This window comes from Nomascus leucogenys, chromosome 9, assembly GCF_006542625.1.
Source record: "Nomascus leucogenys isolate Asia chromosome 9, Asia_NLE_v1, whole genome shotgun sequence".
NCBI lineage: Eukaryota > Metazoa > Chordata > Mammalia > Primates > Hylobatidae > Nomascus > Nomascus leucogenys.
In genome coordinates this window covers 63,127,504-64,264,071 of record NC_044389.1, presented here as the reverse complement: position 1 = coordinate 64,264,071, position 1,136,568 = coordinate 63,127,504, and the positions used below count along the sequence as shown (strand labels likewise).

General features: G+C 37.0%; 3 protein-coding genes, 1 non-coding gene and 1 pseudogene across 6 annotated transcripts; 2 read left to right on the top strand and 3 right to left on the bottom strand.

The window, feature by feature from the left end:
• Positions 1 to 103,031: 103,031 nt before the first annotated feature.
• On the bottom strand, positions 103,032 to 103,147 carry LOC115836860. The gene has a single exon (XR_004031852.1). It is a non-coding gene; the product is annotated as a U5 spliceosomal RNA (small nuclear RNA).
• A 132,645-nt stretch (positions 103,148 to 235,792) lies between these two features.
• On the top strand, positions 235,793 to 353,366 carry PRKG2 (protein kinase cGMP-dependent 2). Of its 2 annotated transcripts, XM_030819060.1 has the most exons (19): positions 235,793 to 235,916; positions 245,806 to 246,279; positions 273,658 to 273,824; positions 276,749 to 276,862; positions 278,793 to 278,898; positions 281,331 to 281,394; positions 288,475 to 288,552; positions 290,134 to 290,228; positions 293,226 to 293,294; positions 297,854 to 297,952; positions 299,245 to 299,398; positions 301,838 to 301,974; positions 305,403 to 305,492; positions 307,559 to 307,700; positions 332,619 to 332,782; positions 337,305 to 337,427; positions 338,799 to 338,861; positions 348,398 to 348,464; positions 351,051 to 353,366. In XM_030819060.1, the coding sequence occupies exons 2-19, from the start codon at positions 245,819 to 245,821 to the stop codon at positions 351,144 to 351,146; spliced, it is 2,289 nt and encodes a 762-aa protein (XP_030674920.1). In that variant the 5' UTR covers positions 235,793 to 235,916; positions 245,806 to 245,818; the 3' UTR covers positions 351,147 to 353,366. The 2 variants fall into 2 exon arrangements, with proteins under 2 accessions (XP_030674920.1, XP_012354816.1); XM_012499362.2 differs by lacking the exons at positions 235,793 to 235,916; positions 245,806 to 246,279; positions 273,658 to 273,824; ... (1 more) ...; positions 278,793 to 278,898; positions 281,331 to 281,394 and having other exon boundaries at positions 288,472 to 288,552; positions 299,245 to 299,375.
• A 29,501-nt stretch (positions 353,367 to 382,867) lies between these two features.
• Positions 382,868 to 410,134, bottom strand: BMP3 (bone morphogenetic protein 3). Its single transcript, XM_003265807.2, has 4 exons — positions 410,078 to 410,134; positions 409,210 to 410,045; positions 393,852 to 394,762; positions 382,868 to 387,151 (listed from the first exon to the last, which is right to left on the bottom strand). The coding sequence occupies exons 2-4, from the start codon at positions 409,523 to 409,525 to the stop codon at positions 386,960 to 386,962; spliced, it is 1,419 nt and encodes a 472-aa protein (XP_003265855.1). The 5' UTR covers positions 409,526 to 410,045; positions 410,078 to 410,134; the 3' UTR covers positions 382,868 to 386,959.
• A 65,035-nt stretch (positions 410,135 to 475,169) lies between these two features.
• CFAP299 (cilia and flagella associated protein 299) lies at positions 475,170 to 1,134,795 on the bottom strand. 2 transcript variants are annotated; one of them, XM_003265806.4, is made up of 7 exons: positions 1,134,459 to 1,134,795; positions 1,107,743 to 1,107,873; positions 873,610 to 873,700; positions 848,798 to 848,848; positions 573,895 to 574,037; positions 493,718 to 493,847; positions 475,170 to 475,406 (listed from the first exon to the last, which is right to left on the bottom strand). In XM_003265806.4, exons 1-7 carry the CDS (start codon positions 1,134,567 to 1,134,569, stop codon positions 475,311 to 475,313), a joined length of 753 nt encoding a protein of 250 aa, XP_003265854.1. In that variant the 5' UTR covers positions 1,134,570 to 1,134,795; the 3' UTR covers positions 475,170 to 475,310. The 2 variants fall into 2 exon arrangements, with proteins under 2 accessions (XP_003265854.1, XP_003265853.1); XM_003265805.3 differs by lacking the exon at positions 848,798 to 848,848.
• Positions 1,082,375 to 1,084,879, top strand: LOC100583613 (annotated as a pseudogene).
• Positions 1,134,796 to 1,136,568: the final 1,773 nt, after the last annotated feature.

The following is a 1,136,568-nucleotide window of genomic DNA, read 5'->3' as shown; positions in this document are numbered from 1 at the left end:
ACAAATACTTGAAATGGGCCTTCTAATTCCAGACCCCAAGCTTTAAACCACGCCACCACAGCATCTCAAACTTCAATATCCTTGCAAATAACCCAGGAATCATTTTTACATGCAGATGCAGATTCTGTCGGTCTGGGATGAGGCTCAGGGGATGCTGATGCTGCTGGTCCTGGGATCCCGCTAAGAGTAGGAAGGCATTTCCACCTCATGATACCTGTTGAGATTTTAATTTATGGGGGTAGCTGAGTGATGACACACAGAGGCCAGTGCCACTGAAAGCTTTATATTACTCAATTTCCCCAGAAAGGGCACATGCGATGCCATGCTGGGCCACAGGGGAAGCACTGGTGTCGGTCGGGGGCAGAAGTAGGAGCAAGAAGAAAACATAGGCTTTCACTGAGGTTTCTGCAGGGAGGCAAGGCAGAGCAAGGCCAATAGTTTCCGATTGGCAAGTCTGAATAATTCCAGCAGGCTCTGGGCTGGAGGGGCGGTCTCCATTTGCCTGGTACCTACCCCCTGGGGTGAGTTAGGGCAATTTGTATATTGGCTTGGTGTGTGAAAGTTAGATAAAGGGGAAGGTTGCAGCTATGTTCTTGACAATAGTTAGATATGCTCAGGGCCCAGTCCTTTGCTGTCTCTAAGAATTAGCTAGTCCTGGGAGTCTCTTCCCTGCCAGTAAAATTTATAAGATACCAGAACATCATAAGATACAGAAAAAAAACCATGATGAATGCAACTTCACAATATTGCCTCCTTTCTCCTTGCACTGCCTTTCCCTGATCCCTCTACCGCTTTGGTTATTGTAACAGCAACAAGGTTTATCTTTCAACCGTCTACACCAGGGGTCAGCAAACTATGGGCTGATGGCCAGATCTAGCCAGCTGCTTGTTTTGTATGGCCCACAAGGTAACAATGCTAGAAAAATAAAAAGATTTCATGATGTGAAAATTATCTGAAATTCAAATTTCAGTCTCCTTAAGTAAAGTTCTATTGGAACATGGCCACACATTTATTTATATATCTTCTTGTGGCTGTTTTCTGCTACAGCTGCAGCGTCTTAAACTTGTAACAGACCGTATGGCCCATAAAGCCTCAAATATTTACTTTATGGGACTTGATGGAAACTTTACTGACCCCTGATCTAAGTGTTTCTTTTAAGCATTGCAAAGATAGTTTGCAAAAATGCTATGAGAGCTCTATTATGGCATTAGATACCTAAATGTAGCGGCTGAAAAAAATTTCCTAAAGTGGTATTAGGCCTAAAAAAAAGTGATTCTAGGGCTACTTAAACAAGAAACCTTTACAGAAAGAGTTACATCGTCTACTCATTTTAATGTCTAGGTAAGCCAGAGCTTTAAATCCTGTATTAATTTACCTGTGAAAATATTTCATATTCTCCCTTTTGTGCCATGGGTGCATTGGATTCCCCAGTGGGTGTATAGATGAATTTATAATTTATGTGGCTGGATGGAAGCCTGGGTAAATATAAGCATAAACACCATCAGGCAATGCCAGTCGGTAGACTGCAATTCAGGATCTGTTCTGTCCAGGCCTGCCGTTCACTCCAGAGGCCTGCATTTCAAAGCTGCAGGCTTGGAGCTGGGACTGCCGGGAAGGTGGGGGGCAGGGTTCAGAACTGGTTGGGCTTAGGAAGGTACCAGGAGAGTGCACCTTCTAGTACTTGAACTGTCTGTTCATTTTGAGGACACAGGAGTGGCCTACCTTTCATCTAACAAAGACAACAGAATTGAAAGCTGATTTTGTCTTTGAAGGGTTTTTGCTTTACCTCTTCGCTTCACCTGGCTCCGGCACCTCTGTCATTTCTTCATTTACTTTTTTTTCTAGCATACTTTTAACTTCTTTTTGTACTTTGTCTTTCCAACTGCTGTCCACATGCCACCTGTGTATAGAATCCCAAGAAAACATAACCCGCCATTAGAATTTTTGTTGCTAAACTATATAAGAATTTTGAGCTGTAGATTTTTAACATCCTCTACCTTCCTTTGGTGCCATTTTTTTACCCCTTAGTCCGAACAAAAAGCAATACCTGCCCCTGTTCCAAAGGTGTCTTACTATTCCGATAAAGAATGCATGCCTGGGAATAAAAAAGAAGCTTAGGCTAATGTTCCAATGGAGCTAAGTGTTCAAAGAAATTCCTGAATTCATTTCCTGGGGGGAAAAACGTGGTTAGTGACCTGGAAACTACTAACAACTTACAAAACTCAATACTCCGATAGCGACTCTGTTAGCTTTACCCCTAAGACATTTTAAAAGGAAAGACTTTTGTCAGAGTTGGGCTTCTAAAGTTTTAATAGGAAATTGAGGCACTTTCTGTATAATTCAAGCCAAAGTTTTTTTTTTTTTCTGGGTTTGAATGATTGGATAATTGCCTCAATTCTCTGTTCCATGTAATTGAGATCACTTGACTCTTCTTAGTGCTAATAAAGAGATGTTGGGATTCACGGTTTATTAACCGAAACTTTCAGTTTGTGGACCTGTCATTCAAAACTGCAAACAAGGCTGATCCCATGCAAAATAGACTACTGCCATTATGTTGTACTAAGAATCAATTCCTCTTAAAGGATGCATTTTTAAACTTTATGCAATGAGTAAATTTCCAGGTAGCCAATTTTCTTTATAGTGCTAGCAGCCTTCAGCAAGCTTAAACTCTGCCCTGCAAGCCTGAAACCCTGCTTCTCTAAGATTCTACATAACAGGAGATTAAACATCCAAATGTGTATAATCACATTCTGGACAGTATGAAAAAGCTGTCTTGGAACATTGTTAACTATTAGAATACTTAGAGTGTGCACATCATCCATTTTAGGATTTCTTGGTAATAGCAGCCTATACTTTAGAAAATTAAAGAGGAAGAAGGGGCCGGGCACAGGGGCTCACGCCTATAATCCTAGCACTTTGGGAGGCCGAGGTGGGCAGATCACTTGAGGTCAGGAGTTTGAAACCAGCGTGGCCAACATGGAGAAACGCCGTCTCTACTAAAAATACAAAAAATAATCAGCCGGGTGTGGTGGCCCGTCCCTGTAATCCCAGCTACTTGGGAGGCTGAGGCAGGGAATTGCTTGAACCTGTGAAGAGGAGGTTGCAGTGAGCCAAGATTGCACCACTGCACTCCAGCTAGGGTGACAGAGTGTGACCCTGTCTCCAAAAAAAAAAAAAGGAAACTGATGTTTCTGAGAATAAAAAGGAAAATTACTCCTTGGTGGGTGTCAAACCAGTGGGTTTTCTACAATGAAACAAAGTTTGCTTTCTTTCTCTCCACCCACACTGCTTGGAGCAAAATGAAAGTTAGCAAAAATCACCTTTCTCCAGATGAATCATTGTGGGAAAGTAAGCTTAGCAGAATGTGCTGTCAACTTGGTTGCGATAAGGCAGTTGGAGGACTGGCATTATTAAATTTTCTGCGGTGCAATTAGGAGTCCTAAGTGCAGGTGAGCTGTGGTGAGGAGTTAATGTATGCTCAGTAAATATGTGCTGAATGCATAAGCAAGGCAGTTATTAATCTGATTATCATTGGGGATTCACAAATTTCACTTTGTATCTTGTAACAAATCTCAAATGTGCCCCCTGAAACATCTGGATTTTGAAAATGAGTATAAATTTAAGTGATTCCAATCCGTTGTCATGGGTGGCACTATTCCCAGAAATCAACAAAGGAAATCCAAGCCACTGAGGGTTTTTAAAAAATTATGAGTATTAACTAGACTGTTATACTCTTCTTGTTTATATTTAGTACCAATAATCAAGACAATAAATCCATCTTTAACAATAATATAAAAAGCCATCATTAAAAACAAACTAGGACCAATATGGTTTAGGATCATGGGATAAATCTGAAATCCCTCCCTGTGAGAATTCTTGTCTAAGAATGTGAAAAGGAAGTGCTAAACCTCACTCTCCCCAAATTTCTAGGATTTTGTGGAAGCCTTCCTACCTTTCTGAACTTCTGTCCTCATCTGTGAGTAATGGGTCTGGACTAATTGAGATGGAATGGGCCTTCAGGGGTCTGTGGTTTAGGAAAGCACTTTCTCAGTTTGCTGGATTAAAAGGTAAATTAGCAAGTAAATGCAGCATCCTACATATGTGCCTCCAACCTCTTCCTGTCTGACTCTTTTGTTCTTTAATTGTACTTGAAGAGGGAAGGGATAAGAGGCTAATTGCTACTCGCTAGGACACAATGCAGTGATAAAGGCTTCACTCACCCCTACCCCTCCAGCTGCAGGCAGTCACACAACTATATACAGTTCTTCATGGTAAAGAGTGGTTGTTACCCGGACCAGAAATTAGAAAATACCCTTTGTGAAAGGTCAGTTGTATGATTTCAAAGGTGCTAGATTAAGAAAGCATAGTCTAAAGACTGGAAAAATAGCTGTGTTGTGTAGACTACATCTTTGTCATAGCAGCTGTTGTAATTGTGCTTGTTGACATAGATAAAATAACACATAACTTGCCTGGTCACACCTAGTCATTTGCAAATGAGTCACTACTTGGCTCGAAGGACCAAGACTTAGAGAAGTGATAGTCAGAGCCAACTTCTGCATTTTGTCAACGTTCACTTCTTAGGCCAGAGTGGGGACCTCCTTGAAAGGCTGTCCAGCCAGGGTAAGCTGAAGAATTTGACATACATGTTAGGAGAAGTCCTCCAGTGAAAGAAACCAGGGCATATATCAGTCCCAAGTGGGTGAATACCTTCTTTCCTTGGGCTATAAATACTCTCTGAATCCTACTCCAAGTAGGCTTCTTCTGCAAAAGAGGAATGATCAAAGGAAAAAGACAAAAACTAGTAAGAGGAAGAAAAATGTTGAGGAGATGTAAATAACAAATTAAATAGCTTTTGACAAGGGAGAGTTTAAGAAGAGATATGACAGTAGTATCTTTCATGTGCATCCGTGTGAAGAGACCACCAAACAGGCTTTGTGTGAGCAATAAAGCTTTTAATCACCTGGGTGCAGGCGGGCTGAGTCCGAAAAGAGAGTCAGCAAAGGGAGACGGGGTGGGGCCATTTAATAAGATTTGGGTAGGTAAAGGAAAATTACAGTCAAAGGGGGGTTGTTCTCTGGCGGGCAGGAGTGGGGGTCGAAAGGTGCTCAGTGGGGGAGCTTTTTGAGCCAGGATGAGCCAGGAAGAGCCAGGAAAAGGACTTTCACAAGATAATGTCATCACTTAAGGCAAGGACTGGCCATTTTCACTTCTTTTGTGGTGGAATGTCATCAGTTAAGGCAGGGCAGGGCATTTTCACTTCTTTTGATTCTTCCTTTACTTCAGGCCATCTTCGTGTATACGTGCAAGTCACAGGGGATGCGATGGCTTGGCTTGGGCTCAGAGGCCTGACAGTATCCAAGCATCTGAAACATTTGAACTCATTTAAAATCTAATAAGAAAACAATGAAGCTAGGAAATATGTTCTCTTGGGAGATCACAAATTATTTGCTAATAAAATATATATTAGGTAAATGAACTGAACTAGATAACTAGGGGGATTATTTTCAATTACAGTAACTCACTGAACTGACTCAATAAAATCAATTTCATAAAATTCTGGAAACTAGGTATCACCAACCCCTTTCTACCTGTTCAAAAATTAGCGAGGCCTTTGTGAAGGGCAAAGAGGAACTAGATGGAGTGCTTGCTCTCTCAACCAGTTTAGACTTAGAACAAAGAATAACCTAAGAGGTTCTTAGCATCTCCCGCAAAAGGCTCTGGAATTGTAAAATGCTGTTTCCTTTAGTATATTTTTACAACATCTGTCTTAAAGATTAATCCAACCTACAATGGCCCAGGTTTATAGTGGAATAAATGTGATCCCTTAGCTCTACTCTTACATTTAATAAGAACAGATGAGAGTGCAGGTCTATTACTAAATTGTATAAGAAGGTGAGAATGCAGGTCTATTACCAAAACAGTCTTACTAGTAGAACTTCTTGTGTTCAGAGAGTTCACAGCACGGTGAAGGCAGTTCTTTGGTTTTTCTCCTCAAGGTTGACGCTGTCAATCTTGAATGAGCCTGAAGAGGTCTTTACTCTGCTTTCCTGCAGGCACAGGTGTAGGCTGTGGACCTTCAATTTCTAAGCTCTTTTTCTACTCAATGCACCTAGCAGTACTATGGTTCTACAACAGGTGAAAGGAATGAAGGAGGAGAGTTCTGCTGATTGGCTACCCGTTACAGCGTGACTCCCAAGTGATATATCTAGAGAGCCTCTCTTTTCTTTGCCTTAACGAAGGGTACTAGCTATTATCCTTGCTTCCTGGGTCTGGGCCCCAGGAGGTCAGTGGGCATGTACCCATCCTCATCTGCAGAGGATTGCGGGATGAAGACAGAAAACTCAGCCCTGCTAATAACTGACGACACCATTTCCAATGAGGCTGGTAAGTTCCCAGCTCTCATCCTACTTCCTAACATGCTCTATGTTTTGAAACTTCACGTCAGTCTTCTCTCCAAATTGAGATATCTGTTTCTTCATGGTCTACCCATCTTAGCAAGGAATTTGAAAAAATTGGTGGTTTAAAATTGTTAATCTAATTCATACTGTAATGTGATTGAGAATCCTTTCATGTCAGCTTTCTAGCTGCTAGAGTTTTAGGGCGTATAATAGAGTGAAATTTAAAAATTCAGGCAGCAAGGGGAGAAATGTGTATGGAAGGACCTTGTAAAGCCTTGTAGAACTCTGAGAGATTTAAAGGTATTACCAAGTGATTGATTCACTTAGCCGTCGAGCTGGTTGGTAACTGACCTGGGACTAGAACCACAATCTAGGACTACTCTGCTGCATGAAGCAGATTCCCTACAAAGTAGGTGAGCCTGCCTGGGATTCTGTCCAGTTTGACTCTCCTAAGCAATTCTTAGAGTTTTCAGCTATTCTAGCACTTTTGAATTCACAGATTCTCTAATTGTCAAGGAAAAATGGAATTCATTTGAGATTGACTGAGTACCTACGTATACTACATACAATGTATAGCGTCAGAGCTATTGAGATGTGAACACCCAGCTCCTGTGTTGAAGGAGCTCACCTTCTCCTGAGGAAATTGCCCTTGCAGTGCAGCAGGTGTTCAGAATCAATCTCTCCTTCATGCTGCCTTTGAATCCTCTAATCTTAGCTTCCTCAGCTTAAAAGGTCAGGGATTTCTCATGGTGGATGCAAACCTGAGACTTCACAAATGCTTTCCTGGGGAACTCCTTCTGCATGTGAGTACAGGGCCAGGCAGCCACATGTTGGCATGTTGTTTTATCCTGCACGAGGTGGAGGAGGCTGACTAGGGACTGAAATCCAACCAGTCCCCCAGTCCTCCAGCTGTGTACTGAGCCTGCACCAAGGCAGCTTCCACCAGAGGGAAGGGTACTTGATTGTAATTCATCCTCCCTGAGGAGGCTCCTTTTCCTAATTGTCACAAAGGCTTTTGATATGCTAGCGCAGCCCTGCAAAAGGACACTACCAAAATGCTCTATTTAAAGAACTACCTCGTGTTTGTGATGGCTGAAAACAGGGTAAAGTTGAGGCTTAAGAGGTGGTTAGGAGCCAGATTTGGACTCTATGCTGAGGAACTGCACTTTATTTTAAAGATAAAATGTAAAACCACGCAAGGATTTTTAACAGTGAAGTAGCAAAGTCAGAGGTCCATTTTAGCAAGATAGCACTGGCTGACCAGTAGAGAGTGAGTGGTAGTTGGGGAAGGAGGGTCATGGAATAAGTTAGAGGGACTGGATAGGAGAGTCTTGTCTTAGACCAGACAATAAACTAGGAGGCTCTGAGCAAAGCAGGGAGGATGAAAAGGAGGAAATGGATTTGCAAAATGTTAGACAGTAGAGATAAAAGCTCTGGGTGAAGGACCGTGTGGGCACCTTTGTGGATGAAGAGGAATTGAGGCTGGGCAGCAGCCATTGTAGGTAGGTTTGTGTTGTAGGGCAGAAAGCAGGTGATCTCTTCCCTCCCCACCACAAGGGCCACAACTGACACCCCCATAACAAAGACAGGTTAACAAGGGAAAAGCATAGCAAATTTACCTGATTATAGTTTCACATGACACAGGAATCTTCAGAATGAAGACCCAAAGGTACAGGGGAAGCTTGTGATTTTACGCTTCAGTTTGATGAAGCAGGGAGAGTGGTGTAGAAATGTGGTTGGACGAAAGGGAAAGATCTAATAGACTGGCCGGGAAGCCAGCAAAGCCTGTCTGTTTAGGTTCTTCTCGCCTCTCTGTGCAACGTTTCTTCCTCTCAGGTATGGGGTAGGACCTCTCTGAAATGAGGGTCTGAATGTCTTTATGGTCAGCTGTTGCACAGAGAGGCAAGGGGAAGGTTAGAGTAGTATTTTTAGGTTTTATGGCTAGCTTTGGGGAAAAGGTTCTAGTTCCTATGGCTTGCCTTGGTGGGAGGCTGGGAGTTGAGAGTTAAGAGACCAGGAGGTCAGAGGGAAACTTTGCTTCTGAGGCCTTCAGCCTGGAATGCCATTTTCTCAGCCCTGCAGTGCTGTGGGTTGAATTGTGTCCTCACAAAAAAGGTATGTGGGAGTCCTAACCCCCGCACCTCTGAATGTGACCTCACTTGGAGGTGGGGTCTTTACAGAGGTAATGAAATTAAAATGAGGATTTTTAGTGTGGATATTAACACCATATAACTGGTGTCCTTAATAAAGGGGAATATTTAGACATAAACACACACACAAGGAGAATCCATGTGAAGATTGGACCTATGCTGCCACAAGCCAAGGAACTACCAAAAGTTAGAAGAGGGGCTGGAACAGATAATTCCCCAGGCCCTTCAGAGGGAGCACCATCCTGCAGACAGCTTCTGAGACAGCTGGCCTCCAGAACTGAGAGACGGGCCATTTCTGTTGTTTAAGCCACTTCTTTTGTGGTACTTTGTTACAGCAGCCCTAAAAAACTAATACAGTTTGTTTCTTTATGATTAAATTATTTATTACCTAAAATCTTTGATTAATTAAATCCCTTTAATAAAGGAGAGGTCTATAAGGGGATTAAACAATACTTCCCACACTTGACTTTGAGATCCTCAACTACAGTCATTCCATTTTATTGCCAAACATCCTTTGAAGGTTTCATATTTCATTTATTTATTACCTTCAATTGTATCACATCTTAATCAATGTAAAGCAAGTAGGGAATTTGAAATGTATACTTAAATCAATGAATGCAATTAAACACATATCCTGGAAACTGACGTGATCTAGTCCTGAGGCCCAGCCCACCTCAAGATGGAATGCCTAGGCCAAATGGCAGAGTCAGAAAGGACTCTAGAGAAAATAATATATTTATTCATTTTATTGATGCATACAAAAAGGTCTTGAGAATTTATGTGACCTTGAGCAAGTGATTTAACAAATCGGTGACAGGGCTAGAAGTTAATATTTAATCTCTTGACCTGGAGACAGTTTTTTTCTCCTTATACTGCTGATTTAATGCTGAATTTCATTCTAAACTGAGTTAGTTTGATGCTACTCCCAGTTTTTAAATACAGATGTTGAAAGTCAAATGATCAGAGACCCTCCATCCTGTAGTAGATTAAAAGGTGTAATAAAAATAAATAGCAGCCTATAGGAGAGCAAGCATGAGGTAAATGTAAAGAGAAAGTAAAATTATTTTACCAAGTATATGTCATTGGTCATTTCTCAATCTCCATTTCTGATTAAACCTAAATCTTGAAACATAGGATTCTCCCAGGATTCAGGGACTCTTTTATTTATATACACTTTATAGATGACTTCATTCATTCCTATGGCTTTAAAATCCTCCACTACCTGGTGACGTCAATTTACAGAACTAGACCTTCTCACCAAGAGGTGAATTCACCTTTAAATGTGTGGAGCTTAAACTTTAGGACCTCTTATTTGCACAACCTCTTCTTTTTCATTATTTCAGTAGGTTTTGGGGGGAACAGGTGGTGTTTTATTATATGGGTAAGTTCTTTAGTGGTGATTTCTGATACTTTGGTGCACACATTACCTAAGCAGTGTACACTATATCCAATGTGTAGTCTTTTATCTTTCACCCCCACAGCCACCCTTCCCCCTCCCTGAGTCTCCAAAGTCCATTGTATCATTCTTATGGCTTTGTGTTCTCATAGCTTAGCTCCCACTTGTAAGTGAGAACCTATGATGTTGGTTTTCCACTCCTGAGTTACTTCTCTTAGAATAATGGTCTCCAATTCCATCCAGGTTGCTGTGAATGCCATTATTTAATTCATTTTTATGGCTGAGTAGGATTCTATGATATATTTATATCATATTTTCTTTATGCACTCATTGATTGATGGGCATTTGGGCTTGTTCCATATTTTTGCAATTGCGAATTGTGCTGCTACAAATGTGTGTGCAAGTGTCTTTTTCATATAATGACTTCTTTTTTTTTTTTTTTCTTTTTTTTTTTGAGACAGAGTCTTGCCTTGTTGCCCAGGCTGGAGTGCAGTGGCGCAATCTCGGCTCACTGCAAGCTCCGCCTCCCGGGTTCACGTCATTCTCCTGCCTCAGCCTCCCTAGTAGCTGGGACCACAGGCAGCCGCCACCACACCCGGCTAATTTTTGTATTTTTAGTACAGACAGGGTTTCAAAGTGTTAGCCAGGATGGTCTCGATCTCCTGACCTCATGATCCACCCCCCTTGGCCTCCCAGAGTGCTGGGATTACAGGCATGAGCCACCGCACCCGGCCAATGACTTCTTTTCCTCTGGGTAGATACCCAAGAATGGATTACTGGATCAGATGGTAGATCTACTTTTAATTCCTTGAGAGATCTCCACACTATTTTCCACAGTGGTTGTACTAGTTTACATTCCCACCAGCAGTGTAAAACTGTTCTCTTTTCACCACATCCACACCAACATCTATTATTTTTGATTTTTTAATTATGCTATTCTTGCAGGAGTAAGGTGGTATCGCACTGTGGTTTTGATTTGTGTTTCCCTGATCATTAGTGATGTTGAGCATTTTTTCATACGTTTGTTGGCCATTTGTATATCTTCTTTTGAGAATTGTCTATCGTGCCCTTTGCCCACTTTATGATGGGATTATTTGTTTTTTTTTTTTGTTGATTTGGTTGAGTTCCTTGTAGATTCTGGATATTAGTCCTTTGTTGGATACATAGTTTGCAAAGATTGTCTCCCACTCTGTGAGTTGTCTGTTTGCTGATTATTTCTTTTGCTGTGTGAAGCTTTTTAGTTTAATTAAGTCCCATCTATTTATCTTTGTTTTTGTTGCATTTGCTTTTGGGTTCTTGGTCATGAAGTCTTTGCCTAAGCCAATGTCTAGAAGGGTTTTTCCAAAGTTATCTTGTAGAATTTTTATGGTTTCAGGTCTTAGATTTAAGTCTTTGATCCATCTTGAGTTGATTTTTTTTTATAAGGTGAGAGATGAGGATCCAGTTTTATTCTTCTACATGGGGCTTGCCAATTATCCCAGCACTATTTGTTGAATAGGGTGTCCTTTCCCCCCTTTATGTTTTTGTTTGTTTTGTCAAAGACCAGTTGGCTGTAAGTATTTGGCTTTACTTCTGGGTTCCCTATTGGGTTCCATTGGTCTATGTGCCTGTTTTTATGCCAGTACTATGCTGTATTTGTGACTATGGCCTTATAGTATAATTTGAAGTTTGGTAATGTGATGCCTTCAGATTTCTTCTTTTTGTTTAGTCTTGCTTTGGCTATGAGGACTCTTTTTGGGTTCCAAATGAATTTTAGGAATTTTTTTCTAGTTCTGTGGAGAGTGATGATGGTATTTTGATGGGAATTGCATTGATTTGTACATTGCTTTTGGCAATATGGTCGTTTTCACAATATTGATTCTAGCCATCCATGAGCATGGGATGTTTTCCATTCATTTGTGTCATCTATGATTTCCTTCAGCAGTGTTTTGTAGTTTTCTTTGTATAGGTCTTTTACCTCCTTGGCTAGGTATGTTTCTAAGTATTTTATTTTATTTTTCATTTGCATATGCTCTCCTAAGACTCTATTTAATTTTGTACAGGGTTTGGCATTCCTTATCTTAAAGGAGCTTCCCCCCAGAATATATACACTCCAGGTTCCACAAGCCTGGATGCACTCCTTGTCCTTCCCTGAACTTCAGACTAGTACACTACACCCCCATGGGAATGGCCATGTCCAAAACACAGAAAAAAAACTCTTGGTTTTCTCATTGGTGGCAGTCACTGCTGCTATTCACCAAATATTTCCAACTTTCTTAAGTCCAGGTATGCAGTAGGTTGTGCTTCCTTCCATCCTCTTTGAAGTTAGGCAGTGCTCTGTGATTGCTTTATTTGATGAAATGTGAGTGGAAGCAACTTCACTTCCCATCAGGCGCTTTGGGAACCAGAGTACAATTCTCTATACTCCTTCTCGCTGCTGTGGTGGTGAAGGCAACCAGTGTCAAAGTGAAGCCTCTGACCCCTTAGGTTCCTAAGTGAATCCTCTGAATGGAGGCCCCTGCCAACTGGCAATGGAAATGTCCTGAGCGAGAAGGAGATTTTTGGGGGTTAAGCCATTGAGACTTAGGAGCTGTTTGTTACCACAGCATAACCTAACTTATCCTGATTGATACACCTCCCAAATCTGTGCCTCTTCCTGGCTTTCTATCTCAGTAAACACAAATTCAATCTTCTGGGTTGCTTAGGACAAATTACTTGGTCTCATCATTGATTTCTCTCTCTTTCACTGAACATCAATAGTCCTGGAGACCTTCAAATGTATCTAGAAACTGACTAATTCTCACCACTTCCATGTCAAGACACTGTCCTCTGCTGGATTATTGCAACAGTCTTCTAAAGCCTTGCCTTCCTTATGGTCTAGTTGTCACATGTCAGCTAGGACAGCTGTTCAGAACACAAGTCCACTTGTGTCACTCATCCCATTACTCATATTTCTATAATGGTTTCTCATCTCCCTCCAAGTGAAACTCAAGGCTCTGTAAGATCCAACCCTGCTGCCTCTCCAGCCTCATCCCCTGTGATCCTGCTTTGTGATCATTCAGGTGTAGCCACACTCCCCTTGCTAAATCATGCACATGCTCGACCTTGCCCTTGCCATTCCCTTGGCCTGTAACATCTGTCCAAGGCAGCTTTGAGGCTCATTCCCTCTTCTTCATCTCTCTGCTCATATGTTTCGTTCTTCACGAGGCCTCTGGTCTCCTCTAAATCAGCTACTCTCTTTCCAACATTCCCATTAGTTTGGAATAATAAGAGAAAATGTTACTATTACATGTTAGGTTCTCTGTTGAACTCTTGATATATAATAAATAACCTCATTTACTTACAACTATCCTGTGAAATGGAAACTATTATTCTTATTTAAAGAGTACAGTAACTGTGGCTTAGGGATATTAAAATGAGCTTAAGTTCACAAAGCTGGTTAGCGGCAGAACTCAGATTAATCCATCTGCCAGACTCTTAAGCTATCCCCTTAATTGCTATGTAAGTCCGCTCCATAGATTAGGTAGAGTCCAAAGACATAATGAAACTTGATTTTGGCAATTTTAAAAATAATTATTTATATCATCCTATTGGCAAACAAATTCAGACTGTATGAGAGCACAGTTAGGAGAATTCAGAGCTTGCTGAGCAACGGCTCCCATAGAGTGTGGATTAATAAGACAGTGCCCACTTCAATACAGGTCTGTAATGGTGTGGCAGTGTTCTGGCTCTGCCCTGGTCTTGCTGTCACTCCTATTATTGACCAGGATGAAGACTAGAGAGGCCAAAAAACTGATGTGGCGGCCGGGCGCGGTGGCTCACACCTGTAATCCCAGCACTTTGGGAGGCCGAGGTTGGTGGATCACTTGAGGTCAGGAGTTCAAGACCAGGCTGGCCAACATGGTGAAACCCCATCTGTGCTAAAAATCCAAAATATTAGCTGGGCGTGGTGGCAAGCGTCTGTAATCCCAGCTACTTGGGAGGCTGAGGCAGGAGAATTGCTTGAACCCGGGAGGCGGAGGTTGCAGTGAGCCAAGATCATAACACTGCACTCCAGCCTGGGTGACAGAGCAAGACTCTGTCTTAAAAAAAATAAAAAATAAATAAATAAATAAATAAATAAATAAATAAAACAATAAAAAAAAACTGATGTGGCATCAATATTCAAAAAATATTTTGATGCAATAATGAAGTAAACCAGATAAAGCTTGGCAGACTGAAGTTAAACTTTGCATTTAGGTTCAAAACTAAATATTGTAAATTCAGTGGGAGAGAAAACATTTTTTTTTCTTTTTTTCTTTTTTTTTTCTTTTTTTTTTTGAGACAGTCTCACTCTGTCACCGAGGCTGCAGTGCAGTGGCATGATCTCAACTCACTTTAGCCTCTGCCTCCCAGGTTCAAGTGATCCTCCCAACTCAACCTCTGGAGTAGCTGGGACTACAGGTGTGCACCACCACACCTGACTAATTTTTGTATTTTTTTGTAGAGATGGGGTTTCACTATGTTGTCCAGGCTGGTCTCAAACTCCTGATGTCAGGTGATTGGCCAGTCTCAGCCTCCCAAAGTGCTGGGCTTACAGGCATGAGCCACTGCGCCTGGCCAGGAAAAAACATTTCTTACAAAAGTTCATGTAAAGAAACCTCGTGATTTGAACTGACCCTTCTCTTCACATGGACCCAGAGTATGACACCACACAGGTGTTTTTAGGAACCATCTTAGTCTCAAAAACTCCTTATCCAGATTGAGGAAGAATAGAGGTGAACTGGGCTGCTAAACCATAGCTCTTTTATTTAATCCTATTGTTTTGTCATCCTATTGTTTTCAGTTATGAATAACAAGCTTTAAAGGGAACATTGGCAAACTCAAGGCACAAAGAAGACAGTAATAAGGGTGGTGAATTGGAGGAATTAAAGCCATATGAGAGACTCTTCCTGGATCCAGAGTTGTTAAGTCTGAAGGATGGATGTTGGAAAATTAATCACTGTCTTATTTAGGCTTACTCTACTGTATAAAATGGAAGAATTCAGGCTAATATGTGAAAATTACAAGGAAGCAGATTTCAAGTCAATGTAAATATTTTCTAATCAACAATATGTCCTGCATCCCTAATGATTACAGAAGATATTCCAGTGGATAGTTGCATAACCGTGCCCCTACCTTCAAAGTGCTCTCTGAGCAGTAAGAGAGACAGCTCAATTATAAATGTTGACCTGCTTAAATGCAATCATTGAAGTTCCTGTAAGAGTCTGTAGTTGCACAGAGGAAGGAACGATTAATTCTCTCTCCCTAGGTGGTCAGGGATATTTCACAAAAGTGATAATTAAGCATAACTTAGAAGCATAGTTAAGAGTTTTTCAGGGGGATAAGTGGTAGAGAAATGCTCCCTGGAGAAACTAGTAAAATAGTTAAGGATATCATATAAGGATGTGAAGAAGCCAAGAAAGGGTGTGTTAGTCTGTTCTCACACTGCTATAAAGAAATACCTGGAATTGGGTAATCTATAAAGAAAAAAGATTTAATTGGCTCACAGTTCTGCAGGCTATACAGGAAGCATGGCTTAGGGAGGCCTCAGGAAACTTTCAATCATGGCAGAATGCAAAGGGGGAGCAGGCATATCTTACATGGCTAGAGCAGGAGGAAGACAGAGAGGGGAGTTGCTACACACTTTTAAACAACCAGATCTCGTGATAACTCACTCACTATCACAAGAACATCACCCAAGGGAAATCCACTCCCATGAGCCAGTCACTTCCCATCAGGCCCCACCTCCAACACTGGGGATTACAATTTGACATGAGATTTCCGTGGGGACACAGACCCAAACTATATCAGAGTACAATTTCAGATGAAGTCCCAGACTCAGCCTGATCCCATGGGGAAACTTGTAGCATAATTTACACCTCAGAATTTGTTCCCCTTGAAGCAAAGGAGCTGAGCTTTTGTACCCCCATACCAGTCTGTTCATGGTTATGGGCTACCCTGATGGACGGAGGCTGGAATACAAAACGCCCAGGCATATGAGGAGCAGGACATCTCCAGAGCAATGCTCCAAAGGTCTTAGATTTTAGGATGTGAGGCATTAGCAGCAAGGCATGAAGAAGTTGGAGGATGAGTACATGATATGCTTAAAGGGATCTGGTGAAAGCACCATCGGTGTCCTTTACTGGGGACATGAAAAAGAGGGTCTTGGCTGGGTGCGGTGGCGCATGCCTCTAATCTCAGCACTTTGAGAGGCTAAGGTGGGAGGATTGCTTGAGCCAGGAGCTGAAGACTAGCCTGGGCAACATGGCAAGACTCTGCTTCTTAAAAAAAAATACAAAAATTAGGCAGGTGTAGTGGCATGCAGCTGTGGTCCCTGCTACTCAGGAAGCTAAGGTGGGGGTATCTCCTGAGCCCAGGAGGCAGTGAGCTATGATTACACCACTGCACTCCAGCCTGGGTGGCAAAGCAAAACCCTGTCTTGAAAGAAAAGAAAAGAGAAAAGAAAGAAGAAAAGAAAAGGAAGGAAGGAAAGAAAAAGGAAGGAAGGAAGGAGAGAAAGAAGAAAGAAGAGAAAGAAAGAAAGAGGAGAAAGAAAGGGAAGTCTTCTAGCAAAAGAATCAGCCAAGCAAGGGTGTGGAATGTGATGTGTGCTTAGAGGGTTAGGTGCAATTTTACTGGAATAATAGGGTGAATAGGAAGAAAATGGCTAAAGAGCTAAAGTGGTCAATTTTTGAGGTACCCAGGAAAAACTCCTTCAGTAGGCTGTCTCAAGAGAGACGGGAATCCCATAGAAATCCTTAGGGAAAAATCTACAGTACATCAACACTTCATGGAGGCTTTTCTGAGTGGTGATTCAGGGTCTAGGTGCTGTAGGTATCTCAGTAGAGAACCAATGGGTTATTTTAGGTCTCTGGAAGATTTTTTTCCCACCTTTTCTGATTCAAAATCTGAGGTTGACCTAGCAAACCATCACTGACATAGTATGAACAGAATATTTTGTATCAGCACATTTCTTAATTTGCTGAAAAACTGTGGGCCTGCTTGGCCATCAGCGGTCACTGGGAATACAGATTAATATGTTGTTGGGTATAACAGGGAGATTAAAGAGAGAAAGGAAGTAGTGGCCATAGTCCATGTGCCATGATTGACCAGGATAAGCTTTTCTGGAGCCAGGTCAAGAAAATCCTTGTATCAGTCATCCATGGCTGTGGAACCAACTTCACAGGGCCATGCAAGTGGTGAGTGAGTAGGGTGAGGCCAGTGAGGTGAGTGTAGCAACAGGGGCATACAGTTTAAAGAGACACTTACTTTTATGTCATGGAAGTGCAAATGAGGCCTCATTGAATTTTGCACCCTAGGTGCTTCCCCTCCCTCAACTTAGTCCCAGCCTCAAAACTTAATAGTTTAGCTCATGTACCTGTGAGTTAGTACTTTGGGATGAACTCAGCTGGTCAACTCTTCTCACTCCCAGTGAAATCTAAGGCCCTGTAAGCTCTAACTCTACTCGCTTTCCAGCCTCATCTCCTGGTCTATACCAGGCTTGTTCATGTGTCTGTGCTCAGCTGGGTTTAACTGGTGGATGATGGCATTGGCTGTAATATTTGGTTGTGAAAATTGTCACTCCAGCAGTTAGAGGAAGAAGGACTGGCAAGGTGAGACTGGAGGTAATAATAAATCAGGAGCAGACAAAAAATAATGAAACCTGTAACAAGAGAGTAGTAGGATGGAGAAGAGAGGAGGACCGAGAATATTTAACAGAATGAATACGTATCAATAATATAGTTGGCATGCTGGAAAAAAAAAAACCCACTGGAATTTCAGATTAAATCCAGTCTAAAGGGAGGGCTTCCGGTTTCAGTTAGGTCCTAAATTCTTCCCTCTGCCCATGGCTGTTCCAGCGTTCACTTTCTTCAACTCTTCCCAACCTCATTGCTACTCACTCTCAGCCAACAATCTCGCTTCCTTATTCATGAAGAAAATTGATGTCAACAATCGTAAATCAACTCATCTTCCATCTGCCTCCATCTACTCCCTGCCCTTCTTTCCACCTTATCTCTGTCCGCCCCCACTGTGACTATTTCCCAGGGCCCTCAGAGGGCAGTCTCTTCCTGTCCAAGCTTAAGGCCTCTTCCTGTGATCGCCATCCCATTTCCTCCCCTCTCCTTGGATTTTGCTGCAAGTCCTTTTCCAAAAAGTTATGGTCCCTGTTCAGTGTTACGGGGGAGAAAGGCATTAAATGTACTATAATATATTGTAGAGGCATACTTTCAAAATTTCTGTTATGGGTGTAACTAGCAAACAGTCAAGTACTAAAAAAACAGTTTGGACATCTTATACAAATATGAGAGCCAGTTATGAAGTTTCTTTGTTTCTGATTTTGACTTTGGAACTATACAAAAAGTGTTAACTCTTCCGTGAATCCACACAGCACTTTTTTTTTTTCTTCTGGGTAACTCTGGTATTTTACCTGAAACAATAAGTTGTCAGATGCTCAGGGGCCTGAAGGAGATAGAAATACTGGAAGAAGATCAGAGAGTAAGGACAGACATTACTGAGGGAGTGGGAGGGATTCATTTATGTGGAAACATGAAAGCAGAATTAACTTGGCAATGACTAATGATATGATAACTGTCTACAAACACCAAGCGTGTATGACGTGAATGCCAAGAAGTCAAATTGCTTCACTCGGCACAAAGATACAATCTGTAGAGTAACACAGTAGACAAAATAAATAGAGCATCCTGAGTTACCATCACAGAAAATCCCCCCAAATAAGTAGATATCGAAATGATTTAATGAAGACTACTTCATTTCTTAGGACAACTCGCATCCATCCATCCGTCCATCCATCCATCCTCCATCCCTTTCTTCAGTAAACTTTAAGTACTCAAGAGCTAAAAAGGAACCAGCTCTTCAGCTTTCCCCATTCACACCTCAGGGGCCCCATCCTCTATCCTTTCCTTTCCTTCATTGCCTGAGTGGCCTTCCTGAATCATCTTTATTGTTACTTTCCAACAATAGCCAAAAAATTATTGCTAAAAAGGCCAAAGCAATAGATAGCATCTTGATGTATAAGGAAAAAAAAATCCACAGCAGCCTTGACATTGCATTCAAGGCTACTGTTGATCCTGAAGGAGGCATACCAGCCTAGAGAGTAAGCATGGGTCAGTGCAGTCCATCACCACTACTCTAAAAGCACACCAAGAGTTGTGTCATTGACTCCCCATCACTTACAAATTCTCCCTTTCTCCTATGTGATACTGACTCACCCCTCCTATCTTCATCTTCCCAGATCTCCGGGGCAGTGGTAAGCCCATTTCTAAACAGTGGTACTGAAAGTGTCCCTTTTCTCAGGAAATTTACCATCGACATCACTGACACTAAGGATTAAATAATAATTTCCCAATCATGCATTTATTCAATAAACTCATATCGAGTGATGGCGTTGTGCTAGGTTCTTAGCTGCAGTCTAAAAGCTGGTGTCACACAGAATGCCAAGACAGAGTCTCATCTTCAAGGAATCATTTCGGTGCTGCTTGCTGCACTAGAGACAATCAGTTTGGAATTGTATTTTTATTTATTTATTTATTTATTTATTTATTTATTTTTGAGACAAAGTCTTGCTCTGTCGCCCAGGCTGGAGAGAAATGGCGTGATCTCAGCTCACTGCAACCTCCACCTCCTGGGTTCAAGCGATTCTCCTGCCTCAGCCTCTCAGGTAGTTGGGATTACAGGTGTCCACCACCATGCCCGGTTAATTTTTGTATTTTTAGTAGATACCGGGTTTCGCCATGTAGGTCAGGTCTTGAACTCCTGACCTTAGGTGATCTGCCCGCCTCGGCCTCCTGAAGTGCTGGGATTACAGGCATGAACCACTGCGCCCAGCTGGAGCTGTATTTTACAAAGTGTCAGTGTCTCAAGCCCTGCGGTGGACTACAGATACAGGTCATAGGAGTTACCTGTGGGGATGGGATAGGGTCAAACAGCAATGAGTTGGTAGTTCGGAGCTATTTTAAGAAAAATTCCAAGAAGGTTTAGTTTATTGTGGACGGGTAGGGATTGGCGGTAGAAAAGTACTAAATTTATTAGAACTATCAAGGAGAAAGTATCATTCTGTGAATTCCTGCAAAGACGATGGGCCCAGGGAATGGTTGGGGCATTCTACTTCCAGAAAAACACACAGCATCTTGAACAGGATGAAACTAGAAAGCATGGATAAAGGACTATGCTGAATTTTTCAAACAGACCTTCCAACTTTCCAAAAAGAAAATGAACATTCAATATTTAAGGGGTCTTTATTGCCATCAAGTGGTGGAAACAAGGATAGCTCTAAAAGAATTTAATATGAATATTTTTCTAAGCGGCAGGGAGGCTGGAAGATACTAGCCTTCAAAGTAATTACTGGGCTTAAAAGCATTTATTTAATTAGGGTACCATCACAGTTTTGTAACCTTTTCTGTATTTATAAGTTCTATATTAATTATTCTCCTGATTTCTACTCCTGGCTCTATTGTCCAATCCCTGTAGCCTTAGTTGATGATGACTAGATCATTGGAGAAATGCTGCCACCTTGTGGGAGATGTGAAAAGAAGTCCCGAGAACAAATGAGAAATCATGTTTTAACTTTGTGAAGAGAAACTTGGACTCTTTTAAGTAGGAATTTATCCCTGAGCATAATTGTCAAGCCAGAAGCATTAATCTTTAATATTTCTATCCTCTCTTTTTTTGTAGGCAAAGGGCATGCATTACTTTTCAATTGTTCTTTGTTCACTTCTGTGTGACTTTGGGTAATTTGTTAGTCTCAGTTTCCTTATATGGAAAATGTGCAAATGGGCATAATAACACGTATAGAACAAAAGAAGTATTATTTTCCTTTATTATTTGCCTCTTTTTTTTACACTAAAGTGTCTGTGACTGCTGTGCTCTGTGCTGTTTTTCCTTTTTATTTTCTTTCCTTCTTTCTTTCTTTTCCTTTTTCTTTTTCTTTCTCTTTCTCTTTTCTTTCTTTTTTTTTTTTTTTTAAGAAGGGGTCTCACTCTGTCACCCAGGCTGGAGTGCAGTGGTGTGATCCCAGCTCACTGCAGCCTCAATCTCCCCGGGCACAAGCGATCCTCCCACCTCAGCCTCCAGAGCAGCTGGGACTACAGGTGCATGCCACCATGTACAGCTAATGTTTTTGTATTTTTAGTAAAGACAGGTTTTTGCCATGTTATCCAGGTTAGTCTCAAACTCCTGGGCTCAGACAAACCGCCCACCTTGGCCTCCCAAGTGCTAGGATTATAGGTGTGACCCACCGTGCCTGGACTTGTGCTGTTTCTTAGTCATGGCAGTCCATAAAAATGCAGAGCAGCAAAAATGCATTTTTATTTTTGTAAAGGAACATACTTTTCTAGACCTTGAATCCTCCTCATCCTTCTCTCTGACAATTTCTAGTTTTTTGAGCCCAATTAAGAAGTTTGGTCAAATTGAAGATTCGTCTAACTCAGCTTCTGTTTAAAGCCTCCATTTCGGCCGGTGCGCGGTGGCTCACGCTTGTAATCCCAGCACTTTGGGAGGCCGAGGCGGGCGGATCACGAGGTCAGGAGATCGAGATCGCGGTGAAACCTCGTGTCTACTAAAAAATACAAAAAAATTAGCCGGGCGTGGTGGCGGGCGCCTGTAGTCCCAGCTACTCGGAGAGGCTGAGGCAGGAGAATGGCGTGAACCCGGGAAGCGGAGCTTGCAGTGAGCCGAGATTGCGCCACTGCACTCCAGCCTGGGCGACAGAGCGAGACTCCATCTCAAGGAAAAAAAAAAAAAAAAAAAAGCCTCCATTTCTACTTCCTCCCTGCAGGCTGCGTTTTGTAGGTCGCCACTTCCTTTGGTGCTCCTCATACACACAAAGCAGATCCTAAATGCAAGTGAGGCCATGAGATCCACAAAACACAGATTTCCCATAAAGAGGCCAGGGACACAGTCCAAATCTTATCTACTTAAGAAGAATATGGAACCCCTGCTTACATATGACTTTTCCTCTTGTTTCTTTACAGTGGTAAAGGGAGCGATAGATTGTCAAACTGGAAAAATATCTCACATGAAATTTTAGTTTTTGACAATGAATAAGAAACAGGGCCATTGATTTCAATTTTCTAAAGTTAACACCTCTAAAAAGGATAACCCCTGAACTGAAAACCTAGAAATCCCTCCAGGACTGAAATTTCCCAAAAGATTGCCCTCATTTGCCACAGGTCTCAAGTGCTGCCTTCTTTCATCCTTGGGTAGTTAGGGAGAAACACAGTTCCCCACATCAGCCCTGTCTGGCGGGTACTGAAGGGCTCTGGAGGTTCTGGGAGATGTCCCCTCTCCACTTCACCCAAACATCCAGCAGAGGAGGCCAGTGCTTCCATCAGCCTGGGATCTCCCTAGATCCACCCCCACTTGCATTTTCACAGTATCTTTCCTCCTTGTGATTTTTGGCCTTGCTTCTCTTCAACTGACAACATCTAAGAACTATACAATCGTAGACTTTTCTTATATATATATGGACCGTGTAGAAAGTAGAAAGCCTTAGTCTTGAGTTATAGGTAAATACAGAAGAAAAAGCAATTACATGTTACAGCCATTTCTGTATCAAGTATAGCAATTTCTGTGAGGGAAGGAATGTGCTTAGGTGGGATATCCGAAGTCTCAGAAAATTACTTCACAAAGGTTAAAGCATTCTCTGGGCAAGGCGAGTGGATGTCGTGGTCCTGCTTTGTCGCCTGTTACCTGGTAGTGTTTTGTTAGTACATAGAGGGCATGGCCTTCAGGGAGAGGTGGTCTCCTCCTCAGGGAAACCTGGTCTCCATTACTGCCTCAGTTTCCTGGTTTCTCCCTGAACGATATTCCAAATATCACAGCGTGCCCACCCTTGGGCCCAGTAACCCCTCTTGTCTCCGTCACTCACAAGTCACGTAGGGAAGCATTCCTCAGATCGCTGTCACTTAGTGACAAATGCAATTTGCCTCCCACTCAATTCCATCTCTGCAGCCTATGGTCTTCTGGCTTCCTGGAAACGTGTCAATCAGATGTGGATCATTTAAGCAGGAGGTATGCACAATTTCCTTCCTAGGATGCTGGGGCCAGGACAAGTCAGCCTGCATGAGCAAGGCACATATAACACATATGCTCACACACGCCCCGGATTTTAATCCCATAATGTGGGGTCAGGATCTGTTGTCATGAACACGAGAGACCAATTGCCGTGTGCTTACTCTTTTCCAGTGTGCTGGAGCAGAATTACAGTAAACCAGCGATCCTGACCTGGAGTTCATGGCTGGGTTTCAGAGGACCTGCGACCTTCTGAAATGGTATGTAAACTCTATGTCTATGTGTACGTGCCTGTGTATGTGTTTTGCTATGTCTATATTTCTGAGGAGAAAGTCCACGTATTTCATAGAGTTTTTAAAAAGATTTGTAATCCCTCAAAATGTTTGAGATCTACTAAATGGCTTTCCAGAGTGTAAGAATTTGGTCCTCTTGGGACCAAACTATCCCATCTACCAAAGGAAAAAATGAAACATAGCCCAACATCTACAAAGCATCGAGTGTGTGCCAGCCATGCCCATATAGCATATCTCATCTAATCATCTCACCAACCATGCAAGGAAAGCATCATTCCCCTGCTCTCACACCAGAGAGTGGAAGCCCACAGAGGTCAAGTAGCATGCCCAGCAAAAGCTGGAGTTCAAACTAGCGTTGCCAGGCTCCAACGCCCATGTCCCAGCCACCACCGCAGCACTCTGATTATCTTTCGTCCTGCTTGGCTTCTCTTCCTTTCTTCCTTTCTTCTTCCTTTCTTCCTTTTTTATTTTTCAACTCTCTCTATTCTTGTTCTTTAGCCATCCTTCTGCTTTGTGGAAGTCAGATCAGTCCATTCCCATCTGACAGGTGTCTGCCCCTTCCTTCACCCTTTCTTGGCTTACCACAGAGTTACACACTGGTGGTCCTTGGGTCAACTCTGCCCTGCAGTTTTTTTTTTTTTTTTAATTTTATGATGAACAATGTTTTACTAATATTTAGAAGCTGGAAAAATTCACATAAAAGTTTGGATTTCAAACTGATTTTGAGAAAAATAAGAAGATCTAGCAACCCCAAGCCCACAGTCTCTCTTGATAAAGGGACGTTGGGCTGAGTTGGTGGGGCATGTGTTCTCCAGTTCCCTGCAGTCCTCACCACTCCCTCTCTGACCCCCGCATCGCTATCCTGTGTCATCTGCTGGGGGCCTTTGGCATCTGAATTTTAACTCCTGGCATCTCCCTTCTCTTTGTTTCCTCTCTCCTCTCCTTCTGCCTTGCATACTCCTCAACTGTGGGCTCTCCCTCCCTAGAATAAACACCTTTTATTTCTCCTTCATTTATTTACCTTCTCCCTCAGGCCAATTTCTGTTGTCTTCCTCCTCTTTCCTGGTATAGAACTAAAGACAAAGATAGACAGTTGGAGACCATGCTGTCTATTATGTGTCTGAATGCCGTGGGGCTAAGGTACTAAGCAGGGAAAACCTGGCCGGGGCTTCCCTTGTCTGTTAGTATTTCCTTTCTTGTGCTTCCCTTAAAAAGAAAAAGAACAACCTGACACACATAAGTGTGTTGCCAGTTTTATCCCAACTGTATTGCATGTAAAAAAATACATAAGTAAATAAATAAAAAGCAAAACAGTCAAGTTGGAGGAAGTGAAAACGTAGCCCTGGGGCCCTGGTTTATCTGTGCTTGCCCCATCTTCTCGACACCATACAACACATGGACATTGTGGTGCTTCTGCTGTAGCAGGCTTTTTCTGTGACACGGGGCATCTGATTCTTTGATTTCCAATGTCTCGCTCTCTGAGTTAAGTTTTTTGAGCCTAAGATGATTGGATGTTCCATTTGTTTTACAAATAATTTATTTAACATAAATTATGGTAAACTTCCAACATGTCGTCTTTTCTCTTTTACCGATCTGGAGAAGCAGGCAATGAGAGGACAAGATGTCCTTAGAGAGATACAGTGATATTAAGGGTTCCTGTACTTGACTCCAAAAGTGCATTTACCAAGTTCTCCAGGATTCATGTGCCCACTCATTACAGTGGTGTTAAAAGGAGAAGGTCAAGCTTAGCAAGGGAGAAGGTGGCATATATCCGAAAAGAAACCTGCAAAACCCTGGAAGTGGCCACCAATCCTGCGTGTTCAACTTTACACACATGTGGTCTTCAGAGTCCCACTCTTCGTTTAACAGATGTGTCCTAAATCATATGTCATACCAGTGAATTTGGTGAATGAAAACATATTTTCTCATTGGAAACAAATGTCTCACTTCAGAGATGTTTAATCAGAATATCTGGTTGATCTTTAGTTGATAGTGACTCTCATCTGTATGTTTATTTATCCAGACAAATTTCTTCATTACATTTTCCATAATGGATATATTTTAATACATGTAAAGAAATCAGCTAATCCAATAATTTGAAACTTTAGGACCAGAGGCCACCGAGGGCAGTGAATGAATGTAATGCACAAGGCCAGAATGCTAGCAGTGTCTGAATCAGTGTGTCCACGGACTCAGCTGCCTGTACACTGGCTACTGAAAGTATTATATTTTAGATTTCAAAGGGGCTGAGAACCACTGGGATAGACGCTTCTTCACATATGGGAGCTCCCAGATGGGTTAATCTTGTGGGACAGGAAGACAGCAAGGGAGCAGTGGGGCTTGTTGCTCCTGGGCTGGAGCTCCTCCTGTTATAATCTGTTGCCTGAACCAGCAGTCCCTGTTGGGGAATCCTTTGGCTGTAGCCCCCTCAGTAGTTCTGTAGTAATATCATTTGTGGTATTAGTGTGAAAGCATTTGTTGTTCTCCTCTTGATTTTCCAGTGTGATATGGAAATGGAAGACCAATGAATGGAGGACTGGGTACGGATGGGAAATTATCTGTACTATAATTTCTTCTTGCTCATCTTAACCCACTTCCCTTTGCCTGGAGGTGGGAGTATGTGGCAAAGGGAGTATGTGGATATTGTCCCCTTACCTAATAAAATGTTCCTTTTAGGCATTCCTGGGCCTGTCTCTGTTCTCCTAATCTCTTTGACTGAGGCTACAAAGCTGATGTGTGGAGCATCCAGGAAATGTGTTCTGATAGGATTCCCAGAAGACCTGCCACCTGCCAGTTCTGTTCTGTTTTCCTGATGGACCACTGCTCACTGTGGAATTAAACATTTGCAGAAGGCCTCAGATGACCTTGAAGAGCTCACTAAGATTCAGGAGCCTTGATTTTATCCTGGAATCTGACACCAGTGTGCTCTACAGTTCACTGAGTTCCTCTCGTTCTCTCTCCCCCTCACTCATTCATGTATAGGGTTATTAAGTAAGACATTTTCCCCTTCTTTGAAAATGTTAGTACTTATTTTCAGGCATTCAATTCCAATATTCCAAATGTCTCCCACATGCATGTGAAGCACTATAGTAGACACTTTGGGGCAGAAAGTAGAGAAAAAACTAAGAACATGATGATGATGATGTTATTCCTATTTTATACATAAGTAAACTGAGGCTTAGTGAAGCTAATTAAATTGCACAAGGTCGCCAACCTAGGAAGAGCTGGCATTCAAACCCAAGTCAGTTTGATTTGAAAGGCCATGTCCTTCTCGTTGTTCCATGTTTGCTACAAAGATGATTGGAATATGGCTTATTTCTCCAAGGGGCCCTAAGCCCAGAACAGATGAGAGTACATATACAGTGACTATAATTCAAAGAGTATTCTGCATAATAGACAAAAATACAGGCTATGGGAGAATGATAAATGTGAAAATTATTTAAAGTTATGTGTGGTTCTTTGTTGTTGGGTATGTTGTTGCCATGGCTACAGCTTGAGCCTCTCTCATAGTTCTGAATTAAAAGCTGCACAGATGTATATGTAGATACGCTGACATCAATGGACAAAATCATGCCACAGATGACAGCAAATGCTAGTGTTAGAGATATTCAGGGAACTTTAAACTTTCCAATAGCTGTGAGCAACAGGCATTGGTGCAATTCCCTGACTCTACACCATCCTCTCCATCTATAGTTTGCAACTGAGCCCTCTCCATGGTTCATTGACGTAGTTAGCTCCTCAAGGAATCAGTGCTGATCTGAGCTTGTCCTGCTGCTGCTACCTAAGGGCAAGTTAACACCATTCCCCAAATGTGGGAGTGAAGGATTTTAGAAGTCCCACTGCAACATTCTCTAAGGAACCAAACACTCATGCTCTGCAAAGGTTAAACCCCAGGCCAGATTCCAGATTCTTATCCTCCAAAGCTCTGTGAGAGAGCTGTTACTGCCTTCAGAGACTATGGATCTGGCTCAATAAAAACAAACCAATTTATAACTGTGTTACAGACACATTCCACTTGTAACTCTATTAAGAGGCATTACATGCTAGATGTGCAGCCCCATGACCATTGCAGCTGCCAGATCTATTTGATTTTCAGATATGACCTTCTTGGGATCAGACCCACCAAGCTCTGGATGCCCAGAAGGCTGTTCAGGTTGGAACACCTGTAGCCCCCACGCTGGGGATTAAGAAGCACTTGTTCCAGCTGTAAGCCTTGCCAAATGTCTCCGCACCACAGAAATGAGATCTGGCCTGCATGGAGTGCAGGGGGCCCCCAGCATGCATCACATTCTTCCAGGCTTAATTGACTCAACAACCAAAGTGGAAACAGCCTTCTAGCCCCTCTTAGCCAACTGAGTATACAATATAATCTAACGTTGCTATATGGCAGCCTTAACAGTAATGAACTCTACACCATGTTCCCCTAGAGAGCTATGTAGTGCTTCCCTGAGGGCATGATTTTTGGAACAGTTTTTCAATAGGAAGAAGAATAATCTAACGTACACTTAGAAAAAGGTGAAGCTTTAAATGGCAATGACTGTTTAGTTTATATGTATCTTTAAGTTGTTTCCTTTATTTAGATGAACAGATAACAAGTTCTGTATGTGGTGCAATAATACAGAACAAGTGGTTCTGGGGCTTCTATTTAGGAGACTATACCTTGTCTAAGTGTGGCCCAAATGCATAGGCAGACACATAGCCTTTTTAATGTATCTCTCCATAACATTATTCCTGGGAGCAGGAACCGAGAAAGGCAACTTGGAGCTGACTTCACAAAGCATGGCAGAGTGAGTGCCCCGAATTGGTTCCAGGAGAGCTGGAACCCTGATTGTGGTCTGAGATACTTATACATTCTTGACTGTCTCAGCCAACCCCCTGGAGGAGGACTTTTCATCTAGTGTTTGTTGAGTAGTTTCCTGACACTAAATCCATAATATTTCTAACAAGGGCCCTCTTGCCACTTAACTTGCCTCACTTTAATTTCTTATGTCCTGTTTCTTTCTTCAGAGATAATATAATAGGGTATTCTGGAAAAGACTTGGAGCTGAGAGGTTTTTTTTAAAAAAAAAAATCTGGGCCGGGCGCGGTGGCTCAAGCCTGTAATCCCAGCACTTTGGGAGGCCAAGGCGGGTGGATCACGAGGTCAGGAGATCGAGACCATCCTGGCTAACACAGTGAAACCCCGTCTCTACTAAAAATACAAAAAATTAGCCGGGTGTGTTGGCGGGCGCCTGTAGTCCCAGCTACTCGGGAGGCTGAGGCAGGAGAATGGTGTGAACCCGGGAGGCGGAGCTTGCAGTGAGCCGAGATCACGCCACTGCACTCCAGCCTGGGGCACAGAGCAAGACTCCGTCTCAAAAAAAAAAAAAAAAAAAAAAAAAAATCTGAAGAGAAACCAAGAAGAATGTCATTTAAAAAATTTAACTATTTCCTGCCTCAATATAAATAAAGGGTTGAGTTTACTTTTAGGGTATATTATCTTACTGATTTTTAAAATTATTTTGTGAGGTAGGCTCTCACTATGTTGTCCAGGCTGGTCTCAAACACTTGGCTCAAGCAATCTTCCCACCTCGCCCTCTCAAGTAGCTGGGATTACAGGTCCATGCCACCATGCCTGGCTATTCTTTTTATTCTGGTTTTATTCTATTCGAGTTTTATTCAAAACTGAAACAAAACAGAAATATTTTAAAGGTAGACCCATTTAATTAAACAAAAATATCTACCATTGGTTCTTGGAAGAAAAATTAAACACTGTTCAACAACCCCAAACTGAGAAGTTCAATGTTCTGCTGGTAATGTAGCCACCGAGCTAAACTCGAGGTCAGTACCATTGTCCTCTCCTTCTTATGTTTATTCTGTATCCATAACACAGAGCTGACAGCACAGAGCAGGCACTCAGCGCTTATCTGTTGACTGCCTGACTTCTCTCTACCACTTTAGTAGTTGTACAGGTGTCTGTTTTCCAGATCGGGTTCATCTCTTATCTTACACTGCAATAGCATGGGCCTTATCTTAGCAAATGGTGTGTGTTTCTCAAATTGTGTGTAACTTAAATTCTTATAAAATAATCATTTAAAATACATCAAGGGAAAAGCATTTTGAGAACCCTACTGTGAAATTTTTTGCTGATTATCTTAGGAAGATGAAAGTGGAATATGTTTTATATGTATGATTCTGTTTTATAAAAGTAGACCACTTTTACAATTAGGGCTACTACCATTGATGTAATTGATAGTCTTCGCTCCCCCCATCCCAGAAAGGTCTGTGTTGTTTTTGTTACATATGTGCTTATTAGAAATGATTTCTCACTATACTAATTTCCCTGAATATTTCTGCTGAGATTTTACAGGAAAGTCTGTTTCTGGTTTCATGTAGCTTTGTTTACTGGTAGGATGGGATCTTCTTCTCATTAGAACATTAAGAGGGGAGAATCTGGAAGGAGTGAATTTTGTTTTGTTCTGTTCCTCCACCAGCCACTATATGAATGTAGTAAGAAGCAGAGGGCAAATGGGTAGGAAACAAGTGTAAGTTGGAAAATTCATGCAGAACCCCAAGGAAGAGAGGAAAAATGAAGATAAAGCCCCAACACAACTGAAGTTACCATATACATTCAAAAAAGAATCCTATTCATGCCTATAAGATATATTACTGAGGGAACAAACTGCCATCAAACATATGGCATGCCAATAAAGAAAGGAGAAGAAATCCCAGGAGCCAAAATCAATAAAAATTGTTTGATTACATAGTATTATGGTTGGCTAAATGCATTTTAAAATATTATTTTCTCAGATACTGAAGAATCTTCTCATAACAGCTATTGATTATTTGGGTTCAATACCCTGTAAGTCTAATAATGTTTCCAGAATCGCTGCAACTATAGATTATAATAGCCTAATGAATCACAATTGTTAAGCTCCTAAGGTAAGTTGAATCCAGTCCCTTTGTCCTGTATTATAAAGGGCTTCTGCTGTGCATGTCATTTAAAAGTATTCAGCTCACAAAAAGCTATAGCTAACAAAAGGTCCAACAAGGTAGAAGAAAAATAGATCGATTTAATTCCTCTGAGCTCAACATCAACATGTTTTGGGCTGACAGGTAAATATTGACTGAAACAGACCTGAGGGCCTCAAGACATGCAGAAAAAAATCCTTGCCCTATTCCTGGACAAAGGCCACAGTTTTCGTTTTTCTTAATGATAACAAAAGGTTATTGGAAGTCAGGCATTGCACGGCAGAGCCACATAGAGCTCCTTTTTACCTCTTTAGGAAATGTAGAAAATCCTGTCACCTGCCTGAGGAAATGACAAAAACTCCTGAAGATGGAGAGGGAGAGAAATCCGGAGTGTGGTGCAGTGATTAAATGATGTGTTACAACATGGAATTAGTGCTGAATAATTGGCCAGAGGTGACTAGAGATACGGGTTAGAGTAACTTTTTTAAGCCAAGAACGTGGGAAGTTAGTTCCAAAATGAACTACCCTGTACTCACTCTGAACAAATTTGGTTTTATAAATTCTACTGCAATATAGCAAATTGTCTCTCTAATCTGTACCTGAATATAAATTAATTTTGTGGTCCACAGTAGGTACAATATTAAGTAGGGCAGTAAGTGGGGTGGTAATATTTTATAGCAAATTACTTTATGCTTCTTATGGAGATTAAGACATAATTCCCCGCTTGAATAATGAATACCAATAATAGAGAGCATTATTCAGCCACAAAGGCAAACTTCAGTACACATGATGAATGAAAATAATACCTAACATGTATTATATCCCTTTTACGTAACAGGCACTATTCTAGTTGTGTTGCATGTATTAGCTCAGTTAATCCACATTCAATTCTATGGGGTAGTAGAGTGGCCAAGGTTAATTGGTCCTCCATGATATTTCTTATTGTCTTCCATGCCCTGGGCCCTATGCTAGTTCAGCCCTCACCATTTCTCTTCTGGAGCTCTGTGGGTGCCATCCAATGAGGCCTCTTGCTTCACTGTATATGTTGCACCCATGTTGATTTTCCTGAGGTCAACCCAGTTCTTAGCTAAATTAGAAGTAGATGCTTACTTAGAATAGGTGAAGAATCTGAGCTTTCCTGGAAAAGCTATTGCAGACACTTTCAGGCAAATGAGCAGGACTGAGAGAAAAATATTCATTAAGGGGCATAGATAGCTGGCCAGAGTCAGAGCTGCGTTACGAAGAGTGAAGAAGGCAGTTTCTATTTTTTTTTTTTTTTTTTTTGAGACGGAGTCTCGCGCTCTCACCCGGGCTGGAGTGCAGTGGCGCGATCTCGGCTCACTGCAAGCTCCGCCTCCCGGGTTCACGCCATTCTCCTGCCTCAGCCTCTCCGAGTAGCTGGGACTACAGGCGCCCGCCACCACGCCCGGCTAATTTTTTGTGTTTTTAGTAGAGACGGGGTTTCACCGTGGTCTCCATCTCCTGACCTCGTGATCCGCCCGCCTCGGCCTCCCAAAGTGCTGGGATTACAAGCGTGAGCCACCGCGCCCGGCTGAAGAAGGCAGTTTCAAAGGCAAGTCAGGACTGTGGCTGTAGGCTAGATCAAAACGTGCTTTTCTCAGTCAGGAGATAAAGGGGACACATGCCAGGAAGTTGGCAGACAGAACATGCAGGAGCCAAGCTTGGCAGAGCCCACAGCCCCAGATGCCTTGAGGGCTAATGTAAGGAAGAGTGAGCCTGTTGGTTAGAGAGAAAAGGTAGGTAAAATGGTCCCATCCTTTGAGTCCCTTTACTCACAGGTCTTACTATTCCTTCTCTAATGCCTTTTCACCATTGACTTAAGAATATAACATGTCAATACATTTCCTCAAAAAGATTTGTGGAGAAGGGCCTCACTATGGACAATGTGCTACCCCATATCCCCAAACTCAGCCTCAATTCTGATGCCTGGAGCCAACCCAGAAAAGGAAGCTTTGCAAATAGTCTGAGAACCTGCCTAGACCCTGTTTGACACTGGTGCCAAATGCAAACCACTGTGGCTGAGCAGTGTGACCCATCCATCCCTGGTTCTGACGAGGCTGATAAGAAGGAACTAGAATCTGGTGAGCTAACTACTTTGGGCTTCATTAGTGTAGAACCCATGCTCTATGAACTCATCCATGTCCCTGCTTTTGTGTTTTTCTTTCTTTTCTTTGGTTGTTCTTCCACTGTTGTAGTTGCCTATATCTAAACTCAGCCTTCAGGACCCTGAATCTGAATTTCAGATTCCTTAACCAGTTTACTAGACACGAGTATCCTGAGGAGTGGAGAGAGGATGACAAAGAGGTTAGGAGCACACACTTAAGAGTCAGACCTAGGTAAGAATCCTGATCTTTAATATCTACGTGCCCCTGAAAAAGTCCCTTTCCCTTGCCTTGTTTTTTTCCTTGATAAATGAAGATAATAAGTCGCTAGAGAAACATTATAACAATTATATAATATAGGTAAAATGCTTAGTATAAACCCTAGTCCATAGTATAATAAAAGCTCATAAATGAAAATATTTTAAATTTATCTTGTACCTAATAGTGTTTGGCATATTGGAGATATATAATAATTGTTCATTGGATTTAACTGAATTTTTTTTTTTTTTAGTGGACATATTCAGTAAGCGTAGTGATGTGGTAGGAATTTGATACAAAGTTTAAGACATTTTCAGGACCAGTCTAGAGTCATGAGGAGCTGTCACTTGATCTGTTAAACAAGCTCACTAATGACCCATGAGTCTTCAGTTTTTTTTTTTTCTTTGAAATAGAGTCTCGCCGTGTTGCCCAGGCTGGAGTCCAGTGGTGCAATCTCAGCTCACTGCAACCTCTGCCTCCTGGGTTCAAACGATTCTCCTATCTCAGCCTCCCGAGTAGCTGGGATTACAGGTGTGTGCCACCACGTCTGGCTAATTTTTTGTATCTTTAGTAGAGACACTGTTTCACCATGTTGGCCAGGCTGATCTTGAACTCCTGACCTCGTGATCTGCCTACCTCAGCCTCCCAAAGTGCTGGGATTACAGGTGTGAGCCACCGTGTCCGGCTGTCTTTAGGTTTTAATATGTTTGTTTTTACACAGATACATGAATCTTTGAACTGAAAGCAAAAGTAGCCCCAGGGCACTGTGGCCAGAATCAGTTTCTGCTTGTGCTCCTTATAGTTCACTAAAAAGTGAACCGCAACTCCAGGCATAGTTACCAAAGGCTAAAGACCATAGCCAGGCTAGGTCCACACGTGGCTCAGTTCCCCAACCCTGTAATTCTCTGTTCTTTTAAAAATATTTCTTCCTTTGACTTTAAAATAGTAGAATAAGCTGTTTAGTGAAATTATTTCTTCTGAGGAAAGCTCTACAATTTGAAATGACACAATAAGCTGTCAATAAAAAGAAGAATTAATACAAGAAATCACTTGAAAAGGGTTTTCCTAGGAGACAGAGACAGATCAGTCACCCAATCAATGATAGTTATTGTCTTCTGTGTGCTAAAAATGATGAATATGCAAACCATAGGACCCAAGGTTAAGAGAAAAATGACTGAAGTAGACAACGTGTTCTGTGAATTTAGAGGAAGGAAAGATTGGTAGCACATGATGTGAACTTAGAGAATTACCTAAGTATTCCTGCTTCCCTGCCTCCTTCTGCACCCCAATCAATTCACAAACTTTGGCCCAGAGAGCCAGGATGGTTAGGGGATACCTCCAAGCCACAGCCAGTGAGTAAAAGAACCGCTGACCTCTAGTCCAGAGCTTGTAGTCCTGGATGTCTCCTCTGTCCCTCTGGGGTGAGATGGAGAAAGTTTGCACAGGCTCTTTGGATAAAGAGGACCTGACACAGGTTTTGATGGATGCGTGGATTTTGGAAAAGTAGGAAGGTGGGGAAAGTTATTCTAGCTAGGGGAAATGACGAAAGTATGCAAAATTGGAAAAGTGGGACAATAAAAGATACCTTCCCAGAACACTGCATGAATGAGTTTTATTGTTATGGGAATTAACAATAAATATAGGGCAGGTCCTTGAAATATGGGCATCTGCTTCTCTCATTCTTGCTTTAAAACCTTTGAAGACTACTCATTGCCTAGAGAATAAAGTCCAAATTCCTTAATAGAGAATTAAGAGTCTTTCACGTTTTTGGCTTAATCTACTTGCCTTGTCTGTTTCTCCTCTGCCACTTGAGATTAACATTCCCCAGACAGGTCTTGGGTACTATTATGAGCCCTCCATGTACTTACTAGGTTGGTGCAAACGTAATTGCTGTTTTTGCCATTACTTTCAAAGGCAAAAACCACAATTACGTTTGCACCAACCTAATATAATGTTCTTTGATAGGAAATGCCTTTTTTCTTTTCTGGCTAGCATCTGTGAAGCCTTCCTCCAGCGTCACTTACTGTGCTTTGGAAGTAGAATCAGTCATTTTCTCTTTTGCTGCCCCAGTATCAGTGTTCCTCTCCCATGATGGCACTGTGTGATCAAGACTTTTTTCTGTGAGTGACTTGAGTAGTGAGACCTTCTACAATGCCTGAAATTTTATAAACATATGTCATTTATAAATGTCTACTGAACTAGTATGAAGCCTGGGTGAAGATGGACCTGTTAATTCACAATTTAATAAGATTCTTAAGGCAACTCCTCCAGAATGGTCAGTTTTGCACTACAGCCTGTAAGAGGCTGGAACCAAAGGTATATGAGTGTATTTTGGAGTGAGGAGAGTGGCTGCTTGGATTGGGAGAGTTTTAACAATGAGATAGTTTTATACAAAGTCAAATGTGGATGACAACATATAGCAAATATTTCAAGGAGGAGCAGACTTCTTGCTGAGGAATGTGAGAGCTATCTAACCTTCTAAATACTACCCTGTGTAAGGGGAACTATGAGGAAGAGAAACTAGATCTCAATGCTCCCTAAAGTTTCCATAAATTGTTTCATGGATGGGGAGTGGCTTGGAATTCCTAGTCACTGAATACTTGGCCATAGTATAGATTTGGAATACTCAAGACTAATGCACTCTCTTTACTAAAATCTGGCAATTTGGTATAGAAAAGTGGGTTGACTTGTTTGAGACTCATAAGGACATGTTTTTCCTGTCTGTCTTTAGGTATAAGCCAAGGTAGTTATAAGGTGGGGACTCCCTGATCTCTTTTACTTATGTTTGCTATGTCCACCAGATGCTGCTATTCTTACCATGAAAGGGGCATGTGAGAGGATTTGCACTATCTTCCTCATGCCTGCTTTCTTCTGGGATCTATGTTAGTCTCCTTCTTGCCTTCTGCGTTTGAGGAACCCCTGATCATAAGATGTCCTTAGGTTTCATCTTGCCAGGCCAATCATATGGGAGTTAAGACACGAAGAAAGCTCGCCGGATAGAAGAAAAGTAGGAGGGCTAAGGGAAGAACAGCACATTCATGCTAATATATTTCTATTGAGAACCTTTTTTTGCCGCACTAACATATCCATCCTCTCATTGACACCTTTCTGTTTCCATGAGTCTCTGACTTTGGTTTTGTGTTGAGTAGATCTGGGAAAAGCCTAATGTGTCCAGGTCAAACACACAGGATTCCATGAACTTAGAAATAAACTACTACTCAAATTATTTTACTATAGCCTACTTGGCCATCATGAAGCCATTGATGGGATTATTTCTACTTGGGTGATCTTCTGTTTAGTTATGAATATCTACATGGATACAAAGTAGAAACAACTCCTTAAAATAAAAACAGGTAACATTGTAAGGCCAGTTTCCAAGAAATCATCCGATCAAAACCTCACTCTAATTTCTCCAATCAACTGTGGTTATTTGCATTTTAACTGTGCTGTATTTTAACTGTGTGTCAAAATAACTTTAGCTCTCTCTTAAGAAAAGAGTTGTCTCAAGGAAAGGAACTGCAGGGATAGATTTTCTCAGATGTGGAAAATAATACTATGCCGTACACGCTTCATTGTCTTACTTTTTTTTTTTTTTGGTGAAGCGTTTCAAAAAAATTAAACCTCATATCATTTCACTCATCATACTTAGGGATGTGCCCTAAAAAATTTAGATATTTTCTTACATCATTCCAATGAATAATACCTAACAGTTAATAATTCCTTGGTATCAATCTAATACCAAGAGCATTTTCAAATTTTTCTCATTACCTAAAAAAAATTTTTTTATAGTTAGTTGACTTAGGGTTCAAAGTCCACACATTGTATTTGAATGTATTTGAATCACTTCAGCTGGATGCAGTAGCTCACACCTGTAATCCTAGCTGCTCTGAAGGGAGACTGAAGCCAGTGGATTGCTTGAGGCCAGGAGCTCAAGACCAGCCTGGGCAACATAGGGATACCCCATACCTATTAAAGAAAACAAAGAAAAATTAGCTGGGTGTGGTGGTGAGTCTATACTCCCAGCTACTAGGGATGGTGCGATAGGAGAATCACCTGAGCCCAGAATCAAGGCTGCAGTGAGCTATGATCATGCCACTGCACTCCAGCATGAGTGACAAAGTGAGAATCTCTTGAAAAAACAAAAACTCAGTTTAAATCTAGAGCAGTTCCTAGACCACCTTGAACGTCCCACATTCTGGATTTGTGTATTTTCTCATTGCGTCATGTGATGTATGTGTTTTCTGTCTCCTATAAACTGGATCTTAGTTTTAATTACATTAAGTTCAACCTTCTTGGAGGGTGGGTGGGTGCACAAATACTTTATAGGTGGTGCTGTGTAGTTCCTATTGCATCACATCAGGAGCTATGCGATATCAGGTTGTTCTATCTACATGGTGGTTTAAGACAGGTCACACAAACTACAGCTCACGCACCAAGTCCGGCCTGCTGCCTGTTTTTGTAAATAAGGTGTTAGGGGAACACAGCCACACTCATGTCGTCTATGATAATGGCAGCGATGAGTAGTTGCTACAGAGATGGTATAGTCTGCCAAGCCTAAAGTATTTATCTGGTCCTTTACAAAAAATATTTGTTAATTCCTGGTTTAGTGTATACATGTTATGACAAACTTATCCTCCAAATGAGGAACCAAGGGCTCTAACTGCTAAATCGACTTTCCTAAGATCACACAGTCAGTAAGTGGAGGAAGCAGGGCCCACCAAGCCTTCTTTCTGGAGATCCTGTCTCTGCCCCTTACCCAATCTTGTTGCCCTCCCATTAAGCCATTCTGCTTCCTAAATATCAAGTAGGCAGGTATCAGCAAAAGTTTTATTCTATCCTTACCCTGTCCCACATTCCAACAAAGCTAGAACTCAGATACTTGAATGATGCACAGAGAAGGAGGTGTAATCTGATACTTTTAGCTGTAAGTGACAGCAAATCAGACTCAAACTAGCTTGAACAGGAATTTATTAACTCTCTTAACCTGAAGCCAACGGTGCTGCTCTCAAGGTCCCATGTTCATTCTGTCTCTTTGTTCTGTCTGCTTAGTATTGATTTCACTTTTTTATGTTAGTTCCCCTCCTGATCTCAGATGGTGGCCAAAGGGCTACATGCATTCTTGCCACACCCAGCAGGAGAGAGGGAAGAGAAACCATACTTTCAAAGATGGCATATTATCCAGGTGCAGTGGCTCACACTTGAAATTCCAGCACTTTGGGAGACCGAGGCAGATGGATTGCTTGAGCCCAGGAGCTTAAGAACAGCTGGGGCAACATGGCAAAACCCCATCTCTACAAGACACACAAACAAACAAACAAAACCAAAATTGGCCGGGCATGGTGACATGCTCCTGTAGTCTCCCAGCTACTCAGAGGCTGAGGTAGGAAGATTGCTTGAGCCCAGGAGATTGAGGCTGCAGTGAGCCGTGATTGCACCACCGCACTCCAGCCTGGGCGACAGAGCAACACCTTGTCTCAAAAACAACAACAAACAAACAAACAAAACCCAGCTGGCATATGAGTGTTTTCTCCTTTAGTCTAATTAGGCCCCCACCTCCATCTCTAGAATACTAATTGTAGCCAGGAGAAGCACATACATTAATTGGCTGGGAATAATCAGATTCGTCTCCTTCTGGGGCTAGAAGTGGAGTGGATACTTGAACAGCAATTAGGATTTTGTTAGAAAGGAGAGGGGGAAATGAAGGGGAAAATCAAGTTTTGGGGAAACTGGTTCACGGTCTTTATGGGGGCTAATTTAGACACCGTATTCTTTTTTTTTTATTTTTATTATACTTTAAGCTCTAGGGTACATGCGTAAAACGTGCAGGTTTGTTACATAGGTATACATGTGCCATGTTGGTTTGCTGTACCCATTAACTCGTCATTTACATTAGGTATTTCTCCTAATGCTATCCCTTCCCCTGCCCCCTACCCCACAACAGGCCACTGTGTGTGATGTTCCCTGCCCTGTGTCCAAGTGTTCTCATTGTTCAATTCCCACCTATGAGTGAGAGCATGCGGTGTTTGGTTTTCTGTCCTTGTGATAGTTTGCTCACAGTGATGGTTTCCAGCTTCATCCATGTCCCTTCAAAGGACATGAACTCATCCTTTTTTATGGCTGCATAGTATTCCATGGTGTATATGTGCCACATTTTCTTAATCCAGTCCATCATTGATGGACATTTGGGTTGGTTCCAACTCTTTGCTATTGTGAATAGTGCTGCAATAAACATACGTGTGCATGTGTCTTTATAGTAGCATGATTTATAATCCTTTGGGTATATACCCAGTAATGAGATGGCTGGGTCAGATGGTATTTCTAGTTCTAGGTCCTTGAGAAATCACCACACTGTCTCCCACAATGGTTGAACTAGTCTGCACTCCCCAAAACAGTGTAAAAGCATTCCTATTTCTCCACATCGTCTCCAGCATCTGTTGTTTCCTGACTTTTTAATGATCACCATTCTAACTGGTGTGAGATGGTATCTCATTGTGGTTTTGATTTGCATTTCTCTGATGGTCAGTGATGATGAGCATTTTTTCATGTGTCTGTTGGCTACATAAATGTCTTTTTTTTGAGAAGTGTCTGTTCATACACTTTGTCCACTTTTTGATGGGGTTATTTGATTTTTTCTTGTAAATTTGTTTGAGTTCTTTGTAGATTCTGGATATTAGCCCTTTGTCAGATGGGTAGATTTCAAAAATTTTCTCCCATTCTGTAGGTTGCCTGTTTACTCTGATGGTAGTTTCTTTTGCTGTGCAGAAGCTCTTTAGTTTAATTAGATCCCGTTTGTCTATTTTGACTTTCGTTGCCATTGCTTTTGGTGTTTTAGTCATGAAGTCCTTGCACATGCCTATGTCCTGAATGATATTACCTAGGTTTTCTTCTAGGGTTCTTATGGTTTTAGGTCTAACATTTAAGTCTTTAATCCATCTTGAATTAATTTTTGTATAAGGTGTAAGGAAGGGATTCAGTTTCAGCTTTCTACATATGGCTAGCCAGTTTTCCCAGCACCATTTATTAAACAGGGAATCCTTTCCCCATTTCTTGTTTTTGTCAGGTTTGTCAAAGATCAGATGGTTGTAGGTGTGTGGTGTTATTTCTAAGGCCTCTGTTCTGTTCAATTGGTCTATCTCTCTGTTGTGGTACCAGTACCATGCTGTTTTGGTTACTGTAGCCTTGTAGTATAGTTTGAAGTCAGGTGGCATGATGCCTTCACCTTTGTTCTTTTTGCTTAGAATTGTCTTGGCAATGTGGGCTCTTTTTTGGTTCCATATGAACTTTAAAGAAATTTTTTCCAATTCTGTGAAGAAAGTCATTGGTAGCTTGATGGGGATGGCATTGAATCTATACATTACCTTGGGCAGTATGGCCATTTTAATTATATTGATTCTTCCTATCCATGAGCATACAATGTTCTTCCATTTGTCTGTGTCCTCTTTTATTTCCTTGAGCAGTGGTTTGTAGTTCCCCTTGAAGAGGGTCCTTCACATCCCTTGTAAGTTGTATTCCTAGGTATTTTATTTTCTTTGTAGCAGTTGTGAATGGGAGTTCACTTATTATTTGGCTCTGTGTTTGTCTGTTATTGGTGTATAGGAATGCTTGTGATTTTTGCACATTTATTTTTTATCCTGAGACTTTGCTGAAGTTGCATATCAGCTTAAGGAGATTTGGGGCTAAGACGATGGGGTTTTCTAGATATACAGTCATGTCATCTGCAAACAGGGACAATTTGACTTCCTCTTTTCCTAATTGAATACCCTTTATTTCTTTCTCTTGCCTGATTGTGCTGGCCAGAGCTTCCAACACTATGTTGAATAGGAGTGGTGAGAGAGGGCATCCCTGTCTTGTGCCAGTTTTCAAACGGAATGCTTCCAGTTTTTGCCCATTTGGTATGATATTGGCTGTGAGTTTGTCATAAATAGCTCTTATTGTTTTGAGATAACGTTCCATCAATACCTAGTTAATTGAGAGTTTTTAGCATGAAGGGCTGTTGAATTTTGTCGAAGGCCTTTTCTGCATCTATTGAGATAATCAAGTGGTTTTTGTCATTGGTTCTGTTTATGTGATGGATTACATATATTGATTGGTGTATCTTGAACCAGCCTTGCATCCCAGGGATGAAGCTGACTTGATCATGATGGATAAGCTTTTTGATGTGCTGCTGTATTCGGTTTGCCAGTATTTTATTGAGAATTTTCACATCGATGTTCATCAGGGGTGTTGGTCTAAAATTCTCTTTTTTGGTTGTGTCTCTGCCAGGCTTTGGTATCAGGATGATGCTGGCTTCATAAAATGAGTTAGGGAGGATTCCCTCTTTTTCTATTGACTGGAATAGTTTCAGAAGGAATGGTACCAACTCCTCTTTGTACCTCTGGTAGAATTCGGCTGTGAATCTGTCTGGTCCTGGAATTTTTTTGGTTGGTAGGCTATTAATTATTGCCTCAATTTCAGAGCATGTGATTGGTCTATTCAGGGATTCAACTTCTTCCTGGTTTAGCCTTGGGAGGGTGTATGTGTCCAGGAATTTATCCATTTCTTCTAGATTTTCTAGTTTGTTTGTATAGAGGTGTTTATATTATTCTCTGATGTTAGTTTGTATTTCTGTGGGATTGGTGGTGATATCCCTTTTATCATTTTTTATTGCATCTATTTGATTTTTCTCTCTTTTCTTCTTTATTAGTCTTGCTAGCAGTCTATCAATTTCATTAATCTTTTCAAAAAACTAGCTCCTGGATTCATTGATTTTTTTGAAGAGTTTTTTTTTGTGTCTCTATCTCCTTCAGTTCTGCTCTGATCTTAGTTATTTCTTGCCTTCTGTTAGCTTTTGAATTTGTTTGCTCTTGCTTCTCTAGTTCTTTTAATTGTTATGTTAGGGTGTTAATTTTAGATCTTTCCTGCTTTCTCTTGTGGGCATTTAGTGCTATACATTTCCCTCTACACACTTCTTTAAATGTGTCCCAGAGATTCTGGTACATTGTATCTTTGTTCTCATTGGTTTCAAAGAACATCTTTATTTCTGCCTTCATTTCATTATGTACCCAGTAGTCATTCAGGAGCAGGTTGTTCAATTTCCATGTAGTTGTGCAGTTTTGAGTGAGTTTCTTAACCCTGAGTTCTAATTTGATTGCACTGTGGTCTGAGAGACAGTTTGTTGTGATTTCTGTTCATTTACATTTGCTGAGGAGTGCTTTACTTCCAACTATGTGGTCAATTTTGGAATAAGTGTGATGTGGTGCTGAGAAGAATGTATATTCTGTTGATTTGGGGTGGAGAGTTCTGTAGATGTCTATTAGGTCCACTTGGTGCAGAGCTGAGTTGAAGTCCTGGATATCCTTGTTAACCTTCTGTCTTGTTGATCTGTCTAATATTGTCACTGGGGTGTTAAAGTTTCCCATTATTATTGTGTGGGAGTCTATGTCTCTTTTTAGGTCTCTCAGGACTTGCTTTATGAATCTGGTGCTCCTGTATTGGGTGCATATATATTTAGGATAGTTAGCTCTTCTTGTTGAATTGATCCCGTTACCATTATGTAATGGCCTTCTTTGTCTCTTTTGATCTTTGTTGGTTTAAAGTCTGTTTTATCAGAGACTAGGATTACAACCCCTGCTTTTTTTTGCTTTCCTTTTTTTTGGTAGATCTTTGTCCATCCCTTTATTTTGAGCCTATGTGTGTCTCTACACATGAGATGGGTCTCCTGAATACAGCACACTGATGGGTCTTGACTCTTTATCCAATTTGCCTGTCTGTTAGACACCGTAGTCTTTATGGGGCTAATAAGACCTGTGTCCCTGCTGGGGAAAAAGAAATTCTGACTAAAGCTGCTGTCTCTATTTAACTGTGTCTATTGTTTGTACACTAGGATGAGATTTGGTCTCAGGGTGGAATGTTTGTATGATATTTATATTCCATTAACTTTTAAATCCAAGGTTATCTTCATAGAAAAATTACAAATTTCCATCAATATGTAACATTTACATATTTTTCAAAGATTTAAAATAAACTTGAAGTGACTAGCCCTTAAATGATAATGACTTATTAATTTGTTTCAGAAACTTGCAGAAGTAGATCTGCAATAATGAAGGGAAAAACAATCAGTAAGAATCAAAATTATATGAACTATAGCATGGGATTTTTAACCTAAGGAAAAAACTGTTAAAAAAGCAACTGTAATTTATTTCTGTGCTAACAAGTTCTTGACAGGTTAACTTTAGATAATTTAGATAATGGCAAGAACATTACCTTTTTTGTATACTGTGTTATAAAGTTTGCAAGGAGAAAATGTAAAGATGGATTTTTGGAAGATGTTGTTCAGTACTTCTAAAATATAACTGTCTATTATAATCACCTGGAAAGTTTTCGTTAAATTCAGAAATTCTATTTTAATTGGAGTGGGGGTGATTTTTAAAAAACTCCACAAGTGAATCTAGTGTACAGTCAGCTTTAGTTGAATCTAAAGACAGGCCAAAAACCCTACTGAGGGGTCATCCACTCTAGGCCTGGACCCCAGCGCTCAAGTTGAAACCAGAGAGACTAATTATCATGTTTCATTGATTCTAAGGTGTGTGCCATAGCTTCTGCCCACCTCTGCCAAATGCGTCTCTGATACTGGGACATGGTCAGCCAAGGCAGGCACTCAGACAGTCTAAGCAGGTGCATCATCTCCTGCAGCCAGAGTGACAGCCGGTTGGAGGAAATTGCTTGGGCTAGTGTTTTTCTCCTTTAAGAAATGCAGCGTCACTCTCACTTACCATACATAGGTATGCACAAGAGTAATATATGGGAAAATAGTGAATTAGTTTATCACAATATTTTAAGTGTGTGGTTATATGAGGATAGTATTTGATATAGAAGGGAAAAGAAGAAAGAGTAGAGAGATATGTCCAAGGCAGTGGTATGTTGGTATGTGAATAAAAATGGGCTAGACTCCAGGAAGGAAAAAGCCCCGATGTGTAGCACTTGCCAATTTCCATGGTGTAAATATCTCCACCATTACTGATTTCAAGCTACCAACCTGCTGTTACTGAATGTGAAGTTGAGAAGTTGAGAGCACAAACAAAGGAAAACTTGGGTAAATTCTTCGAGCAAATAAAGATAGTAGAGGGCAGATGAGAGGAGAAAAGACTCTGTGGCTTCCTCAGGTCTGTGGAGGGTACTAATGTTAAAAGGATGTGCCTGCTGATTCAGGATGGATCCTTAATCTACTCCTATTTCCCAGTTTTTCAAGTATAATGGAACAGAATTGTAGTTCCACTCTTCTTTATTATTTTTAATTAAAAAGTTATGGGGTGATTTTATGACTTTATAGTTCAATCAAGAGCGGTTTATTTCTCCAACTGACATCTGTAGAATCAAGCTGTAAATCTGTGTATCTTGGGTGTTCAGCTACCTCTACACACATGGAAGACATACACATCTTTTTGGCTTTTGATTTAATAAATTAGAAGATTCTCATATTTGTGGTCTTCTTGAATATGTGTAGACACACACACCACACACACACACACACGCACACACACACATATATATTCCCCATTATTTGTGGAAAAAAGGAAGATGCCCAATTAAAATTACATGCAAAGAAAACATTTTGTCATTTTAATTTTATTATTGGTTATTTTTTAAAACAGAAAATCTATCATGATATGCTCTCTGAAAAAGAATCATTGGGAGCCTTATGTGGTTCTAAACATTTCACACTTTTGAGAAAAATAATGAAATAGTACTTGAAATAGGCATTTTAGACTTTAAAGAAAGGACAAACTTTTCCTAGAAAGAGACATAGGTTAAAGGCTTCCTTTGGGATTTTTTTCCCTTCTAATTAGTTATGTATTGATGTTATGTGTCTCATGTTAATTACCTAATTTCTCCCCGGAGATCAAGACCTCAGTCATCAAAAATCAGGATGCTTTGCTCAGGAAGAAACTGAAACAATTTTGTTTATAATGATAAGATGGATATAAAAGATGTAATGAAATGGAAATCTTAAGTAGGAGATGTAGAGAAATATAATATAATCTCATTACCATTTTTAAGCAAAAAAGGAATTTTTCAATCTGCAAATTTATAATTCTACAGGAAACTCACATATGGGCTCAGATTCAGAAGAGCAATTGTCAGGTTTTTCTCACTTAATACTTTTCCCCATCTTACTTACTCTCCTCCCCTTTCCCAGTCCATAAGTACCTCTGTCTCAGGAGAGGCTCATGGATGGACAGTAAATGAATGCTCTTCTGAACTTTTGCTTTAACTATATGGATCTGTTTATGGAACTCTCATTTGGAGATGGTAGCCTATAAAATGTTTGTTGAACTTGGAACAGTGTCAAGATTTTTTGATGAGTCTCAAAAATAATTGTAATAGTTTCCCTACCCCCTTGTTTTTTGTTTTTTAAACAAAAATCTCATGCCCCTACAGCTATTTAAAGGAAAAAAACACAAAAGGACACAAAACCCAGATTTGGTAGCTGAAATATAAATTCTGGAAGAATTTCTAATTTGCAGGTTATATATCTTGGTTGAGCAAATCTTTGCTTAGCTAATCAAGTGCAGAAAATTGGACTAGGAATTTTCTGAAGATAGCTTATAAATAAATAACACTGATAATATCAGAGCCAGATGGATATCTTTCTCTAAATATATCCTCTAAGGATAAATTAAATATATATGTACACATGTATATTTCCAGTCATATGAGTATTTTTCTATGGAATATTCTCATTGATTAGTTCTTAGCAAGCATTCCATAGCCTCGATTTACAAACAGGATGACTTCCTTGTCCTCCATTTGGTATTTTTTTTGCCATTTTTTTCTAAATTTAAATAAGTTATTTGTAACTATATGAATATGCATGCTTTATGACAATGAAGCGAAACCTTCCACATGCTGGCTGACTTCTAAATTCCCGAGGTTTCATGGCACTACGGTGGGTGAGAAATACACAAACTTCACAGAAAGGGCAAAGTTGAACATTCCGGTTTACTTTTTTGAGCTGGGGTTGGTGTTTTATATTTTTCTTTCTTCCCAGGCCACCTCTTACTGTTTTCTGTAGTTAATAGCCAGCTCAGCCACAAGGTCCATATGCCTCCGAAGTGTTTATGGGGCACCTGCACCTGAGAATTTGATAAGGAATTCCTGCTGTGATAAAAAGTGCTCTTAGGTCAAATGTGTAGTGGTAAAATTAATTGTTTTGAGACTGTGTGTCTCAAGCCATCTATAAAAGTTGTATTATTTACTGCCTAGGATACCACCTGTGTAATGCAGCTGTCTCAACCATTTTATGCACACATACACACCCACACACACATACACAGAAAGAAAGAGAAAGGGAGGAAGAGAGAAATTATATTCAAGGGGTGATTTTATCTGGGTTAAAGCCATACTCTCAAGAGGTTTTGTTTTTCACCTAATTGAAAACATCTACAACACTCCTGCCAAAGAACCCCGAACACAGGCCAACCTGGAGATGGCGGCCTTCCCGTCTCCAAACTATGAATCATTGATGATCTTGCCTCAAATCTAGGCCCAAGTATAAGGTTCTGCTTATCAAACAAAAATAGTAGCAAACAGCAGAATCACTGAAGTGACAGCTACTTGATTCTCAGCCAAAGAATTGTCATTAGGCCTTTAGTCCTCAAATGTTTCATGGAAGTAGCTGAAGTGAGGCTAATTTTAAATATCTCAGGGAGCTCAGTGAAAGGTCTTTCCTACTTGTACTCCCTGGTGCCTGCTTTATATGGCCATTTGACATTTTCTTGCCCTCTAGACCCCACCTCCATTTGTTAAAATAGATTCAACAGTGACAAAGCCCTGTTTGGTTAATGTATCACTGTTAATTTATCAGTCTCAGTTAATTTACCTCTGAGGTCAAGTTTTCTTTCACAGGACACAAATAAGGAGAGCAAAGATCATTCTGAGGCTAAAAGAAAGGAGACTGAGGGGCCTGGCGCAATGGCTCATGCCTGTAATGCTAGCACTTTGGGAAGCTGAGGTGGGCAGATCACTTGAGGTCAGGAGTTCGAGACCAGCCTGGCCAACATGGTGAAACCCCGTCTCTACTAAAAATACACACATAAAAAAATTAGCTGAGTGTGGTGGTGGGCACCTGTAATCCCAACTACTTGGGAGGAGGCTGAGGCAGGAGAATCACTCGAACCCGGGAGGCTGAGGTTGCAGTGAGCCGAGATTACTGCACTCCAGCCTGGGCAACAGAGTGAGTAACTCAAAAAAAAAAAAAAAAAAAAAAAAAAAAAAAAAAAAAAAGAAAAAGAAAAAAAGGAAGAGGCTGCTGATTTTTTAGCTTAGATCAGGGAGGGCTTGGTGAACTACAGCCCACAGGACAAATCCTATCCTTTGCCTATTTTTCTAAATAAAGTTTTACTGGAAGACAGCCATGCTCATTTAGTAACATAGTGCCTATAGCTGGTTTCACACTATAACACTGTAAGAGCAGAGTTGAGAAATCATGGCAGAGCTAATGCAGTTCATGAAACCAAAGATACTTACTTTCTGTGTCACTATACAAAGTGCCAACCCCTGACTACTAGAGGTTAGTGTTTAAGGACTTTCCTGGGTTTTACTATCAAGCAAGTAAGTGGCCAAGACCCCTGAGCCTGTGGAATGAAGCATGAAACAAAGCTCCTGGAAATGATGGCAACAGGGCAAACTTGGCTTTTGCACCCATCAGTGGTGAGCTGTCTGTCAGAACTCACAAACCTGGATGTACAGCTGACCCTTAAATGACACAGGTTTGAACTACACAGGTCCACCTGTATGTGAATTTTTTTCAAGAAACATATTGAGAAAAGTTTTGGAGATTTGTGAGAATGTGAAAAAACTTGCAAACCATGTAATGTAGAAATATTGAAAACATAAAGAAAAAGGTATGTTATAAATGCATGAAATATGTATATAGATACTAGTCTCTTTTATGATTTACTACCATAAAATATACATGAATCTATTATAAAAAGTTAAAATTTATCAAAACGTATGCACATAAACATGCACCATACATGGCACCATTTTCTGTTGAGAGAAATGCAAACAAAAGTTAAAATGCACTAGGAAATCATAACTGCATAAAAGTTACTGTAGTACACACTGAACCACTGTAATAATTTCCTAGCCACCTCCTGTTGCTATTGCAGTGAGCTCAAGTGTTACAAGTATCTGCTTACAACATCATGTGATGCTAATTATCTCTGAGTGAGCAGTTCATCTCTTCAGTAAATTGCATATCACAGTAAAAAAATGATTTCTCAAGGTTCTTGCATATTTTTCACTGTGTTTAGTGCAATACCATAAACATTGAATAACACTATGAGACCCATATGAAGTGCCACTAGTGATGCTGGAAGTGCTCCCAAGAAGCAGAGAAAAGTCATAGCATTACAATAAAAAGTTGAATTGATTGATATGTACTGTAGATTGAGGACTGCAGCTGCAGTTGCCTGCCATTTCAGACATGATTAAACTTTCAGACCCGACTTAAACTTTCTATATCAGTAGACACAGTACAGTATAGTAAAGGTATTTTCTCTTCTTTATGACTTTTTAAATAACACTTTTTCCCTAGCCTACTTTAAGAATACAATGCATAATATGGTGTTATAAAGTATAACATGCAAAATATATGTAAATTTGTTGTGTATGTTATGGTAAGGCTTTTTGTCAGCAGTAGGCTAATAGTAGTTAAGTTTTTGGAGAGCCAAGAGATATACACAGTTTTTTTTTCTTTTTGAGACAGAGTCTCGGTCTGTCACCCAGGCTGGAGTGCAGTGGCACGATCTCGGCTCACTGCAGCCTCCTTCTCCCGGGTTCAAGCGATATACACAGATTTTTTATTATGCGTGTGGTCAGTGTCCCTAATCCCAGAAATTTTCAAGGTTCAACTGTATCTAAATGTGGAGAGGATAATTTTGGTGAAATTTTCTAAATGTCATTGCAAAGAACATTAGTGCCATACAAAAGATTGATAATTTCATGAAAAAGTGATTACCTAGGGGAAATAAATTTATTATGTGCTTGGGCTAAGCAAAGTTGGAGAGTTTTCTTCACTCTAAGTCTTATCATTCACTAATGTATAATTATAATTATTCACTGATATATAATTATAATTTAGTAATGTGGAACATAAGAGGAGTGTAATGTGCATGTTACAGTATTTCTTAATCTTACTTAGCAATAGAAACATATTCTTTTGGATCATCTAGAAATATCTTATGGGCTACATCTTGTCATGGAATACTATCTAGAAATCCTCTCCAGGGTCTCGGCACACATGAAATCTGTTTCCGTTTTTGAATATTAATTGCTCCAGTTCTGTTTCCAGCTGGCAATGCCGATATTTGCTGGGTACACAACAGTACAGCCTGTCCAGTTGTTAAATATCTTGAAATACTTCTTTACCAGCTGGCAAACAATAACTTCTCTGAACCAGTAAATGCACCCTATATTTCTGGCTAGCCTGGTTTCTCTGCTGAGATCTTCCACACCTCTGTACATTCTAATGAATAAAGGTTATCACTTGGCAGGGGTGTAGAGATGGGAGGAAGAGGTTCAGCATTATGCTCCAGCACTACCAGAGCCTGTGTCCTGTCTGGTCACTGCTCATACCCTACAGGTTTTTAAATACTTTGGATAAAACTCTCCAAATTCTAGGATGAGTGCATGTATTTTCTAGCCCACTATAAGTGTCTTGCCTCTAATGATATAGATGCCACAGCATCACTGAAGCCAAACGGATTATGTGGCACAACAAGTTTAGAAACATCAGAGCCAGGCGTGGTGGCTCAAGCCTGTAATCCCAGCACTTTGGGAGGCCGAGGTGGGTGGATCACGAGGTCAGGAGATCGAGACTATCCTGGCTAACACAGTGAAACCCCGTCTCTACTAAAAATACAAAAAAAATTAGCCAGGCCTGGTGGCAGGCACCTGTAGTCCCACCTACTCGGGAGGCTGAGGCAGGAGAATGTCGTGAACCTGGGAGGCGGAGCTTGCAGTGAGCCGAGATCGCGCCACTGCACTCCAGCCTGGGCGACAGAGCGAGACTCCGTCTCAAAAAAAATAAATAAGTAAAAATAAAAAAATAAAAAAAGAAACATCAGGACTATTGTGCAAGTGCAAATGGGGAATAAGAAGTTTAGAGCAATGGCCTAAATTCTCACATAAGCACCTTATCTCTCCCAGCTGAGTAAATATAGCTTAATGCAAGTGACTAGTGATGACATCAGGTATACCTTGAGTATTCTCTAAAAGGCAGTAAAAAAGAGAAAAGGTTGGTATTTCAATGACTATTAGTAACAAATTTGCGATGCATTTGAGAAGTGTTTGATCCATATTAATATGTTAAGAAGTGTTGGTCTAATGGGGGACGCAGATAAATAGTCATGGGAATATGATAGATAAATGCTGTGATGGGGAGAAGCACAGGGCTGAGCACCTCAACTGGACTTGGGCAGGGCAAATTAACCATGAAATATTTTTTGGAGGAGGAGATATGTGAGCTAAGTTGGAAAGTATGAGCTTGTTAGGATGGGAAGGGGAATGGAAGAGAGCATTTCCAATAGAAGGAACAGGGTATTCTGACTTCAGCTTTGCTTCTCATGTTTTTTCCTCTTAAATTCCTGTCTCAGAACTCAGTTCAAATTATTATATTTGTATACTTGTCTTATCTCTTCTATTAGAAACACTATGACTTTTTGAGGGCAGAGTCTTGATCATCTTTTTATACACTCACTTTGTCCATTATATAAGCTTAAAATAAATTTGTAAAATTAAGTTGGGAAAAGTGTACATTTGTATTACTTAGGCTTGTCCAGAGAAACAGAATAGGAAGGTGCCTGAATAGAAGCCATCATTGAGTGTCCCTCGCAACAGGAACACTAATTGAATAACTACCAGCACGAAAAAACACACCTTCATAAGAACCAAAAAAACAGGTGAGCAATCACAGTACCCAATTTTAACTTCATATCACTGAAAGAGGCAGTGAAGAGGGTGGGAAAAGCAGTCTTTAATCACCAGTGCCATTCCTCTCACATACCCTGGCAGTGGCTGCATGTCATGGTGAATCTGTGTGCTTGAGGCAGCGAGGGCACAGTGATTGTGGGACCCTGCATTGAACCCAGTGCTGCCCTGTCACAGTGGAAAACAAAACTGCGCTAAACTCAACCCACACCCACCCACAGAGGGAGCACTTAGACCAGCCCTAGCCGGAGGGAAGTTGCCCATCCCAGTGGTCAGAACTTGAGTTCCAGCAAGCTTTGCCAGAGTGGGCTAACATGCTGTGGGGTCCTATAAACTTGAAAGGTGGTATGGCTACAAGGACTGCAATTCCTAGGCAAGTCCTAGTACTGTGCTTGGCTCAAAGACAGTGGATGTGGACAACTGGGGTGGCCAAGGAAGTGCTTATGTCACCCTCCCTCAACCTCCTTCTGTTTGAGGAGAGGAGAGAGAAGAGGAAAGAGGACTTTGTCTTGCTTCTTGGATACAAGATCAGCCACAGGAGGATAGGGCACTGGGAAGAATTTTGAGGCCCCCACCCCAAGTCCTAGCTCTGAGGTAACAAGTCTAGAACACCCTGGGCCAGAACAGAACCTGCTGCCTTGAAAGGAGGGCTCCAGTCCTGGCAGTGTTCATCACCTGCCGATTAAAGAGCCCTTGGGCCCTGAAAAACCATCACCAATCCCAAGGTAATATGCAATGGGCCTTGGTTGCCACTCTGAGAGGTGCTGGCTCCAGGTACCAGCTCAGCCACAATGGGGTAGGGCACCAAATGGGCTTTTGGGGTCCCTGATTCCAGGCCTTGGCTATTGGACAGCACTTCTGGACCTTCCCTGGGCCCAAAGAATGCCCACTACCCTGAAGGATGAGTCCCAGGCCTGGCAGCATTCACCACAAGCTGACTAAAGAGCCCTTGGGCCTTAAGGGAACATCAGCAGTAGCCTGGCAGTACCCGCTGTGGGTCTGTGGTGGTGGTGATGGCCATGGTGAGGGGCTCCTCTGCCTATGAAAAAGGGAGGGAAGAGTGGGAAGGACCTTGTCTCATGGCTTGAGTGCCAGCTTCACTGCAATAAAATAAAGTACCAGGTAGATTCCTGGGGTTTTTGACTCCAGTCTCTGGCTCCTGGATGGCATCTTTGGACCTGCCCAGGGCTTGGGGAATCTTGCCATTCTGAAGGGAAGAACACAGCCTGCCTGGCTTAGCCACCTACCGATTATAGTGCCCAAGGGCTTTAAGCGAACATAGGTGGTAGCCAGGTAGTGGTTACACTGGGCCTAGGGTGAGACCCGGTGCTGTGCTGCCTTCAGGTCTGACTCAATGCAGTCCCAGTGGTGGTGGACACAGAAGTGCTTGTGTCCCCCTAGTCCCAGCTCCAGGTGGCTCAGCACAGAGAGACTCTGCTTGTTTGCAAGAAATTAAGGGAAGAGTACAAGAGTCTCTGCCTGATAAACCAAACAATTCTCTTGTGTCTCATCCAAGACCACCAAGATGGTACCTATATAAGTCTGCAGGAACCACAGCATTACTAGGCTTGGAGTTCCTCTAATGCAGATACAGGTTAGATCACAACACCCAAGACTCTTTGAATACCTGGAAAGCCTTCCCAAGAAAGATTGGTACAAACAAGCTCAGACTGTGAAGACTGTAATAAATTCCTAACTTTTCTATGTCCAGACACTGGGGAACATCTACAAGCATTAATAACATCCAGGAAAACATGACCTCACCAAATGAACTAAATAAGGCCCAAGGGAACAATACTGGAGAATGTGAGCTTTCGGACAGAGAATTCAAAACACCTGCTTTGAGGAAACTCAAAGAAATTCAAGATAACATAGACAAGGAATTCAGAATTCTATCAGGTAAATTTAACAAGGAGTTTGAAATAATTAAAAAGAATCAAGTAGAAATTCTGGATTTGAAAAATGGAGTGAACATACTAAAGAATGCATCAGAGTCTCCTAATAGTAGAACTGAAAAGCAGAAGAAAGTATTAGTGAGATTGAAGATAAACTATTTGAAAATACACAGTCAGAGGAGATAAAAAAATTAAAAAAGAATAGAAAAGAATGAAGCATGCCTACAAGATCTAGAAAACAGCCTCAAAAGGGCAAATCTAAGAGTTATTAACCTTAAAGAGGAGGTAGAGAAAGATATAGGGGTAGAAAATTTATTCAATTGATAATAACAGAGAACTTCCCAAACCTAGAGAAATATATCAATATTGAAGTACAAGAAGGTTATAGAACACCAGCAGATTTAACCCAAAGAAGACTATTTCAAGTCATTTAATAATCAAACTCCCAAAGGTCAAAGGTAAAGAAAGGAACCCAAAAGTAGTAAGAGACAATAAATAAATAACATGCAATGGAGCTCCAATACATCAGGCAGGAGACTTTTCACTGGAAACCTTACAGGCCAGAAGAGAGTGGCATGACGTATTTAAAGTGCTGAAGAAGAAAAACTTACCCTAGAACAGTATATCTAGTGAAAAATATCCTTCAAACCTGAAGGAGATATAAAGACTTTCCAGACAAACAAAAGTTGAGGGATTTCATCAACACCAGGCCTATCTTGCAATAAATTCTAAAGTGAGTACTTCAATCAAAAAGAAAAGGATGTTAATGAACAACAAGAAAGCATCTGAAAGTGCAAAACTCACTTGTAATAGTATGTACCTACAGAAACACAGAATATTGTAACACTGTAGCTGTGGTGTGTAAACTACCCTTATCTTAAATAGAAAGACTAAACAATGAACCAATCAGAAATAATAAGTACAACTTTTCATGACATAGTCGGTACATTAAGAAATAAGTAGAAACAACAAAAAGTTAAAAAATGGGGGGATGAGGTTAACATATACAGTTTTTATTAGTTTTCTCTTTGCTTGTTTATTCGGTGTTTTCTTCAGTTTCAAATAATGAGCTATAAGACAGTATTTGCAAGCCTCATAGTAACCTCAAATCAGAAAACATACAACAAATACACAAAAAGTAAAAAGCAAGAAATTAAATCATACCACCAGAAAAAATCACCTTCGCTAAAAGAAAGATAGAAGGGAAGGAAAAGAATACCACAGAATAACCAGAAAACAAATAACAAAATGGCAAGGGTAAGTCCATCCTTATCAATAATAACATTGAATGTAAATGGACTAAATTCTCCAATAAAAATACAGTAAAGTGATTGAATGGATAAATAAACAAGACCCAGTGATCTGGGTCTAAGATCACAAGCACAGGCGACCAAAGCAAAAATAGACAAGTGGTATCACATCAAGTTAAAAAGCTTCTGCACAGCAAAGAAGACAATCAACAAAAGGAAGAGATGATCCACTGCATGGGAGAAAATATTTGCAAACTACCCATCTTACAAGGGATTAATAACTAGAATATATAAGGAGGTCAAACAACTATATAGACATGTATCTAATAATCTAATTTTAAAACAGGTGAAAGATATGAATAGATATTTTCCAAAAGAAGACATATAAATGGCCAACGGTTATATGAAAAGGAGCTCAACATTACTGATCATCAGAGAAATGCAAATCTAAAACTACCACAAGATGTTATCTCACTCCAGTTAGTAGGGCTTTTATCTAAAGGACAGGCAATAAAAAATGCTGGTGAGGATATGGAGAAAAGGGAACCCTTGTACACTGTTGGTGGGAATGTAAATTAGTAAAACCACTGTGGAGATCAGTTTGGAGATTCCTCAAAAAATGAAAAATAGAGCTATCATAATATTCAGCAATCCCACTTCCAGGTAGATACCACAAAAAAGGGAAATCAGTATATTAAAGAGGTATCTGCACCCCGTTGTTTATTGTAGCACTATTCACAATATCCAAGATTTGGAACCAACTCAAGTGTTCACCAACAGACAAACATAATGTGGTACATACACACAATGGAATACTATTCAGCCATAAAAACAATGAAATCGTGTCGTGTGCAACAACATGGATGGAACTGGAGATCACTATGTTCAGTGAAACAAGCCAGGCATGGAAAGACAAACTTTGCATGTTTTCACTTTTTTGTGGGTGCTAAAAATTTAAACAATTGAACGCATGGAGATAGAGTGTAGAAGGATGGTTACCAGAGGTGAGGAAGGGTAATTGGGAGGTTGGGAGGAAGTGGGGATGGTTAATGGGTACAAAAAATAATTAGAAAGAATAAATAAAAACTAATATTTGGTGGCACAACAGGGTGACTCTAGTCAATAATAATTTAATTGTAAATTTAAACATTATGGAAAGAGTATAATTGGATTGTTTGTAACACAAAGGATAAGTGCTTGAGGTGATGCATACTCCATTTACCCTCATGTGATTATTGTGCATTGCATGCTTTTATCAAAACATCTCATGTACTCCATAAATATGTATATCTATTATGTATCCATGAAAATTAAAGAATAAGATTTATTTATTTAGAGACAGCATCTTGCTCTGTCATCTAGGCTGGAGTGCAGTGGTATCATCATGGCTCACTGCAGCCTCAACCTCCAGGCTCATTCAATCCACCCACCTCAGCCTCCTGATTAGCTGAGACTACAGGCTTGCACCACCATGCCCCATTAATTTTTGTGTATGTGGGTTTTTTTTTTTTTTTTTTTTTTGTAGAAATGGGGTTTCGCCATGTTGCCCAGACTGGTCTTGAACTTCTAGGCTCAAGTGATCTGCCTACCTTGGCCTCCCAAATTTCTGGGATTACATGCATGAGCCACCATGCCTGGCCTGATTTTATTGTATTTATTTATCACTTGAAAAAATATCTCTATCAATTGCTTTGGGAGACCCACCTTATACCAGTAAAAATGAGGCATTTAAAAATACCCATTTTAAAATTAGATTGTTAGATATAGTAAAATGGAGGTTTTAGTTCTTTTTTTAGGGCTTCCTAAGAATCTCCTTAAAGATGTCCAAGGACTTCGTACTTGAAGCATATAAAGTGGCTACCAAAAGAGTATATTACTGTGTTAGTTGCTGGCCTACGGGCATTAAGATACGATTTTAGTTAAATCTCTTATGATTGCGAAGTGAAAAAATCCATTTCCAACCATTTCATGCATCAAAGAAATTCAGTGTAAGTCCACTGAATTAACTCATGGATACAAACCCAAAAAGTTAGGTAAATATCATGAACAGGGCCTAGGTACTGGCCAGCTGTCAGGAACCCTGGTAAGGAGTTATCTCCTTCTTTCTTTGATATTGTTTGGCTGTGTCTCCACCCAATTCTCATCTTGAATTGTAATGCCCACGTGTCAAGGTGCGGGGGGACCTGTAGCCCCCACGAGTCGAGGGAGGGAGGCGATTGGATCATGGGGGCAGTTTCCCCCATGCTGTTCTCGTGATAGTGAGTGAGTTCTCATGAGATCTGATGGTTTTATAAGTGTTTGACAGTTCCTCCTTCACATACTCGCTCTCTCTCGCTCTCTCTCACTCTCGTCACTCTCTCGCGTGCTCTCTCTCTCTCTCTCACCGTCTTGCTCCCTCTCGCTCCCACCTGCTGCCCTGTAAGATGTGCCTGCTTCCCCTTCCGCCATGATTGTAAACCTCCCCAGCCATGCGGCACTATGAGTCAATTAAACCTCTTTCCTTTGTAAATTATCCAGTCTTGGGCAGTTCTTTATAGCAGTGCAAAAATGGACTAACACATTCTTCTTCAGTCTTTCCCTCTTTCTCTTCCTCTTCAGGCAGCATTTCTTGCTTTGGCAATCACATGGCTAAATACCACCACCCACATTTCTATCTCATCGAGTCGCCCACCTGGATTGCCGGGTGTTTCTTAGTTCTAGGCCAAGATTGTGGAAAGATTTGTTTGGCTCACTTGCTTTCTATTCAGTAATGGATGTGGGAGAATGTCACACAGTATAGACATTGCTACTTTTTCTTTGCTCCTCTGTGTCGATGGAATTGTCAGAGAAGCACAAAACTTAACTATTATGTTTGTGCCGTTTAGTGTTAACAGCAATCTTTGCAGGCAGGAATTAGTATTTCCATTTTTTTTCACCAGGCAACTGAGGTTCAGAGGGAAATAATTTCTGTAGATCATAAAGTTAAGACCCCAAATTGAGACTGTCTGACTCCAAAGCCTGTGATCTGTTCTTCTTACCTATTTCTTCTCAGTTTCCGGCTAGAAAACGATTTGCTGCAGAGGGGAGATGACAACATATGTGGACAAAGTAGATCAACTACTTGCCTGAGATTGTAGGAGTTGTGATGGTAGTATTGCCATTCCCTACCCAAAGTGAACCAGAGGAAAACATTTTCGGGAGACTTGTCTTAAAGGGAGGTGGCAGAGCCCTTGGTTCAAAGTTGCATGGACTTGGATAATACTTCTGAGTATCCACAGCACCTTCTCATTTAAGAATCTGCTTGCACCTCTGAGAGACTGGCTTAATCGTGTGTGTGTGTGTGTGTGTGTGTGTGTGTGTGTGTGTAAATTTAAAAAGGCATTAGCTAGAAGTCAAGGTTAAGAAATCATCCTGATTTTTTTCTTTTCCACTTTTAACAGAAATATCTTCATATATAGAGAAAGTAGAACTGCTTTATATTATTGACCAGTGCAAATGAGCTCCTAAGATTGTCTGCATGGTATATTCACTATTCAGTCCCTGAAAAGCCTGAAAAACAGGGAAGCATACGGTCTCAATTATGGATTTCACTCATTCCAAGGTTTTGCTCTTTTTCACATAAGCGGGATTTTTTAGCGGGTTTATGACACTCAATTAGACAAAGAACTACACTGCCTTGCCTGACTGCACCTTGCCCTCAGTTCTCTCACCTTTCCTGCGTTTCCCCCTGAGGAACTTCTAGTTATTTTTTAACAGGCAGTTTTCTCCTCAGTCTGTTTCTCATCTTTTCAATGTTTTGTTCTTCATCCTTTCTTAATTCAAGGGGTACTAATGTATTAGCTTCCCTGTAAATGTTACACATATTTATTTACCCTCATTTAATCTGAGTTTGTATGAAACGATTTGGGGATGTGCTTTGGCGGCACTGTTGTCAGGCACGTTTCTGCTGTTCCTCCCACTAAGCTCCTAGCCTTTCTCCTGAGGTGTTTTTTTAACATATGTCCCCAAGTTGACATTGGTAAATCCTCCAAAGAACCCCCGCCATTTCTGTGACACTTTCAGGCACCTCATCTGCCTTTTGCAAAGCAAGTAGGCAGCAAATAAAAACTACTCAACTATTGCAAAATGCAGATTTTTAATCTGTGGGATCTGGGAATTATCAAACAATACTTATCTGGGAATTATTGATTAAGCACTTATCTACACTGTCCTCAGCACTGTGTGGACAGTCCCAAATGTCCCCCGCCCCCATAAAACCAGAAAACACAATTCTTGTTCTGGCAAAATTATAATCTAATAACGGCACAATGTCATGAGAAGACAATGAACACTAAAAGAAGACAGAGCAAGTGCCAAAAGCAAGTGTGGGTCATGGGTGCTTTTTGAGCCCAGAGGAGGAGGAGAGCTTGTCTGCTCTGGATGGGCTGTGCCAGCCAGCCGGGGAAGGACTCAGTAAGGGTAAAGATAAGAAAATCTTGGGCATTGTTTAGTACAACATGCTAAATGCTTTATCTAAGATGGAGGGATTTGGGAGAGGCACTAGTGGGAGGTAAGGCTACAACAGTATTCAGGGCAATTTGGAAATAGGACTTAGATTAAAAAGAATAAAATCAAGATTTATCCTAAAGGCAACCCTAAGTTTAAATTCATTCAAATTTGTTGTATGACCTCTCATTCTCCCTCTCTGTGCACTTATTTTATATATCTAGAGAATGAGATCTGGAAAATATTAGAATTTCTTTATAGTATTTACCTTGATATTTAATATTTAAATATTTTTCTAATATACTTCTAATCAAATATTAGAGATGTATCTAATCAAATATTATATATAGATATATCAAATATAGACATATCAAAATAGATATATCAAAATAGACATATATCTAATCAAATATTTTTAGGTGGTAAGATTTGGGATCATGTGTGGTTTTCTTTATTGCTTAACTTTTTTTTTTTTTTTTGAGACGGAGTTTCATTTTTGTTGCCCAAGCTGGAGTGCAATGGTGTGGTCTTGGCTCACTGCAACCTCCACCTCCCGGGTTCAAGTAATTCTCCTGCCTCAGCCTCCCAAGTAGGTGGGATTTCAGGCATGTGCCACTATGCCCGGCTAATTTTTTTCTTCTTGTATTTTTAGTGGAGATGGGATTTTACCATGTTGGCCAGGCTAGTCTCGAACTCCTGACCTCAGGTGATTCCCCTGCCTTGGCCTCCCAGAATGCTGGGATTACAGACGTGAACCACCACACCCGGCCAGTTGCTTAACTTTTTAAAATATTGAATGTGTACCATTTTTATGAAAACAATGAAGTCATCACTGTAAAAAAATTATAAATGTGAGGTCACTTGGAAGCAAGTTGCAAAATGATGTTCTAAGTCATATTGCTACATAGAGGGCAGGTCACAGATAGGCGATGCACCCTTTCATTACCCACAGTGACGTGATGAGAGTAGAAAAAAGTCTTCCCGTTGCATTCTTTGTAAGGACCGAAATGGCTGAAAAGTGAAAACTGAAGTCTAATTTTTTAACATCATAGAAGTCAAGCAGGTGTCAATTGTTATATGAATTTTCTAACTTTTTAAAAAGAGGTCCTGGGTTTACACACCCAACAATTTTCCACTTAGCTGGCCTTTTTCTATCAAAGAAGAAAAATAAGAAATAGCCAAACATTAAACAAGCACATTTAAAACACTTTTTAGCCACATCACTTTATTTGGGATTTCTCCATTTACTCACCCACATTCCAGAGGTCCTGGAAGCCTTGCCAGTGTGGTCCAAGCAGACGTTGAGTGCTTGCCTAACTTTAGGGGTAGTGGACAACTGTAATATAATTCATCCCAAAACTAATGGTTACTGAAGTCCTTATACTGTTCACTGACAGTTTGTTTCAGGTCAAAGAAAGAGAGAGTTAACATAGACTCATATATTTTAAGTCAGAAGAAGTCTTAGGATTTTGTTGTAATTATAAGGCATTTGATTGATTTTTTTAGAAAATATTTGAAGATTTTTGAGAAAATATTTATTGGTTTATAACAATTCATTAATTGCAGTTTCAGCTACATTGTCAGTCAAACATGTCACCAAAACATACCTTCATAGATTACTGCCTAAGTAAAGCCTGATACGCATATCACTGTCAGCCTGTAAGGCTAGTTTTTATCCTGCACCCCACTGCCAGCATTTTGTGGTGAGACAGAAATTTTAATAGTGGAGATTTGTTCTGCTTTTTGACAATATTTAAATTTGTATTAGTAAAACAGCACTTATATGATTACATGATCGAGAAAGGATAAAAACGGACACACTTCTGGAAAACACACAAGATTGTAAAATTTAAATCCCAAAGGATCAATATATAGTATGTTGAGTGAGTGAAAACAGTGAGTATTACATAAGCCTCATAAGGACATTGTTCACTCACTGAAGAATTAATACAAAGAAAAAAGCTACTAAATTTTAAAATAATTATCTGGATAGTAGTTTCAATTCTTTGGTTTGCTTTGTTAGTGAAAAGTGTCCTATTTATAGAATAATTGCATTCTGGAGCTAGAAATACGTTAGCAATTATTTCATCCAACTTTGCAAGGACTAGAGCAAAAGATAAATCATCTATGAAGCTTTTTCTTTTTTTTAAATTTTATTTATTTATTTATTTTTAAAAAATTTTTTTTATTATTATACTTTAGGTTTTAGGGTACATGTGCACAATGTGCAGGTTTGTTACATAGTATCCATGTGCCGTGTTGTTTTGCTGCACCCATTAACTCGTCATTTAGCATTAGGTATATCTCCTAATGCTGTCCCTCCCCCCTTCCCCCACCCCACAACAGTCCCCAGAGTGTGATGTTCCCCTTCCTGTGTCCATGAGTTCTTATTGTTCAATTCCCACCTATGAGTGAGAACATGCGGTGTTTGGTTTTTTGTCCTTGTGATAGTTTACTGAGAATGATGTTTTCCAGTTTCATCCATGTCCCTACAAAGGACATGAACTCATCATTTTTTATGGCTGCATAGTATTCCATGGTGTATATGTGCCACATTTTCTTAATCCAGTCTATCGTTGTTGGACATTTGGGTTGGTTCCAACTCTTTGCTATTGTGAATAGTGCCGCAGTAAACATACGTGTGCATGTGTCTTTATAGCAGCATGATTTATAGTCCTTTGGGTATATACCCAGTAATGGGATGGCTGGGTCAAATGGTATTTCTAGTTCTAGATCCCTGAGGAATCGCCACACTGATTTCCACAATGGTTGAACTAGTTTACAGTCCCATGAACAGTGTAAAAGTGTTCCTGTTTCTCCACATCTTCTCCAGCACCTGTTGTTTCCTGACTTTTTTTTTTTTTTTTTTTTTTTTTTTTTTTTTTTTTTTTTTTTTATTATTATACTTTAGGGTTTTAGGGTACATGTGCACAATGTGCAGGTTTGTTACATATGTATCCATGTGCCATGTTGATTTCCTGCACCCATTAACTCGTCATTTAGCATTAGGTGTATCTCCTAATGCTGTCCCTCCCCCTCCCCCACCCCACAACAGTCCCGAGTGTGATGTTCCCTTCCTGTGTCCATGAGTTCTCATTGTTCAATTCCACCTATGAGTGAGAACATGCGGTGTTTGTTTTTTGTCCTTGCGATAGTTTACTGAGAATGATGTTTTCCAGTTTCATCCATGTCCCTACAAAGGACACGAACTCATCATTTTTTATGGCTGCATAGTATTCCATGGTGTATATGTGCCACATTTTCTTAATCCAGTCTATCGTTGTTGGACATTTGGGTTGGTTCCAACTCTTTGCTATTGTGAATAGTGCCGCAATAAACATACGTGTGCATGTGTCTTTATAGCAGCATGATTTATAGTCCTTTGGGTATATACCCAGTAATGGGATGGCTGGGTCAAATGGTATTTCTAGTTCGAGATCCCTGAGGATCGCCACACTGACTTCCACAATGGTTGAACTAGTTTACAGTCCCACCAACAGTGTAAAAGTGTTCCTATTTCTCCACACCTCTCCAGCACCTGTTGTTTCCTGATTTTTTAATGATGGCCATTCTAACTGGTGTGAGATGGTATCTCACTGTGGTTTTGATTTGCATTTCTCTGATGGCCAGTGATGATGAGCATTTTTCATGTGTTTTCTGGCTGCATAAATGTCTTCTTTTGAGAAGTGTCTGTTCATGTCCTCTGCCCACTTTTTGATGGGGTTGTTTGTTTTTTTCTTGTAAATTTGTTTGAGTTCGTTTAGATTCTGGATATTAGCCCTTTGTCAGATGAGTAGGTTGCAAAAATTTTCTCCCATTCTGTAGGTTGCCTGTTCATTCTGATGATAGTTTCTTTTGCTGTGCAGAAGCTCTTTAGTTTAATGAGATCCCATTTGTCGATTTTGGCTTTTGTTGCCATTGCTTTTGGTGTTTTAGACATGAAGTCCTTGCCCACGCCTATGTCCTGAATGGTATTGCCTAGGTTTTCTTGTAGGATTTTAATGGTTTTAGGTCTAACAATAAGTCTTTAATCCATCTTGAATTAATTTTTGTATAAGGTGTAAGGAAGGGATCCAGTTGCAGCTTTCTACATATGGCTAGCCAGTTTTCCCAGCACCATTTATTAAATAGGGAATCCTTTCCCCATTTCTTGTTTTTGTCAGGTTTGTCAAAGATCAGATAGTTGTAGCTATGCGGCATCATCTCTGAGGGCTCTGTTCTGTTCCATTGATCTATGTCTCTGTTGTGGTACCAGTACCATGCTGTTTTGGTTACTGTAGCCTTGTAGTATAGTTTAAAGTCAGGTAGCGTGATGCCTCCAGCTTTGTTCTTTTGGCTTAGGATTGACTTGGCGATGCGGGCTCTTTTTGGTTCCATATGAACTTTAAAGTAGTTTTTTCCAATTCTGTGAAGAAAGTCATTGGTAGCTTGATGGGGATGGCATTGAATCTATAAATTACCTTGGGCAGTATGGCCATTTTCACGATATTGATTCTTCCAACCCATGAGCATGGAATGTTCTTCCATTTGTTTGTATCCTCTTTTATTTCATTGAGCAGTGGTTTGTAGTTCTCCTTGAAGAGGTCCTTCACATCCCTTGTAAGTTGGATTCCTAGGTATTTTATTCTCTTTGAAGCAATTGTGAATGGGAGTTCACTCATGATTTGGCTCTCTGTTTGTCTGTTATTGGTGTACAAGAATGCTTGTGATTTTTGTACATTAATTTTGTATCCTGAGACTTCGCTGAAGTTGCTAATCAGCTTAAGGAGATTTTGGGCTGAGACAATGGGGTTTTCTAGATATACAATCATGTCATCTGCAAACAGGGACAATTTGACTTCCTCTTTTCCTAATTGAATACCTTTATTTCCTTCTCCTGCCTGATTGCTCTGGCCAGAACTTCCAGCACTATGTTGAACAGGAGCGGTGAGAGAGGGCATCCCTGTCTTGTGCCAGTTTTCAGAGGGAATGCTTCCAGTTTTTGCCCATTCAGTATGATATTGGCTGTGGGTTTGTCGTAGATAGCTCTTATTATTTTGAGATACGTCCCATCAATACCTAATTTATTGAGAGTTTTTAGCATGAAGGGTTGTTGAATTTTGTCAAAGGCCTTTTCTGCATCTATTGAGATAATCATGTGGTTTTTGTCTTTGGTACTGTTTATATGTGGATTACATTTATTGATTTGCGTATGTTGAACCAGCCTTGCATCCCAGGGATGAAGCCCACTTGATCATGGTGGATAAGCTTTTTGATGTGCTGCTGGATTCGGTTTGCCAGTATTTTATTGAGGATTTTTGCATCAATGTTCATCAAGGATATTGGTCTGAAATTCTCTTTTTTGGTTATGTCTCTGCCAGGTTTTGGTATCAGGACGATGCTGGCTTCATAAAATGTGTTAGGGAGGATTCCCTCTTTTTCTATCGATTGGAATAGTTTCAGAAGGAATGGTACCAGTTCCTCCTTGTACCTCTGGTAGAATTCGGCTGTGAATCCATCAGTCCTGGACACTTTTTGGTTGGTAAGCTATTGATTATTGCCACAATTTCAGAGCCTGTTATTGGTCTATTCAGAGATTCAACTTCTTCCTGGTTTAGTCTTGGGAGGGTGTATTTGTTGAGGAATTTATCCATTTCTTCTAGATTTTCTCGTTTATTTGCATAGAGGTGTTTGTAGTATTCTCTGATGGTAGATTGTATTTCTGTGGGATCGGTGGTGATATCCCCTTTTTCGTTTTTTATTGCATCTATTTGATTCTTCTCTCTTTTCTTCTTTATTAGTCTTGCTAGCGGTCCATCAATTTTGTTGATCTTTTCAAAAAACCAGCTCCTGGATTCATTAATTTTTTGAAGGGTTTTTTGTGTCTCTATTTCCTTCAGTTCTGCTCTGATTTTAGTTATTTCTAGCCTTCTGCTAGCTTTTGAATGTGTTTGCTCTTGCTTTTCTAGTTCTTTTAATTGTGATGTTAGGGAGTCAATTTTGGATCTTTCCTGCTTTCTCTTGTGGGCATTTAGTGCTATAAATTTCCCTCTACACACTGCTTTGAATGTGTCCCAGAGATTCTGGTATGTTGTGTCTTTGTTCTCGTTGGTTTCAAAGAACATCTTTATTTCTGCCTTCATTTCATTATGTACCCAATAGTCATTCAGGAGCAGGTTGTTCAGTTTCCATGTAGTAGAGCGGTTTTGAGTGAGTTTCTTAATCCTGAGTTCTAGTTTGATTGCACTGTGGTCTGAGAGACAGTTTGTTATAATTTCTGTTCTTTTACATTTGCTGAGGAGAGCTTTACTTCCAACTATGTGGTCAATTTTGGAATAGGTGTGGTGTGGTGCTGAAAAAAATGTATATTCTGTTGACTTGGGGTGGAGAGTTCTGTAGATGTCTATTAGGTCCACTTTATGTAGAGCTGAGTTCAATTCCTGGATATCCTTGTTAACTTTCTGTCTCGTTGATCTGTCTAATGCTGACAGTGGGGTGTTAAAATCTCCCATTATTATTGTGTGGGAGTTTAAGTCCCTTTGTAGGTCACTCAGGACTTGCTTTATGAATCTGGGTGCTCCTGTGTTGGGTGCATATATATTTAGGATAGTTAGCTCTTCTTGATGAATTGATCCCTTTACCATTATGTAATGGCCTTCTTTGTCTCTTTTGATCTTTGTTGGTTTAAAGTCTATTTTATCAGAGACTAGGATTGCAACCCCTGCCTTTTTTTGTTTTCCAGTTGCTTGATAGATCTTCCTCCATCCCTTTATTTTGAGTCTATGTGTGTCTCTGCACGTGAGATGGGTTTCCTGAATACAGCACACTGATGGGTCCTGACTCCTTATCCAGTTTGCCAGTCTGTGTCTTTTGATTGGAGCATTTAGCCCATTTACATTTAACGTTAATATTGTTATGTGTGAATCTGATCCTGTCATTATGATGTTAGTTGGTTATTTTGCTCGTTAGTTGCTATAGTTTCTTCCTAGTCTCGATGGTCTTTACAATTTGGCATGTTTTTGCAGTGGCTGGTACCGGTTGTTCCTTTCCATGTTTAGTGCTTCCTTCAGGAGCTCTTTTAGGGCAGGCCTGGTGGTGACAAAATCACTCAGCGTTTGCTTGTCTGTAAAGTGTTTTATTTCTCCTTCACTTATGAAGCTTAGTTTGGCGGGATAGGAGATTCTGGGTTGAAAATTCTTTTCTTTAAGAATGTTGAATATCGGCCCCCACTCTCTTCTGGCTTGTAGAGTTTCTGCTGAGAGATCAGCTGTTAGTCTGATGGGCTTCCCTTTGTGGGTAACCCGACCTTTCTCTCTGGCTGCCCTTAACATTTTTTCTTTCATTTCAACTTTGGTGAATCTGACAATAATGTGTCTTGGAGTTGCCCTTCTCGAGGAGTATCTTTGTGGCGTTCTCTGTATTTCCTGAATCTGAATGCTGGCCTGCCTTGCTAGATTGGGGAAGTTCTCCTGGATAATATCTTGCAGAGTGTTTTCCAACTTGGTTCCATTCTCCCCATCATTTTCAGGTACACCAATCAGACGTAGGTTTGGTCTTTTCACATAGTCCCAAATTTCTTGGAGGCTTTGTTCATTTCTTTTTATCCTTTTTTCTCTAAACTTCCCTTCTCTTTTCATTTCATTCATTTCATCTTCCATCAGCGATACCCTTTCTTCCAGTTGATCGCATCTGCTACTGAGGCTTCTGCAATCTTCGCGTAGTTCTCGAAACTTGGCTTTCAGCTCCATCGGCTCCTTGAAGCCCTTCTCTCCATTGGTTATTCTAGTTATCCATTCTTCTAATTTTTTTTCAAAGTTTTTAACTTCTTTGCTGTTGTTTTGAATTTCCTCTCGTAGCTCAGAGTAGTTTGATCGTCTGAAGCCTTCTTCTCTCAACTCATCAAAGTCATCCTCCATCCAGCTTTGTTCCGTTGCTGGTGAGGAACTGCGTTCCTTTGGAGGAGGAGAGGTGCTCTGTTTTTTAGAGTTTCCAGTTTTTTTGGTCTGTTTTTTCCCCATCTTTGTGGTTTTATCTACTTTTTGTCTTTGATGATGGTGATGTACAGATGGGTTTTTGGTGTGGATGTCCTTTCTGTTTGTTAGTTTTCCTTCTACCAGACAGGACCCTCAGCTGCAGGTCTGTTGGAGTTTACTAGAGGTGCACTCCAGACCCTGTTTGGCTGGGTGTCAGCAGCGGTGGCTGCAGAACAGCGGATTTTCGTGAGACCACAAATTCAGCTGTCTGATAGTTCCTCTGAAAGTTTTGTCTCAGAGAAGTACCGGGTTGAATGAGGTGTCAGTCTGTCCCTACTGGGGGGGTGCCTCCCAGTTAGGCTGCTCAGGGGTGAGGGACCTGCTTTAGGAGGCAGTCTGACCGTTCTCAGATCTCCAGCTGCGTGCTGGGAGAACCACTACTCTCTTCAAAGCTGTCAGTCAGACAGGGACATTTAAGTCTGTGGAAGTTCTTGCAGAGTTTTTGTTTGTCTGTGCCCTGCCCCCAGAGGTGGAGCCTACAGAGACAGGCAGGCCTCCTTGAGCTGTGGTGGGCTCCACCCAGTTCGAGCTTCCTGGCTGCTTTGTTTACCTAAGCAAGCCTGGGCAATGGCGGGCGCCCCTCCCCCAGCCTCGCTGCCGCCTCGCAGCTTGATCTCAGACTGCTGTGCTAGCAATTAGTGAGACTCCGTGGGCATAGGACCCTCCGAGCCAGGTGCAGGACACAATCTCCTAGTGTGCCGTTTTCCAGGCCCGTTGGAAAAGCGCAGTTAGGGTGGGACTGACCCGATATTCCAGGTGCCGTCTGCTTCCCCTTTCTTTGACTAGGAAAGGGAACTCCCTGACCTCTTGCGCTTCCCGAGTGAGTCAATGCCTCGCCCTGCTTCGGCTCGCGCACAGTGCGCTTCACCGCCTGTCCTGCACCCACTGTTAGGCACTCCCTAGTGAGATGAAACCAGTACCTCAAGCAGAAATGCAGAAATCACCCGTCTTCTGTGTCGCTGGGGCTGGGAGCTGGAGACCGGAGCTGTTCCTATTCGGCCATCTTGGCTCCACCCTCTGTTTCCTGACTTTTTAATGATGGCCATTCTAACTGGTGTGAGATGGTATCTCACTGTGGTTTTGATTTGCATTTCTCTGATGGCCAGTGATGATGAACATTTTTTCATGTGTTTTTTGGCTGCATAAATGTCTTCTTTTGAGAAGTGTCTGTTCATGTCCTTCACCCACTTTTTGATGGGGTTGTTTGTTTTTTTCTTGTAAATTTGTTTGAGTTCATTGTAGATTCTGGATATTAGCCCTTTGTCAGATGAGTAGGTTGCAAAAATTTTCTCCCATTTTGTAGGTTGCCTGTTCACTCTGATGGTAGTTTCTTTTTCTGTGCAGAAGCTCTTTAGTTTAATTAGATCCCATTTGTCAATTTTGGCTTTTGTTGCCAATGCTTTTGGTGTTTTAGACATGAAGTCCTTGCCCATGCCTATGTCCTGAATGGTATTGCCTAGGTTTTCTTGTAGGATTTTAATGGTTTTAGGTCTAATATTTAAGTCTTTAATCCATCTTGAATTAATTTTTGTATAAGGTGTAAGGAAGGGATCCAGTTTCAGCTTTCTACATATGGCTAGCCAGTTTTCCCAGCACCATTTATTAAATACAGAATCCATTCCCCATTTCTTGTTTTTGTCAGGTTTTTCAAAGATCAGATAGTTGTAGGTATGTGGCATCATTTCTGAGGGCTCTGTTCTGTTCCATTGATCTATGTCTCTGTTGTGGTACCAATACCATGCTGTTTTGGTTACTGTGGCCTTGTAGTATAGTTTGAAGTCAGGTAGCGTGATGCCTCCAGCTTTGTTCTTTTGGCTTAGGATTGACTTGGCGATGCGGGCTCTTTTTGGTTCCATATGAGCTTTAAAGTAGTTTTTTCCAATTCTGTGAAGAAAGTCATTGGTAGCTTGATGGGGATGGCATTGAATCTATAAATTACCTTGGGCAGTATGGCCATTTTCACAATATTGATTCTTCCAACCCATGAGCATGGAATGTTCTTCCATTTGTTTGTATCCTCTTTTATTTCATTGAGCAGTGGTTTGTAGTTCTCCTTGAAGAGGTCCTTCACATCCCTTGTAAGTTGGATTCCTAGGTATTTTATTCTCTTTGAAGCAATTGTGAATGGGAGTTCACTCATGATTTGGCTCTCTGTTTGTCTGTGATTGGTGTATAAGAATGCTTGTGATTTTTGCACATTGATTTTGTATCCTGAGACTTTGCTGAAGTTGCTAATCAGCTTAAGGAGATTTTGGGCTGAGACAATGGGGTTTTCTAGATATACAATCATGTCATCTGCAAACAGGGACAATTTGACTTCCTCTTTTCCTGTTTGAATACTCTTTATTTCCTTCTCCTGCCTGATTGCCCTGGCCAGAACTTCTAGCACTATGTTGAATAGGAGTGGTCAGAGAGGGCATCCCTGTCTTGTGCCAGTTTTCAAAGGGAATGCTTCCAGTTTTTGCCCATTCAGTATGATATTGGCTGTGGGTTTGTCATAGATAGCTCTTATTATTTTGAGATACATCCCATCAATACCTAATTTATTGAGAGTTTTTAGCATGAAGGGTTGTTGAATTTTGTCAAAGGCCTTTTCTGCATCTATTGAGATAATCATGTGGTTTTTGTCTTTGGTTCTGTTTATATGCTGGATTACATTTATTGATTTGCATATGTTGAACCAGCCTTGCATCCCAGGGATGAAGCTCACTTGATCATGGTTTATAAGCTTTTTGATGTGCTGCTGGATTCGGCTTGCCAGTATTTTATTGAGGATTTTTGCATCAATGTTCATCAAGGATATTGGTCTGAAATTCTCTTCTTTGGTTATGTCTCTGCCAGGTTTTGGTATCAGGACGATGCTGGCCTCATAAAATGTGTTAGGGAGGATTCCCTCTTTTTCTCTCAATTGGAATAGTTTCAGAAGGAATGGGACCAGTTCCTCCTTGTACCTCTGGTAGAATTCGGCTGTGAATCCATCAGATCCTGGACTCTTTTTGGTTGGTAAGCTATTGATTATTGCCACAATTTCAGAGCCTGTTATTGGTCTATTCAGAGATTCAACTTCTTCCTGGTTTAGTCTTGGGAGGGTGTATTTGTCGAGGAATTTATCCATTTCTTCTAGATTTTCCAGTTTATTTGCATAGAGGTGTTTGTAGTATTCTCTGATGGTAGATTGTATTTCTGTGGGATCGGTGGTGATATCCCCTTTTTCATTTTTTGTTGCATCTATTTGATTCTTCTCTCTTTTCTTCTTTATTAGTCTTGCTAGCGGTCTATCAATTTTGTTAATCTTTTCAAAAAACCAGCTCCTGGATTCATTAATTTTTTGAAGGGTTTTTTGTGTCTATTTCCTTCAGTTCTGCTCTGGTTTTAGTTATTTCTAGCCTTCTGCTAGCTTTTGAATGTGTTTGCTCTTGCTTTTCTAGTTCTTTTAATTGTGATGTTAGGGTGTCAATTATGGATCTTTCCTGCTTTCTCTTGTGGGCATTTAGTGCTATAAATTTCCCTCTACACACTGCTTTGAATGTGTCCCAGAGATTCTGGTATGTTGTGTCTTTGTTCTCGTTGGTTTCAAAGAACATCTTTATTTCTGCCTTCATTTCATTATGTACCCAATAGTCATTCAGGAGCAGGTTTTTCAGTTTCCATGTAGTTGAGCAGTTTTGAGTGAGTTTCTTAATCCTGAGTTCTAGTTTGATTGCACTGTGGTCTGAGAGACAGTTTGTTATAATGTCTGTTCTTTTACATTTGCTGAGGAGAGCTTTACTTCCAACTATGTGGTCAATTTTGGCATAGGTGTGGTGTGGTGCTGAAAAAAATGTATATTCTGTTGATTTGGGGTGGAGAGTTCTGTAGATGTCTATTAGGTCTGCTTTGTGCAGAGCTGAGTTCAATTCCTGGATATCCTTGTTAACTTTCTGTCTCGTTGATCTGTCTAATGTTGACATTGGGTGTTAAAATCTCCCATTATTATTGTTTGGGAGTTTAAGTCCCTTTGTAGGTCACTCAGGCCTTGCTTTATGAATCTGGGTGCTCCTGTGTTGGGTGCATATATATTTAGGATAGTTAGCTCTTCTTGTTGAATTGATCCCTTTACCATTATGTAATGGCCTTCTTTGTCTCTTTTGATCTTTGTTGGTTTAAAGTCTGTTTTATCAGAGACTAGGATTGCAACCCCTGCCTTTTTTTCTTTTCCATTTGCTTGATAGATCTTCCTTCATCCCTTTATTTTGAGTCTGTGTGTGTCTCTGCACGTGAGATGGGTTTCCTGAATACAGCACACTGATGGGTCTTGACTCCTTATCCAGTTTGCCAGTCTGTGTCTTTTAATTGGAGCATTTAGCCCATTTACATTTAAATTTAATATTGTTATGTGTGAATTTGATCCCGTCATTATGATGTTAATTGGTTATTTTGCTCGTTAGTTGACGCAGTTTCTTCCTAGCCTTGATGGTCTTTACAATGTGGCATGTTTTTGCAGTGGCTGGTACCGGTTGTTCCTTTCCATGTTTAGTGCTTCCTTCAGAAGCTCTTTTAGGGCAGGCCTGGTGGTGACAAAATCACTCAGCATTTGCTTGTCTGTAAAGTATTTTATTTCTCCTTCACTTATGAAGCTTAGTTTGGCTGGATATGAAATTCTGGGTTGAAAATTCTTTTCTTTAAGAATGTTGAATATCGGCCCCCACTCTCTTCTGGCTTGTAGAGTTTCTGCCGAGAAATCAGCTCTTAGTCTGATGGGCTTCCCTTTGTGGGTAACCCGACCTTTCTCTCTGGCTGCCCTTAACATTTTTTCCTTCATTTCAACTTTGTTGAATCTGACAATTATGTGTCTTGGAGTTGCTCTTCTCGAGGAGTATCTTTGTGGCGTTCTCTGTATTTCCTGAATCTGAATGTTGGCCTGCCTTGCTAGATTGGGGAAGTTCTCCTGGATAATATCCTGCAGAGTGTTTTCCAACTTGGTTCCAGTCTCTCTGTCATTTTCAGGTACACCAATCAGACGTAGGTTTGGTCTTTTCACATAGTCCCAAATTTCTTGGAGGCTTTGTTCATTTCTTTTTATTCTTTTTTCTCTAAACTTTCCTTCTCGCTTCATTTCATTCATTTCATCTTCCATCACTGATACCCTTTCTTCCAGTTGATTGCATCTGCTACCGAGGCTTCTGCAATCTTCGTGTAGTTCTCGATACTTGGCTTTCAGCTCCATCAGCTCCTTTAAGCCCTTCTCTCCATTGGTTATTCTAGTTATCCATTCGTCTAATTTTTTTTCAAAGTTTTTAACTTCTTTGCTATTGTTTTGAATTTCCTCCCGTTGCTTGGAGTAGTTTGATCATCTGAAGCCTTCTCTCAACTCGTCAAAGTCATTCTCCATCCAGCTTTGTTCCGTTGCTGGTGAGGAACTGCATTCCTTTGGAGGAGGATAGGTGCTCTGCTTTTTAGAGTTTCCAGTTTTTCTGCTCTGTTTTTCCCCCATCTTTGTGGTTTTATCTACTTTTGGTCTTTGATGATGGTGATGTACAGATGGGTTTTTGGTGTGGATGTCCTTTCTGTTTGTTAGTTTTCCTTCTACCAGACAGGACCCTCAGCTGCAGGTCTGTTGGAGTTTGCTAGAGGTCCACTCCAGACCCTGTTTGGCTGGGTGTCAGCAGCGGTGGCTGCAGAACAGCGGATTTTCTTGAGACCACAAATTCAGCTGTCTGATAGTTCCTCTGGAAGTTTTGTCTCAGAGGAGTACCTGTCCAAGTGAGGTGTCAGTCTGTCCCTACTGGGGGGTGCCTCCCAGTTAGGCTGCTCGGGATTAGGGACCCACTTTAGGAGGCAGTCTGTCCATTCTCAGATCTCCAGCTGCGTGCTGGGAGAACCACTACTCTCTTCAAAGCTGTCAGTCAGACAGGGACATTTAAGTCTGCAGAGGTTCCTGCTGAATTTTTGTTTGTCTGTGCCCTGCCCCCAGAGGTGGAGCCTACATTGGCAGGCAGGCCTCCTTGAGCTGTGGTGGGCTCCACCCAGTTCGAGCTTCCTGGCTGCTTTGTTTACCTAAGCAAGCCTGGGCAATGGCAGGCGCCCCTCCCCCAGCCTCACTGCCGCCTTGCAGTTTGATCTCAGACTGCTGTGCTAGCAATCAGCAAGACTCTGTGGGCATAGGACCCTCCGAGCCAGGTGCGGGACACAATGTCCTAGTGTGCTGTTTTCTAGGCCTGTTGGAAAAGCGCAGTATTAGGGTGGGACTGACCCGATTTTCCAGGTGCCGTCTGTTACCCCTTTCTTTGACTAGGAAAGGGAACTCCCTGACCCCTTGCACTTCCCGAGTGAGGCAATGCCTCGCCCTGCTTTGGCTCGCACACAGTGCGCTTCACCAACTGTCCTGTACCCACTGTTTGGCACTCCCTAGTAAGATGAACCCAGTACCTCAAACGGAAATGCAGAAATCACCCATCTTCTGTGTTGCTCAGGCTGGGAGCTGTAGACTGGAGCTGTTCCTATTCAGCCATCTTGGCTGCACCCCTATGAAGCTTTTTCAAATTCTCCAGTTAGAATTAATTTTTTAAAAAACTCATTTATGATGATAAAACTTATTAGATATTCACTAAAATCTTTGATGAATATAGACAAAAATCTCATTTCAATCTGTTCTATTTTTTCCAGAATTTCCCCACATAGCTATTACATAAAGTTTTATCACAAAAAAACAAAAATTTTTAATGGCAGTATAGCATTTCATCATGTGGATGAACCATAATGAATGTAATAGTTTCATTATACTTTTGGAAATTTAGATTTTTTTTCTGAATTTTTATTATGACAAATAAAGCTGTGATGCCCTCTCTGTATACATTTCTGATCATATTTTAGGATTAATATTTAAAGATGAATTGTTGTTGAATGATAGGGATTGTTAATCTGCTTTCCAGAAAATATCCCCTATAGCAGTGTATGAAAATGGCAGCTTGTCTTTCTTGACTGTAGCAATTTATACTTTCATGAACATACTAATCATGTTGTTTCTGGTGCTATAATTGGCTGGGGACATGTCTACATCATTAGAGAGATAAGGAAACCAAAATTCAGACCATGTAGTTGAATTGCCTACATTCACATAATTAGTGGCAGAGCTACAGTTAGAACCAGGCTATCTTGACTTCCAATCTGGTGCTCTTTTGTTATAATTTCTTATGTACTCCTTAACTATGTGTATTATCATTATGGCTCTATATTTTAAAATCCATTTTGTTTTAAGACATTTCTAGATGGCTACTTAGAAGCCAGAGTGCTTAGGGTCTTATGCTGTATCTTCTCATTGATTTAGGACATTTCTTTGTTTTTTACTTCCCAATTCAAGTACCAGGAATTCTAATATCTTGCAACATCAGCATCATCTTTTGTGTTTGTTAGAAATGCAGAATCTCAGCTCTATTCGGACCTATTGAGTCAGAATCTGCATTTTAATAAGATCCCTAGGTAATTTATAGACACATTAAAACTTGAAAAGTGTAGTTCTAATACATTTTGGTGGGTAGTCTTTCCTGCAACATGGTAGCCAATTAAAAAAGTAATGGTAATAGAAAAAAATAAAGACATACATTAATACCTTGAATTGATGAATGATAATACCTTTCCCCAAAATATGACTAAATAGTTTCTATATAGTCCTTACAAGTTAGGCCATAATAAGTAAGACTCTTATTTCTTATGGCACAATAATAAAAGGTTTTATGTCTGGAAACCCCTTTTTATCACAAAAATTTTGATCATAAATTGAAAGATCATGCTATAAAATGGAAATAAAATTTAAACTTTTAGGAAAAACAATTATTTGGTAAAACCAAGCATTTTTTTTTTCTCTTTAGAGGATATTTCTGTAGGGACTAAATTGAAGGATCCTTCATAAAACACACATCCAGTGGAGTCAGGAATAAATACAGATTTTTTTCTTCTGGCAAAGCTTTGTGTTGCAAATGAAGGTATTTGTTGTTTCTCCCAACTTCTACATTTTATTCCAAACTCTGATACTCTCTCCTTAAAATGTTGTTACTAATTTGATGCATGTGAACATTGTGTAAAATCTTCACAGGGTGCATGCAAAGATTTAGGGAAGCCGTGGTATTCTTGGCTTACTTGTGTAGCCTCTTTCATTCTACTCCTTGATGATTACAGCCGAGTTTTGCTTTTCCTTTAAAAGGCTTACGTGTGATAGGAAAAGTTGTAAATGGTTCATAGGGTTTTTATAGATCCAGATCTATATTTTGACCCACCTCTCAGGGAGGTACAATGCCCATTGACTTCAAAGGAAGTTCTAGAACTGAGCAGACTGATCTGCTGTCTGTGATGGAGGGAGTGGGAGCAGCTGTAGTACACATCCATGGACAAGATCTTTTCAGGACTTTCAAGGAAAATATGCCACAAACAAAGCTTCAGCCTTTCAAAGAGTTAGGGTAAAAAGACCCTTGAAATTTCGGGAAGAAAAAAGGAAACACTAGTAATTTAAAAATTATAGCAACTCCTAACATTTTTAAAAAGTTATTTTTTTTAAAGTTACTTTACAGAATTTAATGAAAACTTGCTGTATGAGACAAAAAATGTTTTTAGTTTCCAAAGATAAGATTCGTTAATTTGGACTCTATGAAATCAAATAACTCATTTGACTATGACCAGATTCCACCCCCCCCTCCAATAAAAATGTATCCCTGGACATTGATTCAACCTCAGTTGCCCTTCTAGAGGAAAGCAAGTTTCACTGCTTACTCACAAAACCTGTATCTTTTCCATTGCAGCCCAAACTTCTTTAACTTATGGAATAATATTGCCACTTTTCAAAATGCTCTCAGAAAGGAAAAGAATAATTCTAACATAAAAAATTCCAGCCAAAGGGGATTTTCTTCTTCAAACACACTCTTTGTAAAAATTGATTTCTTCTTTATAATGTTGATAATCAATAAAAGCCTTTACTCAAACTCCCCAAAGTGCCCGTGGTAACCCAGCCCTTTGATAAATCTAGGGTCTCTCCCAGGGGTTTCCAGCCCAAACCACGCCACAACTTTTATGATGATATATGAGGGTCATATACAGGGACTTACCCAACATCCTCTAAATTAAAAGTCATTGGAGCAGGTAGTTTAAGGAACAGATTTATAACAGGTTTCAAATGAAACAAAGGTATTCCTTACAGCTGTGAGCCATCTGCAACCAATTTTCTCATACTCAGGGTATATTGAAGATAAATATTCTCCCCGTACCCACCCACCCGCTCAGTACACTTAGAGACTCGTATAATATGCCACCCAGAGGAACCTCAACATTTCCAAAGCATACAGCTGCTCAACCTTCCTTTGGCCTTTCTCTTGTAGTTCATATCGGTTTCAAATCATTGCTACACTCACTGCCTAGATCCTTACATTGTTGTTTAATCTGAAAACGCTGGTTAGAAGAGTCAGGATCATTTTAATTGCCATAATGTATACAGCTATGACTGATTATTCACTGTGGTTGTGAGTAATATTAGAATCATAGTGTGAATAATTTCCCATAAGAGTGCATGGAAAGATATGAATATAGAGCAGTATATCCTAGTGGTCCATAGACAGCTTGGATCTGACAGACATGAGTTTAAGGCTTTCTACTAGCTATGTGACCTTGGTGTCCATTTTTTTCAACTGCAACCTAGGAATATAAATAGTATCTACCGCATAGGATTCTTGGGAAGATTAAATATGATAATGCATGTAAAATGCTTAGGAAGGTCTCCAGAAGGAACGTAGCACCAATAAAGATTTTTTTTAAATAAGTAATAATACATTCAAAGTTACTTTTATTAACCATGATGATAAATATTAATCATAATAACAAGATATTAAGATTAGAATACAACAGGTAATCTCTTTGATCTATCACCTCATAATATTGCATCCTATACTAAACAACACAAACTATTGTTTGTGTTTATCCCTGCATTTATTTACCAAACTGTCCTTCATAGAACATTGGCATTCCAAAAGATGTAATAGGACACACACACACACACACACACACACACACACCACAGTGGATAAAGAAGATAGAAGAATCCTGGGTTGAATATAGTTAGTCTTTCCTGCAGAACTTCCCAGAGTGTCTAGTACACTGATTGTCATTGCCATTTTCAACATGATGGTGGTAGTAGTGGCAGGGACTATAGATTTACATTGTTTCCTAATCTTTTTATTTATTTATTTAGAGACGGCAGAGTCTTGCTCTGTTGCCCAGGCTGGAGTGCAGTGGCACTATCTCTGCTCACTGCAAGCTCCGCCACCCAGGTTCATGCCATTCTCCTGCCTCAGCCTCCTGAGTAGCTGGGACTACAGGCGCCCGCCACCACACCTGGCTAATTTTTTGTATTTTTTAGTAGTGACGGGGTTTCACTGTGTTAGCCAGGATAGCCTCGATCTCCTGACCTCGTGATCCGCCTGCCTTGGCCTCCCAAACTGCTGGGATTACAGGCGTGAGCCACCGCGCCCGCCCTCCTAATCTTATTTTATGAGAGAAGACCCCACTCCACCACCCAGAATACCTGTATATGTGGTTTATTTAATGGTCTGGACTTGGTGTAGTATAAACATGAAATACTTATTTTTTTTTCCATTATTGCCTTCAACTGCACACTGGCGTCGTAATGATATGACTGGATCTCACAGCTTTCTGGTCATTGTAGTGAAATAGTCCAGTTAACAGCTTCACTCTCCATTCCTATGTAGTACTGTAGGCCGTTCTCTTCCCCAGCACAGGCATTCACAGTAGGGAGGGAACTTGGTCTGATCCTTCGCCTTTTCTCTCCTCCTTCTTCTGGGTTCTCTTTTATTTGTGTTGGGATAGGAAAGAAGAATTAATGGTTAGAAAGATTTACTCCAAATGCCAATTCTCTCAGAGGGCCTTTGCTTACATTCTGTGGGAGGTGGATCTTCACTACATAATGCCCTGATGATCTCCTGGATTGACCTCTTCCAACCTCTCTCAGTTCCCACCTGCATGGTCCTCTTGCTTCTGGGGACCCCTCACTAGCTGGCTCTCCTCTTAGGTGCAGTACTGGTACCATGGCTCAAATCCAGCCATCTTCCATGGGAGCCTATGTTGTTCCACTGCCAAGCCTTGCCACCTTGCCTTATCTTTCTGATTCTCTTCAGCTCAACTCAGACAGCCACAGATGGTAGACTAGCAAGTCCACTGATGAGTAAGCATTTAACTCGGGAATTAGATATCCATTGCCCTTTCTTAAAGGTGCTGCAAATTTCTAAGGAATCTCTACTAGCACTTTCTTTACTTGATATTTGGAGTGAGGAAGCAACTTCTCTCTTCACAGGTGGGAGAAGATAGAGCCATGGTCCTATCCACTTCAGGCCCCAAACTCTTGAACTTATGTTTGTTTTTTTTTTGGTCTTCCCCCATCTCCCTCCTTATTCTTTATGCATAAAAGATGGGGTTAGGCTTGTGTGATGATGGCAGTTATTGGAGGTAGTTTGGCTGCCACTTACTAAGCCTGAGAGATAGTGAGCATCTGGTCTCCAGTTGCAACAATTCTGTTTACTCTTCAGAATACAGATTGTTCCTGGTTTGGGTCTAGTTAGCAGAAAATTCTGCTCAACATTTTGTAACAACTGTTAAGGTCTTACAGGGCACTGATTTCAGTGCAAGCTAGTTCAGCAAATGCTGGATTGGAAGTTCCATGAAAACAGGAACTGTAATTGTCTTGTTAATTTTTGTTTCCTTCAGTTAACAGGAGCTCAGTGAATATTTGTTGAATGAACAAATAAATTAATGAATGATCTAACCTATTCATTCTTTAAACTGTAGCATGGATAAGAATCTCTCGGAGAACTTGTTTTTAAATACAGATGCCCAGACTTCAATGGCAAATATTCTCACTTAGTAGATCTGGGGAGGGGTGAAATATGCTTTGAGAAATATTGCCTAATCCATGGATAGATTAACCTTGTATAATTGAGTAACTGCTGGTTAATGATTACTTAAATACACATTTCAAATGCATTTTTTCAGCAATTCTCTTTCGCCTGCACATAAATAAATATCAACAGATGTATTCAGGCACAAACACACACATACCATTTAGGTAAGCGTGAAGAGGAAATAAGGCATAGGATTGATAGTTGAATCAATGCTTTGGGACTCATCAATATATAGCTTCATGGAAAATGTCTTTGGGAAACCCTATAACCATTTCTGACTTTTACATGTAGGTGAAAGTTCCTTTCTTTATTATGATTAAATCATATGCTTATATGCTATAAATCAAGATTCCTTAGTTCCCTAGGTCCTTGTCTGTGGCAAAACCCAGGAAGGAGCCATGAATGGGAACTGTGGTGCTTCCATTTAGCAGGTGCTACCTGTTATGATAATAAATTATAGATTTGATTCTCTAGAGTTTTCAGTACAATGTATTTTACAAGCACAGAATACAAATTGTAACCCCAATACTTCCCCATAATGGTCATCCTCATTGCAGGTGAAGAAAATACTTTGAAACTATACACCAGGGGTATGTGAACTCATAGAACTTGATTTAATTAGGAAAGAGTTGAATAGACAAGGATAATATTTTTAACAGAAATGAACTCAAATAGCCATAATTTACTCTATTTCATATATTTCTTTAAAATCTTTTTATTGAAATAAACGTATACATAGAAAAATGCATTTCACATATTTGTGTTTACTCTCAGTTGCATAACTGAGGTTCTTTTAGAAACATAGAATACTTTAAAATACGTTTCTTATTTGTAATGAAGTTTCAATGTGACCATGTAATAAAAAGTTATAGAGGTTGATCTTACCAGATCAGGTTGTATTTTGTAGATCATGCCATTTTCTTTTTTCTTTTTTTTAAATTTTAGATTTAGGGGGTACATGTGCAGGTTTGTTACATGGATGTATTGCATGATGCTGAGGTTTGAGTTTCAATTGAACTCATCATCCAAATAGTGAACACAGTACACAATAGGTATTATAGTTTTCCAACCCGGGCCTCCCTCCCTGCTTCTCCTGTTGTGGGGTCCACAGTGTCTATTGTTCCCATCTTTATGTCTGTGTGTACCCAGTGTTTAGCTCCCACTTACAATAAAGAACATGTAGTATTTGGTTTTCCGTTTCTGCATTAATTTGCTTAGAATAATGGCCTTCTGTTGCATCCATGTTGCTGCAAAAAACAGGGGACAGGATTTCATTCTATTTTTACAGCTGCATAGTATTCCGTCGTGTATATGTACCACATTTTCTTTACCCAATCCACCATGGATGGGCACCTGGGTTGATTCCACGTCTTTGATACTGTGATAGTGCTGCAATAAAATTTGAGAGCAGGTATCTTTTTGGTAGAATGATTTATTTTCCTTTGGGCATATATGCAGTAATGGGATTGCTGAGTCAAATAGTAATTCTATTTTTAGTTCTTTGAGAAATATTCGGACTGTTTTTCCCAGAGGCTGATCTAATTTGCAACCCCCCTAGCAGGATATAAGCATTCCCTTTTCTCCACAACCTCATTAATGTCTGTTATTTTTGACCTTTTAATGACCATTATGACTGGTATGACATGGTATCTCATTGTGGTTTTGATTAGCATTTCTCTGATGATTAGTGATGCTGAGCATTTTTTCATATGTTTATTGGCCACTAGTCATGCCATTTACTGTTATTTTCTAGAAAGGTAGAGCACATTATTTGGCATTTTGCTATCTGATAAAGCTCAGAGAACAATCAGGCAAAATGTAAGCGAAGGAGGTCACAATTTCGAGGGTTCGAAGTGATAAACTTCTCAGATCAAAGTCAGGAAGAGCCCACAGCTTTCAAATTTATAAGTGATGAATAGGGCTGCAACAGCTCTTTACCTCAAAGCTAAGCCTTAGAATGAGATCTATGACTATAAGACAGAAATCCAGGGCGATCCCTGCCAAAGTGTTCTTAAATAAAAGTAGAGACTCAAAGACTTATGGCATATGTAAACTGTGGGATTAATAAACATGTCTTCTCAACAAGAAATAAGCCAGCAAAATTGAAACCTTCCATCATGAAATGCAGCAAGTCACTTGGAGTTGAATAGTTGGCTGTGCACCCCTCCTTTCCTTTCCTCCCATTCCCTTCCTGCCTTTCTTTCCGTCTTTCTTTCCTTCCTTGTTTTTCTCTCTCCTCTTCTGTCCTGTCTCCTCCACCCCTTCCTTCCCTTATTTTCAGCTCAGATTATTAATTTCTATGTGAACAACCTTAAACCACTTATACGGGAGAGACTATAGTCTAGATAAGCAAAGTAAACCACTGTTTAATCCTGAAATCCGATCAGAGAGGTCTTTTTAGAGCCTACGTTATTTCTGGCCCCTCAGGGATATGTGTGAGAGTGAGAGGGGTTACGGGAGAGAGGGAACTTGGGAAAAAGGATGAGGCCAGGCATTTTTAATCATCTTATGATGTCTACTCAGAGCTGGCTTATTTACCTGTCCTAAGGGTTCCCAAAGTTTTTATTCCTTTTGGCACTGAGCTCTACATACATCCAGAGTAATCATAGAAGACCTGATTTGATCTAGATTCCAAGGATAGCCTTCAGACATCAGCAGGAAATCTACACAGTCTCTATAAGGCTTCAGAGTTGGTGCTGGGGCAAAAAAGACAGGTGTAGGAATCTACATAGGAGAGGACATGAATTCTCAGGTCACTTAACTCTGACTATAAACCCCAGTGGCTCACTGGTATTATCCAAAGCATTGCATTGTTTATTGACTGTAAGGGGGTGGGACTTGGGACACTTATATATGGCATATTTCGATTTAACCACTTCCCAAACATATTATAAAAAAAATGGTTTTTTTTTTTTCAAAAACAAAAAAAAGAGAAAAGATTTCTATGTGTTGTTCATCTCAAAACAGCCATCTCTGTGCCTGGACATAACTTCTGACACTGAAGCTAGACCTATTCCCCATTCACCAACCAATCATTACCTTACACTGTGTTCTAATCCCCACCAGGACCCCAGCTGGCGCAGCAGAAAGGGATTAGCTTACTGACTAAGGGAAAAAAAATAACCTTCTGTGGGACATAAAGCCGTAGGTTTCAAACCTAGAGGATTCTTATATAATGCTGAGTGATTTGTGGATATGAAGGGGAAATTTTAAAATGTATTCCATCTTTAGTGCTCCTCATAACTGTTACGAATGAAAAAAATTCAGGCGCCCAGTGAAATGTTTTAAAATGTTCTCACTGGTTTCTTTGCTTTGATTACTTAATGGAAGTACTTATGCAACAGAATAAAAACACATAATAATGCAAGGCATAATTATGACTTATAATTGCAATTATGAATCACTATTATGCATACATTTATGTGTCCCATATGCTAATGGCTCTCTTTCAATGATATCCAGATACTTTTCTGCTGAATTAACACAAAGACATCTTGTATTTTTGTTGCCGAATTTGTTTTTAAAGTGTACAACCAATGCATTCTTTTAAAAATGTATATTAATTCACAGTTGTAGGTGAGTTCCTAAAGGTCAGCTGCAGACTGATGATTTTATGACTATTCACAACCTGTGCTATTCCTCCTCATGATTCCTCAGATGAGTCTATGTCTTTAGGAACAAGTGGAGTTAGAAATAGTCTGGACACTAAAATGAATGTAGTACATTTAAGTGTCTATGTCATGTGTGTCCTTTTAAAACTGATAACATCTCTAAAGTTGCTAAATATATTTTTTGATTATTCACAATCTGAATCCAAGTATACAAAGTTAAATTTTATAAATCCAATAATTAAATGAAGCTTTTTATCAAACTGTTTCCTATCTCTTTAAGTGGGCCTAGCCCAGGAAGAGAAATTTTACAAAATTTTCAAATGTGTCAAATGCTAACCTTTGATTCTTGGCCCCAAGAATAGCTTTACCAATGTGTTTGCTCTGTATATTAGGATGGATTAGATAGCTTTGCATATGTTAAGTAAAAATACAGGGAAGTTAGGGGAATATTGGTAAACTTATAAAACTTATATGTTGATTTGTAGATGTATCTGCATCATCAGCTGAAGTTTGTATTCCCCCAAATCCCTATGTTGCTCCCACTGTGATGTTATTAGGAGATGGTGTTTTTTGGAGGGAATTAGGTTTAGATGAGGTCATTAGGGTGGGATCTTCATGATGGGATTAGTGACCTAAGAAGAAGAGGAAAGGGGGAGAGCTCTTTCTCCACAAACTCACACCGAGGAAAGGCCATATGAGCACACAGTCAGTAAGCAGCTGTCTTCAAGCCAGGAAGAGAGCCCTCACCAGGAACAGAATATGCTGGTACCTAGATCTTGGTCTTCTAGCCTGCAGAAATGTGAGAAATACGTTTCTGTTGTTTAAGCCACCCAATCTGGTATTTTGTTATAGCAGCCTGAGCTCAGACAATCTGTTAGGAATATATTCAGTTATAAATAACAGAAAACTCTATGACAGTAGATTCAACATTAGGATTTACTTGTTGTATTAGTTCGTTCTCACACTGTTATAAAGAACTGCCTGAGACTGGGTAATTTATGAAGAAAAGAGGTTTAATTGACCATACAGTTCTGCAAGCTGTACAGGAAGCATGGCTAGGAGGCCTCAGGAAACTTACAATCACAGCGGAAGGCAAAGGGGAAGCAAGTACATCTTGCCATGGCAGAGCAAGAGAGAGCGAGCCAAGGGGGGAAGTACCACACACTTTGAAACAGCCAGATCTCATGAGAATTCACTATCACAAGAACATCAAGGGGGAAGTCCGTCCCCATGATTCAATCACCTCCCACCAGGCCCCTACCATGTCACAGGGGGTTACAATTCAAGATGAGATTTGGGTGGGGACACAGAACCAAACTATATTGCTTGTCTCACAAAAATATTCAGGGATGAGTAGGCAGCGCAAAACGTGTGTGGTGGCACAGCAGTGCCATTGTGACCCACTCGGCCATCTTTAACAGGCCATGATTTCCATGCCTCTTGCTTTACAGTCACAGAATGGTGGCAGCACTTCCACACCTCCCCTCTGTGTTCCAAGTGTGTGCAAGAAAGTTGAAGTCTGTCCAGTTTTACCAATGAGACCTTGTCTTTTTACTTGGGAAAGGTTGCCTTCACTAGGGATTTCTGTCTCTCATTGGCTAGAACTATGTCATATGATCACTTTGAGCTACAAAAAAAACAAACAAAAAAGCAAAAACTGCATCCATCTATAGGTTCAGGGACCTTTTAGTAGAGAAAAGATATCAGAAACCTTGTACCCCTTGGACCATCCAGGATCCATTCACATCTTCCTTTGCATAGATATTCTTTATGTGGAATGCATTTATACCCTCTTCAAGAGAAACAACCCCAAATTCCCAGCTACTGCTTTCTACTTGAAGTCCAGGATTTCTGGCTGATACGTAGATCTCCCCATGAGATCTGAGTGTGGCTCCATTCTTCTGGAAGATTCATCACCCACGTGGGCTGATTTGGATGTGACTTGGGGGTGAATATGTGAGGCATCAGCAAACAACATCTAGCGTTTGTATCCTTCATGTCCTCTATAACTTGTGCACTGTTGTTTGCTGCTTTGGTAATAAAACTAAGTGAAAGCAACCTGGAGCTGGGTCTAAGTCAGAATTCTTGCAAGCTTAGATTCTACAAACTTTGTGGTCTGGCCTAATTCATTGGGCTAGTTGTGCCATGTCTACAAATCATCAAAACAACTGGTGGACTCAATGAAGAACAATGGAATCATGAGTTAATTCAGTCAGTATGGTCAATCTTGTAGCTTTATGTAGACACAGCTTCCAAGTTTTTGTTTTCTGATACACAAGCTCTAAAAACAGTCACAACAAACAAACAAACAAACAAACAAATCTTAGATAGACTTACAAACTTTCACCTGTACCTCCTTATAACATTTGGCAATTTAGAGAGTTATTACCAGCTTCTCCTGTCTTCCTGCAAAATCCCTACTTCTTCCTTAAATTTAGAAGAAAATGTCAGAATTCCTAAGAAGGAGACTGCATTCCACATTCCATTTCATTGTAAAAACCGCAGTGCCATCTGAGTTATGCTCCCTCTGTGACGTGTAAAAGGAAGGCACTGCTCATAGAGCACACATTAATTACCACCGCTGCCTTCTCTATGCACATTAGAGCTTTCTCTTAGTTTCTGATCAAAGGAAAAAGAAACAATAAGAAATGTTTTGGAACCTGAAGCCCAGGAAATGAAGCATGTTTTGTTTGGAAATGTCTTGCACAGTCGTTTTGAATCTATATCCCAGTCCTGGATTACTGGGGACTGATAGACCGTGGTTGTTCCTGTGCCATTCAATAAATGCAAGCAAAATATTTTAAAGAATCCACTGTGAATGAATATTGATTTGGCCTTAAATGTGGATATCGGGGAGCCTTTTAAGAACATGTAACTTCTGGGCCCTTAAGAAGATGTAAACGAGGCTTGAGCTGAAGCCGCATTTACTTTAGCCACTAGAGGGCAGCACGGCCCAGAAAGTGTGAGCAGGTAGATGCCACTTCTCTGCTTTAAAGAATAGCATTAGGAGATATACCTAATGCTAAATGACGAGTTAATGGGTGCAGCACACCAACATGGCACATGTATACATATGTAACAAACCTGCACGTCGTGCACATGTACCCTAAAACTTAAAGTATAATAATAATAAAATTTTTTAAAAAAAGGGTGTGTGAACTGTTTCTGGGGCTAGAGCAGGTGGGAGGGAGCCCTGAAAAAGCAGACAACTAAACAATAACCCTTACAATGACCCCCATGGGAAAAGTTAAACAGATGTGCAAAGATCGCTACATTTCTTTAGAAATCATGGTGACTAAGCAGAGAAAATTAGATGAATATACAGTACTTAGATATTTATCCCCCACACCAATAATGGAAGAAAAGGAAATCAACTACTCAGCTAACCTGAGGGCAAGGTACCAAAGACAAGAAGAAAGGTCAAAGTAGAGTTTTACTCTTTTGAAGGTAATGACGCTTAAAAGCATTTAGAAGCAGACTGGCCTGGGTTTATATGCCAGTTCTAGCATTTACTCGGCTTTTTGATGTTGAGCAGGTTATTTAATTCTCTCAGCTTCAGTTTGCTCATCTGAGAAATGTGGATAACCACAGTCGCTACCTCCTGGAGGGGTGGTGAGGCTTAAGTGGAGTAAGGCATATGAAGAACTCAGCTTCTTATCCCTTAGTAAATACAGGCCAGGACTATAGGTAAGGTGACCTCACAGTTCATTGTTGAGAATTCATGTTGCCCTTCCATAGCCTTTTAAGCCTGAGTCTCAGGCTCCTGAGTGGGAGACAAAGGCCAGGAATTCTTGGCCCTGGCAGAAGGAGGAAGAGGTGCCAGTGCAAACATTGTGGCCAACATGCTGGTCCTCCCAGGGTCTTATGCAACCTGACATGTTCCAGGCAGGACACTGTGGCTGGCCAGGTGGCTGCATCCTCCAGGCTTCTCACAGAGAATAAGCAGGCTGGGAACCAAGCATAAAGGCGGGCTGAAGTGAGCAATAGCGGCTGATGCCTGTCCCTCATCCTTTTACCTTTAAAATGCTCTGCCGCATTGGCAGGAGAGGTAACAGAGTGGGTGGTTGAGCAGGACTGTCTGGTGGAGAAGGACAGCCCCTGGCTCCTGTTTTTGTTCTTTCTACTATTTCGGACTCTTCTTCTTAGCTCCTTCCTTTCTTACTTCTTTTAGTTTTGCTTCTAAAATAATCAAACTCTTTGTTCTTTTCTGCTTACAAGCATTTTTTCTTTATTCATCCTTTCCAACAGGTATTTATTGAGAACTTACTGGATGCCACATACTGGGAACACACTGGTAAACTGAGACCAGGGTTCTGCTGTAAGGAAACATTTTCTAGTGCAGAAAACAGACAGTAAACAAGTGAACGAATCTCTCTCTTTTAGTGAGATTTCTTTCCAAAAATTAAATTAAATCCAATATTCTTTATTAGTTGAGCAGTACTAATAGCATAAGGGTTGCATGAGAGAGACTGGGGGAGAAATCTGGGCTTCCTGGCATCTGGAGCCGTACCAATCACTTGCTCAAATCTCAAGTGGTTGCATTTTTTAAATAAGGTACAGAAGGTCACTTTCCCCTCATTAATAATGTAATATGTGATGTGGAAAGGGGGACAGTTCTGGGAGTCTCAATAAACTCAGCCCGCTGCCACTTTGGTCACTCCGTCCTGTAACCCCTCAGCATGCTGCTGGTAACTTTGGTCCAGAGCCAAGGCAGTGGTTGAAGAGTAAGCAAAATTACTGGCAATTAGGACATAAAATTCTACCATGCTGGAAGAAATATAATTTTTATAACCAAGTATCTTTTCTTGCTAAAGACTCAATTTATCCTTCCCTTCATTCATTTAACTCTTATTCATTAAGCACTTACTATATGATTGGTACTGGATGAACAAGGATAGACAAACATATATTCTGTCCTGTAACTTTCAGTATATATAGAACCAGAATTTCCAGTCATTCAGAGGCTAGGCCACTCATGCAAACACATGAATGTAGTTGAGTACTATTGCAAGCACAGTGGTTACTAACATCAGGCCTTAGTGTTGGGTAGACAGCAGAGAATAATGAGGTCAACGGCAATCTAGAGAGTACTCTCCCAATCTAAAGGAGCTGATGTTAATAACTCTAGCATATCATTGCTATGTAGGAATGAGGGCCCAGTGTTGCCTAATCTTTAGCTTTTTGAAAGAAGTAGGAAATCTACAGTGTTATATAAAATACACTATTTAAAAAATGTACTCATTTAAATTTTTGTAAGGAACAAAGTGCAATTATTTTAATTAAATGCCCATATTAGCAATTAATATATTACATAATATAGATTTCTTATATATATTTATATAGATAACTCAGATTTTTGTTAGAATCACACCAAACATATCTCTATATGTGCACTCTGATTATGGTGTACACATATACATATAGACAGATATAAAGATTTATAAAAATTTTGATTTTATGTATCTTTAAATCTGTCTATATCTAGATATCTACATCTGTACAGTAGATTTGGCCAGTAAGCGTCTAGCTAGCATTCTCTATTTAGAGTAATAAAATTTAATATCATTATCTACTTTCATGAAAACATAGTCTATCTTTGACTTATTGACAGCTTGTATGAACTTAAAGGGCTTAAATTCAAAGGGCAAGGCAAATTGTGGCAGAGAAGGGAAGAACGATAAACAGACACATTGATAAGAAGGCTGTGTGAAGTGTCTCTAGTATAAAAATGCCATAAGGAGAAATAAAATTCCACCTCATTAGGTGTCATTGTATCCGTGGGATCTCCACAAATATGAATCTTAATACCATGAATTTACTTTCCATAAACAGAAATGGTCTAGAAAGAAAACAGCGTTCTTGTTGGGGAAGAAAATGATACATACTTAGTAAGCTGGATAAATTTATGAACCAAAGAAATGTAACTGAAATCATTGGGACCTCCTCCCATGCCACCTCCTGAGTGAATACTGATTAGATAATTGTTTTTCACTCTAGGCAGAAGTCTTGTCATTAAAACTCATTAGTTGTCATGCAATTTGCTTGCCTTCTGAAGAGAATTGCTGTGAAAATAGTACCTGAAGGGTCAGCTGGGCAGCACAGGGGCTGGCTTAGATACGTGGTGGAACAACGGGAAAGAACATTAGGAAACACAAAGCCAGCACATGTGTTATCACTGGCAATTTAGAACATAGCCTTCCAAACAATAATCCCAAACACTACCTCAAAGAGCAAAACCAGCTGAGAGAAAGAGCCCAGATGTTTTCCTCTGCTTGTAAAAGAAAATACCACACAATAAATTGGGAGAGATGACATCAAAGTAGTCCAGGGTCTTAATGGAGTGAAAGATATCCATACAGCTTTTGTGCATTTTCTGCTGTACCATGGCATGAGCTCCTCTGGATCTGGCCAGCTCATATTGGAAAGTACACATCTGGAAGCAGTGTCACAAATGCTCCAAAAGCTAATTCTTTCATGATAAGTAATTGCTTCTTTAGGAAAAATGAAATAGCACAAGTTTCTCAGTTAGGCACATTATTTACCTCCAAGAAAAGTAAGGAGTTCTATGTATAATCTAAAATAACAGAACAGACAGTAATCAAAGCAGACCTTTACTCTTTTGAGGGTAATGACACTTAAAAGCATATAGAAGCAGACTGGCCTAGGTTTATATGCCAGTTCTAGCATTTACTCAGCTTTGTGATGTTGAGCAGTTTAAAGAACCAGTTAGAACATCGGATACATCAGAGTCCTTGGTCTGACTTGTTTCAGTGAAGCCAGAGCACTGATGTGAGATCTTCTGACATTTTGTGGGTGTGTTCTGCTTATATCCTCTTAGATCTCTAACCATTTCCATGCACGCCAGCCGGGTTTACAATGGCCAATACCTGCTCTTGGGCTGCTGGAATCCACTTTGCCAATTGAAATACCTAGAAATTACTTACCCCTAGGAGCATCATTACAGATTACTTAAGAGGGTAGGAATATGAATACCCCAGCTCTGCTTCCCCTTAGCAGGATAACTTGGATGTGTGTGTTTTATTCCATTTCCCAGAGCTTCCCAGTTGGATTAAACTCCAGCTGCCCACTGAAGGTAGCTGGCTTAATAATGTGCCTGTATTGACTGCCTTATTTTCTCCATCTCGTCTATCCCTGGATCTCCCAAATAAACTACGTGTATTCAGTTCTTATTTCAGGGTCTGCTTCTCAAGGGAACCCCACTAACATACACCCCTACTGAAATAATTCCCACTCTTTAACATTTATATGGAAAGGAAACATCTCAAAAGTGAGGGGTACTGCAGATAAACATCAGCTGAAGCTTTGTTTTTTTTGTTTGTTTTTATTTAAATCGGAATGCAGCTTCTTACTGGATGCATATCCGTGATGACTTCAGAATTATTAATCCTTCACTTGCTGAGTGCCTTCCACATTTTCCTGTGCTCTGCTCTGTATGTAGTGTGGGAGGAATTGAAGTTCAGAATGAACTACTTGGCACCATCCCCTCCCCTCAAACAGAACATGGTGATTGTGGTATATCACAAGACACTCTTGCCTAAAGCAATATAGGGAAGATGAAACTTTTCTGTTAAATAGGAGGTTCTAAGATGATATGTAAATCAAATTTTGGTCTAAGAAAAATTTGAGATTATTTATTAAAACTACATTTCCAGCCTCAAGCCTCAGAAAAACAGATTAATAGGTCTAAGGTGTAAAACCCAAGTATTTGCATTTTAAATAAGTGTATCAGTTTTAAAACCTGGTCCCCAAATTCACTGATGCTCCTTGTATGGAGAGCTGGATTCTGTCTCCTCTCCTTGACTCTGGGTAAAGTCACTGTTTAACCAAGAGAATATAGTGGAAGGGATGCTGTGCAGGTTTCTGGGCCTAGAATTTCAACAGTAGCTTCCACCTTTTGTCTCTTGGGATACTTATTATTGGAACCAAGCCACAGTGCTATAAGGAAGCCAAGCAGCCATATGGTGAGGCCCTATGTAGGTTCCAGCCAACCACCCAGCTAACACCCAGCAACAAGCCCAAGACACATGAGTGAGAGAGTGGGCCTGCTGAGGATTCCAGCCCCTGGATGTTAATCACCTTCAAGCAGCACCTGCTGACTCTGTGGAGCAGAGATAAGCCAAGCTTACCAATCCCTGCCCAAATTGATGAATGAATGACTCTTGTTTTAAGCCACTGAGTTTTGGTCTGGTTTGTTAAACAGTAATAATAACCAGAATAACAACTTATTCAGGTAACTCGTAAGTTTATGGCCCATGTACTTTGAAAAATACCCTTTCTGATAATCAAATGTCAGGAGATTATGCAAAAGGTATGGGGTAAAAACTATTAAAGAAAATAATGTGTTTTTTTCAAGATGGCTGACTTAGTGACATCAGATGACAGTTCTACTCAGAAAGGAGATCAAAGTTACTGGTGAATGGACAAGTTTCAAATGGAAAACTGAGGGAAGAGAACCAGAACCTGTCAGAGAGAGCAAAGGAAGAAGCTGGGCTGCAGAAAAGGAAAGCAGTAAGAATATGGCAGAGATCAGCCCCTGAGGAATGTGGATCCCTGTAGAAAGAGTATGTGGGAGTGCTTCTCTGCTTCCCTCACCCCTCTGACCATCTGCTGACCACCAACTGTTGGGGAGCCCCTCTTCCCTGGTGACCCTGAGCAATGCTGTTAGTGGCAATTTGGGAACTTTCCAGGGACAGAGACCTGGGTGGCCAGCTCGTGTAGGTGTGCCCACACTCTCTCATACCTGAACTGAGACAGCAGGTGCCATACTGGTTGTGCACCCATAGTGGGCCACTGCCCTGGCCAGGGATTCTCTGCCATTGAGTCACCACACCACCATACCTAACAACCTGCTTGGTCTTTGGCGAGCACAGGGAACAGTGGGTCCCCAGGAAACTGCAGAATCCCTGGAAATCTAATGGTCTGCATGGCCCCCCCTAAGGGAGTGGGGGAGTACAGCCCACCAGGGCCTCCCTTGGGACAAAGGAAACAGAGGTGTGATGGTAATCAATGAAGGAGACAGCACTGATGCCTGGAAATGGAAGTGGAGAGGGGGACTTGTCCTGCCCACCACCCCACTCCCGTCCTCTGTTGCAGACACAGCAGTAGCTCTTCTCACTGGGGGTGAGTGTGTAGACATGTGGAGAAAGCATTTTTTGTGCTTTTCATGCCAGCTCCACCCCCTACTGAAATTGACCCTATGCTACTTGGATGCCAAAGGACTGGACCCAGCTACTCCTCCCTTTGCAGAATGGCAATGTCTTGGCAACAGAGGACAGAAAAATTATGGAGCTGCCTGCTCTGGACTGGGGGAAGGGGCAAAGCCTCTTCAATTCATTTTGGCGGTAGCCATCAGAGGGGCATATCCGTGTCCTGCAGCCACACTGTGGTCAGGAATCAAAGGTCACAGTCTTTATGAATTGAAGTTCATAAGTCCTGTGACAGGAGCGTGATAGGGAAGTGGGTTGCATTCTTGCCTGCTCTGGATGAGGAGCTGGTGAATCCCTCCTGCTCCTTCCTCCAAGACCTCGGCACACCTCAACACAATCTCTTCCTACCCCACTACCCTGCATCAGAGAAGGTGTTTTCTTTTTTATTTATTTATTTTTATTTATTTATTTTTTATTTTTTTATTATACTTTAAGTTCTAGGGTACACATGCACAACATGCAGTTTTGTTACATACATATACATGTGCCATGTTGGTGTGCTGCACTCATTAACTCATCATTTAAATTAGGTATTTCTCCTAATATTATCCCTCCCCCCTACCCCCACCCCATGACAGGCCCCAGTGTGTGATGTTCCCCACCCTGTGTCCAAGTGTTCTCATTGTTCAGTTCCCACCTACGAGTGAGAACATGGGGTGTTTGGTTTTCTGTCCTTGTGATAGTTTGCTCAGAATGATGGTTTCCAGCTTCATCCGTGTCCCTACAAAGGACATGAACTCTTCTTTATGGCTGCATAGTATTCCATATTGTATTTGTGCCACATTTTCTTAATCCAGTCTATCATTGATGGACATTGGGGTTGGTTCCAAGTCTTTGCTATTGTGAATAGTGCTGCAATAGACATACATGTGCATGTGTTTTTATAGCAGCATGATTTATAATCCTTTGGGTATGCACCCAGTAATGGGATGGCTGGGTCAAATGGTATTTCTAGTTCTAGATCCTTGAGAAATTTCCACACTGTCTTCTACAATGGTTGAACTAGTTTATGGTCCCACCAACAGTGTAAAGGTGTTCCTATTTCTCCACATCCTCTCCAGCACCTGTTGTTTCCTGACTTTTTAATGATGGCCATTCTAACTGGTATGAGATGGTATCTTGTTGTGATTTTGATTTGCATTTCTGTGATGGCCAGTGATGATGAGCATTTTTTCATATGTCTGCTGGCTGCATAAATGTCTTCTTTTGAGAAGTGTCTGTTCATATCCTTTTCCCACTTTTTGATGGGGTTGTTTGATTTTTTCTTGTAAGTTTGTTTAAGTTCTTTGTAGATTCTGGATATTAGCCCTTTGTCAGATGGGTAGATTGTAAAAATTTTCTCCCATTCTGTAGGTTGCCTGTTCACTCTGATGGTAGTTTCTTTTGCTGTGCAGAAGCTCTTTAGTTTAATTAGATCCCATTTGTCAATTTTGGCTTTTGTTGCCATTGCTTTTGGTGTTTTAGACATGAAGTCCTTGCCCATGCCTATGTCCTGAATGGTATTGCCTAAGTTTTCTTCTAGGGTTTTTATGGTTTTAGGTCTAACATTTAAGCATCATGCTACCTGACTTCAAACTATACTACAAGGTTACATTAACCAAAACCTCATGGTACTGGTACCAAAACAGAGATGTAGACAATGGAACACAATAGAGCCCTCAGAAATCATAGCACACAACCACAACCATCTGATCTTTGACAAACCTGACAAAAACAAGAAATGGGGAAAAGATTCCCTATTTAATGAATGGTGCTGGGAAAACTGGCTAGCCATAAGTAGAAAGCTGAAACTGGATCCCTTCCTTATACCTTATATAAAAATTAATTCAAGATGGATCAGAGAAGGTGTTTTCAATCTTCATCAGCCCACCTGAGGATGAGCTGGCTTTTACTCTTAAGCACCTCCAGTGTTGCTGCGGGCCATGGATATTGCTTCAGTTCAATAAGCCTGAACTGCACTACCAAATAAAAATCTTGCTGTCAGAAGGGCTTAGTGCTAGTCTGGAGATAAGCTTCTTGAATATTCCACACCCTCAGCCCTGCAGGAGATAGTGTGTAAGCTCATACAATACATAACTACAACAAACAGCATCTGAGAAAGCACACAGAAGCTATCCACAACCAAGGAACCCAAACAGAGCCTTAGGCCTCTGAAAGCACCCACAAACAAAGCCAAATAATCATACACAACATACTACATGGTCATACCCTCAAGGAAAAAAAGAATAAAAAAATTTAGAAGTCTCATCCAAATGATTGCAAATTCAAAAATAAGAAGGAGCATGCTGCTCCCTCAGATGAGAAAGAATCAGTGCAAGAACTCTGACAATACAAAAAGCCAGAGTGTCTTTTTTTTTTTCTTTTGAGATGGAGTCTCGCTCTGTCACCCAGGCTGGAGTGCAGTGGCGCAATCTCGGCTCACTGCAAGCTCCACCTCCCGGGTTCACGCCATTCTCCTGCCTCAGCCTCCCGAGTAGCTGGGACTACAGGCACCCGCCACCACACCTGGCTAATTTTTTGTATTTTTTAGTAGAGACTGGGTTTCAGCATGTTAGCCAGGATGGCCTCGATCTCCTGACCTCATGATCTGCCCGCCTCGGCCTCCCAAAGTGCTGGGATTACAAGTGTGAGCCACCGCGCCCGGCAGCCAGAGTGTCTTGACACTATTTCTCTAGCAATGGATCTTAATTAAATTGAAAAGTCTAGAATGACAAAGAATTCAAAATATGGATTTCAAAGTAACTGAATGAGATCGAAGAGAAAGTTGAAATTCAACACACACAAAAAAACAGAAAAATGACTCAGGACATGAAAGATGAGATAGTTATATTAAGAAAAAATGAAATAGGCCATCTGGAATTGAAAAATTTACTACAGGAACTCCAAAATACAATTGGAAGCTTTAAACAATAGACTAGATGAAGACTAGAAGGAAGAATTTAAGAGCTTGAAGACCAGTCTTTTGTATTAACCCCATCAGACAAAAACAAAAACAAAAAGACTGAGAAAATGAACAAAGCCCTCAAGAAATAGGGGATTATGTAAAGTGACCAAACCTACACTTTATTGGCATTTTTGAGAGAGAAGATGAAAAAGTAAGAAATATGGATTATGTAATCAAAGGAATACTTCAGGAAAATGTCCCTAATCTTGCTAGATTGATCAACATTCAGATACAAGAAATTCAGAAAATACCTGCAAGATGCTTTAAAAGACAACCATTCCCAAGCATATAGTCATCTGACTGTCCAAGGTCAATGCAAAAGAAAAAATCTTAAAGGCCACTGAAGAAAAGGATCAGATTACCTGTAAAGGAAATTCCATCAGACTGACAATAGAATTTTCAGCAGAAACCTTAGAAACCAGAAGAGATTGGGGGCCTAATTTTAGCCTTTTTAAAGAAAAAAAAATGCCAGCCAAGAATTTCATATCCTGCTAAACTAAGCTTTATAAATGAAGGAGAAATAAAGTCTTTCTCAGGCAAACAAATGCTAAGGGAATTAATCATCACCAGACTAGGCCTACAAGAGATGCTCAAAGAAGTTTGAAACGTGGAAACAAAAGAACTGTACTTGGTATCATAAAAGCACACATAAGTAGAAAGCTCACAGATCCTATAAAGCAATTACACAATTCAGACTACAAAGAAACTAGGTAACAAAAATATGACAGGAACAAAACCTCACATATCAATATTAACCTTGAACATAAGTGGCCTAAATGCTTAAAAGTGGCAAGTGGGATAAAACAACAACAGCAACAACAAGGTCCAACTTTCTGCTGCCTTCAAGAGATACATCTCCATGTATAATAACACCCATGGGCTCAAAGTAAAGGGATGGAGAAATATCTATCATGCAAACAAAAACAAAAAAGAGCAGGGGTTGCTATTCTTGTATCAGCTAAAATACACTCTGAAGCAACAATAGTAAAAAGAAGGCCATTATATAATGATAAAGGGTTCAATTCAACAGGATTTTACTATCCTCAATATATATGTACCCAACATTGGAGCGTCCAGATTCATAAAACAAATACTGCTAGACCTCAGAAAAGAGACAGACAGCCATACAATAATAGTGGGAGACATCAACCTACCACTGATAGCACTAGATAGATCATCAAGGCAGAAAACTAACAAAGAAACTCTGTACTTAAATTGAACTCTTAACTGAATAGTCCTAATAGACATATACAGAATACACCACCCAACAACCACAGCATACACATTTTTTTCTCATCTGTGCATGGGACATTCTCTAAAATTAACTACATGCTCAGTCACAAAACAAGTCTCAATAAATTTAAAAAATCAAAATCATGTCAAGCATTTTCTCGGACCACAGTAGAATACAATTAGAAATCAATAGGAAGAGGAACTCTCAAAACCACACAAGTACGTGTAAACTAAGCAAATTGCTCCTGAATGACTTTTGGGTAAATAACAAAATTAAGGCAGAAGTCCACAAAAATGAAACTAATGAAAATAGAGACACAACATACCAAAACCTCTGGGATACAGCAAAAGCCGTGCTAAAAAGGAAGTTTATAATGCTAAATGCCTACCTAAAAAGATACAAAAATCTCAAATTAACAACCTAATGTCACACCTAAAGGAACTAGAAAAATAAGAACAAACCAAACCCAAAGCCAGCAGAAGAAAAGAAATAAAAAAGGCCAGAGCAGAACCAAATGAAATTGAGATAAAAAAAAACCCACACAAAATGAAAAGTTGATTTTTGAAAGATCAAACAAAATGGGTAGATCACCAGCTAGATTAACAGAAAAAAGAAAGTCGATTCAAATAAGCATAATCAGAAATGACAAAGTATAACAAGGTGACATTAGGACTGATACCACAGAAATACAAAAAATCCTCAGAGACTGTTATGAACATCTCTATGCATACAAACTAGAAAACCTAGAGGAAATGGATAAGTTCCTGGAAATACACAACCTCCCAAGATTGAAGTAGAAAGAAATTGAAATCTAGAGCAGATCAATAACAAGTTATGGAATTGAATCAGTAATGAAAAAATCTTCCCACCAAAAAAACTACAAAAAGCCCTGGACCAGATGGATTTGCAGCCACACTCCACCAGATGTACAAAAAAGGGCTGGTACCAATCTTACTGAAACCATTCCAAAAAAATCAAAGAGGAGGGCTTCCTCCCTAACTCGTTCTACAAAACCAGTATCATACTGATACCAAAATCTGGCAAGGACACAACAACAAAAGAAAACTACAGGCCAATATTCCTGATGAATATAGATGCAAAAATCCTCAACAAAATACTAGCAAAACAAATTCAGCAGCACATCAAAGGGATAATTCATCATGATCAAGTGGGTTTTATTCCTGAGATGCAAGGATGGTTGAACAAATGCAAATCAATAAATGTGATTCACCATGTAAACAGAATTAAAAACAAAAACCGTATGATCATCTCAATAGAGGCAGAAAAAGCACTTGTTAAAATCCAACATCCCTTCATGATAAAAATTTTCAACAAAATGAAATCATATCCTCTGCAGCAACATGAATGCAGCTGGAGGCCATTATCCTAAGCAAATTAATGCAGAAACAGAAAACCAAATACCACTTGTTCTCACTTATAAGTAAGACCTAAATTTTGGGTACTCATGGAGATAAAGATGGCAACCATAGACACTGGGGACTACTGGAAGGGGGAGAGTGGGGAGGGTGCAAGAGTTGAAAAACTGTTGTGTACCATGCTCAGTACCTGGGTGACAGGATCATTTGTACCCCAAACCTCAGCATCATGCAACACACCCAGGTAACAAACCTGCACATGTACTCCCTGAATTTACAATAAAAGTTGAAAAAAAATCTTCAACAAACTAGGCCTTGAAGGAACATACCTCAAAATAATAAGAGCTATATGTGACAGACTCATAGACAACATCATTCTGAATGAGCAAAAGTTGAAAGCATCCACCTAAGAACTGGAAAAAGACAGGGATGTCCACTGTTACCACTTCTATTCAACATAGTACTGGAAGTGCCAGCCAGAGCCATCAGGCATGAGAAAGAAATAAAAGGCATCCAAATAGGAAAAGAGGAAATCAAATTATCTGTCTTCACTGATGACATAATCCTATACCTAGAAAGCTGTAAAGATTCCTCCAAAAGACTCCCAGACCTGATAAATGACTTCAGTAAAGTTTCAGGATACAATGTCAACATACAAAAATCAGTAACATTTCTATATACCAATAATGGTCAAGCTGAGAAACAAATCAGGAACTAATCCTATTTACAGTAGCCACACACACACACAAAAACTACCAAGCAATACATTTAACCAAGAAGATGAAAGATCTCTACAAGGAGATCTACAAAACACTGATGAAAGAAATAATAGATGAACAAACTAATGGAGAAACATTCTGTGGTCATGGATCAAAAGAATCAGTATCATTAAAATGACCATACTCTGCAAAGCCATCTACAGATTCAATGCTATTCCTATCAAATTACCAACATAGTGTTTTACAGAATAAGAAAAAAAAATAAAATTCATATGAACCAAAAAAGAGCCCAACTAGTCAAAGTAATCTTAAGCAAAAAGAACAAAGCCAAAGGCTTTACATTATCCAACTTCAAACTATACTACAAGTCTATAGTAACCAAAACAATATGGTGCTGGTATTAAAAACAGACACATAGATCAATGAAGCAGAATGGAGAACTCAGAAATAAAGCCACACATCTAAAAACAACTGATCTTTGACAAAGTCAACAAAAATAAACTATGGGTAAAAGACATCCTATTCAGTAAATGGCACTGGGAATACTGGCTAGCCATATGCAGAAGAATGAAACTGGACCCTATCTCTTAGCATGTACAAGAATTAGCTCAAGATAGATTAAGACTTAAATGGAAGACTGAAACTATAAAAGTCCTAGAAAAAGCATAGGAAAAATTCTTCTGGACATTGGCCTCCACAAAGAATTTATGACTGAAGACTTCAAATGCAACAAAAACAAGAACAGACAAAATGTGACTTCATTAAATTATAAAGCTTCCACACAGCCAAAGAACTATCAATAAACAACCTATAGAACTGGAGAAAATTTTTGCAATCTACCCATCTGACAAAGGTCTACTATCCAGCATTTATACAGAACTTAAATTTATAAGAAAAACACAACCTAATTAGAAAGTGGGCAAAGGACATGAACAGATACTTTTCAAAAGAAGACATACAGATGGCCACAAGCATATGAAAAAATGCTCAACATCACTGATCACTAGAGAAATGCAAATCAAAATCACAATGAGGTACCATCTCACACCAGTCAGAATGATTACTATGTAAAAGTAAACAACAACAACAACAACAAACACAGGCTGGCGAGGTTGCAGAGAAAAAGGAACGCTTGCTTATACATTGTTGTTAGGGGTGTAAATCAGTTCAACCATTGTGGAAGACAGTGGCAATTCCTCAAAGACCTAAAAACAGAACTGCCATTTGACCCAGCAATCCCATCACTGGGAATATACCCAAAGGAATATAAATTGTTCTGTGATAAAGACGCATGCATGCATATGTTCACCGCAGCGCTATACACAATAGCAAAGACATGGTATCAATCTTAATGCCCATCAATGGTTGACTGGAAAAAGAAAATGTGGTACATATACAAAATGGAATAATATGGTGCCATAAAAAAGAACAAGATCAAGATCATGTCCTTTGTAGGAACAGGGATGGAACTGGAGGCCATTATCCTTAGCAAACTAATGCAGGAACAGAAAACCAAATATCGCATTGTATTAGTCCATTCTCATGCTGCTATAAAGAAATACCCGAGACTGGGTAATTTATAAAGAAAAGAGGTTTAATTGACTCATAGTTCTGCATGGCTTGGGAGGGCTCAGGAAACTGACAATCATGGCAGAAGGCACCTCTTCAAAGGGCGGCAGGAGAGAGAATGAGTGCAAGTGGGGGGAATGCCAGATGCTTATAAAACCATCAGATCTCATGAGACTCATTCATTATCATGAGAACAGCCTGAGGGGAGAAACTGCCCCCATGATCCAATTATGTGCCCTTGGCATGTGGGGATTATTACAATTCAAGGTGAGATTCGGGTGGGGACACAGAGCCAAACCATGTCACGCATGTTCTCACTTATAAGTGGGAGCTAAATGATGAGAACATGTGGACACATAAAGGGGAACAACACACACTGGGGCCTATAGGAGGGTGAAGGGTTGCAGTAGTAAGAGTATCAGAAAAACTAACTAATTGGACTAGGCTTAATACTTGGTGACAAAATAATCTGTACAACAAACCCCCATGACACAAGTTTACCTATACAACAAATCTGCACATATACCCTGGAACTTAAAGGTTAAATTAAAAACAAAGAGGACATACATGCTGCCAACAAACATATGAAAAAATATTCAACGTCACTAATCATCAGAGAAATGCAAATTAAAACCACAATGAGATACTATCTCACACCAATCAGAATGGCTATTATTAAAAAGTAAAAAAAAACTGATGATGATGGCAAGGTTGCAGAGAAAAGGGAATGCTTATACACTGTTGGTAGGAATGCAAATTAGTTCCAACTATGTGGTAAACAGTCTGGAGATTTCTCAAAGAACTAAAAGCAGAACTACCATTCAACCCAGCAATCCCTCTATTGGATATCTACCCAAAGGAAAAGAAACCATTTAATCAAAAAGACAGCTTGCATTTTTTTTTTCTTTTGAGACGGAGTCTCGCTCTGTCACCCAGGCTGGAGTGCAGTGGCACGATCTCGGCTCACTGCAAGCTCCTCCTTCTGGGTTCACGCCATTCTCCTGCCTCAGCCTCTCCGAGTAGACAGCTTGCATTTTTATGTTTATTGCAGCTATTCGCAATAGCAAAGTCATGGAATCAACCTAAGTGTCAATCAAGAGTAGACTGGATAAAGAAAATGAGGTGTTTAATTTTTTTTAAAATGTGATGTTTAATGTTTAAAAGAAAATGTGGTATTAATATATACCATGGACTGGCCAGGCGCGGTGGCTCACGCTTGTAATCCCAGCACTTTGGGAGGCCGAGGCAGGCGGATCACGAGGTCAGGAGATCGAGACCACGATGAAACCCCGTCTCTACTAAAAATACAAAAAAAATTAGCCGGGCGTGGTGGCGGGCACCTGTAGTCCCAGCTACTCGGAGAGGCTGAGGCAGGAGAATGGCGTGAACCTGGGAGGCAGAGCTTGCAGTGAGCCGAGATTGCGCCACTGCACTCCAGCCTGGGCGACAGAGCGAGACTCCGTCTCAAAAAAAAAAAAAAAAAAAAAAAATATATATATATATACACACCATGGACTACCATACAACCATAAAAAAGAATGAAATCATGTCTTTTGCAGTAACATGGATGTAGGTGGAGGCCATTATCTTAAGCGAAATAACTCAGAAACAGAAAATAAAATATCATGCGTTCTGCCTTAGAAGTGGGAGCTGAACAATGGGTACTCTTGGACATTAAGATTGCAACAGTAGACACTGAGGACTCCAAAAGTGGGAGGTTAAGAGGGGGGCGAGGTTAAAAGTCTACCTACTGGGTGCTATGTTCACTACTTGGGTGACAGGTTCACTAGAAGTCCAAACCCCATCATTATGCAATATACTCATGTAACAAACATGTGCATGTATCCGCTGAACCTATAATTTAAAAAAATAAGAAGAAAAAGAGAAAATAATGTGATCAGTGGTTATATGCAGGGAAAAAATAGTTTAATATGAGGTCTCAATAATAATATGGAGAGCATGAATCTCAGTCTACACATTCAGATATATAGAAGAAATAACTTTTTAAATTTTGATAAGGTAACATAATTTTTTTTTCTTCATTCCATTTTTCTGCAGTGCTGAGGCACTGGGAGTTTCTGATCTTGGCTACTGTTTATTCAATCCGTGGCAACTACTGACATTTCCTTGGTCCTATGTCCACTGATGGATCATTGCTTAGGGTTTCTAGTCCCTGACTCCAAGAACAAGGCTCTTTGAAGTCCAGCTTTCTGAGCTGATTCTGTCCCTGGTCAGCACAACAGGACAACATGTGGTGCAGGGCAGTCCATGGGCTGCCCAAGGCCCAGTGGTCACACTTTGCAGTTGTTTCTACTCTGCATCATGCTGCCTTCTTGGGGCCCCAAGTGGAAGAGTGAAGTGGATAAATGAGTGAAGTGTACCAGTTGTAAGATAAAAGGTGCTGTCGCTATTTAGCTCTATCTAATTGTTACCATAAAGGAATTTGGGTTCAGCGTGCCAGATAGTCTGATATTTCAAGAAAATCCTGAAGTGATCATTGTTATGTGGTATCTCCTGATATTAAGTGCATAAAACAAAGACAAAATTTTAAAATATATTTAGGTGAAATGAAACATATCTGTCGGCCAGCTTTACAGCCTGCCAGTTTGTAAGCTCTGACTTAGTTAATTTTATGTGTGTGTGGGTTGAGGGGGAGGGGATATAAAGAGCAAAGCAGAACAAAGAATAAAAAGAAATATTGGAAACAAAGCTCGATCCAAGAGTTTTTCAAAAATATTATCCTAGAGAAAAAGAGGGAATGAAGGATAATATAAAACTTAAAAAGACATTTTTCAATCTAGTTTCAAATGAGGGCAGTTTCCATGTGTCAAATAATCAGCCAGTTAATAAATAGTGCCTTGCCTAGAGTTCAGAGCCCAGAGCCCGGGACAACCTAGGGTATTACAACTGAAAAGGAGATGGGAATGGAAAGAGAGCTCAATAGGAGAGGTCCGTGAGGCTCTGAGAAGTCAGTTTACAGAGATGCAAGCAAGCAGGCTTTCTTCTCTGTCTGATGGCAATTTTGAATGTTAGGTTTATCTTCTGACTGAAAAGGAAAAGCAATTGAAATTCACAAGCACTTCTTTACTTACTTTGAATATGATACCATTCAGAGAGTAATCACGAACGCTCCCACTCAGACGTAATCACTGCTCTCTGAGTTTAGCTCCTAAAATGTTAATTAAAACAATATGTTAAACTTAGGGTCTAAAAAATGAGCAAGGGACAGAGGAATGCAAGGCTTGCTAGATGAATATAGGTCACTGGGGAGCCAATGAAGAAGGCGATTTCTACACAGCTGTCCCTTGTGCTGTCAGTCAGCCTTCTAGTGCAATGCTGTAGCTTTACTGGGAAAGGGCCAGATTCAAGATCATATACACTTTAGGAGATAGGCCAGGGAGTTGGTCTGAAGTTCTCCATACTATGAGATCTACCTTTCCTTTTGGATGGCGTGCAAGAGGGCATTTGGGGAATGCACAAGAGTGAAGAAGTATTTATAGTTAAGGCTCTTGTTGAAGGCAAGAAAAACAAAACAAAGCAAAAAACCAACTCTAACAGATCTAAAGCAAGAGAAGAAATATTTGCTCACATAACAGTCAAGGATAGGATTGTTGTAGCTCTCTCCAGGGTCTCAAATGATCTTATCAGGACTTAGTTACTCTTCTCTCTTGACCCTAACTAGACACCAGCCCAGAAGTTCCAGGTTAACACTGAAGTTTCAGGTTCAAGTTCAATGGAAAAGAGAGCATCACATCCCAGTGGTTCAAAACTAAGCTCCAAAATTAGCTCTGATTGCACCAAAACAAATTACATGCCAACTCTTGATTCAATCCTGTGACTAAGGGAATATTGGCACTTTGACTGGCTGGGACTAAGTCAGGCCACACAATTCAACATTGGAACTTTTCTACATTTTTTTTTTAAATCCTACCAGTTCTTTTTCTCTTTATACTTTAAATTGAGTCCTTTGCATTGATCTGTCTTTCAGTTAATGGAAATTGTGTCCCATCTGCTGTTAAACCAATCTGTCACATTCTTACTTTCATATATTACATTTTAAAATTTTAGAATGTCCATTTGATTCTTTTGTTATAGATTCACCCCTGACATGTACAAGCATTTTCAAAGAAGCATTATTCAGAATAGATAAAACTGGAACCTAAATACTTTTTAAAAATTATTATGTTAATAATCTTAATTATTCTTATATATATAAAATAATATATAGAGACCCTTGCCAAAATAAGTCCTCAAAAATTGATTTAAGACTCAGAGTTGTTCCTCTTCATGAAAATCATTAGTAAAAGGAGAAAAATTTATATGATCTGAAAAGAAACTGGAGAATCAAAATAATTTCTATAAAAAGTAGAATAGATAAATTATGTTATATTCAAAGAATGAGATACCATATAGTAATGAAAATGAATGAACTATAACTATATCCAACATCATGGATGAAAGTTAAAAACCTAAGACACAGCAGTCAAGTTATTCACCCTGTGGCAACTACTGACATTTCCTTGGTCCTATGTCCACTAATGGATCACTGCTTAGGGTTTCTACTCCCTGACTGCAGGAAGAAGGCTCGTTGAAGTCCAGCATTCTGAGCTGCTTCTGTCCCTGGTGAGAACAACAGGACAACATGCTGGTGCAGGGCAGTCCATGGGCTGCCCAAGGCCCAGTGGTCATACTTTGCAGCTGTTACTACTCCGCATCATGCTGCCTTCTTGGGGCCCCAAGTGGAAGAGTGAAGTGGAATCATAAAATAATGTGTGATTACATTTATGTAAAGTTCAAAAATAGACTAAAATAGCTAGGGACCAATATTAAGGTAGAAAAATATAAATAAAATCAAGGAAACAATTATGAACAAAGCCAGCATATATACTTTTGGATATATATAGTATATTTTGCAATAAAGAAAGTATAAAATAAAGGAAAGAGGTAATCATGGGTTTTGGCAAACCCATGAGAACATAAGTGGTTTACTTCTGCCTTTTACCTCTATAGTGTCTTCTGCTGCCTCCTTTCAACACTATCACAAACTTTCCACAGTGATGTTCTCTCTTTGTGGCCTGAACTCTCCACTCCTGTCCTAGAAAAGTGGTAAGTAATGGTATCTCCTGCAGCCCTCTGTCACTGGACAGAAAAGTCAGTGTGTACTCTAGAAAGAGTTACTCACATGTCTCTATAATCAGTATGATAGATAGGTTCCAGGAGCAAATATGAGATAAACCATAGCTGCAGGGAAGTTGGAAATAAGACGAATGAGATTATGCCCTGGGAGTCACACTATAAAATCAGATAATGAATTTTAAACAGATTTGTAAATGCCTGCTAAATAATAGGTAAGTTTTTTTAGTATTTACGAAGGCTAATTTGTGAAAAATATTACATACATAATCCTTACAACAATTTTGCAAATTAAATGAGGTTATTTTCTTAATATTGCAGTGGAGGAAACTGATGTTTAGGACATTTTCAATGAAGTCCTCAAGGTCACATGGCCAGAAAGGGGCAGAACTGAGATCGTCTAGCTCTCAAGCCCTTGTCCTGAACTCTCACATTGTAATATCCTTATGAAGGAGGTGCAGTGGCTCCCAGGCCTGAGCAAGACTGGAGAATTTCATCATCCGTGATATAATTTAGCAACAGAAGTGTAGCACATCAGAGTGACTTGGGAGGCCCAATCTGGGCATACTTCAGGAAGAGAAGGTCCTGCCAATCGACTGTTTCTCATGATCCTTTAGGTTTAAGGATATTCCTACAGTGAGGGCGGATAGATCAGGCTTTCTTAGCCTCATGATACTAGACATTTTAATTAGGCAGATAATCTCTTGTCCTCTGAATTCTTGTTTAGCAAGCAGCTTTCTGATTATAAGCTGACTTTCCAAGAAGAGCACATTAGAATTTGGAGTCTGTGTCAATGTGAATATTCTCGTGTGTGTGAGAGCTTTTATTTATCATTGTCGACAAATGTATTGGCATTCTTACTTGCACAAAAGTTTTGTGAGCTATGTAAATGTGAATTTTCTCATTAGAGGTTCGATTCTGAAAGCTGAATCTACAAAAATCTGATTTCTGAGTCTGGAAGACTGAAGACCAATCTCTGAATATTGGCAAATTCATCAAAGTAAAGTTATTATGTAAAACCTTTTGAAGAATAAGCCAGTGACCCTTTTGTATTCAGACTTTAAACCTGGTGTGGGGTTTAACTTTTCTACTTAACTTCTATAAGTGTATCAGTTCACTTTATCTGGTGACTGTCACACTATAAAGCAGAATAAACCATGAAGCCATTAAATTTCAGTAAAGTGATATGGTAGGGAGAGGTTTAGAGGAGTGCTATAGACTGAAGTGTTTTCTACCCCAAATTCCCATGGTAAAGCTCTAACCTCCAACATGATGATATTTAGAGGTGGAACATTTTGGGAGGTAATAGGTTATGAGGAAGTCATGAGTCTTGATGAGATTAGTGCCCTTATAAGAAGAGACATCAGAGAGAGCTTGCTTCCACTCTCTATGTGTGCACGAAGAGGTCACAAGACCACACAGGGAGATGGTGGATGTAGAGAAGCAAGGACATCTATAATGCCCTCACTAGAACTTGACCATGCTGACACCCAATCATGGGTTTCTAGCCTCAACAACTGTGAGAAAATAAATTTCTGTGGTTTAAGCCACCCAGGCTATAATATTTTGTTACGGCAGCCCTAGCAGACTAATATAAGGGGTCAATGTTAAAAAAGGAGGCAATATTCCTTTGAGCGACTGAGATGCTATGGCAGGGGTAGGACAGGCTCAAGAAACCTGAAAGGCCAGCCCAGGAACATAAAGTACCCAGAGAACATCATCTTAAAAAGAAGAAATTTGAAAAACTCCCTTTGCTTCATTTAGGACTGTCTTATATTTGGTATTCTGCACCAGGCCTCTCCTCTTAGATTTTTCTGTTTTCTGCATCTGTTTTATTCAGTGGAAGAGTTGCACTAGTGTCATCAACACTCAGAGCACTTTTAGAAAGTAAAAAATTTGACTCACTAAAAATGCTTCATTACATAGTATTCCTTTCACAGATCATTCTTTCCTTTCTGGAAAAGAATCAGGTTATAAAACCCAGGGAATGCAGTTACCAGGACTTTTAAATGGTGTTTGATTTTTTAAAAGCCTAAGCATCCGACCATGGTTTTTCCAAGTCAAACAGCAGTTTTAAAATTGAGAGGCTTTGAAGTCAGAGGCCTGTAATGCTGTGAGCTACTCTCTCTCCTGCTCTCTCTCCTGAAATAGTAGGTGAGATCAGATGAGAAAATTCATAGATACTGTTTGTGTTTCTCCACATAGAAGGTCATTTCTTAAGCATCTGCCCTATAAACCTTACTTAGGTTCTATAATGCACTGAGACACTTTTTTGAAATATGTAAGAAAAAAATTCAGTGGGCTGAGGAAAACTTATGTAACCACACTGTTATTACTTTTAAACATGAAAAATGTCATTTTCCCTTTACTTTTCAAATAATGAACAGAAAGACCCAGGCTTTCTGAAGGTTACCTAGCAAGCCAAGACCAATACTGATTTTAAGCTCACAAAGATAGAGGCCTCTTTAAAGAATGCAAAGGCCCCAATAATAATAGCTATCTTTTATGTTGTACCTACAACATACCAATTACTTTGCTTGCTGTCTTGCTTTATTTTTCATGGTTGCAGGACACCCTCAATGAGATATTTGTAATGGATAAAGAAAGTGAAGTTCAGAGTGGTTAAGTAACTGGACCAAGATACATTACTCATAAGAGGCTGGGTCAGAATATCAAACCAACTCTCTGATTCTGAAATCCACCTTCTCTCCACTATGCCATGTGAGATCGATAATAATATCTTTATTTCTGGACACACTCAGTAAATCTGTTAATAACTACATTTTAATTTTAGCATAGTAGAGAACTTTCAGTGAGAGTAACAATTGTCCAATGACTTGAATGTTTTTTATAACCATAGACCTTTTTTTTTTTTTTTTCCAAGCAAAGCTGATTTTTTAAAACGGTAGTATGTGTTTGCCAGGAAGGCAGAAACGCTAGAGACATTGAGGACTGTGTTTTACCAGAAGGTTCTAATCATGCCATGGTAACCAAGCATTAAGGTATTGACCTGCATAACTAACAGTGATCATAATAATTTACACTTGTAGAGCACTTTTCAGGTTGGAGATAAGTTGTTTGGGAGAAGACAAGACAATTGGATCAGAAAAGAAGCCACATCATATAGTGAGATTAGCTTTCTCTGGGAAATGCTTAGATCAAAGTTTCTATAGAGACTGTGAGGAATTCTATGTCACAAATTGTCACCAGGAAAGCAGTCCACTGAAAAATGCAATAAATATAAAAGGAGTTGGAAATTGGGAATTGGCTTGTTATAACAATGTGTCAAATGAAGAGTGCTGAAGTGGAGGTAGTTATACATAATCAGAGTGGGAGGAATATTACCTGGAAAAATAGAGGTGTAAGGGTGAATTTATGAGCAGTCTACTGCATTAAAGAAAGAAGGGTGTTTGGTCTGTTTGACAGATCTATCCCCACAGGGGAGGAAAGTGATCCATTAGTTTGCTTTATCTTCATAATGCTCCCAGGATAATCCAGCTCCTTGGCCCTGATTTTACACTGTCTAAGCAACCTTCTGATGGTAATTGGGTTTCCCAGATAGATTTCTTTCCTTGGAAGGAACTGAGTAGACAGACTGACATGATTTGATCTGCTTAGCAGTGTGATTTCTCACTGTAGATTAAGATTTTGGCTCGGGCGATGGGTGCACCCAAATCTCACAAATCACCACTAAAGAACTTACTCATGCAAGCAAATATCACCTGTATCCCAATAACTTATGGGAAAAAATATTTTGGCTCCTGAATTTGGTATAATTGAGTGATTCAAGTCAGGTCTCTTTGGGCCTGACTTCTCAAGGCCCTGAGTCTATAGATCTGACAATAGCAACCACTTACATTTGTATAGTAATTTATAGTTGATAAGCCTTCTGACCGATGTCATATCATTTAGTCACAATGTGTCTGTGAGTTAGTTATTATGATCTCTGTCTAATAAGACTTGGACAAGTTAAGTAAGTTTCTCAAGGCCATCTAGTAAGAGGAATACAAGACACAAAACCTAGTGCTTCTGAAGCTAAATTCAGAGCTTCTGCACTAACCAGGGACAGGTGAGTACACAAATGTGTAAGAACTCATGAGATTGAGTTTGCAACAACTTGCAGGCTTACCAATATCTTGCTACAAGAGATATTGTAGCAATATCATTTATCTGTTTCTAGATAAAGGAGGTATTTTTTAAAGCTTATTTAGCTGTCACCCCCAATCTCCCCACTCCCTATCCAGCCATAGGAAACCCACTAACCAGAAACCTACTTTCTGACTCTATAGATTTACCTATTTTTGACATTCCACATAAATGGAATCATACAATGTGCGGTCCTTTGTGTCTGGCTTCTTTCACTTAGTATAATGTTTTCAAGGTTCATCCAAGTTGCAGCATGTATCAGTGTTTTAATTCTTTTTTTATTGTCAATTAATATTCCATTGTATGGATCTACCACAGTTGGTTATGCAGTCATCAGTTGGTAGACATTTTGGTTGTTTCCACTTTTTGACTATTGTGAATAGTGCTGCTATAAACATTCATGTACAAGTTGTCTTGTGAACACGTGTTTTCATTTCTTTTGGGTATATAACTAGGAGTGGAATTGCTGGATTGTATAACTATAAGTTTAACCATTTGAGAACTGCCATATTGTTTTCCAAAGTGGCTATTCATATTATATTCCTACCAACAGTATATGAGAGCTCCAATTTTCCGTAGGCTTACCAACACATGTTGTTATCTGACTTTCTTTTTTTTATTGAATAATTTGTCTTTTACTTAAATGTATTTCAAAAAGCATGAATATATGATTATTCATAAATTGTACACTTTAACAGTAAGTTTTCCGAGGAAATAGACTTTTAAATCCTTTTCAGTCATGGTGTCATATTTTGTAGTACTTGCATCTTTTTTTAAAATTTTATTATTACTATACTTTAAGTTTTAGGGTACATGTGCACAACGTGCAGGTTTGTTACATATGTATACATGTGCCATGTTGGTGTGCTGCACCCATTAACTCGTCATTTAGCATTAGGTATATCTCCTAATGCTGTCCCTTCCCACTCCCCCCACCCCACAACAGTCCCCAGTGTGTGATGTTCCCCTTCCTGTTTCCATGTGTTCTCATTGTTCAGTTCCCACCTATGAGTGAGAACATGCGGTGTTTGGTTTTTTGTCCTTGCGATAGTTTGCTGAGAATGATGGTTTCCAGTTTCATCCATGTCCCTACAAAGGACATGAACTCATCATTTTTTATGGCTGCATAGTATTCCATGGTGTATATGTGCCACATTTTCTTAATCCAGTCTATTGTTGTTGGACATTTAGGTTGGTTCCAAGTCTTTGCTATTGTGAATAGTGCCGCTATAAGCATATGTGTGCATGTGTCATTTTAGCAGCATGATTTATAGTTCTTTGGGTATATACCCAGTAATGGGATGGCTGGGTCAAATGGTATTTCTAGTTCTAGATCCCTGAGGAATCGCCACACTGACTTCCACAATGGTTGAACTAGTTTACAGTCCCACCAACAGTGTAAAAGTGTTCCTATTTCTCCACATCCTCTCCAGCACCTGTTGTTTCCTGACTTTTTAATGATGGCCATTCTAACTGGTGTGAGATGGTATCTCACTGTGGTTTTGATTTGCATTTCTCTGATGGCCAGTGATGATGAACATTTTTTCATATGTCTGCTGGCTGCATAAATGTCTTCTTTTGAGAAGTGTCTGTTCATATCCTTCCCCCACTTTTTGATGGGGTTGTTTTTTTCTTGTAAATTTGTTTGAGTTCATTGTAGATTCTGGATATTAGCCCTTTGTCAGATGAGTAGGTTGCAAAAATTTTCTCCCATTCTGTAGGTTGCCTGTTCACTCTGATGGTAGTTTCTTTTCTATGCAGAAGCTCTTTAGTTTAATTAGATTCCATTTGTCAGTTCTGGCTTTTGTTGCCATTGCTTTTGGTGTTTTAGACATGAAGTCCTTGCCCATGCCTATGTCCTGAATGGTATTGGCTAGGTTTTCTGCTAGGGTTTTTATGGTTTTAGGTCTAACATGTAAGTCTTTAATCCATCTTGAATCAATTTTTGTATAAGGTGTAAGGAAGGGATCCAGTTTCAGCTTTCTACATATGGCTAGCCAGTTTTCCCAGCACCATTTATTAAATAGGGAATACTTTCCCCATTTCTTTTTTTGTCAGGTTTGTCAAAGATCAGATAGTTGTAGATATGTGGCATTATTTCTGAGGGCTCTGTTCTGTTCCATTGGTCTATATCTCTGTTTTGGTACCAGTACCATGCTGTGTTGGTTACTGTAGCCTTGTAGTATAGTTTGAAGTCAGGTAGTGTGATGCCTCCAGCTTTGTTCTTTTGGCTTAGGATTGACTTGGCAATGTGGGCTCTTTTTTGGTTCCATATGAACTTTAAAGTAGTTTTTTCCAATTCTGTGAAGAAAGTCATTGGTAGGCTGATGGGGATGGCATTGAATCTATAAATTACCTTGGGCAGTATGGCCATTTTCACGATATTGATTCTTCCAACCCATGAGCATGGAATGTTCTTCCATTTGTTTTTATCCTCTTTTATTTCATGATTATAGCTATCCTAGTGGGTATGAAGTGGTGTCTCATTATGATTTTGATTCATATTTCCCTGATGGCTAATGATGCTGAACATCTTTTTATATGCTTACTGGTCCTTTGTGTATCTTCTTTGGGGAAATGTGTATCCAAATCCTTGGTCCATTTTTAAATGGGGTTATTTGTCTTTTTATTATTGAGTTGTACTAGTTATTTGTATATTCTAGATACAAGTCCCTTATCAAATACATAATTTGAAAAAACCTTTGTCTCATTTTATAGGTTGTCTTTCCTCTCTTGACTTTGTCCTTTGTATTACAATAGTTTTTAATTTTCATGATAACCACTTTATCTATATTTTTCTTTTATTGTGCTTTTGGTGTAAGGAGGGATATTTTTGAATAAAGAAAAAGGTTGATTACATGTCTAAATGGCATTAATTATTACTTCAAGGTAAAGTATAAAAGAAAGCACAGTTTCTGACGATAAGTGTCTGTTTTTATAGAGTTTGCATTGTGATGAAACAAAAAGTAAAGAAAGAAAAAAGAACACAATAAGGAAAGGATAGAAAAAATGTTAAGAGTAAATATTAAAACAAATTTCAACCATATCTTATTACTAGCAATGTTTATTATTGTCCCATTTCTTTGTAGAACAAACATCATATCAGCAAAGTATATCTATCAAATATTGACATTTGGATTTTTTCACATTTTTCTAGATATGGAAACAACCATTATTATATTGTACATTTTTCTTTAAAACTAGTATAGGTCAGATGAGTTGTCCAAATATGTTTGTATATGATTTAATGGTTGATTTTAAATTACTTTATGTATATATCATTACTAAAATAGCACCTTGCTTTATATAGAGGTCTTAAAACTTCTTCTGAACATTATATAGTCTCTTTTTAGAAAACAAGATATATGTATCTTCTACCCTTTACACAATTAGATTTCTTTCCTCATTTGTTGACAGGTATCTTATGAGTCACATCTGCAATATCCAGTAATCTGCTGCAAGAAATAGTGCTCATTTCATTAGAAAATAATTTGTCTTTCAAAACCCTTCTTCAATACTCTAAACAATCTCTAATAATATAACTTAATAATATATAATCAAGGAAAATGCTAGGTACAGCAAAGGAAAAATAATCAAATTCAGCTCAGTGTTAAATGAAGACACTTTCCCTGAGATTCTTCTCAGCTCAAGTGAAGGAATGGATAAACAATTTTAATCTATGAATTTTTGTATATAAATACATGTGTGTGTAATTATGATGTTTATGGTTGCTCTGTACCTAGCTTTATATCTAGGTTTAGTTTTATTTATTCATCAAAATTAAATTCTGAAGTGTTGATTAGGTACATATTCTAGGAGTACTAGGATGGTTACAGAATTCAAACAATAAGGCTTAAGCTCTTAAAGTTGTAGCTAAACTGTTATTTTTTGGGGGAAATATCTATCAAATCATTTAAACCTAAACATGCAAACACTATATTTAAGATGGTAATTTAGACATAAATCAAACTCAAGTTATGATTTCTGACCTCCCTGTTTCTTTTCTTTTTTGAGACGGAGTCTCTCTCTGTCACCCAGGCTGGAATGCAATGGCGTGATCTTGGCTCACTGCAAGCTCTGCCTCCCGGGTTCAAGTGATTCTCCTGCCTCAGCTTCCTGAGTAGCTGGGATTACAGGCACCCACCACCATGTCCAGACAATTTTTGTATTTTTAGTAGAGATGGGGTTTCGCCATGTTGGTCAGGCTGGGCTCGAACCCCTGACCTCAGGTGATTCACCTGCCTCAGCGTCCCAAAGTACTGGGATTACAGGCGTGAGCCACCATGCCTGGCCCTCCCTGTTTATTTTCAATTTTTCTATTTCAACTAATTCCAACCTTTTTTTCTATGCACACTTTTTTACTAGAAAGTTCTTCTGTGGCTGATGCTGCTTGTTTAACATGAAATCCAAATCTTCCTAGGTTTTGGGCCAGTTTCCCAGAATGTGGGATATTTTTGTAACAAAGTGACTAGAAGTTTTTTTCCCTCTTACATCTAATTGATTTGTTTTTCCAAAATTTAACTCTTTCAGTTGCCAGAAACACAAACACACACACACGCACACACACACACACACACACACACGATTTGAGCTCTTATTTCTTCTGTTTAGTTTAGTTTCTTCCATTTCTTGTTTTTCAGCCATGTCATTTTGCTTCTGAAAAGCAAGAGCAAATGCTCATAATGCACAGGTGCCCATGCTCTCAAAAGAATCCTGTAGGCAAAGCAGGTGGCCTGATGCAAGCAAGTCAGAGCTCTTTTTTTTTGTTTGTTTTATTTTTATTATTGTACTCTTATTTTTATTTTTATTTTATTATTATTATTATTATACTTTAAGTTTTAGGGTACATGTGCACAATGTGCAGGCTTGTTACATATGTATCCATGTGCCATGTTGGTGTGCTGCACCCATTAACTCGTCATTTAGCATTAGGTATATCTCCTAATACTATCCCTCCCCGCTCCCCCTACCTCACAACAGTCCCCAGGGTGTGATGTTCCCCTTCCTGTGTCCATGTGTTCTCATTGTTCAATTTCCACCTATGAGTGAGAACATGCGGTGTTTGGTTTTTTGTCCTTGCGATAGTTTACTCCGCTTTGCTTACTTGCTCCAGTTTTTCAAAAAAAATAACCCACACAAATGTCCCTTGGATGTTGGACCATTACTGCCCTTGTGCCACTTTCTAGTCACTCCCTCACTTCTGCCACCATTGAGGCATATACTCCCCAATAGTCTACTGTTTGGAAACTTAGCCTGTTCATGCCAGTTGAACTCATTATTAGAACTATGTAATTTAATAGAATACTGGGGAAACCAAAGAAGAAATGATTACACAAAGAAAAGGGTATTGTTTTTATGAAAATAAAATTAAATGTTTTGGAAAGAGTTTAAATTTTGCTTAAAATTAGTATGGAAAATGAACCGATAAGCTTGGGGAAAAGGCAGCAAAAGTTGTTATTTAACTAAGTCTGAATTTAAAAATAGCCTAGTTGCATTTACTCATAAATGTGTATTATCTTATCCTACAAACATTTACTGAGCATTTACTATCTCTACTAAATAGCTGAGTAGGTAGGAATATAAAAACAAGTAAATCACAGATGTTAAGGTAATAAAGTCTAGTGGGGAAAGAAGTTTTGTGAACATGCATATGCAAGAAAATGTCATGGCTATATTAAAGGAGTGTTTTTTAAAGCCTGGAAATGTTTAAATAAACATGTTATTGGCTCCCAAGGGGCATTTAAAAATAATAATTTGTCTCCTCTGATAATATGCAATGTTCTATAAATATAAAACATTCGAAAAACAGAAAAATGTAAAGAAGAAAATAAAAACCATCTCCAATTTGACTACCCAGATAATTACTATAATTTTTTTGGTGGATTTTCTCTCAATCTTCTTTTTCTCTTTCTTTAAACATTATATGTGTGTGTGTGTGTGTGTGCGTGTAACATGCTATATAAATTATATCATTTTTATTGTATTATATCATTTAACACTAAAAATATATAATAATATAATTATAAGTACTCATAAAGCATTTTCTTTTTACAATATTGGGATAATTTTGTCTCCTTTTTTTTTTGAGACGGAGTCTCACTGTTGCCCAGGCTGGAGTGCAGTGGCGCAATCTTGGCTCACTGCAGGCTCCGCCCCCTGGGGTTCACGCCATTCTCCTGCCTCAGCCTCCCACGTAGCTGGGATTACAAGCGCCCACCACCTCGCCCGGCTAATTTTTTGTATTTTTAGTAGAGATGGGGTTTCACCGTGTTAGCCAGGATGGTCTCGATCTCCTGACCTCGTGATCCGCCCGCCTCGGCCTCCCAAAGTGCTGGGATTACAGGCATGAGCCACTGGGCCCGGCCAATTTTGTCTCCTTTTAACAGGTTTTAAAACATGTTAATGACAACATAGTATTTAAACACAATTTTTAAAATTATTAAATATCTATATTGAGAACAATTACACAAATAAACAATATTAGACTTAAAGATGTCAGCCCAGGAGAAATTTCTTTTTAATTTTAATTTTTATTTTAAGTTCTGGGTACATGTACAGGATGTGCAGCTTTGTTACATACGTAAACATGTGCCACAGTGGTTTGCTGCACCTATCAACCCATTGCCTAAGCCCAGCATGCATTAGCTATCTTTCCTAATGCTCTTCCTCCCCCTACCCCACCCCCTGACAGGCCCCAGTGTGTATTGTTCCCCTCCCTGTGTCCATATGTTCTCATTGTTCAGCTTCCACTTGTAAGTGAGAATATGTGGGGTTTGGTTTTCTGTTCCTGTGTTGGTTTGCCGAGGATAATGGCTTCCAGCATCCATCCATGTCCCTGCAAAACACATGATCTTGTTCCTTTTTATGGCTGCATAGTATTCCATGGTGTATATGTATCACATTTTCTTCATTCAGTCTATCACTGATGGGCATTTGGGTTGATTCCATGTCTTTGCTATTGTGAATAGTGCTGCAGTGAACACACGTGTGCATATATCTTTGTAATAGAATGATTTATATTCCTTTGGGTATATACTCAGTAATAGAATCGCTGAGTCAAATGGTATTTCTGGTTCTAGATCTTTCAGGAGTCACTACACTGTCTTCCACAATGGTTGAACTAGTTTACATTCCCACCAACAGTGTAAAAGCATTCCTATTTCTCTGCAACTTTGCCAGCATCTGTCATTTCTTGGCTTTTTAATAAATGCCATTCTGAATGACGTGAGATGGTATGTCACTGTAGTTTAGATTTGCATTTCTCTAATGATCAGTGATGTTGAGCTTTTTTTCAAATGTTTCTTGGCCACATGAATGTCTTCTTTTGAGAAGTGTCTGTTCATGTCCTTTGCCCACTTTTTAATGGGGCCATTTGTTTTCTTCTTGTAAATTTGTTTAAGTTCCATGTAGATTCTGGATATTAGACCTTTGTCAGAAGGATAGATTGCAAAAATTTTCTCCCTCTCTGTAGGTTATCTGTTGGCTCTGATGATAGTTTCTTTTACTGTGCAGAAGCTCTTTAGTTTATTTAGATCCTATTTGTCAATTTTTGCTTTTGTTGCAATTGCTTTTGGTGATTTCGTCATGAAATCTTTGCCAGTGCCTATGTCCTGAATGGTATTGTCTAGATTTTCTTCTAGGGTTTTTGTTTTTATCATTTTGGGTTTTAAATTTAAGTCTTAATCGATTTTGAGCTAATTTTTGTGTAAGGTGTAAGGAAGGGGTACAGTTTTAATTTTCTGCATATGGCTAGCCAGTTTTCCCAGCACCATTTATTAAATAGGGAATCCTTTCCCCATTGCTTGTTTTTGTCAGGTTTGTCAAAGATCAGATGGTTGTAGATGTGTGGTCTTATTTATGAGTTCTCTATTCTGTTCCATTGGTCTATGTGTCTGTATTTGTACCAGCACCATGCTGTTTTGGTTACTGTAGCCTTGTAGCATAGTTTGAAGTCCAGTAGCATGATGCCTCCAGCTTTGTTCTTTATGCTTATGTTCTTTATGCTTAGGATGGTCTTGGCAATACAAGTTCTTTATTGGTTCCATATGAATTTTAAATAGTTTCTTCTAATTTTGTGAAGAATGTCAATGGTAGTTTAATGGGAATATCATTGGATCTATAAATTACTTTGGGCAGTATGGCCATTTCCATGATATTGATTCTTCCTATCCATGAGCATGGAATGTATTTCCATTTGTTTGTGTCCTCTCTGATTTATTTGAGCAGTGGTTTTTAGTTCTTCTTAAAGAGGTACTTCACTTCCCTTGTTAGCTGTATCCTAGGTATTTTATTCTATTTGTAGCAACTGTGAACGGGAGTTTATTCATGATTTGGCTCTCTGCTTGCCTGTTGTTGGTGTATAGGAATGCTTGTGACTCTTACACATTGATTTTGTATCCTGAGACTTTGCTGAAGTTGCTTATCAGCTTAAGAAGCTTTTGGGCTGAGACGATGGGGTTTTCTAGATATAGGATCATGTAATCTGCAAGCAAAGATAATTTGACTTCCTCTTTTCCTATTCAAATATGCTTTATTTCTTTCTCTTGCCTGATTGCCCTGGCCAGAACTTCCAATATTATGTTGAATAGGAGTGGTGAGAGAGGGCATCCTTGTCATTTACCGGTTTTCAATGGGAATGCTTTCAGCTTTTGCCCATTCAGTATAATATTGGCTGTGGGTTTGTCATAAATGGCTCTTATTATTTTGAGGTATGTTCCTTCAACGCCTAGTTTATTGAGAGTTTTTAACATGAAGGGTGGTTGAATTTTATTGAAGACCTTTTTTTTTGCATCTATTGAGATAATCATGTGGTTTTTGTCTGTAGATTTGTTTATGTGGTGGATTATGTTTATTGATTTGCGTATGTTGAACCAGCCTTGCATCCCAGGGATGAAGCCAACTTGATTGTGGCAGATAAGCTTTTTGATGTGCCGCTGTATTCAGTTTGCCAGTATTTTGTGGAGAATTTTCGCATTGATGTTGATCAGGGATATTGGGTTGAAGTTTTCTTTTTTTGTCGTAGCTCTGCCAGGTTTTGGTATCAGGATGATGCTGGCCTCATATAACGAGTTAGGAAAGAGTCCCTTCTTTTCAATTGTTTAGAATAGTCTCAGAAGAAAGGATATCAGCTCCTCTTTGTACTTCTGGTAGAATTCAGCTATAAATTCATCTGGTCCTGGGCTTTTATTGGTTGGTAGGCTATTTATTATTGCCTCGATTTTAGAACTTGCTATTGGTCTCTTCAGGGATTCAACTTCTTCAAGGTTCTGTCTTAGGAGGGTGTATGTGTCCAGGAATTGATCAATTTCTTCTAGACTTTCTACTTTATTTGCATAGAGCTGTTTATAATATTCTCTGCTGGTTGTCTGTATTTCTGTGGGGTCAGTGGTGATATCCTTTTTATCATTTTTATTATGTCTATTTGATTCCTTTTTCTTTTCCTCTTTATTAGTTTAGCTCATAGTCTATTTTAATTTTTTCAAAAACTCCGCTCCTGGATTCACTGATTTTTTGGAAGGGTTTTTCATGTCTCTGTCTCCTTCAGTTCTGCTCTGAGCTTGGTTATTTCTTGTCTTCTGCTACATTTGGGGTTTGTTTGCTCTTGGTTCTCTAGTTCTTTTAGTTGAGATGTTAGGTTGTTAGCTTGAGATTTTTCTAGCTTTTTGATGTGGGCATTTAGTGCTATAAATTTCCCTCTTAACACTGCTATAGCTGTGTCCCAGAGATTCTGGTACATGGTCTCTTTCTTCTCATTGGTTTCAAAGAACTTGATTTCTGCTAACATTTTTTTATTTACCCATGAGTCATTCAGGAGCAGATTGTTCAATTTCCATGTAGTTGTGTGGTTTAGAGTGAGTTTCTTAACCTTGAGTTCTAATTTGATTGTGCTGTGGTCTGAGAGATTGTTTGTTATGACTTCAGTTCTTTTGCATTTGGTGAGGAGTGATTTACTTCCAATTATGTGATCAATTATAGAGCAAGTACCATGTGGCCCTGAAATTAATGTATATTCTGTTGTTTTTGGGTGGAGAGTTCAGTGATGGTGGCCACCCCTCCCCCCGAACTCCATCTTCTTAGGCAGTCTCCAGCCTGCTGTGCTGGCCAGAGGGGATTCCAAGCTAGTGGGTTTAGCTTGTGGGGTTCTTTGGGAGTGGGGCCCGCTCAGCGAGGCAACTTGGCTCCCTGGCTTCAGCCCCCTTCCCACAGGAGTGGACGGATGTCCTGCATCACTCGAGTTCCCAGAGCCTAAGTATGCAAAAACTCCTGTCTCAGTGCCAACTGAGCTGCTGCCCACTGAGCTGCTGCCCATCCGAGCAGCTGCTGTGAGTCTGCATAGCTCTCTGCTTGGGACCCAAGGCCCTGGTGGTGTGGACTCACGAGGGGACATCCTAATCTGTGGGTTGCAAGGATCCATGGGAAAGCATGGTTTTCAGGGAGGGGTAGCACAATCCCTCACCTCCTCCCTTGGCTGGGGGAGGGAGCTCCCTTTGCCCCATGCAGCTAATGGGTGGGCCCTTGTTCCACCCTGCTTTTCCTCACTCTCTGTGAATCTTGCCATCTGCCCAATCAGTCCCAATGAGAGAACCTTGGTACCTCAATTGAAGATGCAGAATTCACTCACCCTTTTCATCTTTCTTGGTGGGAGCCACAGAGTGGAGCTGTTTCTGTTTGGCCATCTTGGCTGCTCCCTAGGAGAAATTAAAAAAAAAAAAAAAAAAAAAAAGAAAAAAGGAGTTATAGGCCAGGTGCAGTGGCTCATGTCTATAATCCCAGCACTTTGGGAGGCTGAGGTGGGTGAATCACTTGAGGTCAGGAGTTCGAGACCAGCCTGGCCAATATGGTGAAACCCTGTCTCTACAAAAAATACAAAAATTAGCTGGGTGTGGTGGTGCACACCTGTAATCCCAGCTACTCAGGTGGCTAAGGTGAGAGAATTGCTTGAAAACCCAGAAGGTGGAGGTTGCAGTGAGCTGAAATCGCATCACTGCACTCCAGCCTGGGTGACAGAGTGAGACTCTATCTTAAAAAAAAAAAAAATTGTTATAAATAACAAGTATTTGGATTATATTGTAGAGAAGCCACTGATTTTTTTTCACATCAATTGACCATTTTGAAGTATCTTAGCCACAGTGACATGGCAGGACATTGCAGATCAAAACAACTCACATACAGCATTTTAGTATTTAGGAAGGCATTTTCACTTCTATGAAATAGCTAACATCTACTTTTGAGAGAAGGATCTCACTAATCTTGCAGATTAATGTCCGTCCCCTTCCTTGCACTTTCTCTTCCTGGCTAAGAAATAGCATCAAGGAGAGGAAAACCAAGCTGTGGTGAAGCTGACGGTCAGTGGTGAGACAACTGCCAGGTGCCCACAGGGCAGAGTGGGGCCCAGAGCTGATTCAAGGCTCAAGGAGATTGTGGCGGCCAATGGCCAGTCCTCTCACATTTTGTCTCTCAGAAAGAGGGCTCTGATGTGCTCATCTACTAGGTGTGTTTTCACTGAAACTCAGCCTTGTGATTCTATGGGCACAGATATTATGTCCATGAAACAATGGATGCAAACTTCCTTTGAAAGTCTGAAGTTCAATGCATTATGATCTGTTGACTATTCTGAAGGAGTTGGTACATCTGGGACCTTTCTTTCTGTACTGCTTCATCAGTCTTTCACCACTGAACATTGTCTTCTCCCATAAGAAAATTTGCTGGGGCTTTGATGAAGGACCCTGATCGGAGGCCCTGTGCTCACAGAGAAATAGAGGCAGGGCTCCTGGGCCAGGTCTAGAGGAAGGCTGCCCCTCACTCTCTGCACTAGTAGCTCGCAGAGCTTTGTGCAGGTGCCTCACCCAGGCACTCTGCACACTGGTGTAGATAACATCACAAGTTAGTGGCTTGTGAACTAGCCAGCACCATCACGTCTCTTTCTGGGAATCCTTCAGCCTCTTCTTGAATCACCTACTTTTATTGTTCCAGCTCTGGACTTTGTTCTTAGTCTCTACTCCTGCCGGAAACAGAACCCTAATTCTTCACTTGATTTCCTGTCACATGTTCTCCTGGATTTGTTTAATGATTAGAGATGATTCTCTCTAACTATGGGTACAGTTCAGAGGCACGTGACCTGTCCGGCGCTTGGCTTAATGCTCTGTCACTGCCTTAAAATTCCTAATAATTTTTGAACAGGGATCCTGCATGTTCATTTTGCAAATGACTCCACAAATTATGTAGCCTGTCCTGTCTGTGACACCTAGCCACAACAAGTCACTTAGCCCATTGCCATGGCTACCCCCAAATACCAGCCTGGCTAAGGCCCTGGGCAGAGGGGAGTCAGACTGATGAGGCTGAGGTCCCTACTCTTTCTCTCCTTGCCAAAATGGATACAAAAGTACCCATAGCTAGAGGGAATCAGTGATGCCCACTGAGGCTGCCATGGGGAAGTCAGGAGTTGAGAGCTAATTTAATAACATTTGAATTGAGATGTTGGGAGCTAACACTGGTTCAATCATTCCTTCTTGCAGTCAGGCTTTAATGAAGAACAAAGAAAGGAAATGAAGCAGCAGCCAGCGGCCATTCTCCACCTCCACAGCTTGGAAACCTGAAGCAGACCTGAGCTGGTGTGAGGGAGATTTAAACGGAATAAGTTTAGACTTATGTGATTTTGGGATAACATTAGGTTTTTACTTATTTATTAGTGCCTTATTACTTAATAGTAATCATGTGAACTGTGAGTTCCGTCCAATATTTACTCAGAGGTAGAGAAAGAACAAGTTGAGAGTGTAGGTTTGGAGAGATAGTGGCAAGAGGAAAAAAGTTGTTTTTTTGCTTGCACCCTATTGAATCCAGCTTATTTAATAAACTAGATTCAAGAGCCTTACTTCCTGAAGGCCAGTGGGAGGATGAGCAAGCGGATCATGAGGGCGTAACTCAAATTAGACCGCAAAGCCTACTCTTGTTATTCATGAGGCTAGCCCCAAAATAATGCAAGAATTTATCTAGTTCCTACTAAAATAACAACTACTATTTTAAGGTGTTTACTATGTTTTATGAGTTATATAATTGCCACCTCACAATGAGATATTTTAATAAATTGTGTGTGAGAAAGACTAAAGTCACTAAGTCATAGAGTAGATAAGTATAGAAGCCAGCACTGAAAGCCAGGCTTGTCAAACTCTGGAGCTTATGCTCTCAACTATTACCTTATTCTGTCCTTACAGGAGCTAAAAAATTGAGTTCTTCAGATTTTTCAGCATGACTTTTTAGGCAGTCTTTTTTGCAATACTCATATATAATAACCAGTAAAATAGCATCATTTTCAACCAAACAAAAGCAATGAAATATCTTTCTCACTTCCCTTCCCCTATTCTCTTTCTCTTTCATATTTATACATGAAAACCATAAAACAAACAACAAAAAACTCACTCAAACTGATTACACTAAAGTTAAAATTTGAGCATATGTATAGTTTTTGAAAATCCCATTGAGCTGGAAAAACAAAAGAAAGAAAAAAATGTTTTAACCTAGTTTGTTGTCTGTATCAAGTATCAGATGGTGAAGGAAACCATGAAAAGATTACTGTTCTATGGAAAATTTGATGAGCAAAGAAGAAGTTCTTGGTAAAGTAGAACAGGACCGTATCATCCCTTGTCAGATGTAACCCCAGAGTTCCGGGAAATAGCATAAAGCTAAGAGAATAGAATTAGGATCTCAGAACTGCAAACGACCATAAGAATAAGAGGACTGTATCTAAGAAACAGATGTAGCTACCCAGAGCTCTCTCCATCAGTCTTGGTTTACGTAAGAACAGGCACATTACGTGAAAGAATAAATACTTGAACCACGAATTACATGGACCTGGACGAATGGTATGAAATAGGCTGATATTCAAGCACTTTACACACTCAACATTTTCAAAAATGAGGACGCTCTTCTCAACCCTGGATGAAGCTTGGAGAAAGGCTATTGATTTTTGGGAATGGAAGAGGCCAGGCTCACTTTCCCAGTCTCATGGATGATAGGGACAGCAGAAAGACCAGCTGACTCAATAACTGTCCCCTACTCAGGGAACCTTGATTTGGTTCTTTGGTGAATCTCCTACATATTTCAAGTTGTCTGAACCAGAGAAAGAAAGCACATTCAGAACACAGAATAGGATTTTAATAATAATTTTTAATAGAGAAGAAGCCCATTTCCCTCCACCCCACTCCTATCCTTTATGATATGTGGTGGAAAAGAGTTGTAGTGATCAGAATTATTTTCTAGCAGAGGAATGTGATTTTGAGGGGAAATCTTTAGCCCATTTGGAGAAGGTGAGACCCTAAGTAAGGAAGTTGCACAGTGAGAACCTCAGACATACCTACCTCAGAAGGCCATTGTGGGCATGAAATTCTAAGATCTGTAAAGCACAGGGAACAATGCCTGGCATGCAGTAGAATATCACAATTTTCTATTGTTGTCTTCTATAGGATCTTGCTCAGAATGAATCTCAAGATAAGTCTTTTGTCTGCTATAACTACATTCTCTCCTTTTTGAAAATGAAAACAACATTTGCCCATCTGTAGACTTTTCATATCTGTCCTCTTTGTCTATCTCTAAAAACCAAAAAACAAAAACCCAGCTCTCCTGTGGGTACTCCATGCTCTTTGCAAGCAGGAGAATATAATACATGAGGACCAGGAGAGTTGCATAAAATTTACAATTCCGCTCTCTATTTTTGAACTTCAGTTGTTTTCCTCTCAAATTTGGACTTTGCACCATTAATACCACTTTCATTGATAGATAAACTTGAGTGGAATGGACATTTGGTAGTTTATTCTTTATATTATCCATTCCCCAAAACTAAGTATATGCTTTTCTTGCTCTTGTTCCTTCTTCAGAGTTTAAATGACATTTTAATAGCTCTTTTTTTATTATTATTATTATACTTTAGGTTTTAGGGTACATGTACACAACGTGCAGGTTTGTTACATATGTATCCATGTGCCATGTTGATTTCCTGCACCCATTAACTGGTCATTTAGCATTAGGTATATCTCCTAATGCTGTCCCTCCCCCCTCCCCCAACCCTACAACAGTCCCTGGAGTGTGATGTTCCCCTTCCTGTGTCCATGAGTTCTCATTGTTCAATTCCCACCTATGAGTGAGAACATGCGGTGTTTGGTTTTTTGTCCTTGCGATAGTTTACTGAGAATGATGTTTTCCAGTTTCATCCATGTCCCTACAAAGGACATGAACTCATCATTTTTTATGGCTGCATAGTATTCCATGGTGTATATGTGCCACATTTTCTTAATCCAGTCTATCGTTGTTGGACATTTGGGTTGGTTCCAACTCTTTGCTATTGTGAATAGAGCCGCAATAAACATATGTGTGCATGTGTCTATATAGCAGCATGATTTATAGTCCTTTGGGTATATACCCAGTAATGGGATGGCTGGGTCAAATGGTATTTCTAGTTCTAGATCCCTGAGGAATCGCCACACTGACTTCCACAATGGTTGAACTAGTTTACAGTCCCACCAACAGTGTAAAAGTGTTCCTATTTCTCCACATCCTCTCCAGCACCTGTTGTTTCCTGACTTTTTAATGATGGCCATTCTAACTGGTGTGAGATGGTATCTCACTGTGGTTTTGATTTGCATTTCTCTGATGGCCAGTGATGATGAGCATTTCTTCATGTGTTTTTTGGCTGCATAAATGTCTTCTTTTGAGAAGTGTCTGTTCATGTCCTTTGCCCACTTTTTGATGGGGTTGTTTTTTTCTTGTAAATTTGTTTGAGTTCATTGTAGATTCTGGATATTAGCCCTTTCTCAGATGAGTAGGTTGCAAAAATTTTCTCCCATTCTGTAGGTTGCCTGTTCACTCTGATGGTAGTTTCTTTCGCTGTGCAGAAGCTCTTTAGTTTAATGAGATCCCATTTGTCAATTTTGGCTTTTGTTGCCATTGCTTTTGGTGTTTTAGACATGAAGTCCTTGCCCACGCCTATGTCCTGAATGGTATTGCCTAGGTTTTCTTGTAGGATTTTAATGGTTTTAGGTCTAATATTTAAGTCTTTAATCCATCTTGAATTAATTTTTGTATAAGGTGTAAGGAAGGGATCCAGTTTCAGCTTTCTACATATGGCTAGCCAGTTTTCCCAGCACCATTTATTAAATAGGGAATCCTTTCCCCATTTCTTGTTTTTGTCAGGTTTGTCAAAGATCAGATAGTTGTAGATATGCGGCATCATTTCTGAGGGCTCTGTTCTGTTCCATTGATCTATATCTGTGTTGTGGTATCAGTACCATGCTGTTTTGGTTGCTGTAGCCTTGTAGTATAGTTTGAAGTCAGGTAGCGTGATGCCTCCAGCTTTGTTCTTTTGGCTTAGGATTGACTTGGCGATGCAGGCTCTTTTTTGGTTCCATATGAACTTTAAAGTAGTTTTTTCCAATTCTGTAAAGAAAGTCATTGGTAGCTTGATGGGGATGGCATTGAATCTTGGGCAGTATGGCCATTTTCACGATATTGATTCTTCCAACCCATGAGCATGGAATGTTCTTCCATTTGTTTGTATTCTCTTTTATTTCATTGAGCAGTGGTTTGTAGTTCTCCTTGAAGAGGTCCTTCCCATCCCTTTAAGTTGGATTCCTAGGTATTTTATTCTCTTTGAAGCAGTTGTGAATGGGAGTTCACTCATGATTTGGCTCTCTGTCTGTGATTGGTGTACAAGAATGCTTGTGATTTTTGTACATTGATTTTGTATCCTGAGACTTTGCTGAAGCTGCTAATCAGCTTATGGAGATTTTGGGCTGAGACGATGGGGTTTTCTAGATATACAATCATGTCATCTGCAAACAGGGACAATTTGACTCCCTCTTTTCCTAATTGAATACCCTTTATTTCCTTCTACTGCCTGATTGCTCTGGCCAGAACTTCCAGCACTATGTTGAATAGGAGCGGTGAGAGAGGGCATCCCTGTCTTGTGCCAGTTTTCAGAGGGAATGCTTCCAGTTTTTGCCCATTCAGTATGATATTGGCTGTGGGTTTGTCGTAGATAGCTCTTATTATTTTGAGATACATCCCATCAATACCTAATTTATTGAGAGTTTTTAGCATGAAGGGTTGTTGAATTTTGTCAAAGGCCTTTTCTGCATCTATTGAGATAATCATGTGGTTTTTGTCTTTGGTTCTGTTTATATGCTGGATTACATTTATTGATTTGCTTATGTTGAACCAGCCTTGCATCCCAGGGATGAAGGCCACTTGATCATGGTGGATAAGCTTTTTGATGTGCTGCTGGATTCGGTTTGCCAGTATTTTATTGAGGATTTTTGCATCAATGTTCATCAAGGATATTGGTCTGAAATTCCCTTTTTTGGTTGTGTCTCTGCCAGGCTTTGGTATCAGGACGATGCTAGCTTCATAAAATGTGTTAGGGAGGATTCCCTCTCTTTCTATCGATTGGAATAGTTTCAGAAGTAATTGTACCAGTTCCTCCTTGTACCTCTGGTAGAATTCGGCTGTGAATCCATCAGGTCCTGGACTCTTTTTGGTTGGTAAGCTATTGATTATTGCCACAATTTCAGAACCTGTTATTGGTCTATTCAGAGATTCAACTTCTTCCTGATTTAGTCTAGGGAGGGTGTATTTGTCGAGGAATTTATCCATTTCTTCTAGATTTTCTAGTTTATTTGCATAGAGGTGTTTGTAGTAGTCTCTGATGATAGATTGTATTTCTGTGGGATCGGTGGTGATATCCCCTTTTTCATTTTTTATTGCATCTATTTGATTCTTCTCTCTTTTCTTCTTTATTAGTCTTGCTAGCGGTCTATCAATTTTGTTGATCTTTTCAAAAAACCAGCTCCTGGATTCATTAATTTTTTGAAGGGTTTCTTGTGTCTGTATTTCCTTCAGTTCTGCTCTGGTTTTAGTTATTTCTAGCCTTCTGCTAGCTTTTGAATGTGTTTGCTCTTGCTTTTCTAGTTCTTTTAATTGTGATGTTAGGGTGTCAATTTTGGATCTTTCCTGCTTTCTCTTGTGGGCATTTAGTGCTATAAATTTCCGTCCACACACTGCTTTGAACGTGTCCCAGAGATTCTGGTATGTTGTGTCTTTGTTCTCATTGGTTTCAAAGAACATCTTTATTTCTGCCTTCATTTCATTATGTACCCAATAGTCATTCAGGAGCAGGTTGTTGAGTTTCCATGTAGTTGAGCGGTTTTGAGTGAGTTTCTTAATCCTGAGTTCTAGTTTGATTGCCCTGTGGTCTGACAGACAGTTTGTTATAATTTCTATTCTTTTACATTTGCTGAGGAGAGCTTTACTTCCAACTATGTGGTCAATTTTGGAATAGGTGTGGTGTGGTGCTGAAAAAAATGTATATTCTGTTGATTTGGGGTGGAGAGTTCTGTAGATGTCTATTAGGTCCACTTTGTGCAGAGCTGAGTTCAATTCCTGGATATCCTTGTTAATTTTCTGTCTCGTTGATCTGTCTAATGTTGACAGTGGGGTGTTAAAATTTCCCATTATTATTGTGTGGGAGTTTAAGTCCCTTTGTAGGTCACTGAGGACTTGCTTTATGAATCTGGGTGCTCCTGTGTTGGGTGCATATATATTTAGGATAGTTAGCTCTTCTTGTTGAATTGATCCCTTTACCATTATGTAATGGCCTTCTTTGTCTCTTTTGATCTTTGTTGGTTTAAAGTCTATTTTATCAGAGACTAGGATTGCAACCCCCGCCTTTTTTTGTTTTCCATTTGCTTGATAGATCTTCCTCCATCCCTTTATTTTGAGTCTATGTGTGTCTCTGCATGTGAGATGGGTTTCCTGAATACAGCACACTGATGGGTCCTGACTCCTTATCCAGTTTGCCAGTCTGTGTCTTTTAATTGGAGCATTTAGCCCATTTACATTTAAAGTTAATATTATTATGTGTTAATCTGATCCTGTCATTATGATGTTGGTTGGTTATTTTGCTCGTTAGTTGATGCAGTTTCTTCCTAGCCTCGATGGTCTTTACAATTTGGCATGTTTTTGCAGTGGCTGGTACTGGTTGTTCCTTTCCATGTTTAGTGTTTCCTTCAGGAGCTCTTTTAGGGCAGGCCTGGTGGTGACAAAATCACTCAGCATTTGCTTGTCTGTAAAGTATTTTATTTCTCCTTCACTTATGAAGCTTAGTTTGGCTGGATATGAAATTCTGGGTTGAAAATTCTTTTCTTTAAGAATGTTGAATATCGGCCCCCACTCTCTTCTGGCTTGTAGAGTTTCTGCTGAGAGATCAGCTGTTAGTCTGATGGGCTTCCCTTTGTGGGTAACCTGACCTTTCTCTCTGGCTGCCCTTAACATTTTTTCCTTCATTTCAACTTTGTTGAATCTGACAATTATATGTCTTGGAGTTGCTCTTCTTGAGGAGTATCTTTGTGGCGTTCTCTGTATTTCCTGAATCTGAATGTTGGCCTGCCTTGCTAGATTGGGGAAGTCCTCCTGGATAATATCTTGCAGAGTGTTTTCCAACTTGGTTCCATTCTCCCCGTCATTTTCAGGTACACCAATCAGACGTAGGTTTGGTCTTTTCACATAGTCCCAAATTTCTTGGAGGCTTTGTTCATTTCTTTTTATTCTTTTTTCTCTAAACTTCCCTTCTCACTTCATTTCATTAATTTCATCTTCCATCAGCGATCTCCTTTCTTCCAGTTGATTGCATCTGCTACTGAGGCTTCTGCAATCTTCGCATAGTTCTCGAAACTTGGCTTTCAGCTCCATCAGCTCCTTTAAGCCCTTCTCTCCATTGGTTATTCTAGTTATCCATTCTTCTAATTTTTTTTCAAAGTTTTTAACTTCTTTGCTATTGTTTTGAATTCCCTCCCGCAGCTCAGAGTAGTTTGATCATCTGAAGCCTTCTTCTCTCAACTCATCAAAGTCATCCTCCATCCAGCTTTGTTCCGTTGCTGGTGAGGAACTGGGTTCCTTTGGAGGAGGAGAGGTGCTCTGCTTTTTAGAGTTTCCAGTTTTTCTGCTCTGTTTTTTCCCCATCTTTGTGGTTTTATCTACTTTTGGTCTTTGATGATGGTGATGTACAGATGGGTTTTTGGTGTGGATGTCCTTTCTGTTTGTTAGTTTTCCTTCTCCCAGAGAGGACCCTCAGCTGCAGGTCTGTTGGAGTTTACTAGAGGTCCACTCCAGACCCTGTTTGGCTGGGTGTCAGCAGCAGTAGCTGCAGAACAGCGGATTTTCGTGAGACCACAAATTCAGCTGTCTGATAGTTCCTCTGGAAGTTTTGTCTCAGAGGAGTACCCGGCCGAGTGAGGTGTCAGTCTGTCCCTACTAGGGGGGTGCCTCCCAGTTAGGCTGCTCAGGGGTGAGGGACCCACTTTAGGAGGCAGTCTGTCCGTTCTCAGATCTCCAGCTGCGTGCTGGGAGAACCACTACTCTCTTCAAAGTTGTCAGTCAGACAGGGACATTTAAGTCTGTGGAGGTTCCTGCTGACTTTTTGTTTGTCTGTGCCCTGCCCCCAGAGGTGGAGCCTACAGAGGCAGGCAGGCCTCCTTGAGCTGTGGTGGGCTCCACCCAGTTCGAGCTTCCTGGCTGCTTTGTTTACCTAAGCAAGCCTGGGCAATGGTGGGCGCCCCTCCCCCAGCCTCGCTGCCAACTTGGAGCTTGATCTCAGACTGCTGTCCTAGCAATCCACGAGACTCCGTGGGCATAGAACCCTCCGAGCCAGGTGCGGGACACAATCTCTTAGTGTGCCGTTTTCCAGGCCCGTTGGAAAAGCGCAGTATTAGGGTGGGACTGACTGGATATTCCAGGTGCCGTCTGTTACCCCTTTCTTTGACTAGGAAAGGGAACTCCCTGACCCCTTGCGCTTCCCGAGTGAGGCAATGCCTCGCCCTGCTTCAGCTCGCACACAGTGCGCTTCACGGACTGTCCTGTATCCACTGTTTGGCACTCCCTAGTGAGATGAAATCGGTACCTCAAACAGAAATGCAGAAATCACCCGTCTTCTGTGTCGCTCAGGCTGGGAGCTGGAGGCCGGAGCTGTTCCTATTCGGCCATCTTGGCTCCACCCGCGCTATTTTAATAGCTCTTAATGTCTTATATAAAGGTGCTATGGATACACTGCTCTGCCTGCCATGCCATTCCAACCTCTCACCTCTAGGGGGAGTGAGGACTTCGGAGAGGTGGCGTGGAGGGTGAGTTTGGGCAATAATAGCCCTTCATACTCATCCTGAAAGGCAGCCCCATTTGCTAAAACAAAGAGGTGGAAAGAGAACGTAGGAAGGGTTGAAGGAAGATCTTCCTCAGCTCAGATCCTAATGCCAGCCAGTTCCTTCCTCACACACCCCTCTGCCTCTTTAGAACCTGAGTCTTCTACTCTAGTAGAAGGTTAGAGACATCGTATGATGGCTTAAATCAGCCCAATCATGGATGAAACACTGAAATCCACCAAGGAAAGGAAATTTGTGAAAATCGTATAGAATCTGTAAAAGTACAAGTTGTATGACTATTGAACACATAAAGTCAAAGCTTACTTGAATATGTGTGGAGAAAATTCCCTGAGAACATACCCTGTGATAGCACAAATCCAACTAACACAGAGTTGGCAACTGGTACTTGTTCTGGGCTAACATTTCTCACGTGCTGTCACAACTTGTTGCTGGCAGAATTAAGCCCATCCTGTGTGGCTCCTCTGGAAGAAGACTCTTGAAATCCTGCTCCTCGTTTCCTTCAGACTTTGCCACTTGAATCTTTTTCCTGGGTTGATTATGCTTAGTATCTTTTACCTGTAATAAGTCATGACTACGAGGATCACTATAGGTTGAGTCCTGTGAGTCCTCGTAGGGAATCATCAAACCTGAGGGTGGTCTTGGGAACCCCCAACTCAGTATCCTTGAAATGTTTCCTATTCCCTATGTCATTTCAGGGGCTAGTTCACTACAGAAATATTTCTAGTAGGGACAGAGAACTGTTTCCACACTATATATCAATTTCTGGCCCTGCATAGACTAAATGAGAGGGGTGGCCATGTTAATTCACCCAAGGTGTAAAATTAATGATTTTTTATCCAAGTCTTCTCCTGAACATAAATATTACAGAAGAATGACTTTTGAACTTAATTATTCAGCTATGGGATCCTTTATGTGTAGAAAAACCTTATGGGAAGGCCAATACATGAAATATTTCAAAGTAAGTCTGCTCTGGTTGGGGAAGCCCTCAGAACCTTACCTGTTCATGTTCCTTCCCCCTTTCTGACATCAAGCTGGAAAATTCGACTTGGAGCTTACTTTAAAAAAAACTGTACACCAAAAATGAGAGCATTATGCAAGTTTATGTCCTCACAGAGGGAAGTAGATGGTAAAGCAATTGCATTATTTACTAGTTAACTTATAAACGGAATACCAAAATTAGGTTATGACAACATCGTGTTCATTTCTTTAATCAGAAAGGAAACTCTGAACAAGAGAAAGTCATAGATGGCATAGCTAAGGGCATAACTGAAGTCCCACTTCTATATCTGACTGTTTTCCCTTAGCATATAAAGAAGAAAGTAGAGAACTAATTGTTTTTAAAGTATCTATTATGAGCACACTATGTATTATTTCTTATAATGTTTAGATAGCCATGGGAGCTACTTTCTCTCCATTTCAATGACCTGGAGGCAAATCCTCACATTGTTGCAGAGTTGGGATTCGAATCTAGCTCTGACTCATTGCCACAACATACTGAACCTCTCAGTGTCAGTCTGTCAGATCATTCACTGTTTGACCCAGCTATCTGGCTTGCTAACCTCATGTGCTGTGTTTCTTTCTCTTCTAACTGCTGAAGTCTTTTTATCTGCATAAAGAATGGCTGGAAGGCCCTACTTCTGTATGCCCTGCAAAACAGATAGATTAGGGGAAAGACATCTGATCATCCCTCTTCAAATAGAAGGCATTGAAATCTGGATGAGCATGTAACCAAAAATATCCTCAATGGTTCGGCAGTCCTTGCTAAACTGAGCACACAGGAAATGTGCTTTAATTACCACTGGCCACGTCTATCTGAAAGATATTTTGCTGTTTGTGACTGTTTCTTAGTTAGCCTGATGCTTTTGTTTAAAAAGTTGGTTCCTGATAGCTGCTTGTCAGCCTGAGTTTCCTAATTGGCTCTGGTTTTTCTATGTTTCTTGAAGTTGTGCTTCAGTGAATCCTGAAAGCATTTCCTCTTTCCTCCCAGCTCATGATTATCTCACTTCAGCTAGTCACACAACAGCTGTCTGGGATCCAGCTGTCACCCTCCAATGCACGTGAGCAGTCCAGCAGAACGACATGACTGTGTACCCTGGCTTCACTCCAAGACTGGGGAGTGACATTACTCCCCTCGGATGATAGAGGATTGATGAATGAAGGAAGTTAGGACAAAGTTCATAGCTGTAAACACCCCATCCATCAGCAAGGTGTAGTTCCAACAGGTGACAGATATTTGAACAGCAGAGATAACATGTACTTTTATTTTTATTTATTCACTCCCTCAAGGCTTAAAGACAACACTGAGATAGTATATACTGCTCAACACTGGCTATGAAACATGCTGGGAATAAGGAGATTCAACTCTAGACAGAAAAAAGGTGGGGCACCAGGAAACCAGCCAGCGTGGCATAAAGGTCAGAGTAGTCAACAGAAAGAAGTGCACCACTCATTAGCAAAGACCAAGACCAAGAAGAGAAGCAAAATAGATTCAATTTGGGTCCACACTGGACTCAAGAGGTTTTTTTTTTTTTTTTTTTTTTTTTTTTTTGAGATGGAGTTTCACTCTCATTGCCCAGGCTGGAGTGCAATGGCATGATCTCCACTCACCGTAACCTCCACCTCCAGGTTCAAGCAATTCTCCTGCCTCAGCCTCCCGAGTAGCTAGGATTACAGGCATGCACCACCACTCCTGGATAATTTTTGTATTTTTAGTAGAGATGATGTTTCTCCGTGTTGGCCAGGCTGGTCTTGAACTCCTGACCTCAGGTGATCTGCCTGCCTCAGCCTCTGAAAGTGCTGGGATTACAGGCGTGAGCCACCGCACCTGGCCAAGAGGTTATTTTAAAGGATTATTAAAAGGATTATTAATTTAGCTAGTATCGTACATTTTGATCCTTGCAACCTAAGAAGTATGTATCATTAATTCTGTTTTATAGGTGAGAAAATCATGGCTCTGAGAATTTAAGAACTTTGCCCATGATAATGTCATTAGTAAGTGGTAGAGCCAGGATATGAACCTGGTTCAGCTTAACTGAAAGCAGGTGCCAATCAACTATGCCACACTGTGATCAAAACCAAGGCAGCAGTATCAAGGTGCAATTCTAAAACGGAACTCTTTATGGTCTGCCAGAAATGAGTCTTCCTTTGTTCTTTCTTTATGTTAGTTACCGGCATCAGGATTCATGCATGCCAAGTCTGAAAGCTGGGGCTCATCTTGATGCCTGCTTCTCTCTCACTCTTCAAGATTCATCTCATACATTGTCTCCTTTACAAGTCTTCCTTTACCTCCAGGTTAAATACTTCCTCCATTATAAGCCCATACAATCTACAGCATCCTGTTAACATATTATGTGCATATTTTCCTCTTCCACTTTAACTGGGCATCTCTAGAGGTTAGAGATGCATTCCACACATCTTTGTATCTCCATCACATAGCAAATGACTGTCACATAGTTCGTACTTTAAACGAATAATTGAAATAATAGAAAGGACAGATGAATGAATGAATGAGTGGATACCAGAATATAAAGAAAAGTGTGTTTCCTTTCCATTTTTTTTCTTTTTAGCAGTAACTGGAAGAGAATTTTTCACCCAAGAATGTTGAATATTATAGTGGACCCTGTCTTTGTGGAAGTTTTACAAGATGTGTGGGAGGGAAATAACAAGTACATAATATGTTTACAGTTTTAATAATCACTAATTAAGCACTTTGGATGGGCATAGGCCACCAGATATTTTTAAGGAAAACAATGGCTTCTCCAGGATAATTAATAAACATTCAATTATGAAAAGCTACTTTGGGCATTAAGGACACCAAAATTCATATTGAAGATTCTTCAAGGGCTGCATTTTTTTTTTCCTGGCATAGACACTGGACACATATGCTTTCTGGATCCTCTCCCTTCAGCTGTACAAAGCTTAGCAGAAGTCACTTGGCAAGTTTAGGACTAACTGTGGCTGATCACCTGCACCTATTTGTCTCAATGTGATGCCTGAGCCCTGTGGAATTGTTTCTACTTGCTTTATACACCTGGGGAATAACTATGGTTGCACTTCTTGCATTTTTCCAAATAATGGTTCGAGAGGACCACTTTTCTTATTAACAGAAAGTCCAGAATCACTCTCTTAATTCCTTTTCCACAACACTAATTTTCCACAACCTTGAGGGTTTGATTAATTTGGGAAGGGGGGCTGGGGTTAGCACTGCTTCCAAATGCCAAGTACAAAGCAAACCAGAATAGTGGTTGAGTCCACCGCTGCCTTGCTTCTTGCTGCTTCAGTCAGTTGTCAGATGGTTGGTGAATGGCCCACTGTCTTTCCAGGGCTCACTGGTGCCCTCTTAGAATCCTAGGCTGAAACTCTTCATTTCACACCCATGTGTGAAATGAGGACACTCTTCTCAACTCTGGATGAAGCTTGGAGAAAGGCTATTGATTTTTGGGAATGGAAGAGGCCGGGCTCACTTTCCCAGTCTCATGGATGATAGGGACAGCAGAAAGACCAGCTGACTCAATAACTGTCCCCTACTCAGGGAACCTTGATTTGGTTCTTTGGTGAACCTCCTACATATTTCAGGTTGTCTGAACCAGAGAAAGGAAGTACATTCAGAACACAAAATAGGATTTTAATAATAATTTTTAATAGAGAAGAAGCCCATTTCCCTCCACCCCACTCCTATCCTTTATGATATATGGTGGAAAAGGGTTGTAATGATCAGAATTACATTTAGAAAATGTAATTTCTACATTTCCTTAAAAATGTAATGATCAGAATTACATTTTTAGAAAAGCCAGAGGCTATAGAATGAAGGTCATCAAAACTGACTCCCCTTGAACAATGTGGAGTTTTTGATGATCTTTCCTGCCAGTGAGGTCTTGTCAAAGCCACTTGGCCCACTGGATTCTCTATCTTACAGTCTCAGAGAAGTAGGGGTTAAGTCTGCCTTCTTGCCTCCAAATCCTTGGGTTCCTATACAAATAAGTCCTCTTTTCCTCAGAAATCACTGCTTTTCAGAATATTTTGAAGAAGAACTTACCTCTCTCCTTTCATCTGGAGCAGGGAGTATTATACAATGAGAAAGTCCGCTCCAGTGCTCTATATTCCTCTCTGTCTTTGTCTCCATATCGCTGTGTTTATCTGTATCTCTATCTCACTCTATCTATCTTTTTCTATAGAGATAACAATTGTTCATTACCCACAGGGAGAATCATCAGATTTTCATTAACACTTCTTTTTGTCACAGATTTTATCACCAGTATCATTGGCCACAAAATGAATGGTGATAGAGCCTAAGGGTAGGCTAATCCATGCTATTGTAATTATTAGAGAAGCCTATGAACTGATTGAACTGCAGATTGTCTTATGATGAGCTGAACGTCCATGAGAAGACTATCTCTCAAATATTTATATTTACTAAAAACTGTACTTTTTCTTAACTGGGTATTGTTTATCTTAAAAACACTGTGAATGTAACATTTGATTGATTTCTTCTTGGCTAAAAAATTCAGAATTAAATGAACAGAACCACACAGTAAGCATGTATTTATTCTAATATTTACCCTGATTTATCAAAAACTGTTTTTTTTTATTTTATCGAATGGATACATTTTCTTAATATGTCTTTAAGATGTTAAATTTTAAATATTTTTGGATAAAAATTATGTCACAAAAACCAGGAGGGGGTTTCTAGTATCTTCTTTGTATAAAAGCAATAATTTTTTTTCTTTCCAACTTTTATTTTAGGTTCAAGGGGTACATGTGCAGGTTTGTTGCATGGGTAAATTGCATGTCATGGGGGTTTGCTGTACAAATAATTTTATCACCCCCATAATCAGCATAATATCCAATATGTAGTTTTTCAATCTTCCCTCCTTCACCCTCAAAAAAGCTCCATTGTCTATCATTCCCTTCTTTGTGTCCATGTGTACTCAATGCATAGCTTAAAGGTGAAAACATGTCGTATTATGTTTTCTGTTCCTGAATTATTTTGCTTAGGCTAATGGCCTCCAGCTCCATCCACGTTTCTGCAAAGGAGATGATTTTATTCTTTTTTTATAGCTGCATAGTATTCCATGGTGTATATGTACCACACATTCTTTATTCAGTCCAACATTGATGAGCATCTAGGTTGATTCCATGTTTTGTTGTTGTTAATAAATAGTGCTGCAGTGAACACATGTGTGCATGTGTCTTTATGGCAGAAGGATTTACATCCCTTTGAATATATACCCAGTAATGGGATTGCTAGGTTGAATGGTAGTTCTATTTTAGGTTTTCTGAGAAATCTCCAGACTGCTTTCTGCAATGGCTGAACTAACATACATTGCCACCAGTAGTGTAAAAGCATTCCCTTTTCTCTGCAGTCTAACTAGCACCTGTTATTTTTTGACTTTTTAATAATAGCCATTCTGACTGGTGTGAGATGGTATCTCACTGTAGTTTTCATTTTTATTTCTCTAATAATTAGTCATATTGAACATTTTTTTCATATGCTTGTTGGCTGCGTGTATGACTTCTTTTGAGAAGTGTCTGTTCATGTCCTTTGTCCATTTTTTAATAGAGTCGTTTGTTTTTTGCTTGTTGATTTGTATAAATTCCTTATAGAGTCTGGATATTAGACCTTTGTCAGATGCATAGTTTGCAAATATTTTCTCTCATTCTGTAGATTGTCTGTTTACTCTGTTGGTAGTTTCTTTTGCTGTACAAGAGCTATTTAGTTTAATTAGGTCTCACTTTTAATTTTTATTTTCATTATAATTGCTTTTGGAATCTTCAGCATGAAGTCTTTGCCAGGACTGATATCCAGAATGGTATTTCCTAGGTTTTCTTCCAGACTTTTTATAGTTATGGATTTTATATTAAAGTCTTTAATTCATCTTGAGTTGATTTTTGTATATGGCATAAAGAAGGGGTCCAGTTTCAATCTTCTGCATATGGCTAGCCAGCTATTCCAGCACCATGTATTTAATAGGGAATCCTCTCACTGTTGCTTGTTATTGTCAACTTTGTCAAAGAACAGATGGTTTTAGGTGTGCGACTTTTTTTCCGAGTTCTCTAACTTATTCTATTGGTCTATGTGTCTGTTTTTGTGCTAGTTCAATGCTGTTTTAATTACTGTGGCCTTGTAGTATAGTTTCAAGTCAGGTAGTGTGATGCCTCCAGTTTTGTTCTTTTTGCTTAGGATTGCTTTGACTATTCAGGATTTTTATTTTTATTTTTTTGGTCCAAATGGAGTTTAGAATAGTTATTCCTAGTTCTGTGAAAAATGTCATTGATATTTTGATAGGAATAACATTTAATCTGTAAATTGCTTTGGGCAATATGGAAGGAACAATTGTTAGCATTATCTAGAGTAGGTGCATTTCAGAAAAAAAATCAGTGTGATTTACAGCCTATGCTGCTTCTAATTATATATGGTATGATAATATACCTTTATGGGAAAAATTTCATTAATAAGACAATAAACTTTATTTACATGTTTGAGGGAGGCAGATAATGTCAATGGATTTTAATATAAAAACTCTTCTGCACTCACTAAATAATGTATTTTTAGGATATTTAAAATGTATTAATGTGTTCATCAGAAATGATACCTAGTATGTAATGAAGTTATTTGCTGAAGCATTTTCTTGAGGTGGTCATGAAGTCATCTTTATGGACTTGAAGTGGTCATGAAGTCATCTTTATGGTCAAAATTAAGAACAATTTTTCTTCCAGATGACATCTCTTACATGCCGTATTTGGATCCTGTCTTATACCACTAAAGGAGTGTTCACTAACTAGTGAAAGGGATGAAAGGGCCCTTGATATTCTCTCTGCTACTATTAAGTTAAGCAATGTTAAATAAAGAATCACGAAATTGCCCCAATAATTCAATACAAATTTTCCTCCCAATCCAAATATTAAATTCTGGTTAGCTGATTTGGTTAGAATACATTTCATTTAATATTAAAAATCAGGTTCATTCATTTCAATGGTCAGATAACCATCTGGAAAGAAATGTTTAGTGCCACAGCCACAGACTACATCCTCAAAGCCAACAAGCAATCTCACAAATAACTTCCCAGGATATGAAACAGATAACATGTGAGAAAGATAGGCTCCAAGCTCTTTGGCACAGGCCTGTGTTAACCAGATCATATTTGAAGGACAGAATGTTCCCTATGTTCATTGTTTAAGTGCACACCCAAGAATCAGAGTCTGCTTATATCATGTCCAAACTTCACCTTGCTTTTGGGAGGAGCTCATCTTATCATCCCAAGTGGTCTTCTGTTCTTCTTTTGGGTGTGTTATTTTTCACTCCCAACTTTGTGCCATCCAAAAATGTGATAAGCAAATGTCTTACATCTTTTCTTATGTCAGATGGCTAAACAGCCTAGGGCCAAGTAGAAAGACATATGCCTGGCACTAGGGACCTCCATCTGGATTGACTGAGACCCTTTTTATCACAGATTCCTGGCACCTTTTCCCCTTAGTAATAAATCCTCCTTAATGTGCTCTCCTTATGTTCACATCTCTTCATCTGCTTCACAGACACATCTTGCCTGGAAAGAACCTATGAGTCCTTCTCACATTCCACATTGCCCCTATCCCAGCCTAAACTGCTAACATACATTGCATTTGTGCTTTACTGTAGTATTTGCCACTTTACTTTCATTTCATTTCATTTTTATGATATGATTTTGTGGTGAACAACATGATATTTTGATACACATATTCATAGTAAAATGATTACTATAATCAAGCAAATAAACATGTTCATCTCCTCACATAGTTGCCTTCACTTTGTAGTAAGAACACCTGAAATCCACTCTCTAAGCAAATTTTCAGAATGCAATACAATATTATTAACTGTAGTCGTGTTGTACATTAGCTCTCTAGACTCGCTTTTCTTTTTCTTCCTCTTCTTCTTCTTCTTCTTTTTTTTTTTTTTTTTTTTTTTTTTTTTTTTTTTTTTTTGAGACAGGGTCTCACTCTCGACCAAGCTGCAGTGCAGTGGCATAATCTCAGCTCACTGCAGCCTCGAACTCCCGGGCTTAAGCAACCCTCCCACCTCAGCCTCCTGAGTTGCTGGGACTATAAATGCGCACCATCACACCTGGCTAATATTTTTGTATTTTTTGTAGAGACAGAGTTTCACCATGTTATCCAAGCAGGCTGGTCTCAAATTCGTGGGCTCAAGCGATCCTGCTGTCTCGGCCTTCCAAAGTGCTGGGATTATAGGTGTGAGCCGCCACTGTGCCTGGCCAGAACTCTAGACGTGTTCATCCTATATATCTGCTACTTTATACCCTTTAACCAACATCTCCCCATTTCTCCCTATCTGCACCCTTGTCAACCCTCATTTCACTCTCTGTTTCCATGTAGTTGGCTTTTTAAGATTTCACATATTAGGGACATCATGCATTATTTTTATTTCTGTGTCTGGCTTATATATGTAGCATAATATCCCTGAGGTTCATCCATGTGTTTGCACATGGCTGGATCCCCTTCTTTTTAAAGGATTAATAATATTCCATCATGTGTAATATACATATACCACATCTTCTTTATCTTTTCAGCTGTCGATGGACACTGAGATTGTTTCCATGTCTTAGCTATTGTGAATAGTGCTACAATAAACATGGGCATGCAGATATCTCTTTGATATAATGATTTCATTTCCATTGTGTGTATTCCCAGCCGTGGGATTGCTGAATTGTATGGTAGTTCTATTTTTAATGTTTTGAGAAACCTACATATTGTTTTCCATAATGGTTTGTACCAATTTATATTTTCTCCAGCATTGTACAAGTGTTCCCTTTCCTCCACTTCCTTGCCAACACATGTTTTCATTCATCTTCTTAATCATGGCTATCCTAACAAGTGTGAGATCACATGTCATTGTGGTTTTGATTTGCATTTCCCTTATGGTTGGTGATGTTGAGCACTTTTTCATGTACCCGTTGGCTATTTTTATGTCTTCTTTGGAAGAATATCTATTCGAGTCCTTTGCCCATTTAAAAATCAGGTTATCACATGTTCTCGCTCATAAGTGGGAACTGAACAATGAGAACACATGGTCACAGGGAGGGGAATATTACACACCAGGGTCTGTCGGGGGTTGGGGGCTAGGGGAGGGAGAACATCAGGACAAATACCTAATGTAGATGACCGGTTGATGGGTGCAGCAAACCACCATGGCATGTGTATATCTATGTAACAAACGTGCATGTTCTGCACATGTATCCCAGAACTTAAAATATAATAAAAAAAACAAAAATAAAAATCAGGTTATTTGTCTTATTGAGATTCAGTTGTATGAGTTCCTTACATATTTTGACTATTAATCCCTTATCAAATATATAGTTTGCAAATATTTTCTCCCAATTCATAGGCTGACTTTTTAAAAATTATCTTCTTTGCTATGCAGAAGCTTTTTAGTTTGATGTAGTCCCACTTGTTTATTTCTGCTTTGTTGCCTGAGTTTTTGGTGTGATAACCAAAAACATCATTTCCAAGACCAATGTCAAGCAGCTTTTCCCCTGTTTTCTTCTAGGAGTTTTAGTTTCAGGTCTTACTTAGTTTAAGCCTTTAATTCACTCTGAGTTGATTTTTTTGGGTATTCTGTAAACTAAGGGTCCAATTTTATTCTTTTGCTTGTGGATATCCAGTTTTCTCAGAACCATTTAGACTTTATTTTCAACTATGTTTCTTGACAAGAAAATTCTGTGGAACAGTGTGTGTGTAGGAGCAGGCATCTTTATGGGGATCAGAGTCCCAGTGCAAGACCAGGATCCAGTCTAAATATAGTTAGGGACGTTAAAAAAAAAAAGGGCATCAGAAAATCAGGGTATATATTGTTCCACATTAATTGCATCTTCAGACTTTCTTTTTCTCACAGGGAATCTTCTGGGAGGGCAGCTATTCACCTGAGGAAAGAGGGCTGATCAGGAGGACTGTTATTTTCCAACCTCAGCCCAACAAAGGCCAACGACCAGGTCCCAAAGATATGTCTGCTTATTAAAACTGTAATCATAATGACTATCTTTATTGAGTATCATCCTATGTGCCAAGCACTATACTAGGAGCTTTAGGTCCATTATCTTATTTAGTCACGAATCTCAGTGCAGAACTAGGAAGGAGACTTGAGGTCAGGATGGTACAATGTAAACTATAGGAATCTTTGTAACTTCCTCATGTGCTTGTTTAATTCTTTTTACCTCTGTAATAGCTTCAATTTCCTTAAAATGATAGGATCGTCGTTTTAAGAGTCACAAGAAAATGTAGGAAGCCCTCCTTTTACTCCAAATCCTGCTTTTAGGGAAAACAGAGACACAGGCTGGAAAAGATTAGTGCCAGCAACAAGAGTGAAATGCAGGAGAGTCCCTGAGTGGTGTACAGGTAAATGCTTAAAAAATGGTCTTGGGGTGGGGGAAAGCTCTGATTTGTGGTGTTGCTGGTTTCCTTAGTGTAAATATTCACACCACTGCCAGTTTCAGTATACCAACATAATGTCACTGAACACGGAATTGGGAAGAGATGACGCAGGTGGCTTTTGTGAGCTGGTTGGAGGCCAGCTCCAGGACACCCCTTCGAAGAAAATTGACAGGATTTCCCTTGGGCCTAGAGACTGAAGCCAGCTGGGGTTTATTTAATGTCCCTGACTCAGCTTTGAGCTGTGTAAAGCTAGAATTGTTACTATCCATCTTTACATCCACAACTTCTAGCACAGGTTGCGATACAGAGCATGCTTACAAATGGTTTGAGAGAAAAGAGCCCAGATTGTAAGTTTGCTCTTCATTACCATGTGACAGTTTCACCTTGCAGATGTCACTTAACCTCTCTGAGCCTCATGTTTCTCATTAGAATTATTGGAGTTTGAAGTAGTTCTTTTCCTATGTCATTTGTCTCTGAGATGCTATAAAAACTGTATTATTTGGCCGGGCATGGTGGCTCACATCTGCAAACCCAGCACTTTGGGAGGCAGAGTCGGGTGGATCACAAGATCAGGAGTTCAAGACCAGCCTGGCCAAGATGGTGAAACCCCGTTTCTACTAAAAATACAAAAATTAGCCAGGCGTGGTGGCAGGTGCCTGTAATCCTAGCTACTTGGGAGGCTGAGGCAGCAGAATCGCTTGAACCTGGGAGGTGGACATTGCAATGAGCTGAGATTGTGCCACTGCACTCCAGCCTGGGTGATACGGTGAGACTCCATCTCAAAAACAAACAAAAAAAATCATTATTTTTCTTCAGTCAAGATACAGGTTTATAGTTTTTCTTTGATTTCTCAAATCTAAAAAAAAGCATGAGAGGTTAGTTAATGAGTACAACATAACATACAGTTGGATAGAATAAGTAAGTTCTAATCTTAGAAGTGTAAGATGGCTGTAGTTAACAATGATTGTACTTTTAAAATAGCTAGAAGAGAGGACTTGAAATGTACCCAACACATAGAAATGATAAATACTCAGGTGATAGATACCCCAAATACCCTTACTCGATCATTATTCTATGCATGTAACAAAATTTCACATGTACCCCATAAATATGTACAAATATAAGTACCCAAAAAAGCAGTGGTTAGTTTAGTGAGCCTTATTGTTTGTAAGCCCATGTGGGCTGTTAGTGATAAATGCCTCCTTTACTTAGTGCTTAAAAGACAGTGTTATATTGATCAGGTATGAATTTTATAGGCTACAAGCTTAGTTGTGAAAAAATAGAGCTTTTTTAAAACTAAGCTTCACTTTATTCTTGAACCTTCATTCTGCTCCCTAGTGGACAGTGTAATCTTCCAAAATCAAAGAAAACCATTGCATTCTGCTGTTTCTCAGGCAATTCAGGCCATTTGTATTCATGTTGGAACACCAAAATTTGTGCCTTGTAATTTTCACCTCTGCATATGGCAGATCATTGCAAATTCATAGGAGCAGCATAAATCTGCTGTGAGGGCTGTTTATAACAAACTGAACTGGAGCAGGTTGTCTTGAAGCAATTGAGTTTGCAACTGATGTGGCCTCTTGGGAAAGAGAGCCTGGACCTTTGGTTTGTATCAGGCTGAAGGTGATTTCCAAGACACCAGTGGCAGCCAACTCACCCCATGTAGACCCACGAGGCTGCTATTGGAGGGGGCTGTGTCCATTGTACCCTAGAGGACCTTCTGTGGATGTGGAGCAGGAGGTTCACACAGGATATAGGCAGAAAGAGCAAACTCAAAATGAAATCAGCTCCCTCTGTACCAGGTGGAGAGGCAATGTGGTCATTTCTTATAATATATGCCCCTCCTTTGGAGCTTAGAATCAACCTCATGGAGGAAAGGGAGAGGAAAAAACCCTCAGAGAGGGTTTTAACCCCTTTCTGAATTATAAACTTGAATAATTGAGACAATGATGGAGTTTAAGAGAATTTAGATTATTTTTTGTCAGATAAAATTGGGGCTGGGAGCCAGAAATCAGATTTGACTATAATGAGTTGTTGATTGTGGAATTCCTAACTGAGAAAATCATAATATATTTTAACATTTTGTTAGAAATTGACTCCAAGATTTTTGGTCTTGTGTTTTTCAAATACATTTCTCTCCTCTTCTTTGGAATGGGCAACTATTCCATTTTGATATTCTCAACATCTTCTCTGTTTTCTGTAATTATGCAAAAGTTATGAAAGTGAGCAATGTTCACATTTGCAGATTCTTTCAGTACTTTCAGAGGGAAATCATCTCTGTCTGGAGATTTTAGTTTATTTAAAGTAACGAAGAGCTTTTTTTCTCCCCAACTGCTTTCCACTTAATCCTGGGTTTCCGTTCCCTTGCCATCATGTTCATTCAAACCTTTCCAGATTGAAGATTGCTCCTCTTTGTTTATTATGATGTACTTTTTATACTGAATAGAAAGATAAGGCTTATTTACCGGTAACATCAGTGATGGTTGATAAATAAGGGTTTGTGCTATAATTAAATGCAGCTTTTAAATTACATAATCCAAGTGAAGTGGAGAACTAATATAAACATGCAAATGAAGTTAGTCAAGAACATTTTTAATTGATCTAAATGAAGTGGTTTTGCATCTTAAATTATTTGGAAACTCTAGGTGCCTCATTTTGCCCCTTTACAGCCCAGCAGTTTTCTTGGCATTTCTCTGGCAAAGAAAAGACACTGTGGGAAAACCCTTAGACAATTAGAATTTGACTCTCTCTTGGCTAATTAAAGAAAGTCAAAGTCAAAAAACCAATGGAAGCTTTTGAGCTCCTAATAAATTTTAGATCTTTCTGCAAGACTCTATCACTCTTTTTCAGGAAGACAGAGATGGTTCACTGTGACACCAGTGAAGCTTAAACTTCAAGGTCCCTCCCTGGGACAGGCTCCTTCCAGTGCCCTGAAGCATGGGTCAAGCAATGTTTTCCTATGGACATGGGTTTTTGTAAAATTTGCGACACTACAGTATCTAACTGCAACCTCTTCAGGCCTTAGTTTCGTTACTCTTTGATTTCCTCTCAGTCATATTTACTCTCTAGTCAGGTGGCCTTTGAGGGGATGTGAGCATTTTTGGGAATCTTTTTCCCAAATAATGTATGTGTTTATGGTTTACAGTCAGTTAAATTGTTGCCAATATTTTCTTTGTGAGAGTGGTTTTCAGGTGACAGTGTGCCACAGAAGGTACAGGGCCAGTGGTGGCTGGTGTTACACCAGTGCCCAGCACTGGAAGCATATGGGTAGTGGAGGAGAAACAAGGCTTGAAGTGCAGAGACTCAAAAGCCAATTGGTGAAAAACTATTCCAGTCGTCGGATGCATACAATTGTAAGCACAGTAGAGGACTTGGTTCTTGTTGATTCCTAGTCAAAACGGACATTCTCTCAAGTCGGGAATACAATCAACAATGCAACATATACAATTATCAACCCCCCATACACTGGACAGGAACTGGCAAAATAGAACACATCCGAGTTCCTGTGTTTGTAGGACATAAACTTGCAGCAATTGATGAACAGCGAGCTCTATGTGTGAGGTCATGGGCTTAAGTCTTTTCAACTGCCAATAATAAAAGATAAACTTTAATCATATTAGAAGAAAGAATGAATTAGCTTTTGTTCTCTTTTCATAATATATTAAAAATCATCGTCATAGGAAGAGGTCATATGGGAGTATGCAACCAAAAATGTAGGGAAAAGCTATTGCCAAACCATGTTAGCAGTTATTTCATAAAACTCCTTTTGCTATTTTCAAGACTTATGCAGTGTTAGAGATATTTTCAGCTTTTAAAAATTTGTAATTTATGATGACTCATTTTCTCATTCTGAACACGTTTTGTAATTGTAAATTTGTATTCTTTTCCATAAACAGTCCACCGAAAAACCAAAATGTGTTTTTTCATGAGGTACCATATTTTCAAGTGATACATTCTTTGTCTTTCTCACAGATGAACACATTTCAAGTCTTATTTATTGAGAAGCTGTGATATACAAACGTGTTTCATACCTATGGTTTTCCTTAGAGAAATTTGCTTAGCCTCCCAGAGCTGATAAGTCTTTATCTATAAAATAGAAAGAAGAGGCTGGCTCACAGTGATACTTTTGGGATTCAAAGAGGATAAAGGATGCATGTGGAAGTATGTTTTGAATTATCAGGTGCTATTTAGACAGTCACCTTGGCACATAGGCATTGAAAATAGGCTACCTCTGTTTTATTCCTGTTCCACCTTATGAGTAATACATCTCTGGGCCTATTCATCTCCTCACCTTTAAAAAGAGGGGAAAGATACCCAACTCATAAGATTGCTGAAAGCATTAAATGGGTGATGTCTCTTATTACTGAATTATGGCTGTTAGTCATTACTAAGACCAGTGTCAAATAATACCTTTGAAGAACTACAGGGAATTACGGGGACTTTTTAAAAAATTAACTTATTGGCTGGGCACAGTGGCTCATGACTATAATCCTAGCACTTTGGGAGGCTGAGGTGGGTGGATAACCTGAGGCCAGGAGTTCAAGAGCAGCCTGGCCAACATGGTGAATCCCTGTCTCTACTAAAATACAAAAATTAGCTGGGCATGATGGCAGGTGCCTGTAATCCCAGCTACTCAGGAGATGGGAGAATCGCTTGAACCCAGGAGACAGTGGTTGCAGTGAGCCAAGATTACGCCACTGCATCCCAGCCTGGGTGGCTGAGTGAGACTCCGTTTCAAAAAAAAATTATTGCTTTTTATTAAAATGTATTATTATTTTTGTACATTCATTTGTGTGAGATTCACTTATTTCACAGCCATGAAAATTATACTGTCTGTTAGTTTTGTAATTGATGGTATTTTGACATTTTAGCTTGAGGATTATGAAAAAGAAATACCTCATATAGCTAAGTCTTAATGATTTTGTCACGTTTATAGTGTGAAGGCACATCAGGTCAAAGAAGCAATAGCAGGCACTAATAAATGTCCAGTACCTTGTAGACATCATAAGATTTTGAGCATGATTTGGTGAGATGAATTAATAAAGTATCTTTCTTTTCTACCAGGTTTTAAAAAAAGTCTATGGTATTTCTTATTATTTAATACCTTATTATTCATCCCCAAAGAATAGGGACAGATAATAACCTTTAGAAAAAGTCTTTCCCAAACTCATGCTCTTTTACTTTCTTACCTCAACAGGAGACATTTCTCCTTTTCTCATATTTGAAAAATTTCTTCCCTTGCATAGCTGCATTTCACATAGAGTTAATCAGGGAAATTGCCTTGAAGCCTATATTTTGGTGGTACTTGGCATAGCTTCAGAGATCAGGCAACAGGATAGAGGCTGGGAATTAGTAAGAAAATGACAACATTCACTGGTACTAAAAAAAAAATAGGAGACACTCTCTCTCTCTCTCTCTCTCTCTATATATATATATATATATATATATATATACAGTGAACACTTGAGTCTAGTTTCCTGGCAACAATGTCCTTTCCTGTACATCTCAGTGTTTCCTGTTTTCTGTGAATTTCTATCTCAATGGCTTTCCTTGTGGTTCATGTTAAATGTTCCCATTACCAGTGGTGCATAACAAACTATTTCTAATTTAGTGGTAAAGAACAACCACCATTTTATTATGATCACAGATTCTGGGGGTCAGAAATTTTGACAGAGCACGTTAGGGACTCCTTTTCTCTGCTTCATGTCTGGGGACTTAGCCAGCAATAATGGAACAGCTAGAGGATGGTGACTTGAATGGCTGAAGGCTGGAGTCATCTGGAGGTTTCTCCACTCGCATATCTGACTTCTGGACTGGAATGACTTAAATTTGGCTTCCCTTAGAACTATAGACCAGACGGTCTACTTGTGGTCATACGGTTTGGGCTTCCTCTTAATATGGCATGCCCATAGCAGTTGAGTACTTCAAGAGCAAGTGCTGTAGTGAACAAGGTGGAAGATGCACAGCCTTTTATGACACAGCCTCAGAAGTAACAGTGACGCTTCTGTCATACTCTACTGATTGAAGCAATTACAAGCTTATACAGATTCCAGAAAGGGAACATAGATCTCACTTCTCAATTTAAGGGATGCCTGTATTAGTTCATTCTCACCATGCTTTGAAGGAATACCTGAGACTGGGTAGTTTATAAAGGAAAGAGGTTTAATTGAGTCACAGTACCACATTGCTGGGGAAGCTTCAGGAAACTTACAATCATGGTGGAAGGCAAAGGAGAAGCAAGGCACCTTCTTCACAGGGCAGCAGGCATGGAGTGAGTGAGTGCAAAAAGGGGAAATGCCAGATGCCCATAAAACCACTAGATCTGGTGAGAACTCAATTATTATCATGAGAACAACATGGGGGATACCACCCCTATGATCCAATTACCTCCATCTGGTCTTGCCCTTGACATGTGGGATTATGGGGATTAAAATTCGAGGTGAGATTTGGGTGGGGACACAGAGCCAAACCATATTATTCTGCCCCTGGCTCCTGCCAAATCTCATGTCTTTTCACATTTCAAAACCAATTATGCCTTCCCAACAGTCCCCCAAAGTCTTAACTCATTTCAGCATTAACTCAAAAGTCCACAGTCCAAAGTCTCATCTGAGATAAGGCAAGTTCCTTCTTCCTAAGAGCCTATAAAATCAAAAGCAAGCTAATTACTTCTTGGTTAAAATAGGGGTGCAGGCATTGGATAAATGCTCCCATTTCATATGGGAAAAACTGGCCAGAACAGAGGGGCTACAGGCCCCATGCAAGTCTGAAATTCAACAGGTCAGTCATTAAATCTTAAAGTTCCAGAATAATCTCCTTTGACTCCATGTCCCACATCCATATCATGCTGATGCAAAAGGTGGACTACCAAGCCCTTGGGCATCTCTGCTCCTGTAGCTTTGCAGGGTATAGCACCCCCCTGCTCCCAGCTGCTTTCATGGGTTGGTGTTGAGTGCTTTTGGTTTTTCCAGGTGCACAGTGAAAGCTTTTGGTGGATCTACCATTCTGGAGTCTGAAGGATGGTGGTTCTCTTCTCACAGCTCCACTAGGCAGTGCCCCAGTGGGGACCCTGTGTGGGGGCTCCAGCCCCAAATTTCCCTTCCACATTGCCCTAGCAGAGGTTCTCTATGAGAGCTCCACCCCTGCACCCCTGGACATCCAGGCATTTCCATACATCCTCTGAAATCTAGGCAGAGGTTCTCAAACCTCAATTCTTGATATCTGTTCACCCACAGGCCCAACACTATGTATAAACTACCAAAGCTTGGTGCTTGCACCCTCTGAAGCAACAGTTTGAGCTGTATATTAGGCACTTTTAGCCATGGCTGGGATGCAGGGCACCAAGTCCTGAGACTGCACAAAGCAGCAAGGCCCTGGGGCCAACACAGGAAACCATTTTTTCCTCCTAGACCTCCTGGGCCTGTGATGGGAGGGGCTGCCATGAAGACCTCTGATGTGCCCTGGAGACATTTTCCCCATTGTCTTGGTAATCAACATTTGGCTCCTTGTTACTTATGCAAATTTCTGCAGCTGGCTTGAATTTCTCCTCAGAAAATGGGTTTTTCTTTTCTATTGCATTGTCAGGCTGCAAATTCTCCAAACTTTATGCTCTGCTTCCCTTTTAAACATAAGTTCCAATTCCAAGTATATGGAATATATTTGCGAATGCATAAAATTGAATGCTTTTAAGAGCACCCAAGTCACATCTTTAATGCTTTGCTGCTTAGAAATTTCTTCTGCCTGATACCCTAAATCATTTCTCTCAAGTTCAAAGTTCCACAAATCTCTAGAGTAGGGGCAAAATGCTGACAGTCTCTTTGCTAAAGCATAGCAAGAGTCGCCTTCATTCTGGTTCCTAACAACTTCCTTATCTCCATCTGAGACTACCTCAGCCTGGACTTCATTGTCTATATCACTAGTAGCATTTTGGTTAAAACCATTCGACAAGTCTCTAGGAAGTTCCAAACTTTCCCATGTCTTCCTGTCTTCTTCTGAGCCCTCTAAATGGTTTCAACCTCTACCTGTTACCGAGTTCCAAAGTCACTTCCACATTCTCAGATATCTTATAGCAAGCCCCCACTACCTCGGTATCAATTTACTCTATTAGTCTGTTCTTATGTTGCTATAAGGAAATACCTGAGATGGGTAATTTATAAAAGAAAGAGGCTTAATTGATTCACATTTCAGCATTGCTGGGGAGGTCTCAGGAAACTTTCAATTATGGTGTAAGGTGAAGGGGAAGCAAGGCATCTTCTTCACATGTCAGCAGGACAGAGTGAGTGAGTGCAAGTAGGGGAAATGCCAGATGCTCATAAAAACATCAGATCTGGTGAGAACTCACTCACTATCATGATGACAGCATGGGGGATACCATGCCCATGACCCAATTACCTCCACCTTGTCCAACCCTTGACACATGGGATTATGGGAATTAAAATTTGGGGTGAGATTTGGGTGGGGACACAGAGCCAAACCATATCAATGTCAAAGGATTTTCAGCTATGTTTTAAACTTGCCTCAGTACACAACTTTACGTTAACAACTGAGGATCAGGAATGAACACATATAATTGATTTCCCTGGATGGCACATCTCAAGGGACAAATCTTGGTAAGAAAAGTGAGATGAGATATGCAATCTTTAAGAGTCAGTATTCTGTCCTAGAAAGGACTTTACGTAGTGGGAATCGATGGGTCAATATCCTGTATTCTCTGCTTGAGACTTTTCACTTTGAGAATCAGTTTTCCTGTAAGGACTAATAAAACCCGTCAATCTTCATGGTTGGCATGAAATCCAATGAGATAACATGAAGACCAATATACCAGCTTCTATTAACATGCGATATCATCAAGGCAAACTAAGGCAATAAAAAATCAAAAGTCAATAGTCACTTGATACTCAGTCTTGATTTAGCTTAATGAATCACAGGTTCCCTTTCTAGAAGAGAAACTACGACAATCTGATGGCATTATGAAGTTCAATTTTGTGAGAAGCCCTGTGATGTGCAATTGCAAGCATGTTACTGTTTTAAAGAGGTATGTCACTCTTCAGGCAAATCATATATTATGACCACATTTCAGGTTTATCTATAACATAAAGGATAGCAATATAATAGCAAACATTTATTAAGAGCTTACTATGTGCCAGGTATTACACTAAGCACTTTATATGGATTTAATCCTTAACAACCATATTATTATCTACTTGTTAGGATGGGGAAACTGAGGTTTACAGAGATTATGTACTTGATGAAGATCTGGAAGCTTATAAGAAATAGAGCTGGAATTTGAATCCACCTTGAATACACTATACTGCCTTAATGATACAAAACTTTGTTTGATAGCCTTTTTAGGATTATGCTAATATGGCATCAAATTAAATTCTGATACATTCTAATTAATTTAACTCCATAAATATGTATTGGACAGCTCTTCAATCTAACCAAACTAATATTTAGTGAGTGGTTAATATAAACTAGGCACTGGTATATAAATTTAACAAGATGAAAATTTCACCTTCAAAGAAAACACACAGTTAATCAAAGAGAAAAACACATAAATAACTGTAATATTGGGTGGTAAATTCCAACATAATTTTAAACATTGTATTAGTGCAAGTTAGAAAAACAAACCAGACATAAAATCTGTCTGCAAATACTTGTAATTTACTTGAAGAACTTAATTCTTATACAGTTTCATCAGGTAATTTAGAGAAATAGCTACTCTATGCCCAGATTTATGGTGACTGACAATTATTGATAATTTCTTTAGATTTGAAGATGGTACTACTTGATGAAACATTCAAATTTTCTTTTATGTGAATGTGGCCAAAACTGTCATAAAATAACCGATGGTGCTTTTTATAAAAGAATTACTAACACTTGACTAAAGCCACTACACAGAGCGACTGTCATTGTGGGTACATGGTTTTTAATTTTGAAGTATTAATCACAGAAGAGGAAATTCAGCCCTGAGAATGGTCTGTTGGATGGTTAATCATTTCTGTTAGTTACGTTTTGACCCATCATCCATCCATCCATCCATCCATCTATCCATCCATCCATCCATCCACCCATCCATCCATCCACCCATCCACCCATCCATCCTGTCCATCTAATATCCATCCCACTCCATAGGAGTATAATGGGCATGTTAAAGTTAGCTGTCAGCTATGTGCTGAAGCTGGCTCATACAGGCTTGTGAGTGATGATTTTTTTCTTATTTATTTATTTATTTATTATTATTATTATTATTATACTTTAAGTTATAGGGTACATGTGGACAATGTGCAGGTTTGTTACATATGTATCCATTGCCATGTTGGTGCGCTGCACCCATTAACTCGTCATTCAGCATTAGGTATATCTCCTAATGCTGTCCCTCCCCCCTCCCCCCACCCCACAACAGTCCCTGGAATGTGATGTTCCCCTTCCTGTGTCCATGTGTTCTCATTGTTCAATTCCCACCTATGAGTGAGAACATGAGTTGTTTGGTTTTTTGTCCTTGTGATAGTTTACTGAGAATGATGGTTTCCAGTTTCATCCATGTCCCTACAAAGGACATGAACTCATCATTTTTTATGGCTGCATAGTATTCCATGGTTTATATGTGCCACATTTTCTTAATCCAGTCTATCATTGTTGGACATTTGGGTTGGTTCCAAGTCTTTGCTATTGTGAATAGTACCACAATAAACATACATGTGCATGTGTCTTTATAGCAGCATGATTTATAGTCCTTTGGGTATATACCCAGTAATGGGATGTCTGGGTCAAATGGTATTTCTAGTTCTAGATCCCTGAGGAATCGCCACACTGACTTCCACAATGGTTGAACTAGTTTACAGTCCCACGAACAGTGTAAAAGTGTTCCTATTTCTCCACATCCTCTCCAGCACCTGTTGTTTCCTGACTTTTTAATGATGGCCATTCTAACTGGTGTGAGATGGTATCTCACTGTGGTTTTGATTTGCATTTCTCTGATGGCCAGTGATGATGAGCATTTTTTCATGTGGTTTTTGGCTGCATAAATGTCTTCTTTTGAGAAGTGTCTGCTCATGTCCTTCGCCCACTTTTTGATGGGGTTGTTTGTTTTTTTCTTGTAAATTTGTTTGAGTTCATTGTAGATTCTGGATATTAGCCCTTTGTCAGATGAGTAGGTTGTGAAAATTTTCTCCCATTCTGTAGGTTGCCTGTTCACTCTGATGGTAGTTTCTTTTGCTGTGCAGAAGCTCTTTAGTTTAATTAGATCCCATTTGTCAATTTTGGCTTTTGTTGCCATTGCTTTTGGTGTTTTAGACATGAAGTTCTTGCCCATGCCTATGTCCTGAATGGTATTGCCTAGGTTTTCTTCTAGGGTTTTTATGGTTTTAGGTCTAACATGTAAGTCTTTAATCCATCTTGAATTAATTTTTGTGTAAGGTGTAAGGAAGGGATCCAGTTTCAGCTTTCTACATATGGCTAGCCAGTTTTCCCAGCACCATTTATTAAATAGGGAATCCTTTTCCCGTTGCTTGTTTTTGTCCGGTTTGTCAAAGATCAGATAGTTGTAGATATGCGGCATTATTTCTGAGGGCTCCGTTCTGTTCCATTGATCTATGTCTTTGTTGTGGTACCAGTACCATGCTGTTTTGGTTACTGTAGCCTTGTAGTATAGTTTGAAGTCAGGTAGCGTGATGCCTCCAGCTTTGTTCTTTTGACTTAGGATTGACTTGGCAATGCGGGCTCTTTTTTGGTTCCATATGAACTTTAAAGTAGTTTTTTCCAATTCTGTGAAGAAAGTCCTTGGTAGCTTGATGGGGAAGGCATTGAATTTATAAATTACCTTGGGCAGTATGGCCATTTTCACGATATTGATTCTTCCAACCCATGAGCATGGAATGTTCTTCCGTTTTTTTGTATCCTCTTTTATTTCATTGAGCAGTGGTTTGTAGTTCTCCTTGAAGAGGTCTTTCACGTCCCTTGTAAGTTGGATTCCTAGGTATTTTATTCTCTTTGAAGCAATTGTGAATGGGAGTTCACTGATGATTTGGCTCTCTGTCTGTGATTGGTGTACAAGAATGCTTGTGATTTTTGTACATTGATTTTGTATCCTTAGACTTTGCTGAAGTTGCTTATCAGCTTAAGGAGATTTTGGGTTGAGACAATGGGGTTTTCTAGATATACAATCATGTCATCTGCAAACAGGGACAATTTGACTTCCTCTTTTCCTAATTGAATACCCTTTATTTCCTTCTCCTGCCTGATTGCCCTGGCCAGAACTTCTGGCACTATGTTGAATCGGAGTTGTGAGAGAGGGCATCCCTGTCTTGTGCCAATTTTCAAAGGGAATGCTGGTACCATTCCTTCTGAAACTATTCCAATCAATAGAAAAAGAGGGAATCCTCCCTAACACATTTTATGAGGCCAGCATCGTCCTGATACCAAAGCCTGGCAGAGACACAACCAAAAAAGAGAATTTCAGACCAATATCCTTGATGAACATTGATGCAAAAATCCTCAATAAAATACTGGCAAATCAAATCCAGCAGCACATCAAAAAGCTTATCCACCATGATCAAGTGGGCTTCATCCCTGGGATGCAAGGCTGGTTCAACATATGCAAATCAATAAATGTAATCCAGCATATAAACAGAACCAAAGACAAAAACCACATGATTATCTCAATAGATGCAGAAAAGGCCTTTGACAAAATTCAACAACCCTTCATGCTAAAAACTCTCAATAAATTAGGTATCGATGGGACATATCTCAAAATAATAAGAGCTATCTATGACAAACCCACAGCCAATATCATAGTGATGATTGTTAAATTTCTAAACATTTTACATGCTTTCCATACAATCATTAAAAAATCAACTTTTATAAACTTAAAATTAAATAAATTATATTAAAAACAAAGTTAATAGATACTCAAAACTCATCAGTTCCTAATTATTTTACTACATTTTAGTGTTGTCTGTGCTCTTAAAGTTATTTACATTTACTGTATCTGTATGATGCAAATATTACATAATACTTCGTTACTTTGCATCTTTTCTCAACTCCGCATTCAGTGATGTTATGTTAACAGCTTGAAATCAACTGCAGTGGGAATATTTACACCTTGGGAATTAGCACTAACACACTTTGGCGTATGTCATGGAGTAAAAATGGCTGGAATGAGTGCTTTAAGGAATGGAGATCTTTGAAAGTACCACTTTGTTCTTTATTTTGTAATGCATATCTTTTACTTTACTAAACATTTTAAATAAACCAAGTACATTTGATAATTTTAAAAAGTAAATTATCTCTGGAGGCTTTATAATTTTAAAAAATCTAGTCTGATACACAGTCATACTCTGACTCTTAACTTCTTCTGGTAGTTGTTTTAGTGTTTAGAAAGAATATTCCTACATTGCTTTTATCTGAATTACCAGTTATGGACATTATATATTAACTTTCTATTATGATAGATGAAAACATTGCTTTTTCAAATTCCATTATTTTCTCCATACAATCTTCCTAAGTCAGTGACATCAGCATTTTTAGTTAAATCTATCATTGCTTGTCTTAATATTACTATATGTATCTTGGGAACTATAGATAACAATAGTATGCCGATTTTTTCCCTTCTTATAAAGCATTTTTCCCTAAATTTAATAATTGAGTACTTGTTTAATGTTTTTAGTTGCATAATTCTCTTCACCCCCATAAAATGTAGTTCACTGTATATTAGCCATTATCACTGTTGTTGATTCTCTTATTGTTCTCCATATATACTTACTTATATTAAAATGTTTTATCACATCATCTATGTTAACAATTCTTGAAGTCCTCTCTCCTGAAGTCTTCCACCCTTCTCCAATTTGTACTGGTTTCTCTCTAGGCTTGCTGCATAGGTGTCATCCTAGGACATAGTTAGGCTTTGTGGTTGGAGCTATTGTTGGGAAAACATGTCTTCCTCTTTCTTAGTTTAAGCCATTTTTTATTGTATTACACCTACCAGTAGCTTTCTAAGAAAGGGTATATAGTAGATAGATTTTATGACACATCAAAATACTTCATTGTACCACATTTGATTCTAGAAATTGAAATTGGAATTATTTTCTCTTGGAATTTTGAAGGCATTTCTTTGTATTCTAGTAGCCCATGTTGCTATTGGGATATCAGTTGTCCAGTACTTTTGTATTTGACCTTCTTTTAGTCTCTGGAAACTTTGTGGATTTTCTGCTTTTCCCTGATATTATAATATTTTAAAATAATATTCCTGTGTGTTTGTGTGTGTGTGTGTTATAATTCAATGAGCTGGGCGTTTATTGAGCATTTTCATTTTCCTCTAGTTTTACCATGGAAGAGCTCCTTGACTTTATCTTCCAACTATGTTATTAATTCTTATTATTTTTTTAATTTCAGTCACCATATTTTTAAATGGTCTAAAAGGTCTTTACAGATCACTTTGTTGTAAATGTCTCATATGCTACATTTATTTATATTTTACTCTATTTCCACTCTTAGAGTCTTTGTGTTATAATAGGTGATTTCTATACCATTTATTTATTAATATAACATATATGGATAATTAAATTTACTTTTTTTATTTTATATTATGCCCTTTACTTTTCATTCACTTTGCTAAGCACTTCATGGGATTCTTCAATCTGCACATGATGCCTCTAAAAATACAGCATGATATTCAAGTTTGTTAATTTCATAATCTAAGGACTCAATCATCTTTTATTTTCCCATACTTCTTCCACCAACCCTACAGTCTTAGAATAATACTAAATTTATATTGTATGTTTAGTAAATATTGTTTATTAGACATTATACTGTGCGCTTGCTATATAGAGACTGTCAGGAACTTAATTTATTTAATTTCCTCCAGAACATGGTGTTGTTAGATATTATAAAAATATTTACTGAATGAATCAATGGCAGGATTAGCTCATCCAGAGAATAGCTTTAAAAATAACTTATTGCTCCAAATTAATTTTTACTTGTGCAGTAGATGGTGGAAACACATTAGAAAACCCGTCCTCTTAGGCTGTAACATTATGATCTAGGAGAAAGGTAGTTGTAAACACTTCTTTAGTTATATTTTTTTGAAAGGAGATGCTATTCTCACTTACGACTGCACTATTATTTTTCTCTGGGAATATTTCTCCAATTTACAATAGATGTCAGTGGGGGAAAATAGTATTTCCTTCATAGAAATTTATTTTATGATCAAAATCAATAGAGGCCATCTGTTCAATAAAAACAAGTTGCCTACAAAAAGACGATAACAAAAATATCTATTACACAATTTTCATTCTTCTTATTACAATTCTTTTAAACAAGAGATGGTTAAATAACACAGCTTAATTTAGTCCTATTTTGCTTTTTTTTTTTTTCAGGCTCCCTTTAATTAGCCTGATGAAGTGAGTTTGAGATCATAAGTCTCATAGGAGTCTGAGCCAAGTTCCCAGCTCATCAATGTCTCAGTCTTTCCAAATTTCTCATAATGTTCTTTAAATGTAATACAGGTCTACATATCAAACTTTTTAGAAAGAAGAGATTTAAGACAGTTCAGATTTAGAATTTAGTGGATCCAAAATATTGTGCTATGTAGAGTTTATTAAGGCTTTTTATATGAAAGTGATTAGCACTTGTAACTAGGCAGATACTTGGCAAAGTTCTACACAATTATCTCCAGGGTTGATCTAGAGAATTATTTCTCTTGTCTATCTCTTATTTTCTTCTTTCACATCTCCTTTCTTCATGTTTAAATGAGAAGTGACAAATTAACCCCTAACTCAGTCATTGACAAAGTTTCCATCACTTTTCCTGGTTTTCCTGAGACTGGGTGTAGTTTGATTGAGTAATATGGCAAGATAGGGAAGTTGGCAAGGAGGTTAGAATAAGGTGAATGGGTTGCATGTATGCTGGTCCTCAAAAGAATCATTGATAGCCTGTGCCACGCCTGGCCTACTGTTTATTATGGATTTAAATGGACATTATCATCTTGAGATTGCCATCTGGTTCTAACACTAGACTATAAGGGTTTTGAGAAGATCACATTGCCAATCACCCTGGCTGCTTTCCTTTCTTCCCTGCAAACATCACTGTGTACCAGACACCATTCTCGTGAACAAAACAGATAGGAGGATACTGGCAGAGACAACATATACATTAGATAATTTATATGTCTAATATCTTAGAAAGTGATAGGTACTGTGAAGGAAAGTAAAGCTGAGAAGGGCATAGAGAATCCTGGAAACAGGGTGTGAGACCACAGGTTTTATCCAAACCTACTGAATCAGAACATCCAAAGATGTGAGGAGCAGGTATCTAAATTACAAATGAGCTCCCCAGGGGATTATGGTACCTTCCAAAGTTTGAGAATTACTGATCTAAATAAAATTCCTTGTGCTGCACTGCATCTCAGAAGTAGAGAAAGAGCATTCTTCTCCAAAAGTTTCATATTTTTTTTTGTTCATTGAGGCTGTTTTTCTCTATTTGAGTTTCCTTTGAACATATATTGAAGGCTTCTTAGAATCCACATGCTCATCTCCATGGCTCCCATGCTGATAGCTGAAGGGTGCTTTTCAGAGGAGATGGGGAAGTCAAGAATACCAGAAATCTCAGTCTGTAGGAAAGACACACTGGTTGGTTTCAGTAAAATAAATCAGAGAAGATACTTAAACGATGAGTTATAACAAAATAATTAACTGTCATATTACTTTATTGAATTACACAGGAGTGCTTTCGTTTGACATGAGGATGCAATTCAATTTCCTTTTGCTAAAAGACATGCAGAGTTATAAATTTTTATTATCTTTATCTATGGAAACAGACTACTCTGCATGGCTCTAACATCATACAACCAGTTGACTAAACTTTTGGACATGGCAATAAATCTTGGTGAACTTTGTCCAGTGGTCTTACTAGTGAAAGATTAAAAACTAAGATATAAAGCAAATGACTTAATAAGTAACCCCTGCTCTTCAGAGGCAGAATGATTGGGGCTTTAGGAAATAGCAACGGAGGCACAAATTTTTCCTTTTAGCTTCTCTTAGTAACCTTGGGTTTCTGTCTTAGTGGATTCTGTAGTCTTCCCATGAGCTAGATGTTTGTGCAGGGACATAAGAAAATGCTTTTTCTGCTGACCTCTATGCGAGCCATGGGAAACAGGATTGAAATGAAGGCAGGAAATAAATAAGACATTTCCCTCTGGTTTTATATAAGAGTAGGTTATTAATTTACTCTTTCAAAAAATTACTATAGGCCAACACTGTTTTTATATGTTAAGCATTTAAGTTGAACACACTCCAATTTAACTTTGGCTCCAAGCAAAAGGGCATCCTGGGTTTTAAAATGATGAAGCAAATACATTCTCTTTTTGCTCTAGAGAGCCTGGTCCTTTTTGAATGATCTCTTAACTTTGAAATTGCTGGTATTTTGTTATAGATGTTGAGGAGCTAAATAAATAAGTGAGAAGCATGTTGACATTGTGAAAAAAAGTTCCTAAGTTGGGTTCCTGAGTTTGAATTATTAATTACTTGTATAGGGTTTTGGGGTCTCCATTTTTCATTGGCAAAAACTGGAGTAATACGTAAGTCCAAGGACTGTTGGAAGAATGAAATAAAACAACATGCAAAATCCTCTGGCACAGTATCTAGCACATGTAGCATACTCAAGGGATGCTAGTTCATATAATATGGCATGACATGGTGTTATGCTTCATCCGAGGATCAGTGTACATTATTCCAGTTGGTGAAGAGTTCTATGCTTGTAGCAGGAGTTTCATATGAGAGAATTTATTATCAATGATTTTGGTAGAAATTTTACACTTACTGGGAACTCTGGATACTGTACTTGCTGCATATAATTATACCAACAAAATCCCAAGACCCCTGGAGCAATATACCTCAGGAGAATATCAACACATTTTAATAATTTTCTTCATAAAGTGAAGATCTGCTTCAAAAGATAACATCAAGACTGTATTTTTCCATTCTGTTAGTTCCTAAGATAAAAGAAAATACTGATCAGTGTGTATGGGTAGGTAGCAGAAGAGGCTAATGTGTGTGTGGGAAGGGATGGAACATTTCTCAGGATTCTGGTTTTAAAGGTTTATTGACGATGTGAAGAACCAAAGTATAACAAATTTATACTTTGTAAGTATAAACTTACAAAGATCACAAGGCTGACTGTGAGAATACAATTGTTCTATGTGAACTTACTTTTTTAAGCCTGAGAGGCTGTTAGCAACTTGGGGATCTGTCCTGGACAGCAGCAGGTTTACTGTTACGAGACCCTGTTGGTCTGTGGCTACCAGAGTCTGTGTGATAGCAGACTGAAATTATCTCCATCCTTGCAGACAAAGATGAGCCTTATTGGCTTGAGCCAGGACCTCTCAAGAACATGGGACAGGCTGGGCAAAGTGGCTCATGTCTGTAATCCTAGCACTTTGGGAGGCCAAGGCGGGCAGATTGCCTGAGCTCAGGAGTTCGAGACCAGCCTGGGCAACAACGATGAAACCCTGTCTCTACTAAAATACAAAAAATTAGCCGGGCATGGTGGCGTGTGCCTGTAGTCCCAGCTACTCAGGAGGCTGAGGCAGGAGAATTGCTTGAACCCAGGAGGCAGAGGTTGCAGTGAGCTGAGATCGCGCCACTGCACTCCAGCCTGGACAACAGAGTGAGACTCTGTCTCAAAAAAAAAAAATAATAATAAAAGAACATGGGATGGGAAGGACATACTCTCTTGCTCCTTCTCATAATTGAGGAAATATACTTGCCCCTGGGGCAGAACATTGGCTTAATTGTGGGACCAGAATATGAAACATTCGCCTTCCAAACCAGCAGAACCTTCGTGTGATTGTGACTATCCAGCTACAACACTTGCCTTTCCATGCTACAAATCACTAAGCTTGGGACCCACATGTCAGACTAAGAAGACAAAGAGTTTATAATGTGAGGATAATTTACAAATTGTTTCTTTGACAAAAAAGAGTCTCAGAGGGTATTTCATAAAATATTGTATTATTCCCTTTTCTTAGATGCTCTTTTTACATAGAATTGAGCCAGCAAAGCTCTTTTAAAATTAATCTTTATTTATTAAACATTTCATTAACCCTTTTTCACACTAAATGATTAGAAGTGGGAAATGAATTAGCACAATTCTAAAACGATACATTATTCCTGAATCTGCTAATTTCACAAGTGTCACTACTGTGCTTTCCACAGTCCATTAATAAGACAGTATTGTCCATTCAGATTTGGTTTTTAATCACTTCTTGGGAGAAATGTTTATTACAGTTGGGATCTTTTTTTTGAAAAACTTGCCTATGGGGCTAAAATATAAACTTACAGGGTCACAGAACCAATTTGTCTTAAGGCATTTTTTTCCTATAAAGGATGATAGTCCTATTCAGTAAAGCAATTTACTCAAAATGTCTACAAGGTAGAGCACTGTGGGAGGGGTGAAGGGAAGGAGACGGAAAACCAGCAACATAAGCTGAGGTCTGACTTCACACTTAACAGGCCCTCAGACTCCCTGAGGAGGGTCATATGTGAATAGAACATAATTACATGATAAAGCAAGGCAGCGTTAGAGGATTTCCTTCCAGACAAATCCTGGAGGCAGAAAGAGTTCTAGGAATGGATGCCAGCCAGCCAGATCAGTCTCTTGGTGTAAGTGGAGTTAAAAATACCTCTTCCTGAGGCCTTTGGGCATGGCTGAAAACTAAAGGTGAATGGACTCAAACAGGTGGAAAATGATGTGAGTTTTATGGACTTGAACTTGGCATAGCAACACTTCTAAGGACTTGTAGATCCTAAGTGCCACAGTGGAGGTTTTCCTCAAGCTGTGCTTAACAATGTTGAGTCTCTTAGGAGACTGACACAGTCCCTTCATATACCTAAGTGGGAATCTTTTTCTCTGTAACTAAAGCCAAGTTTGTATCAATGATGAACTGAATAGTACAGTGACTTTGTTTCTCTGCTGAATACTACTAACAGGGTACAGTGAATAACTCTGAGTCTAACTCATGAAAGCAAGCATTCTGGGAGATATCAGAGTGAGATAATAAGACGGATTCTCATTTTCTTTCATCCTATGCCTAACAGCAAATGTGCAAATCCCTACATGGCAATAAAATGTGTGCTTTTTAAAAATAACCTGAATTACTCTGAAAGTCAATTTGAAACCTCACTGACTTCACCTCTTATTAAAAGAAGTTCCTTGACCAAATCTGGAAGAAATGCTTCATTTTCCTTGACTCTGGAGTCAGTAAAAGAAGACCTTTTCAGAGATTGTTAGAAGTTAAAAAAATCTATAGAGCACAATAATATCTCAACAAATTCAAGATTCGGTGGTTCTAGAATATTGCTACTGAGCATACCCTTTAACAAGGCAAGACACAAAAACTTATTTTTTAAGTTATGGAAAGTTCATTCCTCTCGGCATGCCTGTCTATATCTCAGAGCTCAGTGATAAAAACCAATGAACCAAAACATATTTTCAGCTGGAGTCATATGTAGGGCTCCCTGACACCATGTGAAGCTATGTGTCTATTAGCAACTAAAACTATGTGTCCTTCTTGTGTGACTTAGCCATGTCCTGTAGAGGTTGATATCATTTCAAGACACTATGGAAGCATGGCACACAGCCCAGCCTGAATGATGTAGAGAGGTACCATCAATGCCTTCTTGGCTCTTCCTTGTCACTAGCTCTCAGTGCAGAACCTGGTGTTCCATTAGAGAGCTAGGCCGCCTTGCCTGATGTTTTTGATTACAGTGTTTATTTATTATTTATATCCCATCACTTGAAAAAATTTTGAGATGGTTTGAGACTCTTTAGGTCCTTATAAAGATGGTTTTTGCTTAAAGGAGGAGGCGGTAACCCTTTTCCTTTCAAACCTTGACCCTGACTCTGAAAAAAGGCCAGTGATTTTTGTTAATATAAGGGAACATGCGACAACATCATTCTGAAATAACAAAATAAGGTGATAATGCTCATAGTCATTAGCAACTAAAACTAATAGAGAGTCCTTTCAATAAGGTACCCCTTACATTAACATAAAACTTAACAGAGAATTTATTAATATATGCTTTGTTATTGTTTGGAATTTGGAAGTTTCTTTGAAGCTTTTTTTCTTAGACATGATTTCTACTATTAATAGCCCTCTCCAATTTGCATTCATGTAGTACTTTCTATAGCATATAGTAAAAAATGTAGAACTTACCTGTATTTAAATAAAAATTTCTTCATTTCTGTAAATGAAGAAAACTAAAGGGAATTCACTGTTTTTTATTGAAATGAAAATACATATTGAAGTTTAGAAAAAGTTTATCCTCAAGTAAGTTTCATTGAAAAGTTCTAGACATTTTATTTTGCTCACAAAATTTTGTGTCACCGTAAGAGGTTTAAAAAACATAAAAGCAAAGCAAAGAGGAAAGAGAGAAAATATACGTCAGTAAATTACTGAAAGAAAAATCCACATTTCACATCTGGTTATGTGAAGAAACACCTATTCTCCCCTGTGGACCATTGAAACAAAGTGTTGAGAACAGAACCTCGTCTTGGTAAGAGGAAAATATATATTCCACACTTTAGGTATAAGTTGAAAATGATAAAGAATGTAACTGGGGAAGAAATGGGAGAAATTTTGTTGCTTCCATATGAAGGGACTTCATGTCCATGCCATACAGATTGGGGGCCTTGGGGGAGACACAGAAGGAAAGAAATTCATCTAGTATCAGAGGCATGACAGCACCCAGGATCAGAGCCAAGGTCTTCCTCTAAAGACACATATGATGATGAATATGTTGACTTTATCAACTCTGCTTTTTGGGAAGCATGACAAATGCAGTATTTCTCTGTGTATTCATCCCTCAGTTTCTGGAAATTTTACTTCCAGAGATTAATGATCCATCACATAATTTATCAGGCCAATGGATTTATTTTTGAAAGACTTGCTAGATGATCCTGATTTAAGTCATCCACTTAAAAGTCCAATTCACAGCCTCAGTTTGATCATTAAGCTATAACCACTGCATCCCCAAATGGGTTTGCTGGTCATCTCCATAGTGAAGGCCAGTGAGATTCTTTCCCTTTTATTGCTTTCATGTCTAGCGATACCTATGCCTGTCCCAACCATGCCCATGAGAAGCCTACCTCTGGCAATGATGCTCAGTCAACAAACTCAAAGGGATCTGTGTCTTCAATGGAACCCTGTGACACTTCAAATACTTACCTGTCTATATTAGATTAGTACTATAAGATTAGAATTGTAAGTAATTTTTAGTATATTAGGATTATTAGTAGCATATTATTTTCATAGTATATTAGATTATTCATTCAGCAATATTTGAATACTTACTATTTGCCAGACACTCTTTTAGTCCTATGAACAATACCATTAACAAAACAGACACAAATCTTTGTGATTGTAGAAGGTTATATTCTACTGGGGGAAAACAAAATAAACCATAACCATAATAAATAAGTAAGTTAACTAGGTGCTAAGTGCTATGAGCAGAAAAAGGAGAACGGGACAAGTAAATCAGTAGTGCTGGAGGGGGTGGTTATAGGAGGTAGTTGACAGTTTAAAATAAGGTAATTGACCAGGCGCAGTGGCTCACGCCTGTAATCCCAGCACTTTTGGGAGGCTGAGGGGGGTGGATCACAAAGTCAGGAGATCAAGACCATCCTGGCTAACATGGTGAAACCCCGTTTCTACTAAAAAATACAAAGAATGAGCCAGGTGTGGTGGCACGCACCTGTAGTCCCAGCTACTCGGGAGGCCTAGGCAGGAGAATCGCTTGAACCCAGGAGGCTGAGGTTGCAGTTAGCTGAGATCACGCCACTGCACTCCAGCCTGAGTGACACAGCGAGACTCTATCTCAAAATAAATAAATAAAATAAGGTAATCATCATTGAGAAGTTGAGTTTTGAGCAAAAGCTTGAAGAAGTTAAGGGAGTTACCTGGGGGGCGAAAGATCCAAGTAGAGGGAACAGCCCGTACAAAGATCTTAAGGCAAAGAGCTATTTGGCACGTTCAACAAACAGCAAGGATGCTCTGCGGCTGGAGCAGAGGGAGCTGGGGGAGACTGATGAAAGATGAGGTTAGCCACTAGAAGAGGCACAAGATGCAGGGAGCTGGTCATGAGTGCCTGGTAGGACATAGTAAGGATAGGGGCTCTTACTTTAAGTGAAATTGGGAGCTATGGTCGGGTTTTAATCAGGAGAATGGCATGATTTGTGCTGTCATCTGAATGTGTGCCTCCAAAATTCATGTTGTAATTGAATCCCCATTTTGGTAGTATTAAGATGTGGAGTCTTTTAAGACGGGCTCCAGCCTTATGAGTAGAATTAGTATCCTTATAAAAGAAATTGAGGGGGGCTGCCTTCTCCTTCTGCTGTGTGAGGACACAGGGAAGGTGCCATTGATGAGGAACAAGCCCTCACCAGACACCCAATCTGTTGGATCCTTAATCTTAGACTTCCCAGCCTTCAAAATTTCTATTGTTTTGATTATTTATAAATGTACCCAGTTTAAGATTTTTTTTTTATAGCAGGCTGAACAGACTAAGGCAATCTCACAATTTAAAAAGAACCACTCTACCTATGTAAGAACAGAGCACAAAGTGGGAAGGGGAGAGGCTGAAAATGGTCAACAGACGACTTCAGTAACCCAGCTACCAGATGATGTATCCCGGACCTGGCAATAACAGTGGTGGTAGCAAGAGCTATTCCAAAGTTTCTGCCCAAAGGATTTCCCAATGGATTTGATTACATAGACCCTGCAGGGCTCCAAGCCACACCCTTTGGGCAGTAATGCTCTAATACTTTTTGCCTTTGGTTATGTCTGTTTGTAGTTCAGATTAGATAAGCCTATAGTCCCATTCCTTCACTTTTTTGGTTCATTTATTTCTAATTACATATTTGTTGTACATTTTATTTCTTGTTAATGATCTTCTTATTTTAACACTTAAAGAAAAAAGAATGAAAAATAGTATTTGGTACAATTATACAAACCAGTTCCTGTGCTGGGTATTTAAATGCATATAATGGTTTAACGGATATTTATTAAATACTACATGTCAGGTTCTGTGTTAAATGCTTTTATACAAATCATCTTCTTTAATCTTCTCAACAATCATGTGAAGCTACTATTACCTCTTCTTAACAGATGAAGGTACTGAAGCTTAATAAAAGGTAGATCAGCTGTCGAAGATTATCTCATAAGCAGAAAAGCAGGGAATCAAACTCAAGTTTATCTGGAGCCCTTAAGTATTTTGCTTTTCATTTGACCTTCATTCCTGATGACCCAAAATGCTGTGAGGTTAGGAATTATTGTCTTCATGTAAGTTAAACAACTTTCTAGTAAATTATTGTTATTTTCTCTTGCAAATCATCTATTTGTATGTGTGTGCAGACTCTCTCCAATTGCATTATTAGTTCCCCGAATCTAGAAAAATTGAATATACACCATAGCACCAAATATGATGCTTTGAGCATCGTTAGGGTTGAGTAAATATGAGTTGATTGATTTTGTGCTGTGTTTTTTCATGGGATCACCTTACACCATATGCAGGGGTCAGATTCTACCTCTCTGAGTTCCCCAGACTACACATTGCATAGTTTGTGTTCCAGAAATGTTATTCACAGCATATGTTTGTTACTTAATCTATCTCTGTTATTCTACAATGACTCTTTCAGCTCTCACCCAGCTATTTTGTCTGCTATGTCTCTTATGAAAAGAAACAAACACTATTTTTTAATAGAACACTTTTATTGTACTCCCACTTGGGAAGATAAAAATGAATCTGACATCAGACCTCAAACAACAGCAGTGTTCACATGGACTTACTTTTGCTATCTTTGCCAATCTCATGAGATCTGTAAATTTATAGTATTCTTAACCCCTTCAGCAGGTTCCTTCAGGGGAGTCAGTGAGAACTAGATAGTAATTCTAGCCGGGTCAAGAAAACATGGACAGGTGTCATGGCTGATAGAAGAGGCATAAGCCTGTCTGCTAACTGGGGAGTTGGAGGCTCAGGTTTGGTTCCTGAAGAGCATAGAAAGAGCTTGTAAAGAATTATACGGCATGTACACACTAGCTTCTTGCCCCCTTTTTTGAATATTTTCTTTATTCATGGACCATAGTGGAAATCTCCACTTCTGCAAAACAAAGAAACAAGCAAATAATAACTGCAAGAAGACACTAAAAAGTACACTCATCTTTTACTTAATGGATTATTCTTCTTCCCTTCTCCTATCTTAATATTGATTTCCTTTGTATTGATTTCCATTTGTATTAGCCCACATGGCTGCCAAAACAAAATACCACAGGCTGTATGCTTTAAAGAACAAAATGTATTTCTTACAGTTCTGGAGGCTGAAGTCCAAGATCAAGGGGCCGGCCAATTCAGTTGCAGGTGAGGGCTCTCTTCCTGGCTTGTAGATAGCTGTCTTCTTGCTGTGTTCTCATGTGGTCATTCCTTGTTCTGTTGGAGTGGAGAGAGGAGAAAGCTCTGATCTCACTTTCTCTTCTTACAAGGACACAAAGCCTGTCTGATCAGGGCTTCACCCTATGACCTCATTTACCTCTAATTACTTCAGTAATGGTCCTCGGTCCGAAGGAAGTCACACTGGAAGTCAGGGCTTCAATCTATGATTTTTGTGGTGGTGAGGGGTCAGGGAGAACAGGCAGAATTTAGTCTATGGCAGGGTCTATTTTTGTGGTTTATCTTGAAACTGGGATATGTCTATTTATCGAATTATCGAATATAAATTTTCTTTATCTGTAATATAGTGCTCTGACTAGTAATTATTTAGGAGTGATAGACCTATTTCTGGAATAGCTGAGTGCTGTATTACTCCCATTTTAAGATGAAATAAACAATAACTTTAATGATGAAAGCAGATGTTTAAAATTAGCCTTGGGGGACTGACTGCTTCTGTTCAGGGTGTCATCAGCAAATCTTATTAATAATTTAGGAGGTGCTTAAAATAATAAGTTAAATCTATTCTACTATTAGCTCTAGAATAGAGACAATTGTTTTCAAGTGTACTAATTTCCTTTATTGAACACACATTATATAATACTAATATTCCAAACCAGCTTATAATAACAGTTTAATCAAATTATCATATTCCTTGCTTTATAATGTAGTCAAAATAAACTCATGTTACTAAGCCAGCAATGTTAGGAGGAAAAAGAGTATTGCTGATCCCTATTTAGACATTAACTTACTAAAGCCATCTTCATCTCATCTAATCTGTGTCTATATGACTTTCTAAACAACAGATTGGTGTTAGTCGATTTAAGGAAGTAGCTGGCTAGTACAATAAGAGGGAAAATAAGAGTAAATAGTTTTTTGATTAAATACATGTGGTAATGACTGTGCTATTTATTATTCTACTTGAGTCAGACACATAAATTGTAATTTTCAAAGCTCATTTGGAATTTGAGCTGCCAAAATCAGAGGCTTTTGATAGAATCCTGGAAAAGGAAGGAACTATAGAATCTTCAGGCTCAACCCTTTTTTGGTGATTATGGCCATTACTCCAGAGGGCCAGTAGGAATGTAGGAGCTCATGCCTTGCAGAATCTGGACTAGAATCTGAGTCTAGGTCCTTTCAAGTTATATCAAGCTTCTCACCTATATCACCCCATTGTAGATATGGATTATATCCAAAATATACTGCAATGTTCTCTACCTAATGAAACATTTTGTTAAACAAGGGTTACCTGAGATATTTCTTGACTAAAAGGGTCTAAATATGCATGGAAATATTCTTCAAAGAATATGAGAACTAGCCTTGCTTTGTTGTCCTAAGAATTGTGTAGGCACAAGGCCTAAAAATTGCTATATATTTTTTTTAGAAAATTATAATTACACAAAGTTATGATTTTTAAGTTTAAAGAATTTTTTGGAAAAAGTATCTTGTGTTTTATTTACTAGGTCAATTCCTACATCTTAACTATTTTGCTTTACATTTCTTTCTTGAATTTGTGAAATTTCCCTTCCTTCTCTCACTAGCCATAGTTTACTCTTGCTAACCAGGTACCATGATTAGTGCAGGTAAGAAAGCCATGTGTGCCTTTGCACATGTCTTCAGCAAGTAATTGGTGAATTGTCACCATTTTCTTTTGAAGTCTATGGAAATACTACAAGAATATACCTGTGTATTGATTTTTAAAATCATACTGTGACCATTTCCTACTTGTAAGTAGCATGTGATGTAAAACAGCTGAAGTGTTTCAAAAATGGGACAGATATATTAGAAAACACATGTACATGAAATGCTTAAATTTTGTACTGAGTTTGATAAATAGCATGAGACCTTGGGAAAGTCAGAATGTTTACTAATCTGTGGTATGTCAAGAGTGCTGTCATATTTATGTGGTTGCATTGTCAAATTTGAGCATGAGAAATGGCTTGGTTTTCTCACAAGGAGTGGTAGAGTCAAAACATTGTGTTATTGAAGAATTAGAATTAAGACATGTTATATACTAAATGTATGTATATATACACACGTATACATATATACATGCACACAACTGTACATATACATATAAAGAAATCCACATACACATATAAATATATATAACCTATCATGAATAAACAAGAATACTAAATTCTGTGAGAGGTACAAAAAAGAATAAGGCAGTGTCCTGGGGAACATGGGATGTAAATATTTAAATAACATTGGTTAGAAAATGTTCAGGCCTTGGTCAGGTTTGTCGAAGATCAGATGGATGTAGATGTGTAGTGTTACTTCTGAGGCCAAAACAAGCAATGGGGAAAGGATTCCCTACTTAATAAATGGTGTTGGGAAAACTGGCTAGGCATATGCAGAAAACTGAAACTGAACCCCTTCCTTACACTTTATACAAAAATTAACTCAAGATGGATTAAAGACTTAAATATAAAACGTAAAATCATAAAAATCCTAGAAGAAAACCTAGCCAATAACATTCAAGACGTAGGCGTGGGCAAAGACTTCATGACTAAAACACCAAAAGCAATTGCAACAAAAGCCAAAATTGACAAATGGAATCTAATTAAACTAAAGAACTTCTGCACAGCAAAAGAAACTATCATCAGAGTGAACAGGCAACCTACAGAATGGAAGAAAATGTTTGCAATCTATCCATCTAACAAAGGCTTAATGTCCAGAATCTACAAGGAGCTTAAACAAATTTACAAGAAAAAAAAACCCATCAAAAAGTGGGCAAAGGATATGAATAGATACTTCTCAAAAGAAGACATTTATGCGGCCAAATAAACATTTGAAAAAAAAGCTCATCATCACTGGTCATTATAGAAATGCAAATCAAAACCACAATGAAATACCATCTCACACCAGTTAGAATGGTGATCATTAAAAAGTCAGGAAACAACAGATGCTGGAAAGGATGTGGAAAAATAGGAATGCTTTTACACTGTTGGTGGGAGTGTAAATTAGTTCAACTATTATGGAAGACAGTGTGGTGGTTCCTCAAGGATTTATAACCAGAAATACCATTTGACCCAGCAATCTTGTTACTGGGTATATACCCAAAGGACTGTAAATCATTCTACTATAAAGACACGTGTACATGTATGTTTATTGCAGCACTATTCACAATAGGAAAGACTTGGAACCAACCCAAATGCCCATCAATGATAGACTGGAAAAAGAAAATATGGCACATATACACCGTGGAATACTATGCAGCCATAAAAAAGAATGAGTTCATGTCCTTTGCAGGGACATAGATGAAGCTGGAAACCATCATTCTCGACAAACCAATACGGGAACAGAAAACCAAACACTGCATGTTCTCACTCATAAGTGGGAGGTGAACAATGAGAACACATGGACACAGGGAGGGGAACATCACACACTGGGGCCTGTCAGGGGGTGGGGGGTCAAAGAGAGGGAGAGCATTAGGACAAACATCTAATGCATGTGGGGCTTAAAACCTAGATGTTGAGTTGGTGGGTGCAGCAAACCACCATGACACATGTATACCTATGTAACAAACCTACATGTTCTGCACATGTATCCCAGAACTTCAAGTAAAATTAAAAAAAAAAAAAAAAGAAAATGTTTAGGCCTGTGATAAGAGGCCAGGAGACCTTAGATGATGGTAAGGAAGTTCTGGAAAGGGTAAAGAGACATAAAGATCAATGTTGTCAAACAACAAACAAATCCTTCAAACAAAACAAAGCAAACCCAAGTCCTCTGCGCCTCCTGGACAATTCCTAGGAGTCCTGATCACAAACTATAGAACAGGCTGCCTGAAATCAAATTCCTGCTCTACTCTCGCTACCTATGAGACCAGAAAAAAGTCCTTCACTTCACTCTGCTGGTTTCTTTATTTATACAACGAAGTTGATGGCAGTGCATACGTAAACAGGATTGTCATGTGGACTAAGTGGATAAATATAGTAAAGTACTCCAAAGCATGGAAGTGACACAACTCATCAGGTCAGCAGCCTGTAATACAGGGAAGGGGATAATTTGGTGTAAGCAGAGGGAAAGGAAGTGCTTTCTCTTGCTATCCCTAAGGACAGTATGTTTTCCAGCTTTAAAGTCTGTAAAAAAAAGTGAGAAATACTAAATTGGTTAAACATCAAGCTTACAACTTCAAAATTTAAAAGTCCTAGGAAATTTGAGCTCAATAAATCTCATAATAGTTGTTTCACAGAGGCTCCCTGTGTGCTTTATTGGAGTTAATAATAACAATTTAATCATTTTTCCAAATCAAATTATGAGGAACGGATGAGTTAACATTGTTTTGTAGACTTTTTCACTTCCCAATATTTGGGTCAGAAAAAAGAAAACAGCCTGCCTTTATGTTGTGTTACTCTCTCCCCAAATGATCCCAGCCCCTATCTGAGGACAGCAATGTTCCTTCTTAAGTTAGTTGTGATCTCTGAGTGTACAAACTGTTTCCTGGGCTGGTGGGTACTTTCAGAAGCAGCATTTAGGTTATTATAGCAAAACACAATGAGCTGTTTTTTTTTTTAACTGATGTACTTTGTAAATGTCATAAGAATTATATAAAAATTCTATTCTTTTACGTTGTAAATTAGACATCTGAGAGTGCTTTCCTTTCAAGATTTATCTACAGAATACTTTGAAAAAATATAACAAAAACAACAACAAAATCCTTTCAATGATTTCCAGGTAAATACTACCAGTAATGTTTGTGTTTAGGTCTTTGAGGCTGCGTCACTCAACTGGAAATTCTTTTCTCCTTCAAAGATGCTAGAGTCGTTTGTTGTTTGTTAGTGATTTTTGTTTTTAATCCCTCTCTCTCCTTAACTTGTCAGACTGAAACAATAGATAGTTATGCCTTTATGATATTAAAAAAAAACATAAATCATTTCTTTCCCTGGTGGACATATCTTGTTTTCATTGATTGATATTTCCCTGGGAAGTCCAGTGGGGGTAGGAAAGGACTGTAGAGGGACTGGCCAGGCCTAAGGAATAGTGCAGGTAAGTTTACCTGAAAGATCAAGTTGACTAGTGAGCCTCACATAGGAATTAGGAGACGGGCCTTTGCATTTTTGAAAGAGTGAGTCACCTGAAAAGACAGAAATCAACTTTTGTAGTAAAGAAGTTACTCTCTTTCTTTTCTTTTATGAAACGGAGTCTCACTTCGTTGCCCAGGCTGGAATGCAATGGTGTGATCTCGGCTCACTGCAACCTCTGCCTCCCGGGTTCAAGCAATTCTCCTGCCTCAGCCTGCAGAGTAGCTGGGATTACAGGTGCCCAACACCATTCATGGCTAATTTTTGTATTTTTAGTAGAGACAGGGTTTTACCATGCTGGCCAGGCTGGTCTTGAACTCCTGACCTCAGGTTATCCACACACCTCAGACTCCCAAGGTGCTGGGATTACAGGTGTGAGCCACTGCGCCCAGCCAACAAGTTACCATTTCTATGCACCCAGGTCGACTGCAAACTGGTAGCACCTTTGATTTTTTTTTTTTTTTTTTTGTCTGAAGTCTTTTTGACTGCTAGGGAAGCTGGAAGTAAAGGGAAATTACTGATCTCCAGGAAAGGGAAATTATTTTCCTCAAACAGTCACTGATGTGCGTTGGTGAAAACATGCCCACCTACCTCAACTCTTGAGTAGTAACTCTGAGGTGAATGGTCTACACCAATTCCTGGAGCTCCAATTGCCTAAGGTGGAAACTGGCATGATCATGCCCTCTTAATTGGCTTCCTTCTCTTCCTTGCCTCTCTTCTCTACATCCCTACTAGGGTTTTCCTGTATCACCTCCCAAGTAAAATACTTGCACGTGAATCTTGTCTCAGGGCTGGTTTCTGGAGGAACCCAGGTGAAGGCAACTCGATCCACCAACATACTTGGAGAAAAAGAAAGCATTTTATGTCAGAAGATAGAAAATGACAATGTTCCCAGGCTTCCTTCTTTCTCTCCAAAAAGACCACCAATGGGTACGGATGGGAGAAAATTAATAGCATAAAATTCTTGTATTTTTTTCCAGTGTTATTGAAGAATAATTGAAAAATTAAAATTGTATACATTTATGGTATACAATGTGATGATTTAATATACATGTGCATTGTGAAATCATCACAATCAAGCTAATTCACATATCCATTAACTCACACAGTTGCCCCCCCTTTTCGTGTTGATAACACTTAAGATCTACTTTCTTAGCAAATTTCAATTATACATTACTATTAACTATAGTCACCATGCTGTACATTAGATCTCTAGAACTTATTCATCTTACAACTAAAAGTTTGTACCCTTAGACCAACATCTCTCCATTTCCCACACTCCTAGTCTCTGATAACCATCATTCTAACCACATGTAAGTGAGATCATGAAGTATATGTATTTCTACATCTGGCTGTTTCACTTAGCATTCATCCATGTTGTCTCAGCTGGCAAGATCTCCTTATTTTTAAGGTGGAATAATATTCCATTATATATATATATTTATATGTGTGTATATATATGTGTGTGTGTGTGTGTGTGTATATATATATCTATATACACCACCCATTCATCTGTCAACAGACATTTAGGTTGATTCCATATCTTGATTATTGTGTATAATGCTGCAATGAACATGGGAGTACAGACATTTCTTCAACACACTGATTTCATTTCCTTTGGGCATATACCCAATAGTGGAATGGCTGGATCCTATGATATTTCTATTTTTAGTTTTCTGAGAAACCTCCATACTGTTTTCTGCAATGGCTACTCCAATTTACATTGCCACTGACAGTGTGGAAGGGCTCCTTTTTCTCCATATCCTTCCCAACACTTGTCTTTTGACTTTTTGATAATAGCCAACTTAAAAGGTGTGAGGTAATATCTCACTGTGGTTTTGACTTGCATTTCTCTGATGATTAGTGATGTTAATCATTGTTTCATACACCTTTTTGTCTTCTTTGGGAATATGTCTATTCAGGTCCTTTGCCCATTTTTGAACTGGGTTGTTTCTTTGGTATAGAGTTGCGTGAATTCCTAATACATTTTAGATGTTAATTACTTATCAGATATATGATGTGCAAATATTTCTCTCATTCTCTATGTCTTTTCATTTTGTTGATTGTTTTCTTTGCTGTGCAGAAACTTTTTAGGTGGATACAGTCCTACTTATTTTTGCTTTTGTTGCCTGTGATTTTGGTGTCAGATCCAAAAAAGTCATTGCTGAGACCAATGTCAAGGAGTTTTCCTCATGTTTTCTTCAAGGAGTTTTATGGTTTGAGATCTTACACTTTAATCCATTTTGAATTGGTTTTTGTGTATGGTGTAGCACAAAGATCTAACTTCTTTTCTTTGCATATGGATATCCAGTTGTCCCACCATTTATGGAAAAGACTATCCTTGCCCTATTGGATTTTCTTGGTACCTTTGTCAAAAATTTGCTACTATAGGTGGGATTATTTCTGGGCTCTCTGTTTTGTTGTATTGGTCTATATGTCTATGCTTATGCTAGTGCCACACTGTTTTGATTACTATAGCTTTGTAATATAATTTGAAAGCAGGAAGTGTGATGCCTCCAGTTTTGTTCTTGATTTTCAATATTGTTTTAGCTATACAGGGTCTTTTGTGGTTTCATATGAATTTTAGAAATTTTTTAAAAATTTCAGTGAAAAGGGGGGTGGAGCCAATATGGCTGAATAGGAACAGCTCTGGTCTACAGCTCCCAGCATGAGCGATGCAGAAGACGGGTGATTTCTGCATTTCCATCTGAGGTACCGGGTTCATCTCACTAGGGAGTGCCAGACAGTGGGTGCAGGACAGTGGGTGAAGCGCACCATGCGTGAGCTGAAGCAGGGTGAGGCATTGCCTCACTCGGGAAGTGCAAGGGGTCAGGGAGTTCCCTTTCCTAGTCAAAGAAAGGAGTGACAGATGGCACCTGGAAAATCAGGTCACTCCCACCCTAATACTGCGCTTTTCCAACGGGCTTAAAAAGTGGCACACCAGGAGATTATATCCTGCACCTGGCTTGGAGGGTCCTACACCCACGGAGTCTCATTGATTGCTAGCACAGCAGTCTGAGATCAAACTGCAAGGCAGCAGTGAGGCTGGGGGAGGGGCGCCTGCCGCTGCCCAGGATTGATTAGGTAAACAAAGCAGCCTGGAACCTCGAACTGGGTTGAGCTCACCACAGCTCAAGGAGGCCTGCCTGCCTCTGTAGGCTCCACCTCTGGGGGCAGGGCACAGACAAACAAAAAGACAGCAGTAACCTCTGCAGACTTAAATGTCTGACAGCTTTGAAGAGAGTAGTGGTTCTCCCAGCATGCAGCTGGAGATCTGAGAACAGGCAGACTGCCTCCTCAAGTGAGTCCCTGACCCCCGAGCAGCCTAACGGGGAGGCACCCTCCAGTAGGGGCAGACTGACACCTCACACGGCCGGGTACTCCTCTGAGATAAAACTTCCAGAGGAACGATCAGGCAGCAGCATTTGTGGGTCACCAATATCCGCTGTTCTGCAGCCACCGCTGTTCTACCGCCACCGCTGCTGATACCCAGGTAAACAAGGTCTGGAGTGGACGTCTAGCAAACTCCAACAGACCTGCAGCTGAGGGTCCTGTCTGGTAGAAGGAAAACTAACAAACAGAAAGGACATCCACACCAAAAACCCATCTGTAAGTCACCGTCATCAAAGACCAAAAGTAGATAAAACCACAAAAATTGGGAAAAAACAGAGCAGAAAACCTGGAAACTCTAAAAAGCAAAGCGCCTCTCCTCCTCCAAAGGAACACAGCTCCACACCAGCAATGGAACAAAGCTGGACAGAGAATGACTTTAATGAGTTGAGAGAAGAAGGCTTCAGACAATGAAACTACTCTGAGCTACAGGAAGAAATTCAAACCAATGGCAAAGAAGTTAAAAACTTTGAAAAAAAAAATAGATGAATGGATAACTAGAATAACCAATGCAGAGAAGTCCTTAAAGGAGCTGATGGAGCTGAAAGCCAAGGCTCAAGAACTACATGAAGAATGCAGAAGCCTCAGGAGCCAATGCAATCAGCTGAAAGAAAGGGTATCAGTGATGGAAGGCAAAATGTATGAAATGAAGCGAGAAGGGAAGTTTAGAGAAAAAAGAATAAAAAGAAACAAAGCCTCCAAGAAATATGGGACTATGTGAAAAGACCAAATTTACATCTGATTGGTGTACCTGAAAGTGATGGGGAGAATGGAACCAAGTTGGAAAACACTCTGCAAGATATTATCCAGGAGAACTTCCCCAATCTAGCAAGGCAGGCCAACATTCAGATTCAGGAAATACAGAAAACGCCACAGAGATACTCCTCGAGAAGAGCAACTCCAAGACACATAATTGTCAGATTCAACAAAGTTGAAATGAAGGAAAAAATGTTAAGGGCAGCCAGAGAGAAAGGTCGGGTTACCCACAAAGGGAAGCCCATCAGACTAACAGCTGACCTCTCGGCAGAAACTCTACAAGCCAGAAGAGAGTGGGGGCCAATATTCAACATTCTTAAAGAAAAGAATTTTCAACCCAGAATTTCATATCCAGCCAAACTAAGCTTCATAAGTGAAGGAGAAATAAAATACTTTACAGACAAGCAAATGCGGAGAGATTTTGTCACCACCAGGACTGCCCTAAAAGAGCTCCTGAAGGAAGCACTAAACATGGAAAGGAACAACCAGTACCAGCCACTGCAAAAACATGCCAAAATGTAAAGACCATCAAGGCTAGGAAGAAACTGCATCAACTAACGAGCAAAATAACCAGCTAATATCATAATGACAGGACCAAATTCACACCTAACAATATTAACTTTAAAGGTAAATGGGCTAAATGCTCCAATTTTAAGACACAGACTGGCAAATTGGATAAAGAGTCAAGAACCATCAGTGTGCTGTATTCAGGAAACCCATCTCACATGCAGAGACACACATAGGCTCAAAATAAAGGGATGGAGGAAGATCTACCAAGCAAATGGAAAACAAAAAAAGGTGGGGGTTCCAATCCTAGTCTCTGATAAAACAGACTTTAAACCAACAAAGATCAAAAGAGACAAAGAAGGCCATTACATAATGGTAAAGGGATCAATTCAACAAGAAGAGCTAACTATCCTAAATATATATGCACCCAATACAGGAGCACCTAGATTCATAAAGCAAGTCGTTAGTGACCTACAAAGAGACTTAGACTCCCATACAATAATAATGGGAGATTTTAACACCCCACTGTCAACATTAGACAGATCAACGAGACAGAAAGTTAACAAGGATACCCAGGAATTGAACTCAGCTCTGCACCAAGCAGACCTAATAGACACCTACAGAGCTCTCCACCCCAAATCAACAGAATATACATTCTTCTCAGCACCACACCACACCTATTCCGAAATTGACCACATAGTTGGAAGTAAAGCTCTCCTCAGCAAATGTAAAAGAACAGAAATTACAACAAACTGTCTCTCAGAGCACAGTGCAATCAAACTAGAACTCAGGATTAAAAAACTCACTCAAAACTGCTCAACTAGATGGAAACTGAACAACCTGCTCCTGAGTGACTACTGGGTACATAATGAAATGAAGGCAGAAATAAAGATGTTCTTTGAAACCAAAGAGAACAAAGACACAACGTATCAGAATCTCTGGGACACATTCAAAACAGTGTGTAGAGGGTAATTTATATCACTAAATGCCCACAAGAGAAAGCAGGAAAGATCCAAAATTGACCCCCTAACATCACAATTAAAAGAACTAGAAAAGCAAGAGCAAACACATTCAAAACCTCTCAGAAGGCAAGAAATAACTAAAATCAGAGCAGAACTGAAGGAAATAGAGACACAAAAAACCCTTCAAAAAATTAATGAATCCAGGAGCTGGTTTTTTGAAAGAATCAACAAAATTGATAGACCGCTAGCAAGACTAATAAAGAAGAAAAGAGAGATGAATCAAATAGATGCAATAAAAAATGATAAAGGGGATATCACCAGTGATCCCACAGAAATACAAACTACCATCAGAGAATACAACAAACACCTCTATGCAAATAAACTAGAAAATCTAGGAGAAATGGATAAATTCCTTGACACATACATCCTCCCAAGACTGAACTAGGAAGAAGTTGATTCTCTGAATAGGCCAATAACAGGCTCTGAAGTTGAGGAAGTAATTAATAGCTTACCAACCAAAAAAAGTTCAGGACCAGACGGATTCACAGCCGAATTCTACCAGAGGTACAAGGAAGAGCTGGTACCATTCCTTCTGAAACTACTCCAATCAATAGAAAAAGAGGGAATCCTCCCTAATTCATTTTATGAGGCCAGCATCATCCTGATACCAAAGCCTGGCAGAGACACAACCAAAAAAGAGAATTTTAGACCAATATCCTTGATGAACATTGATGCAAAAATCCTCAATAAAATACTGGCAAGCCGAATCCAGCAGCACATCAAAAAGCTTATACACCATGATCAAGTGAGCTTCATCCCTGGGATGCAAGGCTGGTTCAACATATGCAAATCAATAAATGTAATCCAGCATATAAACGGAACCAATGACAAAAACCACATGATTATCTCGATAGATGCAGAAAAGGCCTTTGACAAAATTCAACAACCCTTCATGCTAAAAACTCTCAATAAATTAGGTATTGTTGGGACGTATCTCAAAATAATAAGAACTATCTATGACAAACCCACAGCCAATATCATACTGAATGGGCAAAAACTGGAAGCATTCCCTTTGAAAACTGGCACAAGACAGGGATACCCTCTCTCACCACTCCTATTCAACATAGTGTTGGAAGTTCTGGCCAGGGCAATTAGGCAGGAGAAGGAAATAAAGGGCATTCAATTAGGAAAAGAGGAAGTCAAATTGTCCCTGTTTGCAGATGACATGATTGTATATCTAGAAAACCCCATTGTCTCAGCCCAAAATCTCCTTAAGCTGATAAGCAACTTCAGCAAAGTCTCAGGATACAAAATCAATGTGCAAAAACCACAAGCATTCTTATACACCAATAACAGACAAACAGCCAAATCATGAGTGAACTCCCATTCACAATTGCTTCAAAGAGAATAAAATACCTAGGAATCCAATTTACAAGGGATGTGAAGGACCTCTTCAAGGAGAACTACAAACCACTGCTCAGTGAAATAAAAGAGGATACAAACAAATGGAAGAACATTCCATGCTCATGGGTAGGAAGAATTAATATCGTGAAAATGGCCATACTGCCCAAGGTAATTTATAGATTCAATGTCATCGCCATCAAGCTACCAATGACTTTCTTCACAGAATTGGAAAAAACTACTTTAAAATTCATATGGAACCAAAAAAGAGCCCGCATCACCAAGTCAGTGCTAAGCCAAAAGAACAAAGCTGGAGGCATCACGCTACCTGACTTCAAACAATACTACAAGTCTACAGTAACCAAAACAGCATGGTGTTGGTACCAAAACAGAGATATAGATCAGTGGAACAGAGCAGAGCCCTCAGAAATGATGCCGCATATCTACAACTATCTGATCTTTGACAAACCTGACAAAAACAAGCAATGGGGAAAGGATTCCCTATTTAATAAATGGTGCTGGGAAAACTGGCTAGCCATATGTAGAAAGCTGAAACTGGATCCCTTCCTTACACCTTATACAAAAATTAATTCAAGATGGATTAAAGAATTATATGTTAGACCTAAAACCATTAAAATCCTACAAGAAAACCTAGGCAATACCATTCAGGACATAGGCATGGGCAAGGACTGCATATTTAGAACAACAAAGCAATGGCAACAAAAGCCAAAATTGACAAATGGGATCCAATTAAACTAAAGAGCTTCTGCACAGCAAAAGAAACTACCATCAGAGTGAACAGGCAACCTACAGAATGGGAGAAAATTTTTGCAACCCACTCATCTGACAAAGGGCTAATATCCAGAATCTACAAACAAATTTACAAGAAAAAAACAAACAACCCCATCAAAAAGTGGGTGAAGGATATGAACAGACACTTCTCAAAAGAAGACACTTATGCAGCCAAAAACCACATGAAAAAATGCTCATCATCACTGGCCATCAGAGAAATGCAAATCAAAACCACAATGAGATACCATCTCATGCCAGTTAGAATGGCCATCATTAAAAAGTCAGGAAACAACAGGTACTGGAGAGGATGTGGAGAAATAGGAACACTTTTACACTGCTCGTGGGACTGTAAACTAGTTCAACCATTGTGGAAGTCAGTGTGGCGATTCCTCAGGGATCTAGAACTAGAAATACCATTTGACCCAGCCATCCCATTACTGGGTATAGACCCAAAGGATTATAAATCATGCTGCTATAAAGACACATGCAGACATATGTTTATTGTGGCACTATTCACAATAGCAAAGACTTGGAAGCAACCCAAATGTCCAACAATGATAGACTGGATTAAGAAAATGTGGCACATATACACCATGGAATACTATGCAGCCATAAAAAATGATGAGTTCATGTCCTTTGTAGGGACATTGATGAAACTGGAAACCATCATTCTCAGCAAACTATCGCAAGGACAAAAAATCAAACACCGCATGTTCTCACTCATAAGTGGGAATTGAACAATGAGAACACATGGACACAGGAAGGTGAACATCACACTCCAGGGACTGTTGTGGGGTGGGGGAAGGGGGGAGGGATATCATTAGGAGATATACCTAATGCTAAATGACGAGTTAATGGGTACAGCACACCAACATGGCACATGTATACATATGTAACAAACCTGCACATTTTGCACATGTACCCTAAAACTTAAAGTATAATAATAATTAAATTAAAAAAAATTTCAGTGAAAAATGCAATTAGAACTCTGATAGGGATTAGACTGACTCTGTAGATCACTTTGGGTAGTAGGAACATTTTCATAATGTTAATTCTTCCAATCCATGAACAGAGTGTATCTTTCTTTTTTTTGTATCTCAAAATTTTTTTTACTGTTTAAAGTAAACCATTTATTGGTTTTGTTTTTGTTTGCTTGCTTGTATTCAGGGGGTACAGGTGCAGGTTTGTTACATAAATATATTGCATAATGTTGAGGTTTGGGCTTAGTATCCTGTCACACAAATAGTGAATATAGTACCCAATAGGTAGTTTTTCAACCCTTGATTCCCCTCCCTTAAGCCTTTTGGAGTCCCAGTTGTCTATTGTTTTCATGTTTAACTCCCACTTACAAGCGAGAACATGTGGTATTTGGTTTTCTGTTTCTGCATTAATTCATGTAGGATAATGCCCTCCAACTTCAGCCACATTGCTGTAAAGGTCATGATTTTGTCATGAACACAGTATATCTTTCCACTTGTCTTCTTCAATTTTTAAAAATTAATATTTTATAGTTTTCAGTGTATAGTCCTTTTAGTTACTTGGTTAAATATATTCACAATTGTAAATGGGATTTATTTTGAGCTGTAACCTTTCTAATTCCCTCCCTTTGGAAGAAAAGTCCTGATAGATTCATTCAGCTTTTTCCTTCTGGGTCTAGTTGGTTGACGTATGCTTCAGGCTGCCTGCCCTGCCATCATGTAGGAAACTCATTTTGTGGTCTCTGTCCCTGCTACTGTGTCTATTGCCTTGAATGACAGCTCGTTATTAGCAGTACCCTCAAGGGTTTGTGTCGCCAGGAGAACAGGTTGCTGCATACATCCACTTTAGGCAGATTATTGTGTGCTGTCATGTGTGCATGAGGTTATGTGGCTCCCATTCTCTGTAGCCAGGCTCACCACTGCTCAGGAAATTGTTGCTGATGCTGTGGAAACCAGAGATGTCTTCCTCTACTCCCAGGTCAAATAGTCAAGGGTCTCACAGTCCTCTCCTTCTCTCACAGCTCTGAGAAACCTGGTATATGTCAGGCAGAGTATCACCTGGGTGTTTTTAGGTTGAGGTTGGCTGTAGTATCATCACAGGCCTGTATAAATTTCACTCCTTCTCTCTGTCCCTGAGGTTCCTGCTCTTTGGCCTTAAGCATAGCATAAAAACATTGTTTGAAAGGCACTGATGGCTTCATGTGATGGTGGTTGGTCATATGGTTTCACTAGTTATTGATACCGTTACAGCACAGAGAGAATTGTGACATTTCACTATTATATACTTGATGTCATTTAATTTGACAATTTTGTCTTCTTTTAAGTAGATAGAGAAAAAAATATTCAAAGTGCTGAAAGAAATTAATATGCAGCCAAGAATACAATACCCAGCAAAGCTATCCTTCACAAATGAGGGAGAAATAATTTTTTTTTCCAGATAAACAAAAACTGAGGGAATTTATCACCACTTAGACTGGCCTTACAAGACATGTTCAAGTAAGTCCTACACCTGGAAGTGAAAAGACAGCAATCACTATTATGGAAACATGCCAAAATATGAAACTCAGTGGTAGAGAAGACACACAAAGGAGAAAGGGAAAATATCAAGCCTTATACTGCAGAAAACCACCAAGTTTCAATGATAAACAGTAATAGAGGAAGAAAAGAACAAAGTATACACAAAAACTTAGAAAACAATTAACAAAATGGTAGAAATCCTCACCTTTCAATAATAATCTTGAATGTGAACAGATTAAATTACTGACTTAAAAGATAAAGACTGACTGAATGGATTTAAAAAATGACATATCCTGCCTACAAAAACTCACTTTATCTGTACAGACACATATAGACTGAAACTGAAGGTATGGAAAAAGATATTCCATGCAAATGACTATCAAAAGTATACAGGAGTAGCTATACTTATATCAGATAAAATTGACTTTATAAATATATGAATATGTTAAAAGATATTTAATGTGACATATTAAAAAGATCATTTACCATAAACAAGTTGGGTTTATCCCAGGAATGCAAGGATGTTTCCACATATGAAAACCAATAAACATTACATATCACATCAACAGAATGAATGATTAAAAACATATTATCACCTTAATATACACATGTAAAAAATTGATATTTTAAACAATTCTTCATGAGAAAAACTCTCAACAACTTAGGTGTAGAAGGAACATACCTCAACATGATAAAGACTGTATATGACAAACTCAAAGTTAACATCATACTAAACAGGGAAAAGTTGAAAGCTTTTCTCCTAAGATCTTGAACAAGACAAAATGTCTACTTTCACCACTTTTATTTCACGTAGTACTGAAAGTCCTAGCTAGAGCAATTGACAAGAGAAAGAAGTAAAGAGCATCCAATCCAAATTGGAAAGAAGGAAGTCAAATTGGCTCTGCTTGCACACAACATAATCTTATTTATAGAAAACCCTAAAAGCCCTGCCAAAACCTCTTAGAACTGACAAACAAATTCAGTAAAGTTTCATGATACAAAATTAGCATACAAAAAAGTAATCAAGAAAGCATTTTCATCTACAATATCTATTAAAAAAAACCTAGGAATAAATTTAACAAAGGAGGTGAAAGGTTTTTCAAGGACAACTTTAAAACATTAATAAAAAAAAATTGAAGAGGACACACAAAAAATGAAAAGACATCCCATGTCCATGGATTGGAAGAAGTAACATTGTGATCTACAGATCTACAGATTCAATACAATTCTTATCAAAATACCAATGACATTCTTCATAGAAATAGAAAGAAAATCCTAAAATTTGTGTGGAACCACAAGTGACCCAGAATAGTTAAAGAAATTCTCAGCAAAAAGAATAAAGCTGAAGGCATCAAACTACCTTACCTCAAAATATATTACAAAGTGATATTAACCAAAGCAGCATGGCACTGGGATAAGAAGAGACACATATGACCAATGGAACAGAATAGAGAATCTATAAATAAATCCATGAATTTACAGTCCACTGATTTTCAGCAAAGATTCCAAGAACATTAATTGGGGAAGGGACAGTCTCTTCAATAAATAGTATTGGGAAAATGGAATATTCATACACAGAAAAATGAAACTAGATCTCTGTCTCTCACCATACAAAAGCCAACTCAAAGTGGATTAAAGACTGAAGTGTAAGACCCGAAACTATGAAACTACTAGAAGAAAACATATAGGAAACCCTTAAGGACATTGGTCTGGGCAAAGATTTTATGAAGAAAATCTGAAAAGTGTAGGCAAAATATAGAGTGCAATTAACATCTTCACAATGTAAAAATAGACAAGTAGGATTATACCAAACTAAAAAGCTTCTGCACAGCAGGAGAAATAATCAACGGAATAAAGAGACAACCTGAAGAATGGGGGAAAATCTTTGCAAACTGCTCATTTGACAAGGGATTAATGTCCAGGATATACAAAGTACTCAAACAAGTCAACAACCAAAAAACAAGTAATGGGATCAAAAGACGGGCCAATGAGCTAAATACACGTTTTTAAAATAAGACATACAAATGGCCAGCTGGTATAAAAAAATTCTCAACATCACTAATCATCAGGGAAAAGCAAATTAAAACTATAATGAGAGATAATCTCATGCCATTTAAAATGGCTGTTATCAAGAAGACAAAAAAGAAATGATGGTGAGGATGTGGAAAACAAGGAAACTTTACATGCTGTTTGTGGGACTGTAAATTAGTACAACCATTATGGAAAACAATATGAAGTTTCCTCAAAAAACTAAAAATACAACTACCATATGATCCAGCAATCCCACTACTGGGTATACAGTCAAAGGAAAGGAAATCAGTATATCAAAGAGATACCCGCATTCCCATGTTTATTGCAGCACTATTCATAATGGCCCAGACGTGGTATCAACCTAAGTGTCCATCAACAGATGAATGGATAAACAAAATGTGGTATACATACACAATGGAATAGTATTTAGCCATAAAAGAACTAAATTCTGTCATTTGCAGCAACATGGGTAATCTTGAAGGACATTGTGAAATAAGTCAAGCACAGAAAGATAAATACTGCAAGTTCCTACTCATATGTAGAAGCTAAACAATTTATTCATAGAAATAGAGAGTAGAATAGTGGTTACTAGAGGCAAGAAAAGGTAAGGGGAGGGGGACTAGCCAAAGGCTGGTTAACACCTAGAAAAGTAGAATTAGATAGGAGGGGGAAGTTCTAGTGTTTTATAGCACTATAGCGTGAATATAATTAACAGTAAATTTTCTGTGTATTTTCAAAAGCTAGAAGAATGAGTTTCTAATGTTCTCAACACAAAGAAATGATACATGTTTGAGCTGATTTGATCATTACACATATGTACATTTATCAGAATTTCACACTGTACCCCATAAATATACATAGTTATTATATATGACACATAATAACTATGTGTCAACTAAAAATAAAAATAAAGAGTGCAATTAGGCCAGGCACGGTGGCTGACGCCTATAATCCCACCACTTTGGCAGGCCGAGGCGGGAGGATCACAAGGTCAGGAGATCAAGACGATCCTCGCTAACACAGTGAAACCCCGTCTCTACTAAAAATACAAAAAAATTAGCTGGGAGTGGTGGCTGGCGCCTGTAGTCCCAGCTACTTGGGAGGCTGAGGCAGGAGAATGGCATGAACCTGGGAGGTGGAGCTTGCAGTGAGCCGAGATCGTGCCACTGCACTCCAGCCTGGGCGACAGAACGAGACTCTGTCTCAAAAAAAAAAAAAAAAGAGTGCAATTAAAGATCTTCATAATGCAATAGTTTTAGACATATTATTTCCTTAACACATGTTTTTAGAGGTAAAATTGCTTTATACTGCCATCATGAATGAAATGCTATCTCCTCTGAGAAGCCTTCCCTAACATGTCCAAAATAGACTCCTCTTTTGTCACTGTTTATCCAATTACCTTATTTTACTTTTTGTAGGATTATCACTGTCTGAACTTAGTTTAATAATTTATTTATAACTATAGAAGGTAAGGTCCACAAAGACAAAGATTTTGCTTGATTTGATCTTTACTATATTTCTAGCATCTGGAATAGTGCCTGGCATATGGTATATGCTCAATAAATATTAAATAAATAAATGTATATGAATCTCTGTTTTCCTACCATCTCCTTAGCACTAGCTATTATCATTTAAAAAGTCTTCAAATAGGTAAAAATTGGTATTTTGTTAATGGTGTAATTTTATGTCTGTTCAATATTTAGATTGAACTTCGTTTTCATATATTTACTGACTACTCTAGATTTACTTAAAGAAACCTATAACAGTTCTTTATATATTGACTCATTGCCTGCTACGTATATTACTGACAAATTATTCCAAATGAATTTCTCTATCTAGATCACATCACTTGCACGTAGACTTTTCAATCCCAAGAAGGCAGTGACACAGACGGATAGTTTGAATAAGCATGGCAGAGAGACTTCATTCTGTTCTTGGAAGTGCGGTTGCAGCTGCTATTTGCAGAATTGGAGCCTTTTGCTTGCTCTGAGTTTCCTGAGTCAGCCTAAGGTCTTTAAAAGCATAGCCTCATCATGCCAATGTGACAAAGCTGGGCCTCATCATTTGAAGTGGTGCTTCAGGGAATCCTTAAAATAGTCCTTCTGTACCATCCTGCTTGTGGCTGCCCTACTTAGCTCACAATTATGAAAGTTCCTTGAGTGTTTGGTGGTCAACTGTTTTCCAAATGGGGCCAGTTCTTTAAAGCCATGCCAAGATGAATGTCACTTTACTGCTGGAGTCCCTGGCTGGCCATTTCCATAGGTTCATTGAGAATGCTGTTGGAAATGCTCAAGCAAGAAGTGACTTCTGAGGTAGGTATCACTCTCACCATGTTCAGACGGGCTTTAAGCTCTGAAATCATATTCTGCCTGCTGTCATCTCGAAGATGTTAGCCTTCTTAGGTGTCCTTCTTTGTCCATCTGTGCAATATTGGATTGGCAATTTTCTGACACATTGCAGGGATTGCTTCTCCCTCTGCATGACTGAAGAAACTCTTTACATATGGGAAGATTCCCCTGAAGCAGTATAGCACACTTTCATCTCTTTCTCTCTTTGTCTCTCTCTCCTTCTTTCTGTTTTCTCTCTCTCTTTCTGTCATGACAAAAAAGAGAATGGATTATGACAAGTGAAAAATATGAGTACATATGGTACTGTAACTTTGGCCTATCCATTTCGTGATGAGGATCTATATTATATTACATATACCTAGAATTGGTTTAAAATAAAACCATTATACCAACCTCCTCCTCTATTTAATATATTAGAGAAATAGGAAGGCCTCTAAATTTCAGCTTTATATTAAGATTTTAGTTATTATAAAATGAGATGATTGGAGCTGGACAGGAATGGACCTCGGAGTGAAAGAAGGTCTTCCTGCTGCCATTTAATTGGGTTGATTTCATGCTGCTCACTGAGCTTTATAAAGGCATAATTGGAGTGTGTAAATGTAGCACATCAAAATCAAAGTGAACCTGCTGTAATAGTTCTGTGTGATAATTCAGAAACTCTTTGCTATGCTTTTTTATTTTTTTTATGAACCTGGCCTTAGTTCAACATGTAATTGAATTGGCCCAGTGATAGAATCTTCTACTCACAGATGATTGCAAAATTGCTCTTCTTGAATTGTTAACGCGGATGTGAAATTGAGGCCATGCTGTTAAGTATTTTTTGTTTTTGTTTGAACACAGTATAACTTTTTGGTGTTTTCCTCTAAGAAAGGGCAGTGCTAGTAGTCATAATCTTTTTATTTCATTTTCTGAGGGTGCACCTTAATGATCATTTTTATCTCCACTTGGCTACAGCTGAGGATCTGAATGTATGCAGAATAACTTCAGAGGCCCGGGTAGAAACGTTATTTCAGAAACTACCAGCTGTAAACAATCTCTGGGCTTCTTTGGCATGCCACTGGTATACCCTTCCCATCAGGTTAGGACAACACCTTCTTCTTTAGAAAAAAAAACCTCTACCAACTTTTTTACTCTGGTCTTCTCTCCTCTGCAAAGGTGTAAATAATTGTGCTTCCTTGTGTGGCTGATAAGCTTACTTCCCATACAAAGGAAGAGCAAGTTCCATGAATACCCCATACTCTCTAGGTACTTTATAAGCCACAGTCAGCAAACCCACTCAAAAGCCCTATGATTTAAGATATGCTACAGTAGGGGTCAATATGGCATGAATCTAAAACTGGGGGACAATTGTTTTGTCTTATTAAAAACATGATTTTTATCTACCATGTTGTGAACAATTAGCTACTTCATCTATGAAGACCTCTCTGAAAAATGACATTTTTCATTTTCTCTATTTTCTTTTCCTTCTTCTTGTTTATATTTGGTTTCCATATTTGTTCTTTTCGTGCCATTTGGAATTGTTTGAGGAAGGGCATATAGCACAAAATAAAATGTAATAGTTCAACAATGGTTTTAAGTGAAGTGATGGTGAAGATGGAGTGGATCTTACGATCACACTTCAGGTCACTGGTGTGCTAGAGATGGTTTGCCCTGACTCTTGAGGGCGGATTGTGCTCACCTCTTCCTAACTTCACATTTAGTGGGGTTACAGTGGTAGCTTGAAGTTAGCTGTGGTGGGAGTAATTTTACCACAGAAACTGGCAATCTTTACACATCTGGTATGTTTTTCTCCCAAAAGACCCCGTTATTAAACATTTCTCAACATGTCACTGCCTGTGGTCAACGAACGGAGAGTAGGAGGGCAAAAGTTGATCAAGAGAATTCACTTTTAGAAGCATTCCTGGTTGGCAAGTATAGTAGAGCTACTTCAGTTATGTAACAATACATGTAAACTGAGACTATAAAGTACGGAGAGAAATTATTTTTAACAGATGCAAGAAAATAGGTACATCTAAATAGATTTTCTTTCAAAATTACCACAATGAAAAATGATGCACCCATTCCACTTAGTTGTCTTTACTCAAATCCATTTTGAAGACTCTTCTTGAAAATAGTTTCAGAGAAATATTCATGAAGCACATACATGTTTTACGACTTTAGTCTGATATGTAATGATACATAAAAGCTAAAATATGTTCATTCTTACCACATTCTAATATGTAGCCGATGACATTACCTAGTATTTCTCTAAGAAGTTATCTTTGCTGCCATATTGCTGTGGTTCCCGGCAAGACTGCTTGTCCTGTGCACCCTCTGCAGCTCCCACCTCTGGGATCTATCCCCTATGACGTCTCAGGGCCAAGGCTCTGGTGCATGAGGACAGATACTAGGACTGGCTCCCTCCATTAGGCCTCCCCACCACACCACCTTCCCCAGTGTCTCATGTCTGGACTTGAGTAGCGTTGGGCAGACAAATTAGCCCAGTTCTCCGCAGAACTGTAACCAGGGAATGAAACATCAGTCTCCACTTCCTGCCGTCACCCTAAATCCTACCAGAAATCTTGTGGGGCTACCCACAAGATTGAGGGAGGAAAAAATCCCCTTTTTCCAGTAGGGGGAGCTGCAGGGAGGAAATAGTTTCTTTTTATTAAAAAACCCACTGTACTCCCCTAAAAGCGAACTCTATCTGGCTCCCATTTCTCCTCTCATAGTGTTGCCCGATGGGAGGAGAGAAGTAGAAATGCCTTGTACTAACACCTCAAGCTCTGGAAAGGTGTCTGGACTCCACTTCTCATGGTTCTTTCAGGAAATTAGCACTCTTTTCCCCCTTGGCTATCGCCATAGTGGTTTTACAAGACAGAGCCTGATCCAGCACCCAATATCAGAAATTCTACTGCAAAAATAGATTTTTTCTTTTACAGCTTTTATCCTTAAGAATTCAGTGTGTGAAAAATGGAGGCAATGCAACACATTAGACTTTTAAATGCTGTGTGAGAAGAGTAAATGGTAAATTTGTGGGTGGGTTTGTGCGTGAAGAAGCCTGTACATAGGGAAATCACGACTCTTCTCTTTTTTCAGCAGCGCGCAGAGGTCTCTTCGGCGCTGCTTCATCACTATTCATTTTTATCTTTACTCTCTAATCTTTTGAGGAATACTTTATCATATTTTGAAACATTATCTTTTAGTACTCCTCTTGCTACTTGGAAAGAAAATATAGAAGGTCAAGAAGAGAAGAAAAGCTTTGAAAAATTGTGTGATAGTAACATCTACTCATTTTTATCCTGTTGGAAGAAGAATCACGTTCACTTAATACCTGACACTGATTCAAAACAGGTGGACATAGTTTCAGAAAAGTGGTAGGAATGTTTGAAATTTGATTCCTATCATAATTTCTTCCTCTCTGTGAGGTCAGGACTGGTATCTGAGGGGATAGATGCATTTTACTTAGAGCTGGCTTAACACTGGGCTGGGGTCCAAGCTTTACTGTAGAAAGATTGGAAAGCAAAGAATAGGAAAGCAGGGAGGTAGGACTGAAGTGGTTTCTGAGGATGGCTGTGGTAAAAGGAAGGGCAGAGGAGATGGCATTTGAGAGTCACCTGGATTAAAAGGCAGGTTGAGTGGGAGAGAGGACATTGCTGAAAGGAAGGTACTTAATTAAGCTGAATTCTGCTGTAGCAAATCCCTGGGAAGTGCTGACATAGACTGAAGGATGATTGGCTCTGGGACACAAACCACTGTATAAATTATATGAAATGAATAACACATGGGAAAGGTCTTAGACACATATGTAACATATAATGGAAATTCAATTAGTGTTGGTTTTCCTTCCCTTCCTGCTCTTGATGGTGCTACCAGGTGGCACATAAAACAGATTGAGTGAGTTTGGGTCAAAGTGTCACTGTGACAATATTGTCTCAGTAGCACTTTCAATGCAGGTAAAAGTTCAATTCAATGTGTGAAATGGCTGAGTGAGAAAAATAGCAAAGTCACAGATCAGGATAGAAATAAAGCTATACCGTTACCTGGCATTCAGAATGAAATAATAGGGGTCTAGCTTCTCTTGGAAAAGTAGGAGTAAATGGAAGCCCAAACCTAGCATCTCCAGGAGCTAATCCACGAGCTAGTGACCAGGACTATAAGAGGAAAACTAAGCCCAGGGAAGAATGTTGGGCAGTCATAAAAAAAGTCATATGATGTGGAAGTCCATGGATAATGAACCTTGACATTTGGAACATGTTCAGGTGTTAAATCCAGTTTCTATCTAAGGAGGTCAGAATGCATAGGGCAATTAAAAGGGTAGCGATAGGCATCTGCCTGCTTCTGTGTGTCCTCTGGGTACAGGCTCTTGGAATCTCTGGCTAGCTAACCTGAATCTACAGTGTCTTGATTGTTTACAATGCCTTTTTATGGTTCCTTCCTACTATGAAATGTACAACTACTAGTGAGAGAAATGCTCAAAAGGAAACTTTCCTCTTTACTAATTAATCCACTCTTCAATCTTTATTTAGATACTCAACACACATGTGCATGAGCGTGTGTGCACACACACGTACAGACACAGAGTGCCAATTAAGACATTAATTTTCCACTACCTAGAAAGACCTTCATATTTGTTTGATCCTTAAGACTGAGATCAGATGTCTCTTTCTGAAGCATTCCCCGACTCCTTCCCTTAGGGTAGTTAAACTTTCATAATGTATTGTAATATTTCAGGACTTCAGAAAACTTTGCTTTCTGTAATGGGCCTACAAGACACCCTGACAATGATGTTGATTAATTATCTTTGTATTTATTTACAGGATGGTTGGTTGTTATTTTCTGCCACTCACAATCAATTTTCCCTTTTTTTTTTTTGATAAGAGCATCTTATTTTCTTCTGGGAAATTATCCCTCTTCCATTGTGTGTACTTGGTGGGGTTGCCAATCTTGGTGGGGCTGCCAATCAGCCCCACCAAGGGGTAGGCATATGAGCCATGATGGCCAATTGGACTAAAATGGAACTATTTACCTGTTTAAGCAGAAGGAGATTTATTACAGAGAATGGAGTATCCAGTAATTATTCGCAGAAAAAAATAATTGTTATATAACAAGTAACAGTCTGCAAAGAGAACTGTTAACATCAGGAAGCCGAGGAAATGGGAACCACGATGCCAACTTCTGATTCTTGTTGTAATCGTTGGTACCAGAAATATGCGTGTTAGCTGTGACTGACAGATAAGAAACCGTGACCACAATTGTTGGCTCCAGAGCCATGACATGCCTGCTGGGACTGCACCAACAAAATGGATGACCCATGCCATCCTCTCAACATCTAATAAGTGGCTAGCTACTGGGATTTCAGCTAAAGCTGTTGCAGAAAAATCAACCACCTTGCCATCTATGTTCTGCACCAGAAATTGCAGAAGCAGCACAAATGTGGCCTCCACCTCACTTCTGCCTTTCTGATCTCACATGAACACATGTGACTAGCTGAATATTATTAAGTACCTTCTGGAACACTGTCTGCAAACTAGACTATGGAATATAGTGCTTAGCTTTCTGGCCTTAACGATGACTGAAGGGACTCTAGAATGAGGGCGGAATGGATATTGAATATCAATCCACCATATAAACAATGGACTCTCCCCCCAGGCTCTTGAGCCCAGTGGTTAAAGAGCAGAAGAAAAATGGCTGGAGCCAGTGGATCCTCTTGCAATATCCTGAAGACTAGCTACCTAGATCCTCCAAATGCCCTGATTACTGTCCTTTTAGGTTTCTGCTTTTGTAGATTTCCCTTTGGGTCTGGGAGCCCCCATCAGGACCTTATAATTATTTCCCTTTTACCTGTAGTTAGTCAGATTTGAGTTTTGACATTTGTAATCAAACCACCTCATTGGATACATTTAGGAACTTAATTGTCAGTGTTGGCATCCTCAATTCTTGCAGAATGAATTTGGTTGGCCTTGACTCTGCATCTAGAGAGCTGGCTGCTACCGATGTGAATAGCACCCTTGGAATTCTAGTTTCTAGAATCAAAAGTCAAAGAAGTCCTTGGATGTCATCCAATCCAAACTCTACTTTTTTTTTTTTTTTTTGGTTATCAGACACATTCCTTTATTATTAACATAGAAATTCTTAAGACAGTTCATGTAGATAAAAAGTACAATTATTTTAACAGCATAGAATACCTTTGAAAGAAGAAAAGGTACATAAACAACTCTTGAAAAAAAATTTTAAAATAACATAGGTTCTAAATCGTTGCCATTATTACCTAAGAGTTTTATTGTAGAATTCATAGCCAGACTTGTCAAAATCTGTAAATATCTTATAGAAAGTTCTGTGATGAGGAAATTCATACTCAGTGGAAATGCTTTGGGGATTTTTAATGCAGCGATTGATCTCTTCTTAATTTTTCAAATTACAGCAGGCTTATCTATCAAAGCTTAATGAAATACAAACTTTGCCAATGATCCAGCCACAATCTTACATGCTATGCAGATTTCCAAATGCATTCTATGTCCTTCCACAAAAACACTTCCTGATGAATAATGTTTAACTTGGTCTTTTATAGTAGTTGTCCAAAGACTTTGAAAAACATTCTTAAGAAGCTACTACAGGAACTTCCAATTTAATGAATTTTAACAGCTGTTTCTGCCACTAGGCCTATAAGTGGAACTTGATTTCCCTTGAGTCAATTCCATTAATTTGTTTTTATTATTTTAGGATTGCGAATATGCTTCAGCTGGCTGCCTTCAGAAACTAGGATTGGTGTGAGTGGCACAGCAACTCTGGTTTCAATCAGTCTTCCTCTGAGGGTTCCCCTGAAGACCACCCAAATGGATGGAAGGTGCAAGAGCAAGCAGGGCCACAGTGTGAGTGGGGGGCACATGGCTCCATTCTGCACTCAGGGGTGGGGCATTCCTGCTAAACACTTGGGAGAATTTCTCAGGAGATAAGGGCACTCAGCAGTTTTCCGAGGTGGTAGAGCAATATTATTTCCTCTCAGCTTGCAAAGTGCACAGGCCATCCCTCGGGTGGTTTAAGCCCACACTGCTGGAATGCACTTGGAATACAAAGTCAAAAAAGGACAGTGCTCAAAATGCAGCTAGGCTTCAAGGGGATGGAACGTGGCTTCAGATTCTATCTTAGTAAATTATGGATAATAATATCTGCCCTACCAGTTTCTCAGGGCTATTATATGTATAACATATGGATATAAAGACAAATATATTTTAAAAATAAATATTGCTAAGCATTTCAAATAATTTTAGACAGAGGCTAATATTAAGCTTACCTAAAAATGTGCCTTATAGACCATCCCTCTCTCCCTATGGTGAGGTTGAGGTGAGGTTTATTTTTTCTGATTATTTTATTGCCAAAGGTGAATTTCTAAAGGAGAAAAGTGAGGATATTTCCTTGAGAAATCTGAGCAATTGGGTCAGCACAGATTCTCTGAATTATTTATTTCTGATTATTAGTGCCCTTTGTCATCAGGTCATGGGCTTTATGAGAGTGCTGAGGAAAGAATCAAGTTGTATAATCATCTTGGCTCCACATGGTTTGTATTTGGTTACATCTTTATCATAACAGCTTACTTAGTGCTTGGGTTTGCCTGACTCATAAGCTCAAGCTTTCAGAAGCTGATTACTCTGTAATGGATTGAATTGTAAATGGCATCTCAATGAGTAAAATAACTGTTATTTTCATTTTTATTTCTCCGTATCCAAACCTAATTTTTTTGTTTGATTACTGTTGCTGCTTTTTGGTGTAGGCAGAGCTGGAAGATGTGGATGTGGCTAGAGGATTAAAAATATTGTTTTTTCCTCGTTTCAAATATTGTATATATTTACTGTAGAAAACATGGAAAAAGCTAACAAATTATGATGAAGTTAATAGAAACATCCAAAAATCTCACCACTCAGAGTCATTCATTTGTAAGATTCTTGTTTAATTTTTCTTTTATTTGCTATATAACTATATACTTCTTTTTTTTTTTAAAGTACTATTCTGTGACCCGTTTTATTGCTTGTCTTTAAGCATATTTGTTCATCTGATAAATATTTATTGAGTGCTTTTGACTATACATTTCTAAGTCACTACAAGATATTCAACATGGTCCATGTTTTGCTAACTTGTGATCAACAAAGGATGGGAAGGCTATAGCTTTTTTGTTTCTTTTGTATGTGTGTCACTGATTTGGCTCAATAATACATATGAGTTATCCCTAATTGGGTTTCTAAAGACCCTTAAATTTGAAGAACTCATAAAAATCAGCAGGTATGATCATTGTTTTTGTCAGTGAGTATGTGAGTCACTTTTATGTTAATTTTTTTCAACTTAAAGAATGGCTAGCCATCACTACTGAGTATGTAAATAATCTGTGGTATAATAGATAAATACCTCATGGCAACAAACTCTCTTTTCTACAACTTTAATACTTTTAAATCATACAGTATTTTTATAAAAAATCATCAGAAAAACCATTATGTCCACTTTTTCCTTTATAGTCAATACATTCAACAAATATTTTAAAGAACCTTTAACATACAAGACACTGAGTAGGAGAATACATGATTCTTTTTTTTTTTAACCACTGTGACTTTTATTTCCATTTACTTTTTACATACACATACATATATGTAATTTTTATTTCTTAAGTTTTTTCACTTAACAGAATGATATTGTCAGCATTTCTTCCATGCCATTAAACATTACCCAAAACATGCTTTTTAAAGCTTGCATAATTTTCCATCATATTAATATCATTAAATATTTTTAACCAATAATCTTTTTTGGAAATTTAGTTTATTTACAATTTTTTTTTCTTAATCATTGAGAGTTTACATTCTAGTTGGGGACTGTATTAGTCTGCCCAGGCTGCCATAACAGAACACCACAGACTGAGTGGCTTAAAGAACAGAAATTCATTTCTCACAATTCTAGAGGCTAGAAGTCCCAGATCAAGGTGTTGGCGGATTCAGTTTCTGGTGAGACCTCTCTTTCTGCATTGATGGCCTCACCAGAATGATTGATGGCCTCACTCATCATCTGGATTGATGGCCTCCTTCTTGCTGTGTCCTTATATGACCTTTTATCTGGGTACACAGGGACAGGAAGGGAGAGGGAGGCAGGAAAGAGAGAGAGAGAGACAGAGATCTCTGGTGTCTCTTCTTCTTTTAAGAACACTAGTCATATCAGATTAAGGCCCCATGCTTATGACCTCACTTAATCTTAAGTACTTCCCTAAAAGTCTTATATCCAAATACAATCATTGGGGGTTAGGACAATATATGAATTTTAGGGGGACACAGTTCACAGGGAACCAGTCATGAATATAATTATCTAAATGGTGCCATATGAAGATATAAATGAAGTGCTATATTTAATTTTGATTGGGGACTGAGGTTCCCAATCAAAGCTTCACAGAGGAATTAGCATTTTAGTTTGTCTTAGACACAGACCCTGATATGAAGATTCATGTGCAAACAAAGAAGTGCTCCCAGAAGAAACTAGTAAGGAAAAGGGTGAAGCAGAACAGGGGACGGAAAGAAGCCAAGCATAAGGGTGAGATTTCAGGCAAAGTCCTGGAAAGTAGTTTTAGCCTGATATTGTAGGAGGACCCTAGAGTTTGAGTTTTACCTTAGGGTTGGCCTGAGTCAAAGGGAAGTGAGCTTGATTTTCATACTCCTGTACCAGTCAGTCAGGGGCTAAGGGCTGCCCTGGGGTGAGGTTGGGGAGAGGGGGGCAGGACATAAACTCCCAGGACCTCTGAGCTCTGCTTCTGTGAGCACAATGGCTCCAGCAGTTTCAGGACAGTCCTGTGAAGTGAGTTATATGTACAAGCTATTAGAAGCACAAGCTGAGAGGCCAGGAGAAATACAAACAGCAGTGGTAAAAGAGATCTGAGAGGCTATGGGTGAAACATTGACTGCATTCTCTAAAGTGATGGGCATTGAAAGGAAAGAGTAGAATTTCAACAGATTTGAAAATAGGAAAGAAGATTCTAGACCTGTGCTGTCCAATATATTAGTCTCTAGTCATATATGACTAGTGGTTTCTGTACTGGACCATGTAGATATAGAATATGTCCATCAACAGAAAATGTTCTATTAGACAACACTCTATCTAGACTAAGGATAGTATGAATAAAATTACAGAAAGGTGAAGGAGGAAGTAGTTTACTAGGAATATACGAACAAGATAGGTGACCAAAATATAGACTGTGTTCAAATTACAAAAAGCTTTAGAAGCATTGATCCATTAATTGTAGCATTTAAAAAATAGACATTGATCAATGGGAGCTTACTATTTTAAGGACTCACCCTAAAAGTGTATGTAAAAGTTGGAGTACCTTGTTTGCAATCCTGTATGGCCTCCATACCTGGCCCTATACTAGGTTTCTTTGTACCTTTAGTTGAAGACATTGTCTCTTATTTCGTCTTCTGACCACTCTTTTCCTTTACCTGGCCCCTTCTTCAGCCATTACTCCATCACTCGTTCCATTGCCTCATCTGTTAGATCTAGGCTTGAATCTTTAATCCTGATTCCACAGAGTTTAGATTTCCTACCTAGCGTTTTGAATTTCCTACTCCTTCTTATCAACTTTCTCCCACTTAGTCCCAATTGCATATAAATCCCCAGTTGTATGTGTAAAGGACTAGAAAATGTTAGGAGGTAGAATGAGGCAAAATCAGGTTAATGGATTCTGGAGTCCCGAGCATGTAGATAGACTATGGGCAAAGAGTCAGAGGAGATAGAGAAATGAACGAAACAAAATAGAGGGGAGATAATAAATGGCATAAGAAAATGTTAGAGAACGTGCTTTTCTGTATTCTTGAAAATAATCTCTGCCTTGATTTCTAGGGGAAAGATTGTATTCCCCATCTACACTGTCTGCATTAAAAGGGAAACCAAGTCTACTGGATTATTAGATCCTTGTTGTTCCCATGCTTCTTGTAGAGTAAAATCTCAATAAACTTCATCCCTTTATCAATATACATTTTTTTCTGTACAGGAATTTATGAGAAGGAAGTGACAGACTTGCAAGCTTAAATCATGAGCTTTTTAAATTAAAAAATAATATTACTTGAACAATCCTAAAATTTATATGGAACCAAAAATGAACCCAAGTAGCCAAAGCAATCCTAAGCAGAAAGAACAAAGCTGGAGGCATCACATTACCTGACTTCAAATTATACTACAAGGCTATAGTAACCAAAACAGCATGGTATAAAAATACACACATAGTTCAATGGAAGAGAATCGAGAACTGAGAAATAAAGCCACATATCTATAGCCAATTGATCTTTGATAAAGTCAACAAGAGTATACACTGGGGAAAGGACACCCTTTTCAATAAATGGTGCTGGGAAAAGTGGGTTGCTATATGCAGCAGGATGAAACATGACCCCTATCTCTCACTACATATAAACATCAAGGAGCTCAAACAACTAAATTGGAAAAAAATCTGATATTCCAATTTAAAAATGGGCAAAAGACTTGAATAGATATTTCTCAAAAGAAGATATACAAATGGCAAACAGAGTTATGTGAAAAGGTGTTCAATACCATTGATCACCAAAGACATGCAAATCAAAAATATAATGAGATATCATCTCATCCCAGTTTAAATCACTTTCATTCAAAAGACAGGCAATAATGAATGCTGGTGAGGATGTGGTAAAAAGGGAAAGCTTGTACATTGTTTATGGGAGTGTAAATTAGTACAGTCACTATGGAGAACGTATGGAGGTTCCTCCAAAAACTAAAAATAGAACTACCATATGATCCAGCAATTCCACTGCTAGGTATATATCCAAAAGAAATGAAATCAGTATATCAAAGAGATATCCACACTCCGATATATACGGCAGCACTATTCCCAACAGCCAAGATTTGGAAGTAACTTTAGTGTCCATCGATGGCCAAACGGATAAAGAAGATGTGACACATATACACAATGTAGTACTATTCAGTCTTAAAAAAAATGAGATCCTGTCATTTGCAACAATGTGGATGGAACTGAAGGACATTGTGTTAAGTGAAATAAGCCAGGCCCAGAAACACAAACTTTGCGTGTTATAACTCATTTGTAGGAGCTAAAAATGAAAAAAAAAATTGAAGTTTTGGAGATAGAGAGTAGAATGGTGGTCACTAGAGGCTGGAAAGGATAGGGGGTTTGGGGGGAGAAGTGGAGGTCATTAATGACTATAAAAATATAGTTAGAAATAATAAATAAAATAATAAAATCTAGTATGTGATAGCACAAGGTGACTACAGTCACAATAATTTATTGTACATTTTAAAATAACTAAAAGAATATAATTGGGATGTTTGTAACACAAAGAAATAATAAATGCTTGAGGTGATGGATACCCCATTTACCCTAATGGGATTATTACACATTGTATGCCTATATCAAAATACCTCAGCTATCCCATAAATATATACACCCATGTATCTATAAAAGTAAAAACATCTTTAAAAATCAACTCAGGATGAATTAAAGTCTTAAAATTAAGAGTTGAAACTATAAAAATACTAGAAGAAAACCTAGAGAAAACTCTTATAGACATTGGTGTAGGCAATGAATTCATGACTAAGACCTCAAAAGCACAAGCAATAAAAATGAAAATAGACAAATGGGACTTAATTAAACTAAAAATCTTCAGCACAGTCAAAGAAATCATCAGCAGAGTGAATAGACTGCCTGCAGAATGGGAGAAACTGTTTACAAACTATGCAAGGACTAATATCCAGGACGTACAAGGAACTCAGCCCAACTACAACAACGACAAAAACACAAATAACCCCATTAAAAAGTGGGCAGGGTACATGAACAGATATTTTTGAAAAGAAGACATACAATTGCTTCAAAGAGAATAAAATACCTAGGAATCCAACTTACAAGGGATGGGAAGGACCTCTTCAAGGAGAACTACAAACCACTGCTCAATGAAATAAAACAGGATACAAACAAATGGAAGAACATTCCATGCTCATGGGTTGGAAGAATCAATATCGTGAAAATGGCCATACTGCCCAAGGTAATTTATCAATTCAATGCCATCCCCATCAAGCTACCAATGACTTTCTTCACAGAATTGGAAAAAACTACTTTAAAGTTCATATGGAACCAAAAAAGAGCCCGCATCGCCAAGTCAATCCTAAGCCAAAAGAACAAAGCTGGAGGCATCACGCTACCTGACTTCAAACTATACTACAAGGCTACAGTAACCAAAACAGCATGGTACTGGTACCACAACAGAGACATAGATCAACGGAACAGAACAGAGCCCTCAGAAATAATGCCGCATATCTACAACTATCTGATCTTTGACAAACCGGACAAAAACAAGCAATGGGGAAAGGATTCCCTATTTAATAAATGTTGCTGGAAAAACTGGCTAGCCATATGTAGAAAGCTGAAACTGGATCCCTTCCTTACACCTTATATAAAAATTAAATCAAGATGGATTAAAGACTTACATGTTAGACCTAAAACCATAAAATCCCTAGAAGAAAGCCCAGGCAATTCCATTCAGGACATAGGCATGGGCAAGGACTTCATGTCTAAAACACCAAAAGCAATGGCAACAAAAGCCAAAATTGACAAATGGGATCTCATTAAACTAAAGAGCTTCTGCACAGCAAAAGAAACTACCATCAGAGTGAACAGGCAACCTACAGGATGGGAGAAAATTTTTGCAACCTACTCATCTGACAAAGGGCTAATATCCAGAATCTACAATGAACTCAAACAAATTTACAAGAAAAAAACAAACAACCCCATCAAAAAGTGGGTGAAGAACATGAACAGACACTTCTCAAAAGAAGACATTTATGCAGCCAAAAACCACATGAAAAAATGCTCATCATCACTGGCCATCAGAGAAATGCAAATCAAAACCACAGTGAGATACCATCTCACACCAGTTAGAATGGTGATCATTAAAAAGTCAGGAAACAACAAGTGCTGGAGAGGATGTGGAGAAATAGGAACACTTTTACACTGTTGGTGGGACTGTAAACTAGTTCAACCATTGTGGAAGTCAGTGTGGCGATTCCTCAGGGATCTAGAACTAGAAATACCATTTGACCCAGCCATCCCATTACTGGGTATATACCCAAAGGACTATAAATCATGCTGCTATAAAGACACATGCACAGGTATGTTTGTTGCGGCACTATTCACAATAGCAAAGACTTGGAACCAACCCAAATGTCCAACAACGATAGACTGGATTAAGAAAATGTGGCATATATACACCATGGAATACTATGCAGTCATAAAAAAGGATGAGTTCATGTCCTTTGTAGGGACATGGATGAAACTGGAAACCATCATTCTCAGTAAACTATCACAAGGACAAAAAACCAAACACTGCATGTTCTCACTCATAGGTGGGAATTGAACAATGAGAACTCATGGACACAGGAAGAGGAACATCACACTCCGGGGACTGTTGTGGGCTGGGGGGAGGGGGGAGGGACAGCATTAGGAGATATACCTATGCTAAATGACGAATTAATGGGTGCAGCAAACCAACAGGGCACATGGATACATATGTAACAAACCTGCACATTGTGCACATGTACCCTAAAACCTAAAGTATAATAATAAAAAAAAGAAGACATACAAATGGCCATTTAGTACATGCAAAAATGTTCAACCTCACTAATCATCAGATAAATGCAAATTAAACCACAATGAGATATCATCTTACACCAATCAGAATGGCTATTATAAAAAGATAAAAAATAACAGATGTTGGCAAGGATGTGGAGAAAAGGGAACTCTTACACACTGTTAGTGTGAATGTAAATTAGTACAGCCACTATGGAAAACAGTATGGAGAGTTCTTGAAGAACTAAAAATAGATCTACCATTTGATCCAGCAGTCTTACTACTGTATATCTATGCAAAGGAAAAGAAATTATCATATTAAAAAGATACCTGCACTTGCATGTTTATTGCAGTGCTGTTCACAATTGCAAAGATATGGAATCAATCTAAGTGTCTATCAACAGATGATTGGATAAAGAAAATGTAGCATATATACATAATGGAATACTATTCAGCCATTAAAAGAAAGAAATCATGTCTTTTGCAGCAAGATGGATGGAAATGGAAGCCATCATTGTAAGTGAAACAACTCAGAAACAGAAAGTCAAATAACGCATGTTCTCCCATAAGTAGGAGCGAAATTTTGTATACACATGGAAATAGAGTAGGGAATAATAGGCATTGAAGACTTGGGAAAGTCGGGCGGGGGGGTGAAACAGGGGAGATAATGAGAAATTTCTTAATGGGTATAAATTATTCAGCTGATGAATACACTAAAAGCCCAGACTTTGCCACTGCTCAATATATCTATGTAACAAAATTACACTTGTACTCTTTAAATTTATACAAATTAAAAAAATTAATCATAGTAAAATATATATAACATCAAAACATCTTGACCATTTTTAGGTGTACATAAACTTTAGTGTTAAGAATGTTTACACTGTTGCACAACCAATCTCTGGAACCTTTTCATCTTGAAAAACTGAAACTCTATACCCATCGAACAATTTCGTATGCCCCCCAGCCCCTGGCAACCATTGTTCTGTTTTCCCTTTCTATGAATTCAATTACTCTAAGTACCTCATATTTAGAATGATACAGTATTTCTTTTTCTGTGACTGGCTTATTTCACTTAAATAACCTCCTCATGATTCATCCATGTTGTAGTATAGGTCATAATTTCCTTCATTTTAAAGGCCGAATAATATTTCCTCATGTATATATACACATTTCGCTTATCCATTCGTTAATCAATGGACACCTGGGTTGGTTCCATCTTTTAGCTATTGTGAATAATGCTGCTATGTATACAAATCATGTAATTTTTACAAATAATCTTTGAGAATAGATCTTTAGTTGGTAAATCAACATCTTTTTTAACATCACTTAGGTTTAATAATCATAATGGTAACCTGAAAGCACACCAAGATATTTTAAGCCATTGAAAATATTTGTTTGAAAGCAGAATTTCTTGTGCAGATATTTCATTATTTGTGTTCTTTGTCCTGGGCCATAGAGTCATAGTGATCACAGTTCAGAAGACTATTTTTTTTAATGTCGCAAACCTGCACATTGTGCACATGTACCCTAGAACTTAAAGTATAATAAAAAGAAAACCAGAAGACTATTTTAAGATATTTATTATCTTTCTGTGCTGTCAGGTTACCATTATTTAAGAAGTATTAAATTACATTCTGTGCACTATACTTTCTAAAGCAGAAAACTAGTCTAACATATAATAGCATGACTTTCAATAAACATTGAAAGAAAAATTGATTATGAATAACATTTAATCTAACCAGAAAATTCTCTTCATCAGAACATAATAAGCCTTCCAATGCTTATTGACCATATTAAAACTATAAAGTATTGTGCTTCAAAGGATGCAAACCCTTGATTTAATCACATGTTGAAAGGCTAAAAATGGCATTTGCGGGTAGTTAATTTGGGGTAGTTTGTCCTCAACCAGATGCAAGAACAACATGATTTCAAATAGGTCCTTTCAGAGCTGAACTTAACCCCAATACACGAAGCAAATCTTTTTAGAAAGATGATTTTCTCAGCCAATTCAGCCAACTTTCACCAACCATAATTTTTACTGTTATGAATGCCTTCTCTTAAGATTTTTGTTCCTTTTTTTGGAATCTGCTAAATTGCATGGTGAGGTCTTTTTTCACCACACACTCACTTGTGGTCCCAAGCCCACTGAAGGCCTTGCAGCGTGTCTGTGCAGCTGATAAACAAGCTCACAAAACAGTTACAGTGAACAACAAAAATCCCTGATTTTCTAAGTTCAGTGGTCTCTTCAGGGTGGGAGAAGGAATGTGTGATACTGGGCGAAATAGCAAATATTCAGGCTTTTAAATGTATCATTCTGGGAAAAAATGTTTTAAGAAAATACAGTCAAACATGTTCATTTTATTAACTCAAAGTGGATCTCAGTATAGCCTGATTCACAATTTTATTTCTTCAGTCCTTTTAGCCTTGTCAAGGTATTTATATTTGACCTGTAACTACTCCCCTTCAAGGAGTGATTATTATAATATCCTGACCTTCTGCCTGTTTAAACTTCTCAATGTGAAAATCAGCAGGGCTAGCTTCCTGGATAAAAGTACTTGCTTTTATATTTTCTATATCTCAGCAGCCTTGAAAAGGGACTGTGACAGATACAAGAGACCAAGATGCAAATATCTGAGCCTGCAGGCAGAGCTTGTGTCATGGCCATGGTTTCCTACATTAAATCCCATCCACGAGTGGGTAATATCTGTTCTCTCTCATTCCAGTTCCTTTCAGAGGGATATAATTTTGTCACATGGGCACTGTCCACTAAACCAGCCAGAACAGACAGTGAGTTGTGTGATTGTGTACATGGGCAAGGGACTTGGGAGGAATTTGAGGCTGTGGTACACGGTGACCCCAAATAGGGAGAGATTTCCTGGAAACTGAACTTCAGCCGAAACCCAGAAGTTTAAAAAAGGTAAGAAAGTAAATGTCAGTTTATACCACTGGAATAAGTTATTGACAGTGGATTAGGGCAAAAAAAATTATAGTAATTATCTCCATATCCCTATCAACTATGTTTTTTTAATAACAATAATATCACTATTAGGTTTTAGAATAGTTTATCAATGTTTATATTTGAGTGTGCATGGAAATAGAATATTTTTAAAAGTGAAAACATAAAATATAAACCATTTGGTTGTCTGCGTAGTTAGTTTATTTTCCTGCCTACCTTTTTTGGGTTCACTAATCTCAAGGGGAACTCTGTAAACTTGTAACATGATTCTTACTGACTTGAGAACTGCAAATGAAAAATATTTGCAGAAGATGAGGCATATCATCTTGTTTCTTTTCTCCTTTTATCTACTTTAAAACTGGGTACTTGCTTTTTTTTTTCTTCACTTTGGCCACTGTAACATATGATAGGTGCATGTATGATTCCTTTCCTGTGTATCCTCAAATATTTCTTTCTCCTGGGAACATTCAGAAGGTAGGAAAACATGAAAAACGATTATAGAACTCTTAATTCTAGAAGATCTGGATTCAAGTTCTAACTCTATTACTTATCAACTTTGTGATTTTGGATAAATTTCTCCACCTTTCTCTGCAACCTAAGAGTAATGATACCTGTCTCAAAAGTTATTTTATGGATTAAATGATATGATGGATGTGAAACACTGGGGAAGTTGTAACAAACCACACAAATCTAAGACATTATCAAGGTTGGGTGTGGTAACTCAAATCTACAATCTCAGCACTTTGGGAGGCTGAAGCTAGAAGTTGGAAACCAGCCTGGGTGACAAAATGAGACCCCATGTCAAAGAAAGAAATAAAAAAAGATGATATTATCAGTATAAGATTTAGAGTTGGTAAACTCAAAAGACCCTAAACAAATAATTTCCTATTCTGGGATTAAAATAATTAAAATTAAATAATTGATTTCCTATTCTGGGATTAAAATAATATTATAGGATTAACATAATAATGATATGATGAATATATTAATAAATAATTGATCAAGAGTCTCTAGATACTCTTCAAGGCATTATTTTATTAATCTTAACTATAATTCCGTGACTTAGTTACTAGTCTTCTATTTTACAGATACTGAAAACACTAAGCTGGGCAACCCCGTTTATATTTCTAGTAGGAACAAATGGCTTGATGGTCTGCAGTTTTAACCACCATTCTATACTTGTTCTCTGCTACTAACAGATTATTATATAAATAACACAGATTATGCTCCCAAGAACTCTGTGATGTATCTTGGGAACTTCAAAGACAGTATAATGATACTACCATTGTTTCTGATGGCTAATGTTTGTGCAGAGATTTATAATATTTTTGAGATTTAGTGCATAAGATAGTAAGAGGAAGCATGTTTTAAGTGCTTACTGTAAGCCCAACAGACACTACTCTAAATAACATTTACATATTGCACATTTAATCCTTTTAGCCCAGCAAGGTAAGCTATTCTTTAAAGCCACACTCATTTTACAGATGAGGAAACTATTGCACAAAGAGGCTATGTAACTTGCTCAGAGTTATAGAGTCGATAAGAGGAAGAACAGGGACTTGACATGTCCAGCCTGGCTCTAGAGGCCCATGTTCTTTTTGTTACCTTTTATTTTTACTTGTCACATAATAATTGTACATATTTATGAGACAGAGTGATATTTCAATACATGTATACAACGTGTGATGATCAAATCAGGGTAATTAGTGTATCTATCATCTCAAACATTAATCCTTCTTTGTGTTGGGAACATTCAAAATCCTCTCTTCTAGCTTTTTGAAAATATACAAGAAATTGTTGTCGTCTATATTCCCTGAACAGTGGTATAGAACTCTAGAATTTATTGCTGCTCTCTAGCTGTAATTTTGTATCCATTAATCAAGCTCTGCCTATCCTGCCCTCCTCCTCTCCACCTCCAAAAGCCCATGTTTTAAACCACTACACTAAGTCCCTGATCATCTGTGAATATGAAGGCATATCCACAGAGTACCTGATTCATTTTATTTGATCCTAAATAACAGACTTCAATGTTGATGTCAGTCTTTTCAGTCATCAGTTACGTATGCAGAAAACATACATATTCATTATCTCCACATTCATGAGATGCTGTCTCACACAACATTTACATTATTTCCCTAAGCTTCTTGTATATGGGGAAAATAAATCATTTAGAAAATGTGACTAAGATGAATAAATCCTATCACCTTGCCTTTTCTCTTTAATTCTGCTTCTTAGGAAGCCATATGATTAGAGGGCAATAAGCTTAGTCTTTATAATCCTGGCTCTAGCCTACTAGCCAGAGAGGAGTGTGACCTCACACAGGATACTTAATGTCTCCAAGTCTTAGTTTTTTTTGTTCATAAAATAGAGGTAGAGTACTTAAAGGATTCTTGTGAAGAATAGAGAGGCCATTATGTCAAGTGTCTCCTTACAGTATAAACCTAATTAATATTGATTCCTACCTTTTTTTGCTTCTACCGGAATTCACTTGTTGTTTAAGCACTTTAACATTCTGCTTTTAAAACTCCTAAAACCACCAATTCATCTGAATTTCTCGGAATATCTGATATCTAGAAAAGTTTTTAAGGACATTCAAAACATTAGTGATTTTCACATACCTAGCAATACAGACAGTCACAGGGGGTATCTGATGCCCTAAAGGGTGGCCTCATGATAAAATCTATCTGAAGAATATTCTAGCCATCTCAATGGCTGATTACTTTAGCTGATATGAGTTACATTTATCATGAAAACCATCAAAATAATTTGTTTGGAATAATGTTCTATGTCCTGGCCCTTATAGTCATAGTGATCACAAGTTCAGAGGCTATTTTTCAAATAGAGAAGCAGGGAATGTTAAGGAACAATTCTGGCTGCTGTAACTGGCTGTATATTTAATTTGGTTTTGTTTGTTAGGAACTGATACTCCTGAACAGAGAAAGATTATCAAAAATTTATTGAATAAGGAAGAGTACTTCCCAAACAGGAGAGGCTCCTGGAAACCTTAAGAAAGGGGATTCTAAAGGTTATTTCTGCAAGAATATAGACATCAATGTGTCTTCAATTTTAAAAGGTTTTGGGGGAAAATTTTCTAATATGGTCTGACACACAGACTTTCTGCTCAAGAGAGACTATAACAAAAAGTACTTCCTTGTTGGATCTGGCAAAATCAAAGAAATTAGATAATGGAAGGGACCACTGAGGGAGCTAGAGCATCTCCAGAGAGAAGAGAAAAACAAAGAAAAATTGGAGAATGCTTTTCAACATTCAAAGATTAAAAAATAATTTAAAAAGAAAGAAAACTACAGCAATCTTATTGCATTACCAGAGAGGAAAGAACGAAAAAGACCCCCAGCTAAAGAAGTGATGATTATATGATAAACCAGCTTTGTCCAGGTACAGACTACTAAAATAAAAGGTCAAAGCACCAAAGGCTTTCTGGACAACCTCATACGGAGGTTAAGGCTGTTATCTGAAGGGGACAATTTGCAAACATAGAAGAAATTATTATGAATCAATCTATTTCTATAAACAAGATAAATTTTACATATTAACAAACTGACTTAGAGTCAAGCCAAAGCATCAGGCTTCCTGAAAACATAGGAAATGGCAGAAACCCAGTTAAAGCCAATGCAAAAAGGAAAGCAGTGTGAAAATCAAGCAGTGGAAAGCCCTGTCCAATCCCCAGACAACCACAAGGGAAAAATGTTGACACTTGGAAGCAAGACAGTAATAGGCCCTTAGTACAGCGAGAAACTGTGGTGGTGGTGGTGGTAGTGGATGGTATGGGTACAGTAACATTTTTGAGAGTAGAATTGTCCATGATTTTTGGTCGATTATTCCCAATAAACTAAATTTTTACAAAAATGTCTTTAAAAGAAAAATATAACTACATAAACCATTGACTTACGTCTAAATATTGCTCTAGGGTATGAGTAGTCATCCTTTAAAAGCAGAAAACATCTTAATTCACAGCATTTTAAATAGTTACTAAATTCTTCATGAAGTTGGGTGATGCCACAGTTTGAAAATTTGTCCCATCCAAATATCATGTTACAATGTGATCCCCAGTGTTGAAGGTGGGCTTAGTGGGAGGTGTTTGGGTCATGGGGGTGGATCCCTCTTAAATGGGTTGGTGCTATCCTTGTGGTTATGAGTTCTTGCTCTATTAGTTCACACAATAGCTGGTTGCTTAAAAGAGTGTTACGTTCCTCCCCTCTCTCTTGCTCCCTCTCTTGCCATGTGACATGCCTGCTCCCTCTTTGCCTTCCATCATGATTGAAAGCTTCCTGAGGTCTCACCAGAAGCAAATGCTGGTGCCATGCTTTCTGTATTATCTGAAGAACAATGAACCAAATACACCTCTTTTCTTTATAAATTACCCAGTCTCAGGTTTTCCTTTAGAGCAATACATAATGGACTAACATAGGTAATAAGATGTGTAATATGCAGGATAGGATTTTGAATGAGACTAATCCATTGTGAATGGATTGGAATTGTGAATTATCAGTTTCCCAATAAGGGAACCATAAGTCCACTTAAGGTAGGACTTCGCAATGCATCTGTTGGTCACAAGTCTAACTGTGTTTAAGTTAATAGGAAAAATTGAAAAGGGAAAATATAGGGCTTGAATTAAAGGTGAATTAACTAGGAAAACTTCCTGCCAGGTGAAGAAATTGCCCATCAAAGCGATGGTTGGCTGGGAGATTCATAAGAGCTTTGACACCGCCAAGAATATTTGGATACTCTTTGGAATACTAAGTTAAATTTGATGACCAAACACATTGAACACTTTCTGTCAAAAAGTAGAATTGCTCCTCTCAATACTTACTCAGTTGAGGAAATACTTCTGACATGCATGAAATTTAACTTCACAGGACCAAGTTTATTTTGGTGAAAATATTGGTATTTAGAGATGCAGCATTATACATAAAAATAAATCATGGTTTTTCTCTGAGTGAGGGTGCTGTGAGGTGCACTTGATTTGATTTTTTTTTAGAAAATAGGTCATGTTAAACTTGGACAAGAACATACTTTGACGAACATATTTTTGGCGAGGTATTGAGTGAAATATATTAACTTTAAGTTTAAGGTGATCGTGTGATCAGTGCTACTGAACTTCCCAAGGGACAACCTGAAAGAAAAAATGAAATATTTATGTTAAATTATAGCCAGCTCATCCTTGGAGTGCTAGAGAGACTATATTGTCAGGGAATGTTGATCTCAGCATTTCCCATGTAACCAGCACAGCTCTGGCAACTCATTTAGTAATATCCAGAAAGTCTTACAGTTTTAAAACCAAATAATAAATATACCAAAATTCAATAAATATGGCTGTAATCAGTTAACCTTTGCTGTGTAACAAACTACCTTAAAACTGAGCAACTTAAAATAACAGTCTTTTATCGGGCTTTCTTCATGGGCCGCCATTTTGGGCTAGGCTCAGCTGGGCAGTTCTCTTCTTGCTGGTCTTTGCTAGTGTTATGGGCTGAATGACATCTCTTCTTTTTCAAAAATATATATATGCTGGAGTCCTAATCCCCAGTACCTCAGATTGATACAGTATTTGAGATAGGGTCTCCACAGAAGAAATTAAGTGAAAATAAAGTCATTAGGGTGAACACTAATCCAATATGACTGATGTTCTTCTAAAAAGAAGAAATTTGAGCACAGACTTGTACAGAGGAAGATAATGTGAATAAATGGGGAAAATGCCATTTGAACCTGAAGACGTGTCTACAAGCCCAGGAGAGAGAACTGGAACAGATTCTTCTTTCATAGCCCTCAAAAACAAACAAAAAAACCAAAAAGACACACAAAACACAATACTGCCCAATCTTGATTTCAGACTTCTAACTTCCAGAACTGTGAGAAGGTAAGTTTACGTTGGTTGAGCTCCCCTGTGTGTGGTGTTACAGGCTTTGTTACAGCAGCCCTCTCAAACAAATACAGCGGGGCTCTCTCATGCATCTGCAGGCGCTGGTGGGTTGGCCAGCCTGGCTGATGGTGATGGCATCAGCTGGGATATCTGAAAGAATTGGGGCCTCTCTCCATGTGGTCTGTAATCCTTCAGCAGGCTAGCCAAGCTCATTCATATAGCATTTTCAAATTTCTTTTTTTTTATTTATTATACTTTAAGTTCTGGGTTACATGTGGAGAAAGTGCAGGTTTGTTACATAGGTATACATGTGCCATGGTGGTTTGCTGCACCCATCAACCCATCACCTGCATTAGGTATTTCTCCTAATGTTATACCTTCCCTAGTCCCCCACCCCCCATGGGCCCCAGTGTATGATGTTCCCCTCCCTGTGTCCATGTGTTCTCATTGTTCAGCTCCCACTTATGAGTGGGAACATGTGGTGTTTGGTTTTCTGTTCTTGTGATAGTTTGCTGAGAATGATGGTTTCCAGCTTCATCCATGTCCCTGCAAAGGACATGAACTCATCCTTTTTTATGTCTGCATAGTATTCCATGGTGTATACGTGCCACATTTTCTTAATCCAGTCTATCATTGATGGACATTTGTGTTGGTTCCAAGTTTTTGCTATTGCGAATAGTGCTGCAATAAACATACGTGCGCATGTGTCTTTATAGTAGAATGATTTATAATCCTTTGGGTATATGCCCAGGAATGGGATTACTGGGTCAAATGGTATTTCTGATTCCAGATCCTTGAGGAATTGCCATACTGTCTTCCACAATGGTTGAACCAATTTATACTCCCACCAACAGTGTAAAAGCGTGCGTATTTTTCCACAACCTCTCCAGCGTCTGTTGTTTCTGACTTTTTAATGATCGCCATTCTAACTGGCATGAGATGGTATCTCATTGTGGTTTTGATTTGCATTTCTGTAATGTCCAGTGATGATGAGCATTTTTTTATATGTCTGTTATATGTCTGTATAAATGTCTTCTTTTGAGAAGTGTCTGAGTGTCTGTTCATATTCTTTGCCCACTTTTGGATGGGGTTGTTTGCTTTTCTCTTGTAAATTTGTTTAAGTTCTTTGTAGATTCTGGATATTAGCCCTTTGTCAGATAGATGGATTGCAAAAATTTTCTCCCATTCTGTAGGTTGCCTGTTCACTCTGATGATAGTTTCTTTTGCTATGAAGAAGCTCTTTAGTTTGATTAGATAATATTTGTCAATTTTGGCTTTTGTTGTCATTGCTTTTGGTGTTTTAGACATGAAGTCTTTGCCCATGCCTATGTCCTGAATGGTATTGCTCAGGTTTTCTTCTAGGATTTTTATGGTCCTGTGTCTTCCATTTAAGTCTTTGATCCATCTTGAGTTGATTTTTGTATAAGGTGTAAGGATGGGGTCCAGTTTCTGTTTTCTGCATATGGCTAGCCAGTTTTCCCAACACCATTTATTAAATAGGGAATCTTTTCCCCATTGTTCGTGTGTGTCAAGTTTGTCAAAAATAAGATGGTGGTAAATGTGTGGTGTTATTTCTGAGGCCTCTGTTCTGTTCCATTGGTCTATATATCTGTTTTGTACCAGTACCATGCTGTTTTGGTTACTGTAGCCTTGTAGTAAAGTTTGAAGTCAGGTAGCGTGATGCTTCCAGCTTTGTTCTTCTTGTCCAAGATTGTATTGGCTATGTGGGCTCTTTTTTGGTTCCAGATGAAGTTTAAAGTACTTTTTTCCAATTCTGTAAAGAAAGTCAGTGGTAGCTTGATGGGGATAGCATTGAATCTATAAATCACTTTGGGCAGTAAGGCCATTTTCATGATATTGATCCTTTCTATCCATGAGCATGGAATGTTTTTCCATTTGTTTGTGTCCTCTCTTATTTCCTTGAACAGTGGTTTGTAGTTCTCCTTGAAGAGATCCTTCGTATCCCTTGTAAGTTGTACTCCTAGGTATTTTATTCTCTTAGTAGCAATTGTGAATGGGAGTTCACTCATGATTTAGCTCTCTGTTTGTCTGTTATTCGTGTATAGGAATGCTTGTGATTTTTGCACATTGATTTTGTATCCTGAGACTTTGCTGAAGTTGCTTATCAGCTTAAGGAGAATTTGGACTGAGATGATGGGGTTTTCTAAATATACGGTCATGTCATCTGCAAACAGAGAAAATTCGACTTCCTCTCTTCCTATCTGAGTACGCTTTATTGCTTTCTCTTGCCTGATTGCCCTGGCCAGAACTTTCAGTACTAAGTTGAATGGGAGTGGTGAGAGAGGGCATCCTTGTCTTGTGCCTGTTTTCAGAGGAAATGCTTTCAGATTTTGCTCATTCAGTATGATATTCGCTGTGGGTTTGTCATAAATAACTCTTATTTTGAGATACGCTCCATGGATACCTAGTTTATTGAGAGTTTTTAGCATGAAATGCTGTTGAATTTTGTTGAAGCCCTTTTCTGCATCTATTGAGATAATCATGCGTTTTTTGTCGTTGGTTCTGTTTATGTGATGGATTATGTTTATTGATTTGCATATGTTGAACCAGCCTTGCATCCCAGGGATGAAGCTGACTTGATTGTGGTGGATAAGCTTTTTTATGTGCTGCTGGATTCAGTTTGGCATTTCCAAATATCTAAGAAAGCAAGAGCAAAAGGTGTAAGGCCTCTTAAGTCTTACAGCCGGCACAACATCACTCTTACCATAATTCATTGATCAAAGCAAGTCCCAGGGCACGTACAGCAATGGCTGGGAAAATAGACTCCACCTCTTGTTGGAAGACACAGGGTGTTGTGGAGATTTTTGCCAGTTACCACAATGCCCATTTAACATTATAGCACTGAACCTTTTCCAGAGATCAGAAATATGGGACTACATTATGCTCCAATATCAATTCTGGAAATCTCTTACAGAGAACTTTCTGTCAAAATTATACTGAGGCTAAGCTGGGCATGGGGATGCATTCCTGTAGTTCCAGCTACTCTGGAGGCTGAGGAGGGAGGAGGATCCCTCAAGCTCAAGAGTTCCAGGCCAGCTCAGACCACATAGTGAGAACCCCCTTCTATCAAAAAAAAAAAAAATCATACCGAGGCCAATATCTAAGTAACACAGACTAGGTTGTTGAACATCATAGGTGATTTTAAGTGTATTCCATTTCCATAAACAACTAGTATTTCAAGCAAAAACGAACATAAAAGGACTGAATCACTATATTAAGAAAAGGCAAAATCTCTACTTGACAGGCTTATTAGATACAAGTTTTATGGACAGAATTAAGGGCATAGTAAATTATAATAATTATTTACTTAGTGGTAAGTAATTATTTACTATAATTATTTACTTAGTGGTAAGTAATTATTTACTATAATTATTATAATTTACTATGCCTTTAATTGTTTAATTCTGTCCATAAATTATTTATATTATTTATTCTGTCCATTAATTTATAAATTAAACAATTAAAAGCATAGTAAATTTATTATTGTAAAAATAGTAAATTATTACTTGTCGAAACTGCCTTTCCCAAGTGCAGATCATTAAAAGCAGAGTTCAGCTACTTTGCTTGAACACAAAGACTGTCTAGAATCACCAACATTACCTTTTAAAGTATCTCCCTTTGATGGATAATTATTTAATTCACTTCTTGAATAAATATTATGGTGAGGGACTTATTACTTGCAAGGTCCTAGTAACATAGCAGTGAATAAAATGGACCTGATCCCTACTCTCATAGAACTTTAGCAAAGAAAATATTAAGTCAATAAAGGCACACATAAAAATATAATTAAAATTGTAAAAAGTTCTGACTAGTACATAAAGTATGCAATAAAATCTCATTCATTCAATAAGCATATATTGAAGAACTTATTATGAGGTAGTTAATGTGCTAGGCACTGGGAATGCCAAGGTGAATGAGTCAGACCCATCCCTTTATTTTAGAATGAGAGACAGATGAAAAACCAATTAGTTAACTAATTAAAAATAAACAAACACTTGTCATTGTTATAACTTGTGGTAAGTGTTATGAGAAAACAAACAAGAAAAGGACAAAGTGGGGCTGTCTTTAGAGGCTGTGATCTGATGAGAACTTGCAGAGAAGGTGATATCTAAGCTGAAACCTACAGATGAAGGGTAGGCAGTTCCCAGGCAGAAGAAACAGGAAATGCAAAGCCCAGAGAGGTGAATGATTTTGATATGATGCAGCAGGAATCTTAACTGAAGACCAGTGATCACCATGGTTGGAGGGTAGTGAGCCAGGTGGGGCAGGAGCCAGATCACGTTTGGATTTTATTCAAACGAAGTGAGAAGGAACTGAAGGAATTTTTTTTTTTTTTTTTTTTTTTTGTGACGGAGTCTTGGTCTGTTGCCAGGCTGGAGTGCAGTGGCAATCTGGGCTCACTGCAACCTCCGCCTCCCAGGTTCAAGCAATTCTCCTGCCTCAGACTCCCAAGTAGCTGGGATTACAGGCACACGCCACCACGCCCAGCTTATTTTTGTATTTTTAGCAGAGACGGGCTTTCACCATGTTGGCCAGGATGGTCTCCATCTCCTGACCTCGTGATCTGTCCGCCTCGGCCTCCCAAAGTGCTGAGATTACAGGCGTGAGCCACTGCGCACGGCCAACTGAAGGATTTTAAGCAGAAAGTGACATGACCCATTGTAAGAACAATCTGCTGCTGTGTGGTTACTAGACTGAGAGAATTAGGAATAGGAGTAGTGAGACCACTTTTAAAGTTGCTGCAGTAGTTGAAGTAAAGAAGGACGGTGGCCTAGCCTAGGGCCATGGGATGGAGGAATAGACAGACAAGTGCGGGCTTATAATGAGAAGGCATGATGTGGAGTAGAAAGGTAAGGGAAGGCCTCTCTAAATAAATTTTATTTAAGGCGAGAACAGTTAGTGGAGGGATAAGAGAGAAGCCTTCATTCACAGTGTAACAGCAGGACTGAATTAAGACGGAAGGAAAGAAGCCTTAAGTTCTGAAAAGATACTGCTCTTCCTTTTCCCCAGAAACATACACATCCTTAGGTAATTCAAAATTAAAACTGTGCTAAACCACAAAGTAGGTGTAAGCAGGTTCCACAAGATTCAGATTTTTCCCACCACAACCATGTTCATGCTTTCACTTTTAAAATGTCACGTATCAAATTATCTCAAGATAGTTTTGTTATGAAATCCTCAGCATCTGCTGAGTCTGTTTGACGTTTTACAAAGTCCATGAAAAGGGAACGTGTTTGAAGTGTGTGAAGCCGAAAGCAATATGGGAGTGCTGGGAAGGGAAGAGCGTCGTCCCTTTAAATGATACGGGAGTGTGGACAGGGAAGTGCTGGCTAGAGAAAGGCGCGTGGTCCCAGGCTAGGGCTCTACCCACACAGACCTAGGTGAGGACAGGCACTTTTGCCTTCGCTCACAAATGTTGCATTTTCCAAGACAACCCTGGCCCGCCACGCCCCCAATTCTGGGCCTATAAAAACCCGAGACCCTAGCAAGGCAGAGACAGAAGCTGCTGGACAGCGAGAGGAATACACCGGCGGAAGAAGACAAGTGGCTGGACATCTAGCGGGTGTCGAGCGGCGCACGTCCGTGGAACAGGAGCACACCAACAGATGCCAGCACGCTGGCAGGCCATTGACCTGCAGAACGAGGCGGAGTTTAGCCAGGGCAGTCTGAGGAGAGCCGGGCCATTGAGCCGTCTGACTCCAGGGGAAAGTCATCTCCCTTCTGGCTCCCCCATCTGCTGAGAGCTACTTCTACCAATAAAACGTTGCACTCAATCTCCATGCCCATGTGTGATCCAGTTCTTCTGGTACACTAAGGCAAGAAAGCCCGGGATACAGAAAGCCCTCTGTCCTTGTGATAAGGAAGGGGATCTAATTGAGCGAACTCAAGCCTTCCACAGACGGCTAAACCAAAAGATCATACTGTAACACACGCCCACGGGTTCTTCAGGAGCTGTAAAGATTCATCCCTAGACACTGCCGTGGGGTCTGAGCCCCTCAGCCTGCCTGTCTGTGTGCTCCCCTAGAAGTTTGAGCAGCGGGGAACTGAAGAAACAAGACACCCCCGCATCGCATGCCCTGTGAGGGGGACAAGGGAACTTTTCCCATTTCAAAATTAGGCTGCATCCCAGACATAGGCATGGGCAGAATACGCAGGGATCTGCAAATTAAATAGGGGACTGGACCTCAAGAACAAAGAAGGAGATATGATAAGATGTTCAAGAGCAAGACAGATTAGGGAAGTTCAGGGAGGACGTAACTGCAGTAACTCAGGCGGGAAAAGGGTGCGGTTTCTAATACAGGTGTTGGTGGCCGTGGAGGAAAGTTTCCCTCAGAAGCCAGGTCAGATGTTTCCAGAGGTCAGTTCTCAGCAGAAAATGAAGAGCTTACCTACTCTAGTTTTTAGAAAATATATTTATTTTTATGCCATGTCTCCATTTTGAATGGAGAAAAGCAGAGTCCAGAGTTACTTTAATTGGTACAAGGAAAACGTCAAAGGCAACGTATTGGTCTACTGATTTCTTCCTTGAAAAAACTAAAAACTGTCATTTTATATTTGGAAATGAACTCTCACTTTGTTCTGTTTTGATCGTATGGTTTGCTTTAAAGAATATACTGTAGCTACTCCGGTTTGTATGTCTTACAGTGGCTTTTAATATTCTGACTTTACCTGTTATTCAGTTTTGACTATACCAATGTATTTTTTTCTTTTAATATTTTCATTTTCCTTGACTTTCCTATTAGGCTAAATTCATTTCTGATATTTGAATTATCTAATTTTTTGGTCAACAGGTTATATAAACTTGAGACAAGTAACACCTTCATTTTCATATCTTGAGCAAAAACATAGTGCATGAAACCAAATAGCTGCTCAGTTTGCTGCGGAATGGAATTTAGACAATCCCTGCCCTCAAGGAGCTTGCAGATGACTTAGGGAGTCAGCTGTATTAAAAACGACACACAGTGTTATAAGTGTAACGGGGAAGTATGTCAATACAGAATTAAAAGAGAAAATTAGAGGGTTAATTGTGCACAGCAGCCTCAGGGAGAGCATTAAAGCAGAGTTCATTCCAGAGGAGCGGGTAGGAAAGGACAACTCAGGTGGAGGAAACACCATGCAAAGAAGAAGCAAGGACCACAATCCTTAAGTGTACTGGAGTGTACTGGGAAAGTAGTGCTATAGAAGCAGACTAAGCTTAGAAACAAGCAGATGCAAAAACATATAGGGTTTGCAGGCCAGGTTATGCAGTTTGAACTTTTTTTGACAGGCAGTCAGGCAGGGGACAGTGAAAGGTCTTGGCGTGGAAGCAATATGATCAGACTTGCCTTCTGCAAAGAGCACTTTGGCTGCAATGTTGAAATGAGGGCAAGTGCAGTGGCAGATTGACTTCTTAAGGTGCTATGGCAATAGAGCAGGGTAGAGAAGACTATGACCTTAAGTAAAGCAGGGGAAATGGAAATGGAGAGATGGGGTAGATTTAAGAGATTCATAAGATGAAATGGACAAGACTTGATGGCTAGATATAAGGGTTCAATAATAGGGAAGCATTGAAGAAGTTTCCAGTTTTATAGCTTTAGAGATAAGTAAATGGTGGTGCTACCCACCACTGTAGAAAATACAGGACTGGTTGTAGGGGAGTGGAGAAAGTTGACAGCAAAAAGGGAAAATGAGCCCTTTGGAACATTTTGAGTGTGGAGTGACTGCAGGCCTTTTTATTAGAGAACACTGCAGTGCAGTGTCCTTGTATGACTTCCCCAGGCAAAGGTAGTTTTTCATAAATGTTTTTCATAAAACTCATGCCTTTGTGATCCCTGTTTAACATCTTGTATATTATTATTCCCTCTATCCCATAGAAAATGTGCATTTTCTCCTGTGCTTTCTGTCCCAGTTAATGGTGACACGTCCCATCCACTTACCCAAACCCATCAATTCAGAGTCAATATCAATTCCTCTGCCTTTCTTAAAAGTCACATCTGATAGGTCACTCAGAATGTTCTCTAACCTTTCCCCTCCCCTTCTCTTTATGGTCACCGTTTGAACCAACATACCTGCCCACTGCTATATACACACATATCTCAGCCCTCTCCCACTAATTTATCTCTCCAAGACCTTGTAGAGATTTCCTAATTGCTATTTCTGCCGCTACTCTTTTCCCTGAACTATGTGTTATTTACACTATTGCTGGAACAATTTTTCTATAACATGCTTGATCACATCGTTTTGGTACTTAGAAACATCAATAGCTCCTCAATGCCTAAATGGTCATGAACAAAAACCTTGGTTTTTCATCACGTGTACAAAACCTATTTTTTTGGCACAGCAAATTACTCCTCACTGCATTAATGATAACTCAATTGACTTTAAATATTCAAAGGCACTCTGATAAGTTAGTTTTGTGACTCTGTATCAATTCAGCTGGGTTTTGGACAGGTGAAAAGAGCCATCTGTCTCACTCCCACCACCACCACCACTACCACCGCCACCACCACCACACACTGTTAGATTCAGTTCCACAGCTAATTAAGGATTGCTAAGGATTGATTTGTTTTCCCCTAAAAGGTGCGTTGGAGTCCTGATTGTCAGTGCTTGTGAATGTGACCTTATTTGGAAATGGATCTTTGCAGAAGTAATCAAGTTGAGTCCGTTAGGATGGGCCCTAATCTAACATGGCTGGTGACCTTATGAAAAGCAGAAATCTGGGCATTGTCACATATAGAATGCCATGTAATGACAATGGCAGAGATTGAGGTGCTATAGCTACAAGCAAAGGAATGCCAAGTATTGACAGCCACCACCAGAAGCTAGGAATAGGCAAAAGGATTCTTCCCTAGAGGTTTTACAGGGAGCAGGGGACGGCTGACATCTTGATTTCAGAATTCTAGCTTCCAGAACTGTGAGACAGTATATTTCTGTTTTTTAAAGCAAAAGTACTTTGTTACAGCAGCCCTAGGAAACTAATACAGGAAAAGATACCATATTCCATGGGATGCAAAATAACCACATAGCCTATCTTCTCTCAGCCTCCAACCTTTCTAGTGGGGGGCAGCTGCTTGCAGCACTGTCTCTACATGGCAATGATCCTTCAAATTTAGAAAAAGTGCCATCATTGTACTTCTACATGGAGCTTACATCACCATTCCCGAAGAATGTATAATCTGTGGGATTCTGTTCAACAGAATGTATACAAATGTACTTTTCTGATTCTTGATTCAAATTCATTGTTGGCAAAACCAAGCATGGAGAGAAACTACAGTGAGTGTTCAGGTGTCTCCAAATCATATCTGCGCCTCTAGCTCACTGGAAAGCCCATTTCCATGCAGACTCACTTTTGGATAAAAGCAGTACAGTGTTACCTAGAGTAATGGGTCTGTATTCACAATGCTATAAAGATACTACCTGAGACTGGGTAATTTATAAAGGAAAGAGGTTTAATTGACTCACAGTTCACATGGCTGGGGGTACAGGGCACTCAGGAACTTACAATCATGGGGGAGATTAAGAAGCCAGCACCTTCTTTGCAAGGCGGCAGGAGAGAGAATGAACACAGGGGAAACTGCCAGAATTCCCTCACTATCAGGAGAACACCCCCATGATCCAGTCACTTCCCACCAGGTCCCTCCCTCAACACGTGGGGATTACAATTCCAGATGAGATTTGGGTGGGCACACAGAGCCAAACCATATCATTCTGCTCCAGGCCCCTCCTAAATCTCATGTCCTTTATACATATCAAAACCAATCATGCCTTCCCAACCATCCCCCAAAGTCTTAACTCATTTCAGCATTAACCCATGAGTCCAAGTCCAAAGTCTCATCTGAAGCAAGTAAGTCCCTTCCACCTATGAGCCTGTTAAATCAAAAGCAACTTGCTTCCTTCCAAGATACAATGGGTTACAGGCATTGGGTAAATGTTCCTCTTCCAAATGGGAGAAATTGGCAAAAACAAAGTGACCCTATCCAAGTCTTAAACCCAACTGGGCAGTCATTAAACCTTAATGCTCCAAAATCTCCTTTGACTCCGTGTCTCACATCTAGGGTATGCTGATGCAAGGGGTGGGCTCCCATGACCTTGGGCAGCTCCACCCTTGTGGCTCTGTGGGGTACAGCTCCTGTGACTGCTTTTACAAGCTGGCATTGGATGCCTGCAGCTTCTTCGGGTGCATGGCACAAGCTGTCAGTGGATCTACCCTTCTGAGTTCTGGAGGACGGTGGCCCTCTTCTTACAGCTCCACTAGGCAGTGCCCCAATGGGGACTTTATGTGGGGTTCCAACCCCACATTTCCCTTCCACACCACCCCAGCAGAGGTTCTCTATGAGGGCTCTGCCCCTGCAGCAGACTTCTGCCTGGACATCCAGGCATTTCCATACATGCTCTGAAATCTAGGCGGAGGTTTCTAAATCTCATGTCTTCTCTTCTTTGCACGCTTAGGGCCAACATCATGTGGATGTTGCCAAGGCTTGGGGCTTGCATTCTCCGAAGCAATGGCCCAACCTGTACCTCAGCCCCTTTTAGCCATTGCTGGAGCTGGTGTGGTGGGGACACAAAGCACCAAGTCCTGAAGCTGCACAGAGCAGTGCAGCCCTGGACCCAGCTCATGAAGCCATTTTTCTCTCCTAGGCCTCTGGGCCTGTGATGGGAGGGGCTACCATGAAGGTCTCTGACATGCACTGGAGACGTTTTCCCAATTGTCTTGGCTATTAACATTCAGCTCCTCATTACTCCTGCAAATTTCTGCAGCCAGCTTGAATTCCTCCTCAGAAAATGGGTTTTTCTTTTCTACCATATGGTCAGGCTGCAAAATTTCCAAACCATCATGCTCTGCTTCCCTTTTAAACACAGCTTCCAATTTCAAACCATCCCTTTGTGAACGCATATAACTGAACACTTTCAGAATAAGCCACGTCACATCTTGAACGCTTTGCTGCTTAGAAATTTCTTCCACCCAATACCCTAAATCATCTCTCTCAAGTTCAAAGTTCCACAGATCTCTAGGGCAGGGACAAAATGCCACTAATCTCTTTGCTAAAGCATAGCATGAGTGACCTTTACTCTAGTTCCCAATAAGTTCCTCATCTCCATCTGAGACCACCTCAGCCTGGACTTCATTGTCCATATCACTATCAGAATTTTGGTTACAACGATTCAACAAGTCTCTAGGAGGTTCCAAACTTTCCCACATCTTCCTCTCTTCTTCTGAGCTCTCCAAACTGTTCCAACCTCTGCCGGTTACCCAGTTCTAAAGTCATATCCACATTTTCAGGTTATCATAATAGCAGTGCCCCACCCCCAGTACCAGTTCTCTTTATTAGTCCATTTTCACACTGCTATAAAGATACTACCTGAGACTGGGTAATTTATAAAGGAAAGAGGTTTAATTGATTCACAGTCCCTCATTGCTGGGTAGGACCCAGGAGACTTACAATCATGGCCAGGGGTGAAGGAGAAGCCAGCACCTTCTTCACAAGGCAGCAGGAGAGAGAGAGAGTACAGGGGAAACTGCCACTTTTAAAACCATCAGATCTCATGAGAACTCCCTCATTATCAGGAGAACAGCATGGGGAAATGGCCCCCATAATCCAGTCACCTCCTACCAGGTCCCTCCCTCAATGCATGGGGATTACAATTCGAAATGAGATTTGGGTGGGGACACAGACCCAAACCATATCACCTAGTTTTAAATGCAGAAACTCAGTCCTGTTTGTCTTTTTCCCCCAGCATTGTGATATACCCTATTAAAGGCTATCTTGGTTACTTTTTTCTCTGTAGGTGTTTCAGAGTGTGACATTTAAACAAAAGAAATGAAATTCTGATTTTACCTCAATAAGGATTTTGTGGTATTTTACTATATACACTTCATCAAGTTTACTTTATTTCATTTGTTTCCTGGATATGCTATGCCCTTTCAAGTCTCTACTAGGTTAAGTTACACATGAAATGTTTCTTTTTTTGCATTTGCTTTAGTAATGGCACATAGTAGGTGCCTAATAAATACGTGTTGAAAGGATTAGTGTATGCTGAATAAATGCATGCATGGATTATAGAATGAAAATAGCATTTTGTATTACATTGTGAACTTCTGGGAGACCTTGCCTTTTTCAATTTCTACTCCACAGTGTTGAATAAAAGTCTGCTGGTTGAATGAATAATTTGGTTAGTGAATGAATACTTAAATGAAGGATTACAGCAGACTAGAAGCCCTGCATGTGGCAGTTTTCTTTTTGTCTTTTAAAGGGGTTGGGAGCAAGTGATAAAAACTCATACAAGGGCCCAAAAGTTTGTCTCATCTCTGTTAACTGAAGATTGAATGGAGTTAATCTAATTATAAGATCATGGAAATGAAAATATTAAAATCTAGGAACAATTTTATTGTATCATTTATTTATTCATTCATTCACTTGCTCACTTACACTTATGGATTGAGAAAGCATCTGACAGCTGAGTAATGACTCCACTTTTTTTATTTTTTTAATTATTGGAAGTCTGATCTCGGGAAAGCTAATTGGGCCATTGGCTGAATCTCAGAGACAGCCAGCATAGTAATTGTCTTTGGGACCATCCATGATATAGGAAGTACTTATGTGACTCATAAATTAGAGACGTGGTTCACAAAATGTGGTCCAGGGACACATAGGAGTCCCCAAAACCTTTTCAGAGAGTCTCAGTTCAGAATAATTATTATGACAGTACCAAGACCTCATTTGCCTTTTTGGTTTTCATTAAGTAGAGTTTCCCAGACACTATGGATGTAACAACAGATTGAATGCAGACATCAGTATGCAAATCCAGCTATCATCTATTAACCCAAATATTAAAGAAATTTGGAAAAAATATAAAACAATGCTTCTCTTCACTACGTTTTTTGGGAAACAGTTATTTTTATAAAATTATGTCATTTGTGCTCATATGTAATGGTTTTATAATAGTTATTTTAGAATGAATAAATGTTTATAAACATTTCTCAGTTTTAATTTAGAAAATGATAAATATTGATAGATATAACCCACATAAACAAAAGTATGTTGAGGTCCTCAATAATTTTATGACTATAAAACTCTTCTGAGACCAAAAATGTGAGAACCACTAAATTAGATAAATATGGACTCATGAGAAGTTACAAAACACACTGTCCTTTCAGAAAGTATCGCCTAGAGAATGTTTCGTTCTTGCTGGTGTGTAGGTTGGGCATAAAGGCAGAAGATGAATCATTTACATAGTTTAGGATGACCACCTTTTTCTCTGCTTTATTGCTCTTAATCTACCCCCTCTATAAGAGTAACTGTAGTGTTTTCCCAGGAATCTGCAACTAGAATTGAATGTATACTTACTATTTATTTTCGAGACAGGGGAGACCTGTCACTCTGTCACCCCGTGGCACAATCACGGCTCACTGCAGTCTCGACCTTCTGGGCTCAAGTGATCCTCCCACCTCAGCCTCCTGAGTAGCCAGGACTACAGATGGGTGCCACCATGCCTGGCTAATTTTAGATGTTATTTGTAGAGACAGGTTCTCGCTATGTTGCTTAGGCTGGTCTCAAACTCCTGGACTCAAGCAATCCTCCCATCTAAGCTTTCCAAAGTGCTGGGATTATAGGTGTGAGCCACCACGCCCAGCCTAGAATTGAATATTTAATCTGTGGGCTGAGGCCAAACTCTAGGGTCCATTCTTCCTAATGCAAATCCCTCAAAGTGTTTTTCTCCCAGCACCATGAGGCCTCAGCTCCTTCATAAAATCGTTCAAGGGCAAGTCATTATAATCAGCTATTGGAAGGTGTGCTAATTATGTAGTTTCTGAAATGTTCTCTCAGTAAAGTAGCCATTCAGTAATGGGGAAAAATAAAATAACTCTTAATCACAGCAACAGAATTTTTAATAAGAATCCGTAATTTAAAAAATTGATCTACAAACATTTTCACTTTTATTAAATTGCCAAAAAATTAAGATGTTTACCTCTGGTCTTATAGCTAAGTAGCCTAGGACATGCCTACATCCATTTAGGAAATGTTTATTGACCATCCATGATGTGTTAGGTACACTGAGAATATACGTAAATACCCAGCCTAGGAGCTGGTGTGTAGCCTGTGACTGGCCTCTGATAAATAGTCATTGAACCTTGCCTTTTATAAAATGAAATAACTAAAGACCCGGAAAAACTATGCATAAAATTTTTATTGTACTTCGTTAACATGGGAGCCTGTTTTAAATAACCACACTGGACAACTAAATTGGTAGTTTATTCCCAATTAGGGCCTCTTAAAGGAAGTGAGATGTGTAAATTGAGAAGTCAGTAACAAATAAAATCGAGGAGAGCCTCATGTAGCTCAGGCTAATCTGTAGTTATTCCCATTGGCAAGATCATAAAATGGAAATAAATAGTGGCATGTGACAACGTGCTAAGATAGAAGACTATGTAGTTGTGTCAGAGGCTTCCTCATGCAACATGCTGGCTAAATACAGGTCCGGAGATGATTTATTATTTGCTGTCTTTGAGCAGTTGGTTCTGCTTGGTGTTATGGTGTCAAATGAACTCACTTAGTGGTACACTGTTTACGCAAACCAAACAAAATCCGAAAAACAATTTGACCCAATGAAGAACTGAAACTAAACAGTATTCTCAATTACCTTTATTTCAGGGAAATATTATTGCTAACTGATTAAATGAAACCTTTGGTGTCTGGAGGACTTTCTGGGAGGATGGATCAGTTATAGACAATTTGGGTTTGGGAAATGCAACTGTATCTCCAATGAGGTCCTAATAGATTTAGCTCCTCTTGAATGGTTATGTGAAAAGATAAATATAACAAAGTTCAAGCCAGGTTTCTGCTATTTAAATGCCAGGATGGGCAGATAATAGCCCATATCTTCATGGTATAATACTTGAATCTAAAAAAAGCCTAGTGAAAAAAAATAACACCTAAGTTATTTTCATTTATCTTCCATTACTTTGAAGGTAAAGGTGTCACTGTTGCTAATATAAATTGGTATATAATAACAACGTGAACAACAAATAACACAAACCAAGGAGCGAAAATTAGCCACTGGTGAAAAAGCAGCTTATGCTACCCTAGTTGTTGCTAGCTAGGTATGGATTTTTTAAAAACAATTATAGATAGGGCTGCCATTTATAGACCTGTTGCTATGTGCTATTTCTATTTGTTGGGACACACGGCATCTGCATGCCAAAATGGCTAACCCATCCTGGTTACTCGATGTGAGGTTGTGCTGTCAGATGGAATTATTTCCCAGCATTCCAGAGCTATATTGCATTCTGGCTGGAAGTTATACTTGAGTAGGCTTTTAACATCATTCTTTTATTCATTGATCTTCACTAAGTGATTACCATGAAGAAGACATTGTCTTGGCTGCACTGGAGATTACAGTTTAATTCTAAAAAGGCACATGAACATATAATTATAAAACTGCTTGATAAAAGTGGTGATACCACCAAAGTCACCACCAGGTTCTAGCATTGGAGAAATAGTGTGTATACACACACACACACACACACATATATAATCACACACACACCAGAATTGCTAGTAGGCATAATATTGTTTTGTAGATAATTAAACATTTTATAATTTCAATTTTGTAATGTTCTTTTCTGTAGCATGGAAGCCCCCTGCAATCCTACAGGTTCTCGATAACTTATCGCTCTAAGCACCGTGGCTATATGTCTGCTAGATTAAGAGACTTGCAGCAGGGGAGTAACAAAGGCAGCTTTGAGTTCTAAAAAGATCACTTTGACAGCAGTGTTGGAGTGGGCATAGGAGTGGCTACAGGAAGATGGTGAAGAGACTCTTTCGGCATCCCAGCAAGAAATGCTGCTGATGTTGATATTGAAGAGATGCCTAGAAATATTACAGATATATTTAGGGCAGAATTGCCAGGACTTTGTGATGGATTCTTTATGGAGGGTGAGGAAGAGAAGGAGACAAAGATATCTTTTCTAAATTTAAAAATAAAAAATCTAATTGGAGGATGGCTTATTTGTATAAGACACCAGAGGAAGAATTAGTTCTTAGGGAAAAGATGTTCCTTTACTTTTGGACTTGTTGATATGTTGAGGAGGTAAGCATTTTACTTCTAGAGTGGAAATATTGAAAAGGCAGCCAAATAATCTGTTCTTGATCACAGAAGTCAGAAATGGAAATACAGATTTGGGAATCATGAATATATGGAAGATAATTAAAACAAGGATATTTCTAGGCTTCTCTTTCTTTACAGCAACTGAAAAAGGATGGCCACCTACAGAGAGGAAAGACAACCTTGCTCAACACTGCATGGATTTTTAATGTTTATGGCTCGAGGCAAAGTCATTTGCAAGGGAGCCTGAGAAGGAGCAGCCACTGAAGAAATAGAAACTGGAGATTATGCAGTCACTGCAACTACTCCTATGAGAAGAAGTGAGGTAACTGCACTCAATGCTGCTGAGTGGCCAAGTAAGACAGATATTTCTCATGAAACTAGAAAGATGGAGGACATTAGTCATCTTAGGAAAAGTGTTTTTGGTAGGATGGTGGGAAGCCAAATCATTGAGTCTAGTAGACAAAATAATAGCTCCTCTAAAATGGCCAGGTCCTAATCCTCAGAACCTATGAAGATATGACCTTACATGGCAGAGAACTCTGCAGATGTGATTAAGGATCTTGAAATGGGGAGATCATACTGGATTATCTGGGTGTGTCAAATGTAATCACACATACTGGATTATCTGGGTGTGTCAAGTGTGATCAAAGCAGTCCTTAGGTGTGAAAGAGGGAGGCAAGAGAGACAAAGTCAAAGAGCTTCGAAGATGCTAAGCTGTTGGCTTTGAAGATGGAGGAAGGGGAGGGGCCACAACCTAAGGAATGTGGATGGCATCTAGAAGTTGGAAAAAGCAAGGCAATGGATTCTTCTCTAGAGTCCCCAGAAGGAATGCAGCCCTGACACAATTTTTTTTTTTTTTTGAGATAGTCTCACTCTGTCACCCAGGCTGGAGTGCAGTGGTGCGATTTGGGCTCATCGTAACCTCCACCTCCTGGGTTCAAGCGATTCTCTCATCTCAGCCTCCAAATAGCTGGGATTACAGGTGTGCACCACCATGCCTGGCTCATTTTTGTATTTTTAGTAGAGACAGGGTTTCAACATATTGACCAGGCTGGTCTCAAACTCCTGACCTCAAGTGATCCACCCGCCTCAGCCACCCAAACTGCTAGGATTACAGGTGTGAGCCACCGTGCCTGGTCTGTAATACCATGTTGACTTTAGCTCAGTGAGACCCATTTCAGAGTTCTGGCTTTATGAAATGTAAGAAAATAAATTTGTGTTGCTTTAGGACACCAAATTTGTGATAATTTGTTACAGCAGCATTAGGAAACTGATATACCATAGGTCAAAGGAATGACAGAGGAAATGAAGACAGTGAGTGTGGATGTTCGGAAATTTGCGAAGGAGCAGTTATTACAAATATAATGGAAGAAGCTCCTGCTTAATGTGGGAGAAACTTAAGGAACCAAAGTTCTTTAAGGACAGGCAAGTGATCAAGAGCACAGGTAGAAGCACTGAAGTTAGACAGAATAATGGACGCATCATCCTAAGGGGAAATGAGGGAGAAAATGAAGCAGACAGGCTTCTAGATTTTATGTAGGGACACTGAGGTAGTTCTTATTGATGAGTTGTACTTAATCTCGCTGTGCCTCAGTTTCCTTATTTAATAAATGGCTATAATAATAGTATCTCACAGGGTCTTCCTGAGGATTGACTGCATTAATGCATGTCAAGTGCAGTGCTCACATGCATTGTAAGGGCTCAACACATATTATTGTTATTGTATGAGTTTGCTAGGGCTGCTGTAACAAAGTTTCATAGACCAAGTGTTTTAATGACAAATTTTATTGTCTCATAGTTCTAGAGGCTAGATGTCCACAATCAAAGTGTTGACAGCATTGGTTCCTTCTAAGGACTGTGAGGAAAGAATTTGTTCCAAACCTTTCTCCTCAACTTGTAGGTGGTTGTCTTCACATTATCCTTCCCATATGACTGTCTGTCTCTGTGTCCACATTTCTCCTTTTTAATAAAGACACCAATCATATCAGATTAATGTCCTCCCTAATGTCCTCACCTTAATTAATTAAATCTGTAATAATCCTATATCCAAATAAGGTCACATTCTGAGGTTCAGGGAGTTGTGATTTTGACATATGAATTTTAGGAGGGACACAATTCAATCCATAGCAATTATTTGCTGTGAAGAGTCAGTAAGACCAATGACCATGAGTAAGAATGGTTAGATGAAGGTTTGAAGAAAGAGGAAAAGGTTAACACATTCATTGTGGTAGAGAGAAATGTAGCTGACCAGGTAAATTCAGCAAGATTACCAGGGAGCATTCAGTGCCCAGAGGAGATTGATATCAAGAATTCAGAGTGGTGTAAAACCCAAACTCCTTACCATTGCCTACAGGGCCCTGTGTAATCTGGCCTCACTGTACCCTCTCTGAACTACATGGTATCACACTCCTCCATGTTGTTAGGTTCCAGCCCTGAAACTCACCAAGTTCTTTTGGCCTTGATATAGTTTGGCTGTGTCCCCACCCAAATCTCATTGTGAATTATAATCCCGGTTATCCCCACATGTCTAGGGAGAGACCTGGTTGGAGGTGATTGGATCATGAGGGTGTTTCCTCCGTTCTATTCTCATGATAGTGAGTGAGTTCTCACAAGATCCGATGATTTTATAAGTGGCTCTTCCCGCTTTGCTCCTCCCAATCTTTCTCCTGCCACCATGTGGAAAGGTCCAAGTTTGCTTCCCCTTCACCTTCTGAAATGATTATAAGTTTCCTGAGGCCTCCCTAGCCATATGGAACTGTGAGTCAATTAAAACTCTTATTTATAAATTACCCAGTCTCAAGGAAGTTCTTTATAGCAGTGTGAGAACCGACTAATATAGGCCTGTTGGCCATTGCACATGCTTTTCCTTCTGCCTGCATATTCCTTCCTAGATCATCTTGTGGTAGGCTTTGTTTCATCATTTGGGCTTCACTCAAATGCTCCCTCTTAAGAGAGTTCTTCCGAAGACCACTTCTCAGAAGTAGCTCTCCATTTCCTTTTCTAGTTTTTCCTTTTCTCTTCTGTTATTTCTTTTATTAAAATACTCTACTCCCTAACATTCTAATGTGTTTTTTTGTGTCTTTTTATTTTATGTGTTTATGCAAAATGAATAATGTATTTTGTACATATTATCTTTAATTTATGCAAAGAATATTGTGTTTTATATCCATATATATCTCATTGTATTTCTATTTTCTACTACTCTTATTTTTAAGGTATATCATTTTGCTTTGTGAACATCTAACTTGTTTCTAAGTATTGTTTAATATTCTATGGCATATAGCCATAGGAACTTACCTATTTACCCTCCCAGAGATGCATACCCAGGTACCCTCTAGCCTCTAATCATAACAATAAAAAGGAAGTTGCAATAAACATCCTAGTACATGTTCCCTTATGGACTCATATGGGAATTCCTCTAGGATATATGGTATACTCAGAAGTGGAATCGCCAATGGGCTGTTCGTATTCTTAATTTGAGTAAATCATGCCAGATGGTTCTCTAGAATGGCTTTACCAGTCGAATCTCCTACTATTGGCCCAGAATTTAAGTTTATGAGAACAAGACCTATATCTACTTTGTTTCACTAGTTTTTATTGTTTAAGTACAAGAAGAAGAAGTGGAATTCCTTCCTAATGGGGGCTTCTCCTGGCTATTGTAAGACATAAGGCTGGGGCAAGGTACCAGTAGCATGAGATAATGCATTCCATACCCAACTGTGTAAGGAGCATAGTAAAGACAGTGAGGAAGTAAATAGAGGATCAAGGAACTAGAGGTCACTATAGGGCCAGAAACACATGAAGAGAATGTAATTGAGCAATTAAGCTTGAAGGATGGAAAGTTGTTGTCATAGAGTATAATGCCTTATTTTAGTTTGGTTTCTCTAGAAAATAGAACCTAAGGTAAAGCTCACATGTGATACTCTATTTAGAATATTATCCTAGGGAAGCAAGAATGAGCAGAAAAACAGAAATAAAAGAGAGAAGGAGAAAAAGTAGATTCAAAGTTGTGCATTACCAATTTGTCTACAGCTTCTCTAGAAAACAAAGCTGGTTGCTGAGTCATGCCAGAGTAGCCAGAAATACAGAACCATTGCATCTTTGAACAGCTCCTGGGTGGGCAGGAAGGGTGAACAATTTATTTGTTGTCTTCATCCTGGCTCCTGTCTCTCAGTGGTCAAAGTCGGCTCCACAGGGCATTAATTCCACTATATTTCTGGGTTGTGTTTTGGGCCCCTCCAGGCAGCAGTGAGGGAAGCTAGAGCTTCTGTGGGTTCAGTCAGGTCAGCCCAGGGGCCTGGAGCTGCTGATGCTCCCTCTACAGTGGGTGTTATGAAGGTCATGCTGGTCTGGCCCTGGATCCAAGGGAGGCCGAGGTCAGTGACAGCATTAGCCTGGGCTTTACAACCATGGGGACAACACCAGCCATTGCTTGGGCCATTCTGGCTGAGAAGCAAGGCAAAGGGCTGAAGCCCTAGAGGCAGGCAGGACTGTGCAGATCTGGGGTGCATATACACTCACAGAATTGGTGATTTTAGAGGGATTTCCAGGTGTGACTATGGGAGTGATGGCTGAAGCTGAGATGGAGCTATTAGATATGGGAAGACTAAGGAGTTGAGAGGTTAAGTGTTGGATGGGTAGTCCAGGTTGACTCTGAAATAGCACAGGATGGTGAGATGCTAAATACTGTGAACCTAGTGCATAGTTAGTGTACACTGGCTATATTATTTGATGACTACCTATACCTAGAAAAAAATCACTATTTAGGAATGTCAATGTACCCTGGGCTGAAACTTATTATGTATAATTAAAACCAGAAAACCAAATTTATTTATATTTTGTACTTTTAAAGTAAAATTTACTATTACCTGATTGTCAATTGGACAGACTATTAATTTCTAATTCATATCATTATTCTAAACAATTGTCTATTCCAGGAGGAAAATAAAGAACATGTTCCAAATTCTTTCTACAGAACTTCAGAAACATAAGCAAAATTCTTCTGGATAACAAATCATGGCTTTATATCAACTCTAGGATTGGACCTGCTGTGTGTGGTACTGGGAGAGATACAGCAAAGATAATGAAATGTGAACTATGCCCTCCAAGTGTTTACAGTTCTGTAGGAGAGATAAATGTAGTTAGACACCAATAATACAAAGTAGAAAGTGATAAATACCACAAGAAGGGCTGAGACAAAGTACAGTGCTGGCAAGTTCTGGAAAAGGGGTGGACACCTAGAAATAATCAGTGAAGCTATGAGATGAGAGAGAGAGAGAGGGAGAGAGAGAGAAAGAGAGAGAGAAGAAAGGGCTAAAGCCAGAATCCTGGGAAAATTTGGACTGGGTGGGAGTGGGAACTGATGAGGGGGGACATTCAGAGAGAGCATGGGCAAGAGACTGTTCAATTCTAGGCTGGGATCACATGAAGGCTTGGCTGCTGCTTGGAGGAGCTTGGAAACAGCCCAGATGTACCAGGAGTTAATGCCCATAACACTCTCATCCCCAACCAGGATCACTGGGAAGGCATTGGTAAATGACAGGCTACTGTCCCTTTGGAAAGAGGAGTAGAAAGAAGACTGATGCTTCCAATGCTAGGCCTGGAAGACTGTATGACATTATCGATGAGCTTCCACAGAGGAAGTAGAGGCATCACATATGGGGTTCACTTCCAAGTCTCTAGTATCTTAATAGACAGTTTTTTTTAAAGAAGATAGTAGATTAAAGCATGAAATTTTTAAATTATTTTTTAAATAATGAAGAGACTTGAGCTGGGTATGTTCGGGAGATATAAGCATTGATACAACAAAATCCCTGCTCTGAAGTCTAATAAGGGAGATTGGCAAGTTAACAAGGATTTCTAACTTGGAGCACCATGTTGCTGTGGGATCATGGGAGAGAAGCACTATCCTTCATGGTCAGCAAGACATCATGGAAGAGATAAATGGTATTGAGGTAAATAAAGGGATTGTGGGCTGCAGGGAACTTAGATAACATGAAAATTTGGGTGGATTCAATTGGCCCAGTTTTATAACCATATTGAGTGATGCTGGAACCTGGACAGCAAAAGCATCAAAGGCAAATGGGATTTTCTCTTGGTTAGGGTTTGGCAAAACCAACCAGAAAGAAGGGCACTATGACCTGAGGTTCTAGCCTTAGCAACTGAAATGGCTGCTCATGGAGTTAGTGTGGTAGGATAAGGAAGCCTGAAGATAAATGAAAGAATAAAAGAGGGAAGGAAACAAAAACCAAAGACATGGTGAAAAAATGGAGTGTGAATCACCAGCATGGCAGTTTTGTCCCTCTTATGTCCCCAGGAGATTTTCTGCTGATACATAGAAGGGACCTCAGTTGGGCCTTGGAGGGCTCCAAGCTGGAATTAAAGATTATGAGCACAAGGCTGATCTGATGGGGTGCCCTGACAGGAGTCTGTGTGCAAAGGTAACTATAGAGCCTCCTGTGCAGAAATTTATCCCAAGAAAATAAGATTGGCATGGGATGATCCTGAACTCTAATTGAGTCATCCAGGGGCTTGGGAGTCTGAATTAAGTATGGAAACATTACTGGATCTCTTCCTAGCTCAGCCTCTTGGATGCAGGTCCCTGCAAGAAACAGAAAGTGGGCAAAACCGGGAGATTTCTGTGAAACATTTGGGCTGCTTGGGGACTTTTCTGTGTATAAAACAAGGGAAGACAGGCCTTTTATCATCCCCATCTCCATAGGCTACCTCTGAACTTTGACATCGTGAAAACTCTAGTGCTCTGGTGACAGTGCTTAGCAGAGACCAGGAGACCTAGTGGAGCAGAGGCTTACCTAGTGGGAGAAGGATTAGTCATGAGCATGTCCCACATTGCCCATATGCTTAGATTAACATTGCAGACGGGCCTCTGAGAGGGCTGTGTTCCTCAGTCAATGGCAGAGAAAGGCCAGTGGATTTTGATTTCTCGTTGTCTTTGTAGAGGTAGAAGAAGTCAAGATTTTAGGGTCTGGAATTATATAGATTGGCTCTGCAACTTATTAGCTCTGTGAATTTGATCGAAGTTACTTAACTCTCTGAGTTTCCTTCCTCAGGTGCGCTTACCTCCTCAGGTCAAAGGAGTAAATGAGAAATTACATGGAAGGCTTTAACTCATGACACAGAGTCCAACATCACAGGCCAGATTCCTTCAGCCTGAAGGTGCTTCCTCCTCACTCCCTGTCCCACTCTTACTCACCTTAAGTTTAAATGCCCTCCACTTTTTTTTTTTTTTCCAAGAGACATTATCCCTGAGCCCCTGTAGCAGACTCTAGATTGCCTACCCAGCATCCATTGCCATCCTCTCCTTTTTGTTCGGGTATGTACTTCTCAAAGAATGCAATAGGGAAGAGTTAGGAACCAGTCCCACAGAGCCTAAGAACCTAGGAATGGTGAGTCCCCCCTCCACCTCCAGCATTTAGGTGTGAGCACATGCTCAGTTTGGATTAATGGCAGGTGAGAGAGTCTCCTGGAAGCTTCCAAGAATGATTTCCCGACTCTGGAAAAGAGACTGTCTGCGACCTTTGGGCACTGTTGGGATTGCCCATAATAAATAGAGTTGTTCCAGTCATCCTGGGGCCATGGGTGGAGCAGCCCCAGGGACAAAGCTGCCATACTGGGAATGGCAGGGGGAATAACGGGAACAGGCCAGGGCCTTCCCAGACACAACTGTGTTCCTGAATTCACCAACTAGAGCCTCCTGACCTTGGAACTTCTTGCCTTGTGAAACAGTAAGTTTCCTTATAAATTAAGCCATTCTAAATTGGGTTAATTATTAATTGCAGCCTCCCACATCTAAATTATAACCCCATATATTTTTCTCTCATTTTTCTTCACAGTATTTCTCCCAAATATGCTTACTTTTGTGTTTACTTATTTAATGTCTGTTTCTCTCACTGGATTTTACACTCTAAGTCGGCAGAGATCACAAGTTAATTTTGTTCACCATTGAATTCTAAGTATTTAGCACTGGGCCTGAGATGCAGGAGCTGCTGAAAGCACATTTGTTGAAATAATAAGCTCAAAAAATGGTCACTTTCCTTCTCTTCCTCTGTTTCCTTGTTCAGCATGGTAGAGCTGTAGATTTGACAGAGCACAGGATTGCTGGGAGGGAACTTAGGTTCCCCCTCAAACTCTTCCTAGCTGGGTGACCCTGAGCAACAGCCTGCACTGCATCCACAGCTTTCAAGCTTTTACCTCAATGAACGGTAAGAAAGTACATATGACCCAGTTGACCCAGTGTGCGTGCATACTCTGCTATTTTTTATTCTATTTGGTATCATTTTAAAAATGCTGGCTTTGACCCAATACATCAATTTTATAATCCATTAATTAGCAACCCATTGTTTAAAAAAGCCCAGGACTCAATGAAATGTAAGGACTTTGCAGCACTATTCACAATAGCAAAGTCATGGAGTCAACCTACGTGTCCATTAAGGGGTGATTGGATTTATAAATGTGGTTTTATATTACATATATACATATATATATAAAATACACACACACACACACACACACACACAATGGAATACTACCCAGCCACAAAAACAATGAAATCATATCTTTTGCAGCAACATGGATGGAACTAGAGGCCATTATCCTAAGTGAAATGACTCAGAAACAAAGTCAAAAACTGCATAATCTCCTATAAGTGGGAGCTAAACAATGGGTAGGCATGAACATCCAGAATGGAATAACAGACACTGGGGACTCCGATAGGTGGGAGGGTGGGAGGTGGGTGAGGTAGGAAATACAACTTATTGGGTACAGTGCACATTATTAGGGTAACAGGTGCGCTAAAAGCCCAGACCTCACCACTATGTGTCATGTCCGTGTAATGCGACTGCACTTGTACCCCTGAATCTAAAATTTTTTTTTTAAGTGAAGACTTTGAAAATCTGTTTTTCTCCTTTTTGTCATTAAATCGCTTATAAAAATTCAGCCCATCAACTTAAAAGTCCATTATTACAGTGACATACAATTACTTATTTTCTCTTTTCCTGTGGAATTCTTCCTCACTCCTTTCTCCTCTAATTTTTTTTTGAGGTCTTTATAAAATGTACAGATTCTGGGATAACTTCATGAAAAAGTACTTTGTGTACTTTCGCTATTTTCCTCCAGTTAGCACAAAAACAAACAGGACTATATTCCTCCTCCTCTGAAACGTAATGGTTTCATTCAACATATTTTATATGGGCCTCATTTTTTATATGTTTATGTATGTAACAGTGTATACAAGTGTTACATGAGCCCCACCGCCACCATGTGGTTTAAAAACCCCAGAGAGTTGGTTGTAATATTCTCTAGATGCACAGTGAGGAATAGACCCTCACTGTACTTTCCATCTCTCAACACAGAAACTGCCCTTGTCCTCCGTGAATTTGCTGGTGAAATTCCTCTGGGGGCAGAAGGAAAGGGAAAAAGCCACACGGAGATCTCACAACCCCAGAGCACAGCAAATAATGCGGTGGGGTGTACATATATATTTAGAAAACCATATTGCACCCTTCAGGAAAAAAAAAAATGTACTCGAAAGGCGACCAGAGAGCATTATCCGCTTGGGTGATCAAGAAAGCTCCCTGCCCAAAGACCTGCAGATTCGGAAGGTATAATCTCTGTCCCTCGAAACTCGATTCAACCCCTGCCCCCAGCATCACGTGAACTGGCAAACTAGATGTAAGTTATGGCCCCAGAGTCCGGGAGGGGCGCGTCGACGAGCTGCTTCGGGGTCACATGTCTTCGTAGAAAGGCATTGGTGTGACAGAGAAGGGCATGTCCAGGGTACGTGGGCCTGTTTGAGCTCTGGGAGGGAAGGCGAAGTGGAGAGAGCCTGCAGTGAAAACAGACTGGAAGGATGGAGGAAAGGGAGGGGAAGCAAAAAATGAACACCTCCCTGAACTTTCCTCTCCCCTCGTCCCACACACTTGAAATAGAAATAACAACATGAACAAAAATGCTTACAACCACGATGTTATCGCCCTACTTAAGTTGCCTCACTCTGGAGGGTATGGGGTATAAAGTGCAGACTGCGGCTGTGTCGGGAGTAAAGGTTCGGGCTAGTGTGGGTGCGCGCGCGGGTGACCCCACCTTTAGGGAAGCCGGCGCCCTACTCTCCAGGCAGTAGCCCCAGCTGACCCCCTCCCTCCTCCTTCCCTCCTCTCTTCCCTCCCTCCCTGCGTGTCTCCTCTGCACCGGCCCCCGCCGCGGAGCCAGGCGGCAGCACCGACGCCGCCGCAGCTCCTGCCCGCATCGCGCTAACCCGCGCCCCCGGCTCACACGTAGCCGGAGCTACTGAGCCGGCAACCCCGGGCCCACGCTGCGCACAGTGTGCACGGCGGGGCTGGGTGAGCTGACCTGCGCTGGGCTCCGGCGCCGCAGGCGGCTGGGGAGGGCGGCGTGGGAGAGGACGCTGAGACGCAGGGGCGGCCGCGCCGAGGTGACAAGCTGCGCACCTGGAAAGTTACCGGCTGTCTGGTGAGGTTCGTGGGCCGGGGGTCTTGGGCGCCGGGGTGTGAGGGCGCGCGGGGAGGGACGGGGTCGGGGTGCGCGCGTGTGCATGCTGTGAATGCGTTGCGCGATGCGCGCCTCTATTCCACACCCAGCCGGTCTCTTGCTTGTGCTGTTCGAGTGTGGACGTGTGCACGCGTTGCATTCGCTCGGTGTGGCAGCGTTTCGTGAGCTCCTGGAGGCAGGGAAAGGCTACTTGTGTTTAGAGGTTCTGTTGAGGGCGGGAGGGGCTCAGCCCCAGTGGGGATTCCTCAGAGTTCTCTAGGTTTAGCGAGGAGCAGCGGTGGAGGCTGTTGCTCCGAGCTAGGGTCTTGGCGGTGCTGTCAGGGCTTGCGCTCCCGGCTTTGCTTCGTGGAGCTCTGGGTAGTTGCTAGGGGACAGTCCTCAGGCAAGGACTTTTAGGAGTCCTGGTAAACTTGTGTGGGTGTCCTTTTGTCACTCTCGGCACCGTGAGGCGCTTTCATATTTCTGTATTTCTCGGTGATGAAGAAACAAGAGCAAACGAAGCCCAGAAACCAGCCACTTTGGGGATGAAAGAAAAAGAAATAGGTTCAGTTTTGAGAAGAACTACGGTGCAACTACAAAGCAGCTGAGGCCAGAGCTGACAATAAAAACAATGCATACAGAATTAGTAGGTAGAAAGGGTGACGCTGGAACAAATGCCTTGATTTCCTGATCTTCATCTTGTTCCCCAAGTTCCCAGGGGGTTTTTCTTTCTTCTTCTTCTTTTTTTTTTTTTTTTTTTTTTTTTTGCTAAGGAAGAGAGCAACATACACCTGCCCCCACCCCACCACACCCCCATACTTAGAGTTTCTTAGAAATTGTCTCTTTTCTTTGCAAGTTTCTATTTAACTCATGAAGAAGGCGATCATCCCACATAACATACACTAGCTGTTTTCAGTACTCCTGTTTGGTTTTGCACAGGAGGGTATGAGCTAATATGGTAGAGAATTCTCTATGGAGAATTAGAGCTCATCCTCTCCATTGGAACACTGTGTGACTAAGAGTAAACGACCTGAAAAGATGATGCCCAGGGATCTTTCTTTTTTACATGAAATCCTTAACTCCAGTTCTATGAAGTCATTACAAGTGAGGCTAATGAGAATTCACCTCACAGTGAAGGCATACGTTGTCTGGCTGTTGCCCAAGTCCTGTGATCCCTTATTGTCTTGCATCCTCTAGGCTATTTTTCCTATCAATTATCTCTTCTTTTCCCATGTTTTCGTTTTTCCTATCTCTTGTGCTTCATTATCCTGGAGCTACAGACATTTTCAAGTTTTCATTATTTTAAAAATCCCTCATATGAACCATGATACCGTCTTGCAGGCTCTACTCTTAGTGTCAGCTCTTTCCATGGTCCTTTGTAGTTGAGTGTCTATCCCCACTCCTCTTTGACAAATCAGATTCGGCACTTTTCCCTCTGATCTCATTTGCTGTGACAGGCCTGTGGGATGTGAGGTACAGCCTGCTCACCTCTTAAGGATCTTATCTGCATGGCCTTTCTGATGCTTCTCCTAAATCTCTTATTGGTACATGTGTTCCTTCTCCTTTGTTGTTTGCTTCTCCTCCTCCTCCTCCTCTCCCACAAATAATATCCACAGATATTACCTATATGTTCATAGGTAACAAGAGAGACATTCGTTTCTTACCTCCCTTAGTGATCTCATCTACAAATGGTACTTTAAGTCTTCTATGGAGCAATCTCTTCCCTTGACTTTTTTGCTTCTACCTGCTAGATATTTGCATCATGATGACCCACAAGCATCTCAAACTCAATATATGTAAATCCAGACTCATTACTGTCTTTTCAAAGCATGCTCATTGTCCTGACTTCTGTCAGTGTCACAGTGCCTAGCCCATACACGGTGCCCTATGTGTTCTTTTTGAATGACTGAGTGAATGAAGAGTAGATAGTACTACTTTCCTTCAAGCCTCCTAAGATCAAAACATTGAAATCATTTTGATTGCCCTCCCATGCACATCCATTTAATTACTACATTAGAGATGCTATCCTGCAGTGTTCCTCCTACTCATCCTCTTCTTTTAATATTAATCTCTTCACATCCTCTCTCACTTTAACCAAAGCAGTACCTTCTTACCATATCTTTACAGTTTTCTTTCCAACCTCATATAGACCTAGACACTCTTCTTCTCCTCGTTGCTAATATCCTGGGCACTTGCATCCAGTTCATCAACTTCAGCCTCTATTTATGTGTCAATAACTGCTTAATATTTTCAGCTTTCCTCTTTCTTTAGCTTTTCTTGTCCCTCATTTCTTACTGCTCACTAAACTTCTCTACCTTAAAGTTTCCACTGGTGCTTCAAACTGAGTATATCCAAAATTAAACTCACTGTCCTATCCCTCAAATCTGCTCCTCATTTTGGTCAATGACATTACCTTTTACCCAGTTGCCATAATGTAAACTTTCAAATCCTCATCGTCTTTCTTCTTGCCACCACTCAAAAATTCTGTCAGCTACAATCTTCAGACCTAGACTTACAGACCTACATTTCTGTGTGTTTGCTTGTTTATCTGTTAATGTAGCCCCCAAAATAGCTGAATTTGGCAGTCAAATATAGGATATGTGGCATTCATAAAATTCACTGTGAACATTCTGCTGGGGGGGGGTGGGAGGGAGGCACTTTAAAGAGATAACCAACCTCCAGAGTAACTGCAACTTTGGTACAATAAGGTCATATGATTTCCTGTCAAGAGAAATTTTTTCTCCATCCAGGATGCTGTGGACAGAGAAAACAAGCAGTAGATTCCAAACTGAGCCCCGGGTCAACAGTCACAAGGTCGAATGGACAGATGCTTTTAATTGTGGCATTGATGTGAAAGTGAGCTGTTTCTCACAAGGACAACTCTGTGTGGTTTGCTTCAGGGAGAAGAATCAGGGATTTATATATTCAATTATTTTCTAAAGGAACTTTAGAGAGACAAGCTAATGGTAACATCAAATGTATCAGTTTCCTATCCACCTAGAATATTATCTGTAGAAGTCTGTATAATTCACTCCTCTGAATTCCAGCTGAACTGCCTATTATCATTAAAAAATCAATTCCGGTTTCCATGATTTATTGAAGGAAAGGACATTGCAGTGTTACATATAGCTGTAACTTTTATTGAATCTCATATGGCAATGTTTTTCTCTCTGGCTACCACGGAGATGGTCAATTTTTTTCTTGAGTTCAAGAAGTTTAAGTCGTTAAATAGTGTTGGGACTCTGAGCTTTAATCCTTAAACTATCACCTCCTATTTGGATTGGTGTAATAGTATCTTCCCTTGTCTTACTTCCTCTGAGCTCTTTTTACTCCATTCCTTATTTATGAGAGTATTATTTTCCTAAAGGACAAATCTGACCACATAACTAGAAAACTTAGTGTATCTTAAGATTCAGATACCATAATGTGGCATAGGAAATTTTTCAGTATCTTACTTTTTCAGTTTCATTATTCATTACTCTCCTTCCATCCATCACACATTTCAGCCTGTCCCTTGACTGTGCTATCAGCTTTCTTGCATTCATTTCTTAATACATAATTCTTTTCTTAAACTAATAGACTTTCTATTTTATAGAAATTTTAGGTTTATAGAAAAATTGAGTAAAAAGCACAGATTTCCTATATACCCACCTCTCAGCACTTTCCCCTGCTCTTAACATCTTTCATCAGTATGTACATGTGTTACAAGTGATGGAACAAATATTCATGCATTATTATTAAAGTCCATAGTTTACATTGGGGTTCATTCCTTTTGTATATTCCATGGGTTTTGACATATATAATGAAATGTGTATATCATTACAGTATCATATTGAATAGTTTTACTGCCCTATAAATGTTCTTTCCCACCTATTCCTTTCTGTCTTTCCCCAAGCTCCTGGCAACCACTGATCTTTTTATGGTCTCCAAGTTTTTTCTTTTCCAGAATGCTATACAGTTGAAATCATACAATGACAATGTATAGGCTTTTCAGATTGGCTTCTTTCACCCAGCAATATGCATTTAAAGTTCCTTCATGTCTTCTCATTGGCTGATGACATTGCTTTTATTATTGAATAATATTCTATCATATGGATGTGCCACAGTTTGTTTATCTGTTTACCTACTGAAGGACTTCTTGGTTGCTTCCAGGTTTTGGGAATTATAAACAAAGCTGCTGTAAACATTCATGTGCTGGTTTTAGTGAAAACATATGTCTCATATCAGTTGGGTAGATACCATGAAGCATGGTTGCTGACTTGTACAGTAAGAGTATATTTAGCTTTGTAAGAAGCTGCCAAATTGTCCCCTAATGTAACTATATCATTTTGTATTCCCACTAGCAATGAATGAGCATTCCTGTTGCTCCATATTCACACCAGCATTTGGTGTTGTCAGTGTCTTGGATTGTAGTCATTCTAATAGGTGTGTAGTGGTATCTCATTATTGTTTAAACTTGAGATTCCCTAATGAACTATCATGTTGAGTATCTTTTTATATGCTTATTTACCAACTGTGTGCCTTGTTTGGTGAGGTGTCTGCTCAGATCTTTTGCCCATTTTTCAGTTGAGTTGTTTGTTTTCCTATTATTGAGTGTTCAGAATTAGACATATGTTTTAGAAGTACGTTCTCTCAGTCTACGGCTTGTTTTTTCATTCTCTTCTTTTTTTCAGAGCAGAAGTTTTAAATTTTAATCAAGTCAAAATTATCAATTTTTTCTGTCTATGAATCAGGCTTTTTGGTCTTTTATCTAAAAAGTCATCACAAAACCCAAGATCACCTAGAATTTCTCCTATGTTGTCTTTTGGGGGTTTTGTAGTTTTGTTTCTTACATCTAGGTCTGTGATCCATTTTAAGCTTATTTTTTGTGAAAGTTAATAAGATCAGTATCTATAGTCTATTTTTTAAAAAATCAATGCCTAGTTGTTCCAGTACAATTTGTTAAAAAGACTATCCTTTCTCCGCTGATTTGTCTTTGCTCTCTTTTGTATTCTTTGATCTTTGGATCAGTTCACTGTACTGTTTAGGTCTACCTCTGCGATCTCTGTTCTGTTCCATTGATCTACTTGTCTATTTTTTCACCAATGCAACACTATATTGATTACCATTACTTTATTAATAAGCCTTAAAGTTGGATAGTATCAGTTCTCCTTCAGTATTGTGTTGGTTTAGTACATGTTTTCTGATCAATAAGTTTTTCTTCTAAAATAAATTGTCATGTTGGATAATGTTAACTGTAATAATAATAGTAATATTTAATATTTCTTAAATACTATATGCTAATACCTGTGCTAAATTTTCATCATTATTTATCTCATTTAATCCTCTAAAAACTCTAAATGACAGGCAGCATTATTTTGTCTATCTATGTTTCTATCTGTTTCTTCCATTATTGACACTCAAGTATCTTGCCTGAGGGCATATAGACCACTAAATGAAAGTGCTTCGACTGGGACTCTGGATCCATAACCTTAGCCAGCACCATACCATCTCCCATATTGACAGATATACATGTAGCTATACACACACATCTATATATGTGTGTATGTATTTGTCTGTGTATATTTATAACAGACTCCAGATGGGTAGAGAGAGAAATAGATATTATCTAGACCAGAGCCAAGATTCTGGTTTCAAACTGCTATAGGGCTGGAGGAAAAACAGAAAACAAAGCTTAATTCCTCCTACATTGACTGCCAGGTGTTAATCCGCCTGCAAGCGCCTTCACAGTCACTTTTGCTTTTCTTATGTCTCTTCTAATTACCTCTTGGTGGACAGCAATTTCTAAATGATGATTATATTAATATAATAATTTGTAGTCTTATATAGTTTTCCTCTCTTCTAGTGAAAAGCCACTACTCATTCGATTGCTGTCTCCTATACCTAACTGCAGAAGAGTATTGCTCCCAGAGTGAACTATGGTTTTTGGTTGCCTTCAAAGATAATTAGGTGGGCCTCCGTGTTTTAAGCATTTCATTGCAATGTGTGAAAATAAATAGGGGCTACAGGAGGGAATTACAGAGCTTCAGTTATTAAGTCCTTGCAGTTATGAGCTGGCTCCGTGTCATTCATAATTCTTTTTTTGTCTCCATCTTTTGGTGGGGAACTTGTTTTCCAGGCTGTTTGTTTCCAAACGACTTCTTTTCTCAATGGAAGATAGAATCCAGGCAAAGTAAGAGTCCCTTACTCTCAGCCACCCCCTCCCAAAGGAATAATGTGCATCTTTAAAGAGTTTTGTCACTTGAGAGGCTGAGGCAGAAGGATGGCTTGAGCCCAGGATTTCGAGACCAGTTTGAGCAACATAGTGCAAGACTCCATCTCAACAAGAAAATAAAAAAAATCAGTCAAGCATAGTGGTGTGCCTCTGTAGTCCTAGCTACTCTGAAGGCTGAGGCAAGGGGTCACTTGAGCCCAGAAGTTTCAGGTTATAGTGATTGCACCACTGGCCACTGCATCTCATGGCTGCAGAATGAGACCCTGTCACAAACAAACAAACAAAAACCCACAAAAGACTCTTGTTGGAAGATGCCCAGTTTACTAGACTTCTGTCCTACCCAGAAATGATCCTCTCTGGGTTTTCTTCACACCAAGACATTAATTGCCTGTTTCTAGTTACATACTATAATAAGAGCTGCTTACCTACTTCATGTCTGATACCTGCCAGGCATTGTATGGGGTACTTTACAAACGTAATAATCATAGTAACCCTATGAGATGGATATAAATATGTTCCCTTTTGTAGATGAGAAAGTAAGACTCAAATATTTTTAGGAATATATAGAAGGTTGAGAAAGAGCAGATTGTTTTATAACCCTAATTGGCCTGACTCTATTGCTCATGTTAAATTCTGATCTTTATCTCCAGACTCATTTCTTATTACATCATGTGCTGCCCTCTGACTGTAAGAATGATTTTAATAACCTGAAGTTGCCAGATTGATGGAGAAACATCCTATGGTTCATTTCTCCTTGTGGCTAGCAATACATATTTGAGAAATAGCTTATCTCAGTGACTGATACAGGAAACAGAGTGAATCTAATTAGGTTTTATGAAGCCAGAGACTTGAAACCTTGGCTTCAGGGACAGCAATATTTAAATGGATGAACTAAGTAAGAAATCAGACTAGTATTGAGCCATTTAGTAACTTACTTATGTATCTTAAATTAGTGACTTGAAAGATGAGTTAGTTACTCTCATTTTACCCCTCTTTGAAATTCTAAATAGCTTGAAAGATTTACACAGCTTCCAACTAAACCAGAGGATAATTGGTGTTTTGGGAGAAATTAACATCCTCTACCTAACTGTGCTTCAAGATTGTAAAATTATTGGATTGGTACAGAATTTTTTGAATACCATCCATAGAGCAAAAATGATTCTAAGCCTTTTCATATTTGTAATGCTAAAACTGTTTTCTGTGTCAAATTTGACTGCAAATCCATGATGGGATATGCCCCTGATATGGTATATGATACTTTGGTCTTAGTAAACAATTTTTCCATGAACCAAAATGAGTTAGTTGTTAGTTTAATATTAGATTTGAAAGTTTTTGTGCATGCTTTTTTATTTATAAGGCAAATCCTTTTCCTCCTACCATCACGTCTCCCTTCTTTCTCTACTGACCTAAGAATACTTCTCCCTGAACCAAGAAGGCTGTCTAGAAAATGGCTCACTGATGCATGTTAAAAACGTGTGTACACATTAATTTCAGATTTTTTGGAGCACCTTTCTTATGCTTGTAATTCATAATCTCATTCAGGTTTATTCTCAGATTTCAATATAACATATTCTGAATTGCTTATTCAGGATACAAGTATGTCCAGGGCTACTTCTTTGAATTCTAGTCTCTTCATCCTTCTTATACATTCATATTATATAAGATCAGTAAATGCTGCCAAGTCAACAGAAACTTAAAGTTTAAACCTGCCACATCTCTGCAACATATTAAGGCAATTCTCCAAAAGCTAATGTTTATTAATGACCACTTTGAACCTGAATTCTATGAGAAATATCTAGGTGTTTCAAGATTGCTTTTAGAAATGCATTTGTTTTTTGCACCATCCATTGTAGGCAATCTGCATTGACTATTTGGTCACATCTGTTTGAAATCTAAATGCTGTGTTACATCTTTGCATCTGGGCCTTTGTTGTTGTAGAGTTCACAATTATTCTGGTAGAACTAGTGAAAAAACTCGAAGTATTTCACTTCTATTTAAGTTTGAAGTTTGGAGGGAGAGAGGGGCAGATGTGTGGGTTATAAAACTGTGAAGTTTCATTTCTTCTGACTTGAGATAATCAGAAGTAATTCAAGCTTAGTTTACAAGTGTTATAATGCTTTTTGGGTTATGGCTGTTGTATTAGTCTGTTCGCATGTTGCTATTATAATAAAGACATACCCGAGACTGGGTAATTTATAAAGGAAAGGGGTTTAATGGACTCACAGTTCCACGTGGCTGGGGAAGCCTCATAATCATGGCAGAAGGCAAAGGAAGAGCAAAGGCAAATTCCCCTTTATAAAACCATCAGATCTTATGAGACCTATTCACTATCACGAGAACAGCATGGGAAAGACCTGCCCCCATGATTTAATTAGCTCCCATTGGGTCCCTCCCACGACATGGGGATTTATGGGAGCTACAATTCAAGATGAGATTTGGGTGGGGACACAGCCAAACGATATCAGCTGTCAAAAACTGCGTGTGCAAAAATATGAAGTTTAAATAGGTAGTCTAAAAAGCCTTTAAACATTATAATAATTAATCAGAGCAGTATTTCCCAAAGTTCACACATTCAAGTTCTACTTTTGTGGTTCTGCTCATATGTGCTTATTATCTGCAGATGATTTATTTTTATTTTCATCGAATTGACTCAGTAAACCTAAATACCTAGTTTAGTCTTCAATGAAGCAATAATAACAATGAGATCACAACTTCATGGTGATAATTATTTATATTTCAAATACATGTTAAAATAAATACATAGCTATTAGACTAAAACAAGTTCTGAATAAACTAAATCATCCCTCATAACCTCTGATCTGCATACCACATCCGGAGACTCACTAGATTCATGATTACTTTGGGGCCTGAACTGAAGATATTCATTTTTTTAATTTTTGAAATTTTCATAACTTCCCACACTACACCAGTGTAGGAGGATATTCTTAATAGGAAAAGAATAGAGCCTTGCAGCATGGGTCATACATTTTGGAGATCCTCTACTTTGGACATAAAGTAGAGGATGTAGAACAATTTTAAAACTCTTCTTCTTGTTGGTGACCACAGTTCAGAAGTGTTTTAGCAGTGAGTGTTATCAGAAATGCAAAACTTAATAGATACATACAGCAGGAGGAAAGTGCTAATCAACCATCACCAACTCTGCTTCCGTCTTCTGAGAAATGCAGATGTGTAATTTTCTAAATCTGGGGAAGGTTTCTTACTGTTGCCGCATGGGGAGCTGTGAAAGTTGTGACATTTCCATGCCTCTGTTGTTGTAGCTGCTCATTTGCATTTTATCTTTGCCATGCTGACGTCCACATCACAGTTTTGTTGTGATGCTTTTGGCAGCTGTTCAGAGAGACTGTCCAGAGGAAACAGCAGGTAACTCAGACCATTTGTGCAAAATGTTAGGTGTGATACTTGTGCTCTCAAAGGGACAGGTAAGAATGAACCCAAATGCCAACTCGTCTTCATGGAGGGAAAAAAGAAATCAATAGATAGCTTTTTTTTTTTTTTCTGGAAACATGGGGAAATTTATTGCTTTTCAGACAATGATGATTGCTGTGTTCCTATTTATGAAACAAGATAGGAATGAGAGGAGTGGTGGGGACTGTTGGGAAGTGAAACTCCACTTGATACTTCCCAATTCTGTGCCCTCTCAGGTCCCTGAGCAAAATGGGAAATGGTTCAGTAAAACCTAAACATTCCAAGCACCCAGATGGACACTCTGGGAACCTCACCACTGATGCTCTGCGGAACAAGGTGACAGAGCTGGAGAGAGAGCTGAGGAGGAAGGATGCTGAGATCCAGGAGCGGGAGTACCATTTGAAGGAGCTGCGGGAGCAGCTGTCGAAGCAGACTGTGGCCATTGCTGAACTCACAGAGGAGCTCCAGAACAAGTGCATCCAGCTGAACAAGCTGCAGGATGTGGTGCATATGCAGGGAGGAAGCCCGCTTCAGGCTTCTCCAGATAAAGTGCCTCTTGAGGTCCACCGGAAGACCTCTGGATTGGTCTCTCTCCATAGCAGGAGGGGAGCAAAGGCTGGCGTGTCTGCTGAGCCAACAACCCGGACCTATGACCTGAACAAACCCCCTGAATTTTCCTTTGAGAAAGCAAGAGTCAGAAAAGACTCCAGGTAAGAAGTTTCCGCACCCTTTAAACTCAGATGGCTTTAATATTGTGAAATATGAGAGTGATATTTATTAAGCCTCCTTAATGATAAAGAACATATTAACCCTTTCAGATTTTGGGGTAGAGGGGTTTTTGAAATGATTTTATTTTGCAAAAAAATCTCCCATTGGGCAGAAGTTTAAAGCAGAAATTGTACTATATATATATATCTCTCTGAGGAGCTCAGTTTACTGAGTTATTTCTATTACCTTGAAAACCCTAGGGGTGTGAAATAATATTAGAAAGTGTACACTTCTCTTTCTAGAGGAGTAAACTTAAAAATGTACACACATCACAGTGAATTGTGACTATGTTAGCAAAAAAAAAACAAAAGAAAGTCACATTTTAGTAGTCTTCAAGTGTCATGAAAAAGGAACACACTGGAGCCTCAAAGAAAGATGAATTCATTCATTCATTCCAGTTTATGTTGGTCTCTACTCTCTGCCAGCCACTGTGTTAGATGCTAGGTATGCCTCAGTGAATAGAAACAGAGCCTTTCTAGCAGGGGTGGTAAACAGTATACACAGAAACAAGTCAGCAATGTGTAATTATTAATTGGAATCAATAATATGATAAAAGTCAATACTATAGCAGGTGGTATCTGGAGTGAGGGGAAAGGAGGTCAGGGAGACAACAGAAGCAGGCTTGTCATGAAGGCCTGGCTGAGGAAGTGACCTTTAACAGACTGCAAGGAGCATGAACCAGGCAGGAAGAGGATTTCAGGCAGAGGGAACAATTAAAAGCTAGAATTACTTAAAAAAATTTGAGTTTTTAAAAGAACATATAAATATTTGCCACTGCATTCGTGTATAGGGGTGTGTGTGTGTGTGTGCGCGCGCACGTGTGCGTGTATACATTATGGGCGAAAGTTCGATTTTCTGGGTCAGGAAAGACTCATTAGAAACATCATGAGTTAGGGTTCCCTTCCTTTACTATTTTTAACTGAGTATTTATTAATTGAAATTAAATCTTTTGCCTTGATAATGCCTTGGTCAAGCCTGAATCTCTATTGCAAAATGCAAGATTTGTGAAATTAAAACAAATTTTAACTTATTCACGAATGTAAGTATTATAAATTAAGATAAAACATCTGACCCAGACAAACAAATGATCAATTTTAACAACAGAATTATAAAGGGAGGTTTAATTAATCAATTTGTTGACAGTACTGGAAGCATAGTGAATGATCAATAAATATCTGTGAAGGAAGTTAGTGATGCCAGATTATTAATTATAATATCCTGTGACTGAAAGAAATTTGATTAATATTGGATTTCAGCAGTTTTATTAAGTCAAAATTTTTATTAGTCTAGAAATTTCTCATCTATTTCCTTTCAAAAGTAATAATTATTTTTAATGGTATGAATTCTGAAATTATAGATGGCACAAACTTATATTTGTTTTAAAAAACTGAACATCATCCAGTGTTCTCTTCTGTTATGTCAGAGATATATGAACTCTACATAGTATATGTATATATATACATATATAATAATATTATAGAATGTGCATTGCATTACTATATATGTACACGTAAGTATAATCTATTATTTACTCACAAAAATGTTACAAATAGCAATGTACTTTTTTATGCAGAATGACATGTAAGAGAATTTAGTAGCAATTCATCTTCTTTGACCTTCTCCCTATATATGACACCAGATGTATTCTCCTGAACCAAGATTATGTTCAATTACTTTGTTCAAAGACTTATGCTCATCTTGAGGCAAAACCCATTCTCCTGGTGCTGAAAAATCTGAGATAAGCATATTTCCTTGCTTTTATTTAAGGATAAATTATTAGCTCTGCTGTAACCAGGCAAAAAGAATCAGTAGTTATATACAATTTCTGTACCAAACCAGACTTCTTTCTGTCTGTCTCTAGTGAATGGGATGCAGGAAGGATATTGTTTCTCTTGAATAAGGATTATTGATTATTCTCCCCACCATAAAGGCAAGCCAAGTGGATACAAGTCTGTGTTGTGGTCAGGATAAAGAAATGGGCTAATTGATTTCTTAATGATTAAGTCTTAAAGAGACAAAAACTGTATCATCCTTGCCCTAACAATCCTCATCTGCTTTCACAGAGCCTTGTGCTTCTGGAATAAATAAAAAATGGAAACATTCTTTTTTAGTTGACTGGTTTGTACCTCAGTTTCCCTTGCAAAAAGTACAGATACCTCAAGTCTGAAATAGCTAGCTAAACACAAATAGTTAACTTTATCAATTCAGAAATTTAAAATTTTTCAATTTTTCAAAAGTGCTCAATATTACAATTCATTTTCCATTTCCAAATCATTTCAGTATTGGATAAAAGCCAAAAGTAAACTTTAGATATTTTTATATCTCTTTTATATTATACAGCCTATCAAAAATTTGTAAGAAACAATTTTCCAGAAGTTAGAGCATTAAAAGGATAGACATGTCCTTCACTGATGAAAGGATGATGTATGGTATACATTAGTTTGTCTACTTTTCCAAGCAGTTCTTGCTAGATATCAGAGATTTTAAGATCATCAGTCATAATGGCTCCTCTGTTTATTTTTTGGTTCTCCTGATTTATTTGTTGGACTTTTATAAAGTATCTTGGCTGAATTTATGGCTAAATCTGTTTCTGTTAATATACACGTCAACTACATTTTGGATAAAGTTCACCCTTCCATACTGGATCAGAAAGTCATTGAATGGCTTTTCAGTCTTTTTTTCTAAGAGAGTATCTCTGATGAACACTTAACAGTGAGCAGGAAACTGAGGGGAGAGTCCTAGCTCTCCTTCAATCAACAATATTAGGGACATATGAAGCACCCATAGAAGCCAGAGAATAACATTCAATGGAATGATAGATTCTGAATTTGTATATTCAGTTTCCATAATTCATGACACAGTATTCTATGATTTTGCTAAGGTACCTGTGCTCAGATATATCATAAGTGGTGAGTGAGCCTCTTCAATTGCTAGGCAACTCCAGCTCGTGCCAGCTTTATTGTCCTATACCCATCAAATATACTTTTATGGTCTGAAGGTGTAACTTAAATTGTCTAATTGTACCTCCCTACTTTATATGGAGGAACTCATAATGACACTCTACTGACATTAGGAAATTCTGGAAATTTGTTTCTTTCTAATTTCAAGGATCTGCATTTTAATATCAGGTTCTAGATTCAGTGCTGTGCAGCAGAACTTTCTTCAGCGATGGAAGTATTCTATAATCCATGCTTTACGATATGGTAGCCAATAGCCAAATATGGCTATTGAGCACTTGAAATGCAGCCAGTGCCACTAAGAAACTGGATTTTTAATTTATTTTCTTACAAAGAAGCTTGAATCTGGTGGATTTTTAATTTTAATTAATTTAAAAATTGAATAGGCACGTCTGTTGCCTACTCTACTGAATACTACCGTTCTAATGGTTTTGACTGTAACTGCTATTGCCTAAGATGGGAATTGTGACTTAGTTTGGGAACCCTTTATAGACAAAGTGAAACCTAGGTTCAGTTTTAGGACGATGCCACAGAAAATGAGTCTATGCCTGTGAGATTGAGGTGGGCACCATGTGGAATCACTGGTCAGCTGCACCCAACCTGCAGTATATCATAGGTCTTTGTAGGGACCTGGATTTGTGCCTACTGACCATTTTAGATCCTCAAAAGCATGCAGCATGCAGTGGGCATGTAGCCTGTTTCTATAACAGGCACTCAGCTTTATGGAAGTATTATAAATTTCATGATGAATCAGGGTACTACAGTGTGTCAGATACTCTGATCTCTGATTTAAATTTAATATGTTGAACATCAGAAGAAGACCTTAGAGCCACAGGAACCTTACAGATTGTCTGATGCTACCCCCCTTACTAGAGAAGTAAGGACACAGGTACTGGGGAGTTATAGAATATACCATGGTTGGTGGCAGAGCTAAGATTAGAATCCAAGACCCTTGAAATCAGGATCAGTTCTTTTCCTCTTCAGTCCTACTCTGGTGTTCTAAGAACTACCCACATATGTGAAAGGCCTTGATTAGACCAGCCTGGGCACCAGTCTGCCTTATTATAATATGCCCCATTGATTGATATTAAGAGTGGTGGTGCTTCCTGGAGCTCCCTAGCTTCATCCATGTGGAGTTGAGCAGAGGCGTCCCATTGCATCGATGCCTACTAAGTTCTGGATCCTTAGAGCTGAGGTCTGTGAGAAAAGGACATTGAGAATGGTTTTGATCCACCTGATGGCAGCAACTGCCATATGGGTCACATATGGGTTCCTGAATAAGTACATTGCTTCTCAAGGCTGAGAACTGAATATTGCCGGCAGAGAGGGCAGAGAAGAGCTCACATAGCGTTTCTGCCCATGTCTGGTCTGCCTTGAGCACCAAGACAACCATGCATTCAGATGTCAGACCTTTTACTGAGATTAAGTTTTTCTTTTCTGTTTATGTAGATATTGTTTAGAAAACTTCATCAGAGCAAAATTAGGAGCTCATGCTGAATGTCTGGTGGAACACAGGCAAATTAATCAGAGACATCTGGCAAGTTGCTGGTATGACTGCATTTTGCTAGGGATGCTTAAACTATTATTTGAAACTATTGTTCTTTCATGAAAAGGAAAGATAAAACAAAGACTTGCCATCTGACTTCAGATTTGACTCCAGTTTTAGGAAGGACAATTCGTTTTATCTGTCACTCTCACCACAGGAGCAGAATAGGTAAAAGAAGAAAATGCTAGTGAGTCATACGTTTAAATAAGATGTGGAAAAGGACTGTGGAAGAATATGTTTGTTTTTATTTGCTTCCTTTCCAAAGCAGTACTGAGCATTTGAGGATGTGCACTACAGAACATGTTTTCTTTATTGAATAGGAATGTTTCCATGGAAAAAAATATTTATATACCACTAATTATGTGCCAGTCACCACTCTGAATGCCTCGCAAATACTGAATCATTTAATCCTCCCAATAAACCTGTAAGATAGATATTATTCATCACTCCCATTTTATATATGAGAAAACTGAGGCATACAGAATTATATAACCTGCCAAAGGTTACGTAGAGTGTAGTATAGGAAACAGAATTCAAAATCAGAAAACCCGCTGTCTAGATTCTGCTCTAATCATTCCTATAGATGATTTTTTCAAGATAACAATCAGAGGTGGACTCTTGACCTTTTTATTGGAAAGCCTTCTTTAAAAATTAAATATATAATCAGGAATATTTTTTTTTTAAAAAATGCACTGATTAGAAAAATCTCCCTGCTATTGTTATTTTTCCCTGAAAATGATTCTTCCAGAAAGTGCCGCTCTATTAGCAGTTTGCAGTAGTGGGAACTTTTGCTGGGGAGGAAACACCCCTTTTCTCCCTCCCATGAAATAGTGACTGACATGTTGCCATATGAGAGGCTCTATATCTAGATCTTACATAGATAATTAAAGATTTTTAAGAGTGTCTATACAGGCTTTTACCAGTTGGACAGTTACAAAATTGATATATATTCTCGTAAATACTATTGCCTTAACCCGGGTCTTCAGAAAAGCAAAAATTGAAGCTGTCTATATAGGATAAGGCATGGAAGAAGAAAAATAATCCAGTTTTGTGGTGATCTGATACCAAGAATCTATGGGTGAAGGTAACTGGGTGATGTATCTGGTGAAAGTTGTCAGTATGCTTGAAAACAAAAGGTTATATTTCATAGTGATAGATAATGTGCATGTAGACACTCAGATCAAAACTAGCTACTCAGCGATGGGATGAAAAAACTAAGTTATTGTTTGGCTATTACATGTCTGTCATTCTCCGTAATTAACTCATGGAGGCCTTAGACTTGCCTAATGAGGCATCAGTTTTTTGTTTTACTGAAGGTGAAATTAAAGCTCAGGGTCATTCAACTTGCTCCAGGTTGTAATGTTTATATAGTTTTGGAAACAGTTTTCCAATTTGAGTCTGCCTGATGTCAAATGTGTATTCTCTACCACAATGTGCACAACATTTATAGCCTGTGCAGCCCGCAGTGTGAGTGGCTTCCCTTGGGGTTGTATAACCAGGCTGGGGGCTTTTTTTTGTGGGGGTGAGGTAGGGTGGGTGGTACCGTTAAGCTCCAAAAAAAGGAAGAGGTAAAAAGCATGGAGGAATTTAGGAGCCTGACTGGAATTAAGTGGCAGCTGCCTTGACATCTAGATGAAGTTAAATAAGCTTTGGCAGCCGGTTTGAGTCCTGGCACCCAGCCAGTCTCCCTTTGTGCCTTTGTCTTTTCTTTTCTCTAGGAGCCAATGAGCTCTGGGCTCCACTCACTCTGCTTCCCCACCTCAGCCCTCTCAGCCTCTCAAATGGTCTTCTGCTTAGTTGATATCTGCCCTTTAGTCCTTCTCACTTTATCCTTAAAACTTCTAGTCTTAGTTGCTAGGCATTAGGAAAAATATTTAATGAAGCCTTGGAAAACACTGAGGATTTGAAGGCTAATTGTTTTGAGTAGTCAAAGGTCTAAGAGCTCACTGTTAGCACTGTGCTGACTCTGAGGAGCCTACCCTTGCCTTGTGGGCTACATTCCTAAGGGGATGCACAATGCTATTTTTACACTACACAAAAACCGTGGCACTTTTGGACCTAGTACCTAGCCGTGGCTTAGCAGCTTTAATGTTGAAGGTTCCCTTTACTCCTTCAGATTAATACATCCAATGCAACAAATATTTATTGAATATTGAATCAATGAATCCAATTCTTTAATATTTTCTTCCACATCACTTCCCTTTTCCTTATTTCTTGTTGTCTTCCCTCCTTCATTTTTTTTCACTAATTCTTTAATTTGGTTTCTTCCTAATCTTCTCATTCTCAATATCTGACTAGTCAGTGGCCAATACTACCAATTTTGAGTATGTATTATTTGGTACACTCTGCTATGACCTATCTATAGTTATCTCACTTATTTTCACAGTTAACCTGTCAGGTAAGTATTATTATATGAGGCTTATTAAGAGTAAGTAACTAACCCATGGTTATCACTAGTAGTGGCTAAGGCTTCTATAAACTCACCTAGATGTTAAAACATCTGCCTCTTAATCACAACTCTGAAATCTATTCTCATTTTATTTCGCTTGCTATCGTTTTAATTTATGTAGGATATTTATAGCAGTTTCTGGATCTGCTTGGTTCTAAATAGGTTATTCCAGGTGAGTTTGAGCAGTGCTGGCTTCTAACAAGGGTCCTGGTTGCCTGGGCAGGAGCCTCCACCTCTTCTCCCTTGCATTTTCTAAATGTCCTCTGAAATGGGTAGCTCCTTTTGACCCTTTTTCTTTTTTTCTTTTCTCAAAAACATTCTGGACACTGCCCATTCCTTGCTAGATACCCAGGAAGGACTGTAGTAGAAATAGCATCATTGAGAAGACAGTGGGCTTTCTTTTCCTTGCTTTCTGGATAAGAGAGAAACGTCACCACTGGCCTTTGCCTCCTAATGAGCAGCATTCAGTTTCCACAGAACCTCCCTTTTCTTTCCACAAGCCTGGGCAGCTCAGCTCCTGTCGCCTCTTTCTAGAGTTTAAATTGCAATACAATTCTCAAAAAGGGGGACAGATCTGAAGATAAGGATGAAATGTTTCGATTTTCAGACTCTTTGGAAGTCCCTTCTTTGTGAAAGATACATTTCTTATATCTATCCTTTAACTAAAACTGTTTCTTTTCATTAAAGTTTCACTTTAAAATGATTTGTCTTCTCTTTCTGCTGACTCCTTAGAGGTATTTGTTAGTTGTAGATTTTTCAGTGCAGTTATATGTGACAGGTTTCTTTTTCTTTTTTTTGAGATCTATAGCCAGGAACAGCCAGAGAATATTTTGTATTTTATATATATTTTATAATAAGGTACGAGTCATCAGGGTCCCCCAACATCTGTTTAATCCTTCTTGGGTTATTTGTGATGCCAAATCAATTTTGACTGCTAAATTTCAAGCAGGTGTTTAAATGGTCTTTTTGGGGCTTACAGATTAAGCTCTGGGAAATATGAGAGAAAGAAAGACCTAGAGCTTCCAGTTCCCTCTTTCCAGGTGAGATGAGGAAAGAGGAAGTACAAGTGAGAAGAACAAGATACAACTTGAAATTTCTTGGCAACAGAAACTCAGGAAATGCAAGCATATTGGTTTTCTATTGCTGTGTAATAAATTACCACAAACTTAGTAGCTTAAACAACACATATTCGCTATCTCAGTTTGCAGTGGGCCAAGAGTCCAGGCGTGACTTATTTAAGTCATCTTCTCTGACGTCAGCCGCAAGCCTACAGTCAAAGGGTCAACTGGCCGTGTTCATTTCTAGAGCTTTCTACAGGAAGAGGTCCTCTTCCAAGCTTATGTGATTGTTGGCCAAATTCAATTCCTTGTGGTTGTAGGGCTGAGGTCCCCATTTTCTTGCTGGCTGTCAGCTGGGGCTGCTCTCAGCTCCTAGAGGCTGCCTAGAGTTCCTGCCTTGAGTCCCTCTCACAGGCCCTCTCACAGCATGGCAGCTTACTTCTTCAGACTCAGCTGGATAAGCCCTTTACAGTTGACTAAGATGAAGTCTTATATAACCTACCCAGGAATGGCCTTCCATCATCATTGCTGTATTTTATTGATAAGGAGCAAGTCACAGGTCCTCCCTCCTCGCTCACCAAGCCCTTTTGCTTCTCTGGTGTGAGATTCCTGTTTAGGAATATTGGCTATGCCAGGTAGGTAAAGCCATGCATAAAAAATCTTGTACATCCATGCTTATAGCAGTGTTATTCATAGTAGCCAAAAAGTAGAAACAACCTTGTGTCCGTCAACAGATGAATGGAGAAAAAAAATGTTGTATATACATGCAATGGGATATTATTCAGCCTTACAGAGGAACTCTGACACATACTACAGCAGGAATGAAGCTTGCAGACATTAGCCAGACTTAAAAAGACAAATGCTGCAGGATTCCATTTATACGAGGTACCTCGAATAGTCAAATTCATCAAGACAGAAAGTAGAATGGAGATTGCCAGGAGCAGGAGGGGTGAGGAGACCCAGGGAATATATAATAGGTACAGAATTCCAGTTTGGGAAGATTCTGGAGATAGATGGTGGTGATGGTTGTAAAACAATGGGAATATACTTGTTGTTACTAAACTGTACACTTATAAATGGTTAAAATGATACATTTTATGTTATGTATATTTTACTAAAATTAAAAAAAAAGTTCACACACTGAGGCTAATTCGACAGCATGTTTCTAGGTGCCAGGCCACGTTTCAGGTTCCAGACAGAATGCTAGGAGGAGGGAGAGGAGAGTAGAGATCTTCTCACTTGTGTATTATATTGCAGAAAAGAACAAGCTATGTCAAAGTCTTGTAACAAACATTAATTGATCATTGTTAATCAATACTTGTTAATTACCTAATTGATTGATTACTTGATGAGCCTTCAGTAGAGCATGTTCCCAGTGCTGTGGAAATACAGAGGGAAGGGACAACTTCAACTCCCATGTTCTTGTTTACAGCTGTAATCCTTAATCTTAAGTTTACATTGTAATCACCTGTAATAAGAAGTACTGATGCCTGGGTTTAACCCCCAGGTATTCTAACTAAATTGATTTGAGGCGAGAGCCCTGGGCATATGGATTGTAGGCATATATATATATTAAAAGCTCACCTGCTGATTCTCATATGAAGCCACCACTGAGGAGCACTGTGTTATAGGAGCAGGTTTCCCTGCCGCTGACTCCTCAAATACTTGGTTTGAAGATTTAAGAGCAGTACTAATTAGAGACATTTAAAGGAACTGTTTGCCTTTTATACCTAATTACCATGCCACACAATGATGATTATGCCTGTCATTGAGTGTGTCAGATAAACTTCATTGTAAGTTTTGATTGTTTTCAACATTTCATTTTTAAACCCTGTTCTTTGATGCTTGTGGGAATAGAATCATCTACACAAACTTAAGGAAGAGAGAGAGAGAAATGTTTTGTTGTGAGCATGAAATAACAGCAAACAGAATTAAATTACAACTGTATTTAATTATATGGGCAATAAGTAAAAGAATTGAGAGAAGAAAGTCATGCTTATTTTATGACATCCATGGGATGACCTCATTTTTGTCGCGCTAGTTTCTCAAATTATAAACTTGTGCATTTATTAGGTTTTTTTTTTTGGTTCATCACTCAAAAACAATTATCTGGGGATGGGGCAGAAAATAGAGATATGTATCCTGTTTATTAAATGTGCCTTGTTTATTAGGGTGACTGATGTTTTCTGACTCCACTCTTGTCCCTGTACCCATAATTTTTAAATTGGGAGAAAGAATTTGAATGTCCTTTGGGTTTCTTAATTTTGTCAAGTTTCTAATATGTGCAAAATACAGTTCTAGGTATTAAGTAATAAGAAAAGCATAGTCATGCCCTTGAAGATCAATGTCTCTTTGGGGAAATTATAATTTATGGGATTAATATTCTAAGAGATAGGCATACAGAGGAAGGCGGGCACATTCTTTACTTGGTAGGGTAGAAGAGAAAATCTCTAGCTGGGTTTTTAAGGAGGAACAGATTACAGGAGACAAAGAGGCCTGGCACTGTGTGGTTTGGTGGGTCTGGGGTACCCTAAGTATGGGGAACCTAGACAGGACAGGAGCATTACCATTTTGAAGTGGCCTGCTTCAATAAGTAAAGGTAGGTCTTAAATATAGAGTTTTTGTTTGTTTGTTAATTTATTTTTGAGACGGAGTTTTGCTCTGTCTGTTGCCCAGGCTGGAGTGCAGTAGCGTGATCTCAGCTCACTGTAACCTCTGCCTTCTGGGCTCAAGCGATTCTCCTGCCTCTTCCTCCTGAATAACTGGGATTACGGGCGCCCACTGCCACACCCTGCTAATTTTTGTATTTTTAGTAGAGACGGGGTTTCACCATGTTGGCCAGGCTGGTCTAGAACTCCTGACCTCAGGTGATCTGCCCACCTTGGCCTCCCAAAGTGCTGGGATTACAGGCGTGAGCCACTGCGCCCGGCCAACATAGAGTTTTTAGATCTGTTCTAACTCAGCGTTTAAGGTGTTGGTAACTTGCCTACTTATTATGGTGATAGCTAACTCTTATGCAGTATATTTTATGTACCAGGCACAGTTCTTAGCGCTTTATTTTGTTAACTAATTTAATTCTCATAGAAATCCTGTGACCTGTAGACTGTGTTTATTATTGTTTTACAGCTGAGGAAACTTAGAGGTTCAGTGACTTGCCTAAGGTTCCGCAGTTAGTAAGTGGCAGAAGTTGGAATCAAATCCTGGCATTCCAGCTCTACTAGATTTTGTGACCTTCAGAAATATGCCTTACCATATGTTTTCTAATTGCATGTAGATATAATTAAGCTATGAAATGAAATACAAATAAAGGTGCTGCCTCTTATGCTCACAAAAAATCCTTGATAGATAAGGATGAAGGAAGGTCAAGGCCACTGGCCTCAGCTTTGCACTGAGCCTTATTCAAAGAAGGTTGCAAGATACATGCTTTGACCTGGAAAAACAAAACAAAACAAAACAAAAACAACAGTGAGAACACGGACCTCTAATATATGAGCCCAGAGAAGAAAGATTGAGAGCCTAATGCAACTGTAGGTGAACTTTGCCAAGTTAAACTTCCTGAAGCAACTTAGAGGATGAAAATTTATTGCTTCAAGAAATGTTGACTGTGTAAGTTGGGGGTATAAAATGATTACAAAAGGATTGCTGCTGCCACCTCAAATGGGCATGAATTCAACATCCAGCCCCACTGGAGGAACTTTGAACTGAGCAGAGGGTCTTCTCAGTGCCTCCTTGTTCTATGGTTTTCATAACTTTTCTCATTCTGCTCTTTCCCCCAGAAAGACTTCTACCATTTCCAGCTACTATGACTACCATTTATTAAGTTACTGGCACATTATTTAAGTTAATGTGCATAATATTCCTATGAAGTAGGCATAATTACTATGCCTATTCATAGATGAGAGACCTGAGATTCAGAAAGGCTAAGTTACTTGTCCAAGATAATGAAGCGAGGAAGGTGCTGGCAGCACGTATGCTAAAATTGAAGCTAGGTAGTGCCAGAGCTGATATTTCAACCTAAGATTTTCTGATTCCAAAGTCATACACATTTTTAAAATGAATTTTTAGTTGAAGTACACAAAAAGTAAAGTGACCATACCCATGTGACCACCAAAATGATCAGAAAATAAACATTACTAGCACCTTGGAAGCCCCTCATGCCCTCTTTCAATTTCTACCCATTATCTTCCCTTTTAAAGGGAGCTACTATTTGCACTACTCTTATCAGAGATGGTACATTTTACCTGTTGTTGAAATTTATTTAATGGAAGTATGGAGTGTGTACTCTAAAGACTCTGGCTTCTTTTTTTCCTAGAGTTAGATTCATTTATGTTATTGTATGTAACAGAGGTTCACTAATTGTCATTGCTATGTAGTATTTACTGTGTGACCATATACAATTTAATCATTCTATGATTTGTAGGCATTTGGTTAATTCTGGTATTTAGCAGTTATGAATAATGCTGCCATGAACATTTTTGTACATGTCTTGTATATGAATTATGGTGGGTATAAACCTAGGAGTGAAGTTACCGGGCAGTACATTATATCTAAGTTTAATATAGATGGCCAAATAACTTACCAAAGTGATTAAACAAATATATACTCCCACCAACACATATGTGTATTAAATGACTTCATATGTTCAACAGCATTCAGTCAGTCTTTTTCATTTTGGCCATTCTACTGGATATTTTGTGGTATCTCAGTAGTGTCCTTTTAGTTTTCTTTTCCTTGATATTTAACAATGGTGAGCACTTTTTGATATGTATATTTTCTATTGAGGTCTGTTTATCTCCCATAGCTCTGTAGTACAACTGTCATTATAAATCAGTTGTAAATAAATAATCAGTTCATAAATAAATGAATGTGTAGGTCAATTTTTGAATTTTCTTTTCTGTCCCAGAAGTCTTTTTTTATTTTTATTATTAATATTATCCTTTAAGTTCTGGGAGACACGTGCAGAAGGTGCAGGTTTGAAACATAGGTATACACGTGCCATGCTGGTTTTGCTGCACCCAACAACCCGTCATCTACATTAGGTATTTCTCCTAATGCTATCCCTTCCCCAGCCCCCAACCCCCTGACAGGCCCTAGTATATGATGTTCCCCTCCCTGTGTCCATGTGCTCTCATTGTTCATCTCCTACTTATGAGTGAGAACATGTGGTGTTTTGTTTTCTGTTCTTGTGTTAGTTTGCTGAGAACGATGGTTTCCAGCTTCATCCATGTCCCTCCAAGGGACGTGAACTCATCCTTTTTTAATGGCTGCACAGTATTCCATGGTGTATATGTGCCACATTTTCTTTATCCAGTTTATCACTGATGGGCATTTGGATTGGTTCCAAGTCTTTGCTATTGCTAACAGTGCTGCAATAAACATACGTGTGCATGTGTCTTTATAGTAGAATGATTTCTAATCCTTTGGGTATATACCAAGTAATGGGTGTGCTGGGTCAAATGATATTTCTGGTTCTAGATCCTTGAGGAATCGCCACACTGTCTTCCACAATGGTTGAATTAATTTGCACTCCCACCAACGGTGTAAAAATGTTCCTATTTCTCCACATCCTCTCCAGCATCTGTTGTTTCCTGACTTTTTAATGATTGCCATTCTACCTGGCATGAGATGGCATCTCATTGTGGTTTTGATTTGCATTTTTCTAATGACCAGTGATGATGAGCTTTTTTTCATGTCTGTTGGCTGCATAAATGTCTTCTTTTCAGAAGTGTCTATTTATATCCTTCACCCGGTTTTTGATGGAGTTATTTTTTTTTTCTTGTAGATTTGTTTCAGTTATTTGGGGATTCTGGATATTAGCCCTTTGTCAAATAGAAAGATTGCAAAGTTTTTCTCCCATTCTGTAGGTTGCCTGTTAATTCTGATGACATTTTCTTTTGCTGTGCAGAAGCTCTTTAGTTTAATTAGATCCCATTTGTCAATTTTGGCTTTTGTTACCATTGCTTTTGGTGTTTTAGTCATGAAGTCTTTGCCCAGGCCTATGTCCTGAATGGGGTATTGCCTAGGTTTTCTTCAAAGATTTTTATGGTTTTAGGTCTTACATTTAAGTCTTTAATCCATCTTGAGTTAATTTTTGTATAAGTTTTAAGGAAGGGGTCCAGTTTCAGTTTTCTGCATATAGCTAGCCAGTTTTCCCAACACCATTTATTAAATAGGGAATCCTTTCTTGATTGCTTGTTTGTGTCAGGTTTGTCAAAGATCAGATGGTTGTAGATGTGTGGCATTATTTCTGAGGCCTCTGTTCTGTTCCATTGGTCTACATATCTGTTTTGGTACCAGTACCATGCTGTTTGGGTTACTATAGCTGTGTATAATAGTTTGAAGTCAGGTAGCATGATGCCTCCAGTTTTGTTCTTTTTGCTTAGGATTGTCTTGGCTACACCAGCTCTTTTTTGGTTTCATATGAAATTTAAAGCAGGTTTTTCTAATTCTTTGATGGAAGTCAATGGTAGCTTGATGGGGATAGCATTGAACCTATAAATTACTTTGGGCAGTATGGCCATTTTCACAATACTGATTCTTCCTATCCATGGACATGGAATGTTTTTCCATTTGTTTGTGTTCTCTCTTATTTCCTTGCAGAGTGGTTTGTAGTTCTCCTTGAAGAGGTCCTTCACATCCCTTGTAAGTTGTATTCCTTGGTATTTTATTCTCTTTGTAGCAATTGCGAATGGGAGTTCACTCATGATTTGGCTGTTTGTCTGTTATTGGTGTATAGGAATGCTTGTGATTTTTGCACATGGATTTAGTATCCTGAGGTTTGATGAAGTTGCTTATCAGCTTAAGGTGATTTTGGGCTGAGACGATGGGGTTTGCCAAATATAATATCATGTCATCTGCAAACAGAGACAATTTGACTTCCTCTTTTCCCATTTGAATACCCTTTATTTTTTTTCTCCTGCCTGATTGCCCTGGCCAGAACTTCCAATACTGTGTTAAATAGGAGTGGTGAGAGGGCAGCCTTGACTTGTACCAGATTTTAAAGGGAATGCTTCCAGATTTTGCCCATTCAGTATGATATTGGCTGTGGGTTTGTCATAAATAGCTCTTATTATTTTGAGATACGTTCGTAGTTTATTGAGAGTTTTTAGCACGTAGGGGTGTTGAATTTTGTTGAAGTCCTTTTCTGCATCTAAGGATAATCATGTGTTTTTTGTCATTGGTTCTGTTTATGTGATGGATTACGTTTTTTGATTTTCATATGTTGAACCAGCCTTGCATCCCAAGGATGAAGCCGACTTGATCCTAGTGGATAAGCTTTTTGATGTGCTGCTGGATTCAGTTTCCCAGTATTTCATTGAGGATTTTTGCATCAATGTTCATTAGGGATATTGGCCTGAAATTTTCTTTTTTTGTTGTGTCTCTGCCAGGTTTTGGTATCAGGATGATGCTGGCCTCATAAAATGAGTTAGGGAGGAGTCCCTCCTTTTCTATTGTTTGGAATAGTTTCAGAAGGAATGGTATCAGCTCCTCTTTGTATGTCTGGTAGAATTTGGCTGTGAATCTGTCTGGTTTTGGGCTTCTTTTGGTTGGTAGGCTATTAATTACTGCCTCAATTTCTGAACTTGTTATTGGTCTGTTCAGGCATTTGACTTGTTCCTGGTCTAATCTTGGGAGGGTTTATGTGTCCAGGTATTTATCCATTTCTTCTAGATTTTCTAGTTTATTTGAGTAGAGGTGTTTATAGTATCCTCTGATGATAGTTTGTATTTGTGTGGGATCAGTGTTGATATCCCCTTTATCATTTGTTATTGTGTCTATTGGATTCTTCTCTCTTTTCTTCTTTATTAGTCTGGCCAGGGGTATATCTATTTTTTTAATCTTTTCCAAAAACAAGCTTCTGGATTCATTGATTTTTTTGAAGGGTTTTTCATGTCTCTTTCTCCTTCAGTTCTGTTCTGATCTTAGTTATTTCTTGTCTTCTGCTAGCTTTTGAGTTTGTTTGCTCTTGCTTCTCTAGATCTTTTAATTGTGATGTTAGGGTGTCAATTTTAGATCTTTCCCACTTTCTCCTGTGGGCATTTAGTGCTATAAATTTCCCTCTGAACACTGCTTTAGCTGTGTCCCAGAAATTCTGGTACATTTTGTCTTTGTTCTCATTGGTTTCAAATAACTTATTTCTTTCTGCCTTAATTTTATTTACCCAGTAGTCATTCAGGAGCAGGTTGTTCAGTTTCCATATAGTTGTGCAGTTTTGAGTGAGTTTCTTAATCTTGAGTTCTAATGTCATTGCTCTGTGGTCTGAGAGTTTGTTTTTTATGATTTCCATTCTTTTGCATTTGCTGATGAGTGTTTTATTTCCAATTATGTGGTCGATTTTAGAATAAGTGTGGTGTGGTGCTGAGAAGAATGTATATTCCATTGATTTGGGGTGGAGAGTTCTGTAGAGGTCTATTAGGTCTGCTTGGTCCAGAGCTGAATCAAGTCCTGAATATCCTTGTTATTTTTCTGTCTCGTTGATCTGTCTAATATTGACAGTGGGGTGTTGAAGTCTCCTGCTATTATTGTGTGGGAGGCTAAGTCTCTTTGTATGTTTCTAATAACTTGCTTTATGGATCTGCATGCTCCTGTATTGGGTGCATATGTATTTAGGATAATTAGCTCTTCTTGTTGCATTGATTCCTTTACCATTATGTAATGCCCTTCTTTGTCTTTTTTGATCTTTGTAGGTTTAAAGTCTGTTTTATCAGAGACTATGATTGCAACTTTTGCTTTTTGTTGCTTTCCATTTGCTTGGTAAATATTCCACCATCCCTTTTTTCCAGCCTGTGTTTGTATTTGCATGTGAGATGGGTCTCCTGAACACAGCATCCCGATGGGTCTTGACTCTTTATCCAGTTCACCAGTCTGTGTCTTTTAAGTGGGGCATTTAGCCCATTTACATTTAAGGTTAATATTATTATGTGTAAATTTGATCCTGCCATGATGCTAGCTGGTTGTTTTGCCCATTAGTTGATGTGGTTTCTTCATAGTGTTGATAGTCTTTACAATTTGGTATGTTTTTGCAGTGGCTGGTACTGGTTTCTCCTTTCCATATTTAGTGCTTCCTTCAGGAGCTCTTGTAAAGCAGGCCTGGTGGTGACAAAATCTCTCAGCATTTGCTTGTTTGTAAAGGATTTTATTTCTCCTTTGCTTATAAAGCTTAGTTTGTCTGGGTATGAAAGTCTGGGTTGAAAATTATTTTCTTTAAGAATGTTGAATATTGGCCCCCACTCTCTTCTGGCTTGTATGGTTTCTACACAGAGATCCACTGTTAGTCTGATGGGCTTCTCTTTGTGGATAACCCGACCTTTCTCTCTGGCTGCCCTTAACATTTTTTCTTCATTTCAACCTTGGTGAATCTGATGGTTATGTTTCTTGGGGTTGCTCTTCTTGAGGAGTATCTTTGTGGTGTTCTCTGTATTTCCTGAATTTGATTGTTGCCCTGTCTTGCTAGGTTGGGGAAGTTCTCCTGGATAATATCCTGCAGAGTGTTTTCCAACGTGGTTCCATTCTCCCCATCACTTTCAGGTATACCACTCAAGCGTAGGTTTGGTCTTTTCACATATTAGGCTTTGTTCATTCCTTTTCATTCTTTTTTCTCTTACCTTGTATTCACTCTTTATTTCATTAAGTTGATGTTCAATCTCTGATATCCTTTCTTCCACTTGATTGATTCAACTATCGATACTTGTGTATGCTTCTCAAAGTTCTCTTGCTATATTTTTAAGCTCCATCAGGTCATTTATCTTCTTCTCTAAACTGTTTATTCTAGTTAGCAATTCCTCCAACCCTTTTTCAACATTCTTAGTTTCCTTGCATTGGGTTAGAACATGCTCCTTTATCTCAGAGGATTTTGTTATTACCCTCTTTCTGAAGCCTACTTCTGTCAATTCATCAAACTCATTCTCTGTCCAGTTTTGTTCCCTTGCTGGTGAGGAGTTGTGATCCTTTGGAGAGGAGGCATTCTGGTTTTTGGAATTTTCAGCCTTTTTATACTGGTTTTTCCTCATCTTCATGGATTTATCTACTTTGATCTTTGATGTTGGTGACCTTCAGATGGGGTTTCTGTGTGGGCATCCATTTTGTTGATATTGATGCTATTTCTTTCTGGTTGTTAGTTTTCCTTCTAATAGGCCCCTCTGCTGCAGGTCTGCTGAAGTTTGCTGGAGGTCCACTCCAGACCCTGTTTGCATGGGTATCACCAGCAGAGGCTACAGAACAGCAAAGATTGCTGCCTGTTCTTCTTCTGGAAGCTTCATCCCAGATGGGGCACCTGCCAGATGCCAGCTGGAGCTCTCCTGTATGAGGTGCCTGTCGACCCGTGCTGGGAGGTGTCTCCCAGTCAGTACGCATGGGAGTTCAGGGACCCACTTGAGGAGGCAGTCTGTCCCTTAGCAGAGCTCGAGCTCTGTGCTGGGAGATATGCTCCTCTCTTCAGAGCCAGCAGGCAGGATCATTTAAGTCTGCTGAAGCTGCACTTACTGCTGCCCTTTCCCCCAGGTGCTCTGTTCCAGGGAGATGGGAGTTTTATCTATTAACCCCTTCCTGGGACTGCTGCCTTTCTCTCAGAGATGCCCTGCCGAGAGTGGGGGAATCTAGAGAGGCAGCCGGGCCACAGCATTTTTGCAGAGCTGTGGTGGGCTCCACCCAGTTTGAACTTCCCTGCGGCTTTGCTTTCACTATGAGGGGAAAACCGCCTACTGAAGCCTCAATAATGGCAGACGCCCCTTCCTCCACTAAGCTCGAGTGTTCCAGGTTGACTTCAGACTGCTGTGCTGGCAGTGAGAATTTCAAGCTAGTGGATCTTAGCTTGCTGGGCTCTGTGGGGGTGGGATCCGCTGAGCTAGACTGCTTGCTCCCTGATGTCAGCCCCCTTTTCAGGGGAGTGAATGATTCTGTCTCTCTGGCATTCCAGGCACCACGGGGGTATGAAAAAAAAAAAAAAAAAAACTCCTGCAGCTATCTCACTGTCTGTCCAAATGGCCACCCAGTTTTGTGCTTGAAACCCAGGGCCCTGGTGTCATAGGCACCCAAGGGAATCTCCTGGTCTGCAGGTTGTGAAGACCATGGGAAATGTGTAGTATCTGGGCCCGAGTACACCATTCCTCGTGGTGCAGTCCCTCATGGCTTCCCTTGGCTAGGGGAGGGAGTTCCTCGACCCCTTGTCCTTCCTGACAAGGAAGGCACGGCATTGCCTCACCCTGCTCAGCTTGCCCTCCATGGGCGGTACCCACTCTCTAACCAGTCCCAGTGAGATGAACTGGGTACCTCAGTTGGAAATGCAGAAATCACTCACGTTCCTCGTTGATCTTGCTGGAAGTTGCAGACTGGAGCTGTTCCTATTTGGCCATCTTGCCAGCCACTCCCCAAAAGTCTTTTTATCCATTGTTGTGCCAGTAGTATATATTCTCTTAATTATTTTCATTCCTAATAATTTTTGATATCCATTAAGTGTTGTAATTTTGTTATTCTTCAGTGTTGTGAAGCTAGCCTTGGGCCTTTTTATGACTATAAGAATTTAATATCAGCTTCTCAATTTTCATAAATTTTTAAATTAGAGCATTGATTGGGATTTCATTAAACCTGATCAACCTGAATATAATTAACATAATTAAAAATATAGTCTTCTAATCTATGACCATGGTATATTCCTCCATTTAGCTAGGTTTTCTCTCCCTCTTTTAATAATATTTTGTATTCTTCTGTGTAGACATCTTACTTATTTTTGTTAGATATAATCCTTCATAGTTGATACTATTTTAAATTATTAAAAATTTTTTTATGTTAATTGTTTAATACTGGATATAGAAATACAATTAAATTTGTATATTGACTTTGTATCAAGTGAGATTGTTGAAATCACCTGTTGATATTGGTGGTTTACCTGTACTTTCTTATGAATTTTTCACATACACAATCATATCTTTTGGAAAGAATACAGCTTAATTTTTTCTTTTCCTACGTTTACATATTTTATTTTCTTATTTTATTTTTCTTCTTTTTGTTTCTTTTCCTTCTCCCTTTACTAAATTTGCTCAGACTTCTGATTCAGGATTGAAGTGTCCCATTTCTGATGTCTGTAGGAAAGCTTTCAGTGTTTCACTATATAATTTGATGTGTTTTTGTTTTTGTTTGTTTTATAGATGTATTTTATCAGATTAAGGAGATTTTCCTCTATACTTAATTTGCCAAAAGTATTTCTTAATTCAAAAATTATTACAGGTGTTTAATTTTACCAAATACTCTTTCTGCATCCCATTATATTTGCTACATTTTTCTCCTTTATTCTTTACATGTTGATAATTATGTTAACTAATGTTCAATCTAATCTAGAATATTTATTTTTTATACTTTGCTTGTTTGTTTTGTTTTTTACTCTTGTCCCTCTATTCATTAGGGATATTAGATTTTATTTTTCTTTTTTGTAGTATAAATCATTATCAGGCTATTCTGGCACTATAAAATGAATCGGGAAAAATTCATCTTTCCGTTTTCTGGAAAATATTATATAAATTTAATATTAATTTTTCTTTAAATATCTGCAAGTCTTAATAATAAGGTCATCTGGGTTTAGACTTTTTGGGTGGGATAGTTTTTATATTTGATTTAGTTTCTTTATTGCTAATCAGATTTTCTATTTCTTCTTGTCTCAGGTTTGGTAGTTTATTTTTCTAGAAATTTTTTTCATTTCATCACAATTTTCCATACTTGATGTTTTTGAAACTATTTTAAATGATGTCATTTTAAAAATTTTATTTTTAATTGTTTGATGCTGGACTACATAGTATGAACAACTATTTTGGCAAGAATGCAGTTTAATTTTTAACTATAAAGTTGTTCATACTACTCATTTCTTTTTTTATATCTGTAATATCCATAGTGATGTCTTCTTCTTATTTCTAGTAATAGTAATTATACCTCCACCCTTTCTTACTCCCCAAGTCCTGTCTTGTTGTGAATTATCATTTTATTATTTTTTTCAAAGAAATTATTTTGGGCTGTGTTGATTCTCTTCATTATACTTCTTTTTTCCTGTTTTATTATTTTCTGCTGTCATTGTGTTATTTTCTTCCTTCCTTTTTTGAGTTCAACTTACTTTTCTTTTTCTAGTCTTTTGAGATGGATGCTTAGGATGCTCATTTATAATATTTATTCTATTATATAATTTGACATCATAAATTTTCTTCTATGCATCATTTTAACTGCATCTTACAAGTTTTATGTCGTATTTTATTACTTATTTCAAAATATGATATGGTTTTTCTTATAACTTAATTTTTGACCAATGGGTTGTTTAGAAATGCATTGCTCAATTCTAAAACATTTGAGGATTTTATGATTTTTCTGTTATTAATATCTAGCTTTATTCTATTAATACTATATTTAAAGAATATACTCTGTATTACTTCAGTCTTATGAAATGTGTTGAAATGATTTGTGGTTTGCCATGTGGTCAGTTTTTACGATTGTTTAATGTGCATTAGAAATGAATGTGTATTCTGAATTTATTGAATAGAGACATTTAAAATATCAGTGAGGTCAAGAGACTAAGTAAAGTTCAATAATCAAATATTCAGATCTATTTACTAACTAATTTTTGTTGGCTTATTCTATTAATTAGAGAGATGTGTTAAAATCTCCCAGAATCAATGTGGGAGACTTGTCTCTTTTTTCTTTTAATTTTACCAATTTTGCTCCATATATTTTGACACTATCATACTAAGTGGATACATATTTAGAATATTTAGATATTCTTGATGATATAAATATGAAATATTCCTCTGTATTTCTAGAAATATGTTTTTTATTAAGGCCTACTTTCCTGTATCAGAGAAAAATTTATTTTTAATTGATGTTTACATAGTATATCTTTTTCCACTTTTTTATTTTCAGCCTTTCCGTACATTATCTTTAAGGCATGTATCTTATTAGCAATATACACTTAGTATTTCCTTTGAAATTTTATTTTATTTGTCTGACAAGCTTGTCTTTTAATTGGGGTATTCAGTATATTTACCTCCAACGTAAATAAAAAATATTTGGGTTTAAATCTAGTATCTAATATTATTCAATTTCTCTTTTTGTTTGCCATGTTTTGAGGATTAGTTAAATATATATTTTAATTCTATTTTATCCTTGTTAGCTTTTATTTATTTATTTATTTAATTTTACTTTTTTGAGACGGAGTTTCACTCTTGTTGCCCAGGCTGGAGTGCAATGGCGCGATCTCAGCTCACTGCAACCTCCGACTCCCGAGTTCAAGCAATTCTCCTGCCTCAGCCACCGGAGTAGCTGGGATTACAGGTGGCTACTACCATGCCTGGCTAATTTTTGTGTTTTTGGTAGAGACGGGGTTGGCCAAGCTGGTCTCAAACTCCTGACCTCAGGTGATCCATCGGCCTTTGGCCTCCTAAAGTGCTGGGATTACAAGCATGAGCCACTGCGCCTGGCCTATCCTTGTTAGCTTTCTAGTTAAACATTCTTTGACTAATCTTGTAGGCCTCGCTATAAATTATGGCATGCATCCTTAACTTACTAAACTTTTAACATAGATTAGTACTTTTATCAATTGCTGGACCTTAAATTGTGTTAACTCCATTTATTGTTCCCTCCCCTGCAGTTTTGGCTGTTTTCTACATTTATTTATTATATATTTTACACTGCACAAGGTATTATAATTGCTCTTTAATAAATACAAGCTTTCTTTAATCACCCATAGATTTATATTTTCCGTTGCTCTTTCTTCCTTCTAACATCTGCCAGTTTCCATCTGAGATCATATTTCTTCTCTCTGGAGCTCTTCACTGTGACAAGTCTGTTGCCAATGGAAAAACATTTTGAAAATATCTACTTTTTCCCTTCATTTTTGAAGGTGATTTTCACTGGGTAAAGATATTGGAATAGGCTCTTTGAAGTGCTTTGAAGATAATGCTACTGTGTTCTGGCTTCTGTTATTTCTGTTGAAGAGTAAGTTAGTCATTTGAAAGTAATGCCTTTTTTTTCTAGCTGCTTTTTAGTTTTCTCATTGTATTTGGTTTTTCAGCAATTTGACTATGGTAGGCCAAGATATGGTTTTCTTTGTATTTATTTTATGCAGAGTTGATAATGCATCTTGCCTGTGCTTCACATCTTTTAATTGATTTAAGCTAACTCTTTTTTCTTTTCTTTTTTGAGACAGAGTCTCACTCTGTTGCCAGGCTGGAGTGCAGTGGCACAATCTCGGCTCACTGCAACCTCTGCCTCCCGGATTCAAGTGATTCTCCTGCCTCAGCCTCCAGAGTAGCTGGGACTACAGGCACCTGCCACCACGCCTAGCTAATTTTTGTATTTTTAGTAGAGACGGGGTTTCACCATATTGGCCAGGATGGTCTCGATCTCTTGACCTCGTAATCTGCCCACCTCAGCCTCTCAGAGTGCTAAGATTACAGGCGTGAGCCACTGCACCCTGCCTGATTTAAGCTAACTCTTAAATATGATTCCTTCGTATATTGTTCAGCTCAATTATTTATCTTTCTTCAGGGTCCCAGATTATGCGTACGTTCAACTTCTCTATTATGCCTCATATATCTCTTATGTTTTGATTTTTAGTTTTTTGTTTTGCTTTGTTTTGCATCCTAGATTCTCTCCAATCTTCTGTAAATATATTCTAGCTGCTTATAATTAGTTTCTAATTATTTTCAGCTGCATTTTATCAGATTGCAAACTGATCTTTTGAGTTTCAAGCTTCAGATATTGTGTTTTTCAGTTTTAGAATTTCCATTTGATTTCTTTAAAGATTCACGTTTTCTACTGACATTTCCATTTGTCCTGAAAGCATATTGTTTATAGTTAAAGTTGCACCTGATAGCTGCAATATATTGATCTACTATGGTTCTGTTTCTATTGTCTTTTTTTCTCTCTGTCCTTAGTCATTTGGGCTTTTCTCTTAGTATGCCTGGTAACTTCTGATGTCATGACAAATATTTCCTATTTAAAAAACTGTGGAGAAAATTTGAGTGTCTAGATTTTGTGAACTTCCTATGGAGAATATTTACTTGTACTTCTGGCAGGCAGTTAAGCTAGTGGCTGATAGTTGTAACCAAAATAGGGTTTTGTTTGTTTGGTAGCTGGTTTTCAGTGTTTTTGAGAGCTAGCCTATTTTGCTTTGTTCTTACTCCTAGGCTGCAGCCCTTCAGATGTCCCATCTGAAATCCTGGGTGTTTACCAGAACCCCAGGTAGACACACAGGATTTCAGATGGGACATCTGAAGGGCTGCAGCCCAGGAGTAAGAACTAAGCATCCTATCATCCCACTTCATGGTGTGCTTTGAACACGAACTTTTGTCTTTGAGATAGCCAAGACTGTGTTCAGTAGCTGCCTGAAAAGCAGCAAATGCCTTGAAGGAAATGCAGAGGACAGTGTCAGCCTCATGTTCTCTTGTGGATCATGACTCTAAGTTGTTGCTATGTTGATAGATCTTCAGTACTTCCAATAGATTATCTATCTGTCTAATCAGCTTTTATAGTTGTTTTGTGGGAGCAGGAAGAGTTATGCTGATAATAGCTGGTCTGTTGTAGTTGTAGAAGGAGTTGCAAAGTTTATATACTTTTTTTTTTTTTTTTTTTGAGATGGAGTCTTTGCTCTGTAGCTCAGGCTGGAGTGCAGTGGCACGATCTTGGCTCACTGCAACCTCTGCCTCCCGGGTTCATGCTGTTCTCCTGCCTCAGCCTCCACAGTAGCTGGGACAACAGGCGCCTGCCACTACGCCTGGCTAATTTTTTTTTGTATTTTTAGTAGAGACAGGGTTTCACTGTGTTAGCCAGGATGGTCTCCATCTCCTGACCTCGTGATTTGCCAGCCTCAGCCTCCCAAAGTACTGGGATTACAGGCGTGAGGCACCACGCCTAGCCAAAACTTATCGTATTTTTAAAATAAGTTGTTTTAAATTTATAATCTACTTTTGAGAAAAATTCATAGAGATAATTTTACTAATTAGAGACTATTACAAAATGTTTATACACTAACTTATAAAAGTTTGGAAACTTTTTGAGGCCATGGGTCATGTTTAATTAATTTTTATGTCCTAAGTAAGTGCTTAATGACATTTTAAAAGTAGAATAGATGTGAATATAAGTACTCTAGGAATTCAGAGGAGAAAGAAAGGATTTCGTAAACTACAGCATCCATTTAAAATCATCCAATTTAAAATCATGAGGGGTTTCTTGGTGGATGTATAAGTTTTGGAAAGGTTGAGGGGTAAAAAGTAAGTTAAGTCACAAAAGAAAACATGTTCCATCTCTTAAGGCAAAGTTCAAAGATATAGGGGATGATAAGGATACCAGCTTATCTATAATAAAAAATTTGTTTTAGGGAGTACTAGATGGATAGATTGGAGCTATGTTGTAGAAAATGGTAAATACTGGGTTGTAGGATATTGATTTTTTCCTATGGGCCAAAGAGTCTTTTTGAGTACCTGCATGGAACGTTGGATGTTCAATGAATGAAGTTAAACCAAAAAAGAAATAAATAAAGAGGACATTGAAGCTTGAGAAATACTGGTTTAAAGAGATTTGTTTACAGCAAGACTTTTTTGAATCTTTAAAGTGTGCATTGTAAATTTCCAAAGTTGCTTAAACTTAGCACACTTTTGCTTATAAAGAAACAGTGTTCTTGGAACATACTTTGGAAAATTGGTATATGTGGGCATTGAGGGAACACTGGAATATTATACTAACATATAAAGTCTGTGAAAACTGGAGCTTCTTGATATTGTTCACAGTTCTACCAGTTGTACTAAGAGAATTACCTAGCAAAGATAAGTTCTCAATATATATTAAGTGAGTTGGCTTTAGTGGATAAAAATGAATGGGATGAGCATGAAATCCATTTTTAAATTTTTTTTAGCAAGAATAATCTGATGATATAGTACGGATGGATTTTAGGGAAAATAGGCTGGAAGCTTAAGTCCAAGAAAATAAACTTTTAAAGTTGTCCAGACCTAAGATTTGTTCTTGGACTGTGGTGCCATCCTTGAAAATGGGAAATAAAATGGATAACAGTGATACTTTTTAAAACAAATTGATAAGATTTGGTAATAGATTAGATGGAACTTCTCAAGGCACTCAAAGAATTTGAATAGCTTTGAGTCACTGTAGGGAAGAAGAAATTTATTTGTGTAAGACTTCATTCTGTTTTCTTCATGTAGCCTAAAGATCTGATGGATAGAGTCATGAAAGAATTATTTAATTTCATGAAGTCTTACCTTTTGTTTGAGAACTTTTTGTGTAGAAAAAGATCACCAGTTTCCAAATGGTAATTGGAGAGGGTTTGAATGAAAGATACGGAAAAAAGTATTTAAAAAATCATGCTGAGTTTTATGATCGAGAGTAAATATATTGTGCAGATCTGACTTAGCTCACAGAGCATCTTTCAGCACAATAATTTTATGACATCTACATATGAAGAATTTTCATTAAAACATTTTAAATTTATGTTAATGCAAATTGGGTAACTATCTTGAGCTACATCTTTTCCAGAATAAAGCAGAGCATTATAGGATTATCAGCAAATAGAACTTGGATTTGAGGAATGAATGGACTGTGAGATTGGAAATGTTAGTTCTGTCTAGTCCACATATACCTAGAGTAAAACCTAGTCAAACCTAGACTATCACTGTCACCACCTATGTCTGATCAAACTTACCAAGCCCCAAGGGCTTTCTCTCTTAGAAGCTTTCTCCCTCGGAAGAGACAATGGGATGGAATGGAAGCAGCCCAGACTTCAGATTCACCTACTTAGTTTTAAATCCCATGAAGAATTAGTTGCTTCTTACGTCTTAGTCTAGTTCTTCCTAAAATAGGAATAGTAATTATCTCATAATATGGTAACAAGGATTAAATAAAATATAAAATAACTACAACTGTAGGCACTATGCATACACGAATACATCACTGAATGAAGACTGTGTTGTAATCCCTTAAATACAACTCCTTTATATCCATGAGATTTGCTTTCCATCTAAAACATGAGTCCATTAGTAATGCATCTATGGATCTTGAGAAATGCTACATTTGTGGTGATGGCAATTAGGAATGATAATATTGGTGTCATAATGACTATCAGAATAATATTCAAAAATATTTTCATAGGTTTTTCATGTAAGCTATGGTAGTTATAAGGGTGAAATGTTTGGTGGGGTTGGAAAAAGATTGTTCTTGCTAGAAAGTTATAAGTTTGTAGGTAATATTATCAAGAATCAGAATAAAGTATATCTAAATAGTAAAACATGATTTTCATTAATTGTAAGTACATCTCTTTTCCATTATACCAGTGAGAAGAAGCTCATTACAGATGCCCTTAATAAAAATCAGTTTCTGAAAAGACTGGATCCTCAGCAGATCAAAGACATGGTGGAATGCATGTATGGGAGAAACTATCAGCAAGGGAGTTACATAATTAAGCAAGGAGAACCAGGAAACCATATCTTTGTGCTGGCAGGTGGGTTTCACAGATTTTTCCAGTTATTATAAATATTTTGCCTGTTATGATTTTCTGCAAACATTTATAAAAACGTAAAACTAGTTGCTCTATTTGTAGAAAACATAACATATTGAATTCATGAAATAGGAAAATTATTGATCTAATCATGATGATGATAATATTTAATATGTGCTGAATGATTTCTATATATCAGGCATCCTATTGAGCAGTTGATAGAGAGATCTCATCTTATCTTCTCGCCAACCTGTAAGGCAAGTTCTATTTTCTCCATGTTACTAACATGGACATGTCTCAGAGAGGGTAACGCCACACAGATCATAAGCAGTGGAAGTAAAATGCACACTTAGGCAATTTGACTTAAGAATCCACACTTCTAATCACACTACCACTCGCTCAAAAAGTGTTTTTATTCAAAATACTGCTGCTGAAGTTAACATTTTAAGAAATGCACTAGGAAAAAAGAAAACAATTAATATTGTGGTTCTGGAAAATGTTTTGGTTTTACACCAATGATTTAAAAAGATAATTTAGGTACCTTTGACCAACACACAAATCAAATGACATGTCTTACAATTAAAACCAGTGTTTTTAGAATCATTTAAATGGTTTCCTTCATCTGTGGTAATTTGAACATGCTTACATGTTGGGAAGATTATAATGGTTAGATAGGCAAATGATTTATTTTTGTGATGTATAGATCTTATAATGACTTCTCAATTTTTTTTTGTCTTTTGTATATAGAAGCAAAAATTTATCTAAACAGGGATTAAAGTTATGGAACATTTTGTCACATTCTGGCACAACTTTTTGAGTTTTAGGGGAAAAAGTTAAAACTGGCTTACCCAGAAGGAGTGATGAATGGAGGAATGCTTTCTATTTGGCATTGTAGTTCCTGATAATCTAAGTAATGCTTTTATTCTTATTCCTTTGGGGCCTTAAGTGTGAGGCAGAAGTTGTCTATCTAAACAAATTAATAAACATGTATTATTCTATTTATAGTATATAAAAGATTGTTTTATATACTTTGATTATTTGAACATGCCAATTTTATGATTATTATTTGCTGTATATATCTTTGTAGGCACCTTTAAAATTATACAGTCATTCCCAAGGAATCATTCTACTTAATTAATGAGTTATAGTCTTAATTTAGCCAGCCTTCAATTTTTTAGGGACAACTTTTCCCTCTTGCAACTTTTCTCTTACCCATTTTAACTTCTGCTTTAGCAACACTAGAGTATTGCAGCAAGAGAAGATAGGTCATTAAGTCAACAAATATTTATGAAACCTCCTAGGAGAGGATGAGAAATTGATGTTAGCCTATCTCGTTCCTTCCCAAGTAGTTCTGATGGAAGGCTCAGGGAGAGAAGAGGTTGAACAGAAGTCAGTATCCAAACAGCTATTGAGATCAGAGTTATGGCACACATGGAAATGAAAATTGGACGGTTTCTTATTTGAATTAATTACAGTGTCACCCAAGGACTGAATTGCCTGGTTTAATTATCTGGTTGAGCAAATTAATTTGATAATTTAAAATATTCCCTTCATGAAACACAGCATGAATAGCAAAGAGTAAAAGCATATTTAGCTTAAACTTTTGTTATTCCATATAATTCTTCAGCATTGCTCAGGTAGAATGAGCCATAACCAATTTCAAGATAAAAACTTGAAATGCATTAAGATTCATGATATCAACTGGACACTACCACTAAGTGGCTTTGATAGAATAGAATTTAGCTAATGAGAAATTTTAAATTGCATGTCTAACCTGTAGGATTTGGAGGCAAAACTGAGTGTTTTTTTTTTCTTGCTAATATAAATTCTATCAGACTAAGTATAGTTTCTCTTTTGTCCCCTCTATGGCTCTGGCACTTGGAACAGTTCCCAGCACAACATAGGTACTAGATCAGTGTTGCTGAATGAAGGGATGGACAGAGATGATACAGAGCTACTTAGCAGTGAATTAGGAAAAGGAAAGACTAATTCTTTAAGGAAAGGAGACATTGCCCAATCATTTTTTTTTTCCTCTAAGAACTTAGATCTTTTTTGCTTATGCTTTTAGTTGGTTAAGGTTTTGTTTGTATTTGTTCAAAGCAAAAGAAGAGTAAAGCTGCCAAGGCAAAAAAAAAAATAGTGAAGGGGATGCAAAGTTCTGCCTCTTCCTTCCTCCAATCTTTGCCCAGGGAATAAGTGCCAAACACTCTTCTTAGTGATTTTTATTTGTAACTAATATGTATTACATTTAAATAAATTAGAGTTTAGATAACAATTGAGGCACCATGAAGTAACTTGCCCAAGGTCACATAGGCAAAAATGAGTTGAATTAGGACACAGCCAGGCAGTCTGATTCCAGGGCTGATCTACTTACTGGTTATGACGGGTTGTCATTCCATCATTTTGAACAATTTCTCTGTGTTTTTAAGACACACAGTGATTGTTGAGCCCCTCATGAAAGAGAAATAGTTTCATGTATTACATTTCTCATAGGTTATAATGAATTTTAAACAAAACACTTGCCATCCACTGCTTCAGGAAAATAACATTGTAAAAATAATAATATTAATAATAGCTAACACATAGCATTTATTATGCACTAGCCATTGTTCTAAATTCGTTACCTAGATTAACTTATTTCATTCTCGCCACTGTAAAATAATAATAATAATAATTATCCTCATTGTTGATGAGGAACTTCAGACAGATAGAGTAAGTTTCTCAAGGCAACCCAGCTAATAGTAGGTGGCAGAGGTGATTTCAGTCTGCACTTTTACACTTTTAACCGGTATATTATAATAAGAATCATAAAATATCTTACCTGTATACTTTGTGTGCTTTATGATTGTTTTATTTTTCTAATTTATAGCATCTACACGGATTTTGATTTTATTTGTGTGTGTGTTTTTTAAAATTCTACTTGATAGAGGGTCGACTAGAGGTGTTCCAAGGGGAGAAATTGCTGTCCTCCATCCCTATGTGGACCACATTTGGGGAGCTTGCCATTTTATACAACTGTACAAGGACTGCCTCTGTGAAAGGTAATAAAAGAGGAAATGCTCCATCTTTGAATTGTTGTGGCATGTTAGAGATAATCTAGTCCAGTCACATTTGCACCCTGATCCAGAGTCTTTTTGTTTCCCATTTTACCTTATATGTTCTTATAATAGAAATGCTGTGCCTATTCAGGGGTTTATACAGAAGCACTTACCTATATAATTTAAGCTAGAAAGAACTTTCTGGATACCTGTGTATAAAATGTAAAATGGCTTTTAACTATTCACAATGGTAAAGACATGGAATCAATCCAAATGACCATCAGTGATAGACTGGGTAAAGAAAATGTGGTATGTATACATTATGGAATGCTACACAGCCATAAAAAGGAACAAGATTATGTCCTTTGCAGGGACATAGATGGAGCTAGAAGCTATTATCCTCAGCAAACTAACACAGGAACAGAAAACCAAACACTGCATGTTCTCACTTATAAGTGGGCGTTGGACAATGAGAACACATGGACACAGGGAGGGGAACAACACACACTGGAGCCTGATGGGGAGGGGTGGGGGAGGGAGAGCATCAGGATAAATAGCTAATGTATGCGGGGCTAAATACCTAGGTGTTAGGTTGATGGTTGCAGCAAAGCACCACGGCACACGTTTATCTATGAAACAAACCTGCATGTCCTGCACATGTATCCTGGAAATTAAAATTAAATTAAATTAAAAATAAAAGTAAAAAGGTTTGTTCTGCCAAAAGCAATGGCTTTAAGCTGACTGATTCCAATATTTGCTTTAATTGCCACTTTACTTTTTACTACATAGACACATGCCTTTGGCTCATCCAGAATGTTTGCTTTCTAGCTAGTCTCAACGAGATTCTGACCATATTATAAGCCAGAGAAATTAATTAAACCAGCGAAAATGTATCTATATCAAAAGGAATATGAATTAGAGTAATTAGAGTTTTCATGAATGACTTTTGGGATTACTTTATTTGCTTTTCTTTAGATTTATGTTTTATTGACTTTAAGGCAATCTTGGGTTTCCTTCTGAATTACATAGATATGATGTTTTTCAGTGTTTGGGACTGGGTTATATGTGTTAGCCCTGCTGAGGTATTTGATAAAAATGCAGATTCTGGGTCTCTACTGCAAACCTGAATCAGAGTCTCTGGCAGTGGATCCCAGGGATCTTGTATTTCTAACAAGAATATCAAGATGATTCCAATGTAAAGTTTGGTAATCCAGAGCTTTGGGTTTTGATCAATTTTAGAGGCTTTGTTACTCTTTTTTAAAAGATTGTACAACCACAATTTCATCTAGATTTTTTAGAGCCACCACTTCTGGCCCACTTTCTTTTTAAAGTTTATACTTGCCCTTAAGTCTTTACTGTAAAAAAATTATCTCAAAAACTTTCTTTCATAGTCTCTTTCAAATAATTTGTAGGCATTTTACACAAAAGTAACTGTAGAGATTCTTAAATAATATGTAGCTTCTTTAGCAGCAGTGTCAGAACAACATAAAAAGACACATAAACACACACACACACACACACACACACACAGATATCTTTAACTTTCAATTATCTCTTTGTGACTTCACTCTCCAGATTAGCTACAAATTGACCGCCTTTCTCTTGTATCACAGCAGAAATCTAGAGCACATCCTGATGATCTAGTGCATAATTGGGAATTGCAAACTAATTTGAATATCATCCTAACTATAACATAATTAGAAAGGAAATTTTTTGCTAGTCATTTCCAAATAATAGTGTATTTCAAAGCCAAAATGATTTATAAAATTGCTCACTATTTACTTTGCTGTCTCCTTCATTTGTATGTTTGAATAATGCATTTTCCAAGAAGTACCATTTTATAAGAACATATAACAAATCCATCGATTTGTATTTTGGAATGTTTTCACAATGTTGTACTAAATGTTTTATTGTTTTCTTGATTTTTCTAAAGCTATTACCAATGTTAAAACATGGGCATTAGATCGAGAGGTATTCCAGAATATAATGAGGAGAACAGCCCAAGCTAGAGATGAACAATACAGAAACTTCCTCAGAAGGTAAGGACAATACATTGGGAGACAGTGAAGACAGTGGAGTCACCATATTGTGAATATATTGATTTTATCAGAATAATTATTCTACTATAGCTACTCCCATTTAAGCATTTTCCACATGACTAAACCAAAGGAACATTGCTTGCAGTTAATGCCAGTGCATACCAAAAACTATATTTAATTTCTATTATCCTTGTATACTATTTACTTCTCCTGCTAGTTTTTGCCCTTGTATTGATGGAGCGATAGTGTACAGCATAGAAAAATGTGCAAAAAACCTAAACTATTAATTGGGTTGCTCAGTTGGCTTTGAAAGGCATTTGAAATATGAAAGTGGTTAGCCAAAAGACAAGCTTTCTAAAAGTACTTTGCTTAGAATGGTACTAAAATTAAGTTTACTATCCTTATTTGCTTTACCTGAGACTTTCTTATTTGCATAGTCATACCATCTTCCAAATTACTATTATTTGTAGCAAATTGACTTGCTAAAAATGTTACTATACTTGTCATGATGACAGGGACTTGGAACACACTCATTTTGTGAACTATTCTGTACCTCAACACCTTGGATGAATCAATTTATAAGGAAATAAATGTCTATGTAAGTGAAAAAAACTAGTCCCACATTAAAACTTTATTTGGAAGTGTAAGTTATTTATTTAAACAATTTCTGTATCTTTAGTGGGAGTTTTGCAAGTTTCTGAAGCTGCAATACATTCTATAATGAAATGTTATCTATGATACGTAATAAAAATAATAATAATAATGTATCACATGATTTCCAAAAATAAATTATAAGTTCTTCTTATGGTAATTTTTTTCTAGCATGAGAATCCTTCAAAGCTAATGATTTTAGGGCCGTATAGTGCTTAGCTTATAGTGTAGGCTCAATAAACATTGAATAAGACTTCTCATCTAGAATCTTACTGATTTGTTCTCCCAGAGACAATAATGTCTCCTGGCAGAGAGCTGCAATAATGACAAGCAGGTTCTCTACCTATTTTCCAGCCAATGCATTAGCTATCATATTGTGGGGCCCACTTGAATCTAGGTGATCTCAAAATCCACCAACTGAGCAACACAGGTTAGCATTTAAGCTGATAAGCCACACTTACATAAGGGCCAAAAAGAGGTACTTAAAAAAACCAGTGTGCCTGGGTTGTGTTTGAATGTCTGAGATTAAACGTGAACTAGGCATAGCAGTTAATTACCTTGGAGTCTAGAATGTTCTTAATGGAAAAAGCTCAGATAATCTACTAGTGAATATTCATTCTTTCCTTCCCTCCTTTTGTTATTTCCTTCATTCAACTAATACTTATTAGCAGGCACTAAATATTGTTGATTTAGTGGTTAACAAGATAAACCCGATTCTTGCCTTCATAGAGGGGAGACAGAGAAAATATTTTTTCTTGTATCTCTTTTGCCACCAACCTCCAAAGGTGCTAGGTTTATAACAGTTAATTTTCACTAATGTTATAGATCTCTGTTTGGACCAGAAGTAAAACCTTCATGATAGTCTGTGTTAATAACAAGTTCTGATGACTCTTACCATTTCATCTATAGTGAGATATATTAGGGGAATACATTTCTCTTTGTTTCATAATATACAGTATGTTTTTTATTTACATTAATTATTATGAAGTATGTGATATTCTATGTGATATATAGTGCATATGTGAGTTATAGGACATCATAACAAAATGAACACCCGTGAAGTTACTGCCCAACCTAAGGAAGAGAAAGCAGTTGTTGAAGTTCTTATGTACTTCTCCATGTTATTTCCAGCCTCTTCCTTCTCTTCTCCTTGAGGGTATCTGCGTTCTGAAGTTTAGTGATCATTCCCTTGGTGTTGTTTATAATTTTGCCTGTAGCTTGATTTAGTTATTTTTGAAGTTCATCCGTGCCTCTGGCTATCATTAATTTTAAAAGACAGTACAGTATGACTAATAATCAGAGATCATTTCAATGTCAATTCTCATGTTCCCTCCCCACCCCGGATTCAGTCCTTACTTAATTATAAGGATTTAGACAAAAATCTGATTCTCCACTGGAAGCAGAGCTCCTCGCACAAACTAATAAAACAGATATTGAGAAGTGGAGAGGAACAAACTTCCAAATGCGATTCACTGTGAAAACCAACAACAAATGTAAATTTATTTTTACCAAATAGACAAAATGTGATTTTTCCCCCTGTCTGGTATCTTACTATTTTCATTTTTTTGCCTGTGGCACATGTCTGTGATTATATATCTATAATTTCCAGTGTATATGAAATTCAGTTATTGATGTGTTTGCAGTTATTTGGACATTTACTTTGGAAGAATCAAAGTGCATTATATTTTTTAAAATGTATGTAAAGTTTTTAGAATCTGCATATGTGTATATTTATAGTTTAATTCAGGAAGGTAATTAAAGGTTTCTTTTTAATTTTGAAGTGTATCCTTGCTGAAGAATTTACCTGAAGATAAATTAACCAAGATCATTGACTGCTTGGAAGTGGTAAGAAATTTTGAAGTAAAAATAAATTTCATTAGAAGATATTACAATGTACTTATATTATTAACACCATAAATAAATAAGAAAAAGATGTCAGAGCACCAGTCTACAGAGACTGAGAGTCTTTTTCTATGGTGAAAAATCTTAAGCCAACTCATGCTGTGTTAAGGGATGGAGAAAGGTTTAAATTCTTTAGATGTATAAAAGGAAATTGGATTTGCATGTGTAAAGTGAAATTTGATTTACATATTTTAATCTTTTTAGTATATCTCATAAAACAAACCTGCCTTACTCAAGAAGCATTTGATTTTCTACAATTAACATCACAATCCCTTACAGAGTTTTCATAGTATAAAGGAGTCACTGATGCATAATTAAGAAATGGAGCAGAGAAAGGGTATGTTGGTCCTTTTGGTGGCAAGCCTCTGAGTCAGGCTGTGAAACACTTTCTACTTGAACACTCTAGGCCACAAAAACACATTTTAAAAACTGTACTTAAGAAGCGCTTTATCTATTTTAACATCTAGGGGGAAACGGCATATTGGAATGTGTTCAAAAACTCATTTTAGGCATCACCCAGATGGTTGGTTCTAGTCCAAGACGAGTCAAGTCTTTTCATGAATAATGCTTTTACGACATGTACCTTGGATTCTAACGACATGCATTTTGTGAAAATGCCTTCAGATTTCAGAGATTAAAATTCAAAGCAAATACGTTCTTTAACTTTTTGGGGGGTCAATTTCATTGAAACCCAGATGGCTTTTATGGAATTTAAAGGAGGTAAGGAATAGTAAAGGAGTCACATATAGAATTTAAGCTTTTATAAAGCTGTTCTCGGTGGGAGGAAAAAAAACCCCAAAAACCCTACAAGGCTGATTGTTGACAGATTCATGCCTCTGTCAATCACAATATACATTGTAACTAATATCTGTCAAGCAGGGAGTAGGGACCATTTTATCCTTAAGTGTAAGTGACACCAGCAGTGTTTCCATTTACAATTCATGGAACCCATCCAGCAGTTTATCAAGGACAGACCATGATGACACAGTGCCTGGCCTTGTGGCCCCAGGGGGTTCAGATATGAAGTCATTTTCAAGAAGATTGCTTACCCTGCATCTCTGGAGAGTCTCCCATTGTAACATAACCCAGTCACAGATGTTACAAATTAATAATTCATCCTAATTTCTAAGGGTGTTTTTTTTTTATTTAAAGCTGGAGAGGCCCTAGTTTTTTTTGTTAACCAAGGAAATCTGTTTTTAATATAATACTAATAGAGTAGATTCACCAGAGGGGATTTCTATGTTGACAGCAAATATGAAAATTTAGTATCATTAAAAATAAATGGTAAATTAGACATATTTATAGCAGCCACAGGCAATTGCTACAGAATATATAGATGGGGGCTCAAATCCAGTAATAATTAACACACAATTCAAATTTGAAAAACTCATCTTTTCAAACACCTTGGAAAGGATTTGCTGTGTCTCAGCATTTGCAGACGGCAGCAGTTTACAAAGGGCTCTTTATTCATACCTGGCAAACAAATGTGTCTCTGTGATGTGTGAAAGTTCTCAAATGTGAAAGTGATTAACAAGGGACTAATGGGATCTATTTAGCGCTAAGAAATGCATGTGATTTACCAGTGTAGCTTGGACGAATGACCCATCAACTTGGTCCTGACAACAGCCAATCACTACTGCATCAGTTTCGACGATGTCCAGAGTTCTAGGACCAGTTGTCCCACAAACTGTCCCCATAATCTTTGAAAAAGACAATCTAAATCTGTCATGCAGTTTGGGAGTTGATTTGGGAGTTTTGCATGTAGCAGGGGGTAGGGAAGGGAGAATCAGAATTTCCCATCACTAAGTAGTTGATCTGATGATGTATTTGTTGAAACTTAGACGGTTGAACTCCTAGAACAAATGGCCCTGATTGTGCAATGTTCCAATGGCATTTCTTGCTTTAGCTTAAATCACTCAGAACATTTATACAGGCAGCCATTGCCTTTAAGCCTCTTCTTGTGTTCTGATAAGAAAACGAGGGTAGGCATAACACCAACATACTAGAGTTCATTAAGAGTTAACTAATGAGAACTGTAAAGCATGATACAGATTCAGAACAGAGTGTACAGATTAACGACAATGAAAATAATAATGTGACTTATGCACCTGGCAGTTATGCAGTATGAAAGATAAGAGTGGAAGTAGTTTCTGCCCCCACACATGGTGATGAATCCACTAAGCATGAGATTTGACTGTGACATCCTCCTGAACTACAAACATTGTGATTCATCATAAAGTCACCTGTTAGTCACAGTGCTTTGGTATTTGACCCAGTGGCCTTTTGCACTGTGACTCTAAACTGCTATCTTTCACAAGGCTGAGGTGTCTGAGGCTGGGATGAGGGTGTAGTGTGGAGCACCTTTGCCCTTAGTCAGATTGCCTGTGGTGCCGATGAGAAGGCATATTCCCAGGCACCACCCCACACTTACTGAATCAGAAACTCAAGTTGGGGCCCCCAAATCCACACCTAACACTCTAATGGTGGGATTTTTATGCTTATTAAAGTCTAAGAGGCACTGGTTTAGTTATGAATGTTTAGAGTTTGCAACCATCTGCCTCTTTCTTTGGGAATTTTCCATTTTAATCACTTTTTTAAAGTCTAGTCTTTCTTGTAGTCCTTACCAACACTTGCATAAACCAGGATTTTGTTTTCCTGTCATCTTAATGGTTAAATCCACAGCCATAAGAAAGTTGAAATAATTGTAGATTTTGCTACAGTTTATGAACCATTGAGCTAAAGGTGGGGCAGCCAGGTGTTCTAGAAAGTTCACTAGTCCAAAGTCTGGAGATTAGGGCTTGTGGTTCTGCCTCTGTCACTCTACCAGCTATCAATGAATTGTGGTGGGCTTAAGCATATCATCTCTTCATCTACAAAATAATGGAGTGGTGGGCCATATCTCTATGAGCTCTTTCAACATTTAAATCATAGAATTCTATATGATTGGCTCACCCAAATAGGAATAACTTCTGTTGTTTTTCATTTTGTAGTATCTGGTTCTTTGAAAATAATCAATCAGGTGCTACATGTCCGAATGGCTGACTGGGCCCACCTGATCAAGGTGTGCTTGCCTTAAAATTTCTGAGGTGTTCTAAACTCTTGTACTTGGAAAACAAAGATTAACGAGTAACAACATAAATAACTAACTGTAAACAATTTTTTAACCCACACACTTGAGTACATAGTCACATAATGGTGTGTGTATGTGTGTGTGTACTATACATCTGGTTGTATATCATCAGTACTCCTAATACTTCTTTTTAATGAAGATTTCATTTGCTTTTTGCAAGATACTTGTAAAGAAGATTTTCTAGCTGCAAATTAAAGACTCTAAGGAAGTCATTGCCTTCCTTCTTTGTCTTTGTCCTCTGTCACTTTGGAATTTCCTTCTGGTTTTATATATTGCATTTACAGGTACTCAGGCTCTAGCATTTTGCTAGATTATCACAGAATGAACATTTTGTTTACAGTAAAAATGGGTTACAACTCATTACCAGGTTATGAAACCAATTTAGAGGAGCATTTAAAAAATCAGAATAGTAAGTATAAGTATTATTTTGAAAAATGTTTCAATTTTGTATAAATACGTGTACCTGCTCTTGTGTGTGTATTGGGAGTACATGCAGAATGTATTTCTTACTGTTGGTCAGAGTTAAAACATGCTTGAAAACCATTGTTCCGCAGGATAGGGTCTATGGCTTCTTGGTCCTCTAAGGGACACCTTTGCAATGTAACCACAAGGACAATAACCACACTATTTGCATTTCTCTTTTTGGTCTCAGTGACTATCCTGGCTTGACTGGTTGCACACCCCAGTTGACAAACACTGGGCAGTCTAGCATCACAGTCAGTACTTACCACTATATATTTTTGGTCTGACCTATTTCCACAGCCTTTTCTGATCTATGAAGTTACTGTCAACACAGTGGGAGGTATTATTTATCTTCTTCCCATGGTTTTGGGTGACAAAGAATCATCCATGGAGGAAAATACCACTAGGAAGGTTGTCCCTTAAAAAATAACAAAGGTCTTCCTCAGTGTCCCCTTTCAAGCTTTCCCCCTTTGAAGTTATTTGGTTGTCAGGAATTAAAGCCACACCTCTGCACACATCAAAGGCTTTATAATAACTGAAGAACAGCCTAACAGCACTTCAGAAATTCTCCGTGTTTCTTCTGCTCCATGTGGGTAATGAGGACTAAAATTGTGATGGGAACAGGAGAGCTTGAAGAGCAGACTGTCTGAAATAGGAACTTCGAACACAATCCCAGCAGCTGTAGCAAAGAACATTGAATGTTAGCTACATGGTGAAGACAGCTGGACTGTGTGGGGGATCAGGATCATCCTGTAAGGGTCATAGTCATCTCCACTGCAAAATCACGCTGCGTATAGTCAAGGTTTGTGATAAAGCTAAAATTGGGAAGGGATGAAGGGTTTGAGTAAGCAAATTATGAGGCAAAGAAACACCAAATATCATTGCTTAAATAAAACAGAAGGTTGTCACTTGTTAACATAACTGTCCAGGGAAGATAGTCCCAATTGGCTCCACACAGTCATTCGGGAATCCAAGCTGATGTCTACTCTGCCATTTTCAACATGTGGTTTTCCAGGTTTGTGTGGGCCATGCCATTATAATTGGGGAAAAAGTATAAAGACACATGCATGAAAGTATGCATGGGCTTGGTGTGGAATTGTCACAGATCACTTCCACTCAGATTCTTTTAGATAAAAGTTCATCACATGACCATAGCTAACAGCAGGAAGGCTGGCAAGTGTAACTTACCTGGACAGTCATATATTCCTCTGGAAGACTTTTGTGACCAGCTCACAGCCTCTTTCACAAGATTAACAGTCACCGGGTACCTGGTGTGCACTAAACATTCCATCAGGTACTTCAGATACACCATCTTAACTAGTCCTCAAACAACATTAGGTGTAGTGGTAAATATAACCTTAATTTTACAGAAAAGGAAACAGAGGTCCAGAAGATGTAGGAAACAGCTGAGCAAATCATTATCATCCTCCTTCTTAGCATGGCAACAATTAATTGTGCATTTACTATATTTTAGATGCGCCTACTATTTCAGGCAACATTGCCTTTCATTGGCTTATTGTGGTATGTAGAATGGTCCCCTGCCCCACACCCCCTTTCAGATATCCAGATCTAATCCCTGGAATGTATGAATATGTTATATTACGTGGCAAAAGGGACTTTAATGGTATGCTTAAAGTTTGGGACTTTAAAATAGATTATCATGAATTGGCTAGGTGAATGAACTATTGAATATAATTGCATGAGCATAGAATTATTTCTGGTTGGGGTCAGAGAGATGCAGCAGAAGTGGAATCCAGAGACACTGTGAGGGTAAGAAATGAACATGCCATCACTGGTTGTGAGATGGAGGGGGCTCTCTTCAGGGATGGGAGAGACCTTATGGGCAGTTCCCACTGTCAGTTAGTAAGGAAATGGGATCTTATCGTGCAGGTGAATCCTTCCAGCAATCTGAATGACCTTGAAAATGAATTTTCCCCTGAGCTTCCAGAATGACATAAGCCCTATTGATACCTTGAGCTCCGTCCTGAGAGACCCTAACTGAGAAACCTAATTGAGCAACACTGTGCCTAGACTTTCTGACTCACAGAAACTGTAAATAATAAAAGAGTGTGGCTCTAAGCCACCAAGTTTGTGGTTGTTACAGCAGCAATAGAAAACTAATGTGCTTTCCTAAATCTTTGAAGATAAGGGTTGTTACTTTAATTTTATGGGTTGAGGAAAGTAAACTTATTGTAAACTGGGATTTAAATATAGACCTGTTTGGCTTCAAAGTACTTTTTACTCCAAAAATATTATACATCCTTCCATGAGATGTTGACATATCTTATAAAATGTACATAATGTTATGAAAATAAAAGGCATGTTTACTAGTATTAGGAGTAACATTTATTCCAGAAATGTAAATAGGTTTTAAGAATAAATGATCAAGAAAGTATTGAAAAACAACAGATACAAAAGGAGTTTAGTTTGGAATTTATTTTCAAGTCTTAAAGAAAAACAAGAGAGAGCAATTATGTGGTTAGTTATGCCTTTTTAAAAATTAAAGAAGCCACTTTTGTTTGTATAAATAATTAAGAGATCCATCTTAGCTCTGTGACTTTAAGACAAGATCAAATTAAAGCAAAGTAGAGGTGGACAGTTTAATCTGTCCTTTGTTTTCTGAGATATTTAGTCGCTCTTTTGGTCTGACAGGTGGATAGATTACTTTTCCCTCCTCAAGAATTTTCTAATCACATAAACATTTACAAGAGAAACAGATGTTAATAAATAAAAAGAAATATGCAATAATTTGAGATTTCATGAGGATAAATCGAAATTAAATAATAGAATTATTTATTATAATTATTAATTATAATAAATAATTAATAAATAAATTTATTAATTAATAAATTAAATAATAGAATTAAGTAAACATTTCCAGTGTCAATGTTTTATGATGACAAATCTTTGGATATAGCATTATGACAGCACTACCTACTGTGAATGTAGAATCTTCCAAGAGGTTGCTTTTCAAGGAATTAGAAATTAAGGGTAATTTTCCTAATATCCATTGGGGATATTATATAATCACTTGTTCTTTTTCTAGAGCCCAGACTCAATTTTTAGAATGTTGCTGATCACCAAACAGTTTATATTTAGATTATGCAGGTGAAAGCTGGTGATAGTTGCCTGGCTCTCATTTCTCTTTATATCTTTGGACCCCGTGCCTGAAATTCAGTATTCCAGGTGAATTTACTCTGTGAAAGAAGAAAACATAAGTGCAGATAATAAAGCAAAAGTCTCCTTACTTTTCTACAGTTTATGACTGCAATGTAAGAAAAGCTTACAGTTTCAATAGGCAAAAAACAACCAAACAAACCCTAAAACAGGTGTGGAATACTCATTTCAAAGACAAAAGTTCTGCTTCCTTTATGTCTTCAATTATGTGTCTCTACATGATCTTACATTTTCTTTCTCTCTCATCCCAACAGGAATACTATGACAAAGGAGATTACATCATTAGAGAGGGCGAGGAAGGAAGTACCTTTTTCATTTTGGCAAAAGGAAAGGTAACTATTAATGAAAGCTTACTGAATAAAGATTATTTTAAATCAGTTTGCCATAAACTCAACTATGCTTTGCATTGCAACATAGGTCCTCCACTTTGGACAGATAAAGGAGCTTCTATGAGTAAAGTCCCATGCAATTCTGTTTGAACACTGGGTTTGGAGTGGAGGCCACAGGACCCCCTAAGAAATAATAACTTCTTAGTGATGTTATGTAGGTCACTTGATTTTTTGGGGGGAGACCTAGCTTAATTGTATATGAGATGGCTGGATTATTTATAAGGTCCCTTCTGGCTATGAATATGTGATTCTCAATCATCCCCAGATTCCAAGATCAGTACTAGAATATTTTCTCATCGAACAGATATGACAAGTAGCAGGCGGAGAATGAATTCAGCAATTGAAGACAGTAATGATTAGGTATCAAGCTTATAGAACCCATATGGCTCAGAATTTCAATTGATACAAAACAGCTCAAGTGAATTTAGATGCTGATGCAAAATTCATACTAACATGTACAATAAGTCTTTTTCTTTACCTAGATATTGAATGGATAACATGTTGCCAGTTGTTCCAATGTTGACTCAACAGTGTTACTCAGAGATGAAAAGCATTTGTGAAATATTGAAGGGAAGGGTCAATTCTTGAGCACCTGTGTGTATAAACTGTCAGATTTTTACATATGTTATATGGAAGAGTTTACCATCAGGGAGTCAGGCACTGCCATTTGTAAACTGGATTGTGGTTGAAATTTGAATTTGGCCCCAAGTGAAGGAAAAACATGAACAAAATAGTTTCAAACCTCTGAAACTCTTCAACACTCAGAACTACTCTTGTCATTTTTTCCCAACCTAGACCCCATACTTTGAAATAATTCTTGCTAATAAAAAATTGCATTTTTTATTTTTAAAATTTTAATTCATTGTGACATACATAAATGCCAAACAGAATTTCTATTCAGCCTGAAGCAGCACTTGTTACCATGTTGAACTGGAATAACTCTAGCCACAAACAGGGCTTTTGCTGTTTGGCCCTGCTGGGTGGGGGGTTCTTAAGCCTTTGTGGGCAACAGATTGCTTTGAGATGCCCATGAAAGTTGTAGACCCTTCTTCAATCAACATTTTGCATTCAGTTTTAGAAGGTGCACAGGATTCGGCCAATCTATTGATACCAGACTCAGAACTACTGATACTCAACCTTATTTTTGATTAATTTGTCAACTCTATTAGGCTTTTTAAAATAGAAAAAGTTCCCACAAGACCATTATTGTTTGCTTTGTGGATCTCTCAGAAGGAATCACTGGATTCACATTTAAAATTTAACTTCAGGAGGTGGAGTTTAGATGGTGAATTTTCCTCTTACAGTGGGTAGTTATTTGATAATATTAGACCATAGGATTTCCCACATCCATCAAAATGGGCTGAATGTAGGTAATTGTCCTAATTACTGTAAAATTAAAACAAAGTATTGTCTTTTTCCTTGTCCAAGTTTATATAGGTCTGGAGGGTTTGGTTGAATGAATGTGTGTTCAGATTCTCCTTTTTCTTCAGTCTCTTTCTCTTTGTATTGTTTAACATTGTTTAGGTAAAAGTAACACAGAGTACAGAAGGCCATGATCAACCACAGCTGATAAAAACACTGCAGAAAGGAGAATACTTTGGAGAAAAAGCTCTTATCAGGTGAATTCATGAATTATATGCCATACTTTGGATAAAATGCTTTGACTATTTTTTATATAAAATCATTTAGAGTTGTTAAATTGAGCCACCAAGTTAATGGCAACAAATATCCTAATATTAAATATTTTGAAGTGATTTCTTAAAAATTTTTTATGCGGGAAATGAGTATGCTAATTTGCAGAGGAAATAAGTGGAAAATCCTAAGTTTGCTAGTGAAAATGAAATTGGTGTTCTATTAAACTTTTTAGTTTCAAAAAAGGGTCTGAGAAAAGATTAAAAATGGAAAAATTACCCTTGTATGCAGATTTTTATATTTCCAAGGTTTGAAATATTGCCTGCTTTAGAGTTTTCACGTTTTTAAAAATTACAAAATAATTTTATATATTTCGTGTGCTTTTAAATCATCAGGTCAAAAGTAGTATTTTTCTTAAGAATTTTTATCAGCTCGTTTTGCAAGTTTTAAAAACAACTCAAAATAGTATATTTGCAATTTTTACCACAACCTTCAGTCTTGAGGTATGAGTTTATTTACTGTTGATCTAGTTTATGGAAGAAATATTTTTGAAAGTTAATTAAATGGCTTGAGGGACACTTTGCATTTCCTGGAACTCATAAAACCTCAAGTTTGATCAAGTGCATTTTCCTAAATATAAATAACTTTATAAAATATTAAGTTAAAGTCAGAGCAACACACTTTATTGGAATTATCTATGTTTTCAAATTAATACTTGGAATCACTTAAGAAATCAGTTAAAATTTACATATGACTAAATGCATTTGTTTCAACTGTATGCTTTTGGAAAAGGAATAGTATTCCTGTTCATTTATCTTCTTACCCTTGGCCTATGAAACCCCCATTCTGCTGATTTGTAGATCAGGTTTACATAAGTACAGAGCAAAGAAAAAGTGTTCAGATATTACCTGAAGACAAATTTGAGTCTTTAAAAATCACAAATCTCTTAGTTTTTAAAGAAAACCAAGTACTGAAAATAAAGTTTTAGCTATTATGTAAGCAATTTAAAAGTGGGATTTAAAGATAAGCTGAATTCTTCTTTACCACTTTATAGCTGGTAATGAACTTGTTTCAACATTAGGAAAATTATTCTTCTTTTTATTTGTAACAGAATATAAATACATTCATGCAATATAATAATGTAATATCATTATCCAGGGCTTCAGTGTCTTTGTTCTTAACACTTACAGGTTTTCTCTTACTTTCAAGCAAAACAACTGAAGCTTGAAAGTGCACAGAACATTATAAATGCAGTATAGAGTCAAAATAGCTCTTGAAAGAAAATATGTTATTCAGTTTTGCTGGGCCTGAAATAATTTATGCTATATGTTGTGGCTAGCCAATTACAGTGTTTTCCCATAAAAAAAGCATGGGAATTTATGTTTAAGATAGACACTCAACTCCTAAAGGTGTCTGAAAGCATCAATGAGAAGGAAAGTTGGGGGCAAATATTTTTATATTTTTGTGCCTTTTAATGCTATCACATTTTAGGGTCACTGACCGTGATTCAGTAATCCTTATATTCTGTGTATTTCCATGACTTGACATTAAATAGTCCCTGGAGTTCTTTCAGAATTTTATGTGCAAAAATAAATCTATGGCACTTACACAGTTACTATGAAAGAAACATAAGTGTATTTACATACATCTAATACTTGTAAAATGTTTGCAGAGAATATTCTCAGTCAAAATCATGATACTGACATGCAAAAGGAATACCATATGCCTTTCCTTTCTCTAAGCTCACAGATCAAGTGGTTGGCCCACAGTCAAGATCATGTCTGTGTCTGTGTCTATGTCTATGTTTATGTCTATTTCTGGATCTGTCTGGCTCTACATCCACCATCTCTATCTCTACCTTTACATGTACAAGTACAAATTTTCCTGCTGCTGTCTCAAACGTCCATGAAACTGAAGTGTTTTCACTGATATCGTCTAACAAGGACCCTGTAAACTTGGGAGGGACAGTGAGTTATGTCAGAAGGTCTCAGAATGTGAGCTAGGTAGATAGGGGTCTTTGAAATAGTAGAGATGGGCTGCCAGTGTTTTTCCTGTCCCATTACTAAGAGAAGGCAAAGGAAAGATTCTTTCTGCGATAACATTTTTGATGAAGTTTCCTAGAAGAGACCCAAAGCATACTCCAGGGCATGCTTGGTACTCCCAAGTCACCTTAAATGAATCTCAGAGCACTGGGTGCCTTGTGGATATACCTTTTTTGTGTGTGTCTTTTAGTTTATAACTAATAGAGGGAGGAAGCTAATGTAAGTAAAGGTCTCTAAAGAAGTACTTTACCTGATACCCACTGGCATTCATTAGGTAATTAAATTTGCTGCCATTAGATCATATACACTTGCAAGATGTCAATTATAAGATGCACTGCTATATTATATACACCTAAGAAAAAGAAAATGCTGCTAATTACACTACAATTTATCAATTTTAAGACATGCTCTAATTTCAGAGATTTTAATGGAAAAATATACACTTTACACTTTGAAATGAAAGTATTTTAGTATTTAATTAATTGGATGATATGGCACTGAAACTACTTTTTAATTTTATTAATGATTGGTTTATCTTATGCTAATTACTTGACCGTTTTTCCAATACATTTCTCTGATAAGTTAATTTCAGTTTTGCCTTCTTGTTAGTGAATAGTTCTCCTTTGATCAGAGGAGAGCTATTTTATTTTGACTTCCACAAAGCTCAGAATGAGATCCCATAAACATTTGTAGTCACTTATTCTTCTCTGTTCCCAGTGCAATTATCTTCTTCTCCTCTGAATTCCTGTGTACATAACCTCTACTGGGGCACATTTCAAATCTTTTTTGGGGGGGATATAAATTATGATGTTTAAAAGAAGCAGTTTTTGGGAGGTTTAAATGATGGTTGTGTTTTCATACAAAGTTAGTATATTCCCTAATAAAAGTGGATGTTTAATTTCTAGTTGTAGTGAAAATTGACTTTCCTATTTTTGTTTACAGTGATGATGTCAGGTCAGCTAACATTATTGCTGAAGAAAATGATGTTGCATGCCTGGTTATAGATCGAGAGTGAGTATACTGATGTTGGAGGAGGCAGGCCACTGCCACCTTTGAAGACTTGGCCTTCTGTTACTTCAAGGCCGATCTGTTTTCTCATTCATCACCACTTGGAAATACTGGCCGATTTCAGCTGCAAGTACATTCTATTAAAATTCATGGGAAGGAACAGGGCCTTCTGATCTGAATCGGTCTGTGGCAGGGGCAGATGCTGGCAGGCTAAATATTTTGTGTTCAGAGTTTGTACATAAATATCAGCAATAGACTGATTTAAATTCTGCATCTTCTAGGGAAGTAAGTTGATTAGTTCGCTTATGGATTTCTTCCATACAATATAGTGAACAATTACCTAATTTATTTCTAAAATGCCTTTAGTAGTCAAAAAATTTTTGAACAAAACCTCTCTCAAAGCGTAAAATATATATTAGCTACATATTTTTCCAGAGTGGCTTTAATTGAACATTTGTTGTAATTTATAAGTGATGTGTGTGAATATTAATCTCTAAATGTCTTAAGTTATTCTTCAAAATAAGTCTCATTTTATATCCATCACTCATTTTAAATCATGTTTGAATCTGCCCCCCTGGGTTTCTCATTAATCAATTCAATATTTATTGGTTATCTACTTGACAAAATGAAGGAAATTCAGTGATACCAAAGGCAGGCCATTGTCAGAAAAGTCATAGTGTAGTCAAAGAAATAGAGCATAGTCATATGAAATATTAACAAAAATTATAAAATGACAACAGATATCACAAGGTAGTATATAGTTGACTGTTAAATAAATACAACATTTATTGAAAATAGAGTCTAGACATATAGAGCTGGAAAAACACTTTAGAGCATTTAAAAATGTATTTTTCTTATGGAAAATTTTAAACATATCAAAAAATAGACAGAATGGTATCATGAACCCATAATGCAAGTTCAACAATGATCAATTTATGCGTTATCTATACCCCTTTACCATTTCCTGCTATCCCCACACTATTTTTAAGCAAATTCCCAACATAAAATTATTTTATCTATACATTTTAGTTGCATTTCTAAAAGCTAAGTATTACATGTAATGCATGACCACAATAAGGCTAACATGCCTGAAATGTTAACAATAATTCTTAATATCACTTAGAGTTATTTTAATTCTCTGCTCTACAGATACAAAATGAGTCCCAGGTAGGTTGCATAATTTCCCCAGCAGTGCTCCCTGTGCTGGAGCCATCCCTGTCCAGGCTTTCTAACTCATTTCCCCATGCTTCCCACCATGCCAGTTGGCTCCCAAGCATGTGTTCAAAAAGAGGAGCAATCACTATGCAGTAAAGTGGTCAAGGTTTTATTCTAATTTTTAGGTGCGAAAAGGGATTTAAAGTATTAACAGGACTTTTCTAGGCAAAGAGGAAATGTCGAAGTCACCCTAGGTGAAATAAAACCCTCAAGCAAAAGCATAGGACTAGAAAAGTGCGAAGTGTGTTCAGATAAAGGTAATCTTTGGATGCCAACTCTCAAATGGAAAATATATGGCTACATTATTGTATCAATAATGCATTGTTTTGTATATATGTTCCTTAAAATATGTGCAAGCACTGAGTGGCATTAGCTGTGTGGTAAAATATTATAAATGGATGCAAAATGCTAGGACTAAAAATAGGACAGAAAGGAGGAACTCATTTCCTTTTTCTTCATTGTAATCACATACACCACATATTTACACAATATCTCATCTATTCATAATCCATAAAGAGGATGCAATAATTTTATATGGCTTACAAGTTACTTGCCAGTTTATAATTTTAAAATGTTTAGTTCACATATGTATAATTTAGAGTCTGCAATATACAAAGTATTGCATTAGGCACAATAAGACATAAAAATTACGTGAATATTTTCTGTGGATAAGACAAACTGATTATCAGATATAACTAGGTTTACTTACATCTTGGATTTACTGAGACAGTTCAGATTACACCAGCATGTTTAATATTGACACATCATTTCACTCAGAAATATATTCCAGCTTGGATGGTAAATTACATGATCATCCTAGCTATGACTTACAGACTAGAATAAGATCCCACAATAATGCTCTCATAGCAGCCTTTATACCCTTGTCATATCATTATAACACCTTGATTGCTTTGTTTAACATCTGTCTCTCCACGCTTCTGTAAGCTTCATAAATACAGAAACATGTAACTTGTTCACTGCGGTTGCAGTGCCAGCATTTGGCATGGTCCTTGGCATATGGGAAGTGCTCACCAGATGGTGGCTGAATACAGGGCACCATCCTTGCAATGAAATATAGTGACTGAAAGCCAATGACTTTTTATTTATTCTTTCTTAATTCATGATTTTAACAAAGGCTTAGATTGCTTACAGTGCAAGAAGGAGAGTTAAAGTTTGAGTTATATTTCCTATTTTTAAATGTGATAAAATATGAAATAACCCTTTTGTACGGCAAGAGCTCTAAACAAATGGGAAATGCTATTTGTCACATCTCTATCATTGACTGTTGGGACAAATTTCAAAAAAAAAGTTCATTAGTTATTGCTCAGGCTATAGCATCTGAATTAATGTAGGCTATTTGAATATCACAGCAACAATTTTGTAGCTATTTAAACTTGACTTTAGGATTAGTTAGTGGAGAATTTCTAGAGACCTATAGCACCCGTCTCACCTCTATTTAGAAAATAAGATTTGTTTACAGTAATACTGCAGTTAGTTTAATAGCCAGCAAAAGAATGGTGAAGTATAGAATAAATAAAAGTAAAACAAAGTAAGAGTGTTTCCTTTTTAACAGAAAATTTCAACTATTGGAGATTAGAAAATTCATAGCCATCCTGTTTTATGTCTCACTACTCTTCAGTCGACAAAGGTCAGTCCATAGAACAGGCTAGAAAAGAGTAGAGAATAGATCTGGAGGGGAAAGGAAAAATACCCTGCACAGTATGTAATATGTGCTTAATAAAGTAAATATAGATTGGTTGTCAAATAAATGGGTAGAGGCAGTAAGTTGAGACAGCACAATATTGAGGTGGCTCTGGCTTATTAATTTTAGGTATTTTGAGGTAAACTCACTCTTTTCATTCTACTGTGTACTAGGTACTTAAAATGTTACAAAGATGATTAAAGCATGGTCTTTACTTTTAAGAAGGATACTATTTTGTAGTAGGGAAAAGAATTACCCTAATAATTACAAGTCAAGATAGATTGTTGGAGTTAGAAGCAGGGAAGCATTGGAGGTAATCAAGAAAGTTGGCCTTTCACTGGTGAGGAAAAGGATTATTTTTTCTCAAGGGCATAGGACTATGTTAGAGTTCCCAATGATCATGGACGGGAGACAGAGTGATTAGATCAGGCCTATGAGAGAACTGTGATCCAGGAAGAATGAGAAAGGTAATGAGATGTTGGCTGATCCTCAGAGAACTACTGAAGTAAGGTAAAATGTTTTGGATTTAATTATGAAGGAATATGAAATGGAGAGAGTTATCTTGAGACGAGATAAATTTTATTCTTGATTTAAAATATATATAGCTTAACTTAATTAAGCAAAGTTAAAAGAATCTGTAACCCCTGTAACCTGTTGATTCAGTAAACATATCATGTAAGGCTGTTCCCTTCCCACTATCTTCTTAAAAAAATTGTTGTTAAACCTTGTGGAGAAATAGGAACACTTTTACGCTGTTGGTGGGACTGTAAACTAGTTCAGCTATTGTGGAAGACAGTGTGGCAATTCCTCAGGGATCTAGAACTAGAAATACCATTTTACCCAACCATCCCATTACTAGGTATACACCCAAAGGAATATAAATCATGCTGCTGTAAAGACTCATGCACATGTATGTTTATTGTGGCACTACCCACAATAGCAAAGACTTGGAGCCAACCCAAATGTCCATCAGTGATAGACTGGATTAAGAAAATGTGGCACATATACACCATGGAATACTATGCAGCCACAAAAAATGATGAGTTCATGTCGTTTGTAGGGACATGGATGAAGCTGGAAATCATCATTCTCAGCAGACTATCACAAGGACAAAAAACCAAACACTGCATGTTCTCACTCATAGGTGGGAATTGAACAGTGAGAACGCTTGGACACAGGCAGGGGAACATCACACACTGGGGCCTGTCATGGGGTGGGGGGAGTGGGGAGGGATAGCATTAGGAGATGTACTTAATGTAAATGACGAGTTAATGGGTGCAGCACACCAACATGGCACATGTATACATATGTGACTAACCTGCACATTGTGCACATGTACCCTAGAACTTAAAGTATGATAAAAAAAATATATATATATAAAACCTTAAATACAAGGCAGAAAAGTATAAAAAAGTTTTCTGTTCTCATTAATAGCCCCTTTGCTTTTATAAATTCAAAGGATCAATTATATATAGCTTTTAATAACCATTCTACATATTACATCAACTTTAATATTTCATAAATTATTTAAAAAATGATTTATAAAGTCATGAATAACCAGCTAGTGTTTTATGAGCTTAGAAGAATGTCAAGTTGCCTTGGTAACTATCAGCACAGAGGATTTTATTTTATTCTATCTATTTAGAACATTCAACCAAACTGTCGGTACATTTGAAGAGCTGCAAAAATACCTTGAAGGATATGTGGCAAACCTGAACCGTGATGATGAAAAAAGACATGCGAAGTAAGTGGAGGAATGTTTTCCTGAGCCGGAGCTGACTTCTGGCAGCCAATAAATAAAGAAGGGGACAGAGGGTGTGACTTGCTGTGTGCTAACTTTTAACGTGCCTGCACTAGAAAATTCTGGAGAGTTCTTTTGAATTGTTCTTCCACAAAGACAACACCACTTCCACTAGAATGGATATTGTCTAAGTCTATTATAAATAGTCTGCTCCTTTATTTTGGGTGATGAGTAGGAATGTTAGGGAGAAATGTTCTAATCCAGGGCCTTACAAAAGGGATATTTTATGTTGCCTGGTGACCTAGCTCAAAAAGACATTAATATTTGATTAGCGGTAAAGAGCAGGGTTATAGTTAGAATTTTTTCAAAATGTAAGGAATCTATTGCCCAGGGATACGTGGAGGAGGGGGTTGGGTAAGTCTCTAAATGTAGTAATAGTGATTAATTTTTTGTGTGTACTAGAAAACTCTACTTTTGTTAAATGAAAATTATTTGAAAATTGTTTGCTGAAACATTTTTTAGTGTGAATGCTTAAGCATATGTTCACTAGATAGTGCTATCAAAGCCATAAAGTCAAAATTCTTAGAAAACTTAAATTAGAATTAAATTAGAATATTCAATCAGTACTTCATATGTTTTTGCAATTTTTACGCTGAAGGCCTTTTGTGGTAATAATTTATGAATATGTAACCCAGAGCAGTAAACCTTAATTAAAAGAGAAAAAAATGGGTATTACTTAGACATAAAGTAAGAAATGCACCTTTCATATTTCACAAAGCAGTTATTTTGGTTCAGCCATGCAAAGCTTCAAGATCTGATAAAACTAGCAAAACGTGGGAAAGATTGTCAGTGTGGCGTTCTCCTGTACATGCAGCAAAGGAAGTGGCTGCCTTGTTTCATTCCCTTTCATTGACTGCTTTTCATGGTTGTTTTTTAACAGCTTTTTTGAGGTATATATATTTTTAGTTTAAAAAAAAATTCCACACTGAGAAGAAGCCTAAGAGGTACATTTTAAATACCACAAACTATACCCATTTTACCTCTCATTGATTCAATTTGGCCTTCATCTGTTTCTTAGTGTATGTGTATGTGTATGAGTTTTATGTTCGTATATTCTATTGTTTTCTCCCTGTGTGGGACTGAGTCTGATCCGTAAAAGTTGAGATAGCCTTTGTGGCAACTATAAATCATAGTTACAGCAGAAATTAGACTGTCGTAGGAGTGAAATTTGTGTATGGCATGACACCTTCTTGATTATGGGTGTGTGTGTGTAAAGTTTCACTTCTCTTGTACAGGCGGTCCATGTCTAACTGGAAGCTGTCCAAAGCACTCTCTCTGGAAATGATTCAGCTGAAGGAGAAGGTGGCCAGATTTTCCTCATCATCCCCATTCCAGAACCTTGAGATTATTGCAACACTGGGCGTTGGTGGGTTCGGAAGAGTTGAGCTTGTAAGGGGTTTACGTTTCAAGCATCTGAGAGAAGACTTTTGACTTTTTTTTGTCTTATATTCCAGCATATCTTGGAGGAATGTATGAATTGTTACTGGTATCTTAAATGTTGCTTTGAACTGAAATTGAGAAAGTAAATTTTCACTCTGTATATTGTATAGTAGCAGGTCTGTGCTAGTAAGTAACTTGTAATAATCAGCTGCTAGTTCAAGCTTATATCACATCTTTTGTGAATTTTCTTCTCGATAATTATCAATATACCAAGTAAGCACTTCCAAAAGGAAACATAAAATAATGTATTTTCTAACAGCAAATGTGTGTCTATATACATTCATGACACATTTAGTCTCCATACACTAAGGAAGAATGTATCAAGTGAAAATGCCATAGAAATGAAATATTCAATGTTATAGTTGTGTTCTTTAAACAACTCCAGTACCATGTCTGTATTTCACCTTCATTATTTTCTTTTTGGGTTGCTCAAAATTTCATATTGTGAGAAAAGAAGATGAATGAAAGGGAATAATTGGGCCAGGCACGGTGGCTCACGCCTGTAATCTCAGCACTTTGGGAGGCCGAGGCGGGCGGATCACGAGGTCAGGAGATCGAGACCATCCTGGCTAACACGGTGAAACCCCATCTCTACTAAAAGTACAAAAAATTAGCCGGGCACGGTGGCGGGCGCCTGTAGTCCCAGCTACGTGGGAGGCTGAGGCAGGAGAATGGCATGAACCGGGGCGCAGAGGCTGCAGTGAGCTGAGATCGCGCCACTGCACTCTAGCCTGGGTGAAAGAGTGAGACTCCTCAAAAAAAAAAAAAAAAGAGAATATTTGAAGAGAAGCCTTCTGTAGTGCTGATCAGGATATCTGGGAACTTACAGCCTGATTTCAGTTGTGCCTTCCACATCACCCTCTCTTTGAGCTATCAGCTTCCAAGGAGTAGCACAAGTGGTACTGTCAGAACAAGTTTTCCAAGGAAAATGTGGAATAGAGATCTGTGGCCTTACTGGGTACAGATGGCTCTGAGGCCTTGGCAATTACGAAGTCCTTCTTTGCCCATCAGATTTTTAAGGATTCACCATACCTTATCTTCTGGGAACTCTGCTGACCTGTTGGTCTGCTGGCTGGCTTTGGGCACGAGCAGATTTGAAATGCTGTCAGGAGAGTCTGGACAGTACGCCTCAGACCCAGTCCTTACTTCATCTCTGATCGGGGTGGGGACAAATGGTTCCTTAGGATAAATAATGTGTGTAATGTCTCTTATACCTTATGGAGAGATAAAGATAATACCTGTCTGCAGTGGTATTTTTCGTGAAAGTTTGTGGAAAAAGGATTCAATTAACAAAGCTGAGATCTGTTTTCTAATAATAATTGAAGCAGTAAATCCACCATTGATTTAAAAGTCATGGGCAGCACTAATGGCAAACATGAGCAAAATATGGAGTGCAGCCATTTCTGCACAATCTAGTTACTTATCTAGCATAGTCTGCTTATGGAGTTTTAAATCTATCAAAAAATTATTTTAAAATGTTTACTTCCTTTTAAGGAAATACTTGATCATGCGTCTAGGCTAGTACTGTTTAATAGAACTGTGCTGAGGGAAATGTCCCATATCTGTGCTATTCAGTAGGGTAGCCACTAACTAGATGTGACTATTGAGCTTTTGAAATGTGGCTAGTATAACTCAGGAACTGAATTTTAAATTTTATTTAATTTAAATTTACATAACCTCATGTGATTTGCAGTTATCATATTGGATGGTACAGATACAGAGCTTGATTTCATATATGTTGCTTTAGGCTGGGTGCAGTGGCTCATGCTTATAATCCCAGCACTTTGGGAAGCCAAGGTGGAAGGATTGCTTGGGCTCAGGAGTTTGAGAATAGCCTGAGCAACATAGTGAGGACCCACCTTTATAAAAAATACAAAAATTAGCTGGGTGTGGTGGTTTACACCTGTAGTCCCAGCTACTCAGGAGGCTGAGATGGGAGGATAGCTTGAGCCCAGGAGGTCAAGGCTGCAATGAGCCCTGATTGCACCACTGCATTGTGGGCGACAGAGTGAGACCCTGTCTTAAAATATTATAATAATAATAATATATCTTGCTTTGAAAGCAAAGTGAATAATAAGAAAAAAATGGCAATTCTAGTCAAAGTTTTTTATGTCACCCAATTAAAAATAGAATAGCTATCTAAATATTAAGTCTAACAGAATTTTTTTGCTTTAATTCAAAAATTTTAGAGCCACATCCCAGATAGATGAACTATTCTAGAAATAGTGATGAAAGGGAAGTGTGTACACTTGAATTAAAGTTCTCAAAGGGATAAGTGGCTAAGGGCTTCCATACTAATTAAACATGAAACAGTTTTAACTCTCATCGATTAGCATGTTTTATAGAGATACAAGTTAATTTTGAGGTATCTTTCCATTTCTTACATAGGTTAAAGTAAAAAATGAGAATGTCGCTTTTGCTATGAAGTGTATAAGGAAGAAGCACATAGTTGACACCAAGCAGCAGGAGCATGTCTACTCAGAGAAGAGAATCCTAGAGGAGCTGTGCTCTCCATTCATTGTGAAGTAAGTGAGCAGTTGGCTTCCAAGGACTTAGGATTTTCAGGCTCTTTATTTATGTATTTACTTAAATTATTTTTATTTTTATTTTTAATTTTTGTGGGTACATAGTAGGCATATATATTTATGGGGTACATGAAATGTTTTGATACAGGCATGCAATGCATAATTACAGCATGGAAAATGGGGTATCCATCCCCTTGAGCATTTATCCTTTGTGTTACAAACAATCCACTTATACTATTTTAGTTATTTTACAATGTCCAATTAAATTGTTACTATGATCCCCCTGTTGTGCTATCAATTGCTAGATCTTATTCTTTCTTTCTATTTTATTTTGTACCCATTAACCATCTCCCCTTCCTGCATGTTTCCCCACTACCTTTCCCAGGCTCTGGTAACCACTCCTCTATTCTCTATCTCCATGAATTCAATTGCTTTGATTTCTAGACCCCACAAATAAGTGAGAACATGTGATGTTTGTCTTTCTATGTCTGGCTTATTTCACTTAACATAACGACCTCCAGTTGCATCCATGTTGTTACAAATGACAGAATCTCATTTTTTTTGTATGGTTGAGTAGTACTCGGCTCTTGTTTTAAACTTTCCATGCAAGAGGACAGAACGAAGAGGTGGAGGAGGCCCCACTCTGGATTCTCCAACCCAGTCACAGCAACAGTACTAAGTTTGAGATCTGGGTTCAGATGTTTTCCAGTTGTTTTGATTCTTTGCTTTTTTTTCTTTTGAGACGGAATCTAGCTGTGTCGCCCAGGCTTCAGTGCAGTGGTGCGATCTCTGCTCACTGCAAGCTCCGCCTCCAGGGTTCATGCCATTTTCATGTCTCAGCCTCCAGAGTAGGTGGGACTACAGGCGCCCGCCACCACGCCTGGCTAATTTTTTTTTTTTTTGTATTTTTAGTAGAGACAGGGTTTCACCATGTTAGCCAGGACGGTCTTGATCTCCTGACCTCGTGATCCACCCACCTCGGCTGGATTACAGGCGTGAGCCACTGCACCCAGCCTGTTTTTATTCTTGAGTAGACATCACAAAAATGTGTGTGTGTATATATATGTGTTTGAGTATGTGTGTGTGTATATATATATATATATATATGAATATAAAATTATTGAGGAATAGTTTGAACTGGTTATTTTATTCAGAGTTAATGCAGAATTGGGGACTAGGGAAGCAAGGATTTGTGTGAAACTCCTCAGAGAGCATCCTGATCTTGAATTTCTGCAGAAGGCAGCATTTGGGCACATGTGGGAAGCCAAGGGGGAATGTACCCTGGTCCTAGTAGTAGCTAGGTACCAAAACATCCATCTTCTAGTAGTTATTCTTTCTGTAGCTGTCACAAGAGTTTGCAAAGAAATATTAATTATTATAGACCACAGCTCTCTATCCTTGTGAATTCATGGGTAGTGGCCTAAGCCAGTTTATGCTTTCATATATGTCGTAATGCCCCAGAGTGTAGTTTTACTGATTTCTGGGTAATGTAAAGTATCCCTGCAACGGCTAGAATTTATGCTTTTTGATCAAATGCTTTAAAAGACTCTTTCTCCCTATCCATGTTTCCAGACCCACTTTTTTCCCCAAGATCAACAAAGAAGTTTGAACCCAGGCAGTGCTGGCAATAGAGAGTCATCCAATTATCTTTATATTATGTTCCCAGAATGGATGCCTTTTTAAAATTAATATTTTGTTAACAAGCTATGATGAGCAGCTTCAGGGCATGGATTAGATTGCATTCATTGTCTTATCTTCAACTCTTTCCAAAGTGCCTGGCATGTAGTCAGGCAATAATATGAAGAATAAATATTAATGACAACATATATTGAGAAATTAACATACATCAGGTGCTGTTCTATGCTATATCTATATGTATAGATAATCAACACATTTATCTCACTGGTCAATTAGAATAAAATGGATACATATATTTTTCAATGAATATATATCAATAATATACATAATAATATGTAATCCGTATAGAGTAAAATGAATATATATGTTCATTGAGAAACAATGAGAAAACAGAGGTTGCATAGCTAATAAATGTCTGATCTGGATTCAAGCCTTGGCAGCTTAGTTCAGAGCCCACACTTTGAACCACTTTCCTGATTGCTTCTTCTATCTGTATGTAATATGGCTGTTCTACTGTCTGCTTTGGTCTGGGTGTGGTGCTAGGGAGAAAAGGGGGTCTCTTGATGATTAAGGCCCCAAAACTGCTTTTACACAAGGTTGAAATATGATGCCCTGCCTAGGTCCCGCTTCAGAACTGAGGCTCCCATTCCCCCAGCTTCAAGGAGTGTGGTTGTCAGCTGAGGACTCTAGCTCAGTTCCTCTCTGGGCATTTGTTTTTGTTTTTATTTGGGGAAGAGAACCACCTTGCTCAAGTGAGCAACATAGTGAGGACCCACCTTTATAAAAAATACAAAAATTAGCTGGGTGTGGTGGTTTGCACCTGTAGTCCCAGCTACTCAGGAGGCTGAGATGGGAGGATAGCTTGAGCCCAGGAGGTCAAGGCTGCAATGAGCCCTGATTGCACCACTGTGTTGTGGGCGACAGAGTGAGATCCTGTCTTAAAATAATAATAATAATAATAATAATAATAATAATAATATATCTTGCTTTGAAACCAAAGTGAATAATAAGAAAAAAATGGCAATTCTAGTCAAAGTTTTTTATGTCACCCAATTAAAAATAGAATAGCTATCTAAATATTAAGTCTAATAGAATTTTTTTGCTTTAATACAAAAATTTTAGAGCCACATCCCAGATAGATGGCATGTAGTCAGGCAATGCATGCCTTCGGGGACATGCATCCAACAACTGCAGAGCCTCTTGAAGCTGAGGCTTTTGTCGAAACTAAAACATAGCCCAATTCTATGTCCTCCCTCCCCCACAGGTGTTGTTTCCAATTGCACTCCCCACTAATCTTACTGCTTGCAAATCTCAGTCTCAGAGTCTATTTTCAGGGGAATCCAACATCAATTAACCAACTAGGGGATATAAGACATTGACATGAATAACTAGTATGCAAGGCAAATCTTAAAGGTGACATATTCAGAGGTCTCTGAGGTTTTGGAAAAAGGAGAGGACATATTTGATAGGTGGGATAATGAGATGTTTTGTTAAAAAGATGGCCTTGGAGGTTGGCCCTGAAGAATGGATAACATTTTTACGGTAAAACTGAGATTAAGAAGTTCAGTCTGTGGTTAGAGAAAGGCCAATCTAAGTGAGATCCACGGGAGCAGAAGCAAGGCAGTAGGGAAATCAAAGAGGATTTGGCGCGAAGCCCAGTGTAGTTGTGGGGTATTTATATGGAGATGAGGATCATTGTTCATAATGTTAATGATGATAGTTCTAAGCAACTTTAAAAAGGTTTTTAACTAGATTTCTAATAATAACCATGTTTTTATCTGTCTTCACAGATTATATCGTACTTTCAAGGACAATAAGTATGTATACATGCTTCTGGAGGCCTGCTTAGGTGGGGAGCTATGGAGTATATTAAGGGACAGGTAATGAAAAAGTTTGTGTGCTCACGTCTGGTCTAAGGGATGCTATATTTATAATCATTAAAAAAGGCATAGAGGAAATCATTAGGAAATTATTATAACAAAATATCCCTTGATAAAATAAAGTAGTAATAGTGATATTTTCTTAGCTAACGCTACAATAGTGCCCTAACACCACGTAAGGTAGTTGTTGTCATCTGTTTTAGAAAGTAAAGAATCCCAGACTAGAGAGGAGGGGAACTATCCGAGGTTACATTACTAGTATAAAGCAGAATCAGGGTAAAAACCCAGATGTTTCTGATTCCAAATCTCCTAGCAGAAGCAGTGTGATAAACAAAGGTGGGGGTGGGGAGTGGGTAAGCCCTCACTGAAAAGCAGAGCAAGATGCCTGCAAAGATTCAGTTTTACACAAGGGGGTGATTTTCACACAATTAAAATCATAGATACATACTAAGCACCACCTATGTAAAAGGCTCCATAGTGCACGGTGGGGGTCAGGAGGGGACGCTCTAGACAGTGTGGACTTTTCTAACCAAAAAGTAAAAAGTAGAAACTTTAACGAGTTTAGAGTTTCCTTGGGAGGCAAAACATTTCATTGTTTAGTGAGAAAACTAAGTGATGACAAAGAAGTGGGAAATTTGTAGTTTAATGCCAAATAGTGTTGTAGATGGTGAGCTCCGAGGAGGGGAGAGAGAGAGAATGTGATGATAGAGGAAGGATTTGAATTAAACTCTAAACATGACCCAAATTTGGAAAGGCAGAGAGGCAGGGAAACTGTTTTAAGACAAAGCAGGGAAGTTGGGGTAGTATTATGTCTCTTTGTGGATGGTGAACGGAAGAATTTGGGTAGAAGTAAAGGGCAACAGAAGACATGAGAAGGTAGGTTGGCATTAGATTGTAGGGATTGATGCAAGGCCACATATTCACAGTCAGACCCGTGCCAGTGGTTTTCAAAGTTGGCCGCACATTGCATTCACGTGGAAAGCTTTTACAAAGTAAAAATGCTAGGCCCTCATGCCAGAGGTTATGATTCATTTAATCTGGGATGGGGTCCAGTAAATGATTTTTTAAATGCTTCTCAGGCAATTTTAATGTGCATTTATGGTTGAGAATCACGGACTTAGGCAAGGAAAGAACATTGAGCATCTGAGTAGAAGATGAATGTGTTGTATCAGGAACATTTCATTGGACGGATTTGAATGGGGAGAACTTGGAAGGGTGAGGAGATTTTCATGATACCTGCAAATGCATTAGCCTCTTCTGTCTTTGCTTCAGTAGGCAAATTTGTTGAGAAAATCTAAATCATTTTAGAAAGGGGAGTTACTGCTACCTGTTAGGCACTGTGCTTAATCCTGAAAATGCTTCTAAGTAAGTATCACACCTTTTTTATGGATTCTGAGCCTCAGAACAGTTAAACAACTTTCTCAAGGATATAGTGAGCGAAAGCAACAGGAGTCAAACCCAGTTTCTGTCACTCCAAAGCCATGTTTCTCTGTGAGATCATGTGGTAAATCACCACTGCATTAAAAAAAAATTCAGTCTGTAAAACTACACACAGTGCTGACAGAGGGGACTCTAATAAAAGATCAAGGGGCCCCAAACAGAAAAGACTTATGATTCCATTTCTACCGGGGTTACTCTGACATGCTATGCAAACAGGAAATGGAAATAATCACTTGAGTCATTTTTAAGTCAAGCAATCAATTGCAAAAGTCTGGTTCAAGCTCTCCACTATAATTGCATTTTCTCCAGAGTTTGTGATGGGTGTCTAAAGAAAGTCTTTGTTTTTGGATTTTTCTCTTTTACATGTTCATGTGTGATTACCAAAAACAGTTGTTGATATTTTAATTTTAGTGAAGTAGTTCTTGTTTGTATCACATATCTCCCTGAATTGCCTTATGATCTGCAAACAGCTTAATTCATGGGTACTATAAAATACATTTTATTGTTGATACCCTGCAAAATATTTATATTGCATAAACTTGCCAATCCAATAATTGATTTGACACCTAGAACAGCACCAAAGACGTGTATCCAGAGCATTAAGAGGGAAAATGATTTCGTTGCAGAGGCAGCTTTGATGAACCCACCTCCAAATTCTGCGTTGCTTGTGTGACAGAAGCATTTGATTACCTGCATCGACTAGGTATTATCTACAGAGACTTGAAACCAGAAAACTTAATTCTAGATGCTGAGGGTTACCTCAAATTGGTAAGACAACTTTTCTCACTTATAGTCTCATATGAGATGTTTCCCCTGGCAAAAGTAGTGTTATAGTTGCAATTTTCTTTTTAATTTTGGTGCAGCTGTTATTCTCTCTTTGGGGGTATGGCCTTTGATACTTCCAGACAATATAGGGAGCGATGTTATGAGTACATTATTTTTGACCTAAAGATTTAATGTCTAACCATATTTGTGACTCCTACTGAAGGTTCACATAATAGAATGCCTTTAAAATTGGATTTTATCAGTATTTTTGTTTAATTTTTAATAATTTTAACTATTTTTAAATTGATTCTTGCTATCCATAGGGAGTGGCTATAAGGAATAATAAAAGAAGATAATATGATTTCTACCCCAAGATATCCACTGTGTATATATAAAGAGAAGATAAACATAGAGACGTTAGTAGTTTTCTTGAAATCTTTTGAGGTGATTATAACGGGGCCCCAGGGTTTAACATCACAAGGCTGGAGTACAGGCTGCTTGAGGACACAGACTTTCCTGGCTGTCCGTCTTTGTAATCTGCTGGTCCCTAATATGACTCCTTTGCATGGTATACTAAAGAAAAAATTACTACTAGTCACAAACTGCTTTCAGCGAGAAGCTATAATAGACTGGACAGTCATAACTGAGGAGAAAGCAAGGCACGTTGGGCCTCGGGAAGGAACCCCATTAGAATGGGGAACCCAAGCTTTTACCTGAGTCCATTTTTACTTCAAGGATGTTAAACCATTTCTGAACTTAACATTTACAAAGATATTAAAATTTCTCACTTCAGACTTTTATAAAGTTCTGGAAATAAAAATAGCTCACATTTAATGGGCAGTTACTATATTTAAAGCTACTATGCTAAACCTTTTACAATTAACCTATTTAACAATCTATAAGATAGGTTAGATAGGTTTCATCACCCACATGTTATAGTTGTATAATTCAGCCACATGAATTAAATTTATTATGTGTAAATGCTAAGATATTTTTCTCCGTGGTAAAAGAGTAAAATAAAAGCCCTTTCATGTGAAATCTGGCTAACTTCCAAAAAACACTTTTAATCATTCAAGCTTTATTTTATCCATGAAAGATAGCTTTGAGAACTGGTGACGTACTAACACAAGACCCCAATCACTTCTGTTCTTCACAATTCCTTCATTGGTTATGCCTCCTACATCTCTTTATAGAAACTCCTTGGAGTATTGTAAAACCAACATGAGGGATGCAGGCAATTCAGAAGCTCCATCTCTTTTTTCTCATAACTAATTTTTTTTAAAAAGCTGTTTTTTTAAAAAAACGTATTTCATATGTATAGGCATAGAGGTGCTGTTTTTTTAAAAAAACATATTTCACGTGTATAGGCATAGAGGTCAATAAATAACTGCTGTTATCCATTCTGCTAATTCATTTACCAATCAGCTAAACAAAGAGTAAGAACTATAACCTTCAGTGATTAAAAAGTGAATATTAAATATTTCAATTTCTAGCTATGAATTAAACTATATACCTTGAAATACTCTTACTACAAAATGTCTACTGGATGAAACATGAAAAGCAGTATTAAATATATGGCTGAGTTTATAAGACAACATGAGAATTCTTCTGGGGTTTGAAATCAAACTTGAGCAGCAGTGTCTGGTGGAAATCACACATTGAAGCTGCCATCTTACATGCACCTAGCAATCCTAGGTGGTCTAGAGGTTTGATTTTAGTAGCTGTGCCCTCTGGGAACAGGAGACCAAGCGTTGGACCTATGTAGTGTGGGTAGGTGAATCAGAGAACATTGCATGAAACCAGGAATCACATAGATTAAACTCTCGGAGAAATAGGAAACAAGAAAAAAATATCAAATTTGTAATGACAGATTACATGCAAAGAAACATGCTTTTCTTATTATTGGCTCTTGGTAGAGGAATAGAAACCTATCCCTAAGAATTCTTGGCCACAGGTTGGTCTTAGTGGAGGTTGGGTGCCCAGTCTTCAAGGATGGAAAAATCTAAGCAAGCATTTAAATGAAATGAATCTATGTTGGTGGCATGCCCAAGTTCCCAAGAATCAATGTATATTCTTTCTGGAAGAATATACTCTCAACTCAGGACACAAAGAACTACTGGATCGAAAGTTCTAGGGAACGTAAGCCAACATTAAAAAACATGAATGTATGAGGAAAAAAGCTACTATAGGCATTCGTTTCCAGAAACAAAAAGAGCAGAAGCAGACACATAAGTGCCTCATTTATTGGAGTAATCAGATACAGACTATAAAATAAATACATCTAATATGTTTTAAAACTAAGAGACGGATAAAAAATGAGCAAGGATCAGAAACTCAAAAAAGATCTAACAGATATGGAAGGAAACTGACAAAGCATCTAATAAGAAATTAAGAGTATAATGATTGAAATTATATGCAATGAAAGCTTTCATTAATGGCGGAGGAGCTTGCCTTGTACTACCCTCTTGATAAGATTAATCATAATTGAAGGCATTAAAAAGAAACAAAAAGTAGATATTCAAGCTTTGTAAAAAGGAAACCATGCTGGGTGAGATCCGCATTAAAACAGCTGTTATACAGCTGTTCACTTCAGGACATTCTTCAGTGTATAAGGAATGGGGAATAAACCTCTAGTTAAAATTGTACCTCATGGTAAGGTAGTTTGTGAACAGGACAAAAATATCTCCTCTTATCACTTGTATTTAACATTGTAATAGGGGTCTTAGCAAATTAAACTAAGAAAGATAAATGAAACCCCCAAATATTATAAAGGAAGAAGTTACCTATTTTTATTTGCAATGTGAATTTTTATTTAGAAAAGTCTGAAGACTCTACCAAAGAGGTACTTGAAACAAGAGGTAAGTTAAGTATGATTATAGGTACAAAGTAATATACAAATATAAATTCTGCATTTATATACTAGCAATAAAAATTTATAAGTGAAATAAAATAATCTTCATAGCACTAAAAATTATAAAATAATTTTGAGTAAATTTAACATGTAAAAAGTATGAGACCTCTACATTAAAACCCACAAAATATCACTGAAAAAAAACCTAAATGGCAAGATATACTACATTCATGGATTCGATAATTCAATATTTGATAAGCTATTCTCCTCAAATTGATCTTAGATTCAATATTACTGCATTAAAAATTTGAGCAGCCATTTTTTTAGAAATGGAGATGTTTATTCTAAAATTTACATAGAAATGCAAAATGATTAGAAGGGTCAATAAATACTTTGAAAAAGAACAAAATTGAAGAATGTATACTATCAATATCAAGACTATAAAGCTACAGTAATCAAGGCAGTATGATATGGGTATAGGAAAAGACAAATAACTCAGTCTAGTAGAATAAAGTCCAGAAATAAACATCCACAGTCAGCAAAAGAATCTTTTCAAAAAACATTGCTGAAACAACTGGATATCCATATGTAGAAAAAAATTAACCTAAATCCCACCACAAACCATATACAAAAATTAATTCTAGATGAATCCTAGACCTGTAAATCACCTAGACATAAACATAGGGTAATATTTTCACAATTTGAGGTAGGCCAATATTTCTTAGAATACAAATATTTGCAATATATATTTACATTACAAAAGGCTTGTATCTAGAATATATAAAGAACTCTTACAAATCACTAATAAAAAGACAAATCAATTTTTTAAAATGGTCAGCATCTTAAAAAATCACTTCATGGTGGCTGGCAAGATGGTCAAATAGGAACAGCTCTGGCCTGCAGCTCACAGCAAGATCAATGCAGAAGGCAGGTAATTTCTGCATTTCTAACTGAGATACCCAGCTCATCTCATTAGGACTGGTTAGACAGTGGGTGAGCTGAAGCAGGGTGGAACGTCACCTCACCTGGGAACCACAAGGGGTTGGGGAATGCCCTCCCCTAGCCAAGGGAAGCCATGAGGGACTGTGTTGTGAGGAATGGTGAATTCCGGCCCCAGATACTAAGCTTTTCCCATGGTCTTTGCAACCCGCAGACCAGGAGATTCCCTCAGGTGCCTATATCATCAGGGCCCTGGGTTTCAAACACAAAACTGGGTGGCCGTTTGGGCAGACACTGAGCTAGCTGCAGGAGTTTTTTTCTCATACCCTAGTGGCACTTAGAATGCAAGTGAGACAGAACCATTCATTCCCCTGGAAAGGGGGCTGAACCCAGGGAGCCAAGTGGTCTAGCTCAGCGGATCCCACCCCCATGGGGACAAGCAAGCTAAGATTCACTGGTTTGAAATTCTCCCTGTCAGCACAGCAGTCTGAAGTTGACCTGGGATACTCGAGCTTGATGGGGGGAGGGGTATCCACCATTACTGAGACTTGAGTAGGCAGTTTTACCCTTACAGTGTAAACAAAGCCGTGGGAAAGTTGGTGGAGCCCGCTGCAGCTCAGCAGAAACCGCTGTAGCCAGACTGTCTCTCTAGATTCCTCCACGTTGGGCAGGGCATCTGTGAAAGAAAGGCAGCAGTCCCAGTCAGGGGCTCATAGATAAAACTACTCTTTCCCTGGGAGAGAGCACCCGAGGGAAGGCGTGGCTGTGGGTGCAGCTTCAGCGGGCTTAAACATTCCTGCCTGCTGGCTCTGAAGAGAGGAGGGGATCTCCCAGAACAGAGCTCGAGCTCTGCTAAGGGGCAGACTGCCTCCTCAAGTGGGTGCCTGACCCTTGTTCCTCCTGACGGGGAGACACCTCCCAGCAGGTGTCAACAGATACCTCATACAGGAGAGCTCCAGCTGGCATCTGCCCGGTGCCCCTCTGGGATGAAGCTTCCAGAGGAAGGAAAAGGCAGCAATATTTGCTGTTCTGCAGCCTCACCTGGTAATACAAAGGCAAACAGGGTCTGGAGTGAACCTCCAGCAGACCTGCAACAGAGGGGCATGACTGTTAGAAGGAAAACTAACAAACAGAAAGGAATAGCGTCAACATCAACAAAAAGGACTTCCACCCAAAAACCCCATCTGAAGGTCGCCAATATCTAATACCAAAGGTAGATAAATCCATGTAAGTGAGGAAAAAACAGCACAAAAAGGCTGAAAATTCCAAAAACCAGGAAAAATAAAATCCTTTACAGAGAAGGAAATGCCAAAAGATTTTGTCACTACGAGGCCTGCCTTACAAGAGCTTCTGAAGGAAGCACTAAATATGGGAAGGAGAAACCGGTACCAGCCACTATAAAAACATTCCAAATTGTAAAGAACATCGACACTATGAAGAAACCACATCAACTAATGAGCAAAATAAGCAGCTATCATCATAATGACAGGATCGAATTCACACATAACAATATTAACCTTAAATGTAAACAGGCTAAATGCCCCAATTAAAAGACACAGACTGGCAAATTGGATAGTCAAGATGCATCGGTGTGCTGTTTTCAGGAGAACCGTCTCACGTGCAAAGACACACATAGGCTCAAAATAAAGGGATGGAGGAATATTTACCAAGCAAATGGAAAGCAAAAGAATGCAGGGGTTGCAATCCTAGTCTCTGAAAAAACAGACTTTAAACCAACAATGATCAAAAAAAACAAAGAAGGGCATTACATAGTGGTAAAGGGGTCAGTGCAACCAGAAGAGCTAACTATCCTAAATATATATGCACCCAATACAGGAGAACCCAGATTCATAAAGCAAGTTCTTACAGACCTACAAAGAGACTTAGACTCCTACACAGTAATAGTGGGAGACTTTAACACTCCACTGTCAACATTAGACAGATCAACGGGCAGAAAATTAACAGGAATTTTAAATATTCCTGGAATATTTAATATTCAGGAATTGATGTCAGCTCTGGACCATGCAGACCTAGTAGATGTCTGCAGAACTCTCCACTGCAAATCAACAGAATATATATTCTTCTCAGCACCACATCACACTTATTCTAAAATCGACCACATAATTGGAAATAAAACACTCAGCAAATGCAAAAGAATGGAAATCCTAAGTCTCTCAGACAACAGTGCAACCAAATTAGAACTCAGGATTAAGAAACTCACTCAAAACTGCACAACTACATGGAAACTGAACAACCTGCTCCTGAATGACTACTGGGTAAATAACAAAATTAAGGCAGAAATAAATAAGCTATTTGAAACCAATGAGAACAAAGACACAACATACCAGAATTTCTGGGACACAGCTAAAGCAGTGTTTAGAGGGAAATTTATAGTAGTAAATGCCCACAGGAGAAAGTGGGAAAGATCTAAAATCAACACCCTAACATCACAATTAAAAGAACTAGAGAAGCAAGAGCAAACAAATTCAAAAGCTAGCAGAAAACAAGAAATAACTAAGATCAGAGCAGAACTGAAGAAGATAGAGACATGAAAACCCTTCAAAAAAAGCAATGAATCTAGGAGCTGGTTTCTTGAAAAGATTTACAAAATAGACCACTAGCCAGACGAATAAAGAAGAAAAGAGAGAAGAATCCAATAGACACAATAAAAAATGATAAAGGGAATATCACCACTGATCCCACATAAATACAAACTACCATCAGAGAATACTATAAACACTTCTATGCAAATAAACTAGAAAATCTAGCAGTGGATAAATTCTTGGACACATACACCCTCCCAAGGCTAAACCGGGAAGAAGTTGAATCCCTGAATAGATGAATAACAAGTTCGGAAATTGAGGCAGTAATTAATAGCCTACCAACAAAAAAAAGCCCAAGACCAGATGAATTCACAGCCGAATTCTAACAGAGGTACAAAGAGGAGCTGGTACTACTCCTGAAACTATTCCAAACAATAGAAAAAGAGGAACTCCTCCCTAACTCATTTTATGAGGCCAGCGTCATCCTGATACCAAAATCTGGCAGAGACACAACAAAAAAAGAAAATTTCAGGCTAATATCCCTGATGAACATCGATGTGAAAATCTTCAATAAGGTACTGGCAAACTGAATCCAGCAGGACATAAAAAACTTTATCCACCACGATCAAGTCAGCTTCATCCCTGGGATGCAAGGCTGGCTCAACATATGCAAATAAATAAATGTAATTCATTAGATAAAGAGAATGAATGACAAAAACCACATGATTATCTCAATAGATACAGAAAAGCCCTTTTATAAAATTCAACACCCCTTTATGCTAAAAACTCTCAATAAACTAGGCATTGATGGAACGTATCTCAAAATAATAACAGCTATTTATGACAAACCCACAGCCTGTATCATACTGATTGGACAAAAGCTGGAAGCATTCCCTTTGAAAACCAGCAGAAGACAAGGATGCCCTCTCTCACCACTCCTATTCAACATAGTATTGGAAGTTCCGGCCAGGGCAATCAGGCAAGAGAAAGAAATAAAGCGTATTCAAATAGGAAGAGAGGAAGTCAAATTATCTCTGTTTGCAGATGACGTGATTGTATATTTAGAAAACCCCATCATCTCAGCCCAAAATCTCCTAAAGCTGATAAGCAACTTCAGCAAAGTCTCAGGATACAAAATCTATGCGTCAAAATTAGAAGCATTCTTATACACCAATAATACACAGAGAGCCGAATCATGAGTGAACTCCTTTTCACAATTGCTGCAAAGAGTATAAAAAACCTAGGAATACAACTTACAAGGGATGTGAAGGACCTCTTCAAGGAGAACTACAAACCACTGCTCAAGGAAATAAGAGAGGACACAAATGAATAGAAAAACATTCCATGCTCATGGATAGGAAGAATCATTTATAGATTCAATGCTATCCCCATCAAGCTACCACTGACTTCCTTCACAGAATTAGAAAAAACTACTTTAAATTTCATATGGAACCAAAAAAGAGCCTGTATAGCCAAGACAATTCTAATCAAAAAGAACAAAGCTGGAGGCATCATGCTACCTGACTTCAAACTACACTACAAGACTACAGTAACCAAAACAGCATGGTACTGGTCCCAAAACAGATATGTAGACCAATGGAAATGAACAGAGGCCTCAGAAATAATGCCACACGTCTACAACCATCTGATCTTTGACAAACCTGACAAAAACAAGCAATGGGGAAAGGATTCCCTAATCAATAAATGGCATCGGGAAAAACTGGCTAGTCATACGCAGAAAACTGAAACTGGATCCCTTCCTTACACCTTATACAAAAATTAACTCAAGATAGATTAAAGATTTAAATGTAAGGCCTAAAACCATAAAAACCCTAGAAGGAAACCTAGGCGGTACCATTCAGGGCATAGGCATGGGCAAAGACTTTGTGACTAAAACACCAAAAGCAATGGCAACCAAAGCCAAAATTGACAAATGGGATCTAATTTAACTAAGGAGCTTCTGCACAGCAAAGCAAACTGTCATCAGAGTGAACAGGCAACCTACAGAATGGGAGAAAATTTTTGCAATCTACCCATCTGATAAAGGGCTAATATCCAGAATCTACAAGAAACTTAAAAAAATTTACAAGAAAAAAAAACCATCAAGAAGTGGGCAAAGGAGATGAACAGACGCTTCTCAAAAGAAGACATTTATGTGTGCAAAAAACATATGAAAGAAAACTCATCATCACTGGTCATTAGAGAAATGCAAATCAAAACCATGATGAGATACCAGCTCACGCCAGTTAGAAGGGCAATCATTAAGAAGTCTGGAAATAACAGATGATGGAGAAAATGTGGAGAAATAGGGATGCTTTTACACTGTTGATGGGAGTGTAAATTAGTTCAACCATTGTGGAAGACAGTATGGCGATTTCTCAAGGGTCTAGAACCAGAAATACCATTTGACCCAGCAATCCCATTACTGGGTATATACCCAAAGGATTATAAATCATTCTACTATAAAGACACATGCACATGTATGCTTATTGCAGCACTATTCACAATAACAAGGACTGGAACCAATTCAAATGCCCATCAATGATAGACTAGATAAAGAAAATGTGACACATATACACCATGGAATACTATGCAGCCATAAAAATGGATGAGTTCATGTCTTTTGCAGGTACATGGATGAAGCTGGAAACCATCATTCTCAGCAAATTAACATAGGAACAGAAAACCAAACACTGTATGTTCTCCCTCTAAGTGGGAGTAGAACAATGAGAACACCTGGACCCAGGGAAGGGAACATCACACCCTGGGGCCTGTCGGGGCTGGGGGGTCTAGGGGAGGGATACCATTAGGAGAAATACCTAATGTAGATGACGTGTTGATGGGTGCAGCAAACTACCATGGCACGTGTATACCTATGTAACAAACTTGCACGTTCTGCACATGTATCCCAGAACTTAAAGTATATCTATTAAAAAAAACACTTCACAAAAGAAAATATAGAAATGGTTAGTAAGTCATGTCAGTAGTCATCAAGGAAATGCAGATTAAAGCCACAGATTTGCCATTTCATACCTACTTAGAAAGATTTATAATACGAAGTGTTGGTGAGGCTGTTCCCCTATATTTCTAGTAGAAAAAGAAATTTGTAAACCATTTCAAAGAATAGCTAGTCAGTTTTTCATAGAGTCAAACGTATACCTATTCCGTGACAAGAAATTCCACTTTTTTGGTATTTATCCAGGTAAACTGAAATCATGTCTTCAAATATCTTGGCCACAAACTTTATAACAACTTTATTCCTAATAGCCCTCAAATTGGAAACAGCCAAAATACCCATCATCAACTGAATGTATAAACATATAGTAGTGTACTCAGCAATGGAATGCTGCTCACCAATAAAAAGGAACAACATGAATGCATTTTTTAAACTGATGACCAAAGGAAGCCACACACAGAAGAATACCTTCTGCATGATTCCATGTATCAAAGTTCTAGAACAGGTGGCAGACATAAATACAATGGTTGTTTCTGAGAGAAACATTTGACTGGAAAGGAGCTTGAGGGAATTTTTTGAAATAACGGGAATGCCTCTAAACACTATAGTGGTTGCAGCTACATCAGTATAATATGCATTAAAATTCAACGAACTGTACACTAAATATCTATGGATTTTATTGCTTATAAATCAATTTAAAAAACTGTAGCATAAAGGTTAAATAGCATATGATTGACCCAACAAAGAAAAAAATCTGTGAACTGAAAGATAAATTTAAGTAATTTACATAGAATAGAGACATAAAAACATGGAACATAAGAAAGAGAAATGAAAAGAGTTGGAGAATAGAGTGGAGTCCTAGACAAAAATCATATAGAGAATGAGGGAAAAGCAATATTTAAGAAATAGAAACTAAAAAATTTCCAGAAATTAAAAATGACACCAATCATCAAGTAAAGGGACCCCCACAATTCTAAACTGGGATAAACAAAGTTCCCATTTTACGTAACAAACCACTCCAAAATATAAGGGCTTAAAACAACAATAATCATTTATGGTCTCAGGTTTCTGTGGGTCAGGAATTTGGAAGTAATTTTGCTTGAGGTCTCTCAGGAAGTTACAATCAGATGGTGTTGGGGGCTGCAGTCAGCTGGAGGCTCCAGTCGCCTGGAGGCTCAGAGACCCATTAGACTAGACGAACCGAATCCAGGGTGACTCCCTCATGTGCTGCAAGCTGATGCTGGCTGTTAGTTGGGTGCCTTAATTCTTCTCCAGGTGGGCCTCTTCCTGGGACTGATTGAATAACTCATGGCAGCTGGCTTCCCTCAGGGTGGGTTCCAAGAGACGATGAAAAAGCTACAAAGCTTTTGGAAGACCTGCTTTTGAAAGTCACACACTAGCACTTCCAGTGTATTCTGTTGGCTACACAGGGCCTGCTCTTATTCATTGTGGAATGAGATGCTTCAGAATAGCAAAAGGATATCACAGATGTTTGCTTGTAGTAGTGAAAGTACAAAACAAAAACAAACATAAAGTCTTAAGAGTTACCCCAAGGAGAAAAGATAGTTTATATATAAAGGAATAAAAATTAAGCTTTCAGTTGACATCTCGACAGCAACAATAGAAGCTAGAATGCAGTAGAATTTAAAGTTCTGAAAAAAAAGTAAATTAAAAACTCCATGTCCAGGGAAACTGTCTTTCAGAAAGGGTGAAAGAAAGACATTTTCAGACAAAGATAAAGGGTGTTTACTTCTACGTACAAAGGATACGCTTTTTTTTTTTTTTTTTTTGAGACAGAGTCTTGCTCTGTCGCCCAGGCTGGAGTGCAGTGGGGCAATCTCGGCTCACTGCAAGCTCCGCCTCCCAGGTTCACGCCATTCTCCTGCCTCAGCCTCTCCGAGTAGCTGGGACTACAGGCGCCCGCCACCACGCCCAGCTAATTTTTTATATTTTTAGTAGAGACGGGGTTTCACCATGGTCTCGATCTCCTGACCTCATGATCCGCCCGCCTCGGCCTCCCAAAGTGCTGGGATTACAAGCGTGAGCCACCGCGCGCGGCCTACAAGGGATATGCTTAAGAGAGAAGAAAAATGATCCCTGATGAAGGATCTGATATGCCACAAGGAGTGGTGACCATAAAGAAATGGTAAACATGTTACCTTGTTAAAAAATTATGGCATAAAGTAATAATTATTCCAATAGATGGTATTAAAATTTAGAAAATGTGAAATAATTGAACAACAGTAGCATGCAAACTGAGAATGAGTATAATGGGAATTAAAATAGAAGGATCAAATTCTTTTTTTCAGAAAATGTTATTTTAAAAGAAGGCCGCAAAAAGGAAACAGAAAATCCAAAAATAATCAAAGAGAAAGCATAAATTAAGGAAATAGAAAGGAGATCCAGTATATGTAAATGGACTTAACTCTCCAGGCAAAAAACTATTGTCAAATACATTTAAAAAATAAAAATTGGCCAGGTGCGATGGCTCACGCCTGTAATCCCAGCACTTTGGGAGGCCAAGGCGGGCGGATCACGAGGTCAGGATATCGAGACCATCCTGTCTAACATGGTGAAACCCTATCTCTACTAAAAATACAAAAAATTAGCCAGGCATGGTGGCAGGCGCCTGTAGTCCCAGCTCCTCGGGAGGCTGAGGCAGGAGAATGGCATGAACCCAGGAGGCAGAGCTTACAATGAGCAGAGATCGTGCCACTGCACTCCAGCCTGGGCGACAAAGCAAGACTGTCTCAAAAAAAAAAAAAAAAAAATCATCTATGTGATGTTTACAAGAGATATGCTTAAAAACGAGGATGCACAAAGGTTGGAATTAAAAGGGTGGAATTCCTAGAGATAAATGGGGTTACCACATGATCATAAAAGGCCAATTTCACCAAAGTGATATAAAAATCCTAATATTCTATTTACCTAATAAAATTCTTCAAAAATAAAAATAAAAGGAATTTGGCAGATAAGGACATACGAGCAATTGCAGAAATTTTAATATATGTTCCTCAGAAATTGGTAGAACATTTAGATCCAAAATCACTAAAGCTTTAGAAGATGTATAAAACACAAATAATACACTTCATCTAATGGGCTTGTAGAATATTGTTCCCAGTAGGTGGAGAATACACATTAACAAAATTTGATCATATACTGGGACATTAAGCAAGTTTCATCAAGTAGCAAAAATGGGAATTGATTGGACTGGCAGCCCAGCCAGAGCTGTTTTAGCTGAGGCTCCTGAGTGGACTGCAGTGGGATGGAGTCTGGAAAGGGTGGCCAAGGGTGGGGTGTGCCCTGGGGCAGTACAACAGGACTTCCATCTGGGTGATGGACACTGTGGGCAGTCCAGTTTTGGATACAGTGTCTTATAAGAGTGACTTTGGTCTCATTCTGCAAATTCTGATAAGTGGCATTTTCATCCTTCATCAATTCTTGGCAATATCTATGAGGGGTCAGATACCTAAGGAAGGCAAGTAAGGGAAAGTTTGCTGGTCTGTTTGTTTTTTCAGCAGAGGAAAACCAGGGAAAGCCCAGAAAAAAAAGGCCTAAATAAGAGGAGAAAAGTCTGAGTTTGGAAGTGTGTCTTTGGAGTCTGTAGTGGTGTGTCCCTTCTTAATAATTATAGATGATGAGTTTGTGGTAAGGGATTAAGACTTCACTCTACTCTTATTCCTTAGTCGTGATTGAGATTGTCAGCCTGATTTTTTCCAAAATGAATCTCACCTGGGTTCAAGCTGTTTTTATCAGAAATCACACTAAGTGGAGATTAAAGAACTAAAGGATCATGAAAACTCTCACATCGTTATATCTTACCTGCCCATCCCAGAGTTTCCTATATCTTACTCCACTTTTCAGGCCAAGAAGAGCTGATGAAGGTTAAGAACGTTTCTTCTGGTTGTAGTGAATGAGTCGATAACAATATTAAGATTAGGACAATACTTAAAGAATTTAAAAGAAAGCCCACTTTGTTCTCAACCTATGCAGCATTTATATAATAGCTAGCCTTTTTTGCGATTCTTCAGGAGAAAACTTGGTTTTACTCTAACAAATAATAATCCAATAAATCTCAGCTGCTGCTCATCAATAAATGTCCTATATGAATGTATCGTTAACTCATGTGAGTAATGCACCTCAGCTAAAATTCAGAGCCTGAATCTTACTTATATTGAGTATAAGAAAATATAATACAAGACATATTAAATGTTGATATTATTGCCTGACTATCATTTATCTGCCTCTCTATACTGATAGCCCTGTAATGGCAAACTATGCTAGGGTGTTTACTGCTGAAATTAGCATGTTGCTTAGCATATAAGAATGAATGAAACCAAAAGTTATTTGTAAAGATCAATAAAGTCAATAAGTCTCTATCCAGATTAAGAAAAAAAGAGTGAAAGAATAAAGATATAAATTACTAATATCAGAAATGAAAGAGGGCACATGAATTCCATATATTTCATGGATATGGATTCTACATATTCCATGGATATTAAATTGATAATAATACTGTGAAGAGCTCTGTGTCTACAAATTTGATAACCTAGATGAAATGGACTAATTCCTTGAAAGACACAATCTGTCAAAAGTCACACAAAAGGAATAGGCAATCCGAATAGGCCTATATCTGTTAAAGTTGAATCAATAATTAATAACCTTCTAGAGCACAAAGAACCAGGCTTAGATGGGTTTACTGGTGAATTCCAGTCAACATTTACGTAAGAAATTATACTGATTCTCTACCATGTCTTTCAGAAGATAAAGCAGAAGGAATACTCGATAACTGATTTTATGAGGCCATTATTACTCTAATACCAAAAGCAGACATAGAGATTCCAGGAAAAAAAACTACATACCAATATCTCCCATGAATATAGATGCAGAAGCTCCCAGCAAAATACTGGCAAATAGAATCCAACAATGTATACAAAGGATTATATATCACAACCAAGTAAAATTTATTCCAGGTATTCAAGACTGGCTCAATATTTTAAAATCAATGAATATAATCCATTACACCAGCAGGCTGAAAAAAAAGCATTATATTATCATATCAATAAATGCAGAAAAGCCATTTGACAAAGTCAAATACTCATCCATGATAAAAACTCTCAGTAAACTAGGAACAGAGGAGAACTTTCTCAACATGATAAAGAATATCTACAAAAAGCCTACAGCTCACATCATACTTAATGGAGAGAAACCAGAAACTTTTCCACTAAGATCAGGAATAAATCTCTTACCACTCCTTTTCAGTATCACACTGGAAGTCCTAGTTAATGCAGCAAGACAAGGAAATACAGGGTATTTGGATTTGGAAGAAAGAAATAAAAGTCTTTGCTCACAGATGATATGATTATCTATGTAGAAAATCTTAAAGAATCAACAACAACAACAAATCTCATGGAACTAAAAAGCACTTACAGCAAGGTTGCAGGATACAAGGCTAACATGCAAAAATCAATCACTTTCCTGTATACTAGCAATGAACAAGAGAATTTGAAGTTAAAAACACTATACCATTTACATTAGTACGCACAAAAATGAAATAGGTTTAAATATAACAAAATATATATAAGATCTATGAGGAAAACTACAAAATTTTGATGAAATAAATGAAAAAAAACTAAAATGGAGAGTTCATGGATTGAAAGACAGTATTGTTAAAAGAAAAACTTCAGCCGAATTAAATGTAAAGGAATTTAATTGATCAATGAGTGATTCATGAACTGGGCAGCCCCAGAACCACAGCAGATTCAGGGAGACTCCAGGGGTGCCTCATGGTAAGAACAAATGTACAGACAAAAAAAGGGAAGTGACGTAGAGAAATCAGAAGGTACAGAAACAGCTGTATTGGTTACAGGTTGGTGTTTTCCTTATTTGAACATGGTGCAAACATTCAGCAGTGTATGAGTAGTCGAAGTATGGCTTCTGGGATTGGCTAAGACTCAGCTATTGTTACAGGTGCATACTCCTAAGTTAGGTTTTCAATCTCGTCTACCTACTAGGTTAGGTTGCAGTTCATCCACAAGGACTCAAATATAGAAATATGGAGTCCTTCTCAGGCCATATTTAGTTCTCTTTGACAGTATCCTTAAGATGTCAGCTCTTCCCAGCTTGATCTATAAATTCAATTCAATTTCTTTGGGAGGCCAAGGTGGGCAGATCACGAGGTCAGGAGATCGAGACCATCCTGGCTAACACGGTGAAACCCCGTCTCTACTAAAAATACAAAAAATTAGCCGGGCGTGGTAGCGGGCGCCTGTAGTCCCAGCTACTTGGGAGGCTGAGGCAGGAGAATGGCATGAACCCGGGAGGTGGAGCTTGCAGTGAGCTGAGATCTCACCACTGCACTCCAGCCTGGGCGACAGAGTGAGACTCTGTCAAAAAAAAAAAAAAAAAAAATTCAATTCAATTTCAATCGAAATCTCAGCAGGTTATTTTGTGTACAGAGAGAAACTCATTCTAAAGTTCATATGTGGAGGCCAAGAGACCGAGAATAGCCAATGTAACATTGAAGGAAAACAAAATTGGAGGACTGACACTTCCCAATGTTAAGACATACTATAAAGCTACCATACTGAAGACAGTGTGGAATTGACAAAAAGAAAGACAAATAGATCAATGGAACAAAATATAGAGCCCAGAAAGAGATCCATGTAAACATAGTCGATTGATGTTTGAAAAATAAGCAAAGCAATGCATGGAGCAAAGCTAGTCTTTTCAACAAATACTTCTGGAACAATGAGACATCCAGATGCTAAAAAGTAAATCTAGATACAGACCATGTACCCTTCATGAAAATTTAAAAAAAAAAAAAGCAAATTAACTCAAAATGGATCAAAGACTAAATGTATAATGCAAAACAATAAAACTATTAGAAGATAACATAGGAGGAAATCTAGAGGACTTTGAATATGGCAATGACTTTTTAGATACAACACCAAAGGCATAATCCATGAGAGAAGTAATTGATAAACTGGACCTGATTAAAATTAAAAGCTTCTTGGCTGGGCCCAGTGGCACATACGTGTAATCCTAGCACTTTGAGAAGCCTAGGTGGGTGGATCACTTGAGCTCAGGAGTTCGAGAGCAGCCTGAGCAACATGGTGAAACCCCATCTCTACAAAAAACACAAAAAATTAGCTGGGCATGGTGGCTCACACCTGTAGCCCCAGCTACTTGGGAGGCTGAGGTAGGAGGATTGCATGAGACCAGGAGGTTGCGGCTGAGTCAAGCAGAGATCATGCCACTGCACTCCAGCCTGGGTGACAGAGTGAGACCCTGTCTCAAAATAAACAAAACAAACAAAAACTTCTGCTGTGTGAAAGGCTGTTAAGAGAATTAGAAGACAAGCCACTGACGGGGAGAAAATATTTGTAGAAAACATACTTCATTAAAGGATTGTTATAAAAATATATAAAGTGCTTTAAACCATAAGAAAACAAACAACTTGATTAAATAATGGGCAAAAGACTTGAAGACACCTCACCACAGAAGATATATAGATCTCAAATAAGCATATGAAAGATGTTCAAAATAATAAGTCTTTAGGGGATTGCAAATTAAAGCAATGAGATATCACTACACACCGATTAGAGTGGCACCTATTAAATTCTAGAACACTGACAACACCAGACGCTGATGGGAATGCAAATGGTACAGCCACTTTGATAGGCAGTTTGGAGGTTTCTTGCATAACTACTCATACCTTTACCATATGATCCAACAATCACGTTTCTTGATATTCATGGAAAGCAGTTGAAAACTTCTGTTTACACAAAAAACTATACACAGAAGTTTATAGCAGCTTTGATCATAACTGCCAAAACTTGGAAGCAGCCACAGTATCCTTCAGTAGGTGAATGGGTAAACAGTGCTAAATACCACAATGGAGTATTTTTCACTGCTATAAAGGAATGAGTTATCAAGCTATGAAAAGACATGAAAAAACAAAATGCATATCATTAAGTGAAAGAAGCCAATCCACAAAGGTTACATACTTCATTATTCCAACTAAATGACATTTTGTAAAAGGCAAAACTATTGGAGACAGCAAAAAGATTAGTGGTTGGTGGGGTTTGGGGCAGGAGAGAAGAAATGAATAGGCAGGACACAGAGGATTTTTAGGGCAGTGAAAATACTCTGTATGATACTGTAACGGTGGATACCTGTCATTATACATGTGTCCAAATCCATAAAATATGCAACACCAAGAGTGAATCTTTATGTAACAGGTGGACTTTGGGTGTTCATGATGTATCAATATAGGTTCATCAATTGTAACAAGTGTTTCACTCTGGTGAGGGATGTTGATAATGGGGAAAGCTATTTATATATGGGAGCAGGAATTATGCAGGAAATCTTTGTGTCATTCCTTTCAGATTCACTGATTGCTCTAAAAAAGTGAAGTCTTAAAAATTTTACTATATCACCACTTTACCAGATTAAATGAGAAAAACATTATATAACTACCTTAATAGATGCTGAGAAAATTTTAACATATTATTACATTCAGTTATGATAAAATATCTTAGCAAATTAAGATATTTTATCTTAGCTTATTAATAAGAATAATAATTTTATTAACCTAATGAATGATACCTTACAAAATTTAGGGCAAACACTACATAATTATGAAAAATTGGAAGTATACCACTGACTCTCAAAAGTCAGTGATATAAGCACTTCTTCTATTTGGTATTTTACAGGAGGTCCCGATGCAGCAAACTATGAATAAAATTAAAAGATGGATTGAAAAGTAAACAATAAAACTTTCCAGGTGATATGATTAAATCTATGGAAATCCAAAATGTAACAAGAGGCCAGGCACAGTGCCTGTAATCCCAGTACTTTGGGGCACCCGAGGAGGGAGGATTGCTTGAGTTCAGGAGTTCGAGACCAGCCTGGGCAACATGGTGAAACCCCGTCTCTACAAAAAATATAAAAATTAGCTGGATGTAGTTGTGCATGCCTGTAGTTTTGCTTACTTGGGAGGCTGAGATGGGAGGATTGCTTGAGCCCAGGAGGTTGAGGCTGCAGTGAGTCAAGATCATGCCACTGCACTCCAGCCTGGGTGACGGAGTGAGACCCTGTCTCAAAAAAAAAAAAAAAAAAGTAACAACAGGGTAAATAGATAACCTATGGATGGGAGAAAATTTTTGCAAACTAGGCATCTGACACAAGTCTAACATCCAGGATCTATAAGAAACTTAAACAAATTGACAAGAAAAAAAAATCCCATTTAAAAATTGGTAAGGGACATGAACAGAAACATCTTAAAAGAAGACACACATGTGGCAAACAAGCATATGAAAAGAATTCTCAGCATCACTAATCATGGGAGAAGTGCAAATAAAAAACACAGTGAGATACTATCTCACACAAGTCATAGTGGCTAACATTACAAAATCAAAAAATAACAGACACTGGCAAGGTTGCAGAGAAAAGAGAACACTTATACTGCTGAGGGGATTGTAAATTAGTTCAGCTATTGTCGAAAGCAGTGTGGCAATTTCTCAAAGAACTTAAAATTACCATGCAACCCAACAGTCTCATTATTGGATATATACCCAAAGGTATATAAATCATTCTACCATAAAGACACATGCACACATACGTTCATTACAACACTATTCACCATAGCAAAAACATGGAATCAACCTAAATCCCCATCAACAGTAAAGAAAATGTTGCACATATATAACATGGAATACTACACAGCCATAAAAAATAATGAAATCATGTGCTTTGCAGCAACATGGTTGGAGCTGGAGGACATTATTCTAAAAGAACTAACACAGGAACAGAAAACCAAACACTGCATGTTCTCACTTATAAGTGGGAGCTAAACATTGAGTACATATGGACACAAAGAAGGGAATAATAGACACCAGGACCTACTTGAGGGTGGAGGATAACAGGAGGGAGAGGATCAAAAAACTACCTATCAGGTACTACGCTTATTACCTGGATGATGAGATAATCTGTACACCAAACCCCCGGGACACAAAATTTACTTATATAACAAACCTGCACATGTACCCATGGACCTTTTTTTTACTTTTAATAAAAGTTAAAAAAAAAAGAATCAACTACAGAGTTTAGTATAGTTGTGGGTGTAAGATTAATAACACAATAACTTGGCATATTTTTAAATACCAGAAACATAGTTGATACATAGGCATAAAAATGCCTTTTACAAAAAGCATGGAAATATGTATCTAGAGCTAACCGTAACAAAAGTGTATAAGAGCTTTATTGAGAAACATAAAAATTTATGGAAAGATGTTTAAAAGACCTAAATTTATAGGTAATATGGCTTTTTCTCTCTTCTGGGTACAGAGCTAGACAGTATATCTCAGGCTTCTTTCTCGTTAGTTGTGACCTTGTGGCATAGTTCTAGATAGTGAAATGTGAGCAAAAGTGAAGTTTACCACTGTCAGACTTGAACTGTAAAAATTGTTTGCCACTGATCTTTATGCACTCTTTCTGGCTTGTTAATGAACATAGCCAGTTGGAAGTTGACAGAACCCTAAAATGGAAGAAACCTGCATTTCTGAATCACTCCTCAGCTACAGATTAAATACACTTCCAATGGAAATTCCAGAAGAACTTTTTGTGAAGCTTGGCAAACTGATTCTAAAACTTATGTAGAGTAACCAAGGGCCAAAAATAGCCAAGACATTTCTGAAGATAAATGAGGAGAACAGTGTGGAAATAAACTGCTCCCTCAGATATGAGAACTAATTATAATGCTATAGCTCAAACTAATTATTAGTGGAGGAAAGGCAAGTTAAGACCACAGTGATTTTATACTCACAGGTGGCAAAAAAACAAAAATGCTGGTGAAGCATGTAGAGCAGTCAGAACTCTTATACAAAGGGGTGGCAATATCATACAATCCCTTTGGAAAATAATTTGGCAATATCTAGTAAAGTTGAAGAAACCATGTCTTTGACCCAGCATTTTTACTCTTGTATACATTTCTACTGCGTAACCTAGAAAATGATGTTAACAGAAGCATTTTTGCAATAATACACGATTGGAAATAACACACATGTCCGTCAACAGCAAAATGGACAAAAAATCATACTATGTTAATCCAATGGTGTTATAATACAGCAGTGAAAATAATGGACGATATAGGGTATAGATTAAATTGACAAATATAATTTTTCAGTAAAAAAGACCATTTGCTCAAGATCAAATATGTTAAGATTTATCTAAAATAAAAAAACTATAAAGTATTTAAGGATATTAGATTTGTGGATAAATTAGAAATCAATGCAAGCAAATGATGAACACAAAAGTCAGGGTAGTGGGACTTTTGGGCAATGAGCAAGAGGACACTGTGAGAGGAAGACAGAAGGCTTCTGTGTTGGTTCTATTTAGTTACTAAACTGTTGGTAGGTGCAGGGGTGTTTTTATTCTCATGCTTTGTAACTTGTTTATATGTCACATTATTTTATATGTATTAATTATTTTTTAAATTGAAAATTAAAAATAATCACCAACTCGAACCATATTTTTATTGCCAGACCATTATTAGCCAGACCATTATTAGCTGTACTTGACAGTTAAGTTTCTCTCACTAATGTGCTTAACACATGCTGTTGCTTCTCACTTAAATACCTTCTACTTCCTCATCAATTTATATAAGAAGAAAGTTCCCTTTGAACCTGGTTCAAATTTTACTATAGACAAGTATCTATGACCTTCCTAAATTTCATTATGTCTTACTAAAACTGACATTAATGATTACCTCTTCATTCAATTCTTTTTTTTTTTTTCACCAAACACAGGTTGAACATCTGTGTTGCAAATGCTATAGGGATACAAACTGTATAGGATGTATTGCCTTTTCAAAGGAGCTAGATTTATTCACAACTAGACACCACTGGCACCAGGGATGTAATTCTGGAATATAAAAAGTGTTACAGAAACTCATAGGAGAAAGGAATTGGTTCTGTAAATTCAAGTAAGACTTCAAATAAGTGGTGTCATATGAGATGAGCCTCAAAAAATACTTCCTGTTTGTCCTGGGGTATGCAAGTCTTCCCTTCAACTCGCCCACCTTCTACTAAATACTATTAGGTATTTCAGCTGAATCTGTACATCAAACATAAAGAGTGGATCATTACTTGGAAAGACTCATTCATCCCATATGTATCTTAGCCTCTTTCACTTTCACTTCCACTCAATTGAAACCATCCATTGTTGCCTCTTTTAGTGGATGGACGTTAGTAGCAGAAAGACATTAAATCAACTTTGGTTGTTGGTGGACAGGATAAACAGATTCCATTTACCCTTGTCTAGACTTGGGTAAAGGAAGTACACTAAAAATGCCACATAAATATTTTTTTGGAATGGCATGTCACCATGAATCATCTGGTTTAATTAGACTGGTCATTTTGTGTCCATTTTTATATGACCAAGAGAACCAATATCTGACAAATTTACTGACCCAGAGAGAAACTTCTGGGAAAGAGTTCATACTTACTGGATACCAGCTCCAGCAAGCCACAATGCAAATTTTTCTATTTCTGAATGATGCAATCAGCAGTGCAGATTTAGAATCATTTTAAAACCTTCTAGTTTATTAAAATCTTTGGAGATGATGTTTTCAGCATGATGTACGCCATCGTTAATAATGAGAATTTAATAGAGACAAGGGCAAACCTGTGTACAACTTCCTCAGGTACTCTTCTTGAAACCTCAGTTTTGTTAGTAGAATTTGAAAAAAAAAAGGGGGGGGTGTCTATTTTCTTGTCTCCTAGATTGTTTTAACCCCCTTTAAAACATGTCAGGCCATGCCATACCCCTTCTGTTAATCTTACTGTGATTTCTTAGAAAAGAAAAATATCTGAAGGTATTTCTGTGGTTTACAAACGCACAATGCTCTCACTTCTTGCCTTTCTTCCCCTCATCCATTTTTGCCCAGGCACGCTGGCCTTCTTGCCAGTTCTTGATCCTGCCATGCATAATCCATCTCAGGCCTTTTCACTGGCTCTTCCTTTTGGTGGCATGACTGCCGCTCGGATACTTTTTTTTTTTTTTTTTTTTGAGGCGGAGTCTCGCTCTGTCGCCCAGGCTGGAGTGCAGTGGCGCAATCTCGGCTCACTGCAAGCTCCGCCTCCCGGGTTCACGCCATTCTCCTGCCTCAGCCTCTCTGAGTAGCTGGGACTACAGGTGCCCGCCACCACGCCCGGCTAATTTTTTTGTATTTTTTTAGTAGAGACGGGGTTTCACCGTGGTCTCGATCTCCTGACCTCGTGATCCGCCCGCCTCGGCCTCCCAAAGTGCTGGGATTACAGGCGTGAGCCACCGCACCCGGCCTCGGATACTTATAGAGCTCTCTTACTTATCTCACTGAGATTTCTACTCAAATCTGCTCAAATGCTACCTCCTTAGTGAGTCTTTTTGGTATATAGTGGTACTCAATAAATATTCATTGAGTTATTTATTAACTTTCTGTTGTCTGGAAGAGCTGGGGTGAAAAAAGACTGAGACTTTACGGTAGTATCCATGGTGGTACAAGACAGACGTAGTGTGATTATTATAGAAAATATACAAAACTTGATGTTGAAGATTTGGGGCCTTCTATATTAGGCACTTGTTTTAAATAGGTCTGAGTGTCCAGTTTCTGCTGACAAAATGGATTAGACCAAAGTTGATATGATCAAAGGAGATAAAGAAAGTGATACATTTACATCAATCTTGAAATTTTAATATAAGTATTGCCATCTCTTTAGGGCAATATGCAAATATTACAAAAGCTAAACCAGCAATTCAAATGGAAATATACCACTTTCAGAGCTAGAGAAATTCTCCTAAATAGCTAGTAAGCTTCCAGTGATCCTTATGAGGAAAACTTAAATGCAATTAAAAAAGAAATGAGTCAAAAGTCTGTTATAAACCAAGAAAACAGAATATTTTCATATATGTGTGCATACAAATGCAGTTATAAACATTACTTTCTTGCCTTTTAAATTTTGGTCTGTATAAAATTAGCTATGATTTTCATATTGGTTCTTTCTCTGAGGAATACATTGATGTGCTAGTCTCAGCTGGTTACAAATTTTAATTTTGTAATATTCCCAACCACGCAGTAGATAGAATCACTGTGAGTCATTCTGTGTGGATGAAAAAATCAGCAAAAGCCCACTTCAAATTAGATTGTTTAAATTCCTTTTTTCCAATAGGAAAATCCTTGCTGTTGTGTGATAAATACTAAAAGCAATCAGTAAAATGGTAAATTTCTAAGGGGTTTATTTAAGGTAAATTAAGATTTTAAATACCAATATTTGAATAAATAAATAGGGGCTGGATTTTATAGTTCAATGACTCATACTTTTTTTAGATGAGGGCTTACTTTGATATGTGAACCTTGTTTATTTATTTTTTAGCAAAGATTGTTGCTGTATTATTGAGAAAGGCTATGTGAAATGTGAAATGCTGAAGCCCAGAAACAATTTGTGACTGTTTGTTTGAGGAAGGTGGAGGATAGTTTTATTAGAATAATATCTGTATATATTGGAGATGAAAAGCATTTGCTAAATACCCCTGTGAAAGAAAACCAACTGTGTGTTTTGCAGGGAAGCATTTCAATCATATACACTGCTTCGATTCAATGAGGGGCCCTTCTGTAGCTCCAGCTTTTTTTTTCTGTCTATTCTGTGCACGGAGTTCTTTGAATAGGGCCTCAGAGAAGAGGAAAGGTCTATTTTGCGAAAATGGAGGATGGTAACACTGATTCATTACCCTGGGAGAGTTCCTAATCCTCAGTCAGGGCCAAGCTCAGATGTCACCTGCTAATAACATCTTCCCCAACCATCATCTCCCTAATGTTCTCGACATGTATGATTTTTGCCCTGTGAGTTTATACTTTGTTCAATTATATCGTGTATAACATGATATACATGTTATAAGTTAATGTAGATGCTACATATAAGTTAATGTAGATGCTACCCACCACTCGCCTTCCTGAGACAGACAAAAAGTGTATAGAGCCCAGACAAATTTGGCATGATATTACCCTGACTTTGCTTCTGACTGCCAAAATGTGTAGGGTGCAGACATTGTGTATAATGGTTTTTAAAGACTGTCCAGAGTTTTAAGCCCCACTTCTAGCATTAGTCCATTTCCCAAACTCTCAATTTTGTTATTATTTTTACATTCATGATGGAGCTTTACTTGCACAGGTGTCCATCATTTCTTCCTTGTCTCTTCTTCCCAAGTAATACCACCTTTGAATTAAACATGTGTTTAGTCCTGCTTGCCCTGAGCTTCAAAGTTGTTGTTATGGCTCCCCTTTGCTAAGCCATTCCTCCATATCCTCTAGGGGTTGTGGGCAGAGAGGTATGTGCATGGAACTTTCCGCAGTGCAACTAGATACATACCTGACCCTGCAAAGGAATACATGAGGTGGTCTCTGTCTCTCTGTCTGTCTGTCTCTCTCTCTCTCTCTCTCTCTCTCTCTGTGTGTGTGTGTGTGTGTGTGTGTGTGTGCATGGTATAAAAAGAAGGGTAGGGTGTAGAAAGCAGATTTCAGAGGTAAGAGGGAGGCTTAAAGAGCAGCATGAGTTTTATGGTTTCTGCACAATTTCTTTGCTGTTCTTTACCAGGTTGACTTTGGATTTGCGAAGAAAATAGGATCTGGACAGAAAACATGGACATTCTGTGGGACTCCAGAATATGTAGCTCCTGAAGTCATTCTCAACAAGGGACATGACTTCAGTGTGGATTTCTGGTCACTGGGAATTCTAGTGTATGAGCTCCTAACGGGCAAGTATGTACCTTCAAGTTTTATGCAGCCACCTCTTCAGAGAAATGCAAAAATAACCTAACTAGTGATAAAGTGTATATACTTTAAGAGCATAACATTTTGAAAATGTTTTTGATTAAGTATGATACCTTTTTCTCGTGACATTGCTTCACATACAGTGAACTTGCTGGTTTATAACATAAAGAAAAGATTCAGGAAGGCAAAGGAAAGGAATATAGAATTGCTGTGGTTTACCTAACGTGGCAAGACCTATTACTGTAGATAACAAATTAAGTATGAAGGCTTTAATAATTCAGCATAATAATAAGAGAAGGAATGAAAGTTGTGGGCTGTGTTATTATTTCCTCTTTTTTGTGTAATGGAGAAAACAGCAATCTGAGTTCAGTTAAATCCGTTGATCAATTAAACTGAAATTATCCATCTTCCCAACATATCATTAACCAGAAATGCTAGAACAAAGCCCCATTTCTGGATTTAAATTTTAATCCTCTTGTCAGCTGCTTTCTAGAGGTGCTAATGAATAGAGACAAGACACTGCAGGGGTTTTAGCAGTGAAAATTGAATTGTCATTCCCAAAGAGATTAAAGGACTGTATTAATGAATCCAGGATCTCAAATATTTAAATGCACATACACACATTACACACCTATGCAAACACATATACACAGGCTATATGGGATATTACCTCACATTTGTAAGGTACTTTACATTTTACAAAGCACTTACATATGTATTATATAGTTTAGTTTTCACAAATTTGTGTGGAAGATAAGTCAGGAATTTTTATTATGATTATTTTATGATCTACATTTTTATTATGATTATTTTATGATTTACATTTTATAGATTAGAAAACCAGGTGAGAGAGCTACCTGTCCAAGATCAGTAACATAATACTAGATCTTCTGACTGAATGTGACGCACCTTCCTTCTATATGTGTTTATGATACAATGCATGGGCATACACACACAGAATTCAAATCAATTTTCTGGTTTTCTAGCTCCATTTCTGGTTAACTGATTTGATCATCCTTATAACCCTTTATAACCAAATATTCTCAGTCTTAATTTCAGAGAGGATTTGCATCTGGAATGGTTTAAGAAATACTAGAACGAGTCTATTGGTGAAGATACAAGTCTTAACACATACTTTACGAAAAGAGTTTCATAGAATCTTCTTGAACTTTTTACACTACAAATTTCAGTGTTAGACTATCTGTGGCTACGTTTTACACCTCTGTCCACATGCATTGAGCAAACAAATATAAAAGACCATTTTATATTGTCTGTAATTATTTTCAAATATTCATTGCTTAAGATTCTGAAGGAAGGAAGAGAAAATATTCAGTCATTCAGAGAAAAGTTATTTAAGGGCTTGGGCACAACAAATTCTATTTCAAAAATTTGTTTCTCTGGGAAATTTGTCAGCTGCATTTGTAAGAGATACATGCTGGCTTCTGTAGGTAATCAGATATGTATCTCAGTTTTCACCAGCTGGAATAACATATTAGAAGGAGTAGGTCATAAAGAAGTTGAGAAATTGTTTTGTTTTGTTTGTTGAGACACGGTGTCACTCTGTCACCCAGACTGCAATGAAGTGGTGTGATTACTGGTCACTGCAGCCTCCACCTTCTGGGCTCAAGCAATCCTCTTGCTTCAGCCTCCAGAGTAGATGGGACTACAGACACATGCCACCATGCCCAGCTAATTTTTAGAATTTTTTTGAAGAAATGGGATCTTACTGTGTTACCCAGGCTGGGCTCAAGCTCCTGGGCTCAAGCAGTCCACTCATCTCAGCTTCCAAAAGTGCTGAGATTACAAGTGTGAGCCATCACACTAGGCCAAGAAATTGTTTTTGTAACAATTGTTTTGTTTGACCTGTAAATGATTTGCTGGGTAGGGCATGAGAAAGGTTAACTTTAAATGCCCTGAACTCCAGAGCATAGGAGGGAAATGAAAATTAAAAAAAAAATCAATAATATAAATATATAAATAAGTTGAATATATCATAACAATGTTTTTGGTTTCCTGCCTCATTTTCTTTACAAGTGAAATATAGTTTAGTAAAAAGTTGGTACACTGACTGTCTTGTTTATTACCCAGAGTGGGAAAGCTTGGTAACACAAGGTCTCTAGTATGACTAATATATAGCAAAGTAGTTCATGAAAGTCATCTTTAATTTTCAAAAATTAAATGGCATAATAGAATACATATGAAAGTGTTTTTATTATTTATTTATTTTTGAGATGGAGTCTCGCTCTGTTGCCCAGGCTGGAGTGCAGTGAGGCAATCTCAGCTCACTGCAACCTCTGCCTCCCAAGTTCAAGCGATTCTCTTGCCTCAGCTTCCTGAGTAGCTGGGGTTATAGGTGCCCGCCAGTATGCCCAGCTAATTTTTGTATTTTTAGTAGAGACAGGGTTTTGTCATGTTGGCCAGTCTGGTCTCGAACTTCTAACCTCAGGTAATCTTCCCTCCTTGTCCTCTCGAAGTGCTAGGATTACAGGTGTGAGCCACCATGCCCAGCCTTGAAAGTGTTTTTGAAAGCAAAGTATATGAGTTAAAATGTTATCCAAATTCAGTGGCCAATTCTCAGTCTTTGTTTACTGATCTTAGCAGTACTTTTTAAAAAATACTCTTGGGTGGGTGTTGTGACTCATGCCTGTAATCCCAGCACTTTGGGAGGCTGAGAAGGGTGGATCACAAGGTCAAGAAATTGAGACCATCCTGGCCAACATGGTGAAACTCCGTCTCCACTCAAAATACAAAAATTACCTGGGCATGGTGGCATGCACCTGTAGTCCCAGCTACTTGGGAGGCTGAGGCAGGAGAATCGCTTGAACCCAGGAGGTGGAGGTTGCAGTGAGCCGAGATTGCACCACTGCACTCCAGCCTGAAGACAGAGTGAGAGTCCCTCTAAAATAAATAAATAAATAAATATATAAATAAATAAATAAATAAAAATACTCTCTTCACTTGGCTTCTATAATTTTCTTCTCTATTCTTTTCCCACATTGGTGGCTCCTTCTCAGTCTCCATTGCTAGATTCTTTTCATCTTTCTAACTCTCAACATTGGACCAATTCAGTTCTTGACCTCTATTCTCTCTTTTCTACCCACTCACTCTCTTGATGATACCATCAATTCTCATGGCCATAAATACTGTCTGATGACTCCCCAAGTCACACTTTCAGCCTTAACCCGTTTCCTAAATGCCTATGTCATAAATCCACCTTCCTGCTTAGCATTTCCATTTGGATGTTTAAAACATAACTCTTGATTCCCTTCCCCATAACCTGCTCTGCACACCACCCCAACTCTGTCTTTCTCCTGTTAGGAAATAACTGCAACAAGGCCAAAACACTTCAGCGTCATTCTTGAATTCTTTATTTCTCGTACACGCCTTATTCACCCCATTAGCAAACCTTGATGGCTTTACTATGTGTCTTAGTCAGCTTGGGTTGCTATAGCAAAATACTATAAACTGGGTGGCTTAAGCAGCAAACATTTATTTTTCACAGCTTCAGGTTGGAAGTCCCAGATCAGGTTACCAGGATGGTTGGGTTATGGTGAGCATCCTAATCCGAGTTACTGCTGACTTCTCCTTGTATCCTCACATGGCCGAAAGCCAGGCAACTAGCTCGCTAGCTTTTCCTTAGAATGGCACCAGTCCCATTCATGAGGGCTTCACCCTTCTGATTTAATTACCTCCCACAGGCCTCACCTGCAAATACCATCACACTGGGATTAGGGTTTCAACAAATGAATTTGGAGGAACACAGACATTCAGCCTATTGCACAGTCTAAGTAGATCTAGAATCCAGCCATATCTCACTACTTTCAACATTACCATCCTAGGCAAGGTTACTGGGGCTCCTTGCCCCTGACTTTCTCACTATCACCATCATAGTTTATCCTCCACACATTAGGAAAACCTTACTCTGGCTGCTGTAATTTAGATCATCCTGCTCAAGAATGTATCCCCAGGTCCTTCCGATAGCCCACTTCATCTATGCGATGTTGTCCTCATCTATGTACTCCCCTCTTGCTTCCTCACTCCACCAGCCACACTGCCCACTTCACTATGCAGGACCACCGAGGCCCACTCCTGACTCATGGCCTTTGTGCTTCCTGTCTTAGAACCGTCTGCCACAGGTAGTGGTGCGGTGCATTCACTTCCTTCCCTTTCTTTATTCATACGTCTGCTCAATTGTCAGCTTATGAGAGGCTTTTCTTATTTACTGTATCTCAAAAAATCATACCTTCTCTGTCCCTTTCTTTATTTTATTTTTAGTGATTATCGACACATGACCTGTGTGTGTGTGTGTGTGTGTGTGTATTGTGTGCTAAGCGATATTAAATTAGTGAGATGATTTTCTAGGATATATCTAAATTTGTTATAAAACAACTGAGACAGAGAGAGGAAGAAATGAAAGAAGGGAGAGAAGGAAAGAAGGAAGAAAGAAAATTCATTCCAAATGTGATCTCAGACCCTGTTATTAATGTGTCCTGTTCTGGATTTCCTCTAGCCCACCCTTTTCTGGGGTTGACCAAATGATGACCTACAATTTGATTCTCAAAGGAATTGAAAAAATGGATTTTCCCAGGAAGATAACACGACGACCTGAGGATTTGATTCGGAGGCTTTGCAGGTGAGAATGACAGTCAGTAACCCCTTGTCTTGAAGAAAGTCTAAAGGCTTCGGTTTCTGTTTCTACACATTTTAAAATTAGGTGCATATTTACTTTTTGTGCTGTTTTTATATAGGCAAATTATATTTAAAGACAGTCATTTTCTGTTTTGCAGTGTAGGGAGTTTTAGTTGACTTCACATTACAGAATCACAGTACCTACTTGTAAAGTAGTTTAAAAAAAGATCTAAATTTTTCAGACAACCTTTGGGTATCATCTTTATCTGTTGTAGAGCAAAATAAACCACAAACCTTAGGCTAAAAAAGGAGTAATTTACTATTTCAGCAATTAAAAAGAATGAAGTCATATCATTTTCAGCAACGTGGAAGGAACTGAAGGTCATTATCTTAAGTGAAATAAGCCAGACACAAAAAGACAAATATTCAATGTTCTTGTTTCTATATAAGAGCTAAAAAATTTGAACACATGGAGATAGAAAACGGAAATGTAGATATCAGGGACTCGGAAGGGAGAGGGGAGGCTGAAGGGAAGTGGGTTAAATATGTAATTATACAGTAAGATAAAAGGAATAAATTCAGTGTTCAAAGAGGACAATTGAATACTTAAAAATGTATTGTACTCAGGCAACGGACATCCTTAATACCCTGAGTTGATCACTAGGCATTATATATGCATTACAAATTTTCTTATGCGCCACATAAATTTTCACAATATAAAAAAGGAGTAATGTATTTATAATAATCTTGTTATTTTGAAAGAAAATTAGTCGTGATAATGAAGTGTTATTATATGACCTCTTTCCATCTTCATTTTTTAAAAAGTGCTCCTCTGTTCTTATTTTAAATTACCCCAATTTCTACTTACCATTAAAAATAATTTATCAGAGAATAGGAGACTTCCGGATATTTTTTGTTTAAAATTCATTTTGCTGTTTTTTTCCTATTTGAACTTTTTAAAAAGCATTAAAATTTAGTAAATTTAGAACTAAAAACCTAGCTATGGGTTGCCAGTATGAATTCCTGCATGCTTCTAAGATTTCAGCTTAGATGTAAATGATTCTCTAAAGCTTGTCCCGGTTTTCTCAGCACAGTTGGCAAGATAGTGCCTGCTTGTTCTTTAAAGTATTTATTCATACCTTATATACACATATATATATACACTCCAAAGTCTAATTTAACTGTGGCTCCTCCAGCGAGAAGGTCGTGTCTTTTCACCTCCCTAAACTCAGATTTCGAGTCTACAGTAGCAACTTTATGCATGTTTTTTAATGAATGAATGAATTAATTAATTAACAAATAGATGTTAAGTTTTAATTTAAAATTTTCTGAATTATAATTATTATAAATTGCCTTTTACAAATTATCATTTTAGGCAAAATCCAACAGAAAGGCTGGGAAATCTGAAGAATGGAATAAATGACATTAAGAAACACAGGTACATAATTATTTCTTTGCCCAGAAAAATATAGAAATTTAGAGAACAATGTGGTACTTGCAAAAGCTTCTCTCAGGAGGCCACGAAGGTCCCTTTCCAGACTTTCAATTTTTTCTTTATGGTGCTTTGCTTTTTATCTGTGTTTCAGTAGATGTAGTTATAATAATCTCAAAGTGATTTGTCTCATGCTGGAAATTCATATCAAGAATGATTGAAGTTACAAAAGAAGTTACAAAATCATGTCTTCAAGTCATAGCAAATTAACTTTTTATCCACTTCTGTCTTTATTATTCTGTGGTTTTTTGTTTTTGTTTTTTTTTTGACAGAGTCTCACCCTGTTGCCCAGGCTGGAGTGCAATGCCACGATCTTGGCTTATTGCAACCTCCACCTCCTGGGTTCAAATGACTCTCCTGCCTCAGCCTCCCGAGGAGCTGGGATTACAGGTGCCTGCCTCCACACCCAGATGATTTTTGTATTTTTAGTAGAGACAGGGTTTCACCATGTTGGCCAGGCTGGTATCAAACTCCTAACCTCCTGATCCACCTGCCTCAGCCTCCCAAAGTGCTGGGATTATAGGCATGAGCAACGATGCCTGATCCTAGTATGTATTTTTATTGATCTATACTAGCTGTACGTATTTATTATACTTTGAAATATCAACTTGGAATCTGTGAAGGAATTACATTCTAATTTGGGCATTGAACTTGTAAGTAAAAGAGGATACCATTGTTGTTGCCAGTATTCAAGAGGATGGATCACCTAAATCAACTGTGAAAAAGTATTCTATTTCAGGTTTAATTAATAATATATATTTATTTTAAATATAATTTTCCTTTGAATATCCTCAAATTCTGAACCCTCATGTTATATTTTACTTTTTGGGTAATGGATATTGATTTCACTGGTTTCCACAGAACCTCAAACCATGCTTTATCCTTTTGCAGTAATCTGATGTGTACTTTTTCAGTTCTGTGAATTTTTAAAGCTGGCCTTCAGAACCGTTGATAACCTTCATAAGACGGCCTGTTGTGGGGTGGGGGGAGCGGGGAGGGATAGCATTAGGAGATATACCTAATGTAAATGACGAGTTAATGGGTGCAACACACCAACATGGCACATGTATACATATGTAACAAACCTGCACGTTGTGCACATGTACCCTAGAACTTAAAGTAAAATAAAAAAAGACATCCTCTCTGATTTATTAAATATTCAAATGTGGCAGTTCAAACCTTCAGGTTTTGGCTTGTTAAATCAGTGCTTGGATAACTGCTGCCATCTTTAAGGTGTTTTCATTTTGCTCATGATTCACAGATATAAAAAATTACTTCTAAGAATATGTAGATAGTGCAAAATATATTTGAGACTTTTATTATTGAAATCCTTTGACTACACTGATATGTTGTTCACTTTTAGAAATGAAAACGCCTCATTCCTTTATAGATCTTTCACTGAAGAATTAGGGGTACATCAACATGATATGAAAATAAAGGGAGAAGGGCTGTTGCTGAATAGAAATGCTATTTATGTTTCTTAATAGTAGCAGTACAGCTTCAAAACAAAAACAAAAAATCAACCTGCCAATTCTACTGTATGTGTTAATGAACTTACTCGAAATAAAGCCATGTATTCAATATTGTAAATTCATATTGAGCTCTGCCTTAAGGGTGTTTTTAGGAAGAAAGGGAGGGAGGAAACATAGGAAGGAAAGAAAGATAAAGACACATGTAGATTTTATAGAATCAAAATGCTTGTAGTATTCTAATGTTCTGTGCTATCCTTTGGATTGCCTTCAGCTGTAAAGCTCATTATTCGTCTTAGATTCTAATTTATTTTCTTCCAGCACTCCATGCTGTTATCATAATTTCTTTTCTCATCATAAAATGACACAGAAACACACTATTCATATTGAGGAAACAAGTGCTCTGTCAATTAAAGCCATTCTTCCAATATACATTCTTCCTTTCTCTCATTATAGAAGGGTCTTCATGTTTTGCTCTGGTGTAGCTGGGGAATAGAAGTGATATATCTGTTAACAGGCTCCAGCTTAGCTTTTGCTTCTTTACCTGAGGCTCACTTAAATGTAGCTGTCAAATTGTCATTAGATGCACATGCAAATTGCTGCTAAAGGATTTTCTCACCTCAGCATAGTAATAAAGAATTTTGAATTTCCTTCCCTGTAGGGATTAATTTGTTTATTCCTTCTTAATAGGCAACATTGTCTTTGCTATATGTAATATAGAGTCTGAGTGCAGAGTATAGAGGTGATTAATAAGATATACCAAATTTACAGTGTCTTCGGTTGTGTAAATGCTCAGAAGCATTTTTTCATTCTATTTTCATAGTGCTTTTTAAGCTATAAAGCTGAAGATGGGGAACATAGAAAACTTGATCTTTCTCTCCAAATGGGAGTGTTTAAAAACCTTCCACAAGTCTTTAAGCTGCATAGCTTCTCTACTCAGTATATTCTTAGAATTAAAAACAAACAAAAAAGCTTCTTTCTAAAGTTTGGCATCAGATTTTCTCAGTCCCTTCTAAAGTAAAACTTTTTTTTTTCTTAGAGAACCAGTCACTTTAATTTTGTATTTTAAAACAATACAGTTGTATGTATCTGTCCATTCTGTATTAAATAATCTTTCCCAAAAATAGTTACAGAGCTCTGCTATCTTGTATCTAAGAGCTAATTTAAAACTAGGCACCAGTCATGTCTCCCAACACCAATCTTAAAAGAAGGCTGATACACTTGTAGGGTACAACTAAATCTTTCCTGACAGGAAGAGGAAACGTTTGTTTCAGGTTCAGGCATACCTTGTTTTATCGCACTTTGCTTTACTTACTCCACCTTGCAGATATTTTATTTTTTACAAATTGAAGGTTTGTGATAACCCTTAATCAAGCAAGTCTATCACGGTCATTTTTCCAACAACGTTTGCTCACTTTGTGTGTCTGTGTTACATTTTGGTAATTCTTACAATATTTTACACTTTTCATTATTTTTATATCTATTATAGTGATCTGTGATCAGTGATCTTTGATGTTAGTATTGTAATTTTGAGGGCACCACAAACCGCAGCCATATAAGATGCCAAACTTCATCGATATATGTTGTGTGTTCTGATGACTTTATTGATGGCCTGTTTTCCCATCTGTCCCTCTACTTAGACCTCCCTATTTCCCGAGACATAACAGTATTGAAATCAGGCCAATTAATAACCCTACAATGGCCTCCAAGTATTCAAGTAAAAGAAACAATCTCATTTCTCTCACTTTAAATAAAAAGCTAGAAATTATTAAGCTTAGTGAAGAAGCCATATCAAAAGCTGAGATAGACTGAAAGCTAGGCCTCCTGTGCCAATTAGTCAAATTTTGAATCCAAAGGAAAATTTCTTGAAGGAAATTAAAGATGTTACTCCAGTGAACACACATGTATTAGTCAGGGTTCTGTAGAGGTATAGAACTAATGGAATAGATATACGAAGGGGAGTTTATTAAGTATTAACTCACGCAATCACAAGCTCCCACAATAGGCTGTCTGCAGGCTGAGGAGCAAGGAGAGCAGTCTGAGTTCCAAAACTGAAGAACTTGGAGTCTAATATTCGAGGACAAGAGGCATCCAGTGCAGGAGAAAGATGTAGGCTGGGAGGCTAGGCCAGTCTCTCTTTTCACATTTTTCTGCCTGCTTATATTCTAGCCACACTGGCAGCTGATTAGATTGTGCTCACCCAGATTATGGGTGGGTCTGCCTTTCCCAGCCCACTGACTCAAATGTTAATCTCTTTTGGCAACACCTTCACAGACACACCCAGGACCAATACTTCAATCCAATCAACTTGACACTCATTATTAACTGTCACAATGTGCATGGTAAGAAAGCAAAACTGGCTTATTGCTGATAGGGAACAAATTTTAGTAGTCTGTATAGAGATCAAACCAGACACAACATTTCTTTAACCCAAAGTCTAATCCAGAGCAAAATTCTACTCTCGTCAACTCTATGAAGGCTGAGAGAGGTGAGGTAGCTGAAGAAGAAAAGTCAGAAGCTGTCAGAAATTGGTTCATGAAGTTTAAGAAAAAAAGCCATCTCCATAAAAGAGTAAGGTGAAGCAGCAAGTGCTGATATAGAAGCTGCAGCAAGTTATCCAGAAGATTCAGCTAAGATCATTGATGAAAGTGTCTACATAAAAACAGATTTTCAATGAAGAATAAATTGCCTTACATTGAAAGAAGATACATCTAGGATTTTCCTAGCTAGAGAAGAGAAGCTAATATCTAGCTTCAAAACTTCAAAGAACAGATTAACTCTCTTATTAGGAATGCAGCTGGTGACTGGAAGTCAATGCTCATTCTAAAAATCCTAAGGCCCTTAAGAATGATGCTAAATCTACTCTGCCTGTGCTTTATAAATGGAACAAAGCCTGAATGACACCATATGTGTTTACAGAATGGTTTACTGAATATTTTAAGCCTACTCTTGAGACCTACTGCTCAGAATAAAATATTTCTTTCAAATATTACTGTTCATTGACAATGCACCTAGTCACCAAAGAGCTCTGATGGGAATGTACAAGGAGATTAATATATTTTCATGGCTGTTAACATCCATTCTGCAGCCCATGAAACAAGGAGTATTTATTTTTAATTTTAATGTTTTTGAGGGTCTCTTTCTGTTACCCAGGCTGGAGTGCAGTGGCACAAACGTGGCTCACTGCAGCCTAAACCTCAAGGAATAATTTTGATGAATTTAAAGTCTTGTTATTAAGAAATACATTTTGTAAGGCTATAGCTGCCATAGTGATTCCTTTGATGACTCTGGGCAAAGTGAGTTGAAAACCTTCTGGAAAGAATTCACCATTCTAAATGCCATTATAAACATTTGTGATTTATCAGGGGAGGCTAAAATAGCAGCATCAATAGGAGTCTGGAAAAAGTTGATCCTAACCCTCATAAATGGCTTTGAGAAGTTGAAGACTTAATTGGAGAAAGTAAGTGCAGATGTGCTAGAAATAGCAACAGAACTAGAATTTGAATTGAAGCCTGAACATACGACTGAATGTTGCAATCTAATGATGAAACTTGAACAGATGAGGAGTTGCTTCTCATGGATGAGCAAAGAAAGTGGTTTCTTGAAATCCAATCTACTTCTGGCAAAAATGCTGTGAACATTGTTGAAATGACAACAAAGGATTTAAATATTACATAAACTTACTTAGTTGATAATGTAGTAGCAGGGTTTGAAAGAATTTACCTCAATTTATTTATTTATTTGATTATTTATTTATTTTAGAGTCTCACTGTCACCCAGGCTGGAGTGCAGTGGTGTGATCAGGGCTCACTGCAGCCTTGAATTCCTGGGCTCAAGTGATCTTCCTGCCTTAGCCTCCTGAGTAGCTGGAACTATGAGTGCATGCCACCATGTCTGGATAATTTTTTAACATTATTTTTGTAGAGATGGGTGTCTTGCCATGTTACCCAGACTCCTGGCCTCAAGAGATCCTCCCACATTAGCCTCCCAAAGTGCTAGGATTGTAGCCATGAGCCACCATGCCCAGCCTGACCTCAGTTTTAAAAGAAGTTCTACTCTGCATAAAATGCTATCAAACAGTATCACATACTGTAGAGAACTTTTATGAAATGAAAAGTTAATCAGTGCAGCAAACTTTATCATTGTCTTATTTTAAGAAATTACCACAGCCATTCCAATCTTCAGCGACCCCTACCCTTGTCAGTCAGCAGCCATCCACACCAAGGGATGACCTTCCACCAGCAAAAAGACTATGATTCATTGAAGGCTCAGATGATTAGCAATAAGGTATTTTTAAATTATGTACATTTTTAGACATAATGCTGTTGTACACTTAATACACTGAAGTTCAGTTTAAACATAACTTTTATATGCACTGGGAACTCCAAAATTTGTGTGACTTGCCTTATTACAGTGGTTTGGATCTGAACCTTCAATATCTCCAAGGTATGCCTGTATTTTAACATTGTTTTTGATATTTCTAGTCTTCGAAATTACTTTCCAGAATAGGCTCTATGAGTCTTCTGAAATGAAGAAGCAGTTTATATGCTGTTGCTGCTAATATTTCTCTGGTGAATATTTTTTACACACCAATGCATGCTGGCGCTTGCATTACTTAAAATGTGGTTAGTGTCAGAAGGCCATGTGTTAAGTGAATAGCCACGCATGTTAAGTAAATACTGTGATAAGTCAGATTGTAACAAGTACTCTGTAAGCAACACATGGGCTATTTGATTCAGTAGGGTGATAGTAATGATTTTTATTAGTATTTATGAAGCACCTCTGGGTAGAGAGCATTGTAAAATATGTTAAAAGGAATTGTTGGCATATTTGGTGACAAAAGAAAAGAATCCATAGAACTGTGTACCTAGAAATCCCTAAAAGTGGACTTTCAGTCTATGCAAAAAAGCAGTGGGTAGAACAAAGAGAGGACTTCTGTGGTTTTACAGTAAGGGCAGAGGAGGGATATAAAACAGCTGGGTTGCTGTCTGACTCTCATTCTGACTGGAGTTTCAGCAGCTTATGGCAAAGTGATATTTTGGTTTAGAATAGCATCTGAAATGGAATGCACTAGAGTCTGCTCTCTCTGTTTTTTGTTCCTTTTCTATTGCTAAGCTTAGACTTGTAATAGGAAATCCAGTCAAGCACTGAACCAAACCCAAGTCTGGGGGTGAGAAGAGATTGAGAAAGGTGGAAGAGCCTAACTTCTGGTATGGCCAACAGACAGAGCAATGTGACAGCCTCCTGAAAGTCTCCCTGCCTTTAATCACAGGGACGCATCACCATCCCATTCTGGCCCCTGTAGTCTTTATCTCTAAAGCAGCCAGAAGTATCTTTCGAAAAGTAGCTTGTGTCATTTACTTAGAGCTTTCTGATTCTTTCACTACATGTAGAAATCTTGATCCCTTACTGTGCCTGCAAAGCTCTACGTGATCTAGCCTCTGGCTCTTTCTCAGACATCATTTTTTTTTTTCTAGTTTCCTCTGCATTCACTACACTTCAGCTCATTCCTTCCATCTGGAAGGGCTTTGCCACAGATCTTCCCATGGTTCCCCCTTCTCTTCATTCTGGCGCTTTCAAATATCACTTTTTCAAATACCACCCTAGCTATAAGCAGCCCCTCCCAATCTGTTCCTATTCCCGACATCATCTACCACTTTATTCTCTTTTATCTTCCTTGTACTTACTACTATCTGAAATTAATTTAATAATTTATATTGTTTACTTGAGTTTTTTCTATCACCTCCCAGCAAAACAAAAACATCTTAAAACCTTCCGCAAGTCTTTAAGCTGTGTAGCTTCTCTACTCAGTATATTCTTAGAATTAAAAAACAAACAAATAAACAAATTTCTTTCTAAAGTTTGGCATCAGATTTTTTCAGTCCCTTCTAAAGTAAAACTTTTTTTTCTTAGAGAACTAGTCACTTTAGTTTTGTATTTAAAAACAATACAGTTGTATGTATCTGTCCATTTTATATTAAATAATCTTTCCACAGAATAGTTACAGAGCTCTGCTATCTTGTATCTAAGAGCTAATTTAAAACTAGACACCAGTCATGTCTCCCAACACCTACGTTAAAAGAAGGCTGATATACTTGTAGGGTACAACTAAATCTTTCCTGACAGGAAGAGGAAACATTTGTTTCAGGTACAGGCATACCTTGTTTTATCACACTTTGCTTTACTTACTGCACCTTGCAGATATTTTATCTTTTACAAATTGAAGGTTTGTGATAACCCTGCATCAAGCAAGTCTATCAGGGCCATTTTTTGATGGCTGAGACCAAGTTGGCTTTCCATAAATATTGGCTGGCTGGCTGAGCTGACCTCAGTGTGCCAGTAGAAAAGATCAGTGGCTATAGAACAGCATGATTTCATGTTCTTATTATAAGATCCTGAGAGAAAGAGTAGATTGTTTCTATTCAAGAGAAATGAGGCCTCCTGACTCCTGGTGTTATATTTCTAGACCATCAAGCTTGAAATATATGCTTGAAATATATGAAGATCAGATCAGCCCTTTTAGATTAATGACGCGTAAGCAATGATGAAAGAACTTCCACTTAATCCCATATTTTCACAGATTACTGTAAAATACATTTTCTGTATAAGTGTGTTCCTTTGCAGAGTCATTCAGTGACTCAACAAAAATTTATTGAGCCCCTGTTCCATATCAAGCACTACTCCAAGTGTTGAGGCACAGAGAAAAGGAAATAGATAAAAATCTCTGCCCTCATGGGGCTTGCTTTCTAGTGGGGAGATAGAAAGTAAACACAATAACTAAGTCAAGTAGTATATAAGATAGCCATAATGCTAATTAAGGGGGGTAAAATAAAGTAGGGAAGGAGGATAAGAAGCTTGTGTGTGTGTGTGTGTGTGTGTGTGTGTGTATGTGTGTGTGTGTGTTGGTGGGGAAGAGTTTCAATTTTAGACTGGATGGCCAAAGAAGATCTCACTGAGATGAACTTTGAGAAAAGACATGAAGGTGTTGAGAGAGTAAGACATGGAAATCTAGAGAAAGAACAATCCAGCCTTGAGTTCAAAGGCCTTAAAGTGGGAACAACCCTAGTTGGTTAGGAGAATAGTGAGAAGATAAATGAGTTAAGGGAGAAAGAGAAAAGTAAAATAGTAGTAAGGTAATGGAAGGATGGCGGTAGAAACAATGATTTTATAAAGCCTTGTTGGTTACAGCAAAGACGTGGAACAGACTTTGCCTTTTACACTGAGTAAGGTGGAAAAGGTGGGGAAGTATTGAACCGAGGCATGTTGTGACCTGACTTATGCTATAAACGACCAATCTTGCTGCTAAGTTATCTCCAGCACAAAAGTAGGGCTGGTTCCTTGCTAGTAGAGTGAAGGTATTGAAGACTGGCCAGATACTGAATATAGATGGAATTTGAAGCTAGCACTGACAGGATTTGCTCATGGACTCAGGTAGGATATAAGACAAAGAATAACTACAAGAGCTTAGGTTTGAGCAACTGGAAGAATTGAGATGAGGTTGGTGGAGAAAATTTGAAGCTTCTGTTCGGACCTAATACGTGCCAGATGCCTATTAGACATCTAATTGTCAGAAGATGATAACAATTGTAGACCCTAGCCTGTAAGCTGATGGAGGGGTCTTGGTTGGAAATAGAAATTTGGGAATAATTAGTATATAAGTGCTATTTAAAGCCATGGCAGATAACTTGACATGCTAATAGTTTATCATCCAAGTAATATTTCTTTTTGTCCTTTCTTTCTTTCTTCTTTCTTTCTCTTTCTTTCTTTCTTTCTTTCTTTCTTTCTTTCTTTCTTTCTTTCTTTCTTTCTTGCTTCCTTCCTTCCTTCCTTCCTTCCTTCCTTCTTCTTTTCTTTTCTTTTCTTTTCTTTTCTTTTCTTTTCTTTTCTTTCTTTCTTTCTTTCTTTCTTTCTTTCTCTTTCTTCTTTCTCTTTCTTCTTTCTCTTTCTTTCTTTCTTTCTTTCTTTCTTTCTTTCTTTCTGTCTTCTTTCTTTCTTCTTGTTTCTATTTCTCAGGTGGTTAAATGGTTTTAATTGGGAGGGACTGAAAGCACGGAGCCTTCCATCACCTTTACAAAGAGAGGTATTGTATTTATTATATTACTTTTTAATTTTTTTCCCAGGGATTTGTTTTTGTACACAGATTTTAGATGTATGTGTATGTATATGCCCATAACAGATTTTAGGTGGGTTTTTTTTAAAAAAACAGTTTTTATTTTAAATTAAGTGAATTTGTCTTACTAATTGTGATTATAGGGACTAAATAGTACTGCCTAGTTGATGGACATTAACTTACCATCAAGAACCAAATACAGTGTCATTGCCACTTAAGTCCCAAAGTAGTCAGTGTTGTTCAGGCTGACAAATGACTAGAAATTTGATGTGAACAATGTATGTAACTTAAAATTTTCTAATAGCCATTTTAAAAAGGTGAAAAAAACAGGTGAAAATAATTTTAATTATCATAATGCCTCCAAAATATTATTTCGATATGTAATCAATATAAAATATTAGTGAGATAGGGGTTATGTTTATTTTTGCATACTAAATTTTCTAAATCCCCAGTGAATTTTACTGTTATAGCGCATCTCAGTTCAGATGAGCAACATTTCAAGTGCTCAGTCACTAAGTGTTGCTAATGGTTATGTTACTGGATAGCGCAGCTCCAGAGGAAGCAGAACTTCAGCTAACATGGGAGGAAGAATGACTCAGGAATGATCTAGGTCAACATACTACTAAGTTTATGTTAGTGTTTTTTCCAAAAGATTGCAAAGATCTATATTTCCTCTTATACATTGGTAGATTGCTATCTGAATTTTTTTTCATCAAAGTGTAGTTGTGGAGAATATAATTTCCAGTATGTTGTAAATACTGACATTTTAAAATAAAACACTAGGCCAGGCACGGTGGCTCAGGCCTGTAATCCTAGCATTTTGGGAGGCCGAGGCAGGTGGATCACGAGGTCAGGAGATGGAGACCATTCTGGCTAACGTGGTGAAACCCTGTCTCTACTAAAAATACAAAAAAATTAGCCAGGCATGGTGGCGGACACTTGTCCCAGCTACTCGGGAGGCTGAGGCCGGAGAATGGCGTGAACTCAGGAGGTGGAGCTTGCAGTGAGCCGAGATCACACCACTGCACTCCAGCCTGGACGACAGAGCGAGACTCCATCTCAAAAAAATAATAATAATAAAAATAAAATAAAACACTACTGTTACTTCGTTCCTTTAAATATGTCTACTATAATCTAAATACCATTGAGATTTAATACCTATCTGCCACTTATAAAGTTTGGGCTGAAATATTGTGTCACTCCTTTTCATCATATCATCATATTTTCATTCTATGTTCCCTATAAGATTTCATCCTAATGTAAAATGCTTCTATGCTTGACAATCTTTCTTGATCATTCTTTAAATGCCTTTAAATTTTAGATTTAAAATTTGTGATAACACCAATATTTCTTCTGAATTCTGTTATAGTTACATTTTTATGGCATGCAGTGTCAAATGGCATAAATATATTATGAATATCTAAAGGTAATTATTAAATAAACATTTTTTGAGAAGAAATTATTTCATGTACCCATGGATAAATATTATTTATTAGAAGAATGGGATCAGATTCAGCATCAATTCTACTCCTTTTTAAAATTACTCTTTTGTAGATACAAGTTCTAAGAGTTGTGTTCTCACATATATAAGTGGGAATGGAGGGTTTTATTACAGTGATGTCACTTTGAGCTCCTTCTTAACGATCTCTAGCTCTGTTCCTCCACCACATTATGATCTATCATAAATAATATTTTTAATGATTTTTCAGCTGATCATTCGATTAGGCATTACTTACATTTGTTTGAAAGCAGAGTTAGAAGTCATTTTATTTGTGAAATAATTTAATACCAGCATAATTTCACTCTCTCAACAGGTTCACTAATATTTTGAATTGTTCCTTTTTTGGCATTCTGAATACTTTATATGGATCAATTAACCATAAAAAATTTCAGGATTGGTGAGAAACTTATACAATGGAAGAAGAACGCTAGCAGATTTCGATTTTAAAAGAGTTTTCAATTAAAAACATAAATAGACATCATTTCTATCACTTTTTTTTTTGAGACAAAGTCTCACTCTGTTACCTAGGCTGTAGTGCAGTGGTGTGATCTCAGCTCACTGCAACCTTCACCTCTCAGGTTCAAGTGATTCTCCTGCCTCAGCCTCCAAAGTAGATGGGATCACAGGTGTGTGCCACCATGCCAAACTAATTTTCATATTTTTAGTAGAGATGGAGTTTCACCACATTGGCCAGGCTGGTTTCAAACTCCTGACTTCAGGTGATCTGCCTGTCTCGGCCTCCCAAAGTGCTGGGATTGCAGGTGTGAGCCACAGCGCCTGGCCTATTTCTGAACTTTTTCTTTAGGAAAACTCCTCATGCCAGGTAGTTACTGTTGAATGTTATCTGGTGACCAAATCTATTTGGTTGTAAAGAGAAGATCTCATGAGGCTGAGACTAGGACTCAAGAATGATAATTGGTCATTTTTTTCTTGTATGTGACTTCCAAGTTGTTGCAGTATGAAATCAGTGTTCTGAAATAAAAAACATTACCCATATGTGATAGCATGCTTGGTCAACATTATTCTTCCTTTTGTTTTAATTATTTCTATATTAGCTCAATGGACCCATAGATCACAGCTACTTTGACAAATATCCTCCTGAAAAGGGAATGCCTCCAGATGAGCTATCAGGCTGGGATAAAGACTTCTGACAGAAGAAAAGTTGATTACTGCCTGTACACTACAGAAGAGGACCTCAAGGATCAATAATCCAACACATTATTTTCTTTTCAGAGTATTATAATATCTTTGGAAGACCATTAGGGAAAAGAAATTCCTTCACAAGGGGAAGAGGAGAATGGTATGGACGTGGTTCTGACTTATAGTGTCTCATTTAGATGCTGTGAATTATTGATGTATTACATTCTTTGCTTTTCTCAACTGCTAGAGGCTACCCCATTTTCCTTTCCACAATCAGGGCCATTTTTGTTAAAGTGGCAGTTTTTTCTGCAATCTATTGTTCCATTCCAATCATATCCTTCTCGTTTGAGTACTACTAACATTTAAAAAGGGTCTTGCCCTTGAATAACTAAGTCATACAAATAGAAGGAAAAACAATGGTGAATTTTGGAGAGTCCCCCAGCTCTCAGCAACTTCATATAAGCATGATGGTATCTTAAAATGGTGGTTTGCAGAAAGCATGGTAGCCAACAGAACCTCCTGACTTTCACCTGCTTTTAGCCTGAAAATATATTACTATGCCTCTGACATGAGTCCAGGGAGAGGCAAGATTGAGCAATAGTCAGTGGCACCTTTTCCTAAAGTAACTGAATCAATCAGTCCAGTCAGGTAATTATTTTCTGTTGGGGAACTTAGAAAAAAAAGTAAAGCAAGAAATATTTTATCTCCTTTATGATCAGTGATACCTTAGAGATTTTTCAAAAGTCCTTGTTAAAGATAGTTACAATGTGTGGTTAAATGATGCTAAAATATTTTCATAACCAGAGTAGAAAATGTGCTGGAACAAAATTGTGAAGGCTTTTGCCTCCCAGTAAATAGAAAGGAAAATATATTCTAATAGGTAAGACTGCTAATTCTTTGAAAATCTGAGGTATTTTGAAAAATTCTGTGATTGTTGCTATTAATAAACCAAAATTGTATAGAATCATCCTTAATTTTTAATATAAATCCCATTGACAAATGTTGATGCACTGTAATCACTGCTGAGTTAATAGCTCTTTTTAAAGACATCTGAGTCATGGATGTGTTTATAAATTTAGATTGTTAAGACAGGCAAACCACCGGAAAAGTGATAGGATTTCAGGAGTAAAAGGGACAACAGCGTTCCTCCTATCCCTTCCTTGCAATCTCCCAAATAATAAATAGGATAGTTTCAATAGCATGGGACCTAGTACCTAAGAACTTTACTGGTGAATGGTTGTATGTATTGACTATGATCATTCCCTTACCCTCCTTCCAAAATGAATGAGAAGCAGAGACTTTTCCATATTTTTTAAATCTGGCAGAGTAAAAATACTGTATAAGTTCCGGGATTATTCAAGCTTCTGGTTATATTTTCATATGATAATGTTCTATGTCAAAAGAAACCTCTACCCAGTCCCCACTCATAATTTCATCATCCAGAAAAAAGCCAGCTATATGCTTCCTTAATGAATTAAGCTAGATAAGTGAAGCCCAATCCAGAAAGGTGCATCCTTAACAAATTAGATTTCCACATTTATAATCCTTTTGCTGAACCAAAGAGTTTTTGTTTCCTGGAGCTGTATTTTTAAAGATTGTGTATTGTACATAGAATAATCATTTTTAATAGGATTGACATAACCTGCTTAAAGAATTTCTAAGAGTTTTTAAAGATTTTTATTTGAATTTGGTTTGTTTGTACTGTATGTTTTTCCATGTATATATTTTTAAATTACCAACCTATAAAGATAGAAAATTTATGTATTGGGTGGATATTAGGACTGTACAGTTATAATAGGAATGATGTTCTCAAAGCAGATCAATAGTTGTAATTTTTAAAACCCTACATATATAGAAATAACCAAGTTAGAGTACTACAGGTTTATTTTTCCTGTGATTGACCATGTCAGCGTGTTATCCTCCCACGTGATTCTTTGTTGTTTCCTTAGAGTACTTTAAAAGATGAAGAAATGAGAGACTGAACCATTGAATAATCCCAACTCCACTATTTCCTAACTGAGTGACTTTGGGAAAGTGATTTAGCTTTTTTGAGTACTAGCTTTCTCATTCATAGAAAAAGGCAGAGTAAAGTGATATTTACTTTAGAGGCTTGTTTCAGGGATTAAGTTATGTAGAGAGTCTTTTGCCCAGTATCTGTGAAATAACCATTGCTGCATAGATGGGAGCTACTGTTACTGTCTCTATTAAAATTAAAGGGGCCTTAATAACCATTTAATCCTGAATCTTATGTATCATTGGTATCTGTATGCAGAATTGTACTTATCAAATCCAGTATCTGTCTTTTTTTTTTTCTTTTAAATCATGAAGTAAAAATGATTGATCAAAAACTTCGGTGTATGAGATGAAGGGTTATCCCTCACTAAAGTGAAGTGCTTCATTAAGTTAATCTAAATTTTAATTTTTATGAAATAAAGATACACACATCCAAGGAAATATGGAAAATTACCCTCATATATGCAAACCCATCATTTTCCTAATCATTAAATCATTCCCAATCTCTCTTGTTAGGATGTAAACTTAATTTTTCATCCTTGAGCTTCTTCCAAGTGGGACCAACTTTTCATAATTATAGGTTCTTAATGCTTTGTTTAAATATAAACACATCTGAAGAAAAGACAGTGTAGTAGTGAAAAGTAAGAGATTTAGAGAAGAAAAAAAAAAAAAAACCTGGGCTTGAATTCCAGCTCTGCCCAGATTTGTGTAACCTTGAACATTAAACCTCAGCTTTACTCTTCTGGAACGTGGAGATATACATTTAAAGCTTTGAAATCTTGCTCCAGAATATTATTAATAGTAGGTCATTCATAATAAACATTTGAAAATAAGTATATATGTATATTTCTTTGGGCACAATAACAAATCCTTGTTCTTTATTGCTAGGCATTGTACTAGGAGTATTTGCATCTATTAAGTCATTCACACAAGATACTAAAATAATTATAAATACACAGATAGTTGACTTTATTCAAATTTTTTTATTTATTGGCCTTAAATATGCATTTTTTTTTACAAACAGATGCTCATTTTATTTTATTTTTAAATTACCTGAGGGATCCAGCATCATGATGATGATGATTATTATTATTATTATTTTATATCTTTCTCTTGTTTAAAAATTCTACATTCAGGGCGCACATGCATGTTTGTTACTTGGGTATATTGCATAATGGTGGTGATTTGGTTTTCAATGTACCCATCACCCAAATTTAAATATACATTTTATTCACAATTTAGCTCTGATGGTTTTCATGGCTGAGTCCCAGTTGTTATAACTGTGTAACAAATTACCCCAAAACTTAGTTGCTTAGAACAACCATTTTGTTACTCTCCTAGATTTCGTGGGTCAGGAATTCAGACAACACATGACAAGGGTGGCTTGTCTCTGCACCATAATATCTGGGGAACCAGCTGGAAAGACTCAAAGACTAATGGTGACTCAGTGGCTAGGAGCTAGAATTACCTGAAGCCTTGTTCACTCACATATCTGCTACCTGGCTGGGACTTCTCAAAGACAGGACTTAGGACCAGGTTGCCTACACATACCTTTTCCATAGCTTGGATTCCTCACATAATGGCATCCTTAAACTAGTCAGATTTCTCTTGTGGCAGCACAGGGCTCCTACAGTGATTATTCTAGCTAACAAAGCAGAAGCTATACTATCCTTTATGAATTAGCTTTGGAAGTTGAGTAACATCACTTCTCCCACACTCTGCTGGTGGAAATAAAAACCCACCCAGATTTGAGGGGAGAGAACATAGACTTAACTTCCTAATGAAGAGAATTTTAAAGAATTTGTGAACAAGTTTTAAAACTGCCGCGATTCACTTTCTGGCCACACGTTACTTATATTACTCCCATATGAAAAACAAATTTATTCCCTCCCAAGAGCCTCCCTAAAAATATTATCAGGCTCTGGCTCATGGTCCTGGGTCATGTCATCTAAATCCAATTTAAGTGTAGATGACACTCTTCAGGTGTAATTCCTTCCATACATTTTAAGTCTAAAATCCTGTGAAATAAGTAAATAAGTAATCTGCCTGGACACTCACACATTGAGCGGTAAAAAGCAAAGGACGACCACACCAGATACTTGGATTAGGAGGAGAGAATGGAAGGCACAAAGCAATAACTAGTCTATGGTAATCCTGAAATTTGGCCAGACACATGAGCTGTTCTCGCCTTAGGACTCACTCCTACTCCCTGTGAGTCATTCTTTATAGCTCATGGAGCCACCATTTAGAATCTTGGTTCTGCCTTCTGAGCCATCATTCCTCTTCCATAAAATATAGCTGATTTTTCAACTGAGTAGACATCTTAGCCACTTCGATGCCTGTGAAAATTTGATGGTAGAAATGCCTCTTTTCAGCTCGTTTCTGCCTCTTTATTTCAAGCTGATATATTTCTTTTAAAAATGTCATGACTTTTTCATATACGAATTCATAACCCAGTCCACTAGACAATAGCCAGTCACAAATCTTTCCTCTAAAGATGCTCTGAGAAAATGCACTTAAGATTCTTAGAAGTTTTACTTTTTATGAGAGAAGTTCTGTACAGCACATACAAGATGCCTCAAAGGATTGTTTGAAGGGGTGTGGTGGGCACCTTCAAAGATAGCTTCCAGCAATCCCTGCTTATGGTAGTCACAGCCTTTTATAATCCCCTCCTCTCCAGTACTGGCTGAACCTAGTGACTTCCTTCTAACAAACAGAATATAAACAAAGTGAAGGGATGTCATTTCTGAGATTGGGTTAGAAGAGGACTCCGCGTATATTCTCCTGAGCCTCTCTCCCTCTCATTTGCTTGCTCTGATGGAAGCCAGCTGCTGCAATTTGAGTAAACGTGGCAAATAACTGAGGGAGGCTCTGGCTAACAGTCAGTGAGAAAATGAGGCCCTCAGTCCAGCAACCTATGATGAGCCAACTCCTGTCAACAATCACATGCCTGAACTTAGAGCAGATCCTCCACTGAGTTGAGCCTTTAGATGGAACTGCTGCCCCAGCCAATACTTTGCAGCCTAGTGAGAGCCCATGCACCAGAGGACTCAGACAAATGATTCTGGAGTTCCTGGTCCACAGAACGTGTGAGATAATAATTGTTCATTGTTTTAAACTACTAATTTAGAAGGGAAGATTGACATAAAATGGAGGAAGAAGGATAAAATGGACAGGAGAAAAAAAAGTTGAATCCTTGAGGAAAAAACAAATTTGTAGTGACAAACTGGAACACATGAGGACAAACTGGAACTTGCATCTATCTTTCCTGGTTGCCAGCCTTGGTCATTTAGGTGACCTACAGGATAAGCTGACACCTTTAAAATATTCCTGCTTTAGGATTTGAAGATGCTGAAGGAACAATCTAGCTGGAGCTGGAAAGGCCATAGGCCTGGCTGTGCTCTATACCAACAAGATGAGTCAACAGATGAGACAATGTGTATGAGCTACAGCAGTACTTGGACTTACACTGTCCCCTGGAGTGCAAATATAGCTGCTTCTCATGTCTGCCTTTCAGATCTTATGTAAATTTCTCTTGTGAAAAGGCCTAACTCAGAACCATACTGAAAAGGGAATTCTGGGAAACATATTTCTGGCTTAGCTAAATTGACACAGTACAAAGTCACTCAGTTTTAAAACTAGTAAAACATATTATGTATTATTATTATTATGTAATTTATTCAGTTTGATTTAGTAAAGAGATTTGCTTTACCTCTTTCTACCAAATAATCTTTGAAATATATTTAGGGCATGGGACACATGACTCAATCAAAATCAGTAATAACAATTTGTCTCAAGTGATTTACAAGCAAGCTATAAACTGAATTAGAGCTGGAGCATTTTCAATTCTGAAAGACATAAAACCAGGATATTTTTGTTTATTTAATTGTTGGTTGCTAAATTAAAAGTGGTACAATGAAAAGTAACATGAAATTTGTTTTGATAAGTATAAACTTCCTCAGTAAGGGAAACACAAATAGACATGCATTTTGGGGGAAGAAGCAGAAGATGATGTGATAATAGAACAAATGGGGCTTACTCTTCAGGCAGATGAAAGCAAGCTAGGAGTCACACTGGAACACAAGCTGATGTGAGCCAACCACCCAATCCTGCTGCTTAAAATTCAGGAGGATCCTCAGATTGCTAAGTGGATCATAACATGCAAAAGCCCTGTGAGCTTCTGAATCCTGTTTGTTCAGCCTCTTTTCCTTTGATACAGGGTCTTGCTCTGTGTTCCAGGCTGGAGTACAGTGGCACAATCACAGCTCACTGCAGCCTTGACCTCCTTGGCTCAAGCAATCCTCCCACCTCAGCCTCCCTAGTAGCTGGGACTACAAGTGCACACCACGACCAAAAAAAAAAAATGGTATTTCTAGTTCTAGATCCCTCAGGGATCTAGAACTAGAAATACCATTTGACCCAGCCATCCCATTACTGGGTATATACCCAAAGGACTATAAATCATGCTGCTATAAAGACACATGTACACGTATGTTTATTGTGGCACTATTCACAATAGCAAAGACTTGGAACCAACCCAAATGTCCAACAACGATAAACTGGATTAAGAAAACGTGGCACATACACACCATGGAATACTATGCAGCCATAAAAAGTGATGAGTTCATGTCCTTTGTAGGGACATGGATGAAACTGGAAAACATCATTCTCAGTAAACTATCACAAGGACAAAAAACCAAACACCACATCTTCTTATTCATAGGTGGGAATTGAACAATGAGAACTCATGGACACAGGAAGGGGAACATCACACTCTGGGGACTGTTGTGGGGTGGGGGGAGGGGGAAGGGACAGCATTAGGAGATATACCTAATGCTAAATGATGAGTTAATGGGTGCAGCAAACCAACATGGCACATGGATACATATGTAACAAACCTGCACATTGTGCACATGTACCCTAAAACCTAAAGTATAATAATAAAATAAAATAAAAAAAGAAAAGAAAAGAAAACAAAACAAAACAACAACAAAAACCCAAAACACAATTTTATTTTGTATTTTTTGTAGAGATTGAGTTTCACCATGTTGTTCAGGCTGGTCTTGAACTCCTAGGCTCAAGCAATGCACCCACCTTGGCCTCCCAAAGTGTTGGGACCACAGGCGTGAGCCACTGCACCTGGCCTTAGTCAGCCTCTCTTAAGGTCTTGTGCTGAGTTTTGCTTTTGGGAAAGATGGTCAAAATATTAAAGTGTGCCTTTTCTCTTTGAGGGCTCATAAGGACTAATCAGAGTAAGGGAGACCTCTTATTCAAATGGGTGGTGAATGCAAAGAAAATTATTACATACATGTCTTAACTGATTCACTCAACAATTATGAATTTGAGCACTTAGGTTCCAGGCATTGTTCTAGGTGTTGAGGACACAGCAGGATAAAATCATAGTTCTAGTAAATGCTTATATTTACTATATAACTATGTTAACAGTAATGATCTCCAGGTGGTATAATCATGCATACTTTTTCTTTTATCTATATTTTCTTTGTTCTATACATAGAAATTATATATTATAATAAGAAAAAATTTAGAAAAAGAAATTTGAGTCAGAAATGTAGGCTAGATATCAGAAAGATTATTTTTAAAAAAGGGGGGACTGTTGAACATGTATAAATTTTACTACATCACATCAGTTTTATTGGCAGCAGACTGGCATAGCCTTTCTCAGGCCTCAACAGCATTCAGCACCTTTATTCACTTGAATCTTTGAGTTAAACTTTTACAGACTTCCTGGTGATGCTCTGTATTAGTCCGTTTTCATGCTGCTGACAAAGACATACCCAAGACTGGGTAATTTATACAGGAAAAAGCATTTAATGAACCTATAATTCCATGTGGCTGGGGAGGCCTCACAATCATGGCAGAAGGCAAGGAGGAGCAAGTCATGTCTTACATGGATGTCAGCAGGCAAAGAGAGAGCTTGTGTAGGGAAACTCCACCTTATAAAGCCATCAGATCTCATGAGACTTATTCACTATCATGAGAACATCACAGAAAAGACCTGCCCCCATGATTCAACTGCCTCCCACCAGGACCCTACCACATGTGGGAGTCAAGATAAGATTTGAGTGGGGACAGAGCCAAACCATATGATTCCACCCCTGGCCCCTCCCAAGTCTCATGTCCTCACATTTCAAAACCAATCATGCCTTCCCAACAGTCCCCCAAAATCTTAACTCATTTCAGCATTAACTCAATAATCCACACTCCAATGTCTTATCTAAGACAAGGCAAGTCCCTTCTGCCTGTGAGCTTGTAAAATCAAAAGCAAATTAGTTACTTCCCAGATACAATGGGGGTACAAGCATTGGGTAAATACAGCCATTTCAAATGGGAGAAATTAACCAAAACAAAGGGGCTATAGGCCCCATGCAAGTCTGAAATCCAGCAGGGCAGTCAAATCTTAAAGCTCAAAAATGATCTCCTTTGATTCCATGTTTCACATCCAAGTCATGCCGATGCAAGAGGTGGGTTCCCATGGTCTTTGGTAGCTCTACCCCTGTGGCTTTGCAGGGTACAGCCTCCCTCCCAGCTGTCTTCATGGGCTGGTGTTGAGTGTCTGCAGCTTTTCCAGGCACATGGTGCAAGCTGTCAGTGGATCTACCATTCTGGGGTCTAGAGGATGGTGGCCCTCTTCTCATAGCTCCACTAGGCAGTGCCCCAGTAGGGACTCTGTGTGGAGGCTCCAACGCCATGTTTCCCTTCTGCACTGCCCTAGCAGAGGTTCTCCACAAGAGCCCCGCCCCTGCAGCAAACTTCTGCCTGGACACCCAGGCGTTCTTATATATCCTCAGAAATCTAGGTGGAGGTTCCCAAACCTCAATTCTTGACTTCTGTGCACTTGCAGGCTCAACACCATGTGGAAGCTGCCAAGGCTTGGGTCTTGCACCCTCTTAAGACATGGCCTGAGCTGTACCTTGGCCCCTGTTAGTCACTGCTGGAGTGGCTGGGACGCAAGGCACCAAGTCCCTACACTGCACACAGCATGGGAACCCTGCACCAAGCCCATGAAACCATCTTTTCTTCCTAGGCCTCCAGGCCTGTGATAGGAGGGCCTGCCGTGAAGACCTCTGACATGCCCTGGAGACATTTTCCCCATTGTCTTGGGGATTAACGATCAGTTCCTCATTACTTACGTAAATTTCTACAGTCACTTGAATTTTTTCTCAGAAAATAGAATTTTCTTTTCTATCACTTTGTCAGGCTGCAAATTTTCCAAACTTTTATGTTCTGTTTCCCTTTTAAAACTGAATGCCTTTAACAGCACCCACGTCTCCTCTTTTTTTTTTTTTTTTTTTTTTGAGACAGAGTCTCGCTGTTGCCCAGGCTGGAGTGCAGTGGCGCGATCTCGGCTCACTGCAGGCTCCGCTCCCCCGGGGTTCACGCCATTCTCTTGCCTCAGCCTCCCGAGTAGCTGGGACTACAGGCACCCGCCACCTAGCCTGGCTAATTTTTTGTATTTTTAGTAGAGATGGGGTTTCACTGTGTTAGCCAGGATGGTCTCAATCTCCTGACCTTGTGATCCGCCCACCTTGGCCTCCCAAAGTGCTAGGATTACAGGCATGAACCACTGCGCCTGGCCCCATGTCTCCTCTTGAATGCTTTGCTGCTTTGAAATTTTTTTTCACAAGATACCCTAAATTATCTCTCTCTAGTTCAAAGTTCCACAAATCTCTAGAGCTGGGTCAAAATGCTGCCAGTCTCTTTGCTAAAACATAACAAGAGTCACCTTTGCTCCAGTTGCCAACAAGTTCCTCATTTCCACCTGAAACCACCTCAGCCAGGACTTTATTGTCCATATTGCTATTAGCATTTTGGGCAAAGCCATTCGACATGTCTCTAGGAAGTTCCAAACTTTCTCACATTTTCCTGTCTTCTGAGCCCTTCAAACTGTTCCAACCTCTGCCTGTTACCCAGTTCCAAAGTCACTTTTGGGTATCTTTTCAGCAGTGCCACACTCTACTGTTACCAATTTAATGTATTTAGTCTGTTTTCATGCTGCTGATAAAGACATACCCAAGACTGGGTAATGTATACAGGAAAAAGCATTTAATGGACTTACAGTTCCACGTGGCTGGGGAGGTCTCACAATCATGGCAGAAGACAAGGAGGAGCAAGTCACATCTTATATGGATGCAGCAAGAAAAGAGAAAGCTTGTGCAGGGAAACTCCACCTTATAAAGACATCAGATCTGCTGAGCCTTATTCACTATCATGAGAACAGCATAGGAAAGACCTGCCCCCATGATTCAATTGCCTCCCACCGAGTCCCTCCGACAACATGTGGGAATTCTCCAGTATTTGTTTTTCTGTTTCCACCTTAATTTACTCAGGATAATGGCCTCTGTTTCCATCCATGTTACTGCAAACACGAATGGACATATCCTGCTCTTTCTTATGGCTACATAGTATTCCATTATGTATAGGTACCACATTTCCTTTATCCAGTCCACCATTGCTGAGAATTTAGGTTGATTCCATGTCTTTGCTGTTGTAAATAATGCAGTGATTAACATATGCCTGCATGTGTCTTTATGGTAGAATGATTTGTACTCCTTTAGGTATATACCACATAATGAGATTGCTGGATCAAATAGTAACTCTGTTTTAAGTTCTTTGAGAAATCTCTAAACTGCTTTCCATAGTGGCTGAATTAATTATGTTCCCACCAACAGTGTATAAGTGTTCCCTTTTCTCCTCAACCTCACCTGTATCTGTTACTTTTTGCCTTTTTAATAATAGCTATTCTGGCTGATGTAAGATGGTATCTCACTGTGGTTTGATTTGTAGTTCTCTAATGATTAGTGATGTTGAGCATTTTTTCATATGCTTTTTGGCTGTTTGTATGTCTTCTTTTGCGAAGTGCATGTTCATGTTCTTCGCCCATTTAAAAAAAATCTCTTTTCTTCTGGACATAGGGTCTCACTCTGTCACTCAGGCTGGAGGGCAGTGATGCAATCTCAGCTCACTGCAACCTCGGCCTGCCAGGTTCAAATGATTCTCCTACCTTAGCCTCCTGAATAGCTGGGACTACAGGCACCTACCACCACACCTGGCTAATTTTTGTATTTTTAGTAGAGATGGGGGTTTCACCATGTTGGCCAGGCAGGTCTCAAACTCCTGACCTCAAGTGATCCACCCTTCTTGGCCTCCCAAAGTGTTGGGATTACAGGTGTGAACCACCGTGCCCGGCCTACCCATTTTTTAATGGGTTTGTTTGTTTTTCACTTCTTAATTTGTTTAAGTTCCTTATAGATTCTGGATATTTATAGACCTTTGTCAGTTGCATAGTTTCCAGATGTCTTCTCCTATTGTGTAGACTGTTCACTTTTTTGATAGTTCATTTTGCTGTGCAGAAGCTCTTTAGTAAAATTTTTGGCTGTTTCAAAAAAATATTGAGTTCTACCTCTACCAGGCTTCTTATGCCTTGTTCCCTCACCTTTTCCCTCACCACCAGGCAGAGTATCTCCTGACAATAAATTCTCTGTGCCAAATGGATACATACTAATTAATTAATTACTTGACTTATAGATTCCCTCAACTAACATTTGTGCAACTACTCTGTGCCAGGCACAATTCCAGCACTGGTGTTCAGCGATAAACAATATACACTTTCATCATAAAACACATATTCTAATTGCATGACAATGACAGTAAATAAAGACAGAAGGTGTGGCAAAATTTAACTCAACATACAACTTGTGCATAAAAAATTTAAAAGTAGTGTCTGTAGCTTATCTCATCTCTTTTGAGCTTTCACCTACTAGTTAGCGGGTAGGGAGGAGAAATCAAAAGTCTCCTTTTGTTTAAAGTTGATCTGATCAAATACTTTAAGCAGTCCCTCTAGGGCAGTGGTTCTTAGATTTTGGTGTGGAAGTTGATACATGCATTAAGACTCAGGCCACACCCTTTAAGGAGCCTGGTTCTCTCTGAGCTTTCTTAGCAACCCAGGTGGATCTGACAAACAACAAAGTATGAGAATCTTTGCTTTATGAAAATTTCAGTCCCTCTTAAATAAAATTGCTCAGATTATCATTTAGCATCTCTTCTAAATATGTTCCTTACCAAGATGGGGCCAATGTCAGTGCTCTAAGGCAGGATATCTACTTGGTTGCTGTTTGGCTGATACTCATGGTCAAAGTCTATGGCTAGGGAAGCCCATCATTTGTCTCTCTGGGCTGGGACAGGGCCCAAAGCCTCCTTCATTGACTCAGATTCTGATTGGTTATGCTAGCACTAGAGACCTTCAGGGTTTGACTATGTTCTCTTGCAATTCTAGGCAAGATTTGCTCTGGAGAATTCACTACAAACCTACCTGCTCACTACTAAGGGAATCCCCTCTGATCAGCTCCCTAGCTGGACATTCAGAGATATAGATTCTGTTTTCACAATGTAGAAGCCAAAAGGATTCATAACAATTATAGCTCAGGGCCTCCTGATGCCCAGCTATGCTGCACCCTCAATATTACTATGCTGCAGTCCACCCCAGGGAAGCCTGTGAGGAGCCACAAACACGGGAAAGGGGGGATTTTTTTTTCCTTTCTCTTTCCACAGTTTGCAGAGGGTAGAAAAATGCAGGCTTTCTCTTTCTGTTATGTCTGGACTTCCCTTACATACATAAAACTCTTGTCTCTTCTACAAAGCCTGATCCTATATAAGCTGAAGGAGGAGATACAGGAACTTAGATAATCCTTTCTGAGGGCCAAAGCTTGTCCTTCGAATTTTAAAAGCTAAATGTTTCCCAGGACTTTTTCAGCGCAATCCTACTGGAAGTAATCCTGTCGGCAGGTCATCCACCTGATTCCAGAAAAGAGCCAAGATTTATTTTTGGTAAGCAAAGGCAAGATCACATCCATAATTTAAAAAGAGAATTATTTCCCCTTTGCAAAAATAAATAAAGCAGAAACTTTCATCACTGCGATAAATGCTATTAATACAATTAAACAGGATCCTGGGATAGAATGCTGCTGAGAAAAGGTGAGAACGGCTTTGAATAAGTGGTAAGGAAATGCCTTCCTGAGTCGGTGACATTTGAGCTGAAACCTGAATGATGAAAAAGAAACAGGCTTGAGACAGTCTAGGATAAAGTGTTCCAGGCAGAGAAATCAAATGCAAAAGCTGTGGGGTATTAATGAATTTGGCATGTTTCAGAAACAGAAAGCAGTCCTGTAAGTTTCCAGAATTGTGAGAGCTCAGAGAGGTAGACAGGCCCAGATTGTGAGTCTCATAGGCCACAGTAAAGAGTTTGGTTTTATCCCAAATGAAATATGAAGCCATTTGATCTTTTTTTTTTCTTTTGGAGCAGAGGAGGGATCTGATTTATGGTTTTGAATGATCACTCTGGTGGCTATGCTAGGATGAAACATAGATTGAAGAATAAAGGAAACAGGGAGTTGAACTACTTAATTCAGGGGAAAACTGATAGGGGCTGGCTCAGACTAGAGTGTCAAGTGGGTCATGGACAAAGAATACTGGGTAGACTGGAACTGTGTTTGGAGAGAGAGGTGATGAGATTGGATGTGAGAGTGAGGGAGAGAGAGGAAATAAGCAAGGATGATCCTTGGGGTTTTCAAAGTTCTAAGTTGGTAACTGAATGTACACAAGTATGTATGTATGTATAGATGTACGTGTATGTGTGTCTGTGTATGTGTGTGTAAAATATCCTTTCTTCTGGTAATGTTTGCGGACTGTGGTCTCAGTTATTTTTCAAGTAGAGTTGCAGATATTGGTGATTACAACTGTATGAGGTAAAATAAAAAGAAAGGAGAATCACATTTTAAGTACTTCTGTGACAGCAGTGTGCTAAGTACTTTATATATGTTATCTCACTTGAAATTTTTGCCTCCATTTTATGTAGTTATTATTATTACCATATATTAGGTTGGTGCAAAACTAATTGTGGTTTTTTGTCATTACTTTCAATGGGAAAAACCGCAATTACTTTTGCACCAACTTAATAATAGCTGTGGAAGCTTGACCCACGTTGGAAAGTACATTAGCACACTTCAAAGACTTATTCAACTAATATTTTTTAAGGACCTACTGTGTGCATGATATTTATTGTTGTTACTCAGAATGGGTAACATCATTTCCATCACTACGACCATTTATGGAGAATAAAAGAGTTTTAAATTCTCATTTTTGTGTGGCGTATTTTCGGAGTCAAAACTGCTTAAGACAAAAGACCTTGCATTCCATGCACTAACTATAATATGTAATAGCTATGGTCAAAAATGTTCTCAAATATGCATCATACTGGGGTGTCAGTCAAAATACCTATATTATGTATAAGCAGTGCTGTTAAGATTTTAGGTGACAGAATGTGATCAGAGTGGGAGAGTTTTGAACTTAGCTTTATATCTCTCTTCCTTCAGAGTTCAACTTCTGCTACCTTTCAAGTTTAACAGAGTTGGGAATACTAGCTCTTTCTTTTTGTCCTCTAGCCTATTTTTATTTAATTTTTTCTTACATTGAAATTCAGCATTCACTCAATAAACATGTTTGAGCACCTATAGTACATACAATAATCCATAGAGCAACTGAAATCAAATACCACAAAGAATTTCTTGGTTATGGTTGTGATTTCATATTACATATCAATAACTTTGCCTTGGTTCAGTACACTTTTTATATTACAAGGGAATATTGGATATCATATAAAAAGAATCATTGTTTAATACTAAGGGGAATACAAAAAAATTTAAACTTCATGGTTGCTACAAATGTTAAATATATTTGCATATAAAAAGAGAGGAAAGACTAAAAGAAAATAACAAAAAAATGTTGACCTCTGAGTTGCAGAATAATAGATTATTTTCCATGCTTCCTACCTTCTCAATATTTCTCTAAATTATTGAAAACATACGCAATAAAAATTTTGGTCATGAACAAGATTTCTTTTTTTTTGTGGTAAGAACACTTAATCTGAGATCTACCCTCTCAAGTTGTTAAGTGCATAATATGTTAACAATAGGTACCTTGTTGTACAGCAGATCTCTAGAAGGTATTCATCTTGCAAAACTGAGACTTTATACTTGTTGAATAACAACTACTCATTTCCCCCTTGCGCCAGCCCATGTTAACCACCATTCTACTGTTTCTTTGAGTTCAACTCTTTTAGATACCTCCTGTGAGTGGAACCATGCCGTTTTTGTCCATCTGTGACTGTCTTATTTAACTTACCATAGTGTCTTCCAGATTCATCAGTGTTGTCACATGTAGCAAACTTTTCTTCTTTTATAAGGCTGAATGATTTTCCATTATATGTACATACCACATTTTCTTTATCCATCCATTCATCAATAGAAATTTAGGTTGTTTCCCTGTCTTGGCTATTGTGAATAATGCCGCAAGGAACATGGAAATGGAGATATCTCTTTCAGATCCTGATTTTAATTCTTTTGGATACATATCTGGAAGGGGGATTGCTGGATCATATCGTAGTTCTACTCTTATTTTTTTTTTTAGAAATCTCTATACTGTTTTTCATAGCAACGGCACCATTTTACATTCCCAACAACAGTATACAAGGGTTCAAATTTCTCCACATCCTCAGCAACAATGGTTATTATTATTTTTTGATAATAGCCATCCTAACAGGTATGAGGTGATTTTTCATTGTGGTTTTGACTTGCGTTTCTCTGATGATTAATGATGCTAAGCATCTTTTCATATACCTGTTAGCCATTTGTACATCTTCCTTAGAGAAATATCTATTCCAGTCTTGCCCACTTTTCATTGGTTTATTTGTTTTTTTTCTATTGAGTTGCAGGATTCAAATAAATAAAATCAGAAATAAAAAAGTGGACATTACAATTCGTGACACAGAAATAAAAAGGACCACAAAACTACTATAAACAATTATGCACCAAAAAACTGGTAATCTAGAAGAAACAGATAAATTCCTAGACTCATACAGCTTACTGGGACTGAAACATGAAGAAACAGAAAATACAAACAGACTAATAAGCAAGGAGATTGAAACAGCGATTAAAACTTCCAAGCAAAGAAAAACACAGAACCACATGTCTTCACTGGTGATTCTACCACACATTTAAAGAAGAGCAAACACCAATCTTTTCCAACTACTCCAAATGATTGAAGAAAAGGGAACATTTACAAACGTATTTTGAGTCCATCATTACTCTGATACCAAAGCCAGACAAAAATCTCACAGGAAAAGATAATTACAGGCACAAATGTCCTTGATTAACAAAAATCCTCAACAGACTACTAGCAAATCAAATTCGACAGTACTTTAAAAGGACCATACAGCATGACTAGGACCATACATCATGTACCACACATCATGGGATTCATCTTTGGGGTGCAAGGATGGTATGACATGCAAATCCATTAATGTGAAACACTACATTAACAGAATGGAGAATAAAAAATCACATGATCATTTTAATGATGCAGAAAGAGTGACAAAACGTAATAGTCTTTCACTGTAAAAACTCTAAAAACTAGATGTAGAAGGAATTTACCTCTACATAATAAAGGTCATATATGATAAATTCACAGCTCACGTTATAGTAGATGATAAAAAACTGAAAGTTTTCCTCTAAGATTAGGAAAAAGATGAAGATTCTCACCCTCACCACTTCTATTCAATATAGTATTGGAAGTATTAGCCAGATCATTCAGGCAAGAAAAATAAATGAAAGGCACCTAAATTGAAATGGAATAAATAAAATTGTCTCATACATGACTTGATCTCATATAGAAAAGCTTAAAGACTCTACAAAACAAACAAAACAAAACAAAAAACCAAAAACCTGTTAGAAGTAATTTAAAAAGTAAGTATAATCGTAATACACAAAATCAAGATATAAAAATCAGTTGTGTGTTTATACACTAGTAACAAACTCTCTGAAAAGGCAATTAAGAAAACAATCTTATTTAGAAAAGCATCAAAAAGACAAAAATATTTAGGAATACATTTCACCAAGGAGATGAAAGATTTGTACACTGAAAAAATATAAAACATTGATGAAAGAAATGGAAGAAGATATAAATGAATAGAAAGACATTCCAAGTAAATGGATTAAAAGATTTAACAGTGTTAAAATGTCCATACTAGCCAAAACAATCTACAGATTCGATGCAGTCCCTATCAAAATCCAATGGCATTACTTGCAGAAATAGAAAAAAAAAATTCTAAAATTTCATAGAACTACAAAAGATCTTGAATAGCCAAAGTAATCTTGAGAAAGAAGAATAAACCTAGAGGCATCACACTTTCTGATTTCAAGATCTATTACAACGCTACAATGATTAAAACAGTACAATATTAACATAAAACAGACATATTGACCAATGGAACAGAACAAAGAGCCCAGAAATAAAACCATATTTAAAAGGTTAACTGATTTCTGACGTGCTTGGATGAATGAATGAATTTTAGGTGAGGTAACTGAACTTAGAAGAGTTAAACAACTTCACCCAGTGTTAGCAAACTTCATTATAGCCTCCATCTTCTGATTCTATTGTCCAATATATGTGTTCAGCATACTGTTTTACTCTTATAATATCTACATACTAAATTAAATTTGAAAATTTTTGGTTGTCTGCTACTTATAAATGCTTATAAATGAATAGATTTGTTTTCTTATACAAAGACCACAGAATTTAGAGTAGGGCTTTGACTTGTTCATTTCTCAAATAATCTCTTTGTAGGATTTGACTGTTTTCTTTTTTTTAAATAAATCAATGCTAGAACCTAACATAGGCCCTAAAATTTTCACATTAGCACGTTAAGCAGAAGAGCACATTAGACCAAGTTGTGCACAGATACACAAAACTTCACTTTCATGTATTTAATGTAAATGTACAATTTACAGAAAATTTAGGGAATGTATGATAAAATTTTTCAATGAGACCATTAACATTATCTAACATTTTGACTTTCACTTCAAGCTGCAAGGTCCAACCTGTCCTTATACAATTTTGCCTGATAATTTTAGTGTTTATCAGGGAATTAGGGAGACAGAAAATAAAGTGTTAGACTATTTTCCTACCTGAACTGTGTATGTCAAGATGAAACCTATAGGGGTAGGCAACATTATATAATTTTACGCGTATCAAAAATATACAAGGTGATTTAACCTGTGAGCTTACTGTTTTGTAGGTCACACTTATGGGACCCTACTACTAATTGGTTAAATGATGGTTTATTTCCCCAAACCTGTGTTTTAAATATCTCAATAATTCTCAAGTGAACTGATGAACCAATGTGAATATTGATTCAGGGGAGCCGTGTAACATTTGTCACAAACTTGAGCTGTTTAAAGGAGACAATATTTAGACATATTAGTATATATCTACAAGATATTTTCTCTGTTTCTAAATGAGAATTAGGATTACTTGACTGACAGTGAGCATCCCGGTGAAGCTTGGCAATTCATTTTTTTGTGCAAGTGATAAGGAATGAATTTAATTTAAAAAAGTGAGTGCTCAGCAATTTTAAAATTATAAAATGCTATTCCTTGTTCTCTCTTACTTTCAGCCACGTCTCACTCACGTTTATGCTTGCTGAATTTGCATGGGCTTGTCTTTCTCTTTGCTGTGAATGAATTATCTGTTTGTGAGGCTCTTCTGTGGAATTTTGAAGCTGCACTTAGATATTGATGGAATCTCTCTCTCTCTCTCTGTCTGTCTCTTTCTCCTTTATCTGTATTGCTTTTAAACGGAAAGAGTGTTCTAAACATTCCTGTCCTCAGTCAAATATTTCTAGGTTCAAAGAGTTTGATGGGTTTGTTACAAGCTGTGTAAATTCAAGAAGTATTCAAAACATAGAAAAAGATGACAGATGCTAAATTTCCTATGTCCTCTGTGACTGAACAACAAATAATGTGACAAAAGGTACCCCTGAATCTATTTCCTGAAAAAGTTTTAATTGAACGTAAGATCAAAAGGAACTCCACTCTAGATCCATTTGGCATTTAATACTTTAGACTAAAGAGTAAAGGTATTTCTTGATGTTTCCTACTTCAGTGTAGCAACAGCTGTCACCAGACGAATGCAATTGTTCAGAATTCTTTTTGGGCAGGAGTAAATGACGCTGAGAACAGGGATGTGCAGATTATTTTCTCTTAGAAAACAATAAAGAAAGATGAGGGAGAGAGAGAGAGAGCGATTACATGAACATCTAAATGTAACTTCAAAATTCCACTGAAGAGCCTCACTGATGGATAATTAGTTCACAGTAAAGAGAAAGACAAAACGCTGTGATCTTCAACTTTGTCTGGAATCATTGGAAGAGAGGGCTGCCTAAAAACTATTTCTGCACAGTAGCAAGGTCACCTTCTGGTTAACCTGGGAAGGGTCACTGGGTCCAGGAAGTAGCTAGGATGCAATAAGCAAGCAGTCTTGTCTCTTCAGGCTAATAGCTGCGCTCCCTCTAGTGGTCACAGTAATGAACTGAAATCTAGCGGCTTGAAGACTTTAAACCAAAGTAAATAGACTGACACTGTTCTCTAGAGGTGGCTGCGGCTTCAGGCAGAGCATCTGGGAGTGGCTAAACACAGAGCCTCTGAGCCTCTCTGTATCAGATGCTTTGATACCTTCCGTTTTGCCAAGCAGGAGTCTGTTGTGGCTGAGGCCTTTGTAGGCCAGGAGTGCTTTGGCTCATTTTAAGCCAGCCTCACACTGATGTCTGCTGTATGGTGCATTTTATTATTAATACTATTTGAAACAAGAGAAGATAGTGGAAAGTGTACTGGGTGGAGTGTCAGGAAGATTGCCTCTGCTCTGTGAGCTCGTGCAGGTCCATGAGACTCAACCTCTGTGTGACAGTTTTTTTCATGTCTAAGACCCCAGGGTGAAATGCAAAGCTTTTCTCCATTCGTTTATTTAATACTAACCAGGTGCTAGGCTGGGCGCTTTTTGGGGCTCAAAGGATGTCAAGCTCAAGAGAAAAGATAAAATTTTAATGTAAATTTCTAAAATACATCATAGGAAGTACTAAATTTCATACCAGAAGGCCACAAGAGAGTTACACATAGAATACTGAGGGTTAGATAAGTACCTGGAGGTGGTAGGCCTGAAGAGGTGTCATGAATATTGATCTGTATCAATGCGAGTATTGCCTCTCTGTCTATTCTGTTTGTGTATACGTGTTTAAACACAATATATAAATATGTTAACGTATGCATATATACTGTATGCATGTATAGTCAATAAAATGAAACCCATAATCAATAAAAAGATAGATGACCACTTGGGGGAAGAGGTTTGCAACATGAACAGCAGATAAAGCTTCTATATTGTGGGAGGCAGAGCTTGCAGTGAGCCGAGATTGCGCCACTACACTCTCCAGCCTGGGCGACAGAGCCAGACTCCGTCTCAAAAAAAAAAAAAAAAACTTCTATATTGTTAATGTATAAGGAACTCTTACAAATGAATAAAAAAATCAAACGTTTTAGTGACAAAATGGGAAACGGATATAAACATGCCTTTCTCAAAAAAAGAACATACAGATTTCCAAAAATATGTGACAAATACATCTAAGCATACTAGCAAATAGACTATTTAAATTAAATTTTAATTAGTTACATTATTTTTAAATATTATTTAATTATTCAATTGAATAAATTTAATTGTAACTAACAATACAATTAAAAATTCTGATTAAAGCAGTCATATTTGAAAAGTTTGAGGATCACTAGTATTGGTGAGGCCATGGAGTAAACAGGTTTTTAGACACTGATGAAGGGAGTATATGTTGCTACTCCATCTGGAGAAAAGGCTGGTGATGAGTCAAAATGTAAAAGATTTGATTTTTAGGGGTATACCTTAAAAAAAAAAACCTGAATGAACAACTACACAGAACTGTCTGAGTAATAATCTTCATTTTAGCATTTTGTGTAGTAGCAACAGAAACAAAAAACAACCAACCAACCCTAAATAACTTGCTCTTTGGGAGTGGTTAAATAATTGAGGAAGAGCCACATGATAGAGCATTTCACCAGAAAAGGAAACTTCTTAGATCTGCATTTATAATGTAAAAATACTTATAATATGTTATGGAGAAAATAGCTTATAAAAGAATATGTATAATATGCCACAATTTTATTAAAATAGTAAACTACGTGTACATGTGAATTAGCATGGAAAAACATCCAGAAAATATAAATTAAAACATTATTATGGTGATCACTCAGTGCTGAGATTACAGGCAATTTTTATTTTCTTTTTATACCTTTCTCTCTTGTCTGTATTATCTACAATTATGAAAAATTACTTTTATTACTAGGCAAACCAATTAAGCAAGTTTTATTGAGGATGAGAAAGGCTGAGCAACTGGGGCAAATTCCCATGAAAATCCCTAACTACATCTTCCACGATGTTTCCCAATCTGAAAGTACAATTTCCTGCTTCAGTTTATAGTACTGCAGAGGTAAATAAAGGCACTAACAACAGAGATGCATCTTTTCACAGACCATAAAAGTTCCATTTCACTGGTGAAGAATTCTCTTTTCATGTCCCTTAGGCACTATATTAAGCCTCCATATGGATGAAGGTAAAAAGGACACTTGCAAAGACATAAAGACCCTCTCTGAAGGAAGTATAATGACAGAGAGCTTACATGGTCAGGACACATCGCCCTCTGCAAGTAGTCAGCCCCCTATGAGCCTGGTGTGTGTGTTGTCGTCAGCATCAAGGTGTGAGAGCTGAAGAAATGGCCAGTGAGGGTTAAGCCTAGGGGAAGTGGGTATGACTGATGACTGTGTAGGCCTTTCATGAGCTCAATGACGGTCATGACCGCTTATCTTAGAGCTCACGTCCTGATGTCTCCCCACTGGGCAGGTAGCACGTTATCCACAGCCCCTTTAAGGAGCTCATGTCCTCATGTCTCTCCACTGGGCAGGTAGCACGTTATCCACAGCCTCTTTAAGGATGCCCTTCTCTACTCTTGAATGTTGTTGTCAAACTTACTCTATATGTTGCCACAGTGGAGGAGCCAGACAGCCTTGTGCTTGAATCCTAGCATTACCATTTACTGTTTATGTGATCCTTGGGCAAGAGACTGAACTCTCTAAAACCTCAGTTTCCTCATTTATAGAGCAGAGATAATCCCATTGCATTTACTTTTTGTGAAGATGAGGGGACACAAGTATGGTGCCTAGCACACAGTGTTCCAGAAATGAAAATTAAGCCATTTCCTGTATATTAAAGCAAAGTGGTTATTAACTTCCATTAGTCATAAGTTGGGTGACCAAATAATTTATTAAACAAATGAGATCACTTGTGACAGTGAAAAGGCGTGCTTTGGTTATGCCGAGGCAAAGTGTAATCTGAAACTGGCGTGGGCAACTTGAGATGGATGGTCATTCTAGTTACAAGGTTCTTCATTTGATTTTCTGAAATTGTACAATGTTTACAGCAGTTGGTGCTTTATTATCAGCACTGAATCTACGTGACTTCTCTAGGGGACATAGGTTGTGAGAATGTGAGAATTCCCTGAGCACATATCCACAGTGGACTTTGTTGCTTTACTATTATTTGCAAGCACAGCAGTCTTTTCTTGCTATGTTATTTGACTTTATGTCTCTGGTGCCTAGCATACTGTACACACTAAACGAATGTTTAGTGAATTCATGACCAGATGCCATGGAAATATTAGGCTCAGATGCCAGGAAATGGCCCCAGCTCTTTCTGGGTGGTTCGTAGCAGTGAACCCAGCTTTCTGGCGGCTGGATGATTGTACTCTTATGATCAGCCTAAGGCAGCAACAACCATCGCTGCTGTCTCTTGCATGAAGAATAGTGGTTGCTGATTGCTGCTCTTCATAAGATGTTCTGGGGATTTCTGAAGGGAGTGGGACACCACCTGGCTTTCTTGACATCATGTGGTGTCACTCCACTTTGCTTGTTGAATCACATTGTGTGTACTGGCCTGTCAGTTCTTTGAGAGCAGGAACCAAAATTGTTTTGTTTATGCTTGTGTTCACAGCCCAGATAGCATACCGAACACAGTGCTTAATAAATGTTTGTGGAAAGAAAATAAATAAAAATGGTAATAATGAAATAATTATGAAATAAAAAATCAAAAAATAAACGAGAGGAGCATTGTAATTTTTCCTATAAATTCACTTATCTTTAGGCCTCATTTTCTTATCTATAAAATGGGAATAATAAGCTCGCAGAATAACATAATGCATGCCCATCATCATGAGTCATTAGCACTATTAATAGTGGCTATGCTATTAGCTTTGGATTCAAAAGATTGGAATTTGAATATAACTTTTATTAACTGCTAGATCTTGAAAGTTACTTAGCTTTTCTAAGTCTCAGTTTCTGCTGCTGTAAAGATTAAACTAGATGTTGTGAAAAAATTAGTATTACCTATTGCTCAATAAGTGGAAGATATCAATATTGTTATTCATGTCTAAAGTTGTTTTAAGGTCTCATAATTTCATATTTTTGTTTCTATTATTTACATAACATCTGTAAAATAAAAGAGTATCATTAACATTCTTATTCACAATTAGAAAGCCAGGAAGATTTATTAAGTTTGGATCATTGGGAATTTAGAGTGAATTGATAGATATGATGTGTAGAAACGAACAGTAACTAAAAGTTGTATAGTATTTTATGGTGCACAAAATATTTTCACAACCACAAGATTCACAGCACAGGAATAAACTATGCAGTGTTGGTATGTTTGTATGCATGACCGTGGATTGCATTTGTTCCTCATCACATTATTAGGGAGCGCCCATGAACACTAAAAGCCATGTGTAACTCATTTACCTGGCTGACTTAAGAGGAATTTGATAGCTTCCAAAAGTTTCCACTCTCTTCCCTAGCCAGGAAATCAGAATGCAGGTGCATCAGAGAGACTGAAGAAAGTTTAATGTAGATTTGTCAGGTGTAGGGGGGAATATTTGGAGAGAAAATTTCTGTAACTGTGTGTGTGTGTGTGTGTGTGCATGCATACACACAGGCACACACATGAGGAAGAGGTAATAGAATGAGAAATGCTCTTTCTGCATTCAATAAGAGAGAGAGTGGAGAAAAAAAATTGTAATGACTCATTCTGAGCCATGGAAGAATTTCAAAACAAGTGCTAGAACTCTTTACTCTCCCGTCTTTAGAAGTCTCTCATTTACTTATTTACTGGTTTCTCAAATAGAATTTCTGAACACTTGTCAACTCTAACACTTTGTGTATCATCTTCTTGATTACTTATTGCTCACAGTTTCCATTTCAAACATCTTATTTCAGTTATTAAGTTTCTACTTAAAACTAGGTTGGAAGCAAGAATGAATAATTCAGTACTCATTTTCTTTATCCATTTCTTTCTGTAGATAAGATATTGAGAAGAAAATTCTAAAGCATCCTACACATTTTGAAAAACATAACTAAGATATATTTCATGCATATGATCTGTGAGTTCCATTCTAAGTGCCAGAGACATTAACACTTGTGGTCAGTTGGCAGAAACTTCTGTACCTTGAAAAGCTAAAAAAAAAAATTTTTTTTAATGTTTTAGAGGAACACAAGTTCTTCAGAATACAGAAAGCAAGTATATTCTGTGAGCTATAGAGACTAAATATTTCCCCTTTAAAACTGAAGCTTTTCCAGACAAACATTCATCAAACAGAGAAGTAGCTGGAGAGGCTGAAACTGAATGCTTTGTCCAGTTTATACTCACAACTTCCTATGTTGGCCTTGAAAATGATGACCTTTCTGACATAATCATCTTTAAATGTTTATTACTTACTTTAATAACAATCTACTTATCTCAAATAACATTTACTTTGTGCTATGAACGTTTATTATCTCAAAGGAAGGTAGACTGATAAGAAATTTGGGGGAACATTTTACATTTTAGAATATGTAATATATGATACAATTTAAGTCAAACCTCTATAAAGTAATTGTGATGTTTCTCTACAACATTGCACATGGCTGTAAATGATTTTGATTTGTGAAGTGATTTGCCTGTATAGAAGAATTATTAAACTGAGTTATTGTCAAACAGAAATTGAAATAGTTGATGGAAAGTTTAAAATAGTTTAATACCATTTCATCTTATCTATCTATCCATCCATCATCTGTTTATCTATCTATCATCTATCTATCTATCTATCTACCTACCAACCTACCTATCTACCCAGATTCTAAATGTTCGGAAAGAGCAAAAGATCAGTTTCTTGCAAAAGTGGACCTGAATGACTGAATTAGAAATAACTGTGGGCAGATTTAATGCCATCAAAATAAGTTGTTTAGAATGAAAGGAAAGATGTGTTAGGAAAGCTTTCTTCATAGTGTAATGCTGGCATAAGTAGCACAGCTGTGTTTGAATGGTAATTAACATCTGTAATGTAAATCTTAGTTGAGTAAATACTGGACCCAATACCAGAAGAAATGACCTGAGGGAACTTATATGTCAGGGAGTGATTAGTATATAGTCTCAAAGAAATATGGGTTATAAATTTGTAATTATTTTTCAATTTTTAGTCAGCCATGAGGACACTGAGTCCTTTACTGCTTTTCTGACCAAGTATCTCCCTATTTGACAGTGTCTCTTATTCAGCTGTGGGAAACACAACAGGCAACATTTTTTTCTGAAGGGTCAAAATCTGTTTCCTATTTATCCCTTAGATCCACGCCATCCAAGAGAACTGTCTGTGGTAATGGAAGTGTTTGACATCTAGCTGATCCAGTAAAGGTAACCATTAGTCACACGTGGCTATTGAGCACTTTAAATGTGATTAGTTGGACTGAGAAACTGAATTTTAAAATTTTATTCAATTTTAATTAATTTAAAGTTAAATAGCCACCTATGGCTAGTGGCTGTGGTTTAGCACAGCCTAAGATTCACAGTCTCCCAACTCTTTCATCTACTAAGGGAATTTTTCTGAGTGGTTTAACATTATTTTTGCTAGACCTTTAAACCTTAGGCCAAAATGAAATTCCAGTCTGCCTGTCATTCAAACTACTGAACAATTGCTTTTATTTAGAGTCTTTCCACTGTCAGCCACTGCTATTTATGTCAATTAATAGATAAATTACTATTCAGGACCTCTTGTCTCTGATGATGGGCATGGTAATGCTCTTCAAATTCTCAGTGGTTCAAAACAAACATTATTTTTTGAGTAAGAGGTTTTACAGTCCAAATAATTACTTTTCATCAATTATGAAAGTCTAGGATTTGGCTTTGACATTTTTCCATAAATTCAGTAAACAAAAAAAATTCAAAAAATACTTGATCAATAAGTAGCTTTAATCATTCCATTTATAAAACTTACTTTAGTTTTATTTTGCATACCAATTCAGATTTGTAGGCCATCATCTATACGTGCCTGACAACCATTCTAGAGGCTACTGAGCCTTCTCTCAAATTCGAATTTTATTCCAGAAAGCTGGAAAAGAAATAATACTAACAAAGTCCAAGATTCTTTAAGATTTTTTATGTAAGTAAAATATGACATTTTAATCTAAATCAATATACTCATGTTTAGATGATTTCTTCCTTGTTCTCAAAGCTTGAGGTTATTTTCTCATAGGCAGTTCCAAAAAATGTTGTAGAGGAGTCTGCTTGCTACAAGACAGAAATCTCATTCATCTAATGATAAATTATAGATCTCAGTTCTGTAACTAGTTAGAGTGGGATAGAATTTAAAGTCAACCCCATTACACTGTGAAAGAAGAAATGGGAACTGCTGATGACATTAGAAGCAAAGGAACTTTGAAACGCTCTCAGCCTATCCTGTCACACCCGAAGCCTCTCTTTATAATATGCTGCTGTTCCTTGGATGTGTTAGAAGGTGGCTTTCAAATCAAATGAAGCAGAAAGCAGAGCTCCAAGGGGCCGGTTTTGATACACACACTCACTAGCTAGGCAGGTCATCTACCTCTGCATTACAAAATCATCTGAAGATTACTAACAGTTCCAAGCTTCCATGTATTATCACCAGCCTATGGGCACTGGCTTCCATTCAGTATTTGTCTATGTGACTGTTTCAGCTGCCAAATTTTTGATATTGTACCATTAATTTTTTCATTTCTAATAAATGAGATAATTTAGTGAAATCACATATGCTAGGCCCATTTTTAAAAACCCACTTATGTTCATGTGTGTATATGTCAGTGTTTATAGTGATGGAAAATCTCCAGAAAACAGGGCTGAAGTCCTGTAAACACCAAATGTTTTCCTTAAGTGGGTTCGTTTTGCGGAATGCTCTTTCACATGATTCTTGCAAATAATTGCCTCACCTCTGGACTGCTGCATTCACATCTGGCCTGAGCCCCCATGAAGTGGGGGTAGGTTTTCATTGCAACTTGATGGTAGTTTGCCTATATGATGAATCTGAAAAGGTAGTTGGCTAATATTTTGAGCAAAGTATTGGATCATGACCATATTTCTCTCCCTGCTTCTGTGATGTTCTAGTAGAGCTAGGCATTTATCTCTCTGTTTCTTTCCCTTTCTTCCTCCCTCCTCCCCCCATCCCCAGTTCCCAGTTGTGAGCAGGTTGGAATGAAGGGAATATGAGGAAGAAACACCTGCTACCTGCTGATTTAACTTTTTCTAGGACATGTGTGTGTATGTGTGTGTGTGCTGTGTGTGTCTGAGTATAGGGCTGGGATCAAGGGAATACGGGGAAGAAAACACCTGCTACTCTTTGATTTAACATTTTCTGGGACTGGATTTTTTATTGCCCTCAAGGCAGTATTTTGATGAAACAAAAAGAAATGAAGAATAAACTGAAATCAAGTTGCCACCAACTAAAATTGACAACAGTGAGCAGGGAGGGTAAAAATAATGCTTCTCAGGTATTCTGACCTTGTTAATTATCAACACAGTAGCCTCCAACTGTCTTGCAAAATAGAGCTCTCTTTCTCTATGGGAGGTATCTCAAATACTCAGACAACTATGGCCTTGGACTTGAAGCAAACCAAAGATGGATTTTCTTTCCACATCCTCTGATGGACCTAGAGAAAATAGGCATAGTACACAAGGCAGGGAAATTCATACCAAAAAATGAAAAAATAAATCCCAACTACCTAAAATGATTACTGTATACAGTGTTTGCTTAAATTTCATAATTTATGTCTATTTTAATTTACAAAAGATATATTAGGCAAGTCACTTTTACCCCATTTCTCATTTTCCTCTAAAGGGTGCTCAACTTCCACCCAGCTGGCTGAGAGAAAACAGTGCTGGGAGATACTTCTTGTTTTTTTCTTCCTCCTCTCATAGCTCCTCCCCATAGGAGAAGGAGCAATGATCCTACCAATGACAGGGTAAAAGCTGGTGATTTGACCATTGGTTCATATTTTTAGTGGGGCCATGTTAAGATTTAAAGTTTTAGTCACCTGTGCTGTTGTTCTTTTGGGATGTAGGGAAGGCCAGAATTTCCTATTTAGTGGCATTGTGGAGATGAAGGGGAGGCTCTTACCAATATACCACCTCTATTCTCCTTAGACAGGAACAGGAATCCCTTTGTACTCTCTGGGTAGAAACGGCGTTGAAGTAATATTTTCTGCTCTTGTCCCTATCTTTTTAAAGGGAGAAACATATCTGATTGATGATGATAAGAAATGGGAACTGAGAGTACACAGTTCAGCCCCACTTTGACTTTCCCTTTTTCAAAATTTTTTTACTCAACATGCACATTTTTCCATTTTCCAAAAATTTAGCTCACTGAGACCATCTCTGTACACCCGGGTTGACCTGAAATTGGGCGGGGAAGTTCAACTCAGGGGAAAGTTCTCAGATCCAAACACTAATCAAACATTACCATTATTAAAACTTTTTTTTTTTTGCTTTCTTCATGATGCCATAGTCTATTTTCCTCAAATTTCTCGGGACTCCAAGGAAAGATGGGTAAAATCACTCTGGCAGCTTTCTTTAAGTAGAGGCAACTGAGGTGAAGTGCAAAAGAATAAGACAATTAGGGTGAGATTATCGCTGCTGGAATCCCAGCCCTGATGCTGCTAGCATGGTTCTGACCTAAGGTGTGTCAGTTATTCTCCTGGGTCAGTAAAATGAGGATAATAAGCACCACTACTTCTCAGGGTCAAATGAGGACTCATTCATGGAAGTGTATAAAATGCATTAAAAAAATCAAAAAGTGAATTTTGAAGAATATTTACTTTGTGCTATGAACATTTATAAGTGTTTCATGTATAAGGGCTCAAGTGATTTTCACAGCCCTCTAAGGCAGGCTCTGTGTTTTGTTCTCATTTTACACGTGAGGACATGGAAACAGAAAGAGGCTTAATAACTTGTCTAAGGTCCCACAGTAAGTGACAGAGTTGAGATTCTAACGTAAATTGTCTGACTGTAAGCCCGTATCTATAAAATACAATATGCATAAAAATAAACTTTCATATACTAGAAATACACATATATAACATTTTAGTCTATTTTCTACAATTCCTTTGGCTTTGTTTTTTGTTAAGGTATTAGATGCCTTAATTATTTGTTAAAATATAGTAAGACAAATAACATCACCTACTTTTTATTATTAAAGTAAGAGGAAGAATGCTGTAAGTAAAATGTAGGTATGAAAAGTAGAAGAGTCTCACAAACCCCATCACACGATAGAAGTGAGATAGAATCAACAATCTCCTAAGTTGAGGGACGGATGATCTATTCCCCTGGTCCTTTGTTGTGTTCTTCTCTCTTTCCCTTCCATCATGACTTTTGTTGTTGTTTTTTTTCCCAAGACATGATCAGGAGAAAAATATTTATAAGTTATGATTTAATATGGATGTTTGACTCATGGATTCTGGTATACTAGAGCAAAAAGGAATTTTAACCACCACCTGGAGAAAATTAGGACGTCTAAGAGGTGAAGGAACTTAGGAAAGTGCTCGAGCTCAGAGCTTAGCATTGCCATAGATTCTGATAGTTGCTTCAAATGCAATTGAAAAAAACAAATATAACCCAAATTAAAATTTAAATATCATATTGTGAGAACAACCACTTTTTGTGAACAAAAGAGTATGAAGGGAAGGCTCACGGATTCTCACATTTTGTGTGTTGTGGATGTAAATATATAACTCTGTGACATTGTGCTTTTCCTATGTGAATATATTTTCATTTTACTGGTTGATATTCACTTGTTAACAGTTACATGTAGCTAACTTCCAGTTCTGAGACTGCAGACAATGTAGGCATTAATGCTTTATATCATCAAGCACATCTCTACCCATTAAAATAGAGTTTTGTACAACGTGAACAATCCTTGGTAATACTAAGTGGATATGTGCTCAACGTTCTTATTCTTAACCTTAACCCCCACCATACCTTCTAATGGCTACAAAGATCAATTCTAAGTGGTATTTCAAGACAATCCTCTGGCATGAGAACTGAGGCAACTCTTTTGGAAGTATTCATTAGTCATAAAACTGGCTACCCTGGAAGTATGATGATCCCATCAATATTCCTCAAAGGCATACATCACTCTGCTAGTAACTGATAGAACCAGAATTCAAACTCAAGGTGGTATTACCTTAAGGAAGATGATCTCTCCATAATGTTACAAAGGATTCGAATACCAGTTTTTCCAGTAGCTAGTCTTATGCAATTGGGCATACTTAGTCTAGTATATCACAGTCAATACTGTTTGGGGCAAGTTACAGATATTGGCTTAAACCAGCATAAGTACAGGTGGGTAATTTGTTGAGTTTTCAGGGATAGCCTATGCAATCCAAAGACAGAAAGTTCAATTTATGAGAAAAAGGTACAGGAGCTAAAATATCATCAGGAAACAGAGCAACCACTGTTTTTACTATGCAAGGCCCAATGCTCTCTCTATCCCTGGCCAATTTATTCTTCTCTCTCCACAACTAGCTTTTACAACGTTTCTACACGCTGCTAAAAATCAGTGGCAGCCTCCATTGCCAGCCATGCTGCTAACTAACCTCTCAGCTTCACCAGCATTGGTCCAATTTTGTCATGTGTCAAGGAACACATTCCTGTTGGTGGGGGCCAGTTCCAAAGGCATGATGGGTAGACATCCAAACTTACACTAGAGCATGTCTACATTTCCTCACTGGAAAATGGGAAGACTAGATTAGATGATAGTAAAAATAATAACAATTCATATTTACTAAGTCTTTATTCTGTTTTAGACACTTGGCTAAGTCATTTACATGTATTATCTCATTAAACCTCGTAACAACCCTATGAAGCAGAAAGTTTATTGTCCCATTTTATAAGTGAGATAAATGAGGCACTGAGAAGTTAAGGAACTTGTTCAAGATGATCTTTAAAATTTCCTTGTAGTTCCAAAATGCAAACATCACACACAGTGTTACAAAGATGGATTAAAATAATAAAAATAATATAAAAGCATATTTTATTTCTTAATATTGGGACATTTTTTTTCCTTAAAGAAAAAACTATGGCCTAAACAAAAAATGGCTAGAATATATCTCAATGATAAGATTAATTAAATTTAGATAGTTATCATTCTAAAAGAACAGGACCTGGTAAGAATGATAGATGAAATAAAGTTATTGTCAAAATAGTGAGTCAGACATCCAGAAAGAAAAAAAATCTCCAACTATAAAATGTGTTTTTGGTTAAAAAAGAAAAGAAAATATGCAACAATTTAAGTTGAGTTTCTCAAGCTTGAAAGATATATTTTTCCTGATGGGTATATTTCAATATTGTTTTACAATGATAATCATGTTATGTTAAGAGTAAGTTACGATGCTCCATTTAGAATACCATTTGAAAATGTTCAACTCTATGTTTAAGCTTTATTACCTCTTTTCAAATGCAGCACACTTGAAAATGTCTGGAAATATGGTCTTTCCCAATAAGTAAAAATGAATGGTCAATGAAGCAATTTTTATTTCCATACTGTATAATGAATAGCTTTTCATTACTGAAAGAAAATGATACAAATTCAACAAAGCTTATACATTGGTAGTGAAGTATCCTTCACGGTTTCACTGCAATATACCCTCTAAGTGGATTTGACTAAAGAACCAAACTGCATTTTGCATCTAAAAACTGTAGTAAAAAGGAATTTTTCTTGCTAAAATTATTATCATAATTAAGGATGAAAATTATTATAGGAAGGCAATAGTCATTAAATAAATTAAAAGCATCTTTGAACTTTTTCCATATACACATATAATATATATATATATTTAAAATGGCCATTGACTGTACAGGTATTAAACATTTACAGAAACTGTGGAAAGCTGAAGAGAAGGACGGGGTTTCAGAAAACAAGGATCACTTTATCACTTATAAACTACATTAAATACAACTCAGGGGAAAAAAGAGCTAGACAGAAAAGTCCAACTTACCCAAGATTTCTTATTTAATCTCTTCTTTAATCTTACACATCAGGTGTGCATAGCTATTCCTAACCCAACTTTGATTCAATAAGAAGTCAATGCCCAGACATTAGTTACTTGTTAGCACAGAGAAAAGTGAAAGCAGAAAGACTAAACCAAAAGACTAAACTGAATGAACTATACAAACATTTTTAATAAATCAGACTCTTAGCAGTATTACTCACATTTGATTGCCTATGAAAATATTAAATGGGCAATAAGAATTTTATTCAGAAATATTAAGGTAAAAAATCTTAACATATAAATGATCATCAGTTAATATATAGCAAAGGGAATGTAAAAATGTATCTGGAATGTTGTAGTCCTGAGATCTGAGGAATCCAGTCTTCCAGTTTAAGTTCTACAATCCCAAATCCTGTAAATTATATATTATTTACACAGGTTACAACAAAGTATTTTTAAAATATTCTATTGACATTGGCGGTCCCTTAATTTGAATTCAAGAGAACAGTTATTGAGAAAAAGAATTATTTTTATCAAATAAAAAAATTAGCCGGGCATGGTGGCGGACACCTGTAATCCCAGCTACTCTGGAGGCTGAGGCAGGAGAACTGCTTGAACCCAGGAGGTGGAGGTTGCAGTGGGCCGAGATCGCGCCACTGCACTCCAACCTGGGTGACCAGAGTGAAACTCCATTTAAAAAAAAAAGAAAAAGAATTATTTTTTTCAGTAACTGACTCTGTGTGTGTGTGTGTGTGTGTGTGCGTGCATGCTACATTGGGGAGAGAGATTACTTGTGGGGGAAGAGAGAGAGAGTATTATGCATGATTTAGCAAATGGAATTTATAATTGTAGCTTCTCTTTTCATGAATGCCAATTTAATAATTCTATATCAGGAGATTTCTAAAACTTCTATGTAGGAATTATACAGAAAGTAGTACCTAACAATTTGTAAAACAGGCACTTACTCAATTTTCTAACTACTCTTAGAAAATCTGTATTAATTAAAATATTAATACATTTACTTCAATCTCTACTACTGAAAGATAATCTTGCTTTATTCTTTGGGAATAAAACTCTTCCAATTTATACCATAATATATCCTCAATTCAGTAGTAAAATGATAGTTACAAAGCACCCAGAAAAACTGTTGGTTAAAACCTATTTCCATTGCTAAGAGATTACCCAAGTTCTGTTATTGTGTTGTAATTTTATATCAATTGCTACTTAAAATATAATTTTAACTAGTTGGTACCTGTAAATTTTATTATGTAGTGGGTTTTTGGCCATTGTGGGGTGCAATCTGTAATAAGTAGGCATTGACTCAAATTAAGAAAGGTAACAAACAGGCATTTGGATATAAGAAGGCTAAGAAGTGATACTGGGAATTGCCAGAAGTTTTGGTTGATACATCTCTAGAAAAAAACCTAAATTTAGAATTTCACCAAATCTACCAATGAAAAAGTTTTCTTTATTGAAAAACAGTATGATCAGGATGGTGGCCACACTCTGGACCCCTTCTATCATACACTTTTATTTTCAAATGTTTGAGAACATGTATTAAAAAGTAATTTTATCCTCCATCTTACTTTGAATCGTTATGCTACTGTAAGAAAAAATGAACCAGAAGAAAGCATGATAACTCAAGCACCAGAACTTCACTCATTTTTTTTTTTTAGAACTGGTGTGTCTCACTCACAGAATTAACACACACCCACACCAACATTTGTGTACCCCAAGGTGTCAAAGAGCTTCTTTTCATGGGTTCTTCTTTTAATGGGTTTTCAGTAAAATACCACTTAAACCAAAGCGAATGCCATACTAATTTACAAACAGCGAAGTATAGGATGTTCTTGCATTTAGTTTATTAAAAGAGGGACTTACAGTGTTTTTGTATCTATCACTATAATTCCTTCAAGGAAGACGGGTATGAAATAGCTGGAATTATAAACTTAACCCTTCCAGCTAATGGTCAGCCTCTTCATTTTACCAGTGAGGACACTAAAGACACACAGGTGACACAGTGCCTTTCACAAAATAGATGCTCAAAACATATTTATTAAATGACTGAACCACCATAATTAGCTACAGGCAGAGACAGAACAAACTCCATGTCTTCTGATACTCCACAGCCTCCAAAATGGCTGAGATATTTCTAAGTATCAGATAAGACTGAACTAAAATGAGGATTAACCACAGATTAACACCAACAATGATCTATGGCCTGAAAGCATTTCCATCACACAAATAAATATAGTGAGAAGGATTTTGAAATAATTTTGAAGAGTAAAGGTATAAGAGGACACATGTATGTATGTGACACATAGAAATGGAAAACAAAGACAAACAAGTGTCTATATTTGATTCCCATACCTGGTGAATAATGTTTTGTAAGCTTTGCTAACTTGTAGATTTCATGACTGAGCCAAAAGCCCTGATCTATGTGAAAAAGTGCCTGACTTAGATGTGACTGAAGAATGATATTCAATAATTGGTTATGGTTAAATTGGTCATTTAAGAAGATCTTCAATATTCCATCAGATTTTGGGCCTCAACATCTACCAATAACTTCATATGAAGTAAAGGCATATCAGGAGAATTAAAAAGTTAATGGCTTTAGGAATGATTTTTAAATTCAATTTAGAATAAATAAAAGCATTTGTGAAAAAGAAGTACAAAAGAGGAATTATACTTGTGTTTTCAAAAACTGGGTTGCTGATTCCTTTTTCTGGTAGGAAATGAAATGAAAACAACTGTATTTGCAATCAAATACCTGGGTCAAGTGGTAACTCTCTGTATATGCTCTTGAATTATTCTATCATATTTGACAAAGTTCTCGTAACTGAATGGTGTTTGCCAAAATATAAAATTGAAAAAATAAAGAATCCTGTGTAAACTGAATTATAAAACCATATTAAGCAAACCACCCTACAGAGGGCACAGGCACCTGGAGCATGTATGCACATACATTCACACTAACGCTCAGCACAAACTTTCCATTACACTTACACAATGACTTGTGGAGGAAAAACAAGGGTAAACAAGAGTCTCAAGAACTTAAGAAAACATCAGAGTTGATTATTTAGCACTTTCTCAGGAATCTAAGGCAATAAGCCTAATTCAAAACATGAAATTGTTCTCTATTTCCCATTAGTCATTAAATGAGATAAATGACAAGCTATTGCTGCTTCTCCATTCTGTTTTCAAAGAACATTACAAAAATAAACCAGTGTGTTCTCTAACAGTTCTAAAAACAGTTTGATAAGTTGTTGTGTTTGATTACAAAAAGAGAAATAGATGTCCATATTTACTAAAATCTCACTTTAAGTTACATTTAGAAACAAATACAGTCCTTTTCCTTGGTGGAAACCTTCAATCTATTAGCTCATTCCCCTCTGACTATAGAAATAATCTTTTGAAACAAAATGCATTGACAGTGCAAAAAAAAAAAAAAAAAAAAGGAAGAAGTCCATAAAAATAATGATTGAATTAAGCATTCAAATGAGTTCTTTGCCAGGTTATCTGCAAGCACAAGACTCTACTGTCATGTTAGGATACACTTTAAGCACTACATTCTTATTTTCATCAAAGAATAAAATACTGAGCGAGGACATCTTTTCTGGTACACAGCAAGGCTCAGGAATCCCAGGAACGACCCCCACAGCTCTCACTATACTCTGGATGGTAGCATGATTTGATGGCTTCAAAGACTAGAAAAAGAAATGAAAGAAGAACACATATGTTAGGTGGAACTGTGTTTCCACTCCTCAGTCCTCATTACACAAAATGCTTATCTAATGAATTTGTTTTAACAATTAGTAAAACCTCTGGCATCATTATACATTAAGCCCAATCTCCTATCCCACCACTACCAAAATGGTTATTATTTATTAAGTGCCTGCTGCATTCCAGGCATGTTATATGTAGTATCTCTAATTCTTACAACAAAGCTAACATTTCTTACATTTTACAAAGGCTCAGAAAGCTTAAACGACATATCTAAGGTCAAATAGCTTGTAAATGGTAGAGGATTTAAACCCAGTTATCTCAGCAAGAATCATTTAATTACAAACAACTTAGTCCCCAAACATGGAATTAATACATTCTACGGTGTTTTCAATAACAGGATTGCAACAAAAAATGATTTGTTATTGGCCCTATGTTAATCAAAACCCTAACAAGCACTCTATTTAACAGAGATACATTATTGCCACTGCTATAGTGATATTTAGGCATTGTTGTTAAAATAAAACCAAGCAAGTCAGAGGGGTATTGATTTATTTAATTTCATAGTTGCCAAGATGGATTGGATGGTGACTATTCCACTATGTAATTATTCAACTCTCCTTAGAAGTACAAACTGGGGGGTAAGAAGACCACACCATTGGCCACTGGGGGTCACTGTTGCTCCACTGGTTTAGAATTAAGCATGGTGGGGTTGTATTCTAAGAGTGGGCCACGTCCTCTGGGAATTCCCTCTGGGAATTATGAGGACCTAAAGTTATCCTATGGATACCAGAACTTTCACCACAGAAGCCTGAGTAAGAATCTTTTGCCTGAGAAAATGCCAAATGGGACCACTAACATCCATGTGAAGCATGTGGTTTTATTTAGAGAACCCCATACAGCTCTGCTCTAGCTAAAAGTACTAAAGAAACAGTCATTTTTGCAAGTCCAGAATGTTAGGTATTGCCAGAGTGGTAAGAAGAACTTCCTAAGAGATACCCCACTGTGCAACACCTGTTTTTCCCGATGCCTCTTTCAGGCAGGTGAAAGTAGTTTTGTTTTAAACACATTGAGCAACAGAAGTTTGGTAACTTGCCAGAGACCAATTCAGGAGTAGGATTTTGACCAAAACTTTCGCTTTTTAATTTCAGGACTTTGAGCCATGTTTCTCATGGCTCAGAGGAACCCCGCCCCAGTGAATTGGTATTTTAATTTCAAACTCCTAAAACTCCCAGCATGGGAAACTGGAACAAGTTAAAACTTTAAGGGTGTATACAAACCAAGGGAGAAGCAAATAATATAGAAAGCAGGCATACTCTTAAAAAAAAAGAAAAAGAAAAGAAAAAAAGGATTATTTTTGGCAGAGGAAGGTTAAATCTCATCCCATCTTTTAATATCAATGAAATAAAATCCATATGTCAGACTTCAACTTTATTGTGATTAGGCATAAGTAACTAAATAATTAGACTTAATGATGGGCAACTGTTCTTACTTTTTTTCCCAGAGATTTTCAGTATATGTTAAAAAGACTGGTTAACTTTGAATTAATTAGCTTTAACTCATTACAAAGCGAGTTATTCCTCCCTTGAGGAAAGGAAGTTCATGCTGTTTTATTTCGCACATTGTATGCCCCGCATCACCAATAATATCTGTGTAACTTACACAAACTACAATCAGTATTGTACAACAATTGTCAGTAGCCATTGCTTGTTAATGCTATTGGTAATTTCTAAAGAAAGCTTTTGCAGCCATCCACTTTTCTCTACTGATTTAAAGTTATTTTATGACTCAATCATCTTAACAGCTTGTCATAAAGCGAAAACAATTTGTAAACCAGATTTTCCAAAAGTATTCTGTTATTTTAATGTTTAATAACTCCTATAATATTTGAATTTTATACAAAGCGGATCAACTTAATTACGTGAGACCTTGGGTGCTAAATTCTGCTGTGCATTGCTGTTGCTGAGCACCTAGTATAATCTAGGCATGGAATAAATGCTTGTTAAATGGATGAAATACTTAAAAGAAACAGCATACCCTCCATTTTATCCATTTCTGTGGAAATAATTCCTATCAACAAAAATGCAAGTTTCTGTGCAAATGACCTGGTGTAGATATGGAAAATATTCATGGGTGTTTCCTAGGAAAATTCCTGTCCTTTTTTTAAAAGTTTTAACTGACAAATGATAGATTCAGAAACTACGAGTATATGAGTAGTCTCTAGTGGGCTCACTGGAATTTGGACAGAAGCCCCTGATTCTGCATTGATGTATCTTATCAGGAACCTCTCAGATTACTAGGGAGTTTCCCCTGCTTTTTTTTTTCTCACTATGAAATCCTCTGATCAACCTGCCATTACCAGAAATAATTATGTCGTGCACAAAAGATCCATGCGGTAATTTGCTGGTGTAAAGCATATTGCCAGTCCAGAATTTCTGTTTGTTTCTGAGTTCAGGTCATGTGTCTCATGACTCTTTATTAAATAAGTTAAAAAATTAAGAAATATATCAATTACTAATGCATATCTGTGGTATTTGCCTTACCAGCTCTTTCTAATGAGGGTGAAGCACGACTTCAATAGCAGTTAGGTAATTTTTTGCTTAAGTAACTCAGCACATCAAGAGTTAATGTTTTTGGAGTTCATTTTTATGACCAGAGATTAAAATTGGAAGATTCAGGAAATTAATTGAGGTTGTATCATTTTGAACTCATTAAATGTGAATTTCTTCTTTGTATGGAATACTTGGTTCAAAGTGTTTAGATTCTTCGCTGCCTAATTCTATGTGTTTGCTATTTCTAGCTTTTGCAAAATTCCTTGAAAAAAAAAAAAGCAAAACCAACTTCTCTTGGATCTTTGTCAGTGACAACAGCTCAATCACTTTCATTTAAAATTTCTGTTTTCCATCTCTTCTAAGGTGATGAGGAGAGGCAAAGGTATAGAACTTGGCGTTAACTGTATGGGTATTTTTCATCTCATGGCAGAATTCCAAGAATCTCTCTCTGGGAGAACAGATTGGCTGTAAGGGCTAGAAATCAGAAAAATCCAAATTGCCGTGTCTGTGAATGAAATCTACAATGGTCAGGCCTGCACCTGCCAAGCTGTGTATGATGTCCTCGAGTTGAATTTGATTACAAATGCATTAGCAGGGGAGAGCATGTCATCAGCTAAGAGCCTTCATTCCTGACCTGGCCCATGGAGTTTTACTCCACAATTCTTCCAGTCCAGCCCACATGGGTGTGATAGTCCAGAAAGTATCTAATTGGAATCAGTGAAAGGGCAAAGCCTGGAATTTGGGAAAGGCAGAAAGAACACAGCTGTTCTGAATTAGAGAACAGGTTGTCAACTTTTGCAGACAAAAGGCCCTGCCATATAGAACAGTCTTTGGCTCAGGAGGCCAAAAGAAAGGAGGGCCAACAAAGCAGTCTAGCCTGGGGGAACTTTCTCTGGGGCAAAAACTATATCTAAAGTCTGAAAGGTCTTTGGCACCTCAGTTATTCCACATGTTTTGTACTGATCTGACCAGTGGCCTTGATTCTCCTCTGTTGCTTAGACTATATTTTTATTTACAAAGTTCACTCTGGTTGCAGTATTGGACACTGTGCTGATAACAGGGATGTTTATTAATTTCCCCTAATGTAGCAGCTTCATTTGGCTGCATGTTTCCCATCTTTTTGGTCACTGTACCACTTGAAAGACACAAGGCCTGGAAGGCTTAAAGGGAACCACTAGAAAGCTTTAAAAGTTAAACAGATCCACACAATGTGATGAGAGATTGAGAACTCTATGTAACAGCCAAACTTCCACTCTCAACTTGGCAAAAGGAAATCTGAAGCTCAGAGAGAAAGCTCCACACTTATCCCTGTTATGTCTCCCTGGAGTTCTGATGCCATTCCAAGTTTTGACAAATATTATGATGAGTTCAGTTGCTGCAACTGATGCTCTCCTGATTCTCTTACTCTCCAAATAAACCACCCTGGAAGAGCTCACGGGCGGTTGAACCCAAAGGGAGAAACCTATTTTCAGCTTTGTGATGTTTGAAAAGGGACTAGAAACATTTAGAAAACATTTTCCTGCCTTACAACTTTTATTCTCTTGATCTCGTTTCCTATGTAGTCTTTCTTCAGAGTCCTACGTTTGCTTTTCTTTCTCCTCAGTCTCAGAAATGGCCATGAATAATAATGTCAACAACAGGTATTTATTGATAATCTACTATGTGCAAGGTGCTCTACCGTCACATTTTCCCACTGTTTTTGTTATATACAAACTATTATTTTTACTATTTACTATTAGACCCATTTCAGACTGTAAAAATAACTTGTAGAGAGTCTGAATAACTTCTCCAAAGAGTCATAGCAATAAGTGGTAGAATCAAGATTCAAGTTTAAAGGATTTGACTCTCATTTTTGCTACTGAAAGTGCAATTTGTGGATCGGCAGCATCTGCATCACCTAGGAACTTGTTAGATATGCAGGATCTTAGGCTCTACTATATCCACTGGATCAGAACCTGCATATTAACTAAATCCAGGGCAATTTGCCAGGACATTAAGGTTTAAGACGCCCTGCTATGACCAAGCATGTACATTTAATTATTCTCCTACACTAACAAACTTCTCTCTTTAAATGTATTTCTGCTATTTTTAACTTATTCCTCATCAGTTCTTAAATTATTATTCTTTAGATCACTGAGAAAGATGATGGAGCTCTTCTGAAGTAACAGCAGGTTTTGGAACGGTAAAAGCAGGTAGAACCAATAAATGAGAGGGACAAATTGGAAGTAATTGTGGTGGGGTGGATACCAAATCAATTCTCCAGAGCTAGAGGTTCAAAAGCAAACTAACAGACTATCTCTGCATTGTCATGGCTTCCTGAGTCCTGAAGATTGTAGTCAGGAGAAAAAAAAGGGAAAAACTCCTTCCCTGGGCTACCCAGAATATATTACCCTTTATAAGTGAGAGGGATTATTTGGAAAACTTTGAGACCCAACGCAAGTCAGTCATCCTGGGTTTAAAGACAGATTTTGAAACCATTCTTGCCTCTCAATGCCACAAGGCAAGCCACACTGTAAAATAAAGACTCATCACTGTTTGTTACATTTGTCATCTTTGTTGTGTGTGTGTTTTTTAATGTTATCTCAGTTGAACAATTTTGTTTGATCAGTAAAATATCCTTTATGAATATTTAGACAAGATAAGACTCTTTACATAATTGCAAGGGTGTAGAATTCGTACTTTGTGTTTGGGTTTATGAAACATAAAATGATCAAAAATCTTTGGGAAAGAAGGGGTCTTAGAGAAGTATTATAACAAGAAAATAAAATTTCAATCAAGTCTGTGTCCCTGAAAAGGCTAACCCAGCCTTGTGCTGTCAGCCCTTTGCTTCTTTTTTTTTCTCCTCAGAGTCAGGGTCCTGCTGTCTCACTCTGTCACCCAGGCTGGAGTGCAGTAGTGCAATTAGAGCTTACTGCAACTCTTGGACTCAAGTGATCCTCCTGCCTCAGCCTCCAGAGTAGCTGGAACTACAGGGGCATGCCACTGTGCCAGACTAAAGCCCTTTGCACTTATGTTTGTTATGCTTGTCATCTCAATGATTATAGCCAAGTGTTACACTTGGCTAGAACATGAAAATGCTATTTTAGAGATGCATAAGTAGAAGTTGGTCATTTGTTGAGACAAAGGATTTTTTCTTCATTATCATAAAATAGCAAAAATGGACTCATTTCAAATTTTGAAAAAGAAAACTGTATTCCTCTGAATTCTGTTTCTTCAGCTACTTTTTTTTTGGTATAACAGAGATATAAACTGCTACAAGCTGAGAATGGAAGTGCACCAATAAACTTAATTGAAGGCTGAAGAGTGCCACTATATTTTATTATAGAGGGTACTACTTAAACTTTAAATTCAAAGAGAACAGTCACTTGAATGTGCCGTGCAAGTTGGAGGTAGGGGTTGGAGAGACTTCTGCAAATATATTTGTCAGGAGACTGAGAACTGATATGATAAAGTTCAGACCTTATGGATTTTCGAAGAGACACAGGTAAGCTCTGAAAGGTTGAAATTAGTCTTGGCAAAAGTTTACAGAGTCATCATATTCTATTTTGCTTTCCTTTTCTGATATTTAGCAGTGAAGCAAATGAAATAAGCATGTAGTGGATTTCATGAGGCCAGTTTACCTCAGTCAATCCTGATCCTGACCTCTGTGGGGACAACTTAGCTCACAAAAGGGTATTTATTAAAACATGTTCTGCATTAGGGCATTAATCCCATCAGCTCTTCTCTGTGCTACCATGACATTCACTTATTCCTTGAATACTCTTCCAAGATCAGCCTTCTACCATTTGGGGCTTGCTTACATGGACAGGTGCAGGTTCACACATAACCATGTGGCTGAATATGCACCATGTTGAGAAGCAACACAACAAGTATGTTTCACACATGTTTTTTTCTCATATCCTTCTTTATACCAATACTGACTTCATATTACTTTAACAACCATTAAAGAAAAACCAAGAACAACCATATTACCTATTATGGTTTAGAATGCAGTAAATAAGGGTCCCAATGGATTTTGCAAATGGAAACACAAATGCTTACACAAACCCCCTATATGCACACTCAACTTAGTCAATGTGGCTTTCTACCAATGGAAATAGGAAGAAAGTACAGGACAGAGAACAATGGCTACCTTTGGCATGGGGAACTGGCATGCTCCAGAGCAATAATAGGCATCAAAGGACTTGGGGGAGATAATCCATTCACTCCAGCCAATATCTGCAAAGTCTACTTTGAGGTATCTCCTGGCGCAATTCCGAGGTTCAATCCATTGCTTTCTCCTTGCCTTTTTCAGGGTCTGCTCATCAAATTGGAGTGTCTGGCTCTTCTGATGAGGTCCCTTTCTCTGTTTCTTTTTATTCTTACCCTTTTCAGGGGGCTGAGTCTGAAGGGTCTTGTAAGGCTTTCTCTCCTCCCACACCTCATCCTTTTTATACTGGTATTCTGCACCAGGAAGCTCGTTGTTCTGCAGAGGCAGCAAGACCCCAGTAGAGCGCTTCTTCCTCCGTTCAATGGAAAGGGCAGCTCTGATGTGGCTATCCCATTTGGGAACAGTTCCAGTGGGAATATTCTGATGTCCCTGTAAGTTTGATACCACACTTTCTGGCTCAGAAATGGCAGCATCATTGGCATATACCAAGATATAAGGCTCTGGAAAAGGTAACCTCCTCTTTGGCAGCTGGTGTCCCTTGGAGGTAATGTTAAATCCTATGAGGAACTCTTTATTTTCTTTGGCCTTCCTCAAGAATTGAGTGATATCTTTAGACAGCCAGGACATAATATCTTGATGAGATTTGGCCATATCCACTGACAGATGGCCAAGGAGTTGACTTTGGTTTCTGCTGAATTTGAGGGTCCATGCAGAAAGATCAATCTGAATGTGTTTACTCTGAGCATGTTGGGAGCATCCTCCAGACACTGGACAACTAAGGCTGATGTTTCCTAGCTCTCCAATATAAAAATATAGTGTGGCAGACAAAATGTTTTCAGACTTGGTTAGCGATGTCAGATTGAAGATATACAGTCCTTTTCTTTCAAGAGTTTCTAGGAAAGAAAGAGAAAGAGAGTAAACAGGAGTAAACAAGACCATTACTTCACTATATGACAATTAACTCAAAATGAATCAGAAACCTAAATATAAGAAATAAATCCATGAAATTTTTGGAAGGAAACCTAGGGGTAATTCTTCATGACTTTGAATTTGGCAATGGCTTCTTAGATATGACACCAAAAGTGTAAGCAATAAAAGAAAAAGTAGATACATCAATAAATTAGGTAAATTTATAAAATAAACTGGACTTCATTAAAATTAAAAACTTTTGTGTATCAAAAGACATTATCAATAAAGTGAAAAGACAACCTCCATAATAAGATAAAATAATTGCAAATCATACATTTGATAAATCTAGTATCCAGAACATATAAATAACAGTTACAACTCAGCAATAAACAGACCAAGAAACCAAACAAAAATGGGAAAATGCCTTGAATAGACATTTCTTCAAAGAAGATATACAAATGGCCAAGAAGCACATGAAAAGATGCTCAACATCATTAGTCATTAGGGAAACACAATCAAAATCACAGTGAAGTACTACTTGATACACACTAGGATGACTATAACAAATAAACAAAAAAACCCAGAAGGTTACTGAGAAGGTGGAGAAATTGGAACACTCTCAAATTGCTGGTGGGAATGCCAAATGGTTCACCTGCTGTGGAATACTCTTTGGCAGTTCCTCAAAAAGTTAAACATAGAATTATTATGATTCCGCAATTGCTCTTCTATGTATACACCCCAAAGAATTGAAACAGGCACTCAAATAATTACATGGCTATAGCAGCACTAGTCACAATAGCCAAAAGTTAGAACAGCTCAAATGACTACCAATGGATGAATGGATAAAGAAATTGTGGTATATCCATACAATCAAATATTATTCTGCCATGAAAAAGAATGAAGTACTGACACATGCTACAATGTGGATGAACCTTGAAAACATTATGCTAAATGAAAGCAAGACATGGAAGATCACATATTGTTTGATTCCATTTATATGGAATATCCAGAATAGTAAAATCAAGACAGACAGAATCAGATTGGTGTTTGCCAGATGCTAAAGGAAGGGGCTAATGAAAAGAAACTCCTTAATGGTTACAGGGTTTTACTTTAAAATTGTGGAAATATTTTGGAACTATATAGACTTGGTGATAGCACAACATTGTGAGGGTGTTAACTATCATTATATTGTTTACTGAAAATTAGTTAAATTTATACTATGTGAATTTCACCTCAATTAAAACAAAGCAAAACAATTATGCCATCTCTTGTTTTGGAGGGTTCCTGGAAGTGGAATAAAAAGAGAGTAATAAACAGGAATAATTTTAAAAGACAGAAAAAGGTTAGCAAGAATCAGCCATTTTAATTAATTTGCTCTTTCCTTTACTGAAGCACCATAAATGTGTGAAAACTTTAACACAGAAATAAACTTAAAGGGGTGAAAGCTCAGAGTTATGGAAGACTGCCAAGACTTATTCCTACAAATGTGGCAACGTATTGTAATAGCTTTTTATCTGAGGCCTGTATAGCCTACGGGCTACAAACACAGGGTTTGGAATTACACTCACCTTGATTCAAGTACTCGCTCAGCCACTTATCAACTTCGCAACATCACACAAGCTAGTATTCTCATTCACAAAATGAGACAATATCTACCTCCTATGTCATCAGAATTAAATGAGACATGTATAAAGCAGTCCATAAAGTGTCTGTGAAGTGTTTCTTAAATATCAATTATTATTGTTATTAGTTCTGGTATTAACAGTCTTACAAGGATTACGTCTTCTTCTACCTACTTCAAAAAATGTAGGATGAGGCCAGGTGCAGTGGCTCATGACTGTTATGCCAGCACTTTGGGAGGCCAAGGCAGGTGGATCATTTGAGGTCAGGAGTTCAAGACCAGCCTGGCCAACACGGTGAAATCCTGTCTCTACTAAAAATACAAAAATTAGCAAGGTGGTAGTGGCACACACCTGTAATCCCAGCTACTCGGAAGGCTGAGGCAGGAGAATCGCTTGAGTCTGGGAGGTGGAGGTTGCAGTGAGCCGAGATCGCACCACTGCACACCAGCCTGGGCAACAGAGTGAGACACTGTCTCAAAAAAAAAATTGTAGTATGCCTGATAAGCATTGGGTAAGCAGGATCCAATGCACCTCAATATTCAAATAATACATCTGAAAAATAAGGCATACTGTAAAAATGTCAAAAAAGAAAAAAAAGAATGCTCTTGTGGATCTTGTTTGAAGTTTATGACATTCCATAAATTAAAAAAAAAAGAGTTAACTTTCTATATAGTGCAACAAAAATGATTAAAATTGTTCACCCATACTTCCAATTTTTCAAATCCAGAAATGAGAGAGAAGGAGAGAATGAGAGATTTATTAATAAGTGCAGAATTTGATTCCTCCCCTTTAGCTCATAAAACGAGATCCACAAGACTGAGGTTAGAACTCTGGAATCTCCCATCCTGGGATCAGTCACCAGAGCCTAAGCCCTTCTCCATGCACTTGTTCCATATACATATTTGTTTCCGAAACACACACGCAATCGTGAAATTATGTTCTTGATCAAAAACATGTTTCAGTAAAAACAAAACATTTTTATAAAGATGTGGAAACTTAAAATGAGTTCATTGAGTCCCCAAGCACAAGGGAAGTGCAATGGGAAACATATTCTATTCATTTTTAACACTGTGTGAAGGAAAAGGAGGAAACTGCCATTGGTGCACATTTGTATAATCCGTGACACCAGGATAATATTTTACAGACCTTTATAATGAAGCCATGGCATCAGGACTGTTCAGAGACTTGAGCCTTAATTCATACCAGTCACCGGAGCATATACTTTTACCCAAATTTTGTGTAGCAGATAGAAGTTTAAAGTGGAAGGAAGAGAAGCCACTCTGTTCTGGGTATGTGGCAATTCAACGGTTGCCAAACAAACGTGCTGGCAGGGAATAAATGATCTCCAAGGGATATGGGTGGCAGTACCTTAATGGGTAAACTAATCCTGCCCTTTGCCCCACATTTTGCTTCAAAATATTTTCTTCTTTCAAACATGTTTCCTTCTAGTCACCTTATGACCTGCTGTTAATTAGCCTCTACCTCTGTGTCTAATCTACAACATCGTCTTGTAAAAGTCTCTGAATCTGTCATACTGCCTCTTCCAATGGCTCTCATTTTAAACCAGTGCCTTATTATGAAGTCAAAGCCCATTGGCCCAGTTGCAATTTCACTACAACCCATAGCAGCCCTCAGACAAATAACCTAAGCTCTTTAAGTTTTGGTGTGCTCATCTATAAAGTGGGTCTAGCAGTAGCAACTACAGAGTTGTTGCGAGGATTAATTGAGAGAAGGTACATAAAACACATAGAAAATATTGAATAAATGTTAGCTAACTAGAACTGTGGTTTCCGGTATGGTAGTATGTAGCCACTTACGTTCAAATTGAGATGTGCTGTAAGTGTAAAATACACACTGAATTTTGAAGACTTGGTAAGAAAATGAATATAAGATATCATAGCAATACATTTTATTTTAAGCCAGTGTGTGTTAAAGTGACTTTATTTAACTATATTGCATTAAATATACTATTAAAATTAATCTCACTTGTTGCTTTTCACACTTTGAAATGTGGCTACTAAAATTTTTAAATTATATATGTGACTACTATTTGTGGCTCCCATTGAATCTCTATTGGATGGTCGTGGTCTAGAATAATCACTAATTTTGTAGTCAAAATGGAAAGGACAAAAAAAAGACTATGCCATGATGATAATACAAGTAGCTATGCCACGATGATAATAGAAATAGCTGTGCCATGATGATAATACAAGCTGCCAAAGGTGTTAGCTATGCTTGGAGCAGAATTGGGAGCCATTAACTTTACCCAGGTAGAGGCAAAGAAACACACAGGGAAGAAGTAATCTTTGGACCAGATTTTTAAAGATAAAGGAAGAAGGAAATCTTGGCGAGGGGATGGAAGGAACAAATTCTAGCAGTATGCAATGCTGTATATCTGGAAGCTTTTGCAAAAGAAATGTTGCCAATGTTTTACATAGAAAATATAAAAATACTTACAATCAACCTAGTTATTGAAGTTCTAGTAGTTCTATAGAATTGAAGTTCTAGTGAATGTCTAAGCCATCCAAGTTGAGCAAGGAATGGCCAATCTGAAGCCTAACCAAAGGTATTATGTTATTCCCAACACTTGATGTGTTTGCTTTTGTTATTTCCACCTAGGCTAGGGATCTCTGCCTGTTCCAGATCCTCTCCCTCCTGGGTTTAAAAAAAAAACCAAGAAGCAAAACAATAAGCTAGAATTATCAGCCATTTCACAAAGCATTCACTGACTTTGACTTTTCTAACCCATACTTTATTTTTGCCGTCTCTTATTCTAAAACATTTTATTTTTGTGTAAGTTAATGATCTTCTCTCCAAAACATTTACAATGGACGAAAAAAAAAATAGTAATAAGCTAGCATCATGGGGTCAAGTGAATGTATATAGAGAAGTAAATAAGAATGAGGTACACCTTCCTGCAAGTAGCAGTGCATGATAATATCTACTCAATTACTTTCATGCTCTTTTACTTTTTAGATTTTATATTAACTTGGCCGGGTGCGGTGGCTCACGCTTGTAATCCCAGCACTTTGGGAGGCCGAGGCGGGTGGATCATGAGGTCAGGAGATTGAGACCACGGTGAAACCCCGTCTCTACTAAAAATACAAAAATTAGCCGGGCATAGTGGCGGGCGCCTGTAGTCCCAGCTACTCGGAGGCTGAGGCAGGAGAATGGCGTGAACCCGGGAGGCGGAGCTTGCAGTGAGCCGAGATTGCGGCACTGCACTCCAGCCTGGGCGAGACTCCGTCTCAAAAAAAAAAAAAAAAAAAAAAAAAAAAAAAAAAAAAAAAAAAAATTTATATTAACTTGTAAAGTGAGTAACTTTCCATACTCATGAACAGAAGATTTGCATTGTCTCTCTCTTCCCCATGAGTTGTAGCACAGCTTTATCTATGCACACAAATATCTACGTTTGAATATCAGTAAATAAAAAATACCTTAATATTCACCTTTTCTATTCTTCTGAAATATTCAGATACTTATCTATTGGGAATGATTGAATCAAATTCCTGATTAATAAGAGCAAACTGATATAATAATGATAAAAAAATGAAGGTGGATTTTTTTCAGGTTACAAAAAATACTCGTTTTTAGTCTGTGGATAGTATTAGGTACTAGAAAATATTAATTGTATGCTACACTGATCATCTAAATATATCTGGAATTGCATGCCTAATTTTGGGTGCTCTCATTCTAACCAGTTTATTAATGCAGAAGAGAGCAACTTGAAAAAGTAACCCAGATGTTGAGGGGTCTGGAAACTATCTCATAGATTTGAGTTGAATAAATAAGAGAACATTGCCTGGAGGGAGAAAAAAAAGTTTAGCAATGACATGAGAATTATTTTCCAATATTTAAGGGACTGTGGAGAGATCAGGGTTTTTCTGTCCAGTGTCAAAATGAGAATGCAATCTAACGGTGATAGTTAAATGGAGGCCAAATCCAAGCCAATATAAGTCATGACTTTCAAACTGTTTTACTTAGTGAGACCCATCTGTGGGACTGGGGCAACTGGAGATAAGTCAAGACTATTACAGGAGGATGTTTTTATGGTAGAGTAGTGTGTGAAAGTGAACGAGAGAACCTCTCATCCCTTGCAAGTAACTATAACCGGCTTTGTTTTCTAGCTTTCCCCAAAGAAATATTTTGATGCCAAAATGTGACTACCAATAGGTGGTGCTATTTTCTTACTGTTTGCTGGCACTGGCACATGGGAATATATTTACTGCAGCCTAGTTAGGGTTTACCATTAGCATTATAATCTTATCTTTTGAATTTTCTAGAGTTTTAACACCTGAGAATTGAAAAGGAGGTTGGAAGTCAGGTGAGTTTCTGAACAAGCCATGCTCTCTTTTACACACTTGTTGGGACTTTGCACCTGTTGCTGCTTCTCTCTGCAATGTCTCTACCCACCCTTTTTCTCCTTGATAATCCAGATTTGTTTTTTAAGGCAAGGCAGAGATACCATTCCTGGATGCAAGCTTGTCATGACAACCCATTTCCTTGGCTAGGATCCTGCCTCTATTACCATTTTCATTACACCTTTGCTCCTTCTTAAGGCCGTAAGTTCCTTAAAGACAAGGCTCTAAATTATATCAGACTCTTCAGCCTCCAACACAGGGCTTGACCTTAAAGCTTTTTTTATATGAATGAGCAAATTTAGTTCAACCTACTCATTAGAGAAATGCAAACATGAAGCACCCTAGGAGTTAGCAAGCTAGCTAGCAATTGACTTCGGAGAGAAAGTCAGATAGGCGTTTTAAAAGGAGTTTGATTATTAAATAAAGGTAGAAGATTTATTTCAGTTTTTACCTAAAAACAAAGCACTTGCACCTGATGAAACCAAGGACTCATTTCAGGAAGTCGGGCTCTGACTTCGGGACTTAAGGCCAGCCATGCTATTGCAACACTTCAGTGCCTCTCCAGGAGTAGCTGAGGCTGTGTCCAGGGAGTGGTAAGGGGAAGTTCACCTTTGTGCTGGCCCACACAGAACGTTTGCAAAGGGAATTAGAACATACAATCAAAAGCTTTCTATGTAAAGTCTGATTTTAAAACAAATAGACTAAATGAAATCTTGATGATTAGCTAAATCCCCAGGAAGCAGGGAAAACATTTTAGTCATACAGAAAATATGTAACTAAGAACAACCACCTCCCCAACCTCCCCTTGCCCCAACTTCTTTCTTCAAACAAAGTACAGCTGCTAGAAATGCCAGGGGTGCCTAGGACAGGGACACATCCACCCTCAGTCGCTGGGTGAATATTTGCTGCAGATTACTTAGTCAAGATTGCAGCATCCCTGTGCTGCCTTTAACTTTCAGGCACAGGCAAAAGGAAGAATTTCTACAGAGAACACAAAGTCTTAGAATTGTGTTTCTCCTGCACAGTCCCAGTCAAACGACTGTGCTTTACGGGATCTCAAAACAACCATTCTCTATGTCCAAAGTAAAAACAGCCAAAGATGATATGATGTATGTTTTTCTAGAATAGTAAAATGTTCATTAATCAGTTTATCTACTCTTAGCCTCTGCCCAAAGGCATTCCTAGACTGTGAGCACTCAGAGGGCAGACCTGTGTTCTATAGATCTTTGAATTCCTAGTACTTCACACAGCCTGGAGCACTTAAGTCCCAAAAGGTATTTGTTAGGTGTGTTGAATGAACAACTCTGTAAACTTAACAGATTTAAAAGTGTTTCCTACTTAACACCAAAGCATAAAAACTTTCAAGTAATTTCAAGTTCCCAAAGTCAGCAAGAGCCCTTCTTGGGTATAAATAGCATATAATATTTCCTTTCAATTCATTAGAAAAGAAGAATTATTATAATCATTGTATATGAAGTAGAATAGTATTGTCATTTAATATATAAATGGTAAAATGCCCCATAAGAAATTCCTTCAAGGCAAGTTTATTTGTAAAGGATATTTGCCTGGCTGATAGCTTTTGAACTATCTCATCTTTTCTCCTGAATATGTAACTCAACTCAACTGAAGTATTTAGTGAGTGTCAACTACACGGCAAACTGTGCTAGGTCCTCAGAACACACAGATGAATTGAGATAGACTCCATGTCCTCCAGGGACTTGCTTTGTAGGCCTCTGCTCATATCATATTTTTCTTCTAGCAAATTTATTATGTCATAAACTCTCTGCAGCTATGAGTGAAGGGTAAGCAGTCTTGATTAACTTATTTCAAAGACTTCTTTATGGCAAAACCATCATAAAGGCAGTAATATACCTTCTAAGATATATATTTTAAAAAGCTTACCATTATATAAGTCAATAAACCATTTGTCTATGGGTAGGCCCACTAAAAAGGCCAGATGAGATCAGGAATAACATGATAATCAATTCTAGATTTAAGAGGCTGGTTTTGATATAAAATACTCAAAACTCTAGGGACAGAAGCTTAGAGCAGTGTTTCTCAAATATGGATCAGAATCTTGTGGATGGCTTTTTAAAACACATATTTCTGAGCTCCATCACCAGAGTTTGATTCGGCGGGTCTAGTATGGGCTGGAGAATTTCTAACAAGGTTCTTGGTAATACTGATGCAGCTAGTCCACGAACTATACTTTGAGAACAATTAACTTCAAGAAATCTCTCTAAAAAAGCATAACCCTACACCCCTCAGCCACCATGGTCAGGACAGAAAATAGTACATTTGTTGACTAAAGGTTTGGGATATCATAGATTGCACAGATAATTACCAACTATTTTTACATCATCATCTGTGCTACAGACAAGTACATATTATCAACATTTGAGATATGTTTAACGCTTTGTTGAACGCCAGGGGGAAATAATCTCAAAATATTAAGAATATTAGAATACCTAATTTATATAGGACTTCTAAACTTTTAAAGCATCTTTGCATTTACTTTGTCAATTGAGTTTCACCATCTTTCTGTGAGACAGGCACAGGAGGTATAATTTAACCCATCTGATAGATGAAGAAACTGAGAATAGCAATATTAGATGACTTTACTTATTAGCAGTTCAGCCAACAATGAAAGTTAGATCTCCTAACTCTTAGCTTTAGGTAATAGAAAAAACAAAACACTAATAATCTTTACTTGAAAACCATTTCATTTAACACCAAGTACAGCAATTACCCTTAATTCAGTCTTTAGATTAATTTCATGCAATTAAAGAGAAAGGTTTTTGAAGGAAAAGCAAATAATAGTATGTTGGACAGTTGGTTTAACTGTAAAATGAGGGGGCTGAACAAAGAACCTTATATTTTTAAATTTATTGAATGTAATTATTTTATAAAAGAGATATTTAACAGTACCTTAGTAAAGTAAAAATAACTAACTGAAGCTAGTAATAAAGTGAGATCATTTTGCACACACACTTATATTCGTGGTATACCCAAATACAATCAAGGTACTGCATTTACCATGGTTCTATTGCCATGAAAAGATGGCTTTTAAAGAAATACAGATCATTGAAAGAGTCAATAAAACCACCGTGGTCATTTGATTCTATGATCTACATGCTGATGTTTCAGATAAACAAAGAGAAATTCATGCCTTTAAAGTATTATCCCTTAAAATGTGTGTTATCCAGGAGTACTGCTGTATATGCCATTATGCTAAGACACAACGACTGCTAACATGTAGATAGACTAGTAATTTTATTGGCTGTTACATATATTCCATATATGAAAGCTTTTTGGGTTACATTTCATCTTTTACTACTGTCAAAAGTAGATATGATCCAGGTATACTTGTATTACTTGATTAATATAAAGTCAATATTTCTATTACAAATTCTATTTTCATGGATTCATAACATAATTGTAAAAATTTACTCAACTGAAACATGGCATAGAAAAATCTGTCTTAAGATTATTTGTGATGCCAAATGTCTTTCCACTACTACCCCCAAAATAAAGACATTAAGATACTAACTGATTATTAGTATATACAAATTTAGCATATGGAAGAATCATCAAAATTTGGGGAGAGATGTTCTGTTATTGAAGCACAAAAATCCTGACTAACCAAAAGAAAATATATAACAGTTGCTCAACCATTTTCATAAGGTTTTTTGATAGGTGCAATATTTTTATTATGCCTATTAAATATAACAAACACTGGGGATTTATAATATAAGGAATTTGATTGACATCTTAAGTAAATGTGTCTTTCATCAAGGTAGTAATGGTGATAAAACATTAATAAAGTGATATACATGATCATTAGTGAATTTTTCCACAAATAAACTAGCTTTTCTTTTTAAAGCATAATACCTGTGTGAAACAACGAATATTAATCTTATAGATGAAAACAATGAAGGAGAACTCATAAAGATATAGGAAAAAATAAAATTTAATGACAGAAGATGTCTAAAATTACATTCAGAGACATTTATAACATAAAAGCAGGAAGATGGTACAATGCCAATTGAACCCAAGTCCAAAAAGTATTAAATAAGTAGACATACTGAGATAGGTACTGCGTGGGAAATGAAAAATGAGACAGTGTTCAGTTGAACCACTGTTTTCCCAACTAGACATCTTAGAAGGACATTTCTGTAAAATGCTTTCTCCAGGAGGAAGTATTCCCCTTTTATGGGGACTCATTAGCATTTAAAGGTCTTGAAAGGTCCCACAGCAAGGAAAACTGATCACATTTTCCACGTCTGACCATGGGGCCCAATTTTATATAATATCTGTTAACATCTTGCAAAGACCTGTTTTTGTGACATTTTCTCCTAGAAAATTAGATTTGGCTATTAAAAATAATAGGTTTTGAGGTGAGCTCAGTATATTTGAAAAATTATGTGGCAAATACATCATGGTACTTGTTTCTGCTTCCATTAAAGGAAGGACTTGTTTTCTTGAATGCTTCTTCCAAATACAAAATTATATGATGCAAAAATGCTTAAAAGCAGATTTGATATTCATGTCCCTATTTAATTTTTAGAAAAATCTGAACTCATTCAATCAAATGCTTACGAGCTTCCACTACTTAGGTAAAATGTATGTAACCTTCTAATTCATTCTGAATTATGTATCTATTTCTAGTGTACAAATATTCCTTGAGTGAATTATTTGCTTAGGAGATTTTTTTTTTCATTGACCCCCATGGTCTCTTGGTCTCTTCAAGTGTTTCTAGCTAAACCACAAAGTTAAATTTAAATTTTTTAATATGTAATTCATTCCCTTTCTCCTTTCTATTAGCATGAATAATCAAGAATTCATGGCACTGTGATTTTTTAAATGTCAGAGATTATAAAGCTGTCTTGCTTGTTACAGTAAAAACTTCATTAAAGGCTATCATGTATTCAGAGTAGTGTATAATTCAAAGCAGCTGCACACCCATCTCCTCTTCCTCAGATGTACTATTGTCCTTTAAATTAAAACATCAGATTATCCAAGTACTTTAAAATTTCAAGCCTAGTTTCTAGGTGCCAGGCACTTCAAGGTAACTACGTTTTAATAGTTTTTATAGTCCCTTAGCATCAAACCCATCAAAAATGATGTTTTCCCACTGGTTCCATATATTTTGAAGGAATGGCTCCTATTGGAATGATCATTCAACACTTAGTTATATACTATCTTTGCTGAAGCCTTATATTTTAGCCTTATACTTCAGAAACATTTCAATATTATAATTACTTATCTTAAAAGTACTTTGGTCACAGGAGGAAAGAATCTCCTCTTCCTCATTGCAGGAAAATATTCACTTGTGGGGGTGGATTGCCTCAGTTATTTTTTTTAAATCTACGAAGTATGTGAGACTTTTTTAAAGGTGACAAGTACTCACTAAAAGGTGCTATTTTTGTAGGTGCATGTCATAAATAGTGATAGTTTCCTAATAACATGTGTGCTTTAATTGTTTTTCCTAAAGAGATTACATTTGTCATTAAGAAAAGGAAGATTAAGTGACTATGGGAGTCATGAGAAAGTGATGATCCTGAAGTATCTTAAAAGATCAAGACAGAAGAAAACTTCGTGTAAAATATTCTTCTTTATCATATAGTAGCCAGAGATAACTTAAACCAGAATCAAAATAAATGCTAATTTCATATCCTTCTGTCTTCCTTCACATGGTGTGTTTTTATGAAGCTGACCTTCTCTGTCACTAATAGATTTTGTAAATTACCTTTTGCAAAGGGAAAGATAAAACCTGTCTTTATGTAAACCCTTCCACATCACAAAAAAACTTACAAGCACTCCAAACTTACGGTTTTGGCACACCAACTACATAGCATTCAGGGAGGAGAAAAGGGGTTAGCAGAAAGTGTATTTAGGAGGAATGCCACCCACCATCAAGTAATGGTTTAAGTAGAAAGTAATCAGAGGGAGACCACAGCAGCTAAATTTCAGCCAAAGATATTCTAGGTTTAGAACAATAAATAATTTTAATCAGGTATGTTCCAAGGAACAAATAGGACTCTAAAGCTATAACTCAGCCTGAATAAGCACTCAGAGGCTATCAGATCAGCAGCTGCCCCATATACAGCACACCACCTGATCTTCCATTAGAATTTCTAACGTCTTCAGTACAGAGAAACCCATATGTTCTAAAACTTCAAAACTCTGGACTGGAAAACATATACTATATTAATTTAGACAGCATCTTTCACCTACAAGGGAACATATGTCACAAGGTGAAAGGGTGTTATGGAAATGCTGATATGGATGAAGAGAGAGGGACACACATGAAAACCTTAGCACCTTCCTGGAGTCCTGCCTTATTAGAGCCAGAACTGCCTTATAATAGTCTTTTTAGTGTGTTAGTAACTAAACACTCTTGGAAGGGGCCCAACACGAACCACCTCGCCAGGAGTCTCAATGAAGTAACATGACACTTAAGCTTCCACAAAAACCAGTGTCTACATTTGATGAATAAGTCATTAAGACAGTCTCTAGGATGCTAAAGGGATTACTTTTCTTATCAGGGCACACAGCCTTGTATATATGCATCAAGCTGCAACTCATCATTTCAAGGGAATGTCTGGCCTCCTTATCAGAGTTTATTATTTGATGCTATGAGACTACAGTGAGGCTGATAAGGGACACTCTGGAATTATATTGCAAGGAATGAGTTGAAGCCAAAAAGAATATGGTGCCTGAGTTATTAAAATCTTTATCCATGGTTAACTTAGCCTAAAACAAAAGCTGTACAATACGTGAATGAAACAAACTCAAATTCTACCTCCAAACCATGTGGTTCATTCTATAAATGAAACTTGTTAATCCAAAAAATATTGTTTTTTTATCTTACGGGCCTCAGTTACTCCCTAGCAATATAACCAAGAAAACAAATATCAAGATAAGAGTGATTTGAGTACCTTCATTTTTGCCACCTGCCTAGCTCACCCAACTTCCATTCAATCCTTGCAGCTCCCATGTGAGTTCTTCACTGAGTTATGCCCCTAGAGTTGCACTAAAGTAAACAGAGTATTCACTGGTGCAGTCACCTGTCAGGACAGCCTCCTCCAATGGCTAGGATACTGTGGATAACACAGAGCAGGTTTCTTTTTCCTTACTGGTGGCGCTCTCCTCACAGATCATGCTCATGGTTTTAAGAAGAACGTAAAATCTGGTTCAGTTCAGTCTCTAGCTAAAGACTTCTGCATTAGGAAGCATAATTCACATCTATTGTAAATGTCATCATGCCTATAAGCTCTAGAATATATTTACACAGACAATGCAGGGCTTTCCTTGATGAATGCCTTAGTTTTCCCTTTTTCCAGGAGTCTTACATATCAAAACTTTGGGAGATTTCTTTCTAGTGATTCTGACAGTATTGATTGAGGCATGGCCTCATTTTCTTGAAGAGTCTTGGCTGTTGTTCAACTGTTCACTGAAGATAGGCTTTGCAGTTACATTTCCCCTTATCATGAATGTAGTGAACATCCTCAAAGCATAAAAACAGAGTTAGTGTCCAGGAAGCTTTCCCTCAAGCTGTTAACACAAGGGAGGGAGGCTGTTAGCATAAGTTATTCCCTTCACCACAGGGGCTAGGAGAAACCTTGTTAAGCCATGAATTTCAGTCCGAAGTGATCTGTGCTGAAAAACGGGATGAGCAGATTTTCTTGGGCAGATTCCAAGAGGTGTTTACATCCAGGGTTGCTCCCTCCCCTTGTCTCCCAGCTCCTCCCAGGATGGATGGTACAACCCCTATTTACCCAGACGGGTTTTAAATAATCGAAACACCCAAGCACCTGTTTTTTGTTGTTGTTGTTGTTGTTGTTTTTGCCACTAAGGAACTATCAAGTAAAGTGTCAAATATAGTACAGTAACACAAAGGGCGCGAATTAGGAGCGGGTGCAATACCCGGAGAAGCGAATGTAGAAGGAGAAAAGGAGAGGGGAAGCCGTCTTACTCAAGTATGATTTCTCTCGGGCCCCGGTATTGGCATAAAATGGCATCTGCCTCTTAGTAAACATGGCTAAAGACCAGTCCAAAGGAATTTCCGCTGGCCGATTTAGGAATCAACAGAATAAGGTACCCTAGAGGTGCTCCAGTCACTCAGGGCAGGAGGCCTCACAGGCATGGGGTGTCGCCCCTTCCCTTTTTCCACGAAATTCCTCCAGCCTACCCCTCCACTGCTCCGCGCCCTTCATTCTCTCTATTTCCCCCTCTCACTTTGGATTTGAAAACTGGGCTTACAGGAGATGCAGCTGGCGACATACAGGGTGTGACTGGACGGAGGAATCCGAGGGCAGCTGAGGAGGGCGGAGAAAGGTCCCTGGTCAGCGCCACCAAGCAAGGGGCAGACAAGGAAGCTGTGGGGGGTCCTGGGAGAAAGCTGGGGCGGGACCACGGGAAGGGAGTCTCACCTCCCGCACTCACCTGCTGCTGCCGCCCGAAAGCTGCGAACCGTGTTGCCTTCGCGCGGGGGCTGAGGGCGCCAGGGCTGCGAGCCTCCCTCCAGGGAGCCCGGTGTCCGCGCCGCCTGGACCGTGCTGTACCGGTCATAGAGCCGCAGCATGTGTTCAGAGACCTTGTCTTGCGGCTGCAGCTCGGAGTCTGGGCCACCACCTCCCGTGCGGTCACCTGGCACAGCTTTGCGGAGCTCCGGGAAAGGTGGCTTCGGTCTCTCTCCCCGCGCCAGGCTCACGCAGAAGCAGCCCAGCCACAGAAAGAGCAGCCTGCTCGCCCCAGCCATGGCTAAGTACCCGCGCGGCGCGTCGGCTCCCGGCGTCGCTGCGGGACACTCCGAAGGCGCAAGGAGCGGGCGGCTGAGCCGAGGGTTGAACTCCAAACCAGCTGGGGCGAGGGCGCACGGAGCCCGGGACACGGCCGGGTGCAGCGAGATAGCGGCCAGCCCCACTTGCTGCGCTGACCCAGCGCAGCCTGACAGGTGGGCTCTTCCCCAGGAGCTGCGCGGACCTCGCCCGCGCAGGGCGCTGCGGGCGCCTTCTCCACTCCAACGCTGAGAAAGAGCTGTAGGTCGCGGCGTGTGTGGCCCGGGTGTTTTCAAGATCTGTCTGTACCTTCCTTCCTCGCTTTATTTTTGGGAACACCCGGCCAAACTGGCCGCGCGAGGGACTAGGACTAGCTCTGTTTTGGGCGCCAGGTCGGAGCCGGGGCTGTGCGCAGCGGTCCGGAGGGCGCTCGATTGCCTTTTCCAGGGATTGGAGCAGCTGCGGCGCGGCTGGTCCGAGTTTTTTAGTGTACGTGTGTGTGTGTGTGTGTGTGTGTGTGTGTGTGTGTGTATGTGTGTGTGCGCTCGCGCGCGCGTGTGTGCGTATGTGTGTGTGTATGAGAGAGAGAGACTTAGTTCCTTCGCTCTCTAGCTGATCTGTAGAGTCCTCAGCCAATCTCTCCCACTCCCTCGTCCTCGTCCTCTTAGCTTGCACCAGGCTGGGATAGAAGCAAGAGGGGGGAGTAACCAGAGAACTGGCAGCGGGAGGGAGAGAAGAGGAAGTGGGGGTGGGATGGCTGGGGAGAGGAAGGGAAAAGGAGATTTAGGACTAAAGAAATGGTAGGAGGGACTTTTTTTTTTTTTTTTTTTTTTTTTTTTTTTTTTTTTTTTTTTAATTCTCCAAGAACAGCGGCTGTGTGGTGGCTACCAAGAGGGCAGAGGAAAACAGAATTTCTTCCTGGCTTTTCGCTCTTCTGATTCCAAACAAAGTCACAACGTGAACACCATTCTCACTTACTTTCCTGAGCCTCTTCTGAGGGACACTGCGGGCCCCTGCACCTGTAGCCCGTCATCATAGCTTCCTGTCTTTCTGAGAGCATACCCATCATAACGCCCCTCTCTCCCGCATCATCTTCTCTCGAGGTGAGAAATATGTGCGAGTCAATGTCATGTTAAAAACAAATAAGAAAACAAGCAAACACACCACAACCCCACCTACAGCTTCCCCCAAAGGTTTCCTTCCTACAGGTCCCCAAAAGCTTTCCCAGGAGGATGGTGCAGTGGTGGCTAAAAACAAGGGTGTGTGGAAGATCCCGGAGTCCGGAACAGAATATGAGAGTCGCTAGCTTTGTCTTCCTAATTCTCTCTTGTCATGGCTGTACAATGGAGATTAAACTACGAGCAGCCTGGCGCAGTGGCTCAGGCCTGTAATCCCAGCACTTTGGAAGGCCGAGGCGGGTGGATCACGAAGTCAGGAGTTCGAGACCAGCCTGGCCAAAATGGTGAAACCTCATCTCTACTGAAAATACAAAAATTAGCTGGGCGTGGTGGTGCGCACATATAATCTCAGCTACTGGGGAGGCTGTGGCAAGAGAATGGTTCGAAACCAGGAGATGGAGGTTGCAGTGAGCCGAGATTGTGCCACTGCACTCCAGACTGGGTGACAGAGCAAACTCCGTCTCAAAACAAAAAACAAACAAAAAACAACTGTGAGCTAACATTTTTCTCCACACTTATGCTCTAGACATGCCTTGTTATTTATATTTCAAGTATATTACCAAATAATTCTCACAACAAAGCCCATTTTACAGATGAGGAAACTGAGGCAAAAGGATACATAGTAAGTGACAGAACTGAGATCCAAACTCAGGGAGTCTGATTTCTGGCCTCAGGCCAGATCCCCACACTATTAATAATGAAATTAGCATTTAAACTGAAGTTTCAGCGTGTAATCCACGTAAATGTTCTTAGTGCAGTTCTTGACCAGATGCAGTAAAATCCAATGTCTAGTGCATTTATCGCTCTTCCCCTCTGTGGGGCAATGGAATTGATTGAAAAGAAGATAGGCTCCTGGAGTCACACCGTGTCTCCAAATCTGAGTTTCTTCTTTGATGATGAATAACAACACATTCCTTTTAGAGTTTTGTTTGGATGACATTAGAAAGCAGTGCTAAAGTGACTGGCGCACTCACTAGCCTTTAATAGGGGCTCAATCCCTTTCTATCCTAAATTTATCCCAAATCCAGACTACATTCTCCCCACTCAGTCACTTCTTAACCCACTGTGGTTTGGATTTTGCCCTTAGCCACCCCGGGAACCGTTCTGCAGATAATAACACATACTTCAAGAGTAGTTGTGAGGATTAAATGAGATCATGTGTTTGATCTTTGCTTGGCATAAGGAACATAATAGCTTTTGTGATTAATAATGAAGATCTAATTGCAAAATTCAATAGGCCCTGGAAACTCTCTCTTTGATTTTTCCCTGTGAACTATTGGTTGTTTTTCCATTCCTTTCTGCTCTTTCTCAGTTCTGTGAGCTGCCTCCTCTTTCTAGGCCTGCCTCAAGCGATCCTGACATCTTTACTCTGCCCTGGGAAAATGCCAAATCCAGAAGAAAATTCTTTTTCAGTTCTTCTGCTTTGGTGGTCACCTCTGGCCTTTAAATATATAGTTCTGGGTCCCCATCAGCTCCAGTCCACATTGCCAAAAGTTCATCCTCTTCCCCTTTGAAACCATCTTTGAGACTTCCCTCCCTTTAGCTACAGTGCATATTTCTGTCACAACATTTGCCACTCTGTACTCCACATGATTCTTCATTCATAGATACTGAAGACTGACAGCATCTCTACTATGGCTCCCTTCCCTTTGCTGTACCTCCGGTTTGTTATTTAAGCCATAAGCATAAAATAATAGTGCCATATCACAGGGTTGTAGTAAAGAATAATTGGATAGTCCATTTCAAGAGATTAGCATAGTGCCTAGCACATAGCAAATGCTTAAAAAGAGTTGGCTGAGACTTAAGAGAATCACTTGTTTGTTTTTGTCTAAGGCAGAGATCACGGCTTACCCATCTTTATATTTTAATGACCAGTCATTTCATTCAGAATAATCAAAGTAACAGGGGCTGATGAGCAAGTAGAATAATCCCTAACAGAGATTCCCAGCTGTAATTCCAGACTAGAACAGAATATGGATATGGGAGCCAGCAAAGCAGAGAACACTAGTAGCAACCAAATTTTGGACTTATAATAACTCATTTGCAACTAACATACATCCAGGAAGAGGGAGCAATGGATGAAATGGATGAAGCCAGCAGCAGTATGTCCAGCAATGACCAATAAATGGCACCCTTGCCAGACTCTTGGAATGACTTCTTGGGAAACTGAATTGAAAGCAAATTAAAGGGGAAAGAAACAATTCCCTCATCAGCACACCTGGAGATGCCATCTTGTGATATTCAAGACAGTAGCACAGTGTTTCTTTTATCAAAGGCTACAGAATCTGAGCTCTGGATGGATAAAATTGTTTCAGAATGCTGGCATCTTGAGATGCCTCCACTCAAATGGTTTAAATCATAGGATTCATATTTCTGGCTGAGCATCTGGTTTCCTTGATGTATGGAGGGTTTGCAGCTTTTCAGGAGGAACTGAGTTGAACATATTGGCAGTAAACGTGCCTTGTATTTGATTTCTCTGTTGTGTTGCATTAATTAAGAGTTGTTTTAATTTTTAAATAATAGGTCTTTTCCTATTTTATGTTAGAGGTTGTGACTGTTATAGCCAACTACTGAATCAGAGGATACTTATCAATCTTTTTTCCTAAACACAAGGAGAGTTAAAGGAAGGCATTTCTAAAATAGAAAACAACAGCAGATTAGTAGAGTAGTGGATTCTGTTGCATTAAACTCTACTTTTGACTATAAAAACTCTATGTGTGTATGTATGAATGCGTGTGTATTATGCTTGTCTTTATTGATATTCTTGAGTAATATACATTTATTTTCTAAAAACTTCCCATCAACCATTATTATTGAATACTTATGTAAGACTATATTAGCAGTTGTGAAGTTTTGGTTCCTTCTTCTTGTTTATTCCTCCCATCCTTGATTCATTCACTCAATACATATTTAGTATCTATTGTGTTCTTGACAATTTCATGTTGAGAATACAAAGATAAAATGAAATGGTTCCTGTCCCCTGAAAACTTAGTCTACTTGGGAGATAGGAATAACCACTTGAAAAACCTTAAGGTTTCTTTTTGTTTGTTTGTTTGTTTTTTTCCTGGCTGAGTAAGGCAGAGAGTGCTGCATGGAAAAGATGGTAGTTGAACCGAGATTTAAAAGCAAAGTAGGTGGTTTTCCAGGGGTATTTTAGATAGGCTATTTCAGACAGAGGAAGAATATCATCTACACTTAGGTGGGAGAAGTCTTTCTTCTGGGGTCCTCTTCCAAATTCATACCAATCTTTCTCTCCATTATTTCTTTAGTTAACTCACTTGAGTTTTATGCTTGTATTTAGTTACCAATAACTCCACAAGTGTTTCTAACCTTAAGTCTCTACAGTATTTCAGCTCCCTCCCCACACAGTTTTTATAAACTGTGTTTATCCTGTTGATATCATAAATTCGGTGCATCTAAAATGAAATTGGTCATCTATCTTAATTATATTCTTGGTTTCCAAACCTTTATGTTGGCACTCTTATCCTTTTAGCCATCCACATTCCAAGTCTTAGACTTCTATTCACCTTCTTCTTCTCTCTGAGCATCATAAATTAATTGCTAAATCACACAGAGGCTATCTCTGCTATTTCTTTCATTTATTCTCTTTATTTCTATTGCAACTCCTTTCATTTAGTTATTAATTTATTTTAATCTAGGCTATGTTTTTAGTCTCCTAAATAGCTTCCAGTTCTTCCCCACTCCAGATGAATCTGATTTCTATTGCTGCATAACAAATAACTACAAACTTAGAGGCTTAAAACAACATGCAATTATTATCTCACCATTCTGTAGGTTAGAAGTTCAGTGGGGCTCAGCTGCGTTCTCTGCTCAGGATGTCACATTCAATGTGTTGGCCAGGTGGTATTCTTATCGGAAGGCTCTGGGTAGAAATCCTCCACCAAGCTCATTCAGGTTTTTGCAGAATCAAATTCCTTATATGTAATTGTTTGACCGTGGTTCCATATTCTTACTGGCTTTTAGCCAGGGCTTGTTATCAGCTACTAGAAGCCACTTGCCGTTTTTTCTATGTGTTCCCCCTCCATATTAAAACGAGTAACAAATAATTTTTTGCATGTTGAATACAGTACTTCTAATTTATTTCTCCAGAAAGAAACCCCATCTTTGTAAAGAGCATGTCTGAAGTGAGGTCTGCCAAGGATAACATCCCAGTCTTAAAGCCAACTTTGCCATTTAACATAAGTGAATCATATAATATACCATCATATTCATAGTTTCCTCCAACATTCAAAATGGAGGGGATCATACAAGATCATGGGTCACTGGGAGTCATTTTAGAATCCTGCCTACAATAGTAACCATGTAAATACTGCCACTAGATTTATGTTCCTAAAACTTAGTCCACGAATGTTATAAACTTTCTCAAAAAACAATAAGTAACTGCTCATTACCAACTAAATTAAAAAAAAAAAGAAAGACCACCAAACACCTCAGTTTGGTACTCGTAGCCTTGCCCAATTTGTCCTCAACCTAGTTTTCTGTATCTCTCTCCTTTCTCACGTATCTCCTATGCACCAACCAAACTATGTGCTTCTTCTCCACTTTCCTTCACTTGGCATATTCCATTGCCTGGTTTGTCCTCATTAAGATGCATCTGAAAATGCTACCTTTCTCATGATGTGATTCCTAATTAGTCTGATGTGTTGTGAGCTCTTAATCCTTTATCTTTTCATAGCATTTAGTACTTATCACATTAAGAGATTCTGTTATATGCTTCTTTTGTTTACTTTTATAAAGAAATGACTGTTTCTCTAATAAAATAAAACCCAGCTCCTCCAGGCTTGGCAGTACTGGGAGAATATCCACCTGGAGAGGGAGTGGCTGGACCTCTTGTCTGACTCCTTCTCCAGAAATTTTCCATCTACCGATCCTTCTCTGGCTGATTCCTATTTCTACTGCACTGCAGCGTGGGATTCTGCTACTCTCTTCTCACTTATTCTGCCCCAAGCTTGAATACACAGATCATCCTTAATTTTTGTCTCAGATTTGAGACAAGCCTGGGACTTGCTGACAATAATTGACTACAGGCTCATGGGAATAAACACGCAGAGATCAACGCACACCACCATATTAGGTTGGTGCAAAAGCAATTGCAGTTTTTGCCATTGCTTTTAATGCCAAAAACCATAATTACTTTTGCACCAAACTAATATGTCTTGCAAAAATTTTTCCCCTTGATTTTCTGCTATTTGGATCTTTTTCTTCCTGGCTCCTGTCCTACTATCATTTTTGCTAACAATTTTTTACTGAATATCCACTATGAACCAGACGTTCTTCTAGGTACTGGAGATGCAACTGGAAACGAAGTGAAAGTTTGTCTTTTTAAAGTCTCGAGTCAAGACAGTAAGATAAAGAGAGGCAGAAACAAATGTTCCCTCTCTCATTTGTTCGTACATATTCATCAAATGTACATTATGAACCACACACTATTCTAGAAGCTGAGGATACAGCCACACGAAAGACTTGTGAAATCCCTACCCTCATGGAGTTTATATTCCAAAAGAAATAGACAATAATCTCAAACCAAAAAAAAAAAGTATTTTCTAGAAGTACCATGAAAACAGTAAAACAAAGTAGTAGATCAAGAATGGTGTGTATGTGGGTGTGGTAAGTGGGCTGATTCTCTGGCTGAGAATGGGCGGAGTGGAGGTATTCTAGGGTGGTGAGGTGGTCAGGAAGGGCTTCTCTGAGGACACGGCATTTGAACTGAGACCTATATGATATGAAAAACAACCATAATAAAGTCTGCAGGAAACATGTCATGGACAACAGGAACAGCACTTGGAAAGGAGGGCTGCCTGCTGGGGACTGTCCAGTGACTAACGATCTCCCATTTTCTTAATGATTTACATTGAGAATAATCGGTCATTCAGGGGGCTATACCCAAAGGTTTGGTCCTGTTCTCTGTCCTAAATAGGAACATCAGACAAGAATCCAAGGGATACAATTGGGGTTGGGAGGAAGTGGAAGTAGAATTACATTAATTTACTTCTTTTTAGATACAGGGACCTCCAAGGTAGGATTGTTACTCATCTTTTACTCCTCCTGCTTTCCCCTGATTTCCTTATATACCATTACCTGCTTAGTAGATATTTGCTGAGCTGAATCAAATTGAATAGTGACAAGCTAAAGAGGTGTCATATCAAATATCTCCTGCCAAACACATTTGTTTTCCTATATAATATACAGAATAAAAAATATATAATCATATTCCTAAAGCCCAAAATAATTTGATTTTAGCCTTTACTTCTTTCTTCCTTTTTGAACTTCATTTCAACTGCCCTAAACTAAGACGTTCCTTACAATTTTAATGATATGAAAAGTAAATATGACTAAAGAAATATAATAAAGAATAAGAATTAGTCAGCTCCTTAAGGGCAGAAAATGTGTTTTGTGTATTTTTGCATCACCCATAGTCACAGGACCCAAGCAAAGCCAAAATTAGCATTTTGAGATATATCTTCCCAGTGGCCGGTTTTCTATGCCGAAGGCATAGAATATTTCTGTGCAATTTTATCTTTATAATCATATAAAGCATTTTGATTTTTTCTATTTAATTAAAAATAAAGAAATTGTATTATGAGAGCAGGAATCTCTTTTTATGCTGCTTTATATCCTCGTTCATATTAATATATCAGAACAACAGGCACACTAAGATTTTTTTATTTTTTTATTTTTTTTGAGATAGAGTTTTCCTCTTGTTGCCCAGGCAGGAGCGCAATGGCATGATCTCAGCTCACTGCAACCTCTGCCTCCCGGGTTCAAGCAATTCTCCTGCCTCAGCTTCCTGAGTAGCTGGAATTAAAGGCATGCACCACCACACCCAGCTAATATTTTTGTGTTTTTAGTAGAGACAGCGTTTCACCACATTGGTCAGGCTGGTCGCAAACTCCTGACCTCATGTGATCCACCTGTCTCAGCCTCCCAAAGTGCTGGGATTACAGGCATGAGCCACCATGTCCGGCCCCCACTACACTTTTACAAGTAATTAACATAGTCATATTTTCCTTTGTATTATTCAGTTCCACTTTTACTTAAAATTTCTACTGATAATGATGCTATGAGAATTTATCACTATGCCTCCCTACACCAAAAAAAAACAAAAAACAAAGAGGTAGACTATTTTGAGTCACAGCGTGACAAATTTTGCAAGCCCACCTTGAAGGTTTTCCTTGTACAGGCTGTTGATTTATTTCTTGTGATTTGATATTTGGAGATTCTGCTCAGGCGCCCTTTGTACTATTCCCACGTGCAACCTACAGGCTCTGCTCTGTGGAAAGCTACCCACTGTCCTAATCTGTTTCTTTCTGCAGGCAGTTCAGCTGGCATCCTTCCTCTGTAATTTGTATTTAAATTCTTATGGCTTCAGAAAGGCTTTCTTTTTACCAGCAGTTTTCTTTCTCTTGGTCTTATCAGCCATTTCTGTATACAGTGGTTTACCAGTCTGATTTTTGTCTTTTGGGAAAAGTTGTTACTTTAAAAATTGTTTTCTTCTTAAAACTTATCTCTCTTTTTTTCACTTAATTCCTTTGGTGATTATTTTGTGAATTGACTTTCTAAGAATGTAACAAATTTATTGCTTGCCCTGGCACTTGTGCCCTACACAATGAATTGAATATTTCCATTCATTTTTCTGTAGTCATTTTCCCCAAGGTGGTCACGTCTTCAAGCCCCGATAGGTAAGGATTAGCTGCGAGTGCTGAAATATATGCAGCAACCTCTTTCCTTCTCCCCTGTCCGGCTCTAGGGTTCACTCTCCTCTCTTTACCATCTTGCACTTTCTTAATTCTTCCTCCTCTTGTCCCTCTTCTTTCCCACCAATCCGACCCTTAAATGCAGTCTAGGAGATCTTGGCAATGCGACTGTGGATTGAAGAGGTTACTGACCCTCCAGTATCTGGAGCTGAAAGGCACTTAAAGAAGGTGATCTCATTTGTCACCTCAGCAACTCAGAGATTCATTCATTAGCATGGTTGCTGGCATCTGCCTTTTCACCCTACAAATTTCCAGGTGTAGCTGCTCAGATGACCCATGTAAAACCTTAACAGGATCAATTAAAGTTGCTTAGGTATGGTGATGAATGCTTTAAAAATATGGACAGATGGGGGTGTAGAAATGATAAATATCACCACTGGGGCCTAATTTTACTCTTTACATGTGCTTCGGGGTTTCCAGGTGTTTTTCTGGCGTTTCTTCCTTGAAGGAAGTAGTTTAAAACTGCCCCTGGATATCTGCCCACGAAAAAGCAAACAGCTTTCTTTGACCACAAATGATCACCTACCAACAACTCCTCCACCCTGTTTTTCAATTTTTGAACTCTGGAGTAAATTCTTGCCTTATAAAATTAAGATCGAGATGACTCTGGCTATGAGCCAAGCTCTGCAAACCAGTTCTTTTACTGGGCAATGAAAAGTGATTGCATAAATGCTATATAAATATTTCAAGTATCTATGTTGTCAATCCTGGTAACTATTGCTGAGCTGTAAACAGAGCAGGAGTGTCTGGGTAGTGCTGGGTGAACTGAGAAGGATTTGACTGGACAGGAATGAAAATAGAATGGAAGCTGACAGATCCTAAGCAAGACCAAGGACTGCTACTTTTCTATTTTTGTAATACCACATCTATACTAAGTATGCAATACATTTTATTGAATTACATATTTTCAAGGAAATGCAAATAATCAAATAGAGATTTGTGATTATCTTTGTAGCTAGTTCATGATGTATTTTTGGATTCCTAGGCACTGACAAGGAATACCCCCAAGGAATCTCTTGCTGTCTCGTGACAGTTGTTCTTGCTTTAAAACATTCTAGAGCAAATTTCCTGGTAATATGACACACAACCAAAACCAAAATGTTAAACCTTTCCAGATCAGTGACTTTCAGATTTCATTCCTTATTATGATTTGATACATAAACATATGAGAAGTTAAATAACAATATTAAATGGGCATTTGAGTACATTTGTATCTCTATTTAGAATGTAGCTTTTTAAAATTTTTATTTTTAGAGATGGGCTGTCTGTCACCCAGGCTGGAGTGCTGTTGCTCCATCATAGCCTCCTGCAGCCTCTAACTCCTGGGGTTCCTCCCACTTCAGCCTCCCAAGTAGCTGAGACCACCAGTGCTCACCACCATACCCAGCTAGAATGCAGTATTCTAGGGACAAGAATCATGCATAGCACTTGGAGAGCTTTTTGCCTATACTAGGTATTCAGTAAATACCCTTTAGGAAAGTAGTTGAAAGAAGAATATCGAAGAACAATTAGTGATAACCTAATTCTGTCATCTATCTAAGATGGCAGAAAAATGAAAAGAAAAGAGGCTTCCTCTTTTTTTTTTTTTTTAATTTTTAAGCTGGCCATACTCTAGACCTCAATAGCCTCAACAGGAGCTATACAGAGGAACTACATGTTGATAGCAGAAATTTGCTTTCTTTTCAGAAGAAAGGCAGCACTATTTTTCTTTCAGTGATGATTGGTTAAAAAAGAAAAAAGAACAACATCTACAATTTTTTTCTCTCTACATTCAGCACTTGCTCATAATGTGTGACCACTTTCTCCAAATCATTTAAGTGATGGATGCCATAATAGATATGCAGGTAATCCTACAGCAAACCTCCGTCCCTGAGTTCCTAGTTCCCACTTTTCTCTTGAATCATAAGTAGTAGACTAGACTAGCTACTTAAAATTAATTCAGGAAGTCAGATACAAGTCCCAAGAAAGGGCAGTGGGCAACCAGGCCTTTTCCAGGTGGTTTCAGATTGTTCCATTTCCCTCCAGTCCTCAGGTAGGAAGAGATTTCAAATGTTGATGTCCTTGGAAATGCCATGGTAAATGTCTCTCCTGTTAGGTGAAAGAAATCCCACCTGCTTGGCAGTGTTTGTAGTCCCAGGAAATGCCAGGAAACAATTCACTTACTAACAATATTTAGGTACAAAGAATGGAGCTACAAAATGTTTTCAGGGATTCTGCCTCCTCCTAATATAGAAATGGCTCAGACAGAACCAGACCCATCTTGATGTCAGGTAGTTCTGGGCATAAAGGTAATTCCTTTTGTTTCCACTTTAGTCCTTGAAACAAAGCAAAACCTCAGGGTACTGACTGATGTAGTAGGAGAGGAAGTTTCTTTCTGGGGATGGTCTCTATGGTGGCAGGGTGCAGGAATTAAATGGTCCCCAGAGCAGGACCCTTTGTGAGTTATGAGAAGGGAGCAGTCTTTCCATCAGTGATTCAACAGGTCCTTTCTTTGGTTCTTGACATTGAGCCAGACTTCAAGAGTCCCCTAATAAAATGTAGATATCCCTGGGAAGGCTAACACCTTCAGCATTATCAACTGGTATCAGCTAACACCTTAAGAGAAACAGGACAATTGCCAAAAGTTGGTAGAGAACAAAAAAAGGGAAGCAGAAACAGCATGCAATATAAAGTATTGCCTTCCTCACCACTTTTCTGAGGAGCAGCCCTGCTAGAGCCTCCAGAACAAGTGGACTCTGTCTTACCTCAGTGGCCTTGGGCAAGTTCTTCCTCTGTGCTAGTTTCTAGTTTACCTGTTAATTGGAGAGAGTAATTCTTTTTCTTACGAAGGGTGTTGGGAGAATTTATGGTCTATAAAACATTTGAGATTTTCAGTGTGAGGCAGTTCATAAGTACAAAGTGTTATTATTGGTTTTATTGCAGGATTGTAAATGGAATCTAAGTAGCATCATACTGGCGTTATTTTGTGGAAGTAGTTATCTCCAGTTGTGCAGAGAGGTGGACCTATCTGTATCTACTTACCTGGCCATGATAGAAGTCCTATGAGATATTGATAAATATAGATTAAGTCTTGATACAAAGGAAACGTTGTTGCCTTTTATTACCTAACACAGGTGTTTTATAGTATGTTTTATCTGAGAGTAATATCCGAATGCATAGCTAAGCCTGGCTCAAAGTCAATCTGGGTAGGAATTTTTAAAAAATTCTGTGAAAAGGTGGGAAGGCCTTCTTTTCCATTTCCACAGATATCACTGTTATCCTACTCTTTGTTGGCAGGACATACTCATATTCATTCTGGTTAAGGGATGGTACTTGTTTGTATCCCTTGTCTCTTTCCACATATAGAGATAGGACTAGAAGAGCCTTTCACTTCATACTTGTTCATGAATCTATGTTGACTCTCCAGGGCCTAATGCATTTAACATTTGAACTTCCCAGTCTAGAATTCAAGGGTTTCTGTGAATCCCCTCCATCAAATTTACTTCCATTTTCATTTTTTTTTCCCATAAATTCAATACATCTATTTTATTTGCTGCTAGTAACCTACCTACTCTGTAGGGTAAACCCCATGACTCTGAGGACAGTTTTTGCCTCAGTACTATGAAAAGCATCTGGTACATGGCAGCTGTTCAAGAAATAGTTGTTGAATGCATGAATAAATGACTTAAATCCTGAAACCCTTTCCCTCATTCTCTCTCCTAATGTGTTCCTTGATTCTATAAAGTTTTGCCCAAAACTCAATTCCTTCAGGCAAGCTTTTAATTCAATGTGCCACATCACTGGAAATACACTGCATGCTTGACATGACATTATGATCTCCTTGACTGAGCCCACTTGATTGTACTCATCCTTCTATTAGACTTCATACTTAAATTTGAATTTCACTCCTCTGATTTGCTGCTTAATAAAATGAATGTTAATGGTTTTGTACATGTCATACACATAACAGAATGGGCTTAGGTATCAGATCAGAGCCCTAGCTTTGCCCGTATCTAAATTATGATTTTGAGTAATTTACCAATTTTCCCTAAGACTTAGTTTCTCTATGTATCTCTCTCTCTCTCTCTCTCTCCTTCTCTGCCCCCCCCCCCACCCACAAACACACACCACAAGTGTTGTAGGTGATCAAAGACTATATGGGCCACTGGCATGAGTGGTAATGTGGTTTGGCTGTGTCCCCACCCAAATCTCATCAAGAATTGTAACTCCCACAGTTCCTACGTGTTGTGGGAGGGACCCAGTGAGGGATATTTGAATCATGCGGGTGGGTCTCTTGCGTGCTGTTTTCACAATAGTGAATAAGTCTCATGAGATCTGTTGATCTGAAAAAGAAGAGTTCCCCTGCAAAAACTCTCTCTGCCTGCCGTCATCCATGTAAGACATGACTTTCTCCTCTTTGCCTTCTGCCGTGACTGTGAGGCCTCCCCAGCCATGTGGAACTGTAAGTCCATTAAACATCTTTTTCTTCCCAGTCTCAGTGTGTCCTTATTAGCAGCATGAAAACAGACTAATACAGTAAATTGGTACCAGTAGAGTGGGGTGCTGCTGAAAAGATACCCAAAAATGTGGAAGCTACTTTGGAACTCGGTAACAGGAAGAGGTTGAAACAGTTTGGAGGGCTCAGAAGAATACAGGAAAATGTGGGAAAGTTTGGAATTTCCTAGAGACTTGTTGAATGGCTTTGACCAAAATGCTGAAAGCAATATGGACAACAAAGTCCAGGCTGAGGTGGTCTCATATAGAGATGAAGAACTTGTTGGGAACTGGAATAGAGGTAACTCTTGTTATGTTTTAGCAAAGAGAGTGGTGGCATTTTGCCCCTGTCCTAGAGATTTGTGAAACTTTGAACTTGAGAGAGATGATTTAGGGTATCTGGTGGAAACATTCTAAGCAGCAAAGCATTCAAGAGGTGACTTGGGGGCTATTAAAGGCATTCAGTTTTATAAGGGAAGCAGAGCATAAAAGTTTGAAAAATTTGCAGCCTGACAATGTGATAGAAAAGAAAATTCCATTTTCTAAGGAGAAATTCAAGCTGGCTGCAGAAATTTGCATAAGTAACAAGGAGCTGAAAGTTAATCCCCAAGACAATGGGGAAAATGTCTCCAGGACATGTGAAAGGTCTTCGTGGCAGCTCCTCCCATTACAGGCTGAGAGGTCAAGAAGAAAAAAGTGGTTTTGTGGGCTGGGCCCAGGGTCCCCGTGCTGAGTGCAGTCTAGGGACTTGGTGGTCTATGTCTCAGCTGCTCCCCTTGTGACTAAAATGGGCCAAGGTACAGCTCAGGCTGTGGCTTCAGAGGGTGCAAGCCCCGCACCTTGGCAGCTTCCATGTGGTGTTGAGCCTGTGGGGGCACAGAAGTCAAGAATTGAGGTTTGGGACCCTCTGCCTAGATTTCAGATGAATGGAAATGCTTGGATGTCCAGGCAGAAGTTTGCTGCAGGGGCAGGGCTTTCATGGAGAACCTCTGCTAGGGCATTGCAGAAGAGAAATGTGGGGTCAGAGGCCCCACACGAAGTTCCTACTGGGCACTGCCTAGTGGAGCTGTGAGAAGAGGGCCACCATCTTCTAGACCCCAGAATGGTAGATCTACAGCTTGCACCATGCACCTGGAACAGCCACAGACACTCAATGCCAGACTGTGAAAGCAGCCAGGAAGGAGGCTGTACCCTGCAAAGCCACAGGGGCAGAGCTGCCCAAGACCATGGGAACCTACCTCTTGCATCAGTATAAACTGAATATGAGACATGGAATAAAAAGAGATCATTTTGGAGCTTTAAGATTTGACTGCTCCACTGGATTTTGAACTAGAGTGGGGCCTGTAGCCCCTTTGTTTTGGCCAATTTCTCCCATTTCGAATGGGTGTATTTACCCAGTGCCTGTACCACCATTGTATCTAGGAAGTAACTAACTTACTTTTGATTTTACAGGCCCATAGGCAAAAGAGACGCCTTGTCTCAGATGAGACGTTGGACTTGGACTTTTGAGTTAATGCTGAAATAAGTTAAGACTTTGGGTGACTTTTGGGAAGGCATGATTGGGTTTGAAATGTGAGTACGTGAGACTTGGGAGAGGCCAGGGGTGGAATGATATGGTTTGGCTGTGTCCTCACCCAAATCTCATCTTGAATTCCCATGGGTTGTGGGATGGACCTGGTGGGAGTTAATTGAATCATGGTGGCAGGTCTTTCCCCTGCTGTTCTCATGATAGTGAATAAGTCTCACAAGATCTGATGGTTTTATATGAGGGAGTTTCCCTGCGCAAGCTCTCTCTTTGCCTGCTTCCATCTATGTAAGATGTGACTTACTACTCCTTGCCTTCCACCTTAATTGTGAGGCCTCACCAGCCACATGGAACTGTGTCCATTAAACCTCTCTTTCTTTTGCAAATTGCCGAGACTTAGTTGTAGGTAAAGACAGGCAGATTTATTAGAGAAAGTGTGAAAATATGTTGCAAGGGTGCAATGGGCACATCAGCAAGAAAGGAGCTGACTGCCAGGAAACAAAGCCTTTCTGGGGATTTTATAGAATGGTGCTTGTGCTGTGTGCTGAAGAGGGCTTTGTGCAGCACTAATAATGCCAAGGTTGCAGTAAGCTAACTTGCATTTTTCTGTCAGCCTGTGGTCTGTTGATATCTGGGTGCAGGAAGATTGTGTATTATTTGCCTAGCTAGACTATGTGTCCTGAACCATAAAGGAAGGCAGAATTGTAGCTTATCTGCTTTCTCTTTTGCTTTGCCTTGGTCCCACCAACCTGACTTCTTTGTCCAAATTAAGACTCCACAATAAGTGTGCGTGCTTGTATATAATATTATTTGGATATTTGGAAGATAAAATTAATAAAGCCATTCTCCTAAATTTCTAAGCTTCCTTTGGAAGTGAAATAAGGTTCTTAAGTGGTTTCTAAAAAGATTAGTACATGGAGAGTAATGCTAATATAGGGAAACTACATAGTTAGGAAAGAAATTTGGCAAAATGTGGTCCAGAAGGAACATTTTTTTAAAGTTTTTTTTTTAATTTTTTTTCTGTGTACTCATTTGTAAAACTTTGTACATTTATTATGTTTTCAAGGTTCATTCATGTTGTAGCCTGTATCAGCACTTATTCCTTTCATTGTCAAATATGATTCCTTGTATGGATATACCACGTTTTGTTTATTTCTTCATCAATACTCAAATGTTGATGGACATTTGGCATGTTTCCATGTTTTGGCTATTACAAATAAAGCTGCTATGAACATTTGTGTACAGTTTTTCCTTGATCACAAAGACCACATTGAAAAAATTTAACTTATATGAAATATTCAGAATAGGCAAATCCTGGAGTTGGAGAGAGTAATTGTTTAATAGAAACAGTTTTTCCATTTTGCGGTGTTATGAAGCTTCTGGAACTATCTTGCTTTCACATCATTGGTACACATACACACACAAAACCTAGTGTAGTGCTAAGTTAATATCATTTGACTTGTGATTTGTTGGATCACTTTTTCCAGAAATAATTGGAATGATCCTGAAAGCCTATGTACATAATGTTCCTTTACACCAGGCAATTTGCTGCAGAAAATAACCACTTTAGTGTGAGCAACTTGTCCTGGTTTGATCATGACTATCCTAGTCTTATCACTGAAATGTTCCAGTCCCACACAACCCTTCTTTCCTGGGCAAACCAGGATGGTTGGTCACTGTATTTGCCAAGATTTTCCAGAGAAACAGAACCAATAGGCCACATACACAAACACACAGATAGAGATATCTATTTCTCTTTTGATTGATCTATCTCTCTATCTATCTATCTTCTATCATCTATCATCTATCTATCAGCTGTCAGTCATCTATCTAATCTACCCACCTATCTAAAGAGATTTATTTTAATAACGTGGCTCATGCGGCTATGGGAACTGGCACATCTGAGATCTGTAGAGCAGGTTTGCAGGATGGAAACAGTAAACATTTATATGTTGCAGTCTTCAGACAGAATTTCTTCTTCCTCAGGAAGCTTCAGCCTTTGCTTTTAAAACCTTTAGCTGATTAGACAATGTCTATTCACATTATAGAGGATTCCTGGTGGAGTACAATTTTGTTGTGTATATACACTACATTTTATTTATCCATTAGTTCATTGATGAACATTTAGGTAGATTCCATATTTTAGCTATTGTGTGTGAATAGTGCTGCTATAAATGTGGGAGTATACGTGTCTCTTCAATATATTGACTTTTTTCCCCTTTGGATATGCATCCAGGAGTAGGATTGCTGGATTGTATGGTAGTTCTACTTTTTAGATTTTTGAGAAACCTCCATGCTTTTCCATGGCTATACTAATTAATTTAAATTCTCACCAACAATGTATGAGTTCTCTTTTCTCTGTGTCCTCACCTGAATTTATTTTTTTGTCTTTCTGATAGCAGCCTGTATTAGTTAATTTTCATGCTGCTGATAAAGAGATACTCAGGATTGGGCAATTTACAAAAGAAAGAGGTTTAATTGGACTTACACTTCCACATGGCTGAGGAAGCCACACAATCATGGCAGAAGGCAAGGAGGAGCAAGTCTCATTTTACATGGATGGCAGCAGGCAAAAAGAGAATGAGGAAGACACAAAGCAGAAACCCCTGATAAAATCATCAGATATCATTATACTTATTCACTACCACAAACACAGTTTGGGGGAACTACCCCCATGACTCAATTATCTCCCACCAGGTCCCTCTCACAAACTTGGTAATTATGAGAGTATAATTCAAGATAAGATTTGGGTGGGGACACATGGCCAAACCATATGATTCAGCCCTTGGCCCCTGCCAAATCTCATGTCCTCACATTTCAAAACTAACCATGTCTTCCCAAAAGTCATCTAAAGTCTTAGCTCATTTCAGCATTAACTCAAAAGCCCACTGTCCAAAGTCTCATCTGAGACAAGGCAAGTCCCTTATGCCTATGAGCATGTAAAATCAAAAGCAAGCTAGTTATGTCATAGATACAACGGGGGTACAGGCATTGGGTAAATACAACCATTCCAAATGGGAGAAATTGGCCAAAACAAAGGGGCTACAGGGGCCATGCAAGTCTGAAATCCAGCTCGGCAGTCAAATCTTAAAGCTCCAAAATGATCTCCTTTTATTCCATGTCTCACATCCAGTTCATGCTGATGCAAGAGGTAGGTTCCCATGGTCTTGGGCAGCTCTGCCTCTGTGGCTTTACAGGGTACAGCCTCCTTCCTGGCTGCTTTCACAGTCTGGCATTGAGTGTCTGTGGCTGTTCCAGGTGCGTGGTGCAAGCTGTAGGTGGATCTACCATTCTGGGGTCTGGAGGACAGTGGCCCTCTTCTCACAGCTCCACTAGGCAGTGCCCCAGTAGGGACTCTGTGTGGAGCTCCAACCCCACATTTCCCTTTTGCCTTGCCCTAGCAGAGGTTCTCCATGAGAGTCCTGCCCTTGCAGCAAACTTCTGCCTGGGCACCTAGGCATTTCCATACATCTTTGGAAATCTAGGCAGAGGATCCCAAACCTCAATTCTCGACTTCTGTGCCCCCACAGGCTCAACACCACATGGAAGCTGCCAAGGTGCGTGGCTTGCGCCCTCTGAAGCCATGACCTGATGTCTGTATTGGCCCCTTTCAGCCACAGCTGGAGCGACTAGGATGCAGGGCACCAAGTGTCTAGGTTACACATAGCTTGGGTCCCTGGGACTGGTCCACAAAACCACTTTTTCCTCCTCAGTCTCCAGGCCTGTGATGGGAGGGGCTGCCATGAAGACCACTGACATTCACTGGAGACATTTTCTCCATTGTTTTACGGATTAACATTTGGCTCCTGGTTACTTTTGCAAATTTTTACAGCCAGCTTGAATTTCTCCTTAGAAAATGAGATTTTATTTTCGATCACATCATCAGCCTGCAAATTTTTCAAGCTTTTATGCTCAGTTTCCCTTATAAAACTGAATGCTTTTAACAGCCCCCAAGTCACCTTTTGAATGCTTTGCTGCTTAGAAATTTCTTCCACCAGATACCCTAAATCATCTCTCTCAAGTTCAAAGTTCCACAAATCTCTAGGGTAGGGCAAAATGCTTCCAGTCTCTTTGCTAAAACATAACAAGAGTCATCTTTGTTCCAGGTCCTAATAAGTTCCTCATGTCCATCTGAGAACAGCTCAACCTGGGCCTTACTGTTCATATCGCTATCAATACTTTGGGCAAAGCCATTCAACAAGTCTCTAGGAAGTTCCAAACTTTCCCACATTTTCCTGTCTTCTACTGAGCCTTCCAAACTGTTTCAACCTCTGCCTGTTACGGAGTTCCAAAGTAGCTTCCACATTTTTGGGTGTCTCTTCAGCAACGCTCCACTCTACTGGTACCAATTTACTGTATTATTCTGTTTTCATGCTGCTGATAAAGACATACCCAAGACTGGGCAATTTATAAAAGAAAGAGGTTTCACTGGACTTACAGTTTCACATGGCTGGGGAGGCTTCACAATCATGGTGGGAGGCAAGGAGAAGCAAGTCATGTCTTACATGGATGGCATCAGGTAAGGAGAGAATGAGGAAGATGCAAAAGCAGAAACCCCTGATAAAACTATCACATCTCGTGAGACTCACTCACTATCATAAGAACAATATGGGGGAAACCACCTCCAGGATTGAATTATCTCCCACCAGGTCCCTCTCACAACGTGTGGGAATTATGGGAGTACAATTCAAGATGAGATTTGAGTGGGGAAACATAGCCAAACCATATCACAGTCATTCTAACTGGAATGGGATTATCTCTTGTTGTGGTTTTGATTTATATTACCCTGCTGATTAGCAATGTTGGGCTTTTTTCATATACTTCTTGGCCATTTATATGTCTTCTTTAGATAAATGTCTATTCAGAGTCTTGGCCCACTTTTTAATCTGACTTTTGTTTTTCTTTTTTTTGCTGTTAAGTTCCTTGTTTATTTTGGACATAAATCCCTGGTTGGATGAATAGTTTGCAAACATTTCCTCCCATTCTACAGATTGTCTCTTCACTCTGTGGATTGTTTCCTTTGCTGTGCAGATGCTTGTAAGTTTAGTATAGTTCAATTTGTCTATTTTTGTTTGGTTGCCTGCAGTTTTGAAGTCTTAGACATAAAATCTTTGCTTAGACCAATGTCCTAAAGCCTTCTTAACAATATTTAAGTAAACAATACCATATTGTTAATTGTATGCACTGTGCTATACAGTAGATTGCTTGGATTTATTCATCTTGCATAAGTGAAACTATGTAATCTTTGATTAACAACTCCATGATTCCCCTTCTTCTCTATAAAATGTTTTTACCCTTGTCATAGGTTTTTGGGAAAGAGTATGTAAAATATCACTTTCCTGGTTCAGTGTTTGATTCAGTTGGTATTCAACATATAGTGGCTACAGACAGAATAATAGACAGTTTAGGTAGTTAACATTCACTGGGCACTTTTGTATGCTAAGCACTGTGCTAGTCACTTTACAGGCATCATTTATTTAATCCTCATAATCTTCCAATTATATAGTGATTGTTACAATCTCCATTTAACCTGTGAACATAAATAGGCTTGGAGGGTACATTAGTTCATTCTCACACTGCTAAAAAGAACTGCCTGAGACTGGGTAACTTATAAAGGAAATAGGTTTAATTGACTCACAGTTCCACAGGACTGGGGAGGCCTCAGGAAACTTACAATCATGGCAGAAAAGGAAGCAAACATGTTCTTTTTCACATGGCAGCAGAAGAGAGAAATGAGTGCCCAGTGAAGAGGGAAACCCCTTATAAGACCATCAGATCTTGTGAGAACTAACTCACTATCATAAGAACAGGACAAGAGAAATTGCCTCATGATTGAGTTATCTCCATTTAGTCCCTCCCCTAACACATGTGGATTATGGGAATTACAATTTAAGATGAGATTTTGGTGGGGAAACAGCCAAATCATATCATTCCACCCCTGAACCCTCCCTAAATCTCATGTCCTCAGAATTCAAAACACAATCATGCCCTTCCAACAGTTCCCCAACTCATTCCAGCATTAACCCAAAACTCCAAGTCCAAAGTCTCATGTGAGACAAGGCAAGTTTCTTCTGCCTATTAGCCTGTAAAATCAAAAGCAAGTTAGTTACTTCCTAGATACAATGGAGGTACAGGTATTAGGTAAATACACCCTTTCCAAATGGGAGAAATTGGCCAAAACAAAGGGGCTACAGGCCCCATGCAAGGCTGAAATCCAAAAGCACAGTCATTAACCCATAAAGTTCCCAAATTATCTCTTTTGATTCCATGTCTCACGTCCAGGTCACACTGATACAAGAGGTGGGATCCCATGACCTTGGGCAGTTCTGCCCTGTAGCTTTGCAGGGTACAGCCCCACTCCTGGCTGCTTTCATGGTTGGCATTGAGTGTCTGTGGCTTTTCCAGATGCACAGTGCAAGTTGTAGTTGTATCTACCATTCTAGTGTCTGGAGGATGGTGGTCCTCATCTCACAGCTACACTAGGCAGTGCCCCAGTGGGAACTCTGTGTGGGGGCTCCCTCCCCATATTTCCCTCTGCACTGCCCTAGCAAAGGTTCTCCTTGAGGGCTCTGCCCCTGCAGCAGAATTCTGCCTGGACATCCAGGCATTTCCATACATCCTCTGAAACCTAAGCAGAAATTCCCAAACCTCAGTTCTTGCCTTCTGTACACCTGCTGATCCAACACCGTGTGGAAGCTGCCAAGGCTTGGGGCTTGCACTCTCTGAAACAACAACCTGAGCTGTACCTTGGCCACTTTTAGCCATGGATGGAGCAGCTGGGATGCAGGGTACCAAGTCCCCAAGGTCCACAAGGCAGGGGGACCTTGGTCCTGGCTCAGGATACCATTTTTTCTCTCTTAGGCCTCTGGGCCTGTGATGAGAGGGGCTGCCATTAAGGTCTCTGACATGCTCTGGAGACATTTTCCCATTGTCTTGCCTTTGTTACTTATGAAAATTTCTGCAGGGGGCTTGAATTTCTCCCCAGAAAAATGTTTTTTTTTTTTTTTTTTTATCACATCACCAAGCTGCAAATTTTCCAAACATGTTTGCTCTGCTTCCTTTTGAATGCTTTGCTGCTTAGAAATTTCTTCCACCAGATACTCTAAATTATCTCTCTCAAGTTCAAAGTTCCACAGATCTCTAAAGCAGGGGCGAAATGCCACCAGTCTCTTTGCATAGCAAGAATGAGCTTCACTCCAGTTCCCAATAAGTTTCTCATCTCCATCTGAGATCACCTCAACCCAGACTTTATTGTTCATATCAGTATCAGCAATTTGGTCAAAGCCTTTCAACAAGTTTCTAGGAAGTTCCAAATTTTCCCGTATCTTCCTGTCTTCTGAGCCCTCCAAGTTGAGGAAGTTTCAACTTTCCCACATTTTCTTGTCTTCTTCTGGGCCCTCCAAATGATTCCAATCTCTTCCTGTTACCCAGTTCCAAAGTCACGTCCACATTTTTGTGTATCTTTACAGCAGTGCCCCAATACCTGGTACCAATTTACTTTATTAGTCTGGTCTCTCTCTACTATAAAGAACTGCCTGAGACTGGATAATTTATAAAGAAAAGAAGTTTAATTGACTCACAGTTCCACATGGCTGGGGAGGCCTCAGGAAACTTACAATCATGGAAGAAAGGGAAGCAAACACGTCCTTCTTCACATGGCAGCAGGAGAGAGAAATGAGTGCCCAGCTATGGGAGAAGTCCTTTATAAAACCATCAGATCTCATGAAAACTAACTCACTATCAGGAGAACAGGATGGGAGAAACCACCCCTATGATTCAATTATCTCCATCTGGTCCTTCCTATGACATGTGGGGATTGTGGGAACTACAATTCAAGATGAAATTTGGGTGGGGACACAGCCAAATCGTATCAGAGGAGTTAACTTATATTTTGAGGTCAAACAGCTAATAAATGGTACCATTAACACTGGAACCCAGACACTCAGGTTCCAGAACCTGTGTTCCTAATCCTTCTATCACACTATTTGGAAAAATGAGTTAAGGCTAATGTCCTTACATGAGGCTAGGTTTGAATAAATATTTGACTAGTTATTTCCTAGCTGGATATCTTTGGGTGAATTATGTATGCTTCCTGAGTCTCTGTTTCCTTATTAAATATTAGTAATAATAATTGTAGTCAAAATTTCCATTCTTTGAAGACTCCATGTTTGCAAATTCAACCTACTTGATAAAATTTATTTGTATCCTCCAAATCAATACTGGGGCACTTTTGCAGTCATTCTTGAACATGCATGGAGTGAAAAAATGTGAGTCACCTAATCTGCACATTCCCAGCTGAGGATAAACAAGGCAACACTGCCTTCTTATTTCAGCTCTCATACTAAAAGAACTGTCCTTTCCACAGTCTACTGAGTGACATGTTTTTCACATTTTGTGTCCTTTTTTGGTAATTTCACTGTTTACGATGGTCCCCAAGCATGATGCTGAAGTACTGTCTAGTGTTCTTAAGCACAAGAAGGCTGTGATGTGCCATACGGAGAAAGTACATATGTCATATAAGCTTCATTCAGCCATTACAGTAATGTGGGCCATTAGTTCAATGTAAATGAATCAACAATATAGATTAGGTAAGGTGTCTTTAAACAAAAACACACATAAAGCAAGGTTTTACATTGATTGGTTGATAAAATTATTGTGGCCAGAGGCTCCCAGGAACCTATTCCTATATTTCCCTCAGGAGCAATGATTTAGTATTTGTTAATTCAGTGTTCATGGTGATTTTATAGATGTAACTATTTTGAATAATAATAATTGCCTCTATTTCATAAAAGCATTAAATGAATTAAAGAAGATCAGAAAATTGCAGTTTGATTGTTTTTTTCTCTTTCAAGACTGCTGTATCATTCTAATTTAGAGATCATTTAGTGCAAATCTAACTATGTTGTTTCAATACATCATTTCTAAAAGGTATCCTTAAAAATACATGGTATAACTTACATCTCAAAGAAATTATAGTATTTTAAGAATTTTATAGTTGAAGGAAATGTAATAAAAACTATTTCTTAATACATTTAGTGTGAATTGTGCTATAGAATTAAGTAATTACCATTTCGAAAGACAAACTCTTACTGCTCCACTTCTAATAATTTGATTGAAACAGTGATACATCAGTAAGTTTCTAAACGTCCATACAATTAAGCAGAATTCTTGAATTGTGCACTTAAAAAATTAAGATTATTAAGGGCTTTTCAGTAAAACAAACAAGAATTAAACATTGAAGAAATCTGTAAAAACTCATGTACATTTTAAAAATATTGAATTTATAGGCCGCTATCTAAACACGTCCTTTATTTGTCCACATTACTCAGATATCAGTGTGGAAAACGTCATTCTTGCTCAACTGTTTTATGCTTTCATAAAATGTCTTATTAATTTATCCCAAAGACAGTAATTTCTACCATCTCCAACTCTCCTAATCTCTTCTCCAAATGATATATTTTATTCTTTGGAAAGAAGTATTTTTGCATTTAAGATTTACAAGATTCGTTTCAAAAGACAACATTTAAATGCCAACCCAATGGGATTTAGTGAGCTGATGGCAGCTCAGTTCTTTCTACTGGGAAAGTCATCCTTGGTGGATACATATGGCAAACTCCTGCTCAACCCTTGAGAAGGGGTTCAGATTTTACTCCCTTCATGAAATTTCCATAGCCAAGAGTAGCTTTCCTGTGTTCCCCAGTAGCACTCTTAATATACTGTGTTGTGTCATTTTTCACTATTATCACCTGATGTTATTTTCTCTGTCTTCCCTACAGGGTCATGAATGGGTCCTAGCAGGAAGAGGATGTTCAAGGAAGGCTTGTTGAATGAATGAATGAATGTTACCTGACTTCTCAGTTTTAGTGTGTATTTAACCATAGCGTGTTGCCTTTTTTATCCAAATAACTAGTGTGTGGCATTTTGGCATTAGAGGAAAAAAAATGAAGATTTTCTCTTCTGTGAAAGGAGGTGAGTTCATGTCCTTATTGATTAAAAAAGAGGTCATTCTCAAATGTGTTTTTTTCCTTCAACGCTTACCTTTTTTTAGGAGTGATGAAGGGCATCTCCATCAATTGTAAAACAAACTGTTAGCTTTAATGCAGTGTGTGTTAACATTATGGATCTTACTGATGAATTTAAGATGAGTAACATTGAAGTCTAAGCCCCGCTCTTGACCCCAGTGCCTGGAGAGCTGTGAGCATTCTGACATGTCTTATCAGTTACCACCAATTTAAGGAAAACTTAATGAACTTACCGATTTCTTGGTGTTACGTGATTCTTAGAATAATTTATGTCACTTTTATTAGGAAATTGATCTCTATCATGTGGCCTTTCTTAATTAAATTTTTTGTGCTTCCTTCTTCCTCTCTTATTCTCTGCAATTGTTCCCAACTTTTGCCAGTTCTGACAAAGATCTGATCGCTTGTTTTATACTCTCATTGACACCACTCTAATTCATTTTTCTTTGTCCTCATGTTAATGCAGCAACCTCAAGAAATAGGTTTCCAACCTTTCAAATTCTCAATTCTCCCTCCCATCTATTTTGCACATAGCTAATGTATTTGTCTTTCTGCAGTATAAATTGCTTCTGCCTTTCCTCTGAGAAAAATACGTTTAATGATTCCTCATTGTCCATCTTATTAAGAATAAAAGACTTGGGCAACTCAGGGAATGATCTTCCAGGGATACTCCCAAATACTCTTGCATTTCTATGATCTGGCCAAAAAGTTTATGCTCTCTGTCCATCTTTGCTCACTGCTTTATCCTCAGGACCCAAAATTGCATGTGGCACATTAGTAAGCACTTACACATAAGTTTTGTTTGAACAAATCAATTAAGAAAACTGATTTTAAATTCCCTTTGACTTGGATTTTATCTCTAAATGAAATACATAGTTCAATGATACTTCATACAAACATACATGTAGTCACATACAAACACTATGTATCTGTGGGGGACATGAAGTTATTAGTTTAGTTCTAGCTCTGCTTTCCATCCAATCTATACACATTTAAGTTTCCTTAGCACTTTGCCTTTATACATTAAGCTGCCCAGAAATAGCAATGGTTTGTTGATAATTGATTTTTGTCTTCGTCTATAAGCATATCTAGATGTTGTTTTTATTCATATTTCAGGATGTCTTAAAGTGGGGAAGTGATGAAACAATGGGACATGTGATTATTTGGCTTTTCCTCATTTCCTCCAGGCCCATTGCTAGCAAATCTTCAGTTTTCTTCTCTGCCATTATTCAGTGAGTAGGAAAGGTTAATGGGAAATCTCTTCAGTAAATATTACCTCAATTCAGTGATTTCTCTTTTCTATTGCATTTCCAGTGATACCACTTTTCTGCTCCATACTTGAGTTTTCTAAGCCTGCTTTATTTCTAACCCAACTTTTCACTACAAGGAGAGGGAATATCTGGTTCTTATCTCACCAGGTGCAGTGTTATTTTATATTGCTAAAGCAGCATAAACCAATTTTTACTATTTTTGCTCCTCTTGAGAAAACTTAAGGAAGCATAGATCAATTATTACCATTTGCTGCCATTTACCATTATGCTGCCAATTGTTAAGGAGGCATAGATCAATTTTTACCATTTTTACTTCAGTTGAGAAGAGTCTTTCAATTCTCACTAGTTGACCACTCTACCCATTAAATACTGAGAATTCTTTCTTGGTTTGTGACAAAGGCTTGGCTCAGCTGTGACTTTTTAATCAGCTCTCCTGGGATGTCCATGGTGGCCTTTTCTACTTCTTTCTTGTCCTTTTTTTTTTTTTTCCCTTGTTCCTACTCCCTTCTTCCTGTCCTCCCTGCATGTTTGTGTTCTTACCCAACATCTGCCCTTGGCCCAGGGGGCAATTTCCAGCTCTGGGTATTGTCTATTTTTTTTTTCCTTTTACAACATCTCCCTCATGGCAATAAACACACATTTGCATTTCAATAGCAACTCCTGGGTATGTTTAAAAAAATACCACCCACATATAATTAATATTTAACATAGGAAATTCTGGTTCCCCTTTCTGTCCTCTCTCCTCCCTCCCTCCTCCATCATCCATTGCTTTCAGAAGGGGGCTGCATTTCTCACACATTGCCAGCTGTGAGTGCAAGTGAAGCTTAAAATAGCCAGGCTTGACCGCTTGTGCTTTTCACACTTTGAACCTGTGATGACTGTTGTTCAACTTATGATTATGGCTGCTATCTCTCGCCTTTTTCCTCAGGGACTCACCACACCTTGTTTCATATAAACTATCCAGCACTTGACTTACAGAAAGAAATAATGATGACTCCTTTCTCTCACTTCACACCTCCAGGCAATCCCTCTGAACCATCACAGAAAAAGATGAAGACTGTAATTTGTATACCAATGCTCATGTCTCCTTTTTCCACTCTATCCTCAACCTCATCCCCACACCTCTAGGTTTGTACAAGTAGATTGAGAGTAAGAAAATCAGTGAAGACATGCCAAAGACTTTTCACTGTTTTTAAGGAAGTAAAATAAAAACAATTTAATTTTGTATATAATTTGTAAATTTCAAAGTATTCCAATTTGCAAGCCACAATAATACTTTGGAAGTAGAAAGGACTATTATATTACAATATTATTAATCCAATTTCCTAAGGAAGAAATCAAGGTTCAAGGAGGTTAACTGATTGTTTTTCCACCAACAAACTGAAAAACACACACCACACATCATAAATTATTTTGCATTTTCTATCCTCTTGTAGTCCGGGATTAAGCTCATTCATTTGTTCATTCATCCTCTAATTCTTGAACTCCTACCATGAGTGAGGCTTAGTGTTAACTGCATGTTTGGGTTGTGCTTATGTTAGAGGTATGGTTTAAAGTCATTCTACAGATGTCTTAACTAACCTTTCTTTTCCCAATCCCCTTAATGCATTAACTCTACTTTAGCACTGCACAGCTGATTCTCACATGTGAGCTCATCTATCCTTCCTATAGTTGACCCATGAGAACAGATTTTCTGCAAGAATCAGCCAGGGCCTTCATAACTACTTATAGTGACATTTACTTTTTCAAGAATTAATGGATTCTTATTTATTGGTCTCATATTTTCCTGCTTCTATACTTTTTCATGTTATTTTTTCTATTTAGGTTGTACAATGATTAAAAAATAAGTCATATATAAGTTTTTTCCATCTCAAGTTGAGAAAAGCCACATAAATATTCATTCTTCAACATTTTATTAGACATCAAAAATAACATATCTTATTTTTGATATAATGTATCAATGTTTAATAATAGACAAATCAGAAAAGAGCACAGCAACAAATATGTCTTTGATGTGATATTTGAAATAATTTGGTCCTGGTGTAATAGGCAGTTCCACTCATTTGAATATGCATGAGACAGATAACAAGGAAGATATGATGTTGCCATCCTCAAGGTTTTTCTTGAGTGAATTATAAGGCAATAAAATATTGGCTAACTAAGACACAGACAAAAATATTTTCTCACATTGTAAAGGTACTTATTATACAAAACAATATTTACATCATAAATTAAAAGCAAAGTTAAAAGGAAAACATTTTCCCAGGAATGGGTTAAATTATATCAACAAGTCCATAATTTTGGTAAAAGGTAAATATTCTTTTTATTGTACAGAGCCATTTTTTTGTGGTAAAGTGGCAATATCTCTGTATAGGCCTCATCTAGTCATTGATTAAATTGATGAATAGTTTAAATAATGAGCTAACTTTTATTGAAAACTTAGTATGTGTTAAGGACTATTCCAAGAACTTTAGATTTATTATCATATTAATATATCTTTACAACCCAGTGTAGTAGGCACTATTATTATTCACTGTGCAGATGGGGAAACTAAGGCTCAGTGGGGTCAAATAATATTTCCTAAATCACACAGCTAATAAAATGGAAACAACCTGGTTTCAGAAACATGAACTCTTGAAATTAACTCCTTTAAGCCCATGTTCTATCAGATACATTTTGAAAGGCCATTCTCAGAAAGTTCATTGGTGGTGGAAGAATTAAAAGTCTATTCTGACCATATTTTTTAAAGGAAAACTTAAGACACATAGTTTGACCAACAGCAACGTGCTCTGTATGGCACACAGCAGCCACTCAATAATTTCACTGGGTCATCAGGGAAGGATGCTTGAAATCGGAGTTTTCCTGGAAAATCTTGGAAGGTCTGGTATTGTATACATGCCCTTCAAGGTGATAACCATAGAACTTATGCATAAGATGCATATTTGATAATCCTCCTTGTTATGGCCTGAATATTTGTGGCCCTCCAAAATTCATATGTTGAAACTTAATCCTCAAGGTGATAGTATTAAGAGGTGAGGCTTTTTGGGAAGGGACTAAGTCACACGACCTCCACCCTCATAAGTGGGATTAGTATTGTTATGAAAGAGGTTGAAGGGAGCTCCTTGGCCTCTTCTGCCATGTAAGGACATGGCAATAGGGCATCATCTGTGGAGCAGAAAGAGAGAGTCTTCACCAGATGCAAAATCTACTGGTGCACTGATCTTGGACTTCCCAGCCTCCAGAACCATGAGAAATAAATTTCTATTATTTATAAATTACCCAATATAAAATATTTTGCTATATGACCTGAACAAACTAAGACACTCCTCTAGAATGAAAGAAGTTTTTATATTCTTTTTCAAAGGGTATTGGCATTTAGCTAGTCATTCATCTACAACTTAATGATTTAATCTTTTTTTGACTTGGTTGTAATATTTGATCTTCTGGTAATTTATGAACTGATTGAATGCTTAACTTTGTGGTAGAGGAGGAAGCATAAAACAGTCTTTGTATTATTTATAATTATCTTTAATCTAGGCTTGATGGAACAGTGTGGTATATTTTGACTGTTCAGTTGGGATAAGTTGCTGGAGACTTTCTTTAAGTGAAATACTGTAGACTGGGTTGCTATTTAGCAACCAAACATATAATCAAAGAAATGGGAAGGTTGGCGGTAGAGAAATTCTTGCACTTTTAATTTGTTTATAAAAATAAGGCAAACATTTCAAGAAGAAACATTGTCCAGTTCCAAACTCCAACAGAGGTTACATCTTCCTAAATCACTTCTTTGGAAAATTCAAATAGTCCTGTCTCTATCTGAGAGAGGCCCAGCATCAATATTGGTGAGTTTGCAGTGTGGAAATTTTAGGCTTTTGTAGAAGTCAGGGCTTCACACAAAAGAGGAGAAAGACAGTAGAAACAAAACTTGTGTCTAGCCTGTTATTCCTGCAGACCCTCACCTCCTGATGTCATGAATATTAAGGGAGTATTTTAAAAACAAATTATAAAGTATAAATTAGCTTAGCATCATGTTGTACATCATAAATATATAAAGTTTTTATTTGTCAATTTCAAAATGAATAAAGACAGTGAAACAATACAAAATGTATAACATAGTTTAACTTACTTGGAAGTTATCTTCAGCAGCAGCAGGAATACAGTAAGAGTAGTATTGTAAAATAGGAAGTCTCAAATAATTTATGTTGTGGTGAGTCTGAAATAATTTATGAGTAAAAATATCCATACAAACATTAGGATGGGTGAGGTAACCCAGAGGTGAGGAGTGATATATGTATATCCCACTATTTTACCCAATTGATTCAATATTCCTAGTGACATTTATGTTTAGAATTTGCATTATGTAATTTTAAAATAAGTTCTGAAGGAAGGTGAGTACTAGGATTATGGAGACATGACAAGCGGGCATTGTAAAGATAATTTACTTTTTTCAGGTCACTCTCCTATGTGTGTGACAAATGTAATGCTGAGTCAGTTGTATATTTAATTGTTAGATTTACAATCTTTCTTTAAAATGCCACCTGAATGTGGAGATAAGTTTGTCACCATCAAAGACAAACTAGCAAAAATAAGCATATAAGGTGTTCTTAGAAGCAAAGTAGTCAGGGAGATTAGAGCATGGACTGGGGTTCTGCTGCATGTGTTCAGATTCAGGCTCTGCTGCTTACAGCTGTTTGGACCTCAGAAATTTACTTAACCGTTTTGTGCCTCAGTTTCTGTTTGTAAAATGAAGACAATGTACAATATTTTCTTCATAGGTCTGTGGTGAAGATTAATTAAGACAACACAAGTCAAGTTCTTAGAACACTATCTAGAACATGGTATATGTAAGTGCCAGCTATTTATATTTTCTAAGAAACTGTTCCCTGTTGAGCAAATAGTTTGCAGGTATACAATTAATGGGGGCAATTAGGAAAGGGTCCCACTCTAATTGAGGTATCTAAGCTGCTTCTTCAGAAGCTGAAAAAAGAACCATCATCTAGTTGATGTTATTGGACCCTGACTGATTAAAAATGTGTCAATGCGAGACTGAGGTAGGCCAGGGGAGACAAAGAGTGAGACTTTATCAGGGCCGACTTAGAGGTGGCCTACATCGAGGGTGCTGGGCAAACTGGTTCCCTTGTCAGATTCAAGCCTATTGTGGAGTAGAGACAAACAGGATGACATGACTCTTGAACTAGTCCAAACCTTTTTGCACCTCCTCCACACTTGTTCTCCAGGCCCTATTCTGAGGGGAGTTTAGTTTCTCATGTGCTAGGGAGAGAACAGACTGGCCATCCAACCTGAGTATTACAATGTTCTTGGTTTCTGTATTTCTTGTTGTAATTCTTTCTATCTGTATTTTGGGTTTATATCAGGTCCTTAAAGGTTTTATTTAGAAAGACAATATAATATATTGTGCAGAAGTTCTCAAATTTGAATACGTAAAACAATCACGTGAGAAAAATCTTTTTTTTTCTTTGAGTCGGAGTCTAGCCCTGTCACCCAGGCTGGAGTGCAGTGGCATGATCTTGGCTCACTGCAACCTCGGCCTCCCAGGTTCAAGCAATTCTTCTGCCTCAGCCTCCCGAGTAGCTGGGACTACAGGTGTGCATCACCACATCCAGCTAAGTTTTGTATTTTTAGTAGAGATGGGGTTTCACCATATTGGCCAGGCTGGTCTCGAACTCCTGACCTTGTGATCCACCTGCCTTGGCCTCCCAAAGTGCTGGGATTACAGGCGTGAGTCACTGCACCTGGCAGAATTTTTTTTTTTAATCTAAATTCCTACTCCCAGTTCTCCCTACCACACATGCACACACAGGTGCTGATTTAGAAGGTCTGACCTAGGGTCCAGAAGCCAACATTATCCACAGGCACCTTAAGTAAGTCTGATGTAGGTGGTCTTAGGATCACACTTTGCACCGAAATATTGAGGACAATTAGCTTTATAATTAGAGAGAACAGGATTTGAAACAGGTTTGGATCATAATCTTGGTAGACAATCCTGGGGTCCATAACCCCGAATGTTGAAATCCCAAAATATCAAAATTCCTAAAGTCTAAGTCTTTAAAATATAAAAACTCTAACATCTAAAATCCTGAACATCACAATCACAGGATAGTTACATCATGTTAGGCAGAACAATTATTTCCTTATTGTCTTCATCTGGAAATTAAGTATGGTTTAAGGAGATACGTATGGATGCAAACTTAAAAAGGGGTGGACCGTGAGCTTAATTGTAGGTGTCAACATGACTGGATAAAGGAGTAACTAGAGACCCAATAAAGCATTATTTTTGATGTGTCTGTGAGGGTGTGTGTATTAGTCTGTTCTCATGCTGCTAATAAAGACATACTCAGGACTGGGTAATTTATTTAAAAAAAAGAGGTTTAATTGACTCACAGTTTTGCATGGCTGGGGAGGCCTCAGGAAACTTACAATCATGGCAGAAGGTGAAGGGGAAGCAAACTTGGACCCTTTCACATGGTGGCAGGAGAGATAGTGTGAGGAGCAAAGGGGGAAGAGCCCCTTATCAAACCATTGGATCTTAGGAGATCACTCAGTATCATGAGAACAGCATGGGGGAAACTGCCCCCATGCATCAATCACCTCCAACCATTTCTCTCCCTAGACATGTGGAGATTATGGGGATTAAAATTCAAGATGAGATTTGGGTAGGGACACAGAGCCAGATTATATCAAGTGTGTCCAGAAGAGGTTAGTACATAAGTCTGAGTGGACTGGGTGGGAAAGATCTGCCCTCAATATTGGCACCATCCAATCAGTCAGGGGCCCAGAGAGAATGAATACAGAAGGCAAATTGGTCTTTCTCTGAGAGCTGGACCATATTTTCTTCTGCTGTCTTGAACACCAGAACCCCAGGCTCACTGGCCTTTGGACTTCATGAACCCCCGACCCTGGGGGGTCTTCGGACTTTCAGCTTTGGACTAAGTTAAACCATCAGCTTCTCTGGTTCTCAGTGTTAAAATGTTAAAATGTTGCAACTTTCTCAATAAATGAAGAAATGTCCTTTTTGTACATTTGCATTTATGAAAGATAAAATTTCTTGAGCTCTCAGCTCTTTGGGGAACTGCATATGCAGTGGTGATCCATTGTAGTTTTTGACCAATCTTGTCAAAAGACAAGTTGTCTATGGAGGTATTTCAGGTGACTGCAGTTAGGAAGCTGGGGTCACACGATTATCAACCATAGTGGTATGTGTTTGTACATTTAGCTTTGTGACTTATTATTTCGTTATGAGTATGGCTCATCTGCTCATCATTGTTCTGCCCATGTGAGTGTCATTAGTGTACTTGAGTGTTTATGCTTGCAAAATATGTATTGCATATTTTATTGTGTAAATTGGCCTATGAAATGTCCTGTTGTGTTTTTACATGTTTCTCAAATATATCCTCATTAAAAATGTAAATGAATGCCTTTAAAATAATTTTTAAATTATTTTTTCTAGAATTATGTTTTCAGGATTTTAGACTTTAGACCAAAATTTTCATATGTGGGATTTCAGCATTCAGGTTTATAGCATTTGGGATTGTATATTTTGGGATTATAATCAGTTACCTTTGAAACCAAACTCTGCCTCTTTCTAAAGTCTGGATGATTTTGGGTGAATGACTCAACGTTTCTGAACTTCACTTTTCTCACCTTTTAAGCTGGGAATATGATGCTCTGGTGAGTATCAAAAAACGTATTGTAAGAAAAGTGCTGAACACAGTTTTTGTGTGGCAGTTATTGTTATTATTTAATCAAAGTGTGGTAGGCTCTCTGAGCCTACTCATTTAAAAGAGAAATGAAATACTTATTAAAATGCTCACAACTATGCATACTCAGGACTGGACCATAGAAGATAATGACTCCTCCAGGAGACTGCAGGCTTCAGAAGACTTTCTGGGAATTTCTTCAAAGCATTTAACCCACAGTGGGTGCTAAATAGACAGCAAGTCCCTTTTCTGCCACATAAACTGGTAGCATATTTTTTTGAGATCTTTTTCATATATTATTTGTTTCAGAAAATTTCTAAGATGCCCAAGCAAAGTTCCAAAGCAACACTGGTACATCACACTTCTTTTCTGGCTGAGGCACATTACTGAAAAGTTAAAATACTTCTCCTTATTGAATCCCTGAATCTTACGCAGCTTTTAAAAATGAAAACCACAGCCTTGTGATGCTTATTTATGTTACAGAGGTTTTGAGCTGAAAATGATCCTAAAAATCATCTGAACCAGATCTTGTCTAATGTAAAGATGAAGAAACTGAGTCCTGGAGGTGCTCATGAACTGGTCTGCATTTCTGTTTCTTCTCTCTTCTGTTACTCTTTTTATGCATTTTTAACATGGTGCTCTAGATAGAGGGGTCACAGCTGCTCAGAGTGCTCTATTGTAAGCATGGTTCAGGAGTGGCAGGTTTCATGTAAGTTGGATTCTGTTCATTGCTAGGACATCAACGTGTGAGTGGCTTCAGACAGCTTTGCTTTGCTTTCCAGATGAAAACCTGACAGAGTCCAGGCACCTTGGATACTGCTGTGTGCTGACAAATGACTTGAAAAATGGAGAATGAGAAAGAGTGCTGGTGGGTGGGAGAAGGGACAATCTGCTCTTGGGAATAATTTAGACAAAAAAACTAAGGGCTACAAAGTGACTCGAGTATGTAATTTTTTAGAAGTCTCATTTATTTTAACTGGAGCAGCTCTTTTTGTCATGAGTTGTTTTATGTTTTACTTGATATGCAATGTCAACTACCATAAAATTGGTCTTGATCCTTATTATAAAGGCTAAGTTAGAAATTAATCTCATTTTTAACGATGTATTGGGCAAGCTTATTATGGGAATAAAAGGAAGTGTACTTTGTCCACTCTTTATAGTACTTATTCTTCTTCCTCTGTATGATATTGGAATCTGAGTTATGTGCAGAAACATTTACACTTTAACCTGGTTTGTACACAGTGAGAAAACCAAAATTCAGCTTTTTATCCCAGAAGTTAATTTTGCATTGCAAACTTTTAATAGGAGTGTTTTATATTCCTCTGGGTAAATCTATTTGACCCTCACAATACATATTTATGTACTTAATTAACAGACCCTGATTCTGTGAACACTTTTTTTTTTTTGTCAAGACAGTGTCTTGTTACGTTGCCCAGTCTGGTCTCAAATACTCGGCCTCAAGCAATCTTCCTGTGTTGGTGTTGGGCTCCTAAAACACTGGGATTATAGGCATGAGCCACCATGCCTGACCTGTGACCACTTTTTAATATTCTTTTGGAGCTAACTACCTTTCTGACAATTCCGGATGAGTTATGTTGGGTGTGTAACATTGGGAAATAGTATATGTATTTCTGACCCTTGATAATTAAAGAACAACAATAAAATTGTATCAGCAGAAAGAAACAAGAAAAAAGGAAAGGGAAGAAGGAAAAAACAAACGTAGAAAAAAGGAAGGAAAGGAAACAGGGAGAGAGGGAGGAAAAATACTGACTATAAGGAGAAATTCATTGTGTGGCTAGGTTAAGAGCCAACAGAAAGTAATGGGTTTCTATAAAAGTAAGAGGCTTAGGTAAATAGAGGAAGCTCATGGCAAAAGCTCAATTTATGCTCATCTTTCGTTTTATGTTCCTGAGAATCAACACTCTATGCTACTAGAGATTTCTTCCCCATTGAAGTCTTTTATTGAGGCCCTGTCCACTATGTGATTATTTCTTGTTGTTCTGTTTCTCTACTCCTGGTAGGAACAAGAGGGTATTGAGGGATGTCTATGTTCAATTTGCTGAATTCAGTAACTTGCTGATAGAGATCAGGCGTGTGCTCTAGCCAAAAAAGAGTGGAATTTGTAATCTTACATAGCAGACTAAAATCACCTCTTTTCTGTATATTGACTGTGTGATTTTATGCAAGTTATAAAACGTCTCTGATTCTCACTTCCTTAATCTGCTTAATAGGGAAAATAATTGGCTTTTATAGAAGCGTGCTTGAGGGACATTGTACCAGAGTGTGAGAGGCAGGTGTGAACATCTCTTCTAACTCCATGATCAGAGATGCCACATTCATAGCTTTAAATAGAAGTACTAGTAGTGAAAATATTTACACTACAGAAATTGGCAAAGACCTCAAATCAGGGTTTTTTTCTTTTCAGAGATTATTATTAAACATTTATTATTACTTCTTTGCTTATGTATGAAATGAGATAATAAGTAGGATTTTGCCAATTGTAGGGATGCAATATATATTTTCCTTACTTCAGCCATCCCTACAGAATATTTGCATCTGAAAACCTTTGATTTTTATGCTTTTAAATAAAATAAAACAAATGACAATAAAATTTTACTTAGAAACTCAATTTCATATTACAATCTCTGTACTTTATGATATTTTATCTGGCTCAGTTCTTTTTTTCTATCTTTTGACACTACTCTGAAGAAATCAGAAGTTCTGTCACTTTTCTTGAATTTTTCTTACATGATGTCTAGTACAGTGTCCCATGAAGATAATTATTATATTGCATTTTGATGATGATTTCCAGTGTAAGCCTAGATTGTTCAATATTATCTTTAATAAACAGTGTTAAGAGTTAAAAGTTTCATGCGAAAATTATAATGGTTTTCACACATATTAAAGGTGGAAGAAAGGCTTCATGAGGAAGATGATCTATGTGCTGATCTGTGGAATATGCTAAGATATCCCTGTGAGAAGGGCAAGACTAAAGGGTAAGACAGATGGGTCAGAGAGGACCGAACTGCTAGAGAAAGGGCAGAAACCTGGGATATAGCTGAAAAGCTTTGTGTCAGTGAGAAGTTTGAGGCACAGTTGGAAGATCAGACAAAGACCTTAAAAGGCCAACAGAGGAGTTTGTACTTCCTTTACCAGACAAGAAAAGGATGCTAGATTTTGGAATAATCAGAGGTACATTTTAGGAAGAATAATTAGGCGGTGTAAACTACGAATTGGGAGAGGAAGGATTGGAGAGTCATATAGAAAGAGTCTCAGCCTCCCTTAGCCTCAGTTTCCATACCTGGCAATTGTGAATAATAATGTTCTCTTCTAGGTTTATGATGACAATTAGATGAAGCCATGTCTATGGATGGACATGCCTCTGGCATACAGTAGATATCAACAGGGCTTTTCTGTCTTTCCAAATCTCTCTTACATGAAGGGATTTTTAACTGAAGATTGCCTTGCCTAAAGAAAGGGAAATTTTAAATGATTTGACAAAAAATAAAGTATACAAGATCCTTTTATAAAATATAAAATACGGGAGCTGAGAACATATAACTGGATAGAAAAGATGCCAACAATCTATAGAGAAATTGATGTAAGCTGTTGCATATTTAAAAGATTTAAGAACAAGAGGAGAAAGATGTGTAGGAGGTGGACAAGCTATAGAAATACCATTGTAGGATGTAGGCTCTGATTCTCAGCATTCCAGTAATTAGCACATCTTGACAGGGTGAAAGCGGCCACCCAGTCTCTCTCTTTGAAGGGGCAGAGGTCATTGACAGCTGGTGCTTGGGCCTTTGGGGGAATATTCTGCTTGAGGCCAGCTGGGGGAAATGGATCCCCAGGAAGAGTGGTCACTCAATGATGAGAGCTCTGTTCCTTTTTCTTGTAAACAGTGAACACCCTTGAAGACCCATCTGCACTGTTGCAATACATTCTGCACCTGGGTTTTTGTTTTCTTTGCTGAAGAATAGTCGCCTGGTATGCATCAGGAGTTCCCATCTGTCTCACAGATAGTCATGGAGTTCTTGACTGCATGCATTTTGTCTGAGAATGAGTGGTTCAGTTCATTCCTACTCTAAAACAAAATCTCACCCTGGTCCCAAATCTCAGTATTATAAATATTTCAGTGGCAGAATCTTGTTGTAGCAGAAAATGAAAAAATCATATACCTACACAAGACTTTAGAAATCTTTAGAAATGGTATCTTTCTTGCTTTGTCATTTAATGAAACTCTCCCACTTCTTCAGACTTCGATTTCAGAATTTTTGGTAAACTGTAGTCAGTGTCTAGGAAAACAATATTCCTCTGAAAATTGTAAAACACTTTACATTTGTCACTTGGTGATAAATGCTGAAATTTGCATTTTAAAATAAAAAAAATAGAGTGTCAAGAAGTAAAATAATTTCCAATATCCCTTTTAAAAGCCAGAGTAACAAAAGGCAGATAATTCATGACTCCATAAGCTTTCAAGTTCTAATTCTGTCTACTTCTATTTACATTGTCTCTCTAAAGTTTGTACCTGCATGGTTTTGTTGCATACAGAGCATTATACCTTGCCCCAAAGGCAGCAACATTTGATTGAGGAATGCACTTTTGCCCTTTCCTCAAGAGAGAGCCAAAGACGTTTCTTGCCATCCCTAGAAACTCTGTCTAGTAACTTATCATGAAAATCTGCCCTGCCCTAATCATTGGAAGTAGCTGAGCAAAGCTGGGTCCCCTGTTTAGAGCTAAGAAAAATACAATCCAAGCAGAGTTAAGTTGTCTTAACAAACAATAGACTCCAGAAAGTTTTGCTAAACCTGACCACTAGGTGGCAAACTGTCTGGACATAAAAAAGCTGATTACTGTTCTTTCTTCCTGGTTCTAACAGCATTGGCAGTTGTACAATGTAGAAATCTGATTGAGCATCCTCAGCCATGACACAGTGACCCAAAGTACCTATCCACAGTGAAGTGGGTGTCATTGAAACACTATTCTAATCAGGTTTGACATATATTGCCCAGTGTGCTTAGATGAACAAAGTAATTCCGCAAAGACATAAATGATAGACCTATATATGCTTTACATAGAATTTTACTTAGTTTGCCTTCTCTCCAAGTATTTTTACTCTAAAAATGGGGAATAATATGCACTGCACAGTATTGCCATGAGGGTAAAATAAAATAACCCTTGAAGGGTTACCTGGTACATATCAGTTCCTTAATAAATATTTGTTAAATATTTGTTCAAAGAGTGACTGAATCAGTCAACAAACAAAATAGAAGCAGATATAGGCTTCCCTAAAATGCCTTTACTTGAAGACTACCTTGCCTAAAGAAAGGGAAATTTTAAATGTGCTGTCAAGAAAATAAAGTATACAAGATCCTTTTATAAAATACAAAAATATTTATAGTTTAAAATACACTTTTAAAAAGTTTCTGCTAAAAGGCAACTCACTGTCTGGAAATACTACTAGAAAAGGGTAAGTTATCCCTCCAAGTCTTGGACAAAGGTCTATTGTAAATGTAAGGGGCTGTGGTAATTTGCTCTTACATTTTTTTTTTGTCTTTGAGCTATTAGTGTTTTTTTTTTTTTTTCAGAACACTGTGGTTGCAGATTGTGAAAAATGAAGTGTAGAATGCTCAGTAGTGTTTAGCTGTTACATAAAAATAAAACTATGGATAATTGGAAGTAGTGTAAATCCATGTCTGAGTATTTTGAACTATTAAATCATATTTTCCATGCTTAAGATAGCTTCCCCATGCCACATGTAAATGCCAGCCAACCAGCTTCCAGGATTCACATGGTAAGAGGATTTCATTCTATCATAAGAAAAGCTATATAAATGGAAATAGTAGGACACATGCTGAACATGCATTCTTTAGAAACACATTTTCCAAACTCAGTCATGTTCACATACTTACATTTCACTAAGAAAAGTCATTAAAAGCAAAACAAACTTGAGTACAACATTGCCCCATATATCTTCACTCTGCAATTTCATTCATTACGGAGATGGTGCCATTGCAGTATCGCTTTTCGTGTATTTCAAAGCAATCTCTTAAAATACCTCTCAAGTGAGTCCAAGTAGACATATTTTGGTTTGTTTCTTTGATGACATTTTCCTTTGTTTACCCTAACTGCATTTATATACCACCTTATCTACATTTCTCTATACACCATCCTTGTAAAGTTGGTTCATCATGAAGATGAAGATGTTGAGACTCTGAGAGGCCATTTTGTCTTCAGCCACATAGCTATTATTACTCAGCAATATCAGGATTTTGATCTGAGTCTGCTGATGACAAGTTTAGTACTCACGCCACAAGATCTGTGTGGGTCTAGGAAACTGAATAGGGATATGAATTAAATGAGTTTTAGCTATAAAGAGAACTGTTGCTCAAGTCCTATGCTGAATCTAACTGCAGATAATAAGAAAACGAAACAAACAAACAAACCAAAAAAATAACATCAAATACTAGGCAGGTTGGGACAAGAAAAAAAAAGATAGATATTTGGAATAAGATACGAAACAGGGAAAATAGAAGAAAAAATGGAAGTATGTAGGGAGGAGAAAGAGCCACATATGGATTTTCAGATCACTACTCTGGTATCCACCTCTCCCTCTTTCACATCCATAGATCACATAATACATTTATTGTTTCTGCCCTGTGTTTCCAGAGAATATTGTACCTCTCCAATTACTGCACTTATCATGTTATAATGACTATTTAGTCATTTTCCCTGTTATAACACAAGCCTCATGGAGGTTGTGTTATCTTTTCATACCTTTGAGCCTGTTACATGATATGTGCTCACTAGATATGTTTTGAACACATTAATTAATAAATAGGGAACAGTATGATACCTCAGACTGCTTGGTTACTAATAAGTTTTGCCCACACCTATTTTATGGGCAAGAAATCTTGAAGCTGGACAATTCACAACTGCAGAGACATGGAATCAACCTAAGTGCCTCTCAATCAATGAGTGGATAAAGAAAATGTGATGTAAGTATACCGTGGAGTACTACTCGACCATGAACAAGAATGAAATAATGTCTTTTGCAGCAACTTGGATGTAACTGGAAGCCATTATTCCTGAAGTAACTCAGGAATGGAAAACTAAATACTTCATGTTCTCACTTATAAGTGGGAGCTAAGTTATGAGGAAGCAGGGACGTACAGAGTGGTAAGACATTGGAGACTCAGAGAGGAGAGAGTGGAAGAGGGGTAGGGGATGAAATATAATACTATCTACTGGGTACAATATACACTATTTGGGTGACAGGTACACTAAAACCTTGGGCTTCACCGCTATGCAATTCATCTATGTCACCAAAAGCCACTTGTATTGCTAAAGCTAGTGGGATAAAAATAAATAAGTAATATGGACAACACAACAAAAATGAAATCTTGAAGCTGGAAGGGTGGCTTGAAAGTGAATTTAAAATGTTTGGATCCTTAAAGAGCTGCATTGGGACTGATTAAATATTTGCATCATTAAAATGTGATGTATATTCAACTCCTTTAATGAACGGACAGGATAAGTTCCTCATTATTGAATTTTGGAATTTTCTGAATAATCACTGATTGTACTCTGTTTCTTTATGGTAGAGTTTTAATTTTACATAATTGAACATGACTCATGATGTACTCATATTAGAAAGTGAGTCTATTTCATAATACTGAATCTGTTTGTCAGTGGAAAGCTTATTTCTTCTTTATTAATTTGATTAGGAAGCCCCTGACTATTCTTCTATAATAATAATGGCTCTAATGTTTTTAATCTGTGTCTGAGGTCATTTATACTGCAAGAGCTTTTATGCATATTTTCTAATTTTTCACTTCCTGAGTTTTAGGACCATATCTATTAAAATATTATGTAATTAAATAAAAAAAAGAGAAGGAAAAAAGTGTCTCCCTGGGGAGAAAAATAATTTCCTTAATTGAGTTTTTGAAAATAAATACTTGAACTTTATAGAACCCTAGAACAATTCTTTAAGGGCTTCTTCCTCTTCCTACTAGTTCAATCTTACTTAAGCTGGAAAACAGGTGCGTGTTTTTAGACCAAAGAAAAATCATAAAATGCAACTATTCAACTAATTCTATGTGCTAATATTTTTGATTAAACATATAATATGGATAATGTTATGAACATCAAACTCAAACATGTAGCTGTTTTGTTTTGCTAAAGCTTAGGCCATCTTTAACATTCCTGAGTTTCTGAGACACTAATCCTACTTTATCTGCTCAATAGTCCCGAAGTGTTTCTAGCTAATGAATAAGTTTTTAAATTAGAAGAAGTTTGAATTGATAAAAGCTGGATGTATTTGTCCATGTGTGTTTATGTGTCTTATTCTTTGACAATACATTTTGAATGACTAGAATGCTCTTCAAGGGTCATCTTCGGATTGCGTATGTTAACATGGCTCTCTCTACATGGAGGCAGGGGGATTGCTAGGCTAGGATAGAGTCTGGGACTTCTAAAGAGAAAGCAACATTTTATAAATAAGATTATTTGGTTTAGTGTATTTTCTTTTATATGATGTATCAAATGTGGTCTTGTGTTATTTCTTTTCTTTTCTCTTCTCCTCCTCCACTTCCCAGCCTTCTTTCTTCTTTTTGCTATCTCCAAGTATTTAGTAAAGTATTTTAATACTGCAATTTTACTGCTGTCTACATGTATTTAGTCAAGTCTGTTTAATGAGTTGGCTTATTCCCAACCAGGCTAAGAGCAACCAAGGGAAGTCATGAATGCACACTGAGTTGACATGGATAAGGAGAGAGCAGTGTCCCTTGAGGCTGCTGAACTCAAGCAGCCATAATTGACAACCATTTTCCCGTATGAAGGGTTAATCTCAGGAGAATAAAAATAAAGGCTACAATTCCTAGTCACTGCTTTCCCTGGGATGAGTCTTTTTGCATCTTCAGCCTTGAAAAATTTTAGTTTATATTTAGGAAATAGAGACAGTAGTCCCATAGCCAGGTACTGAGCTAATAGTTGGAGCATACATAAAGAAGAACAAAGTATGGTACCAAATTTAAGGAATTTGAAATAAGAAAAAATATGAATATTTGTATTATGTTATAATTTACAAGGCACTTTACCACATAATTTTATATGGATTACATGATTACTATCTGAATTTTACAAATGAAGACATCTTTTGTCCTGGTGACAGCCTGGGTGATAGAGGTAGAAGAAATTTGTTGTTTTGTTCTGACTTCACAGAAAATGTTCTTTAAACTATTGTATCATGTAGTGTTTTCTTTCTGTCTTTTCTTTAAAATTTCCAATTTATGAAATATTTAAATAGACACGAAATTCAGAAAATTTTATATATACATATACATATATATACATGCTACTACAAAGAAAAAATGTTAATTTTTCCCCTATATTTGTTTAAGCCTTTTTTTCAAAAACCCTTGTTTTTGAAAAAATATGTTTACATTATTCAAAAACCTAAATAACATAAACAAATATACACTCGAAAGCGTTGTTCTAATTTCCGTCTACATCATACTCACACGCTATAGGTAAGCACTTCTATTGGCTCCTGTTTTCTTGGTTTCTTGTTCCAGTAAAGAATATCTACTAACATCTTAATGGCAGGGCTACACTGATTACAAATACAAACAGATCTTGGACATTACAGTGTGAGACAGATAACAAAGAGACATACAAATAATGAAATTATTACAAATTGTAATAATTTCCTTGAACAGAATAATGGATTCTGAGAGGTCAGTAGCTCCCAAATCTGAATCAGCACTAGTGCCATCACTTAAAAAAAAATATGATCATACACTCACACTACAATTATAAACTACATACTATGGAAAATTGTGAAGTAAAAAGAACATATATCCCCCAAATGCTTTTCTCCTGAGGTTGTGTGAATATGTGTTGCTCAAGATATTTTATAAATAATTTCAAATATATATATATATTAAAATGTTAAATATGACTTTTTCTTGTTAGCTGAGAATTTCTGCCAAGGGGCCAAAAGCCTAGAACAATACAATAGGTGCAAACTATGCCCCACATCATAAAACAAGGTATTCGATTTTCTATGCAGTGTGTACCAAAGCCATAAAGCTTTTTGGCTCCATTGGCCCTTTACCCATCATGGGCTACAAAAAAGAAATTTGGGGAGAATAACATTTTTGGAGGGGTGTTTTTCTGCTTTATGGATTTCTTTCCCCATTGAGGGGAACTTGGGGGATTGTTCTTCTTTGTATTAGCCCAAGTGAGAAAGGATGTTTCAAGAGAATTACTTTTCAAGAGAATTACTTTTCAAGAGAATTACAATTATGTTGTCTGGAGTTTGGAAGACACAAGGATCAGTAGCTGACTCCTGTTTGCAAAATCAAGAGCAAGAGAATCTTGAGGGACAGAGCACATAGAGGGCTGCAAGTGCCTATTTTCTGAGAACAAAGACTAGCGGGGAGGGCAAAGGCGGGTGAGAGAGGAGGCAGCCTATCAGGGATCATTTTAAAAGGAATCTCACCTAAGAGGCAGTCAGGAGGTGCTTATAACCCCAACTGAAGCTTGGAGCCTGTGAGTCCCATGACTGGGGGAATGACCTAAGCAGTCAGCCAGAGGAGTATGAGAAAGAGCACAGCGAGGGTGCGTCCATCACAGTGGGGGAACCAACGCTAGGTTACAACTTCATCGGCCACCCGAGGCTATGTCCTTTCTCCCTAATCTCCTCTCCCTGCAGCCAAACCCTAGAAAGATAAGAAACAGCAACTATCAAGCAGGAGAGGAGTACTATAACAGCAAGAAAGAATATACAAGAAACTATATTCTCCCTTATTCGAGGCTTCCAAACTTGAAGCTAGCCATGGTCTTGGGGCTTGCGGAAGTGGGAGTTATTAAAAGTTTTTCACCAACATCTTATTTATGTTATAGTCATACTTATAGCTTGGTGTACAAATATTAGGGAGGGGTAGTTTTAAATTAATTTTTTTTATTATTACCCTTGACTAGTGTTGGTAAACTGAAATCTTTCCCTCCGAACTCAGGTTTTTAGTGTTTGCCAATTTTCATGGTGTAAATATCCCCACCAGAGTCCATATCAAGCTACCAAAGTTTTAACAACTACCTTGAAGAATCCCTGAATAGTAAACAAGTTTAAAATTTAACTGAGATGGTGTAAGCTAATTGAGTTTGTTTTTGACTAAGCAAAGAACAGAAAAGCTATTGGATGATTTTCTCCTCCTGAAGTCTTAGGTAGGAGTTGGTGCTGGGGAGAGAACAGGCCCACTGAATCAGTTTAGCAGTGAGTGGTGAGAAAGGTTTATGTATTTGTATTATTGCACTCAGCTCACTGAGTTTGAATATTTATGGAACGTGATGTTAAAAGGGATTTTTTTTCCTAAATGTTGGTGAAAGCTGAAAGCTAAAAACAGTAAGAGATAAGTATTACTGTATTCTAAAGAGAATTACCCAATTTATCTCCTCATTCTACATGGTGACCAAACTTGGTCAATGATGTGGTAATGGAAATGCGGTAATGAAAATCAGTGATTTCTTCCCACCTGGAGAATTCTGCAAGAGGGAAGTTAGCAGATTTAAGAAAGAAGGTTGCAGTTGGGTAAAGTGTCCTTCCCTTCATTGGCAGGAAAATAAAATATGTCATTTCCTGAAGAGTAAACGGTATTTAGAACAGGATGTTGGTCTGAGACATCTTGAAAGGAACCCACCACAGAGTGCTGCCTGCCAGGCTATGACACCTCAAATGAAAAGGGCTATTTCATTATTTCTTTCCTTTTTTTCTGGTTTGGTACTGTATTTATTTTATTTCAATAGGTTTTTGGAGAACAGGTGGTGTTTTGTTACATGAATAAGTTCTTTAGTGGTGATTTCTGAGATTTTGGTACATCCATCACTCGAGCAGTGTACACTGTACCCAATGTGTGGTCTTTTATCCCTCACCCCACTCCCACCCTTTCCTGAGCCCCAAAGTGCATTGTATCATTCTTGTGCCTTTGCACCCTCATAGCTTACTTCCCACTTATGAGTGAGAACATGCAATGTTCGGTTTTCCATTCCTGAGTTATTTCACTTAGAAGAATGGTCTCCAATTCCATCCAGGTTGCTATGACTGCCATTATTTCATTCTTTTTTATGGCTAAGTAGTATTCCATGGTATATATATATATATATATATATATATATATATATATATACCACAATTTCTTTATCCACTCATTCATTGATGGACATTTGGGCTGGTTCCATACTTTGCCATTGCAAATTGTGAAATTGTGCCACTATAAACATGGTTGTGCAAATATCTTTTCCGTATATTACTTCTTTTCCTCTGGGTAGCTACTCAGTAGTGGGATTGCTGGATCAAATGACAGTTCTACTTTTAGTTCTTTAAGGAATCTCCACATTGTTTTCCATGGTGGTTGTACTAGTTTACATTCGCACCAGCAGTGCAGAAGTGTTCCCTTTTCACTGTAACCATGCTAACATGTATTTTTTTTTATCTTTTGATTATGGCCATTCTTGCAGGAGTAAGGTGGTATTGCATTGTGGTTTTTATTTGGATTTCCCTGATCTTAGTGATGTTGAGAATTTTTTTCCATGTTTGTTGGCCATTTGCATATCTTCTTTTGAGAATTGTGTATTCATGTCCTTAGCCCACTTTTTGATGGGATTGTTTATTTGTTTTTTTCTTGCTGATTTGTTTGAGTTTCTTGTAGACTCTGGGTATTAGTCCTCTGTTGGCTGTCTCATCATTTCTAACAGACATGTATGAATGTGCCACTGTCTAGAGATTCGCATTAGAGCTAGATGAAGTTGAGTATGTGTATTTTTAAATGAATTTCCCAATTATGTGTAATATTACACCAAAAGTTTAGGATGCACTTGAATCTTAGATGACAATCTAAACATTTTTCCTCAATCACCTACCTAAGTATTCCCATCGCTGCCTCTCTACAAATATAACAATTTGGAAATAGTAAACTATATAAGCTTTCTGGAAACTGAATATAGAAAATGCAAATAGGAATATACTTGCAATTGTAGAAAAGATTTATTTTCCTTGCTGCTCAAAATGTGCATATTTTATTTCTTCCTTATTTCCACACATCATCTTCCCTTTCTGTCTTAATAGCAAATTCTAGCCAGCTGACTCTGTTAAGCTCATCTATTTCCTCTCAAATGCTTAGCCTGGTGTTAGGTTACCCCAAACAGATCTCTGCAATAAAGATTCCACAAGTTTCCCAATTTGGGGGACAGTAAAACATATTCACACCAAGACCAAATTCAGTTCAGAATATGTTAATCAGATATAGCTGTTGCAGAAGAATTGCTATTCACACTTTCTAATGGAACAGAAATGATTTGAACATGTTCAGATTTCAATTTCACTATAAGAAAACTTAACCTAGCCCTTGATCTTCTGAGGTTAATTTACTGTGTATTGCCTCTATCATTAAAGATAATATGATTGACCTGTTGCAAGTGTTTGGCTAGGTTGACTGACAGGTTCAGCCAAGTTGCCTTTTCTATTTTCTATTGGCACAAACACCAAAAAGGCTTAGAAAGCCAGATACCAAATGGAATTTCAGAAATGAAGCTTTGTTTTGCAAACCCTATGTAAGATTCCCCCTGACACAGGGAAGTAGACAATAGCCCATTTAGAATATTGCCATCAAGTGTCCAAATGATATATTTCAGGTCCACCTATCACACACCAAAAGACCAAATGGATTACCACTTTACCAAAGATGTACAAATCTGAGTGCCCTCAAAACACAAAGTATTATTCTGTATATGGTCTACCTTTGTGCTGAAAAACAAAGAACATCTGCTAGTCTGTGGCCTTGACCACTCAGAAGCAGTAATTTACAAAATTAAGATTTAGGTTATGGATGTAGTCAGAATTGACTCAACCTCTAAGTTACTTGAACTTTCGCGGGCATCATTTTTTTTTCTAATTTTATGAGTATTAGAGGATGGAATATGCAAACATACTCAAAAGAGTACCTTAATATAGTAGGTATTTAGCAAATATTACTGTGTTTTCCTTTTGTTCACTAAAAATATATAGAAGCTACTCCCAAAGAGGATACAAAAGCCGCTTTCATGAACCTTGTTGTTTATTAATTTCATGTTTGGACAAACGGAGAATACATTTTTAGTGCACAATCATACTAAGTTATAAGTTTTTAGCTCTTGGATAAATTCAATGGATTCCATGAAGCTGCTAGATGCTGGGCTAATAGGTACAAGCCAACATAACAAAAACCAAGCTTTCCCCCTACTTCCTCCACAATTAACTGTTGTTCCACTGTTAATAGGTTCAATATTGTTTAATGCCATCATCACTTTCCTAGTTTCCCAGGCTAAAGATCACTAGGTCATTTGCTGTTTCTTCTTTCCCCATAATGAATAGGTCTCTAAATCACATTAATTGTACTTCCAAGATATTCCTCACATTTGTTTCCTTCTTTGAGACCTCTCTCACTGCCTTGCAATTTTTTGCATGAATTATTGCATTGCCTCCTAAGTGACCCTCCAAGCCTCTCATCTCTTCAGTCCAATTTATCCATTACACTGAGCAATCTAATCATATCACTGAGCTGCTCAAAAACTCGCCAAGCCTCTCTTGTTCTCTATGCCCTCATTTAATCTAATCTAAAACTAAAATGCTCTTTCTTCAATTTTGTCTGATCTAAATCCTATTGATACTTCAACAATTTTTGTTTTTCTAGGTTTGTCAAAACAAAATACAAATGCATGGGGAGAGTGCACAAGGCCTTTCATGATCTAGTCTTTGTGCACCTCTCCTTCTTGATGTCTCACCATTCACATCTTACCAAAGACATCTTGCTCCAGCAGGTCTAATCTACTTAGAGTTCCTTAGCCATGTCCTGTTCTCTCCATGATTCTTCTTTTATTATACCTGTCCCATCTTTGCCTAGCTATTTCATTTTCCTTCGTCAGGACCCACCTCAGGGATTACCACATCCAAAAAGTTTTCTGAATGCTTCTTCTTCAGGTTATCAAATAATATTGTGAAAACTCTGTCTTATTATTTTCCCTACTTAATTAAAATAACAACTATCAATTCCTACCACCATCTTCTCACTTCTCAGAAATTCATAGATGTTCTCAGGGACAGCTGAATTTACCAAAAGTTAAATAACTGAAAACGAATCATTGAAATCCAGTTAAATCCTTTGTGAATTAACCAACTATGAATTGTCTTGGTGCTTAAGTTTCTTATTTTATTTTGACATCCCCAATTTTTAGTCTAGTGCCCAACCGAGCAGACAGTCAATACATGATCTCCTAAATAAAACTTAATTACTGCTCCTTTTATGTTCCCAGATTTTGTTAGTCCCAGAAACAGTGATTTTCTTTTTCAAAAAATGCTATTTTTCAACAGTGCCATTTCAGAAGTGGTGTCACTATTCTGTAGGAATAATGAAGATATTTTGCAAGTCATAAAGGAGATTCTCTTTCTAAAAATATTGAGCCAGTTTCCTTACCTCTTTTCTTTGTAAACGACTCCCACTTTAGCCCATTTAGTTCACATTTTATTTGGCTAAAATGTCCCCAAACCCAAGAGGACATTCTGAGAACTTTCATGTGGTTATCATTTCTGGAAAAATCATTCTCTTGTCATCCATATGTTTGACACATTTGTTTCACTCTGTCCTCTGCCTAGAGTTCTGAGATGACACTGTTGAGAGAAAACAGAATTGTCATTTTCAAAATATGAAAAAATAACCAAATCAGAGAATAAAGAAAGAAATACTGGCATACCATTAAACCACCGTATCAACACAGGGAAGTATTCAGACTACAAGAATGTTCACGGTCTAGTTGACTACCTGTAGTGTTTATTGCATTGCATTGTATGCTATAGAGTGGCCCAGATGATATTGTTGTACCAGATGAGTTTATTATGACTACCTTCTAAGACCATAATATAATATTCAGTACCATTAAGGTAATTCAATAAAACTAATAACTAAAAATCAAAAGTGTTTTATTTAAACAAGATCAGAGATACCAGGTCTTCTTTAAACTGGTCAACAGGAAATATCATAAATGAAATTAAAAAATTTCTTGAGTATCTACTCAGTACCATGACCTGAAGTCAGTGTTTTAGGAATTCAAAGATGAAAGTCAAGATTCTTGTTCTTGTAAATCTTATGAATTTAATAAGGATAAAGCAATATTTCTGCAAAGAAGGTAGAATGAGATAAAACCAAATTAAGAGATATAAACAGTGGAAAGCACCTAAGAGAAAAGTGACAGATATCCAGCTAGAGAAATTAGAGAGGACCATGTGGAGGAGGTGACAATGAATTTTGAACTTGAAGGACAACTAGAATTTCAGCAAATGAAGATGAAGAGAAGCACATTTCAGACAAAAGGCATGAAAAGACACAGTGGTGAAAAAGTTAAGGACCAATTTAGGGAACGACTTACAGACATTTCTTAGGTGTGTAGAGGTGAAGGAAAGTAGTGAAAGATGTCTGCAATAAAATTATAAAATCTTTTGTATGTAAACTTGAGTCATTTGAACTATATTTGGTAGGCAAAGCATTGCTGTGAAGAATTTTGAGTTGGAGTAGGGTTGATCAGATATGTTCTTAAATTGATTAACCTAGCAGCACATGAGTGTTAATTTTCTATTGTTACTGTAACAAAAATTACCACAAACTTAAAACAACACAAGTTAATTAGTTTATAGTCCTGTAGGTCAGAAGTCTGCTGCAGGTCTCACTGGACTAAAATCAAGGTGTCAGCAGGGCTGTATTCCTTTCTGCAGGCTGTAGAAGAAATCTGTTTTCTTGTCTTTTCCTTGCCAGAGTTGAGAGGCTGCCTCTATTCCTAATATTGATCTCTTTTCGGTTATGAGCCATTTTAAATTAAACAAAATTTTCTTCCTTAAAAATTGACTCTTGTGTTCTTTAAAAACAAATGATATTAAAATAAGAATCAACAGTGATAAAAACTAGGAGAGCCAAAGAAAAATGTAAAAGCTGGTAGTATGCATTGATCTATTTTCCAAAGTGTAAGAATAGAGCAGGCTGGGGGTGGTGGCTCACGCCTGTAATCCCAGCGCTGTGGGAGGCCGAGGTGGATGGATCACAAGGTCAGGAGTTCGAGACCAGCCTGGCCAATAGGGTGGAACCCTGTCTCTACTAAAAATACAAAAATTAGTTGGGTGTGGTGGTGTGTGCCAGTAGTCCCAGCTACTTGGGAGGCTGAGACAGAAGAATCGCTTAAACCGGGGAGGCAGAGGTTGCAGTGAGCCGAGATTGTGCCACTGCACTCCAGCCTGGATGACAGAGTGAGACTCCATCTCAAAAAAAAAGGGAATAGACCAAATGAAATGCTAAAGAAATCACCTCCTTGGCTAAATAGGATTGCGATTGCCTTCTTGATTTGCTTCCCCACTTGATCACTATTGGTGTATAGAAATGCTACTGATTTTTGTATGTTGACTTTGTATCCTGAAACTTCACTATCAAATTTAAGCGGTTTTTGGAGGAATCTTGAGAGTTTTGTAAGTAGAAGATCATATTGTCAGTGAACAGAAATTTGACCATGTAGGAATAAGTGAAAGTAAAGCAAAGGCTAATTCAAGAGTAACATCAGTTACTAGGTGTCCATTTATGCAAGTTTTGATAGGCTGCTGGAGGCTGAAATCCACCAATGAGAAATTGCTCAATAATTTTATGTTCATTTCAATGCTTGGACACAGGAAGGGGAACAGCACACACCTGGGCCTGTTGTGGGGTGGGAGGAGTGGGGAGGGATAGCATTAGGAGATATACCTAATGTAAATGACGACTTAATGGGTGCAGCACACCAACATGGCACATGTATACATATGTAACAAACCTGCACATTGTGCACATGTACCCTAGAACTTAAAGTATAATAAAAAAAGAGAAAAAATAATTTTATGTTCATTTGCTGGTTATCATTAATAACTAAATCCCTTATTACTATTTATGTAACTTATAACTTAAAATCTTTAAGGAGGCTGTTAATAAATGCTATCACACTAGGGTGCCTTGATACAGCTTTTCTTAACCCTACAAACATTAAGAACTAGATAAGACTTGGGAGGAAACATCTACTAATTAAGGACTAATTAAGTGGATTGAGAATCGTAATTTGTTTTGTTATCAAGAGCAAGCTTGCCGAACTGAAGAAAGAAATGAGGTGCTTCATGCATCCACTAATATACCATTTTGGCAATGGGTATGATAGTGGATACCCCAAAATAGTTTGCAGACATTTTTGGCTGTCACACTGTCACAGTTGTGATGTGGTTGCTACTAGCTAGAGGCCAGGGATGTTGCTGAACATCCTGCAATGTACAAGACATCCTCCCTCCCCCAGCTTACAACAAAGAATTACCAGCCCAAAATGTCAATAGTGCTCATTTGGGAAATGCTGATTTATACTAACAAGAGAGCTGGACAGGAATTTCTCTACTTCCTTGTCCTCTCTTCCCCTCACTTTTATTTTTAGAATAATGTTATCGTTTGTCCAAATGAAGCATTTCTTGAAACATAAAGGAGAGCTGTTCCAGCTGAAATCATTCAGGAGCCTTGAAGCCCATAGCTCTGCATCCCATCACCCTTTGAGAAGGCCCTTAAGGCTCTTAAACATGACCTCAGAGCTCTGAAGAATACAATTTAAAATGTACTTCTCTCTAACATGGGTACCACTATTCTACCATTCCTCTTAAATTAACTGGACAGGAAGAGGAATGGGTCCTTGAAGTGCTATGCACGTGCTGGAGGGTACTGAATCCTTGGTCAGAGTGATCTTGATAAAAGTGCATGATAGAAATAAAAAATTTCATTATATCCATTGGCATTTGGTATGATGAACATAGAAGAGAGTTCCTACCTCAGTCCAAGAGAGCTGCACTATATAAATGATTTTAAGGATAGTTGCATGTATTTTGCTGTAGTTGTGAAATAGATAGGAGTAGAGAATTTAAGCAGCATCTGAGAGCAGATGAGTTGGGACAATAGAAATTTCACCATCTTCTCTGGCAGCGGGTGCAATACATGATGTCTAGACACATTTTACTTCATTTGAAAGCTGCTTTATTTCAGAAGCTAAAATTTATTGAATATTTACTATGTGGAAGATATTATTCTAAATGCTTACCTTGGTTGTCTATTTTATCCTTATATACTCTTTTGGAATTTGAAAAATAATATTAAGGATAATACAAAAACTATTGTGTGAACTATGAAAAAATCAATGAACATGAACCTGCTCTAAAAGATATTAAAATCTATTGAAAGAAAAAAGAAATTAAAACATTTGGTGATGACCCAGCAAGACACAATCTAGGGACACTAGAAATAAACTGAAAAAAAGAGGGAAAGGATTTACTAAGACAAATATGGGATTTCGAATAATGGAGTAAAAATGGATTCTTTTGAAAAATGATATTGGAATGAATTAATAGTTATTTGAGAAAAAATGTTAAATTTCTGCATTTTTCCTTTCATCAAAAATAAATCACAAGTGAATAAAAATGTACATCTAAATATGACAACAAAATTATTAGAAAAATATTTTAAAAGTTATCATTTTTGAGTGGGGAAGTCTTTCTGCCATGAAATACAAAAGCTATAAATAAAACTATAATTGAACTTAACTACTTACAAATAAATTCTTTTGCACAATAGAAGTTACTGTAGAACATTAAAAACCAATAAATCAACCAAGAAAACTATTTGGATTTTATGTTTCAGAAAAAAATATTTTCATGTATCTCAAACTTTTACAAATCAATTAAAAAATGAAGAACACAAAATGAGAAATAGACAAAAATGCAAAAAAGTATAAAGATGTTCAATAAACGTGAAAATATGCTCAAACTCACAATTAAAGAAATACAACCGAAAACTACAATGGAAGACAAATACTTATCTACTAGAGAAGCAAACAATGAAAAGATCACGGGGACCCATTATCAATGAGGGGAAAGATATACCTAAATGCACTGTCTCTACTAAAATACAAAAATTAGCCAGGCATGGTGGCAGGTGCCTGTAATCCCAGCTACTAGGTAGGCTGAGGCAGAAGAATTACTTGAACCTGGGGAGGCAGAGGTTGCAGTGAGCCGAGATCGCACCACTGCACTCCAGCCTGGGTGACAGAGCAAGACTCCCTCGAAAAAAGAAAAGAAAAGAAAATATGTGTGTGTATATATATACACTGTAAATTATGAATTGATGAAAGTTTTGGGATGGCAATTTGATATTTGCCAACATTTAAACACACGTGCCTTTTGACCCAGTAGTTTCCTCTTTACTAATTTCTCTCACACATATACTCAGTTCATTGCCGAAAACTGCTTGCAAAAAGAATGTTAACGAAAGTATAGCTCGTAACAACAAATGCTTAAACATCATCAATACCCGACTGCTTAAAAATGTTATGGTAGTTTCTGGCTGGGCACGGTGGCTCATGCCTATAATCCCAGCACTTTGGGAGGCCGAGGCAGGTGGATCACGACGTCAGGAAATCGAGACCATCCTGGCTAACACGGTGAAACCCCGTCTCTACTAAAAATACAAAAAAATTAGCCGGGCGTGGTGGCGGGCGCCTGCAGTCCCAGCTACTCGGGAGGCTGAGGCAGGAGAATGGCGTGAACCCGGGAGGTGGAGCTTGCAGTGAGCCGAGATCGTGCCACTGCACTCCAGCCTGGGCGACAGCGGGAGACTCCATCTCAAAAAAATAAAACAAAACACAACAAAAACGTTATGATAGTTTCATACATTGAAATGGCATGCAGTTCTTAGGAAGAGTGAAATATGTTCGTGTTCACTGAGTCAAGACTCAATACATATTTGCTAAGGTGAGCGCATCATCCTCATTCTAAGTGTGCAGCAATGAGAAACAGCAGTTAGCAATGATCTCAGGTATTTAAAACAGTAACATAAAATTACTACTCACACACATACACGTGCACTCACAGTTTTTTGGAAAGAGAGACAAGAAACTGTTAGGAGTGGTGTTTTACCTGGAGTGGAACGTGCATGAGGAATCAGGGCCAGATCTAGGGTGAGGTGAGTAGGGCACCAAAGTACAAATTTGAGGAAGCGCTCTGAGATTGTCTCCTTAAATTTTGTGCCCTAAGCACCTCACGTGCCTCACTCTACTCCTGGACTGTGAGGGAGAAGACTTTACTTTCATTTTTATATTTTGCAATTCTATTTGAATTATTTGCCAAGTAAATGTAAATGTTAATTAGCCGGGCGTGGTGGCGGGCGCCTGTAGTCCCAGCTACTCAAGAGGCTGAGGCAGGAAAATGGCGTGAACCAGGGAGGTGGAGCTTGCAGTGAGCCGAGATCACGCCACTGCACTCCAGCCTGGGTGACAGAGCCAGACTCCGTCTCAAAAAAAAAAAAAAGTAAGTGTTATTTTGGAATTAAAAAGAGAAGAAATTACTTCATAAAATTAGAATTCAAGAATAGGGAATCAAGCAAAACTACCATAAATATCACTACAAAACTGATTTTAAATTCAATAAGTATTATTGAAAGAAGAAATGTATTAAAAATAAAAACAACCCCTCCAGATTATATGAATAAGATGGGCCTCATTTATCAGATGAATAAACACAGAAATAAAGCAGTTGTGGTATTAAAAGGTTCAGAAAAAACAGGATTCAAGTGAAAAATGGAAAATTTAAGTTTTTTTTTTTTAAAGTAATGGTACAACTCATGCTGACAATGCCCATGAAGAATAGCAAAAGAAAGGGCTTCAAAATCAATTAAGCAAAGATTGTTGGATTTGAAAAGAGTAATAAATACTTTTTTTGATAGAAAACTTGGCCATGTCTCTAGTAGATTTTGATGAGCCAAAATAAATACATACATATGTACATATATACACATATATACATAAGAGACATAGTTATTTAGATGATATGTTAATGAAGTTTAGGTACATAATAAACCAGAAAATATGCACATTTTTTCAACCCTCTGTGGAAGATTAATTTGAAAACCAAAACTAATCTTAAATTAAGGTAGAAAGTAAATATCAATAAAATCTTAAAAGTACAAAGTGTAAAGGCTAGATTCTTTCACCACAATACAATAAAACTAGAAATCATGTTCACAAGCTTAGATAAAAGCAATGGGAATTGCTTTGAAATTAAAAGAAATCCAACAAAAATCTTGGATAAAAATCTACAGGTATGGAGTATTTATAAAATGAGAAAAATGAGAACATTAATTATCAAAATTTGTGGATTTTGGCCAAGGCTGTACTCAGAAAGAAATATTTTGTGTTAAATGGTCTTATTATTTTTCAAAAGAGAGATAAAAATAAATCACTAATAACAAGAAGTTGGGAAAAACAACAAAAATATATCTAAAAAAAGGCATTAAAGGAAGTAATGAAAAGACTAGATAAACAGAATCAGAATCAATTAAAATAAAGTGGTAAGTTCTTTAAAATCAAATCTTATATAAACAAATTACAACAAAGGATACAATACAAATTTTATTTTATTTATTTATTAAGATTTTATTTTAGGTTCAGTATACATGTGCAGGTTTGTTATATAGGTAAATTGCGTGTCACAGGGGTTTGGTGTACAGATTATTTTGTCACTTAGGTTATAAGCGTAGCACTCAATAAGTAGTTTTTTTATTCTCTCCCTCTTTCTACCTTCCATCCTCAAGTACACATGGACACATGTGTCCATGTGTACTCAGTGTTTAGCTCCTACTTATAAGTGAGAACATAAAGTATTTGGTTTTCTGTTCCTGCATTAATTTGCTTAGAGTAATGGCCTCCAGTTCCATCCATGTTCCTGCAAGGGACATGATCTCATTTTTTTAATAGCTGCATAGTATTCCATGATGTATATGTGCCACAGTTTCTTTTTTTTTTTTTTGAGACGGAGTCTCGCTCTGTCGCCCAGGCTGGAGTGCAGTGGCGCAATCTCTGCTCACTGCAAGCTCCGCCTCCCAGGTTCACGCCATTCTCCTGCCTCAGCCTCTCTGAGTAGCTGGGACTACAGGTGCCCGCTACCACGCCCGGCTAATTTTTTTTTTGTATTTTTAGTAGAGACGGGGTTTCACTGTGGTCTCGATCTCCTGACCTCGTGATCAGCCCGCCTCCGCCTCCCAAAGTGCTGGGATTACAAGCGTGAGCCACCGCACCCGGCCCACATTTTCTTTATCTTATCTATGGTTGAAGGGGAATTAAGGTTGATTCCATGTCTTTGCTATTGTGAATAGTGCTGAAATATACATATGCATGAGTCTTCAAAGTAGAAAGATTTGTATTCATTCAGGTATATACCCAATAAGGAGACTGCTTGGTTGAATGGTACTTCTGTTTTAAGTTCTTTGAGAAATTACTACACTGATTTTGACAATGGCTGAACAAATTCACATTCCCACCAGCAGTGTATAAGTGTCCTCTTTTCTCTGCAACCTCACCAGCATCTGTTGTTTTTTGATTTTGTAGTTATAGCCATTCTGACTGGTGTGAGATGGTATCTCATTATGGTTTTGATTTGCATTTCTCTAACGGTTAGAGATATTGAGTATTTTTTTTTCATATGATTGTTGGCTGCATGTATGTTTTCTTTTTAAAAGTTTCTGTTCATGTTCTTTGCCTACTTTTTAAGGGGGTTGTTTTTTACTTATTAATTTAAATTCATTGTAGAGTCTGGATATTAGACCTTTGTTGGATGCACAGGTTGCAAATATTTTCTTCCATTCTGTAGGTTATCTGTTTACTCTGTTGATAATCTTATTTGCAATTTTTGTTTTTATTGCAATTGTTTTTGGCACCTTCATCATGAAATCTTTCCCAAGGCCTATGTCCAGAATGGTATTTCTTAGAGATAAAATACATATTTTTAAAATAGGGATTAGAAATTTGATACCACAAAAAGTACCGAGGGAATATATTATAAAATATATTTTATACAATTCTATAAAAATATATTAGAAAATTTCAAATAAGTAGGTTATTTTTGAGAAAAATTAATATTCAAAATTGGCTCAAGAAATAGAAAATATAAATTTATATCAAATAAAAATATTATTTTTCTGAAAAGCTTTGAATCCATATGGCTTTACTTTTGAAGGTTATGTCAAACTTAAAAAAACAGATAATGCAAATTCTGCATAAATACTTTTCTATAATATGGAAAAAGCCAATTTAATATTGATCTTTAAATAAATCCATTAACTATGGCATTAAAAAACTATATATGAAGAGACAAGCTACAAACTGGAAAAAAACATTTGTAAAACACATTTGATGAGGGGCTCATATCCAAAATATGCAAAGAAACTCTTAAAACTTAACAATAACAAACAACCCAATTAAAAAGTGGGCAAAGACATAAAGAGATACCTCACTAAGGAAGACGCAGAGATGGCAAATAAGTATATGAAAACATGCTCAACACCATATGTCTTCAGGAAATTGCAAATGAAAACAACAATAAGATGCTACTACCCAACTATGAGAATGGCTAAAATTCAAAAACACTGACAATACTAAGTGCCGGTCAGAAAGTGGGGCAACAAGAACTCTCATTCATTAATGGTGGGAGTGCAAAATAGTACAGTTACTTTGTGAGACAATTTGTCAGTTTCTTACAAAGCTAACTCATATGATCCAGCAATCATGCTCCTAGATATTTACCCAAGTGAATTGAAAACTTATGTCCATAAAAACTCTGGACACAAATGTTTATAGCGGTTTTATTGATAATTGTCAAAACCTGGAAACAACCAAGATTTCCTTCCATTGGTGAATGAATAAACAGACTGTCATACATCCATACAAGGGAATATGATTCAGTGATTAAAAAAAGCAATGAGCTATCAAGCTATGAAAATTTGCAGAGGAAACTTAAATGCATATTGCTAAGTGAAAGATGCCATATATGATTCCATCTGTATGGCATTCTAGAAAAGGCAAAACTAAAAAGGCAGTAAAAACATTAGAGGTTCCCAGAGGTTTAAGAGGGTAAGGAGGGAAGAATGAGTAGGTGGAGCAAAAGTGATTTTTAGGGCAGTGAAAATGTTTTGTATGATGCTGTAATGGTGGATACAAAACAGCATGTATTTGTTAAAATCGACAGAACTGGGCCAGGTGTGCTGGCACATGCCTGTAGTCCTAGCTACTTGGGAGAATAAGGCAGGAGGATCGCTTGAGCCCAGGAGTTCAAGGTTACAGTGAGCTATGATTGTGCCACTGCACTGCAGCCTGGGCAACAGAGTAAACCCTGTCTCTGAAAAAAATATAAAAAAGAAAAAAATGATAAAACCTATAGAACTGAACAACCCAAAGAGTGATCCCTAATGTAAACTATGGAGTTTAGTTAACATTTTTCAATACTGGTTCATCAGTTGGAACAAATACACCACACTTGTGCAAGTTGCTAACACTAAAGGAATCTGTGTGAATACGCAATGGAGAAAAGGCATATGGAAACTATCTGTATTTTGTGCTCAATTATTTTGTAAACCTAAAACTGATATAAAAAATAAAGTCTGTAAATTTTAAAAATTACATGAAATTCAATATTCAGTGTCCATAAATCAAGTGTTACTGGCCAGGAGGGAAAGAAAAAACTATACACATAGAATGTGTTCCCATAAGTAGAGTTGCAAAACTTCCAAATAATATACAAGCACACCAATTTGAGAAATTTATTGAATAAATCATTCAAGATGCATTTTAACTGAAATACATCTTAAAATTTATATATGAAGCATATCATATAACTTAATTTTATTTATAAAAATAGTTTTAATTGATTAACAAAACTGCTTTTGGAAGAAAACATTGACACTCCTTCCTGGTGAAATATCTAAAATAACCCAAAACAACTTAGGAAAGAATTATCCTTCCCAGTAAAAATTTTACCATTAAATTGAGTCAACATCACACTTACTAAATTTTAGCAAAGTTTGTTTCAAAGTACAAGTTTCAAGCGATTTTATAGTAGATATTTCTCTCTATGTCTTTTCAACTCATGAAAATTTCCCTCTCTCTGGAAATAGCCCTTGACACACAGGGACGAACCTCTAGTTATTATGTTCTAACCATCTGACCCTGACCATTGCTGATTTATCCAAGAAGGAAAACCGGATACTAGTGTGGCCAATCAGGTTTCCTCTCCTGAAAATTCGAAATGTGGGATTTACATACATGGACTGGGGAGTAGTTGGAGCTCAGCTTTATTACTGGCAGTGCTTGAGAGAGGCCTCCTCAATTCCTCTGTATTCTTTCTTTCTCAAGTCTCAGTTTTCAATTCTGGATTCCTGTACCTTATCTCTGTTTCAATGTGTGACATTTTCTTTTTTTTTTTTTTTTGTGGCTTGCAAGCAAACAAACAAAATCTCAAATAATGCAAAGCTGAGTTGAATGTTCCTTCTACGGGATTCTGGACTTGGGAAAAAGTGGTTGGGGTTGTGGGAAGGAGAGAAGAGGGAGGGATAGTGGCAGGGAGATAGGGAGAGGGAGAGGGAAAGAGTATGAGACTCTAGAATTGTTCAGAATATATTTTCCATGACAACAGAAGGTCGAGAGAAACACGAGGCTGTTTTCCAGAAAGAGTAAATTTGCATAGAGAAGAACTCAGGACTAATGATATAGACAAGGAGTTCTGAGTGTTCAAGTCTTTGATTGTGATTATTCCTGAAATACAAACATATTCCTTTCACACCTAACTTACTAGGCTAGTCTCTTCAGCTGGGGGAGTGTATAGATATATTAAAAAAAACAGCAAGGAGGAATCATAGATGTTTTGAATATGAAGTGACCTTTAGGAGCCAAAGTATGGAGAGATAAGGTAATGTGGCCAATTACCAACTCAGCTTAACAAATAGTCTGGTTCTTAATGTACTTATTCTTTATTGCATTGTTCCATTCTGTTGGCTAGCTCATTCTTAGGTCCTGTCTCTTTGGCCCACTGTTCTTTTTGCAGATTATCACGTATATTTCACATGTCCCCTTTCCTTGGTTCTGCATTAAACCATTAGCTTCAGGTTAAAATTACTTTCTTAGTGTACCTGAACTCATTCATAACGGTTCCCTAATTGCTCTCTCTTCTTTACTTGGTGGAAATCTCCTCAATAAGTTTCCATAAAAGGACTTTCCAAGTTCCAATAGTTGCATTAGTGTGACATTAGAACTGTGACAACAGGGCAAGGTAAGACTTGAGAGATATGCTCCATACAATCAGATGCCATTGAAGTCTTTTATAGGAGCGTTGGCCTGGCCAATAGAAAGAATATGAAAACAATTTAGAAATGGAATGACACCATGCATAGACTCACTGACTATCAGTCAACCTCAGTAGGTGATAAAAACTCAAATCAGACAAGAGTATTAGATAATACAATATTTGAATCCAGGGCACTTAGACAAGACAACCTTAATTTGAAAGGCATGATGTTGGAATCCTCAGAGGTTTAGACTTGGCTTTGCATCGGCCATGAAAGTCTAATCATGGGGAAGTGTTCTGGGTGTTTGTAGTCCACATGCCATGCTATGGTCTGAATTGTCTGTCCAAAGCTCATATGTTGAAAACTATATGTTCATCTGTTAGAGACATGGCTTCTAAAGAGGTAATCAAGTTAACATGAAGCTATCATGGTGGACCCTAATCCAATCTGGCTGGTGTCCTTAAAAGAAGCGCAAATTTGGGTACACAGAAAGATACTGGGGATGTGCTCAGAGAGGAAAGAGCATGTGAGGACATCTGGATGCTACGTTCCCCTGTTGCATCAGCCAGAGAAGGCTGCCATCAGTGAGCCAAGAAGACAGGCTTTAGAAGAAACCAGACCTACTGACAGTTGATTTGAGACTTCCAAACTCCAGAACTGTGAGAAAAGACATTTCTGTGTTTAAGTCACCCAGTCTGTGGGAGTTTGTTAGAGCAGAACTTGCAAACTAATACATCTCATAATCCAACTTAAATCTCCAGTTAGTATTTACTATCAGTAAATTCAATTCAGAGGCTAATATAAAAATTACTTGTAATAATATAATTGATTTTTTAGTGCTTTAAAACTTAGCATTAAATATAGGAATAAATTGTAAATATGTTTGATATTTGAAAAATTTTAAATATCTCTATTTAAAAATAAGTAGTTACGTTTTAGAGAAGCTGGCATATTAGAATGTAGAATATCTAACAGATAAGCCTTGCTATTCCCATTTAAAGTATGATAACTGAATAATTTATGAAGATATGATTTTAAGGTTAAATTTTATGCATTTAGAAGCCACATCAGAATATTTTAGGCAAACATAAGGGTCATTATATTTATTTTATTAGATTTATAATAGGCATTTAAATGCATGGGAAGGCTTATTTTTAGGTAAAAATTTAAAATTCTTAGAAAATTAAATACAATAAAGTTTATAATTAAAATTTAAAATGTTCAAAGGAATTTAGTTAAACTATAGAAGGACCCATAAAAGTGATTGTTAAAATTTGGTCAAATCTATAGATAGAACAATAAAATTTATACATTATAAAGTGTATGAAACTAGGGTTTTTAATTTATAAATTTAATAAGTCAAACATTTATTTGATCACAAAACATCTCGGACTAACAGAAAAGTTGTAGGTATACCACCAAGACCTTTTCCCATGAATTATTTATAAATAATCTACTGACATGATCCCCTTTGGACCCTCAAATGCTTCAGTGTAATTTCCTATATTTAAGAACATTCTACTACATAACCACAATATAATAATCGAAATCAGGAAATAAATCTAACCACAATACAATCATCAAAATTGAGAAATAAATATTCTTATATTACTACCATTTAATCTTCAGAACCTTAAATTTTCACCAATTGGAAAAGTTAAATTTTCACCAGTTGCCCCCAAATTCCCTTTATAGAATAAGGATCTACTTCAGAATCATGTCTTGTATTTGGTTGTCATGTCTTCCTCTCTATCCTTCTTCAGACCGGGACAGTTCTTCCTTTTTACCTTCACTGTCATGATCTTGACACTTTTAAAGATTACAGGCCAGTTATTTTGAACAACATCTCTGGATTTGGGTTTGCCTGAGTTTTCTTTTGATTAGATTCAGGTTATGCAACTTTGGAAGTACTATTACAAAAGGGATGCTACCTTCCCCTGTTGCATCAGATGAGTCTTGCTCTTCCAATTTAAAATGTCTATTTGACAAATTGATTCAGAGATGAATCTTATTTGCTAGGGCACAAATTCATTTTGCTTCGTTACTGATGATATTTTCTTTGATCATTTGCTGAAAGTGGTGTCTGCCAGCTATTTCCATTGTTTTCTCTGTAATTAATAAATATTTTGTGGATACTATGTAAATATCCTCTTTCTTATCTAACATTCAATTTGTTCATGTCTGTGGATCAGTATGGACTCATTGTTTCCTACTTTAGCTCTGTATTTATCATCATTTTGTTGCCCTAATGGTCCCATATTTGGCCAGTGGGTACTCTTCACACTGAGTTCTGTGATCCTTTTGATAAATCCCATTTGTTTTTTGAGAACTTTTTTACTTTCTGGCACAACAAAGTATTCCAGACTCTTGTATTTTCCCTGCTTCAGCCCCCAAATTAGTTGTTTTCTCAACGATCCCCATCCCTGATTTTTTTTGGTGGAAAATGGTGTTAGGAATCTGAGATCTGGGCATTAGGTATGCTCACTGATATTGGTGGGTGGCTGCTCCCGGGCTCTTTCAGTGAACAGAGTGAGAGACTATACATGCACAGATATATATTCTATATCTGTTCTATATATTGTATATACTGAAAATTAAGAGATCACCCTGATATACCCAATTCCAATGTAACACCACTCCACTCAACCTGCTTGGAATCTGGCATATCCCCCCGCAAGAATACACCCTTGCATTTGAACTGCGACTTCCTGCTTTGGGCTCTACCAACCCCACACCTGAACAGATTTCCACCGTCTTGTCCCCACCTAATTGCCTCAGTACAAGATTGTTTAAACGTATCTCAAAACAATAAGAGCTATTTATGACAAACCCACCGCCAATATCATACTGAATGGGCAAAAACTGGAAGCATTCCCTTTGAAAACCAGCACAAGACAAGGATGCCCTCTCTCACCACTCCTATTCAACATAGTGTTGGAAGTTCTGTCCAGCGCAATCAGGCAAGAGAAAGAAATAAAGGGTATTCAAACAGAAAGAGAGGAAGTCAAATTGCTTCTGTTTGTAGATGACATGATTGTATATTTAGAAAATCCCATTGTCTCAGCCCAAAATCTCCTTAAGCTGATAAACAATTTCAGCAAAGTCTCAGGATACAAAATCAATGTGCAAAAATCACAAGCATTGCTATACACCAATAACAGACAAACAAAGAGCCAAATCATGAGTGAACTCCCATTCACAATTGCTACAAAGAGAATAAAATACCTAGGAATCCAACTTACAAGGGATGTGAAGGACGTCTTCAAAGACAACTACAAACCACTGTTCAAGGAAATAAGAGAGGACACAAATAAATGGAAAAACATTCCATGTTCATGGATAGGAAGAATCAATATCATGAAAATGGCCATATTGCCTAAAGCAATTTATACATTCAATGCTATCCCCATCAAGCTCTTATTGACTTTCTTCACAGAATTGAAAAAACTACTTTAAATTTCATATGGAACCAAAAAAGAGTCCACATAGCCAAGACAATCCTAAGCAAAAAGAACAAAGCTGGAAGCATCACGATACCTGACTTCAAACTATACCGCATGTTCTCACTCGTTAAGTGGGAGTTGAACAATGAGAACACATCGACACGGGGAGGGGAACATCACACACCGGGGCCTGTTGGGAGGTGGGGGGCTAGGGGAGGGATAGCATTAGGAGAAATACCTAATATAGATGATGGGTTGACGGGTGCAGCAAACTACCATGGCCCCTATACCTATGAAACAAAACTGCACGTTTTGCACATGTACCCTAGAACTTAAAGTATAATAATAATTTTTTAAAAATACATAAAAAATAATTAAAATATAAAATAAAGAATAAAAAATATTTTGAAACACTAAAAATAAAGGAATTAAATTGAATGGGAAAAAGAAGAGGAAGCACCAAATTTTAATTTTTAATAAAAAGTGGCCTTCAAACAATATCTTTTCTGCACAAAAGCCACCTGCAGGGCACATTAGGAAAAAGTGCTTATTTCTATCATCAAGTTTTGATTTTTCTAATATCTTCTAGTTTCCTTTAGATTTCATTTCCTCAGCTTCGCTGTTATAGGATTCATGTTATCCAAGCATATATCCATATTAAACACTTTCGTTCATTTTATACATCATTTCATGGGATATTGCAGATTTTACTTAATTGTTTAGTACTACTGAAAACCTTGCATGCCAATTTGAGACCCCTTAACAGTCAATATTCAATGATTTTAGCAGCCAGCACTGCCATATGGCAAAAGCTTGGTCCATTCGATTTAGCAATAGTGGGATCTGAAACTTTTTTTTTTTTTTTTAATTCTGAGCTACATAATAGTCACCAATTTCTGTATCTTTTTGAAGTAGCACCAAAATTCTCTCCCATGAAATGTTGCAATCAGCTTAGAGGCTATCTGTATAATAAAAAGACAGTCAATATTGCAGTATTCTTTCTAACTTCTTTATTACCTTTATTGTTCTAATTTGCCTTCCAGCTACAGGGCTCATTTATTATTCTAATTTGCTCTGTCTATGGAATTTATTTAAATTTAGCAAATTATTAGGAAATTAACATGTTGGTACTTAAGTCTTCCTTCTGGAAATGTGGTCAAAAATGACAGCTTGTATGTAGAGTTCTGTCGGGATAGGGATTCTAGTAGAGTTGTCACCTGGCTGCACCTAAAATACATAAATTACACCGTTAGTCAAGTCTATACAAATACTTGGCATTATTATTATTATTTTTTGCTTTATATTGTAGAAAACAAAACTAGCAAGTTTGTTTCCACGGAGATATATACATTTTTCCCCCCTAGTCTTTTTCTCAGGAGTGATCATAATTCCAATTAGGAGCTTTGAGGCCCTGGGTTGTGATATTGAAAATGCCCAGGATCAAAGCAGTGTCACAGGCTCATGCTTGTCTAGACTTTACTGAACCCCATGAGTCACTAACTTCAGAATTCCTAGCAAAAGACTTTACAAACACATGTGACTTCAGGGTAATAATTCAAAAAGAATCCTACCTTGATTTCAAGTTTGTTAAATAAAATGTCTCAAGTTTGGGATTGATTTAGACCAGTGAAGTGCCGGTCCATGGTGGGTTTTATATAAAGCATCTTTCTTATCACTTTAAAAACTATTTGATCTGCTTTTTTTTCTTCCTTCAAATTATAACCTTTTAAAAGGATTTCATCTTTTTTTAAAAAATTAGCACAGTTTATCATACTGATAGGTTTCTAGAAAGCCTCTATGGAAATAAGTATTTGCTAATGTGGTATTGATAAGGGAGAAGAAAGAAGTTTGGGTAAAGCTGATGCTCAGAGGAGAAAAAAAAATGATTCTAAAAGAGTTGCACAGTATGTACAATTAGAAAATTTTAGTTACTAGGCCTTTTGTATATTTGATGTAGAAAAGAGTGATATTATTTGCTCTCTCTTCTAAGAAGAGATAATTAGAAATTTAGAATTGAGGATAAAGAGAAGTTTTGGTATTGCCTTTTCCATATGGTACTTAATTTCTTGCACTAAACAAAAAGTGGGTGTCCTGACTGTGCCCCCATCTAAGTTAGTTTTGCTTTTTATTATTTTTGTGCTATTTTACAACTCTTCAAGTTGTATAAAACTGATAATAATGGAAAATATCTTGCCCACAAAGATGCAAAATAATTGTGCCCAGTGGAATTCAATTCATCATTGCCCTGTATAGAGACCTATTTTGCAGCTATTTTTATTTCAATTTTCCTTATTCCCTATACACATATCTTTCTGCTCTTTGAATTCTCCTTTGAACTGGTTATAATATCTTACTGGTTCCTTCTATAATTAATGAATTAAATGAAATCTTTTGAACATTTATCTTATAGCTGCATGAGAGTTATTTACACCCCTTTAAAAATTATCTTGTAAATATTTTGGAGGTTCTTCTGCCAATAGTCAGTGGATTCCTCTTATAGATGAATAACCTACATGCTGGAGAAGGTTGTACCCCTGGAGGCTTAAACCCAGACTCCCAAAGGTAAATCCCCAGTAGCAATAGAAATTTAACTTTGCAGATCTTCTGTTTCTTCCTATATTTTCCTTTTTGGCTATTTTTGTGTTTTGTTTTTGTCTTTGGAGCTCTTACAATTGATATATTATTTCCTCCTGGTGACAGCAGTGATTCAGAACATCGTGGGCTGGCCATTGTTATTTCTGTAAATGGATTAATGGATTACAGAGATTTATTCCCCTTGTGTGACAGACAATAATCTTTTTTAAAGTATTTTATTTTTATTGGTTGTTATTTGTCTATTTTGAGCTCAAATTAAGACTCTTGCGCCATCAGGAAAAAGTACAATGCTTTGATATATGAACTGGTGATTTTTCTGTGTTTACTTTTGATATGTGGCTAATACTTAGATCTGAAGTTATAAGCAGTCTTGTGTCTGTGTGTCTAGATGCTTATAATTTAGAAAGACCTTTATCTTTTTTTGGATGAGTGCATAATATTTTCCTCTCTCTGAAGGGTAATGAATTACGTTAAAATGTCTCCTAAAGTAAAGAATCTCTGTTCTGATTGGCTTATAGAGTTCTTATATAAATACATTCTTATATAAATCAAATATTCATAAAATTCCAAAAATTAGGAAATTAAAAGTTATAGTATTTTAAATTGTGCTATACTTAATAACTTATTTTTACAGAAACTCAGAAATGTTTTTAAAATTTAAGTTCACATAATGACAGTAAATCTTTGGTAAACAAGACTAATGTAATAATTTTGGTTCAAAATAAGCAGCTATGTTCTATGATTTATCAGCGTTAGGTTTAATATAAACAACATTTTATTCTACTTGGGTTTGTTTTTCTTAAACTTACTTAGGTCTACTAACTAACAATATGCCTACACAATATTTTAGATAATGAAAACTATGAATTTATATTCAACTAAATTGAATCATTATTCAGACAACTTTATTTCAACAGTAATTGCGGTTTTTATTTTCTTTTAACAAGTCAGCTTGAATATAGGTCCCAAGATCCTTAGGCAACACATAACCTTAGACTGATATTAAGTTGAATTATACAATGAATACTCGCTTGATATATAGATGATTTCTAACTAAGATAGGAGACCGCAAATTTGATGCCTAATTATTAGGCATAATTTTAAGCTTATATACTTTTGCTTATATCCTATAGACTGTGTTTGTTTTGGGTCCTGTTAATGAATGTATTAATTTTGTCTCTTTAAAAAGGTATGTGTGTGGCTATTGAAAGTTGCAATATAAACTTTGCTCATCTTTTAAAATGTTTGTGGAAGATAGACAATTCTTAATTATCAGCCCCTAGTTTTCTTCTTGAAATAGAAGTTGCTTTGGTAAAAGTCCTTTTAATATGAATAGTTAAGACTACACTGTGAGAATAGGGACAGACTAATACCACTTTCTATGTCCTTTTGTGTTTCAAAGAGAAAATAGTTTGTCCTATTGTAGTGGTTTTGTAGTAGTATATAATAGTGGGGATATATAGAGTAGTGGTTTTCAGTCTTCCCTCCCTTGATTCTCCCCGTCTCAGAACCTCTGTACAATCTTGGGACTTACCAAGGACCCTAAAATCTTTCACTTATGTAGTTGATAACTGTTAATATTTTCCATATTGAAAGTTGAAATTGAGAACTTTAAAAATAGTTACTGCTTCATTTGATCATAGCAATGACAAACATATTGAAGCTTTAACAGAAATAACATTTGAGGATTAATATAAAAATGGTTTTGTGCTCATGGATTCCCTGAAAATTGCAGTGATATGAAAAAGCAAAATGAAGAGCAAATTTTGGAAATATATTTTATTTGCCTTAATTCATAATACCTGAGTCTGAAAAGAAGCTATGAGATGTGCTACAATTTTAGTAAAATTTGCCCAATCTTGATGGGCTTGTTTTCTTAGCTTACTATTTGCCTACTACATGAAAGCCTTTTTTTTTTAACTTCCTATGTAATCTGCCCAGATAGCAAAAATTATGTCTTATAAAAATAATTTTCTGTGCTTTATATTGAATTTGTTACATCCCTGATTATTTAAGGAAAAGAATGCAAAGAACAGTTTCCTTACATATAAAGATCTAAGGTTCTTTACAACCATGTTAATGTATATGTTTATTTTTTAATATTTTATTGTTTTAAGTATGTACTTAAACTGTTAACTCACTATTATTTCTCTGGTACCCTGATCTTATTTTAATCAAATGTCCAAATGTCCTCTATTATTTTTTCTGATTTTTGCCATTCATAATTGGATCTTAAGTATAGAAAAAATTAATAAAACAGTAAGGATGTCTTTTACACTTAAAACTATCTTTGAGATTTCCCAGATGGCCCTTCAAAAATATCACAAAGAGTTATTCCTTTACCTTTGCAAAGAGGTGCTAAAAATAATTAGTTTTATTTGTGGAATTCCTTGGGAAGAATTTTCAAATCAGAAGAGATGCTCAGCCTTACTTATGTAAATTGAATAGGCATAATGTTATTAACAAAAGTATTTCAGAAATTTTATATGCTTTATGAGAAGTTCCTAAATTTTTTTCATTGCCCTTTCTGCTTTACTTGTTTTTAACCTAAAGGAAAATAATGATTGTAACTCTTGGAAATATTTCCATCAGGTTTTTCTATATTTATCAGAGTTGTAGCAGTGTTTTGCCTAATGACATTAGACAACAATAGTATAATGTTATCAGTCATAATTTCAGCTACTGTTTAAAAAATACAAATGTTTAGGCCTTATGTACACTTACTAAATTTCTTTATTTGGTTTCTTGTATTAGCAATTATGTTTTAGTGTTATCTATGTCTTATATCTATCTTGAGACTTCTTCCTCTGTAAAATTATTTTCATCCATTTTTTGAATCAGATATATCATTCACAGACTTCTTTGAAAATAGATTTAATCACTATCCTTAGAGATGTGTGTCTAATTGTCTTTTGCAGTGGCTTTATTATCATTGTTTTGCATACCACAAAAAGAACTAAATTTCCTTGTCTGTTGCATTATTCTTACTATAAACTCTCACCAGACTGCTCACATTTGAAAATTATTAGTAATAAGTCCACAACAGTCATTTTAGGTCCCTGTAGTTTATTGATAGTACTGTTTTACTCTCTGCTTCTCTGAAGTCTCTCTTCCAAGTTATAATCCAGAATTTATGTCTTCAACAAAGAACAGTCTTAGGACCTCATGGAAGATAACAACCAGGTACTTTAAGTATTGACACCTCAAAGCTGAGCTGACATTGGTTAGACAGCTTTCAGATTGCACCATGAGTGGACTGAGTCAGGATTTCCAGCACCAAGGAAGAGGGCTGCATATGATGCGCAAGATTTAGGCCAAGGCAGAGGGCTACATATGATGCACAAGATTCAGTGGAATATGAATTAAAATGGTAATAAGACTGAATGCAGTAATGAGATAATTTTCTTATAGTTATTCATTTGGGATATTGTTGATGTTGTCTTAATGTTTCCTTTTTCAGATAAATAAGAAGACCCTTTCTCCTTCTTCTTAAGAAATCTGTAACCCATAGAAATTTAGTAGGATATACTTTATAAAATGAAATTAAACATTTGAAAATGACATGTGATTTTCATTTATTTCTCTAGGACTCAGAAATTCTTACTGAGTCTTTTTACTTTCCATGGCCATTTAATAATCTGCATCAGTTCAGTAAGAAGTTGTCATCCTTTTTACCAGGATGTAATTGTACAAATTATAAAACCAAAGCCTTCCCTGTAATGTCATGTTTGAAAAAAAATGTTCATCGAATCACACAGAAACAGCTACTTTTAAGGAATTAAGTTCGACTTGACTTACGGAGGTAGTATTTACAAAGACCTTCCAGACAAACTGGTCTACTCCTTGGCTTTAATGGTCAAGAATATTGTATACTATGTATAAGTTATCTTAAGATATTTTGGGACTTTTAGAAGAGAATAATTTACCTAAAGTTATAGGTTTTATAGGTGAAATCTTGTGGACAGAGTTTCTTGGATTTAGTTTTCTAGCAGCAGGATGACAAATAATAGAGGGCCTTAAAGTCCAATTTGAGATTCCTTATGAATACTTCCAGACAGAACTTAATTTAGTATTTGTTCAAAATTGTATAGCCTTAGAATTTACAACACAAACTTAAGGTGACCTATATGGTAAAATAACACTTTTGAGACACCTATATAAACAGTAAGGTAAACCTAATAAGACTAGCTGCATTTTATGATCAAGAATAATCTTTCCAAAATTATTATGATAAAAAGAGGAAAAGAGATAGACTGACAGAGAAACTTGTGAGAAACTTTGAAATGGGCAAAAAATCAAACAGTGGGTATCTTGATTACTCACTCATTTAGGTTTTCTCATTTACGATCTATATTACAATTCCACAAACTTTAGAAATTCGATAATAATTCAAATAATTCTTGTCTGTAGTAATGCAAAGTAGTTGTGTTCAGTGGAATACAATGGATTTTTGCATTGACGCTTTTTATTTATTTGCAAATTTATTTTAAAATCTGTTTATTCCCTTTTATGTCTCTGCTCTTTGAATTCTCCGGAATCAGTTGTAATACCTTACTGGTCCCTCATTAATTAATGAGTTAAAAATCTTTGCCATATATTCACTCTATATCTGTATGAGAATGATGATTCTTTTCTTTTAAAAATCGTTTCTTAATAATGTATAAAAAGAGTGCTAAAAACCGTCACACATACACATCAGCAACAGCAAATGATGTAACTGGCTGAGAAAATTCAGCACTTAGAAAGCTCTTCCTTCAAATTCATGGCACTGTAAGGAGCTGTGAAAAGATTACTGCCTGAAACCATTACTGGGTCCCAGGAGAGATGGGACTCCAAGCCAAGTATAAAATATGGGTAAAACAAGATATTGGAATAAGTCCAACAGTAAAAAGTTACCGAAAAATAATAATTGATGAAACAAAATAAGAAGATTCTAACCTTATTCTACCAAATCCCAGAAGAATTACAGATTTAAATGTATCAAAAGAACCATAAACAAATTTAGAAGAAAATATATGTAACTATTTTCCTGATTCTAGTATAGGAATCTTTTTAAATATAGAAGCAATGAAAGCTATCAGAAAGAGAAATCAGTAGTTAGGATCATAGAAAAATTTAAAAATTTTGCATGACAAAACAATTGTAAACTTTAAAAGAATATAAATTTTGGTATGTCACTAAAAATATGATAGCCAAAAGTTTTCTACCCTCTGCACATATAATACTTTAAAAATTTATTTTAAAATTCCCATTAAAACCCTACAGGAAAGTAGGTAGACAGCAATAACAATTGTAGAGAAAAGGAGATTGGGCATGGTGGCTCAAGCCTATAATCCCATTAATTTGGGTGGCCAAGGCAGGAGGATCGCTTGAGGCCAGGAGGTGGAGACCAGCCCAGGCAACATACTGTCGCTATAAAAGAAAAAAAAAGAAATTCTTAGGCATGGTGATTAGTGCTTGTGGTCCCAGCTATGCCAGAGGCTAGGGAGGGGGAATGTGCCAGGGTGGAAGTGGGTTCATATGAGCCCAGGATTTCTAGGCTACAGTGAATTATGACTGTGCCACTGGACTCCAGACAGAGCAAGACACTGTCTCTAAAATAAATATATAAATAAGAATATTATATAGTAGCATGCATATAAAAGAAATGTTCATTTCCAATAGTAATAAAAAATGCAAATAAAATTACTCCAAACAAATCTGGACTGTGAAATTAACAAAGTTAAAAAGTATGCAAAATAAATAGGGCATGGGAAATGGGAAATTTTAAACAGCTCAGATATAATTGTAAATTGACATGGTCTAACTGCAAAGCAATTTGACAATATCTATCTAAAGCTTTACAAAATACATATACTTTGACTAAGCAGTTTCCATTTCAGAAATTTGTCCTAAGTGGGGGTAAAATCAGAAGCTTGGTTGTAGAGAGTTGTTAATTAAACTGGAGGGAAAGCAGAAACCAAACTAAATTTCCACAAGTGGGAAATTCTTATATCAATTATGAGTAATTCAAAGGATAGAATATTATCTACATTCTTTTTTTGAGATGAAGTCTCATTCTTTTCCCCAGGCTGGAGTGTAGTGGCACGATCTATCTCAGCTCACTGCAATCTCTGCCTCCCAGGTTCAAGTGGTTTTTCTGCCTCAGCCTCCCAAGTATCTGGGATTACAGGTGCACGCCACCATGCCCAGCTAATTTTTGTATTTTTTTTTTTAGTAGAGATGGGGTTTCATGGCCAGGCTGGTCTCTAACTCTTGACGTCAGGTGATCCGCCTGCCTCAGCCTCCCAAAGTGCTGAGATTACAGGCATGAGCCACCACGCTTGGCCTATCTACATTATTTTCAATCTGCTTTTTTCACTTAATAGTGTACCTTGAACATCTGCACTAATCCATCAACATCAGTAAATACAGCTTTAACTTTTTAAACTGCTACATACTATTTCTTTGTATGCATGTATCATAATTTATTTAACCATTGCCTGGTCATGAACATGCAGATTATTTCCAGTTTTTAACTCTTGCAATGCAAAATGATTATTCTTTTAGAGTTTTCATGGTTTCTAAGGCAATACACTACTAAGAAGCAATTTTCATTCACTGAGCACCTACTCTGTGGCAGGCATTTTAAACATATTCTCTCATTTCATCTTCACAACAACTCTTTGTAAATGGCTATAAATTTTTAGATTTTTACAGATGAGAAGACAGAGGTGAAGTGCTCAAAGGGGTGAAGTAATTTTCCCTAATCACAAAGCTGATAAGATCTCTTTACCTTCAACTCAGTTCTAAGTATTGCTCCTCTTAAGAATTTGCCCTGCCTGAGCCCTGATGACCATTTCTCATTCCCTTCCAACTTGTTCTGCAGTTCTAGCTGCTTTCAACTGCTCCAAAGTATTTTAGAGAATCCTCAGGTCTTGGAGAATTCTCAAGTGGGATTTATTAAGGTACTCAAGCAGGTCTTTGAATAACCTAAAATATGATTATACTACTCTGTATATGGCCATGTGTGCTTTTTTTTTTTTTTTTTGACGGAATCTTGCTCTGTCACCCAGGCAGGAGTGCAGTGGCGCAATCTCGGCTCACTGCAAGCTCTGCCTCCCAGGTTCATGCCATTCTCCTGCCTCAGCCTCCCAAGTAGCTGGGACTGCAGGTGCCTGCCACCACGCCCGGCTAATTTTTTGTATTTTTTAGTAGAGACAGGGTTTCACCGTGTTAGCCCGGATGGTCTCGATCACGTGACCTCGTGGTCCACCCACCTTGGCCTCCTAAACTGCTGGGATTACAGGCATGAGCCACCGTGCCCAGCCAAAACTTAACAGATTTTTAAAATAAGTTGTTTTTCCCCCCAAATTAAAAACCTATCCCCTTGGAGCAACCTCATATACTTATGAGGTAGTTTTCTGACCTACCAAGTTGGGGCTCACATTTTTGTTCATTTAACTGTGTTTTCTTTTTCACTCTTGCTTCAGCTATTTGAGAAAATGTATATATGTTCAGGCCACCAATGTACATGCCAAAGATAGCCAGCAATAACCACTTATAAGTTATGAACATGAGATTTTTCTTTCTTACTAATGGTCTTGGTCACTATTCATGCTATTGTATTCCATATTCTAATAAAATTCAACTCTCACTCTGCTTTGGGATTTCAATTTTTGAGAAATTATGAGTATTTGCTGGGAGTGGTGAATGGCTGAGAAAGAGTCATGGGAATTAACTACTTGTTCAATTGTTGAGACCCAGGAAAAAAACATGCTCTTTCTTTGAACTAGAAATAATCCCTCAACTGTGGTCTTGCACCTGCAATGACACCATGCCTGACTCATGTGTTTTCTGACGCCTGCTTCTGTGTTATTAGTTATCAGGTTTTTAAGATCATAGAGGAAACAATTATTTTGTTCTTATTCAATCATTTCATCTTGCCAGGAAATTAACTTCTACTCTCTTCTGTACTTCTTGATTTGAGGTAATACATTTTGTGAGAAACTGAGCGTGAACTGTGTCTAAAGCTCTCTGCCTCAAATCTCTCCATCCTTATATCCCTAGGCCATATGGGTCCCTTTTACTTTTGGCATCATGTTTGATTAGGTTGCTCTTGGAATTAAAAGCTTAAAACAATAATTTTGCTTTGTTATGTATGCTTTATTGGGATATGTACCTTTCTTTTCATTGCATATATTCAGCTCAGATGATGGAGGCTTATCATTTATACTCTCTATTACTAAACATTGACATATATATTTATGTATATACATAATTCAAAATTCAAAAAATATATATGTATTTTTTTCTTTCTTGTAGCTTACATTTCTTGTGTTACAGTTCATATATGAGTTCATGCACTGGACCCTTATGAACAATGTGCTTATCTCTGGGGGTTTTTCCTTAAATACTGCATATAAAATTAAAGTCAGTTTTTCAGGTCAAGTGGAGGACATGACATTTAGGTTTTAGGAGTTTTAATTCATAAAAGCCAAGCTCTGTTATATAATTTTAATGTATTCCTCAAGGTCATTGATTTTAGCAGTAGTTAGTTGAGTAAATACTTAATTTATATGTGGTGGGCTTTCAGTTCAGATATACCAGGTGATTACCCAGAGGAGAAAATGTTTAAAAGCTACTTAGTATGTGGGTGTTTTAGGGCTATAATCAACCAAATATTCAGTAATTTGGGTAGCAAAACCAGAAAGTTGGCAAGGCCTCAGCTTTACTTAATAACTGTGACTGTGCCACAGTTAAAAAGCAACATTTATAAGAGGCCTCCAAGGAAAATACAGGGGCCAAAAAAGTGGTGTTGGTGATTCAGTAGATATCCCCTGCCCCACTGGCCCAATATTAATTTAGTCTTGTAGTGCAGTTTGCAGAAACATTTCTGAGACATTGGGGAAGTCATAACCTTGTTTAAAGCTTATTCTATTCAGCTTTTTGTTTGTTTGTCTGTTTTTCAAGAGGGATTATATATAGCTCTTCCTGTTAAAAGGCAGATTTTAAAACTGAGGACCTTCACTGAAGGGCGAGGTTCCAAGAGATTAAATTGGAACCATCTGCAGATAGGATGTAGAAATGTTCTAGGCCTCCGTTTTGAGAAGATCAATTTCAAGGCTATGGCAGGTTAGGATTTTAGGATCTGGGAGGCAAGGGAAATGAAGAGCAGCCAACGACCTCAGAAGCAGAGGTGGCATTAAGCAGGTAATGAACACCTTTTCTACTAATAGTAGCAAGTGCTTGGTTGGGGTTGCCTGAAAGGGCAGAACAGAGGAGAGAGGAGCTCTGAGAAGATGTTGCTGGAATCTTCCTCTAAATTAAAAAAAAATTCAAAAACAAAAACAGGTGATTTTATTAGTTGAATTTATTTTTAATTTTAAACCTTATGTGTCTAGTCTTTTGCTCAGAGAAAAAGAATTTGACGTACTTGTTTTTAGCACCTGTACAATAATAGACAACAGTGACTACACATTTATTTTTAAAAATAATAAAGTAATTGCTACTCTCATTTATGCATGCACCTAACACACTGCCATTACCCTGGACAAATCACCATTTACCCTCGAAAGTTCCTCAAAGAACCCTGAGTGATAATTTATTTATCCACCTACCTAGGCAGAAAAGCACCAGAGTCAATTACTCTGGTAGTTTTTAGCTAAAAATAGCTTTAGCTCTACATATGTTTTCAGTGCCTAAGACTCTAAAATATTTTAAGTTAACCTCAATTTTTTTTTAAGAATTATTTTTGGCTCTACCATTCATTTCTTTAGCAAATATTTAATATTTCAATTTATTCATCCCACAGATGTTTACTGAACACCTACCATGTGCAGGCATGGTGCTAGCCCTGGTAATACAATGGCAAAATGTCCAGAAAGTGTTCCTGCCCTACATTTAACAGTTTATGCTTTACAAGTTTCTGTCACGTGTATTGTTTCATTTGAGCCTCTAGGCAAACTCACTTCACAAAATGAAGTTCCATGAGGCAGTAATAGCGAAGAATGCGTAAAACCTCCCAACCCCTCGCCCACTCTCTGGCCCCCATAATGATCCAGATAACAAGAAAAAATAGCAGTGATGGTGATTTATTAGCAGAGGCATTTAGTGCAGTTGTATCTCATTACACAGCACTCTTTGGTATATGGTCTGTGCTTTCTAGTCTGTGCAGTCCTGGGAATGTGTAATTTCAATGACTTAAAGTTAACACTGTTGCATTACAACATATTTTAAATGAATGAAGTTTGATTGCTTTATGCACATACATTAAGGTGAAGCTAAGACAATAGTACTGTGTAAAGCAGTGGATATAAAATCCAGCTAATATTTAGGGTTACCTAAAGAGGCTTTAAAAATAGAATTTGCTGGGCCTCACCATAGATGGATTCAGTTTGATATCTAAGGGAAGAGCCTGGAGTTCTCTGATTGGTGAATTTGAGAAAGAGAGAGGAAGAGGAAATGCTTTCCTGAATTAATAGGAATTGCTCCTAATCAAGCCAGGGCAGGCTGAGTACTGATAAAGAGCTCTCGTGATAATAGACTACATGCCAAATTAGCTCATTGTTATGTTTGAACAATTGTGAACAATTTTCAAATAGAGGAGTCTAGGCTTAATAGTCAGGAGTATTGATACAAAAAGAACAAAGAAATAAATCCTACTAAGTCCATGCACAGTCTACATTGCACATGCCTTCCAAACCTTGTGACACTCAGCATGGATCCAGAAAGTTTTCATCTATAATACTGTTTTTTGTTTCACTAATGTCTACATCCAATAGAAACTATGGGTCTCTGAGATCTTTTCACATGTCTTTTAGTTTGCTTGTTATCAGTGATTTACCAAGCAACTATATTCAAGATGTACTCTACTAGACAGTAAATAAGATAACAAAAAGAGATGTTGCCCTATAAATTTTCATATTTTTAATATAATTGATTTTCTTTTGAATTCTAAAAGCACACCAATGAAGTTTAGCCAACAGAAAAGTCACATCACCTCCTTCCAAAATGGATTATGCATTTTCATACTTAGAAATTTTGATTCTAAGTCATTGTGACACAAATAGTACTGAATCTCCTTGAGGTCTATAGCATGGCAAAAACTAATTAGACTTGGCTTCCACTTGTGCTGTTTAGTTATTCTCTCAAGACTTTTCTGCCATGACTCTCCTTCCTACACCTTTGTCTCAACCCTTGTGAACCACTAGAATTACCCAGGGTGTTTTTGAAAAGTACCAATGCCTAAGCCTTCCACTCAGATCAGTTATCCAGCCTTCTTGGGATGAGGCCAGACATCATATATTCTAAAGCTTCCTGGGTGATTCTGATATCTGATCTGTGCTGACAGCCTCTCTGTAGCCCCAAGGAGGTCCTCTGCCTTCCTTCACAGCCTCATGTTTTGTGCTCCCATGCCTTTGTGCATGATTTTCCTTCCTATCAGAATACCCTTCCTCTCCAGTCCTCATGTCCTCACCATACCAACCCTTCCAGACCCAGTTCAAATGCCATCTCTTTCATTAACTTGTTTTTGAACATCCTTGGTCCAAAGTACATTCTGTCTCCCCTGAATTCTTACAGAACTTTTGCTGTCTTCTTAGGTTACTTTCTAGCTTGCCATTTCTATGTGTATATCTTCCCACCCACTTACCAGTTAACCTGTAAGCTTTTTAGGACAAGAAATCTACCTTCCAGGTTCACCTTTATACTTCATAGTTCTCAACAGTTGCCAAGGAAACATCAAATGAGGAAGAGGGGGGTGGAGGGAAGAACAAAGAGTGGTAGACATCCATCCAGCTCACTTGTGTGCCCTATACTCATCCAGCAATACTGTCTCTCTCCTCTCTCACACACACATGTTCTTTCTCCCTCTTTCTTTTCTGAGTACTGGGGGAAAGTGAGGTCTCTCAAAAACTTTTCTAGGTAGATATACATAATCTAAGTTCTATCTGTGCTTGAATGATCTGGTAGTTGCAATATTGAAAGCATCAACTCAAAATTTGCCAACTATAGCAGGACCTCTACTTCCAGTCCTTTTTACTTTTCACCTGGGTTACTGTCATTCTGCTTGTCTTCTCCAGTTTTTCCTCCCTCATCTGTACTACTCTACACCTTCTAACATTAAAGCCTAACTTTCGTCCTGTTATTTCTCTGCACAAGACGCTTGGCATATTTCCCCATTTCCTATTGTGTCCAGTCCAAGATCTGCCTCAGTCCTGCAGTCAAAGCTTCTGAAGACCTCTACAGGCTTAATTCCCACTTCACCCCTTCAAGCCAATGCAGAAGCCAAATTGAACTATCTGGGTTTTCCCTTGTCTGTTTTACACTTGTGAATCTTTTCTTGGGTAATAGGTTTAATTCCTGATACTGACTGCCTTTCCCTCCTTATGTGTTCAATTCTCCCCCTCTCTAGTTCAATTTCTAATCATCCTTTAAGTCCCCACTAAAAGTTTACTTCCTCCATTATCACTTAACATTATCTCCAATGCTCTCCCTTCACCATTCCTTTCCACTAGCTCCTGTCCCCAGATCAAAAATCCTCTCTTCTTTCATTGAATTCCAAAAGTATTTCTCTCCTGTGCAATGCACCATTTTCTGCCTTATACTGCAGTTACGTTTCGACTTATTTCCCTAAAAACACTAAGAGCACTTAAAGGGCAAAGATTGAAGTCTTGCTCATCTTCACCTCCCCATGTGTCTCATAATATTTAAGCTTCATTGATGGTTTCTACTAATAATTAACTGTTGACTGTCAGTGAGTTATTTAATCTGTTGAAGTCTGTTCATAAATCAAAATCATGTTCCAATTCAATAATCTTAATTTGAGATAGTTTAAATTATATATTTCTGGGACTGCATAAGAAGGTATGAAAGCATCGACCAAAATAAAGATTTCTGCATAGTTCCTACAAAATCTGATTTCAGCGATAAATTCTTGCATTTTTTGTGACTTATTTGGGTTAATATAGAGGAAAGTGACTATACCCATTTCTGCTATCACTGCTATATCAAATGACTAACATAATTTACTCATTAACTTTCAATTAGCATAGCACTATTACTATTATTATTATTGTTATTATTGCTTTTGGAGGGAATGATCCATTCAATCATCAATTTAATGAACATTTATCAAATATTCATTAGCAAGGCATTTTTCCAGGTGATGGCCTCTCAGAAATAGGAAGTGAGAAAAGCTGGTGTAACTAAGAAATATGTATATATATATTTTGTTGTGACTATTGTACACAATCTCTCTCTCTCTCTTTCTTGCCTTATTAGTGGTTCATGCCAGTTTTAGACCACTTATGCTATGGTAAGACTCAAAGCAAACTATCCCATGGTTAGTGTTTTTTAAAAGCAAAACAAAATGTGTATTTTAAAAATTTGTCCAGATAATATATTGGACAGAGTGCAAAGTGCTTCCATTTAATTCTTCTAAAGATAATACACTGGAAACATTTTGGTGGGTGTGAATCACTCAAACAAGCATTCTTCACTCAAAAATAGAAACTTGGCTTATTTGTTCCAGATGTTATACAGCTGCAGGGAAGTTAAAGCCAGTGGTCCTGTTTTCAATGCAACCAAACTCTTATTGCATTTGGAATTTCCTAACCAATGAACTCATATTACTTGTTGTAAGACCTGCACAAGTTTCTTTTTCCACTGTTACCATTCCCAAACAACTGCCTTTGGTGGGAAACATACTTCAGAATTAATGAGTCCACATCTGTGTTGGACAAAGTAAACACATCCTGTTTATCACTGTTTCCACCTTTCATTTATCTTGACCTCTTTAATTTTAAGCATAAAGTATTTCAAAGAGGGTACATGAAGGAGAAGAAAAGGAGAGCTGAGTTGCTCTTACAATATTTTACAGCCCTTTTAACTACTGGAGTTATGAGATATTCACCTTAGGAAGGATTTCAATAAAAGTTGCTGAAAAAAATATTGACTATAAAAATGTAATTTCTATCAATATATATTAGTAGTTATTAAAGTAACTACAGATATTATTTTGCTTATTTCTTGGTTCTTCCTTAGGGCTGTAAGAAATTTTATGTTGGATGCATGAAATACAAAAGATCTTGGATCTTTGAAGAGAGAACAAGTTAAGAAATTTTGTAGCAATGTACAATATATCTTGTCCACAATAATTAAAATATATAAGTGTTTTTCTACTTATTTTTTAAGAACAGAATGCCAGATGTTTTTAGACTATTGACTTTTTATGGAGATTTTTCTCAAATTGCAGTTCATGAACAACCTGTAGCAGAATCACACTGGCTGCTTATTAAAATATGTACTTCTGGTCCCAGTTGAGGCAGAATCTCTAAAAATTGGGCCTGGTATTTTAAAGGAACTCTAGAGATCAGAAAGAAACAAAACAAACAACAACAACAACTACTACAAAAACCCTCTCTCTTCTAGTTGTGACCACTAAAACCCAGGGAAGTTGAGTGAATTTATCAAGGTCATGCAGCCAATTAATAGTAAAGCCTAGGACTCTGTTTACTAATGCTGAGACGAACATTTCTTTTCATAAGTCTACTATTAATTTTTACTTTCCACAAGATAAAATTAAAATTTAAAGAAATATACATATCCAAATGTTGTTTTATGTCTCGCCTGATAATTCTTACTCTTACCACTCATTAACCAAATGCTCTTTATTCAAGAGTTGGAAAAAAATTTCTTCAAATTTATCATAAAATCTCATCAAAATCTTTCAGAAAAAAAAGAGACAAATGTTATATGTCATGTTGCAATCTCATGGTTGACTATTTTGGAAGTTTGAGTTTGAGTTAAAATTATTTGAGCCATGTTTAAGCAACAGTTCACATTCAATAATGATTCCCCAAAGACTGTAAAAACTACAATTCATGACATACATTCTTGAAATATGCCATTAGTTAAAATACAGCCCCAAAATAGTTTAAATATGATGTAATTCAAAATTGATTCAAATATTTGTTTCACACATCTTAACAAGAGTGTTCATAATTTAAAATCTTTTCTTATTTATATAGTTTAGACTTCTAAGGAAATGACTCTGGAAATGCTATTTATTAAGTTTTCTGTACTTTGTCCCGACTGATCTCATTTTGACACCCATAAGTAAAGAAGAACCACTAGAGAGAAGGTATGTTGATAAACTACTCTGGTATTCATAGATTCATAATAAATACAGCCCTAAAAACTCTCTGATCCAGTACTTCATTTCACTAATGAGAAACCTCAGACCAAAAAAGAGTATTGTTATTTTGAAGGAGATGGCATTGTGTTAGAACCTGCCAGTTGTCTACTTAAACCTCTCTTCTCCCTGTCTCAGAATACCTGTTTTTAGCTGGGTGCATGTTCATTTGAATTAAGATTATATTTCCCAGCTTTGCATGTAGCTAATCATCTCCATAAGACTAACTTCTTGCAATGGAACGTAAGTGACAGTTTGTGCGGTAGCTTTTTGGAAACTCCCTTTAAAGGCATCAGGGGAATGTTCTTTGTACCCTCTCAACCCCATCCAGGCATTATGTTTTGAATGTGGTTGTTTTAGCTGGAGACCTATTTTGGCCCAAGAAAATGAGGATCACCCTGGCCCAGATGACTGTGGAGCTGTCGTTTAAACCTTGGACTGTCACTATCTACACTTACATGTGGAAGAGAAAGCAGATTCTATCCTGTTTAAATTACTATCTTGGCATTTCTGATATTTGTAGCTGAATCTCATTTCAGGTAATCATCTATTTCTTGTTACAGAATTTTGGTCATTAATTCTTTAAACACATGGTTATTTAGCATTTTTTTTTTGAGATGGAATTCCGCCTCCCAGGTTCAAGCCATTCTCCTGCCTCAGCCTCCTGAATAGCTGGGATTACAGGCATGCACCACCACGCCTGGATAATTTTATATTTTTAGTACAGATGGGGTTTCTCCATGTTTGCCAGGCTGATCTTGATCTCCCGACCTCAGGTGATCTGCCCGCCTCTGCCTCCCAAAGTGCTGGGATTACAGGTGTGAGCCACCACGCCTGGCTTATTCCGCATTTTTTATGTGCAAGGAACTGTACTAAGTGGATATGAAATACAGATTGGATTTTTGACTTTGGTTTTCTAAAAACTTTTGGAAAAGTTTTTATAACCTGACCCCCCTTTCCTTTGGCCCATCCTTGTCCATATTCCATGTGTATCACACAATTTTTATTTATTTTACTATGAAAGAATCTTTTTCTTGCTTTTGGATTTTAGACTGATACTTTCATGTGAATAATAGTTTTCAAAATTTAAAAACAACAACAAAATGAAACCCACCGATACAAGTCAAACACATAATGACTTCAAGCAAAGTTTCAACTTTCATCCCTAGACATACGACAAATCATAACAAAAAGTCATGATTCAAATTCGGTCTTTGAAAATATGCAAGATGTAAATATTTATCTTTGAACAAATTCAAAATATCATGAAACATGTCTTTAAAATATTTAAATAAAAGTGTTTTCCAAATTAACACTTAGAAATACATTAAGAACCAAACCATTTTTAGTGTTAGTCACATACACCGAGGGGTATTAGAATTCTGGGTACAAATGTAAGGTGAGAGTCTCCTTTCTCTAAATGACCCTCCTCCCCACTAACAGCAGCAAGTGGCTGGACATCTCCATGATTGGGGGAAGCACATGCGTGGCCTACTGGCTCCCTGGTGCAATTCTGTGCTAGGCATGGAGAAGTGTTTCCACTTGTGAGTTCTATTTAAATTCCCCCTAAACTCTTTCTTATTAATTTCTAATAATTTATGAAGCTACGGAGTGTTTTTTAAAAGGTAGCACATGCTCTAAGTTTCAAAATGGTATTTCCTTTCTAAATTTAACGACTTAAGAGTGTCAAATACCTAACAGATTTTTTGAATAATGGCAGAAATACAGTAACATGTGAAGAGATAACTAAGTGTAAAAGAAGAATTACCTTTGGGTCCACATTAAGAATTTTTCTGTCTCTTTTGTATCTGAAAAGTAAGCCTTCTGGATTATCGGCAATCACTTGATAGTTGGGACTTGAATTACAAATGGCAATATCAGCGTCCCAGTTGTAAAAGCTATAAAAATAAACATTTATTAGGAATTAAGATGTATAATGCATTAAATTGACAACTATAGTTTAAGAACTATTTGGGGAAGTTCAGTCATAAGATAAGTGGATACAAACATGCCATACAACCATGTAGAGCACATTTGAGATTAAAATTCTTGCACAAGAGATTAGATTGGGTTATTCTCAAATCATTTAGACACATATTTATGATGCTTTTGCATGATTTTCTAGACACTTCTAAGACCTAGGGCCTATTACAGTATTATTACATTCCCAGGAAGTCAAGATGAAAATTGATGCAATTTAAGGCTATTTGTTCTAGTTCTGGTCCTTCAGGGTATTAAGAGACTGTTTACTGGAAGGGAGGGCTCACTAAATCACCTCTTTTCATTCGAAACAATTCCAAATAAATTCACTTCTTTCAGGCTCCATTTTTTTTTCCTCAATAATATGTTTCTCAGGGAGTGATGAAACTATTTATGTTTGAGTGGTTACTGTGAGCCAAACATGATGTGATCTATGCTATCACAACCCCCATATGAAGTTGCTCTCATTTTATGGACAAAGCAAAACGACTAGGGGAGGTCAACTAGCATCATTAAAGTCCTGAAACTAATATGCCACAGGGCTAATATTTCAACCCAAATTTGTATGTTTCAAAGCACACATATGCACTTTCTATTTTTCAATATTGCCTTCAAGTATTATTTATTTATTTATTTATTTATTTATTTATTTATTTATTGAGATGGAATCTTGCTCTGTCTCCAGGCTGGAGTGCAGTGGCATGATCTCAGCTCACTGCAACCTCCGCTTCCTGGGTTCAAGCGATTCTCCTGCCTCAGCCTCCCAAATAGCTGGGACTACAGGTGTACACCACCATGCTCAGCTAATTTTTGTGTTTTTAGCAGAGACAGGTTTCACCATGTTGGCCAGGATGGTCTCGATCTTTTGACCTCGTGATCTGCCCATCTTGGCCTCCCAAAGTGTTGGGATTACAGGCGTGAGCCACTGTGCCCGGCCCATTTTATTTTTATATTTTGTATGGAAACTTCCTATTTTTTCTACATTCTGTTTTGTACTTACTTGTCAGAAATGAATATAATACTGCCATATGAGTTGAAAGAATCCTCAATATATTTATACTTATTTTTACATATCTTATGAAATATAAAATAAAAATCGACTTATTTTTATGTATTTTATTCCTACTAATGCATTTCTAATACTATATTTGCTTTTAAAATGATTGTCACAGAAATAACATAAACCAGGGTGCCTCTCAAATGTTTGTAATATTTATTTTTAATGATATTCTTCTGATCCTGTTTCTAGGTTGTTTTGCCCTCTATTACTCCCTTTCTTTTCTGAAAAGAGTAAATTTCATTGTTTAAACTCACTGAATTATATTGTTTTCTGAGGCATCATTATTACCACTTTCATATTATTACCTAAAAGTGCAATGTTCACTCTCAAATTTTCAATATTTAGAAACGATTGATTGTATAGATCATATATTTATGTCACTGGGAGGCGGGCATATCAGTGAGAACAATTTTCTTTCCCTACTACCTTTTCTATGGCCAGGACATAGAATGTCTGCCCTACTGAGGCACAGAGTAAGAAACAGTAATTCTCCAAACACCTTTGTCTGTTTAGTCAATTTTCCCTAAGAAAACAGGAATGACTATGTGATTAGTGAATTGAGAAACAGTGTTGTGCATTCACGGCCTTTTAGGCCCTCAACTTAATAAACCTTCACAATTGAAGTTTAAGATGGCAGGCTCAGCCCCCAGTGGAGTGATGGCAGCGGATGATTCTGTGGCATTGGCAGTCAGTTCAATGGTGAAGGCATTAGAAGCCAATTTGACTATCCGTGCAAGCTGGATTTTCCAATTCAGTTTAATTCATAATAAAAAATATACTCTGATATCCATACTACTGACTATTCAGTTAGGATATCGCCAAATCGGAGTGGGGAACATGGGTGTGATTTTCAGCTTTACATGTATTTCTCCCTCAATAATTATTTATGAGATATATAGATATAGATAATTCTACCAAAATACTTGAGTCAGAGATGTGCTTAGAGTGACATGGTTTATATTACACATTCCTACCTTATTGCTCAGACCCCAAATTAAAAGTCTTATTGAAGTCCAGAAAGAGTTTATATAAATGTTTTCTACATAAAAAAGTACATTTGTATAGCACATGACTCTTTTGATGAAGACATTTTGGTTGTTTTATCACTATTTTTGTTCTCTTAAGCAGAGATGGAAAACAGGCTTTATTTCACATGTCAATTATAGTAGCTGATATTTATTGGTATTTAATAAAAATAAATAATTATCTAATAATGGTCTTGTGCTAGGTACTGTTATAAGTCTAATGAATCTATTATCTCATTTAATCTTATCACCAAATCCATGGAGTAGGTATAAAATATCCATTTTATTCATGTAGAACTGACAGGAAAATGACCACTTGGATTCCAACATTAAAGACTGACTCCGGAGCCTGCACTTTCTAATACATGTACTCGTTGTCCCACATACTATTGGTTGTGACTACACTACCTGAAGCTGTGTAGCATATATGACTGCTGATCAAAATACAAATTTTCAGATTTTTCTTGGTAGACCTCCAGACTACAACCATGGTCTCTCTTGCAGTGTATCCATGTAATAGCAATTTAGTCAATGGAAAAAGGGCAAAAGTGCTATTTTCCACTACTAGCATGGGCCCATCATAAACCTTCCATGTTCTTTTTCCCATCCAGCTAGCTTGAATGAAGATGATAAATTTGAAAGCCATTGATATGGTTCGGATCTGTGTCCTTCCCCAAATCTCATGTTGAATTGTAATCCCCAGTGTTGGAGGTGGGGCCTGGCAGGAGGTGATTAGATCATAGGGGCGCATTTCCTTCTTGGTACTGTCCTCACGATAGTCACTGAGTTCTTGTGAGATCTGGTTGTTTAAAAGTGTGTACACCTCCCTTGTCTCTTTCTTCTTCCTGCTGCAGCCATGTAAAGTGCCTGTTCTCACTTTGCCTTCCGCCATGATTGAAAGCTCCCTGAGACCTTCCCAAAAGCATGTGCTGCCATGCTTCCTGTACAGTTTGCAGAACCATGTGCCAATTAAGCCTGTTTTTTTTTTAATAAACGACCCAGTTTCAGATGTTTCTTTATAGCAGTGAGAGAACAGACAAATACAGCCGTATGTGAAAGATATTTGGACTTTGGAGAAACGTAAGGACAAATAGTTGAGCTAGTTGAGAAAAATCTCTATTTAATGGTTTCCTATGACATCTATGTTGCTTTAAATCCATGAAATTTTCAATTAAACAAGCATTTAACTAGTACCCAGTATATTCCAGTTAGGTCCTGTAATTACGGTTTCTACAAAATAAAACATGTGCTTGGGAAACAGTGGTCTGGCACAATGTTTCTTAAACTGAGATCCATGGCAAATTTCTGGCAGTGTGAATTCTCTCTGAGCAGTTTAATATATGTAAACTATAAATATAGTCAGCCCTTTGTATTCCACAGCTATGAAATAAAAACTGTGGATTAAAAATATTTGGGAAAAAATGTGTCTTTATTGAACATGTACAGACTTTTTTTGTCATTATTTCCTAAACAATACAGTATAACAACTATTTATACAACATTTACATTGTATTAGGGTTATAAGTGATCCAGAGATGACTAAAAATATAGAGGAGGATGTTCATAGGTTATATGTAAATATTACACAATTTTATATCAGGGACTTGGGTATTCACGGATTTTGCTACCTATGGGAGGCCCTGGAACGAATCCCCCACAGAAACAAAGGGAAAACTGTATATTCTGAATTATCTAGATGATCATTTTATTACTCTTTACAGAACTGTATCATCTCAGTACCTATCTGTGTGCTTATATTTACCATTGTCTGCATGTTAAATTAAAATAATTGAATTAGGCCTTCAACTGATTAGGGCACAGTAGTATGTAGCTGAGTAATTTGTATATATATTTACAAGGTATAATTTTTTAGGACAGAGAGATATTAGTACTTAAAGAGAATTTGTACAAATGAAAATAAACTAAAAAAACTCACAAAGGTAACTTTTTGTGAAATGAAAATATTTTATTGAAAAGTAAAACGGCCAGAGGGACATCAGCAAGATAATGGAATAAGAGACTCCAGCCCTCACATCCCCACAGCAACAGCGATTTTAACAATGATCTAGGAATTGTATGCATCTGTGGGAAACTGGAAGTACAGTGGAGAGATTCCAGAACCCTGTTCATGGAAAAAAAGTTTGAGGATAAACACATTGAAGTGGGTAAGAACAGTTAATACTTTACCCACATCACTCTCTTCTAAGGCAGCATAGCCTAGGGCCAAGGGAGATCCCGCAGGCCCATGATTTCTCCCATAAGGGAAAGTGATAGCTGAGTGAGGGCCTAGCTTCCCCGGACTTATGGAATGGCACCCAAGAGGCTTACACTGGTCTTCCCACTCCCAGAGTACTGAGGTGATTGGCATGACTAAATAGTCTTGGGGGGAACTAGGAGCAGGTAAGAAGGGATGAGGCTTCAAAGCAACCACCATGAAGATCTCAAAATATGGCCATATATCCTACTAAGTGGCTTATGGACTCCACCAAGAGGCCCACCTGTGAGCTCTATGGGAAATCTCATTTGCAGTGTCCCCTACTGCCTAATATGCACCCTCTTCATTCTATGTGCACTGCTGAGATGGTGCGAGCAAATACTCACAGAGAGTGCATGTAGATCAGCAGCCAGCTCAACTCTGCAGGACTGGGAAAATGTACACAAGATTAAATACTTCAGGGCATTGCCATGTGAAAAATAAAGAGGAGGCTCTCAACACCTGGCCTGACTTAACAGGATCAAGAGAAGACACACAATCCCAGGACTTCCTCATAGGAGGTAAAAAGAGCAGTGGGGTGGGCAAACCCATAAAAAAGGCCTGAGAAACCCTCAAAATCTCTAGTTAAGCTGACTTGTGAAGGTCTTCTTTGAAGACAGATAGTAAAGACTTGAAAATGTGACTGCTTCTTTCAACACAAAACTTTAAAAATATGAAGAATCAAGGAAACATGAGACTACCAAAGGAACAAAATAAAGTTCATGTGGCTGACCTAAAAGAAATGAAGATTTACAAGTTGTGTGACAAATTATTTAAAATGGTCATATGAGCTCAATGAGCTACAAAAGAACACAGATTTACAACTAAATTAAATCAGAAAAGCAGTACATAAACAAAGTGAGAAATTCAACAAAGAAATAGAAATCATAAAGGTGAAGACTATAATGACTGAAAAAAAAATCAACAGAGAGCTACAACTTGATCACTTGATCAAACAGAAGAATCAGCAAACTCAAAGATCATTTGAAATTATCCAGTCAGAGTACTAAAAAGACAAAGAATGAAAAAGAGTGAAGAAAGCCTGCATTGCTTATAGGACGCCATCAAATGAGACAGTATATGTAGTATAAGAGTTCCAGAAGGAACAGAGAAAAAGAAAATAGTTTACTTAAAGAAATAATGAGATAAAACTTTGTAAATCTTGGGAAAAAAATGAACATCCAAATCCATGATGCACAAAGATTCCCAAATAGACTAAACATCAATTAATCTTCACTGAGACACATTCTAATCAAATTGTCAAAAGTCAAAGACAGAGGGAATTTTGTAAGCAGCAAGAGAAATGACTCATTATCTACAAAGGGAACATTCTTCTCTCCCCAAATAATAAAACCATTAGCAGAAATCTGAGTAGAATTTTTATAGGCCAGGAGAGAGTAAAACAATATATTTAAAGTGCTGAAAGAAAAAACAACAACAACAAAAACCTGACAACAAAGAATAATTTACTTGGCAAAGCTATCCATAAAAAATGTAGGAGCGATAAAGACTTTCTCTGATGAACAAAAATCAAGCAAGTTTATTACCACTATACCTGGCTTACAAGAAATGCTATGGGATATTCTTCAAGATAAAATGAAAGGACACTCAGTAAAAACATGAAAACATAAAAGTATAAAACTTCCTGGTGAAGATATGTACATACTCTAATTCAGAATTGCCAAGACCAGCTCCATCAGGGAGGCCTTAACCCAGCAACACTAGAGGAATTAAAGACACACACACAGAAATATAGAGGTGTGGAGTGGGAAATCAGGGGTCTCACAGCCTCCAGAGCTGAGAGCCCCGAACAGAGATTTACCCACGTATTTATTGACAGCAAGCCAGTGATAAGCGTTGTTTCCATAGATTATAGATTAACTAAAAGTATTCCTTATGGGAAATGAAGGGATGGCCGAAATAAAGGGATGGGTTTGGCTAGTTATCTGCAGCAAGAGCATGTCCTTAAGGCACAGATGGCTCATGCTATATTGTTTGTGGTTTAAGAACGCCTTTAAGCGGTTTTCCGCCCTGGGTGGGCCAGGTGTTCCTTGCCCTCACTCCGGTAAACCCACAACCTTCCAGCGTGGGCATCATGGCCATCATGAAATGTTAACATTGCTGCCCAGATTTTGTTTATGGCCAGTTTTGGGGCCAGTATATGGCCAGATTTTGGGGGGCCTGTTCCCAACACAGAATCCTCTAATACTATAATGATTATGTAAAGGTCATTTTTAATGCTAATGTATAATCTAAAGAAAAAAAGTATTAAAAATAACTATAGCTAGAATAACTTGTTATTCAATATATATTATAAACAGGTGTAAATAGGGACATGATAACAATTACATAAAATGGAGGGAGAAGTAAAAGTGTAGAATTTGTTTGTGATCAAAGTTTTTGTAAGTTTAAAATAGCCTGTCATAACTATAAGATATTTTATGTAAGCTTCGTTGTAGTCATACAAAAAACAAAACACCAGTAGCAGATTAAACAAAGATTAAAAAATGCACAATCAAAATATAATAGCACAAAAAATTAACAAGTCTCAAAGGAAAATAGCAAAAGATAAAAAAGAGAACGAGAACTACAAAACATTTTGAAAACAATGAAATGGCAATAAAAAGTCCTCACCTATCAATAAATACTGCAAATTTAAATGAATTAAATTTTCCAGTCAAAATAGAGAGTGACTAAATCAATTTTTTAATAAAAAATATCCAACCGTATGCTGCCTGCAAGAGATTCACTTTAGGTTTGAGGACACATATAAGGTAAAATTAAGGAATAGAAAATATTCCTGAGACCAAGGTGGGCAGATCATTTGAGCCCAGGTATTTGAGAGACCACCCTGGGCAACATGGTGACACCATGTCTCTACAAAAAATACAAAAATATTAGCCAGGCATGGTGGTGCACAACTGTAGCCCCAGAAACTCAGCAGGTTAAGGTGGGAGGATCGATTGAGCCTGGGATATTGATGCTAGAGTGTCACACAACTGCACTCCAGCTTGGAAACCGAGTGAGACCCTGTCTCAAGAAAAAAAAAAAAAAGAAAAAGGAAAAATGATATTCTATGCAATGATAACCAAAAAAGAAAAAAAAAGTTATTCTTAGACAAAATAGACTTTAAAAAACTGTCAAATGAAATAGAAGGTCATTGTATAATTATAACAAGATTAATTCATCAAGATGAATTAACAAAGATGTATCACTCAATGCTGGAGCACCTAAATGTATAAAGCAAATATTAATAGAACTGAAGGAAGAAACAGATGGCAATATAATAACAGTAGAAAACATCTACACCCCACTTATAGCATTGGATAGATCACCCAAACAGAAAATCAATAAAATACAGAGGATTTGAAGAACACTATAGTACAAAGGGACCTAACAGATATAGGACATTATAGATGTAGAACATTTCATCCAACAGCAGCAGAATATACATTCATCTCAAGGACACACAGAACATTCTCCAGAATAGATCATATCTTATGTCATATAACAAGTTTTATTTTTTTCATCTTATCATTTTTTTTATTTTATTTATTTTTATTTTATTTTAGGTACAGGAGTACATGTGCAGATTTGTTATATAGGTAAACTCACATTATGGGTGTTTGTTGTACAAATGATTTAGTCAGGCATGTACTAAGCCCAGCACTCAATAGTTATTTTTTCTGATCCTTTCCCTCTTCCCACCCTCCACCCACAGGTAGGCCTCAGTGTCTGTTGTTCCCCTCTTTTTGTCCATGAGTTCTCATCATTTAGCTCCAAATTATAAGTGAAAACGTATGTTACTTGGTTTTCTGTTCCTGCATTAGTTTGCTAGGGTAATGGCCTCCAGCTCCATATGTTCCCACAAAAGACATAATCTTGTTCTCTTTTATGGATGCATAGTGTTCCATGGTGTGTTGTATATGTACTATGTTTTCTTTATCTTGTTTACCATTGATGAACATTTAGGTAATTGCTGTCTTTGCTATTGTGAATAGTGCTGCAATGAACATACACATGCATTTATATCATAAAATGATTTATATTCCTTTAAGTATATACCCAGTCATGTGATTCCTGGGTCAAATGGTATTTCTGTTTTTAGGTCATTGAGGAATCACCACACTGTTTTCCACAATGGTTGAACTAATTTACACTCCCACCAACAGTGTATATGCATTCCCATTTCTCCACAAGCTCATCATCATCTTTTATAGGTTGGTGTAAAAGTAATTATGTTTTTGCCATTAAAAGTAATGGTAAAAGCTACAATTTTGCACCAACCTAATTTTGTTTTGACTTTTTAATAATAGACATTCTGACTGGTTTCAGATGGCATCTCATTGTGGTTTTGATTTGCATTTCTCTAATGATCAGTGATGTTGAGCTTTTCTTCATATGCTTGTTGGCTGCATGTATGCCTACTTTTGTAAAGTGTCTCTGTTCATGTACTTTACCCACTTTTTAAGGGGGTTGTTTGTTTTTTTCTCATAAATTTAAGTTCCTTTTAGATAATGGATAGACCCTTTGTCAGATGCATACTTTGCAAATATTTTCTGTCATTCTGTAGGTTGCCTGTTTACTCTGTTGATAATTTATTATGCCATGCAGAAGCTCTTAAGTTTAATTAGATCCCATTTGTCAATTTTTTTCTTTTGTTACAATTGCTTTTGGCATCTTTGTCATGAAATCTGTGCCTGTTTCTGTATCCAGAATGGTATTGCCTAGCTTGTCTTCCAGGATTTTTAAAAGTTTTAAGCATTACATTTTAGTTGTTAATCAATTAGAGTCGATTTTAGTATATAAGGAAGGGGTTCAATTTCAACCTTCTGCTTATTGCTAACCAGTTATCCCAGCATCATTTATCGAATAGGGAATACTTTCCCCATTGCTTGCTTTTTTTAAAAAAAAAAATTGTATTTGTCAAAGATAAGATAGTAATAGGTGTGTGGCCCTTCTTCTGAACTCTCTGTTCTGTTCCATTGGTCTATGTGTCTGTTTTTGTATCAGTAGCACATAGTTTTGGTTACTGTAGCTTTGTAGTGTAGTTTGAAGTTAGGTAACGTGATGCCTCCAGCTTTGTTCTTTTTGCTTAGGAATTTAAGCAGATGCAATTATACCAAGTACAGTTTCTGACACAATGATAGAAGACTAGAAATAAATAATGTGAGGAAAGTTGGAAAATTCAAAACTTTGTGGAAATCAAACACCACATTCCTAACCAACCAATAGGTCAAGGAAGAAACCAAAAGCTAAATAAAAAAATACATTGAGATACATTAATATGGAAACATGATATACCAAAACTTATGAGATTCAGTAAAAATGCGAGATAAATACCTATATTCAGAAAAAAATCTCAAATAAATAATCTAAATTTATATTCAAGGAGCTAGAAAAACAATAAGCTAAGCTCAGAGCTAGCAGAATGAAGGAAACACTAATGATCAAAGAAGAAATAAATGAAATAGATACTAGACAAACATTAGAAAAGATAAATGAAATTAAAGCTGGCTGTTAGAAAAGATAAATAAAGTTGACATACCTTAAGTAAACTAATTTAAAAAAGAGAGAATGCCCAAATAAAGTTAGAAATGAAAGAGAAGACATTTTGTTTGATACCACAGAAATACAAAGGATCTTAAAAGACTATTATGAAAACTTACCAACAAATTGGATAACCCAGAAGAAATGGATACATTCCTGGAACCATCCAACCTAACAAGACTGAATCTTGAAAAAATAGAAAATCTGAACAGACAAATAATGAGTAACAAAGTTGACTCAGCAATGAAAAAAAATTAAGAAAATATGGCACATATACACCATGGAATACTATGCAGCCATAAAAAATGATGAGTTCATGTCCTTTATAGGGACATGGATGAAACTGGAAAACATCATTCTCAGTAAACTATCACAAGGTCAAAAAACCAAACACCGCATGTTCTCACTCATAGGTGGGAATTGAACAATGAGAACTCATGGACATAGGAAGGGGAACATCACACTCCGGGGACTGTTGTGGAGTGGGGGGAGGGGGGAGGGACAGCATTAGGAGATATACCTAATGCTAAATGACGAGTTAATGGGGGCAGCAAAACAACATGACACATGGATACATATGTAACAAACCTGCACATTGTGCACATGTACCCTAAAACCTAAAGTATAATAATAAAAAATAAATAAATAAATAAATAAAAGAAAATACAGTATTAAAAAAAAGCTTAGAGAAAGATATCCTCACTTGTGAATGCTTCCAAACATTTAAAGAAAAATTAATACCAATCCTCTTAAACTCTTAGAAAAGATTGAATAGGAGGGAATATTTCAAAATTCATCTTATGGGGCCTACTTTATCCTGATACAAAAGCCAAAGAATCCACCTGCAGAGACAATTATAGACCAATAACCCTGATAAACATAGATGAAAATTCTTCCACAAAATAATAGCAAACTAAATTGAATGGCATATCTAAAGATTATACACTATTTGCAAGTAGGATTTATTCCTCGGATACAAGGATGGGTCAACATATACAAATAAATAAATTTGATATATCACCATATGATGAAAATCACATAATCTCCATAGATGCAAAAAAAAAAAAAGCATTTGACAAAAGTTGACATACTTTCATGGTAAAAACTCTCAATAAATTAATACAGAAGGAATGCACTTCAACACAATAAAGGCCATATATAGCAAATCTACAGCTAGCATCATATTAAATGATGAAAAGCCGAAAGCTTTTTCTCCAAGATTAGGAACAAGACAAGGATGCCTACTCTCACCATTTATATTCAATGTAGTGCTGTAAGACCTAGCCAGAGCAAATACGAAACAAAAAGAAATAGAAGACCTTCAAATTTGAAAGAAAAAAGTAAAATTGCCTCTGTTTGCAAATGATATGATCTTATATACAGAAACCCTTATTGACTTGACCAAAATATTGTTATAATTAATAAAGGAATTCAGTAAGGTTACAGGATAAAATCAATAATAAAAGTTCAGTTCAACCAAGGAGGTAAAAGATATATACACTAAAAACTAGAAAACAGTGATGAAATAAATTGATGTCATAAAAAATAGAAATATATCTTATGTTTATGTATTTGAATAATTAATATTTAAAAATGTCTATATTACATCAAGCCATCTACAGATTCAATGCAAATATAACTTTGCCTTAAAAGAGAAGGAAATCCTGCCATTTGTGACATCGTGGACGGACCTGTTGGGCACTATGCTAAGTGAAAAAAGCCAGACAGAAAGGCAAATACTGTTTGATCTCACATATATGTGGAACCTAAAATAGCCAAATTCATAGATGCAGAGAGTAGACTGATGGTTGCTAGGGGGTGCCGGGAGGGTGAAATGAGGAGATGTTGGTCAAAGGGATGAGTACGTGATTGGTGATCTAATGTGTAATATGATGGCTTATGAGTAATAGTACAGTACTATAGGTCCTAAGTTTTATCAAAAGAAAAGAAAAGAATGAAAGGAAAGGAAAGAAAGAAAGAAAAGGAAAGAAGGAAGAAAATGGTAACAGTGTGAGGCGATGGATATGTTAGCTAGCTTGATTGTGGTGATTATTCACAATGTATACATATATTTCACAGTTGTATACCTTAAATATATGTAACTTTTTAATAAAATGGAATATAGAAGATTTTATATTAATCATGGGGACATTTAAGTATTAAACACTATCGTCTTTTTTTTAATCTTTGTGTAGCCAGCCTGTAAAAAAGATGACTCTATAATTTTATTTTCCAAACTGGGACACTATTGTGAAAGACAGGGCCTGTTACTAATAATTGTGCAAAGACAACAGTAAGCTTGGACTATCCTGGGCAATCAGATGTGTGGCCTCCACACCTAAACATCATTTAAACACTGCTGAATTAGAGTTGATATATTCAATGCTTCTGTAAAATGCTTCCAAAGTTTTGCCATAGATTTGCCAAAAATATGATAGAGATGTTTAAACAATGCTAAAACATATTTTTTTATGGTTGATACTTTTTATTTTATTTTATTTTATTTTATCACTGTGGAAAAATTATATTATATGGAATTGCATTTATGGTACAGAGACATGAAATTTAAAATAGAATAATAAATATTCATGTTCTTTTTTCTATGTTCAAATAATATCAAGTAATAATATGTTCTGTAATAGACTAATTTTTTGAAATGTTATATTCCATGTAAAAATATATGCTTGATCAGTTATTTGGATTGATAGGAACAAGAAATCTAAAGTTCAGTGTTGTTATAAGTCAGTTAACTTGGCTTCTATTTATGACTATATATTGTATCTCTAATTTCAATCTGAAATTTAATAAATGGATATGCCATTTAGGAAAATACAGATAATGGTTGAAAAACCTACTATAATCTTTGTAAAAATAATTAAGAAAATTAAGAGTTATGGCAACAGACAGTCAGAAGGTTCATTTAGTTCATTAGGTCATTTAGTTATGTATTATTATTTTAGAGGAGAGAAAATTGAAGCTACAGAATGTTCTAGGTATTATATAGCAGAATGGGCATTCAGTCTATATTTTAAGATGATTTTTCTCACGGCTGGACTTTGCTAATTACTACCATATGTCAGACTTCTCAGGCTAGGCCAAAAGTCCTGCTAGCCTATGGAATCAGTAAAGATTCCCCGCTAAGAGCAAACCACAGGGAGAGGGAAGGCAAGGAATAAACTTCTAAGTTGGACTTTTGAAGCCAATTGTCTCCTTACAGTTGAAAAAGCAGCCACAAAGAAACAGTTGTTTCCTCTCAGGGAAGGTACAGGGTGACTCCTGTAGAAAACTTGGCTTACTTCACTATGTGTGTTAGAGTAGGATTGAAAACCTTTGAGCTTGGCTTGAGTTCACTAGGCCAGGGGTGTGTGTGTGTGTGTGTGTGTGTGTGTGTGCATGTTAAAATGAGCTAAACCAGCTAGCTAAACCAGGACGGTGATTGAAATAAAGCCTCCCTGTGCAGTCTTTTCGTGTTCCTGAGCCTCCTCTTGCCTTGCACTGATCATTGGCATGCTATGGCTATAGAATGAGTAGATTCTTGTAGGTTGCTTGTGCAAGTACCAGGGTTAACACCTGAGTGAGACATGGCCTGCTTCAAGTTTGACAGAACTGGTGATCTGGTCCAGAACATTTCTAAATACTTGACATTGTTCATGTCAATTTTGCCAATTGTCTTGTTTGAATGGGGTACACCCCATCTCAGAAACCATCGTCTGTCATGCCTCCCACTCAACTGGTCCATCTTAGAAATTCTAAGGGGAACATTTAGGTAAATAAGGATCTTTGGAGATTTTCTGGCTTCAGAGTAGTTCTGTCCAATTTTTCCTGCAGGCCTACAGGAAAATTGTTGCTTAGAGGTCATGCAGCTTAGGGTGAGGCAAGGAGCCAAGCAAAGTGCCCATGAAGCCATGCTAATTCACTCACTCACACACTCACTCACTCTCACTCACTCACTTACTCACTCATTATTATGTCTTTTCTCATGTGAAATCAATGAAGAGGATATTCTATGGGATGGGCACACTTTTAGGTATTTGGGACAGAATGAGAAAAAATGATACAATCCCTGCCTTATGATTCCACTGCTTAATAGGGAAAACCCAGATAATTCTAACAATACAAGTATGCCTGGAATGCTATGAAAAGACAGAGGAGAGAAACCTTGTCCAGACTGAGGGGAAAAAAAGGACAGAATAATAGCTTTCTAGAGGGAGTAATACTACAGTTGAACCCTAAATCAGCAACAGGACTTAGTTGCAGCATACATGGGGAATGTATGCTGTTGAGAAACTGAATGAAGAATGCTGGAAAAGGAGTGGCCAGCAAGTCAATATCAGTGGAACAGAAAGTGTAAGCAGGTGTGTCTGAGTGAGAAAACACAATTTTTTTCCCTCCACTCTCACCCACAACAATCAACATAGAAGATTTCTGTGACCAAATGTGTGCGACTTTTTCCCCAAACACCAGCAAGCAAGCAATTTTGCAGCTGGGTGTCTTATTTCAGTTTAATTCTGACACTATCTACCTGGATGTAGTGTGAGATCCCACGGGTTGAAGGTTCAGTCCTCAAGACTGCTCCGCCCACAACATCCACTTCAGATGTCAATCACAAGCTTTAAGTTCTTTTATCTGTGCTTCCAACTGATTAGCTATTAATTAGAAATCCCATGACTCCCTCCTTGGCTTCTATTAACTTGCTACAGCAGCTCATAGAACTCAGAGAAACACTTACATTCACTGGTTTATTATAAGGATATTACAAAGGATACAGATGAAGAGATGCATAGGGAGAGGTATGGGAAGGGCTTCCAAGCCCTTACTGGGGACTTCTACATGTTTAGCTATCCAGAAGCCCTTTGAACCCTGTCCCTTTGGGTTTTTATAGAGGCCTAATTAAATTGGCATAATTTATACAGCCAATGGCTATTGGTGATGAACTTAACCTTCAGCCCCTCTCCCTTTTCTAGAGGTTGTTGTAAGGGGTGGGGATGGGACTGAAAATCCCAACAAATCAAGCTTTGTTCTTTCTGGTGATGCACACACCCTGCAGTTACCTAGGGCACCGAAACACCAGTCATCTCATTATCATACAGAAAGACATCCTTTGAAGAGTCCAAGAATTTTAGGAGTTATATGCCAGGAGATGGGAAAGAAGACCAAATATGTATTTCATAATATTACAGTGTATAAGAAATGAGACTGGAGACATACCTACAGAACAGATCTCAGAAGGCCTTGTTTACCACATCAAACAATATCAACTTTATTCTGCAGGTAATAAGGGCATCTGAGGGTGTAAGCAGAAAAGAGACATGCCCAGATATGCAGTTCCTGGCCCATCCTGGCAATGGGTGATGAATTGATTGAAGGGGCATGAGGCAGAGAGAGTTGGAAGTCAGGGTACCAGTTTAGAATCTGTCTCATCAACCCAGGCTAGAACAGAAAAATGATTGTACATTATGGAGTTGGAGAAAATGAGATAATTTTAGGAAATATATAGAAGATAGCAATTATAGAAGTCGTTACTGAGCAGTATTACAGATGACCCTTAGGTTCCTAGCTTCAGAGACTGGATGGGTAGTGGTACCATAGAGACTGGATAGGTAGTGGTGTTATAGAGACTGGATGGATAGTGGTGCTATAGAGACAGGATGGATAGTGGTGCCACAGAGACTGGAGGGATAGTGATGTCATAGAGACTGGATGGGTAGTGGTGCCATAGAGACTGGATGGGTAGTGGTGCCATAGAGATTGGATAGATAGTGGTGCTGTAGAGACTGGATGGATAGTGGTGCCATAGATACTGGATGGGTAGTGTTGCCATAGAGACTGGATGGGTACTGATACTACCACTTAGGAATGTTATAAAGAAACACCTTTTCAATGCCTGCAGTTTCTATGAACAGAAATTTTTCTCAAGCATGTATGACTTTTTGCTCTACTGATTTGATGGGAATTAGAAAAATAGTGCACTGTGAAGAGACTTTATGGAACATCAACATTTAAGAAATGTGTAAGGTCCTGAGAAGAAGACAGAGATTTGCACACAAACATACAAGGAGGGTTATGATAGAATAATACTACGAGGACAGACGGAATATGAGGTATGAAAAAATAATGGGAAGATACCCATTGTCAAATGCAGGAAAGGAATGGTAAAATGAACACCAAAATTTGGTAGCTATTATTGGTAACTGTCCTCTTAGGGACTAGTGTATATTTATCTTAAAGAGATTTTATGGATAAGTAATCTTTGCTGTTAATACAGGAATTAAAAGATTAAAATTCTGTTCTTTAAAAAAAACAAACATTCTTTGGCTTAATATAGTCTCTCCTTCCTGCAAGGTCTTGGCAACTCAAATTTTATGACTATGAAAATATTTTCAGCCATTGCAACCTCATCCCTCACTTTTACATTATGAATATTGAGATGCTCTTTAGCTTTATGGATCTTTCCGTGAGTAGTCAGAAATTCTGCGTTATAATCACCATACTTTTCCTTCATATCTGTGGATAAATTTCTAGGCTTTGCTAGAATAGTAATTTTCCAGTCATGACTGGACATGACAAAATAAGAATTTTCATTAAAAGAAATCAGTATAATGGGAGAGAAAACCATAGTTGGGCTTGGGTCCTAGGTATCAGCTAGAAAACTCAGGAGTATAGGTTTGTTGTGAGAGATACTGGCCACTCTTTCAGGCTCAGACACTGTGGCTGTGCCTGTGGTGAAATGGCTCTGAATGTGTGAAAACTAAAAAGAGATGTGCAGTTAAAGAGCATAATATTATAAATGAGTACTGTGAACCTAGGTTTAAGCAGCTTGGAACTATGACGAAGAAACAGAACAGAACGCTGTGGGAGACAGACTTCCTTCTCTGTTGCTGTATCTGGAGACAGATGATCATCAAGTCAGCAGTGGAGCACCAGGTCATTAAAGTAACTTTCTTAAGTGGACAGGAATTTACTTAGGTGGATACATTATCAAGTTTAAGTGGTAGTGCTGATAGATGTGGTAGGTAGAATTGAAAATATCACCTGTGATCTATCCCTTCTGGCATTGCATTCACAAATATGTTATGTGCTTTGGTAAAAAGGACTTTGCTGACTTTGTCAGTTTACTAGTGATTTGACCTTAAAATGAGAGGATTATTCTGGATTATTCAGGTAGGCACAATGTAATGACCTGAACTCTTAAAAGCAGCAGAGGAAGGCAGAAGAAGTAGGAGAAATTCAAAGCATTTTCATTAAAAGAAGGATTTAACACACTGTTGCTGGCTTTCAGATACAGGGGCCATGGGACTCAGTCCAGTAGCCAGAAGGAACTAGATTTTGCCAAGAATCTAAATGAATTTAGGAGCAGATTCCTCCCCAGAGCATCTGGAAAGAAATGCAGCTCTGCCAACACCTTGATTTCAGCCTTGTGAGACCCTGAACTGAAAATCCAGCCACACTGTTCTGGACTTCTGACACACAGAACTGTGATGTGATAAATGGGTGTCATTTTAAGCCACTAAATTTGTGGTAATTTGTGACTTAGCAGTAGAAAACCAATATATTAGACCTTGGAGGAGTCTTGGTGTTACCTTAAGGGAGCATGCTGAAGAGGAAATAAACATTTTAGGATACTTGGGATGTTGGGATGGACCAGAGGCTCAGAATTTATTTTGAATATTGAAAGGAATTTGACCTCATTTTGTTCTTAAGGTTGGGGAACCAGGAATATAAGTTATAATTATAATGTAATCAGGGAGAAATAACAAAAATAACACTGAAACAACACAAACTAAATTAGTGCTGAATCCACATAGAAAAACAGCCTTAGGCAAAAAGAGAAACTAAAAGCTTCATAGCCTTTGACTTTTCACTAAGCAATTTTGTATTTCTGTACATGATATGGAAAATATGTATATCTGAACTGTAAAGAGCTAAACCAAGGAAATATGTGCTGGTTTATCCTGGGCCAGAACTGAAATGAGAGCAGTTATTTGTTGCAGCCCATTATGGTGATGGTAGTAAGAATCAAGAAGAGGAACCATTCAGGTGAAATAATTACAGCTGTTCGCCCAGCTAGTCTTTGCCATCTGACATATCTCCCTTTGAAGGTCTTCTTAATTCAAATAAATAAAATAAAATAAAATAAAATATAAAATAAAATAAAATAAAATGTTCAATGTTTTATATTTGCAAGTGAGACCATTGCCTTATAATTGTTCCATAAATTCCTATATCAGAACTCTTTCCATTGTACTCTCAAACTTTTCTTTTGCAACTGATTATTTTCCTCCCTCTATTGACATTTTTTATAGTGAAACAGAAAGAAGCAATGTCTTATCATGTTTGTGAGTCATAATTTGATGAATATGAGTCATCAGTAAGTAACACTGCCATTTGCCCCAAGCACCCAGGCTAGAAATGTGGATTATCCTAGGTTGTTCCCTCTCCTTCACCATGCATCTTGTCTTTCATCAAGTCTTACAGATTCTCTCTCTTTAATCTCTCTCATATCTATCTACTTCTCCCCAAATATTTCATTGTACACCAATTCTTGCCTGAATTAATACGATAGCTTCACAATCAGTCTCTCCCACCCCTGTCACCTTTGGTCTGCATCCCTTCTCATCCATCATCCCCTTGCAATCACAATTATCTCAAAACGTATCACATAAGATATTATATCCCTGCTTACAACACTTTCCTAACATCGATGGCTTTCCTGACACACTCTGTAGCTTAGCACACAAACTCCTCCAAACCTGGAAGCCATCTCTCTAGTCACATCATGCACTCCAAACTTCATATTTTTCTTGAGCTTTTTCTACTATGTGCATTTCTCTAAACATGCCATTTCAGGCTCTGCTAGTGCCTCCTACCTGGGAGCATACTGTTTTCTTTGCCTGGACTACTGTCTCCACATTGCATTGTTTTTCATCTAGCTAAGTTCTGCACATCCTTCAAATATCATATCACGCAATACTTCCCATGGGAACCTACAACCAGACTAATTTATATTCCAGGTTCTGGAACAAATGGATAATCTACTGTAGAAACTAAAGTTCTGTTCTGTAATAACTGATACACATTCTGTCGTTTCAACTAGGCTGTGAGCCCCATAAGGGTAGGAACAACGCCTTATTGGACTATTTCTAGAACTTACTGCAGCATCTTGGCACTTGGCCAGTTCCAATAAATGTTCACCACAATTACTCTAATTATAATAAACTATTCCTTCACTACCATGAGACTGGCACGAGTCTTGTGACTTGACATTCATCTTCAGCATCAGCTTCTCTTTTGCTCTTTTGTCTGCTTTTACCTTCTTTCGTCTGTAGTCTCTTTTTTCACTAAGAGATTGAGGTCAGGACATTTTTAGACACTTATACACTTGTACCAAATAATCCGCCTCCTCTTTCATTTGTCAATATCATATATCTCTATAATTGCAGGTGTATGGGTTGTCACTTTTAAGAGGAAATATTAATATTTTGAGGGAGAAGTGAAGAAGCTTCCTGACAGTCTTTCAACCACATCATATACTCAGCAATCTTTTTTTGCTCCTACAAAGCATAACTCTCTTGGTCAGTGTGACAGAAGCATCAGACACCCCGCTGGAGATTGAATAGCAGAGATCATTGTAGTAGGGTAAATCATGTCGCATTTAAAAATCCATTGTTTCACTCTTAAGAAGCAGGTAAGATATGGTTTTGACACACATTGGAAATTAATAATGATGATGAACCCTAGAAAGATACAGCAAGAATATTTTGTTCAGGAAAGACAGAAGAAGAAGATTAAGAGTGAAAGCATTATGAAAATTAGAAAGCCTCAACAAGCAATGAAAGGGAGAATAGGTAGGTTACTGGCACATACTGAGGGACATAGTAAGCTTAAGAGCAATGAGAGAAACCCTAAAGGAAGCAAGATCAGTTTACCTTCATAACAATTAAAAAATAAAACTTTATGTCAAGAGAAGTCATAAATAAAAATAAAGTCAAACAACAAATAGGGAAAATGTGTGCCATAAATGTCCTTGAAATATAAAGGTCTTCTATAAAGTAATTTAAAACATTTCAATGACCCCAACTTGAAACACTGAGGGAAGAGAAGATTAGATAGGTCACAGAAAATAAAATAATAGCCAAAAAGGAATTGTAATAAGCATAAGCATTGCTAATAATAAAAGAAATGTGAGTAAAGTAAAATAATTTTGTCTGTTAAAATTGATAATAATAAGAAAGAGTATAATACTTATAACACTCTAGCTGATAGAGCTAGAGTGCAGTGAGATAAGCATTCTCATCTGTGGCTTGTGAAAATACAAGTTATACACCTTGGAAAGCTATTTGGCAATGTGCATAACAAGCTTTATAAGTACTCATAGATATTATAAATTATTATACTTGTAACTTATAAGTGATTGAGCAATTCCACTTCTAGAAATTACAGACACAGATACACACACACACACACACACACACAATGAATTGTCACACAATTATGTATTATAGCAATGGTTTGGAATTAGCCTGAAGTGGTCCAAATTCCCATTGTAAATAATCAGGAGGCCAAATTCTGACTTCAACTTGGTCTGCCACAAGTAACAGCAATGAAAAGTTAGTAGCAAAATAGGGTGAACAAGAGGTAGAACCTGGAGAGAACAGTAATTTTAGAACAGCAGATACTGTGGTCTTTTTTTGAACTGTAAGATCAATTTAGTGGGCCATAGCCAAAAGTAAAATATGAAATAGAAAAGAACAGAAAACAGTAAAGGGGACTTCTCTGGATAAATGTGAACAGAAGTTTCACAAAATGTTTGCCTAGTATATTTATTTAGAGATTCAAGTCACCCACCCTTTCTTCTCCTTTAAAAAATGTTTCATGGAACATTTCAAACATTCAAAAGTAGAGAGCAAAATGATACCCCATGTCACCATCTTCTAGAATCAGCTGTTATTCACAAGTGCCCATTAGTTTCATCTCTCTCTTCCTGCAAACTCACTCTCATCAATGAGATCATTTCAAAGCTTACAAATCTCAGATATCAAATAGTTTCATCTGAAAAAGACTTCATAATGGATCTCTAAACGATGGCTCTTTAAAAAAATATATAACTATAGTTTTAATATAATACCTTAAAATTACAATAATTCCTCAATAGCCTCAAATACCCAGTTAGTGTTCGAATTTCCCCAATTGTCTCATAATTTTTTAAATGGATGGTTTTCACAACTCAGAATTCAAATGAGGTCCATGATTTCTAGGAGTCCTGATACTTCAACCAAGGAAAGACGAGGAGCCCTAGAGGGCAACAAAATGATTTTGAAATGATATTCAATTAATGAAAATTTGTTAATTAAATACAAGCACCATAGTGGCATCTATTGTAACTGAAGTTCATGAAGACTTTTAAGAGAGAAGACAATGTGCTCATAATATAATAGGATGTAGAGTTATGGATATACAGTAGGACAGCAAGTAAACATATTCATGCACACACACATACAGTTGGCTACTAGTCATTTTCATGTTTGAGAATACTTTTCCTTGTAGTAACATCACAGTGAAAATGGACAAATAAGTTCTTCATCTTGGCCTACCGGCATATATATGCTCAAAATGCCTTTTTATATATACACTGAGAGATGACAATGAAAGGCAAAAGTGAAAGGATGCAGTGGAAGAAATAATGGAAAGTGTAGTGAGAGGTTCACAGGGTGTGTATGTGAATTGCACAAAATTTTTGGAACTCAGATGGATTCAACTCTAACTCCACAAACTGGGGTGGGGTCTCAGAGTGTTAGTAACCTCCTCCTCTTCCTGGCTGTGGGTGAACTACTGTGTTAGCAGAAGCCCTTTGAAGGCAAAGCCCATAACAACCATGAAGGAATCCCTCCTTGAGCTAGCAAATGTTCCCCCTTGGAGCAGATTATCTAAATGTAAACATTTTGCAGTTCTTGCCTTTGTTTAGCAAATAGCCAGCATGTAGAGCTGATTACATAGCACACATTGACCTACGGTGAACACAATTTTGCCCAATAGCTGATCGCTTATCATTCCCTCTTTCAAATATATGTAAAATATATATATTATAGGTACAGTATTAGTAGATATTATATAGGTATGTATAGCTTATATTTATAATATTTTAAAATATTTATACTAATATTTTATATGTATATTTTATATTTATAATATTTTAACATTTATAACACTTTAAGATTTTTAGTTGGGAGCATTCAAAGTAATTTCAGTTTTCTCGTTTATACTTTATATTCTTCATAGTCAACATATTTTCCACAATGAGTATACATTACTTTTAAATCCACAAAGAGAAAGAGTGCTTCTTTTTAATTAGGGGAAATAGAAAACTCTTTATTATAACATGTATATCATGTAGATAAAATAAATATTTAGTTTTATTTTGGGTCTAAGTATCTGTCTGAACATGATATACTTTGTAAGGTTACATGAAAATGTTGGAGTATAAACTAGAAATTATTTTGAAAAACAGACGTCTTTGAGGTTTTTATCTGGGACAGCAAGAATTGACATAGAATGTGTCTGCAAACTGTAAGCTATTGTTCTACTTTGAAGAACAATATTTAAAATTATCCTTCAAGTTTTTAGTCATAAAACCATGAAAAGACTTTACCTGTTTTCTTACCTTTGTATGTTTTAGTTTGCAAGTAAAAGCTTATCTCCCAACCATATATCTAAACAAGTGTGCAATCCACATACATATAAAATAATAATATTAATAGCAATTTCTCAAAAACAGTGAACAGAGTCACCACTCCTATAAAAAGAGCAATATATTAGGGCTAATGGTAGAAAGAACAACCTCCTTGGATAACTGCAACTTCTGTCATTGTTTTAGTTATTATTTATATTCAAATAATTTCCATGTCCTTTTTCCCTGTCCAGACATCTCATAGATTCAGATGTATACATCTATCTACTGTAGCCTAGATGTTCCACAGGCACTTTAAACTCAACGTATACAGAACTGAGTCCTTGATCTTCCCCCTGAACCCTGAATTTTCTCTTACATTTTTTGGTACCTCTGTGTTTTGAGACATCCATGTTTTCGACTCGGAATTGTGCTTGACTCTTTCCTCTCATCATATCCCATTTCCATTCATTCACCACCAGATTCCCTCCACAAATATTTCTCATATATTGGCCCCTTATCGTCTTGCTTCCACCACTGCTCTAGTTCAGGCCCTCAGCAGCAGCTTGTTTATTTGTCTTCTTGTCTCCATCTCATATCTATCAGTCTGACTTCTGCACAGCCTCCAGGAGTGTTTTGCACACACAGATTTAACCATGTTATCTCCCGGGGCAAATGTCTTTGAAAGAGTCATGATCACCTATAGCATAAATTCTAAACTTCTTGTCTTATTGCTTTTACATGGCCCTTCATGTCTTACTGCTCCTACTCAGATCTATGCTAAAGCAACCCTGAACTACTGATAGTTTCCCTTTCATATACCTGCTGTTTTTCAGTTTTATGCCCTTGTTCATGCTCTCCTCTCTGCCTAAATGCCATTCCCCTGTCTTTCAAGGCTGGCAATGTCTATACATTCTTTAAAAATTAGCTCTCTCAGCACTTCCTCTAGGAACTCTTACCTCTCTCCCCACACTAATTCCTTCTATGTTCTCCTCTGTACTTGAAAAACACACTGAACATATCTATCTCACTGCATTTCCAAATCATTTTGTAATTGTCTAAGTCTGGCTTTCTCCAAAACAATGAGTTCCTTGAGGGAAGGAATTGTGTCTTATTTTTCTTTATCAAATCACTTAATAGTATGCCCAAGACATAGTAGGATCATGATATCAATTTTGAAAATAAAGTAATAAATGATGTGTCAGAAAGTATACCCAACTGTTTTCCTCAAACCTATTGGGGATTAAGAATATGAGAATTGGGCTCGGTGCTTGGCTTTAGTAATCAATGTGTGGGAAACACTACAAAAACTTAGACTAGAAGGCAACAGACATGCATTTAGCAAATAAGAAAATGATTCTTCGTTTACAAAGACTAGAATAAAAGGCAGGTTAAAAGAAGGAATGTGTACTTTTCACAAGTACTGTGTTGAGTAACCCTGAATAAGAGAATAATATTTTTAGTGGCAAATTTGGCTTACTTTTAGTTGCTTTTAGAAAATAAGACATAGTCCAGAATAAAAATCCTCACCCTTTATCCACATCTGAACTCTCCCTTTCCAAATACTCCACATGCACCCCAGAAAGTAGAAACAGAGACCAGAGCTTACCCCTTCCTGTTGCAGGAAGTAGTCACTGAGATTCAGAGACATTCTGGACATTACATGTAAGCAACTAAAATAAATTGGAGGTTGAGACATTAATATAGTAAAAGGCAGCATGTCTTAGAATAGGCTGGCTCAGGGATAGCACATGTAAAAGAGCTAAAAGCAATATACATGAAGAGAAGGAAAGTAGGAGAACGAGGTAGAATTAGAAGATGAAAGAGCATCCATGTGCCTTATCCTCTGAAGACCTAAGGAGAATCAGAGGTGGACATCTCATAAAGACTTTAGTCATGAGCTTCTGCCCCTTGTACAGTGAAGTATAATGAAGCAGGTCAGGTATGCTGACACTACAATCTGGCCCTACCTGAACCCATCCCCATTGCTTTGCTTAACTTTGGTTCACTGTTCCATTTGGTTCAGTGAGGAAATGTTTCCATCTTGAATAGGATATAGCATGTATTCAATGAAGGGGAGATAGCTGAGTCACATTCAAAGTGAGGAGCTGGTGGTCTAGTTCCATATTAGTCTAATGGATATTGACTAATCCTCAGTATGACTGTTTGTCAGGAAAGTGTTCTCATCAGGATTATTTGTCTTTCCCTGTACCTTTGAAAAGGGGCATACAAGGGTAGACAAAACTTCAATGGGAGATCCTTTAGTGGAGGTGGGAGGAATGTACCATACAGGAGTAGTACTTTGCATAGAGGAGGTTGCAACTCTAGATTTTCACTAAGAATTTTTAAAACAGGTCAGATAGTTCTTAGAGAATTATAAGAACTAATGTTTGTAGCCTACATTATGGAGCTGGGTAGGGTATCGAAGCAAACCCATATATACTGGGGGCAAAGCCTTGCTTGTGCAAATGATGTGAGGTATGTATCTGACTTTTGACACATGAGGGACTTGGATCTATGTAAAAAAAATTAGTGTTCTCTTTGATTCTATCTGGATGGTGATCTATACATAGTAGTATCAAACATGGCCTGGAATAATTTACACTTAATGTATTTATTTTGAATAAATTTGATGTCCTGATTCTGTGTGTACCAGATAAATCTAAATTAAAATGATAGAAAATAATGTTCACTTCATAATAAAATGATCCAAACATATTGAATTTGTGAGTCATGGACTCAAAAGAAAAACATTTGCTTATGCAGTTTGGAAAATAAAATAACTGTATAAGTAATGGATAATTCAACTTTACCTGAGGATCTCATACTAAGAGTTCAAAATGAAAAACAATGTAATAGCCTGAAACTATAATAGAAAATTCTATACACTTCAATTATAATGTGCAGATGACTGCATTTCTGCCTTAGACATGATTATGACCAGAGGCTAAATCCTTGAACTTCTTGTACCACATTTTTTCAATGAGTTGAATTAGAGGGCTGTGTGGTGATTCAACACGGTTATTAAAGCATATGGAGGCTGAAATTATGATATAATACATTGTATTATAACCTGAATTGTGGGATCTGGAAATCTTTCTAATTAGGAATATTCTGTTTGGTAATTTGCTCAACTTGCAGCATGCTTTAGAACTAATATTTAGAACTAAATGGGCGTTTATTAAAATAGTAAGAAGAAAAGAAATTCAGGTCCTTAGGGTTGTGGGTTCAGTGCCAAATTGTGGAAACTACAGACACTTCCTGGATTTTGTCCATATAACTTACAAGCCCAGCAAGTTATACTTGCTATTCTGGGGGGCTTTCCTTTCACCCTTCTCACTGATAAAGGGGCTCTTGCTTCTGCTGGACATCTCAGCCACCATCACAGTCTACAGATCTTTCAATGCCAGTTAACATCCTCAGAGATGAACCTTATAAATAGAACCTATGCCCTCAACACCCACTTCCCTGAACCCGGAACTTCTGATGCAGCAGCTGCCATTGAAGCAGCCCAAACACTGCTGTCACATTTCATCAGCCTCTCTTCCCTACCTCCCATGTCTTCCTCTACTGGAGCCACTACTGTGTAACCTGTGCCTGGACAGGGGCAGCAAAGTCTCACTCTCACCATTAGAGTTGGGGAAGAGATACGATCAGCAACAAATATTAGAATTTATAATTTTTTTACATAAAACCAGTACTATAAATAAATTTTAGTTATCAGTTTGCCCTTAAAATTAACACACACACAAATATGTGTATGTTCTCTCCTCCCTCCTTTCTCTTTCTCTCTCTCTCCGTAGAAATCATAGTGTTATAAAATCTACCTAACTGCCACATGAACATTGTTGAGAAAACACAATAAACATTTCTGTACCCAGCTTGCAAAATTTTGGAATAAATGTCATTTGTAGGTTGGGATCAACAAGGATAAGCTAAATATGATTAGTCACAAATCAGATTGTTAACTTTTCCCACCAATTTACAGTGGAGGAAAATTCACTTTGTTATTATTCATAGTCATGTGAACTAGAAGTTTATCTCATAATCAGATTCAAGGCATGTAGTAACAAAAGAGATATAAGCAAAATGCTTATTTCAGATGTGTTGTGAAATCCACTGAATCATTGTAGGCTGGTTGGAGATGAGTGTAATAGGAAACCAGGACAACATAAGATACTGACATTTAAGGTGAAGAAATCAAAGAAATCATGCTTGATTGGCATCTTCCTATCTTGAAAGGATTTTAGAAATGTTTTCAAAAGAGCAGAGCTAATGGTACAGCAAGCAGCACTGAGTTGAACAAGGAATTTAATTTTTGTTCTAAATATGCCACTAATCTGGACAGGCAACTATATCATTTCATACAAATGATTTCTATATCTACATATAAAACATTTGGAGTAGGTGATTTCTAACATCCCCTAGAATGCTATAATTTATGTCTTCGCTTAATAATTAGAGTAGCAACATTGAATTGTTTGCTGCCCTAGGAAATTGTTTATAGAGAATAGACAGTTGTGAGATGTATCCTGGTAATCGTCTTTTTCATGAAATGAACAAAAAAAAATTTGTTGTGTTTTTAGAGCCTATTTCTGCTGTATGAAATCTTTCCTCAAAACACAAAAGGCTCAGATTCTTTGGGAAATGTGCCATGGAAAGGAAATGAATGCATTAACCTGGCAACTGCTGGTGGTGACTATTGAACTATTTGGAGGCTTGTGTATCTAAAGGTTAGCCAAAATTCTGGTAAAGAATATGGCCTGGAGTTCCCTCAAATACAACATTTTATGTGAGGCTTCCAATACTTGTGTAAGTAATTATGCAGAAGACCAGCTTCCTGTACCATTATTACAACATTAGTAATTCCTTTTCAAATCTAGAAACCAAAAGGCATTCAAAATCTAAAATAAATGTAATTACTAGTTTTCCTTTTAGTAATGTAAGAGTAACATGATAATAGAATTTTGAACAGTAATACATCTGTAAAACAACTGAACTCATCCATATTGACAGTATCTTTTCTTTCAGACTTATGTTCCTTGCCCAGATCAGTTATCTGCGAAATAGTACATTATATCTCAATGGCCTCCAAGATATTGTTGTTTGGATGTGCTGCCTTCATCATAAAAAAAAGTCCCAAACTTACTCATCTCTCCCATTTGAAGCTGTTTTTCTTTGCTCCTTGCTTTTAGTATCACCCTGTTAGAAATTTTGGAGCAATCTCTGACTCCTACCTTCCTTTTCCTAACATCATTCTATCCAGTTTGCTACCACACTTTTTCTTCCAAATAATTTCTTCCTTCCAAATATTGCTGATATTGACCCTTTTTTTGCTCTTCCTACTGCTCTGTGCTTACCTCTATTGAGTAACTCCTAGATTACTTAATCAAATACCTTGTCGGACTCCCTATTTCTAGATTTTCTTTTTTTGAAATCATGGAACATGTTACTTCACCTCGGAATTTATTCCCTGTATATATTACCATTTCAAAATGAATAATTCTATTTTTACTCTTAAATCAAATTGTAATTGGCAGTTTGGCTTGACTTTCAATGTCTTTTATAATTCATATTCTCTTACTTACATAATCCCTGCAATGATTGTCCTCTTTTCATTTACAATGTTATGGAACTTGCTGTGGCTAAATGGGAGAAATAGGAGATTTATTTGAAGCACCAAAGGAAGAATTACCAGAACTCACACAAGACTGGAAATAGTTCAAGTTTCCTATCAGCCAGAGTACAGAAACCTTATAATATATAGGTTACTGGGCAAAGTTGTAGGGGCAACTTAGACCTATGCTTGAGGCTGCTTTAGGCATCCCCAAACATAGCTTTAAAACAAGCGTCAGAAATTTATAACCGATTCCCAATAACTTGTCTACATTTCAAGACAAAGGGCACAATTCTTCAAAGGAATACAGAAGTACCTAGCACCAAATAATGTAAAATCCACAATGCCTAGCATGCAATTAATATACTGTATATACAAAGAGGGAGGAACAGATGATCTGTAACTGAAATATATATAAGTATATACAAAGATGGAGGAACAGATGATCTGTAACTGAAATAAATATATATGTATATATTTGAATTTGAAATGGTATATATATCTATATCTATATCTATATATATTTCACTCTAGTTGCCCAGACCGGAGTGCAATGGTACAATCTTGGCTCACTGCAACCTCTGCCTCCTGGGTTTCAGTGATTCTCCTGCCTCAGCCTCTTGAGTAGCTGTGATTACAGGCGTCCACCAACATACCCAGCTAATTTTTGTATTTTTATTAGAGATGGGATTTCACCATGTTGGCCAGGCTTGTCTTGAACTCCTGACCACATGTGATCCACCTGCCTCAGCCTCCCAAAGTGCTGGGATTACAGGTGTGAGCCACTGCACCTGGCCCTGAAATAAAATATTAATTAACGGAAATATACTCAGAAATGACAAAGTAGAAATGACTGGTCACCAAACATAAAACACCTAATATATATTTGATAAATATGGTAAAAATTTATATGGTAAGAAGAGAATATGGAAGACATGAAAATAACCCAAATTAAGTTTTAGAGAGAAAATATATAATACCTGAAATAAATAATACATTTGATGGAATTAATAGCAGATTAGAGACACTGCTGAAGGAAAAAAAAAACAGTAAACTTTCAAAGCTGTAACGATAGAAACAATAAAAAAACAGTGGCTCAGTAGCATAACATGTATAATTGGAGTTCTAGAAGGAGAGGAGATGGGTAACAGGAGGATCTGGGAGAGTGGTAGAGAGTGAGCTTAGAAAAAAAATGCTTGAAGAAATAAAGTCTTAAAATTTTTCAAATTTAATAAAAACTATAAACTCACAGCTGTTAGAAGCTCAATAAAAACCAAGCAGAACAAACGTTTAAAAAATAAAATTACACCAAGGAACCAGTACATCAAAAATTGTGAAAAATATATCAAAGTGTGAAAAATCCAGGACAAAAAGAAAAATCTTAAAAAACAAAGAAAAAGACATTCATATGCAGAGAAAAAAGGGTAAGAATTACAAAAGGTATCCATCAGAAACTATAAGCTAGAGAAAATTCAGTGACATCTTTAAAATGCTTTAAAAGAAACCCTGTCAAACTGGAATTTTATACCCACTGAAAGTATCTTTCAAAACCAAGCTGAAATAAAAATTTTACAAATAAAAATAATTTGAGAAAAAAATTTTAAAACTTTTATATAACCCATGGGTCAAAGCAAAAATCATGAGCATTTAGAAAATATTTGAAATAAATTAAAATAAAAACAAATATATAACAAATTTTAGAATGAACCAAATCAGTGCTTAGGGGAAAACTGTAGCAAAAATATGCTCATATTAGAAAAAATGGCCACAATTCAATAATCTGAGATAAGAAAAAAAGAAAATAATAAACAGAAAAGAAGAAATAAAATTAAGGACAGAAAAACAATGAACATCGGTGAAACCAAAAGCTTGTTCTTTGAACACATCAATTAAACTGATAAACCTCCAGCTAGGTTGCAAGAAAAAGAAAGAAATAAATTATTCATATCAGGCATCAAAAGGGGACACATGGCTACATAACCTACAGGTAGTAAAGGCATAATAAGGGAATATTATGAACAACTTTATGTTAATAAATTTGACAGCTCAGATAAAACGGATGATTTTCTTGAAAGATACAAACTATCAAAGCTCCACTGAGGAAATAAATAACCTGCAGGGTCCTATATATAAGCTCATGCAAAGATGTTCACTGTCATTCATCATTAGAGAAATGTAAATTAAATCCACAGTGATGTAGCACTACATTAGTGGTTCTCAATATGGGGAGGTGTTTTCCTCCAGGAGCCTTTTTTCAATGTCTGAATACAGTTTGGGATGTTATAACTGGAGGGATGCTAACTGACATCTAGAGGGCAGAGGACAGGGATATTGCTAAATATCCCACAATGCACAAGACAAAAATTATCTGGCTCCAAATGTCTATAGTGCTGAGGGTAAGAAATCTGATACTACACACACACCAGAATAGCTAAAATTAAAGCGACGTATAATACCAATGTTGACTAGGGTGTGGAATAAAAGGAACTCATATATCACTAGTAAGAATGAAAAGTGTTAACAAAATCTTTGGCAGTTTCTAATAACATTAAACATGTGCTTATCATACCCAATAATCCTACTAATAGATATTTAACCAAGAAAAATAAAAACCTTTGTCTACACAGACTTGTGTGTTCATACCCACTTTATTAATATTAGATACAGACTATGAAGAATTCAAATGTCCATAAACTGGTGAATAAATGAACAAATCGTGGCATATCTTTATTGTGGAATAGTACTCAGCAAGCAAAAGGAATAAACTACTGATAAATAGAACAGCATGGATGACTCTCAAAAGCATTAGTCTATGGGAAAGAAGCCATAGCCAAAAGACTGTACCGACTGTTCAGTTCCAGTTAAGTGAAATTCAAGAAAAAGTCACTCTACAGTACTAAAAAAGTAGATCAAGGGGCCAGTGTGGGGGTTGAGGATGAAATACAAAGGGCCAAAAGGCATACTTCAGGGGGTGATGAAAACATTCTATATCTTAATTGTGGCGGTATGTAGATTACTGTACATATTTGCCAAAGCTCGTGAACTGTACACTTTAAAATACAGAAATTTCACTGTATGTAGATTATACTTCAAAATGTACATACTAAAGAAAAAAGAAACTGCATGCCAAATTAGGGAAATCCCTTCTGTAACTGTAGTTTCAAAACCACTCAGTCTCTGTCAAAACCGGGAAGCCTCTTGCCTAACTAGGAAGCTGCCTCTACAATGCCATAGTTCACACCACCAAACTGGATGCTTAGCACCTGCCTCTCTCTCCTTAAACACTCTTGCAAACTAAAGCAGGGAAACCTATGTCTCAGCCAGAATCCTAGCTGCAATGAAGCGTGAGCAATGTGTTTCTTAGCTATTCGGGTTTCATAGTATTGTATGTTAAGGTATATTAAACAGAAGTTGGAACCAAAAATGCATAAGCCATTCCAGAATATTCACAATTCCTCAGCCCACCTTCATGTAGTGACTTGAAGTGCTAGTATTTTTCCTCCTTCTCCCATATAATATATTTATTTTCTTCTTTGTCAGTTGGGATGGCTCCCTTGCTGCCTCCCAACTTTTCTCTCTCACTCACTGTCAAATACTATTTTCTTTTTATCTGGAACCTTACTATCTTTTAAATTCTTGCTTCAGTTCCTTCTTTCTGACAGTAATGTCCTTAGATCCAGGGAGGAAAAATTTACATTTCAGGGGGCCCCATGTTTTGGGGGTGCCTTATAAAAAGTTTCTCATTATTCTTACAGTGGTATATAGTGGTGGAGGGGACTACGGTAGGCAGTGCTGTTTGGGTGGGGAATCAGAGTGGACCAAGACCTCTGTATGGCTGGTCCCTCTTTCTTCTCTTTAGAGTGTTGGCTTCCCCTCTATTCTGGACTCCTGTTTGTGGGGTCCACAACAAGACTCTGGGAGCTCCAGACTCAGGCCTTCGGGTTCTTCCTGGTCCTTGGGAGTGTGCCCACATTTCAGGAGGGTAGCCTGGCCAGTGGATCACTCCTATTGACTAGTACAGTATTTCTTTTATGGGATCATGTGAGTTAGTGCTGCCAGAATGGGGCTGAAAGTTGATTTGGGGTGATTCTGACATATCAGACACGGAAGTCTGGGTTCAGGGCTCTGGGTTAACCACTGACCCTTGAGCTTGAGCCATACCTGTGGGCCAGTGTGTCACCTCTCCCTTGTCTGTGGTCCAACTGCAGCTCTGCTCTGTCTGTTAACAACCTACCCCTTTTGCAGTCCTCACACAATGAGGGAGACAGTAGCCCAGAGGTGGCCAAGCCTATGTCCTCCAAGGGCACAGTTGCCCAGCTGCACCAAGTGGATCTTTCAACAGATGACTCACTGATATGGTGAGGTGTTCTCCAAGGTCTCTCTTAGGCCATGCAGAATAGGGACGAACCTTTCTCGCTCATTCTACCCCCGGACTCCTTGTCTATTCTCCTGCAGTAATGTGTGGAAGGCAGGGGTGTAATAATAAGTTGATGGCTAACTATTCTGTAACTGCAGCCAAAATGTTAATTTTCCCAGTGGAGGTAATTTAAGATCTTGAAGAGGCACTATATCTTACATTTCTTTTTCATTTTTCATTGCACCTAACTTTCTATTAGGCACTAGCATGTAGTTATCATTTTGTTCATTTTCCTCTGATAGATTGCTTGAAAGGCCCACAAAATAGTTAACTTTCTCAATAAGTAGAACATTTTATTTAGAGGATCAAATGCTTAATATTTTGTCTCTAAAAGAAAGAAGGTATTAAATAATAGTGGTTTAGTGCCCAGAGGTCAGCTTTCCTCAAACAAAGAAAAGTAGAATACAGTACATATATATATTTTTTTATTTTGAGGCAATTTCAGACAAATTTTGCTTTTGAAACTCAGTTCTAAGTCTGTTATAGTGTCAAAGACTAAACCATATTTTTGCATGGTATGAAAAAATATTAAGTAAATGAACACAGATTTCTTGAATGTAAAACAAGTGCCTTTTCCTTTTTTTATAAATTATTTTCCCTTCAAGAAGTGCTTCTTATGGCATTGTGCTGATCCTGCCAGAAGTGATTCTGATTTCCTTTCTCTGATGTGTTGTATGGCTTTTGAGGTTGATGTGATGTACTTTAGTGTGACATGAAAATCATAATGAGATTTATGGAATTGACTAGAATCTTATTCCAGTCAGATTTTTTCTTAACACTCTAAGCCTGACATCAATTTGAATGATGAATGCACTCAGTTTGAATTTTCTTTTGGCATACAGACAAATAATGGCATAAAAAGATCTCATTTGGAGTGGATATCTGGTTCCAAGTCTATCAAAATTCTATGTTAATAATAAAATTGAAGCAGAAAAGATTTTGATGCTTGTTCTTTTTAAAATAAACGCATTTACTTCTATATTTGATGTGAAAATTCTTGTAATCAGAATGATTTATATTTATGTCAGAATAATATCTTCAAATGTGAGTTTGGTTGAATAGAATGGGAGGAGGGCATGAGTGGAAAAAGGGAAAAATGGGTAGAAAAATAATGATTACAATATAGAAAAGAAGATAAAACGGTCCAAGAAAAAAAAAAAAAAAACTAAGCAAAAAAAAGTAAAACTTTGAAATAAAGGAACAGCCCAGGGACACAGGAACATAGAAAGGAACAAACAACTTATGTTTTATTTTATTTAAATACTTTGAAGCGCACAATTGCAAAGGCTCTGCATACATTAAAATATAAGTACTTATTTTAAGAATAAAATGGTAAGTTTGCGATGAGTTGAGAGACTGAGAGCCAAAGATTAGAAAAAAATTAGTAAGATAACATGTTATTGAATGTTTATTAAATTATCCAAGTTGCTTTTTTTACTTGGAAGCATTTCCAACAGTGTATACTGAGAACTGGAAAGGAAAAATCTTGTAGAGAACCCTGAGTTCATACTTCCAAGACTATTCTGTTTTTAGTCAATGATGACAATAACTTTTTTTTTAACTTTTATTTTAAGTTCAGGGTACATGTGCAGGTTTGGTATACAGGTAAATGTCATGGGAGTTTGTTGTACAGATTGTCACTCAGGTACTAAGCTTAGTACTAGTCATTTTTTCTGCCCCCACCCTCTACCCTCAGGTAGCCCCTAGTGCCTATTGTTGTCCTCTTTGTGTCCATGTGTTCTCATCATTTAGCTCCCATTTATAAGTTAGAACAAACAGTATTTGCTTTTCTGTTCCTGCATTAGTTTGCTAGGAATGACGGTTTCCAGCTCTATCCACGTTCCTGCAAAGGACAAGATCTTTTGCTTTTTTATGGCTACATAGTATTCCATGGTGTATATGTACCACAATTTCTTTATTCAGTCTATGGTTGATAGGCATTTAGGTCAATTCCATGTCTTTGCTATTGTGAACAATGAACACATGCATGCATGTGTCTTTATGACAGAACGATTTATATTCCTTTACATATATACCCAGTAATGAAGCTGCTGGGTCAAATGGTAATTCTGTTTTTAGCATTTTGAGGGATCACCACACTCCTTTCCACAATGGTTGAACTAATTTAAACTCCCGCCAACAGTGCATAAATGTTCCCTTTTCTCTGCAACCTCACCAGCTCTGTTGACAATAACTAGTTTTCATAAAGTTAATCATTTATATCAAATAAACTGTCAATTCTGGGGTAAAGTTTAGATGTGAACTTTGGTGCGCTAACTTGCTGGGCTAAGAGGACTTTTTGGAATCAGACATATATTCAGCTGTTCTAAACCTTTTCCTTGCATATTGAATTTAGATATAAATTTCAATGTGTGGATTTTTAAAGCATGAGTTAATTCAAGCAATAGTTATTAAAAACATCGTCAGTTAATTATAAGTTGTTTGAATTCCATTTGTAGTTTTCAAAAAATTTAGTTATTTGGCTAAATTTAACCATTAAAAATGTTTTTGTTGCAAGCTTGTTTCAGAAAAATACTGAAATTTGATAGTCTAAGGCATGCTGCTTTCTATATTTTACATTAACTATTTGTTCTCTTTAAAATCACATATTTTATTTATAATTTTGAAATATTGAAATACCTCCATTTGTAAAGGAGAAGAATTTAAAAATTTCCATAAATTCTTATGTATAGAGAGGACACACATTTAAAGTTTATAAAAGGAAGTCATCATGAAGAAAACTTCCTTGGAATGAAAAAATGTAGAAGAAAACTTTCTTAAAGAAAAGTTTAGAAAATATTAGAAAGATTCATAGTAAGAACCATGTCAGGAAATTTCTTTTGAGCACTTAACTATAGGCATTCATTGCATATCATATTTATAGTTTAAAAATTGTTGGGATGCAAATTATATGTTATTAATATGTATTTTTATAATCATAATAGATTTATTTCTCATATCTGCTTAGAATAACTATGAGTTTATTATTTACATTGTCATTATAATTAAATTACAAAATTTAATTTAGTGCCAAAGCTAGAAACTAAGTCTTATAAAAGATCTCTGAATAAACTCTTCTGGAAAAGACTAAACTCCCTTTTACTACAATAATACACCACCCCAGACAGTCATTGAAGTTCGGCGACCATTGAACCAAACTTAGTTAATTATTAGTAGTTAAGTAGTAGAAAAAAAAAAGGCAACTGGTAATACAGATCTGAATTCAAATTCACAACCACAACTATAGATGTTTAAGTAAGTGATTACAGGTTTTGCTTTTGTAAACTTGGGGAGAATTGTGAGAATTTACAAAACTGTGTATGTATAGCATGAAGCTTTACCTATGCTAGATACTTTCCAGAGGTTTGGAGGCAAAATCTTAGCATTTAAAGTAAACATGTGTCTCTCATTATCTGAGAGTTCAAAACAGGTAGAACTAAGGCAGAATGTGTGTGTGTGTGTGCTTGCATGTATGTGTGTGTGTTTAACATGTATTTTCAAACATTTGGATTAAATCCAGAGTTGTGTTTTAGGTATAGATCAAGCACAACAGTAAGGTGGTGATGAGAGAAATGAGCATTTGCACTCACTATAACATTAACAATCTTGTAATCTGCTTTAGCAAATATTTATATCTATTAACAATTGAATGAACTTAGCAGTATTACCTGAGGTGTGGTTCACCAATACCAATAAGGCAATTTTGTTTGCACACTTATGTCTAAAGAACATTTTGATCTGGAGATATAATGAGAAACAGAGTGAAGGAAATGTTTTCTGGTGACACTAATGTGTACAGGCAGGTACATCACCAAATCAGAGCATGTAAGAGTAAAATTCTGGCATGTGAGCAACTCTGTGTTGGAACACTTCTCCACTAATTTTTTCAAAACTTTGTTACTTAAGGAGGTAGGCATGTCATGCTAAATCAATATTCTCAAACTGTTAAACAAAGAATGGGGGAGAACAAAACAAAGTAAGAAAAAAATATATTTAAAGTTTAAACTCTATGGGACATCCAATCAGCAAAATAAATTAAGTGTTACAGGCTTTGTATTCTGTGGCTATTTTTACAGCTCTGATAAATGTAACCCACAGGATTTATGCACTACCTGAAGTCAAGTTGTTATCGTATACAGATGCAGTATCAACTCCAACACCACAGTGCATTACACACGCTCTAACTTACTAAATGTTTTGGACCATTACGATATCAGTAGAAGAATTTATGAGAGTTGAAAAATTCAGACGCCTATGAACAAGACACTTTAGGTTCCCTGAGCAAAGTCTGAAATCACTTTGCACTTGCTTGTTAATCTCAGGTTGAAAAGAATGATGAAAAATGTTATGGACGAGTCCTTTGCCACAGTGAAACTCTACATGCAAAGCCAATGTGAAACTAACAGAACTGTTCTTCCATCCAAAGAAGGGAATGTGATGGAGGCCCTTAAGCTTTCTGGCAGGTTGCTCTTGATGAACTCAATGTTTTTTTCCATACCATTCTGGGTAAGGGAGATTCATAATAAAAACACTGTCAGAAAATTTCTTTCGAGAACTGATACAGTTTGGCTGTATCCCAACCCAAATCTCACCTTGAATTGTAGTTCCCATAATCCCCACGTGTTGTGAGAGCGACCCGATGGGAGGTAATTGCATCATGGGGCAGTTACCCCCATGCTGTTCTTGTGATAGTAAGTGAGTTCTCACAAGACTTAACGGTTTTATAAAGGGCTTTTCCTCCTTTGCTCTGCAATTCTCCTTCCTGCTGCCATGTGAAGAAGGATGTGTGTGCTTCCCCTTCTGCCATGATTGTAAGTTTCCTGAGGCCTCCTCAGCCCTGCAGAACTGTCAATCAACTAAACCCCTTTCCTTTATAAATCACCCAGTCTCAGGAAGTTCTTCATAGCAGTGTGAGAATGGACCAATACAGTAAATTGGTATGGGGAGTGGGATGCTGCTATAAAGATATCCAAAAATGTGGAAATGACTTTGGAACTATGTGACATGTAGAGGTTGGAACAGTTCGGAGGGCTCAGAAGAAGACAGGAGAATGTGGAAAGTTTGGAACTTCCTAGAAACTTGTTGAATGGTTTTGACCAAAATGCTGATAGTGATATGGACAATGAAGTCTAGGCTGAGTTGGTCTCAGACGCAGATGAAGATGAGGAACTTGTTGGGAACTGAAGCAAAGGTGACTCTTGTTATGCTTTAGCAAAGAGACTGGTGGCATTTTGACCCTGCCCTAGAGGTCTGTGGGACTTTGCACTTGAGAGAAATGATTTAGGGTATCTGGCGGCAGAAATTTCTAAGCAGCAAAGTGTTCAAGGGGAAGCAGAACATGACAGTTTGAAAAATTTGTAGCCTGAGAATGTGAGAGTAAAGAAAAACCCATTTTTTTGGAGAGAAATTCAAGCCAGCTGCAGAAATTTGCATGAGTAATGAAGAGCCAAATGTTGACTACCAAGACAATGGGGAAAATGTCTCCAGGGCATGTCAGAGACCTTCACTGCAGCCCCTCCCATCACAGTTCTGGAGGACTAGGAGGGAAAAACGGCTTTGTGGATAAGGCCCAGGGTCCCCTGCTCTATGGAGCCTTGAGACATGGTGCTCTGTGTCCCAGCTGATTCTGTTCCAGCCATGGCTAAAAGGGGTCAAGGTACAGCCTGGGCCATTGCCACAGAAGGTGCAAGCCCCAATCCTTGGTGGCTTCCAAACGGTGATGGTCCTGCAGGTGTGCAGAAGACAAGAATTGAGGTTTGGGAATGTCACCTAGATTTTAGAGGACATATTGAAATACCTGCATGTCTAGGCAGAAGACTGCTGCAGGGCACAGCCCTCAAGGGGAACAACTGCTAGGACAATGTGGAAGACACATGTGGAGTTGGAGTTCCCACACATAGGGGCACTGCCTAGTGGAGCTGTGAGAAGAGGGCCACCATCCTCCAGGCCCCAGAATGGGAGATTCACTGGCAGTTTGCACCATGCCCCTGGAAAAACTGCAGACACTCAATGCTAACCCATAAAAGCAGCCAGGAGCGGGGCTGTACCCTGCAAAGCCACAGGGGTGGATCTGCCTAAGGCTGTGGGAGCCTATCTCTTCCATCAGCATGACATGGGTGTGAAACATGGAGTCAAAGGAGATCATTTTGGAACTTTAAGTTTTAATGACTGCCCTATGGGATTTTGGGCTTGCATGGGGCCTATAGCCCCTTCATTTTGGCTAATTTCTTCCATATGGAACAGATATATTTAACAAATGCCTGTACCCCCATTGTATCTAGGAAGTAACTAACTTGCTTTTGATTTTACAAGCTCATAGGTGGAAGGGATTTGCCTTATCTCAGATGAGACTTTGGACTTGGACATTTGGTTTAATGCTAGAATGTGCTAAGACTTTCAGGGACTATTGGAAAGGCATGATTGTGTTTTGAAATGTGAGGACATGAGATTTGGAAGGGGCCAAGGGTGGAATGATGTGATTTGGCTGTGCCCCCACCCAAATATCATCTTGAATTGTACTTCCCATAATCCCCACATGTCATGGGAGGAGCCCAGTGGGAGGTAATTAAATCATGGGGGCAGTTATCCCCATGCTGTTCTTGTGATAATGAGTTCTCATGAGATCCGATGATTTTATAAGTGGCTTTTTCCCCTTTGCTCTGCACTTCTTCTTACTGCTACCATGTGAAGAAGGACATGTTTGCTTCCCCTTCCACCAAGTTTGTAAGTTTCCTGAGGCCTCCCCAACCCTGTGGAACTGTGAGTCAATTAAACATCCTTCCTTTATAAATTACCCTGTCTTGGGCAGTTCTTTATATCAGTGTGAAAACTAATACAAGCACTAAGAATACTACTGCTGTGCATATGCAAGTCTTGAGAATTCTAGTCTTTTTTTAAAAAAATATCAATTTCCTGATTACAATATATTTTAATGATTAGAAGGCACAATGGAAATCAGCCCTGTAGTCTCAGTTGAAGAAAAGGAATTAGAAGACAGTCCATGTTTATGGTCAAACTCACTAGTAAGTGTAGTCTAATAGCTGGATATGTTTCTGGTCTTCTATCACTAAGTGGACCAGATTCAAACATATTGACCACTAACTTGATGGACTGGAGTGGTCAAATGGTTGAAATGATAATATTTGACTGTAAAGTAAAGCATAGATTTTTAATTGCAGCAGAAGAGTATTCATTTTATTAATTGAACTAAGCTTTTCCAGTTTTTTCCAAATTCAATAAATGAGGCCCTTCAACCTAAAAAGGATAGGGAGTAGAAGTGTTACATCTTAAAAATTGTTCTATTTTAACTTATAAGAATTTGAATTACGTTTTTATTACAAAATTTTCTCACATAAAATTTCATCCATATTTCACACATATTTTTAAGTATCATAAGGCTGGATATTTGCACGTAAGCTTACCATGGTATAAAACCACTTTTTATTCATATTCTAAATTATAATTTTTTTCTCTCATATTAAGCATGTGCATTTTCCTGCCTGTGACAAAGACTTAGGACACATGTTTGCTGCTTATGACATACATCTCAGGGTTTCCTGCAGAAGAAATACCAGTTTGACCAAACATTGGAAGGTTCCACTCTTCTCACTAATACGTAAATATACATCATTTTAAATTGTTAGGCTTTTGTTCCAAATCCCATTGCATTCTCTTCAAAGCTAGGCTGAACCATGAGGAAACACCAAGGATTGTCTTCCTTGAAGCTGGTTGACCTACAGCCTATAAGAAACATGCTGAACATCTTCCTTGTCTCTTTTTTTAGGCCCTAACTCTAATATCAGTCCCAGTCCCTCCAGATCTTACCCCACTAATCATGAAAAAAGTCAAGTCCCAAGGAAGTGTCCTTCAAAAAAAAAATAAAGAGGAAAAGAACATTCCTTTTGCTAGGATTTGAAAAAAAGTTGAAATTATCTAATTTAGGCCTCAAGTAAAAGGTTCCCAACTGCCAATCTGACTAGGACCTGGGGTGGAGAGAGGTAGGTATTTCTACTGCAGGAAGCCTCACTCAATGACTTGCTCATATGCACTCCCAGTTTCTAAGAAGAGTTGAAACTATTCCCAATCTGATTTGACTCTGGAACCATTTTTAGGAAGCATCGCTTTAATCCCGTGTTCTCCAGACCAAAAATGTTAATCCTTCTAACAGGGTTAATGTGAGGATTAATCCCATTAACACTGAACATCACACCTGGCAGAGGGCTATGCATGTAACATTTCCAAAAATAATACACTCACAACTGGAAAACCGTCTATTTAAATCCTTAGATAATCAGCTAATTGCACCTCATATTTATTGCTCTATATAGTGTCTAACACACACAGGAACATTATAAGAATTATTTCAAAATGACTTTATGTCATTAAAGTGTGTCCTCAAATAAAAAATTATATATTTTCTATTAAGTACATATGTCTTGAGGAAGTTTAGAAAACCTTTCTCTATGCCCCTGACCAAGTATGACTTTAACTTTATTTTTCTATGAATCCCTACGTAAATGAGGGAAATAATAAAAGTCTCTTGAGAGACTACATGTTACATTACTGCATATGTTACAGCTAATCAATATTAATTAATGTGTTGCATTGAATAGACTGAGAGCTAGCTACCTCTCAGATGTATCTTTGGGGACTTGCTTATAGCAGTTGAAAGAATAATTCAAGTTTTGAAAAAAATATCATCTATGTATTTATCTATATCTGTATTTGTACTTACATTGATATGAATTTTGATATTGCCAATATATATCTCCCTAAATAAAGGAATACTTGTAGAACAAAAATCCAAATAATAATAGTAATATCTTAGGGTGGTAAAATTATGAGTGACTTTAATGTTTTTATAGTTTTGTTCCCTTTCTGGATTGTCTTCAATAAAGGTTGTCTTTATAATTAAAACAAAATAATATTATAGCAAAAATAATATTAAATTTTTCTTCAGATTTCAGTTTTCCTTTATGTAACTGAGAAAGAACCAGAAATTTGTTTTTCTTGATAATAAATAGATGTAAACCTTTCCCTTTTTCCTTCCCCAATTTATCTGGAATTTTAGGCTCTTTTTGAGCCAACAGGAAAAATCTCTCCTGAGACTAACTAATGATATGGGTAAGAACAACAGCTCATTTCCAGGCAGACATGTGATTCAACTTCTGAGGTCAGAGTGGCCCAGTGCAGCAACAGTCATCAAAATGAAAGATGCTTTGTAACACTCCATAGTCTCCCTATCCAAAAAGGTAGGAAAGTTTTCAATATTATCTCAACAAGTATCTAGGTCTTTGCCAGTAAATCCATTTACAAGGCTTACTTTGATTGAAGATTTCTAAAAATCTAGCAAATTATAATTTCTTGGTTATATAGTAACGTTTTATAAGAAATTAGACTAAAATATGTCAATAGTCTCAATTTCTTTGCAGCACAATAGTAATGGAAATATACTTATGATTTGTTTGTATATATATATATGTACAAGACTCAATAAAACACTAACATAATGTCCTATATATTTTATCCTGTAAAGATAATTTATTATTCCCTGATTGGAACAGTTATAAAACCAATTGCAGGTAAAAAATAGCTTATCAAAGTCTTTAAAAGTTGCCTGAAGAAGTCTGCATTTATAAAAAAAAGATGTTATCTTGAAACAATTTCTTATGTGGTTAGCAAACCAACTATCCCTTCTTTACCAAAGACTGATGATATACTACAGCCCCAACTAGGGAGTCACCGAAGTGTGTGTGTATGTATATATTCCATATATATGGATAAATAATAATCCAGATATGGATAAATTATATATTTGTATCCATACATATGGATATATATATCCATATATTTACTTACATATTATATATTTTATATATTTATATAAAATATATTTCATATATTTATATAATATATATATTTTTATCCATATATATCTATATATATGGATAAAATAATGATATAAAGAAACAGGAGCCATTCTGTGCCACAAATTTGCTGCTAACATATAGATGTTCAGGACAGACCTTATTTTCGTCCTGGACCCAGAGAAGGAAAGGGCTCTTAATTATACATTCTGCCACTTCTACTTTAGGAAAAATGTTCAAACTTTTCTCACAGAAGAAATGTAACTTCAGAATATCCTTCAGTGAGAAAGAGGAAGGCACCTGACCCAGCTGGAAAATATCACAGTTTTGTTATTTGAAAGTGCCACTCTTGAAGGCTGAACTGTTTTTCACAATGCCATATAAATATATACATAGAAAAGTATATAATTTTAGAAATGGCAAGACCAGAGGACGGAGAGAGAAACAAACTTTAGCCTAAGCCAAGACTTAGTTGGCTGACTTAGGAGGATGGGGAAAAACCCAGTTGGTAATCCTTCAGAAGGAAAAATGAAAACTATTCTAAAACTTTAAGAGATTTAATTTAGAGTTCTGTTAGGAAATTTTAGGCTTAATAAGTCTCTAGTCACATTCAAAACTAAAGTAGATGTCCATATATGAAAGAAATGAAGGGATTGAACCAATTGCTGGCAGTGATTGTGGCCAAAGGATAAAGCATCAATAATGATTAAATATGTAGTCTGGAAACGTGTTATTCTAGACAGTGGAATAAGCAGAAACATTGGCATGGAGACCCAATTGTGGTTGGTTTTAAAATTACAAGCAAATAAAACAGGCTCTTATATACCTGTGGCAATTCCTACGGGTCATGAAGCATCTTAAAAGTGGCAAAGTAACAGCAAATATATTTTTAAAATAATGTTTGCTACTTTGGATGACATGAGAGAAAATAACTTATGCTCAGTTTTACCCACAGAAGGAGCCAGAATGTTTCAAAAGACACCCATTGCATAACTACACTGCTTCTTGGATGATCTGCCCAAAGAAGATGTTTCTAGCAGATCCTGGGAGCTGCTAGAAAAACAAACCTGTTGATATAGTAATGGATTTCGAAAATTAAAATAGCTTAATATGTAATAGGTGTATGTGCACATGCATGTTCTAGTCATATGCTACAGGAATAGATTCTGTAACTAAAATTACATTTTAGATTGTGATAGATATATTTCGTTTGCCCTCCATAATCCTTGTGAACCTGCTTCATGCACCCAGGGAGAGTCCAGCCTCAACAGGCAACCTTGCTCTCATTGCTCTCTGTATACCGATGTTTACTATGGTGACGAGTTGTGCTGTAAAAATTCCTTTTTTACTCATCTTCCTAATTTTTTATCTCACACCCTTTTTATTTGACTTCATGACTAAATGATAGTCACTTAGTAAAATGATTAGCAGTGCTTTAAAATACTAAGCATCTACTGTGGGTTAGTTTTTATGCAATACCATATTGATCCTCACAATAACAAACTAAGGCATATATTATTATTTATTTTTATAAAACGCAGAAACAAAAGGACATAGAGGTCAACAAACTTGTCTAATTAGAAAAAAATTTTGATTGATTTCAAATCCCAGCCTTGTTTATTATTATTATTATTTAAAAGAACTATTTATTGAGTCCTACTAAATTGTATTTTCTTCCAGAGAATACTGCCATATAAAGTTGAATTATCAAACTTTGCTTCTTATTACTTTTAGCCTTTTCTTCTAGAGCTTTCCCACTCTTTTATTTGAAAGAAGCAACCCCTTTCTTAATTTTCTTATTGAACATATTTTACCTACAACAGATTAGAATACAGTCATCCTAGCAACAGATTTATTTAGATGATATATATTAATCCAGTTACTGAGAAACTAAACTGATAAATCAGATCTTAGTCTTGACAAATCATTTGCTTTAACACATGCTGGCATGTCTGATATTTTTCCCAGGTTCTTTAAACATAAGATATACAATCAGACAAGAATACTGCTATGCTAATATTATTTCTGTTATATTCATTGTATAGTTACAAAACATATAAAATAATAACAGAGAAACATAAAAGAGTTGATTTAGAATGCTATTGGATAGAATTATGTAAATGCCTTTCACTTTCCTTGTGCTCCTATACATCCTATCCTATAAACCTCTTTCTTAGTTCTCATATCACACTTCCGTTATAGACTACTATTCCCTTCCACTCTCTCAGACACACACACACACACAAACACACACACACACTTTCTTCCACTTTGTCATTTATTTTCTTGTCAAACTTTTAGTTATCTACTCATGCTATTTTTCCTCCACCTCCAAGTCACCTTTCAACTCACTACAATAGGGTTTTTCTCTGACTCATTACCACCACCACTTGACTGAAACTGTTCTTATAAAGTCACCCATGTTTTACCTATTTTCAGACACAATGGGCATTTCTTAATGTTCATCTCTTCTTAAACATTTCCAATGAATTTGCATTAATGAACTCATTCTGTTCTCACAACAACGCTTTGAGGCAGGTATTATTAACTCCATTTTACTGGTGGCACAAATGAGGCAGAGAGAGTAAGCCAGGTAACTTGTAGCTGAAGCAGAGCCAGGATTTGAACCCAGACTGACTGATGCCAGAGTTTGCATTTTTTACCACCATGTATTTCTGTACAGTCTGTGGCTGCTCTTGTCAAACTTCCACTTTCTCTTTTATTCCCTAGCAGGACTGGAATCTCTCACATTCCTAGTCTAAAAGCACCTCTCTCAAGCTCACTTGGCCTGTCCTTGCCTTTCATGTTCATTTTAGTCAACAGGTGGCCACTTTGTTATTGAAAGACTTTTATCTCTCGAGTCCCATGATATGACTGTGTTCTGCTTTTCCTTTTATGCTGCTGTACCTTCCTTCTCAGGTTAGTTTTCTGGGTTCTTTTCCTCTTCCCAACATATAAAATTGGCTGTTTTCACATTACATCTCATCTCTTCTCCACTCTAGTTGGTTGCATTCTTTCGCAGGGATTTAAACGCTAACTTAATGTTGAATAATTTCAGGTTTGTATCTACAGACCTCTCATATCTAGCTATATCTCATAGACAACTCAAATTTAACAGTCAGAAATGTTCATGATAATAGAAGAATTTTTAATTGCATATGCGGTGTGCCAGTGACTGTTCTAAGTGTTCTACATATATTATCTCATAAAATCTTCACAGTTGCCTCCCATGTAGGTGTTATTATTAAGCTCATGTTATAACACAAGTGTGAGAGAGTTTGAGTGATTTGCCCAAGATCATCAAGCAAGGGGAAGAGACTGTTAAATCCAGTTTGGCTCCAGAGATCTTACTCTTTAGCTGTATGATAGAGATCTTTACCTAAAATAATCTTTTCCTTATTCTTTGCATGGGAAGTTAGTAAGCCCTTATATTTTGGGAATCAGCCTAAATTTTACCTCTTTAGAGAAGCTGTTCTTGATTATCTTGTCTAAAGTAGCTCCTGCTTGCTTACTGTCAGTATTGACTTCCTTTTATTTCCTGGAAATTACCTAAAAAATTGTTTAAGTCATTTAATTTACTCATCACTATTGTCATAGTCCATGGATTGTTTTGCTCCATACCCACTCAAATTCCTTTATGGTATGCCTTCCAGATTACAGAGGTAGAAGGATAAAATCTAATTTTCTCAGATTATTTTACAGCTACTTTTTCTCATATAATTTTGACAGCAACAGGAAACAGGAAAATTCTGGGAAGAGGGTAGGTCCCCAGCTACGGCCCCACCCTCCAGCCAAAAAGCCTGAAACCATGGCCCAAAATGAGAACTTGCATCCCTGTTTTCCTACTTAAATGTTGCCTTTTCCAAAACCACCCATAACCCATCCCATCCCTCACATCCTGTGCCCATAAAAACCCCAGGTTCAGCTGGCAGAGGAAGGAGAAGCAGCTGGACATTAGAGACTATGGTTGGATGTTATAGAGAAACAGCTTGAGTTCTGAGAAACAGCTTGAAGGTATAGCTTTGGAGAGGAGTCTGGCTGGGGATAGCCAGACTTTGGGGGAGGATTGCCTTCCTGCCCTAACCCCTTTTCAACTCCCCATCCTGCTGAGACCCACTTTCATTGGTAATAAAATCCCCCACATTTACCACCTTTAATTTGTTCATGTGACCTCATTTTTATTGGTCACTGGTCAAGAGCTCGAGCAATGAGTGTGGATATAAGAGGGCCCACTGAGCTGTTAACACTTAAACCATCCACAGACGGTAGAGCTAAAAGAGCCCTTACTGTTTGTAACACTCCTTCTGGGGCTTCAGGGGTTCTGTGCACCCCACTGGACACTGTCATGGAGCCCCACATGGAGTCTACTCCTGCCGGCGCCCAAAAGCACTTGCCCTGGCTCCTGCACCGACTCACCTGCATGCGCCCTCCTGCAAGGGGTTGAGTGCTGTGGGCTGAGTAAGTGAGGCACCCCTGTTGTGAGGCCCATGAAGAGGTCAGGAAAATACCCTGTTTCAATTTAGCTTTCTCTCATCAGAAGCTCTCACAGGGGAAATCAATGTGAAACTAAGTTATGTGGGGAAAGACACAGGACATAAGGAAACAACTGTGCTCAAATGGATTATGGTAGAAAAGGCATAGCTCTAGAGATGTCAGGTGTGGCAGAAAATTCTTGATATTGTGGTTCCTGACTTGCAGAAACATGTTTCTGGAGCTGTCCACAGTGGTAGGAGCTTCCTGATTACGCAGTTTTCTGATTGTGGTAGAGGCTGCAGCTTTTTTGCCACCTCAGTTCTTCAGCATGGCTTTAAGAGTTATTATGAAAGCTAAACCTAGAGTCTGTTTCTTCGGTCCTCCCAGTGCTGTTGTGAACTACTTATATGCTTATTAAATTCGTCCATGCTTAAACTATCTTCAATAGACTCTGTTGTCTGCAATTAAAGGATCCTGACCAGTACATCTAATAATTTGTGTGTTTATTTTATCTATCAGAATATAGGCATTCCAAGAGAAGTTAACCACTCCTGTCAATTGCTGAATTCCCAATGCCAGGCACAACTTAGCTCAGAGTAGATGCCTAATATATAATTACTGAATTTCATAACATAAAGTTTTAGAAATGTTTAATCTCTTGTACAACGATGAAAACTGCTCTGGAATACCCTATAATGAACTTCCAGTAGTACACCTTGCTGTTTTTCTATGTGTCTTATATTCCATTTCAGCTTGGTTCTAGAATATATCCAGAAGGTTAAGATTACTGAATAGGTACCAGCTTCTCACTGTTCCTAAAATTTGCCATGCCATTTTCATTTTTCTGCTGATATTTGTAATGCCGTGCCCTTCACTTCTCTCTTGCATGAATTCCTACTCATTTTTCAAAGACAAACTGAACTATTTTCTTACAGCAGTCTTTCCTGTACTTCCCTCAAATGATTGATTAATCACACCTTAATCAGATACATTAATATAGCACTTATAATACATTATTATAGCAGCAAGGTATGACTGATTAATCACACCTTAATGCAGATACATTATTATAGCACTTCTAGAATAACAGATAATATTTTGAGTCATTGTGTTATAATCACTAGGTGAAATAAAATCTGTCAGTGAAGGAATATATTAAATTGACATAATGCTTGCTTGTGTAAATGTGTTATAAACTACAAAATGTAAGTCATTACCTTTATTATTACATATGGAAGCAGAGAAAAATTATCACTCAATTTCACCTATTTCTCCTTCCAGGTAATTAGATTTCCAATTTACTCCATTTATCTTCTTTTTGTGGATTTAATTGTGTTACATATGATTTGACTTTTTCAAGCCTTGAAAAGAAGGGCCAGTAAGCCCACATAAGCCACATGTTAATTTGTGTGTCTGATCTGAAGAGTAGAAAGCTCTTTCAGAGTCGTTCCTCAGAAAATACAGGACTAATTCACTTTGAAACTAGTTCATTCCCGCCTAAAAAACATTACAATACTGCCCTCAAACAAATAAATGTAAACAAATCTGTTTACTCATTTTTTTCCTTTTACTTTCCTTTTTAATAAATTGTATCCACTTTGAAAATTATGTGTATTCCATGTGTATTACAAAATAACGATTCTGGTTATTTTGGGATATTTAAAATATTATTTCATATATTAGGTGATTCAAATTCAAGCAGTATAAATATCTAATATTTCTAATGTTTGCAGTTTTCATTAGAGACTGTGCTAAGCACATGTAAGAGAGCATGTACTATTTTGTATTCTGAATATTTTACTTGAAATATTTAATATTTGTAACATTAAATACAATGTATCTCCACTGATTTTTATTTTACTTTTGTTCATAAACTAAAATTCACATCAAAAATAAAATTAAAAATGAAAGAAGCTATATTTACAATATTAAACATAAGCCAGATGTGGAAGTATGCTTTTCCAGATTAAACATTTACTGAGTTGGTGGGAAAAAAACCTTCTTCCTCATTCATCCGGGTGAGTTTTGTTTGAATGAATTCTAATTTCTTATTCCTTTACCCTTTTCACCATCTTTCTGTTGCTTTGTTTACCTAATAGTGGTTTTTCCTTACCACTGCCTTCCACAGTTCTGCACAGCTGCTTCCCAGATGAGCTAAATAGCTCATTTTAATCTTTAGATGAATGGGCTGATCCTATATAGCTTTGACAGAAGGAGGGATTGAAATCTCTTTGGGACAGTTATCATTGGTACACATTTTTATTGAGGGAGTAGTCAAGGGAATTTGAATCTAGAAAAACATCAAACATTATCTAGCTCTGCATCCTTCAAATTATATATATATATTTTTTGCAAACTAATGAAGACAAAACATATATTTGTGAAAAATGTAAAGGCATATATTCAGAAAACAAATAACCTGACTTTTCAAGCCTATTGACAACATTTCTTTTTTTTTTATTAATTTTTTTTGCACATCTTGTGCTTATTTGCTAAAGCTTGATTAACCAAATTCTACAGAGTATTTCACCCAAATGCTTTAAAGTGGTTCAAATTAATATGAGTTGAAGAAACAAAGCAATAACTCATTTTAGTTTTTGAGACATAAATGACAAATAAAAATTGCGTATATTTAAGATTTACAGAGTGATGTTTTGATATATCTACTACTACTACATCTATCTACTCTGGGCTAAGCTATGCCTCACATTGGGACTTCAGCAATTGACAGTAATGGTTAACTTCTCTTGGAATGCTTATATCCTGGTACAGAAAACAAACACACAAATTCAACCAACGTGAAATGATTGCCACAATCAGGCTAATTAACATAGCCATCATTTCACATAGTTACTAGTGTGTGTGTGTGTGTGTATGTGTGTGTCTGTGGTGAGAACATTTACGAGCTATTGTCTTGGCAAATTTCAAGTATATAATAGGGTATTGTTAACTATTCACTTTGCTGTTTATTTAATCTCCAGAATTTATTCATCCTGCATAACTGAAACTTTGTACAATTTGACCAGTATTTCCCCATTTCCATTGCCCCTGAACTCCTTGAATGTCAACCGCTCTTCTACTTCCTGGTTCTGTGAGTGAGATTTTTTTAGATTCCATATATAAAGTGGGACCACACAGTATTTTTCTTCCTGTGTCTAGCTTATTTCACTTAGCATTATGTCCTCCACATCATCAACAAAAATAATAGTATTTTCTTCTTTTTCAAGGCTGAATAATATTCCATTATATATCTCTCTGTCACACACACACACTCACACAAATATCTGTACCTTAGAAACCGTGTATAATTCTGCAATGAACATAGGAGTTCAAATATTTGAGATAGTGATTACTTTTTTAAAAATATATACCCAGAAGTCGAATTGTTGGATCACATAGTAGTTAGATTTTTAAAATTTTTTAAGGAACCTCCACAATATTTTTCATAATGGCTGTACCAACTCACATTCCCACCAATATTGCACAAAAGAGTAAACCCATTTACAACTTTATGTTATGGTATTCAATAACTATATATTAGCATCTATCTACTCTGGGCTAAGCTATGCCTCGCATTGAGACTTCAGCAATTGACAGTAATGGTTAACTTCTCTTGGAATGCTTATATCCTGGTACATAAAATAAACACACAAATTATTAGATGTACTGGTTAGGATCCTTAACTGTAGACAACATGGTCCACTGAAGTTGGGTTAAGCACAGAGGTATTTAATAAGCATATAAATAGTTCACAACATCTCCGAGAGGAACAAAGAAACTGACTCTAGGTTTAGCTTTCAAAATGTACAAAGATTCTGTTTTTTTTTTTACATCCCTGTAAAGAAAAATATTTTGTCTTTTTAATAATAGCCATTCTAACAAGTGTGAGGTGATATTTTACTGTGATTTTGATTTGCATATTTTTGATGATTAGTGAGGTTGGGCACCTTTTCATATATCTGTAGGCCATATGTACGTCTTCTTTTAAGAAGCATTCGGTTAGGTCTTTCAACCATTTTTTAATTGGGTTATTTGTTTTCTTGCTGCTGAGTTGCTTGTGTTTCTCAAATATTTTGGATATTAATCCCTTATCAGATGTGCGGTTTGCAAATATTTTCTCCCGTTTCGTAGATTGTGTCTTTATTCTGTTGACTGTTTCCTTTGCTATGCAGAAGCTTTTGTTAGATGCAATTCCATTTGTCATTTTTGCTTTTGTTGCCTGTGCTTGTTGGCTCATATCTAAAAAATCATTGCCCAGACCAATGTACAGAAGCTTTTTCCCTATGTCATCTCCTAGTGGTTCTACATTTTCAGGTTTTATGTCTACATCTTTAATCTATTTTGTTTATTTTTATATACATTGCAAGATACGGGTCCAATTTTTTTTTGCATGTATTCATTTAGTTTTTCTAGTATTATTTATTGAAGAGACCATCCTTTCCACATTGTGTTCTTGATACATTTGTTGAAGATCAATTTATCAAGAATATGTATATATTTCTGTGTTCTCTATTCTGTTCCATTGGTCTATATTTCTGTTTTTATGCCAGCATCATGCTGTTCTGATTACTACAGCTTTATATTTTGAAATCACTCAGTGTAATGCCTACAATTTTGCTCCTCTTGCCCAAGGTTGCTTTGGGTATTTGAGGTTTTTCATAGTTCTGTGTGAATTTTAGGATTTTGTTTACTATCTGTGAAAAATATTATTGGAATTAGGATATTGCAGTGATTCTGTAGCTTATTTAGGAAGTATAAACATTTTAATAATATTTTTTTTCAATCCATAAACAAGGGATGCCTTCATCTGCTTGTGCCTTCAATTTCTTTCATCATTGTTTCATAATTTTCAGTGTATAGATTTTTCACGTCTTTGGTTAAATTCATTCCTAAGCATTTTATTTTATTTTTGATGCTACTATAAATAGGACTTTTTCTTGAATTTCTTCTTTAGATAGTTTGTTGTTAGTGGATATAATGCATCTGTTTTTTATATGTTGATTTTTGATCCTACAATTTTACTGAATTGATTTCATTTATTTGCTCTAACATTAATTTTCTCGATGGAATCTTTAGAATTTTCTACATATAAGATTATGTCATCTGCAAATAGAGATAGTCATACTTCTTCCTTTCTGATTTGGAAGCTTTAATTTCTTCATCTTGTCCAAAAGCCCTGGCATGGATTTTCAGTACTATATTGAATAGAAGCGCTGTGAGTGAGCATCCTTGTCTTAACACTTATCTTGGAGAAAATGCTTTTGGTTTTTCACCATTGAATATATTAGCTATGGGCTTGTCACATCATGCCTTTATTATGTTGAGATATATTCCTTCTATACCTAATCTGTTCAGAGTTTTTATATCATTGAAATATATTGATTTTTATTAAAAGCCTTTTTTATTTACTGAGATAATCATACAATTTTATTCTTCATTGTGTGAAAATGGTGCATCACATTTACTAATTTGAATATGTTGACTCATACTTCACTTTGTTGGTTGTTTACTTTGCTGTGCAGAAACTTTATAACTTAATGTGATCCCACTTGTCCATTTTTGTTTTGGTTGCCTGTGCTTGTGGGGTATTACTCAAGAAATTTTTGCCCAGACCAATGTCCTGGAGAGATTCCCCAAAGTTTTCTTAGAGTAGTTTCATAGTTTGAGGTCTTAGATTTAAGTTTTTAATGAGTTTTGATTTGGTTTTTGCATATGGTGAGAGATAAGAATCTAGTTTCTTTTTTGGATATGGATATCTACTTTTCCCAGCACCATTTGTTGAACAGACTGCCTTTTCCCTGGTGTATGTTTTTGGCACCATGGTGGAAAATGAGTTCCCTGTAGGTGAGGGGATTTGTCTCCGGGTTCTCTGTTCTGTCTCACTGCTCTATATGTTTGTTTTTATGCCAGTACCATGTTCTTTCAGTTATTACAGCTCTGTGGCATAATTTGAAGTCAGGTAATGTGATTTCTTTAGTTTTGTTCTTTTGACTCAGGATAGCTTTGGCTATTCTGGGTCTTTTGTCATTCTATATAAACTTTAGGATTATTTTTCTATTCCTGTGAAGAATGGCATTGGTATTTTGAAAAGGATTGCATTGATTCTGTAGATTGCTTTGGGTAGTATGGATATTTTAATAATATTTATCTTCCAATCATGAACATAAAATATTTGTCCATTTTTTGTGATCTCTCCAATTTCTTTCATCAGTCTTTTATAGGTTTTCATTGTATAGACGTTTCATTTATTTGGTTAAATTAATTCCTAGGTATTTACTTTTATTTGTGGCTATTGTAAATGGGATTACTTTTTTATTTCTTTTTTAGATTGTTCACTGTTGGTATATAAAAATGCTCCTGATTTTTATATGTTGATTTTGTATCACACAACTTTATTGAATTTGTTTATTGGTTCTAATAGCTTTTTGTGGAGTCTTTAGGTTTTTCCAAGTATGAGATCATATCAACTGCCAACAAAGATAATTTGACTTCTTCCATTCCAATTTGGATGCCCTTCATTTCTTCCTCCTGTCTATTATGGCTAGGACTTCCAGTACCATTTTGAATAGCAGTGGGGAAAACAACATCATTATCATGTTCCTGATATAAGAGGGAAGGGAAGGATTTCAGTTTTACCCCATTCAGTAAGATATTAGCTGTGGATCTGACATATACAGTTTTTATTACGTTGAGGTATGTTCATTCTATTCCTAGTTCTTTGAGGGCTCTTATCATTAAGAGGTGTTGACGTTTATCAAATGCTTTCTTAGCATCAATTGAAATGATTATATGTTTTTTGTCCTTCCTTCTGTTGATATGAGGTATTACATTGACTGATTTGCATATGTTGAACCATCATTGCATCCCTGGGATGAGTCCTACTTGGTCATGATGAATGATCTTTTTAATGTATTTTTGAATTTGGTTTGCAAGTATTCTGTTGAGAATTTTTGCATTCATATTCATCAGAGATATTGGCCTGCAGTTTTCCATTTTAGATATGTTTTTATCTGGTTTTGGTATCAGGTTAATACTGGCTTTGTAGAATAAGTTTGGAAGTATTCTCTCTTCCTCTATTTTTCACAATAGTTTGAACAGGATTGGTAGTAGTTCTCTATTAAATTTCTGGTAAAATTCATCAGTAAAGCCATTGGGTCCCAGGCATTTCTTTGGGAAATTTTTATTTCACCTTCAATCTTGTTACTTAGGATTGGTCTATTGAGGTTTTGGATTTCTTCCTGATTCAATCTTGGTAGGTCATATATGTCTAGAAATGTATACGTTTCTTGTAGGTTTTTCAATGTATTGGCATATATTTGCTCATAGTAGCCACTAATGTTCCTTTGAATTTCTGCAGTATCAGTTGAAATGTCTTCTTTTTCATCTACAATTTTATTTATTTGAGTCTTCTCTCTTTTTTTCTTAGTCTGGCTAAAGGTTTGTCAATTTTGTTAATCTTTAAAAAAACAACTTTTATTTTGTTGATCCCTTGTATTGTTTTTTTTTTTTTTTTTTTTTTTTGAGACGGAGTCTCGCTCTGTCGCCCAGGCTGGAGTGCAGTGGTGCAATCTCGGCTCACTGCAAGCTCTGCCTCCCGGGTTCACGCCATTCTCCTGCCTCAGCCTCTCCGAGTAGCTGGGACTACAGGCGCCTGCCACCACGCCCGGCTAATTTTTTGTATTTTTAGTAGAGACGGGGTTTCACCGTGGTCTCGATCTCCTGACCTCGTGATCCGCCAGCCTCGGCCTCCCAAAGTGCTGGGATTACAAGCGTGAGCCACCGCGCCCGGCCACTTGTATTGTTTTGTTCATTTCAAATTCATTTATTTTTGCACTGATTTAGGGTTTTGTTTGCTCTTCATTTTCTAGTTCTTTAAGATGCATTGTTAGGTTGTTTATTTGAAGTTTTCCCTCTTTTTTTTTTTTTTTTTTTTGCTTAGGCACTTATAGGTATAAACTTCCCACTGAATACTGCTTTTGCTGTATCCCACAAGTTTTGACATGTTGTGTTTCCATTATTATTTGTTTCAAGAAAATTTTCAACTTCCTTCTTAATTTTTTCACTGATCCATTGGTCATTCAGAAATATATTGTTAATGTTCAATGTGTTTGTATAGTTTCCAAAAATTCCTCTTGTTATTGATTTCTAGTTTTATTCAATTGTGGTTTGAGAACATGCTTGATATTGTTTCAATTTTTTTGAAAATTTAAATACTTGTTTTGTGACCTAACATATGGTCTATTCTTGAGAATGATCCATGAGAGGAGAAGAAGAACGTGTATTCTGCAGCCATTGAATGAAATATTTTGTAAATATCTATTAGGAACACTTGTTTTATAGTAGAGGTTAAGTCTGATGTTTCCTTGTTGATTTTCTGTCTGGGAGATCTGTCCAATGCTGAAAGTGGGATGTTGAAGTCTCCAGCTATTATTATATTGGGATCTATCTCATTGCCTCTAATAATATTTGCTTTATATATCTGGTGATGGGTGCACATATATTTCCAATCATTAAATTATCTTGCCAAATTGATCCCTTTATCATTAAAAAATGATCTTCTTTGTCTCACAGTTTTTTCTTGAAATCTATTTTGTTTAACATAAGTATAACTACTCCTGATCATTTTTTGATTTCCGTTAGCATGGAATATCATTTTTCATCCCCTTATTTTCAGTCTATCTGTATCTTTGTATGTGAAGTGTGTTTCTTGTGGGCAGCGGATCGTTGACCCTTGTTTTTTCACCCATGCAGCCACTCTATGCCTTTTGATGGCAGAATTTAGTCCATTTACATTCAATGATATTATTGATAAATAAGGACTTACTCTTGCCATTTTGTTATTTGTTTTCTGGTGGCTTTATGGTCTTCTCTTTCTTCTTTCCTTGCTTCCTTCTTGTCTACCTTTTGGTGAAGGTGATTTTTCTCTGGTGATATGCTTTACTTTCTTATTTTTTTTATTTTTTATATGCCCATTGTATGATTTTGGTTGAGGTTACCATGAGGCTAGCATATACTCTCTCATAACCCATTATTTTAAACTGATGACAACTTAATACTGATTATATACAGAAACAAACAGGCAAAAAGAAAACTAATGAGAACTCTACACCTTAACTTCATCCTTCCACTTTTTAACTTTTTCTATTTCTCTTTATGTCTTATTGTACTATGTCTTGAAAAGTTGTTGTAGTTTTTATGGTTAATTAGTTCATAATTTAGTCTTTCTACTTGAGTAATTTATACCACAATTACAGTGTTACACTATTCTGTATTTTTCTATGCGCTATTACCAGTGAGTTATTAACCTTCAGGTGATTTCTTCTTGCTCATTCACATCCTTTTCTTTCAGATTGAAGAACTCGCTTTAGCATTTCTTCTAGGACAGGTCTTGTGTTGATGTAATCCCTCAGCTTTTGTTTTTCTGGGAAGGTATTTATTTCTCCTTCATGCTTGAAGGATATTTTCACCAGGTATACTATTCAAGGGTATTTTTTTTTTCTTTCAGCACTTTAAATATGTCATACCACTCTATCCTGGCCCCTGAGAAGTCTGCTTCCAGAGGTATTACAGATCCATTGTATGTTGTTTGTTTCTTTTCTCTTGCTGCTTTTAGGATTCTTTCTTCATTCTTGACCTTTGGGAGTTTGATTATTAAATGTCTTTAGGTAGTCTTCTTTGGGTTAAATCTGCATAATGTTCTATAACCTTCTTGTACTTGAATGTTGATATTTCTCTAGGTTTGGGATGTTCTCTGATACTACCCATTTGAATAAATTTTCTACTTCTATTTCTTTGTCTACCTCCTCTTTAAGGCCAATAATTCTTAGATTTACCCTTTTGGGGCTATTTTCTAGATTCCATGGGTATGCTTCATTGTTTAATTTTTTTTCTTTTGTCTCCTCTGACTGTGTATTTTCGAATAGGCTATTTTCAAGCTCACTAATACTTTCTTCTGCTTGATCAATTCTGGTATTAAGAGACTCTGATGCATTCTTCGGTATGTCAGTTGCATTTTTAAACTCTAGAATTTCTGCTTGATTCTTTGCAATTATTTCAATCTCTTTGTTAAATTTATCTGATATGATTCTAAACTTCTCTGGGTTATCTTGAATTTCTTCAAGTTTTCTCCAAACAGCCATTTTGAACTATCTGTCTGAAAGGTCATATATCTCTATTTCTCCAGGATTGGTCCCTGATGCCTTATTTATACTGTGAAGTTATGTGTTCCTGGATGGTTTGATGCTTGTAGATGCTCATCAGTGCCTGGGCATTGATAAGTTAATTATTTATTGTTGTCTTCATAGTCTGGGCTTGTTTGTGCTTGTCCTCTTTGGGAAGGCGTTCCAGATATTTAAAGGGACTTGGGCCCCAAGCCCAATCATGCTGTGATTTTTACAGGCTCATACAAGTACTGTGTTGGTGGTCTTGGATAAAATCTGCAAACATTCTCTGGATTACCAGGCAGAGACTCTTGTGTTTTTCCCTAACTTTCTTTCAAACAAATGAAGTCTCTCTCTGTGTTGCACTATGTGGAACTGTGGGTGTGGTGATGCAAGCACCTCTGTGGCCACCATCATTGGAACTGCGCTGGGTTAGATCTGAAGCAAGAACAGCACTGGGCTTTGCCGGAAGCCTTTCACTTGAAAGTTAAGAGTTCCCCCAGGCCCTGGGCACATTCAGAGTTGCTGTCTGGGAGCCAGGAATTGGATCAAAAACCTTAGCAATTTACCTGCTATTCTATTCTACTGTGGCTAAGCTAGCACTCAAACCACAATAAAAAGTGCTTCCTGCTCTTCCTTCCCATTTCCACAGGCAGAGGAGCCACTCCCTGTGCCCATTGCCACCACTAGTCTATGGGGTGTTCTGCCAGGCCACCACTGATGTTCACTTAAAACCCAAGGGCGCTTTTGTCAGCTTGTGGCATTCGCTACCAGGCCTGGGACTCACCCTTCAAGGCAGTGGGCTACCCTCTGCTCCAGGGCAGGTCCAGAAATGCTGTCCAAGAGGCTAGGCCTGGACTCACGGACACCAAGGGCCTGCTTGTTGCTCTGCCTCACTGTGGCTGAGCTGGTACCTAAAGTGCATGGCAAAATCCCCTTTACTTTTCCCTCTGAAGGAGTCTTTCACAGTAGCCACCACAGCTGGGAATGTGTTGGGTCACCCCTGAAATCAGAACTTCTCAGTGCTCAAGCCCCATAGCATACTCCCTGAGTATCACTGTTGGTTATTCACAACCCAAGGTCTGTTTAGTCAGCAGGTGACAAATCCTTCAAGGACTGGGTCCTTCCCTTCAAGGTACCCAGTTCCCTTTTGGCCCAGGGTGTGTCTTGAAATGTCATCTAGGAGGTAGAACCTGGAATAGAGGCCTCAGGACTCTGCCTGTTTCCCTATCCCACTGTGACTGAGGTGGTATCCAAGTTGCAAAACAAAGTCCTCTTTTCTCTCTCCTGTCCTTGGGCAGGAGGAAGGAGTCACTTTTGTTGCTGTGAGCTGCACTGCCCCGGATTAGGATAGGGATGGTGCAAGCACTCCCATAGCTGCACCATCTTGTGTCTCCCTAGGTCACATTCCACCCTAGTTCACTGGCTCTAAGCCTAATCTAGCACTAGGAATTGCCTAGGAATTGCAGTCCTTGTGTCCTAGACTGCCTTTCAAGTTTATCTAAAATCCCAGAGCATTTCAGCTTATAGTAGTGGAGCCTGATAAGAAAGTCAGGTTCCAATTGCTGGGATGGGCAATTGCCATCTGGCTAGGGCTGGTCCAAATACTCCCTCCCTGTGTGGGCACTGGCTGAGCCCAGCAAGTCCTTATTATCTGCTGCGTGTGATAGGGCAGCACTGAGTTCAATGTAAAGTCACACAGTCACTAAACTCTCCCTCCCCGAAGCTCACAGATTCTCTGAGTGGTATTACTGTTGCTGGGGTATGGGGGAGGGATGCTGGTGGCGATTAAGACTGTCTCTCTGAGCCTCTTCCATGCTTCTTTTAGTGATAAGAAGTTAAAACCACATACTGTGATTGCTTATCGGAGTTTTGGTTCTTGTGACAATTGTTAACAGTTGTGATTGTCCTTTTACGTGTGAAGATACTTGTTAAAATTTGGGATTCCAGTAAATGGGGGGGGGTGAATGATGCAGGGTTCTATTCTGCCATCCTGCTCCACCCTCTCTTTTTTTCTTAGTCTAGCTAAAGGAATGTCAATTTTGTTTATTTTATTTTTTATTTTTTTATAAAAAATTAGCTCTTAGTTTCGTTGCTCTTTTCTATTTTTTTGGTATTTGCTATATAATTTATTATTTTTATTATTTTATAATTTTCTTTATTATTTTCTTCCTCTGCTAGGTGTAAAGTTAGGTTGTTTCTTTGAAATATTTTCTTTTTTCTGAATGTAGGTGTTTATTGCTACGCACTTCTCTTGGAACTGCTTTTGCTGCATCCCATAAATTTGGGTATGGTGTATTACCATTTAAATGTGTCTGAAGACATTTTTAAATTTCCCTTTTGGTTTATTCTTTTACTTGCTGGTTTTCAGGATTGTGTTGTTAATATTCCACATATTTGTGGGTTTTGCAAAGTTCTTCCTATTTATATCTAGTTTCATAATATTGTGCATGAAAAAGAAACTTGATCCAATTTTTAAAAATTTATTGAGACACTTTTGTGGCCTGACATGATCTATACTGAAGAATATTTCTTATGCACTTGAGAAGAATGTGTATTCTGCTGCTGTTGGAAAGTTGACCTATAGTGTTGTTCAAGTCTGCTGTTTTCTTGCTGACTTTCTGTTTTAGCTCTACATTGTTGAAAGTGGAGAATTGCCTCATGTTCTTACTTATATGTGGGAGCTAAATGATGAGACCACATGGACACATAGAAGGGAACACCACACACCAGTGCATACTGGAGGGTGAAGGGTGGGAAAAGGAAGAGGATCAGAAAAAATAACTATTGAGTACCAGGCCTAATACCTGGGTGATGAAATAATTGGTACAACAAACCTCCATGACACATGTTTACCTATGTAACAACCCTGCACATCCTGCACATGTACCCCTGAACTTAAAATAAAAGTAAAAACAAACAAACAAAAAAGTGGACTATTGAAGTCTTCAATTATTATTGTATTGCTATCTCTCCCTTCAAATCTGTTGATATTTGGTTCATATATTTAAGAGCTCTGAGTGCATATTTTAAAAAATTATATCCTCTTAATTGGCCTCTGTATCTTTCTATTATGAACTTCTTTATCCCTTGTGAAAATTTTCTATATAAAGTCTATTTTGTCTAATATAAGATTAGGCACTCCTGCTCTCTTTTAATTATTATTTTCATGTAACATTTTTTTCATGAAAATGTATTCATTTTCAGCCTGTTTGTGTCCTTAAAGGTAAACTGAGTCTTTTGTAGGCAGCATACGGTTGGATAATGTTTTCTTACCCTTTCATCCACTTTTTTGACTGGGAAATTTAACTATTTACATATATAGTAATTATTGATAGGGAGGACTTTTAATTGTTATTTTGTTGTTTTCTGAACATTTTGTAGTTTCTTTGTTCCTTTCTTCTTCTCTTGCTATTTTTCTTTACGATTTCATGATTTTTAGAGTGGTATGCTTTGATTCCTTCTCTTTATATTTTCTGTATCTTGCACAGGTTTTAATTTGTGTTTACCATGAGGCTAATATACGCCATCTTCAGTTATAACAGTCCAGTTTCACATGATGAGAACTTAAGTTCAATCACATACAAAAACTCTCACCTTTCCTTCCTCATTCCTCTCATACACTTAATGTTACTAGAGTCAAAATGTATAACTTTTAATATTGTATATTTATTAGCAAATTATTGTAGTTAGATATTCTTACGCATTTGTCTTTTAACGTTTATATGAATTGAACACGATTTATGAGTCACCATTATTATATTAGTTCTGTATCTGACGTCTCCTTATTTTAAGCAATGAGATTTATAATTTTATGTATTTTCATGCTTCTAATTAGCATCTATTTGTATCCTCTTCATCTTGAAGAATTCCCTTTAGCATTTCTAATACGGCAGGTCTTGTAATGAGCTCTCTCAATTTTTGTTTGGGAGGTTTTCTCTCTCCTTCATTTCTGAAGGACAGCTTTGCTGGTATATTATTTTTGGTTGGTAAGTTTTTCTCTTAATATTTTGAATATATTATCTCATTTTCTTCTGTGTTACAAAGTTTCTGCTGAGAGGTATACTTATAGTCTTATGGTGATTATCTTCTATGTAATGAGACACTTTTTACTTACCACTATTTTTTTTTTGAGACAGAGTCTTGCCCTTTCACCCAGGCTGGAATGCAGTGGTGCTATCTCGGCTCACTGCAAGCTCCGCCTCCTGGGTTCACGCCATTCTCCTGCCTCAGCCTCCTGAGTAGCTGGGACTACAGGCGCCTGCCACTGCGCCTGGCTAATTTTTTGTATTTTTAGTAGAGACAGGGTTTCACCGTGTTAGCCAGGATGGTCTCAATCTCCTGACCTTGTGATCCGCCTGCCTCGGCCTCCCAAAGTGCTGGGATTACAGGCGTGAACCACTGCGCCCGGCCTTACTTACCACTTTGATCTTCCTTTTCCTTTGACTTTTATAATTTGATTACAATGTATATTCATGTAGACTTCTTTAAATTCAACCTATTTGGGTTCCTTTGGGCTTCATGAGTCTAGCTTTCCATTTCCTTTTTGAGACTGAGAATGTTTTCCATCATTATTGCTTTAAATCACTTTCTACCAATTTTTATCTCTATTCTCCTTCTGTAACTTCCATAACACATATATTGATTCTCTTGGCAGAGTTGCATAAGTTTCTTAGGCTTTCTTCGTCTTTTTCATTCTTTTTTCTTGCTCCTCTGATGGAACAATTTAAAATAACCTGTCTTTAAACCTACTGATTTTTTATTCTGCCTGATAAAATCTGCTGTTGAGGCCTCTAGTAAATTTTTCATTTTGGTTATGGTGTTCCTCTGCCTCAAAATTTCTGGTTAATTCTTTTTCATCATTTCTATCTCCTTATTGAATTTGTCATACATTTCATCTATTGTTTTCCAGATTATGTTTACTGTCTATCCACGAATTACAAGAGAATTAGCATCTATTCTCTTGTAACTCACTGAGCACATTTAAGATGATTATTTTGAATTCTTTTGCAATTCACAGATCTCCATTTATTTTGGGTTAGTTACTAAAGTATTGTTTTCTTACTTAAATTTTGTTATGTTTTCTTAATTCTTCATATTCCTTGTAGGTTTACTTTGTTGTCTGTACATTTAAAGAAGCAGATACCTCTTCCAAACTTTATGTACTAGTCCAGACTCAGAGACGCATACACTGGTCAGTAGTGCTTAATATGAGGCAAGATAGAGGCCAACTCAACAAGGAGCACACTGTGAGGCTGGAAACCTACTGGAAACTTTCTTCCCCCTGGAGGAAAAGCCTCAGTTCTGTGCTTTTTCCAATTTTATAGAGCAGTGTCAGCTATAAGACGATGTTTGTCTCCTTTCTTTGTTGCGTACCTTTCCAGGAGATTGAGCTCTGCTGGTTATTCAGTGCTTGTTATGATGCAAGATATAAACTGGCTCCATGGAGGGCACTCTGAGTTGCAGAAGACAAGGCCCCTTCACTTCCTTTTGTCTTTTCTGGAGGAAGAACCTCTGTTATGCACCTTATTTCCAATCTCACAGAGCTGTTAGGGGCTTCCCTCCCCTTTCCTTGGAACTAGGCTCTGCCAGTCCTTCAGCACTCAGTATGAGATGAGAAAGAACCTCACTCCATAGAGGGTTCTGAAATGCCTGCAATAGAATTCCCTTCACTTTCTTCCTTTCCTTCTAGAGATACAACCTCAGTTCTGTGCCTTTTCCTTATCTTGAATAGCAATGCTGGCTGTGAGGGAATTCTCTTCTCTTTCCTTTATTTCTAGTTGTTTAGAGGACTGGGATCTACAGGTGGTTCAGTGCTCAGTATGAGGCCAAAAAGAATCCAGCTCCAAGAAGGGCACCCTGCAAAGGCAGGAGGCTAGGCAGCCAGGCACACACTGAAATCTCACTTTCCCCACTATAGGAGAAATCATGTATGAAGGCAAGCTTCTCAGTGCTAAACTAAGGTTGTTTTGGGGAAGAACCCACATGGATAAAGTAAAATTTCTTTTTTTAATTTTTATTTTATTTTATTATTTTATTTTATTTTATTTTTTGAGATGGAGTCTCGCTCTGTCACCCAGCCTGGAGTGCGGTGGTGCAATCTTGGCCCACTGCAACTTCCACCTCCTGGGTTCAAGTGATTCTCCTGCCTCAGCCTCCTGAGTAGCTGAGACTACAGGCACCCACCGCCATGTCTGGTTAATTTTTTTTTAGTCAAGATGGAATTTCACCATATTGGCCAGGCTGGTCTCAAATTCCTGACCTTGTGATCTGCTTGCCTCGGCCTCCCAAAGTGCTGGGATTACAGGTATGAGCCACTACACCTGGACGATTCTATTTCTTAACTGCATTCTGAATTTCTCCTCAAAATATTTTGGTACGAATACTGTTGTTATATTGACATTATTTTTTCTGGAGAAATAAAAGCTATGGCTTTCTACTTTGCTGTCTTGCTGATATTCCCCCACCTTCTCCCAAAGCAATAATTCTTATTTAAATGAACTCATTTCATGTATTTATACAAAAGGCATTCAAGAAGACTTCCTAATTTGGAGGTGTTTTCATGAACTTCAAGCCATTTCCATCCTCTCTTCCCTCTTTCCTTTCTTGTTTGAATAGATTCTCTCTCCCCTTTCTCCCCGCTTCCCTCCTTCTGTTTCTCCTTTCTTTCCTCATTTCTTTTTCCCGCTCTTCATTTTTTATGTTGATTTTCTGAACTTTCTTGACAAATCCCAAAGGTCTGATTTTGTAGACCTCCAAATGCATGGATGATAGTAAAGAGAGATTATAGGAAATAATGAGAGAGTATGTAGGCATTCTGAATGACTTGACTTTTCATGCTTGGACTCATTTATCACTTTATTTATTTGAATATAAGAAATGGAGGAAAAGGTTGAATTCTGTGTTATGACTAGAGAAGCTGAACAACTTTAATAAGTGCCATTAACCCATTTCATTAAATTTTGGCACAGTGGTGCATACACATTACTGGATCGCAAAGTATGTCCATTAATTAAAATTACACATCTTGAGGGCTTATCTGCTTCACTCACACTCTTTAAAAATAATATGTAAAAAATAAATAAAAATTAAAAATAAATTTCGATTGAAAGTAAAAATGCTGAGTGTTAAAAACAAATGAAAATACAGAGATGAGATTTTTAGATCCAAGTAACTAACAAGTTAACATTATACTGCCACTTCTACAGCTAAATTAACATGTAATTCTTCTAATGTGTAATGGTCAGGCAATCAAAGAATAGACAAATATACAGCATGCTGGAATGTTAAAAAAAAATTGGACTAGTGATTAGGAGACCTAAGATCTAGTCCCATTTTTGTTACATCTACCCTTTTGTCCATAAGCAAGCTAATTATTTCTCTCTTCATTTGTGCGGTTTATACTTAAGCATCTCTAGATTTTAGATTTCCAATTATCACTAGACTTCTAGGGTTACCGAAGTTGCTAATGTTGGACCACTGCACAAATTCTTCCTGAAATATACTGATTTACATGTACTCCAAGAATAGGAACTGATATTTCCTGATACCCCAGAGAGCGAAATGTGTCCCCTGAAGCAACATTTACTTTAGTGATTTTATTATGTGGTGCCCATGGAAATGCTATCTAAAGAATAATGATCATGGTGCATCCTTATTTCTTTTATTAACCCAAATGATACAGTCATCATAAGAGCTGAGACAGGGAAGCTATAGGACAGTAGAGATATTTATTTAATGTCCTCAAGTTTCTTTTTGCCACATAAAATAAAATTAAGTTTTCCATGGAAATAACGGGTTTGAAAATTTGTGACAGGACCTGACAAACCATCTCTGATAAGACAACATCTCAAGGAAAATGATTCTGAGTTCTAAACAATAAACAATTTAATTTTGGTGCATAGCTTATTTCTACATTGAAAGTTGTGTACAATTCCTGCAAGCTCCACTTACAGCTTTAACTCTACTTAAATTCTGTTTTCCCAAGTACTATCCTTTCTTCTAATTTAAAAAATTAAGTGAAAATACCTCTGGAAAGCAAGGTTAATTTGCTACTAATATACTTTCTTTTAATATGGAGCCAAGATGGCCGAATAGGAACAGCTCCAGTCTACAGCTCCCAAGAGTGAGCGACGCAGAAGACGGGTGATTTCTGCAGTTCCATCTGAGGTACCAGGTTCATCTCACTAGGGAGTGCCAGACAGTGGGTGCAGGACACTGGGTGCAGTGCACCATGCGCAAGCCGAAGCAGGGCGAAGATTGCCTCACTTGGGAAGTGCAAGGGGTCAGGGAGTTCCCTTTCCTAGTTAAAGAAAGGGGTGACAGACGGCACCTGGAAAATTGGGTCACTCCCACCTAATACTGCACTTTTACAATGGGCTTAAAAAACGGCACACCAGTAGATTATATCCTGCACCTGGCTCAGAGGGTCCTACTCCCACGGAGTCTCACTGATTGCTAGCACAGCAGTCTGAGATCAAACTGCAAGGCAGCAGCAAGGCTGGGAGAGGGGCGCCTGCCATTGCCCAGGCTTGATTAGGTAAACAAAGCAGCCAGGAAGTTAGAACTGGGTGGAGCCCACCACAGCTCAAGGAGGCCTGCCTGCCTCCATAGGCTCCACCTCTGGGGGCAGGGCACAGACAAACAAAAATTCAGCAGTAACCTCTGCAGACTTAAATGCCCCTGTCTGACAGTTTTGAAGACAGTAGTGGTCCTCCCAGCACGCAGCTGGAGATCTGAGAATGGGCAGACTGCCTCCTCAAGTGGGTCCCTGACCCCCGAGCAGCCTAACTGGGAGGCACCCCCCAGTAGGGGCAGACTGACACCTCACACGGCCAGGTACTCCTCTGAGACAAAACTTCCAGAGGAACGATCAGGCAGCAGCATTTGCGAGTCACCAATATCCGCTGTTCTACAGCCACCACTGTTCTACAGCCACCACTGTTCTGCAGCCACCACTGCTGATACCCAGGCAAACAGGGTCTGGAGTGGACCTCTAGAAAATTCCAACAGACCTGCAGCTGAGGGTCCTGTCTGGTAGAAGGAAAACTAACAAACGGAAAAGACATCCACACCAAAAACCCTTCTGTACGTCACCATCATCAAAGACCAAAAGTAGATAAAACCACAAAGATGGGGAAAAAACAGAGCAGAAAAACTGGGAACTCTAAAAAGCAGAGCACCTCTTCTCCTCCAAAGGAACACAGCTCCTCACCAGCAATGGAACAAAGCTGGACGGAGAATGACTTTGATGAGTTGAGAGAAGAAGGCTTCGGATGATCAAACTACTCCGAGCTACAGGAGGAAATTCAAACCAATGCCAAACAAGTTAAAAACTCTGAAAAAAAATTAGATGAATGGATAACTAAAATAACCAACGCAGAGAAGTCCATAAAGGAGCTGATGGAGCTGAAAGCCAAGGCTCGAGAACTACGTGAAGAATGCAGAAGCCTCAGGAGTTGATGCGATCAACTGCAAGAAAGGGTATCAGTGATGGAAGATGAAATGAATGAAATGAAACGAGAAGGGAAGTTTAGAGAAAAAAAATAAAAAGAAACGAACAAAGCCTCCAAGAAATATGGCACTACGTGAAAAGACCAAATCTACTTTGTATTGGTGTACCTGCAAGTGACAGGGAGAATGGAACCAAGTTGGACAACACTCTGCAAGATATTATCGTGGAGAACTTCCCCAATCTAGCAAGGCAGGCCAACATTCAGATTCAGGAAATACAGAGAACACCACAAAGATACTCCTCGAAAAGAGCAACTCCAAGACACATAATTGTCAGATTCACCAAAGTTCAAATGAAGGAAAAAATGTTAAGGGCAGCCAGAGAGAAAGGTCGGGTTACCTACAAAGGGAAGCCCATCAGACTAACAGCTAATCTCTCGGCAGAAACTCTACAAGCCAGATGAGAGTGGGGGCCGATATTCAACATTCTTAAAGAAAAGAATTTTCAGCCCAGAATTTCATATCCAGCCAAACTAAGCTTCATAAGTGAAGGAGAAATAAAATACTTTACAGACAAGCAAATGCTGAGTGATTTTGTCACCACCAAGCCTGCCCTAAAAGAGCTCCTGAAGGAAGCACTGAACATGGAAAGGAACAACCGGTACCAGCCACTGCAAAAACATGCCAAAATGTAAAGACCATCAAGGCTAGGAAGAAACTGCATCAACTAACGAGCAAAATAACCAGCTAACATCAGAATGACAGGACCAAATTCACACCTAACAATATTAACTTTAAATGTAAATGGGCTAAATGCTCCAATTAAAAGACACAGACTGGCAAATTGGAAAAAGAGTCAAGACCCATCAGTGTGCTGTATTCAGGAAACCCATCTCATGTGCAGAGACACACATAGGCTCAAAATAAAGGGATGGAGGAAGATCTACCAAGCAAATGGAAAACAAAAAAAGGCAGGGGTTGCAATCCTAGTCTCTGATAAAACAGACTTTAAACTAACAAAGATCAAACGAGACAAAGAAAGCCATTACATAATGGTAAAGGGGTCAATTCAACAAGAAGAGCTAACTATCCTAAATATATATGCACCCAATACAGGAGCACCCAGATTCATAAAGCAAGTCATTAGTGACCTACAAAGAGACTTAGACTCCCACACAATAATAATGGGAGACTTTAACACCCCACTGTCAACATTAGACAGATCAACGAGACAGAAAGTTAACAAGGATACCCAGGAATTGGACTCAGCTCTGCACCAAGCAGACCTAATAGACATCTACAGAACTCTGCACCCCAAATCAACAGAACATACATTTTTTTCAGCACCACACCACACCTATTCCAAAATTGACCACATAGTTGGAAGTAAAGCACTCCTCAGCAAATGTAAAAGAACAGAAATTATAACAAACTGTCTGTCAGACCACAGTGCAATCAAACTAGAACTCAGGATTAAGAAAGTCACTCAAAATCGCTCAACTACATGGAAACTGAACAACCTGCTCCTGAATGACTACTGGGTACATAATGAAATGAAGGCAGAAATAAAGATGTTCTTTGAAACCAAGGAGAATAAAGACACAACATACCAGAATCTCTGGAACACATTCAAAGCAGTGTGTAGAGGGAAATTTATAGCACTAAATGCCCACAAGAGAAAGCAGGAAAGATCCAAAACTGACAACCTAACATCACGATTAAAAGAACTAGAAAAGCAAGAGCAAACACATTCAAAAGCTAGCAGAAGGCAAAAAATAATTAAAATCAGAGCAGAACTGAAGGAAATAGAGACACAAAAAACCCTTCAAAAAATTAATGAATCCAGGAGCTGGTTTTTTGAAAAGATCAACAAAATCGATAGACCACTAGCAAGACTAATAAAGAAGAAAAGAGAGAAGAATCAAATAGATGCAATAAAAAATGATAAAGGGGATATCACCACTGATCCCACAGAAATACAAACTACCATCAGAGAATACTACAAACACCTCTATGCAAATAAACTAGAAAATCTAGAAGAAATGGATAAATTCCTCGACACATACACCTTCCCAAGACTAAACCAGGAAGAAGTTGAATCTCTGAATAGACCGATAACAGGCTCTGAAGTTGTGGCAATAATCAATAGCTTACCAACCAAAAAAAGTCCAGGACCAGATGGATTCACAGCCGAATTCTACCAGAGGTACAAGGAGGAGCTGGTACCATTCCTTCTGAAACTATTCCAATCAATAGAAAAAGAGGGAATCCTCTCTAACTCATTTTATGAGGCCAGCATCACCCTGATATCAAAGCCTGGCAGAGACACAACCAAAACAGAGAATTTCAGACCAATATCCTTGATGAACATGGATGCAAAAATCCTCAATAAAATACTGGCAAACAGAATCTAGCCGCACATCAAAAAGCTTATACGCCATGATCAAGTGGGCTTCAACCCTGGGATGCAAAGCTGGTTCAACATACGCAAATCGATAAATGTAATCCAACATATAAACAGAACCAAAGACAAAAACCACATGATTATCTCAATAGATGCAGAAAAGGCCTTTGACAAAAAACAACAACCCTTCATGCTAAAAACTCTCAATAAATTATATATTCATGGGGCATATCTCAAAATAATAAGAGCTATCTATGACAAACCCACAGCCAGTATCATACTGAATGGCCAAAAACTGGAATTATTCCCTTTGAAAACTGGCACAAGACAGGGATGCCCTCTCTTACCACTCCTATTCAACATAGTGTTGGAAGTTCTGGCCAGGGCAATCAGACAGGAGAAGGAAATAAAGGGTATTCAATTAGGAAAAGAAGAAGTCAAATTGTCCCTGTTTGCAGATGACATGATTGTATATCTAGAAAACCCCATCGTCTCAGCCCAAAATTTCCTTAAGCTGATAAGCAACTTCAGCAAAATCTCAGGATACAAAATCAATGTACAAAAATCACAAACATTCTTATACACCAATAACAGAGAAACAGAGAGCCAAGTCATGAGTGAACTCCCATTCACAATTGCTTCAAAGAGAATAAAATACCTAGGAATACAACTTACAAGGGATGTGAAGGACCTCTTCAAGGAGAACTACAAACCATTGCTCAATGAAATAAAAGAGAGGATACAAACAAATGGAAGAACATTCCATGCTCATGGGTAGGAAAAATCAATATCATGAAAATGGCCATACTGCCCAAGGTAATTTATAGATTCAATGCCATCCCCATCAAGTTACCAATGACTTTCTTCACAGAATTGGAAAAAACTACTTTAAAGTTCATATGGAACCAAAAAAGAGCCCGCATCACCAAGTCAATCCTAAGCCAAAAGAACAAAGCCAGAGGTATCATGCTACCTGACTTCAAACTATACTACAAGGCTACAGTAACCAAAACAGTATGGTACTGGTACCAAAACAGAGATATAGACCAATGGAACAGAACAGAGCCCTCAGAAATAATGCCACATATCTACAACCATCTGATCTTTGACAAACCTGACAAAAACAAGCAATGGGGAAAGGATTCCCTATTCAATAAATGGTGCTGGGAAAACTGGCTAGCCATATGTAGAAAGCTGAAACTGGATCCTTTCCTTACACCTTATACAAAAATTAATTCAAGATGGATTAAAGACTTAAATGTTAGACCTAAAACCATAAAAACCCTAGAAGAAAACCTAGGCAGTAGCATTCAGGACATAGGCATGGGCAAGGACTTCATGTCTAAAACACCAAAAGCAATGGCAACAAAGGCCAAAATTGACAAATGGGATCTAATTAAACTAAAGAGCTCCTGCACAGCAAAAGAAACTACCATCAGAGTGAACAGGCAACCTACAGAATGGGAGAAAATTTTTGCAACCTGCTCATCTGACAAAGGGCTAATATCCAGAATCTACAATGAACTCAAACAAATGTACAAGAAAAAAACAAACAACCCCATCAAAAAGTGGGCGAAGGATATGAACAGACACTTCTCAAAAGAAGACATTGATGCAGCCAAAAACACATGAAAAAATGATTATCATCACTGGCCATCAGAGTAATGCAAATCAAAACCACAATGAGATACCATCTCACACCAGTTAGAATGGCCATCATTCAAAAGTCAGGAAACAACAGGTGCTGGAGAGGATGTGGAGAAATAGGAACACTTTTACACTGTTGGTGGGATTGTAAAGTAGTTCAACCATTGTAGAAGTCAGTGTGGCGATTCCTCAGGGATCTAGAACTAGAAATACCATTTGATCCAGCCATCCCATTACTGGGTATATACCCAAAGGACTATAAATCATGCTGCTATAAAGACACATGCACACGTATGTTTATTGTGGCACTATTCCCAATAGCAAAGACTTGGAACCAACCCAAATGTCCAACAATGATAGACTGGATTAAGAAAATGTGGCACATATACACCATGGAATACTATGCAGCCATAAAAAACGATGAGTTCATGTCCTTTGTAGGGACATGGATGACACTGGAAAGCATCATTCTCAGCAAACTATCGCAAGGACAAAAAGCCAAACACCGCATGTTCTCACTCATAGGTGGGAATTGAACAATGAGAACACAGGGACACAGGAAGGGGAACATCACACACCAGGGACTGTTGTGGGGTGGGGGTAGGGGGGAGGGACAGCATTAGGAGATATACCTAATGCTAAATGACAAGTTAATGGGAGCAGCACACCAACATGGCACATGTATACATATGTAACAAACCTGCACGTTGTGCACATGTACCCTAAAACTTAAAGTATAATAATGATAAAATTAAAAAAAAATGCAGTATCCATAAAAAAAAATAACGATTTATACAATACGTGCTTTTCTATGGGAAAGCACCTTTTCCATAGAAGACACTGTTTTTTTTTTCTTTTTCTTTCCTTTTTTTATAATAGGAATATGTTTATGATTGTAAATAGTTTTGTCAATGTACTCAGTTTTTAAAGCTACATTATTGGTCATTTCCAAACTCAAGGTCAGCAAATACTGATTTTCCATATACTTGGGTTAATGCAAATATGTGAACTTTGTGTAAGTCCCATTGATAATTTCACCTTTGATTTGATTTCACTCTGTCTTCAATTTCTTCACTCTATGATGGCTACTAAGTGTTTATAATAAAACGTTCCTTAAGATTTGAAAAGTTGTTTCTGTCATCCTGGTAAAATAACCATTTTGAAAATAAATATTCTCACAATGTTAAAGAAAAACAAACAAACAAACGAAAATAAAATGTAAATTTTAAAGAAAAAAATAGAAAAACAAGTAGGCTTATATAAATACACAAAAGTTAGTTCATACTAATTTAGGTACTATACAATTTTGTTAAAAAAGGAAAATATGTATTTTTAGAGGAATGATATAGCAAGTCTTCTTTAACCAACAGGTCAAACTGAGCATCACTGATAATGGGACAACTTGACATTAGGTGCTTCCTGATATGATGCAATATGTAATGGAGAAGTTCTTGTCTAAAAGAAATATTTATACTGAACAAAATGAAGCCTTTAGAGTTATCTCCCAGTATAAAGAAAATACAGAGATAAGAGAAATGAGTCAGATATTACCACAAGGAAGCAATCAGACAAGTTCAGAATGTGGAACAATCTAAAAGACAAGTGTCCTGTGTTTTTAAAAAGTCAATGTCATCACAAAGAAAAGAGTATTTGGCTGGGAAGTATGGAGAGAGGTGTTCTTTTAAAGAAAAGGACAGTAAAGAGACACAAGCAATGTAATTTTTGTACATTGAATGATGATTCACATAAGTAGCTATAATACATTTTGGACATAATTAAGAAAGTTTAAATATGAGCTAAACATTAGATGATAGTAGAAAATAATTATGAATTTTTTCATCTAGAATAATGGTGATGTTATGTAGGAGGATGTCCTTATACTCAGGAGACGCAAGATGAAATATTTTAAGGTGAAATCTGTAAGCTACTTTCAAATAGTACAAACATAGACACAAATAAACACACACCAAAACACCAAAAGAGAATTGAAGCAAATTTGGAAAAATGTTAACAATTGTTTTGTCTAGGTTGTGAGTATATTGGCCTTCATTGTACTATTCTTTGAACTTTTCCAAAACTTAAAAAAAATTAATAATAAAAAGTTGGAAAAGTTGCACAAAAATTTGAATGTGTTTAATGTCACTGAACTGTACACTTAAAATGGTTAAACTGTTAAATTTTATGTTGTGGATTTTTGACCAACAATTTTAAAAAGTTGGAAAAAATCTTATGTAAAGAGTAATCCTGTCTTAACCACAGTCAGTGTCAATAAACTAGAGGTTTTGTGAGATCTCTAATTATTCACTTAAGGTTTATCCAGAGACACAATCTTCAAGGAAACACATTCTAGACAACTAAAGAAACTACCAAGTGATTGCTCTGGGATTCTGACTTTTTCTTTTAAAGCAATGGACCAAACTGCACATGAATGATTTCTATCATTGGATGACACAGACAGATACTTTAGTAAGGATTCAGTAGGAACTGTTAGTCCTAGTTTATGGGTTATATGCACAGTATATGGCTTTTGGGATCTCTGCTCCATTTCTGAATTTTCCATAAGAGACAGTACTTAATATTTAGCTTGGAATAAAGAGAAGCTAAAATGAGTTAAGTATTGGAAAATTAAATTTATCTGTAAAAGAATTCCAAGTAGATATTACAAAAATTTTTTGAACCACAGTTCAGAGGATATGAATAGATTCTAAAAGTATCCTGGGACATAACTGAGGTTCAACAAGTCAGGGCCAATGTTTCCCTAAAGACTTTTAGGCTGAAACCACAATTACAGGTCACTTTTAATTCTGTTCAGAGCTCTTCCACACACAAAGCTGTGGGGACACTATAATTCTTACTCACAGTGACTGAAAATGAAAGCCTGGTTAAGTACAAAAGGGTGTTTTCTGCCAAGCTCAATGAAAGAAGGAAGTGGCAAGGGTGGGTACAGGATGGCCAAAATTTCCTAGTCTTAACTGTGGACAGCAGGATTGCTTAAAGTTCTGAAAAACATTCCTAAATTAGGTCTTGTCACATGAGACACACTTCTGCCAAAAAAATATGACCTGGGAAGGATTGGGATATGGATACGAGGTCAAAAGTGACATCTTTACATGTCAAAGTCTTAAATGGAATAATGTACTGAATAAAAAAAATAATGGCAGTGATCTCTGTTTGGTCCTGGATTTCTGGTTGTACATATGTATGTGTCTGTATATAACTTTGGTTAAGCCAGCTAACACTTTTATGATACAGGTTTTTTAAGTGTTAAAATGTGAAAAAGGTCTTGTATTAGTCCATTGTTAGATTGCCATAAGGAAACACCCAAGGCTGGGAAGTTTATAAAGAAAACAGGTTTAATTGACTTACAGTTACGCATGGCTGGGGAGGCCTCAGGAAACTTACAATCATGGCAGAAGGCACTTCTTCCCAGGGAAGCAGGAGAGAGAATGAGTGCCAGCAGGGGAAATGCCAGATGCTTATAAAATCATCAGATCTTGTGAGAACGCACTCACTACCCTGAGAACAGTATGGAGAAAACTGCCCCCATGATTCAATTACCTTCCATCAGGTCCCTCCCATGACATGTGGGGATTATATGGATTACAATTCAAGATGAGATTTGGGTGGTGACACAGCCAAACCATATCAGGTCCCTAACTTATAAGGTTGTTGTAAAGAGAAAATGAAATATTACATATAATATAATATTTGTAAATGTAATATATAATATTTATATATAATATGTAATATATAAATTATTTAGTACAGTGCTTTAGTTATTAATTAGTACTATGCACAGTAAGTGCTCAGTTAACATCATCATTGTTTTTAAATCATCATCATAATCATCTCAGACTCTGACGCCGTTCAACCTTGTAACCACAGTGGTATGGAACAACCTGAGGGAGACCAAGGGCTGAAATTAACTCACTCATAGTGGGTGAGCAAAGAATATCATGACTAGGCTAACAGAAAATATGACCTCTAGAATCTAAGATAGCAGTTTAAACCAGAAGTCACAAACTCAAATGCCTAAAAGAAGCTAGCAGGTACTATGCATGAATAACTCAAGGGTGACGGTGATATCAATATATGTGATTAGCGAAGTCTGTGTTTATCTAGTAAAAATATGCCCCATCTGAGGAAGCAGCTGCAGTTTAATTCTAGATGATGGTCTAGATGAAAGTTTAAAGAAAATTTCAAATCTAAGATATTTTGTGGGAAATTTTTTGTTTCTGAAACATTGACACAATTTTACATACAACTGTGCAGGGCAAATAAAAAATCCTGCAGGCAGATCTGGTCCAATGACTAATTGGTGATCTCTGGCTTCTGGCTTTTTACATCATACCTATCTAAGATTAGTACTGGTTCTAAAGATTGGGGTGAGATTTGAGCCTCTGGGTTGGGGACGAGTAGACCAGAATAGCGTTGGTTAATGGAGATATAACATGATATGAGCCAGCAATGTGAACCACAGATGCATTTTTGAATTTTCTAGTAGTCACATTAAAAACAAATAAAAAGAAATAGGTAAAATTATTTTAATAATGTATTTTATTTAACTCAACATATCTATCACACTATTATTTTAACATGAAATAATAGTTACTAATAAGACATTTTGTATTTTTATGAGAAGTCTTCAGAATCAAGTGTGCATTTACACTCACAGTACATGTTAATTCAAGGTTAACCATACATCAAGTACTCGGTGGCCATATGTGGGTAGTAGCTACCCTACTAGAGAGCACCAGTCTAGGGCATGCTTCTCAAATTTAATATTGCTATGGTTTGAATGTGTCCCCTCCAAAATTTATGTTAAAACTGGTGTATTAAGTGGTAGGGCTTTTGGAAAGTGATTAAGTCACGATAGTTCTGCCTCAGAAATGGATTAGTGCCTTGTAAAGAAACTGGAGGGAACTAGTTTAAGCCCTTTTCTGGCACCATCTTGGAAGCAGAAAGGAGGCCTCACCAAATGGCAATTCTGCCAGCACCTTGGTCTTGGACTTTCCAGCCTCCAAAACCATGATAAATAAATTTCTATTGTTTATAAATTACACAGTCTGTGGTATTTTGTTATAGCAGCACAAACTAAGACAAATAAGCATATGGAAATACTGAGGATCATGTTAATACACTGATTCTAACTCAGTGGTTGGAAGAGAGCCTGAGATGCTTCACTATGGGTTCATGGACTATAATTTGCATATCAAGGAGCTAGGTAGTTGCGGCAAGTCTCCTTTAGTTAGTAGGTTTTTGCTCAAAGTATTTCCCCCTCTTTCAAATTCAGTGAATATCTGCTGAAAAGACTAAACTAATATTCTAATGAACAATCACCATATTTGAATTTGGAAAAGCATTAATAACTTTAAAAATAGGCAATATTTTAATACCATTTGTAGAAGCCCTGGGTTCATTTACTGCTTTATTTTTTCCTTTTTAAACTTGAGAATCAGCCAATATGTTGCCAGAATGCTTTCATAAGAATGCACTTAAGCACAGGATAAGTGCGTATAATTCTAACTTCAGGGGCTTGGAACGTTAAACATTTTAATAAAACAGACAATGGGACTTCAAGGGAAATTTGACAATAATACCTTTCAAAGCTTTAGTATTTAAGGTCATTTTCTGGTCAAGGGTATGAATATTTCATGGAAGCTCTAAAAAGAAACACAAAGAAAAATTTTTCATTTCCTCTTGATTATCCTATCTGAGGGATGGGTAGAGCTCTATAGGCAAGCCTTAGATCTTTGTTCAACAAATGCATAAACATGGAAATGTATGCAAATATATGTGGAGCTGAATATAAGTGATTCCACATGGTACAGTTGTCCTTGGGATATAAAAGCTTAAACCAGGAATAGTGTTCTAGAGGTGAACAGTGAATTAGAATGCTGAAGAACTTGTCCTCTCCCATCACTGTTTCACTTACGAACTTTGGTAAGTGGTTGCCTCTTTATCTTATCCTCTCTCTGATGGTAAGAATAATGCTTGTCATGCCCATATCAATAGGGAAGTGTGAAGGAACTTGAAACTGTAACCTGCTATCCACTTGTAATTACTCACGAGTGTGTCAAAAAGAAAGTACTGAATCTTAAAGACATAGTCAAGACGGAAGCTGACTTGGTCAGGGCCCTTTCTACTGCTGCATTTCATAATAGCAGCAGCTGTCTATTGACATTTGTATTTTCCACAGTAAAAATGCAAGACTAGATTCTAATCATAGACACAAAATGTTTGTCTCTGCATAGAATAAAATACCATGCCAAAAGGTAAGGATATAGAGACTTTATGAAATATTTAATTTTAAATTTTTGCTTTAGTTCTGAATCAAACTAAATATGGAACTTCATATACCAAAGGGACTTTTTCCCCTAATAACAACTGCCTAACTACCATATTCTATACTAATCCTGGGCAGTTAAAGATATAAAATCAAAAGCAAAACTATAATATCCTATAAGACAGTATATTTACGACTTCCAAAAAGATGGGATTTATTAAACAAAATACGAAAGCGCAAACTGCAGATGTGAAGTTTAAAATGCATTAAGATGACTATCGGAACTTCTAATTTCTGACCTTCAAAATCAATGAAAAAAAAAAGAACTACACACAGAGAGATGATATTTTGAAATACACATAAGAGGCAAAGGATTAACCAATATCCAAAAATAAATAAAATGAATCTTATAATTTGCAAGAAAAAGAATACCTCACTTGAAATAACAGGGAAAAATCTTAATAGGTACTTCACAGAAAGAAAAGCTGAACAGCCAATAAAAAATGCCCAATCTAATAAATAATCAAGTAAATAAAAATTAAAACCACATTGAGAGATCATTTATAACTCACTACAGTGGGAAAGAACAGTTTGTTAATATCTTGTGTTGGTGAGGATGAGGGTTAACCAGATCACTTATACAGTATTTCTCATGGATACAAAATGAAACAACTACTCTGAAAAATAATTTGGCATAATCTCTACACTGTTTTGTGTTTCTGGCTTCAAATTTTCTATAAATTAAAAAAATATTTATTTTGTATTTCTGAAGGAATTTCTTTCAAGGTAACCAAATAAGTGATAAGGAAAAGTTTTTCTCTATAGAAGAATTCAAGCTAAAAAATTCAGGATAAATAATAGAATTATAGATTCACCATTATTCAACCCTTAGTAAAAAATATTTAGGTAGCTTTCAATAATAGATGCTAAAACCATTGGGTGAAATTTTATGGAAAATCTTGTAATGAAATAATTAGACTGACACCACCTGAACCTACTGATCGAGCTCAGGAGATCTAAAATTGGGGTAATAGTTACTGTAGAACATCACATATTAAAATTTCTTACTTAGAAAAAAATTATACTGCATTTAATCAAATCATTTAATAGGGAAGAGAGGAATATAGATAGTAGAATAAACAGTATGATTTTACTGGATCAGTAAAATCCAGAATATGAGACACTTGAGGACAATGTTTTTCAGTACCTGGTTTCTCCAACAAATCAATAGCATAGAAGATAAAAAGAATGAGGGGGACTGTCGTAAAAAAAAAAAAAGGATGCAAGAGGTCAAGATATAGTAAGACAAAACACAATATCACTTGAATTTTGATTGGTCAAACAAACTATAAAAAATAAATTAGTCAATTAAATGTTATTGAGGGTGAAAATGAAATGTGAAGTAGATATTAGATGACATTAAGGAAAGTATTTTGTTAGGTATGATAATGCCAAGATGTTTTCCTTAAAAATGTTATCAGATAAAGATCCATGCTGAAGTGTTTGCAGGTGAAATGAGATGTCTTACATTTGCTTTAACAAAACAAAGCTGCTAAGATAATAGAATTCAGTGTTTTTAATAAATTGTTAGTTATAAGCGTGGTGATGAAAAACAAGAGGTCTAGGTTAACATCTGGATTTTTCCTTTGGTTTCAAGGGTGGTGCCATTTGCCAAGACAGGTGACAAAGAAGCAACAGCAGGCCTCAGGAATTAAAATGACTTTAATTTTGAACATAAGTTTTAAGAGTCATAAAGGACTCAATTGAGTTTGGAAACCATAAGTTATTAGTAGCAGCAATCCACAGTTTTGTGAAATTCCTTAAAATTTCCTTCAGCAGTACCCAGGGGGGTAGCTACAAGTGCAGTGAAAAAAATGTCTGGATCGATCGACTTCGGAATGTTAGTGTGTCAGATACAACCAAAAATCAAAAAGACATGGACAATGGGCATTACTGAAAGAGAGAAGTTAAATGAAATGTTATCCTAGGTAGGATAGGAAAAGCTAAGTCCATTACAGTGGTGATGGGAGTCAGGCTCAGTGGCTGATGCCTGTAATCCCAGCACTTTGGGAGGCTGAGGCTGGTGGATCACCTGAGGTTAGGAGTTTGAGACCAGCATGACCAATATGGTGGAACCTTGTCTCTACTAAAAATACAAAAAGTATCCAGACGTGGTGGTGTGTGCCTGTAGTCCCAGCTACATGGGAAGCTGAGACAAGAGAATTGCTTGAACCTGGGAGGTGGAAGTTGCAGTGATCCAAGATTGCACCATTGCACTCCAGCCTGGACGACAGAGCGAGACTCCATCTCAAAAACAAACAAACCAAAAAAAGGTGATGGATAAGGAAGTCTTCAGACAATATCAATAAGGGTGGATAGAGGATAACAGGCATCTCGGAGGAGGTAGGTATTTTTATAATCATCAAATAATGATCTGAATACAGTTAAAGCATAATGCTGCTACTTAATTTGGGGGTTCTATAGTTAAGTAAGAGGGAATAAAAAGTTTTAGCTTGCATGCTATTTAGAAGAGAGTAAAAGAACCCATCTGTGAATAGATTGGCAGTGTAGAGTAGACGCTAGGTGATAGATAAGGGTTCTAGAATAAAAGGCAAGGGTCGGTAGTAAAAAGAATGATGGGTGTGAAGGAATGGGTGTCCCAGAATAGGACAGAGATGAGAGAAATGAGGGTGAGCTGATCAGGGGCCAGCACTTTGGCTGGTGACCAAAGAGACATGGAGGAAAACATGTTAGATGAGCAGCTCTTGAGGCTTCTGGACAGACCAAGTCCCAAGTGCGGCAAAAGCCTCATGAGGTTAACAAATTTTAGGCGCTACTTATCATTGTAAAGGAATGTCACTGGGAATTTACTTATCTTGTCTCTGAAGAATCCTTTTTCTCAGGCTGTTAAAGGAAAAACAATGCATCTATGCTTATTGCTTATTTTAAGATTTAGTTATTTTCATATTAATAATCAGTTGTATCACATTCCTATTATATATACATTAGCATTTTAGGCACAATGTAGACCATAAAATAAAAAGTCTTTGTCTCTGCCTCTAAGGGTGCAAGAATTGTATATAATTTACCTTATATCTGTAGGCCTTGGAAGAAGTCTTTTTTTTCTGGTAAAGTAGACTTCAAAATCTTCCATCTTTAGCCTGTGGGCATAGTCGATGTATCCTGATATCTCTTGCCCATGAGAATTTCTGTCACGAATAAAGATCACGGACTGGTAGCACAGAATAGAGAATAAGACAAAAATATAAAAGAGCTGATTTATTATGGAATGCCATAGGATAGAATGATGTAAAACACTAATATGAGTTACTATAGGAAGCAGGGCTTCTGAAAGAGTGGTTATAACATTGAACAGATTCTTTTTCCCCACTGCACCTAAAAACACACGTTACTCGCCTGACGCGGTGGCTCACGCCTGTAATCCCAGCACTTTGGGAGGCCAAGGCGGGCAGATCACAAGGTGAGGAGATTGAGACCATCCTGGCCAACATGGTGAAACCCCATCTCTACTAAAATACAAAAAATTAGCCGGGCGTGGTGGCGGGCGCCTATAATTCCAGCTACTCGGGAAGCTGAGGCAGGGGAATTGCTCGAACCCAGGAGGTGGAGGTTGCAGTGAGCCAAGAACACGCCACTGCACTCCAGCCTCGGTGACAGAGCAAGACTCCGTCTCAAAAGAAAAAAAAAAGTACTATCAATATTACAATATTCCAGTTGAAAAACGAAAAGAACAACAGAAAGACAATTAAAAATTAGTTGTTATGCTGATAGCTTTATCTTGATTGCCTTCTCTGATAGTTTAACATTGAATGCTGAGAATACCGTGCTGAAAAGGATTCTCAAGCAAGTTCTTGGTTAAGGGGAGAAAGTGTTGTGATGGATTAGTTATATATCCTACAGATATGGCAGGAGGAACTAGCATTCTTTGTTATTCCTGGGTGCATTCTTATAGAGACTTCAATCCTCAGCCCTTTTCATTTTGCCCACATAACTCCATATAAATTAGTATCAATTTCTCCATGCTTTTAAGCCACTTATTTCTTAATTTATGCAGCACAAATTATAAACAAACAGTAACTAAGAGACTTCTTGAGACTCACACTACAGACCAATGTCTAGCAAGGCTGCACCTCCTTAAACAAGGACATGAGCTATAATTCTCAATATTTCATAATTTCATTTTCATTCCTAAAGGTGCTTGACATCTTTTCACCATCAAGGTTGCTCCCGATGTCAGTTATGTCATATTGGGACACACACACACACACACACACACACACACACACACACACAGAGAGAGAGAGAGAGAAGCCCCCACCCATGGAATTATATTAACAGAAAAAGAAAAATATCCCAAATATCCTCCCCACTGTCTTTAAATGAGAGATGAACCAAACTTATTTCTCCAGCAGAATGGCAGACTAGATATTGTGACTGACCTTCCTACTAAAAACAAATAAAAATTCTGAATAAAATCTAAAACAATAACTTTTAAAATGCATTGATGCCCTGGCAAGGAAAAGAAATACTCAGAGTCCAAAAACTAAGTGAAAGCAGGAACCCAGAGAGGAGAGTAAGGCCTTAAAATAATCTTTGTTCTGAAAGCATTTGCCCAACATCGGGGAATTTGAGGAAGGTTTCCATGACCTTATGGGGTGAGGATGCAGGAAACAAATTCTACCCTTTCAGAGACAGAAGTTCATAGAACTTATTGCCTCAACAGAAAGCTGAGAAATAAAAAATGCATGAAGTACTATCTTCAGTGAATCCAGAAAATATAAGAATTATCCAAGAACAGTACGCCGGGGAAAACTCTTTCCAGTGAGCAAAATATAAACATCTTCAGACCAAAAAAATAATGAGGGATTTGACTAACATCAGATCATTGCTCAAAGAAATTCCGCAGGATGTATTTCAGGCAAAAGGAAGTGATTCTAGCTGCCAAGTCAAAGATAAAGAAAAAATAATAATCAAAGACAGTTGCAAATATAGAGGTACATAGAAACAAATATTGACTGTATAAAACAACAATAATTGCTTCTTAAACAGAAAGAATAATATGTTTAAAATGTTTGAAATAAACTTGTATATTTGGAGGGAGTGATTAAAGTGTTGTGCTATTCTGGGATTTTTCAGAATGAGGGCAGATATATTGATCAATTTTAGAATTTGATAAATAGGATGATTATTAAGAAATAAGAAATAGTATATATGACCTTTAAATTATAACGGGATATATAAAGTTAGCCAACCAATTAAATAGAAGGCAATAATGAAAAGGAAAATTATAGAAGAGTCAGGAAAAATAAAATACACAAAATGTAAAGATAGTGCCATGGGTTCATTTGTGTCCTCCCCAAATTCATATGCTGACACCCTGAACTCCAGTACCACAGAGATGACTGTATTTGAAGACAGAGCCTTTTGAAATGTGAATACATTCCGATGAGTTTTTAGGGTGGGCTCTAATCCAAGCTGATTGTGTAAATGTGGACACACAGAGAGATGCCAGGGTGCACGTGCACAGAGTCAAGACTGTGTGAGGACACAGCAAGAAGATGGCCATCTGCAAGGAAAGGGAAAAGAGCCCTCATAAGAAACCAAATCTGCCAACACCTTCAATTATCTTGGACTTCCAACTTCCATAACTGTGAGAAAATAAAATTGTGTTGCTTAAGGCATTGTCTGGGGTATTTTGTAGTGGCAGCCTTAGCAAACTCATACAGATTATGAGAAGTTAAAATAATTAAGTAATTGCAATAAGTATAAATGACTAAATGTTTAAGTTAAAAACAAGCTTATTAGCATATATATATGTAACATGAAACATAATAACACTTAGAGGTTGAAAGGTGATCAAAAAACATAGATACAGGAAAGTTTTCATCCAAAAAGAGCAGTTATCAGTATACTAACGTTAGACAAAATGGATTTTCACATAAAAACCATTACTAGGGATGGAGCTTCACTACATTATGACATAAGGTTAATGTCATAAAAAAAATACAATTCAAAACTTGAGTGAACCTTTAAAAACAAAGTTTCAAGATATTTAAAACGCAAATTGATAGAACTAGAAGAACATACAGACAATGCATGATCATTTTGATGAATTCACTGCCATTATTTCTAGATTAAGCAGAAAATGAATACGTAAAAATTATAAAATTGATATCGATTTAAAGAACTTGAAAACAAACATGAAGCCTTGGTGTTTATCCTAAGCTAATACCAAAATTTCTTTACACTTCATTGTTCCTGTAAGTAAAATGACTGATAATCTAAAATTATATACATTTGGCCAGAATTTCACTATTTTATGTTACTATATATAGCCTTCTTGGGTCACTTAAATCCCCTTTTCCCTGAAACCTGATTAAATTTATTTCAAATCTCACTTCTCCAGTTCTGTGAGGGTTAAATGTCTGCTCCGTGATTTTTGTGAATTATTGGTTGTCTGATGATGGAGGACTTTAAGTGAGGTCAAACAGAATATAAGTGTGGGTCCCTCTAGAATCATCGTATATAACCCTGGGCAAGTCACTCAAACTACTCTCAATGTCTCACTTAGATTCATAAGTTCTGTGCTCTTAAGCACCTTCCTGAAAAATCTAGCAAGTTTCTACCAAAAACAAAACAAAACAAAAACAAACAAAACAACAGAATCCTGCTAAGACCTGAGCATTTAGCTAGTTTGGCCATTGAGCAGCCTCTTTCTTCATGATTCTCCTTTAAGCCTGTAGAGCAAGAGAATACTCACTGCCTGCCTGGAACTGCTTAGCTTACATTCATGTGCTGTCAGGGTCATCTGCCCTGAGCACCCAATTCATAAACATCATGCAAATACTGTTGTTTATTTTCTCAGTTAGAATTCTGGTTATTAATCATTGTGTCTATGATTTTTTTTAATTTTCAACCAAAAAATGCCCAATTAAAATTTTAAACCTAAACTTCTAAATGCAAAAAAGATAATCACTTGCGGCTGTTTTCACACAAATCTGCATATAACAAATGTAAATTCCCTCATTATGTCTTTCCAAGGATGGTTACATATGTTTAAAAGTATAAGAAGACTTGGGAAGATTTTTAAGAAGACTTTTTAGTAAAATTTTTTAAAAGTTTGCTAAAATAAAATATTTTTCTAATGAACACAATGCTTTATTAAATTATTTTTGAAATTTGATTGGAATTATTAGTATGTGGTAATTGCTGACGAATTGTCAGGAAATTACAACTCAACATTTAATTTTAGAAATACATCTTTTAAATGGCACGGTTTGGGGTTATAGAGGCAGAAGAGGTGATAACACTGATAATCAGACAAATGTGGTGGCAGATATTAATAGTTGTCAGGAACTTGAGGGTTGGTTGAAATTTCACTGCCTTATTTATATTTTGTGTATTGCCTAAGAATTTGAATGAAGTTAAACTAACAGTCTCAGTTAATTGTGTATTCATCTCAAAATGTATATTTTTCTCCAGAGTTAATAGTAATTATTTCTTCTATGAATACTTGTTATCGTTTATTAAGAAGCCACCATATTCTGAGTGAAGTTTTAAGAGCTTCATATTCATTATCTCATTTAATTGTGTCAAATATTTTATAATGGCTAGATAGCATTATTACCCTCATTTTATACATGTGGGAGATGAAAGCATTGGGAGTCTTGGTAACTCCCAAGGACATGTAGCTAGAGAGGGGAGCACCCAAACTCACACCCAGGTTGGCTTCCCATAATAGGTTCTTATCTACTGCATGATGGATAGACTTGGATTCAAATGCTGGCTCTGTCACCTACTTACAGTGTAAAACTGGTAAGTTAGTAATACGTTTTAAGATTTAGTTTCCTCTATAAGAAAATGGGCATAATAATACCTAAATTGGTGTGTGAATTAAATAACACTATTTTGCTAAGCCCTTGGTAATGCCTGGTACATGGTAAGCACTCAACAAATAATATCTATTGCTTTTGAAAACTTTTGTCATTAATGTTGCTATTGTATTTGTAGCATGTTAAGAGTTTTATGAATTCCTTAGGGGATATGGAAATGGAATAATCATATCAGAATTCCATTGCCTGGAATGGAACATACAGTTATGTTAGGGCTGCCGTACATGGTTCAGTTTCTTTCTTAAGTTTAGTTATTCACAGTTAAAACTTTTGATATACTTTGAAGCTAAAATTGAAACAAGCTTTTTAGTTATTATATATATGTGTATATATGTGTATATATATATGTGTATATATGTGTATATATGTGTATATATATGTGTATATATGTGTATATATGTGTATATATATGTGTATATACGTGTATATGTATGTGTATATATGTGTATATATATGTGTGTATGTGTATGTGTGTGTGTGTGTATGTGTATATATATATATATATATATATATATATATATATACAAGACACACCCAATTGACAATAAAACCACTATTCTGGCATCCAGAATGGGGCGAATAGGTCAGATGAGCCCCTTGAAGAATTAGGTTTATTTCAGCCTGAGTGTGACGTATTTCAGTAACTGAAAGCTTTGTTATTCAGAGCCCTCTACAGACTTAAGAATAATTTAAAAATGTTATAAATAATTGCTTGGGTTTACCTAATAATATTTTTAAATAGAAGTATAGTTTACATAACATAAAAATTCACCCTGAAGTTTAAGTGTACAATTCAATGATTTTTAGTAAATTTATGGAGTTGCACAACACAACTCAGATTTAGAATATTCTCATCACTCCCAAGAGATCCCTTATGACATCTGTAGCCATCCCTGTCCCCACCCCCAGCCCCAGGCAATCACTAATCTACTTTCTATCTCTATAGAGTCTCTTTTCTGGATTTTTCATAAAACTGGAATCATACAATATATGATCTTTTTCATTCTAATAACATTTTTAATCACAGTTGATTTCCCAAAAGACACATGAAAACGATACTTTATATATTAAAAGGCTTTTAAAAATGATGATGTTATGTTTATAAAGGAAAAACTTCCAAAATTCATATTTTCCTTAGATAAAACCCTTTAATCCTATCTAGAACAAGTCAAGGTACAACCAACAAAAGCATTAGAAAAATCAAATGCCATTCATTTGAAGCCACGAATACTGATCTGTTTATTAGCAACCTAAGCAGAAAATACTAGCTTTTGTTTCACCATGTAAAAAAACCCCACAAGAACAAGCAATGAAGAAATTTCAAGACACATTGCTTCTGATATTGAAGTAGGGAATAAGACACCAAGGGGTATGTAGAATCTGAGATTTTACTGAGGGAGCCTATGGCCTCAAAGGGAACCAATGTTAGTTGAAAAGACTTATGCAATACTTAGTTAGGTCCTCATTACCTCTCATATATTGGAAAAAGATGAATTAAAGTAAAATTTAGACCATTAATATATCATTTGGATCTTTGGCTGCTTGTCTTTTCCCAGAAGTGGATTAAAATACAAATTCATAAACTTGTTATAAGCTGACTACATGTGTTGCCTGATTTTTCTTGGCAAATACTAATAAGGGGACATAAACTTGATACATCGAAACGGGACTTTATTGACAGTGAAGCCAAAGTCATTTAAAAAAAAAAAAGCATGCTAAGCAGTATGTTGCTTTACTAAAACTGAAACATCCTTTTCCAGGGAATGAGAGCCGTCAAACGAAGCTAAGTTCTTGTGTTACCCAGAGAGCAGACTGTCAGGGTGCTCTCTGATAGAGACAAATGAAGGAATCGTTATGTGCTAGAATTTTAAATCTCTGGAATGCTCTAATGAATCATTAATTTTACAGACTCTTCTTTTTGTTTCAGAACATAAGTGATTTTGCAAATGGAGCCTGAGTTCTCTAGGAATCAACTATTGTTTTCTAACATTTAAAACTGCCCATCATTATAAATCTCTCTGCGACAAGTTATTTTCTGAATGTTTTGTGCTGATAACTATTTTTAAATTCTATATTATCTCAGCCAATTGCAGTTTTACATATATATATAAAATATATAATTTTCACTATTCATACAATTCACAGGGTTATGTTTAGCACAGTTCTTTGTCTTTCCTGTTGGAGGCTTGGGCTCAGAACAAGCACACATTTATTTCCACATCCTGTTGGCCAAAGCAGGTTGCAGGCCAGTCCAGATTCAAGAGGCAGGGCAGAGTGACTTCTTCTCTTGATGGGAGGAGCTACCAAGTGTCATTGCAAAGGGTCATGGATAAAGGTCAAAGTGGATAATTGCAGCCCCTTTGCAATCTGTAGTTATTTACCATAAGAAACTAAGAATTTTGCATATAGCTGGCTTGTTCATTTTGCAATGGTTGGGGATTGATTTCTCAGGGGGAATCATTGTTTTTTTTTCTCTCCTAGTTTATAAGACATAACTATATTTTAAATGGCTTTATTTATTTATTTATTTATTTATTATATTTTTCGAGATGGTGTCTGGCTCTGCTGCCCAGACTGGAGTGCAGTGGCACGATTTCGGCTCACTGCAACCTCTGCTTCCCAGTTTCAAGTGATTCTCCTGCCTCAGCCTACCGAGTAGCTTGGACCACAGGCACACACCACTGCTCCAAGCTAATTTTTGTATTTTTAGTAGAGATGGGGTTTCACCATGTTGACTAGGCTGGTCTCTAACTCCTGACCTCAAATGATCCACCCACCATGGCCTTCCAAAGTGCTGGGATTACAGGCATGAACCACTGCACCTGATTAAATGGCTTTATTTTGAATTACCAGTGAAATTAGGAATAATTTAAGAATACCTTGTCTCACCATTTGTATTCAAAATGTTCTAGAATGTCCAGGAATTGGAAATTTTTAAAAATTGAGCTTTAAGTACTTGGAAGAAGAAAGTAAAATTATTATATTTATATATGAACTGGTAATTTACTTAGAAAATCCAAAAGAGTGAATTGAAAAACTTCTAAGACAGTTCAATAAGTTGATCCAATACAAAATATTTATACAAAAAAGATGGGTTTTATGCTAGTAATAACCCATTAGCTATTGCGCAGGCAATCTTTACTTGCATTATTTTTTATTAGAATTATAACATTTTGCAAAACATTTTTTGTAAAATAAATTTCTAGAATAACATAAAAACGAAATGAAAAGACTACATTGTTGAACAAAAGTTATGAAATAGCTGCTGAAATTCTAAGCAAAACAGAAGTGTGTATCTTTCATTACTTAAAATTTTAGCTTGAAGAACAAATGGTTAAGAATAAGATGATTTATAAAGGAGAAATAAACAGTAGAACTTGCCCTATTAGACAAAATAGCTACAAAAATTACATCATATATCATTGGTACAGTGATGAATATAGATCAATGAAAAATACTAACTTCAGAAACACACCCATGTACACAAATGTGTATGCATATAATATATATGTTTTCCATAAGTTGATTTTGTTTATATTTTATAAATTTCTAAAACGAATATCTACTCTTTCTTTGACTGCACAATTCCAAAATCTTGTCTTTATCCACTGTTTCCTAACCTCCATCACTTGTCTTTCTAGCTAACATATTCAATCCAATAATCCTTTCAGCTCTTTGGAGCCACTAATCCACTAAACCATCACATTTTAGTATGCTTGTCTTCTTTATTTGCTCATTTTTTCTCTTTATTAAATTTAGATTCCATGGCGCAGCATCAAAATTGTTCAGTTGTGTAGCACTTCATATTTCTTGCACACATCCTTCTATTGTACTAGTTTAGAAAACTCTGATACCATTTCAACCCAATTTTCCTTTTCTGTTTTTTTTTTTTTTTTTTTTTTTTTTTTTTTTTTTTTCATAGCAACAGCTGAGTTTGGCTAGAAAAGGAAACTGTGATGACTGGTCTCAGTAAAAATTAATGACCATAAATTCCCACACTCCCGATATTTTTTACATATCTTCTCTCTCATCAAACTTTCACGAACACCCTTTCTCATATTCAATTATTTTCTCTCTGGAAATACAAACAATCAGAACAGAGCCACTGTGTCTTCCTCCCATCAGATGTGCAGATCCATCTGCATCTAGATCTGTGTGCTTCCTTTCATCCTGTTATAAGGGCTTGGATATCCATGCTTCTATCTGAGGCCAGTCTCTCTTTTTGTGCATTTGAACTCATTTCATCTCATGTTACTTTCAGATAATTGATTTCTTATTTACTTTGTGTAAGTTCATTACTATTAATATTTAAACATTCTGTCATATCTACTATTTGAAAAAGAAAGAGGCTAATTACAGTCCCACATGTCTGCTTCTCCTTATAGCAGAATCCTCAATATTTCTTTAACTGTTACAGTCATTTTCCTGCAGCACTCTGCTGAAATAGCTTTGTTTCTTACACCAACTATTTTATCTTTACAAATCCAAAGGTCAGTTTTCATTTTTAAAACATTTTACTTGAACTCCAAGTGGCATATGACATAATTGTTCACCACCTTTTTTTGTGAAATGTTTTCTTCGTCTGCACCAGTGACACTGTGTATTCTCAAAGTTTTCTTCTGCTTCACCAGTCTCTTCTTAATTGGCTCCTTTTCTTCTTCCTGACCTCTAAATTTTGGAATTCTCCCAGGCTTCGTCCTCATCTTTTTTCTGTCTGTATTCACACACCAATTGATCTTATCCAGTTCCATGAATTTATTTAATTATCACTTTTTACTCTTTCATGAATTTCAGACTAGTGTATATATTCTTTTCTCTCTTCTCTAAGGTCTCATAGACAACTAAAACTGAACATGCCTATCACACAACTTCTTTTAATATCCTGTCTCACCACCTAAACCAAATCCTCTTTCCATGTAATACGCAACACTATTTAGCTAATTGCTCAGTCCAAAAACCTCGGGGTTCTTCTTGATGCCTGCTTTTCATGACACTTCACATTCATTTCAATCCATTCACAAGTCTTGTTGCCTCTACCTTCAACATATATAGTCTGTTTCTTGCATATTTTTCCAACCTAATTCCCACTATTTTCCCTATAACTTATTCTACTCCAGCCATATTTGTCTTCTGATAAAAATGTTTCTGCCTAGGCCCTTTTGTATGATATGTTTTCTGCCAAAAATGATCTTTCCTCAGCTATCTAAAAATCTTGGTCTCTCACTTCATATAGATCTCTGCTAAAATTTCACTCCTCTGGAAATTTACCTTGGCCTCTCTAACAAAAGTAGCATATACATTCCAGGTGCTATGGCTTTGCCTTGTTTTATTTTTGTTCATAGCAGCTATATCTATCTTGGTATTTATTTATGTTTTACTTTATTTTAAAATTGTCTTTTGGCTGGGCATGGTGGCTCATGCCTGTAATCCCAGTACTTTGGGAGGTTGAGGCAGGTGAATCACCTGAGGTCAGGAGTTCGAGACCAGCCTGACCAATATGGGAAAACCCCGTCTCTACTAAAAATACAAAAATTAGCTGGGTGTGGTGGCGGGTACCTATAATCCCAGCTACTTGGGAGGCTGAGACAGGAGAATTAATTGAATCCAGGAGGCAGAGGTTGCAGTGAGCCAAGATCATGCCGCTGCACTCCAGCCTGGGCAATAGAGTGAGACTCTGTCTCAAAAAAATAAATAAATGAAAAGAAAAGAAATTGCCTTTCTTTCTCCTTAGTTTGCAGGGGCCATAAAGGTGGAGACTTCATTTTGTTCTACATGTTATCAACAATGTCCTGCACAGTGCCTGGTACATACTGGCTGCTCAATAACTATTTGCTGAGTGAATGAATTTATGATATTCCTAATGTGCATCTATCAAAAGGAATAGAATAGAATAACTATTGGGTTTCATGTTGCTGAATATTAGAAAGAGAATTTTACACTGGTGAATGTCATCAAGAGCATTTTCAATAGATGATGAGGCCAACTATGATGAATTAAAGAGTGAATAGAGAAATAAGAAATAAACATGCCTTACTTAGATAACCCTTCAGAAATCTTTCTGCTAAGAGCAACAGAAAAAGGAAGTTGGTTCTTTCTTGAATAGAATGCAGTGTCAAAGGAATCACATAAACTGATAATGCTTCCTTCTTTGCTTTTATCTGTTTGGAAAGCATAGAATCAAACTTTTTGTTTGCCATAAAAACAAGTCTATGTTCAAACTTCTCTTTTTGATTTATCTTATTATTTTATTATTCTCTCCCTCTGTCTCTTTCTGTGTGTATGTATGTGTGTGTGTCTCCAATTTCTTCATTTTATTGGGTGTTTCTCTAAGTTTATCACACATAAGAATCACCTGAAAGGCTTGCAAAGCACAGATTGCTGAAGCCCATCCCCAGAATTTCAGATTCAGTGGGTCTGAGATGATGTCCAAGAATTTGCATTTTTAACAAGCTCTCAGATGATGCTGATTCTGCTGATCAAGGGAATTGCACTTTGAGAACCACGGTTTTATTTTAATGTGTTTGTGTTTTAGCGCTGACTTGGAACAGGGCAAGAAAGAATAAAGAGAAGAAACAGAAAATGAAAGAGAAGGCGGGAAGGAATTATAAAGGTACAATACAAAAATATTTAATAATTAAATAGTTATATAGGTAGGTCTGAATATAAAAATATCCAGCTCCCTTCTTATATTCTCCTCTTATATTCCTTTAATTGCCAAAAGAAGCCCAGATCTATCCTTGTAGAAGCTGACATACATTTAGTAGTACAATCGCAGGTCTATAATAAACACCAGCTGAGCCTTCCTGACAAATCTTATCGCCAGGGTTTTAATGATAGAAATTCAACTGTAGTTCCACACTGAGGCTACTGTAACCAACATAACAATGTGCCAGAGAGCCAAGATCTGTGATTTCATTCCAATACCAAATAATAGATCAGCTTAATAGAAGATGAAGGCTGAATTGAATATCCCTGAAAATGGTCCCATCCCATCCCATATTTTCATACTCAAATTATTATTTCTACATGACCCTATAGCTTACTTGATTTTTCCAATAGTTTTGATGCTTTGATTGGGTCTTTCTCAAGTCATTTTTCTTCTACTTTATGGATCAGTTCATGGGTCAGGGTTGCCCAAATACCCAGACCTTCTTCTATACCTTTCAGTTCCTACATAGGCAACCTTCTTTTTCTTCTCCTTTCATTCCAGCTATGTATTTTCTCTACATTTTTATAAGTGTAAAATGACATAATTGTGAAATAATGAAATGCATAGTGTCTTTCTTATTTTCATCTATTTCCACAAAATGTTAAGAGGTTTAAAAGAAAGAATTTACTTAGAACCACAGGAAAACTTTGATGAAACGTTTACAAAGAACTTGTCAGTGCCTAACTCATAGTAGATGCTTAAAAATATTTCTTGAAAGAATGATTAAGTTAATAAGGAATTAATACATTTCTTAGGCTTCATTACTGGATCCCCTTTAAATACAGATGCTCCTTAGTTTGGCCAGACACCATTTTCTTGGACAGTGATTTCAACTACCACTTATACACCAGAAGATTTTAAATCATTTATCTCCAGTTTTGAGGTTTTTGCTTGATTTTTAAAATTGCGTGTGTTACTGTCTACTACATCATTCTAACTGAATGTAATCCAGGCATCTAGATTTTTAAAACCATGTCATTGCATAAATTTGCTCTTATGTTTGTTATAAGAACAAATATCTATACCATCAACCAAAAAGTAGAAGCTTCTGTATTAACTTTGATTTCTTTTACTTCCCACATCTAATTAATCACCAAATTCTGCTGATTTTAGCTTCAAGAAATGTCTCAAACCATGTCTTTGCTTTGTGTGATGATTGCCAATATCTTATTTCAAACCTCATTGTTTCCCTGTTGAACTATCATAACTACTTTCCTGGATACCGTTCATTCCTCACTCTGTCCATTTTCAAAATTAGCTAAGAAATTCTTCTCTAAAATGGAAATCTGCATATGATTCTCCTGTTTTTATTAGCTACTTGGAGTTCTGAAGTGCAACCTTTTTACTATTGCAGATTGCTCATAATGTCCTACCAAACTATTATTCTAGGACCATTCTCACCTCTCCCTTACATATAATTCCTTTTGTGTAAGGTATTTAATTTCATATTTGTATTTATTTTATTCAATAATGCATTCATATACTTTCTAAAACTAACTTCAAAGTTTTCCAAGAAATATAGTATTACCTTTTTCTCCTCCCTCATCTTGGTATCTGTTCCTCAAATGAACCTTCTTTAACTCTTAGTTGTTTCTAAATAACATATTAATACTGATATTTCTTAATGTTTTTCTTTTTGCTTCTACTTCTAATTATATGGAAGATGATGATTTCTAATATGTTTCTTTTTCACTCTCAAACCATTCCTAAACTTTTTCTCCTTTTACTCCACCATAAAGTTATGCCATAATTTTAGGTTAAAAAATTAGTCAGTGTTTTCAATTTTTGTACCTTATAAACATTAGCCACAGCTGAGCTATAGAATCAGAAAGGTTGAAGTATCTATTCCCTAGCTATGATTAAATTTTCTTTCTTCAAACTTTTTATTTTCTATTGGGTTGTTTTGACTTTTTTACCTCCTCAGTTTATTTAAGCTTTAAAATGTTTAATTGACACATAATAATTATACATATTTATGGGGTACAGTGTGATATTTCAATATATGTATACATTGTGTAATGATCAAATCAGGGTAATTAGCATATCCATCACCTCAAACATTTCTCATTTCTTTGTGGTGAGATTATTCAGAATCTTCTGCTATTTTAAAATATACAATACATTATTTTAACAATAGTCCCCCTACTGTGCAATAGAACTTCAGAATTCATTCCCCCCATCTAATTGCAACTTTAGACCTACTGACCAATCTTTCACCATTTCTCCCTCCCTCTACCTTCCCTAGCCTCTGGTAACCACAATCCTCCTCTCTACTTTTATGAGATCAACTTTTTTAGATTCCACATATAGGTGAGATCATGCTTACTCCCTTGATTTTCTATGTACCTATCACTAATCCCCTCAAAATTTCCAGCAAAACTATAACTATCTTCTCAATGTATTCACAGTCTGTTTTTATTTTCCTGGGAATGTGCCCTCAGAAACTCACTGCTTTCTTTGACCTGTACTTGATTTTTTTCTAGGTTTCAAACAGAATTAACCATCATTTTGGGGAATTCTTTTTACCATCGTCTTAGGAATTTCCTCTGCTTCCCATCTGAGCTCTCCTAACAGTTTTAAAAATACATCCATGTACCCCATAACAACATTTTGGTTCACAGCGAATCTCACGCACCATGGGGGTCCCATACAACTATAATGGAGCTGAAAATTTCCTATTGCCTAGTGACATCTTGATGATCCTGACCCAGTGTAGGCTAGTTCTGTGTTAGTTTTTAGCAACAAAGTTTAAAAAGTAAAGAAAAAGTAACAAAAATTTTAAAATATAAAAAGCTTGTAGAATGATATAAAGACAAATATTTTATGTAGCTGTACAATGTGTTTGTGTTTTATATTGTGTTATTACAAGAGAGTCAAAAAATTTTAAAAATTTGAAATTTGATAAAGTAAAAATGTTGTAGTAAGTTAAGGTGAATTTATTATAGAAGAAAGAAAAATGTTTTATAAATTTAGTGTCACTTAAGTGTACAGTGTTTATAAAGTCTACCGTAGTGTACAGTAATGTCCTAGTCCTTCACATTCACTCACTACTCACTGACTCACCCAGAACAACTTCCAGTGGTACAAGCTCCATTCATGGTAAGTACCTTACACAGATGTACCATTTTTTATCTTTTATACTGTTTTTGTTTTGTTTTTGTTTTCTTGAGACAGGGTATTGCTCTGTCACCTAGACTGGAGTGAATTAGTGTGATCATGGCTCACAGCAGCCTTGACCTCCTGGGCTCAAGTGATCCTCCATCTCAGCCTCTCATGTAGCTAGGATTATAGACAAGTGCCACCACACTCCGCTAATTTATTTTTAGTTTTAGTATTTGGAGAGTGAGGGTCTCACTATATTACCCAAGCTAGTATCAAACTCCTGGGCTCAAGCAATCCCTCCCACCACAGTTGCCCAATATACTATATTTTAATAGTGCCTTTTCTATGTTTAGATACACAAATACTTACCACTGTGTTACAATTGCCTACAATATTCAGGCAGTAACATTGCACAAGTTTGTAGCCTAGAAGCAATAGGCATCTAGGTTTGTGTGAGTAAACTCTATGTTTACAAAAAGATGAAATTGCCTAACATCACATTTCTCAGAACACATCCCTGAGGCATAACTATGTTTCTATTTTAGTATTCAGCACTTTATATTGTGGTTTTTCAGGTCCTTGTAGTCTGGAGAGTATATATTTATCAAACTTTGTACCACATTTTTTTTTTTTTTGAGACAGGGTCTCACTCTATTGCCCAGACTGGGGTGCAGTGGCATGATCTCAGCTCACTGCAGCCTTGACCTCCCAGGTGCAAGCCATCCTTCTACCTCAGCCTCCCGAGTAGCTGGCACTATGGGCGCACACCACCACACCCAGCTAATTTTTGTATTTTTTGTAGAGACAGCGTTCCGCCATGTTGCCCAGGCTGGTCTTGAACTCCTGAGTTCAAGTGATCCACTCACCTCAGCCTCCCAAAGTGCTGGGATTGCAGGCAGGAGCCACCACGCCCAGTCTTAACTTTGTATCCTTAATATGTTTCCTGTCCTGATTCACAGTAGGTGTATAACTGACAGGGATTTGGGATTGAGATAATTAAGCAAAGGCCAACAAAATAATCTTCAGGGAACTATTTATCTAATTATGCTTCACAGAAAGTGTCACCATGCAACAAATAGTAGCCCTAAAAGCTATTGTTAATTGAGTATTTACTATATGCCAGAAATTTTCTCATTTAATCTTAACCCAAGACCCATAATGTAGGTACCATTGTTCATTCTGTTTCACAGATGAGAAAACTGAAGCACAAGAAGGTTAAGTACCTGGCCTAGGGTCACATAATTAGTGCATCAGTCAAATTTCTAACGGGAAACAATGGCAACATTTGTTTGTTTACACAGGGACTAATGGATGGCATGTATGGTCACCACAAGGGATACTACATGAAACTGGAGCTATTAGTAAGAAAACTGACACCATCTCTGCCCCTAGACTTCCCCCAACACTACTCCCAAGAGGGATAGTTTATCAGAAACCAAAAAGGAAAGGGAGGAAGAGTTGTATGTGAGTATCCTGCAGAATTGCAGAGAGATTATGTCAAGGGACATAGACAGCTGTATGTCTACGAAGGGTCAAGGGAATAAGTACCTTCATGCTAGAGTTTCATACTGGCCATATCCCACTGGGGCCAGAGCCTGATATCATGCATGTACTTTAATGGAAGCAACCTTCCTGGGTAGAGTAGGGTGGAGAAGGAAGAAATGAATCTAAAGTAGCTGGAATTGTCAGTCATGATGCTGGAATCTGTACCCAAGCATCTGGACATGAAGACTATGATCTTACTACTATACTATGCTTGTGGGGTGGCAGGCAGGAAACTAGGTTCTGTTTTCAGTTCAGACTCCAAGAACAAAATGATTCTTCTGACCAAAGGGATTTTTGTTACCTTTTCACTATCATCACTAAAGGGCATTGTTCTTGCAGAAGAATGCAATTGCTAAGGAGGATAGGGGACAATCTTGGAACCTTACAGAAAATGACAGCAACATTACAGAGGCATTCTCAGTAGCAGGCAGATAGGCACTCAGCACTTTGCAGTGTGCTGGTTGGTATTAAAGGACTTCAGGAGAAAGCAAAGACTAAAAAATCAGAGATAAAGGAGTGGAAAAGAATGTGGTCATACCAATGGGATAAGAGCACCCTAAGACAAACAACAGAAGATATGAACAAGCCTGAGCAGAATCTCATCAATTAACAATACTAATTATGGGTTAAAACCACTTCCTCAGTAAGGAGAAACTATGAATCAATATCTGAAACCACTAGATAGGCTTTATAATTCACTGAATATGAATGTGTAGTAAATTATTTACAGTTCTCATTATAATTGTCAACCTCAAAAATCTCATTTTTTCTGTCAAATTCTGAGTTTAAAAACCCATCTGTATCTTGTATAGGCACCAGAGTAAATCATACTATGCCTTAGAGGGACTCATTCAAGGATACCTAATGAGAGACTACTGTGTACCAAGTGCTGTCCTAGGTGCTGGAGATACAATATTGAACAAAGTAAGACCCTGACCTCATGCAGTTCACAGTCTAGCGAAAAACACACAGAATTTATCACCTGAAAATATGGAATGAGCTTCCTCTCCTTTACCATCTGACCATCTTCTCTTATCCCTTTGAAACTCATCTCATTGGAGGATTTTGTGGACCAATTCCTCCATCCCTATGCAGTATCCCCACAGAACTCATTTCTTACCTCATTCCTATCACACTGCCTCAGGAGATGAATGAGATGCAGTGTGCCTCTAATAAAGTCTCCCTATTAGAGCTCGAGCTGCTTGTGATTAGGGATGCTATCATTTATCTTGGTATCTCCACAATCAAGCATCACACCCAGCATAGAGAAAACATGCAATAATGTTTATTGACAAAATGCATAAGTGAACAATAGAAAAGAGAAGATAAAAATGTATTTCTTCTACCACTTTTCATATTTAACCTCAAAATGCACATGAGTCATCTGCATGCTTGATAGAAAGAAAAAATAATTTCTCAATAATAAATAAGCCACAATTTATTAGTAATCCTTTATTTGATAGGAGCTTTATTTGAATTTCTGATGTATTAGATATTTCTATTTCTATTTTATAATCACATGAAAATTAAATATTTTGCCCAAAACCAACATTACAGGCAGAGATACTGTGCTGTGAAAACAATAAAGTTGAGATTAATTAGAAGAAATCTAGCAGATAGGGTAGTTGAATAGGGTCTTCCTGAGAAGAAATTGTTTTACTTGAAACTTGAATAATAAAAAAAATCCAGCAGAAGATGTGAGTGAAGAACATTCCAGACAAAGGTAATAGCAAGTACTCTGGCCCTAAGGCAGGAAATAGCCTTGCCTGTTCAAGAAATAGAAAGTCAATGTGGCTGAGCAGTAGTGAGAGCAGAGAAGAGGGTGGAGAAGGCATGATGTGAAATAAAATTTGAGATTAGGTAGGAACCAATTTCTGTAGGCCATGTGGGTTCTAATAATGGCTTTCAATTTAACTTAAATGCAATAAAAGTCATTGAACAGTTTTATGCAACAGAATGTAAATGATCAGATTTTCAAAAACATCACTGAAAAAACTGAAAGGTCTTTTGAAAAAAAAACAAAAAACAAAAAACAAACCAGTGTGGGACTTGAGCAGATGGTGCTATGAATAAGGATGAATGATTAAACAGAAGAGATTGTTGAGACATAGGAAATAGTGAAAAGATTTTGCCCCAATTCTTCATGATTAGAATTGTTGCAACCAAAATGAGCAAGATAAACATAAATTCTATTTGTTCTTGTTTCAGGCAGTACATTGGCATTTAACCTATTTTATGGTTAAAGGGATGGTAGTAAGATTGGATTTAGCAAGAATACCCCTTCAAACTGTATCCATTGCCTTCCACTATGCACTGCTGCAAAGAGTCTGAAGGAAATGAACATTTCAGGCTAGTAAATATTCCCTACTCTGATGCTTTGTTGGCAATATCTGGTGTCATAGCCTAACCACGTGAAGGGGCAGCTGTCACTTAGGTGCCAAAGGTAATCCTGAGTCTAAGATTTCAGCTGGCTGAAAAGTGTCTTTCCATATCCCACTTAAGCTCACAAGCCTCAGCTATTGTTATTAGAACATAATATTTACTAGTGATCAAAATGGGTCATGCACTGTGCTAAACACTTTCTGCGCATTATGACACTTAACATTCACAATAAAACTTACTAAGCAAGCACACTTATCCCCATTTTATTGATCACAGAAAACTGATTTAAGAGGTGTTAAGTAATTTTCTCATGTTATATATGACAGAGCTGGAATTAGAAGCCAACTGTGCCAAATTCCTAAGCCTGTTTTCTTCACTATTGTTCTCTAGTGCCATTCTCCTACTCTGATAGTAAGGAAAAGCTGGAGGGATCAGCCAGACACATGAAAAAAGAAAGAGGTATCAACCATGACCCAATGTCTCTGCTAAAACTATTAGATGACTTGGCTGAGTTCACCTGTGTAGAAGATGGTAAAAAGTCAGAGTTAGAACTCGGGAACCCATGAGTATTGCTCAGCAACATACAGTAGCCTCTTCTCATCTGCATGTAATTTGCTTTTTATATCTAGGGGAAGACCCAGCCAAAGTCCCCCATCTCTCCGATCCTCACCAGCCACCCCATTCATTCTACACTCAAGGAGGAGAAGTGGTGAGTAAGGTTTCACGATATCTACTGAGCAGACATGCAAGGGACATTCAGTCTCTTTTCCTTGCTCACACACTGATAAATACTGGGGTGAGTGGAGTAGGCTGTTTCCTCTTGGCCTTACAAAGATATCCCGGGTTGTTTTCTTGCCAAAACCTTTTTGTTAGACTAGTAAACAAAAATTTAGAAAAGGGCTTGGGTTAAAAAGAGGTAAGAAGGCCTCTCAATCTATTTTGAGTGTCTTTGGTCACATAAGACAATATTTAACACAGACAAAATCTTTCATGTGGTTTAGCTTAGCTCTGCCATGGGCCTACTTGGGTTTTGGGACAAAAGCTTCACTTGAAAAGAGGGTACCCACTTGCCTGGGTTACTGTCTTAGGAACCTGTTGGGGAAGGTTGTTATCACACAGGTTTTAGTTATCTGGGGATCCTAGTTTTGGATCATAATCTTAATACCACCTTTTATATAACTCACATTACTAATAGTAATTTTGTAATTTTTAAATTATTTATTTGGTTTCTAAAAATATTATTAAAAGATCCCATTGTGATAGAAATTGCTGAACCTGTGTAGACTTAACTGCTCATCTGGGCAGTATAACAATACAGTCAGGGATTATGTTGGAACATGACAGTGAAGAGTTATAGAATGGTATTTGTACAGGAACTTTTGTATGGTCACTTTGAAATTAGGATTTTCAAGACTAGTGCTCTACAGGTGGTTATTCTCTCTTAGATAGGTGGAGTTTAGTGGCCTTATTACCAGTGAGACCATATAGTCTAGGCTAAATGAATAGCTGGGTCTTCAGTTAAGATGCTTACCTCATTGAAAGATGATGCACTGATTCCTTATGCCATGTGATACAGTGAAATGAGTGCTGGTTAACATTTCAGTTATTCAGCACATATTTATAAAGTGCTTATTGTTACTGTGTGTTGAGCACATGGATGAATAAGATTATTTCTACCTTTAATGTTCTTACATTCTAGTATGTAATTATACATCTTTCTTTATTGGAAATATTTAGTTGTCCTGAGTGGCAGTTTGGTATAGTGGAGGGACTCTCAACTGGATGAGAGTGAAAACATCTACTTCCAGTTTTGTCATGAGCCAGCTCTCTGATTAGAGATAACTAACTTAAGCTCTTTGTGACTACATTTCTTCATATGTAAAAGAAAGGAGGTGGGACCAAAGAGACATTTGAATGGTTCTTCTAAAAATCTAAGAGGCAAACCAATTATTTGGAGGCTATTTTAGTTTGGCATTTTCTAAAAATCCTGGAATAACTTATGTGCTTAATAAATATGAAATAAAAATAAGATCATCTTAACCCTCTCCTTCCTTTACTCATAAGTCCAGAAGGATCTTTAAACAATTCAAAACTCTTGTATATCATGCTAGGGAAAAAAATCAAAACAAACCATGAGAATAAGCAGATAAAAAGAACTGCCCTTAATCTTAAAGTCTCTGAAATCCAAAACATGCAGGATGTGGTTTAAGGGCAATGTGCACATACAAAATTGTGATCTGAAGATAAAAAAAATAATAAACGTGTTTATCTTTCTTATCTGCCCATGTTAAATAATTTTGTTCTTAATCATGATAACTAAGCCAAAATAACCCGGTAACATTTACCTTTAAGACAAAACTCCAACTTGTCTACTTTCATTGATGTCAGTTTAAATGTCATGTCATCTAAGCTCTTTCTGCCTTTTGTTTACCATTTGAGTCACACCTATCATCATGGTAAACACTTTTGATAGATGTACCCTTAGAAGTAGCTGATGCTGTACTTAATTATTGAAGATTAGAACACAACATATACCATCTAGTTCAAGTTACATATTCTGAATATTGGTAACTTAATTTGAATGTGGATCACTCAAATCTGAAGTGTAAAATTCATACATTTTTCATAAAAAGATTACTTCTTATTAACAACAACAAAGCAAATTTCTGAGATGAACTGTTTCAGATTTTTCTAAGTTAAGCTGCTAAACACAATATCTTTGCATATGGGTTTTCACAAGAATTATCTCATTTACAACCCACAACAAAATCCTATAAAGCAGTTTCATTATCTGTAGAGTGGAGACAAAAATAAATTAAGACATATTAGGCTTCAGAGTGGGCCTCTTTTTCCTTGCTGGTCAAAATGACCCTGGTCATTTCTTGGATGTTTCCTAGGGACTTCAAGGTCTCAGACACAAGAAAGGCATATGGGCTATGTAAAGCCATTCAGGGGCTTTTATTACCTTAAAAGGCATTTAGAGGGACTTTTAAAGTGGGAATTCCACAAAGAGTATCTTTTTTTTTTTTTTCAAAGAAGTTTGTCCCCTTGCAAATTCTCATCAGTGAATGTGGCTTTGAGATAACCATGAATAATAATTTGATTTTTATGAGGAATTTACCTTTTTAAAGTGAATTATCTTCTATCTGCTTATTCTAGCAATAGTGTATGCAGGAAAGAAAGTGCTGTAGTGGTCATTTTACAGATGAGAAAACAGTTATGGCCAGAGATGACATGGCCTGCCTCGAGTTAGGCTGCCAGTAAAGTCTTGAGGGAGAGGGAAGCAAACCTGCCAAATCTTTCGGTCTCTTGAAATTTCCATTTGTTCACACAGCCTTTTTGTGCTTCAAATTGGTCCGTGAATTCACCAGAACAAGAGACAGTATTTCCTTCCCCATGTAGGACAGGAGAAAATACATAGTAAGCGTTTTTAAGGACATTCTAGACAATGTTCTAGACAACTTGTCATTTTCTCAAGACATGCTTTGCGATGATGCTGAAAATAATGATGAGGATGTGATACTGCTCATCAGTTAACAAATACACCATAAATACCTACAATGGGAAGAACAGTATAATAAGTAAGAAAAGAATATGAAAAAGCATAATGTATATCATTTGCCACCAAGCAGTTCACGATTCTTTTGGAAGGAAATCTTTAATTCACATAAAAGGCAATAAACAATTCAAGGCAGCTGAGGAACAATAGTGCAGCTCGTATGCACTAAAAGAACAATAAACTGAATAAGCATTGTGTCTTTGGGAGAAGAAATGTATCACTGTTGTCTAGGATGATCAGTCCAGGCTCATTGTAAAAGTATAATGTAAATGGATTTTGATGAATTCAAGGGTTTGAAACAGATAGAAGTATCCACATATCAACAAAATCAGCAGATAAGAGTTCCTGCTTTTTTCTAATGTTTAGGCAACATATCCACTCAATAGGTTAAAAAATACATTGACTTTCTTCACATAATTAGAAAAAACTACTTAAAATTTCATATGGAGCCAAAAAGGGCCCATATAGCCAAAACATTCCTAAGCAAAAAGAACAAGGCTGGAGGCATCACGTTACCTGACTTCAAGCTATACTATAAGGCTACATTAACCAAAACAACATGGTACTGGTACCAAAACAGATATATAGACAAAAGGAACAGAACAGAGGCCTCCAAAATAAGACCATACATCTACAACCATCTAATCTTTGACAAACCTGACAAAAAGCAAGCAATGGGGGAAAGGAGTCCCTATTTCATAAATGGTGTTGGAAAATGGGCAAGCCATATGCAGAAAACTTAAAGTGGACCCCTATCTTATACATTATAGAAAAATTAACTCAAGATGGATTAAAGACTTAAACATAAGATCTAAAACCATAAAACCCTAGAAGAAAACCTAGGCAATACCATTAAGGACATAGGCATAGGCAAAGACTACATGACTAAAACACCAAAAGCAATGGCAACAAAAGCCAAAATTGACAAATGGGATCTAATTAAACTAAAGAGCTTCTGCACAGCAAAAGAAACTGTCATCAGAGTGAACAGGCAACCTACAGAATGGGAGAAAAATTTTGTAATCTATCCATCTGACAAAGGGCTAATATCCAGAATCTACAAGGAACTTAAACACATTTACAAGAAAAAACAAACAACCCCATCAAAAAGTGGTCAAAGGACGCTTCTCAAGAGAAGACATTTATGTGGCCAGCAAAAATATAAAAAAGCTTATCATCACTGGTCATTAGATAAATGAAAATTAAAACCACAATGAGATACCATTTCATGCCAGTTAGAATGGCGATCATTAAAAAGTCAGGAAACAACAGGTGCTGGAGAGGATGTGGAGAAATAGGAAAGCCTTTACATTGTTGGTGGGAGTGTAAATTAGTTTAACCATTGTGGAAGACAGGATGGTGATTCCTCAAGGTTTTAGAACCAGAAATACCATTTTACCCAGCAATCCCATTACTGGGTATTTACCCATTCTACTATAAAGACGCATGCACACATATGCTTATTGCAGCACTATTCACAATAGTAAAAGACTTGAAACCAACCCAAATGTGCATCAATGATAGACTGGATAAAGAAAATGTGGCACATATACACCATGGAACACTATGCAGCCATAAAAAAGAATGAATTCATGTCCTTTGCAGGGACATAGGTGAAGCTGGAAAACATTATTCTCAGCAAACTAACAACGGAACAGAAAACCAAACACCGCATTTTCTCACTGCTAAGTGGGAGTTGAACAATGGGAACACGTGGACACAGGGAGGGGAACATCATACACTAGGGCCTGTTGGGGGTTGGGGGGCTAGGGGAAGGATAGCATTAGGAGAAATAACTAATGTAGATGACAGGCTGATGGGTGCAGCAAACCACCATGGCACATGTATACCTATGTAACAAACCTGCATGTTCTGTACATGTATCCCAGAACTTAAAGTATAATTTAAAAAGACAGAAATTAAAAACAAATACAATGCATCAATAAGTTGGTGACAGTGGAATTTAATGAACTATAAGAAGAATTATAGGTAAAATATCTGTGACCTCTAATTTTAGCTTTTCTTTTCTCTTAATATGCACTGATAAAAACCAATCTTTTCATCTCAGTTTTCTAACTTATAAAAATAAGGGCAATTTTATCATTTGCTTCAAAAGACATCATCTCAGAAGCTACTAAGCAATATATTTGTTAATAATATTATTAAAAATTATTATGTATCCCTAGTTTAGGGAAAACAACAATTTCATTATAAAAACTACTAGTCGAAAGCCTAGAATTATATTTAGTAGCATTTCAGAGAAATAAAATGCTTGGAGGAGTACTGCTTTCAGTGAAAACTTTTTTTTTAATTGAGTGACTACAAAATAAAGGTAGTTAATATAAAAATAATCAAAAAGTCTTTTGTTTTCTAAGAATAATATGAAACCTTAAAATCTCCTAGATCATCAAAATTAGGTTATATAACTAGAAACTATGTGGCAGGCAGAATCATGCCCCCTCAAAGACGTATGCATCCTAATCTCCAGAACCTCTAAGTATGTCACTTTCCTTGACATAAGGGATTTTGAAAATGTGCTTAAAGTTAAGGATCTTGAGATGGAGAGATTATACTGAATTATCTGGGTCAGCCCAATATAATCACAAGGGTCCTTATAAGAGGAACAACCTTTCCTTATTGCCCTTTCACAACCTTATTGCGATTAGAGAGGGCAATGTGATGACTGAAGAAGGTCAGATAAAATTCAACATGTTGGCTTTGAATGTAGAGGAAAGGGGCCATGAGCCAAGGAATGTGGGCAACCTCTAGAAGCTAGATAAGGCAAAAAAATTATTCCTTCCGGAAGCCTGTAGAAAGGAACTCAGCTATGCTGAAAGTTTGGTTTCAGCTTGCCAAGACCCGTGCCAGATATCTGACCTACAAAACTGTAAGATAATAAACTGTGTTTTTTTAAACTGCTAACTTTGTGGTAATTTTTTTAAGCAGCCTAGAAAGCAATACAGTATGAAATTTCAATAATTTACTTTACATGTATATTAGAAAGTGTTATTCAAATATTAATTACAGCGAGGGATTATTTAGAAGAATCAAATTCTATAATTAATGATACATAGGTGTAGTGCAAAAGTGCTGAACCAACTTAGTAACTGCAATAGTCAATGAATTAAGCAAGTAGGCCCAGTAATTGAGATACAGAAATAGAGAAATTTCTCAATGCTCGATATGTAAGGGTATCTTCAACGGAAAAATAAGAGGAGAAAATGAGCAAGAAATATCATTTAGTAATATAAAGATATCATAGAAAGGACTTTGCACTCATCTGTTTCAGACTTCCTAAAAAGTGTTATCAGAAAAGAATGTAAGTCTTAATCACGTGAAAGGATGAGGGTTAGTTTATTTTGAAAGGAATTAAGGCTAGTGCACTTGTTCCCTAACGCTGTTATAAAAATTTGCCAGATTTGGTGACTTAAAGCAATAGAAAGTCCTTCTCTCACAGTTCTGGAGGATGGAAGCCCCCTATCAAGGTGTTGGCAGGTCCACTCATGTGTTTAATTTCCCTCTGCTGCTATTATAAGGACACTTGTGATGGTATTTTGGGCCCATCTGGATAATCCAGGACAATTTCTTCATTTCCAGATTCTTTGTATAATTATATGTACAAAAACTTTGCAATATAAGAGGACACTCATAGGTTTCCAGGGATTAGAAGCTGATATCGTTGGGAATCACCATTCAGCCAATTACAGCTGACTTCTGGAGTGCTCTTAATAATCTTTTTTTTTTTTTAAATATGGGTGCTATACTCAATTGTCTTTACTTTACAAAATGTGTCTGACTCCAGATCCACTGAACCAAAATCTGCATTTTAACAAGATCCCCAGGTGATGTATGTGCAGATTAAAATTCAAGAAGTAGGCCGAGGCGGGTGGATGACGAGGTCAGGAGATTGAGACCATCCTGGCTAACATGGTGAAACCCCATCTCTACTAAAATAGAAAAAATTAGCCAGGCGTGGTGGCAGGCACCTGTAGTCCCAGCTACTTGGGAGGCTGAGGCGGGAGAATTGCATGAACCTGGGAGGTGGAGCTTGCAGTGAGCCAAAATCACGCCACTGCACTCCAGCCTGGGCGACAGAGCAAGACTCTGTCTCAAAAAGAAAAGAAAAAAAAAATTCAAGAAGCACTATTCAAGAAATATTTGAAAGTGACATTCTCAGAACTTGGTGAGTGACTGGATGGGGTGACTGGCAGTGAAGGAAAGTAAAGGGTAAGTGGGAAGGCAGAATATCAGACTTTAATACAACATTCTACTTTAAGGAATAAAGATTTTAAGTGAAAGGAACAAATATTCTCAGTTCTAATTTAAAAAACATAAAGAACATGAGAACAACAGAGATATTTGGAGTTAGTATGCCGTTGATTCTCTGTAGGTGGCTGGCCATTGTCCAGAGGTGCAAGTCTCTTCTTCATCCAAGTATTGATGACAAGCGCCCAGCTCAACCAAAGTGTTCCATGAGGTTTGGATCCTGCAAATGTGAAATGTGGTGAGAACTGCCCTGTCTGCCGACTACCAGGATTAGTGATAATTTATTAGTCCAATATAACGGGCATGAAATTACACTTACATTCTAAATCTGTGTACCCCTTTTCCATCATAGCAATTCTAAGTAGAAACTAGTCTAAGGGAGCCACTGAATTGGTTGGTGGGAAAGTGTCAGAAACAGATTGGACATTTTTAGTGAAAATTCCTGTAGTCACAAAATTGAGAGCTTTTAGACCTAAAATTCAGAGCTTTCATAACACTATGACCACACATTAAGTAATAGATGTTGTAACACTGATAGTAGCCTAATTATACCAGGAATTATCAAGGGTTTATTATGTTCCAGCCACTTTCTCAAGAGCTTTATGGATTCAAGCCGTCCTCACAAGGACCCAAGAAGTAGGGAGTCACTTAACAGATGAGGAGACTACCGCCTTGCGGACCACGTCACTGCTTCCTAAAGACTCTTCTGTCTCACTTGGAATTATTCTGTCTCACTTGGAATCTTTCAGACAGTCCCTTTAATCACAAATGAGTCTTAGAAATACTGACCGGTTCATCTACTCAGTACGTATTTATTGAGTATTACCCAATGTGAATGAACTGAGAATACACATCCACTTTGAAAAAAAGCAAACACAAAACAAAAACACATCCCCTCCTCCATTGAACACTCTGCTCCTTCATATGTGCATACAGTTAGCAAACTGCAAGTATTTTCTGTCTGAAATTATTTAAGGAACTTCACCTTTTTACTCCTCTCTCCTTGTAAACCTAACCAGTGAGCGCTTCCATCTACTGTCACATGCCAGTGATTTGGAATGGTCTCTTTAGCTTTCATTTCTTACTTTACTCTGGGCCAAAAATTCCCTCCTGGATTTAACTGAGAAGGTTGAGATGAAGTTGTCTTGTGTATCACAGTAGGAGTAATGTCCGTGCTAAAGAGATCCACCGCTATTTCACATCTACAGAGGAAGATTTTTCCTTTGATAGGATAGGCATACTTTGGTAGACAGCTTTCTACCAAAAGAGTTAGATTCCACTGTTCACATGCAGTTGAAATTCTGTTTTATTTAAAATATGTCCAATAATCTAGCACACCTATTGTGGGTAGAATTACAAGGAATACATGAAATGGAGAGAAAATCCCCAGTTATAATTTTAATCAGTAATGTCATGTTTTTCCTTATTAAGCTTTTTAGAGCTACTAAACAGTAGAAAATTTTCTCATTTATGTTTTGCCTCCTCTTCTTCCTCCTCATTTCCCTTAAAAGTACTTGTCTCACCTATTGTGTGCACATAGTGGGCCCAGTACATGTTATTTTTCCCCACCCCTCATAGAATTATTGATAGCTCTATAAAGTATCAATGAGACAGGGAAATGGAAAGGGAAAGATGAACGTAAGTGGGCCTCACAAGCTCTCGGTTCCCAAATAAACTGTTCATTTGAACTATCTGTATTTAATATATTCCTGGACTCAGAAACATTAATTGTCTTCATTCTGAAATTAAAATTATAGTATTACATAAAACAAGTTTATGGGTTTGTAAATTGTGTCTTTAAGTATTTGAAATATTTGATCCACTTTTAGTTACTATGTTCAGCAAATACTGCAAAATCTGTTTTGTATAATCACATGCTGAGTAATGTAAAATATTGTTAAAATATATATTTAAGAAAATGTAATTACTATAAAATCATAAAATGTAATACTTTCAGTTATTAATATTTCACATTTAGACTCTTTAGACTCTTTAAATATGTGGACTTAGAAAAGCAAAACAAGTCAAAAATAAAATAGAAGCAGGTGACTTAAAAAATAACTAGGAATTTTAAAATTTAGATATCTCTAAATGATAACAATTATTGCAAATTTCTTGAAACATTTTAGAAATACTACCTTCTTGCTTCCAATGTAAACGTAAAGTGGAAATTTATATTGAAATCTCTATTTGATAAAAACTTGTACTTAACCAATGATTCCATGATCACAACTTACATGCATGTAATAGAAAACCCATTTCCTAAGTGGGACCTCAGCTTTTGTGATAATAAACTCTATAACTCTGAAAATGAATTAAAAATCATCTACTTAACATCCACTTCAGCAGTCAAAACTAAAATAACCAACCTTAAATATTTACATTTTAAATTAAAGCCAAATTAAGGAAAAACCAGAACCTTTATGTTTATATGAAAACTTAGTATTTAAAAAATTATATAAGCTTTTTTTTGAAACCAGCTGCTCCAGTCTTTATCACATTTTTTGTGAACTAAATTAATGGTATTATCTATGGCTAACACATGTCTTGCTTTTCTTTTATTTATAAATGTACTTTTAGGTCATTTTAGTCAACAAATTTACATGTAGCATTTCAAGTAGTAGACATATTTTCCAATTTGATGAAAAAGAAATAGTTAAAGACAAGCTTAATTTAGAGTTTAAAAACTCCCTTGGGTTATAATTAATACCTCTGATCGATGGCACGGTGATGCACATCACAGATCACAGTATGGATGTTACCCCCTGGAGTTATGTAGTACATAGCCTGTATTGCTGAAAATGACAGATAGACCTAACTAATAGACACTTGAGAGGTTAGCCCCAGGGGAGACAAAGTTCCTGGGCATTACACAAGAAATAGTTTGGAGCATCAAAGGAGTAAAAATGCATTCATATTGTGCTCATTGTTCTGACACAGGAAAACAAATCTGACACGTATTTTCTATGGAAGCCTTATTTGGAAAGAGCTACTGTAAACATGCTATGGCCTAGATTTATTATGAATGGCATAGTATAGTTCTTACATGCAACATTTTTTGGAACATCATTAACAAGTACTAGTTTCTGATGATTCAAGGATTCATGTTCTCTCTGTCCCACAACAGTGACTAACTCAGGAATGATGAGCAATGAAGTATTACACTTTTAAACATTTAACAAGAAGAAACAGGAAATTATTAGATGCTAAAATGGTATGTCCCCAACGGGTAGTATCAAGTTGTATACATTTGGAATGCTAATGGTACAGATTTCACTAAAATATCCTTTAATATGAATGCAGATAAATACCATATACTAATAGTTGTCAAAATTCATTGTATGTAACTCACTTGAGAGTTAAAATGCAGTTTCTGGGCATCACTCTCAGAGATTCTGATTTAGAAGAATGGGAACAGGTCTGGAAGATGTATTTTAATAAGCCCTCCCACATTCCTCATGCCAGCAGTTAGTTCTACCCTCCCATTGTGAGAAACAGTGCCATAAACTGAATATAATGATTGCTCATAGGATTGGCCTCATTGGGAAGTTTAAGAAAATATAGATATAGATACTTCTCCACATATCCACTACATGGGGGTGAAGTATGGACATGCACAGGTTTTAAAAATGCTACAGGTGATTCTGATTTGCAGCTAGGCTGGGAAACACTGATAATAGAATTAACTTCCATTTGCCGCATATTATTACATGCTTTAATTCACTGATCTATTTAACTTGAGAGACAGTAAAATTTTTAATATTTAGGTCATAAAACTGATAACATATATAATATCCATTTCCAGTAAAATGTTTGAAAACTATTTTAATTACAGTCAGCTTGTTTCCCAACACATCCTCTCCTATTTTCTTCAGTCAGTGGTGTTACCATCTACCCAATTTGAGAAGAGACTGTCTAGGTAGTATAACCACTGAGTATGGGCTTGGGGGTGAACAGTCTTTTATTGCCTTACTTCTGCCATTTTCCGTTTGTGCAACACTGAACGTGTTAGCCAACATTTCTAAAATAGTAAATATCTTGTAGAGTATTGGGAAAATTAAATGAGATGATGTATGTAAAGTGCTTAATGAAATCTCTAGACCTTGATCAGCCTTTTTACAAGTCAGCTATTATTATCATTCTTAATTCCTTGCTCTTCTCACAGGTAGTCATCACTTTTTGACCCTGCCACTTGTTAATTATCTTGAGTTTTGTCCATTTGTATCCATTCTTGTTGCCACTGACCTAGCCAATATCAACTCTTGCCTACCTGGATTAACACAATTAGTCAAGTTACTCATTTGCTGGCTCACTTGTTCTACCTGCTGCCAGAGTAATCTAACATTCCAAGGTGAGTCCTGCTCAACTTCTTTAATGTCCAACTCCTGCCCTTGAGATAGTTTGACCTTCCTAACATGGCTTACAAGATCATCCTCAGCCGGGTGCGGTGGCTCACGCTTGTAATCCCAGCACTTTGGGAGGCCGAGGCGGGCGGATCACGAGGTCAGGAGATCGAAACCACGGTGAAACCCCGTCTCTACTAAAAATACAAAAAATTAGCCGGGCGTGGTGGTGGGCGCCTGTAGTCCCAGCTACTCGGAGAGACTGAGACAGGAGAATGGCGTGAACCCGGGAGGCAGAGCTTGCAGTGAGCCGAGATTGCGCCACTGCACTCCAGCCTGGGCGACAAAGCGAGACTCCGTCTCAAAAAAAAAAAAAAAAAAAAAAAAAAAGATCATCCTCATTTTGGTCCCTGCCAAAGCCTAGAATCTTGTCTCTTTCTGCACTTCTGCTCCATACTTCAAGCTCCAGCCATTCATTCTGAGAATGTGCCAGACTCTATCTTGGACCAGGTTTATGTATATGATTTCCTTCTGCCTAAACCTACCTCTCCTCAGTGAGTATAACTAAAATATACTCATCCTGTACTTCCTCTGGAAGATTATTCTTCCCCTTGAATAGCCTTAAATATTTTTCTATGGACTTGTAAAGGGACCTGTTTCCTATCATAATAAATATCATATTTTATTGTAACTTATTTATCCATTTTAGTGCATTTCATGCTGGGGTATGGGGATCTGGATGATTTTCACATTCATTATTTGACAACTGGGCATTCTATAACTTTTTTTAGTTTTGTGACATTCTATGAAAAGAAAAACATACTCTGGAATAGCTAGATGACTTTGCATTTTAGTGCCTGCATTTTGTTTTCACTGTAAAATACACGTAACCTAAAATTTACCATCTTAACCATTGTTTGTTTTTTTTTTGAGACGGAGTCTCGCTCTGTTGCCCAGGCTGGAGTGCAGTGGCACCATCTCAGCTCACTGCAGGCTCTGCCCCCGGGGTTCACACCATTCTCCTGCCTCAACCTCCCAAGTAGCTGGGACTACAGGCACCCGCCATCTCACCCGGCTAATTTTTTGTATTTTTAGTAGAGATGGGGTTTCACCGTGTTAGCCAGGATGGTCTCGATCTCCTGACCTCGTGATCCGCCTGCCTCGGCCTCCCAAAGTGCTGGGATTACAGGCATGAGTCACTGCGCCCGGCCCTTAACCATTTTTAAGTGCATGGGTATTGGACACATTCATGTTGTACAATCATTACCACCATCTATCTCTACAGATGCAAATTCTATACCCTTTACAAAACTGCAATTTTCATCTTACAAAACTGCAATTCTATACCCTTGAAGCAATAAGCTCCCATTCCCTGCCTTCCCCTAGCCTCTGGTAGCCACCACTCTACTTTCTGAGTTTTACAACTGAAGCTACCTCACATAAGTGGAATCATACAGTATATTTGTCTTTTTGTCACTAGCTTATTTCACTTAGCATAATGTCCGTAAAGATCATCTATGTTGTAGCATTTGTCAGGATTTGCTTATTGTTAATGTTAAATAATATTCCATTGTATGTATATACCGTATTTTGTTTATCCATTTATTTGCCAATGAATGAACACTTGGATTGTTTTCATGTTGTAGCTATTACGATTAATGCTGCTATGAACATGGGCATATAATATCCCTTCAATATGTTGACTTAATTATATTACATACTTAGAAATCAAATTGCTGGATCATATGGTAATTCTATTTTCAATATTTTAGAGGAAATGCCATACTGGTTTCCACAACCTCTATACTAGTTTACATTTGCACTAACAATGCACAAGAGTTCCAATTTCTCCACATCCTCACCAATATTTATTTTCTGTTCTGCTTGATAGTATCCATCCTAATGGGTGAAAATTATTATCGCATTGTGGTTTTTATTTGCATTTCTCTAACGATTAGTGATATTGAGAGTCTTTTCATGTGTTCATTATCCATTCCTGTATCTTCTTTGGAGAAATTTCTAATCAAGTCCTTTCATACTTTTGAATTTGTTTATTTGTTTTTGTTGTTGAGTTTTAGAAATTCACTATATAGTTTGGATATTAATTCCTTATCATGTATATGATTTGCAATTATTTTCTCCTATTCTGTAGGTTGCCTCTTTACTCTTGATAGTGTCCTTTAATGTACAAAAGTTTTTAATGTTCATGGCCCAATTTGTCCATTTTTTCTTTTTTTACCTGTGCCTTTGGTGTCGTATTTTCTCCATTGCAAATCCGATGTTATGAAGATTTGGCCTCATGTTTTCTTCCAGGAATTTTATAATTTTAGCTCTTACATTTAGGTCTTTGATCAATTTTGTTAATTTTTTTATGTGATGTTAGTTAAGAATCCAACTTCATTTTTTTGCATGCAGATACTGAGTTTTCCCAGCACCATTCTCTAAAAACATTGTTTATTCCCCCATCAAATGGTTGTGTTAGGTCATTCTTGCAGTGCTATAAAGAAATATCTGAGATTGGGTAATTTATAAAGAAAAGATGTTTAATTAGCTCATGGTTTTTCAGGTTTTGAAGGAACAGGTGCTGCCATCTGCTCAGTTTCTAGGGAGGCCTCAGGAAGCTTACAATCATGGTTGAAGGTGAAGGGGGAGCAGGCAGGAGCAAATGAGAGAGAATCAGGGTAGGGGGAGGGGCTACACACTTTTAAATGACCAGATGTCATGAGAACTCACTATCATGAAGACAGCAATAAGCCATGAGGGAACCAGTTTCATGATCCAAACACCTCCTACCAAGCCCTGCCTCCAGCATTGGGGATTACAATTCAACGTAAGATTTAGGTGGGGACGAATATCCAAACTCTATCTATGGTTTTGGTACTCTTGTGAAAAATCATTTGACCACATAGGCGAAGGTTTATTTTTCGACTTTTCTATTCCATTGATCTATATGTCTGTTTCTGTGCCAGTATCACACTGTTTTGATTTCCATAGCTTTTTAGTAAGTTTTGAAATCACAAAGTCCTCTAAATTTGTTCTTATTTTTTCAAAATTGTTTTGGCTCTTCCAGGTCCCTTGAGATTCCATATGAATTTCAGAAAGGACTCTTCTATTTTTGCAAAAAAAAATGTCATTGCAATTATGATAAGGATTGCATTGAATCTGTACATTGTCTTACATAATACAAACATTTTATCAATATTGTCTTTTGCTCCATGAACATGGGATGCCTTATTTGTTTATATATTCTTTAATTTCTTTCAGAAATGCTTTGTAGTTTTCACTGTATAGATTGTTAACTGCTGTGGTAATTCCTAGGTATTTTATTCTATTTCATATTATTATAAACAAAACTATTGTCTTAATTTCCTTTGCAGATTGCTCAGTGTTCATGTACAGAAATGCAATGGATATTTGTCTATTGACTTTGTATCTTGCTACTTTGCTGAATTTATTTGTTAGTTTTAAGACACATTAGTGGAACCTGTAGGGTTTTCTACATATAACATCGTATCACCTATAAGCAGAGATAATTTACTTCCTCCTTTCCAAGTTGGATGCTTTTTATTTATTTGTTTTGTTTAATTGCTTTGACCAGGACTTCTAGTAGTATGTTAAATAGAAGTGGTGAATGTCGGCATCTATAATTTATTCCTGATCTTAGAGAAAAAACTTTCAGTCTTTCATGATATTTGCTGTGGGTTTTTATATATAGTTTTTAGTTGTTGGTGGTTTACTTTTATTCCTAGTTTGCTGAGTGTTTTTATCATGAAAGAGAGTCAAGTTTTGTTGAATGCTTTTTCTTCATCAATTGAGATGGCCATATGATTTTTTTCTTCATTCTGTTAATGTGATGTATTACATTGATCAATTTTTGTGTTGATCATGCTTAAGCCATCCTTTTATTCAAAGAATAAATCCCACTTGGTCATGATGTATAATCATTGCAATGTGCTGTTAAAATCAGTTTGCTAGCATTTTGTTAAGGATATTTGTATCGATGTTTATAAGGGATAGTGGTCTACAGTTTTCTGGCAGTGTCTTTGACTTTGGTATCAGATTAATAATAGTATACTAAAATGAGGACATTTAAAGAAGTTCCTTCCTATTAAATATATATTTTTAAGTTTCAGATAGATTTTAATGAACTCTTCTTTAGTTTGTTTTCTTTTTCTAATTCAACAACTTATAATGTTGAGTTGTTTATTTGAGATCTTTATTTTAATGTAAGCATTTGTCACTGTATCACATAAATTTTGGTATGCTGTTTTCATTTTCATTTGTCTCCAAGTATTTTCTGGTTTCCCTTGTTATTTATTTTTTGATCCATTGGTGGTTTAAGAACGTGCTGTTTCATTTCCACAGATTTGCAGGATATTTTCCAGTCTTCCTTCAATTATTCATGTCTAACTTCATCCAATGATTGTTGGAGAAAATATTTTGTATGATATCTATCTTTTAAAATCTATTGGGATTTAATTTGTGGCCCAATATATAAACTATCATGGACAATGTCCCACATGCACTTAGGAAAATTGTGTATTATGTTGGTAGTGGCTATAATGTTCTTGCATATGTCTATTAGATTTAGCTATTTTATTGTGTCAAGTGCTGTATTATCTTACTTATCTTCTTTGTGGATGTCCTATTCATTAGTGAGTGTGGGGCATTGAACTATTACTGTGGAACTGTCTATATCTGCCTTCAATCCTGTCAATTTTTGCTTCATACATTTTTGATGTTCTATTATTAGGTATGTAAATATTTATAACTATTATATATTCTTGCTATATTAAATCTTTTATTAATAAATAATGTTATTCCTGTTCCTCATAACCTTTTTTGATTGTTTTGATCTCTATTTTCATTGTTTTAATCTCTTGATTGGAATGTTTAGTCTATTTACATTTAAAATAATTACTGATAAGAAGAAACTTCTGTCCATTTGATAATTGTTGTCTATAAGCCTTTTAAGATTTTTTGTCCCTCATTTTGTGCATTACTGTCTTGTTTTCTGTTTTTTTTTGTAGTGAAATATTTTAACTATCATTTCATGTTCTCTTGTGTATATTCCATAACTACTTGGTTTGTGCTTATGATGGGGATTGATTACATTTGATATATTAAAGTTATTACGCTCTAATTTGAATTTATATCAGCTGAACTTCAATGACACGCAAAACCTCTGTTTTTATACAGTTTCATCCTCACTCCTTTCATTATCGATATCACAACATTACACCTTTATACATGTCTGCTCAAAAATATAAACTAATAATTGTTTTTGTATAATGCATTTTTCTCTTAAATTAAGTAGAAAAAAAAATGTAAAATTACAACCAAAGTTACAATAATACTAGTTTTTGGACTAATAATTATTTTTAAAACAATTTATTAGTGTCTTTAATGTAGACAAAAAGTGGAGTTACAAACCATTTTTATAACAATACTAGCCTTTATAAATGTTCATATGTTTACCTGTCCTGAGATATTTATTTCTTCATATGGCTTCAAGTTACTATCCATTGTCCTTTCATTTTACTCTCCAGGACTCCCTTAATAATTTCTTGCACAACAGGTCTAGTAGTAATAAGCTCCTTCTGCTTTTGCTTATCTGGGAATGTCCTAATTTCTTCCGTACTTTTGAAGACTGTTTTGCTGGATATAGGATTCTTGGTTGACTTTTTTTTTTTTTTTTTAATTTGAGCACCTTTAAAATTAGTTCACTGCCTTCTGACCTCAAAAGTTTCTGATGAAAAATATGTTGATACTTTTGCTGAAAATCTCTTGTATGTGAATTGTTGCTTCTTTCTTGTTGTTTTAAGAATTTTATAATTGTCTTTGGCTGGCAACAGTTTGATTACAATGTCTCAAGAAGAGTCTATATATTTCTTAAGTTACTCATATGTTTATATGCATGTCTTTTATCAAACTTGATATGCTTTTGGCTATTGTATAAATAGCCAAAGTATAATCTGTTTCTAGTGTCCTTCTGATGCTTTCATAATGCATTTGTTGGTTTGCTTGAAGATATCCCACCAGTCTCTTAGGCACTGTTTACTTTTTTTCAATCATTTTTTTCTTTTCTTCAGACGTAATAATTTCCAGTGTCTTATCTTCAAGTTCAGTGATTCAATCTTCTGCTTGTTGAACTTTGCCTTTTAGGCTCTCTAGTAAATTTTTTAATTCAGTTATTGTATGTTTTAGCTGCAGAATATCTTGTTGGTTTCTTTTTAGGTTTATATCTCTTTGTTGATATATACATTTTTATATACATTCTTTTCTTGACATTATCCATGTCTTTATTTAGTTATTTGAGTATCTTTAAGATACCAAAGACTTTTAGGAAAGCCTTTGTCTAGTAGGTCTGACATCTGGTCATTCTTTCTGGAGAATTTTTTTGTTCCTTTGAATGGGCTATACTTTGTTTCTTTGTATGCCCTGTGAATCTTTTGTTAAAAACTGGATATTTGAAACTAATGATGTGTTAAAACTAGAGATAAAACTTTCTCTCTTTCCCAGGAGTTTTGTTTTTGTTTGTTTTTTTGTCTTTATTATGTTTCATTTTTTATTGGCTTTAACATGTCTCCATCTTCATGTCATGCCTAACATGTAAACTTAAGGTCCTTTCACATCTTTTCTGATTCTACACATTTCCCTGACCATGTCCTGGTACATACATATCCTGGTCTTTTAAATACCCTGGTCTCTAATGTCTGGCTCTAAAAAGGGGAAAAATAAAAATGAAGGGAGAGCACAAGGCACTGGCCCTTTAGATCCCTTAGTTATTTTAGTCAGAGGGGGAGGAGCTTACAATCATCAAGAAGGAGGGTGTGTGCAACAATAGCTGCCTACCTATGTGTCTGTACTTCTGTGATCAGAGCACAAATTCCCAATACCTGAAGAACAAGGTTCTTTTTGCCCACTCTAGCTCCTGAAACCATGTATAAACTGCTCCATAAACATGACAGCTACCTGCAATTTGGTTGGAGGTGGAGGATGGGTAGCCACTGCTGAGCTAAAAACTAAAATTTACTAAAATTAACTGCAATTTATTGGCAAGACGTCTCCTGAAAGTTTAAAGCCTTCAATAGACTTAAAAGTTCCGAAGTATCCATAAAAAACCAATCTGCCAATGTGATTGTTGTCTAGGTGGGAAGACAGATTCCTGGTGCTTCCTACTCCATCAACCTATTAGAATCTTCTTAGTACCTATATTTTGCATTGATGCTTATAATGTCATTCCAAATAAATATCAAATGAGGCACAACACGTTGTATCACTAAAAGTTTTATGGGAATGAAAATAAAAGTGGTTTGCCTTCTGACATTTTATTATAAAAATTTATAAATTTGAAACATTAAAAAAATTATAGCAAACCCTTACACAGCAGGTTCATAGAATCTATCATTAACATTTTTACAAAAGGCTCTACTCAAATACTGATTCTATAAATTAGTGCTAGGTAAACTTGTGCTAGTAACTTAACCTCCCTGAACCTTAGTACCCTTATCTAGAAAAGGGGGATAAGGATAGTACTTCATGCATTGCTATAAGAGTTACATGATATCTATGCAGAGTACTTAACCTAGTACCAGGCATAAGGTAGATATTCAGTCAGCATAAGCTATAGTAATTAGCATTTGTTGAATTAATGTATGAAAACATAATAAGGTTCCTAAAGATGCTCCTTAAAGAATTTTAATAACTTTAATATCATTTCAGCTACTGGATGAAAGACAGTAGCGTCTTTATTTAAGGGCAAGTATACAGACGAATATGAAAATGAAAATTTTTCCTTAATTAGCTGAGCCAATGTACCTACATAAGAATTGCAGCCCAGTTGTTTACTGTCCTGTTTACATGCAATAAAAGAAGGTCTCTGGGTCTCCTTGGATTTTTTCATAAAAACAATTTAAAAAATGGGGGAAATGCTGTACTTTCTGTTTTATCAATATATAGTGTAATTACTGGCCCTGAGTTTTAGTTGTCTGTTGGCGCAAGGAGGGAGGCAGGTGAAGGCCTAAACTAGGGTGAGACAGGAAATAGAAAAGTCCTGGAACAATCTTGCCAACACAAACTGAGTCCTAAGCCTCTTTCTCTCCCCAGGTTCCATTCCTGTCCCTGGGGAGACCAAGGGCATGTGTTTAGGTTAGGGCAAGATAGGAGGTGCTAAGTAGGTCCAGGTGGAATTCTCTAAGACAAACTGGCTTTTTTCCAGCTTCAGTTCATGCTCACATACTTTATACAGCTGCATTGCTGCTTAAACTGCAGCTGGTGTGTTCTCCCTTGTCCAAGAATGGTTTGGACTATTCCTAAAATGTTATGTAAGTGGTTTTAAAAACCATCAGAAAGATGCACTTTGGTAACAAGAAGAAAAAGAGACAAAAACAAAGTATTTCAATACGCTAGAATCACTCAACCATAATTTTAGAGAGAGTGTGCAGTGTGGGCCAATTCCTCATTTTTCTTACAGAAGATTACTGTATCATTGATAAAACAGGCTGCACAATTTCCTAGAATGAGCACATTGTATTAGAATATTGGAATCCAGTTTTTATGGTAACTGTTCCTCTTATGGGGTCCTTGGTTACATCATGTCACAACTTTGGGTTTAATAATTTTTCTGTACTTATGCTCTCATAGATCTTATCCAGTTCAAAAATATGATGATAAGTGAACTGAATCTTAGGACTTTGAAGCTGCACAGTTATAAAATCAGCTTTTCTTTATTTCTCCTATGATGAATAAACATTAGTGAAAAAAAATTGAACGTACTGAATATTTTAAATACTGAGCAGTCTCCTTAAAGATGTTAATTATTATATTTAAATAGATTTGAAACAAACTACTCTCATCATATGGTGAATATTATTGTATATATTCCCCTTGATCTATCACTAACTTAAATCGTATTTTCTGAATTATTTATAAAAATATTTCAAATGTGAATTCATGGAATTTTAAAAAAGGCTTTTCTTGTCAATTCCAAGAAATCCAGTTCTGAAAAGTTTTCAAATGTTAGTGAAGGCTTTTCAGGCTACTTGAATGCACCTGCTTGATCAGACCTTCAACAAAGTATTTTCATTGGCAAATACATAATTTATGAATAAATAAGAAGTTGGATCCCGAGAAACTGGAATAATAAGCTCAGTGCATTAAAGTCTTTGTGCAAAGGCTTGCATGAAGTTTCTACCAAACTTCTGAAAAATTAATTTCACCAAGTCCAAGTGCTTGGGATACAAGGGGATGACTACCTACAGAGGCCTTTTCACACATTGCTACCATCGTCAGCGGTTCTTTTTTATTAGCTCTCTTGGCAGCTCAGCAGGACCTCAAGAGAGTCCATGGTAGACTTCTTTCAGGCGTGTGTGTGAGTGTGTGTGTGTGTGTGTGTGTGTGTTGTGTACTGAGCCAGGGGATGGCTATGCATCCACCCCCCCATCAAAATGTTTCCCCTTGGATGAACAATCCTGCACTGTGAGTACTCTGCAGGTGTCTCTGGGTGTCAGCTGGCCTCTGTTTATTATTCGTGTGCTGTGTACAGGGAGGCCCAGCCAGCCATCAGTAACAAGTCTCTGCAAATGGGTCAAGGAAATGAAAATAAAGCCTGTACAGCAGGAACTTTTAGGGTCTGGGGTTTTGCTGGCAAATCCTGCCCAAGTTCCTCTTTAGGTGCTACTTTAAAATTGCTACTTGTTTGACTTGGATAAGACTTCACATGGAGAGGCCCTGTGAGATTTGCAAAGGGGGGCCCAGCTGGAAGCAGGTGTGCCGCTTTTCATTTTCTTTTGCCAGGAGAACACATCTTCTGCTCAGTTCTGAAGCATTTCTTTTCTTTAGAAGCTTGTTTGTATAATTTGTTTTCCAAAAATGAGGGAGGTGGGGGTTACTATTAAAGGAGTTAAAAATCCTTGTTTTACAGACCTATAGTTGAATAAGAAGAAATAAACACCTTTTAAAATTTAAAATATTTTTCTCTTCAATTTAAAGTTTTCAGTGACCCAAGAACAAGAATAAAGCTTTCTTAGCAAGATTGTTCTGTGATGAATTTCTAAATTATAATGCACAGGAAGGATGGTTTATTTAGTAGGATTACTCATGGTAAAGTGTGTATCAAGTTTAATATCTTAATTACAGTAGTCAAGAACAATTTCTACTGAAGGGATCACTACTTTATTCAAGTCACTTAGTGCAATTGTTTTATGATCAATCAGGTCTGTGATCATCTTTGACACTTTTTCTGATAACTACTCTAATAATATTCTGGACCCAGTACACTACACTTAAAAGGATCTGGTAAAGTTAACAGTGGTTCAGGATTATTAGTCTGGGAATCCTTTAACTGGTGCTCAGTACTTACACAATTTCTCAGTAATGATCTGTGTTATCCAAAATAACAGCTTATATTATTTAAGATGTTTCTATGTATTCTATTCTTAAAGCCTATCGTCAGCCATATAACGCTATTCATTCATTTATTCACTCACTCAATGAGCATTAATTGCAACACTAATGTGTGCTGGGCAATATGGCAGGCAAGGAAATGCGGACACAAAGAGAATGATTCTGTCCTTTTAGCCCGTCTGCCCACCCACCACACTGACCCACAGCAACCATAGGGATCCTTTTAAAACGTAAGTCAGACCACATGGCTCTTCTGCTTAAAACTACTACAATCCCCTTTGAGGCCTTAATGACCCATCTGGCTCCTCCGTCCCTCCCCACCTTTGGGTCCTACCCCTTCCCTGCCCCACTATGCTCCAGCAACACTGGCCTTCTTGCTGTTCCTTAAACACACTGAGCATTCTCCCCACTCGCCAGCTCTACAAATTTTAGTTGCATATTTCTCTATTACATCCATCTCTCCTTTACTCCTGATCTGATTCTGTTTTCAGTAATCTCTAGCTTTTGTCTCATCTCTTAAATTTCCTAAGGAAAGTGTTTTTGTTATTTAATTTTCTCTCTTGTATCCTTGTGCCTAGAACAGGCTTCATATAGTAGAAATTCAATAAATATTTATTAAATGAATGAATGAATGCATAAAGACCTGGCCTTTGATCTAATTAGAAGGAGATATGTGACTAATCATAATATCATCATGAAAAATTATAGTGTTACAGGATGTTGAAATACTTACATACCTGTCTATATTTCTTAAATGTATATCAACATACAAATCTACATGGTATTAAAGGTGTGTTCAGAAGTGAAGGAAAGCAATATTTGTTTCAAGCTTTCTTACTATTTATTTTGGCTGCTGATATAATTCTCATCACTTTTCAGACTCTCTGGAGATTAAAAACAAAAACAACAACAACAACATAAGAAGGGGAAAAAGGTCTTAGTTTTCCAAGAATATGTAGCTGGTTCTCAAGAACTTTGGCTGGGCATTTAGAATTAATCTTATGAAAATTGCTCCTGAGGCTTTGACTACTTGCAAGAATAGAGCCCTTTTTAGAGTCTAAACTTAATATAAGGCTCCAAGCTTAATATAAGACTGTTTTTTCAGTCTTCTATTAAGGATCTCATAGTGCTTACTGAAGCAAAAAGCTTTTTTGGATTTTATGAATTGGGCTGTTCCCCCATTGATCTTTTCAGTTTAGGAAACTAGAAAAAAATTATTAAAATCAGTTTACATAGAGATCATTATTTTAGCCTAAGTGAATAAATCTATTGCTTCCCTACTTACTCTTTTCACGAGTTATGCAATTTATTCCTCCACATCAGTTAGCATTTCCCCTCCTTTTACTTGTCTAGAAATCAAGTTAATTTTGACCACTTACCTGGCTTATTTGACTTGAAAACTTACTTATGTCTTGTGGATATGGCTAGCTCGTTAGTATCACTTTTTTTTTAATTTTTTTTTAATATTATACTTTAGGTTTTAGGGTACATGTGCACAATGTGCAGGTTTGTTACATATGTATCCATGTGCCATGTTGATTTCCTGCACCCATTAACTCGTCATTTAGCATTAGGTATATCTCCTAATGCTGTCCCTCCCCCCTCCCCCCACCCCACAACAGTCCCTGGAATGTGATGTTCCCCTTCCTGTGTCCATGAGTTCTCATTGTTCAATTCCCACCTATGAGTGAGAACATGCGGTGTTTGGTTTTTTGTCCTTGCGATAGTTTACTGAGAATGATGTTTTCCAGTTTCATCCATGTCCCGACAAAGGACACGAACTCATCATTTTTTATGGCTGCATAGTATTCCATGGTGTATATGTGCCACATTTTCTTAATCCAGTCTATCGTTGTTGGACATTTGGGTTGGTTCCAACTCTTTGCTATTGTGAATAGTGCCGCAATAAACATACATGTGCATGTGTCTTTATAGCAGCATGATTTATAGTCCTTTGGGTATATACCCAGTAATGGGATGGCTGGGTCAAATGGTATTTCTAGTTCTAGATCCCTGAGGAATCGCCACACTGACTTCCACAATGGTTGAACTAGTTTACAGTCCCACCAACAGTGTAAAAGTGTTCCTAGTTCTCCACATCCTTTCCAGCACCTGTTGTTTCCTGTTTTTTTAATGATGGCCATTCTAACTGGTGTGAGATGGTATCTCATTGTGGTTTTGATTTGCATTTCTCTGATGGCCAGTGATGATGAGCATTTCTTCATGTGTTTTTTGGCTGCAGAAATGTCTTCTTTTGAGAAGTGTCTGTTCATGTCCTTTGCCCACCTTTTGATGGGGTTGTTTGTTTTTTTCTTGTAAATTTGTTTGAGTTCATTGTAGATTCTGGATATTAGCCCTTTGTCAGATGAGTAGGTTGCAAAAATTTTCTCCCATTCTGTAGGTTGCCTGTTCACTCTGATGGTAGTTTCTTTTGCTGTGCAGAAGCTCTTTAGTTTAATTAGATCCCATTTGTCAATTTTGGCTTTTGTTGCCATTGCTTTTGGTGTTTTAGACATGAAGTCCTTGCCCACGCCTATGTCCTGAATGGTATTGCCTAGGTTTTCTTGTAGGATTTTAATGGTTTTAGGTCTAACATTTAAGTCTTTTATCTGATTCCATTCTCTCAACAGTTTCCAAAACCTACCAGTTGATTTAATTCCTCTTTCAGTCAACATTCTTAAGACTCCTAACCAGAAGCCCTAGGTCATCTGCATTCACCAAACTAGGCTTGGCCTTTAGCTCCAAACACTTTTATACAAATATTCTAAAACTCTCCTGTCACTCTCGTGAAGCCCCCAGATATCACTCTTTTTACTCTCTAAATTTGTTGTTGCTCTGACAGAGTATATTGTCTCTGCTTGAAGCTTTCATAAATCCTACATAGCTTCTTCTGAGGATTCATCACTTAAATGTTATCACTTCTGGCGTTCTCTTGCTTCACATTAAATCAATTTCATATACAATGACTTCCTAATTTACTTAAATCAAAGAAAATCACATCTCTCCAGTTCTTGTTACATTGCATATGTCCATCAATCCTTTTAAGTGATCATCCGTCTCATTCTGAGTTACATGCACACACTATTCAAACCCTGCTTATGACACTGAGAAGTTATTTTCTTGTCCAAGATACTCTCAGCTTATCTCCCTTCAATGTGCTTCAGTAAATTAGGTGTTTCTGATTCTATTCATGCTTAAGTATTCTGTTTAGAAGACTCTAAAATTATTTTGAGATAAATAGTACATTTGCATGGCCCTAGATGACATTTTCATATGACAACTCACTATTTTTAGTGTCTTATGCAAACTGTTATAAATTCCAAATCTGTTTTGGTAGCTCTCTTTGATCTACTTTTTTTCAATTTCAGAAAATTATTATACATTCAAATTTCTTTTGGTTAGAGAGGTGAAGGGAGTTTGATGACTTTTTGTATGTCCTTGAAAGAATGTAAGACTATCTAATGATGCATTAAAAAGAAGAATGAATGGCTAATATAAAGAAGATTGTAAAACTTCAATAACTTCACTATTCAAGTAATAGCAAAGGCATTGTCAGATAGAGCAGCAGAGCCAAACACAATATGAGACCCAAGTACATATAAAATAATTTAGTATACAAAGAGGTAGTATTTCAAAGTAAGGGCAAAAGGACAGTTTATTTAATAAAAGCTCTTGGAAAAAAGATGGCAAACTGTTTGGAACCAAACAAAACAAAGTTTAAACAAAATAATTACTTTCTAAAATTGAAATAAAGATGGCTAAAATATGAATCAACATAAACGTCCATCAGCTATAGACTGGATAAAAACCTGTGGAATCTATACACCACGAAATACTATGCAGTCATAAAATGGAATGAGATCATGTCCTTTGCAGGGACATGGATGGAGTTGGAAGCCTGTATCCTCAGCAAACTAAGGCAGGAACAGAAAACCAAATACCGCATGGTCTCACGTATAAGTGGGAGCTGAATGATAAGAACACATGGACACATGGGGAGGAACGACCACACTCACACTGGGGCTTGTTGGAGGCAGGGGGTTGGGGAAGAGGGAGTGGCAGAAAAAATAGCTAGTGGATACTGGGCTTAATACCTAGGCATTGGGATGATCTGTGCAGCAAACCACCATGGCACACGTTTACCTATGTAACAAATTTGTACATCCTGCACATGTACCTCTGAACTTAAAAGTTGAAGAAAAAAAAAAGAAAACTGTAAGAGCATTAGAAGAAAATAATGCCACAAGGAGAAAGTTAAAAAGAAACATAGATACAATTAAGAGGTAAAGAGAAATTTGGAAAAAAAAAGTTGTTTGTACTTACATACAAAAATGCTTTTGAACAAGAAATAATTATAATTGCATGCTATGTGCCAAATTTGTCCTAAATGTGAATCATTGATGATGGTACCTTCTCTCATGAAGTTTCCAGTCTAATGGAATTAAACAAATTTTTATTTTATTAAATATGTATCCACATAAATGAATACCTAGTTAGCATCTGTGAAGAAAGATTGCATGATGACATAAGGGACCAAGGGAATCTAATGTGTATTTTGGGGTCTAGAAGACCACATTAGGGTACTTACATTTGTAATGTAACTTTAATGTATTCATATTGATCTTGTAAAATCTATTAATTTTAATTTATTCATATGTCAATATTAATAAAACATAAAATACAAAATTTTAATAGCAAATATACTATTATTTATTTATCGGTTTTCATATTAATAATATACTATGTAACGTATTCTTAATATATAGAGGCAGAGGGAGAAGCTGATCTATAATGCAGTTGCAATAAGTGGCTCAACTAATCCTCTTGGGGCCTGTGGAGGTGGGATAGCCTTCAGAGATGTCTTAATTGAGGCAAAGGGGATAGGCCTTTTTAATGCTTTCTCCCAACCTCACCATCACTGCATGTAGGTTGCCTCCAGGGACAAAGCAGCTTATTTTGGCAGAAAGTAATTCTTGGAAGGTATTCAACTTCTTGTAGCAGAGAGTGGCTCTGACCTAAAGGGCAATCCTGGAAACTACAATAGCATGCACTATACCAAGATTGTCCAACCTGTGGCCTATGGGCTGCATGTGGCCCCCGACAGCTTTGAATGCAGCCCAACACAAATTCATAAACTTTCTTGAAACCTCATAAGGTTTTTTTGCATTTTTTAAAGCTTATCTGCTATTGTTGGTGGTAGCGTATTTTATGTGTGGCCCAAGACAATTATTCTTCCAGCGTGGCTCAGGGAAGCCAAAAGATTGGACACCCCTGCACTATACTGACGGTTTCCAGTTGAGAACTACATGGTTTATGTGAATGGGTCATCAAGGGTCCTGAGTCTGAATCTCTTCTTGAATTTATCAACTTTTCCCTTAATGCTGAGAAAATGGGATGCACGCACAATAACACAATTTATAAAATAGTGATATGCGAACCAAACTCCAGTATATTTATTTTCACTGAGAAATACAGCTGGCATGAGGACTAAAATGTGTTTTGACTGACCACTACATTCGCTGCTAAATTGGAAACAAAATTGACATCCAGAAGGTTTCTTGGTTTGTTTGACATCAGGAGAAAAAGTCATTTTCAGATTGAGAGTACCACTGTATCATTTCCTATATTAAAGGGATTTATTTTCCTTTACTGCTGAAGAAGTACTAATAAATCCTTTTTTCTCAAAGTTTTCCAGACTTAATATAGATTTTACATTTTATTTTATCTTTGGTACAGTTCACATATTGGTTCTAGATTTGGAAGAATCTTATCCATAACCATTTACAAATTATCTGCCAGAGTAAGTTGCTCTTGTGAAATATTTGCACATATTTTATATGAATTTTTACTCCAAAGAGGGTATCTGTTTTTTACATCTTATTCTCATATTTGGATGTACTCTATGAATTTATTGACTTTTCAAGTTTCTTTGTAGAAATCGTTTCTTAAATAGTAGTTTTATAGAATACATATGTAATAGTTTTCTTTTTCTAGGTTCAAAATATTTTTATCAATGGAATTATAAATCTTTGGAAAGTAGCAAAACCTGTCTTGTTTTTAATATTACAAGAATTGTAAAAATATTTTATTTCAAAAAATTATGTATTTTAGTTTTCTATACCAACTCTAGTTCAATTCCTATTCTAGAGAGAAACATCATTAAAAATGTGTGGTATACATTTCTAGCCCTTTACTTATGCATTCAATTTTATACATATGTACATATACATACCATTTAAACATAATTGTGATCATAATTTATATATCATTCTGCTGCTTGCCTTAATTCATTTTTATGTTTGATTTGGAGATCATTTCAGGGCTCCACAATATGCTTACAACAAATTGATGAATATGGTATGTATTTTATGGATACATTTAATTAATCATATTTATTGTGATTGGTAATATGTTTACTACCTTATATTTCCTGTCATTTTATTAATTTTTAAACTAATACCTCATTATTCTGTGCCGCTTTATTATAAGCACAAGTACTTCCTATTTTCAACACTGTTTAATGTGTTCAATGTCATATTCTGTCTTAAATTTATTTCATATTGACGGTATGCAATATTTTTATTACAGTAAATGTAAGTAATTATAATAGAAAGGGCCTTAGTAACTTTCTGAGACTTTACTCTGAAAATTGTCTTTTTTGTTTCACACTTGATTGCACACACACACACACACACACATAAGCTGAAAATATATATATATATATATATATATATATATCAGCTTTTAATTTGGAAATTTATTTTCTTCTATTTTTTTGCTTACTTCTTTCACTGAATTTTTCTCAGTCCTGTCATCTAGAACTCCTATTGGACAAACAGTAGTACTTGTAAATTCATCTTTTATATTTTGGCTTTTCTTTCATATTTTCCATCTCCATGTCTTTTTTGTGCTACATTTTAGGGATTAATTTGTTCTTCCAGCTCTGTTTTTTGAGTTTGGGACTTTTCTTTGGCTATCGGTTTTCACCAAGTATTTGACAGGTTTGGTTTATTTGTTCTTATTTATACTTGATAAATGCCTTTGGTGAATGTAGGAGCTGATTGCATTGGTCAATTTCTTGTGATGGCTGTGTGTGTATGTGTTTTGGGTTTTATATCCCTTTAGGCACTTCCCTGATATCTGGGTCAGAATTTTCAATGCAGACTTTACCTGGGGAGCAAATTTTGTTTCTTAATTCTTTTTTTCCCTTGTTTGTCCTTACGGAGATAAGAGGTTACCTCAAGCTTTACTGTGCTTTTTTTTTTCTAGTGCCAATATTCACTCGGGAGTTTTTCTCAGCCAAACTTTTTTTTTTTTAAGACATAAAGATTTTTATACCTTTATTTTATTTTGAAAGCAAGCAAAAATAACTAATTTTGCTAAATACTCCAGTGAAGTATTTTGAATCACGTACTCAGAGTACAAATTAGTCAGAGACATTAAAATTATTCCCAAATTACAGAGTCTTAGAAAAAAAGAATCATACGAACACAAAACCCACTAGGGAGTTGATTCCTTGCATATTTTTCTATGGAATGTGTGCTCTGGCTCAAGTATCCTCCTTTCACTGAAACGATCTAATGGCCTTCAAAACCCACTATAAACATGGAAAAATGCCTTTAAATGGCTTTACTAATGACATGATGATACTCATGTCCATCTGTGTTTGATACCAAATGCCAGCATCAAGTACATTTTCAGAGCGTGAAAACAGGCACGTGCTTTTAACAAGTTTGTGGGGTTGCTGAGTAACATGTGTGAACGTCTCAATAAACATTTTGAAGGAAAGAACATAATTAGCTCATTTGTTTTAGGGAAGTGATGAAATGTAATAGAGTTCAACCTGTTCAAACACACTTGCCAAAATTCTAAGTGGAGCTTTGGGAAAGAGCAATGATGGAGGACATAAAAAGAAAAATCATTGCACTAAATAAAACTTTCCAGTACTTTTGAGAATTAGCTAACATATAGGCAATCATAGCAGGTTGGAAGATGTAGAATAATATACATTAAATTTTTAAAACATAATTTATTAGCTAGAAAAGAAAAAACTCAGACGTTCTTTATTTACCAATAATAATAAATACAGAAAATAGATTAAACAAATTTCACCATAATATAAGGAGTTTTCAATTATTCCTTCAAAATACTGTCTTTTGTTTTTTTCCTTTTCTGGATAATAAATTATATCAAAGTTTTTACTGCATCAGGATTTGCCCTTAAATCTATACTTATACATTTGGCAATGATTTGATGGTGTTATTTTTGTTTGTTTTATAATTCTTGTTACAGCTCGTCACATATATAATTTCCTCACCCAAAGTTTATGTTTAAATGAACTTTGGTTTCTTAAACTTCTGAATTCTGTGTGAATTGAATCAGTCTTCATGTTCTGTCTCATTTGGTACAAATATAGTCAAGGAGCCATTGTTTTTATTCACAAGCCCCGAAGGCTTACTATTTGGACAAGATACCTGCTTTCAATAATTATATTAGGATCAACAGAAAAGGATGTCCTTTCTGTAAATACATATGAAGAATTACTTTGCCCCATAGTTTAATATACAACTCTCCTGATTTTTACAAAAAATATTTTGAATAATCTAATATAGTTTTAGGAATTCACTTCTAAACTCCAGAAAAAAATCCTTTTTTCTTTGTGAAAATTTTCCTTTCAAAAATGTAGTTGTTGAGTGCTAGAATATTGCTTCTAAATTTGCTGTGCCAAAGGCTCGAGATAATTTTTCTTATACATTTAATGACATTCTAAACTTTGATAATATAAAGTATTTTCTCTGTGCAAATATGTGTATTTTTATTACGTATATAGATGTTTATGTGCATATCAACATTTGTGCATATAGGCAGAAAAAGCATTTTCTATGTCTTCTGGTCATTATATCTTAATATGTGAAAATAGTTTCAAATTGTTCTATTACAATGTGTTCAGCTAAAATATTTTCAAGTTTTAAAGCAATGCGCTTTTTCTCTTCTGATTTAACATTTTTTGAAGGTTGATTAATAGAATGCTGTAATGAAAAAATAACACTTCACGTGAGATTTCAATAATCTCTTACAGAAATGTCCATAGACGTCAATGAATGTGCCTATAAATCCTATGAGTGATGTCATTAGATCCAAATGTAAAATATAACATTTGTATTATTCTATATTGTAAGAAGTAATATAGAAATCTCAACCATATTTTAGCCAAGCTTTGAGATAAAGTAATATGAAAACTATTTATGTAAATTGATCAACTAAAGTATTTCCTCTGTAGACTTTCCATTTTTAATATGAATGCTCTGTGTTTCCTAAGTGACAGTTTTTATCAGTTTGAAACCAGTGTAACTCTATTGATGCTAATTTGACCACCTTGGTTGTCTGCACTAGACTGCAAGTTCTACATTAGTTCATAAAGCTTAAAAGGTTTTCAAGCCCTATGTAGTACCTTGGAAATAGTAAGTGGTTCAATTATTACTTAGTAAGTAAATAAATGAAATAAATGAAAGCAGCTTTCCATAACACAGTTTAGTGCTTCTAGCACTTTTTAGAGCCTCCTTCTTCATCTTAAGTGTCATCTCATCTGATAAATTTTCTTTATTCAATCCTAGGATAAGGGAGGGGACTCTCTTATGTGTAATGTTAGCCCTTGGCATACAAATCTCTATCAAAACACTTGTCACCCTGTAGTTTCACAGTGTCAGTGTGTGCAGCCACACCTGTAGTCTCATGGGAGAGAGGGACTGTGTCTGCCAGAGAAGCTATGGCACGTAAGAGTTGACCAAAATTCAAGAAGATTGGAAGGCAGTTAATTCTAGATGTGATTCATTGGTCAACCTATCTTCCTGGGTACAGATCATAAACACATACTATTCACCATTTTTACAAACTTACTTTTTGGAATTTTAGAATATATGAATACATCACTGTTTGTATTCATATATTGTAAGATGTTCTTCATTTCCCACTGTTGAAACTACATGTCCGCTATTGTAGTCCTGTTTCACGTGACCATTTTGGCTTTTAGCTTCTTTTTCTTTAAAATCCTTCCTCAAGCTTGTATCTCTTTATATATTGCATTTTATGTATTTATTACCTCTTCTCATATTCTCGTTTTATTCCAGACTTGTTTAGTTCCTTGTCTCTCCAAATTTTTCCCTCTGTGCGTTTCATTGTGCTTTTCTATCGGTTCTCTTTTTTGTCCATTTATGTCTCTGGGCCTTCAGTTTTACACCAAGATTAACCTCCCCAAGTCTCAAGTGTCAGATGCCTTATCTTCAACCTCTGAAGTCCTTTACAACTGACTCTGCAGCTATGCAGCTTCTCAACTCACTGCCCTTTGAACACAAAGCAGACACAACTGACCAGGTAGTGGTAGGATACTTCCCTGAGCGGTCGCAAATTTGTGAGTCAGCCAGCTGTGGTAAAAGGGACAGTCTGTAGTTGCAAAACAGAGTGAAACTAACCAGGCCATAAAAGAGATCAAACCCATGGCCTTGGCCATGGTTGTTAAAGCACTAATTATTAACAACTCAGTGAGACAGTCACCAATATGCCCACCATATTAACTAGATGGCAAATTCAGGATACATTTTTTAGTTATATAAACACTTTAATGAATTAATATGAGAAGCAAATTATTACCATAGCTAATCACAATTTATAGAACTAAACTATGTTTAAAAGAATACCTACACTATGATGACCACAGAGTACATAGATTAGGTATATTTCTTTTAGAAATATATTTTTGCAATGAATATTGGGTACATATGCTTCTTGGTATCAATGTTACATATCACTGAAAAGTTATTATTTTAAATATACAAATTGAATATTAGACACATCTTGGTAAAAGGTTGTTGCAATTTAAATTAATTATTCATAATGTTTAAGGGTGGTTTGGATAAAGCAATTGGCATTTATAATAACCTACACTACTGAAGTTATTGTAAAGGATATAAACTGTGTAGTTTCAAGTCTTCATTCTCACAAAGTTTATATTCTTGCTGTGGAGACAGACATATGCAGGTACAAAGACAACAAGGCAAGAAGGTAAGAACCACATGAGTGGGGCAGCTGGCATGTTTCGGTGAAGATTCAGAACAGGGGATGTTGTATCAGGCTGAAGTGATTTCATCAGGGAAGTTTTCACCATATATGTTAGATCTGAACTGAGTTTTATAAGATGCATAGGATGATGCTCACATATTCGTTTCCTGAGGCTGCCATAACAAATTACCACAAACTGTGTGATTTAGAACAACAGAAATTTATCATCTCACAATTCCTGAGGCCAGTAGTCTGAAAAAATATGTGGGCATGATTGGTTCCTTCTGGAGGATCTAAGTAAAAAACTGTTTCCTGCTTTTATCCTAGCTTGGTTGCTGGCAATCCTTGGTGTTTCTTGGTTTATAGATGCATCCCTCTAGTCTCTGCCTTCATCTTCACGTTGCCTTTTTCTCTGTCTCTCTGCATCTTCTCCTCTTCTTAGAAGTGAATTGATGTAGGGCTACTGTAAATCCAGGATAATTTTGTCTCAAGATTCTTAACTAATTATATATGCAAAGACCCTATTTTCAAATAAGGTCACATTCTGAGGTTCAGCATAGACATGAGGGGTATGTGTGTGTGTGTGTGTGTGTGTCCAGTGGTCAGGGGGCACATTATTCAACCCATTGCAGATGGGTATGTTAATGCACACCTAAGCAGAGAACCTGATTAATTCCTCAAGGGCTGGGTAGGGAACGTTAACAAATATGAATAGTGTGTTGTTAGCAAGATCATTCTAAAAAATACAGAAATTCAAAAAATAATTAAAACATAGCTTGTCAGACAATATACCTTTGTAAGAAAAACTCATCTGGAAGATTCTCAGTGTATATCTTCCAATAAACAAGAACACTAAAAATAGCTATTAAATTTTTAGTGTTTACTCATGTTCCAGGCACTGTTATAAGTGTTTTACATACATCATTAATATGTTAAAATTTCACCAAAACCCCAAAACGAGGACGTTATCACATTCACTTTATGGGTAAAGACATTGAGCCTCAGAGTTGTGAAACCACTTATTTCCACTGATGTATCTGGTAAGTGATGTGGCTGGACTTCAAACTCCAAAAAATTGTTTTGAGGAGGTCACAGGCAATTTCAAACTATATTGATGTCACACTTTTAGGAAAGGATACAGCTAGAAGAGAAAGTGGGGAAACCCTTGGAGGTTCGGGACAGCCAGGTAAGGAAACCCGGTCTCTGCCCTGTAAGTGATGGGAGTCACTGAAGTTTTTGAGAAGATGTGTAACATTGTGAAAAGAGAATTTGGAAATTTGCACCAATGACTAGGGTTCAGAATACATTGAAGAATGTGGATTTGAGGCCTCTGCAGTAAAATGCCTTTGCAACAAACAGTCAAGGGGTGATAAGGGCCTGCACTAGGGTGGTGGCAATTATGACTCATTTTTAACATGTGCTAGAGGGATTAATTCTGGCTGTGTAGACACCTTCCTCTCCCTCTCTCTCTGCCTTTCATAGAATGCAAAGGGTCTCTTTAAGCAATTAAGAAAAAGTATAAAACATCATCACCAAACACTTGCATGGTTTATTCTGTGGAAAATTTTACTTCCTTAAAAGTTTCACCTTTTGTCCCGTAGATTGAAACAATGCAATTCTCCTGTTCCCACCCAAAGGATTTAGCTATAATACGCTATCAACAAAATCATGAGTGATCCCTTCCCATATAATTATAGGGTGTGCCATAGTGCAGATGTCTCCATGTAAAGTAGGAGTAGCCTGCAATTAGCCAGAAGAATTCTGCAGCAAATGTGGTTAGAGGCAAAAGGTTTACTCTAAATTTGACAGCCCCAGCTATAAATAGTTTGTTGGCTTTTTTTATTTTTTGCCTTTATCAAGGACATCTTTGCTTCATCTGAGCACTTTCTGCAAAATAACCTTGCAGCTATGGATGCCATATGCAAAAGCTGTTTTTGCTTTGGATTGGTTTCTCCCTACTTAAGATGGTCTGAATAATCCATTATGAAAATCTCTCTGCATTTTCTCTGCATCTGGAAGATATGCATATAAATTCATAATGCTTATGTGAGGCATAAGTCAGTGGTTAATCCATCTGATCGTAAATCATGGGACTATGTACCATGACCACATTAAAACTGAACCACAAATAAAAAGGGAGAATGGGCTCTAACCCATAATTGTGGCTCTCAGAATCGAGACCCTCAAAAGAATGTAGTCCTGAATGTGTCACATATAAGAGATGCTTGAAAAATCACATTAGTTAATGCCTAACATGTGCAGCACATGGAATAGCAGGTTAGTAGTTTTTGAAATGCTTATTTTATGGAAAGATAAAAAAGATCACTATATACTCAATACAAAGGCACTATTGAGAGGTGACAGCGTGCTTGAGCAGCCCTTCAGCCCACCGCTGCACTGTGGGAGCCCCTTTCTGGGCTGGCCAAGGTGGGAGCCGGCTCTCTCAGCTTGCAGGGAGGTGTGGAGGGAGAGGCGCGAGCGGGGACTGGGGCTGCGCGCGGGGCTTGCGGGCCAGCTGGAGTTCCGGGTGGGCATGGGCTTGGCGGGCCCTGCATTGGTAGCAGCCGGCCAGCCCTGCCGGCCCCGGGCAATGAGGGACTTAGCACCCGGGCCAGCGGCTGCGGAGGGTGTACTGGGTCCCCCAGCAGTGCCAGCCCACCGGCGCTGCGCTCGATTTCTCACCGGACCTTAGCTGCCTTCCCGCGGGGAAGGGCTGGGGACCTGCAGCCCGCCGTGCCTGAGCCTCCCACCCCCTCCATGGGCTCCTGTGCGGCCAAACCTCCCGGACCAGCACCACCCCCTGCTCCACAGCGCCCAGTCCCATCGACCACCCAAGAGCTGAGGAGTGCGAGCGCACGGCACGGGACTGGCAGGCAGCTCCACCTGCAGCACCTGTGCAGGATCCACTGGGTGAAGCCAGCTGGGCTCCTGAGTCTGGTAGGGACATGGAGAACCTTTATGTCTAGCTCAGGGATTGTAAATACACCAATCAGCACCCTGTGTCTAGCTCAGGCTTTGTGAGTGCACCAATGGACACTCTGTATCTAGCTGCTCTGGTGGGGCCTTAGAGAACCTTTGGGTCGATACACTGTATCTAAATGATCTGATGGGGACGTGGAGAACCTTTATGTCTAGCTCAAGGATTGTAAACGCACCAATTAGCGCCCTGTCAAAACAGACCACTCGGCTCTACCAATCAGCAGGATGTAGGTGGGGCCAGATAAGAAAATAAAAGCAGGCTGCCCGAGCCAGCAGTGGCAACCTGCTGGGGTCCCCTTCCACACTGTGGAAGCTTTGTTCTTTCACTCTTTGCAAAAAATCTTGCTACTGCTCACTCTTTGGGTCCACACTGCTTTTATGAGCTGTAACACTCACTGCAAAGGTCTGCAGCTTCACTCCTGAAGCCAGCAAGACCACGAGCCCACTGGGAGGAACGAACAACTCCAGACGCGCCGCCCTAAGAGCTGTAACACTCACCCCGAAGGTCTGCAGCTTCACTCCTGAGCCAGCGAGACCACGAACCCACCAGAAGGAAGAAACTCTGAACACATCCGAACATCAGAAGGAACAAACTCCAGACGCGCAACCTTAAGAGCTGTAACACTCACCACGAAGGTCTGCAGCTTCACTCCTGAGCCAGCGAGACCACGAACCCACCAGAAGGAAGAAACTCTGAACACATCCGAACATCAGAAGGAACAAACTCCAGACGCGCCACCTTAAGAGCTGTAACACTCACCGCGAGGGTCCGCGGCTTCATTCTTGAAGTCAGTGAGACCAAGAACCCACCAATTCCAGACACACTATGACTCACCATGTAATATATACTGAAATCAAAGACCTCCACTTCACAAAATTCAATAAATTCCCCTTAGGTCAGAATTAAGAATGTATTTTAGGGCATTTTGGAAGCTATATTTGAATTAAAATTAAGTTGAACATTTCTTTGTGAAATTATGGTGCTAATTGGTAGAGAAATAATATACAGATCAACATCACAGCGCTATGTTTAGTATTTCAGGCTAAACTAATATTTCTACCATTTTGCATGTAAATCTTCTGAAAAAGTTTGTTTAGGGTAGCAGCATGTTATGAAGGCAGATTCTTCAAATGGAACTCTGATTAGTAACCAAAATAACTCTGAATAAACATGGTTTTGTCAAAATGGTCAACATATTCATTTTAGAAATTAGCAGTCAAATTAACTGGTTTAACTTGATATTTCACTATTTCAGTATCAAAATGAAAAATTGAAATGTAACTATATGAACTTTTGAATATTTACAAATATAGTTTTTAACTATGTTTAACTTTTTAAGGTTCTGTATCATAAAATAAAATGCTTAATTTCCCCTTTGTTTTTTTTTTTAACTCTTCACTAATAGTGTTTTAATTGCTCACATGATATGGACAGTTTATTTTCTTGGTTTTCTCTGTTCGTAGCAACTGCATGTAGAGTTACTTTAAGAATTTTAGAAATAAAACAGTGCACCAATGATGTCCCCTTACCTCCCCCCTGCCCTTTAATTATGACCCACCTTGAAATGGGTTATGATGTTTTTACTTTACATCACACATTATTAATAAACAAATACTTTAGCATGTAAATTTTGAAATGTCTGAAAAATGTCATCAGTTGAAGGAATATAGTAAACCACTGTCAGATTTTTTGTATAAACGCATTTTATTGTATTTATTCAATGTGAAAGCACTTTTTAAACCAGTTAGAGCAAAACAGCCACATCTTTTCAGTATAGTGTGCCATGACCTAGGGTTGAAAGGTACCAGAGACCTTTATTAAAGATCAGCTTTTAAGAATGTATTTTTCTACCAGAGTGCATTTATTAAAAGTTGATACATTTTACATATTTGCATTTGAGTCCTTGAGTTTTCTAAAGCATTAAATAATTGTCTCTGAATAGTTTCTGACCTTTCTCTGGTACCTCTTTGTGATAATCTAAAACGTGTTTGGTATGGCATAGTGAAATATCTGTTAATTCCTTCACTGCTGGCAGATGAGTAGATTAATTTTTATCACAATGTATTCCAACATTGTGATTCATGAAATGGTTGTACATTTACAACATATATCATATGTTTCATTTTAAAAATATTTTTATTTAAAATATTTAGCTTTATCTGTAGGCAAAATTATGTGCCAAAGTGTACTGTATTTATCACCCTTATTATACATTTCCTAAATAAGTTTTTATATTTGAACTTCTTTCCTTAATAAGTTTATATATTCAAAGAAAAAATCATTTCTTTAACCTGCAGATTTCTGTTGATTCAGATAGATAATTTGATTTCAAGAAAAGCAGTGCTTAGTGCAATTTTATCTCTGTAAACCACCATGCTTCAGCTGACATTCTTGACACTTCATGAATAAGTCCAAAGGTAATTCTTTCTCATTTTCAGAGCATACTTAATATAATCAGGTCTATACTTTTTCAATTATTAACACAAAAACTAACATCTTTAAATGGTTAAAAATTAACAAGATACATACTAGAGATGTCCTGAGATTTTCTACTATCTAACGGGATGTAGATTTTCTTAATTTCTTGCCATCTAAGAAAAAGGGTTGTTGTGAGTAAACAGATACTGTGGCACCTCCGTCTACTTCAACGCCTTTGAGAAGGCTGCTACTTTTGCCAGCAATGTCTAGCAACTCCTTGCTGACCCAGCAAATTCCAGTTCATTTTTCAAGTCCCACCCTAATTGTTCCACTGTCTGTTATTTGTGTAGACATTTTGCAATAATAGGAATGAATTGTCTTTTCATTGAAGTTGCAATACACTGCAAATTGAATTCGATAGGACATGGATGTTTGCTGGTTTGTTTGTAATGTACCTCTAGTGATTTATCTCTGGAACAATAACTGGCTCATGGTAGAAGGCCAATAAATATTTGCTGAATGAATCTCTCATTGCAGATTTCTTAATTATAGAGTGTTTCACATTATATTTTCGTTCTGTATTTGACTGTCAAGCTCTCCAAGTACACCTTCACAACTCCAGATCCTAGCTCAGAGCCTGTCACACAGCAGGTTTTCATTAATTATCTAATGGCTCGATGTTTGGTAACATGAATTTAAAAAGCAAGCAAAGTATCTTTGTCTGAAATTGTAAACAGAGGTAAAATATGGAGAATTATGGACTAATCCCTTTGATAGGACTTCATGTCAAATGATAACATATATAGTCTGCTCATCCATAAGTAGCACATAATTCTCCATTTTTAATCATGAAATTAACTGGCATGAATATTTATTTACCTTATTTTTAAGAATACACAGAAAGAAGTGAGTTCACAATCTCTCTTAGTTGCTATTGAGTACATTATTGTTCTGTCATTTAAGATATCTTTCTTATAGCTAAGTCATTATTATTTTACATGTTATTAATTACTATAACCCTGCCATAGTATATTATGAAATCCTTGAGTGCAGAGATATTATTTCTTTCTTCATTGTTTTAAGACAGTGTCTTTTTTATTTTATTTTAATTTTTTAAATACCTTTTTGAGATAAGGTCTCTCGCTCTCTCAGCCAGGCTGGAGTGCAGTGGCACAATGTTGGCTCACCGCAGCCTCAACTTCTCACGCTTAAGCGAGCCTCCTGCCTCACCCTCCTGAGCTGCTGGAGCTACAGGTATGTACCACCAAGCCCAGTTATTTATTTGTATTTTTATTATTATTATTTTTTTTTTAGTTTTTGTAGAGATGAGGGTCTCCCTATGTTGCCCACACTAGTCTTGAACTCCTGGGCTCAAGCGATCCCCCGGCCTTGGCTTCCCAAAGTGCTGGGATTACAAGCATGAGCCACTGCACCCGGCCCAAGATTATTATATTTATTTGTACTCCAAGAGTTTTAGTGTACTACTATGTTCTGAGTAGGTGTTCAAATTAATTGCTACTTCATTTGTTAAATATATTTGCTTCAATTTAAAATTATTTATTTTATGAATGAAAGTGATATAGTTCCTGCTTTGATAAAGCATTTAATTCAGTGGAAAAAATACCTATTTATTTCACTTTCCTCTGAAGCTTTGTGGTTCCTTTCTTTTAAAATATGTGTGATTAAAAAAATTTTACTCTGATAAGAGAGTTACAAAGAATATAGTGATAATTTGTAGAAGGGACTTTTATCTCTCTCAATATTATTTATAATAGATTTCATTTTCAAATTTTCTTTTAAATATAAAACCTAAATATTTCTTCCTGATTTATGCTTGTGTTCAAAATAAAAATTTCAATACAGATAATGAACAGTGTAGCTTCTTTTGCATCAATTTTATATTTATAAAATGGAAAAGATAACGCATTTAATGCCCATGATAACCACAAAGAAAATAGCTATAGAATGTACACAAAAGGAAATCCCAAAAGAAACTAAATGATTCACTCCAAAAAATCGACTACATATAAAAGACAGTAATGCAAAAAATGAGGAACATAAAAGCTATAAGGCATACAAAACACATAACAAAATGACACCAGTCTCTCCTTATCAGTAATTACTTTAAATGTAAATTGATTAAACTCTCCAGTCAGAGAGACAGAAATTAGCTGAACAGATAAAAAACTCATGATGTAATTAATCCTTTCTGTAAAACTCATTTTAGATCCAAAGACACAAATACATTAAAAGTGATAAGATGGAAAGAGACATTTAATTCAAATTATAACCAAAAGAGAGGAGGGTAGCTATACAAATATCACACAAAATAGATTTTAAATAAAAAAGTTTATGAGATAAAGTTATTACATATTGAAAACAGGATCTCAAAGAAATATTTGTATACCCATATTTATAGCAGCATTATTCACAATAGATACAATGTAGAAGAAACTCAAGTGTCTATTGAAGGATGGATGGATAAGCAAAATGTGGTATAAACATGCAATGGAACATTATTCGACCTTAAAAACAAAGGAAATTCTGACATATGTTACAACATTAATGCACCTTGAGGATATCACACTATGTGAAACAAGCCAGTCACAAAATGACAAATATACCAGATGATTCCACTTATATAAGGTACTTAGAATAGTGAAATAATAGATACAGAAATGATAACATATATAGTCTGCTCATCCATAAGTAGCACATAATTCAATGTTTGTGGAATAAGAAAAAACGTAAATGGAATTTGGAGTCAAACAAATTTGGTTTGAATTATCTTCCCATCACTGATGAGATACGTGAATTGGAAAAATTTATTTAAACTCTAATATACAGTTGATGAAAAATGTTGAGCTGAATCCCTATTTATTCTATTGCATGATGTTTAACCCTACTTTCGAAAGTACATCATTTGAAAACTGGCTAGCCATATGTAGAAAGCTGAAACTGGATGCCTTCCTTACACCTTATACAAAAATTAATTCAAGATGGATTAAAGACTTACATGTTAGACCTAAAACCATAAAAACCCTAGAAGAAAACCTAGGCAATACCATTCAGGACATAGGCACGGGCAAGGACTTCATGTCTAAAACACCAAAAGCAATGGCAACAAAAGCCAAAATTGACAAATGGGATCTAATTAAACTAAAGAGCTTCTGCACAGCAAAAGAAACTACCATCAGAGTGAACAGGCAACCTATAGAATGGGAGAAAATTTTTGCAACCTACTCATCTGACAAAGGGCTAATATCCAGAATCTGCAATGAACTCAAACAAATTTACAAGAAAAAAACAACCCCATCAAAAAGTGGGCAAAGGATATGAACAGACACTTCTCAAAAGAAGACATTTATGCAGCCCTGCTGGCAGCAGACACGTGAAAAAATGCTCATCACTGGCCATCACAGAAATGCAAATCAAAACCACAATGAGATACCATCTCACACCAGTTAGAATGGCCATCATTCAAAAGTCAGGAAACAACAGGTGCTGGAGAGGATGTGGAGAAATAGGAACAATTTTACACTGTTGGTGGGACTGTAAACTAGTTCAACCATTGTGGAAGTCAGTGTGGCGATTCCTCAGGGATCTAGAACTAGAAATACCATTTGACCCAGCCATCCCATTACTGGGTATATACCCAAAGGACTATAAATCATGCTGCTATAAAGACACATGCACATGTATGTTTATTGCGGCACTATTTACAATAGCAAAGACTTGGAACCAACCCAAATGTCCAACAACGATAGACTGGATTAAGAAAATGTGGCACATATACACCATGGAATACTATGAAGCCATAAAAAATGATGAGTTCATGTCCTTTGTAGGGACATGGATGAAATTGGAAAACATCATTCTCAGTAAACTATCGCAAGGACAAAAAACCAAACACCGCATGTTCTCACTCATAGGTGGGAATTGAACAATGAGAACCCATGGACACAGGAAGGGGAACATCACACTCCAGGGACTGCTGTGGGTTGGGGGGAGAGGGGAGGGACAGCATTAGGAGATATACCTAATGCTAAATGACGAGTTAATGGGTGCAGCAAACCAACACGGCACATGGATACATATGTAACAAACCTGCACATTGTGCACATGTACCCTAAAACCTAAAGTATAATAATAATAAAAAAAGAAAGTATATCATTTATATCAGCTTCCTTGACTTTTAACTTTTTGTCAATAAAGTACAGCTGTTTCCAGGTTCTAATTTAATGTTAATAAGAGATTTCACTATAAAGGAGTTACTAAAATTTATACAAGTTAGTAATGCAAGTGTCACAATATGGAATGCAATTTCTTACATATTGTATTATTGATGGTGCAATTTTTAAAATGTATGAAATTTACCAAAATTAAATGGGCACTACTTGTTTATACTTCAGAAAAATCAAGAGAAACACAAATACTCTTTTTCAAATTATACTTAGTGAAGGAGATAGAAAGCAATGAAAAAGAGGCATGATGAGACCTATTTCAAATATTGATAAGTTTTCCAGAATTTCTTCTATATACTATAGGTTTCAAATATCAAAAGACTTTTTGATGGCAGAAAGAATGGAGTGTATTTGGGAGCTTCTAAGTTGGTGGAGGGAATGTCTGAAGTGCTCGTAGATGACACCTTATGAACTGACATCATAGCAGCTAATAATGAAAGCATGTTAAAGGCATATACTAGAGAACCCATAATTCTATGGTTCTTTTAACATGAAATGTGATAGAATGAGAATATGAAGTGAAAAGCAATAAGATAAATACCACAACTCAAAGCACCCACACACTGCTGAAACAATGTATTTTGAGTAAAGCCAGGCCTCAAAATGGGTAAGACTTAAATATTCTACAACCTCTGTCCCATTGCATTCAAAATATATTTTAAAATGGTTGTTTACTCTCTCTATCCATCCTTGCAATCCCTGCAAATAGTATTTCTTTTGTAAAATACACCAGGTGTTTGAGATAAGAACGTTTTCAAATATTTTAATTAAAATGATAGACAAAACCATTATATTTAGACAATTTTAAACTAATTCATTTTGAAGCTTTAAATCATGTTTTGAAAAGTTGAGCGTTTTGTTCTTTATGCTAATTAGTGACTTCCTGCTTCAACAGAAAATGGCTTTTTAGAGGCAAAACAACATGTTTCTCTGACATCAAAAAGTGCTTGCAAAACATTGTTGTGCTGAATTAGTTGAAAATAAATAAAAAACATAAGGATTGCATTTCTACTGAACTTTACAGGAGCTTGAATGTGAGAAAGCAGAGTGCGTTGGGCAAAATGGGTTTTAAATTTTACTTAACCCTTCCTTGTGAAAGCTAAAGGTGCCTCTTTTTGCATGGAGATTTGCCTTTTTCAAAGTGATCAACAGCTCATTTTGTTTTTCTTTATCTTTCTTTCCAATTGATGCCCTTAACTGTACAGAATTTGAGGAGAATCTGCAAACACCGTAGATAATAAGTGGAATATGATTGACTCACCTGTCGTGATTTCTTCTACTAACCAACAGTCAGAAGAAGCAGAATATTCTGATTTAATAATTCATAAAACTGATTTGATCAAATACTTTAAGATACAGCCTTTATTCTCTCTTATATATGTGAATTTAAGAAATAGCTTATCAACAATCAACAATTTTCCTAGTAATGATTGGCAATGCATTTTTCCCTTTATTTGAAGTTGTTCTTCCTAGGGTATTTCACTAAAATTTTTAGAGTAAGATGATAGCAAAAGATACCCATTTTATTGATAAAAAATTAATACATTATTGTATTTGTGTCACTCATAGATTCCATTCCATAATGCTTTCTTGGGATGTGGATAACCCCTTGCAGGTAGAAAGTTATCAAAACCATGAATATTTGAGAAACTGTGTGTTCTTAAATCGTTAAATATAAAAATCTATATGTTCAAAAGGTAAAAAACAAAACAACAACAACAAAAAAACCATAGGGTGATGGTTAGTACTGAATGTCAACTTGATTTGACTGATGGATGCAAAGTATTGATTCTGGGTGTGTCTGTGAGGGTGTTGCCAAAGGAGATTAACATTTGAGTCAGTGGGCTGGGAAAGGCAGACTCACCCTTAATCCGGGTGGGCACAATCTAATCAGCTGTCAGGGCAGCCAGTATATAAAGCAGGCAGAAAAACATGAAAAGGCTAGACTGACCTACATCTTTCTCCCGTGACAGATGCTTCCTGCCCTCGAACATCAGACTCCAAGTTCTTCAGTTTTGGGACTCAGACTGGCTCTCCTTGCTCCTCAGCTCTCAGCTTGCAGATGGCCTACTGTGGGACCTTGTGATCATGTGAGTTAATACTTACTAAACTCATATATATATATATATATATATATATACACACATATATATATACACACACACACATACTCATTATATATATAAAAACATATGGATTCATATACATAAAAACATACATATAAATATATAATATATAATATATTTATATTATAAATAAATATATTATATAAAAACTCACATACACTATTAGTTCTGTTCCTTTACAGAACCCTGACTAATACAGATTTTGGTACCAGGAGTGGTTCTAGAGAAATAGAATATTAAGGATGAATTCTTTTATTGTTTTGGGGGTTTGTGGAGTTGGCTGCTTAATATGATTAGACCCAAAAATGCTAAGAACTCTACTTCCAATAGTATGGAGAACACTGATAAACCTTGCTGTTAACTGTTTAGAGAGTTAAGCAAAATAAATGCATTTGACATTTCTGATTCACTGCTCATGAGAGGCAAGTAGTTTAGTGACTCTATACATAAAACCTTTGATTATGTGTGAAGAATCAAGGAACATAATAAAGCTGATTGGTTGCTCCTAAGTTCAGTGGACAAAGTGATGAAAGAAAATGATGAATTCAGGGATTCTAACTCCTGGCTTCAGAAGCAGATACTGAGCCTCAAATCTGCTAAGACTGTCCTGGGTGAGAATCTTATCTCATGTAGAGAAAGAGCTGAAATTGTGGAGAAAAAGACAGAAGCTCTAATCATGCAAGTGGCTGACCTGCAATGAAAGGTGCATGCACAGCTTCACCAGGTGTCTACCGTTAAAAGTGCGGGCATTGATTAGAAAAGAATGATCCTGCAATATGGAATGGGGATGTGTGGGAGGACACTGATGAATCTGGGGGCACTGAGTTTGTAAACTCTGGTGAACTTTTTTTGCCAGAAGAAACAGCTTCCCTATCCCTAGTATTGGCAACATCCCCTTCCTGACTCATGCTGCCATCAGCCTTTCCACTTTTGTCTGAGGAGATAAACCCTGTGCTGCCTGAGGCCAAAACAGTGATGGCCTCCCCTGAGGCAGTTGCCAGGCAAGATAATGTTGATTCTCATCAGGAGCCACCCCCAACACCCCTGTTTGCTTCTAGACCTATAACTAGACTAAAGTCTAGGTGGGCCCCAGCAGCCCCATGAGGTGTATTACATTTGATAAGAACTGCTTGAGTTTTCTAATTTATATGAGCAGAAATCTGGAGAACAGGCATGGGAATGGATATTAAGGGTGTGGGATAATGGTAGAAGGAATGTAGAGTTGAATCAGGCTGAATTTACTGATTTGGGCCCACTAAGCAGGGACTCTGCATTTAATGTTGCAGCTCAAGCTGTTAAAAAAGGTTCTAATAGTTTACTTGCTTGGTTAGCTGAAATATGGATTAAAAGATTGCCCCCACTGTGAGTGAGCTAGAAATGCCTGATCTGCCTTGGCTTAATTTAGAGGAAGGGATCCAGATGCTTGGGGAGATTGGGATGGTGGAGTGGATTAGTCACCTTAGACCTACTCATCACAGCTGGGAGGGTCCAGAAGATACACCCTTGACCAATGCCTTCTGAAATAGATTTGTGAGGGCAGAACCTGCATCTTTGAAGAGCCCTGTAATTGCTCTTCTCTATATGTCAGACCTAACCATGGGAACCACAGTCACTCAACTACAAAATTTAAATACAATGGGAATAATTGGATCTCGAGGTGGCAGGGCCAAGTGGTGGCACTCAACCATCAAAGGCAAGGTGAGCATAGCTACCTTAATGGACAGCAGAGGTAAAGCAGCAATCAGAATAGTCTGACTTGTGTAGAGCTCTGGCATTGGCTAATTGATCACAGTATTCCTAGAAGTGAAATTGATAGGAAGCCTATTCCATTCCTACTTAATTTGTGTAGGCAGAAAACGTCTAGGTCAAATGAACAAAAGACTAATTTGAATTATAAAAACAGAATCATGGCCCCTCAGTCAATTTCCAGACTTAAGCCAGTTTACAGACCCAGAACCCCTTGAATGAAGTGGAAGCCAGGTCCCCTTGAGGAAGGACCAAACTACACTAGCAACAATTTATCCTGTTAAATCTTTCTCCCATCCTTCCCCAAGGGGACCTTCAGACTTTTGCCAGGGTAACTGTGCATTGGTGAAAGGGAAATGATCAGACATTTGAGGACTGCTGGACACTGACTCTGAGCTGACATTGATCTCAGGGGACCCAAAATGTCATTGTGGTTCTCTAGTTAAAATAGGGGCTTATGGAGGTCAGGTAATTAATGGAGTTTTAGCTCAGGTCCAACTTACAGTGGGTCCAGTGGGTCCCTGGACTCATCCTGTGGTCATTTCCCCAGTGCCAGAATGCATAATTGGCATAGACATACTTAGCAGATGACAGAGTGCCCACATTGGTTCCCTAACTGGTAGGGTGAGAGCTATTGTGGTGGGAAAGGGCAAATGGAAGTGATTAGAGTTAACTTTACCTAGAAAAATCATAAATCAAAAACAATATCATATCCCTGGAGGGATTACAGAGATTGGTGCCACCATCAAGGACTTGAAAGATGCAGGGGTGTTTATTTCCACCACATCCCCATTCACTCTCCCATTTGGCCTGTACAGAAGACAGATGGATCTTGGGGAATGACAGTGGATTACCATAAGCTTAACCAAGTTGTGACTCCAATTGCAGCTGCTGGACCAGTTATGGTTTCATTGCCTTTTCTCCATTCCTGTCCATAAGGCCGACCAGAAGCAATTCGCCTTCAGTTGGCAAGGCCAGCAATATACATTTACTGTCCTACCTCAGTGGTATATCAACGTTCCAGCTTCCTGTCATAATCTTATTCAGAGAGAGCTTCATCAATTTTCACTTCCGCAAGATATCACACTGGTCCATTACACTGATGAAATTATGCTGACTGGATCCAGTGAGCAAGAAGTAGCAAACACATTTGACTTATTGGTGAGATGTTTGCATGCCAGAGGATGGGAAATAAATCCAACGAAACTTCAGAGATCTCTACCTCAGTAAAATTTCTAGGGGTCCAGTGGTGTGGGGCCTGTTGAGATATTCCTTCTAAGGTGAAGAATAAATTGCTGCATTTGGCCCCTCCTACAAGCAAGAAAGAAGCACAATGCCTAGCAGACCTATTTAGAATGTGTTGGAGGCAACACATTCCTCATTTGGGTGTGTTACTCTGGCTCATTTATCAAGTGACCTGAAAGGCTGCCAGTTTTGAGTCCAGAACAGGAGAAGGCTCTGCAATAGGTCCAGGCTACTGTGCAAGCTGCTCTGTCACTTGGTCTATATGACCCAGCAAATCCAATGGTGCTTGAGGTGTCAGTGGCAGATAGGAATGCTATTTGGAGCCACTGGCAGGTCCCCATATATGAATCACAAGAGAAGCCTCTAGAATTTTGGAGCAATGCCCTGCCATCTTATGCAGATAATTACCCTTATTTGAGAGACAGATCTTGGTCTGTTACTGGGCTTTGGTGGAAACTGAACGTTTGACTATGGGTCATCAAGTCACCATGCAACCTGAACTGTTTATCATGAACTAGGTGCTTTCTGACTCAACTAGCCATAAAGTGGGTCTTGCACAGCAGCATTCCATCATCAAATAGAAGTGGTATATATGTGATCGGGCTCGAGCAGGTCCTAAATGCACAAGTAACTTACATGAGTAAGTGGCTCAAATGCCCACGGTCTCCACTCCTGCCACTCTGCCTTCTCTCCCCCAGCCTGCACCAGTGGTCTCATGGGGAGTTCCCTATGATTAGTTGACAGAGGAAGAGAAGACTAGGGCCTGGTTCACAGATGGTTCTGCACAATATGCAGGCACCACCTGAAAGCGGACAGCTGTAGCACTACAGCCCCTTTCTAGGACATCCCTGAATGACAGCAGTGAAAAGAAATATTCCCAGTGGGCAGAACTTCAAGCAGTGCACCTGGTTGTGCACTTTGCATGAAAAGAGAAATGGCCAGTTGTGCAATTATATACTGATTCATGGGCTGTGGCCAATGGTTTGGCTGGATGGTCAGGGACTTGGAAGAAACATGATTGGAAAATTGATGACAAAGAAATTTGGGGAATAGGTATGTGGATGGAGTTCTCCGAGTGTCAAAAACTGTGAAGATATTTGTATCCATGTGCGTGCTCACCAATCGGTGACCTCAGCAGAGGAGGATTTTAATAATCAAGTGAACAGCATGCCCCGTTTTGTGGACACCACTCAGCTTCTTTCCCCAGCCATCCCTGTCATCTCCCAATGGGCCCATGAACAAAGTGGCCATGGTGGCAGGGATGGATGTTATGTATGGGCTCAGCAACATGGGCTTCCAGTCACCAAGGTTGACCTGCTATGGCCACTGCTGAGTGCCCCATTTGCCAGCAGCAGATACCAACACTGAGCCCTCAATATGGCACCATTCCTTGGGGTGATCAGCCAACTACCTGGTGGCAGTTGATTATACTGGACCTCTACCATTATGGAAAAGGTATTGTCCTCGCTGGAATATACACTTACTCTGGATATAAGTTTGCCTATCTTGCACACAATGCTTCTGCCAAGACTACCATACGTGGACTTATGAAATGCCTTATCCACCATCATGGTATTTCACACAGCATTGCCTCTGACCAATGCACTCACTTTACAGCTAAAGAAGTGTGGCAGTGAGCTCATTCTCATGGAATTCACTGGTCTTACTATGTTCCCCCTCATCCTGAAGCAGCTGGATTGATAGAACAGTGGAATGGTCTTTTGAAGTCACAATTACAATGCCAACTAGGTGACAGTGCTTTGCAGGGCTGGGGTAAAGTTCTCCAGAAGACCCGTGAATCAGAGTCCAATATATGATACTGTTCCTCCCATAGCCAGGATTCACAGGTCCAGGAATCAAGGGGTGGAAGTGGAAGTGGCAACACTTGCCATCACCCCTAATGATCCACCAGCAAAATTTTTGCTTCCTTTTCCCACAACATTACATTCAGCTGGTCTAGAGGTCTTAGTTCAGCTGCCACCAGGAGACACAACAATGATTCCAGTAAACTGGAACTTAAGATTGCCATCTTGACATTTTGGGCTCCTCCTACCTTTAAGTCAACAGGCTAAGAAGCAAGTTACAGTGTTGGCTGGGGTGATTGACCCAGACTATCAAGATGAAATCAGTTTACTTCTCCAGAATGGAGGTAAGGAAGAGTATGCATGGATCCATTAGGGCAACTCTTAGTATTACTATGCCTTGTGATTAATGTCAATGGGAAACTACAACAGCCCAATCCAGACAAGACAACAAATGGCCCAGACCCTTCAGGAATGAAGGTTTGGGTCATTCCACCAGGAAAAATAACACAACTTTCTGAGGTGCTTGCTGAGGGCAAAGGGAAAACAGAATGGGTAGTAGACAAAGTAGTCATTAATACCAGCTACAGCCCTGTGACCAGTTGCAGAAATGAGTCATGCGTATTTCCTCTATCTTTTGTTAAAAACATGTTTGTGCATGTATACACTTGTACTAAGAAAATATCTTCATTTTATTTCCCTTTTCCCTTATCCTGTGACATAAGATTTATTGACTTCGTATCAGCATTTAAGTGATGTTAACTTTATGTAATAGCATTTGGGTTGGGAATTGGTATATTTCTTGTTGTACAAAGGATAGTTGTACTATGTTAGATGAAATTATGACCTTATTATTGTCTTTATTTGAAGATTATGTATGATCTCAGGCAATGTGTATGGGGCAAATTGACAATGGGTGGACTTGTGATGGTTAATACTGAGTGTCAACTTGATTGGATTGAAGGATACAAATTATTGATCCTGGGTGTGTCTGTGAGGGTGTTGCCAAAGGAGATTAACATTTTAATCAGTGGGCTGGAAAAGGCAGATACACCCTTAATCTGGGTGGGCATCATCTAATCAGCTGCCAGCATAGCCAGGATATAAAGCAGGCGGAAAAACGTGAAAAGGCTAGACTGGCCTAGCCTCCCAGCCTACATCTTTCTCTCATCCTGGATGCTTCCTGCCCTTGAACATCAGACTCCAAGTTCTTCAGTTTTGGAACTCAGACTGGCTCTCCTTGCTCCTCAGCTTGCAGACAGCCTATTGTGGGACCTTGTGATCAAGTGAATTAATACTTAATAAACTACCATATATATATACACACACACACACATAACAGGATATAAATATCCTATTAGTTCTGTCCACTAGAGAACCCTAATACATATAATTTCATTTATTTAGCATATGAAAATGAGTTTTTGAAGCTCAAAATTCATTGTTTCCATTGTTGCACAAGAAATAGATGTCGCTCAATTACATAGTCAGAATATAAACAAACTGGATATTATTAGATTTCTACATTTACATAAACATTATGGAAAGACCAAGCTAAAAGTCTTCCTTTGTCCTACAGCTAAAAATATACACAAAACTTTAGATAATCAAGTTTTTATTTAGATTTAAGAGCTTTATGTGAATATGTGTTGATTTTGCAAAGTTTAAATTTGCCTACACAAACTTGGCTGTGAAAGGGATAAATGCAGAAAACCTATCTGAACAAATATTTCTCAGCACAGACTTCGTTGATGCAAGAATATAAAGAAAATAAATTCCAGGTATAATTTACTTAACAACTTTGACTATTTGCCTTATTAATATGATCTCAAACCCACAACCACTATAAAAAATAACATCTAAATGAAGCAAGCTTAAAATATACAATTACTGTAATGACAGCTTCAAATATCAACACTATGATTTCACTCAGTGTTTTGAGTTCTAATGTATTTCTTCCTTCTCCAAACGTTCATTTAATGTTTTTCACTATCTCTGGGAGGGATATTTTTGTACTCATTTGTCTAGTCTATTACTTACAGTTTAGGAGTTTAATCCAAAAGTGTAATAAATCCTAACACAACTCAGAAAGTTCAAAATACTTACAAGACCAAATCGACCAGACATAATTTACTTCAAAAGTCTGCCTGATCCCTGCAAATACTTCACTAATAATGTGAAATAGAGATTATTGTCTTTATCAAATATTATTAAAGGAACACCTCAGTGCTACCAAGGAGCTAAATTTTTAATTACATTTTATTTTACTTAAATTTTATTTTAATATTTACACACAGTGGCTATTATATATAGAAATTTATCTGATAATTTCTTTTTTTTTAATTATACTTTAGGTTTTAGGGTACATGTGCACAATGTGCAGGTTTGTTACATATGTATCCATGTGCCATGTTGATTTCCTGCACCCATTAACTCGTCATTTAGCATTAGGTATATCTCCTTATGCTGTCCCTCCCCCCTCCCCCAACCCCACAACAGTCCACTGGATTATCTGATAATTTCAAGCTACAGACACAAAGTCATATATAGGGTGTGATAACATTATATAAATGTTCAGATAAATTTTATAATAACATTGAATTATTCATTTCAGTTGTATTTTATTTAGTAGCCATTTGCTGAAGTTGTTTATATTTTTGATAACCCTCTTCCCTGCTCCTCAGTGTCATTCTCCATGCTTCTGAGAACACGTGCAAATAGCTAAGATTTTATTCATTTCAAACATACATATATATATTATATATATATATATATCTGTCAATATGTCATTCTGTGAGGGAATATGGTCTCAACTTCCCTTTTCAATGAGATTCTACATTTTATATTGATCATTTCTTCAGGTAAAAATACAGGTTAACTCTCTGAAATCTTCACTCATTGGTCTTTGTTCCTAGACCTGTGTTCTTTTCTAACTCAGCTTGCACATATTTAGGGGCTTGCAAAGGCATGTTAAAGCAGTATGAATTTTACTCCCTCTGCATCAATGAGATGCTCATTCTCAGATTTCAGTGTTAAGTCTTCAATACACATGGAAAGTTTACTTCTATCTTATTGAAATAATTAATTTCTTGAAATGTGCTGTATCTCAACAATTGCTATAATTGCTAATATATCTTATTAAGGGCCTCCTATGTATAAGAATGGTATTAAATATGTTATACATATTATCTCATTTAATCTTCACTACAACTCTTATGAATAGGCACTGTTATCTCCAATGATACCTCTTGATTGAGAGTCAAGGAGGTTAAATATTTGCCCAAGTTTACCCAGCTAAGAAATAAAAGAGCTGGAATTCATATCCACTCTATACGACTTTAAAGACCACAGATTTATATATTTTTCCTGAACTTCCTATCCATAATAGGGAATTTTTTTTAATTTCATGGAACAAAAGGAGACTTGTTAAGTAACATTTTATTTCTCTAGAATAATAATAAAATCTGCAATCAGAGCATTCACCCTAATACTGTGTTCATGTTTCTTTGAAGATGGTTAAGAGCTAGTCATTGAAGACTTATAAGGTTATTTTGCTTTGTTTTGTTTTTGGTGGGGATGTTAGGGGAAGAAAATGTATGATTGGCATTATATAATTGGAAATTTTCAAAGCCTCAGTTATGTAGTCTAGAGTTTAACGTATATTCAAAAATAAATTGATAAATGTCCCCATTGGAATTCTAATATGGTAATCATTTTTGCTATTTAGGATTTGGGGTAAAATATTGTATTCTAATTATTAAATGAATGTTCCTTGTTCACATGTAATAGTCATGGTAAATTTAGCAAATAATTCTCCCCAGTACCTTTTGAATATCCTGCTGATTGTGGTTTGTATTAGTTTGGGCTGCTATAACAGCACCATAGATTGGATAGCTTATAAACAACACATTTATTTTTTGTGTTCTAGGGGCTGGAATTCCAAGATCAGGATGCCAGCACAGTAGAAACCCGGTGATGGCCCTTTTCTGGGTTACAAACTGCAGACTTACTGTATCCTTACCTGATGAAAAGAGAGAGTTAGCTAGCTCTCTGGGCTCTTCTTATAAAGGCACTAATCTCATTCATGGGGGTTCCACTGTCATGATGTAGTTGTCCTTCAAAAGCCCTCACCTGCTAATACTATCACTTAGGGAGTGAAGATTTCAACATATGAATTTAGGTGGGAAGGTCACAGACTTTCGGTCCATAGCATGATTCAAGATGGGTTCTAGTAGCTGTAAAAAAGAAAATTGCTCTGACCACTAAGACAGGGACTTTCAGACCTTTGAGGGTTTGTGAAATTTGTATGTGTTATCTTTTGACTATGAAACTTCAAAGTGCTGCTGTGAGCTAGGATACATGGAGAAACTGCACATAATTTTGCCACAGGTCAATTCATATTTCAAAGAAATTATGCATTTAAAGTAGATCTGGTGGTTTTTAAACCCTTAAATAGCAAAATTTGGGGATGCTTCAATAATGATAATAGTGCTAAATCTTAGTTTACACACAAAATAACTGTAATAGAAATTATCATGGAAAGGCAAAAATTGTTTTGATTTTGGGGGTGAAAATATGGTAAAATAAACTCTGACTTATTTGTTAGATATTCTTGAGCAAGTCCCCTACTGATTCTTACTAAGGTAAGAAAATACTAGTAGATATATTAACACTTACATTTGTCTGCCTACTAGTGGTTGAATATAAAGACATATTTCATTTATTTAAGGTGAGTGGTCTTTAACAGCAAAATAATTAGATTGCTAACCTAAGGAAAGAGCACAGCTTTAAAACATCTGAGCAGATTAATAAATTTTTATGCTTGATGAGAAGGCATTAAATGTTGTCAATGGAATTGCAGTCAAAGGTTAGTCCTCAAAACAGCTTCCTAAGACTTATTTTCTGGGCAAATCTGTTATTCTGTACTTCTGTTTGCTCATCTCTAAAGTAGTAATAAAAATAAGCCATGTGAAGAATAAATATGTGTCAAAATACTTATATTTAGTCCATGCTAATAAAGTTTGCCTATTCACTCATAGATGTGAAAGTAATTGAATACTTATCTATACAAATCTTTAGAACAGAATAATTTATCAACATATTAACAAAATCATTTAGTAATTTGATATCCGGTAACTTTGTATCAGTATTAACTTTTGCCCAAATTCATGAGGCTATCTAATGTAGGTAGAATGGGTTCTAATTGAAATTAACAGTCCTTTCTAAATTTCATGCTGCTCTCCTCCTAAACCTTGACTGAAATATACTAATAAGTCAGTTTCTTCTTGGTGCTTAAGTCACTACAACATAAGAGTAAGTTGTTTACAAAGGCATGCCCAGTTTTCAGGACTGCAATGGTCAGGATAGCTTCAATAACATCTTACACACCAGGCAGGCTGAATTAACACTGGTCAGAACAGAGCCGCTTGGATATTTTTATAGAGATAACAGCTATTCACCTCTATTTCCTAGAATTGAAGACTTTTCATAACCAAAATCCCTTAGTATTTTAGTTTGCACATATGTATAATCTGTGTATGGAAAAATAACTTCAGCCTTTTATGTTAACGTTATTCAAAAACTGTTTCAGCAACCCTCAAGTGACTTGGCAATGTGCCAAAGAGAGCAGATACAGGAGATGAAGAAAGTATTAGATGTTTATGTTAAGTCAACCACACTTAATTTAAAGGCTTACTCATTCCAATGACAACCAAAGCTTTGAAAACCCAAGAACATATTGTCTAACCCTAAACCACTTTTAATAAACAAGGACTTTCTAGTTACCACAGAAAACTATGTTTCAGAGGCTGATTATGTGTCCTCTTGCCCTTTATGGATAATGGCTTTTGTTTTCCTCTTGCTTCCCTTCCCCTCACCCCCAGAGAAGCTGGCCAGTATAAACTGTGCACCTAGAATGGTTAGCAAACAGAAGAAAAGATCTTTTCAAACAAATTTATTCATAGCTCTAGTAAGATACCATTTACAAAATACCTAGGATGTTCTAGCTAATGAGCTTATCACTATGCACACACACCCCATAGAGAGGATCATCACACACACACTATATATATATATACACACATATATGTCTATACACATATATACATACATATGTCAATATATTTAATTTAATTTCAAAATAACAAGATGTGATGGGTACATTACATTTTAATCCTCAAATGGACATGACAAAACTGAAAGCATGACAGGTAAAATTAGTCACCCAAGTTATCCAACAGTTAGCTCAGTTAGATATCAGTAAAATAAGGCTATAGGTCTACTTCTGCTTAACTCCCAAGCTTATGAACTTTTATTTTTCAGCATTGATGGCTTACTCAGAGTCAGACACTGTGCTCAGGAACTAAAGGTACAAATAAAGACAGGTAAGTCCAGGCTCTTTGCCTTCAATGAGTTCACATTTGAGTTGGGGAAAGTCTACATAGTCCTATTTTCTACATTTAATTAAAATGTAAAAAAAATGATTCTCAAAGTGTAATCCCCAGATTAGCAGCACTGACATCCCCTAGGGACTTGCTAGAAATGCAAAATCTCAAGCCCCATTGCAGACCTACTGAATCAGAAACTCAGGGAGTGAGTCACAGGAATCTGTATTTTAGTAATTTTGGTACACACTGAAGTTTGAGAACGGGTAGCTTAGAAAGACACTGATTAGAGGGGAACGCACAACTTATCTCACAGACATGGAAGAGGGATTTCTGGAGAAACTGACACTTCAGCTGTGTCAGGGAGGACTTATAATTTTTTTTTCAGGCAGAATGGATAGCATGACCAAAAATAGACACGGAAAAACTCCATATGTTTGATATTCCTAGAAAGTGAAAGTCAGGGAGTGGCAATAGATAAACTAGAATTAGGTGGGCTGTAGTCTACCCATATGCCTTAAATATTTTAAGCCTTGTTTCAGTGTAGTGCTGGCATAGGGGCTCTAGTAACTGAAAGAACCTACTATAAAAAGGGCTTGGAATTGATGTTTCTGCAAAACTTGGGTTTCCTGTTGGTCACATAACTGTTACTAACCGTGGTTACCTTGAGCTTCCTCAGGATGCTCTTAGGTAGTGTGAGGAAGATACTTTGCTGTCCAAGAAGGAAGTACTACAAGGAAATCAAGAAGGAATTGACTCAGTTGCTTCTTAGAAACTCTGAAGCTCTCTGGGCTGTGACACATTTAAAGAAAGGTGACTGAATTAGACTAAAAACAGGGAAGAAAAGGGGTAGAAGGATAGGAAAAGGTGATTTTTACTAAGATTCAGATTAACTTAATTCTAAGTAAAACGCACACAACATTAACAACAACAACAACAAAAGGGAAATTGAGATTAACCACAGGGATATATGTGGATATTGCATATTTACTATATATATATATATTATGTTATATATATAAAATATTATATATATATTCCATGCACAGCCCAGGAGATAAGACATTATCGCATTATCTAAGCTACTGTTGAGAGTACCAAGGTCAAGGATCAGCACTGCACACTTTCATTTATTCCCTCCTGTATCTTGAGAGCATTCTGTTATTAACAAGTTTGTTGAGAGTATTATTTTCTAATCATTCAACCCATTTTATTGGGACAAATCTCTGAATATCATCTTTCTCCATCTTATTGATCAAGTGTATCAGCAGGATATATTTGTTTGCACAAATGGTATATGTATTTTGAACAGGGAATGATTACATTTAAAGTAATTACTTTGCATTAATTACTGGAGAATCTGAGTTCCATAAATTGTCACCCAGATTTACGCATTGGTAGCAATATAGCAACCCTTCAAGCATTGGTAGGTAGCACTGCAACAACTAAGAGACATTTTCCAACTCTGGGGCCTCCAGTGGCTGAAGCAGTTACAAATTTAGCATTCTCTCATTTTAAGCATTCCAAAATATTTAGTGATTGTCTTGATAGGATTCCAGTAAAAAACAGCTGTCAAAATGTATCATATATTTGCAAACCTGCTACACAGCACAGTTACTATAATTGGTTGAGGTTTGTTTTGTTTTCATTTGACTTTAAAAAGGTTATGGAAAGCATAATTTATGTTTGGCTAAACTTTTACTAATGTTCATAGAAAGACTATAGTCCATAATTAGACTTCAGTTTTTAAAGTATTTCATATTTGAAAAGTGGAGAAGCACTCAGGTAGCAATTTATCTTTACAGCTTCATTAATCTGAATGTTAAACCCTCTTGGACTGTAAGGTGTATAGTGTTGTAAATCATCACTTTTTAATTTGTTGTATCTGCTACATCAAATAGCCAAAGTAATTTGGTCAGCTGTGTTTTCATTGGTTTTAATGTCTCCCTTCTACCTCCTCTCCACCCCAAACTATGACTTAATTACACTAAGGTTATCTTCTTAAACCAAGGCAAGAAAATACCCTGGAATACTAGTTCTTTCTGCAAACACTATAGCCCTCAAAACAGAGGGTATACTTCACAAGCCACATGTCTATCACAAGTATCTTCGAATTCAGGGTAACTAGTTTACTGGTTAAATCAGAGCCAAAGATAATAGCGATTTCAAATTGCAAGATTTCTAGAAAATATGTGGAGGTCCTTTTGAACATTAAAAGAAAAATAATCTTACAAGGATTTTTTAAAAATTATTCTGCTCTGCTTTGCCCTGAACATTAAATTTTATTACTAGATTTAAGAAGTGTACCTCAAAAAATATTAATCATTTTACTGCACTGAGTTACATTAACGGTGTTTTAAGCAAGGCACTTTCCTAAATTGATGAAACCACTTATAGACTCTTTCAATTAAAAAAGTTACATTCTGTGGAAAATATTAAGCTCAGTAACCATTGGGAAAAAAATATCCATTCATATGGCTTCAATAAACAGCTTTATAATTATGCCTCATAGATGAGAACATCTATACTAACCTCTTGCTCTCCATGTAGCCTAATGATTTTTACTAAAACACATTGCAATTTCACTGTTGAACCTGATCTTAGCCAAAAGGCCAAGAAGTGATTATTTAATCGTTAACAAAAATTGTCTATGCAAGATCCCATAATTCCAAATTTTCACAATTTCTACTAAATAAATGTTTGGAACATTTAATGCAAGCATCCAGCAGAAAATTGCCAAAGGTTATTAGAGTGTCTATTGAAATTCTGGCCATGAAAATAGAAAGGAAATGGTAAACCCTACAGATACTCTGGAAGAAGAATTATAGACTTGATGGTTAAGAGAACATTTTAGATCAAGGACAGTGGTGAATGAAATACCATTGGTAAGGGCGGGAAAATAGGATACCACATATAGTTATCCATGTAAGTATAATCATAGTCTCTTCAATATATGATGCTGGGAAAACTGGATTTCCACATGCAAAATAATGAAATTGAACTGTCTTATACCATATACAAAAATAAACTCAGATGGATAAAATGCCTAAATGTAAAACCTAAACTATAAAACTCCTAAAAAACAAACAAAGAGGAAGAGCTCCTTGACATTGACCTTGGCAATGATTTTTTTGAATATCACACAATAAAAGCTCAGGTTATAAAAGAAAACAAAAATAAATGAGACTACATTCTGCACAGCAAAGAAAACAATCAACAAAATGAAAAGGCAACCTATGGACTGCGAAAAATATTTGCAAACCATATATCTGATAATGGATTAATATCCAAAATTTGTAAAGAAATCACACAAGTCATTAGGAAAAAAACAAATAACCTGATAAAGTAATGGGCAAAGGACATGAGTAGATATTTCTCTAAATAAGAAATAAAAATGGCCAACAAGACCAGGAGTGGTGGCTCATGCCTGTAATCCCAACACTTTGGGAGGCTGAGGTGCATGGGAGTTGGAGACCAGACTGACCAACATGGAGAAACCCCATCTCCACTAGAAATACAAAATTAGCTGCGCGTGGTGGCACATGCCTGTAATCCTAGCTACTCAGGAGGCTGAGGCAGCAGAATCACTTGATCCTGGGAGGCCAAGGTTGCGGTGAGCCGAGATGGCACCACTGCACTCCAGCCTGGGCAACAAGAGCGAAACTCCGTCTCAAAAAAATAAAGAAAGAAAGAAATTAAAAGGCCAACAAGTACATGAAAAGGCATTCAATATCACTAGTCATCTGGGAAATGCAAATTAAAACCACTGTGAGATATCACCTCACATATGTTAGGATGGGCATCCTCAAAAGACAGATCACAAGTGTTGGCAAGGGTGTGAAGAAAAAGGAACCTTCGTACACTGTTAGTGGGAATGTAGATTGAATTCAAAGGAAATTAAAAATGGAACTACTGTATGACCCAGCAATCCTTCCTCTGGGTATATACACAAAGGACTGTATTTTTACACTAAAGGAGTATATCTACACCACTTTGTAAGAATACTTGCATTTTCATGTTCATTGCAGCAGTATTCACAGTAATGAAGATACAGAAACAACTATATATAATACACACAAATGGAATATTATTTAGCCTCTAAAAAAGAGATCCTGCCATTTGCCCCAACACGGATGAACCTGAAGGACTTTATGCAAAATGAAATAAGCCAGACACAGCCAAAAATATTGCTTCATCTCATTTATATGTAGAATCATAAAAAAAGTTGAATATACAGAGATAGAGTAAAACGGTTGTTACCAGGGGTGGGGGTGGAGAGGAGAAGAAAGTTTATGTACTGGGTTAAGACTTCTAACTACACTGTTTATCAAAATAAATTAATATGAAAGGATTAAAATGGAAACTTAAAGCAAAATGTAAGAAGGAGCAAGGTTGCAATATTACAATTTAGGATATTTTGTTGAACTAAAACAAATTTTGAAAGATTCCTAAAAACAAAAAATGGGTTCTATTTTAGAACCCAGTGATGTTGTTCAAAATGCCATAATATATGTATAAGCACTTTGAAAAAGTCTTTTGCAATGATATATTGCTTTTAGCCTAATTAATATTTGTTATAGTTTTAAAACAAAGACCTATTTCAGAATTCAAGTGATAGAAACATTAAAGAAGTTTTACGTTCTATAATTTTACATCCATTTATGAAGGAAAATGAGTTGCTGAATACATTATAATTATGTAATAATGGCACCACTTAATAGCTATGCTACCTTGGGCGAATTGCTGAAATATTCTAAGCCTTAATTTTCTCATCTATAAAATGGAGGTACCTCGTATGGCAGCCAGCCTCCAAAATGGCCCCCAATGGTCCCTGCCTGCTGGTATTCAGGTTGTGATCTAGTTCCCTCCTACACTGAATAGACTGACTTGAGTAACCAACAGAATATTGTGTAAGTGACATAGTATTTCTGAGCATAAAAGAGATTGAAGCTTCTGTCTTACTTTATTTTTCAACCAGTCTTTCATCTTAGAAGTGGATGCTAGAGTCTCAGTCAAGCCTTCAGAGATTTGCTGCCTTAAATAACATTTTGGCTGAAATGAAGCATGAGAGATCATGAGCCAGAATTACTCAAATAAGCTGCTTTCCCTAATTTCTCACTTACAGAATTATGAAATAATAAATACAAGTTTTGGTGTAATTTTTTATGCAGCAATAGACAACTAATATACTCTGCCTGATAAGGTCATAAGAATTACATACTTGTCTGAAGCCATTTGAAAAGTATCTAGAATGTAATGAATACATAAGAAGTGTGCATTATATTCCTGAGCACCAGTAGATTTGAGGAACTGGGATATGGATATGTTGATATATGTAGATATCTACATGGAATATATATGTAATTACACACTCATGTGCACCCACACATATATATGTATATAATATATTAATATATTATATATTAATTTATATTGTGTATATATACATATAATTTAAAGCCCATATAGTCAGCACTCTATTTCAGGTGTCAGAAGACCATACTCAAGCTGTCTTAAGCTGAAGAAAAAGAAAAATTTGTTGTTTAAAAATAACTAAAAGTATGATAGGGCTTGTTTCACAAACTGCTAAGTTCAGGAGCTAAAACAATATCCTATCTCTTTCTATCCATGGGCTTTGCTCTCCTCCCTTTTTGTTCTCATATTGTTTCCAGCAAGAGGGATGTGGAAGCTTCACTGCTACATCTTTTAGGTTCCAATCTGGTGGAAAAGAAGATGTCTCACTTTTGCTTTGACTTAAGAATGTCAATGTCCCTGAAACAATCACACAGCCAAAAAATATGAAATTCCATAATTGTCCAGATAAAATCACATACTTCTTATGAACACATAGGCTAAAAGGGAAAGCAAGGATGCCTACAATAGGTGAATGATTTTGGGCAAAAATAGTAGATGTCTCATAACAATTATATGAAGTAGACATATTATTATCACATTTCACAAAGGACAATAAAGCACAAGGCTTCAGTAGTGTGCCTGGAATTGCACAGCTGTAAGTAGAAGAGCCAGTCAGATTCCAGAGCCCATGTGCTGGACCACATTATTATATTTCTTCTCTAAGGGATCTTATTTTTTTTTTAATTGTATTGTGGCTTAGCAATTTGAGTTATTCAGATGCTACATTTGTTCCACTTCCTTTATCCTAAATTATACCCCTGTCCTATGTAATCTGGTCATTTTCTCCAATTATCCAATCTACTTAAACTAGGAAACTTACTAAACCTTGAGTCATATCAAATACCTCAAGTAGGCCTGACCATAGAAAATCAGTGCACAACCTTGTTAGTGAAACCTTCCCTTATATTTATTGCATGAACAATGACATTTAATCATTTACCACCCAAACCTTCCAAACAGTCTTGGTCTAATTCCTAGACTAGAAAAAGGCTGTGACAGGCAAGTTTTGTTGGCTATCCCTTCTGCTTTTTATGAAATGCATTCCTTTAAGATAAAATCACAAAAATAATTTACTCTTCTAGAATGTTATACAAAATATAGGTGTTTATCTATCCTCCTCATCTAATATATCAATATCACACACACCTCTCTTATTTGAAATCCACTCTTACCTCAGGCTTTTTTGAAGTGTCACTTTAAAATTGTGACTGATTATTATAACTACACCTTTAACAATAACTTTAAGGTCTTAAAGATCAACAATATTAATAAAACACTTCTGATGATAAAGACAAAATTTTCCACGAAATTACTTTTTCTGAAGAAAAATGGTGTGAATTTGTACCTCAAAACAGGATTTTAAAAATTATTCATCAACAATAAAAGATATTTGAATAGAAGGCAACTGAATTTTTCTTTCTTTACCTAATATACTAGGGTCTCTTGACCCTGATTACATATAAAAAATGAGGTGTAATAATGTTATCTAAATATAGAAAGCATATAATTATGTATATAATAATTATGTAATACACATTTTTCTATAGATTTCTTATGGAAGAAGGTTGTCACAAAGGATCAGCATAAGCATAAACATTCATGAGTTTTGGGTCTAATTTATAGGCATAAAATACTTAGAAAAAAATCAACTTATCCATCCTTCTATGGATTTTTGTTTACCACCTATTCTAGTTCTACTATAAATATAGACTCTGTCTACCCAGTCAATATATAGTGTCTCACAGGATTACATATTTTGTAAATATTTTTTCCAAATTTAGTTGTATAGGCTCATCTATTTAATTTCGATTTGCATGTCATTAGCAATAGTCCTATGTATATAGTCAAAGACAAAATTTTTTATTAACTAAAGTTCCCATCTAAAGCAGTAGATATAAATAGGTTTACTGATGCTAAAAGAACTATGAGACTGATAAGAATAATTTGCTTGCTTCTAAGGCAACCCAAAAGTTGTTCTTCTTAAATACTGAGGATATCATATAATTTCTATACCTTATGCTGTGATGTTGTACACATTTTAGTAATTCATTCAGCAAAACATCTGGGTAGACTTTTAGTATGCTGTGCTAATTTCTATGGGAATACAAAGAAGTACTTTGTCTAACATTTCTTAGCGGTGAAGAGAGGACTCTAAGAAAGTGGCAATGCCTTTCAAAAGCTTACAATGGCACAGAGAGACCATCAGCAGCAATAAACTCCAATAAAGTAACACACTATTATTAAATCCCAAATGAGTGGTGAGGCAATAGCAGCTAAAGACATGCTGGTAGGGAGAATAAGGGGTGTTGATGGAGTGAAGAATGGAGGCAGTTTCTTAGGAAACCTCACAGAGTTTGTTTAAAGAATAAGTAGGATTTGCAGATGTGGAGAGAGGGAAGGAGACCATTCCAGACAAGGAATAAAAGAATGAATCAAAGTATAAAATGAACAATTGTGGCAATAAGAGTAGGAATATGAAAAAAAGATGAGAGTGTCTAAAGCAGTGGAACAAGCTACAGAAAATCATGCTGGAAAAGTACAGTAAATACAAGCAGAGGTGTTTCCAAGCTCTGCTCCACAGTATGGAGGCTTTGAGTCAATGAGATTCCGGAGAACATATGTTTTTTCCAGTCTCTCTTACATACTGAATTTTGCCTATGCTTTTTTCAAATAAAGGTCCTATCATTTTATGTCCAAATAAGTGAGTAAATAAATAAAAGCAGATAGTCAAAGACACTACAGTGCCAGTTAGGGGGGTGGTAAAGTGCAGATTTAGGAAATAGTATGCCAGTGCATGAGGAGAATACCTGCCAATGGGGACTGACAGGGGAGACAGGGTTGGAAGAGGCTGGAGGAAGGTTAAGAAGACCACAGCCTGTTGCAGTATATATATATATGAACAGTGTCTGAATGTCTGAATTTAATATCTAGTAGGAGTTCAGGCATATGGTGACATGGGCAGAACCTACCTGTGGAAATGAAGAAAAAATAATAGATGCAAGGGGAAAAGAAGGCAAATAACTCATTATCTCTCTAGCACTGTGCTAGACAGGTGACTTGCCTGGTAGCATTTAATTTTCATGCCACACTAGCAATGCCACACATTGCTAGGCAGGGGCCGGACAGGTTATGACCTGAAGTCAGAAACAGCAAAAAATAGCTTTTCTATGGTAGAATTAGATAATATACTGGGTAGAGGTGTTGACTCAAAAAATGCTCACTTAGTTCCCATTTTGAAGCATGGAAGAACTGAAAATGAACCTATTTGTCAGAGAGTACAGCGTAGAGATTAAGAGTGCAGACAGTGGATCAAACTGCTTAATGCAGGCTTTAGCTTTGCCCCTAGTTTGCTACGTGATACAGGGGTGAGCTACTTAACTCTGTACATCAGGTGTTTTTATCTATAAAATGGAGATAACGGTGTCTGTCTTTTAAGCTTGTTCTGAGTATTGAGTTAATTAATATATATGAAATGCTTAGAAAACTGTTGGGTATATAATAAATAGTAAATACATGTTAGCTATTATTTTACAATAGTTTAAGACACAGTATCCACGAAATCATACAGATGAAAATTTGTGGGTTAGTTTACATGTGACAAAATTGCATAGAACTAAATACACATACACAAATGAGTACAAGTAAAACTGGGGCAATCTCAGATTGGTGGATTGTGTCAATGACAATATACTGGTTGTAATATTGTGCTATAGTTTTGTAAGATGTTGGCATTGGGAAAGATGTGAAAATGAAATTATTTCAAAATAAAAAGTTTAGTTTTTAATGGATGTAGATTGTTCTCTATCCCTTTATAAATCTGTGGAAGAAATGGCTATGTTGCAGTACACTGGTTTATGTGAAGAGGAAGACTGCATGTGATATGGATAGAAGAGTCATCCAGTAAGAGCTTAAAAGTAATTTGTACCAGCAGTATCTGTGAAGAAGGAGTGGGTAGTAAACCAGTAATCTTCTACAAAACAAAACAAAACAAACTCGGTTTAACTGCCAGTAGAATTTGGAAAATAGAGGAAAGATTCTACAATTCCAAGGCTATCACAAAAACCTAATTTGTTCACTGCACAATAACATCTAGTTGAGGGATCAACAAAGGGTGCAACCCAAACAAATTGCCTCCATCAGAGGCAGGACCACTTTTTTCCAGTTTGTACGAGGGGGCTCTAAGGGTTGATACAGGTATAAAATAAGAATTGCTCTTCTCCAAGTTGGTATAACAAGCATATTCTGCATAGGCAGTATCTAAATATCTGTTGTACTTCAGCTAGAAAGTCTTGAACCAGTCTATAGCACAAATTGAAAGAAAGAAGATACTTTAAAAAAAATCCTGAGACCCAATAAGGAAATTGAAACTTTAGAAGCTGGAATTGTTTTTCTGACTTTTCATGTCTCTGAGGAAATACCAGGGATTTAGGAATAATAAAGTAATTCTGGTGACTTTTTTATTGAAGTGTAAGCTAATTTTGTTCAACTCAAAGAGCTAAAAGTAAATTTTTTACCTTTTTAAAAATTGGGCTTTTCTATCATAGAAATGTCTTAAAAATACAAATGTGGATAAAATAGTAAATGAATTTCCTGTACCTATTGACCAGCTTCAAAACGTATCAACATGGTAAATCTTGTCTCATCTATTCATGTAGCCATTGTTCCACTGAATTATATTAAAGGAAATCATAAATGTTGTATTATCATCTGCATGTAGTTTAGTATTCATCTCTAAGAGTTAAGGGCCCTTTAAAAATATCCAAAATAGGATTGTCACACCTAAAATTTCCCAATTGTTTTATAAATGTCTTCTTTGAGTTAGTTTATTGAAATCAGGACACAAGCACGTTTGCAAAATTGCATTCGATTAATACGCATTTCAAGATAATTCCTCCTCCTCCTTTAAGATCTTGACTAAACTGTCCAAGAGCATGGAAGTAAGAAGTGATAGAACTAAGATTTGAACATTAGTGTTTTACATCCATATGACTTATATTTCTCTGTATGCCAGGCTGAGAAATTTGGGAGAGTTAGTAATATCAGCACTGAAGTAATTAAACAGGGAACCTAGCCTAGCCTGAATGAAAAGTCAAAAGCAAGCATAGGACTACTTCAACAGAGGGTGAGTGTCAAACAATCCAATGTCTCAGCCATAGAAATGAGTAGATTCAGGAGGTGTTGGATGCAGGGGTAGGAATGGGGGTTGCAAAATTTTAGTATACTTTATGGAATGTAGCAAATATTGTATCTGAACACACGCAAAAATCATTTGACTTTCAAAGAGGATAAACATTTGTTATGGCTCCCTCCAAAACACAAATGCTTCTCTATAAGAGTAACGTGCAGAATAAGGGAAATTTAGTCCTTTTTGGTGTGCATGGTTTAGATCACACCTGAAAACTGCAATCTGGGGAGCCAGCCTTCAGGAAGCAATAAATAATCAAATTTGAGTGTGTATAAAAAGAGTAGACATGATAGTAGAGCAACCAGTCATCAAAAAAGGAAACAATTAAGAAAATGGGGGTGTTTAGAGTGGAAGAGATTTCAAGAGTATATAACCTATTTTATTTATAATCAGGGTTATAATCAGGTTGAATAATAAGACTGTGTTGTCCCAGAGGGTTTTTTTTTGTAGGATAGAGAGGTAGAAATTGTTATTGTAATAACATTTTATCTGATTGTTCAATTATTTGAGCTGTTTGAAAATGTAATAGGCTATCTCTGTAATGATTCCTTTTTGTTTTAATTATTTTTTATTTTACTTTAAGTTCCGGGATACATGTGCAGAACATGCAGGTTTGTTACATAGGTATACATGTGCCATGGTGGTTTGCTGCCCGTATCAACCCGTCATCTAGGTTTTAAGCCCTGCATGGATTAGGTATTTGTCCTAATGCTCTTCCTTCCCTTGCCCTCATGCCCCGACAGGCCCCGGTATGTGATGTTCCCCTTCCTATGTCCACGTGTTCTCATTGTTCAATTCCCACTTAGGAGTGAGAACATCTTAATTCTTTTGAAGTCACAGACACTTCTGAGAATCTGATTAAGACATGGACCGTAATCTTCATATAAATATATTTGCATATAGTTTCACAGTGTTAATTCCTGACACGCATTTATGTACTACTATGGAGTTCGTGACCCCAAGTTAAGAACCACCACGAGTTTGAAAGTTCTCTGGTGCTAGAAACGCCCAAGAAGAAGTGGAGCAACCACTATGGCCTGACACTGTAGTGAAATGGAAGTGCAGGTTGATGAGCTTCTGGCAAAGTTCTAAAATAATTGTGAAAATTGCCAAATTAGCATGATATACTTGTATGTTCCTGCTCTTAATCACCTGTACAAGCATTTCCTTGTGTCCTAAACAGTTTTGAAAGCCTTTATTACCTTGCAGCATTTCATTAATTCCACATTTTAATTATTGCCATGGTGTTAGAGTTGGCAAGAGTGCTTTGAACCTAACAGCAACAATCTACATCCAGGGGGAGAAAAAGAAGAGAAAGAGATGCAACCTGAGCCAGAACTATCATCTGCTCTACAAGACAATTTCTTTTATAAAATGCCAATATCCTCAAATGGCATCAAATTGTCATATTTATTTTGTTGATTCAGTTGGTTCCTAAATTGCAATTCAAATCACTTACTGGAATATTTCGATGTGTTAAAAATAATACCAAAGAAAACAAAGACTCATGTCTTTCTCACTTCTTACAACCATTTTGTTTATGAATTTGCATCCCAGACAAACATGTTTTATTTGGATGATCAGTTTTTCAAAAATATTCTCCAAAATTCTCACAAGTCCAAGATTTTAAGCCTTTTTACAAACATATTTGGGCTGATTTTTTTTTTCGTACTTTTAGTGTTCTGGTGCTTTTTTTAGTAAACTTCCAAATTATTTCTTATTTTGCAGTGTAGTCTAGTGCAAAGACTACTTTGTTGAAACCTGAAGAGTGTGTTCTCATTTTACTCCCCAAACTGATTAACTATATAATTTAAAAATACATCAACCAAACAGCAAGAAAATAAATATGGTGTATTACAGATAAAAGAGACCTAGTCATAAGTTAGTAAATGCAATGTATACATAAACAAATTAAATATCCATTATGTGAAAGTAATTCATGCTCATTGAAGATGAGATATATCTCTTAGATATAAGAGAAGCATAAGAAAAAATAATCTTTGCCAGTAATTCCACCATGCTGAGATATTGTCATTATAATACTTTCTTGTCTTCTTTTATACCTTACAAATACATCCCTATGTTAGATATTAGAAGCATATTTATTTAGGTTTATATATGGGTTACATATATAGAGATTTATATATAGGTTTATGTCTTAGTTTTGCAATAAGCATATCCCTATGCCATTACTCTTTGAAAATAGTTTTTAATAGCAATATTCACCAAATGTAAGCACTATTTTTTAATGAGTACTTTCTTTGACATTGAATTCATCCTAATTTTTTAATTTCATAAGTGTGACTGTGATGAATGTCTGTGCCCATATATATTTAGAAGCAGAATCACTAGATCAAAGATTGTGGATATTATAAGCTATTAAAGACATATTGCCAAACTATCTGCATGAGAGTTTTCTGCAATGGCATCATCCATGTATGTGAATGCTGATTTCACACTACTAATTTTGCCAACAGTGTATATTAAATGATTGCCAAATCGACATATGAAAATTATGTAGTTATCACAAAATATATTTATATTATTTTGTGGTTATCTCAATGTACATATTAATTAAAGGTGAATTTGAGCATTTTTACATATTTATTGACCACTTCTAATTCTTCTGTGAATTGTTTAAGGTCTTTGTCCAAAGAAATGTGGTTTAAAGGAAAAGAGAAAATAAATTTTAACTATATATACGTAAATATGCATTTTTTATATTAGCTGAAAAATATATAAATTGATACACACCACTGGAAGAGGGAGTTTGAAAGTGCAGATTATTTAGTTTTTATATGGGACTTTGTTTTAAGTTAATATTATTATTATTTTTTAAAATAAAGTATCAGCATGTTTCCCCTAAAAAGGTATTTGTTTATGCAAAGTTTTAGTGACTTCAGGGTAACTTATGTGCCTGGAAAAAATTACTTATAGCTATTTGAAGTCTTCAAATTAATACTGATTTAACAACTTCACAAATTTACAGGCCTATTTTACTTAAGGTTTTAAGTGCAAATTTTAAGTTATCTGACATTTTCTTCATTATTTCTTTTCATACATTGGGAAAATCTTAAAAATCTCTCACAAGGAAGCTTTTGATTAATATGTGATCAACCGAACATAAACCAAAATTCTGTAGCAAGTTCTACCATTTTAAACTTAATTAAATTATTTCAAACATTTTCAACTATATCTGATGTATAAACCCAGTAACTTTCTTTTGAAGTATTTCAATTACTCAAGTTAGCAATCTGCTAGAGTACTTAAGTAACTTTAGTAACTCTAATATTAAACTCCAAAATATAATGCAACTTAACTCTTTAATATTATAAAAAAATTTATAACTTTTGACCTGAGAAATTACAATTTCTAAAAGATTACTCAAATGTACATTTAATTGCAATCAAGCACTACCTGGCCAAATACTCTAAAACCAAACATCAAGTGAAATGGATCGACCAAATTATTACAAAAAAATTTTCATTTCTAGATTTAACAAAAACATAATGAGGCTCTGATAATATATGATACTCTATCATTTATATTTACAATTCTAATACTGCCAGGACTTAAAGGAAAATTACCCACTATGGAAAAAAGAAAAGTGGGGTTATCATCTCTGCAGAATGAATAATTAAAAATGGACTGCAGACATCAGATGGGTTTTTCCCTTGTCACTAAGTAAAAAAAGCTGGTCCACTTGTTTTAGTTACTATGTCAACCATGTATTCAAATCCATACCCCCCAAATAGGATAGGCTAACAGGACTAGTCTGCTCAAGAAACTTTAGTAGAGATCATTTTTTGGCATATTCAGTCAATAGCCTCACACCCTATATACTTTATCACCTACTAGGACTCAACTAATCTGGTCCCTGTTTTATACTATTCTGAATTGTTTCATATTCTTACAGTGTGGTCAGGCCAGTATTCTTATGGATATTTAAATGATATCTGATTACATTCCTTATATCTACGAGAATTTTACCAATTCTGTGGTTACATCACTGAAGTCATACTAATAACATCAATAGATAAAATAGTGCCTATTTCTGTTCCTGTGTTAGTTTGCTGAGAATGATGGCTTCCAGCTTTATCCATGTCCCTGCAAAGGACGTGATCTCATTCTTTCTTATGGCTGCATAGTATTCCGTGGTGTTTATGTACCACATTTTCTTTATCCAGTTTATCTTTGATGGGAGTTTGGGTTGGTTCCATGTCTTTGCTATTGTAAATAGTGCTACAATAAACATATGTGTGCATGTGTCTTTATAGCAGAATGATTTATAATCCTTTAGGTATATACCCAATAATGGGATTGCTTGGTCAAATGGTATTTTTGGTTCCCAAACACTACATGTTCTCACTCATAAGTGAGAGTTGCACGATGAGAACACATGGACACAGGGAGGGGAATAACACACTCCGGGGCCTTTCAGGAGGCGGGGGGCAAGAAGAGGGAGAGCATTAAGACAAATACCTAGTGCATGTTGGGCTTAAGACCTAGATGATGGGTTGATAGGTGCAGCAAACCACCATGGCACATGTTTACCTATGTAACAAATCTGCACATGATGCACATGTACCCCAGAACTTAAAGTAAAATTTTAAAAAAGTGCCTATTGTGAAAATATGCTTTCTCAAGTGATTATAGATATATAATCTAATCACATATGAGATTCCATTCAACTTAGCAGGTTAGAATGAGTTCCCAGAAATGATACTACCACCTGAATCAGACCTAAATGAAATTAATACTACTCAGTACCCATGCAGTTTTGTTCCTGTGTCCTCTATGGTCAGTCACATCTCCTTTTCTTCATAGCCCATAAAGTGATAAGAGACCTGCACCACACTTTTGTCTGGCAACTCTTGACATATTTTTGTCAATTTTCTCCAGGCTACATTGGTGTTTATAACGTTTTGTAAAGCAAAGGATATTCACTAATCTCTTATTGACCACTAATCTTTACCATCTGTTTACTTGGCTGATACCTTAAAGGTGTTGTCCTGCCACAAGCCAATAAGAATTTAGATTTTTGAATCCTGTATTATTATTCCCCTGCCTCTACTCAGCCAGAAATAATAGTTCAGAGCTGTTCATAATAACCTGAAGTACTGGCCAACAAAGCTTGGGACTGCAATTAGAAAACACGTGGCAGTCATGGCTAGTAGTCCTTTGATGTCCATTTTTCCTTTTCTCTATAACAATAAAAATTCTAAGCTGGGTCTGTCGTCGTTCAACAAAGAATAACATTCACAGACTGCTTTGCAGCTAGGAATAGACATTTGACCAGGCTCTATAAAAATGGCATGTAAGAGGAAATCAATGCTTGCAACTTCTAGTCATTCATCTTCATTTAAATGACCATGCCTTCTCTGTCCTTCCACTTGTCCATATTACCTGGAATTATGAAGGAGGCTGGAGGGGCCACCTTAAAGTACATGATGGAAGACATGTATTTAAGATGCCTGGGCAATAACATAGAGGAAGCATGGGTCCCCACTACCTAGAGGCCATCATAGCAGCCCTAGATGCTTATAGTCAGCCTGTTACTTAAAAGGGACAGAAAAGCCTATCTTCTTTAAATCAGTGGAACTTTACCATTTATTATGAGTTGAATAGACCTCCAAATAACAATAAATCTGAGAGGATACTCAGTAATATGCCTAACTAGTTTTCATTATTTGAGAACATGTTATGATTTTATTCAACAGAATTGATTATGAGAAAAAAATTAGCTACATTAATTTTACCATCAAGCATTGTAATTAATATCTACATATGTAAATTTGTCTGTACCAAATATCTATATTTCTGAGCAAATATGGATTTATCTCTGCATTGGTGGGAGGTAAGTAAATTTGGTCTGTGCCTGACATTTTGAAAAAGCATAAACATCTATGCTGGTTTTAGCATATTAAATTAAGAAATATGCTTCACAATAACCCTAGGAAGTGGGGGTATAGAGTAATATTAGTGGAAGAGGCTTTGGAGTAAAGGAGATCTGGATTGGATTGTGGCTGTGTTACTGTGGTAGGCAGAATTCTCAAATGGCCCGCATGACTCCCACTCCCTGCTATGCATGCCTAGGATAACCCTCCCCTTGAGTGTGGACAGATCCTGAGAATACGATGGGATATGATTCCCATAATTGGTTATTAATCAGTTAACTTTGAGTTCAGTAAGAAAAAGAAAATATCTAGGTGGGTCTCACCTAATTAGCTGAACCCATAAGAAATCATGGGAATGCTTGCAGCCAGAAAGATTGAAAATGCTGGAGAATCTATGGAGGGAGCCATCTGGCAAGGACTTGAAAGCAGCCCCCCAAAGCTGAGAGTGGCCCCATCTGACAAATAACAAGACAACAGGGACTTACTCCCAAAACCAAAAGAACTAAGTTTGGCAAACTACCTGAGGGAGGTTGGGAACAAATATTTCCTTAGTTATGATTCCAAATGAGGAGGCAGCTGGCTGACACCTTGGTTTCAAAGAAACAGGTTTTCAAAGGAAAGACAAAGTAAAATTGAAATATGTATACGCATTTTTTATAAATTTATATTAGCAGATTTTAAAAACTGTGAAAGGACACACATCTCTGGAGGGGATGTTTGGAAGAGCAGAAATATTAGTTGGTTTTTAATATGTACCTTGTTTGTACTTAAAAATAGGAAGGATGACCTCTGTTATGTTATGGCAGAATGCTTAGCAAAATTGTTTCCTGCAGTTATGTAGAAAACATAGCTTTCAATCCATAAACTTGTATATACAGTTGAGGAGATTGTCAAACAAAGTGCTAAAGGTGCCAGCAGCCTGTAGTAAACTGCCAGAGTATTTAGGCTATTTCAAGAGATTGGGAGTTGCTCCGTATATCCTCTCATTCAAGCCAGAGGGCCTCTAGGAAGAGGAACAAAAAATAAAGAAGAGGTTATGATAAAAAGATTTATGGATATGACTTTTGTCTAATCGAGCAAAAATCTATAGATGGAAATCTATAGGTAAGGCCCACAAAGTCCTTGAGAACATTATATTAGCTGAAATGCTGCACGCTTGACTTGAAAGGGACCAAGAAAGCACAAAGAAAGAAGTTTGTTGGACCCCCAAAATTCTTCTGACAGGAAACAAGCTAATAAACTACTCAGCTACGAAAGTTTGCTACTTTTCATAAAAAGAAAGATTGACTCAGAGGGTGGAACTAAGAAACTAGAAGGTAGAACAGAGAGCCACAGAGATTAACTCCCAGGCCTAACAAACTAATCAATAACTGATAATGAGTAAGAAGACAGGGGCCTTAGTGACAGCTACAAGAAAATGAATTATGCCAATAGTAAATAAGCTTGAAAGAGGACCCCAATCCTCAGATAAGAATTGCAGTCTTGGTCAACACCTTGATTTCGGCTTGTTGAGGCCCTGAGGAGGGGACTGAGCTAGCCCATTCATGGACTTCTGACATATAGAACTCTGAGATAATACATGGGAATTGACTGGACATGGTGGCTCATGCCTATAATCCCAGCACTTTGGGAGGCCAAGATGGGGGGATTACTTGTGTGCAGAGGTTCCATATCAGCCTAGGCAACATAGTGAGACCTCATTTCTAGAAAAAATTTAAAAATTAGCTGCACATGGTGGCTTATGCCTTGTAGTCCCAGCTACTCAGGAGGCTGAGGTAGGAGGATCACCTGAGCCAGGAGGTGGAGGCTGCAGTGAGTCGAGATCCACACCACCACACTCTAGCCTGGGCAATAGAGTGAGACCCTGTTTCAAAAAATAAATAAATAGGAATTATATAAGCCATTAAGTTTATAGTATTTTATTGTGTAGTAACATAAAATGAGCATACCCAATGAGCCATGTCACCTTTAGTAAAAGTTTTATAATAGATTTGCTAAGCCTCAACTTCTGCATCAGTAAAATAGTGTAATACTCATGTCATACCATAGTGTATTGAATAAAATAATTCTTACTAAGCTCAAAGCAAAATGTCAGGCACCTACTAAGCACTAAACAAAATGTGTTTATCATTATTTCCAAGAAAATTATAAAGCCCTTATTTTTTTTTCTTTCAAATGACAGTATTGGCATTTCTCAAAGATTTAACCTAAGTACATTGAACCTAACGTAATCTAATCTGCTCTGCTCCCCTGCCTTGTCTCCACTTTTGGAAAGCATTGCTGCACCTCACATGGTTTCTTTCTACATAAAGCTTTACTTGAATCATCTCAGACAGCATCAGTCAGTCCATCCTCTGAGCCATCGTAGCATATGCTATTCATTATCATTAAGGTACACTTCATTCTACCTTGTACCTGGTTGCTTGTGTGTGTATATTGTCTTGAAATTGAAGACTGTCTTAACTCAGTTGTACTCATTTTTGTATCTATGCCTTGGACCCTTGCCACTCAAATTTGCCAATAGCCTATTACAGAGTAGGAACTTAACCAATATATATTGAATTGAAATAGATCATCAAAAGGGAATTCTATATAGTGTATTCAGTTCATGCAACACTTTCAATTTTCCATGGCAAAAAAATAATTTTCTGTATTTTTGAGATGGTTATATACTAGACCTTCTTTGGCAAATCAACGAGAATAGGCATGGTTAATAATACATTTATTTTCATGCTTTAAATATGAATCTATTTTTAACATTGCTGCCAGTTTGACTCTACTGTGTATAAACTTAACAGTAGGGAGCAACCAGATAGTTTATAAAGTTTAGTTAAAAATAAAATGTTTTGTAAATTATCTAAAAATATGTTATGTGTTTGATGGATTAGATTTTTCATATTCCCACTGATTTTTTTTCCTGGTGTTGTGGAACAATCTCTCTCTCTTTGACTTTAGGGTAACCAATTTAAACTCAAATTAACAAACAGATACATTCTACTACTAGTTGTCACCATCCTAATTCTGAGGTATAACATGCGACTTCTTGGGAACATCTGTGAAATCCTATGTGCTTTGCAAAAGCTGTTTTTAGAATCTTAGGTGTTATTACTGATGTTTGGTTACTGATGATTCATCCTCCCTGAAGGGAAGCAAATGGATGCCAATAATGTTGACAGTACTCTGGACTGCACTTGTTAAAATGTTCTCACTTGCAAAATTAAAGCACAAATATATTTTTATATCCAAGGCAAACAAATTGTGTACAACCAGGCATATTGTGTTTTACTAGGAATTCCAGCTTTGGTTTTTAAAATATCAACACTAATATTAATTTTCTTAAAAAAGATGTATATTGGGCAATTAAAAGGATATAACTAGTGAAAGAAAAAATAGAGTCTATTTTGATAAAGGAGAGTTGTGTTTGATAAATAAGTGAACAAGTCAACCTAAGTTACTCAAAAAATGAAAGTCATCCAATAATAGATAAATAAGTAAGGTGATGAAAGTTAGAAGAAAGGTAGAGTTGAATACTGAAAACACTGCTAAATCAGCTACAATAGTCTCCCACTATCTGTGATCTCCTTTCAGCAATTTCTGTTACCCATAGTCAACTGAGGTCTGAAAATCAGTGAGTATAGTACAAGGTATTTTGAGGAGAAAGAGAGATTGTATTCATGTAACTTTTATTACAGCATATTGTTATACTTGTTCTATTTATTAATAGTCACCATTATTAACCTCTTTGTCTAATTTACAAATTAAACTTTATTATATATATAGGAATACAGATGTGTATATTGTATATAGAGGAAAATACACACAATGTATGTATTTTGTGTGTATTTGTATATATACGTATAGGAAAAACATAGCACATACAGGGTTCAGTACTATTCTCTGCTTCAGGCATTCACTGAGGGTCTTGGAATATATCCTTCGGATAAGGGGGACTGCTGTATTCACCGTATATTACCCTGGGCTTACAGAAATGAAACATAATTCATATCTCCTTAGAACTGAAATTTACTCTTTCAATACATACACATACACAAAAACACACAACTATTTTAACAAATTGACTCTCTATACTTAAGATTCTTAAATCTAGGAGTTAAATAAGAATGGGAAAATGGCTTCATAGCAATTTGCAAGGCCAAATTTGATGAGATCCAGCAAAATTTTAGTCAAATAGTGTTTTCTGGCACTCAAAATTCTAACATTCATGCTAATTTGTTTTGTTTTGTTTGTTTATTTGTTTTGGTTGGTTGGTTATTTTGAACTAGTATGGCACAGTAAAGGGAACAAAGGAAGTGGAGTCAAAAGGCCTGAAGAAGCCATGAAGTTTTTCAGAACCTCAATGTCATTCTCTGTAAAAGAGGAATAATATTCCTCTCCAGTCTGTGTGTCTGAATGCTATATAAAAATGTTGTTAAAGTGTTGTATTATTTGCAGTTATCTCATAAATGAAACAAAAGTAGTCTTTGGCCATCATCAATGATTTCTTATTGTATCTGTGTAAAGGAGATAAAATTTAATTACCTTAAACACAGGATAATTGTTTAAAAACAGCAAATTATTTTCATCTGTGTAAGTACAGTCTTAGTCCTGAACAACAGTTTAGCTTACTCCAGTATTCTATTGTAAAATGTATTGTCTCTATGAAATTTAGAGCTATTTTCTCACAGTATTTGATCTCTATTGTTGTTTACATTTTATACTGCTGCAGACATTTTAACTTTATAGGTGATTGGAGTTTTTTCCTCCAGTTGTTTTGAAGATTTTCATTTTGTCTTTGGTGTTATACATTTTCACTAAGATGTGTCTAGGTGATGGCTTATTTTCATTTATACTGCAGTTAACTTACTGTGCTTCTCAAGTCTTAAGATTCATGAGTTTCATCTACTCAGAAAATGTTTAGCTATCATTTTTTTCAAGTATTGACTCACTGCCATTCTCTATATGCTATTCTGTAAAATTATAGTAGATGTGTGTTGTACATTTTGGTTTTATTGTCTGTAGGTCAAAACCTCTTTCCTGATTTCCAAGTCTTATCTGTGTATTGCATTCTAGGCAATTTATTGAATTCTATAGTCTCAATTCGTAATTTATCTTTTTAGTTTGTTTAATGTTATTTACCTTGTCCACTGAGATAGGATAAATAACATAAATAATATTAAATCCTCTTTATTACACAATTTTTAAATTTCGTTTTAGAAATTCATTTAGTTTCTGTTTACATTTATTTTTATAGCGTCTTATTATTTCTAAGGGTCCAATTCTTTTTATTTTTATACCTATTCATTTAAAAATATTATTTTTAGATTCTCAATCAAATTTTGTTAAATTTTTGAAACTGTGATACTTTAGTATTTCTTGGTGTGTTTTGTAAATTTTTATTGTGAGCTCATCCTTAGTAGCATTGTTTCTGTTTTTTTCTATGGGAATCACATTCAGCCTGGATGTGGAATTAATTTTTGAAAGAGGCTTAGTATAACCTTTATGCCAGCAAAGTCAGATATAATCTCTGAATAAAGACCAACTTCATGAGAATGTTTCAGCATGAGGCTTCCTGGACCACATGACTACAGCACATTTTAGATCCCAACATGGGCAAGGCCCATGACCAGAGTTTTGATTTTTCAGATAGTCTTTTTATTTCCCCTCATATGCAGGACCTTGGAAAAGACAGATGAACAGTTTTTCTTAATTTGATCCTGTGCCATGAGGCAGATGATTTCTTTTCTTTGTTATTATTATTATTATTATCCTTTAAGTTCTGGGATACGTGTGCAGAATGTGCAGGTTTGTTACATAAGTATACATGTGCCATAGTGGTTTGCTGTACCCATCAACCCATCATCTAGGTTTTAAGCCCCAAATGCATTAGGTATTTGTCCTTATTCTATCCCTCCCTTTGCCCCCCTCAACCCTCCACAGGCCCTGGTGTGTGTTGTTCCCCTTCCTGTGTCCATGTGTTCTCATTGTTCAACTCCCACTTATGAGTGAGAACATGCAGTGTTTGGCTTTCTGTTCCCGTGTTAGTCTGCTGAGAATGATGGTTTTCAACTTCATCCATGTCCCTGCAAAGGGCATGAACTCATCCTTTTATATGGCTGCATAGTATTCCATGGTGTATATGTGCCACATTTTCTTTATCCAGTTTATCATTGATGGACATTTGGGTTGGTTCCAAGTCTTTGCTATTGTGAATAGTGCACAATAAACATACACGTGCATGTGTCTTTATAGTAGCATGATTTATAATACTCTGGGTATATACCCAGTAATGGGATCACTGGGTCAAATGGTATTTCTGGTTCTAGATCCTTGAGGAATCACCATACTATCTTCCACAATGGTTAAACTAATTTACATTCCCACCAACTGTGTAAAAGCGTTCCTATTTCTCTGCATCCTGGCCAGCTTCTGTTGTTTCCAGACTTTTTAATGATCAACATTCTAACTGGCATGAGATGGTATCTCGTTGTGGTTTTGATTTGCATTTCTCTAATGACCAGTGATGATGAGCTTTTTTCATGTTTGTTGGCCGCATCAATGTCTTCTTTTGAGAAGTGTCTGTTCATATCCTTTGCCCACTTTTTGATGGGGTTGTTTTTTTCTTGTAAATTTGTTTAAGTTCCTTGTAGACTCTGGATATTAGCCCTTTGTCAGATGGGTAGATTGTAAAATTTTTCTACCATTCTGTAGGTTGCCTGTTCACTTTGATGATAGTTTCTTTTGCTGTGTAGAAGCTCTTTAATTAGATCCCATTTGTCAATTTTGCTTTGTTGCAACTACTTTTGGTGTTTTAGTCATGAAGTCTTTATCCATGCCTATGTCCTGAATGGCATTGCCTAGGTTTTCTTCTAGGGTTTTTATGGTTTTAGGTATTACATTTAAGCCTTTAATCCATCTTGAATTAATTTTTGTATGAGGTATAAGGAAGGGGTCCAGTTTCAGTTTTCTGCATATGACTAGCTAGTTTTCCCAGCACCATTTATTAAATAGGGAATCCTTTCCCCATTGCTTGTTTTTGTCAGGTTTGTTGAAGATTCGATGGTTGCAGATGTGTGTTGTTATTTCTGAGACCTCTGTTCTGTTTCATTGTTCTGTGTATCTGTTTTGGTACCAGTACCATGCTGTTTTGGTTACTACAGCCTTATAGTATAGTTTGAAGTCAGGTAGTGTGATACCTCCAGATTTGTTCTTTTTGCTTAGGATTGTCTTGGCAATATGAGCTCTTTTTTGGTTCCATATGAAATTTAAAGTAGTTTTTTCTAGTTCTGTGAAGAAAGTCAATGGTATTCTTGATGGGAATAGCATTGAATCTATAAATTACTTTGGGCAGTATGCTCATTTTCACCATATCGATTCTTCCTATGCGTGAGTATGGAATGTTTTCCCATTTGTTTATGTCCTCTCTTATTTCCTTGGGCAGTGGTTTGTAGTTCTCCTTGAAGAGGTCCTTCACGTCCCTTTTAAGTTGTGTTTCTAGGTATTTTATTTTCTTTGTAGCTATTGTGAATGGGAGTTCACTCATGATTTGGCTCTCTGATGGTCTATTATTGGTGTATAGGAATGCTTGTGATTTTTGCACATTAATTTTGTATCCTCAGAATTTGCTGAAGTTGCTTATCAGCTTAAGGAGATTTTGGGCTGGGACAATCGGGTTTTCTAAATATACAATCCTGTCATCTGCAAACAGAGACAATTTGACTTTCTCTCTTCCTATTTGAATACACTTTACTTCTTTCTCTTGCCTGATTGCTCGAGGCAGATTATTTCTAGCTCACTCTTTTACAGAGGGTACCTATCATAGACTGAGTTTGCTGGAAAACAGATAGAGAAAAAGCTTAGTGTTCAAGCCATTTGTTAGGGAATGTTCTTGGGATTAATACCTGTGGAAGGAAAAGAAAGAAAATAAGATTTGAAAGAGAAAGAAGTTGAGCTGTGATCCAGTTACATCAGCTGCCTCAGCTGACCATAAGTACAGCTTTGGAGTTGGTATGGCTCTATAGCTGTTTCCCATTGCGGAAAAGTCAGGACTTTTTTACCCCTGTGTCAGTCCATCATTGGATGCTGGCTGCCCTGGGAAAATAGCGTGGCTTTGGTGACACAACACTCTTTGACTGAGACAGTTCCCACAGGGAGCTGACAGCAAAAGATTGTCCACCAGTCATACCCTCAATAACTGAAGTGAGTCTTTTATTCCTGGAAGGGGATAGAGCAGTATAGCAATCCTACAGAATGGACCCAGTACAAGGATCTCAATTCCTCTGCTTAGATTGGCTCTAGAACTCATCTGCTCCCAGATGAGAATTAAAGTTATGTTCTAACTTACTGAAATTAAAATTACTAACTTTATTTCCATCACACTTCACCCCCTATACCAGGACCAGCTGCACTGATAGTTCATGAGCCTCTAGTTCCACTTTACAATTATTGGACTCATCCAAACCAGGACGCTTTTGGAAGTATGACACTCAGATAACGGGACTGTCTGAGGCAAAATGTGAAATACACTATTTATTTCTGGTATCTTTCTTTCTTGTAATTTTATCCACAAGGTCAAATTTTTGGTTGTTATATTTCCTTCTGTCAGAATTTCTATGGAAATATGAAAGTTTTTCATGTTATTTTAGTCCATCAACGTGCAGAAAAGGAAAAGTATGTTTTCAGTTTTTTAAACATAACCTGAGGTTATCAGTATTGTATAAAATGTAATATATATATATATTTCTCATTTATTTTATACCAAAATAAAATTTAGCACCATGAGTAAATACTTCAGCAATAAAAGAATCCGTTACCTGTTGATTTAAAGTTATGCTTTTATTATATTTGAATCCCAAACACATATAAACATGTACACAAATACTTAAACACTGAAATCTGTTTTTGTATTTTTTATTCTCCATTAACTGCTTGTCTATTTCTGTATAAAATTATATTGATTTGGTGTTTGTAGATTCATAATTTATTTTACTATAAAAGGTGCTTATATGCTCTCCTAATATTTTCTTAGGATAACAAGTTATTACTTAAAACAAATATTAAAATCCCATTTTAATTGTACAGAGCTCCCATGAGAAATTTGATTGGAGTTTATTACATTATTCAAAGCCTGCATATTCTTGTTGACTTTGGTTATTATTCACTTGTCTAATTATTTATTCTTATTAATGCAATAATGAAAATTTTTTAATAAAGTTAATTATAGTTGTAGATGAAAGCTTTTGCTTTTTTCCTATGTATATTTTGCAGCCATACACTTTATTGAATATACATTCCAGTTTTTATAGCTTGTGTATTTTAATCTAAAGTGAAGTATTTCCTCCTTCCATACAAATCTATTAATATTTTAGCTTCAAAAATACAGTATATTATTGTAGCTAAAGATCAACCATGCTATTAATAACTATAGGAAGTAATGCATAATTGTGGTTTCTTTGGCATTGTAATTTGAAGCAAAATTCCATTGTCTCTTAGTTTATGAGTCTTCCTATATATCTTTTTGTATGAAAACAAATACCACAATGGTGACCACCCAGAAGTAAAGAACTTGTTACTAGGAAGAAAGAAAGTTTTGGTAAACACATGTTCTTGTTTATGTTATACTTTTAGAAAAATTTAAATAGAGATTTACAATAAAATGAAGTTTTCATCAGATTTAATTATTTCTAAAACATCTGTTTTGAGGCAATAATACCAATTAAAGCACACTTTAGGGTCAGGGAAATTTTAAAATGGCATGCCTTTTTGAATGACTGAATTGCTATCAAAATGAGTATTGGAGCAGGAAAAATTTAAATACATTTATAGCCCAATTTACAAAATAAAGAGTAATTTGTTCATCAATGATTACCTATTACTCCTGGGACTCAGCATTCCAGGTATACTGAAACTTTTCACTTGTCCCAACACATGCTGTCTCTCACTCTGTGCCATTTCACATGTGACTTTCCTTCCCTGGTTTCCCTCCCCATTCATCACCTGCACCCATCCATCAGGTATCAGTTTAAATGTCCCACTGCTCAGGAAGACTTCCCTAGTGATTCTATTGCAAGGGCTTCATCTACTCTCTTAATTTTACCTTTAATTCTCTGTAAATTTTACTTTACGTGTTTCTTATATTTGTGTTCTTGAAAAAATTGGAACTTTGAGGAAAAGAGATGGTGTTGTTTAGAATTGTATCTTCAACAACTAGCAAAAAGCCTGCAAGTAGTAACTTCTTCTTTAATAATTGCAGGATAAATGAATCAATATACATGTGATCTTTAAAAATAGCAGCGTGGTGGTTTTGTACTATGTCATCTTAGCCAAGCTGAAACTATGTTTCTCAGGATCTCATTCCCTGTATAGCTCTTGGTTAAAGTTAGGTGTGAGAAAAATTTGCACAAGGACATTACACTTTCAACGTCATTGTGGTTACATATGGTGGGAAAGATGCAGAGGTGGTGGTGGCTCCAGTTTGTCTTTATTCTCTCTTGCTCTGTGCCCAGCTCTTTTTCCTTCCAGGCACCAATACCTCAGCTTCTTCTACAGTTAAGTCTAATTCCTATAATGAATCCATTAATCCATTATTTTCATACTAGTTCTGCTTTTCTGATCAAATCCCGTCTGACACAAATAATCACTAATGTATTTCTTTCTCTTTCATATTATTTCATACATTAATTTTTAAATGAAGTTAAAAATGCAAATATTCAAAATTAAGGTTAGTGATTTCCTATTTGATTTTACTGCAAGAAAAAATTGAATGAATTTAGAAATTTAAAAAGATAGATAAAGAGTTAATGAAAAGCATAAAATCGACTAAATCAAAGTAAGCTAAATAAAATTTTTTCTCTGGCCCTGGATACATTTCCAAGGCCAGAGAAAAAAGACTTGAGGAGAGGCTGCCTGCAGCTGTGGACAAACGTCTGTATAACATAATCCCAAATACAAAATTGCTATGATGAGATCCACAGGTTTACAAAAAAACATGCTTAAGGAGACATAGGTTATTATTAGGTGAATAAAGTTAAGGAAAATTTGTCTCAGAATTAATTAGATTACTAAATAAATTCAGTGTAAAAGTTACATAAAGTCATAATTATTTCTATTTTTATTAACTCTCTGTAAAACTTGCATCAAGTAATTCCAGTTTGCTATGTTTACTAGAAAGCCTGGCCTGTACTCTAACAACAACAAAATAATTTTATAAAGAAATAAAATAATGGTGGTGTCAAACTTGCCATGGATATACAATAGTCAATATTACTAATTTGATCTTTTCCCCATTTTTTAACATAGGTGAGAATGGTAATTAGAAGGAGAAAAATACAACAATAAAACAAAACAAATAAAAACTTGCTCACATTTTTCTTTCATGGTTTTTAAGCACAACCATGATGACAATTGCCCACCACTCAAAAGTTTGTAATGAGTAGAGAATAAATTTCAAACTACAACCAGGGCATTTAAGGCTTTCCCTTTAATCAGACTTTAAACTACCACTTTCAGTCTTCTTTCCTATAACCTTACCTACTATACATTTTGCCAGGTAGTTATTGTACGCATTCTATATCCCCTGGTGTACCATGAGTGCCTTGAATATCAGGTCTATATATTGGTCAGCTTTGTATCCTCTTCAGAGCCTATACACAGTGTTAGTACATAAGAGATATTTATCATATAAATAAATAAATAATAGATGTGAAATACGTGATTTGAACCATGCTGGAAAAAAATAAGAAGTTTTAGGCATGAATATTACACAAATCAAGTTTTATGTCTTTTTGTGGCTATCACTTATTTTTTAAATGCATATATTGTAATGTTTTAAATATGTGTATATTTTTTTGAAATAAATTGAACTTCACTATTTCTTTTCCAGGATTAATCTTAAGAATAAGCATCTATGATAGTATGAAAACATCAATAATATTTTTGTGCCATTTTAATATTTAGCAGATTTATTTTGACCAATAGAACTTGTCCTGATTTTACCCATATTTAAGAAAGTTTACCTCTGCTTTATGGTCATCTTTGATATATAATACTCTGTTTAGCTAGCCTTAGAAAACACACCTTTACATGACAGATGTGCATTTTTTGCCATCAAATGAACAAACATTTTAGGAAGGGAAATGCTGATAGATCTGTATTAGTATCATTTAAGACCAAAATGCTGTCATTTAGACATTCCTTATTATCCTCTATGGTTCTTATTATAAATATGTTATGGAACATAAGTCTATGAGGAAGTGATAGAAACAGGAGGCAGATAAATTCTGGGCAGAAGAGAGTGGGTCTCTGGCGAGAGCCCACTCTCAAGCCTGGAACCATGGCCTAAAGTGACAATGTACATCTCTGTTTTTCTGCTCAAATGTTGCTTTTTCCAAAACTACCTATGGCCCTCCCTTCCCCCCATCCCATGCCCATAAAAACCCAGACTCGGCTGGCAGAGAGAGGAGAAGCAGCTCTACGTCAGAGCCTACGGCTGGCCATTGGAGAGAAGCAGCTTGACTTCAGAGGGACAGCTTGAAGGCATAGCTTTGGAGAGGCGTCTGGGCAGGGACAGCTGGACTCCAGGAGAAGATTACCTTCCCTCTCTGTCCCCTTTTTATCTCCCCTGCCCACTGAAAGCCACTTTCATCAGCAATAAAATTCCCCACATTTACCATCTTTGATTCATTCATGAGACCTCATTCCTCCTGGATGCTGGACAAGAACTCAGGTCCAGGTACAAAAGGCTGTCACACTGACACTCCACTGAGCTGTTAACACTTAAGCCATCCATAGATGGCAACGCTAAAGGGGCACTGAACATTCCTCCTGGGGCTTCAGGGGTCATGGGCATGCCTGCCCCAGTTGCTGCCACAGGGCCTGCACAAAGTTATGCTCCTGCCAGTTTCCAAAGGTGCTTGCTCTAGCTCCCCATCCCAAAGGTTCCAAAGGTGCTGCTCACCTGTGCTCCCCATCCCACGAGGGGTAGAACACAGTGGGTTCCAGTGAGTGCACCCCTACTGGCTCCGAAGCACCCAGCTAGGTCCAGAGTCCATGCATTCCAGTTCCCACCCACAAAGGGGTCAGGAAAATATCCTGCTTCAGAAGTACCCATTTAGTTCAAATGAGACTGCTTAAATGAAAAAAAAAAAAAAAAAAACAACCAAACAAAACAAACAAACAAAACAAAACAAAAAACCTGATTTTGTGAAAAAGAGTAATGTTTCACAATGAAATAATGTCAACATTAACTTGCTAATATCTAATACCACTAGATTAACTGACCGAATAATGGAATCATAGCTCTGGTAAGAAACTATAGAAGGCTTCAGGATAGAAAGATTGTCCTGACACTAGTAAGACTATAAAAGAATATAAGTTTGGTATAAACATGTTAGCTGTCAGAAAATGTTTGGGATAAATAAATATAAGTAAAAATAATAGAAATTCCCTACTATAACCTCTTTGAAACATTTGTCCTCTAATTTCTTATAAATTTAATTGCTCATAATCATGAGAAAAACAATTTCAAAATTACTTTTTATTGAACTTTGAATATTCAACAATCTTTTGGTTAATAAGACATTTTAAACAATTGAACTTTCAGTAGTTATCAAATATCTTACATTTTATTTCCAATTACAATTCCGTTTTTTTTTTTAAGAAATCTTATTTCTCTTATGTGAATTAATGAAGAGAGCCTAAAAGCTGACTTACCGGAACAAAAGAAAAATCAAACTTTGATAGGTTGTGATTATTTAAAAACAGTATTAACTAATGTGAAGCTTGAGGGATCTTATTTATTATTCTAAACTTTTATTTATTTATTTATTGTTCTAAAACTTTTCCTCACATGAAATGGTTAAAATCCAAACCATGGTGTTCACATTCTTGGGGAGGTATCAATGTTAGCTTAATGTAATCATGAATGTCAAATATATTATGTTGTAAATATCCAATATATTTTAGGAGGCCATTAATTCTACGACAATCATTACAACATTTAATCTCTTTGCATCATGTATTCTTTAGTACAATATTTTATCTTTAAAATATTTCTAATCTTGATCTAGCTAGATACGTTATGTATGACAGAGGTCAGCACATTTTTTTTCTGTAAATGGATAGATAATAAATATTTCAGGCTTTGTGGGCCATATAGCTCTGTGGCAACCAACTACTCAACTCAGTCATTACAGCATGAAAGCATCCATAAATAACTCATAAACAAATGAGTGTGTGGCTTTGTTCTACTTTATGTATGGACACTGAGATTTAAATGTCATTTTGTATGTGTCATAAAATATTATTCTTTTGTTTTTGTTTTTTTTTAACTCTAAAAATGTAAGGAACATTGTTAGCTTGTAGTCTATACAAAAACTTAATAATGTAAACAACATTCTTGGCTTGCAGACTGCATTTGGTTTGTGGGCCATAGTTTGCCAACCCCTGATATGGGGTATTGAAGAGTCTGTCAAATGATTTCATTTGTTGAATGACAGTTTTAAGTTCATTGATGGTGGCTAGTCATAGAAAAATAATTTGCTTAAATATATTTTCATGCTTAGGGAAAGAAAAACCACAATAAGTTTTTATAAAGATAAATTAATCCAATGACACTGTGCAAAGGTAACCAGTCAAACCTCTAAACCATACATCCTTCACAAAAACTAACAATTGAAAAGACTTAGGGTGCAGAAAATTAAAAATAAAATCAGCAAAAAAGAGAGTAAAGTATTATACTAATTAGTTTTTCTGATGGAGAATTGTGTGACTCAAGATGGGCACCACTATTTTCTATATTAAAACTGCCTAAAATGGAAAGCAAAGGAATATTGATGGACATTGAAAAGACTAATTTTTGATGGAAAATGAGGGGTCCAACAGGGTATATACACTATTCCCTTCATGTCCAAGGAACTGGGTAATTGATGTTTTCTTGACTATGGAAAAAGCAGAGTCCACATATCATAGCTCTCAAATATTTCTTCTGATCAAAACTCAGGGCAGGATAGTAGGATGGCCCTAACTGAGACAAGCATTTTGTTCCCAAAAGCACCATAGGAAAGGAACAGTGCTGTTTATGCCAGAATCACTTTTATTTATTCATGAGAAGTGTAAAAATACTTGCTAGTAAAATGAATTAGGTGGATGTTTCTGCTGGCCACAGAATCCTAATGAAACCGCACTGCTCCTTGCATAGGAATTACAACTTAGAAAAGGGAACATTTGAGTTTCTTAAGCAGTGACGAAGATTTATCTAGGACTTACTATTAATTGGATTATGTTGAATTTCTACTCCCCCTCAAGTTCAATGGCCACTTTTATTATCCACTTATTACCCTGAAGGGTAAAGGGTGAATTTAATAGTCAAATGGTAGAATCCTCTAAGAAGTCTTCCATGCATTTGTTCTACATGATTTATGGTTCTCTAATTTCATTCCCAAATTACTTGGTCATAATTTATAATTGAAAGCACATTAAGAATAGTTCCCAAGTCAATCAAATAAAATGAAAGGAAGTACTAAATTTTAATGTCTTACAAAGAGCTTAACATTTCTCACTCATAATTTTTTATTTGTCTTTTTTTTTGTTGCTGTTAGAACTGACACTGTAGGAGCCAATTTTACATGTAGCCTAATGTGTCTTGGCTCTAGTCATGTCTCTCAAGCAGCAGGCCAAATGCTGTTCCATTCAGATTATTTCTATAACACAATCGGACAAAAATTATAGGGAAATAACACCACTGCCTTATATCCACCACCTCTCTTTGTAGTATTATAGATTTTATCTCATTTGATTAATATTCACCTAGAAAAACCTCAGACTGAACTTTTATTAAACTACAGATCTCTGGGACGAGATCTCTTGTTGTGTCTTGACAATTAATGACTTAAAAATTAATATCTATTCTCACATAGGAAGTAGGAAAGAACACTGTTTCCTCCCTTACAACAACAAAACCTTGAACAATATGCAAACACAACACTTTTCCTGAACTCACTGGAGGGTTAAAATCACAAACCAAGTAACTAACATGAAATCTAAGAGAAGAGAGGCATCTCTAAAGACAGAGTGCAAGTGCTTGCGCACCTGGAGCAGATACCAATGAACCCATGGAAGAAGAGCATTTTTAACAAATTGCTGAAAACCAGGTGTGAGATAGCAAGAGATTGTAGAACACTTGGAAACCACAGACACAAGAAAAAAAATCATAATTTATACTCGTTCTCAAGCTCTTCTTGCAAAAAAGACCAATGAGAGTCATGAGAAAGCCTCCAAAAATGTGCAGACCTATTGGAGTTTAAGAGCAACCACTGTAAAAAAGGCACAAAACCCTGTGCAGATCCATCCTTTCATTTTCCCCCCTTGAAAACCTGCTACAATGGGAAGAATGGAAGTACAAAACACCGAGATGGCTCTACTTCAATACTCATTGACAAAATGCTGCCTAAGACCAAGGCTTAATCAGTACAATCAAGAATGCTTCTATCTCCTACCCACAGCAAGATAGCAAGCATTAAGGAACAGTGGTCTTACTCTCGGTGGAGGAACAAGAGCTTGTTGGAAAACACTCTAAGGCATAGTACAAAGGAAAGACCTAAAGGTGAGGGTGGCCAGATATTTAAACAAACCCTTTAGGAAACGAGCTCCTACCCTAAATACAAGGTAATACTACAAAAATTTGAAGCCCATGGTGCACTAATAATAACTCTTCACACTAACAGGCTAGCAGAAGGAAAGGCATGCCCATTTCTAGGCATAAAATCTACCTACTCTTGTCTCTATCGTCCCACACAGTATGTTCAGTTCACAACAACAAAAACCACAAGATTGCAAGGCATACAAAAAACCAAGGAAAAAACCTCACAGACTGGAGACAAAGCAATCAACAGAAACAGACTCAGATATAACAGCATTGTTCGAACTATCTAACAGTGGATTTAAAATTTCTATGATTAATGTGTTAAAGATTCTAGTAGAAAAGGTAGACAGCATGAAGATTTAGGGGGGTAATTTTAGCAGGAAGAAGGAAACCATAAGAAATACTCAAATGGAAATGCTAAAACTAAAACGAACAAACAAACAAACATGGAAAAGGAGATAAGAAGTGCCTTCAAATGGTTCCTCGTTAGACTTGACATAGCAGAAAAACGAATCAGTGAACTTGAAGAAAATTCAATTGAAATGTCCCAAACTGAAGAGCAAAGAGGAGGGAAAAAATAAACAACAAAACATAGCATCCAAAACATGCAGTTCATTATCAAAGAGTCCAACATATGTGTAACAAGAATTGCAAAAGGAGAAGAGAAAGAAAACAAATCAGGAGAAATATTTGAAGAAATAAATGGCTGAGAATTTTCCAAAATTAATGTCAGACACTAAATCACAAAGAAACTCAGAGCAGACCAATCATGACAGATTAAAACAAAACAAACAAAAAACCAATATCATATACAAACTACTAAAGCCAAAGACAGAGACAGTCTTGATGACAATCAGAGAAAAAAGGCACATTACAGAGGAACAAAAATAATAATTACAGAAGAATTATATAAGACAAATTATATAAACCATAAGATGAAGTAATCTCTAAAATGCTCATAGAAAAAAAATTCTGTCAATCTAAAATTATAAAATCACCCAAAATATTTATAAAAATTAAGGAGAAATAAATACTTTTGTAGACAAAAATAAACAGAGACATTTCATTGCCAGCAGACTTTCACTAAACAAAATATTTTTAAAAGCTCTTAAAGCATAAGGAATATTTTTCAAGACAAAAACTTAGACCTACGCAAATTTTTTTTTTTTTTTTGAGACAGAGTCTTGCTCTGTTGCCCAGGCTGGAGTGCAGTGGCGCAATCACGGCTCACTGCAAGCTCCGCTTCCCGGGTTCACGCCATTCTCCTGCCTCAGTCTCTCCGAGTAGCTGGGACTACAGGTGCCCGCCACCATGCCCGGCTAATTTTTTTTGTATTTTTTAGTAGAGACGGGGTTTCACCGTGGTCTCGATCTCCTGACATCGTGATCCGCCCGCCTCGGCCTCCCAAAGTGCTGGGATTACAAGCGTGAGCCACCGCGCCTGGCCAGACCTACACAAATTAACAAACAAAACAGAAAATGGAATACGGGAAAGCATATATAAAATTAATGGTTTTTTTAATATTTGCATTTGTTTTACAATACAAATGTGCTAAAGGAGAGTATCAGTGTATCATGTGTTATTGTATATGTAAAATCAAAGTGTGTGACAATAATAGCACAAGGATGAGGATGAATTTGAAATAATCTGTTGTAAGATTTTACACTGCAGACAAAGTGGCATATTATTTAAAAATAGGCATTAACTTAATGATATATATTATATTTTAAAACCTAGTGTAATCAATAGAATAGATTCAAAGGGGCCATATAAATGAAAAGCCAATAGTGGAGATAAAATAAAATTATAAAAAATACTTAATTCATACAAAAGGAGGCAGAGAAGAGGTACAAAGAAACAACAAAAAGCACTTAGTAAGTTCACAGATTTTGCCACATTTAAATGAATAATAACATTAGTGTAAGTTATATAATCCCACTATAAGACTGAGATTTTCAGACAGATAAAAAAAAGCAAAACCCAACTATATGCTGTCTACAAAAAAGCACACATTAAGTATAAAGACATAAATATGGGGTGGAGCCAAGATGGCCAAATAGGAACAGCTCCGGTCTCCAGCTCCCAGCCTGAGCGACACAGAAGACGGGTGATTTCTGCATTTCTGTTTGAGGTACTGGTTTCATCTCACTAGGGAGTGCCAAATAGTGGGTGCAGGACAGTCGGTGAAGCACACTGTGCGCAAGCCGAAGCAGGGCGAGGCATTGCCTCACTCAGGAAGCACAAGGGGTCAGGGAGTTCCCTTTCCCAGTCAAAGAAAGGGGTAACAGACAGCACCTGGAATATCGGGTCAGTCCCACCCTAATACTGCGCTTTTCCAACGGGCCTGGAAAACAGCACATTAGGAGATTGTGTCCCGCACCTGGCTCAGAGGGTGCTATGCCCACGGAGTCTCGCTGATTGCTAGCACAGCAGTCTGAGATCAAGCTGCAAGGCGGCAGCGAGGCTGGGGGAGGGGCGCCCACCATTGCCCAGGCTTGCTTAGGTAAACAAAGCAGCCAGGAAGCTCGAACTGGGTGGAGCCCACCACAGCTCAAGGAGGCCTGCCTGCCTCTGTAGGCTCCACCTCTGGGGGCAGGCACAGACAAACAAAAAGTCAGCAGGAACCTCCACAGACTTAAATGTCCCGGTCTGACTGACAGCTTTGAAGAGAGTAGTGGTTCTCCCAGCACAAAGCTGGAGATCTGAGAACGGACAGACTGCCTCCTAAAGTGGGTCCCTCACCCCTGAGCAGCCTAACTGGGAGGCGCCCCCTCAGTAGGGACAGACTGACACCTCACTTGGCTGGGTACTCCTCTGAGACAAAACTTCCAGAGGAACTATCAGACAGCTGAATTTGTGGTCTCACGAAAATCCGCTGTTCTGCAGCCACCACTGCTGACACCCAGCCAAACAGGGTCTGGAGTGGACCTCTAGTAAACTCCAACAGACCTGCAGCTGAGGGTCCAGTCTGGTAGAAGGAAAACTAACAAACAGAAAGGACATCCACACCAAAAACCCGTCTGTACATCACCATCATCAAAGACCAAAAATAGATAAAACCACAAAGATGGGGAAAAAACAGAGCAGAAAAACTGGAAACTCTAAAAAGCAGAGCACCTCTCCTCCTTCAAAGGAACGCAGTTCCTCACTAGCAATGGAACAAAGCTGGATGGAGGATGACTTTGACGAATTGAGAGAAGAAGGCTTCAGACAATCAAACTACTCTGAGCTACGGGAGGAAATTCAAAACAATAGCAAAGAAGTTAAAAATTTTGAAAAAAAATTAGAAGAACGGATAACTAGAATAACCAATGGAGAGAAGGGCTTAAAGGAGCTGATGGAGCTGAAAGCCAAGTATCGAGAACTACGCAAAGATTGCAGAAGCCTCGGTAGCAGATGCGATCAACTGGAAGACAGGGTATCACTGATGGAAGATGAAATGAATGAAATGAAGTGAGAAGGGAAGTTTAGAGAAAAAAGAATAAAAAGAAATGAACAAAGCCTCCAAGAAATGTGGGACTATGTGAAAAGACCAAACCTACGTCTGATTGGTGTACCCAAAAATGACGGGGAGAATGGAACCAAGTTGGAAAACACTCTGCAAGATATTATCCAGGAGAACTTCCCCAATCTAGCAAGGCAGGCCAACATTCAGATTCAGGAAATACAGAGAACGCCACAGAGATACTCCTCGAGGAGAGCAACTCCAAGACACATAATTGTCAGATTCACCGAGGTTCTGAAATTGTGGCAATAATCAATAGCTTACCAACCAAAAAGAGTCCAGGACCTGATGAATTCACAGCCGAATTCTACCAGAGGTACAAGGAGGAATTGGTACCATTCCTTCTGAAACTATTCCAATCGATAGAAAAAGAGGGAATCCTCCCTAACACATTTTATGAAGCCAGCATCGTCCTGATACCAAAGCCTGGCAGAGACATAACCAAAAAAGAGAATTTCAGACCAATATCCTTGATGAACATTGATGCAAAAATCCTCAATAAAATACTGGCAAACTGAATCCAGCAGCACATCAAAAAGCTTATCCACCATAATCAAGTGGGCTTCATCCCTGGGATGCAAGGCTGGTTCAACACACGCAAATCAATAAAAACAGAACCAAAGACAAAAACCACATGATTATCTCAATAGATGCAGAAAAGGCCTTTGACAAAATTCAACAACCCTTCATGCTAAAAACTCTCAATAAATTAGGTATCGATGGGAAGTATCTCAAAATATTAAGAGCTATCTACGACAAACCCACAGCCAATATCATACTGAATGGGCAAAAACTGGAAGCATTCCCTCTGAAAACTGGCACAAGACAGGGATGCCCTCTCTCACCGCTCCTATTCAACATAGTGCTGGAAGTTCTGACCAGAGCAATCAGGCAGGAGAAGGAAATAAAGGGTATTCAATTAGGAAAAGAGGAAGTCAAATTGTCCCTATTTGCAGATGACATGACTGTATATCTAGAAAACCCCACTGTCTCAGCCCAAAATCTCCTTAAGCTGATTAGCAACTTCAGCAAAGTCTCAGGATACAAAATCAATGTACAAAAATCACAAGCATTCTTGTACACCAATCACAGACAAACAGAGAGCGAAATCATGAGTGAACTCCCATTCACAATGGCTTCAAAGAGAATAAAATACCTAGGATTCCAACTTACAAGGGATGTGAAGGACCTCTTCAAGGAGAACTACAAACCACTGCTCAATGAAATAAAAGAGGATACAAACAAATGGAAGAACATTCCATGCTCATGGGTTGGAAGAATCAATATCATGGAAATGGCCATACTGCCCAAGGTAATTTATAGATTCAATGCCATCCCCATCAAGCTACCAATGACTTTCTTCACAGAATTGGAAAAAACTACATTAAAGTTCATATGGAACCAAAAAAGAGCCCGCATTGCCAAGTCAATCCTAAGCCAAAAGAACAAAGCTGGAGGCATCACGCTACCTGACTTCAAACTATACTACAAGGCTACAGTAACCAAAACAGCATGGTACTGGGACCACAACAGAGACATAGATCAATGGAACAGAACAGAGCCCTCAGAAATGATGCCGCATATCTACAACTATCTGATCTTTGACAAACCTGACAAAAACAAGAAATGGGGAAAGGATTCCCTATTTAATAAATGGTGCTGGGTAAACTGGCTAGCCATATGTAGAAAGCTGAAACTGGATCCCTTCCTTACACCTTATACAAAAATTAATTCAAGATGGATTAAAGACTTACATGTTAGACCTAAAACCATTAAAATCCTACAAGAAAACCTAGGCAATACCATCCAGGACATAGGCATGGGCAAGGACTTCATGTCTAAAACACCAAAAGCAATGGCAACAAAAGCCAAAATTGACAAATGGGATCTAATTAAACTAAAGAGCTTCTGCACAGCAAAAGAAACTACCATCAGAGTGAACAGGCAACCTACAGAATGGGAGAAAATTTTTGCAACCTACTCATCTGACAAAGGGCTAATATCCAGAATCTACAATGAACTCAAACAAATTTACAAGAAAAAAACAAACAACCCCATCAAAAAGTGGGCAAAGGACATAACAGACACTTCTCAAAAGAAGACATTTATGCAGCCAAAAAACACATGAAGAAATGCTCATCATCACTGGCCATCAGAGAAATGCAAATCAAAACCACAGTGAGATACCATCTCACACCAGTTAGAATGGCCATCATTAAAAAATCAGGAAACAACAGGTGCTGGAGAGGATGTGGAGAAATAGGAACACTTTTACACTGTTGGTGGGACTGTAAACTAGTTCAACCATTGTGGAAGTCAGTGTGGTGATTCCTCAGGGATCTAGAACTAGAAATACCATTTGACCCAGCCATCCCATTACTGGGTATATACCCAAAGGACTATAAATCATGCTGCTATAAAGACACATGCACACGTATGTTTATTGTGGCACTATTCACAATAGCAAAGAGTTGGAACCAACCCAAATGTCCAACAACGATAGACTGGATTAAGAAAATGTGGCACATATACACCATGGAATACTATACAGCCATAAAAAATGATGAGTTCATGTCCTTTGTAGGGACATGGATGAAACTGGAAAACATCATTCTCAGTAAACTATTGCAAGGACAAAAAACCAAACACTGCATGTTCTCACTCATAGGTGGGAATTGAACAATGAGAACTCATGGACACAGGAAGGGGAACATCACACTCCGGGGACTGTTGTGGGGTTGGGGGATGGGGGAGGGACAGCATTAGGAGATATACCTAATGCTAAATGACGAGTTAATGGGTGCAGGAAATCAACATGGCACATGGATACATATGTAACAAACCTGCACATTGTGCACATGTACCCTAAAACCTAAAGTATAATAAAAAAAAAAAAGGTGGTGTGAAAAAAAAAAGACATAAATATATTAAAAGGAAAAGGAAGAAAAAATATATATCATGAAAACTTAATGGAACATATATATTGTATTTTATATATAGTATATTATATATAGAGAGAGCACAATGAAACACAATAAAAGAAAACTGGGAGGATGCAAGATGGCTGATTAGAAGCAAGTGTGGTCCGTGGCACTCAGGAAGAGGAATGAAAAGGGGCAAGTGAATTCAACACCTTCAACTGAAATACCTAGGTTCTCACACTGGGACTGATTAGCCAAACAACTCCACCCAAGGAGAAGGAAGAAAAGTGGAGGGGGTGGAGGAGAAGGCCTACTGGGGAGTGGCACAGAGCCAAAGTAGCCCCACCCTGAAAGCCAAGGGAAGCAGTGAGTGATTGAAACCACGCTTCTCTCAAAGATCTTTGCAACCTGTAGATCAGGAGATCCCCTTGTGAGCTCACGCCACCAGGGCCTTGGGTCTGATACACAGACCTGTGTGGAGTCTCAGCAGAGCAGCAGCTCAGGCACCCACAGAAACTCAGGAGTTTTACATACTCTGGCCCCAGGATCCCTGGCAAGGCAGGAAATACATCTGTCCATATCCCTAGGAAAGGGGTTGAATCCAGAGAGCCAAGCAGCATCATTCTGTGGGCCCCACTTCTAATGCATCTCACAAGTTAAAAACCACTGTCTCAGAATTCCAGCCAGACAATGGTAACAGGCTGGAATCTGCCTGAGAACTAAATCTGCCAGACAATGGTAACAGGCTGAGCAGCAGCCCTGTGGTAGTGTGGCCTGACTGCTAAAAGAAAAGCAAACAAACAGAAAACAAGAACAATAACAACATCAACAAAAAAGCCCTCCAGAAAATCTCATTCAAAGGTCAGCATCCTCAAAGATCAAAGCTAGATAAGCCCACAAAGGTAAGAATCAAGGCAAAAATGCTGGAAACTCAAAAAGTCAGAGTGTGTTTCCTCCAGATGACCACAACACCTCTCCAGCAAGGGCACAGAACTGGGCTGAGGCTGAGATGGCTGAATTGACAGAAGTAGGTTTCAGAAGGTGGGTAATAACGAAATTCACTGAGCTAAAGGAGCATGTTGTAACCCAATACCAAGAAGCTAAGAATCACGATAAAATGATACAGGAGCTGATAGACAAAATAGCCAGTTTAGGGAGAAACATAACTTGATGGAGCTAAAATACATAACACAAGAACTCTACAATGCAATCATAAGTATCAATAGCAGAATAGATGAAGAGGAAGAAAGAATCTCAGAGCTTGAAAACTGACTTTCTGAAATAAGACAGCCAGACAAGAATAGAGAAAAAAGAATAAAAAGAAATGGACAAAACTTCTGAGAAATATGGGATTGTGTAGAGACCAAACCTATGACTAATTGGGGTACCTCAAAGACATGGAGAGAATGGAACCAAGTTGGAAAACATACTTTAGGATATCATCCAGGAGAACTTCCCCAATCTAGCAAGACAGGCCAACATTCAAATTCAGGACATGCAGAAAACTCCAGTAAGACACTCCATGAGAAAATCCACCCCAAGATATATAATCACCAGATTTTCTAAGGTCAAAATAAAAGTAAAAATGTTAAGGGCAGTCAGAGAGAAAGGACAGGTCACCTACAAAGGGAAACTCATTGGACTAACAGCAGACCCCTCAGTGGAAACCCAGAAGAGATTGGGGGCTAATATTCAACATTCTTAAAAGAATTTCAAACCCAGAATTTTATATCTGGCTAAACCAAGCTTCATAAGCAAAGGAGAAATAAGATCATTTTCAGATAAACAAATATTTAGGGAATTCATCACCACTAGGCCCACCTTGCAAGAGCTCTTGAAGGGAGCACTAAATATGGAAAGGAAAAACTATTACCAGCCACTACAAAAACACCTTAAAGTACAGAGACCAGTGACACTATGAAGCAACCACATAAACAAGTCTGCAAAATGACCAGCTAGCATCATGATGACAAGATCAAATTCACACATAACAATACTAGCCTTAAATATAAATGGGCTAAATGCCCCAATTAAAAGATACAGAATGGCAACCTGGATAAAGAGCCAAGACTCGTCGGTATACTCTCTTCAAGTGACTCATCTCATGTGCAAAGACACACATAGGCTCAAAATAAATGGATGGAAGAAAATTTACCAAGCAAATGGAAAACAGAAAAAAGCAGGGGTTGCAATCCTGGTTTCTGACAAAGCAAATTTTAAACCAACAAAAATCAAAAAAGACAAAGAAGGGCATTACATAATAGTAAAGGGTTTAATTCAACAAGAAGACTTAACTATCCTAACTATATATTCACCCAATACAGTAGCAAATGTTTCATAAAGCAAGTTCTCAGAGACCTACGAAGAGACTTAGACTCTTCTCTCACAATAATAGTGGGAGAATTTAACACCCCACTGACAATATTAGACAGATCATCAAGACAGAAAATTAGCAAAGATATTCAGGACCTGAACTCAGCTCTGGATCAAGTAGACCTAATAGATATCCAGAGAACTCTTCACTGCCAAACAATAGAATATACATTCTTCTTGCCACCACATGGCACTTGCTCTAAAATTGATCATATAATTGGAAGTAAATCACTCCTTAGCAAATGCAAAAGAACTGAAATCATGAGAAATAGTCTCTCAAACCATAGCACAATCAAATTAGGACTCAAGATTAAGAAATTCACTTAAAACCACACAACTGAAAATTGAACAACCTTCTCCTGAATGACTCATGGGTAAAAAATTAAATTAAGACAGAAATAAAGAAGTTCTTTGAAACTAATGAGAACAAGGAGAAAATATACCATAATCTCTGAGATGCAGCTAAAGCACTGTTAAGAGGGAAATTTATAGAACTAAATGCTCACATCAAAAAGCTAGAAAAGAACTCAAATTAACAAACTACTATATCAACTAGAAGAACTATAGAACCAAGAGCAAACAAACCCCAAAGCTAGCAGAAGACAAGAAATAAGATTGGAGCTGAACTGGAGATAGAGACATGAAAACCCTTCAAAAAATCAACAAATCCAGGAGCTGGTTTTTCGAAATAGATAGACTGTTAGCTAGACTAATAAAGAAGAAAAGAGGGAAAATCAAACACAATCAAAAGTGATAAGGGGAATAGCACCACTGACCCCACAGAAATGCAAACAACCATCAGAGAACACTACAGACACCTCCATGCACATAAACCAGAAAATCTAGAAGAAATTGATAAATTTCTGGACATATACACTATCCCAAGACTGAACCAGGATGAAATTGAATCCCTGAGTAGAAAAATAACAAGTTCTGAAACTGTGGAAATAATAAATAGCCTACCAACCAAAAAAGAAAGCCCAGGACCATATGAAATTACAGCTGAATTCTACCAGAGATACAAAGAAGACCTGGTACCATTTCTACTAAAACTATTCCAAAAAATTGAAAAGGAGAGACTCCTCCCTAACTAATTTTATGAGGCCAGCATCATCCTGACATCAAAACCTGGGACAAAGACAACAAAAAAACAAAACTTCAGGCCAATATTCTTCATGAACATTGATGCAAAAATCCTTAATAAAATACTGGTAAACTGAATCCAGTAGCACATCAAAAGGCTTATCTGCCACAATCAAGTTTGTTTCATCCCCAGGATGCAAGATTGGATAAACATATGCAAATCAATAAATATGATTCATCACATAAACAGAACTGAAGACAGAAGCCACATGATCATCTCAATAGATGAAGAAAAGGCCTTTGATAAAATTCAACATCCCTTCATGTTAAAAACTTTCAATTAACTAGGTATTCATGGAAAATATCTCAAAATAATAAGAGGTATTTATGACAAATCCACAGCCAATATCGCATTAAATGGGCAAAAGCTGGAAGCATTCCCTTTGGAAACAGGCACATGACAAGGATGCCCTCTCTCACCACTCCTATTCAACATAGTATTGGAAGTTCTGGCCAGGGAAGAGAAAGAAATAAAGTATATTGTTTTAAACAGGAAGAGAAGAAGTCAAATTGTCTCTGTTTGTAGATGACATGATTTTATATTTAGAAAACCCCATCATCTCAGCCCAAAAACTCCTTGAACTGATAATCAACTTCAGCAAAGTCTCAGGATGCAAAATGAATGTGCAAAAATCACAAGCATTCCTATACACCAACAATAGGCAAGCAGAAAGCCAAATCATGAATGAACTCCCGTTCACAATTGCTACAAAGAGAATAAAATACCTAAGAATACAGCTAACAAGGAATGTGGAGGACCTCTTCAAGGAAAACTACAAATCACTGCTCAAGGAAATCAGAGAGGACACAAACAAATGGAAAAACATTTCGTGCTCATGGATAGGAAGAATCAATATCATGAAAATGGCCATACTGCCCAAAGTAATTTATAGATTCAATGCCATTTCCATCAAACAACCATTGACACTTTTCACAGAAGTAGAAAAAAACTACTTTAAATTTCATATGGAATCAAAGACAACCCCGTATAGCCAAGATAATCCTAAGCATAAAGAACAAAGCTGGAGGCATCATGCTATCTGACTTGAAACTGCACTACAAAGCTACAGTAACCAAAACAGCATGATCCTGGCACCAAAACAGACATGTAGAACAATGGAGCAGAAGAGAGACCTCAGAAATAACACCACACATCTACAACCATCTGATTTTGACAAACCTGACAAAAACAAACAATGGGGAAAGGATCTCCTATTCAGTAAACGGTGCTGGGAAACTGGCTAGTCATATGCAGAAAACTGAAACTGGACCCCTGTCTTACACCTTATACAAAAATTAACTCAGGATGAATTAAATACTTAAATGTAAAACTCCAAACCATAAAACCCTAAAGAAAACCTAGGCAATACCATTCAGGACATAGGCATGGGGCAAAGACTTCATGACAAAAACCCCAAAGCAATTGAAACAAAAGCCATAATTGACAAATGGGATATAATTAAACTGAAGAGCTCTGTTTTAAACAAAGATTAAAAAAATTACCAGCTACATATTTACCTACCATAAAAGCTATAGCATAGTCAAAGTCATCCATGGATTATCTATTTTATAATCTGTATTACAACAGACATAATATTTCAAATTATATATATATAAAATCTTTAAATTATATATATATAAAATCCTTAAATTATATATATATATAAAATCTTCAAATCATATAATCTTCAAATTACATATATGCAAATATATATTTTGAAATCTTAGGTCTATTGTAATACAGATTAGATATACATATTCATTCTAAAATGATTTATAAATAATCATCTATTAGACGACCAACTAGTTGGACCATACTTCAATCATAAGTAATTGTTTAAATCAAAATAAGAAGCTTGATGTACATATAAACTGTGTGAGATAAAGGACCAATTTTAGTTAATGGTGTGATTCACACATACACCTTGTTAGCCTTCCATTTTGTCTAAAATTAACATTAGTATCACTTAGAAATTTCTTCTTCATTATATGTCAATTTCAATTGGGCTATGAATTCTTACTGTGGAGTGTAACAGAAGTAAGAGAGAGAGAACACATTTAAAGGTAAAAGAAAATACGAAGTTTTGAGAGCCAGGTACTAGAGATACCAGGTTTTTACGAATTCTTAGAGCTGCCTAGTTCCTCTGGACCAGAAGGGATAAAGAGGCACTAAAGACAATTTTCAACTACTTAATTGTTTTGATTAATGAAATTAACAACTTTTTTATTATTATTATCATTCTTGTCCCAATCTTGAACTTTGTCGTTATCAATATAAACCAGTAAATTTATCATGTCTTTAATGAAATGCTCTATATGAAATTTTAGTCTCGTGTTATTTTAAAAGCACATTAGATTTTTATCTCTCAATATTTTTTCAATTTACAATGTTTGAAATGGCTTTTATTCCCTCCTGGTTACAGATTTATTTTTTGAAATTGTTCTTGTTATCCAACTTTACATGTTAAAATAATATGTAGAAAATTGATAGTTTGGATATGTGCCCCCATCCAAATCTCATGTTGAATTAAAATCCCCAAGGTTAGAGGTGGGGCCTGGTAGGAAGTGATTGGCTCATGAGGGCAAATTTCACACAAATGCTTTAGCACCATGCCCTTGGTGCCGTCTTTGCGATAGCGAATGACTTCTCAGGAGATCTGGTCATTTAAAAATATGTAGCACCTCCCTCTCCCTCTGTCTTCCTCCTGTTTTCACCATGTGATGTGCCTGCTTCCCCTTCCCCTTCTGCCATGATTATAAGTTTCCTGAGGCCTTCCCAGAAGCAGATACCACTATGTTTCCTCTACCATCTGCAAAACCATGAGCCAATTTGACCTCTTTCTTAATAAATTACCCAGTCTCAAGTATTTCTTTATAGCAATGCAAGAATTGATTGATACAGAAAATTGGTGACAGGACTGGGGTATTGCTATAAAGATACCTGGAAATATAGAAGCAGCTTTGGAATTGAGTAACAGGCACAGATTGGAAGAGTGTAGTGGGCTCAGAAGACAGGAAGATAAGGGAAAGTTTCGAACTTCTCAGAAACTGGTTAAATGATTATGACCAAAATGCTGATAGTGATATACAGTGAAATCTAGGCTGACAAGGTTTCAGATGGAAATCAAGAACTTACTGGTAACTGGAACAAAGGTCACACATGTTATGCCTTATCAAAAAACTTGGCTGGATTATGTCCCTGTCCTAGGAATATGTGAAAGTTTGAGATTGAGAGTGATGGTTTAGGGTATCTGGTGGAAGAAATTTCTAAGCAGCAAAGTGTTCAAGTTGTGGCATGGCTGCTTCTAACAACCTATGCTCAGATGCAGGAGCTAAGAAGTAAGTTGGATCTTATATTTAAAAGGGAAGCAGACTGTAAAAATTTGAAAAATGTACAGCCTAGCCATGTGACAAAAAAGAAAGACTATTTTTGGGAAAGGAATTATAGCATGGTGTGGAGATACCACTTATTGGAGAGATATTTGCATAACAAAGAAGCAGCCAAGAGCTGATAGGCCAGACAATGGGAAAAAAGCTTGAAGGTATTTCAGAGATCTAAGAGGCAGCTCCTGCCATTGCAGGCTCAGAGGCCTAGAAGGACAGAATGACTTCTTGGACCCTGCTCAGGGCCCTGCTGCCCTGTGCAGTTGTGGGACACTGTTTCCTGTATCCCAGCTACTCTAGCCATGGCTCAAAGGGGCCCCCCAGGTATAGATCCTGGGGTGCAAGGTGTAAGTATTGGTGGCTTCTACAAGGTGTTAAGCCTGTGGGTGCACAGAATGCAAGAGTTGAGGCTTGGGAGACTCTGCCTATATTTCAGAGGACATATGAAAAGCCTGGACGTCCAGGCAGAAAGAAGCAAGCTGCAGGAAGAACCTCTACTAGAGCAGTATGGAGGGAAAATGTGTAGCCCCCACACAGAGTCCCCACTGGGGCACTGCCTACTGGAGCTGTGAGAAAGGAGCCATCATCCTCTAGACATCAGAATGGTAGATCCACCAACAGTTTGTATGCTGCATCTGGAAAAGCCACAGGCACTCGGTGCCAGCCTGTGAGAGCAGACGTAGAGGCTGAAAACTTCAAAGCCGCAGGGGCAGAGTTGCCCACCATCTTGGGAGCCCACCTCTTGTACCATGTTACCCTGGATCACATGGAGTCAAAGGAGATTATTTTGGAGTTTTAAGATTTAATGACTGCTCTTCTGGGTTTCACACATGCATGGAGCCTTTAGCCCCTTGTTCTTTTGGCTGATTTCCCTCTTTTGCAATGAGAATGTTTACCAAATTCCTATAACCCCATTGTATCTTGGAAGTAACTAACTTGTTTTATTTATTTTACAGGCTCACAGGTGGCAGAAACTTGCCTTGTCTTAGATGAGGCTTTGGACTTTAAACTTTTGAGTAAATCCTGGAATGAATTAAGACTTTGGGGGTACTATTGGGAAGGGATGATTAGATTTTGAAATGTGAGGACGTAAGATTTGGGAGGGGCTGGGGCAAAATGATATAGTTTGGATATGTGTCCCTGCCCAAATTTCATGTTGAATTGTAATCCCCAAGTTTGAAGGTGGGGCCTGGTAGGGGATGATTGAATCATGAGGGCAGATTTCTCATGAATGACTTAGTACCATCCACTTGGTGCTGTCCTTGCAATAGTGAGTGCCTTCTTATGAGATCTGGTTGTTAAAAAGTGTGTAACACCTCCCTGCCCTCTGTCTTTCTCCTGCTTTCATCACGTGACATGTCTGCTTCACCTTCTCTTTTCACCATGATTGTAAGCTTCCTAAGGCCTCCCCAGAAGCAAATGTCACTATGTTTTCTGTACAGCCCAAGAACCTTGAGCCAATTAAACCTCTTTCTTTATAAATTACCCAGTCTCAAGTATTTCTTTATAGCAATGCAAGGACAGAGTAATGCAAAAATATAACAGTAATTATATTGCAAATAAAATGCTTTATTTGCCCATATAGAAATAGTTGCAGGCAATGGAAATGTAGGCTGAACTTTAACCTGTGTGATTATACTTTATAAGAATATAACAGCATTCTCTTATTTAAAAAAAGTTTAATAGTTAACAAAAATGAGAAAATTTAAATCAGAATACCTGCATATCTTTATAACTTTTCATGTCCCAGTTTATAATTTTTAAAACTGAATACAATAAAATATTTGTTTTGTTTTAAATTAAACCTATATAATACTTTTGTATTTCAAGTTCTTATTCCAGAATGACAACAAATAAGTAAAGCCACAGGAAAATATATTAGGGCACATACATTTGGAAACAATTTTATGAAACAGCTTATGTGTATGCTTATAAGTAAAACAATCTTTAATATAAAATATTTTTAATTGAATGTCAATGCAGAGAGCTTGGCATATTTTAATGTTACTCCTACATAAATAGCGGGTAAGACATTATACTTAGCTTACTTCCTGAAAAATTAATTCTACTCATAATCAGTAATTTAAATTGTCCAGAGCCCTAAAATGCAGCCTATCATCATGTGATAACCCATATAAACTTAAGAGTATATACTCCCCCTACCATGAATCTCTCTCAAATTTCTCTGGCTGGAATCCACTCTTTTTGTATTCTGATTTGCTCAAATTTCTAGTAGCGTACATGTTATGTGCTGAATTGTGTCCTCACCACTCAAATTCTTATGCTGAAGTCCTAACTCTCAGGACAACATAATGTAACAGTATATGGAGATGAGGCCTTTAAAGAGGTAATAAAGAGCAGAATATAACCCAGACTTGAACAGAGGAAAGATGTGAAGATGCCAGAGGAAGACAGTCATATACAAGCTAAAGAGAGAGGCCTTAGAAGAAACAAATGCTGCTGATGTCTTAATCTCAGATTGTAACCTCCAGAATTTTGAGAAAATAAATTTCTGTGTTTAAAGCCACACAGTCTGTGATACTTTGTTATAGCAGACTTTGTAAACTAACAGTACATAGCATACTGTCTTGAGCTAGACATAGTTGGACTTGAGAATATTATGGATATTGGAGGTATTGGAGGGCAGAGGTCACTTCTTCCTCTTGTTCTACCTCTTCCTCTTTCTTTTTGTCTAGCCCATCCTCCTCTTCCTCTTCTTCTTGGTATTTCATAGTTCCTCTTTCACTCTCAGTAAAGTTTAATAAACAAAAATAATAGTGAATAAAAATATTTAAATGAGAAGTCTGATATTTAAAGAAAGCAGAATGGAAGAATAATGGACATACTTTGGCCGGGTGTGGTGGCTCATGCCAGTAATCCCAGCACTTTGGGAGGCCGAGGCGAGCGGATCACGAGGTCAGGAGATTGAGACCACGATGAAACCCTGTCTCTATTAAAAATACGAAAAAAATTAGCCGGGTGTGGTGGCGGGCGCCTGTAGTCCCAGCTGCTCAGGAGGCTGAGGCAGGAGAGTGGCGTGAACCCAGGAGGTGGAGCTTGAGAGTTTGCAGTGAGCCGAGATCCCGCCACTGCACTCCAGCCTGGGTGACAGAGCAAGACTCTGTCTCCAAAAAAAAAAAAAGGACATACTTTAAGAAAAGTGAAAGTAAAAGTTCAGTGAAAGCTGATTTTTTTTTTAAGGAATAAATTTTAAAAGAGAAAATTGGAATGACATTTCTCTCTATCTTGAACAAAGTCCCTCACTTCAAAAGGAATAAATTTTAAAAGAGAAAATTGGAATGACATTTCTATTTTGAACAAAGTCCCTCACTTCAACTTTTACTAAACTGAAGCATGCTACTTAATAGACTGCATGTTTGAAAATATATCATATTGCCTGGAAATCCTCATGTTCCTTTTCCTCTCTCATTTCTCAGGTCTCTGTTACAAGTTGACAAAAAATTCACAACTACTGAAACTCTAAACATGATATTAACTTGCAACATGCTTTATGATTTTGTCTTTCTTGAAGAATAATTTAAGTAGAGTCTCACAAAATCCAAAGCACATTTTTTATCTGATATCTTCACCACATGATCAAACTAGGATATTAACAGGGTAGTTCACACCTGGGCTGCAGCATTCAACATGATTTAAATCAAACCCAAAGCCTGTCCTGTAAATAAAATGATTGGTTTCAAGCCAAGTTGATAATGAAAGAAATTATATAATTAATGACCACTATGTTTTCTTATCTGATAGACAGGTGCACTTTTAATGGTGTTGAAACTTTATGGCTAGATTCCAAGACTGTAAAGCCACAGGTGGATTCCTATTAAATAACATTCTTGTTCATATATTTCAGTGTTACCATGCATGTCATGAGTGCAATAATGGCATTATTTCATCTGTAAACCCAGTAATTATATATAATAAGATATATCAGAATGTTACAAGGTCTAACAATGACACAAATATTAAAAGCATTAGTTTCTTATTTAAGTATAGAAAGCACTTGGCAATTTATAATCTAGATATATCAAATTAGTTAAAATTTTTTTAAATGCTATTTTTTATTTTTTGACATTGTTTTCAAAGATAATTCTACAGGGGTGGTCTTTTCATTATAATATCATTTTATAAAGTTTGAATGATTTATCACACATATGTATAAACTATACTACATTAAAATCATACATTAAGAAAAATAAATTATTGGCTTGTGTCATAGTTTGGAATATATTTAAAGTAGAAGTAATAATTTCAAATGAAAGATTTATTTTCCCAAGCTTTACTTTAATAATTGCTAAGATTTATAATTTACTTACCAAGTATCAGGTACTATGATAAGTACTGTGATGGTTAATATTGTCAACTTAACTGGACTGAAGGATGCAAAGTATTGTTCTTGGGTGTGTCTGAGGGTGTTGCCAAAGGAGATTAACATTTGAGTCAGTGGACTGGGAGAGGCAGACTCACTCTCAATCTGTGTAGGCACCATCTAATCAGCTGCCAGTGTGGCTAGAATAAAGCAGGCAGAAGAAGATGGAGAGAGTAGACTCACTGAGTCTTTCGGTCTTCATCTTTCTCCCGTGCTGGATGCTTCCTGCCCTCAAACATCAGACTCTAAGTTCTTTGGCTTTTGGACTCTTGGACTTACATTAGTGGTTTGCCAGTGGCTCTTGGCACTTTGGCCACAGACTGAAGGCTGCACTCTCAGCTTCCTTAGTTTTGAGCTTTTGGGACTTGGATTGACCCACTACTGGCTTCCTTGCTCCTCAACTTGCAGACGGCCTATTGTTGGACTTCACCTTGTGATATGTGAGTCAATTCTCCTTAATAAACTTCCTTTCATATGTACATATATTCTGTGAGTTCTGTCCCTCTAGAGAACCCAGACTAATACAAGTATTTTCTTTTTTAATCCTCATAACAGTCCTATAAGATGATTTTTTAAAATTCTTATGTTATACACAGGAAACCAAGACAAAAATAAGTCAAGGAGCTGGAACAGCTATTAGGTGGTATAATGAAGATTCAAATCCAGGCTGTTGATTTCAAAGCTTTATGCCTAATACTCAGTACTGCCTCCCAGATGTCAAACAACATGCAGCATTACTAAAGGACATGAACAGACACTTCTCAAAAGAAGACATTTATGCAGCCAAAAAACACATGAAGAAATGCTCATCATCACTGGCCATCAGAGAAATGCAAATCAAAACCAGAGTGAGATACCATCTCACACCAGTTAGAATGGCCATCATTAAAAAAGCAGGAAACAACAGGTGCTGGAGAGGATGTGGAGAAATAGGAACACTTTTACACTGTTGGTGGGACTGTAAACTAGTTCAACCATTGTGGAAGTCAGTGTGGCGATTCCTCAGGGATCTAGAACTAGAAATACCATTTGACCCAGCCATCCCATTACTGGGTATATACCCAAAGGACTATAAATCATGCTGCTATAAAGACACATGCACACGTATGTTTATTGTGGCACTATTCACCATAGCAAAGAGTTGGAACCAACCCAAATGTCCAACAACGATAGACTGGATTAAGAAAATGTGGCACATATACACCATGGAATACTATGCAGCCATAAAGAATGATGAGTTCATGTCCTTTGTAGGGACATGGATGAAACTGGAAAACATCATTCTCAGTAAACTATCACAAGGACAAAAAACCAAACACCGCATGTTCTCACTCATAGGTGGGAATTGAACAATGAGAACTCATGGACACAGGAAGGGGAACATCACACTCCGGGGACTGTTGTGGGGTTGGGGGAGGGGGGGGGGACAGCATTAGGAGATATACCTAATGCTAAATGACGAGTTAATGGGTGCAGGAAATCAACATGGCACATGGATACATATGTAACAAACCTGCACATTGTGCACATGTACCCTAAAACCTAAAGTATAATAAAAAAAAAAGTTTAAAAATATATAGGTGAATATTCTCTTTCTCTTTAATGATGCATACAGTAGATCTCAGGATATGCTGATATACTAGAAATGCTGCCTATATAATAGTGAAGGTGAAATAGGTAAAGAGAAAAAAACTTATCACACTGTACAGAGAAAAAATGATGTTCGGAGAGTAAATAGAGACCACTATGGTATTCATACTGTTGTATTACATGTGGGCAGATGATTACTTTTTTTTTTTGAGACAGAGTCTCGCTCTGTCGCCCAGGCTGGAGTGCAGTGGTGCAATCTCGGCTCACTGCAAGCTCCCGCCTCCCGGGTTCACGCCATTCTCCTGCCTCAGTCTCTCCGAGTAGCTGGGACTACAGGCGCCCGCCACCACGCCTGGCTAATTTTTTGTATTTTTAGTAGAGACGGGGTTTCACCATGGTCTCGATCTCCTGACCTTGTGATCCGCCCGCCTCGGCCTCCCAAAGTGCTGGGATTACAAGCGTGAGCCACCGCGCCCGGCCCAGATGATTACTTTTAATATTGAACTCCAAACTTTTTGCCAAGAAAACATGAACCCTGTCAATTTTCACAGTGTGGCAAATAATACACAGGCTGAACACGTGGACAAATCATCAGAACAAATAATCTTTATGTCAGGGCAAAGCCAGTCCCAGACCTATAAGCAAATAGTGGCAGAATTTTAGAGATAATATTGATGAGGAGAAATCTCCTTAGAGAAACAATAAATAAAGACTGGACTTTATGAATGTGAGTGAGTTCCTAAACAATAGTGGAGATATTCCAGTGTAAATGGAGAAGTGAAAAAGAATACCATGATACATTATATCAATTCAATAAAAATGTTTTGAACCAGTATTATGTGTCAAAAACATAAAAATAGCATGTTCTTATGATGTTTGCAATCTAGTAGGGAACATAGATGTTTATCTAGGAAGGTGATAAAAATTAAGCTAGAGAAATCTGCAAGGACTAAGTCCTGTTTGATTATTTAAGCCACTTTAAGAAATTATGAATTTTTGTATTACCCTAAAGACATGAGAAATTATTTCAGGGTTTAAGCAAGGGAATGATAAGTTAATATTTCCATTCTCAATAGATAACCCTTAAATGTGAATTAAAGCTGAAGAATAAAAGTAAGAGGACTAATTAGAGGGCTATTTATGCAATCTGTCTATAACTTAGAGTCTTGAACAAGACAAATATAGTCATGTGTTACTTAATGACAGGGATAAATTCTGAGAAATTTGACAATAAACAAGGGATACTAAAGAAAAGGTGGACATAAAGGATGACTGCCTCTAACTCAGACTAGAGCCTATATGGTTGTGTGATTTACCTGGCTAGAGAACACTGGAGAGTTGTTCATGAGTTCATTTTTGGACATGTTTGATTTCAGGTACCTATAAGACACCTAAATAGAGATATTACTTAGCCAATTGGGTCTGTAAATCAGGAATTCAGAAAGATGTTTGATCGGAAAGTACAAATAGTAAACCAGTAATTCAGAAAGGTGTTTGATCTGAAAGTACAAATAGGTAAGTCATCAGCATATAAATGATAAGTAAAGCCATGAATATTGATAAGAACACCTGAGAGGAAGTAACAGTGAGAAAGCAAAGTCTAGGGGAGACAGCTCTATAAAATTTGCCACTTCAAGTCAGATATCATAGCATTTGGCAAAAGAGCCTGAGAAATATCAAGAAAATCAGGTAAATACTAGCTATGTCAGGGAAGACCAGGGCAATACTAATGAACTACTATGTAGTCGAGTGTGTGGAGTACTACCAAGACATTATGGAGAATCACAATGTAAACAATGCAAATAATAATAATAAGGAAACCAGGACCTTTATTCTCATCAATGTCTGTTGCTGACCACAAGGTCTTCAGGGAAGAGAAAGTCAAAATTGTTTTCAGAATCTTACTATATAACTCTCTTATACATTCATGCACCACATAACAATATTTCAATCAATGTTGAACTGCATACACAATGTTGATCTTGCAAGATTATAATGAAGCTGAAATACTCTTATTTAGTGATAGCGTGTCCATAATAGTGCACTGTATTGCTCACATGTTTGTAGTGATGCTGGTGTAAACAAACCTACTGTGCTGCCAGTCATATAAAAGTATAGTACATACAATTATGTACAGTACATAATACTTCATAATGACAATAAAGTACTAAGCCACTGGTTTATGTATTTATTATACCATCATGTGTCACACAATGACATTTTAGTCAACAACAGACCACATATACAATAAATTTAAAAATGTCTCATAAATGGAGACTTCTTACAAAACCAAATTAAATGGAAAGCAGAAGGGAGAACAGAGAACACTGCATTTCCTTTAGGCTCCTTGCCTAATTCTTCTTGGGTTCAGAGCTCAATTTCCATTGAACCTATTCTGGTTACTTTAAGTTATGGATACAAAGGCCAATCCTTAGTATCATGATTGCCCAATCATATTTAGCTTGTCATATTCTGAAGACCATTTTCTAGTTTCTAGTTAGTTGTTCTAATGGACAAGTCTGTGCACACAAGCTTTGAATGAGCTTGATTAGGTTGCTCTTCATACATTAACTGAAAAACACATTATAAATAAGATTACATAATATCTCTTACTATTTTCACTATCCTTTTAAATAGAAATATATGGAAACAGCTGTCTGCTCCAGTATGAGAGTATTTTCATTATAGAATTAACTATTGCTTGACTGTGAAGGCCATTTTTATCATCAGTTGCTCAAGGGTTCAAATAGGACACTAAAGAGCATACCCATCTCTACTCCCAAAAAAAGTTATGTCAACCTGATTGATACCAACCTTTAAATCTGATGAACAAACTAGGAGAGACTGCTCTAAAAACAGAATAGATTGTTTACTCAGAGAAAGAGCCATAATGGCATTCTAGTGAAACCATATACAAAATGTTACTTCCCTTAGGATAATACATATTCCAAAATTAAATATTCCACAAGCTGAGTAGGCTTACTTCTCAAATCACTGATTTTTAATAATAGATTTTTATTAAGGTCTACTTTGCGCCCAATTCTTTATATACAGTATCTAATAGTAGTTTTAAAAAGCTACTACTTATTAATAGCTTACTATGGCAAGGAAAGGTATCAGGAACATAGCATACTCCATTTCTTTAAATCCTTTCAACGCCCTCTAAAGTAGAAGGTGGCCCTTGGCTTATGAGTAAACTGAGTCTAGGTGGTTATTTGCCCATGTCCAAAAATTTAATAAGTGGTTGAAATATAGACTCAAATATAGGTCCCTTTTGCCTCTCATGATATTCCCAATTCTCTATCTACAGAAAAGCCCTAGGTCCTAAATTGTTTGTACCTTGGAGACTTTACACCCGATCACCCAAACCCAGAAGGGACTGATAGCCAGAAGACCATAGGAAACAAATGAATTAGAAATTGAATTTCTTGGAATTTCTTATCTCAAGAAACACATCAGACAAATGAAAACATCAAATCCCAATGGGGTGATGTTCTGACCAGCTTTCCTCACTAGTACTCCTTAAAACTGTCAAGATTTTCAAAAACAAGGAAAGTCTGAGAAACTATGACAGCCAAGAGGAGGGTCTAAGGCAACATGATGACTAAATTTAATGATGTATCCTAGATGGGATCCGAGAAGAGAAAAACAGCCTTAGGTAAAAATTTCAGAAATCTAAATAAAGTATGCAGTTTAGTTAATGAGTCCATATTGGTTCAATTATTCTGACAAATGTATCATACTATCATAAGATATTAATAATAATATAAACTGAATTTGTGGTATATGGAAACTGTACTATCTTCACACATTTTCTGTAAATCTAAACCTTTTCTAAAATAAAAAGTTTATTTAAATATAAAAAAACTACTCTAAAATTTGTTTTTACTAAGACCTTTAAACATAATTATCAAACTAAATACAATATTTTTGGTGAAGACTTAGCTGAAATGCATGCAATTTTATTTGGAGCATCATATCCACGTGCAATATTCCAAGCTGCAACTTAAATTAATTCAGTTTGGTTCATATGCCATTTGGTCTGCTGGTCATCTTAGTAACATTATTTTTACACAATCTAAGGCATTAGTTTCATACTTTCATCAAGACATAGCTTTTCACAAGTTCTCTAACTAGTTTCAGTTGGTTTCCTCATGTGTAAAGTGGAGACAACAATATGTAACTCACACGACTGAGATTAGGATGAAATGAGATAATGGTATTAAGCCTGGTGAAGAAAGGTCTTCATATATGTAAGCTCTCAAAATATGTTGCTTTCTCATTCAAACATCATCATTTTTTGCATGTGAAACATCAATTTTCTTTTCCTTACTCTGTGTGTAACAAATCTGAAGACTTTCAGAGGGCGTACAGAGTAGATTAGAAATTTTTTTAAAATTTTTTTATTATACTTTAAGTTTTAGGGTACATGTGCACAATGTGCAGGTTTGTTACATATGTATACATGTGCCATGTTGGTGTGCTGCACCCATTAACTCGTCATTTAGCATTAGGTATATCTCCTAATGCTGTCCCTCCCCCCTTCCCCCACCCCACAACAGTCCCCGGTGTGTGATGTTCCCCATCCTGTGTCCATGTGTTCTCATTGTTCAATTCCCACCTATGAGTGAGAACATGCAGTGTTTGGCTTTTGTCCTTGCGATAGTTTGCTGAGAATGATGGTTTCCAGCTTCATCCATGTCTCTACAAAGGACATGAACTCACCATTTTTTATGGCTGCATAGTATTCCATGGTGTATATGTGCCACATTTTCTTAATCCAGTCTATCGTTGTTGGACATTTGGGTTGGTTCCAACTCTTTGCTATTGTGAATAGTGCCGCAATAAACATACCTGTGCATGTGTCTTTATAGCAGCATGATTTATAGTCCTTTGGGTATATACCCAGTAATGGGATGGCTGGGTCAAATGGTATTTCTAGTTCTAGATCCCTGAGGAATCACCACACTGACTTCCAAAATGGTTGAACTAGTTTACAGTCCCACCAACAGTGTAAAAGTGTTCCTATTTCTCCACATCCTCTCCAACACCTGTTGTTTCCTGACTTTTTAATGACGGCCATTCTAACTGGTGTGAGATGGTATCTCATTGTGGTTTCGATTTGCATTTCTCTGATGGCCAGTGATGATGATCATTTTTCATGTGTTTTTTGGCTGCATAAATGTCTTCTTTTGACAAGTGTCTGCTCATATCCTTCGCCCACTTTTTGATGGGGTTGTTTGTTTTTTTCTTGTAAATTTGTTTGAGTTCATTGTAGTTTCTGGATATTAGCCCTTTGTCAGATGAGTAGATTGCAAAAATTTTCTCCCATTCTGTAGGTTGCCTGTTCACTCTGATGGTAGTTTCTTTTGCTGTGCAGAAGCTCTTTAGTTTAATTAGATCCCATTTGTCAATTTTGGCTTTTGTTGCCATTGCTTTTGGTGTTTTAGACATGAAGTCCTTGCCCATGCCTATGTCCTGAATGGTATTGCCTAGGTTTTCTTCTAGGGTTTTTATGGTTTTAGGTCTAACATTTAAGTCTCTAATTCATCTTGAATTAATTTTTGTAAAAGGTGTAACGAAGGGATCAGGTTTCAGCTTTCTACATATGGCTAACCAGTTTTCCCAACACCATTTATTAAATAGGGAATCCTTTCCCCATTGCCTGTTTTTGTCAGGTTTGTCAAAGATCAGATGGTTGTAGATATGTGGCATTATTTCTGAGGGCTCTGCTCTGTTCCATTGGTCTATATCTCTGTTTTGGTATCTCTGTTTGGTACCATGCTGTTTTGGTTACTGTAGCCTTGTAGTATAGTTTGAAGTCAGGTAGCGTGACGCCTCTGGCTTTGTTCTTTTGGCTTAGGATTGACTTGGCAATGCAGGCTCTTTTTTGGTTCCATATGAACTTTAAAGTAGTTTTTTCCAATTCTGTGAAGAAAGTCATTGGTAGCTTGATGGGGATGGCATTGAATCTATAAATTACCTTGGGCAGTATGGCCATTTTCACAATATTGATTCTTCCTACTCATGAGCATGGAATGTTCTTCCATTTGTTTTTATCCTCTTTTATTTCATTGAGCAGTGGTTTGTGGTTCTCCTTGAAGAGGTCCTTCACATCCCTTGTAAGTTGGATTCCTAGGTATTTTATTCTCTTTGAAGCCATTGTGAATGGGAGTTCACTCATGATTTCGCTCTCTGTTTGTCTGTGATTGGTGTACAAGAATGCTTGTGATTTTTGTACATTGATTTTGTATCCTGAGACTTTGCTGAAGCTGCCTATCAGCTTAAGGAGATTTGGGGCTGAGATGATGGGGTTTTCTAGGTATACAATCATGTCATCTGTAAACAGGGACAATTTGACTTCCTCTATTTTTTTGAGATTTCACTGCAACACAGGCTAAGGCACATAGCATCTGGATGGATCACAGAACATGAGTATGGACCTTGTACAACAAAGTGATGTGCAGCCACCATGTGTGAAGATTTGCTGTCATATATATAAGGTGGCCAACTCTGCCTCTTCACCCAGTTAAATTATCATTTTGCATAACGTTTTAAAAATAAAGTGATGTGCATCTAGGTAATTTGGGTTCTTTTAAGTCATAGAACTCTTTTTCTCAAGCCAAGGAAAAATTGAGGCTTGTCATGATTATAATAGGTAGTCAAATTCTTAACAAACCAATGTACTTCTTATCAACTATTTAAATGATTCCTAAATAATAATTTGTATGCTGGGTATAGCTTTTGTATTAGTAGGGATTAACATGGTGATCAACCTTTAAAAAAAAAAGATGAAAATCATAAAAGGTAAGGGAGAGGAGGTGTTCACCTGCAGAGAATAAGACATCCCTTCACATGCAAATTTTGGGGCTGACCCACATTAATAAAAAATGTACATGAATTTTTCAAAAGTGAAGATGAGTGTCTATCCATTTATTTTCCATAATTCCCCACCCTCCCACCCCCAGCTCTTTTTGTGAGTCATAAAAACACTTCTGGGCTGGCTGATAAGGTTTGGAGGAGAGCTGCAAATGAAGGTATAGAGCACAGCAGGTCTCTTGATCAGGATTTGAGATGACGGCACGCTGTCCTTGGAGTCTTCCTAAGACATCCAGGAAATGGAAAGGCAGTGGCAGCACGTCTGTTAAGTTCATTATATTGCTTTCTTGTAAATGAGACAAGTTTCTACTATGAAGAAACTGCCATAGCATTTTCCTACCCTTTTCTCTTTTGTCTTTTTAAAAATAGAAAATCATGAACATTCAATCCATTGAACATGAATTACATAAGGAATGTTATCATATACTTTTAGAAGATAAATAAAATAATGTAATCTATAGTTTACAGCAAAGTACACAGATACTATCTTTGTGGAAAACTCACATCTGTAAAGAGTTGCAAACACATTAAAGTAAATCTCCCAAGGAACAGCCTGGGTCCATATTTATAATCTGGCAACAATCATATTTACTATAAATCATGAAAAAGATCACTTTATATGTGTAGGCAGAAAAGACCTTTAGATGCATTTTCTTTCTTTTTTTTAAATTTTACTTTAAGTACGGGATACATGTGCAGAATGTGCAGGTTTGTTACATAGGTATACATGTGCCATGGTGGTTTACTGCACCTATCAACCCGTCATCTAAGCTTTAAGCCCCGCATGCATTAGGTATTTGTCCTAATAAATGCATTTTCTTTTATGGCTTCTGGCATGTGGCAAATGAAGTCATATTTTATAGATTTCAATTCTACTCATTCTCAAATACCACTGAACAGCTGAATGGTAGTCTCTTTTTAAGAGCCCTACTGAGAAGCAAGAAACTAGTGTGTGAAAACCAAGTCATTCTATATTGTGCATTTAAGATTCAATGTAATATTTTTATATTTATAGTCATTTATCCACACATATTAATCACCACCATCATCAAATATATTTCCTATTTTATCAGATGTCAAAAGCTAACCACAAATCATATGACCTGTCTGTTTGATGTATGTATGTATATATATATCTACGGAAAATAATACATACAAATGTAAATTTATCTACTATGATGTTTAAAATTTTTCTTCCTCCTTTTTTGTTATTGTCTAGCAATAACAAGTACTTTTTTTTTTTGTATTTTTAGTAGAGACGGGGTTTCACCATGTTGGCCAGGCTGGTCACAAACTCCTGACTTCAGGTGGTCTACCCACCTTGGCCTCCCAAAGTGCTGAGATTACAGGCATGAGCCACTGAGTTCAGTCTACTTGTACAACTTTTGAACAATTAGCTGCACAATCAGGTTAACTACATAAGCAGTTAGAGCACCACTGAGCCCGGTCTACTTGTATTAACTTTTGAAAAATTAGCTGGACAATCAGGTTAACTACAAAAGCAGTTAGAGCAACCAAGTTAACGGATACGATACTTTCTAGGAGAAATTTTTTTACATACATAGTCCTGTCCACATATATATCTGAATCACCTTTTCTTAACATGAAGTATCGAGTCAAATGGATTGCTGAAGTGACTTGCATTTACTGTAAGATCTAACATTGTCTCTACTTCTGAGATAAATTTGTGTTTTTTTTGAGCTTTCAAAAATAGGACACTGGAGGCGTCTACATGTCAATTGAATTAAGATCAATATTCCACTTTTGAGCTTTTCTGGCTTTCCTGGACATCCAAAGCTCATCTTCTACATCTCACTCACATCTAAAGACATATCATCTTTAAAACTATCTCATTTTTATTTTAAAAAGTCAGCTTTTGATTATCATCATTCTCATAAAGAGTTCTCCACTTATAACCTAGAAAAATAGCCCGTCCATTATCTGACCCCTCAGTTTTCTTCACAGCACTTATTAAAGGTTAACATTATTCTATCTCTCTGTCTTGCTATCATCAATCTCTCCAACCCTTAAATCAATCTATGATAGATTTTTATGGTTTATTTTCACTACTGGAATATAACCTCTGTGAGGGCAAGGAATTTATTTTATATTCTGCTATAGCTAATACTAGCATGGTACCCGGCACTTACTAGAAACTAAAAAATTATTTGTGCAATAAATAAGCAAATCAATAAATAAATGTAAAGCCTTTTATCAGGTAATGTCTTGTTTTTTCTATAAGAATGCTATTTAGTAAGGGGTGGGAGACAGGGGCATAAACAAGATGGTAGAATAGAAGGCTATACTGTTTATATTCTCTGCTGGAATATCAAATTTTAACAAGTGTCTGCACACAGAAAAGCAACATCACTAGGATACAAAATCACATGAGCAATAACAGTACCTGATTTTAACTGCATATCACTGAAAGAGTCATTGAGGAGGGCAGGAGAGAGAGTCTTGAATCCTTGAAGTGACACTTCCCTCAACTCTTCCACAGCAGTCACGCAGGGCAGAGAGATAATCAGTGTACTTTTGGGATGGAGAGCACAGCAAATGGGGGGCTTTACATTGAACTCAGTGCTGCCCTATCATACTACAGAATAAAGCTGTTCTGGGCTCAGGCAGTGCCTGTACAAGGAGGGAGCATTTGGATCAGCTCTAGCCAGACAGGAATCATCCATCCCAGTGGCTGGAACTTGAGTTTCTCAGCAAGCCTCACCACCACAGGCTGATTTGCTCTGGTCTCTTAGGTAAACTTGAAAGGCAGTCTAGGACACAAGGACTACAATTTCCAGGCAATTCCTTGTGCTACATTGGCTTAGAACAAGTGGACTAGGGTAGCACGTGACCCAGGGAGACATTAGCTGGCATGGGTAAGGGAATACTTGCACCATCCCTCCCCCCAACCCCAGGCAGTATATCTCATGCAATTAAAGTGACTCCTTCCTTCTGATTAGGAAGAGGAGAGCAAAGAGTAAAGAGGACTTTGTCTTTCATCTTGGATACCAGCTCAGCCACAGTAGGATACAGCACCAGGCAGAGTCATGAGGCCCCCATTCTAGGCCCTAGCTCCTAGATGGCATTTGAAGGCACACTGTGGGCCAAATGAGAACCCACTACCTTAAAGGGAGGGACTCAGTCCTTGCAGGATTCGTCACCCACTGACTAAAGAACCCTTGTCTGGGAGGCTGAGGCGGTAGAATCGCTTGAACCCAGGAGGTGGAGGTTGCAATGAGCTGAGATCGTGCCACTGCACTCCAGCCTGGGCGACAGAGCAAGACTCCATCTCAAAAACAAAACAAAACAAAACAAAAAACAAAACCCTTGTCCCTGAATAACCAACAGCGATACCCAGGGAGTATACTGTGGACCATAGGCCCTGAGATGTGCTCTGTTCAGGAGTGAAACAGCACATTCGAAACTGTGGTGGCCGCAGTGAGAGACTCCTTCTGTTTGAAAAAAGAAGAGGAAAAAGTAAAGGGGATTTTGTCTTGCACCTTGGATATCATCCAGGCCATAGTCAGGTAGAGCAACAAGCAAGCTCTCGGGGTCACCAAATCTAGGCCTAGGCTCTTGGAGAGCATTTTTGGACTTGTGCTAGGCCAGAGGGGACCTGACAGCCCTGAAGGGTGGGTTCCAGGCCTGGCAGCATTCACCACAAGCTGATGGAAGAGCTCTTGGCTTTACATAAACATCGGTGGTGGCCTGGTGGAACTCTCCATGGACTGGTGGTGGTAATGGCCACCAGGAGAGGCTTATACCAGGAAAGGCCACCCTTCGGAAAGGGGAGGGAAGAGCAGGAAGGACTTTGCATTGTCGTTTGTATGCCAGGCTAGCCACAGCAGAATAGAACAACAGGTAAATGACTAAGGTTTTTAACTCCAATTCTTGGCTCCTAAAGAGCATCTCTGGACATGTCCAGGGCCTGTGGGAACTCACTACCCTGAAGTTTAGGGTCTTGGCAAGGCCCAGTACTCATCTGACTTCATGTCTGACCCAGTGCAGTCCCAGCGGTGATGGCCACAGGGTACTTGCATCATCATATGCCCAGTTCCAGGTGAATCAGCACACACAGAAAGATTATGTTCCTTTGGGAGAAAGTAAGGGAAAAGAACAAGAGTCTCTGCCTGGTAATCCAGAGAATTCTTCCAGATCTTATCCAAGACCACCAAAGCAGTATCTCTGCGAGTCAGCAAAACTCATAGTGTTATTGGGTTTGGAGCCCAAGTAGCTTCAAATACCTGGAAAGCCTTCCTAAGAAGGACAGAAACAAACAAGCTCAGACAGTAAAGACTAAAACAAATACCTAACTTTTCAATTTCCAGACACCAACAAACATTTACAAGTGTCAACACCATACAGAAAAACATGGCCTCATCAAATGAACTAAATAAGCTATTAGCGAACAATCTTGGAGAAATGGAGTTATATGACCTTTCAGACAGAAAATTCAAAATAGCTGTCTTGAGGAAGCTTAAAGAAATTCAAGATAACACAGAGAAGGAATTCAGAATGCTATTAGATAAATTTAACAAAGAAATTAAATAGAGAGAATAAAGCACAAATGTTAGAGTTTAAAAATGCAATTGACATGATGAAGAATGCATCAGTATTTTAACAGCAGAATTGAATAAGCAGAAGAGAGAAATAGCCTTAATAAAGGATATTTTAAAATACACAGTCAGGGGAGACAAAAGAAAAAAGAATAAAAAACAATGAAGCACACCTACAAGATCTAAAGGTGCAAATCTAAGAGTTCTTGGCCTTAATGAGGAGAGAAAGAGATAGGGGTAGAAAGTTTTTGTTTAAAGTATAACAGAGAACTTCTCTAACCTAAAGAAAGATATCAACATTTAAGGACAAGAAGGTTATAGAAACACCACACAGATTTAACCCAAAAAAGACTATGTCAGGGAACTTAATCAAACTTCAAAGATCTAGGATGAATAAAGGATCCTAAAATTAGCAAGAGAAAAGAAACAAATAATGTATAATGGAACTTTAATATGTCTGGCAGCACACTTTTCAGTGGAAACCTTACAGGCCAAGAGAAAGTGGCATAACATATTTAAAATGATGAACGAAACAAACAAACAAACAAACAAAAACAAACAAAAAATAAAAACCACTTTTACCCTGGAATAGTATATCCAGTGAAAATATCCATCAAACATCAATAAATAATCCAAGATAAACAATAGATGAGGGATTTCATCAATACCAGACCTGACGTGCAAGAAAGGCTAAAGAGAGTTCATAAATCAGAAAGAAAATAATGCTAATGAGTGAGAATTAATTATCTGAAGATTCAAAATGCACTGGTAATAGTAAGCACATAGGAAACCACAGAATAGTATAACACTATAATTGTGGTGTGTAAACTACTCTTGACTTAAGTAAAAAGATTAAAGGATAAGCCAATGAAAACCAATAACTAAAACAACTTTTCAAGATACGGACAGTACAATAATACATAAAGAGAAAGAACAAAAAGTTAAAAAGCAGGGGGATGAAACTGAAGTATAGAGTTTTATCAGCTTTCTTTTTGCATGTTTGTTTGCTTGTTTATGCAATTTGTGTTAAGTTGCTGTCAGTTCAAAATAATGGGTTATAAGATAGTACCTGCAAGCCTCATGGTAACTAACCTCAAACCAAAAATATACAATGGATACACACACAAAAAAATTTAAAAACTAAGAAATTAAAGTATAACACCCAGGAAAATCACCTTCACTAAAAGGAATACCAGGAAGAAAAGAAAGAAGGAAGAGAAGACTCCAAAATAACCAGAAAACAGATAACAAAATGGCAAGAATAAGTTCCTACTTATTAAAAATAACATTGAATTTATGTAAATGTACTAAACTCTCCCAGCAAAGACATAGAGTGGTTGAAAGGGTTAAAAAAAGACTCAATGATTTGCTGCCTACAAGAAACATAATGCACCTACAAAGGTTCACGAAATGAAAACAAGGGATCTAAAAAAATATTCCATGTCAGAGGAAACCAGAAAAGAGCAGGAGCAGCTATCCTTATGCCAGACAAAACAGATTTCAAGAAAAAACCTGTAAGAGGAGACAAAGAAGGTCATTATAGAATGTAAAGGGTTCAGTTCATCCAGAGGATATAGTGATCCTAAATTCATCAACACCAAACACTGGTCCAAGCCGATACATAAAGGAAACATTATTGGAGCTAAAGAGAGAGACAGACCCAAATAAATAGTATCTGAAGACTTCAACACCCCACTTTCAGCATTGGACAGATCTCCTAGACAGAATATCAACAAAGAAACATTGGACTTTACTATCTTTACTATAGAACAAATGTACCTGTTAGATATTTACAGAACATTTCATCCAATAGCTGCAGAATACACATTCTTCTCCTTAGCACACAGCTTATTCTCAAGGATAGTCCATATGTTAGGTCACAAAATAAGTCTTAAAACATTCAAAAAATTGAAATAATAGCAAGCATCCTCTCTAACCACAATGGAATAAAACTAGAAATGAATAACAAATGGAATTTTGAAAACTATACAAACATATCAGAATTAAACAATATGCTCCTGAATGACTAAAGAGTCAATAAAGAAATTAAAATGGACATCAATAAATTTTTGGAAACAAGTGATAATTAAAACTCAACATACCAAAATCTATGGGATACAGTGTAAGCAGTACTAAGAGGATCATTTATAGCTATAAGTGTCTACTTTTAAAAAGAAGAAACCTTAAACAACCTGAAGTTGTTGACCTCTGAAATAAAAAAAACGGGTTTTAAAATTTATTTTTATTTTCTTCTTTTTAATTTTTTCCTTCCTTTTTATTTGTTTAAAAAGTGGTTTTCTGAAAAGATAAAGAAAGTTGATAAACCTTCATCCAGACTAAGTAAAAAAGACAGAGGATACTAATAAGATTAGAAATGAAAAAGGAGACATTACAACTGATATCACAGAAATTCAAATTATCATTAATGGCTACTATGAGCAACTAAATGCCAATAAATTGGAAAATCTAGAAGAAATGTATAAATTCCTAGACACAAAAACCTACAAAGAATGAACCATGAAGAAATCTAAAACCTGAACTGACCAACAACAAGTAATGAGATCAAAGCCATAATAAAATGTCTCCCAGGAAAGAAAAGCCTGAGACCTGATGGATTCACTGCTGAATTCTACCATACATTTAAAGAAGAAATAATACCATTCTTACTCAAACTTCTGAAAAATAGAGAAGGGAATACTCCCAAGGTAATTCTGAGAGGCCAGTATTACCCTGATACCAAAAAAAGAAAAAGACACATCAAAAAAAGAAAACCAAAGACCATTATCTCTGATGGACATTTATGTAAAAAACCTCAACAAAATACTAGCAAACTGCATTCAATAATACATTAAAAAGATTATTCATGATGACCAAGTGAGATTTATCCCAGGAATGCAACAATACTTCAACATATGCAAATCAATCAGTGTGATATATCATATCAACAGAATGAAGGACAAAAACCATATGATCATTTCAATTGGTGCTGAAAAAGCATTTGATAAAGTTCAACATCCCTGCATGAAAGAAACCCTTAAAAAACTGGATATAGAAGGAACATATTATAATATAATAAAAGCCATATATGATAGACCCACAGCTAGTATCTTACTGAATAGACAAAAATTAAGAGCTTTTCCTTTTATATCTGGAACAAGATAAGGATGCTCACTTTCACCACTGTTATTCAACATAGTACTGGAAGTTCTATCTAGAGCAATCAGATTAAAGAAAGGAATAGAGCATCCAAATTGGAAAAGCAGAAGTCAAATTATCCTTGTTTACTCATGATATGATCTCATATTTGGAAAATCCTAAAGACTCCACCAAAAAAACTATTAGAACTAATAAACTCAGTAATGTTGCAGTATATAAATTCAACGTAAAAATTCAGTAGCATTTCTATATGCTGACAGTGAACAATCTGAAAAAGAAATAAAGTGATCTCATTTACAATAGCCACAAATAAAATTCAATACTTAGGAATTAACCAAATAAGTGAAGCATCTATACAATGAAAATTATAAAACACTGGTGAAAGAAACTGAAGAAAACACACAAAAAAGGAAAGATATTCCAGTTCATGGATGGGAAGGATCAATATTGTTAAAATGTTTATACTACCTAAAGCAATCTACAGATTCAATGCAATTTGTATCAAAATACCAATGACATTTTTCACAGAAATAGAAAAAGCAATCATAAACTTTCTATGCAATCACAAATAACCCAGAATAGCCAAAGCTATCCTGAGCATAAAGAACAAAGTCACATTATCTGGCTTAAAATTATACCACAGAGCTACAGTAACAAAAGCAGCATGGTACTGGCACACAGACACACAGACTAATGGACAGAATAGAGAACCCAGAAAGGAATCCACACACTACAGTGAACTCCTTTTCACCAATAGTGCCAAAAACATATAATGGGAGAACAACAGTCTCTTCAGTGAACAGTGTTGGGAAAATTGGATATCCATATGCAGAATAATAAAACTTGACCCCTATCTATTGTCATATACAAAAATCAAATCAAAATTGATTAAAGACTTAAATCTAAGACCTCAAACTATGAAACTACTACATAAAACACTGGGGAAACTCTCCAGGACATTGGTCTGGGCAAACATTTCTTAAATAATATTCCACAAGCACAGGCAACCAAAGCAAAAATGGGCAAACGGGATCACATCAAGTTAAAAAGCTTCTGCATAGCAAAGGAAATAATCAACAAAGTGAAGAGACAACCTACAGAATGAGAGAAACCATTTGCAAAATACCCATCTGACAAGTGATTAATAACCGAATATAGAAGGAGCTCAAACAACTCTATAGGAAAAAATCTAATAATATAATTAAGAAATGAGCAAAAAATTTGAATGGACATTTCTCAAAAGAAGTCATACAAATGGCAAGCAGGCATATGAAAAGGTGTTCAACATCACTGATCATCAGAGAAATGCAAATCAAAACTACAGTGAGATATTATCTTTGCCCAGTTAAAATGATTTTATCCAAAAGTCAGACAATAGCAAATGCTGGTGAGGATGTGGAGAAAAGGAAACCCTCATCCACTGTTGGTGGGAATACAAATTAGTACAACCACTGGAGAACAGTATGGAGGTTCCTTAAAAAACTAAAAATAGAGCTATTGTACAATCTACCAATCCCACTGTTTGGTATATATCCAAAAGAAAGGACATTGGTACATCAAAGAGATATCTGTACTGCCACGTTTATTACAGCACTATTCACAATAGCTAAGATTTGGAAGCAACCTAAGTGTCCATCAACAGATGAATGGATAAGGAAAATGTAGTACTTATACACAATGGAGTACTATTCAGTCATAAAATATAATAAGAGTCTATCATTTGCAACAACATAAATGGAACTGGAGGTCATTATATTAAGTAAAATAAGCCAGCCATGGAAAGGCAAACATCATTCAGTGTCACGTATTCGTGGGATCCAAAAATCAAAAGAATTGAAGTCATGGAGATTGAGATTAGAGGAATGGTTACAGAGGCTGGGAAGAGTAGTGTGAGGCTGGGAATGGGGTAAATTAGGGAAGCTTAATGGATACAAAAAAGTTAGAAATAATGAGTAAGACCTAGTATTTGATAGCACAACAGGTGACTATAGTCAATAATAATTTAATTGCACATTTTAAAACTAAAAGAGTAGAATTGGATTGTTTGTAAGACAAAGGATAAATGCTTGAGGGGATGGATATCCAATTTTCCATGATGTGATTATTATGCATTGCATACCTGTACCAAAATATCTCATGTAGCCCATAAATATATACACCAACTATTAATGCATAAAAATTAAAAATAAAAAATTACAAAGAATGCTATTTAGATACCTCTTACTTTATTCCCTGTTTAATGTCCTACGTTAAGCTGAGACAATATTAGGTTTTCATTAAAATTGGCATACATTAAAAGAGTAACTTAGTAGTTCATTAAAAGTTTATTTGCATGTTTTTACCAGTTTTAAGTCACACCCAATATCCATTCATAGGCTTTCAGTTTTAGTTCAAGCTGGTAGATATATGTAGAACTCAAAATTATTATCAGTAAAATTTATTATATTATTATCTCAAAATTATAGCCACATACAGATGATGAGCAACAGTAGTTACAATATCAGTGTGAGCACAATTTATACTGATTTAGTAATAACACATGTATATTACTGATAGTTGTGATGATAATCTATGCCAAGCACATTAATAAGGCTTATATCAAGAGTTAGAAAACACTGCTAAATTTATTTTCACTACTCTCAGTAGATAATGAAAATTTATATTGAAGTTCTTCCTTTTTGCCTCCTTTCCTAAATAACATCATTGAAGATCTATTATATAAGAGAATCTTTTCTAGTATGAGGAACATATAGGGGAATGAGGCCAACATTTAGAGAAATACAGAAAAGAATGTAGAAAATAACAATGCCATGTGATAAATACTTAGTGTGGAGGACCCAGGAAAGAGTGTCAAGCAAGACTTTCCTGGAAGAAATAACTGATCTTGAAGAGAGAAGAATTTGTGAGGGAAAGAAGAGAAAGATAAGGACCATTAGAGACAATTGCTTTTCAGCTTCTAAAAGCCAAATTGGGAAAAATTAGAATTAAAGATTAAACTATTCAAAAGAATTTCTCTCCAGTTGCTGTTTTTTTCTAAGTAGATGGAAACTCAGATACATTTTCTACCTAACCCTTGTATGTGACAGCACTATCTTTTGTGTTTTCAGTCAGAAATTAATTTCTTAATTATTAAAAATGAAAGAAATCAAGGTTAATGTGTAATGGAAGAATAGTCATGCTATGCACCTGGAAAAAGTAAGCAGAAACTCATAGTTTAAGGTGTGTGATTCTTAAAACAAACTTCCAGAGTATCTATGGCTTTTCTCCAAATAAACAGCAAGATTTATGAGGGAAAACCATGAAACTGAATCATTTCCTTCAAATACTCTATGATTTCTGGAATATTTCCAATCAGATTGGTCTTTTTCCTGCTTAGATTGTCTACACTCAAAACACACAACACTGTGGGTGTGTGTGTGTGTGTGTCTGTGTATGAATGCAGGGAAATCTTTGCATTGCACTTTTAAGGAGAAATAGTCTCTCTTTTAAGGAGAAATAGTCTATAATAAGGACAAAATTTTATGGATGCTTTTAGTAACAGGGCAATTTAGGGTTGTATCTTACAACAAAAACATGACAAACTGATAAATTTAAAATTATGGATTATAAAAACAAATCAGGAAAAGGCCATGTTGAGGGTTGATGAGATTTTTTTAAATCAGGGATTTTCTACAATTCTGTACCTAGAAAATGAACAGGTAATAATCATGACATTATGAGAAAAACCATGAATAGCTGATAAAAATCAACTCAGCCAAAGACTTCCATAGTTTTAGGCCAATGAACTTAAAAATGTAAGGTCACATATTATTTGATTGTGGTGAAATCAGGGAAATTTTTTTCTTGCCATTGGCATATTGAGCTTGTCATGGCATGCTAAATGAGAGAGAGAAGAGGGGAAGAGGTGAGCAGACGGAGTTGCACTGGTAACAGCCAATGATAAGGGGATTAAGTGAAAACAAAAACATGTTAAGAAACAACTGCACCTGCACCCATTAAAGCTTGAAATGGCCAGTGGGCCCGATGGAAACCAGAATGCTTGACTCCTTCTAATTTGAAAGTTATTTGACAAGCCATTATTGGGCATTTCCACATGCATGCTCCCGTTTTTATTGTCAGTGGAGGTAGATTTGGTGATTTTACTGTGCCTGTTTTTGTTTACTCACATATTCTAAGTTAACATGTATTTTAGCAACATGGAACCCCCTCGTACCAGCTTCAGTATGTGAGTTGATATGACATTTTAAAATTTTCATCAGAAGTTAAAATAAAATAAAATAAATAAAATAGGCACCCACTGCTCTCAAAAGATTTTTCCTTATATTTTCCAAAACGGAAAGTAGGTTTCATCTTTAAAAATATACTCAGGGAAAACAGGCACATAGACTTAGATATCATGTTTGTGAGTCAGTGCGTCTCTCAAATAATATGTATAATAATAAGATATTGCAAAAATAGATAGTACATTAACACCGAGGAGCTGCTAGTTACCACCTCAGGAAGCCTTCTCAGAGGATGGACTAAATAGGAAGAAGAAAGGCATGTGCAAAGGCGGGATAAAATGAAATAACGGTGTCTGTGGGAATTTCCAAATAGTTCAATATTTTAGCAGTATAATTAAGCTAATGGCTGCCAGTGCATTGCAAAGAGGCACAGTGGTTGTGAAGAACAACATATTAGTTATTTATTGTCCCAAATTACCTCAAAATTTAGCAGTTTAAAACAGCAAACATCTATTATCTGACAACTTCCGTGAGTCAAGACTCTGGACCCTACTTAGGTTACCTTTGTCTCAAGGTCTCTAATGAGACTGTAGTCAAGCCATTGGCCAAGGCTGCAGGCATCTTAAGGCTCGACTGGGAGTGAAGAATCCACTTCACAGCTCACTGAAGTGGGACTTTGTTTAGAATGAAACTTTTTTTTTTTTTTTAATCAGCTTAGCTGGTAGCCACTGTGCCCAGCAGCCACCAGAGGCCCTAACAAAAGAGCTCCAGCAAGGGATTCACCTGCATAGGTCTCTCTAGGGGAGTCTTGCCTTCATGGGTAGGGTTTCAGGCATGGCCTCAATGACACAACCACAATGTGGAAGTGTAAGAGTGTTCTGTGCTTATAGACCCTGGGGGATACACTACCTGCCCGGAGGTCAGGTCATACACACACACACACAGAGCGAGACAGAGAGACAGAGAGAGAGAGAGAGACCTTCAGAGTGCACAGGCAAGGAAAAAAGAGAAGGAAGCTGTGGAGCAATGCCTCCGTTGGGTCCAGGGCATTATGGGTTTAAAGCAAGCAGGCACTCATTCCAGGAGGTCATGATGTGACTGAGAGTTGGTCATTGTAAGTTTTCAGGCAAATGTCTGAATGGTCTATTTGAAGGAAGCAGCAAAAAAGCAGAGAGCCCAGCCTGCTTAGAGACACCTCTAAGTTTTTATCACTGGCCACCAGCTAGAGACATCCAGGTGGGGTATAGTTTTGGAAACTGTGTCAAGGTAAACTTAAATTTAAAAATAGATGCTGGGCCGGGTGCTGTGGCTCATGCCTGTAATCCCAGCACTTTGGGAGGCCGAGGTGGGCAGATCATGAGGTCAGGAGATCGAAACCATCTGGCTAACATGGTGAAATGCCATCTCTACTAAAAAATACAAAAAAATTAGCCGGGCGTGGTGGCGGGTGCCTGTAGTCCCAGCTACTCTGGAGGCTGAGGCAGGAGAATGGCATGAACCCAGGAGGCGGAGCTTGTAGTGAGCCAAGATCGCGCCACTGCACTCCAGCCTGGGCGACAGAGCAAGACTCCGTCTCAAAAAAAAAAAAAAAAAAAACCAAAAGATGCTGAAGCATCCTAAAATTATAAGCACTCACCACAACCTGTTCCAGAGGCTGCTCATAACATGGCAGCATACTTCCCTCAGGGTGACTGACCTAAGAGTGCCCAAGAAGGAAGCCACAGTCTTTTTATAATACAATCTCAAGAGTGACATACCATCATTTCTCCCGTAATCTATTTGTTAGAAGTGAGTTACAAAGTCCAGCCTGCTCAAGGGAACAGGATGACCTAAGTGCATGAATAGTAGGAGGTGTGGATCATTGAGAGCCATCTCAGAGGCTGCCTATCACAAACACCTGTGAATTTATTTTCAGGCATGGGTTAAGGTAGCACCGTTGAGGTTGTGGAATTAGCAAACAAAAGAGTGTGGAGCTGGCAACTGTGTAAGTCAAAGCTTGCACACAGAACCTTAACTACTGCTCTGCCTAAGAGAGCAAACTGGTGGCCTCAACTGCGTGGATGACTAGAAAATCTATGAAGGCTTCTTGAACAGATCCAGAGTGACAGATACATACTTAGAGTAGAAATGCAAGATGCATCTGCATTTTATTTTTTTGTAAACTCTACTTCACAGGGGAAAAGGAGAAAAAGAAAAAAGAAAGAAGTGGATCTCTTTTTGTTGTTTGCAGGTTGTGGGGAGCTTTTAGGTATTGCATCTTTTAAAAACTGATGATATCATTGGTGCAAAGGGCAAAGCAAGATATTAGAAAGGTAGACACAAACCAGTGAAGATAGGATTCCTCTCTCACACTAAGGAGCTCTGAAGAAGTCATGACATAGAGACCACATTGACAGCAATGGAGAGAGAGACTAGGTTGGATAGCGTGTAGTTAGGATAACCGTCTTATCAAGTCCTCAATTTTGGGACTAATGCAGGAACTAAGATAGAGGCAGGAAAGACAGTGAGAAAATATAACTCAAAGATTTTTTAAAAGCAAAATGCATGGGACATGGTGATTGATTACACATAAAGCATGTGGAAGGAAAGACGGGTGAGGTCAGTTTCCAGGCTTCTGGATTGGTTAATAAGATTATTTTGGGAATATAGAAGAAAATATAAGCTCCAAATAAAGGATATTAGAAATAAATAAATAGAAATTGTGGTCCCAAATAGTTTCATACAGTCAAAAAAAAATGGAAAAAGAATTAAAAATAAATTGTGCTACAGGAAAAAGTATTGTTTTTTAAAAAAAGAAAATATAATTCACAATAACATTCTCCAGTCTACTGTTTTTTTGTTGTTGTTCCACAGTACTTTTTAGTGTATTATTTCTTTGTCTTTAGAAAATATGAGAAGTGTTAAACCAAAGTTTTGTGGATATGGAAGTTAAGAAAACAGCTCCAAAATTATTTTTTTAAGAAGAATATTCTGTAAGTTTTGAAACATATGGGAATAGAAAAAGGATATTGTGCAACAAATCATATTAGTTGATAAATAACTTACTGAGCTTTGACAATGGAAATACTGAGGATCATTTCTTTTCCAACCCAGTTGGAAAACATTTTGTTACTAATTTTGAAATTGCAATGTTTCAGAGGAAAAACCCTGACATCTATAGAAATTATGTTTTTGTTATTCATTTAATGCATATTTGAAATGAGATATTCTTTGCTAAACAAATAATTTGGAATCTCAATTTTAATTTATGTTAATATATTTATAAACATCCTACTTTAAAATATTGATATTATTATTATTTCATAATAGTATGAAGAATTTCCTAATATATATTACCAAATCGTTCATATTTGTTCTCTAGACTCTTTCCTGGAAAATATTTTGCTTGTCAATGGACAGAAATCTCTGTCCCAAATGTAATGACAGAATATATTTGAGCAACATCCTGAAATGAGCACCTTAATAATGACAATAATAATAATTAGCTATGAAAACAAAAGTTAATAGATATCATTTATTTAATTCTTGCAAGTAAATGACAGTATTTTATGCTTTAAATGTGCGTTACTTTACTTCTTAACATTCCTATGTAGTATAATTATAAGCCCTCTTTTAAAAATAAGGAACCCAAGGGCCATGGCTCCACAAGACAGTTAGTGGTGGAATCATGATTTTAGTTCAGCTAGTCTGGCTCAAGAGTTAATTTCTCTTGACCACCCTTACATGGTTTTCATACATTTGCTGCCTTAAAGCCAATAAAACATGATTATAGCATGTAAATCAATACAATTTATATTCTATACTCTTCACACTTTTGAAAGAGTAAAGTGAAACACAGACTAGTTAAGTAACTATGAAGGTATTCTAGCTTTTTAAAACTATTATAATAGCAATATTTGTAATATTACTATTATATCAATAGTAAAGTAAAGTAGTAAGTAAAATATTCCAGAAGGAAAAGAGGAATACATAGATACCTTCACTAAATGACCAGGAATTCTGGGCTATGTCATATTTTACTAGTGAGCTGAACTAAAATATTTGTCCTAGAAAAGATACATAGACGTTCTTTCATATTGAAAGGAAATATTTTTCCTAAAACATTTAAATGTTATCTTGGAACATATAGGACATTGCCCTGACTCCCGCTGATCTGTTTTCTTTTATTTATTTTTCACTTTACTTTTGCTGGAATGCTGGGGGTGGAGTGGAGTGTGGAAAGAGGAAATCTTAAGAAGATTTTTTTCTGAGCTAAATTAGTGAACTAAAAGAAAAACATTAATCATGGAAAGTATTCCTAGATGAGAAAATACCAATTGATAAACACATACTTGTATCCAACTGATTATATAATATCTCATGGGTGTTGTGGTAATACTGTAAAAACATGATTTGTATCTTTGAAATATCAGATTTAATTTAAATCAATTTCAAGCCAACTACTTTATTCCACCACTGGTGAGTAAAACAGTGAGTCCCCACAATGTTTAAGTTAGTGAAGAAATGGAAAATCAGGGAAAGAACATATGTTAGTGTTGATTTGCTCTGCCTGTGAAATGCCGAAAGTGTTACAAAGACAGATAGCTCATAACACATTTCAGCACCAGTGAAGTATGGAAAAAAAAGTTCATCTCTTCTTGATACAGGTTTTTTTCTTTTCCTTTCCATTATTAACCATTATTTGATGGTTATTCATTCAAATTTGAACACAGGTTGCAAAAATATATTTGTTTTACTTTTAATTTAAGTAAATTTAAATAAGTATAAGTATAACATGAATTTATGTGGGGGCTTTTAAAAAGATATCTTTTTCTTTCTTTTAGCAGGTTAAATTTAACAAATATCAATGGCCACTTAATAGGGCAATTTTTTAAAAAAGGCAAAAACCACAAAACTCAAATACTTGAAAATTATAGGCATCTTTAATATACAAATTGTAATGTTATAATTCTATTTGTGTCATAGAGAAAAAGTTTAAGCTTCTGGTCAAATATGACAGCTTGAACACACTCATTTACCTCTACTCTTTCTGGAAAGTCTAACAAAATACCAGTAAAGGAATAAAGATGGTACAAACTCATAAGGGCAATGAGAACAAGGGAAGAAGTGAGTGAAGAGGAAAGAAATCCACAAAACTGTAAAAGATATAAAACAGATTGTTGACCATGACCACTAATTAATAGAGCAGAAACAAACAATAATTGAAGCCCAAATGTCCTCTATAGAGGTGAAAGAAAATTAGAAGCACCAGGTGCACGTAGTTGCCAGTGAGTGGGGGCTGACATCAGAATTATGTGAAAATCTGTATGAGGAACAGTTAGAACTGGCTTTCATCCCCTCCTTAGCTTTGGCACACAGGAAAAGTGTCCTCTACCACTACAAAATTATAATGAAGTCGAAGCAAACAGACTCTGTGGAACTCAGATATCAGTCAAGCATGAGGATCAGACGCCATATTAAAAACAGGACCACAAAGGGAACACCTACAAACCAGAAGGTCTGAATTAGAAGACCCCAGCACCTTTTTCTACTAGCTACCAGGCTAGCAATGAGATTTGTACCTGCGCCCTTTTCATACCTAATATGGATAGATTAGAGTAGTCTTTGTTGGAGACACTGACCTGTGAAGAGAAAGAATCTGACTTTTCCAGGGGTAGTTGCCTAACCAATTAAATGCTTCTCCACTCAATACCGCCATGGTGAGATCCACCTTTGGAAAAAGCCACAGGGTTAGAGACCTCCCATTAGCTTTTCAGAACTTTCTCTTAAAAACAATCAAGTATCTCCAGACATTTGAAGGAAGTATTTAACATGAAACAAAGATGATAAAAAAGCCAAGAAGAGAAAGTGATTCACAGGAAATGTAATCAATGAAGAAAAAAATAGAAATTTTACATATCTCTCCATAGATATGTAAAATTAATATCCTCAAAGTATTAAGAGAAAGTCATTCATCTAGAATATAAGAAAGCACGCCAGGTGTGGTGGCTCTTGCCTGTAATCCCAGCAGTTTAGGAGGCCGAGGTGGGTGGATTACCTGAGGTCAGGAGTTTGAGACCAGCCTGGCAAACATGGTGAAACCCCATCTCCACTGAAAATACAAACAAACAAACAAAAAATTAGCCAGGCATGGTGGTGCATGCCTGTAGTCCCAGCTACTTAGGAGGGTGAGGCAGGACAATTGCTTGAACCTGGGAGGCAGAGGTTGCAGTGAGCTGAGATCACGCCACTCTCCAGCCAGGGCAACAGAGCAAGACTCTGTCTCAAAAAAACGAACGAACGAACGAACGAAAGAAAGAAAGAAAGAAAGGAAGGAAGAAGGAAAGAAAGAAAGAAAGAAGAAAGAAAAAAAAGGAAGAAAGCAACATCCAGAGAACAAGGAGAAATTTATTAAACAATAATACAAGACATATTCAATAGGAAATATTCAGAAAGTTATTGGAGGTGGCAGTGTATCAAGGGTGGGCAATGGAAGTGACTTTCCAAGGATGCAGGAAATAAGGGAATATAGTGTGTAGAGAATTAAACAATTATAAAATCAACTAAAAAGCCTGCTTTTTATTGTTATTGTGAGCCATCAGTTCCAAAAAAAGTCAGTGATGAAATAGTCTTACTTATAAAAAGCTTTAGTTCATCTAACTCCAAACAGAGGCTATAGTTGCTTTGAGTAATTTTTTAAATGCACTAATTTGGAGCTCGTTTATACATTATTAACTTTAATAAACATTGAATTTTATATGGAAGTTAATTGGAAGAAATCCCAATTGCCCAGTTTGCTTCTGACACATGCCTCTCTGCTACATTCATTCATTTTAAGTATAAACTCAAGTTCTGCTTTTTCTTTTAACATTATTATTTTCTTTTAACATTATTTAACATTATCTGCTATTTCTTTTAACATTATTTCCCCTACTCCAAATTTATGATTAAATCCAGAAATATTTTGAAAGTTTTACCAAATACAATACAAATTTATAGTCAAATTTGTAATGAATATATTTTAGTGACATTTCTAACTGTCATATTCAAAATAGAAACATTAGAAAGCTACAGAGTTGCATCCAAGGAAACAAAGACAAGGACAGTATAATATTTTCTGGAATTTATTGTGAAGTACAATTTTCATGTTTTAATTGTTATTTCCCTTATTGTTTCTTATCTTACATAATTTTTCTTCCTGTCTCCATTTTTCTTGGTGAAACTGTTTATTTGATTAAATTTTTCATAACAAAATGATTTTGAATTATTAATTAGGTGGACTATGTTTCTATTGTCTACCTCATTAATCTTTACTTTTACATTTTATACTTCCTCCCTTTTTATCTAGGTTTCTTTGGTATAGATATTTAATTCATTTATTCATTTTATTTTTACAATTTAGAAGGTATAATTGACATACAATAAAATACACACATATTTAAAGTGTGTAGTTTAAATTCTACCCATAAAATTGTCACAACAATAAAGATAATAAATATATCAATTACCCTGAGTTATCTTGTTCCCATTTCTCTCTATGTACCTTCTTCCCACCACTTCACAACCCCTTATCCTGAGACAACCACAGATGTAGTTTCTTTAACTATAGATTAGTTTGCATTTTTTAAAAAATTTTATATTATTGAAATAATCTGTGAACTCATTTATCTGGTTTCTTTTACTCAGCATAATCGTTTTGCGATTTCATCCATGTTGTAACATGTATCAGCAGTTCATTTATTATTTGCTACATGGTATTTTACTGCTTTTTTATCCTTTAGCCTATTGATGTATGTTTGAATTGTTTCCAGTTTGGGGCTACTGAAAATAATGCTCCAATAACCATTTATGTACAAATCATTGTACAAGCGTATATTTTTATTTCTGTTGGGTAACTAGGGGTAGAGTGTCTAGGTAATATGGTAGGTGTATGTTTAACCTTTTTAAAAACTACCAAAAAGTTCACCTAAGTGGTGGTACCGTTTTACATTCCCATTAGCGGTATATGAGAGTTCCAGGTCTTCCACATCCTTGCCAACAGTTGGTATGGTCAGGTTTGTTTATTTTAGACATTTTAATAGAAATGTAGTAGTATTGCGTTGTGGTTTTAATTTGCACTTCTCTAATGACTAGTCGTGTTGAGTATCTTTTCAAGTGTTTATTTGCCATCCATCTATCTTTTTTGGTAAAGTGTTCAAATCTGTTCTACTTTTATTATTGAATTTTTTATTTTCTAATCATTAAGTTTTGAGAGTTTTAAAAGTCTTTTAAAAGATATATGCTTTGAAAGTATTTTTTTCCTAGCTTGTGGCTTGCCTTTTCATTCTACTAAGAGTGTCTTTTGAAGAATAGACATCCTTAGTTTTAATAAAGTCCAATCTCATTTTCTTTCTTTCCTTTTTTTTGAGATGGAGTTTCACTCTTGTTGCCCAGGCTGGAGTGCAATGGCACGATCTTGGCTCACTGCAACCTCTGCCTCCCGGGTTCAAGTGAGTTCCCTGCCTCAGCCTTCCGAGTAGCTGGGATTACAGCCATGCACTACCATGTCTGACTAGTTTTGTATTTTTAGTAGAGATGGGGTTTCACCATGTTGGTCAGGCTGGTCTTAAACTCCTGACCTCAGGTGACCTGCCCACCTCAGCCTCCCAAAGTGCTGAGATTACAGGCATGAGCCACTGAGCCTGGCTGGATTATTTTCTATATATGGTAAAATTATTTTTGCTTTAAACAGGACATTATATGTTACAGATATTTCAATTTTTAAAAGTCTTTCTGTTTACCAATGTAGTTACCATTTCTGATGTTCTTCGTTCCTTTGTTTAGATTTGGATTCCATCCGGTATAATTTACCTTTTGCTTGAGTGACATCTTTAACAGGTTTTATAGTGCAGGTATGCTGAAGTATTTTAACTTTCGTAGGTTTGACAAAATCTTTATTTTGTCTTTTTTCTTGAAAGACAATTTTATTGAGTAAAGAATTCTAGGTTGACAGTTTTTTTCTTTTTGGACTTTAAAGATGTTGTTCCACAGTTTTCTAACTTGCATAATTTCCTGCCAAAATTTGCCTTAACCTTGTTTCTCTATATATAATGTATTTTCCCTTCCCTCTCTTATTTCTCTTAAAATTTTCTATTTATCACTAGTTTAAAGTAATTTGATGTTGATGTGAGTTATGGGCTGAATTGAGTTCCCGCCAAAATTCATATGTTGAAGTCCTAACCCTTGGTACCTCAAAAATATGATTGTATTTAGAGACAGAGTACTTAATGAGGTAATTAGATTAAAATGAAGTCATTAGGATGGGCCCTGATCAAACATAACTGGTGCCCTTATAAGATGAGGAAATGAGGACACACAAAGCTACAGAGGGAAGATGATGTTAAGACACGGGATACAAGCCAAAGAGAGAAGCCTCAAAATCAACCAGCTACCAGCTTAATCTCAGACATGCAGCTTTCCAAAATTGTGAGAAAATAAATTTCGTTTGTTTAAGCCATGCAGTCTGTGGTATTTTGTTATGACACCACTAGAAAACGAATACAATATTCCTTGATGTAATTTTCTTTGTGTTTCTAACATTTGGAATTCATTGAGCTTCTTCGATTTCCATCAAATTTGAAAATTTTCAGCCATTATTTCTTCTTTTATTCTGTCTCCTGCCCTTCCTTTCTGGATTCAAATGATATGTATATTAGGTTTCTTGAAGTTATCTCCTAGCTTACTGATGCTGTATACATTTTCTTTATTCTCTTCTGTGTTTAATTTTTGAAGATTTGACTGCTAATTCTTGAATAATCATTTTTCTTTAATGTTTACTCTACTATTAGCCATATCCAGTGTATTTTTCATTTCTAACATTGTAGTTTCTATCTCTAGAATTTCAGTTTGGGTCATTTAAAAAATATCTTCCAATTCTTTACTTGCCACATTTAGACTTTCATCTAATTTTCTGAATATGGAATATAGGTATAAAAACTATTTTAATATCATGAACCATTAATTCTACCATCTTTATCAATTTTCTGTTGGTTTCATTTGGTTGATTTTTCTCCTTATTCAATAGAATTTATTGTGGGTAGCGTTTTCTTGTTTCTCTGTATTCTCAACAATTTCTAAAGGTTGTGAATTTTATATTTTTAGACAATTATTTATTCCTTTAAATATCCTTGAGAGCTTTATTCTTGGACATGGTAGGATTAATTATAATTAATCCTACCTTAAAAGGTAGGTTTAAAATTGCTTTTAATAAAGCTTAAAAGAGCTTTATTCTTGGACATGGTAAGATTACTTGTAACTAATCCTACCTTAAAAGGACATGGTAAGATTACTTATGATTAATCCTACCTTAAAAGTAAGAGTAGTTAGACCATTCAGGTCTTACCTTTAAGGTTTGTTAGGTGGGGCTAGAGCAACATTTAGTCTAGGATTAATTTTCTCCACTGCTGAGGCAAAACCCCTCTGAGTACTTTAATGTTCTGTGAACTATGAGATTTTTCACTCTAGTTGGTGACCCTGTGTTGACTTTAACAATTATTCTGTCTCATTCTTTCAGATAATTCATTCTCCCCTGCTCTAGGTAAGTTATTCTCATGTATCACTGATACTCAGCTCAATTCTTGAGTGGGGGTCCTCTTTAGATCTCTGCTGCTTTTTCTCTGTGACGTTCACTCTTTTCAAGTGTACTTCTCAGTGACCATAGATGCCTTGACTTTCCTAAACTGAAAGTTCCACCTCCTCAACTCAAGGAGACTTCAGGGCTCTCCCTGGTTTCCTCCATCCTCACTGCATCCTAGAGACATTGTCCAGGCAATAATCTGGGACAATCACAGGGCTTATTTTGTTTCCCATCTCTCAGAGACCAGTGTCCTTTGTTTTCTGACACTGAATGTCACAACAGTTATTTTATCCAGTTCATTATTTTTTATCAAGACATGGAGTTTTATTAGGGGCTTACATACAGAGGAGACAGTCCAGTGGCTGTGGGCTGGGCAGGAGAAGTGCCATACATAGACAAATGGTACAGTGATGGTGGGCTGGACAAGACGGTGAGCTGGACAAGACATCTCACAAACAGTCCAGTGATAGCAGGATGGACAACATACTGGCCTTACCTATACTGCAGTGGTGGTGTGCTGGACAAAACCACATGGCCAAGTGATGGCAACCTAGGCAGGAAAACTGCAACTGCTTACAAAGAGCATGCAGTTTATATAGCAGTTTCTTTCTTTTTCAAAAGTGGAAAATATTTTTAATTTAATAAAATTAAAACACAACATATCAGAATTTATGGGATGTAGCTAATGTAGAAATGGCAAGGATGTGGAACTCACATACATTGCAAATGGGAATACAAATGGTACAGTCATTTTGGGAAACAGTTTGGTAGTTTCCTATAAAGTTAAGCATAGAATTACCATAAGACCCAAGAGAAACAAAAATGTCAACATAGAATAATGCACTTGAGTTTATCTTGAAAACTGTTGTCACTGAGATTCTTTATTTTTTTTTTTAGGTTTATTTTAACTATTATTTTAGGTTCAGGGATACATTTACAAGTTTGTTATATAGGTTAACTCATGTCATGGGGTTTTTTTGTACAGATTATTTCATCACCCTGGTACTAAACTTCGTATCTGATAATATTTTTTCTGATCCTTTCCTTTCACCCTCCACCCTCAAGTGGGTCCCAATGTCTATTGTTTCCTTCTATTTGTGCACATGTTCTCATCATTTAGCTCCCACTTATAAGTAAGAAAATGTGATATTTGGTTTTCTGTTCCTGCATTAGTTTACTAAGAATAATGGCCCTCAAGCTCCATCTGTGTTCCTGCAAAGGACATGATCTTGTTCCTTTTTATGGCTGCATAGTATTCCATGGTGTATCTGTACCACATTTTCTTTATCCAATCTGTCATCAATGGACATTCAAAGCACATTAGTGCTTTGACCTTTCCTCTAATTACTGTTTAAATATATGTCATTGGTCCTAAAATGTAGTATTTTTATTATCATTTGTTTTTTAATCCTCTAATTTTAGTTTGTTTTTCCCTTTTCACCTGAGAGTTAACAATTTCTTTAATTTTTAATTTACAGGTGAAAGTACTTTTTGAAAATTTGATCAGTAATTTCTAATTGTATTGTTTTGTGACTGGAGAGTTGTAATACTTTATGAAACTTACTGACGCTCTATTTGTGACCTAATGTATTATCAACCTTTTAAATCAATATATTTTTAGGTTTTATTTTTATATTTGTCTTCACTTCCAATGTTTTTCAAATCTTCTCTCTACTTTTATTAAACTCTCTAAACTTCCACAACTATTATCTACTCTTGACAATTGTTCCAAAATACTACACACAGACACAATTCCCATATGTTTGCATTGATGAAAATAATAGTGATAAGGACATTGCTTATCAAAGAGATCCTTTCCCCTACTTCTGTAGTCTCTTCAATTCACCAAAAATCTATTGAATATAATTAGATACCAAAGATACCAGGTCAAAGACCTGGTCCTTGACTCAGAAGGAACATGGTACTCTCTCATGCTTTTCCTTCCCTGAGTTTTGCTAGAATCGTCTATGATTTTGTATCCATATTTTTAAGTACAGTGTTCTAAAGACTTACTATTGCCATATTGTATTACTCAAAATTTCTGTACAGCCTACTCAGAAAAACTATACTGATGATCCCTAATAACAAGAATGTGTATCATCTTCATCTTTCCCTGTTCTTTCCTACCTTTCTCTGAGCTATAAAAACTCGGGTTTCAAGCAGTTAGTAGGACATTACTATTACTAATTATAAAACTATAGGAGAAGCGAGAGAAAAATAATAGATACCAGAAAGTTAATAAACATTATAATTGTAAAACTAAAAATGATTGTAAAATTACAGTTACTAATAATGAAAACATCTTTGTGAGATGGGGAAAGTCAAATGTTTCAACTAGTACACATCTGTACATTTAATATTTTATAAAAGTGTAACTTTACAATTAAGAGGATAAAATGAGAATTAGACTATTTTTCCTGCATTTTTTACTTATACAAAATGGTGATAAAAATGTCAACCTTGTTGGGTTGTTGATAAAATTAGAACTAATGAATGTAAAACATTCTTGACACATAGCAGGTATTGGATATACAGTCATTCTTATTTTCATAATTATTAATTCGTTCTCATATAAAGAGACATTTGTAATTTTTTGAAACAATGATCCTGAGACATAAATAACTTAAAGGCCTGTCTGGCATATATTATGGGAGAATTCAGGACTTTAGATATTTTTTCTACCAGTAGTTGGAAAAAAGACTAGTAGTCATATGTGATTTCTGCTGACCTGAGTTTATTTCCAGTAACAGTGGTCACAACAAAGCATTCAAATATGACTTTGTATATCTCAAATGTCATTGGAGAAGCTGGAACTGTACAAGAGAAAATCATTGCCAGACGTTCTGGTTCTCTTCTCTTATTTAAAAGCAGCCAAACTCAACTCATCCTTCAGTTTTCTGCTTACACATGCTCACTTACAAAGGGAGGCCATCCCTTTTAGGGTAGGTCAGATACTCCTCTAAGTGGTCTTATGCCACCACCTCAGTTTACCCTATCATAGTATTCATCACATTTTTTTCATAGTTATTGTGTGGTTATACTTCTTCCTGACATATTGAAAACTTCATAAAAAAAGGAAAAACATATCTGTCATATTCATTGGCGTAGCCCCAGCACTGAGCAGATTGTTTTATGCAACATTGGTTACTCAATAAATATTAAATAAATGAATGGGTAAATGAATACATTTCCCAATACTTGTGCAGGTTTAAATTTAGGGCCAGAGATAGCTCTAGAACTTGTGTCTGAAGTAGATACCAGAAAATTAGAAAACACATTCCTTCAAAGGTTTTCAGTAGGTTGCAATTCCTGGGCAACCTCTCTATCACTGACAATCACCACAGACCATCAGAGATCACCTGAATTGGCACTGCTTTGGAACCAGCTAGGACTCCCTAATCCATAGCTATACATTATGTATGTACATATTCAGATTCAACTAAACTGGTTTCTAAAGAAGTACCTATGTACCACGATAAAAGCCAGGTGCTTTATCATGTAATTTCAGTGATACAAACTTTAATGGGGCAGGATGCTCATTTGCATTATAAATAAAGAAGTAGGCTACAAAATATATCACAGCTAGAGCCAAATCATCTGGCTTGTTAATGGAAGAACAAGGATGCATACAAATGTAATGTAAGCTTGCACATTGGGAGTGAATATTTTGAAGCAAGGCACAGTTTGATTGTGTGTGTTTTTCCATGGGTGTATCATGTGTCATCAATGAACTCAACTGAACCCCAAATTGATCTGTCTTATAGAATATATTAGGATATATCTTATAGAATATATTATGATATATGTAGAATATATCAATGTTATCCTTATTGACATTCACTTACTGTCAGGCAATAGATTATGTACATTTTCTACATCTTATTTTTCTCATCTGCAAAGTGAAAATACTACGTGCCTTGTTTCTCTCATGGGGTCATGGGAAGAGCAAGCAAGATATCCACATGGAAGTCACATTGCAATAATATAACACTTCAAAATTTTAAAAAGATTGTTAACACAGTTATCCCTATTTTCTTACCCTATACTTACTTTACTGAGCAAGCTTTGTTTTCTTTTTTATTTGTATTTGTGGGTTTATAGCTTTTAGGTAACTACTCCTGAATTCTTTCAGTTCTATCAACATTATCCTAGTAAGTTTGAAGGATTTTTTTCAGATTTAGACATATTGAAAATCAAATTGGATTCCCAGAAAAATAACAATTGCTTACACTGAAAGTTTGCTTTTCCATGGTTACCATTAAAATGAAGGCAAATTCAAGAAGGTTTGATGAAAACAATATTGGACTTGACTTTTGAACGCTGCCCTACATTTATCAGCATTACAGCCCTTAATTTGAAACTTCCATCAATAAAATGGTGGTGATAATTGCGAGCTGTCTTAAAAATCATCAAATTCCATCAAATGGTCAATAACACAAAAGACTTTGTGCTTTATTCATATAGTCAATATCTAAGAGAAAATGCATTTAAAAGAAAAATGTACCTTTTATATATTTAAAACCAGTTTTTATTTGTTTTTGGAATATAATTTTTATTTCTAAAAAGCACATACCGTAATGTTAACTAAATTGATGAGAAATTGAATATATTTCCTTGATAACACAAAGTGTAGACCCATTTTGGTCTTTCAGAAGTGCAACATTTATGACAACCCTCAGCAAATTAAAAGGTTTGCTATTACCACATCAGAAACAAGAAAAAAATTTCTGCCATCACAAAACAAAATAAACCTTTTTGTGGAAAATATTGCTTGATCTGTTATTATCAGCAGCAAAACAAAACAAACCTTTTTGTGGAAAGTATTGCTTGATCTGTTATTATCAGCAGCAAATAGACCTAAGCATTGCCAGAATTTATAGGGAAATCAACATATCTGAGGTAAGGCAGCTTTTCCCCCTCTCTTAAACAAGGTTGGGTTATATGGAGGCAGCAAAATGCTTTGTATTTCTTTACTATGTTCCACCCAAATCACATAGCCAAGTTTCAGAATCATTGTGTTTATATAGTGAACTTCAAACACGTATTTCCTAATTTGGATTGATCAGAACATCTTCAAAACATCTGCCCAACTTGGTACTCTGCCCAGGAAGTCTAATAACTTTTGAGAAGAGAAACTAAGATTTATTGGGTAAGACAGGGAACTACCTGGAAAATTATGAGGTTTTAGTAAGACTATCGGTACTACTAAACTTGCCAAGAGTCAGCCCTGTGGAATTCAGTAAGAACTCTAGGTAGCTTTAACATAAACTCTTTGATTAAATGCAATTATAAGAAATTGTCATGTGTCAGAATTGATATTTTTTTCCTGGAATAACATACAAAACAGTCAATGTCAGAAGTATGATTAGTAGATTTCCAAAACTGGCTCAATTTTCCTACATAGTATGGTCTGGAAGTAATGAGAAATTCCGCTTTCTGCTTTTTCAAAACTCCAGCTCTTTTCCAAGTTCTGGGATGCTTATAATTTTGCTTTCTGAACAACTTTTGTAGTTTCCAAAGGGAAAGAGCACATAGCAAGGTATGGGTATGATGAAAAAAACACAAAACTAAAAAACTAAATTACTGCCAGTGTTAAAGGACAGTGTTTTCCTTGATGGATTCAACATGACTCCAGGTCTATTCTCAAAGTTTCAGACTTAGAAATTTGATTTGTTGGCATTCTGGAAGTGGATTTGTGTCTCAAGAACTGACTCACATTAACCAAAGTTCATGGAGCTATAATGGATAAAACCAGATAATATTTTAAGGATTAGCACTGAGAACTGTAACTGTTCATGTATTTGGGTACTTCGTCCTTTACCCAGAGCATTTTCTCCAGGCAATCTAACCACAATGCAAGTCAAAGTATAATCAGAAGTTGAATAGGACTATTTACTGTATGATTTCAATGTTTAAATTCATCATCTCATATGACTGTTTACAAATTAGAGTTAGTCCTTTCACAAAGCAGCCCTTCCCAGGTATTATGGAAGCTTCTCTCTCTTTTCCTCTGTACTCTCTATAGCCCACACTTCATATAAAAATATCCTCTAGGAGGAGTATCTATAGAGTCACTAACAAACATTGCTTTCCAAATCAGTTTCTTAAATAACTCTTCCCTCAAGGAGTGAGACAGCATTAAATCACAGATAGGCAGAAGGATAAAATTCAACAAGGAGTAAAGGTGAAGAAGCAAGAAGTGCTGAAGCTATACATACATATATATATATATATATATGTATGTATATATATATATATATATATGTATATTCCACTATCTGATAAGTTTAATAGAGGCTGCTCTGTGGCCTACTTCTACTTGGGCATCAGCAGTCTTCTTCCTGGAGTTTGAATATTCATTAAAATGACTATAAACTGGAAGTTAAATGTCTTTATGAACCAAATGCAAAAACAGCCACAAAGTGCATTTACTTCGATTCTTTTAGAAGGGATTTTTTTCAATTATTATTCTGAAGGCCATTACTTTATTATTTTATGTAAATTTAAAGTTACAAGTTAAATAACCTTGGTTGCATAGCATAGTGAATAAGGCCATAGCTCTAAAGAAGATCTGGCTTTGAGTCTTACCTCACCCACTGCTTAGTTGTGTGACTTTCTCTAAACACAGGGATAATAAAAGCACCTAACTCACAATGTTGTAGTAAGGGTTGCACCGGAGCATGTAAAGTGCTTGGCAGAGTGCCCAGCCTGTAATAAGTGCTCCATAAATTCTGTTGGCTACTGATGTTGCCACTGATATTACTGTTGTTGCTATTGGTGATGCCTTTGTGGGATTCTTCTAATAGCCTCCCACATTACAGAAAGCAATTTATTTTCTATGGAATATGATGGAATAAGAACAGTTTAGGTCAGACCATTGTTGTCTATTGCCTGGCATCTTAATGTAAAGTTTGATAGTTCTCAAAACTGCACACAGCAGCATGTTGCATAGCTGGATGTGCAATTCTCTGGACTGCAGCTCTTCAATGGCTTCCTACATGGGTTCAATTGGGTTAATAGAGTCCAACTTTGGCCAACTCTACAGCTTCCTCTCTTTCCCCTTCCTCTTTTTGCTTTATGATCCATTAACACTAACCTCCTGAGAGGGTTTTGTGTGCTGTCTCTCACCTACATACCTTTGCTTCTGCTTCTCTACTCTGTTGGAATGCCCTCTCATCTCCAGTCTATTAGGTTAACTCCTACATACCCTTGAATGGTTAGTTCTTACATCATCTCTTGGCCTCTTAACTCAATGATTGGCTCACCACTGTTCCCAGCACCCAGCACACTGCTTGGCATACTAAATGCTCTCAAAAAATGAATGAATGAAAGGATAGCCCTTTAACAGGGTTCTAATAGGGCACTCTACTAAGAGAGATGAGGAAATGGAGACACAAAGAAGTCTCCATTTGCAGGTTTGAAGCAAAATACTGGTCAGATTATGAAAAACAGTCTTCAGATATATAAATACGGGCACTTACAATACAATTTTTGTAAAATCTAAAAGTCAACAGATCATTTTATGGCACACCATTCACTGATTAGTTGAATTAATCCAGCTATTATGGAAGGGAAAAACATACTAATTCATTTCTGTATGTGATTTTTTTAAAAGTCTTTAGACACATTATAATATATTGAGTTGTTGATTTGAAAGTTAAGAGTTTACTCATCTTAGTAAAGAAAATAATTAAAAATTCTTAATTTTGGATTACACAATTAGTCACCATTGTTGACTTACACATTTAATTCACTCGAGTCAAAACAAGATTTTTCATTCAGCCAGCACTACAAGCTCAAGCTAGTAGCTAAGAAATTAAGCCAATTTGCCATTGTTAGTCTTTGTCATGCTTTATGTTATCACATACAACCTGGATTCTGAAATTAGTACTTATCTGAAGTTTTTGTTGAAACTTGAGGTAAAATGAAGCTAATCTGCTTTATCTCAGCTGTATTGGCTTTGTAATATTAACAGTAACACTTCTTTTTCTCAGTATACTAACCAATTGTAATTCAGATGGTATTTAAGAAGCAGATGCTGAGAAGGAATGGTTCTGAGGAGAGTATGGCTGTTGGACAGTAACCAAATGCCTTAAATACATAACGCAGCATGTTGTTATTGACTTGCACCATTAGTCTTCAAGAAGTTTACCTCATAACCATGGCCTCAGCATGTGTAAACCCACCAGATGCTTAGCTTAATTACACTTTTGAGATACGTGCACTTGGCAGTACATCATGAGCTAGGTAAGTATTGCCTCCTAGCAGCTAACATTAGAAAGTAACCAGGATGGAGGCCGGGCGTGGTGGCTCACGCTTGTAATCCCAGCACTTTCGAAGGCCGAGGCAGGCGGATCATGAGGTCAGGAGATCGAGACCACAGTGAAAAACCGTCTCTACTAAAAAATACAAAAAATTAGCCGGGTGTGATGGCGGGCGCCTGTAGTCCCAGCTACTCGGAGAGGCTGAGGCAGGAGAATGGTGTGAACCCGGGAGGCAGAGCTTGCAGTGAGCCGAGATTGCACCACTGCACTCCAGCCTAGGCGACAGAGTGAGACTCCGTCTCAAAAAAAAACAAGAAAGTAACCAGGAAGGAGACTCCATTTTAGAAATGCAAGCAAAGGATGCAATTTTAAACACTGAGATAACTCCAGCTGCACATTTTGATCTGTTGTAAAAAAGCAGAATCAATTCATAGAACTTGTATTCCACATTGTTTGGGTGAAATGTCTCTTAAGCATACTTGGAGGGCCTAATCTTGAAGTTGCCTCATTTGATGAATGGAAGCAACTCATTTCCCCAGCATAATTCGAAAATATGGCACTCTGGATCAGAACATCTCCCAGATAGCTAAATATATTTTTTTAAATAGCAGTAGTAAACAATAGCATAACAAAGCATGGTGTAACGGAAAGAATGTCAGTCTTGGTTCCAGTTAGCTGGGAGTTAGGATCCTGGCCCTGCTACTCACAAGCTATGTACCCTAACACAAGTCACTCAACATCCCTCAGCCCCAGTTTCCTAGTCCGTAAAATAAATATAATGTTATCTACCTGTTGGGTCCACGACTACACCAGTTGTCATGCCTAGGTCCAGGTTCCAGCCCATACTGAGGTCCGAGGGGAGGGGTGGATAAGCAGATACCTGAAAGAACACTCAGGGGGGCTGTAGGCAGGTGAAAGATGAATTTATCCAGCAGCAGCTCTTATCAGCAGCTTACTTACACTAGCTCTCTCACACTGTCCATCTTGTCTCAGCTGTCTGCTCCAGCTCTGTGGCTCCTCTGAGCAGCTCACCCACACTAGCTCTCTCACACTGTTCACCTTGTCTTGGCTACTTAGTCCAGCAGCTCCCACACACAGCTGAACAGCTGGCTCTCCCCTGCTTTCAGGGTCAGCAGCTTAACTCTTTCTCTCTCTGGGCATGAGCTGAGCAGTGCTGTGTCCTGCCTCCCCACTCTCCAGTTTTGCTGACTGTTCTTTCTCTTTCTGGGCACAAGTGCGCCTGTATAGTGTCAGCAGAGCAATTATACCTTTTACAGGCAACAGAGGCTTAGTGCCAAATGATGAGCCTTCCCATATTATGGCTACATGGCTGTGATAGGAAGTGGAGTTATATGCCTGTGCTCTAAACTCGCTGAGTCACTCTGGATGTTTACCTGGGTCTATCCTTGACCAAAGCACAACCATGTTCCTTACACTACTCTTTAAGGTTGTTTTGAGGGTTAGAGATTTATTTGTGAAGTCCCAGGCACATAAAAGGAGCCCAATAATCAGCCAGTATTACTCTTCATTGTATCAGTATGTGTACAGTCTGATGGAATTTTAGGGTGAGCAAAAAAAAGTAGAACAAGAAGTAGAGAAGTTTCAAGCTCAAATGCTGTCAGGGCTGAAGTAAGTGAGTGAGTAAAGGGGATGAGGGATGATGTAGTTGGAACTCTGGTGGAATCAGGGAATGTACGCTTCCTCTTAAGGATTTTGGATTCAAAATCTTTTAAACACCATAGACTGAAAAAAAAAAAAGAGTCTTATTTCTGGTATGTGAATTTGTCCCAGGCCATCAATCTGTAATGCTTGATATTCCAACTTACCTTTAAAAAAAAAAAAAAAAAAAAAAAAGAAAGAAAGAAAGCCCATGTTATGAGAGACTTGTTACTTGTCCTAATAACCCAGCCATTTTGTGGCAGAGTTGAAATCAAATCTCCCTCTTAGTATGTTTATTTGAGCTTTCTTCTTTCAATCACAAACTTGTCTTTTTCTGGCATCCTTTCTGGAATTCTTAGGGAAGAAATCTAATTTCCTTTTCTGGTTTCTGCATGTTGCTTTCCTTGGGCCAAGTTGATCCTATTATCCTCTGCCATCCTGGCCAATGAGAAAACAAATGCGTTCACCTGCTTTCACTCTGGGTCTTTAAATACTAAGGCTCAGAAGAAATCCTCTCCTAGTTCACATTCTGATTTTTCAAGCCTGGAGACAACTGGTTACAGAAATTTCTTCTCCCTTTGAACCTCAATTTCTAAAAACCCCAGGTTTTTGCACATTGCAGCCAACATCAGCGAAATCAAAATTACTATGCAAGGTGTTGACTTAACAAAACAAACTTCTGGTTCAACCAGTCTGTTTCACACTGAGCCTAGTGACCTCAAGAACCTGATCTGTGTTTGTGTTACATTTTATCTAGTTTATGGATGACAGAACAGTGTGAGCCTTTGCTGAATCAGATTGTCCAGCATCTGAACTACTAGGGGGTAGGTGAAGCATTTGGCTCATTCAGGTTGATACAGCAGCTCAAACTTAGGAAGAAATGTGCTCAATAAAGGTTCTTAAACATAGCAGTAATGACTTATATCAAGCAGGGAGCAGCACTTTGTAACTGTGCTTCTGACAACCCTGATATTTAATCCAGATTATTTATATGTATTACAGGCTTACACTTGTTTGCAACCTTGGCAATTTTTTTTTGTCTTTATACTTTACAACAGCATGATTTGCTTTCATTTATTCATACAACAGCAAGGATGTGAGCCAAAATGTCTTTCAAAGAAGCCACATCCTTCACAAATGTAAAACATGTGGATGAATAAAACAGCTAAACTCTGAAAAGAAAAATGAGTTTCTCTAGCTACTGACTAATACCTTATTGTAAAAGGGTTTTCACTATAGAAATATGTTTGTCTTAGTTTTAACATTTATTGGGCTCATTTTGATTTAGCATGCTTTTTCGAAGTATTGAGAAAAGTTAAAGTGTTAATAGCCACAGTAATTGTAATAGTAAAAACTCAGCTGATATTTATTTTGTGTGACTTTTGCAGTTTTTAAGATGATATCCTACAGATTAGATGACAAACTAAACATAATCTGGTTCTCTATATTAATCTTTAAATATGTTCTTCTTTACATTTGTAAACAATGCTTATAGTCATCAATTTTAATATTTCATGTTGTACTTTTGCTTATTGGTAACTAAAAGTTTGCATTTGAGAGCATTTTTTCATAATGCATCAGCTTTATATTTTATTTCCTCTTAACTACATTATTATTTGCATTGTTTTTGTGTGTGAGTGATCACAAGCAGAGAGAGCTCATAGTATAACGACTCTGAAAATTGTCTAAGTGACTCTTTCCATTGAAAGCTGTTTGAACAGATGCATATGTACTCACTTTCAGTATGTTAAAAATATTAACATGAAAGGCACTTCTTCATAAATATTTTAACACTAGCTTAAAATATAATCTTAGCATACCTTCTAAGAAAAATATCAACCAAGAGCCTTTTCCAATTGAATTTGTATATGAAGAGTATAATTCAACTGGAAATCATACATTGAAGCAAAGAAAGAAAATGCCAGGCATCACATGGAATGTTGGACTCAGTTTTACTTACATTCAGTAAAGCAGAATGAATCTGGAATATAGTTACGTAAAGAGCAAAAGGACAAAGAATGCCTCTGTTTCTTACTAGGATTAAACTCTTATCTGCAAAGAAACAAAGATGTAAGAATGTAAAGTATAGATTGATCAGTCCTTTACTAGCATCCCAAAAGGAAGAATTGATTGAAATCTATCAGGGAAACATTATGTATCCATCTACTGGTCAAACTATAAAAATCAAAACAAATGAAGGAACTTAACTTGAAAACATGCCAAGAGGTGCGCTTGCTGTTGAACCGATGCAGCCTGGATATTCTAGTGAAGTTACTAGATTCCTGATTTCTATTGATACTGGCTCCTGATTTTCTGATTTAGAACTAACTATCAAGCTTACACTAATTGTTCCTCATGGTTGAGAATGGAAAGTTCCTGATTTGTGTTGCTTGCACCTTCAGAAACTCGTCATCAGATTCCTGAATTTTCCTGCCTCCAAAGAATTACTGATTCATCACAGCTAGAGCTGATTGGACAAATGGGTACATATGCAAGTCTATTTTCTTGAACTACAATGGAATACTCATTTACCCCAATTTTGTGTTTGCTACACAGATAATTATAATGTAGCCACATGTATAAATCAATCACTGAAGTTGAATGAAACATTTCGTATGCTAGAATTGGTTTTATATACCTGAGATCAGAAGAATGAGAAGTAAGAAGCATTATGAAATAACAAAATACTTGGCAAGGTGAGGTATTGGGCTACAGTAATAAAGAGTTTGTGCATTTCCTAAAGATAAACAATGACTATAATGTCTCTGCATAATAAATATGTTTTGCTTATGTTGTGTTATGACTACATGTGGCACTTTAAACACTGTGGAATTATAATTGTGTCACTTGATGGATAGTGCACTTAGTAGCATTGAGAAGTAATGAGAGCACCAGATACGGTCTCTGTGGTGGTTTCTTAACTTTGTCCTTATAGTGCATAAACAGCCATAGATGATACATAAACAGATGAGCATGGCTGCATTTTAATACAACTTTATTTATGGACACTGAAATTTGAATATAATTTTCATGTGTCATAGAATATTCTTCTTCTTTTGATTATTTCTTAACCACTTCAACATTTAAAAACCAGTCTCATCTCATGGGCCCTACAAAAATAGGTAGCGGAAGAAAGAGATTTGGCCCACAGGCCATCATAATATTCCAGCCCCTGTTCTAAAATTTAGACGTTTTGCACTTAAAGGCAAAACAGGTCTGGGTTACTGGTCAGGGTCCCCATGTGTTACTATAGAATTCAGATTAAACATAAATCTGGAAAGGTACAAAATCTTATTTTCAGAAAAAGCACCTTGCTTAAATCTTGACATAAGAGGATACAAAAGTCCAACAGTCCTACAAAGCCTTTATTGGCAACTTGAGGCAGTGTTCCCTATTGTGTGATTCATGAATCAAGCACTTTGTGGGGAGAGGGGCAGTACTTATAAATGTATATTCATGCCTACTTCCAATTTTATTTCATTAGGAACCTAAACTTTTAATAAATGACCCAGTTAATTCTTATGTATACTAAAGCTCAAGAGCAGCTTTCTTAGGAGCCCATATGTATATCTAATCAGATATAGAAATGTCAAAACTGATGGCCATAAACCCACTCAATAAATACCACTCTAACTTTGGTGTCAGGACAAAGGGAAACTAGAAAACTCAGTTTTAAATGTATGCTAAAACATACATCACACATATACAAACATATACATATATATTCATACACACATATAACTTTTTGTCTCTCAGTAGGAAGCAGTTTAATGTATCTACAAAATTTTAATAATTTTCTCCTTATAATTACTCTGGCTATAATTTCATGTATCAATGTCTATGATTATCAGGAGTTTGCATGTGTTTATGTTGGGAAAGTATTAGGAGAAAAGAGGATAATAATTTTAAATCTGATTTAAATTCATATTTGACCCCCCAAGAAACCATTCCTTTAGTTTCTTTGCAACTTTGAAGTTTATTCTAGCTGGATAGGCCAAGATTTAAGATAAGTGGGATTTTTTTTTCATTTAATACTTAGACAATACAGGGGGGATCTGGAACATCCTCATTTGTTTTAATTAAAACTTTCAATGTTTAGGGTATGTTTGCATAAACCCAACTCTCAAATATCAGAAAATATTTAGCAAATATAAGAAAATATAAGCAAGTAGGTATACTTGCTTATAAGAGCCTACATTTGAAGTCAAATTGTCGTTATAAAGGAAGTATAATCTGAATTTAGAACATTCCATGGCAGCTAGTTAATGATGTATTACCATACCTTAACATATGCACTTCAACACATTTGAGAAGCTTGTACGCATTTAAAAAGCAAGATTTATTGCATAATCAATATTGCAGCAGTAGAAGAAATTTTTTACAACTCAAAAAAATTAAAGATTTCACTAAATTAAATATTCATATGCTCCCTAGTTAAAACACACTCATTATTTTTTACCGTTAACAATCATAGTGGAGATAAAACTTTGTGTCTTGTGTTAATCACAACAATGTTCCATGTCACCTCTTCATCATCATAAAGGTCATTTATAGTAATACCGTTGAGTAGGTAAATTCTAATTATATTCATCAGTCTCCAATTGTTAGATAATTAGGTTAATTGCTGATTTTTTAATTTAAAAATTGCATTCAAGCAACAACTAAATAGAAGGAAAGCAGTCCAGTGTTCCCAACCATTAGGTGGAGATTGGGGTTAGATAGAAGATGGCTTTCCCTGTTAGATCAATAGACCAGTTCTGTTCCCACACCCCTTACTCAGCAGTTAGTCTGGCACTGATAATGGAACAGAATTGTTCCAAACTCCTTTTCCTCTTTTCTTGGACACACGACAAGATTAAAGTTTCTCTTACAATCAGATTTGGCCACGTGACAGGGTTCTGGATAATGGAATGTTAGTTTACGCAGGATGCAACATTTTTAGGCTAGCTTATATATCTATTTAATCATATCCATCCACCAACATCCATGATCTTTCTCATTCTTTCATTGCAAGGAAACAACTATACCACCTTGGCAGCCATGTGATAAAGTTGGCAGAGATTCCATTAACCTGGGCCCCTGAATGACTAAGTTAAACAGAGTATCGCCTACTTTTCAATAATCTGGAATTGCTCAGGGGCATTTTGTGAGCAATAAATTTCTAGTTGTTTGAGCAATTAGAAATGTTGGGGGTGAATTTATTTCAGCAGTTACTATTATATTATTTAATGGAATTGGAGATATAGGCAAAGAGAAGGTCGTGTTTTTCTCTCTTCTTTCCAAGACAAAACTGCTAGCACTTTATCCCTCCAATGCCTGCACTACTCCTGACTTTATTGTTATCAGCAGTTTCTACTTTAACCTATAGCAAAGGCCTAAGGGTAATAGCTCTATGCTATCCTTTCCATAGAAAATGTGGTTAAGCCTTACCCAATTTCTATTATCATATCTGAAATGGTAAAAATGACCATTTAACACTGGAGGCCCAGTTCTAAATTGACAATTTACATAATACAAAAATCATATATATCAACATTTATGAAACAGAAAACATTAGAATTGTCTGAAACCTCCAAAACAGCTTGCTACGTTTGCAGACATAGTTCTATCTAGAACAGTCAGAGCTGGTATTATATTAGATTGTTTTGGCAACCAATACTTATTCATTTTATTATAATTAAATGTCAAGAAAGGAATGTTGCTTCTGCAAATTTCAGGAATGTTTGATCTTTTGCCAATGATAACACTGACATATAATTATGCCCATTATCTGCTATATCTATTATAAACTTAACCATAAAGTAACTGTAAAATGTATCACATAGTATCCTTAGGCATGAACAAAATATGAGATTTCTTAAATGCAACTTGCATCATCTCTATATGTATCTAATCTTAAGTAAGTCTTCAATTTAACTCTGCATTCCTTAAATTCAGCTGACAACCTATCTTATTTCTTATGATAGCTCTTCCAGGCCTTTTCTACTCTTCTTAAGTGACCATCTCCAACCCTGCATTTCTCATTCTCAGCAGTTGATATTATTAAGATGATGCAGGCCATCATACATGAGTCTGCTCAAATTCTTCTACTTTCCCCCATCTTTATCTTCATTTATATATTTATTCCTCATACTTCCAATAGCATATGAATAACTTTCCATCATATCTTTCCAGCCTGGTCATATGCCACCTGGATTCTAAATACACACCCATTCTTACTCTTGATTCCATGTATTGCTGCTTCCTCCAGGTTTTTTCTATCAAAACTCCTCTTTTTCCCAGAACATACAATCTTCTCTTCTCTACTATTAATTTATTTTTCTTAGTCTAAAGCAAAATTCTACATATCCATAAAGGCAAAAAATAAAACAAAGAAAATCATCCCTAAGGGTTCTCAATGTCATCTCATCTTCCTCCTTTTCACAAACATTTAAAAGGAAAATCTACATTTTTTACTTCCTTCCCTTCTCCAGACGATGGTTTCTTAATTATTCTTAATCTGATTAAGAAGTTGTCTGGAAATTGTCAGCTGAAGATGAGCTAAGACATAGAAATAGAAGAGCAAAGGCAGGATGGTGTAAAAGGATAACATGCTTGTAGGAAAATATTTATGTTGGATGGTAAAATTGTGTACTTTCAGGGAAAGAATGGAAGAAAGGGCTGGAAAAGTAGAATATTATATTGTATAGAGGGCTCTGAATATCAAGAACTACACAGCATATTCAGTGCTTTCATTGCAGTTATTTTTGAGCAAAAAAAAAAAAATACTTCACAGTCTTTAAAACCACCAAAATATAAGCAGAAACAATTTAAATTCAGGAAAATGGGTAAGAAAGAGATCACAGCTACTCTTCTCAGTCCCACCTCCTAGTCTTTGGCTCTATCTTGTCTCTTCTTGTAACTGTACACTTCTGCCTTTAAAGCAAATCCAGTGATCAATGTCCTTATTACACTATGATATTCTTCACAGCTTTATTTGCCACAATCAGAATGAAGATTTACATGTACTGTGTTTGATATAATATATAACAGAGAGTAAAGACGAATCTGAATGAGTGAATAAGTCATTAATAAAGGAAATTCTGGTTAAAAGCATGAGACATAACTGTTTACCATCACTTCTAAGATTTCCTGTGGGATTTTTGAGATATTATTCTTTCTCAGGGTTGCTGTGATTATAATAGGGAGCTTCCTGAGATGCTAATTCACCCTTACAAACAGATGTGCTCTTTTAGGAGGTAAATGTATATTATTGTCACTGACCCTTTCAAGTTTTTGATATATAATGGTATTTATGGAATTATGATGTATACTGGCATTTCAGATGCCTGCTAAAGCAAGGTAATGGCTGACCTAGTATGTACATGACTTCGTGCAGGAAATGAAAAGCTGACCCATTGATTGTTTACTGTGTTCCAGACATTATTATATAGGCTTTACATTTATTAACCTCTTAAATTTGTAAAACGAAAAAAGTTGGCCTAGAGAAGTCATAAGTGTAAAATGTAGGTATCAGGTCCATTCTCTTCCCATGGCATCATTTGGGCCATTCCTAAGGCACCAAACGCATACACACACACACACACACACACACACACACACACACACACACAACTGTTTTAAATTTTAAATCCAGTAAAAATATTTCGTGCAGACAGGAAAGGCAAGGAGTACTTTCACAAAAATGCCACCATTTAAGGGAAAGTGACCAGAGAAAAGAGATATTATACTTTTCCCCAATAATGAATGTTTTTGGGTTAGTTTACCTGGTGTCAGATTAGAAATCAGATGACATTGCTCTGTAATAACTAAACAGACACTACATTTTTTTTTCTGTATGGTAGGGAAGGGCCAAGATTAGTTACGGACTGGGGACTCCAGAGGGACAAATGGGGTGTAGAAGGAAACTAAAATTTCCCCCACAAATGTCAGAGACTGGCCAGGTGTGGTGGTTCACCCCTGTAATCCCAGGACTTTGGGAGGCCGAGGTGGGCAGATCACCTGAGGTCAGGAGTTTGAGACCTGCATGGCCAACGTGATGAAACCCTGTCCCTACTAAAAATACAAAAGAATTAGCCGGGCTTGGTGGTGGGTGCCTGTAATCCCAGCTACTTGGGAGGTTGAGGCAGGGGAATCGCTTGAACCTGGGAGGCAAGGGTTGCAGTGAGCCGAGATTGCTCCATTGCACTCCTGTCTGGGCAACAACAGCGAGACTGTCTCAAAAACCAACCAACAAACAAAAAAACAACAAATATCAGAGACCTGAGATGGAAGAAACAGGAGCAAAGAGAGAGGCAGAAGTAAAAAATAATTTCATAGACATCGACATGGATATTTCTAAAAGTTTCTATAGATATTTCAATGTTATATACAGGTCTTGCCTTCCCAGAGTTTAATTTAAGGCCAGCCTTATTTCTTAATATTTTCATTCTTGGTCACAAGAAAGATGCTAGTATTCTGCACAAAAGGACAAAAGATATGCCTATTATCAGTGTCCTTTCAATAATCTAGGGGCGATATTAGCACATCATTGTCTTTAACAAGATATATAAGGCAAGCTAGATTATTCTTTTCATCAGCCTTTCAGACACCAACATTTCAGCTGAGGTAACAGATTCTTAGTTACAGAGACTAGTTGGGTCAGCAGATCCAGGTTCAAATGAAGAGAGATTTCAGTTTAGTGAACAAGAAAACTATAGATGTTACCTGAGGTTAAAATTTAGCAAGCAAGATGTCACTAACTTCTTTATTAAATAGACATATGCTATGTATATGTTAAGGAGCAAGTCAAGATTCCTCTCCAGTCTCACTAAGTCAAGACAGGGTCATGGAAGTTGAAATAGACTCAAGTAAGAAGGAGACAGCTGCATATATGAAGAGCTGGAGGTTGATTTCTATGAAGGATGGCATTAGCACAGTTTATTTCCATGATATCTTTCCAGAAAGTTAAGCATTTTTTCTTCCACTGTGTCACCTTTTCCAAGTACTACAGAGATACACCATGAATCAGAACACAGATTCGATTGGAATTGTTTTCAGTTTTTCTGACATTTGTTACATAATACAAGGTTTTAAACCTTGCTAGCAATTAACTAGAATGAAATGCTTAATATAAGCTAACTTTATTGAGAACACATATACTTACTTTTAAAAATACAAAATGCGAAATATTTGCAGAGACACATTCTTTTACTTAGCAGACATTGTGAGGCTAGAAGGCCAGGAAAAAGTATTCAGTAAAATTTCGGAATTTACCCAAATAGTAATAATTTTAAAAGGGATAAATATAAATAGTTGTATGGTCTTATCTGAGCCCAGTGTTCTAGAATGACCTAATCTTCACCACAGACATGCAGATTAATCTGCACTGATGTCAACATTTCAGACATTTGGTAAGGTATTTATCTCCATTCCGCTTAAGAAACAGCTCAGTGTCATGTGTAAAAGCAGAGAGATAATTTATTTCTTTGCATTTCTAAGAGAAATTTTCTGTGCCATAGGTTTCTTTAAAGGATAAATGTCTTTTTAACAGAGGCAAAACAAAATGAATAAACTGTGTATAGATTCATGAAATGCATGTCAAAAGTTTATAAAAATTAATATTTACAAATATTGAACTATGTCCTCTCTATTGTGTTAAAGTAGGTAATAAGAACTTCTTAACCTTGGTATCTAGTTAAGTAATTGTAAAAAAGCTGAGATTTTTGAAAGGATATTATAAAAAATAAATATATTTATGCATCTCTTCTGCATCACTGTAGAGTTCTTTCCACCTCACCTCATTTTCCCACCTGTTTGGAAAGATATGTTCTGGCAGAGTGTCTAGGACTTAATATCATTCCAACCACATACAAATTGAATTCCAGCCTCATAGCATCAAATCTCTGGGGAATAAAACCTGGCCACATACAAAGAACATAAACTGTTCCTTCACAAGATGGCAGGTATCTGGCACATGATTTGGGTTTTATTTAAACAAACTGATTAGCAGTATCACATTGGCAAGTTCATTGTTTATAATCATTCTATTTCATTTGCCTGTAAAAATTAGAAGCACACATTCCGTTTTATAAGCCTGGTATGAATCAATAGGGATTTTTTTCCATCAACAAAATACTGCGGAGCTAAAAGCAAGAAGGAAAAAAGATAAGTGCAAGAGATTTTAAAGCCCACCAACACTGCTGTAAAAAGAAATTTTCTGCTAACAATTACACCATTAACCACACTCAAACTTTTGTGGGAAAAATAATAGAGACACCAGTAAATCTCACTGGATTTCCTGCCTAAAACCAGTGTAGATAAATGGACTCACATCTGAGTAGGCTCTGAATAAGAAAAAAAGGATTATTACTTTTAAATATCACTCCTTGCCAAAAGAGTCTTAGCACTTTCTCAAGAAAACCAACACATTTAGCTATTTTTGAAAAAGTAAGTAATTAAACTTGTTTGATGATTGGTGTTTGACAATTTAATGTTTGAATTCAGATATTTTTAATACCAATAATGTCATTTTTATTTCCGCAAGGGAAGAGCTATGAGAAATCTGTTTTCTATATCCTCTTACTCAATATCTTCCTTTCTAACCCAATCCAATGATTCTTAAACCACATCCTCAACTATTTTATGTTCTTGATTTTTCCATTTGTGTTCTCAATTCTAACCCCTACTAATGTTTTTAAGATCCTTATCCATTAACCTTTTTATTCAAAATATGGAAGGCAAATTAGCACAGTGCTTAAAAGTATGAACTTGGGTACCAGACAGTACTTGGTTCAAGGCCACCCGCTCCAGCTTAGCCTCTTACACCTCATGCTTTCTCTTCTAGTACCAATCTTGCTTGGTTCTGAGGATCTATAAAGATAATGCATGTAACATGTAATGCTTAGAACAGTGGCTGTTCTAAGCATATAATGCTTAGAACAGTGGCTGGCACAAAATAAACATGTTTTTCTATTAGTAAATCATTAGCATTTATTAGTTTTCATTGTGATTTTTGTTTGTGCCTCTCCTACCCCTCTTCTGGCTTTGTATAAATTCAGTCTGTAGATATTAAATCTATCCCATTTTATTTAAATTTTTAAAAATTATTTTTAAGTAATCTCCTTTTATCTGGCTATTGTCATACCTATTTGCCATCTCATTCTACAATTTCTTGATATAATAGGCTAAACATCCTATCCCGATAGTCTCACTTCATGTATTCCTGAATGCACTGGTTTCTGCTTAGTACCCCAGCCTTTTAGAAGGCAGTCTTACATTCTCACTTTCTTCTAGCCAGTGTCGCACTAGAGCTCCAGTTATAGCTTCCTGTATACTGCTACTTAGATACGCGAGTGGCCCTCAGACTCAGTAAATCTAAAATTAAAGTACTACTACCTTAGCATTCCAACTTTCTTTTCCTCTTCAATTACCTATTCTAGTTAGCGGTACCACCACCATCCCACTGATAATACTGAAACAATAAGCATTATGATATTAATTACAAAGTACAACAGCAGTAACTAAAACTTACTAAACGTTTATTAAGTGCCATTCATTGTTCTAAGTAGTTACAAATATTAACTCAATGTTCACAAAAATCCTATGAAGTAATTACTATTAATATTATTTGATAAAGAACAAGGGCAAGTAACTTACCCAAAGTCACACATCTAGTAAGTAGTAAAGGCAAGTATTCTACCTTTGGAAACTACATATTTAACTACCTTACTACACTGACTTCAGCATGGTGATCAGAAAGATGGCAGTCACCTTTAACTTCTCATTTTTCTTCACTTCCTTTATTGGGTTAGTACCAATTGGGTTAGTATCAAATTCTGTTCTTTTTAAGTACTATTTACCTACCAAATAGATCTCTTCACATTATAATTTTCTCACTTATATGATGGTTATACTCTTTGCTTCTAGTTATTTCCAATCTCTTTCATAACCCTTCCAAAAGGAGGTATCTAATATTGAATTCTGATGAGTCACTTGCCTGATTCAATGATATTCACAATAGAAACTTAAGCTGAATGATACAGCCATTGCCTACTTCTTCAAAGCCAACTCTTGTCACTTTTCTTACCATATATAATGTTGCAGGAAAACAGCAATTCCAAATTAAGTCTAGGTTGTGTCCAGGGCAGAAGTTCAGGCATGTGTGATAACCTAGCAAGGTCTCTTGAGCAGGAGACTTAGAGGGCCAGTGAGCTCACAAATGACTTGATCTAATAAAAATGCCCTAGTTATAGGAGCTGAGAAGTTATTTCAAATATAACACATTGACCATCTCTTCAACTGTTCTCTTGAACTTGAAGAAACTGTAAAACATTAGCTAACAATATTTCTTGATCAGAGGAGAGAAAATCACCTTTATTGCCCATTTTGCCACAGAATGTGCCCACCTGGATCACTATGAGGATTCAGGGTGTTTCTGGTACTGCCTGGTGCAATAGTAATTGTGCTTTCTGCAGCTGGAAAAAATGTGACAGCTGATCGGGACTTATGGAGTTTGAAGAAGCAGCAATAGATAACATGGTATTTGTTGAAGCAGCAATGGCATAGCATCCAGTGAGATGTTGACAAGCCACCTACAGCCTAGTAGAGGAGTCTGCTATGCCCAATAAAGCAAGTGCAGAACCTTTGAAACAGAGTTTCTTATAAGCACATCTGAGACAATAATTGATTAATCTCAGACATACCTAGGTTGCCAAGGGCCATATCAATTAGAGAGTCTGGGAGTCTAAGGTACTTACCATAAGGTAGGAAGAAGCATCAGAATTAGAATATTACTTTTAAGTAACTTCTTCAGTACCAACAAGCTTATAGGGACTACAGAAATTTAAATTATGCCAGAAATATTAAACACTTGGTAATTTTTCAAATTTTTTCTAACCCTTGTGATATGGTTTTGCTGTGTCCACACCCAAATCTCATCTTGAATTGTAATCCCCATAATCCTCGCGTGTTGAAGGGGGACCTGGTGGGAGGTGATAAGATCATGGGGGTGGTTCCCCCATGCTGTTCTCATGATAGTGAGTGAGTTCTCACGAAATCTGGTGGTTTTATAAGGGGCTCTTCCTGCTTCGCTTCCTTCACATGCTCTCTTGGCCTGCTGCCATGTAAGATGTGCCTGCCTTTCCTTCCACCATGATTGTAAGTTTCCTGAGGCTTCTCCAGCCATCTGGAACTGTGAGTCAATTAAATTTCTTTCCTTTATAAATTACCCAGTTTGGGGTATTTCTTTATTGTGGTGCAAGAATAGACTAATATACTTTGCCTGTGTTGGAAATATTTTGCAGGATATATTGTGAAGTCTTTGAAGGCAACAATCATCAACCTAAAACAGTCCTTAGTAAATAGCAGCCACCTAAAATATTTACTAAACTAATAAAAATGGAGAAAAAGTCAAATTAATTTGATGTATTAATAAGTTCAAATAGAGTATTCTCATTCATATATTCATCCAGTCTTTTATTCATTTAAAAACATTCACTGACTGCTAGACACTGGGCTAGATTCTGGGAATGTAGTGGTACAAAACACAGTTCTTGGCCTTAAGGAGCCCACTGTGATAGAAAATAGTGACGACAACTACTATATGGGGGTACTTACCTATGGGACAGGAACTCTGTTAATGTCTTTAAATGAATGATTCATTTATATTATTTACCCCATTTTATAAAAAGTGGCCTCTCAGAGATTAAAGTGATTTTCCAGAGTCATACATCTAGGAAGTTACAAGCCAGAATTTCAATTTTGAAGTCTGTGTTTGGTCAATGCTATCATTTCTCAATTTTCCATCATTCAGCTATGACACTGACAATTTTTTGTCATATTTGATATTATTTCAGTTTAAACGCATTGACTTGGGCTTTTCACAAACATGAATGTCTATCCTTGGTTTGATTGATTAATCTAATTCTTGGTTTGATTGATTAATAACTTATTTTCTTCATAATATGCATTAAAATTAATATATGTACCTAAAATTAAAAGGTTTTCCTCATGCCATCCCAAATTATCTTCGGTGTCACTTTGTTTAGACACATCTTAGGATATACTATCCTATGCCATGTTAGCTCACACAAAATTAGAGGACCACGTTGAAAGCTGGATGGCAGCAGCCACAAATCTTACCCTTGACTGTTAGATTATGCTAAATCTAATTGTTATGATCGCTCTTACATTTCACCATGGTCCAAAGCCACTACTCAAAAAAACTAAGAGATGGCCATGATCCATCCCAGGGAGTAGTCCCCACTACCATCACCTGCTAAGGCTTAGCCTAAAGCTTATAGGTCCAGAACACCAAGTCCAAAAGATTAGGAATAATTGATTCTCACTTAATTCTGTCTTTTGCTGTTGTTGCTTTGTTTAGTTTGTCTCTTTGTTTAGGAATCAGGATATTAGTGGCTCCAGTATCTGACTAGAAAAGGTGAGGCAATAGGGTTATAGGAGTAGCAGGGATTTATAAAACACCCAAAACAATGATTGTACAAACATATTTGCTTCTAAAATTATCTTTAAACCTCACATTATCCTATAAAATATTCAACCCCTTTAAGGCCTTATTTAACAGGGATCTCTAATTCTGTTATTTCCCACAGATTGTTTTTCTGATAAGTAGAATATTTTTTTTCAAATTTTTGTAGAGACAGTGTCTCACTATGTTTCCCAGGCTGGTCTCGTACTCCTAGGTTCAAGCAATCCTCCTGCCTTGGCTTCCCAAAGTGTTGGGATTACAGGCATGAGCCACTGCTCTCAGAAGAAATAACTCTTAAGAAATGACTATTTTTTTTAAAGATTTAACTGCTTTGATTAAAATCTTTACAAAAATATTAGACCTTTATATGTCTCAAGTGCACTGAGCATCTTTTTCATTGACAAAGTATTAGTATTCTTTACACACCTTAAGTTCATTTATGCCTACAGGTCTTCGTACTTTCTATTGTTCTTCTAGCCATTCAGACTTCACCTCAATGTCACTGTCTCAGAGAAGCCTTCCATAATCATCCTTTGAATGTTGCCCCCACTCTTTATTACACACCCTGTTTTTATTCCCTTTTACCTTTATCACATGAAATTATTGTTTTCAAAAAATTTATGTTTATTGTCTGTCTCCTTGAGTAGAATATACATTATGTAAAAATAATATTTTTACTATTGTGCTACTTTATTTTTGTTTCATTTATTTATTTATAATTTTTATTTGTTTTTCTGTCTCTTATTGGTATTTGACTGCCATCTATCACTTTTAAACGGATGTTTACCTCTCCCATGCTGCAGAAAGACTATAATTATTCTTCATAAACATAACTTATTTTCCTGTCTATTCTCTGAACAAATGACTCATTTAAAATTAGTACAGTTAAGGCATGGTGGATTAAATTCTACTTTTTTTTTTTTTTGAGATGGAGTCTTGGTCTGTTGTCCAGGCTGGAGTGCAGTAGTGTGATTGGCCCACTGCAACCTCCACCTCCCAGGTTCAAGCAATTATCCTGCCTCAGTCTCCCGAGTAGCTGGAATTACAGGTGCGTGCCACCATGCCAGGCTAATTTTATGTATTTTTAGTAGAGATGGGGTTTCACCATGCTAGCCAGGCTGGTCTCAAACTCCTGACCTCATGATCCACCCACCTCGGCCTCCCAAAGTGCTGGGATTACAGGTGTGAGCCACCACACCCAGTCTCTACTTCTCTTTTAAAAATTCTATATATGAGAGGATTTATCCCCAAGATTGTATAGTATTTAAGAAAATAGCTGGGCGCTGTGGCTCATGCTTGTAATCCTAGCATTTTGGGAGGCCAAGGTAAGCAGACTGATTGAGCCCAGTTTGAGACAAGCCTGGGCAACATAGTGAAACCTTATCTCCGTTAAAAAAATACAAAACTTATCCTGGTGTCTTAGTGTGTGCCAGTAGGCTGAGGTGGGATGATCACCTGAGCCCAGAAGGTTGAGTCTGCAGTGAGCCATGGTTATGCCACTGCACTCCAGCCTGGGCAACAGAGCAAGACCCTGTCTCAAAAAAAAAAAAGATGATAAGGATGAGATCATAAGATCCTCAGTATTTTGTACTGTAGTAGAGGATATGTGGTCTACACTGGTTGATTTCTGATACAGTCGATTATAGCTATATAAAAGGAGAGGCTTATTTAACGATGTGATGATGGGAAACAATACAAACAATATTTACACAAATGCCCACATCCATTCGTGTCTTATTCTCTATGTAGATGAGTAGGACACAGCTTTGTCCCATCTGGGTAGTGAAGGTATCTATTGAGAATGGCAATCAGACTTCACACTGAACTATATGTGAGAAAGTTATTTCTGGAATAAGATTAGTAGAAAGAAGCTAGATGGTCAAAAACAAAATTAAGCAATAAGGCTTTACCAGTCCATAAATAATCACCAGGCTTTACTTGGAAGATATGATAATGATAACAGAATTGATTTTCTAATATATCTAGAAGTATCCAAAATAGTCCGTGCTAGCTATTATTTAACAAAGTATCAAATCTTTATCCAAATGAAGGATGAGATGTGGACTTAATATAGAAATACTATAAATACTATCCTGTCCCCAAATATGGAAACCATCCATATATTTGTATTATCTTAGCTTTCATACCTACTTCATTTTTTTAAATGATGCTACCATGAGGCATGCCAAAATACCAGAGTGTAAAGGGTTTGTTAGAAAACCCTAATGATTTGGTCAGTGCTAGCACAACTTTACCCCCAAAAATCTGGCTCCTGCATCTAACAAAAATTCAGGTTATGGAGAATCATCTAAGCCATGTAAATGAGGCTTTTATTTCTGCTTCGAACTCTTAAATTTATAATACATTCATTCTGCACAATTCAATCACAGTAATTTTTTCAAAGCGTAAAATTCAAGACACATCCAAAACAAACTAGCAATTTCACCTTAATTCATTCTGTAAATAATTTGAAACATCCTAAGAATTGAAAGTATGCTTCTAACCCACAATTGACATTTAAAGATAATTAAATACAATTATTCCTATTGAAAGCTGAAACATTTGAAAGAGAGCTATTACCAAGTTAGAATTCAAGATACCAATTAAATACCATTTTATTCTAGCAAATAACAGCTGAATTCATAAACACTACACAGGCATTGGCAAATCTTCTGCACACCTGTTACTGCATATTATCATGAAGCTTAAATATTCAGAGTATTTGTTAAGTCATCTTCTTTGAAACTATGTTAGTCATCAAAGTTGAGAGCATAATATAGATATACATTGTTCTTTCTTACTGCAAAAACATTACCATATATAAACTAGTGGTGACCAGCATTTGGCCTTGCAAAATAAGAACATAAAACATAGACTCCACTCCCAGTCAGGTGGCATGGGTGTTGAGCTTTTGCTTTTCTTTAGAATTGGCAGGAAAAGAGCTGATGAACGCCTGTCTTGTGAGACATATGTACTGACCTCAAAGGGTGAAATGCAGGGTACTATTTATTCAGGTGAAAAAATACAAAGCTTCATGTGTTGTTCAATGGTGATCAAACAAGGAAAATTCCAAAGAATGCACTGCACGTGTGACTTTCAGGAATCAACTGTTGTGTTTCCAATATTAGATTGTAAGCCAGAAACACAAAAGGTTTTAGGGTAGTGGCAATTTTACATATAATAATTTTTCAAAGAGAAGATTTTCACTATCTTTGTACATAAACAATAGAGAAATCATAGGAATGATTTCCTCAATGACTAAATTTGGCTTTTTATGAAAGTCATAAGGGCAATAATCTACCGAGTTTAATGAATACATTTTACAAATTTTTATTGCAAAATTTCTAATGATGGAAGCTAATGCTCTATGTTTTAGACAGCCTTCAGATGAATAAAAATGGTCACTAAATTCTATCATGTCAATCTGATCAGGATGTCATCAACAAATTATTTACAAAGCATATACATGCTTTTTCAGTGTTGGATATAAGACTCAAATCCTGATCTCAAAGAATTTACAACTGCAATGGCTCACCTCAGTTGAAATTCTCCCTCAGTTTATCTTTGAAACTTTCTACAATTGTAATTTTAGCTAGTAATTTTATCTTCCATAGGTCTCAGTTTTCTTATTTATAAAATGAGGACATTAAGATAGATCATTTACAAAGCTCCTATTAGGTATGAAATTCTGAGATACTATAAAAAAAAAACTTCAAGAGTTCTGAGGCTGAGGAGATCATGAGTGGTAAAGCTGGGGTCTGACACGGGAGTGTGAAATATGGGGATTTAATAAACAGAAGGGAGAAGCACATTCCAGGGAAGTTGAATTGAGTGAGCTCAGGTCAGAGGCAAGAAGTCTTGTGATGGGATGGACTGGCTTGAGTAGAGACTCACATTGGAGATCAGTAGGAGAGAAAGTTGGCTGGTAAGTTGGGCCAGATGGTGGAATGACTTGAATGTCTAGCTGGGGTTCAGGTTTTGTTTAAGAGGTAAAAGTGTTTTCTAAGGAAGAATAGTAACATTTGCAAAGTATTTGCCATTGGAATTTATAAGACTGACATATATGGGTATATTAGAGGGAATACATCTAATTTGAAAGCTATAGGAATGTAGGAACAGGTATATAAGACATATCAGTCAGGAGGTTTCAGCTGGAAGTGTAAAGGAAGGAACAGAAATGTTATACCACGCACACGCCACCAAATCACTGTGCTGTAGTTTTCGTATGCATCTTTGGCAGGAATTTGTCCATATTTTCATTCTGCAAGACAGCTGCTTCATATCACAAGAGAAATCTATGCTCAAGAAAGGCCATCCTCCTGGTTAAGCACCAAAGAAAGATTAATAATTATCTTTTACCAAAATCTTCTGGCTCCTTGGAATTTGGTGCTGCATTCATGTCCTGCCACTATACTGTGAACCCCACAGTTGATTAATAGCTGTAAAAGCATGCAATTATGAGAACTCGGGCAGCATTTCTATATTCAGTAGGATTTGTATAAATATAATAAATGGAAGATTTGTTTAGTTCTCCTGATGTTTTGAAGAAGTCAAAGAGTAACACTTGCAACACATATGAAAGCATTTTTATAACATAGCCTCAAAAAAGAGGCAAAAGAAAGCACAGAAATCTAGAGAAGCATAATCCACCAAGGGGCCTGACACTCTCTGAGCCAAAGGCTCCTCCCTTCTTCTGCTCTCTAAGCCGTCTTTTCATCATAGACATAAGTCAAGAAATAATAGCATCTCGTTGGTGTGGGAATGGCCAGACAGAACTCATGAGCAATTGCCACTCATGAGTAGAAGGTTATGCAATGTATATTTCACTATTAGGGTAACAATCTAAGGAGTTCTTTTAGGGTTTGATTCCAATAGCATTAATTTTTTTTTCATTAAAGTTCCCATGGATTTATTTAATCTTCAACATGTATGCTATACTTGGTTGGTCAGTGTAAATTTTCAATTAAACTGTGAAAATCATTCTTAGCATCTTACATCTGGGGTTCTTTTTCTAACTTAGTTCCCACAAGAAGATGAAATATATTAAGAACCTGAATCATTCTGTATTACTTGTGCCAGATACACTATGTAGATCCCATGGCAGGCATATTTAATGAGGGAATCAATTTCTGCCTCAGCCCTAATTTGGCCTTTCCCAGTGTCCAGTATGTTTCTCTCAAATGAACTGGTCCATGGGGACCTTCAAAAAGTCAGGGTGTGTGAAGAGAAGGAACAGGAAAAAAAATTCAACATTATGACAGTTTTCTGCAAGCTTATTTCTTACAAAGTTATGTCAATTGAACTCCCTGGTTTAAACTAACCAGAGCACAGGAACCTTAATTAATCAAAAAATTCCCCTTAATACCAATTTGCTCTCTCTCTCACCCACCCCTCACCCCACACACAACCATTCTACTGTGGAGTAACATATTTCTGCATTGTCCTGCATATGGTCTAAATTAGCACCTGCATAGTTCAGTTATTAAATGAAAAACAGCTCTTTACTTGACCTATAGAGTTTTTGTATACAAGAACCTATCCAACAGCATTATGTCTTCCCTTATCAGATGTGTGTGGTATGACATAATGAATGTAACACTTCAGTGCAATTGGCAAGGTTTCAATTCCCAGGCACAGGGTCACATTTCCCTGTGCATTGTTTTGAAACCAGACATTCTGCATGGGGTAGCTAATGTTGAAGCCCGGGATTTTTCCCTCAGAGATCTCAAAGCAAATCTGAGAAACTAGTAACCCAAATTTAATAACAGCCAAAAAATATATTCACTGAACAAGAGCTTCTTAGAATAAGTAATGAAAACTCCAGAGAAATGTTAGGTGAATGTGTGGGGCCAGCCCAAGAGTCTCTTTTATCTGAAAATTGTTAAAGGATGATAGCATTGCATAGAGTATTTAATTCTGATTTTAAGAATAAGTTTCCTGTTTGTTGTCTTGATAAAGCAGCATCCAGATCCAAATTTTCAATGATTTTCTAATATATTTAAATTATATGTAATTACAGAAAATAATACATACATTATTATACTGTTTATATGAAGTTTACTATTTTTCTATTCTTAAGTTTTAAAAATTTGTTAGCCTTTAAATTGGGGACAAACGTAATATACACATATGTCTGAAGTGCCTGGGCTTAACAAACAGATACATCATTTCAAGACTGTGTAAGTAGGCTTGAGAATATACAGAAAGATGTACATTAATTTACTCTGAAAAAAAAACAAACCATGACAGTGACTGTAATGTGAGTTTTTAATGATGTAAATGATTAGTATTCCTGGCAAATAGTAGTTAAACTGTATCCATTCACTAAAGAACAACAACAAAAAGAATAGATTTTAGAAAAGATGAGGTCTAGTTTAGATATTATAATGACTCTTTGATTCTAATGCATTAAACCAGTATTTAATAGGTAGAAATATTTCTTAAAACAGTCATCTCAGGCCGGGTGCAGTGGCTCACGCCTGTAATCCCACCACTTTGGGAGGCCGAGGCGGGCGGATCACGAGGTCAGGAGATAGAGACCATCCTGGCTAACACGGTGAAACCCCGTCTCTCCTAAAAAAATTACAAAAAAATTAGTCGGGCGTGGTAGCGGGTACCTGTAGTCCCAACTACTCGGGAGGCTGAGGCAGGAAAATGGTGTGAACCCGGGAAGCGGAGCTTGCAGTGAGCCAAGATCGCACCACTGCACTCAGCCTGGGTGACAGAGCGAGGCTCCGTCTCAAAAAAAAAAAAAAAAAAAGGTCATCTTAGAGTTAATAACAGAAATAAAAACGAACACAAAAAGTCTTAAGATGTTCTTAAACAAAGAGCAATGGTCACATACACCTGAAAGCTTACATCCCAATTAATTATTGTATAACAGAAAGAACATAATCGCTTTGGCAAAAATTTAGATATGGACAACTGTAATAGGCAAGAATAGGCTTATCTCTCATGTAAAACTATACTTGAGTCAACAGGAACTTCAGTTTAGAAAGTACAATTTTAAATATACAGAATTGAAGTCTATAAGATCCTGAAAGTTTTAGAAATGGAATTATCTGCCAAATAATAAGATATTAGAATAAATGTACACTCAAATTCAACAAAGGTTCATAATAGAGAAAATCATATGCACTAGATTGCTTTGATAACACATAAGCATTTTTAAACAAATATTTTTTAAGCATCTGCTGTGGATAAGGCACTGTGTAAATAGTACATGCTTGATAAATATTTCATAAATGTTGTTATATCTCAAATCCAATTATACCTCCAGAAACACAAAAACCATACACCATTAAAACATGCATAAGTTTACTTATTTCCAAGGCATGTGCTATCCCTATTTTCAAAAACTAGCATTATCAAAGGGTTACAACAGACTTACTTTGAGTAGTTAAGTAGTAAACATATGGAACACATTAACTTAAAGAGTTAAACTAAAAATATAAATATGTGCAAGAGATATTTTATTAAATTTGTCATCGATGGATCCATAATAGGTTAGTGAAAGAAGATAGATATTTTCCATGTATACTTGTAAGTTTTATGTTATAAAATAAATATCAGACTCCCCTGTTAAACGTCCCTTGGAAATGACAGAATAAGAAAATGTTAAATAACCAAAAGGAACTTATGCAGAACTTTTGACATTATGAAAATTCACATATCTGCCACTAGATTTTGTTAACAAGAAGCATAAGAACCTTTAGAGATTTAAGAACTGAATAAATTAATTAATCCACCTGTATAGAGGAGAACGTATTGGAATGTCTTCTGAGATGTTTTAAAGCTTTGTGAATCAATAATTATTTATAGACAATTCACATTTACATTGTATTCTGCAGAATTTTCCCCTTCCCACCACCATCACCACATCAGTCCGTGGAATAGTAAATTCATTCTTATCTGTGAGACAGAGGTGTTATAGAAGAAAAGCAGAAAGAACAAAATCTGTGGACCAGGTGAAGAAAAATGGGATTAATGAGAGGTAATACATGACCAATTAATCAATGTCCCTTACAGAATGTTGAATGACGAATTGATACAGCAAATTGGAAGCTTTCTGGAAAAAGACCTCAGGGTTCCGTGCTTGGTACCAATCTGTTCATCATTTTATCTATAATCAGGATGATGTCACTGGAGGTATTATCGAATGGCAGGTCTCAAGAGCTAGGAAGAAGTTTTAATATGTGAGATGACAGAAACAAGAGGAGGCCTAATGGGTGAGAATGATAGAATGAAACTTGAAAAGTGAAATCTAAGAGGAATAGGCATTAAATGCAGTCTTTGGTCTTATAATAAGGGGTGTAACATCTAGCTTACCAAAGCAGTAAAAATGTGACTTTGGGGAAAGAGACTTAACCTTTTAAGTATCTGTTCCCTTATCTATGTGATGGAAGTAAGAGTAACGTTGCTACAAAAAAAAATGTGGTATGCATGTAGAATGTACACTGCTTAGCATTTAGTAGGGGCTGGAAAAGTTTTAGCTGCTGTTATTAGTAATATATCTTGTAGAGGATAATTGGAATCTACCAAATATCATTATAACTACATGACAAACTATCAAAGTAAAACACAGTGACAAGTACCATGCGCTGTTCAATAGGACACACTGTTTCTCTTCTAATCATTAAAATTGTATTACTATTAAGAATATAGTATTTTGGTAATATTTTGGATCCCTTCAGAAAAAAACACAATTTTGAGAGTGGAAACATGAACTCAGCATTAAGTCTGGGTTTTAACCCCCCCAAAACAAGAAATAGATGAGAGAACATGTATTTATAAAGCAATTTAAAGAAGTTAAATTTTCATTATCTGTAAGATAGGAAATTGGAATGACTTATTTCAATGCCTCAAGCTCATATTAAACATTTTATTGACAAGAGATTGAAGCATTTCCACATTTTGATGATCTTGATATTAATAATACCTACTATTAATTAAGAAATTATTTTATTCAAAATCTTGTACTTGAAGCCTTCATTAGAAATTCATTAAATGCTAACTTCAAGTCAGAGTTACTCTTGAGTAAACTGGAAAGAAAATGTCAGTTCTCCATAATTAAGCTTTCCTGATACTTCATTTTCTGCGAAACCCTTCTATACCCCAATGTTCTCCCTTGTCTTCTCATTTTTATTTGAAATAAAAAGTTGCACCTGTTAAATTGTTAATATAAGGCTGATTCTTTGATTGTCTCAAACATATTTGCTTTTACCAACAACTAAAGTTTCAGAAAAATAAAACCTGAAAACACAACGCAGAAAGCTGAACCTATCAAACCTGTGTTATTTGTCCAGTTCCCCAAAAATAATTCCACCATGTAGTCATTGCAATTCTACCTACATGGTTTATCCATCAAACACCTGAAAAGGTGTTACTATAAGGGAGTCAAAACCACTACATTATGAACGACAAGTTGTGATATTCACTAATTAAGTTCATAAATCAAGGTAAAATAAAATAAAGTAAAAGTGTACCTGAGAAATTTGAGAAATCTGATCAATACATGGGACAAATTTAATAGCCCAAAGTATCCATCATATGTTTGGAGTAAAGAAAAAAATATTAGCAATTTTTAAAATTACATTTTTCAAACAGACAACTTGCTTCCACTTTTAAAGTACTATTTTATAAATTAAAATTGAATCTATGAGTTTCTGAATCTTTCATAACAGTGTATTTAAAACCCACTTCTAAATGGTTAGAGCATCTTTTAAAAATTTATCTGATGGTTGTTTAAATGTTGCAGGAAAATGTCTAAGAAACAAGCTTCGTTTTCTTACTTCCCTGCCTTACTACAAGGCCCCCAAAGCAAACAAATTCAAGGAAAAGATTACAAGAAAAAAATACACATCTTCTCTTTATTTTCTTTATTTTATTTTTATTAATTTTTCTTTTTTGTAGAGATGGGGGTTTCCTTATGTTGCCCAGGCTGGTCTTGAACTCCTGGCCTCAAGCATTCCTCCTACCTTGGCCTCCCAAAGTGCTGAAATTACAGTATTGATTCACCATGCACAGTCCAAAAAAATAAGCATTTTTCTAAGCCTTCTAATGAGATTTACAACTTTAGGATGAAAAATAAAACATTCAATAACCAACCCAACGCATGTAATAAAAGAGAAGGACCAGTTCGGTAGTTGTTACCACCCAATGCTTGAAATGGCTTCCTCCTTTTTTTATAATCTCCATTCTATAATTTTTGTCCCTAAATAGGTTACTAAAAATTTTATATCTGTGGCTTCAGAATTTAGCTAAACATTTGACACTGAAGATAACAGTTGAACAGTATTCCCATATACTTTTTTTTTTTTTTTAGACTGAGTCTTGCCCTCTTGCCCAGGCTGGAGTGCAGTGGTGAGATCTTCACTCAATGCAACCTCCACCTCCTGGGTTCAAGCAATTATCTTGCCACAGCCTCCTGAGTAGCTGGGTTTATAGGCACCCGCCACCATGCCTGGTTAATTTTTGTATTTTTAGTAGAGACAGGGTTTCACCATGTTGGCCCAGCTGGTCTCAAACTCCTTACCTCAAGTGATCCACCCACCTGGGCCTCCCAAAATGCTGGGATTACAAGTGTGAGCCACTGCACCCAGCCCCCATATTCTAAAGGGAGGTGCTAGACAGAATTAACTGAGTAGGTGAACAAATCCTTCTTCTGTCAAACTCTTGCTCTCTCTTTTCCAGTGTGCTACAGAGATGGCTACAGAGTTATTATGAAGACACTTGAGGGGAAATTTGTCAGTAAAGAGAGCTTTGTCTTTTCTCTGTTCCCTTTGGATGCATAGCTAGCTGGAGTGGTACAGGAAGGTACAACTAGTAGACAGTGGTCAGCAGTAGGGTAAACTTCATTTTTCCATTTAGCAAGATAAGGATGCATCAATTCTGGTAGGTAGTCCAGCCTTCTCCTCTTCTTTGTTATGCTTACTGGAATGGGGGAATCCAACTCCAATAATAAAAGATAATATAACACACTATGTGCCAGGCACTGCTCTGAGTACTTTATACAGCTTAAATTATTATATCTAAGTGAAAGATACGGTTTCAAGTTTACAAATGTGAGGTTTAGATGTTTAGTAACTTGCCCAATGTCACATAGTCAGTTAATGGTCCACGATTTTTACCTTTATGTCTGGTAGCTTGTGTAGTTAGACAATGAAGCTGAACTTCAGTAGCAAAGAGGTTAACCAGACTGCATCAACCCCTTTCAGGACAGTATAAGGTGGGTCCCTGTGGCTGGGGTGAAGGAGTTCCTCCAAAGAGTCCAATTATATTCCACAAAGGAGGCCATTCTTTGGACACCATTTATAACCAAAGGGGTTGGTTGAAACTGACGGAATACTAGGCATGATTAATCACATAAGACGGTTGTTTCCTCTTCCTTTAATATTTTTCCCTTTCCTCCAAATGAGAAAACAGATAGAGGAGAAGGTAGGTTCAAAAGAGTAAAAAGTAAACAAAACAGATCACAGCTCCCTTCCCCAAAGGTAAAGTGAGGCCTTATCTAATAATAATAGTTGCACATTACACAGAAGATTAGATTTAGAATGCACTGGGCTTTTAAGTACTGAACATGAATTTGAATTACCATAAAACTATTTTTATGGATGAAGACATTAGAAAACTGTCTATGATATTGTCCAGAGAAAAAGCGGGCAGATCCCACAGAATAAATCTGAAAATACTTTTGGTAAACAACAAAATGAATCTTTTCTGTATATCCCGCTGAATCCAGCCCATTCAATAAGCCTATTGCTCCTCTTTCTTCTTCACATGTATCCCAACAACACCTTGTATCCTCATTCTCCACCAGCTCCTGAGGTGGTAAATTTCCAAGGCTTGCTCCAATGTTCTAGAAATTTCTGGTGGGTTACAGTGCTCTAGATCTTGAATTCTCAAGGGCTGCCTTTGCTTTATGCTACATGAATGTAGACATAAAAATAGCCCTTCTCCAGTTTCCACACATCGAATTGTTTCCCCACAAAGAATTCATGGGCTTAGAAGACTTTACCGAATATTTGATAGTCGCTGGTCAGGATCACATTATGCATCTTATACATTTTGCCATCTGTTAAATTACTTTTGGCTAAGCCTAAGCCACATTACATTCTTTCCTAATTTGATTCTGTTTTTATGCTGCTCCTTTTTTCTTTTAACACTTTAGAAATATTTCTGTCTTTCTGCTGCTTCATCTCTAGGTTCCTGGGCAACTAAAGAAGTGGGTAGCTAATTCTGGTTCTGATGCCTAAGTAGAAATGTCCTCTCATGCCCAAGTTTCCAGCATTTTAGTCCCAAACTTTGCAGTTCTACAGGCTTTCCAACTTCTTTTCTTCATTGATTTCTCAGTTTTTTTGCCTCTGGCACTAACTCCTAGTGATTTCTCTTGTTTACCTGACTCACTCCTCTCTGCACACCTGGGTACAGCTTGTCTTTCATCCTTTGTTAAACCTCCACGTCATCAATCTCCTGATGGATGGAACATTAACAGACATATGCATATGCAGAATTCACAATGAGATTTCCTCTGTCACAGGAGGGGATACATATAATACATATTCAACAGAAAGAGGGGCTATTTTTCAAAATTATAACAGTTACAAGGATTAGTGGGGGATCAGATTAAAACACTATCACGCTGAGTTGACAAATATTACATTTCTTACAAAATTTTAGAGTTGAATTGGTGCAGACATAACCCAAGAACAATGTTCTTCAAGAGAAGAGTAAAAGCCTTCTTCCCTTGCCATTCCTCCACTAAGCCTCTAGATACTTCCAAGGCTACCATACAACCTCCTTAGGATTGGCCCAGGAGAAGAGAGGAGACTTGAAAACATGATCCTTGACACTGAGCTCTCCATTCCTTTCTGCAGTCTGCAACTCATTTCAATAATCTCCTAGATCCAAAAGGGGCAGGCTTCTCTTTTACATCCTTCAATTAATAACCTTGTTCTTGAATTTCACTTCATGGCTGAGAGTATAGAGTAGACTGGTGGACTATGGGAGAGATTTCACAATTAGGTTTTCCTTGCCTGGGCCTTAATAATGCTAAATGAAGGTTAAAGGAATTTAGAAAATTCTTTCTTCTCAAACTTTACGTTTCAAGTTTTTACTGTAAAAATCCCACATGGAACATCAGAATGTTGCTCTTTCTTTCTTCAATCTTTCCTCATCCTCTATGAAACCATCTTTGTCCAATAGGCAGATGAGCATCTCTTCTACTTAAAAGGCAGGAAAAAAAACTTGTTATTTCCAAGATACTGACCTTGTTACAAAATAATTTAATCTGATGTGTCATTGGGCTATTTTAGAGAAGGTATCGAGATGAAAATATGAAAACAAAGTTCTAAGGAGATATCCAGATGAAAATATATGTTAAAAAACCTTGGAGAAGATATCCAAATGAAAATATGAAAATAAAGTTCTGAGATTTAGGCTAGAAGTATAAACTGAGGAATTATTTAAATGGAAATTAAGATTTCATCCAGAGGTTGACTGTTAACTGCCAAGAAACTGTAGATAATGAAAGGGAGGGAGTTAAGAGGCACTAGAAGAGGTTTTGGAAAGATGTCTAAATTAAAGATTTGATAGAAAAAGAACAGACAGTGAAAATCACTCATAGTCCTAGGTATTAGAAAAATGTTGCTAAAATAAAATGTCTCAGAAACGATGATCGGCAATTTTTTTAAAGGAGAATTGACTTCTGGTTCCAGAGAAGAGGCAGTAGATCTATTCCTCCCTATATCACCACCTTACAATTGAAATCCACTGGAAATAATATAACTAGTATAGGCAATCTCTGGAAGTCAAAAAGAAGACAGAACGGATAAGGACTACAGTCAGGAGTTGAGGAATGACATGGTAGGGTGTCCCCATAAACTGGATCTCATCAAAATTGAAAACTTTTCCTTGATGAAACATATGTTAAGAGAATGAAAAAGTAAGTTACAGTCTGGGAGAAAATGTTTGCAAACCACAAATCTGACAATGTATGACAACGTATGAAAACTCTCGAAAATCAACAGTGAAGTGGCAAAAATCCAATTTGAAAACAGCAAACAAAAAACAAAACAAAAAAAACTCACACACAGATTATTCACTAAAATGGGAGTTCAGATAGCAAACAAGCACTTGAAAAATTTTTTTACATAATTTACTATTAGGGAAATGAAAATTAAAACCATCTTAAGATATCACTATACATCTATTAGTAGCCTTTTTAAAAAAAAAAGTGATAATATTAAATACTGGGAAGAATGTGGACTAACTGTATGTAATACATTGTTGGTAGCAATGTTAAATGGTATAAGCACTCTGGAAAATAGTTTGGCTGCTTTTTATAAAATGAAATGTGCACTTGCCATACTACATAGGATTCACACTCCTGGACATTCATGCTAAGAAATTAAACTTCTGTTCACACAAAAAAATAAGCACATATAATTATAGCATTTTTATTTGTAATAGCAGAAAACAAAACAAAAACTGGTAACAACATAAATTTCCTTCATTGGGTGAAGGGCAAACAAAATTTGAAACCACCACACAGGGGAATATTACTCATCAATGTAAAGGAATAAAGTGTTCCTACGTGAAACAATCCAGATGAATCTCAAGGTCATTTTGCTTACTGAAAAAAGTCCATTTCAAAATATTATACAATGTATAATCCTATTTGTATATAATTCTCAAAATGACAAAATTATAGAGATGAAGAGCAGTCTAGAGGTTAACAGGGACAGGAAGAGACGTGGGTGAGGGGGTGTCAAATATAAAGCACAAGGAAGTTCTTTTATGGTTATGGATTGCAGTGGTGGCTACACACACCTACATGTGGGAGAAAATTCATATAAACACAGAAAAACAAATGGATGCACGTAGCAACTTGTGAAAACTGAGCAAGGTTTGTAGTCTAGTTACCAGTAGATTACCAATTTCAATGTCCCAGTTTTGATATTGGAGTATATTTATACAAGATGTTGCCAATGGAGGAAACTGGGTGAAAGGTACATAGGACTTTACGTATTAATACTATTTTTGCAACTTTCTCTAGTCCATACTTATTTCAAATTCAAAAGAAAAAAAATTAAGAATGAAGGATTGCTTAACTCTACCAGAATTAGCAGAGAGATTAAAGAGGATGATACTAATAATTGTATTAGATTGAACACTGCCAGGAAATAGGCATTATGCAGCGTGGTTATGGCAGCAAAATTTTAATTCTGACTCAGCCACTCATTAGGTGTGTGAACACGGGTGAGTTATTTAACTTCTCTGTGACTCAGTCATTTCAAAGACAAAATAGAGTTAATAATAGCACATAATCATAAGGTTATTGTAAGGATCTAAAGAAAATAATTTATATAAAACATCATCATTTTGGACACATAATAAGCATTCAATAAATGTAAGTTCTTACTTTATTAGGTAACTAGGAAGCTAGTTTGTGATGGAGAAAACATCTACTGCACAATGCTCAGAGTAGAAGCCACATTTTGGCAAGAAGGAAGAGTAAGAAGAAAATGAAAACAAATTTAAATGGGTATTTCTTTGCCATAAAAGAAAAAGAACAGAGCAGTAGCTTGAAGGTTGAGGGGAGGGTAACATGTTTGTTTAGGAAAGAGAAGAGCAGACAGGATTTTGAAGAAGAGGAGACAATTAAAACCTAAGTTAAAAGAAGAAAATGATATTTCACAAAAGAAATATCTCAAGGGTTAGATACCCCAAATAGACCATCCACTAATGTATCACAACTAGACTGATGATAAATTTAAAAAAGGAAATATGAGAGAATCCTTAAATAGTAACTATTTACTGAAATGGGGATTTCCCAAGTAGAAAAGACAGAAAGAGAAAGGAAGAATCCCCTGAAGACTGGCTTTCAGCAGCACACTGCAGTCAAATACCCTGAAAACAATTTTGGCTTGAAATGCAGTTTTTATAAATGGAGTTTATCTTTTTAAATGTAGACTTTGGACTAAATTAACGCCACACAGGAAGAATTTCAGACAAAAGCCAACTCTTGTATCTGCTATAAAATAAACTTTACAACCACTAGCAAGGCATTACATGTGAGATAACAGTGAAAAAAATGGGAAAATTAAAGTAAAAAAATAGTGAATATCTTTCCTCGTAAGTTTGCACTAGATATTTATGAAAAAAATGTAGATTTGTTTTATTTTTTCCATCAATGCCAATTCTTGAAGTTTTTATGATATTATTGTATCATAATGATATAATGTGAGAGGAGGAGAACAAACTGGGGTCTGATACATTTTTTTCTTTCATCCTCGAAAAAAATAAAATTCCAAGCTTTAGTTATGGAAAGATGACATTATTTTTATGTAAACACACACACACCTATTAATTATCCCCACAAAAATAGATAGAAATCACAATTAAATGTTGTTGCATCAACTTAGTAAATATGAAAAACTTCCCACATCCAAGTATGAAAGTAGGAGAAACAGCAGAAAATAATGCAGTCAAAAGCATAAATCATATCAAGTATGTTTTCAGATCATAATATAATAAAATGAGAAATCAATATCAAGAGGAACTTTGGAAAATACACAAACACATGGAAATAAAACAACATGCTCTTGAATGACCAATGGGTGAATGAAGAAATAAAGAAGAAAATTTTAAAATTGAAACAAATAAAAAATGGAAATACAACATACCAAATCTATGGGATACAGAAAGAGCAGTGCTAAGAGGGAAGTTTATAGCAATAAACACCTACATCAAAAAAGCAGAAAAACTTCAAATAAACAACCTAATGATGAACCTCAAAGAATTTAGAAAATCAAGAACAAGCCAAACACCAAATTAGTAGAAGGAAAAAAGTAATAAAGTTCAGAACAGAAATAAAGAAAACTGACACTAAAAAAATACAGAATATCAACAAAATGAAAAGTTCGTTTTTTGAAAAAATAAATAAAATTAACAAGCTAACTATACTAACATAAGAAGAGAGAGGACCCAAATAAAACTGGAAATAAAAAAGGAGACACAACAACTTAGACTACAGAAATACAAATAATCATTATAGACTATTATGAACAACTGCATGCCAACACATCGCAAAACCTAGCAAAATGAGTAAGTTCCTGGACACATAAAACCTACCAGGAATGAATCATGAAGAAGTAGAAAACATCAACAAGCCAATAATGAGTAATAAAATTGAAGCAATAATAAAAAGTCTTTCCTCAGAGAAAAGCCCAGAATCTGATAGCTTTATTGCTGAGTATGCCAAAAATTTAAAGAACTAACCCCAATCCTACCAAACTTTTCAAAAAAATTGAAGAGGAGGGAATACTTTTAAACTTATTCTACCAGGCCTGCATTACCCTGATATCAAAACCAGACAAGGATATAACAAAAATAAAACTACAGGTCATTATCATTGATAAATATAGATGGAAAATCCTCAACAAAATAATAGCAGACTGAATTCAAAAATACAACACATTAAAAAGATCATTCACTATGATTTAGTGCAATTCATCCTAGAAATGCAAGGATGGTTCAAAATATGCAAATTGAAATGTGATACATCACATTAACAGAACCAAGAACAAAACCAATATGATAATTTCATTAGATGCCATAAAAATCCCATAAAAGATTCCGTTCCAAGATGGCTGAATAGGAACAGCTCCAGTCTGCAGTTCCCAGCTTGATCGACGCAGAAGATGGTGATTTCTGCATTTCCAACTGAGGTACCTGGTTCTTCTCATTGGGACTGGTCAGACAGTGGGTGCAGCCCATGGAGGGCGAGCTGAAGCAGGGCGGGTCATCGCCTCACCCAGGAAGCACAAGGAGTTGGGAGATTTCCCTTTCCTAGCAAAGGGAAGTCATGACAGATTGTATCTGGAAAATCGGGACACTCCCACCCAAATACTGTGCTTTTCCAATAATCTTAGCAAACAACACATGAGAGATTATATCTCACACCTGCCTCAGCAAGTCCCATGCCCATGGAGCCTTGCTCACTGCTAGTGCAGCAGTCTGAGATTGACCTGCGAGGCAGCAGCCTGGCAGTGGGAGGGGCATCTGCCATTGCTGAGGCTTGAGTAGGTAAACATAGTGGATGGGGAAGCTCAAACTGGGCGGAGCCCACTGCAGCTCTGCAAGGCCTGCTGCCTCTGTAGACCCCACCTCTAGGGGCAGGGCATAGCTGAACAAAAGGCAGCAGAAACTTCCGCAGACTTAAATGTCCCTGTCTGACAGCTCTGAAGAGAGCAGTGGTTCTCCCAGCACAGCATTTGAGCTCTCAGAATGGACAGACTGCCTCAAGTGGGTCACTGACCCCATGTAGCCTAACTGAGAGACACCTCCCAGTAGGGGCCAACTGACACCTCATACAAGTGGGTGCCCCTCTGGGAGGAAGCTTCCAGAGGAAGGATAAGGCAGCAATATTTGCTGTTCTGCAATATTTGCTATTCTGCAGCCTCCACTGGTGTTACCCAGGCAAACAGGGTCTGGAGTGGACCTTCAGCAAACTCCAACAGACCTGCAGCTGAGGGACCTGATACTTAGAAGGAAAACTAACAAACAGAAAAGAATAGCAGCAACATCAACAAAAAGGACATTCACACCAAAACCCCATCTGTAGGCATCAGCATCAAAGACCAAAGGTAGATAAAACCACAAAGATGGGGAGAAATCAGAGGAGAAAAGCTGAACATTCTAAAAACCAGAGAACCTCTTCTGGTCCAAAGGATCACAGCTCCTCGCCAGCAATGGAACAAAGCTGGATGGAGAATGACTTTGACGAGCTGACAGAAGTAGGCTTCAGAAGGTCGGTAATAACAAACTTCTCAGAGCTAAAGGAGGATGTCTGAACACATTGCAAGGAAGCTGAAAACCTTGAAAAAAGATTAGATGAATGGCTAACTAGAATAAACAGTGTAGAGAAGACCTTAAATGACATGATGGAGCTGAAAAACATGGCAAGAGAACTATGTGACGCATGCATAAGCTTCAATAGCCAATTCAATCAAGTGGAAGAATGGGTATAAGTGTTTGAATATCAAATTAATAAAATAAAGCAAGAGGAGAAGTTTAGAGAAAAAAAAGAGTAAAAAGAAATGAAAAAAGCCTGCAAGAAATATGGGACAATGTGAAAAGACCAAATCTATGTTTGATTGGTGTACCTGAAAGTGACAGGGAGAATGGAACCAAATTGGAAAACACTCTGCAGGATATTATCCAGGAGAACTTCTGCAATCTAGCAAGGCAGGCCAACATTCAAATTCAGGAAATACAGAGAATGCCACAAAGATACTCCTCGAGAAGAGCAACCCCAAGACACATAATTGTCAGATTCATCAAGGTTGAAATGAAGGAAAAAATGTTAAAGGCAGCCAGAGAGAAAGGTCGGGTTACCCACAAAGGGAAGCCCATCAGACTAACAGCAGACCACTCGGGAGAAACTCTATAAGAAGAGAGTGGGGGCCAATATTCAACATTCTTAAAGAAAAGAATTTTCAACCCAGAATTTCATATCCAGCCAAACCATGCTTCACAAGTGAAGGAGGAATAAAATCCTTTACAGACAAGCAAATGCTGAGAGATTTTGTCACCACCAGGCCTGCCTTACAAGAGCTCCTGAAGGAAGCACTAAACATGAAAAGGAAACACCAGTAACAGCCACTGCAAAAACATGCCAAATTGTAAAGACCATAGATGCTAGGAAGAAACTGCATCAACTAATGGGCAAAATAACCAGCTAACATCATGACAGGATCAAATTCACACATAACAATATTAACCTTAAATGTAAATGGGCTAAATGCCCAATTAAAAGACAGAGCCTGGCAAATTGAATAAACAGTCAAGACCCATCGGTGTGCTATATTCAGGAGACCCATCCCATGTGCAAAGACACACATAGGCTCAAAATAAAGGGATGGAGGAAGATCTACCAAGGAAATGAAAGGCAAAAAAAAGCAGAGGTTGCAATCCTAGTCTCTGATAAAACATACTTTAAACCAACAAAGATCAAAAGAGACAGAAGGCCATTACATGATGGTAAAGGGATAAATTCAACAAGAAGAGCTAACTATCCTAAATATATATGCACCCAATACAGAAGCATCCAGATTCATTAAAGCAAGTCCTTAGAGACCTACAAAGAGACAGACTCCCACACAATAATAATGGCAGACTTTAACACCCCACTGTCAATATTAGACAGATCAACAAGTAAGAAGGTTAATAAGGATATCCAGGACTTGAACTCAGCTCTGCACCAAGTGAACCTAACAGACATCTACAGAACTCTCCACCCCAAATCAAGAGAATATACATTCTTCTCAGCACCACATCGCACTTATTCCAAAACTGACCACATAATTGGAAATAAAGCATTCCTCAGTAAATATAAAAGATCAGAAATCTCAACAAACTGTCTCTCAGCCCAAAGGGCAATCGAATTAGAACTCAGGATTAAGAAACTTCACTCAAAACTGCACAACTACATGGAAACTTAACGACCTGCTCCTGAATGACTACTGGTTACATAACAAAATGAAGGCAGAAATAAAGACGTTCTTCGAAACCAATGAGAACAAAAACACAATGTACCAGAATCTCTGGGACACATTCAAAGCACTGTGTAGAGGGAAATTTATAGCACTAAATGCCCACAAGAGAAAGCAGGAAAGATCTAAAATTGACACCCTAACATCACAATTAAAAGAACTAGAGAGGCCGGGCGCAGTGGCTCACGCCTGTAACCCCAGCACTTTGGGAGGCTGAGGTGGGTGGATCACGAGGTCAGGAGATCAAGACCATCTTGGCTACCACAGTGAAACCCCGTCTCTACTAAAAATACAAAAAATTAGCCGGGCATGGTGGCGGGCACCTGTAGTCCCAGCTACTCCAGAGGCTGAGGCAGGAGAATGGTGTGAACCTGGGAGGCAGAGCTTGCAGTGAGCCGAGATTGAGCCACTGCACTCCAGCCTGGGTGACAGAGCAAGACTCCATCTCAAAAAAAAAAAAAAAGAACTAGAGAAGCAAGAGCAAACACATTCAAAAGCTATCAGAAGGCAAGAAATAACTAAGATCAGAGCAGAACTGAAGGAAATAGAGACACAAAAAAAACCTTCAAAAAAATCAGTGAATCCAGGAGGTGGTTTTTTTTGAAAAATCGACAAAATTGATAGACTGCTAGCAAGACTAATAAAGAAGAAAAGAGAGAAGAATCAAATAGATGCAATAAAAAATGATAAAGGGGATATCACCACTGATCCCACAGAAATACAAACTACCATATTACCATAAACACCTCTATAAAAATAAACTAGAAAATCTAGAAGAAGTGGATAAATTCCTGGACACATACACCCTCCCAAGACTAAACCAGGAAGAAGTTAAATCTCTGAATAGACCAATAACAGGCTCTGAAATTAAGGCAATAATTAATAGCCTACCAACCAAAAAAAGTCCAGGACCAGATGCATTCACAGCTGAATTCTACCAGAGGTACAAAGAGGAGCTGGTAGCATTCCTTCTGAAACTATTCCCATCAATAGAAAAAGGGAATCCTTCCTAACTCATTTTATGAGGCCAGTATCATCCTGATATGAAAGCCTGACAGAGACACAACAAAAAAAAGAGAATTTTAGACCAATATCCCTGATGAACATTGATGTGAAAATCCTCCATAAAATACTGGCAAACCGAATCCAGCAGCACATCAAAAAGCTTATCCACCATGATCAAGTTGGCTTCATCCCTGGGATGCAAGGCTGCTTCAACATATGTAAATCAGTAAACTTAATCCATCACATAAACAGAACCAACGACAAAAACCACATGATTATCTCAATAGATGCAGAAAAGATCTTCAATAAAATTCAACACCCCTTCATGCTAAAAACTCTTAATAAACTAGGTATTGATGGAATGTATCTCAAAATCATGAGCTATTTATGACAAACCCACAGCCAATATTATATTGAATAGGCAAAAACTGGAAGCATTCCCTTTGAAAACTGGCACAAGACAGGGATGCCCTCTCTCACCACTCCTATTTGACATAATGTTGGAAGTTCTGGCCAGGGCAATCAGGCAAGAGAAAGAAATAAAGGGCATTCAATTAGGAAATGAGGAAGTCAAATTGTCCCTGTTTGCAGATGACATGATGACATGATTGTATATTTAGAAAACCCCATCATCTCAGCCCAAAATCTCCTTAAACTGACAAGCAAGTTCAGCAAAGTCTCAGGATACAAAATCAATGTGCAAAAATCACAAGCATTCCTATACACCAAAAACAGACAAACAGAGCCAAATCATGAGTGAACTCCCATTCACAATTGCTACAAAGAGAATAAAATACCTAGGAATTGAACTTACAAGGGATGTGAAGGACTTCTTCAAGGAGAACTACAAACCACTGCTCAACGAAATAAGAGGACACAAACAAATGCAAGAACATTCCATGCTCATGGATAGGAAGAATCAATATCATGAAAATGGCCATACTGCCCAAGGTAATTTATAGATTCAATGCCATCCCCATCAAGCTACCAATGACTTTCTTCACAGAATTGGAAAAAAAACTACTTTAAAGTTCATATGGAACCAAAAAAGAGCCCGCATTGCCAAGACAATCCTAAGCAAAAAGAACGAAGCTGGAGGCATCATGCTACCTGACTTCAAACTATACTACAAGGCTACAGTAACCAAAACAGCATGGTACTGGTACCAAAACAGATATATAAACCAATGGAACACAACAGAGGCCTCAGAAATAACACCACAAATCTACAACCATCTGATCTTTGACAAACCTGTCAAAAACAAGAAATGGGGAAAGGATTCTCTATGTAATAAATGGTGCTGGGAAAACTGGCTAGCCATATGTAGAAAGCTGAAACTGGATCCTTTCCTTACACCTTATACAAAAATTAATTCAAGATGGATTAAATACTTAAAGCTGAGACCTAAAACCATAAAAACCCTAGAAGAAAACCTAGGCAATACCATTCAGGATATAGGCATGGGCAAGTACTTCATGACTAAAACACCAAAAGCAATGGCAACAAAAGCCAAAATTGACAAATGGGATCTAATTAAACTAAAGAGTTTCTGCACAGCAAAAGAAACTACCATCAGAGGGAACAGGCAACCTACAGAATGGGAGAAAATTTTTGCAATCTACCCATCTGACAAAGGGCTAATATCCAGAATCTACAAAGAACTTAAACAAATTTACAAGAAGAAAACAAACAACCCCATCAAAAAGTGGGCAAAGGATAGGAACAGACACTTCTCAAAAGAAGACATTTATGCAGCCAGCAGACACATGACAAAATGCTCATCATCACTGGTCATCAGAGAAATGCAAATCAAAACCACAATGAGATACCATCTCACACCAGTTAGAATGGCAATCATTAAAAATTCAGGAAACAACAGATGCTGGAGAGGATGTGGAGAAATGGGACCGCCTTTACACTATTGGTAGAAGTGTAAACTAGTTCAACCATTGTGGAAGACAGCATGGCTATTCCTCAAGGATCTAGAACTAGAAATATCACTTGACCAAGTGATCCCATTACTAGGTATATACCCAAAGGATTATAAATCATGCTACTATAAAGACACGTGCACTTGTATGTTTACTGTGGCACTGTTCACAACAGCAAAAACTTGGAACCAACCCAAATGTCCATCAATGATAGACTAGATTAAGAAAATGTGGCACATATACACCATGGAATACTATGCAGCCATAAAAAAGGATGAGTTCATGTCCTTTGCAAGGACATGGATGAAGCTGGAAATCATCATTCTGAGCATACTATCACAAGGATAGAAAACCAAACACTGCATGTTCTCACTCAAAGGTGGGAATTGAACAGTGAGAACACTTGGATGTAGGGCAGGGAACATCACACATGGGGGTCTGTAGTGGGGAGGGGGGCAGGAGGAGGGATAGCATTAGGAGAAATACCTAATGTAAATGACGAGTTAATGGGTTCAGCAAACCAACATGGCACATGTATACCTATGTAACAAACCTGCACATTGTGCACATGTACCCTAGAACTGAAAGTATAATTTTAAAAAAAGAAAAAAAATCCCATAAAATTCATGATTCTTTATAGTAAAAAAACCCTTAATGAGTTGGGAATGGAGGGAATGAATCTCAAAATAGTAAAGGCAATAAACCCACAGCTATCATTGTACTGAAGAGGGGAAAATGGAAAGCCTTCCCTCTAAGAACAGCCACAAGACAATTTTGCCCACTTTTACCACTTACATTCAGCATAATACTAAAAGTTCTCACCAGAGCAGTGAGGCAAGACAAAGAAATGAAGGACATTCTAATTGAAAAGGAAAAAATCAAATTAGTCCTGTTTGCAAATGACATAATCTTATACTTAGAAAAACCTAAAGACTCTACCAAAAAAAAAAAAAAAGAAAAACTGTTAGAACTGATAAATGAATTCTGTAAATTTGCAAGACACAAAATCAATATACAGAAATCAGTGGCATTTATATATGCCAATAGCAAACAATCTGAAAAAGAAATCAAGTAAGTGGCCAGGCACGGTGGCTCACACCTGTAATCCTAGCACTTTGGGAGGTCTAAGCAGGTGGATCACTTGAGGTCAGGAGTTCGAGACGATCCTGGCCAACATGGTGAAACCCCATCTCTACTAAAAATACAAAAGATTAGCCAGGCATGGCACATGCCAGCTACTTGGAAGGCTGAGACAGGACAATCACTTGAACCTGGGGGGTGGGGGGTGCATTGAATCAAGATCATGCCATTGCACTCCAGCCTGGCCAACAGAGTAAGATTTAGTCAAAGAAAAGAAAGAAAGAAAGAAAGAAAGAAAGAAAGAAAGAAAGAAAGAAAGAAAGAAAGAAAGAAAGAAAGAAAGAAAGGTAGGTAGGTAAAGAAAAAAGAAATTAAGTAAGTAATTTTATTTACAAGAGCTACAAAGAACATAAAGTACCTAGGAACTGATTTAGTCAAAGAATTGGAAGATCCATACAAGAAGAACTACAAAACACTGATGAAAGGAATTGAAGAAGACACAAAAAAATTGGAAAGATATTCCATGTTTGTAGATTGAAGGAATTAATATTGTTCAAATGACAATTCTACCCAAAGCAATTTATAGATTCAACGCAATCCCTATCAAAAAAACAATGTCAGGCTTCACAGAAGTAGAAAAAACATCCTAAAATTTATATGGAACCCCAGAAGACTTCGAGTAGCCAAAGTAATCCTGAGCAAAAAGAACAAAGCTGGAGGCATCACATCATCTGAATTCAAAATAGTCTACAAAGCTATAATAACCAAATAAGCATAATACTGGCATTAAAAACAGACATATATACTAAAGGAGTAGAATAGAGAACCCAGAAATAAATCCACATATTTACAGCCAACTCATTTTCAACAAAGTTTCCAATAACAAACAATGGGGAATGGATAGTCTCTTTAATAAATGGAGCTGGAGAAACTGGATAATCAACACAGAAGAATAAAACTAAATCTTCACCTTTCACATAAAAATTAAATCAAAATAGATATACAGACTGAAGTCTAAGATCTCAAATTGTAAAACTACTAACAAAAACTTTGGGGAAATGCTCCGGGATATTGGTCTGGGAAATGAACTTTTGTGCAAAACATTAAAAGCACAGGCAAAGTAGGCAACAATAGACAAATGGGATTATATCAAACTAAAAAGCTTCTGTACAGTGGGAAAACATGGACAAAGTGAAGAGACAATCCACAGAATGGGAGAAAATATTTACAACCTATCCATCTGACAAGAAATTAATAACCAGAACCAGACTACATAAGGAGCTTAAACAATTAGCAAAAAAGGCCGGGCGCGGTGGCTCATGCTTGTAATCCCAGCACTTTGGGAGGCCGAGGCAGGCGGATCACGAGGTCAGGAGATCGAGACCACAGTGAAACCCCGTTTCTACTAAAAATACAAAAAAATTAGCCGGGCATGGTGGCGGGCACCTGTAGTCCCAGCTACTCGGAGAGGCTGAGGCAGGAGAATGGCATGAACCCAGGAGGCGGAGCTAGCAGTGAGCCAAGATCGCGCCACTGCACTCCAGCCTGGGTGACAGAGTGAGACTCCATCTCAAAAAAAAAAAAAAAAAACAATTAGCAAAAAAAAAACTGATTTAAAAACAAACAAAAGAACTGAATAGACATTTCTCAAAAGACAACATACAGATGGCCAACAGATAAAAAGCTCAACATCACTAATAATAAGAGAAATGAGAATGAAAACCACAATGAGATATCATTTCACCCCAGTTAAAATGGCTTTTATCAAAAAGACAGGAACAACGAATGCTGACAAGAATGTAGAAAAAGAGGAATCCTTATACATTGTTGGTGGGAATGTAAATTAATGCAGCCAGTATGGAAAACTATATGGAAGTTCCTCAAAAAATTAAAAAAAGAATTTCCATATGATTCAGCAATTACACTACTGAGTATACATCAAAAATAAAGGAAATCAATATATCAAAGAGATATCTACACTCCTATGCTTATTGCAGCACTATTCACAACAGCCAAAATATAGAATCAACCTAAGTGCCCATCAGTGAATGAGTGGATAAAGAAAATGTATATATACAAATAGAATATTATTCAGCCATAAAAAAGAATGAATCCTGTCATTTGTAGCAGCATGGATAGAACTGGAAGTCATGATATAAGCGAAGTACAAAAAGACAAATATTGCACATTCATATATGGGAGCTAAAAAAGTGGGTCTCATGAAGTAAGACAGTAGATTGATGGTGACCAGAGGACAGGAAAGGTTGAGGGGCAAGCGAAGGGAATAAAGAGAGGTTGATTAATGGATACAAACACATAGTTTGATAGAAGAAATAAGACCTAGTGTTTCATAGATCAGTACTGTGACTATAGTTTACAATAATCTATTGTATATTTCAAAGTAGCTGGCAGAAAATAATTCAAAAGTTTCTAGCATAAAGAAAAGATAAAGATTTAAGATGATGAATATCACAATTACACTGATTTGATCTTTACAAATTATGTGAATATATTATCACAAATACCCTAGAATATGTACATCTATTATAGATCAATAAAATATAAAATTGAAAAGAACATAAAAAACAAATAATTCAAACACAATGGCTTTTCTTATGGGGATAAAGAATGGCTGAACAAAGGTAATGACTTACGTGATGGGAAAAATAAAATAAATTTGAGACATACTGTATTCATCAGGATTTTCAGTTAAAAACAGCAAAACCTATTCTAGTGAGTTTAAGCTGAAAGGTATAGATGTTCACAGGATCTTTAGGTGAACAAAAGCATAAGTTTGGATGCTATGTAGCCTGAAGAAAATCGAGGTAGACAAAACTCAGTCAGGAGAAATGTTTAATCATTCTTTATCCTTTTGGACCTATGATACTAGAAACTTTGCATTAGCAGTCCACAAAAAGTCATACAGCTCCACCATTAAGTTTTGGCAGGAGCTATGATATTCAGTGAGTGTGACTACTGCTTTTTTCCCTATTTGGTGGCATGTAGGTCACATGAAGAGACTTAGTTACAAGAAAGTCTAGAAATATATACTTTTATCATTTTTCAGTTTCTAATATACAAGAAGGCAAGATCAAAGGGGGTTGGAAACAATGTTGAATGAGTCAATCTGCTATAGGTATTGAAAAGCTAAATTTGATGAACCTAGATGAGTATTGTGAGATATAAGATGAGAAGGAAAACATAAGATGAGAAGGAAGATGGCATCCAAATGATGATATCCTTGGCTCTTTTCTTTTTCATATAGTGGTGGGGATATATGGGCTGGGAACAGTTTGGGATGGACAAGCTAATGTTACGGTATCTGAACCCAGTGGAGATCTCCAGTAGAATCTGATTATATGGTTCTGGAGTTGAGGGGAGAGAGCAGAAATGATAGAGATTTGTGAGCCTTCACCATGAGGTGAAAACATGGAAAAAAGGAAGAGGTAGAGTAGGCTTAGTGAGAAAGGAATATAGGCAAATCTGAATAAGACTCCGAGACACAGTTAAGGGACTAGTAGAGAAACAAAGCTTCTATGGAGAAGTAGTACACCTAAGGTAGGAGGGAGAGTTTGAAAAAGGCAAAAACATAAATGATGAATACTGTCAAATGTTATAGAAATAATCCAATTAAGGTAAATTTTGGAAAAGAACAATGGATTTAGCCACAGCAGACAATTCTAACCTCACATATCTCATATGAGACTGAAAATTTTATAAAGAAAAGAAGCTTAATTGTCTTACAGTTTTGCAGGCTATACAGAAAGCATAGTGGTTTCTGCTTCTGGGGACGCTTCTGGAAACTTCCAGTCATGGCAGGAGGCAAAGAGGGAGCAGGCATCTCACATGGCAGGAGCAGGACCAAGGGAGAGAGAGAAGAGGTGCCATACACTTTGAAACCACCAGATCTCACAAGGACTCACTTGCTATTCTGAGAACAGTACCAAGGGGATGGTACTAAACCATTCATGAGAAATCTACTCCCACAATCGAATCACTTCACCCAAGGCCCTGCCTCCAACACGGGTTTACATTTTAACACGTAATTTGGGTGGGGACACAGATCCAAACCATATTACCTTAAATGCAAATTATAACCAATATTTTTTCCTTCTGTTTAAAGATATTATATGAAAAAATCTCAAGTTAGACTAAAAGCAATAAAGTAGAATTTAGGAGGAAATTTAAGACAATAACAAGACACATCTAGAGAGTGAATAATTTTGAAAAATTAAAATGTTTTGAAAACATTAAAGGATACAACAAATGTACAGCTGGACACACAGAAGAACTGAGTAAAAAAAGTGAAAACTAATGAAAAGTTACAAAGTTTTAGTACTGTCCTAACAATAGAGAAGAAAATGTGGAAAGGAATACATTATTTGACAAGAGCAAATGACTATCATCAACAGCCCAAAATAGGATTAATTATTGTGAGGAGTAATCATAAAAGAGACTAAATAAAACGTTTTTTGGAACTTTGAAAAGGAAAATGTTCTCTAGCTTTTGCCAAAGGTTGCTAGGAATTTCCAAAATATACAGAAAATAAATTAAAACGTATCTCAGTGGCTGGCAAGATGGCCAAATAGAAACAGCTCCGGTCTGCAGTTCCCAGCAAGATAAATGCAGAAGGTAGGTGATTTCTGCATTTCTAACTGAGGTATCCAGCTCATCTCATTGAGACTGGTTAGACAGTGTGCGCAGCCCACAGAGGGTGAGCCGAAGCAGGTTGAGGCATTGCCTCATCTGGGAAGTGTAAGGGGTCGGGGAACTCCCTCCCCTAGCCAAGGGAAGCTGTGAGGGACCACACCATGAGGAATGGTGCATTCCTGCCCAGAAACTACGCTTTTCCCAAGGTCTTCACAACCCACAGAACAGGAGATTCCCTTGGGTGCCTATACCACCAGGGCCCTGGATTTCAAGCACAAAACTGGGTGGCCATTTGGGCAGATACAGAGCTAGCTGCAGGAGTTTTTTTTCACACCCCAGTGGTGCCTGGAACACCAGCGAGGCAGAGCCATTCACTCCCCTGGAAAGGGGGCTGAAACCAGGTAACCAAGTGGTCTAGTTCAGCCGATCCTACCCCCAAGGAGCCCAGCAAGCTAAGATCCACTGGTTTGAAACTCATGCTGCCAGCACAGCAGTCTAAAGTCGACCTGGGATGCTTGAGCTTGGTGGGGAGAGGGGTGTCCACCATTACCGATTCTTGAGTAGGCAGTTTTCCAGTCACAGTGTAAACAAAGCTGCCAGGAAGTTCAAACTGGGTGGAGCCCACTGCAGCTTGGCAAAGCCACTGCTTCTCTAGATTCCTCCTCTCTGGGCAGGGCATCTCTGGAAGAAAGGCAGCAACCCTAGTCATGGGCTTATAGATAAAGATCTTGTCTCCCTGGGAGAGAGCACCTGGGAGAAGGGGCATCTGTGGGCACAGCTTCAGCAGACTCAAACGTTCCTGCCTGCTGGCTCTGAAGAGAGCAGCAGATCTCCCAGCACAGCACTCGAACTCTGCTAAGGGATAGACTGCCTCTTCAAGTGGGTATGAAAAAAAAACTCCTGCAGCTAGCTTGTTGTCTGACCAAACAGCTGCCAGGTTTTGTGCTTGAAACCCAGGGCCCTGGTGGTGGGATCTAATTACACTAAAGAGCTTCTGCACAGCAAAAGAAACTATCATCAGCATGAACAGGCAACCTACAGATAAGAGAAAAATTTTTGCAATCTATCCATCTAACAAAGTGCTAATATCCAGAATCTACAAGCAACTTAAACAAATTTTTTAGAATAAAACAAAGAACTTATCAGAAAGGGGGCAAAGGATATGAACAGACACTTCTCAAAAGAAGACATTTATGTGGCCAACAAACATATGAAAAAAACCCATAATTACAGGTCCTTAGAGAAATGCAAATCAAAACCACAATGAGATACCATCTCATGACAGATAGAATCGCAATCATTAAAATGTCAGGAAACAACAGATGCTGGAGAGAATATGGAGAAATAGGAAAGGTTTTACACGGTTAGTGGGAGTGTACATCAGTTCAACCATTGTGGAAGACAGTGTGGCCATTCCTCAAGGATCTAGAACCAGAAATACTATTTGGCCTGGCAATCCCATTACTGGGTATATGCCCAAAGGATTATAAATCATTCTACTATAAAGACACATGCACACATATGTTTATTGCAGCACTGTTCACAATATCAAAGACTTGGAACCAACCCAAATGTCCATCAATGATAAACTGGATAAAGAAAATGTGGCACATCTACACCATGGAATACTATGCAGCCATAAAAGAAGGATGAGTTCATGTCCTTTGCAGGAACATGGATCAAGCTGGAAACCATCATTCTCAGCAAACTAACACAGGAACAGAAAACCAAACACCGCATGTTCTCACTCATAAGTGGGGGTTGAACAATGAGAACACATGGACACAGGGAGGGGAACATCAAACACTGTACCTATCAGGGGGTAGGGGACTAGGAAGGAGGGATAGCATTAGGAGAATTACCTAATGTAGATGATGGGTTGATGGGTGCGTCAAACAACCATGGCACATGTATATCTATGTAACAAACCTGCACATTTTGCACATGTATCCTGGAACTTAAGTTATAATTAAGAAATAATAATAATGATTTTAAAAATGGCAAAGTATATATAATGGGAATGTGATACAACTGATTATTAATATAAAATAACTAAATTTTAAAATAAGGAATAAGCATAGATGTGTTTTTTTTTTCTTTAGCAGCCGGAGAAAAAGGATTCTTCAGAGACAAGAGAAGTAAATTCCCAGTGACATTCCTTTTCAATGATAAGTAGCGCCTAAAATTTGCTAATCTCATGAGGCTTTTGCCGCACTTGGGACTTGGTCTGCCCATAAGGCTCAAGAGCAGCTCATCTAACATGTTTTCCTCCACTTTTCTTTGGTCACCAGCCAAAGTGCTGGCCCCTGACCAGCTCACTCTCATTTTTCTCACCTCTGTCCTATTCCAAGACACCCATTCTTTCACACCTAGCATTCTTTTTGCTACTGACCCTTGCCTTTTATTCTAGAACCCTTATCTATCACCTAGCGTCTACTCTACACTGCCAATCTATTCACAGATGGGTTCTTCTACTCCCTTCTAAATAGCATGTAAGCTAAAACTTTTTATTCCCTCTTACTTATGAGAACCCCCAAATCCAGTAGCAGCATTTTGCTTTAACCCTCCACTGCTGTATTCAGATCATTATTTGATGATTATAACAATACTTACCTTCCCTGAGATGCCTATTATCCTCTATCCACCCTTACTGATATTATGAAGACTTCCTAACCCATCAATACTTTTTTTTTTTTTTTGGAGATGGAGTCTCACTCTGTCACCCAGGCTAGAGTGCAGGAGCAATCTGGGCTCACTGCAACCTCTGTCTCCCAGGTTCAAGCAATTCTCTTGTCACAGCCTCCTGAGTAGCTGGGAATACAGGAGCACACAACCACATCCGATTAATTTTTGTATTCAGTAGAGACGGGGTTTCGCCATATTGGTCAGGCTGGTCTCAAACTCCTGACCTCAGGTGATCCACCTTCCTCAGTCTCCCAAAGTGCTGGGATTACAGGTGTGAGCCACCGTACCCGGCTCCCATTACCACTTTAACAGACTTAGCCCTTTCCTATCCAACCTAGGATAACATATCATTTAACTTCTCTCTTGCAACAATCCCCATTTTCCATGTCTTTTTGGTCTTTTGTTGTATCTGACCTACTAACATTCCAAGGTAGATTGATCCAGACATTTTTTTCACTGCACTTGTAGCTACACCCTTGGGTACTGCTGAAGGAAATTTTAGGAAATTTCACAAAGCTGTAGATGGTTGCTACTAATAATTTATAGTTTCCAAACTCAATCGAGCCCTTTGTGACTCTTAAAATTTATGTTCAAAATTAAAGTCATTTTAATTTCTGAAGCCTGCTGTTGCTTCTGTATCACCTGTCTTGGCAAATGGCGCCACTCTTGAAACCAAGGGAAAAATCCAGATGTTAAACTAGACCTCTTGTTTTTCATCACCACCCTTATAACTAATAATTTATTAAAAACACTTAATTATATTATCTTAGCAGCTTTGTTTTGTTAAAGCAAATGTAAGATATCTCATTTCACTTGCAAACCCTTCAGCATAGATCTTTTTCTTGTAACATTTTTAAAGAAAACATCATGACATTATTATACCTAAAAAATACTTTCCTTAATGTCATCTAATACCTACTTCACATTTTTCATCTTTGTTAACATTTACATGACCATCTATTTTTTATAGTTGGTTTGACCAATCAAAATTCAAGTGATATTATGTTTTGTCATACTATGTCTTGACCTCTTGCATCTTTTTTCCTTTACAACAGTCCCTGCCATTCTTTTTATCTTCTACGTTATTGATTTGTGGGAGAAACTAGGTCCTTAAAAACATTATCCTGAAATGTCTCACATTCTGGATTTTACTGATCCAGTAAAATCATGCTGTTTGTTCTACTATCCATATTCCTCTATTCCCTGTAAACTGATTTGATTAAATGTAGTATAATTTTTTTCTGAGTAAGAAATTTTAATATGTGATGCTGTATACTGCCTATTGCCCCAATTTTGGATCTCCTGAGCTCAATCAGTAGGTTCAGATAGTGTCAGCCTAATTACTTCATTACAAGATTTCCCATAAAATTTCACCCAATGTTATTAGCATCTATTATTGAAAGCTACCTAAATATTTTTACTAAGCATTGAATAATGGTGACTCTATAATTCTATCATTTATCCTGAATTTGTTAGCTTGAATTCTTCTATACAGCAAAACTTTTTCTTATCACTTATTTGGTTACCTTGAAATAAATTCATGCAGAAATACAAAATAAATATTTTTCTTAATTTATAGAAAATAAAAAGACAGAAACAAAAGAGAGTGTATAGATTATCCCAAGTTATTTTTCAGAATAGTTATATTATTTTGTATCCATGAGAAGTCTTGTATAAGTGATCTGGTTAACCCTCATACTCAACAACACAAGATATTAACAAACTGTTTTTTTCCCACTATAGTGAGTTATAAATGATCTCTCAATGTGGTTTTAATTTTTATTTACTTGCTTATTTATTAGATTGGGCATCTTTTATTGGCTGTTCAGATTTTCTTTCTGTGAAGTACCTATTAAGATTTTTCCCTATTATTTCAAGTGAGTTCTTCTTTTTCTTGCAAATCATAAGATTCTTTTTATTTATTTTTGGATATTGATTAATCCTTTGCCTCTTATATGTATTACAAAATATCATCTCTCAGTGTGTAGTTTTGTTTTTTTCACTGACTTTGATGTTAGAATTTCTGATAGTCATCTTAATGCATTTTAAACTTTACCTCTGCAGTTTGCACTTTTGGATTTTGCTGAATAATTTCATCTTTTTTGGAAGTCATAAGTATACTGTCTTACAGGATATTATAGTTTTGCTTTTGATTTTATATTTTTAACTGCCCAGAATTAATATAGCATATGGTAGTTAGGCAGTTGTTATTAGGGGAAAAAGTCCCTTTGGTATATACAGTTCCATACTTGGTTTGATTCAGAACTAAAGCCAAAATTTGAAATTAAATATTTCATAAAGTCTCTATATCTTTACCTTTTGGCATGGGCTTTTATTCTGTGTAGAGAAAAACACTATTTCTATGATTAGAGTCTTGTCTTTCATTTTTACTGTGGAAAATATAAATGTCAATAGACAGCTGCAACTATTATGAAATGCAGCAGTAGAAGGGGCCCTGACCAACTGGCAATCTTTTCAATTCAGCTTCCATCTTGACTATGTCTTTAAGATTCAGCACTTTCTTTTCAACACACTTGTCAGTAATTATAAGTGGATAGTAGGCTACAGTTTCAAGGTCCTTCACACTTCCCTATTGATATGGTTATGATAAGCATTATTCTTACCATCTGAGAGAGGATGAAATACAGAGGAAACCACTTACTAAAGTTCACAAGTAAAACAGTGATGAGAAAGGACAAGTTCTTCAGCATTCTAATTCACTGCCCACCTCCAGAACACTTTTCCTGGTTTAAGCTTTTATATCCCAATGATGCAAGGCTGGTAAAACATACACAAATCAATAAATGTAATCCATAACATAAACAGAACCAATGACAAAAACCAGATGATTATCTCAATACATGCAGAAAAGACCTTCGATTAAATTCAACACCGCTTCATGCTAAAAACGCTCAATAAACTAGGTATTGATGGAACACATCTCAAAATAATAAGAGCTATTTATGACAAACCCATAGCCAATATCATAATGAATTGGCAAAAGCTGGAAGCATTCCCTTTGGAAACCGGCATGAGACAAAGATGTCCTCTCTCAACACCCCATTCAACATAGTATTGGGAGTTCTGGCCAGGGCAATCAGGCAAGAGAAAGAAATAAAGTGTATTCAAATAGGAAGAGAAGAGATAAAATTGTCTCTGTTTGCAGATGACATGATTGTATATTTAGAGAAACCCATCGTATCAGCCCCAAATCTCCTTAAGCTGATAAGCACCTTCAGCAAAGTCTCAGGATACAAAATCAATGTGCAAAAATCACAAGCATCCTATACACCAATAATAGACAATCAGAGAGCCAAATCATGAGTGAACTCCCATTCACAATTACTACAAAGAGAATAAAATACCCAGGCATACATCTTACAAAGGATGTGAAGGACTTCTTCAAGGAGAAGTACAAACCAGAGCTCAAGGAAATTGTTTGACAGGACACAAACCAATGGAAAACATTCTATGCTCATGGATAGGAGAATCAATATGAAAATGGCCATCGTGCCCAATGTAATTTATAGATTCAATGATATCCTCATCAAGCTACCATCGACTTTTTTTCACAGAGTTAGAAAAAACTACTATAAATTTTATATGGAACCAAAAAAGAGCCCATCTAGCAAAGATAATCCTAAGCAAAAAGGACAAAGCTGGAGGCATCATGCTACCTGACTTCAAACTATATTACAAGGCTACGGTAACCAAAACAGCATGGTACTGGTACCAAAACAGAGATATAGACCAGTAGAACAGAAAAGAGGCCTCAGAAATAATGCTACACATCAACAACCATCTGATCTTGGACAAACCTGACAAAAACAAGCAATGGAGAACGATTCCCTATTTAACAAATGGTGTTGAGAAAACTGGCTAGCAATATGCAGAAAACTGAAACTGGACCCCTTCCTTACACCTTATACAAAAATTAACTCAAGATGGATTGAAGACTTAAACATAAGACCTAAAACCATAAAAGCCCTAGAAGAAAACCTAGGCAATACCATTCAGGACATAGGCATGGGCAAAGACTTCATGACTAAAACACCAAAAGCAATGGCAACAAAAGCCAAAACTGACAAATGGGATCTAGTTAAACTAAAGAACTTCTGCATAGCAAAATAAACTATCATCAGAGTGAACAGGCAACCTATAGAATGGGAGTAAATTGTTGCATCTATCCATCTGGCAAATGGGCAATATCCAGAATCTACAAGGAACTTAAACAAATTTACAAGAAAAAAAAAACAACTTATCAAAAAGTATACAAAGGATATGAACAGACACTTCTCAAAAGAAGACATTTATGCAGCCAACAAACATATGAAAAAAAGCTCATCATCACAGGTCATTAGAGAAATGCATGTCAAAACCACAATGAGATACCATCTCACACCAGTTAGAATGGTGATCATTAAAAAGTCAGGAAACAACTGATGCTGGAGAGGATGTGGAGTAATAGGAACGGTTTTACACTGTTGGGAGTGTAAATTAGTTCAACCATTGTGGAAGACAGTGTGGCGATTCCTCAAGGATCTAGAACCAGAAGTACCATTTGACCCAGCAACCCCATTATTGGATATACACCCAAAGGATTATAAATCATTTTACTATAAAGACACATGCATATGTATGTTTATTGCAGCACTGTTCACAATAGCAAAGACTTGGAACCAACCCAGATGTCCATCAATGATAGACTGGATAAAGAAAATGTGGCACATAAACACCACTATGCAGCATTTACTATTTCCAGTAATCTAATTTCTGGCTAAGCAATCTCTCTAATATTATGAAAAGAAAATATTTAAGATGAAGTAAAGGTAACACTGAAAAATACAAAGATAAGCTATTGGTGCCAGATACAATACTGAGACTTGTATCCTGAGACTTTGCTGCAATACTATGCAGCCATAAAAAAGGATGAGTTCATGTCCTTTGCAGGGACATGGATCAAGCTGGAAAGCATCATTCTCAGCAAACTAACACAGGAACAGAATACCAAACACCACATGTTCTCACTCATAAGTGGGAGTTGAACAATGAGAACACATGGACACAAGGAGGGGAACATCATACACAGGGGTCTGTCGGGGGCTGGGGCTAGTGGAGGGATAGCATTAGGTGAAATACCTAATGTAGATGGTGGGTTGATGGGTGCATCAAATCACCATGGCACATGTATACCTATGTAAAAAACCTGCATGTTCTGCACATGTATCCCAGAACTTAAAATATAATAATAATTTTTTAAAAACATATCTCAATGGTCCTGTAATAATAAGTCTTTTTTAGTATAAAACTGCAACAATAATTTGATTTGTGTCAACTTTTAAATGACTTAAAATTGAACAATGCAACCACCGGAATAGCCAAGAATATAAAGTTACATTAAAAAATCTGAGCTATTCATTGGCTTATGCATATTCAAAATGATGTTGAGCAATTTACTGCAGCTGTTCATTATGGGCAGATGAGAGGAAATCATTTAAGCAACTTCCAGCCACCTGACTTCCACCTTTGACTAGAAGAAGCAAGAGAAGCAAGAACAGCTCTTCAAACAGAGAGCAAGGAGATGGTTTGCATGCCAATAAGTAGAGCAGGGTGAAAAGTGTAAGTTTCTTTGTGATATACGTGAACAGTTTCAGAAAATGAAGTTGGCAGCTTCCCAGTTTTCCTCCTGGGGCCCCATGTTTATAATTCCAGTAGCTAACATTCACATAATTACAATTGCAATTTCACTTTGAGAATATTGTTGGGCTTCTTTTGTGCCTGATCGTCTGAACAGCTGTGTCTTCAAGTTGAAGTGTCTACTCACTGTTTCAAATATTTTAAGAAAATAGAATGGGAATCATATCTGGTACCATTATTAAAATGAAAAAAAGAAACATATTCCCATGCCCTTGAAAAATGAGGGGGTTTCTCTTTTATTTGCTCTTCAAGAACACATGCAAAGCATTTGTGGAGCCAACACAGCTGCAGGACCCACTTACCATACCAATTCTGTCTACCCATTCTAGCTTTTATAGACTTGAGTTTAAGATATATAAAATACATTTCCTGTCATGATTCCAGAATATTTCTTTTAAAATCAGTATTTCATCATATTGTATCTGGCACCAATAGCTTATCTTTGTATTTTTCAGTGTTACCTTTACTTCATCTTAAATATTTTCTTTTCATAATATTAGAGAGATTGCTTAGCCAGAAATTAGATTACTGGAAATAGTAAATGCACAACCGATATGTTATGGATAATTAAATGGATAATACCTATTGTAGTCAATCAGTCTCACTGAAAGTTTTGACTGTCTGTCATTTTTTCTGTATAGTACACAAATTCCTAGGGAATTATTTTTAAATAAAGGTAATAGATTAAGTATTATTAATTAACTGGCATCACCCTAGAATTCACTCTTAATGTCTTTTATTAAAATATTATATTTTGTGGGTCTGACTAAAGGGACTAGGAAACAAAAGTGTGTGGATGTTTGTTACTTCAACAGATGAAAATACCTATTTTAATTTTTTAAAAATAGTAAGTTAGAATAGCTAGGTATGATGGTTCCTACCTATAATTCCGGCACTTTGGGTGGCCAAGGCAAGAGGATCACTTGAGGCTAGTAGTGCCTGAGCCATATAAAGAGACCTCGTCTCTACAAAAAAAAAAAAAAAAAAAAAAGTTAAAAATTAGCTGGGCATGGTGGCATGCATGCCTATAGTCCCAGCTACTCAGGAGGTTGAAGTGGAAGGATTCCTTAAGCCCAGGAGATTGCAGTAAGCTATGATCTATGATCATGCCTGTGCATTCTAGCCTAAGCAACTGAGTCAGACCAATTCCCTCATCTCAAAAAGCTTAGAATAATGAATATTGAATTGCACAAATTATTAACTCAGTGCAATATAGAAGGTGGATCTGTGGACATGCTTACAGTTATGTGTTTATTTTAATTTCTGATGGCATTTTGCCTTCAAATAATCATTCATTTAGAACAGAAAATGTTACAACAGATTAATGAAACCTAAAACACAGAGTTACCCTAAAGGCTGAAGAAAGGAAGAAAGCCCAAGAACTATAAACACACTATCCAGACACTGGAGCAACAGAGTTTACAGAAAATTCCATGAGAAATCTTCATAGACCAATAAATACCACCAAAATATCTGCTCTGAGGAAAACTCCCAGGTGCCTTTATCCTGAGGGCATAAAAAAATAACTGAATGCACTTTATCTATCTTGAACACAGGCAATTAAAAAGACACAAAGATTTTTAAAACATGAATTCAATAAGGTATTGCTACTATTGATCATATTAATCTTTAAGCTTTAAGAAACTGCCCATCATTCCCCAGTACTGCAATGTCATGGAGCTTTTTAACAGGTTAGCCATAATTTGAGCAAATTCTATAACCCGAATGTCGTAACTGCAGAGCAAGCATCTGAAATAAAATCAGCTCAATGCATTAGTTCTTTCCCACCACATTATATTAGCATGATATGCATACCCACATATATATAACCACATATTACAGATGTATGAACAAATAGGACACAAACTTGATGGCAGTAAATCATTGTATAAAACACTCATATGAAATGTCCAGCAAGAAAAGATTGCTACACTATTGTTTAACAAGAATAACATCTTAAGACTATGAAAATTTTTTCAATCTTAGAATTTAGTATTTCAAGTCATAGACAATGGTTTTGGTGAAAATATTTTAGAAATGTATTGTATGCTTCAAACACATTTTAATGTAAAATGAAGTTTTTCCTGATACTATCCTTTTATTATATAAAGCATTGTGTCCTTGTGTTACATTCAAAACAAATATAAATGGAAGTGCTAATATGTTTTTTTCATACACTTTACTTGCTCATCTTTCCATCCCTCTGAGGTATGTGTTTGGGGACCACTGATATGGACAATGAGAAGACATTGTAATTTTTGAACAGGAGAATAGCATTGATAGAAGAATATGCTATAGCGTTCACCTTGGGTAGAAAGTAAATTTGAGTAGACGACATTATAGATCAGTAGGGAGGCCATTTGAAATTTTTTTAAATTTTTTTACTGTATACATAATCCAGCTGAGTAAAAATGAAGCCCTGAACTACAACAGAGGAGTGGAGAAAAGGAGACAGATGGCAAAGGAAATATCACTAAAAATGGAGAGGTGAGGAGGAGATGGCTTTAGGATATCTCCTGTGTGCCTTACCTGAACCACCAGACAGTAGCTCTGCCGTTTGTCAAAATGTGGGACAGAAAGAGGAGGTTTTGGGTAAGTATGAAAAACTATGCATTCAATTTTATGTATATCTGATATACAAGTGCGCATACAGCTGAATACAGAGGTTTGGACCTGAGAAAAGAGATGTAGGATGGAAACCATCACTTCACAGTTTTAAGCAGACAACAAAGGCAGGGTACATTGTCTCTAAATTCACATGAGAAATACAAGAGGAGAGACTCTACATTAACAACTTGCATAGATTAACTTACTATACTTCCTGACTCCCCATATGGAAAACATGGAGCATGAGTATGCAATTCCAGGGAATAAGGCATAGGCAAGTCAACTTTGCATTGGAGGCGAGTCAGATTTGGGAACTCAAGTTTATTTGTATGCTGCTGGGGAGAACTTCCCTAAGATATTTCTTCAGAGAAAACTCTGGACACCAAAACAAGGAGGGCCAAGCACCAGAGAGGAATGAGAGAGCACTAGAGGCAGCACAGAGACATAAGAAGTGTAGTCGGTCAACACAGTGTGAGAAAATGACCAGGAAGGGAACCAGGACTTGAGGGTTCATATGATGCATTCAATATGTTTTGACCATTCTTGTATTCATTGTAAATATTTTCGTAACTGTTAAAGTTAATTATTAAAATATTTCAATATCCTATTCAAACAAAGCCTATTCATAATGCATATACAAGATATAAGGAATACCGTAAAACAACCCTGTGTAACCAGCACTGACTTTGACATTCCCAGTCAAGTTGTTGCCCCCTATTTACACTCCCTGATTACACCCACTTCTCTCTTTCCCAGAGGTAACTACTACCCTGAAATTTGTGTTTTTCATTTCTTACTTTTCTCTATAATTTTGCCAAATATATAAATACATATTTTATAAAATATCGTTCATAAAAATGTTTAACTTGGTGAAATTTTACCTCATGTGGCGACTCCACCTGATGAAATTTTACCACATGCAGAGACTCTACTTGATGAAATATTCTGGCAACATTAAAGTTCTGCAACCACTAACAACAGTATTTCATCATCTAAAATGTGCAGTGTCACTTCTAATGCGAAATATTTATTGTCACCCCTGTAGTCAGCTTCAAGGTCTCATCAGATAAAAGTTTTGTTGTGACAATCGCAGCCTAACTTTTCATCTTCCTGAGAATTGTTTCTTCTGTATTTTTAAAATCAACCAAATTCGCCATTTTGAGTAGAGTATGTCCTGGTTCCTGATTGTCAAAGTAATATCTTCATTTGGAAAAAATAATTAACCCCAAGACATTTTCAACTCACCCTTGCAACTCAGATGATTCCTCTAATTCATAAACACGTGAACTCTTCACATAGGCTCTTTGACTTTGCCCCAAATGATTAGAATGATATATGGTAAACTGATATTTCAAAGTTTACCTGTGTGATTTTGTCTCTTCTGTGCCTATTCACTATAGTCCACCACAGACACACACACACACACACACACACACACACACACACACGCATACCTAACAGCTTAGAAAAAAGAAAGTGAGATTCACCCGGGCAAGGTGGCTCATTCCTGTAATTCCAGCACTTTGGGAGGCTCAGGCGAGAGGATCATTTTGCTCAGGAATTCAAGACCAGCCTGGGCAACAGAGTGAGACCCTGTCTCTACAAAATTCAAAAAATTAGCTAGGTGTGGTGGTGCACAACTCTAGTTCCAGCTACTTGAGGGGCTGAGGTGGGAGGATCACTTAAACCCAGGAGGTCGAGGCTTCAGTGAGCCGAGATCATGTCACCAGCCTGGGTGACACAGAGAGACTCTGTCTCAAAAAAAAAAAAAAGAAGAAGAAGAAGAAGAAAAGAAAAGAAAAAGAGAGAAAGAAAGAAGAAAGAAAGAAAGAAAGAAAAGAAAGAAAGAAAGAGAGAAAGAAAGAAAGAAAGAAAGAAAGAAAGAAAGAAAGAAAGAAAGAAAGAAAGAAAGAAAGGAAGGGAAAGAGAAAGAGAAAGAGAGAGAGGGAAAGAAAGATTGTTAGATTTGGCTCACTGACGTATAAATATCTGCATTTCAAAATCCCATAAACAAAATATCAAAGCAAGTAACGAGGAGAAAAATATTTGCAACCTAAATGGCAAAAGGCACCTGTATAAATTAACAGAAAAGTACATTAATATAAAATTTACAAAAATAATACAAATCACAATGTTAAATCTTAAAAAATATTTTTTTAAAATTTTTTTATTTCCACAGGTTATTGAAGAACAGGTGGTATTTGGTTACTTGAGTAAGTTCTTTAGTAGTGAGTTGTGAAATTTTGGTGCACCCATCACCCTAGCAGGAAACACTGCACCCAGTTTGTAGTCTTACATCCCTCACCCCCTTCCCATCCTTTCCCCCGAGTCCCAAAGTCCACTGTGTCATTCTTATGCATTTGTATCCTCATAGTTTAGCTCCAAATAATTTTAAAATAACAAAAAAGAAAACAAAGATACTACTCAGGATGGGGAAGTTTAGAGAAAGCAGCATACAAATTGGAAAGCTAATTCATACTAAGAATCAAAAGCTTTAAGATGCATAAGGCTTACTTACCTAACCCTAGCCCTGTACTGTATTTTAAGATATGGGTAGAGACATTTAGGTCTCAGGTAGTTCATCCCCATGGTTACATTACAGACTCTTTAAAAAGTTTAAGTGCCAGTCATCTGTGGTCAAATAAACTCTGACACAAAAAAGGATAACATTTGTGTAAGTCATTAAGATCATGTTCTGGAAAAATAATTTTGAATATTAAAAGACACTAAAGAGATATGCTAAATAAAGAACTGAAGAAAAATGATGTATCAATATAATTTTATAAGAATATGATTTTTAAAAGGTAGTTTACATAGTTTTTTGTACATGTAAAAGTTATATCCTACAAAGTACTTTCTGATAGTAGGATAAAAACATTTTTAATTGATGTTTTTAAATTTATTAATTTAGGTGGAGCCAAGATGGCTGAATAGGAACAGCTCCCGTCTACAGCTCCCAGCCTGAGTGACACAGAAGATGGGTGATTTCTGCATTTCTGTTTGAGGTACCGGTTTCATCTCACTAGGGAGTGCCAAACAGTGGGTGCAGGACAGTCGGTGAAGCACACTGTGCGTGAGCCGAAGCAGGGCGAGGCATTGCCTCACTCGGGAAGCGCAAGAGGTCAGGGAGTTCCCTTTCCTAGTCAAAGAAAGGGGTAACAGACGGCACCTGGAATATCGGGTCAGTCCCACCCTAATACTGCGCTTTTCCAACGGGCCTGGAAAACGGCACACTAGGAGATTGTGTCCCGCACCTGGCTCGGAGGGTCCTATGCCCACGGAGTCTCGCTGATTGCTAGCACAGCAGTCGGAGATCAAACTGCAAGGTGGCAGCGAGGCTGGGGGAGGGGCGCCCACCATTGCCCAGGCTTACTTAGGTAAACAAAGCAGCCAGGAAGCTCGAACTGGGTGGAGCCCACCACAGCTCAAGGAGGCCTGCCTGCCTCTGTAGGCTCCACCTCTGGGGGCAGGGCACAGACAAACAAAAAGTCAGCAGGAACCTCCTCAGAATTAAATGTCCCTGTCTGACTGACAGCTTTGAAGAGAGTAGTGGTTCTCCCAGCACGCAGCTGGAGATCTCAGAACGGACAGACTGCCTCCTAAAGTGGGTCCCTCACCCCCGAGCAGCCTAACTGGGAGGCACCCCCCAGTAGAGACAGACTGACACCTCACTCGGCCGGGTACTCCTCTGAGACAAAACTTCCAGAGGAACTACCAGACAGCTAAATTTGTGCTCTCACGAAAATCCGCTGTTCTGCAGCCACCGCTGCTGACACTCAGACAAACAGGGTCTGGAGTGGACCTCTAGTAAACTCCAACAGACCTGCAGCTGAGGGTCCTGTCTGGTAGAAGGAAAACTAACAAACAGAAAGGACATCCACACCAAAAACCCATCTGTACATCACCATCATCAAAGACCAAAAGTAGATAAAACCACAAAGATGGGGAAAAAACAGAGCAGAAAAACTGGAAACTCTAAAAAGCAGAGCACCTCTCCTCCTCCAAAGGAACGCAGTTCCTCACCAGCAACGGAACAAAGCTGGATGGAGGATGACTTTGACGAGTTGAGAGAAGAAGGCTTCAGACGATCAAACTACTCGAGCTACGGGAGGAAATTCAAAACAACAGCAAAGAAGTTAAAAACTTTGAAAAAAAATTAGACGAATGGAAAACTAGAATAACCAATGGAGAGAAGGCTTAAAGGAGCTGATGGAGCTGAAAGCCAAGTTTCGAGAACTATACGAAGATTGCAGAAGCCTCGGTAGCAGATGCGATCAACTGGAAGAAACGGTATCGCTGATGGAAGATGAAATGAATGAAATGAAGCGAGAAGGGAAGTTTAGAGAAAAAAGAATAAAAAGAAATTAACAAAGCCTCCAAGAAATTTGGGACTATGTGAAAAGACCAAACCTAGGTCTGATTGGTGTACCTGAAAATGACTGGGAGAATGGAACCAAGTTGGAAAACACTCTGCAAGTGTTTTATTATCCAGGAGAACTTCCCCAATCTAGCAAGGCAGGCCAGCATTCAGATTCAGGAAATACAGAGAATGCCACAAAGATACTCCTTGAGAAGAGCAACTCCAAGACACATAATTGTCAGATTCACCAAACTTGAAATGAGGAAAAAATGTTAAGGGCAGCCAGAGAGAAAGGTCGGGTTACCCACAAAGGGAAGCCCATCAGACTAACAGCTGATCTCTCAGCAGAAACTGTACAAGCCAGAAGAGAGTGGGGGCCAATATTCAACATTCTTAAAGAAAAGAATTTTCAACCCAGAATTTCCTATCCAGCCAAACTAAGCTTCATAAGTGAAGGAGAAATAAAATACTTTACAGACAAACAAACGCTGAGTAATTTTGTCACCACCAGGCCTGTCCTAAAAGAGCTCCTGAAGGAAGCACTAAACATGGAAAGGAACAAACAGTACCAACCCCTGCAAAAACATGCCAAATTGTAAAGACCATCAAGGCTAGGAAGAAACTGCATCAACTAACGAGCAAAATAACCAACTAACATCATAATGACAGGATCAGATTCACAGATAACGATATTAACTTTAAATGTAAATGGGCTAAATGCTCCAATTAAAAGACATAGACTGGCAAACTGGATAAGGAGTCAAGACCCATCAGTGTGCTATATTCAGGAAACCCATCTCACGTGCAGAGACATACATAGACTCAAAATAAAGGCATGGAAGAAGATCTATCAAGCAAATGGAAAACAAAAAAAGGCAGGGGTTGCAATCCTAGTCTCTGATAAAATAGACTTTAAACCAACAAACATCAAAAGAGACAAAGAAGGCCATTACATAATGGTAAAGGGATCAATTCAACAAGAAGAGCTAACTATCCTAAATATATATGCACCCAACACAGGAGCACCAAGATTCATAAAGCAAGTCCTGAGTGACCTACAAAGGGACTTAAACTCCCACACAATAATAATGGGAGATTTTAACACCCCACTGTCAACATGAGACAGATCAACGAGACAGAAAGTTAACAAGGATATCCAGGAATTGAACTCAGCTCGGCACCAAGCGGACCTAATAGACATCTACAGAACTCTCCACCCCAAATCAACAGAATATACATTTTTTTCAGCACCACACCACACCTATTCCAAAATTGACCACATAGTTGGAAGTAAAGCTCTCCTCAGCAAATGTAAAAGAACAGAAATTATAACAAACTGTCTCTCAGACGACAGTGCTATCAAACTAGAACTCAGGATTAAGAATCTCACTCAAAACCGCTCAACTACATGGAAACTGAACAACCTGCTCCTGAATGACTATTGGGTACATAATGAAATGAAGGCAGAAATAAAGATGTTCTTTGAAACCAATGAGAACAAAGACACAACATACCAGAATCTCTGGGACACATTCAAAGCAGTGTGTAGAGGGAAATTTATAGCACTAAATGCCCACAAGAGAAAGCAGGAAAGATCCAAAATTGACTCCCTAACATCACAATTAAAAGAACTAGAAAAGCAAGAGCAAACACATTCAAAAGCTAGCAGAAGGCTACAAATAACTAAAATCAGAGCAGAACTGAAGGAAATAGAGACACAAAAAACCCTTCAAAAAATTAATGAATCCAGGAGCTGGTTTTTTGAAAAGATCAACAAAATTGATAGACCGCTAGCAAGATTAAAAAAGAAGAAAAGAGAGAAGAATCAAATAGATGCAATAAAAAATGAAAAAGGGGATATCACCACCAATCCCACAGAAATACAATCTACCATCAGAGAATACTACAAACACCTCTATGCAATTAAACTAGAATATCTAGAAGAAATGGATAAATTCCTCGACAAATACACCCTCCCAAGACTAAACAAGGAAGAAGTTGAATCTCTGAATAGACCAATAACAGGCTCTGAAATTGTGGCAATAATCAATAGCTTACCAACCAAAAAGAGTCCAGGACCTGATGGATTCACAGCCGAATTCTACCAGAGGTACAAGGAGGAACTGGTACCATTCCTTCTGAAACTATTCCAATCGATAGAAAAAGAGGGAATCCTCCCTAACACATTTTATGAAGCCAGCATCGTCCTGATACCAAAGCCTGGCAGAGACATAACCAAAAAAGAGAATTTCAGACCAATATCCTTGATGAACATTGATGCAAAAATCCTCAATAAAATACTGGCAAACTGAATCCAGCAGCACATCAAAAAGCTTATACACCATGATCAAGTGGGCTTCATCCCTGGGATGCAAGGCTGGTTCAACATATGCAAATCAATAAATGTAATCCAGCATATAAACAGAACCAAAGACAAAAACCACATGATTATCTCAATAGATGCAGAAAAGGCCTTTGACAAAATTCAACAACGCTTCATGCTAAAAACTCTCAATAAATTAGGTATTGATGGGACGTATCTCAAAATAATAAGAGGTATCTATGACAAACTCACAGCCAATATCATACTGAATGGGCAAAAACTGGAAGCATTCCCTTTGAAAACTGGCACAAGACAGGGATGCCCTCTCTCACCACTCCTATTCAACATAGTGCTGGAAGTTCTGGCCAGAGCAATCAGGCAGGAGAAGGAAATAAAGGGTATTCAATTAGGAAAAGAGGAAGTCAAATTGTCCCTGTTTGCAGATGACATGATTGTATATCTAGAAAACCCCATCATCTCAGCCCAAAATCTCCTTAAGCTGATTAGCAACTTCAGCAAAGTCTCAGGATACAAAATCAATGTACAAAAATCACAAGCATTCTTGTACACCAATCACAGACAAACAGAGAGACAAATCATGAGTGAACTCCCATTCACAATTGCTTCAAAGAGAATCAAATACCTAGGAATCCAACTTACAAGGGATGTGAAGGACCTCTTCAAGGAGAACTACAAACCACTGCTCAATGCAATAAAAGAGGATACAAACAAATGGAAGAACATTTCATGCTCATGGGTTGGAAGAATCAATATCAAGAAAATGGCCATACTGCCCAAGGTATTTTATATATTCAATGCCATCCCCATCAAGCTACCAATGACTTTCTTCACAGAATTGGAAAAAACTACTTTAAAGTTCATATGGAACCAAAAAAGAGCCCGCATCGCCAAGTCAATCCTAAGCCAAAAGAACAAAGCTGGAGGCATCACGCTACCTGACTTCAAACTATACTACAAGGCTACAGTAACCAAAACAGCATGGTACTGGTACCACAACAGAGACATAGATCAATGGAACAGAACAGAACCCTCAGAAATGATGCCACATACCTACAACTATCTGATCTTTGACAAACCTGACAAAAACAAGAAATGGGGAAAGGATTCCCTATTTAATAAATGGTTCTGGGAAAACTAGCTAGCCATATGTAGAAAGCTGAAACTGGATCCCTTCCTTACACCTTATACAAAAATTAATTCAAGATGGATTAAAGACTTAAATGTTAGACCTAAAACCATTAAAATCCTACAAGAAAACCTAGGCAATATCATTCAGGACATAGGCGTGGGCAAGGACTTCATGTCTAAAGCACCAAAAGCAATGGCAACAAAAGCCAAAATTGACAAATGGGATCTAATTAAACTAAAGAGCTTCTGCACAGCAAAAGAAACTACCATCAGAGTGAACAGGCAACCTACAGAATGGGAGAAAATTTTTGCAACCTACTCATCTGACAAAGGGCTAATATCTAGAATCTACAATGAACTCAAACAAATTTACAAGAAAAAAACAAACAACCCCATCAAAAAGTGGGCGAAGGACATGAATAGACACTTCTCAAAAGAAGACATTTATTCAGCCAAAAAACACATGAAAAAATGCTCATCATCACTGGCCATCAGAGAAATGCAAATCAAAACCACAGTGAGATACCATCTCACACCAGTTAGAATGGCCATCATTAAAACGTCAGGAAACAACAGGTGCTGGAGAGGATGTGGAGAGATAGGAACACTTTTACACTGTTGGTGGGACTGTAAACTCGTTCAACCATTGTGGAATTCAGTGTGGCAATTCCTCAGGGATCTAGAACTAGAAATACCATTTGACCCAGCCATCCCATTACTGGGTATATACCCAAAGGACTATAAATCATGCTGCTATAAAGACACATGCACACGTATGTTTATTGTGGCACTATTCACAATAGCAAAGAGTTGGAACCAACCCAAATGTCCAACAACAATAGACTGGATTAAGAAAATGTGGCACGTATACACCATGGAATACTATGCAGCCATAAAAAATGATGAGTTCATGTCCTTTATAGGGACATGGATGAAACTGGAAAACATCATTCTCAGTAAACTATCGCAAGGACAAAAAACCAAACACTGCATGTTCTCACTCATAGGTGGGAATTGAACAATGAGAACTCATGGACACAGGAAGGGGAACATCACACTCTGGGGACTGTTGTGGGGTGGGGGGAGGGGGGAGGGACAGCATTAGGAGATATGCCTAATGCTGAATGACGAGTTAATGAGTGCAGCAAAACAACATGGCACATGGATATATATGTAACAAACCTGCACATTGTGCATAGGTACCCTAAAACCTAAAGTATAATAATAAAAAATAAAAAATTAAAAAATAAAATAAATTTATTAATTTAAAATTATCATTTTAAAAATTGTGCTTCTCAATGCACAAAAAGTATAATTTCCAATATACGGATGTTTGAATTCTGCAAATTCTTACAAATATTGACTTTCCTAACATATTTTAGATAATTCTACATACAAACAGTATTCATATTTTCTGGGGCTATATGCATTTTACAAAGCACTTCTGTATGATTATTTTGTCACTATTTTGCATATTTACAAAGTAAGCTAACATCCCAACTGAAAGCCAGTAGAGCATTGAAAAAAAAAAAATAAAACGGTACTCCTTCCTATTAATCATGTACAAAAATGAATGTCCACTTTAAGAAGAACATTTTCTTTAATGATTTATGAAGAAAACTCCCTAACACCTAAAGAAGACATTCCACTTAAAGGTACATAAAACTGAAATATGACAACAATTTGGAATCCTTCAAAAATATTTAAAATCCAATTTTAGTGTATTTTTAGTAACAAACAATTTGAGCAAACATTTTCTTTTATACACAAAAAACTTACATTTTAATTTTGCCTTTCATTTTATTTAGGAATGACATGGTTTTTGATCTAAAAGTTGATTAACTTTTTACTTTAGGCAAGTTCTTTCAAGATACCAATTTAATGATGCAATTTCTAAAAATAAAGAAATGCAACTAATGAAATAAAAGGGAATAAATAGTTCTTAATTTAAGTTTTATTAATTTAGAGTTTATTTTTAAAAATCAACAAGAACTGCCAGAAAATGAAATAAAATTGTTTCATTAAGTTCATGAGTTATTTTGCATTGCACCCTTTCAGTATTGCTGTCTCTGCTTCTAGTCTCTTCTCACTTCAAACAAAGCCCTCTAAATAGCCCCAAAATGTGTATACTTCAAATGGAAATGAAGTGTCAGCTTATCTATGAAGAAGCTTCCCAATAGGCAGAACCAGTCATTATTTTACAGGGTCTCCCATAACACTTTATACCCATCTTAACAGATGTTCCATAAATTATCATATCTAGACTCAAGCACCATCAGTACCTAAAATAACCAACTTACTTAAAAGTTCCAACACTTTGGCCTTCAGGTAGCTTCCTTCTTCTCCTAACCCATAGTTTCTTCCCTCTGTACTCCTTTCTGCTCTCCTTCCTATCGCCCTTTGTTAGTCCAGTTTCCTCCCTCTGAAATGACCTTTCCCTCTGAAATGGCCTTTCCCTCTAGCTGTATACAAGAAAACTGCTTATTCTAAGTTGCAGTTTAAACTACACTTTCTAGGTGAAGTCTCCCTTGTCTTCTTAGTGAGAAGTAAACTCACCATCCATCTATCTCCTTTGTGTCAATTTGATGTTGTCCACTATTGTTTCTTGAAAGCTTGGACAGAGTTTTAACCATTTTTGTACACCCTAAAATAGAGAATTTGAAACATCTTCTGATAAACACTTTTCAGATGACAACTTTTATAGATCCCCAGTATATTAAAATATGTTTTAGAATTTTTTGGTTGGGCTTGCACTCATAATTTTAACTTAAATTATTGTTAATCAGTAAAAACAATGAGGCTGTTGTGAAAGATATTTGAAATGAGAAAATCTGAGTAACTTTTGCTATCCCATCTATCAGCTGTATATCTTTACTTTTTTCTCAATTTTCTTTGGGTAGTATAATATTAAGAAAATCATATTTCATACAATGAAATTGCAACTAGTAATTGATTTTAACACCTTGTCTTTATTTCAAGATTTTTCAATTACATTGTCCCAGAACCATGAAAGAGGAGTGAAATGAATTCTCAAAGTTGAACTACAGTAGAAATCCTCTTAATCTGACACAGCTGGACTGTCATTTTTGAGTTTGTTAAAGGAACAGTTAAGGAGAGGATCATACAAAGCACACAAAGCATAATTTTTAATGTAAAACATACAAATGTCCAAGTAGTTACCATTTTAAAACCATAAATAAGGCCTCTTCTGGGCAAGTGACTGCTCCTCAGAGTTTCTTATCATCTTTCTTATACAAATTACCTCCAATGCATCATTTATAAATTCTAGTATCAGTTTCTGGAAAGCATAGCAGGGACCTGAAGGTACTTTTTAAGTGACTTGCTCATGAAAATCATCTAGATGTTTATGATTCTCTCTCCAATAATGTGCAATTATTTTTCCACACCTAATTTAACCACAATTTTAGCCAAAACTTTCCAAAACATTAACTAACTTTTCTTAAAAACATTTTTTCTTTTTTTGGAGACAGAGTCTCACTCTGTCACCCAGGTTGGAGTGCAGTTGCATGATCTCAGCTTACTGCAACCTCCACCTCCTGGGTTCAAGTGATTCTCTTGCCTCAGCCTCCCAGGTAGCTGGAACTGCAGATGTGTGCTGCCATGCCCAGCTAATTTTTAGTAGAGATGGGGTTTCACCATGTTGGGGTTTCACTCCTTACCTCAGGTGATCTGTCCACCTTGGGCTCCCAAAGTGCTGGGATAACAGGCAGGAGCCACTGCACCCAGCCTAGAAACATTTCTTTTTGCTCTCACATTTCATCAGCTTTTATAACATTTGATTCAATTACATGAACAATTAAATATTAAATTTAATAGTAAATAAAAAGAACAACTAGCATAAACATGTTTGGAAACAAATGTGAATGGCTCTTGATTAGCATACACCACAACTAAAAAAGGCAGAGTGCATAGGCAGCAAGCAGTATCTCACTTAAGTGTGAGCATTTATTCAAGTGTGGGCATCTGTCAGTGGGTTTCAGAGAAAATGGGTCATTTCGTTGTCTAGTGAGTCATTACGCACAGATTCAGAGACTTTCTATTATACTAATTATTTAGCAATATTTGGACTCCACAACTTAAATAAAAAATGCAGAGAAAATGAATGCCTATGAAATCAATTTAGGATATCACCTTACTACTTGCCATTAAAACATTACTTGCTATTGTTCAAATGACTACAATGATAAGAGCATGCACCAAACACATGTGTCTGAGACTTGACTGATGTTTGATTGAGCTCCATGAAGTATGCTGAAATCTTCCATTAATTAATTTAATAAATATTTATTGACGCTCAAAACATGTAACCAACAATGCTAGGTTCTGGGAGTATAATGATAAAAAGATGCATTCCTTTTTAGAACTTAACATTTTGGAGTGGCGGTCTCCAAACTATTTGTTAACATATTGCTACCAGTAAAAATACTTGAGGATTATCTATATCTAAATCTATATCTGTATCTATCTACGTCTATATGTACATCTGTATCTATTTATCTATTAAAATACACACACACACACTCAAAGAATTGGAAAACCTAGTCCAAACCTAGTTTCAAACATATTTTTCTAACTTATATATTTTAAAACTATACCGCCAGATTGGAGAATATGTTCTAAAACTGAATTAATTATTAATCCATTTGACATTTATATCACTTTATTAGCAGAACTAAATGTGGTTTATCTTTTGGGAGGAGAAGTAAAAAGAGTACAGAGAAAGAGAAGCAACAGGAGAAGGGAGATAAGGGAAGGTAGAAAGAGCAAACTATCAAGATTTCTTATGTTTTCTGGCACCTAGGGTTGAGAGAAGACAATGGATTCTATCAATAAGAATCATTGTGCACTTTTTAGGAATGAATGTGATACATGACCTTGTTTTCTGATAAAATTTTAAAAATGTTTGGATTGCTTCTATTCTAAACTTTTAAAGAAACTTAAAAATTAAACTGGCTTATATAAGAGTATTAATACAGAATTTATAAACATGAAACTGAGAATAAAGCTTCTATTGGAATTAATTGTAGTATTCTTGTTCTGCACAGTAGCTCCATTGTAATTAGCTGATTAGAAATTAGGGTTATATGTCTCTAGCAATCATCAATTTAAATTGGATACAGGAGGCCAGCACTGGTGGCTACTGTTCCATGACAGTAAAGCCATAGAAAAGAATTTCCAGGCTGACTAAATATGACATCTGGGTAAAGCATGCCTGCCCCTTTCTTTTTCTTTTATTTAACAAATATTGCATGGGACGAAGGAATGTCAAGGCTAAACTCACTAATACAGATGTAGAACACACGCATTTGCACCAGCTCAAAGCAAGATGACAGACACTGGAGGCACTGTTGTGGCTTGGTAGCTAAAATTGTTCATTTCCATTAACTTGTGGTTCAAAGATACTACCACATTTAGGGAAGGATACTGCCTTTTTGGTGACTGCTGTGTTAAAAGCTAAGTCTTAAAAACTAACAGTGGAAAGAACCACATATTTCAAGATTATGCTAAATGTCAAATTTTTCAGACTGAGAGAAATTCAGTCACAGCAAAACACAAGCTCTAAACAAAAATTACTTGCAGATACTTCTACCAAGAACTTTTCCCGATTTTACCTGATATTGTTGTGAGAAGAGGTGCAATAAGCCCTTGACCTTATAAGTCATAAAGACCTTGGAAAATATGCTATGTAAGAGAAAGAACAACACATGATAGGGGCCAAATATCTCTTCCCAACCTCAAAAATATTCCAAGAGACAGGAAGCTATTTAAACTACCTGAAGTTCTATCAGTTCTTCCTTTTTTCCTATTTTGCATTATAAGTTAGATGGCATGCAACATAAACATCTTAAATCCTAAATACAGCTAACTTTTCTTGAGCACTGAATGTGCTAGTCACTGTCCTAAGGTAAATATGTGTGTGTTTATGTGTGTGTGGATAACTTGACATAGATACAAATAGATACACATACATATGTGTATATTTATGTATCAAATCTGTGAATATAGATATTTTATTGTAGAGTATTAATAGATACTATTTTATCCTGCCAACATCCTCAAGAGGCAGATTAGGTCAATATTTTCCATTTAAAAAAGAAAAAACTAAGGCTAAAAGAAGGTGGGTAGAGCTTGGTGCTGTATACCTCTAAAATCTATGATTCTCAACTGCAACTCTATACTCCATGCAAGTTTTGACTTAAATACAAATATACACACAGAATCAAGATAATCTGTCAAATGACCTGTTGGTATTTCACCTGACTTTTATTCCTGTTTATTATTTATAGAGTTTATTATACCATTCCTGTGCCTAAGGTCACCAAAAATGGCTTCTAGTTAATATCAATTCCTCCAACCTTCACTGCATCCCAAGATCAGACCCTGACAAAAAGGAAAAAATAAAAAAGAGGATCCCAAATATTTAACAATAACATTCTTTGATGCTTCACAGTATTTGGTTTGTCTAGATAATAGAAAACATGACAAGGAAGTAGAAGGAAGTTGGCAAGTATATACACAAATAAATAACCAATTTTTTCATCTTATATGTAAAGGTCAAAATATCCACTCATCTTTACACTAATCCTTTAACAGATTTCAATGTTTGTGTATTTCTCTTATGCTTATAATATCAATGCTAAAAATGATAAATTTTAAGAAATATTGATAAACTTTTGAATTTTTATGAAAGTTCATCCATTTACTTATTGAACAAATATTTATTAAGTATCAATATACTTGGCTTTAAATACTAGACATACAATGCTGAAAAAACAGTTGAAAATTCTGCTAGAATGCAGAGATGTTAATCAAATCATACAAACAAATGTCAACTTTTATTATGACAGTAACTAAGAAGGTGAGGTACATGGTGCAATGGCAACTGAAATAATGAAAATTTGCTTAGCCTAAAAAATCCAGGTAAGCTCTTCTGAGAAAGTAATGCTTGAACTAGTATCTTAAGGTTGAATAGGAGGTAACCAGGTAAAAAAATATGGGAATGAAACGTCCTCCAAATCCCCCTCCCCCCGTAATAGAAACTGTATGTGGTAGAGCTTAGGGATAAGAGAGAGCTTTGCCAAAACATGAACTAAATGAAGGTCAATGTAGCTAGAACACCGTAGCTAGAGAGCAAGGACTGTAGAGATAGAGCCTAGAGCCTCGTATTGGACATATTTTCCTAAGAGCATTGAGAAATCATTCATGAATTCAAAGCAGCATCAAAACTTATTTAACTACACTCCAAAGAATGTGAGGGGAATGGATGGGTATAGAATAAATGATTGGTAGACTAGTTAGGAGGATATGGGAGTGGCATAGAAATGGAAGTAAAATCAACAGGATCTGATGGTAAACTGAGCATGGGGATGAGAAAGAGGGAGTTACTAAGAGTAGATTTTGGATGTCCACACCTGGATGAATGATAGTACTATTCATTAAGAGGGTAAACATCGGAAAATACTGGTGGGAAAGAGCAGGAGTGTAGCCTGAGAAACTTCGGGTTTGAAATGTTTGATCTAGCAAAGAGGACCTATAAAGTAAGGTACTCTGAAACTCAGGGAGGAAGTCTGGACTGAAAAATATGGGTTGGGTAAGATTTCTGAGGGGGACTGTTGCATCATAGAAGCTAGGTTAATAAAATCTTACCAGAAGGCGGGTATGATTAATGCTGCTGAAAGATAAGTAAGAGTAGAGGTGAAAAATAACCTGCATCTAATATTCTTTTTTCTGCTCATATTTTTGCTATGAATTGGGCATTTTAAAAAATTAATTCATTTCACATTGAAGCTAAGGAATATTGCCTTGTAAGGGCAGGAAGTGGACGTGGAGTCACACATGGGACCATTCCAGAGGCAGCAGCTTCCCTGGAATAAAATTCTTCTAAAGAGTATGCAAAAATATACTCAAGGAACAGGAGTTGGAATTCTTTAAACATTCTGCTCATCTGAATCAGACTTCATAGAATACTTAGACAAATACTTATATTGTCTCCACCTGAATTACTAATTGATCTGTAATGCCACAGGGACACAGAAAGAGGCAAACAGGATAGTAGTATAAAAAGTCCAAGATGTGCAAAGTGTCAATAAAGATTATTTTAATGGAAAGAACCACTGAATGAAATTGTTAGGTGTAGGTTCTAATGTTGGCTGTTACCCAAATACATACTGAGTGTTTCACAGTCTCTAGATGTTTTTGATTTTTAGTCTTGAATTTAAAAAAGTGTACTCATTAATCTGAGTGAAAATGAAACAATAAAACAATGAAAAGATCTATAAAAATAAACCTGCTAATCCCTCCATAACCCTTCCATACTCCACCCCTTCTAATAATCAATGCTAGTAGCTTTTATCCTTTTATATTGTTTTTCATAGTAATAAGATGACATACAAAAACTCACACAAAGTACATGTTTTGTTTGTTTTTATAAAAACCAGGGATCACAATAAGCACATTATTCTGTAAATGGCTTTTCTGATTTGACAAAAGCATATTGGATATCCCTCAAGTATAACACATATAGGTCGAACTTAAATTTATTTTCTAATAACTACACAGTATTCCCCAGTGTGGAAACACTATGATGCATTCAACTACTTTGCTATTGACAGACATTAGAGGTATTGAAACTTGCATCTTAGAATTCACATAATGTAGAAATCAATATCTCATATAAATACTAAAGCATCCTGTACTGCTTCATGTTGTAAATATCTGTGAAAAGAGCAAATTACATTATAACATGGATTTATTCTAAAGATTTTTCTCCTTTAAGCTCATTATAAAATAACATTTCTGATTATTGATGGAAGTTATACAAAAAACTCATTCTCAGCTAATTTCCTTGATTCTTGCTTCCCTGGAGTGAAGGGGTACCTAAGCAGTAAAAACAGACTCTATAAGTTCCCATGGTCAAATTTACCAATCCCCGCATCTGGGCCCATAAATACTGCTTCCCCTTATCATATAGGATTAATCACCCATCTTCGTATCCAAGGCCAAGCTCTCCAACTAGTGTGCTAGATACCATTGCCCCTCACCTACTCAAAGATATTACTCTAGAAATTCTCCCATCTACCTCATCATCATTCTTTCTTCTCTAGTTGATTTTCCATCAATATACAACTATCCTGCAATTTAATCCACTTCAAAACAAAATCCCATTTCCTCTTGATCCACTGGCCCATTTATCCGCAATCCTTTATAGCAAACTCCTCTAATAAGTAGCATAGTTGTCCATATTCATTCCTTCTTCTCTTCTTCTCTTATTTCTTGATCCTACTCTAATCAGATTTGTCATTATCACCACCCCTCTCTCAAAAGAGTTCTTTAGAAAGTCACCAAGGACTTCCATCTAGCCAAATGTAATGACCCTTTGCTTGTCTTCCTCTTAATCTACCAGCATCATTTGGCCTAGTCAATCACTCCTCTCTTAAAATTTCTTTTACTTCTCTCACTTATTTATTTATTTATTTATTTATTTATTTATTTATTTATTTATTTAGAGACAGGGTCTTGTTATGTTGCTCAAGCTGGTCTCGAACTCCTGGGCTCAAACAATCCTTCTTTCTCAGCCTCCCAAAGTGCTGGGATTACAGGCGCGAGCCACCACACCCAGCCCTACATCTCTTTTAATTTAACATCTCTCAGGATTTTCCTCCTATTTCACTGGCTACTTCTCAGTGTCCTTTACTGTCCCTACCCCACTCTCAACTAAAATGTAAACTTTATGAAGAGAAGATTTCTGTTTGTTTGTTTTTGTCTGTTTTGTGAACTGCTGAATACCCCAGCACTTAGAGTACGGTCTGGCATATAGGAGACCATAAACAAATCTACAGTATGCTGAAAAAAACTTTTTACTTTTTTTTTTCTTTTTGAGACGGAACCTGGCTCTGTCACCAGGCTGGAGTGCAGTGGTGTGATCTCAGTTCACTGCAACCTTTGCCTCCTGGGTTCAAGTGATTCTCCTGCCTCAGCCACCTGAGTAGCTGGGACTACAGGCATGTGCCACCCCACCCAGCTAATTTTTGTATTTTTAGTAGAGTTGGGGTTTCAACATGTTGGCCACTGTGGTCTCAACCTCTTGACCTCCCGATCCACCCACTTCAGCCTCCCAAAGTGCTAGGATTATGGATGTGAGCCACCATGCCCGGCCAACTATTTACTTTTAACTAAATTGTCAAGGTAGGTACTGGTAATTCTAGCACTGTGGATCCCGAAAGTTCTTATTAATTTGTGAAATGCCTAAATGGAATTAATTATATTCTCTCACAAACCATTTTCCCTGACTTTCCTAGTGTAATTAATAAGACACCATTCATTTCCATAAACAACTAGGATATTCAGAAGCACACTTAAATCCAAATTTAATCAGTTGCCAATGCCTATGAGGTTTTATGTTCACCATATCCCTTCCAACCAGATGCGTTGGCCTGTATCCTTCCATAGCTTTACACTGTTAACAGATTAATCTCCCTGAACTAGAAGATTGAGCATGGTATTTTGCAATTGGTAAATGTTATTAACTCCCCAAAAGCAACAGATGAAATACAAACTCCTCAGACTGGCCTTTAAGGCCAGACTAAATGCAGAACCTTTCTGCCCCATTACCTTCATATGGTGACTCCTAAATATCTGTGAAACAGAAACATTCCTTTTTCCTGAAGTAGGTATATGCATTCATGCAGCAGTGTCACTGATTTTACAGATTCATCTTTACCCAGAAGGACCCATTCATTAAGTACTTGTCAAATTGTACTTCATGTGATTTTACCTTAAACAGATTTTCCATATCCCATCTGTTTATCTCATATGCCACTTTTTTTTTTGAAAGCATCCGTTTAGGTGAATGATATCTAAATGACTCCACTTTGTGGCCAAATAATGCTCACTTAGATCACGTCCATGTGATGTCCTATGTAGTCTTTCTAATTATCATTTGTACTCTTGTATGAAATACAAGCTGCATGTCAATTCCTTATTGATGATTAAATTCTGTACAGCACCTAACATAATATTTTGTGCATAATATATGCTTAACTGTAAAAGTTGTTAACCTAAGTTGATAAATAGGGCAAAATGTAGGGCAATCTTCAGCTAAATACTATTTTGAACTCGGATTTAAAAGAAAAATAGGATTGGGCACAGTGGCTCATACCTGTAATCCCAGCACTTTGGGAGGCTGAGGCAGGCGGATCACCAAGTCAGGAGTTCAAGACCAGCCTGGCCAACATAGTGAAACCCCGTCTCTACTAAAAATACAAAACTTAGCCTGACATGGTGGTGTGTGCCTGTAGTCCCAGCTACTTGGGAGGCCAAGTCAGGAGAATCACTTGAATCCAGGAGTCAGAGGTTGTAGTGAGCCGAGATCACACCACTGCACTCCAGCTTGGGTGACACAGCAAGACTCTTGTCTCGAAAAAGAAAAAGAAATATAGTTTATATAGCTACATATGTTATGATGAATATATTAATTTTAAATGACTTAAAATATAGATAGATAATGTTGTATCTGCATATACATATTCAGTTAAAATATGCGTTGATGATCCAACAAAATAAGTATTACACTATGCTACCCCATAAGATAAAGTTATTCAAATTCATGTCATTCATCTAATGTCATATTTAACAGACACTAAAACTTTATATGTACAGTGACACAATTACCCAATTTTAATTAATGCATAGAGCATATTTGTTCGCATATTACTTTAACATGTACACTGAAATGTAAAATATTTTCATTTGTATTTTTTAGAGCAAAGTAATTGATAATGTGTTCCAATGATAAACTGCAGAAGTTGTCACTTTCTATACCCAAGGGAACACTAATTAATCTTGAATAACCCTCTGAGACACAGAATATAAGCAATGTGCGCACAGGAGGGAAATAATAATTCACTAGAAAATAAACACAGAGAAAAAACAGACTACATGTAAGCAAATACAATGAATATGATAGGTAATATCTAGTGTCACTTCTGGAGTTCACTTTGGGGGAATTATGAAATTCCCAGAACTAATTCTGAAACAAGATTATATGCCTTTCTCAGCATTATATGGAGAAAACCTATGAAGAGGAATTTGGGGCTGGTACTAACCAACCACTGGCAAGGAGAATACTCTGGGTATGGCACTATTTTCATAGGCTAAGCAGCATTAATCTCAGAGCTTGAGATTGGATTACTTTGCCTGAGGGATATATACCTAAACGAAACAGGTGGCTTATTAAGAGGAAAGAGGCCTGGTTGGGCAGGCAAGCAATGCTATCTGCTAAAACAACCTGGTCTCAGTCTACTATTCCAGTTTTCACCTCTTGCCAGCTCTGATACACCCACATACATGCGTCTAGTATTCTAGCCAGGCCTAAGGACTTACCATTCCCCAGCATGTTATAAATCAGAGCCAGCTTCATAGCCATAATTCTTGGGCAGTCACATAGCAACATGAACTCAGAAGAGCCCCACACTTACTTTATTTATTTTTTATTGTGGTAAAATACATATAACATACAGTTTACCACTTGAACCATTTTTAAGAGTAAAATTCAGTGGCGTTAAGTGAATTCACATTGCAACTATCAACACCACCCATCTCCAGAACTTTTTCACCATCACAAACTGACACTCCATGCCCATTAAAACATAATTCCCCAACTGGGCATGGTGGCTCACGCCTGTAATCCCAACACTTTGGGAGGCTGAGGTGGGTGGATCACCTGAGGTCAAGAGTTTGAAACCAGCCTGACCAACATGGTTAAACCCTGTTCCTACTAAAAATACAAAATTACCCGGGTGCGGTGGCGCATGCCTGTAATCCCAGCTACTTGGGAGGCTGAAGCGGGAAAATCCCTTGAACCCAGGAGGCGGAGGTTGCAGTGAGCTGAGATGGTGCCATTGCACTCCAGCCTGGGCAACAGGAGCAAAACTCCATCTCAAAAATAAATAAATAAATAAATAAATAAATAAATAAATAAATAAAACATACATACATACATACATAACTTCGCATTCTTCCCTCCCCTAGTCCTCAGTAATCACCTGTCCACTTTCCGTCTCCATGAATTTAACTACTCTAGGTACCTTATATGAGTGGAATCACACAACACTTGTCCTTTTTCTCAAATGTGGTTTAATGATTTTCTGTCACTGCTTTAAAATTGTCAATAATTTTAGAACAAGGGCCTTTCCATTTTCATTTGGCATGGGATTCCTCACAAATTAAATAGCTAGGCCTGCTGTGAATTTTTATAACCCCTTACCTATATCTTCTCCACACCAAAAAACATCTCCATGTTCTTCCGGCCTCACCTAAATTTCATCTCCTCTGTGAGGCGAAGAGCAGACACTGCAGTCCCCTAAGCTCCTTAGAGTATTTGTATTTTACTCATTAAGGGCCCACTTCCTATTGCATTGTTACTCTTTGTTTTTAAATACATCTTTCTTGCTGGAGGAATTATTTGTGTCTTACTTATGCCTGGTGCAGCAACTGCTGAGTTACAGAATAAATTCAAAATCCATGTGTTACAGCCCTAACTCCTGATGTATGGTATTTGGAGATGAGGCCTTTGGGAGATAATTAGGTTTAGGCGAGGTCATGAGAGCAGGACCCTCATAATAGGAGTAGTGCACTTATAAGAAGAGACACCAAAGAGCTTGCTCTCTCTTTCTGCTCCATTAGGGCACAGGAAGAAGGTGGCAGTCTGAAAGCTAGGACGGGAATCTCAATAGAAATCTACCACGCTCTCTCATCTCAAATGTTCAGCCTCTGGAAATGTGAGAAAATAAATTTCTGTTGTTTAAGCTGCCCCATCCATGGTATTTTGTTATAGCAGCATGAGCAGACAACCTAATACATATTGAGTACCCTAAAATATTCACTGAATGTAAGAGTGGCTGTATGCACCCACGATGGATCACACTTGACTTTGTTGTTGGACTTTGAATTTAACCAGGAACTAAAAGAGAATAATAGAACTTTCCATCAGAAAATATGGTCATTGTAATAATTCAGAAACTCTAGTCAGGGACACAATCCAGGCAGTTAAACTGTGACCTGTAATTGTGTCTTTATATTCTCAGGGAAGCATGACTCAAGTGTTAGGCTCCGTGTTTTAAGTCATTGAATAGGCCTGCTCTAGTGTTTCTGATTTGGGAGATCTCTAGTTCCTTTTCTTTGAAATAAGGCTACGTTACTTCTGTGTATTTTTCATGTCAACCTTGCATTCTCATCAAAGGAGATCTATCACTAGACCCAAGAAGCATGGCTAAATAGGCTTCATAGCTTATATGATCACAAATTCATATATCGATAAAGTGCATCATAATCTTCAAATGTTGAAGAAAATGTTCTCAAATCAGAGCCCGTTGGCATAAATTAGCTCCCTTCCACACCCCATTACTAAAACTGAATAAAAGTTCTCGAAGTAGGGGGATCAGGATGGCACTGTGCAAAGGGCCTGGAGCAGGAAGTTGAAGTTGTTTCTGGTCTACCAGCCATGTTCCTACTCTCTGTGTGACTCTGGCAATGAGGCTTTCTGAGCCTCAGTTTCTCATCTGTCAATAAAAAAGGATTTGATGAGCTGGATCTCCTTGAACTCTGAACACTTGAAGATTTCCTGTAGCCACCAAATTTTCTCTCACATAAAATGCTAATTACATGTAGAAAGTTAATCAAAAATAATTTTCTTTATTGCTAGAAATCAACCATGATATTTTAAATTAAATATTTTAGGATAGTCAACTTTGTGTGACAAAAGAAATACAGAGATTGTACTGACTAAATGAGGCTTCTCTAGTGAAGAGTTGGAAGCAAGGCAACATGACCTCAAGTTGAACTATTGTTTGCACATGTTAGTTTTTGAAGGACATGATAGAGGTTATATGCTTTTGTTAATTACTCTTTTTATTATTCTTTTAAGTCATCTAATAGGTTTGTTCTAGTGTTTCTGTTAGCTCCTTTTCTACAGAATGAGACTACCTTACATGTTTGCATCTTTCATGTCAACCTTGTATTCTCATTTGGGTAGCTATGACAAGTAAACGAGTTTGGCTGGTGGAGAGCCTTACATAAAATGAAATGCTATAGTGCTGGGAATTCCTCTTTAATTTTAACTTTAAACTCGATCTTTCGGTTGCATGACTGACCACCTTGTTATTACCTGTACAGAAAAAGGTTCCACCGATAGCGACTGTCTTAGGTCCACAGACCAAAGACAAATGCTGCCATTGTGCAGCCTGGTATAATCTGTCAAGGAAATGCACAGGCATTGACAACCATTTCTTTCCAAAGTAAGGGTATTTCACAGGAAAAAAAAAATTGCGTGTCTATCACTTCTCCTTTTACTGTACATTATATTATATCTATTATACCTTGCTGACAATGGCATATTTTTCTCATTTTCCCTCTATTTTGTTGGCATACAATTTAGGGGATATTAACCATACCTCTTTTATAGACCTTCTAAATCAAGACTTTATCTTTATTAAACATTATATAGTGGGACTTAGGTTCTTGATCTTTACAAAAAATGAACAAAAGTAATTTATGATAGAACTATTCTTTGTAGCATCCATAGATAACCATAGTCTTTTTTGTTTCATAGTCTGTTTTATTTATTGATTCAGAGTGGAGTTTCAAACAATTATTTGATAGGCACATTGAACAAAACTTTTTTCTTTAATTATGATTATTATTTTTGTGAACAATACTTTTTTAAAAACTTCAATTTTTTATTTTTTAATATATACCTATACTTTAATTTTCTGTACTCAGGGTGGACAAACTTTCTCTACAAGGAACAAGTAAATATTTTAGGTTTTGTTGGCCATACAGTTTCTGTTACAATTAGTCAACTTTGCCATCTGGTGCAAAAGCAGCCATAGAAAATATGTAAATGAATGAGTACAGCTGAGTACCGATAAAACATTAGGTAGGCTGGATTTGACCCAAGAGTAATTGTTTGCCAGCTCCTGCTCTATCTCAGTCTATGAGAGGTATTGTACAAGTCATAAATACAGGATACCAAGATATGTTGATTTAGGATACTTTTCTACCAGCTATGTCACTTTAGGCATGTCTTAACGTATCTGAGCATCGTCATTTATAATATGAAAGAATTTAGTCTAGGCAGATGTTATCAATCTCTAATATTTTTATAGTCACTTGAGCAGTCCTTTGACTATCTATGAACAAATGCAAAGAAGCATAATGCTAACACTTATAAGATTTTTAATCTTAAAAATTCTTGTTTGTAAGTTATTTATTGCTTTTCTTTGAAAAATAAACTTTTATAATTACTCAATAACATTTCTGAGTGGTTACAAATGAAATGCTCCATTTACTCAGAGATGACCTTTTAATATTGAAAAGAAAGGGTCTGAGGATACAATAAACAGTCACATGAAGTTTAAGGCCACCTGAAAGTTAAGGCTGCTGATCTGCCCAGCTAGGCAGGTGTCACTTTCTTCCTCTCTAATCTCTGTCTGTACTTCTAAAGAAGGGAGGAAGGTTTCAGAGAAAGCTTTATTTTTTAATCTTTCTGAGTTATATTAGTGACCATGAATATGTGATAATTTTACTAAAAAGATTTGCTATTTTTGTAATTTGAGGCTTCTATTAACTGAGGAGAAATCCTAAAATTTGCTTTTCAATGTACAGTTCCTTTTAGTATCAGTGAACTTACATGAAGTTTCTTGCAGAAAATATATATATTTTTTCCAGAACATAAAAGTACCCAATTGTCAGTGGGCCATGTTTAACAAAAGACCTGAGATCTCCAAATTCTGTGCAGTCGCCTAAGATAATAAAATTTTATATGTGAGGGCCCATGATTTTTAGAATACTAACTGAAAAATCAATGCCAGCTACCACTTTCAGTACTTACATGGGTCATAAAAATCTGCTTTCTACCAAATTGCTGTTGTAACACCTGGGAGGAATCTAAGGACTGCTGTGAAAAGGTAAGTCAGCATGTAAAATAATAAAATAAATCCATTCACTTTATCTTTATGCTTCTCTTATTAATTTTAATTCCAAGGATAAAACACAGAGAATAAAGAGAATATAACAGTCACTAACATATATTAAAACTGTGACCCATTTTGTTTTGGAGAAGTTATCTTAAATTTTAATAAAATGTTATATTTGAAAAAAAATTAAAATTTAAGTCTATTCTCTTTATTGTTTATTTTGGTTAGGAGTAAAGGAAGTAATGTGGGAGAGTCTGTTAGTTATAAGACAGCTATAGCAAGAAGGAAGAGAGAAGGCAAAAGTAGATTTTTTTTTTTTTTTTGAGGCGGAGTCTCGCTCTGTCGCCCAGGCTGGAGTGCAGTGGCGCGATCTCGGCTCACTGCAAGCTCCGCCTCCCGGGTTCACGCCATTCTCCTGCCTCAGCCTCTCCGAGTAGCTGGGACTACAGGCGCCCGCCACCACGCCCGGCTATTTTTTTTTGTATTTTTAGTAGAGACGGGGTTTCACCGTGGTCTCCATCTCCTGACCTCGTGATCCGCCCACCTTGGCCTCCCAAAGTGCTGGGATTACAAGCGTGAGCCACCGCGCCCAGCCAAAAGTAGATTCTTAAATCTAACTTGTGATAGGAAGGTTTTCTTACAGATTCAGTATTCTGTGGGGTATCTCTCTCTCATGAGACACTTTCTATGACAATTGCAATTTCTGCTATCTTCAGTCTAGTTGTACCTGTATTAAATTCCAGATAAGCTGCAATTATATCTGAAATGTCATAAATGAAAATTTTCTGTAAACTGCACTAAATTCATTTCTACCTTATAATTTTAAGAATTACATAACTTAATAAAACTATATTACTTATAAAGCTTGATTACTTTACAAAGCTAGAATGAGTGCCTGTATTAAGAAAACTGCAATTATTTGATAAGTAATTATATTACATTATATTTCTCTGGGAGATAGCATAATAAGAGATGATTTATAATGATCTCAGTGAAATACATAATATTAATTTTATTTTACTATTCATATTTTGTTTATTTCAGGTTAGACAAAGGGTATTCCACATGTTTTACATGTTAGGAAATTCTAGTTTGGTTGGCATTCACTAAATGGTACTCTGTCAACCAAAAAGTTAATACAACTTCAATTAAATGATACTAGATGTTCATAAAGATGTCTTCAAAGAACTAAAAATTCCTAAATGCTTTTGGAAGCTTATTAAATCCAAATTAGGCGATACAATGTGGTTGTACTTTTGAGTATGTTTTAGTCATCCAATTATAATAGCCCATCAAAAAAATGTGTGTTATGCCACATATCTATTCCCCCATATGCTGTAAGATAATACTACTTTGTAATAATTGCAGCCAAGATAGAAAGTTTTAAACAGCTAAGCAGAAATTGTTTAAAATAATAGCTGAACATTAGTATAGTATTTATAAAATAGCAGGCACAATTTTAAGTATGCTATTATATATACATATATATATATAAAATGAAACGACATATGATGAAATGACACTCTGAGGTAAATACTATCCTCTCCATTTTACACATGAGGGAATTGAGGACCAGAAAGTTTAAGTAAATTGCCGAAGAAGTTGGCAACAGAATTGATTTGAATTGAATTTGTTGTGGCTCCAGCACATACATTCTTAGCCACCATGCTGTGCTACCTCAAGAGTTTTCTCAGCCGGGTGCGGTGGCTCACGCCAGTAATCCCAGCACTTGGGAGGCCGAGGAGGGCAGATCACGAGGTCAGCAGTTCAAGACCAGGCTGGTCAACACAGTGAAACCCCATCTCTACTAAAAATACAAAAAATTAGCTGGGCGTGGTGGTGCGCGCTGTAGTCCCTGCTTGTCTGGAGACTGAGGCAGGAGAATCACTTGAACCCGGGAGGCGGAGGATGCAGTGAGCGGAGGGTATGCCACTCACTACAGCCTGGGCGACAGAGCTAGATTTCATAAAAAAAAAAAAAAAAAAAAAAAAAAAAAAAAAAAAAAAAAAAAAAATTTCTCCTCAGTAAGCGAGAGTTTACTTTCAGTTTTTTATTGCAATAACTCCATGGCTTTTCAGTCTGTTCTCTACATTATTAAAAATGCTTAAAGAGGGAAAATATCAACCATGTAAAGAAAAGGTTCTAATTAAGACTATTTTCAGGAAAAACTGCTACTTATATAATTAGTATTATACAAATTTGGTTTCTGAGCAAAGTAATAAATTATTTTACCATGAAATTCAATCAGTCAAAGGAGTAAGATTTTATTTCTTAATGGCTTGTTGAGTTGTAGTCTTAATTAGAGGCAAATAAAATTTAGGAAGAAAATTCAGTATCAATATTCCTGGCAGTATCTTGCCATATCTAAACCCCTAAAGCCATGGTATAATTATGCTACACCTTTCCTCTAGAAAATTGTCTCTTAAGATGGCAAATTATAGCAAGACATAAGTCTAATAAAATTGCCATGGTGATTTTAAGTTGTAATTTAGAAAGTTTAGTAGCCATTTTCACTTTTATTTATTATTTATTTATTTATTGAGACAGAGTCTCACTCTGTCACCCAGGCTGGAGTGCAGTAGCATGATCTCGGCTCACTGCAACCTCCTCCTCCTAGCTTCAAGCGATTCTCCTGCCTCAGCCTCCCGAGTACTACAGGCGCGTGCCACCATGCCTGGCTAATTTTGTATTTTTAGTAGAGACGGTGTTTCACCATGCTTGCCAGGCTGGTCTCAAACTCCTGACCTCATGATCCGCCCGCCTCGGCCTCCCAAAGTATTGGGATTACAGGCGTGAGCCACCACACCCAGCCCATTTTCACATTTTAAGAATAAAAGAGGAGGGTACTAATTTATATGATTTATATGTTTCTCACTTATAAGAAGAAATTATAGTGATAAGATAGAAATTTAATTTTTAAAAGGCATTTTAAAGAGAAGAAAAGTAAACATGTTTAATATATGTTCTTTTAGTGAAATTTTGTGTCTTAATTGTGCTATCAAATAAAGTCACATAATATTGCCCATTCATTATATTATGCATTTTCAGGATGATAAGATTGTGCTTTTTAGGATTACATTATTCATATAGAAGCTAATTTTCAAGGTCTTTCCTTTACTTCATTTTTTTACAAATCAGATAAATGGGTTAAAAAATTTCATTGATGTTCTCTTGGAAAATATTTAAATTTGTATTTATTTAACAATACATTTTCTCTTAGTTCTATGATCTTTAAGTGTTGAATGCATGCAAAAAAAAAAAAAAAAGCTCGAAAATAGGCACCTCATCATGAAAAGATTTCCCTTCTCATTATATGTACAAGTAACAAGTGTATGTTTTCTCATATGTATATATATGTAAGTTAATCTGCCTCTGCAGGCCATTATTAAATATCTTCATTTCCATCATAGTATTGCAGTCCACTTCTCCCCCTCAGTAGTAATTTCCAAGATGGCGAGTGACTTGTCAATATTGTCCAGAGTTTTATTATCTGTAGCTAGCGTTTGCCTGGCATATAATAGATGCTGAATAAATGTAGATTCATTGAATGAATGATCAAATTAACTAATAAGAAGAAAAAAGGAAATTACTATTTTTAATAAATGCTGAATAAATGTATATTTATTGAATGAATGAGCAAATTAAATGATATGAAGAAGAGGGGAAATTATAATTTTTAATAATAATTTAAAGCATATTTGTTCTTTATTAAAGGAAAACCAAATTGTTTTTAAAATAATTTTGATACAAGAAAATTATTTTTATCAGAAAATGTTAAGTCATGTTGAAAAAAATGTTGCCCTAATCCATTTGGGTTGCTATTAAAAATACCATAAACTAGATGACTTATAACCAACAGAAATTTCCTTCTCACAATTTTGGAGGTTGAGAAATCTAAGATCAGGGTGCCAACATTGTCAGGTTCTAGATAGGCTCTTCTTCAGGGTCGGAAGAGGCAAAGCAGCTCTCCGGGGCCTCTTTTATAAGGGCACAAATTTGTTCATGAGGGATCTGCCTCATGAATGACCCAGTTACCTCCCAAAATGCCTCACTGCCTAATACCAGCATACTGGATGTCAGAATGTCAACATATGAATTTGGCTGGGCTGGGCGGGGGGGGGCGGGGGCACAAATATTCAGACTGATAGCCTAAACCTATAAAATGAACTACAACATGAAACTATAGAGAAAATAATCAGATTTTCCAAAATGCTTTTATTATTGTTCACGTAGCTAAAGCAATCACAAATCATGATGACATAGATTAAAAAGAAAAAGTATTTGAAAGAAAAATGAAGTAAATTGACTAACTTGAAAGTAGTATGTTTATACGAATGGATTTATAACAGTAGTTGAATGTTGTAAGAGACAAAATGAAGTACCTTCTCTTTTTCAAAATGTAAGATACAGCCTTAAATATTGGAGCTGCTAAAATTATAATCTATCAAGAAGCATAAAGAAAAAATGCTAGATTAATGGCAAATTATTAAAAAGGAAGAAATGCAAACAACCACGAATCCCAAAATATATTTTTTCTTTTAATATTTAGTTTGAATATTTACCAATTTCTAGATTTACTCTTTATAATTTGTACTTGATGTTTATGTAGGTATCTGTTCAAAGTATTTACACTGAATCTCATACAATTTATACAATTTATCAGCCAAATACATATTTAAATAAACTAATAAGACATGAATTATATAATGCCATACCAACAAATGTTTCTTATAAAAATAAATTATAAAATAATGATAGAAGTTACTTATTTACCACCCTGGCAACTTTTATAAATACTGAATAATGGCAACTTTCATAAATAATAACTATGAAATCAACTAGTGACTATGACAGCTTAACATACTGAAGACTGGGCCAATTGATGTGAACATAATGTTATTTTATAATTAATTTAAACAACACTACTCTAATAAAGGAAACAACTATATTTTATGCATAGCCCTGCAATTGATTGTACCTCTTTTATGCTTTCTAATTTTAATATTTTAACAGTCTAAATAGCATCTTCCTGTCATTAATGGAAATTGGTGAGGGTCTATTTTCGTTTAAAGCCTAATTAATTTCTAAAACATCTTGTCCTGAAGTACTATGTTAACATAACTCTTAAGTATGTATGTGTAAGAAAATAATAATTTACAAGTCTGTCTATTCTTGGCATTTGTTTCATAGAAAAAATGCTATTAATGAAATAATTTCATTTAAGTACTTATAAATATATTATGCTTCTATTGTCAATATATTACTCAATAATATGTGGATCATTAATTTCATGAATAAACTACTTTAATTCCTTGTATTGAATAATTAAACATATATACTGCACACTTCATATCTGTCTTTCTCTGAAATAATTCCCATGTTCACAGAAAATTAGCATTAGTTGCCACAAAAGTATTTTCTAAGATATTATAAAAACATAATGTTTCATAAAATCAACATTTTATAATTTATTTAAAAAACACTATTCTTAATGTAGTCATCACTCTCATAACCCAGAACTTTTAAAATATATGCTATTCACCAAACTGTTAAGTAGAGAACAAATTTAAAGCATGATGTGAATTTTCCTTTTAAGACATCTTTAAAGACAAGACTTTTCTGATAGAGAAAAGTTATCAGAATATGCATATGCAACTTTCACAGATATAGAATGATGAGGTTCATTTTGGAATGATTTTACTTTACTGTTAATTTACTGTGTATGGCTTTTCTACTCCCTACCACAAGAAAAGAAAAAAGTATACACAAAAATACTGCTTTTGTATCATTACTTCCATTCTCTTCTGGAAGGTCAGTTCAAAGTATGTTGGAGCCTTTCAATCTCATTATCCCGTGGCTGATTCTTTTTTTCTGCAAAATTCCTGTCTCTTTGCCTTTCTTTGCTGCATTCTGGGTAAAATCCTCAGTCCTATGATCAGTTCACGAATTTTCTCTTAAACTATTTTCACTCAAGAATTTATTCCACCTAAATATTTTAAAAATTTCAATGAAAATAGCTGTATTCAGAAAAGTTTCAGTTGGTTCTATTCTTTACAATTTTTAAATAAAGTTTTCTGGTTTTTTTTTTTTTTTTTTTTTTTTTTTTTTCAGATACAGAGTCTCCAGGCTAAAGCACAATGGCATAATCATGACTCACTGCAACCTCTGTCTCCCTGGCTCCAGTGATTCTCCTGCCTCAGCCTTCCAAGTAGGTGGGACTATAGGTGCACACCATCATACCTGGCTAATTTTTGTATTTTTAGTAGAGACCAGGTTTCACTATGTTAGCCAAGCTGGTCTTGAACTCCTGACCTCAAGTGATCCGCCCGTCTCAGCCTCCCAAAGTTTGGGGTTACAGGTGTGAGCCACTGCACTTGGCCAATTTTTTATAAATTGACAGATAAAAGTGCACATATCATTGTGTAGAGAACAGTATTTGAAGTATATATACAGACAGACTAATTAGCATATGTATTCCCTCACATAGCTATCATTTTTGTAGTGAGAACAGTTAACATCTGCTCTCTCAGCATTTCTCAAGAATACAATATATTATAAACTACAGTCACCAAGTTGTACAATAGAGGTCTTGAACTTATTTCTCTTATCTAACTGTAATTTTATATTCTTTGACCAACATCTCCCCACGCTGACTATCAAATACCCCAGCCCCTGGTAACACTATTCTACTTTCTACTTCTGTGAGTTTAACTTTTTAAGATGCCACATATGAGCAAGATCATGTGGTATTTGTCTTTCTGTGCCCCGCCTATTTCACTCAACATAACGTCCTCCAGGTTAATACACGTTGTTGCAAATGACAGGATTTCCTTCTTTTTTATGGCTTAATAGTATTCCATTGTGTCCACATTTTTTAATCCACTCATTCAGTAATGGAAACTTAGGTTGATTCCATATCTTGGCTTTTGTGAATAATTCTGCAATAAATACGAAAGTAAAGGAATCTTTTCAACATACTGATTTCATTTCTTTAGATATATATTCAGTAGTGGGATTGCCAGATTATATGGCAGTTTTAATTTTTTGAGGAACATCCATACTGTTTTCCATAATGGCTGCATCAATTTACATTCTCACCAACAGCATGCAAGGTTTCCCTTTACCACACATTTTGCCAACACTTATCTTTTATCTTGAAGATATGCATTCTAGCTGGTCTAAGGTAATATCTCATTGTGTTTTTAATTTATGTTTCCCTGATTAGTAATATTGAGCTTTTGTTTCACAAACCTTTTAACCATTTGTATGCCTTAAGAAATGTCTGTTCGGTTTCCTGGCTCATAATTTTATTGAATTAGTTGCCTTCTTGCTATTGAATTGTTTGAATTTCTTACGTATTTTGGAAATTAACCCCATAACAGATATATAGTTTGCAAACATTTTCTTCCATTCTGCACGTTGTCTCTTTGCTCTGTTGGTCATTTTCTTTGCTTCACAGAAGCTTTTGAGTTTGATACAATCTTATTTGTCTATTTTTGCTTTTGTTGCCTGTGCTTTGGGGTCATTTCCAAAAAAGTCATTGCCCAGATAAATGTCATAGTTTTTCTCCTCAGTTTTATTCTAGTAGTTTCATAGTTTTGGGTCTTACATGTAAGTCTTTAATCCATTTTAAGTTGATTTTTATATATGGTGTGAGATAAGATTCTAATTTTATTTTTCTGCCTGTGAATATCCTGTTTTCCCAAAAGCATTTATTGAAAGGGCTGTCCTTTTCCTATTGTGTGCTCTTGACACCGCTGTCAAAAATCAGCCAGCTGTAAATGCATGGATTTATTTCTCTGCTCTCTATTGTTTAATTGTTCTGTGTGTCTATTTTTATGCCAGTACCATGCTGTTTTGGTCACTATAGCTTTGTAATATATTTTGAAGTCAGGTGGTGTAATGTCTTTAGCTTTCTTCTTGTTCAAAATGCTTTGGCTCTTCAGGATTTTTTTGTTATTCCATATGAATTTTAGAATTTTTTTTTCTATTTGTGTGAAAAATGTTACTGGTATTTTGATAGGAATTCTGTTGAATCTGTAGCTTGCTTTGGGTAGTATGGACATGTTAACAATATTAAATCTTCCAATCTATGAACAAAGAATATATTTCCATTTATGTGTGTCCTCTTTAATTTCTTTCATCATTGTTTTATGGCTTTTAGGGTAGAGATCATTCACCTCCTTGGTTAAATTTATTCCTAAATATTTCTTGTAACTATTGTAAATGGTATGGTTCTCTTGTTCTTTTTCAGATAGTTTGCTATTAGTGAATAGAAACACTACTGAGTGTTTTATGTTGATTTTGTATCCTGAAACTTTACTCAATTTACTAGATAATTCTCACAGGTGCCAGGCACGGTGGCTCATGCTTGTAATCCCAGCACTTTGGGAGGCCGAGGCGGGTGGATCACGAGGTCAGGAGATCGAGACCACGGGGAAACCCTGTCTCTACTAAAAATACAAAAAAAAATAGCCGGGTGTGGTGGCGGGCGCCTGTAGTCCCAGCTACTCGGAGAGGCTGAGGCAGGAGAATGGCGTGAACCCGGGAGGCGGAGCTTGCAGTGAGCCGAGATCGCGCCACTGCACTCCAGCCTGGGCGACAGAGCGAGACTCCATCTCAAAAAAAAAAAAAAAAAAAAAAAAAAAAAAAAAAAAAAAAAAAAAATTCTCACAGGTTTCTTTTTGTAAAGTCTTTAGAATTTTCTGTATATAGGGTCATGCCTTCTGCAATCAGGGACAATTTAATTTCTTCCTTTCCAATTTGTATGTCTTCTATTTCTTTCTTTTGCCTAATTGCTCTGGCTAGCACATCCAATACTATATTGAATAGAAGTGGTTAACATGGGCATCCTTATCTTACTCTGTGTCTTAGAGGAAAAGCTGTCAACTTCTCCCCATTGAGTTAGTTATGGGGTTTATCATATATAGCTTTAATTGTGTTGAAGTACATTCCTTCTATACCTAATTTATTGAGAGTTTTTTTATCATGAAAGGATGTCGAATTTTTCCTAATTTTTTTGCACCTATGAAAATGATTATATGCTTATTGTCCTTCATTCTTTTCATGTGATGTATTACATTTACCGATTTGCATATATAGGACCATCCTTGCATCACTGGAATGAATACCACTTGATCATGATGAATAATCTTTTCAATGTACCATTGAATTCGGTGTGCTAATATTTTGTTGAGGATTTTTGCATTTATATTAATCAGAGATATTGGTCTGTAGGGTTTTTGTAGTTTTTTTTTTTTTTTTGGTATCAAGGTAATGCTGGCCTGATAAAGTAAGTTTGAAAGTTTTGCCTCCTCAATTTTTTTGGAAGAGTTAAGCAAAATTTTTATTAGTTCTTCTTTAAATATTTGATAGAATTCAGCAGTGATGTCACCATGTCCCAGATTCTTCTTTGATAGAAGACTTTATTACTGATTCAATCTTTTTCCTGGTTATTGGTCTGTAAAGATTTTTTATTTCTTCATAATCTTTGTAGGTTTTAAGCATCAAATACATCAAATAATTTATCTATTTCTTTTTTTTTTTTTTTTTTGTGACGGAGTCTTGCTCTGTTGCCCAGGGTGGAGTGCGGTGGCGCAATCTCAGCTCACTCCAAGCTCCGCCTCCCGGGTTCACGCCATTCTCCTGCTTCAGCCTCTCCGAGTAGCTAGGACTACAGGCACCCACCACCACGCCCGGCTATATTTTTTTGTATATTTTAGTAGAGATGGGGTTTCACCGTGGTCTCGATCTCCTGATCTCGTGATCCGCCTGCCTCGGCCTCCCAAAATGCTGGGATTACAAGCGTGAGCCACCGCGCCCGGCCTATCTATTTCTTCTAGGTTATTGAAATGGTTGGTATATAAATGTTCATAATAATCTCTTATGGCCCTTTGAATTTCTGTTGTGTCAATTGTAATATCTCCTTTTCCTTTTCTTCATTTTACTTATTTGACTCCTATTTTATTCTCAGTTAATGTAGCTAAAGTTTTGTTGATTTTGTTTATCTTTTCAAAACTATATATTTTTCTATTATTTTTCCAGGCTCTATTGTTTTATTTCTGCCCTGATTTTTATTATTTCCTTCCTTTTACTAACTTTGGGCTTAGTTTATTCCTGTTTTTTGCAGTTCCTTGAAGTACAATGTTTGGTTGTTTATTTGAGATCTTTTACCTTTTGTAATGTCACTGTTTACAGCTACATGCTTCCTTCTTAGAACTGCTTTTGCTGTATCTGGTAAGTTTGGGTATGTTGTGATTCAATTTTCATTTGTCTTAAGAAATTTTTAAATTTTCTTTCCAATTTCTTCATTGACCTATTGGTTGTTCAGGAGCATTTCCATGTATTTGTCAAATTTTCCAAAGTGTCTCCTCTAATTAATTTATGTTACTTCTTATTAATTGAGGTCAGAATGGCTACTTGATATGATTTCAATCTTCATAAATTTGTTAAGACTTGCTTTGTGGCCTAACATGTAATCTATCCTGGAGAATGTTCCATGTGGAGTTGCAAATAAAATAATATATATTCTGCAGTTTTGGGGTGAAATGTTGGGCATATATTTGTTATGTCCACTTGATCTAGATTATGGTTTTGGTTTAATGTTTCCTTATTGATTTTCTGTGTGGATGATCTGTCCATTTCCAGAAGTGGGGTGTTTAACTCCCCTAAATTTATTATATGGTGATCTATTGCTCCCCTCAAATTTATTTATATTTACTTTATATCTTCATCAGCTTGGATGTTGGGTACGTATATATTTGTAATTGTTATATCCTCTTGCTGAATTGACCCGTTTATAATCACATAATTATGTTACTTTTTCTTTTTACAGTTTTACTTAAAGTCTATATAATCTGATATAAGAATGGCCACTCCAGTTTGTGTTTGGCTACCATTTACATGCAGTATTTTTCTCCAGCCCTTCACTTTAAGTCCATGTGTGTCCTTACAAGTGAAGTCAGTCTCTTGTAGGTAGCATATATTTGGATCTTGTTTTTTTGTTTTTTAAATTCATTCAGCTATCTTATGCCTTCTGATGGGAGAATATAATCCACTTACATTCAAAGTAATTATTGATAGGTAAGGATTTACTACTGCCATCTTGTTAACTGTTTTCTGGTTTTTTCATAGATCTTCTGTCTCTTTCTCTTTTTCTGTCTTCCTTTGTAGGTAAGTGATTTTCTTCAGTGTTATGTTTTGATTGTTTGCTTTTTATTTTCACATATCTACAATAGGTTTTGCTCTGTGGTTTCCATACGACTTACAAAAAATATCTTCTAACAGGTTTTAAGCTGAAAACAACTTAACTTTGATAACACACACACACATACACACACAGACACATAATCTACTTTTACTTCACTCCCCTAACCACATTTTGAATTTTTGATGCCACAATTTACATCTTTTAATATTGCAAATCCCTCAATAAGTTATTTTGGCTATTTTTAATGGTTTTGTCTTAACCTTTATAATATCGATTTAAGTGATTTACACACCACCATTTCAGTATCAGAGTGTTTTGAATTGAACCATGTATTTACTTTTACCAGTGAGTTTTATACTTTCAGGTGTTTTCACGTGACTTATTCGTGTATTTTTTCTTTCACCTTGAAGAGCTCCCTTTAGCATTTCTTGTAAGACAGTTCTGGTGGTGATGAACTCCCTCAGCTTTTGTTTATTTGGGAAAGTCTTTATTCCTCCTTCATTTCTGAAGAATAGTTTTGTTGAGCACAGTATTCTTGATTGACAGTATTTGTTGTTCTTAGCACTTTAAATTTATCAACCTCTTCTCTCCTGGATTATAGAGTTTCTGCTGAGGAGTCTTCTGTTAGCCACATTAAAACATTTTTATATGTAATTTTCTTCTTTTCTCTTGCTGTTTTTTAAAAATCCTCTCCTCATTGATTTTTGACAGTTTGGTTATAATATTTTTAAAGTCTTATTTGCATTGAATTTGATCAGAGATATTTGACCTTGCTGTACCTGGAAATTGATGTCTTTCTCCAGATTTGAAAATTGTTCTGCTAGCATTTCTCTAAACAAGTTTCTTACCCCTTTATCTTTTTTTAATTATATTCCATGACTCAAATGTTTTGCTCTTTTGTTGCTGCCCCATAAATCCCATAAGCTTTTTATTTATTATATTTCTTTTTTCTCCTCTGTATATTTTTAAATAATCTCTCTTCAGTTTCACAGATCCTTTCTTCTTGATCATTTCTGCTGTTGATGCCATCTATTGAATTATTTTCATTTTATTCCTTGTATTTTTAAGCTCCAGGATTTGTTTGCTTTTTACTTTTTTTTTTTTTCAGCTTCTCTATTATTATCATTCTGGTCAAATATTGTTTTCTTCATTTTGTTGAATTGTTTCTTTGTATTTTTTTGAAGTTTGCTGAGCTTCCTTAAAACAGTTATTTTATCATATATATAATATATCTCTATTTTTAGGATCAGTCAATGGCACCTTTATTTTGTCCATTTGGTGATGTCATGTTTTCCTGATTGTTCTTTTTTTTTTTTTTTTTTTTGAGACGGAGTCTCGCTCTGTCACCCAGGCTGGAGTGCAGTGGCGCGATCTCGGCTCACTGCAAGCTCCGCCTCCCGGGTTCATGCCATTCTCCTGCCTCAGTCTCCCGTGTAGCTGGGACTACAGGCGCCCGCCACCACGCCCGGCTAATTTTTTGTATTTTTTAGTAGAGACGGGATTTCACTGTGTTAGCCAGGATGGTCTCAATCTCCTGACCCTGCAATCTGCCTGCCTCGGCCTGCCAAAGTGCTGGGATTACAGGCGTGAGCCACCGCGCCCGGCCTCCTGATTGTTCTTGATGTTTGTAGTCATGCATCAACATCTGCATATTTGAAGAAGTAGGTACTTATTCCAGTCTCAGCAGACTGGCTTTTTTCTGAGAAAATATGCAATAGGCACAGCATTGGGTTATGTTCAGTGCAGTTGCTGCTGGCATGGCACTGGTTTGCTGCCTGAAGCTTGGAGTACACTGAGAACTGCCTGCCACAAGGGATGTCTAGAGCTACCAGAAATCAAGTCTTCCACACAAGCCTGAGACCTGGGGCTGTGTGGTCCTGTTTTGCACTAGGATGACTCTAGAGACTCTGTCTGCAGATTCTAATCTGGAGTATGGGGCTGTGGGGGTCTGCCTTATGCTGGGTTACACTGTGTTGGTGTCAGTATTGGAGTCCAAGGCAAATTATATACTCACTTTCTTCTCTTTTCCCTGAGGAAATGGTATCTCTAGATGCACTGTGTTGCCTGGGTTTGGTGGAGGAATGACAGGGGTAATGCAAAACTGTCCTTTCCAGAGTATCAATACCTCTTTTCTTAGCATTGTGCTATAGCCAGATACTGTGAAATCTTAATCTTGTTTCCTTAGCTCTTGCAAGAATATTTTTGTATATGGATAGTTGTTAAAATCAATATTCCTGTGGAGTGATGACTGCCAAAGAGTTCTACTTTGCCATCTTGTTCCACCCATCTCTTTGTTTGGTCCTATTCATGTCTAATTATTTTTGTTTCATTTCTGCCTTTTTTATCTCTTAATTTTTGTTTGTTGCCATGAGTATTAATATTAGACTATTCCCTAATATTAATTTTATCTTGGACATATTCTTGTGCATTTTGCCTGGTATATTGGTTGTCTTTCTTAACATCAATTAGTTTACTTATATACTTTAGAATCTTGATTTGCAAACTCATTTGAGTGAAAAGAATACCCCTTTCCCCTCCTTTCTCTCTCCTGCCAATATTAGCCTTCTTTATGTATTGTTGAGTTGTTTCTACTTACCCTCCTAATAAATTGAGTGTAGAACAGAACCATAAAATATTCCCTTCTTCCTGACGAGATCGGTCAGTCACTAACCCAGTGGGCAACTTAGAAACTAACTTAATTTCCACTTTTTAAAAAAAGTGACATGTTGATCCTCTCACTTACTTTGGTCTACAGTGTCCTACAAAGCCATAGCCCCAAGCTCATAGTGACAAATATAATGCTAACCTCCTTTCTTGAGAGAAAATAGATTGAGCGAGAGTCATTCTCATCCCAGACATAAAGCAGTAAGCCCATTATCTCTAGTTTCAAGTATTGCATGGAGTTGTTTTAGACGATGTGAGTCAGCAGTTGCATCCTAGTGGACTGCAGCTGTAGACCCACTCACAACTTGGCATTTCTGGACTATAAAATATTGATCTTTCTTTTGAGCCCAGATAGATCTTACAGGTTTTCTTAATTTTTTTTTATCTTTCACTGATATTATTTGATGTAGACATGGTACTTTAAATATAAACTTATTTTGCTATCTGAGCGAGAAATGCGAAGTTATTATTAGAAACATATTGACAATAAAAAATTATAAAGGCCAGTCAAGTTATTATATTATGAAACAAGATGGTTTTAGAAAAGATGCCTATAAAAATATATTTAGTCAAGAAAGAACATTTTTGTGTACCGAGTTTTGAAACAGAATGCTAATCGATATTCTGTGGATCTTACTCAGCTGGGCATGACCCAATCCAGATAGTAGTGTTATAGTGCAGTTAAAATCACTCTGTGTTGATTTAAACAATAAAATAAAACGTCTCTGCATAGGTCAAATCAACTCTAGACTGTTGTATTTATGTTCAGTGCAATTGCCCTTCACTTGGTTCATCTCACTTCCTCTTACCTGGACTATTGCAAGCTCTCCCAATTAGTCTCCTATTATGTTTTTCCTCTCTCATGATCAGAAAAATTATTATTCAAAAATAAAATAATGGCTTATTTTTGCATTAAAGAGTCCAATATTTCCCTGTGCTTACAGGAAAGATCCTGACTTCCTATGTATGGGATTGACAGTCTTTATGATCTGACCCTAACTATAATCTCAACTTGTTTAACTGACACTTAAGTGCCTTCTCTGTCAGCCAAAACTTTCCCAATGCAGTGCATCACTCTATCACTACTGGTTTTTCTTCTAACTGGCTCCTCTACCCACAGTAATTTGTTTTCTCCTCCATACGCTCCCCTTAGCAGTCCTCACCCCACCATCCCACAAATTCTTACTTCTTTTAAGACCTGGAAAATTCTTACTGCTTTTAAGACCCAGGACAAATATCTTTCTTTCTGAATGCCACAGCATTTGACTTACAGCTCATTTGAAGCATTTAATCATGCTGTAATAATTACTTGTTGAAGCATTTACTATATCATATTACTTTTTATAATTATTTTTATAAACAAATAATTAATATAACTATAAGACCTTCTAGAGTCTTTGTCTCATTCATCCCAGGATTTTTAGTGTCTGGAATAGTGCTTGGCATACAGAAATACTCACTCCATATTTGTGATAATCCAGCTTCAAATCCAGTACAATATCCCTCTTCCAAACTAGCTGTAAGAATTCATTTATTAAATCAACAAATGATCTTGTGTCAGAAGAGTGTGCAAAGAATGGGATGAGAGATTAGAAACTGTCATATGAAAAAGAGTGAAAAATAAGAAAATATTTATTTTAGGTAGGAAAATATTTGAGGGAGACAATAAGTTTGTCTGTAACTATTGGTAGAGAGTTTTACTTGGTATATCCAAAAACAATTTCTTTAAATCTGTTACTTAATCATTCATAAGCTATCCTAATAGAACTACTTGACATGTTTAGCAGTCCAAGCCTACCCATTGGGAAAAGGAAAGAAGTTATCTTCAGGAGCCAACATTCAAATCATCTTAAAGTTGAATGTGGCCCATTGCCTATAACTGAATCCCCCCAAAATTCTATTTTTTGTTATATACTAAATATTTAAGGCAATAATTAAAGGAAGGAAGAATTCTACTGAAAATATCCACTGGGAATCTATTAATGATAGGGTGTCAGTGCTTTAATAAAGGTTACTTGGTTGATGATTAAAAAAAAAAAAAAGCTGTTAGGTAAGTGCGGAACCTGGAAGTGGCAACCACAGAAATAACAGCTTCAATTGTTTTAATAATCACTGTCTGTGAGGCACTCTATATACTTATGTTACTTAGTTTTCATCATAAACCAACTTCAAAAGGCACACATTATTTCTCTCATTGTATAGAACAGTCTTAGAGAGGTTAAATTGCCAAAAATGTCATGGCTAGACAGAGATCATGCCAGAATTTGAACCCAGATCTGCTTTATTCAAAAGCCAGTGTTCTGTTGACTTTCTGTAGGGAACAGATTTAAGCAGACAAAAGAGGCAGGAGAGATAGTCAGTAATGTAAAGTTGATTGAAGACGGCTTCAAAGAACTAATTAAATCAAGGGATGAGAATGATGAAAATAATACAGAGACTGATCTGGATTTATCAGTATGGCATCAGAAATTAAGCCATCATCCTAAAGCAACTGAAACATAGTTTAAGGTCACCCAATTGTAAAGCAAACAGAAAATCCAAAATATAAATGTAAGATGTGTTAAATTCTTTTCAAAACTGTTATATGAACATGTCTGCTATTCCTAAAAGTAGAGCAACATCTTCTTCATCACTATGCCATCTCTAGCAACTCCATGGTCATTCCCTTGTCAACAAATTGCTCTTTTCATTCTTCTCAGGAGTGATTCACTCACTGATTTGCCACCCATAAAAAGTTATACATGGTATAATAGTATTACTTCTCTTAATATACCAACAAGCAAGGGTAGTGACATACATGCAACCCTGAAACCCTGAAGATTGTTGTGTCTATAAATCCACTGCACAGCCTTGACCACTGTGCTCTGCATGCAGGTATTGAATCAAGTGTGTGCTGATGGATGGATTATTTTTACATCACTTTCCATACATATAACTCATGAAAATATTTAGCATTCAGTCTAAGAACAAGAACAATGACAAAATAATGCCTTGTGTTTTATATCATATATTTAAAAATTGTTTCCACAATTCTACATCATTTTATTCTCTCAATGCTTATGATTATTGATGGTATTTTTCATTAATATAACAATATGTTTCTATAGAAATTGGAAAATAATAATTTTGAAGATTATTTCATCATTTTCACAGGGGAAAATAAACAGTCAAAATCCACTGTGAAAAATTCTCTCAATCCCAGTTTATCTCATTACAATTAAGAGATAATACATAATTACTTTATTAGACACTATATATGTCTATTAATAAAATATATGTGTGAAAGCATACTTTAAATAGGTAAATGAAATAAGCTGTCACAGCCAGTATAGGTGCCTGGAAATCTAAAGGGAGTTGTAACTGCTTAGTAAATACCTAGTCATTGACTGCACTGTATTTGGAGATGACAGCAAACACTATATTCTGTATTCAGCCCTTCAATAGTATTGAATATCTAAAGAATATTTAACTATATTCTAGATATATAATATGTAAGCCATCTAGTTAGGTGGCTGAACACAGCATATAATAAATTTATGTTTTCTGCTCTTATTGGTTTCTTCTTTCCTTCTTTTAGTAGCGAAGAGAATAATAAAGGTTATGGAAATGGGTCACTAATGTTTTTCAACACTAAGTATATTCAGAAAATTTCATGCGGCACAATCAGAAAGACTAATTATTTTAAAAAGCATAAGAAGGAAATAGAATGTCAACGCTGAAGAGAAGGTCCTTCGGTGCTCTATGACTGCACCTTGGACAGGCCACTGCCACCTTGTGGCATTTTGGTTCAATAGTTTTGATACATGACATTCCAAATAAATCAGAATAAAGTTTGAATTTAAAAGTGGTAATCTATCCTCAATATTTACTTTGGGAATAAACTTTCTAGCTGTATTTTAATGCTGTGAGAAGTAATTATTTTTATATTTTGTTTGCATTTTCACATGTTCAGACAGAATAATTACCATCTAATAAAATAAAATATTCAACTACTTAAAATTGTCTCTAATTTCCGAATGACTTTAAGAAGTAATGGAAAGCCAAAGATCCCTTAAGTAATAAATATTACATATACAGGTGTCATACTCCTCTATTTTTTAATGAATAATTTTAGCACGGTTTTCATATGTACTTTAAACAAAAGTTTTATTTCTATTATTGGAAAGCATTTCTTTTCAGCTCCCACAACTAGTAGCTTAATTTATAATATTATTATATTATACTTGCCCTTATTACACTAAGTAAAAATCCACTTAATGGCCACCTTATCCTCAATTGGATTGGGAAGGAATTAATGTAATGTATCTTTTAGTTTAGTAGCAATAAAAGTCACGAAAATAACTGGAGTTCATATGGCTAATTAGGCTACAAGATCCTTCAGAGAGAACTCCCTTCCCTCTGCCTCAACTACTTTTACATAACTTTTATATGATTTTTACTTATATTTCCGTGTTGTCTAAGAATCCATTGATGTTTACTTCGTATCACATTACCTCTAATTATTTCTATATATCCCTTCATTTTTTTCCTAACACAGTAGACATCATCAAAATTTTGGATCTATGACACACTTTTGACTATAAGAATACCTGATAACAAGCTTGAAGGAGTATATTGCATTATTATCAAAGTACTTACTTGGCTGGTTGTCCTTCAGTAGTATTCATTGTTTGAGAAAAACTGTTTACTCTCCTTATTCACATGCTCATAAGAGAAAATTTTTACACATTGTAGATAACAACTTTTTTTCTATAAAACAGCTTGCCTTTATATGTACCCCTTACCTCTTAATTCTAAGAAGTATGCTTTGCTCTACTTTTAATTTTTTTCTTTGAACACCTGAAAGAGTAAAGTTTATTCTTTCCAGACTTGACTTTCAACCATGACCATGAGATACTTCATATGCTATCAGGGTTTCATTATTACCCCTTCATCCCGATCTTTCCTCTTTGCAACATGCATGGGACAACCTATGCAGTATGCAGACGACCATACATCACAAATTTTTCTTTTGTTCCTCCAATTTTGATGGTTAGTTTCTTTTCCTTCTTAAGTTAATGACTATATATTCCATTCTGAAAGTAAGAAAACATGACCCTATATATTTTTAATTGCTTTGGGCAGATCTTTAAATTGCAATTACTCAGGTGGGCCAGGAAATGCAGTGAGACAATTTTAAATGACTCCTTCCTCTGTTAATGTTTTGACCACACAAGAAAAAATATATCAAAATGCTTACCCTCTAGTTTCAATATGTTTTAAGGCATATTTGTTATCCCTTAGTACTTTCATCTATGCCCTTCCCTATTAAATGGATTCATTTCCATAGTTTTGGTTACCATTATGATGGGCACTTTTATGTAGGAATGCCTTTTAACATTAAGTGGGAATTTATGTCTGCCACCCTTAACGGAAGTAATTTGAAGTAATTTTTTTTCTATTGTAAAGTGTTAATAATAGGATTTGAAAAGAACATTCCCCTCTAGACTACAGACCTCTTGATCCATCTGAAATGATCCTAGGGAAGTGGACAAGGTTGTACCATAAACCAGATTGACCATTTGGTGAGTTCATAGCAAGTTGTTCATTCTCTTGCTCTGCAAAGAACCAAAAGCTAAGTTGATGGCAGGGTATAGGGGCATCTCACAGTCAGGAAGCTGGGGCTGGTGGTCAAGCTCAAGGAAAACCAGGCTCTTTTTCAATTAATGATAACATCTAGCACAATTTTGAGCAACTCCAGATAAATATGACATGTTTCTTAGCAACAACATGGCCACTAAAATAGAAACACTCCCAAATTTTCCCATTCAGAACTAATCTCCTGTTACATCTCCAAGGGCCTAATTAATATTCACAATTTCATTACTTTTTAAAATTACCGTTCCTTTAATGATGAACCACCTGTCTTTTCTTCATTTTCTTTTTCTTTTTTCACACTATAAATAGTGGTCTAGTACTCTCATTCATATATCTTCAAAATCCTATTTCCATAGATAATTTTAAGAGTTGGAGTTGCTGGATCTATAGTTATATTCATTTTAGTTGTATAGAGATAGATAACTTCTCAAAAATGTTATGTTGAGGTATTCTTCCATTAGCAATTCATCTCAGCATCTTAGCTAGCATTGTTAATCTATTAAACATTCAATATTTAGAATTCTTAAAATAAATATATTATGTATAAAATGTACATATGTATGTGTACATATGCATGTCTAATTATACCCCTATATGAGTGTTCTATTTTCTGCTCATTTTCTCATTATAATTGTGTATACTTGTTCAATAAAATATTTGCATCTTTTATCTGGCTAGTATGTTGGGACCATCAGTACATCATACAACTCTGAGAAGTATAATGAAGGTTAACCTAAATATACATTCTTAGGGCTCCCCAGGAAAGCATGTGATGAACTGAGACGAGCATTGCCTGAGTGTCAGGAGTCCTGGCTGCCCCAACTTAGCAACTAACTTGCATTGTGAACTTGGGAAAGTCACTTTTCGTCACTCAGTTTGTTTTTTTTCATCTGTAAAATAAAGTTGGGACTAGATGATCTCTACAGCCCTTTCAGCTTGGGGGTATTATTTATGTATATATGCATATTTATAATACATAATATATACTTATATGTATAAAAATTACACATATAAAAGTACACATATATGTATATAAAAGTTTATATGTATATATAAAACTTTATAGTTTTTTGAAGTCTTTTATATGAAGTATTAGCATACACAGCCAATAAGTTCAGCTTCAAAAATTATCTATTTTGCATGTTTTGGAGCAAACAGAAGGCCAGGGGTCACAAAGAAGAGTCACATGGGCCTGCTTCCAGTCCCAGTCACCATAGACACACAGGTGAAACTTCACAGTTTAGTTGGGAAGACACAGAAGCAAAAACTTACATGGAAACAGCCTATGATACAATTAAATGCAATATTTGTTAAATTTTTAGGTGAAGTTAATGCTCAGACATCTGAGGTTATATTGACCAGTGAGAGGAAATAGTTCTGTTTTCCTAGAGTGAGTTAGTAGCTGAGTATTAATAGTAGGAAAGTAGGGGCCATTACCAATTCCTAAAAGCTGAAGGAATGAATGGAGGTGAGAGTGACTGCCCCTGCAAGGTACAATACTTTGAAGGAGGTATTGAGGGCCAGAAGCCCACTTCACTCTTGGGCCACAATCAATAATGTGGTTACTTTTAATAGAAGTGCCTCAATTTCTTGAAAGGGCTTGCAGAGGTTGCTGAATGAAATAGGGAAGGATCCTATTTAGAAGTAATTTAGAAATTACTTCTTAACTATCTTGCTAAAAGTATCAAGATGTATGCGTGAGTGGGGCATACTGGTTCACACCTGTGATCCCAGCTACTTGGAAGGCTGAGTCAAGGAGGATCACTTGAACCCAGGAGGAGTTTGAGGTTGCAGTGAGCTATGATCATGCTACTGAATTCCAGCCTGGGTGACAAAGCAAGACCTTGCTTCTAAAAAAAAAAAGAAAGAAAGATGCCTGCATCTTAGAGTGAATCGATGATGTAAGCTTTCTAATCCAAAGTAGATACACTACAATAAAGTATTAAAATATTTTTAAAGCTTTACTTTGTAAATAAGTATGACTTCCAACAACCCATTTCTTATACATAGACACAAGTATTAGAAAAAGTAAACACATTGTTATTTACTTTGCACTTGTACAAGTTAGCTTCCATATCACTGTTTACCTAGCCAATGAACAATATTTGACCAGTAGATAGCCGGCGATTTCTAAATTCTGCACTCTGATTGTTTGCAGTTCCCTAAGCTCAAATCAGAGTTCCTAAAGTCTACTAAACTAATTTGCTCAGATTAGTAAATATTAGCAGCTGTAGTTCTCAATATTAGTTAAAAGTTAGTGGCTGCATAGAGGGCCGTAAAGAGTTAATGTAATAAAATATAGAAATTTTCAAATAAAGTATATCATTAAAATATGAATGAAGTTTTAAAACATTTTACCACTGAGGAAATCCATAATATCACATGGTATTTAACACATAATTAGCTGATAAACATTTAAATGTATCTGTGAAAAAATGGGAAACCGGGAGCTATAATTAAATATACTAATTTACAATGTTTTGGTGTAAATGCAACCAAAGGTGTCTCTTGCATGTTGGCATTAAAACTGTGTTTTTCTCCGCTGTTCAGATACCATTTCAAAACATTTCAACTTCAAACAACATTTAAACAACATGTGTAAGCACTGTTTCTACAAAATGTTTAATAAACGAGATTAATTCACTGAAATTCAAGACTTGTAACCACATTCAGAAGTTAGTACTTAATCTGTCAACTTAAAAAACAAAAGAAAGAAAGGAATGAAAAAGCACTGTCCCAAGTCTTCTAATTTCTCTGTCAACCAAACTACATTAACTTTGCTCCCAACCTTGTAGGAGGCAGGCAGGCCTCTGACTACACCCGCCGCACATGCTGCCCCCACAGAGTGCCTGCTCTTGGTGCTTTCCAGCCTTGCAAATCAAATCCGAGCTATCTTCTCTAAGGACAATATTTGTGATGCCTATTAGATCAAGAGCTCCTTTTCAATAGAAGTGCCTTAGTTTAAAGTTAGTGCCTCACCACTAGTATGGACTGTTTGTTATCTCCATTAAATATACAGCTCTAGGGATCAAGGTCATTATTAGTCACACGAATGCACCTCTTAGGACACCTTCTCTCAGGAACATATTTTCTATTTGTTTTGAATCACTCCTTGAAGACTTAAAATATTCTAAGTAGCCGTTAATTTTAATCAAAACTGTTTCCATTAGGGTAGAAAAAATAGCATTATTTCAGTACAAACTGACAACATTCTGTTGGAGTAAATTTCACTTGAAAATAGATAATTTGTTATGTATACAGAAATGAAAAGGGGAATACAAAATTGGAAATGTCCTTAACAGACAAAGCAGGTGCTCACAAACTACAGTTCCAAATAACAAAACCCAACTTTATACTAATTAGAAAACAATAACAATACATTAAATAAACTGGAGAAAATGAATCAAACATGTGCCTGCCTGCCTTTCTGTAGCAAAGGTATAAGGAATAGCCAAGAGTTATCAGAGTTATAAACTGAAGAGAGATGTATGTTTTCTCCATCATTTTTGTCTCAGCTAACAGTGTTTTGGTCAAGCATTAGTCTTTGCAAGTACAGATGAATTGTGAAATGCAGTCAGTTGTAGAGCAGGGCCATCTTAAAGTGCACAGGGAAATGATGTTAAACTAAAAGGCAGTGGGTTTCAAACTTTAATGAGCCTAAGCCTGAATACCAGATGACCTAATTCAGTGGTCAGCTTTCCACAAAATCAACATAGGTGATTCTGATGCAAGTGACAGATGGACTGCATTTTGTAAAACACTACTATGTGGTATGCATGCGTAGCAATAAAACATAAAAGTCAGCTGAAATTTTGGTGAAGGAGATAGGTTCAGGGAGGAAACAGTGTTTCTATTTGTCTTAATTGACATTATGCATGTAACCTAGATCTGAAGAGATAATGAAAGAAATAACGTAATTTTTGTTTATAATAAATTGAGTTGAATTATTTAAATCTATTTGAATTAACATATGTGCTACATCAGTTTTAGAGTTAAATCATTCAGTAAAATAATGTATTAATTATCCTTAGAAAATGAGAGGTTCCACAAAAGATGTGACACCAAAAACTTCAAGTGTCAAAGCTCTGTATATTTTAGCATTTCTATGGACTCTTTCTAAAATGAATTTTCTACTTCCTGCACAAACCGAATATACTAGAAAATATTTAAACTAGTATAGGTGACTTATGACATTTACCACTGAGTTAAGATAAAATATCTTGAGTTAATATCTCAAATCTGCCACTTACCAGCCTTGGGGAAATTGCATAGCTCCCCATGCCTTGCTTACTTATTTGTGAAATAAGTTGCATGTCTCATGTAGGATTGTGGGGAATAGATGTGTAAATGCATGTGAAAGAGCCTCATAATATGTCCAGCACTTCATCGTTACTTTTCCTTTGTGTCCTAGGCTGTTAGTCTTGCAATTCTCACTGCTATACTTGGTTCTTTCAGTTTAATGTTTTTTATCTTTAGAAGGTGACTAAAACAGACAATCAAACTTGTTAAGAACCACATGCTAAATGAAAGTGAGTGCCTAAGGCCACAATATTAGGGTTTGAACTACTTAATTAATTTAAAACTATGTACCTAATTCAGAGTTCAAAGGCATTCTGAGCTACTTAATTAATTTAAAACTATGTGCTTAATTCAGAGTTGAGGGTGTTAAGTTCCATTTCTATTTAAGGTGGGAGTATTATTGAAATAATTTAAATTAAACCACAGAAAATTATTTAATATAAGGATAGTTTGGGTACACAAATAGGGATAATTCACCTTCTCAAATCATTTTATACAGTTACAGAGATTTCACAAAACATAATGTTAAATAATAGTAATTCATTTTCAGCCCTATATATGGATGGGATGTTTCTGCAAATGATGTTACTAGTTGATTAGGCTTGAAATAGATACTATAGGTTTTGTCTCAAACTATAATAATATGTCAGAACCTATTTGATAGAAAAAAACTCTAATGATAAATATGTAATCATTTCCAGAGAAATTAAATCCGCATTGTTCTTTGAGATAATTTTTTTTAGTTTAGTGACAAATTGAGTCAATTTATCCCTCTCATTGAGTTTTATGGTCTGTTTTTCAGTTTACTATTTTATTTTTCTCCTGAAGAGGAAGGAGATAAGAAAAGACAGAATGTAAGAAATGAAGTATAAAAATAGAGAAATTATATACTTCCTTTATGTTCTGGAAAAAATAAAACATGATGGTTTGCTAATAATTGTGGGAGGTTATGTGTTTGCATGGATTCTTTGCAGGTATCACTAATCTACAAAAAAAGATTGGCACATACTGTCCCTATGAGGGATAAAATAAAACAATAAAGCTTTAGAGCATGACCATCATTGACAATTTGTGAATTTCACACAGCATTTATTCATTAATCTGGTTCAGCATTAGAAAATTTACAAAAATATTTGCCCTCATAATCAGGTATATCAAGCCAAATACACTTGTACTTGAAGAATTCTCTGCTTGGGACAGTGTATGGTGTAGGCTATAATGACATAATTCAGTTATTCTTGAGTCAAGACCTACCACAGTGAGTGACAGGGTTTTCAGGTAATATATTCAATCTTCCAGCTCCCATTTCATCCTTCAGTTAACAGGGAGTTAAGAGACCGAATCCTCAAAACGTCCAAGAGAACTCAAAAGAGTTTGCTCAGCGGAGTTCAAATATCAGGCTAAAAGTAAGTTGCAATTTTGATTTGAACCCTGCTTCCTACAAGTGTCCCAACGCAGGTGTGGTCTGGATTTGATAAAACATTAACTTTGTTCTCTATGTAAATAAAATGGTGGCTACACAGGTGCACCTGCTGTATGGTATTATGGGCAACCACAAAGTTATCAGAGTGTAACTTAGAAAAAATAAACAGAACAAGTGTGCTAAAGGGCACATTTAGATTGCCGTTGTAGATTGTGTATACAGTTAAATCATTCTGTCAAATAAGTTTAATGTAGTTATTGAATATAATGTATAGTTCACATGGAAGCTAATTTGCCCAGCATTCCCACATGTCCCCTGTTTTAGTGAATATTTTAAAACTTTGCTCAACAATTACATAACAGGAAGGTATCTAAAAGTAGAGAAAGAAAAAAACATGGTGTTAACTGAATGTGGAATAAGCTATGCTTCCTTTTAATATCTTTTGTGAAAAGACAGAATGATAGAGAGCACTGAGAACATTTATTACTGACAGGTGTAATTTCACCCCTACTTGAAAGGCCATGACTTTAAAAGGAGATGAAAGCTTCCAGCTGATGAATGAGGGAAGAAAAGTCTGACAGGAATAACATGACTGTCGCAAGGGAATTGAGTCATGTGGTCCTGCGGTTTACCATTTGGCCATGAAGTTACAAAGATTTACAGTGTGCTCTCAAGGGGTTTGGAGCCCGTTTATTTGCATTTACTTTTGGAAGGCTGATAGAACAACTTAAAGAAACTTACAGGGTGACCAGCTCATCATCCAACTAATAATAGCATAATGGTTATCAGCCACCCAGAGCAATATAACCATGACTGATGAAACCCTCCTACAGCTAAGTTGGAGGGCTGATAACAAGATTTGAGAGAGCCATCTGGGTATAAAAAAGCCTTTATTATTACCATTGAATAGAATTGATGGGTTTGCATCTAGAAAGGAACTTTGTAGATTTTATGGTATCAGAAATAATGTCTCAAAGGACTTTTTAGGTTTAGGTCCATTTTGATGAAAACTTTTTTTAAAAAGTTCTTTAAATGGCACTAACTAAACTAATATACATTCTGTACTATTATTTTTAAGGTGTTGAGCTAAGAAACTGAATTTCAGAAAATTAAGGTTGTAAAAGAGAGAAGATAAAGCGTGAATTACTATAACCTGAGAAAGAATGTGACAGTGACCTAGGAAAGACAGAAGATAGAATGGGAGACAAAAATGAAAAGTGGCTATTTCTCTGTAGGTACTAAATTTGCATACCGTTTTGTTAGATTTTGCTCTTCCTTTCTTAAATGTGAATATTTTCACCACTTCAGTACTAAGTCCAGGTTAGGGGTTGGGGGACACTGGGAGTGCTGCTGGGTTCAGTAATATTCACTCCAGTGAAATCAGTGTGCTGTCTTCTAAAAACAGAGAGCAGACTCTCATTTCTGTCCACACCTCACTAGTGTCATTTTTTTAGAGCATCTATCAAATTAAAAAGATTGTTAAAGTGATCAGAAAGAAGAGACACAAGGAGGAACCAGAAATTACTTAGAACTACCTTATAAAGCATAAAAATAAAATAAGTAAGCAAATTCTCTGCAAATCGTTAGACACTAATAAGCATTATTCAGCCTTTTTAAAAGTCTTTAAAAACATCCTGTGGGTAAAATTATGCCCAGATATAACCTGGATAAGGATACGCCTACTAAAGTGCATTTGGTTTGTTCAAACATAGTCTAGAATTTTTAGCTTCTTTTTACTATATCACTTTGAGGGTCATTTATAGACTATTCAAACACAATTATTATTTTCCTGGAAAAAATTCATTAGTAGGCACAGGAATATGAGCACAAAAACTTATAGAATATAGCGTATAAACATGCAAATATAGACAAACTATGTATTACTAGAGAACTACCAAAACACAGTTACACATAAAATAGCAATTATAAGAAATTCCACAAATGTTAAATAAACAAAAAATAGGAAAAGTTGTACACATTAATTGTGCCATGAAAAAAATCATGTTCCATTATTACTTTGGCCTTTTATAAACATAAACAAGAAATTAAAAATTACATTAACATTGATTACTCTGGACTACTTAAAATTATATGATATTAAATAAATAGTCTGTTGATAAAAATCCAACATAAAGAGACATATCTAAATAACCTTTACACTTTAATAAATAAACCCTATAAACCAACCTTGAAACATTTAAAAAAATACATCCTTCTACCAAATAGCTTCCTTCTCTCACTGCATAGTTTCCTACCTTGGAAATATTTGTAGGAGCAGCATGACATAGTTATCAAGATTCTTTAGCATAACTAAATAATATCACAGAAAGAAGCTCCTAATAACTGGGAATATTATTTTGACTTAACTGGAAGTTTTGCTAGCATAATTACACACAAGGCAATATTCTGATTTACAAAGTCACATTATTTAACCCAACATATACTTATTTTTTTAAAGCATTTTACATTTCTGAACACAGGAAAGTACTCAAGTAGCAAATATATGCATACTAAAGCCCTTGGAAACTTTTCCAAAAAATTCATCCATACATTCCTTTATATTGAGTTATAACCTTGACTTAACAGTCTCAAACACTATGTGAATATAAAATACCCAATAAGATAAAATTAAATGTAGGCAATCTCAAGTTATTTTTAGAATTGTATTTTATCATGAAATGTTTTCATCTAACATTTTCTTTTTTCTTCTCCTTTTAATCATCCCCTGTCTTTCTCTGTGCACATAAACACACACACACACACACACACACACACACACACACACACACACACCGTGTAAGCTTTACTCAGTTTTACACAAGAATTCTAACCCATTTCTGACCCTTAACATGATTATTCTGTTTCTAACTCTATTATTACTTATTAAACCTCCTGGCTTCATCCCATTGGTAACATCTGCTTTCTATCAATGCCAAAGACAACAGGTTCTTTAAACAAACTTTCTTTAAAAAATAAGATTTTAAAATATAAGAGTTGTATGGAATTTTTTAAGTGAAAATCTAAGTTCCTTCATTAAATCTACAATGAATTTTTTTTCAAAATGAAAGCCTTCCATTTACCCTAAGAAAATTCTGGAAAATATCAACATCTGTACATTGCAATAAAAGCACTACTTGTGACTGTCATTCATCAAGCTGGTGAGTAATTCGGAAAACGGTAGCAATAGACCTTGGAGTGGAGTAGATACGTAGGATGAAGCCAAAATGTTTTTCTAACTTGTAAAGGAAACTTCTCCATAAGCAGTACTTACTGCCAGTTGCTTCCTCAAGGTATGAGCAGCATCAGCCTCCTGTTGATTTAGCTTAAATAAATTAAGAGGGGAAATCCAACTGAGGTGTATTCCACATGTTAACAAATCTCCTATCTAAAGTATAGCTTGAACCTCACCCTCTGGTACTGTTGGAATCAGTTATCTATCTCCTAATTACTTAGTCTTGACAACATTTGTGAATGGTATAAAAAATAAGATAGCACATATCTTTAACATGAATATCCCCATATATTATAACTGTACAGATATGTGTATATATACACACACATGTATTTGTATATAAAATTGTAATGTAAAATTGAAAAGAAACTTTGGCTATGAAATGCTTTCTAAATGTCACCACTATAGTACATTCTAATCTAAAATAAAATTAAGCAAAACTACTTCATGTAACCTTCACATTGTTAGAATACATAGGCTCCTAGTTCAATGTAATTTCCAAGTTGGCCCCACTGTGAAAGATTCATGACCATAATTACATTTCTATTCCCACAGCATTAAGAAATGGAAGGCAAGTATTTCATCTTTGCAGTGACACATTTCCCAGTTCTCCTTGCACAACTTAAATTATAATACAAGCCCTCGAAACAATCCTTTTTATTCTGAATCATGCCCTTCCAACACACATAGCTTTCAGTCTGCAGCCAGAAGCTGAGCGATCATTGTCGACTTCTTTGACTTTATGGAAAATAACACAATGTTTCTCTGGTTTCTGAAGTAGGAAAATGTTGAATTCTTACATCTTGGTGTTTTCTCTTTTTTTTTCTCTTACAATTCATTTTTTCCCTAATTCCCTGATGTTTACAGCTCTAACCCCCGGCATCATCACCTTCTTGCCTCCCTCATTTCCTCCCTTCTCCATTCCTTGTTCTTTTTCTTACTTTCTCTCCCTCATGGTCTCTCTCTGTCTCACTGATGTCTCTTCTACTTTCTCTCTGTTTCTCCATCCTCTACTTTTGCTTTTAAGAAAGGCAGAGCATCTAGATATCCTTATGAAGTAGAGAATACATGAACCAACAAGGCTCTACAGTACTTCTTGTTTCTTGTCTATCTAAGGAGATAGATATCGAGAAAAATTTCAGGTGCGATGAAGAAGTTTAGGGTACCACAGGACCATACAATAAAAATATTATTTAATATTCTATTTGCTATACTCTTCCTGAGAAATTAATACTCTAGCTGCCCTCTGAAAGACATAAAATGTTCACAATAGAAAATTGGTAAGAAAATTCGATCATAATCTTGACTAGAAGGTCCCTGTCTTCTTTCACTCATCGAAAGAACCACTGTTCCCTAAAAACTAGCCTACCTGACTTTCTTTTCTTCTTCCTTCCTCTCTCCCTTCCTTCCTTCTGCAAACATTACTGAATGCACCAAAGACAAGAAAAGTCAAATGATGATTATATCAAAGTTATTATCCCAATTTAAATGCAAAGGTAGCCTGCTGGAAATTTATCTTACAGGAAATCGCTCACAAAAGAAAAATAAAAATCTTAGTTATTTATCAGCGAAATTTTTTTTAAAAAAGCATATAATTTAGAATGTAGATTTAAAAATTATGGCATACCCATACAATGAAATATTATTCAACCTTTAAAAAGACTGAAGCACATTTATGTGAACTTATATCACAAACTAATTCAGGTATATTGTTATATGAAAAGAGCAAGCCATGGAAGAGCATGTGTAGAGTCTAATACCATTATTTCTAATATGGAAAAGGAGTTATGTGTTTATATCTTTAAGAAACAAATGTACATCTGTTTGTATCTATATACCTATTACTGTAGCTATGGCTATATATCTTTTTATTTTTTTTAAACAGAGTCTCGCTCTGTTGCCCAGGCTGGAGTGCAATGGCAGGGTCTTGGCACACTGCAACCTCTGCTTCCCAGGTTCAAGCGATTCTCCTGCCTCAGCCTCCCAAGTAGCTGGGATTACAGGCGCCTGCCACCACGCCCAGCTAATTTTTTTGTATTGTTAGTAGAGACGGGGTTTCACCACGTTGGCTAGGCTGGTTTCAAACTCCTGACCTTGCGATCTACCTGCCTCGGCCTCCCAAAGCACTGGGATTACAAGCGTGAGCCACGGCGCCCAGCCTAGCTATGGCTATATATCTTTGTACATACTATACTCAGAATATTTCTGAAAAGACAAGATACTCTTAGTTGGAGAAAGGGACATATGATTGGAGAATGAGGTTTTCACTTTTACAACACACACCACCACTGACTTATTTGTTTGCCCACACCTTTATTAATTTTAAAAATGTATTCATCAGCTACAATAGTTAAGAGCGTCATTGACTCTTCAGACAGCAAGTGATGTGGCCTCTCATAGGAATGCAAAAGAAAGGTAAGTTGGCCCCTATTGCCCTAAGAGGACTTCCATGGCCAGGCAGAAGCTATCCTACCCCTAAAGCTGTAGGAGACAGATATGCTGCCTCTAAACCAACAGAAAACAATGCAGAATGACTTTTGTTAAAAAACTCAGAATGTTAAAAAAAAATCTTAAGTGTTAACACAAATAATAGGCAATACTAGGTAAATCTGACTAAAACATATACAGGTATTCTTTGTATTATTCTTGTATCTTTCCTATAGTTTGAAATTATTTCCAAATAGGAAAATTTAAAGAAAAATAAAGAACAAAAGCTACCATGACAATGTTATTAAATAGGAGACATACAAATATTTTATTCTTATAAAAACAAATAAATGTCTTCTTCTCATTTTATTTGCAGGTTATTTAGAGCCAGAATGAAATACCACAAGCAAAATCTCATTCTTGAAAACACATTCCTGACATTTGCTTCTATTTCTTTTATTTAAAAAGGTGATGTAGTAAAGTCAGTAAGAGCATTTTGTAATGCCATTTCCTCTTGGCTATATAAACTGGTTTTCAGTTTTCCAGTCTGTATTTAGAGTAAAACGTATTAGTGTTTTTTTATGTTTAAGAAAAAGTGATTATTATGAAAACACTTTAGAAAAATCATTTTGGTATTTTCCTTCCCCTCCCATCAGGCCACTTTTTACCTTTGGAAAATAAAGTCATAGATAAGTTCACTAAGCATTTGGCTGAAAACTAAATGTTGTTCAAAAGAAAATTTATCTGCACCAGAAGTATTTCTTCAATGAAAATCATCTATCTCTCACTTTCTAAAATATGAATAAATTATTTCAGCGTGACCTCAAGTAGAATTACAAATAACCATTTCTCTTTTGAGGTATGCATTTTATATGACTCAGGCGTGAAAAATGTAGCTTTGAAAATTTTTCTCTGTAACTGAACTTACCTTGTGAGCCCCCATTTTCACTGGTAGCAAAACATATCATCTTGCCAATGTAAAATAAACTGTTACTTTTTTTTCCAGCTCAAACTCAAAAACTCTGAGGAAAGTATTTGGGCAGTTCCGAATTCTCCTCTCCATTATCCTTTCCTAGGATTACATTTTTTTTTTTCTGGTATTATATTGTCCTCTGGGGACAAGTGTCTGATACGAAGTCATTGATATCTATCCATCCCGCCTTTCTGATGTGACATGCAATTCATACTTTTGTAAAATTCGTATTTCATTTTTTGATTGTTGTCCCTACATTCACCTTGAAATGTAAGCATCTCACTTTGCTTTCCAGTTGCCAGTCCTATCCAGTTCATTGTGTCCTCAAAGTAATAAACTGTAAACCTTTTCATGTTTGCCTAAATGAACTTGACTTTAAGGGTCTGCTGTCAGGCCACCTGCCGAGGCACCTCATGTATTCACTGCCAATATCCAGGCACCATTCTGGACACAAAGCATTTCACTGGGGCTTGCAATCCAGGTAACACTTTGAAAGCTAGGTGAAGATTCCTCTTGAGTTTCAATTGTCAGCTTGTGTCAAGACATCAATTCTGTCAAGACATCAAGATGTACCTAGAGAGCGGAGCACTGGACTGATGCCCAGGGACCCACCAGTGCCTAACTTTTAGTCACATACACTTCCAATTATCTTACTGACAGCTAGCCAAACTTTTTTGTATCGTTAGGCAGAAAAAAAAGTTCATCAGCTTGCGTTTTCTCTTACTTTATTATTTTCTATATATGCCCTGAGTCCCTTAAGCATTTAGCTTTTGACAGTCAAAAGATATTTCCTCTCCCCGAAATCCAGCTTTTGAAATGTGAGTTCTTTTAAGACAGTGTTTCTGTTATCAGGCTTTAAGTTTTTCTTTTGATTTGGGTCCTCCCTTCCCTAGGCCAAGCTCCTGAATGAATGAAGTCTCCTAAAGGTAAGGATAATGGTTTCAACAAGTAAAAATTCTGGGTTTAAAATCTCTTAATTTTAGTCTATTATGTAATTTTATATTCAAGTATTTTTTAAGTGAACACTTTGTCACCACATGAGGTAACATGTTGCATTAGTTTTTTTTTAAAGAGCGAGAATGCAGAAAAACAAATAAGGCCCCATTATTCTACCACTCAGAAATAATTCTAGGGATTGTTCTTCCTGCTTTCCTAAATGGAGATACCAAGAGAGAGATAGTTTTTTATTCTTGAATTACATGTTGACAATATGTTAAAGCCATTATGTATTTTCAACCTTATTAATAGTTGTACAGTATTCTATCATATAGATGAATAATGCATTACTTGAGCAATTGATTGCTGTTAGAATTGAGGTCACTATCAATTTTTTCTAAATTAAAAAACAATGTGCTGAACAAATATTTTCATACATAAGTCCTTAAACACAATCATAAATATTTTCTTTGAAACAACTTTTATAAGTGGCTAAAGGATATACATATTATTCTACCTATTGTCACATATTGCTAAAATGCTCCTACTAATAGTACAATGTGATCATGGGATCACCTCTGACTCTCAGCACTCAATGATAGCTATTATAATGTACACACATGTTTGTGCGTGTGTGTACCTATATATGTGTAGGCATATATGTACATATATTTATGTATATATATTATATTGTGAAGCAAAAATTGTACCTAATCATTGTTTTAATTTAGTTTATATATTTTGCACCATGTATTTATAAAGTGATTGCTGGACATTTGGGCATTTTCGCGTCCATTCATCCTTCTGTTCATTTTTCTGTTAAGAAATATGTTATAATATGTCTTTTTAAAATTAATATATAAAATATGCTAACATAGTTTTCACATTTGGCCTTTCATATTCTCATTTTGCTTACAGGGACTTTTAACATGCCAAAGTCTTCTTTAGTCAAATCCATAATTCTTTGCTTTTGACATTTTGGGGTTTGGTGTCATGCTTAGAGATCTTCTTTATCCTAAAAGCATATAAATATTTGCTTACACTTTTGGGAGTATGGTGTCATGGGCACACGCCGCCAGCACCTCATAGTGCAAATACAGCATGGGGGGCATCAAGAGAAAACTGAGAAGCAGAGAATAGAGCACACCCTATCCCCATTCTTCACCTCCATCACCCAGTGCCCAGGTCTGTGTGCACATGGCCAAGGTTCCAGCAGAGAAGGGCCTTGAGTCGGTAATGCCTCATGTATTTATAAGGCCAAAGGGCAGGAGAAGCTTTGTGATCTGCAATGGGAGCAGACTTTTTCTCACAGGATGGCCTTGTTTGAAAGTGGGAGCCTCTGGGCCCCAGAGGCTGCCCTTCTGTTAAACTAATAGACTTGTTGAGCCAGCTCTCTACTAAGCAACCAAGGAAGGAAAGAAAGATTAGCCACCAGGACCAACCAGACTTGTTTCTCATCAACCTATATTAATGATTGGTTAATTTCTATATTTAATTTCTATGCTAGAATTCTTCTCTGGTATAAGGCAGAGATCTATTATTTGGTCTCCTTTCAGAACTTTCTTAGTAGCGTTAATGATTTTTCAATTAGTTCTCTTGAACTTTGGAAAAAATTACATCATTTTCCATTATACATATTTTGGACTCTTCCTTTCCATGTTTATACTTTTTTTAATTAATTTTATTATGTTATTTCTTATGTTAGAGCCACGAGGATAAGCCTGTACAACTGAAGTGATTGCAAGCATTCTTGACAAGTAGCCTGGCATTAAAAAGCTCATATCTAGCGTTTCTTAACTGTCTTTCTTCATTTACATTTATTTGGAATCTGTTGAATTTTGTTTTTACTTTTATTTTAAGTTCAGGGGTACATGTCCAGGTTTATTACATAGGTAAATTTGTGTCATGGGCATTTGTTATACAGATTATTTCATCACTCAGGTATTTAGCCTAGTACCCATTAGTTAATTTTTCCTGATCCTCTCACTCTTCTTACCCTCCACTCTGTGATAGACCCCAGTATGTGTTGTTCCCCTCTAAGCATCCATGTGTTCTCACCATTTAGCTCCCACTTACAAGTGAGAACATGCAGTATTTGGTTTTCTGTTCCAGCATTAGTTTTCTAACAATAATGGCCTTCAACAAAGGACATAATTTCATTCTTTTTGTGGATGCATAGTATTCAATGGTGTATATATACCACATTTTCTTTATCCAGTCTATCATTGACTGACATTTAGGTTGATTACATGTCTTTGCTATTGTGAATAGTGCTGCAATTTTTAATCATATTGTTCTGTCCCTTATTCTTCCCTGTGGAAATGAATGAGAAAGTGATCCATGCTTATCTCACCTGGATGGAAATAATCAAGCAATAGCCATGAGTGTGAGGTGGCATGGTGACCCTAGGTATTATCCACTATACAGAACAAACTTTTAGTCTGACTGTTCCAAAGTCCAGAAAAGGGGAAAAAATACAACAATGGCAAGACCATTTGCTTTCACTCTAAGCCATCATTCCAGTATAGATTTAACTGTTTAAGAGTTAATATTATTTTTTCATTCTATCTGATTTTAGAATTTTCTCTCAACTAATTGCAAAGGTAGGTGTGGCATAATGAAATAATAGTAAATATTGCCCTCAAACTCTAACAGCATTTATTTATTCATAAGACTTACATCTCAAAATGCACAAAATATGGTATGTGTAGTCAAGGAAAATTTATCACATGAAAAATTTTAAGAAGTATCTAAGTCAGATTCACTCAAAATTTAGGCAAAGCTAAGTTATAGGAGCACAAATTTTCTACTTTAAATAATGTCACATGATAAAATAGTGAGATTAAAAACTAAACTTCTCCAATTAATCTTAGATAACGAAGATGTATATAATAAGTTATCACCTCTTTGAGTCTCGTATATAATAAGTTATCACCTCTTTGAGTCTCAATTTCATTATCTGCTAACTAAAAGCTATAAAACTTTTAAGGTTTTTTCCTATTGATTCTTCTCTCTAACCATCTGGAAAGGTTGCAGCTTTAATTAACACTCTCATGTAGGAGTCTTAATAACAACTAATATTTGTTAAGCATTCAATAAATACAGACACCATATGAAGCACATCACTTATTCCATCTCATTTAAATCATTCTATAATCCATCAGGTGGATAAAATAGTTACCCTCTTTCTACAACTGATGAAACTAAGGCACAGAAAGGGCAAAGGCTTTTTCCAAAGTGGTTCAACTAGTAAGTATCAGAATTCAACTATGAATTTAAAATTCTAACTCTATAGCCTACTATCTTTACCACAGAATAAGTTTAAATTCATGTCCCAGAAACTTGCTTTGTATTTTGGATACACAGAACCATTCCTCAGGAGTTGTTTATTCCCATGAAACAACAACAACAAAAAAAACTGACCTTTTCAATAGTGAGAAGAAAGCAAATAACCACAGTATGCAATAATTGTCATCATAGCTACAGTACAAACTGATGAAACATTCTTAATTTTGCCACTTTTTGTAATTATTAAAGACTGTAAGACAAAGCTTGTTTTTAATTTAAAAGCTCACAGCAGCACAGGGAGTCCAATCTGTATTATATTTGTATTTGGAAAATAAACGTACACTGTCAAAAGAGAAAACAGACCTAAACAGAAGCTGATTAAATGCTTGAAAATAATTCAAGGCACTATACCATTGAAGTGATTCCAAAAAGTGACATGGATGTAATATAAGATCCTGAACTACATCAGAACTCCAGGATTTAGCAAAAGGGTAAAAGGGGAGTTCATTCACGTAGAGGAAGAGAAAATTTTCTTTGGACTAGTTATATCAGATGATATGTTTGTTTAAGGAAAAGTCAACAGGTGGGAAAAAGTTCTGCATGCCTAACATGGAAAGAAAGCATATTTGCGCCTAATATATTGCAGAAACTGTTTCAGTCTAACTCATTCTTTCAAAAATATCACCCTCATACAGTGGCCAAGGTCAGCTTGGATTTTGGTAATCTGCTATTTATAAGTGTAGATCATATATGTTAAACTAATCTCAGAGGCATTCGGACACCCTGACTTTAAAAAATATTTTCCTTGTTTATTGTGCATGAATTACTAATTTTTCCCTTTGAGATCTGATAAATTTCAGCTTTTTGTTTGTTTTTGTATCTCAATTTCAAGTATATAACATCTAAGTTTCCCATTGATAATCAACAACCTTCTTTGCATCATTGCTAAAGGCCCATATTATGATTTGGTCGCATGCTTTACAAAAGCATTACTGTAAATATTTCAAAAATAAATGATCCCTTACAACTTAAACACAAGTTTCAGACCTTAAAAATTCCCTGTGGGTGTAACAGTAGTATCCTACAAGATCAGGAGAAGCAGGCCCTCATTTTATGTGAAATTTGTAACAATGCAATCATGAGGTAACCTAAGAGAGTTTTGAATTTGTACTCATTGTTAATATGGGTCCTTAAATTCAATACCTCTGCAATTTTGAAGTTACACTGTGTGGACTAGTAAAAAAAAAATAATAGGACAGAAGATTTTTAAAAACTATTTTCTAGACCCACTGGGTCACTAACTACATCACTTTACCTCTGTAAGACTGAGGATTCTTATCTGTCATTGCCAAACCTACATAAAACAGTAGAGAATTAAAGATAGTTCACAGGATATGAATGTTAGGCACATAACTGTAAAGACCAACTAGCATCACTGCTAATAAGGAGTTAGAAAAGCACCTTGCAACAACGTATGGAGATGTCTTAAGAAAGAGTGCTATCACAGGATGTAATTTCATAAACAAATTATGCAGAAAATGAAGATGATTATAGAGCTGTGGATTCAACAGCAGCGTAAAGGATAGACGTAGAGATTAGATATAAGGTGGGAGGACAGAGATCCATAATTCATTGTATGTCTTAATGATATATAGAACAGTGCACTGCATAAAACAGGCACTTTGTAAATGTTGCAACTGAAATAAATGCATACTTAAAGACTTTCTCCTTGGATCTGGCCAAATAAAAGCTATTTTGCATAAACCTTTTACTTTTACAAAGTTGGAGGTGGCTAGAGGCCAAAGTATGACATTTAGGCATGCCGCATAGCATCTTGTGGGTATTCCTTTTCACAGAGGTGAAATAACTCTATACTGGAAGTGATTTACTCTAAGAATGTGGTCAAGTTTCTAGCATTAGGTGCCCTACCTCGAAATCACAGGAAGTGGGGATTCAGAGAAAGGTGTATTCTCTTATGATTTCTTTGCTTGAAAATCTGAGGAAACAGTGTGTTAGGTGCAACTGAATAGCTTTGCTTAAACATGATTTGCAGTTAGGAGCAATGTCAGCTAGAGGAGGAAGGCTGTAGCATACCAGTCAGAGATTTTAGGATATAATCCTATAGTATCTGGTATTTGCTACTAGTCACTTTCTTATCATATCTGCCAATGTTGAATGCCTGAATAAAGGAGAAAAAGCTAACATTTTGGATTAATTATTTAGGATTCCAAAATACCCTGATAGGCTTGAACAAATAATCTGAATAACATGAAAACACCATAAAATGCTCAAGAAAACATATTAATTGCTGTTTTGATATTCAAACTAATCAATTCTAGTAGTGGTTAATGAAGGGCATGGCTTAATAACAATTCATATTTAAATATCTCACATTTTGGTTTGCTGTAACATTGAAGTTTATATTGTGACATGACTGGCACAAGCCAATGTTAAATCAATACAATTGTAGGTACATTTCTAAAAGTAGTATCCAGGTAATAGGAATCTATAGCACACTGTGTTCCATACTAGTGCACTGTTTTGTACATTAGCCTGTAGCACAGAACTAAGTCTATTTGGGGATGATACGTTGGAGTGTCCTAGGCTCTGTCCTCAGGCTTCTTGTTTATCTATGCTAAACTCTTTAGCATAACATCTAATCTCATAGTGGCATTTGTATACTGAAAACTTCTAAACTTTTAACTTCAACCCAGACCTGCACTTTGAAATCCAGATTTTTATATTTATGCCTGCTTGACAGCTTTGCTAGGATGTGCAATGGGTATCTCAATGTAACTTCACACTATATGCAAAATAGTAATTGCATGATGGGTACGGTGTCTCACGCCTATAATCCCAGCACTTTGGGTGGCCGAGGCAGGCAGATCACTTGAGGCCAGGAGTTCAAGATAACCATGGCCAACATGGCGAAACCCAGTATCCACTAAAAATACAAAAATTAGCCAGAAGTGGTGGCACATGCCTGCAATCTCAGCTACTCAAGAGGCTGAGGCAGGAGAATTGCCTGAACCTGGAAGCAGGAGGTTGTAGTCAGCCGAGATTGCAAACTGCACTCCAGCCTGGGTGACAGAACAATATCTTAAAAAAAAAAAAAAGAAGTAATTGTGGGTAAAATATACATCTAAATGTAAACATAAAAACAATAAAACTTCTAGACTATAACATAGGAATATATAATTGTAACTTTGAGATAGCAAAGATATCTTAAACAGCTTAGAAACATCTCTAGCCATAAAGGAAAAGATTAATAAATTGGACCACATTAATATTTGGAACTTTCATTAAGAATGCAAAAAGGTAAGCCACAGAGAGGGAGAATATATTCACAGCACATATAAACAACAAATAATTTTTATCCAGAATATGTACAAATTGCCTACATAAGAAAAAGACAAAAGACACAGTAGAAAAATAGATAAGAAATGTGAATAGACACTTCTCAGAAAAGGATATTAAAATGACCAATAAACATATGGATGACCCTCATTAACAATCATATAAATGCAAATTTAAACTACAATGATATAATACTATATACTTACTAGAATATTAAAAATCAGAAATTAAAATACTAAATGTTAGCAAGACCATGAAGCAATAGGGACTCTCATCCACAGTTGCTCCGAATTTATACCAGCCCAATCACTTTGGAAAATATTTGGCATTATCTAGTAAACAAAACTGAACATACATAGGTCCTATAACCTAGCAATTTTACTTGTAGGTATATAACCAATAGAAACCAATATACATATATGCACACAGAGATATGTATAAGCATAACCCCATTATTTATAGCAGTCAAAAATTGTAGACAATCCATTGTCCATAAAAAGTAAAACAAAAATAATTGTGTATCATAAAATGGAAAACCACAGAAATAAAATAGTACATAACACAACTACACACAACAACATGGATGGTTCTCATAAACAAAATATTTAGTTTAAAAAGTCAGAAAATATGGTTCAATTTATATAACATTTAAAAATGACAAAATTGTTCTATGGTATTAGAAATCAGAATAAGGATTATCATTGAGAATAGGAGAGTTGTGACTAAATGGGCAAACGTAAGGCTTATTTGGTATCAGTAATGTTCTTTTTCTTATTCTGGGTAGTGATCAAATGGTTTGTTCATTTTGTAGTAATTTATGGACCTGCGCATTTAACAGCTGCATGCTTTTATATGTTTGCTAAACCTCAATTTTAAAAAGAAGTTTCTAAAGAGACGCTGTATAGGGAGTATTCAGAAAAAAAAAAATCAGAATGCCAAGAGCTTAAATAAAGAGTGATTAAAGAAATTTTAAATTTTAACCTTAAAAGCCTCTAAATATTTAAAAGAAAATGTGAAAGCTATCTTAAAAAATCACAGTGGGGCAGCAGTATTATTCTATATTACTCCAAAAGACCAATAACTAAAAGAAGGCAGGTTTTGCCCATTGCAGTCTAATAATTAGAACTTGCTGAAATGCAAATAACAACCTACAAAGGAATGAGCTGCCTATCAATGAAAATATTTAAATTATTTAAGCAAAGACTGCATAGCCATCTGTCAGAGAAGCTCAAAGGAGGATTCCTATAATGAGACAGAGGCTGAATGAGATAAACTCTGCTCCTTTTCGTTTCTAAGATGCTACGGTTCATAATGAAATTGGTGTCAAACATGTATCTGTCCCTCTCCGCTTTCCTCCTTCCCTTCCTTCCTCTCTCCCTCCTTCTACAATCCCTCTTTCCCTCTTCGGACTCCAAAAAGATAATTATAGAAAATAAGATCTTTCATTTGGTCAATTCTGTTTCATTCAAGAGAGTCTCACAAAGACTAATAGGTATGATGGGAACCTTCACCAGGGGTCAGATATAAGAGTGCTATGTATTGTATGCACTGCCAAATCCACTCTCCCCAAAGGAGAAAGTATTTTGGAACTGGATGTTCCTCCTCCTCAAATATTTTTTCCAAGTATTTTGGAGAACTTCACCACCTCAGAAAACACACCAGAAAATATGTCCATAATTTCCTTAGCTTGATCACTTAATAAATATTTCATACTGGATTGCAGATGTCAAAGTGGTATGCAGCATTCTTTCAAAGACACTTTCATTTCTTAAGTCCACAGAAAACCTTCAAGCAACAGCAACTTGTTAAATTGTATATTCATTCCAGCATATTAATTCTCAACTAAATGAGATATCATTTTATCTTATTACTCTTTACTCCAATCCAATAAGATGCAGAGCATTTATATCAACAAGTCACTGTAGAACTGGCCTATCAAAGACCATCTATTGCAAAGCAACAGATACATACAAATTTTGGACAAGCCAGTGTTGAACATCATTAATAAAAGGGAAGCAGGCATAACTGGGCTTACTTTGTGGAAGAACGAAAGGAGGAAGAATGGTAATTGCTGGTGAAATATACATCTAAATGTAAACACTAAAACAATAAAACTTTTAGAAGATAACATGAGAATATGTAATTGTGAATTTGAAATAGAAATATATCTGTGCTATCTTTGGGAGGGGGAAATATATCTATGCTATCTTTGGGAGGGAGGAGGCTGCATACAAGAAGGAAACCAATCTTGGCAGAGCCCTAGAGAGGTTCAGGACTCAGGAATTCCAGAGATATGGAAGGTAAGACGGGTTAAGTAGGGCTAAAACAAGGAGCTCAGTTGAAAATACCCTCTACCCATATGAAAAGAATTATCCATAGCCAGAGAGTCATTCCCCTCAAACACCCAGGCAAAGGATTGGTGACTAATAACCAAAGAAATGGAACTAAGTCCCTGGGGAGAATTAGAGCACATAGCTTGGGACTTGGTGCCAAAAAGCAAGGCCTTCCATATTTGAGAGGGCCTCTGACTAATGGAAAGCTCTCTCTCCAGTCATAGATTAATGCAAAACCTATCAGTGATTACTAACTAGTTGACCCTAACTAGATTCACAGAGGTAACAGTCAGCTTTTGTGCCGTGTTATTCTTAAATGTTAATGAACAACCAAGAATCACTATACATTTGAGAAAAATCTTGTGATGTGATAGACACAAATACATACAGAAAGAAAAATTCATCCTGGTAGACATAGAAGTAATTCAGGGAATAGAATAAAATTTTAAAACAAGCAAAGCAAAACAAAACAAAACAACAATTCTAGTTTTCTCAGGGATCACCTAAGAATGTGATACTAAGATTAAAAAAATAAAATGGTATATGATATTTTAAAATGAAAATGACATATAAAGCAAGATTATTCGTGCTTTTAACATGAGGTATGTTCTAGAAAGGGCAAGGAGAAAAGAAAAATAAAAAACTAATGATATGCCTATTCAGCCCAATCCTAGTGATACGGTTTGGCTTTGTGTCCCCACCCAAATTTCATCTTGAATTGTAATCCCCAGGTGTTGAGGAAGGACCCTGGCATGAGGTAATTGAATCGTGGGGGCAGTTTCCCCCATTCTGTTCTCATAATAGTGAGTGAGTTCTCATGAGATCTGATGGTTTTATAAGTGTTTGAAAAGTTTCACCTTCGATCTCTCTGTCTTTCCTGCCACCTTGTGAAGAAGGTGACTGCTGCCACTTCTGCCATGGTTGTCAGTTTCCTGGGGCCTACCTGAGCCATGTGGAACTGTGTGTCAATTAAGCTTATTTCCTTTATAAATTACCCAGTCTTGGATATTTCTTTATAGCAGTGTGAAAATAGACTAATACACCTAGCATATGTAAATAATAAGATCTTAACCGGAAAGGAAGAAAAGGAATGAGCATTTAAAATTAATAGACTGAACAATCTCAGAAAAGCTAGGAAAATTTAAGAAGCTAGAAAATCCCAAACATTTGGCAACTAAAAAACAACTTTTGGATAACTCATGATTAAAAATAAACTAAAAGGGAGATTAGAAAATTTGGACTGCATGAAAATGAAAACATGACCTATCAAAATATCTGATGGTGCAAAAGTGGTGCTTAGAGGGAAATGTATAGCACTGAAACATCTATGTTAGAAAAGAAGAAAAGTCTCAAATCGATGACCCAAACTTTTATCTAAAAAACTAGAAAAAGAAAAGCAAAAACCAAAGTAAGCAGAGTAAAAGAAATAACAAACATCAGACATCAACAAAATGAACAACACAAAATCAATAGACAAAAATCAATGAAGCCAATAGCTGGCTCTTGGAGAAGATGGATAAAATCTCTAGCCAGCCTGCTCAGGAAAAAAGAGAAGACCAATATCTGGAGAGTGTGGATATCACCATAGATCTCACAGACACTAAAATGATAAGGGGATACTATAAATAACTTTATGCCAATAGATATGACAAGTTACAAATGCCAACACAAAGCTAGCATTCAATAAAAGACAACTACCTTAATTATCATTGCAACAGTTAACACTGCAAAAGCCGTATACTGATCAGATATGAAGAGGAGTAGCAATCCCTAGAGAAAGAATGTCAGTTAAATTGATTCTTCTGAGACTTTCCTCCCATATCTCAAAAACTGAAGCAGAGTACATATTTATAAAAAGTCACCCACCATGCCAATTCAAACAGGTATTCTTGCTATCTTAACTGCAATGAAGACAGTTGGTTCAGATTTAGATCTTTCCCTCTGCTAAGAATGAGTAAATGGAGATCAGCAATGGAGTCAGACACCTACATTTGGTCCAAAGAATAGCACCTGCCAATATATGCACAGCCACAACCCTGTGAAGACCCAGCTGTAAAATACATTCTTCTCCCGGACAAAATACTGGGAAAAAGGAATGGGAAGGCTCAATTGTGTTCCCTTTTTAGCTATAGCATCTAAATAAACATAATATTGTTTCAAAAGTTAGGTTGTAAAGAGCATTGAATTATTTCACCACATCTTAGAGTTAAGGAGAAAAAGAGAAGTCAACATGATTGCTAAATTTCTGTTTCTGATCCAAACTGTGCTATAGACACCAAACTAAGTCTTAAAGTATTAAATTATATTCAACTGGAAAATCAGAAGAAAAGATGTTTCAAATATTATGCAACATAATTTTCTCCTAATAGCAAAACAACTAAATTACAACTGTTACACATTACTTCAGTGTTTTCTGCCAAATTCACCATCACGCTTTGCAAAATAGATTGAGCCATAATTTTACGGAGTAATCATGGTTATATCCCTTTTAATGCTCTGAAGATTACCTCTGTTATTTATTACAGCACACTCAACATCTTTCCTGACAACTGATTTTTATTAAAAACTTTCTTATGAGGCCCTCTTTTAACTTTGAGAAGTAAAACTGTTTGACAGAATAGCCATTTAATTTATCCATTTCTAATGATATGTTTCACATAGTAAATTATTTTTTCTTTTGCTTGTTTTGTATCATTTGTAATATGAAAGCCATTGTACTTGTTAAGCCTAGGCAGCCAGAAGTTTTTTCTTACAATTTATAGATCTGAAGAAAGAAATATTACTATCATTTTGCATCAAGGGTCAAGTAGTCTCATGGATATATTTGTCCTTTATTGCACATATACAAATCCAAAACAATCTGTAAATGCTTCCTCAGTTATGTACAATAGCAGCTTTTATAATTTCAGTAACACAAATGTTTTAAAAGGTAAAAACCCTTATGTACATCACTGCAATCAGCAAATTCACTAATTTTACATTTTATTGCACCTTCCCCATTTTGCATTGTTTCTGCAAGATTTGTAGCAATTTTAATAACTCAATTAATATTTTAATATGTGAAAAAGGTACATAAAATTGAGTTTAAAAGAATTAATAGCTTTCTTAGTTGCACACAGAGTGTGAATCCATAGACTCCAGTTTGCCAATGTTTTTGAAAGTTTCTTCTGGATGGAATTAGTAAAAATCTTTTCCCACAAAAGGATTCTACTAAATGATTATTCTCTCTTTGTTAAAAATAAGCTATACTGATTTTAAGGTTGTAGTTAATGTTCTCTTTGCTGTAAACCACAAATTGAACTCTAAGCAAAATGGAGGATTTATTGAAATGGTCCTGCAGTATCTCCCAAATTCAAAGACCCTATTGAAGGCCCTTCCAAACAAAGGGACAGATACACGGGTAAATTAGGGACCTCAGTAGCAGGAGATTATGATCACATATTTTAAAAGATTAGCCTCAGTGATTCCTTGGCTCTGTGCCTCTCCATTTCTAAAGTTCCTTTCCAACAGAGGGAATGCTATTGGCTCACCAGTAATTGATCACCTAGGTGGAGAGGGTTAGGGATTAGCGAGGACATCCATGGCCTCTAGGGCACCTGTCCTGGATTTGCATTCCATTTCCAGAGAAGAAAGAATCGTGAGGTGCCACGTCAAAGTTCGACCTCTTCGCTGCATGATTTTTGTTTGTTTCTTTGTAAACAAGTTACTAGATATAAGAAATTCACCAATAATTGTTCATTTTAAAATTTTCCTAAAGTATCATAATCTGTTTCTTGCTTCCATGTATGACTATATTTCAAACAAAAGTAAATTAAGAAAGATTAATATAACAAATATTTATTAACATAACTATTATACCTAATACTCAGGTAGCCAACATCCTGCTAAGCAACTTGCTCAAATCTTAACATTCTCCCATATTGGAATCATAAATTTTAAAGAAACAAAGCATTATGTAAAAGTCTATTCTTCAATCCTACTCTTCTCCCTCCTTTCTTTTCCAACTTCCTCCTACCTAGCACAATGGAACCATTTTCCTCAAGTTAAGGTATATTATTCCTCAGTGTGTACTATACAGTTTTTATATGATTAGAACATGAGTATGTCCATAAAAATGATTAATTATTGTCAGTTTTTGAAGTTTATATAAACATTTTAAATATTAAGTTATTAAGCATGCTGTGTGCATGGTTTTGTTTTGTTTTGTTTTGTTTTGTTTTGTTTTGTTTTCTGAGACAGAGTCTCAACTCTGTCACCCAGGCTGAAGTGCAGTGGCTCGATCTCGACTCACTGCAACCTCCGCCTCCCAGATTCAAACAATTCTCCTGCCTCAGCCTCCCACGTAGCTGAGTTACAGGCACCTGCCACCACACCTGGCTATTTTTTTGTATTTTTAGTAGAGACAGGGTTTCACTATGTTGGTCAGGCTGGCCTCGAACTCCTGACCTCACGATCTGCCCATCTCAGCCTTCCAAAGTGCTGGGATTACAGGCATGAGCCACTGTGCCTAGCTCATTCTGTGTTCTAAATAGTGTTTCAAATACTTTTACCTGTATAAATTCATTTAATCCTCACACACTTTCTATTAAATACAGTTAGTAATCCAATTTACAGATAAGGAAACTGAGACACAAGAAGGAACGAATTCATCAGTGACTGAGAGTCATTCTGTACACATCATTCCGAAACATGCCTTTTTTCCTTTTAACTAAACATGATGTCTTTGAGATGATCCTATGTTGATCTAAAGAATGTCTATATTTTTTGCATTAATTCCTGTATAATATCCCATTGTAAGAATGGACAACAACCTGTTCTTATGTTTATGAACATTTAGGTTATGCTGCTATTATGAGCAATGCTACAATCACAATTACATGATAATTACAGACTTGTAATTATCTCCTTGCTTATATGAGTGAGAGTTTCTCTCATTTGAAGTAACTGGTCTTTTAAAATTTTTGTCGACCTAGTGGGTATGAAATATAGCTCATTTTAATTCTCTTGTCTCTGATTAGCAATCAGATTAGTACAGTTGAGTGTCTTTTCTTATTGATTGAACTATTTGGCTTCCTCATCCCTGAATTGCCTGTTTACAATCTGTTCAGTTGTTGATTGGATTTTTTTAACTAGTAAAAATTCTTTTTAAGTTATTGATACAAATGCTTTGTCAGCTTTATGTATTACATATATATGTGGCCTGTCTTTAAACATTGCTAATTATCTTTTGTCAATAAAGGATTTTAGTTTTATTGAAATCAGATTTACTAAATTTTAATGGTTTGTGATTTTAGCATTTTGTTAAATAAATTATTCCCAGAAGGTATAAAGATATTTTCCCATATTTTCATATTTAATTAATCACATGGAAGTAATATTCATGTTTTCCATGGATGAGTGTCTCTCTTTGGGGGCTCAATGGTTAATGAGCCCAGAATCTGGACCCAGATTGCTTGAGTTTAAACATGAGTTTTACCATGAACATTGGGCAAAATAGTTAACCTCTCTGTGGCTCGTTTTGTCACCTAGAAATAAAGATATAAATCAGGAGTAATTGAGTTAACATATGAAGTGCTTAGAGCAGTGACAGTCATGCAATACAAGCTACTAATGTATCTACTGTTGTTATTAACATCAGTTTTATCTGCTACTTCTGAGCTAACACCCCACTGTCATAAGTAATATGCTCTCTGAAGGGCAATTTTGTTCATTTGCATAGTGGTTAAGAATCAGACTCTGGAGCCAGACTGTCTAGATTTGAATTTAAGTCACTCACTAACCAGTTATATAAACCTGGATAAGACGTTCAACCTCTTCGTGCCTCAAAATTCTCATCTATAAAGTGGATATAAAAATAATGCCTATTTCATATATGTAGTAAATATTAAGAGTTCAAGGATATAAAGCACTTATGAAAAATGCCCAGTACTTGGCAAGCTTTTAATATATGTTAGCTATTGCTGAAATTATAATCATATTATCATTTTTTAATTGTCTTAATGAAGTATAATTGGCTGTCTTGACTCTGCCAGTTCGAAAATCACAGCATGAATTATATATGGGACATGTACTAGCAGACATGATTCAACTGCGACAGCTTTTTACATATGTAAAATTTTTGGACACCAAATCATATTTGGGCTTTTGGTCATTTGTAAATGACCAAATACATTTTATTTTAATTCAAATGACTATGTCTCATGTCAGGTATGTAACACTAAAGATGTCATTAAATTTTCATATAAAATGATTGATAACTTTAAATACCTAAATAAAATTACATTTTGCTTACATAAGATTAAATTATTGAAACAATGACATACTTTTTTTTTCCTAAAATGGCTAGAACTAAGCTTTAGCATCTGTAGTTCTAGAGCACTGCAGTGGATGTTGGTAGTGTCCTTCTTAGATCTCATTTCCCAGGCAGATGTACCCAGCTCCAGAACTGCAGGTGTTAAAAGCTAATGGTTCCCACCTGCACCCTCCTCAAAAGGACTGTCCTTAGCTGACAGGAGCCACTTCTCCATCTCCCACCTCTGTGGCAGCTGATGATTAATCGATGGAGAGAGGAATGGGGAAGGAAATGTATACAAGCAAACTCCCCTTGCTGCAGGCAGAACAATCTCTCATACTCCAGAGGTCTCTATGAGATCAGACTGAGACTAGATTTCAACTGAAACCACATCTCTGCCTAGCTTCTTCCTCTATAGTATCATGCTTCCATCATGCCATAACAGGTTTTAGGTAAGAGAATTTCTCAATAAATCGCTCGCACTAAAATTGGCACCCTAGGATCTGCTTTTAGGGAACCTGATCTAACACAACACATGGTATTTACGCTTTATTAAACATCTATAATGCAGTAGCTCACACTTTGGGAGCCCAGGCAAGAGGATAACTTGAACCCAGGTGTTCAAGACTAGCCTGGGCAAAATAGGGAAACCCTGTCTCTACAAATAATAAAAAACTAGCTGAGTGTGGTGACACATGCTGGTAGTTTTAGCTTTTCAGGAGGCTGAGGTGGGAGGATACTTGAGCCCAGGAGATCTTAGCTGCGGTGAGCCATGATGGTACCACTGCACTCCAACCTGGGCAACAGAGCAAGGCACTGTCTCAGAAAAGAAAAGAAAAAAAACCACCTACCAAGTTTTAGGCTTAGATGTGCTTTACACATTATATATTTTATTCTATAAATATCTCAGCAGTGTGAAAATTATTATCCCCATACTTTGGGTGGGGAAACTCAGGCTGTGTTGAGTTGAGAAATGTGTCTTTAGCTTGTGATAAGTAGAAAATCCAAGATTCAAACTCAGATAAGATGACTCCATAACCTTCACTCTTTCCTGCACTTCTCACTGCCTCTGTATCAAATTTTTATCCAGGAAATAAGGAAATTACAGATCTATCCAGCTATAGTTTTTCTAGTGAAATAAATGTTGATATACATTTTCCCCCAAACGTTGATGTAATTTATTTAAAATGAGGGTAAGATTGTGTGAGTCATATAATTTCCATAAGGGCTTATTAGTAGACAAGCATGAATTCTATCAAAAAAGAAATAAACATCTGTATAATACCTTCATTTTCTTGAAAGGGAACATTTTATAAAAGTTGGAAAACAGCAAGGAGGGAAAAGATCATGTCAGCACAATGTTATTGGTCATATACAACGCAATCTTATGTTTCATAGAGATTTCAACACAGGAAATGGGTATATTAGGAACCACCTAATTTATAGGTTTTCCTGACCCAGGTACAGTGGTTTCTTTGAATGACTCTGAAGGAAAAGCTGTAGGCAATGTTTTTTTACTAGCTTCAATAATGCATATTTCAAAGCCAAAACTAGTCATCCATGTGACTGTTTATATAGTCAACATTCAGTGGGAAAATAAGTGTCAATGGGTCTCACTTTTCCCACCCAGAACAGCAAGTGACCTCTCATTATAATCTTCATGAGTCTTTGATTAGAAAGGAAATGTTCTATTTTCATCTTTTTTTCACTCAACAAATCAGCATTTAAAAAATAACTATCTCCTCCCCCAGCTGCTTGTTCACTAGAAAGTTACATAATCCTATTATATTAGAAACACTATAGAGAGGACCCAAGTTCTATACATCTTTGTTTTTGACAAATAGTAAAGTGGTTTGCACAGAGTGTAAGTTAAAATGGATAGTGGTTCCTACAACACTAAAAAAATATATAGTGTTTCTTTAAAAAATATTCTGATGGCTACAATATCTTACATTGGTCAACAATCTTTACATCTCTAACAAAATATATAAGCAACTGATTGTCTCAAAGAACTGTTTCAACTATCTTTTCTAAAGAGAAATTCAAATCCAATCAATGTTTTCCTTAAAGACTAGCAGCAAAAGTATTGCATATTTTCTATATCTATTTTATTCACAGTTATAGCTTTAGCAGTTATAACACTCCTTTATTATAAATTTATTACATATTAAATAGTTGTCATGTATCATACAGTGTGATGAATGTTTAATCTATATTTTCAGTAATAAATCTTAAGATGAGGGTACTCTTTTAATTCCCACCTTATAGACAAGGAAATTGTGGCTTAGAAAATACAGTAATGTCCTTTTGCAATCCACAATACTTGGTAGGCAGTGAGTCTGGAACTTCAGTCTAGTTACTGTCTATCTCGAAAATCTGTTTTTTAATCACTGAACTATACTAAATCCTCCAAAGCCAGGATTATATGTCTTTCCATTATTAAAATTATTATCAGCTGCTCACTCTCCTGAATCCTACAAATCACTATTTCTTACATAAAAACAAGCACATGGTTTGCAGATTTTATCTCCTAATCAATCACTCAATCTATCTTTCTCTTCCCATTCATTCTGTCATTTATTTATCCCAGGCTTCTATTATATATCTATTATGTATTGCCTGAACTGTTACAATGGCCTCTCAGTTGACCTCCCTGTCTTACATCTCATTCCCCATCTCTATGGAGACACACTTATCCCCGTATACTGCTGCCAGTGTACTATTAAGTTGCATGTCTGATCACATTAACCATTTTTATACATTATTTTAAGGACATTCATCACCTTCACCTCAGTAGCACTGTCCATGCTACTGAGCACAGCAACAGAGCCCTTAGTCCTGGCTGTTGCCCATCTCTTTGGCTTCATTGCCTCCTCTCCCACATTTATTTGAGAATTATTTACCAAGTAAAATTGACCAGGGTTGGTGACCAAATGGATGTGAGATCTGGTAAGTGGAAAAGGAAAAAAAAATAACTTAGTAATAGAGTAAATGTTGAGCATTTGAGGGATAGCAATATGGAGGTAAACTTTGGAGTAGAGTTCAGATCTTTTTCTCCAGCTTCTTAACATCTGAACATATTCTTTTGTCAAAAACAAATCAAATTCAGTACGTTCAAAATCAAACACATGATCTCTGTGCCCTACTTCTGATCTTTTAGTGCACTCCATCTCAGAGTGGCCATACCATCTATCTATCTCCAAAGACCACCCTCTTTCTTTCTATCCCTTCCTTAACTATATCCTATCACAGCATCCTGCCAAGTTTGCCTTCTAAATAGCTCTCAAATCATTTCTCTTCTTTTCATCTGATTTTGCAGTGCATCTGCTTTATCCTTTCTGCAATTTATTTCCTATACTAAAGACACACTGATGTTTTCTGTCTGAAAATCTGATTATATCATCCTCTACCCACTTACACACAATCAGAGCTTTTTGTGTTTTTCCTCCATAGCACCTGTCACATCGCATTTTTGCTTTTATTTCTATACAAATAACGATTATTTGTTTATTCATTTTCTGCCCCAAACAACTGTAAACTCCATAAGCACTTGCCACCCATTGTATCCCAAGCAGTTAGTACAATGCCTCATATAGAGCCACTTACCACTATTTGTTTAATGACTAAGTGAAAAAACATAATTAATAGATGAAAAAAGAAGATCTAGGTTTCTGTTTTTGTAGCAGGAAACATGGTCAGTAAGCTCACGGGTTTTGATGATTCACTAAGGGAAAATGCATATAGTAGAAGAGATACAGGTCAACTGGAGGTATAAGATGATCAGCCCAAGAAAGAGATTGAGTTAAAAAGTCAGAAGAAAGCAGAAAAACTGTAAGATAACTATATCATAGACACCAAGGAAGGAAATAAAACAGATTGATCTGCTATGTAAATACCTCAGAGTAGTCTGGAAAGAAATGGGAAATTATTGTCCCAAAATAATCCATTTTACCTCTCTAATTTCTAACTAGTTTTTTCTTCAATTACCACATCTTTACCTCTAAGATTTTCCTTAGTCTCTATCACATACGTGAAATGCTCTCAAGATGCACATCTTTATTAAAGCATCCTCTGCAATTCTACCATTCCTATTGCAACATTTCTGGAGATTAAATTATGTCCTAGTCTTGGCTTCATTTAAATATTTAATTGCTATAACTTTTCCACTGATATTTCTGAGAAAATACATTTGTAATTGCTCACATATTCATTCAGACTTTTCTGCTGTGATTACTAAAGCTGTCCAAAGTCTAGTCTCTGCCCATATTTCCATCCCCACCCTTTTAAAACCTCTGTCAGCCTACTTCCTACAAGAAATTTTCCCTTATTTTAAGTCAGGTTTAATTCTATTCTATTAACTAAACATGGTATGATTTTTTTCTCTCTCTGAACTACATTGAGGGTTTTGCCTGAATGCGATATTTTCAGTATGCAGTGAGACCTGATAGTGAGAAAAACTCCAGCTTTTTTATTGAGAAAATATTGGTAGAATAGATCTCCTTATATACATATTTTTCTGCTGCTCTAAATTTTTTATCACACTATTTCTGATTATTTTTCTGTAAGTCAGTCACTTACTACAGTTTTAGCATGAATATTTGTCTTTTCTATTAAATTTGATTTGGAACATGTTAAGACTTACAAAGACTGTTATCACAAATATCATATTAACAAAGTGTGAAAGTAAATCTTTATTCCAAATAATATTCACATTCTCTACATATTTTATATAGCACACATTTTAATAAAGTAAAAGTATATTATCCTGGGATCATCCAAAATAATAATGACAACACAGTTCTTCTATTACGTGATTTCTATCACCTCTTCCAAGGTAGGACTAAAAGGCAGACTATGGTATTATATTCTAGGAGTCACATAAAATCAGGGGACAAAACTTGGGGTTAGTGGGTGATGCAACTTGGGAGAATGTAAGAAGAGGTTAAGTTTAAAAGAAGCAGAAGCCTTTACCCAGGTTAAAGAGCCATTCTGCCATGCATAGGCATTTTCTTTGCAATGAACGTTTAGAATCCTTTTTCTTTTTAACTATTTGGCTACTTCTAGAGATGTAAATGGGAATTTTTAACTTTCTATATATATTCCTGTAACATATAATTAATAAAGAGGAATCATCTTATATCTTGTAAATTAGTTAAATATCTTTAAGATATTTAATGTTACATTTTTTAATATTAATTGTGCCTTTAGTGTATACATTTTAAGCTGTTGGGTGAAATGTACTTACACTCAGTTTTCCACTGCGATTGTCTTCTTCTCTCATTGCCAGGGCCGTCAGAAAATTATCTTGTAGGTCTTTACCAGCACTTGTTAGTGTCCTGCAAAAAGCAGATCTTCAGTTATAATATATTAGATAACGAATATGTTTCCAACAATCTGGAGCCAACAACAATGCTTCTTTATTTCAAGTGACAATTTCCTTGCAACATGAAAACCATATAAACAAAATCATTATGATCTACTAGATTCCTCAATTTAATTGTATATAGTAATAGAGTCTTTATTTATAAATAGTTGGAATCAAGCCCTTAAATAATATATCCATATCAAGACTCTTGGCAGATATAATTTCATTTACATGCCCATTTCATTCCTTTTTAACATATCATGAAAAGCCAACATGTTCGTACGGCTCACTTCTCACAAAAATTTTAAATTGCCTATAATTTTAGTACAGCTTATTAATTTAAGGAAATTAAAATACTAGACACCTATGCTAATACCGTTACTGGAGTAGAGCATTAATTTTAGCTCTATGAGTAGAGATAATCAAGGCAGGAAAGGAAACTAGGTTGACCTATCTTTGTCAGATGAAAGGAAGCACCAAGAATTCAAAAAATAACATTCTCTAGAAATATATTTTAAAAGAAATGTATCACAAAGATCTCAATCAAGCAAAACTGAACCATATAATAGTGAGTTCAAGAGTGATTTGTGAAATAATAATATTTTCTTTATATAGCAATTTCCTACATATTCCACAAACTTTTTCATTATGTGTCTGCTATGAACCAGGAACTGTTATCAGGGCACAATGATGCACAAGACATAGTTCATGCTCTCAAGTTGCCTATGGTCTCATAGAGGTAAACAGATATATAAACCAGATATATAAACATAATGTCATACCATGTGATAACTGGAATAATAGAGATATAGACCGAGTATCAGAGGAGTTCATAAAAGAAGTGTCTTATTCAAGGAAAAGTCACTTAATCTCAAATTTAAAACCAATTATTATTGAACTTAATGTTAAAACTTGAGATAGTATTAACTAGTTTGTGGGGTGGAAGGAGAGAGTTACCAGTAAATAAAAAGGAATAAAGAAATTCAAATGTAAAATTGCAAGGCAATCGGGTAATGGCAAAACAGAGAGTAAACACAAGATGTGAGGGAGAAACCAGGTAATATTAATAGAAGTTAACATTATAATAAACATATTGTTATAAATATTTAGTAAGTCCAGATAGTAGAGTCTGGTCTTAGAACTCATTCTTACAATCTCTTTCAGGGAAGGCTTGTGTGCTACTTAAGGAGGTTGGACCTTGTCATTCTACCAGAAAGCGTTGAACCAAATGGGTCTAATGCAAGGAAATAAGATAATCAAAACTGTGTTTTAGAAACAGTATTCAGCAACTTTGAAAAAGGTAGCCTGGAGGAAAGCAACACTGCAGGGATTAATTAAGGGACTATCACAAACCTTTAGAAAGAGATGATGAACATCTGATTTAAAAAAGTGATGTTAAGGATACGAAGGCAAGGATAGATTTGGGAAATATTTAAGAGATAAAATACACCTAGTGATTGCTTTTTGCGAAGAGTTAAGGAGCAATTACTACTAGGTTAAATCATTGCAACCTACTGTTTATGTTATTGATCTAGAAATGTAGCTCTTTAAATTGATCATAACTTGTCTGCTTTTGTTTTTCTAGTTTTATCTTCCTCAGCTTGTCATATATATATGTACATATCACTTACTGTATATAATATATATTATTTATTTATATTATATATAATATATAATATATATTATTTATTTATATTATATATTATATATAATATATATATTTATATATATATCACTTAATAATAAAAAACCTAAATATACATGGAAATAACTACTAATTAGTACCAAAGGAGAGAATCAGATATTTGAGAATTTCTTTAATGCACTGTTCTGTCCAAAAGTGTTTCATGTTACAATATGTACTATGTACTATTTTAATATTAAATGTCTAAAACAGAAAAGTAATTTTGTCAGTTGCTTGTTTAGAAAAATCTACATGTTTTCTACTGCTCACAGGATAAGCTTCTAATCACTTATCCAGCTTCTACCTAATTTCCTGCTTATGGTCTGTTTTAAAAACCACAGTCTGTTGGAAATTCTCTGTGAAATTTGAACAGAGAATTCATTTTACAAGTACATAAATCAACAGTGGTTAGGTTATACTATAGTAACCAATGGCCCAAATCCCAGTGGTTTACAATTGCAAGAGATTACTTCTCAATAATAATATGCATAAATAGCAGGTTTACTGCGGCTTTTCATCCTGGGGGACTGAGACACTGATGAAACATCTTCTATCTGAACCATCTTTGGTTATTGTGCAGCGGGAAAAGAGAACATAGCCACATATTGTCTCTTAGAGCTTCTGCTTAAAAGTAACACATATAACTTCCACTCATATTTTCTTGGCCAAAGCAAGTGCTGTGGCCAACCTTGAAATCAATGGGGTGAGAAAATACAATCCTGTCTAGGGATTTTTAGTAAATATTTGTAAATATTAGCTCAGACACTCATAGCTTCCTATAGCATGACCGACAAAGGTTGAGACCAGATTGCTCAGAAAATAAGAGCAGTAAAGAAAAGAATTTCTGAGCAAATTCTGATACTACAGAAAATTTGTTAACTTGGTTCACTGTAGTGTAACCAAGTAAAGGCTCTTTTGAGAATTAAAATCACTAATCCTAGCTTCAAAACCAAACCTTCCCCTACATATCCACAGAGCATCCTAAAAATTACAGTTGAAGGAAGGAAATATTAATAGATTTAGTCTTCTGTGATAGTTGTAGACATCTATTGCTTTTGCCTCCTAATATTGTTTCTCCCTTTTTATTGGCAACATAACCCTAACTTTTACTTGGGCAACAGTCTTTTCCACGTTCTTTGCCTTAGTAGAATCGAGGTACCCACTCACTTACAACTCTTACCTCCCAAATCTCAGCTAATGAATACACCCTAAGCTTTGCCAATGTCATTTCACCTCATGAGAATGTAAATCTTTAACAGAGACACAAGAACGAAAGGTAGCTGAGTTATAGTAGCTACCCTTACTTCCTACTACATAGTCTTATTCAACTTTGTCTTTGAATCTACGATAATCAGTGCTCTTCCAATTCCCTTTTTATTTTGTTCATTAGAATCGGTTTCTATTGCTCACAATAAAAACCTGTAATTGATACAATGGCTATACAGTTAGGGTACTACAGAATTCCTAAGAGTTTCCACAAAATATGTCTACTTCCTACCCCAGCTACCTTCCCAAGCATACCTTATTTTGCTGTAAATTTTTAGAGCTTCACAGATAAAGTCCAATTTGATCATCAACCCTGATCCCACAGCACAAAAGGTAATGATCACATCAGTTTTGCCTGTAGCCTTCAAGGTTTTTTAAATTATATATAGATATATGTCTATAATGTATCTATATATTTGTGTACACATTAAAATATATATAGTATCATGTGGTCAGTTGCTCATTTTATTATATATTTTGCAACTTACTGTTTTATTGCTATTATTATAACTATTCCTGGAAGTGGATGTTTATGAAAGTTCCAAGGAAAATCAAAATTATCACTGATATATCAGATATAAAATGCCAGAAAAATAGATTTTTAGGCATCATTCACTAGTAAGGATGGCACTCCTAATATTTTGCTAAGCGTGACTCTCTTGCTAATGACTGAGGTTTTCAGCAGATATCTGGGCTGGACAAGAAATTAAGGTAATAGGCAATAGAATTCTTATTGTCCCTGGACACTTACTATGGCAGACACTGTTCCCCCTTCTTCTGTAACAATGAAAGCCCCTATTTTCGCTTGGGCATGTAGCAGCCTGAAATAAAGACGACATTTCTTAGTCTCTTTGCAGCTAGTTATGTTCATGTCACTAACTTTTACACATTAAGAGCCAAGTGAAAATGATTTGCGCCTTCTAAGGAGTGTATTTAAAGTAGGGAAGGGTACTTTTTTTCTTGTAGCTAGAATGCAATATAATGACTGAAACTCCAACTGCCATCTTGGTCATAAGTTGGAGGTCACTATTATGGAGAAACAAAGAGAGGAGCAGGGTCCCTGATATTTCAGAATACCAACACAGCCTTGAGTGACACCAGCTGGACTTCTTGAATATGAGACTGAAAAGAATTTCTATTTGGTTTCAGCCACTGTCATTTTGGGGTTTTCTGTTACTTTTTTACCCACCTAATCCAAAAAGGTACTTGACCATTTGAAATTTGTTCACTTTTCTGGAAAAAGATGCTCTTGTGCGATTGGCTTGGTGATCAAATTGGAATTTAAGCTTAGGTGAAATATTCTAAGAATTTCCCAAGAGACTGTATTACTTACATAACTAAAATGAATTTTCTAAGACAGTCATAGGTTAAGTCTATTAAATAATAGCACAAGATAATAAAAATTGAACTAGAATATAAGATGGAATATCAATCTTTAATTCCTACTCATTTATCAACTGATTAGTCCAAACAACCACATTTTTCTGAACCTGGATTTCATGATGTGCTAAATAGTATCTAGGCCCAATAGCAGACATAAAACTTGTGGTCTAAAGCAATCATACTGTATCATTAACCACCAAACATCATTAATATATAATTAGTCCAAGAAAATGACTATCATCCTGACAATATCCTAAGTTCATATTGCTCTTATTTTATTATTATGCAAGTCTCACATACATAGACTTACATCATTTCTTATAAACTCAATGAGGAAGATAGAAGTATTACATAAATTTGGAACAGAGAGGATAAGGATATTTGGCTCCAAAGCTATCTGAAGTGGAGAAAAAAATGTTACATAATAATCATTCTTATATTATGCTACAGCTGAAAACCTGAAACTTCTTAGCAAGAGGAAATATTGGAAAAGAATGAAAGTAAATGCAGAGTGTGAGGTAAGGAATTCTTAAATCTTTAACATGCATTACCCTTATTTAACTAGGTTTATTTAACAGTCAGTGACCTGAGAAACCTTGCTTAAATAAATATTACAAAAGCAGTTACTTCCTCAAGAAGTGAAGTAGGTCTGTTTCAAAATCTTAGTGTTATAAGTTCTACAAAGGCAAATACTCCATCTTTATTGTTCATACTCCACTGCACTTTCAAAATGTGGTAAAAGTTATATGGATGAGTTACTTTTTACCAACCATGATTAATCAATAGCTAAAGCTATTTATATAATCCTACTTGAATGATTATAAACATATTATTAATCTTCAACAATTAGGTTACTGGTTTTATGATTTAAGTATGTTGTTTGTATATCATCATCACATAAACTGACATTATTAACTTAACACTCAAAACGAATGAATAACAAAAGGAAAAAAATTGGAAAACTGTTAAAGTAGAAACTTATTTTCAAGAGTTACTTTTTAAGAGTTTATTTTTTAAGTAAATTCTTTCACTACATATTTGTGATATCAATTATCTTTTGGATTTTTAATGTATAACTGGAAGTGTTCTAACAAACAAAGTTTGATTAATCATTAAGATGTTTTCTAGGTTGGGAGTGGTGGCTCATGCCTGTAATCCCAGCATTTTGCGAGGCCGAGGTGTGCAGATCACAAGGTCAAGAGACGGAGACCATCTTGGCCAACATGCTGAAACCCTGTCTCTACTAAAAATACAAAAATTAGCTGGCGGTGGTGGCATGCACCTATAGTCCCAGGTACTCTGGAGGCTGAGGCAGGAGAATCACTTGAACCTGGGAGGCAGAGGTTGTGGTGAACCAAGATCATGCCACTGCACTCCAGTCTGGCAACAGACCGAGACTCCATCTCAAAAAAAAAAAAAAAAAAAGATGTTTTCTAATAAGCAGTTTCTTAATAATCCCTAATTCAAATCTGGGATTAAATGTATTCTAACAGCAATACTTTTTAGCTATTGGGCACTGACTTTGTACTAGTCCCTCTGCTAGATATTTTGCAAACAATTTTAATTATTTTCAAATAAACTCCAATGGGAAGTATATTTATAACTTCATTATAATCAGCTGGTATTCAGTTTTATTCTAGATTCACTAATTCTCAGGCTTTATTTCACTATAATGAAGGCTCACAATATATCAAAGCAGCGTATCATAAACACTACATCATAATATTTTTACATTGTGAAAACAATGAGAATTCACTGGGGAGAAGGAACAGAAATCAGTAGGGGTGTAGGAGAGTAGGAGGAGTGAGGTATGCAGACTTTATCTGGGGGTTCCCCTGGGAGTAATCAGAGTCGGCTGGTCTTGCGGTCTCTAAGGAAAGCTAATCAGCTATTATTATCATTCCAGTCTAGACTGAAGTTCTCATCAACTGTTCTGTTCAAAGGTAGATTTAATTTTTTTAAGCCAGAGAACTCCAATCTAGCCTATATTTCACATTTAGAGAATTGACATTCAACTCTTTCACACTTGTTCGAATATATAACGCAACCTCTCTGTGCCTTAGTTCCTTAAAATGTGCTGTATACTTAGTTTGGAAAAAATTAATGAAGAGCAAAGTGAAAAACAGTAGTTGAGTAAAAGTGTATTATACAAAATCTATAATGTTATCTTCTTAAAAAACAAACAAACACATCTATGAAAACACAGTTTACAGAAACAGTTCTGTTTCCCATGGATAAATTTACTGACAGAACTATTTGTATTATTTATATTTGTATGGTCCCAAATAAGTTAAATTCTATTTTTTAGAGGCCAAAATGGAAAATTATTTGCAAACTTGATGAGAAAATGTAATTTTATTTACCATAATATATAAACTCATTTGAGAGTTAAATATGGAAGATATGTTTTTACTGTATTTTGATATGGGGCACCTATTGCTCTATCAGACAGAGATAATATTTTTGTACATTTCCCAGAAAACATGACATTTTTCTGTTTTATCCTCTATATAAATTAGGAGAAAATAATTCTACCTTTCCACAGATAAAATTATTTATAATTCTTGAATGACCAGTGGGTCAAAGAAGAAACTAAGAAAGAGATTTTATATATATATATATATATATATATATATATTTTTTTTTTTTTTTTAATTATACTTTAAGTTCTGGAGTACATGTGCACAACGTGCAGGTTTGTTACATATGTATACATGTGCCATGTTGGTGTGCTGCACCCATTAACTTGTCATTTACATTAGGTATATCTCCTAATGCTATCCCTCCCCCATCCCCCTACCCCACAACAGGCCCCCGTTTGTGATGTTCCCCTTCCTGTGTCCAAGTGTTCTCATTGTTCAATTCCCACCTATGAGTGAGAACATGCGGTGTTTGGTTTTTTGTCCTTGCGATAGTTTGCTGAGAATGACGATTTCCAGCTTCATCCATGTCCCTACAAAAGACATGAACTCATCATTTAAAAATATCTTGAAGCAAATGACAAGGGAAACACAACATACCAAAACCTATGGGATTCAGCGAAAGCAGTACTAAAAAGGTTTATAGCTATAAGCACCTACATCAAAAGAACAGAAAAATTTAAAATAAACAACTTAATGATGCATCTTTAAAAACTATAAAAGCAAGAGCAAAACAAACCTAAAATTGGTATAAGAAATTAATAAAGATCAGAAATAAATGAAATTGAAATGAAGAAAACATTATAAGTGTTCAACAAAAGGGAAAATTGGTTTTTTTGAAAAGATACAATCAGCAAACCTCTAGCCAGACTAAGAAAAAAAAAAAGAAGACCCAAATAAATAAAATCAGAGTGAAAAAGAAGACATTAGCTGGGCATGGTGGCTCCTGCCCATAGTCCCAGCTACCTGGGAGGATGAGGTGGGAAGATCACACGAGCCTGGGACGTCGAGGCTGCAGTGAGGTGTGATTGCGCCACTGCATCCCAGCCTGGCAGACAGAGTGAGATCTGTTCTCAAAAAAAAAAAAAATTTTAGTAAAAGTGAAAAAGGAGACATTATAACTGATACTGCAGAAATTCAAAGGATTATTAGAGGCTACTATGAGCAACTCTATGCCAATAAATTGGAAAACCCACAAGAAATGAATAAATGTATAGATATGTATAACTTACCAAAATTGAACCATGAAGAAAACCAAAACATAAACAGACCAATAATAAGTAACAAAATTAAAGCTGAAATTAAAAGTCTCCCAACAAATGAAAGTCTGGGACCCAATGACTTTACTGCTGAGTTTTATCACACATTTAAAGAACAACTAATACCAATCCTACTCAAACTATTCTGAAAAATAGAAAAGGATAGAGTAATTCCAAACTCATTCTACAAGGACAGTATTATTTTGATACCAAAACTACACAAAGATACATCAAAGAAAGAAAACTACAGGCCAATATCCCTGATGAACATTGATGCAAAAATCCCCAGCAAAATACTAGCAAACTGAATTCAACAACATATTAAAAAGATTATGTATTATGACCAAGTGGAACTTATCCCTGGGATTCAAGGAGGATTTAGCATATGAAAATCAATTAATGTGACACATCACATCAACATAACAAAGGACCAAAACTATATGATCATTGCAATTGATGCTGAGGAATTATTTAATAAAATTTAACATCCTTTCATGATAAGAACCCTCAAAAACTGTGGAAAGAAGGAACATACCCCCAAAACAATAAAAGCCAAATATGACAGACCCACAGCTAGTATCATACTTAATGTGGAAAAATTGAAAGTCTTTTCTCTAAGATTTGCAATAAGACAAGAATGTCCACTTTCTCCACTGTACTCACCATAGTACTGGAAGTCCTAGCTAGAGCAATCAGAAAAGAAAAAGAAATAAGGGTCATCCAATTAGAAAGGTGCAAAGGAAGAAGTCAAATTATCCTTGTTTGCAGATGAGATGATCTTACATTTGGAAAGACCTAAAGACTCCACTGAAAAACTATTAGAACTGATAAACAAATTCAGTAATGTTGCAGGATACAAAATTAATATAGATAAATTAGTAGCATTTCCATATATCAAAAGTGAATAATCTGAAAAAGAAATCAAAAATTAATACCATTTACTATAGCTACAAACAAAATTAAATACTTAGGAATTAACCAAATAAATGAAGGATCTCTACAATAAAAACTATAAAATATTGATAAAAGAAATGGAAGGGGACACCAAAAAATGGGACAATATACCATGTTCATGGATTGGAAGAAACAATATTGTTAAAATGTTCACATTACCCAAAGAAATCTATGGATTCAATGCAATCTCTATAAAAATACCAATGGCATTCTTCACAGAAATAGAAAAAACAATCTAAAATTTATACGGAACCACAAAAGACCCAGAATAGCCAATGCTATCCTAAGTAAAAAGAACATAACTAGATGAATCACTTTACCTGACTTCAAATTATACTATGGAGCTGTAGTAACTGAAACAGCATGGTACTGGCATAAAAACATAAATCAAAGGAACAGAATAGAGAACTGAGAAATTCATACACCACCAGTGCACTCATTTTTTATAAAGGTGCAAAGAATATATATTAGGGAAATGAGTTTTCAATAAATGGTGCCAGAAATACTGAATATCCATATGCAGAAGAATGAAACTAGACCCCTATCTCTCACCATATACAAAAATCAAATCAAGATGAATTAAAGACTTAAATCTAAGACCTCAAACTGTGAAACTCCTACAAGAAAACACTGGAGAAAATCTCTGGGACATTGATCTGGGCAAAGATTTCTTGAACAATACCCCACAAGCACAGGCAACCAAAGCAAAAACGGAAAAATGGGATCACATCAAGTCAAAAAGCTTCTGCACAGCAAAGGAAATGATCAACAAAGTAAAGAGACAACCCACAGAATGGAAGAAAACTACCCTTCTGACAAAGGATTAATAACCAGAATATACATAGAGTTCAAACAATTGTATAAGCTGAAATTTAATAATCCAATCAAAAAACAGGCCAAAGATTTGAATAGACATGTCTCAAAAGAAAACATACAAATGACAAATAGGCATATAAAAAGGTGCTCAACATCATTAATCACTACAAAAATGCAAATCAAGACTATAATGAGATATCATCTCATTCCAGTTAAAATGGCTTTTATCCAAAAGATAGGCAATAACAAATACTGGTGACTATGTGGAGAAAAGAGAACCCCGATACGCTGTTGATAGCATTGTAAATTACTATAGCCACTATGGAGAACAGTTTGTATGTTCCTCAGAAAACTAAAAAGAGAGGTATCATGTGAACCAGCAATCCCACTGCTAAGCCCATACCCAGAACAAAGTATATCAGTATATCACGTCTGCACGCCCATGTTTGTTGCAGCATTTTTCACAATAGCCAAGATTTGTAAGCAACTTAAGCGTCCTTCAACAGATGAATAGTTAAAGAAAATGTAGTACATATACATATGGAATAAAAAGGCTGAGATCGGGCCAGGCGTGATGGCTCATGCCTATAATTCCAGCACTTTAGGAGGCCCAGGTGGGTGGATAACAAGGTCAGGAGTTTGAGACCAGCCTGGTCAACATGGTGAAACCCCATTTCTGCTAAACATAAAAAAAATTAGCCAAGCGTGGTGACCCATGTCTGTAATCTCAGCTACTCGGGAGGCTGAGGCAGGAGAATCACTTAAACCTGGGAGGCAGAAGTTGCAGTGAGTCGAGATAGCACCATTACATTCCAGCCTGGGAAACAGGGCGAGACTCCCTCTCAAAAAAAAAAACAAAAAAAACAAAACAAAACAAAAAAAAACTGGGATCCAGTCATGGGCAACAACATACATGAAACTTGAGGTAATTTTGTTAAGTAAAATAAGCCAGGCACAGAAAGACAAACTTTGCTTGTTCTCACTTATTTGTGGAAGCTAGAAGCTAAAACAATTGAATTTATGATGATAGAGAGTAGAATGATGGTTACCAGAGGCTGGGAAGGATAGCCGGGCTGGGGAAATAGGAATGGCTAACAGGTTAAAAAAAAACAGAATGAATAAGATGTAGTATTTGATAGCACAACAGGGTGACTACAGTCAACAGTACTTTATTGTACATTTAAAAGAACCAAAATAGTTTAATTGGAATGTTCATTACACAAAGAAAGGATAAATGCTTGAGGTGATGAATAATGTTGATACCTCATTTACTCTGCATGTATCAAAATATCTCATGCATTCCCATAAATATATATACCTACCCTATGTACCCACAAACATTAAAAAGTAAAAAGAATAAAAAAACATTAAAGATGTTTCATATGTATCTGTAATGATATTGAATCTTTACATTCCTTCTCTCAATGTATCATTGTATTTGCTCTGTATTAGGCATTTTGGGCTGCTGTGGCAAAATGGCATACACTGAGTGGTGTAAACAACAGAAATTTATTTTATCACAGTTTTGTAGGCTGGAAGTGAGGGATCAGGGTGCCAGCATGGTTGTGTTCTGGGTACAGGCCCTCTTTCTGGCTTTCAGATTGCTACCCTACAGTATCAACATGGCAGAGAAAGCAAGAACAAACTCTGGTGTTTCTTCTAATACGAGCACTAATCCCATCATGAGGGCCCAACCCTAATGATGTCATCTAAACCTAGTGACCTCCCAAAGCCTCAGTCTCCAAATACCATGATATTTGGGGTTAGGATTTCAACATATGAATTCTGAGGACAGATACAGTTTAGTCCATAACATGCTGTTTCTCATTTTGGAACAAGATGTAATAATTTTCTACAATATATTTATTTTTCTACATACACTTTCTTGCTTATCACTTCTTTTGTACAGCTTGAAAATACTTCAAGTTTTTTTCATCATGTGAGCTAAATTAGAACATTTTCACCTCCTGAAATATGCAGAATTTAGTTACCAAAGTCAGTTATTTGTTTCTCTCCAGTTATCTTTAGCAAAGTGGAAACAATTTCAAGCCAGATAACCACAAAAAGGCCCAAATGAAAAGCACCACGGAAACTTGCAGCAAAGAGCATGGAAAAACTTCCTTATCTTGAATATGAATTTATATTAAAATAATACACTCATAAGTTTATTTTGAAATAAGAACAGTAACAACAATACTTTAGGTAGAAGCCGCTGATCACTCCATCCTGCTCACAACTCCATTTTCCCACCTCCTACAGCATGGCTAACCACCTTCTCACTTTTATGATATTTACTCCCACATTTTCTTTATCTCAGTCTCCAAATTTTAGAATCATCACCTCTTTGTATCACTTAAGTATGTACCCCTAAACAATATGGTGTAATTTTGCTTGTTTTTGAACTTTCTATAAATGAAACCACAAAGTATATATTTGTAATATATTGTTTCTTTAGCATTTTCCACATATATTTCTTTAGTATGTTCCACATGTTGGTGCATGTAGCTGTACCACAATTTCATTGTATTCTCCTGTATGAATATACAACCATTTATTTATCCTTTCTCTTAGTATAGACTTCAGAGTTGTTTCTCCTTTGGGTCTATTATAAATATGCTGGTAGAATTTACTGTACATGTGTACATTTCTGAGTATACATTTCTCAAAGATCTATGGCTAGCAATACAAGAGCTGTGTAATAGCACATTTAATTTCAGATTTACAAAATAAAGCCACTTGTTTCCAAAATTGTTGATCCAATTTACACTTCACTATGAGAGTATGAAAGTTCATTTTGCTTCACACCATTCCCAACATGTAGTAATTTAGAACTTTTTAATATAAGCAATCCAGTGTGAGGTTAAGCAACCTCAGAGTGCTTTTAATTTGCATTTTCCTATTTTTATTGATGTTTTGTCATATTAATTTCCTCTCATGCAAAATGCTCATTTCAGTTTTTTGTCTACTTAATATTATTGAGTTACTTATATTGTAGTTTTGCAGGAGTGTTTCATATATTCTAGATTTTAGATTTTTATTTATTACATGCTCTGCAAATACATTATTCCACACGTAGTTTGTATTTTTGCTCTTATTGGAATTTCTATAATTAGATCTAATTTGAATGTATACCAATATATATCAAAATTTTTCATTGTTATAGACTTTTTTCCACTTTAAATAAATCTTTCTCCACCCTGAAGTAATCACTATATTGCCTATGCAATGTTTAAAACTTTAATGAAAAGAACCTTCGATGCCTCTTTTGTCATGTATCAAATATTTATATATACATAGATCTGTTTCTAGCTTCTCTATTTTATTCCAGTTTTTATGTATCTGTCTTCTGCCAATATCACACTATCAATGACTGAGCATTTACGATAAATTTTGTTGTCAAAAAAGGAAACCTTATCCTTTCTTTTTCAAAATGTCTTTGATTTTCTTTGTATCACTACCAAACTTTTAAAATATATTTGTCAACTTCCACTTTTAAAAAACTCTTGGAATTTTTATTTGAATTTCCAATTTGTAAAGAATAAACATCTGTATGATACTGTAGCTTCCAATCATGAAGCTAAAAATAGTGTGTCTCACTACTTATTTATGATTTTTAAAGTTTTTTCAATAAAGTTTTATTGCATTTGTTCTTAATAAGTCTTGTACATCTTTTGTTAGATTTATGTCTAACAACAGGATATTAATATTAATGTGGAAAGCGTTTTTTTTCATTTTCTGCTTGTTGATGGTATGTAAAATAAAATGTAATTTGTATATTACTTTGCATCATGCAATTTTGCTAAACTCTCTCATTATTATTCCCTACTAATTTTAATTCCCACCCATCAGTTCTCTTTAATTTGACATGCAGATTTTAATTTCCTCATTAGTCATTTTATCTTTGTTATGAATTACAAACCAAACCGAGTTAAAATTGCTCAAAACCTTTTCTTCTGTCCTATGTTATAATAGTAAAAGAAAAAAAGCTAGTTAAAATTATCTAGAATATTTTTAAACAACTTTACATTATAGCATATTTCTAAAGAAATATAGTAATATACTTTTCCAACATAAATGGTCAACTATACACCATTTGCCTGAATACCCAAGCCAAACTATGTGGAATCCTCTGAGATTTTATTCCTCACTGTTCACATCCAAAATTCACTTTATCAGTCAGAGTCCCAGCAGAAAACAAACGAAACACTAAAAGAGCTTAAGGGAAGAGAGTATAATAAAGATGTCAACAGGGTTCAGAATGTTCACAAAGAGTGATGGAAACACACAAGAATTAGCCACAATGACGCAGTAGGAAGATCTTCTCACCCTCAAGCCTGAGGAGACAAAGAGGGAATGTTGCTAACAGAGCCTTAGCTGGCTGGCTACCTGATAGGCAGTGTAGTCATGTGTAGAGAACATGGCCACCAATAAAACTGTGGTCCAGTCTCTATCTCCTCCTGCTTTACAATTTACTTACTGAGGATATAGTACACAGAGATTATCCTCTGGGGCCAGAAACTTATCTTTTGATTTGCCATCAACCTAATTGCATGGTACACTACAGCCATTGCACAGTTCCCTGTGCCTTTGATAGCCCTCAACCCTCAGTCTAGAAGGTCCTTCTTCCCCCTCTTCTCTAAAAACCTCTATACAAGACTCAAAAATCATGTCCTCCATAAATCATCTCCTTCATGCCATCCTTTCTTCTTTCTCCTCTCCATGCAGGAAGCCAGGAAAACTGAGTACCTTATATTTCAACTTAGTCTGCAGTAAAGACTCAATAAATTTTTATTTTAATTGTTACTATAATATATAACATAAATTAATGGAATCCACTATATTCACTATTTTTAAGAGAAAAATAATCTGATCACCACAACATAGGCTTGGAAAAGCCTTGACTATCATCTCTCTTTCCACAACTTTTATTTTTGATATTGTTGTCATTTTTCTTTTAGTTTTCTTGAAAGTAAAGAGAAAATTGATTAAATTTACAAAACTTTGGTTGTGATTTTTCTAGGATTAATTTTATACTAGAACAAAGGAAACATGGTACATAGTTTTGCAATTTTCTAAATCATTAAATTCTAATCACAACTTATTCAATTCTAAGTTTAAATTTTTATGTAGAAGCTTCAAAGTAACTGACTGGATTATAAAAAATGTAGACCAATTAGAAGTATACACATATATAAAATAGGTTCAATATGTTTGTATAATATTAATTGATCAGAATAACACACACTCATTTTTTCCTAAACGTTTTTCTAACTCATTTTTTCTAACATTTTAGAAACAAACTTTTATTATTGTTTTTTAAAAATTTTACACCAGTCATTTTTTCCTCAAAATTTTTGAAGTTCTTTGTTGAATTAGCAGAAAATGAATCTATAATTAAAATAAAAATAATTATTTAAAAGTGAGGCTTTCATTGATTTAATAATGCATATTACATTTTAATTGACTCAAATATACATTGTATTAGGATATAATATAAACTTTTAAAATAATACATATTGCTTACATTTCACAGTTGCAAAAATAAATGAAAATTTCAAGCATCATTCTAATTATGTTTTGGTTTCCTAGACTTTAAACAACTTTTCGTTTTTATTTAAACAACAAAATCATATGTACTCATATATATATAAATACACTAGAACAGCATTTTTAAGTTAAAATTGCATAGAAGGAAAATGGCAACCAGTGAACAATTTCAGCTCCTTTCCTTTCAGCATCAATTCAACAGACAACCCGCCTTTAATCTCTGAGAGATTATTATTTAAACACGAAAGGAGAGAACAGTAGGGCTAAATCCGATATGTGCTTTTTTAGTCTCCTCCCCTTTTTTTCGTAAACTATTCTTAATTGCCTTTTCACTTACTTTTAATTTAATTGAAACAATATTCTTTAGGAGCCAGGTCAGTTAGGATTACATTTGGAGAGATTTGTGGTTTAAGAATTTTTACAATACAGTGATCTCCATGGAAATTCCAAGAGGTCATCAATTTATATTTTAATAACTTTCAGAAAAGGAGAAAATTACTTGAGAAATGAAATTCATTTATTGGTGAGAAGAAATGAGGGTCAAATTTCCACTGAGCAGGAAAATGACATCACTTTCCCCATCTTTTTTTATGTGAAAGAGTTTTTAAATTATCAAATGTACAGTAAAGCTCTCAGCATCTCTGGGAAAGATTTCAATTGTTAGAGGCACACAGAAGAAAGTCAAGAAATGTTAACATGCACACTAGACAGCAGTTTCTTCTCATTTTCTATTTTGAGGAAGCTCCAAGTGGGAGTCTTCAGATCCGCAGTGTCTTACATCAGTCAGACTTTACTTTCTTCAATGAAAACTTATGGTTTTTTTGTTTGTTTGTTTATTTCTTTTTAAGGAGACAAAATAGGTTGGCTTGTGTGTAAGAAATTGTCTCTGAACTCCTCATTTTTGCACGTCTGGCAAGTTTCTCTAGTTAATACTTAAATATGGTAGGTCAAAATAGTCTCACACTTTCAGGGGATAAAGGTGCTTAGAAAGGAAATAGATGTTCTTTGTGTCTGAATGTGTTTGATTTCATTCTGAAAACACATTAAAACTTTACTTTCATTCTCTCCTGGGAGGCAGCTACATCTTTTATCCTGATTTGGAATGTACTTCCTGACCTGCTGGTTATATTTACACAGGGAAAGCCAATTAAAAAAATGAAAGCAAAGACAGAAACCTCTTGTTTGGTACACCTGCCTCCAGGTCCCTCTCAATTTGTGGGAAGCAGTTATTACTCTGCAGAATGCTGGGACTGGTCATGAGCAAGTGAGGCTTTAGAAAGCTGAAGGTCCTTATGCTACATATGTCTAGTCTCTGAGTTTTTCTAATTTTTGAAAGATTCTAAATAAATACCTGGAAACTGTGGTAAAATGGGGGCAACGCTTTACCAGAGGAAAGCAGTCAGAGCCCATACTGCATTTCTCAGTAACTGTACACAGTGGTAGAGACTGTCATTCTTCAGGAATTGCAGGCTCTTCAGTGTTCAGAGCAGAGGAGTGTACAAATAGGGTAGGGACTGTAAGGAAAAAAGAGGGGTTTAGATAGGGGAGTTTGGGAAGAAAGATACTTAAAAAAATACTATTAGAAAGGCTTGTTGCATGATAACCTCTGTATACGCCCTATACTATTCCTTTAATAAAACTTGAAATACTGGGATATAAGTTTGACTCCAAGTGATAGAGAGAAAGAATGACAAAGTGACAGAGTTGGATAGAAGCATCCTAGACTTCTGTGGAAGGCTTAACAAAGCCATACAAGAGTTCTTGAGCCAAAGTCAGCCAATAAAGGTCTATGGCTCCCTGCAATGGGTTCACCTTAATACCCCAGCCACACTTAGTCACTGGGGGAAAGCAGCCCGTAGTAGATGTCATAAGGGTGCAAATGCATCACGGATTTCAAAGAGTAATGAGACCCTAAGTCAGTTACATTCCCTGTATGAGATACACTCACATCTCTACCACAGTCTCCTTTCATCCAAATAAAAAATCCCCAGGTTCAAAAACCCCAACATAAATCATTTGCTTTATCACAAATATAGTTTCAAAATAAAATTGCCAATATTATTATCAATAACTTGTTTATTCAAAACAGTTTATGGCTTTTGCAGATCTTTTTTTTTCCTTAGAGTATATCTCATTATGGATGTATGGTAAAATTACTATGTTTTAAAGGAACTTCAGTTGCAAAAGGTCCTTTTTAAATAGGTATGATACCAGCTAGATATACATATAGTTTCATTTATTTTTCAATGTTTCAGATATTTTAAATTCTTCTTTTTAATTATATAAAATATTCACAGAATTCTACAATGAAATCTACAACTTAAGATTTACAGAAGTTTAGCTTTCATCTCCCCTAGTCCCTTCTACCCTTCTATTCCCTTCCTTCTACATAGATCATTTTTTTAAAAAAGAATTAGTCATATTGCTTTTCAACTGTTCATATTGTTTTTAATAAAAGCAAACATTCTATACATGTTTGCCTTGACCTTGCTATTTTACTTAACATTATATTCAGGGGATTATGCCATAGTAGTAACAGACATTTCACTCCTTTTTTAGGTACATAGTACTTGATTGTAGGAATATACCATAGGTTACTCACTTTGCTGCTGATAGTCATTTGGGTTGTTTTCCCTTATTTGCTATGAAAAATACTGCTTGAGCACATTGCTTTGTGTATAGGTCATTTCATGTTTTTGCCGGTATATGTTTGGAATAAATTCTAGAAGTAAGATTTCTGGTCAAAGAGTACATAAACATTTTATTGTGTTCAATATTATAAAATTCCTCTTTAATGGGATTGTGCCATTTTGTAGTCCCGCGTACAATTTTAAGAGTACAAGTTTCTACATCCTGATCAACAATCAGTGTTTTATAGTTTTCGTTATAGAGATCTTTCACTTCTTTGGTAAAGTAAATTCCTAGGTATTTAATTTTATATGTGGTTATTGTAGATGAGATTACTTTTTAAGTATTTTTTCAGATTGTTTATCATTTGCATATACGAAGGTTGCTGAATTTTGTATGTTGATTTTGTTTACTGCAACTTCACTGAATTGTTTGCTTTTTGTTTTTTTTTTTGGTGGAGTCTTGAGTTATTTTCCAATATAAGATTATATCATCTACAAACAAGTATGATTTGACTTCCTTTCCAATTGGGATGCCGTTTATTTCTTTTTCTTTTCTGATTGCTCTAGCTAGGACTTCCAGTACTATGTTGAATAACAGTGGTGACAGTGTGCATTCTTGTCACATTCCAGATCTTAGAGGAAAGGCTTTCAGTTTCTCTCCATTTAGTATGATCCTAACTGTGAATCTTCATACACGGCTTTTATTATGTTGAGTTATGTTCCTTGTATCCCCAGATTTTTGAGTTTTTATCATAAAGGGATGTTGAATTATATCAAATACTCTTTCAGCATAAATTGAAATGATTATATGGTTTTTATCCTTCATTCTGTTTATAGGCTGAATCGCATTGATTGACTTGCACATGTTGAAACATCTTTGCATCCCAGGGATAAATGCCACTTGATCATGATGAATGATCTTTCTAATGTATTGTTGAATTTGGTTTGCTTCTATTTTGTTGAGGATTTTTACATCAATATTCATGAGAGATATTTGTCTCTGGTTTCCTTTTTTGATGTGTCTTGTCTCATTTTGGTATCAGGATAATATTAGCCTTGTAGAATGAGTTTGGAAGTATTCCCTCCTCCCCTATTTTTTATAATAGGTTGAGTAGGATTGGTATTAACTCTTCTTAAATGTTTGTGAGAATTTAACAGTGAAGCCATCAGGTCCCAGGCTTTTCTTTACTAGGAGATTTTTTATTATGGCTTTGATCTCATTACTTACTGATCTGTTCAGGTTTTGGACTTCTTCATTATTCAAACTTGGCTGGTTGTATGTATCTAAGAATTTGTCCACTTCTAGATTTTCCAACTCATAGTTGCTCATGGTAGCCACTAATGATCTTTTGAATTTCTGCAGCATCAGTTGTAACGTGTTTTTTACATTTCTGATTTTATTTATTTGGCTAGTCTTTCTTTTTTTCTTTGTTAGCTGGTTAGAGGTTTGTGAATTTTGTTTAACTTCAAAAACCAACTCTGTTTCATTGATATTTTGTGTTGTTTTATTCATTTCAATTTCCTTTATTTCTGCTCCAATCTTTATTATTCTGTTCCTTCTACTAATTTTGGATTTGGTTTGCTCTTGCTTTTCCAGGTCTTTATGATGCATCACTAGATTGTTCATTTGAAGTTTTTCCTCTTTTGTTATGTAGGCACTTAACAGCAATAAAGTTACCTCTGAGTACTGCTTTTGCTGTATCCCATAGATTTTGATATGTTGTGTTTCCATAATCATTTCTTTCAAGAAATTTTTCAATTTCCTTCTTAACTTCTTCATTGACCAACTGGTCATTCAGGAGCGTATCATTTAATTTGTAGTATTTGTATAGTTTCCATAATTATTCTTTTTATTAATTTTTAGTTGTATTCCAATGTGGTCAGAGAAGATGCTTGATATTATTTTAATTTTTTGAAAGTTTTAAGACTTGTTTTGTGACCTAACATATGGTTTATCCTTGGAAATGATCCATGTGCTGAGGAAAAAAATGTGTATTCTGCAGCTCTTTGATGAAATGTTCTATATATATCCATTAAATTCAGTTGGGCTATCCTGCAGATTAAGTCTGATTTTTTTTTTTGTTGATTTTCTATCTGGATGATCTATCCAATGCTGTAAGTGTGATGTTGAAATCTCCAGCTATTATTGTATTGGGACCTCTCTCTTTAGCTCTAATATTATTTCCTTTACATATCTAGGTGCTCCAGTGTTGGGTATATGTATATATATTTAAAATTATTGTATCCTCTTGCTGAATTGACCTCTTTATCATTATACAGTGACCTTCTTTGTATCTTCTTATAATTTTTGTCTGAAACCTTTTTTTGTCTGATATAAGTATAGTGACTCCTGCTCTTTTTTGGTATCTGTTGACATAGAATCTTATTTTCCATGCCATTATTTTCAGTCTATGAGTTCTTTATAGGTAAAGTATGTTTCTTGTAGGCAACAGATCAATGGGTCTGGGTGTTTTAATCCATTCACCCACTCTATGTCTTTTTTTTTTTTTTTTTTTTAGAGATTTTTTTTTTTTTTTTTTGAGATGGAGTCTCCCTCTGTCGCCCAGGCTGGAGTGCAGTGGCACAATCTCAGCTCACTGCAAGCTCCGCCTCCCAAGTTCACTCCATTCTCCTGCCTCAGCCTCTCTGAGTAGCTGGGACTACAGGCACCCGCCACCATGCCCAGCTATTTTTTTGTATTTTTAGTAGAGACGGGGTTTCACCGTGGTCTTGATCTCCTGACCTTGTGATCCGCCTGCCTCGGCCTCCCAAAGTGCTGGGATTACAAGTGTGAGCCACCGTGCCTGGCCTCACTCTATGTCTTCTTATTGGAGAGTTTAGTCTTTATACATTCAATGTTGTTGTTGTTATTATTATTATTATTATCATTATTGAGATTAAGTCTTGCTCTATTGCCCAGGGTGGAGTGTAGTGGCATGATCCTGGCTCACTGCAACCTCCACCTCCCAGGTTCAAATGATTCTCATGCCTCAGCCTCCCGAGAATAGTCTTTCTTTTTTTCTTTGTTAAGCTGGTTAGAGCCTAATAAAGGCTCTAATCTTTGTAGCTGGGATTATGGGCGCCCGCCACTACACCCAGCTAATTTTTGTATTTTTAGTAGAGACAGGGCTTCACCATGTTGGCCAGGCTAGTCTCGATCTCTTGACCTCAAGCAATCCACCCTCCTCGGCCTCCCAAAGTGCTGGGATTACAAGCTTGAGCCACGGTGCCCAGCCTCAATCTTATTATTGATAAGTAAGGACTTATTCCTGCCATGTTGTTATTTGTTTTATGGTTATTTTGTGGTATTCTTCTCCTTGTTTCCTTCCTTCCTGTCTTTCTTTTAGTGAAGATGATTTTCTCTGGTGGTATGATTTAATTTCTTGCTTTTTAGTTCTGTGTATCTGTTGTAGGTTTTTTTACTTGAGGTTACTATGAGGCTTGCAAATACTATCGTATAGTCCATTATTTGAAGCTGAAAATAACACTGATTGCATAAACAAGCAAAGAGAAAACAAAAACTCTACACTTTAACCTCATTCCCTCACTTTTTAGTATTTTGTTGTTTTTATTTATATCTTACCACATTGTCCATGTCTTAAAAAGTTGTTGTAGTTATTATTTCTGATTGGCTCATTGTTTAGTCTTTCTATTTAAGATAAGCAGTTTACACAGCACAGTTACAGTGCTATAGTCTGTGTTTTTCTGTGATGTGCCCTTTTGAGGCTATTTTCTAGATCTTGTTGGTGTGCTTCATGGTTTTTCATTCTTTTTTCTTTTGTCTCCTCTGACCGTGTATTTTCAAATAGGCTTTCTTCAAAGCTCTCTATTTCCCTCTTCTGCTTGATCTGTTCTGCTATTAAAGGACTCCAATGCATTCTTCAGTATGCCAGTCACATTTTTCACCTCCTGAATTTCTGCTTGATTCTTTTTATTTCAATCTCTTTGTTAAATTTATCTGATAGAAGCCTGATTTCCTTCTTTGTGGCATCAAATTCCTTTGAGTTTCCTCAATACAGCTATTTTGAATTCTCTGTCTGAAAGGTCACGCATTTTCTCCCGGATTCGTCCAATACCTTATTTAGTTCATTTGATGAGGTCATGTTTTCCTGGATAGCACTGATGCTAATAAATGTCCTTTGGTGTCTGGGCATTGAAGAGTTAGGTATTTATTGCAGCCTTCACTATCTGGGCTTGTTTGTAGCTATCATTCTTGGGAAGTCTTTTCAGATATCTAAAAGGACTTGAGTGTTGTGATCTAAGGTTTATCTGCTTTAGGGGGACCCCCAAGCCCAGTAAATGCTGTGGTTCTTTCAGGCTCATAGAGGTACCACCTTGATGGTCTTGAACAAGTTCCAGGAGAATTCACCAGGTTACCAGGCAGAGACTGTTGTTCTCTTCTCTTACTTTCTCCCAAGCATATAGACTCTCTGTCTCTCTTCTGAGCCACCTAAAGCTGGGGGTGGAGTTACAGAAACACCCCTGTGACCACCACCACTATGACTGTACTGCATCAGACCTGAAGCCAGCAAAGCACTGAGTCTTATCAAGGCATGATGTAATCACTCTCTGGCTAAGCCTATGTTCACTCAAGACCCCAGAGCTCTACAATCAGCCAGTGGCAAAGCCAGACAGGTCTGTGTCCTTCTCTTTAGTGTGGCGAGGTCCCACAGGACCCACATGGGTCCAGAAATATCATCTAGGAGTCAAGGGCTAGAGTCAAATAGCCTAGAATTCTACCTGGTGTTCTATTGTATTGCAGCTGAGCTGGCACTCAGACCAGAAAACATAGCCCTTCCCACTCTTCCTTCTCTTTTTCAAAGGCAGAGGAGACTTACCCCAAAGCCACCAACACCCCAGGCCCTGTGGAGTACTGCTAGACTACCACTGATGTTCTCTTAAGGGTCGCGGTCTTTTTAGTCAGTTTGTCATGAATGCTGCTTGGCTTGAGACTCACCTTTCAGGGCAGTAGGTATCCCTCTAGCCTAGGGCAGGTTCAGAAATGCGACCCAAGAGTCAAGTCCTGGAATCGGGGACCCCAAAAGCCCACTTAGTGCTCTACCCACCTGTGGCTAGGCTGGTACCTAAAGTGCAAGACAAAGTCCCCTTTACTTTTCCCTCTGCTTTTCCCAAGCCAAAGGAGCTTTGCCCTGTAGCCACCATAGCTGGTAATGTGCTGAGTCTCACCTGAAGCCAGCAAGTCTAGAGGCTCACCAAGGCCCTTGACATAGTACTTGGGTATCACTGCTGGTATTCAGAGCCCAGGGGCTCTTCAGTTAGCAGGTGATAAATGCTTCCAGGACTGGGTATTTTCCTTCAAGGCGGAGGGTTCCCTTCTGACCCAGGGTGTGTCTAGAAGTTAGGACCTGGAACAAGGGTCTCACAACTCTGACCAGTGCTCTGTCCTGTGGCTGAGCTGGTATCATAGATGCAAGACGAAGTCCTCCCCACTCTTACCTCTGCTCTCCTCAAGCAGAAGGAAGGGGTCCTTTCTGGAGTCATGGGCTATGCAGCCTGGGGTTAGGGGAGGGATGTTGCCAGCACTCCCTTGGCTGTCCCAGCTGGTGTCTCAGTATGTTGTGTGATCACTTAGTCCACTGTCTCTAGGCCTAGTTCAACACCAGGATTCGCCTAAGCATTGCAGTCCTTATGGCCTAGACTGCCTTTCAAGTTTACTTGGAGACACAGAGTGCAGTAGCCCTCAGTGGTGAGGTGTGTGGGAACTCAAGTTCCAACTACTAGTTTTGTCAATTCTGTTCCAGCTACGGCTGGTTTAAATGCTCCTTCCATGGGCAGGCGTCTGCTGAATTTGGTCTGGTTTCCTTTTTACTCTAGCAGGATAGCAATGAGTTCAATGCCTCACAATTGCAGTGTTCTCTCTCCCCCACTGCCCAGAGATGCTCTCTACACAATGTAGCTTCTGCCAGGGGTGAGGGAGGAGACTGGCATCTGCCACTGAGGACTGTGTTTTCTATCTCTTCAATGCCTCTTTTAGTGATATAAAGTTAAAGACAGCTACTGAGGGCTCACATGATTTTTGGTTCTTACCAAGGTGCTTTTTTTCTGTGTAGGTAGTTGTTAACTTGGTGTCTTTTGGCAAAGAGACTATGGGTGAAGCCTTATATTCCCCCATCTCGCTCCACCTCTTCCCTTATATTCTCTCATAATGAGCTTTGCACTCCTGCATCAAGAAGTACAATCTACTTCCCCTTTCTTTGATCTATATATTATGGCGGAAGTAATATTAAAAAGTTCTCAAAGCTTCCACTTTTGCAGTTGGGAGAAGCCAGTCACCATGGAAGAAGTCCAACTACCATGAACCTGTCATGTTATATGAAAACCCAAACTAGCTACATGGAAAGCCCACATGAAAAGAGAAAAATGTTTGACCAACACCTAGCTGTTCCAGCCATTCCCAGCTGAGGAGACATGTAACTAAAGAAGCCATTTGAACATTCCAGTCCTAACAGATACCACATGGAGTAGAAACAAGCTACCCCAGCCAAGACGTGCACAATTTGTGGAATCATGACCAAATAAATAAATATTTTTATCAACCACTGAGTTTTGAGGTGGTTTTATTGCAGCAATAAATAACCAAAATAGAAATGATTACAATTTTTCTCCTTAGTGCTATTTATATGATGTATTATACCATTTCCTATCTTCTACGGAATCATTCTTGTACTCTTAGAGTAAACCTCACTTACTCATGAGATATTTAAACGCAGTGTTCTATTTTAGTTATTCATCTATTATATTCATAAGTGAGGTCAGTCTGCAGGTATCTTTTTAGAGATAATCTTTATGAGGTTTTTTAATCTATGTTCTACACACTTCAAAAAATGAATTTAGAAGTTTTCCTTTTTTTTTTTTCCAATGCTCTGAAATAGTCTAAGTCGTATCTGGGATTATACAATATTTAAAATTCATTCAATTCCTGTGAAATCATCTGTGCCTGAGGCTCTTATTTGGTGGAGTTCTTTTAACTATTCTGAGTCAAGAGTTAACCTCAAGTTTGTGTTGATCTGTGCCTTCTTAGGAGAATGACCTCTGGAATTCCTAAGCTACCTTTGTCAGGCCTGCAGGAATTGATTTGCACACCAGCCATTTAGAATTTGGTTGGTTTTGCTTGCCGCTAATAATCTAGAGAGCTATGAGAACTTTAAGGTTCCTGGCCAAAAAAAAAAAAAAAAAAAAAACAAAAAACAAACAAAAAAACAAAAACATAAAAGTCTTCAGTAAGTTCTGAACAGAAATTGTACATTATTTATTATTTGAAAAGGTAGGTGAGAATAAAATTTTTTAAATGATGTTTATTTCCAAGGTAATTCAATTTAATTAGTAATTTTAGTAGGTTTTACATCTTCTTTAGGAAACAGAGACAAACCGTGACATGGGTTCAAAGTTTTAATGTTCAGAAAAGATTGGCCTTGTCATTAAGAAAATTATATTAATCGGGATTTCTCTCATACTAATTCAGTTGTGTTGACCATTATTAAAATTAAGTGACATTCACTTGGAGTAAGTAGTAATAAAAAATGTGAGACTTTCTAGTGATTTCTGATCCCAAGTTATTTATTACTGATGAGCCTTCAAGTGTGTACTTGAAAACAAAATATGTGCAAGTGTCATACTGGTTTGAAGATTTTGGTGATGAAAGTTAGCTAATCACTTGTCAGTACTGTAACTGGAAACCAATCTTGGAAATATGTGATGATGCTCTTTTAAAGTAGCTGAAAAGAAATTATTTTGTGTTTGTTCTTGCTTTGTCCTTTTTTTTGTTGTATAGTATTTAAGTAAAAGGAGATTATTTATCTTGATATTGAATTTGCAAAACTGGTATTTGCATTAATTACTTTTTGATGATGGAGAGTAAAGTTAGTTGTCTTACTCTGATACTTTTGGCATGGGACCTACGACATTTTTTATGGTTTTGGTCACAGTTCTGTCACTAGAATACTAGCAATCAGATATATTCAATAAGTAACCTAACTACTTTAATACACTGGTTTGAAGTACTGACGGCAGTAACTCCTAAATCACAGTGTTTTAATTTGTACATGTTAGAGAGAATGATAGGACCTTCTGTAGTATAAGTATCTTATTAACTAATGCTTGTACTGTTAAGTTACAGGTCTTTGATTCTTGGATCTGAAAAAGGCACTGACCCCCTGCTAAATTCTGAGCATTGACACCAGTTGAAGCATCAACAACACACTCAGGAGAAGGTGATTATCAAAATGAACTGCTTTTGTGAGACACAAGACCAGAAATTAAACTATTCAATTCTTCTAGGCTCAGGGACTGTCATGGAAGAGGTGGGTACATAACATTGTAATAGCCAATTTTGAGGTATAAGATTAGTTCAGATATTTTCTATAAATTAAACATTAATATAGAAAGGACACTGATGCAAGGCCAGTATCTGGGGCCATGTGTTGGAATAAGAGGGCTTTCTTGAAGCATTGATCTGTGGTTTAATAGAACATTTAAAAAGGTTATGAAAACCTTACCTTATGGTCAAACTGATTAAAATTAGACAGATTTCTTTATAAGGTTTTATTAAAGTTAGCTTTAGTAATACACCATACAAAAGGTGAAATTTTGGTTTTCTCTTTTGAGCAAAATATTTATATAATATTAAGAGATAAAAGATTTTGTTTACCTTTTGGGTGAACTGCAGGGAGAAAATGGAGGGGGAAGAGACAGATATAGTTGGCCTCATGCTGTCTTAAGTCTTATTGATTGGGAAAATATGTTTCCTCTCTATGAGGAGTAAATATTAATTTTGGCTACTTGAATGACAATTTTATAGTAACTTGTGATCCTATTTTGTGATATCTAGTGTCCTAAACCTTTGAAATCTGACAGACTTTCCAACAGCAAAATTTCAAGTTAAATTCAATCTTTTGACCTTAAACTAAACTTTTTGGATATTAAGTTCCCTGAAGTCCAAGAGAGACATATTGGGCTTATTAGGCTTATTTGTAAAGTTAGAATTATATAGGAAGTATTGTGAAATCTGAGATGGTGTTTAGCTTCCTTTGGGTTATATTTATAAATGTGTTGTTCATATGTGTTCCAGGATTGTACGAGATTCCTAAAGTTCTTACACGTCTTAATATATATTATCAGTAATGTATAATTATTGTGTTAAATTGTTGTATGTCACAGAAATAAACAAATTTCCTTGTCAACCGTGTCTTCATAGCTGTCTTAAGACTTTTGTCATCGAAAATTTGTTTTTCTTTGATCCTTCTCAAAAAAGAGACTTATAATCAGTTACAGTTCAAGCTTGCTTCTTTGGAGGAGTTCACGAAAAGGACTCTTAAATACAAGTTTTCTGATAACTTTGGAGATTGTGCCATTGGATTAGAGACAAAACTTCCAGGGCTCCAATTTAAAGGCTTAGGTGTTCATAAAGATTGCTAACCCAATATGAAGTGGAACATGAGTTGATTGAATACACTGAACTAATGGAAGACAAAAACAATTTTTATGGCTTTTATCGTTTGAAATGTTGCTGTTTTCATTTTGTTTTTTCAGAGTCTAAAGAATCTTTTTCTTTTGAGCTATTTATAGCCTTGAAATATACTTTAAGTATATTGGGCATACTTTTGTTGAAAGAAGTTGAGTCATATTTCTGTCTGCCTAGTTTCTCCGAATTTGTAAAGATAGAAGATCCAAATAAACACAATTAGAAATGACGATAGGAATGTTACCACTGGCCCCACAGAAATAAAAATAACCATCAGAAACTACAATGAGCACCTCTGAGCCCACAAACTACAAAACCTAGAAGAGATGTATAAATTCCTGGACACATACATCCTCCCAAGACTGAACAAGGAAGAAATGAAATCCCTAAACAGACCAGTAATAAACTCTGAGATTGCATCAGTAATAAATAGCCTATCAACCAAAAAAAGCCCAGGAACTGATGGACTCACAGCCAAATTTTACCAGATGTATAAATAAGTTCTGGTATTATCCCTACTGAAACTATTCCAAAGAATTGAGAAGGAGAAACTCCTCCCCAACTTATTCTATGAGGCCAGCATCATCTCGATACCAAAACCTTGCAGAGACACAACAAAAAGGAAGACTTTATGCCAGTATCTTTGATGAACATCAATGTAAAACTCCTTAACAAAATATTGGCAAACCAAATCTAGCAGCACATCAAAAAGCTAATCTACCATGATCAAGTAGGCTTCATTCCTGGAATGCAAGTTTGGTTCAACATAAGCAAATCAATAAATGTGATTCATCACATAAATAGAACTAAAGACAAAAGCTACATGATTATTTCAATAGACACAGAAAAGGCATTCAATAAAATTCAACACCCCTTCATGTTAACTCTCAACAAACTAGGTATTTAAGAAACATACCTCAAAATAACAAGAGCCGTCTATGACAAACCCACAGCCAACATCATACGGAATGGGCAAATGCTGGAAGCATTTCTCTTGAGAACTGGAACAAGACAAAGATGCCCTCTCTCACCACTCCCATTCAACATATTATTGGAAATCCTAGCCAGAGCAATCAGGCAAGCAAAGGAAATAAAGGGCATCCAAATAGGAAGAGAGGAAGTCAAACTATCCCTGTTTGCAGATGACGTGGTTCTGTATCTAGAAAACCCCATAGTCTTGGCCCAAAAGTTCCTTCAGTGGATAAACTACTTCAGCAATGTTTTGGGATACAAAATCAATGTGCAAAAATCACTAGCATCCCTTTACACCAACAACAGCCAAGCTGAGAGCAAGATCAGGAAGGCAATCCCATTTACAACTGTCACACAAAAAATAAAATATCTAGGAATACAGCTAACCAGGGAGATGAAAGATCTCTATAATGAGAATGGCAAAACACTGCTCAAAGAAACCAGAGAAGACACAAACAAATGGAAAAACATCTCATGCTTATGGATAGAAAGAATCAATAACATTAAAATGGCCATACTGCCCAAAGCAATTCATAGATTCAATGCTATTTCTACCAAACTACCAATGACATTCTTCACATGACTAAAAAAAAAAAAAAAAACTAGTTGAAAACTTATATAGACTCAGAAAGAGCCCAAATAGCCAGAGCAATGCAAAGTAAAGAGAACAAAGCTGAAGGCATCACGATACCCAACTTCAAACTATACCACAGGGCCACAGTAACCAAAACAACATAGCATTGGTAGAAAAAAACAGGCACATAAACTAATGGAATACAATAGATAACACAGAAATAAGACCACACACCTATGACAATCTGATCTTCGGCAAACCTGACAAAAATAAGCAATGGGGAAAAGACTTGATATTCAATAAATGATGCTGGGATAACTTAGCCATATGCAGAAGATTGAAGCTGGAACCCTTCCTTACACCATATACAAAAATCAACTCAACATGGATTAAAGACTTAAATGTAAAACTCAAAATTATAAAAACACTGGAAGACAACCTAGGCAATACCATCCTGGACATACGAATGAGCAAAGATTTCATGACAAAGATGCCAAAAGCAATTGCAACCCAAGCAAAAATTGACAAATGGGATGAAATTAAACATAATACCTTCTACACAGCAAAAGAAACTATCAACAGAGTAAACAGACAAGCTACAGAAAGGGAGAAAATATTTGCAAACTATGCATCTGACAAAGATCTAATATTCAGCATCTATAAGGAACTTAAACAAATTTACAAGAGAAAACCCTATCAAAAAGTGGGCAAATGACATGAAGACACTTTTCAAAAGAAGACATGCATGCAGCCAACAAGCATATGAAAAAATCCTCAATATCACTGACCATTTGAGAAATGCAAATCAAAATCAAAATAAGATACCATCTTACACCAGTCAAAATGGCTATGATTAAAAAGTCAAAAAAATAACATATGCTGGCAAGGCAAAAAAGAACAGTTACGCACTGTTGGTTGCAGTGCAAATTAGTTCAAACACTGTGGAAAGCAGCTGGTGATTCCTCAAAAAGCTGAAAGCAGAACTACCATTCAACTCAGCAATCCCATTACTGGGTATATACTCAGAGGAATAGAAATCACTCTACCACAGAGACACACACACGACAGTGTTTATTGCAGCACTATTCACAATAGCAAAGACATAGAATCAACCTAAATGCCTATCAATGACAGATTGGATAGATAAAATTTGGTACATATTTGGTACCTATACGCCCAGGAATATTATGCATCCATAAAACAGAATGGGATCCTGCCTTTGTGGGAACATGGATGGAGCTGGAGGCTATTATCCTTAGCCAACTACTGCAGCAACAGAAAACCAAATACTGCATGTTCTCACTTATTAGTGGGTATGAGAACTCATGAACACAAAGAAAGGAACAATAGACACTGGGGTCTACTTGAGGGTGGAGGGTGGGAGGAAGAAGAGAAGCAGAAAAGATAACTATTGGGCACTCAGCTTAATACCTGGGTAATAAAATAATCTGTACAACAAACCTCCATGACACAAGTTTACCTATGTAACAAACCTTCACGTGTACTCCCAAATCTAATATAAAAGTTAAAAAAAATAAACCTATTGGCTATGTGCAGTGGCTCATGTCTATAATTTCAGCACTTAAGGAGGCCAAGGTAGGAGTACACTTGGGGCCAGGAGTTCAAGACCAGCCTGGGAAACATAGTGAGCCACCCCATCTCTAAAAACTTTAAAAATTAGCTGGACATGGTGGCACGCGCCTGTTGTCTTAGCTACTTGAGAGGCTAAGTTGGAAGGACTGCTTGAGTGAAGGAGTGTGAGGCTGCAGTAAGCTACACTCATGCCATTGCACTCTAGCCTGAGTGACAGAGCAAGACTCTATCTCTAAAAAGAAACGCCAAACTACTGGATGTAGTAATAACCTCTTATTCAAAATATATTTAAGTCTTTGTAAAGTCATCTTTCATGTTAGCAAAACATTTTTCTTTTTCCATAATCATTTTCCTCTCTACAGTTTTCTTTGTAATTTTTTGAACCATATGAAAACTTATAAGACATATTAGGAGACTTTAAAGTCTAGATAATAAAATAAACCACTCATTTCCAATAAAAGCATGATGGCACATGCAATTCCAGTTGAGAATTTCACCTGGCTGGCTCAGGGTTACTGGCACAGTTACATCCGTTCTATGAAAACATTTAACAGGTCGAGGCCACGGAAAAGACATTTTTCTTTTTCATTTCCACTTGAAGACACTCTCTAATTTAGCAAAAAAAAAAAAAATGATCTATTTACAATTTCCCAATCACATAAGAAATCATGGATGGTAACTTCAGTTGATTAGTACTATGTTTCCCATTTAAACCAGTGATATATTAATATTCTCTATTAGTAGATGTCACCAGGCAGTACTTATCAGTTATATTGTCCCAATAAAGAAAACAAACTACCTTCTATTCTTTGACCATTTGTATTTAAATACATAATTCAAAGGCATAGAATGCTTTTATCTTAAATAAATTAATAGTTTCAGCTCTTTTAAAAGCTTTCGGGCTGGGCATGGTGGCTCACGCCTGTAATCCCAGCACTTTGGGAGGCCGAGGCGGGCAGATATCAGGAAGTCAAGAGATCGAGACCATCCTGGCCAACATGGTGAAACCTTGTCTCTACTGAAAATACAAAAATTAGCTGGGCATGGTGGCACATGCCTGTAGTCCCACCTATTCGGGAGGCTGAGACAGGAAAAATCACTTGAACCTGGGAGGCAGAGGTTGCAGTGAGCCGAGATTGCACCACTGCATTCCAGCCCGGCGACAGACCGAGACTCTATTAAAAAAAAAAAAAAAAAAAAAAATCATAGATATATCACTTACATGGAAAGCTTTTATACACAAAAATTAAAGTTATTAGTCATATGAAGAAATCTCAGCTCCAATATTAGACGAATTATACATACACATTTCCATGTATATAACTAAAACTCATTTCAAGGAAAAAAATGTTTTGTTTTCTAGAACCATGGTACTATTACATATCTTACTATTTATAGTAGACTTAGTTGATATCTGGACTTTGAATATAGTATATGAATTAGAAATAACATTGTATATGTTATCATAATAAATTATTTCATTTATGTCTAAATATCTTTCTCTCATGCATTTTTACCTCTATCTTTCTATAATGTATTTTATCTCCAAAAGAACTTTAAAAATGTCCTATCCTTTACAAGAAACAATTGCATTAGGAAGTTATTTTCTCAAGTGTAGGCTGTTATTCATTTTGACATTGTTAGCTGAAACACCGACTAGAAAAATGTGATTGTTACCTACATAATCTAATGTACCACAAATACTGTTGTAAGAACCCTAATATGGCATATTTTATTGTTTAATAAAATTAACAAATAATTGTCAAAGCTACACTTTCTATATGATATTTGAAACTCCACAGACTAAATGATTTTTAAAAATATTATTGTTGCTTATATACTTTAGTTGAAGAGTCTTCATGGTTATCAGAGTTTTGGCTTACATTGAAAGTCCACACCTGACCAAATATTGGCATGAATGTTTCAAACAGTTAACTGAGCTACCAGCAGCATGGCCCATGTCAATTATCCATCTTTAACAATATATTTTTTTAAGTTTGTTTATCAGCTTTCTGCTAAGTTTATAAAACTCATCACTTTCAGGAAAGGAAAACAATGTAACTGAAAGGCTCTCCTTAAGTAGTTATAGCATAGTTTGGTATATATGAAGACGCAATTTTTGTTTTTCAGATTTCATATTTAGGACTATGCGTGTGTGTGTGTGTGTGTGTGTGTGTGTGTGTGTGTGTGTGTGTGTGTTTTGAGTTAATACCTTTAAGTACTTAGAAAATATTGTAAGTTATATATATATAACTACTCCCTGAATCACATAGAAAGTTAAATTAGAAACATTGTTAACATCAGGATTAAAATGGTGGGGAATGAAGAAGAATCAGTGTCAAACTCTAACTAATCATTTTCAATATAACTAATTCTTAACAGTAAATAAGAAACCAAAACCCACTTATAATCACTCAAACAAGATGATATTACCCAACCAAACATCTAAAGACATTTGAGAATGAAGTTGAGACTTGGCTATAATACACATAATTTGTCTGTATCAGATCAGTCAAACATATGTAGATAAAGGTGTATTTAAATGTAGGGAAGAGAGGTTGAAGAGTTGCATATACTGACCCAGGACTCAGTTGATTCAATCGCAATAAAACGAGATAACCTGCACTTCATATCAATCAGCAAATACTAGTATTAACTAAATGTTTGCTAGATATAACATAATTCACATCTTATTCACGATTTTATATGCCAACATGCCTAGTACACATTTGAGCTCAATAAATTATTGTGGAATTGATAAATAAAATCTATAGTAATGGACAGATTAGAGGTGTATTGTATGAAAATTTAGATGGCTGCATTTTTAATCCCTATAATCATATACAATAATTATAAAATATTTAAATATTAAAAATATTAAAAGTATAAAGATATTTTGGGGATAGTTTAATACTTTAATTTATAACATAACCTAATATAAAAGTTAATGTTATTTCATAAACTGATAACATTTAAGAAGTTTGAGTGAACAGAGAAAAAAATTTAACAAAGTAATTTGTGTAGAAAAATTGTCATATTTTCCTTTTACCTTGCAACAATGAGAAAGTGAATTTTATAAAATTTAAATAAACTGTGTTTAATGTATGTATCAAAAATTATATTTTGCATTGGATTTTTTAAAAATCTCTTCCTAATTTATAAAACACATGAGTATGCTCCATCGAATAAAATTCATTCAAATACAGTATTTAACATGAACAATTAAATACTTTTCTATTAGAGATCATTCACTCCTTTAAGCAGCAACTCACAAAGTATGTTCAGTAGAAGTCTGGGCCTACAAGAACTTCATCAAAAACGTGTCCATAGTTACTCTGTTGAAAATCCACAATGCACAGCAGCATATTTAAGGCACTGAAACGTTTTATAGTGAAGATGCCCTTTAACTGTCTTAACCCAGTGTTTCTAAAATTTACTTAATCACAGAATCACTCTTGTCTTTTCAGAGAACATCTGTTAACATGTGTAACAAGTAAACTGTAGAATATATCTTTTTAAAAGCTGTGGTAAACATTCCAATTTGATACTGCCTTCTTTTTCACTCTTCACCAAGTCCTATGAAGTTTCCATCTATAATATATCTACAATCCATTTGATGTCTTCTATCATTTCTCCCACTATTCTAAACCCAAACCATCATCATCATTTATGTTTATTATAATAGTATCTTAGCGAGTGTCTCCAAATTTACTCTCCAATCAATTTTCCTTACTGAAGCCAGAATAGTTTAAAAATTGTGTGTGTGTTACTTACTTGATTAAACCATTTTAATCAATTATTTCTCATAGTGCTTAGAAAAAATACAAAAATCACAAACCTGTCTTAACAGATTTTGCTAGACATTTCTTGCCACTCTCTTCCTCTCACTACTCTCCTCCCACACTGACTATGCATATAGTTCTTGAAACATGTGATGATTTTTCCCACCTTAGGTCTTCCTGTAAGTTATTTTCTTTGCTGAAAACGCTACCTGGAATTTTTTTTGTCTCCCTAACTCCTGCTTTTCTGTAATTTCTCTTTTAATGTTATGTCCTCATAGAGCCCTTACTGACCAACACTCTAAATCAGGCTGCACTGTATACCATTATACAATTTCCACGAAAGACAACTATAGAACCTGACAATACAGCATATAAAAACTAAATTTTATTACAGAAGATAGCAATGTTAGAGGGTAAATGAGTTAAGCAAATCATCATACCCTGATCAGAGTCCTAACACATGCAAACACATACAGGGAGATAGGAGGATGGAGGAGCCTCAGTAACCTCACTGGAATAAGACCAAAATATACTGCACTCATAGAACCTGAGCTTCTTATATCTGTTATGTAGGCAGATATTTTAAAAGCCTAGCTCTCATGTTTTACAATGGGTTCTCTTTTATTTTAGGTTCAGGTGGTACATGTGCAATTACCTGGGTAAATTTCATGTCACTAAGGCTTGACATATGAATAATCCCATCACCAAAGTAGTGAGGATAGTACCTGATATGTACACTTCCAATTTATGCCCGCCTCATATCCTCCTACCTCAAGCTGTCCCTATCTAGTGCCTATTGTTTCCATCTTTGGGTCCATGTCTGTAAAATGTTTAGCTCCCACTTATACTTGAGAACATAAGGTATTTGAATTTCTGTTCCTGCATTAGTTCACTTAGGATAATGGCCTCCAGCATTAATATATTCATGTTGCTGCAAAGGACATGATCTCATTCTTTTTCACGGCTGCTAAGTATTCCACAGTGTATATTAACCATATTTTCTTTATCCGGTTCACCATTGATAGGCGTCTTGGTTGATTCCATGTCTTTGCTATCGTGAGCAGTGCTGCAATGAACACACAAGGGCGTGTGCCTTTTTGATAGAACAATTTATTTTCCTTTGGGTATATAACCAATATTGGGATTGCTGGGTCAAATGGTAGTTCTGTTTTCAGTTCTTGGTGAAATCACTACATTGTATTCCACAGTGGCTAAACTAATTTACATTCTTACCAGCAGAGTATAGGTGTTCCCTTTTCTTCACAACCTTGCCAAAATCTTGTTTTTTGACTTTTTAACAATAGGTATTCTGACTGGTGTGAAATGGTATCTCGTGGTTTTAATTTGCATTTCTCTAATGATTAATGATGACAAACATTTTTTCAGGTATTTGTTAGCTGTTTGCATGTCTTTTTTTTGAGATATGTCTGTTCATGTCCTTTGCCCATTTTTTGATGGGGTTATTTGTTTTTTGCTTGCTGATTTGTTTAAGTTCCTTACAGATTCTGGCCACTAGACCTTTGTTGGATGCTTAGTTTGCAAATATTTTCTCTCATTCTGTAGGCTTTTTACTCTGTTGATGTTTCTTTTGCTGTGCGGAAGCTCTTTAATTTAATTAGGTCACACTTGTCAATTTTTGTTTTTACTGCAATTGCTTTTGAGGACTTAGTCATAAACTCTTTGCTGATGTCCAGAATGGCATTTCCTAGGTATTCTTCTAGGGATTTTTAATTGTTTTAGGTCTTACATTTAAATTTTTAATTCATCTTGATCTTGAGTTGAATTTTATATATAGTGAAAGGAAGGGGTCCAGTTTCAATCTTCTGCATATGGCTACCATTTATTGAATAACACCTGAATTGAATTAGAAGTCCTTTCCTCATTGTTTGTTATTGTTGACTCTGTCAAATATCAGCTGGTTGTAGGTGTGTGGCCTTATTTCTTGGCTCCCTATCCTTTTTCATTGGTCTGTGTGTCTGTTTTTACACAAGTACCATGCTTTTTGGTTGTTAGTCTTATACTATAGTTTGAAGTCAGGTAGTGTTATGCCTCTGGCTTTGTTCTTTTTGCTTAGAATTGCTATGGTGATTTGAGCTCTTTTTGCTTCCATATGAATTCTGGAATTTTTTTTTTAATTCTGTGAAAAATGAAGTTTTAAGTTTGACTGGAATAGCATTGAATCTATAAATTGCTCCAGACAATATGGCCATTTTAACAATATTGATTCTTCCCTATCTATGTTAGACCGTTCTTGCATTGCTATAAAGAAACACATGAGGCCGAGTAATTTACAAAGAAAAGAGGTATAATTGACTCATGTTCTGCAGGCTGTACAAGCATGGTGCTGTCATCTGTTCAGCTTCTGAGAGAGCCTCAGGGAACTTTTACTCATGGTGGAAGGCAAAGTGGGAGCAAGCACTTCACATGGCAAAAGCAGGAGCAAGAGAGAGTAGGAGGGAAGTGCCACACATTACAACAACCAGATCTCACAAGAACTCACTATCATGAGGACAGCACTGAGCCATGATGGATTTGCCCCATGACCCAAATACCTCCCACCAGGTCCTACCTTCAACATTGGGGATTACATTTCAACATGAGATTTGGATGTGGAAAATATTCAAACTATATCACTATCCATGAACATGGAATGTTTTTCTATTCATTTGTGTCATCTCTTCTTTCTTTCAACAGTGTTTTGTAATTCTGCTTGTAGAGAGTTTTCACCTCCTTGGTAAGCAGCATTACTAGGTATCTTATTCTTTTTTGTGGCTATTGTAAATGAGATTGTATTGCTGATGTGGCTCTGAGGTTGAATAGTATTGGTGTATAGCAATGCTACTGATTTTTGTACACTGATTTTGTACCCTGAAACTTCACTGAAGTTGTTTATCAGTCCTAAAAGCCTTCTGGTAGGGTCTATACGGGGACTTCCAGTACTATGTTGAATAGGAGTGGTGAGAGTGGGCATCCTTGTCATGCTCCAGTTCTCAAGGTTAATGTTTCCAGCTTTTGCCCATTTAGTATGACGCCAGCTGTGGGCTTGTCAGAGATGGCTGTTATTATTTTGAGGTATATTCCTTCGATGACTAATTGTTAAGGGTTTCTCACTGAGGGATGAATTTTACCAAAGGTCTTTTCTGTGTCTATTGATATAATCATGTAGTCTATGTTATTAATTTTGTTTATGTGGTGAATCACATTTATTGATTTGTGTATGCTGAACCAATCTTTCATCCAAGGAGTAAAGCCTGCTTGATTGTGGTAGATTAGCTTTATGATGTGCTGCTGGATTCAGTTTACTATTAATAGTATTTTGTTGAGTATTTTTGCATCTATATTTATCAGAGATTTGGACCGGAAGTTTTCTCTTTTTCATTGTGTCTCTGTCAGGCTTTGGTATCAGAATGATGCTTGCTTCAGAGGATGAGTTAGGGAATAGTCCCTCCTCCTTGATTTTTTGCAATGCTTTTAGTAGAAATGGTACTATCTCTTCTTTGTAAATCTGGTAGAATTTGACTGAATCCATCTGGTCCAGGACTTTTTTTGGTTGATAAGGTTTCCGTTACTGATTCAATTTCAGAACAAATTATTGGTCTGTTCAGGATTTTAATTTCGTTCTGGTTCAATGTTGAGAGGCTTTGTGTTTCCAGGACTTCAATTTCTTCTAGGTTTTCTAATTTGTAAGCACAGAGATGTTTGTAATAGTCTGAGGGTTTTTTTTTTTTTCTTCTGTAGGGTGGTTTGTAATAAACCAACTTTTACTTTCATTGATCTTTTGTATGAATTTTCCCATCTCAATTTCATTCAATTCAGCTCTGATTTTGGTTATTTATTTTCTTCTGTTAGCCTTAGAGTTGTTTTGCTCTTGTTTCTCTAGTTCCTCTCTGTGCAACTTTAGGTTGTTAATTTAAGATCTTTCCAACTTTTTAACATAGGTGTTTAGTGCTGTAAACTTTCCTCTTAACACTGCTCTAGCTGTGTCCCAAAGATTCTTTTATGTTGCATCTGTTTTTTAGTTTCAAAGAATTTCTTGATATCTGTGTTAATTTTGTTTCTTACCCAAAAGTCATTTAGAAGCAGATTTTTTAACTTTATTGTACAGTTTTGGTAGATCTTCTTGGTATTGATTTCTACTTTTATTGCATTGTGGTCTAAGAATGTTGTTGATATGAGTTCATTTGTTTTTAATTTGTTGAGACTTGCTTTATGGCCAAGCATATGATTGATCTTAGAGTATGTGCCATGTGCACATAAGAAGAATGTATATTCTGTTGTTATTGGGTGGGTGTTGTATAGATGTTTAGGAGGCCCAATTGGTCAAGTATTAAGTCCAGAATATCTTTGTCACTTTTCTGCCTCAATAATATCTAACACTGTCATTGGGTGTTGAAGTCCTCCAACATTATTGTGTGGTTGCCTACATTTCTTCATAGTCCTCTTAAGAACTTGTTTTATGAATCTGGGTGCTCCAATGTTGGGTGCATATATATTTAGGATAGTTACATCTTCCTGTTGGATTGAGCCCCTTATTATAATGTAATGCTCTTTGTCCTTTTTGATCATTGTTGAATTCTGTTTTACCTGACATAAGAATAGCAACCTCTGTTCTTTTTTGTTTTCCATTTGCCTGATAGAACTTTCTCCATCTTTTTACTTTCAGCATAAGGATGTCATATTTGTGAGATGAGTTATCTTGAAGACAGCAGGCAATTGGGTATTGTTTCTCTGTCCAACTTGCCACTCTATGTCTTTTAAGTGGGGCATTTGGCCTGTTTGTGTTCCAAATGTAAAGAGCTATATGACACTGATATGTGAGGATTTGATTCTGTTATCATGCTGTTAGCCAGTTGTTATGTAGACTTGATTGTACAGTTGCTTTATGGTACCAATGAGGTATTCCCTTAAGTATGTTTTTGTGGTTGCAGGTATTGTTCTTTCATTTTTATGTTTAGTATTCCCTTTATGACCTCTTGTAAAGCAGGTCTAGTGGTAACAAATTCCCTTGGCATTTGCTTGTCTGAAAGGGATTTTATTTCTCCTTTGCTTATGAAGCTTGGTTTGGCAGAATACGAAATTCTTCTTTGGAATTTCTTTGCTTTAAGGATGTTGAAAATAGGCCCCCAATCTTTTCTAGCTTGTAATGTTTCTACTGAAACATCTTCTGTTAGTTAGCCTGATGGGGTTCCCTTTGTATGTGACCTGCCCCTTCTCTCTAGCTGTCTTAAGATCTTTAAGATTTTTTCTTTTCCACTGACCTTGGAAGACTGATGACTATGTGTCTTGGGGATGGTTGATTTGCATAGTATCTTACATGGGTTCTCTGAATTTCTTGAATTTGCATGTCAATCTCTCTAGTGAGATTGGGAAAATTTTCATGGACTTTATTCTCAAATATAATTTCCAAGTTACTTGCTCTCTCCTTTTTCAGGAATGTGGAACAATAAGATTCTTCTCTTTACATAACCCCAATGTTCTTAGAAGTTTTGTTCATTTTAAAAAATTATTGTTGTCTCCCTGTGCTGCTTTGAAGGAGTGATCTTCAGAGTCTGAGATTCTTTCCTGTGGTCTATTCGGTTGTTGATGCTTCCTATTGTATTTTGAAATTCCTGTGTCAAATTTCTCATTTCCCTAAGTTCAGTTTGGTTCTTTCTTAAAATGGTTATGTCATCTTTTGACTTTTAGGTTATTTTACTGTTTTCCCTGGATTGGGTTTCAACCTCCTCTTATATCTTAATGGACTTCCTTGCTGTCCAGATTCAGAATTCTATGTCTGACGTTTTAGCCATTTCAATATGGTTAAGAATCATTGCTGGGGAGCTGGTGTAATCATTAGGAGGTAAGACAACATTCTGGCTTTTAGAGTTGCCAGAGTTCTTGCACTAGTTCTTTCTCACCTATGAGGGCTGATATTCCTTTACACTTTGAAGTTGCTGTCCTTTGGATAGGGCTTTTGTTTTTGTGATCATTATTACCTTGAGCATTTGACTGTGGTGCCAGTTGTGTGTAGTTGAATGACTGTTTCTAGGTACTTTCAGAGATTCCAAGCAAAGCTCTGCACTGGTGAACTGTGTGCTCTAACCCTAGGTGGCTGGGACCAGGTCTGTAACTTTGTCCTCTGGTACCTTGAGGTTGAGCCCTGGCTGGGCTGGAGGGTTTGAGGTGCTCCCAGGCCACTGGCAACAGCACTCTGTAGGGGATGGTGGAGGATGCTTGGCTGTGGGTGTAAGTGCTCCAGCAGGGGCAGCAGGGGCATGCAGGTGAGAAGCACTCTGGTGGGGCACCATGGGCAAATATGCTCTAAAGGGGCAGCAGCAGGGTCACAGGCAAACATTCTGGCAGGAGGCTATCAGTAAAAGCACTCCAGTGGTATGGTAGTGGCCTCTGGCAAAAAAAAAAAAAAAAAAACTATGGCGATGGCCACTGGTAGAAGTGCTCTGGCAGGGTAGGTGAGGCTGTGTGAATGCACAGCCAGGCAGAGACTCTGGAAGGGACTGGCAGAGAGCAGGGAGTGCAGATCAGACTTGCCCTGGTCCCATGAGAAAGACAGCCCTGTTCTCTCCAGGTTTGGCAGCTAACATAGGTCAGAGCCACCTCTTCCATAGGAGTTGCTCAGGGCCTGGAATGCATTCCGGTACTCCGCAACCCTATGCTGGGGTCTTGGTTTCCTCCTCCTTCAGTACCAACATCTGGATCATTTACCTAACCTCTCTCAGTGTGTTCTCTCAGATGGTCTGTTAAGAGTATGCCAATTTACTCGATATTCTGGTCTGTCTCAGTGGGAGAAGTTCTTCTTGGCTGCATTTAAATGGCCATATTTTCTCAAGCCTGATGATTACAAGGCGATGTCCCATGATAGGCTGTATGCAAACTAAGTAAAGAAAAATGCTGGTAGCAGGGCTCAGTCCAAATCCAAAAACCTCAAAACCAGGAAAGCCAACAGTACAGCCCTCAGTGAGAGACTGAAGGCCCGAGAGCCGCTGGCAGGCTGCTGGTGCAAGTCCCAGAGTCCAAAGGCTGAAGAACCTGAAGTCTGATGTCCAAGGGCAAAAGAAAAGCCAAGCATGCACCAAGGCACTAGAGAGAGTGAGCAGACTCAACAAGCAAACTACTTTGGATTTTCTTATTTTTCTTATGAATATGGCTTCTGTCCTTGATACCTTTGTTCATGCTCGGTAATGGCTCAATAATGGCCTCATACTATGGTAACAGGTAAACAACTTGAAACTCCTACAACATTATTTTACATTTCCATAAATTCACAGGATCCTTTTCTTTTTCTTTATAGCACTTATAACATTTATCTTTGTGTTTAATTATTAAATGTCTATTCTCTTCACTAAGCTGAATCTAGTGAGAGCAAGAATATTTTGCTGAACTCTGTATACCCAATGAGTAGCAAAGTGAATGTTTGTGAACAGAATAAATTAATATATGAAGTGCCTACTGCATCAGTTACTCTGATAGGACTAAAGATAGAAATATAAGACTATGTAGGTCTCATCCTTAAAGAGCTACAAATGCAATGGGGGAAGATAAAACATCAAACAGATAATTAAAGGAATTTGGTAAAATCTGTGATATACATTGAGTACCAAATAATCCTATATAAAATGATATATAATACTGCATAAAAAATATCCTAAGGTTCTTTTACATATATGCATATATAGGTCTTTAACACATTTACAACTTTGATTGAAGTAACCCATCTGTTTCTTTGAAGAAATGCTTAATTCATACAATGATCAGAATTACTAACCACAATGAAGCAACATGGAAACAAAGAGTTCAAATAAACTTAACCATGTTTATATGAAGCTCACATAAACAGAGAAATTATACTTCTGCAATGCCTAAGGAAAGTCAGAAAAATCTTTACGTATGGTATTTCTCACAATTATCTTCACTGTCATATGAAACACTTATTTTCTGTTCATATTATGTCTAAATCACATAAAATAGTATCTCCATTATATTTCTTGTAAAATGAAAAATATATTACTAAATGTCTTATGGGAAGCAAATTTCTCTTTTTGTAGCAAGGTTTTAATTTGAATAAGACACAGAGATCGGGGTAAGAATTGAGTCATCTGCTTCTCTGATCCTTCCTTGTGGTTAGAGGCTCTGATAATTATCAAGAATAAAAAATCCCCATCAAAGGGACATATGAGAGTTTCACAAAAGTTGAAAGGGTTTGTTAGATAGTTCCTGCTAATCACTACAAAGGTTTGTTATAAGATATAAGAAATAAATACTTGGTACCATTTGTGACATACTAAGAGCTCTTCATTATTTCTACATCTTAAAATATACAATATTCACTTTAGATCATGAAAATAAAACCTACATGTGGAAAATATATACACTTCATCCTTCTGGTTGGAATGAGAGGTTTTTTAACTTGCTATCCATGTGTAGAAACACGCTGGATATCCTGACATATGATCACCAACTCTGCCTTTCCTCTCTTTATGTGCAAACAGACTTTGTTTTGGTTTCTAGCTAGAGGGGCTCATTATAAAGAATCAGTTTCCTGTAAATCTCTCTGTGTCATCAGAATAGTCATAAAACTCTACATTTATCATTGTAGTTTACAAGCTAATTTGCCTACTGTTGTTTTCTGCCCTCGTTTGGGGTATTGAATTTATGTACTCTTGTAACCTTATTTACTTAACCTGCTTACAATTTCTTTACTTCATCAAACAATAGAATAGCTACTGATTTCTCAAACTAGGAACATTTCATTAATCCTAAAATGGTTAAGAATATTTTCATCTATTGTGTGTCCTCTGTTTATTAAAATGAAATTCAGGAAAAATTAGACTCCAGAAATTCACTGCATACCTCAATGTTCTTAGCTGCAAACAACAGAATCTACTCTGAATAGGTTAAGCATAAAGGAATCTTATTGAAACATCTTAAGGAGTTCACAAAACTTCCAAGAAGGCCAGAAAGCCAGACTCACAAGTGACAGCATTTAGAAAATGCTCAGCTATACTGAATTAATTCCTTTGGCAAAAACACAATTGCCTGTGCACTTGGCTAAGACACTGCAGCTTTTACAGACTCCACAGTTTTTACACAAAATACAAAACTAGATTTCAGATTCTCTCCTGCTAGCCCCAGGAACTAAATGCTCTGCTAACCAAAAGAAGCATTCTCAGTCAGCTTGCTTCCCTCATCTTAGACATCTCTAAATACAAATCTCCTGCAAATGCATTGATTATTCACACTATAGTCATATATTTATGTCCTGGCAGCAAGACAGGCTAGGAGAATAACCTTTATTTTCTACTTTGGGGAGGTATTCAAAATGTGTTTTCTTAGATTCTATATTTTTCTACTTGGCATCCGTTAATCACAGGGCCAAGCTAACTGCTAAGGTTGTTTACATCTCTTCTATTATCCAGCTTTAGCAGTAGTATGAAAATAATATTACAAATTCTCCAACAAATTCCAACTCCACACCCACCACCTGCTTCCTGTATTTAACTCTCACACGCTAAGCCAATATCACCTCTACCCACAATCAGCCTAAATCACCCAGAGCCAAGTACCAGAAAACTAAAGGCCCTACAGCCCAGAGCCCATTGGCATTATTCAAACTAGCCAATCCTAAGCTATTTCTCCTCCCCTGCCTTGACTTTCCCATGAAAAACACAATAAATGCTGTGGGCCATGCTGTCCCTTCACTCCTGCTCCTGCCTCCTGACGAACCTGGTGCTTCCTCATGTGGTTCTGTGTGGCATGACATGTCCCCTTCTCCTGGGAAATGTAAGTAATTAATTCTTCTTTCAAAAGGCAGTTGTCTCCATGTTTGACACTGTTTTATACTTGATTAAAACAAAATACAGGGTATAAATTTTAGAACAGGAAGGCAAGATGTATCACCTGAGGAACTCTCCTAATATAAGGTGGGTGTTCCAAATGTTGTATAGCTACAAACGTGAAAAATGACCAATATATCTACTAGGTAAATGAGATACTTTTACTTGTGGAAATTGTTTCAATTAATTTAATTTAGTGGAACAAATTGCATACTTCCCTGAGGAAACCATTATTAATCTTTAAAATTAACTCTTGAGTGTGAAGATGTCTTTGGGGCTGGAAAGCCAACTAAAAACCTATTAAGGAATTCACAAGAAATGTTAACTTTATTGTTCATAAAACAACTTTTAAAGTAGCTTAATCTGAGAGTTGGGGAAGATGTAGCACTCTTTTACTAATTTTGGTTAATGAAATACAGTCTTGCATCACTATACGGGTGTATACTCTGAGAAATGCATAGTTAGGCAAGTTCATCATGCGAACATCATAGAATGCACTTACACAAACCTAGACGGTATAGCCTACTACACACCTAGGCTACAGGGTATAGCCTGTTTCTCCTAGGCGACAAACCTCTACAGCATGTTACTGTACTGAAATACTGGAGGCAATTTTAACACAAAGGTAAGTATCTATGTATTTAAACATATCTAAACTTATAAAAGGTACAGTAAAAACACAGTATAAAAGATAAAAAATGGTACACCTGCATAGGGCACTCACCATGAATGAAGTTTATAGAACTGGAAGTTGCTCTCGGTGATTCAGTGAGTGAGTGAGTGGTGAGTGAATGTGAAGGCCTAGCAACATTCTTGTATAATACTATAGACTTGCACACACTGTACAGTTAAGCTATACTAGATTTATTTTTAAAATTTTATTTCTTTAATAATAAATTAACCTTAGCTTGCTGTAACTTTTTAACTTATAAACTATTTTTTAAAGCTTTTTAACTCTTTTTAAATAACACTGAGCTTAAAAGACAAACATTGTACAAAAATATAAAAATATTTTTCTTTCTATAGACTTTATGTAGTTTTTGATTTAATTTTTATTTTTACTTTTGAAATAACTAGCAATGCAGGTTTGTTACACCTGCAAACTTACTTACAGACACCTGAGTAATGCTGCAATGTTACAATAGCTATGTTACAATAGCTACGATGTCACTAGGAAACAAATTTTTCAGCTCCATTATGATCTTATGGGCCATGGTTTCTGCAGTCCATCATTGACTGAAAGATGATTATGTGGCACATGACTGCAGTCTTCATATGACAGATTTCAGAGTAGTTAAAATATTTTATTTTTGACAAAAATTTTATACATTTTCAGCGTACAACATGATGTTTTGATATATGTACACTTTGAGAAATGTTAAATCAAGCTAATTAGTATATTCATCACATCACCTATTTTTTTTTTTTTTTTGGAGAGAACATTTAAGATCTAATCTCTTAGCAACGTCCATGTCTACAATACATTATTAACTATAGTCACCATGCTATGCAATGGATCTCCAGAATTTATTCATCATAACTGAAACTTTATACCTTTTAACTAACATCTCTCTATCCTTCCCACCTCAGTGTCCGGCAACTACCATTCAACTCTCTGTTCTACAAGCTCAACTCTTTTAGATTCCACATACGACTGAGATCACAGAGTATTTGCCTTTCTGTGTCTGGCTTATTTCACTTAACATAATGCCCTTCTGGTTCATCCATGTTGTTGCAAATGATAGGATTTTCTTTTTTTAAGGCTGAATAGTAATCTGTTGTATATACACATCACATTTTCTTTATTTATTCATGCACTGGTGTACACTTAGGTTGATTCCACAGCTTGGCTATTATGAATAATGCTACAGTAGACATGGGGATGGAGACATTTCTTTGACATTGATATCATTTCCTTTGGATATATACCCAGAAGTGAATTGTTGGATCATATGGTAGTTCTATCTTTAATTTTTTTGAGGAACCTCTATACTATTTTTGATAATAATGGCTGTACCCATTTATATTCTCACCAACAGTGAATGAGGGTTCCCTTTTCTCTACATCCTCATCAATACTTATTATCTTGTTTTTTCAAAAACAGCCATTCTACAGTTGTGAAGCGATACTGCATTGACCTTTTAATTTGCATTTCCCTGATGATTAATGATGTTGAGCATTTTTATTCCTGTTGGCTTTTGTATATCTTCCTTTGAAAAATATTTAGTTCCATTGCTCATTTTTTAACCAGGTTATATGTTTCCTTTCCTTGCGATTGAAGTGTTTGAGTTCCTTATATACTAATCCTTTGTCAGATGTATGGTTTGCAACCATTTTCTCCCATTCTCCCATTCTGTAGGTTGTCTCTTTACTATGTTGATTTTCTTTGCTGTGCTGAAGCTGCAATCCCACTTGTTTATTTTGCTGTTGCTGCCTGTGTTTTAGGGGTCATATCCAAAAAATTCATTGCCCAGACCAATGTAAAGAAGCCTGTTATCTATGTTTCCTTTGAACCATTTTATTGTTACAGGTCTCAAATTTAAGTCTTATTTCATTTTGAGTTGTTTTTTTTACATGATGTGAGATGACAGTCCATTTCCATTCTTCTGTGGATATTCAGTTTTCTCGCCAACATTCTTTGAAGGGACCGCCCTTTCCTCCCCGTATGTTCTTGGCACCTTTGTTAAAAATCAATTGACTGTAAATGTGGGGTTTATTTCTGGGCTCTCCATTTTGTTCCATTGATTTTTATATATGTTTTTATGGTAGCATCATGCTGCTTTCATGGCTATTAGTTTTGTAGTAGATTTTGAAGTCAGGTAATGTGACACCTCCAGCTTTGTTCCTTTTGCTCAAGATTGCTTTCAAACGATACGTATATACTATGATTTAGAGTTACTGATGAATTACGCAGATGCAGCGACAAATCACAGATTTATTAAATCAGAGCATATAAGGGTTCCTATCCACTACTGGAATCCACTTAGTGACTTTCTTGAAAGGCAGTAATTCAGATCCTACTGAAATATTTTCAATGGTAGGGGATTTTTAAAGGCACTTTATCCTATTACTGAGCAGTTCTAATTATTATAAAATGATTCCTTCACTGAGGTGAAATATCCACCGTATAACTACCACCCACTGCTTCTTCTATTTTCTTAAGCCTCAAAATTATGTTAACCATCAGACAATCTTCAACTATTTGTGGATAGCTATAATGTGACCTCCTTAGTCTTCACCTCTTTATGCTAAATATTATCAGTTCTTTAACATCTTCAACACACACAGTGGTTCTAGATCTCTCCCTAGCTTGATGACCCTCCTTTGAATACGCTACAATTAGTGTGTATTTTCTACAAAATATAGTTTTCACATTCTAGCACTATACTCTAGAGGTGGTCAACTGAGGATACAAGGATAATTTTTGCTTTACACTTCTAAATAATTACACCATGCTATTGACACATACTGATCTTAACAAACTCTAAAGCTATTTTTACTTAATTGCCTAAGGCATGAGCAAGGTTCAGTCATACCTAGTTAAAGCACAGAGCAAATGGGTGACTGCTAAGCTAGTAAATTTATCAAAAACAGGAAGAGAGTTTTTTGAGATTTCTGTACCTGAGAATCTAGGCTCTCTTTTAATGTTAATGTTTTCTCTCCACTAAATGTTCACCAATCAACTGCTTATTTATCCATCCAGAAACAGGGCTAGAGAGTGACATGAAGCTCTTCAGTCTAGTGTGAAATTAAATATTTTCCCCATTGGGAAAATGAGGGAAGGGTCTCCTTTCTGGTATCATGGTATTTTTCCCATTCTTAAAGAACTCTGAAAACAAAATGATCATTCTGTGTAACTTCCTATCAGGTAAGTTGCTAGGTCTGCGAAGTGGGAACTAGTTTCCCACTTATTTTATTATATTTTTATGATGGGTGCTTTGTCCTACCCAGATTGAAGATGATTCTTCTTAATGGAATAGGCACACACACACAAATTGCTAAACTCCGAGTCTCTCCTCTCTGTCATACAGGGGTGAAATGACAGTTCTCTTTTAATCTTTATTACTTTTATTATTCAGAAATCAAGTAAACACTTTATAGAATTCAGAAGCTTGAAGATTCTTTCATATTATATAAATTCATCTTCAAGTATTCCTATTGCCCAATCATTTCAATTATTCTTACATTTTACAAAAAGGGAAAAATGTATGTACAATAAAAATGCTGACAAGAAAATTCATTTACACTCTGTAAATTGGCTGATGCCATTATAATATCTCACTGTGACTCATAAAATATCTTTGTCCTATACAAGTGTTAATAAATGAAAATTAATTTTAGTGACATTTCTAGTGTCATATGGGCCTATCACTTTCTGAAACAAGAAGAAAATATCTTTATACTTTAAACATATGTCTTTATACTTTAAACGTATAGTAGAAAATTCAAAATCTTATTTTTATATCGAATTGACTGCTACACTAAGTTTTCTCATTTCTGTAGATAAATGAAATAAAAGTAAATTTGTTCAGCTCTAAAAAAGTTATCAAAATGTTAAGAGGGAATTTTGTTTCCAATTATCAAGATTAATTGTGCATTGTATCTAAGTACATATAACTAAGAATAAATTGCCAAAAGCTAGATGAGATGGAATATCTCTGTACAGAACTATGTGGTAAAAGTTATCTGAACTTTTCTCATATGGAACCAAAAAAGAGCCCGCATCGCCAAGTCAATCCTAAGCCAAAAGAACAAAGCTGGAGGCATCACGCTACCTGACTTTAAACTATACTACAAGGCTACAGTAACCAAAACAGCATGGTACTGGTACCACAACAGAGACATAGATCAATGGAACAGAACAGAGCCCTCAGAAATGATGCCGCATAGCTACAACTATCTGATCTTTGACAAACCTGACAAAAACAAGAAATGGGGAAAGGATTCCCTATTTAATAAATGGTGCTGGGAAAACTGGCTAGCCATATGTAGAAAGCTGCAACTGGATCCCTTCCTTACACCTTATACAAAAATTAATTCAAGATGGATTAAAGACTTATATGTTAGACCTAAAACCATTAAAATCCTGCAAGAAAACCTAGGCAATACCATTCAGGACATAGGCGTGGGCAAGGACTTCATGTCTAAAACACCAAAAGCAATGGCAACAAAAGCCAAAATCGACAAATGGGATCTCATTAAACTAAAGAGCTTCTGCACAGCAAAAGAAACTATCATCAGAATTAACAGGCAACCTACAGAATGGGAGAAAATTTTTGCAACCTACTCATCTGACAAAGGGCTAATATCCAGAATCTATAATGAACTCAAACAAATTTACAAGAAAAAAACAAACAACCCCATCAAAAAGTGGGCAGAGGACATGAACAGACACTTCTCAAAAGAAGACATTTATGCAGCCAGAAAACACATGAAGAAATGCTCATCATCACTGGCCATCAGAGAAATGCAAATCAAAACCACAGTGAGATACCATCTCACACCAGTTAGAATGGCCATCATTAAAAAATCAGGAAACAACAGGTGCTGGAGAGGATGTGGAGAAATAGGAACACTTTTACACTGTTGGTGGGACTGTAAACTAGTTCAACCATTGTGGAAGTCAGTGTGGCGATTCCTCAGGGATCTCGAACTAGAAATACCATTTGACCCAGCCATCCCATTACTGGGTATATACCCAAAGGACTATAAATCATGCTGCTATAAAGACACATGCACACGTTTGTTTATTGCGGCACTATTCACAATAGCAAAGAGTTGGAACCAACCCAAATGTCCAACAACGATAGACTGGATTAAGAAAATGTGGCACATATACACCATGGAATACTATGCAGCCATAAAAAATGATGAGTTCGTGTCCTTTGTAGGGACATGGATGAAACTGGAAAACATCATTCTCAGTAAACTATCGCAAGGACAAAAAACCAAACACCGCATGTTCTCACTCATAGGTGGGAATTGAACAATGAGAACTCATGGACACAGGAAGGGGAACATCACACTCCGGGGACTGTTGTGGGGTGGGGGGAGGGGGGAGGGACAGCATTAGGAGATACACCTAATGCTAAATGACGAGTTAATGGGTGCAGGAAATCAACATGGCACATGGATACATATGTAACAAACCTGCACATTGTGCACATGTACCCTAAAACCCTAAAGTATAATAAAAAAAAAAAAAAAAAAAAAAAAAAAGTTATCTGAACTTTCCAAACCTTAAAAATATAATAGGAAAATTTTGGTGTTTTGTTTTTTTGTTTTTTTGTTTTTTTCACAAAATGAGTTCTGTTTATTACATCTGTAGATAACTTACGTTTTTAAGGAAAGATTCTTTAAAAATATTTTGTTGCTCTTTTTCAATGTTACAAAAATAAGAAACTGATTTTATCAAAGATAGAAATAAAGATAAAGATAGATAAACAAAAAATAAGAAAAATAAAATCCCCTTTAGTTCCACCTCCCAGAAATAATCACTTTTTCAGTTTTTTGCAAGAATCTTAAGTATGTAGCATCGTAGATGTTAGTTTACTTTACAGAGGTAGATATCATTAATTAATCATGATGTTCTATTCTAATGATCAGAGTAGTTCCCTGATAACTCTGAGCATGGTACTGGATCCAATTAATGCTTATGTATATTCCCACTATTTGTACATAATATTATGAACCTATCATATTTGTTGTCTTTATTTCTTAAGAGATCCAGAACATATACCCATGAAACAGTTTTTTTTACAACACTACTTTAAAGGACAGCTTACTATGTAACTATATGTGGGATTCTATATTTCATTGTAGAAGGTTTCCCAGGTATTTTTTGTTATGAATAACTCTGATGAGCATCCTTGGAGCATGTACACTAAGTGATGTAAAATTAATTTGCATTAAAAGGCTTTTGATATGTATTGCTAAATTATTGTTATAGGGCTTTGTAATTTTTTTTTCAAACATTAAATGTCTTTGAGAAATAACTGGATCTTAGATACTTAGTGCATACAATTTTCTGCAATCCTTTTTTAAACTTTCCCTGAGGCAGGAAACCAAATAGCTTTGTTTTGCCAACAGTTAAGGCTGTTCTATAATTAAAATTGCAAAAGGTACCCACCCTGAAAAGAAAAAGGGATTTAGTGGCAAAAACTTTTTTCTAGCTAGAGGAGTCAAAAATAAGGTTTATAGAAGAGATTGGAACATTCCAGTAAAAGAATTTATAAAAAGGAATCCTAGAATTCCACACCTGTGTTTACTAGTAAATGTTAACAACATTCATTCAACTTTTTAGAGAAACATGCTTGAATACAGTCTTCTTATCTTTTGTATTTAGCCAGGTAACTACTGACAGCTTCAATTACCCAGCTACTATTATGCAAATGAAATTGAAGCCAGAAGTTCTGCACCTGTGCTTTCCTCTGGAGTTAATATTTCTAACGAGTTCTTAAATCCTGCTCTGCAGACATGCATGTGAGATTGCTCAACTCAGATTACAGTAGAGCAGGGGAAAATCTTTTCAAATGTAGACAATACTTAGAAGGAATTCAATAAAGCTTAGTATACATAAGGTTGAGATATTGTTAGATGGGAAATAGACACACAAAAAAACAATAAATTATCAAGATGTTTTTAGTATTGAGATGTGTGGCCTAGTGACATTAAAGTAATGAGAAAAAACAGGTCAGAAAAAGTTCTTAGCCACAAGCTTTCCCTCTGTGGGAGGTCCTTTGTACCTTCTTGGCAGCCGCCCCCAGTGCTCTACCGTCACTGCTAGCTTTGCAGAATTTTCCTCCTGCTTTTATGAACAATGTCTGCAACTCAAATTTAATTTCAAAAACATTTCACTGCTCTAATAAATAACACATAGATTTATAAATATGAACAGAAATAATAACAACCACAATAACAGTAGTTAACATGTAATTGAATCTTACCATGTGCCAGGCACAGACTCTAGGATTTAATGGGATTTATATAATTTACCTATAGTATGTCATTTACTCCTCACTAATTAATGAGAAAATAACTATTAATCTTATTTTGCAAATGAGGAAACTGAGGCTTAGCTTGATTAGTCAACTGGATCAAGGCCACATAATGATTAAAGAATAGCAGAAGGCAATCCTAACTCTACTTGACACTACAGAAAAGTGAACAATGCAAGATACTTGTGGCTTTCCAGTTATACATGCTAGAATGGTGCAAAGAAATTTTTTAAAAAGTCAAAAAGATTATAATGGACTACTTCCCGCTTTTTAATATCACATTCCCTTCTGACAGTTTTTTCCCCAACATTTAGTAAAGAACCTAGAAAAATGCTGCATCCTTCTACATGCTAATTTGTCTTATTTGAAAAACAGAAAAAGTATTAAGCTGTAATAAGCTATTTCCAAAAGAGCCAAAATCTACAATACATAAAATACTCACTTGAGATTTTAAGATGGATTTTGCTTCTCTATGGCTCAAATCTAAGTAGCAAGAAGAGGCAAAGGGAATAGGGAGAGGCATCGTGTCATCTGTGACTCTTAAAAAATCTTTCCTAGAGCCCCATTAACAAATTCTATCTTAGGCCGGGCTCGGTGGCTCACGCCTGTAATCCCAGCACTTTGGGAGGCCGAGGCGGGAGGATCACCTGAGGTTGGGAGTTCAGGACTAGCCTGATCGACATGGAGAAACCTCGTCTCTACTAAAAAAAAATACAAAATTAGCTGGGCATAGTGGTGCATGACTGTAATACCAGCTACTTGGGAGGCTGAGACAGGAGAATCACTTGAACCCAGGGGACGGAGGTTGCGGTGAGCCGAGATCGCGCCATTGCACTCCAGCCTGGGCAACAAGAGCGAAACTCCATCTCAAAAAAAAAAAAAAAAAAAAATTCTATCTTATCAGTCAGAAATGGGTCACATAGCCACACCTAGATGCAAGGAAGGCTGGGAAAATTAGTATTTTTAGCTAGGAACATTGCCACCTTGACCAAATCAGAAATCTACTTTCAATACAGGGCAGAATGGATATTGAATAGGTGACTATCAGTCACTACAGTCTAGGATAATATTTGGGGTTTTTCTCTGTAGATTTTAAAAGATAATAAAAGATGGAAATTTAGAAGTATAATTCTAAGTTGAAAATTATATCAACTGTAGGTGGTGCCTAGTGCCCTGGAGTGAAATTGAAAAACAAATTTTTGAACCACAAGCTAAAATACTGAAAATTGGCAAAGTTAACAAGTACTTTGTTTCACACTTTAAGAAACACTTAAAATTATGCACTATACACTAACACAAAATGTATAAAGAAATTTATGTATAAATATATAAATGCTAGAAGTATAAAGGCAAAAATTTTAAAGCATGCCTGATTTCTTTCTTTTACTAGCATTTAAAATCCAATACACTAGGAAATTTCATGCTATTTTCAAAATATGTCTGGAATATGGCCACTTCTTGCTATTTCTACCCTCTTGTGACTCATGGTCCAAGCCATCCTCATCTGGACTAGATTATAAAACTAGTCTTTTAATTGATCTTCCTACTTCCTCCTCTGCCTCTCAACACAGCAGCCATACCCACACTTTAAAAATATAAATTATTTTTTTTCTCTGCTTAAAACCATCTAAAAATTCCAGTCTTATACTAAATAAAACCCAAAGTTTGTATATTGACATACGAGGCCCTACATAGTCTATACCATCATTGACTTCCACACTCAGCTCTTGGATCTCATTTCCTACCAGCTCTCTTGCTTATCCACTCTAGGACTCCTTGAAGCACATCAACCTCAAGGTCTTTGCACATGTTTTCACTATGCCTGGAGTGTGTTCTCCACCAGATCAGCTCTGCTTTCTTCTTCACTTCCCTTTCATCTCTTTCTAACTATCATCATATCAATTAGCTTTGCCTGATGGCATTATGAAATAATGATAGCATACTCCCCTCTTCTCCATTGCATTTATAATTTAACACAAAATGCATTGACTGATTCCTTCTTGTTGTCTCCTTCCCCTCTACAGAGTAACCTCCACAAAAGCAAAGACTATATTTTGTTAGTGGGTAAATCTTTCTGCTTGGACCATTGTCTGTTACATAGGAGATACTCAATATTTATTGAATGACTTAATAGACATTACTATTTAGATGAAAAGATGAAAAGCCTTATAGTTAAGAAAAAAGTAAAAAAAAATGGCTTGTGGCATAACTATATAACTTTTTTTGCATAAGATCTCTACAAACGATACTGTCCAGAAAATATCATCATAGCAGGAGAGTACCTATATTATTTTAAAGTAACTTAAAATTGTTTCACTTGAAAATTTCAGGAAGTCTCTGTATCTTACGTATAAAATGTATAATATTTTTAAAGAAATATCAAATATCAACATAATGCTATATATTTGCTACACTTGGCATTTCAAATTTTGAAACACTATGATCATAGTTTCAGATATATTGTCAATATTTTTGTGCTGTCAGTGTAATCCCATTCCGAAGCAAACATCTGGAAGTACAAATCCCTTGTGGACTTAATGGAAATATTTTCGATGAATGTGTGACCAGCTTTGCTAACTCACATGCATTTTAAAAATTAGTAATTATAGTCTGAAAAAATAATTCAATTTGTTAATTTATATAATTTCTTCTCTCATGTTACGTGTATTTTTCTCATACTATCTTTAAATACTGTTTTTAAAACAAGAGATTAATGTTTCAAAATTGTGTACCATATTACAAAATGGAAAATCTTCTCTCTTTTAATTAAGTTTGCTGGTGTGTAATTCAGTTTCCTTCCTTGAGCTCACAGATTTGATGTGTTACCTACTAGGTATGGAGAGAACATGCTGTATTCCTCTCTCTGACTACCTTTTCCTTGCACCTGACTTGTTTGCCAAGAAAAAAAAAAAACAAAGGATTGTATCTAGAAAGTGAGTTAGCAAGTGGAGCTGAGCAAAGGATCTTCAGCTTCTTCCTATGGACATAGAAAATAAAATAGAAATTAAAACATTAGTTTCAAGACAGCTTTCTAAAATAACTCTTGCTAAAGTTCAGGATTAAAAATGTGTATTATGGTAGCCACTCAGATGACTGTATTTCCGCAATGATTAAACCACAGCACCAGGATCTCAACAGCCAACTAACTTTACCATAAATGAGCTAAACTATTAGCACAGATTGAGAGAAAACAAACAATCCAATATATATGTACGATAGCATTCAGTACTTTCTTTGGAAATCCATACTATGCTAGTCAACATCTAAAAAATAAGAACATAGTCTGTTGTATATGATGCAGTATATTCTAAAAATAAACCAAGGAAGGCATTTCAAGCTGTTTACATGAATAAACTGACATCACAAAGATAAGTCATATTTATTGCCAGGAAAGGACTGGAAGAGAGCCTATGAGGCAGAGAAAAAACACCATGGAAAGGACTGGATGTAAGAGAACATGATGCTGGCAGAGATACAAGTGATTATCTGGATCTTGAAAGATCTAGCAAGAGAGAAGACAAGAAAGCTGCTACCGTATCACAGAGAGTCTAGAAGTCATTGCACTGCTTCATTGAGTTTTGGGAAGATTGCTTCAGATAATGGACTGACATGGAGAAATTTTGAAGGCAAGTAAAGAAGCTATAGAAATAATCCAGGCAACATAGTTCAACATAATCCAGGCCTGAAATAAAATAGTGGATGAACAGAACTGAATGCATTTGGGATCATCAAGGTGACAAAGGTAGCAGGACTTAAGAAGTGTTCGGTTAGTCCCAGAAAGAGAAATAAATTGGTAAGAGATAAAATGCGAAGGTAGAGATATTGGCCTCTTTCTTGAGATACTGGGCAGCAGATGGTGATGCCATACACTGAAATTTAAATATTGGAGGGAGAATGAAATCTGGAGAGAATAACATGATTTTAATTTAGGATATAATGACTTCAAGGTTACTGTAGGATATTCAAGACCAAAACCCAGAAATGATCCTTGTCTCTTTTCACCCAATCTATGAGCAAATCATATTGGCTCTAACTGCAAAATAAACCCATGAGCTGACCTGACTACACTGCTCAGCATTTCCTCTGCTTTTCTCCTAATCCAAACCACCACCACCTCTCTTCAGGATTATTGCAACAGTCTCTTAATTGGCCTCCTTGCTTTCTCCCTTGTCCCCTTACAATTGATTTTCAATCAATTGTATTTTCAATACAATTGATTTTCAATGTTGCAACCACAGTGATCCTTTTAACTTAATTCAGATTGTGTCACTGATTGGCTCAAAACTCTTCAATAACCATCTGTCTCACACAGAATAAAATCCAATGTCTTCTGCATTGCCTCCAAGGTTCTGTTCTCCACTTCCCCTCCAAACTCTGATCACATCTCTAACTATGCCCCCCTCATTGTCCTCCTTGCCATTCCTCAAATGAGCCAAGCACATTCCCATCTCAGGGCTCTGTACATGCTCCTCCTTCTGCCTGGAACATCCTGCCACCAGACACTCTTATCTGTAGAGCTTGCTCTCATACTCAGTGTCATTTTATTAGTAACATCTTCCCTGATGAACCTATCTAGTTTATTACTCTGTCTTTTTCTAACCACTCAAACGCCCTTATATTCTTCAAAATACTTATCACTGCTTAACATTATATTATGCATATATTTATTAGTTGATTGCCTACATTCCTAATGGAATGTAAAATTCATGAAAATATTGTCTGCTTTGATCACAAAGAAAAGTTCTTGGCACATGATAGGTACTCAATAAATATATTTTTTAACGAGTTCAAGTGGAGATATCCAATAGATTTTTTTTTATTATTATTACAGATCTTAGCTGTAATAATTAAAGCCAGGAAGCAAGTATTTTCCAAGTATGACGAACTCCAGCATTTAAGTACCAGACAATCACAGGAAAAGGACACTAATACATCAAAATCTCCTAAATCTGAGTGTTTGGGTTCCATCTTTCCTCTACAAGTTTCAGTCTCATATTTCTGGGATTCTTCTAAACATTTCTACCTGACTTTCACACAAGTGCTCCTGCTGGATGGCTCCTCTCTCTCCCTCACACTCCCACAGTTATGAAGCTTTACCAAATCTAATACCCAAATATCTCCTGATTCTACCCCCTTCTCAAAGGCTCTTCTACCCCTACATTCATTCATTTACACATTCAATGAACATTCATTTGATATGTTACATGCCAGATACTATTCTAAAAGCTGAGAATACCAAGATAAATAAATTACAGCCCTCAGGATCAACAAACACACAGTCTAGTGAAGAAGGCAAGAATGCAAGTCGATAATTATAATGTACTATAGTGCACAGTGATTTTATTTAAAAAAGAAGAACACTATGTTGTATAACAGATGGTATGAATTCACATACTTGGAATTAGAAATTGGTAGCAATTTGAAGGTATTGAAAGTAATGAGCATTTCAATATAATGTGGGCAATGTGGCATTTCAGATAAGAGAAGAAGAGCAAGTTCAGGGACAGGGACTGGGACGATAGCAGCCAATATCATCCTGGCAGCTGGAGAATTAGTGCCTCAAACTAAAGGAGAATCTAGCCATCTTTCCATGATGCCTACCACATTATGAAACATGAAGAAAGTAGACAGAGAATGCTACACGAACCATAAATATGATCAGTAAGAGCTAGAGGAAGACACAGGAAAAAACTTTGCCTTCTTTTTTCTTTTCAAACAAAGAGGCATGAACATGTATAGGAAATATCCAGTAAATAGAATGAGGTTGAAAATATAGGAAGGAGGGTCTCATGGGCTCAAAAAAGGGTTAGAAGAATTCTAAGGATTAGAATTAAATACAAAGATGGAAAAGCCTTCAGTGTTTGTTAGATGAAAATGATCTAACTAGTATCTTCTGATCTACACTATTTCATTAATTTATAAGACACAACAAAATGGAAAACTACAACTGTGCTGGAAATCAATAATCTTAATCAATGATCTGCCAGATCTCAAGAATTGTTCATCCAAAGTGCATTCATCCAAATTGTGGATGGGGCTCTGAGTCAGGAAACAGGACCAAACAGGAAAAAGTTGGGGTGATATCTACCTACTGCCACTTGTAAGCCTAATGTGAAGATCATGTCATTTGTCAACCAGGAAAATATCAGTCATTCCCTTCTTCAAGGTCTGAGGAGACTAGACCCATTTAACTACCCTTTCCCAATCAGTTCTTTTCTTTATATAACAACATTATAGAATATCCCTTGTTTTCAATCATACAATGTTGAAAAAAAAGCAATTATAAGAAGCTATAAAGACCTGATAAATTCCAAAACAGAGGGGTCATGCCAGGCAAAGAGAAAGACATAAATAGAAGTATAAAGGTGAGAAGGATCATGCAGTTTCAGTGAAATGGAGAACAGACCAGTCCTGCTGGGGCAGTGTGTGTGAGGGGAATAGACATTATTTAGTTGAAAGGAATGGAAGAAGCCTGATTATGTATGGACTTTTGCTTTCTAATTCTGCCTTTGCTCACTATCCTCTAAACAACAGAAAGTTATTAGGAGCTTTTGGAAAAGGGGAGTTACATGATGAAAGTGATATTCTAGAAAGATTAATAAGGTCCCATCCCCTTCTTTTGCTTCTTCGTTGCCAATACCTACATAAACTAACCTTGTGATGAAAAATGCAGTTATCAGAAAGAAGTCACAGATAAGTTCTTACAACATTCTCCTGTTCCTTCATAATCTAATTTATTATTTTAAAAAAAACCTCCAATATGTTTTTTTTTTCACAAGAACAAATGTTTCTGTTAAGATTTAAAATACTAACCAGTAAGTCCCCAGCAATTTCAGAACAAGCAAGCATGTTTTGGTACTGAGGAGCACATTTCAGAACAATGATTATTAGTTTCTATAAAGAGTAAAGAGCAATTGTTAACATTTCTTGAACATGCTTAGCACGAAGCAGGCATTCTATTAAGCACTTGTGTGCATGATCTAATTTTATCCTCTCAATAATGGCTTACATAGGTATTAGATGAGAAAAATAGCTTGAAAAATTTAAGTAACTGGCCCAAGGTCTCACAGTTGGTGTCTTGCTCTCATTCACTACACCCTAGAAAGAGATTTTTCTTTTTAAGTTCAAAATATATTTGTTACATAATTTGTTGTAACACCCTAAAATAAAACCTTACATATGTATTTGTTCAAGAACTAGATATTAGGATCTTACGATGTGTATAATGTCAGAACAGGATCTAAAAGGCGTGTAAGATAAAATGTAATATGAGAGCTAAAGTGAATCTGTTCTGCTATGCATATAGGTCAATTTATGTTTATTTATTAATTTTAATTAGAATCAAAGTATATGCCTTACAAAGAGTAACCTTACACACTGAAATAACACAGTAACAAAAGTGCCAATTAAATAATGGAGATACCTTATTTGATTTTAATGCTAAAAATTTGAAAATGTAGGGTTGTACAGATATAAAAAATCTACACTCATTAAAAATCATTAGGATGTTTAAAAGGTTTTACTTCTTAATGGTTAAGAAAAAATAATATTGAAGATGACTTATTTAGATATTTTAATTTAATTTGCTCTTTAACTCTGTCTCTAGTCTCTAGAGGTTTATAATTTTGATTTACTATGTATTAGTAAAATTTGCATGAAAGATTCTTTTAACTGGGTAGGGGAAAGATCTGAGGCCCTGAGGAAGAGAATTAATTTTCACTTTGAAGTATTCTTTCTTGCATAATGAATTTTCTGCTTTCCATGCCAAAATGTAGCTTTTCAAGCTACTTTCCAAATGAATGTATTTTCTTAACTTCTTGATCAAAAGGGAGATCCATCTCAGTTGAAGTTTTCTGAGTATTTCATTGCAGCCTTGAGAAACCAGAGCGAGAACCTAGCTAAGCTATGACCAGACTTCCGGCCAAAAGGAATTGTGAGGTACATAACTGCTAAATAGTGCATGTATGTACTATTTTCACTTTAGATCCAGTTGATATTTAAAACCCAACTGAAAGGAGCCATGTCTCCTGTATGAGCACAATCTTGTGAGTTAACTCTCTGGTAAAACATTCCTTCACTAAGATTTTTTAAAAATTAAAAGCCCTTAATTAATTAAATTGTTTCATGCTAATTCTAAACCAGATCTCCACGTCCCTTTGTTCATACAGGTTATTGTCTAATAGAGGATAGGGAGATTGGAACTACTGTAAATTCTAAGAGGAAGAATTTGGCATAATGAGAGATTATATTCGGAGATATCAAAAAAGTTATCTGAAGAAGTGAGCTGGAAGAAGTTGAGGGGTAAGAAAGGAAACGCATTAATAAAGAGAACCTGTGGCAAGAGGAAGCCAAGGATCTGAAAGAAGCCGAGATGGCTGGCGCTGAGATAGTCAAGGGTGGAGACTGGGGAGGAAATGGCCAGATTATGCAAGGCTTTGTAAGCTTTGCTAAAGAGTTTTATCCCACTCCTAAGAGCTCTTGAAAGACTCAGAAAAGTTTAAACAAGATTGGGAAATGAACATATTTTTCATTTCAAAGAAATAACTCTGGCTGAAGGGTGGAGAATGGCCAGAGTAGATACAGACAAACTCATTAAAGAAGATTCTTCAATTGTTGAAGTAAGAAATAATGGTAGGTTGGGTAAGTTCATAATAAAGGTTGAGGAGGTAACAGACAGAAGCTGATGGATATGGATAAATATGATAAGATGAAATTCACAGGTGTTGCATGATGGAATAATTTTCCACTGTGGCAGACGCATCCTGAAATGACAACCAGTGATTCATGTCTTTGTATAATCCTCTTCCCTTGAGTGCAGGTAAGGCCTTTGTCTTGCTTCTAACCAATACAATATGGCAAAGGTAATGGGATGTCACACCCTTCATGACATTATGTGATATGAGATTCTGTCTTGGAAAAACAGAGAAAAAGAGGTACTTTGGCTGGCCTTAAAGAAGCAAATGTCACGTTGTAAACTGCTTATGGAGAGATCTGTATGGCAGGGAACTGTGGGCAGCCTCTAGGATCTGAGGACAACCTCTATGTAACAGCCAGGGCCTTGTCACACAGACATATGGTAACAAACATTACAAACAATCAAAGCTTAAAGTAGATTCTTCCCCACTCAATCCCTTAGATGAGAATACAGCCCTGCCAACACCTGAATGCAGCTTTCTGAGAACCAGCAGGAGAACCAGCTAAGTTGTGCCCAGAATCCTGACAACAGAAACCGTGACATAATAAATGAGAGTTATTTTAAGATGCTAAATTTGGTGATTTGCTACATATCAATAGATGATGAATACGTCTAGAGTAATGGAGATGATCCCTAAGTTTCTGGTGCATCTCAGTGAGGGAATAAGCAATGGTAAAGACCCAGGTTTGGGGGTAGGAGCTCCATCATGAGTTTTGCTTTGAGTATATTGAATTTGAAATTCCTTAAGACACCCAAGAGGAGATGTCAATTAGGCAGTCATACATATGGGCCTAAAGCTCAACAGAAGCCATAGGCTAGATTAGTGGTGATTTTACCCCTTAAGAATCATCTGAAAACACCTACAGACATTTTTAGTTGTTAAAACCAGAAGTTCCTACTGGCATCTAGTAGGGAGAAACCAAGGAATCTGCTAAACATCCTGTAATACGCAGCACAGATCCCTATGCTTCCCTCTAGAAACAAACTGTCAATAGTGCTGAGGTTGAGAAACTCTGGGCTAGTTACGTAAACCCCTTAATTTGTATGTAGGTGATGTATGAGCCCATGGGCACTGGTTAGACTATCCAGGAAAAAGCATAAAATAAAAACACAAGATGACTTAAAATTGATCCTTCAGGAAGGTCAACATTTTGTGGCTGGATAAAAATTTAACTTGCAAAGAAAACATAGATGAGGTTGAAAGAAAGGTAGAAGAGAAAATTCTGTATTACATAAAGTTTGAGTACTTCAAGAGTTTGTCCTAAGTATTTCCCCTTCCGGCTATACTCTCCTTTGATGATCTCATTTACTAATTTGTTTCAAGAGAAGTGACTGTTCCAGTGTTAACCCAAAGGCCTGGCTATTGTAAAACTCAATGTTGCATGATTTGATGTTGCATGATCTGGTGTTAGAGTCAGGGTTCTCCAGAAACAGGACGCATAGAATATATAGAAAAAATTTTATTATGAGGGAGTGGTTCACACAATCATGGAGGCTGAGAAGTCCCACAATCTGCCATCTGCAAGCTGTAGGCCCAGGAAAGCCAGTGATGTAGTCATAGTCTAAATGCTAAGGCCCGAGAATACAGATGTTAATATTTGAAGGCAGGAAAGATGGGTGTTCTAGCTTATACACAAAGAGCAAGTTCACTCTTCCTTCATATGTTTTTCTATTTGAACTCAACGGATTGAATGATGCTTCACCCACATTGGTGAGGACAATCTTCCTTACTCAGTCTACTGATTTAAATGCTAATATCTTCTGGAAACATCCTCACAGACACACCCAGTTACCTAGGCATCCCTTAGCCCAATCAAGTTGATATACAAAACTAAGCATCACAACTGGGCAATTAAATCAGTCATCCAATAAAACATTATATTATTTTATAATTCGTAAAAAAAAGTTTATGATCAGTTTACAATACCGTCCATGGTTTGCAGGATACAAAACCAGCATGCAAAAATCAGTTGTGTTTCTATACAGCAGCAACAAACAATCCAAAAGGGAAACTAAGAAAACAGTCCCATTTACAATAGCATCAGAAATAATAAAATAGTTGGGAATAAACTTAACCAAGGAGGCAAATGATCTGTATAATGAAAACTACAGATATTGTTGAAAGAAATCAAAGAAGACCTAAAGATACTCTGTGTTCATGATTGGAAGACTTAATATTGTTAAAATGTTCATTTTATCCAAAGTGATGTACAAATTAAATGCAATTCCTATCAAAATCCCAATGACATTTTTTGTGGAAATAAAAATACAATCCTAAAATTCATGTGGAACCACAAAGAACCCCAAATAGTTCAAACAGCCTTGAGAAAGAAGAACAAATCTAGAGGTATCATACTTCATGACTTTAAAAATATTACATAGCAATAGTAATCAAAATAGTATGGTACTGGAATAAAGACAGACATATAAACCAATGGAAAAAAATAAAGAGCTGAGAAATAAACCCATACATATATGGCCAAATGATCTTTCACAAGATTGCCAAGGCTACACAATTGAGAAAGAATAGCTTCTTCAACAAATAGTGCTGGGAAAACTGGACATTCACATGCAAAAGAATGAAATTAGGCCCTATTTTACATCATACACAAAAAATATATCAAGATCGATTACAGAGAAACATAAGACCTAAAACTATAAGTCTCCTAGAAGAAAACATATGGGAAATACTTCAAAATATTGATCTCGGCAATGATTTCTTGTATGACACCAAAACACAGGCAATGAAATAAAAAATAGACAAGTGAGAATACATCAAATTAAAAAGCTTCTGTGCAGCCAAGGGAACCATCAACAGAGTCAAAGGGCAACCTACAGAAATGGAAGATAATATTTCCAAACCTTTAACTGATAAGGGTTTGTATCCAAAATATGTAAGGCACTCCTACAACTCAGTAGCGTAAAAACAAATAACCTGGTTTAAAAATGGGCAAAGGGGTAAAGAAACATTTCTCTAAAGAAGACATATAAATGATTAACAAGTATATAAAAAGATGTTCAACATCACTAATCATTAGGTAAATGAAAATCAAAACCACAATTAAATAACATCTCACATCTGTTAGGATGGCCCTTATATTTAAAATAAATAAAGAAAAATAAATATAAACCAAAACAGAAGTAACAAGTGTTAGTGAAGACGTAGAATACTTGGAACCCTTATGCACTTTTGATGGGAATTACATAAAATGGTACAGCCACTATGGAAAAGAGTATGGAAGTTTCCCAAAAAATGTAAAAAAGAACTATCGTATGATGCAACAATCTCACTTTGTATTTTTCAAAAAACAATTGAGAACAGGATCTGGAAAAGATATTTGCACCCTCATGTTTGTATCAGCATCATCACAATAGCCAAGAGGTGAAAACAATCTAAGTGTCCATTGGATACTTCGATTGAATGGATAAAGAAAAGTGATATATACCTACAATGGAATATTATTTGAACTTACAAAAAAAAAAAGAGAATCCTGTCATGTGCTACAATATGGATGAACCTTGTGGATATTTTGCTAAGTAAAATATGACAGTCACAGAAGGGCAATATTGTATGATTCCACTCTCTGAAGTCTCTAAAGTAGTCAAACTCATCAAAGCAGAACGTAGAATGGTGGTTGTCAGGAGCTAGGAGAAAAGGGAAGTGGTGAGCTGTTGTCAATGGGAATAGTTTCAGTCATACAAGATGATAAAGTTTTAGGATCTGCTGTACAACAACGTACATGTAGTTAACAATATTGTGCTGTACACATTAAAATTTGTCAAGCAGATAGATTTCATGTATGTAGTTGTTTCCACAATTAAAACAAAATAATCGTGTACCTATTTTTGTCATAGCCAAAGACTGTCATAAAATTAAAGTATAAAAACACTAGTTTCATATACCAGAAACAGATACCACTGACATTTAAATCGAATATTCAAGTGGACATCAATATTATGATAGCCTTATAAGAATGAGAATAAAATTACCTGTTTATTGTGCGTAGGGAAATACTGTGCCTAATTTGATCTCATCTGGGGAAATGTCTTACCTAGAACAATATATATAAATGATTTTTTTGTGTCGGTTTAATTCCTCAGGAAAAAGACCTATAATCTCCATCATTCCAATTTCTAATACTTACTTTTGTTATGCTAATGGTAGGTTTTCAGGTGATCCCAGAATTTTCTTTTGTCTACATATTTGATGTCATTGTTTTAATGGCAAAAGTTTCCTCTATTTCTTTTCTCTACTTACATAATTTCCTATTTGCATTCACTGCAAAAAGCAAATTTGTGCCCCCACCATGTACTCTGTAAATGTGCATTTCATGGGAGTCATGTTCCTAGCCCCATTTGATCAATATTTTTTTATCCTTTGTATTTCTCACATCTAATTTACATTTGCTTGTCATAAATTATCTTAAATTATTTGTGGAATAAGATAGAATATAACAACTTATAATTTTAAAAGGCCACCAGAAAGTCTTGTTTTATGTGCATAAATATAGCTATAGTTTCAATTTTTTAAAACTTGTCCTCGATTCTATCTTTTAAGCTACATTTTTAAGTATGTATAATTTTGGGAGTTTATTCTTGCCTCCCCACTATGCATGAATAGAGAGAGACAATCAAGGTTTCATCTCACAGGCAAGACTAGCCTCAGTACCTTGGGATCTTGTGTGCTATTGGGACATGATTTGGTGAAGCTGCATTGCAGCTGAGCTACTGCCTCTGGCAAGTGTTTAATGATGGCACCTTAGAAATGCTTTGACATTTCCATGTTGAAGGTGAGGGAGAGTACTTTAAGGAAAAAAGAATCGTAAACAAGTAGGTTGTTCTGAGAATGAAGATAAAGCATAATTCTCCCTATTGTGTCACAGAAGGTTATCACAGAAAGCATGCTGATAGAGAACAAGACCCAGCGAACTCAAAGATATTGCTACTGGGTATACCCCACCTAGCTGGTACAGTCAATATTTTGATGCTTAGAGGAGATAAAATGAGTTCAGAAATGCCCCTCCCAGAACACTGTTTTAAAGCCAGGCTTATTTCCGTTTGGTTGTGCTACATATTATGGTAAAATAAGTTAGCCCATTAGGTATTGAAAACAGAGATTTTTAAATAAATAAAGAACAAATGAAAAATTAAATAGCTTCAAAAGTTATCACTTGCTTTTTTCACTCTGTCTCCAAGTGAAACCCCAAATTAATATTAGCCTAGAACGGAGATAGGGGAGGCAAGGAAGGTGTCGAAAGCCTCTCTTGTATAGCTCTCTTTGTCCTAGCCCATCCTGACCTTCACTAACTGCAATTCTGATGCCATTTGAATCATAAAATTATGTGTTCAGAGCTCCAAATGAGACTGCAGGTACAGACTGACTATATAGGTTACAGGAATCTTGCTCATTTTGCTTTTGTTATTTGTGGTATGCAACATACATTTATGTACCCAAGATTTAGGGGCAGTTACATGATAGTGTTGACATATTTGGTCATGGTCTACTGAAATTTATACATTCTTTAGCCTTGAATGGCTCTTAAGCCTGGCTCGCCATAAGACTACCACCTCCTTTCTGCACTTAGGTGGCTGACTTATTGAACATGGAGCTAAGATTTTATATTGGTCCCTATTTTAAACTGTATCTCATTTAATTTAATCCTAGTCTGTTGTTATATTGTTGAGTTTCAATTCAAACACATTAATTATTCTTCAAAGCTTTAAGTCACTGCAATTGTATTTGTTTAACAAATATTAACTGAGGCCAGGCATGGTAGCTCATGCCTCTAATCCCAGCACTTTGGGAGGCTGAGGCAGGCAGATCACTTGAGATCAGGAGTTGGAGACCAACCTGGACAACATGGTGAAACCCTGCCTATACTAATAACACAAAAATTAGCCACATGTGGTGGCACATGCTTGTAATCCCAGATACTTGGGAGGCTGAGGTGGGAGGATCACTTGAACCCAGGAGGCAGAGATTGCAGTGAGCCAAGATCGTGCCACTGCACTCCAGCCTGGGCGACAGAGTAAGACTCCATCTCAAAACACATGCACACACACACACACACACACACCCACACACACATTGACAGAGTACACACACAAACACATATTAACAGAGTGCTTTCTATGTACTAGTAACTATGCTAGGCAGTAGAGGTAGAATTGCAAAGATGAAGCAGACAAAATTAATTATTATTTAATCACCAATGTTAATGAAATTTTTGACTCTTCTATAGTCAAGACTTATGGTCTACGACTCCAGCCCACATAGCTTGTTGCTCTATCCACACTTAACTTTCCAGCATTCACTTCACTTGCCAGTACTTTTGTATTTGTATGTCTTCAGTGTTTGTACTTCCTTCTGCCTGTTATACCCAACCATACTTCTTCTCTAAGCAAAGTTTTACTTACTTCTTCAAGTGCTAGCTCAAATGCCAACCCAGGCAAGCCATAATTGCTAATTATAAGCAACTTGAGGGCCCCATACTCCCATTCGCCAGGCAGGGATACCTGATGGCCAAGCAAAGCCAGCACATGACACAATCCTGTTATCTTTCCCTGCTCACCACCCAATATAGAAGCTTGTTCAGTCATTTTTTCTCCCTTAAATATATATTTCCATACTCTTCTGTAATTCCTTGCATCTCAAGCATTTTAGAGCTTTCTGCCCTCTGAAAACTATGTGCTAAAAAAACAAAACATCCATTTTTCATGAAAAGTAATCTGACCTGCATTCTGAGCATCTTTACTGTATGTTTTCTTTATGTTCTTGCCTTAATTCAAGCTTGGTTCTCCTGTACAGAACTCGCAAGTGTAATCCACTCACTTTCTCATATTCTGTTTATGTTAGAGTCAGAACAAGTTACTATCATTGTCCTAAATCCTTAATGATGCCCCCAGATCTTTTTGCCTATAGAATTATTTGGGAACCCTTGATCTTTAATGGCTTATGTAGTACTCTGGCTATCCACTCTATCCCTCTTTGTTGTTTATCTACGAGTCTCTTGGTCATTCCACCACATTAATTGAAGGCTTTTGTTCTCAGCATCATTTCCTGTACACCAATTGCTAATATTATCTTGTATGTCTTCCAAGTCCATATGAACAATCTTAATCTCTCAGATTAATCTGTGCCTTCTCATCCTCAATGAACCTTACTTCTACTTTTCTTTACCAACCAACTCATATGTCCATACCCCCAACCTTGTCATCACCTAAAACTGGTCCACTCTAAAACCCTTAAACTCAAACAAACACAGCTGCCCATTATCCTGGCTTTATCATTCAGATTTTAGATCTGTTCTTAGATCTCAGCAAGGCACCCAGTTTCTTAATGCTTCTACTTTCTTCCTATCAAAGAGCCTACCTGTGTCTCCACTTTATGTCCTTTTGTATTCATAGTGCAGTTCATCAATCACTGTCTCACCATGTCCTCAACACTCTCGTCTCTCTACTACATCCTACTCTCTACTACATCCTCATTGTTTTAAACTGAATGCTTGCCTTCTATACCCTGGCCACTGACCCTTGGTAGAGAAATAAGTAGTGTGTGTCAGTGCCTAACTATAGATCTGTGGCTTGCAACATCACCAGCTCACTCATGGCTGTCTAGGAATACTTCTAAGGTCTCACTACTGAAATCTCTTTCCATTCCTCACAGCAGCCACTTCAAAATGTGTATAATTATCTCAAATCTCTGGCTACGTCGTTTCTCAAGATAAAACAATAGCCTTAACATTACACAACAAAAATTAAGCCAATAGAATTCCCTCAGTTTTCCACACTTGATCTACAAACTTAGCTGCATCTACCTACATGCCTTCAGTCTTCTCTCCAGTTACAACAGGAAAGGGTCTAGTGTCCCAGGTGAGGGTGATTTCTCTTCCCATGGTTTGGAACATACTTATGAACTTCTCATGGACCTACCTCTATTTCTTTCTTTAGGAGGCTTCTGACCAGCATTTCAACATGCTCAGTTCCTTCTGATCTAAAACAACAGAAATTCTTACTCAAACCAGTGTCCATTCGTTCTAAACAATTTCCTATTTCTTTCCTTCCTACCCAACAATTTAGAAAGTGCTGCTGAACACTGGCTTATATTTAGACATCTCCTATTTACTCCTCAACAAACTGTGAAACTAGACATTTCACTGAAAAATCAGATCCCGCCAAGGTTATTAATGAACTCCTTGCTGCTAAACCCAATGGAAGCTCATCTGTCCTTAGCTTAATCCACCCATTCATTCAATACATATTTACTAAGCCTTTATTATAGCAAAGCCCTGAACTAGGCACTGAAGATAAAGCTGTGAATAAAAAATAAAAAGATTGCTGCCTTTGGGGATATGATTTCTAAAGGGTTACAGTGATAATAAGCTGAGTATGCACTGAGAGGTGTGCTTCTTAAATAAGTAGCCTACGCTTAAGGAAATAATTATACTTCATTCCCAATTGGCCTTTAAATCTTGTAGCCAGGGCTCCTCACAAGCTTTAAGATGGCAACTACTTTCTTGAGGGTCAGATATAACCAAATTTCTTATCTCCCTATGACATGTTTTGGATGTTTGTCCTCTCCAAATCTCATGTTGAAATGTGATCCCCAATGCTACAAGTGGGGCCTGGTGGAAAGTGATTGGATCATGGGGTCAGATTCCTCATGAATGGTTTAGCACCATCTTCTTGGTGATAAGTGAGTTCTCGTTCAATTAGTCCACCTGAGATACATTGTTTGAAAGAGTCTGAAACCTCCCCAATTTCCCTCTTACTCCCTCTCTCACCATGTGACATCACCTGCCCTCCCTTCACCTTCCATCATGATTGTAAGCTTCCTGAAGCTGTCACCAGAAGCAGATGCTTGAGCCATCCTTGTATAGCCCACAGAACCATAAGTGAATTAAACATCTTTTCTTTATAAATTACCTAGCCTAAGGTATTCCTTTATAGAAATGCAAAAACAGGGCCGGGCACAGTGGCTCACACCTGTAATCTCAGCACTTTGGGAGGCTGTGGTGGGAGGATTACCTGAGGTCAGGAGTTCGAGACCAACCTGACCAATATGGTGAAACCCTGTCTCTACTAAAAATACAAAAATTAGCTGGGCATGATAGCAGGCACCTGTAATCCCAGCTACTTGGGAGGCTGAGGCAAGAGAATCACTTGAACCTGGGAGGCAGAGGTTGCAGTGAGCCGAGATCGCATGCCACTGCACTCCATCCTGGGCGACAAGAGTAAGACTCCGTCTCAAAAAAAAAGAAATGCAGAAACAGACTAACACATCCCACTAGATATTGTATTTTGTTCCGCTAAATTAATGCATATGCAATGTACTTTCTATCTTCTTTCTTGTATTATTAACATGTAAATTATTTGTTATTTACACAACCATCAGCTCCTTCAGCAAAGGCTTTGTATGAAATTCTCCATTTGTCGTCCAGCTATATCCCGGAGCCTTACATATAAGAGATTTCTAAAATATTGTTAAATGAACAGATAAATAAATGCATGTGAAATAAGTGGTTTACATTAAGTCTATGGCTACTCTCCAAAAAACAAAGGCAGTTTTACTGGGTTCTATAATTCCATGATGCATTGGAATCAACTATTAATTGCTATCACAGCTTGTTACCCTAACTCCCTGGGACATCATATTTTCTTTTAACTCTAGAAGGAAAGTTCACTGGAGAGAAATGTAAAATTCTGTGTTTTAACTGTTGGCATGTAAACTAAACATAAATGTTCTGATCAGAAAAGCAATATAGAAATATGCAAACATTTCAAAGACTTAGGATATTCTGAATGCTGCCAAGTTTTTGCCAATTTTTTTAAAGAAAGATTGTACCTACAGAGACAAAATGGAATGGAGAGATAGCCATTAGCATGAGAACTAGATCAATGAAGACAGCCAGCTTGGATAATAATGTTGATATTTTCTGTAACAACATAGTGGGGTAGAACATTTATTTCAACAACCACCTGAACCATTAGTGTAATTTCATATTTTAATAGCCTATATGCGCAAATATATTTCTAGATGTCTTCCTCAGGCAGTTGCTTGCATAATTCCAGAAATTTTGTTCAATGGAAAGTCACTTGGTGGGAACATGGAAATAATTGATGCTTGGTTTAAAAATGTTTCTTTGGATGTTAAAATTAAACAAATGTAGAGAAATTTAAGATGCTAAAATTTCTGCATGCAGTTTTTTTATATTTGTGCATTGCATCAAAAGACATTTGATTTAAGCAAAGGAGTTTGCATTGCCAGGAATTTGTTTCTTTCTATTAGAATAGACACCGTTCTGGGTGGGTTGAGGTGACTCATTAATATTTTGTACTCTTTGTATTAAGAAAACTATTTTCTTCAAATTTAGAAATAAGACAGATTAGTCTTTTATAAAATAATTTGAAATTACTAATTTTTTTTTTTACTTATTCCAGAAATTTCAACACATAGTTATTGAATATTGAAGTGGCCATGCTTTTCTCTCCATTAGATATTTATTTTATAAAAAAGACATTAAATTATATTCTTTCTTATCAACTAGAATCTATTCAAAGAGCAGGTAATACCAAGAGAAAAGAGGGAGAACAGCAGAGAAAGAATCACCAGGTAAACAAAGATGTGTTAGTAATGACAAAGAGGCTATGAAGTTTTGGTCTTTGATGTCATACAAATGCAGCATCAAGGGACCAGTGGGCTTTAAATAATCATTTTTATTTGGTAAGGGCTTGCCAGTCATCTGTTTATAATTAACCTGAATTAGCTCATTTTTATGCTTATAATTTTCCAGTTGAATTGGAAGAGTTCAAAAACTTTTAAAACTATTTTAAGATCTACGCGTTTGTTGGCCTTCTCTTTTCCCATCATGCTATTATGGACATTTAAAGTTTATTGTAATTATTGGCTACCTCCTAGTTAAATAATAAAATCACCTTAAGTGTTATTAAAATCTTGAAAGATTAATAACATGATCAAAGAGCAGTGTCCATCCCTTAAGATGCCATGCTCAAACTTTGGTTTCATATTACCATCTGAAAAGTTCATTACTAATTGTTGTTCCAATCTCTTCTCCTCAGTAATATGGTCTATTTTTTGAATTGATGTTAGTCTAAAATTATAAACAATCTCTTTGACCATGAAAGGAATTTCTAACATGACATTAAAAAAAAACAAAAAATAAAACACACTTTTGAGGGACTCCAGAATGATCACTGATAGGCTTTCAACAGTAAATTAAGTTCACTGGAACACCATTTACCATGACAAAAAGTTCAATTATCTCTTGGTTCTCTCCCCTCCATATTGTCTGTTTCCTCCTTCGTATTTAAACATATGGGTTAAGGTCTCTCACTTAATATTTTAATGGTATGATTTAATTAACTCTTCCATAGTATATATGCACATTATATTTTACCTAATAAATATGAACAGTAGTTACGAGAGATTCCTTGAGTGAAAATTTTATTATTCTCATGGTAGTTGGGATGATTGGAAAAAAAGTACTATTAACTTACAAAATTTAAATTCTTTTTTTATGTTAAAACCATTTACCATCATTACACATTCACTCATTTAACACATATCTATTAGATGCCTACTGAATAGCAGACATTGTGCTACATTCAGGGGACCCTTTTGGAAGCCCAGAGTTTACTTGAGGATGAAATTATCTAACAAATGTATAGCTTCCAAATGCTCATTTCTCTACTGAATAGTAACCAAAACTCTGGCATATTGCACAGATTCAAATGTTGACAGGAAGGAAATACATTAGAAAAAAATGTGGGCTTGCATTTTAGACTGTCGTTTGTATAAAATATGCTAGTATGAAGTAATATTCCTTTTACTTTAAGGAATAAGGGCTGCAAAATATTTGAAGGACTGTGTTATACAGCAAACAAGTAAGAATGACCAGCCAGAAGTTTGCTGATGCTTGCTCTGACTGGACACAATTTTTACCACTACTTGTGGCTCACAGCTGCTCCCTAAAATGTTTCAGAATTGCTTAGGTGTAACACTTAATATGTAAATTCCCCATATTAAGTAGGATATGCATATGCTTTATCAATCAAAGCACAATATTTCTGAGAGTAAAAGAGTGTTATGAGTTATTATACTGGGATAACTGACAAATTGGGACTATCTAAGCCACAGGCATATGGTCTTGTTAATATCAGGGGACCTGAGCATATATAATTCTTCCATAAATTTTTTTTTAATGGAAATTCTGCAAAGTTAAAATGTGAATTCAATTTGGGTTACAGTTAGAAATATTCTTGATCTGCATTTTATTCTATGCTTTTAACTAAATTACTTTAAAAACATTATTATATAATTTATTTTAATCATTATCATTAATCATTTATGTGAAGAAAAAGAGGGAAAGAGAAATATAAACAGAGAGATTATAAAAATGCCAAATATGGGACTACATATAATATATATAATTGAAGTTAATTTATCTCTTGCAGAGGGAAGTACAAAGCATTGTTTTCCTCAACATTATTATCACTTAATCATCTCTTTTTTGAAATACAAAGATGCTTTTTGCATCACAGCTCTAACATAATTTCTCTGCAGCTAGATAAGTCCCTACAGCTGGTAAATAGAGCTGCGATTTGAACCCAAGCAGTGTGAGTTCCTGAGGTTCATATGTAACTCCTTCCCTTATTGCCTCACTATGAAGTGGCTCTAGTTGTCCTATTAGGCATCTCACACCTATTATATAGCTTATTCGCCAAAAGCCCTGAAGACCACATCCTCAGTTGAATCCAAAATACAAGTCCTTACGCTGAGTACTACCATTTAGAGTGGTTTTCCATATGTGCTTCATAAGCATGTTGCGGCATGAGTTATTTTGTAAAAGTTAGGTGCAATTTTTCTTTTACAAGACACTCTTAGCATTGGATGCTTTGTCACCTTCTCCCACTTGCTTCAGCTTAGTGGGAATCTAGGTAATCAATCAAGGAGATGGTTAATGGGAAAAGATATGACTGTTTCTTCTACACACACACATGCACACACACACACACACACACACACACACACACACACACTATGTAATATGTGTGCCTGCCATCACTACCAACCTAAAATAAGTAAAATTGATTTTTTACTATTTCCTCTTCCAAGACTGAACTTAATAGGCATTTTAATCTTAGATTTCACACAAATAAAAGAGTTAAAAAGTGTTGAAAGAGTTGAATGACTTGATTTAATTTTTCCTAGTTACTGAAAGCACTTAAGGAGGGGGCCAGGAGACCCTTGTTTAAAAAAACTTATAAAAGTTTATTAATAATTTCCAAAACTCAAGAATTTTTAAAAGTTAATTTTTGGGTCTCTATGAATCTCTCAGTATTTCATATGAAATCTTACTCCTAGTGTAGTAATTTCTACAATGATCCTAAGATAATTTACCATTAAGTTAATATAACTTTAAAGAGAAGAGGGCCTGTTATTTTATGCTTGGTTTGACTATAGTTATTGGGTATATCATTAAAAGATATAAAGATTCGCTCTAGTCAACCTTTAGGTCATATGATGGCCCTGGGGTCAGTAGCTTTATAAAATGCCACTATATGGCTTGTTTGAAGATTCTGGCCTTTAATAACATTCAAGGAAAAGAAGCACATCTTAAGTGTGTATAATGGTCAACTTCATTATCACATTCATGGCCATTACCTTCATTGTTAGTAACTACTGACTTACAAAAAATAAAGTGTCAGTCATATTCACTTAAGTGAAAAAATATGAAAAACTCATTTTGAATACTTCAATATGTCATAGTTATGTTAAACTGTGATTATACTTCCTAATATAAAAGATTAGCCAAATTAAAGTATGTAGTCATTTTCTGTATTTCAGTAAATTTCATTTATAAATCATTAAATATAGCTGGATTGTACTAAAAAATAAATTGTTAGATGCTATGTGCATCTCCAGTATTTAATGTCAATAATAACAGTTACCAACATCTATATAAAGCTGTCTGTGTGTCCCCATTCTCATCTTTTCATATATACTTAGTTCATCTTTATAATTACTGCATGAACTAGGTAGGTACTTTTAATATAGATAAGGGGAGGCATAAAGAAATAAAACAGAGTGTTCAAGATCATATACAGATAGGGAAGCAGCAGGACTTGAACCCAGATAGTACAACTTGAGCATTCATGCTCTTAATCACCACATTATATTGCTTCTTCAGTAAATAGGAACATTAAAATTAGACCAAAGTATTAATAAAAACTCCTATTGGATCTGCATAAGTTTCTTCTCAGAGAAATACCAAATTCAATCTCATTAGATGGCTAAAAGAAGCCAGAGGTTGGACAGTCATCAGTTATCCATCGGAATAAAGTACTGAATACCTATTTTTCTAAGTCAGTGCCAACTATGTCAGGAGGCTGGGGGCCAGTGACAGGTCATTCAGAGTTTTGGATCTAACATTGCACATACTACAAAGGATAAATAGTTGGGGTGATGTTCACTTGCAAGTCTTGAATATGGCTTTTGTTTCCACAGGTTTATTATCAAATCATATTTACAGATTCTTGAATAACCTTCTTACTTGGAAAGGGCATATATTGATGTTATTTTAAGATCCCTGTACTAACTCATGACTGGCTTACACAGGAGTACCTAGAAGCAGAGGCTGGGTCAGGGATTCAGGTACTTGTGTACTGTTGCGGGAATGCTCAGAGGGGGAAAAGCAGTGTTGGGGGCAGGGTAGGTCAGAGGACGACACAAGAAAGGATGTGAGCTCAGCTATAGTCTATTTCAGTCTGATCTCAAGGGAGACTATGAGGTGTTTTGGAACACGTATGGCTCCACCGAGGTGTCCCATCTTGAGGCAAAGAATCCACTTTTTACCTCTATAACACCACAATTCTCTGGAGAAGAGCACTTGTAGGACAGGAGCAGCCAGCACTCACAGCAGCTAGAAGATGGGTGAATTGACTGGTAAAAGAAATCTGGATGAGTATCAACAGCATCCACTAAATCCTTCTTGTAAAGAAGATAGACAGATGACAATTAACTTGTAGTGTAATTTGGTATCATCATTCAGATAAGCAAAACGTATTTTAAAAAAAGCATAATAACAAAGAGGAGGAAAGAACAAAGCCTATCTGAGGCAACTGGAAAAGGCTTCCCATATCATTTTGAGGATTCAGTGCAAAATGGAAATGTCAGGTGCCATGTTCAAATTATTAAGAATTTCAAGATGGTGACAGAGCATTAAACCAAGCATGGAGCCCTCTTCCAAGGGTAGGACTCTGCAATGACACAGGTTGCTTGTCCATGAAGCTGACACCGATGGTGAAGAATCTGTGAACAGTGAAGAACCCACAGGATCTTAGAGGAGAAAAACTAAAAACTGCAATCTGCAATCTGCCAGAAACAAAAAAAATCTGGCAGCAGTGCAGAAGATGGCCAGGCAATCAGTTTTGTGACAAACTCGTGGTGTTTTCTAGGCAAGTTAGATGTCTCATTACTCATGTTGATGAAGCAAAATGTTCAATCTTCAAAAAGTATGGCCACTTCCTGTTGTAGATTAGTTAAAATCTGTAATAGTCAATTCTGTGTGAAGAAATAATAATTATATTTCCCTAATGAATAGTTTCTTCAAATTATTTATGATCTGATAAATCCTGTTTCTAGTTACTATGTTTCAGAAATAAGCAATTTTATAGGAGCACAATATAGAGTTCCAATATTCACACTCAGAGGTCAAGATTCAAGAACTGAGTAAAGAAAACTAAAATGAATGGATATGACAACATATTCTTGACTACATGCCACATTCACACATGAAGATAACAAAAGATTCTGGTATTTACTTAGCTTTCACTTTGGGCCCACATCACTTAATAGCAAAATACATGTTAAAATTTTGTTTCCTCTGTAAGCAGAGAACAGCTTAATTCCACCTTTTCTACTCAAGCTTGCTCTAAAATATTTCCTCATGAATCAAGGATTTAATAATATATTTTAGCATGCTGTAAGCTAATAAAAGACTGCCATGCTATTATTTTTATAAGGTGTTTAAAACTAAAATTAAGTAATTTTGCATATTAACAGTGTGTGTTCAAATTCTGTATTTAACTTATAATAGCTATAGTTAGGCATCTGTATCAACCACACTATATCCTCCGGTTTAAACTTTTCTCTTCTCCTTCAATAGTAACCAAGACCAGCATGGAAACATTTGGGGTCAGGAAGTTATCTCTAGGATTTACATTTAGGAAAGGCTAAACTTCTAAAGCTGATCTTCAGGTCTAGAAGTCTATAGTTCTGAGCCAAAAAAGTGCTCTCCATCATATCTCATACTGCTCTGTTGGCAGCCTGTCATTTGGCCCGTTCTGGTGTCTGGAGAGCTGTGTTCCACAATAAACCTAAAAACACTGATCAGGCTGGGTGGTGTGGCTCATGCCTGCAATCCCAGCACTTTCAGAAGCCAAGTCAGGAGGATTGCTTGAGCCTAGGATTTCAAGACCAGTCTGGACATTATGGTGGGACCTCTCTGCAAGAAATTTTAAAACAGCCAGGAGTGGTGGTGCACTCCTGGAGTCCCAGCTACTGGGAAGGCCAAGTTGAGAGAATCACTGAAGCCTGGAAGGTCAAGGCCGCAGTGAGCCATGATCACACCACTGCACTCCAGCCTGGGCAACAGATCAAGGCTTCGTCTCAGTTTACCTTAGATGATCAGTTTGGCTGATTACAGTTGAAAAAGTGAGGAGAATCTGAAAATAATAACAATTTAAAAGAGAGATAAGGCCATTAGGAGGATAATACAACTCAATGCTTCTTATAGCAAGTTTCTTTCTTATTTTAATACATTGGAGAGAAAACAAACCAAAACACAAAAAATATTTATATGGGAGCAATCCATCCCACAGAGTTGGATGTAAATTAGGAAAAAAAAGAGAAAACTATCTGTTTTCACCACATTACAGAAAATAATTCTGTATAACACAATTTCATCATTGAACAGTATCATTTCACAACCCCTCTCCGTGAAGCAATTTATTGCAGAGTGGTCAGTTTATTCAGACATTAAAATTTAAAAATCAAAAACATAGCAGATTTCAGAAGATAAGGAAATGAGTGAAAAAGAATTAAGTCCATACTAACTGCTTCCCCCTAGAGAAATAACACCTTTTCAGTAAAATCTAAATATAGGTTTTTCTTTTATTTTGCTTTTCTCCTAGGGTACAGTAGACATGACATACCTTTTAAGGTCTCAATTATGGATTATTCCTGTATAACAGCTGAGACCAATTTTAAAAATATATCAAGCTAGTATAATTAAAGTTATTTTGGGTCTGACTAATTACAGTGTATAGTATGAAGATAAAACTGTTATTGTGTCATCTGTCTTTACATAGGAATCAGTTATAATTTATTATTTTTAAGTGAAAGAAACAACATAAATCCCCAATGAGTGGAGCTTCTAGGACCCAAGCATCTCTCCCCAAGATTCCTGAGCCTTGCCACTCGGCAGCTGTAGTGTATTCAGGCTGTAAGAGCATCAAACTGGGGGTTTGTGGAAAAGGAAAGCAGAAGTGAGATCGCTCAGATCCGCGTGTTCTAGGTAGGAGACGTAATTAGACCACAGCAGTGGCTGTGAAAACAGGGAGCTGTCAATGGAGTCGGCATCTCTTTTTGAGGTGGAAGCAGCATGATTTGATAATAGATTAGATTTCAATTAAAATTGAGTCTTTCAAAGACTTATAAAAGATCCAAGAAAGCAATGCTTCTAAACCTAGTCTTATAAAATTAATGTGACACTCCAAATGTACTACTTTGAAAAGTTGCCTCAATTCTCTTATATTATATTCTCTCATATCTTTATAAAGGCACCCAAATACACTAACAATAGTTTAAAATAAGTATTATCAGGACCTACCCTAGGAATAGATGGAGTAGTAAGACCATGTGATGCCCCCATATAATGTTCCTCTCATCACTACTGTCCAGGGCTTGTCACTATGAAATGTCACTGTTACCAGTGCCTTCAGGCATCTATGGCAATATGATGAATTGAGATTATATGGACAGCTCCCTTTCCACCCACCTGAAAACTCTTACATGCTTACTGTAAGAAATAAGCCTCCATGAGAGTATGAGCAGCCATAAGAAACAAGAGAATCAGCATTTCTAGGGCTGTAAATAATAGAACAACTTGAAATTGGGTTTAAAATGATTAAGAAATTGCTTCCTTTAAACTTGAAGTAAATTCAGTTCTCCATTAAAATGCAAACAACCCTGGAAAGTATAATACTTTATATCTAAAAATTTAAAATATTGTTAGATAGACTTTAGTTCATAGAACTGAATTAATGACCATGGACCATGCATGATCAGCTTTTTTGTTTTTTTTCTTTATTCATATTATATTGAATCTCCATAAACTTAACTAACCTTACAACTAGAGCACTGACAATAATTCACACCTATCTCTCTGTTATTCTCTTATCCCATTGCCATCAATTTGCTTTTCAGATAATTGAGAGTTGAAGTTTATGAGAGTGGGATAAAGAATTAGCTATCTGAGATTAGGAGTTGAGATGTTTTGAAGGATAATAAAGGAAAAATAGAAGAACAAAGACAAATTTTTTCTACCTCAGAATTCAGTTAAGGGCTTCCTGGATACCTTACATCAACATGTCAGTCAATATACGGACAACTAATTAAAATGACAGAAAAATTAAAGTTTATTCCCCAAATTTTCTTTTTCTGAAAAATCATGAGTAGAAATTAAAGCAAAGTTGGTAGCACAAATTTCAATCAAAGCATTTCTTAGAAATAATAAACCACAGACTTTCATGTAGCTAGTCTAACTTCAATTAGATTCTCCCTGACAAATGCACTATCTCAAATAATTATAATCTTTGCATGCATGCAACTCCTACTGCTTCCAATAATAACCATATGAATATAAAATATAAGATTTCCCACATCCAGCCATCTTTTTATATAGATATCTGTTTCAAATAGTCTCTGGATTTACTATAACCAAAACTTCTTAAAATGAGAACCGATGCTAAAATATACCTAACCAACATAACTCAGTCTGGAGATTGACGAGTGACCATGTTTTACAATTAAAGTTGGAAGTCATTAAAATATCATTTTTATCACTTACATCAAAATGTCATCTTCCACACTAATCCAGAAAAAAGGGACAAAATAAGAACATTCAAATTAATCTGGGAACATAAATTGCCAGTTATTATTCATATATATATATTTATATATATTTACACACACAGGTATGTGTGTGTAGACACATTAGAAACATAGTCTCTCTGTGTTGCCCAGACTACAGTGCAACTGCTATTTATAGCCATAATTATAGAGCACTGCAGCCTCCAGGTCCTGGCCTCAAGAAATCCTCCTTCCTCGGCCACCCAAGTACGTGGGTCTACAGGTGCGCACCACTCCGCTCTGTTTAGCTAAGCATTTTTTATTAAGAACACAAAAGGAGGGCTCATGAGATTTCTTTATGAGGCAATTAAAAAAATTCTTCATTATATACTATATATATCAACCCTTTGGATAAAGTCTCTTCCAACATTTCCTATTACAAAGGAGCTTTTTTAAGTTCACACATATAACTATACAGGCTAGTTCTTTGGTGGGTACCTTTCTAGTATTGCTTAGTATTCAAGTGTCTTGCCTGAAAAAATACAGGGTGGTTGAACCTATTTTGATTGCTATTCATAACAACGTTTACATTTTATAGAATAGTATCTATAATTTTCTACAATAGTCCTTTTTTCAGTTGTTACTTTTAAGAATTTTACTGTATCATTCTTAGTCTCTGTCAAAACAAATACAACTGGACATGAGAGAAGGGGATAAAATTTTATGTCATTGCCTTGTAATAATAAGACACCATTTCCTATATTAATTAGCACCTATACAAGTAAATTAATGGAAAAAAAGAACAGTACTTTAAAATGTACCAAGTTAGTTCCTTTTTCAGAAAAGAACTGGATTTAATTTTGGTCACTACACAAACAATTTAGTGTACAGTTCAATATTCCTTAAGGAGTATCAAGTAAATCAGTACCTAATCTATTGCTGCCTCAGAAAATTTGTAACACAGGTAAAGTGTATGTTAATCTCCCCTACTTTATGTGTATAATTTATATACATACCGATATATAAGATTTCCCACATCCAGCCATTTTTTATATAGATATCTGTTATATCTGTCATATATAGATATATACCAATATATATAAATGATATATAAATGATTTATTGACATATAAATGATATATAAAATGATTTTATATATCAATATATAAATGATATATATACAATAGGGGGATGAACATATACTCTACCTGTTTTACAATTTATATCATTTATCAATTTATATATATCATATATATGATACATATAAAATAGGGGGATGAACATATACTCTACCTGTTTTTATTAAATATATAAAATATATGTAACATATTTTCCTTCCTCATCTTCCACTTCACTCTTGCTCCTTTTAGGCATTGGTAACCACAAGCTACCCTCTTCTCAACCCATATACGCTTAACCTCACTACAAATGCCACATAATTGCTCACTTCTACAGTGTTTTTTTAATCCCCCATTCTTGAAACCTGAGGAAACCCCAAATCCTAGAACCAAGATGTTAATAAACAAACTAAAATAGTATAATGTATTGCCTCTCTAGTACTGCACACATTTTAAAAGGGAAGCTTCATTTTTTTCTCCCGAGGAAATTTTTAAAAAGAATTCATTGCATTCTTTCAAAGGAAAAGATTTATATATAATGGTGAGATTTTAAGCAAAATTTCAGTAAAAATTAAAAGTAAGTAAAGTACAGAAGTTAAAAAGAAGTAAACAATAAAACTGAAGAAAAATCCGAAAATGTCCCTGTCTCACGGCTTTGAAGAGAGTAGTGGTTCTCTCAGCATGCAGCTGGAGATCTGAGAACGGGCAGACTGCCTCCTCAAGTGGGTCCCTGACCCCGAGCAGCCTAACTGGGAGGCAGCCCCCAGTAGGGGCAGACTGACGCTTCACACAGCCAGGTACTCCTCTGAGACAAAACTTCCAGAAGAACAATCAGGCAGCAGCATTTGCGGGTCACCAATATCCGCTGTTCTGCAGCCACCGCTGCTAATACCCAGGCAAACAGGGTCTGGAGTGGAACTCTAGAAAACTCCAACAGACCTGCAGCTGAGGGTCCTCTCTGTTAGAAGGAGAACAAACAAACAGAAAGGACATCCACACCAAAAACTCATCTGTACGTCACCATCATCAAAGACCAAAAGTTGATAAAACCACAAAGATGCAGAAAAAAACAGAGCAGAAAAACTGGAAACTCTAAAAAGCAGAGTGCCTCTCCTCCTCCAAAGGAACGCAGCTCCACACCAGCAATGGAACAAAGCTGGACGGAGAATGACTTTGACGAGTTGAGAGAAGAAGGCTTCAGACAATCAAACTACTCCGAGCTACAGGAGGAAATTCAAACCAATGCCAAACAAGTTAAAAACTATGAAAAAAAAATTAGACAAATGGATAACTAGAATAACCAATGAAGAGAAGTCCTTAAAGGAGCTGATGGAGCTGAAAGCCAAGGTTCGAGAACTACGTGAAGAATGCAGAAGCCTCAGTAGCCAATGCGATCAACTGGAAGAAAGGGTGTCAGTGATGGAAGACGAAATGAATGAAATGAAGCGAGAAGGGAAGTTTAGAGAAAAAAGAATAAAAAGAAACGAACAAAGCCTCTAAGAAATATGGGACTATGTGAAAAGACCAAATCTACGTCTGATTGGTGTACCTGAAAGTGACGGGGAGAATGGAAGCAAGTTGGAAAACACTCTGCAGGATATTAACCAGGAGAACTTCCCCAATCTAGCAAGGCAGGCCAACATTCAGATTCAGGAAATACAGAGAACGCCACAAAGATACTCCTCAAGAAGAACAACTCCAAGACACATAATTTTCAGATTCACCAAAGTTGAAATGAAGGAAAAAATGTTAAGGGCAGCCAGAGAGAAAGGTCGGGTTACCCACAAAGGGAAGCCCATCAGACTAACAGTGGATTTCTCGGCAGAAACTCTACAAGCCAGAAGAGAGTGGGGGCCAATATTCAACATTCTTAAAGAAAAGAATTTTCAACCCAGAATTTCATATCCAGCCAAATTAAGCTTCATAAGTGAAGGAGAAATAAAATACTTTACAGACAAGCAAATGCTGAGAGATTTTGTCACCACCAGGCCTGCCCTAAAAGAGCTCCTGAAGGAAGCACTAAACATGGAAAGGAACAACCGGTACCAGCCACTGCAAAAATATGCCAAAATGTAGAAACCATCAAGGCTAGGAAGAAACTGCATCAACTAATGAGCAAAATAACCAGCTAACATCATAATGACAGGACCAAATTCACACATAACAATATTAACTTTAAATGTAAATGCGCTAAATGCTCCAATTAAAAGACACAGACTGGAAAACTGGATAATGAGTCAGGACCCATCAGTGTGCTGTATTCAGGAAACCCATCTCACGTGCAGAGACAAACATAGACTCAAAATAAAGGGATGGAGGAAGATCTATCAAGCAAATGGAAAACAAAAAAAGGCGGGGGTTGCAATCCTAGTCTCTGATAAAACAGACTTTAAACCAACAATGATCAAAAGAGACAAAGAAGGCCATTACATAATGGTAAAAGGATCAATTCAACAAGAAGAGCTAACTATCCTAAATATATATGCACCCAATACAGGAACACCCAGATTCATAAAGCAACTCCTTAGTGACCTACAAAGAGACTTAGACTCCCACATAATAATAATGGGAGACTTCAACACCCCACTGTCAACATTAGACAGATCAACGAGACAGAAAGTTAACAAGGATACCCAGGAATTGAACTCAGCTCTGCACCAAGTGGACCTAATAGACATCTACAGAACTCTCCACCCCAAATCAACAGAATATACATTTTTTTCAGCACTACACTACACCAATTCCAAAATTGACCACATAGTTGGAGTAAAGCACTCCTCAGCAAATGTAAAAGAAAAGAAATTATAACAAACTGTCTCTCAGACCACAGTGCAATCAAACTAGAACTCAGGATTAAGAAACTCACTCAAAACCACTCCACTACATGGAAACTGAAAAACCTGCTCCTGAGTGACTTCTGGGTACATAACGAAATGAAGGCAGAAATAAAGATGTTCTTCGAAACCAATGAGAACAAAGACACAACATACCAGAATCTCTGGCACACATTCAAAGCAGTGTGTAGAGGGAAATTTATAGCACTAAATGCCCACAAGAGAAGGCAGGAAAGATCCAAAATTGACACCCTAACATCACAATTAAAAGAACTAGTAAAGCAAGAGCAAACACATTCAAAAGCTAGCAGAAGGCTAGAAATAACTAAAATCAGAGCAGAACTGAAGGAAATAGAGACACAAAAACCCTTCAAAAAATTAATGAATCCAGGAGCTGGTTTTTTGAAAAGATCAACAAAATTGATAGACCGCTAGCAAGACTAATAAAGAAGAAAAGAGAGAAGAATCAAATAGACCCAATAAAAAATAATAAAGGGGATATCACCAGCGATCCCACAGAAATACAAACTACCATCACAGAATATCATAAACATCTCTATGTAAATAAATGAGAAAATCTAGAAGAAATGGATAAATTCCTCGACACATACACCCTCCCAAGACTAAACCAGGAAGAAGTTGAATCTCTGAATAGACCAATAACAGACTCTGAAATTGTGGCAATAATTAATAGCTTACCAACCAAAAAAAGTCCAGGACCAGATGGATTCACAGCCAAATTCTACCAGAGGCACAAGGAGGAGCTGGCACCATTCCTTCTGAAACTATTCCAATCAATAGAAAAAGAGGGAATCCTCCCTAACTCATTTTATGAGGCCAACATCACCCTGATACCAAAGTCTGGCAGAGAATTTTAAACCAATAAAGAGAATTTTAAACCAATATCCTTGATGAACATTGATGCAAAAATCCTCAATAAAATACTGGCAAACCAAATTCAACAGCACATCAAAAAGCTTATCCACCCTGATCAAGTGGGCTTCATCCCTGGGATGCAAGGCTGGTCCAACATACACAACATACACAAATCAATAAATGTAATCCAGCATATAAACAGAACCAAAGACAAAAACCACATGATTACCTCAATAGATGCAGAAAAGGCCTTTGACAAAATTCAACAATGCTTCATGCTAAAAACTCTCAATAAATTAGGTATTGATGGGACGTATCTCAAAATAATAAGAGCTATCTATGACAAACCCACAGCCAATATCATACTGAATGGGCAAAAACTGGAAGCATTCCCTTTGAAAACTGGCACAAGACAGGGATGCCCTCTCTCACCACTCCTATTCAACATAGTGTTGGAAGTTCTGGCCAGAGCAATCAGGCAGGAGAAGGAAATAAAGGGTATTCAATTAGGAAAAGAGGAAGTCAAATTGTCCCTGTTTGCAGATGACATGATTGTATATCTAGAAAACCCCATTGTCTCAGCCCAAAATCTCCTTTAGCTGATAAGCAACTTCAGCCAAGTCTCAGGATAGAAAATCAATGTGCAAAAATCACAAGCATTCTTATACACCAATAACAGACAAACAGAGAGCCAAATCATGAGTGAACTCCCATTCACAATTGCTTCAAAGAGAATAAAATACCTAGGAATACAACTTACAAGAGACGTGAAGGACCTCTTCAAGGAGAACTACAAACCACTGCTCAATGAAATAAAAGAAGATACAAACAAATGGAAGAACATTCCATGCTCATGGGTAGGAAGAATCAGTATCATGAAAATGGCCATACTGCCCAATGTAATTTATAGATTCAATGCCATCCCCATCAAGCTACCAATGACTTTCTTCACAGAATTGGAAAAAACTACTTTAAAGTTCATACAGAACCAAAAAAGAGCCCGCATCGCCAAGTCAATCCTAAGCCAAAAGAACAAAGCCGGAGGCATCAAGCTACCTGACTTCAAACTATACTACAAGGCTACAGTAACCAAAACAGCACACTACTGGTACCAAAACAGATATAGATCAATGGAACAGAGCAGAGCCCTCAGAAATAATGCCACATATCTACAACCATCTGATCTTTGACAAACCTGACAAAAACAAGCAATGGGGAAAGGATTCCCTATTTAATAAATGGTGCTGGGAAAACTGGCTAGCCATATGTGGAAAGCTGAAATTGGATCCCTTCCTTACACCTTATACAAAAATTAATTCAAGATGGATTAAAGACTTACATGTTAGACCTAAAACCATAAAAACACTAGAAGAAAACCTAGGCAATACCATTCAGGACATAGGCATGGGCAAGGACTTCATGTCTAAAACACCAAAAACAATGGCAACAAAAGCCAAAATTGACAAATGGGATCTCATTAAACTAAAGAGCTTCTGCACAGCAAAAGAAACTACCATCAGAGTGAACAGGCAACCTACAAAATGGGAGAAAATTTTCGCAACTTACTCATCTGACAAAGGGCTAATATCCAGAATCTACAATGAACTCAAACAAATTTACAAGAAAAAAAACAAACAACCCCATCAAAAAGTGGGCAAAACATATGAACAGACACTTCTCAAAAGAAGACATTTATGCAGCCAAAAAACACATGAAAAAATGCTCATCATCACTGGCCATCAGAGAAATGCAAATCAAAACCACAATGAGATACCATCTCACACCAGTTAGAATGGCCATCATTAAAAAGTCAGGAAACAACAGGTGCTGGAGAGGATGTGGAGAAACAGGAACACTTTTACACTGTTGGTCAGACTGTAAACTAGTTCAACCATTGTGGAAGTCAGTGTGGCGATTCCTCAGGGATCTAGAACTAGAAATACCATTTGACCCAGCCATCCCATTACTGGGTATATACCCAAAGGACTATAAATCATGCTGCTATAAAGACACATGCACACGTATGTTTATTGCAGCACTATTCACAATAGCAGAGAGTTGGAACCAACCCAAGTGTCCATCAATGATAGACTGGATTAAGAAAATGTGGCACATATACACCATGGAATACTATGCAGCCATAAAAAATGATGAGTTCATGTCCTTTGTAGGGACATAGATGAAACTGGAAACCATCATTCTCCGCAAACTATCGCAAGGACAAAAAACCAAACACCGCATGTTCTCACTCATAGGTGGGAATTGAACAATGAGAACACATGGACACAGGAAGGGGAACATCACACTCCGGGGACTGTTGTGGGGTGGGGGGAGGGGAGAGGTGGGGGGAGGGGAGGGGGAGGTGGGGCGACGGGGGAGGGATAGCATTAGGAGATATACCTAATGCTAAATGAGGAGTCAATGGGTGCAGCACACCAACATGGCACATGTATACATATGTAACAAACCTGCACATTGTGCACATGTACCCTAAAACTTGAAGTATAATAATAATAAAATTTAAAAAATAAATAAATAAATAAATAACAAATTGAAGAAAAATCCCAGGCAAGAAAGCCTCTTCACCACATGGCAGCTGTCTTCTTTGTGTACTTTTAAGGCTTTTCATGGGTATGAGCTCCAGCAAGCTCCTATCAGCCTTTCATGGAGCCAGAATATATCCACACTGGCATCTTTCCCTCATGCTTACCAGGTTCTCTCTACCACCAACTTCATATCCACTTACACATCTCTGCTCAGAACACTGGTCACTCCCTCAGGAAAGCCATTCATAACCTCCCAAACCAAGCCAATCTCCTCCCCATAATAAGCATGAGACATGCCATATACCACCCTTTTGAGCACTAGACACAGTTTGAATTATACATCTATTTGCTTGACTATTTAAAGTACCATCCTATAAAATTCACAGACAAATGAATCATGTTTCTTTGCTCATAAATTCATCTCTGCCTCCTACAATTGTGTCTGGCACAGAATAGATGCTCAATAAATTACATGCTGGATAAATGAATGGTTTTGATGCATAATAGGAAATGCCACCCCATCAACTAACTAAAGACTGAATATTAATGTTTTGGCATCCCTTTTAACTCAATCTTACAAATATAAATTATTTCATTTACTTGGTGGCAAGCACAAAGGTGAGTAAGGTAACCTCTGCTCTCAAGGGGCTGATAGCCTGAAAATGGTGGAAGATATATAATTTAAAATGTGACTGCAACAACTGTTAATACAACTGACCGCTTAATATATGTTAGCCACTGTTCTAGGCCTTTTGACCCTCACAACAACCCTATGATGGAGGTACTAGCATTAACTTGTACAGGATCACACAGGTTATATATGGAGGAATCAGGATTCTGATTCCAGTCGATCTGTGTCCGCAGCCATTATTCTTAGCATCAATACAACACTGCCTCTCCTGAGAATAAGAACATTATAAAGCCTCATAAAAATTTCTATGAAAATTCACTATGTGGGAAACCTGCAAAAGCAAAACAATATTTCATTGGGCTTTGGATATTGGGTAAGAGATGCTCACCAGTAAAAGAAATAGAGAAGGAGGAAGACAATCCAGGCAGAGAATAGAAAACAACAAATCAGAGTCTTGAATATGCACTTATAATATATGTACCAAAATAGGTACCAAACACCAGATCAGAGGGAGTGCTAAAAATCAGATAAAAATTAAATTAAGGCCAGGTGAAAGACTTTGAATCCTAGGTGAAAGTGTTTTAAGTTTATTTTTAAATGATGAGCTAGCACTGAAAGATTTTAATCAAGTATTGGTTTTATTAGAATGATGTTTGACAAGTTCAGTTTAGGCAGACTGCAGGAACCTTGCTTGCTCTTCTGCCTCTCCATGACATTATTTCCACCACTGCTTCAATTTCCACCTCAAGTATCAGCTCCTTACGGAAGTCTTTTCTAACTATGTCTCACCAACTTACTCAGACTCACCCTTTTAGTTTCTCAAATTATTTTCATAGTTCTCCTGGAGTTTTATTCTAACAGCTATTACAGCTTGCAATTATGTTCATGGGTAAACCAGAGTCCTGAGATAAGAAAGACTTTGATTTCACATAAAATGGGAAGTTATCAATAGTTGAAGCTATAGTAATAAATGAGATAAACCAAGAATAACTTGTCAAGCGAAAGACAAAGAAGTGGACGAGAAATACCAGTAGAACACCATCACAGTGAGTTTAGGCCGAAGCAGATCCAGGGGAAACAACCAAAAAAAGAATCCACGGAAGCAGACAGAAAACCAAGAAAGAGGTGTTCACATGGTAGTCAGGAGCTGTGATAACATCAAGGAGATATTGGTCTTAAGTGACAAATGCTACACAGAAATCAGGTAAGAGGAAGCAAAAAACAGCAATAGATTTGTTTTCTTCCAGAATAACTCTTACTTACCATTTCTTATTTGCCTGTTTCTATCTAGAAAAGAGAAAAGAACCACCTGAGCAAAGGAAATCTGCAACTTGAACTCACTAAATAAGTTGGTATGTGGTACAAAACTCAAGTCAATAACTTTAAAATTGACTTGCTGTTCATGGCATTAATGTAAACTGATGGGCAAGGTGGCTCTGCCTACAGCTTTGATTTTCAATACAAGATAAAAATCATTGCCATTGGTGATTTTTATCTCATATCATCAAAGGACAAAGCATAATACTTGATTTTCCCCTTTATTTAAGAAATCATCTGCTAAACTGATACTGCAAAATCTCAAAACAATTTTTAAATTCTGATAAAATTGTGGTTTGCCAACACTGCACAAATTTGACTCATTTATCCAGCACTAAGCATTTCATAATATAAAGATAGTAGGAGGGGAATTACATTACAACATTTTATAAAAGTAATCATCCTTAACTAAGAATAATTAATAACAGACAACCCAAAACAAGAAAGAATTTCAAATTATTTACCATAAGCTAAAATATTGGGCAGTTGGGCAGAATTGAGCAGAAACAAGAAACGTAAATACAGCCTTAGAAAAATGATCAGACTAATTAAAATACATCGTGAAGAATAAAACAAAAGACTTCTTCAAAAGTACTATACTTTGTATGCTTTGTTTCCCTATTATAATGTTTACAAGAAAAAGTAAAGGTGACAAATTTTCCATCAAAAATGGTGACATCTTTGACTACTGTAGAAACTTTTTTCTGTGTTTACAAATGTTGAGACAAATTCAAACTGTTCAGAAAATTCTTAGAAGCTTATCCAAAATTACATGAATAAATATATTCTAATTTTTAACTAATTTTAATAAATTCATTGCAATTTATATATATTTCTATATAAATTATATATTTATATTTAACATATTTACATATGAAAATTTATATATTTATATGTACATATATTTATATAAACATCATAATAAAAATGTATAATTATAAATCTTTTCATTATAAATATGAATATTTATAATTTATATAATTATATAATTATATGAAATTACATATTTATATGTTTATATAGAATTATATGTATTTATATAAATTTCAGTTAATAGAGAATATACTTTAATTACAGAAGTAAGCAACTACTGAGAAAAATTAAGTCTACCATTAAGCATAATATACCAATTCCATTTTTGATACTTTTGTTTCCAATCATTTAAAATAATTTCAAATTCAATAAGTAATCTCATATTACAAAGACAAATGACCAAAAGCAGGGATAAGGTAAGCTAGAGTTATGAGTACTCAAGTTACCTTGTAAATTACTAGAAACGCTGATCATTAATGCCTTGATCTGTATTATCTATGACCACATATTTTATAAACTTTAGTAGGCCTTATTAAAACCCCCACTTTCAATTAAACAATCAGAACAATTTTAGACAGGCTTAGATAGCTATGATTTTAGCAGTTACTTATCCACGTTTTGTTTAAGTAAATAAGATCACCTTCCAGCAGTTTATTCCAGTAATTTTTAACACTTTCAAGATCCAGGAAATCTAAAGTGCCACACCGAGCACGTAGGCAGCTGATGAAGGGAAAAGGGGTTTTATAAAAAGAACTAAAATCACTTCCTGTGGTTAACATTTTAGAACCTAGCCCAGAACAGTCTGTACCAATATCGTGGGTTTGTTGGTATCTTATTTGTGAGCTTCGGAAACAGACTTGTTCTGGTGCCATGCTTTGAGTAGGATGCACGTGTGAGACAGATGGAACTTGTATTTCTATCAGATACAATTAAAGACTTACTGAATATACTGCCAAATACCACAAATATTAAACCATTTTAGAATACGTTTACTATTGCTTTGACAGCAGTTTCAACAAAATAGTAGGTTATTCCAACAAATGAAAAGATTATGTTGAACCAGTAGAATTATTGCAATTTAAAATTTGATAGTTTGGTACAGCCTAATTTTATTAACACAGTACAACCTACACAGATTTAAACTTAAGGATTTGACTTTAATAAAATGCATCAAGATCTTGTATGTGAAAAATTGGGAAACAACTTTTAAATGAGCTATCCCAAGGAGAAATTAGTAAGTCAGAAGAGAACAGAGCCAAAGACTGAACACTGAATGAAGATGCTTTCCATGGCATGGCAGATGCCACCAAGGAAGAAGGCCCATGAGAATGCCTTTCTCTGATGGTATCCCACCATCTTCTGAGAATTTCTTCTTACGGTTGCCAAGCGCATCAGAGAGACTAGGTAGAATAGCAGAATAAAATAATCAATGGATCGATTAACTAGAAGTCACTTTTCATGCCAGTCAGGGCAATTTTACTTGAGATGGGAGTTCAATCCAGACTGTGGTGGGTTGTGGACTAAATAGAATTTTAGCTAAGAGTCCCTCCACCAAAAAATAAAATTTGAACTTATTTCAAAACAAAAATGCTAAAGTCCGTCATTCAAACAAACCAAAAAAAAAAAAAAAAAAAAAGAAGTTAATAAAATAAGTAGGTTTCTAAATTCTTTAGAGCTAGGCTAGCTATTAATGGCTAATTCATATAAATAAAATATGAGATGTAAATGGCAAGGTTTAGTGAAGACATATAAGATGTATTTTGCTACCATACTTTAGAGTATTTCAATCAGAGAAATGTTGTTTTTAATGCTCAGTGCTTATCCTAGGAAAAAAATATCAAGAGGCAATTGAACTAAAATGGCAGAAGTAGCTCATGTACCTAAATCTCCATCTCCACCCATCTAAAATTAATAGAAATAAAATACTGAAAATGAATTAAATTTTTCCTCTTAACTATCAGAGATTTTCCACTTAGGTGAGTAGTAAAAAATCTAAGTAGATCCTGTTAAAAAGAGACATGCCTAAATCAAAATACAAAAAGGTAAAAAATAAAGGAATGAAAAGATATGTAAGGCAAATGTTAGTAATATGTACAGTAATGCTGAAATATTAGAAACATTATATTTAAAGCTAAATCATTACATGGAAAAAATATCAGTGTTATAAAAAGTAAAGTCATTTGAAGCATATTATACTATATTAGAATAAAGTACCCAATAAAAAACTACAACTAAACATGATGCATCCAAATTATAGCACCATTAAGAATTATGTTTGAGAAAAATATCAAATGACATTTTTCCCTCAAACAAATATTTATTTTTTCTTTTTTTCCAACTTTGATTTTGGATTCAGAGGGAAAATGCACAGATGTCCTATATGGGTAAATCTCACGTTGTAGGGGTTTGATATTCAGATTATTTCACCACCCAGGTAATAAGCATGGTACCCAACAGGTAAGTTTTCTGTTCTCACCCTCCTCCCACCCTCAAGTAGGCCCTGGAATCTATTGTTCTGTTCTTTGTGTCCATGTGTACTCAGGGTTTAGTTTCCACTTATAAGTGAGAACATGCAGTGCTTTGTTTTCTGTTCCTGCATTAGTTTGCTTAGGATAATGGCCTCCAGCTCCATATATGTTGCTGCAAAGAACATGATCTCACTCTTGTTTATGACTGTATAATATTCCATGTTGTATAGGTACCACATTTTCCTTATTCTGTCCACTATTGATGATGATTTAGATTGATTCCATGTATTTGCTATTGTGAACAGTGCTGTGATGAACACATACGTGTGTGTGTCTTTAATGATAGAATTATTTATATTCCTTTAGGTATATCCCCTGTAATCAGATCACTGAGTCAAATGGTAGTTCTATTTTAAGTTTTCCAAGGAATCTCCAAACTGCTTTCCACAGTGGCTGAACTAATTCATATTACCACCAGTGGTATGTAAATGTTCCCTGTTCTACACAACCTCACCATCATCTGATTTTTTTTGGCTTTTTAATAATAGCCTTTCTGACTGGTATGAGATGGTATCTCATTATGATTTTTATTTGTATTTCTGTAATGATTAATGTTGAGCATTTTTTCATATGCTTGTTAGGCCACATGTATGTCTTCTTCTGAGAGGTGTCTGTTTATGTCCTTTGCCCAATTTTTAATAAGATTCTTTTTTGCTTGTTAATTTGTTTAAGTTCCTTATAGATTCTGGATATTAGACCTCTGTTGAATGCTAGTTTGCAGATATTTTCTTACCTTCTGCAGGTTATCTGTTTACTCTGCTGATAGTTTCATTTGCTATGCAGAAGCTCTTTAGTTTAATTAGGTTCCATTTGCCAATTTTCATTTTTGTTACCATTGCTTTTGGGGACTTAGTCATAATTTATTTGCCAAGTCTAATGTCCAGAATGGTAATTCTTCTGTTTCTTTCCAGTGTTTTTTTATAGTTTTAGATTTCACATTTAAGTCATTAATCCATCTTGAGTTGATTTTTGTATATGGTGAAGGGAAGGGGTCCAGTTTTAGTCTGCTGCATATAGCTAGCACCACTTACTGAATGGGAGTCTTTTCCTCACTGCTTGTTTTTGTCAACTTTATCAAAGATCAGATGATTATAGGTGTGTGGCTTTGTATCTGGGTTCTCTAACCTGTTCCATTGGTCTATGTGTCTGTTTTTCTACCAGTACCATACTGTTTTGGTTACCGCAGCCTTGTAATATACTTCGAAGTTGGGTAGTATGATGCTTCTGGCTTTCTTCTTTTTGCTTAGGATTGCTTATGCTATTCAGTGTCTTTTTCAGTTCCATGTGACTTTTAGTATAGTTTTTTCTAATATTCAATTACTTTGAATGTTGTTCATAATATGCAGTTAGGCTAAAAAATAAGTTTCAAAGTGGAATGTACGGTATGATCTGAGTTTTAAATAGTATATAAAATATAAATTCATATATAAGGGGCAAAAAATGAAGCATAAAAAAACATGAAAATACCCAAATGGTAACAAAATCACAGGCAATCTTTACTACGCCTGCCTGCTCATTTTTCTATATGTGTGTGTGTATATGTATATATATATATCACTTTCATAAAAAGTTTTTTAATAAAAAGTTACTTTTAGAATAGTGAGAACTTAACTTTACCTTATTTTGTAAGCTACTTTAAAATTAGCATATTTTAATTTTATTGAAAGTGTCTCATTTATCAACACCAAGCAAGGAAATCTACATCAAGGAAATAACAAGTTATTTGTTAGTTACCAAAAATTACACTATTACTTTGAGAAACTTTTATTTATTTGTTTGTTTTTTTTAGAGACAATGTCTTAGTCTGTCTCTCAGGCTGCAGTGCAGTGGTGTGATCATAGCTCACTGCAGCCTTGAACTCCTGGGCTGAAGCAATCCTCCAGCCTCTGCCACCCCAGTAGTTAGGATTACAGGTGTGTGCCACCATGCCTGTTTATATAGTTTGCATGTGTGTCCCACCCAAATCTCATGTTGAAATATAATAGCCAATGTTGTAGGTGGGGCCTGGTGGGAGGTGACTGGATTATGGGAGCAGATATCTCTTGTATGGTTTAGCACCATAGCCTTTGGTGCTGTCTTTGTGATAGTAAGTTTCATGAGACATGATCATTTAAAACCGTGGCACCTACCCCCATCTCTCTTGCACCTACGTTCACCATGTGATATGCCTACTCCCCCTCTGTCTTTTGCCATGATTCTAAGTTTCCTGAGGCCTCCCCAGAAGCCAAGCAGATGCCAGCACTATGCTTCCTGTACAGCCTGTGGAACTGTGTGCCAATTAAACCTCTTTTCTTTATGAATTACCCAGTCTCTGGTGTTTCTTTATAGGAACATGAGAATGGCCTAATGCAGAAAATTGGTACCAAGAAATGGGGCATTACCATGAAGATATTGGAAAATGTGAAAGAAGCTTTGGAACTGTGGAACAGGCAGAGGTTGGAAGAGTGCAGTGAGCTCAGAAGAAGATAGGAAGATCAGGGAAAGTTTGGAACTTTTTAGAGACTGCTTAAATGGTTGTGACCAAAATGCTGATAGTGATATAGATAATGTAGGCCAGGCTGATGAGATCTCACATGGAAATGAGGAACTTATTGGGAACTGGAGCAAAGGTCACATGTGTTATGCCTTAGCAAAGACCTTGGCTGCATTGTGTTCATGCCCCAGGGATCTGTGGAAGTTTGAACCTAAGAACAATGACCTAGGGTATCTGGTAGAAGAAATTTCTAAGCAGCAAAGTGTTTAACATGTGGCATGGGTGTTTCTAACAGATTCTACTCATCTGTAGGAGTAAAGAAATGAGTTAAAGTTGAAACTTACATTTAAAAGAGAAGCAGAGTGTAGACGTTTAAAAAATTTGCAGCCTGGCCATGTGGTAGAGAAAGAAACAGCTTTCTAGGGAGAGGAATTCAAGCAGGATATGCAGCCACCACTTGCTGGAGAAATTTGCATAACTAAAAAAAGGCAACTGCTAATAGGCAAGACAATGGGAAAAAGGCCTTGAAGGCATTTCAGAGATCTAAGAGGCAGCCCCCCATCATAGGCCTTGAGGCCTAAGAAGACAGCATGGTTTCCTGGGTCAGGCCCAGGGCCCACTGTTCTGCACATCCTTGGGACACTGTTCCATTCATGCTGCTGTTCCAGCACCAGCCCTGGCTCAAAAGGGCAGAGGTACACCTCTGGTCACTGCTTATTTGGGTTGCCAGAGGGCCATGAGCAACGGTAGGTTGTACATTTCCTGAGGCCTCCTTAGAAGCTGAGCAGATGCTAGTATCATGCTTCCTGTACTGCCTGCAGAACCATTAGCCAATTAAGCCTCTTCTCTGTATAAATTGCCCGGTCTTGGGTATTTCTTTATAGCAATGTGAGAATAGCCTAATACACCTGGCTAATTTTTTTAAACAAATTTTTATAGAGATAGGGTCTATGTTGTCCAGGCTGATCTCAAACTCCTGGCCTCAAGCTGTTTTCCTGCCTCAGTGTCCCAACATGATGAGATCATAGGTGTGAGCCACTGCACCTGCCAATAAACTTATCAAAATAAAAATTTGATATGAATTGTAAAATTAATTAAGTAGAAAATTTTAAAAACCTTCTTCTAAATGAAGAGAAAATGGGTACATATAATTCTTTTTTTACCCACATTAATAATTTTACAGTAACCAAGAATTGGCTGCTAAATGTCTGAATGTTTATTTGTATGATTTCCTAAAATGTTATTTTAAATATATAGGCAAAATTTGTTCTTGCTACACATCCTTTTTTGCTATATAAGTATACATTTCAGGAAGGAAATTAGAGTTTCAACCAAATTCAATAGTTTTTCTCCTTCTCTTTCTTCTTGCTAACTTCATTATAAAATGTAAGTTAATACTACATTTTAGCATTGTGGAGAAACACCAAATCCACAAAATTTAGCCTGTCTATATATGCCTTAACAAAATGAAATAAAACTTAACATATGAACTGTGATTTCTTTTAAAACACATGTAGTGAAATGGTTATACATCTTTCTTAGGCTATGTTGGAAAAAGTGCTGGAATTAATTCAGATACTGGAATTAAGACTCTTCAAGACCCTTCATTACCATAATCACTTTGACTTCGGAGATTTAAGATGTAATGACTGACCTGCTAGAATTTGAACTTGTGTGGGGCCTGTAGCCCTCTCTTTTGGCTGATTTCTCCCTTTTAGAATGGGAATGTTTACACCCCTATTGTATCTTGGAAATAAGTAACTTGTATCAGAATAAATACTCAATATTTATAAAATAAATGGATACATATTAATGTATCCAACATAACTGACATTTACTACTCAACATAAAATGATATTTAAGCGGAGATGGGGAGGATAAGGAGCCATACCTGTAGAACGTGTCACAGAACAATCTGAGCAGAGGGAAAAGAAATCATAGTTAAAATCAGAACACACTCCGAGTATGAAGAACTGAAAGGAGGCTAGGGTGGCCAGAGGGTTGTGAGCAAGAACCGAATGCTGTGAGACAGATGGAAAATTAGGCAACTGTCAGATCATCTAGAGTCTAATATAACTGGTGCAAAGGGTTTAGATATTTACATATAACAGGAAGCCAAGAGAAGGTTTTAAGCAAGGAAGTTAACTTGTCAGATATATGTTGTTTAAAGAAATGTATACTGCCTATTATAAGAAATAATCTAGGAGAACTAAAAATGGGAATAGTTAACATACTTTGACAGTGAGTTGGTCTAGGATAGTGGGAAGAGCTGGTGGTAAGATAGTGAGGATAATGGGGAGAGCTTGAGATACATTTTGAAGGTAGAACCAATAGGACTTGCTGATATATTAAATGTGAGGTATGTGACAAAGAAAGGAATCTAGGGTCTCTTTTGGACAGGAACCAGCTGATTCAGAAATGCTGAGATGGGAAGAACAGGAAGAAGAGCATGGACATGGGACTCACTCTGCTAACTTCAAGAATATGAGATAGAAAAGAAACAGATATCCCAGAAGAGCTAGATATAAATTTAAGTCACTAGCGTATGAGTAGTCTGGAGCTATGGTATTGAATATGAATTCTAAATGCCCTTCAAAGAATTAATATGTCAGAATGATCAATTCTTTGCCTTCCACTTTAAACTTAACTTCCTCGTAAAGCAACCTTTTTCGATTACCTACTCCACCCTGACTCATTCCGATCACCTGCTCTACCCTAATTCATTCTGATCATCTACTCCACCCTAACTCATTCTGATCACCTGCTCCACCCTAACTCATTCCGATTATCTGCTATCTGCTCTGCCCTGACTCCCGCCAAAGCACTCATCCCATCATCTTCAAATTAGCCAATCGGAATTAGTTTAGCCTGTGCGGTCTAACCCTAGCCAATAGGGGAATGACACAGCAGCAGGGGCCACGTGCATCAGGGATAAGAACCCCTTCCTCTCCCTTGTCCAAATGTGCACCTACCATCGGTGAGTGTGCACCCTTCTATGGAAGTACCTTGCCTTGCTGATAATTAAAAGTTTTATATTCGAGTGTTATTTCTTTTCTGGCACTGAAAATTTATAACAATGGGAATGCGTAATATGTACAGTTAAAGAGGATAAGTATAACTATTATATCCACCTTAATGATTGGCAAAAGACTGTGTCAAGCATGTGTTTTTGTTCTGATGCTTCAGCGTCTGGAGTCTTGTTGACTCTACAGAGGCTGCCCCTCCTAGGGCTAACCACTTCCTGGAGATAGGAGATAACTCACCTGACTGTGTACTTTGTATATGCAAACCAAGCCACTAAAAGGCCACAACCCTCCTAACAGCCTCCTTTATCGGGCTCTCACTGAGCTCTCACACTCCAGGCCACCATCCCACAGTCTCCATCACCCCAGGGCCTCCTGAAATTATTCAAACTAGCCAATCCTAAACCTGTTTACTCAGCCTTGCTTTGCCTTTCCTGTAGAAACCATGATAAAGGCCTTTGCCCAGGAGAAAACCCTTCCTCCTAGGAACTGTAAGCAACAAGCCGTCTTTTCAATGGTGATTGTCTCATGATCTGTTGGCCTCACCATACCTTAATAATAATAAAACCTGTATTTTAAACAGACATTTTAGATGCATGAAAATGTGTCTTGAAAATCCTAGTGTTATTAAATAATTAGGTATCATACTATACCAAGTTGCATTTCTCTGACTCCATACACTTCCCAAGTCCCTATATTTTCTCTTACATAAAAACTCTGCTTTTAAACTCCTATTAGTCCCATCTATTTTACCTGGATCCTCGAAACTGCTAGCTTATCATGATGAGCCATCATATGTTTATTTACTCTCACAAACATTCCTATCATTAATTCTTTCTGACAGTGCATTGACAAAGACATTGTTGATGAAAAGAGTCGAAATCTGTAAAATATTTGAAGAGATTTATTCTGAGCCAAATAGAAGTGACCATGGCCCATGACATAGCCCTCAGGAAGTCCATCCTGAGAACATGTGCCCAAGGTTGTCGGGGCATAGCTTGGTTTTACACACGTTAGAGAGGCATGAGACATCACTCAAATACATTTAAGAAATGCATTGGTTTGGCGCAGAAAGGTGGAACAACTCAAAGTCGGGAAGCTTCCAGGCTGTAGGGGAATTTAAATATTTTCTGGTTGACAATTGGTTGAGTTTGTCTAAAGATCTGGGATAGACAAAAAGGGTTAAGATAAAGATTAAGGTAAAATAAGATAAAGATTGTGGAGACCAAATTCTTTTGAAGTCTTATAGTGGCTGCGCTTAGAGACAATAGGTGACAAAAGTTTTCTATTCAGATCTTAATCTCTTTAGGATTGGGAGGGTCTGGAAGAAGATCTAGCTATGTTAATACAGATTCTTTACAGATGCAGATTTTCTCTCACAAAGAACAGCTTTGCAGGGCCATTTCAAAATATGGCAAAGAAACACGTTTTGGGGTAAAATATTTTGATTTTCCTTTTTGTCTCCTAATGTTATGGCCAGAGTCAGGTTGGAAAGTAAATCATGATATATATGGTTAAATAAAACCCATCTGATGAGAATTTATGATTTATAGGGCATGACTCCCCAGACCCCTTAGATAGGAATTTGGGCAAGAAAAAAAAAAAAATCTGAGTTTAGTCCTCGACATTAACCTATACCATTTGGTGAGAACAGAAAGTGAAAGTTTCCCAAAGTTACTAGAGCTGTGTAATATTATGTTTATCTGAATACAACAAAAAATTCCTTTAAATAGAGAAAGAAAATGGCTATATTATCCTTAAGTCCTATTTGTGAATGTGGACAATTGTATTTGGATATATATGTATATATGTTGCTCTTACATAACATGTTTTCCAGAAAATATTTTTTTAAAGCCTGAACAAAACACTATTGCTGAAATGTTTTTATCAACTTGCATTCCGAATTCTAAGTTTAATTTACTACCTTTATTTTATGAACATTTAAAACTTACAGAAAATCTGGTGTTTAATCTATATTAATTCTATTTTTAAACCATAAAACTATCCTTATAATTTTTTAAAAGTCTTGTTTAGTGAAATAATCATTACATAAAATGTGGGTCTTTTCTGAAAAGCATATTACAGTTATTTTTACTACAGTTAAATAATTTTGATTCAAGCTGAATGATATCTATATTTTAAACATATTAAAGCATTTTGTGTTAGAATATTTTTACTTTTGGCAAACGTAAAATGTTAATTTTTTTTCAAGGAGAATGACAAACTACTTGAGCACTGTTGAAACTAATTTTTTGTCTTTCCTAAAATGGAGAGGTAAATAAGATGGATTAATCACATACACACACACACACACACACACACACACACACACAATCCTGTTCCAAGAAATACTATAGAAATCAAAATTTATATAATAAAAAGTAATGGGTGAATTATGTCTTTGAAAAGACAGTAATCCCTTCTGCAGAAAAATTTTACTGAGTTATTGAATTGTTATAATAGCTTAAGTCTCATACTTATTCACTACTTAATGCATTGAATTTCAAACTGTGGGGTTTTTAAAAAGTCAAATACATGTGTTTTGTAAAGTGATTTAAAATTTAAGTGAAAAAAATTATATCCATAAAAGCTCGTTAAATGTCAAGAATGTAAGTTATACTATTTCTATAAGAATAGGTAAGTTATACTATTTCCACAAGAATAATAATAGGATGTAAACCCTATTGGTTTAGCATTTATTCACTGACAGATTATAATGTGGGACCTCTTCTGGTATGAGAGATTCACAGTGAACAAGATAGAGGAGCTTTCTGTACTCACAGATCTCATATTCTATGGGATGGATGTTGAAAACATCAAGTCAAAAGTGTGTGGTAATTTGTGGAAGTCAAGAGGATCAATAAGAGACAAGTATAGGCAGGTATTATTTAAAGAATGGCTCGAAATTACTAAATTGATTATTTTGCAGTTTTTGGTGACATACATTTTTTTCAAAGTATTCCACATAATTGAAAAATCACTGCACTAAAGCAGCACCTAGAAATGGAGAAGAGAGGTCAAGCTATGTGAAATGTCTAAAAACCACTTGAGAATTGGTATCTAAAAATAAAGTTTTGCTTACTAGAGTTTTACAGCATATAAGAGGTAACATGGATTGTGATAAATAAAGTCAAGTTACAATTAGGAGGACAATTAATGTCTGAAGCAGCTGGCTGGTCACTTAGGTGGGTTGTCACAGGTAATCAGGCTCAGGAGATACTAATTTCTGCTAACCAACCCCCAAGAGACTAATGTAAGCCAGATACCTAATTTGACATGGGAGTTATAACTGTCAAGTAAACTAGTAAATTTGCATCAGCTAATAATCACCTTGTTTCTTCAAAACAGGAAATTCTATGAAGGAAGCAAATTTAAAATCAGAAAGTTACTTCAACGGCCATGGTTCTAACAGAAGTAGGCAAACAATCTTAATGGTCAACAAAAACAAAATTATAATTAGTAGTCTGATAGATCATAACGATATGCATGTGTCAAGTAGACTGGTAAGTTTAAGTGCTATGGTACAACAGTCAGAGAAACTGAATTTCAAAATTTATTACACAAAAGCACTAACCTATCACTGTTAGGTAGGTATCAGAGGCAGAGAAATGAACTCTGATTTTTGCAGGAGAGATGAGGAGTTCAGCTGTCTGAATTAAAGTAGTTCATTATACGTAAACTTGGCTCATCATACTTCTTTCACTAGGCACTCTTTGATGTAGCCCAGATAGAGGAAGGGCTATTTTTGTTTTCTAAATTTGCATTTGTTGTTTTCCATATTATCTCATCTTCTGCGATCCTAACCAAAGTTGAATCTTCATTCAGTAATAGACTCTCTGAATTTCCATGCTGCCGTAAGTGGAATTTCTGATACATTCACCACCATCTCCTTCCCTGGTTGGCAATGAAAGAAAATTGCCAACTTTAGGGCTTACCAAGATCAGGCAATGAGTGAGAAGCTGCAGCCATTTCAATGGCAGCTCCCAATTCAAAACCACAAGATGAAATTGTTTTAAAAATAGTAAAAATACCTTCAGAGACATCTTGTTGGAAAATTAAGGTCCACATTGTCCAGCTAGCAAAGACCTAGTCACTGCTAGACCCATCTCCAGGAAGAACATACAAAAAGTAGAAAAAAAAATTCAGAGAGGACACAACAACCTTGGTTCCAGCTGACCCTTTCTATTAAGTCTAAATAAATCTCATTTCTCTTTAAGGACAAGGAATATGGAGTAATTTCTTTTGTTTCAGACAACCCTAAAGGTGAATCAGTACAAAGGATCCAGGCAGAAGATCTTGTGTACAGAAGCATCTAGGAAGGCCACCAGAAAGAGCACGTGTTATAGTATCCACTCTGGATACTGCTGGGAGACATAAACGTTTTTTTGCCATCCAACTTCAGATTCCATGCTGAACCATCATTCTTTCAACAGAGTTCTTCCTTTGGATAAGATATAACATACTCAGTTAGGAGTGGTTACCGGCTGGGTGCGGTGGCTGACGCCTGGAATCCCAGCACTTTGGGAGGCCAAGGTAGGCGGATCACAAGGTCAGGAGATCGAGACCATCCTGGCTAACACGGGTGAAACCCCGTCTCTAAGAATACAAAAAAAAAAAAAAATTAGCCAGGTGTGGTGGCGGGTGCCTTTAGTCCCAGCTACTAGGGAGGCTAGGGCAGCAGAATGGCATGAACCCGGGAGGAGAAACTTGCAGTGAGCCAAGATCATGCCACTGCACTCCAGCCTGGGCAACAGAGCAAGACTCCATTGCAAAAAAAAAAAAAAAAAAAAGAAAGAAGAGTGGTTACCATGCTATTTTGTTTGTTGTTTTCTTCTTTACCTATCACAGAGGCTGGCACATAGTACGAAATATTCAATAATCACTAATGAATAAATTAAGTCAATGATGCCTAAAATTTCTCAGTTGCAATCATGGCTCAGTTTCACCTTTCTGAGACAATATTTCAGTACTCTTAATTGGAATCTTTGTGTATTTCCAAAACCTCTGGGGATTCCTCCACACCCCATTCTCTTGCATTACTTCTGTGGTGGGGGCTGTTGTGTTTGTGTCCATTTTACTACTTAAAACATATGAAAGCTTAATGTATTTTAACATTCCTAGAGATCTCGTCACAGATTAATTTGTATACCAATAGGCAACAGTACTTTGTCCAAATCATTATTTTACATTTTATTTATTATATCCAAGATTATTATTAACTTTTGGTATCAAGCCTATTTGTGGTCATGATGTTTTAAAAACTAGCATGCATAAGAATTTGGAGGTGCTATACGTTATACTATTTTCTATTAGAAATACAGAAAACAGACAGGGTACTGAACCATCATTACTTTTCCATCTATCACATATTCCTATGGATGACTAATTAGCAGAACAATGTGAGAGAAGTATTGAATCATGAACCTATGGCTCTTTGCTGGCCATCTCCCTTCTGTTCATGTAAGTTATTTTAGGCCTAAGTATGTAATAACTTAGAGTCTTGATAGTTGTAATGCAGGAAAAACATATGAGTATTGATTATGAACAAAACTGAGAAATTCAGATTCGATGCACTGAGTTTCCATACTTATCCCTCTTTTTTCATCCCTGTGGTGCACACACAGCTTGATCTCCCTAAACCTCTTGAATAATCCTTGCTGATGTTAATAACCAAAATGCTTTGCTAAAAAGGGCTAAATCAGACCCCTCTCTGCCTTCTAGACTCCAAGAAAGTAACTCAAGGAGAATATGGTGAATGGGCAGCCATCCCCTTCCTGTTTCTCCCCAAGTTGCCTTTGTGGAGAGTCTAACAAAAACTGTGGCACAAGATACTAGAAAGAGAGTGATGATCTGCTCCTCAGTCTTGTCTAATAGTCAAAACTGGTAGCTTCTGTAAATTAAAATCCCACAGATAACATTATTTTTAAGAATTAAAATACCTGCTGAGAAGTGATATAGTGCTACATACTTGGAGAGTAAGACCATTTTGCATGTTACATTCAGCAGTAAATTAAGAAAAGCAATTTCAGAGACTTAACGGGAGTTCTCATTAGAAACGGTGTATATAAAATTCTCCCATAGAAATTCTTGTTAAAGGGAGTTGAGTTATTTTATGCTAGTTTCTGGAAAGGTTAAAGGAGTTGAATCAAATTTATTTCATTGTTAAGGTATTTTAAATATAATATATAGGCCTTCATTCTAACTAAATTCACAGTGGTCTCCAGGAGTTGAAGAGGTTGTGAACCCAGATACTGTGAACTCAAGCACTACTCAGAGAAGCTGGCTGGCTCCTAGCACAAAAAGTCTTCTCCCACTTTGAGCCACACTACTGTGCATTACTGACATTTAATCTCCTGGCTACCCTGAGACATTGTGTAGAAACCCAAACACAGCTAGTGAGGGCCCCAGCCAATGCTGGCCAGTAGACTAAATGCAGGTGGGTTTTTTAATGGATCTGTGAATCAAAGCTGCCCCCTACAGAGGCTATAGAAACTGAGACTCAAAAAACTTTTAGAGCTATCCAGGCAGAGGCATTGGTCATATGTACGCCTCGGGGCAGCCAAGATGTAGCCAACCTTCAGGTGGGATGTGCTGACAGAGATACACAGTGCTGAGGCCTGGGATATTTGTCTTTAGAAAGCACAAGAACCCTAACGGAGCGAGAGAAGGCACATTTTGTTTTCTTATTGCATTGCATCCTCACAGATCAATCAAATTAATATCTGTTTCCCCAAGAGAAGAATGTCTCGGCTATTTTTCTGGTAACCAAAGACAAGTCACCTAGAGATGGTAAAAGTCCTAAAACTCAATATTAGGGCTAGGACTTTTTCCTTTAGCAGCCAAACCTGAACAAGAACTTCTCTGTATCCTGGGTTTGGTGAGCAAGGGCTAAGTAGAACCCCCACATTTTGGAACCTGCATCTCAGAAGCATGTTTCAGAAAACACAGCTACAATTTGACCCCTAAGCAGGCAGCCCTGGGTTAGAAACTACTGGCATTTGAAGGCTTCCTCTAGAAAACAAGGCTAGTGAGAGGCACTTAGTGCCTTTCCAGAAATGCAGCTTCACACATTGTCTCCATTTCCACTAATAACTTGTGGACACCAAGTAACCACGTATTATTTAAGACCAAGCAAGCATAACTTAATAGTCATTCATGTGGCTAGGTTAGAATTTCAGCTGGGTGCAGTGGCATGTTCCTGTACACCCAGCTACTTGTGAGGCTGAGGCGAGAGAATCACTTGAGGCCAGGAGTCTGAGTCCAGCCTGAGCAACACAGCCAAACCGTATCTCTAAAAAAAAAATATATAATAAAAAGTAAAACAGAATTTAGTGACTAGGTTTAAATTACATGGACTATAATGCTTCATAATTAAATCTAGATTATTAGTGTCTAAGGCATTGTAGCAGAGAGCAAAAAATGCATTATGAAGAATGAAATTAAAAGGGCCTTTACCACACATGTGAAAATGCATAATTTTGATGCATCAAAATATATTCGGATAAAGACTTAATTTTTTTAGTTCACATTGACATATTTGCTTCATCTATCCTTTTTTCTTTCCTTTTTCTCTTTAGCTCTCTATTATCTTAAAGCAAATCCTTCAAATAATGCCATTTTTCCTTTAAACGTTTATATAGTATGAAAAAAATACATTTTGTTACATAATTACAACTAACACACCTACCAAAATTTAGTAAGATTCCATTAGTATTATTTAATATCAAATGTTATTCAAATTTCTCCCAATTATCTTCAGAAACGGCTTTTTATGGTTGATGTATTAAAGCTGTGATCATAACAAAGTCCACACATGTATTTTGGTTTCTGAAATTCCCTTTTAGTTAAGAACAACCCCCTTCCCAACCACCCAATCACTTATACAAACCATTGACTTAGAGAAATTGGATTGGTTGTCCTGAGAATACCTCACATTCTGAATTTTTCTGATTGCTTCTTCTTTTATAGTTCAATTTGTTTTATATATATATAACATTTCATATATATTTTATTATATTTATACATATATGTATATATACATATATAGAATGAAAATTGTAGTTAGAGCTAAAGGCTCTGTTAGGGTCAGATTCAACTTCTTAGTAAAAATACGTCATTGGTGGTGCTGTGAAATACATACAGCATCATATCAGGAGACACATAATACCTAGCTGTCTCCAAGTAGTGATGCTAAGCCTAGCTGAGGAAAGCCTGGTACTTCCATTATAAAGTTTCTTTCTCTTAATGGCCTTAACATTCATTGATGTTAATGACTTATTCAATTGTTCAATAGAATTTCAAAACGCAATTTGCTAATGCTGTCATTCCTTCCATACTTTATAGCTGAGGTTTTTCTATAAGGAATGTTCTCTCATCATCTGGGGCATTTCTACCCTGAAACACATAGTTCACATAGGACACACAGGAAAAGTATTTATTTTCCTCTATCACAACTATATAAAAATTAAAAAGTGGCTGTGTTAGTAGATGCCGACATCTGTACTAAGTTCTTATTATTTAAAATTTTCTATAATGAAACAATTTCTGCCATCAATATTCATTTATGCCCAATAAGATAAATGTACTAGTCTTAGCTTACATTTATAAAATAGATTTTCAATACAACAATACATCTGAACAGTTAACTTTACTGAATATGATTTAGATGTAAATTTTAGTACAAATAAATCAATGCTTATATATGATCTATTCAATTATTCATTGTATTATGGCATTACAGTCACAGAGAAACTGAAGTTAACAATATTTAGTACACAAAGTTTGTTAAGGAGTAAGGAATAATCTCAGCAAAGGATGGATAAGATATAGCAATAGGTCATTAAACATTTCATTTTCTTTGATAGAAGTTAATTAGGGAATATAAAGTTGGCACTTCTAAAATGCTAACTGCCAGGTTATACGAGTATATGGGGAAAATATTTTTTTTATGTCATCAGGAAAATGTTCTGAACAACTTCCAGAAGTTCTTTATTCATGAAATAAAATAATTTTCAAAAGTTATATGCTAATTCAGAGGCCAGAAAAATAATATTAAAAGTACTCGCAATATACTATTGGTTAATCAAGTATCATTCCATACTAACTTCCTATAAATATTTCCAATAGGTAGAATTGCCTCACTCATTATTTCACCAACTCTTTAGGGGAAAAAAGGAAAATAATAAGGTAAATAAACACAAGCTAAAAGCAAATCGCCTATTATTTTTAAAATCACTATGCTATATTCATGCTTCTTCTGTATTTAAATAAAACTATCTTTTTTGCATCAAGAATTCATTCAAGTATGCCTTGTACCTATAAACTTCTCAGAGAGTTATAAAAATTAATGCTTTCAATACTACTGCTAAAAAATCAAATGTTACAATTAGCATGGAACAAAATAGCAATTCGAAAGTTTAAGTGTTCTAAGTATTTAAGTGTAAAAGAAAATGTTTTCACAAGAGATTCAAAGTTTCCTTAAATAATTAACAACAACAAAAATTGAAAGGTCTGAGTCTCTGATTCTCAAGGGCATGCATTTGGAACAAAAAGGAGAAGGCATGGAAAAAGTTGTAAGAACATTACTTTTAAAATATTTTCAACATTTGATGTATACCCTTTAGAACTGGCTGTTACAATCGAGTCCTGAAATTTTCTTAAATATTTTCATTCAGATTAAAAAAATATAGACCTCATACTTCCTCTGGTTATAACCTACATTTTAGTCCTGCTTTAAACCCACATTATACAAGATTATGGATATATTGGTTATAAAGAAAAAATTGAGAAGGACAAGATGATTTATATTTTAATCATAATCCAATGATAAGCATGAAAAATAAGAAATCATCAATGCAATTCACATAAAATTTAATTAGAAAGAGAATGATAAAATTACACTGGTGTTATCAGTTTTCTCCTGCTATTATAATAAATTATCACAAACTTAGTGGTGTAAGGCAACATAAATTTCTTATCTTATAGTTCTACAGGTTACGATTCTGTGAGAAAATCAATTGCCTTTCCTACCTTCTAGAGGTCACCAGCATTCCGTGACATGTGGCTCCCTTCAGCCTTCAAAACCAGCAATGGCAGGTCAAATCCTTCTCACATCAAACCACCCTGACCTCTTCTTCTGCCTCCCTCCTCCACCTTTAAGAACCTTTGTGATTACATTGAACGCACCTGTATAATCTAAACTACTTTAAATCCCTACTTTAAGACCAGCTGCCTAGTAACCTTATTTCTATCTACAACCTTAGTTCCACTTTACTCTGTAAGGTAACATAATCACAGGTGCCAGGGATTAGGACATGAACATCTTGGGGAAGGGACGGTATTGTTCTGTCTACCACATCTCAGTTCTGTTTAAAGCAACTGCTTTGGAATTTACATATACACTACTAAATATATTGAAAAGACAAACGTTGAGGTAACATTATAATTCACTGAAACCTAGCATTCAGCAAGAGATCTGATTCAAATTTTAGCTTCAGTATTTAATGTCTACTGGATGGAGCATATTTTTGAAATTATCTAAGAAATGGGGACAATAATGCTTTGCAGAATTGTTGTGACTATAAAGGTAAATTAGGTAAGAGCATGAGCCTAGTGCCTGACTTAGTATAGTAAGTCCTCCAATGCCAGCTAATATTATTCAATCATTGAAAACAATATAGTAATGCTACCTCTTCTAATTTCTGCCCAGAGAAGACTGTTTTCCTTCATCTATTCTCTACTGCTTTGTTTTTTATTGCTGTAACTTGAACAATTTCTAAAATGCCTAAGTTATTATAGCCTGCATGCCAAGATATTTTATCAAGTTTATGTGCTAAAACGTTCTCATTTCTTGGATAACTTAAGAGCTTTCTTAGGAGAATTTTGATCTTGAATGGCATTTTAATCTTTCAAAAAGGATACTTTATGGGTGATGTTATTAAATAAATGACAGACAAAAGTGACAATATTTCACTCTGAATTTTTCTCATCCTCTAATACCTGTTCATGGTCAGAGAAAAGAGAAAAGGCAGTTAGAGCCAGTAGTGATTTTAATGCAAAGAGTTTAATGTGCACTTTCTTATTGATCTAGTATACATTTCTGGTAAAAGAATTTCAAGCATAATAAAATCTTTCCTTATATTCTATATTCCCAGATAGAATTGCCACCTGTGCAGTTATAGAGCTACTTTACAAGATTTTCTGACTCTTCCACTTTTTTTATTACTATCCAGTTTTAGACAGTAATCCTTTCTCATATAATCACACAAATCATGTGCATTTCCATATTTTCTATATATACAAAAATACAAAAATATTCTCTCTTCACTTGATAAAAGCTCTTAAATATTTGATATTGAATATTAGCCATGTACCAGGTCCTAAATTTAAACCAGGCTCACACTGGAAAATTCTTAGATAGAATAAATGGGAAAAAATATGGTAGCACTACTATCATCATATATTAACTGGTAATAATTAATACATATAATAGCTCCAATATATGTTCTATTTTCAGGATTAGAAGTAGGGATGGCTGACTTTTAGCCCCAGCTCTGCCTCTAATTAGTATGTAATTTTTAAACTAGTCAATTTTAACCCTCAGGGTCATGCGGGGTTTCCTCAATCTGTAAAATAAGGAAATAAAGACTAGGTCTCTAAGCTCCCTTCCAGTTTTAAAATTTTATCAGTATTTGGTGGCTACAGTGAGTAATCCAAATTCTCGCAAGAAAAAAATTTCACATTATCAAAATTACTTCGTATGTGCTTTAAAAAGCCAGTAAAATAGATGAATTTACTCTTTCAACAGCATTTAAAAATATGCCTTTGGCTAAGCTGAGTACAACATCTGGCAATGAGTTTCAATTCTGTTCATTTTAAAAATCAATAGCTCACTAACATAAATAGATTTTAAAATATTGTATTATTTGCTATGCATTTAGGGAGATTTTATTGGTAGTGGTTGACAATTTTAGCACATTATTTTGTTTTTGTGGCATACGAAAAATTTCCAGAAACAACCAACTATGAACTTAACTTCACAATAGCATTCTCATTGTCAATAGAGTACTGGTACCCTTGTCTGAACTATTGGCCTTTACTTCTCAGACCTAAAATCCATAGAAAGTCTGTTGGCTGCCTCTACTAAGTTTTCTTCAACACAGTATTGTCCCTTCTTAGAAGTGTCTATGACTATGCTTGCCCAGTTGCCACATGTGATATGATTTCTGCTTAAATGGCTTACAGCAATAAATGGTATAAAACATTATATGAATATAAAATAATATATAGCTTTGATAGTTTTTCAGGAATAATGAATACCTTTTTGGATATTAGTTATACTTTCAGGGTAGCACTTAATTATTTAGCTAATATTTGAGCTAAATTAATACAGAATAATTTTTAAAATATTTTATAGGCAAATAGGTTTTTATATTGCAAACTGTTTGTAGACTGGGTTGAATTGCAAATGATCAGAAAAAATCAAGTACCAGAACTTCAGGAATTTTTCAGCACATACTAACAATAAAAATTCATTTTGATAGAAATGTAGTATCCTGGGTATATAATCTTTTGAAACAGTTTATCCAGTTGTTACGAGTAAATTAAAATGGAGACTAGGCCTAAAAAATCTCTGAGCAGACAAAACTAACCAGGCTTTGAAAATAAGCTTAACCCTGCTTAAATTGCAAACCTAAGTGGAACTTAACTTGGACATTTCTTGTAAATGCTTGAATTAGAGAAAAACAGAATTTAAACTCAACCAATCAGAAGTAGTCAACTAACATAGTTATATAACTAGGAACTTTCCAACAGGATAGACCAAATAAGACAACTGTATAACTGTAACCAAACAAATATTTTATTTGCTTTGCTTCCTTGTTCATCCTATAAAAGCCCCCACTTTGTGTACCCTCCACGGAGCTCCTAAACCACTTCTGGTTTGGAGCTACCTGATTCATGAATCACTATTTGTTCAAATAAACTCTTTAAAATTTTTATTATGCCTCAGTTTACCTTTTAACACCATAATAACCAGCAGTATCTTCACATTTTCCACCTAACATTTTTATGTAAAAATCTTTGGAGTACTATGTAACCCATGAGAAAGTATCCATAAGGAGCATTTTTTAAGAAAGGATACAATAAAACGTTTTAAATCAATTTAAAAAAAAAATGCACTGGTACATAAGGAAAAGAATATATTAAATAGGTATTGCCCAGGCCCACGTTAAATTGCTACAGCTGCATATAACTATTTAAAAAAAAAAAAACTGAACACAACCATTAGCAGATACTTGGCTTGTGTAAATCAGAACATATGTTTTAGCTTTATGGTAATAGGCTGTGAGCTTTTTGTCACTTGGTCCCTTAAGACTTCCCAAAATGTGTTAATGTTCCAGGTGTCCACTTAATTCAGGACCAATATAAAGATTTTTTTCTATCTAAAATTCCAAGATTTAGGCTAACTTTATTGAACTAAACAAGTTTATTGGACAAAAGTAATGTAGCTCTCTGCATAATGTTACAATAAACATTCTACATAATTACTTAAAATTTAAATATCTAGTGTGAATTTAATTAATGGATTTCTCACAATGTTCTCTATTATTTGAAATAGATCAGTTTTCATTACAAATAATTCATTATCAGTCTGTTGCAAATGTTTGCACTTTTGACCAGAAATATGTCCTCATTTTACCTAACAATTGAAATTAATGATAGAAACATTTGGCGTTTTTCCCCAGTGTATTCACATAATATAAAAAGGATTTTACCTGCTTTTTGTATGCATGTTGGCATATTTCAATAAAGAAACCAGTTTGATTGTCTTTAACCATCATTTCCCAAAGCTATTTGACTATTGGAATCCTTATATGCCATAAAAGCTATAAACCTCAAGGAGAAAATACTTTAAAAGGCTTGGGATGAAAGAGATACCTCCAAATTTTCTTTGTAAACTTCATTTCTAATTCTTAATTATTTTCAAAATCTTCAATCCATATTTTTGCATTTTAAGTCCCTATGTCTCATTATTATTGCTTTCTTTTTTAACAGAAGATATGGTAAACTAGCAACCTTAACTTCAACTTTTATATAATCCAACTGCAATGCAGTAAATATTCACTAAGATACTGTGCTTGCAGTGTAAAATTGTTATATCATTTCTTAGGTTTCACTTTGCTAGAATAAATAGACCAAAGCCCTACTATTATTTTTATATAAATCACAATTTATACCTATTCGATAATTCTTATGGAACTAATCTTTTAAAAAAAACTATAATCATGTTGAATTGTGACAATCAACACTAGGCCTATCAGTCTAATCAATGTAGTATACCCCATGTGTCAGGAGTTCCTTTAAACATTTGGACTTGTCTGAGATTGCTTCACATTCCTTTGTTAAGATAAAAATTATTTAAAATGTATGCAAACCCATCATAGGAACATCACCTCCCTCCCCACTCCAAATACGACTTTTTTTAAAAAAAACCAGGGCACTGCACTAAAATAATATCTTTCAAAGCAAAGTACTTTAAATTTTATTTTTTATTAAGACAAAGAGTCAAACTTTCCCATAAGGAACATGTAAGGAAATAGAATCAAGTCATATCCAACTACCATTTATGTGCAGAAACAAAATGGTTTCACTGGGTATACATATTTATTAGAACTGAAAAATTATGTCAGGCCCTTTTTGATTTTGAATTTTCTGTGATTTTTTTCTTGAATTTAGGCTTAATATTGTTTTTCAAAATGTGTAACATTTATTCGACAAATTGCTAATTAAAAATAATTATAATGATAATTCATTAACTGCTTTAACTGCTAGAGGCCTGTGCTCATAAAACAAAAAAGAATTTTTAAATTTAAATTTATATGCCTTTTGTTATATATAAGTATGATAAAAGGCTATCAAACAAAAAAAATTATATTATAAAATAAAAGTCCGTGGGGTAGGTGGAATGGAAATAGAGTCAAGAAGAAACATGCATGATGAACAGCTTCAACAGTTACAGAGGAGCTTTTCTGTGTTTCTAAATGGAAAATAGTGGACATCATCTGTGGTATTTTAGCCTCCACTGGATACATTTTAAAAGTTGGCATATACACCAGGTACGACATCCTTTATCACAATTTAAATTATGGCAAAAATATTATATGTAAACTTAAATAATATTTGAGGAAGGAGATAGTTTTTGAAAATTTTTGGGGGGAGTAAATGAGCAATAATGTTTGAGTTTAGGACAGTGGCAGAGTAAATAACTGCTCCAGGGAAATGAAATAGGATTGCAGGATCACTAAGGTCCATACTGGTTAGTGGTCATGAATTCAAAGTGAGACCGGTTCCATTTGCAGGTTTTTCTCTAGCCATTTTCAGCTCTGTAAGCACAGGTGTGGAGGGAGAAAAGAGCTGGGATTTTCCAGGCAACAATAATTAAGCAAAATGTAGGAGCAAGTGAGTTGATAATGTCTGCCAGGGAGCAATTATAATGATGGACCACAGAATCTAAACTAAGTAGGGGAGACAAATGGGAGAATGGAGACGATGAGAGAGCTTTAAAAGGTGGTAGGAACAGTAGGTGCTACGTCTCATCGAGCCAACAAATACATCTAGAGAACTAAGAGGAGAATTATGGAAAGTTTAGTATTAGTGGTGAGAAAGTAGAATGCTTGAAGTTGAGATTATGGAAGGATTACAGATATTAGTAATTCAAGATCTAAGGTGTGATCATGGGATAAGATGGATGTGCATGGTGGTGTATAAGCTCAATGAAGGAAAGGAGGGCCAAAGGCTGAGTGGCCAAAACGGAAAGCTTATCTCCACGAATGTTGAATCACCAGGAGTTGTGACAGGCATAGGGATAAAGAGTGACAGAAAGCAGAGGAGCCTGCAGATAACATCAAGAAGCAGAGGTGGGGTTGGATGTGGTGGCTCATGCCTATAATCCCAACACTAGGGAGGCTGAGGTGGGCAAATTGCTTGAGCTCAGGAGTTCAAGACCAGCATAGGCAACATACAGAAACCCTGTCTCTACAAAAAGTACAAAAATTATCTGGGCACAGTGGCATGTGCCTGTAGTCCCAGCTACTTGGGGTCTGAGGTGGGAGAATCGCTTGAGCTTGGGAGGTTGAGACTACAAGGCTGCAGTGAGCTATGACTGCACCTCCACACTCTAACCTGCTAGGCAACAGAATGAGACCCAGTCTCAAAAAAAAAAAAAAAAAAAAAAGAAGCAGAGATGGTAGAAGATATAGTCTAAAGACATGATTTTCAAAGCTGAGAGGAAAGTTGGGGAAGACACACATGCACATACACATGCACACACACACAAAATGCCTGAGAAAAGCAGGCTCCAGGGATATGAAAGTGTAAAATCCACCATCATACTGGGGAGACAGTATCCTTAAGGAAGAGCCATCTGACAGTGAAGGGGCGACCAGAAAAGAGCTCCAGAGAGCACAGTGGAGGGGATCCAGAAATTGGATTGGAGATACAGTCAGAAAAGGAGATGCACAAATGGAATGAAATTCCAGGGGATAAAACTCTGGAAATGCTGAGTTTCTGTATAACTGACACAAATAATGATGAAGAACACAATGAGATTAATCATGGGGACCCATTCAGACCCCCAGAGTTGGTATAAAAATTATTATAAAGTGTAAACATCTAAGCCAAAGAAGATGCAGAAAGAAAACTTATCTGAACCTTCCCAAAACAGCCCTCCAGAAAATGCAGCAGCCATTAACTCCTCTCCCAGGAAGCTTCCTGGGAATTCTGCTGCCACAGAAATGGACTGCCTATTTCTATTAGTATCAAAGAGTCCAAATGAGCCTTCCATACCTTCCCACTGAAGCCTGAAGCCTCTCCCCACTGCTGCCACTACTGAATTTGGCATATAACCTCTGGCCATCCAGTGAGTTACTCATCACTAAGTATTCCCATGTGTACCCTGTGCACACACAAATTAACCTTGTCTTTTCTCCTTTTAATCTGTCTAGTGTCAGTTAATTTGTGGGCCCCAAATACTGGACCCAAGTTAGAAGAGAACAAGTTTCCCTCCCAACACTATCAAGGCAGGGAGTGATGGTGAAGCTGTGAGTGCTAGGGAGGGTAAAGAGAATAGAGGAAGGGGTGAGCGAGATCTTTCCTTGAGTTTGGAGAGTTCAAGAACTCCTTCTTTACTCTTACCAATGATGCTATAGAGTTTCAGGAGAGACAGCATTATTACAGCACCATGTGAATTGTGTTTTATACAACTTATTAAAAAGATAGACTACTTGGCTTCACTGGAAACTACTAAGAGTTGAGCAACATCGTTGTTTACTGGTGTCTGGGCCGTCACATTCTCCTGGCTTTCACTCAGCCTCATTGACTCTTTTTCTCAGTCCCTTTCCTAGATCATCCTCTTCAACTGATCTCTAAATTTAGGAATATTCTAGGACTGTGTTCTTCACCCTCTAATTCGGCCTCTCTCCTTAGGGTTTCTTAATTAGTTTCATAGTTTTAAACACCAAATATTTGTTTGCAATGCTTATCTATTTCTGAACGTACAACTATAACCCTGACTTTATCTTGAGTTTCAAACTCAGATATCAACAGCGGACCACCATCTTCACTTAGATGACAAAAGCTATCTCAGTTTTAACATATCGAAAAGATATTCTTATTCCCCTCCTTCCAAGCCCCTAGAAGAGCCCATTCCTCTCTCAGCTGTCCTCATCTTCCAGTGTCAGTTAATGACGCTACAATTTACCCAGTTGCTCAGGCCAAAAATAACTTGGATGTCTCAGTTAATCCTTCTCTTTGTTTCACTCTATTTCCAAAGAAATCCTTCCTCATCCTGTCACAAACCACTTCCTCCACCACCTCCCTGGACCAAGCCATTTCTTGCCTGGGCACTACAGTATCCGTTAACTGGTCTGCCTGCTTCTATTTCTCCCCATAATCTGCACATCACTGTATAGCCAGAGGGATCTTTTCAAACGCAAATGTGTCCATATATACTGCACTCTTTTAAAGGTTCTAAGCTAAATCTTTACATGGCCTTCAACTTCCATACCACACTGGCACCTGCCTACTGGTCTGCCCTCCACTCCTCTCTCCCTCTGCCCCAGCCACATGGCCTTCTCACTACCCCCCAACATGCCACACCTACTCCCCTTCAAAGTCATTATTTCCTCTGTCTGGATACTCCTGAATCTTTGCAGGGCTCACTCTCTCAGCTGGCAAACCTCTGCTGGGGCTTTCCCTAAATACACTGTATAAAATAATGTCCTTCACCGCAAGTCACCCAGTCACCTTTTTCGGCTCTAATTTCTTCATAGTACCAATTATGACTTGAGATTGAGATTACATTTTGAATTGATCTCATTACTTGTTTATGATCTGTCTTCCTCACTAGAATATAAGCCCCACGAACACAGGTACCATGTCTTTCTCACTGTATTCCCAGAACCTAGAATACTTCCAATCAACAAATAATATTGTTGAATAAGTTGATAGTCAATTTATAAATATATTCTTTACATTTTCATTATTTGTATTACTGTAAAATACTGAATTTCAACTTCGGACTTATACAACTCAATTGTATTCTTCTTTGCAGAGTGCAAAATATTTCTAACCTTACCAATCTCCCACCTTCTATTATATAATAACCATAGTTATATTGTTTATCATAGTATCTGAATGGCGAGATGTGGAAAATCATCTTAAAGTTCCAGGTGGGGTGGGATGGGGAATACTATGTTCAAATGAATTTTTGGACATTTTAAAATTTTCAAATAACAAATGAATTTATCTCAGATGGTTTGTTTTTGATAGATGAACATGGCAGTCATTTAATACATTATTTACTTTTAAATATTCAGAAACTGTCTTTAAATATATGGTCTCACCCAGAAAAATTTCAGGCAGAAAAGCCAGATTCCAATTATAAATTACTTTATTTCCATTTTAAAAATAAGAAATATTATTTGTCATGCCAGTAATTCAACTTCTTAGTCCTTTAAAAAGATTCATAATTATATAGGTTAAAAGTATATGTAAAATCACATTTATTAGATAAAATTTTGTTCAAATATTAGTGTCCAAATTAAAACATTATTTTTCTTATTCTCATTACTCAACATATTCCTCTGCATAATGAAGATGCTAATATAATATTGGAGGACCTTGAGACATAAACCTAACATGAAATAATTGATTTAAACTTCAATTTTAAAATAGTAATTTTTAAGTAGTCAAAATATATTTTAAATATCAAAAAGAATTATGTGACAGTAAAAGTTTTTAATAGTACAAATTTTTAGGTAGCCAAAAGATATTTGTTTTAATGTAGTTATAATCAGTGGTGGCTCATGCCTGTAATCCAAACACTTTGGGACGCCAAAGTGGGAGGATTGCTTGAGCCCAGGAGTTTGAGACCAGCCTAGAAAACATAGTGAGACCCTGTCTCTACAAAAAATAATAATAATAAAAAAAACAATTAGCCAGGTATGGTGGTGCATGCCTGTAGTTGCAGCTAATCAGGAAGCTGAGGCAGGAGGATGGCTTGAGCTTGGGAAGTTGAGGCTGCAGTGAGCCGTGATCACACCACTGTACTCCAGCCTGGGCAACAAGGTGAGATCCTGTCTCAAAAAAAAATCAATTTTTTTTAATAAGGCTGGGCTCTTCCTATTTTACACAGAAAGTGCATAAAATCTATAAATAAAAGACATACTTCATGAGGGAGCGCTCATCTCCCTAAAACATTTACACATTAGATTTTTTTAAAGCAGGAGACCATTTAAACAGATAAAAAGCTATAAAAGTGAAAATTAAACTTCAGAACCACTTGGGAAAGAATAATGATACTGGCCCTTGAACTTATTTTACTTAGTTTGTCTTGAAGAAATAAGTTATTGGCTTTGGGAATTCACACATACTCTTGTGCCTAGGATATTCTTTTCCCTGATCCTTGCCTGGCTCATCCCTACTCATCTGTAAGGTCTCAGCTTGGCTATATCCCCCTCTATGCAGGCTTTCCTGGCCCCACAACACCTGAGTTAGGGGTGCCTCCTCTGAGTTCCCAGGGCACTCTGAATTTCCCTTCTTGTGTTTATGTAATATTGTATTGTAATGATCTACTTGCTTGTCTATAATCCCTAAGAAATTTTAAGCCCCTTGAGGGAAGGAGCTGATTATCTTCTTCACCAATGCATCTGTCACAAAGCCCCTACTAAATAGCCTGTAACCATGATGCAATGAATTGAGTACCAATTAATCACCTGTATGGCAGATCCACCTGTAGGCTATAATTTAAGAAGAAGAATGTGTGTTCAGAGTTCTGCGCTAAGGAATCCAGGAGTAGCCAACCTGGAGATTCATTATTATCTATGAATTACCCCATCCTGTGGAATATGGGCCATACAGGGAAATGAGGCTCTCCTTTGTTTCGGGTTAAATGCAGGTTACCAGGTGGAGGTTGCTAGGGGGAGGGTGCTAAGTGAAAATGCTGCATAAACGGCATGCTTTTAATAAGTGGTTATGGTTCTCTTGTCCAGCCTGCTGCCACTGGACTGTCCTACGTGTAAGTTCCCTCAATAAATCCTATGTCTCATTCACTGGCTCTGGGTCTCTTCTTGGTCCTCACAAACATGGTGTTATCCCTATTGAAGTCAATAGGGATCCAGCATGGCATCACCTCATTCACACTCACTATACCAGAATATAGAAATCAAAAGGCCAATGCACTCCCCTCTTTCATCCATTCAGTTCTGATGGCAATAGCATAGTTTTTTGGGGGAAAATGATTGATTATGCATCAAAGTTTTTATTAAAAAGGTAGCATCCCAAAACATTAACTGCCATTGCAACTGTGTTACATTATAGAATTCTTTCACTCTAATATATGTACCTGAAACCTAAGAAGCCTCAAAAAACCATTACTCTCCTCCCTGCTTACTATCTACTTTACTAAATAACTTACTCATTTTAAGTCTGTAATCCCTACCTTCCAAGAGACACAAATGGGGGGAAATATCTTAAGTCTGTATAAAAGCAAAAGTTACATGAAAACAACACCCTCTCCTGCCCCCTTTCTAAAAGTTCAACAGTATTTACAAGACATAATCAATTCTAGTTTAGTATTGAAGGAAATATCTGTGTAACTTTCTAAAATGAGTGAGATTCAACAAACCGATTTCTATTAAATTCCAAGCTTAGGACTCCTAAATCAACATTCTAACAGTGCTAGCTAGTGAAAGTGCAGGGGCAGTGTGGCTTGCCATGGCTGAAAGCAAACCGAAAGCTGCGAGTGAAGGATGGCCGCGGGTCAGTGCTGCCAAGGCCTCAATGTAAACACAGGTGTGTGGGAAGGAGTGCAAGCGCTCTCCCATCTCGAAGTTACAGAAACACTGGCAGTCACGCTGTGGAGTCTGAATGCTAAATTTCAAAAATATATCATTTTTGTAAAATGGATACACCTTATTTCACATGTTAATACATCCTCAATTTAAATGGTTCACTAGGCACACCTGAACCTTATATCATTGTTTTCAATTGCAAAATTAACAGATTTGAAAGCAGATCTTCACCCACGCCCCCACCCTGCTCCCCCCCAACCCCCACCGCCGCCCCGCTGAGTCTCTTCCTGCTGAGTAAAGTAGTCTGAAGTTATTACCACCTCATTTGCTGGCATTTAGCAAAGATTCTTTTTATGGTTGCACGAAGTTAATGCCACCAGATTTTTCCTGCCAAAGACTTTTAAACGGTGTAGCAGTACTATTTTAAGGCATAATATATAATGAATATGACAAACATTACCAATAAATATACCAATAACAATAATGTTTGTTAATTGGTTTGGGTTTGGAGAACATTTTTCACTTTTAGGATGTTGCTTTTTTGGTAGTTGTTATTTGTTTGAGGGGAGTTAATTTCATTTTCTGATACATCTGTTGTTATCAAACTAGTTACAATAGTATACAATAACCTTGAGGGTAGTCAATGGTTATGAACACAGGTGCTGAAGGCAGAGAGTCTGGGTTCATAATTTAGCTGACAATCTACTAGTATGAGGCTTGAGCAATTTATGTAACTCCTCAAGTCTCAGATCTTCCTTTGTAAAAGAGGGATAACAGTAATAACTCCCTGTGTGAGGTTATTCTGTGGATAATTATATGACTCAATACACAAAAGCATTTAGTACGGTGCCTGGTAATAGTGCAAAATACGTATTACTGTCCTCTCTTTATAATTAGGTTCAGCTTATTTCATTTAAACTTTATTTGGTATGGTTTCCAAACTGCTTGATTGTGTAATTGACAAGAAAATGCAAAAATAAACATATTTGTAATTAATTTTTCTGCTGATACATATCTCACCCCTACCCTACCCTATTTTCTCCGTTTTGAAGATCTCTCTTGAGACAATGTTCTGCTGGATGAAAGATGGCATTTGGGTAAAACAAAACCCTTCTGAAATGCACCCTCGAATTTCATGAATAGTATGTCATGCTATTAATCCTGATTCAAAAACTAAGTGACAAATTTTAAGTCAACACAATCTCATAAAATTGACAAAATTGTCATACCCCCAATTGAAGTCGAAGAAAATAAAAACAAGTGTGGACCATTAAGTCACATCCAGTGACTCAGTAACGGATACATAAAACAGTTACATTTGCATAAGGTGTTTAAAAGTAACACATTTCCAGGTAAGGTAATACTTACATAAAATGATACCATGTTTGTAATGACAACATGAATTTGATTTATTAAAATATTGCCCTAGACTGTATTTTGAAACCCAGTAGAGTCATATACAACATAAGAAAGAAAACGAGAAGGTAGACTGAGAATTCATTCACACATTTTTTTCTAGGCAACCAAAATTTTGTATACATCAGCTTAAACTTGCCTAGTGCTTTGTGTTTACCAAGCATTTTTACATACATTTTCACAATCCATTGTGAGGGATCTGAACATAAGACATTTAGTAACATGTCCAAGGTGGCACAGGCTTATTCTTGGTTTTCCTGAATACTGTTTAGTGCTTTTCTTCACTACTCTGTGGTACTAGAGAAGCATTTTTCATTAGGCAAAAGAGAGGTAGAGAATGAGATAGCTGATGACCACAGAGAGGACACAGACATTCCTTCAGTGCAAATGGAGACTTTTCTAGTATTCTTCAGCAGAGTTCTTTTACTCAGTCAAATGATACGCCTAGATTTTTTCTTGCTCAATTTTATGTTTTTACTAAGACAAAAAAAGTATGAGGAGCTTGTTTTTAAGGACTCATAAGGTAATTTTTTTTTAAAGAAAAAGGATAAAAAGAACCAGGGAAAGGAGCAGGTAAATATACAAAAAGACTTACAAAATTAATAAGACTGAATGTCAAATTCGGCCCCGAGAATCTTAGCAGCAAAAACAAAAATAACAGCATGATAAATTATAATTCTCATTAATAAAAATGAACAAGGATACCTTTTTCTTGAGCTATAAGACATTTATTCTGGCATTACACTCTTAAAGAAATTTCTCACCTGGTCTTTTCAATTGGAGACCCACAGATAATATCAAATGATGCCCTTTCCTAGTAACCCAACCTGGCATCCTTTTATATATTGTTAGTTTTTGTCAATACTATAATAATTAATATTATATTCATACTAATGCATAATTTTATGTTTTCACACAAAATATCATTTGAATTACATACTGTCAATATTCCCGCTTAACAGACGAGAAAACTTAAGACAAATATGAAAATTTAGTAGCTTGCCCAGGGTCACATAAATAGTAAATACTAAATAACTTATGTATCTTTTGTTACTCCTAAACCCACTTTCACCTTCAGATAAATACATTGCACCACACTGGTAGTCAACTCCATGGCCAAAGCCCAGAACAATGGTTGTTGAATGTAAGCAGACATCAGGGTCACCTGGAGGACCTCTGAAACCATATCTTACGGATCCTCCATCAGAGTTTCTGTTTCAGTAAATCTAAGGTGTGGCCCAAGAATTTAAATTTTTAACAAATTCCCAGGTGATGCTGATGCTACTGATTAAGGACCACATATTAAGAACCACTGGCCTGGAACTGTAAAGCTTCTAAATATACAGCACATTTAGTAGAGTATTTTTGCTGATTGCTTTTTTTCTCAGATTTATTTGGCAATGTAGGTCTCAGTGCAGGTCCAGTTACTAAGGAAAATAATAATGAAAGAGGAGGAGCCAGGAGACCCCTAGAAATATTATCTCTTCTAAAATCACATTTGCCAATGAGTTTTCTAAAACTAATAACGAATTCTCACTTTGGTTTTACTGCCTTTTTTTTTTTTTTTCTTGAGACAGAGTCTTGCTCTGTCACCCAGGCTGGAGTGCAATGTGTGATCTTGACTCACTGCAACCTGTGCCTTCTGGGTTCAAGCGATTCTTCTGCCTCAGCCTCTCTAGTAGCTGGGATTACAGGCACGCGCCAGCATGCCCGGCTAATTTTTGTATTTTTAGTAGAGATGGGGTTTCACCATATCAGCCAGGCTGGTCTTTAACTCCTGACTTCAAGTGATCCACCCACCTCAGCCTCCCAAAATGCTGGGATTACAGGCGTGAGTCACCACACCCGGCCTCACTGCCTTTTATTAAAACAACATTATAGGCCTGGTGCAGTGGTTCATGCCTATAATACCAGCACTTCAGAAGGCCAAGGTGAATGGAACACTTCGAGCTCAGGAGTTGAGACCAGCCTGGGCAACATGGGAAAACCCCATCTCTACTAAAAATACAAAAATTAGCCATGTGTGGTGGTGGGCACCTGTAATCCCAGCTACTCGGGAGGCTGAGGCTGGAGAATCACTTGAACCCAGGAGGCAGAAGTTGCAGTGAGCCGAGGTCAGGCCAGCCAGTGCACTCTAGCCTGGACAACAGAGCAAGACTCTGTCTCAAAAAAAAAAAAAGAAATTGGCTGGGCGCGGTGGCTCACACTTGTAATCCCAGCACTTTGGGAGGCCGAGGCGGGCAGATCACGAGGTCAGGAGATCGAGACCACGGTGAAACCCCGTCTCTACTAAAAAATACAAAAAATTAGCCAGGCGTGGTGGCGGGCGCCTGTAGTCCCAGCTACTCGGAGAGGCTGAGGCAGGAGAATGGCATGAATCCGGGAGGTGGAGCTCGCAGTGAGCCGAGATCGCGCCACTGCACTCCAGCCTGGGCAACAGAGCAAGACTCTGTCTCAAAAAAAAAAAAAAAAAGAAATTATAACTTTGACATATTTTAATATTTTCTTTGCTCAATCTTACTTTATAAGTAAAAAATCCGGATTACATTTAAGGGCTAAAACAAAACGAGCAAGATTATACCTATGTAGGTATGAACACTTACTTTCTATAAATTTACTTTCATCCACTGATATGGATGGTTTGGCTCTGGGTTACCACCCAAATCTCATCTTGAACTGTAATCCCCATAATCCCCACATGTCAAGAGAAGGACTTGGTGAGAGGTGATTGGATTATGGGGATAGTTTTCCCCACGATGTTCTCGTGATAATGAGTGAGTTCTCAGGAGATCTGATCGTTTTATAAGGGCCTCTTCCCTCTTTGCTCTCTCTTCTTTCTCCTGTCACCAAGGATGTCCTTGTTTCCCCTTTGCCTTCCACCATAATTGTAAGTTTCCTGAGGTCTCCTCAGCCATGTGGAACTGAGTCAATTAAACCTCTTTCCTTTATAAATTACCCAGCTTTAGGTATTTCTTTATAGCAGTGTGAAAATGGACTAACACATCCACACCTATATCATAGCACTTAGCATGAATATCTACATTATTTAATTTATATTACATATTCCAGACTTGAAGAGCACATGAAAATATTCTTCTTCATATTGAACAAGAGGGACCCAGGTGAAGCTGTGACTTTAGAAGCCTGCCAGGTTGGGGCAAGGCAAGGAATTAGGGAACTCTTTCTTTGAAAACATTGAGGAGGCAGGTGAGTTTACAATAAAGGTAGAGTGGGGAATGCTGGAAAGAGGAAGGGAGTATTCATCTGTAGAGAAAATGTAGAGCAAAATGAAGATGAGTGAAAAAGGGAAATAATGATTGACAAGCTTTGCATTTTAGGAAGTTGTAAGAATGGTACAACAAGGTATAGACTTCGAACAGCTTTGGCTGCTCTGCTTCAATCACCATCAATAGGCCCAAACCTAGAGAGGGCGGGAATGGGAAACTCACGATTGATAGCATTTGCCAATATCAGTGGGGTAAATACTTTCACCTTGGCGAATTTCAAGCTGCCAGCAGATGACAAATCTGAGAAGTGTCGTGCTCAGTTGACTTGCAGGCTTGTGAATGCTGGCTCCAACATACTACTGCTCCAAACCCACCTTAAATGAAAACACAACCTATGACAAAAAACCACAGGCTTTCTATCTAAACACAGGTTCAAGACCATAGCTCCATAGCCTTCAGCTAAACTATTGAATTTTAAATTCTACTATGTAAAATTGAGAGCCATCTCTCCCCTGTAATTGACAGAGAGGCATGAGATTACCTTTCATCAAGTTTCTCAACAAAACTTTGGCACACAGTTTTCTACCTTTTGGTACTGGCATACATCTTTGCTTGCTCTGATGCTATCTATGGCAGTGCAAGGGCCTGACATGATGCAAGACTGCAAAAGCATGGGGTGAGAGGGCATCGATATGGTGGAAAAGATTACTTGAAATCAGGGGCAGTGCCCATGCCCTGGGCAGATTAAGGAAAACAGGATTCAGGGACTGAGGGATGAAGAATACTGCTTTTGCTGACTCTGTGGTTTGGAGTAGGCTAAAGTTGGCTTCGATGAGACTAGAAGCAAAACAATTCGTCCAAGTGTGGAAGGCTTCCACGGCCATTTTTACCATCGTTTTAGTGCTGGTAAACAGTCCAGAAAAGGACTGTAGCTCAAAACTAAGCCCTCAGGTTAAATGTTTTGAAATATGGCTCAAGATACTTTGCACTTATTTTAGATAGCCATGGATATTTGTTTTAAAAAAAGTTTTGAGGGAAACCTTCATAACTCTTCCTTTCTTCAAATATTTATAAGCAATTCCAATAGAAATTTTAGAACCTTAAAATAATCAGTTCTTTTGGTTAAAAAAAAGTAACAATGAATACTTATAGTGTTATTTCCATGACTTATATTTCCTTTTTATAAAAAGGTTCTAGAAAGATCTGGACTCAAAAAGGGCATTTAACTTGTACTTTATGCCATTTTTTACATTTAAGTAGATGCCATTCAGGTCGAAGGTGACGTTACATCAAAGCTATTTTGTCCTTGATTATTATCTCATATGCAAAATCAGAAAATAATTTTGTTTTCTAAGGTTACCTGAATTATTTTCAGGCATCCTGATTTAAATTTAAAAATTTCAACCAGGAGCCTGAAAACCTAGAAATTGCTGCACTTCTCTGGACCTCTGTGAAGATCTCTTTCTTCCCAGAAGTTATGGCTACCGAATGAAAGAAGAGTTTACATTTCTCTGAGTGTGAAATACAGCTTGGGGTTGTCCAGCTGCAATCCTCAGGGCTGTGAATGTTAATCACATGTAGTGTTTATTCCTTCGGCATTCCTTTTCTTGTTGTTTTCTTTGGGACCGTCTGCTTTAGAAACCCAGCTCATGTAGGTTCAATGAAAGAACAGCTTAAAGAGCATTAAAATGTTGAGGACAAGCTCCAAAATATGTTGGAAGTTTGTGATTCCTTATGTTTGTGTGTTTGGTCTCTTTGGTTTAGTTTTTTATTATAAATCATTCTATTTCTCTTTTTTTAATTTCTCTTTCACTCTTCCAGGGCATGGGGTACATTAGGGGTTTGAGAGGCCAAGGACCTATTTTAATTTCTCATAATATAGCAACAGTTTTTAGAATGTGCACAAGATGGAGGGCTAGTGAAGAATATAGGAAGCTGCAGCACATGCATGGGTCCCTCACTACTCCCCACAGTACGTAACTGCAGGTTGCCCCTGGGATCTGTGGGGCATTGTGGAATCTGCCTCTGCAACCCTCTGCAACCTTCTCCCTCTTGTCTGAGGTGACAAACCCTGCCCTTCTTTTCTCTGGCATCCCAGGGCACTGAGACTCCTGAACAAAAGGAACCTCACTTGCATCACCCTCCTCTCCTGCCAGCTTAGTCTGTATTTCTGTTTAGAAGTTTTTATTTGATTTGTTTACTTATGAGTTTTCTAGCATTTTTAATTGAGTTATTTAAATTACAGTATCATATAAAGTAGAAATGTCAAATTCTATTTTTCTGTTTTCTTGACTTGCATCTGCTGGAAAGCAGGTTGAATACATACAATGAAAAGGGTAGTAATTTAAAAAAACAATTGGGATTATTTAGGTTCCACACAGAAGAATTATATTCTACACATGCCCGAGAATTGTAACATTTATCCTTATATAAATTATAACTAAAATTTGATTAATTCCTTAAAACAAGTTAGCCATGGAAAGTTAATTTTAACTGGAATTATAAAATAATTTATAACTTTAATACCATTTGTAAAGCATTATTCTTATAGAATAGGTGAAAAATCCTGTCAGAGTAGAATATTATATAACTTAAAAATAAAAGACATAAAAATATTCACTGAAATTCACAGGATCCTTGTTTTTCTATTAATTAATAATATTCCAGATACTATTTTAATATGAAGCTCACTAGATGTCAAAATATTATGACAAGGTGCAAGAAGCTATAAAATTTCTGGAGTTTACAGGTTGTATGTCATTTGGTCCAACTCACAGAAAGCTGAACACATTTAGAATTTATTAAAATGGATTATTTTAATACTACTAACTTTATCTACAAATGGCAAGTGCAAGAAAGAGTGTGTTTAAAAGGAAAGGTTAGAAAAATAACAGAAGTAAAACAAAAATGAGAAGTTTGCTAGTTTGCAGTTTATTTTTTAAGCCTTTGAAGTTTGGAATCCTGGATGAGATACTCCCATCTGTAAAGCTCTGAAATGTTAGAAGCAAAGTTTTAAAAACTGGAAAATTAAAAGACACTCATGGCTATACCAGTTAGCATTTCAATATTTTGAATGGCCAGTGAATGTCATCTTTTCTTACTTCCAGGTAAAAACATCCATTTTCTTAGTAGAAGCACAAAAGAGTAAAATCCATAGAAAATATAGCATATAGTTTAATGTGTCTTGAATTATGCAACTGAGTTCCATTTCCTTTAGCTTCAGTCCTAGTAATGTAAGTAAATATTGCAGCAAGCAATTGGCGGTACAGTGATGTTAAGGGTCTAGCAAACTTCCACATTTTTAGGGAGTTATAATTTGGTCTTAACATTTGTTTCAAGCTTAAACTTGGCATAGAAGTTCTTGATTGGAGACTGCATTTAAAAATAAAAATTTACAAAATAAAATCAAAATGAGTTTTCTTGTTATTTAGTCAAAGATAGCCAAAACTAACATGATTTTGGCTGAATATGGATACTTTTATGCATTTCTATTTAAAATCAGTTTTAACTTTAAAAATGAAATGTTGCAGACTTTTGTGGATAATGAAGAGTGGGTCCAGTTGGCAGAGCTTGAATGTTTGTGCATGTGAGGTTATACATGGAGTAATAATATTTCTTACTTATAGGAAAACATGAGTTCAGAGAACTTCACCTCTGTCTAGTATAATATTATGGACTGAATTGTGGGCCCCAAAATTCGTAGGTTGAAGCTCTAACCACCAATGTGATTTATTTAGAGATACGGCCGTTAGGGAGGAAATTATGGTTAAATAAGGTCATAAGGTTGGGACCCGAATCTGATAGGACTGGTACCAATTTTAGAAAAGACCATGTGAGGTCACAGCAAGAAGGCAGCCATCTACAAGCCAGGAAGAAGGTGTCACCAAAAACGAACCCTAATTGCACCATGAACTTGGACGTCTATGCACCAGAACTGTACAAAAATAAGTCTGTTACTTAAATTACCCAGACTGTGTAGTATTTTGTTACGGCAGCCCAAACAGACTAATACACATAATATATGAAGAAATAGAAGGACCTAGGATCATTTCAACTAAATATTTATATGTAATCACATTAATATCATTTTTTGTTCATAAAATTCTTCACAGAGGATCCTTTGGTGATATGTTCTTTCTTCGTATAATTTTGCAGCAGTCATTCTTAATTGACTCATTCTCATGTGGTGTTTTTTAAAATAGCCATTTGCTATAGGTGATTTTTAAAGTATTTCTTTTCTTGAGTGTTTAGGCTGATGTTTCCTTTGTTTTATAAAAGTTTTAATAAGTCTTGTGTTAAAAAGACATTACAATTTTTTTAAAAAATCATTTTATTCGATTGAATGTTGCCCAGAAACAGGTTTTAGAGTTTTCTTCTGCCCCACTCACTGTTTTGGGGGAGCAGGAAATTTCTTTTCAAATATTTGCAACTACAAAATAAGATGATGTTCATAGTTCTCATTCTACTTCCAGCTTCATTTGGATATTCATCTAGTCCCGGTTCTGTTGTCTTGAGGGGTCAACTTCTCCTGTCCTGCCCTTACTATCTCATTCTCCAATATTCTAGACTGAAGTAATATGATTTTTTTAAAAAAATCCCCTAAAATTTCCTATATGTGCTGTTATTAGGACTTTGTCATTCATTGAGAAAAAAAAAATAGAAAGAGGAAGAAGTTTTGCTGGGTAACAGACTGATGAGGGCCCTTTGGGACATGTTGAATTTGAAGCATCTCCAGATCACCCATCTCTGGATCATGTGGTTTGGTAAACAGATCTGAAGCTGGGCAGAGGTTTGAGCTGTTGTAAATTGGAAAAGCAAGGGTGGGATGAGATCACTTAGAATCTATGAAGACAGAAGAAAGCAAATGAGTATGACTAGCAATTAATAGGTAAATAGATGGGGGTGGGGAAGGGATAGGGAGATAAAACCCAAACTATATGTCAGAGAAACATATTGGGGTGGAGGTGGGGAGTGACAACAAAATTGTATTTGTCAGAGAAAGACCTGAGGAGTGCTGGTTTAGCTTTTTATTAACTACAAAGTCTTTGTTGATGTTAGCAAGAACAGCTTAGTGGGGCAATGGGGACATAAGTCTAGCTGTGGTGGGTAGAGGAGTAGATTACTATAGTCTACTCCGCCAGATGGTTGCTCATGAAAGGAAGATAAATACGGCAGGAGCTAGAGGAGTATAAAGGTAGAGGGAGGTTTATTTACTTCATTTATTTTTTAATAAGAAGAGAACTGACTGACTATTTACTAAGGGGAAAGTATCAGTGAAAAGGAAGATGTTGAAAATACAAGAGAGAAAATGCATTTATCTTCTCATTCGAGACAATGGTTTTGAATGCCCACTTGTCTTGTACTGCACTACGTGTTGGGGATCCAAGGTTGGATTAAATTAGCATGGTTACTGCCCTTTGGGAATCCCAGGATGGCCAAAGGTTTTAGATTGGTAAATGAGATTAGATTCCAAGCGGAGTCATAAGCCTCAAGAAGAAGGAGAATCAGTTCCTCCATGGAACTGGGGTAAAGTGGTCATGATGAACACCGACATGTTTGTAGATGGAGGGAAGTGGTCAGGAGTTGGAGGAAGTTCATACTTCAAGGTCTTTTCTAATTCTGTGATATAGGATGCAAATCCATATGTCCAAGTGAGGAAGTTCATAGTGAAGTGTAAAATAATAATTGAAGAAAATGAGAAAAGGAAGCATTATGAAATACAGGATGATCCCTGAATATAACCGGTAAACCAGCTAAAGTTTGTAAACCAAAAATAAAATTCTAAGCACGTCAACCAACTGAATGGACCACTCCCTTAGCCAAGGGCATTCTAAAGTAAACCTGAAAAACTAGTTCAGGCCATAATGGGAATGGGTGCTCAGACATGCCTCATTATACATTCCTCCCTTGGGAATTCAGGCGCGGATGACCAGTAATTAACACTAAAACAGAGACCTTAAGGCTGACCAAACACTCCTTAGCAATAAGATACCAACATGACAGACAGCAGGCCCTGAAAGAAATGTAAGTATTTTACTCCAATATATTCTGCCCAAAATATATTTCTTTGACATATCCAGACAGCAGACCCTGAAGGAAATCTAAGTATTTTACCCCAAAATATATTTCTTTGACATATTTTGAAATGGCCCTGTAAAGCTGTCTCTTGTGGGGAAAATCTACCTTCTGTAGAGAACCTCCTTTCTTTTTCCAGGTCTCTGATCCAAGAGATAATTAACTAAGAGTCTGGTATCTTTTTAGTTCTGCTAAGAGCTCTAAAGCCTGCTACCCGGAGGCTTCATCTGCATGAAAAGACCAAAATCTCAGTCTCTACAGCCCCTTATATTAACCTAGACATTCCTTTCTAATGATTCCAGGTCTTCAGATAATAACTCTTTCAACCAATTGCCAATCAGAAAATCTTTGAATCTACCTATGACCTGGTAGCCCTTCCCACCTTTCTGGACCAAACCAATGTACATCTTACATGCATTAATTGATGCCATATGTCTCCCTAAAATGTATAAAATCAAGCTGTAGCCTGACCACCTTGGGCACATATTGTCAGAATTTCCTGGGGCTGTGTTATGAGCCATTGGTCATTCATATTTGGCTCAGAATAAGTCTCTTCAAATATTTTACAGAGTTTGACTTTTGTCTTTGGCAAGTTGAAGGTGGTAGATTTTGGGACAAATCTACATAATCATGTGAATTTCTCCTTATATTCAATGGCAAACCAAGTATGAAAGAGAAAAGGCAAAGAATTGGATTTATCTTTGGTTACAATAACACTAGCTGAACCAACAAACTTAGAAATATCAGCGGTTAAACACAACAGAATATTATTTCTTAGTCATAAAAAAATCATCAACTAGGAATGGGATTGATTCCATGAAGGCAGTTAGGAAGCCATTAGTGAAGTTTTGGCCATCTTCAACATGTAACTTTCATGAACATTTTGGGTGCTGTCATTCAGCAGATGAGGGGAGAAGGTGGAGGGTCAGGCCAGAGGTTGATAGCACATATCACTTTAAAAAAATTTCACCCCAAAATATATAGTATTTGTTTGACATACTTCAAGATAGCTATTCAAAGTCTAAAAACACAAGAATAGCTAAAAGGTTGCCTTTTGTGAAGATTTTCATCTGTAGAGAAAAATCTGCATTGGTGAAATAAACAGCCAAGCTTTCCCTGGCACATCGGCTCCCCTTACCCCTCCTACCCCAAACTCCAGTGTCCAGATATAGGAAAGATTGGCTTGTGGAAGAGAGAGAATGAGAGTCTGACACTTTCAGGAGTCTGACAGAAACTTACGCTTTCTGAGTACTGCTACCTGTAAGGTTTCATCTGCATAACAAAACTGCCTTTGCCAGCTAAGGTCTCTCTTCTTCTCTCTCTCCCATCACGCTTCAAGCTCCTATTCTTTCTGTAACCTCAAGATGGCATAAAAACATCAACCATCTGGTTCTTTAAATTTTCATATTTTGTATAACTTCCATACACACCTGTGCATATTAATAATTTTTTTATGTTTTTTTCTATTAACCTGCCTTTTGTCAGCTGATTTTCAGTGAACCTTCAGAGGGCAAAAGGGAAGTTTTTCCTTGGCCTCTACAGTTTTGGCGCTGTGAGCAACACAATCACAACCACCCTGCTCTTCTGGAAGCCACAGTCAAGGGAACTCTGGACCTGACAAGCTGGCAGAAGGGTAAGAATTTCATACCAGTCAGATTTCCAGATGTCTGGTTGTGGAATCTGGTTGAGCTGATGGTAGAAATCAGTTTGTCTGTTTTCTTTCTTCATCAAGTTTAATATTGTTAGTGGCAGTGAATTTGTACAGGTCTACAGCAACCTGAATTCTCGCCTCGTCAGAAGAAAGAATTTGACTGAGGGGCATAAGGCAGAAGGAGAGACCAAGGCAAATTTTTAGAGCAGGAGTGAAAGTTTATTAAAAGGCTTTAGAGCAGGAATGAGAGGAAGTAAAGTACACTTGGAAGAGGCCAAGTGAGTGACTTGAGACATCAAGTGCACTGTTTGACCTTTGATGTGAGGTTTTACATGTTGGCATACTTCCAGGATCTTGCATCCCTTCTCCCCTGATTCTTCCCTTGGGGTGGGCTGTCTGCATGTGCAGAGGCCTGCTAGCACTTGGGAGAGTTTATCTTCTTAAGAAGCCTAGCTGGATGCAGTGACTCATGCCTGTAATTCTAGCACTTTGGGAGACCTAAGTGGGAGGATTGCTTGAAGCCAGGAGTTCAAGATCAGCTTGGGCAACATAGGGAGACCCTATCTCTACAAAAAACTAAAATTGTTTTAATTAGCCAGGGCATGGTGATAATGCACCTATAGTCCTAACTATTAGGGAGGCTGAGGTGGGAGGATCTATTAAGCCCAGGAGTTTGAGGTTACAGTGAGCTGTGAGTGCACCACTGCACTCCAGCCGGAGTGATAGAGCAAGACCCTGTCTCTAAAAGATACTCATTAAAAAATTAAAAATTACAAAAAAAAGAAGTCCCACCTGCAAAGAGCTTTAATTGTCTCAACCAGGCTTGCTGCCTGGTTTTAGTCCTGGGAAAGTTCAATCCCAGGAGGGCCTACTCAGTGCCATGGATGAACAGATCTGTTATTGGGATACTGAAGACCCTGAACAAACAAACTGCATCCTGAATGGTCTAGGGCATTCGAAACCTTGCCATTTTAGCCTATTTCTGGGATTGAATTTTTGGGGAGATCCTGGAGGGGAAGGCTGCATCTTCTGTGCCCATTTTTAAAATGTCACATCCATAGTATTCTAAGCTTGGAAAGTTACTTTTGGGACTTTCCATGTAGAAGTCTTATTTGGCTTGAATAGCTAATAAAATAAATAAATTGGCTATATTTAAAAGAAAATGTTTTAGAGAGCTCTTGTCTTAAACAACTATCTTATACCTATAAAAAATACACAAAGAATACAGCCTTAGAAGCTCCCTTGGTGAGATGTTTTTAAAAAGGCAGAAAAAAGATTTTTTAAGAAATAAGATTTTTTTTAAAGTTAAAAACCTTTCTACATTCAAACTGCCTGCCTTGGATCCCCTGTGGGATTTGCAAAAAGGCACTCCAGCCTGTAGTCCAGTAGCTGGGATTTGGCATGCGCCACAGCCTGGGTTCGATTCCCAGACACGGAACTAGCTTCTTCGAGATATAAATCCTTTAACTCAGGAAGAAAAAAAAACGTTTGTAAAAATTAGTTTGAATTATTTGTTTTAAATGTATATTCATGTGACTCTTGAATTTTGGGGGCACCCATTTGTTATTGATCCTTTTCCTTTCCATGAAGAGCTATTGTTTTTCCATTTTTCTCTGAGTCTCTCTTTTTTTTTTTTCTGGAGTATAAAAGGGCTAAAAACTGAATATTCAGAGCTGTGAGAATCAAAAAAATGGTGAAGGATGACAGCACTGAGAGTGACAAGTAAAACTGAGGTCCAGGTGCCAAAGTTCTTGACAAAAACAAGAGATGGATTAATATGCCACAGGATAGAAATGGATGTCAGGAGTTAAGTCTCAAAGTAGGATCCAGGTTTTTACTGGAAAATGCAGAAGTAACATTTCAGAAAGCCGAGCAAAACATGGGTAAATAAGTGGTCTCTATTGTAGGTGGTTCCTAGAAAAATTATATCCTTGGCAGAGGGGGTTGGGGGACACCTAGTTTCAGTTACGACAAAGGAACTGCATGGAGCATCCCATGAAAAATGAGTGCTACAGTAGCATGTGGTTATAGAAGTCCTGAAAAACATCTGAAAATGATCCAAGGTCAAGAAGAAACAGGCAAAATAGTGTTGGCTCAGGAGAGAAACTCTGACTACCAACCTTGGATTTTATAGCAGTAGATTAGGAATCAATGGGAAGAATGAGAGAGATGAAAGTATCAAATAAATCTTTTACACATAAATTTGTTTCAGTGTCTTCTAAAAGTCACAGATGAATGGCATTTCTTGCCTCCATTCACATGGGCCATGGAAGCTGAGGGCTGCTCCTGTGACACATCCAAAGCACATAATCTGTGGCACATGGCCTCACCCTCCATTCTTAGATACATGCTCCCTAGGCCCACTCCACAGAATATTGCTCTGGGGTAGAGACGGATCCCTTGCTACTCAGAAGATCTGACAACTTTCATTCCGATTCAGGAGGAAAATCTGTTCTAGATTTCTCCTTATTTTCTCTAAAAGATGAGGTTAATAATGAATACTTGGCAGCATTTTGAAAAGATTAGTTTAGATAACAGATGCCCGTCATGCATTTGTTATCCATGAGATATGCATAATCTACAGATTATGCATTCATTTTATTCATTCTCTTCCTCCCACTTTGAAAATACTTTCTGGAGATTCAGTTTAATTGGTACACTTAGAACATCTCTCTTTACTTTCAAAGGTTGAACTGTCCCCTACAGGACTCCAAGCAGAATTTCTGGAAAAATAAATGAGGGGAGGAAAGGCAAAGGACCTAAATACCTGCTTGAGACATTGAGGTATAGAGGAATGTAGAGGAAACACCAACAGATGCTGTCTCAACAAATTAACTTACCACATATTGATATATTTATAGTAAATGAAGTATTAATAGCACTCTAGTTACACAAAAACTATATTAAAAAAAGAATATTTGTGATACTTCACCAATCCATTCAAGCGAAAGGATTTAGTGGGTAAAACATTTGTCACCCCATTTAATTTTACATAAGTGTGAAAACTCAAAAGTATATGTTTTTTACTACCATAACATGATAACCTATTTGACTCTCTTCCCCACTTAAGGAAATTACCAAAAACAACTTTCCAACATGGCTCAATAACGATTTCAGGTTGACGCTATTAGGACGTAGGCTAATAACAAAGATACTTATTCAACTTCCCATATGATTTTTCTGTTGTGGAAAACGCTGCCTGTGGATCATCAATTATTGTAATTCTTGTCCTTCAATTTAGTGGTTAATGGAATAGTTTATTTATACCCTACTTCAAAGTTGTATTTGAAGTGGCTACATTTTGGCATAATGCAAACTACTTGTGCTGTAAAAGTCTTCCATTTTTACATGTTCTCATGGTCTCTTTAATAACATAAATATTACCACTACCTACTTGCAGACAAAAACATCTGCACTAAAAAAAAAAAAAAAAAAAGCATTGGAATGGCTGATCTCCTCCTCCTCAAAATACTTTCCTCTGTTGGTATCCACAACACCGTAGCCTTTGGTCTCCCTGGCTAAACCGTCACTAGCTCTGCCAGTTAGCTCTTCCTCATCAATCAAACTTCTATGCATTGGAGGGTTGCAGGACTCATTCCTTGGAACTCTTTTCTGTTTTATTCATTCACATGATTACATGCATGACTCACAGATTAATGTCTCCAACCCAGACCTCTCCACTGAACTCCAACATGGTTATCCAACTGCCCTCTGCATCTCCACTTGGATTTCTTCGTGGTATCTCAAACTTGCTACATCTAAAATAAAAACTCCAGATTCCAATCCTCCATGTATCCTTCTCTTATGGTCTATTTCATTCTCTATGTACTCAGGTAAAACCAAAGTCATCCTTGAGTCGTCTTCTTCCTCATATCTCATATTCAAACCATCAGAAAATTCTTCTTCTTCTATCTTCAAAATATACCTAGAACCCAGATATCCCTCAGCACTTCCACTGTTATCATCCTAGTCCAAGCAGAACTTCCCCTTGCTTGGCTTATTACAAAGCCTCTCGCTGCTCTTCCTGCTTGCCTTCTTGTTCTCACTACAAACCATTCTTATTATAGGCAGAGGGAGATCCCTTTATATCAGATATCTGGCCACTCCTCTGAGCAAAGCTCTCCAATGTCTTCGTATCTCAAAAGCGAAAGGTACATTATGTCTTGCCATGAAGCTGCTCCACTCCCTTTATTTCTCTGGCCTCATTTTCTTTAAATCATCCCATTCCAGCCACACTCACCTCCTTGCTGTGTCCAAGCATGGGGTTTGGCTTTTCCTGACTATTCTCATGGCATGCAACCTCAATTCATTAAGCTTTTTGCTCAAATGTCATCTTCTAAATAAGGCCTTTCTTGATCATCCTCTTTAAAACTACAACCCCAACCTAGCATCACCTTATCTCCTTTTCCTGCTCTACTTTTCTTCAAAGAATTTATGACCATCTATCATAGCATATCCTTTTGTTATTTCTTTATTGTCTACCTTCCCCAACTAAAACATAAGCTCTGTGGATACATGGATTTTTTGTATGTTTTGATCACTACTGTATTCGTTGGTGCTTAATGACAGATATATAGTAGGTGCTCAATCAATATGAGATAATGAACGGGAAGAGCATAATTTATTAACATGAGTCATTGAATATTATAAACTGGGACTGCCAAAATTCTTGTCTGAAAATATCAACTTGAAAATCTTAAAGGTATTTTAAGAAGACACATGGTCTCTTGAGCTACATGCTACAAAATGAAATAGGTCACTCAATATCTTTTTTTTTCACTCTCTACAAATTATCTTTAACTTCACTGTTCTTACTTTTGAATCTGTTAATTCAATCTGTCTTTTTGTAAATCCTTGTGTGCTCATTCTTGCTCTTAAAGTATTGCTTTGGTATAGTATTCTATCCTAGTTTTTAAGAATATCAAATAAAATGTAAAAGTAAGGAGTGGAGTGGAGGGAGTTTATTAAAATCCCTAAATAATTTGAATATGTATTCAAAAACTCCCATATAATTTGAATAAGTATCTGCTTCATTTGTACCTGTGAAACTGCCTTGACTAAAATTATAACAGTGAGAAAATTATGACAGTGAAAGAGACCTGACCTAACTGAATCCATCTTGCTTTTAACTTTGTTCATTCCTGGGTGTAGGCAAAACTAATTTTGGGAGGAACTTAGTTCATACTTTAACTTTGAAACAAAAATGATAACAACCCTTTCCTGAAACAAACCCCCTTCTTGCCTGGGGACCAGACTGTCTTTGAAAGCCTAAGAAATTAGCCAGAAGATCATAAATAATGGCTTAGGAGTTGCACAGCTAGAGGCCTCAAGATTTGAAACCTTGCTATTTGCTCCTAGGTGTAATATCATATTGTAGAACCTAAAATTGGTGCTTAAGATATTTTTCAGACCCTGTACTCAGATCAGCTAGTGTCACCCAGATCAATAAACTGGCTCATCTGGTCTTGTGGCCCCCACACAGGAACTGACTTAGTGCAAGAGGTTTCAACTACCTATGATTTCATCTCCAACCAGACCAGTCAACACTCCCCACTTCCCAACCCCTTACCCACCATGTTATCCTTAAAAACCCCAGTCTCCCAGTTTTCAGAAAGACTAATTTGAGTAACAATAAAACTCTGGTCTCCTATACAGCCGGCTCTGTGTGACTTAAACTCTTTCGCTCTTTCAATTCCCCTCGCTTGATAAACTGGCTCTGTCTGGGCAGCAGGCAAGAAAAACCTGTTGAGTGTTTACACCTGTGTGTACATTTATGGGCATTTTTAATATCTATATTAGGTTTTCTTATGTTTCAGTTTCCTCAAATGTGTGCCAAACCGTAGTTATCTTTACATATTTGGGAACAAGACAATGAAAGCCTAATTATATGGGCATGTGTGCCCGAGTGCTGGTGGGATTTTTTGGTGGTGAGCTGGTCCTCATGCCCAAGGACTCCTATATTCCAGAATGTGAGGTCTTTGCTCTGGGCACCAACTTCAATACCAGCTGTCCATGTTCAATCCAGGCAGTCACTTTACCTGAAGACATGAACCCTCCAATATTTTGCCTAAATAATGTTAGCTAGTAGATATCTTGTTCACCATGCGAATCATAGGATTGTTGTGACCTCTGTCTATAGATTTCTAATGTCCTTGTTTTTCAACTCATGATTCACTTATGCTTTTCATCATACCTGGCATTCCTGAGTCTTGAGCCTCTCCAGGCAGCAAAGAAGATCACCTCCTCCCAGATTCTGGCCACTCTATCCTGCACCTTCCAATACCTCTCTCAAAACTGCTTTCTGCCTGCCAGAAAATTGCAAAACTTGTCAACCACTAATGGTCACCTCACATTTATCTTCATTATGGAATGTTTATATATTTTTTAAACCTTGAAACTCAGGGGTCTGAGATGGTAAAGGACATAACAACACGTGATCAGTATGCTATCTTGAACCAATAATCTTCTCAGACCTTTAAAGCAACTATAAAGCTAAAATGCTAATAAATTACTAAATGGAAATGTGAAAATCATGCTTGCAAGATTATTATTATTATTATTATTATTATTTGAGACAGGGTCTCATTGTGTCACCCAGGCTGGAGTGTAGTGGTGAGATCTCGGCTCACCACTACCTCCACCTCCCAGACTCAAGCAATTCTCCTGCCTCGGCCTTCCGAGTAGCTGAGATTACAGGCACATGCCAACAAGCTTGGCTAATTTTTGTATTTTTAGTAGAGACGAGATTTCACCATGTTGGCCAGGCTGGTCTCGAACTCCTGACCTCAAATGATCCACCCACCTCAGCCTCCCATAGTGCTGGGATTACAGGCGTGAGCCACCATGCCAGGCCACAAGATTATTTTTAAGGGATAATTTGAAGAATGGGTATATGAAAAAAATTAAATTATTTAAAGCATTTGAGAAGCTTGTTAAAATTTACATTACCATGCCACACTACTAATTAAATTAGGGGTTATAAGACAGGATACATACACACTAAAATTTAAGAAGAAATAAAAGAATGACAAATGAGAACGCATGTCTTAGTTTGAGTATTTGTAAAGGGATTTTAAATATCTCTACCTGAATACTCAGAGAAAACTCTGTTGCTTATTAAAAACCAAAATGTTTGTGATATGCAAGCCTCAGTAAACAAAAGCATGATCTTTTCCAATATGTTCTACGATTCTAAAAACTTTCCTTAAATATAAAAAAAAGGGATTGAGTTCTCACTGCTTACTTGACAGCCCTGCAGAATAATAGGAGAGTGCACATTATGTCAATCATATGAAACGTGATAATGTTGCAGTTTCTATAAGACTTACTCAAGGTTTTGGTTGACTCTCCAAGTCAGGCATGTCAATAACCTGTGACAATTTTAGTTTCTCCTCTGCTCTCAATCCCTATGCAAACACCAGGGGCTGCTTTAAACATTCAAAGTACAAATGCATCATCATGGCCATCTGTTTTTACTCCCATTGCTCATGATGTCTCTGACTTAAATACTGCAAACATCATTTTAAAAGTAATCATCATCAGAGTAGTGTGAATTGTTTTAAGTTAAATTCACATCTCTGAAGATGACTAATGAAAACAACAATGCTGTTTTCATTTGGGGAAATGTATTATATCCCTTCAAACAAATCCCATAATCTACCCCCACAATTTCTACTGCTTAACGAAGTAATCAGGTAAAATATAATAATTTAATTGTATTTTTTTTCAACTTACTGTACCACATTGTTCTCATTCAGCTTGGTTTGACATCCCTTTTAATGTTAACTCTATTAACAATAGCGGCTTTAGCTCCAAAAGGCATTGAATTTCTATCATCTAAAATAAACCAACCATCAGACTATTTTGTAAGTCTTTACGCAAATAGCAGTATGTTAACTTAACTTAACTTAACTTAACTTAACTTAACTAGTTCTATACAGGATACCCATGGCCTTTGCAAACCTAAGAGCAATAAATTTTCTGAAGAAATTCTAAAAGTAATACTCTTCTCTTGCTCAGAAATGGTAGTAGCCAGAAAAAACTAATTTGGATTCACATGTCCTATAATTTATGGGTTGGGTGGATATCAAGATGAACAAATAGGGAATGAAATGAATACCTGAGGGCCTGTTGGTCCTAACAGAATGATGTAATTGATTGAAAGGTACCAAGAGAGCCAGGCAAAGGCTACATGTTCCTTTAATGTAAGTAAAGGATTCAGGTTGTAACATTTTACTACATACACCAAATATGACCTGGCAGCACTCTGAGGCAGAGGTCAGGCTTCCCTGCCTCCAGGCCCCATAAAATATTCACTACCAGGATAATGTCTCTTTGGGGTGATGATCTACCATAGCCTTCAGGAAATTACCTTTATATTTCTACTGGTGGATTTATACTTTCATTACCATCAACTGTTCCAAACTCAAGTAATGTGCCTACCTGCCAGTAGCTACGAGTTACAAGGTAACAATCTTAGCACACACCGTAGTGTTTACTATAGGACCTAGTAAAAGTCAGCTTCCCAGGAACAATTTTCTACAAACCAGACTCAGGCTTTAGATTTAATGGAATCTAATCTTTCACTGAATAATTATCGGCTCAGTGTTGTCAATCTTAAATTGAGCTCCATCTTGGCAATAGCATAGTTTGTTTAGAGTAATGTGTGAAGGTAAGGAGACGACTGAATTAATCTAACCCATCTATCATTGTAACTTCCATTTATTTGTGTAAAACAGCCAAAAGAGGAAGGGAAATGAATCTATGATGTTGTCAAATATTCAAAGGAAACTTTAAATCAAGCATTAAGAAACTTAAGTGAATGTAGTTATTTTCGGTAGATAATACCATACTGTGTACTAGACAAAACTGTTTCACTTATCAGTACTGAATAATATAAAAATCTTTCCTACATTGAGAAAATAAGCTCAATTAATTTTTAATAAGCTCTTATAATGTACTCAATTGCACTGATAGACCACTATAATTTGAGCTGAATTCTGTCCTCTCAAAATTTATGTGTTTGTTGATGTCCTAACCCCAAAATGTGACTGTACTTGGAGATAGGACATTCAAAGAAGTAATTAAGATTAAATAAAGTCATAAGGGTGGGCCCTAATCCACCCTGACTGGTATTCTCATAACAACAGAAAATTTGGACACACAAAGAAATATCAGGTATGTGCTTGCACAGAGGAAAGACCACCTGAGGACACAGCAAGGAGGCAGCCATCCATCTGCGAGCCAGTGAGAGAGGCCTCGTAAGGACCAACCTTGCTCATAACTTGATCTTGGACTTCCAGCCTCCAAAACAGTAAGAAAATACATTTCTGTTGTTTAAGCCACCCAATCTGTGAGATTTTGTTGGCAGTCCTAGCAAGCTAATACCACACTTATTCACTCAACAGATATTATCTGAATGTGATCATAGGCTGGATGGCTGCTACCTGCTGCTGGGCTGGGTTCAAAATTGTTGAGAGGCCGCTCCTCTCACACACTCACATGCTCTGTCTCTCTCTCTCTCTCTCTCACAAACACACACACACACACACACGCACACGGTATTAATCCATTATTTTTTAAATTCTTGCCTAACTCTGCTTGAGCAACGAATGTACTTCAGTATAAAGTAGTGTTCTGATTATATTTATTTCATTAAGTTGAAAATAATATTTTAACAACTAGGATTTTATTATACTCATCAGTTTTTAAAATATCTTTTAATGTGAAATATAGATCTATGGACAAACTTTGACATATATGAACATCTCAAATATTCAGAAATATTGTATTTCTGAATTCCAGAGTTTAAAAAGAACTCTTCATGTAAATCTTGTATGGTTTCCTGCAACCTAACCTAACCTAACCATCAGTGCACAAAGATATTTAGTATTTTTAATATTTCCCTAGTAGTTCATTTATTTCAGGTATTCCTTTACCACTTTAAATATTTTATTCCTAGTACTTTGATTTAGAGCTTCTTTGGAACAAATAATATTCTTCCAAGCATTTCTCTTCAGGGATTCTAAGCAAGTGATATTAAGTGAGCACAGTTATTACTTCTGTGGAGTCATCCATCTGCAATGAAAACTTTTTGATGTATTAATCTTCTGAATTCATGGTGCCTCGATTATATTTGGCACATATATCAATGCATTTATTAATAGCACTTTTTGAAAGGGAGAACTTTTCAATTCTCTTTCCTTCTTTGGTATCAAAGACATATATAGGCTGGTAAAATTAACAGTTCGCAGTTATATGATGTATCTTGTTTTGTTTTGTTTACCCCTGGCTTTAGTCATTAATCCTCCACTGAGTTTTTTCAATTTAACACTGTTATAAGCAATCTCAAAATAATGTTTGGAAAAACATTGTGCCAATAGAGATTACTTTGCTCCACTGCCTTACTGCATAGATTTTCCAAGAAGATAGGACACTTAGGCAGAAGAAGAGAGAAATTATTGGAGTATAAAATAAGTAATTTGAGCTATTTCCCATTAGGTAGTTCAATTAGTGACAATGAATTTCATCTTGTGAATTAGATAACTTTCTAGCTTTGAGAAAGAAGTTGTACATTCTGGTGAGAAAATAATATTTATAAATATTAAATAAAATTAAACATAAAGTACTTGAGATTATGGACCTTTCTGGCTTCAGAAAATTAATTTCTTAAAGTGTTCTTTTTAGGTTTTGGCATTCTTAGAAATGATACAAAACAGTCATAAAAAATTCAGAAATTAATTATATGGATAGTAAAATGGAAAACATTAATATTCATTATAATTCTGGAAAACTGAGAAAATATAAATATAACATAATCATAATTTAAAATGTTTTTTAAGAATGAAATTCTTGAATGTATTAAGCATATAATTCCCTTTGACAAAATTGTTAAGTGATGTCCAGCTATTGTGTGTTTTAGAAATAAACCCTCTAAACCTGTAAGTCAAAAAAAAAAGAAATTCCATCAAGAATCAGACTTGACTAATTGTTAACATCAATAGTTAATAAAGAAAGAAAAGATAGAATGAAGATTGAGATAATTAAGAAAATAGTTCTATTATTTATAAATAACTAATAAGTGATTAATAATAAAATTTAAAATGAAATATCAATGTGAAAATTCAGAGCAAAATAATTTTTAAGAAAAAAAGATTTTTAGTTGTACTTACATATATAATATTTCATCTCTATCCACAAAACAAAGAACTTCTTTGGCGAACATGGTGATTCAAATAATAGTCACACTGAAGCAGAAAAGTGAGGGAAAACTCTCCATGCCATTATTGAAACTTTGCCTAAAAATCAAAACGAAATACAGAAATGCATGTAGTACATGCATTGGCCTGTTGGGATACAAGACCATCCGCAAAAGGATTTGGTATAATTTGTAAAGTGTGGCAGAAGAAGATGTAGAACTCCTGTCTTGACCTTAATCTCCAAGAAGTACAGTAACTACTTTGCCTGATGCTTTTAATTAGATTCTGCCCATGAGGAGGTAGGAGATTAGATGGCCACCTGGGATATGTTTCTGTCCCAAGATCTATAACTAGCTCATCATCTGGAGCACCAAGCACTTTCATTTAGAAAAATGTTTGGTAAGTTTCTATATTGCATATGTCATAATTTCATTAGGATATTCTTTTTTTAAAACCCTGCACTTTGGATCCTAAGAATTATTTGAAGCTGAAAATATAGTATTATACCTGTTGAAATTGAGTTCAGAGATGTGTTTTTTTTTTATTATGTTCAATATCACTAACACCGAAACACAGCAGAAAACTCTGTGCTCTCAGCCTTAAGTACTGGTGATTGTACCAGTTTTCAGAGAGGATCTAGATCTCTTAGTAAGAGAAGAAAAAAAGAACTTTTCTAAGCATTTATGTTAAAAGAAAATTTAAGGTTTAATAGAGTTAGCAGCATAATAGAGTTGGTGGCATTTTCAATGTCATATTTATATTATAAGAAAATACAAATGGATATTTACCACTAAATAGTATTATATTAAATAGCATCCCAAACATAGACTCAAATAACCATATAATTAATTTTTAACACCTTCAGAAAACTTCTTAGACTTACTATTGTATAAATAGGATGATGATTATAGTTTGTGATCAGATGAATACTAGCAGGAACTAGGCATTCTTAAATGCTAAGTAATACTGAATCAGCAGTCAACCATGTAGCTTCTAAGATTTCCTGACACTTTCACCACCAGACACAATCCAGTTGTTGACATGTACCATGGAGTGCACTAAAGGTGAATAAAGAGGTTTCCCAGAAGAAAACTCACTTTATTTGACTGGGGAGAAATAACGTCTTCAATATTGCCACAAAGTGGGGTAATCTGAGCAGAGAGAATGCATTGACAATGTACAACATACAGATCTGTTCTACAGATTGCTGATTGCTGGTGCCTAAAACATGGTGGTGGGAGTGCCAGTGAGTGAGGCTGCCCAGATCCACAAATGCTAGATCATATAAAGCCTTGTGTGTCATGCTAAGGAGCTTGAATTTATCTCTAAAAGCCAGTGGTATAACTGCTTTAGAGAAATGTCTTGGTAATTTGCACTATTAAAAGATTAAACTGGCCGGAGTATAGAAAACTGACTAGGAAAGTGGGGAAGGGGATGGGGTGGGAGGATTATGTTAAAATTTAAAGCAAGAAGACTGTTAGTAAAACTGCAATTGTTGGCCAGGCATGGTGGCTCACACCCATAATCTTAGCACTTCGGGAGGCCGAGGCAGGCAGATTACCTGAGGTCAGGAGTTTAAGACCAGCCTGGCCAAAATGGTGAAACCCCATCTCTACTAAACATACAAAAATTAGCTGGGCATGGTGGCGCATGCCTGTAGTCCCAGCTACATGGGAAGCTGAGGCAGGGGAACCGCTTGAATCCAGGAGGCGGAGGTTGCAGTGAGCTGAGATCACGCCAGTGCACTCCATCCTGGGTGACAGAGCAAGACTCTGTCTTAAAAAAACAAACAAAAAACAAAAACAAAGAAACACTACAATTGTTAGTCACATAAGAGAGGGTAAGTGCCTACTTATAAAAGGAGTAGGTAAAAAATATTACAGGTAGAATCAACAGACCTTGGTGAATAGTTTTGTTGATTGAGGTTATGTAAAAAAAAATTCCTGAATCGTGATGCTTACTTAATCTTTTATTGAATTGCAAAACCCTTTGCAAATCTGAAAAGCCACGATCCATAAAAATGCACACATAAAATACCACATTTTGATGAGTTGACTGATCTCCTGAGAAACTATTATTAAATTTCTGGGTTAAGAGTCACTGATAGAAGTTTTCTTTCAAATTTCTATCTTGAGTGACTAAAAATAGATTATAATGCTACCAGGTGAGAAATGTAATAGAGTTGGTGGCAGAAATTTGGGAAGGAGAAAATCAGTTCAGTCTTATAATGTGGTGTTTGAGGTTCCTAATGCAGAAAGTAATGGAGAGAAGACAGCTGTATTTCTGGATCTAGAACTCAAAAGAAGGGTCTAAGCTGGAAAAAAATGGCTTAAAGGCCCAAACAGTATAATAAATGACAGTGAAAAGGATAAGATTACTTAAGTAGAGGACTGAATTATAGAAGCAGTCAATTAGATGTGGTGGATGCTCTCATGTGCCAACCAGATCTTGCTTACAGAAATGGGAGACTTATTTCAACGATTTCTGAGATTGCTGTTGGCAGATAGTCAACTGTCAGCCTCTTGGGAATTTCCTCTGGTTGAAGAGCATTGTCTTGTACAAGTTCTTGCCCCCTTCCTGCATTGAATGGCTATATCCAATGATTGCTTGATACAGGAATAAAAAGTGCTGCCACTTTCCCCTGACCATCCCCTATACATACTCTACACACACAAATATGGACAACTGCAGAGTTCCACAGGTGGTTGGCTGAGGCCTTCACTGATTGACGCAACACCTATGCCTTTTCCTCTTCCCAGTCCTGCATCCTTCCTCTCTTTTCTTCCTCATTGCTCTCAAATGAAGCACTCCCTAATATATGTCAAGCATGCTAATCTCCATCTCAAAATCTTTCTCCTGGCCACTCCAGCATGAAACACAAACATCAAAGGGAGAGACACCATTTCAAACTTTCAGGCAGAGTGAAAGAATAAAAGACCTGAAAGTTTTGAAAGAGGCCAACTCAACACCACATACACACATCTTTAGCATACAATGTCAACTCATTTATTACTGTAATAAACCATATTAACTATATCAAAGAAAATCATATGATCTCAATAGATGCCAAAAAATTATGTATAACAAAATTCATTTTCTATTCTTGAATTTTTAAACTTTTAGTAGCACAGAAGTACATATTTGCTTAATCTGATAAAAATATATGACTCAAAACAAATAAGCATACTATGCTTAATGATGATACTTTAAATGTTTTTTTTAAAATATACTTTAAGTTCTAGGATACATGTGCAGAATGTGCAGGTTTGTTACATAAGTATACATGTGCCATGGTGGTTTGCTCCACGCATCAACCCATCATCTACATTAGGTATTTTTCCTAACACTATCCCTCCCCTTTCCCCAACCCCTGACAGGCCTCGGTGTATGACATTCCCCTCCCTGTGTCCATGTGTTCTCACTGTTCAACTCCCACTTATGAGTGAGAATATGTGGTGTTCAGTTTTCTGTTACTATGTTAGTTTGCTGAGAATGATAGTTTCCAGCTTCATCCATGTCCCTGCAAAGGACATGAACTCATTCTTTTTTATGGCTGCATAGTATTCCATTGTGTATATGTGCCACATTTTCTTTATCCACTCTATCATTGTTGGGCATCTGGGTTGGTTCCAAGTCTATGCTATTGTAAATGGTGCTGCAATAAACATATGTGTGCATGTGTCTTTATAGTAGAATGATTTATAATCCTTTGGGTACACACCCAGTAATGGGATTGCTGGGTCAAATGTATTTCTGGTTCTAGATCCTTGAGGAATTGCCACACTGTCTTCAACAGTGGTTGAACTAATTTATACTCCCAACAATAATATAAAAGTGTTCCTATTTCTCCACATCCTCTCCAGCATCTGTTGTTTCCCGACTTCTTAATGGATAGCCATTCTAACTGGCATGAGATGGTATCTCATTGTGGTTTTGATTTGCATTTCTCTAATGACCAATTATAACGAGCTTTTTTTCATGTTTGTTGGCAGCATAAATGTCTTCTTTTGAGAAGCATCTGTTTATATCCTTCACTCACTTTTTGATGGGGTTGTTTTTTCCTTGTAAATTTGTTTAAGTTCCTTGTAGATTCTGGATATTAACCCTTTGTCAGATGAGTAGACTGCAAAAATGTTCTCCCATCTGTAGGTTGCCTATTCACTCTCATGATAGTTTCTTTTGCTGTGCAGAAGCTCTTTAGTTTAATTAGATCCCATTTGTCAATTTTGGCTTTTGTTGCAATTACTTTTGGTGTTTTAGTCATGAAGTCTTTGCCCATGCCTACGTCCTGAATAGTATTGCCTAGGTTTTCTTCCAGGGTTTTTATGGTTTTAGGTGTTATGTTTAAGTCTTTAATCTATCTTATATTAATTTTTGTATAATGTGTAAGATAGGGGTTCAGTTTCAGTTTTCTGCATATAGCTAGCCTGTTTTCCCAACACGATTTATTAAATAGGAAATCCTTTCCTCATTGCTTGTTTTTGTCAGGTTTGTCAAAGATCAGATGGTTGTAGATGTGTGGCGTTATTTCTGAGGCTTCTGTTCTGTTCCATTGGCCTATATATCTGTTTTGGTACCAGTACCGTGCTGTCTTAGTTACTGTAGCCTTGTAGTATAGTTTGAAGTCAGGTAGCATGATGCCTCCAGATTTGTTCTTTTTGCTTAGCATTGTCTTGGCTATACAGGCTCTTTTTGGTTTCATATAAAATGTAAGCTATTTTTTTCTAATTCTCTGAAGAAACTCAATGGTAGCTTGACGGAAATAGCATTGAATCTATAAACTACTGTGGACAGTGTGGCCATTTCCACAATATTGATTCTTCCTATCCATGAGCATGGAATGTTTTTCCATTTCTTTGTGTCCTCTCTTGTTTCCTTGAGGAGTGGTTTGTAGTTCTCCTTGAAGAAGTCCTTCACTTCTCTTGAAAGTTGGATTCCTAGGTATTTTATTCTCTTTGTAGCAATTCTGAATGGGAGTTCACTCATGATTTGGCTCTCTGTTTGTCTATTACTGGTGTATAGGAATGCTTGTGATTTTTGCACATTGACTTTCTATCCTGAGACTTTCCTGCCGTTGCTTATCAGCTTAAAGAAATTTTGGGCTGAGACGATGGGGTTTTCTAAATATACAATCATGTCATCTGCAAACAGAGACAATTTGACTTCCTCTCTTCCTATTTGAATACCCTTTATTTCTTTCTCTTGCCTGACTGCCCTAGCCAGAACTTCCAATACTATGTTGAATAGGAGTGGTGAGAGAGGGCATCCTTGTCTTGTGCCAGTTTTCAAATGAAATGCTTCCAGCTTTTGCCTATTCAGTATGATATTGGCTGTGGGTTTGTCATAAATAGCTCTTATTATTTTGAGATATGTTCCATCAATACCTAGCTTATTGAGTGCTTTTAGCATGAAGGGGTTTTGAATTTAATCGAAGGCCTTTTCTGCAACTATTGAGATAATCATGTGGTTTTTGTCATTGGTTCTGTTTATGTGATGGATTACGTTTATTGACTTGCATATGTTGAACCAGCCTTGCATCCCAGGGATGAAGGTGACCTGATCGTGGTGGATAAGCTTTTTGATGTGCTGCTGGATTCGGTTTCCCAGTATTTTATTGAAGATTTTCACATCGATGTTCAAGGGATACTGCCCTGAAATTTTTTTTGTTGTTGTCTCTGCCAGGTTTTAGTATCAGGATGATGCTGGCCTCATAAAATGAGTTAGGTAGGAGTCCCTCTCTTTCTATTGTTTGGAATAGTTTCAGAAGGAATGGTACCAGCTCCTCTTTGTATCCCTGGGAGAATTCGGCTGTGAATCCATCTGGTCCTGGGCTTTTTTTGTTTGGTAGGCTATTAATTACTGTCTCAATTTCAGAACTTGTTATTGGTCTATTCAGGGATTCAACTTCTCCTGGTTTAGTCTTGAGAGTGTATATGTGTCCAGGAATTTATCCATTTCTTCTAGATTTTCTAGTTTATTTGCTTATGGGTGTTTACAGTATTCTCCAATGGTAGTTTGTGTTTCTGTGGATCAGTGGTGATCTCCCCTTTATCACTTTTTATTGTGTCTATTTGATTCTTCTCTCTTTTCTTCTTTGTTTTTCTGGCTACTAGTCTAACTATTTTGTTAATCTTTTCAAAAAACCAGCTCCTGGGTTCATTGATTTTTTGAAGAGTTTTTCAAGTCTCTAACTCCTTCAGTTCTGCTCTGATCTTAGTTATTTCTTGTCTTCTGCTAGTCTTTGAATTTGCTCTTGTTTCTCTAGTTGACTTTTAATTGTGATGTTAGGGTGTTGATTTTCTCATGTGGGCATTTAGTACTATAAATTTCCCTCTAAACACTGCTTTAGCTGTGTCCCAGAGATTCTGGTATGTTGTCTTTTTTCTCATTGGTTTCAAAGAACTTATTTATTTCTGCCTTAATTTCATTATTTACCCAGTAGTCACTCAGGAGTAGGTTGTTCAGTTTCCATGTAGTTGTGCGGTTTTGAGTGAGTTTCTTAATCTTCAGTTCTAATTTAATTGCACTGTGGTCTGAAAGACTGTTTGTTATGATTTCCATTCTTTTGCATTTGTTGAGGAGTGTTTTACTTCCAATTATGTGGTCAATTTTAGAATAAGTGTTATGTGGTGCTAAGAAGAATGTAAATTCTGTTGATTTGGGTGGATAATTTTGTAGACGTCTATTAGGTCTGCTTGGTCCAGAGCCAAGTTCAAGTCCTGAATATCCTTGTTAATTTTCTGTCTTGTAAATATCTGTCTAATATTGACAGTGGGGTGGTAAAGTCTCCCACTATTATTGTGTGGAAGTCTAAGTCTCTTTGTTGGTCTCAAAGAACTCACTTTAAGAATCTGTGTGCTCCTGTATTGGGTGCATATATATTTAGGATAGTTAGCTATTCTTGTTGCATTGATCCCTTTACCATTATGTAATGACCTTCTTTGTCTTTGATGATCTTTGTTGGTCTAAAGTCTGTTTTATCAGAGAGTAGGATTGCAACTCCTGCATTTTTTTTGCTTTCCATTTGCTTGGTAAATATTCCTCCATCCCTTTATTTTGAGCCTATGTGTGTCTTTGCACATGAGTAGGTTCTCCTGAATACAGCACACTGATGGGTGTTGACTCTTTATCCAATTTGCCAGTCTGTGTCTTTTAATTGGGGCATTTAGCCCATTTACATTTAAGGTTAATATTATTATGTGAGAATTTAACCCTGTCATTATGATGCTAGCTGGTTATTTTGCACATTAGTTGATGCAGTTTCTTCATAGCGTTGATGGTCTTTACATTTTGGTACATTGTTGCAGTGGCTGGTAATGGTTTTTCCTTTCCATATTTAGTGCAGCCTTCAGGAACCTTGTAAGGCAGGCCTGATGGTGACAAAATCTCTCAGCATTTGCTTGTCTCTAAAGGATTTTTTTCCCCTTCAATTATGAAGCTTAGTTTGGCTGGATATGCAATTCTGGATTGAAAATTCTTTTCTTTAAGAATGTTGAATGTTGGCCCCCACTCTCTTCTGGCTTGCAGGGTTTCTGCAGAGAGATCTGCTGCTACTCCAATGGACTTCTTGTTGTGGGTAACCTGACCTTTCTCTCTGGCTGCCCTTAACATTTTTTCCTTCATTTCAACCTTGGAAAATCTGACGATTGTGTGTATTGAGGTTGTTCTTCTCAAGGAGTATCTTAGTGGTGTTCTCTGTATTTCCTGAATTTGAATGTTGCCCTGTCTTGCTAGGTTGGGGAAGTTATCCTGGATAATATCCTGAAGTGTTCTCCAACTTGGTTCCATTCTCCCCGTCACTTTCAGGTACATCAATCAAACATTGGTTTGGTCTTTTCACATAGTCCCATATTTCGTGGAGGCTTTGTTCATTCCTTTTCATTCTTTTTTCTCTCATCTTGTCTTCACACTTTATTTTCATTAAGTTGATCTTCCATCTCTGATATCCTTTCTTCCACTTGATTGATTCGGCTATTGATACTTGTGGATACTTCATGAAGTTCTCGTGCTGTGTTTTTCAGCTCCATCAGGTTATTTATGTTCTTCTCTAAATTGGTTATTCTAGTTAGCCATTCCTGTAACCCTTTATCACGGTTCTTAGCTTCCTTGCACTGGGTTAGAATATGCTCCTTTAGCTTGGAGGAGTTTGTTATTACCCACCTTCTGAAGACTACTTCTGTCTATTCGTCAAATTCATTTGTCCAGTTTTGTTCCCTTGCTGGCAAGGAGTTGTGATTCTTTAGAGGAGAAGAGGCATTCTGGTGTTTGGAATTTTCAGCATTTTTGCTCTGTTTTTTCCTCATCTTTGTTTTTTTTTTAAATCTTCTGTTGATCTTTGATGCTGATGACCTTCAGATGGGGTTTTTGCATGGGCCTCCTTTTTGTTGATGTTGATGTCATTAATTTCTGTTTGTTAGTTTTCCTTCTATCAGTCAGGCCCCTCTGCTGCAGGTGTGCTGGAGTTTGCTGAAGGTCCACCCCAGACCCTGTTTGCCTGAGTATCACCAGAAGAGGCTACAGAGCAGCAAAGATTGCTTCCTGCTCCTTCCTCTGGAAGCACCGTCCCAGAGGGGCACCCACCAGATGCCAGCCAGAGCCTTCCTGTATGAGGTGTCTGTCCACCCCTGCTGGGAGGTGTCTCCCTGTCAGGAGGCACGGGGGTCAGGGACGCACTTGAGGAGGCAGTCTGTCCCTTAGCAGAGCTCAAGCACTGTGCTGGGAGATCCACTGCTCTTTTTAGAGCTAGCAGGCTGGAACACTTAAGTCTGCGGAAGCTGTGCCCACAGCCTCCCCTTCTCCCAGGTGCTCTGTCCCAGGGAGATGGGAGTTTTATCTATAAGCCCCTGATGGGGGCTGCTGCCTTTCTTTCAGAGATGCCCTGCCCAGAGAGGAAGAATCTACAGAGACAGCTTAACTACAGCGGCTTTGCAGAGCTGTGGGGGGTTCTGCCCAGTTAGAACTTCCTGGCAGCTTTGTTTACACTGTGAGAAGAAAACCACTTGCTCAAGCCTCAGTAATGGTGGATGCCCTTCCCCCCACCAAGCTTGAGTGTCCCAGGTTGACTTCAGACTGCTGTGATGGCAGCAAGAATTTCCTTCCAGTGGATCTTAGCTTGCTGGGCAGCTGGGCCCTGTGGAAGTGGGACCTGCTGAGCAAGACCACTTGGCTCCCTGGCTTCAGCCCCCTTTCCAGGAGAGTGAATGGTTCTGTCTCACTGGCATTCCAGGCACCACTGGGGTATGAAAAAACTCCTGCAGCTAGCTTGGTGTCTGCCCAAACAGCCGCCCAGTTTTGTGCTTGAAACCCAGGGCCCTGGTATTGTAGGCACCCGAGTGAATCTCCTGCTCTGCAGGCTGGGAAAACTGTGGGAAAAGCATAGTATCTGGGCCGTATAGCACCATCCCTCATGTCAGAGTCCCTCAGCTTCCCTTGATAAGGGGAGGGAGCTCCCCGAGCCCTTGAGCTTCCCGGGTGAGGTGACGCCCTACCCTGCTTCTGCAAGCCCTCTGTGGGCTGCACCCACTGTCTAACCAGTCCCAGTGAGATGAGCTTGGTACCTCAGTTGGAAATGCAGAAATCACCTGCCTTCTGCGTTGGTCTCCCTGGGAGCTGCAGACTGGAGCTGTTCCTATTTGGCCATCTTGCCCTGAAACCTAATTGCTTTTTTAGAGTAAGCAACAAACTAAAGATTCCCTCAATCGTGACTATAACTTAATATTGTTCTCAATTTACTAATCAAAACAAAAATAGATAATAGAAGTAAGTGATAAATACAGGAAGGGAGAAGACAAATTCAAAATAATTGCAAACAGTATAGTGTCTTCACTAAACAACATGAAAATTTGGACTGGAAAACGACCCTATATACTAGTAAATTACAAAATTTATATACAAAAATAGGTAGCTTTTTAGAACACTGTTGAATTATTTTTAAAAAATGATTCTATTTGAAATAACCATTGCAAAAAAGACCTACATATAAATCCAATAATCAAAAAGACATACTATTGTGCTTTAAATATCCACTGAGGAGCATAAAATATTTAAGGAAATGAGCAGACAAATCACTTCTTGTATGGAATGACTTAATACATTTACCAATTCTATTTCGCTCTCTTACTAGTACAATGTAAGTTAAAATGCCTAGAAGAGCTTCAAATTGTACATAAGGATTGTAAATTACAACTGAGAAAAAAGGAGAAAAGCCTAGACATTTCTAAGAATAAAAGCTGTAATAATTAAATCAGCTTGTTAAATGGATTTTAAAAACAGACAGATAAATAGAACAGGAGAGAGTCAAAAATGAAACCAAGTTCAGATGGGAATTTATTTTATGGCAAAGGTAACATTCAAATTAGTGGAGAAAGAAAAAGATTACTCAAATTGTCTTAGAAAAATCAGACAACCTTAATACTCACAAATAGATGAAATATGTAAGCACATACATGTTGGTAGAAGAAAAATAAACTTATATTGTAAGAGTTGGGATGACATTTGGAAGCTGGACATGAAACAGATAAGCAAGAGTAGCCTCCCTGCCATTCCTCAGACACATTAGGCCCCCTGGAAACTCAAGGCCTTTACATTTACTGAAGGCTTTTCCTAGACTTCTTTCATCAACCCTGCACCTAACAGCCTCATGACTTGCTCACTTCCTTCACGTTTTTATTCAAATGTTATCTTAGTGAGGTCTGTGGTCTCAAATTGCAACCCACACTAATCTCACCCCTCTATTCTGTTTCCTTGCATTAATTTTTCTACTTTAGCACTTGCCACCATCTAACATATTCCATATTATTGGACTTATTTATCTTGTTTATCATCTAACTTCCCCAATGAGACTGTAAGCTTCATAAAAGCAAAGATGCTTTTTCTGTTTTGTTCACTTCTCAATGCCTACAAGACTGCCTAAGACATACTAAATGCTTAAAATATATTTTATAAGTAAGAAAAGAAAAAAAGGTCAAAGAAATAAGGAAGAAACCTAAAGAAAATGGTGTAAGTGAAGCCAAAAAAAGGACAACGACAATAGTGCTATAAGCTGTAGAGAAGCCTAGTTAGACAAGTAGACAAAAGTGCCCATTAAAATAAAAATTACAATATTATTAATCACTTTGGCAGGATCAGTTTGGGAAGCAATTCTCCATGGGTCTCTTGCATTTCTACACAGGATAGTAGCAGAGATATTGTCTTTTGTTCCAGACTATCTTTTCAAGGATGTCTGTATAGTGACCAGCCTTGGAAGATGTATCTTATAACTTTGGTAGATGGAGATAATGTCTCCCCTCTGGAGGAAAGGACAGGCATGCTTACTGCCCTTTATTAAAATTTTGGGCTTTCCGTCTCTCAGGATTCCTCTCCTGCAATGTGACCCAGTAAGTGTACAGGGTATCAGCTCGCCCTCATAGTGTTCCCTTATGGAAACTGGGGCTCAGAGAATACGCGCAAAAGCTGTTGAGACTCTGGCTGCTGCTATGTCTGTGAATAATAAATTGACCTTCATCTCTAACTCAGGAGTCTTGGTCTCCTACCAGCATTCATTACACTATGGCAGGCTAGCTTATTAGTAGTAGGCAAGTGAGTAAAATCTCAGACTTTTTCTAGTTCTAGAGAGATAAATGGCAAAAAAATAGGACTTTGTATGTATACATCAGCACTAGCAATGATATAGTAATTCAATTCCACTCAATACAATATCAAATAACACCTTACATTGCCTCAAATTTCCTTTCATCTAGATGATATTTAGTTGTATAACATTTATGTAGGATAATTCACCGTAGTCATTTATCTGGTTATCATCTAACTCTTAGCCACAAGCAATATCAATACTCTGGCTAGCCCTATGTCCCAGCAGAAAAATGAGGGATACATGCAGCAGAACTTACCAGACTACATGAATACAAAACAGCTGTTCAAGCAATTCCTTCAAATCATGAGTAAAAAACAAATGCTTATTTTTTATGCCACTTTGATTTTAATATTATTATTAAACAGAAGCAATAGCTGACTGTTACAAGACCCAAAATATCAACACCTTCAATGTGATAAAAGTTTATTTCTCCCTTATGTCACATGCTAGAGGGAAGCAATGCAGGGGACAAAAGACAGCTCTGTTGCACAAAATTACCCAAGGACAAAAGCTCATATTATATTTTTCTCAATTTTCCCCCCAAAATCATCTTTATCTCTTGTTCCAAGATAGCTTAATACCTTACCTATGTTTCAAAAAATTTAGTACGGAGAAAGCGAGGCAGAAAGGCAATATACTTTACTTTTAAATCCCACATTTTGGCCAGGCACAGTGACTCACGCCTGTAATCCCAGCAATTTGGGAGGCCAAGGCAGGTGGATCATGAGGTCAGGAGATCGAGACCATCCTGGCTAACATGGTGAAACCCCATCTCTACTACAAAATACAAAAAAATTAGCCGAACATGGTGACGGGCGCCTGTAGTCCCAGCTACTCGGGATGCTGAGGCAGGAGAACGGCATGAACCTGTGAGGCGGAGCTTGAAGTGAGCTGAGATTGCGCCACTGAACTCCAGCCTGGGCAACAGAGTGAGACTCCGTCTCAAAAAAAAAAGACATCCCACATTTTTTACCCATCAAGTTTCCTCACAGTCCGTTTATGTTTATCAGATATGTCACATGGCCACACCTTGCTTTAAGGGAAGTAAGACAACTTACCATATTTTTGGAAATCCTAACTAAAAATCAGGAGCTACAGGGTGGAACCAAGATGGCTGAATAGGAACAGCTCCGGTCTACAGCTCCCAGCCTGAGCGACACAGAAGACAGGTGGTTTCTGCGTTTCTGATTGAGGTACCGGTTTCATCTCACTAGGAAGTGCCAAACAGTGGGTGCAGGACAGTCGGTGAAGCGCACTGTGCATGAGCCGAAGCAGGGCGAGGCATTGCCTCACTCGGGAAGCGCAAGGGGTCAGGGAGTTCCCTTTCCTAGTCAAAGAAAGGGGTAACAGACGGCACCTGGCAAATCGAGTCAGTCCCACCCTAATACTGCGCTTTTCCAACGGGCCTGGAAAACGGCACACCAGGAGATTGTCTCCCGCACCTGGCTCAGAGGGTCCTATGCCCACAGAGTCTCCCGGATTGCCAGCACAGCAGTCCGAGATCAAACTACAAGGTGGCAGCGAGGCTGGGGGAGGGGCGCCCACCATTGCCCAGGCTTGCTTAGGTAAACAAAGCAGCCAGGGAGCTCGAACTGGGTGGAGCCCACCACAGCTCAAGGAGGCCTGTCTGCCTCTGTAGGCTCCACCGCTGGGGGCAGGGCACAGACAAACAAAAATTCAGCAGGAACCTCTGCAGACTTAAATGTCCCTGTCTGACTGACAACTTTGAAGAGAGTAGTGGTTCTCCCAGCACGCAGCTGGAGATCTGAGAACGGACAGACTGCCTCTTAAAGTGAGTCCCTGACCCCCGAGGAGCCTAACTGGGAGGCACCTCCCAGTAGGGACAGACTGACACCTCACTCGGACAGGTACTCCTCTGAGACAAAACTTCCAGAGGAGCTATCAGACAGCTGAATTTGTGGTCTCATGAAAATCCGCTGTTCTGCAGCCACCGCTGCTGACACCCAGCCAAACAGTCTGGAGTGGACCTCTAGTAAACTCCAACAGACCTGCAGCTGAGGGTCCTGTCTGGTAGAAGGAAAACTAACAAACAGAAAGGACATCCACACCAAAAACCCATCAGTACATCACCATCATCAAAGACCAAAAGTAGATAAAACCACAAAGATGGGGAAAAAACAGAGCAGAAAAACTGGATACTCTAAAAAGCAGAGTGCCTCTCCTCCTCCAAAGGAATGCAGTTCCTCACCAGCAACGGAACAAAGCTGGACGGAGAATGACTTTGACGAGTTGAGAGAAGAAGGCTTCAGACGATCAAACTACTCCGAGCTACGGGAGGAAATTCAAAACAATAGCAAAGAAGTTAAAAACTTTGAAAAAAAATTAGATGAATGGATAACTAGAATAACCAATGGAGAGAATGGCTTAAAGGAGCTGATGGAGCTGAAAGCGAAGTATCGAGAACTACGCGAAGATTGCAGAAGCCTCAGTAGCAGATGCGATCAACTGGAAGAAAGGGTATCGCTGATGGAAGATGAAATGAATGAAATGAAGCAAGAAGGGAAGTTTAGAGAAAAAAGAATAAAAAGAAATGAACAAAGCCTCCAAGAAATGTGGGACTATGTGAAAAGACCAAACCTACGTCTGATTGGTGTACCTGAAAATGATGGGGAGAATGGAACCAAGTTGGAAAACACTCTGCAAGATATTAACCAGGAGAACTTCCCCAATCTAGCAAGGCAGGCCAACATTCAGATTCAGGAAATACAGAGAATGCCACAAAGATACTCCTCGAGAAGAGCAACTCCAAGACACATAATTGTCAGATTCACCAAAGTTGAAACGAAGGAAAAAATGTTAAGGGCAGCCAGAGACAAAGGTCGGGTTACCCACAAAGGGAAGCCCATCAGACTAACAGCTGATCTCTCGGCAGAAACTCTACAAGCCAGAAGAGAGTGAGGGCCGATACTCAACATTCTTAAAGAAAAGAATTTTCAACCCAGAATTTCCTATCCAGCCAAACTAAGCTTCATAAGTGAAGGAGAAATAAAATACTTTACAGACAAGCAAACGCTGAGTGATTTTGTCACCACCAGGCCTGCCCTAAAAGAGCTCCTGAAGGAAGCACTAAACATGGAAAGGAACAACCGGTACCAGCCCCTGCAAAAACATGCCAAATTGTAAAGACCATCAAAGCTAGGAAGAAACCGCATCAACTAACGAGCAAAATAACCAACTAACATCATAATGACAGGATCAGATTCACACATAACAATATTAACGTTAAATGTAAATGGGCTAAATGCTCCAATTAAAAGACACAGACTGGCAAACTGGATAAGGAGTCAGGACCCATCAGTGTGCTGTATTCAGGAAACCCATCTCACATGCAGAGACACACATAGACTCAAAATAAAGGGATGGAGGAAGATCTATCAAGCAAATGGAAAACAAAAAAAGGCAGGGGTTGCAATCCTAGTCTCTGATAAAATAGACTTCAAACCAACAAACATCAAAAGAGACAAAGAAGGCCATTACATAATAGTAAAGGGATCAATTCAACAAGAAGAGCTAACTATCCTAAATATATATGCACCCAACACAGGAGCACCCAGATTCATAAAGCAAGTCCTGAGTGACCTACAAAGGGACTTAAACTCCCACACAATAATAATGGGAGATTTTAACACCCCACGGTCAACATGAGACAGATCAACGAGACAGAAAGTTAACAAGGATATCCAGGAATTGAACTCAGCTCTGCACAAAGTGGACGTAATAGACATCTACAGAACTCTCCACCCCAAATCAACAGAATATACATTTTTTTCAGCACCACACCACGCCTATTCCAAAATTGACCACATAGTTGGAAGTAAAGCTCTCCTCAGCAAGTGTAAAAGAATAGAAATTATAACAAACTGTCTCTCAGACCACAGTGCAATCAAACTAGAACTCAGGATGAAGAAACTCACTCAAAACCGCTCAACTACATGGAAACTGAACAACCTGCTCCTGAATGACTATTGGGTACATAATGAAATGAAGGCAGAAATAAAGATGTTCTTTGAAACCAATGAGAACAAAGACACAACATACCAGAATCTCTGGGACACATTCAAAGCAGTGTGTAGAGGGAAATTTATAGCACTAAATGCCCACAAGAGAAAGCAGGAAAGATCCAAAATTGACACCCTAACATCACAATTAAAAGAACTAGAAAAGCAAGAGCAAACACATTCAAAAGCTAGCAGAAGGCTACAAATAACTAAAATCAGAGCAGAACTGAAGGAAATAGAGATACAAAAAACCCTTCAAAAAATTAATGAATCCAGGAGCTGGATTTTTGAAAAGATCGACAAAATTGATAGACCGCTAACAAGACTAATAAAGAAGAAAAGAGAGAAGAATCAAATAGATGCAATAAAAAATGAAAAAGGGGATATCACCACCGATCCCACAGAAATACAATCTACCATCAGAGAATACTACAAACACCTCTATGCAAATAAACTAGAAAATCTAGAAGAAATGGATAAATTCCTCGACAAATACACCCTCCCAAGACTAAACCAGGAAGAAGTTGAATCTCTGAATAGACCAATAACAGGTTCTGAAATTGTGGCAATAATCAATAGCTTACCAACCAAAAAGAGTACAGGACCTGATGGATTCACAGCCGAATTCTACCAGAGGTACAAAGAGGAACTGGTACCATTCCTTCTGAAACTATTCCAATCGATAGAAAAAGAGGGAATCCTCCCTAACACATTTTATGAAGCCAGCATCGTCCTGATACCAAAACCTGGCAGAGACATAACCAAAAAAGAGAATTTCAGACCAATATCCTTGATGAACATTGATGCAAAAATCCTCAATAAAATACTGGCAAACTGAATCCAGCAGCACATCAAAAAGCTTATACACCATGATCAAGTGGGCTTCATCCCTGGGATGCAAGGCCTGTTCAACTTACACAAATCAATAAATGTAATCCAGCATATAAACAGAACCAAAGACAAAAACCACATGATTATCTCAATAGATGCAGAAAAGGCCTTTGACAAAATTCAACAACGCTTCATGCTAAAAACTCTCAATAAATTAGGTATTGAGGGATGTATCTCAAAATAATAAGAGCTATCTACGACAAACCAAAAGCCAATATCATACTGAATGGGAAAAAACTGGAAGCATTCCCTTTGAAAACTGGCACAAGGCAGGGATGCCCTCTCTCACCACTCCTATTCAACATAGTGCTGGAAGTTCTGGCCAGAGCAATCAGGCAGGAGAAGGAAATAAAGGGTATTCAATTAGGAAAAGAGGAAGTCAAATTGTCCCTGTTTGCAGATGACATGATTGTATATCTAGAAAACCCCATCGTCTCAGCCCAAAATCTCCTTAAGCTGATTAGCAACTTCAGCAAAGTCTCAGGATACAAAATCAATGTACAAAAATCACAAGCATTATTGTACACCAATCACAGACAAACAGAGAGACAAATCATGAGTGAACTCCCATTCACAATTGCTTCAAAGAGAATCAAATACCTAGGAATCCAACTTACAAGGGATGTGAAGGACCTCTTCAAGGAGAACTACAAACCACTGCTCAATGCAATAAAAGAGGATACAAACAAATGGAAGAACATTTCATGCTCATGGGTTGGAAGAATCAATATCGTGAAAATGGCCATACTGCCCAAGGTAATTTATAGATTCAATGCCATCCCCATCAAGCTACCAATGACTTTCTTCACAGAATTGGAAAAACTACTTTAAAGTTCATATGGAACCAAAAAAGAGCCCGCATCGCCAAGTCAATCCTAAGCCAAAAGAACAAAGCTGGAGGCATCACGCTACCTGACTTCAAACTATACTACAAGGCTACAGTAACCAAAACAGCATGATACTGGTACCACAACAGAGACATAGATCAATGGAACAGAACAGAGTCCTCAGAAATGATGCCGTATATCTACAACTATCTGATCTTTGACAAACCTGACAAAAACAAGAAATGGGGAAAGGATTCCCTATTTAATAAATGGTGCTGGGAAAACTGGCTAGCCATATGTAGAAAGCTGAAACTGGATCCCTTCCTTACACCTTATACAAAAATTAATTCAAGATGGATTAAAGACTTAAATGTTAGACCTAAAACCATTAAAATCCTACAAGAAAACCTAGGCAATACCATTCAGGACATAGGCGTGGGCAAGGACTTCATGTCTGAAACACCAAAAGCAATGGCAACAAAAGCCAAAATTGACAAATGGGATCTCATTAAACTAAAGAGCTTCTGCACAGCAAAAGAAACTACCATCAGAGTGAACAGGCAACCTACAGAATGGGAGAAAATTTTTGCAACCTACTCATCTGACAAAGGGCTAATATCCAGAATCTACAATGAACTCAAACAAATTTACAAGAAAAAAACAAACAACCCCATCAAAAAGTGGGCAAAGGACATGAACAGACACTTCTCAAAAGAAGACATTTATGCAGCCAAAAAACACATGAAAAAATGCTCATCATCACTGGCCATCAGAGAAATGCAAATCAAAACCACAGTGAGATACCATCTCACACCAGTTAGAATGGCCATCATTAAAAAGTCAGGAAACAACAGGTGCTGGAGAGGATGTGGAGAGATAGGAACACTTTTACACTGTTGGTGGGACTGTAAACTAGTTCAACCATTGTGGAAGTCAGTGTGGCGATTCCTCAGGGATCTAGAACTAGAAATACCATTTGACCCAGCCATCCCATTACTTGGTATATACCCAAAGGACTATAGATCATGCTGCTATAAAGACACATGCACACGTATGTTTATTGTGGCGCTATTCACAATAGCAAAGACTTGGAACCAACCCAAATGTCCAACAACGATAGCCTGGATTAAGAAAATGTGGCACATATACACCATGGAATACTATGCAGCCATAAAAAATGATGAGTTCATGTCCTTTCTAGGGACATGGATGAAACTGGAAAACATCATTCTCAGTAAAGTATCGCAAGGACGAAAAAACCAAACACCGCATGTTCTCACTCATAGGTGGGAATTGAACAATGAGAACACATGGACACAGGAAGGGGAACATCACACACCGGGGACTGTTGTGGGGTGGGGGTAGGGGGGAGGGACAGCATTAGGAGATATACCTAATGCTAAATGACGAGTTAATGGGTGCAGCAAAACAACATGGCACATGGATACATATGTAACAAACCTGCACATTGTGCACATGTACCCTAAAACCTAAAGTATAATAATAAAAAAATAAAAAAATAAAAATAAATGGAGATTTTTAAAATCCTTAAGAAAAATAAAAATAAAAATAAAATAAAAATCAGGAGCTACATCACTGTGAAAGCAGGAGAGAATGGAAATTTCAATGCAGTTAACATTCTTTGCCACAGTCTGTCCATGTTGCAACCCAAGTATCTATGCACAGTCTCTCTTACTTACATGGAACATATTTGTCACCTCCACAGAGAGGAAACTTCCAAATCCCAACAATTACTGCACCCAGCTGAAAGTCCCTCTCATCTGGTGATGTGCAGCTCTTTATATTAAAGATAGTATGTCAAACCTCATGGTTTGACAACCTATAAACTAAAATAAAAGTTTATATTTCCCCAGCATACACAATACTCAAGGCTTGTAAAGAAATTGGATATGGCCATCTAAACTGCCCCTCACGAGCAAAAGGGGAATTGATAGACACATGGTAGTCCCTGGACTGTGGCATTAATCACATCCCACTAGGTAAGAATTACAAATATTCCCTGATCAAGCATGGAGTAAGTCCCTTGGTTAGGCCCATCTGGAACTCTCTGATTCAAAGCCCTTTGCTCAACCCTCTGCAAGGTGCTTTTCTATCGTGTGTGCTCCCTTGCCATGAATCAAGTAGACATTACTGAAATCATTCTTCTTGGAGATTACAATGTTTTTGTAGCCTGCTTCTTGCTGGTCCAAGTTTGGCAGCCCAGAGATTTCCTTAGAGGTTGAACAATTACAGGCTTTTTCAGGCCATGTTGTTTTTCTTTAGCCATACAATTCCCTCAAAAACTTAGTAAGCTTGTAGGCAATTTGTTTTGGATTAGTTCCATATGTAAGTAACTATAGCCAAAGATCTAATTTGAATGTAGTGTTCAAATCTAAAGATGCTTGTCTTTCTTACTACCCTGTGTGCTTGCTCACCCCCTCTCTGGATGGAAGATACATTTAGGCTATCTGAGCCATTTTGTTTGGGTGGGAAAGCAATACCCTTAATTTTATTTTGCCTCTGGTCTGGGTCCCAAATATGGCAGGGCATTGAGCTTACCTCCTACTAAGGCAGTGGCTTTGAAGCCACCAGTTATAATTCCTTTGGTTTGAAGTACAGGAAAAGTTGCCTTTTTGAACCCTTAAAGTCCTCAAATTATAGTACTCTCAGTGAAATTATTTTGCTAACCCAGCACAAAAAAAACTATTTTAACAGAACTGTATTCCTTTCCACCTAAACTTGCATACTAGCTAACTCTAGACTACCTTCATCTCTTTAAAAAGATTTCACTAAAAGAGCAAGAAGCAGTCAACACATTGAGATTCTGCTGTTTTCCTATGATTTTCCCTAATGTTTGGTCTCAGCTTGTCGAGTGCCTTCTAAAATATTACAACTGACAATTATACCAGTGCTTTGCCTCAGCATCCTTAAGGATCAATCAGCTTTTCTGACTCCAATATCTATGTCTCCTCCTCCCGCCTACCAAATGCTAAATATAATACATCACATATCTAGGTGATACGTCTTTATGCACCCAAATTGTGGCACCAAATTCTGTCTTAGGATGTAGGTTTGGCAGAGACTCAATTACAGTTCATAAATAAAACAGAGGTTTGGTGCTTGTTCATTATATTCCGACAATGGTAGTCCAGGGCTCTTACAGGGGATGCAGGCTCTTTATATATCACATAACTTTGTCATCTCTAAGGTATTGCTCTTATCTACATGGTGGAATATGACTCATCACCACTTTTAAACACCACTGTTCAAAAGTGTTTAAAATACACTTTTTTTTTTTTTTTTTGAGACGTAGTCTCGCTCTGTCGCCCAGGCTGGAGTGCAGTGGCGCGATCTTGGCTCACTGCAAGCTCCGCCTCCTGGGTTCACGCCATTCTCCTGCCTCAGCCTCTCTGAGTATCTGGGACTACAGGCGCCCGCCACCACGTCCGGCTAATTTTTTTTGTATTTTTAGTAGAGACGGGGTTTCACCGTGGTCTCGATCTCCTGACCTCGTAATCCGCCCGCCTCGGCCTCCCAAAGTGCTGGGATTACAAGCGTGAGCCACCGCGCCCGGCCAAAATACACTTTTTAAAGCAGCAGGATGAGGAAAGGGCAGCAAAAGACGTAACATTTCCTCTTTTTGAAGATATGTTTGGAAGCTGCACAAATCACCTCCAAAGGAGCTTGGGAAATGTAGTCCTTACTCCATAGCCACAGGTCCTGCTACAAACCAAGAGCACATATACACCATGGAATACTATGCAGCCATAAAAAATGATGAGTTCGTGTCCTTTGTAGGGACATGGATGAAACTGGAAAACATCATTCTCAGTAAACTATCACAAGGACAAAAAACCAAACACCGCATGTTCTCACTCATAGGTGGGAATTGAACAATGAGAACACATGGACACAGGAAGGGGAACATCACACTCCGGGGACTGTTGTGGGGTGGGGGGAGGGGGGAGGGACAGCATTAGGAGATATACCTAATGCTAAATGACGAGTTAATGGGTGCAGGAAATCAACATGGCACATGGATACATATGTAACAAACCTGCACATTGTGCACATGTACCCTAAAACCTAAAGTATAAAAAAAAAAATAAAAAAAAAAATTAAGGGAGAAGGGAAGAATGGATATCAAACAGCAAAAGGTATTTTTTTCTACAATTTTAAGAAAAAGACTTGCTTATTTTAATCTAATATTTTGAAGTATTGTGAACCAATATTTGTAATAATAATAAGAATTAAGTTGAATAGAGCATTATTTTAACAACACCTGCTGCTCTAATGATGTTTACAGAATATTTTTAACATCCAAAATATAAATTTTAATATAAATAAATGTAAGTTTACAGCTTATCTTTTGTATTAATGCCTGATACGTAACAGGCATTTGGTAAATAGTTGCTGAATGAAATAAAGAATGAACTGACCAATTAAAAAAATTGTATCGAGCACTTGCTATGACACTATAAATGTGTCAAATATTGAAGAGACTTTTTAAGTATGACATATGATCTCAAACACAAGAGGTTGACAGCATTTTCACCTGATGATACTGGTTGCAAAATTCCCAATGAGTGTAGAGAAAATAAACCTTTTACAAATTAAATTGTTGTCTTAATGTAATATTACAACTTCAAATAATTTTTAATTGGGTATCCTCTTTTTAACTTGCTTGAAAGAAAAAGTTACCCTGAGAGCAAATAAATTAATTACTACTTATTTATAAAATTTTATATTGTACAAAGTTGGTAGCCAAATAATCCATACTTAAGATTTTAGTAAAAAAAATTACATGTGACCTATAATTATTTGCTTAAAATTGGATTTTTTTAAGTAATTTAAAACAGTGACAACCAAGTGAACTACTTATTTACAACCATTAAAGCCATTCGTGCTTTTATTTGAAGAATAAAATATTCAATTATAGTTTTGAGAAACTGAGAAAAGCAGAACTTGAAGTGTTACTTTTTTTAAGGTAAAGTATTCTTTCTATTTTCCCACAAATGTTTCTCTTTCTTGTTTTTTCATTCTTAGGAGCAGAATTTAGCTATCACCACAGATCATGTTCAGGAATACACAGCTGTACATATTGAGATATTTAGAAGGTGGTTTATGAATTAAGAGAAATGTATCATCTATACACATAAAGTGCTTGTTTCAATTACTCAAGTACAGGGTACCTCCATGGTTTCCAAAATATAACACCTTAGGATAAATCATGTAACTTCAGCCTTTTCTGAATCTTTTTTTTCCCTCTGTGGTTTTTCATAGGTAGGAACTAACAGATGAACAGGACAAATTAAGGACAATGAGTTCACAAAAATAACTTTTCAATATCTGCCATGTCACACCAAGAACAGGTATCTTTTAAAGTCTTCTTGATGAGAGTAAATCTTTGTTCTCTGAGAGTGAACAAGGTCAATCAGTGCTCTATCAGGAATATAAGATGAGTAAAGAAGGTGAGAGGTATTTTTAATTAAAAATAAACATTGATGAAAATATTCTGGGAAAGATGGGAAGCTAAGAATATTGATTCCCCTCCCTCCAACTCTAGATTCCTATTACCATGCACAGAAAGTATATAAAAAATAGAGTGTAGGCCGGGCGCGGTGGCTCATGCCTGTAATCCCAGCACTTTGGGAGGCTGAGGCGGGCGGATCACGAGGTTAGGAGATCGAGACCGTCCTGGCTAACACGGAAACCCCGTCTCTACTAAAAATATAAAAAATTAGCCGGGCGTGGTGGTGGGTGCATGTAGTCCCAGCTACTCTGGAGGCTGAGGCAGGAGAATGGTGTCAACTTGGGAGGCAGAGCTTGCAGTGAGCTGAGATTGCGCAACTGCACTCCAGCCTGGGCGACAGAGTGAGACTCCGTCTCAAAAAAAAAAAAAAAAAAAATTGAGTGTAAATTGCATGTGAACTGAAAAACTTGTGCTAAAAAGACTGTCTTTTAGAAATAGCATAAATAAAACAAATGAAAGGGCCAGGCATGGTTGCTCACGCCTGTAATCCCAGCACTTTGGGAGGCCAAGACAGGTGGATCACAAGATCAGGAGTTCAAGACCAGCCTGATCAACATGGTGAAACCCCGTCTCTACTACAAAATACAAAAATTAGCCAGGCATGGTGGTGCGCACCTGTAATCCCAGCTACTCAGAAGGCTGAGGCAGGAGAATCACTTGAACCCTGGAGGGGGAGGTTGCAGTGAGCTGAGATGGCACCATTGCACTCCAGCCTGGGTGACACAGCAAGACGCCGTTTCAAAAAAAACAAAAAATGAAAGAACTAAGTGTTGACTCCTAATATTTTGCAATCATAAAATAGTTTCCATTTTGATTTTCTTTTAGATTTTCCTAACTATATGTGAGATTATCACATTAACTTATTCAAAAAATACTTACTGTGTTATTTTTGTGAACCAGATGGGCCTTGTTATTCAGAAAATGTCCCTATCCTTGTAGAGCTTACAATGAATTGGCATAGAGAACAACAAACTCTTCTGTGAAAGTAGCACAGTATCACAGTAAGTAGAGGAAAGCCATCCAGGACCATGCTGGCATGCTGCAGCCCCAACACTCACTATTAGAACAAGCCATTCCCAAAACAGAATAATTTTTACAGCCACATGTCAGTGGCATTCAATGGCTACTGAGCTGCCAGCTGCAGAGTTTGAACAATAGGGTTAATGGGCAGTGACCCCGAAGGTGAAGAGGCTTCTCTGTGATGTCCTAGTTTGACAATGCCTCAGAAAGACTAGATACAGCTTTTCCCTATAACCAAGTGGCTGCCAATCCAAACAGAGGGCTAGATATAGAAAATTGGCCTTAACTCCGTGGCTTCTCGAAGTCTCTTAAGAAAAATTAAAGGAGAAGAAGGAGAAGGGGAAGGGAAAGAAGAGAAGGAGGAGGGAGAAGAGAAGAAACAGGAGGAGGAGGAGGAGGAAACGGGAAGAAGGGAAGGAGTGAGGGAGGCAAAAAGGGAGGCAAAGACAGGAAGGGAAGAAGGGAAAAAAGGGAGGAAGGAAGAAAAGAAGAGAGGGAGGAAGAAGGGAAGGAACGGGGAGAGAGGGAGGGAAAAAAGGAAGGAAAGAAGGAAGGAAAAGAACAGAGAAAGGGAAGAAGGAAGAAAAGCCTTGCAAAGATTTGGTTCCTCTGCTACTAGAGGCCCACATTGCATTGAGTACCGGAATGCCAGATACCATTCCAGTTACTGAACAAAACAGATACAACATCCTGCCCAAGGAGGTCACATTCTAGTAGGGGAAGGAGCTAGCAATAACCACAAAGTAAGTACAATATGTACTATGTTAGACAGGGTAAATGCAACCAAGAAAACCTAAACAGGGAATATAGGTAAGGAAGAGACAGCTGCTGTGAAGGAAGAGGGGAGTAATTTTTAAATGGATTGGTCAGAGGAGGTCTCACGAAGGTGAATGTGGGAAACGAACCTGAAGGATATGAGGGACTAAGCCATTAGGATATCTGGAAGAAAAGATTCCCACAAAAAAAGGCCCTGATGTTGAACAACATCTGGAAGACCAAAGGAACAGCAAAGAGGCTAGAATGGCTGGAGCAGAGAAAGCTAGAGCTAATGAGGTTAAAAGATGATAGATTAGATAGAGATGTGCTGAGAGAGAAAGAGAGACGCAAATGATAATTCCTAGATGTTTGGCTGGGGATGCCATGTACTGAATGGAAACCTGCAGGATACGCGGGTTTGGAAGGGATGCTCAGGAGTCTCTATGTACTAGACAGTCAAGAGGAGGAGTGGAGTAAACTGATAATGAGAATGGAGTTTAGGGGAAAGATCTGATTGAATACTAAGAAGTAGGAAGTTGTTAGAGAGTGTATTTGAAGCCCTGCTAATGAATACATAATCAAACATCCTTGTGACCTAAGTCAAATATGCAATGAAGGCAAGCTAGAGAAGTTCAAGGACTGAGCCCCAGAGCACCTCAACATTAAGAAATTCAGAGGATAAAGAGGAACCAGCAAAGGAAATTGAGAACGAACAGTCAAAGATGAAAACTTGGGAAAATCCCAAAGCTAAGTGAAGAAAGTATTGCAAGGCAGAGAAATAGATCAGCAGTGTCAAATGCTGCCAACAAGTCAAATAAGATGAGGATGGAGAACTGGCCAATGGATTTGTTTGTTTTGTTTATTGCCCTCAATCTCACTGTGATGAAAACTTCATTATTTCAAGAATTTTTTCTGTCTTTGTCATTAATAAATTCTCAGGGACTAGAACAGTACCTGGTACATAATTCATGTTTAGTAAAAAATATATTATTAAATAAATGAATCTCATTTATGAATAAAAATATGAAAACCCAAAATAAAATATAATGGAAAATGTATAGTCATAAAATGCTTATTAGATTTAAAAACGTAGAAGATTGCTATAAAGCACCAATTGGAAATTCAAAATTCAGAGTGAGTGATGGTATATATAAAAAGAAACCTGGAAATAAACATAAAACTGTTTACTCCTAATGCCCTCTTTAGCATCCAGATTATTTATTTTACCTAAGCCTTGTGCCTTTACAAATATGGCCATTTTTCTTTTTTTTTTTTCTTAACAATGACATATTACAAATTACAATACTTAACCCCACATCAACTTCTTTCAAAAAGCAACATTTCACTCTATTAAAAGACATTAAAGAACTCCACTAGAATCATATAGAATCATAGTTATGATTACAAATCTGCTGAATAACTATTATATAGTTATTATGATTGACTATGATATAGTTATTCAACATTTCATAGCATGTTCATGTTCTTAATATCAAATTTCAGAGTAATGCTATAATAACCAAGCTCAGTCCACATTATCCAAAGATGTATAAAATTTCCATAAAATTGAGCTCACAGTTAAAAATGACATAAAATTTCAGCACCACAGCCACCAAAATAAGAAGTGTGGAGTGTTGATGGCACAGTAGAAATGCAACAGAAATGTGTCATTAAATAAAGTTAAAGGAGAAACATTTCTGGAAAGTTCCTAATTAGATTTTATATTAAGATATATAAGGTATATCTTACCAATTTTATAATTGTTTAAAATATTTCTGTTCTCAATGATACAAGTATAATATGTATTTTCTCTCCAATTTATAGGCAAAAGACTTCTTGATTCTTTCAATTAAATGTGCCCTTATTGTTTCATTATTGTTTCAACAAGGCTAATAAAGAGTTAATATTATTCAGATAAATAACTCCAGAGCAATTAGTCCCAGCTGATGAGTGATTTTATAATATTCGTTGAATACTGGGTGGGATGTATGGAAACCTACCAGAATTTTCATAGGCAATTTGCCAGAGCAAGCTCGTCAAGAAAAATAGTACTGTAATTTCAACTTTGAACTCTGAACTGTGTGTGAACTTGTCAAATGCTCATCCCATAAATAACCTCATGCTTTCTAAAAATCTTGCCAAATAGAATGAATCTGATTTACTGGAAAAAAAATGTTTAAGGCCAAGAAAAACACACACATTGTGTATAGAGTGTCAATAATTCTGGAAATATTAGTTTACCTCTATTCATGATTTCATTTTAAAAGAATGCAGTGTTGGCCTGGTGTGGTGGCTCACGCCTGTAATCCCAGAACTTTGGGAGGCCAAGGCAGGCAAATCATGAGGTCAGGAGTTTGAGATCAGCCTGACCAACATGGTAAAACCCCCATCTCTACTGAAAACACACACACAAAAAAATTAGCTAGGCATAGTGGCGGGCACCTGTAATCCCAGCTACTTGTGAGGCTGGGGCAGGAGAATCACTTGAACCCAGGAAGCAGAGGTTGCAGTGAGCCAAGATAGCACCACTGCACTCCAGCCTGGGTGACACAGTCACACTGTCTCCAAAAAAAAAAAAAAAAAGCAATGTTATTCCTGCTGAAATATTTTTAACATTCTAACATAGCTCATTTTTCTCCCGAGGAAACATTTTCTTCATATGTTACTATGTTTATGCATTATTTTCCCAGAGTAATTCAGCTGGTTAAAACATGTTGCTACTAAGGTGGAGGTGCAAATCCTGCACTCCCAGCCATTCCCCGTTCCCATGCAGATTACTACAGATAAAGAACACCCCCTGCCTGTTTCCAATTTAGAATAGGCTTTTTATAAAAAGATATTGAATGAATAGGGATAGTAGCAGAATGAATGTAGGAACTTGGCTGAAATTAAGAATTAAACTAGAAACAAAAGGACAGTCATTTATTAGAGGAGATATAATATGTAGCCAAGGAATAATAGCATCAGAATAGATACCAAAAGAGGTAACAAAAACAGGGGTAAGGTGTAGAACCACCCTACAAACTCTGCCAAAAACTCACTTCTTTGAGTTCTGTTTTCATTGAGCCACTAGTTTCTGCAGTGGCTTGCTGTCTAGCATATTAACTTCATTGTCTCCTGAGAAATAAAAAGGTTGAAATTGAGAGCTGTTCCTTACAATCACCCAATGGTTCTTTGGTTTTCACTGTATCTAATATGTGGCAAATGGTAGTTATTTAATGACCATTTGTGAATTAATAGATAAAAATTAGTAAACATAAAAAATCTGAAGCAATAAAGAAAAATAAAGTTTAAATCACTATTAAATATCTAAAAATAAAGAAATTCTAAGCATTATAGGCAGTTGAAATAAAAATAAAATGTCCTGAATGCCTGCACCAATGTATTCTAATGTATTTTTCTATCTTGTTTCAACACTTAAATTGCTGTTTAATGCAGCTCCTTGATTTAGGAAGGGAAAAACAACCTAACAGTGGCAATTACCTCCTATAAAGCAGTGAGTATTAATCTTTCACGGGCCACATAACTCTTTGAGGATCTAATTTTAAAACAATAAGCCCCTTCTACAGAAATGTGCGTATCACACACAAAATGCCACACACAATTTTGGGACTATTCATGTCATTTATTGAAACCTGAAAAGGTCCGTGAGATTCAGGTTAAGAAGACTTCACATAGGAAAGAACAGCAAAGTTAAAGATTTGTTATTACTTTTAAAAGGTAAGAAAAGATTAGTTATATAATTGCACAGTAATAATAATATTTCACAAATATAGGCACTAAATAAATTAAATTTATATTTCCAAACCTAAAATTGACCTTAAAAGATAACAGTAGGCTAAAAAAGTTAGTGATATACAAAGTAAAATAAAATAAAATAAAATATGTTGGTGGAAAGGAATTATATGGTTAAATAAGCTGGAGAAATGCTGGATTAAACAAAATTAAGCAGGTGTTTCCTTACTATACAACTTTTCAGTGTTGTTGTTATATGAATATAGAAAAATGAGAAATTACTGTAGCATTTCCTCAAATTCTTTTGCTCGTGATATCCCATCCTCCTCAAAGCATCTGTTGTTGGAAATTATTTTACTGATGACAAGTTTGATAAGAACGATTGCTTTAATTAATACTCATTTTGAATGGACATAAGCCTATAGATCTACATTTTATTACTCTTGAAAGAAACCTAGATATCAACATAAAAGACGAATAATATATCTGGACAGATTGCTCAAAAACTATTTAGAAAATAATTGTTTTATACTCACACACAAAAAGTTTTTTCTTTGAATTAACTACAAGGATTAAGAGTGTCAGGACAGAGTCACAAGTAACAGGAAGAAAACCGAGGCTTAAAGCTGTTGATACTTTCCCCACAGTACCTTGTTAAGAAGTGGTGAAACCGAGAATCTAACTCAGGCATTCTAATCTAAAACACTTGCTCTTAACCACTATCCAATGTTTGTTAAATTTGTTTGAGCATAAGAATCACCTGAAGTGCTTGCTAAACATATAGAGTCCTAGGCCCCTCTTCCTGGAGATTCTGGTTTGGTAGGGCTGGACGACCCAAGGATCAATTTTAGTAAGAAACCTGTGCAGAAGATTCTTATGAACAGGCAAGTTTGGAAAACCTCAAACCATGCAATGCTGAATCTCTGAAATTCTAATGTATGTATAACCTAAATTCACTGTATTCTAGCTTGTAGATTTACTTTTTTCTTGAGTATGAAGAACAATAGTTTCATTTCCATTCCTTTTAGAAATTCTTAGAAAATTCCATATTCCAATATAAAAACTATTATCAAAAACCTTCCAGAAAACATAGCAAAACATAATGTAATGATCATATTAGCATATAAAGTAAACATAAATGGCTATTAAATATCTTTTTTCCTTTCACAGTTCCCTTCAAAAAACAACTGAGAATATGTCTATTAAATAAGCATGAATATGTTTGGATAAATATAGAAATAGTCAACATGTTAAACGTCAGACTGTCTTTTAAAGTCAAACTAAAAAAAAAAAAACCAAAAGCTCTGGGAACTCTATTAGGCTGTCTTTGGTGGTCAATTTTATTAAACATACTGATGTGCTCAAAATTTCTATATACATAGCTGTTGACTAAATGATCCCTTTCTTTTGTGTCCTTGGACAAAAACCCAACTTCATCCACAAATTTAAACACATACATATGCATATTTGAAGCATTTCTGGTGAGATGGGCTTTCATCAAGCTTGTTTACTAGACATTTTCACTTTAACCAGAGTCTGCTATTTTTACACAAGACTATAATCATTCCCCAGTGTAAAATCACTCCCTAAGCTGTTCGGTGGCTTAATTGGCAACACCACCCTTTTACTAACAACTCCACAAAAAGGAAATGTTTTTAAACAGTGACTATGTAACAAGGCAACATGTGATTAAAATTCAGTACATTATCTCTCTCGAATTTTATTACTGCAGGTGCAAAGCACAACTGTTCGGAGGCTTGCTAAAGGCAAGTTTCCCTTTCATGGAAAACAATGCTATTTATACACCTGCAAAAGATTCTAAGTGAAAAGACCTAGGGATGGATAATGGAATGAGAAAATAACACTGAACATTATCCTCACAGAAGCCTGAATTAGTCCTTCCCCAAGGAAAAGGAAGCGGTGAGGATGATCCTTGATCTAACAAAGGTATCCCCAAAGCTACTCGCATTCTCAGAAATTTATGAGTAGTAATAAATGTCTTAGATAAGGGGAAAATAATTTGTATCCTTCCCCAATGGAGAAATCATTACCAGGAGCAAGAGCTAAGAATTTGTTCCATGTGGCTTGTTAGGCAGTTACTCATATGTAAGACATCGGACTGGGTATACAATGCAGAAAAAAATACCATGTGAAAGAGTATGAGATAGGCCTTGCAATAGGTTAAAAAATTATTAACAAATAGAAATACTAAGTTAATCTATTTCCTCTGCCTTCATGGCCTAATCACCTCTCATTAGGTCCCACCTTCCAACACTGTTGCATTGGGGATTAAATTTATAACACATGCTTTTTGGGGGACACCTTCAAACTACAGCAACAGACATACCGTATGTCTTAGAGGGCTTGTAAATTCTGGGACCATTAAAAGGGATAATGTCTTCCCACAAGTAGATGGGCACCGAAGAGTCTCCTGGAAGTAATGGACACCGTTCCCTCTACACTATCCGTGGACTATGTGCTGGTTCTGGCTGGGCTCCCCAAGAGTATGCAGGGCCCCTTCCATAAAAACAATTTGATTAAATCCATTAAGAAATCACAAACCTATGCAATGTTTAGTGATTGATGACAGTTTAATATAATGGGTAGAGAAGAGGTTCTTAAATATATTTTGTTGTATCGTCCAGTCAGTGAATGTGAAGACTCCTCCTAATGTCTAGGTAATGATCATCTCTTCCTCAGTAGGTCCAGAAACTGTCTCTTCATGTTCTTTATTGTCATATGCTGTTCTTGGTTAATTTTCTATCACTCTCAGCAAAAAAAAGGTAGCAACACAATTATCACTCATAATGCCATGCTTCTTTGGAACTTGTGTGTATTGAAATAATATAGATCTTCTTGTCTCCACAGTTCCCTAATTTCAGTTCTTTCATATTGATTACATCATCTTTGAGAAGCTGCCTCATCCTCAGTGCCTCCCATAAATGCTGATCGTCAGTGACCCTCAAAAGATGACACTGTGTTTTATTGATGATGACCACAAAAGCAAGTTTTACCCAGACAGTGCAGAAAAATGTAAACAATAATTCCTTTTCTGGTCATATTATACTTACCCTGCCTCTTCTTGAAATCTTTAGGTCACAATCACTGCATTCCTAGAATGCAATCCCTTTTAATGTTGAAACTGCAACCTTGCCTTCCACATACCACCACGTGGGAAGGTTAAGGGAAGAGCCATAGTCAGAGAAGGAAGAGTGCCACTGAAGCAAAGAATTTCCCTTCCTCTTCCAAAATGGCTTAAGACTGATCAGGAGGACACACATCCACATAGAAAAGAAATAAGAGAGGATATCCATCAGGAGGGCCCATTGAGAGTTACAGAGCAATGGTCTCTAAAGTTCTTGGAGAGTCTGGGGCATGGCCACCCTGAAGGACCACCTGCAGAAAGGTGAGTGACTGCCTTGGGAGCCAGCAGCGAAAGATCCTCTGTCCATCAGGTGCAGTAGACTGAAGGTGGCCTTCTCCCTTGGAACAAAGACAGCTCATAGGCCCCTACATGCAGTTCCAGCTCAAAGCTCAGCCAGTCTCCCAGAGCCTTGCATTTGTCCATTTTTATACAGTGAGTGAGTCACCCATAATGAATATTTCAGCACCATTCTGGCAGCCCAATCTTGTACACAGTGAGAGAAAGAAACACTGGCCAAGACAGAGGAGAGATCTGCTCACCAGGCTGCCTCCTGGAATTCCGGCCCGGCCGCCGGCTCAGGCAACCCCATAGGATCCAGTAACTAAGCAGTTATCTCTGAGGACATCTGTTTAGCTTCGTGCATGGAATAGGGGTCAGAGAGCTCCACCAGCAGGAGTCACTGGGTCTGCAGCCCACACAGGTGAGACCTTGGCCCAGTGCTGCCCCAGAAAACAATACCAGCCTCAGTTGGTTCCAGTTCAGGAACAAAACGAGGACTTAGAAAATTTGGAGAAAAGGGCTTTTGGCAACAAATTTAGCTGGACATCTTATATTTTTGCTTGCTAAATCTGGCAACCCTAGATATATTATACTCTACTTATTTCAGGGATCCCCAATAGTCCAAATGGACTATTATTGTTTAATTTTTGTTGTCTAAAATACATCTTAAAATAATACTTTCTAAACTTTGGCCTATGTGCATACTTCCATTGTTATTTACATATAGATGGCAGTTTGGGTTTGTAGAAATGACTGTGAGGCCTAACTTATGCAGTCATACAGACCACATAAGAAGGTTCTTGTCAACCACAGACCACATATACAAGGGTAGTCCCAGAAGATTATAATAGAGCTGCCTTATGCAAATGTACCTATTTAATCTTTTATACCTATGTTTACTGTGACTTTTATAAGTTTAGATATGTTTAGATACACAAATATCATTATTACATAACTGCCTACAGTATTCAGTACAGTAACATGCTGTGTAGGTTTGTAAGGGCAATAGGCTGTACCATATAGCCTAGGTGTGCCTAGTACTCCACGCCATCTAGGTTTACATGAGTATATTCTGTGATGTTTGCACAAGGACAAAAATTACCCACGATTTTCTCAGAATGTATCCCCATCATTAAGCAAGACATGACTACAGGTTTTAATGTAAAGAAACTTTTTCTGCCTAAATAATCCTTGAGAAGCTGCCTCATCCCCAGTGTCACCCATAAATTCTTGTATTGTACATTCATGCCAAACATATTGATCATCTACTAATAGTTTATTTAAGTATACTCAATTTAAGCATTTAAGTATACTCACTATGAGTATATACTTACTCACAGTGCTTGCTCCTGGCCCAAGATACTTAATAACAACTGATTGAATGAATAATAAAATTCAATAATTCCATGTAAAAAAGAAAGAACAGGATGAGAAAAAACAGAAACTTGAAAAAGTACAAGACCTTGCAAGTAATCTCATCTGTCAGGAACTTAGGGTCGGCCTATGGGCATTTAGATGCCCATAGGCAGATGCAGTTAGAAAAGTAACTCACTTGTGGAGGGCTAAACTAAAGAATTTTTTTTTTATTTTAGCAGCACTGAAAAACCGATGCTGTGAGATTAGTGAGGGGAAAAGCAACTTATTTTATAAACTACAGAGGTCTGCTTCCCATCTGGTTTGTTATACCAGCAACTTTATAGGACTCTGAACTATGGTGTATAGTTGTAAGTAGAGACTTAGTGGAATGAGAGCATCATGTCTGCAGACATTAAACAATATAGTATTTTTTTAAAATCTCTTTTAGTACTTAAGGAACAAATCACACTGTCTTTCATAATTATCCATCAGCTCTTAGGTCTGTTGACTTCATATTCATGTACTTTATCCCATGAAGATGGTGGGAAAATAAAAAACAAAACTACCCTTGACATTCACTTGTCTTACTAACTAGTAGTTTCTATGTCATGGAGTTTTGCTGACAACCATATTAATCTCTAAAATTAATTTACATATCGAACGTAGTTTTTAAAAAGCCTTTCATATATAGTGGCATTCTTTGAAATGCCAGAAGAAAGTAAATGGATAAAGAAAATGAATTATAACACTGGAGTTTTATTTAGTTTTGGTTTTGTGTAAAAGATCTCTTTGAGAATTAGATGACAACTACTGACTCACCCTGAAGATTTGCATCTAAATTCATGGAGTTCCAAGACCTCCTCAAGTTCATTCATGAAGTCCTGCTTCTAAGGGGTCTGAGAAACCCAGCTTCAAAAACTAACTTAGTGTACGTTAAGTTATTTCATCTTGTTGTTTTTGCTCCTCCTCCTCCTTCTTCTTATGTAAACATTTTAAATAAGTAAGAGCCAGAGGGAAATAAAAATTCATTTGACTGTAAGTAATAAGAGGGAAATAAAAATTCATTTGACTGTAAGTAATAAGTAAGTGCTAATTATTCTAAATAATTCTAAATAATAATTTTGAATTATTTAGAATAATTCAAGACCAGATAACACCGTAAAGTAAATCTACTGGTTTTCTAAATTTTCCATGTAGAAATCAGTGTGTATTTAACTGGTTTAAAATCTAGTCTTAGTTCTTTATTCCACAAATGCTTAAGAGAAGTTGCAAAATCCCATGCTAGAGATGATGGGGGAAGAAGAAGGACTAACTAAAACAAAGTCTGTGTCTTTAATGAGACTGTAATCTAATAGAGGCACTTACATAAGTAATGAGAATGCAAAACAGAATGTGACATATTAGAAAAATACAGATCATATAATAAAAGGTCATGAGATCCCAGAATTGGAGAGTAGGGCTGTTAGTATATATCAAGGAAGGCTGCGTGAAGTGTTTCAGCTGGGCTATGAATAATGGATAAGATTATATATGAGGAAATAAGAAAAGGGGTCATTTTCTTCCTGGTGGAAAGAACAAACCAGACCCTGGCACCAAACAGGCCCCAATATATAGTTATGCCACAAATGAACAAGCAAAGGAGCATGGAAAGGCCAAGAAGGGGGCAGTCCAAGGCCTTTTGTGCAGCACAGTGAGCAATTTTGGTGAAAGTAAATATGAAAGGAGCTGCAGCAAAATTGATGTGTGAAGTGGGCTGAAGCAACAGGTGAGGGAAACCTATTAAAGGGGTTGGAGCTAGAGAGTAGCAAAACCAGAGCTCTGTTTTACTGAGAACAGAACAAGATATAAGAATCAAAGGACACACATCAAAGGAAACAATTAATAAAGTGAACAGACAACCTCCAGACTGGGAGAAAATATTGACAAGCCATACATCTGATAAGGGATAAATATTCCAAACGTGTAAGGAACTCAGCTCCATAAAAAGAAAACAAATAATCTGATTAAGAAATGAGCAAAGGACCTGAATAGACATCTTAAAAGAAGATATACAAATGGGTAACAGATACATGAAAATAAACTCAACATCACTAATCAGTATTTAGGAAGATGCAAATTAAAACCACAAAGAAATATCACTTCACATTTGTTAGAATGGCTGTTATCAAAAAGACAAAAGACAACAAGTGTTGGTGGTGAAAAAAATAAAAATATCTCACCCAAAATATACTTCCTTGACATATTTTGAGATGACTGTTCAGAGGGCCTGCAAACAGAAGCACTCCTGCAAACTTGCCTTCTGTGGGAGAGATTTGCATCTGTAGAGAACCTGCATTGATGGAAACAGGTTTTCTTTGAGGCTTTTCTTTGTCCAGATCTAGGAAAGATTAACTGAGAGTCTGACACCTGTAAAAGTCTGAAAGAAACATTTACCATCTATTCCCTCTGACAGCTGCTACCTGTGAGGTTTCATTTACATCACAAGACCACATTTGCTAGACAGGCCTGCTCTTCTCCCCCTCCCATGACCTATTCTGCCACCATAACCTGCTTGGCTATGATCAGGCCCCTACTCTTTCTGCAACCTCAAAATGGTATACAAGCTTCTGAACCCCATGGGGAGGTGATAATCACTTTGTGCTTCTCCCCTATGTGCATGTCAATAAATTTGTATGCCATTTATCCAACTAATCTGCCTGTTGTCAGTTAATTTCCCAGCAAACTTTCAGAGGGCAAAGGTAAAGTTTTCTCTTGCCTCCTAAGAAAAGGTTGTGGAAGAAACGATACCCTTATACAGTGTTGCTAGGAGTGTAAGTTAGTACATCATATAGAAAACAGTATAGATGTTATTCAAAAAGCTAAAATAGTACTAACATATGATCCAACAATCCCACTACTAGGTATGTTACAGTAGGTAGGTAGTCAGGCATGAGAAGGGCAGGAGAGGCACCCCACACCGGGAATCTCAGGAGACCATCAGGTGATGATCAGGTGATTGTTAACGGTCTCTGTAAAATAGTAATTGGTCACAGCCGGCACCAGGGAAAGGCAGGCTTCCAATAGATAGAAAAAACCTGATCATAAGCTTCCTGATAAGATCTCAGGAGTTAGGCAAGTGGACTCAAGCATGTGCATTAAGAGGCAAAATGGCAGAGTTTCACTGCTAAATGAACTTCTTCTAGGAATGCTGAACTGGTAAGGAACGAACACCTCAAGTGAGCATGTGGACGATTCCAGTAAACACGATGCTCATGCATTCCTCCCTTCCCACGCACTAGCAGGCCACTGCACATGTGAACAGCCCACCCCAAGGGAAGAATCAGGGGAGAAGGAACGCAAGACCCCAGAAGTATGCCAACATATAAAATCCCAAGTCAAAGTTCAAACACTTAAACCCTTAAGTTGCCCCCTTGGCCCGTTTCCAAGTGTACTTTACATCTTTTCATTTCTGCTCTAAAGCTTTTTAGCAAACTTTCACTCTTGCTCTAAAACATGCCTAGGTCTCTTCTTCTGCCTTACGGTCCTCAGTCAAATTCTTTCTTCTGAGGAGGCAAGAACTGAGGTTGCTGCAGACCTGTACAGATATAGATTTGCTGCTGGTAACAGGTATACATCCAAAAGAAAGGAAATCAGTATATCAAAGAGGTATCTGCACTCCCATGCTTATCACAGTGCCATTAACAATGGCCAAGTTATAGAATCAACCTAGGTGTCCACGAAGGGATGAATGAATGAAGAAAATGTGGTATATATGCACAATGGAATACTATTCAGCCTTAAAAAGAGAAGGAACTCTGTCATTTCTGACAACACTGATGTAAACGGAGAGCATTATGTTAAATAAAATAAGCCAAATACATAAGGACAAATACTGCATGCTTTCTCTTCTGTGGGGTATCTAAAGCAATTGAACTCAAAGTAGCAGAGAGTAGAATGGTGCTTACAAGAGGCTCTTCCACCATGGAATGGGGGGAATGGAAAAATGATAGTCAAAGGATACAAAGCCTCAGATAGAAGGAATAAGTTTGATTGTTTTTAGATCAATTGCACAGTGTGATGAATAGAACTAATAATCGAGTTCTGTACATTTCAATAACACTAAAAGTACATTTCTAAAGTTCTCATCATACAAATGTTAAATGTTTGAGGTGATGAATATGTTAATTAGCTTAATTTAATCTTTTCACATTGTACTCAAAATTCATAACACTATTTCGTATCCTATAAATATATACAACTGTCATTTGTCAATGTATAATACTTTTTTTAAAAAAACAGGAAATTCTTTAGGTGAAATAGCAAACATATATATACACATGTACATATACGTATACATGTATATATATATACAGAAGAGCAGAGACAGTTGTGGAAGCCATAGAATAGTGGGGCATTACAATCACTCCTTGTCAAAACCTACCCAAATCTCAATGCATCATCCTTCATCTGAAGTGGGATGCAGCGTAAAGTGTAATAGAACAGGAAATATGATTGTATTTCAAATTGACACCCAATTGTGAAACAAAGGGCTAATCCATCTGTTATAGGAAAAGTGGCTTATTATCATCAAAATGGAAACCTAAGAGTAACCATTTCAAGGAAAAAGCTACCAATACCACGCTGAGGACTCCTATTTAACCTCACATCCAGGGATAGTGTAAGAGGTGTTTGAATCAGGGCAACTCCATCTTGAATAGGGGCTGGGTAAAATAAGGCTGAGACCTCCTGGGGTGCATTCCCAGGAGCTTAGGCATTCTAAGCCACACAATGAGATAGGAGGTTAGCAAAAGATACAGGTCATAAAGACCTTCTGATAAAACAGGTCGTGGTAAAGAAGCCCACTAAAACCCACCAAAACCAAGATGGTGATAAGAGTAACACACCTCTAGTTGTCCTCACTGCTCATTACAATGCATTAGCATGCTAGAAATCACCCCCACCAGCGCCATGACAATTTACAAATGCCATGGCAACGTCAGGAAGTTACCTTATGATCTAAAAAGGGGAGAAACTCTCAGTTCTGGGAATTGCCCACCCCTTTTCCAGAAACCTCATGAATAATCCACCCCTTGTTTAGCATATAATCAAGAAATAGCCATTAACATGGCAAACCATCAGCTCAGGCTGCTGCTCTGCCTATGGAGTAGCCATTCCTTGTTCCTTTACTTTCTTAATAAACCTGCTTTCACTTTACTCAGTGGACTCACCCTGAATTATTTCTTGCATGAGATCCAAGAACCCCCTCTTGGAGTCTGGATAGGAACTCTTTTCCAGTAATAATAAGACCACTTTACTGTTGGTGAGCTGCTGTGGTAGACTCCTGCCCCATACCTCCTTTTTCAGAATGTCAGTGTTACGAACCTTACCAAATCCCCAACCTGCTACATTTATATGCAAGGAGACTATTATGAATGAGTCTTTAAGTAAATAGTTATAATACAATGATGCAATGTATAAATTATCTTTTATCTAATTAGCTTATTATAATGGCATCTTTTTGAGAGTTACTCTCATTTTACTCAAATCAATAATTGATAAGATAAACATATGAAAATATCTTCAAATGTCATAGAGAAACTTGCTGTATTTCTTTTATTTCTGATGGGCAGAAATATATAGATTTACAATATCAGACAAGTAGCCCTACTATTTACACTTACGGTAAAATTGTGTATTAGCTATATCTGCTTTTAATGCATTTTCAGCTACATGTTCTAAATTATAAACCTTTGAGGAAAGGACAGTAGGTCTTTTGTGAAAACCTAACAAAATTAAATAATGTAAAAATAAAAATAATATAAAATATACATAAGGTAAATTATGATCAGGACATGAATTCGTAACATGTTTGTTACATAAAAAAAGCACAGTTTTAAATTTCAACGCCAAGTTGGCCATCACAAACACACCCTACAGTCAAGATATTTTCCATATAAGCCTGCATTTTAACAACCCCAGTGCCAGATTACCAACAGGATGGGTGTCACCTGGTCTTCTAGCATGTATACTAATAACAATTTGTGCTTGATTTCAACAGCTTTTCAGGAAAGGATGCTCTTCAAAAAGCCTTTAGAGTAATTTCTCCTATTTGCTTTCTTACTGTTTATTTCAGCAGAAATTATGCCCACTTTAATCCTGTCCATAGAAAACTCAACCTGCTCTAATGCTCAGTTCTGTATAGCGCTGTATAGCCCTGTAGCTTTGTGAAAATCAAACAAATCAATTTCAGCCTATAGTAATCACCCCATGTATGTATGTATGTCAGACTTTTAAACATAGCTTTTCAATATTTTTCTGAGATTTAAGGAGCAAATTCAACTGCTACAAATCCTTTCAGCAGAGAGATATTCCCTATAATATAACACATCCTCAGAAAAGTCTAAAATTGGACAGTGGGATTTTAGTTTGTTTTTACTAAAAATTAACTTATAAATATCTATTTCTGAGGTTTGAATTTATATCTATTGATGAAATTATAATAATTGGAACAAATGTCTGTAGCATAAATATATACATTAACTTTTTACAAGGTATATATTTCAAAGTAAACCAGTATTTCCCATGTATATATTAACTATTTTTATATGAAAATTATATAAACTACCAGCTAAACTGCTATTTTAGCAACCAGATTAAAAATGTAGATGAAAAACAAAATCAAAAATTTATTTCATTCAGATTCAATATGTTGCCATAGATTGATACACAAATTAGTACTTGACTATACTGTACAGGAGGCAATGATTTTTATGTAAATAGTAAATGTTTACAAGAGTATTTTTTATTTGACCTCCTTTGCAATATAGACTTATTTGGGGGAATACTCAGAAACAGAAAATTAGTAGCAACTTCTAACTTTGTAAGTCATTTCTTAGGTGTGACCACACATTAGCTCACCCAGAAAGCCTGCCAAAATTTTGTTAGCTATGCTGTCACTGCCACAATTGTAACATTACCAAGTTAATATAAATGATAGAGGTTATATTTTCATTTTTAAGTTGACTTAATTTAGCAAATATTTATTGCAAAACCACTAGACTTTTGTTAGGAGACTCTTTTTAAAAGGATGAGGTTGTCCCCATCTATGTAATTTTGTTAATTTATATATATTCACTCAGTACAACTACTGCTTCAGCGCTTCTATGTTTCAAGCAGTGGTTTGGATAGGTAGGGTCACAATGGTGAACCAAAAGGGAATAGTCCCACCCTTAGTGGTATTTAACACAAATGTGTATGAATCTTTTCACATAAAATACATGTGTCAAAATGAAGAGTACATGTATGTAAATAAATATGCCAAGAAAGAGGAAATTTCCCTAAGGTAACTCAAGAGTAATTCCATGTGGATGTTGTGGGTACAGAGGGGGTTAGTAATAGAAGTATAAAATGGAGTCTGTTAGAATATAATATATGTCCTTCAGGGGATGGGCAGGGAGGATTCCATGACCCTTGACAATACTTCAGCCATAGCATACCCCTTGAATCTCTTTTATCTTGAGGAGGTGCACATGAGATTTCATTTGCAAAAATATTCTGCTGAAGGAACAACAAAACGGTTTGAAAATCATTGACCTAATTATTGTGCTTCATTTTATTCCTTAAACTTGATGAAAAACTACTTTAAAACTAGTACAAATCCTTTGATGTTCTAAGTGAACAAAAGTTTTACTGGCTTCTATTTAAAAATTGGATTGGGAATGATACTCTTCTCTAGTTGCATTTCCCAGACACATCTCACTACATTAGAAATGCCCATTTGCTTCTTGCACGCCTTTCAGACCTGGCTCCAAGAAGATAACTGAGTCTTCTTTTCAGAGATGATATTCATGCTTATAAAGATGAACATGGGCCAGATGATTCTGCCCTCTTAACCAGAAGTGACTGAAACTGGGTCAATCACATTTTTTTCTCCTGGAAATTTGCAATTATGACTCACAACTTTTATCAATTTCTAAGTGCTTGGACAGAAAGACAAAACACTGCAACAGTCATTTTATGGCATAAACACAGAGAAATAGAGAAGCAGATTTGCAGTTAAAAGCAAAAAAAAAAAAAAAAAAAAGAATGACACAAACATACAGACAAATGAAGAAATGAGTGGCCATGAGGCTCCGGAGAAGAAGATTCAACTTTATTTCCCGACTTTGAGGTCTTGGACTCTCGTGCCTTGTGAGACACAGACGGAAAGTGAATTTCTGTTTCTTTCATCTGGAATTGCTAACACATCCACTCTCTATAGTTTATCCAGTTTCTTGTTCCCTTCACTGTCCCATATTTTCTTTCCTTTTTGTTTTTACTCAAGTAGAGTAAGTCTAAGCTTTAAAGTCTGTAGGTACAAATAGGGCTTCATTAAAGGTAATAAGCTAAATTTGCAAGTGTTAGTTTCCATCTACCTAGCTGTAAACATCTCCAGCTCCTGGGTCCCACCCTGAAAGGTGTCACAGGTGAGCTCACATACAGTCTTGTTATCTTCTCCCACTCTGATCCCTCTCTGGGATGCCTGCTGCTTTCACAATCACCTAAGGGTAAGGCTTCAAAGCCACAGCCAGCACCATAGTCAATGCTCAAGGAATGACAGCAATGTCTGGCTCTATACTTGGATCTATACTTGCTGTGCAATTTCACTCTTTCCATTCTCTGTTAAACCCACTCCAGTTAAGCTTTCACCCATACTTTTGACGTTATTGCACAGGTGGCTTTGGGATACAAACAAGGTCCACTCTCTTCTCACACAAGTTGAGAACACTTTCTCAATTGTACATTTTAACTTAACGTTATGAGGCCACCATTCAAAAAGACTGAAATCTCTTATTTTATGCATATATAATAAATTCTAAACCTGAGCAGAGTCTTCCATAACACACGAATATCAATGCTAAAATCCTGAGTCTTAAACACTTTTGTACTACATTCTAAATCTTCTTGAGGATGAAGGATGCATACCCATTAAGGAAGATAATTGGATCCCTATGAACTGAGATTACTTTAACCAGTAATTTGGTGAAAAAATGAATAGACAGGTGAATGAATAGATATGTGTGTGTCAAGGCATCATTTCTTGATATGAACAATCCAACAATAATTGAGACACATATCTACATGTTGCTGCATTTCTTCAGCCTCCTCAGTGAGCAAAGATGCTGGAAAAATGTCCTCATTTTCTATACTACACATTGCCTATGCCCATGTCTCGCAGTTATCTTACTTAATACAAATCCTTCAGCTTTCTCTCTCTGAGGCAAGGTGCACAGCACCATACTCACCAAATAAGAATTAATCACTCGCTCCTCTGTGCTACTGGACTATGTTGTTTATGTCAGCACATTCCACTTTGAGCAATATATTTAGTTGAGTTTATGCGTTATTCCTCTCTGAACCACAAGCTTCTTAATTAAAGGGGCTTTTTCTTGCTTATCTGTTTATCCCAAAATGTGTCATGAAAACACATTCATTTAGGAGTAGCTTATAATATGCACATATATATTTGAATTACAATGCTTTTATGCTTAGTGTTTAATAAGCAAAAAAATAAAAAAGGACTATATGTGGATTCAGACTATTGATCAGAAATGAGGTGCAGAAGCTTGGAATAGTTCAAATGATGACCGTGAAATTTTGCATAGGCAAGTGGTCTCCAAAGGAAGGGAAGCACAGTACAAGACTAAAAGCATGGTCACTAGATTGCTTGGTTATGAATCCTAACTCCTCTATTTACTAGCTGAGGGACCTATGTAAGGTACTTAACCTCTCTGTGAGTCACTTTCTTATTCCATAAAAGGGACCTAATACAAGCCCCTAGTTCATTGGATGACTTGAGGATTTGAAGAGACAACACATGCAAAGCTTTCAGAGTAGTACTTAGAGAAGGCAAGCCACTGCACAGAATACACCGTAGATGATGCCCTCTGTGGGCACTGAGAGTGAATGTTCAATAAATGTTATTGAATGCAAAAGAGAATATGGGCAAAGAGAAATCTTATCCTAGAAAATAACATTCAAGGGCTCTTGACACCTATTTGTCTCATAAGCTTCCAAGGATCAGAAAATATCATAACAACAAAACAGTAACAAAACAATGGTGAAAGAATTCACATTTTTACTAACAAATCAATAGTGCATAATATATAGCTTCGGGTCCTAAAAAGTTGTTTATTAAATAAATAAATAAATAAGGTACAATTTTTCTAAAGACAATAAATACTATAGCACATAAATGTCTAATCTTTCGATAAAAAAATTAGATTGTTTACATTCCTTTCATCCTTCTAGATTTTTCCCAGAAGTACTATATATTTTACTTGAAATACAAAGACTCAGAGTAAGTTAACTCTAAGCAAACCTTAGGCAGTGATAAAACTAAATGAAGTAATGATTGAGGATGATTGAGGACAACTAAGAATTAATGAATTAAGTGCCAATTTATACATATGAATTGCTGTTTCTTCAAATTTCCTCTAAAATGTAAGTTCACTGTGGAAATTTTCAATATCCTATGTCACTTACGGCTTTTGAAAATCTAGATGCTCAAACTCCATGGCTTATTTGAAATGTAAACCTTTTATGATTCAACAGGCCAGCATTCAATTATCCCAATAATGGGTCGAATAGCCAAAGGAAATAAATATCTCTGGTTACATACAATGCTGCTGTAGTGGAGAAGAGCAACTTAATTATGACACATATAATACATTACCAAATTTTACCTAAAACCTAACTCTTGGTCCTCATTCATTTAACACACACTTATGTTCTCCTAATGCAGATGATTACTTTTTGGAGCCAACCTAATTCTTATTAACAAAAGCTGCCAGTATTAAGGAAGTATATTTCTAAATATGTACAACTTCTTCCTAGAATAGAAAAAAAAAAAAAACAGACAAGCAGGCCAAGGTTTGAATTCTGCACTCACCTGTTGAAGGACCTTAAGCTAATGATTAAATTTCTCTTAGTCTATTTCTTTATCTGTGAAAGGAGAACCATACCACCACCCAGTGATAAGTGAGATAATCAATGCAATGCTTCATCTTCAATATAACATTAGCTGTTATAATTTCTTGAATGATCATTGCTGATTCAGAAAGTTTAGAGAAAAAGGCCACATGCAATACAGTTCTATACATGGACGGGTAAGAAACACTTTCTCTTCCCTGATCCAGTCACCAATACCTGTTTAGTTAGGAGGAGATCAGAGATACCCATGGAAATACCCTTTGATCTCTGCTTCTGCTGAATTCTAGCTTCTATCCTTGGATACGTGGTCCTAATTGACTATCTTCTAGGTAACTCCCACCAGGGTGAAAAACACATGCATAGAATCTCAGAGTTGGAAGAGTTTCAGAAGGAGATATAGGGTAGTTCCCTGCACTGAGGTGGGAGGACATGTAAATCATCCAAGGCGATGGCTATCTATTCCTACTTTTGAAAATCTCTAAGGATTAAACTTCCCCATATTCCTTGGTTACCTGTTTCAGTGTTTAATCCCTTCTTTATACTTATGTCCATCTTTATGACCAACTGAACTTTTTCTCTTGCTACAATTTAAAAGTATTTCCTTTTATTTGGTCTCCTGTGGAAGTAAAGAACATCTGTTCTGCATCTTCCCTATAATAACCTTTCAAATACTTGAAGACAGTTAAATCACCCCTTCGTCTTCCCTTCTCCAAGTTAAACACTCCTGATCCCACTGAGCCCTCTCTTAGGAGCTAGTCCCCATTCCTTACATCACTTCTGCTGATCTTCGCTGGACCTTCTCCAGAGTCTCCATACTCTTGCCAAACTCAAAGACCAAAATCGAACACAGAAACAATGCCAAATAAAGCACAGAGATTACTTTTCACTTCTGTATCCCTTTCTTGATAAAACATTCCAAGTGAAGTGGTGTGCTTGCCCTTTTTTTTCCAAAAATATAGTGCTCTTTCTAAGTCTTGCTTTGTACTCATATATGTTATCATCTGTGATACTTTTGTCCAAGGCTCATATCAGATTTCAGGTGCTTCAAATAATTCCTGTCAATAAGGATCAAATTTGGAAGTGCACTGCTTCAGAGCATTTTTCTACCTTCTGTAAAAGTTAAAATAGTAAAGCCATGAAAACAAAATAAAAATCCATGAAATCCATGAAATAACCATCAATACATCTTGATGATATTTTAAAAACATATTTTCTTCATGATACCTATGTAGAAATTCATTTTTTTTTCTAATTTGAGAATGATATAATCTAACAAACTTTGTAGGAGTGTTTTATGTGCAAACAATAGCAACAACAAAACAAAAGGCTAAAATGTATGGGAAACTTTATCAATACATTTGTAAAAATGGTGAGTCCCAGTACATTTTAAATCTAATTTGAATTCTATAATTTTAATTTGTACTTTATAATACTACACATTACAAACACATTTTCTGACACCTGCATTAGTTTAAATACTTGAATGTTTTTATCTAGTGATACATTTCTGAGGGTTTTAGGGTTGCCAATAACTCAAATATTTTAATTTGACCTATTATAAATAATAATATTTGAAACCAGCAAAAATTTCTCATTTTTTTTCTTTTTCTGTTTACCTTCATGAAGATACCTAACAATGTACAAATTCTTAGTTCACAAACAGGTTAAGTCAGAATTATATAGTTTCCTAACAAATATATTTATCGGTTGTTTATATTTTTCTTTTCTTCTTTTTTTTTTTTTTTGAAAGAGTCTCATTACAACCCTACTGCCTCCTGGGCTTAAGCGACTCTCCCACCCCAGCCTCCCAAGTAGCTAGCACTACAAGCACACACCACCAATGCCTGGCTAATTTTTCAAGATACCACTTAACCATTTTATTCCTTAGGAATGCAGAAACTCAAAGATATAAAAATAAAAATGTTACAATGATTTGGAAAAAAAACAGCAAAAGTTATGTTTTTGTTCTAAAAATTCAATTTTTAAAAAAGTAAGTAATTTTCTTGCCCATTTCTCCCATTTACACCAGAGCCCTTCTCAGTGTCCACCATTCTTATCCACTTCCTCAAATGGCAGTACATAACCTAGGGCATGTGTGGAGAAGAGGCCAGTATGCACATGTCTAACTTACTCTGTGACTCCCAATAATCTCATGCCCAAGTTAATTTCACATTCTGACTGTCAAAGGCACTTTAAATAAAACGAAAAGACAAATTACCAACTAGGAGAAACTACTTGAAATATAGGTAGCAAAAAGTATAAATAAAATGTTCCTTCAAATAAAAAGGAAAAGCACAAATAATAGATTTTTAAAAAGGGCAAAAGACATGAACAAGCTTTTCACAAAAGAGAAACACAAATGACCAATAATCCAAGAAATGACCAAATGACTGAGAAATCTTCAATTCAACATATTTAGTGATTCGGAACACAAATCAAGAGCACAATGAGAAAGTACTTTTAAAATAGTTGAATAGCAAAAATAAACCAAATTAGGACAAGTACTAGGATGTAGAGTCAAAAGGTATTTTATTAATTGATGTTAGGTGGGGAAATTCGTTTAGCTACTTTGGAAGTAAGGTTAAATATTCACATAATACTCTACAACTCATATATTCCAGTGTACAGCATGCGCCCAGTAGAAACTATTGCCTATGTGCATTAGGGGACATGTACACGGCAGTACTGTTCACCATGGAAAAACCTCTAAGAAATCCAAATATCCATCAACAAGAAAATGTGAGACTCCATGGTAATACATTCAATAGAATGTTATACAGATAGCCAAACAAATAAACAATAGCAGCACACAATAATATGAATGATTCTTAGTAATTAAATGTTACATGAAAAAGTAAGTCCCAAAAGATTACATCTAGTACTATCATTTCTTTGTAAAGTCAAAACAACTAAAATTTAAAATATACTTTTTAGGAACACTTATAAATATAATAAATTATATAAAAAGGAAAGTAAGAGGATAAGGAACACAGAATTCACAATGTTGGTTAATTTGTGGAGGTAAAAATGGCCCCAATTATTTTTAAAATGTGCTCAATTTTTCATACATCTTTCCCTGTATCTACACCTTTTGCAATATAAATTTTCAAGTTGTGTTATAAAGAAGTGGAATCTATTTCTTCACCCTTTGCATCAGGGCTAGCCTTGTGACTCGCTTTGGTGAACAGACTTGTGCAGAAAGAACGGGGTTCCAGTTCCAAGCCCAGGCCTTTCTCCATTAGATCCCCGCCTCTGCCAGAAGAACATGTCAGGCTAGCCGGCAAGAAGTTAGGAGGTCATATGGAGCAGATTTGAGTCATCCCAGCCAAAGCTATTCCAGACCAGGCAGCCCCAGCCAACTCACAAATTGACCACAGACTGAGGAATAAGTCCAGCCAAGATCATCTGAGCCAGTTCTACAGCAGCAGGACTGAGCCCAGCCAACCCATAGACTTGTGAGCTGAATAAATGGTGGTTGTTTTAAGCCACAGAGTTTTGGGGTAGGTTTTAATGCAGCATTTTCATGACCATAGATACCTGATACGCCTTGGGTTGAAGTAGTCAGGGCTATACTCTGTTTGCTTTTATTATTGTGTGTTCTACTGTTTTTTTTTTTTTAAACCTATACTTTCATTCATTGACGTTGCTTGACAATGTTTATTTATTTTGTTTTATTCCATCTCAGTGATAACACCAGTTAATTTAACCTCATTGACTACTATTAGGCAGCATAGCAAAGTTGCTCATATCTTGAGAATATTAACCTAGAGTAATATAAAATTTTGCTATTGTGGTTTAAAAAAAAAAAAACATGTAGATATGGTATTGCCCAGATTTTGGAAACATACACAGCCCTACCACTAACTGACTGATTTTAGGTAAGTTGTTGCTTACCTTGCTTACTATCACCTATGTGATGGAGATGAGCACACTTACCTTTCAAGGTTGTTGTGGGAGCCAAATGAGATGCTTATCAATAGCTTTAACACAATAGATAGTCAACAAGTTGCATATTAATACTGTGAAGGGTTTCACTAGTATTGGACTTTGAAATTTTTTTTGACCTGATAGATGTAAATGATATATAACATTAAGTTTGTACTAGGGGCTGGGCACAGTGGTTCATACCAGTAATCCCAGCACTTTGGGAGACTAACTAAGGTAGGAGAATCTCTTGAGCCCAGACGTTTGAGACCAGCCTGGGAAATATGGTGAGACCTCATCTCTACAAAATTAAACAAAATGAGCTGGGTGTGGTGGCATGAGCCTATGGTCCCAGCTACTTTGGTGGCTGAGGTGGGAGGATTCCTTAGGGCTGAAGATCAAGGCTGCAGTGAACCATGATTATATCACTGTGCTCTAGCCTGGGTGACAGAGTGAGCCTTGTCTCAAAAAATAAAAATTAAACTTAAAAAAGGTTTGTATTAGGAATGGATAGAGTATGAATCTGACACCCACTAAGAAATGCAAAACTTCAACCAACACCACATATCTCTACTTGAGATTTAAGGCTCTGTTGAACTAGGCCTTTGACATTTTGAAGCATATGTATAAAGTCCATCACATACTAATTTGACACTTTGGAAACAAATGTACAAGGTTTATTAAATAATCTTCCTACTGACCATACCCTAAATCAATATACTAACATTTTTATTTCTATCAAAAATCATTCCTCTTTGGTCTTGTGTGGGACATTAGGTTTTTTGTTGTTGTTTTGTTTTGGAGTTTTATTCAGTCATGACATGATCTATCCTGAGGAGTAGATACAGTAAGAATATGACCCATAATGCTATCATTTGCTATGAGCTAATAATAAGAATGTGTGAGTTGATATCATTAATAACTACTGTCAGGGCTGTATCTAATAACTATATCAGAAACAGCTAATAATTTTTCAGGAGCTGAAAAGGGACTCTAAAATGAAGAAAAATAATGTACTCTTCAGAAAATTATACAATCTACTTCATCTAGTGAATTTTAGAATCAGTTCCAGTTTTATATTCATATTCCTTGTGTAAATTGTATGCCGGTTGGCATATTTGAAGCACTGCTACTAATTTAGATATTTGCAGAAGGATGTGCTTAAATACTAATATACTAATAATACCAAACAATATATTAGTATATATACTAATATAAAAACCATAAGAAGTACCCCATTCTAAATGTGCAAATATGTACTTAATGTGTTTTTGCTCTTTTCCCTATTTTTTAAAATTACAAATTGAGAGAGCATAAGCATTATACACACAAAATACATTCTGAGATAAAGTCAATTATATATTTGAGTGACCTCAAAAGTTATTAATGAATATTTAAAGATTTAATGGGAAATGTATTATTATTACCATTTCATAAAGAGAAAATCAAAAGCATACAACATTCCTGCAAATTATATTTAAAATGTCAAGAGAAAGCAAAGCATTTAGTCATGATCTAACACCATACAGTATTAGAGTTTTGTAATCCCCATCAGGAGTCTTCTTAAGATCATCTAAAACTGATTCTTGAGACTACCACAGGCAAGACATGGCATCAGTCTACTTAGAAGAACAGAAGCCACACTGCTAACAGACCAGCGTCTAGTATTTTTTTCCTGCAGAAGTTCTTGCAGCTCAGGTGCAAAGAAATGAGATCCATATTGGGCAGGTATGGAAACTGGCCATGTTCAAAGCTTCATGTCCCACAATTGTCTGTACCTCCTATAACAACTCTAGTATAATTTCCAGGTTCTATTAAAAGACATTTGTTTGACGATATATGTCAGTATGTAACTGCTACTCCTCACACCCATCAGAATGGTTACTATTAAAATATCAGAAAATCAGAAGCGTTGACTTGGATGTAAAGAAATTGGAACACTTGTGCACTGTTGGTGGAAATGTCAAATGCTGCAGCTACATGAAAAAAGTATGATGGTTCCTAAAAAAATCTAAAATTAAAAATACTGTGATACAGCAATCCCACTAACAGGCATATATCCAAAAGACTGAATGCATGCTCTCAAAGAAATATTTGGACCTCTATGTCCATAGTAGCATCATTCACAAAGGCCAAAAAATAGAAGCAACCCAAGTGTCTATTAATAAATGAATGGATAAACAAAATGTAGTATATACAAAGAATGGAATATTATTCAGCCTCAAAAATGAAGGAAATTTTGGTAGATGCTACAACATGGACAATCCTTGAGGACATTAAGTAAAATAAGCCAGTCACAAAACAAGGCAATACTGTGTGATTCCACTTAGATGAAGTACCTAGAGTAGTCAGATTCATAGAAACAGAAAGTAGAATAAAGTTGCTAGGAGCTGGAGAACAAACAAATGAAGAGTTGTTGTATGAACAACAACTCCTATGAAGGTAAGAAGTTTTAGCTTTACAAAGTGAAAAGCTCCAGAGATAGGGTGCACAACAAGGTGAATATAATTAACACCACTGAACTCTGCACTAAAAATGGTTAAGATGGTAAATTTAATGTTACATGTGTACTTCATCACAAATAAAAAATAGGAATTATATATATTGTGTGTGTGTGTGTGTATATATATATATATGATAATATTATATACTTAGATCGCTACAATTGCTATATCACCATTGACCCAGCAATTTCACTTAGGAGCAATTTTCCCAAGCACATAATTATACATTGAAATAAGTTTTTAAAAGATATATGTAGGTGTAGGTTTTTGTAATGTGATTTTTAAAATCATGTATGTTCAAACTGCATAATTTAAATCATTTACTTCTTAGGGTGGGCCACGGGTATCATATGTAGGACCCCATTGTCAATTCTGACTAAACATTAGTGTTGCAAAATGAATGACAAATAATCTTACTGCTACCTTGTTCATAATACATACAAAAACTGGCACTCTCAAGTCTTAAATCAAAAAGTGATTTATCTACTAGTAGTTGACAACCTAATATTTAACAGGTGCTATGACTGATTCTGATAAGACAGAGGTGAGCAAAGAGAAAAGATATTTGTTCGTATGGAGCTTAAATGCAGTTAAGGAGAAAAACATTGCATATATTAATCAATCAATGCAAACAAAAATATATAAAGTAATGAGACCTCAGAGAAAAATAAAATAGAGCAATGTTGTAGTATGTGACTGTGGGGCTGGTTTAGATGAACAGTTGGGAGAACTGATTGAAAGATGACATATGAACTAAAATCAGAATGACAAGAAGGAGCCAGCCATACACTGATGGATCAGACAGAAGAGCTTTTCAAGCAGAAAGAATAGCAAATGCAAAGGGCCTGTGTTAGGAGCAGTCTTCATGTTCACAAACGAATTAAAATCAGAGCTAACAGTTTGTATTGGAGAAAAAAGGATGAACAAGATTCAAAACAGCAGAATCATTTTAAACTTAGGGATAACAGCCTTAGAATCCACAAATAACTTATTTCCTATACTGTATCTTCTTTGCTTGAAGATTATTTGCTTATTGCAAAGAGCAACTATTTCTATTAAAAGGAAATTTTTTTCAGCACTTATGTAAACAAATTTATTTATTGTAGTGGGCTTCTCCAAGGCTACTTAGAGTTAAAACATTTTGAAATCACAGAGAAAAATTTTATGTCAGAGTTCCAGTTTTTTCTTAGGCTCAGAAAGTTTGTTATTGCTGTCCAAATCCAAGTGCAAAAACATTTTTGCTAATGTTGCAAATTCACTACTTAGAGAGAAAAGCTACCCAAACACACCTGCACCTTTTCAAAACTGATTTAATATTGTGTTAAATAAGCATATTAGGACATGAATGCTTAGTCACCAAAAGCTCCATTGCCTAATCTCCTATTTAGAGTGAATTAAACAGGCTACTTAGATTCTGATAAAGACAAACCTGCATTTCATGACATCCTTTTCAAACCCAATATTGTCAGGTGGTACTCAGTGCTTATAATTTTACCTTAATATTGTTTGGTCATATGACTTCTATGATTGAGAATACATGGAATAATGTCTAAGCAAGAGGCTACAATCTGAAGATAGATTATGTATTGTCTAATTTTGTTATATGAGGCAAGAGAATATTGTTAGAAATCCAGAGCAGTTTGCTCTGATATCAGAAAGCTAGAGTCTTCATCCTACTTCTGCCTTTTATTGGTTGTACAAACTTGGATACAAACTCTGTGTACTCAAGTATTAGTTTGCTTTCATGCTGCTGATAAAGACATACCCAAGACTGGGAAGAAAAGGAGTTTTAATTGGACTTACAGTTCCACATGGCTGGAAGGCCTCAGAATCATGATGGGAGATGGCAGGCATCCTTACATGGTGGTGGCAACAGAAAATGAGAGAGGCAAAAGCGGAAATCCCTGATAAACCCATCAGATCTTGTGATACTTATTCACTATCATGAGAATAGTATGGGAAAGACCAGCCTCCATGACTGAATTACCACCCCTCTGGGTTCTTCCCAGAACACGTGGGAATTCTGGGAAATGCAATTCAAGTTGAGATTTGGGTGGGGACACAGCCAAACCATATCATTCCAACCCTGGCCCCTCCAAATCTCACGTCCTCACATTTCAAAACAAATCATGCCTTCCTAACAGTCCCTCAAAGTCTTAACTCAGTTCAGCATTAATCTAAAAGTCCACAGCCTAAAGTCTCATCTGAGACAAGGCAAGTCCCTTCTGCCTATGAGCCTGTAAAATCAAAAGCAAGCTAGTTACTTCCTGGATACAATGGGGGCACAGGTATTGGGTAAATATTGCCATTCCAAATCGGATAAATTGGCCAAAACAAAGGCGTTACAGGGCCCGTGCAAATCCAAAATCCAGGGGGGCAGTCAAATTTTAAAGGTCCAAAATGATCTCCTTTGACTCCAACTCTCACATCCAGGTTACAATGATTCAAGATGTGGGTTCCCATGGTCTTGGCAGCTCCATCCCTGTGGCTTTGCAGGGTACAACCTCCTTCCCGACTGCTTTCATGGGCTGGAATTGAGTGTCTATGGCTTTTTCACGTGCACAGTGCAAGCTGTCTGTGGATCTATGATTCTGGGATCTGGAGGATGGTTGCCCTCTTTTCACAGCTCCACTAGGCAGTGACCCAGTAGGGACCCTGTGTGGGGGGGGCTCCAACCCCACATTTCCCTTCCACACTGGCCTAGCAGAGGTTCTCCATGAAAGCCCTGCCCCTGCAGCAAACTTTTGCCTGGGCATTCAGGCGTTTTCTTACATCTTCTGAAATCCAGGTGGAGGTTCCCAAACCTCAATTCTTGACTTCTGTATACCCACAGGTTCAACACTATGTGGAAGCTGCCAAGACTTGGGGCTTCCCCTCTCTGAAGCCACAGCCCAAGCTGTACATTGGCCCCTTTCAGCCATGGCTGGAGCAGCTGAGACACAGGACACCAAGTCCCTAGTCTGCACACAGCACGAGAACCCTGGGCCCAGTCCACTAAACCATTTTTACCTCCTGAACCTCTGGGCCTGTGATGGGAGGGGCTGCTGTGAGGGTCTCTGGCATGGCCTGGAGACATTTTCCCCATGGTGTTGAGGATTAACATTAGGCTTCTTGCTACTTATGCAAATTTCTGCATCCAGCTTGAATTTCTCCCCAGAAAATGGGCGTTTCTTTTCTATTGCATAGTCAGGCTGAGAATGTTCCAAACTTTTATGCTCTGCTTCCTTTATAAAAGTGAATACTTTAATAGTACCCAAGTAATCTCTTGAATGCTTTGATGTTTAGAAATTTCTTCCACCAGATACCCTAAATCATCTCTCTCAAGTTCAATGTTCCACAAATCTCTAGGGCAGGGGCAAAATGCCACCAGTCTCTTTGATGTAACATAACAAGAGTCAATTTACTCCAGATCTCAACAAGTTGCTCATCTCCATCTAAGACCATCTCAGCTTGGACCTTATTGTCTATATCACTGTCAGCATCTTGGGCAAAGCCATTCAACAAGTCTCCAGGAAGTTCCAAACTTTCCCACATTTTCCTGACTTTTTCTGAGCCCTCCAAACTGTTCCAGCCTCTGCCTGTTACCCAGTTCAAAAGTCACTTATATATTTTCAGATATCTATTCAGCAACGCCCAACTTTACTGGTACCAATTTACTGTATTACTTTATTTTCATGCTGTTAATAAAGACATACCTGAGACTGGGAAGAAAAAAGAGGTTTAATTGGACTGACAGTTCCACTGGGGAGGCCTCCTAATCATGATGGGAGGTGAAAGGCACTTCTTACAAGGCGGCAGCAACAGAAAATGAGGAAGAAGCGAAAACAGAAACCCCTGATAAACCCATCAGATCTCATGAGACTTATTCACTATCACAAGAATAGCAAGGAAAAACAAGCCCCCATGATTCAATTACCACCCCTTGGGTCCCTCCACAATACGTGGGACTTCTGGGAAATACAATTCAAGCTGAGATTTGGGTGGGGGCACAACCAAGCCATATCAACTCAGTTTCCCCATTTGTGAAATGGAGAAAATTTCGTGTCTATCAAGATGGTTGTGAGCATTAAACAAGTTAAAACATGTAAATTCCTCCCCAGTGCCTGACACACATCAGAAAAGGATAGTTAAAATACTACTACTATTATATCATATACAAAATACACTTGGATCAGTCAACTGTCAAATTATTCACTTCCATGAAACTTTATATATCTAATTGCATCTATATCAACATATAGACATAAAGAGACAGACAATATATAAAGTAAGTAAAGCACACATTTAAAAAGTTATAACACTACAAGTTGGCAAAAATCCAACAAATAGAGGAATTTAATTTTAAAAGTCTAGTATTTCTATAATGTTAATTACTTTCAAGGAGGTAATACATACTATTTTAACCTCTTAAACCAAAAAACGCCTCTGGTTTAGAATGTATAAGTCATGCCAAATCAAGAAATAAGTCCACATTTGAAAACAGTCAAAACATTTAAATTTCTTTTATTATACTTTAAGTTCTAGGGTACATGTGAACAATGTGCAGGTTTGTTACATATGTATACATATGCCATGTTGGTGTGCTGCACCCATTAACTCGTCATTTAGCATTAGGTATATCTCCTAATGCTATCCCTCCCCCCTCCCTCATCCCACAACAGGCCCCAGTGTGTGATGTTCCCCTTCCTGTGTCCCAGTGTTCTCGCTGTTCAATTCCCACCTATGAGTGAGAACATGAGGTGTTTGGTTTTTTGTCCTTGTGATAGTTTGCTGAGAATGATGGTTTCCAGCTTCATCCATGTCCCTACAAAGGACATAAACTCATCCTTTTTTATGGCTGCATAGTATTCCATGGTATATATGTGCCACATTTTCTTAATCCAGTCTATCATTGATGGACATTTGGGTTGGTTCCAAGTCTTTGCTATTGTGAATAGTGCTGCAATAAACATACGTGTGCATGTGTCTTTATAGCAGCATGATTTATAATCCTTTGGGTATATACCCAGTAATGAGATGGCTGGGTCAAATGATATTTCTAGTTCTAGATCCTTGAGGAATCGCCACACTGTCTTCCACAATGGTTGAACTAGTTTACAGTCCCACCAACAGTGTAAAAGTATTCCTATTTCTCCGCATCCTCTCCAGCACCTGTTGTTTCCTGACATTTTAATGATCGCCATTCTAACTGGTGTAAGATGGTATCTCATTGGGGTTTTGACTTGCATTTCTCTGATGGCTAGTGATGATGAGCATTTTTTCATGTGTCTGCTGCCAGCAGGGCTGCATAAATGTCTTCTTTTGAGAAGTGTCTGTTCATATCCTTCGCCAACTTTTTGATGGGGTTTTTTTCTTGTAAATTTGTTTGAGTTCTTTGTAGATCCTGGATATTAGCCTTGTCAGATGAGTAGATTGCAAAACTTTTCTCCCATTCTGTAGGTTGCCTGTTCACTCTGATGGTAGTTTCTTTTACTGTGCAGAAGCTCTTTAGTTTAATTAGATCCCATTTGTCAATTTTGGCTTTTGTTGCCATTGCTTTTGGTGTTTTAGACATGAAGTCCTTGCCCATGCCTATGTCCTGAATGGTAATGCCTAGGTTTTCTTCTAGGGTTTTTATGGTTTTAGGTCTAACATTTAAGTCTTTAATCCATCTTGAATTAATTTTAGTATAAGGTGTAAGGAAGGGATCCAGTTTCAGCTTTCTACATATGGCTAGCCAGTTTTCCCAGCACCATTTATTAAATAGGGAATCCTTTCCCCATTGCTTGTTTTTGTCAAGTTTGTCAAAGATCAGATGGTCGTAGATGTGTGGTATTATTTCTGAGTGCTGTGTTCTGTTCCATTGATCTATATCTCTGTTTTGGTATCAGTACCATGCTGTTTTGGTTACTGGATAGCCATGTAGTATAGTTTGAAGTCAGGTAGCATGATGCCTCCAGCTTTGTTCTTTTGGCTTAGGATTGACTTGGCAATGTGGGCTCTTTTTTGGTTCCATATGAACTTTAAAGTAGTTTTTCCCAATTCTGTGAAGAAAGTCATTGGTAGCTTGATGGGGACGGCATTGAATCTATAAATTACCTTGGGCAATATGGCCATTTTCACGATATTGATTCTTCCTGTCCATGAGCATGGAATGATCTTCCATTTGTTTGTATCCTCTTTTATTTCGTTGACCAGTGGTTTGCAGTTCTCCTTGAAGAGGTCCTTCACATCCTCTGTAAGTTGGATTCCTAGGTATTTTATTCTCTTTGAAGCAATTGTGAATGGGAGTTCACTCATGATTTGGCTCTCTGTTTCTCTGTTATTGGTGTATAAGAATGCTTGTGATTTTTGTACATTGATTTTGTATCCTGAGACTTTGCTGAAGTTGCTAATCAGCTTCAGGAGATTTTGGGTTGAGACGATGGGGTTTTCCAAATATACAATCATGTCATCTGCAAACAGGGACAATTTGACTTTCTCTTTCCCTAATTGAATACCCTTTATTTCTTTCTCCTGCCTCATTGCCCTGGCCAGAACTTCCAACACTATGTTGAATAGGAGTGGTGAGAGAGGGCATCCCTGTCTTGTGCCAGTTTTCAACGGGAATGCTTCCAGTTTGTGCCCCTTCAGTATGATATTGGCTGTGGGTCTGTCATAAATAGCTCTTATTATTTTGAGATATGTCCCATCAATACCTAATTTATTGAGAGTTTTTAGCAGAAGGTTGTTGAATTTTGTCAAAGGCCTTTTCTGCATCTATTGAGATAATGAGAACAAAGACACAACATACCAGAATCTCTGGGACACATTTAAAGCAGTGTGTAGAGGGAAATTTACAGCACTAAATGCCCACAAGAGAAAGCAGGAAAGATCTAAAATTGACACCTTAACATCACAATTAAAAGAACTAGAGAAGCAAGAGCAAACACATTCAAAAGCTAGCACAAGGCAAGAAATAACTAAGATCAGAGCAGAACTGAAGGAAATAGAGACACAAAAAAACCCTCCAAAAAATCAATGGATCCAGGAGCTGGTTTTTTGAAAAGATCAACAAAATTGATATACTGCTAGCAAGACTAATAAAGAAGAAAAGAGAGAAGAATCAAATAGATGCAATAAAAAATGATAAAGGGGATATCACCACCGATCCCACAGAAATACAAACTACCATCAGAGAATACTATAAACACCTCTACGCAAATAAACTAGAAAATCTAGAAGAAATGGATAAATTCCTGGACATATACACCCTCCCAAGACTAAACCAGGACGAAGTTGAATCCCCAAATAGACCAATAACAGGCTCTGAAATTGAGGCAATAATTAATAGCCTACCAACCAAAAAAAGTCCAGGACTAGATGGATTCACAGCTGAATTCTACCAGAGGTACAAGGAGGAGCTGGTACCATTCCTTCTGAAACTATTCCAATCGATAGAAAAAGAGGGATTCCTCCCTAACTCATTTTATAAGGCCAGCATCATCCTGATACCAAAGCCTGGCAGAGACACAACAAAAAAAGAGAAGTTTAGACCAATATCCCTGATGAACATCGATGCAAAAATCCTCAACAAAATACTGGCAACCCAAATCCAGCAGCACATCAAAAAGCTTATCCACCATGATTAAGTGGGCTTCATCCCTGGGATGCAAGGCTGGTTCAACATACGCAAATCAATAAACGTAATCCAGCATATAAACAGAACTAAAGAAAAGAAACACATGATTATCTCAAAATTTAAATTTTAAAAAGAAATCAAACTAGGCAGCTCACTTATAATCACCTTGATTAGAATAAATCTACTAGCAGGTTAATGTACACTAAAAAGAATTCATTGTATATTCCCCATCCTTAATAGTAATACCAATGCTAATAAAATGCACTGTACAAATGTTTAGAACTCAGTAACTGAATATTGTAAATATAAAATGTATACATTACACATATTATCTCAGTGATTGTTTACAAAAAATATGATTGAGGCAAACATGGGTGTTTGCTGTTATGGTATACTGAGCCAGCTTATAAAAAACTGGAAGAAATTCTGTTTACGCATCTCCTGACACCTCTCCCTATTATTTATTGAGTGCTGGAAATGAACATCTCTAACTCTAAAAGGGGCAAAGGACCATTGTAGTGGGTTTTTATCACCTTTCCCTTAGACCAAATACACGGTTATATTTTAAAGAATTTTCCCATTAAATAGAAATAAAAACAAACACGGAAAATAATTTATCAACTAAGCAAATTGAGAATGCTGACAAACTTGGCAGTGATACATAGTGCAATGGAAGACATCTATTGCTCTATTTACTTATTTTCTGTCAGTGGTGGCTCTATACCTATAAAAGGCAGAGAAGAGTAAAAGAAAGGAGAGAAAGACATTGTGTCTATGTTTGTGTGTATGTGCAGAAAATAAACCTTTTTTTAGGTTTTGTAGGTTTAGTCAATTATTTTCTGTTAAATTATAATTAATGCTGTCACTAGTAACTGAAGGAATAATTACATTTTGAAGAATGTTTGCTACTATAATTGTAAATGATTGATTCAATGAATTTATTAAAAATGAGCAGTTCCATGGGCTTGAATTTAGTTTTAATACTTCAGTCCAAATTGTTAAAAATAGCAAGAAGCTAACTGCCAGAGGTTTACTTACATCATCCCATTTTTAAATCAGATCTTTTATCTAATAGCTTGTAATAATCAAGTTAGGACTCATTAAACATAATCTTTATGCTTCTTCCTTAAACTTTGATCTTTAAACGATGTTTTAAAATACTTTTATGATAAAAACTCTCAACAAGGTTGGTATAGAAGAAATGTACCTCAAATACAGCTACATCACATCCATTGGTGAAAAGCTTTCCTCTAATATCAGGAATAAGAAAAGGATGACCACTCTTGCCACTTCTATTCAATATACTTCTGGAAGTTTTAGCCACAGCAATTAGGCAAGAACAAATAATAACAAAAATGTAAAAAGACATTCAATCAGAAAATAAAAAGTAGAGCTGTCTCTCCTTGCAGGTGACATTTTCTTAAAAACTCTACCAAAAATTATTAGAACTAATAAATTTAGTACATTTTCAGTATACAAAATCAACATAGAAAAATCAATTATGTTTGTACCTACTAACAACAAACTATCCAAAAAATGAAATTAAGGAAAGATCCCATTTACAATAGCATGAAAATAAAATACATAGAAATAACCAATGAGATAAAATATTAGTATCTATATATTAAAAACTATAAAACTGATGAAAACATTCGAGGACACAAATAAAAAGATATCACATGTTTATGAATTAGAATAATTAATATTGTCAAAAATGTGCATATTTTCCAACTTAATCCACAAATTCAATACAAACTTTCTCAAAATTCCAATGGAATTTTCACAGAAATAAAAAAAAAATGTTGTAAAGTTTCTATGGTATCACAAAAGACCCCAAATAGCCAAAGAAATCTTGAGCAAAAAGAGCAAAGCTGGAGGTATCACATCACCTGATTTCAAAATATGCTACAAAACAATAGCCATCAAAACAGCATGGTACCAGCATAAAAACAGACATATAAGACAATGAACCAGAACAGGAAGCCCAGAAATAAATGCACATATTTATGGTCAATTGATCCTTCCAGAAAGTGCCAAGAACACACATTGGGGAAAGGACATTCTCTTCAAAAAAATGTTGTTTGGAAAACTGATTCTCTGCGTGTGGAAGAATGAAATTAGACCCTTATATCACCCTATATATAAAAACCAACTCAAAATGGATTAATGACTTATACATAAGAAACTGAAACTGCAAAAATACTAGAGAAAAACATAGGTAAAAAGCTTCTTGATATTGGAGGAAGCAATACATTCTTAGATATGTCCCCAAAAGCACAGACAACAAAAACAAAAATAGACAAATGGGACTGCATCTAATTAAAAAAAAAAAAGCTCTGTACAGCCAAGGAACAACCTACAGAATGAGAGAAAAAAATATACAAACCATACATCTGAAAAAGAGTTAATATTCAAAATGTATAAGGAATTCACTCAATCACAAGAAAACGAACAACCCTATTAGAAAATAGTCAAAGGATCTGAATGGATAGTTTTCAAAAGAAGACATATGTATTAGTCCCTTCTCACACTGCTATAAAGAAGTACCAGAGACTGGGTAATATATAAAGGGCAGAGGTTTTATTGACTCACAGTTCCACATGCCTGGAGATGCCTCAGGAAACTTACAATCATGGAGGAAGGTGAATAAGAAGCAAGTACCTTCTTCACAAGGCAACAGGAAAGAGCGTGTGAAGGAGGAACTGTCAAACACTTATGGAACCATCAGATCTCATGTCAACTCACTCACTATCTTCAGAACAAAAAGGGGGAAGCCACCCCCATGATCCAATCACCTCCCACCAAGTCTCTCTCTTGACAAGTGGGTATTATGGGGATTACAATTTGAGATGAAATTTGGGTGGGGACACAGAGCCAAACCATATCAACATACAAATGGTCAATAGGTACAGTCATGCATTACTTAATAACAGGAATACATTCTGAGAAATGTGTCATTAGGTGATTTTGTAGCTGTTTGAACATCATAGAGTGTACTGACACAAATTTAGATGGCATAGCCTACCACACACCTAAACTATATGGTATAGCCTACTGCCCCTAGGCTAAAAACATGTACCACATGTTACTGTACTGAATACTGCAGGCAATTGGAACACAATAATAAGTATTTGTGTATCTAAACATAGAAAAGGTACTGTAAAAATATAGCATAAAAAATGAAAAATTATATACATGTATAGGGCACTTATCATGAATGGGGCTTGCAGGACTGGAAGTTGCTTTCAGTGAGTCAGTGAGTCAGTGGTGAGTGAATGTGAAAGCCTAAGACATTACTGTACTATAGGCTTTATAAACACTGCACTAGGCTACACTAAATTTACACAAAATTGTTATTCTTTCTTAAATAATAAATTAATCTTAGCTTACTGTAACTTTTTAATTTATAAACTTTTAAAATTTTTTACTTTTCTGTCTCTTTTGTAATACATTTAGCTTAAAACAGAGAATCACTGTACAATTGCCTAAAATATTTTCTTTTTTTAATATCCTGATTCTATAAGCATTTTTCTATTTTTAAAATTTGTATTTTATTTTTTGCTTTTAAAACTTTTTTGTGAAAAAACTAAGACATAAACATTATACTTAGACATTAGCCTAAGCCTACACATGGTCAGGATCATCAATATCACTGTCTTCACTCTCCATGTCTCGTCCCACTGGAAAGTCTTCAGGAGTAATAACAGCCGTACAGCTGTCATCTCCTATGATAACAATACCTTCTTCTGGAATATTTCCTGAAGGACCTGCCTGAGGCTGTTTCACAGTTAACTTTTTTTAATAAGTAGAAGGAATGCACTCTAAAATAATGATAAATAGTATATTAAATACATAAACCAGTAAAATAATCATCTGTTAATATTATCAAGTAGTATGTACACAATTATATATGCTACACTTTTTTTTTCATTTTTGAGATAGGGTCTGTATTAGTCCATTCTCATGCTGCTAATAAAGACATACCCAAGACTGCGTAATTTATAAAAGGAAGAAGTTTAATTGACTCACGGTTCAGCATGGCTGGGAAGGCCTCAGGAATCTTATAATCATGGCAGAAGGGGAAGCAAACACATCCTTCTTCACATGACGGCAGCAAGGAGAAGTGTCAAGTGAAGGCAGAGAAAAGCCCCTTAATAAAGCCATCAAATCTTGTGAGAGCTCAATCACTATCATGAGAACAGCATGGAGGAACCACTCCCTTGATCTAATCGCCTTGCACAAGATCCCACCCCCAACACATGGGGATTACAACAGTCCCCCAAAGTCTTAACTCATTCTAGTATTAACCCAAAAGTCCAAGCCCAAAGTCTTATCTGAGACAAGGCAAGTACCTTCCACCTATGAGCCTGTAAAATCAACAGCAAGTTAGTTACTTCTTAGATACAATGGAGGTAAAGGCATCTGGTAAATACACCCATTCCAAATAGAAGAAATCGGCCAAAATGAAAAGGTTACAGGCCAAAGAAAGGCCTATAAGGCCGAAAAGGGCTAAGTCAGAAATCTAATAGGGAAGTCATATCTTAAAGTTCCAAAATGACCTCCTTTGACTCCATGCCTCAAATCCAGGTCACGAGGTCCAAAACAATCTCCTCTGACTCCATGTCACACTGATGCAAGAGATGGGCTCCCATGGCTTTGGGCAGCAACCCCCTGTGGCTTTGTGGGGTACACACCACCTCCTAGCTTTCTTCACTGGCTGACATTGAGCGTCTGTGGCATGTCCCACCATGCCTGGCTAACTTTGTAATTTTTGTAGGGATGGGGGACTCACTATATTGCCCAGGTTGGTCTCAAACTCCTGGGATCAAGCAATACTCCCATCTTAGCCTACCAAAGTGCTAGGATTAAAGGTGTGAGCCACCACACCCAGCATCTGTGCCATAATTTTAGATGACTGGCAGCACAGCAGTTTCTTCACACCAGCATCACCACAAACATATGAATAATGCATTGCTCTACGACATCACTAAGAAATAAGAATTTTTCAGGTTCATTATAATCATATCGGACCACCTTGCATACGCAGTCTGTGACTGACCGAAATGTTGTTACACAGTGTGTGACTGTTATGAAAAAGTGCTCAACATCACTAGTCACCAGGGAAAGCAAATCAGAACCACAATGAGATAACACTTCACACCTGTTAGAATGGCTATTATCAAAAAGACAAAAGATAACAAGCTTTGGCAAGTATGTGGGGAAAACTGAATCCTTGTATACTATTGATAGGAATACAACTTGGTATAGCCATTATGCAAAATACTATGAAGATTCTCAAAAAATTAAAAATAGAACTACCACATAATCCAGCAATCCAAGTTCTGAGTATACAAGGAAATAAAATTAGCATGTTGAAAAGATATCTGCACTCCCATATTCACTGCAGCATTATTCACAAGAACCAAGATATAGAATCAACCTAAGTGTCCATCAATAGATGAATGCTTAAAGAAAATTCAGGATATATGTGTGTGTGTATATATGTGTATATGTGTGTGTATATATATAGAGAGAGAGAGAGAAAGAGAGAGAGAGTGAGAGAGAAAGAGAGAGAGAGGAGGGAATTGCTCAGCCTTTAAAATGAAGAAAATCCTATCATCTGCAACATCACTATGAACCTGGAGGACATTATGTCAAGTGAAATAAGCCAGGCACAGAAACACAAATACTGTTTGATCTCACTTATATGTGGAATATAAAAAGCAAAACTCATAAAAGCAGGGAACAGATGGTTGCCAGGGGGCTGGGGGGTAGGGTAAATCGGGAGATGTCAGTCAAAGGGATTACAGTTTCAATAATCTAGAATGAGTAAGTTCTGGAGATACAACGTATGGAATAGCAACTACAGTTAATAACACCATATTGTATACTTGAAATTTGCTGAGAAAGTAGACCTTAAATATTCTCACCATAAAATAAAGGTATTGTAATGGAAATGTTAATAAGCTTGATTATAATAATTATTTCATAATGTATATGTATTTCGAAACACCACATTGCATTCTATAAATATGTATAATTTTTGTCAATTATACCTCAATAAATCTATGTTAATAAATCTGGAAAAATCCCTCTGGTTGTCAATTATTAAATTGGAAACCACCAGGGACTCTGGAGACACTATGCTTCAATTTCAGTTCCAGCTCTACTACGTGCTAATTGAAAGACTTTAGGCACTTTCTTAACCTTCTGTGCCTAAATTTCAACATCCATAAAATGTGTTTAAAGAAGTAAATAGTAAATGCTTATAAAAGGATTTTAGTACTGTCTGAATATTTGAATGTGCTCAATAAGGTTACCTATTTTTATTATCAGTTAAGCAATAAAGGCACAAAGTAATGAACTCAGTTAGCCAATGTGGTATCAGAATATGAGCCATTCAGTCTATTTTGTTTTCTCAATGACAGAATCAAGCCTTTCTCCTCAAATAAACATTTCGGCTAAAGTATTATCACTCTACTTATCCCTGTTGACCTGATGCAACTAAAACAAAATATACTCAATTTTTTAATTCACTCCTCAAATACCATTCAATTTCTGATCTGGTCTTTAGCTGCTCTAAGCACAGGTCTCTTGCTTGGACTACAATGTTCCACAGCTGAAATTGCTTAATTTTTAGTTTCCCAGGTGTGGGATCAGAACTATGATAATGGGGCGTGTTTTAATAAATCCTTAGACCCTTAAAATGGGACTTCGGAAAAACGAACTCAAACCCAGAGATGGAGTAAGTTGGAGTGTAGGGTGATTAGAAAGTGAAGCTCTAAAGAGAAGAATTGTTCATTATTGTAATACTAGGTAGGAATGATTAGCAGATAACACTGGGTAGAAAATCCAAAAGACAATCCAGATAAATTATTATCTAACCCAATCCAGCAGTGAATAATAAAGATAATAAATGACCCAGTTGAGCTTATCCCAGGCATAAAAGGAGGATTTCGTATTAGAAATTCCTTAAATGTCTTTCAACACTTAATAAAGAAGAAAAAAACGGTATGATCATCTGACTTATTAAAGAGCATATAAAAGGGAACTTTCCATGTTAAACACACACAAACACATGTACACACACACATATTACTGTAAACAGGGAAATAGTAGACATTATCCCTTTAAAATAAAAAACGACACAAGGAAGGTACACTATTAATACTTATATTTATTCAGGTACTACAATGCCTTACAAAAATAATGTAAAAAGAAAAGAAAAATAAATTAACGAAATGTGATTGGAAGAGAAGAAATAGAAACATCATTGTTTGCAAATGGTATAACTAACCGCATAGAAACCCTACCTCCCACAAAAATCTATTGATTAATTATAAGAAATATAGGGGCTCCAAGATGGTGCAGGTGATCTTTAAGGCCCTGGAGGGAATGGACAACCAGACCATTCTAGCTGTCCCATCATTATTGGATGGCCAAGGAGCAGTCCCTGATCCCAGAGGCCAGAGTGTCAACGCGCCTCCTGCTATCCAGCCATTGGATGATGAGGATGTCTTTCTCTGTGGGAAGTATAAGAAGCAATTCAACTCGCTGCCAGTGTTTATGACCCACAAGCAGGAACAGTGCCAAGGAAATGCCCCCGACCTGGCCACAGTCTCGCTGGTCACCAACAGCATCTACACAATCTACACACCTTCGGCAGCACCCACAGCGGTCCAGCAGGCCTCACCTCCTGCCAATTGCCAGATCTCCACATACATCACAGTGCCCCCGTCCCCACTGATCCAGGGGAACATCTTGGTAAGCAATGACGTGCTCATGTCTGCCATTTCAGGCTTCACATCCCTGGACCAGCCTATGCCCTAGGGCCCCCAACCTGTGCAGAGCAGCCTGAACATGCATTCTGTGCCCAGCCACCTCACCCAGCCTTCACCCCCTCCTCTACCACTGCCCTTACCACTCCACCCCAGAGCCTGGGCCCCCCTGGGCATCCCAATCCTGGTGGGAATGGTGTGGTGAAGGAGTACAGTGGTGCTGCACTCCTGGCTGGGAGTGGAATGGTGGAGATCCAGGCACTGGGGATGCAGCCCTACCCACCCCTGGAGGTGCCAAACCAGTGTGTGGAGGCTCCAGTATACCCCACCCCCACAGTGTACAGCCCTGGCAAAAAGGGATTCAAACCCAAAGGACCAAACCCTGCTGCCCCATGACCAGTGCCACTGGGGGCACCATGGCCACCTTTCACTCTCCACCAATGCTGAAGACCCCACAGGCTAAAGGTGCCAGGGGACTCCCGGAAGCTACAGGGAAGCCAAAGGCTCAGAAACTCATGTGCCCATACTGTGACAAGTCATTCACCAAAAACTTCGAACTGCAGTAGCACATCTGAAGCCACACAGGTGAGAAGCCCTTCCAATAAATTGCGTGTGGCCGTGCCTTTGCCCAGAAGTCTAATGTTAAGAAACACATACAGACCCACAAGGTATGGCCTCCAGGACACGGTGGTGGCACTGTGTCTTGAAACTCTGTGACTGTACAGTTCTTGGCCCTGAACCCCAGTAGGCAGGAGGATGAGGAAAACACAGGATTGGGCCAGCCTCTGCTGAGCACGCCACAGCCCCTGGCCTTGCCCACAGCCGGCGAGGGCAAGGGGCAAGCCGGAACCCAAGCAGGTAGTCCTCATCTACAGCTCCTACTTGTTCCAGTTCTGCCCCAGCAAGTTCAGCACCTATATCCAGCTCAAGTCTCACATGACCCAGCATAAGAACGAGCAGGTGTACAAGTGTGTGGTCAAAAGCTGTGCCCAGAGGTTCTCAAAGCTCGACACATTTCTGGAGCACATCAAGAGCCACCAGGAGGAGCTGAGCTACCTGGGCCACCTCTGTGACAAGGACTTCCCCACGCTGTACGACCTGGGTGTGCACCAGTACTCCCACAGTCTCCTACCACAGCACAGCCCCAAGAAGGACAGTGCCCTCTACAAGTGTGTCAAACGTGTCAACAAATACCCACCCCGGAGGCCCTGGAGCATCACCTGCAGACCGCCACTCACAACTTCTCTGCCCACACTGCTAGAAGGTGTTTCCTTGTGAACGCTACCTGCAGCATCATCTGCCAACCCATCGCAGCGGGGACAGGTTCAAGGGCCAGGTGTGCAAGAAGTTCTCCCGGCGGGTGCATTACCTCAAACTGCACGCTCACAACCACTCAGGCGAGAAGCCCTACAAATGCTCAGTATGCGAGTCTGCATTCAATTGCAAGGACAAACTGAAAAGACACATGTTGATCCACCAGCCCTTCAAGAAATACAAATGCCCTTTATCCACAAACACAGGCTGCGGTAAGGAGTTCAACCGGCCGGACAAGCTGAAGGCCCATGTCCTCTCCCACTCCGGCACGAAGCTCCACAAATGCGCCCTGTGCAGCAAGTCCTTCAGCCGCCCTGCTACTACAAGTTGCGCTGTGCTGGCTGCACCAAGGGCTTTTTCCAACACAAATACCTCAAAGATCACCGCTGTCGTCTCGGCCCCCAGAAGGACAAGGACCTGCAAACCCGACGGCACCCCCCACCACCGCTCGCGAGAAGAGGGCAGCCTCGCGCCGTGGCGGTAGTGGTGGGCGCAAGGTGGTGACCCCCTTGCCTGACCCGCTGGGGCTGGAGGAGCTGAAGGACGCAGGGGCTGGGCTGGTGCCCGAGGCCGTCCCGGGCAAGCCGCCCTTCGCAGAGCCGAACGCGCTGCTTTCCATCTTCGTGGGTGGTGCGGTGGACACGGAACCTGAGCTGGTGGTACCTGGACAGCTGAGGGGCTGGGCTCCAACCTGGCTCTGGCAGGGCTGCAGGCCCGGGCCGAAGGCCCATGTGCCATGCTCGCTGTTCCCGTCTACATCCAGGCCTCAGAGTGAGGGACCCGGGGTGTCCGTTTCCTGGGCAGGCCTGATGCTCATGTTTGGGTCCAGTCTCCCTGGGAGAAGACTGCAGATCCTTCCCAGTGGAAGCGAGCCATCGAGCCATTGGCAGAAATCCTTCTGAATGTCATTCATAAACCTTGGCCCATGGCCGCCTTCCGGTGTCCCCTCTCCTGCTGGAAAGCCCTGCAACATTCTGGGGTCAGGTGCAGGGCCGCCCACGGTTTCTGGGCAGAGCCACGGCAAGAGAGAGATGGCTGGAGCCTGAGCAGCGCAGCGTCCCGCTGGTCTAGGCTGGTAATTGCGTCCCTGGGAGAGAAGACAGGGCAGTCCCGCCCACTCTGCCTCCAGGCTGCCTCCGGGTGGGCTCTAGTCCGCTGCTCTTCAGGAGGCCTGCCACAAACTCTTTGGAGTTATCTGTTGGATCTTTTCACAGACAGTTCCCCACAGCGTCCTCAGACAGCTCTGTGATGTAGGCTTTTAAGAGGCACTCAGGTGTCACGGCTGGACTGCAGCCGTGAGACAGATCTGGCTTCAATTCCAAGAGTTGCCATGCACTTGCCTTGTGACCTTGGGCAAGTCACTTCACCTCTCTGAGCCCCGTGTTCCTCATCTGTACAATGGGGCTTATGATACAACTACCTCATAGGGTTGTCCTGGGGATCCAGTATGATGAAATGTGCCAGGGGCTTCCTCAATAAATGTTGTTGTCATCAAAAAAAAGAAAGAAAGAAAAGAAATATAGTATATGTAGTGTAATTCATATTTCTGTATAAATGTAATCACGATTTTTTTCTAGAAAATCATATGTTTAAATAAATGTATGAAAACAATAAAACAAAAGAAAATAAATATTCTGGAGTAGTTGTATGTGGATGAAGAGAAATGTAACTGGAAATGGAGATGAAAATGTTTGCCAGAGACTGGAGAGGGATGGGGAATGAGATATTGGTGAAGGATACAAAGTTTCAGTCACACAGAAGGAATAAGTTCCCAAGAGGTATGGCACAGCGTGGTGGTTTCGTTAATAATAAAGTGTAGTATACTCAAAAATTGCTGAAAGAGTGGATATTAATTGTTCTCATCATAATAATAGGGATGTGAGATGATGGGTATGTAATAACTTGATTTAATCATTCCACAATGTATACATATATCAAAACATCACTTTTTATACCCTAAATATATATATTTTTCAATTAAATGTAAGTAAATTAAATACATACGAATATATATAATTTTTCATGTGTTGATTTAAATAAATAAATGGGGTATAAAGAAGGAAAACATTTTAAAATAAAATTTAATTTAAAAAGAACCTAGCCGGGACTCATGGTAATAATGCTATAGAACGAGGAGCACATTGACTTAACTCTATGTTCCTGAGATGCTTAAATTAGAAAGGTGGTGGGAATGGGGAGCTGATATCAACTTTGCTTCCTGAAACAAATACAATGAATCCTTCAAAATTCTTGGTTCATGTACTAATTTTTCGGAACAATTTCCTTCCTTCCTTCAATTTACCTCTCCTAAGTCATGCATGAAACTCTTTGTCCTACTTGATCATTAGATAGGTGTTTTTCCTCTCATCTCCTGAAATAGATACTACAGCAAGCCTATTTCTTTCTAGCTTACCCCAGCTCCCAGGAGATCACAAGTAGTTAACAATGTAGACAAAATAAGTTCTTTGTGTCAATGGTATAACTTCACAGTTTCATTCAAAAATTACAAGTGAAACATTACTAACTGAATGCCAGACTCTTCATAAACTCAAGATTGGCTTCTTTAATAGCAACATTATTCAAAATATTTATGAATAATATAGAAACCACTAAATAATTTTGTTTTTAATTCTCAGCATAGTCCTCACCAGAAAAAATAAAAATATATGTCCCTATGCCTACCAATCATCCTTTACATTACATGAATTAAAAGTTCTGATCCTCTGGTTAGTAGAAAATATGAGTAATTAGATAGTAGAACAGATTCACATCTTTGATGTATTTGTGTGCATTTGTAGGGGCAGGAGGAGATTATAAGGAATGGCTAAAGGAAGATGTAAAAAATGAAAACAATCCTGGGAGGAAGAATGAGTCTTATCTAAGTAAAACATTTTGAATGAAAGTAAAAGCCAAGCAGATTCAATGGTGTCTTGAGCCTTGTAACTAACTATATTATAGAAACCTTGCTAAGATCTTCTACGATGTTGTAGTGAATGTCTCATCAGAGCCCAATCAAGTGGACGTCGAAAACAGCACAAGAACAATATTAATTCTTGAAAATCAACATCTTCTTAAATTCTAATGAGGGAAAGACAACAACAACAAAAAAAAACAGATAGATAAAACCATTTGAATGAACAAAAGCACAAACAGCAGTGTCTCTGATGGCTAATGTCAATTTAAGACAATTGCTTAATATAGTTGCTTAACAAATAATAATGAAAGATAAATTTTCATAAATTAGAAAATCTGATAGGGTCTTTAAGTGGAGAGTTGCTTTTTTCTTAAACAGCAAGGAAAGCAATCCAAGACTATTGTGATAATGTCAAGACTATCACAATCCAACATTGCAAAATTTATTATTGATCCTACAGGTCAAAACAGAGTTGCTCTTTTTCTGTAAAACTTGGTATCTTATTATCTATTAAAATGCTGATGGAAATTATGGTTCATTCTGTCATGCTAGGTTCTCACGATATGATTCCTTGAAAGAAAAATTAATCTTAGATGTTACAATCAGAAATATCTATGCTTCACCTGCTCAATGGTTTTGTTGTTCTGGGTGGACACTGAATTATATTTTTCTTTCTTTTTTTTATTTTTAAACTTTTGTTTCATATTCTGCGGCATATGTGCAGTTTGTTCCATAAGTAAACTTATGTCACAGGGGTTTGATATACAGATTATTCTGTCACCCAGGTACTAAGCCTAGTACCCAATAGCTATTTTGTTGTTGTTGTTCCTCTTCCTCCTCCCACCCTCCACCCTCAAGTAGGCCCTAGTGTCTGTCATTCCCCTCTTTGTGTCCATGTATTCTGATCATTTAGCTCCCACTTATAAGTGAGAACATAAAATACTTGGTTTTCTGTTGCTGCGTTAGTTTGCTAGGGATAATGCCCTCCATATCCATTTATGTCCCTGCAAAGGACATAATCCAATTATTTTTTATGGCTGCATAGTATTCTGTGGTGTATATGTACCACATTTTCTTTATCCAGTCTGTCATTGATGGGCATTTAAGTTGATTCTATATTTTTGCAATTGTGAATAGTGCTGCAGTGAACATACGTGGGCAAGTGTTTTTATGATAAAATGATTTATATTCCTTTGGGAATATAAATATAAACCCCGAAATGGGATTGCTGGGTCAGATGGTAGTCCTGTTTTTAGCTTGTTGAGGAATTGCCACAAGGCTTTCCACAATGGTTGAACTAATTTGCAGTCCCCCCAACGGTGTATGTGTTCCCTTTTCTCCACACCTTGTTATTTTTTGACTTTTTAGTAATAGCCATTCTGACTTGTGTGAGAAATTCTCATTTGTGGTTTTGATTTGCATTTCTCTAAGGATTAGTGATACGAGCCTTTTTTCATATCCTTGTTGGCCGCATGTATGTCTTCTTTTGAAAAGTGTCTGTTCATGTCCTTTGCCTACTTTTTAATGGGCTTGTGTTTTTTTCTTGTAAATTTGTTTAAGTTCCTTATAGGTACTGGGTAGTAGACCTTTTGTCAGATGCATAGTTTTCAAAAATTTTCTCCAATTCTGTAGGTTGTCTGCTTACTCTGTTGATAGTTTCTTTTGCTATGCAGAAACACCATAGTTAATTAGGTCTCATTTGTCAGTTTTTGCTTTCATTGCAATTGCTGTTGACTGACAATCAGTTTTGCTTTCATTGCAATTGCTTTCTTCATCATGAAATATTGGCCCATTTTATGTCCAGAATGGTATTGCCTAGGTTGTCTTCCAGAGTTTTTATAGTTTTTGGTTTTACATTGAAGCCTTTAATCCATCTTGAGGGGATTTTTGAATATGGTGTGAGGAAGGGGTCCAGTTTCAATCTTTTGCCTATGGCTAGCTTATTTTTCTCTTTTAAATCTGGCATACATTTTGAACACTAACCTCAACCTCAGCTTCACTCCATTTCTTCAACCTTTTCTTCTCTCCATCTTTTAAAATCTTTTTGTCATAAGATATACACATTTCCCTTGTTAATTGCCTCAAATTCTTTTGTAGGAATGCAGATTATAGATAGCTGATAGATAGAAGGAATATAGTAGAAGGAAAAAGGAACAGGAGGAAGGAAATGTTTTGAAACTATTTCCCAGAAGCATAATTGGGCAGCAGATGATAAAGAACTATGAAGGATGTTGAGACTGAACAACCAGGTAAGGCATTGCAACAAACCAAGTCAATTGGTTTGACTGGATTAGCAATTTACAAGAATAATTTTAAAAATGTATATGTTAAGAGTAATTATAAATAAAAGAATCAGCAAGAGTCCATTTTTCATTACCAATTAGAATTTTTCATCAAGGAGATTTTGAAGATACTCTAAAATATAAAATCCATAGGGCCAAAAAGATGATATTATCATAATAAAAATGGTATTTTGGCATGGGAAGTAGAATTCAGTGAAAGAAAAATAATGAGCTATTTTTAAAGGCATTTTGTTATTGGTTTGACAAAAAATAACAATAAGAAGTAGATATGGAGCTAAAAGCCCAGAAGAACAGACATGCTTGAACATCTGACCAAAGTTAATAGAAAACATAAAAGCGTGTGACATATTGAAGTAGTGGAATATAAAAGAGGTGTAAATGACAGAAATGTCATTTGGGAGAGATCCAAATTAGTAAGAGAAAAGGAAATGGTAAAACAATTATACTATATATTAGAATATCCAGAAGACAAATAAGAGGCTACAAAGTAACAAAGGCCAAAGAAAGGAAACATTTTAAGAAATGCATAAACTCTCATTAAAAGCAGTAGCAGAGGTCAAGTAAAGTGGAACGAAATCTTAGAAGAGATCTTTTTGCTTACAAAGAGATTGTAGATGATTACTGAATGAATAAATAAAATTTAGGCAGACAGCTAAAGTAAGAACAAAAATGAGGCCAGGCATGGTGGCTCACACCTGTAATTGGGAGGCCAAGGTGGGTGGATCACCTGAGGTCAGGAGTTTGAGACCAGCCTGGCCAACATGGCAAAACCTTGTCTCTATTAAAAATAGAAAAAAAATTAGCCAGGTATGGTGGCGTGCACCTGTAATCCCAGCTATTAAGGAGGCTGAGGCAGAAGAATCATTTGAACCCAGGAGGTGGAGGTTGCAGTGAGCCAAGATTGTGCCACTGCACTCCAGCCTGTGCAACAGAGCAAGATTCTATCTAAAAAAAAAAGTGAGACAGAATCTAAATAATATTCTGAAGAAAATGGTCATAATTTTTTAAATGTAATTTTATTTGCTCTTTAATTAATCACTAGCGAGCTGTCACCAATATTAGATTTTGTCTATATAGTTTTCTCTGTAAATTTATTTTAAGCTTTGTAAATATATTTTAGGCTCAAAGTAAGCTAGGATGAAAAAAATATTATGCAAATACTGTTTAAAAGAAAGCTTGAGTGTCTATATAAATATCAGAAAAATCTTGCCAATAGTGAAGATGATATTGAACAATGATATAGCTCAATTTTATTTCAAAAAGAAATAAATCATGAAGCATATGTATCTAGCATCAGAATATCAAAATACATAAATCAAAAAGATAATATTTTAAAAGATACAGACAAACCTATAATTATAGTTGGACATAATGACATTCATCTCTAAGTAATAGCCAGACTAAGTAGACAGGAAATCAGTAAGGATACAGAAGGCCTGAACAACACAATCAAGCAACTTGGCTTAATTGCTATTTTTAGAATAGCAATTCTAAAACTACACCTACAAGAGAGAATACACACGCAAGTGAACCTGTAACATCAACTAAGATAGACCATATACTGGGAGATAAAGTAAATATAAATAAATGTAAAAAATTAAATCAGAAAGAATATAAAATACTCTCCTTCCATAATAGAATTTAACTAGAAATTAATATCAAATGACATTTTGAAAAATTTTCTAACATTTAGAGGTTAAACAACATACTTCAAGAGTTATAAAGGAAATTATAAAGCCTTTTGAATTGAGTGAAAATTAAAATAAACATAGAAATGAAAATAAAAACAAACATCAAACATCAAAATTTGTGAAATCCAACTAAATCAGTGCATAGAGGAAAATATATGGAATTTCAAGTTTATACAGCAAAAGAATAGTTTAAAATCAATAAACTAATATTCTACATTAAAGCACTAGAAAACAAACAAATTAATCACAATGCAACTAGGAAGAAATAATTAAAATAAGAGCAGAAATCAATAAAATAGAAAACAACAAAATAGTAGAGAAAACAATTCATGTTAAAAAGCTGATTCTTTAAAAAGATCATTAAAACTGATAGTTAGATTAAAAATGACCTACTAATATCAGAGATAAAAAATGAATATCCCTACACATTTTACCACATATATTAAAATGATAACAAGATATTAAGAATGACTTTATGCCCATAGATTGGTTAGGTGAAATGAACAAATACCTTGAATGATACAAACTACAAACATATTTAGAAAGAAAGCACCTGATTTTCCCTATTATCTATTTTAAAAATAGAGTTTGTAGTTGTAAGCATTCTCTCAAAGAAAACTCCGGTGGTAGAAGGCTTCACTGGTGAACTCTACCACTCAATTAAGGAAGAAATAACATCAACTCTACAAATTACCAAAAAGTAGAAGAGCAAGTAAAACATCCTAAATTATTTCTGAAGCCAGAATTACACTGATACAAAATCAGAAAAGGCCTTGCAAAAAGACTAAAGACAAATACATAAAATGAATGAAAAAATAAACACAACCTCAAAATTAATTAATTACTTAATTAAGTGGCTGTAAAAATTCTCAACAAAATATTAGCAAACTTAATCCAATATTATATATACAACATGAGCAAACTGGGTTTCTCCCAGGAATGCAAGTTGGTTAAACCTGTGAAAAATCAATCAATGTAAATCACTTTATCAACAAACTAAAAGAATCTGAAAAACCGTAAGATTATTTCAATAAACAGAAAAATATCATCTTACAAAATCTAATATCCATTCATGTCAAATACTCTTGGTAAACTTGGATTAGTGGGAGACTTCCTCAAACTGATAAAGAGTATCTACAAAAAAACCCACTAGAGCTAACATATTTAATAATGAGAGAATGCTTTCTTCTTAAAACTGAAAAAAAAAATACATCCCCTTCTCTACTTCTATTACACATTATCTTGGAGGTTTTATGCAGTGCATTAAAGAATGAAAAATAAATAATAATAATAAAAGCAAACAAATTAGATATAGAGAAATAAAAGGTTTAATTTATGATCTTCTGCATACAAAACCACACAAAAATATAGCCAGTAGAACTGATAAGTTTAAGAAAGTTGCATGATGAAAGGTTAACAGAGAAAAATCAATTTTATTTCTATATACTATCAATAATCAATTAGAAAGTGACTTTTAAAAATTCTATTTACAAGAACATTAAAAAATGAAATTTCTAGGGACAGATCCAACAAAATATTTACAAGATACTGAAAGCTATTGATAATGGTTTGGCTGTGCCCCCACTCAAATCTCAACTTTAATTGTATCTCCCAGAATTCCCAGGTGTTGTGGGAGGGATCCCAGGGGACATAACTGAATCATGGGGGCCAGTCTTTCCCATGCTATTCTTGTGATAGTGAATAAGTCTCATGAGATCTGTTGGGTTTATCAGGGGTTTCCACCTTTGCTTCTTCCTCATTATTGTCTTGCCACTGGCATGTGAGAAGTGCCTTTCACCTCCCACGATAATTCTGAGGCGTCCCCAGCCATGTGAAACTGTAAGTTCAATTAAACCTCTTTTTCTTCCCAGTCTCAAGTATGTCTTTATTAGGATCAATACAGCTATAAAACATTGATGAGAGAAATAAATAAAACCCAAATAAATGAAGAGATTTACAGCACTCATAGATCAGAAGACTCAATATGTTAAGATGTAATTATCTCCAAATTGATACCTATTTTAGCAAAATCCCAGCAGGCTTATTTGTAGGAATCAACAAGATGATTTCTACAAATTTAGGTGATTCTAAACTTTATATGGAAAAGCAAGGGAACCAGAATTTTAAGCAATTAAAAAAAAAAGTTTGAGGACTCATATTACCTGATTTTAAAACTTAAAGGCAATGTGACGTTGGCATAAAGATAGACATATAAATCAGTGGAATAGAATAGAAATTCACAAAAAATAGGTACATATACAGTCAAAGAATTTTCAACAGAAGTACCTACAAAATTCAATAGAAAAAGAATAGCCTTTTTAATAAATAGTGCTGAAACAATTGGATATTTAAATTAGAAAATAAAAAGCCTCTTACCTAACAAAATTTACAAAATTAGTTTAAAATAAATTATTAATACAAACTTAAATGTGAAACCTAGAACTCTAAAATTTTAAAAGAAAATGTAGAAAAGATACTTGTAACTAGGAATTCAAATAATTCTTACATAGGACACGAAGAAATACACACATACATGAATCATAAAAAAAAACTGATAAACTGGAGTTTATCAAAATTTAAATCTACTCTTCAAAAGACACTATTAAGGAAATAAAAAGACAAGGTACAGATGTTGAAAAAATATTTGCAAGACTCATATCTGATGAAAAAGTTGTAACTGGAATATATAAAGAACACTTAAAATCAATAAAACATTTCACCAAAGAAGAGATATGGATGGAAAATAAGCACATAAAAAGATGCTCACTTTGGGAGGCCGAGGTGAGTGGATCACCTGAGGTCAGGAGTTCAAGACCAGCCTTGCCAATGTGGTTAAACACTGTCTCTACTAAAAATACAAAAATTAGCCAGGCGTGGTGGTGGGCACCTGTAATTCCAGCTACTCAGGAGGCTGAGGCAGGAGGATCCTTCCAACCTGGGAAGCAGAGGTTGCAGTGAGACAAAATCATGCCATTGCATTGTCACCTGCGTGACAATAGTGAAACTCCATCTCAATAAAAAAGAAGAAGAAGAAGAAAGATGTGTAGCATCATTAGTCATTAGGGAAATACACCCACCCGCCTTACTGGCTAAAATTTTTTAACTGTCAATACCACGTGTTCTTAAAGAAGTAGACCACTGGGACTCTAATACCTTGCTAAGGAGAGAGTAAAATGATACAGACACTTTGCGAACAATTTAACAGTATCTTATAAAATTAAACATACAGCTGCCACATGAATCAGTAATCACATTCCTGGGTATATGCTTAAGATATAGGAAAATATATTTTCTTAAAAAGACCTTTTTAAAATATTTACAGGAAGTTTATTTGGAAAAGCCAAAAACTAGAAATAGCCCAATTATCCATCGACTGGAAAATAGATATGTAAACAAACTATTATCCACCTAGAAAATGCCATATTACTCAACAATAAAAAAGCAAACTCTCATTCATGCAACCATATAGAAAAGCCTCAAAACTTTATGATTAGTGAAAAAAAGACAACATAATTTATGATTCCATTCATATGACATTCTGAAAAAAAGGCAAAACTATAGGGACAGAAATCATATGGCTGGTTTGTCAGGGGCTACAAAGAATATAGTGAGGCATGAGGAAACTTCTCACATAATGAAAATGTTACCCTGATTGTGGTGAGACTGACACTACTGTATACATTTGTCAGAACTCATTGAATTACACACTTTAAAAACATCAATACATCTAACTTTCAAAAATGAATTATAAAAAATAATGGATGTGCTACCTAGCTAGGAGTAGTAGAGTCAGCTGACACCTTCTGGTTCTTAACTCTTTCTTTGTCAGCCTCAGCAACTGAGCTCATGACATATTGCATTCTCGGTGGCCCATACAAAGCACTGAGTAAACTGGTGGTTCAATAACCTAACCATTTCCACTAAATGTGGAACCCCTCTAGCAGGCAATCTTTGCTTTGCATTCCCTTCACTAGTTTGGAAGAGACTTTGCCCATGGGCATAAGGGCGGAAAGCTGCCCTTGTTCAACCATGCCTCCACACTTTTCCTTTTATGTTTAATACTTCTCAATTAACGTTTTGAATTCTTGACTTTATTTCAGAGAGGCTAGTCTGCGACAGATTGCATGTGGATCAGCCTGAAACAGCAAGATGAGGCTTGAGGATTGGATCACTCATCATGAGTTCTCTGGTAATGAGGTCCACATCCCCAGCCACATCCCTGGAGCGAAGTCATGTGTAGACAGGCCTAACACAAGGTACGGTCCAGTTGTTAAAAGATTCACATGTGGTAAGCTGGGATGCCATTCCATTCAAGGGGAATGTCCTAGCCAATAGGATGTTTCAGGCATTCAAAATGTATGTGAAAATAATGAATATAAGAACAATGGAATTAGTTGTTAAATTGCATTGATGCCCTATACGTTAATAATGCAAAAGTTAATGGCCTTAACTACTGGGTATCCTTTGTGCTCCTCTATGGACCATGATCTTCTGGTGAGTCTTCTGGTTTCACACAATATGTCCCTCCCAGTATTGCCATTTTCCTGAGCCTTTTAACCTCTTCCTCAAAAGTCTCTCTCTGCAATTTAGGCCTTTGAACTGCACTTGGTGCGGGCCATTGCTCGTTCCAGGTTTCTTGGAGCCACTCTAGCACTGAATTTGCCAGAGTCTCTTTACTAGCTTACAAGGAAGCCCTCATTTCATGAAGTGGGCAAGTCGAATAAAATGTAATGAGTTCCACATCCCTGGCCACATTAAGTCATATGCAAACAGGCCAAGGACAAAGTCATATGCAAACATATAAAAGATTCATATGTTTTAAGCTGGGATGCCATGCCACTGAAAGGGAATTCCCTAGTCAATAGGATATTTCAGGCATTCAAAGTCTCAAGAGGCACAAAGTCTATTGGCTAGCTTATAAAGAAGCCCTCATTTCATGCAGCGGACAAGCAGAATAAGACGAAGATCAAGCCAGGAAGTGACAGTCACAGTGAATGAGTTCCAAAGGCAGTCAAATGTTCAGCAGGAGCAAGTATGTTACACCAAAATCAGAGCTCTGATTAGGAAAATCTCAGCTCCTGATACACGGGATTGGGAAAAATGAGTAGATGTTTTTTGAAAATTTTGACCTTTCCAGATCTCTAAATCTTCTGAGCCTGAAGAAGTAGCCCACAGATCTTCAATAAGAGCTAGCAAACCCCCACAACTAGGAGTAGCAATGTAAGAAGAAAATAGAGGCCTTTCTCCCACATAAAAGCAGGTGTGTGCCTCAGGAGATATCTCCAGTTCCCTTATCAGAGTTACACTTCTGGCCACCAGGCTGATGATAAGGTCAAGTCACGGATAGGGACATGGTAGGTCTGATAAGAAAAAAAGGAATATTTTCCCACATATACTGCAAGACCTAGGACTTGTAGCAACAAGACTAGAGGGACTCATTGGACTAGATTCTGGGGATTCGAGGTCAGAGAAAGCAGAAATAAGACTAAATAAGTCAGAGTTTATTGACATGACACTTTCTCAGAACACAGGGCATTGAATTCTGGTATGGACCCCAGAAGATGGGGCAAACTCTGCTAGCGTGACTCCAAGAAACCTGGAACAAGCAATGGCCTACATTGAGTGCAGTTCAAAAGCCTAAATTTCAGAGAGAGACTTTTGAGGAAGAGATGAAAATGCTCAGGAAAATGGCAATCCTAGAAGAAACATATTGTGTGAGACCAGAAAACCCATCAGAAGATCATGGTCTATAGAAGAACCCAGAAGATAGCCGGTCGTCAATAGCATAAAAAATGTGCTAGTTACTGAAGCATCAGAATTATTAAGAAGTTCAGTGGTGGCTCTCCAGTGCATTCCAGGGCTAAATGCAGAAAAGCCCTGTTGCATACCTAGGCTACCTAAGCACAATGGGCATAATAGTACCTTGATGCAAGAGAAGCTAAGTGATGGAACTTAACCATAAGACACCAGGGACTTCTAATTATCATAAGGACCAATGATGTAAAGTGCCCAATGACCACCAAGGGCACTGCAGAAAGTTATGAAGATGGTTTATAGAACAAAACAGATGGGCAATCAATAAAGGAATAACTCAACTTGTATCATAGTTAGAAATTAAAGATGGTTACTTGAGGTTGAAGGCAGCCATTCCAGTAAAAAAGCACGATGATCCATATATCATTCAGTTTTTAGACCAAGAACTTGTTGACTAAATATGTGACCACATGCAGTATTCACCATAGCAAGTATTCATTGCAGTGATTCTCTTCTCCCCCAAGGAGACCTACTGGCATTTACTCAAATGAGTATACACAAAGGAAAATGTAATACCCACACAGTTAATGGACTACTGAATGCAGCATTCAAGCTGAGACTGGTATCTAGAGATCCAAAGAATCACTGTGGCCCCACTCTTAGAGTGGAAGCTTATGGAGGTCAGATGAGAAATGGAGTCCTGGCTAAGGGTTAGTTTATCCTAGGTCCACTGTGTCTATGCAGCCACTCAGGGATCACTGACTGAAATGTCTAATTCAGATTGCCATACATGGCAGCTGGCACAACCCCCATGTTGAATCCTGGAGAATAACTGTAGACTACCACAAGCTCCTCCAAGTTGTAGCCCTAATTGCAGTTGCAGTGCTACTTGCTGGAACAGACTAATGTGTCTTCAGATAGATACTATGTAGCTATCGATTTTGTGAATAAGTTCTTTTCTGCCTCAATTAGGAAATAAAGTCAAAATCAGTTTGAATTATCATTAAACAGACAATAACATGTATTTACAATTTTGTCTCGGGGTTATGTTTATTCTCCTGTCCTCTGTCATAATGGAATCTGTGCCGGTTGGGCACCACACAGAACTTCACATTGATTGATTCCATCAGTGACATCACACTGATTGGAAGGGATGAACAAGAAATGGGTAGTACCTGGCTTTCAAAAGGCGTGGTCACTCCAGAGGAGGGCAGATAAACCCTACAAAGCTCTGGGGGCCTGCCACCTCATACATTTTCTCTGATATACTACAGCCTTACTCAATGTGTTAGTTCTCTAGGACTGCTATAATAAAGTATTACAGAGAGGATGGCTTAAAACAGAAATATATTTTCTCGCAACTCCAGAGTTTGGCTTTTCTCCTCTTCGGCCTTAGCCAGCACTACTATTTGGGGACTCATTGAACACCTGCTACACAAGCATCAAATCCAATACAAAGTTGCATCCCAACCAGGGAACCCATTCATATGGTTTGAATCTGCATCCCCACCAAGTCTCATGCCAAACTGTAATCCCCAGTGTTGGAGGTGAGGCCTGTTGGGAGGTGACTGGATCATGGGGGCAGATTTCCCCATAGCACTGTCCTTGTGACAGTGAGTTCTTGTGAGATCCGGTTGCTTAAAAATGTGTGGCACCTCCTCCATCTCTCTCTTCCTCTTGCTAGGGCTATGTGAAATGCTGGCTTCCCCTTTACCTTTCAGCATGATTGTAAGTTTCCTGAGGCCTCTCCAGAAACTGAGCAAATGTTGCCCTGTTTCCTATACAGTCTGAAGAATCATGAGCCAATTAAACCTCTTTTCATTATAAATTACCCAGTCTTAGATATTTCTTTATAGCAATGCAAGAATGGACTGATACAGAAAATTGGTACTAGGTGTTGGCTATTGCTATAAAGATAACAGAAAATGTGGAAGCAGCTTTGGAACTGGGTAATGGGCAGAGGTTTGAAACTGGATAATGGGAAAAATGTGGAAGACCCAGATGAAGACAGGAAAATGAGGAGAATCTTAAAGTTTCCTAGATACTTGTTGAATGACTGTAACCAAAATGCTGATAGTGATATGAACAGTGAAGGTAGGCTGAAGTGGTCTCAGATTGAAAGAAGCAACTTATTAGAAACTGGAGCAAAGATCACTTTGTTATGTTGGAGCAAAGATCATTTTGTTATGTCCTAGCAAAGAACTTGGCTGCATTGTGCCCTGGCTCTAGGGATCAGTGGAACTTTTAATTTCAGAGTGATGATGTAGGGTATTTGGCAGAAGAAATTTCTAAGCACAAAGCATTCAAGATATATCCTGGCTGCTTATAAAAACCTATGTTCATATGTGTGAGCAAAGACATAATCTAAAACTGGAACTTGTATTTAAAAGAGAAACAGAGTATAAAAGTTGGGAAAATTTGCAGCCTAGCCATGTGATAGAAAAGAAAAACTCATTTTGGGGGGAGAAATTCACTGCAGAAATTTGCATAACAAAAAAGGATCCAGGTGCTAATAGCCAAGATAATGGGGAAAAGGCCTCAAAAGGCATTTCAGAGACCTTCGTGGCAGGCCCTCCCATCACAGGCCTGGAGGCCAAGGAGGACTGAATAATTTTATGGGTTAAGCCCAGTGCCCCGCTACCCTGTGCAGCTTCAGGACACCAGTCCCTGCATCCCAAACCCCAGCCACCCCAGCTCCAGCTGTGGCTCAAAGGGGCTCAGGTATAACTCAGGCCATTGTTCCAGAAGATGCAAGCCATAGCCTTGATGGCTTCAATGTGGTGTTAGGACTGCAAGTGCACAGAATGGAGGAGTTGAGGCTTGGGAACCTCTACTCAGATTTCAGAGGATATATGAAAAAGCCTGGATGTCCAGGCAAAAGCCTGTGGCAGGGGCAGAACCCTCATGGAGAACCTCTTCTAGGGCAGTGAGGAAAGGAAATGTGGAGTTACAGCTCTCACACAGAGGCCCCACTGGGGCAGTGCCTAGTGGAGATGTAAGAAGAGAGCTACCATCCTCCAGACCTCAGAATGGTAGAGCCACCAAAAGTTGCACCCTGTGCCTGGAAAAGCCACAGGCACTCAACGCCAGCACATGAGAGCAGCTGTGGGGGTGAATCCACAAAGCCAAAGGGGTGGACCTGCTCAAGGCCTTGGGAGCCCCCCTTGCATAAGCATGCCTTGGTTGTAAGACATGGAGTCAGGGGAGATTATTTTGGAGCTTTAGGGTTTAATGACTGCCCTGTTGGGTTTCAGACTTGCATGGGGCCTGTAGCCCCTTTCTTTTGGCCAATTTCTCCCTTTTGGAACAAGGGTACTTACCTAATGCCTATCCCCCATTGTATCCTGGAAGTAACTAACTTGTTTTTGATTTTACAGGCTCATAGGCAAAAGGGACTAGCCTTGATTCAGATGACTTTGGACTGTGGACTTTTGGGTTAATGGTGGAATGAGTTAAGACTTTGGGGGACTGTTGGGAAGGCGTGATTGTATTTTGCAATGTGAGAGGGACATGAGATTTGGGGAGCCCAGGGACAAAATAATATGGTTTGAATCTGTGTCCTCATCAAGTCTCATGTCAAATTGTAATCCCCAGTGTTGAAGGTGGGGCCTGGTGGAAGGTGATTGGATAATGGGGTCAGATTTCCCCCTTGGTGCTCTCCTTGCAATAGTGAATTCTCATGAGATCTGGTTGTTTAAAAGTGTGTGGCACTTCCCCACCTTTCTATTCCTCCTGCTCTGGCCATGTAAAGTGCCAGCTTCCCCTTCACCTTCTGCCATAATTGTAAGTTTCCTGAGGCCTCCCCAGAAGCTGAACAGATGCTGCCATGCTTCCTGTACAGCCTGCAGAATCATGAACCAATTAAACCTCTTTTCTTTATAAACTAGCCAGTCTCAGATATTTCTTTACAGCAGCGTAAGAATGAACTGATACACCCATTGTAGAGAAAATAGGTACAGGAGAGTGTTCATGAATATGGGGTCCTCTGGTCATATTATGCATGCACTATCCAGAAGCTGTCAGCTAAAAGTGCTGGAATGTTCACTGAAGGCACCACTGAATCTCCAGTTCAGCAGCAATACTATTCAAAACCGACGTGCATGCACTAGGATACTCACCAAGGAAAAGAGAAAGTGTCTCACTGAACTACAAGCTATGGCTGCCACTTAGGCACCTTGGGCATCTTGTACCCAGGAAGCAGCAGGCAAAAAGAGGAGACATGATCTTGTAGAGTAACTGATGCTGATCAGCAAAAAGAAGGACTGCAGTTACAGAATGGGGATAGGGAAGAATACATGGCAAACTCAGGTGAACCACCTAGGCATCTGTTCATACGCTGTTCCTAAATTTTAAATGAGAATGACAAATGTATCAACATGGGCCTGAGTAGAGAAGGATGATAAGGGCCTCAGGCCATTTACGAATAAGGATTTTGGATCACATCACAAAATCCTGGAAAGATGATAGACAAAGGCAGGAGATTTAGAATGGATAGTGGAAGAGGAAGATTATGAAATGATAGGGGCGGTAGCTCACCCCATTGACTTTATTGTGAGTTTCCTCTCATGAAGAGAGGCCTCTGTGCTCTGGAGGAGCTGCTCCATGTGCACATGAAGTAGATCTGTATGTTACAAGATGCATCATTCAGATATACCTTGTATAAAGGAATTTCTGCCAGCTGCGAGGAGCTTGGTGAGCTGACAGCCTCCAGCTTTTAACCCTTTCAAGATTGGCCTCAACTTTTCTTAGTGGTCTCCAGCCAATGAGTACAGTGGAGATACTAAGGCCTGGCTATTTCACCCCATGTGGGATAACTTGTACTGTGCAGCCCTCCACTGTGCTGAGAGATTCTCTGAAAGTTTGAGGTTAGGGCTCTGACCCTGCTCAGTCCTGCTTCCTCACTTTTCCTTTCACAGGTGTTGCTTTCTCAACAACCCTTGTGCACTCCTAATTCTCATTGTCTGCTTCCTGGAGATGCTAATCTGCAACAAATCACAATTGTATTGTTTTGGTTTGAAGGCAACAAACCATGAGAATAACTATTTAAAAATAAGATACTAAGCAAAAAGTTGAAGTTATTTCACCTAACACTGAAAATACATAAATTTTCTCATTTAATTCTCTAGTATATGATATTCAGTTTTTATCATAAAATGATATACAAAAATAAAACAAGGTTGACAGGATAAAGCCATTCTTATATAAAACAAACTCTGGAATTTTATCCAACTTCATCACCATAATTTTTTTTTTAAGATTTGGGGTCTCACTATGTTGCCCAGGCTGGTCTTGAACTCTTGGGCTCAAGCGATTCTCCCATCTCAGCCTCCCAAAGTGCTTATCTCCATAAAATTAAAAGTATTTTAAAAGTTAACAGACATTTCTATCTTCTATAGTTAAAAACAAATTGAAGGAGATAACTATACATTATACCAGAAAATAGAATTTAACAGATGCTAAATTAACCAGATTGAATAGCCTAAGAAAGGCTGGAGATTTATCCAGCTTTTACATTTTATTCCAGATATACTTGAGAATAAAGGGTATAAGAACCTTACTCTAAATCACCATAGAAACCCTCTTCATCAAGTACAAAAAGATCATAGGGATCCATGTATATACAGCATCTGAGACTCCTATCAAGTGAATCCTTACAGTAATTCCCAAAGACTCATCTAATAGTCTTCCAAGAAGATGGCAATAGCTAACCAGTACAATTATAGAATCCATCAGGGCTACCACTTATTCCGATCATCTGCATTTCAGATACTGTGCTCTAGCAAAATAAGGTCATTATCTCAGAACCAATTTTAAGAGGGGTGAATTCATTTCCCAATAAGATAAGGTGACCCAAAGTGAAGAACTGATGATCTTACAAGCTCATCCAGCAAAGTATCCAGCCTGAGGGATGACTCAGTTATAACTACCCACTGGGCTCTAGGAGCACAATAGTCAATGTGTGTCACAAACATTGAAGTTCCATCTCTCCACCACATGGCAATCCGCTGAACTTCTCACTATAAATAGAAATTATCTGGCACTTATGCAAGAAAACCATGGCCAGTCCTTGGGGGAGAGAATTCCCTGTCCTGACAGATGGGTATCAGCTAAATTACTCCCATCCCTTCTTCCAACCTGTATAGCTTCTGTCTTATGGCTACTATAACCAGTGGCATGGATCTCAGTGGAGAAGAAATCAGAGATGTTTATGTAATAGTGGAGCACAGATGATTTTGAAGCAAAGGATGAGAAAGCTAGGAGAATGAAGAATCTACTCTATCCCCTGACCCTGCCCCTGCCCCTGCCCCTGCCCCACATCATCACTTTGGATACCAACCCAGTAAATGTTGAAATGGGTGCCTCTAGTTGGTATAGTTTTTGGAGAAAAAAAGGCCTTAGTGAAGGAACAGGTACAAATTAAGACAAAGAAGTAAAGAAAATAATTTGTGAATAAGGGGAGTTTATCATAAGATTGAGGCAAAATGGATGTGTTCACTCACACCCCTCTTTGCCTAATTAACTTCAATTGAGCCTTTAAGAATCAATTTAGTGGTCAAACATTAAGAAGAATTTTTCTTGTTCTTCACGTCCCCTCACAAATCTTGACTTCGTATTACTTCAAAATGTTGCCATAGTACTTATGATTGCATTTACCATCTTCCATTGCAATTGTCTTTTTGAACTGAAATTTAAATCACATACTATAAATTCACACTTTAAAGGTGCACAATTCAATAGATGTTAGTATATGTACAAAGTTATGCAATTATCACCAATGTCTGGTTACACATTTTATCACACCAAGAAGAAACCTCATATTCAATAGTAGTCATTGTCCAATCTCCCTTCCATCCAGCCCTTGGAAACCATGAATCTACTTGTCTCTATAATTACTGATCCTGGACATTTTATATAAATGGTATCATGCAATAAGTAGTCTTTTTTTGCCTAGCCTCTTTTGTTTAGCCTAATGTGTTCAAGGTTTTTCATGTTGTTGCATGTAACACTACTTTATACCTTTTGATGACTGAATAGTATTTTATTACACTTAGGTACCAAATTTTTTATCCATTCATCAGTTGATGGGTTGGACAATTTCTACCTTTTAACTACTATGAATAATACTGCTATTGACATTTGTATGTGAGTTTTTAAGTGGACTTAGGTTTTCAATTCCCTTGAATATGTGTTTGGTAGAATTGCTGGGTCATATAGTAACTCTACGTTGAACTTTTTGAAGACCTGCCAAACTGTTTTCCATTTCCCATTCCCACCAACAATGTAATGCCTTTCATTTCTCTAGTCTTCAAGCTTCTTGAGGGTGAGAACTAAGTCTTGTTTTCTATTGTATTCCTAGAGCCTACAGCATAGAGCCTAATGCACTATGGTTGTCTATATTTGTGAAAGACTGAATAGAAGCCCAAAATAATTTTTTTAACATTTTTGCCTTCTTCTTGAACATCCCTAATCAAAATATACCTTCCTGATATCTTTAACTTTCATCTCTCCAGACTTTTTCCCCTACGAAGCTGTTGTGAATAATTAACATACTCCTAGATACCAGCACTTCTTGAAATAGGTGCTCTGTGATTGCTAGACCAAAGAATTGTGATCTACTTGGAGTTGCTCACCAGCATATTAAAGAAGTTAATGTAAGATGATCTGATAGTGGAACCAAGTGTTTCCAAGTTGCCAGCTGGCAGGCAGTCAGATGTTCATGCATATTTCAAAGTGATCCTCCAACAAATATAGGCACAGGACATATTTGGCTCTAGGACACCATCTGCTGGCCCTGCTGTCAACAACACTAAATGAACCTGGAAGGGAATGGACTACCACATGGGGCAAAAGGCAACATATGTTACTCATCCCATTACAAAGGCAACCAGAGAAGATGTGCAGATGAAAGGGCCTTCAAATTCTAGCAGCTCTGAATGGGGATTAGTCTCCCAAAACTGGCTCATAAGTAGCCTGATGACTTCCAGCTCTGACCGGTTAAAGAGACTATTGCATAGAGGAAATACCTACTTTGATCTTCAAACACAAAATGGACATGTGATGTGGATAGAACTTAGACTTTAGACATGAATAACTCCTCTTGATATGAAATAGGTTATATCACTCATAAAATCGCATGTGAATTTACATGAATTCCTTGTAAAATCTCACAAAAATATTTCCACTTCTGCTCCTGACTGATAGACATTTATTGATTCTCACAAAAAGAAGACTCTCCCTGATATTTTACATAAGACACATTTCAAACATTACATTGTACACAGAAAAGTAGCCTCATTTCAATTTTCCAAAAATAGAAGTTGATAGTGAATAACTATGTTCGGTAAATTCCTGCGATTTTACATAAATTACCTATGATAAGCAGAATGCCCCTTTCTCACATTAATGGGATTAAGGATATCCATTCTCTAATCCCAAGAACTGTGAATATGTTGCATTACATACCAAAAGATCCTTTGCTTCATGAACAGACATTTTTCAAAAGAAGAAATACATGCGGCCAACAAACATATAAGAAAAAGCTCAACATCACTGATCATTAGAGAAAGGCAAATCAAAACCACAATGAGATACCATCTCATGCCAGTCAGAATGGTGATTATTAAAAAGTCAAAAAACTACAGATGTTGGCAAGGTTGCGGAGAAAAAGCAACACTTTTACACTGTTGGTGGGAGTGTAAATTATTCAACCATTGTTTGCCAATTCTTCAAAGACCTAGAGACAGAAATAGCATTTGGCCCAGTAATTCCAATACTGAGTATATACCCAAAGGAATATAAATCATTCTATTATAAAGACACATGCATGTATATGTTCATTGCAGCACTGTTCACAATAACAAAGACATGAATCAACCCAAATGCTCATCAGTGATAGACTGAATAAAAAAAATACAGTGCATATACACCATAGAATACTATGCAGCCATAAAAAGAATGAGATGATGTCCTTTGCAAGCACATGGATGGAGCTGGAAGCCGTTTTCCTCAGCAAACTAACACAGGAGCAGAAAACCAAACACTGCATGTTGTCACCTCTAAGTGGGAGCTGAATGATGAGAACACATGGACAGGACACATGGAGGGGAATGACACACACTGAGCCTGTCAGAGTGGGGCTTGGTTGAAGCAAGAGCATCAGGAAGAATAGCTAATAGATGCTGGGCTTAATACCTAGGTGATGGGATGACCTGTGCAACAAACCACCATGGCACATGTTTACCTATAACAAACCTGCACATCCTGCACACGTAACCCTGAACTTAAAAGTTGAAGAAATAACAAACGAAGGGCCTTTGCTGATGATATAATAAATATTATTGACTTTAAAACAGGGAGATTATCCTGGATCATTAGATGGGCATAGTGTAATCACGTAAGTCCTTAAAAGGAGAGATATTTCTGGGACCAGAGTCAGGAAAGAAGCTTCTGAAGAGGAAGTTGGAGAAATCTGAAGGGTAAAAGGGTCTTGACCCACTGTTGCTGGAGGGAGTGGGAAAGCTTAAAAAGAAACATGAGCAGCTTCTAGGAGCAAAGACCAGCCCTCAAATGACAACCAAGGAAGTAGAGAACTCAGCCATATAATCATAAGGAATTGAATTTGGCCAGCAACCTAACTGAACATGGAGGCAGTTGCATGCTCAGAACCTCCAGACAAGAATGCCATCCAGCCAACACCAGGATTTCAACCTTGTGATATACTATGCAGAGGGCCCGGCCAAGCCACACTGTATGGACCAAACAATGAAAAAAGAAATGTGTGTGTGTGCGGTTGCCCAGGCTGGAGTGCAGTGGCGCGATCTCGGCTCACTGCAAGCTCCGCCTCCCGGGTTCACGCCATTCTCCTGCCTCAGCCTCCCGAGTAGCTGGGACTACAGGCGCCCGCCACCACGCCCGGCTAATTTTTTGTATTTTTAGTAGAGACGGGGTTTCGCTGTGTTAGCCAGGATGGTCTCTATCTCCTGACTTCGTGATCTGCTCGCCTCCACCTCCCAAAGTACTGGGATTACAGGCATGAGCCACCACGCCCAGCCAGAAATGTGTTATTTTAAGTCATCAAATTTGTAATAATGTGTTATGGCAGCAATAGAAAACTAACATATTCCCAAATATCAGTATGTTAAACTTCAGTATACTATGGTTCTGAAAACACAATTACCATTAGAATGGCCACTTCTAATTGCATATTCCCAGGACCAAAGCACATTCCACTACAATGTTATTGTTTATAATGTGTACCTGGGAAATTTATGCTCATAATTACTGGGTAATTTTAAAGATGTTATCCAATGATAGTATACTGATTTCTAAGTAATTATCCTCCCCAACATTTATACTTTAATGATCCACTTTTAAAAATGAAATATATTATTACTTTGTCAACTAGTTAGGTCTTTATAAAATTGCCTGACAAGTTTGATGCAGTTCACTTTAGGAATATATCTCTTTCATTATATGTTTTAACATATTTCATTAGATTTATGTTTAATATAACCACATATTATATACTAACATATATAAATTAGGCATATAAACAAAAGTTGGTGATTATTAAAAAGTTGAATGAATTAATGCTTAGAAAAATGTGAGAACATAAATGATACTAAAGATTTACAGACCTCAAAGTACAAAGAATTCTAAGGCAAAAGTCATTCATATTTTTAGTATATAAATGTATAAAACCAATAACATCAAGTTACTTTTTAACAAGACTTTATTGGTATAATGACCATATTTTGGTATTTATATTTCAAATTAATAGCTTGAAGTTACATGTGGCTTTAGTGCAAGCATATTATAGTTGCTTCAGTTCCTCATCTGCAGAACAAATGTTTAGGATATTCCAAGCTTTACCTGCTCCAGCCAGTGCTTCTAAATTAAACAATGCAAACGAAATTGAATTACTCCAGAGGTCTAGAATATAACATAAAATCTGGATTTGGAACATGGACACTTACTTTTGCTGAGCTCTTTCAGCCAGTCTTGCAATCTCTATAGCTGCTTTCCTTGCTTCAAAATCTTCCCTTTTCACTCTCTCTCCAGTCCCTCGGTAGCCTAGCTCCACCAACTGGCGGGCAAGCGTTTCATCCTAGAGAGAAAATCAGTTGTTAGGTGAGTGGGCAAATGAGACATACTACTTTTACTTACTTACATCTTACAACTGCAATGTATACCAAACAATTGCTTTAAATGAAAAATTAAATGTATTTAAAAACTAGACATGATCTATTAGATATAAAAAACTAGAATTTTTCTAATAATACATTTATACACCTCTTATTTAGTCTTCCCTTTCCCATATATTTAAGATGAAAAAAAGAAAATGTCAATTGCTAATTTTTCCTAAGGGATTAGAGGACAAAAGTTTGTTGTGTTTTTAATCAATTTATGAGAACAGCTGTAGGTAATTAATAGAGTATCTTTAAAACAATAAAAATAGAGACAATGGTACTCATACACAAAAGACGTTTTAAAAACCGATGGCAAAAAAAAAAAAGAACCAGCTGCTTTGAGAGAGCTCAATGTTTTACAGCCTTACTTCCTTGAAGTCAATTAACTGATGGCACAGAACATTATAACTTCAAATACAAAATGAAGAGGAGCAGATGAATTTCTTACTTAACTATGAAGATTGTTTCCATATAATGTTGGTACCAATAAAAACAGAAAAGTAGAAACCTAAGATCACCACAAAAAAACTTCAAATTGAAAAAAAAAAAAACTTCCCAGTATTTTAGGCCTTACACTTTTCTTACTTTAAGAATTATCGCATACATCTTTGTCAGTTGCATGGTATACTTAAAAAAATTGTTTCCCCATGATTTGACAAGATACCATTTTTCATAAAGCTATTAGTATAAAGATTAAAGTATTAAACAACAGTATTTATATATTAATAGTGGCCATTATCATTTTAATTAAATATAAAATATCTAAAACATAGTGAAAACAGAATCTATTTTATTATTAAGACTTAATTACTATATTGCTGTTGAATGCAAGAACTGTCTAACAGTTAAAGAAGAAAACTTAAGATGTCTAGTTAACAGTCTATTCAAACCATAGTGGTTCAAGTTATAAATATTCAAGCAAAATAAAAAATTATATACTGTAAGCCTAGAAACCTGCCACTTTTATAATCATTAAAAGCAAATACTAAACTCCACGAAGCAATGTGTATACATTTGCCAAATGATTACAATGCAAAGCAACAGGTCTTGGAAGCCCCAAGGCTATTATTCTTGTTTCTGAGACACTCCCTTGCTTAATAGATTTCTCTATTCCTGTATCCTTTAGTGTGAACCACAAAACTGAACAAATATCTCCACCTAGTGGAATTAATCTTTAATAGAAATACCGATGCAGATTTGGGGATTAATTTTACAAAAGTGAGATCATTTGAGTAAGAATTTTCTTAAATACATTTCTAAATGTGAATTTGTAGAAAGGACTTTCAGCTCAGTGAGGTTGTGGGACTCTTCTGTAGGAATATACATTCCTTGTGGTCAAACATAGAATTTTGTATAATAAAGATTACTTACAATTTGCTATATTTATTTTGTATACTGAGTGAATTTTGTATCCCTGTGTGCTTTACCTGGGTTACACAAAATCATTTGGACAATTCTGGACTCACCAGTGCTAAAATATATTGCAAGAAATGGCATGATCTATTGAGAAAATAAACTGAAAGTCGATATTCATTGCCTCACTTACCATTATCATAACCTAAACTGGTGGAATCATGAGTCATCTGTCCATTATGACAACGTATTTCTTGTATGTCTCAAAATATACTAGTTAAGAGCAAAGCTACTAGCCCAAAGGAAGTACAATGCCCAAGGTTATCTGAGGAATCTGAGACTTTCTTGGGGGATTTGGCTTAAAATGGAATCTTGACTTGCATATTCGAACATAACTTTTTCCCAACCCCCAAAATAATGTATTTAAGGGACACAAAGAAAGACAAAGTCTCAGTGACAAACTCTAAGGCTTGGCAGGTCTCATATTGCCAGAATCCAGAAGAATTTTCCACCAAATATAAGGTGGATAGACTTGAATTGGAAAAAAAATCTATAGGTCCACTGGAAAGTTTGTTTTTTAAAAATTGCATATCCTTTTTACATTATCTGCCCTAGGATTCAGAAATGTGAAATCTATAACAATCAGAAGGCTAGTGGCTGGCCACTTACCTATCAACTAAATGAGTGTTACTAAATTCATTTCATCTATTTCTACTTACAATAGTAATACATTATTGTTGTGGAAAACCTAAAGATATAGGACAAACATATCATCCACATCATATATCACTATGATCTTAGCACTCAGAGATAATCACTGACATCTTGGGGTATAGCCTGTCAATCCTTGCTCCTGACATGTGTGTGGGTGTGTTGGATTTCTTTAAACAAAAGTAGTATCATGACTCCTGCTTGCAGGGCAGAGAGAAGGCACCTAGACCTGTACCCACCAGCACACCTTCCTCAAGCCAACACCGTCTCCAGCACAGTCTCCAGTAGGGGCTCACTCCCCCTCCAGCTGCATTGCCTCTGTCACTGTGGTGAGTGCTGCAGGGAGGCAGCCACCTCAGCACCTGCTACCACTCTGCTGTGGTTGCCACACTTCACCCTGCTCCCCCAGTTCAGTGAATTCCAAACCTCAAGGAGCAAGAGAATAAAGTCAGGGCCCAATACAAGTCCCCCAGACTTAGAGCACACAGTCCAGGAGCTGGCAGTTAAGCACTGGCCCCCTAAAATCTCCCAGAAATGAAGCCAGTCAGCTGGATCCACTTTATACCATAGCCAAACCCTCAAAGTCATCAAATAGGATAAAAGAAAAATAAAACCCATCCCAAAGTCAGAAACCTCAAAAATTGAAAGTACATAAGCCCACAAGGGTGAGAAAGAATCAGCACAAGAATGATGAAAACTTAAAAAACCAGAATGCCTTCTTTCCTCTTAATGACCACATCACTTCTCCAGCAAGGGTTCTGAACAGGACTGAGATGGCGGAAATGACAGAAATAGAATTCAGAATATGGATAGGAACAAAGATCATTGAAGTTACAGGAGTATATTGAAACCCAATGCACAGAAGCTAAAAATCATGATAAAACAATGCAGGTGCTGACAGACAAAGTAGACAGTAGAGAAAAGAATGTAACTAACCTGATCGAGCTGAAAAACACAATATGAGAATTTCATTATGTAATCACAAGTATTAATAGCAGAATAGACCAAGTGGAGGGAAGGATCTCAGAGCTTGAAGACTGGCTTTCTGAAATAAGACAGTCAGACAAGAATAGAGAAAAAAGAATGAAAGGAATTAAAAAAACCTCTGAGAAATATAGGATTAGGTAAAGAGATGGAATCTATGACTCATTGGTGTCCCTGAAAGAGATGGGGAGAATGGAAGCAACTTGGAAAATGTATTTCAGGATATCATCAAAAGAACTTCTCCAATCTAGCTAGAGGAGGCAATTTTAAAATTCAGAAAATGCAGAGAACCCCAGTAAGGTACTTCACAAGAAGATCATCTCCAAGATACATAATCATCAGATTCTCCAAGATTAAAATGAAAGAAAAACTGTTAAGGGCAGCTAGAGAGAAGTGTCAGATCACCTACAAAGGTAAATCTATCAGACTAACAGCAGACCTTTCAGCAGAAACTCTACAAGCCAGAAAAGATTAGGGGCCAATATTCAACATTCTTAAAGAAAAGAAAATCCAAACCAGAATTTCATATTTGGCCAAACCAAGCTTCATGAACAAAGGAGAAATAAGATCCTTTCCAGACAAGCAGATGCTGACGGAATTTGTTACAACCAGACCTGACTTATAAAAGCTCCTAAAGGAAGCACTAAATATGGCAAGGAAAGACCATTACCAGCCACTACAAAAACACACTGAAGTACATAGACTAGTGACACTATGAAGCAACAACATAAACAAGTCTGCAAAATAACTAGCTAAAACTGTGGTGACAGGATCAAATCCACACATATCAATACTAACTTTGAATGTAAATGGGCTAAAAGTCCCGATTAGAAGACATAGAGTAGCAAGCCAGATAAAGAACCAAAACCTATTGCTGTCTTCAAGAGATCAGCCTCACAAGCAATTACACACATAGGCTCAAAATAAATGAATGGAGAAAAATCTTCCAGCAAATGGAAAATAGAAAAAAGCAGGGGATGCAATCACAGTTTCTGACAAAACAGACTCTAAACCAACAAGATAAAAAAAGACAAAGAAGGGCATTACATAATGGGAAAAAGTTCAATTCAACAAGATTTAATTATCCAAAATATATGTGCACTCAAGACAGGCGCACCCAGATTCGCAAAGCAAGTTCTTAGAGACCTTCAAAGAGACTTAGACTCCCACACAATAATAGTGGGAGATTTTTAACACTCTACTGACAATATTAGACAGATCATCGAGACAGAAAATTTCAAAGATATTCAGGACCTAAACTCAGCATTAAATCAAATGGAACTGATAAATATCTACTGTCTACCCCAAAATAACAGAATGTATGTTCTTCTCATTGCCACCTGTCACATATTCTGAAATCGACCACATAATGAGAAGTAAAACACTCCTCAGCAAATTCAAAATAATTGAAATCATAACCAACAATATCTTGGACCAAAGCACAATCAAATTAGAAATCAAAACTTAAAAATCCAATCAAAACCATAAATTACAGGAGAACTGAATAATCTGCTCCTGAATGACTTTTCAGTAAATAATGAAATTAAGGCAGACATCAAGAAGCTCTTTAAAACTAAAGAGAACAAAGGTACAATATGCTTGAATCTCTGGGACACAACTAAGACAGTGTCAAGAGGGAAATTTATGGCACTAAATGCCCACATCAAAAAGTTGGAAAAATCTAAAGTTAACAACCTAATATTACAATTAAAAGAACAAGAGGATCAAGAGAAAACAAATCCCAAAGCAAGCTAGCAGAAGACAAGAAATAACCAAAATTAGAACTGAATTAAAGGAGATTGAGACACACACAAAAAAAATTCAGAAGATCAACAAATACAGAAGCTGGGTTTCTTGAAAAAATTAATAAAATAGGCCACTAGCTAGACTAATGAAGAAGAAAAGAGAGAAGGTTCAAATAAACACAATCAGAAACAACAGGGGGATAAAACCACTAACCCCAGAGAAATATAAACAACCATCAGAGAATATTATGAACACCTCTATGCACATAAACTAGAAAATCTAGATGAAATGGGTAAATTACTGGACAAATAAACCCTCCCCAGACTGAACCAGGAAGAACTTGAATCCTTGAATAGACCAATAATGAGTTCTGAAATTGAGTCAGTAATAAATAGCCTACCAACCAAAAAAGCCCAGGATCAGATTAATTCACAGCTGAATTCTACCAGATGTACAAAGAAGAGCTGGTACCATTCATGCTGAAACTATTCCAAAAAATTGAAGATGGGAGAGTTCTCCCTAACTCATCCTACAAGGCCACCATCATCCTGATACCAAAACCTGGCAGAGATACCACAATAAAAGAAAACTTCAGGCAAATATCACTGATGAACATTGATGCAAAAATCCTCAATAAAATACTGACAAACTGAATCCAGCAGCACATCAAAAGCTTATCCACCACAATCAAGTTGGCTTCATCCTTGGGATGCAAGGTTGGTTCAACATATGTAAATCAATAAACATCATTCATCACATAAACAGAACTAAAGACAAAAACAACATGATTATTTCAATAGTATGCAGAAAAGACCTTGGATAAAGTTCAACATCCCTTCATGTTAAAAATTCTCAGTAAACCAGGTATTGAAGGAACATACCTTGAAACAATAAAATCCATTTATGACAAACCCACAGCCAATATCATACTGAATGGGCAAAAGCTGAAAGCATTCCCCTTGAAAACTGGCACAAGACAAGGATGTCCTCTCTCACCACTCCTATTTAACATAGCATTGGAAGTTCTGGCCAGGGCAACCAAGCAAGAGAAAGCAATAAAGCGTATTGAAATAGGAAGAGAGGAAGTCAAATTGTCTTTGTTTGCAGGTTATATGATCTTATATCTAGAAAATCCTATCAACCCAGCACAAAAGCTTCTTAAGCTGATAAGCAACTCCAGCAAAGTCTCAGGATACAGAATCAATGCGCAGAAATCACAAGCATTACTAAACACCAACAACAGACAAGCAGAGAGAGAAATTAGGAATGTACTCCCATGCGCTATTGCCACAAAAAGAATAAAACACCTAGGAATACAGCTAACAAGGGAGGTGAAGGAACTCTTCAAGGAGAACTACAAACTACTGCTCAAGGAAATTAGACAGGACACAAGCAGACGGAAAAACATTTCATGCTCATGGATAGGAAGAATCAATGTCGTGAAAATGGCCATACTGCCCAAAGCAATTTATAGATTCAATGCTATTCCCATTAAACTGTCACTGAAATTTTTCACAGAATTAAACTATTTTAAAATACATATGGAACCAAAGAAGGGCTCATATAGTCAGGATAATCCTAAGCAAAAAGAACAAAGCTGGAGGCATCACGGTCCCTGACTTCAAACTACAAGGCTACAGTAAACAAAACAGCATGGTACTGGTACAAAAGCAGGCACATAGACCAATGAAACAGAATAAAGAACTCAGAAATAAAGCCACATGTCTACAACCATCTAATCTTTGACAAACCTGACAAAAAAAAGCAATGGGGAAAGGATTCCCTATCTAACAAATGGTGCTGGAAGAACAGGCTAGCCATATGCAGAAAATTGAAACTGGACCTGTTCCTTACACCATACACAAAAATTAACTCAAGATGGATTAAAGACTTAAATGTAAAACCCAAAACTGTAACAACTCTAGAAGAAAATCTAGGCAATACCATTCAGGACATAGGCATAAGCAAAGGTTTTATGATGAAATCACAAAAGCAATTGCAACAAAAGCAAAAATTGACAAATGAGATTTAATTAAACTAAAGAGCTTCTGCATAGCAAAAGAAACTCTCATCAGAGCAAACAGACAACCTATAGAATGGGAGAAAAAACTATCGTCAGAGTGAACAGACAGCCTAAGCAGAATAGGAGAAAATTTTTGCAAATTATGCATCCAACAGAGGTATAATAACCAGCATCTATAAGGAACGTAAACTTACAAGAAAAAAACAATCAACCCCATTAAAAAGCAAAGGACATTGGGAGGTCGAGGCAGATGGATCACGAGGTCAGGAGTTCAAGACCAGCCTGTCCAAATGGTGAAACCCAGTCTCCACTAAAAATACAAAACATTAGTCAGGTGTGGTGGCACACGCCTGTAATCCCAGCTACTCAGGAGGCTGAGGGAGGAGAATTGCTCGAACCCGGGAGGCAGAGGTTGCAGTGAGCTGAGATCACGCCACTGCATTCCAGCCTGGGCGACAGAGCGAGACTCCATCTCAAAAAAAAAAAAAAAAAAAAAAGCAAAGGACATGAACACTTTTCAAAAGAAGACATACATGTGGCCAACAATCACATTTTAAAAAGCTCAACATCACTGATTATTAGAGAAAAGCAAATCAAATCAAAACCAAAATGAGATACCATCTCATGCCAATCAGAATGGCTACTACTAAAAAGTCAAAAAATAACAGATACCGGCAAACTTGCGGAGAAAAAGGAACACTTACACATTGTTGGTGGGAGCGTAAATTAGTTCAATCATTGTAGAAGATAGTGCAGCAATTCCTCAAAGACCTAAAAACAGAAATACCGTTTGTCCCAGAAATATCATCCCTGGGCATATACCCAAAGGAATATAAATCATTCTATTATAAAGATACATGCACATGTATGTTCATTGCAGCACTATTCACAATAGTGAATTAATCTAGATTCAATCTAAATGCCCATCAATTACCAACTGGATAAAGAAAATGTGGTACATATATACCATAGAACACTATGCAGCTATAAAATGAATAAGATCATGTCTTTTGCAGGGAAATGGATGGAGCTGGAGACCATTATTCTTAGCAAACTAACGCAGGAACAGAAAATCAAATACCACATGTTATTACTTAAAAGTAGGAGCTAAACAGTGAGAACACATGGACATATAGAGGGAAACAACACACACTGGCAGCTATCACAGGGAGGAGGATGGGAGAAGGAAGATCAGGAAAAATTACTATGGGTACTAGGTTTAATACTTGGGTGAAGAAATAATCTGTACAACAAATCCCCATGACACTTTTAGCTATATAGCAAACCTGTACACATAACTCTGAACTTGAAATAAAAGTGAAAAAAAGTCATATATATGCTTTAAAAATTAAAATATGTTGTAATTAATAAAGTTCAAATAAAGGTCATTGAAAAGTTTGCAGATTTAATCATTTAAACATTTTACCAAAAAAAGTGAATCATGCTATGTAAAATCTCTCATGACCTACTTCTTCAACATTTAACAGTACATCTTGAACACCTTTCCATTAAGTATATATACAATAAAACTTTAGTGATTACATATTCCAAACAATCTGTAAGGACAGATATTGTACATATTAATAATTTATTATTGTGCCTTCAGGTCACTGCCTTCCTCGGAAATGAAAATGATATGAAATCCTAATTTGATTTGTATTGCTTTGATTACTAATGAGATTCACCATCTGTTCACACATTTATCAGTCATGTGCATTTCTTCCTTTTGAATTGTTTTGAATTATTAAATGAACCCTTTGCTCATTTATTACTAACTAGTAACAACTTTGTGTGTGTAATAAATATATTAAATAAGCGTCTGCAAAATATCTACAAACAGTCTTCCTAGGTCATTGTTTTCCTGAAACTCTTAATAGTTCTTACTCCAAAATGTTCAAAGCATTTAGGATATATTTTGGTGCCTGGTGTTGAAAGAGAAATACTTTTACTTATTCAAAAAGTTTTTTTATTCCAAAAGACACAGCTGAAACAGTGTTAAGTATTGCTTCTTTTCTCCACTGATTTGAAATTTTACATTTCTGTATACTCAATTCTTAAGTATATTAGAGGTGATTTCTCTATTTCTATTCTGTACTATTAATTAGTTTCTCTGCTCGTTCAACTGTATCACGGATAGTGTAGATACTGCCCTCTCAACCTGCCCAGGGAGAAAGCCCCACCACAATTTGTTTGACCTCCACAGATTTCAAGCTTCACTTGTATCAAGCTAGCTGCTTCCAGGAACAGCTACTTGACTCAAGATAGAAAGGTTAGAGTTGGGAGTGTCAGAAAGCATGGCATATTCAAATACCACCTTCTACTAATTTTTGGCAATCTGGATAATTTATAATACCAGATTTCTTAATGTTAAAACAATATGACAGTTTTGGAATAAGCTTACAGCAGGAGGCGTCTCCCCAAAACAGACTTTGGGATGCGGATTTGTGTGCAGAAAATTTACTGGAGAGCACTCTCAGAATTTGCACTTCCAGAGGGGTGAAGAAAGCAGGATTGGACAGTGAGATAATTTATAACACAGGGCCTCAGCAGCTCTGGAGTTGGATGGTCCTTTCGAGATGACCCAAATTGATTAAAGTGGCCACATCTTTTTATCCACAATAAGCAGTAATTTAAAGAGAACTACCCCAAGAAGGGAGTATGACTTTGGAAGAGGTGTTTAGGGTGACTACAATCAGCCTAGTAAGGGGTTTGTCAATTTTATTGATATTTTATAGAAGTAATTTTTGATAGCATTGATCTCTATTTTTTTTTCAATTTTCTACTTCACTGATTTCTGCCCTTTGTTATTCCTTCTGTCTACTTGCTTGGACTCAATTTGTATTGTTTTAAAGCTTCTTAAGGTAGAAGCTACTATCATTAATTTCTAGACCTTTCTCATTTTCCCATATAAACTTTTAAATCTGTAAATTTCCCTCTATAGATTCCTTTATGTATATCTAACAAACATATATTTTGTTTTCTTTTTTACTCAAATCAAATTTTTTTTCTAATTTTTCTTTTCTTTTTTGACGTTGAGTTATTTAGAACTATGTTGTTTATTATCCAAATATTGGGGAATTTGAGGGGTATATTCCTATAGCTCATTTCTAGTTTTAATTCTGTTGTGATCACAGAATATACTTTTGTATGATTTCAGTATTTTAAATGTATTGAGACTTGTTTTATGACCCTGCATATAGTCCCTCTTCATAAATGCCCCATGTGCATTTGAAAAGAATAGGTATTCTGTTGTTTTGTGAACTGCTCTTTTATTTTTTTTTTTTTTGAGACAGAGTCTCACTCTGTCGCCCAAGCTGGAGTGCATTGGCACAATCTTGGCTCACAGCAACCTCCACCTCTTGGGTTCAAGGGATTCTCTTGCCTCAGTCTCCCAAGTAGCTGGGATTACAGGTGTGCACCACTGTCCCCGCATAATTTTTGTATTTTAGTAGAGACGGGGTTTCACCATGTGGACCAGGCTGGTCTTGAACTCCTGACCTCAAATGATTCACCCACATCAGCCTCCCAAAGTGCTGGGATTACAGGCGTGAGTCACTGCACCTGGCCTTTGACTGCTCTTTAAATCTTTTACATACTTAACATTTATTCTAACTTCTGGTTCTATCAGTTACTGAAAATGGAATGTTTATGCCTCTAGAAACAATTGTGAATTTGTCTACTCTTTCAATCCTTATCAATTTTGCGTAATGCATTTTGAGGATCTGGTATGAGGCATGTAAGCTAAATGTTTATTAAAATGTATTGACTGACTCATTTATCTATATTAAAAAGTCCTTCTTTTTCCCTGAAATACTTCTAGTTCTGAGGTCTACTTTTCCTGATATTAATATAGACATTATAACTCTCCTTTTCTTTATGCTTGTATAATACATATTTCCCATCCTTTTAATCTATTTAAAATTATCGATTAATGTTAATATAAAATTAACATTATATTAACATTATTTATAAATCATAATTAATGATGAATAAATCATTAATTATAAAACCATTTAATGTATTAACATTAATAGATGGTTAATTTAATGTTATTAATATATTACTATAAATATAACATTAATATTAATCTTAATGTTTTATTATTAATCTATTAATGTTAATACATTTACATTAAATTGTTGTATTATATTTAAGGTGGGACAGCACATATGGCTCTTGAACTTTTATCTATTCTGACCATCTGTGCCTTTAAATTGAAATGTTTAGATCATTTTCATTTAATGTAATTTTCAGTATGGTTGGGTTTTAATATACTACCTTGTTATTTCTTTCTTATTAGTGCCATTTGCTTTGATATTTGATTATTTTTGCTTTCTGTTTTTTTGTTTCTTATTTCCATTTTATCTGCACTATTACATTTTTAGTTATATGTCTACTTTATTTTTCAGCAGGTACTCTGTGATTTACAAGAAGAATTATTAGCTTATTACATTCTACTTTCGAATAATATTACACCATTTCAAGAACCCATTGCAACATTATCCTCTGCTATCTTTTGTGCTATTGTTGTTTCATATTGTATTTCTATGCATGTTATAAACCACAAAGTGCAATGTCATTATTTTTCTTTAAAAAATCAATAATCTTTAAAGAAATATAAAACTGAGAAAAAAATTTGTATTCACATATTTAGCATTTCTGGTGCTTTTCATTCATTTTCATTTTGATCCAAGTTTCCTGCTGATATATAATTTTCCTTCAACCTGAAGAACTTCATTAAACATTTCTAGTAATATATATCTGCTAACAACAAATTATCCTGGCTGGAAAAATAAATTATCTCACCTTACTCTTTTCTTCTGATACAGTGTTCTAGGTTGACTTTTTTTCAAATCTTTCAGCACTTTAAAGATGCCGTCCATTTTTCTATGGCTTGCATTGTTTCTTTTTTTTATTTACTTATTTTTTACTTTAAGTTCTGGGATACACGTGCAGAAAGGGCAGCTTTGTTACATAGGTATACATGTGCCATGGTGGTTTGCTGCATCTATCAACCCATCATCTAGGTTTTCAGCCCCACAAGCATTAGCCATTTGTCCTAGTGCTCTCCCTCCCCTTTCCCTCCACTCCCGACAGGCCCCAGTGTGTGATATTCCCCTCTGTGTGTCCATGTGTTCTCACTGTTCAACTCCCACTTATTAGTGAGAACATGCAGTGTTTGGTTTTCTGTTCCTGTGTTAGTTTGCCGAGAATGACAGCTTCCAGCTTCATCCAAGTCCCTGCAAAGGACACGAACTCATTCTTTTTTATGGCTGCATAGTATTCCATGGTGTATATGTGCTACATTTTCTTTATCTAGTATATCACTGATGGCATTTGGGTTTGTTCCAAGTCTTTGCTATTGTAAATAGTGCTGCAATAAACATATATGTGCATGTGTCTTTATAGTAGAATGATTTATAATCCTTTGGGTATATACCCAGTAATGGGATTGCTGGGTAATATTCAGTCATTCCTGTCTTTGGTTTACTTTATAATGTGTTCTTTTACTTTTGTTTTTAAGATTTTCTCTTTATCACTAGTTTTCAGTGATTTTACTAAAATATTCCTTCGTGTAGTTTTCTTTGCATTTATTCTGCTTGGAATTCATTGAACTTCTTGACTCTGTGGGTTTGTACTTTTCATAAAATTTGGAAACTGTTTAGCCATTACCATTTAAAATATATTTTATTCCTTCTTTCCCTTTGTTGATTTTGGACTCCATTTAAATGTATGTTAGATTGTTTGACATTGCCCCACAGGTTACTGAGGCTGTGTTCATTTTTGTTTATGTCTTTTGTTATTATCTTATTCATTACTGGTGAACAGAGTTGTTTTCACTCAATTTTCAATTTCCTTTCTAAGCTCACTTATTTGTTATAATAGGATTTCAGCATTTTTTCTTGTATTTTCATTGTAGATAATAATATTGCCTATATGTAATTATATTCTGACTCTTTTCAAATATTTATGACACTTTCCTTAAATTGCAGCACTGCGCAGCTAGACTGCCAATAAAACATTACTAGTAGTAGCAACCATTTTTATCATGTTTCTAATTCTAATGCTAACCATTCAAGTGTTTAAACACTGAGTATGATGTTTTCTATAAGTGTTTGAAAATACTCCTTATCAAGTTATAGTAAGAATGGCTTTAGAATTTTATCTATGCTTTTTCTTCATCTATAGAAATAATCTTTTTTTCTTTTTACATTTAATATCATGAGTTCATCTTTGCAGTCCTATAACAAATCATACTATTCTCACTCTGACATTATTATTTCTTAATATATTCTTGGATTCATTTTAAATTTCTTTCATTCAGTTCATAAGTAAAATTAGTCTTCAGCTTTCTACTTTGTTTTGCTTTTTAAAAATTGATGTCAGGGCTATGCATGTCCTGTAACATTTGAGAAACTCTCATCCTTTATTTGTGCTAATTTTTATTTATACAAGTCAGACATAAATATATTCTCCATGTGAAATATTAAAACATGGCATATGTAGTGAATTTGTATTGCATCAAATTATCTAAGCTGAAACTTCATTTCCCATAATTTTACTTCCTTGGATAGTTACATGTCAGGGTGAACCACAAGAGACATTTGTAATACATTTAGAAAGGAGAAACGAAGGAGGAGCAATATTGTTTTAGCTTTTGGAGGCTCTCTTCCTTAAGCTTCTCCAACTTCTGTGTCAAGTGCGTGGTTAGCTCTGTGACTAAAGGTGCCAGCTTCTCCTGCAGAATGCCCCTACCATCAAAATTGTAAGGCAGGCAGGGTCACGAGCACCTGACAGATGTTTCAGTCTGTCCTCATGGATTCTAGGTTATCCTTGCAGGTCTCAGTGTGACTTCAGGACCAGACACCAAGGAAATAGTCTTTCATCAACCGTGTAAACAGCTCTCATGTTGTATAAGGTCAAAACTCTATAAAATAAATTATGTGGCTCATATCTGTCTGTGTGTGTAGTCCATGGAATGCAGAAGCAAAAGTTATTTAGTTTATCACCTTTAGACACCTGAAATAAAGATGGGATTTTAGGCAAACATGTGTTTGCTGCTATATTAGTTTGGGATTCCTAGGTATTTCACATATATGGGAGCCAGGGCCCCCACAAGAAAATACCACAAACTGGGTAGCTCAAATCACAGAAATTTATTTTCTCACAGTTCTGAAGGTCGAACAGCAAGGTGTTGGCAGGTTGGGTTTTTTCTGAGAACTTTCTTCTTGAATTGCAGATGGCCAAGTTCTCACTCATGCCACTCTGACTGGCGCGAGATGGTATCTCATTGTGGTTTGATTTGCATTTCCCTAATGATCAGTGATGTTGAGCTTTTTTTATATGTTTGTTGGCTGCATGAATGTCTACCATTGAGAAGTGTCTGTTCATGTCCTTTGCCCAGCTTTTAATGGGATTGATTGTTTTATTCTTGTAAATTTGTTTAACTTTCTTATAGATTCTGGATATTAGACCTTTGCCAGATGGATAGATTGCAAAAAATTTCTACAATTCTGTATGTTGTCTGTTCACTCTAATTTTCTTTTGCTATGTAAAAGCTCTTTAATGAGATTCCATTTGTCAATTTTTGCTTTTGCTGCAATTGCTTTTGGTGTTTTCATCATGAAATCTTTGCCCATGCTGACGTCCTGAGTGTTATTGCCTAGATTTTCTTTCAGGGTTGTTATCGTTTTGGGTTTTACATTTAAGTCTTTAATCAATCTTGAGCTAATTTTTGTATATGGTGTACAGAGGGGATCCAGTTTCAATTTTCTGCATATAACTAACCAGTTCTCCCAACACCATTTATTAAATAGGGAATACTTTCTCCATTGCTATTGTCAGGTTTGTCGAAGATGAGATGGTTGTAGGTGGGTGGTCTTATTTTATCTTCTCTATTCTGATCTATTGTTCAGTTCTCTATTCTGTTCTGTTGCTCTATGTGTCTGGTTTTGTACCATTATCATGCTGTTTTGGTTACTGTAGCCTTATAGTTTGAAGTCAGGTACCATAATGCCTCCAGCTTTGATCTTTATGCTTAGGATTGTCTTGGCTATGTGAGCTCTTTTTGGTTCTATATGTTTTTTAAAATAGTTTCTTTTAATTCTGTGAAGAATGTCAATGGTAGCTTACTGGGAATAGCTTTGTATGTATAGATTACTTTGGGCAGCATGGCCATTTTTACAATATTAATTCTTCCTATCCATGAGCATGGAATGTTTTTCCATTTGTTTGTATCCTCTCTGATTTCCTTGAGCAGAGGTTTGTAGTTCTCCTTGAAGAGGTCCTTCACTTTCCTTGTTAGCTCTATTCGTAGGTACTTCATTCTTTTTGTAGCAATTGTAAATGGGAGTTCATTCATGATTCGGCTCTTTGCTTGCCTGTTGTTGGTGTATAGGAATGTTATCAATTTTGCACATTGATTTTGTATCCTGAGACTTTGCTGAAGTTGCATATCAGCTTAAGAAACTGTTGGGCTGTACTGAATGGGAAAAAACTGGAAGGATTCCCTTTAAAAATCAGCACAAGACAGGGATGCCCTCTTTCACCACTCCTATTCAACATAGTGTTAGAAGTTCTGGCCTGGACAATCAAGCAAGAGAAAGAAATAAAGGGTGTTCAATTAGGAAAACAGGAAGTCAAATTGTCCCTGTTTGCAGATGACACGATTGTACATTTAGAAAACCCCATCATCTCAGCCCAAAATCTCCTTAAGCTGATAAGCAACTTCAGCAAAGTCTCAGGATACAAAATCAATGTGCAAAATTCACAAGCATTCCTATACACCAATAACAAACAAACAGAGAGCTAAATCATGAGTGAACTCCCATTCACAATGGCTACAAAGAGAATAAAATACCTAGGAATGCAACTTAAAAGGGATGTGAAGGATCTCTTCAAGGAGAACTACAAACCACTGCTCAATGAAATAAAAGAGGACACAGACAAATGGAAGAACATTCCATGATCATGGATAGGAAGAATCAATATTGTGAAAATGGCCATACTGCCCAAGGTAATTTATAGATTCAATGTCATCCCCATCAAGCTACCAATGACTTTCTTCACAGAATTGGAAAAAAACTACTTTAAAGTTCATATGGAACCAAAAAAGAGCCCGCATCGCCAAGTCAATCCTAAGCCAAAAGAACAAAGCTGGAGGCATCATGCTACCCGACTTCAAATTACTACAAGGCTACAGTAACCAAAACAGCATGGTACTGGTACCAAAACAGAGATATAGACCAATGGAACAGAACAGAGCCCTCAGAAATAATGCCACATATCTACAACTATCTGATCTTTGACAAACCTGACAAAAACAAGAAATGGGGAAAGGATTCCCTATTTAATAAATGGTGCTGGGAAAACTGGCTGGCTATATGTAGAAAGCTGAAACTGGATCCCTTCCTTATACCTTATACAAAAATTAATTCAAAATGGATTAAAGACTTAAATGTTAGACCTGAAACCAGAAAAACCCCGGAAGAAAACCTAGGCAATACCATTCAGGACATAGGCATGGGCAAGGACTTCATGTCTAAAACACCAAAAGCAATGGCAACAAAAGCCAAAATAGACAAATGGGATCTAATTAAACTAAAGAGCTCCTGCACAGCAAAAGAAACTACCATCAGAGTGAACAGGCAACCTACAGAATGGAAGAAAATTTTTGCAATCTACCCATATGGCAAAGGGCTAATATCCAGAATCTAGAAAGAACTTAAACAAATTTTCATGAAAAAACCAAACAACCCCATCAAAAAGTGGGAAAAGGATATGAGCAGACACTTCTCAAAAGAAGACATTTATGCAGCCAACAGACACATGAAAAATGCTCATCACTGGTCATCAGAGAAATGCAAATCAAAACCATAATGAGATACCATCTCACACTAGTTAGAATGGCAATCATTAAAAAGTCAGGAAAAAACAGATGCTGGAGAGGATGTGGAGAAATAGAAACACTTTTACACTGTTGGTGGGAGTGTAAATTAGTTCAACCACTGTGGAAGACAGTGTGGTCATTCCTCAAGGATCTAGAACTAGAAATACCATTTGACCCAGCCATCCCATTACTGGATACATACCCAAAGGATTATAAATCATGCTACTATAAAGACACACACACACATATGTTTATTGTGGCGCTATTCACAAAAGCAAAGACTTGAAACCAACACAAATGTCCATCAATGATAGACTGGATTAAGAAAATGTGGCACCTATACACCATGGAATACCATGCAGCCATAAAAAAGGATGCATGCATGTCCTTTGTAGGGACATGGATGAAGCTGGAAACCATCATTCTCAGTAAACTATCACAAGGACAGAAAAACAATCACTGCATGTTCTCACTCATAGGAGGGAATGGAACAATGAGAACACTTGGACGCAGGGAGGGGAACATCACACATGGGGGCCTGTCATGGGTTGGGGGGAGGGGGGAGGGATAGCATTAGGAGAAATACCCACTGTAAATGACTAGTTAATGGGGGCAGCACACCAACACGGCACATGTATACATATGTAACAAACCTGCACGTTATGCACATGTACCCTAGAATTTAAAGTATTATAATAATAATAATAACAAAAAGAAACTGTTGGGCTGGGACAATGGGATTTTCTAGATATAGGATCACGTCATCTACAAACAAACATAATTTGACTTCCTCTCTCACTATTTGAAAACCCTTCATTTCTTTCTCTTGCCTGATTGCCCTGGTCAGAACTTTCAATACTATGTTGAATAGGAGTAATGAGAGAGAGGACATCCTTGTCTTGTGCCAGTTTTCATGGGGAATACTTCCAGCTTTTGCCCATTCAGTATGATATTGTCTGTGGGTTTGACATATATTGCTCTTATTATTTGATGTATGTTTCTTCAATATCTAGTTTACTGAGAGTTTTTAACATAGAGGGATGTTGAATTTTATTGAAGGTTTTTTCTGCATCTATTGAGATAATCATGTTTATTTTAGTTATGTTTATGTGATGAATTACATCTATTAATTTGTCTATGTTGAACCAACCTTGCATCCCAAGGATGAAGCCAACTTGACTGTGATGGATAAGGTTTCTTAAGTGCTGCTGGATTCAGTTTGCCAGTATTTTATTGAGGATTTTGGATTGATATTCATCAGGGATATTGGACTGAAGTTTTCTTTTTTTGTTGTATATCTGCCAAGTTATGGTATCAGGATAATACTGGCCTTATAAACTGAGTTAGGGAGGAGTTCCCCTTTTCCAATTTTTTGACATAGTTTCATTAGAAATGATATCAGCTCTTCTTTATACCTCTGGTAGAATTCAGGTGTAAATTCATCTGGTCCTGGGCTTTTTTTGATTGGTAGGCTGTTTATTGTTGCTTCAATTTCAGAACTTGTTATTGTTCTACTTGGGGATTCAGTTTCTTCCTGGTTCAGTCTTGGGAGGGCGTATTTGTCCAGAAATTTATCCATTTCTTCTAGATTTTCTATTTTCTGTGCAAAGAGGTGTTCATAATATTATCTGATGGTTTTATTTTTGCGGGATCAGTGGTGATATCTTCCTTATCATTTCTGATTGTGTCCATTTGATTCTTCTCTCTCTGTCTCTCTCTTTTTTTTACTAGTCTAGGTAGCAGTCTATCTATTTTATTAATTTTTTCAAAAAACTAGCTCCTGGATTTGTTGATTTTTTTGAAGAGTTGTTCATGTTTCTATCTCCTTCAGTTCAGCTCTGATCTTGGTTATTTCCTGTCTTCTGCTAGCTTTGGGGTTTGTTTGCTCTTGGTACTCTGGTTCTTTTAGTTGTGTTGTCAGGTTGTTAACTTGAGATCTTTTTAGTCTTTTGATGCAGGCATTTAGTGCTTTAAATTTCTCTCTTCACACTGCTTTGGCAGGATCCCAGAGATTCTGGTACATTGACTCCTTGTTCTCATTAGTTACAAATAGCTTCTTGATTTCTGCCTTAATTTCATTATTCACCCAGGAGTCATTCAAAAGCAGGTTATTCAGTTTCCATTTAGTTGTGTGGTGTTGAGTGAATTTCATAGTCTTGAGTTCTAATTTGATTGCGCTGTGGTCTGATAGACTGTTATTATTTCAGTTCTTTTGCATTTGCTGAAGAGTGTTTTACTTCCAAATATGTGATCAATTTTAGGGTAAGTGCCATGTGACAATGAGAAGAATGTATATTCTGTTGTTTGGGTGGAGAGTTCTCTAGATGTCTGTGAGGTCCACTAGTTCCAGAGCTGGGTTCAGGTCCTGAATATCTTTGTTAATTTTCTGTCTCAATGATCTGTCTAATATTGCCAGTAGGGTGTTAATGTCTCTCACTATTATTGTGTGGAAGTCTAAGTCTCTTTGTGGTCTAGGTCTCTAAGAACTTGCTTTATGAATCTGGGTGCTCCTGTATTAGGTGCATATATATTTAAGATAGTTAGCTCTTCTTACTGAGTTGAACCCTTTCTCATTATGTACAGCCCTTCTTTGTCTTTTTAAATCTTCATTGTTTTAAAGTCTGTTTTGTCAGAAACTAGGATTGCAACCCCTGATTTTTTCTGTTTTCCATTTTCTTGGTAAATTTTTCTCCATCCCTCTATTTTGAGCCTATGTGTGTCACTGCACATGAGATGGGTCTCTTGAATACAGCATAGCAATGGGTCATGACTCTTTATCCAGATTGCCATTCTGTGTCTTTTAATTGGAGCATTTAGCCCACTTACATTTAAGTTTAATATTGTTATGTGAGAATTTGATCCTATCATCATGATGCTAGCTTGTTATTTTGCAGACTTGTTTATGTGGTTGCTTCATAGTGTCATTAGTTGGTGTACTGTGTACTTCAGTGTGTTTTTGTAGTGGCTGGTAATGGTTTTTCCTTTCCGTATTTAGTGCTTCTTTTAGGAGCTCTTGCAAAGCAGGCCTGGTGGTGATGAATTTCCTCAGCATTTGCTTGTCTGAAAAGGATCTTATTTCTCCTGTGCTTATGAAGCTTAGCTTGGCTGGAAATGAAATTCTGGGTTGGAAATTCTTTTCTTGAAGAATGTTGAATATTGGTCTGCAATCTCTTCTGGCTTGTAGGGTTTCCACCGAGAGGTCCACTGTCAGACTAATGGGTTTCCGTTTGTAGGTGACCTGGCCTTTCTCTCTGGCTGCCTTTAACATTTTTTCTTTCATTTCAACCTAGGAGAGTCTGATGATTATGTGTCTTGAGGTTGATCTTCTTGTGGAATATCTTACTAGAGTTGTCTGTATTTCCTGAACCTGAATGTTGGCCTATCTTCTTAGGCTCAGGAAGTTCTCCTGGATGATATCCTGAAGTATGTTTTCAAACTTGGTTCTGTTCTTCCAGTTTCTTTCAGGTACCCCAATCAGTCGTAGGTTCAGTCTTTTTACATAGTCTCATATTTCTCACAGGTTTTGTTTGCTCCTTTTCATTCTTTTTTCTCTATTCTTGCCTGCCTGTCTTCTTTCAGAAAGATGGTCTTCAATCTCTGAGAGTCTTTCCCCTGGTTGGTCTATTCTGCTATTGATACTTGTGATTGCATTGTGAATTTCTTATGTTGTGTTTTTCATCTCCATCAGGTCAGTTATGCTCCTCTCTAACCCAGCTATTCTTGTTATCAGCTCCTGTATTGTTTTATCATGATTCTAGCTTCTTTTCATTGGGTTACAACATGCTCCTTTAGCTCAGCAAAGCTCATTATTACCCAACTTCTGAAGCCTACCTCTGCCAATTCAGGCAGCTCAGCCTCAGCCCAATTCTGTGCCCTTGCTGGAGACCTGTTGTAGTTATTTGGAGGAAAAGGCACTCTGGCTTTTCGAGTTTCAGCATTTTTGCAATGACTGTTTCTCACATTTTGTGGCTTATCTAACTTTAATTTTTGAAGATGCTGAACTTTAAATGGGGTTTTTATGGGGTCTTTGTTGTTGTTATTTCTTTCTATTTTTCTTTTAACTCTCAGGCCATTCTTCCATAGGGCTGCTTGTTGGGGGATCACTGCAGACCCTGGATGCCTCGGTTTTTCCCTCACCTGAAGGTATCACCAGTGAAGGTCATGAAACAGCAAAGATGGCAGCCTTCTCCTTCCTCCAGGAGCTCCATCCAAGTGGAGTACTGACCTGTTGCTGGCCCAGACCCTCCTGTAGGAGGTGTCTGGAGACCCCTGTTGAGCGACCTCAGTCAGGAAGGATGGGATCAAGAGCCCGCTGAAAGAGGCAGTCTGGTTGCCTTTTGGTAGAGCAGGTGTGCTGCATTGGGGGACCCTTCTTCATCCACACTGCCTGGACTCTCCAGAGCCAGCAGGCTAGAAAGGCTGAGTCAACTGAACTGCAGAGACATTGGCTGCTTCTCCCCTCAGAGGCTCTTTCCCAGGGAGAAATCAGAGTTCTGTCTGTATAACCCTGGCTGGAGTTGCTGAAATTCCTGCAGGGAGGCCCCTGCCCAGTGGGAAGGAATGGATTGGAATCTAACTCAAAGAAGCAGTCTGGGCCAGGCACAGTGGCTCACACCTGTAATCCCAGCACTTTGGGAGACTGAGGCAGGTGGATCACCTGAGGTCAGGAGTTCAAGACCAGCCTGACCAACATGGTGAAACCCTGTCTCTACTAAAAATACAAAAATTAGCTGGGTGTGGCAGTGCATACCTGTAATTCCAGCTACTTGGGAGGCTGGGGCAGTAAAATTGCTTGAACCTGAGAGGCGGAGGTTGCTGTGAGCCGAGATCACACCATTGCACTCCAGCCTGGGCAACAAGAGTGCAACTCTGAAAATAAAAAAATACAATAAAATAAAGGAGCAGTATGGCCACATTCTGGAACAGCAGTTGTGCTGCATTGGGATGGGTGAGGGACTCCTCCTGTCAGGGCCACCTAGACTCCCCAGAGCCAGAAGGCTAGAACTGAGTTGCCCAATCTGCAAAAATGTCAGTCACCTGTCCCCCTGGGAATTTGTCCATCTTAGGCAGTCTCCAGTCTACTGCACTAGCCAACTGGAATTCTAAGCGAGTGGGTCTTAGTTTGTGAGGTGTAAGGGAAGTGGGGCCTGCAGAATGATACTGCTTGACTCCCTGAATCTCCTAGAGGAATGTAAGGATGAAACTCCCACCTTGTCAGGATTCCCAGGGCTGGAGACTGAAAAACTCCTGGGTCTCCGTGTGAGCCTCTGTGTGAGCCTGAGTGACCACTCTGCTGAGACTTTGCACAGTACTGTGTATTGGACAGAAGGCCCTGGTAGAATGGCCTCCTGAGGGGATCTCCTGATCTGTGGGTTGCAAAGATTTGTGGGAGAAGTGTGGTTTCCAAGGCAGGGTTGCACAATCACTCACAGCTTCCTTTGGCTGGGAATAAGGGATCCTTTGGCTCTGTCCCACCCTGCTTTTCTTCATTATCCATGGGTCGAGTTGATTGCCTAGTGAGTCCCAAAGTGAAAAACTGGATATTTCAGTTGAAGGTGCCAAATTCACTCTCCATTTTCATTCTTCTCTATGACAGCTATGGACTGCAGTTGCTTCTAGTCAGCCATCTTGGCCCCTCCCCATTTCTATTTTATGAATAATGGGAAGACAATGCCCTAAGTGAAACTCCATGTTGTTTATCTCTGTAAATAGTTTAGCCATTACTGTTATCCATTAGTCAGAGACATTTTAAATAATTCTAACACTCTTTGGTCCTTTACCTGAGAAAAGCAGGTTAATTAGGACTTTTATTTTTCCAGTGGTCATAGGCACCTTTATTAAAATAAAGGGCCTGTGTTTATTTAAATAGAAGAATTACTAAGAAAGAACCTGGAAAATTATATTGTAATAATTTTGCCAAAACTTTTCAACTATTTCTATATTGATTTAGGGAATTAAGTTAATCAGGTTAGATAATACTAACTCCCAGAACGAATATTGTTCTTTGGGTTAGCAGAGGAAAATCTAATTCCTGATACTGTGATGCATTTCTTTTGATGCTTTGAAGCTATTCAGTAAAATAAGCAAAGCACAGTGTACATAGCATAAAGTGCTTCTTTTATTCTTCCGAGCCACCTTACTCCTCTCTAGCTTATCAAATAATTAACTGGGGTTGGTTTCCCTTTTTTCCATATTTCTCTTTCTTCCTAAGCAAGCATTATGTAAAAAGTTGTGTGGTTATTAGATTCATACACTATTTGTGTACTTACTGTGATCTGAGATGTTAAATGATTATATAGTGGTCAGGGTGATGGCAGCAAATTGCTGGCAAACTCATGACCAAAAATAATAAAAGCACCATTTACAAAGATATGGGCAAAATTGATGGAAACCAACATGGGATGGTGAAGCATCCTTGGGTTAGCAACAGCGGGAAGCCATTAACACCATTTGGCATAAAAAAAGATAAGGGAGGAAGCAATTCCTAGAGCAGGGAGTGCTGCCAGACCCTGGAGAGAGTGCTATAGCTAATGGAATGAGAAGATGGCCAAACCTAAGGAAGGTAGCTGCTTCTAAACCACAGACAGTAGGAAGATGACAGGGAATAAATCCTCTAACCACTTCCTTCCAGCCCCCTGTACTCCAGTTGGTACTTCCTATTGGCTGAAACCAACCCAAAGCCAAAAGCTCTTGATTAATGACTGTGAAGGTCATTGTCCAGGGGCATAGAATGGATCTGGCACAGATTATATGATTATTTGTATGTCAATCATTGGTACTAACTTTTTATGCAGATTAATTGAAAACTTTTGGGAGTGGAATATACTACGCAATAGAAGAGTACCTGGAAGATAGTAAATGTTTGTAAAATGCTTGCTGAATAAATAAAACTTAGACTGGACTGTAAGCATTATATACTTAGGTTTCTGAGATCAAGTCTAGAATAGATTCTTACTTAAACTCTTAGCAGTGTAGGCAATATCTACTACATCAGGCGCTCAGTGAAGGATTATCAACTAAAAACGTGGCTGGATAAATACATGGGTGTATAGATAATCAGATGAAAGTATAGATAACTCATAACATTTCATATACTTTAGGAAACTTAAATAATCTAGTCCAACTGTTTCATTTTGTAGGTAAAAAATGGAATTTCAAGTTGATTAAAAACACAATATTGCAGAGTTAGAACCAAAAAAAAAATCTTATGACTCTAGCGTCTTCTAACTAAATATGCTACCTCTAATTTACAGTTTACAATTTGTTTCATTCAAATAAATTCAAGAGATCTCTTGTATAACATTGTGACTACAGTTAATAACAATATATTATGTTCTTTTAAAATGTCAAGAAAATAGATTTTAAGTGTTCTCACCACAAAAAAATGATAATTATGTGAGGTAATACATACGTTAACTTGGTTTAGCCATTCCACAATATATATATAATTTAAAACACCATGTTGTATATGATAAATATCAACAATTTTGTTAGTTAAAATAAAATGTTTTAAAAGTTGTTCCATTCAAATCAAAGTCAGTTACTGATGATGATGATGACAGACAGAGAGAGAGAGAGAGGAAAAGCACAAATATCAGCTCACTTAGCATGATCCATGATTTGTGAAACATGCTTGCCATACTACTGAAAGAATGCTGAGGAGTCTACTTGTTTCCGTGTGACCTAAGTGCACAATGAACTTGTATCCACAGAAAGTATTTGAGAATGTAGGTCTCTAGAAATAATAGCACTTTAAAAGTTGTCACTAATCAATCCAAATATATATATACACACATATAAACATACATATACCTAATAATCATTATTCAACTAAATCTTCATCTTACTTTTTATGAATGTACAACAAAAATAAGCTTGATCAATGCCAAATATAAAAGTAAATTTCTTTGTCATCTCCCCAAATATAATTACCACCTTCCATTTTGGAAACCTTTAATGAATTCTGATTGATGGGCTGGGTGTGGTGGCTCACACCTGTAATTCCAGCACTTTGGGAGGCTGAGGCCAGTGGATCACTTGAGGTCAGGAGTTCAAGACCAGCCTGGCCAACATGGTGAAACCCTGTCTCTGCTAAAAATACAAAAATTAGCTGGGTATGGTGGTGCAGACCTGTAATACCAGCTACTTGGGAGGCTGAGGCAAGAGAATCGCTTGAACCTGGGAAGCGGAGGTTGCAGTGAGCCGAGATGGGGCCATTGCACTCCAGCCTGGGCCACAGAGTGAAACTCTATCTCAAAAAAAAAAGAATTCTGATTGATGAAACACAAATTATTAATTTCACATCTGTAATTAATATTAATGTTTTAGGTCCATACTCACATGAAGAACTGTGCCTTAAAAAAATTAAAACCTTTCTTAATAATACTAGGTTTAAATTTGCCAATCTTCCACATATGCTACAAAGATGATTTTAGTCTATCAAGATGTTTATTGTATATATTTCATTTTTTGTTTATTTAAACATTCAAAAATTTAGATGTAAACATTGTTTAGCAGCATTACTTTTTCAGTGTCTTGGATGCAAGGCATAAACTGACTTTTACGACTTTAAATATATTATCTGTATAATATTTTAAAATTTTGCTTTTGAAGCCAGGAGCTATATTGGAAATACCACCTACATTTATTTTTTAAATGTTCTGAAGAATAGCACTTTTGAAACCTGTAATCCGTATTTAAGTGAAATGCCTCTGTAACCAATCTTTGAAGTCCAAAAGTGTCAATCCACTAAAACGCAGTTACTTTGTCGCAGTTCAGAAGTGTGGGGAGCTGGTGGCAGGATGCAAATCCTTCCCAGACTGATGTGGCTTTTCACCACATAGTGGCGCCTGTTCTCTCTGGCCTAAATAGGGGTAAGGCATTTCTGGGTCCTGTAGAGAGCACAGCCGACTCTCCAGGTGAGTGTCCATTTAGTGGGCCTATCCGGGAAGTTTGGCTAGGAATATACTGGGACTTTGGGAGCCATCACTCGCCTCCCAGCTTCCCAGCACTGGTGACTTGTTAATTCTTGCGCGTCCGGGTTCTCCCCTGGCACAGGACTAGAACTCCACTCTGTCCCCCACCACCCTGCATGGGGGGTAGCTGGGGAGGGGAGATTGGCTGCTGGGGAATTGGCTGCAGAGGAAAGCAACCCATTAGATCCAATTTCTCTCCTTTTTTTGTGTATATTTTTACTATCAAAGTTAGTTGTGATCATGAACTCGATAAACTTGAATCAGGAATATGTCTGCACAACTACCTGTAATGCGTCTCTGTAATTAAAGTACTTTCAGAATCAATTAGTGTGAGGTGGAAGTTCATGAACCCAAATGCCCAATATAACACCAGATACACTAGGTTGGTGTAAAGATGCCATCTTCTGTTCTTTAATATACCAATTGGAAAAGCAGAGAGAAACAGGTGTCCGTCCTAGATTACAGCCGGAGACTTCTCAGCAGGCCTCCTTCCTCGCAGAGAGCGGCTTTGGAATGGGAGTGGGCTGGGAGGAGGCAGAGGAGGCCGGGAAGCACAAATTCATGGCTCCCCAGCCTGAGTGTACCCGCGCGTTTCTGCGCTGGGTGACTCTAGGGGCCCAAGTTCTGTCCGGACCGGGGAGCGCGGTGGGGTAAGGACACGGCAATTCACCTCGCCAGCGGCTTTAGTGTCGCGGTCCCGAAACCGCGGAGCCTGACAGCTAAGCGGTCCAGCGCCAGGGGGCGACCAGCCCACGAAGCGGGGACTCGAGGAGGGACCGAGGGACGCGGGACGGCGGCTACTCTGCCGCGCTCTGCCCTTACCTCCAGGTAGTACAAGTCCACAGTAGTGATCTGCGAGTCCAGGAAATCTTCATAGGTGTTGAATTGAGTGACAATATTGTCCAAGGCCTTCAGCCCCTCTTCCTGATCCATGGCGGTATCCTCGGCCGAAGCTTCCCTAGCAACGGAAGCAGGAGGGCAGGATCAGGAGGCTCCACCCACTTCGTTCCTGCCAATCAGTTGAAGTCGGTGTGAGCTTTGAACGTTAATCCCACCCCCCGGCGGTTTGTTGCAGAGTTTCTGGCTTCTGCCTCACTCCTGGAAAACTTTCTGGAATTACCCACTCCAAGTTCAGGTCAGATACCCATCCACCGACTCAGGCTTCGCTGAACTGTTGAGCAACCAGAGAGGTGCAAACTGCAATCCAAAGTTAAAAAGTATGACACTGCCTAGATACTTAGACAAAATATTAGGAATCAGCTCCCAATTGCATTCTAAAACAATGTTATGCAAGACAAAAATACCGAGACATTTTGCAAAAAGAGTATCTCAAAAACAAGTATATCAAAATGGTGTTGTGACAAGGACAATAATAAAATAATGATTTTGTTAAATTATTTTTAAAGTTATAACAAAGGTAAATTATTGCTAATGTTTGTGTACAAGAAGCAATTTATGAAATTCCCAAAGGAAAGAAACTCAATCAAAAAAAGTCTTTGCAGACCTTTTTTGGCACCAAGTTCTTTCACTTATTTTACTATTTTAGCACAGTGAAAATTTTGCTGTGTTGAAGCTGTCCTTTTTAAAGAATAAAATATCTGTGAAATCTTATTAAATAAAGTCTTTTACTAAAGATTTTTTGTTTTCTTCAGAACAGTATTGTGTTTTTAAAATATGAATTTAAAGTAATCCAACATAGCAACTGGCAAAATATGTTCAGAACCAATCTTTGGATTTTAATATTTTACAAACCATCCTTGGGAATTAGCATATAATACAATGCTAAGCCTTTAATTGTTGCTCTCTAAGTATGTTTCTAATTCATCTTGAAGATTTTCACAGATTTGCTAACAAAATTTTAATGAAAACATCTGGTAAGATACTTCATTTCAGTTAGCTTTCCTAATTTAAAAAGTTCATCTTAAAAATTAGGATGTCATGAATTGCAAATTTTAAGTGATATAGACACAATATTTAGGGTGCTACTGACTTGGTTTTTTTGTTTAATGAATGTATTCTGACATGTTTTTAAAGATATTTTGGGCCCTATTTTTGAATGCAATTTAATTATTGAATTTGGGAAAACAAAAAGGAGATAAAACCTTGGACACTGGTAACCCATCAAAAGTAATAATAGGCCAGGTATAGTGACTCCCAGCACTTAGGGAGGCCGACGTGGGTGGATCACGAGGTCAGGAGTTCAAGACCAGACTGGCCAACATGGTGAAATTCCGTCTCTACTAAAATTACAAAAATTAGCTAGGCGTGATGGTGGGCGCCTGTAATCCCAGCTACTCAGGAAGCTGAGGCAGAAGAATCCTCCTATATCAAGATTTCATCACTTTTAAGAAACAGTAAATCATCTAGAGAATGTCTGGGTTTATTAAACTAGAGCACTTTAATGAAAAGGACCTATATGTTAGTAAAATGTGAGGTCATGGTTTGGCTATATATTGTTCTATTATGATCAATTGTGATTGTGCATTTTTTAGAGAAACCTCATTAAATTTGCCATTTGGTCAACAACTCTTTGATGAAGTAATCTCTACAGCATCTAAATTTAAACAATCATGAAATTATTTTCAGTCAATGAGTCTAGAAATGTCTTCTAACTCAAAACACTGAGGCTGATTTTCAGCAAATCAGCTTCTCTATTAATATTGAGAAAATTCATAAACTTATCCTTGTTCCTCGCAGTAAGGCTAGAATTAATAGTGAGTATAACTCAATTGTCCTTTTCTAAACTTTCAATTTAACTTCAGAACCACTTTCAGACCTGTGCTTGAGAAATGAAAGGGTGGCAACAAAGAGATTAGTAAGTTTCAGCAAGCTTCTCTTTTCATTGCAAAGCTTTTGTTATGATCAAGAAATACTTTATTTTGGATAACATGCATTCCTACTTCAAGTCCAAGATTTTTAAAGACTGAAACCT

Excerpts from the sequence above, each read along its gene's own strand:
- BMP3 (XM_003265807.2), bottom strand. The coding sequence starts at position 409,525 with ATGGCTGGGGCGAGCAGGCTGCTCTTTCTGTGGCTGGGCTGCTTCTGC. Across the intron at positions 394,763-409,209 it reads CTTTCGGGCGGCAGCAGCAG|AAACTCTTGAAAGAAAAGGA; the intron begins GTGAGTGCGGGA and ends TTTCTTTCCTAG. Across the intron at positions 387,152-393,851 it reads GCCAGTTCCCCATGCCAAAG|TCTTTGAAGCCATCAAATCA; the intron begins GTAGCCATTGTT and ends TTCTTTTTCTAG.
- CFAP299 (XM_003265806.4), bottom strand. The coding sequence starts at position 1,134,569 with ATGGATCAGGAAGAGGGGCTGAAGGCCTTGGACAATATTGTCACTCAA. Across the intron at positions 848,849-873,609 it reads ATCGCAGTGGAAAACTGAGT|CTAAATCAACAGGAGGCTGA; the intron begins GTAAGTACATTT and ends AATTTATTTAAG. Across the intron at positions 493,848-573,894 it reads CCAAGGCCTACAGATATAAG|CTTTTACAACTGGGACGCTG; the intron begins GTAAATTATATA and ends TTATTTTTATAG.
- PRKG2 (XM_030819060.1), top strand. The coding sequence starts at position 245,819 with ATGGGAAATGGTTCAGTAAAACCTAAACATTCCAAGCACCCAGATGGA. Across the intron at positions 290,229-293,225 it reads GGAGAAAAAGCTCTTATCAG|TGATGATGTCAGGTCAGCTA; the intron begins GTGAATTCATGA and ends TTTTGTTTACAG. Across the intron at positions 301,975-305,402 it reads TGCTCTCCATTCATTGTGAA|ATTATATCGTACTTTCAAGG; the intron begins GTAAGTGAGCAG and ends CTGTCTTCACAG.